This window comes from Bufo gargarizans, chromosome 1 (assembly GCF_014858855.1).
Source record: "Bufo gargarizans isolate SCDJY-AF-19 chromosome 1, ASM1485885v1, whole genome shotgun sequence".
Taxonomy (NCBI): Eukaryota; Metazoa; Chordata; class Amphibia; order Anura; family Bufonidae; genus Bufo; species Bufo gargarizans.
The window spans coordinates 568111187-569150613 of NC_058080.1; the positions used below are offsets into that span (position 1 = coordinate 568111187).

Sequence of the window (1039427 nt, forward strand, 5' to 3'; positions counted from 1 at the left end):
ATAAATCCAATATACTGGTACCACCCACAATTATAACGATCCAATCGACCGTGATGTTATAGGTCACACCTACCTAACATGAGATCACCGTGCCATTGAATCACATTAATCAGCTGTTTCAAGTACGTATCAATTGTAATCACATATTCACCTGTGTGGGGTTATAGCGTGTAGACATCCACATGGCTGCTGGCATCTCAGGGTAGAGAGTGCGCATGCCCATAAGTGTCATCAAAAGGCGGCACATACAGAGCATCGCCGCAATCACATATGACGTAAACATCAGCGTGGTGGCTGGCGTCCCAATGTAAAAACAGCGCAGGTCCATAAGAGTCATCAGAGTGCAGCCAGCTTACGTCGCAATGCCGCAACTACTTATGACGTAACAGACTGACGTGTGACAGGGGAGGCAACATAGCTACCAATAGGAAGCGTCCGCACCGCTAAAGTAAACAAACAGCGTGCAGGACATTATTTGTTTCATATTCATTGCTGTATTCCTGTTTACTATGCTATATGAACACCTGTGTGGGGATCGCGTCTAAACATCGACACGCTGATTTGTCCTTAAACTGAGTTACGCTGCACATTATATCTCTAGTATGTGTTAGTGCCATGTTTCCCAACCAGTGTGCCTCCAGCTATTGCAAAACTACAACTCCCAGCATGCCTGGACAGCCTTTGGTTGGGAAACACTGTGTTAGTGTATCATTCAGCATATGTCCTGCACGCTGTTTGTTTACTTTAGCGGTGCGGACGCTTCCTATTGGTAGCTATGTTGCCTCCCCTGTCACACGTCAGTCTGTTACGTCATAAGTAGGTGTGGCATTGCGACGTAAGCCGGCTGCACTCTGATGACTTTTAAACTCAACCTCAAAAACTAAAATTAAAATTGTGACTAACCTTTCAAAAAACTTGTAATACTACAATAATACAAGTGAATATAATAAAGCAATATAGGCCTCTTTCTCCCTTTCCTCCTAAACTTACAAGACCGGATTGAGAGATCAAGACATACTGTACTGTCAGCTCGCTTCGCTAGAGAATTAAAATAAATGCTGCCCATTAAAGCATACAGAGAGGGGAAAACAACGTGAGATGGCAGTCTGTCATGATCTCTCATGACTGAGAATTGAATTATAGAAGTGGGGTGGAGCCTGAGAAGTAGAGAAAGAGGCAATTTTCTGTAATAAGCTTCAACACAAAGTTTCTTATAGTCACTTGTGCTATTCATTTATGCAAAGTTTGTTGAAAGTACAGTTATTATTGAACTGTCCTGCAAACTATTCTGTTATATCACTGCACACTTGTTCCTTCATCTGGATTTTTCCAAGAAGGAATTAAGTTACAGCAGCCATTTTAGATGCCATGGATCATTTAGTCATAGAGTCTACACAGAAATACATAGAATCAGTTCTCTCCATAATGTTACTGTTATGCGTAGAGATGAGCGAATCGAAGTTGACGAAGTGGAATTCGATCCAAATTTCAAGAAACATTAGATTCGCACAGAAGCCGAATATCCTTGTGATTCGTAACTAATTGCATTTTTTCCTAAAATAGCTGCTGCATGTGTGAGGACATGGAGCAAGGAACTCTGGGAAGGTGGGATCACCCATAATGCCATGCATGCAGCCAAACAGCAGCCAAACAGCCCTGTCACGGATGATGTTTCAGATAGCTGGAAATTATGAATAAACGACCGACTGGCTTGATCCCAAACTAAGGAGCATATGGGTGAGCCCTATAAAACCCTAAGAGCTCTCCCTGACTGCTATGCCCATGCAAGGGTCTCAATGGTAGACAATTGCATGCCCACGTACCTAAGACTGTGTGACACCTGAAAACCCTATAAAAGTGAGGGGACACGACCACCGGCTCCCTGCACTTAGTACGGACGGAGTCAGGGTCACCTAGAATCAAGCCAGCAAGGAAACATAATACATTAAAATACTTTTCTGAGCAAACAGCAGCAGCAGCCTCCAGCAGTGAACACTTAATCTAGGAAGTAGTATAAACCGCAAAGTGAGGCAGTATGGAAGGGAATATAAAGGGAGACGATTAGTCTAAATAGGTGAAACCTGGGAGAAGGAAAGGAGATGACAAAGTGAAACCAAAGAAAAAGAACGTCATGCAAGAGGTAGAGAAGGACATCTGCCAGACCTTCTCACAGGACTTGCGGTGACAAGCCCTATAAATAACCTCAGCCATCTTGGATTCTTCCATTTTCCAGTGTACTTAGTGCATGGAGAGACGTCAGCAGGTGCTAGGGACAGTGCTAGAAAAAACTTAATTGTGCTAAAAAAATGATTTACAAGTGCAGTGAAAGATTATTCAAGGTGTAGAGAAAGGATAGGGAGGAATCAGTCCACAGCCTTTATGTTGAACAGGGTTCAGTAGGTGAGGTTACAGCCTGGGTAATAGGAACAATCCTATTACACCTTACTGCACTGCCATTATATAGCTCTGTAATTCCAGCAAACCGTTCTTGTTATTGGGGTGTTACAGCCATTAACAGGGTTTATTACAAGGAAATATTTCTACATCTTATTTTCCCTTGTGCGGTGCAGTTATACAGTATGTCCTTAAGCAATTTTTAGCTTGTATTAGTGGGAATAAAGGGCTTATTAGCCGTTGTGTGGTGAAGTGCTAAAATTACAGCACTTTTTGTCGTGTATTAGTGGCAAAAGAAAAATATATTTGACGTTCAGTGGTGCAGTTATATGTTCTAAAGCCTTTTGTGGCTTGTATTAGTGGCAAAAGCAAAATATATTTGCCGTTCAGGGGTGCAATTATTTGTTCTAAAGCCTCTTGTGGCGTTTACTAGTGGCAAAAGAAAAACATATTTGCCGTTCAGCGGTGCAGTTATATGTTCTAAAGCCTTTTGTGGCGTGTATAAGTGGAAAAAATATATATATTTGCAGTTCAGCGCTGGATTTATATGTTCTAAAGCCTTTGGTGGCGTGTATTAGTGGCAAAAGTAAAATATAATTGCCATTCAGAGGTGCAGATATATATGTTCTAAAGCCTTTTGTGGCGTGTATTAGTGGCAAAAGAAAAATATATTTACCGTTCAGCGGTGCAGTTATATGTTCAAAAGGTTTTTTTTGTGTGTATTAGTGGCAAAAGAAAAATATATTTGCTGTTCAGTGGTGCATTTATATGTTCTAAAGCCCTTCTTTTTGTATTAGTGTGAAAAAGGGCTTATTAGCCGTTTTGTGGTGACGTGAGAAAATTACAGAGTTTTAATTTCCTTTTTATTTATTTGATCTAACAGTATATCAGACAGAGAAGTGCCAACTACCAGGCCCTGCACAGGGGGGGCAGAGGCCTAAATGTTTCTGGTGCAGGTAGAGGTCACAGAAGAGTAAGGGGCAGGGGCAGCAGGGGTCACTTCAAGAGTCCTGAGCTCCCAGTGTCAGCTAGCGGTCATGTCTTGACCAGCAACCCAGCGGTTCTTGAACGGATGACTCGATCTTCAACTTTTTCACAAGTGACATCAGACACCCCCAGCCAAGAGTCAGTGGGTTAGTCAGACACAACCCTTAGTTGGCATGGTCCTGGAGCGGGCCCTGTGCCCTCACCTGTCCTCAACCTGCCTCTGTCCTTTTCTGTTCCCTCAGCCAGAGAAGTATTGCATGCTGTGGGCTCAGCTCCACTATACAGTGAGGATGAGCTACTAGAAGACAGTCAGCAGCTACTGGCAAGCCAAGATGTGGAGGAGAAATCCGCTGCTTCCTTCGCTAGGTGGGCTAGTAGTTATGAGGAGAGTGGCGTGGAAGCTGGTGCTGCGAGCAGTCAGGCTCCTGACCAAGAGACAGTTGAGGGGGTCCTGTGATGTCACAGCCCTATAAATAGCCTATGCTGACCAAATGCTGACTGAGTGATGGCAGATGCTTAACGGACAGGATTTTTTTGGGGGGGTTATTGTTCTGACGGATCAGAGGAAGGGCAAAATATCAGTGACGTCAACACAAACTTACTGCTGACACCTTCTCCACTCTGTCCGGGGGGCTCTACTTGTATAAATGTTTAATAGAACAGGTTTCTGTAGACATCTATGTGGAATCAGCTGATGACAGTGTAAAAGGAGAGCCCTTCTTTTGGCCCCGTGACTGCCCAAATAAGTGAAGTGCGCAGTGATTCTAAGAGCGACGCCTGTCATCTGAATATCATACTGACTCACAGTATTGTTTCACTACCAAAGCAGACTCCCTATGCGTGTTACTGCAGGGCACAGTGTTCTACACCACTATAAAGGCTCTCTGCAGCCAGGAAATAGCTGTTTTTTTAACGCGATTCGCCACAAATAAATTCGGATCAAACCAAATTTTTTCCGAAAATTCGGTGAACCAGACAAATCAATTTTTTTTAAAATGCACTCATTTCTAGTTATGGGTAATGAGTAATGAGCCACTGTACCAACCGACTAGTTGGACTTTGGGCTAGTCCTGAGGCATTATCCTGGCAGTCCCCTAGGTTTTACTTTTTAACCCCTATACAAGCATCTGGCCTTCCCTGCAGGAGAGCAACTAGGCCACTATCTCGTGGACTACTCCTGATGTGGTTGCCTGCTAAGTCACTGAGGTCAAAGACACTGGTGCAAAGCACTAAGTCATCAGGCAATACCCATAGTCAGCAAATAAGCAGAGGTCAGGGCAGGCAGAGTCAGTATACAGACAGACAAATGGATTATAGCTCTTTTGCAAGCAAGCAATTGACATCAAAAGGAATGCAAAGGACTGCTCCGGCAAATGGTCGAACAAATAGTCCAGCATATATAGGAGAGCTGTTGAGTTAGGCTACTTAACACTAGTGTTTTTTTGCGGATCCATCATGGATCTGCAAAAACGCTTCCATTACAATAATGCAACCGCATGCAACCATTATGAACGGATCCGGTTGTATTATGTCTTCTATAGCCATGACGGATCCATCTTGAACACAATTGAAAGTCAATAGAGGATGGATCTGTTTTCTATTGTGCCAGATTGTGTCCAAGAAAATAGATCCGTCCCCATTAACTTACATTGTGTGCCAGGACGTTTGGCTCCGCTTCGTCAGGCGGACAGCAAAACACTGCAAGCAGGGGTTTGGTGTCCGCCTCGAGAGCGGAATGGTGACTGAACGGAGGCAAACTGATGCATTCTGAGCGGATCCTTTTCCATTCAGAATGCATTAGGGCAAAACTGATCCCTTTTGGACCGCTTGTGAGAGCCCATGATGGATCTCACAAACGGAAAGCCAAAACGCTAGTGTGAAAGTAGCCTAAATCAAACAGTTGAACACAGAGCTAAAGAGGAATTAATTCTTCCAGTACTGCCGGGTAAGGTAAGGTTCAATTAATAGAGACTAAGGCTAGGTCTACATGACGACATTTGTCGCGTGACATTTTGTCGCACCAATGTCGCGCGACAATTTTTATAATGATGGTCTAGGGTGTCGCAATGCGACATGCGACATGCTGAGACTGCGACGCAACAGTCACAAAAAATCTATTCGAGATGGATTTTTCTGCGACTGTCATATCGCGGTCGCAGCATGTCGCATGTCGCATTGAGACACCATAGACTACCATTATAAAAATTGTCGACAAATGTTGCAGTGCAGTTGTGCCCTATCTGTCGCACGACACATGTCGTCGTGTAGACCTAATACACGCACAGAAATCAGCCAGGCTACAGCTGAAGCATGGGACACTGGAGTCTGAAGGGCTCGAGCAGAAGGTAGGTGCTAGGTCATACCAGTGTATTACTGTACTGTGCCGGCAGCAGGGAGCGCACGGCGTCATAGCAACCAGTGACGCCGTGCGCTCCTGCTCTCAGGAGGGATCCAGGCCGCGGTTCCACGGCCCGCACACGGCTGTGAACAACGGCCGTGTGCATGGGGCCTAAGGCTGATCTTTAAACATAAAAAGCTAGTTTAATGGTTGTTTCACATTAAAAATATTTCCACAGATTTTTTTTTAAAGAGATCAGAAAAATGGGGCATTGCATATTGCATGGGAATGATTGATGCACATTAGGAAACTGTTTACGGGTAGGGGGCTCTACCTAAGTTTTGTAATGGGGCCCTATGAGATCTCTCCTTCTTGCTGGATCCACACCTGGCATTGGCTCAACAAGTTGCAGTGACGTTTTCTGAAAAAAAGCAAAGTGAGAAACGCAGGATAAACACGTTTGCCAGTTTTTTTTTGTAGTGCCATTTTTTGGATCAGTGGTGTTCATTTTATCAATTTGCAGCATGCCCTGCATCTGTCACATTGCCTATGATTTTTCTTTCATTCATAGACATCCCATTGGTATTTTTAACAATGCTTTTTTCTGATATACCGTAGCCCTCCAGAGAAAGTCAAGTGAAATCACAGGGGCGCCTACTTTCAAAAAAAATTGCAGGCATGCATAAAATGCCATTAAAGTATACCAGGTACTAAAATACCTCAAAAAGCCCCACAAAAAACATTGGTTATCAGGCTTTTTTTAGGACCAAAATTGCCGTAAACAAGACTGTGTGTGATCCTAAAGCTTCCCCTGCACGTGCTTTGTTACATTTTTTTTTTTGTCTTTGTAAAGAAATTTAGCTTTTTATAAGTAGTCTTTCAGTCACACATTTTGCATATGTAAATTTTTCAGCCATTTTCCCCTACAGAGAATTTTGCAGGAAAATAAAAAGTGCCATTCTTAGAGCATGCTGCCTGGCTAATGTTGGATGACAAATCTACTGCACCTTCATGAAAATTTCTGCAACAAAATCTGCCACATCTGAAGACTGTCTGGTATATGGTGGTATTGCATTATGAGGGTAATATTTAAAGTCACTTTTTTGGAGGGTTTGCTTTAAGCACTTGTGTGCAACACATTTACCAAAAGTTGGATGTCATTTGATAAATTTGTCACATGAATTACCTAGTGATTTTTCTGAATAAGGACTAATGACTTTTCAAAAAGTTGCAATTGGCTAAAGTATAACTCCAGCCACAGAACATCTGGCTGCCCTTTAGTAAATGCAAATTGCTCGGTATGGCTCAAAGCACAAACATTTTTCACAAATCCCACTCTACTAACAAAACTGATAAAAACAGTCCACTTTTAGACACAAAGCCTTTCATACATTACCTCCAAAGTTCTTACTACGTATTAGGGTACATCCACCTGGTCAGGTTTCCTGATGCAGTTTTGGAAGCCAAAATCAGGAGTGGATCATAAAAGGATAAAAAGTATAAAGAACAGATACATTTGCACTGCTTTTTTTTTTTTTTATTCATTCCTGGTTTTGGCTTCCAAAACTGAATCAGGAAACCTGACCGCGTGGCCGTACCCTTAGGTTGCTCACTTTGTGCCAGTACCTTGCACCTAAATTATGGTGCAATTATGGTGCATCTTAAGCCACCTCACCTCCCTATTATTAGAGGAGGCAAAAAAGTGTCAGAAAAATTAATAAATGTGGCCTACAGCTTCCATGGAAAGATAAGAGTATTTTTCACACCACACTAGTAGATTCGTTTTTAATCATAGCATACTCTTGTCCCTGTCAGATGAAGAGTGACCTTCTAAACTATGGTTGAAATGACATTGATTACTAAAGGTGTTCACTTTCTTCACATCTTATCATTTGATTTTATGAAAAAATGTTGTGTGGGTGTAAAGCTCTGAAACTGGAAGAGCTCTTCATTCATGGCCTATTCTTCTTGTCTGGCATCGTGAAATCAGGTCGAAGCTGACTCCTTGCTTATGCAACCATTATCTCATTTATAATTGACCTCTTCCAATACTGTAATATTGTTTAAATAGCATAGTAAGTAACCCATTACCATGAAATTTAACTTACAGAAGAAGCAGAGATGAAACCATAAGGGCCGTTTCACACGAGCGGATGCCGTGCGTGGCATCCGCTCCGTGAAAGAGTGCCAAGACCCGCTGCAGACTACAGAGGCACGGAGCAGTAACATGACTGTTAATGCTCCGTGCCTGTCTGTGATCTCTTTCCTACGAAATCACAGTGACAACTGTGATTTCGTAGGAAAGAGATCACAGACAGGCACGGAGCATTAACAGTCATGTTACTGCTCCGTGCCTCTGTAGTCTGCAGCGGGTCTTGGCACTCTTTCACGGAGCGGATGCCACGCACGGCATCCGCTCGTGTGAAACGGCCCTATCACTGTTAAAAAAGAAACAATGAAGCCAAAGAAGTTATTAAATACTACATTTTGCTAAGTGGTTTTCTGTTGAGCATAAGCTGTGGCAGCTGAACATTTATTTGTCTAGCCATTTAGCAGAGAGATGCTTAGCACGGAGATCTTGCTTAGACTGAATCATTTGTGTTCCATATTTTATATGCAAATGAAACATCTTTCTGTTATAATTATTAACCAGGGTGTTATTATAGTTTCAATTTTCTCAGCTCTGTTGTTTCACATTTGACAATAATATCTTCCAACTGGTAGAATTTCAGTCTAGTTGCAATTTTTAGGCATTTTTTAACATAACATAACCAGGGCACGTGGTGAAAATAGCTGAATGTAGCTCTGCAAATTGCTATTAACTAGCATCATGATGGTCACTAAAGCTATCAAAAAATCCACTGGAGAGCTACAAGCCTATCTAGGCCAATGCAAAATAAATTGCAAGTCATGGGAAATGTATTTACTACTGAATTTGCTGCTCAAAAAAGCAATATTCATATCAAAGTTTATCAACACTACCGTAGAGCAAACACAGGCTGCCATGGTTAGAAAATTCAATTCAATTCTACATTGTTTTAGTTTTCTATATGCATTTGTCATTTTACCTTCAATATAACTAGGGGTTGTGTGCAGGGGTTTTATATTTATGACCTATCCTCAGGATATCAGATTGTTGGAGGTCACCACTGATGAAGGTGCAAGAGTGCACCGAAACGCGTTTGGTTCGATAAAGGATAGTACATGGACTTTGAATAAATTGAGAGAGACCTGTTTAAAAACTATAGGTGAATATTCATCAAACAGATCGTAACTCTCTGAAGAAATCGGCTAACCGATCGGAACAAAAGACCGTCACTTCCGGTCACACAGAATCGTAATTTCCTGTAATACGGGAAACACAGTAGAGACTCAGGAAGCTGTGACAGAGGAACACGCCGAGGACCACGTGCGCACCAACGTTATACAGAATCGGACTATCGTCAACACAGACACCCCTCCGCAACAGCTCCCTGGGATCCAGCTGTATGGGGTAAGACTGTTTCTCTCTTCTTTTTTGTAAAATGACTGCTCCTTCAGGACACAAGTGAACCTACATCAGCAAAAATTTTATTTGATTTTATTCCATTGTGCACAATTTTATACAGAACCTACATGCAGACTGATCACCTGCATAAGTAGGTCTTCCTTCCTTTAATGTATGCTTATTATATATTATAATATTCTTATCCAGTTGTCAAGTTATACAGGGTAATTTGTACCATCCATCCATCTCATCTTGTGACAATCACACCACTTTTAACAATTGATTGAGTGGTTCAATCCTGTATGATACATTTTATATGCAATTAATAAACAATAGGTTATATACCATATCTATAATCTGACTCATATATATATATATATATATATATATATATATATATATACAGGGAGTGCCGAATTATTAGGCAAGTTGTATTTTTGAGGATTAATTTTATTATTGAACAACAACCATGTTCTCAATGAACCCAAAAAACTCATTAATATCAAAGCTGAATATTTTTGGAAGTAGTTTTTAGTTTGTTTTTAGTTTTAGCTATTTTAGGGGGATATCTGTGTGTGCAGGTGACTATTACTGTGCATAATTATTAGGCAACTTAACAAAAAACAAATATATACCCATTTCAATTATTTATTTTTACCAGTGAAACCAATATAACATCTCAACATTCACAAATATACATTTCTGACATTCAAAAACAAAACAAAAACAAATCAGTGACCAATATAGCCACCTTTCTTTGCAAGGACACTCAAAAGCCTGCCATCCATGGATTCTGTCAGTGTTTTGATCTGTTCACCATCAACATTGCGTGCAGCAGCAACCACAGCCTCCCAGACACTGTTCAGAGAGGTGTACTGTTTTCCCTCCTTGTAAATCTCACATTTGATGATGGACCACAGGTTCTCAATGGGGTTCAGATCAGGTGAACAAGGAGGCCATGTCATTAGATTTTCTTCTTTTATACCCTTTCTTGCCAGCCACGCTGTGGAGTACTTGGACGCGTGTGATGGAGCATTGTCCTGCATGAAAATCATGTTTTTCTTGAAGGATGCAGACTTCTTCCTGTACCACTGCTTGAAGAAGGTGTCTTCCAGAAACTGGCAGTAGGACTGGGAGTTGAGCTTGACTCCATCCTCAACCCGAAAAGGCCCCACAAGCTCATCTTTGATGATACTAGCCCAAACCAGTACTCCACCTCCACCTTGCTGGCGTCTGAGTCGGACTGGAGCTCTCTGCCCTTTACCAATCCAGCCATGGGCCCATCCATCTGACCCATCAAGACTCACTCTCATTTCATCAGTCCATAAAACCTTAGAAAAATCTTGAGATATTTCTTGGCCCAGTCTTGACGTTTCAGCTTGGGTGTCTTGTTCAGTGGTGGTCGTCTTTCAGCCTTTCTTACCTTGGCCATGTCTCTGAGTATTGCACACCTTGTGCTTTTGGGCACTCCAGTGATGTTTCAGCTCTGAAATATGGCCAAACTGGTGGCAAGTGGCATCTTGGCAGCTGCACGCTTGACTTTTCTCAGTTCATGGGCAGTTATTTTGCGCCTTGGTTTTTCCACATGCTTCTTGCAAAACTGTTGACTATTTTGAATGAAACGCTTGATTGTTCGATGATCACGCTTCAGAAGCTTTGCAATTTTAAGAGTGCTGCATCCCTCTGCAAGATATCTCACTATTTTTGACTTTTCTGAGCCTGTCAAGTCCTTCTTTTGACCCATTTTGCCAAAGGAAAGGAAGTTGCCTAATAATTATGCACACCTGATATAAGGTGTTGATGTCATTAGATCACACCCCTTCTCATTACAGAGATGCACATCACCTAATATGCTTAATTGGTAGTAGGCTTTCGAGCCTATACAGCTTGGAGTAAGACAACATGCATAAAGAGGATGATGTGGTCAAAATACTCATTTGCCTAATAATTCTGCACTCCCTGTATATATATATATACCCAGCCATCTGAGTGTCCTCCATCTTGTGAATTTCTATAATATACCCAATACCTTGGCAATAGGTACTGCCATATTGGAGAGAGCACCAATCCGTGTTGTTGTCATCAGTAGAGCCTCTGTAATACTCCTAAATAAATAAATTCAGTCACATATACCTCACGCATTTGCTTGCTAACATACCTCATCCAGTTCGTGCGAGATTTTCAAGCAAGATGGCGGCGGCTGGCCCATCGTGAGCAATTGGATGAGGTACACTAAGATTTTTTTTTATTTTTTTTTTATACCATTTCAGGGAAAATTGATTTGTTACCATAAAGCACAAGGAAATTCGGCTTCACAGCGACCGAACATGGCCGCAACCATAATAGAAAAATGTCTATTCCTGTCTGCAATTGCGGACAACAATAGGACATGTTCTATTTTTTCCGGAACTGAACCACGGATCCAGACAGGACACTGTGTGCTGTCCACATCTTTTGAGGATCCATTGAAAAGAGGATCCATCTTTTGAGGATCCATTGCTTTTATTTTACTTATGTTTCAGAAACATACATAAGATGGACACTCATCAGCTTTGTGAAAAGGAAACATGCCATTTCAGTCATGATGAGGAATGGAAAAAGATCCAAAAACATAGGTTAAACACAAAATTTCCAGCCGCGCTACATCTAATGCATCCACACCTTATTAGGGTTTAATTTTTAAAGCAGAAGATTTTATAAATTATAAATTCGTACACACTTTATATACAGTTTTCAGTTTTTGGCATAGATGGGTTATGAGTGGTGTATGACCCCAACAGCGGATACTTATGCATAATGATGCCCTTCCATTTTTAATGACCAACGTGCGGAGGGAAATGTAATTGTCTGTGGCTGTTACTGTCATTGATGGCACTGAGAGCTTCCGAACAACAGTAGCAGACTAAAGCAGAATTCTGGTCCATATTTACCACAGCCTACATCATGTCACTGGAGTAGCCAGCATAAAGCGGTCTGCTGTTAGGCTGCGACCGTAGGATTGCGTCTTCCTTGGCCTGTTATCAGATACTGTTAAATGAAGTACAGTGGGATGCGAAAGTTTGGGCAACCTTGTTAATCATCATGATTTTCCTGTATAAATCATTGGTTGTTATGATAAAATATGTCAGTTAAATATATCATATAGAAGACACACACTGTGATATTTGAGAAGTTTGAGAATAGCTGAGGCTGCAATGCCAGATAGCAAGGGACAGGGAGCAGGTCACCTTCTAACGTAACCCTGAGCTCTCCCTAGACTCCTAGCGCATGAGCCGCCTCAGAAGGTAAGGGGGCTCATGCTCTCCAACCTAGGACCCTGCTATCCCTGCTACGCCCTAGGCCTGATGACAGGACCGAGACTACCTGTGCATCCACGACACGGATGAAAGGCATCTCCAGTGGCCCAGTAGCAGACAGGATGCAAGGCTATGGGTGAAGCAGTACGGCAGGTAAGTCCCACAGCAACACAACAAAGTTATCAACACTTACCTGTCGCAGCCGAGATGGACGGAGGCTCCAGGCTGGGAAACCCACAGTCTTGCCTTCGCTTAACCCCTCTGGGAAAGCACGCCCCTTCCAGAGCCGTCACACACCACAATCAAACCTCCAAACAAAACCCACACCATAACTACATACACCAGGTGGGGGGAGGAATGACAAACACACCGGAGGGGACAACAGACACAGCAAAGGGAACAGAATAATAAATAAGGGTGACTCACACAGACATAATCCCAAGCAGCCCAGGAGCAGAGCTCCACACCAAGCTGACAACAAAATCAAACTGACCTTCAGGCTCCACCACACGAACATACAAGGAGGCCTGAGGTCACACCAACCACACCTACCAGACACACCTAGGAAGGAAGTTAACCCTTCCAACACCAGGAAAGGGAAAAAAATCAACTTAAAGGGGAAGTGCATACAACTCAAACCCTGTGCACACCAAACAGGGAATGTGCACACATATGAACACACGTTGCCCAAGGCAACTGCATGCATTGACAGTGAGCCGCCTAGCAACAAGCTCAGGCTGCTACACTGCCAACAACACCACGTTGCCAGCGGCAACCGCACGTGAGGCTACCAACTAACAGCCCTCACCTGTGGTAAGCAACCAACCTGGCCGCTGGCAACTGCATGCGGCTCTAAGAGTCACGACCATGTCCAAGGGTCGTGACACTTGGTAAGCTCAGTAACCCCTGACGTACATACACAGGTGAATCCAATTATGAGAAAGAGTATTTAAGGGGGTCAATTGTAAGTTTCCCTCCTCTTTTAATTTTCTCTGAAGAGTAGCAACATGGGGGTCTCAAAACAACTCTCAAATGACCTGAAGACAAAGATTGTTCACCATCATGGTTTAGGGGAAGGATACAGAAAGCTGTCTCAGAGATTTCGGCTGTCTGTTTCCACAGTTAGAAAAACATATTGAGGAAATGGAAGACCACAGGCTCAGTTCAAGTTAAGGCTCAAAGTGGCAGACCAAGAAAAATCTCGGATAGACAGAAGCGACGAATGGTGAGAACAGTCAGAGTCAACCGACAGACCAGCACCAAAGACCTGCAACATTATCTTGCGGCAGATGGAGTCACTGTGCATCGTTCAACCATTCGGCGCACTTTACACAAGGAGATGCTGTATGCAAGAGTGATGCAGAGGAAGCCTTTTCTTCGCCCACAGCACAAAAAGTGGCGCTTGAGGTGGGCTAAAGCACATTTGGACAAGCCAGCTTCATTTTGGAATAAGGTGCTGTGGACTGATGAAACTAAAATTTAGTTATTTGGCCATAACAATGTCACAACCATGTTTATGGCCATGACTCCTTGGGAGCCACATACAGTTGCCCGCGGTTTAGGTCGTAGTGTCAACTGCATCTGGAAGCATAATGTGGTTGGCCTCAAGTGCGGTTGCCGCGGACAACAGCTATGTGTGCAGTTCCCTTGGAGTTGTGTGCGTGTTTGTAGCACTTTTGTATGTCTGTGTGCACTTTGTCATGTGTGGTGTGCACTTACATCATCCCCTCACTGTGGCTGCCCGTGGCAATGTTTGGTTGTATGGTGGTGGCAGTGTCCCGGCCTTCGGGCTGACTCCCAGGACATGGTTGCCACCCATGTCGTTGCCTGCGGCAATAGCCACAGTGTGTTCGCTGTTTGGACACTTCCCCTTTTAGTTGTGTTTTCCCTTCTGTGGTTCTGGAAGGGTTAACTCCCTTCCCAGTGTGTGTGTGTGTCACTGGGTGTGTCCGACTGTGGGGTGTGGCTTCTTGGCCTATAAAGCCTCACTGTTAGCACAGGTCTGGGGGTTGCTTCAGCCATGCTTAGCTGGAGCAGCCTCCTGTGTTTTCTACCTGCCAGTGAGAGCCACCCCTGTGGTCATAAAGATATTGTCACATTATGTTTATGTCTTGTTGTGTGTGATGTCCATGTGATCTTCTGTTGGGATTTACCTTTGTTGGTTTGTGCAGCTAATGGTTCTGGATTCCTGTGTGCACAGGGATCCAGTCAGCAAGGCTGTGGCAGGTTGGTGGAACTACTTAGTTCGCCTGCCATTTCCGTTAGTCTGTTTGTGTTCCCCTTTTCCCAGCAGCTTCGCCATTGAGACTCCTGCTCCTCCGTGCCTAGGAGGAGTAGGTCGTCTTACCCTGACTCCTAGTCCAGGGACCGGACGGAGGGTGAGTTAGGGATCCGAGGTTCCTGAGCATGGGTCCTCCTACCTTAAAGGTCGGCCCATGCAGCTAGGAGTTAGGGTCAGGTTAGGGACGCGTTAGGAGGTGACCTGCTCCCTAATCCTGTCTTCCTGGCCGAGCAGCCTAACATCATCGGGCATCGAACGGCTGGGGCTTTTCCCCATCCTCAGCCGTGACAAACAAGGGACGTTATGCATGGAGGAAAAAGAACACAGCATTCCAAGAAAAACACCTGCTACCTACAGTAAAATATGGTGGTGGTTCCATCATGCTGTGGGGCTGTGTTCAGGGACTGGGAATCTTGTCAAAGTTGAGGGACACGTGGATTCCACTCAGTATCAGCAGATTCTGGAGACCAATGTCCAGGAATCAGTGACAAAGCTGAAGCTGCGCCGGGGCTGGATCTTTCAACAAGACAACGACCCTAAACACTGCTCAAAATCCACTAAGGCTTTTACGCAGAGGAACAATTACAACGTTCTGGAATGGCCATCTCAGTCCCCAGACCTAAATATATTTGAAAATCTGTGGTGTGACTTAAAGAAAACTGTCCATGCTCGGAAGCCATCAAACCTGAATGAACTAAAGATGTTTTGTAAAGAGGAATGGTCCAAAATACCTTCAACCAGAATCCAGACTCTCATTGGAACCTACAGGAAGCGTTTAGAGGCTGTTATTTCTGCAAAAGGAGGATCTACTAAATATTGATTTCATTTCTTTTTTGTGGTGCCCAAATTTATGCACCTGCCCAATTTTGTTTAAACAATTATAGCACACTTTCTGTAAATCCAATAAACTTCATTTCACTTCTCAAATATCACTGTGTGTGTCTCCTATATGATATATTTAACTGACATTTTTTATCGTAACAACCAACGATTTATACAGGAAAATCATGATGATTAACAAGGTTGCCCAAACTTTCGCATCCCACTGTATATTTAACAATTGTTTAAATGGACTATTAATGGGAGCATGCAGGGCCATAACAAGCACCAGACAATGATAAAGCAAGTCAATCTGCCTCATTTCAAGAGCCTTCACATCAACTGTTTGAAACTGCATTGGGGGGATGAACAATCGCTGCTACAATCATTGTTCTCCCATGCAGTTTACATTATACCATCCGCCTTATTCACGCGGGAAGATGTGCTGCCAATTGGCGAGCATTTTTATGTCCAAATAAAAAAATAAAATAAAAAAACAGCCGAAAAGAAAGAGGAAAGACTGCCAAGGTCCATGCAGGGTTTCTCTCCCCACAAGATCATTGGCCCTCTAGTCAGATTCTGCTCTTAGTACTGTGATTAGGCAGCTGCATCCATATTTGTTGGTACCTGGGTTATACTACATTATTGAGGTTGTTTATTTTATCTGCATTAATGTTGAGTGAATTGAAATATCTGAAGTGGACGTCTATCTGAATTTTAGGGAAAATTCAATTTGCCATGAAGCCGAATTTCCTCGTGCTTCCTGGTAACGAATCAATTTTCCCAGAAATGCTGTAAACAACAAAAAAACAAAACATACTCATCTCATCCTTTTGAGCGCAAAGAGGCCACTGCCATCTTGATTGAAGATCCCGTGCAAAATCTTGTGCGTGGTGACGTATGACATCACCACGTCGGCCAGCGTGATGACATTATCCAGCGCCACACAAGATTTCACACAGGATCTTCAATCAAGATGGCCGTGGTGAGCTCTTTGCGCTCAAATTGATGAGGTGAGAGTTATCTTTTTAACCCCTAAAAGGCCTCCATTTTTACATCAGATGCCGTGATCAGCGATGAATGCGGCATCTGAGGGGTTCAATGACGGGGGGATGGTGCAATCGCTGTTCCCCGTCATTGCGCCCACTACATACAAAGAAATGTGCTTCGTGTAATTGGTCATTTGGGCACACAGGGAGTACAGGTTCAGGGAATACAGGGTCAATACATACACAGCCATACAGGGAATATATATCCCTATTGGCCATATAAAGGGGCCCATATAGGAGCAGATACATATATATATCTATATATACGCCCACCTGACTTCCCTCTACAGGGGGTCTCCTGATCCTATTTTAGGTTCCTCATTTGCTTGGTCCTTGTCTGTATGGGTCGTGTCTTTTTTTGTGATATTTAACAAGCGCTTTTGATCCTTGCTTACTCTGAGCGCAGTCCTGAGATGTGTTCAAAACGTGACAAACCTCAAACTACCCAAGAGTCTTTCTAAATTAAGTAAACTGACACCTATTCCTACTGATAAATGGACCCTGTCATAAATGGTGATGTACCAATAAACCCTATAAACTACAACTACTGTTAAATGAGCTTTTAGATACCATCCTGCTACACACTACACTATAAACCTTTATTAGATATGGGCAGCCCAAACCACTTTTTGGCACTTATCTTGCCTAAATAATTGAGTGTTTTCATTATTTGTATTTATATCTCTGGCCTTTTATTGATATTTGTATTTATATCTCTAGCCTTTTATTGATTCTTACGGCAATTGCTTTTGTTTCTGAAAAAATGCTAATGTATTCAAGAGCATAATTCACAAAGCATTGATTGTTTGTCTGAGGATGCAGGATTAACATGATGAAGCACTGCCTGGGGAGCTAATGACGATTTTATGTATCACGAGTCTAGACATGGGGGGCTTAGGGAGTGTTTTGGTTTTATTCGGAATAGTTGATGGGTCAATTGCCTTTTTATTTACAAGCATGGACCTATAAATTGCTTTTTGCACATGGCAGTGTATAAATGATAACACATCGTATAACTTACGTGACATCTCTTGCTTTATTGGTATTGATGCACTCTGTTCTAGAAGGATTTATTCACTCTTTTGACTCTGCGTTGACATTTGTTGCTAGTTCAGATGGAATGTTACATTTGCTAATAGGGTAATGGACTTGACAGGTTTTGATCCTTCAAATATATAGCTTCTGAGGTTTATGACAGATTTTGGGTATTACAAGTAAGATGCATTCTGTCTAGTAGCAAAATGTAAGGTCAGTACTGTAAGTCATATTGGGCTGCATATCTCTTTCTCTTTTATATATATATATATATATATATATATAAATGAATTTCTGTCTGTTGTCTGTCTGTTCTTTATGCACAGCCAAACGACTGGACCGATCTGCACCAAATTTGGCATACATGTACATAAAGTGTCTGGGAGGGTTTTAGACTGGCCCTCTAGGATGCACCGTTCCTGAGGTATTCCCAAAAACGGTATTAGCCAATAGGAGCTCGCAGCTTCACTCACATTCTAACTGCCATTCATACAGTCACATGACCCTTATTATCCATTAGAAACTGGCAGGTCCTTCAGTCTTAACACACACAGTTATACCAGGTTTCCATAACAACTCAGCCATTGTTCTTCACTGTTAGGGAGCAGGGTGTGTGAAAGTCTTATATTAAGAGGACAGGGTGCTGTGGAGGTCTTATATTAAGGGGTCATGGCTCAGTGGGAGGGACACTATTAAAGCGGTGGAGCCCTGTGCCGGTCAATGTTAAGGGGGGTAGCTGCTGTGCATGGAACTGTGAGGGGTCACTGTTAAGGGGATGGCTGCTATCAAATTCACTGTTAAGGGGCGTAATGCTGTGAATGTCACTGTTAATGGGGTGGACTGCTGTGGGGGTGTCACTGTTAAGGGGCTGTTGTACTGTGGAGGTCATGAATTTTGCAGAACATCACATCTTACCTTTTTTTCCTATAAAACTGGGTTACAGTCTGACATTTATACAGTATTTAGAGCAGGCAGATATTACATTTGCAAAGATATCATGTATACATGTTTCGCCAACAGAGCCATACAATTAGAGGTAACCATAGACAGAGGACGTGTAGTAGGGGCAGCAGGTACCGAAAATGGAACAGGTCAATGTATAATAATGTAAAGGGTTCCTTATGTCTCAACTTTTTGGTTCCATAAATCATAAATCTATAATACAAGTCTAGATAAGAAACTTTGTAATATATTGTATCACAGTAAATGCCTCATTACCCCTCCCATGCCTCATCCTCATGCACAAAATGTAACTGACCATTCACAGTCAATCCACTAGTAAAATCTGTCTTTAGTGAAGTGTTGAAGATGGGTTGTCATTGTCACTGAGAGATTAGGTTACAGCCACTGCATATAGATATCTGTAAAGAGAGGAAGGGAATGAGGAAGAGGAAGCTGCTGCACAGAGACGGAGACAAATAAACACACACAGATGTTGCTTCTTCTAGTAAATATTCTAATACAGTATCTCACCTGGTTGCCGAATTCACAGCAATACTGCACAATACTTCTCTACAAAGGGATCGTGGGTGTGAGATAGAGAGAGGAGAAGGATCTCCTCTGTGTCACCTGTAGGTCAAAATTGGTAAAACTGTTGATATGTCATACAGGCATATCAATAGTTTTGGTCAGTGGGGGTGTTAGTGCTGAGTGAGACCCCCATGGTCTCTAGAACGAGGAAGGAAAAGTGCTCACTTATTGCACTCTTTTCACTGCAAAGGATGGAATAAAGACAGGTCCATAAACTTCTACTGAGCCAGTCTCCAGCAGCAAGGAGAGAGAACGTGATATGTGCGAGCTTCTCTCTCCTCGTTCTAGCGGTAGGTGGGGGTTTCAGCAAATATGATATATCAACAAGAACTCAGGGAGACTAAATTTATTTAGATTTAAAAAAACTTTATGTAAAAGTGTATCTCTATAAATTATACATTTGTGATGCTTAGTACAGTAGGTAGGGGTAATGGGGGTAAGAGGGGTACATATCCAATTCGGTGCTTCAAAATTTCATACTAAAACAAGTTTTTGGAAACTCACGCAGCAAAATGAATACTAGCTGTCATTTTGGTTAAAAAATGTACAATTGTCCCTTGCATGTTTCAGAATGTGTTGTGTAGTGATGGACGAACATCGGCTGGGACGGTTCGTGAATGCGGTCAAATGTTCGCAAGTTCACGGCGGACCCCATTCACTTTAATTGCAGGCGAACCTGAAAAACCTTCAGCTCATATTTGCAGCCACCAAATACTTTGTAGAAGTGCACAAATAGTCCCACAACATGGACAGTGACATACTTGAGGGGGATCAATGACAAAAATTCCAACAAAATATATGTATCTTAATCAGAGGACATTTTTATGCATCTTAAAGGGAAATTCTCTGAAATGTGTCCTGTCGGAACCTAGAAATTATTTATTTTAGGCCACGGGAGTACGGCCCTTAAAAATTAGGCATTCTGATTATGTGGCTCGAGGTACAATATGCGGTCAATGGACAAAAATTTTACTGTAGGCCACTGGACTACAGGCCCCAAACATTATAGATTCACCAGACAGAAAAGATCAAGTGATTATGTGGCCGGAGGTATATTACATGGTCAATGGATATCAATATTACTGCAGGCCAGAACAAATACAGGTCAAATACATATGTATAAAAGAACTAAAACTATAAAATTGGATTAAAAACATGGCTAACAAAATCTCCCTTCTTGAAAAAAAAAAAACCTAAAGATAATAGTTGAAATTCGACTACACGTGGTCGTCACTGGTGTTGGATTCCTCCGAGGCCCCAACAATTATTCATTCACCGTACAGAAAAGAACAAGTACAGAGGTAGGCTGGACGTAGATTACACGGTCATTGGATATCAATTTTACAGCAGGCCAGTGAACTACAGGCCCCAAAATGTATGCATTCAGCATGCAGAAAAGAACAAGTAAGTATTGTGGTAAGGTGAACAGAAAAGTGTATGGTAAAGTCCTGCTTCCTTAACCGGATGAGGTAAATAAAATTCAGAAGGTTAAAATGGTCTCAGCAATGTTTAGGTTGCTGAGACAGTTTTCTTAAGTTTATGGGCTGGATTTTATTGGACTGGGAAAAGGTAGGCTTGGTAGAGGGACCTCCCCAGTCCACCCCATTCCGGGGTAGATTTTCCCCTAGCCTGAGGGATCCCCAGCTGAAGCCAACTTGGATCATTAAGGAGAAATAAAGCACTGGGGAGAATAATGCCTGGAGAAAGTCTAGGAAGCTGGCTGTCCTGCTGGCTAGAGAAGCCGAATCCTCAGTGTGACCTGTGTTCAATAGGTGAGCTAGGATCCTCACTGTATTAGCCAGAGCCCAGACGGGCAGGTGTTTATTTTGGTTTGGTTTATGTTTTGTGGTGCTGGACCTTCACCTTACCCAGTGAATTATAACTGGGTTTGCCTGTATTGCTGGAGTGTTATAAGAAAAAATAAAGCAACGTTTGGACTTTAACCCTGTGGTCTGCAAGAGAATCTGTCATCGCCGCTCTGCCTGAGAGTGTAACCTTTTACAATCGGTGGAGGATGCGTGCAATAGCAAGTTGCTAAGGGCAACAGCGTGACAGTTGGTGATTAAATGTCCTGGGTGAAAGCTGATGCAGCGTTACAAAGTTTATCGGATACCAGGGCCTTGCAAAAACTGACACTTGATGATATCGAGGCCTACCTGACCGTATTTGAGAGAGAAAGGCTGCCAATACCAGAGTGGGTAGAGGTCCTTGCGCCCTTTTTGTCCGGCGAACAACAAAAGGCCTACTATGACCTCAGGGAGCAGGATGTCCAGGACTATGTCAAATAAAAAATGGAGATCCTGGCTCATTTGGGCATTACACCGGTGGTTCGTGCCCGGAGGGTCCACACGTGGAGCTACACTATGGACAAGCCGGCCCGATCCCAGATGATTGACCTCCTCCATCTTGCATGGAAGTGGATGAAACCTGAGTCTTCTACACTGGACCAGATCGTGGAGAAAGTAGTGGTGGATCACTACTTCAGAACCCTCCAGGCGGAGCTGCAACTGGTGGGTCGGACATGGAGACCACAGAACTGCGGATCAGCTTGTAAACCAGGTGAAAAGGTTCCTGGCGACTGAGGACTACCTCCGTGATGTCCCTACCGCACCAACACCTCCCCGGAGTACCCGACCCGTGTCATCTTTGGGTAAGAAAGTACCGGCTGTTGGGGGTGTGTGGAAGGGTACAAGAGGGAATAAGGCTCTGGAGGTTGGGTGTAGGCCTAAGGCCGAGATTCCTGGCCAGTTCAGACCCGGAGAGGTCTTCTCACCTAGGAGACCCGGGCCACCCCAGTGCTGGAGATGCTGTGAGTGGGGACACATTGCTGCCTATTGCCCTCTGACCTCAGAGCCCATGAAGTGTGCAGATAGCCGGAGACAGTCGCTGTATGCGGTGCCAGTGTATGCCTCCTCACTAGGACTAGAGACTGAGCTGCAGATGTGTACCCTGGTGATAAATGACTGCTCCATCAGGGGTCTGTTGGACTCCGTTAGTCTGGTCACCTTTATGTTTTGTGGTGCTGGACCTTCACCTTACCCAGTGAATTATAACTGGGTTTGCCTGTATTTCCGGATAAAATAAAGCAACGTTTGGACTTTAACCCTGTGGTCTGCAAGACAATCTGTAAACGCTGCCCTGCCTAAGAGTGTAATCCCTTAAAGTATGTGGCTGGAGGTAGATTACACGGTTATTGGGTTATATCAATTTTACAGCAGGCCAGTGGACTACAGGCCCCAAAATATATGCAGACAGCGTACAGAAAAGAATAAGTAAGTATGTGGCTGGAGGTATATTACACGGTCATTGGGTTATATAAATTTTACAGCAGGCCAGTGGACTACAGGCCCAAAAATTATGCATTTAGGGTACAGAAAAGAACAAGTGAGTATGTGGCTGAAGGTAGATTACACGGACATTGGATATCAATTTTACAGCAGGCCAGTGGACTACAGGCCCCAAAAAGTATGCATTCAGCGTACAGAAAAGAACAAGTAAGTATGTGGCTGAAGGTAGATTACACAGTCATTGGATATCAATTTTACATCAGGCCAGTGGACTACAGGGCCCAAAAATTATGCATTCAGCGTACAGAAAAGAACAAGTAAGTATGTGGCTGGATGTAGATTACACGGTCATTGAATATCAATTTTACAGCAGGCCAGTGGACTACAGGCCCCAAAAATTATGCATTCACTGTACAGAAAAGCTCAAGTAATTATGTGGCTGGAGGTCTATTAGACGGTCAATAGATATCAACTTTACTGAAGGCCAGTACAAATACAGGTCAAATACATATGTTTAAAAGAACTAAAAATATAAAAATATAAAACCCTAATGATAATAGTTGAAATACGTGGTCGTCACAGGTGTTGAATTCTTTCAAGGCCCAAAACATTAGGCTTTCACCGGACAGAAAAGGCCTTTTATGTCGCTGTATTTACCTAAGACAGGGACCATTATTTGTTCTGGCTGGTGGCGGATATTTGTGGTTTCAAATCTGTGTGACCTCAGCACTCTTCCTTAACCTGGCAAAATTGAGTGCACGTCCAGGTTAGTTCTTAGCTCCACCACAAGAACTGTATACGTCGTATGGATTTAGACAGCACTCCGACAGCAATTATGATGCTTAGTGAATTTTATTTCATATTATTTCAACCAGGCACAGTGGTACACCAGAAGCAACGTTTCAGGCTAGTATAAGCCCTTCATCAGGCTGATAAAAAATATAAATATACAATGAGTGCATCCATATTTCATACAAAAAGGAGTTATGCAAATCTACGTAATACATAATTTATACAAAGAGTTTTACAAATTTACATAATACATAATTCATCTATTGGGAATAAATAATAAACATGATCTTTTGTACATGATTCTTTAAACATGATTCTTTTGAGAATGAGTGTACATAAATAAATAAAATACTAAATGTACAACTACAATAGATAACATGAGGATATAGACACCCAGCTACCGGTCCATACATATGGCGGTGATGGGTGTGATGAGGGATACATATCTCCCATACATGGTCAGATCAAATCCATAATGGCTGTAAAAGGGTCATCATGAATGTGATCCGAGCTGAATAGACAATATTAGATATTGTGTAACTGACGACAGGCTGAAAGCAAAGTAACCATACAGGTCAAAGAAGAAATAACCATACAGGTCAAAGAAGAAATAGCAAAGGACAATAGTGGGTAACAGATATAGGATGTAAAAGTAAATGGGGAGGAGTAGATAGATAGAAATCAAGCTCCATGAAGGAAATGGGTTCGGTGCAGTGAAGCTCAGACTTACCAGAACCGTGACCACATTAAGAATGAAGCCGTCGCTGGAAGGTAATGAAGAGCGCCATGTTAAATACAGGTACATGGTACCTGATTGGTGGCTGCCATGCGCCCGTCACGCAACGTGGGCGGGGTAACCCAGGAGTGGGATGTAGAAGGTGGAGGCCAAGTTCCCGAGGTGCCAACATGGAAGGAGCATAAAGACATGTGGCGTCCAGTAGCTGGAGACATCGCGCCTGGTGCACCTGCCTGACCCCTACCACCCCTGCGGAATGGCCTGCCTCTTCCTCTGCCTGTCATTTTCAAAATGACTCTGTGACAAAAGTCCCAATAGAAGAGCAGTAATTGTGGTAGAAGGTATATCACACCCCTGCCTAAATCAGTTTTTTTGGGGGGCAACTGGTATATCACACCAGTAGAAATTATTTGTTCCAATAACGCTTGTCACTCTGTGTAGCTGTGGTAACGCAGCAAAACCGCAAACAAATGCTGTACTACCCAAATGCACTATATAGAAAGTATATAACTGATATATAACACCCCTGCCTCAATCTGTTTTTGGGGGCAACTGGTATATCACACCAGTAGAAATTATTTCTTCCAATAGCATTTGTCACTCTGTGTAGCTGCGGCAACGAAGCAAAACCGCAAACACACGCTGCACTACCCAAATGTACTATATAGAAAGTATATTATTGGTATATAACACCCCTGCCTCAATCACTTTTTTTGGGGGGCAACTGGTATATCACACCAGTTGAAATTATTTGTTCCAATAGTGTTTGTCACTCAGTGTAGCTGAGGTAATGCAGCAGAACCGCAAAAAAAAAATGTTGCACTACCCAAATGCACTATATAGAAAGTATATTATTGGTATATAACACCCCTGCCTCAATCAGTTTTTTGGGGGGGCAACTCGTATATCACACCAGTTAAAAAAAAAAATCCAAGAGCGTTTGCCCCTCTGTATAGCTGCAGTATTGCAGTAGAAACGCACACAACTGCTGCACAATACAAATGCACTATAATATACTTTCTATGTTAGAAAGTATATTATAAGTATATCACGCCCCTCAGTAAGTCACACCTATCGATAGCACACCTATACCAGTCCTTAAAAGTACTTTTGCAGCCCTATTAGCTAGCGTTTGGTGTCCCTAACAGTCTGTCCCTGCTCCACACCGCAACCTCTATCTACACTGGCAAAAGACTGAATATAAAATGGCGGCCAGATTGGATTTATTTATAAGGTAGTGGGTATGTCCATGTGCTGAAATGTTTCAATTCACTGTCCTTTAAAGGATAACTGTCACATTTAGACCCTAATTTCGATTTTCATATATGTAGTTACTAATAACATGATATTCCAGAATCAGTTACTATTAGACTGACTTACCCCATATTTAATAAGATTCAGCCCTTAGCAACCAGTCTGCATAAAACTGCTATTTCACCATTTAGTTAAGATGGCCGCCACTGCCCTCACCCTAATCCCGCCTGCCCTTATTACCCACAATGCATTGAGCTCCTCACATGCACTAGCCAGTAACAATAGCCCCCAAAAGTGTCAGTAACCAGAGCCCTCCCCCCAAAGGGTTAATCTCCTGCAGCACAAAGGGGTCCTCTTACCACATGTTGCTTTCATTTATACACTCAGAAGATGGCAGATCTCCCTTCCCTGGTCTGCACTGCTACAGCTCTGCCTTCTCCAGCTCTGCTGAATGAGGGAGCGTCTGCCAAGCGCAGGGACAGGGAGAAGTGCACACAGCCCAGGCACTGTTATCAGCTGCTGGGGAGGACCTGGCTTTAATCATTTACTTACAGTCCCTGGCTGTCAGGAATGCGAGCCTGCACGCAGCTTGGTTCTGCGTGCTCTGTCTACCATGCCTAGCAACCCTATTTTTATATTTTTTTTATAATCTGTAAAAAAAAAAAAATGATAAAAGGAAAAATTGCTTTGTAAACAGTTGGAGTTAATTTACTCCTAACAAATTAGATGTGATAAAATTATTGGACAAACTGTAACATAGTAATACAGTTAACAGGAGAGAAAGGGGAAGTGTAGAAAAAATAGAGGAGGGTGAGGGGGTACGGGGGAAGGGGAAAAGGAAAACGAGGTACCAGTCAAAATGATCATTTGTGAATAATTACAATAAATGATAACAAATAAAGCAAAATGATTTTTACATTTTAACCTGTCAACTTGAGAAAAATTGAGAAATTTTCTCTGGAGTCAAGTATTCCATCCAAGCACTCCATATAACCTTATATTTTTGTAAATCTTGCGCAACAGTCCATCTGAGTTTTTCAAAGTCCTGTATTCTCCGGATTTTGAGAAACCACCCTATTTTATGCACAGGTAAAAGTAGGCAGTACAGGGAACAAAACTGTGGAATTAAGGGGTTATGCAATACACAGTGAAAAGTTGAAATAGGGCCACCAAGGAGATATTAATCACCACAATCCAATACTCCCCAAAAAATATATATACGACAGTTATCCTTCAACAGCTGATTGATGTGTCATGGGTAAACTTTCTTCACAACATAAAAGAATATGGCGCCGGCGGACATTGCAATATGTTCGCCCCTTTGGCGAATCGCGAACGAGCAAAGTTCGCTGCGAAACGACCACCGGGCGAACCGCAAGGCCATCTCTAGTGTTGTGTTATTCTTCAAGAAGAAATGAGCTGCATCTGTGTAATTAGTAGATTCAGATTAAAGATGGAGCAGAAGCTAAAAGCAAACATTGATGCACTGTTAAAAATTGCAAAGCAAGCTTGTTAACTGATAAAACTAAAGCAGATAATTACTTTGAAATTAAAAACATCTCTGATTAAACTTGCAAAACAGCAGATGTAAAATGAATCATGGCATGCACCAAGTTTGAATTGGACGCATAATGTGAAGAATTGACATGACGTGCAATTTAGATGATTGTGAGCGCTTACTTCCACTGCAAAACTGTTAAACATTTCAAATAAAGTTAGAAATTCTCTATAAAAGAGGACGATTACTAATTCGGTGGATGCTAAAAGATCCAGGCCCAAACTAAACTTTAATTTTATTTACCGGTCAACTAAAATTATATATATCTAATATATAAAGCTGAGTGTATGTATGTATGTCCTGCTAAAGGAATCCGCACCGTCACATTTACAATCACGAAATTTGGCACACAGGTACATCAGGTGTCCGGGAAGGTTTTAGACTAGCACGTACCGTTCCTGAGATATTCGCACCTTCACTTGACCTACATTAGCCAATAGAAGCCTGCAGGTCTCTCTCCTCATATCTCAACTGCCTTACACACGGTCACATGACCCTTATCAGCCAATAGAAGCTCGCAGGCCCTTAGTCTCCACATACACACAGTTTTACACCAGTTTTACAGGGCACTGTGGATGACACTGTTAAGGAAGTGGAGTGCTGTGGAGGTCACAGTTAAAGGAACGGTCCACTATGTAGGTCGGTGTTAAGGGGCAGATTGCTGTAGAGGCCACTGTTAAGGGGGCGGGGTGTTGTGGAAATCACAGTTAAGGAGATGGGGTACTGTGGAGGTCACTAATAAAGGGGCAGCCGCTGTGGAGGTCACTGTTAAAGGAACGAAATGCTGTGGAGGTCACTGTTAATGGGGTGGGCGCTGTGGAGATCTCTGTTAAGGGGGGCAGGGAACAGTGGAGATTACAGTTAAGAGGATGGTCCGCTATGGAGGTTAGTGTTAATGGGAGGGGTGCTGTAGAGGTCACTGTTAAGGGGGCGGGGTGTTGTGGAGGTCACATTTTAAGGGAACGGAGCTCTGTGGAGGTCACTGTTAAGGGGGCGGGTTATTGTGGAAATCACTGTTAATGAGACGGGGTACTGTGAAGGTCACAAATAAAGGGCCGGCCGCTGTGGAGGTCACTGTTAAAGGGGCAGGCGCTGTGTAAGTTACTGTTAAGTGGGCAGGTTATTGTGAAAATCACTGTTAAGGAGATGGGGTACTGTTGAGGTCAGGGCCGGCCTTTGGGGTGTGCGGGCTGTGCGGCCGCACAGGGCGCCATAGCAACAGGGGCGCCGGGCGGCCGACAGCCCGCAATGTAATATGGGCAGGCGAGGCGGCACTTATGTTTTCCCACGGGGCGGGCCCCCGCCCCCTCCATCTCCCCCTCCCCTGTATTCAGCAGGGGGCGCACGTTGCGGTTTAAAAAAAAAAAACTTGCTTATATAAGTTCGGGCGGCTGGCGGCGCCCCTCATTCTGCGCCGCCTGAGTGGCTGAGGCTGAGCGCCTGCCTGCGCCTGCTGTGTGCTGTTAATGTAGCGTGGCCGAGCTCTGTTCGATCCGCGGTACAGGAGCTTTTGTTTCCTGTACCCGGCCGGACTGACAGGAAGTGCTCACTTAGTGTGCACATCCTGTCAGTCCGGCCGGGTACAGGAAACAAATGCTCCTGTACCGCGGATCGAACAGAGCTCGGCCACGCTACACTAGAGGTGGAAAAGAGAGTGAAAAGGGGGAGGGGGGGAGGAAATAATGAGAGTGATGGGGGGGGGGAGAAATAATGAGAGTGATGGGGGGGGGGAGAAATAATGAGAGTGATGTGATGGGGGGGGGGGGAGAAATAATGAGAGTGATGTGATGGGGGGGGGGGGAGAAATAATGAGAGTGATGTGATGGGGGGGGGGAGAGAAATAATGAGAGTGATGTGATGGGGGGGGAGAAATAATGAGAGTGATGTGATGGGGGGGGAGAAATAATGAGAGTGATGTGATGGGGGGGAGAGAAATAATGAGAGTGATGTGATGGGGGGGGGAGAAATAATGAGAGTGATGTGATGGGGGGGGAGAAATAATGAGAGTGATGTGATGGGGGGGAGAAATAATGAGTGATTGGGGGGGGGGAGAAATAATGAGAGTGATGGGGGGGGGAGAAAAAATGAGAGTGATGGGGGGGAGAATAATGAGAGTGATGGGGGGGAGAATAATGAGAGTGATGGGGGGGAGAATAATGAGAGTGATGGGGGGGAGAATAATGAGAGTGATGGGGGGGAGAATAATGAGAGTGATGGGGGGGAGAATAATGAGAGTGATGGGGGGAGAATAATGAGAGTGATGGGGGGGAGAATAATGAGAGTGATGGGGGGGAGAATAATGAGAGTGATGGGGGGAGAATAATGAGAGTGATGGGGGGGGAAATAATGAGTGATGGCGGGGGGGGAAATAATGAGAGTGATGGCGGGGGGGGAAATAATGAGAGTGATGGCGGGGGGGGGAATAATGAGAGTGATGGCGGGGGGGGAAATAATGAGAGTGATGGCGGGGGGGGGAATAATGAGTGATTGGGGGGGGGGGAGAGAGTGACAATGGAGTCCCCAGAGCCAGACTGCAGCCAGAGTCCAGATCATCTTATTGTCCTGGTGGTAAGTAGACAATGCAATATGTTTATTATTTAATTGTTTAGTTATTAATACTACATTGGAAACTAATTTTCTCAGCTGGACACCGGCCGACATGCGCTGGGGGCCTCACCAGCGGTTAGGGTAGGGAAAAAGCACTGGCCCGTACGTAAATTTTTCCCTTCCCTAACCGCTGGTGAGGCTCCCGGTGCATGCGCAGTGTCGGCCGGTGTTCAGCTGAAAACATCCATCCGATCACTGCGCATTGGCCCATAGTTTTTCCCTACCCTAACCGCCGGCGAGGCTCCTGGCGCATGCGCATTCTGCTGTGAAATTTCCCTAACCTGTCGTTGTGCGCCTGCACGATGCTGCACACCTCCTCACGTCATGTCCGGTGCAACCGGAAGTGACGAGGGTAGGGAAATCTCACGAACTAGGGAAGTATAACATTACACCGGCCTTTGGGGTGTGAGGGCTGGTAACTACTTGGTTGGATAGTCAGCCAGCCTATGCCATGATGCCAGCAACAAGCAGTTTTTTTTTTGGGGGGGGGGGCGCCACAAGGTTAGCTCGCACAGGGCGCCTGAACACCTAAGGCCGGCCCTGGTTGAGGTCACTGTTAAGGGAGGAGGGGACTGTGGAGACCACTATCAAAGGGGCAGCGGGGTACTGTGAGGTCACTGTTAAGGCAACTGGGTACTGTGAGGTCACTGTTTAGGGAGTGGGGTACAGTGGAGGTCCCACTACCCTTGTGGGTACTGCAAAGTTGTTGTGTATTATGCTTTGTATTCCACAGATAGCCTGTTTTCATGCTGCAATGCATCTTTATGTATAATCCCTGCTTATAGGTGTATTTAGATTGCATTACACTGAGCCTGCCACTAGGGGGAGATAACACCTCCCATATATATAGTTCAGCTCAGGCCTAGTCTAGGGGAGTGTGTGCAGAGAGTGCAGTCTGGGTGTGTCAGCCTAGCCAGTTAGTTCCAGTTCAGTCTGAGTCTGGAGTTTGATCCCTGAGTTGATGTGCTCTTTTCACTCAGTAGGATATTAAATTCAAATAATTCTAAAGAAGGAGACCCCCAATGGGTTATGGCCATCTCCACAAGCGCCTTAGGACCTTTGGATTCAAAAGTGAAGGATTTACCAGCCTCCGGCAACTTCACTAACCTGCACTGTGATAACCAGGACCAGTCTAGAACTCCTCTACCAGTAAGGCTACAAATCTATATCATTTAATAGCTAGAGAGAGACATTACACCTTTCAGCAGTGGATCTGTTGGAGTTTTTCCCCTGTCCATCTTAATTAGGCCCCATGCACACGGCCGTTGTTCAGGGCCGTGTGCGGGCCGTGGAACCGCGGCCTGGATCCCTTCCTGTGAGCTGGAGCGCACGGCGTCACTGGTTGCTATGACGCCGTGCGCTCCCTGCTGCCGGCACAGTACAGTAATACACTGGTACGATCTATACCAGTGTATTACTGTACTGTGCCGGCAGCAGGGGGCGCACGGCGTCCTAGCAACCAGTGACGCCGTGCGCTCCAGCTCACAGGAAGGGATCCAGGCCGCGGTTCCACGGCCCGCACACGGCCCTGAACAACGGCCGTGTGCATGGGGCCTTAGACTGTATTATACTTGGATGTTACTGTTACTAGGGGCAACATTCAGTAAAAGTTCTAAGTTGAATAACACCATCCTCGTCTCAGTCTTCAGTTCCTCAATCAACACTACAGTAAATGGTTGTACCACCATAAAAGGTACTGGCGTCACGACTACACGGGACTTTGCCATAGGCACATTAATACAGACCATCAAGGGCACCTCAAACCACCATCTGGCCTGTGTCCCTTACACCAGAGTGTGCCCCAGAGAATTATTGTGCCGTTCTCCTCTTCACTTATGCGAGCCTACCCAGGGACGACGTAACCGTGAGTAACCAGAACTGTATTTACCTCGGCCCACCTATTGCTCACACCGTGACCTCGCATATAATTCCCCTGTTAGGTCTGGCATACTGCAATTGTTAAAAGAGTGAGGTACTGTGGCAGTCACTGTTAAAGTGGCAGTCGCTATGAGGTCTCTGTTAAGGGGGCCGGGAATGGTGGAGGTCACAGTTAAGGGGACTGTAACCTATGGTCAGTGTTCAAGGGGTGGGTGCTGTAGAGGTCACTTTTAAGGGGGCGGTCCCCTGTGGAGGTCACTGTCAAGGGGTTGGGGTGCTGTGGAACTCACTGTTAAAGGGGCAGGCTGCTGTGAAGCTCAAAGTTAAGGGGGTGGGCTGCTGTGGAGGTCCAATTTTAAGAAGGCAGGGCACTGTGGGGGGTCATTGTTAAGGGGTGGGAGGCTGTGGAGGTCACTGTTAAGGGGGCGGGCTGCTGTAGATGTCACATCTGTTATATGGGAAACTGTCTATCTGTTATCAACACCCACAAACATTAAATGAAATAGATGAACTATACCCATGCGAAGCCAGGTGCTTTTTTATACTTATATACAAGAAAAAAAGTGGCAGCGCCGTCTCTGATGCAAACAGAAGGGTGCAACAGGCCCAATGTGGATATAAGCAAATCCAATCGATAGAAATAAAAAAAATGGGCAGCACTCCACGAAGTAAAAAAATACAAAATGACTTTGTATTTTTTTACTTCGTGGAGTGCTGCCCATTTTATATATATATATATATATATATATATATATCTTACTTAAAAATTAACCCCCAGTAGAATTTCAGAGTGGAAGCTGTCAGATGGACAATCCTTCATTGGAAACCTGTGAAACACTTTTGCCTGTATTTCATTTACCTACCACAGGTCGTACTCTCATCATTTGACTGCTGGACAGCAGATCTGCAGTCAAGCTGGAATTCACAGCATCATAGGTCACTATTAGAGATGAGCAAAGTATTGGAAAATTTGATAAAAAAAAAAAAAGAAAATTACACTGACCTGATCCTTTTGCTTGCGACGGGCCAGTGGCCACCATCTTGCTTAAAGATCTGGAGCTAAATCTTGCGCTGCCCGAGATGATGTCATCATGCCACTGCGTACGGCGAGATCTTTTTAAGGAAGATGGCGCTGGCCACTACGTCGAGAGTAAATGGAGCGGGTAAGTATGTTTTTTTTGTTGTTTATTTTGCACTACTGTTTAAGGTGAAATAAATTTGCTACCAAGAAGCACGAGGAAATTCGGCTTTGCGGCAAATCGAATTTATCCTGAGATTCGAAATGATTTGTTCAACACCACTCACTATGGGGCAGTGAGTTCTGCTCAGATGAGCCGCATTCGGTCTGGAAAATGAGCCATTGCAAGCAGTGTGTTTCACGGAGCACACACAGCCACTGTATTGGACTGTATTTTTTATGCCAATGTTCCCCTTGACATGTTGTTGTAGGGTCTAGCAAACCACTGATTAAGTAGTGTCACTATTCTTGCACTAGCTGTTGACACCAACAATTATTTCATTGATGTCAAGATACATCTGACTTGTCATTGTAGGTTGTGGCCTTCTGTTTGATTGGCTAGAGATCTGGGCCTAGACAGCCACTGAGGAGCATTGTAGTGGACCGTGAGAGAATGAAATGTCAAAAAGTGACAGAAAAGTTGCTGTCTATTGTCTTGAAAATGGAGATGGTTGAAGAGAAAACAAAAAGTATCAAGTTGAACTGTGTGCTGTGTTTATAAGTTAAAGGGATTCTGTCACCCATATAACATGTTTTAAACTGATTATATACCTCTGTGGGAGGCAGATATATAGGGGGCCATTCACATGTCCGAAATTCCATTCCGCATTTTGCGGAACGGAATTGCGGACCCGTTCATTTCTATGGGGCCGCACAATGTGCTGCCTGGATCCTGAAATGCGGACCCACACTTCCGGGTCCGCATTTCCGTCCTGAAAAAAATAAAACACATCCTATTCTTGTCCGCAATTGCAGACAAGATTAGGCATATTCTATTATAGTGGATCCGCAAAACACACACGGATGTGTGAATGGACCCTAACACTGATGGTGCCTGGCTTTAGTTATTTAGAGTTTCCAAAGTGATAGTATCACAAAGGTGAGATTATCATAAGTGCTCTTGGGCAACGAGTTTGGTGCAAGTGCCCAGTGCCCCCCACCTTACTTGCACCTGACTCCTCTCCTCTGTATCATCCGGCCAGCTCTGTATCGTTGCGGCGTAATTTTTATCTCCATTCATAATCCAGCACCTGTGCGCTTCACTACCACCCCCAGGCATGCACAGTACATTGCCCACTGTGGGCAGAGGCATACTGATATGCAGAGCGCATGCACCAGTTAAGTAACTGGCAACTATTACCTTGCTCTTTTACAGCACAGCAATAACATTAGCCTTCCCATCCCTACCTCAATGATGTTTTGGTAAAGACTGGTGACATTGTATAATTCTGTATTTCGATGAAATTTGTTGACTATTGTGCAGAATGAAGTCATCATGCCACCCGTACTGTAAAAATTCCAGCTTTTCTTCTATCCTCAGAGGACACCAGGTTCTAGGTACCACTAGATGGAAAACACTGTATTAGGAAAACATATTTGGTATAATTTACGCCTGGCACAGATTTACTGGCGCATATTCTGGCGCACGCCATGTTGCAGCAGAATCTGCGACTTCTTCCCCGGTCATGCCAGGTGGGCCCGTCTCATTCATCATTTTGCTACGCCTGGTTTAAGGGTAGAAAATGGTCTAAATGTAAGACAGCAAAGAAGCTGTCTTAAATTTAGAATCATCGCTGGATACTCTGAAGTTACGAAGAAGTCTGCTCCTCTTCATAACTTCGGCAATCCACCACCAGTGCAGGGGTTTATTAAGAAAATAATGTTGACCATAATACTATAGGGCAACATCAAAGAATATAAATTGCCCTCCAGTCTTCATAATGTAATTCTTTATATATTCTTTATACTTTTCTCATGAAAAGTATTACTAGAAACGGTGGATTAGATATGGCCAGGAACCTCCCTCCATCATCTCAATGCCAGTGTAGTGACCTCATGGTGAAGCAACCCAGACACCTTTCTATCATTCCTACTACTAAATTTTTAAAATCTATTTCACTATCAACTGTGGGGGGCATTGTTCCCTCCCAATTCGGAGGGGGAGCTTCATCAACTGGAGATGCATCTGATTGATGGCCATGGGACAAGCTACTGCCCGCCTGAAGAAAGTAGAAAGCTTAAAAAATTATACTACATCACATTTTTTGCATTGATATAGTTAAAATAATGGTGTGCATTCCATATATTTAGTTAATTTTAAATTTGAAGGGTATGTCCTTTATTAGAATTAAAATGGTTCTATGGTGAAAAAAGACTTTGCGAGTCAGCCATATACACATCCCATTCAAGCGCAGCCACAAAGCCCCCAGTGAGAGCAGTGAGATTATGGAACTCTCTGACTGAGGAGGTGGTGATGGAGAGTTCACTAAAAGAGTTCAAGAGGGGCCTGGATTAGTGTTGAGCTAGCATGCTGGGACGAACTGCTGTTCGGCTCGAGCATCGCTATGATCGGCACATGGCGGTACTCGGCCGAGTACCACGTGTGCTCGAGCGCCATGCTCGAGTCTCCTTCCCGCATGTTTCGCGGCTGCTAAGCAGCCAATAAACGTGCAAGTAAGTACTGCCCTCACTGTAATGCCAGTAGCCATGTTGGCTACTAGAAATACAGTGATTGGCTGGCCGTAACACGTCATCGATGGCGCATGTTCGGCTCCTTTGTCAGGGAGAACTGCGCTTCGGAAGGGACAGAGAGTGTAGGGAGTCTGATTGCAATCAATTCAATAGAAAAACGTTTCAAAGACCCAAAAGTCCTTTTAACCCCTTAAGGACTCGGCCCTATTTCACCTTAAGGACTTGGCCAGTTTTTGCAAATCTGACCAGTGTCACTTTAAGTGCTTATAACTTTAAAACGCTTTGACTTACCCAGGCCGTTCTGAGATAGTTTTTTTTCATCACATATTGTACTTCATGACACTGCTAAAAAAATAGCATATTTACAAAAATATTTGAAAAATTACCAAATTTCAAAGTTTCAGTTTCTCTACCTCTGTAATACATAGTAATACCCCCAAAAGTTGTGATGACTTTACATTCTCCATATGTCTACTTCATGTTTGTAGCATTTTGGGAATGATATTTTAGTTTTTGGGGATGTTACAAGGCTTAGAAGTTTAGAAGCAAATTTTGAAATTTTTCAGAAATCTTCAAAATCCCAGTTCAGGTTTGAAGTCATATTGTGAGGCTTAGATAATAGAAACATCCCCAAAAAAAACTCCCATTCTAGAAACTACACCCCTCAAGGTATTCAAAACTGTTTTTTAAAACTTTATTAACCCTTTAGGTCTTCCACAAGAGTTAATGGCAGATGGAGAAACAATTTTGAAATTTCTATTTTTTGGAAAATTTTCCAATATAATCAATTTTTTCCAGGAGTAAAACAAGGGTTAACTGCCAAACAAAACTCAAAATGGGTTGCCCTGATTCTGTGGTTTGCAAAAACACCCCATAGGTGGTCGTAAACTACTGTTTGGCCAAACGGGAGCACATAGAAGGAGGGGAACACCATATGGGTTTTGGAAGGCAGATTTTGCAGGACTGGTTTTGTTTATACCATGTCCCATTTGAAGCCCCCTGTTGCACCCCAAGAATAGAAATTTTAAAAAAGTGACTCCATCTAAGAAAGTACACCCCTCAAGGTATTCAAAACTGGGTTTACAAACTTTGTTAACCCTTTAGGTGTTCCACAAGAGTTAATGGCAGGTGGAGAAACAATTTCGAAATTTCTATTTTTTGGAAAATTTTCCATTTTAACCCTTACTTTATTACTGGAAAAAATGGGTTAACAGCCAAACAAAACTCAAAATGGGTTGCCCTGATTCTGTAGTTTGCAGAAACACCCCATATGTGGTCGTAAACTACTATTTGGCTAAACGGCAGGACATAGAAGAAGGGGAACGTCATATGGTTTTTGGAAGGCAGATTTTGCTTGACTGGTTTATTTACACCATGTACCCTGTCAAGCCCCCTGATGCACCCCTAGAGTAGAAACTCCATAAAGTGACCCCATCTAGGAAACTACGGGATAAGGTGGTTGTTGTTTTGGGACTATTTTAGGGGTAAATATGATTTTTGGTTGCTCTATATTACTCTTTTTTGAGGCAATGTAACCAAAAATTTAAATTCTAAAATTGTTTCTACATTCGCTATTTAGTTTTGTGGAACACCTAAAGGGTTAACATAGTTTGTAAAGTAACTAGTTTCTTAGATGGGGTCACTTTTTTGGAGTTTCTAGTCTAGGCTACATCAGGGGGGGCTTCTAATGGGACATGGTGTAAAAAAAAAAAAAAAAAAACTGTCCATCAAAATCTGCCTTCCAGAAACCGTATGGAGTTCCCTTCGTTCTATGCCCTGCCGTGCGGCTATATAGCCATTTACGACCATATATGGGGTGTGTCTGCAAACTACAGAATCGGGGCTATAAATATTTAGTTTTGTTTGGCTGTTAACCCTTGCTTTATTACCGGAAAAAAGGATTCAAATGGAAATTGGCTGGGGGGGGGGGGCAAGTGGCAGGGGGGGACTGGGGTCTGAGAGAAAGATTTAGATAAAAGTTTATTTTTATTTTTTTCCTAACTAACTTTTCCCTTCTTTTCCTGCCTAACGGTGCCTCTCCCTCACTGACCCTAACCTACCTGGATGGCGATGGGTGCAGGAGGGTGATGGATGCCGATTTTAGGGGGACGCAGGAGCTGGTGCTGGACGATGCTGCACGGTGAGGGTGCTGGACAGGAAGAGGAGGGGAGAGAGGAGCGCAGGAAGTTTGAATCTCGCTCCTCTCTCCTCTGCACCAATCAGCACCCTGGCCAGCAGTGTTCAGCACCAGGGCCAGCACCCCCTCTCCAAATCTTCGTACTGCGATTGTTGGTGTGTAATAACGCCACCGATCGCAGTCTTTTTCCGGTTCATCGGGTCACAGGACACCCAAATGGATCGGAAACGCAGAAAACCGCAGTTCTGAATTGACCTGCGGTTTCCTGCGATCGCCAATACGGGGGGGGGGGGGGGTCGTATTGGCATCCCGTTGTTACAGGATGCCGGCTGAATGATTTCAGCCGGCATCCCGTTCCGAGATAACCCCCCCCCCCGATTTAAAGTTAGGACGTACCAGTACGCCCTGAGTCCTTAAGGACTCGGGAAATAGGGCGTACCGGTACGCTCTGCGTCCTTAAGGGGTTAAGGACCATTGTGTGTGTGGCAGGCTGGCAGTATTTTATAGCTACAGTACCATTTTTTTTTCCAGCATTTTCAATACTTTTTATATAAAGGGTGTCTGCAGTGACTAGAGACATCTGTCCAATACCTTCTGTGTGTAAGGGCCAGAGATTGCTGAAAGATAACTGAAAAATACTAGATTTTTTCCATAATTTTCAATATTTTTTCTATAGAGGGTGTCTGCAGTGACTAGAGACATTTGTCCAATACCTTCTGTGTGTCAGGTCCAGAGATTGGAGAAATATAACTGAAATCTATTTTCCTTTTTCCATACTTTTTCCATACTTTTTCCATATACTGTGCTTGCTGTGAACTGTGACGTCCGTGCCACATCTTGTGCGTCAAGCGTGCATATAAAATTTAATATGCGCAAGGTGAGCAGTAAGGGACGGGATGCTTATGGTTCAAGCAGAGGCCGTGGCCCTGGACATGTTAAAACTGTGCCTGCTGCCAGAGCAAAAGAAAAACCATCATCCACAATACTTAGCTTCATGTCCCAGTTTGCAGTGCGTCGCAGGACAAAACTCTTGAACTCAGACCAGAGCGACCAGGTGGTCCGTTGAATTGCAGCAGATAATGCTTCCAGTCAGTTAAAGGGGTTATCCCACTTAGCGTTTTTATACTTACCTGCTGCCACCGCGCGTTCACTTCCTGGATTCTGGCTGGGGGCGGGCTTCATCTTGATTGAAGTCTTCTCCCGGCCGTGCCGCGCGCTGGACTGAATGCGCACGCCGCCGCGCATGCGCAATGGTGACTTATTCCTACAGAGCCTGCGTGCGCGTTCGCAGCTCTGTACTATTCTGGCCGGGAAGAAGTCACCGTCGCGCATGAGTGGCAGCGTGCGCGTTCAGAACAGCGAGCGGACCGGCCGGGAGAAAAGGAGTCGTCTTCTGGGCAAGCGCGACCTTCCGGCTTTTGGAGAAGAGCAGTGGTCGTAACCAGGGGAGACCGAGTCACAACAATCAGGTAAGTGGGGATGAATTTTATCCTAATCGGTGGGGATTTGTTAATAAAGTATATTTACAAAAATGATCACTGTCAAATCATTAACAGATTTAACAGTGATCATTATGATGGGATAACCCCTTTAAGCACCACCCTGTCCTCAAACAAGTCTAGTCTCAGTAGCCAAGAGTCTGGTCAACAGAAACCTCTCCCTGATCCTCCTTCCTCCCACCATGGAGAGTCTGGCAAAACAAGTGATCCCACACTCAGAAATTCCGAGGAGTTCTTTTTATCGCCATTACTTGATTTGGCCCTCTCGCCAAGCACGCTTGACGAGGGACATGAGATCTTGTGCCCTGATTCCCAACCTTTTGAGCATCCACAGTTACAAGAACATGACGGTGGGGAACGGCAATTAGTGTTTAATGAGGTGGATGATGATGAGACACAGTTGCCTATGAGTCAACCGCAATTACTGTCTCAAGAGGTTGATGAAGAGGGTGAGATACAGTTGTCAATCAGTGAGGATGTGGTTAGGTCAACAAATCAAGAGGATGATCAGAGTAAGGAAGTGTAAGAGGAGGCTGTGGATGATGAGGTCACTGACCCAACCTGGGAAGGTGAAAAGCAGAGGGAGGACAGCAGTACAGAGGGGAAAGGATCTGCAGCACTACAACAGGCTGGAAGAGGCAGTGGGGTGGCAAAAGGGAGAAAGCGGGCTACACCAAACAGGCCCACAACTGTTCCACGGAGCACCCCCTTGCGTAAATCTCCCTTGCCAAGGTGTAGGTGTTCCGCAGTATGGAGCTTTTTAGAGGAAAGTACGGACAAAAGAACAGTAGTTTGCAACCTGTTGCACACCAAAATGAGCCAGGGGGCGTGAACACTAGCAACCTCACCACCACCAGTATGATCCGCCACATGGCATCCAAGCACCGTAATAAGTGGGACAAGTGCCTGGGTCGACAATCTGTGTCTGCGAGTCACACCACTGCCTCCTCTTCCCCTATGGTGCGTGCTGGCTAATCACCTGTTGAAGGTGCAGACAAGGATGCCTCCTGCCCTGCACCTGGACCTTTAAAAGCACCATCAGCGACCACATCCACTTCCCTGTCCCAGCACAGTGTCCAAATATCATTACCCCAGGCATTTGAACGCAAGCGCAAATACCCAGCCACCCACCCACAGGCCATAGCACTAAATGCACGACTTTTAATATGACTGGCCCTGGAAATGTTGCCATTTAGGCTTGTGGGCACTGAGGCCTTCCGCAGCCTGATGTCGGCGGCCATCCTGCGGTACTCTGTGCCCAGCCACCACTATTTTTCGAGGTGTGCCGTGCTCACCTTACACCAACATGTGTCCCGAACAACACAGTTAATGGGAAGGTCCACTTAACCATGGACATATGGACAACTGCATTTGGCCAAGGACGCTACATTTGCCTGACGGCAAACTGGGAGAACATTGTGGAGGCCGAGAGCGAGTCGTACCCTGGGATGGCACAGGTGCTATCGACACCGTGGATTGCAGGCCCTTATTCCATCAGGGTTTATGTCAGCACCTACGTTAGTGGCTCCAATCCCCACTTCTCCTCCTCCGCCTCCTCCATTTCCACCTCCCAATTATCCACGTGCAGCACCATTCAGTCATCAGCCGGTAGCTGGAAGCAGTGTAGCACTGCAGTGTAGAAGCGTCAACAGGCCATGCTGAAGACCAGAAGCAGCTGTGCCTTTCGCCACTGAACCTACAACCAGGCATGGTTGTGTGTGCTAATGGCCGTAACTTGGTGGAGGCTTTGGAGCTCAGCAAGCTCACACATATCCTATGCCTAGCCCACGTCTTAAACTTAGTGGTTCAGCAGTTTCTCAAAACCTACCCCAATTTGCCTGAGCTACTGGTAAAGGTGCGCCGTGTGTGTGCACATTTCTGAAAGTCATCGACAGCTTCAGCAGGTCTGTCAATGCTGCAGCAGCGCTTGAAATTGCCAGCTCATCGGCTGTTGTGCGACGTGAGCATGTGCTGCAAATCCATGCTCCACATGTTGGCCAGGCTTTGTGAGCAGCAGAGAGCAGTAGTGGAATACCAGCTGCAACATGGTCATTGCCTTTCCAGTCAACTTCCGCTAATCAGAAGCAAGAAGTGGGCATGGATGCCTAACCTCTGTGAGGTTTTAAGAAACTTTGAGGAATCAACACAGATGGTGAGCGGCGACAGCGTCACCATCCCACTTCTGTATCTACTCGCTCCTCGTCTAATTCTCGCTGCTCACAATTAAGGACGACGCGTTGCATGTGGAAGAGGTGGAAATGGGGGACGAAGACATTACACAGGGTGATAGCCAGACCACCCTCTGTCCGTCTTCTCAGCACGAATTGGACAATGAAGAGGAGGAGGAGGAGACGACGTTGCCTCCGCTACAGAGGGTAGTACCCATGGAAGTTTAATGCCATCTGTTCAGCGTGGAAGGGCAGAAGAGGAGGAAGAGGATGAGGAGATTGAGAATGATCCTCCTGATGACGACAGCGAAGTCTTGCCTGTTGGTACTCTGACACACATGGCTGACTTCATGTTAGGCTGCCTTTCCCGCGACCCGCACGTTATATGCATTTTAGAAAACACAGATTACTGGGTGTTCACCCTTCTCAACCCCTGCTACAAAGAGAACTTCTCATCTGTCATTCCTTAGGTGTAGAGGATGAGCAAAACGGTGCAATACCAGAAGGTCCTTGTTGAAAAATTGCTCCAAAAATTTCCAGCTGACAACGCTGGAGGCAGAGTCCTTAGTTCCTTGGCCAACTGAGGAGGTGAGACAAGTGGAACACGCAGCAGTTCCAAAAGAGGAAGGGAAACACTCTCTAAGGCCTGGGACAGTTTCATGACACCCCGCCAGCACCCTCACCCTGATGCGCGGCAATTTTAGAAGATGGTGAAGGAGTACATAGCAGACTGTGTCAGCGTCCTCAATGATCCCTCAGTGCCTTACAACTACTGGGTGTCCAAGCTGGACACGTGCCATGAACTGGCGCTCTACGCCTTGGAGGTGTGCTGGCCTGCCCTGCCACCAGCATTTTGTCTGGCATTATAACAGATAAGCGTATCCGCCTGTCAACTGAAAATGCTGACAGGTTAACTCTTATAAAAATGAACAAGGGAATTAAGTAATGTCATAGCCAGACCCTTATTTCTTATATTTGCAGACTCTATACTGACAGGGAATGTCCCACAGGATTGGCGCATAGCAAATGTGGTGCAAATATTTTGAAAAGGGTCCAAAAACAGAGCCTGGAAACTATAGGCCGGTAAGTTTAACATCTGTTGTGGGTAAACTGTTTGAAGGTTTTCTAAGAGATGATATCTTAGAGCATCTCAATGGAAATAAGCAAATAACACCATATCAGCATGGCTTCATGAGGGATCGGTCATGACAAACTAATTTAATCAGTTTCTATGAGGAGGTAAGTTCTAGACTTGACAGCAGCGAATCAATGGATGTCGTATATCTGGACTTCTCCAAAGCATTTGACACTGTACTACATAAAAGGTTAGTATATAAAATGAGAATGCTCGGACTGGGAGAAAATGTCTGTATGTGGGATAAGTAACTGACTAAATGATAGAAAACAGAGGGTGGTTATTAACGGTACACACTCAGATTGGGTCACTGTCACTAGTAGGGTACCTCAGGGGTCAGCATTGGGCCCTCTTCTCTTCAATATATTTATTAATGATCTTGTAGAAGGCTTGCATAGTAAAATATCAATCTTCGCAGATGACACTAAACTGTGTAAAGTAATTAACACTGAAGAGGACAGTATACTACTACAGAGGGATCTGGATAGATTGGAGGCTTGGGCAGATAGGTGGCAGATGAGGTTTAACACTGACAAATGTAAAGTTATGCACATGGGAAGGAATAATGCAAGTCACCCGTACATACTAAATGGTAAAGCCCTCGGTAACACTGACATAGAAGGGATCTAGGAATTTTAATAAACGCAAACTAAGCTGCAAAAAACAGTGTCAGGCAGCTGCTGCCACGGCCAATAAGATAATGGGTTGCATCAAAAGGGGCATAGATGCCCGTGATAAGAACATAGTCCTACCACTTTACAAATCGCTAGTCAGACCACACATGGGGTACTGTGTACAGTTCTGGGCTCCTGTGAACAAGGCAGACATAGGAGAGCTGGAGAGGGTCCAGAGGAGGGCAACTAAAGTAATAACTGGAATGGGCCAACTACAGTACCCTGAAAGATTATCAAAATTAGGGTTATTCACTTTAGAAAAAAGTCGACTGACGGGAGATCTAATTACTATGTATAAATATTTCAGGGGTCAGTAAAGAGATCTATCCCATCATCTATTTATCCCCAGGACTGTGATGAGGGGACATCCTCTGCGTCTAGAGGAAAGAAGGTTTGTACACAAACATAGAAGAGGATTCTTTACGGTAAGAGCAGTGAGACCATGGAACTCTCTGCCTGAGGAGGTGGTGATGGTAAGTGCAAAAAAGGAACTCAAGAGGGGCCTGGATGTATTTCTGGAGTGTAATAATATTACAGGTTATAGCTAGAGGGGTCGTTGATCCAGGGAGTTATTCTGATTGCCTGATTGGAGTCGGGAAGGAATTTTTTATTCCCCTAAAGTGGGGAAAATTGGCATCTACCTCACATTTTTTTTTTGCCTTCCTCTGGATCAACTTGCAGAATGACAGGCCTAACTGGATGGACAAATGTCTTTTTTCGGCCTTATGTACTATGTTACTATGTTACATATAATGTTTTACAGGGTGAGATCATCTGCAGGCCCTCGCATACAATGTGTTACAGGACGTACTGTAGATTTCTTTTGGCTCTATGCTGAGCCATACGCTGATGTAGTTGTTTTGTTTCGCCGATATACAGTTCTGAGCATTCCTCATTGCACTGGACTGCGTACACAATGTTGTCCATCTTGTATTTAGGCGTTGGGTCTTTGGGGTGAACCAGTTGTTGCCTCAGTGTGTTGCTGGAGCACCAAGACTACCAGTGAGGGCGAGAAGCATGACAGACGCAAGAATATGGTTATTTCATATGTAGATGGGGTGTCTGAGAAACTCAAAAGGATTTTTAATAAACATCATATTCCTTTTTGCTTTAAACCCAGCAACACACTGAGGCAACAACTGGTTCACCCCAAAGACCCAACGCCTAAACACAAGATGGACAACATTGTGTACGCAGTCCAGTGCAATGAGGAATGCTCAGAACTGTATATCGGCGAAACAAAACAACAACTACATCAGCGTATGGCTCAGCATAGAAGAGCCAAAACCTATGGTCAAGATTCAGCCGTGTACTTACATCTAAAGGGAACAGGTCACACCTTTGAAGACAGTCAAGTGCGTGTTTTGGATAAGGAGGCCGATTGGTACAAACAAGGCGTGAAGGAGGCCACCTACGTAAAAATGGAGAAGCCAAGCTTGAATAGAGGTGTGTGTGTGTGGGGGGGGGGGGGGGGGGGGGGGTTAGACATCTATTGTCTGCCATATACAATGCTGTATTGACACCTTTTTCTGGGAAGTCTTTCTCACCTACTGACTCCAATTAGGATAATGGTTCAACACCTTTGACCCAATGCTGGGTATAATTACCAGATGTTGATTCAGTTACATATTTATTCCCAGAATTTTTGTACAGTCACTCAGAATTGAGAAAGCTTGTTGGAAGAACGAGTGAAACGTTTTCAAGAAATCTACAGTACGTCCAGTTGCCTTGATTTACTCTTTACTGATATACCATGACCTGGATAAATGAGAACCTTCACAGACAATGTGTTACAGGGTCAGCTCGACTGCAGGCCCTCGCATATAATGTTTTACAGGGTCAGCTCAACTGCAGGCCCTCGCATATAATGTTTTACAGGGTCAGCTCTACTGCAGGCCCTCACCTACAATCTTTTACAGGGTCAGCTCACCTGCAGGCCCTCACCTACAATCTTTTACAGGGTCAGCTCACCTGCAGGTCCTTGCATATAACGTTTTACAGGGTCAGCTCAACTTCAGGCCCTCACTTACAATCTTTTACAGGGTCAGCTCAACTTGCAGTCCCTCGCATATAATGTTTTACAGTGTCAGCTAACCTGCAGGCCCTCACCTACAATCTTTTACAAGGTCAGCAAAGTCTTGCCTGTTGGTACTATAGAACACATGGCTGACTTTCCCACAACCTGAGCAATATATGCATTTTGTAGAGGACAAGCAAAATGGTGCTATACCAGAAGGTCCTTGTTGAACAATTGCTCTAAAGTTGATAGGGCAGACATCCAAAAAAGGGGCAAGGAAACAACAGGCAATCAGATTTCAGCCATTGACCTCCCGTGGATGTGGTAGCCCTTTCTCAGGCTCCCTCTCCGGCATCGAACCCTGATTGCCCATTACCCGTGATCACCATGGTAGGCGCAGAAAAGAACATCAAAAGTTGATAGGGCAGACATCCGAACGGATCGTCGCCGTCACGAGGACATGGGATCACCTTGAAGTTATCTAGAGTCAACAAAGCAGCAGCAGGCCCTCACCTACAAGTCCAGTCTCAGTAGCCAAGAGTCTGGTCAACACAATCCTCATCATGATGGCACACTGGGTGAATGTTGTGGAGGCTGGGAGCAAGTTGGCTGCTGGCACAAGATTTGCCCTCCAATAGATCCTTGTTAACGGAAAGTGTACTCATTCCAATAACAGGGCCGCTTAGGAGTGCTGTATTGTTATTTATCGTCACTACCTCCCCAAGTCGGTAGTGGGTAATTGCCGCGTGCCTGCTCCCTTTCTTGGATGCTTGTGCTTTAATAACTTGAACCACCCTCTCTGGATGGTTCACAATTAGGAAAAAAAAAAGGGGCAAGGCAACAACAGCCAATCAAATTTCAGCCATTGACCTCCCGTGGATGTGGTAGCCCTTTCTCATGCTCCCTCTCCGGCATCAAACCCTGATTGCACGTTACCCGTGATCACCATGGATCACGCGGATCCATTCATTTCTATGGGTGAATAAATTGTGCAGACGTTTAGTATGTTGTCCGCATCCGTGTTTCCGCATTTCTAGTCCGCAAAAATAGGAAGCTTGTACTACTGTTGTCCGCACAGATCAGTCCGCAGCCCCATTCAAGTCAATGGATCCGCAAATTGGTCCGCAAAAAAACGGAAGACATACGTAACACAAACGGAAGTCATCTGTTCACAAAATGCGGACACGCGGTTTCCGTTATTTGCGGACTGCAAAAGGGAAAGGATATCACACGGTCATGTGAATGTACCCTAACAAAGGGTGTATTGGAGTGCCGGTTTCTTGTAATTTTTGGCAGCCCTTTCACTTAGTGCATAGATTTTATGAGTGTAAAAGTCCCACTACCTGAACCATTGTACCACAATGTGAATGAGGCCCTCCATTATGTGATATACAGGTTGTATCGGAGTACCTCTTCCTTGCAATTTTTTGCAGCACTTGCACTTTATATACACGTAAATAAACAGGAAAGAATGCTTCTTAACAGTTTTTCCTCTATATTGTTTTCGGTTTTGTGCATATTATTGTCAGTCTGTAAAAGTGGCGTACTACTCGGACAACATGGTTCCCAGCAGCGACCTGGGAGTCCAAGATAGACAAAAAAGAGGTTGTGGTGCTCACCAGACCTGTTTCACACGGGAAGGACGGATTGCGCTGTGAACCAAGCTATGGCAAAAAAGATTTGTGCAGGTATCCAGCTTCCATACAGTGACAGCCTTTATTGTTACAATACAGTAGAACGACAGTGGATTCACATCTACGCGTTTCGGATCGATTACTTCTGATCCTTCTTCATGACAAAAGTGAACAGTTGCCCTCTGGTTTAAGTAGACGTAGCTACTAATTGCCAGGTGAGCACAATTGACCTAGAACACACTCAACTTCCATTCAATAATCCATTGTTAAAATACAAGACCAAAGACAAAAAAAAATACATATAAGATGTATAATACAAAAAGTGCCGCTCATTGCCGATTTCCTCAATGACAATAAATGCCATCTAAAGTTTTCTATTTTTAGTGATGCTTCCACTATATTCCTTTTTTAGATCTCACCCTAATGGGAGATATTATTACCGGTACTGTCTCGTCAAATACATATTCCAAAGATATCGCTGGCAACACTACTTTATTTGCTACCTCTTGCCATCCTCCACATGTGATACACAATACCCGTAAGGGTGAACTCATCAGAGCAAGACGTAATTGCTCTGGTGATCAAGGCTTCAATAAAGAGATGGCATTAGTTGCCTCGAGATTATCTTTGCAAGATTATCCATCATGGACTATAGATCGGGCTTAGAAATTTGTTGCATCAAAGTCCAGAACTGATCTTGTTTTCCCTGATAGGCGCTTACCTATCCGAAGTAAGAGGGGACGCACTGATGGCAAAAAAGAGAACACTGTATCTTTTGTTACAAGTTATAGCCCTGAATATCCAGAAATAGGCAGAATTGTAAAAAAAAACACCTTGCAGTTTTAACTTTTGATGAACAATGGACTGCTATAGCCTAACTTGGCATCAAGTGTATTGCGTACCGCGCACCCATCTTGGCTTAGCCCTAGTTTAGAGAAAAAAAACGCAATGTATCTACCTGGCTGGAATATAAGGGCACATATAGGTGTGGTCATCACATTTGTACGTGCTGTAGCTATATTCAAGTTGGTTCCTCTATCTTTTCTTTTTCCATGCAACGTTCTTTTATGTCAAAACAATATATCAATTGTAATACCAGCTACGTTGTATATTGCATTACATGCTCTGTGTGTCATCTGCAGTATGTTGGTTGTACAACTAACAGCTTGAAGACAAGAAATCGGAGGCATTTATCAGATATACCTTTTACTAGAACCAGAAATGTCTCAGCTGTTAGTCTCCACCAGGGCACCGTAGCAGGTTTTCAAGTACAAGGTCTGGAAAGGGTTAATCCCCCTGCCAGGGGAGGGGATTATAAACGCAAGCTTTTGAACAGGGAAGTCTTCTGGATTTTTTCTATGGGAACCTCGGCTCAGCAGGCATGATCTGATCCTGCACTATTGATTTTTTATTTATATGTTAAATATTATATCTCTACATAAATTGCACTTTTTTATATTATACATTTTATATGTATTTTTTAGTCTTTGGTCTTGTATTATAACAATGGATTATTGAATGGAAGTTGAGTGTGTTCTAGGTTAATTGTGCTCATCTGGCAATTAGTAGCCATTAGTACTTAAACCAGTGGGCAACTGTTCACTTTTGTCATGAGGAAGGATCAGAAGTAATTGATCCGAAACGCGTAGATGTGAATCCACTGTCGTTCTACTGTATTTTAACAATAAAGGCTGTCACTGTATGGAAGCTGGATACCTGCACAAATCTTTTTTGCCATAGTTGGGAGTCCAAGATGCATCGAGACATCCTCCCCATGCTGTTCCCAAACCTTTTTGGTGGTGTTTCCATCAATTTCTGAGCCTTTTCTATGAACCAGGCACCCTCCCCTCTTCAGAGCAGGGGGTGCCTGGTTTAATGCTCGGGTTCTCCCATTGACTTCCATTATACTCGGGTGCTGGGTAGAGCACCCGAGCATCCCGATGTGTTCGGCCCAAGCCCCCAAGCACTTTGGTGCTCGCTCATCACTAGCCTGGATGTATTTCTGGAGTGTAATAATATTACAGGCTATAGCTACTAGAGATGGGTTGTTGATCCAGGGAGTTATTCTGATTGTCTGATTGGAGTCGGGAACGAATTTTTTTCCCCACTGAAAATTGGCTTCTACCTCACAGTTCCCCCCCCCCCCCTTCCTCTGGATCAACTTGCAGGATAACAGGCTGAACTGGATGGACAGATGTCTTTTATTCGGCCTTATATAAACTATGAAAACTACAAAGCCTCTATTCACTGGCAGTTACCTCCTCCCTTAAAATGCCAAATTCATATGCAACTTTTTCCAACAAATGCAAACATGTTAGAAAGCTTCAAATTCTAATTATTCTAGCCAGTCCTGACCCAGTGATCCTACAACAGTCTTCAACAGGGCGTGTTCCCTGTTCATAAAACTAGCCCATTCTGCACTTGGGCAGAGACTGGTGCACCACTTCTATGACGTATGGAATAATAAATCTTACCATTGTATCCCAGAATAGCAACCATTCCTAAATCTCATATGGTCATACTGAATTCAGGACAATTGTTATTGCTAAACATGCTGTTTTCTTAGCAAAACCCCCTCTCTTCTCCTTTAATCTCCTTTAATCTCAGTTATGCGCTCGATATGGTGCATGCTCCCTGACATTTTTAACTTATATTTCTTTATCTGGTTATTTGTAGGAGGGATACAATTCTTATGCAGCCTGAACCTCATAGGTTACTTTATCCTAATTGTCAGGAATTGTATTTAGCGTTGAAACACTGTGTAATTTTTACTTTTAATACAAGGTATTACATCTCAATCACTATGAGGGTGAATGTTAATTTAATTCAAATGAAGATAAGAAAATAGAAAGGAAAAACAATTTACTTACCGCAGTGTTTTCTTACTTAACTGCTGTCATATTAGCTCACATGTCGACTAACAATTAAAAAACAATAAAAAAAACTAATTTAGAGAACAGATGACTTAGGTGATTTGCATAATGTGGTGTGTACTAGTGTTGGGCGAGCATGCTCGAGCGAACACCAGTTCGGCTTGAGCATCGCTATGCTCGGCACATCGCGGTGTTTGGCCGAACACCGTGTGTGCTCGAGCGCGATGCTCGAATCTTCTCCCCGCATATTTGTTGGCTGCTACACAGCCAATAAATGTGCAGGTCAGTGCTGCCATTCACTGTAATGCCGTAGCCATGTTGGCTACTGGCATTACAGTGATTGGCTGGCTGGAACGCGTCAAAGGGTGCTATATAGCTCAGTCTTAGTCAGGGAGAGCTGTGCTGAAAAAGGAACAGATAGTGTAGGGAGTGAAATAGTAAAATATATTTTAAGGACTATTGTAGTACGTGGCAGCAATATAATTATTAGCGCAACCTGCGCAAAATTGCGTGGAATTGTTAGAGAGACCCAAAAATCCTTTTAAGGACTATTGTTGTATCTGCCAGCAATATATATTTTTAGCACAACCTGCGCTAAATAGCTTGCAATTGTTTGGTCGCTGCAGACAGCGATGTTATCTGCGTTACATCTCCTGTGTAACATGTGCACAGCCTAAAAATATCTGTGACATCCAGTGTACTTTTTTCGTAGACAGTGTCCGCTGCAAACAGTTACATGACCTGCGCTACATCTCCAGTATAAAGTTAGTGCATCCGATATATCAGTGACATTCAGTGTAATTTTTTTCGCCACTGGTGACAGCGATATTATCTGCACTACATCTCCTGTGTAACGTGTGCACAGCCTAAAAATATCTGTGACATCCAGTGTACTTTTTCCATTGACGGTGTGTCATGCACTAGGGAGTAGGGAAGAGGAAGTGCACCCACTAGCTGCCACCCACGCCTCTGTCCCTGCCTACTTGCACTACCCGTCCTAAGCGACGGGGCATAACTGGGCGACGGTCCCTAACCTCTATAAGTGCAGAGAGGCAGAGCGGACGGAGACAGAATATAGCCAGGCAGAGGCAGTAGGAGAGAACCCTGCAGACGGATCCGAAGTTGCGTAAAGCGTCAGGAGCAATACTGGAATGCCAGAGATCAACACTAAGGTAGGCGAGCAGGGGTAACAAGGACGGTAAACAAACACACCTAGGGTCAAGGATGTCATGTCAGTACACAAGGACAGCAAGGACGGGTCAGAGTACAAGTCGTGGGTCAAACCTGGAGGTCACGTCAGTACACAAGGGCAGGTGAGGTTGAGTCAGGAACAAAAGCCAAGGGTCAAAATCCAGAGTAGCAGAAGCACAGAGTAATAGCAGTTAGGTACAGGTCCAAAATCGCAGGCAACCTGTGGCCAGCAGGCTGCCTGTATAAATAGTGAAAGGCTAAGGTCAGGTGATGTGGCCAGCGTCACATGACCCGCTCAGACACAGAAGCCGAGCACCGAGTGGCCAGCTCGGTGCTCAGCCTAATACTGTTGCCAGGGGAACGGAGGATGCCGACCGCACAGACAGCAGGAGTGCAGTCGGGTCCGCTCCGCCCCCTGTTACCTGGGAGACGGGGACATAGCAAGCGTCGCTGCTCAGGGAGAGAGGCAGGACACAGGCGGTGCAGCGCAGGAAGATTGCGTCGCCGGCACCCTGTGACAGTACCCCCCTTCACGAGGGGCCTCAGGACCCAAGGACAGTGGAGACAGCTTCCCTGGGTTTTCAAGATAAAACCTCTTAATCAACCTATCAGCGTGTATTCTATGAGCAGGTACCCAGGACCTTTCTTCAGGTCCAAAACCTTTCAATAAACCAGGTATTGTAGTGAGTTTCGGACCTTCCTAATGTCAATGATCCTAGAAACAACAAACTCATCTCGACCGTAAACCTCCACCGGAGATGGAGATTCCTGTGGAGGAACAACAGGCGAAACTTACTTTTTGAGCAAAGATTTATGGAACACATCAGGAATTCGAAACGTGTCTGGTAGTTTCATCTTAAAAGATACCGGGTTAACAATGTCAAGTATTTCATATGGTCCTATAAAGCGTGGAGCAAATTTCCTAGACACCCCTTTTAAGGACAGATTTTTGGTGGATAGCCACATCTTCTCACCGACCTCAAAATTAGCTCCCTTAGTGCGTTCTTTGTTAGCTTGCTTTTTCTGAACCTCCAGGGCTTTCTCTAGGTTCAACTAAACCTGGGCCCAGACTGTGCACAGTTCTGAAGTTACCACATCCGCCTCAGGATTAGGCAAAGCCACGGAAGAACAAGAACCAAAATGAGGATGAAACCCTAAATTGCAGTAAAACAGAGATACCCCCGTGGATGAGTTCACCCGACTGTTAATGGCAAACTCCGCCAATGGAAGGTACTTCACCCACAGATGCTGGTTGTCAGAGATATAGCACCTAAGGAATTGTTTGACAGCCTGATTCAAGCGTTCCGTATGCCCATTAGTCTCGGGATGAAAGGCTGACGAAAAGGACAATGAAATTTCGCATCTCTGGCAAAAGGCTTTCCAGAATCTGGAAACGAATTGGACACCCCTGTCAGAGACAATGTTCTCATGAATTCCATGATACCCAACAATGTGATCAATAAAGTCTTGGCACTAGGGAGTTTACTTGGAGGAACAAAATGTACCATTTTGCTGAATCTGTCTACCACTACCCTGATTACTGACTTTCCTTCGGAGGGTGGCAAGTCAGTGATGAAATCCATAGAGATGTGTGACCAAGGTCTGCTCGGAATAGGTAGTGGTAGCAACTCACCCGCAGGACAGGTTCTAGGAGTTTTGGACCTTTCACATATCTCACAGGCGGACACATACGAACTGATGTCCATAAATAATGTAGGCCACCAGAAGGTTCTAGATACCAATTCCTTAGTGGCTTCAACACCAGGAGGACCACAGAGCACAGAATCATGACACTCACCCAGAAGTCGGAGACGGAAATGGCCCGGAACAAATAACTTATCTGTGGGTGTTCGTGCAGGAGCAAGATGTTGTTCAGATTTAATCTCCGAAGAGAGTTTAGCAGACACCGATGCTATGATGATGTTAGCCGGTAAGATGGCTTCAAGAGACGTGTCAGGAGGTTGGAAGGCACAAAAACTTCGAGATAAGGCATCAGCCTTAACATTCTTACTTCCTGGACTGAAAGTGATAGAGAAGTTAAACCTAGTAAAGAACAAAGCCCACCTGGCTTGCCTAGGATTGAGACGTTTAGCGGACTAAAGGAACAATAGATTTTTATGATCAGTGAGAACCGTGACACAGTGTTCGGCCCCCTCCAAAAGTGTCTCCATTCCTCAAATGCCCACTTAATGGCCAGTAATTCACGATTCCCAATGTCATAATTCCTTTCAGAAGAAGAAAATTTATGGAAAAAAAAGCACAGGGTCTTAGATTGGTGAGCTTAGGCGATCCCTGAGAAAGAACCACTCCATCCTCAGAAGCATCAACTTCAACCACAAAAGGTCTCTCCTGATCCAGCTGAATCAAGATTGGGGCGTCTTGAAAGCACTTCTTAAGGGTTTCAAAGGCTTCAATGGCCTCAGTCGGCCAATTAACAAGATCTGCCCCCTTCTTGGTTAGGTCGGTTAGCGACTTGGCAATAACAATAATAGTTCGAGAACCCCAAAAAACACTGTAATGCCTTTAGGGAAGATGGTCTCACCCACTCCAGGATAGCCCACACCCTCCCCGGATCCATCTTAAATGAGTGAGGGGTAAGAACATAACCCACATATGATATCTCTTGTACCCCAAACACACATTTTTCTAACTTGGCAGATTATTTTCTCTGAGAACTTCGAGCACAAGTTTAAGATGGGGCATATGGGAATCCAATCCGCAGAGAAAATAAGGATGTCATCCAGATAAATAATCATAAACCTGACGATAAATTCCCTGAAGATGTCATTCATAAAATTCAGAAAAACTGCTGGGGCATTACTGAGTTCGAATGGTATTACCAGGTACTCAAAATGTCCCTCTGGAGTATTGAAGGCAGTTTTTCACTCATCTCCCTCCATGATATGAATCAGGTTATATCCCCCTCTTAAATCAAGTTTAGAAAACCACGATGGTCCCAGAACCTGATTGAACAAGTCAGGAATCAAAGGGAGGGAATATTGATTTTTAACGGTGATCTTGTTCAATTGTCTGTAATCAATACAGGGTCTGAGGCCACCGTCCTTTTTAACAAAAAAGAAACCAGCCCCCATAGGAGAAGTAGATGGTCTGATATGCCCCTTACTTAGACTCTCTTTAATGTAATCTTTCATGGCACCACGTTCTGGCCCAGACAAGTTAAAAATACGACCTTTGGAAAACCTGGATCCCGGCACCAACTCAATAGCACAATCGTAAGACCTATGGGGTGGAAGTTCCTCGACCTCGGAGGTAGAAAAAACATTGCGGAAGTCCTCAATATATGGAGGAATGGCCAAAGGGCTAGAAGCAACCCCCGCTACCACTAAGGATACACAAGAGGAACAGTTAGGACCCCACCTTTCTAATTTCCCCATTGCTCAGTTGATGGTTGGGTTGTGAACTTGGAGCCACGGCAATCCTAAGACCACTTCAATGGGCAAATTCTCCAGTATGAATAGGGAGCATTTCTCAGTATGACACACTTCCACGGACAAGGTTATCTCTGGGGTGCAATATCTGACCCCCCCCCCCCCCAAAAAAAAAAAGTAGTAGAGTCAATGGCTACAAGACTTATAGGAGTGTACAAGGCTAACACCGGTATTCCCACTTGTAGGGCGAACCCTAGATCTAGAAAGCTAGCGGCTGAAAAGGAATCAATAAAAGCATTACCTGAACCCTTATTAGGCCCAAAAACAACAGTAATGGGAACCAGCAACTTTTTTCTTACCACCACAGGAAGTACCTTGCCTTTGGATCCCTCAGGAATGGATGAGCTTTTGGAGGGAGGAATCTTAGGACATTGACGGACCCAATGATCAGTGCCACCTCAGTAGAAGCAGGTACCTTGTTGTCTGCGTTGTTCCCTTCTGGTCATATCTAATTCCACAGGTTCTTCAGTCGGCACTTCCACCCTGAGTTCCACTGGAATGGATTCAGGGTTAGGGACATTCTGTGAAAGAAAGAAATGTTCCCACTGTCTCTTCCTAACACGTCTGTCCAATCTAATAGCCAGGGTCATAGTGTACTCTAAGGACTCGGGACAGGGATAACACACCAGCATATCCTTACGTTTCTCAGAGAGTCCGGACTTGAACTGGCTTTTGAACGCCGGTTCATTCCAGCCAGAAGGAACGCACCATTTACGAAACTGAGTGCAGTAATCCTCTACCGGCCGATCACCCTGGAATAGGGACTTAAGCTGGGACTCAGCTACGGATGCTCTGTCAGGTTCATCATAAAGGACCCCTAGGGCCCGAAAAAAATGCATCAACCGACCTAAGACACTGAGAGTTGGAAGGCAAAGAAAACGCCCACTCTTGAGGGTCCCCTTGTAAGAGGGAAATAACAATTCTCACCACAAAATGGGCCGCAGGCGGAAGTATAATTTACAACCCTCATTGAAGATCAAAAAACACTTGCGGTCCACAGAAAATCTATCAGGCAGTTTCACATGGGGTTCTGCCTGAAGTACAGGTAGATCAGAAGTAGGGAGAGATTGAGCGGATTCTTGGAGTTGTAATCTCTCCCTCAAATTCTGCACAATCTGTGGGGTTCTTGACATTGTCAGTAAGGCTTTGCAGGGGGTCCATAGGGAGATAAGGCCTGCGATTCTGTCATGCACTAGGGAGTAGGGAAGAGGAAGTCCACCCACTAGCTGCCACCCATGCCTCTGTCCCTGCCTACTTACACTACCAGTCCTAAGCAACGGGGCGTAACTGGGCGACAGACCCTAACCTCTATAAGTGCAGAGAGGCAGAGCGGACAGAGACAGAATATAGCCAGGCAGAGGCAGTAGGAGGGAACCCTGCAGATGGATCCGAAGTCACGTTAAGTGTCAGGAGCAATACTGAAATGCCAGATATCAACACTAACGTAGGCGAGCAGGGGTAACATGGACGGTAAACAAACACACCTACTGTCAAACCAGGATGTCACGTCAGTACACAAGGAACAGCAAGGACGGGTCAGAGTACAAGCCAAGGGTCAAACCTGGCGGTCACGTCAGTACACAAGGAATAGCAAGGACGGGTCAGAGAACAAGCCAAGGGTCAAACCTGGAGGTCACGTCAGTACACAGCGACATTACTTGTGCTATACCTCCTGTATAACGTTTGCGCGTCCTAAATGTCAGTGACATTAATTCAGTGTAATTTTTTATTAGCCGCTGGTGACAGCGACATTACTTGCGCCATACCTCCTGTATAACTTTTGAGCGTCCTAAATATCAGTGACATTAATTCAGTGTAATTTTTATTAGCCGCTGGTGACAGCGACATTACTTGCGCTATACCTCCTGTATAACGTTTGCGTGTCCTAAATATCAGTGACATTAAATCGGTGTAATTTTTTATTAGCTGCTGGTGACAGTGACATTACTTGCGCTATACCTCCTGTATAACGTTTGAGCGTCCCAAATATTAGTGACATTAATTCAGTGTGATTTTTTATTAGCCGCTGGTGACAGCAACATTACTTGCGCATCCTAAAATTATCTGTGTTATTCAGTGTACTTTTTTCATAGACGCTATTATCACAGATAACACATTATCTGTGCTACATCTCCTGTTTAACGTGTGCGCATCCTAAAAATATCTATGACATTCTGTGTCCTTTATTTGCGCATACACTTACAAAACCTGCGCTACTGTACGTGTGACATACTTGCAAGCATATATATAATTTAATATGCGAAAGACGAGCAGTAAGGGACGGGGAAGTGGCCATGCTGATGATGGTGCACGCAGAGGACGTGGCCCTGGGCGCGTTGAAAGTGTGCCTGCTGCCAGAGCACAAGAAACACACTCATCAATGATACCTAGCTTCATGTCCCAGTTTTCAGGGCGGCGCAAGACACCACTCTCGAAGTCAGACCGGTTGGATTGGATTATAGCAGATAATGCTTCCAGTCGGTTAAACACCACCCTGCCTTCCACAAAGTCCAGTCTCAGCCAAGAGTCTGGTCAACAGAATCTTTACTTTGATACTCCTTCCTCCCACTATGGAGAGTCTTGGCAAACAAGTGATCCCACTATCGGATATTCCGAGGAGCTCTTTTCATCGCCATTCCTTGATTTGGGCCTCTCGATAAGCCCGCTTGAAGATGGACATGAGGAGATATTGTGCCCTGATTCCCAAACTCTTGAGCATCCACTGTCACAAGAAGATGATGGTGGGAAACAGCAATTTGTGTTTCACGAAGTGGATGATGATGACGAGACCCAGTTGCCAATAAGTCAACGCAATTAGTGTCTCAAGAGGTTGAAGAAGATGAGACACAGTTGTCAATAACTGAGGTTGTTGTTAGGTCAACAAGTCAGGAGGATAACCAAAGTGAGGAAGTGGAAGAGGAGGTGGTGGACGATTAAGTCACTGACCCAACCTGGGAAGATGGCAAGCTGAGCGAGGACATGAGTACAGAGGGGGAGGGATCTGCAGCACCGCAACAGGCTGGAAGAGGCAGTGGGGTGGCAAAAGACAGAAGGCGGGCCATAACAAACAGGCCCAGAACTGTTCCCCGGAGCACCCCCTTGAGTCAATCTCCCTTGCCAAGGAATAAGTGTTTTTTTGAGGAAAGTGCGGACGATAAAAGAATTGTCATTTGCAACCTGTGCCATACCAAAATGTGCAGGGGCATGAACACTAGCAACCTCACCACGACCAGCATGATCTGCCACATGGCATCAAAGCATCCTAATAAGTGGGCCGAACGCCTTGGTCCACACTCAGTGTCTGCGGGTCACACCCCACTGCCTCTTCTTCCCCTGTGTTACGTGCTGGCCAATCCCCTGTTCAAGACGCAGGACCAGATGCCTCCCACCATGCACCTGAACCTTCGCAAGCACCATCAGCTAGCACATCCAATTCTGCATCCCAGCGCAGAGTACAGATGTCTATACCCCAGGCCTTTGAACGAAAGCACAAATACCCAGCCACCCATGCACAGGCCATAGCACTAAATGCGCACCTTTCCAAATTGCTGACCCTGGAAATGTTGCCATTTAGGCTTGTGGACACCGAGGCTTTCCACAGCCTGAAGGTGGTGGCAGTCCCATGTTACTCTATCCCCAGCCGCCAATATTTTTCAAGGTCCTAGCCTTACACCAGCATGTGTCCCGTAACATCACCCGTGCCCTGACCAATGCAGTTATTGGGAAGGTCCACTTAACGACTGACAGATGGACAAGTGCTTTTGGCCAGGGACGCTACATTTCCCTGATGGCACACTGGGTGAACGTTGTGGAGGCCGGGAGCGAGTCGTACCCTCGGATGGCACAGCGCTTTGTGAGCAGCAGAGAGCAGTAGTGAAATACCAGCTGCAACATGGTCGTCACCTTTCCAGTCAGCTTCCGCTCTTCACAAGCGACGAGTGGGCATTGATGTCTGACCTTTGTGAGGTTTTAAGAAACTTTGAGGAATCAACACTGATAATATCGTTATCGCTGCTCAATATCAGTGTAACCATCCCACTTCTGTGTCTACTCAAACGCTCGCTGCTCACAATTAAGGCGGACACTTTGCATGTGGAAGAGGTGGAAATGGGGGAAGACAGTACACAGGGTGATAGCCAGATCACTCTCAGTTCATCTTCTCAGCGCAAATTGGATGAGGAGGAGGAGGAGCAGGAGACGGTTGCCTCTGCTACAGAGGGTAATACCCATGAAAGTTTTATTCCATCTGTTCAGCGTGGATGGGTAGAAGAGGAGGAAGAGGATGAGGAGATTGAGAGTCATTCTCCTGATGAGGACAGCGAAGTCTTGTCTGTTGGGACTCTGGCGCACATGGCTGACTTTATGTTTGGCTGCCTTTCCTGTGACCCTCGCGTTGTACTCATTTTGGCCAACACCGATTACTGGCTGTTCACCCTTCTCGACCCCTGTTACAAAGAGAACTTCTCATCTCTCATTCCTGTGGTGGAGAGGAAGAGCAAAATGGTGCAATACCAGAAGGTCTTTGTGGAAAAATTGCTCCCAAAATTTCCAGCTGACAACCCTGGCTGCAGAGTACGTAGTTCCTTTGCCAACCGAGGAGGGGAGACGAGGGGAACACACAGCAGTTCCAACAGAGGCAGGGCAACACTCTCCAAGGCCTGGGACAGTTTCATGACACCCCGCCAGCACCCTCACCCTGATGCGTGGCCTAGTGTCACAAGGAGGGAAACATTTCGGAAGATGGTAAATGAGTACATTGCAGAACGTTTCAGCGTCCTCAGTGATCCCTCTGTGCCTTACAACTTTTAGGTGTCCAAGCTGGACACGTGGCACGAACTGGCGCTCTACACCTTTGAGGTGCTGGCCTGCCTCGCCACCAGCGTTTTGTCAGAGCGTGTATTTAGTGCTGCTGGGGGCATAATAACTGATAAGCGCATCCGCCTGTCAACTGAAAATGCTGACCGGTTGACTCCTATAAAAATGAACAAGGCCTGGATTGCCCCTGACTTCTCTACTCCAGCAGAGGAAAGCAGCTGAACATAAAGGCACTCTGAATGTGGCTTTTATGGTGTATTAAATACACTGTATTCCCATGCACCCCTTCCACCTCTAAAAAGGGTATATGGTTCAATCTACCTTTTCTCGTCCTCCTCCTCCTCCATCATATCAACATGCTTATTAGGCTGCCCTCATTCCTAATGTTTTAGAGGGTCAGCTCAGCAGCAGGCCCTCACCCATAATGTTTTAAAGGGTCACAAGCAGGCCCTCGCCCATAATGTTTTTGAGAGTCACCAGCAGGCCCCCACCCATAATGTTTTAGAGGGTCATCAGCAGACCCTCACCCCATAAAGTTTTTTAGGGTCACCAGCAGGCCCTCGCACATAATATTTTAGAGGGTCACCAGCAGGCCCTTGTTCTTAATTTTTTAGAGGGTCACCAGCATGCCCTTGCTCCTAATGTTTTAGATGGTCAGATCAGCAGCAGGCACTCGCCCCTAATGTTTTAGAGGGTCAGCTCAGCAGCAGACCCTCACCCCTAATGTTTTAGATGGTCAACTCAGCAGCAGACCCTCACCCCTAATGCTTTAGATGGTCAGCTCAGCAGCAGGCCCTCGCCCCTAATGTTTTAGATGGTCAGATCAGCAGCAGGCCCTCGCCCCTAATGTTTTAGATGGTCAGATCAGCAGCAGGCCTTGCCCCTAATGTTTTAGATGGACAGATCAGCAGGCCCTTGCTCCAATAGTTTTTGAGGGTCACCAGCAGGCCATAAATCATAATTTTTTAAGGCTGTGTTTGATGCCCTCCTGTATGTGTAATAAAAGGTGTATTGTAGTGTCGGTTCCTTGTAATTTTTTGGTAGCCCTTTCACTTAGTGCATAGGCTTTATGAGTGTAGGAGTCCCACTACCTGAACAATTGTACCACAATGTGAATGAGGCCCTCCTTTATGTGATATGCAGGTTGTATCGGAGTGCCTCTTCCTTGTAATTTTTTGCAGCACTTGCACTTTATATACAAGTAAATATACAGGGGAGATGTTTCCTAACAATTTTTCTTCCAAAATCGATTTTATCTTTGGTTTTGTGCGTATTATTGTCAGTCTGTAAAAGTGGCGTACTTCTCGGACATCATTTCCAGCAGCTACCTGGGAGTCCAAGATGCATCCAGACATCCTCCCCATGCTGTTCCCGAACCATTTCAGTGGTGTTTCCATCCATTTCTGATCTTTTCCTGTGAACCAGACACCCTCCCCTCCTGCAGTTTTTTTGCAGTTGTTAGGGTCCATTCACACGTCCGTTGTTTCTTTCCTGATCTGTTCCGTTTTTTGCAGAACAGATCTGGACCCATTCATTTTCAATGGGTCCTGAAAAAAATCGGACAGCACAATGTCTGATTTTTTTTTCAGGACCCATTGAAAATGAATGGGTACAGATCTGGTCCAGATCTGTTCCGCAAAAAAAACGGAACAGATCAGGAACTAAACAATGGACGTGTGAATGGACCCTAAGAGAGGGGAGTGTCATTTCTGTGCTTTGCTGTGTCATCATAAATTACATTAGATAGTTAGCTTATATATGATACAGATAGTTAGTGGGATATAGTGTAGGTTAGTTAGTAAATAGTGTAGCTGATAGGTTCCAGTGCAGGGTGTTAGGGAGAGATTACTGTGCTTCGATATTAGTTTGCTAGTTTTTAGTGTCACTGTCTTTCGTTCTTAAAAAAAAAAAAAAAAGTCAGTGTCTGTCTATTTTTCTGTCACTGTCTTAGGCTTCGTTCACATCACCATTCATCCTTTCGGTTCTCCTGCTCTGTTTAGGAGCAGGAGAACGGAAAGGACGGAGAAGGCACATAACTGAGCTGAACGGAGCCTAAGGACCCCATAGACCATAATGGTGTCTGTTATGTTTCTGCTCAGAAAATGATTTTGGAGCTGAAACAAAAGTTGTGCATGCAGGACTTTTGTCTCCGCTTCAAAATAATCTTCTGAACTGAAACATAACATACCCCATTATATCCTATAGGGTCCTAAGGGCTCCGTATGGCTCAGTTATGTGCCTTCTCTGTCCTTTCCGTTCTCCTGCTCCTAAACGGAAAGGCTGAACGGTGATGTGAACAAAGCCTTATGGTTTAGTGTGCTAGTTTAGGAATTACTGTGCTATGGAGGAATTAGTGTTGCCATATCTCGTCTTTGAAAAAAAAAAAGTTTGTTTCTGTCCGTTTTTCTGTCACTGTCTTAGGGTTTAGTGTGTTAGTTTAGGAATTACTGTGCCGGGGGGAATTAGTGTCACCGTCTTTCGTCTTAAAAAAAATAAAAAAAAATAAAAAATATTTCTCTAATCCGCACCATTCCGCATCTCCGGATTTGCGAACCTATTAAAGTGAATGGGTCCCCATCCGTTATGCGGAATGTACACGCAACGGTGCCCGTATATTGCAGATTCGCAATAGCGGACCGCAACACAGCCACTGAGCGCACACCTTTGTGTGCAATAAGCCTTAGGGTTTAGTGTACTAGTTTAAGAATTACTGTGCTAGGGATTAGTGTTACCATCTTTCATCTTTGAAAATAAAAATAAAAAATTAGTTTCTGTCCATTTTTCTGTCACTGTCTTGGGGTTTAGTGTGTTAGTTTAGGAATTACTGTGCTAAGAGGGATTAGTATTTACTGTTTTTCATCTTTTAAAAAAAATATGCTGCTCCTCTACCCACGGAGGGGCAGGCTCAACTGGCAGAGGCAGTTGTGGCTTTTGTGACACAAACCAGTGGCACGGAGTCCTCTGCCCCAGCTTTGGGACTTCAACTTTTGGGGGTCTGATCCCCTTTACAATGCATTCCAATACTTCTGTATTGGAATGCATTGGCTGTATGTGTAATACATTGTGTATTATTCATACAGCTTCCTGGCTGTGAGATCCAGGGGGGTGGATCTCACAGGCTCTCTACCGGAAGGCAGCCCCGATGCCTAAGGAAGACATTGCGCTGCCTTTCATGCCATCGGGTCCCCATCACAGCAGCACGGGGACCCGATGGCAGCTCTGATATCGCTGACCGCGGCACATGAAGGGTTAATGCGCGGACATCGGTGATTTCACCAATGCCGACGCATGCAGCAGAGGTCCGGCTATCAGTGACTGTCGGACCCCTGCTGCGGATTGGGCGGGCACAGCTCCTGCACCCGCCCAAACCCCATGAAGTACATGTATGTCACGGGTCTTTAAGTCCCGGAAAGAAATGACGTACATGTACGTCATGGGTCCTTAAGGGGTTAAAGGGGTTTTCCGAGTAATTTTTTTGTTCTTTCTATGTTCCTAACTAGGCAAATGTAACAGCTTTCCAATTAACTCACTTTATCTCCAGTGGCTGGTTTCTCAGATTTCACTGAGGACATGACCTGTGATGTCAGCTTCTCTCCCTGCTCTGATAAAGTTTGTTTACAAGCCTGTAAACGAGACGTCACTGTGCTGGCCACGCCCCCTTCACTGTCGGGCTGTCTGCTCTCTCCTAGGATTCTTAACCCCTTCAGCTGCACAGACTGGGTAGCTGCAGCAGTGACAATTCTGGGCACAGGAGCTGACAGACTAGAGAGAGCATTGCACAAGAAGGTAGGGGGAAGATCCTGTGCATATTAGCAGTGTCATTATACAGGTGGGACTTGTAGATTAACACTTACAAGTTGCTGTTGATTCGCCCAGCACTCAGGTGTCACTACCAGAGCTTTGAGACGTTCTCACAGCTCTGTTTCTCCACCCCTGTGATGATGTTACTACTAGAGCTTGGAGGAGTTCCCTCTGCCCTGTTTCTCCGCTCCTGTGATGAGGTCTATACTTTCTGTTTCCTTCCTCCCAGCTGTCCCTCCTGTGTTTAATTTCGTTGCCTTTAAATCACCCCTCCTCCTTTGTAGAGGTGCGGATTATACTTTTCATTTGATCTGTATCTCTCGCTTGAGTATCTTCACCTGTGTGATATCTCTTCACTGGATCTGTGTTCTGCTGAAGCAAGTACTTTGGATATTGTCTGCTGACTTTGGATCGGTTTTCACTGCAGCCGCAGCTCCTTCAGTTAAGTGTACATTCATTTGTGATTTTCTGTTTGCTGGATCCCAGGTGACCCTGACTCCCTCCGTGTCTAGTGTAGGGAGCCGATGGTCGTGTCCCCTCACTATTGTAGAGTGTTCAGGTGTTATATAGTCGAGGTACGAGGATATGCGATCATCCACCATTGGGGTGTTCGCATAGGCTGAGCAGCTTAGGGAGAGCTTTTAGGGTCTGACAGGGGTCACCCTTTATCCTCCCTAGTTTGGGTCCGATCAGTTGCTTTTCTCTGTGTAGGCTCTTGTTGCTCACTTACAGCCGTGACATTAGAATCCGCCAAACCGTCCTTTTTTTACATGGATCCGCTTTCTGACCTGATTGACCGCATGCAGGGTCTTTCTTTGGAGGTAGCGGATCTCCGTCAATCTATGACTCAGCTTCAAGCATTGGGCTCTGCTCCGGCCCATGGAGTCTGTTGCGAGCCAAAGGTCTCACTTCCGGAAACGTTCTCCGGGGGCAGTGAGAATTTTGTTCGTTTCAGAGAGGCATGCAAACTCCATTTTTGCTTGTGTCCCCATTCCTCTGGTAATGAGGAACAGAGGGTGAGGATTGTCATCTCCCTGCTCAGGGGTAGTGCTCAGATTGGGCTTTTTCGTTGCCATCGGGGGATCCCTCCCTTCGATCCGTGGAAAGATTTTTTGTGGCCCTGGGGCAGATATATGATGACCCGGATCGTGTTGATCTGGCCGCATCTAACTTACGTTTTTTATGCCAGAACAAACTGTCTGCGGAGCTTGGAATGATGCTGCACTCCGGAGTCAGTTCTCTCATGGTCTCTCAGAGAGATTGAAAGATGCGTTTGCTTTCCATGAGAGACCAACGTCCTTAGAGTCTGCCATGTCATTGGCGGTACGCCTTGACAGGCGTCTAAGAGAAAAAAACGAGACCTCTCTGTCCAGTCATTTTCAGTCTTGGGGCAGTGGTGCGGACTCATTCAGTGTGCAATGGCCTCATCCTCTCTCGGTTCCCTCTGTGGAGGAGCCCATGCAGCTAGGTCGACTTGCCCCTGATAAAGGAGGATTTAGACCTCAGAGAATGGTGTGTTTTTGTTGTGGGGGCATAGGTCATTTGGCAAATGTTTGTCCGTCTAGGAAATTCTTGAACTCTACAAAGAGTTATAATAAGAGAAAAACCTCAAAAGGTAAATCATCAAACTCTGCTTCTTCTGCTACTTTGGGCAAAGTTGATGTAGGAATTGATGCTTTTCCTCTGACCTGCAGTTCCCGTTTTCTCCTTTCTGCCAGGGTAGCGCTAGGGAGCAAAGTCATTTCTTGTGAAATTTTTGTCGATAGTGGAGCGGCCGTCAATCTTATTGATACTCAATTTGTAGCCATGCATGGTTTTCAGGTTTGCACATTAGAAAAGGATATACCTGTTTTTGCTATTGACTCTGCTCCACTCTCACAGAGATCCCTGAAGGGCATTGTTCACAATATCCGGTTAGCGGTAGGTGACACTCATGTGGAGGATATATCTTGTTTTGTCCTTAACGGATTGCCTTCTCCTCTAGTTTTGGGGTTACCCTGGCTCACTAGACATAACCCCACTATTGATTGGCAAGGAAGGCAAATAAATGAGTGGAGTGAGTTTTGTAAAGAGAATTGTCTCACAGCGATTTTTGCAGAGGTGTCTACTAAAACGGTGCCATCATTTTTCTCAGATTTCTCGGACGTGTTTTCCGAGAGCGGTGTTCAGGAGCTACCTCCTCACTGGGAGTTTGACTGTCCCATTAACCTCATTCCCGGCACCAAGCTGCCAAAAGCACGCCTCTACAATCTCTCACAACTGGAAAGAATCGCAATGCGAACTTATATCTCTGAGAGTCTCGATAAGGGGCATATTCGTCGCTCAAAATCACCTGTTGCCGCTGTTTTTTTTTTTTTGTTAAAAAGAAAGATGGCTCTCTGAAACATTGCCTAGATTTTAGGGAGCTGAACCGTATCACGATTCGCGATCCCTATCCCCTTCCTCTGATCCCGGACCTCTTCAACCAAATTGTTGGGGCCAAGGTTTTTTCCAAATTGGATTTGAGAGGCGCGTACAACCTGGTCAGGGTCAGAGAGGGGGATGAATGGAAAACGGCCTTTAATACCCCTAACGGACATTTTGAGAATCTCGTTATGCCTTTCGGCCTGATGAATGCTCCGGCCGTCTTTCAGCATTTTGTTAACAGTATTTTCTACCATTTAATGGGGAAATTTGTATTGGTGTATCTTGATGATATTTTGATTTTTTTCCCCTGATGTTCAGACCCATCAGGATCATCTTTTTCAGGTTCTGCGGATTCTGCGGGAGAATAAATTGTACGCCAAGCTGGAGAAATGTGTTTTTATGGTATCGGAGATTCAATTTCTGGGTTTTCTCCTCTCTGCTTCTGGTTTTCGCATGGATCCGGAGAAGGTCCGTGCTGTGCTGGAGTGGGAGCTTCCTGAGAATCAGAAGGCATTGATGCGCTTTCTGGGTTTTGCGAACTATTACAGAAAGTTCATTTTGAATTATTCCTCTGTTGTCAAACCCCTCACTGACATGACAAAAAAGGGGGCAGATTTTTCCTCTTGGTCGGAGGAGGCGCTTGCAGCTTTTTCTAAGATTAAAGAGAGTTTTGCATCTGCTCCCGTCTTGGTGCATCCCGATGTTTCCTTACCTTTTATTGTTGAGGTGGATGCTTCCGAGGTGGGTGTGGGTGCGGTTTTGTCCCAGGGCCCTTCTCCTGCCAAGTGGCGACCCTGTGCCTTTTTCTCTAAAAAAACTCTCCCCGGCAGAGAGAAACTATGATGTGGGAGATAGGGAGTTGTTGGCCATCAAGTTGGCTTTCGAGGAATGGCGCCATTGGTTGGAGGGGGCCAGGCACCCTATCACCGTTTTTACCGACCATAAGAATCAGGCGTACTTGGAGTCGGCCAGGCGTATGAGTCCGAGACAGGCCAGATGGTCTCTGTTCTTCTCCAGATTCAATTTTGTCGTTACATTCCGCCCTGGGATCAAAAATGTGAAGGCTGATGCTCTCTCTCGCTGTTTTCCGGGAGGAGGAAACTCTGAGGACCCGGGTCCCATTATGGCGGAGGGGGTGGTTGTTTCTGCTCTGTATTCTGATTTGGAGGCCGAGGTCCAGGCTGCCCAGACTGAGGTACCTGCCCGTTGTCCTCCTGGGAAGTTGTTTGTGCCTCCTGAGTTACGTCACAAACTCTTCAAGGAGCATCATGATACTGTTCTTGCTGGTCACCCCGGGAGTAGAGCCACGGTAGATCTCATTGCTCGGAGATTTTGGTGGCCGGCTCTTCGTAAGTCTGTGGAGGGTTTTGTGGCTGCTTGTGAGACGTGCGCTCGCGCTAAGGTCCCTCGTTCACGGCCTTCAGGTCCCCTTCTCCCGTTACCCATACCTTCCCGTCCTTGGACACACCTCTCCATGGACTTTATCACGAATCTTCCTCGTTCCTCAGGGAAGTCGGTGATCCTGGTTGTGGTGGACCGTTTTAGCAAGATGGCTCATTTCGTACCCTTCCCTGGTTTGCCCAGTGCTAAGACGTTGGCGCAGGCTTTTGTCGACCATATTGTTAAATTGCATGGCATTCCCTCGGATATTGTTTCCGATAGAGGCACGCAGTTTGTGTCCAGATTCTGGAAGGCTTTCTGTTCTCGCCTGGGGGTTCGGCTGTCCTTCTCTTCTGCTTTTCACCCGCAGTCGAATGGTCAGACTGAACGCGTCAACCAGAATCTGGAGACATATTTGCGCTGTTTTGTGGCAGAGAACCAGGAGGATTGGTGTTCATTTTTCTTGCTGAGTTTGCTCTGAACAACCGTCGTCAGGAATCTTCTGATAAGTCACCATTCTTGGTGCATATGGGTTCCATCCGCAGTTTGGGACGTTCTCGGGAGGGGATCCCTCTGGTTTGCCTGAGGAGGAGAGATTTTCCTCGTCTTTGTCTACCATTTGGCAAAGGATTCAGAGTAAACTTAGAAAGATGAGTGAGAAATATAAGCGTGTGGCTGATAAGAGACGTATGCCTGGTCCAGACCTGAATGTGGGTGATCTGGTGTGGTTGTCTACAAGAAATATTAAACTGAAGGTTCCCTCCTGGAAATTGGGTCCCAAGTTTATTGGGCCTTATAAAATCTTGTCAGTCGTCAATCCTGTTGCCTTCCGTCTTGATCTTCCACGGGTTTGGAAGATACATAATGTATTTCACAGGGCTCTTTTAAAACCATATGTCCAGCCCACGGTGCCCTCCTCTTTGCCTCCTCCTCCGATTTTGGTTGATGGCAATCTGGAGTTTGAGGTTTTCAGAATTGTGGACTCTCGCATTGTCCGCGGTTCTCTTCAGTACCTCGTTCATTGGAAGGGTTATGGTCCTGAGGAGAGGATGTGGGTTCCGGTGTCGGACATTAAAGCCACTCGCTTCATCAGGGCATTTCATAGGGCTCATCCTGAGAAGGTGGGTCCTGGGTGTCCGGAGTCCACCCGTAGAGGGGGGGGGGGGGTACTGTCACTACCAGAGCTTTGAGACGTTCTCACAGCTCTGTTTCTCCACCCCTGTGATGATGTCACTACTAGAGCTTGGAGGAGTTCCCTCTGCCCTGTTTCTCCGCCCCTGTGATGAGGTCTATACTTTTTGTTTCCTTCCTCCCAGCTGTCCCTCCTGTGTTTGATTTTGTTGCCTTTAAATCACCCCTCCTCCTTTGTAGAGGTGCGGATTATACTTTTCATTTGAGCTGTATCTCTCGCTTGAGTATCTTCACCTGTGTGATATCTTTTCACTGGATCTGTGTTCTGCTGAAGCAAGTACTTCGGATATTGTCTGCTGACTTTGGATCGGTTTTCACTGCAGCCGCAGCTCCTTCAGTTAAGTGTACATTCATTTGTGATTTTCTGTTTGCTGGATCCCAGGTGACCCTGACTCCCTCTGTGTCTAGTGTAGGGAGCCGGTGGTCGTGTCCCCTCACTATTGTAGAGTGTTCAGGTGTTATATAGTCGAGGTACGAGAATATGCGATCATCCACCATTGGGGTGTTCGCATAGGCTGAGCAGCTTAGGGAGAGCTTTTAGGGTCTGACAGGGGTCACCCTTTTTCCTCCCTAGTTTGGGTCCGGTCAGTTGCTTTTCTCTGTGTAGGCTCTTGTTGCTCACTTACAGCCGTGACATCAGGGCAGCTCTTGTATCCACTCCCTTAGCAGTGTCATTGTACAGCTGGGACTTGTAGTCCTACACATACAACATGCTGCTGATTCTCCCAGCAGGCAGACATGTCACTCAGGGCAGCTCTTGTAGCCACTCCCTTAGCAGTGCAGGGGGAGTGGCAGAGATTGTTTTTATTGCATGTAAACAAAGGGCCAGAAAAAAAACTGGGAAATTAGGAAATATATTTTTTTTTTGCATAAAACTTGCTTAGCTTAGTTATATATTGCTGCCCATCAGATTTTCAGTGCTATTTTTTATATATATATTTTTTCATAACTCAGAGAACCCCTTTAAGACAGCAGGCTACTGTGAGGTCACTGTTAAGGCAGTGGGGAACTGTGGAGGTCACTGTTAAGGGGGCGGGCCCCTGAGGAGGTCACTGTTAAGGGAGTAGGGTGCTGTGAAACTTACTGTTAAAAGGACGGGCTGCTGTGAAGGTCAAAGTTAAGGGGATGGCCTTCTGTGAAGTCCCATTTTAAAGTGGTGGGGCACTGTAGGGGGGTTAGTGTTAAGGGTTGGGGGACTTTGGAGTTTACTGTTAAAGGGGCAGAGTGCTGTAGAGGTCACTGTTATGGGGGATACTGTCGATATCTTTTAATAACACGCATAAACATTAAATTAAATAATGAAATAGATTTAATATACCAGTGCGAAGCAGGGTCCTTCTGCTAGTATATATATATATATATACAGTACAGACCAAAAGTTTGGACACACCTTCTCATTCAAAGAGTTTTCTTTATTTTTTTTTTTTTTTTAAATATAAAGTTTTATTGGACAATCAAGAGTCAGTAGTGCATACATATACAATGAGTTCAGGTACATACTCAATACTGTCACAGACATTATAGCATGATACACTTACAGCTGAGATTTACAGGGTCTCTTGATTTTTCAACTTTCCCCCTCTCCCCCCCAAACAAAGCAAAACAATATGGTGTCCCTCCCTCATCGCGAGTGTGGTCATAGATCTAATCAACCAATAGCCTCCCTAAGGATCCCGCTATTTTATTTTTTAAGTACCAATCCGAGTTCAAGAAGGGCTTCATAAGTGTTTTCAATTCTTGGTCTGAATATACTGTTGACATGAATGTCCCCCATTTTTTAAAGAACACATTGATCAATGACCCTCCAGTTTGTTCTACCTCCAATCTATCCATATCAAAGCACCTCTTGATCTGTGTGAATATTTCTGAGGCCGTCGGAACTCGAGGCTGTAGCCAGTTTTTCAGAAGACAGCGCTTGGCTGCCAAAATTGCAATGTATTATTGGAGAGGAAAGGTTACGGTCAGTAGATGAGTGAAAAATGATAAGTTCTGGAGTAATTGGATTCGATACTTTCAGATGTGTTTTGATATGGTGTTTAACCATCTTCCAGAAACGCATGGAGTCAGGACAGGACCAGAGACCGTGAACCATATCCGACCCCCTAAGGTGACATTTTGGGCAGGCAATGATTCTAGACTGGTCAGAATTCTCCCTAGCCCAGTTAAAGCCATAAATGGCTTTATGTAATATCCTGAAGTGAGTTTCTCTCCAGCCTTCGTTCCAAATCGTTTTCCTAACCTTTTCTAATCCTAAGGTGATCGTATTCTCCGTCGATAAGAGAGGAAATTCTTTCTTCCAGAGTGCAAAGACAGTGTCTGATAGTGGTTTCTGTTTGATTTCCCTGAGTTCCATATAGAAGTTCGAGAGGGATTTTTTAACTCTTCCTTGACCTAACAGCCTGTCCAAAACATTAGTGTGCATTATTGCTGCCGGAGTTTGAGACCTATGCTTAAGGAAGCTCACAATTTGCATGTACGCAAATGTATGGTGAGAAGGAGTAAGCTCATACCTATCCCTAATTTCCGTGAAGGAACTAAAGCGCCCTCCCGGACCATTCCAAAAATCTCCCATTCTTTTTATTCCCTTTGCTCTCCATTCTCTGATTCTTTATTTTCATGACTATGAAAATTGTAGATTCACACTGAAGGCATCAAAACTATGAATTAACACATGTGGAATTATATACATAACAAAAAAGTGTGAAACAACTGAAAATATGTCAAATTCTAGGTTCTTCAAAGTAGCCACCTTTTGATTTGATTACTGCTTTGCACACTCTTGGAATTCTCTGGATGAGCTTCAAGAGGTAGTCACCTGAAATGGTCTTCCAACAGTCTTGAAGGAGTTCCCAGAGATGCTTAGCACTTGTTGGCCCTTTTGCCTTCACTCTGCGGTCCAGCTCATCCCAAACCATCTCGATTGGGTTCAGGTCCGGTGACTGTGGAGAACCAGGTCATCTGGCGCAGACCCTATCACTCTCCTTCATGGTCAAATACCCCTTACACAGCCTGGAGGTGTGTTTGGGGTCATAGTCCTGTTGAAAAATAAATGATGGTCACACCTCCTCCTCCATGCTTCACGGTGGGAACCAGGCATGTAGAGTCCATCCGTTCACCTTTTCTGCGTCGAACAAAGACACGGTGGTTGGAACCAAAGATCTCAAATTTGGACTCAACAGACCAAAGCACAGATTTCCACTGGTCTAATGTCCATTCCTTGTGTTCTTTAGCCCAAACAAGTCTCTTCTGCTTGTTGCCTGTCCTTAGCAGTGGTTTCCTAGCAGATATTCTACCATGAAGGCCTGATTCACACAGTCTCATCTTAACAGTTGTTCTAGAGATGTGTCTGCTGCTAGAACTCTGTGTGGCATTGACCTGGTCTGTAATCTGAGCTGCTGTTAACCTCACTCCTCCTGAGGACGCAGAACGGCGAAACGTACGTCGGGGAGATCCAGAGCCTTTACTTGACCCCTCTAGACTGGTTCCACATTTCATCAAACGGTTAGTAGCTTTAGACTTCAGCTCCACAAATCAGCATAATGCTTACTGCTTAGGTGATAGTCTCCTTAATATGGTAATATGGGAGTTGGCTCCTAGTATAATGTTCCTAGTGCACCCCAGATATATATCTTTACAGAGTCCACCATTGTGCAGTGATTCAGACCTTGATGATTCCTTTCCATGAGAATAGTCATACTTTATAAAAAGGCTCTATAGCTATTAGTTAGCTTCACTTTAAAGGCTTGATACTACTTTTACAATAAATTGTTATAAGTGATGTAATCATGTTCATATTTTTTCTAATAAAGATAATATATATTTTAAAATCATATGGGATCTTTTTGTACTCATTAATTTAAGGTGTTCACTGCTGTTAACCTGCGATTTCTGAGGCTGGTGACTCGGATGAACTTGTCCTCCGCAGCAGAGGTGACTCTTGGTCTTCCTTTCCTGTGGCGGTCCGCATGTGAGCCAGTTTCTTTGTAGCGCTTGATGGTTTTTGTGACTGCACTTGGGGACACTTTCAAAGTTTTCCCAATTTTTCAGACTGACTGACCTTCATTTCTTAAAGTAATGATGGCCACTCGTTTTTCTTTACTTAGCTGCATTTTTTTTGCCATAATACAAATTCTGTCTATTCAGTAGGACTATCAGCTGTGTATCCACCTGACTTCTCCAAAACGCAACTGATGGTCCCAACCCCATTTATAAGGCAAGAAATCCCACTTATTATTTAGCCCAAACAAGTCTCTTCTGCTTGTTGCCTATCCTTAGCAGTGGTTTCCTAGCAGATATTCTACCATGAAGGCCTGATTCACACAGTCTCTTCTTAACAGTTGTTCTAGAGATGTGTCTGCTGCTAGAACTCTGTGTGGCATTGACCTGGTCTCTAATCTGAGCTGCTGTTAATCTGCGATTTCTGAGGCTGGTGACTCGGATGAACTGTCATAACCAGACATCTGAGAAGCTCTGACAGATGCCTTTCAGAACCTCCTCCTTGAGCTTTCTTTGTTTTGGTTTTCAGTTCCTCATCTCGTTAGCCTCTCTCAGCTGTCTTGTAGTTGGACTGATTGCATCCCTTTAAATTCCTCCCCATAATGCATTAGTGTGCGGTTTATACAACTTCCTGGAGTGTGTGTGCATGCTGATCCTATTTCCCAGTCTTCTACAAGATAAGTGTTGTACATTCATTTGTGATTTTATGTTTGCTGGATCCCAGGTGACCCTGACTCCCTCCGTGTCTTGTGTAGGGAGCCGGTGGTCGTGTCCCCTCACTATTGTAAGGTGTTCAGGTGTTATATAGTCGAGGTATGAGGATATGCGATCATCCACCATTGGGGTGTTCGCATAGGCTGAGCAGTCAGGGAGAGTGCCAGGTCTTATGCAGGGGTCTCCCTTTTGTTCCTTAGTTTTGGATCCAGTGAGTCATATATTCATTTTGCATTGTCTTGTTTCCTGTACACCTTCCGTGACATTATAAACCGCCAAAACCGTCTCAAGCATGGATCCGGTTTCACTTTTGACTGAACGCTTCCAGGGTCTTTCATTGGAGGTAGCTGATCTCCGTAAGACTCTTTCTCAGTTTCTAGTGACCGGTTCAGCTTGCGTTCATGGAGTTTGTTCTGAGCCTAAGATCTCGCTCCCGGATACGTTCTCAGGGGGTAGTGAGAAGTTTGTGCGTTTCAGAGAGGCTTGCAAACTCCATTTTCGCCTTCTTCTCCGTTCCTCTGGTGATGAGGAACGGAGGGTGGGGATCATTATATCGCTGCTCAGGGGTAACGCTCAGTCGTGGGCCTTTTCGCTGCCGGTGGGGGCATGGCCCCTCCGTTCAGTGGATGAATTCTTTTTAGCCCTGGGTCAGATATATGATGATCCGGATCGTGTTCCTTTGGCTGAGTCTAGACTACGTCTGTTATGCCAGGGTAAACAATCCGCAGAGATATACTGCTCAGAGATGGGCAGCTGATACTGGTTGGAATGATGCTGCACTCTGAAGTCAATTTTGCCATGGTCTTTCAGAGGGATTGAAAGATGCATTTGCCTTTCATGAGAGGCCTATCTCCTTGGACTCCGCTATGTCTCAGGCCGTTCGCATTGACAGGCGTCTTAGAGAGAGGAGATATCTCTCCTTCCTGTCATACTCAGTCCCAGGACAGTGCAGCGGTCTCATTCTGTGCGCAGGGGTCTCAGTCGCTGTCAGCCCCTTCTGAGCAGGAGCCCATGCAGCTGGGGTTGATTGCCTCTGACAATAGAAGATTCAGCCCGCATGGGAAGGTTTGTTTTTGTTGTGCAGGTATAAATCATTTGGCAAATGTTTGTCCCTCTAGGAGATTCAGGCAGTTTTCTGGGAGTAATAAAGAAACAAAAAGGAAAAAATCTTTTAAAAATGTTCCATCTGTTACTATTGGCAGGGTTGAGGCGGAAATTGAAGGTTTTCCGTTTGCTTGTAGTTCCCGTTTTGTCCTGCCGGCGCTAGAGAGCAAGAACATTTTTTGTGAGATTTTTGTAGATAGTGGAGCAGCTGTCAGTCTCATTGATAATCATTTTGCGATAACTCATGGTTTCCAGGTATGCACTTTGGGAAAGGATATTCCTGTTTTTGCTATTGATTCCGCTCCACTTTCTCAGAAATCATTAAAGGGCATAGTTCACAATATTCGTTTAATTGTGAGTGATGCTGATGTTGAGGATGTGTCATGTTTCGTCCTTAGCGGATTACCTACTCCTCTTGTGTTGGGGCTACCCTGGCTCACTAAACATAACCCCACCATTGATTGGCAAGCGAGGCAAATAAATGGTTGGAGTGACTTTTGCAGAGAGAACTGCCTCACGACATCTGTTTCTGAGGTTTCTACTAAGACTGTACCACCTTTTCTCTCTGAATTTTCGGATGTCTTCTCTGAGAGTGGAGTTCAGGATTTGCCCCCGCACAGGGAGTACAATTGCCCTATTAATCTCATCCCAGGCTCCAAGCTGCCTAAATCTCATTTATACAATCTTTCCCAACCTGAAAGGGTCGCTATGCGTGCTTATATCTCTGAGAGTCTGAGAAAAGGACACATACGACCCTCGAAGTCACCTGTTGCCGCTGATTTTTTCTTTGTTAAGAAAAAAGATGGTTCTTTAAGACCTTGTCTGGATTTCAGGGAGCTGAACAGTATCACTATTCGTGACCCTTATCCGCTTCCTCTGATCCCGGACCTGTTTAACCAGATTGTTGGGGCTAAAGTCTTTTCCAAATTAGATCTAAGAGGGGCATACAACCTGGTCAGGGTCAGAGAAGGAGACGAATGGAAGACGGCCTTCAATACCCCTGAGGGCCATTTTGAGAATTTGGTTATGCCTTTTGGTTTGATGAATGCCCCAGCCGTTTTTCAGCATTTCGTTAACAGCATTTTTTTATCATTTAATGGGAAAATTTGTATTAGTGTATTTGGATGACATTTTGATTTTTTCTCCTGATTTCAAAACTCATAAGGAACACTTACGTCAGGTCTTGCTCATCCTGCGGGAGAATAAATTATACGCGAAACTGGAAAAATGTGTGTTTGCGGTTCCAGAAATTCAATTTCTGGGGTTTCTTCTCTCCGCTTCTGGTTTTCGCATGGACCCCGAGAAGGTCCGCGCTGTGCTTGAGTGGGAGCTTCCTGAGAATCAGAAGGCGCTGATGCGTTTTTTGGGCTTTGCCAATTATTACAGGAAGTTTATTTTGAATTATTCCTCTATTGTTAAACCACTCACTGATATGACCAGAAAGGGGGTAGATTTTTCTTCCTGGTCGGTAGAGGCGCGTAAGGCCTTTTCTAATATCAAGGAGAGTTTTGCTTCCGCTCCCATCTTGGTACAACCTGATATTTCTCTACCCTTCATAGTTGAGGTTGATGCTTCTGAGGTGGGTGTGGGTGCGGTCTTGTCTCAGGGTTCCTCTCCTGCCAAATGGCGACCGTGTGCCTTTTTCTCGAAGAAACTCTCCTCCGCAGAGAGAAATTACGATGTGGGAGATAGGGAATTGTTGGCCATCAAGTTGGCTTTTGAGGAATGGCGCCATTGGCTAGAGGGAGCCAGACACCCTATTACCGTGTTTACTGACCATAAAAATCTGGCCTACTTGGAGTCAGCAAAGCGTCTGAACCCAAGACAGGCCAGATGGTCTTTGTTCTTTTCAAGGTTTAATTTTGTTGTCACGTTCTGCCCTGGGGTTAAGAATGTGAAGGCAGATGCCCTGTCACGTTGTTTTCCTGGAGGTGGGAATTTTGAAGACCCGGGTCCCATTTTGGCTGAAGGTGTGGTAGTCTCTGCTCTTTTTCCTGAATTGGAGGCAGAGGTGCAGGCAGCCCAGTCAGAGGCTCCTGATCTTTGTCCTCCTGGGAGGTTGTTTGTGCCTCTCGCTTTAAGACACAAGATTTTTAAGGAACACCACGATACGATCCTTGCTGGGCACCCGGGGGCAAGAGCCACAGTGGATCTCATCGCTCGGAGATTCTGGTGGCCTGCGCTTCGTAAGTCGGTTGAGGGTTTTGTGGCAGCCTGCGAGACTTGCACTCGTGCCAAAGTCCCTCATTCACGGCCATCTGGTCCTCTCCTTCCTTTACCCATTCCTTCCCGTCCTTGGACACATCTGTCCATGGACTTCATTATGGACCTGCCGCGTTCCTCGGGGAAGACTGTAATTCTGGTGGTGGTGGACCGTTTTAGCAAAATGGTGCATTTCATCCCTTTTCCTGGTTTGCCCAATGCTAAGACGCTGGCGCAGGCATTTATTGATCACATTGTCAAATTGCATGGTATTCCTTCAGACATAGTCTCTGATAGGGGCACGCAGTTTGTTTCCAGATTCTGGAAGGCTTTCTGTTCTCGCTTGGGGGTTCGGTTGTCATTCTCTTCTGCTTTCCACCCGCAGTCGAATGGCCAGACAGAACGCGTCAATCAGAATCTGGAGACATATCTGCGCTGTTTTGTGGCGGAGAATCAGGAGGATTGGTGTTCTTTTTTGTCCCTTGCCGAGTTTGCTTTAAATAACCGTCGTCAGGAGTCCTCTGATAAGTCACCATTTTTTGGTGCATATGGGTTTCATCCGCAGTTTGGGACATTCTCGGGAGAGGGGTCTTCTGGTTTACCTGATGAGGACAGATTCTCCTCATCTTTGTCATCGATTTGGCAAAAGATTCAGGATAATCTAAAGAGCATGAGTGAGAGATATAAGCGTGTGGCAGATAAGAGACGTGTGCCTGGTCCGGACCTGAATGTTGGTGATCTGGTGTGGTTGTCTACCAAGAATATCAAATTGAAGGTTCCCTCCTGGAAGTTGGGTCCTAAGTTTATTGGGCCTTACAAAATCCTGTCTGTCATCAATCCTGTTGCCTACCGTCTTGATCTTCCTCAGACTTGGAAGATCCATAATGTTTTTCATAAGTCCTTATTAAAACCTTATGTTCAACCCATTGTACCCTCGCCTTTGCCTCCTCCTCCGATTATGGTTGATGGTAATCTTGAATTTCAGGTCTCTAGGATTGTGGATTCTCGTGTTGTCCGCGGTTCTCTCCAGTACCTCGTTCATTGGGAGGGTTATGGTCCTGAGGAGAGGATGTGGGTCCCAGTGACGGACATTAAGGCCACTCGTCTCATCAGGGCTTTCCATAGGTCCCATCCTGAGAAGGTGGGCTCTGAGTGTCCGGAGTCCACTCGTAGAGGGAGGGGTACTGTCACAACCAGACATCTGAGAAGCTCTGACAGATGCCTTTCAGAACCTCCTCCTTGAGCTTTCTTTGTTTTGGTTTTCAGTTCCTCATCTCGTTAGCCTCTCTCAGCTGTCTTGTAGTTGGACTGATTGCATCCCTTTAAATTCCTCCCCATAATGCATTAGTGTGCGGTTTATACAACTTCCTGGAGTGTGTGTGCATGCTGATCCTATTTCCCAGTCTTCTACAAGATAAGTGTTGTACATTCATTTGTGATTTTATGTTTGCTGGATCCCAGGTGACCCTGACTCCCTCCGTGTCTAGTGTAGGGAGCCGGTGGTCGCGTCCCCTCACTATTGTAGGGTGTTCAGGTGTTATATAGTCGAGGTACGAGGATATGCGATCATCCACCATTGGGGTGTTCGCATAGGCTGAGCAGTCAGGGAGAGTGCCAGGTCTTATGCAGAGGTCTCCCTTTTGTTCCTTAGTTTTGGATCCAGTGAGTCATATATTCATTTTGCATTGTCTTGTTTCCTGTACACCTTCCGTGACATGAACATATCCTCCTCAGCAGAGGTGACTCTTGGTCTTCCTTTCCTGGGGCATGTGAGCCAGTTTCTTTGTAGCGCTTGATGGTTTTTGTGACTGCACTTGGGGACACTTTCAAAGTTTTCCCAATTTTTCGTACTGACTGACCTTCATTTCTTAAAGTAATGATGGCCACTCGTTTTTCTTTACTTAGCTGCTTTTTTCTTGCCATAATACAAATTCTAACTGTCTATTCAGTAGGACTATCAGCTGTGTATCCACCTGACTTCTCCACAACACAACTGATGGTCCCAACCCTATTTATAAGGCAAGAAATCCCACTTATTAAACCTGACAGGGCACACCTGTGAAGTGAAAACCATTTCAGGTGACTACCTCTTGAAGCTCATCAAGAGAATGCCAAGAGTGTGCAAAGCAGTAATCAAAGCAAAAGGTGGCTACTTTGAAGAACCTAGAATATGACATATTTTCAGTTGTTTCACCATTTTTTGTTATGTATATAATTCCACATGTGTTAATTCATAGTTTTGATGCCTTTAGTGGGAATCTACAATTTTCATAGTCATGAAAATAAAGAAAACTCTTTGAATGAGAAGGTGTGTACAAACTTTTGGTCTGTAGTGTGTATATATATATATATATATATATATATATATATTTGTACAAATTTATTGTGGGCTTTACAATCTTAAAAAACCTTTTGAAATAAAAATTGTCAAAGGAAAATATTGCATTTTGTATGCATGGGAGTACATTCCTGCTATAGACAAAGAACCTGCTGCTGTCAGAGGTGTCATAGGTTATTTTTGTTGTTGTCTCAGTCTGGCAGGGGCCCATTCCTGGGAACACATTCCTGCTGCTGTCTGTCCTGATCCTGCTGAGGAGAACCAGCATGGAACACTTTTTCACCCTTGGACTTTGTCAACTATCGAGTACTTGATTTCTCTTAAATTGGTGTTTATGCTTCATTATTGCGCATGTGCTCTCTTCATCATAGATTGTCAATATTTATATATATATATATATATATATATATAATTATATATAATTGTTTGAATAAAATACAATCATAGGGTGTCACGGTTCATTCACAAAAAAAAAATTTTTTTTTTTTTTTACTTTATTTCATTTTATATGTTATAATTTTGCTTTACTTGGATTATGGTCGGCCCTGGTGTGGTTCTTACTAAAGCTTGGTGGGGACCGCATGTGGGCTTCCCTTGTCTGTCTTGTGCAGTTAACATTGTACAGGACTGATTGAGAAACCTGATTACATTTTATAATTTTTTTGCTTGTTTTATTCAGGATTTAGGTTCAAACATGGTGTTGTCTGTCAACCTGAACAGGATGCCTGACTTTCATGTTGACCTTTCTAGATGGTTGGGTGTGACTGGCGTTATACTGATCTGTGTGGTAATCCAGTTTTGGGAATGTAGCATAAATACCACATGTATATAACTATATATACATTTATATTTTATTTTACTTCTTGACAACTATGTAATGATAAGTAGCACATGCTAATTTTATATATAATCACATTTTTTCACTTTGCAATATAAACTGTTGAATATATAATGTTCTTGAAACCAGGTCACCAGTTTGTGAGTTGGTCTATTCATTTCTGTGGTTGCGATCATGTGACCGCATATACGTGAGGCGCTTGCGGCTTAGCGTGTGTTCCATTTCAGGTGCAAACATTTGATTTGTTATCATATGACCGTCCTGTCTATGGACACTCGCAGCCTGTGTGCGTTAGTCCTTCGATGCGATCACGTGATTGCATCACATATTTCTTTATGTAATGCGAAAGCTATGCACCGACATGCACAGTTAACCAAGCGGGGCGCTATATCGGATCCATGCTGGTTAGTTCTTGGCCCCCTCCATTATGTTTTTAATCGGTAAAACTGATATTTTAATGACACAATTGGTTTTGGACATTTTTTTAAATATGAAATTATGATAAATTAAGCGCATATTATGAATCCACATAGTTTAATTGAAGTTATTAATCGCTTCACAGTATGGATACTTGTATATTATGTCTTTTGTTTTACCATTTACCATTACCATTTACCTGCTGCTGTCTGTCCTGATTTTGGCCAAGCTATGTGTAGGCCTTATACTACCCTGTTACCATTTACCTGCTGCTGTCTGTCCTGATCATTTTGGTGAAGTTATGTGTAGGTGTTATACTACACCATTACCATTTACTTGCTGTTGTCTGTCCTGATTATTTTGGCCGAGCTATGTGTAGTCCTTATACTACACCATTACCATTTACCTGCTGATGTCTATCCTGATCTTGATGATTTTGGCTGAGCTAAATTTATATATACAGTACAGACCAAAAGTTTGGACACACCTTCTCATTCAAAGAGTTTTCTTTATTTTCATGACTATGAAAATTGTAGATTCACACTGAAGGCATCAAAACTATGAATTAACACATGTGGAATTATATACATAACAAAAAAGTGTGAAACAACTGAAAATATGTCATATTCTAGGTTCTTCAAAGTAGCCACCTTTTGTTTTGATTACTGCTTTGCACACTCTTGGCATTCTCTTGATGAGCTTCAAGAGGTAGTCACCTGAAATGGTTTTCACTTCACAGGTGTGCCCTGTCAGGTTTAATAAGTGGGATTTCTTGCCTTATAAATGGGGTTGGGACCATCAGTTTCGTTGTGGAGAAATCAGGTGGATACACAGCTGATAGTCCTACTGAATAGACTGTTAGAAATTGTATTATGAAAATGATGATCAGCCAGCACTCCGTAACAAATGGTGTGGTGCTCGCGTCCGAGATCACTATCTCATAAATATAGTAAGAAAAGACCGGCACTCACTGTAGCTTGAAGAAAAGGAAATCTTTATTGTCACATATAATCCGGATTATATGTGACAATAAATATTTCCTTTTCTTCAAGCTACAGTGAGTGCCGGTCTTTTCTTACAATACTAGAAATTGTATTATGGCAAGAAAAAAGCAGCTAAGTAAAGAAAAACGAGTGGTCATCATTACTTTAAGAAATTAAGGTCAGTCAGTCCGAAAAATTGGGAAAACTTTGAAAGTGTACCCAAGTGCACTCACAAAAACCAACAAGTGGTACAAAGAAACTGGCTCACATGCGGACCTCCCCCCCGGAAAGGAAGACCAAGAGTCACCTCTGTTGCGCAGGATAAGTTAATCCGAGTCACCAGCCTCAGAAATCGCAGGTTAACAGCAGCTCAGATTAGAGACCAGGTCAATGCCACACAGAGTTCTAGCAGCAGACACATCTCTAGAACAACTGTTAAGAGGAGACTGTGTGAATCAGGCCTTCATGGTATAATATCTGCTAGGAAACCACTGCTAAGGACAGGCAACAAGCAGAAGAGACTTGTTTGGGCTAAAGAACACAAGGAATGGACATTAGACTAGTCGAAATCTGTGCTTTGGTCTGATGAGTCCAAATTTGAGATCTTTGGTTCCAACCACCGTGTCTTTGTGCGACGCAGAAAAGGTGAACGGATGGACTCTACATGCCTAATTCCCACCGTGAAGCATGGAGGAGGAGGTGTGATGGTGTGGGGGTGCTTTGCTGGTGACACTGTTGGGGATTTATTCAAAATTGAAGGCATACTGAACCAGCATGGCTACCACAGCATCTTGCAGCGGCATGCTATTCCATCCGGTTTGCGTTTAGTTAGACCATCATTTTTTTTTCAACAGGACAATGACCCTAAACACACCTCCAGGCTGTGTAAGGGCTGTTTGACCATGAAGGAGAGTGATGAGGTGCTGCGCCAGATGACCTGGCCTCCACAGTCACCGGACCTGAACCCAATCGAGATTGGTTTGGGGTGAGCTGGACCGCAGAGTGAAGGCAAAAGGGCCAACAAGTGCTAAGCATCTCTGGGAACTCCTTCAGACTGTTGGAAGATCATTTCAGGTGACTACCTCTTGAAGCTCATCAAGAGAATGGCAAGAGTGTGCAAAGCAGTAATGAAAGCAAAAGGTGGCTACTTTGAAGAACCTAGAATATGACATATTTTCAGTTGTTTCACACTTTTTTGTTATGTATATAATTCCACATGTGTTAATTCATAGTTTTGATGCCTTCAGTGTGAATCTACAATTTTCATAGTCATGAAAATAAAGAAAACTCTTTGAATGAGAAGGTGTGTCCAAACTTTTGGTCTGTACTGTAAGTGGAAAAAGAAATATATATTTGCCTTTCAGCGGTGCAATTATATGTTATAAAGTTTTTGCGGTGTGTATTAGTGGGAAAAGTAAAATATATTTTCCGTTCAGCGGCACAGCTCTATGATCTAAAGCCTTTTGTGGCGTGTATTATTGGCAAAAGTAAAATATATTTGCTGTTCTGTGGTGCAGTTATATGTTCTACATTTCAATTGTTTTTATTGAAGTTTTACAGGATATATCATGCAAATAAGGCTACTTTCACACTTGTGTTCGGGGTTCCGCTTGTGAGTTCCGTTTGAAGGCTATCACAAGCGGCCCCGAACGGATCCGTACGGCCCCAATGCATTCTGAGTGGATGCGGATCCGCTCAAAATGCCTCAGTCTGGCACCGTTTGACCTTCGTTCCGCTCAGCAGGCAGACACCCGAACGCAGCTTGCAGCGTTCGGGTGTCCGCCTGGCCGTGCGGAGCCAAACGGATCCGTCCAGACTTACAATGTAAGTCAATGGGGACGGATCCGTTTGAAGTTGACACAATATGGTGCAATTTCAAACGGATCCGTCCCCCATTCACTTTCAATGCAAAGTCTGGACGGATCAGTCTGACTAACTTTCAGACTTAGATTTTTTTCTGAAAGATTATGCAGACGGATCCGTTCTGAATGGATCCCATCGTTTGCATTATAGGAGCGGATCCGTCTGTGCAGACACCAGACGATCCGCTCTGAATGCAAGTGTGAAAGTAGCCTAACATAACCTGCCAATGTTGTATTGCATGTCATTTAACATTATGTACTGATACATGAAATTAGTCATAGAGACACTCTATATTTAAATTTTAAGTTGGGAGTTTTAGCACCATAAAGTGGCGCAGAACCAAATAAAAACAATCTTGGATATGTTAATATTGCTAAATTTTGTGTAGTTGACGTATTCGGAGACATATGTGTCAGCCAGGTTCCCCATTGCTGTGAGAATTTGTCAATAGTGTGTTCCCTATAGGCCATAATTTTCTCGTACAAGCAGTTATTATGAACTCTAGATATAATTTCTGCTGTTGTATGAACCGTTGACTTCCAATATCTGGTAACTGCCAATTTTGTTGTCAAGAATAAGTGGGCCACTGGGGTTCGACTTGGCTGGTATGGTAAGTATCCCTAGAAAGAAGAGGGCCCATCGTGGGGACATTTCAATGTTAGAGCCACAAAATTTAGACGCTATGCTGAATATCTCAGAACATAGTGATGACACCAGTGAGCATGACCATAGCACATGTAAAAGTATGCCTCTACAACCACAACCCCTTCAGCATAGATTTGTGACACCAGGGTATATTTTACTGAGTTTTTCTAGGGTATAGTACCATCTAAGACAGGTTTTAATTGCAGCCTCATATAAGAAGGTTTAGAGATGGCCTTGCGGTTCGCCCGGCGGTCGTTTTGCGGCGAACTTTGCTTGCTCACGATTCGCCAAACATATGGTGATATTCACACGCGCCATTTTTTTTGCATAGCGCCGAACTTTGACCCATGACACATCCATCAGGTGGGACAAGAAAGCCAATTGAGACGTTTCAGCACATGGACACACCACCAAACCTATAACAGAACCTGATCTGGCAGCCATTTTACATTATGTGTTTTGCCAGTGTAGGGAGAGGTCGCATTTTGGCGCAGGGACAGTTAGGGACACCAAATGCTAGCTAATAGGACCACAAAAAATCTTTTAAGGAGTGGTATAGGTGTGATATCGGTAGGTGTGATATACTTATAATATACTTTCTCACATAGAAATTATATTATAGTGTATTTGTATTGTGCAGCAGTTGTGTGCGGTTCTGCTGCGATACTGCAGCTAGATAGAGGGACAAACGCTATTGGAGTAACTAATTGAAAATTCTGATTGAGGGGTAAAATACACCTACTTCCACAAAATACTGATTGAGGGGTGCCATATTCCTGTTTCCGCCAAATACTGATTGAGGGGTGCTATATACTTGTTTCTGCCAAATACTGATTGAGGGGTGCCATATACCTTCTTCCACTAAATACTGATTGAGGGGTGCTATTTCTATATATCTTCTACCACCAAATACTGATTGAGGGGTGCAGTACACCTACTTCCACAAAATACTGATTGAGGGGTGCTATATACCTGTTTCCGCCAAATACTGATTGAGGGGTGCCATATACCTGTTTCCACCAAATACTCATTGAGGGGTGTTATATCCCTGTTTCTGACAACACTGATTTAGGGGTGCTATTTACATACCTGCATCCACAAAATACTGATTGAGGGGTGCCAAATACCTGTTTCCGCCAAATACTGATTGAGGGGTGCTATATACCTGTTTTCCCCAGATACTGATTGAGGGGTGCCATATACCTTCTTCCACTAAATACTGATTGAGTGAGGGGTGCTATATACTTGTTTACGCCAAATACTGATTGAGGGGTGCCATATACCTTCTTCCACTAAATACTGATTGAGGGGTGCTATTTCTATATATCTTCTTCCGCCAAATACTGATTGAGGGGTGCTATACACGTACTTCCACTAAATACTGATTGAGGGGTGCCATATTCCTGTTTCCACCAAATACTGATTGAGGGGTGCTATATACCTGTTTCCGCCAAATACTGATTGAGGGATGCCATATACCTTCTTCCTCTAAATACTGATTGAGGGGTGCCATATAGCTTCTTCCACTAAATACTGATTGAGGGGTGCTATTGCTATATACCTTCTTTCACCAAATACTGATTGAGGGGTGCAGTACACCTACTTCCACAAAATACTGATTGAGTGGTGCTATATACCTGTTTCCGCCAAATACTGATTGAGGGGTGCCATATAACTGTTTTCACCAAACACTGATTGAGGGGTGCCATATACCTTCTTCCACTAAATACTCATTGAGAGGTGCTATTGCTATATACCTTCTTCCATCAAATACTGATTGAGGGGTGCAATACACCTGCTTCCACAAACAAAATACTGATTGAGGGGTTCCATATACCTGTTTCCGCCAAATATTGATTGAGGGGTGCTATATACCTGTTTCCACCAAATACTGATTAAGGGCTGCGATATACCTTCTTCCACAAATACTACTCTTCTCTACGGACTTAGGCAGAGGGACATTTAGAAAATGACAGGCAGAGGAAGAGGCAGGGGTTGGGCAGGTGCACCAGGCCGGAGCCTAAGTGGGAAGTAGGAGAAGGTGCGTGCGATAACTTCAAAGGGCGCACCAGAGTTGGTTGAGTGGCTCACTCAGCCTTCTGCTTCTGCGCCCTCCTCACTCTCTGCTGTGTGCACCCCCAAATACACCACTACCACCTCCATAGCCCCTCCACTCGAGTCAGAGGAATTATTTTCCCATCCATTCCAAGACCTTACCGATGCGCAGCCATTCTTGGCATCGGATGAGGAAGAGGAAGTAGCAACAGCTGCCACCCAGCTGTCTGCCGACAGTTCCCAGATTGGCACAAGGAGGGTGGTCCCCGCTGTTGTTGCCTACTCCGAGATCTTTAATGTCAGTGGTGCTGAAGGTGACAATGATAATGTGTCAATGGACGTCACGTGGGTGCCCACAAGAGAGGAAGAGGAGAGGAGTTCAGAGGGAGAGATGGGGCAGCAGATAGGGAGGAGAAGCAGGCAGAACTCGCTGTGCACAAGAGGCAAAAAGCAGACTGCAAATGTATCTGGAGCGAGCCATCCACCATGCACGGTCACATCTTGCGCTCCCAGGATGCCGGCACATGGCTCCACAGTGTGGGCTTTTTTTAGAATGTCAGCTGCTGATAATAGTGTTGCCATCTGCAGCCTGTGCTGTCAACGCATAAGCCACACTCCCGGCACTCCACGTCCTGCCTCTTCTCCTTCTCCTCTCTCCTCCCATTTGTCCTCTACTCCACCTTCCACCGTGCTGTCGGCGCGTTCATCTGGCACAAGGCAGGCTTCCGTGGCCTAAATGTTTGAGCGTAAAAAAATGCTGACACCGGATAATCCTCTTGCCCAATGGCTGACCGCTGGCTTGTGGGAACTGCTAGCCCACCAACTACTGCCATATAAATTGGTGGACTCTGAGGCCTTTAGAAAATTTGTGGCCATTGGCACACTGGAAGGTCCCCAGAAGCTCAGATTAGAGACCAGGTCAATGCCACACAGAGTTCTAGCAGCAGACACATCTCTAGAACAACTGTTAAGAGGAGACTGTGTGAATCAGGCCTTCATGGTATAATATATGCTAGGAAACCACTGCTAAGGACAGGCAACAAGCAGAAGAGACTTGTTTGGGCTAAAGAACACAAGGAATGGACATTAGACTAGTCGAAATCTGTGCTTTGGTCTGATGAGTCCAAATTTGAGATCTTTGGTTCCAACCACCGTGTCTTTGTGCGACGCAGAAAAGGTGAACGGATGGACTCTACATGCCTAATTCCCACCGTGAAGCATGGAGGAGGAGGTGTGATGGTGTGGGGGTGCTTTGCTGGTGACACTGTTGGGGATTTATTCAAAATTGAAGGCATACTGAACCAGCATGGCTACCACAGCATCTTGCAGCGGCATGCTATTCCATCCGGTTTGCGTTTAGTTAGACCATCATTTTTTTTTCAACAGGACAATGACCCTAAACACACCTCCAGGCTGTGTAAGGGCTGTTTGACCATGAAGGAGAGTGATGAGGTGCTGCGCCAGATGACCTGGCCTCCACAGTCACCGGACCTGAACCCAATCGAGATTGGTTTGGGGTGAGCTGGACCGCAGAGTGAAGGCAAAAGGGCCAACAAGTGCTAAGCATCTCTGGGAACTCCTTCAGACTGTTGGAAGATCATTTCAGGTGACTACCTCTTGAAGCTCATCAAGAGAATGGCAAGAGTGTGCAAAGCAGTAATGAAAGCAAAAGGTGGCTACTTTGAAGAACCTAGAATATGACATATTTTCAGTTGTTTCACACTTTTTTGTTATGTATATAATTCCACATGTGTTAATTCATAGTTTTGATGCCTTCAGTGTGAATCTACAATTTTCATAGTCATGAAAATAAAGAAAACTCTTTGAATGAGAAGGTGTGTCCAAACTTTTGGTCTGTACTGTAAGTGGAAAAAGAAATATATATTTGCCTTTCAGCGGTGCAATTATATGTTATAAAGTTTTTGCGGTGTGTATTAGTGGGAAAAGTAAAATATATTTTCCGTTCAGCGGCACAGCTCTATGATCTAAAGCCTTTTGTGGCGTGTATTATTGGCAAAAGTAAAATATATTTGCTGTTCTGTGGTGCAGTTATATGTTCTACATTTCAATTGTTTTTATTGAAGTTTTACAGGATATATCATGCAAATAAGGCTACTTTCACACTTGTGTTCGGGGTTCCGCTTGTGAGTTCCGTTTGAAGGCTATCACAAGCGGCCCCGAACGGATCCGTACGGCCCCAATGCATTCTGAGTGGATGCGGATCCGCTCAAAATGCCTCAGTCTGGCACCGTTTGACCTTCGTTCCGCTCAGCAGGCAGACACCCGAACGCAGCTTGCAGCGTTCGGGTGTCCGCCTGGCCGTGCGGAGTCAAACGGATCCGTCCAGACTTACAATGTAAGTCAATGGGGACGGATCCGTTTGAAGTTGACACAATATGGTGCAATTTCAAACGGATCCGTCCCCCATTCACTTTCAATGCAAAGTCTGGACGGATCAGTCTGACTAACTTTCAGACTTAGATTTTTTTCTGAAAGATTATGCAGACGGATCCGTTCTGAATGGATCCCATCGTTTGCATTATAGGAGCGGATCCGTCTGTGCAGACACCAGACGATCCGCTCTGAATGCAAGTGTGAAAGTAGCCTAACATAACCTGCCAATGTTGTATTGCATGTCATTTAACATTATGTACTGATACATGAAATTAGTCATAGAGACACTCTATATTTAAATTTTAAGTTGGGAGTTTTAGCACCATAAAGTGGCGCAGAACCAAATAAAAACAATCTTGGATATGTTAATATTGCTAAATTTTGTGTAGTTGACGTATTCGGAGACATATGTGTCAGCCAGGTTCCCCATTGCTGTGAGAATTTGTCAATAGTGTGTTCCCTATAGGCCATAATTTTCTCGTACAAGCAGTTATTATGAACTCTAGATATAATTTCTGCTGTTGTATGAACCGTTGACTTCCAATATCTGGTAACTGCCAATTTTGTTGTCAAGAATAAGTGGGCCACTGGGGTTCGACTTGGCTGGTATGGTAAGTATCCCTAGAAAGAAGAGGGCCCATCGTGGGGACATTTCAATGTTAGAGCCACAAAATTTAGACGCTATGCTGAATATCTCAGAACATAGTGATGACACCAGTGAGCATGACCATAGCACATGTAAAAGTATGCCTCTACAACCACAACCCCTTCAGCATAGATTTGTGACACCAGGGTATATTTTACTGAGTTTTTCTAGGGTATAGTACCATCTAAGACAGGTTTTAATTGCAGCCTCATATAAGAAGGTTTAGAGATGGCCTTGCGGTTCGCCCGGCGGTCGTTTTGCGGCGAACTTTGCTTGCTCGCGATTCGCCAAACATATGGTGATATTCACACGCGCCATTTTTTTTGCATAGCGCCGAACTTTGACCCATGACACATCCATCAGGTGGGACAAGAAAGCCAATTGAGACGTTTCAGCACATGGACACACCACCAAACCTATAACAGAACCTGATCTGGCAGCCATTTTACATTATGTGTTTTGCCAGTGTAGGGAGAGGTCGCATTTTGGCGCAGGGACAGTTAGGGACACCAAATGCTAGCTAATAGGACCACAAAAAATCTTTTAAGGAGTGGTATAGGTGTGATATCGGTAGGTGTGATATACTTATAATATACTTTCTCACATAGAAATTATATTATAGTGTATTTGTATTGTGCAGCAGTTGTGTGCGGTTCTGCTGCGATACTGCAGCTAGATAGAGGGACAAACGCTATTGGAGTAACTAATTGAAAATTCTGATTGAGGGGTAAAATACACCTACTTCCACAAAATACTGATTGAGGGGTGCCATATTCCTGTTTCCGCCAAATACTGATTGAGGGGTGCTATATACTTGTTTCTGCCAAATACTGATTGAGGGGTGCCATATACCTTCTTCCACTAAATACTGATTGAGGGGTGCTATTTCTATATATCTTCTACCACCAAATACTGATTGAGGGGTGCAGTACACCTACTTCCACAAAATACTGATTGAGGGGTGCTATATACCTGTTTCCGCCAAATACTGATTGAGGGGTGCCATATACCTGTTTCCACCAAATACTCATTGAGGGGTGTTATATCCCTGTTTCTGACAACACTGATTTAGGGGTGCTATTTACATACCTGCATCCACAAAATACTGATTGAGGGGTGCCAAATACCTGTTTCCGCCAAATACTGATTGAGGGGTGCTATATACCTGTTTTCCCCAGATACTGATTGAGGGGTGCCATATACCTTCTTCCACTAAATACTGATTGAGTGAGGGGTGCTATATACTTGTTTACGCCAAATACTGATTGAGGGGTGCCATATACCTTCTTCCACTAAATACTGATTGAGGGGTGCTATTTCTATATATCTTCTTCCGCCAAATACTGATTGAGGGGTGCTATACACGTACTTCCACTAAATACTGATTGAGGGGTGCCATATTCCTGTTTCCACCAAATACTGATTGAGGGGTGCTATATACCTGTTTCCGCCAAATACTGATTGAGGGATGCCATATACCTTCTTCCTCTAAATACTGATTGAGGGGTGCCATATAGCTTCTTCCACTAAATACTGATTGAGGGGTGCTATTGCTATATACCTTCTTTCACCAAATACTGATTGAGGGGTGCAGTACACCTACTTCCACAAAATACTGATTGAGTGGTGCTATATACCTGTTTCCGCCAAATACTGATTGAGGGGTGCCATATAACTGTTTTCACCAAACACTGATTGAGGGGTGCCATATACCTTCTTCCACTAAATACTCATTGAGAGGTGCTATTGCTATATACCTTCTTCCATCAAATACTGATTGAGGGGTGCAATACACCTGCTTCCACAAACAAAATACTGATTGAGGGGTTCCATATACCTGTTTCCGCCAAATATTGATTGAGGGGTGCTATATACCTGTTTCCACCAAATACTGATTAAGGGCTGCGATATACCTTCTTCCACAAATACTACTCTTCTCTACGGACTTAGGCAGAGGGACATTTAGAAAATGACAGGCAGAGGAAGAGGCAGGGGTTGGGCAGGTGCACCAGGCCGGAGCCTAAGTGGGAAGTAGGAGAAGGTGCGTGCGATAACTTCAAAGGGCGCACCAGAGTTGGTTGAGTGGCTCACTCAGCCTTCTGCTTCTGCGCCCTCCTCACTCTCTGCTGTGTGCACCCCCAAATACACCACTACCACCTCCATAGCCCCTCCACTCGAGTCAGAGGAATTATTTTCCCATCCATTCCAAGACCTTACCGATGCGCAGCCATTCTTGGCATCGGATGAGGAAGAGGAAGTAGCAACAGCTGCCACCCAGCTGTCTGCCGACAGTTCCCAGATTGGCACAAGGAGGGTGGTCCCCGCTGTTGTTGCCTACTCCGAGATCTTTAATGTCAGTGGTGCTGAAGGTGACAATGATAATGTGTCAATGGACGTCACGTGGGTGCCCACAAGAGAGGAAGAGGAGAGGAGTTCAGAGGGAGAGATGGGGCAGCAGATAGGGAGGAGAAGCAGGCAGAACTCGCTGTGCACAAGAGGCAAAAAGCAGACTGCAAATGTATCTGGAGCGAGCCATCCACCATGCACGGTCACATCTTGCGCTCCCAGGATGCCGGCACATGGCTCCACAGTGTGGGCTTTTTTTAGAATGTCAGCTGCTGATAATAGTGTTGCCATCTGCAGCCTGTGCTGTCAACGCATAAGCCACACTCCCGGCACTCCACGTCCTGCCTCTTCTCCTTCTCCTCTCTCCTCCCATTTGTCCTCTACTCCACCTTCCACCGTGCTGTCGGCGCGTTCATCTGGCACAAGGCAGGCTTCCGTGGCCTAAATGTTTGAGCGTAAAAAAATGCTGACACCGGATAATCCTCTTGCCCAATGGCTGACCGCTGGCTTGTGGGAACTGCTAGCCCACCAACTACTGCCATATAAATTGGTGGACTCTGAGGCCTTTAGAAAATTTGTGGCCATTGGCACACTGGAAGGTCCCCAGAAGGAAATATTTTTCCCAGAAGGGCATCCCTGAACTATATGGCCACGTTCAATGGCAAATTAATATATCTCTGGCACACAGTGTTCACGATATAGCGATAAGACAGCACTACTCACTTTTCTGTTAGTTCAGTAGTTCCAGTTTGTGGTGGTGCCTGCAGTGTTGGATCCCAGTCTAGAGGTTCCCGTAGTTGCCAGCGATAGATAGTGAAGCCACTGCACTGAAATTTCTTTATTACACCTTAGTAAACAGCTTGATAAAGACCGTCTGGTCGAAACGTCGCTGTTTACTAAGGTGTAATGAAGAAATTGAAAATGTATCCACTCGAGTGCCGTGGCTTCACTATCTATCGCTGGCACACAGTGTTGGTGCCAAGATACATCTGACCACAGACATGTGGTCTAGGAAACACGGGCAGGGAAGGTACGTAACTTTTACTGCCCACTGGGTGAACCTTCTGACGGCTGTCAAGCATGTAACGCGTGGCACCTGTGTGGATTTGGTGTTACCACTAGGTGAGACGTTGCCATGCTGTGCTGCGGCTGTTGTTCCTGGAAGCCAAGAGCCACACCGATCCTGCACTGCTTTCAGCTCTGCAGTCACAGGCTGATCAGTGGCTAACGCTGCTCAGGTTGACAGTTGGTAAAGTGGTGTGCGACAACTGTGCCAATTTGCTGAGCGCACTGAAACAGGGTAGAATGACACACGTGCCATGCATCGCACACGTCGTGAACTTAGTCGTGCAGCGATTCGTTGCCAAATATCCCGGGGTCAAGGATGTCTTGCAGCAGGCCAGCAAAATCTCTGCCTATTTTAGAAGATCTTACACTGCCATGGCTCACCTTGCTGACGTTCAGCGGTGACACCACTTGCCCGTCAGACGTCTGATTTGTGACTGCCCGGCGCACTTGATAGGCTGCTCCAGCAGAAACGTGCCGTTAAAAACTACCTGTACGAAGTCTGCGCCAGGAAAGGTTCTGGAGAGCTTGGTTCACCGCGCCATTGGCTGCTCATGAGCGACGCTGTAGACTTCTGCGGCCATTTCATGAAACCAAACTGGTCAGTCGCATCCAGGGCGACATCAGTGACATCGTACCTTACGCCTTCTTTCTAGAGCTTGCATTGCGTCGTGTCATTGATCAAGCGGTCGAGGAGCAGGAGCTGGAAGATGAGGAAGTTGCAATGCTAAATTAATTCCCAGTGGGGGTTAATCAATCTGGGACAAGTCAGCAGGAGTATGAAGAGGAGTCAGAGGAGGATGGTGGCTGGGGGGGAGGAGGAGCAAAAAGAGCAGTATTTAAACTTTTTGTGGATCCCTGGTGTTGTCCGTGGATGGGGGAGGATACCGAGGATGACATTCGGGCGATGAGCAGGAGCCAGGGCACTCCACCGCTTCCAATTTAGTGTAAATAGAGCCTTCATGCTCCAGTGTTTGAAGAGAAACCCCTGTATAAAAAACATAAAGGACAAGCATCTGTATTGGATGGCAACATACTTAGACCCTCGGTAAAAACAAAAAATGGCGGACATGTTACCAACATCACAGAGGGCTGTCAGAATGCAGAATTTCCAGGCCTTTCTGCGAGAGATTCTGCATTCTGCTGTTGCGGGCAATGGCAAAGGAATTTCCACCCACAGCGAAACAGGTGCTGGTACCAATCCTACCGAGCCTGCAAAAAGAAGGCGGTTTGAAGAAGTGTTGGTCACTTCGGATATGAGATCATTCTTGCAGCCAACCCATCGACAGTCGCCCTCCAGATCCAGCCTCAGGGAATGCCTAGACCGACAGGTGTCTGACTACATTGGGTTAACAGCCGATGTGGACGCTCTGAGAAGTGAGGAACCCCTTGACTGCTGAGTGTGCAGGTTTGACCTGTGTCCAGAGCTGGCGCAATTTGCCATGGAACTCTTGGTTTGACCCTCATCGAGTGTCCTGTCTGAAAGAACGTTCAGCGCAGCAGGGGGTATCGTGACCGATAAGCGCACTCGCCTAGCTCACAACAGTGTGGACTTCCTCACATTTCTAAAAATGAATGAGTCCTCCACCACCACCAAATCCTCGGTGGGGGGCCTGCGGCAGACTGAGGGAATGGGAACATCTGTAATCACACAATGTTCAGAATTTAGACAAACAACTCAGAAATCATAACAATGTTAAATATCCAGAAATTACAATATGGAGGGATCTGCATGGGATTAGGATTATCCCAATGGGGGCTAAGGCTGGTTTTGGCAGTAAAATTACCGACCAAAACAAGTGGTAAAGATGGCTAAAAATGGCCTGTTACTAGGTAGGATGAGGTAGCAGGGGATTGGTTAGGAAGGTGTCCTATAGTGTACTGCTGCTGGGTTATTGAAGTTTCGGGGACCCCAGCAACAATTAGGACATTGGATAAGGGGTTTTTTGGTGGTGTTACGGTGGGCATATAATTACAGTGGCTGCCAGCGTTATACTGTTTTCCAGGCCGCATTTTGAAGATCTAATTCGCTTTATTAGAAGGAGGGCTAAAGTTGCTTGCCGATAGGTGACGAGTGGACTAGATGTTTTTATGATATTTTTTCAAAGCTTACGGCTGGTCTATTCAGTGGTTAATATGTCTTATGGAATTAATTCATTTGTTTAACTATTCTTTAATAACGTTGGCCGTGGCCTAATTTATCCATTTATATTATGTGTCCATGTTCCTTATTTTCTTATTGGTTTATGAGGTTAAGTTACTAGGGGGTGTATATACTATAATCCCATGCAAATAAAGTGGGGGATGTATGAAATTATCCAGTTACATCATAAATCTCTACCTCGCTGTGTGTATAAATATAATGGCAAGGTAGAGATGTATGATGTAACCTGCTGATTTGCTACGTGTCACACCATGTACTAAGTAAGCATTTGTAAAGGGATGAAATACTTATTTGCATAACCGTATAAATACATTACAGAGTGTTGGCGAGAGATACAAAGGTAAGGTATGCATTGTATCTGGGCATGTTGGGTCTCAGATCTCTCTGATCCGCTCTGGATTCCTTTGCTTTAAATTAGACAATTTTTTTTTATAAGGGCCATTCTGTGGTGCTTAACTTTGAACTTCCGCAACAGCTCGTCGCCTAGTTCACAGATTATCCTCTGTTTTTCAGCATGGGCCCGGGTCAGATTATATCCCCGCGTCAACATGAGCTGCAAGATAAAGATGCAAGCATATTATCCCAATTTTTTAAAATACTAGTATTGAAAATAATGTCCTCAACAAAACAACAAAAAGTATTCAAGTCTTTGAAGGGGAAATATTAGATTTACTGTTACGGTTAGAAGATCGGATTGTATTACGATTGTATGTGTGTGGGGTCTGAGTGAGCAATCAGATATTGTCCAGCGGAGCAGAGATGTACCTGTCTAGTGAAGGGACGGTACGGTATGAGGTGTAAAGCTGGTTCGCCTCCCCGTGATGCACCCTGGGAAACTCTAAATGAACCAGCAAATACTGGCGGTCTGACAAAGCTTCTCCTGAATCCTGACCAACAGGACACAAACTATAATCTATAGACTGTGTGTGTATTTGTATGTGGTATATAGTGTGCGGCAGAAAAATGGATGTGCAATGTGCATGTGAGAGATTTCTCTGCTGTCCGTACATACATGCTACAGACATAGTGCTGTGATGTTATAACAATAAGTAGTGCACCAATCAGTAATATCTACTGAGACCTTATAAAATGTGAAGTTGTGTGTACTGCGAAAAAAAAAATAGCATCATAAGGGATTTTCACAATGGTGCATTTTTTTTAACACTCTATTTGCATATAAAGCGATTGTTCTGACATGCATGTGAAATGTAATTAAATACACTTCTTTAATGTCAAATTGCTTACAGTGATCAGGAGTTCTTCCTCAACATCGCGAAAATTGCTGCCAACCATCTTTTCTGATCGCATCCAACTCCGGGTCGGTGGAAACCAGTTGCTGTAGTAGGCCACACCTATTTTGCGCAAGCGCATATGTGGAAATTACATTGCCGATATTTCACAATGAAAAAAATAATGAATGGAGATCGCAAATTCGCATAATACATCTGGTATGTCACTGTCCATGTTGTGAGACGATTTGTGCACTTCTAGTAAGTATTTGGTGGCTGCAAATATGACCTGAAGGTTTTTCAGGTTCACCTGCCATTAAAGTGAATGGGGCCCTCCGCAAACCTGTGGTTCGCAAACATTTGATCACGTTCGCGAATCGTCCCGCGCCCGCCCGATGTTCGTCCATCACTAAGGAGGAGCTGCGGAAGGTGGTTGGGAGAAATTTAAATGTGGCTAACCCCTCCAATTCAGGAATTGTCACTTGTAGCCCTCTGTCCCAATCAAGGAGTGGGGTGGTTTTATAAAACGTTGCCTTAGATCCTAGAGCCATATAAAATAATTATTAGTTGTTTGATATGCTGAATTCCTAAGGATCGCCATGGACCTAGATCAATGTTTGGGAGGTACAGTTTTACGAGTTGTAAGGGGGAAATATCTACTGTAGGGATATGTTGATGTTTACTATTTTGGTGGAAAGTGCACCAGCGGAGAGTCAATAATGCAGTTAATAAGAAGGGCTTTAAGATGTTTAGTTGGAGCTATTGCAGATTTAAATTGCACCCACGGGGTTGTAACATCTAGTGTCCACCATTTCTTAAGAGCCTGTATTTGGGCCGCTAGGAAATAATCTAGCAGATTTGGGAGGCCTAGACCTCCTTTAGTTTTAGCTTTTGGGATGGTACCCACTGCTATCCTAGGTTTGTTCCCTGTTAAGCAGGCCTTGTGCTTTCCTGAAGAAATTATTGGGAACTCTAATAGGAACAGTCCTAAAAAGGAACCAAAGATTCGGCAGGATTAGCAATTGGAAAAATGCTATTCGGCCTAACCAAGAAATTTCATATTTGCCATAGAGAAGAGTGTCTTGTTTAATCATTTCTAAAAGGTGGTACATAATTGACATGGTAGATCCTTGAAATTGATGAGGAAATAGCGATTCACAGATACTGTATGTTATCCTGTCTCCAGTCAAAGGAAAAATCTTGCTTTAGGGATTGAAGCAAATGGTTTGGAAGATTGAGAGGGAGAATTTGGGATTTAGTTTTGTTAACTTTGTAGTAGGATAGGCGACCATATTCCTTAATTAGGGAGAGAGCAGCTTGCAACGTGGTCCACGGGGAGGAAAGAGTCAAGAGTACGTCATCCGCGTACAAGGATATGGGTGTTGTCTACCCCTTATGTGTATGCCCATAATGTCCGGGTGAATTCTTATTGCCTGTGCTAAGGGTTCTATAGCTAAAATAAATATCAGAGGTGAGAGGGGGCATCCCTGACGTGTGCCATTAGTCAAGGGGAAGGACGGTGACAGGGCTCCGTTAACAAACACTTTTGCTAAGGGTATAGAATAGAGAGCTTGTATGGCAGTGATGAAAGCTCCACCCAACCCCATGGTCTCCAACACCAAGAATGCGAACGACCAGTTCAGGCGGTCAAACACCTTCTCGGTATCTAAAGTAACCAGTAAGGCCCCCCCCCCCCCCTTCCCCTCGGTTAATATAGTCTTTCAGGTTTAAGGCCTGACAGGTATTGTCTGTAATTTGTCTAATTTTGACAAAGCCTGCTTGATCAGAATCTATTAGAGAAGGCAATACTGTAGCTAGTCTAGTTGCTAGGACCTTGGCATATATTTTTAGATCTGTGTTTAGAAGGGAAATGGTTCAGAAGTTTGGGGGCTTATCAGGGGGCTTTCTCGGTTTTGGAAGGGCTACAATAGCGGCTTCAAGCATTTCGGCTGGGAAAGAGCCTTCGCAGAATGCCTTATTAAATACTGTTGTTAGATGAGGTGTCAGTTGATCTTGGAAGGATTTGTAATATAAGTTGGATAGACCGTCAGGGCCTTGGGTTTTATGCAGGGCGAGAGAGATAATGATTGTTCCACTTTAGCCTGAGTGATAGGGTTAGGCAAAAGGTCTCTCTGATGAGATGATAGAAACGGGAGCTTTAAATTCTTTAAATATGTGCTCATTTCTGAAGCAGGTGCCATATATGTTTCAGGTGAGCCCTGGAGATTATATAATGTAGAGTAGTACTCTACAAACTGATCCACCATTGCCTTGGGATCATGCCACTGGCTGGGTGTATAAGGTGGGGGATTCTGGACTTTGCCGCACTCATTTTAAGGCAATGAGCCAGTAATTGTCCAGCATTATTATCTTGTGAATAATACCGGGCTTTTATTGTTCTCAGGTTTTTCTCGTATCTAAAAAGGAGGCATTCCCTGAGTTGTGTTCTGAGGGAGTGAATTTGGGTGGCTCTGTCAGAGGAGAAGGAGTTTATGTTTAGGGATTCTAGTGATTGAAGTTGAGAAAGGATGTTTTGCAGCTTTTTTTTCTCTTAGTTTTTTTGCCTGATGACCCAGTTTAATAAAAATCCCTCTGATAATAGCCTTAAGGGCGTTCCAAAGACTATAGGGGTTCAAGACAGAGTTGCTGTTCAAGCTATAATACTCCTTCAGAGCTATAGCCAGTTCTTCCTTATATACTGTGTTTGAAATGATATAGGGGCTACAGCACGATAATGTGTCTCTAATGTTATTGGCTTCTTGAATAGAGAGAGACACTGCGGCATTATCAGACCATTTAATCGTCCCAATGGTGGAATTAATGGGCAGTTGCCGGAGCGATCTGCTGACTAAAAATAAATCAATGCGTGAAATAGTCTTATGCACAGGTGAGAAAAAGGAATAGTCACGCTCAGCAGTGTGCTGAAGTCTCCATATGTTGTACAGTTCCTCCCTCCTTAGCAGGGGGTTGAGGGTAGGATATGACCCTCTGCTACTTGCAGTAGAGTCCACTTCTGCATCAAGCACTAAATTGAAATCACGCACACTATTAAGTGGCCTTTTCTTACTTTTCCAACCTTAGCTAATACTTTATTGAGAAAGTGAATTTGTTTGGTGCGTATATGGCAGCTATAGTATTCACTGTACACACCATAATGATATATCTACCATTAGTATCTAATATCGTTGTACTCGGTGCAAAAGCGATGGAGTTACTAAAAGCTAGAATAACATCCCTTTGTTTTTTACGGTAGTGGAACTGTATGATATGAGGATATAGATGGTTTCATGTTATGGGCATCCTTGCTTACAATATGCGACTCTTGCACACATAATATGTCAGCTTTTTGATGTAGCACCTCATACCACATATAAGATCTTTTTTGAGGGCTATTGAGGCCCTTGGCGTTCAAGGAGATCACATACTGTAACTATGAAACATTTTTGAAATGCTTAGATCTATGAATAAGCTACTCAGGGTATAGCTTGACCAGCCTGCCTCGCTTGTATTCCTCCCCTCCATATCAACATCCAAGACTACATGGTGGAAAAATGTATACAACATTAAGAGTAAATATTAGAATAAATAAAACAGAAAAATAACACAGAATACTTAGAGCTGGAGTATGATCGGTTACCCGAGGGGGTATATAATCCGGACAGAAAAGCCTATAGGGGGTAAAGTCCAGGTTGTTGCCAAGCACTGAGAGCAGGCGCCATGGCACCTAAAGAACTGCCAGTGTGTGCCACTCAGAAGTCAGATATGGTGGAGGAGAGTGGTGGATATCCTCTGCAGATGGTACTGGAATGTTCCATTATCCCAACATACGGCGGCCCTCGTCTACAGAGACAATGCTGTACTGTTTTCCATTATGGTTAAAGTATAACTGTTGTATTTTCTTTTTTTTTTTGTTGGGAGTATTGGATTGTGGTAATTAATATCTCCTTGGTGGCCCTATTTCAACTTTTCACTGTGTATTCAATTACCCCTTAATTCCACAGTTTTGTTCCCTGTACTGCCTACTTTTACCTGTGCTTAAAATAGGGTTGCTAGGCATGGTCCGTCTATCTGTTGAAGGACGGAGGATGCAGAAGCAGGCTGCGTGCAGGGTCAGATTACTGACAGCCAGGGACTGTAAGTAAATGATTAAAGCCAGGTTCTCCCCAGCAGCTGATAACAGTGCCTGGGCTGTGTGCACTTCTCCCTGTCCCTGCGCTTGGCAGACGCTCCCTCGTTCAGCAGAGCTGGAGAAGTAGAGTTTAAGCAGCGCAGACCAGGGAAGGGAGATCTGCCGTCTGCTCAGTGTATAAATGAAAGCAACATGTGGTAAGAGGACCCCTTTGTGCTGCAGGAGGGAGGGCTCTGGTTACTGACACTTTTGGGGGGCTATTGTTACTGGCTAGTGAGGACAGGCAGGATTAGCCTCAGGGTGAGGGCAGTGGCGGCCATCTTAACTGAATAGTGAAATTGCAGTTTTATGCAGACTGCTTGCTAAGGGCTGAATCTTATTAAATATGGGGTAAGTCAGTCTAATAGTAACTGATTCTGGAATATCATGTTATTAGTAACTACATATATGAAAATTTAAACTAGGGTCTAAGTGTGACAGTTATCCTTTAAGCATCAGTTTTACTGTAAAGCCCCACTTGTACATGATTTTGTGCTCTCATAGGGCTATGGTAACTGGAGCTAACGGACACCTCTGTCGTAGTGTTGCTGCGGAGAGATCTGGGAGTAATTTCACTGATTGATATGGCACTGGCATCTCCGAGAGCTGGCGGACCACTGACCGGACAGCTTCTTTGGTTTTGAAAAAATTAATATGAGCCAGAGTATCCCTAAGTGTTGTTTCTGGCAGATGTCTGGGTCTAGGGATCCTGTGGGTCCTATCTATGATCAGATCATGGGTAGAACAGGCGGGTAGTAGCTTCTGCATTAGGGACCGTAGGTATTCCATAAGGTCAGAGGGGCCAATTTCTTCTGGGGTCCCCCTAAATTTTATATTATTCTGCCTGGAACGGTCCTCCGGGTCATTTATTTTAACTTTGATGCAATCTGTCTCTGCAGAGAGTTCCTCCTGGTTATCTATACGTTGGTTGTGAGATGCAGCAAACTCTCCCATTTTAGACTCTACATGGGAAATTCTGGCGTCTAGGCCTGAAATAGAGGATTTAAGCGGGGCTAGAGAGAGGAGAATTCCTGATGCCAAAAGCCACTAGCATGTCCCTCAAGAGGTTACCTGAGGCCGGCTGCTCAGAGATGGGGAACTCCTGCAGTACAGATAAAATCGAATGAGTAGCAGCGGACTCCAGCTTTTCCTCCCCTAATGTCTCAGATTGGAACCTGGGCCTTTGTTTCTCAGGGCGTGTATTAGTGGCAAAAGTAAAATATTTTTACCATTCAGCGGTGCAGTTATATGTTCTAAATCCATTTTTTGTGTGCATTAGTGTGAAAAAACTGGGCTTATTAGCCGTTGTGTGGTGAAGTGAGAAAATTACAGACTTTTTTGGGGTGTTTTAATTTCCTATTTATTTATTTGATCTAACAGTATGCCATACAGAAAAGTTCCAGGCCCTGCACAGGGGAATGGCAGAGGCCTAAATGTTTCTGGCGCAGGCCGAGGTCGCAGCAGAGTAAGGCAGCAGGGGTCACTTCAAGAGACCTGAGCTCCCAGTGTCAGCTAGCAGTCATGTCTTGACCAGCAACCCAGCAGTCCTTGAATTGTTGACTCGATGCTGCTGACCTTGCCACTCTGTGGCCTCCTGATGCTGCTGCCACCTCCACACTATGTCACCTTGCCACTCTATGGCCTCCTGATACTGCCGCCACCTCAACACTGTCAATGTGCCACTCTTTTGTCTCCTCCTGATGCTGCTGCTGCCACCTCCACACTGCCATTGTGTCACTCTGTGGCCTCCTCATACTGCTTCCACCTCACCACCATGTCATAGGGCCACTCTGTGGACTTCTCATGCTGTTCCCACCCTCCCCACTTCATGACTGGGCCACTATTTTGCCTTTCGGCCTGGCTGACATCATCATTTATTTGACCCTTCTTCTAATCTGTCAAAAGGAAGGAAAAATGAGACGCACAATGAATCCTGTCTGTGTAGCAGCTGCAAGACCTGTATGGTCCCATCAGAATTGCTTTGTGATTTGGTAGCTAAAAGCACGAGTGGGTAAAAAACACATGCAAATATTCCATATAGAAGACATGCAAATATTCCATTCATGTTTCATCTCTGTTTTGGATTAGCAATACTGATGGATTACTGACCAAATGCTGACCAAGTGAAGGTGGATGCTCAACAGACAGGATCCGTTTTTAGGGGATTATTGTTCTGACAAAATAATAAGTGACGTCAACACAAACTTACTGCTGACAAACTCTCCACTCTGTCGGGGGGCTCTACTTGTATAAGCGTTTAATAGAACAGGTTCTGTAGACTTCTATGTGGAATCAGCTGACGACGGTGTAAAAGGAGTGCACTTCTTCTTGACGCTAACATCGACCTGTAAAGCTGAGTTCATACTTGAGTTATTTGGTCAGTTTTGGCCCAGTGAAGTGTGCAGCGATTCTAAGAGCGACGCCTGTCATCTGCATGTCATACTGACTCACAGTATTGTTTTACTACCACAGCGGACTCCCTATGCATGTTACTGCAAGGCACAGTGTTCTACACCTCTATAAATGCTCTCTGCAGCCAGGAAATAGTTTCCTAACGCGATTCACCGCAAATAAATTTGAATTAAACAAAAAAAAATTCTAAAAATTCAGCAAATCGGCCGAATTTAATTTTTTTAAAATTTGCTCATCTCTAGTCATGATAGGTCATGAATGTCAGATTGGTGGGGTTCCAACAACCTGTATCCCCGCTGGTCAGCTGGTTGAAGATGGTGGCTGGTGACTCATGACTGGCCACCAGCCACTATCTTGATTGAAGATCTCGGCTAAAATACCATGAGTGGTGAGGTGACGTATGATGTCACTACGTCGGCGTGATGACGTAATCTCGCACAGCGTGAGATTTCGATCCAGATCTTCAAGCAAGATGGTGGCTGGCCCATTGCAAGCAAATGGAGGCAGTAATTTGATAAAAAAAAAACTGTTTTTACACTCAGATGCTGCAATCGTGTATGAATGAGGCATCTAAGGTGTACAATGATGGGGGAAAAATCACTGATTGAGTAATCTTGAGTAATTTACGTTCACCTCTAAAACACTTTCACTGATGAACAGAACGTTTGTATGTGTATATGTTAAAACATAAACTTTATTGATTCACATTAAAATGGGAGGGTGAATAACTATTACAAGATAATCACGATCAGGACTAACCCTTGCTCAGCTATACACATGGCTAAATAGGTAACAGGTTGGTCAGAGAGTCCTCCTTCAAAAATACCCCCTATGCCTAACTGCGGGGTGTGAGGAGATTAGTCACTGACTCATAAATAAACCCTGTGGTCCTGTTGTGACCAATTGCCAATTGTAGCTTGCCGGGTAAAGAGTCCAAATCACCTGTTGGGCATTTACCACTGCTGTGGTCGTGATGTAATGCACCTACAGACAAATACCGAACACTGGGGGGACAGAAGCTATAGGTGGGGCAAGGAGGGGGACTAGATCCTGTATACAGTGTTCTATCCGAGTACTGTAAACTCACACTGTCTGAACTAGGATAACACCCCTAAATACTCCTATTTAATACCCCAAGCACTGACTCCCTCACAGATAGATGTGTCCGGGGCGGCACTGCGCCCATATCCTAGCAGCTAATATCGAATGTGCCTAATATTGCCCAGTAACGCTCGACGCGTTTCTCTACATCATCAGGCGCTCAGGGCATAAGCAGATGACACACAGACAAACAGACAGCGCTGTCCCTCTCACATGTGGAGGCGGCAGCGTCGGCGCTAGGATGGCCGTCTATCGCAGCTCCCTGTCATTGCAACCGCTGCTTACAAAAAAATTTGCTTCGTGGCAAAGCAATTAGTCATAAAGCAATTTTTTTTATTCAGCGAATCAGCCGAATTGAACTTTTCATAAAGTTGCTCATCTCTAATGGCAACCTCAGTAATTTTAAATCTCTTTGTGTGGTTTTATAGGATATTTCACCTTATCGCTTCTTCTGTTACTCGTGACAGTGCACTTGACAGAGATGGTCCTTGGATTTTACTTGAAAAGTAAACCCACGTATTCTGTAGAGTTTATTGGAGCTGTTAGGAGAAAAGTTGAGCTGCAGTAATGCGTTATCTGTGATGTGCTGTATAATAGGCTTGCAAGAGGTCAAGGATAATTTAAAAATGCCTGTGTGTATGTAGTGCCGCGATTACAATGAAAGAGAATTGCTGTGCTTTACATTGCTCCATTATTCATCTTGAGTAATTTTGTTTTGTATGACGTTTTACCCATAAGGTTTTAATACAATATTGAGGCCTGAAGTTAGTAGAACCGTTGAGTAATTTATTGTTACAAAATGTGACAGTAATCACATTTATGTCATCAGCATTGTTTAATTACAATACTTGAGGAGGTGGTGAATATATTAAATCTTTTAACAAAACATAGCCAGTAAATTATTGTGAAACATCAAAAAACTAATTTTTATCACAAGCAATGGAATAAAACACCTTTAAACTTGATATGCCATGAATGCACTAAATAAAAATATAAAATCTACACTTGGTTTTAAGTCATTGGGAACAATTTTGGTAGCCCTGATTCCAGCAGTTGAGGCATAAGGCCAGCTGTTTAGTCTGCAATCTCATGGATACACTGAGCAGTTCCCATGAGATTGTCAGGACATATACCGGTATGTATCAGGTTATGAGAACTAGTACCTGCTTAAGATAGATTCATTTGTCTTAGATTATTGAGGGGTTACATTTCATTATTGCTATATTCTCATTGTATTCTCTCCAGTTATTCCAGCAGTCCCTGTGTTTGTGATTTATTTGTTTATTTGTATTCATTTTTAATGTCTATTTATATAATGTGATATTGTAGGCTCTAGTATATAATGTATTGGTGTCTAATATTGATTACTTATGTGTCTTAAGTTATATAGGGTAAAGATTAGGATTGTGCAGCCTGTATTAGATATAACTGCATAGTCCAGAATCCGAACCAGATTTTATACTAAACCCAAAAGGGTATTTAAAGTCATGACTAGTAGGTCCACATTCAGCATTCCACATTTAACTGCTGAGGAAGGAACTTCGTTCCGAAACGCGTCTAGTGTGGATTAGACCTGGCTACTGGTGCGGTTTTTTATCCTGCAAGAAAAGGACTCTCTGCAATTATTTGAAGAAATCCTATACCACTGTCCATTTGCGAACCAACTTTGCAGAGCAAAACCAAATCAAGTACAAAGTAAACTCTGCTATACCAAGTTCCGATAATCTGACGGGCTCAAGCAACTAACAACTCAGCTGCATCAGCTTCCGGTAACCCGAAGGCTCCAAGCACCTATGTCATCAACCAGCAACCATCTAGCTGGTCACGTGGGACGCTGTGAGAACGGGTCGGAAGCCCGCTCCGTGAGAGGAGAGAGTGGAGCGCCATCGATTGTAAGTGGTGCAACCACCCCCCGACAAACGGCACCTAAGTACAGAGTTTACTGCAGTAAGGAGAACCTCTGAACCTCTCCGGTTCCAACAGTTGGTAAATCGGCATACAAGTATATGGACATTGTTGAGTGGTCTAGTGCAGTCACAGTATAGCCGTAAGGTCCTATTCATCTGTTTGGAGTACTCCAGCTTGTATAGGTTTGTGCGTGAGCTCCGCACCATCTATATCTATACAATATAAATATTTATGTATTTATGCTGACATGTCGACATCAAAGTAGTTGTGTTTTATATCTGGTGGGTCAATAAATCTTATTTAATGCAAAAATACTGTGAGCCAGCCTATATTATTATTGATTTATCTCTCTTTTTCAGCTGGTAACTGAAAGGCTGAGCTCCAGTAGTTTGCTGGTGGAGCCTTTCTAAAATATTTTTAGTAGTATATTCTCTGTTTCTGCCTGAATTGCATCACAAAAAAATTGGATGCAGTTCTAATTCTTTTACATTTGATTTGCTCATTTCTAGATGGGACCCTACCCTCAGTAGACTCACCTATCCTGAGCCTAGGCTTCCAAAACCAACTCAGAGCACATACTACAGTATACAGCTAAATTCTGCTGTAATTAAAACCAGTGATGAGCGGCATAGGCAATATTTGTTTTTGTGATATTTAACGAATTTATGGCCTAATATTCGCCATAAATTTGCAAATTCTAGAATTCACGATCTCCAGTCATCATTTTCTTGGTTGTGAAAATCGGCGATGTAATTTGTGCGTATTGCGCGCGCAATACAGGCATGGCTCATTGGTCAAGCTGCTAGAAGTTTTCTGAGACTTGAGAAAATGGTTGTCAGCAACTTTCATGACTGTGAAGAACTCCTGATAGAGTACTCCAATATATTCGGCACTAATAATGGTCCATGACTACGTATAAATAGCAGAGATATTATGCTCTTCTTCTGTATCACTGAAGATACCCAGACATTTTTCTGAACTATACAGGCAAAATATTACAGGAGTCTGTTCCTCTATTAGGAAAAATGACACCACAAGCTGTGTGGCATTTATGAACAATAAAATAATTCAGTGGACTCATAGCTATGAGTTTGCTATGTTCATGGGGCCAGGGCTCCCCTGTCCTACTCAAAGTGACTAAAGGGTAGAGATGAACGAATCAAATCCAACAAAGTGAAATTCGATCCGAATTTCAGGTTAAATTCGATTTTCCACAAAGCTGAATTTCCTCGTGCTTCGTGGTAGCGAATCAATTTAACCTGAAATAGTTAAAAAAAAAAAAACTAAAAGAAATCATACCTCCTCCATTTGCTCGTGACGGGCTGGCTGCCGCCATCTCGATTGTAGATCAATCCCATGTCGAAAATCCCGGCCGGCGTGACAACCATGCGAGATTTCATGCAAGATCTTCAAGCAAAATGGCAGCAGCCGGCCCGTCGCAAGCAAATGGAGGTGGTAAGTATGATTTAAAAAAAAAAATCTGGGGGGGCGGAGCCAACGGAGCATGGTGAAGGACGCTTGAACCTTGAGCTCCTCACCACACCACCCGGCTTCTTAGCTATAACAGCGTTTCTTACTGCCAAACCATGGGCAAACTCAGCAAGGAGAGAGGGAAAGAAGCGGAGGCTACCCCGAGGGTCAAGAAGTCGCATGGCGAGATGAATAAATTCTTCCAAAAGAAGTTGTCCCTCACGGCCGAGCGCAGCAAAATTGCGCCGGCTGACTACAGCGACGCGGCGCATGAGGAGGAAGACTCTGATGGCGCGCGTTCCTGCGCTCACTCTGAAACTCAGGATCGGGAGAACCCGATGCCTATCACCAGATCCTTCCTGAAACATACTCTGGCGCAAGCACTTTCTCCAGTTATGAAGGAACTGGCCGATATTAAGGCTGAAGTGACTCACGTGGGGCACAGAGATGAGGCCTTAGAGGAATCACAAGCAGCGATCATCCAACACAGCAAAGGCATGCAATCTCAAATGCAAGTGCTCCGCACGCAGGTAAATAATGCGTACCTGTACCTTGAAGACCAAGAAAATCGGGGTCGTCGAAAGAATGTGCGACTGAGAGGAATCCCGGAGACGGTCTCTTCTGAAGATCTGATGGAAGCGGTCCGCAGTGTATTTGCCACGCTGCTGGGACCAGACCGTGCGGCAGCCATTACAATAGAAAGGGCTCACAGAGCTCTGCGCCCAAAACCTCCAGCGGGAGACCCTCCTCGGGACACCATCTGTGCTCTACTTAATTATCTGGACACTGCAGACATCCTAAGAGCGGCGAGGGAAAAGGAAGAAGTTCTTCTTGAGAACAATAAGATCCTGCTATTTCAGGACTTAGCCGCAAGCACCCTTGCCAAACGCAGAGCCCTGCGACCGCTGACGGCGGAATTGAGAGCGAGGAAGCACCCCTTGAGGTGGCTGTTTCCATTTGGTCTCAGCACCACCATAAATGGCCGACAGTTCCTGGTGAAACATACAGACGACTTGCAGAAGATCTGGGAGGCTTTAGATATCGCACCGATGGACATTACACCTTGGTTGCATTTTGACGAACTCCCCAAGTTAACTGTTCCTTCTCCATGGAGCCGAGCGGGGAAGTTCAAATCCCCCAAGAAGAGAGCTGGTACAGCGGATTGAGTTCCTTCACGTGAGACTTTCACAACTTTGCCTAACCTTTTGCTTTTTAGGGTTGTATGAAGGGACTGAATATCATAGAGATTTACTGTTTGATGGCTGATACCTATGTATGTTTAATGTAATACTATCCTGGGACAGGGGACGCAGTGTCATTATAAGATGGGGTTGTCCGCACAGTTTATTATCAATGTTCCACATATAGTGTGTTTATTGAGACGGACAGGATACTAGCGGTGTCACCTTAGCTAGGGATAAAGAACACGGAAATAGATCCGTGGGTATATATATACATAGGTATCGTCCCCTTCATAGATCCCCTTAGCATCAGGCAGGTAATATGCTGCTCAAGACCGGGTGGCGGTGCTCCGGATGAGATCGTGGCTCTCACCAATAAGTTACCTCCCCCCACATACATCACCATGTATGTCATCTCTGTTGTCTACGATAGTGGATTTTTGGCTTACCTCATCTTCTCTGAGGGGCCGATGTTAGGTTTCATTCGTTTCTTGTTAATCCCTCCTGTCAGTCCGGGATTGGAAGATAATGCTCTTTGTGTACCTCCTACAATTATCATATGGCTGAAGTCACGGTAGTGACGCTGAATGTGAATGGGTTGAACACGCCGCAAAAACTTAGCCAGGTATATCACATGCTCAGGAAGGAAAAAGCTGACATCACGTTTCTACAGGAAACACACTTTAGGCATTTACATGTACCCAATATGGTAAATAAGTATTTTAACAGTTGGCATCACGCTACTTATATGTCAGCAGCCAGGGGAGTTTCTATAGGGATTAACAGCAACATTCCCTTGGTGATGTTGGATAAAAGAGTAGATCCCGAGGGCAGGTATTTGTTCCTTAAAGGGAGAGTCTTGAACTCCATTGTTACGCTCGCTACCTTGCATGCCCCCAATGTTAAACAGGTGTCATGGGTGGTCCAAACATTAGAAGACCTTAAGACATTTGCCGAGGGGACCCTTATTGTGGGAGGAGATCTTAACCTGGCTTTAGATTTTTCAAAAGACTCCACGTCCAAGCATGCTTCTGTCCCCAGCAAACAGATACATAGGATTCAAATTAGCCTAGCGGATTTGGGAATTTCTGACATATGGAGGGTACTCCACCCGAGTGATAAAGATTATACTTATTTCTCCCAGGTCCACAGATCCTATCAACGGTTGGACTATTTGTTTATATCTAATACGGCCCTACTGTCTGTAACTAGTGCTTCGATTGGGAGTATAAACTGTGTCGGACCATGCCCCTGTCAGTTTCTGTTTTAGGCTTCAGGACATTCCACCTAAAGCTTGGTCGTGGAGGCTGAATACCACGCTTATAGATGACATGGTTAATAGGGACCTCATTAAAGATAAAATACTTGACTATTTTAAAGTCAATGATATTCCTGAAACCTCTAAGACTATATTGTGGGAAGCCCATAAAACAGTTGTTAGGGGGGAATTGATCAGTATGGGAACCAGGGTAAAGAAATTAAGGGCAAAGAAAGTAGAAATGCTCTTACTACAAATTTCCGATTTGGAAAGAAAACACAAATCCAATATGTCAGAAGAAGCTCAAAATAATTTGAATCTATTACGTTCTCAATTAAAAGATGTGCTCAATGTTAAATCTGCCAGAGCTTTGCAAAAGTTAAGGTTTAAATATTATTTGCATGGAGACAAGGGTTCTAATCTAGTGTCGGCTCTTTTGAAGGCCCAGAGAAATAAGACCTTTATTAGTGCGGTAAAGACTAAATCGGGTAATAGAATGACGACGACCCCGGCCATTGCCGAGGAATTCTGTAAATTCTATACCTCGCTATACAACCTAGAGGACACTTCTAGAAACGCCCCTCCCCACATGCAGGACCACATTGATACGTTCCTTCAATCCATAAAAATACCTACCCTCAATGAAGCTGGGAAAGCTAGCCTATTAACGCCTTTCACTATCCAGGAGATAGAAACAACTCTCCACACTATCCCGTCTGGCAAAAGTCCGGGACCTGACGGATTCCCGATTGCCTATTATAAAAAGTTCAAGGAGGTACTGTTGCCTCACTTTGCTAATTTATGTAACTCTCTGATGTCGGGTTCTTCTCTCACTCCCCAGGCCCAATTGGCTCACATAACTATTTTGCATAAAGAAGGGAAGGATCCGGAGGAATGTGGTAGTTATCTACCCATTTCCTTACTCAATACGGATTTGAAATGGTGGGCAAAGCTCTTGAGCCAGCGCATTTCCAAATTGCTCCCAGAGCTAATAGGAGAAGAACAAGTAGGTTTTGTGCCGGGGAGGGAGGGAAGACACAACATCAGTAGAGTACTACACTCCATATTCGTGGCTAAAGAAAGAAAGATCCCGCTATTGCTCCTAGGGACGGATGCTGAAAAGGCGTTCGACAGAGTTAATTGGCTTTTCATGAAAGCCTGCTTGGTTGCGTTTGGTTTTCCTTCGCAGGTCATTGATGCTATATTTTCATTATACTCAGCCCCTTCGGCCAAAGTGTTGGTTAATGGAACTCTGTCGGACGCCTTTCAGATTAAAAATGGAACTAGGCAGGGGTGCCCACTTTCCCCAACCCTGTTTGTTTTTACTTTGGAGACCCTCTTATTGAAATTTAGACAGTCCCCCGTCATTGAAGGATTGAGAATTGAAGGTGTACATTATAAGACGGCGGCCTTTGCTGACGACCTTCTTTTGATGCTCACGAACCCAGAGGAAGCCATGCCTCATGTCCTGGGAATTTTTGAACAGTTTGGAGGTGTCTCTAATTTCAAAATAAATATGGATAAATCTGAAGCCTTAGGATTCTCATTGGATCCTGTCAAAAAGAAGCAGTTAGAAGCTTTGACCCCCTTTAAATGGCCCTCTGAAGCTATAAAATATCTAGGGATCATGGTACCGGCTAATCAAGCTCTCCTCTTCAGGCTTAATTATGCCCCCTTACTAAATAGAATAAAAGCTTTCCTCTCCAAACCCTCAATACCTAATCTTTCTTGGTTAGGGAGAAAAAATGTATTGACGACATACGTCCTTCCTCAGGTTAGTACACATTTAGATCTGTTCCAATCACGGTCCCAAAGTTGTTCCTGAACAAGCTGAAAACACTCATGGGTAGGTTTCTCTGGGCTGACAAAAGAGCCAGACTGTCTTATGCACTCTTAACCAGGCGCCGGAAACAGGGGGGTATATCCCTTCCGGACCTGTCTCTGTACATTCAGGCTATACACTTGGAGAGATGGTTGACCCTTTCTATGACGCAACCTCTCCCCCTACATATTTCTATAGAAAGGGCTCTTCTGGGAGAGAATCAGGAACACCTCATATGGAGACACAGTAGCAAGATTCCCAGTAGACAGGTAGTCTTAAGCGACATCACGAGGTGTACAATTATGCACTGTAATGCTACCTCAGCTCTCAATATGGGTCGGAACTGCCTTTCACCCATGGTACCTCTTCAGCTACTTCCACAAATGCTCTCAACCACGTCGAGTGGACGACCCAAGATTTGGGGATTTGTTCATGATCTCAGATTAGGGGACTTAGTGAAAATTGTCCCAAGGTCGGACTATTACACTGCCCTAACTGGTAACCCTGTGGATGAGATAGATATGATTCAAAAATGGGACTTCGAAAGTACATGTGCCAAGTTCTTGAGATCTTCGCTGCTGCCCCTTCCGGATCCTACCTGGTTGGAGAATTATGTCCTTCTCCCTTCCACTCCCCCAAAATGCCTTTCTCTGATATATAGACAACTACTGACTGAGAGAGATAAGCAGACCCCAGCTTATTTGAGGGAGTGGGAGAGAGAACTGAATATCACATTGGATGACATGGAAAAGGCATTTATTCCATCTCATTCCCATGGTTTTTCAAGGTGTGTGCGGGTCCAAGAGAACTCGGTCAAGATACTGACTAGGTGGTATTGTACACCGGAATTTCTCCACAAGATTAACTTAATTCCTTCAAATGAATGCTGGAGATGTTCCAAGGGGGTGGGTAGCATCTCGCACATTTGGTGGGCTTGCCAGTCACTGAGACATTTCTGGCATGAAATTGAGACTACTATTAACAAGGTATGCCATGACAACATTGTCCTCACGGGTCCATTGGTTCTATTATGGCGCCCAGAGAAAAACTTTAGACCAAAAAAATCCTCGCTGGCTACTCATATGATCACAGCCGCAAAACTCCTTATCCCCATTAAATGGAGAGAGGTAGACCCACCAACCTTGACAATGTGGTACGAGAAAATGAATCTAATCTGTAGGATGGAGGAGTTGGCTGGGTGGGAAAATAATAACAGGGACTTGTTTCTTAAAACCTGGAAGCCTTGGCTTGTGCATATGGAGGAGAGGTATGCTCAGGGCAAGGGCTAGCATCGTCTCATTATTGTGGTATAGTAGGTAATGCATGTTCCTTCCATTCACATCCTTTATATCTCAGAGGTATAAGTACTGTGGTGATAGCCATGGGATTAAATATTTGACATCCTGACTGACTTGTTTCCCCCCCCCCCCTTTTCTGTCCTTTTGTTCAATGGTTTGTATGTATTTCTCTTATACTGCCTCGAGCGGATGGAGGCGATGACTGGGAGGGTGGTTGTCTCCCAGCCAATTCTATATCTCGGCCCTAGGATAAAGTAGCATGAATGGATAAGTTAGTTGACTCTAGCCTTATAGGCGGATACATGACATCTCTTACTTGTGGCTGGGGAAGACTCGGCCAACTGGTTGACCCTCTCTCTGCTTTGTATGAAGGTCAAATTGATGCAATAATGTTGACTGTGCCATATTTAATATCCGATGTACTAATTTGAACACTGGATGTCTTTATGCGAAAAAAAAGGTCATAAATAAAGATTTAAAAAAAAAGGGGCTGTCTGAATGAAAAACATAACAAATGCCACTAAATGTGCTAAAATAAAACATATTTTATATTCACCCAAAAAAATAAAATAAAAATCTGTTAATTTTAAACCGTACTCTCAGATGCCACGATCATGTATAAACGAGGCATCTGAGGGGTACAATGATGGGGAGCGGCACAATCGCAGCTCCCTGTCATTGCATCCGCTACTTACAAAAATAAATGTGTTTTGTGACGAAGTAATTTGTCATGAAGCAAGTTTTTTGTCAAATTGTAAATTTTCCAAACGTTCGCTCATCTCTACTAAAGGGTTTCTGTACCTACACATGAAAGTTTGATGATTGTCAGTCACCTGACCTTACAGTAGGTAGCAATTGTTATACCCTTTTGTTGAACTGTCAGTTATTTTGAACATTTAAAAAAAATATATTTAAAACTTCCCCAATATGTGACTATAACACCGAGTATCCCCTCAATTCCCCTGTGGAGCCATACTATGGAATCACAGGAGACTCCTTGTGTGGCATACACTGCTCTGTTGTAAGACTCCATGTGCATGATGCCTTTTTTGTGTTCATGTTTATTGCAAGTATAAATGTTATACCCTGTAGATTAACACGCTTTTGATCTTCCCAAATGCAACCAAAGGGTTTGTACTATCCCATGTACCATACTATAATATGCAGGGCATACAATATGGACAGCTAAAATGATAGCTTTTCAATTTTCATTGCGTACTTTGTCACACAAGGCAGGTTATTAGGTAGATAACAGTCCTGTGTCCTGCTCTGATGGTCTTTGTGATAGGTTTACTAATCAATACCATGTTATCTAGAAGATTAACAGCTGGTTACCATATGGTTGGTACATGAAATACTGACCAGTCAGCCATTCATTTTTGTTTCAAGGTCCTTTCGGCCTTTTAGTTTCTACTTGATCTGTTTAGAGTGTCAGTTCCCTGCTTGTCTGTCCTTAGCTAAAACCTTGTACTGAGCTAAGGCTGCTTTTTGAGGAAGAATAAATGAGAGGGAATGATAAAGGCTTGAGCTATTGTCCTATATATATATATATATATATATATATATACATATATACAGTATAACAAAAAAAAATATATATATATACAGTACAGACCAAAAGTTTGGACACACCTTCTCATTCAAAGAGTTTTCTTTATTTTCATGACTATGAAAATTGTAGATTCACACTGAAGCCATCAAAACTATGAATTAACACATGTGGAATTATATACATAACAAAAAAGTATGAAACAACTGAAAATATGTTATATTCTAGGTTCTTCAAAGTAGCCACCTTTTGCTTTGATTACTGCTTTGCACACTCTTGGCATTCTCTTGATGAGAATGTCCGCATCCTTGTAGTCACCTGAAATGGTTTTCACTTCACACGTGTGCCCTGTCAGGTTTAATAAGAGGGATTTCTTGCCTTATAAATGGGGTTGGGACCATCAGTTGCGTTTTGGAGAAGTCAGGTGGATACACAGCTGATAGTCCTACTGAATAGACAGAATTTGTATTATGGCAAGAAAAATGCAGCTAAGTAAAGAAAAACGAGTGGCCATCATTACTTTAAGAAATGAAGGTCAGTCAGTCCGAAAAATTGGGAAAACTTTGAAAGTGTCCCCAAGTGCAGTCACAAAAACCATCAAGTGCTACAAAGAAACTGGCTCACATGCGGACCGCCACAGGAAAGGAAGACCAAGAGTCACCTCTGCTGCGGAGGACAAGTTCATCCGAGTCACCAGCCTCAGAAATCGCAGATTAACAGCAGCTCAGATTAGAGACCAGGTCAATGCCACACAGAGTTCTAGCAGCAGACACATCTCTAGAACAACTGTTAAGATGAGACTGTGTGAATCAGGCCTTCATGGTAGAATATCTGCTAGGAAACCACTGCTAAGGACAGGAAACAAGCAGAAGAGACTTGTTTGGGCTAAAGAACACAAGGAATGGACATTAGACCAGTGGAAATCTGTGCTTTGGTCTGATAAGTCCAAATTTGAGATCTTTGGTTCCAACCACCGTGTCTTTGTGCGACGCAGAAAAAGTGAACGGATGGACTCTACATGCCTGGTTCCCACCGTGAAGCATGGAGGAGGAGGTGTGATGGTATGGGGGTGCTTTGCTGGTGACACTGTTGGGGATTTATTCAAAATTGAAGGCATACTGAACCAGCATGGCTACCACAGCATCTTGCAGCGGCATGCTATTCCATCCGGTTTGCATTTAGTTGGACTATCATTTATTTTTCAACAGGACAATGCCCCCAAACACACCTCCCGGCTGTGTAAGGGCTATTTGACCATGAAGGAGAGTGATGGTGTGCTGCGCCAGATGACCTGGCCTCCACAGTCACCGGACCTGAACCCAATCGAGATGGTTTGGGGTGAGCTGGACAGCAGAGTTAAGGCAAAAGGGCCAACAAGTGCTAAGCATCTCTGTGAATTCCTTCAAGACTGTTGGAAGACCATTTCAGGTGACTACCTCTTGAAGCTCATCAAGAGAATGCCAAGAGTGTTCAAAGCAGTAATCAAAGCAAAAGGTGGCTACTTTGAAGAACCTAGAATATGACATATTTTCAGTTGTTTCACACTTGTTTGTTATGTATATAATTCCACATGTGTTAATTCATAGTTTTGATGCCTTCAGTGTGAACCTACAATTGTCATAGTCATGAAAATAAAGAAAACTCTTTCAATGAGAAGGTGTGTCCAAACTTTTGGTCTGTACTGTATATATATAGGTAATTCAAAAGAGAGCCAGCACCTCCAAACTATATATAAAAGAGGTACAAAAGCACGCTAGCCTGGTTGCATCACCCATGCAAACAAGAACTACAAGTACCAGCACACTGCTTAAAGGGAACCTGTCACCAGTTTTATGGTGTCCTTAAGGGCAACATAAATAAGTGACTGATTCTCTTAGCACAATGCTGGGTCACTTTCTTTAATTGACCCAGTCAATCTGCCAACATCTTGTATTGAAAAGCTCCAGCTGATAATGACGAGTCATGAATATTCATGAGCTCCTGACTCTCTCCGCCTACCTGCTGCTGAATGACAGTTATTTTCCATATGAATCAGTAGCAGGTGGGCAGGGGAGTGGCTATAGCTCTGAATTAAATATACGCTGGACTCAATGACATCACGCCGGACTCAAATCAGCTCATTAGCATGCAGCATGCAGCATTTTTGTGTGTATATTATGAGGTAACCATCTTTTACACCAGTAAGTGAATACATCTAAGGTACTTTTTAGTAGTTAATGATTGTATATAATTAGTTAGATTATAATCAAATATCCACATGACAGGTTCCCTTTAATGCACAAATGCACATGTGAACATAAAAATCATGAATAAATGTAAACTGCATTACTGCTATATTTTTCCATTTCCAAGTGCATGTGCATCAATCACTATCAGGCAAGGCAGAAATGCAAAGTGTAAATCCTCAGATTTCTATTTTGTGGAACTGTGTGGAGATGCCCTGACCCAGAGTTTGGACTAGTTCAGGTGTTTTCACTAAGATTTCAAATGCTATAGCTATAAAACATGTATCGTTTTGAGCGTATCCCCCCCCCCCCCATCCCCAAAAAATTGTTCTATTAAAATGGGGGGAAAAAATCAAGAAATTGTTTACTGTGTTATAAGGCAGTAAATGCAGCTAGAATGTACTACCAGGCATACTCAGCCTCAGCTCCTTACTCCTCACTCTCTGGCTAACAGCTTTTCCTGTCTTTCTCTATTCTACACAATTCTTCTTCTTTCCTATTCTAGCCTTTCCCTTCAATGTCCTTGGCAGTAGAATAGAAGCTTTATTTTGACTTTTAACTGTCCGTAAGATCGTTTTTCTGTTAGGCTAGTTTCACACTAGCGTTCGGCTGTCCGCTCGTGAGCTCCGTTTGAAGGGGCTCACGAGCGGACCCGAACGCTTCCGTCCAGCCCTGATGCAGTCTGAATGGATGCGGATCCGCTCAGACTGCATCAGTCTGGCGGCGTTCAGTCTCCGCTCCGCTCAGCAGGCGGACACCTGAACGCTGCTTGCAGCGTTCGGGTGTCCGCCTGGCCGTGCGGAGGCGTGCGGATCCGTCCAGACTTACAATGTAAGTCAATGGGGACTGATCCGTTTGAAGATGCCACAATATGGCTCAATCTTCAAACGGATCCGTCCCCCATTGACTTTCAATGTAAAAGTCTGGACGGATCCGCTCAGGCTAATTTCACACTTAGCCATTTTTTGCCAATATAATGCAGACGGATCCGTTCTGAACGGAGCCACCGTCTGCATTAATATGAGCGGATCCGTTCTGAACGAACGCTAGTGTGAAAGTAGCCTTACACTGCAAGACCCATCCACTCTCATTCATAGCCCAACACAGAATGATGTTCTGCTCGTTGAGCTATGGCGCCCCCTGCCTGCTGCAGCACTGATTGGCTCATCCAGGCTGTGTGTCGGCCTGTGATTCAATCAAGGAAAGCCCCCCCACACACACTTCCTCTCAGGGTCATATGAGCATCCTTCTTCTTCTTCCCTAGTGCTTTTTCCCGCTGACATGTGCATTAAAATTGTGCTGGCTTAATCTTAAATGAACCTGCCGGACGAAATTATGTAAAGTTCGTAACAAACCCGGTTAATTATGAACTGGTTCACTCATGTCTAATATGAATAAATACAGTATGTGGGTTCTTATATAAAGGTCCCTCAAAATTTGATTGATTGCAAAAAAACTGATTTAGGAAATTTCTTTAAAGGGTTGTGCCACCAAAAATATCCCACATTTTGAAACCAGCACCTGGATCTAAATACTTTTGTAATTGTATGGAATAAAAAAAAAATGGTATAGTCACTAAGTTATTCAATAAAATGTATCTGCATAGTGCCTCTTCGTGCTATTTGTTATTTTCCTTATTTCTCTGGCCACCTCACTGAGGTGGTCCCTCTCGCACAATTTAACCCTTTCGTTTCCAGGGATGTTTGGACATTTTGCAGCTCTGGCAACCAGAACAGTTTTCTCAGTTTTGACATGTACAAATAAAACCTAAAATACTAAATAAAAAAATCACACTAACTCCCCGTGCCCATGTGTTTTCTGGAGGTAGACACCTAGCATATTGTCAAAATGCCACTCAGAACATTATACAAATAGACACTATTTATTCAGCTTGATGTCAATGTATCATAGTGTCATTTTTTCTAAAAATTGCATAAAAATGTATACAAGTTGTATGCACCACACCTCCTAAAAATAAACTTTCAATATTTGCAAACTGAGTTCATACATGCTACTTAGGCCTAAAGTTACATGCATATGTTAATAAAATCACTAGAACTGGAAAGACTAGGTTTTAAGATGGAATTTTTTATATTTTTTATGAGCAATTGATACAATACAGGGACTATAATCCTTGAAAAGTAAGTGCACCCCCAAAACCTATATCTTTCCTGAAAGTAGACACCATATTGATTGCAGTTGTCCTAATGGACTGTTGACAACCATGTCCACCTTCAATTAAGTTTGTGACAAACAGGAATTATTTTTTTTAAAAATGCATCAACATAGCATTTGCTCCTAAAATGCACATCCAATCAAAAGTTCACACATAAAAAAAAAATGTAATGTAAATGTAATATATTAAGGTGTGTAAATCTTACGTATAACACAACCGTATACATCAGCAAAAAAACAGAGGTCATGAAATATATGGTCATCATCCACATATGTGTTAAAAAATGTATATTGTACATGGTAAACCACTTCTAGGTTATCAAACTCTAAATTTTCTGAGCGTGCATAACATACTGGGGATCATTTACTAAGCTGAAATACACCTAAATTAGGTGCTCTTGCCAGGTTTGAAATTGTGGGCATGGCGTTGGCGGGGAAGGGCCGGCTGTTATAGGCATAGAAAATGGTCTAAGTGTAAGACAGATCGGAAGCTGTCTTACATTTTGAACTGGCACTGGATGCGCGGAAGTTATGGAGAGGCTGCCGCGTACCATATGTACGACGACCACAGTTTCAGCTTGACACTTTAACCATACTAATTATTTTATTATGGAGTTCTGCCTACTGATAATTTGATATGTATTTTTAATTTTTAATTTATCATTTGTAATATTGGATTTCTGTGGAATAGTATTTATTTTAGGATCATTTTATTGTTTTCTCTTTCTTACCCTAAGGCTACATGCACACGACCATATGTGTTTTGCGGTCCGCAAATTGAGGATCCGCCCAAAAAAACTGATAACATTCCATATGGCATCCGTTTTGTTTGCAGATCCATTGTAATAAGCCCTCATGCACACGACCGTTTTTCCAGCTGCATCCGAGCCGCAGTTTTTGCGGCTCGGGTGGGGACCCATTCACTTCAATGGAGTCAGCTGTCCGCATCCTTTGCTCCGTTCAGTGGCCCCACAAAAAATGTCTGTAATCCACAAATTGTGCGGCTAGGCTCTGTGGTTCTCTCTCCCTTGTGCAACTTGCCGGCACTTCCCCCACTGCCCCCACCAGGCAGGCTGATAGCTGGATAAAAGGAAGTGGGCTGCTTTCTGCTGGCATATTTCAGCTTTAAAATGAGACCAATTTTGAGGCTCTAGTTGCAATATTTAAAAAGTTAGAGCACTTAGAAATCTTGTTGGCAATGAAAGCTGCAGATATAAGCAGCTTTCACTGAGACTCATTTATAAGTGCTCTAGCTTGCAAAATAGAGGCTCAAATCAGGTCTACTTTTAAAGCTGACGATGCCAGCTTTAAAACAAAACCCAGCCCAAGATATGCCAGCAGAAAGCAGCCCACCCTTTCAGCCAACTGAGATATCAGCTTTACAACAAGACCTGTCTAGAATCTCTAGCTGTTACACAGCCTGAGATCCAACCATCAGTAGCAAGGGTGTGTCAGGTACATCCATTACATCCATGGCTACTGAACTGACACCTAGCAAAGACACATGACATATGTCCTTGGCAGGGAAAGTGTCAATTATTCAACTCCCATATCTTCTGTTATCTTCTGTTATAAGTTGTGGCAACTATAGGGAAAGAGCTGCTGCAAAAATGATGCACTCTATGAGAAAGGACACACAGCCTTAAAAAAGGCACATAACCTGAGCTGCCAGCCTGAAATAAATTTAGCAAAACAATTCTAGCAATGAATGGGAGTATCTCTGGATCCATATGAAGTACAGTGATTCAAGCTGTGTTAGAAAGATATGGTTATGTACTATTTGATGTCTGATCTTCATTTTTACCTCAATCATGGCATAACTATTTAAACACTTGTAGACTGCTTGGTAACTGTAAACATCCACATTTACTGCACCTTTTAAAGGACATTTCTGAGAGATCATGCACCTGTGGGATCTGGGACCGCTGGGTTCCCCACAGAGAAGATAAAGATGTTTTGTTTTGTTTTTTTACATCCCTGACTTCTCTATCAATGTACACAATGTGAGCTTCCTGCTCCAGTTCTAGTGATTAGTGAGCCTAGTGATGACAGAGTATCTGCATGAGCTGCTGGGTCTTTGTAGACCCAGATAAGTTTTGGAGTGAGGCTGAAAAGCCTTAGTAAAACGTCTAACGCTATATTTCCCTGTAATTTAGGCTAATATATCAGCCCTGGTTACAGGAGAAATCAACAGTTGAAAATGTAATGTTAAAAGCGTCCTAAATGTCTTGCATGACCTTATGAGGGGCACAAAGTAAAAAAAAAAAAAATTAAGACGAAACGTAAAAAACAATTAAAAGGTCACCATACTGCAGCTTTTAGACCTGCGATCATAACCCATACATCTCTTATATCACTTTGACCATTACAGAAAGGAGACATCTCCTTAAGAAGTATTTTATCTGCACTCTGTGCTATCAAAAATGAAAAATATCAAAAAGTTTATTTTTTATTTTTATTTATGACAAAAATAAAGCCCCATGTATCACAAAAAGGTGCAAAAATTCTTTACATAACCAAACCGAAAAAAAAATTATGGTTTTCAAAGATGCATGTACTAAAAAACTGAAAATGCACCTGATCAGGAAGGTGATAAGTGGCCGTGTTCTAAACTAGTTAAAATTTTAAAAAGTGCTACTACAATTGCAAGCCTTATTATTCTCTAAAATCTAAAAGAACAATAAAAATATGATGCCAACATAAAGTAGACATATGCTAAATGTTAATTATTAATTTAATGTTATTTTTGTGGTGTGACTGCAATGTGTTACCAAGCAAACAATCTTGGAATCACTTGGATGAGTAAGAGCATTAAACAGTTATTCCCACCTAAAATGACATTTAGAATTTGGAAAATGGGACTCAATGGCCAAACCTGGATGAGTCAGCAAGTACTGTAACCATAACTAGACTTTACATAGGATTTAGTATTTGTATACTTTACTGTATGTGGGCAGATTCAGTTTAAGCTTTTGTGCAGTAGAGGTGTAATAATTTCCAGTAAGTTCTGCTTCTACCAGTCTACTTCCCCTGACATATAGGCATATAGGTTTTTGTAATATAACCATGGTACTTCAAATCCCTCAGGCTTGTTCACTGACATTACAAAGTAATCTTTTAAAGAACAAAGTAATCCACATGTGTATAATATTACTCAGAAACTAGCTCGGGTGCACAAAGATATCTACAAAATATAAAAGCTATTGGCATTTTTATACAAGAATTCATGCCAAGATGCTAATGGAGAGCATTGTACCATATGGCAGCACAGAGTGTATACAGCTCCATAGTACAGGACTCTGTGTGCCAACTTACAGGCTTCATGCATGCAGCTTTGCCATGTGTGTCTTTTTTTGTCTATTTCTTGTTTTGGCTAAAAAACAAACAAAAAAAAAACATAAAAAATGAGCCCTGCATTGCATTGATTTCAAAAGACTCCTACTGTGGTGGTGCTGCTGCTTGGCACTAAACAACTCATTGCCATCTTCCCCCACACATAACAGCTGATAGCAGAAAGCCCTACTGATCAGGGTATCTTTCTAGGCAAAACAGAAACATTTTGAAAGTTGGCAAATTCTGTTAATGAATGAAATATATGAGTCAAAGTAATTGCAGTTTTTGCATAGTACCAGCCCTTGTTTCTTCAATCCAAATTCTGATTTAGGGTGACATGCTCAAATCCTTATAATTAGGAAAAGACAGGAATATATATATATATATATATATATATATATATATATATATAGTGGGGTTTTGCTCTGGTAGACAGGATTAGCAAACGCAGTATAGAGGCAACAACAAGTTCTTTGGATCAAGCAGTTCAGTGTTTTATTCACACTTTAGGCAAGTGACAAAACAAGCAGTCATAATTAGTAATGATCGAGCATGCTCAGCACATGGTGGTACTCAGCCAAGTACTGCATGTGCTCGAGCGCAATGCTTGAGTCTCCTCCCCGCACGTTTCTTGGCTGCTACGCAGCCAAAAAAAAGTGCAGCGGGATACTGGCATGCACTGTAATGCCGTAGCCATGTTGGCTACTGGCATTGCAGTGATTGGCTGGCCGTAACGCACCCGATGACACGTGTTCGGCTCAGTCTTAGTCAAGGAGAGCTGAGAATAGGAAGGGAAAGACAGTGTAGGGAGTGTTATTGGAAGATTTTTATTAGAAAAACTTTTCAGAGACCAAAAAGTCTATATATATTTTTAGAGCATCCTGCTCTAAATAGTGTCTAATAGGCCGCTGCGGACAGTTAAATTATCTGCGCCACATCTCCTGTGTAAAGTGTGCACATCCCTAAAATATCAGTGACATCCAGTGTACTTTTTCCGTAGACGGTGTCCGCTGCGGACACTTAAATTATCCGCGACACATCTCCTGTTTAAAGTGTGCACATCCCTAAAATATCAGTGACATCCAGTGTACTTTTTCCGTAGACGGTGTCCGCTGCGGACACTTAAATTATCCGCGACACATCTCCTGTTTAAAGTGTGTGCATCCCTAAAATATCAGTGACATCCAGTGTACTCTTTCCGTAGACGGTGTCCGCTGCGTACACTTAAATTATCCGCTGCGGTGTACTTTTTCCGTAGACGGTGTCCGCTGCGGACACTTAAATTATCCGCGAAACATCTCCTGTTTAAAGTGTGTGCATCCCTAAAATATCAGTGACATCTAGTGTACTTTTTCCGTAGACGGTGTCCGCTGCGGACAGTTAGATTAGCTGCCCCATATCTCTAGTGTAAAGTGTACAGATCCCAAAAATATCTGTGAGATCCAGTGTATATTTTCAATAGACTGTGTCCGCTGCGGACAATGACATTACCATTGCCACATCTCCAGTGTAACGTGCACGCCTAAAATTTTTACCGGTGGTACCTCTCCTGTATAATGTTTTCTCATCCCAAATACCTGTGACATTCCCTGTGAATTTTTATTAGCCGCTGGTGACAGCATTGACATTATCTGCGGGACATCCCAAATACCTTTTTAAATTTTTTGGCACATACACTTCCAAATCTTACGCTACTGTATGTGTGACATACTTTTCAGCATATATCACATTTAAAATGAAGAAGGCGAGCAGTAAGGGATGGGGAAGTGGCCGTGATGCTGATGGTGCATGCAGAGGCCGTTGCCCTGGGCACATTGAAACTGTGCCTGCTGCCAGAGCAGAAAAACAGTCATCCACGATACCTAGCTTCATGTCCCAGTTTGCAGGGCGGCGCAGGACACCACTCTTGAAGTCAGACCAGTGCGACCAGGTGGTCGGTTGGATTGCAGCAGATAATGCTTTCAGACGGTTAAGCACCACCCTGTCTTTCACAAAGTCTAGTCTTGATACTCCTTCCTCCCACCATGGAGAGTCTGGCCAAACAAGTGATCCCACACTCGGATATTCCGAGGACCTCTTTTCCTTGCAATTCCTTTATTTGGCCCTCTTAGCACACTTGAAGAGGGACAGATCTTGTGCCCTGATTCCCAAACTCTTGAGCATCCACAGTCACAAGAAGATGACGGTTAGTAACGGCAATTGCTGTTTAATGAGGTGGATGATGATGAGACACAGTTGCCAATAACTCAACAGAAATTACTGTCTCAAGAGGTTGAGGAAGATGATGAGACACAGTTGTCAATCACTGAGGTTGTGGTTAGGTCAACAAGTCAGGAGGATGAGCAGAGTGAGAAACTGGAAGAAGAGGTGGTGGACGATGAAGTCACTGACCCAACCTGCGAAGGTGGAAAGCCGAGCGAGGACAGCAGTACAGAGGGGGAGGGATCTGCAGCACCGCAACAGGCTGGAAGAGGCAGTGAGGTGGCAAAAGGGAGAAGGCAGGCCACACCAAACAAGCCCACAACTGTTCCACGGAGCACCCCTTTGTGGAAATCTCCCTTGCCAGGGGGAAGGTGTTCCGCTGTCTGGCGCTTTTTTGAGGAAAGTGCAGACGACAAAAGAATTGTTATTTGCAACATGTGCCACCACCAGCATTATCCACCACATGGCATCAAAGCACCGTAATAGGTGAGCCGAATGCCTGGGTCCACAATCTGTGTCTGCGGGTCACACTACTGCCTTCTCTTCCCCTGTGTTATGTGCTGGCCAATCCCCTGTCCAAGACGCAGGCCCGGATGCTTCCCGCCGTGTACCTGGACCTTCGCAAGAACCATCAGCGACCACATCCACTTCCGTGTCCCAACGCAGCATACAAATGTCCTTACCCCAGGCATTTGAACGCAAGTGCAAATACCCAGCCACCTACCCACAGGCCATAGCACTAAATGCGCAGCTTTCCAATTTACTAGCCTTGACAATGTTGCCATTTAGGCTTGTGTACACTGAGGCCTTCCTCAGCCTTATGTCGGCAGCCAGTCCCGCGTTATGCAGTCCCCAGCCGCCACAATTTTGATGTGCCGTGTGCGCCTTACACCAACATTTAACATCACCCGTAACATCACCCGTGTCCTGACCAACGCCGTTACTGGGAAGGTCCACTTAACCACAGACACATGGACAAGTGCATTCGGCCAGAGATGTTACATTTCCCTGACGGCACACTGGGTGAATGTTGTGGAGGCCGGGAGTGAGTTGCACCCTGGAATGGCACAGGTGGTACCAACGCCAAGGATTGTGGGCCCTACGTTGATCAGGGTTTCCGCCAGCACCTACTGTGCGTTCTCCTTCTCCACCTCCTCCTTCACTTACATCTCCGAATTATCCGCGTGCAGCACCAGTCAGTTATCAGTCAGTAGCTGGAAGCAGTGTAGCACTGCAGTGGGGAGGCGGAAACAGGCCTGCTGAAGCTGATATGCTTAGAGGACAAACAGCACACCGCTGCTCTCGCCACTCAGCCTACAACCAGGCATGATTGTGTCTGATAATGGCCGTAACTTGGCAAGCTCACACACATCCCATGCCTAGCCCACGTCTTAAACTTAGTGGTTCAGCGGTTTCTCAAAACTTATCCCAATTTGCCTGAGCTACTGGTGAAGGTGCACCGCGTGTGTGCACATATCCGCAAGTCATCAACAGCTTCATCCGGTCTGTCAACGCTGCAGCAGCACTTGAAATTGCCAGCTCACCGGCTGTTGTGCGACGTATGCACGCGCTGGAACTCCACGTTCCACATGTTGGCCAGGCTTTGTGAGCAGCAGAGGGGAGTAGTGGAATACCAGCTGCAACATGGTCGTCGCCTTTCCAGTCAGCTTCCGCTATTCACAAGCGAGGAGTGGGCATGGATATCTGACCTCTGTGAGGTTTTAAAAAACTTTGAGGAATCAACACAGATGGTGAGCGTCCCTGTAACCGACCTGCCCTGTGTTCCACCGAAAAATTTAAATTTTGTAGCTAGAGAAACCATCGGGTGACCCGTGCATTTCTGTCCTTGGCCTGGCTCATCCATCTGATAGGGGAGTGGTCAGTCACCAGGCAGAATTTTCTCCCCAATAAATAATAGCGGAGAGATTCTAGTGCCCACTTAATAGCCAGGCACTCTCTCTCCACTTCCTGAGACAGTACAGCACCGAGGCCTACTTCGGAGGCATCGGTCTGTACTATAAAGTCCCTTTTGAAGTCTGGTGTCACCAAAACCGGGGACCCGCACAGGGCCGACTTCAAAGCGGAAAAAAGCCACTTTCGCCCGATCATCCCAGCGAACCATAATTGACTTGTGTCCCTTTAAGAGACCTGTCAAGGGCACGGCTAGAGTAGCAAAGTGGGGAACAAACCTCTTGTAATAGCCCACCATTCCCAGGAATGACTTTATTTGCCTAGTGGTGACAGGTCGGGGCCAATTCCATATAGCCTCTATTTTGTTAACCTGGGGTTTGATGACTCCGCACCCAATGATGTACCCCAGGTATTTAGTCTCCTCTAACCCTATCGTGCATTTCTTTGGGTTAGCGGTCAGTCTAGCCTTTCTAAGGGAGTCCACTACAGCCTGCACTTTGGGTAGATGACTTTCCCAGTCAGTACTGTGGATGACGATATCGTCCAGGTTAGGCTACTTTCACACTGGCGTCTGGTGCGGATCCGTCATTGATTTGCACAGACGGATCCGTTCAGATAATACAACCGCATGCAACCGTTCAGAATGCATCCGTTTGTATTATCTTTAACATAGCCAAGACGGATCCGATTGAACATCATTGAAAGTCAATGGAGGACGGATCCGTTTTCTATTGTGCCAGATTGTGTCATAGAATACGGATCCGTCCCCATTGACATATTGTGTGAGAACGGATCAGTTTGGCTCAGTTTCGTCAGACGCAAGCAGCGTTTTGGTGTCCGCCTCCAAAGCGGAATGGAGACGGAACGGAGGCAAACGGATGCATTCTGAGCGGATCCTTTTCCATTCAGAATGCATTAGGGCAAAACCGATCCGTTTTGGACTGCTTGTGAGAGCCCTAAACGGATCTCACAAGCGGAAAGCCAAAACGCCAGTGTGAAAGTAGCCTAAGCCGATGCGTACTGACAATGTGGACGAAGTACAATGTTCATGAGTTGATGGAACGTGGCGGGGGCACCATGCAGACCAAAGGATAATACTTTATACTGATACAGCCCCTCAGGGGTGACAAAGGCAGTTTTTTCTTTAGTAGCCTCGGTTAAGGGTACCTGCCAGTAGCCCTTTGTGAGGTCAAAAACAGAAAAATATCGGGCTTGTCCTAACCTCTCGATAAACCTTCGTCCGGCTTGGGTATTAAGACTATCGGACTGGCCTATTCATTTTTGTACTCCTCAATGACGTCTAGTTGCAGCATTAGCTGCACTTCCTCCGCGATCGCTTGTCGCCGAGCCTCGGTTACCCGGTATAGTTTTAACTGGACTTTTGCCTGAGGCTCAGTGACAATGTCATGCCGGATTATGGAAGTGCATCCAGGGAGGTCTGAGAACACATCCGTGTTCTGACTAATGAACTCCCTGGCTTCCTGAGCCTATTTAGAGGAGCGTCTGTTAGCAATTTTTACTGTGGTAACTGCTTATCTTGAATCAGACCGAGGAGCCTGAGCCTTTTCTCCTACAAAACTTGGCAGTGGGCTATCTTCAGTAGAGGACTCCCTATCTTTCCATAGTTTTAGTAAATTCACATGGTACACCTGCTCTGGCTTTCGCCGCCCTGGCTGGTGTACATTTGTAATTTGCCTCTCCCACTTTGTTGAGTACCTCGTAGGGCCCCTGCCACCTAGCTAGGAACTTACTGTCTACGGTTGGTGTCAGAACCAAAACCCAATCACCCGGGTTAAAGTTCCAGACCCAAGCCTGCCGATTATAGACCCTACTCTGAGCTTGCTGCGCTGCCTCTATATGCTCCCTGACCAGAGGTAACACTGTGTCCATCCATCCTTGTATCTGGGTGACGTACTCAATAACACTTTTGTACAGTGTGGGTTGTTGTTCCCATGCTTCCTTGGCTATGTCCAACAGACCACAAGGGTGTCTGCCACCCCAAGTAACTCCCAAGAACATGTTAGTGGGCAAGCTCCAATAAGAGCTTGTGATACGCCTTGGGCACCACCAGCTGTTCAATATACTTACCCCGTAGTTGGTTTACCCGAGCATTTCCTGGTGAACGACAAAACAGGGTAACATCGACTCGGCCCCAGGTTTTTGTGGTTCACCATCAATTTTTAAAACATTCTCCCAGGCCCGGGATAAGGGTGGAACCCTGTGTTGTGCGGTTCCGAAATTTTCACCAGAGTGATTGAGGTCTGCCAATTCAGGACCCGATGGCAAGTCCTCAACGTCTCCTACCAACACACTCAGCGGGGTTGTCTCCCCATCTTCCACCGGAGTGGTCACCTCTACCCATGGCCCTTCGGCCTCGGGTTCCTAGTGTAGTGTTGAGCACGAATATTCGAATAGCGAATTTTTATTGCGAATATCGCCACTTCGAGAATTCGCAAATATTTAGAATATAGTGCTATATATTCGTTATATCGAATATTTAGCATTTTTTTTCCATCTGAACACATGATTCCTCTCTGCTTTTTGCTTGTGGGCCAATGAAAAGGAAGCAATGTCAAGTTCACAACATTACTTAGTGCACCAATCAGTAATCTGTAGTCAGAACTGCTAAAATGTGAAGTTGCACGCAGTGCGAAAAAATACTCTAATCACTGCAGATTAGCACAATAACGAATATATTGGAGCACTTTACTCTATTTGCATATAAAGCTATACTAATGTTCTGCTGTGCCAACCATTTTCTCCAGTCTCAGGAAACTTATAACAGTTTGAAAAATGTAGCTAAAGTGACCCACGCCTGTATTTCACGTAACGAATTCGCATTGCGTGATTTTTACATTGCCAATTTTTCGCCTTCAATAAAATAATTTTGTGAATATATGCTGAATATTCTACAAAATATTAGTGAAATATCGCGTACACCCTGGGCGGGCTTGGTTGGCACAAGTCTCTGGGTCTGTGATGGAGATTGCTGGGGTTTGGCTGCCCCCCTCCCAAACGAAACACTTTTCAAATTCCTGGTAGCCTCATAGCATTCTGCCAGGTCCACCATCTCAAGGGCATTACCAGGAGACACCTGGCCAATCCAGTGCTGGAGGGGAAACGGCAAAGCCCTCCAGAACATATCAGCCAACAGACAGTCCAACATAGCAGTGGGACTCAGCACGTCAGGTTGCAGCCATTTTTTCAAAGGTGGGGCCTTGCGGGCTCAACCGGGTTAAACTCCCACTGATGCACCCGCTGGGCCCGGACTAATACATTTACCGCCAGTCTCGCCAGGATCTCACCCTTTACTGTTGGTAATCAGTCGCTTAATCATCCGATAAGTCAAAATACACCTGCTGGGGTCCAGACACCAGGAACGGAGCAACGACCTCAGCCCATTGCTCCTGGGGTAGCTTCTCTCTCACAGCTACCTTCTTGAAGATCGCCAAATAGGTCTCGACTGTGGGGGTCATCTTGGGGATTGCTGCATGGACCGCTTTTCGGGCATCGCGGATGTTCTGGGATGCTCCTGCTGCTTGTAAAGCCATCACATGTTGTAACAGCAGCTGGTTTGTTTCCTGCTGTTGCTTATTGGCCTCCTGCTCTTGCAGGTTATCTTCCATGAGGGCTTTCACGACAGCTTCCATTTTGTCGAGGAACACGGATTGAAATCTCACTGGTTTGATGTAATACATACAACCATGCCCGGAAAAACAAAAATATTTCAGCCTTCACGCCAGCCTCAATGCACCGCACGCATCCTCCACCAATTGTGGGGATTTGCTCTGGTAGTTGGGATAAGCAGGTGCAGTACAGAGGCAAAGTACAAGTTCGTAATTCAAATGTCTGTGTTTATTTACTCATAAGGTCAAACAGAAACACTATTTGAAAGGTTGGTGTTTGTTCTCACCTAGTAGAAAGTTTGTGCATAAAAAAAGTCACTTTGTCGGCGGTTCTGCTTCCAGGAGTCCAAATGCAGGCTTCAGGTGGCATGCACTCCCAACACACAGGTCTCAGCTTTCCAGCCCGGCACAGAGCTCAGTTCCCACACCGGCGATTGCCAGAGCTCCTCTGTCAGAGAGAGGTAATCACTCCCAGCTGACACTGCCAGCTGTTATTTTTTTATAGGCCAGTCAAGACCCGGCCTAGAATGTGGGGAGTAGTCACCCACCCAGCACTTTGCCTACTCCCAGTAAGAGCCGTTCTGGATCAGCTATACAACCATACTAAAATAGTAAAGTGTCAATCAGCATTAGCTGCCGCTGACACCTGAAAATACCAGCTCTTACTTAACCGCGGCCAGGAACCTCGGTGACACATACCTTCCGTCAACGACTGACCCTTGCGCCTTCCTAAATTACTTTAACATCTCATGTTCCAGAGCATTATTTGCATATGATGATGTCATAATTAACCCCTTAGGGACGCATGACGTACCGGTACTGCATGTTTCCCAAGTCCTTAAGGACCAATGACGTACCGGTACGTCATGCGTTTAAAACGCGATTGCAGCGCTGCAGGGGTTAATCGGAACAGGATGCCCGCTGAAATCATTCAGCGGGCATCCTGTCACAACGCCAGGGGGGGTCATGTGACCCCCCCCCCGGATCGGCGATCACAGAAAACCACAGGTCAATTCAGACCTGCGGTTTGCTGCGTTTCCAGTCCATTCGAGTCTCCGGTGACCCGATGAACCGGAAAAAGACTGTGATCGGTGGTGTGATTACACACCACCAATCACAGTACGAACATTTGGAGAGGCGGTGCTGGCCGTGGTGCTGAATGCTGCTGTCCAGGGTACTGATTGGTGCAGGGAGAGAGGCGCGAGATTCAAACTTCCAGCTCTCCTCTCTCCCCTCCTCTTCCTGTTCAGCACCTGCACCGTGCAGCACCATCCTCACCAGGCTCCTGCGATCCCCCCCATTGGCACCCACCACCTTCCTGCACCCATCACCCTCCAGGTAGGTTAGTGTCAGTGAGGGAGAGGCATGGTTAGGCAGGTATGGAAGGGAAAAGTTAGTTAGGAAAAAAAAACACTTTATCTAAACTTATTATTTTCTAGCTTTGAGACCCTAGACCCCCCCTGCCACACAGTCCTCAAGCCTGATTGCATCGTCGACTAAAATCAGTATATGGGAGGAGTTGATCTCTCTGATCAAGTCCTCAAGCCATATAATGCCATGCACAAAACCCGGGCATGGTACAAAAAATGTGCGGTCTACTTGGTACAGGTTGCCTTGTACAACTCTTTTGTACTATCCCGAAGCGCTGGCAGCACAGGGACATTCCTCCAATTCTATGAGGCAGTCCTCAAGGACCTGATTTTTTCAGACCGGGAAAGAGCAGGCCAGAGTTCCTTGGGAATTGGAGGCGCCCGAATCGTCCCTGGCCAACATTTTCCAGGTGTGGTCCCCCATACTGGAAAGAAGGGACGAACCCAAAAAAGATGCAGAGTGTCACAAGAGGGGGATACGGAAGGACACCACCACTCAATGTGACACTTGCCCCGATCATCCGGGCCTCTGCGTTATCGATTGCTTCAGGGAGTATCACACTTCCATGGAGTACTACATTTTTATAATCCCCAACAGTCCCCTAGAGAACATAAAAAACTATGGCTTTCAGACTTTGGAGACACAGAACCATTTTTTTCCCCAAAAAATATTAGTTTTAGTGCAGGCATCCTCAAACTGCGGCCCTCCAGATGTTGTAAAACTATAACTCCCAGCATGCCCAGACAATCTAACGCCATCAGCAGGGCATGGTGGGAATTGTAGTTTTACAACATCTGGAGGGCCACAGTTTGAGGATGCCTGCTTAGTGTCTCCAAAGTCTGAGAGCCATACATATTTGGCATCGCCACGTCCGTAAAAATCTTCTCTATAAAAATAACATGTATCCCACCACCCCCGAATGAACAGCGTTAAAAAAATAAAAAACGTGCAAAAAAAGCAATTTTTGGTCACCTAACATCACAAAAAGTGTAATAGCGAGCGAACAAAATGTCATATGCACCCCCAATTAGTGCCAAAACACAGATTTTTGGCAAAATTTCCATTGGAATCCTTTTTTTCCGGTAATAAAACAAGGGTTAAAACTAAATATTTATTGCCCTGATTCTGTAATTTGCAGAAACACACGGCAGGGCATAGAACGAAGGGAACGCCATATGGTTTCTGGACGGCAAATTTGGATGGACTGGTTTATTTACACCATGTCCCATTAGAAGCCCCCCCTGATGTAGAAACTCCAAAAAAGTGACCCCATCTAGGAAACTACACCCTTCAAGGTATTCAAAATTTACTTTACAAACTTTGTTAACCCTTTAGGTGTTCCACAAAACTAAATAGCGAATGTAGAAACAATTTTAGAATTTACATTTTTTGTTACCCTGCCTCAAAAAATATAGAGCAACCAAAAATCATATTTACCCTAAAATAGTCCCAAAACAACAACCACCTTATCCCGTAGTTTCCTAGATGGGGTCACTTTTATGGAGTTTCTATTCTAGGGGTGCCTCAGGGGGCTTCAAATGGGACATGGTGTAAATAAACCAGTCCAGCAAAATCTGCCTTCCAAAAACCATATGGCATCCCCTTCTTCTATGTCCTGTCGTTTAGCCAAATAGTAGTTTTTACGACCACATATGGGGTGTTTCTGCAAACTACAGAATCAGGGCAAACCATATTGAGTTTTGTTTGGCTGTTAACCCATTTTTCCAGTAATAAAGTAAGGGTTGAAATGGAAAATTTTCCCAAAAATAGAAATTCCTAAATTGTTTCTCCATCTGCCATTAACTCTTGTGGAACACCTAAAGGGTTAACAAAGTTTGTAAACCCAGTTTTGAATACCTTGAGGGGTGTACTTTCTTAGATGGAGTCACTTTTTTTGGAATGTCTATTCTAGGGGTGCAACGGGGGGCTTGAAATGGGACATGGTATAAACAAAACCAGTCCTGCAAAATCTGCCTTGCAAAAACTATATGGCATTCCCCTCCTTCTATGTTGTCCCGTTTGGCCAAACAGTAGTTTACGATCACATATGGGGTGTTTCTGCAAACTAAAGAATCAGGGCAACCCATATTGAGTTTTGTTTGGCAGTTAACCCTCGCTTTTTTCCTGGAAAAAATGGATTATATTGGAAAATTTTCCCAAAAATCGAAATTCTTAAATTTTATGTCCATTTGCCATGAAGTCTTGTGGAAGACCTAAAGGGTTAACAAAGTTTGTAAAATCAGTTTTGAATACCTTGAGGGGTGTAGTTTCTAAAATGGGGTAATTTGTGGATAGTTTCTATTACATAAGCCTCACAAAGTGACTTCAGACCTGAACTGGTCCATAAAAAGTGGGATTTGGAAAATTTCTGAAAAATTTCAAAATTTTCTTCTAAACTTCTAAGCTATGTAACATCCCTAAAAAATGAAATATCATTCCCAAAATGATACAAACATAAAGTAGACATATGGGGAATGTAAAGTCATCACAATTTTTGGGGATATTACTATGTATTACAGAAGTAGAGAAACTGAAACTTTGAAATTAGCGAATTTTTCAAAATTTTTGGTAATTTTGGTATTTTTTATGCAAAAAAAATTAACTTTTTGACCCAATTTTAGCAGTGTACAATATATGACGAAAAAACAATCTCAGAACGGCCTGGGTAAGAAAAAGCGTTTTAAAGTTATCAGCACTTAAGGTGACACTGGTCAGATTTGCAAAAAATGGCCAAGTTCTTAAGGTGAAATAGGGCTGAGTCCTTAAGGGGTTAAATTTTCCACAAATGCAATGGCTTATGTGCTCCAGAGCCTAATTTACATATTCATGTGATGATGTCACAATTACATTTTACACCAATCCGATGGCTTATGCGTTCCTCATTTGCATATTCCGGTGACATCATACAGTGATGTCATAAAGACAGTGTCCCTTAACCAGTGCCTGCAGCTCTAATCTGTGCAGTGCTGTTGTCTTCTTAGTGGGACATACAGGTCATTCTAAAAAAAATTAGCATATTGTGATAAAGTTCATTATTTTCTGTAATGTACTGATAAACATTAGACTTTCATATATGTTAGATTCATTACACACCAACTGAAGTAATTCAAGCCTTTTATTGATTTAATATTGATGATTTTGGCATACAGCTCATGAAAACCCAAAATTCCTATCTCAAAAAATTAGAAGTAGAAGCGCCTGACCTGGGCTACAGAGAAGCAGCACTGGACTGTTGCATGTCATTCGGAAATCAAGGTGCCAGAGTCTGGAGGAAGACTGGGGAGAGGGAAATGCCAAGATGCCTGAAGTCCAGTGTCAAGTCCCCACAGTCAGTGATGGCCTGGGGTGCCATGTCAGCTGCTGGTGTTGGTCCACTGTGTTTTATCAAGAGCAGGGTCAATGCAGCTAGCTATCAGGAGATTTTGGAGCACTTCATGCTTCCATCTGCTGAAAAGCTTTATGGAGATGAAGATTTCATTTTTCAGAACGACCTGGCACCTGCTCACAGTGCCAAAACCACTGGTAAATGGTTTACTGACCATGGTATTACTGTGCTCAATTGGCCTGCCAACTCTCCTAACTTGAACCCCATAGAGAATCTGTGGGATGTTGGGAAGAGAAAGTTGAGAGACGCAAGACCCAACACTCTGGATGAGCTTAAGGCCGCTATCGAAGCATCCTGGGCCTCCATAACACCTCAGCAGTGCCACAGGCTGATTGCCTCCATGCCACACTGCATTGAAGCAGTCATTTCTGCAAAAGGATTCCCGACCAAGTATTGAGTGCATAACTGAACATAATTATTTGAAGGTTGACTTTTTTTGTATTAAAAACACTTTTCTTTTATTGGTCGGATGAAATATGCTAATTTTTTTAGATAGGAAATTTGGGTTTTCATGAGCTGTATGCCAAAACCATCAATATTAAAACAATAAAAGGCTTGAACTACTTCAGTTGGTGTGTAATGAATCTAAAATAGATGAAAGTCTAATGTTTATCAGTACATTACAGAAAATAATGAACTTTATCACAATATGCTAATTTTTTTAGAAGGACCTGTAGTTCTGTTCTCTTGCGTCCTTAGCGATTATTTGCTACTGGAAGCGATTTTACTAAAAATGCCTGGTTCTATCCAGACCATGTGGCTTCTACTGCTGGTAACATCTGTCTTCATCGGACAATCTCTCTGTTGCATACCATGCGATTCCAGAGGGAAAATGGCTATGGATAAATTCAACACCCTTATCAAAAGCCAAGTCGATGACATTGACTCAATAGAAGCCTATGTAAAGATCAAGCGGTTTGCCAAAGTCACAGAGAAAAAAGTCCTGGACTACCTTGAGGATGAAGTCGGGATACTGGGTAATTGTATTATTACTATTATTTCTGTTTAATGAAATCTTCAGATAGAGCCTAGATAGATAGATAGATAGATAATAGATAGATAGATATTAGATAAATAAGTAATGTACCATTATTTTTCTTTCCAGATAAATATGCTATATCTGAAATTGCGTCTGAATATGCGTCTGAATATAAAAAATCTGTGGACGTCATCCAGGATATAGGTTTTAAGGGTAAGTACAATATTTTCTATGTAGGCAGGAATTCTACTTCTCTTATTAATAGGAATTGTCATTGTGTTGGGGGCACAGAACAATAGATTAGGGGATTGGATTATTCTCCTCTGTATATATCTTAGAGGTCCAGCTTCTTCACATCATTGGACTCCAATTCCAGCGACTCAAAGAAAAGCTCAAGGTTATCGTCCAGGACTCAAACCAACGTAAGTGAAATATTTTACCTGTCTACCATTGTACTTGTGTTCTACGTGTCTGGTAGGTTGTCAGAGATGGTGTTTTCTGCTCGATTTCCTTTCCCTACAGCCTAGTGACAGAAGGGAGTGATTGCAATAAAATGTCCTATAACGGGAATTGCTATTTGTGCAGTTTTCTGTGGTATTATTGTCGTGTTATAGATGGAGTCGTCATATACAGGGGATTTCTGTTCTCTATTGTTTTCTATTAGTAATTCTGTATTCCTTCATTTCTCACTTTTAGGGAGGTGTCCAAATAAACAAGGTGAGTTCTTTTAGATATAACAGGTGCTATAATATGACATATGCATGTATTACACAAACAGGCCTCATGTAGTAATAGTAATGGAGACACAAACTAGAGATCCCCACAGCCACCAATCACATCACTGCTGTTATCTACTACCCTGTACTGGACACATGAAAGCCAGCATCTGATTCGTTGTCAGGGATGTTTGCACTAGGAGCTGCTGCTCTTTATAGAGGGCCCGGACCTTACTGGGGCAGCTCAGAGATTCCTGTCAATGGAAATCTAGAAAACACAGCGATCAAGACAGAGACACTGATATCATGTAATAATGAGACCCAGAGATTAGAGGTTTCTGGGTTTGACAATGAGAACTGTCAGTAACATCTCCTTTCTTCTCCATTCCTCAGGTGCAGACAGCTGTGGTAAGTACATTTTGTACCAGATTTCAACTTCTTGTCATTATTATTCTCTATAAGATTGGTAGGTTATAACACAAGTGCATTTCCCTAGGATTAATGGTGCAAACCTATACCAACTGTAAGACCTGCGCCGAGGAGAAGGTTGTCTGCGCCGGGGGCCCTCCAAAAAAATCAATGTACAGTATAAGATTTCTATCATAGACCAGAGGATCTAGGATTACATTATATAATACATGTCAATGGACCTCTCCCTTCAGTGTGTGTAAACTATGTGTATAGTATGTGTACTGTGCCTATTATACAAAGGGGAGCAGCACTACATAGGTGCTATACACAGCATCAGCTGACTATTATATGCCATCTCTTCTTTTCACAGACTACTTGGAGAGATGCAGCTGCCTGTGCACCTCCAACAGATGTTTCGGTAAGTTGAAAGTTCTATTCTTATATCTACATTCATATAGTACGCTAGTAAAAATATAGGACCCCAAATCCTCACCGTACACTAAATATTCCATTAACTTCCAATAGTTCATGGCAGAGAATCAGACTTCCTGAAGCAGGAGGACATTTACCTTAATATGATTCCGTCCATAAGCATACTATAAGGGTGATTTGTGGCAGCCTGTACAGTATATTGTCCATGTGCTGTTGACAGAGGGGTGATAGATACTAGCATATGATTATCATACTTATTATAATATTATAAAAGTGTCTTTAATGCTTGGCTTATTTCATTTCTTTTTTCTTTTCTCAGATCTGAAAACTGGACGGTCCTGCTCTCCATGTAAAGACCACAAGTCTCATCTCACAGAGACTGTAAACTGTGGAGGTGAGGAGACAGCAGAATATAATCGGTTACTATCAGTCCCCTCTATGATGCGCGTATTTCCTATTCGGTCATATGGAAGGAGACGTTTTATTGAGACAACCTCTTTAATTGCAGGACAGAATATCTACACAATTACTTCTGTAATATCTTCTTTCATTTTCCTTCTTTCTAGAGATAAATATCAAAGTTCCAGAGTATGAAGAACTAATTCTGGACTGCAGCTTTGAATGGTACGCGAGGCTGGAGGACTCCTATCAGAACGTGTTCACCCTGGTAAGTGAAATGCAGATGCCCAAGAAAATAAGTGTAAAACTAGGAGATTATTAATAAGTTTTATGACCATCATATTAAGGCAGCGCTTCCCAAGCCTTTTCCTTCATCACCCAAAACATTTATCAGAAAGTCCTTTTACCCATGTTATGTCATGTCAATTAATTGTCATCAGTAATGTTATCTAATTTTGTCTTAATAATAATGACAATTAAGTAATTGTGACCTATGAGGTTCTAACAGTTCTCTATATTATCTCTCTAGCATCGTGAACATGATCCCAAAATCACCCGGGAGCCCTACCTAGTGATCAAGGGCGTAATGAAGGGGGACTCCGGCCGGTACACGTGTACCACCATCCTGGACTCTGAAGTGCCAGTGAGTAAGATCACCTACAATGTGGCAGGTGAGGACATATTATTACTGCCACTATGCTGGGTGGTAATACTTAGATACATGGGATTCATATCTGCTTATAGGTGATAATTAGTGAGAAAGGATCTAGTTCCGAAAATCTAGTTCCTATAATGTGGGGTAATTTTATATTAGTATTTGTAAGGAAAAACCTATAAAATGATAATTTAAGCCCCTTCCGTATTTTGGTTTTGACAGTGCTTCTGAGCCGCCATGATACAGACAATTCAGAAATATATATAATATGATTTCATATAAGATACACAGCAAAGTCATCATCATTCTCTTCATGGTATGAACTATTAATGTAATTGTTTTCCTCATTTAGTTATCAGTGGATCGGAAGAGGCGATAGAAAAATACCATCCTCGCCCAACACTTCCTGATGTGCTTGACATCACAGCGCCTGAGTCGCCACTTCTAGAGGAGCTCCATAACAGCAATGCTTCCCTCACAGCAATATCTGTGGCCGGCTCCGTCACCATCATGTTGATCGCTGGCATATGGTAGGTAGCATTTATAAGATACTCTATGGAGCTAGCGTATTATTGCTGCTTAATATTTACATAGTGTAAACTTAGTCCAGGCAGTCACAAGGTGCGCCAGATTTATCACAGTGCTGAAGGCTTCATGATAAATTTGGCGCATATTACAAGGCTAGGCATGTTATAATGTAACGAGAACACATTGGAGGAGCTGTGCACACATTTCATTTAGAGCTCACATGTAAATAGCAGATATTAAATAACTGATAGATCTTCTTCTTTCTTTTTTTTAGCGTCTGCATATTCTGGAGGAGAAAAATGAAATCTAGAGAGCCTCCGGAAAAAGAGCCAGTGTAAAGGCGTCAAGTCAAGCATCATCCTGAACTACTGCCACCAAAAAAACTACTGAAAACAAAAAAAATCCCCCTCCTTAAAAACTAAATATAAAAAAATAATCTTCCCTTCCCCCACTTCTCCTTTCCTCTTCTCTCCTTAATACCTCTCCATAAAAATAATAAAAAAAAATATTTCCTAAAAAAGCTAAAATAACCTTCCCTTCCCCATTTCTTTCCTCCCCTTCTACCCCCCCCCCCCCCAAAAAAAAAAAAAACACAAAAAAATCCTGACTGCAGTGTTTCTTTTGTTTTCTTCACCTTAAGTGACCATACATGGAACAAGAACTATAAAGACTATATTATAGATAGACCAGGAGCAGTGATGGCCAGTTTGCAGTGTTCGGCGACGAATACATGCGATCTGCCATCTTCACTCCCAAGTCTGGCGATGCAGAGGTAAGTCCTTACACATGCTCTGAAACACATGCGGTTACTGGGAGCACGCAGTTCCGAGACAGCCTGATGAAGGCTGTTCTCTGAACTGCCTGCTCCCGGTGACTGCATGTGTTTCAGAGCATGTGTAAGGACTTACCTCTGCATCGCCGGACTTGGGAGTGAAGATGGCAGATCGCATGTGTTCATCGGCGAACACTGCGAACTGGCCATCACTGACCAGGAGGACCGAGCATATTTTTTATTCTTCATCCCAGCACCAGTTTCCAGATCTCTATCGATATAACTTTGACCTAGTAGAAAAAAGTATTTATAAAAAAAAAACCTCTCTATATCAAGATGAGTAACTTCAAGCTCCTGGGCTCCAATGTAAAATACTTAAAGGGCTTATCCAAATAATGGAAAAAAAAAACATTATAAAACTCATCAGGACTTACATACACATTAGTTAAGCTTGATTTCTTGAAGAAGAAAAAAACATACACCTTTGCATAGTTCTGTTATTCATGCTTTGTTTACATGCTGCAGCAAAGCTGTGGGGGCGTGCAACAACAACGCATGAGCTCTCCCTCATGAATATTTGTGGGTGTGAATATTCTTCCCTTCCCCGCTCCCTACACTGGACTAAGCCCTTAACAAAAAAACAAGTCAGGGCCTTCCTTGGAATTACTCGGTACTACTGCCGATTCGTACCGAATTTTGCCTCGATGGCAACACCATTAACTGACTTAACGAAAGGCCCTAAGTCAGTAATGGTGAAGTGGACCCGAGAGGCAGAAAAGGCTTTTCAAAGCCTAAAGTCTGCCCTGTGTCAACAACCAGTGCTCCTTTCCCCGGATTTCGGACAGGAGTTTCTGGTCCAGACTGCTGCGTCTGATATAGGCTTGGGAGCGGTTCTGTCAGAAACAAGGAGGAGAACCCAGTGATGTACCTAAGCAAGAAGTTGACCCCGGCAGAGAAAAATTATGCTATAGTGGAACGAGAATGTCTGGCCATTAAATGGGCTCTGGAGTCACTTAAATATTACCTGCTCGGTAGATAATTTCTGTTAGTGACAGATCAGATGCTTCTTTAACCCCTTAAGGACTTATGAAGTACTGGTACGGCATGTTTCCCGAGTCCTTAAGGACCCATGACCCATGTGACCCCCCCGTATCGGCGATCGCAGCAAACCGCAGGTCAATTCAGACCTGCGGTTTGCGGCTTTGCAGCGGCGATCAGCGGTGCCATCGGGTCCCCATGCGGCTGTAGGGGGGACCCGATGGCATGGAAGGCAGCGCAATGCCTAAGGAAGGCATCACGCTGACTTCTGGTGACGAGCCTGTGAGATCCAGCCCCCTGGATCTCACAGGCCGGAAGCTGTATGAGTAATACACACAGTATTACTAATACAGCCAATGCATTCCAATACAGACGTATTGGAATGCATTGTAAAGGATTAGACCCCCAAAAGTTTAAGTCCCAAAGTTGGACGAAAAATAAAGTGAATAAAAAGTTAAAAAAAAAAATTGGTAAAAAATAGGGGGAAAAAAGAAGTATACATATTAGGTATCGCCGTGTCCGTATCGACCGGCTCTATAAACATATCACATGACCTCACCCCTCATATGAACACCGTAAAACATAAAAAATAAAAACAGCAAGTGATCAAAAAGGCGTTTGCCCACCAAAATAGTACCAATCTAACCGTCACCTCATCCCGCAAAAAATGAGCCCCTACCTGAGACAATCGGCAAAAAATAAAAAAAACTATGTCTCAGAATATGGAGACACTAAAACATATCGAAATAAAAAATAAAAACTGTGCTAAAGAAACAAAAAGTGTAATAGCAAGCGAACAAAAAGTCATATGCACCCCAAAATAGTGCCAATCAAACCGTCATCTCGTCCCGCAAAAAATGAGATACTAACTAAGATAATTGCCCAAAAACTGAAAAAAACTATGGCTCTCAGAATATGGAGACAGTAAAACATGATTTTTTTTATTTGTTTTAAAAATAATATTATTGTGTAAAACTTACAAACCGGATTCCAAAAAAGTTGGGACACTATACAAATCGTGAATAAAAACTGAATGCAATGATGTGGAGGTGCCAACTTCTAATATTTTATTCAGAATAGAACATAAATCACGGAACAAAAGTTTAAACTGAGAAAATGTACCATTTTAACCACTTGGCGCCACGCTAACGCCGAAAGGCGTCATCTCCGCGGCGCTCCCAGGCTACGCTAACGCCGATTGGCGTCATCTCGCGTGAGCCGAGATTTCCTGTGAACGCGCGCACACAGGCGCGCGCGCTCACAGGAACGGAAGGTAAGCGAGTGGATCTCCAGCCTGCCAGCGGCGATCGCTCGCTGGCAGGCTGGAGATCCGAATTTTTTAACCCCTAACAGGTATATTAGACGCTGTTTTCATAACAGCGTCTAATATACCTCCTACCTGGTCCTCTGGTGGTCCCTTTTGTTAGGATCGACCACCAGAGGACTCAGGTAGGTCAGTACAGTCGCACCAAACACCACACTACACTACACTACACCCCCCCGTCACTTATTAACCCCTTATAAACCCCTGATCACCCATGATTACCCCATATAAACTCCCTGATCACCCCCCTGTCATTGATCACCGCCCTGTCATTGATCACCCCCCTGTCAGGCTCCGTTCAGACGTCCGTATGATTTTTACGGATCCACGGATACATGAATCGGATCCGCAAAAAGCATACGGACGTCTGAATGGAGCCTTACAGGGGGGTGATCAATGACAGGCGGGTGATCACCCATATACACTCCCTGATCACCCCCCTGTCATTGATAACCCCCCTGTAAGGCTCCATTCAGACGTCAGCATGCGTTTTGTGGATCCGATCCATGTATCCATGGATCCGTAAAAAATCATGCGGATGTCTGAATGGAGCCTTACAGGGGGGGTGATCAGTGACAGGGGGGTGATTACCCTGATCACCCCTGTCATTGATAACCCCCCTGTAAGGCTCCATTCAGACATCCGCATGCGTTTTGTGGATCCGATCCATGTATCCATGGATCCGTAAAAAATCATGCGGATGTCTGAATGGAGCCTTACAGGGGGGGTGATCACCCTGATTACCCTGATCACCCCCTGTCATTGATAACCCCCCTGTAAGGCTCCATTCAGACGTCCGCATGCGTTTTGTGGATCCGATCCATGTATCCATGGATCCGTAAAAAATCATACGGACGTCTGAATGGAGCCTTACAGGGGGGTGATCAATGACAGGCGGGTGATCACCCATATACACTCCCTGATCACCCCCTGTCATTGATCACCCCCCTGTCATTGATCACTCCCCTGTAAGGCTCCATTCAGACGTCCGCATGATTTTTACGGATCCATGGATACATGGATCGGATCCGCAAAACACATGCGGACGTCTGAATGGAGCCTTACAGGGGGTGATCAATGACAGGCGGGTGATCACCCATATACACTCCCTGATCACCCCCCTGTCATTGATCACCCCCCCTGTAAGGCTCCATTCAGACGTCAGCATGCGTTTTGTGGATCCGATCCATGTATCCATGGATCCGTAAAAAATCATGCGGATGTCTGAATGGAGCCTTACAGGGGGGGTGATCAGTGACAGGGGGGTGATCACCCTGATTACCCTGATCACCCCCTGTCATTGATAACCCCCCTGTAAGGCTCCATTCAGACGTCCGCATGCGTTTTGTGGATCCGATACATGTATCCATGGATCCGTAAAAAATCATGCGGATGTCTGAATGGAGCCTTACAGGGGGGGTGATCAGTGACAGGGGGGTGATTACCCTGATCACCCCCTGTCATTGATAACCCCCCTGTAAGGCTCCATTCAGACGTCCGCATGCGTTTTGTGGATCCGATACATGTATCCATGGATCCGTAAAAAATCATGCGGATGTCTGAATGGAGCCTTACAGGGGGGGTGATCAGTGACAGGGGGGTGATCACCCTGATTACCCTGATCACCCCCTGTCATTGATAACCCCCCTGTAAGGCTCCATTCAGACGTCCGCATGCGTTTTGTGGATCCGATACATGTATCCATGGATCCGTAAAAAATCATGCGGATGTCTGAATGGAGCCTTACAGGGGGGGTGATCAATGACAGGGGGGTGATCAGGGAGTCTATATGGGTGATCACCCCCCTGTCATTGATCAGCCCCCTGTCATTGATCACCCCCCCCCCCCTGGTAAGGCTCCATTCAGACATTTTTTTTGGCACAAGTTAGCAGAAATTTTTTGTTTGTTTTTGTTTTTGTTTTTTCTTACTAAGTCTCATATTCCACTAACTTGTGTCAAAAAATAAAATCTCACATGGACGCACCATACCCCTCACGGAATCCAAATGCGTAAACATTTTTAGACATTTATATTCCAGACTTCTTCTCACGCTTTAGGGCCCCTAAAAAGCCAGGGCAGTATAAATACCCCACATGTGACCCCATTTCGGAAAGAAGACACCCCAAGGTATTCCGTGAGGGGCGTATTGAGTCCATGAAAGATTGAAATTTTTGTCCTAAGTTAGCGGAAAGTGAGACTTTGTGAGAAAAAAACAAAAAAAAATCAATATCCGCTAACTTATGCAAAAAAAAAAAAATTCTAGGAACTTGCCAGGCCCCTCATTGGATACCTTGGGGTGTCTTCTTTCCAAAGTGGGGTCACATGTGGGGTATTTATACTGCCCTGGCTTTTTAGGGGCCCGAAAGTGTGAGAAGAAGTCTGGGATCCAAATGTCTAAAAATGCCCTCCTAAAAGGAATTTGGGCCCCTTTGCGCATCTAGGCTGCAAAAAAGTGTCACACATGTGGTATCGCCGTACTCAGGAGAAGTTGGGGAATGTGTTTTGGGGTGTCATTTTACATATACCCATGCTGGGTGAGAGAAATATCTTGGCAAAAGACAACTTTTCCCATTTTTTTATACAAAGTTGGCATTTGACCAAGATATTTTTCTCACCCAGCATGGGTATATGTAAAATGACACCCCAAAACACATTGCCCAACTTCTCCTCAGTACGGCGATACCAGATGTGTCACACTTTTTTGCTGCCAAGGTGGGCAAAGGGGCACATATTCCAAAGTGCACCTTTCGGATTTCACCGGTCATTTTTTACACATTTTGATTGCAAAGTTCTTCTCACACATTTGGGCCCCTAAATTGCCAGGGCAGTATAACTACGCCACAAGTGACCCCATTTTGGAAAGAAGACACCCCAAGGTATTCCGTGAGGGGCATGGCAAGTTTTTAGAATTTTTTATTTTTTGTCGCAAGTTAGTGGAATATGAGACTTTGTAAGAAAAAATAAAAAAAATAAAATCATCATCATTTTCCGCTAACTTGTGACAAAAAATAAAAAGTTCTATGAACTCACTATGCCCATCAGCGAATACCTTAGGGTGTCTACTTTCCGAAATGGGGTCATTTGTGGGGGTTTTCTACTGTTTGGGCATTGTAGAACCTCAGGAATCATGACAGGTGCTCAGAAAGTCAGAGCTGTTTCAAAAAGCGGAAATTCACATTTTTGTACCATAGTTTGTAAATGCTATAACTTTTACCCAAACCATTTTTTTTTTGCCCAAACATTTTTTTTTATCAAAGACATGTAGAACAATAAATTTGGTGAAAAATGTATATATGGATGTCGTTTTTTTTGCAAAATTTTACAGCTGAAAGTGAAAAATGTCATTTTTTTGCAAAAAAATCGTTAAATTTCGATTAATAACAAAAAAAGTAAAAATGTCAGCGGCAATGAAATACCACCAAATGAAAGCTCTATTAGTGAGAAGAAAAGGAGGTAAAATTCATTTGGGTGGTAAGTTGCATGACCGAGCAATAAACCGCTAAAGTTGTGGAGTGCCGATTTGTAAAAAAGGGCCTGGTCACTAGGGGGGTATAAACCTGTGGTCCTTAAGTGGTTAAGGGAAAAATATGTTGAATCAGAATTTCATGGTGTCAACAAATCCCAAAAAAGTTGGGACAAGGCCATTTTCACCACTGTGTGGCATCTCCCCTTCTTCTTACAACACTCAACAGACGTCTGGGGACGAGGAGACCAGTTTCTCAAGTTTAGAAATAGGAATGCTCTCCCATTCTTGTCTAATACAGGTCTCTAACTGTTCAATCGTCTTGGGCCTTCTTTGTTGCACCTTCCTCTTTATGATGCGCCAAATGTTCTCTATAGGTGAAAGATCTGGACTGCAGACTGTCCATTTCAGTACCCGGATCCTTCTCCTACGCAGCCATGATGTTGTAATTGATGCAGAATGTGGTCTGGCATTATCTTGTTGAAAAATGCAGGGTCTTCCCTGAAAGAGATGACGTCTGGATGGGAGCATATGTTGTTCTAGAACCTGAATATATTTTTCTGCATTGATGGTGCCTTTACAGACATGCAAGCTGCCCATGCCACACACACTCATGCAACCCCATACCATCAGAGATGCAGGCTTCTGAACTGAGCGTTGATAACAACTTGGGTTGTCCTTGTCCTCTTTGGTCCGGATGACATGGCGTCCCAGATTTCCAAAAAGAACTTTGAATCGTGACTCGTCTGACCACAGAACAGTCTTCCATTTTGCCACACTCCATTTTAAATGATCCCTGGCCCAGTGAAAACGCCTGAGCTTGTGGATTTTGCTTAGAAATGGCTTCTTCTTTGCACTGTAGAGTTTCAGCTGGCAACGGCGGATGGCACGGTGGATTGTGTTCACTGACAATGGTTTCTGGAAGTATTCCTGAGCCCAATCTGTGATTTCCTTTACAGTAGCATTCCTGTTTGTGGTGCAGTGTCGTTTAAGGGCCCGGAGATCACGGGCATCCAGTATGGTTTTACGGCCTTGACCCTTACGCACAGAGATTGTTCCAGATTCTCTGAATCTTCGGATGATGTTATGCACAGTTGATGATGATAGATGGAAAGTCTTTGCAATTTTTCGCTGGGTAACACCTTTCTGATATTGCTCCACTATCTTTCTGCGCAACATTGTGGGAATTGGTGATCCTCTACCCATCTTGGCTTCTGAGAGACACTGCCACTCTGAGAAGCTCTTTTTATACCCAATCATGTTGCCAATTGACCTAATTAGTGTTAATTGGTCTTCCAGCTCTTCGTTATGCTCAAATTTACTTTTTCCAGCCTCTTATTGCTACTTGTCCCAACTTTTTTGGGATTTGTTGACACCGTGAAAATTTTAATCAACGTATTTTTCCTTTAAAATGATACATTTACTCGGATTAAACGTTTGATCTGTCATCTACGTTCTATTGCAAATAAAATATTAACATTTTCCATCTCACCATAATTGCATTCAGTTTTTATTCACAATTTGTTTAGTGTCCCAACTTTTTTGGAATCCGGTTTGTACATAAATAAATGAAAAGTATACATATTAGGTATCACCGCGTCCGTATCGACCGGCTCTATAAAAATATCACATGACCTAACCCCTCAGATAAACACCGTAAAAAAAATTAAAATAAAAACTGTGCTAAATAAAACATTTTTTGTCGCATTACATCACAAAAAGTGTAATAGCAAGCGATCAAAAAGTCACGCGCACCACAAAATAGTGCCAATAAAACAGTCATCTCATCCCGCAAAAACCATACCCTACCAAAGGTAATCGCCCAAAAACTGAAAAAATTATGTCTCTCAGACTATGGAAACACTAAAACATGATTTTTTTTGCTTCAAAAATGAAATCATTGTGTAAAACTTACATAAATAAAAAAAAGTATACATATTAGGTTTTGCAGCGTCTGTAATAACTTGCTCTATAAAAATATCACATGACCTAACCCCTCAGGTGAATACCATAAAAAAAAAAATGTTGTAAAAAAAGCCATTTTTTTTGTCAACTTACATCACAAAAAGTGTAACAGCAAGTGATCAAAAAGTTACACGCACCCCAAAATAGTGCCAATAAAACCGTGATATCATCCCGCAAAAATAATACCCTACCCAAGGTAATCACCCAAAAACTGAAGAAATTATGGCTCTCCGACTATGGAAACACTAAAACATGATTTTTTTTGGTTAAAAAAAGAAATCATTGTGTAAAACTTACATAAATAAAAAAAATTTATACATATTAGGTATCGCCGCATCCGTGACAACCTGGTCTATAAAAAAAATCACATGATCTAACCTGTCAGATGAATGTTGTTACCTTGCCTCACAAAAAGTGTAATATAGAGCAACCAAAAATCATATGTACCCTTAACTAGTACTAACAATACTGCCACCCTATCCCGTAGTTTCTAAAATGGGGTCACTTTTTTGGAGTTTCTACTCATGGGGTGCATCAGGGGGGCTTCAAATGGTTTTGTAAAAAAAACAGTCCAGCAAAATCTGCCTTCCAAAAACCGTATGGCATTCCTTTCCTTCTCTTCTGCACCCTGCCGTGTGCCCGTACAGCAGTTTACAACTACATATGGGGTGTTTCTGTAAACTACAGAATCAGGGCCATGAATATTGAGTTTTGTTTGGCTGTTAACCCTTGCTTTGTTACTGGGAAAAATTTATTAAAATGGAAACTTTGCCAAAAAATTTAAATTCTGAAATTTCATCTCCATTTGCCAATAACTCTTGTGGAACACCTAAAGGGTTAACGACGTTTGTAAAATCTGTTTTGAATTCCTTGAGGGGTGTAGTTTCTTAGATGGGGTCACTTTTATGGAGTTTCTACTCTATGGGTGCATCAGGGGGGCTTCAAATGGGACATGGTGTCAAAAAAAACAGTCCAGCAAAACATGCCTTCCAAAAACTGTATGGCATTCCTTTCCTTCTGTGCCCTGCCGTGTGCCGTACAGCGGTTTACGACCACATATGGGGTGTTTCTGTAAACTACAGAATCAGGGCCATAAATATTGAGTTTGGTTTGGCTGTTAACCCTTGCTTTATAACTGGAAAAAAAAAATATTAAAATGGAAAATCTGCCAAAAAAGTGAAATTTTGAAATTGTAGCTCTATTTTCCATTAATTCTTGTGGAACACCTAAAGGGTTAACAAAGTTTGTAAAATCAGTTTTGAATACCAGTTTTTGGGTGGTTTCTATAATGTAAGCCTCGCAAAGTGACTTCAGACCTGAAGAGGTCCCTAAAAAATGGGTTTTTGAAAATTTCTGAAAAATTTCAAGATTTGCTTCTAAACTTCTAAGCCTTGTAACTTCCCCCAAAAATAAAATATCATTCCGAAAATGATCCAAACATGAAGTAGACATTTGGGGAATGTAAAGTAATAACAATTTTTGGAGGTATTACTATGTATTGTAGAAGTAGAGAAATTGAAACTTGGCAATTTGCAATTTTTTACAAATTTTTGGTAAATTTGGTATTTTTTATAAATAAAAATGATTTTTTTAAATTTAATTTTACCAGTGTCATGAAGTACAATATGTGACGAAAAAACAATCTCAGAATGGCCTGGATAAGTCAAAGCGTTTTAAAAGTTATCAGCACTTAAAATGACACTTGTCAGATTTGCAAAAAATGGTCCTTAAGGTGAAATAGGCCTGAGTCCTTAAGGGGTTAACCTGGATGAAACAAAACAAGGAGAAAAATGCAAGAGTGACCAGCAACATTTTAATTTCAGGGTTGAGCATAGGCCGGAGAAATTGCAGGGAAATGAAAATGCTTTGTCCAGGATACACTGTATGGTTGCTTAAAGTGCTCAGACCTCCAGTCTAGAAAAGAGTGGGGGGGAGGGGGTATTTGGTAAAGTGTATGGAAAAGTCTTTGAAGGGGTGTATATCTCACCCAGGTTCCTTAACTGGCTGAGGTAAGTAAAATCCAGAAAAGCTAAAGTGGTTTCAGCAAGGTGTAGGTTGCTGAGACAGGTTTGTTAAAAGTTCAAGGGGTGGATTTTATTTGGTCTGGAAAGATGGTTTGGTAGTGGGACCTCCCCAGTCCACCCCCATTCCAGGGCAGGTTTTCCCCTAGCCTGAGGGATCCCTACGTGTAGCCAGCTGGGATTGTTAGGGGGAAATAAAAGCACATCCGAGGCTATTAATCAGAAAGAGTTATGCCTGGAAGAAGTCTAGGAAGCTGTGTGTCTTGTTGGCTAGAGACACGGGAGACTCTGTGCATGACCTGCGCTCAATAGGTGAGCTAGAAACAAATCTGTATTAGTTAGAGCCCAGACGGGCAGGAGTTTATTTTGTTTGTTTTTTGTTTTGCGGTGCTGGAACTTCACCGTACCTAGTGAATTATAACTGGGTTTGCCTGTAAATTGCCAGAGTGTCATAAAATAAAGCATCAATTTGGACTTTAATCCTGTTGTCTGTTAACGAATCTGTCACACCGCCGCCCTGCTTGAGAGGGCAACCTCACATATATATATATATATGCAGGGCCGGCGTCAGAACCCGGCAAACCCGGGCAAGTGCCGGGGCCCACTGTAAGTTAGGGGGCCCACTCGTCTCCGCGGCGGCCCCTTTAAAATGTTTGCCAGAAATATTTGCGCAGCGCAGCGCCTGCTCGCCGTCCGAGCCATAATTATTCATGTTGCGCAGCGCAGCGCCCGCCCCCTCTCTCACGTGATCCTCTTCTCTTCTGACTCCGAGTCCAGGCACCGCACGCCGCACAGATCAACGAATCCAGCGCAGCGATGATCCTCATTTGAGTCTGACTCACTGTAAGCCTGCCCCCAGCCAGCAGCAGGCCTGATAGCCGAGCCCAGAGGAAACCTGGCGCCCAGCCCAGAGGAAACCTGGAGGAGCTGAATGCTGCTGCTGGACTCGTTTTACATTTAGAATTAAGGTGAACTAGTAACAGTCACATACCAAGACCAGTTCATGAATTTTTGCCAATAAACTGTATAATTGATTTCATGTGTTCTGGTATTTTCTTATAGGAGTTTATATTGTGTTTTAGGCCGAATGCACACATCCGCATTCCACGACTGTGAGCGGTCCGTGGTATCCCGGCCTGGCATCCTGCTGAGAGCAGGAGCGCACGGCGTCATTGGTTTCTGCTATGACGCCGTGCGCTTCATGCCGCCGCTGCACTACAGTAATACACTGGTATGATCTATACGAGTGTATTACTGTAGTGCAGCGGCGGCATGAAGCGCACGGCGTCATAGCAGAAACCAATGACGCCGTGCGCTCCTGCTCTCAGCAGGATGCCAGGCCGGGATACCACGGACCGCTCACAGCCGTGGAACGCGGACGTGTGCATTCGGCCTAAAACACAATATAAACTCCTATAAGAAAATACCAGAACACATGAAATCAATTATACAGTTTATTGGCAAAACTTCATAAGAGGAAATTTTCCTCTTATGAATTTTTGACAATAAAGTGTATTATTGATTATCATTTTCTTATAGGAGTTTGTTTTAAGCCTCATTCACACGGCCGTTGTGTGCCCATGGCTGTATTGCGGCCCGCATACGGCAGGTCCGCAACGCAATACACGGGCACCGGCCCATGTGCACTCCGCATCACAGATGCGGACCCATTCACTTGAATGGGTCCGCAATCACAGAGATGCAGAACGAACGCATGGATTGGAACCCCATGGAAGCACTATGGAGTGCTTCCGTGGTATTTCTGGCCATGCCTCCGCACCCCAATAAAATAGAACTTATTCAATTTTTTTGCGGGGGGCGGACGGTTAACGGACCCATTCAAGTTGAATGGGTCCGGATTCGTCCCGGCCACTGCATGGACGTTGCCCGTGCATTGGGGACAGCAACGGATGCACAACGGCCGTGTGCATGAGGCCTAAGGGCTCTTTCATACGAGCGGATGCCGTGCGGGTAATCCGCTGCGTGAAAGAGTGCCAAGCCCCGTCCAGGACAGCAGAGACACGGAGCAGTAACATGATTGATAATGCTCTTTGCCTCTCTCTGACATTTTTACTACAAAATGACAGTGAGATACAGTTGTCACTGTGATTTTGTAGTAAAATTATCACAGAGAGGCAAAGAGCATTATCAATCATGTTACTGCTCCGTGTCTCTGCTGTCCTGGACGGGGCTTGGCACTCTTTCACGCAGCGGATTACCCGCACGGCATCCGCTCGTATGAAAGAGCCCTTATGCCCCTTGCAGACTAGCGTTCCTCCCGCAGCAAGTCCACATCGCAGCACCCGGCCCAACCTCCCAGCGCTGCCGGAGGTCACATAGCATTATATTGATTGATCTAACCCTTAAAGTTCTGGAATGTATTGGATAACTGGCATAATGCTGTTAGTGTCATCTAATACATTCCAGGACTATAAGGGTTACATAGCATCATAAATCAATATAATGCTATGTGAATCCCATCAGTGCTGGGAGGTCAGGCCGGGTGCTGCGATGCGGACTCGCTGCGGGAGGAACGCTTGTCTGCAAGGGGCCTTAGCACAGGGGGGCCCACTGAGGCTTTATCGCCCAAGGGCCCACATGAACCTGGAGCCGGCCCTGTATATATGTATATGTGTGTGTGTGTGGTCAGACAACTTTTACCACTGGGACTCCTTCTGCATCTTGTGTGGACTCTCTCTCTTCCACAAACAACTGTTCATCTAATATACATAAAAGACACACAAACCATTTAGGCTACTTTCACACTAGCGTTCGGGGCTCCGCTTGTGAGTTCCGTTTGAAGGCTCTCACAAGCGGCATCCGTCCAGCCCTAATGCATTCTGAGTGGATGCGGATCCGCTCAGAATGCATCAGTCTGGCACCGTTTGTCCTCCGCTCCGCTCAGCAGGCGGACACCTGACGCTGCTTGCAGCGTTCGGGTGTCCGCCTGGCCGTGCGGAGGCAAACGGATCTGTCCAGACTTACAATGTAAGTCAATGGGGACGGATCCGTTTGAAGTTGACACAATATGGCTTAATTTTCAAACGGATCCGTCCCCCATTGACTTTCAATGTAAGTCAAAACGGATCAGTTTTTTTTTGGTTCATGGTAATGCAAACGGCTCCGTTCTGAACAGATCTAAGCGTTAGCATTATAGGTGCGGATCCGTCTGTTCAGATTCCAGACGGATCCGCACCTAAACGCAGGTGTGAAAGTAGCCTTACTTGTGAGTGTTCACTTTAATCTTCATAGAAAACAATGTAATGAACCTTGCATCACATATCTAGGATTAGTCCATAAAGTGCATTATGTCCATAAAAGTACTTTTTAAGTTGCAGGTGTTAGATTTTAGAGACACAGCATCCGGAGCGGTTTAGCACGCGGCAGCATGCATGAAGCTATGTTTCAGGACAACACCCTCCCCCCTTTTCTCAAGCATGCACATTTTTGTTTTGTAATGACTGGTCTTCACTAGTGAAATGTTAATATAAATGGGAGACGTTATGGGAAAATACAATTTTGGCACCAGATTCACTTCTCTCAATGGAGGAAAGTGAGATCACCAAACAGCCAAAGCTGGCGCCAGGCATAGGGCTGGGTAATTATTGGCTTATTGAACTATCATATCAGATAATAGTAGGACAACATCATTTCGCATTTTGGCTGTTCCCCTACATTCAATAGTTTTTATGTTAAACATATTTTTAAATAATTTTTGGTGATGTTATTTTAAATTTTCCATGTCAATATCTATATTTAAAAAATAAAATCATGCAGTTTTGTACTGACCACTGAACAGATCACTTTTCAGCAGTCATAATATTATCATTACAGACAGGATTACTATGATAGATATCACCTTTATAAATAGATAAGACAGGATTCACCATTCACAATAGGCGATATCACAGTTTATCTATTCCTTCTTGACTTCTGCACAGGTCACAGAGCATGCCTAGAAAATTATCCCACAGAAAAAAACAAAACAATAAAAAACGAACTTCTTTTTGGGGTGAAATGAAATTTTGACATGTTTATTTTTTAGGTTCTGTTTTGAGAGAATTCACTGTGCACTAAAAATGAAATGGCAATTTTATTCTGTGGGTCAGTATGATTACAATGATACCAAACTTATGTAGTTTTCATTGTGTTTTACTACTTGTAAGACTTTTTAAACTTTCTAAAATGACAAAAAAAAAAAAAAAATCATCATTTTAGTCCCTTTATAGGACTTAAACTTCCATCTTCTGATCGATAATACCATAGATTGTAATGGTATACCATTGCAATCTATAGGATTTTACAGACTTCAGAGGAGGACAGACATAGCCCGTCCCTCTAACTTCTCAGATGTTGTGGTTGTTATTTGAGAGGTTAAATGACTGAGATGAGAATCATTGCGAATGGGTGTCATCTGTAGTGCACAGCCAACATCCACTACATATAACTTAGCTTGTGAGCCAATCGATAAAGCCCTTACACTATGACATGCAGTTATATCATTTAGCATTAAAGGGGTTGTTCCTCTTCAGCAAATAGCATTTATTATGTAGAGAAAGATAATGCAAGTCACTAACTATTATATTGTGATTGAATGAGCCCTCCCCCAGAGCGTTTGGCTTGGGGGAAAAAACATGGGGGCACATACACATAAGGGGTTAATATTAGTTGGTACGTGTTTTGTGCTCTTTTCTCTCCCTCCCCCCCCCCCCCCTTATCTTTTTCAGGTAAATTTACCTCAGGTTAACCTTACCTGGCGAACCGGTTTTAGCTGGTTTGAAGCGGTCTTGGGCAAGTGTGACAGGACCCTCCTGATTGGCTGCTGCGGTTGCTGGGGGAGAAATCCGTCAATTTGATTTGACAGGGAGAAAACGGCGGGAAGCTGGCACCTTTATATTGCGGCATTCCGCTGTATTGAGGTGCCAGTTTAAGAAGACTGTGACCTGCGCCCGCCCTCCCTCCCTTGAGTTTAATGTTCTCTGTGTATTGTCGCGTGCTTTATTAGTGGGATTTATCGCTCAGCTGAGTGGATTGTGGTTTTTAAGGGTTAATGAAAGGAGTTTTAATGGTTAAATTATTTATTTATTTATGCTAATTTATTGAGTAATAAGTTGATGGTAATTTATTGGTAACCCATAATAAAGCATTGCGGCCTTTTCATCCAACCTTGAGTTTGTGTTTTATTATAGCTAGGTTTGGTTATGTTTAAGGGGGGTTAGTGTGTGTGTAGTGTGCCTGCCATGTCTATATTGCTTCCTTTGCTGACTGGATTAGTTTTTTCCATCACTTTATGCACTGCTTGTTTCCATGGTTATGACCACCCTGCAATCTAGCAGCGGTGGTCATGCTTGCACACTATAGGAAAAACCACCAGACAGTTTGAGCTCCCACATTCCTGGCCACTAGAGAGTCCGCTTTTTCCTATAGTGTGCAAGCACAACCAGCGCTGATGGATTTCAGGGTGGTTGTAACCATGGAAACAAGCAGAGTATAATGCCAAGGAAAAATGAATCCGGACAGAAAAGGAAGCAATATGGAGAATCACAATACATTAGTAAGTGCCTTGTATTAACTTTCTCTGCATGATAAAGACCACTTGTTGAAGTGACACAGCCCCTTTAAGGGATAATGCTGGCCTGGGCCTAAAAGTTATGGTGGCCTTACACAAGTAATAAATATTGACCAAACCCGCCAATTTTAGACCGAATAGCCAACCATCTTATGTGTATGGAAGGGTCCCTATTCTTTTCCAATGGCGAATGTTGGAGGAAACAATTCAACGATTTCAAGATACTTGATCCTTTTGTTCTCAAGAATCTGAAACCAGAGGTTTCTGACATTGGTTTATTCCTCTAGCTCTCTATAGAGAACACAATGAACATACATATGAGGGGTTCGGGAGGAATAGCCGAATTAAGCTGACTGCTATTTATGTGTATAGCCAGTCTTCGGTTCGATTGGTAGGGAGAATTAGGGGTTATCAGAATCAGATAGCAGCCCCTGGAATTTCAAGGCAGCTGCATTTGCGACCATAGGAAATCAGTCTGTGAGATCCAGTAGATATTAGGGGCCTACTTTAATGACTATTCTACAATAACAAAAAGAAAAACCTTGGGCCAAAGAAACATGTTCGGTTTAATTAAAATCCATCCTGCTGTAATATGGGTGACATTTCTTCTTGCCAGACAATAAAAATGATTTCCTTCCGGGGTTTTTTATTTTTTGCTGTAACTTTAATATCAATACATCAAAATATTGCTCACCTCGGGGACCACCTTGAGAAAAGGAAAAAAAAAATGCCTATTGTGACAAATGTTCTCCTTCCGATTGTCCACCTACAGAACTTGGGCCGTGATGAGGAGGGGATTTGATTGGACTAAAATTACCCAGGGCACTGTGATTAGTGATCTGAGTGTGCCGATTCATCAATGCCAAGTCCCTGCACACGGAATGGGTAATGATGATGTGACCTATTGTAAACAAGTTAACCTACAGGAAGCATGTCTTTTTTCCATTGTAACTGTATTTACAAAGAAGAAACTATAAAAAGTCGACCTGATAGCTGCTATTTGTGCGCTTCTTTACAGTAATCTGGGCTTGAAATAGCTTACAATTATAGGTGTCAAATGTAACATACATTTCAGATTACAATCACGTTACAAGTACCAATTTTCTAGAGACTGATGATTTTCTTTGCAATTATTGACGCGTTTTGTGGATGGAACATAAAATGAATGAACAAGGGCAGTATGAGGGTGCTATTACATGTGTGATTTGAGCTGTGATTTGTACCATACCGTGGTTGCTAATAATTGCGGAGCCGCAACTGTAATCTGCGACTGGAATCCAAGGCAAGTACAACTAGAAAGATGAAGCTGGTTTCATTACCGAAACAAGTACTACTCAGTGATATCATCATCAAGGTCACTATAACTTTATTTAAATTAACTCATTACCAAACTTTCTGTGCCTATGAGTATATGGTGCTGGTGTGGCAGTGGTTTCTGCATACAACTAATTCTGAAAGGGATATTTGAACTTAACCCCTTTTGGACCCTCACCATACATGTATTGCGGAAGTCCAGTTTTTAAAGATGGAACCCACTCACCATAATTGCTAGGTTTCTGCTGTTTTAAACAGCAAAGGCCCCAGGCTAATGTCCACTATTGGCGGTAATGCCGATCACAGAGATTTAATCAAATCAAATGTGGAAGTCCTTACGCTGGAAGCCACCCACTTCCAGGCCTGCACTGCCTTTCCCTGGCTGAGATCGGGAAAAGGCCTCCCCTACTAGTAATTGGCCTGATCCTGTACAAGGCTTTCAGGCTGCTAACTAGTATATTCCAATGCAGGTCTGATAGATATCTATTATAGAATACAAGTTGCAATCTAACAATTGTTTGTTATAGTCACCTAGGCTGATTTTAAAAAAAAAGAAAGAAAAAAAAAGTTTTAAAAAAAAGCAAAAGTTCAAATCATCCCTCTTTCATAAAAAAAAAGTAAACCTCGGGGCGTGGCCTGCCATGACAGAGTGAGGACGCGCTCTCTGTGAGCTCTGCATCCCTGGCAGAATCCGCCACAATCAAGCCTTTCAAGATGGGGAAAGCACTCAAGAAGGGTAGATCACGTCCATCGGCTCCCCTTGTTGCATCTCAAGGAGATCTGCCCCAGCTCTTCGCCCGGCACGTCTCTCCCCTGGGCTCCGGCCTACCCGGCCCACATGCCGGATCGCAACATGGCGCTGGCGCTCAGGCCGCGCGCTCACCTGCTCACCGCCCGGCCTACAAGGAGATCCAGGCCGTACAGCTCTTTCAGCACCGCTCCTCCCGCTGCCGCTGCCCCTTCACCTCTCCTCCTCACCTGACGCGGCCGACCAGCATGCTCAGGATCGGGCTTCCCCGGCCTTCATGCCGCCGTACTCCTCGCCCTCATCGGGCCCTCTAGAGCGCACCTCTGTCAAGCACACACCAGCTCCGGCCACGGACCCGGCACCGATGACATCCATCCAGCAGGTCAGTCACAGGGGCCCCCCACTGGACTTCCACAATGGGGGATTCGATGCTGGGGACTCACCCACCCGGCAGACATGCCCACTGAGATCCCTTGCCTACCCCTTCTGGCCATCTAAGCAGTCGTCCGGCGGTGGGTTCGGCCCTAATCCCCTGAGGGACCCCTTGACTTCTTCGGTTGGTGCGCAGCCCCACCTCATCGAGGACCCTCATGCTGCTCAGGACCCCTTCCGGCCCCCATCACGCTCCCCTGGGCCCTCCCTGGCTGCCTCCCCGCACTGGTCCACTGGATCTTCCTGGGACGGACACCATCAGCCCTTGTCAGGGGTTTCTCCCAAAAAGCCGGGCCTTACACATCCTTCTCCCTGTTCAGGGGCCCCATCTGCCTCAGCCGACCTGTTTAATGACGGCACCAGGCCGCCAACGATGGCTGATTTGCGCACTCTCATCTGCTCCCTTCCTACCAAAGCAGACTTGTCCAGTTTTGCCACTAACATATTGCAGGAATGCAAGCGTGAATTCCCACAAGTCCGCTCTGAAATGGCCGTCCTGGACTCCAGAATTGACTCTGTCGCTCAAGACCACACATCTCTGGTGACTACGGTCTCAGCCCTTTGGGACACGATCCAGTCCCATGAGACCCAGCTATATACTCTACATCAGCACTTGGACGACATTGAAAACCGTAACCGCCGTAACAACATACGAATACGCGGCCTATCGGAATCTGTAAAGGCGCCTGACCTTTTAAGTACCATCACTGGACTGTTTTATAGACTTCTTGGTCAACCGCCGGGCTCCCACCTCGAGATCGTCCGGGCACATAGGGCCCTTAGACCCCTGGCCCGGATGGTTCCAACCCGAGGGATGTCATTTGCAGAATCCACTTTTATGTGGTCAAAGAACAGATTCTGAACAGGGCCAGACAGTCCTTGCCTTTATCATTTGATGGTGCTCCCCTCCAGCTCCTTCAAGATCTCTACCGCCACACCCTGGCCCAGAGAGCTGCCCTGTGACCCCTCCTGGATCTTCTCAGGGAACGAGGCATCCCATACCGGTGGGGCTATCCCTTTGCTCTCTACGCGGGTCTCAAAGGCCAAGCCGCGACGCTCCGCAAACCCGCGGACCTTTCTGAGTTACTCCGCCTCCTAGATCTCCCAATGGTCGAGCTGGGCCCTGGCCCTCTGTGCTACAAACTACACCAACCCGGCAAGGTCCGATTCGCCCGTTCCTGTCAGCTTCTGCCAGATTGCTGATGACAGCTTTACCGACCCCCCTGGACGGAGAAGACGCCGCTCTTCAAATCGTGCTGGCAGATCCCAAGTTGCCACGGACTTCGGTTCCTGAGACCGGACCTGTGGTTTCGCTTGAGACTCATGCTCCGCCACTACTGAGATTCCTTGTTGCTGTTTTTTGTTTAGCGCCCCCTTGGCAGTAGGCATGGCTATTATCACCTCTGTGTTCCGCTGTCTGCCAGGGCCTGCAGTAGGCCCGCTCTTTCCTGGTTGTCACTTTCCCCAAGCAGTTTAAGACACCCTCTGGGGGCTGATTATTCCCCAGCGATTGTCTCTTTGGATCCGTTTGATCCGGGTAGTTATCTACTTGTCTTTCTTATTTTTCTTCTCGTTCCTCTCTCTTCTCCTTCACGCTCTCCCCTTCCCGTGTTCGTCTACCCGCCCCCTTGTCCCTTGTTTCTTCTCCCTTTGTTTTAGACATGACGTCACTCAAGATCGCGTCACTCAACGCCAAGGGCCTCAACACGCCTGAAAAGAGATCCCAAATCCTTTATCACTTCCACCGTCAAAGGGCGCAGATTGTGTGCATCCGGGAAACTCACTTTAAGGAAGGTAAGGCCCCCACTATTCGTCACAGGCACTACACGTCCTGGCACCTCGCGAACAACTCTGAGAGTAAATCCAAAGGGGTTGCCATAGCGATCCACAAATCTTTGGCTCACCAGGTGCTGGGATGCGTAGCCGACCCTGGGGCGCGATATCTGATCCTCACACTCCTCATTGGTGGTCGGGAATTTACAATACTCAATGCCTATGCTCCTAATAGCCACCAGGTCCCCTTCATCGTAGATTTAATTGATAAAGTCACGCCCTTGATCCGTGGTACCCTAGCACTCTGCAGTGATCTCAATCTTATACTTGACCCCACGCTCGACAACTCCTCAGGTAAAGCCTCCCTCTCCTACGCTGCCATTAAACAGGTTAAAAGGGCATTGTTACATGTACAAATGTGCGACCCGTGGCGTATTCATCATCCGGAAGATAGAGACTATACCTTTTTTTCAGCCCCTCACTCCTTGTATAGCAGAATAGACTATGTCCTAGTCCAGCAACCCGCCCTTTCCTGGCTGGTCTCCACATCCATTGGCAATATCCTATGGTCCGATCACGCCCCGGTTTTTTGCTCTCTAGTGCTTCCCTCCTTGGCTAGGACTGAATGGCGTTTAAATGAGTCCCTTCTGCTGGACACAGTTTGTGCCGCTGACCTCCACACCACTGTGTCCAACTTCCTTTCCGATCACTCCTCAGACCAAACCCCTCTTCCTATACAATGGGAGGCCTCAAAATGTGTCCTCCGTGGGACTCCCATTAGGCATGGCACCCGCCTTAAAAAAGAAAAGGCCATCTCCCTGAAGAATGCTCTGCATAAGGTTGCATCCTTAGAGCTCCTTCACAAGCAAGCCCTTGGTGACCTACAGAACGCACGAATGGACGTGCGTCGCCTTCTGGAAGCATCTTACAAACGGATGGTCCAGACCTGCCATAGCAAATTCTATGAATACGGTAATAAATGCGGATTCCTGCTTGTAAGAGCTCTCAGGGGTCATATTGCTACCTCCCACGTTTCGGCCGTTGAAGACGCCACGGGCCGTATGGTGCACACTAATGAGGAAATTGCCTCCTCCTTTCAATTGTTCTATTCCCAGTTATACAACCTCCCTGACCCTCATGATGTGGCGAACGACACGTATTTCAGCTCCTATTCTCGTGGCCCCAAATTGTCAGCTGAACAAAGTGCCAGCTTGGAGACCTCTTTCACAGAGATGGAGCTGCAGGAAGTGATTAAGTCCATGCCGAGTGGCAAGAGCCCAGGTCCCGATGGATTCACGGCTAGTTTTTACAAATCTCTTTTGGTCTCCCTCGCTCCTTTTCTGTCAAAGGTTTTCAACACTATGTCCTCCGGTGCCCCTTCCCGGTGCAAACGACCATAGCCCATATCACGGTTATTCCCAAGCCTGACAAAGATCCGCACCTCTGCCCCAGCTATCGGCCCATTTCCTTGCTGAACTGTGGACCTTAAGTTATTTGCCAAGCTTCTCGCTAACTGACTGAACGCGTTCCTACCCCACTTAATACACCCCGACCAGGTGGGTTTCATCCCTGGGAGGGAAGCCCGCAACAATACCCTCAGGACTCTAGATTTAATCCACCATGCAAAAATGGCCAATACCCCCCTCACGATCTTATCCCTCGACGCGGAAAAAGCTTTCGACCGTGTCTTCTGGCAGGTGATTCGATCTACCCTCTTGGGACTGGGGATTGGCTCGGATTTTCTGGGGAAAATCTTTAGTTTATATCAGCACCCATCTGCCCGCGTTAAGATAAACAGCACGCTTTCCCACCCTTTCCTCATCCGCAATGGCACGCGCCAAGGCTGCCCGCTGTCCCCTCTCCTATATGTCATAGTGATGGAGCACCTTGTCGCTTCTATCCGTGAGAACCCGGATATCACCAGAGTCAAGATAGGTAAGACGGAGCACAAGTGCGCCGCCTTTGCGGATGATCTTCTATTATACATAACTAACCCGCGTATCGCACTCCCATCCCTACTCCGCGAACTCGCTCGTTTCGGAAACTGGACGAACTTCAAAGTAAACATGTCAAAATCAGAAGCCTTAAACGTCTCTTTGCCCCGAGAGCTCCTCCCCTCCCTCCATACTTCATTCCTATTCGCCTGGCCGCCTTCAGGCATAAAATATCTAGGCATTAAAGTTTCGGCGGTTCCTCTCTCAACTCTTCCAGCTGAATTTCTCCCTGCTTCTTCGGCGGTTCCAGATGGATCTTGAGTCCTGGCATCGCCGCGACTTCTCCTGGTTTGGCAGGGTCAATATCCTTAAGATGAACCTGTTGCCGAAATTATCCGACTACCAGCGGCCTATTGGTTGTAACTGAAACGCTTCTTCATGCGATTTGTATGGGCTCCGGGCAGACCGTGGATAGGGTATGAACTATTGACCAGATCTAAGGAGACGGGCGGGGTGGGTCTGCTGGACTGTAAATTGTATTACTTCTCTGCGGCGTATGCCAGGCTACTGGACCTGTTGAGAGTAGACTCCGCCAAGGCGTGGGTCCATATGGCTAGGGACTCCTCCTTGGTTGATTGGATCGTCCAGCGTCCCCGCCCCAACCCCCTCTTTTACAGTGAATCATACCCTTGCAATACTCGGCTCCACACGTAATCACCATTCACTCATCGATACTAAAGGTCCCCTGACCCCAATTACGGACCATCCTGACTTCCCACCGGGGCGCTCCTCGCGTACCTTCTTGTCAGGTACTAGTATGCGCCCTCTCCGATTTTATCATGTCTTACGCGGGTCCTCTCTGAAACCCCTCAATCAGATGCTAGAACCCTCCGCCATTCGCCCCAGGCATACCTTTGAACACCTCCAACTTCAACATTTTTTATTAAACCTTGCGTAAAACCCATGACCTATTCAGAGCCCTCACTAAGTTTGAGCAAATGTGCCTGGCTCCATCAGCAGTATTCAGGGACATCTCCACTATATACAGTTTGCTCATTCAGCAACACTCCTCCCATCCTCCTCCCTTTTGCTCGATGTGGGAACGCGACTTAGGTGTCCAACTCACCCCCTCCCAATGGCAGAGAGCCTTCCTTTTGACTCACAAGGCGCTGATCTCCACGAAGGCGCAGGAAACGAATTACAAGGTCCTCTCCAGGTGGTACAGAGTGCCCACTCTTCTCCACAAGTGGTTTCCGTCTGTGCCGGACAGATGCTGGAGATGTTTGTCAGAAGAGGGCACTATGATTCATATATGGTGGCAATGCTCTGCCCTGCGCCCTTTCTGGGACTCGGTGCATTCCATTGTGCGCAAAGTGACAGGGATTCCTATACCCAATACCCCCGAATCCCTCTTTCGTTTCGCCTTCGACCTCACCATCCCAGCCTATAAGGTCTCCCTCTTGAAATATATACTCCAAGCCACCAAAACGGTCATTCCCCGCCACTGGAAGTCACCCCCCCCCCCCTACTAATGGAGTGGTTTGAGAAATCGCTCTCCACCAAAGGATGGAGGACCTCATCTGCGTTTCCCCATTGGCCATCGCCCGTTTTGTGAAGATGTGGAGCCCATGGGAGACGTTTTGTACCTCCAGTGAGTTCCGGGCTGCACACTTGTAACCAGCACTCGTGTCTGTTCCCCTCCCTCCTCCTTCCCTTTTTTCCTCGTGTGTCCCCCCTGTTGTCTTCATTATTGTATGCTCCTTCTCCTAATGCCTTTTCTTTTCTGAATATGTTCTTGATACAGGGGCAGACCCCCTGATGTTCTCTGCTTTTGAAACTGATATTTGCTGTTCTCGACTTATTGCCACATGCTGTATGTTCAGATACGCTTTATTGCTCTTGTCCTATTTACCTTGGAAAAACTATTAAAACCTTGAATAAGAAAAAAAAGTAAACCTCATGGGCATCACCTAATCCAAAACCACCTGTACTATTAAAATATAAAAATATTATTCCCATAAGGCGAAGGACATAACAGAAATAAAATCTAAATGGCAAAATGTTTTCATCCCTTCACCTCCCACAATTTTTTTTAATAATAAGTGATTAAAAAGTTTTACACATTCCAAATTGGTATGAATAAAAAATATAGATTGTTCCACAAAAAATTAGCCCTCATACAGCTCTGTAGACATAGCTGTAAGAAGGTTCTGGGAGTCAGAAGATTGTGATGTTTTTTTTTATTATTATTAAAAGAAAAACTATGTAACTGTGGTATCATTGTAATTGTACTGACCCAGAGAATAAAGGGCACAGGTCAGTTTTACCACATAGGGAACGCCGTAAAAACAAAACCCATAAAACCATTGCAAATTGTTTTTTGTTTTTTTCTTGCTTCCCACTACATTGTATGCAACAGAAAATTGTGCCATTAGAAAGGACAAATAAAGGGAGTAAAAAAAAAATAAATGCAAAAACAGAAACTTGCAAGGTCCTGAAAAGGTTAAACATTTATCACCTATCAAGGCCATAGAAGAAAAATGTTAGATCATTGGGGGGTCTGACCACTGGGACCCTCGCTGATCTCTTGAAGTAAGTCTTTGAATGGAGCAGCAGTCAAGCATGAATGCATTCGCTCAATGTCTATCGTTTTAATGGAAATTACTGAACACAGTGCATGCTTGACCTCTGCTCTATTCAAACTCCACCAAGCTTTGGTCATGAAGCTATGGGGGATGAGACACTCTGTCCTAGCTTTCAGCCCCGCTCCGAACTTACCTTTATTTTTCTATCTATTGGATAGAGGAAGATTAAAGGCTATGAACACCTTGATCTGGAAGAAATGTACTATAAGTTTCAAAAACAGTTTGTCTGTAATCCTTATTCATTTTCTGAACCCTTGATATTCGGTTTGCAGCCCTCTCCTAGTTTTAGACTTTTCGTTGTGGACATGTCCCTTCCAGCAATCCATATTGGATGTGAAGTCTGTGTGTCCAGGATGCTGCTATCTTTGTTTGCTCTCATTTGTAAGCCTAACTTCATTCCTGTAATGATTTCTTCATCGACAGATTTTGAGGGATCTCTTTTAGGGCTCATGCACACGAACGCATTTTCTTTCCGTGTGTGCTCCGTTTTTTTTTTTGCAGACTGTATACGGAACCATTCATTTCAATGGGTCCGCAAAAAATGGAAGTTACGTGTGCATTCCATTTCTGTATGTCTATTCCACAAAAGGATAGAACATGTCCTATTACTGTCCACATTACGGACAAGGATAGGACTGTTCTATTAGGGGCCAGCTGTTTGGGTCTGCAAAATACGGAATGCACACGGACGCCATCCATATTTTTTGCGGATCCGTGTTTTGGGGACCGTATGCAAAATACATATAGTCGTGTGCATGAGCTCTTATCATGTGATGATGAGGAGTGCATGATTCCCCCACTCCCCTGCAGGGTTTTCTGTGGGTGCTCTGCTTTCTCTCTGCACTTGTACAAACCTAGGTGATTCTCCCCCACTCCATGGATGCTTCTTCCTCTCCACTCTCAGATTTTCTGTATACAATCTCCTCTACCTCCCTTCTACTATCTTTCAGAGAAGGCCATTGCTCGTCCCCATATTGACTAATTGTTTGCTGCCAGTAGATCATGATTACAGAGGACGATCTGCCATGGGCAAATGATTTTTAAGCATGCATAAAAATCAGGACCATTCATCAGGCAATCGGCTGTAGTATTACACTGCCAGATCATCGTTAACGAGCATTCCTATGACAATCGGTCAATGTAATACTGCCTTTACACACAGAAAAGAGCACCTGGTGTACATAGAGGCTGATTGCTAGATAGGGTAGAGATAGTCTCCCAAATTGTTGCTGTAGATTGTTAATTATTGCTGTACATTCTGAGTTAGGGCTCATTCACACGAACGTGTGTGCCCCGTGCCCATGCTGTGGAACACAAATTGTGGTCTGTTGTGCACAGGCACTGTCCATGTGCTCGCTGTGTGCGGATGCTGATCCACAATGCGAGCATGAGGGCACACACTGTATGAACGAGCCCTTACCCTGTTGGGACTGTTTCTGGTATTATTTCCAGTTAATCCTGGAAACTAGAGATTCCGCAAAATATACAAAATTGTATGTAAAACCGTTTTTGTAGCATTCACTGATCATACCAATTGTTATTTTAAGAAAATGAAAAGTTATAGTGGTTGTCCAGGCTTTTTCTATTGATGACCTATCCTCAGGATAGGTAATCAATATAAGATCAACAGTGGTCCGATACCCGGCACACCCGTCGATCAGCTGTATGAGGAGACGGCGCGCACAGCGTACATGTGCCGTCGCCCTTCTCACTTTCTGTTCACTTCTGCTGTCCCATAGACATACAGCATCGAGCAGAAAGAGAGAAGGATACGGCAGCGTCTCCTCATACAGCTGATTGGCAGGGGTGCCGGGGATCGGACCCCCGACGATCTGATATTGATGACCTATCCAGAGGATGCATCATCAATATTAAAACCCCGGAGAACCCCTTTAACTGTAAAGTTGTCCGAGCTTGTTTGTTTCCAGTTCTTCCTCTATTCTACATACAGATCAAAATGGTAAGAAATGATTTGAAATTTTAGTGAAGACTTTTCAGAAAGTTGCTTAATTTTGCATTTAGGAAAAAAATTAACAATTACAAAAATTAGTGCAGAGATCTTCATAGTATTGTATATTAATGGCATCAAAACAGAACCAGTATATAGAAGAAAATGGCTAAAATGAATAATTTAATTATCCCATGTATTATAATTCCAAATTCTGTCCATGTGTGATGCCTATTTTAATTCCAGTGCATCCAGAGCCAAACGGATACAGTGTGTTGGATCCATAGTATTCATAGAAGTATATAACTATGGGAATTAGCTTTTTTCGTTTTTCCTGATGCTGGAGGAAGCAGAAATGAAGTGAGATCCCATAAATTAGTGCTTTAATAGAAGTTGACCAGATCACTATTAGCATTAGCATTGAGAGAAATTCTGGGAGGACACAAATCCTATCCTTCCAGCATCTCCCCTTGCCCCAGATGGGTGGGATATACACTCACCTAAAGAATTATTAGGAACACCTGTTCTATTTCTCATTAATGCGATTATCTAGTTAACCAATCACATGGCAGTTGCTTCAATGCATGTAGGGTTGTGGTCCTGGTCAAGACAATCTCCTGAACTCCAAACTGAATGTCAGAATGGGAAAGAAAGGTGATTTAAGCAATTTTGAGCGTGGCATGGTTGTTGGTGCCAGACGGGCCGGTCTGAGTATTTCACAATCTGCTCAGTTACTGGGATTTTCACTCACAACCATTTCTAGGGTTTACAAAGAATGGTGTGAAAAGGGAAAAACATCCAGTATGCGGCAGTCCTGTGGGCGAAAATGCCTTGTTGATGCTAGAGGTCAGAGGAGAATGGGCCGACTGATTCAAGCTGATAGAAGAGCAACATTGACTGAAATAACCACTTGTTACAACCGAGGTATGCAGCAAAGCATTTGTGAAGCCACAACACGCACAACCTTGAGGCGGATGGGCTACAACAGCAGAAGACCCCACCGGGTACCACTCATCTCCACTACAAATAGGAAAAAGAGGCTACAATTTGCACGAGCTCACCAAAATTGGACTGTTGAAGACTGGAAAAATGTTGCCTGGGCTGATGAATCTCGATTTCTTTTGAGACATTCAAATGGTAGAGTCCGAATTTGGCGTAAACAGAATGAGAACATGTATCCATCATGCCTTGTTACCACTGTGCAGGCTGGTGGTGGCGGTGTAATGGTGTGGGGGATGTTTTCTGGGCACACTTTATGCCCCTTAGTGCCAATTGGCCATCGTTTAAATGCCACGGGCTACCTAAGCATTGTTTCTGACCATGTCCATCCCTTCATGACCACCATGTACCCATCCTCTGATGGCTACTTCCAGCAGGATAATGCACCATGTCACAAAGCTCAAATCATTTCAAATTGGTTTTTTGAACATGACAATTAGTTCACTGTACTAAAATGGCCCCCACAGTCAGTAGATCTCAACCCAATAGAGCATCTTTGGGATATGGTGGAACAGGAGCTTCGTGCCCTGGATGTGCATCCCTCAAATCTCCATCAACTGCAAGATGCTATCCTATCAATATGGGCCAACATTTCTAAAGAATGCTATCCGCACCTTGTTGAATCAATGCCACGTAGAATTAAGGCAGTTCTGAAGGCAAAAGGGGGTCCAACACCGTATTAGTATGGTGTTCCTAATAATTCTTTAGGTGAGTGTAAATATCACAGTTTCTATGGCAATTGCGTGAATTTGGGGTCTTAATACCCCTTCACTGGCGCTTGTTGTGCCTAAGTTATGTAGAGTTATGTATCTATGCCAGCTCCCTTGCTGGCATAGATTAAGATTATTTTCTACGCCAACAACTGACACAGAAAATGATAAATGAGATGGGCCTACCAGCAGAAATCAGTGATCTGCAGTTGTTTTGAAACAACTGAAAAAGTCCTAGGATTCTATGAAAGCTGCTGATGACTTCCCTGGAAACAGATTCACAAACTTGGAGAGCTCCGGGTTTCTGACCGATAATATTGCAGTTCAAATAGGTTGTTCAACTTTGGGATATTTTTAATTGTGGGCATCAGCGTGTTATACCTGCTGGAAAACTCTTACTGGCTCCATTCTGGCTCCCCAACTCTCTTCTGCGGTCCTCCAGTCCCCATACTGTAAACTTCCAACCAGGGTTACATGTGCCGCTGCAGCGGTGACATGGCCAGAACCAGCACGTCACGACTGAAGCCAGTCATTGGCTGCAGCAGAACATGTGACCATGACCATGCAGTGGCGGATGAAAGCAAGCCAAGGACAACGACATAGACACACGGGAGGACTGGAGCAGTGGGGAGCTGCTTACAGGCTGCTGGTACTTACTGAAAATCTGCATTACCAGAGAACCCCTTTATGGTCCCAGAAAGCGGACTGAAATGTTGCGTGGGTAAATAAAAGACTCCACTATTTTTTAACCTATGGAAGTGCTGCGGTTGTTTTCCTTTTGTATGTCTTGACGGTTGGTTACGTCTATACTGTGGGCACTCCGGACTTCAGTTACTGTTTGTGCTGCCTTGGATTTTCCCATTTTATATATACTGTATATATATATATATATATATATATATATAATTACTTAAATATCTAGAACATAAAGCCCAAATAATCATTGGACGCACATAAGGAATAATACAGTGTACGGAAAGTCATTCATTGAACACTGGTGTCTACGTCTACCAAGCAATGGAGTTCACTGGGCATTGAGACCCCTGGTTTGCAGCATTAAAACTTAAAGGCAAGTATAGAAATTGTATCGTAGACTCTATGACCCTGAAAGCTTTTGCTCCAGATCACCATAAATGTGCTTTAATTAAAACTTAGTTCAGGTCTTTTGTGTTTGGTCAGGCAAAAATAACTTCTATTAAAAATCCATTAGCGTGTAGGTTAACAAAGCGCCATGCTCACACAGCCATAAGTAATACGTCATCACTTTATTGTTCAGTAAAATACATAATATACACATTAAGATACTGTACATAGACAATGACTTCCAGACATCGGGAAGTGTCTATTTTATTAGATGACAGAAGACAGATCAGCAAAGATGAAGTGGTTCAAATAAAGGAGGCCAAGTCTCTACAAGGCTGAAGTCTGTTTAATAGAAGTCCTCTATGTATTCCCATTGCCAATGGTACTCCTTGGTAGAGAGCTGATGGAGCAAGCTGAAGAATGGCTGTTATGTCTGGGTTCACAAATAAGATATAAAGAGCAACTGGCTGTTCGTGGCTCTCAGTCATTACAAATTTAAGTGCCACCTCTTTTCCCTTTAATCCACTAGAAATCATGTAAATGGAAAGAAACAGTTTTTCAACATTCTTTAAGCAAAAAAATATATCTTTTTTTTTTTAAACGTCCATACCAGAATCCCAGCTGGTATCTTACATTTTACAATATTACACAGTTTATAAATGTACTCTGTTTATTTAGCAGATGAGGGAAATTAAACCTCTTTAGTTCAAACTAAGAAACAGGATTAGAGAAATGAAAGCTTTTTTCCCAAGCACATTTGCTGCACGGGGAGGCAATTTCCTTCCAAAACAGTTTGAGCCACATGTAGGAAAGCTGCTTCTGAAAGTGACCTTCTTGCCTATGGAATCGAGTCAAAGGCTTTTTATTCCTGTGCGCTTAGAGCTCATGCACATAGGCATGGAGCCTGTATCTAGTTGGGAATGATGGGAGTTGTCGTTTTGCAATAGCTGGAGTGTCACAAGTTGGAGATCACTGCTCTAAGGGATAGAGAATGCCTTAGTAAATAAAGAGTCCAAAGGAACATGCCAAAATTCTTTTCCGATGGTTGTTATGAACAACAAGGGCACTTTTTCTTTGACAGTTTTACACATCAGCCTCCTTGTGTGACACTAAAATGGTAAAAAAAACACAAAAAAATGGATGCACCTTCATGGGCCACAGCTGATAGGTTCCTAGACGTGTAATAACTGATAGTTAAAGGGGTTGTCCCATGAAAATATTCTACAATTTTCCAACCATGAATGCTTTTCTAACTCGATCTAGTTAAAAATTTAGCATAGCCACTGAGCTAGTCAATGAACTCTATCTGAATAGCGCCACCTGCTGTTTGTTCTTTCTCTCATTTCTCTGTCCACTTCACTAAGGTGGACACACATGCTCAGTTCCATCCTTCCCACTGCAACCAGCTACAGCAACATTGACTCACCTCCTGAGCTGGCGGCTTGTAATAAATCTGTCATACATTTCTTAGAAAGAGGTTGTCATGTTTTTGATGTCTGATTTTCATTTTTCACATTAATCATGGGATAAGCCCTTTGAATATGAGGTTTCATGAACCACAGCTGATGGGCTCCTAGACGTGTAATAACTGATAGTTATATAAGAGATTGACAGTTATTTATAATATATACAAATAAATAGTTCCTTTCTCCACCGCTCCATGCAGACAATTCACCTGAGTCACAGTGTAGGCTTTTGCTACTGTGCGATCATATGGTTCTCAATTTGTATGATCCATTTCCAGTTCAGTGTAAAAAGAAAAGGAGAATTACAGGTTTCACGGTCTCAACCACAATGTTAGAAGACAGCAATGTGTGGTCTTAATGTGATCAATTGATGCAGAGGTTAACGGGAACTTGTCACCATAAAAATGCAGTGCAATCTGCAGGCAGCATGTTATAGAGCAGGAGGAGCTGAGCAGATTGATACAGTATATGGGAAAAAGATTCAGTATAACTTAAAGAGGTTTTTCGGGTTCAGAGCTGAACCCAGACAACCCCTTTAAAAGGGCATTCCGGTTAGATTAAGTTATCCCCTGTACTATCTCCATAATTCCCATAGAAATCAATGGAGGGGCCGCACGCATGTGTGACCTGCCTCTCTGTTCATTTCAGGGGAGCTACAGGGGGTACGGGGCCCCTGCTCTCATGATCAGTGGCCGTCCCAGCAGTCGGACCCAGACTGATCTAATAGTTATCCCCTATCCTGTGGATAGACGATAACTTAATGTAGCTGAAATACCCCTTTTACCTAAATCTCTGCTGTTTCTATCCTTGGTAGTTATGCGGGTGGTAATATCAATGTTTGACTGCCTTCCCTGTAGGAGACTGTATACAGAAATAGCTTTCAAATAAAGATTTGGACCACCCATGGACCCCTAAGCATAGAAAGTGTAGGGACTTAAATGAAAGAAATACCAATTTTACTGAATCTTTTCAAATAAAGCTATATATCAATCTGCTCAGCTCCTCCTGCTTTATAAAATGCGTCCTGTGCATCAGAATGCTTTTTAACCCTTTCAGAACCCTGTGATTTTCCGTTTTGGGGTTTCCACATTTTAATATTTCTCTTTCTCGAGCCAAAACTTGTTTATTTTTCCGTTCACACAGCCATATGAGGGTTATTTTTTTTTTTTTTTGCGGGACAAGTTGTACTTTCTAATGGCACCATTTACTATTTCATAGTAGTGGTAAGCTGGAAAAAAAATTCCAAATGGGGTTGAACTGGAAAAAAAATTGAACTTCACCAGTTTTATGTGTTTTTGTTTTTACTGCTTTTACTATATGGCAAAACTGATTCATGCCCTTCATTCTCTGGGTTTGGGGTTTCTTGAGATTTAAAACAGAAAAAAAAAAAAAACTATTAAAAATATTTGTTTTTTCTTCATCGCCATATTCTGAACCCCACAACTTTTTGAGAATTATGTCTATAGAGCTGTATGAGGATTTTTTTTTATGCTGGAACAATCTGTAGTTTTTATTGTTACCATTTTTGGGTGTATGACTTTTTGATCACTCATTCAAGTTTTAGAAGAGGTGGAGGGATGAAAAAATGGCGAATGGACCATTTAGATTTTTTTTTTCCGTTACACCATTTGCCATATTGGATAAATATTTTTATATTTTAATAGTACATACATTTTCATAGGTGACCATAGCATGCAATAATTAGACTGGCTCAGGCCTATTACTAGTAAGGGCCACTTTCCCCGTTCTCTGCCAAGAGAAGGAGTCCTGGCCTGGATAGCGCGCAGCTCCCGTCTTTAGCGCTCCTAGATGCCGTGGTCACATTTGACCACGGCATCTGATGTGCTATATGGCTGCGATCGGCATTACCACTAAACTCAGACATTATTCCTAGGTCTCTGCTGTTGAAAAGAGCAGAAACCCAGTGATTATGGCACCCGCTGCCCTGTTGAGTGGGCACCATCTTTAAGACTGGACAAGACGTTAACATGAGAGGTTACCTTTGAGCATTGATCAGCTGACTACTTGTAGGTAACAATACCAAGAAAATATGTTGCAAGAAGCAATCAAAATTTGTGCAACTTGCTAATATATTTGTGTTTAATGCCACATCATTTTCAAGATTTCTGTTTTCAGGCAGTAAATGGAAACTTTTTGTCTGCATAGTCAAATGTAATTGACATTAGTACTGAAACATCTCACAGCCAAGTGTTGGATTTTTGTATCCAAGCTATACAACTGTCTTTGATCTAGAGATGCTGTTTTCCACATAGTGTCCTATGGTAGTGTAAGGCCTCATGCACACAGTTGTTGTGCGGCCGTTCCGTGCATTGCGGACTGCAATTTGCAGTCCCCAATGCACGGGCAACATCTGTGCGACGGCTGGGATGGATCGAGACCCATTTAACTTGAATTTGCCCGTGATCCATCCGCACCAAATAGAACATGTTCTACTTTTTTGCAGTGCGTTGGCATGGACAGAAACACCACAGAAGCACCTATGCGGGGAGCACACGGCCGGTGCCCACATATTGTGGACCCGTGGCTTGCGGGCCGCAATACGGCCACAGCAGGGAAACGGCTGTGTGCATGAGGACTAAGGCGGCCCATTGTAGAAATGCCTATTCCTGTCTGCAAAACGGACAAAAATAGGACATGTTATATTTTTTTGCGGGGCTATGGAACGGAGCAACGGATGCGAACAGCACACGGAGTGCTGTCCGCAGCTTTTACGGCCCCATTGAAGTAAATGGGTCTGCATCCGAGCCGCCAAAACGGCGGCTCAGATGCGGACCAAAACAACGTCCGTTTGCATGAGCTGTGAACAAGAAGACAGGAGAGTGATTTGTGCTGCTGATGTGTTTAGCTCACAGAGGATTGTCTAGACTGCATACCATCCTATTCACCTTGGAGCTGTACCCAGGACAGGATTTTGGAGGTTTTCAAACTTCATATTCATGTAAAACAATGTCTCCATTCGTGGACAACAAACATAAATCTTGAAAACAAAGAAAAATGAATGCAATCATGATATCAGAACTTGGTAGACCTAGACCTCCACTTTCAGTACTACATGCAGTATACCTCAGTAACAGGACCCTGGCCTGACTAAATACAATGACCTCAGCCAAGTTTCTGGATTCTCAGGGTTGTGCTGTACAATATACAGGCAGCTTTGTGAGAAGTTTCCATCCCTGCCAAAGCATTATGAAATTGCCTGCATTGTGAACTCTGAAGAACGTTGAGCGCTTCACTTTCGAGGTTATCTGTTATACAATCGTCTAATGCAGGGAGTGGCTTTTCCTATTAAACTAGAAAGACTTGACTTTTTTGGAGGTAATATCTATATTTATATGCTATGTAGTTTGCTGAATGCATCTACATATTAGTATAAGATATACTTCTGTTATAATGCTGTATGTGTATGCATTGTCTTCTCTGGGCAAATGCGTCATTCCATAAATAATCCTTCTGTGCTAATTGAGCTGTAGCTGACTCATGCAATAGAATTCAATAGTAATGCGGAACACAATTATTATACGTTATCCTACAATAATATGGATGGAGACATTGGTTGAAAGTTTATGTCACTCCCTAGGTCATCCCATAGGACACAAGACTTGGATGGACAATTAAAGATCTTCGTGGTCATCAGGGTTCGTTTTCAACCAAAATTTGAAGGAATATTACAAAACCTTAAACCAGCTCATCATCTATAAGGCCCCATTGACATGTCGCAAACGATTGTTGGGAAGGAGGCATTCCTTCCTGAATATTGCTTGCTTGTCAGTGGAGAAGAAGTCTTTATTTACTGTTCATGCACCAATCTCCTCCACAGTATGGGGAGGAGTGATCACTAATGCCATCGGATCTTCTCCATACAGAATCCTTGTTTGCTGGCAGTAGAGTGCTGTTTAGGTGGCACAACCTGCCGCCAACAAATGATGAGTTAGGTTTCCTCACCAACAATCCTATTACTCGATGAAATTATTGTTTTCCTCATTCATTGGATAATCGGCGGCACTTTTACACTGGCAGATCATTGGGAACAAAACGTTCATACAAACACTTGTTAGGGATGATCTCCCTGAACATCGGACAGTGTCACGAGGCCTTTAGACAGAATCCTCACAGTATGGGAACAGATAGGAAGAGCCTTGATTAAAACCATTGGGGCAGATTTACTAATTCAGATTATAGTTAGACAGTGTAAACTTAGTAGACAGTCTAAGGGTCCATTCTCACGTCCGCAAAATGGGTCCGCATCCGTTCTGAAATTTTGGGGAACAGGTGCGGACCCATTCATTTTTAATGGGGCCGGAACGTGCTGTCCGCAGCCGCATCTGCGGATCCGCACTTCCATTCTGCAAAAAAATAGAACATGTCCTATTCTTGTCCACAATTGCGGACAAGAAAAGGCATTTTCTACGAGAGTGCCGGCGATGTGCGGATCCACAAAACACATACGGACGTGTGAATGGACCCTAAAGATGGCAGATCTATCTCAGTGACTAATGCTAGGAGATACACTTGGTGCATCGTTACACACTTTAGTCTACCTTTATACTACCTATTGGCTAGCTTACTTTGCACCAAAATGTGAGTCCACATTTTGTGGTACATTGCTGCATTTTAAAGGGAGTGTGTCACATTTAATCCATGTGAACTGAGGGCATGCCCAAGCCGCTCTGTGCACCCATGCTCCCCCTGCCAAGGAAGGATCCTTCTTGACTGACAGGACCAGCTAAAATGATTATGCAGGGAAATCAAAAAGGAGAGGGAGGGGTTAGCAGCAGGAGCAAGAGTGCACAGAGAGACTTGGGCCCACCCTCAGTGCACTTCACTGCTCATTTCATACAGATTAGGCCTCATGCACACGACCGTTGTTCTGGTCCGCATCCGAGCCGCAGTTTTTGCGGCTCGGGTGCGGACCCATTCACTTCAATGGGGCTGCAAAAGATGCGGACCGTTACGTAGCACCGCAAAAAATATATAACATTTCCTATTCTTGTCCGTTTTGTGAAGAAGAATAGGCATTTCTACAATGGTCCACCTGTTCCGTTCCGCAAATTCCGGAAGGCACACGGGCGGCCTCAGTGTTTTGCAGATCCGCAATTTGCAGACCGCAAAAAAACGGAACGGTCGTGTGCATGAGGCCATAAAAACACTTTTTCTTCAGAATTTAGCAACCAATCGCTAAGTGAAAGGTATCAATGCATTCAGATAGGCTAGCCCTACAAGGCATTGTGCCTGATATCATAATGGATTTCCTGATGACAGTGTCCCTTTAAGATGCAGCAATAAACAACATAATTCAAATGGGAAAAGTTTTTGTTTTGGCGTTTTCAAGATTTTCGTTCTTTATATTATTAAAAACTTTATTAAACTATTAATTTCCTCTTAGACTTCAAAATGATTACACTGTACATAGTGATTTTACTGACATCCGATTACACCCTATGACATGCGGGTAACTTCATTGGTCGTTAAGAGGTTAAACTAAATCCGTACTGTATGGAGCCATAATGCACAATCCGTTGACTTCTGTGAGGCCTTACAAAGGCCTCTGAAAAAATCCTGCCATGCTCCATATTAGGCCTCACGCGTACAGCCGTCTCCGTATTGTGTAAAATATCTATACCATTGACTTTAATTAGTCTGTGGTCTACATTTTGCAGGCACATTCGAATGCGTTCCACATTCGTATGTCCGTTCTGCAATAATAGAACATGTCCTATTCTTGGCTTCAAAATTTGAGTCACAGACCCACTGAAGTGAATGGGTTCACAAAAAATGCGGATGCAATACGGATGATATCCATTTTTTGCAGATCCGCAATTTGTGGACAGCAAAATACATATGTGCATGTGGCCTTATGCTCTATTGCTAAACTATTATTTCTCAGGACCAGTGCCACAAAAATAAAAAAAAAAAAATAAAGCATTGGTAGGGTTACCTGAAATTTAGATTATGATCCCCAATAGGGACAGAAATGGATGTCAGGCATAAAAATCTCTGTACAACGCTGCAGAATAAGTTGCCACTATATAAATGAATAAGGTAAGTAATATGGCAGTAATGTATCACTATATAACAGCACACTGAGGAGCCAGGGCATGGTACATGGGACTCCATCTGCCTTAGGCCCCTTTCACACTGGCGAGTATTCCGCGCGGATGCGATGTGTGAGTTGAACGCATTGCACCCGCACTGAATACCGACCCATTCATTTCTATGGGGCTGTTCACATGAGCAGTGATTTTCACGCATCACTTATGCGTTGTGTGAAAATCGCAGCGTGCTCTATTTTGTGCGTTTTTCACGTAACGCAGGCCCCATAGAAATGAATGGGGTTGCGTGAAAATCGCAAGCATGTGCAAGCAAGTGCGGATGCGGTGCAATTTTCACGCACAGGTTGCTAGGAGACGATCGGGATGGAGACCCAATTATTTATTATTTTCCCTTATAACATGGTTATAAGGGAAAAAATTAGCATTCTGAATACAGAATGCATAGTAAAATAGCACTGGAGGGGTTAAAAAATAAAAAATTAACTCACCTTAGTCCACTGGATCGCGCTGCCCGGCATCTCGTCTGTCTCCTTTGCTGAACAGGACCTGTGGTGACGTCACTCCGGTCATCACATGTTCCATAACATGATCTTTTACCATGGTGATAGATCATGTGATGGATCATGTGATGACCAGAGTGACGTCACCACAGGTCCTGTTCAGCAAAGGAGACAGAAGAGATGCCGGGCTACGCGATCAAGTGGACTAAGGCGAGTTAAATTATTTTTATTTCATTTTTAATCCCTCCAGCGCTATTTTACTATGCATTCTGTATTCAGAATGCTATTATTTTCCCTTATAACCATGTTATAAGGGGAAATAATACAATCTACAGAACACCGATCCCAAGCCCGAACTTCTGTGAAGAAGTTCGGGTTTGGGTACCAAAGATGCGCGATTTTTCTCATGCGAGTGCAAAACGCATTACAATGTTTTGCACTCGCGCTGAAAAATCGTGGGTGTTCCCGCAACGCAGCCCGCACATTTTCCCACAACGCCCGTGTGAAAGAGGCCTTACAGCCTGTGTGAACACTGCCCTGCCGATTGCATGAGGCCTTAGATCACAAAACTTTTTTTCTGAGGAGGAAGGATCCAAATATCTCTTCCAGTGACTACAGGTATCTTGCAGAATCTGTATGTTGGGAGTGTTAGGACATGGATTTCTATTCTTGACAAATGCAGGGTCCGCAGTCCTATTCAGGATTTCTCATTTCGAACTGATTGCATTTATGTCTCAAGCCATGACTCCTTTCCTGACACCTCACCTCAGTATTAACCTTCTTGAATGCATGTGTCTAGATAAACCTATCATTCCGTGTTTCTGCGCTGTTGGTAGGGTGAGTTCCTGGAGAAATTCATGTATGGGGGATATATGCAGTCTGCTCTGTTCGGTAGAGCACTTTATCTCTTATCAGTTTTTCATTTATTTTTTCTTTATTTACAGAATATTTTTATAGGTAGGAGTCCTTTTTTTACCTTTTATGTGTTTTAAGATATTACATCTCTAATCTCTCAAGGATGTGAAAGGACAATATGTATAACGCATATTATAGGGTTATTGTTCTTCTTATTATTTCACTTAACAAAAACACAAAAGATATTTTAATTCCATTGCAGTTATTTTCTGATTTCATGAGCACTAATTAAAGAAAATACAGAAATAATAAAAAGTTATAAATATTAGAAGTAGCATTATAATTGAGAAGAAAGAACTCTGTAGGGTGGGTTCACACTAGCGTTAGGGATTCCGTTATGGCTTTCCGTTATAACATAGTTATAACGGAAAATAACAGAATCCATAAGACGGAAGGACGGATCCGTTCTTCTGCCCATAGACTTGTATTATGACAGAATGCAAAACGGAAGCCTTTAAAAGGCATTCCGTTTGCTCTCCATCCTAATAGAAGTCTATGGGAATCAAAACGGATCCGTCTGGTTCCCGTTATTCAAGACAGGACTTCGCTTTCCGTCTTGCATAACAGGACCCAGATGGATCCGTTATGCTTTCCCATAGACTTCTATTAGGATGGAGAGCAAACGGAATGCATTTTAAAGGCTTCCATTTTGCATTCCGTTATAACCATGTTATAACAATGTAACCATGTTATAACGGAAAGCTATAACGGAATCCCTAACACTGGCGTGAACCCACCCTTGGAGGAGTTTTCATCATTTTCTTTTGCACAGCTGTCTACCTTAGAGGGTTTTTTGGGGTAAAAATTATTTTCTAACAAGTATCTGCAGCATAGCCCCTGAAACAGAAGATACTTACCTGCTCCACGCCGCTCCAGTGATCCACACTGCCTCCACTGTCTCTGGCTTCTGGTACCAGCACTTTTTTCATCCGGCTTGCTATTGGCATGGTAATGACGTGCTGCTTGTGGCCACATCACTGCTGAAGCCAATCATTGGAGTAGTGTATGTGACCATGTCCATAGTCAGCTAGATGTAAACGGTGCTAGGACCAGAAGCTGGAGAGAGCAGAGGCAACGCAGAGGACCAGAGTGGCATGGAGCAGGTAAGTATGAATCTTCTGTTTCAGGGGCCATGCTGCGGGAACTTGTTAAAAAATAATTTTTACCAGAAAACTCCTTTAAGGTGGCTTCACACACAGCATATATCATTATGTTTTTTCATCAATCAAGGGATACTCTATATCTCCTTATGGAGAGTACCTAAATGGCGCGAGGAGTCTTGTTGACCAGGCAACACTCCTCTGGAATTCTGGTGCAGATGAGGTGCTGGCTTAATTATTATCCAATTCATGTTTCAAAGCAGTGTCGGACTGGCCCACCAGAGGATCCTCTGCTAGGCCCAGGCTCTGATACCAAAATAGGCCTCAAAGGTCCAGAATAAAGAAAACATTTGGAGTTGCCTTTGAGGCTAATCACTTGGCATTAGGGTCTATCTCTCTGAATCAAAACCTATTAGACTTTAATGATGATATAGAAGTTCAGCACCTCAAGTAATTTCTTTAGGTGGGTCCAATGAACTTCTGCACAATATGTTATACACAGAAGGTGAGCCCTCAGAATATTTTTTTCCTAAGGAACACCAGTCCAATACCATCTCAATGCTTGTTTAAAAGGTTAAACATTGACTTATAGGATAGCTATAAGTCTTGTGGTGTTAGAGGCAGGGTTAGCTAGGAGCAATTATCTGGAACATGCATTAATAGGACTTCTTGGAGTTGCCTTTGAGGCTATTCAGTTGCCATTAGGGTCTATCGCTAGATAGAAGCAATTATCTAGAACAAGCATTCATAAGAACTCTCGTTGAATTCACGTCATGTTTGGAAGGAACGAGTAAAAAGGTCCCACGGAAGATGTCATTAATATATAACTCATACCTACCAACGTTCCTGTTGGTAAAATTGAGGCATAAATGCCCCAATCCCACATGGGAACACCCACTTTGTCCAAAACGAAGGACATATCCATTATACAGTACAAAATCAAATAAGGTCCAATTTTAAAAATGTGTACCATGTGGTACACTTTTTTCTATCCACTTTTTAATTCAGATAAAAATCCCAGCACATCTCAGTCAAACCTACGCCACAGCGGCACACTTCCTGCATACAGTTGTCTAGTAAAGTATTTTATGACTTTAAAGGGTCACTCCAGACAAAAGTTACAAATTAATCCTTTGGCCAAGGACATGGAGCTATACATGCGCCCATATTTTCATTCACCTGAACGGCGCTATTACAGAGATCCCCTGTAGTCCCCTACTAGGCTGCAGCTGAAGCCTCTGCTGCCATAATATCAGAGCGGTGTTGTCCTTAGCCTCCTCAGGGTCAGTATAAGAAAGACAGCATCACCTAACGTTAATGACTACGTCCCTGAAGTTTACTAATAGGACACCAGTGCTCATGAGGTTCAGATAAAGTAAAGATGTAAAATTACCTCAGGTTTAAGTCTGTCAGGCTCCATGATGCAACATCTCTAACTATAATTTACATTTTTACCTCTGTGGTAGGGGCTTCATTTGTACACCACCCACTGACATGTCCGTACTGAGAGGTAATTGCTATGCAGCTGCCCGAAGTTACTGGTACGGCATCATTGTAGTCAATGGCTTCCTTCTGCCATGAGGTGACATGACCTGGCCAGAAGACAACTACCTGAGGACCAGGATATGGAGCCATCTCGCAGGACAAGAGCAGATAGGAATGACTCTTTAGAGATATTATAGAGATTTACGAGGACAGGTAAATTATGGGTTACTTCCATAATTTGGTTAAAATGCTGTCCTTGTCAATGAGAGTTGTGTGCCTAATTTCTCCTAGACCTAGAGGCAGGAGAGGTTTCAGGGTGCCAATGGGATATAAGGCATCATCTCCTTTGTCAGATTAACATTGGTTGTCCCCTTCATATCTCATTAGGAATATGTTCAATATATACAGTTTTCTAAAGACAAATACTAAACCAGAGAATTTTATTAAGGAAATCTATAAGACCAAACAATCTTTTCCAGGACTGACTATGGGTACTTTCACACTAGTGTTTTAGTTTTCCGGTATTGAGATCTGTCATAGGGGCTCAATACCAGAAAAAAAAATGCTTCAGTTTTGTCTCCATTCATTGTCAACAGGGACAAAACTGAACTGAACGGAATGCTCCATTCCATTCCGTTTAGTAGCGTTCCCATACCGCACGCAACATGTTGTAGTTTGCTTTCCGTCCTGGGATGCGGAGCAAGAAAGATCAGGCATGACCCCAATGCAAGTCAATAGGGACGGATCCATTTTCTCTCCCACAATCTGCTACAATAGAAAACTGATCCGTCCTCCATTGACTTTCAGTGGAGTTGATGACGGATCCGTATTGGCAATGTAAAAGATAATACAACCGGATCCTTACATAACGGATGCAGATGGTTGTATTATCAGTAACGGAAGTGGTTTTGCTGAACCCTGTTGGATCCAGTAAAAAATGCTAGTGTGAAAGTAGCCTATGATAGTTCTATGATCACACAAGATTGAGGAACAGCCTTTTTATTTCTAGTGGTTAGGGGCATTGATTTTAGTTTTGAAGAACGCTAACAGCTTCAACCGATTTTATGCATTTAGGAAAAAGAAGCTGAAGCAGCTCTCTTTGGGGCAATGTAATTACATTTTCATTTAGAGAAAATTTGATTCAGGCTTTATTTACAGTGTAGACTCCCCTGATGTACTGTGATATTAGGAACCAAATTAAATGTGAATATTTATTATGTCGACATGATTGCATTTATGTTTTATTGCATTAGCTTGGAAAAAGGCCAGACTGCCAGAATAAGTTGACAGCATTATTCCTGGATTAAGTACCCCCCAAGATGTTAGGTCAAACAGTTTTTCAAAGTCTGATGCTCATTAAATTTTAGCATATTTAGAAGTGTGGACACTGCGTAACAAATACAAGACTCAAATGATCAGTAGGCACAAAATACGGTACTTATGAAGAGATGGAAACTGAAGCTCTTATGTCCCAATGAAACATTCGTAACAGAGCTCCATCTATCATGGACTATTTTAGTGCTGGTGTCCTCACATGTTACTCATGCACCAGGCCCCAACTGCAACCCCTGCACCATTATAGCTACACTTGTGTATAGAAGGCTTCATGCACATGACCATGTCCGTATCGTACGTCCATGTAGTTCACTGCACCAAACAATCCATTATGCACAGACTATGACAAAGTAAATCTAATGAAGCACAAAAGGAAAAATACAGTAAAACAATCAACAGTTCCATAAAAGGCTTCTTTATTGAAAATTCACAAAATCCTTCCATAAATACAAGATCTCTCCGGGAATAACATCCAACGCGTTTCAGGCAGAAACTTAGCTGAAGTGTCATGAGGGCTACGTTTCTGTCTGTAACATGTTCAAGGGGGAGATCTTGTATTTATGGATGGATTTGGGGAATTTTTAAAGAAGACTTTTATGGAACAGTTCGTTACTGTGTCCGTATTGTGGACCGCAAACCATGCGTCCAAAAATAGGGACACCTTCCTTGTGCATTCCGCTTTTTACTGACTCCCATTACTAGAAATGACTATATGGATAAGAATAGGACATGTTCTACAGTTTTCAGAAGGGACAAATAGATGTAAACAACACATGGATGACATCCTTGTGCTGCCATGTACAATCATCAAAAAATAAAGATCAGAGACGGGTACAAAATACAGTTATGTGAATGAGACCTAAGTGACAGAAGTTGAGAGGCATCTTTTTCTCAATAAAACAAAGTTACAACTGTTTATGAATAAAAACCTGTTGGATTAAGCGTGCCTCTAAAGGCATTAGGTCTATTATCTAGGGGCAGATGTAATCAGCGTTATCTTTACTCCAGGCCCTCCAGGACTGGCCCTTAACATGACGTGTTATAGAACTCTAATGTGATTTTGTTGCAGTAATGTGTTAAGCCACACAAGATAATGTTTGCTATATCTACATATACAGGTATAAAGGTGGCCATACACCTTCAATGGCTGTCAGCTGAATGCTACTTTGCCCACGGTTATTCTTCCCCACACCCCCATACACATGAACGGCAAAAAGTGTTTTCATGGAAGAAAAATGGATGTAATTTGCAATATGTTTCAATATGAGTTAAATATTATAAAAAAAAACGTTAATTGGCAGTTATGGTACAGCATGATAAAGGTAAAAAAAAGTATGTTACCCTTGGAATGGAGTAGTACCGGCAAATGATGATATTGAGATCAATCCCAATTTGGCCCCTAAAATCAACAATGAGACTCAATGTTTTGAATGTATGTCAAGTATATCCCAAGGCTTTGATTTTTCTGTATTGTATCCTCTACAAGTATCCCAAGGCTATGGTCATACACCGTGCTGGACATTACAGCCACCGAAACATGTATGGCATATTGATAGGCTAAGCTGTAAATGTATGATAGATGCGAATCCCACTTCAGGTCCCATCTGGAGAACAAGGGTACTTAATTAGAAAAGGAGGCTTCAGCACCAAGCATGGACGTAAAAGAAATTCCCAATCTTTATTCAGCAATATTCCATATGTACAGCAATCAGTGGCACAGGCTCCCGCTTATTCCCAGGAAATCTGGGAATAAGCGGGAGCCTGTGCCACTGATTGCTGTACATATGGAATATTGCTGAATAAAGATTGGGAATTTCTTTTATGTCCATGCTTGGTGCTGAAGCCTCCTTTTCTATTTGAATCCACTACACGGACTGACTTGGGTCCGCCTCGTGCACAGCTACATTAGACATCTGAGGTGAGCTGGCTTTTTCTCCTTTTGCCTATAAGGGTACTTAATGCCTTGAACCACTTGGTGAGGTTTCTACACATAGGTGCCTGCACCCGTCAGCTATGCCATAAATGTCCAAGGTGGGATATCCCTTTAAATATACGGCATAAGGACAGTGCAAGTACCCCCTATTGGCAAGCTGAGTAACTCCTGGAGTACAAATACCACAGATTTATAACCTAGGCTTTACAGTACCTGTCCCTAAACTTTGAAACATTCATTACTACTAGAGGAAAGTTGACAACAAAACGAAAGGCAGAAAAAAAAATATGTTTCTTTATTTCTTGTATCTTACTTTGCCAACCGCCTTAACATTGTCTGCATCTAAGAAGTAATGAAGTTTGATGTGAAGATGCATGTAAATACATTGGTAATACATTCAGATTTAAGCTTACAATGAACTGGAAATAAGTCAGGAAAAGTCCAGTGTGCTTTTAATTGGAAACCTGGCACAGCAGTGTTTACTTACAAGCAGAATTACTGACCATATAACCAAATTCTATAAAAGACAGGCACGCCTATACCTTGTCGTGTAGTGTAACCTGTTCAGGAGAACCTGGAACCCATTTACAGTATAAAAGCATTGCATGGTTCTCTAGATAGACATTACCGCAAAACAGATTTCCTCTTCATGAGCACTTTCTATAGTGCCAAATATGTTGGCAGTATAGACTTTGTATAGTGAACTTAACCTTTGTTTCTTTTGCTTCTCTATTGCTGTTTTGATAGTCCGACTTTTAAAAAACGAACAGAACGAAGGCATAAAGGTGAATATAAACATATTATTTTACAGGCTGTCCTGAAGACTATCCATATAGTCTCTAAGCTCACGTGAATCTCCAACGTTCATATCCTGACAGACCCATTTGATATTTTCTTCATTTCCGAAGATGACTGCATTGGTATATGGACCACCTTCTTCAGGTAGTACAGTAGTAAAGGATGTGAACTTTACACGTTTTCTCTTTGAACCCCCTGGATTTAGTGGCTCATTCTGGGACTCTTTTTCAAAATTGTAATCTGATGATCTCATAATTTGACTATATGGATTCTTTTGAGAACCGCCATTGAGCAAAAAATTGTTTTCTTCAAATTGGGACCTTCTGTCAATCATTGTAGTGCATTCTTCAGCGACAGGAATGTCCACTGGATTTTCCAACAGTTCCACCTCATTCCCAAGCCATACCCAGTCATGTGAATGTGGAATGTTTGCCTGATCTGCTACTGGGAACCTTTTATGTCTATATTTCCAAGCAAATGCCACACAGTTAATTAAAAAGACTAGAATTGCAAGACAAAACACACACAGAAGGGCATACATCCCAATTTCCAAATCTGTGAGGCCCCTTGACGTCTGTGTAAGTTCACTTTCTTGGTTGCGTTCTGAGGCTATTCTTGTAGGAAAGCTGGTATATGGAATAGGTACGATGTGAGCATCATTATAGTTTTTGTGATAGTCTTCTGGAGAATCAGATGTTGAGTTTTTACTTGTATCATCATAATTGAATGCAGAAGATCCAGGTTTGGGCCACTCATTGACTGTCCCTTCATGCTCCGCAACTTTCTCAGTTGTTTTACTTGTCATTTTCTTGAACTCATCAGCTATGCTTTGAATTTCATTGATATTTCCTTTTTGATCTGAATCTTTCTGGCCAAATTTAACTTTGATAGTTCCACTTCCAACAGCAAGGCTACTTTTCCTCTTGGATTTCTGACAGATCTCACTGATTCCTAATTCTAACTTTATTAAAGGTCCTTGACCTTCTCCTTCTGCAACCACAACAGGCCAATTTGATAATGGATTCTGATAAGTGGAAACCACCATCTCATCTAGAGAAGATACCATAATTGAGAAGTCTTTACTTTCATAGATATCCAGTGGTGTTACTGAGCCGTCACTAAACAAGGTCCACACACTGATGACTGCCTCCTGTAAAACATAATATGTAACTTTAAAATATATTTTCAGCAAAAAGTGGTATAGTACAATATGGTATATGTGTTATTTCTACCAAGTCAACGTAAGGTCACTCTTTAGTTAATAAAAAAAAAAGTTATTGAAAGTAATACCATCAGATGTTCAGTTACTCACGCAACAAAAAACAAAACTTTTATGGCAATCACCAAACAGCCATATAATCTCTGCACTTTCTGCATATGGGTTTACAGCACCTGCTTTAGGAAGCTAAAGACACCCAGGTCACTCTTCTAGGTGTAGTTGCTACATACACTGCAAAAAAATATAAATGCAATACTTTTGGTTTTGCTCCCATTTTGTATGAGCTGAAACATTTTCTACATACACAAAAGACCCATTACTTTCAAATATTGTTCACAAATCTGTCTAAATCTGTGTTAGTGTGTTAGAAAATATAAGGCACACCTGTGCAATATTCATGCTGTCTAATCAGCACCTTGATATGCCACACCTGTGAGGTGGGATGGATTATCTCGGCAAAGGAGAAGTGCTCACTAATACAGATTTAGACAGAGTTGTGAACAATATTTGAGAGTAATGGGTCTTCTGTGTATGTAGAAAATGTTTCAGATCTTTGAGTTCAGCTCATGCAAAATGAGAGCAAAACGGAAAGTGTTGCGTTTATATTTTTGTTCAGTGTATGATCTCACTTGAACAATGCATTTATTTCCCTATAATGTATACTACAGCAATATGGGCACTTAACAAGTGTGAAGTGTAACAGATTATTATAACATGTATATAACTTATCATCATTTTACGAACATTTCTATCATCATTTTCTCTGTATAGGTATACTCTGTGATTTAGTAATACCCTGTGATTTAACACACAAGCCATTGCTGAGTAGAAACGTTATGTGAAAAAAAGAGACTTACAGACAAATAATGAACCACTTTTATAAATTGAGCTCATGCAAGAAAAAGTCATTTTACAGACAACTCCTTGCTGAAGATTGTATAAGTAAAAACCATATTACTTGTGTCACATTATTACTATTATTGACAGTAAATCACAAAATTATACTGGGATTATCTAGTACCGCAATACAACATACAGGAAAACAGTTCAGACAACACCACTCATTCTATTTCTCTTATTATTGAAAATACCCCCAACTTCCAAAGTAAACAAGAGAACAACTCTTTAAGATGATCAGTCTTTGACCATTTTCATATACTCTGTTAGGAACTTCTGGTCCTCTGTTCAGGATCCTTTTCTCTTGACAGAAGTGAAAAGAGCAGTTACAAAGTGGGTGTCAGGCTCCAATGGGCCTGTCCTGATCTACAATACATGGATCACCCAATGATTTGAATGGACACTGTGTAATACTTTCCCCTGTTGAGGGGCTCCAGGAAAATGAAACACTGCCAGGTTTCTTCCCAGAGTACAACTGATCGCTAGGAGTCCCTTCTGGGAGCAAAATGTGTGATCTTCTAATTTGCAAGACACTGTGCTAACAAGTAGGGATTCTCTTACGTAGACAACCCTTTAAATTTACTTGCTAAAGTGTTCATTAATACAAGGATGGGATATGATCAGTTGGCTGCCTTCAGAAGAGGTAAAACACAACTGATTTGTTTAGTCTACTCTGCAGAAAATACTGAGATTGCTATTAAATGTCTATTTAACAAGGAAAAACATTAAATGATGGGAACCTACCAGAGATAATATACAAGGCACCACTATAATAAGTATGTTAAAATGTGCAAGTCTGCTATTTGGTAATACTGTATCTGCAATGGTAAAGGTATCATGGGCTGATGGCTTTTCGGAAAGTGTCAGACACCTTCCAAACTGCAATTTTATAGTCACAGAAAAATCATACTTGTAGATTGTAAGCTCTTGCAGGCAGGGTCCTCTCTCCCTCTATACCACTTTGTTAATAGTTTATTGTATTTTTATATTAGGTACTGTGGGGATGTGCTCGTGGTAGGCTACGGTAGCGGCAGGCAGTATTGAGGCAATCACAGACAGTCTTTGTGATACACCGTGACTTTATTCACACCAACGGCATAACAGGCAATGTGCAGACCACACAGGTGCATATCCACATAGTGCATAGAACAAAAGTCCTTCCATAGAAAATAAACAGCAGGTTTGAGTCACCTTGTTTTGGACAGACCACAGCAGTTCTGCAGGCTTCTAGGCTATCTGCCTTTGTCTCCCTCAGGCCAGAGCCCCTTCGGCTCGTAGCACCACAGGTCCCAGGGCTATCCTTCAATGTGTGCTGCGCCCAGACTCTCCTTCACCAGCACTCACTCTGTCTGTGGAAATATCCAGCACAGCAAGACACACCCCACCCCCATCATCCGCAGGCTGGGTTCTTAAAGGCCCAGCTCCACCAAAAACCTGGGCTGGCCGTGGGGAACAGGCACCCCCCCACTCTTTACCTGTTCCCAGTAAGAACCGGCCCGGACACGCTGCGCCAGCAGCATTCGCCGCTGTAACCGCAATGATCCGGTTCTTACTCCACCGAGGCCAGGACCTCTGGTGGCACGTATCGTCCGTCCATTATTATTCCGGGGACTCTCCTACATATCCCCCCCCCTTTGTTCACCCCTGAGGGCTTGAACATACTGTTCAAGCCTGAGGGGGTGAACACATGCACAGCAGTGTACCCGGGTCAGGGCATCTGCGTTCCCCTGTAAGCGGCCGGCCCTGTGCTCAACAGTGAACTTAAAGTTCTGGAGGGACAAGAACCACCTGGTAACCCGAGCGCTCCCCTCCTTAGCCCGACTCATCCACTGGAGAGGGGAGTGGTCGGTCACCAGACGGAACCTTCTCCCCAGAAGGTAATATCTGAGAGACTCGAGTGCCCACTTGATGGCGAGGCACTCTCTCTCCACAATGCTATATCGGGTTTCTGCTGGGGTAAGCTTGCGGCTTAGAAAAACCACGGGGTGCTCTTCCCCGTTGAGCTCTTGGGAAAGCACAGCCCCTAGTCCTACTCCCGAGGCATCTGTTTGAACTACAAACTCCCGCTTGAAGTCGGGCGTCACCAGAACTGGGGACTCACATAGGGCCGACTTCAAACGGGAGAACGCCTCCTCCTCCTTCTCCCCCCAGCGAACCATCACTGACTTTCTACCCTTCAAGAGGCCGGTTAACGGGGCTGCCAAGGTGGCAAAATGGGGAATGAACCTCATGTAGTACCCAATCAGGCCCAAAAATGACCGTACTTGCTTGGACGTACGAGGCCTGGGCCAATTCCGGATTGCTTCAACTTTATTTACTTGGGGCCTAATGACTCCGCGTCCAATCACATACCCCAAATAGCGAGCTTCCTCTAGTCCCACCGAGCATTTTTTTGGGTTGGCAGTTAACCCCGCCTTCCTTAGAGAATCTATCACTGCCTGAAGTTCTGACAAATGACCCTCCCAGTCTGGGCTAAACACGACTATATCATCCAGATACGCGGAGGTATACTGGTGATGGGGCTTGAGGACGACATCCATCAGACGCTGGAACGTAGCCGGAGCGCCATGCAACCCAAAAGGCAACACCCTATACTGAAAAAGCCCCCCCGGGGTGACAAAGGCCGTCTTCTCCTTTGCCGCCTCCGTCAGAGGTACCTGCCAGTAGCCCTTCGTGAGATCTAGGATCGAAAAATACCGGGCTTTTCCCAGCCGCTCTATCAACTCGTCTACCCGAGGCATGGGATAGGCGTCAAATTTTGATACCTCATTCAATTTCCTAAAATCATTACAGAACAGTAATGAACCATCCGGTTTGGGAATAAGGACAATCGGGCTAGCCCACTCGCTCTTTGACTCTTCTATGACCCCTAGACGTCTAGAATTTACTCTCGACCGTGTGGGCACGAGTACAAGAACTCGGTCCCCCGGGTGAAATGTCCTTACCCGGGCGGTTCGGTTATATACCCGACTCTGGGCCAGTTGTGCCGCTTCCATGTGCTCACGGACGATCGGCAACACGACCCCTATTCGGTCCTGCATTTTTCCTATGTGCTCTATCACACTTTTATGAGGCGTAGGCTGTTGCTCCCATGCTTCCTTAGCGATATCCAGTAGCCCACGGGGATGTCACCCATATAACAACTCAAAGGGCGAGAACCCCGTAGACGCCTGGGGCACCTCCCGTACCGCAAACAAAACATAGGGCAACAGTAAGTCCCAATCCCTCCCGTCCTTAGCCACGACTCTTTTTAGCATGGACTTCAGGGTCTTATTAAACCGTTCTACTAACCCATCGGTTTGGGGATGGTAGACGGACGTGTGCAGGTGTTTAATATTTAATAGCTTACACAATTCCTTTGTTATTTTGGACATAAAGGGTGTCCCCTGGTCCGTCAGAATCTCCTTTGGTATCCCCACCCGGGCAAACATACTCATGAGCTCTTTAGCTATTACCTTGGCCGACGTATGGCGCAATGGGACCGCCTCCGGATAGCGAGTGGCATAGTCTAACACTACCAGGATGTGTTGGTGACCTCGGGCTGACTTAATAATGGGGCCTACCAGATCCATGGCGATCCTTTCGAAGGGCACCTCTATAATGGGCATAGGTACCAGTGGACTGCGATAGTGAGGTTGGGGGCTAGTCAGCTGACACACTGGACAGGACTGACAGAACCTCCGGACTTCCTCATATATCCCAGGCCAATAGAACCATTGTAGAATTCGCTCCAGCGTTTTCTTAACCCCCAGATGACCACCCAACACATGCGCTAAATCCAAGACCATTCGCCGGTAAGGCTGGGGCACCACCAGTTGTTCCACCACCTCCTGCCTCACCTTGTCTACCCTATATAACAGGTCCTGGTTATAGGCCAGGTGAGGAAATACGGTATCGGCGCCGGGACGCTGGGCAACACCATTAACCACCGACACACCTTCTCTAGCCCGCAATAACGTAGAATCCTGGAGCTGTGCGGTCCCGAAGGTTTCTCGGGGTACCTCCAGATCCAGGATGGACGAACTTTCTACTGTCTCACCCGCCAATACTTCTAGGGGAAACCGGTCAGGGTTACACTCTACCTCCTCTACGGTGACCCCTACAGCTGGGGTCCCTGCCTCGGGGTCCTCGGGGTCCTCGGGCTCGGGACCTGGACATTTTCCTTCCCCATAGGTAGGCAACCCGTTCCTCCACAAAGTCCAGAACAGGGGAAAGTCCCTCCCCAATATTGCGGCATAAGGGAGCCGTCTCCCCACCCCGACGACATGTGGTACCTCCTTTCCACACACTGCCAGGGTAACCTTAGTGGTGGGATACTCCCTGCGATCCCCATGTATACAGAAAATGGTAAGGGTTCGCCTTTCTGGGAGTTTTTCCGTTACCAGCGACTCATGGACCAGAGAGTTACCAGGCTCCCAGAGTCCAGCAGGGCCTGCACGGAGTGTCCATTAACAACGACATCACACACTGGAGGGTTGTCCGCCGCCAGCAGGGGGTCAGCTATATACACCGGTTGGGCATAAAGAGGACCGGCGAGCGAGCGCAGTCCATGGGTTCGGATGCCCTAGGGCAGTTGGATGCCACATGTCCCCAGTCCTGACAATGCCAACATCTGATCCTCGCAGCCTCCCTCCTCCCCAGGGTATTCCTCCCACGGACTGGAGATCCACTCCCCTCCTTATGTGGTGGGATCCCTTTTTCAGGATCCCGGGTCGGCAGCGGGGGCTGACGTGACTTCGGTAGTACCGCTGAGTCCCGCCCCAAATCCTGAGTGGCCATATACCTCTCCACCAGGCTAACCAGTTGTTCCAGGTTGCCTGGATCGCCTTGTCCCACCCAGCGCTGCATGGCTCTCGGGAGGGTACGCACGAACCTGTCGACCACGACCCTTTCAACCATCTGAGAAGGGCTCAATATCTCAGGCTGAAGCCATTTTTTTACTAGGTGAAGTAAGTCATAGGCTTGTGACCGGGCGGGTCGGGACTCGGCAAACACCCACTGATACACCCTGTGCGCTCGCACATAGGTGTTTACCCCCAACCTGGCCAACACCTCAGCTTTTAGCCTCTCATAGTCCTTGGCCTCATCGCAGCTGAGGTCATAATAGGCCTTTTGTGCGTCCCCCACCAGAAAAGGCGCCACCACCTCGGCCCACTGCTCCAATGGCAGCCTCTCTTGCTCCGCGGTTCTTTCGAATACCATCAGGAATGCCTCTATATCATCTCCCGGACCCATTTTCCTCAGGGCGGATCGGACTTTGTCCCTGGCGGTAGACACAGTCGGGGTTGTCGCAGTTAAAACTCCTTGCAGGGATGTTCGCACCGACTCTTGCATGGCTACCAGCTGCTGCATTAGGAGAGTGTTTGTTTGCTGCTGTGCACACATAGCCTCCTCATGTCTTTTTTGCTGTAGCTCATTACTTTCCCTCTGAGCCTGCAATGCCTGTTGCTGCTGTACATTACTCTGAATCAGGTGCTTAATGGCCTCCTCCATCTTGTCAGGAACCATAAAACTTGCAGGCCTGATATATGACATGCAGTCCAACACAACTTTTGCCTCAGGCCTGCCTCACTGCAGGAATGCCCGCTCCAAGCCACCAATTGTGGGGATGTGCTCGTGGTAGGCTACGGTAGCGGCGGCAGTATTGAGGCAATCATAGACAGTCTTTGTGATACACTGTGACTTTATTCACACCAACGGCATAACAGGCAATGTGCAGACCACACAGGTGCATATCCACATAGTCAGTGTCGGACTGGGGTACCTAGGGCCCACCAGTAAAATTTATTTTGGGGGCCCACCGTACGCATGCATTTAAATATAATAAATAATCTAACAAGTTTTTATATAAACATAGGCTGGTTGAGGTGCTGTACATTGAATATATGTATGTAGTGCAGTAAGTCTACTGTGTTATGTGCCACTTGTGCAGGGGGTGGGAGACTAGGGGCCCACTTTGCTCAGGGGCCCACCGGGGGATTCCCCTGTACCCCTGTGGGCCAGTCCGAGCCTGCACATAGTGCATAGAACAAAAGTCCTTCCATAGAAAATAAACAGCAGGTTTGAGTCACCTTGTTTTGGACAGACCACAGCAGTTCTGCAGGCTTCTAGGCTATCTGCCTTTGTCTCCCTCAGGCCAGAGCCCCTTCGGCTCGTAGCACCACAGGTCCCAGGGCTATCCTTCAATGTGTGCTGCGCCCAGACTCTCCTTCACCAGCACTCACTCTGTCTGTGGAAATCTCCAGCACAGCAAGACACACCCCACCCCCATTATCCGCAGGCTGGGTTCTTAAAGGCCCAGCTCCACCAAAAACCTGGGCTGGCCGTGGGGAACAGGCACCCCCCCCCCACTCTTTACCTGTTCCCAGTAAGAACTGGCCCGGACACGCTGCGCCAGCAGCATTCGCCGCTGTAACCGCAATGATCCGGTTCTTACTCCACCGAGGCCAGGACCTCTGGTGGCACGTATCGTCCGTCCATTATTATTCCGGGGACTCTCCTACAGTACATATGTGTAACCCCCTCTTGATGTACAGTGCCATTAAATTAATGGCACAATAAATAATAATACTTATACAACCAAAAAACTGAAAGCTACTTTTGATACATTCATACTGTATATACACACACTCAATACAGGCATACAGTACATACACCCACTCAATACAGGCATAATCTACATACATACACGTTACGGATAGTTGATGTGGATCCACTGTGCCAACCAACCAGTTTCACTTTGGGCTAGTCCAGAGGGCATTATTCTGGTGGTCCCCTGGTTTTCACCATTTAATCTATATACAGGGATCTGGCCTTCACTGCAGGGGGGCAGCAGGCCGCTATCTCTGGGAATAGTACTGGTGTGGTTGGCAGTTGACCCATGGGGATCAGAGACACTGATGTGTGACACGGAGGGAACTGACAATAAACATAGAGTTTATGCAAATCCAGGATCAGGGCAGGCGGCACAGCATCAGGACCCAGCAATCAGGCAAAGGTCAGTACACAGGCAGAAAAACATATTATAGCTCTTTACAAGCTCTAGCAAGTCAGAGAGATCCGGTAAGATCTGTAGAGACCAACTGCTCAAGCAAGTGAGGTCAGCAGCCCAGCTATATAGGAGAGTTGATTAGCTCATTTGTGAAGCAGTGGAGCACAGGATCAGAAAGGAAATTAACTCCTGTAGTGCTGCAGGAAAAAGAGTCTCGAATACACAAACAGGAATAGGCCTTGCAAACCACCTAAAGTCTGACAATTTGAACACAGGAGTCTGGCAACCAGGCAGAAACTATCTAAGTGATACAATGCCTTCCCTACCAAGGATAGCAACATGATGTCAGGGACAGACCGTCTACCATGACAATGCCTAATGTACCTACTCACATGGAATAAATATATAGTGTACTCACATACACTCAATACATGCCTACTGTACCTACACTCAATCAATGCGTACATACTGTAGATACACACACTCAATACATGCATGTTGTATCTATGCGCATTCAATACATGCACGCTATACCTACGCTCACTCAATACATGTACAGTAAATTGTATCTACAGACACAAAATACTTGCATATTGTACATACACACACTTAGTACATGCATGATCTACATACACACACTTAGTACATGCATGATCTACATACACATACTTGGGACATGCATGCATGCATGTACCTACACACACACAATGCATAGATACTGTAGATACACACTCAATACAAGCATGTTGTACCTATGCACATTCAATACATGCCTGCTATGCCTACACACACTCAATACATGTATATCGTACAAACACACACTCAAGACATGCATACCGTATATACACACTCAATTAGAGATGAGTGTATTTCAGGTTATGAAATTTCGTTCATGCTTCGTTTACTGGTAAAAGGTGAATTGCGTTATGGATTCCGTTACCACGGACCATAACGCAATTCTATGACAGAATGCCTTTAGAGGCATTCCGTTATTCATTCCGTCATAATAGAAGTCTATGGGCTGCAAAACAGTCCTGTCCCGTTTCCGTTATGCAGGAGAGGACTTCCATCATAGAATTGCGTTATGGTCCGTGGTAACGGAATCTATAACGCAATTCACCTTTTATCAGTAAACGAAGCGTGAACAAATTTCATAACCTGAAATTCGCTCATCTCTACACTCAATACATGCATAATGTATATACATGCAATAAATGCATGCTGTAAATACTTACATTACTTACATATTTCATGTATGCACATTCATAAAGAACTGTTCAATGAACTATTAAAATAAATATCTACAATTTTTCTTAAACTGAACTATCTCCGACATATTAAGGCCACACAGTGCCCAAATACATTGCTATACAGTCCACACGTTTTTTTTTTTATAGCCAGATTATGTCTTCACTGATTCAGTATAGTCACACCTCAACTTAGATTCCATGAGTGCTTTCTTTTTAATCTGTCATTTCAACAATAATTGTAGAAGTGACATGGACAAAGCCCACTTGGGCAAGTGCACTACATACCATTATACTGTTAGATATTTTATGGTATATTGTATGTTTACCATCACTTCTGCCTACTTTAGACCTCTGTGTTCAATATGCAGACAGTGATATGTAAAATGGTGACACCATATAAATAAAATGAAACAAATAATAAAAGATGAGAAAAAGTCCAGACACACTATTATTTCACGGCATGGTTTGATCAAATATAACTGTCTGTATTTTTTATTACTATACCTGTTTTATCTCATGCAAGATATCACTGGCTGTTGTTGTCGTAATGATGGCTCTCTTATTACCCTTGCTGGCTTGTACAGACAAAGAGAGACCAGTTATGAGTTGGATTCCCAGCTCAACAATTCCCACACGGTCATCCAACACTGTCACTGTCTTTTCAGCCAAAATTGAATCAGATAATGGAGAAAGGACCTGAGGAAGTAAATTAGACAAGTAAGGACAAAGACTTTGGTGAAACAACAGCAAGTGTGCAGAATTCCTATAACAGAATACTATGCAGCAAGAAAAATGAAAGCTACTGTAGATCAGCTGAAGTTTTTATTTGGCATTGCCACAGTTATTGCTCAACTAGTATTCCATATACCGTGAAATTCCTTAAAGGCTATTTGCTCCTTTGGGGGCCATTTTTTTTTTTTACTGCATTATACTCCTATTGAGCTAAAAATCTTTTTCTTTTTCAGTTAGTCTTTATTAGAAATTTAGAACCCTTTTCTCTGTACAGGGCTGAGATTCTCTAGTAATAGGATCTGAATTTTCACTGTCTTCCATCAGGAAGCTCAGCTCCCTGGCTCCTTATCTCTGACATCTGACCTTATAAACACACATTATAGCTCAGTTGTTATCTTACTGATAAGAAGGTGGCTTAAATAAGTGTTTATGACCTTTTAGTAATTTAGAGATAAGGGTTATTAGATGACTGGCACAAGGTGAAAATGAAAGTAATATTCACATAGCTAGACAAAGTTAACCCTTTGTGACAAAAAAAGGCTGAATACGTTTAATAAAAAGCAATTAAAAATTTTTTTTTAACCCAAAATGAGTAAAATACAATCCCCCCCAAAAAAATTCCCACGAATGTGTACATAGCCTTTAAATATAACATTCAATCATACAAATTGAGCAATAAAAAGCAATTGAAAAAATGATTTTTAACCCAAAATGAGTAAAATACAATCCCCCCCCCAAAAAAAATCCCGAATCCGAATGTGTACATAGCCTTTAAATATAACATTCAATCATCCAGCAACCGCATTTTTGCGGACCACAAATATAGCCCTAATATTGATACATACAGATACACATTTTTTTTCCTACAATTGTCATGGAAGGTCCATTCAATTAGACTTTTTGGTACAGGCGAAACACAGATGTGGTAGTCAAAAGTATGCAAGCACCAACACTAATAACAGTGGTTGATGATATTACAGCATTAGAGTATTATTATTAATGCCAGTAATATATTGGTGTGGTATGATACAGGTCCATTTATAGCGTGGCTCCTAATTGCCATATAGGAGAATAATACAGGATAAGCAACAGTACAGATTCCAACAATTTGAAGGAGTATCTACCATTAATAGGAAAGGTGGTGCTCGCGAGTAGAGATCCTGGCTGGGGGTCCCGACATGTACCAAAAATATGTACAGTAGAAATCCGCAGCACTCTTCCGTTTGTGAAAAAAAATCCAGTCTTTTATTAAAATCAGCAGTATAGTGACAGCGACGTTTCGAGCAGCTTGATAAAGACCAGAGATGGTCGAAACGTCACTGTCACTATACTGCTGATTTAAATAAAAGACTAGATTTTTTTTTCACAAACGGAAGAGTGCTTCGGATTTTTACATATTTTTTTCCCTAATTGCCATAGAGATTCGACATTACAAATCGAGCAGTGACAGGGTCAGAACTTGAACAGCTCATTCAGACAGGGTGCTCTGCCATAAAACTTGTGTGCGTGCACACAGAAATCCTACTCTATATTACAGGGCAATTAAGGAATGGACACTTGTAGTGTAAGCGCTGTGTGGATCTCTAAACCCGCAGCATGTCAGTTATATTTGCGGTTTTACAGGTAGCTGCCCATTTCACCCTTTTCCAATGAAGAGTGAGATCTGCAGCAAACTCGCAGCCAATCCGCCCAAAAAGCACTGTTTGAAAGTGCAGATTGTGGTGCAGATATTGTGCAGAATCTATCTGCATGGAAATCGGGGCGGATCTTACGCGTCTTCACGCACACTCATGTGCAAGCGGCTTAAGGGTGGCCATCTGCATGAAATCCACACCAAAACTGTACAAAAAATGCACATAAATTGGTCAATTTTTCTGCATTTTTTTATGAGGTTTTTGGTACACGTTTCATTGAAAATGGTGAAATCTGCAACAGAAAAACACAACAATTGACATACTGCAGATTTCAGAATCCGCACGGCAGATCAATTTCCACACCTGAAAAAAAGCAGTGTACATGTGATTTCTCCAATCTCATACAATTTGCAGGTACTGTTTTACACGGCACACAGAAATCCGCAAGGAAAAACCGCATGTAATTTGCTTTGTGTGCAGGCTCCCTAAATCTGCAGCATGTCAACTTATATGGTGGATATCTGCCATTCTGCAACAAGATCTGCGCCGCTTGCTGTGGATGTTCCCTTATTATATGCACAGTTGTATCTACGGAGAATTAAAGTGTATTTACAATGACAGATATTATTTTTGATATTTGTAATTCTGCTCAAGTATCAAGTGGAGGATATGATTTGACAGATTCTACTCTATCCCCCTTCTATGAGCATGAACTTTGAGCAAGCCTTTAGTCTGCTAATCTTTAGTTTTTGCTAATTTAACATGAATACTATGGTCTGCTAAACTGCAATTTTTTTTCAAATATTACCAGAGTAACAGACATGGAAAGAGCTAATAGGATTTTATGGCATGTCTTTAAAGTGCGGGTGGTATTTCATCTCTCTCATTTTGCACTGATTGAGGGAAATCTTCTGTATTGCACATAATTATCTTGCCGAATCCTATGACTATTCTGTATCAATTCTTCTATGTTAGCGTCGCTTACTAACTGGAATCATTCCTTTTCCAATCCAGAACATTCACTTTTCTCTTCTCTGAAGACAACTGAACTAAAGTTTTAATGATTATCTAGGCCAACCAGATAATGGCAGTCGGTAATACTGGACAGCGCTGCTGACAGCTGGGACCTCATCAGTCCAAGGTACGCGGGAAACAGTCACAGGGCACATTATACATTTCCAGAAGATATAGATAGATATAGATAAATAGATAGATAGATATACAGGTAGATAGATAGATATAGACAGATAGATAATAGATGATTATTATATAGACATACAGAGACAGATAGATACATAGATAGAAAGATATATAATAGAGATTGATAGATGATAGATGATTAATAGATAGAGGTATATTAGATGGATAGATCGATATAGATGATACATGATTATTAGATACACATACAGAGATAGATAGATTTTTATTTTTTTATTTTTTTTAGATAGATAGATATGATAGATCAGTACCCCAAACCTGGGGGTATCTGTAATTGTTTGGCTAGTTATGTTATGTATTGTTGGTAAGCACATCAGCATAAGAAGGTTTGGTTGGCAGGGACAAGGTTGACCATCCTGTTCCTCCCGTCTTGGTGAGAGTTGGATGGTTCTACTTCCTGCCCGGAGAGGAAGTTTTAGTTTAGATAGTGTGGAGAAAGGAAACACATCCAGTGGCATGCCCAAGGGGGGGCGGTGGGGGAAGGGAGGTCTGCCCAGGGTGCCGGCTCTCAGGGGGTTGCCAGAACAGAAGCAATGAGAGCTTCCATCAATACAGATGAAAGCGCTCATTGCTTTTTCCTTTATAAGATGCAGTGCATCTTATAAAGGGAATACTAGTGAGCGCTTCCATAATGGAAGTGCTCACTAGTCTGCAGGAGGTGGGAAAGAGAAGCGCTGTGAGCGCTGTCCAGTACGTACCCCTCCTCCTGTTCGCTCTTCTCAGGGTCCAATATGGAGGTCTGGAGGTCTGATATGGGGTCTGGTCTGATATGTAGGTCTGGAGGTCTAATGGGGGTCTTATCTGAGGTCTGATATTGGGTCGGGGTCTTAAATGGAGGTCTTATGAGGGTCTAATCTGAGGTTTAAAACTGGGGTCTTATATGGGGTCTGACATAGAGGTCTAAAGGGGGTTTGGTTTGAGATTGGGGGATCTCATTTAGGGTTTTATATGGGGGTCTGATCTGAAAGGAAGGTGTGTTTTTTATTACTAGCGCACAATATAAAGGGGTGTTTTTGTGGTACCAGTATTTTAAGGGGGACTGTTTCTTCAGGAAAGTATTGGGGAGCACAGTGGACACAGTATTGGGGGTGGCAGGATGGGGTGTTGAGAAGGTAGGAGGATGATGGAAAAGTATTAAAGTAAGATGTCTGTTAAACTCTGCAGAGACGAGGCGCAGCTGAAAGAAGTCACCATGGTGGTCTGGTCTAAAGGAGGAAAGAGAATATCTACATCAGAGAAGAGAAGTCACTGGATGTAAGAGGTACATATGTGAGGCTGTATTACCCTGTATGTTCTGTAGCGCTGTATGTAATGTTTTCCAAATATGTTTTTAAAGGGTTGTCAGCGTTTTTTTTTTTTTTTTGTATGAGTGCTGCCTTCTCTGCCCTGTATACCTGCTCATCACTGCAAATGATATGGCGAGCAGGTGAACAGAACACCTGGGGGCACAGAGGGAATTACTAATGTGAAGGGGCACAATAGGCATTACTACAATGAAGGGGGCACTGTGGGCATTATTACTGTGAAGGAGCACAGTGGGCATTATTACTGTAAAGGGGGGACAATGGGCATTATTACTGTGAAGGAGGCACAATGGGCATTATTACTGTGAGAGGGCACAATGTAGGCATAACTACTGTGAGGGGGCACACATCTCTGCAAAACTACTGTGAAGGTTGTACAATGAGGGCAATACTACTGTGAGGGGGTACCATTTTTTTTTAAGTATTGGGGGGGTGCCAGAGAAAGGACCTGCCCCGGGTGCCAAACACCCTAGGCATGCCACTGAACATATCTAAGAGCTCCTACTTCAAGGGTCTTAGGAACCAGCACCATATTCTCCTCCAGGGAGAATGAAGAATATCCAAGATACAGCTTTCCTGAAAAGCTACAGTGTTCTTAGACAGCTGAGTGACCAGCTACCACATCTTTACAGATCCTGCTGCAGATAAAGGACTACAGCTCACACACCCATCACCTCAATTACATCCAGGACAAACCAACTCAAATTGGTCATAAGATGTGATCTGATCTTCATCTAAGTCACAACAATAGACAATAACAGTCTGCTTAAACTAATAACACACAAATAATTAAATGTTACCATGTTTTTATTGAACACACCTTGTAAAATTCACAGTGCCGGTGGAAGAAGTATGTGAACCCTTGAATTTAATAACTGGTTGAACCTCCCTTGGCAGCAATAACTTCAACCAAACATTTCCTGTAGTTTCAGATCAGACGTGCACAACGGTCAGGAGTAATTCTTGACCATTCCTCTTTACAGAACTGTTTCAGCAAAATTCTTGGGATGTCTGGTGTGAATTGCTTTCTTGAGGTCATGCCACAGCATCTCAATCAGGTTGAGGTCAGGACTCTTACTGGGCTACTCCAGAAGGCAAATTTTCTTCTGTTTAAGCCATTCTGTTGTTGATTTACTTCCATGCTTTGGGTTGTTGTCCTGTTGCAACACCCATCTTCTGTTGAGCTTCAGCTGGTGGACAGATGGCCTTAAGTTCTCCTGCAAAATGTCTTGATAAACTTGGGGATTCATTTTTCCTTCGATGATAGCAATCCGTCAAGGCCCTGACGCAGCAAAGCAGCCCCAAACATGATGCCCCCACCACCATACTTCACAGTTGGGATGAGGTTTTGATGTTGGTGTGCTGTGCCTCTTTTTCTCCACACATAGTGTTGTGTGTTTCTTCCAAACAACTCAACTTTGGTTTCATCTGTCCACAGAATATTTTGCCAGTACTGCTGTAGAACATTCAGGTGCTCTTGGGCAAACTTTAAACTTGCAGCAATGTTTTTTTTCGACAGCAGTGGCTTCCTCTGTGGTATCCTCCCATGACATCCATTCTTATTTAGTGTTTTACGTATCGTAGATTCGCTAACAGGGATGTTAGCATATGCCAGAGACTTTTGTAAGTCTTTAGTTGACACTCTAGTATTCTTCTTCACCAAATTGAGCAGTCTGCGCTGTGCTCTTGCAGTCATCTTTACAGGACAGCCACTCCTAGGGAGAGTAGCAGCAGTGCTGAACTTTCTCCATTTATAGCAAGGCTTTTGGAGATACTTTTTTAACCCTTTCCGGCTTTATGCAAGTCAACAATTCTTAATCGTAGGTCTTCTGAGGGCTCTTTTGTGCAAGGCATTCACATCAGGCAATGTTTCTTGTGAAAAGCAAACCCAGAACTGGTGTGTGATTTTTATAGGGCAGGGCAGCTGTAACCAACACCTCCAATCTCATCTCATTGATTGGACTCCAGTTGGCTGACACCTCACTTCAATAAGCTCTTGGAGATGTCATTAGTCTAGGGGTTCACATACTTTTTTTTACCTGCACTGTGAATGTTTACATGGGGTGTTCAATAAAAACATGGTAACATTTCATTATTTGTGTGTTATTAGTTTAAGCAGACTGGGATTGTCTATTGTTGTGACTTAAATGAAGATCAGATCACATTTTATGTCTAATTTGTGCAGAAATCTATATCATTCCAAAGGGTTCACAGACTTTTTCTTGCAACTGTATATCCACAAGTTACAGTATACAGCTGTAAGCAAGAAGTTCAAGGGAGAGTCTTTGACATTAACTGCCACTTATCCAGCCACCATACCTCCTCATCTGGGCATAGAAATTGAACTTTGCACCCACTACTGCTGGATGTACTACAAGTTATACTTTTGCACTGAGCACAGGCTCCTAAGGGGCTCACTGCAGAAGATAGATAGATAGATAGATAATGTTTGGAGCTGGTGTTCTTAATTGCCTCTAGTATTGCACGTCTGTCAAATTAAAGAGAATCTGACATCTCTCCTGACTAGCTGTTCTACAGGCTAGAGCAGCTCTAAACCTCGTCCATCAGTGCCAGGGACGTCACCAGATCTCTAAATAAAAGCCTTCTCCCTATGCGATTCCGCGTTGGGCAAAGGAGAGCATTGGAGCATGAAACAGGGGGGCTGTCTGGGTGAAAATGGGGATATGTCCGGGTTCAGCTCTGAACCTAGACAATCCCTTTAAATGTGAAATATTCAGTAATGGAGTAATGTAGGGGAGTAAATGTATTTGCTAAGTTTCACTACGTGTTAGTATACGCATAGATAACCAAACATGGAAACACAAGTGTATATTGCCTTAATTAAGGGATTTTACCACAAAATGTGGAATAATCATATTTACTTTAAAGTACTGCCTAAAGTGCTGGAGTGTAATTTTCATTTTCATATACTGTATACTGCAATCTGCATGAAATTAAGATAGTTATAAAATCCAATAAAGTTTTTTTTCTAAAGCAATTCACATAAACATGACATTTCTTCCATAGGCAGCTAATGCATAAATCTAATTTCATGACATAATGGATGTTTTTCTACTCGATGAATATGTTGCCCCAAAATGCTTCACTTGATTATCTGCATAGCCTGGAGACCTCTGTCACAATGAAACTAGTACTTTGAAATTAATGGAAGATGTATTTTAATAAAGATGTTATATTACCGTCAATGCTTTACTGTGATTACAAACTTGGTTTCCCCATAGAAAACCTGTGCGCCCGCTTTCTTTAATTTATAGAATTTCTAATCTATCTTTTCAAGTTTAATTACAACCGATATGGCAGCTACTGTATTTGAGCAAATCTTTTCCTGAACTATAAATCTGCACATATATACAGTTATACAATGTGAATGGAACAATGCAAATTTGTCACTAACCATTTGGCTGTCCGAACAATTTTTTAACTTTTGACATGCACAAATATAACCCAAATTATCAAATAAAACATGGAACCTCATAGCCACGTATTTTCTGAAGGCAGACACCAGTCACATTGCGAAAATGTCACCCAGAAAATTCATGCTATTTTGCATCAATTATAATGCTCTGTAAACAAAAATTGCATAAAAACTTCTTCTTCTGCACCCTTAGGCCTCATGCACATGACCGTATTTTTGGTTCGAGTCCACTCCACATATTTTTACGGATCACACACGGACCTATTTATTTCAATGAGTCTGCAAAAACGTACAGCACACGGATGTCATCCATTTACTTTTCACATCCGTGTGGCCAAACCATAAATTATAGAGCTTGACCTATTCTTGTCTGGTTTGAAGACAAGAATAGGATTTTTTATAGTGGGTATTGTGAAAATTGCGGGATGCACAGGGACCGCATCTGTGTTTTGCGGATATGCGATTTGTGGACCTCAAAACAGATATGATCAAGTGCAGGAGGCCTTAGTAGAACAAAAGATCCACCTAAATGTGATAGAGCACATATTATTTCTCATTGAGGGGTGGTAACATGAAGAAAAGTTCCTGTATCACCCCCTTGAGGTCTCTGAAAAGTGAAGGAGGTGCAATGTTTCATCCAGCTAGGACTTCATACAAGTACTTATGTGGGATTAAGACTTCATGCACACGGCCGTGTCCATATTTCAGTTTGCAAACAATGCATCCGCAAAATATAGATGCCTTCTGTGCGAGTTTCACATTTTTTCACTCCCTATAATAGAAAGGACAAAGCCCGTCTGCAATATGGACAGGAATAGGACACATTCTATAATTTGCAGAATCGGCAAAAACACAGAGGTGTGCATGGCCCCATAGAAATAAAAGGGTCATTGTGCTACTGTATCTGTAAAATAGTTCAAACAGCACGCGGTTGTGTGCACGAAAACCTTACTGTGATACCAAGAACTAAGCTCTAGTCCTTCTATTCTAGCCATGGCATATTACATAGAAAAGCAGAAATGTCATCTAAAATACAATTAAAGAGGTTTTTTTAATAATGTGAAAGAGGACAACGCGAGGACTTTTTACTTCTATTTTATTGCTTCCTCTTTTAAGAAGAAATACTGTGTAAGTGAACCAGGTGAAGGACGCTACATTTCACGGACGCTTGTTTTTACCTGGACAGTGGTTATTCCCGGCTCTCGTCCAACTAGAACTTTCCCTGCTTCCAGGGTCGCTATTTTTGATTCTTCAACCTTCATGAAGTCACTCACGAGATCAGTGATATCGAACTGCCAATCTGGTCCTAGCATGTATGTCAGCTGTCCGCCAGAATCTGAAGACTCTGCAACAAACTGCGTGAAGACACGAACCATTGCATGCTGGTACTGGAGGGAACACCCCCGTCCTTTCTTCTCGTCATCCTCTTCATCTTCACTGTCTCTTGTTGGTCTAGGGAGAAATGAAAATGGAAAGTACTAAGTTATTTAAAGTACATATTAAAATAGCATTTTTGCATAAAGCAGCAATTCATTTCAATAAATATCTGCATCTGATATCCCTTGTATATCAGTTGCTGACAGTGGCTTGTTGTCAGTGAATAGAAACATTATTTTTATTTTGAAGATGCTTTGTCGTTATTTTCATACAGTGTTTGAAGTCAATGGAGGTCAATAATTATGACTCCTTATGCCAGAGTGTCATGAAGCCCCTTTTTGCATTTTTTTGAAGCTTCCGCGCCTAACCTTGGACGCATGCAACGTTTTTATACAGCCCTCTACACTGGGGAGTAGTGGGATAGTGCCATCAGCCCTGGCAAGTTCACAAAGATGTATGCCAGTTTCCTGGTGTAAATGACGATTGAAATCTACGCCAGTCAGGGGCTTGAGTAGATCCCAATATAGGCGCATGGACTGGGCCTGCACCTCTGGGATGTCAAAAGTCGGTGTAAAATGGAGTGTGTGAAAGCACCTAATAGACTGTGCTAAAAAAGTGCCACTGACACAAATCAGGTTAAGGCCTCATGCACACGACCGTTGTTTGGGTCCGCATCCGAGACGCCACTTTGGTGGCTCGGATGCGGACCCATTCACTTCAATGGGGCCACAAAAGATGCGGACAGCACTCCGTGTGCTGTCCGCATCCGTGGCTCCGTTAAAAAATTATAACATGTCCTATTCTTGTCCGCGCTTTGCGGACAAGAATAGGCATTTATATTGCCAGCGCCCGCTCTGTTCCGCAAATTTTGGAAGGCAACACAGCGGCTTCAGTTTTTTGCAGATCCGCGGTTTGCAGACCGGAAAAAACGGCGCTGTCATGTAAATGAGGCCTATGTCTTCCTTTTTTCAAAGAGCCTTGGAAAAATGAGATGTGAAATGTAATTGATCACCTCGGGTAACTATTCCACTTTCTTTTTCACAAATTTTTACACAGTTCTCCCACTATATATCAGTTTTTCAATTTACCTTTGACTGCGCTACTTTACAATATATCGAAATTGAATATGACTGTGGCCCAAATGTTGCCACAACGGCAGAAATCCAGTTTTGGAGACTGCCAGTTCTGCTGGTGGCAGTGCGATCACATTCACTTTCATTATATTGTGACGGTCACACGGTCAGGTTTCTGCATGTCAAAATCAGGGCCTCATGCAATCAAGGGCCTCATGCACACGACCGTTATTGTTTTGCGGTCCGTTTATCACTGATTCGTTGTTTTTTCTCTCTCTGATTTGAGTCCTCTTCTGTTCAGTTATTGCACAAAACATATCAGTATGGTTTCTGTATTTGATCCATTTTTTTGTGGATCGTATACAGAAACAGTGACTTATTAATCACCAAACACATGAGCAATATGGGCTGGGCATAGCATTTCTACAGTATGGATCCGCAAAATACGGATGACATACGGATGTGTTCCGTGTGCATTCCGTATTTTTTGTGGACCCATTGACTTGAATGGGGCCTCGGACCGTGATTTGCTGACAATAATAGGACATGCACTACTTTTTTTGCGGAACGGCCATGTGGACAAACGGAAACGGAATGTACAGGGACTAACTTTAGAATTTTCTACAGCCCCATTTAAGTGAATGGTTCTGCAAAAAAATGGAACGGAAGCGGAAAAAAAATACGTTTGTGTGCCTGAGCTCTAAAGGACAGATTCGACTTTTCCTCTTTTTTTGAACTCACTCCTGGTTTTGTCTTTCAAAACTGCAGAAGAAACCTTTCAATGGGTCCGTTGAAAAATCTGAAAATGCACCGTTTGGCAGCCGCATCCGTGATCCGGGTTTCCTGGCCATGAAAAAAATAGGACCTGTCCTATTTTTTTCACGGCCAACGGTTTACAGACCCATTCAAGTCAATGGGTCAGTGAAAAAACACGGATGCACACAAGATTGGCATCTGTGTCTGTGATCCGTGGCCGTAGGTTACTTTTATACAGACGGATCCGAAGATCCGTCTACATAAAAGCTTTTTCAGAGCTGAGTTTTCACTTCAATTCAGATCCGACAGTATATTCTAACACAGAGGCGTTCCCATGGTGATGGGGACGCTTCTAGTTAGAATATACTACGAACTGTGTACATGACTGCCCCCTGCTGCCTGGCAGCATCCGATCTCTTATAGGGGGCTGTGATCCGTACAATGCACCTGAAGGGGTTAATTGTGCATATCATAGCCCCCTGTAAGAGATCCAGGGCTGCCAGGCAGCAGCGGGCAGACCCCCCTCCCTCCCCAGTTTCAATTTCATTAGTGGCCAGTGCGCCCCCCCCTCCCTCTATTGTATTTATATCATTGGTGGCACACTGTGCAGCCTCCCCTCTCTCCCCCCCCCCCCCCGATCATTGGTGGCAGCGGAGAGTTCCGATCGGAGTCCCAGTTTAATTGCTGGGGCTCCGATAAGTAAGCATGGCAACCAGGACGCTACTGCAGTCCTGGTTGCCATGGTTACATAGCACAATTAGAAGCATCATACTTACCTGCTTGCTGCTGCGCTGTCTGTGACTGTTCGGGAGCTCCTCCTACTGGTAAGTGACAGATCATTAAGCAATGCGCCACACAGACCTGTAACTTACCAGTAGGAGGAGCTCCTGGCTGGTCACAGACAGCGCAGCAGCCAGCAGGTAAGTATGATGCTTCTAATATTAATTGTGTGGATCACAGCCCCCTGTAAGAGATCGGGTGCTGCCAGGCAGCAGGGGGCAGTCATGTACACAGTTCGTAGTGTATTCTAACTAGAAGCGTCCCCATCACCATGGGAACGCCTCTGTGTTAGAATATACTATTCGGATATGAGTTTTCACGATGTAACTCAAATCCGATGGTATATTCTAACATAGAGGCGTTCCCATGGTGGTGGGGACGCTTCAAGTTAAAATATACTATCGGATTGGAGAAAACTCTGATACGATGGTATGTAAGGGACTCCTGACTTTACATTGAAAGTCAATGGGGACGGATCCGTTTGCAATTGCACCATATTGTGTCAACGTCAAACTGATCCGTCCCCATTGACTTGCATTGTAATTCAGGACGGATCCGTTTGGCTCCGCACGGTCAGGCGGACACCAAAACGACTTTATTTTCATGTCCGTGGATCCTCCAAAAATCAAGGAAGACCCACGGACGAAAAAACGGTCACGGACCTACGGACCCCGTTTTTGCAGACCTTAAAAAAATAGGTCGTGTGCATGAGGCCTTAAGGTACGACCACACTGCACAGTCGCGTGTAAGGCCAATTAGCCTGCAGATGGCTTTCATTTAACTAATGAAAATCTCACTGTTTGGTCGGTCTTCACTGTTGATAGCAGAGTGGCTACTTCAATACTTATTATTCAATATTCATTAGGTAATTAATAGCTAACTGGCAGAGCAGTTCCTAACCGCAGCACAGCCGCAACCTGACCGCAGCACGACCGTGCTGTGTGGTCATATCCTTACATTTTCTCCAGTGATGATTTTATAGCAGTTACTAGAGATGAGCGAAATGCATATTTTGAAATTCATTTGTGCTTTGTTTGGTGGTAAAAGTCAGTTACCACAGACCATAGCGCAATTCTATGACGGAATGTACAACGGATTGCCTTTAGAGGCATTCCGTTATTCATTCCGTCATAATAGAAGTCTATGGGCTGCAAAACGGATCTATCCCATTTCCGTTATGCAGGAGAGGACTCCCCTGCATAACGGAAACCGGACGGATCTGTTATGCAGCCCATAGACTTCTATTATGACGGAATGAATAACGGAATGCCTCTAAAGGCATTATACATTCCGTAATAGAATTGCATTGTGGTCCATGGTAACGGAATCCATAACGGAATTCTGCTTTTACCACCAAACAAAGCACAAACGGATTTCATAACATGAAATGTGCTCATCCCCAGCAGTTACTATTAAAGGACAGTATACTGAGGGGAATTTATCATGCCCCATACTCCCAGCTTTAAAAAATCTCAAACTAGAGCTACTTTTGGGGTTACTTGTGCAAAAGTTTTGTGAGTTTTTTGAGTTTTTTCACCAATCCCTCCAGTTTTGAAAAAATGGGTGGAAAGGGGGTTTGGTTAGCAATGTTAAAGGCTGGTTTCACACGAGTGAGTTCAATGCATTGAAATCTCAGCATGTGTCTGCGGAAGCTCCCATACTGACCTCTCTAGTACTGACAGAATTGCATAGCATTATACTGATTTATGATGCTATGTAACCCTTAGCCCCCTTTCACATGGGGGTGAGTTGAACGCATTGCACCCGCACTGAATCCAAACCCATTCACTTCAATGGGGCTGTTCAGATGAGTGGTGATTTTCACGCATCACTTGTGCGCTGCGTGAAAATCGCAGCATGTTTTATATTCAGATTTTTCACGCAACGCAGGCCCCATAGAAATGAATGAGGATGCGTGAAAATCGCATAGCATCCGCAAGAAAGTGCGGATACAATGCGATTTTCACGCATGGTTGCTAGGAGACGATGTTAGTAAATTGATAAAAGTCAATTTACTGTATTATTTTCCCTTATAACATGGTTATTAAGGAAAATAATAGCATTCTTAATACAGAATGCTTAGTAAAATGTGGCTTGAGGGGTTAAAAAAATAAATAAAAATGAACTCACCTCATCCTCTTGTTCGCGCAGCCAGCGAACAAGAGGATGAGGTGAGTTCATTTTTTTATATTTTTTAACCCCTCAAGCCCCATTTTACTAAGCATTCTGTATTAAGAATGCTATTATTTTGCCTTATAACCATGTTATAAGGGAAAATAATAAAATGAATAGAACACCTCACCCAAACCTGAACTTCAGTGAAGAAGTCCGGGTTCGGGTCTGGGCACCATATTCAGTTTTTTCTCACGCGCGTGCAAAAAACATTGCACTTGTGCGGAAAAAACTGAACATCGGAACGCAATCATAGTAAAAACTGACTGTAATTGTGCGCCTACTCGCGCGGTTTTCCCGCAATGCACAAGCAACGCATCCGGAGCAAATCCAGGACGCCCGTGTGAAAGGGGCCCTATGGTTCTGGAATTTATTGGATAACACAGACAGCATTCTGTCAGTGTAAGGCCGAATGCACACGGCCGTTGTTCACGGCCGTGAGTGGTCCGTGGAACCGCGGCCTGGATTCCTCCTGAGAGCAGGAGCGCACGGCGTCATTGGTTGCTATGACGCCGTGCGCTCCCTGCTGCCGCCGCAATACAGTACTACACTGGTATGATCTATACCAGTGTATTACTGTACTGTGCCGGCAGCAGGGAGCGCACGGCGTCATAGCAACCAATGACGCCGTGCGCTCCTGCTCTCAGGAGGAATCCAGGCCGCGGTCCCACGGACCGCTCACGGCCGTGAACAACGGCCGTGTGCATTCGGCCTTATCCAATACATTCCAGACCTCTAAGGGTTACATAACATCATAAATCAATATAATGCTATGCGACCTAGGGAGGTCAGGGCAGGAGCTTCCAGAGACACAATGGGTCATAATGTAAAAAAAACTTGTATATCGTGCACTGTGGCCCACTGTTCTGTAAAGTGATGCCTGCTTTTGTTGTCCTCTATTTCTGACACATGTATGATTTTACCAAGATCCTGGAATTTATCGAAAAACATTCGGATACTCTGAATTCCAGATTATTTTACAACCCCATGCACTCGACCGTATCCATTTTGTGCTTCGCACATCATGGGTCCACAAAATACGGATGCAGTCCATGTGAATATGTCCATAAAATGTGGTCCACATTTTAAGGATGTGTTCTATCTTTTTGCAGAACGGGTATATGGATGCCGAAAGCACACAGATGATCCGTGTGCTTTCCGCATCTGTATGTCCATTCCCGCAAAAAGATTGAACATGTGCTATACCTGTCCACACAATGAAGAACAATGACTGATTGAAGTGAATCGGTCCACAAACCGCTGATGCAACATGGACTGTACCCTTATTTAGTGGATCCACAATTTGCGGACCACAAAATAGATACAGTCGTGTGCTTGAGGTCTAACACAGATCTCTTGGATCTGAAGTTTACCGTAGAAGAGTTAGAAAATGAATAAGCATTCTCTTTCCTACTCCAGATATGCTAAAAAGTTGCTTTAAAATATTTTCAGAATTTGCATAGCTCCTATCATTAGGTAACTTTCAATTTATGTAATTCTTCAAAGACAGAAATGTGGAGCTGCAGAATGGGCTTATTTCTGTAATTCTAAATCTGTAACATATACAGTATAATCCCTGAGTTCCAGTAACAAAGGGATTATAGTTAGTAACTCGCACCTGGCTTAGAGCAAAGTCAGAAACATTAAAGGGAACCTATCATCTGGATTTTGGGTATAGAGCTGAGGACATGGGCTGCTAGATCGCCGCTAGCACATCCACAATATCCAGTCCCCATAGCTCTGTGTGCTTTTATTGTGTCAAAAAAAAACAATTTTATATACTGTATATAAGTAAATGAACCTTAGATGAATCCTGTCTCCTCCATGCTTCAGAGATGAGTCCAGCGTTTTCTGAGCCCAGCCATGCCCACTGTGAAGGAGCCCCGACGTCACAAATATAGAGCGCCATAATCTCACGATGCGTGAGCTAGCGCATGCGCAGTTCGTTCCCTGAGGCGGATGCCAGCACAGGGAAGGAACCCTATGCCGACACTGCGCATGCGCTAGCTCGCGAATCGTGAGATTACGGCGCTCTAGCTTTGTGACGTCGGGGAGCAGGGAGGAGATTCTGAGTATGCGGGGCGGTGCTGGGCTCCTTCACAGTGGGCGTGGCTCCTTGGGCTTCTTACTAGCCTCATTTACATATATATATAAAATCGTTTTTTGACACAATAAAAGCACAGAGAGCTATAGGGACTGGATATTGCGGATGTGCTAGCGACAATCTAGCAGCCCATGTCCTCAGCTCTATACCCAAAATCCAGGTGATAGGTTCCCTTTAAGAGGCTTTTTAGGGTGCATTCACATGCTGCAGATTTGTTGCCACTAAAAATCCATTCAATTCATCTGAATTGGGTTATTTGGGAAGCAATGGGATCTCTGCAACCCTCGTTCAGATGAGTGAGAGAGCCACCGAAATGTCTGCATCAAATTTTTGAACTTACCCTTAGGATGAGTTCTTAGGATGGCATCTTTATACAGATTAGGTATCTGTGAGTGAAATACCTAAAATAGCTGGCCGTAATCTGTGCCAGGGCATCTCGAGGCAGTTCAAGTGTTGGAGTGGTTTGCAAAAAAATAGCAATATAAGTGTACAATGTGTGCTTTAGTATCCAGAGCGTACCGTTTTAAAATACCTGAAATAGTTGCCCGAAATTTGTGAAAGAGCATCTCAAGACAATTCAAGTGTTGATGTGGTTGCGAAAATAGCTATTTAAGTGTATAATGCATGTTTTACAATCTAGAGGGTGGCGTTTGAAATCGCTAAGTACAAACACCTGAAATAGTATTATGAAAGCTGGAAAGGGCATCTTTAGACGGTTCAAGTGTTGGTGTGGTTTGCAAAAAATAGTAATATATGCGTACAATGCATGTTTTACTATCCAGAGGGTTCTATTTTAAATCTTAGTGAAAACATCTGAAATAGTAGGCCAAAATCTGGGACATGCCATGTCCAGACAGGTCAAGTGTTGGTGTAGTTAGCAAAAATAGAAATACAAATGTTTAATGCTTGTTTTATAATGTGTGTGTGCACGGGGAAATAATCTCAAAGTAGACTGACAACTTGTATTACAACAGAGGAAGCTTTTTCGTGAATATGTGTATGTGAACACACATTAGGTCCAAATCTTAGTGGCACACAAACTGCATTATTCCCAAAGTAAATTGTTAGTAGAATTGTCTTCAGTATGTTTATAGAAATGGAAGTACATTTGGTAAAAAAAAAAAATCAGGAATACAGAAAGATTCCAAAAGAGAGATCCAGGGTCAAGCTGTCACGCTCGTGTGTGGGAGGAAAACACCACGCCAAGTATAGGAGCGAAAGGGGACAATGGAATAAGGCCTGGAAAATAGGGAAGGAGGATAGACACCTCCTAGATAAAAGCAGTATGAACAGGCCCCAAAGGTAGGCAAGTTCATACACCGGATACCTAGAATCCTATCTCACCCTACAGGACCCTGGAACTAATGTCAGGACTGAGTCTACCTGTTTCTCCAAAGGGAAGGACAAACAGGAGTCTTCCTCAGGCCTAACGACAAACAACAGGGAAAGGCAACACACACATACAGTACAGACCAAAAGTTTGGACACACCTTCTCATTCAAAGAGTTTTCTTTATTTTCATGACTATGAAAATTGTAGATTCACGCTGAAGGCATAAAAACTATGAATTAACACATGTGGAATTATATACATAACAAAAAAGTGTGAAACAACTGAAAATATGTCATATTCTAGGTTCTTCAAAGTAGCCACCTTTTTCTTTGATTACTGCTTTGCACACTCTTGGCATTCTCTTGATGAGCTTCAAGAGGTAGTCACCTGAAATGGTCTTCCAACAGTCTTGAAGGAGTTCCCAGAGATGCTTAGCACTTGTTGGCCCTTTTGCCTTCACTCTGCGGTCCAGCTCACCCCAAATCCATCTCGATTGGGTTCAGGTCCAGTGACTGTGGAGGCCAGGTCATCTGGCGCAGCACCCCATCACTCTCCTTTATGGTCAAATAGCCCTTACACAGCCTGGAGGTGTGTTTGGGGTCATTGACCTGTGGAAAAATAAATGATGGTCCAACTAAATGCAAACCGGATGGAATAGCATGCCGCTGTAAGATGCTGTGGTAGCCATGCTGGTTCAGTATGCCTTCAATTTTGAATAAATCCCCAACAGTGTCACCAGCAAAGCACCCCCACGCCATCACACCTCCTCCTCCATGCTTCACGGTGGGAACCAGGCACGTAGAGTCCATCCGTTCACCTTTTCTGCGTCGCACAAAGACACGGTGGTTGGAACCAAAGATCTCAAATTTAGACTCATCAGACCAAAGCACAGATGTCCACTGGTCTAATGTCCATTCCTTGTGTTCTTTAGCCCAAACAAGTCTCTTCTGCTTGTTGCCTGTCCTTAGCAGTGGTTTCCTAGCAGATATTCTACCATGAAGGTCTGATTCACACAGTCTCCTCTTAACAGTTGTTCTAGAGATGTGTCTGCTGCTAGAACTCTGTGTGGCATTGACCTGGTCTCTAATCTGAGCTGCTGTTAACCTGCGATTTCTGAGGCTGGTGACTCGGATGAACTTATCCTCCGCAGCAGAGGTGACTCTTGGTCTTCCTTTCCTGGGGCGGTCCGCATGATAGCCAGTTTCTTTGTAGCTCTTGATGGTTTTTGTGACTGCACTTGAGAACACTTTCAAAGTTTTCCCAATTTTTCGGACTGACTGACCTTAATTTCTTAAAGTAATGATGGCCCCTCGTTTTTCTTTACTTAGCAGCTTTTTTCTTGCCATAATACAAATTCTAACAGTCTATTCAGTAGGACTTTCAGCTGTGTATCCACCTGACTTCTTTACAACGCAACTGATGGTCCCAACCCCATTTATAAGGCAAGAAATCCCACTTATTAAACCTGACAGGGCACACCTGTGAAGTGAAAACCATTTCAGGTGACTACCTCTTGAAGCTCATCAAGAGAATGCCAAGAGTGTAACAAGCAGTAATCAAAGCAAAAGGTGGCTACTTTGAAGAACCTAGAATATGACATATTTTCTGTTTCACACTTTTTTGTTATGTATATAATTCCACATGTGTTAATTCATAGTTTTGATGCCTTCAGTGTGAATCTACAATTTTCATAGTCATGAAAATAAAGAAAACTCTTTGAATGAGAAGGTGTGTCCAAACTTTTGGTCTGTACTGTATATCAAAACAAAATACAAAAGGGAACAGAAACACTTATCTTCAATGAAGCTTTGTTAGAACCGGGAACTCAGCCGAGAACCAAACACAAGCTAACCACAAGTCCAACAGAAGCTGTAAACCGCATAGCATACAGGGAGAAATAACAATAAATAGAGAAGGCTAAATTGCCACAATAGCAACACCTGGGGATAGAAGGTGTGGCAAGCACCAGAAACAACACAGACGTAATTTGATCCAAAAGGAAAACATGTTAGATCAAACCACGTGATGCCAGTCTCACAGATCTCCTACTACCTGTCGCGGGAATATCCATGACACAGGCCTTGTCCTCCTAGAGTTAGAATGTGGGTAGTAGCAGCAACAGCTATCTGGCCAGGAGTTTGGGTAGTAGTCCATTGTTCTCCCTGGCATTGGAAAAGCGCAACATTATCATTGAGGAGAAAGAGGATGAGATTTTTTATTTGAATAGCTCACTACTTTTGTCTCAACAGCATGATGTGGAGGTGACTTCTGAGTCCGACACCTTGTCTTGGAGCTAGGGGTCACATCATTACTCTAACTCAGGATTTCTCAACTCCAGTCCTCCTGACCTACCTACCAGTCAAGATTTGAGAATATCCCACAGAATGAATACCTGTGGTAAGTCCTGATGCATGGACACTAATTATATTACATGCTCAATACTAAGGAAATCCTGAAAACATGACTGGTAGGTGGGTCCCGAGGACCGGAGTTGAGAAACCCTGATCTAACTCCTTCTTGCAGCAAAAAGCCTTTCAGTGTTGTCTCCTGCCTACTAGGATGCCTTCTTTTTCCTAAGTGGCAACAAAACCCCAGCATGTCCATCGGCAGATAGTCAAGAGAGTTTCCTTGTTGATGACCTGTGTGAAAGCTGTCAGTTTTTTGACTGTCCTGAGGCAGAGATTCAGGAGAAGGCGGGGAACCCTATGCATGCTCGTAATAGTGGCTTCCATAGCCAGGGTATTGGTGGTGGGGGTACTGACAGTGGCAGCCAGGGCTAATACAGAGTAGGGAATCAGGAGGGAGTCCATGGAGCTCACCATAGTATTTCCCAGTCTGATAAAAGTGGCAGGGAGAGTGAGGACTCAGATGATGATTGTGTGTTAGACAGTGCCTGGGAGCCAGATCGGGGTGCTAAGGAGGGATTAACATCAAAGGAGGAGGGCAGCGGCAGCAAAAAAGAGTAGAGGCAATCTATGATCAGAACGTCTCAAAGAATTGCCAGGGCCAGATCTGCTTTGGGAATTGGTGATGTAGCTGAAACTCTGGGTGCATTAGGCCCACAATGTGCTAGAGGCTAAGCCAAACTTGGCTGCCTTCTTGCTCTGTGTGAGTATCACCCACCTGGCAGTCTTTCTTCATGCTACAGGAAGACAGAAGCATTGTCCTGTGCAAGCTCTGAAGAGTAAAATAAGCCGTAGGCAGCCAAACTCAAATATAGGCACCACAGCTCTATTGAACCACATGAAGTGGCATAACCCATTTTGTGGGCAAACAGAGGTTGCAGCCAACTATCACAACAAGAGATTTCTCTTTCTCTCAGTCTCCCATGCAGCAGCCAGCATGCACTTCTTCCTCCGCTTCATCATCAGCTTACACACCTACAAATCTGCTGGTGCACAAATTTAATTTCCACCTGGCCAAGCTACTGGCAGTGCAGTCACTGCCATACCATTTAGTAAAGTCTGCTGCTTTTAGGGAGCTGATGGTGTGGGCTCAGCATCGCAGGAAGATACATAGCCATCATTATTTCTCCCCAAAAGCCATCCTTGCCTTGTACTCTCTGACACTCATTTAGCAAGGGAAGACGGCTGAAAAAGAACAGCAAATGCATTTTTCTGTCCAACATGTAGCTATTGCAGACGATGATGATGACGATGCACTGGCCATGACTCCCAATCTGCTCATTGGAGAGCTGAGCTGGAAACAGTTTCTCCTGCATGTTGCCCAGAATTGCAATCTGACACACTGACAGGTGTATCATTCACATCAAGCAGTCTCATAATTATTAGACAGCTATGCTTTTAGACCATTGCTATAAAAAAAAAGATAAGGGAATGTTTTCCTCCCTCCGAAAGGGAGGCCAAATAAGGCCAGCTCATTCTGCTTAACATGATGAAGCAGTTTTTCCACATGCCAGACTGATGCAAATCAGCAAGCAGAGACCTCCTGTCTCAATGCCCAGGTCAGGCCTACCTAGATTTGAGAACTTGGACTCAACGATAGAAATGATCTCAGCCCGTTTTTGTAGTGTTATGCCACACCAAAATTCGTCGCTTGATTTGTATGTATACCTTGGCTATTGCATGGATCTTTGTTTTTATATGTGTCGTATGTTAATCACCCCGTTTATGCAGGCGTTATCCGATTTGTCAGTCTCTGTGATGACGGCTTGCGCCAGCATTTAAAAGGAGTGGTATGGAGGCACGCATTGACGCACAGCCAGAAAAAGCGCATGTAGCGCGAAACGGCCGCCGCTGATCAATGCGTGCCTGTGAACATCCGCCCCCTGCCTGATGTAATTTGGAACGAATAAAGCTGCCGAAGTTTTTGAAACACACGGGTGAGTGCCGCTGTTTTCATTTGCTCCTCACTACGTTCACATTGAATCTTACCTGTGCAGCTGAGCACCACCGATCGTGTGTTGTCCTCTCCAGCCGTTAACAGCATACGATTCATGTGTTTTCGGCCGGAATAGTGGTGCCGCCCCCTACCTCACTTGTTACATTCTGCTTAACATGATGAAGCAGTTTTTCCACATGCCAGACTGATGCAAATCAGCAAGCAGAGACCTCCTGTCTCAATGCCCAGGTCAGGCCTACCTAGATTCTTGATTCTTGCCCGTCTTTGGTGCATACCCTATGCACTGACCATACAGATTCTGGCAGGCAGACTGGAATAGTTGCACAAACTGGCACAGTATGCTTTCTGTCTTCATTCTTGCCCAGTCTCCAATGTTATCTCAGAGAGGGTTTTCAGTGCCGCATGGGGCATGGTGTCACCCAAACCAACCAAGTTGTTACCCCACCAGTCTCCAAAACATCACTTTTGTCAAAATGAACCAGGAATGGATCCTAGAGAATTTTCACACTCCTCCGACTGAGGCCAATGAATAAATCTGGCCTTGCTGATGATGCCCCATCTTGCCACTGTAGCAGCCTGCTGGCCTCCTACCATCATGTTTTGTATGGCTGCTGCTACCTCCATTATGCTGCTGTCTGCCTGCCAACATGTATCATATGGCTGCTGCTGCTTCCGCTGCAGCTGGTACTCCTTGCTGCTAATCCCCTACTGCCACCACTATTGATGTTACTCATTCACCACCACTACTACTACCACTACTACAACTGCTACTACTACCTGAAAGCTTATCTACTGCCTAGTATGTTCCACGCTATGGTAGCCATGTGCATCTTGTACATTACCCCTTTCCACATGTACACTGTATTGCTGTTGCTCCCAATTAAAAGGAAGGACTATTCTAGGCTCATTCTGACATTTAACACTTGTGCATGCATTATGCCCCGTTAAAGCATACATTTTGGTTCCAACAAGCTAATCTTTTTCTGACAAAAATCACAATGTGCGTGTCATATGCGCAGGCATTTTTAAACCCATAAAGGCTTCATTTTTGGAGGCTTGGCCTTAACAAGCCACTCTTTCTTCTGACAAGTACCACTTGTATGTGTTGTATGGGCAGGCATTCTGAAATTGTGTCAAGTGTCTGGGTTTCCAGATGTAACTAAATGATTTTTGGTCTTGCAGGCCCTTAAGAAATGAAGACGGTGGTCTGTGGTGGTGGATCAGAGGTGTCCGGTTTCTTTTTTTTTCTCCTGAGGGAGCTGTGCTTGTGGTTGGGTGTGTGCTTCTGAATGGGAGGTGAGTTTGTTATGTTTCATGTTTTCTTGGCTTTTGCAAGCGCAGCCTTCCATTCATTGTTTACTTGCTCACCTGTCAACAGTGCAGCGGCGAGCAGGTGTAACTACAAGGTGTCCCATTTATTTCAATGGGACGGCTCATTCCTATTTACGATGATAGGAATGAGCCTCCCAGTTGAAATGATTGCGACGGCTTGTAGTTACCCTACACCTACTCGCCACTGAGCTTTTGATGACAAGCAGGTAAACAATGAAAGGAAGGCTGCAGTCGCATGGAGTGAGGCCTTATCATCAACCAGCTGATCGTGGGGGGTGCCGGGTGTTGGACCCCGCCGATCTGATATTGACGACCTATGTTTAGTCATCAATATTAAAATCCCAGAAAACCCCCTTTAAGTTTGATCTGCTGCAGCTGTGGTTGCAATTTCCGCACTTGTTGATGGTGTATTTAGATATTGTGGATGATGTCATACGCTCCAATTCACAAAATAGAATAAATCATCACTCAAAATAGAATTTAAGCAAATATCTTTATTTATTTAGTTGGGTAATTAAAGGCCGCAATGCTTATTACTTAACCAATTAATTATAATCTGGTTAATCCAATTTATTCTCAAATATAAATAAGTAAATATTTAAACCAATAAACCATATAACACTCAGTCCACTCAGAGAGTGACTTAACCCCACAACGCCACATAAAAACAAGTGGCCCAATAAACATTGCAAGCCTTTAATAAAAACCATTATCAATTATGTTCTGCAAATCTGAAATGAATATATCACATCCAATATCAGAAAGCTGATCATCCTTTTCTTGGTAAAGTCCTCTAACGAATCCTTCTAATTCAACATGTCTGTAATTGCCATGACCAATTTCCTTCAAATAAATCTCCATTTTTTTATTAATTCTTTTCCTAATTGTTTCCAGAAAGGATAACTCAGAATTGAACCAAGAAAATTTTGGGATGATGTCAGAAAATACGAGTACAACACCATCAAGTAAGTAGCATATTTTACATAACAATTCTTTTAATTCATAAATTAACAAATGCGTTTTGATTTTTCCCAAATCAAACGAGCCAATATGTAAAATAAACAGGTCAGGTTTCGACATTTTTGAATATATAAGGCTGACATTCTTGAAGATATCAGAAATTTTAAGGTCAGCAAAGGAAAACCAGTTTATGGAAAATTCTGCTGAATAACCTAAATTAACAGTAGAATGTCTAAAAGCAGATCTTCTCTCAGCCAATTGAATCAGTTCATCACCAAAAATCCATACAACTTTTGAAGGTCCTATATCAATAATGGGGGATTTGAGATTTTATTGTCTGCAGCAATCTCGCTTAATCTTAGAGCAGCAAAGAAAGCTATAGAAAATGCTGCAGAAAATAAATTGGTTTCATATTCCGAAGAACAAACTAATACTAAATTACATATGACCTTTTGTAACAATTCAATAGATAAAGGGCTGGTCTTAACATTGTGGACTGACTTTCTTTTGATACCTTTAATCATTTGTTTAATGATAAAATTATTCAGAATAGAGCTTTCGCCTTTTAATTTAAAGAAAAAAGAAATGCCCGATAATTTTTTAGAAATAGAATCGGCTTGTAAACCGTTGTTGTAAAGATATATAATAAATTTGATAAAATTCCCTAAATTAAAATCAATGTAAGAAATTTTTTGAGATATGCAGAAAAGCTTCCAATCCAACCATGCGGCAGAATATGCTGCCCATGTATTCTTGGCTAATGAACCAAAAATAAGTTCATTAGTTAATCCTCTGATATCTCCCAAAGATGAGTTGGACAAGGAATTCCCATTCGGGAAGCTCGAGGTGTCATTAAGAAGAATTCCTTGAAGCGCTGTCGGGACAAATAATCAGCAATATAATTAGTTTTCCCAGAAATAAATCTAGCTTTTATCCAAATGTTAAATTTTAGACATTGAAAAACTATCTTACGCAATAATGAAGAAACTAACGGAGACTTTGAAGTTAAACAGTTTATGGAAAAAACTACTCCCATATTGTCCGACCTTAGCAGAATTCTCTTATTCTGAAACACTGAGGACCAAATTGTTAGAGAAACTAGAACTGGAAATAATTCTAGAAAAACCAAATTTTTTGAGTACTTGTTATTAGTAATCCAATTTAAAGGCCAACGTTCGGCAGACCAAAAGTTGTCAAAATAAGCACCATATCCAATAGCACCAGACGCATCTGTATAAAGAGACAAGGTGTCTGAGCCAACAAACTCTTCCTGCCAAATGGTGTGACCGTTAAATTCACATAAAAATTGCAACCAAACTGAAATGTCATCCTTTAGTTGTTTGGTGATGCGAATATGGGATCGAGGTGAGGACTTACCTGATGTGGCAGCATACAATCTTTTAGAAAAGACCCTTCCCATGGGAATCACACGAGAAATAAAATTAAGAGAACCTAAAAGAGACTGAAGTTGTTTAAGCGTAATTTTTTCTTTTCCGGATATGCGAGTTAATTGTTGAACAGTATTCTGGATTTTTTCCATTGGTATGCTAAATTCCATTGTTACTGTATTTATATCTATGCCCAAAAACTTGAGATTCGTAGTAGGATAGACAGTTTTATCTACAGCTAATGGAATGCAGAAATATTTAGCTATACCAATGAATCTATTCAGAAGATTCATACAATCATCCGAATCTACACGACCTATAAATAAAAAGTCATCGAGATAATGTAGTAAAAATCCACTACCTGAGTGAATATCCATAACCCAGTGTAGAAAAGTTGAAAACGCCTCAAAATAAAAGCAAGATAGGGTGAATCCCATGGGAAGGGCCATATCATAAAAGAATTTATCGAGAAAATAAAAACAGAGTATTTCACACTGGCTTTATTTTTTTCCATCTCATCGTTTAAGGAACTGAATTTAGGATAAGATAAATTGTGAATAAGACGAAAAGAATTTGGTTCTTTTTTAGGAACTAAAGCTAAAGGAGATATACGAAAATTCAAGAAGGGGGGAGAATCAAAGGGACCAGCAATCCTACCTGCCAAAATTTCAGATTCAATTTTTTCTTTAACAATGTCAATATTTTGTTTTACAGATAACGCATTTTCAACTAGAATGCAACCTGGACCCACAAATTCAGGTATGAAAAACCCATTGGTAAAACTGTCAATTAATAAATTAGCCATCTGAATGTTTGGGTAATGACCTAGCCACTGAATTATTATTGGCAAATTCAGCGGAGTCACCTTGTTTAAACGATTGAATTTCCTTGTTAGAAATTGGGAAGTGAATACCTTGTTTTTTAAAACATTTTGAGGCTGAATGAGAACCGGCACAGAAAGAACACTCGTGTCGGTATTTGCAATTATGTTGCCATCTGCAATGCGAGTCGTTAAATGCGAAACAGATACCTTTTTTGACGTTAATGAAATTGGGTTGACGAAAAAGATTGTTTTTGTTAGGGAGCATTAAATTCAACCAAAGCCCGACATCTTTACTACCCCAATTTAGATTCGGATATACTGCAAGTTTCTGACGAAAGGATTCGTCATACAGACACCAACCCATTCCGCCAAAATTTCTATATGCCTCCAAAATAGTATCTACATGGTAAAATAAACCAGTACAAAGACTAGGAAATTTTTCACCCAAAACTGCTGCGTATATATTAAATGCTTGCAGCCAGTTAAAAAAGGATTTCTGGTGTAATTTTCTATTTTCTTCAGAATCTGATTTTTTGTCTTTCAATAATTCACTTTTTAAATTCTCACTAGATGAAGGAAGAAGAGAAAAAATTTCAACATATTCTTTTCTCCAAATTTTTTCTTTCACGCTCAAGGGTAAATGAAACCCTAATGGAGAAATTTGACACGCCAGAACTTCTTTAACAGATGTCTCTTTTATACCTGAGTTAAATTCAAGCTCAGGAATTACTGCCATTTCAGGGTTAATATTGGACATTTTAGGTACATTAGTGAACGGTTGAATGGTTGAATTAGCAGCAGTCAGACTATTAAGGGTATTAACTTGACTGACATCTGCTAATCCAGACCAAACATTTTTTGGTGATTCATCCTTTTTAGATAGGTAAAGTAAAAATTCATCAAACAACTGAATCTTCAATTTAGAAGAATCAATGTCAAGTGAATTAATCTCTTGATTAATAGTGCCCTGCGGTTTGCAGTCACTTAAAAAGTTATAATTCAGCTCACCAGAAGCAGATGATGTAGGAGGATGATCAACTGTTGAAGCAGGTGATGGCTCCTGAGTGACAGTTGAATGCTGTTGAAAATGACGCCGTTGAATTTTCCTGCTGGCTCGGCTTGAAGATAAGTTGGTTTTCTTGGTCTTAGAAGGAGGCGCATATTGTGAAGGGGAATATGCCCTCTTGTCTCTCCGCTGACGTTTTTTAATCGGCGAGCGGGTCTCAGGTTTTTCGCGCATGCGCAAAAAATTATCGCAGGGAGGATCGATCAGTTCGGCGCTCGCGCCAGGTACTGCGCAGCAGACGGGATTAGAAGATAAAAGAAGCTCTTCTTGCTGGTCCGGTCCTTGCTGTAAGCACTTCCTCAGCCATTCTTCTCCCCCTTGGCTTTCTGCTCTGAAAATAAGTTGTTTCAACAGATCTTCCATGACACAGATGAACGCAGGTCTGTCTCTTGAAAAATACTTACGTGAATGAGCCAAAATCGTTATTTTCTGTTCTTTTATAGGTTCTCAAACTGGCAGTTAAAGTGATCTCCAATCAAATTTGAAGATATCAGCGCAAGCACCCACAGCATCTGGGTTAACCCATTCTTCACATAGGTAAGTAAATAATATAATCAACATATTAACTGTAATGTTAGGTGCCATGTCATCATGGCTCACCACACTGAATTTATCAGTATGGTTCGCTCCAGAGTAAGTGGTGGAGAGAAGCAAGGTTGGTTGTGCAGGTAAATAAGGGTAGGATTAAAGGGAATAGAGTCATGCAGTTTGTGACAAGGACTAAAGGTGTTGTGTTACGGCACAAGTATCTAGAGGCTAGGATTGCAGAGTTTTTGAGAGCCGATGGGGTTCATTTAAATGAAATTGGCATTGATCTCTGGTGTTCTGCCTTGCAGGATGGGATCGAATTGGTGCTTTGGGTGTGGCAGGATGCAAGAAGGTGAGGGGTCACTTATTGCATCAGTGGCGGGTCCTTGAAGTTAGTGGTAATTGTGACTCTGGTGTTGAGGGGAGGGAGCCAAAATGGCTCTGGACTCCCCAGGCATGTGAATCAGTTGTGTGATCTGGCAGAGATCTCCCCAGGTTTATTGCCCATGGTTGCATTGTTCTGCCACTGATCTCGCGCTTATCAGCTAGAGGTAGTTAAGGAGAGGGGTGGGGCAGAATTTCTTTAGGTTTTGGGGCACCAAGAACCCTCCCCTGGTTTAAAGGGTACATTCAGGGAAAGTTATTAGTTGTTTTGATTGGTTGGGAATTTAGGGAAGGACCTTCATTGGTTGAGGCCTTGTAGTGATATTATTTATCTTATTTATGCTGTTTTGTTTAATAAAATGGCTACTGTGGGGAATTAAATCAACATAGTGGTATTGCCATACTGTGGCCGAATGAACATGGCCGTTAGTAACGCCAAACTACGGGAGTCTTGTGCAATCGCCATAGCAGTGGTGCATGCCCAACTGTATTAAAGAAAATTAATTGCGGCCCAATGTTATAAAGGTTCAATGCTAGAAAGGTTATTTTTCTTAATTGGCGACCAATCTTCCACAGTATCTCAATGAGTACAACAGATTAATACTGACCTATCCATGTATAAACTGACCTATGCTGCTAGGGGAACTCCTGAACATTTTCTACACATTGGGACCCTTGGATGCAAGCTCAGATAAGTCTGGCTTTAAACTAGTGTGAGTGTGTCTGTTACAGCTAAAGTTTTTGGGCATCTTCATGTTTTTTTGCTTCTGGTGTTTTTGTTACCGTATTTATCGGCGTATAACACGCACTTTTCCCCCCTGAAAATAGGGGGCAAATGATGTATGCGTGTTATACGCCGATATAATGTTAAGAAGCCATGTTTTTACATACCGAATGTATAACATTAAGACGGCGCATCGCCTGCCGCAGCTCCCTCCTCATGCGCCGCCTGTCCCAGCTCCCTCTGTCATGCGGCGCCTGCCCCAGCTCACTCTGTCATGCGCCGCTTGCCTGTTCATTCATAAAGTGAGATAAGCAGGCAGGCGGCGCATGAGGAGGGAGCTGGGGCAGGCGGCGCATGAGGAGGGAGCTGGGGCAGGCAGCGCATCAGGAGGGAGCTGAGACAGGCGGCGCATGACCGAGGGAGATGCCGGTCTGCGCCGTCTTAATGTTATACCTCCGGTACTACAGTAAGTACCGTACAATTAGATATAGAGTCAGATTGAATTTTTAACAGTTGCGGGGCCCGGTGTATTAGAGTAGAGTCACTGCACCGGGCCCCGCCATGAGTGTTCCCGCCTCCTCTCTCCACACTTATCCATCTGATGGGGGATCTGTAGATGACACTTATGGGGATCTGTGGATGACATAAGTGTCATCCACAGAGCCCAATAAGTGTCATCCTTTTACATTATTTACCTTATAAGTGGTATTAATATTAATAAAAAAAAGTTCTGAGCTACCCTTTTTTTCCTGAAATTTCCCTCTTAAAATGAAGGTGCGTGTTATACGCCTGTGCGTGTTATACGCCGATAAATACGGTAATTAGATGCCTTTTTTCGGTCTTTGGCTGCAGCACGTTTAGCCTTTTGGCACATTTTTTCCTGACATTCTGACCTCTTCTATAAATAAATGTTATTCACAGAGCTGTTTAGAAGAAAAAAAAGCCATAAACTGCATGCAACATGGCGGTTTCTATGGATTTTTTGTCGTAAAATTTCATGGGCCCTTAGACTAACGTCACACAGGTTATTTTTGAAGTTTTTGTAGGATTTTGCTTTTCCGTGTATATGTTTTTGCAGTGTTTTTAGGCAAAAAAACAACAGGGTCAAAGTGTGTGTAAAATATTAAACAGGCATTATTTTATAGTGATGTTTTTTGACCCTTGAGGTGTGTTTTTTGGTCAATGGTGTTTTTCATTTAATTGCAGCATGTTCTGGCTTTGGTGTTTTTACCCTCATTGTATGGTGTTTTGTCCCATAGACACCCATTGTTTTTGTTTATTTTTTTTCCCTGCATGGACACAAGAGCCAGTGTATATTGCATTTTTAACAGTGTTTTTGCATGGCATTTTCTTTAGCAATGCATACTCATTGTAAAAAAAAAACAAAACTGAATTTGTCGCTAATTATGATATGGTTCCAGTCCGTAGCAGTCAAAGCTTCTCATTCACAAGACACCACTGTGTATGAAGGCAATGGGGGCTGGCTGTCAATGGCAGGAGACGTAATCGGTGCCATGACACCAAATGTCCTTGTGCTAAATGCCTGGAAATGGCAGAGAGGGGTGTATAATTAAGGGCCACATTTGTTTGTATGGTGGACAACAAAAGTGTGGGGAACTGCTCATGTTTGTTGGGGGATCAAACAATACTCTCTACTGGTGGGCTGTCTGGGCCACCTGGAGCCTGTTCGCCATGTATAAGTGTCCTCACGTAACTACCTCCTAGCAGCTAGATCAGAATAGCCTACATGGCGGGCACTTCTTTGAAACATCTCACCAAGAAGTAGACTACCTTTGAGAGCCTTTTTATAAGGGTTCATGCACGCGTGTTTTTTTTGTCCACATCTGATCTGCATTTTTGGGGTTGGATGCGGGCCCATTATTTTCAATGGGGCTGCAAAAGATGTGGACAGTACACAGTGTCCTGTCCGCATCCATATATTCGTTCCGTGACAGGCGCAAAAATATAGAATATGTCCTATTCTTGTCCGCATTACAGACAAGGATAGGACGGTTCTATTATAGGCCGGCACAGGGCTGGTATCTGTGTTTTTGCGGATCATCAATTTGCAGAACGCAAAACAGGCAATGTCGTGTGAATGAGCCCTAAAGCAGCACTTTTATGCTAGTGGTTGTCATTTACATATCTACCAGAGACATAACTGCACGCCGAGTTTTGCAGCAATCCAACGTTTCATTATTATTTTTTTGAGTACTGTATTAGTGTATTTAGCCCGTACTGCTATACAGAGAGTGGCATTACAGGTTCTTTCCTATGAAAAAAGAAGCCACATTACTTCTTTCAAGCAGATTTGACTGTGAATTTCATAGAAGTCAATGGGGAAGAAGAAGAACCTTTAACCAAAAACTCTTCTTAGGGCTCACACACACGAACGTAGTGCTTCTTTGAGGTTCTGTGCCTCCGTTCCACGCCGCTCCTTCCAGATTGCGGACCCATTCTAGTAAACCGTGGACCCATTCAAGCCCATTGCGGGCCACAATACTGGCATAGCCAGGAAAAGGCTTGTGTGCATGAGCTCTTAAACGCTTGTAAAACCATCCAACACATTATAAATCTGCCATCAAAAATGGTCTGTTTTCAGCTACTGATCTGTTAATGATTTTTCTGCCATAGTTTATAGCTGTGTGAACATACTGTACCCTCAGGATATTAAATAGAGTAAGGCCTCATGCACACAGGCCCTGCCTGGCCGGCCTCGTATTGCGGCCCACAAACAGCGGGTCCTCTATATACGGGCACCGGCCACGTGCACACTGCATTACAGATGTGGACCCATTCACTTGAATGGGTCTGCAATCTGGAAGGAGCAGTGCGGAACGGAGGCACGGAACCCCACAGAAGCACTACGGAGTTTCTCTACCTATTTTGGAGAATGGAGTACCGCACACTGTTTTGTTCTTCCCAGTACCAGCAAAGACCCGACGGTCATCCAACAGTAGTGTAAATATGCGGCACACGGAATATTCTTTGCAATTTAAAGGTAGTTTTATTTAGTGATTTTCACAATAAAAGGTTCATGATCCAGTTTATAGGAAATTAAATGTTGCGTAACCACTATCCATATGTGAGCCGGACGTTTCCGTCCATAGGGACCTTCTTCAGCTGCTTGGAGATGAAGATATCTGGATTGTGTATATAGATCTTTTTTTTTTTGCAGTGCTGACGGATCACGGAGCCATTCAAGTTAAATGGGTCTGGATCCGTCTGCGGCAGCCTCATAGATGTTGCCCGTGCATTGGGGACCGTAAAGTGCAGTCAGTGTCGGACTGGGGTACCTAGGGACCACCAGTAAAATTTATTTTGGGGGCCCACCAACGGATACAGTGAAATATAATAAATAATCTAACATTTTTTTTATATGAACATAGGCTGCTGGAGGTGCTGTACATCGAATATATGTATGTAGTGTACTAAGTCTACTGTGTTATGTGCCACTTGTGCAGGGGGTGGGAGACTAGGGGCCCACCTTGCTCAGGGGCCCACCGGGGGATTCCCCTGTACCCCTGTGGGCCAGTCCGAGCCTGATTGCAGTCCACAATGCACAGAACGGCCGAGTGCATGAGGCCTAAATGTGTACCAGTGCAAGGTGTTTTAGAGAGGAAAATTTACATTCATTCTGGAAGAAAGACAGTATTGAGCAGTGACACCATCTTTCTCTTTGGTCTATGAAATCTTCAAGGCTACATAATAAAGTACAGTTTACATAATAAAGTATATTATGTTCAGCATAAAAATGTGAATATTAGATGTTATGGGATTTGTGAACATGGCCATAATACAACCAAATTATAGCTTTCATATCACAGAGGCAACTCCCCAACCGCTCACAGACCTATTCAGTCTAATATACATCCTACACGTGGCTCCTGGTGCCATGGCCCTTATTGGAACACTAAAATGCTAGATATAGATATCGTGTTATAAGTTGTGTTTCTTTGTAAGGCCTTATGCACACAACCATAGCAGGTCTGTGTCTGTATTGTGGCCGGGAAACAGCGGGTTGGCAATATACAGGCACCAGCTAAGTGCACACCGTATCACGGATGTGGGCCCATTCGCTTGAATGGGTCCGCAATCCAGAAGATACGGTGTTGTGTGGAATGAAGGCACGCATCAGAATCCAATGGAAGCACTATGGAGTGCTTCCATAGGTTTTCTGTCTATGACTCTGCACCACAAAAAGTAATGCATGCACTTCTTTTTTGCGGTGTGGACCATCAGATGCGGATTGCAGACCCCATTCAAGTGAATAAGTCTGCGTCAGCAGATGACAGGCACACTGCAGTTTGTGGTCTGCAGCACGGGCACGGCTGGCACACGGTCATGTGCATGAGGCCTAAAGAACAGGTTCCATTATGTCTACCAGTGTTAGGAAAACTACCATTGGCAGCTAAACAGTTAATACACTACTGAAAACTACTACATGCTTTGCATATATCACTGGCCGCCTTCACACATTAACTTGGACTAATGCCAGATGTTACTTTATTTTTAGCTTTTATACGACCTTTTTTATCTTCAGGCTTGTGAATTGTGTTTTTTATTGTTTAGTGAAGAAGTATATAGAAAAATGCCATTGCTACAATACAGAGTGTGTAAAAAATGTCATGAACACAAAAAACACTGAAAATCTAGCCATAGAGAAACATTGAAGTTTTTCATATGCAGTTTTTTGAGTCAAAAGTGGAGCCAGCATGAAGGAGAAGTATGACGTCTTTCACACAAGCGAGTTTTCCGCGCAGGTGCAATGCGTGACGTGAACGCATAGCACCCGCACTGAATCCTGACCCTCTCATTTCAATGCATCTGTGTACATGAGCGCTTTTTTTTCACACATCAGTTCTGCGTTGCGTGAAAAATGCAGCATGTTCTATAGGCCTCATGCACACGGCCGTTCCGTTTTTTGCAGTCCGCTAACTGCGGATCCGCAAAATACGGATGGTGTCTGTGTGCGTTCCGCAATTTGCGGAATGGCACGGACAGCCTTTAATATAACTGCCTATTCTCGTCTGCAAAGCACGGACAAGAATAGGACATGTTATTTTTTTTTGCGGGGCCACGGAACGGAGCAATGGATGCGGACAGCACATGGAGTGAATGGGTCCGCATCCGAGCTGCCAAAACTGCGGCTAACATACGGACCAAAACAACGGCCGTATGTCACGGTCATATTGGTGTTTGACCGTGACACGGTTGCCATGCAGACTGGTTGCCGGTGGCAACATGTTGTTGGCTGTTTGCATGTGCACTTCCCCTTTTAGGTTTGCCTCCCTTCTGTTTGGTGAGCTAGGGGTTAATCTTCTTGCTAGTGAGGATTAGGGTGTTTCCTGGATGTGGCCGCGGGCTTGATATATACTTGTGGCTTGCCGGCTGGGTTACAGTTGTACTACAGCCTTGCTTGGTGTTGGAGCTTTGCTCCTTGCCTGGGTGTTTCTGCCCAGTCCTTGAGGGCCACCTTATGGAACATAAATTGTCCTCCCTTATGTACCTTTACCCTCACTTGTTGTATGTGTGGTGTGGGTTTATGTTCTGGATGTGTGTAGAGTTTTGTTGGTTGTTACATGTCTGGGCTGTTGTTGGTCCCTGCATGTATGCTATTCGTCACCTGGTATCTTGATACCTCCGGAAGGGGGCTGGTTTCTCGGAGGGGTGAACCATAAGTCTGGATGCAGTGCTGCCTGGGGCTGCCGTGCACCTTGCTTTATGGGGCCCAGGCAGTATCAGCGGTGCTGGATTCCGGTGTGTGGTGTTGTTTGTACGGTGTCCTATTTGCTGTGTGAGCACCTGTACTTACGCACGGGTTCCAGTCGTGGTGGCTGCAGCAGGTAAGTGTGTTTCTGGTGTTCTTACCTGCCGACTCTGTTGCTGTATTCAGTCGTCCACTTTTCCCTGCAACTAGGCCTGTGGAGACTCTGGTTCATCAGTGTCTTGGATGAACCCGGTTGTCTCTTGTTCCTGTCTCCTAACCTCAGGGATTTATGGGTTCTGAGGTTTCCAGTCTATGGGCCCTCCTACCTCAAGGGTCGGCTCATACAGTTAGGAGAACAGGGCCAGATTTAGGGATGATATAGGAGGTGACCAGCTCCCTTTTCTTGGCAGCCTGGTCTAGCTGCTACCCTTATCCCTTTACATTGTACGGTGGGGGGTTTTCCCCACTTCCCACCGTGTGCATGAGGCCATAGTCTGCGTTTTTCACGCAGCCCCATAGAAGTGAATGGGGCTTCAGTGAAAAACGCATTGCATCCAGAAGCAAGTGCGGATGCAATGCGTTTTTCACTGATAGTTGCTAGGAGACGTTGTTTGTAAACCTTTAGTTTTTTTATCAAGAGCGTGAAAAACGCATCAAAGCGCATTGCACTCGCGCGGAAACAACTGGACGCAATCTCCAACAAAACTGACTGAACTTGCTTGCAAAATGGTGCGAGTTTCACTGAACGCACCCTGAACGAATTCGGACCTAATCCGTCACTCTCATGTGAAAGAGGCCTAAGTCCCTCTTTTATATTTCTACTTCCTTTCCAATCCACATTTGTCTTTTGTTCAAAAACTACATAAAAAATGTCCACTGAATGTAATAACTACTCAGGTGAACATCACCGTATACTCCACTTTCCATATTACTGGAACAATAGTACAGACATACGTATCTAAAAGAGCTTTGGCTGATGAATGGCCACAGTCAACTACTTACCTTTTATTAACAGACACTGGGATTCTCCAGCCCTTGATCTGGCTCAACTCAGTGTCCGATATTTCAATTTGCAGAGGTAGTCGTGGAGCCCAAACCGTCACTTCCAGCTGGGCGGTTATGTGCTGGTACGTGAAATTTACAATGGTGTCCACTTTACTTTTCATTTCTTTGCCATTTACAAAGATTGAGTCACATCTGTCAGAAACCTGAATAAAAGAAAATCCAGTATTTAGCTTGTATACATGTATGATACACGATAAGCGTATTAAAGGGGTAAAGGTTACTGAGAGGCTGAGAGATTATACTATGTTCTATTTGATCGAATTTCAAATCTGATTTGTCTCGACTTTGGATTCCAAATTTTTGGCAATTCCAATGGGATAACTTGTGGAGCATGTTTTAATTTAAAAATAAAGGGGGACATTTATCAAACTGGAGTAAAGTAGAACTGGCTTAGTTGCCCATAGCAACCAATCAGATTACACCTTTCATTTTTCAGCTCCTTTGGAAAATGAAAGGTGGAATCTGATTGGTTGCTATGGGCAACTAGGCCAGTTCTATTTTACACCAGTTTGATAAGTCTCTCCAAAAATCTGAGAGTACCGTGTATTATTAACAGGCACATATATCTATAGCCATAAGTGTCATTGTCACTTTGGACATTACTAATGCTGTCTTGGCGTTAAAGAGTATTAATGGGGCTAGATACAGTCCTAGGAGAGTGTCATACATGACTTTTCAGGGCAATATGAGCACTTTCAATTAGGGCTAAATTTGTTCGTAGTTGGACCTGAATCAAATCTGACATAGGACCCAGAATGATTTTCAATTATAGTTTAGGAATTTCTATCCCCAAAAAGGTTTCCGTTGTATGAAAGCAGGCAGAGATGTGGAAAATCTGAGAAATTGATAAGGATAGTTATAAACTGAATAAGGGCAGAGCTGCATACACGATAGCTTTACAGCAGTGTGTGCCTCCATACAGGAGTGCACCACCAATGAGGCCAGGTGAGGCAATCACCTCAGGCAGCACCAGGTAGGGGCAAGAGGGGGGCAGCTGAAGGGCCATGGGCTGAAGGAAAGGGGTTAAGTTGAGAAATTGGCATTGGGGAGTGGGGGCACCCTTTCAGTTTTCGCTTCAGGCAGCAGAAAGGCTAGGTGCACCCTGTTGCCATATAGCTATCTCTATATATAGCTGTCCACTGAAGCTTGTCTACATTGTTTTCTGTTGGATTCATATAGCATCTGACACAAAAACACAATACATCACAATTTAAAAAAGGAGATATTTGGAGATACAGTAAGGGACCTTTTCCAAGTGCCAATGTGAGGCCATAACAAGGGAAGATCAATGATATAACAAACTGATTGGCGCTCCTTTAGGATCTTCACACAGGCTGATACAAACTGCGTGTGGGACTAAATATTACTTTTAGTATTTTTGTATCAGTATGATCACTTGTCCCCATTACAGTGTTCATTCTGTCAGCAGAACATCCCATTTACTAGGGCACCACCTGCACTATGTTCTTTTCCTTATTTCTCTGTCCCATTCGCTAAAGTGATCACTAGAGATGAGCAAAGTGTAATTCGATCCGAATTTCAGGAATTATTAGATTTTCCTAGAAGCCGTATTTCCTCGTGCTTTGTGTCAGCAATTCGATTAATCCTGAAATTCAAACTTACCGCCTCCATTTGCGCATGAAGGGCCGCCAGCCTCCATCTTGCTTGAAGATCTTGGCCGAAATCCCGTGCGGCGTGAGATTACATCAACACACCGGCTGGCATGATGACATCAGCACGCCGGCCGGCATGATGACATCATATGTGATTTCGGCTGAGATCTTCAAGCAAGATGGCGGCGGCCGGCACATTGTGCCCAAATGGACGTGGTAAGTTGTCCATGTATTTTTTTATGCTAATTTCCCACTGTACACTCAGATGCAACGATCATGTATAAACACAGCATCTGAGGGGTACAATGATAGGGGCGGCGCTATCACAGCTGCCTGTCATTGCGCCCGCTACTTACAAAAAAAAATGCGCTTGCTACAAAGCAAATTTTTTTGTGAAATTCAGGTAATCAGCCAAATAGAATTTTCAAGAAATTCGCTCATCGTTAGTGATCACACATGCTCAGTTCCATCCTTCAATGGCCACAAGTTGTATCTACTGTTAGAAGCTGTGGCAGTTGCAGGGAGAGGGACTGCAGCAGAAAGGACATGCCCCCTAAGCTGTCATTTTGAAATAAATCTAGGAGAGCAATTTGAGCAATGATTGGGGAGATCTCTGGATCCATGTGAGGTACAGGGCTGGTTTTGTCTTTGTAAGGTTGCCATGTACTATATGATCTCCGATTTCCATTTTTTACATGAATCATGGGATAAACCCTTTAACTGTGGAATAAAGCAGATGAAACCATTTTTATACACTCACTGACAAAAAAAATAAATAAAAATAATGCACTCAAATAGAAATGTTGGATTAGTGCATAACTTAGCATGCAGTTATGTCTCAGGCAGATATGTATGATTATAGGTCTGGTCTGACACTGAGTCTTGCCACAAGAAGTGCTTTCCCCGCTGCCCTATAAAAAGTCTGCCAGAGGCTACTTTTGGGTAGTGTACTTCCTGATGAGAGATCGTTCACTGCTAGACTCGCCTCTACGATGTACTTGAATACATTTTGCCCAGTTGATGGACTTTGAGAGGGTGCCTATCACTGGACTGAGTAAAGTGGGGGGGTCATTTCAACTAATTTGTCACCATCTAGGCCGTTCTGTTCTAGCTGTTAGGATGTCTTGGGAGCAGTGGTTATATAAGGGCAGGCACATATTGCACATAGGCTCCGGACAATCCACACAGACTACCAATAAAGGGGATTATTTGATCTACAGACAAGCATACACGAGCAGCTACCAGTCCACCATACAGACCAAAGTTGCCTCTTCATTACACACCCTCTGCCCGGACCGGCTCAGACTTTAACTAGGTAGAAGCCTTTCAATCATCAGCAGGTGGGCAGGGACAGCAAGAATTCAGGAATAACCATGACTCTTCTCAGGTGACCGGGACTCTTTTCCAGCCCAGTCTTCAATGATTGTGATGTTGGTTCTTGGCAACCACTTACTTTTAACCTATAAATGACAGACCGCTGAAATCAACTCACCTGTCTCTACTTTATTCTGCCGTTAGTATGGGCAGCATAAAGTTGATGACAGGTTCCCTTTAAGAAAGCTGTTACCGGAAGGCTACTTTCACACTGGCGTTTTGGCTTTCAGTTTGTGAGATCCGTTCAGGGCTCTCACAAGCGGTCCAAAACGGATCAGTTTTGCCCTAATGCATTCTGAATGGATAAGGATCCGCTCAGAATGCATCAGTTTGCCTCCGGTCCGTCTCCATTCCGCTTTGGAGACGGGTACCAAAAGTGCTGCTTGCAGCATTTTGGTGTCCGTCTGATGAAACAGAGCCAAACGTGACACCTGACACAATCTGGCACAATAGAAAACGGATACGTCCTCCATTGACTTTCAGTGGTGTTCAAGACGGATCAGTCTTGGCTAAAGTTGGCTATGTTAAAGATAATACAAACGGATCCGTTGTGAACGGATGCAGACGGTTGTATTATCTGAACGGATCCGTCCTTGACTGATACGCACAAAACGCGAGTGTGAAAGTAGCCTAAGACGTGTTGGATTTATTAAGGTTACTCTACTGATGTGATTTCTATTAATGGGATTGACTGTCGTAGGCTGCGGTTAATTTCACAATAGGAATCTATGTAGGCACAGAGCTCTATGCTTAATCCCTAGAAAGTAAGAGAGGGATAAAACAAACACACATTCTTAAAGACCATTAACATCCTTGTCATTTCATCGTGTAATGTGTCATAAATGTCTCATGATATTTTTAAGCACATTAATCACAACCATTGAGGGACACTGCAGCAGAAATTTTAAATCAAGTAGGTGCTGTCTGGGGATCTTTGTCAAAATTAATATCAGACATGTATAATTAAATGAGGAATGTGATGATAAATCATTGGTCGACATGACAGAAATGGATAAAGCATGGCTAGGTTTGAGAACTTCCTCCATAATAAATGTTTATAATAGAGAGAAGAGGGGGAGACTGATAGAGGAGAGACGGAAAATAAAAATAAATCGCGCTTCATGATGTCTCCTGAGAGCTTTTTAGAGCAGATGATTTGTGAAAGGATTTCTTTGTGTCATACTATATAATAATTAGAAAGCCATATCTTTCACATAGTTTGCTTTCTTTACTTTATATTTTTTTGTGGGTTCTTTCATTTGCATAGTTGCTTCATTTTTGGATGTGGGATTGGCCCTCATCATCAATTCAAATAATCTATATTTCAAGGGGTTGAAAGGGATTACCCACGTCAATGAGTAGTGTCTGGTATCCACTTGAATAGTGTTGACCTTCAATTCCAGGCACAGCCCATGGACAGTAGTAGCACGGTTTCTGGTGAAGAAGCAGCCATGTTTTTTTCTAAGCAACACAACCCTTTAATGAACTGACCTAATTCAGAATCGCATGATTATCTTCTAAATAAGTGGGTTCCACAGATACCACGAGCTTCCTAGTTGTCTGACAGAGTACTTAGCAATTGGTTTGAAAGCCGGAATTAGTACTTACCGGTAATTCATTTTCCATGAGATCACCACGACGGCCATACAAGGAGATTGACCCCTGACCTCTGTAGGGGCAGGAAGCAGAGAAAGGTTTAAATGCTCCCCTCCCACCACCAAACACCAGTGCTTCCAAAATATCAGAGTAAAGAGTGGTGGATACACCTGTGAAAGAATAAGCAAACAGGAGAAGATATTGCATCATATCAGCCCCCGAATAGACAATAGGGAGGGAAATACGGGCCGTCGTGGTGATCTCATGGAAAATGAATTACCGGTAAGTACTAATTCCGGCTTTCCATATCATCACCACGACGGCCATACAAGGAGGTATATCAAATATGAATCTATGGGTGGGACACAGACTGAAGGACTTTTTGTCCGAATGCCATATCAGTCTTTTTTAAAGAGGTCCAACTTATAATGTTTGGCAAAGGTATGGATACTGGACCAAGTGGCAACCTTACAGATCTCCTGGGGAGACACCCGCTCTTTCTGCCTGAGAAGACATTGCCCTGGTAGAGTGGGCTTTGATATTGCCCGGGCCCGAAAGATTCTGTAAGGAATAACAGGAAGTGATGGTAGCTTTGATCCAACTGGCTATGGAGGACTTGGAAACTTTCTGACCCTTGTTTCTTCCTCCAAACTGGATAAAGAGGCAATCTGATTTCCTAAAGTTTTTAGTGGTCTCTAAACAGTCCAGTACTGCCCGTCTGACATCGAGTGAATGAAGGGTAGATTCCCGATCATTAGATGGGTTGTCAAATAGGGAAGGAAGGGTGAAAACACGGGTCTAGTTTTAGGACTATCCTGTCATCCAGGACCTGTAAGTAAGGCTCTCTAATTGAAAGAGCCTGTAATTCACTTATCCTTCTGGCTGAGGTGATGGCAACCAGGAATGCAGTCTTGTAGGATTTGTGCTTCAAGTCACTCAGAGGTTCAAACGGAGGATGAGATAGTCCCCTAAGGACGATGTCCAGATCCCAGGAGGGTACATGAGGTCTTAGGGTCGGACGTAGCCTTGTTGTTGCCTTCATGAAGCGTTTTATCCACCTATGGCCTGCCAGCTCTGTGTCGTAAAAGCAACTAAGAGCTGATATTTGTACCCTGAGTGTGGACAGTCTTAATCCCATGTCGAAACCTCTTTGTAGAAAATCCAGAATCATTTGGATGTTTGGGGCCGAGGTATTTGGTGAAGGCGAACCTGGCCATGAGCAGAAACGCTTCCAGATTTTTAGGTAAATTGAAAAGGTCACCTTCTTCTTGGAAGCCTTTAGGGTTGAGATTACTGCATCTGATAGACCCTGACGCTTTAGGATCTGGGTCTCAGGATCCAGGCTGCTAGGTTGAGGAAGTCCGGGTCCGGGTGAAGGATCGGACCTTGGTGCAGTATGTCTCGTCTCTTTGGCAGGATCCAAGGGTCTTCGCTGGCAAGGTTCCACAGGATTGGGAACCAGCTCCTCTTTGGCCAGTAGGGTGTCACCAGTATGACTGAAGTACTGTCTTGACTGAAGTACTGTCTTGTACGATCTTCTGTACCACCCTCGGTATTAAGGGAAGAGGAGGGAAAGCATAAAGGAGACCTCGGTTCCATCTGAAAGAGAAGGCGTCCAGAAACCTCGGGCTGTCTCTGGGGTGTAGGGAACAAAAAACTGGCAACTTTGAGTTTACTCGAGTGGCAAAAAGATCTATTGTAGGACTCCCCCACTTGCCCACTATCATCCGGAAGACGTCCTCGTTTAAGGACCATTCCGAGTGATCTATTCTCGCCCGGCTTAGGTAGTCTGCCTCCACATTTAGAGACCCCTTCAGGTGGACTGCAGATACTGACTGGACGTTCGCTTCGGCCAGGCGAATATTTTTGTCGACAATTCCAGTAGGCTGCCCGAACCTGTGCCCCCCTGATGGTTTAAATATCTTATCACTGTTGTATTGTCTGACAGGACTCTTACGTGATGGCCCTTGAAGATGAATCTTTGCCTGCTTTAGAGTCTTCCAGACTGCCATCAATTCTCGTAGATTTGATGACTGAAGGCTGAAAGATTTGGACCAGACTCCCTGGTAATAAGCTTCTCCGACCTTTGCTCCCCAACCGTACTGGCTTGCGTCTGTGGTGATCTGGGCATAGGGATTCCTTGACCACTGCACCCCCTTGGAGATTTTTAGCTTGTCCTTCCACCAAAGAAGGGAGGTCTTTACTCTTTTGGTCTAAGGAAGATTCTCTTCTGTCCCAAACACTGAGGATCCACATCTGTAGGGTTCGAAAGTGGATCTGACACCACTGAACGGACGGAATGCAGGATGTGAGGATCCCCAGTAGACTCATTGAGTCTCTGATGGAATAGAGATTCCTTGAGTTGAAGATGGAGATCTTCTCTGGATGTCCTGTATCTTGCTCTGAGGTAAGCAGGTTATCTGTTTCTGGGAATCCAGAATAACCCCCAGGAACTGGATATTTGTTGTCGGATCTAACTGAGATTTTTTTATGTTGATCAACCAACCCAGACCCTCTAGGGTTTGACGGAAGAAACTTAGATCTTTCCGCAGGAGATGAGCGGAGCTGTTTGAAATCAGGAAGTCGTCTAAGTACGGAAAAACCGTCAGACCTTCCTTTCTTAGATAAGCCACTACCCCGATCATTAGCTTTGTAAAAACTCGAGGGGCTGAAGATATGCCGAAGTGGAGAGAGGTAAATTGGTAATGAAGAATTTTGCCCTGATGGTCTCTGGGATGTATTGGTACATGATAGTAGGCGTCGGTCAGATCGACCAGAGCACATTACTGAGTTGCTCTGGAGCAAAGGGACTATAGATCTTAGGGTCTCCATCCTGAATTTCTGGTAGGTGATGTATCTGTTCAGGCGCTTTAAGTTTATTATGGTGCGGTAGGAACCCTCCTTCTTCTTCACTAGGAAGAGGTTTGAGTAGAAACCCCCTCCCCTTTCGGATTGAGGTACTTCCGTCACTACCCCTTTTGCGAGTAATTCCCGGATGCCCACGTACATGGGATGATTGGAGTCTGGGATTGCCACCTTGGTGACTAGAAACCTCTTTGGGGTAGGATCCGAGAACTGTATTCTGTAACCCGACCTTACAATCCTCAGAGCCCAGGAATTTGAGGATATTTCCTCCCAGCGGGGAAAAAACATCCTCAATCTCCCCCCCACCCCGATGTCATTGGTTTCCATTTCCTTTTTGGGGGACAGAAGCGGAAGCCCTACCTCTCCCCCCCTTGGGGTAACTGAAACGGCCCGACTTGCCTTTACCGGTGTATTGACTACCCTGGTTGGAAGGGGCACAAAAGGGATACTTCCTTTTATAGACCTTTTCCTCCGGAAAACCCTTCTTTTTATCGGAGGCCCTTTCTAGGATTTTCTCTAGTTCAGGTCCGAAGATATGCTCTCCAGAAAAAGGGATACCACATAGTCTGGACTTTGATACTTTGTCCCCCGACCAGCACTTCACCCACAAGGCACGGCGAGCTGCATTGGACAGACCCGCATCCTTTGCCGAAAACCGTAACGACTCCGCGGAGGCGTCTGCCAAAAAAGCTGTAGCGGATTTTAACAGGGGAATGGCGCTCACAAATTCATCTGTTGAGGGATCACTGGTGGCCCTATTCTCTAACTCAGAGAGCCAGATGAACATAGATCTAGCGACTGATGTGGCTGCTATGTTCGATTTAAGCATGAACATAGCTGCTTCCCAGGATCTTCTCAGCAGGCCGTCGGCCTTTCTATCCAGAGGGTCTCTGAGCTGAGAAGCATCCTCGAATGGTAGGCTGGTTTTCTTATTGACCCTAGCTACCTGGGCGTCAATCTTAGGAATAGTATTAAATGTTTTAGCTTCTTCCTGATCAAAGAGAAGCCGGTTTTGGAAAGATCTGGCGACACCTAGTCGCTTCTCCGGATCTGCCCATTCATCCAAAATCATCCCTTTGATGTTTTCGTTAATGGGGAAGACTCTGGATTTCTTTACCCTGAGGCCTCCAAACATTTCATCCTGTACTGATGGCGTAGAAGCCACTTCTTCTACTCCCATGGTAGCTCTGACGGCTTTATCGGGCATATCCTCAGAGGAAAAATAAAATTTTCTTCTGTTTTCAGAAAAATCCCGCTCAGAGAGCTTGTCTTCATCCTCCATATGTTTAGAGGAGGAAGCTGAACCCCCATAAACCTCAGAGTCGGATGAGATGTCATCGTCCGGTTTGTGGCGTTTGGCGGGGGGCTCTGGGACCACAGGACAGGGCCGCTCCACAGGTTTCTCTCTTTGAAGAGAGGAAAAGGTCGCAAAAGAAGACTTAATCTCTTCCTGCATCATGGACCTAATCTCGTCCATGAGGGACGGTTGTTCCTCCCGGACAACTTTAGCAATGCAGTCCCTGCATAGTTTCTTAGGATAGTCATCAGGAAGTCGTTTGAGGCAAGAAACACACTTTAATGACTTCTTGGGTTTTCTCAGAGGATCTTTTGCAGTCTGGAAAAGCCAAGAGAACCCTCATTAATAATAAGCCCTGGTGAGAGAGGAAGAAAAAACTCTCCCCTATGGGGAACTTACAGACGGTAGAGTAGAGGCCTCTGTATGGTCCGATGCAGACATCCTGAAAACACAGCCCAGAATAGGGAATGTACTCACCGCAGGACGCTGTGGTAGGAGAATCTATTTGAATTCTCCCGCCTCCTGAGACCGGGCCCCCTCCGTCCGCGTCACTTCCGGAAACGTCCGGCTACCCGGAAGTGACGAATTTATATAGCGCCGCCTGGCGCTGGGCGCACGGCCGGCATGGCTTCAATGAACCAGCGGGCGTTCCGTGCACCGGGAGCAGGCCCCAGATGAAACCGGAGGCGAGTCTCTCCCCCCCCCGTCCGGCGTTGGTACGGGACCGCGGGCTGACAGGAGGGGGGCCCGCTGAAGCAGGTACGCGACTCCCCACTTCTGGATCTTCATCTCCACGACGGCTGCCTGCGGAGACCTTTCTCCGCCCCTGTCCTCTGTAGGGACAGGAAACACTGGTGTTTGGTGGTGGGAGGGGAGCATTTAAACCTTTCTCTGCTTCCTGCCCCTACAGAGGTCAGGGGTCAATCTCCTTGTATGGCCGTCGTGGTGATGATATGGAAATTCTTGTAGAACAAGTAAAGTTTGTAGTCTATGTCAATTTTCCTAGAACCATGGGAAACTGGCTTGTCGCATTTTGCGACATCCAGTTCCATATTCCTGGCTGTCCCGACCCCATAAACATATCTACTTATATCTATCACTTCTGTGTGTACATCTCAACATGTCAAGTTCACATGTAGCAGCCACCAAACGATTGTTTGTGACACACTATGCCGCTAATTTAGTATGCCCAGGCTATTTACACCGCATGCCATTTATACATTTTGTATTAGTACGGCCATGCAAGGTAAATGGAGTGCCGTAGCATCTTACGTTAATTCGTAGCTGGATGTTCACTTGGCAGCTGCTACATCTGGATATTTCCATAACATCTGTTGTATACAGAAGATCCTATATTAACCACCAGCACATGCATCTACAGATTCACCGTTTTCAGAGAAAATCAACCAACCACACAGCACCTATTTTCATAAAAAAAATCTACTGACGATAGCGCTTAATGAAACAGAGCGCTGTGAACATAACCAATAAACTAATCTTAAGAAGAAAAATCTGAAAGTACATTATAGATATAGTTTGGAGATAAACCCCTGCTGTGAGCTTGTAGGGGCTCTGCTATTATTATTTCCGTTTGATAAGGAGCATTTATTTTGTTGGCGAATGACTTGGGTGAATCACCATGTATTATTGAACAGAATTGGACTGTCGTCCAAATGGCTCGGGATCAGAGATAAAAATACAATACAATACAGAAAACTGTGCACAGAAACGGTAAGGATAGAATATAAAAGTGTGAGAAAACGGCTACATGCATGTGCACATACATTAGATATATTGTAACCGGGTGGTTGGGTACTCAGGCCTTAAAGGAGTTTTGCGGGTTCTAGCTATTGATGAGCTATCCTCAGGACAGATCAATATCGGGTCAGTGGAGGTCTGAAAACATGGCACCTCCGGCTGTTCTTACTACCGGCTGGCGAGGGAATTCAAGTGAATGGAGCTGAGCTGCAGTAACCCAGTACAGTCACTAGACAAAGGATGGAGCTTCTTCTTCCAGCCCCTGCCACTGTTTTTCCAATACAGATGGCTCCTGCCAGCACATGATCTGTGGGGGTCCCGAGTGTCGGACCTCCACTAATCTGATACCGATGACCTATTCTGAGAATAGGTCATCAATCTAGACCTTGGACAACCACTGGATTTACAATTCAGTTTAAATAATGTTTTCTTTATTAAGCATTAGCTGGATAAACTTTTTGGGGAGCACTTTTTTTAAGTCAAAAGATTTTACTTTTGTGACAAATATTTTTATAACCAGTGCTTTTTTATACAATTTTTATGATGGCTATAGTGGAGGAAACAAAATAAAGACACTTTCCATGTGCTGTAATTATAATTCACTGACTGTGCAGGCGCAGATGGACTGGTTAGGGGGCAGGATACTATTCTATCTCATGCATGCGCTGTGGTGATGAACGTGTTAGGCTACTTTCACAATGGCGTTTTGATTTCCATTTGTGAGATCCATTTAGGGATATCACAAGCGGTCCAAAATGGATCAGTTTTGCCCTTAATGTATTCTGAATAGAAAAGGATCCGCTCAGAATGCTTCCGTTTGGCTGCCTGCAGCGTTTTGGTGTCCGTCTGATGAAACTGTTATGGCACACAATGTAAGTCAATGGGGACGGATCTGTTTTCTCTGGCACAATAGAAAACGGATCCGTCCTCTATTGACTTTTAATGGTGTTCAAGACGGATCCGTTTTGGCTATGTTAAAGATAATACAAATGGATACGTTCTGAACGGATGCATGCGGTTGTATTATCTGAACGGATGCGTTTGTGCAGATCCATGATGGATCCGCACCAAACTCGAGTGTGAAAGTAGACTTAGTAAAGACTAACACATTCATTGTGGGTTGTAACCGGGCTAGGATCATGAGCTCAATATTCAGCGCATGATCCAGAAAGTGGAAAAGTAGTTTTACACATGAAGAGGGAGGGATGGGTGGCATGGACACAAAATAAAAAAAAATCTCAGAATACCCCTTTAATGGGGATCTCAAAGATTCTAAAGAAAAACATGATGTGGTGTCATGAGGAGTAGTATTTAAACTTGTTTTATATCTTTACTGTAGCCAAGTGGAAAAACCCTACTGAAGATACTTACTTCTGCCCTTAAATGTCACGTCCACCCTTAAATTAGATTTGATTACAAGATCCTCCAAACGCATCACATCTAGGGCTCAACTCGTTTACCACCGTGGGGAAATCGTTTGTTAATGAAGCGTAACTTGCCTGCAATATCCTTTGCTCCCCCACCGTTTGCTCAGATCCCCCGCTGCTTTGATACTGCTATGGCTAATGACTGACTGGCTAATGACCAGTCCTCTTGTGTAACATGACCAATTTACTGGTAGGTAGACAGGTCACCACTGCAGTCAGTCATTGACTGCAGTAGCATCAAAGTGGATGTTAACGTCGGTGGGGGGGGGGGGGGTACTGAACACAGTGGCGAGGAGCAAAGGAGCTGGGGCCCAGTGGTGGGGAGCAGGTGAGTGTGCTTCTTTTTTTAGATTTAGCCAGGAAGGGGAGTCTGCTCAAAAATCATCAAAAAGTGAACGAGCCCATTCAGTGCAAGAAACTGGCAGAGCATGTCACTGTGAGTTTCCATTCTGGACTCTGCTCCTCTGACAGGATCGCCCAGCATTTTAAAGATTTAATGTCCCTGTTAGACCTGGAATCTACTGTTTCTGGCCTAAAGGACTTTTCCATGACTAAATTGAATCAGACAGCACTGCAGTATTATCAGCAAACACATATAGAGTACAATTATACTATATATATGGCTACTTGTAGTCCTTCATTAACCCCCTCCTGCCGCAGTGATTTTCCATTTCTGCGCTTTAGTTTTTCACTCCCTGCCTTCCCAAAGCCATAACGTTTTTTATTTTTCCGTCGACATATCCATATGAGGACTTATTTTTTTGTAGCACAAATTGTACTTTCTAATGACACAATTTAATGTTGCATAGAATGCAGTGGGAAGCTTGAAAAAAAATCCAAATGGGGTGGAAATGCAAAAGTGAAAATTGGAAAAACGCAATTCTGCCACAGTTTAATGCGTTTTGTTTTTACAACGTTCACAATGTGATAAAACTGACTTGTGCTCTTCATTCTCCAGGTGAGTACAATTACGGCGATACCACATATGTTTAGTTTTTCTTGTATTTTAATACTGAAAAAAATAGTTATGTCTTCAGAGATGTGTGAGGGTTAATTTTTTGCAGGACAATCTGTAGTTTTTGTTAATATCATTTTGGGGTCTGTATGACTTTTTGATTACTTTTTGTTAAAAAAAAATTTAAGGTAAAGTGATAAAGAATTGTGAAATCATCCTGTTTTATTTTATTTTTCGTTACGCGTTTTCACATGCACAATGCCCATGATTTTTTTTTTATTGTCTACTACCTTTCTGGGATTCGCGTCCCCACCTATCTTTTGGTTGAACTTGATGGAGTATTTTTTCAACCGTATTAACTATGTACAGGTAAATATGTCTAAGTATTTTTATTTTGGGGAAAGGGGCGTGATTTAAATTTTTATAGATTTAAAAAAAAAAATTTTTACATTTTTTTTAGGTCCCCAAGTGGACCATAACATGAAATCATCAGATTGCAATTTGTATAAAGCAGGCATGCTCAACCTGTGGCCCTCCAGCTGTTGGAAAACTGCAACTCCCATAATTCCGGGACAGCCTACAGAAGGGCATGGTGGAAGTTGTAGTTTTACAACAGCTGGAGGGCCGCAGGTTGAACATCTCTGGTATAGAGTAATGACTTTTTATCCATTATCCTATGCTGAAATAGCTATACTACAATTCAGAGCTGCCACCTTTTGGCTTCAATTGTAATATAAAAGTAATGAGCCTGGAAGCCTAGTGCAGGTCTCAGGCTCATTATTGACATTGAACGCCTTCCCTAATCTCCACCAGGGGGAGGCGTTCCTGCCTATGAAACACGCGCCGGCCTTTGAGATGCTACAGTCACATTTAAACACGATGTTTGAGGGGTTGAATGTCTGCGATCGACATTACCGCTGATCACAGACATTAGCCGCGGGTGTCTCTTGGTGTCTGCTGTGTGAAACAAAGAGGAGTGAGTGTCATCTCAAAAGAACCAACATCTGCCATGCACATACAGTGGCTATCGTGAAGGGGTTAATAGCAGAATTTCACAAACACAGTATACAGATTACACATTATTAAAAAAAGGTACCCCCCCCAAAAAAATGTCTTGAACCAAGGAACAAATTCAGCCTTGGCCACAGGTTTTACTAAAGATAAATGACACTAATAAACTGGCTCTTTAATGTTTATAATGAATGTAAATTATAATAAAATCTTCTCAGCGCGGTCATCATTTTATTTTACAGGTCGTAAATGTTTACCTAACTAGGAACTAACCTGTTTCCTTATTGCTGCCTCATCCCAGGCATATACGCAGCCTGGACGTTCTGGTCAGCAGTTTTCAATTACATGTTTAAGGGAACATAATGTGCTTCATTAATTCTTAATGTCGCCAAGCTTCCCATTGATGTAAAATCTTATTTAGAATTCAAAGGATCCACTTGAAACGAGACTTGTCCTTCAAAATAATCAGGAAAACGCAAGAGAAGCTTGTCCCCAAGAACTGATTAAAACAATTTTCAATCACTTCCCCTAAGATAACACATTTGTTGCTACGTATTGTGAAAATGAAAAAAAAAAAAAATATTATATTTCTCTCTCTGGCGGAGAACATGAAAGTGATTACAATTTAAATATTATGGTTGCTTATCTTTTTAGACTCTTTCTTGCTGAAGTGAAAATCTGAAGCATGAAGGTTTTCCTGTATACCCAGTACAGGAGTCTACTGCTTAAAATAAAAAATATTCCCTCCCGTTCCCTCTATGTATACACAATAGGTAGAGTTCTGCCAATTCACTGCAAACAGGCTATTAAATCAACAGAATTAAGAACATTCACAATAGTTTGTACGGGAGCAGCCTCTTTAGAAATCAACAGTTTTCTTCTCCATAAACCACCTACTGTAGGCATTTGTACGGTTGAAAAACAAAAATAGCTCTACCGGCGGTGCTACCAGTGGTTGGATCATTACAAGGACTAAATTGTTCCTGTGTTACCTTTAGAACAGTGAGTCAGTAATCAAGGCTCGAGCTATACTTCAAGTTATAAGGCTACTCCTGATTAAGCAAAGAATATTTATTTCCAATGTGACAATATTATAGAACTGCAAGCTAAACTCACAAAATAAAAAAATGAGGAATTAAACTGGAACTTGACAAGAAAGGCCTTATGCATAAAGCAGAGCCGTGTGCATGGCAACTAGTACCACACCTTACATCCTCCATAGCACTGCTGGCTGCCGCATTTACAGGGATATCCTCCCTTACAAGCATGGGACAATTTTTTATGCTGAATTCATAAAAAAATCTAATAGAAAGAAGAAAATTATTATGTTCAATATACAGTTAGGTCCATATATATTTGGACCTGTTTACAAAAACATTCCAGTTATAGTTACAGTATATAATAGACAAGGGCATAAAATCCAGACATTTAGCTTTAATTTCAGGATATCCACATTAATATTGGATGAAGGGGAGTTTCAGCTCCTTTACATGAGGCACCCTGTTTTTAAAGGGACCAAAAGTAATTGTACAATTGACTCCAATGCTGTTTCATGGGCAGGTGTGGGCAATTCCTTCATTATTTCATTCTCAATTAAGCACATAAAAGGCCTGGAGTTGATTTGAGGTGTGGTGCTTGCATTTTGAAGATTTTGCTAAGAAGTGAACGTGTGGTCAAAGGAGCTTTCCATGCAGATGAAATAAGCCATCCTTTATCTGCAAAAACATTTAAAAAAACATCCAAGAAATTGCTACATTATTACGAATGGCAAAATTACACTGGTGACCTCAACAATGCAAAAAGACCTGGACACCCACGGAAGATAACAGCGGTGGATGATTGCAGAATAATTAATTACCATTTTGAAGACAAACAAGTGAATAACACTCTCCAGGTTATAGGCGTATCAATATCCAAATCCACAATAAAGAGAAGACTGCATGAAAGTAAATACAAAAGGTTCATTTGCATGGTTCAATCCACTCATAAGCCTCAAGAATAAGAAGGCTAGATTGGACTTTGCTAAAAAAAAATCTTAAAAAAACAGCACACTTCTGGAAGAACATTCTTTGGACAGATGAAACCAAGATCAACCTCTACCAGAATCATGGAAAGAAAAAAGTATGGCGAAGGCCTGGTACAGCTCTTGATCTAAAGCATACCACACCATCTGTAAAACATGGCGGAGGCAGTATGATGGCTTGGGCTTGCATGGCTGCCAGTGGCACTGGGTCCCTAGTGTTTATTGATGATGTGACACAAGACAGAAGCAGCCGGATAAATTCTGGGGTTTTCAGAGACATACTGTGTGCTCAAATCCAGCCAAATGCAGCCAAACTGATTGATCGGCATTTCATAATACAGATGGACAATGACCTAAAACATAAAGCCAAAGCAACCCAGGAGTTTATTAAATCAAAGAAGTGGAATATTCTTGAATGGCCAAGTCAGTCACCTGATCTGAACCCAATAGAGCATTTCACTTGTTAAAGACTAAACTTCAGACAGAAAGGCCCACAAACAAACAGCAACTGAAAACCGCTGCAGTAAAGGCCTGGCAGAGCATTAAAAAGGAGGACACACAGCGTCTGGTGATGTCCGCGAGTTCAAGACTTCAGGCCATTTGTCCAATTACTTTTGAGCCCCTGAAATGAAGGTATTGAATTTAAAAAACGCTTTCGTTCCTCACAATTTTATGCAATCATTTTGTTCAACCCACTGAATTAAAGCTGAAAGTCTGAACTTCAACTGCATCTGAATTGTTTTATTCAAAATCCATTGTGAAAATGTACAGAACAAAAATTTTAAAAATGTTGTCTTTGTCCAAATATATATGGACCTAACTGTATTTAGAAGTACATTAAAGGCCCTGTGTTCTAGAAGGGGAATCTAGTGCATGAGGCATTACATGAGTCCTAAGGAATGGAGCACTTGGCAGCAGCTCGCTGTCCTTCCAGGCTCCTAATTACTAAAGATGATTTATTTCAGTAAATGTGCAGCAGTTATGTGATAACCATCTTTTTCATTGATGGTTTAGTAATCTATAATTGGTAATCATTTTGCCATGTGCCGACTTTACGATGAGCCTGTGATAGACTTGGGTCATACACAGGAGCCAATCTAAGGATGCAGAGCTGCAGGGGCAGGGCAAAAGCAGTAGCCTGTACCAATGAGGAGACCAGAGGTGTGTCTTGAACTACCTTGTAATTCCTGTAGGCACTAAGCAGAAGTCCACACATCACTGCCCTAATAACCTGAGCTAAAAAGCAGGCAATAATCAAGCATTGTGGAAATTAAATAGCAGGCAACTAACACATATACAGATGTAGCAGTTGCCACAGTGATATCAGGTCACCAAAGCCATTTCAAATAGATATTAAAACTCCTTTACTAATAAAGTTACATTTTTAGATGCTTAGGGTCACATTTAGTAAGACCCGGGTTTTAGACGCTGGACTTAATAAAGCCCAATAGAGGATCCCCGAAGTTATGAAGAAGCGCTGGAGTCTGCATAACTTCGGCGCATCCAGCCCCAGCTCTTCTAAACTGTCTTACATTTAGACCATTTTCTACGCCTAAAACAGGCATAGAAAATAGTAAATGAAATGGGTCTGCTGCCCCGTCCCCTTCCCCGCCCACAATTTTAGACCTGAGCATATTTCAGAATAGCAAACGACACCCTTAGTTTATACAGAAATTCACATCTTCATTTTTAGTTAATGCCTCATGTGACTTAGGACTAACCATCCTATCCTTATATTTATGTCTTCCCCAGCCAGTTTTTCTCCTTCCTGTGCAGATTAAAACTACAAGCAGAGTCTGAAGGAAGATTGTCATCTGCTGTATCTCCGCCCTTCGGCAGGTCTTCATTCCTCCTCCTCCTCCTCCTCCACACCAAAATAGAAGGCTTAGAATTACTAAATGCAAGGACCTTTTTACAACACAAGGTCATGTGACCAGATCAAATCACATGCGTTACACTTAGCAGATAAATGAAACAACAGCAAATACATAGATTTATGTTAGCTATTCTATAAGCCCCTTTATATTAGGAAATTAATAGTGATGATCGAGCATGCTCGGCACATGGCGGTATTCGGCCGAATACTGCATGTGCTCGAGTGCAATGCTCGAGTCTCCGTCCGCACATTTCTTGGCTGCTATGCAGCCAATAAACGTGCAGGCAAGTACTGCCCTAAATGTAATGCTGTAGCTATGTTGGCTGCTGACATTACAGTGATAGGCTGGCCGGAATGCATCATTGGGTGCTATATTCAGCTCATTCTTAGTCAGGGAGAGCTGTGCTGAGGAAGTGTAGGGATTGATTTAAGAAAGTTTTTACTACCAAAACTTTTCAGAGACCCACTATTGTGTGTGGCAGCAGCAATCTATATTTTTAGCGCAACCTGCACTAAATTGCTAAGACTTTACAGACCCAAAAGTCCTTCTAAGGACCATTGTGTGTGGCAGCAATATCTATTTTTTTCGCATCCTGCGCTAAATAGTGTACAATAGTTAGGCTGCTGCAGACAGTGACATTAGCTGCTTCACACCTCCTGTGTAATGTGTGCACATCCCCAAAAAATCTGTGACATCCAGTGTCCTTTTTCCGTAGACGGTGTCCGCTGCAGACAGTGACATTAGCTGCACCACATCTCCAGTGTAAAGTGTGCGCATCCCAAAAATATCTGTGACATCCAGTGTACTTTGTCAATAGACGGTGTCCACTTCTGACAGTGCCATTACCAGGGCCACATCTGCAGTATAACCTGTGCGCTTCAAAAGTGTATCTGTGACATACAGTGTACTTTGTCAATAGATGGTGTACGCTTCTGACAGTGCCATTACCAGGGCCACATCTGCAGTGTAACCTGTGCGCTTCAAAAGTGTATCTGTGACATACAGTGTACTTTTTTGCATAGACGCTGCAGACAGTAACATTACCAGTGGTACCTCTCCTGTATAAAGTTTCCTCATCCCAAATACCTGTGACATTCCCTTTAATTTTTTTATTAGCTGCTGGTGACAGTATTGACATTACCTGCGTAATATTTCCTGTGTGATGTTTCCACATCCCAAATACCTTTTTAACCCCTTAGGGACCCATGACGTACCGGTACGGCATGGATCCCGAGTCCTTAAGGACCCATGACGTACCGGTACGTCATGAGTTTAAATTGTGGCGCCCCAGGGGTTAATCCGCACAGGATGCCGGCTGAAATCATTCAGCCGGCATCCTGTCACAACGCCTGGGGGAGTCATATGACCCCCCCCCGTATCGGCGATCGCAGCAAACCGCAGGTCAATTCAGACCTGCGGTTTGTTGCTATTTCTGCTGTTTCTGATTGCCGCGGTCCCTGACCGCGGCGATCAGAAACTTTAGTGTGGCACAAATCTATAGTTATCACCCCCCCCCCCTGCACCCCTGCATGATTTTAGCCTGGTGGGAGGTGCAGGGGGGGTGTTGCGGGCAGTGTGGGTGGTGCGGGAGGCGGGCGGTGCGGCAGGCGGGATCGCGATCCCCCGCCCGCCTCCCGCTGAATAATCGTTGGCGTCTAGTGGGTATACCAGGGTGCCAGCACATTGCTGGCACCCTGGTATAAACGGCTGACATCTGTGAATGGATGTCAGCCGTTTAACCCTTTCCATACAGCGGTCCGTACGGACCGCTGTATGGAAAGAGTTAACAGTAAGATGCGGCTCCCTCCCTCTCCCATCGGGGGGCTGCTGTGCCTTTGCAGCCCCCCGATGGGAGAGGGAGAGAGCCCCCAGACAGCCCCCCGAAGCCCCAGTCCTTACCCTTCCCCGTGTGCGAAGTTGTGGCAGACGGGGAAGGTTCCCATGGCAACAGGACGCCTGCTCAGGCGTCCTGCTGTCCATGGTGCTGAACAGATCTGTGCTGAAAGCATAGATCTGTTCAGTGTAAGTAAAATACAGTACAGAAACCTATATAGGTTCTGTACTGTATTATGCAGACACCAGACCCACTGGATCTTCAAGAACCAAGTGGGTCTGGGTCAAAAAAAAGTAAGAAAAAGTGAAAAAAAAGTGAAAATCAAAAACACATTTATCACTAATTAAAAATGAAAAAAATAAAATTCCCTACACATGTTTGGTATCGTCGCGTCCGTAACGACCTGATCTATAAAACGGTCATGTTACTTTCCCCGCACGGTGAACGCCATAAAAATAAAAAAATAAAAACTATGAGAAAATTTAAATTTTGCCCACCTTACTTCCCAAAAAAGGTAATAAAAGTGATCAAAAAAGTCGCATGTACGCCAAAATAGTGCCAATCAAACCGGCATCTCATCCCGCAAAAAATGAGACCCTACCCAAGATTATCGCCCAAAAACTGAAAAAACTATGGCTCTTAGACTATGGAAACACTAAAACATTTTTTTTGTTTAAAAAATTAAATCATTGTGTAAAACTTGCATAAATAAAAAAAAGTATACATATTAGGTATTGCCGTGTCCGTATCGGCCTGCTCTATAAAAATATCACATGAGTTAACCCCTCAGGTGACCACCGTAAAAAAATAAAAATAAAAACGGTTTAAAAAAAGCTATTTTTTGTCATCTTACGTCATAAAAAAGTGCAATAGCAAGCGATCAAAAAGTCATATGCACCCCAAAATAGTGCCAATAAAACAGCCATCTCATCCCGCAAAAAATGAGACCCTACATAAGATAATCGCCCAAAAATTGAAAAAACTATGGCTCTTAGACTATGGAGACACTAAAACTTTTTTTGTTTTAACAATGAAATCATTGTGTAAAACTTACATAAATAAAAAAAAAGTATACATATTAGGTATCGCCGCGTCCGTGACAACCTGCTCTATAAAATTACCACATGATCTAACCTTTCAGATGAATGTTGTAAATAACAAAAAAAAAACGGTGCCAAAAAAGCTATTTCTTGTTACCTTGCCGCACAAAAAGTGTAATATAGAGCAACCAAAAATCATATGTACCCTAAACTAGTACCAAAAAAAACTGCCACCTTATCCCGTAGTTTCTAAAATGGGGTCACTTTTTTGGAGTTTCTACTCTAGGGGTGCATCAGGGGGGCTTCAAATGGGAGATGGTGTAAAAAAAAAAAACAGTCCAGCAAAATCTGCCTTCCAAAAACCGTATGGCATTCCTTTCCTTCTACGCCCTGCCGTGTGCCCGTACAGAAGTTTACGACCACATATGGGGTGTTTCTGTAAACTACAGAATTAGGGCCATAAATAATGAGTTTTGTTCGGCTGTTAACCCTTGCTTTGTTACTTGAAAAAAGATATTAAAATGGAAAATTTGCCAAAAAAGTGAAATTTTGAAATTATATCTCTATTTTCCATTATATCTTGTGCAACACCTAAAGGGTTAACAAAGTTTTTAAAATCAGTTTTGAATACCTTGAGGGGTGTAGTTTCTTAGATGGGGTCACTAGGGAGTTTCTACTCTAGGGGTGCATCAGGGGGCTTCAAATGGGACATGGTGTCAAAAAACCAGTCCAGCAAAATCTGGCTTCCAAAAACCAAACGGCGCACCTTTCACTCTACGCCCCGCTGTGTGGCCGTACAGTAGTTTACGGCCACATATGGGGTGTTTCTGTAAACGGCAGAGTCAGGGCAATAAAGATACAGTCTTGTTTGGCTGTTAACCCTTGCTTTGTTAGTGGAAAAAATGGGTTCAAATGGAAAATTAGGCAAAAAAATGAAATTCTCAAATTTCATCCCCATTTGCCAATAACTCTTGTGCAACACCTAAAGGGTTAACAAAGTTTGTAAAATCAGTTTTGAATACCTTGAGGGGTGTAGTTTATAGAATGGGGTCATTTTTGGGTGGTTTCTATTATGTAAGCCTCGCAAAGTGACTTCAGAGCTGTAGTGGTCCCTAAAAATTGGGTTTTTGTAAATTTCTGAAAAATTTCAATATTTGCTTCTAAAGTTCTAAACCTTGTAACATCCCCAAAAAATAAAATATCATTCCCAAAATAATTCCAACCTGAAGTAGACATATGGGGAATGTAAAGTCATCACCATTTTTGGGGGTATTACTATGTATTACAGAAGTAGAGAAACTGAAACTTTGAAATTTGCTAATTTTTTCAAATTTTTTGTAAATTAGGTATTTTTTTTATGCAAAAAAAATAATTTTTTTGACTTCATTTTACCAGTGTCATGAAGTACAATATGTGACGAAAAAACAAACTCAGAATGGCCTGGATAAGTCAAAGTGTTTTAAAGTTATGAGCACTTAAAGGGACACTGGTCAGATTTGCAAAAAATGGCCAAGTCCTTAAGGTGAAATAGGGCTGAGTCCTTAAGGGGTTAAATTTGTTTGCGCATACACTTCCAAATCCTACGCTACTGTACATGTGAAAGACTTTCAATCATATATAACATTTAATTTGAAGAAGGTGAGCAGTAAGGGACATGGCAGTGGCCGTGATGCTTATGGTGCATGCAGATGCCGTGGCCCTCGGTGCGGTACAACTGTGCCTGCTGCTAGAGCACAAGTAAAACAATCATCCACGATACCTAGCTTTATGTCCCAGTTTGCAGGGTGGTGCAGAACACCACTCTTGAAGTCAGACCACTGCGACCAGGTGGTTGGTTGGATTGCAGCAGATAATGCTTCCAGTCAGTTAAGCACCACCCTGTCTTACACAAAGTCCGGTCTCAGTAGCCAAGAGTCTGCTCAACCCGATCCTCATCCTGATCCTCCTTCCTCCCACCATGGAGAGTCTGGGCACAGAAGTGATCCCACACTCGGATATTCCGAGGAGCTCTTTTCATCATCATTCCTTGATTTGGTCCTCTCACCAAGCACGCTTAAAGAGGGACAGATCTTGTGCCCTGATTCCCAAACTCTTGAGCATCTACAATCACAAGCAGATAACGGTGGGAAAAGGCAATTACTGTTTAATGAGGTGGATGATGATGAGACACAGTTGCCAATAACTCAACGGTAATTACTGTTTCAAGAGAGTGATGAAGAGGATGAGACACAGTTGTCAATCACTGAGGTAGTGGTTAGGTCAACAAGTCAGGAGGATGAGCAGAGTGAGCAAGTGGAAGAGGAGGTGGTGGACGATGAAGTCACTGACCCAACCTGGGAAGGTGGAAAGCCGAGCGAGGACAGCAGTAGAGATGGGGAGGGATCTACTGCACCGCAAAAACCTGGAAGAGGCAGTGGGGTGGCAAAGAGAAGGCGGACCACACCAAACAGGCCCGCAACTGTTTCATGAAGCACCCCCTTGCGGAAATTTCCCTTGCCAAGGGGTAGGTGTTCTGCAGTATGGCGCTTTTTTAAGGAAGACAAAAGAATAGTAGTTTACAACCTGTGCCATATCAAAATGAGTAAGTGAACGGAGAGAAGGACGGCTCACCCCTGATTCAAGATGGCAAGGTGCACCAATCGGATGTCGTACCCCGACCACCAAAAAGGACAATTATAGTAAAGAGAATGGGCACTCTTATAGCTGGACCACACAGTTGGTAAAGCGATAATGGTTTATTAATAGCAATATATCAGCAATGATCACCGTACATAAAAATGAATAGCAATAATGAACGATGATCGCCATACATAAAACTTGCATGCCCTATGTAAAACTTGACTCTAAAATAATAAATTTGGTAAAAATTGATAATTCAGTACAATCGTCAATCCACTGCTATAGCTGATAAAATACAAAGGTCAGGAGACCTGTTGTCCCGGCCGAAAAATGCAAATAAAAATAATAAGGGTATGGAACCTAGGTCTGTTCCAATTACCTGTGTGTATTCAATCAGCTACAGCGGTAGTTGATACCAAATATGTCCCCAAAAAACAAAATGTGTAAATCGTGATAACATTTTTTTAAAGAATATATACAATCCAAAAGTGCACCAATAAATATACCATGTGCAGACAATAAAGAAAAAAATGTGTATATTAGAAATCAATAATATTCCTAATGAGGAATCCAAGTGCAAATAAATACAAATACAAATGACTAGAAATAGGAAAAAATATTTGTAAGCTGGCAGTGTCCAAATCTTCAACACCCGTGTAGAATAAAAGAATGTCTCTGGAGACTAAATATTGGCAATAGGCAGTCCGTCTCCCTGGTTGCTGATAACTCTAGAGCTCAGTGTTCCGCTATAGTAAAGCAGCTTACCTAGAGGGTGCTTGAAAATTTCAATATTAGGTCCGCACACTTCCTAGGAGTAAACTGGGTATCGCAGAGTTAGTCCAGCAGATTGCCGTAAAGACCGTGCAATATCAATGCGGTAGGATGGTTTTGCGGCAGTCAGTACAATTGAAGCAATATTAGTTGTAATTTCTTACTTACGTTCAGTCCTGCTATCCACCGTGGCGTCCCACGTGGTGTAGGTTTTTGAAGTAAGTTGGCCTTGCAGCCAAATGGAATGACTGTGTGTTCCGGTCTTATAATCTCATACTCTCAGCTGTGAATGCAGGTACTGGCTCTATCACGCTGTGAATGCACTTTGGGTTGTCTAGGTTAAAGTGGATATTCCACCTGTAATTCAGTCACACCCATAGGTAACTGCACGATATCCAAAAGTCTGAGGCTCCCTTACTTCTCCTTATAAGCGCTTACTTGGTCCAGCCAAATATGACAGATTATTGCAGTTTAAAGTTGGCCGGTTATAGTCTGCTCCAATTCCTCCACGCCAGACGCGTTTCGAAGGTTATCCTCCTTCTTCCTCAGTGGCGATGTTGGAACTGACTCACTAGCCGGCTATTTATACAGATTGCCTTTCAAAGAACTTTCTGGCAAATCCGGAATGGATCAGAGAAAACCGGATTTCACAGATATAATTTCCTATATGTTGCGGTATTGGTGCGGTTCATCTGCGGTTTTCTGTGCACTCATGCGTTTTTTATACCATATAATCTTGAGTTCATCAGAAGCATTCCCCATATAAAATTATTATAACTGGTTGCATTTTCATCTTACATAGATAATTGCATCAGATGTCACAGAACCTCACTCAATAATACATATTCTCAGCCGCACATTTATGCTCAGTATCTAAAATGTATAAACATAAAATAGACTTGTTTGTAAGGTATAAGCAAGTCTCATAGGTGTTTGGGCAAATCCACTCTGATTTCTCCATCGGCAAATATATACATATGTATTGTAATTAGTATTTATTAAAAATTGCATATTTAAAAATGTATTTATTAATATTTATAGAAATTTATAAAAATGTATTAAATAGATGGGGCATCTTGCATATCTAGCAATATAAAAGGTCTATGGATATATATAAAATATATATAAAATGGCAAGTATAAAAAGGGCATATCGTTGAATATTGTAGGAAGTTTTTGCTACCTCTGTTATAGGGTATAAATCCACATCTGATTATGTAAAATATGTTTAAAAGGTTACTATATATCAGAAGTGTTTCAGACATCAAAGAACTCGGGATTAGAGATCTTGGTCACTAATAAGTACCTAATGGGATATATACAGCATTCTAGGTCCGGTGGGAGGCATTGCCTGGAATGGTTCGGGCAAGGTGGAAGGTGTGGGTTAATAGATGGAATGAGGGTGGAGACCCCCAGCGCAGGAGGGGTCATGGTGCTGCTAGACAGCCCAACCAGTACCCCCCATGAGCCGCAGGCGTCCACCCCCCCATAGGAACCCAAAGATTTCCAATTCGGCATTAAGCCCTGCTGGGGCCAGACTGCCAAATTCGAAAATCCTTCTTGACTCAGCCCTAGACATTCGTGCAATGTGATTGCCTCCCCTCCAATGGCGTTCTATCTGTTCGAAAGCTGCAAAAGTTAAAGTCTTAGAATCTTGGTTGTGGATCAATTTTAAATGTCTGGATAGCACATGTTTTTCATAGCCTTTCTTAATATTATTTATATGCCCTGCTATCCTAATTCTTAAAGGTCTTTTGGTCCTGCCAATATATTGTTTGGGGCATGGGCATTCAATAATATAAATGACATTTGAACTATTACACGTAAGGAGCTCTTTGATCTCAACCGAAAAGGTATTTTGTGTTGAGCTCACTCGTGTAGTTTTTTTCGCAAAGGACGTATTCTTACAATTAATACAGCGCCCACATCTATGGAACCCAATTCTTTTTAACCATTTGTTGATGGACCCGGTTTCTCTTGACTGATTTTTGATAGATGGTGCTATTTTCAAACCCAAATTGGGGGCCTTCGTGTACACTATCTCAAGTATTAGTGGGACCAAAGGGCCTATGATTTTATCCTTCTGGATTAAGTGCCAGTGGTTTTTGATGCTTTGTTCGATTTTCTTGTGTTGTACATTATAAGGCAATATTATGCGAAATTTATTATCATTGGTACTTCTATCAACTTTCTTTTGATTGGCGTCAAAAAACTTCTTCCTATCCATCTTTCTAACTTTTTGCAGGGCATTTTCGATAACTGTCTCTGGATAGTCCTTCGCCAAAAATTTCTCTTTCATGTTTATAGCTTCTTCCTCAAATCCAGCCTGGCTGGTGCAGTTCCGTTTGATTCTCCGGAACTGCCCAGTAGGTATATTCAATAGCCAGGAGGGTAAATGGCAGCTGGAGAAGAGGATGAAGCTATTTTTAGCCACCTCTTTCTGATACGTGGTAAATATATATTGGTTCATTTGAGTAGAGATCCGTATATCCAAAAATTCTGTGTAATCCTGATTAATATTAGAGGAGAATTTGAGATTATAATGATTCTTATTAATTTCTTCTAAGAAGGTGTGGAGGCTAGACACATCTCCCTGCCAGATAAATAAAACATCATCGATGTAACGCTGCCAGAGCACCAGATCCGACCCCAGCCTGGGTGTGATGGTCTCCTGTTCCCATTGTGCCATAAATAAATTGGCATAGCTGGGGGCGAATCTGGTGCCCATGGCAGTGCCCCGAGTCTGCAGGTAATAGGCCCCCTCAAAATAAAAATAATTATGTGTAAGTATGTATCTCACACCTTCTGCCAAAAAATCTATTTGTTTCTGTTTGAAGTTTCCAAAGTTCCTCAGTAGCAGGACTGAACGTAAGTAAGTAATTACAACTAATATTGCTTCAATTGTACTGACTGCCGCAAAACCATCCTACCGCATTGATATTGCACGGTCTTTACGGCAATCTGCCGGACTAACTCTGCGATACCCAGTTTACTCCTAGGAAGTGTGCGGACCTAATATTGAAATTTTCAAGCGCCCTCTAGGTAAGCTGCTTTACTATAGCGGAACACTGAGCTCTAGAGTTATCAGCAACCAGGGAGACGGACTGCCTATTGCCAATATTTAGTCTCCAGAGACATTCTTTTATTCTACATGGGTGTTAAAGATTTGGACACTGCCAGCTTACAAATATTTTTTCCTATTTCTAGTCATTTGTATTTATTTTCACTTGGATTCCTCATTGGGAATATTATTGATTTCTAATATACACATTTTTTTCTTTATTGTCTGCACATGGTATATTTATTGGTGCACTTTTGGATTGTATATATTCTTTAAATTATTTTTTATCACAATTTACACATTTAGTTTTTTGGGGACATATTTGGTATCAACTACCGCTGTAGCTGATTGAATACACACAGGTAGTTGGAACAGACCTAGGTTCCATACCCTTATTATTTTTATTTGCATTTTTCGGCCGGGACAACAGGTCTCCTGACCTTTGTATTTTATCAGCTATACCAGTGGATTGACGATTGTACTGAATTATCAATTTTTACCAAATGTATTATTTTAGAGTCAAGTTTTACATAGGGCATGCAAGTTTTATGTATGGCGATCATCGTTCATTATTGCTATTCATTTTTATGTACGGTTATCATTGCTGATATATTGCTATTAATAAACCATTATCGCTTTACCAACTGTGTGGTCCAGCTATAAGAGTGCCCATTCTCTTTACTATAATTGTCCTTTTTGGTGGTCGGGGTACGACATCCGATTGGTGCACCTTGCCATCTTGAATCAGGGGTGAGCCGTCCTTCTCTCCGTTCACTTACTCATTTTGATATGGCACAGGTTGTAAACTACTATTCTTTTGTCTTCCTTAAAAAAGCGCCATACTGCAGAACACCTACCCCTTGGCAAGGGAAATTTCCGCAAGGGGGTGCTTAATTTTTATGTAAGGTGATCATTGCTGATATATTGCTATTAATAAACCATTATCGCTTTACCAACTGTGTGGTCCAGCTATAAGAGTGCCCATTCTCTTTACCATATCAAAATGAGCCAGGGTGTAAACACTAGCAACCTCACCACCACCAGTATGATCCGCCACATGGCATCCAAGCACCGTAATAACTGGGACAAACGCCTGGGTCCACAATTTGTGTCTGTGGGTCACACCACTGCCTCCTCTTCCTCTGTGTTATGTACTGCTGGCCAATCCCCTGTCGAAGGCACAGGCCCGGATGCCTCCTGCTCTGCACCTGGACCTTCGCAAGCACTATCAGCGTCCACATCCACTTCCGTGTCCCAGCGCAGCGTCCAAATGTCCTTACCCAAGGCATTTGAACGCAAGCGCAAATACCCAGCCACCCACCCAAAGGCCATAGCCATGGAAATTTTGCCATTTAGGCTTCTGGACACTGAGGCATTCCGCAGACTGATGTCGGCGGCCATCCCATGTTAAACAGTCCCCAGCCGCCACTATTTTTAAAGGCGTTCCATGCCTGCCTTACACCAACATGTGTCCCGTAACATCCCACATGCCCTGATCAACGCAGTTACTGGGAAGGTCCACTTAACCACGGACACATAGACAAGTGCATTCAGCCAAGGACCTTACATTTCCCTGATGGCACACTGGGTGAATGTTGTGGAGGCTGGGAGTGAGTTATACCCTGGAATGGCACAGGTGCTACCGATGATAAGGATTGCGGGCCCTAATTCCATCAGGGTTTCTGCCACCACCTACGTAAGTGGCTCCAACCCCCACTTCTCCTCCTCCACTTCCACCTCAGAATTATCCGCGTGCAGCACCAGTCAGTCATCAGTCGGTAGTTGGAAGCAGTGTAGCACTGCAGTGAAGAAGCGGCAACAGGCCGTGCTGAAGCTGATATGCTTAGGTGACAAACAGCACTCCGCCGCAGAGCTGTGGCAGGGGATAAGAGACTGAGCTGTGGCCCTCGCCACTCAACCTAGAACCAGGCATGGTTGTGTCTGATAATGGGCCGCAACTTGGTGGCGGCTTTGGAGCTCGGCAAGCTCACACACATCCGATGCCTAGCACACATCTTAAACTTAGTGGTTCAGCGGTTTCTCAAAACCTACCCCAATTTGCCTGAGCTACTGGTAAAGGTGCGCCACATGTGTGCACATTTACAAAAGTCATTGACAGCTTCAGCCGGTCTGTCAACTCTGCAGCAGTGCTTGAAATTGCCAGCTCACCGGCTGTTGTGCGACGTGAGCACGCGCTGGAACTCTACGTTCCACATGTTCGCCAGGCTTTGTGAGCAGCAGAGGGCAGTAGTCGAATACCAGCTGCAACATGGTCATTGCCTTTCCAGTTATTCACAAGCGAAGAGTGGGCATGGGTGTCTGACCCCTGTGAGGGTTTATAAACTTTGAGGAATCAACACAGATGGTGAGCGGCGATAACGCCATTATCAGTGTAACCATCCCACTTCTGTGTCTACTCAAACGCTCGCTGCTCACAATTAAGGACAACGCTTTTCATGTGGAAGACGTGGAAATGGAGGAAAACATTACACAGGGTGATAGCCAGACCACCCTCAGTTCGTCTTCTCAGCGTGAATTGGACGATAAAGAGGAGGAGGAGCAGGAGACGGTTGCCTCTGCTACAGAGGGTAGTACCCATGGAAGTTTAATTCCACCTGTTCTGCGTGGGTGGGCAGAAGAGGAGGAAGATTAAGGAGATTGAGAGTGATCCTCCTGATAACGACAGCAAAGTCTTGCCTGTTGGTATTCTGGTACACATGGCTGCCTTTCCCGTGACCTGCTGGTTACACGCATTTTAGACAACATGGATTACTGGTCATTCCTCTGGTGGAGAGGACAAGCAAAATGGTGCAATACCAGAAGATCCTTCCATGTTTTACAGGGTCAGCTTACCAGCAGGCCCTCACATATAATTTTTTACAGGGTCATCTCACCAGCAGGCCTTCACCTGCAATCTTTTACAGAGTCAGCTCACCTGAAGGCCCTCGCATATAATTTGCTCTAACCTACAACCTTTTAGAGGGTCAGCTCACCAGCAGGCCCTCGCATATAATTTTTTACAGGGTCAGCTCACCAGCAGGCCCGCACCTAAAATCTTTTACAGGGTCAGCTCACCAGCAGGCCTGCACCGCAAATCTTTTACAAGGTCAGCTTACCAGAGGCCCTCGCATATAATGTTTTACAGGGTCAGCTGACCAGCAGGCCCTTGCATATAATTTTCTACAGGGTCAGCTCAGCAGCAGGCACGCACCTAAAATCTTTTACAGGGTCAGCTCACCAGCAGGCCCGCACCTCAAATCTTTTACAGGGTCAATTCACCAGCAGACCCTCGAATATAATGTTTTACAGGGTCAGCTCACCAGCAGGCCTTCACCTACAATCCTTTACAGGGTCAGCTCATCTGCAGGCCCTCACATATAATGTTATAGAGGGTCAGCTCACCAGCAGGCACTCACCTATAACCTTTTAGAGGGTCAGCTCACCAGCAGGCCCTCACTACAATCCTTTACAGTGTCAGCTCACCTGCAGGCCCGCACCTAAAATCTTTTACAGGGTCAGCTCACCAGCAGGCCCGCACCTAAAATCTTTTACAGGGTCAGCTCACCTGCAGGCCTGCACCTAAAATCTTTTACCAGGTCAGCTCACCTGCAGGCCCGCACCTAAAATCTTTTACAGGGTCAACACACCTGCAGGCCCACACCTAATTATACATAATTTGTGTGCATGCTGCCTTGCTTTGATGTGGTAGACAAAGCCGTTTCTCAGGCTCCCTTTCCGGATTCGAACACTGAGTGCATAGCTTTATGAGTGTAGGAGTCCCACTACATGAACAATTGTACCACAATGTGAATGAGGCCCTCCTTTATGTGACATACAGGTTGTATCGGAGTGCCTCTTCCTTGTAATTTTTGGCAGCACTTGCACTTTATATACAAGTAAATATACGGGAAAGTATGTTTCCTAACAATCTTTCCTCTAAAATCTATTTTATCTTCGGTTTTGTGCATATTATTGTCAGTCTGTAAAAGTGGCGTACTACTCGGACAACATCGTTCCCAGCAGTGACCTGGGAGTCCAAGATGCATCGAGAAATCCTCCCCATGCTGTTCCCGAACCATTCCGGTGGTGTTTCCATCAATTTATGACCTTTTCCTATGAACCAGGCACCCTCCCCTCTTCAGAGCAGGGGGTGCCTGCTTTAATGTTAGGGTTCTCCCATTGACTTCCATTATACTCGGGTGCTCGGTAGAGCACCTGAGCATCCCGATGTTTTCGGCCAGAGCACCCGAGCACTTTGGTGCTCGATCAACACTAGAAAGTAAACATAATTTAATCATAATTAAATAAGTGTTTTGATGAGAATACAGACTGCCAGGAGGAGGATGGAGACAGCAATATGGTGGAAATGTCCACCCTCATTTACACTTTCCCCATTCAGAAAGCACTATTCTAGGACTTGCAGGCAACACTTCAGTAACATGGGAAGTATAGCGAAAAGGCAGATAAAGATGGGTGACTAGCACAGGGAAACCAGAAAGCAGAAAGGAGAAGCATAGCAGGGATGAAGGCACAGTAAGAACTGTTTGGTTATACTTGTAGACATATCTTTAGGTTTTGAGAAAACAAAAATATGGCAGTGCTTCTTTAAGATTCAAGATGAGGATCATTACATCTGTAGGAACTGATTTACATATAATTTTGAAGTCACGACTGGACACAATATTATGGCTCCATCGTTATCTTGTAAAAATGTAAAAAATACTTAATTCTTCCTTAGTTTTTATGTTTTAACGGCTTTCATAGTTTGCTATAATTTCCATTGGTATCATTCACCCTCATTGGTATCATTAACCCTCTAATGTTTTAAAGGGTTTGTCCGGGTTCAGAGCTGAACCCGGACATATCCCCATTTTCACCCAAGCAGCCCCCCTGACTTGAGCATCGGAGCAGTTCATGCTCCGATGCTCTCCTTTGTCCTGCGCTAAATCGCGCAGGGAAAAGGCATTTTCTGGAGTTCCAGCGACGTACCGGGCTCTCCATGGAGCGGCCAGGCGGAGGCTTCTGCCTAGCAGTGAGCTCGGCGACATCACCAGCACTGATGGGCGGGCTCTAGCGCTGCCCTAGCCTGTAAAACTGCTAGGGCAGCGCTAAAGCCCACGCATCAGAACCGGTGACGTCAACGAACACACTGCTGGGCGGAAGCATCCGCCCAGCAGTGTGCTATTGTAAATAAAAGAGCCAATGCTAACATCAGGGGGGCTGCTTGGGTAAATTATGGGTATGTCCGGCTTCAGCTCTGAACCCAGACAACCCCTTTAATCACTTTTTATTCAATTATTTTGGTGGGACCAGGTGACCTAAAAACATTAAATGCCATATTTTTTTATTATGCTATTTACTGTGCATGATAAATACATTGCAGTCTAGCGTATTGCAGTCTATGGGATATTTACTGGCTGTCTATTAAGCAAGGCTGCATGCAGGGCTTAACAGGCAACGTCCTATGGCAGGTCTGGGAGCCTTCACAAGGCTTAATGCTGACAGAGGAAGCCCCACTCCATCTAACCTCTCAAATTCTGTGGTCTCTATTGACATCAGCATCTGAGGTGTAAATGACCTGGACCAATGTACAAGTAGGCATAGCAGGTGCGGGGAGTGGTTAAATGCCAGCTAACTTAAAAAGCCAATGCATTCTGCTGAAGTTACATGCAAGGGTCATGGAGGTGATTTTTTAGTTTGCATATTTATTATTACCATAATTTTTGTACCAAGAGTATTTTCATTTGATAACATCATACTAGAGATTATTCATAATTACAGTTCTGCAATGTAATAGCTTGGTTCCATTGACACCATCTTGTTGAATTGAAGTGTGCTGGGCCTAGGTCATGTGAATGATGGATGTGATGTCACTGTCCGAGGATGAGACCACAATGCTCTCTTCAAACAACTGATTATCTGGGGTGCTGGGAGTCGGACCCTCACCGATCACATACTGAGGATCCTGAGGATAGGTCATTAGTATTAAACACTTGGACAACCCCTTTAACCTTCAAATAAAAAAAAACTCTTACCTCTCAAAAATAAATAGGTATATCTACAGTAAATAGAATGTGTTTTAAAACGAACTGAGAGGTTTTCATTTCTCCCCTGTCATAGGCATATTATAGACTTTCAGTAGTATCATCCTGGAAGGAGGTGGTCATCTCCATGATTTTACCTTTTTTTGTGAAGTGGTTGTCATCTCGATAGGGAACAGAGGGTTTGGGGAGAAGCAAGGTGCAAAAATCAGTGTGGCCAACAAAGACATGGCTGGACATATGCCGTACACCTGATCTGCTTTTCATAGTCAGATTCCCTCTATCTTTAACCCTCTAATGCTTTTTTATTTATTTTTATAATTCCTTATGATAGTAGTCTACACTAGCATTTCAATTAATCATGACAGGTCATGTCATGCCCCTAGTAAGGAATAAAAAAAACCAATGAGCATTGGAAGGTAAAAGAGGACATTTATGGATATGCCATAAATGTCTGACAGATGTAGAACCCACTTATGGCACCAGTATCTGTCTACAGAACTGGGGTCCCATCTGGTGAGGCAGCTGAAAAGTATGCTTAGCTGTGTCTGAAACTCCCATGGCAGTGAATAGAGACAGCTGAGCACATGCGTGGCCACCTCTCCATTCATTCTCTACCTGGATTAGGTGGACGGCGGGTGCCTCACCAGATGTGATGAGGATCAGGGAACCCCAATTCTGAAAACTAGGTGAGGGTACAAGAGGTGAGACTAGACATTTATGGCATATTTTGTGAATACGCGATACATGTAAAGGGCAGGATCAGACTGTGAAGAATAAGTAAAGCTCAATACTGTGCTTTTTTCAGTGCTGGTAATTTTTGTGATGTCAGTTTAAATAATAGATTTATATGTTATTGCATTAAATGAGAAATTCATCTGCCATTCGTGAGTCTCTAATCAATGTCTTAGTCCAAGTTAAGTCCTTGATTAGTGGTAAATAGACATTTCATTTTTCCCCTCTTGTATAATGGCCATTATCTTGAAACATCAGTTTGACTAGTCACAGTAGAGAGCTCTCAAAGTTAATTACCATTTAAGCAATTGTACAATTAAGCACAATTAGGGACAATAATGATGTTTCAATAAATCCCTGTGCATTTCTGGGGGGAAAAATTACAGAAAACAACAGGTGATGACAGTTTATTGATTTAAATGAGTTCATTAAGTAATTTAGGGCATTAGAATGTGCTTTAGACATATATGACTGAAGTATTTGCTTTAGGGCTTGTTCACACGAACGTGCCGTATTTTGCGGTCTGCAAAATGCGGATCCGCAAAACACGGATGCCCTTTATAGAAATGCCTATTTTTGTCCGCAAAATGGACAAGAATAGGACATGTCTCATAATTTTTGCGGGGGCCACGGAACGGAGCAACGGATGCAGACAGCATTTTTTGCAGCCCCACAGAAATGAATGGGTGCGCACCTGAGCCGGTCGTGTGAACGAGCTCTTAGTCATATATGACTAAGTTTTCATAAGGGGGGGAACTGTTTAAGGCCTCATGCACATGACCGTATCCGCTTTGCAGTTCGCAAATCGCAGATCCACAAAATATAGATGCGTTGCGTGGGTTGTAAACATTTTGATCCTTGTGTTTCCACACCCACATGTCAATTCCGCAAAAAGATAGAACATTTCCTATACTTGTCCATGAAATGCGGACCAGAGAAAGATTGATGTCAATGGTTCCACACGGATCGCTTCCGCATTTTGCAGATCCACTATTTGTGGACTGCAAAATGGATATGTTTGATTGCATAAGGCCTTAGACCTCATACGCATGGCAGAGCAAGAAGCTGTAGAGTGGCCCAGAGTCCCTTACACCACTTGACCACTGAAGCCCGGGGTTGTCTGCTCATAGGCTGAACAACCCCTTTCATTTTGCAAGCATGAGGCTGAATATAGGGTGCATGAGACCTAAAAGATGACAGCAAAGTCTGTGAAAAATAAAATGAACAAGAGATCAGCGCTCCTAACATACGTAGGAGGAGCTGGGACTCTTCCCTTTGTAGCGGTACCATTTTCTAGGATAAAATCTTCCTAGGTACATGGTAGCAATGAATTATTTTTTATATTGCTTTTTCTTCATTCACAGCCTTAATCCCCCAATGGTCAAACATTTTCACAGTTGAAAAGTGGAAGAGAAAGAGCTGGAACCATTCAAATGATCAGACAGTGAAAAGTCAGCAGCAATAAACTAGGACACTACGTATTATCCCAACAATTCCTGTGTCGATAAAATAGACAAATAGGGAAAGACCAGTCCATCAAGCTGAGTCAGGCTGGAAGGAGTCAGAAGAACACATTTTAAAACTTTTATTAATCCTAGAAAACCAGAAATTAGCTATAATAGTGGCTCAACCCTATATACTGTAAGTGAAGAGACGTCTTGTTCAGTTGATATAATTGTATAAATGAGCAAACATCCCCCTGATGATTACGGTGTAGACACAAGATCATCAGGGGGATATTTGCACATTTATACAACTATTATATCAACTGAACAAGACGTCTCTACATATACAACTATATATATATATATATATATATATATATATATACATACACATTTTTTATATTTTTTCCAATAAGCACTACAATAATATTGATTGGTAATATCAATCTATGAATTCATGAACTTATTGTTACGGAGCTACATTGTTCTTTAAAAAATGACTAAGAAGGAATTCATTACCAACTATTTACAGTGATTCAAGTATCTATTCATTCATTTATAATATACAGCATATTATATCTATTACTGTGTTTCTAATCTATATAAATAGTAATCATATACATGTGCAGATCAGTGAGGGCTTATTGTGTTACTTGATGGGTATATAAGGGAGATATTTCTTGTATTTATTCATTTTCATTATTTTTAACTTAATATGAATTACCCCTTTTTTTTTTATTATGTGGACAATATAATATGTATGTGTAGATATACCTATTTGATTGATTCGTCTATGCAACTCCGGAATATATAGTGCCTGCCACTTGCATTATTATTGATACTTTATTAATCCTGTCTAATATTTAGAAAGTATAATCTTAGGCTAGACCAGGGATCAGCAACCATCGGGACTCCAGCTGTTGTGAAACTACAATTTCAAGCATGCTCCATTCATTTCTATAGGGAGTTCTGAGAGGAACAGAGCATGTGTGCATGCTGGGAGTTGTAGTTTCACAACAGCTGGAGGTTGCCTACCCTTGTCCTAGACAGTCTACAGAAGCGCCATATTTATCACAGTGGCTCATGCTGGAAAATAAATTCAGTGCCTCCTTGCCCAATCTTATGTAACTTTCCACCACATTTGGTTGACTTGCTTTGCTCCACAATTTTGGTGCATGTTGGCCCATCTCGAGCCACGTCCTTTCACACTTATTTACATCCTTTACCCCCTAAGGGTGATACAAAACTGCTTTTAAAGTTGAACTCCTACTGTACACTACATAGGGCCAATAGAGAGCAGGTCCTGTGGGCTCCATATGAAAATGTATCCTGGTCTTACCTTGTACTATGTGGAGAAAGACTGCTAAAGAACCTGGAAAGTAGCCTTAGGCCTTAGATCCGTTCAGGGCTCTCACAAGCGGTCCAAAATGGATCAGTTTTGCCCTAATGCATTCTGACTGGAAAAGGATCCGCTCAGAATGCATCAGTTTGGCTCCGTTCCGCCTCCATTCTGCTTTGGAGGCTGCTTGCAGCGTTTTGGTGTCCGCCTGATGATGCAGAGGCAAACTGATCATCAGATGTAAGTCAAGGGGGACGGAACAGTTTTCACTAACACAATATGGCACAATAGAAAACGGATCCGCCCCCCATTGACTTTCAATGGTGTTAAAGACGCATCCGTTTTGGCTTTGTTAAAAATAATACAACCAGATCCGTTCTGAGCGGATGCATGCTGTTGTATTATCTGAACCGATGCGATTGTACAGATCCATGACGGATCCGCACCAAACGTGAGTGTGAACGTAGCCTTAGAGGTAATAAGAAATAGCTTTCAATTGTCAAATCCAAATCCTAGATTATTATTAAGCTTGGTACAGGTGTCCATCATTCCTACAGTTAAGGCACAATTTAATGTGGGCAAGATTATCCATCTGTTTTAAGCATAAGCATTGTATCTATCTGTACTGTGTCTGTCTCTTACAATCTTTACTAAGTGTTTAAGAGAGTATGTACAGGGCACGCAATGTGCTAAAGTCAGGGAAAATACATGCTCCTAAGGTCAAGCCGTCCATTAAGAATATACCGATGTAGTGATCTTATATCGAAGGGGGTGAAGCGGTCATAGAAATACTGTATATCACTATATCTCTCTGTGGACAGCGGAGAAAGACATTGTAAGGACCTTACACCCAATATGTACCTCCGGGGCTGGATGTGAGGAAGGGGTTGACAAGAGCTAACTGCAATGCATCCTGGAACATGCAGGTCCTTCAGATTTATGGGTGGAAAAAACTGTTTTAAATTCATGGAATAATCCCTTTAGGAGAACAAAGGGCAAATTCTTGCTGCAATTTCGTGTGGTTTCCTCATATTATATTTGAAAATTCTTAAAATGCATGAAGATATCCGAGCTGTTTGCCTGATATGCTGATTGCAAATACCACAGCTTTAGAGTTTTACGTTCATTATTTTATTATCTTTTTGCGCTTTTTTCATTTCTTCTTTCTTGATCATCTTCCTCCCACATAGCAGCCATATCCCACTTTGCAACTGTTATAAGGATCATTCATCTTAGCGCACTCTGTTTATTTCCATCTCCTCTCTCTCCATCTGTCTCATTTCTAACAATTGTTCATACGGTGCGTGAGGAATATAAATGAGCAGTCAACGAGTCGGCTGAAGTCGTATTTGTCAACTATGCAATATGTGTTTATCTGTACAGATGTGTAATATTGCCCCATTTCTGGACAACTATACCAAGTGATGGGCAACCAGTGATGTATTTGCTGCACAGGCCGAACCTGAGGGAAAGGAAGACAGCGAATGAGACAGCTGCACAGTGATCACTGTGCTAGATCATAAGGATGGAGATGCTGCCAACCATCTCCTACTACTAGAGCAACACCTCCTATTACTGCCTTTACTATCACAGAACAAGGAACAAGCGATTCAGTGTGTCTGACTCCTATGGAGGTATTATGGTCGTCACCTATGGGAGCACTGTGTCCTATCATCTAGTGCAGTGATGGCAAACCTTTTAGAGATCGAGTGCCCAAACCGCAACCCAAAACCCACTTATTTATCACAAAGTGCCAACACTGCAATTTACCCTGAATACTACAGTCCAATATAGTGTATATTCCATGTACTTTATCATTTAGCTATAATAGCCTGCCTACATTCAGTGCTCTGCCAGTGCTGTTCATAGTGCGCCCTGCGCTGATGAATGGCAGGAGAAGTCCAAGGCATATTGTTACACCATAGACTTTTTCCAGTGGGTGCCCACAGAGAGGGCTCTGAGTGCCAACTCTGGCACCTGTGCCATAGGTTCGCCACCACTGATCTAGTGTGACTATTACTTGTGATTATCCTGTGACTTATGCTTTTATGTGTTTATATATATTTCCTTACTTTTCTTCTTGTTCAACATATCTCAACATGTATGGTGTGAGATGACCAGCTTTAAAAATTTGTTTAAAGATTTTGAGATATTCTGTCACAAGATGTCGATCCTATACAAGACTATGTGTGGCTGTGGTGTGGTTTGCAGCCTGTGGAACATTTTGCTAACATGCCATGATATCGTATTAAATTTGTTTCATGCAGTCAGTAACCAAATTTACGCAAAGGTAAGGGAGGACACATCTGTACTAGTTTTCACGGGACACTATCTGCATGAGTTTCCCAAAATGTCACAGACTGACTACCATTGCCCTAATGCAAGACGTGTCAATGATTTTGTGATGATTGGATGCTGTGGTATACAAAGAAATTTCTACCTAGGACTGAAAGGACCAGGAGGAAAATGTATTATACTGGGAATTTTAAAGTTAGTTTTGTGTTGCCATAATTTGGGCTAAATTTAAATGTCGCACAATAATGAAATGATTTAATTTCTTGAGTCTTGAGGTGCTACAACACTTTCTATGCTGTCCTATTACGAGAAGAAGATTAAGAAAACTGATTGCAACTTCTTAAAAAGTCTCAGTTGCTATATCTGAAGTTAAACCTATTAACAGAGTGTTTTTTTCTTCTCAATTTTCTTTGCTATGAAAGTCCTCTGGAGAATGGAGCCACGTTATCATCAGGTGAAGAATGGGGCTAACTACAGTAGGTCTGGGCTTTTCTCATCCAAATAAATCACATTACTCTAGTGTACAGTGGTGTATATAGAGAAGTAAGGGGCCCATAGCAAAGATCAAAACAAGCCCCATACACAGGACAGAAGAGTTTCTGCCTAAACCCTTTTCAATAACCCTTGGGCCATTTTTCCACTGGCTCGTTTGCTAAAAGTTGTTCCTTTAGGCCTCTTTCACACGACCGTATGGCTTTTTCAGTGTTTTGCGGTCCGTTTTAAACGGATCCGTTGTTCCGTTTTTTGTTTCCGTTGTGTTTCCGTTTCCGTTCCGTTTTTCCGTATGGCATATACAGTATACAGTAATTTCATAGAAGAAATTGGGATGGGCATAACATTTTCAATAGATGGCTCCGCAAAAAACGGAACGGATACGGAAGACATACGGATGCATTTCCGTATGTGTTCCGTTTTTTTGCGGAGCCATTGACTTGAATGGAGCCATGGAATGTGATTTGCAGGCCGTATACGGACCGCAAAAAACGGCCCGCAAAACGGAAAAAAAAACGGTCGTGTGAAAGAGGCCTTAGAGGGTAGAATCCTGACCAAGTTTTCACCTCCAGTAGAAGACTGGGCCCCCTCTTGCCCTGGACCCCATAGCAGTTGCATAGTCTGCCGCTATGGTAATTATGCCCCTGGGTACATAAACCCTTAATTACAGCAGATCATCAAGTTAATTGCAATTGCTGTACTAGAAGCAAATATATGCTTTGTACTAGACCAGGAAAAGCAAAATGTACAGGATCAGCCAGTCTGGGTACGGTATATAACCTGAAGGAAACATTCTGCCACTTTGCATTTATGTTACAAATGCACAGAAGTGTTCCAAACGTGCGTAAGATTAAAGATTTTCCGTCTTTCACACTTGGGTGATAGTTTCATGTTTGGGTGGGTGAAAAAAGGTCATAAGCAGCTAATTGTTAAAGTGCTTGTGACGTTTACTACAGGAGAATGCAGCTAACAACAGATCAGAGATGGCATGCAGTACGTATACTGTAGCAGGGTTTACACAGAGGGTTAAAAGATGCAAGAAGGAATTGTGACATTTCAGTTATTGTACGGTATTTCATGTGCCCAGTAGTGTTAAACGGCAGGGGCAATATTCGATCTTGCAATATTTCACGAATTTATTGCAAAAATCGCCACTTATGATCCGAATTTATTTTTGTTATACATATAACTTCACTTCTTGTATCCTCATAAATGGCCCACCTCGTAGTTTGTGTCCTGTTGGTCAGGACTCAGGAAAGCTTTCTTTGTCTTACCGCCAATATTTGCTGGTTCATTTAGCGTTACCCAGGGTGCACCATGGGGAGGCGAACCAGCTGTACTGGACAGGTACATCTCTGCTGGCCAATATCCGATTGCTCAGACCCCACACACATACAATCGCAATACAATCCCATCTTATAACGGTAACATTAAATCTAATATTTCCCCTTCGAAGGCAAAATACTTTTTGATGTTTTGCTGTTTTGCTGAGGATATTATTTCCAATACTTGTATTAAAAAAAAATTGGGATTATATGCTTGCATCTTTATTCTACAGCGCATGTTGGAGCGGGACTATGACCGGACCCGGGCCCACGCTGAGAAGCAGGCCATTGTGAGGGAGATCCCAGCCGAGCAACAGACCTCCCTCTTCTCAAGTGTTGATTTCCGTGCTACGCCTGTGGTTACCCGATGAGATGACATTACCTCTGGCTCTTTAAAGTTCAATTTTCTATTACGGACTGTCACTGTTTTTTCACGTGCACACCTTTTATAATGGCCTTTTCCATCTTGCCTGACCGGCAATCGAAGGCGGATTCGGTATTCTCTGTGGAGGATCCGACTGGCACTGGTGATGTTAACATCAAAAGCACAATGCTGAATTTGGAACGGTTATTGAATCAGGAGACCCGTGTTTGGTGGGATTGCACCACTCTTATAAAATATAAAGAGAAAAACATGATTCCACGGGGTCTAAGAATCAAGAAAGTACCCACCACTGTGTTTTCGGATGATTTCGTACATAAATGGAATAATATTCTGTCGGACTGTTCGATTGAATTGATGAAATTAATCATAGACTTTGAAAATGCAAAATTATTAACTCTACAACAAGAGATTCAATCTGCTAGAGAATCTCTAGCTAAATACAGTAACAGTAAGGAGTTCATCGCAATGGACGAAGATTTGAAGTCATCCATCATGAAACTAGAAGACACTATAATGTACTATAAACATTCCAAGTATCAACGTGATCTATATGACTACACCCATAATCAGGTTTATGAATGGGGAAGGAGGGACAATGTCTATTCAACACCCAAATCCATCCTAAAACCTCAACACAACCGTAAACATAAGAGATTACCAAAAAGGGTGTCCAGAGTCCGTTTCTCCTCGGATACGGAGGGGACTGAACCTTCACATATGACCAGTGAGCTAGAGCCGGGATCCGATGTTTCCGCACTCCACCCTGCGTCTGATGAGGCCAGCAATTTTGCTTCTTATTATAAAAAGACAAAAATAGCAAAAGATAAGGAAGATATGATAAGTGCCTCAAAAAACGCAGGGTCAGGGGGGGACGGAGACACCGGCCAGCGGTATCAAAGATCAACTCGGTTGCAGATGAAACAAAAGTGAATACCAATCAGCTAGGTGTTGTAAACCTATCTAGTGTTGCCCTGAGTAGTGAACAGATTAATGTACTTTCACTTGGTCTTAATTTTGCACCAACTTGTCACTTTGATATGTTCTCCACATTACTTGACATAAATAAATTTGTACGCAATATTACTGTATCCCGACATTTTCATGACATTCCATCTTCGTCTGATCCCCCTCAAGACAGCATGCAATTTTATGAGGATAATTTGTATAAAGATCTCCCGTTCAATGAACAGGTAGCCTTATGTTGTCTAGAGGGTCTTCAGGATGAACAGGGAATTAGAGATTTGCCTAAACCGGCCAGCAAATTTTGTACTCGCAATACTAAGTTCTATCCTGTTATGTCACGCACGGGCAGCATGGATGTGTTCCAGGAGGTCCTGGAGAAAGAATTGAGGAATATTGAATCAGATATTAATAAAACTAGTAATTGTAATAACCTCAATGCATCCCAAACCCTTGCTCTTCAGCAATTACAACAATGTGACACCATAGTAATCAAAATGGCGGACAAAGGTGGTCGTTATGGATAGGGCAACTTATGGTCAGCAATTACGGGAAATGCTGGGGGACACTTCCACATATAGGAAATTAGTGCGAGATCCGCTACAAGAATATACGGGTACCTACGTTTCGCTGCTATCAAAGGGAAAGGTGTGTGGTGCCTTTGGTGACAGTGAATATAGATACCTCAATGTGGAAGTGCCCGTCACCCCTATTATGCACGCCCTACCCAAAATCCATAAGGGCGTCCACCCGCCCCCTCTACGTCCTATAGTCTCAGGTATAGGTTCCCTGACTGAGCGCCTGGGCAGTTGGCTGGATAACATTCTCCAGCCACTGGTCAGGCGCACTCCAGGGTTCTTGAAGGATACTTCAGATGTATTGCGAGCCATGTACAAATTTGTGTGGACTGACAATTATAGGTGGATCACAGCAGATGTGGTCTCTCTCTATCCCTCTATTCCCCACGGGGTTGCTCTACTGGCACTGGAATTCCACCTTCATCGATATACTGGCTTTAGCTCGGGTTATATTGATTTTATTTGTGAAGTCACCAAATTTTTGCTGACCCACAATTACTTTGTGTTTGATGGTGTGCACTACCTGCAGATCCGCGGAGTCTCAATGGGGGCCAAGTTCTCACCGTCTTTGGCCAATCTGACCATGTCATATTGGGAAGAGAGGTACATTTACGGTCTGAGCAACCCGTTTGGGCCTGGTATAGTCTGGTACGGCAGATACATCGACGACATACTTATGGTGTGGGCGGGCGATGTGTCTGCCGTCCCGGACCTCCAGGCATACCTAAACAATAATGATTACAGAGTCCCATACTAGTTTTCTGGATTTGACGCTCCGCGGATGTCCGGGGGAAATAGTGCACACCATCACATACAGAAAAGAAGTGTCCGGTAACTCAATTCTAAATGCAAAAAGCCACCATCCAATGCATACCATTAGAGCAATCCCCGTGGGGGAATTTATGCGTGCAGCAAGAAACTGTAGTGATGGGGATAAATTAGATGATGAGTTTGATAAGGTAGCTCAAAGACTAAAATAAAGAAATTATCCAACCTGGATGATTAAGAGGGGGAGAACAATTGCTTCACTCAAAGATAGAGAGGAAATGCTATTTGGCAAGTCCAAGCATAAGAGGATTAGGAGGGCCTCTCCTGGCGGTGTAGGAGTCTGCGTGGATGGCGAGCGGGACAGTATTCCTACCTTATCCCTGTCTTATAGTAGAGAATTCAATGCAATCAGTTCATCTATTAAAAAATGTTTACCAATATTGTTTGAGGACAACATCTTATATCAAGCATTGAAATCTGGTTGCAGAATTGTCTCTAGAAGAGCAGCTACTCTGTCCTGCTCATTATCACCGTCTCTTTATACTGCCAGTAGCATTAGACAAGATGTCAAATCCAGGTGGTTATGCTACCAGGGCTTCACTAAGTGTGGAGCCAACCGCTGCAAGACATGCAATTACGTTGTACCTACTCAGACATTTGACAATGTAACACATACTGACAAATTTCCTATCCGCAGTTATATCAACTGTAATACGGAGGGTGTAGTCTATGCCATCAGATGCACTGATTGTGATCTGATGTACATAGGCAGCACAGCCCGTAAATTTAAGAGTCGGATCCTCGAACATTTGAACTATATTGGCAACCCTAATATTCTCAACATCTCAAATATAGCGAGGCACTTCATCCAAAAACATGCCCGTAGAGTGACGTTTTTCCAAGCTTTTGCCATAGAAAAAGTTTTGGCACCCAAAAGGGGAGGTGACCACCGTAAAAAGATTCTTCTCCGTGAGGCCTACTAGATCTTTAGACTTGGGTCCAGGATTCCGGCAGGCCTCAATTTGCGAAAAGAACTGATGTATATTTACAATTATGCATATAAAGAGGATACAGGTATTTGCCAGCAGTTCAATACGAGGGTCCGACTCATGCGCACAAAAATCCTCTCCCTTCCCGAGAGATAAGGTGTGAAATTTATAATGCGGGATGGATTTGTGCGTACCAGCCGAATTCTGCTTAGGACAGCGATTGCACGGTGCGGTTTGGTCATGCGCAACAGTATTCATCATTATTAAATTTAATACCAATTTGTTCAGATGAAAGTTGTGCCAGAGAGACAGTATTTATACATACTCATTTAGTTTCTCTTTTATACCTTTTTATATATAGATATATTAGCCTTGCAACACAGAATATGCTAGTCTGCAATGAACACTTTAAGACCAATGTATCTCTGCAACAAAATGCAAACACACAAGCTTGCTTCATTTCTATCATATAGATTTACTATGAAATTTCTATACTATTTGCCGAATCTTATTTGATTGTATCACATTTCAGGTTGTAAGACCGTTATTTTGGTTGTTTATATTATTAATTTTTATTAGTAAACATTCACACTGTGCGGTTTTACCATTGCAAAGCACACAATCTGGCGATTGTGGGGTTAAATTGACCCAGGTATATCCTCACAGTGTGTTTCGAATTGCATGTGTAATCGATGAACCTAATCAAGAGGTGTGCCTCTGTTGTGGCAGCCTATGAGATTGGATGCTCCTCCCAGGATTTTCTGACGAGGTGCATTCCTAATCCTTTATAATGTGGGGTCACACGTAGCATGGTGCTACGACTAAGGGTACATACCTGAAACGCGTCAGCGACCATGCCATGGATCCAGTGACTGTGTCGGTTTTATGAATTAATAAAGAAGAGCTAAGAGGACCTCCATTGTCTCCAGATACCTTTTTTCCTATTTTTGTTTGCTCCCTCTTCTCACCCTGGCATGGCACAGCTGACAGATGGCAATAGTCACATAGTCTGCTTCCAGGGTGAAGTAAGCCCAAACAGGCGACGTACGCACCGACCTCCTGTCAGATGGGGTGGTGCTGGTTTGCGCCTGTTCGGGCTCGGTGCGCATAGGTAGAGGCGGCACCTGCTGCTGCTGATGCTGCCGCCACCTCCTGCTGCCATTACCAGTGGAGCCCATGCCACTGTGCTCCTTGGTGACCTGGCGCACCGTTTTCCTCGGGTGCCTACCTTCCTCATCAGTGCTGCTGTCACCTGACAAGGGAGGTGGCACCCATTCTAAGTCACCCTCCTCTTCATCCCCTGTAATGTCAGACCCAAGGTCGACCAGTGGTTGACTGAGAGGAACAGCAGACGTAGAGCCCCTGACCTGGCTCCGCTGTCCCCTCGCTGACGCCTGGGTCTGAATAGGTGCAGGGGTTCTGTAGCTGAAATCACCTGCACCAGTTGGAAAGGGTGTCACTGGGGTACTGACGGGCAGTACGCACTCCTCCTTCTCCTCCTCCATCCCTTCCAAAAGGTCCTGATCATCCGGACCAAGCTCTAGCTCACTCTCCTGCATTACCACCCCCAAGATGTCCCTCTCAATGTTGCTGTCAAACAGCATCAGGGTTGATTTTTGGGGGCAGGAGGCGGAGAGCTGCTGCTGCTCAGAGCCAAGGCAGAGGACTCCTTGCCACTGGCTTGTGTCACGAATTACACCACTGCCTCAGCGTCTTGAGATGAAATGGGGCGGCTGCCACGCCCAAAAAAATCACGGATTAAGTGGACGCCCCTGGGTGGGTAGAGGAGCGGCCCCATGCTGGCAGCGGTCCAGCACTGGAACCACCTCCCCTACCACGACCACGGCTGCCAGCAATATATAAGGAAAATAATGAGGAAATTTGTGCAAATTTTATTAACACAGAAAACATTTTTTTCAAAGACAAAAGACGCTGATACTAATCACTACCCACACGAAACCCTAAAACATAGAAACAAAATTTATTTATTTTTTACTGACAAAACAGACAGCAAAAGCCTACACTATACTATATCTCTATCTAACCTACACTACACCCTGCACTAAACCCTATCAGCTACACTATTCACTCACTAACCTACACTGACTATCTACCACTATCTGGATTATATATATGAGCTACCTAACTCATGTCCCTAACACCCTACACTGGAACCTATCAGCTACACTATTCACTCACTAACCTACACTATCTGGATTATATATATGAGGTATAGGAAGTCACAGGAATTCAGCACAGCACAAAGATCACACTCCTCTCTCTCTCACAACTGCATGAAACAGCACAAAATGGCTGTGGGGAGGTTCTCTTATATAGTAAGGGGTAGGCAACTTTCCTATTGGTTGCTATGGAAGTTGCTAAGCTCTTGCAGCCTTTTCATTGGCCCACAAGCCAGAAGCAGGGAGGGATCATGAAAAAAAATAAAAAGAGAACCAAATCGAATTTACGAATATATAGCGCTATATTCTTAAATTCTCGAAGTGCCAATATTCGCGATTCGAATATTCACGCTCAACACTAGTGCCCAGTGCTATGTGTTCGATGACCATAGGTATGCAAGAACGTGTATCTGATCCGTTCTTTTTCAGTAATGTCCAATACATCGAGAACAATTTTCAGTCCTGTCCCAAATTCATGAACTTCTGTTCTAGTAGTATACATTTCTTGCTTCTCTGCGTTGTGCCCTTTTGCAGAAACCAGACTGATGCATTTAATAAGCCTTTGGTATTAATTCAAAAATGTTTCTCTTTTTTTAATGTCCTGTGTATGTAGCAGGTCTAAAGACTCATTTTTATAGGGTGTATTGAGCTGTATGAACATCGTGTGTAACTGCATGGTGCCTCCTAGAAGCAATGCTCCTATGCAAGTACAATATAGCTCCATAGATTTTTAAGGGTGCCGTATTATGAAGTACAACATGGATTTGTCATACTGTACTTCATGCGGATAAGCTTGACCACAGCAAGATAAGCTAGAACACAACTATTCCTGGACCTTGCTGGCCAACTCATGCAGAGCACATGGAGACGGGATGATTTCTACAGCTTAGCTTCCATAATTCTGTCTTTCATGCTTTCCAGCCTCTTTCTTCAAATTGTAGAGTACCAAACAGTCTTGGTTAGAATGAACAGAGCTTCAACATGAAACCTGTATTTCAATTCATCCAACGTTTTCTTCAGTGGATGTGATGTCTCTTTAAAATGAATATGTCCAAAAGAAAAACTGGAGTAAACCGCAATTTTTACTCCGAGGTTCTCAAGTACTGTATGATTGTATTTCTTAGAACAAACAGGTTCCTAAAATATCTAAATTTTCTGTGCTATATGTTTATGTCATAGAAATATAATGTTGGACAGCAATCACTGTGTCTCAAGAAATAAGTGGCCCCTGGAGATTATGTTCCTGTTACAACCCCAGGGAAAGCTCTATTCCAAGTCTGTAAAACTATAAGGCAGGAAAACACATGCTGGTGACTAAATAAAGAGCTCTGCATCCATATAGCGCTGCATCAGTAAGAAAATGAGATCAGATCTCCTCAGCCCAAATACAGAACAGCAGTCTTTTGGGAATGTCCACAGCGCATCATTAGAAGATGACAAAGACTTCTCAAAGAATTGCTTGAAGAAATCAAGGTTCACGGCATACTATTAAGCCATGGATTATATTATATGAGTTAATGCATTACATGATTAGTGATCTACTGTAAACTTTAATGTAATTTTATGAATCCTCAGTAGGGGACAAAATTTTAAAATATAGCTGTGTTTGGGCACATGTAAATCATAGTACATGTAATTCGTGTTTTAGGTCTGGATTTAGACCCTGTAAAGATTTTTTTGCACTACAATCATCTCCACTTCTGCGCTTTTCATAATTGTGACTTTTTAGAGAACCCAAAAAATGCTGCAAAGCTAATGTTGGCTGACCTGTGTAAGCGTGTTATCAAGTAAGCCCATTCAAAAGACATCTGAACCTGGATTACTATTCACACACATAGAAGAGGATTCTTTACGGTAAGAGCAGTGAGACTATGGAAGAGGTGGTGATAGTGAGCTCACTAAAAGAGTCCAAGATGGCCCTACATGTATTACCACTACAGGTTATAGATATTAGATTTCTAGAGAAGGGTCGTTGATCCAGGGAGTTATTCTGATTGCCTGATTGGAGTTGGGAAGGAATTTTCCCCCTGAAATGAGGTAATGTGGCTTCTACCTCATAGGATACCAGGCTGAACTGGATGGAGAGATGTCTTTTTCAGTATGTTTTATGCCCTTACACAAATAGTCTAATTTCCTTACATATTACAAATCTAATACCTATAAAATATGAGAAAACGAGTTTCCAAATGACAGTTGAGATTGGCCTTCTACCTAAGAGATTACAACACTCCATAGTAAAGAACATGAGGAGAACAGTACTAGTGGAATCCGTAGAAGTTAATTCATAATGACAGGTGCACTTTAAAGCCAGGGCACGGAAAAGACTGAACTAACAACATTACAGGGCTGCTCACTAACCCGTGCAACTGGGCTTACTTCTTCAGACTTTGCAAAAGAAATATTGTGTGCTAAAGCAGGTCATGTAAAAATCAGACGCAGTACACACACAAAAGACACAAAAAATTCTCATCACAATATGACAGCTCATTATACAGGAAAGAGAATGATCAGAACCAAAAATGTGCTGCCGTTAGTGTATGAAAAGCTGGAACAAATTCTACCTTACTAGAGAAGGCAATTTCTGTGAAATGTCTCCTTATAAGTCCACTTGTATTCTATGCTGTAATGTCTTTTCGAGTCTATTTTTACAGAAAGCGATGTCTCTTGAGTCGTATTACTCGTTTTGCTATGTATAACTGTGTGTAAACAACTGGATACAGTATGGGGATTACTTGCAATATTCTAGGCTATGCAATCTGAAAATGAAAGATCTGAACAGGCATTTCTAACCCTAATCAACTCATTGATGTAATCTGCAAAATTTAGCATTTTTAAATACTCACAAACCAAGTGACACTAGAGTGAGTCCTAGTTATGCATCTTGGATCCATCCTAAAAATTAAAAAAATGGACCTGACACAATCATTTGTGATGACCTATCCTTAGGATAGGCCTTCAATATCAGATCAGTGGAGGTCAGCTGACTGAAGGGACAATGCCAGCTCTTTGCGGCTCAACACAATGGGACTCAGTATGAGGCACGTCCACTGCAAAATTTGCTGCGCTTTGTAAACTACGAAAGGGGAAGCTCACGGAAGTACCACTATCACTTCAATCAGCTGAGTGGTGCGGCTGCCTGGAGCTGGACCACCACCAATCTAATATTGGTAGTGTCTATTAAACACAGTCTGTCAATATTTTGTAGTACAGCATTATACTCATTTGGGGCTAAATGTTATTTTTTCAATTGGTCTGTATTAAAAATGTTCAACAGTGTTTCCTCTACAGCTTTCAGTTTCAGTGTATCTGCAGACTATTGTTATTTAGATTTCTGTCTCAAAGGTGTTACTGTATGTAACAAAGCATCTGTGTTACAGTATATTGGGATGGCGGCAGACACCACTCATCTGGCTTTTGCCCTGTTGCCAGACCTGCCGGAATCCTTTGACATATTCTCTTCTGAGGCCACAGGCTGCGCTTGTCTGCCAGGCCTCTTCTGCTGGCTAACCAGGGGTATTTAAAGCACCTTCCCCTATGGGAGTATAATAGGTAATAGGTAGTCCATTTGACTAGTTCCCTGAAATGGAGTGCTATTCTGCCTGCGTAACTACTTCTGCTTGTTTACTGATTCTCACCCGCTGTTGCCTGATCCGAACTCTGCCTGTTTAACCTTGTGACCTTTCTTTGGATGCGCTGACTTCGAAATTGTACCTTAGATTTGCCTAAACTCTGCCTGCTCTGATCTCTGACTATTTCTGACCATGACTGTAGTCTGACCATTAGGTGCTTCACACTGGTGTCCCAGATCCCCAAAGGTCAGCTGTCAACCACACTGGGACTACTCCAAAAGGTAGCCACCTGGTGGCTCCCCTGCAGCAAAGTCCAGATCCCCGTACTGGGGTTAAAGGGTGAATACCAAGGGACTGCCAGGATAAGACCCTTAGGATTAGCCCTAAGTCAAACCAGTTGGTTGAAGAAGTATGAAGTGGTTCCAGACTCACTGCTCATAACAATTTGCCACCAAACTCTTTGCAACCAATGCGATATCTTCTCATACACTTTCAAAAGAACGGTGGCAGAATAAGAAGCAATGCCGCAACTTCAAACAACACAGAATTAGAGGTTATATAGGATTTTTTTAAAGTCTGATTTCTTACAAAACCAGGCTATGCCTGTCCACAGGTTGTGATCCAAAGGAGGGGAGTTATGTGGAGCTGAACTACTGGAAATATATGTTGTGCATTGTACAGTTTATTCCACACTAATATTCAACTCATCCTTTCCCAACAATTGGGAACTAGAACGACTGAAAAGCACTGAAAATGTTAGGCTCACTCACATAACCATAATGCAGATCCATGATGTATGGATCCATTATTCAACATCCCTAGTCTGCTACAAGCCCATACTCTATCTTCTCTTTGCCTCTGATTATGTGGGGGGAATATGGAGCAAAATCTTTAGCTATTCTTCTAGTGGACATACTGTATTGGAGCCCTGAGTCCTATGGAGTCTGTGTGCCACAGTATAAGGCCCATGCACATAGCTTTGCTGGATGAATCTAAGGCAGGGTTTCTCAACTCCAGTCCTCGGGACCCACCTACCAGTCTGGATTTGAGACTATCCCACAGAATGAATACCTGTGGTAAGTCCTGATGCATTGACACTAATTATATCACCTGCTCAATACTAAGGAAATCCTGAAAACATGACTGGTAGGTGGGTCCCGAGGACCGGAGTTGAGAAACCCTGATCTAAGGCAAACCAAGCATTCACCCCTCTGACATATATAAATACATATAGTCATGATAAGTCTATAAACTAATGAGATTAAAAGAAGAAAAAGGTTATTCTTGCCAAAGTGTAAACAAATTACAGAACACCGGGACACTTGTCACGCCGGAAGCTGGATTTTATAATAAGTATTTTTTATTGTCGTAGAACAATCTGCCACCTGTGTCTTTTGAGAGATGACATCTGCAATCTGAGGAAGAAGTGTTTTGAAATATTCTTTATACGATGCGCAGTGACAAGCAGGAGAAAAAGAACGCCAAAATGAAGAGAAAGCCAATTTGTGCACAGACTCTCCAGGTTTCTGGGCAGAAATATTTTAATGCGTGCAGAAAATCTCCTTTAATTGCCCTCAATTGTTGATCTATTCTTTTGGGTTTGAAGAGGATTATCCAGGACGGCGTGTGGGAGGACAGAGTATTAGTCTAACAATATATAAGAGCAGATCACTCAAACAGGTTCACTGGAGCAGAACTTTAAAAAAGCCACCAAGATTTTGTAAGGACGCAGAATGTAAAAGCCTGCGGCTATTTTACACAATGGTTGAATCTTACTTAAAAGAAAAGCCCTATCAATGTACAAATTAAGGCTATTATGGCCCCTCTTACATAAACATAACCTCGCTTAGTTTCGCACATGCATATAAATGTACAATTACTATACTAGATAGTAGGTTGTTTGTTCTGTGGACAATTATTGAAGATTGTTAATGTGACGGGTCAAATCTGTACCCTTTTTTTAGTGATTCTGATCCTTAGGCCTCTTTCACACGGGCGTTGCGGGTGACGTGCAGGAAAAGATGCAGGTGCGTTTCTGGAAAATGCAAGATTTTTCCCTGCGAGTGCAAATCGTTTAATGCGTTTTGCACGCGCATGAGAAAAATCGGCATGTTTGGTACCCAGTTTGGGTTAGGTGTTGTGTAAATTGTATTATTTTCCCTTATAACATGGTTATAAGGGAAAAGAATAGCATTCTTAATACAGAATGCATAGTAAATTAGGGATGGAGCTATTAATACATTTTTTGTATTAATTAAACTTCCCTTATCCACTTGTAGGTGAAGCCTGGCTCGTCTTCATTCTTCTTTTTTGAGGACCTGGGAGGAAAAGGACCTTTGGTGATGGGCCATGTGACGGCTCCGCACTCATCACATGGCCATCACATGGCCCATCACCATTCACTTCTATGGGGCCTGCGTTGCGTGAAAAACGCACAATGTAGAGCATGCTGCGATTTTCACGCAACGCACAAGTGATGCGTGAAAATCACCGCTCATGTGCACAGCCCTACAGAAATGAATGGGACCATGTGATGAGCGCAGTGACGTCACCAAAGGTCCTTTTCGACCAGGTCATCGAAGAAGAAGAAAGACGACAACCCGGGGCAGCGTGAACAAGTGGATGAGGTGAGGTTAATACATAAAAATATATTTAACCCCTCCATCCCTAATTTACTTAGCATTCTATATTAAAGAATGCTATTATTTTCCCTTATAACCATGTTATATGGGAAAATAATAATGATCGGGTCCTCATCCCGAATGTCACCTAGCAACCATGCGTGAAAATCGCACCACATCCGCACTTGCTTGCGATTTTCAGGCAGCCCCATTCACTACTATGGGGCCGTGAAAAACGCACAATATAGAGCATGCTGCGATTTTCACGCAACTCACAAGTGATGCATGAAAATCACCGCTCATGTGCACAGCCCCACAGAAATTAATGGGTCCGGATTCAGTGCGGGTGCAATGCGTTCACCTCACGCATTGCACCCGCGCGAAAAACTTGCCCGTGTGAAAGAGGCCTTAGAGATAATGGGAAACATAGTCTGACAACAAAGGTAGTCAGAGAAAGTACAGGTTAGGCAAGCAATATCACAGTGGAGAACATAGCAACAATGGTTAGGTTGGCACAAAATTACCAGGCGCAGGTATTATACTGAAAATGTAGATAACATAAGTTGGATCAAATATATGAAGATGTAGACCAGATGCAAGAAACAGCAACAAATGACTTTCTTATGGAAGTATTTTGTTCAGTATTTTGCATCAGTGTTTGTGAGGGCTCATGCACACGACTGTTGTTGTTTTGCGGTATCTGAGTTTTTTTATCAGAGTTTTTTCCCCCCTCAGATTTAAGTCCTCCTCCATTCTGTTACTCCACAAAACATATCCGTATGGTTTACGTATGAGATCCGTTTTTTTGTGGATCGGAAACAGAAACAGTAACTTAACGATCACGTGTTTGGTGACTAAAATGGGCTGGGCATAGCATTTCTACAGTATGGATCCGCAAAATACGGATGAAATATGGATGACATATGGATGTGTTCCGTGTGCAGTCTGCATTTTCTGCGGATCCATTGAATGGGCCCTCGGACCGTGATTTGCGGACAATAATAGGACATACAATACTTTTTAGGGAAACGGAAATACAGAAACAGAATGCACATGGGGTATATTCCGTTGTTTTTGCGGACCCATTAAAGTTAATGGTTCCGCATACGGTCCGCAAATAAAAACGGAACGGAAGAAGAAAGAAAATATTTTCGTGTGCATGAGCCCTAAGGATGAGTTCACACTTCTGTTATTTGGTAAGTTATTTCCATCAGTGATTATGAGCCAAAATCAGTAGTGAAGCCAACTCAGAGATAAGATTAAGGCCTCATGCACACGACAGTATTTTTTGCGGTCCGTAAAAAGGGGTTCCGTTGTTCTGTGATCCGTGTCTATTTTTGTTTCCGTGTGTCTTCCTTTATTTTTGGAGGATCTCCAAACATGAAGGAAAGTAAATAAAAATCTAAGTTTAGTTTGCCATGCAAATGATAGGAAAAAAACTGACGCGGACACGCGGACGCCGATGACAATCTTGTGTGCATCCGTATTTTTTCACGGAACCATTGACTCAAATGGGTCCGCAAACCGTTGTCTGTGAAAAAAATGGGACTGGAAACACGGATCACGGACGCGGATGACAAACGGTGCATTAGCCGAGTTTTCCACGGACCCATTGAAAGTCAATGGGTCCGCAGAAAATCACGGAAGACGGAACAACGGACACAACAATAGTCGTGTGCATGAGGCCATAATGCAAAGATTTCCTCTTGTTCTGTGTTTTTGACCAGCACCTGATTTGGGCTCTCAATAACTGATTAAAATAACTGACCAAATAAGTGAAGTGTGAACTTGGCCTAACCTGAAACCAGGAATTGGTGCAAAACACAGAAGAGGTGCAAAGCTTTCCATTGCACTTTCTCTCTGTTGGCTATATTCCTGGTTTTGGTTTACAGGTTAAGGGTCCATTCACACGTCCGTAGAATGTGTCCGCACCCGTTCCGCAATTATCCGGAACGGGTGCGGACCCATTAATTCTCTATGGGGCAGGAATGGATGTGGACAGCCAAATACCATTCCGCAAAATACGGAATGCACACGGCTGTCATCCGTATTTTTTGCAGATCCGTTTTTTGCGGACTACAAAATACATAAAGTCGTGTGCATGAGCCCTGAATGTGAGACTCCAATGGGAACTGGGACTTATGAACTTGGTGTTGCAAAAAGGCTCATGCATGATGTAATGTTGGGCCGTGATTTCCCCTTGTTCTGTGAGTTGTGGGGAAAGAGGTGACACTTCTGCAGCTAGTGACGAAACCCCTGCAGAACCAGTTTTTGATGATGGTGTAAGGAAAATGACCATTGAAAACAATGGTGCAGAATGAACAATTGAAATGCATAATGAAAATGTGGAGTTATAGGAAATATATGATGATGACATGCAGGCTGTGATCGGGGAAGAAGCTCCCCCTGCTAGTAAAAATGCATGTGATCTGACCAGTGGCGTACCGCCAATATAGGCAGACCACGCATCTGCTACGGGGCCCGTGCCGAGGGGGGGCCCGGAGTGGATAGAAGACCCCGCCCCCTACCTACAATGTCTCCAGTTGTGTGTTATGACATTGCCACAGTCCTACCTATCTGCGGTTCAGACGAGCCCTGCTTCCCCCTCTGCTCGGGCCCCCCTCCTTCCTTACATACATTGTGTGCACAACACAGTGCACAGACAGTGATGTCCCTGACCCTGACAGCCAGCCCTGCAGCCAGGGGAGCGCTCGCTCTCCTCTGTCTGCTGGGGACTGAACTGGCCAATCAGCATTTAGCAGTGCTAAGCTCCTGTTGCTGATTGGCCAGTGTATCGCAGCAGCAGACAGAACTGAGCGGGCGGGACACGGCACTCTGCAGTGTGATGTAATACTCTGCTCAGTGAAGCCACTGCCCTCCAGCCCCCAGTGTCGCCGGCAAGTTTCACTGTGTGCCACAAAGTGAGTTGCAAGAAGTGAGTGCCTCTATGTTTAAAAAAAAAGTTAGTGAGTGGATGGTTAGTGTGGGGAAGAGGTGGCTCTGCTGGGGCAGAAGCAAGCAGAGTTCCTGAGCGGGGGTAGGGGGGGAGGGGTTGGTCACTCTGTTCTGTATAAAAGGCTTATCATATAGAGAACAGTGTGTCGCTCCCTCCAAGAACTTTGCTTGCTGTTCATACTCATATGGAGGACAGTGTGCCATAGGGCAGTCTCCCCTCACCATGAACTGTGTGGGGGTGGAGGGCTGGTGCACACTAGTATCAGCAGCAAAAATCTTCAGATGTAGGGGGATGGGCTATATCAGGCTTTAGCACAGTGGCCACAGGCAGGAGGAGCGATATGTATGCGGGTTCCTGCCCTGCACTCGCTCACCTGTGCTCGCATACATATCGCGCCCTGTGCCCACTCTGCTAAAACCTGACATAGCCTATCTTATGCCGGTGTTCTGCCAGATTTCTATACCTTGCCAAAACGCTATACCGGAAGTGACGCGGCCGCACAGGAATCAGCTGAAGGAGGGTGTGTACGGGGCTGCGCAAGCGCACATCCACTGGATTAGCAAAAAATCATTGCAGCGCCACGGGAGAAGGACTTCATGCACATGCACGAAACCATACACCGTGCGTGCGCACTTAGGGGTAGGTAGATTTTCCAGCGCAAAATGTTCCATCAGATCTCCCTACCCCTGAGTGCGCACCCGTGCACAACTTATAAGGAGCAGTTCATCCTTACCGCAGAACTGAGTACAGAATATCGAGGTCACCACATAGCTGAGCTGAGTGCGGGATATTGGGGTAACTCAGGGGTAGGGAGATCTGATGGAACATTTTGCGCTAGAAAATCTACCGACCCCTAAGTGCGCACGCGCGGTGTATGGTTTTGTGCATGCGCATGAAGTCCTTCTCCCGTGGCGCTGCAATGATTTTTCGCTAATCCAGTGGATGTGCGCTTGCGCAGCGCCGTACACACCCTCCTTCAGCTGATTCCTGTGCGGCCACGTCACTTCCGGTATAGCGTTTTGGCAAGGTATAGAAATCTGGCAGAACACCATAGCAGACAGGCAGGAGCAGTGATGTGTGCAGTACATGGCTCACTGCACCCCAGTGAGATCCTTACTCCCATACACCAGTGTAATATCAGTGGTTCATTCGGCGCCTATTTCACATAGAGAAAAAAATTGTTAGAAAATGTCTTACAACAAAAGGTATTTACAATAGGGTTTAATAAACTTTATTTAAAAGTTTAAATACACTTTGTCAGGGATGCCGAACCCCCAGCTGGTGCAAAACGAAATCTTCTTGCCTGCCCTGCCTTGTAGTTGCAATAGCTGGAGGGCTGTAGGTTGGATATTCCCGCTTTAAAGGGGTAGTCTGGTTGTTTGAAGTTATCCCCTAGCCACTGGAAAGGGTGAGGGTGTGGCAGGGGAGGAGCCAGGGCAGTTACTGGGATGGGCAAAAGGTGGTAGTGGGCGGAGCTGGGGGCCCAATTCAGACTCTTGCTATGGGGCCCAATGATTTCTATGTACGCCCCTGGATCTGACAATGCTGATTGATGAGGGAACCCACTGTGATAAATGTGCAGGAAAGTGTGGCAGTTCTAAAAGGTGTTCCACACGAATTAGATGCAAATAAGCAGTTTCCACAGTGTTCTATGGATTGTGAGCTAATGTGCAGTGTTCACGAAGGTAACGTGACATACGAGGTGAACCAGGACGATGAAGGAGTGTCCAGGTGGGTTCATTACGTGAACCAGATTAATTACCGGAAGTACCGGGAATCAGTGGAGGCCACACATAGTGAGATTGAGAATGTGTCGCAACCAATTCCCACTCAGAAGGCAGAAGAGGCGGTTCACGACCAGATGTCGGCTCTTGGTCTGACTCCCATAAAATACTGGTTGTGGGGTACAAAACTGATTTAGTAACATAGTATATAAGGCCCAAAAAAGACATTTGTCCATCCAGTTCGGCCTGTTATCCTGCAAGTTATTTCTATCAATCCGATCCACGATGTGTCAAACTCGAGCGCCAGGAAGATAACACACCGTTCGATGATTGCAGTGACAGATCGCCCTATCTGTTCCCCTAATAATGGAGTCTCCCACCACCAGCACCTGTCCAGCCTGTCCTGCTCTCCTGGTCCCCTGCTTACTGGGGCTGACATTCCCCTGACTGGCAGAGGAAGGGTTCAGCTGCAGCAATGCTCTCCCTATACTGACATCCCCCTCATCTGCCAACCGTGCAAACTTGTTGGGGTGTGTCAGATCAGGGCTAGCCTCCCTGGCACTCTTCCCTCTACCACGCTTTCTGTTACCCAGCTAGCTACCTCACTTTCCTCAGCCTCCTCGCTACCACTCTCCCCCACAACTACCCCATAGAGTGCTTGCTCAGTGAGCAGCAAACTCTTTTCCAAATTGTCAACGCTTCTCAGTGTTGAAATTCGCCCGTTTAGATACTCGATATGCGACTCCAAACGGGCAATTTGCTCACATTTTGAGAAAAGATATGCACCCTCAATCGGCTGTTCCAGGACTGCATACATTAGACAAGATGCGCACTGGACTGCGCTGTCAATAATGGAACACATACTAAGTGGGGATTACGCAAGAAAAGAGAAAAAATAAAATCTAACTTACTGTAGTCCCCTCCTAAAGTCCCTGAATTTCAAGTCACGTAATCTAAAGTCACACACTTAATACAAAAACACACTGGAAATCAAACACGCAAATGCTCACAAACTCGCGTTATTTGCCGGCTTGTATAAATGCAGCTCTCAAATCAGCCTGCTTTTTTTCCTCTGTATTCAAAAGCATTTTTGTGACAAACCGAGCTCTGCTGGCTTGGGTGTGGCATAATAAAGGGAAAAGATTGACACTGGCCACATCTTCCGGAGCACATGGTGCGATGTGGAAAAATGCTCAGACCTCCGGTCTGAAGAAGGGGGGGGGGTTATATGTGGTGATATGTACAGTATAAGTGCTGGAAGGCGTGTATATCCCACCCAGATACCTCAGCTGGGTGAGTTAACTAAACTCCAGAAAGCTGCATCGGCTTCAGCAAAGTGTAGTTTGCTGAGACATTTTTGTCTAGATGTTGGATTGGGCTGGATTTCATGTGGACGGGGGGATAGGTTTGGTAGTGGGATCTGCCAGTCCACACCCTTCAACTAAATGCATTGTCTTTTGCAGGAGGTGATCGTAGGTGAGGTCTGCTGCTGTAATCAAGGAGGGATAAAACAACTCTCTGTGTATGGCTTGCTAGAAAGGCTGAGGAAGCCTGAGAGGCTCTACGTGGTCTCGGCCAGGAGGGCTGAGGGGCCACGAGGCTTTGTAAACCTGAAGATTAGGGGGCCCAGCGACGCCTATGGAAAGAGGGCCGCACGGTCAGAGTCAGAAGGACATCTGGACCATCTGCCCCCCAAGGGTGCTGGTGTGGTCACAGCCTGGAGGCTGCTGGACCATATATATGGCTGAGGAAGCTGGATCTAATCCTGTGTGTGAACGGCGATCTATAGGTGAGGTAGAGACAACACGTGTATTAGGTGGAGCGCAGATGGGCAGGTGTTTATTTTCGATGTTTATGTGTGTGATGGTGCTGAAGTGTCAAAATAAAGCACATTTTGGACTTGGTCAGAGGAGAAGTCTGTGATTTCGACCCCCTGAGAGAGAGCGATCCCATACTATATATATATTTATATATATATAAAAAAGTGGCAGCACCGTCCCTGATGCAAACAAGAGGGTTCAACTGGCCCAATATGGATATAAGCCAATCCAATAGCTAGAGTACAAAAAAGGATGGGCAGCACTCCAAGAAGTAAAAAACATTTGTATTTTTTTACTTCTTGGAGTGCTGCTTATCCTTTTTTATAATATACAGTTGCAAGAAAAAGTATGTGAACCCTTTGGAATGATATGGATTTCTGCACAAATTGGTCATAAAATGTGATCTGATCTTCATCTAAGTCACAACAATAGACAATCACAGTCTGCTTAAACTAATAACACGCAAAGAATTAAATGTTACCATGTTTTTATTGAACACACCATGTAAACATTCACAGTGCAGGTGGAAAAAGTATGTGAACCCCTAGACTAATGACATCTCCAAGAGCTAATTGGAGTGAGGTGTCAGCCAACTGGAGTACAATCAATGAGATGAGATTGGAGGTGTTTGTTACAGCTGCTCTGCCCTATAAAAAACACAAACCAGTCCTAGGTTTGCTTTTCACAAGAAGCATTGCCTGATGTGAATGATGCCTCGCACAAAAGAGCTCTCAGAAGACCTTTGATTAAGAAATGTTGACTTGCATAAAGCTGGAAAGGGTTATAAAAGTATCTCCAAAAGCCTTGCTGTTCATCAGTCCACGGTAAGACAAATTGTCTATAAATGGAGAAAGTTCAGCACTGCTGCTACTCTCCCTAGGAGTGGCCTTCCTGTAAAGATGACTGCAAGAGCACAGCGCAGACTGCTCAATGAGGTGAAGAAGAATCCTAGAGTGTCAGCTAAAGACTTACAAAAGTCTCTGGCATATGCTAACATCCCTGTTAGCGAATCTACAATACGTAAAACACTAAACAAGAATGGATTTCATGGGAGGATACCATAGAGGAAGCCACTGCTGTCCAAAAAAAACATTGCTGCACGTTTACAGTTTGCACAAGAGCACCTGGATGTTCCACAGCAGTACTGGCAAAATATTCTGTGGACAGATGCAACCAAAGTTGAGTTGTTTGGAAAAAAAACACAACACTATGCTTGGAGAAAAAGAGGCACAGCACACCAACATCAAAACCTCATCCCAACTGTGAAGTATGGTGGTGGGGGCATCATGGTTTGGGGCTGCTATGCTGCGTCAGGGCCTGGACGGATTGAGATCATCGAAGGAAAAATTAATTCCCAAGTTTATCAAGACATTTTGCAGGAGAACTTAAGGCCATCTGTCCACCAGCTGAAGCTCAACAGAAGATGGGTGTTGCAACAGGACAAGAACCCAAAGCATAGAAGTAAATCAACAATAGAATGGCTTAAACAGAAGAACATACACCTTCTGGAGTGGCCCAGTCAGAGTCCTGACCTCAACCCGATTGAGATGCTGTGGCATGACCTCAAGAAAGAGATTCACACCAGAAATCCCAAGAATATTGCTGACATCCCAAGAATATTGCTGAATTGAAACAGTTCTGTAAAGAGGAATGGTCAAGAATTACTCCTGACCGTTGTGCACGTCTGATCTGCAACTACAGGAAACGTTTGGTTGACGTTATTGCTGCCAAAGGAGGCTCAACCAGTTATTAAATCCAAGGGTTCACATACTTTTTCCACCTGCACTGTGAATGTTTACATGGTGTGTTCAATAAAAACATGGTAACATTTAATTCTTTGAGTGTTATTAGTTTAAGCAGACTGTGATTGTCTATTGTTGTGACTTAGATGAAGATCAGATCACATTTTATGACCAATTTGTGCAGACATCCATATCATTCCAAAGGGTTCACATACTTTTTCTTGCAACTGTATATATATATATATATATATATATATATTATATGTGGTGGTCTAGGCAATAACATGGTTAATTAGTACAACCTTGGTGGTCTAGGGCGGTAAAGTGTCAAAGTGTGTTTAATTTTTTATTTTTATTTTTTATGTTAAAAACTCTGTTCCTCTGTTGCAGCCCCTGATTCCATTCACAACCATAGTAATAAGTGACAAACTTCTGTCTGCCTCCATCTGCTACTAGGGGAGGCTACTCCATAAACGTTTATACAGCTCCCATTAAAGTTAATGAGAACTGTATAAATACATATGATTGGCAGCCATGGGGAATTAGCAGCTAAATCGATCGTTAAATGTAATACCTGAACAGGCCTCTTGGTATTATTTACCAGTTGGGCATCTGTAGTATCAGACAGGTATGAAATCTAGATATATATGATTTGAGATAGTACAGTGGATCACTGTTAAAGGTTAATTGTTAGCAAAAAGTTAAATGTTGTAAATAAATGCTAAAAGCACTATATTCAATGTGTATTACAAATAACTTTTTTATGTCCATACAAAACTAACACTGCTTGATGCTGTGGAGACCAGCTGGTCCAACCCACTATAGATGGTCTAGTCAGAGAAGCTAGACATAAGACCTACAGTCGTGGCCAAAAGTTTTGAGAATTACATAAATATTGGAAATTGGAAAAGTTTCTGATAAGTTTTTATAATAGCAATTTGCATATACTCCAGAATGTTATGAAGAGTGATCAATGAATTGCATAGTCCTTCTTTGCCATGAAATATAACTTAATCCCCATTAATTCCACTGCATTTCATTGCTGTCATTAAAGGACCTGCTGAGATAATTTCAGTAATCGTCTTGTTAACTCAGGTGAGAATGTTGACGAGCACAAGGCTGGAGATTCTTATGACAGGCTGATTGGATTAAAATGGCAGACTTGACCTGTTAAAAGGAAGGTGATGCTTGAAATCATTTTTCTTCCATTGTTAACCATGGTGACCTGCAAAGAAACGCCTGCAGTCATCATTGCGTTGCATAAAAATGGCTTCACAGGCAAGGATATTGTGGCTACTAAGATTGCACCTCAATCAACAATTTATAGGATCATCAAGAACTTCAAGGAAAGAGGTTCAATTCTTGTTAAGAAGGCTTCAGGGCATCCAAGAAAGTCCAGCAAGCACCAGGATCGTCTCCTAAAGAGGATTCAGCTGCGGGATCGGAGTGCCACTAGTGCAGAGATTGCTCAGGAATGGCAGCAGGCAGGTGTGAGCGCATCTGCACGCACAGTGAGGTGAAGACTTTTGGAGGATGGCCTGGTGTCAAGAAGGGCAGCAAAGAAGCCACTTCTCTCCAAAAAAAACATCAGGGACAGATTGATCTTCTGCAGAAAATATGGTGAATGGACTGCTGAGGACTGGGGCAAAGTCATATTCTCCAATGAAGCCTCTTTCCGATTGTTTGGGGCATCAGGAAAAAGGCTTGTTCGGAGAAGAAAAGGTAAGCGCTACCATCAGTCCTGTGTCATGCCAACAGTAAAGCATCCTGAGACCATTCATGTGTGGGGTTGCTTCTCATCCAAGGGAGTGGGCTCACTCACAATTTTGCCCCAAAACACAGCCATGAATAAAGAATGGCACCAAAACACCCTCCAACAGCAACTTCTTCCAACAATCCAACAACAGTTTGGTGAAGAACAATGCATTTTCCAGCACGATGGAGCACTGTGCCATAAGGCAAAAGTGATAACTAAGTGGCTCGGGGACCAAAACGTTGACATTTTGGGTCCATGGCCTGGAAACTCCCCAGATCTTAATCCCATTGAGAACTTGTGGTCAATCCTCAGGAGGCGGGTGGACAAACAAAAACCCACTAATTCTGACAAACTCCAAGAAGTGATTATGAAAGAATGGGTTGCTATCAGTCAGGAATTGGCCCAGAAGTTGATTGAGAGCATGCCCAGTCGAATTGCAGAGGTCCTGAAAAAGAAGGGCCAACATTGCAAATACTGACTCTTTGCATAAATGTCATGTAATTGTCGATAAAAGCCTTTGAAACGTATGAAGTGCGTGTAATTATATTTCACTACATCACAGAAACAACTGAAACAAAGATCTAAAAGCAGTTTAGCAGCAAACTTTGTGAAAACAAATATTTGTGTCATTCTCAAAACTTTTAGCCACGACTGTACATGTGTGCTCCTACTAAGAAGTCTCATCCAGGGAACACCACTCCTGACACTGAAAACCTGCTAAAGAACCCTATTAAACCAAACATACTGCCTAGCAGGGCTCATCATGCTGATTAAAACTATACCTTTCTTTTGTCTGTATGATAACAGCTGCAGAGATATCTGTGTTTTTATTCATATGCAAATTAGCAAGTTGGAGCACCAAGAGGAATGGCTGAATCCTTTCAGTACTGCTTTGTAACACCCCCTGTGCACTTCACCCTCCTCCCTCCCCTGATCACAAATATTCTAATTGTGAATTTTTATCGCGAATATCAGCAATTCGAGAATTCGCGAAGATGTAGAATTTAGTGCTATATATTCGTAATCGCAAATATTCAAGATTTTTTTTCATCAGTAGCCTCCCTTCTTGCTTGTGGGCCAATGAGAAGGCTGCAATATCTTTGTCAGAGCTTAGCAACATTCTTAGCAACCAATAAGAACGTTGCCTAACCTTTACTATATAGGAAACTCCCCAGCAGCCATTTTCTGCTGTTTTTTTGCAGTTCTGAGAGAGAGAGCAGTGACATTGCTGTGCTCTGTGCTTTCATCTGGATCCTATACCTTATCCAATTACATAAGATAGTTAGTTAGCACATATATCTAATACAGATAGTCAGTGGGAGATAGTCAGTGTAGGTTAGATAGTGATATAGTGTAGTTGATAGGTTCCAGTGCAGGGTGTTAGGTAGTGTAATAGGAATTACTGTTTCTCTGCTGTTCATACATACATGCTACAGACATAATGCTGTGATGTCACAACAATACTTAGTGCACCAATCAGTAATATCTACTAAGACCTGATAAAATGTGAAGTTGCATGTAATGACTGGAGATCACGAATTCTAGAATTCGCTAATTTGTTGCGACTATTATGCAAAAAAATTGTGAAATATCGTGGAAACGAATATTGTCTATGCCGCTCATCACTAATATACACTATGTACTATAGCTTCACCACACTGAGATCGAAAAGCTATTATACATATTACTGCTTTATTCAGAAGCATAATATATTATTATAAAGACACCAGTAATATGTGTTATCTTACAGAAAAACTATGCATTGCTATGTGGTAATGCTATAGCTTGCTGCTAAGTGCTTGGTTTTGCATGTAAAGCTCCCAGGTTTGAATCTTGGGAGAAAATGCAACGTTTTTTTCTTTTAGAATTTATTTTCCACATTTCACCCATAATACGTCTATATCCTTATCGTATTAAAGATAATGTTTTTAGAAAGTTAATAAATATTACTGGTTTCTTTATAATCATTTATTGTGTCTGTGAATAAACCCGTAAAAAGGTTTTAGGTTTCTAAGCAAAAACAAAAAAAACACTATTCTCAATATGGTAAGCCCTTTTATTGTTATTATATGATTATATATATTTATTATAGTATAGCCTTTTATTATGGGTTAAATGAGAGAGAAAAACATAATAGAAAAAAAGTTTATGTAAGTCTCTTCTGGGACTTCCACTTACTACCAAGTTATGGCATTACCACGTAGAGATGTGTGATTTTTCTATGCTTGTAAGATAACACATATCACTGGTGTCTTTATAATCATATATAGTGCTTATGAATAAAGTGGAAATATGTATATTGTCTGAGCACATCTCTGTGTGGTGAAGCTATAGTACATAGTGTACATGATATGTACATGCTAGGAGACAGTTCTGCAGTCAGCATGCTGATGTCTAGCCCTGTCAATCAAGGGAAGGGGAAGGTATTGTTTTAATCAGCATGATCAGCCCCCCAGTCAGTCTGTCTGGTTTTATATGGTGAAAGAAAATGTTTGAAAAAAATTAAATAAATGGCTGCCCTCCTATTATTACACACAAAACGTGTCCCAATCACACAGCAGGACAAGTTACTTTGCAACACTAAGCTAAAGATCTGCCTCATCCTCCTCTCTGCTCTGCCTGTAAAGGATTATGATCCTGAATACAGATAAGAACTTTAGCTGAACCTCTGTAGGAATGGAGTTCATGAGGAGATATGAAAAACAGAGAGGACAGGCAGGTTGATGGCCATTTTATTCTGGTTGGCAGCCCCGGGCCCGGCATCGCTGGGGGCCCAATGCCGACCCAAACATACACATACTGTGGCGGGGCATGGGAGCACATAGATCCCTGCTTCGCTGCCTATCACCTACTAGGCCTAAAGTCTATGTGGTAGTAAAAGCCCAGCGCAGGCGTGCGTGATGATGTCATCACATGTGATGAAGTCATCGCGCGCCTGTGTCGGGGCGCAGGGCTTTAATGTACACGCACCTGCCTCACCATCACGGACACAGGTAAGTATTAGCCTTTAGTTTTGTTTTGTTTTTTGTGTGTGCCAACTTTGGGGGCAGAGGAGGTCATATTACTGCAGGGACAGTGAGGCCAACTTATTACATGGGGGCAAATTATTCAATGGGGGAAGTGTGGGGGGGAATTACTTAATGGCAGTGTGGGGGCAAAATACTTAATGGGGGCAAATTACTTCATGGGCAATGTGGCGGCAAATTACTTTGTGGGGCAAACTACTACATGGGGGAGGTGTGGGGTAAATTGCTATATGGGGCAGTGTGGTGGAAATTACTATATGGGGCAGTGTGAGGGAAATTACTATGTGGGGGCAGTGTGAGGGATATTACTACATGGAGACAGTGTGAGAGAAATTACTATATGGGGCAGTGTGGGGGATATTACTATGTGGTGTGGGGGATGTTGCTATTGAGGAGGCACTGTAGGGGCATATTAGGGGACATTATTTTTGGGGACACTATTCAGGCATTATTACCTGGAGCACAATATAGGATGTTATTATTACTGGGGGCACTCTAGGGGACATTACAATTGTTGTAGACACTATAGGGATCTTTGGGATAGTTTATAAAACGGGTGTAAAAATAGATCTCATCTTTCATTTTTGACAGCTCCTTTGGAAAATGAAAGGTGGAATCTGATTGGCTGCTATGGGTAACTTAGCCAGTTTTACTTTACACCAGTTTGCTAAATGACTCCATTATGTCTACTGGGGTCACAATTTTTTCAGCAGTATAGGACCTGGGACATTGGGGAGCACAGTGGGCACAGTATTGGGAGTGGCAGCAGGATGACAGTGTTGGGACACCAGGATGGGGAGGTTGATGGAAAAATTTAGAAATCTAATGTGTCTGTGTAACAAACTCTGTAGAGACGAGATGTGGCTGAAACAATTTGTCATGGTGGTCTGGGTCAGACGCAGGAGAAGAGGAAAGAGAAGGTCTACATGACAGGAGATGTCCCTGAATGTAAGAGGTATGTGGTGCTGCATTCTCCTCAATGTCTTTATTATAATCATATGTATTTTAAATTTGGCAAACAGTGATAACTTTCTGTGTACAGATAACGTAGTAGATGTTCCCTGCGGTCCTATGTAGCACCCCACATAACACAATAATGCACTGTGTTATGTGGGGTGTTACATGGGACTCCAGGTAACATCTATGACATCTGTGCTCAGAGTTTTGAGATGGTGGGGGTATGATTTTTGGCACCCCCGCCAATTAGCTGTTTGAGGAGACCACGTTGTTCTAGTGAGCACCGCAGCCTATTTGCTCCTTACCAAGCACAGCGCTATTCATTTGATAGTACTGTGCTTGCAGCTCAGACCCAATCACTCAGCTGGGGCAGAGCTGCACCCAGACCATGTGAACGATGAATGTGATGTCATATGGCCTAGGAAGAGACTGTGGTGCTCACGAAGCACCGCAGCCTCTTCATACAGGATTTTTTTAAACTAAAATGTAGGGAGGTGCTCAAGTTGGGTAGACAGCCCCAGGCCTATCATGCACTTAATCCGCCCCTGGAACCCATTCATTGTCAATGGGCACAAAACTGGACAGAGCTTAACGGAGTGCACCAGAATGCATTCCATTCTGTTTCGTTGCGTTCTAATGACGCACACAAAAGCTCTACAAGCAGCGTTTCTCAGTGCGTCCTGGGATGCGGAGCTACTTGTCTCCTGCCTTGCACCAGGCCAAACATCCACCATCAATAGCACCCCCAACTATGATCAGACAGAAGCCCCTAGGAAGTCAGTGAGTGCCCTGAGGGAAGAAAAGGTTTGCCCTCAATTCACTGTGCCTGGCCCAGGAAAAGCTGGGGTGAGGACCGTCACTGTGGTCTGTGAGTGTTAATACCACCATCACAGCCACTGCCTCTCCTCCCATCCTTGTCTATCCCTCGGGGTCACTGCAATAGCACAATGAAGAGAAAAAAACAATACATTATATGGATGGCACCATAAAGCAGTCCTAAATGAGAAATAAATCAATTGTTTTTAGGATTTATGATGGGAGTGATTACAAGTAACTATTTTCTGTTATGTGAAAGCATTGCTGTACATATTTTGTACTTGAAATTTCAGATTTTAGACTTCCTACTGAGTTACATAAGGTATAAAAATATGTGAAGATGAACTGCAACTCAAATCAAATAAAATATGTTCATACAAGCCAGTCTTATATTTATATAGATGTATAATGACAGATTGTCGTAAAAATATATCGAGGCTCTCATCTAACATCTAGGAACAATACATAGCAAATAAAGATGAGCAGAGCCTTGATGTGCCTTTTAGACCAACCTGATTTACAGGCTTTCTTTCCAGAATAAATCAACAGAAAAGAGCAGAATATTACAGTCTTTAGAGAAGAAAAAGATGACGAGTGGATGTTGGAAGATTGTAGGAAGAATCAATAAATGCCACGGGATGGACTGCCGCCAGATTCACACTAAAGCATCAAAATAGACAGTATACATTTGGGTTCAGGAGGCATTTTGTGTGCCTGTTATTGCAGGTGAGTTTTAAGATCAAGTGATGAGGTATATGCACAGGGATAATGCTATATCTGGCCATTATTTGGCTTGTAACCTGCATTATTTAGCAGTTTCCATTCTGCAGGGAACATCTTCAATTTTCAGTTTTCTCTAAGCTCAGCTTGAGAATGGGCAGAGGCTAGCTGCTATCCCTCATCTCTCTGGAGCACACCCTCATAAGCTGCAGCAGTTGGAGGACATTATGCTGCAGTACTGACCAGTGCTGGTGTGAATCTAGCACTGGGCTGAGACAGTAAAACATATATCAGCCAGCAGCAGTCTGTCTGTTTTTCTTTCTCTCGCGCGTGCTCTTGTTCCTCCTACTTCTTGATGCACCTCTCTATAGACCATTTTGGGCAGAAGCTATAACCTGACCTCTCAGTGCATGGAATTCTGGATTTTATCAGGGAATTGAGAGGGATCAATGCAGAAGGGAGAGGGGATGGGAAGAAGTGTCTGATAAGTTGAGAAAAAGGCTGTGTTCCTTAAGGGGTTCTCTTGGAATTCTTTAAAATGGTAGCCAGCAACCTGTCCTAGAATATGAGCAGGATTGGTTGCCTGCAATTATAGAGCTGCCCAGGCGGCTGAGGTGTTGGAGCCTCGCTACAAACTGCAATACTCTATATGGTAATCATGTCATACTGTCTATCATATGCCCTTATGGCTAAGCAGCCTGACAAGAGAACTCACCAATATGTATTTTAGTATATGCAAGCGCCTTAGTCTAGTGAGGCCCTGTCCCCTTATCCCCTGGGAGCTCTATAAGTGGAAAGTGGAGGCCACCAGTCCTTCTCACATTCTGGGACAGGTTGCTGATGGACATTTTAAATAATCTTCACTTTTAATTTATAGGAAGAAAAGCAATAGTTACTCTTTAAAGACTCGGGGGGGGGGGGGGATTTATCAACACTGGTTTTCAGAGCTCCTTTCAAAAATTAAAGGTGGAATCTGATTTGTTGCTATGGGCAAGAAAGCCTGTTTGCCTTTACACCAGTTTGATATATCTACTCAATTATTTTGTCTTTTTTATTTCAATATAATGTACAAGGCCATCTATGATATTGTTGACACTGTTGAAGGATAGTTTTGGAATCTCTCTCTTGAAATGTTTTACACAGTGGTAGGATAGTTTGGGAAGCTTTCTCTCTCATTGTTTTCTGACTATAAAAATATAGTATGCATCCCCAATAAATTATTTTCCAGGAATATTGGAAAACAATGTTATAGCAATGTTATAAATAGGTAACCTCACAGATACAACAGGGTTCTTCTGCACAGTAGAATAAAATCCCTATATACACTGCCTGTCCCAAAAAAAAGTTGCCCTGGATTTAACTAAGCAAATAGTTATGAGCCTCCTATTGTATAATTACTGCATGGGCAATTATCTTTCAGCTGGCAATAAGTTATTTAACCCCAACTGGTGCAATGAGTTGCTTCTCATTTCTTACACAACCATGTCGAAAGACACATCTCATGGTTGTGGAAAAGATGTTAGTCTGTTTGAGAAGGGTCAAATCATTGGCATGCATGAAGCAGAGAAAACATCTAAGAAGATTGCAGAAACTACTAAAATTGGGTTAAGAACTGTCCAACACATTATTAAAAACTGGAAGGATAGTGGGGACCCATCGTGTTCGAGGAAGAAATGTGTCAGGGAAAAAATCCTGAATGATCGTGATCGGCGATCACTTAAACGTTTGGTGAAATCAAATAGAAGAAAAACAACAGTAGAACTCAGGGCTATGTTTAATAGTGAAAGTAAAAGCATTTCCACACGCACAATGCGAAGGGAACTCAAGGGATTTGGACTGAACAGCTGTGTAGCCGTAAGAAAACCACTAATCAGTGAGGCAAACCAGAAAAAAAAGGCTTTAATTTGCTAGGGAGCATAAAGATTGGACTCTGGAGCAATGGAAGAAGGTCATGTGGTCTGATGAGTCCAGATTTACCCTGTTCCAGAGTGATGGGCGCATCAGGGTAAGAAGAGAGGCAGATGAAGTGATGCACCCATCATGCCTAGTGCCTACTGTACAAGCCTGTGGGTGCAGTGCTATGATCTGGGGTTGCTGCAGTTGGTCAGGTCTAGGTTCAGCAACAGTATGTGCTCCAAGAATGAGGTCAGCTGACTACCTGAACATACTGAATTACCAGGTTATTCCATCAATGGATTTTTTCTTCCCTGATGGCACGGGCATATTCCAAGATGACAAAATAGGATTAATCAGGCTCAAATAGTGAAAGAGTGGTTCAGGGAGCATGAGACATCATTTTCACACATGGATTGGCCACCGCAGAGTCCAGACCTTAACCCCATGGAGAATCTTTGGGATGTGCTGGAGAAGGCTTTGCGCAGCAGTCAGACTCTACCATCATCAATGCAAGATCTTGGTGAAAAATTAATGCAACACTGGATGGAAATAAATCTTGTGACATTGCAGAAGCTTATCGAAACAATGCCAGAGCGAATGCGTGCCGTAATCAAAGCTAAAGGCTTTTTTTTTTTGTGGCAATTTTTTTGGGGACAGGCAATGTGTGTGTGTGTATATATATATATATATATATATATATATATATATATATATTTTACACCATCCAAAATCTAAAAACAAGGCCTTCCACCTAACAGTATTTTCTTACAAAAATGGTGCTCTTACGAGCGTCAAGCACAAATGTCCAGGTGCGACTTTTACCTCAGCTCATCCATTGTCTCAAAATACATTACAGTATATAGACATTAGACATAGTGTATGCTTGAAAAACACATGACAATGTATTTTAATATAGAGTACTGTGTTTTATATAGTGTTAATCAAGTGCTATAAATGTACATTCCAAGCAAAATTCAAAAAATATCAAAATATTTTACAGTGTACACTAAATACAATTTGTGACCAATGGCTTACATGCGTAAAGCGACCTATACTAGACATTTCTAACATAACAAACAGATCTCACCTTGATGACATCTTCGTCTGCCGACTTGCACTCAGTGAACTCAGACACATCTATCACAGAACCATCCTCTTGAACAGCCAGCACCTTCACAGGGATGGACATCGTCCTTCCTGTCAGGATAGCGGTGTTTAAAAGTTCAGTGTCCTGTGTATGAAGACAAATAAGATAATATCATGAGAATAAAAGACAAGGATAAGATCCTCTCACACTTTTATTTGCCATAGAAATTGTAGAATTTTGCATGAGTGATGTAAGAATTATAACTCTCAATTTAGTTTTGCATGCATTCTACAAGACAAATATTGGCATAGTAGTATGACTTATATTTGCAGGTAGGTAGTATGATCTCTCCGTGTTCATGTTAGGTAAGATCATATTAGTAATTTGAGTAAATACTTCAGAAAATACAAGGGTATCTGTCAGTAGATATGCATCTATGAAACTTGTTACCTGTGCGTTTGGCAGCGGAAGGCATGTGCGTTGGTCCTGTGTTCATGTATGCCCGCAATGATGTTTTAATATATTCAAATGAACCTCTAGGACATGAAGGATAACCTCCGGCACTCCAGCTGTAGTGAAACTACAACTCCCAGCATGCTCCATTAATTTATATGGAGCTCTGAGAACAGCCAAGCAAGTGTTCATCTTGGGAGTCGTAGTTTTACCACAGCTGGAGTGCCGGAGGTTAGCCATCATAGCTTTAGGGGAAATCTGGGCATTGCAGTTACACCTAGAGGACATTCCATCATGTGTTTGCACAGTGAGAGAGGATTCTCTTAGGCCCCTTTCACACGAGAGAGTTTTCCACATGGGTGTGATGCGTGAAGTAAACGCATAGCACCCGCACAGAATTCTGACCCATTCATCTCAATGGGTCTGTGTACATGAGCCTTTTTTTTTTTCATGCAGAATGTTCTATATTCTGCGTTTTTCACACAGCCCTGGCGCCATAGAAGTGAATAGGGCTTCAGTGAAAAGCACATTGTAAGGCTACATGCACACGACCGTGCCGTTTTTTGCAGTCCGCAAAAAAAACTGAAGCCGCCCGTGTGCCTTGCGCAATTTGCGGAACGGAACGGGCGGCCCATTGTAGAAACGCCTATTCTTGTCCATAGATCGGACAGACCACAAAAACGGCCGTGTGCATGAGGCCTAATCCAGATGTAAGCTGGATGCAGTCCGGGTGCAATGCGTTTTCACTGATGGTTGCTTGGAGATGTTGTTTGTAAACCTTCAGTTTTTTTCACACGCATGAAAAACGCATCAAAACGGATTTCACCCACGTGGAAAAAACTGAACAACTAAACGCAATCGCAGACAAGACTGATTGAACTTGCTTGCAAAATGGTGCGAGTTTCACTAAATGCACCCTGAATGCATCCTGACCCTATCCGTACCATTTGTGTAAAAGAGGTCTTACTGTGATATACTGTAAGATAGATCTTGGAAATGATGGGGGTGGCTTTCCCCTAATCAGTGATAAAAGAAAATCAGTCCCATTAGACCTAACATAGACACCTGTATCTCACAGCTAGAGTGCGTCTGCAGTACCCCAGTCCCAGGTGGTACCTACAAATGTTTGGTTTGCAATGTTAGTTAATGTTTGCACTGCACACCAGCAGGTGAGGTATGGTATACTAAACACCCCATTCCTCCCCCTCCTTTGGGCTTGTCCTATTTCCTGCCAGGGAAGGGGAATGTTAGAAGTGAAGAAGCATGTCTTATTGCTCCTACTCCAAGGGACCAGAAAACTACATAACTCATCTGTGAGACCTCGACTCAAGAGATCCTTTAAAGACAAAACTACAGATATCCTGCAAAGCTACGGTGTTACAGTTGGCAGAGTAACCAACAACCATAGCTATCCAGCCTTTACTGCAGGTGAGGAACTACGGTTCAGACAACCATCACCTTAGAATCCATCCAGGTCAGGCCAACTCAAAAAAGCATGCATTACACAGTAGACACCTACAGCCAATACAGCTGCTAGCCAGAAGTTCAGGAGAGAAACATCAGCAAGATAGAAAACTAGATCATCTGTCACTTGGCCAGCTATAATACCTCAGCATCTGGGAAGATAAATTGCCCTGTATACAACTACTGCTAGATGTACCACCACTTCTATTTTACAATTAATAAAGAGAGACTTATTCTTCTACTTCTGGCCTGATTTCTTACACCGCCTTTTCACGGCACTGATCTCCAGGGAGCAACCGCCTGAGGAAGTGACACGTCATCTCATCAGGGTCACTCCACTCCTATTTTCTGCAATTGCTCCTCAGGGGGATTGGTAGACTTCCTGTCCAAGAAACTAAAGGCATATAAAGGTGAGTTTACAAGGGACAGACTGAACACCGTTACTGCAGTGAGAGGCTGTGTCAAACTTTACAGGGTAATCATTGTAATGGATTTAGATAGTGCCTTATAGATCCCACCGACCCTTTGCTGTGTTTCTGTTGAGATTTCCTTTTTTGTCGACTAGAATAGTGTTGCATGCTGTGCTATTCTTGCCACCGGTGGCGATGGGGGCTCCCAAAAGACACCTTTAACACAAATGTATGCACAATCTAATCTGAATGTGGTTCCCACTGAGGTTGAGGATAAAGAGGTCACCTCTCCTGACATGTCTGATTTAGTAACTACTTCTACAATTCTGGAACATCTATTCTTATGACTTGCGATTTGCAATTACGGACCACCTGGGTATTTCCAGTTGGGGGTGTGTCCCTGCACAGTCTGACACTATCCAATCAGTGCTGTCACTATCAAAGTGTTCAGGAACCCCTCCCAACTGGTAACAGAATCGTTACTACATAGGGAATGCAAGACATTTCTAATACAGACACGTCAGGAGAGGGGACAAGTCCTCTTTAAGCTGTGTTACTTTCTGTATCTTCATTTACTTTCACTTTTACCCGTATACTGTGACTATTATTACTGTAATATATAATAATTACAAAAATAATACACATGCAAGTCTATTGAAATTTTTTTATCAAATGTAATTTATTGTTAAGATGGAGACATATAAAAAGCAAGCTATATTGGAGAAAAATCCCTAAAATAAGAACACATGATGAGGAACAGCTTGAAACTGAAAAGCCAAATGTCCTCCAGGAGACAAAAGTTAGGGTGGGTTGACACTAGCGTTAGGGATTCCATTATGGCTTTCCATTATAACATGGTTCTAACGGAAAATAACGGAATCTATAAGACGAAAGGACGGATCTGTTCTTCTGCCCATAGACTTGTATTATGAGGGAATGCAGAACGGAAGCCTTTAAAAAGCATTCCGTTTGATTTCCGTCCCAATAGAAGTCTATGGGAATCAAAACGGATCTGTCTGGGTCCCGTTATGCAAGACAAAAACAAAGTCCTGACGACAGGACTTTGTTTTCCGTCTTACATAAAGGGAACCAGACGGATCTGTTTATATTCCCATAGATTTCTATTAGGACGGAAATCAAACGGAATGCCTTTTAAACGCTTCCGTTCTGCATTCCCTCATAATACAAGTCTATGGGCAGAAGAACGGATCTGTCCTTCCGTCCTATGGATTCCGTTATTTTCTGTTATAACCATATTATAACGGAAAGCCATAACAGAATCCCTAACGCTAGTTTGAACTCACCCTTGAAATGATAAAAAAAATGTAAGTCAATGATATGGCAAGTGGAAGTTGCACACTGATTTGGTGCCATGGGCTGCTGTCTTGTCACTGTGTGAGTTTGTATGTTCAGTAGAGGGTGCAATTTTACCCTCAAAAGCCAAATGAGGGATATTTAATAGGGATTTACATATTGATGACCTATTCTTAGGATAGCTCATCAATATCTGATTGGTGGGAGTAGGATTTCCATCATCCCTGAAAACCTGTTTGAAAAGACCACACTTGGAGGAGCATTTTGGCTACTTCCTGTGATACAGTACCAAGCACAGCACTGTATATTGTATAGCGGCTGTGCTAAGTATTTCAGCTGGTGACAGATAGACGTCCCGTCACAGACTGAGGGCAAGGTCATTGCACTCGCCTGAGCAATGTGGGCCCCTTCAAACAGCTGATCGGAAGGAATGCTAGGAGTCGGACCCCTACTGACATGAGAATAGGTCAATAGGTCATCAAAATGTAAGTTTCAGAAAACCCTTTTAAGGAACTGGAACACCTCCACTTATGCACTGTCACGGCTGAGGATAGGGTGGCCCCCACTGGCAGATGGTGAATTACCAGGAGGATGTCTCCAGCAAAGCATGGCTGAAGAACCCCTCAGCTTCAGGTCTCCAAAGAGGCTTTATAGCCCAAAGTGGCCACACCCACACAGGAAAGGGAATTAACCCTTCCAACACCAACCAGGGAAGTGAAACCACTTAAAGGGAAATACACACACAAACACACTGGAGCTGTTACCACCGGCAACGACATGCGTGGCAACCATGTACGGGGAGTCAGCCAAAAGGCCGAGACACTGCCACCACATGTACAATATACAACATGTTGCCACGGGCAGCCACCAGTGAAGGGAAGTGTCACACTGCACACACCCAAACCTCGTGCACACCAAACACCTAAAAGGCACACCTACAAAGACAGGTTGCCAGGTGCAACTGCATACACAAACAGCAAGCTGCCACATAAAAATTTTGCCAGCGGCAACCACAGGTGAGGCAACATACTTCAGCCCTCACCTGTGATTGACAACAAAACCAAGACCGCAGGCAACTGCATGCAGTTACAGGAGTCACGACCATGAGCATGGTCGTGACATGCACCCAATAAAAAAAGTTTTAAAATTGAAGCAAGGCGTAAAAATAACTTTCTCCCCGGTATACCCAAGAATCATCAGTTACAAAACACAGAAAGGAGACGAGGGACCTAAGTGCTTAAGCCGGTAAAGGAAATTGCTTCTCATCCAAGTAGAAAGGCCTTGGTAGATTGCACAGATATTTACTAACATTACACAAAGCCGCTGCCTCTAGGGGCTAAACGTTCAAACAGACAGAGACTGATTGCCAAAGAATGATTCTAAAACGCTTCATCAGCTATCCACGCTGCAGACATTGTCCCGACCATCAGATTATACAGATCTGCTCTCCTGATGAATTTACAGTGGTTGTACACTAATGATTCCATTAGCACAGCCTCCGTTTAGACCCCTGTGTGACGGCTGTATGATTAATTGCTGTAAATGAGCTGCTCTCTCTGCCCCGTTCAGTGTAGGTAGCTATGGATTATGGCCTCTTAATGACGCTGTATACAAGTTGAGGAAGCAACTCTCGTTATGGATGGCTCCTCTGCTTGTAGCTCCTGTGAGATAATATCATTGATAAATGTCTGGAGAGTTTTCCACATTGCTTACTTCACTCTTATCTGTATCATTTGCTGAAAAATGATTTCTAGTGCAGTTTGAAGGCAGAACGTATGAAGAAAAGAGTAAACATCACTTACATAGTTGGCGGCATTGTACAATAATCTCTACTGACACTGTTGTGAAGTCAGCACATCTGATTCTATCACTGCAGCAAAGGGAACATGATTTGCAACTAAACATATTGGGAACCAGTATAAAAAAGTTACAAAGATTTTTTTTTTTCTTCAAAAAATATGCTGCTTAAAGGGGTTGTGCACCTTTGGGGTTTGCCAAACACCCCCACTTTGGCAGACCTGGCTCCTGGTGCTGACTTCTGGCCTTGGCTTCTCCTCTCGGCTCCCAGGATGTAAATTTCCTTTTGAACCCTGCTGAAGCCAAGCCCTTTCTGCATCGGTGACCTGCTCCCCTGGCATCATGTCAAATGGTCATGTGACACAATGTAAGCAGTGGCAACAAAGCAAAAATTTACATACTGCGAGCCAAGTGGAGGCCAAGGCCAGGAAGAGAAGGAGCCACCGCAGGGAAGGAGGTATAACAATGAGAGAGGGAGAGTTTGCAAAATAAAACACCCAAAAGGCGCAAAGCTCCTTAAAAATGGTCAAGTAATAGACGTAGGAAACAGGTTGCACAGCTGAAAGCTCAATATAATGATTATACCGATAGACTTTGTCTGACTCCAGTGCACCTATACGTCTTCACTGCAACACAGTGGTGCATCAACCGAGGAAGCGTGATTCTGTGAGAAATGGCCGTTGCCGCTAGGCGTGGGTCACACACATTCCGCCCCCGATATCTCTGCTGAAGCTTGCACTCACACCCCGGATGAATAAAGGATTTGTTTTATGAAACTACATTGGTGGGTCCCACTTTTTTATCTTTGCACCTATATCCTTTAAAATGGTGTTCATTAGAATATTAACTGCCACATGTTTTTTTCTTGGCCACCATGTTTTGTTTTAGTATGGTCCAAAGTAGCACTAAGTGGCCTAGGGATGTACAAACCATATAGCTGCTATAAGGCCAATGAAGGAGGCCCAGTTCAGGTTGGTCACAACCTCGTGCCCACTGGCAATGGGGGCTGGGTAAGGCCGCTGCTTTGTGCCATAAGAAATTTGAAGATGGCTATGGGCAAACTAGCACTACTCCTAATATAGGCATGCACAGGCGTGATCTTTGCTTTAATTGAATTCTGCTATGGTGTCTTTTCTATTATATGCATCCAACAACAGTTGTAGGTTGTAGTACATTGTACAGTACGATGTTTTGTAAAGGGTGAAATGTAGCATGCAGTAGTGGCATTACAACATGGAACACCTCAGTTGGTACACACCAAGGGGTAGAACTTGCATGGTATATATAATGCAATGTCCTGTGTCTCCATGAATAATAGGGGGGATTTATCAAACTGTTGTAAAGGCAAACAGTCTTAGTTGCCCATAACAACCAATCAGATTCCACATTTCATTTTCCAAAGGAGCTGTGAAAAATGAAAGGTGGAATCTGATTGGATGCTATGGGCAACTAAGACAGTTCTACTTTTCACCAGTTAAATAAATAAATCTCCCCCAATGTTTGTGGGTGTAGAGCAGTATTTAGAACCACAAACTTCTATGAATAAAATGAACATCATATAAACCATCCCAGACAACAAACTGACAGCTTAATGGCACCTTTCCTACATATGTCACATTTTGCTCTCTGATCGGTGGTTGTAACTTTTTCATCCTCTCTTTTATTACCTAAGTGGGAATAGCCCTGCATATTGGCTGTCACTTCTACGACAACATCCAAACTGAATTCAATCGAGATTATACGGTAGGAATTTAGCCTTCAGTCGCAAATGTACTTTATCTTAAAGTGATGTTGTGGTTTGGAGCCACTTTTAAGTTATTTTATGCAATTCCAAAACCACTATTATTATGTTATTATTAGGGTCATATGAATTGGAATTTAGACTTTGTGTCCCCCCCCCCCCCCCCCCCCTACCCCCTCAGGTAAAGAGACTGACAAATGCATTGACAAACTATGGAAAACACTACAGGAAAACCAGAGGAAAATTCAAAATTGTGCACAATTATTTAATAGGTTATGGCAGTCATTTATGACAGCTCAGTATACTGCTGACAGGGGATGATTTGATGGCTGCCAACAGACAACAGCAATTGCAAGAAATTGGATTCTCAGTAGTCATAAAGGTTATCAGTTCTTTGCCACATTTCTTACAAAGGGATAGGATCTAAATACAAATGAATTCCTAGCTATGTAGTTTCCTCAAAAGATTGCTAGAGAATTCCTGCCTATGTAGTTTCCTCAAAAGATTATTAGAGAATCCCTAGCAATGCAAGTTCCTCAAGATTGTTAGAGAATTCCTGCCTATGTAGTTTCCTCAAAAGATTGTTAGAGAATCCCTAGCTATGTAGTTTCCTCAAAAGATTATAAGAGAATCCCTAGCTATGTAGTTTCCTCAAAAGATTATTAGAGAATCCCTAGCTATGTAGTTTCCTCACAAGATTATTAGAGAATTCCTAGCTATGTAGATTCCTCAAAAGAATATTAGAGAATTCCTAGCTATGTAGTTTCCTCAAAGGATTGTTAGAGAATTTCTGCCTATGTAGTTTCCACAAAAGATTATTAGAGAATTCCTAGCTATGTAGTTTCCTCAAAAGATTGTTAGAGAATCCCTAGCTATGTAGTTTCCTCAAAAGATTGTTAGAGAATACATAGCTATGCAGTTTCCTCAAAAGATTGTTAGAGAATTCCTAGCTATGTAGTTTCCTCAAAAGATTGTTAGAGAATCCCTAGCTATGTAGTTTCCTCAAAAGATTATTAGAGAATCCCTAGCTATGTAGTTTCCTCAAAAGATTGCTAGAGAATTCCTGCCTATGTAGTTTCCTCAAAAGATTATTAGAGAATCCCTAGCAATGCAAGTTCCTCAAGATTGTTAGAGAATTCCTGCCTATGTAGTTTCCTCAAAAGATTATTAGAGAATCCCTAGCTATGTAGTTTCCTCAAAAGATTATAAGAGAATCCCTAGCTATGTAGTTTCCTCAAAGGATTGTTAGAGAATTTCTGCCTATGTAGTTTCCACAAAAGATTATTAGAGAATTCCTAGCTATGAAGTTTCCTCACAAGATTGTTAGAGAATTTCTAGCTTTGTAGTTCCCTCAAAAGATTATTAGAGAATTTAGAGATGAGCAAACTTTTGAAAAATTCGATTTGGCAGCTTCGCCGAACTTCATCAAGAAATGCAATTTGTTAAGAATTACTTTGTCACAAATCACTTTTCATTGTAGGGAGCAGGCGCAATGACGGAAAATGGTGATCGCACCGCCCACCCGTCATTTAACCCTTTAGATGCTGTATTCAACACTGATCACGACATCTAAGAATTACATTCAGGGGCTCAGGGGGTTAATCCGGGATTTTAAAATATATATCTATATATTATACTTACCATATCCACTTGATCGCAGAGAGGCCGTCCACTCACATCTTGATTGAATAAAAACCCCCTAAGTACCTCCTGTAGGGGGCCATCACCACTGATGACGTCACCATGTGCAGCCACGTGGTGACGTCTTTATGCTCGCCACAGGTACTTTAGCATGTGTTCTTCAAATCAAGACATAAAGGCCAGCGTCTTCGCGATAAAGTGGATGAGGTGAGTATAATTTTTTTTATTTTCAGTCAACATTTTAGGAAAAAACGATTAGTTACCATGAAGCGTGAGGAAATTCAGCAAATCAAATTTTCCCTAAACTTCAGATCGAATTCTGCTTCATATGCTTCGATTCGCTCAACATTAGTTATGTCGTTTCTGCACAAGATTAAAAGAGAATTCCTGCCTATGTAGTTACCCCCACAAGAATATTAGGGAATTTATAGCTATGTAGTTCCCTCACAAGATTATGAGATAATTCCTGCCTATGCAGTTCCCCTACATGATTATTAGGGAATTTAGAGCTATGCAGTCCTCCCACAAGATTATTAGGGAAATCCTAGCTATGTAGTTCCCTCAAAAGATTATTAGCTATGAAGTTCCTTAACAAGAATATGAGAGAACTACTAGTTATGTAGTTCCCTCACAAGATTGCTAGAGAATACCTAGCTATGTAGTTTTTAGATTATCTCGTTTTTTTGATTAATAAAGAAATTCTAGGTAGTTCCCTCACAAGATTATCAGATAACATAATCATTAAGCTGATTCTAACCATAACAAAATCCTTGACATTAATACATCATTGGAAGTGCACCAGAGCAGAAGCCACCCTTTGAGGTTGCGCCCTGATTGGTGGACCATGTCCATAGCATATCGGAATTAAAAAGAAGGCTTTCCTTTGACTGTAGTAGCCTTAGGCCCCATGCATATGACCATAATAATTTTGCAGTCCACAAATCGCATATCAACAAAGCACAGATCCTGTCCATGTGGATGTCACCATTTTTTAACCCCTGTAGAAATGTCCTATCTTTGCCTGCAAAATGGACAAGAATAGGACATGTTCTATATTTTTGGGGGCTGGCGGACCGTACAAACGGATGTGGACAGCACACAGTTGTGCTGTCTGCATCTTTTGCAGCCCCACTGAAATGAATGGCTCCGTACCCGACCGAATTGGATGCAGACCAAAAATATGGTCGTATGTATGGGGATTACTTTATTTGAATACATAAAAGAGAATATCTGTGGAAATTGTTGATTTGGCATAAAGCTTTACTTCCTGTGAACTTATAATAAACATGTTCATATATTTGAGTCTCTACATTCATAAACTTGTTGATATTGCATTTTTCAGTCTGCAACCGTTTCTAATGACCGAATTAAAACCAGCCCACAAGGACTTCAATGTAAAAACCTCTTCTAGCTGACTGCACTTCTTCCCGATAAAAGGGAGCTGGGACTTTCAAGCCTGACATACAAATTGAAGAACAAGAAATGTTCTAGGCATCTAGTAATACTCTGCTGAATAATACATGTTAATCCAATGTTCATGCAGATATGCAGCCATGTCAAGCACTGGCCTCATGCCGGGCTCACTTTAAAACCGTCCTACACTCCCAGTTTGAGCAAGCAGTGGGACTAGTTCTGAAGCCTTTATAGAAACTACCTTCCATATAGCTGAAAACAAGCATTTTTCTGCAGTACATACAAGAGCCTTTCCCACTGAGGTTGATATTGAAATAAGGAGTATCTGTTTCAGTGATGTGTATCTATTATCATACATTTTACATAGTGCAGGTCTGAATAACTCCTGAATTGACATACTTCATAGGTTTGTTTTACATAAATTCTACTTTCCCTACTTTGTTCAAATCACTAGAGATAGTTTGTAACAATGCTATGAATTTCTGAGCTTATACACAAAATTGCCCATAATAAGCATTCACATTTGCAGAACTATGTAACATGGAGCAGATATGAATGACATTTATAGTACACTATCATGTAAATGGTGGCATTCTACTTAGGGAAAGGACATACAAAATGAATATAACTTATAAAAGTCTTCCTAAAAGAACCAGCAGCCAAATAAAGAGCCACTCATTATAAATGTATAAATAAATTCATCAACAATGGAATTGTAACACCAAGAAGGACAGGCCACAAGGTTATGCAAAGCGATGAAGTAGCTGGTGTCACTAAGATCTACAGATGATCAAATTTTCAAGCACCTAGCTCCAATCTGTGGTATGTGGGAGGGACGTGAAAGCCAGACTGAAGGCTTGAAGCTTTTAGCCACAGGAAACCTCCAAAATTGGATCAAGTCATGTGGGAAGATTGTGCAATGGCTCCTGTTCGTTGACATGCCAGTTATCACCACTTGTTCCAAACAGAGAGGGACAGAATCCTTAAACTGAGAGACCTTTATTAACAATGAATTGGAATGACCGTAAGAGGTGCACAGAGATAAATCTCTGCACAAATGAATCGCCTGACTAGAAGAATGACATGTAGTGATGTATTTTATACTGCATTGAAATTGGACATCACATCCCATGCCTAAGGCAACAAACAGTGTCTACACAAACCATTAGAGGTAGTTTACACGACATTGGGCTATGAGCCAGTCGCCCACCTTATGCCACCAGTCTCACAGGCTATCATGGTGCACAGCTAGACAGCAATAGAGGCTGGAATGGAAGTCTATCTTCTCCAGTGATAAGTCATGCTTTTTGTCTGGGATTGGGCAACACCAGGAAGAGGCCTTCACAAGGGAATGTCACACCGGTCCTACTCCTGAGCTTATGGCATGAGGTCAGGAACGGATTGGCTATAGATTCTACAGGGAAATGTTCCCATGTACTAATACCCAGGGAGCTGACTGAGCAATCCTCACAGTTAGCCAGGTAAGTAATGATCTCTTGCACCAGAGTTAATTAAGGCTGGGGGTGTCAAGTTGTTATATACTTGGCTGGCAACCACAGGTGCTCTCTTGATTCCTGAATTCAACTGTATTGCCATCCTGAAGCAACTGGAGTAGGAGGACAGAATGTGGCTGTGGGAACTGGCCAACACAGAAAGGCAGCTTCAGAGGAGGTAATTTGTGCTGCTGGGGCATTATTTTGTGTTGCTCTGTGGTTTTTGATTCTGCTGTGGCAGTTTATTGTGCTGCACTGAGTTATTTGGCTCTGCTGGGGTGATATTTTGTGCAACAATATGGTATTGCCGGCCCTGTCTACTTGTGTTGGCCCTGCTTTCTGTCAATTCCGACCAGCCTACAACATGAGGCCACTTTAAGTTCCCAGTCCGCTCCTGTGTGAGGTTGGCATAATGCGCCAGGCCACACCCCTCTAGTCTTCATTTTAGGTATACTAACAGCTCAGCGATACATTGATTTGGTCTTGGAAGCAGTGGTAATCACCTTTTCTTGTAAGTGTCCCAGAAGCCGTTTTCTAACAGGACAACACCAGGCCATGTGCTTGCTGCTCATGCTACTTTGAACAACCTGCATGGCCTAAACATGCTACCATGGCCTGCAGTGTCTCCAGACTTGTCTCCTATCAAGCACATCTAGGACGTCAAAGGTCTGCAGTTGCAAAGGGAGCTGTCATTGGGCCCAGGTGCATTTAGCATGGTACAAGATTTCTCGGACAACCATTAAAGGGATTCTGTCACCACCATTGAGCGTATATAACTGCTCATATTGTGCTGTAGGTCTCCTAGAGGGCTTTCTAACCATACCTGTATATGTTTTAGAAATGTATTTGTGCCCCATAAAAACTGATTTTATAAACATGGTAATGAGCTTGGAAAAGAGCCCAAGGTGTGGTACTTAACGTTTGTGGAGCCCAGCCGCGCCCATTCTTAGTGAGCCCTGTTCCTCCCCTAATCTTGTATTCTACTTGATATGTGGACGTCACCCTGCACGGCAGTGAAATTTCGCACATGCGCAATATCATCTAATGTGAGCGCCCGTGCTCTCTGGATTCCTGTGCCAGCCTCAGCCTCAATAACTGAACTGCGCATGTCTTCCAGAATGAAAGTTACTTCTTGCAGCACTCTTTACTATGATAATCATATTTTCGAATAACCCAATGGACAAGGGTTGTGCCGAATAAACAAGCCCTTTAAGGAGAAATTAAATTACCCCATCTCTGAGGAAAAAGTAGTGCTATATCCCACTGGGCAGTAATCACATCTATCACCAAAGATGATGGCGGAGTAGACAGGCGTCCTGCTGTAACTCTATCGCCCCAGGGCCAGCACCTACGGTATACCACTGTCAGCTCTGATTTACACCTTGACACTCGCCCCCTGCAAGTGAGTGAACATATTCTAGTCTCTGTCATCAGTGCAAGAGACGAGCAAAAGCAATCATCTTCTCCATTGATTCTGTAGGAGGTGGATCAGATCTATTTGCTACATTCTGGTATGACAACCTTGATCAGTTGCCACAATTACTGAGCAGATGTTGCTATAGGACAGTGTTCTCTATGAACGCTTAACGGCCGTCTTATTGTTATTCCTGCAGAGACTGAGGCTGAAAGCGTATTAGTACTGCTGTGCTTAGTACTTGGAAGAAATAAATGACATATGTGTGATTTTTCAACTCGGCTATTGCCGGGCCAGTTGATATAACCTCGATCACTTTGTGTGCCATTTGGAAAGCTGTAGTGATATGAAGCAGCACAATTACAAGTAATAAAGGATGAATTATAGCCACATTCACTTCCCATATTGGGACCGCTAATGCAAGACGTTTAAAACCAGGTTCAAAATTGTAGACCAGCAGCATCTCAATGTGTCAGAGAGTGCGTTCATAATGCATAGTGGCCACTGAAGGTCACTCAGAACACTTTAAGTAAGAAAACTGCTGTCAAGCTTGGCCACATTAGTGCTTATGCCTGGAAGCAATTGAAGACAAAGCAAAAACAAGAAGTGGTAGAGCACCAGTGGATACTGTCCCAGATAAGTGAAATTATTGTTTAGCAAGACGAAAAGTCACCAAAGTTGTACAGTATGTAGAATTATATGCCGCACAAGTTCAATATTAAAGAGTAGTATAAATGCTACATACACATTATTGTATCAGTATGTGTACAACATAAAAGAAAAAGGTCAGGTCACTGCCATAAATGATCAGGAACACAAACTCCAGGAGGAAAAGTGGGCAGCACGGTGGCTCAGTGGTTAGCACTGGGGTCCTGGGTTAAAATCCGACCAAGGACGACATCTGCATGGAGTTTGTATGTTCTCCCCGTTTTTGTGTGGGTTTCCTCCGGGTACTCTGGTTTCTGTCCACTCTCCAAAGACATACTGATAGGGACCTTAGATTGTAAGCCCCATTGGGGACAGTGTGATGGTGTCTGTATAGTGCTGCGGAATATGTCAGCGCTATACAAGTGCATAAAATAAATAAAATAAAAAGCAGACCATCCAGTGCATGGAAGCAATGCCAGGCCAGTCCCTGGTTTATAGCAGGAAAACAAAATCCAGATTAGATTAGAATTAAATTTTATTTTCCTACTATATCAAGTATACTCAACATATGGCCTTTTTCTGAGATATGTCTACATACACAGCAGCTCATATTTGCACACGTTCTCATGTTACATCCTAAAACTAGGTAAAGGTCCAGTGTCAGGCCAGCCATAACTATTAGATAGCTGTCAGCTACAGTATCGCTAATGTCTCTCCCCATTCGTATGCCTGCCATGCTTGTGTCCTGACTGGGGATTGATCCTAATTAGAGATGAGCGAATCGAATCCCACGAAGTGGAATCGATCCGAACTTCAGGATAAATTCTATTTGCCTCAAAGCTGAAATTCCTCGTGCATCCGTATGTCTTCTGTATCCGTTCCGTTTTTTCTGAACCAACTATTGAAAATGTTATGCCCAGACCAATTTATTCTATGTAATTATTGTATACTGTACATGGCATACGGAAAAACGGAACGGAAAAATGGAACAGAAACACAATGGAAACAAAGAACTGAAAAACGGATCTGTGTAAAACGGACCGCAAAACACTGAAAAAGCCATACGTTCGTGTGAACTAGGCCTAAGGCACATAGATGATATCTGTGTGCTGCCTTCTTTTTATGTGGACCCTTAGAAATTAATGGGTCTGCATGTAAGGCTAGTTGCACTATAGCATCAGAGATCTGGCAGGGAACAGCCTCCCAGACCTCTGCATGCTCCGGTATTGCACGCTGCAGTTTTCTTCCAGGCGATTATCTGCGTATTTGCCGTGCTGCGGCCGGATCTCCCCTGGTCTCCATTATAGTGAATGGAGCCGGACAGAGCCTTACAAACCTCCGGCAATGCCAGAATATGCAGATGACCAAAAATAGGGGGTAGGAAATCTGAGAAATGGGGTGTTGGATTAAACAGAGCATTACAGTCCGATCAAGTGGGACAAGGGTACGCCTCCGCTACAGCACGGGGAGTCAGGAGGTTTGTCCCTAGAGTGCAACACCGCTCAAGTAAAAGACCTAATCCGGAGAAACCAACAATGTGGTATTATTTTATCTTAACAAAGAAAGGTATACAATACACAAAGTGCAGCAGTAATAATAGACCAAGCTGCTAACTATATTACCATCCACACTGAATAAGGAAGATAATGTGTATATAATATGAATTATGAATACTGATCAGTTATATCCGGATCAAGCATTGATTTATGAATGAAATCGGACTTTGTTTTTTTTTCTACTAACAATTATGTTCATTGATTCCTTTTTCTTTATAATCATGTGCATTGATCCATGAATGAAATCGGATTAGTCATACTACCATTTGTATTTTGAAGACTATAACTGTCTCTTTGGAGTATGGACTAATATTCAGATCAATCATTTTTTTTATATAATCATGGCCATCAATTAGAGCAGTGTTTTCCAACCAGTGTGTCTCCAGCTGTTGCAAAACTACAACTCCCAGCATGCCCGCACAGCCAAATGCTGTCCGGGCATGCTGGGAGTTGTAGTTTTGCAACAGCTGGAGGCACACTGGTTGGGAAACACTGAATTAGAGAGTGAAATGGAATCATGAAAAACGGACATTGTTGTGGGGTACTTGCAATTATTGAACATTGATTTTTTTCCTCTACAAAAAGGACATTTTTATTCTATGTGTATATGTTTACTGGATGAAATACACTGCCCGTCCAAAAAAAAAAGTCGCCACCAAAAATATTTAGTTGGACCGCCTTTAGCTTTGATTACGGCACGCATTCGCTGTGGCATTGTTTCGATAAGCTTCTGCAATGTCACAAGATTTATTTCCATCAAGTGTTGCATTAAAGGATAACTGTAACATTTAAACCCTAATTTCAATTTTCCTATATGTAGTTACTAATAACATGATATTCCAGAATCAGTTACTATTAGACTGACTTACCCCATATTTAATAAGATTCAGCCCTTAGCAACCAGTCTGCATAAAACTGCAATTTCACTATTCAGTTAAGATGGCCGCCACTGCCCTCACCCTGAGGCTAATCCTACCTGCCCTTATTACCCACAATGCATTGAGCTCATCACATGCACTAGCCAGTAACAATAGCCCCCAAAAGTGTCAGTAACCAGAGGCCTCCCCCCTAAAGGGTTAATCTCCTGCAGCACAAAGGGGTCCTCTTACCACATGTTGCTTTCATTTATACACTGAGCAGATGGCAGATCTCCCTTCCCTGCTCTGCGCTGCTCCAACTCTACTTCTCCAGCTCTGCTGAGTGAGGGAGCGTCTGCCAAGTGCAGGGACAGGGAGAAGTGCACACAGCCCAGGCACTGTTATCAGATGCTAGGGAGGACCTGGCTTTAATCATTTACTTACAGTCCCTGGCTGTCAGTAATGTGACCTTGCACGCAGCCTGCTTCTGCGTCCTCCGTCCTTCAACACACAGACGGACCTGCCTAGCAACCCTATTTTAAGCACAGGTAAAAGTAGGCAGTACAGGGAACAAAAATGTGGAATTAAGGGGTAATTGAGTACACAGTGAAAAGTTGAAATAGGGCCACCAAGGTGATATTAATCACCACAATCCAATAAAAAAAAAAATTTATATATACAACAGTTATCCTCTAATTTTTCACCAAGATCTTGCATTGATGATGGTAGAGTCTGACTGCTGCACAAAGCCTTCTCCAGCACATCCCAAAGATTCTCCATGGGGTTAAGGTCTGGACTCTGTGGTGGCCAATCCATGTGTGAAAATGATGTCTCATGCTCCCTGAATCACTCTTTCACAATTTGAGCCCGAATAATCCTGGCATTGTCATCTTGGAATATGCCTGTGCCATCAGGGAAGAAAAAATCCATTGATGGAATAACCTGGTCATTCAGTATGTTCAGGTAGTAAGCTGACCTCATTCTTGGAGCACATACTGTTGCTGAACCTAGACCTGACCAACTGCAGCAACCCCAGATCATAGCATTGCCCCCACAGACTTGTACACTAGGCACTAGGCATGATGGGTGCATCACTTCATCTGCCTCTCTTCTTACACTGATGCACCCATCACTCTGGAACAAGGTCAATCTGGACTCATCAGACCACATGACCTTCTTCCATTGCTCCAGAGTCCAATCTTTATGCTCCCTAGCAAATTGAAGCTTTTTTCTGGTTTGCCTCACTGATTAGTGGTTTTCTTACAGCTACACAGCTTTTCAGTCCCAATCCCTTGAGTTCCCTTTGCATTGTGCATGTGGAAATGCTTTTACTTTCACTATTAAACATAGCCCTCAGTTCTACTGTTGTTTTTCTTCGATTTGATTTCAACAAGCATTTAAGCGATCGCCGATCACGATCACTCAGGATTTTTTTCCTGCCACATTTCTTCCTCGAATACAATGGGTCCCCACTATCCTTCCAGTTTTTAATAATGCATTTTTAGTCGTTTCTGCAATCCCCTTAGATGTTTTCTCTGCTTGATGCATGCCAAGGATTTGACCCTTCTCAAACAGACTAACATCTTTTCCATGACGTGTCTTTCAACATGGTTGTTTAGGACATGAGAAGCAACTCATTGCACCGGTTGGGGTTAAATAACTTGTTGCCAGCTGAAAGATAATCGCCCATGCAGTAATTATCCAATAGGAGGCTCATAACTATTTGCTTAGTTAAATCCAGGTGGACAGGCAGTGTAGATACAAACAGGAGTACATAGAACTTTCATCCCAGTGTGTACCTCTGATAGGGTGTCTCTCTTGGCTATACAACCATCTGCTGCCTACTGAGCTAGATAGGAAAAACACAGAACTATCTTGATATAGTGTCCATAGATTTTTACTACAATTTTATTTACTATTTACTTTTTAGATATTAGTTTTTATGTTTGGAGATTTTGATATGTTTATATGTATTTGGCTATAATAAATATCTGTTCTTGGTATATTTCCTGGTGACTGAGTGCCTGTTAATACTTTTGCAATACAGATCATATATTGTAATCATAGTTGCCAACCTTTGGTGTGTATAAGCTAGGAGGTATGCCCTATTATTCTAGGGCATATGGGTGATGTTCCACGGCTACACTTGACTCTAATCTTTATTTCATGTTTCAAGCTAGCTGTTTTTAATGGAAGCACTTTTGCAGAGGGGCTCTATAATAGGAGCGCTGTAGCTGGCACTGTGGAGAAAATGTGAATCGTTTTGAAAATCATGTAATTTGGGGGGTGGGTGGATTCACTGTCGGGCAGTACATAGTTTTGCACAAAACCACAATTTTCCCCATAGGCATGTGTCCTTCTTTAGTTCTTTCTCTAAATTATATGGTTTATTAAAATAAATACACACAACACAGCTCATATAGTAACCAAATAATACCAAGGACTAAATAATGCCACAGTGAACAAGTAATTACCACCAAAATATAACACAAAAAAAGCTGAAATGGCTGTGATATGATTAAATGAAGAAATGATCTCTTTCTCTATTTTCAATGCTACTTTTCTCAACTACTCAACTGTTATTTAAGGTAATTAACCCTCTTGATATACAGTATAAAACAATATTGACACAGTCTGGTCAAATCAGTTTATTGCCATGACTTCAAAGATTTTGCAGTAATTTGACAGCGCCATGTGAATACACACTACCAGGTTTTTTTGTGTGTGATTGTGACACCATTAATGAGTAAAACCTACACATAGTGACCAATTATCACCGCCATACCCCAGAGACGAGCAGTAAATATAGTTCTGATAAGGAACGGCCGTGGCCAGAATAAACATCAATCATATTTTTCATAACTAATGTCTATTATGATTATAGCAACTCACTTTCCCCATTATTTTCATCTGGGCAAGAGCTTCATTTATGACTCCTATTTACAGTTGACCACCTACACAACCTGGCACATCACTTTTACATCATACCTACCTACATATACTGTAACCCTATGCCAATCAAAATGCTCCTCACAGATTCAGCCACAGTGCACCGAGGAGGTCTAACCACTACAGTATAAAATATATTTTCCCCATATGACAGATCCAGAGGCTCTAGGTTCCCCCAAAGACTTACCACAAAGCACAGTAGAAATTCCGGCTCCAGCCACATAGCCCACATTTATCTCCACAGGCCAAAATGCATTACCTATCTTAGAGTTTGCTATGACCTAGCTTCCTCTTTTCTTCTCCATTACAATGTTGTCCTCTCTTACTGATGCAGTAAGTGATGTTGGCTTTGTAGAGACTTTGAAGTAGTTGTGTACTTAATGACTTTTGCTGCTTTCATTCTACCCAAAGTTCAATTGTATTTATGTATGGAGTATGTAGTGTGAGGCAGTGACAGGCCTCATATATGAGGGAAGATATGTGTCTCCTAGAATGGTGCAGGAAACCTATTAGAGGAGATGCATATCATGGTTTGCAGTGTTTCACCTGAGATGTGTCACCAAGGTGCCTGGCCTTGGTGGAGTAAAATTCAGTACCTAGTGTGTCCACTAGGATAGATAGTGGTTGCTGTTGGTACTTAGTATAGCTGGTATCAGCTAATCCGGGCTGGGCTTTTATTGGGAATAAGCAAAGAAGTGGGTGGGTGCTTATTCCCCACGATCCACTCCAGGGCTCACAGGTGGCCCATGTCCACGGTTCTGATTTAAAAGTCAGCAGCAAGAAGCAGGGTGTGTCTGTATGAGTGAGACTTACAGATCACAGAGCGCAAGGCGTGTGTAGAGCAACACTGGCCTGAGGACGGTTCTAAGTGAGACCCGAGCCTGTATCACTCTGTTCTTGTGTTATGGACTGACTACCTGACGCGGCTGCGATCTTGTTGTTCTGCACTGTAAGTTGGCTGGAATTATCAATAAACCGGATTGAAGTGACTTTGTTGTGTCCCTGCCTTTCTTCTACACTGGTCATAGGAGCTGACGGCTTTACAGTAGACACAGCTGAAAGTGGCCAGGGACAACCAGGGCACCCAAGGCACATCATGCCAATGCCTAACAACATTACTGTTCTTTAGAATAAATAAATCATCTTGAGGAGTTGCGAAAATAAATCCTAGACAACAGAAGCCTTTTAATATACTGTAAGTCCCATCAGCCAGGTGGGACGCTCATCCATCAATATAAATATAGTAATTATAAATGACTCAGTATTTAAGCGTATTACCTACTGAAATACTGGGATCTGTCCAGCCCTGAATCATAGTTGTAGTTTAATAAATGTATGCCTCTCACAGCACCTGGTCCCTTTGATTCATGCAAACTGCCGAAACAAGTGTGACAAATGGTTCTAACGAATAATCAAAATTGAAAACGGAATTGTGACAACTTTCTGAACCTGGCAATAGAAGTGGCCAATGTTTTTCCCCCCTTTTTTTTTAATTACAACTGTAACCTAGTTAATAGTATTCCTTTGTTGTCTGAAGCAATATATTCCTTATCCAGCCTAGCGTAAATTAAAATTTAATAGAACATCAGGTCGAAGTAGAATTAGGAAGCAAATGACAGCTGTTTAATTAAAAGCTAAAGCTGATTAGATGGCAGTGCCGAGAGGAATTCTCTAGAGGATGAGTATAAAACTATTGAAACTCAAGGCAGAGATAATAGCTTTATTTAAATATGAATAAGCTCTTTGCAAGGCCGGTGTAAATGTTTGCCACCTCATTGGTTTGGACAAACTCAAAAATGCGAATGAGCAACTTGGCAGGCGAGCAGATAAGGAATTGAATACCTGCTGTCCGCTTCAACTTTAGCTGTGCCTTTATAAACAGGAGCCATTATTTGGATAAAATGTATCGCTTGTTAATAGACCTGGCTTTGTAAAAGAAGGTCAATTGAACGTAGGAAGTTTTCGTTTATTCTTGAATAGGAAGAAAACAAAAGGAACAGAAAAAATGGCCAGCTTATTTGTTTTCATGTAATTTCTCATCACATCTGTGTAATATAAGAACTGTAATAATTTCATTAACAATTGATCCATTTTCTACTTTAACACAAACTATTGTGTTTATTGGATGATGGAAATAGCTTCATGGTATGCCTACGGTGTTAGGAAAAGTATACAGAAATATACCGAATATTCAGTTAACGGTGTGTACGAACCATTCATCGAGTGTTCCAGCTGTATTTCATATTGAACAGTGTAATCGTATGCAATTTTTATAACAGAGTAGACTGTCCAAATGCTTTATAGCAGGTACAGGAGAGATTAAGTTGAATTTATTGACCAAACCTTCACAGTTATGTTAACATTTATAAAGATGATAATTTCATACAATTCCAAATAACAATGGCATAAATCATGCAAATGATATAAATGATAGCCCCCAACATGATGCTCATAAAATCCTGTCCTGAGAGGTGTAAATCAGATCTGTTACAAATTTCCCAAAAGATTCTAATTTCAGTAAATCAGACATTTTTGTGATTCTTCCTGCACAAATCTTTTAAAAATAGCAGCTATAATTTTTCAGCTCAAAAGACAAAAATGAAGGCATCTGCCACCAAAAATGGATAACTTTGGAACATACTGCATTTTAGTGAAAGAAAATGCAACCATGCAGTGTGTTTTTAAACATCCGTTTACCCATAGTCATATCTATCGCTGTCACTTTGACATTACTTTTGCTCTCCTGGCATTAAAGTCCTTGAAAGGGGTTGGATACAGTTGTAGTAGATCTCTGAGTGTCATACATGACATAGGCCAGTGATGGGCAAACTGCGGCTCTCCAGCTGTTGCAGAACTACAACTCCCAGCATGCAAAGACTGCCTACAGCTTTCAGCCTACAGCAGAGCATGGTGGGAGTTGTAGTTTTGCAACAGCTGGAGAGCCGCAGTTTGCCTATCACTGACATAGGCAATTGGGGCACTTTCAATTCTGGCCAAATTTATGACTGAATCAGAATTTCAGGAATTTTGCTCATGTCCACCTGACATGATTAAAACTTTAAAGGTTTTGTCTAGCTTGGGCAAACCATCCTTATGTAAAACATTCCTTGACAATGTGCTGATTGCGAAGGGTCCTGCTACAAAGACACCCCTTGTTCTGCTCATCAAGGCGCTGGGAGAGTGTTCACTTCCCCTGCATTAATTAACCATTAAAAAGAGCTCCATGCAGTCTTTCTGGTCTGGTCTGCGGGGTCCAGAAAGTTAGGCCCCTTTCACCTGAGCGAGTTTTCCACGCGGGTGCAATGCGTGACGTGAACGCATAGCACCCGCACTGAATCCTGACCCATCCATTTCAATCGGTCTGTGTACACAAGCATTTTTCATATTCTGCGTTTTTCACGCAGCCATGGCCCCCACAGAAGTGAATGGGGCTTCAGTGAAAAACACATTGCATCCCAATTCTAATAGGCTGTAATACATTTGGATTTCCCTGTTACATCAAAAGGCATACTGAATCACTAAAAATTAAAAACATCATGTTTAAAAATAAAAAAAATAAAAAAACATTTGGCCTTACAAATACATGTAATTAGCACACTTGCTTTGCTAGGATCTGAACTATAACGTTCTCATTTTATTTATCCCTTATGGTGCACGTTGTAAAAAAGAATTCCAGGATTGCTTTTTTTTTTCATCCCTCCTCCCCAAAAATTTTCTGAAAAGTCATAAAAAAATTGTATGGTTCCTGAGATTGTGTCAGTGAAAATTTTAACTTGTCCTGCAAAAAATAAGCCGTCATACAGCTCAACAGAAAATTAAAAATGTTTTAGTTGTGCAACAGTAATAAAAAAACTATATATAATTGGATTGACCCATAGAATAATATTATACTGCACAATGAATGGTATGAAAAGAAAAAACAATGGTGGATTTGAAATTCCTCTCCCCCAAAGAAGAAAAATATATGCGTAGTGTGCACTCCAAAATGGTGTAACTCATCTACCCAAAAATATCACCTCGATAAGGATATGCTTGGTCCCTAAAGCCCAAAACAGACTGGTCATTAAAGGTGTGGTCAGGATTTTACTACTGATGGCCTATCCTTACGTCATCAATGTCGGATCAGCGGGGTTTGAAAGCCCGCACACCTATCAGCTGTGGTGCCAGAAGACATTGGAAATACACAGGTTCGTCCATTGCGCAGTGGACAGAGCTGGTTACTGCATCACTACTCTCACTTTAGTAACCAGCTCTGTCCACTACACAATGGACAAAGCTGTAAACGCCAACTTCTGGTGCCGGAACAACCGCAAAACAGCTCATCTGCGGGGGTGACATCCTTTTAAGGCGTTAAATAATTGCTTCAGTTATGGTCTTTACATTAACAAAAACTAACATAAAGACATTTAGGCTCACACGAGTTTCTTCATGAGGTGTATAGAGCAAAAATGCTGGCATGAGTAAAGCAATGGCTGGCATTGCCCCCTATACTATGTAGCGATAGTCTCTATGTAATGGATGCAATGTTATAGAGTAACTGTAGTCTCTGAATTCCAGCTTTATCATAAGGCAGTCAAATATTTTCCCACTTTCTCCACAACCCTCTAGACATGTCTGACAGTATTTCTTATGAGACACGTTTGTACCTGCAAACATGTGCCTTGTCATTTATATTCCTCGTCAGTCTTCGTGTTAATTAATTAGATAGAATATCATATACGACGGTAACTATTTCAAGTCTAAACTAAATATGGTTCATGAATTTCTAGTCAAGAGAAATAGGAATATTACTGCCACACCGGCAAAGGAAATTACTTTGCTTCGTCACAGAAACTCAAAAATAACAGACCAATGAAGCAAATTAGACCCCTACTGTTATTCAGGCAAATAAATATTTCATATAAGATGGAATATGTGGCTTGATTAAAGGGAACTTGTTACCTCCAAAAACCATCTGAAGCCACCAGCAGTACCTGACAGTAGCCAGCAGTGTGTTTCTGACGATTGTTTTGTTCCTGAATGCAGATGCGGCAAAAGCTCTGAAAACGTTCCTTTATCCCCTGCCCAGCGTACTTCTCTAGGCATTCTCTAGCGGCCTCCTTGCTTCAAGTCACTTTAACCACGCCGCCTTCCCTGCCCCATCACTGTGACTGACAGAGCTTATGCAGAGTTCCGCAAAGCCAGCCAAACTTCCGTGACTTGAAGCCGCTGCCCCCTTGACTTCAAGCATCTCTAGAGAAGCGCGCTGGCAGGGGATTAAGGAACGTTTTCAGAACTTTTGCCGAATCTCCATTCAATTGTCAGAAACACACTGCTGGCTACTCTCAGGTACTGCTGTCGGCTTCAGGTGGTTTTTGGAGGTAACAGGTTCCCTTTAAGCTTTGGCACAATACAGGAAAATCCATTCCCCTTTTACATACAAAACCTATGAGAGCAGTCTCACAATATCACATATGGTGGCCATAAAATTGGAGCATTTAGCTGTAAACTACAGCTCCAGGCAGAACTGGCACCCAACACGAAGGCGACATTGTTCTGAATGGTAAAGAAGAATCTGTGTTGAACTCTGCTGCATTTCTCTACACCAATAATCTATCCAGTGGATATTTCCTATAGGTATCATTACATAATAATAATAATACCTGGAGACTTTTCTAGGAGCAGGGTCATGTTGGAATTAGAACTGTGATAGCTACTAGTAGAAACATACTACCAACACCCATATTACCCAATTAATTATTGCCTCCTCTATGAGGGAACATACATTGAGAAGAGCCATGGTGAACTGCAGCCTTCCAGCAACATCTACTATATCCAGGGAACTAAAATGTATTTTGCTCTAGCATAGTGATTACCATAGTGTCTTCAACACTGTAATATCATTTCAGTCTTAGGTTTCTACTCATTTATAAAATATCCTATGGGCAACATTTCTATGTGATATGTAAATATATCATTTGGCTTAATTACTTTAATTGATGGCACTTCCAAAGCGCTAGCAGCTTCTTAGTAGTAATATATTTAAGCCTAGGCATATATTAATACCCTTGTTATCGAAATATTTGCTCACTTCCGATTGCTATTTATCTCTCTGTGATGAGAATAAGTCAAACTTGCTTAGAAACGTGCAGATGGCAGGAAAAACTCTTGGTGTATGCCGACAGGCCGATAGACTTTAAGACTTATGTTAGAAGGGTGTCCTTTCGGCATACTGTTGGACAGTAAACCACAGCCACAACTGCATTGACATTTATCAATACAACTGTGCACAAGATAATAATAAATAAAATAAATACTGTCTGTATGAAAAGGAGGCACACAAGTACAGTAAGGGCTCTACAGTGGATGGGCATCTTGTCATGAGTTCATATCATACAAATTATTTTCCTCACTGAAACATTGCAGAAAAGCCATTCCTTCAATTTGGACCAGGGGTCCATTTCTTATCTGTTTATCACATATGATGCACTGTAATCTATGTGTAATAGTCAGTCAGTCAATTATCTCATATATTACCATCATTATTTATGTATTGCATATAGTATTGACACCTACTGAGTTCTTTCTTCCAAATTCTGTTGTTCTCACGAGGGCAAACATGAAAAACCTATAATACTATCCCTACAATTTGGTTTCGGTCACCTGATACATTTTAGCTAAAACTGCAATAAAGTGAATTATTTTATGTGGCTTTAAGCCAAATTGGGACATGGAGCAGTCATGTTAACAAAGATTAGGGACAGATTCCTTTCTTTATGTATGGCTCATTCATTTCCATATTCAAAACTAATGGCCTGTCTTCTGGATTGGAGGAAGTCTATGGCACACCACTTTTGAATGATATTTAAAGTGTAGTTTTATTCATTCCTTTGAACACTTTGTGTCACATTACATCCAATATTATTTCAAGGCATAGTATGCGATTATGTACAGTGGCCCCGACGTTTCGGTCAATAATGACCTTTATCAGGGGATCTGTAATCCATGCGCCTTAGGAGAAATGGGCTGCGGCCTCTTCCTAGGGCAGTGACATCAAACTCATCAGCCATTTGATCTATAATGGGCCTGAGCTGAAATACCAAGCACAGCTGCTATACAATGTTGTGCTTGGCAAGCTGTGAGGAGGCCTCGGTGCTTACTGTAGTGCCACAGCCTCTTCAAACAGTTGATTGGTGGCAGTGCTGGTTGTCAGATCACCACTGATCAGGTATTGATGACTTAGAAGGAGGATAGATCATCAATATTAAACTTGGAAAACCCCTTTAAACTTAAAAGCAGAGGTAATTTATCTTTATATTCATTTAAAGTATGGAATGTACATTGTAAATGAAAGAAGATCCCTCACACATGTGGAAAAAAAACTCCAGTAAGATGAACCACTTAATTGGTAGTCTATTAAGTACATGACACAATCCATAGATAAAAGTAATAAAATATAAAATAAATGATTACGCATTTTGAACTGCTATGCACTAGTTCTTACTCATAGCAAGAACCAGTGCAAAATGGTTTGAATAGCATAAGCATTTTTTCGTTTTTATCAGTGTACTGTGTCATGTTTTTAATGGACTACAAAAAAAGTGGTGAGTTTTACTGGATCCTTCTTACACGTGTGTTGGATTTCCCACGGCTGAGATAGCACTTTTCCTTGCAACGTGGACTATATGAAAACAGGTGGTGAGCTGAACAGTTTTGTTCAGTGACTGTACATTGTATACACTGTAGGAGAGTCCCCGGGATAATAATGGATGGACAATACAGGCCACCAGAGGTCCTGGCCTCGGTGGAGTAAGAACCGGATCATTGCAGTTACAGCGGCAAATGCTGCTGGTGCAGCGTGTCCGGGCCGGTTCTTACTGGGAACAGGTAAAGAGCTGGGTGGGTGCCTGTTCCCCATGGCCAGACCTAGGTTTTTGGTTGAGCTGGGCCTTTAAAGAACCCAGCCTGCTGAAGATGGGGGTGGGGTGTGTCTTGCTGTGCTGGAGATTTCCACAGAGTCAGTGCGGGTGAAGGAGAGTTTGGGCGCAGCACACACTGAAGGATAGCCCTGGGACCTGTGGTGCTACGAGCCGAAGGGGCTCTGGCCTGAGGGAGACAAAGGCAGGTAGCCTAGAAGTCTGCAGGACCGCTGTGATCTGTCCAAAAACAAGGTGACTCAAACCTGCTGTTTATTTTCTATGGAAGGACTTTTGTTCTATGCACTATGTGGATATGCACCTGTGTGGTCTGCACATTTGCCTGTTATGCCTTTGGTGTGAATAAAGTCACGGTGCATCACAAAGACTGTCTGTGATTGCCTCAATACTGCCGCCGCTACCGTAGCCTACCACAAGCACATCCCCACAACACTTATACCATATAACAACATAGCAACCACTTCAAACAAACTTTAGGGCAAACATGCATGCACCTATATTAAGAAACTGCTCGCAGAAGAAAATATTCATACAGAGGAATCAGTAACGACCTATATTAAGAGCACTGCTGCTTAATGCTACCTTCCACTGTTAAAGTATAACTCGTCCAAAAGAATCATTACTGACTTAACTATACCTTTAACTCTATCCATAGTGTCACTTTTTTGTTCTACAAAACTTATACTTTAGTTTAGGCATGGTCCTTCCAATGTAACCTAGAACTGGGTCTGTGACCACAACAGATCAGTTAAGAGACTAGAATCTGTGGTCACTGAAAGAGGAACTATTTAACTATTTGCAAAAAAAAAAAACGAACAGTATAGAAAGAGATTACAAAATGAAATCAATATGGTTTTATGGTTGACATATTTAGGAAGCAGCAGAAGACGGATCACCAACCAGTCTGCTACAATGTACATTGGAAATATGGAAAGAACAGAGGGGTATTGTATTAGAAAGCAAAGTCAGTAGCTATGATTTCAACTTCAGTTTCTACTGAAATTAAATGAACCATATGACCCTTGTTACAATCCATCGAGAAGTCCTTTACTAAGGTAGTGACACAAATCAAGATATCACTATATCAAACAGGCTTCCATTAAAGCCATTATCCGTTTAGAAGGTCAAAATAGTTTTTAGTCCTCAACAGTTAAAATAGTGACCTCCATTAATATCGGCATTCTGAGTGACCTTTCACATTGGATATTTCAACATTTATTTCATCTAAATATTCTTATGATGGTAAAATGATGACAAATTGGACCTCAAACGATGCAGTGTAAATCTTGCTGACTGCAAAAGGTCAGACATTATCACATTAATTCTTCAACAGAAGGTTCTCTGAATGGAAAACAAATAGAAGCACTTTGTGAAGACAGATAGAATTTACTAGATATCTGAGCTTAAAATCGGATTGATCATCCAAGAGCAAGGATTAAGGGTAAACAGTGCAATCTAAGAAAAGTTTTTGTCTCTTCTTCTTAAAACATAAAGGGATATACCAGCTTTGTGAAACTGACGACTTATCCTCCAGATAAGTCATTAATATCATAATCGGTGGGGGTCCGAAACCTGGCTGAATACCAGTTTAAGCTGACCATGCACATACGTAAGATGTATGTTGGCCAAACAAGCCAAATTTGGTGGGACTGCTGACCAATATGCATGGGGGACTTCTTACTCTTCCCAGATTGCAGATGTCATGGGAGTTAAGGAATAGGCAAGTTGGATTTCAACTGAGTATTCTCGCCTCCTTCTACGCCCCATCTCTTCCCCCTGGGCAATGCATCCACTGCCACCAATGAGAATGGGGAGCATAAAAAAAAACAATACCATAGTACAGTAGCAACATTATGCATTAGGATCGCAATGCTTGATGCTGCTACCATTGATATCACAATGTGCAGTAGCAACATCATACATGCGCCTCTGGTCTAGCGCTGTCAATCTATGAGGAAGGAGGCGTGTTTTGAAGAAAAGGGTCGTCAGTATTGAGCATGAGGGGCTTCGCTGGAGCAGTGCTCAAACCGCATAAGCGTACCTCTTGGTGCTCCAATAGCTCATTAGCATATTAATAAAAGTTCACATTTCTCAAGAATGCAGGTTCCTATGGAGAAAAGAAAGGTATCCTTTTAATCAGCTTCATCAAACCTACTAGACTATATGCCTGGATTTATAGGGTTGATCCTGGTGACAGAGCTGCTTTAAAGGGGACTTCCTAAATTAGAAGAATTAGAAATGTCAAAAATGTATTCTAGTTGGAGGCACCACATCTGGCACTATCACCAATCAGGAAATTGGCAGCATCCAGGCAAACATGGAATGGTATAATTTAGTATGCAACTTTGGCTAGTAGTGTTGAGCAATCTCAAGCATTCGAAGCGGAATTCAGTCCGAAGTTTAGGAAAACATCGATTTGCAACAAATGCAAGATCATCTATGTGATGTCACAACCCTATAAAAGCCTCATCTCATGCGGTGTCCGCCATTTTCCTGTGACCTGAGCATAGTGAGAGACGTGACAAGAGCTCATATGCCAAGGACATTGTTCCTGCAATAGTCCAGCGGCCATGTTTGATCCAGCCACCATGTTCAGCATCTGGTTTTAACCCTAATAATTTGGTGAAATACCATTAGGTTCAGGGTAGGGAGGGATCCACATGGGATTATGGTCATCACTGTTGAATCCCTCAGTTTTAGTGCTTTGAGGAAGGTTTTCCTGCCTAAATGCTGTGTACCATCTCTGGTACCATCACACAGGAGGACAAAGGCTGCTGCATATATGCTCCGGCTCCCCCGATCCTCACTAGAGGGGAAACCTAAGCACAATCAGATGACCACAGAATCTGAAGGGTTAAAATTCTGCAACCAGCATTGCCGTCAGTTATGGACATTAGTGCCAGATGTCTGCTCTTTAAAACAGCACCTGGCAACCATGGCACCCGCTGCATGTTCCAAGCGGGTGCAATTTTTTAATGCCCGGCCACTGACGTAAATTTGCTGACGGCAGTCAGGAAAAGGTTAACTTCCAAGCCTTTACACTGAGATTGGGCCACCAAGTGGGAAGAATATGATTAGGCAGAGTGGCCTGGGTATACCTGATTTATAGCGATTCTTGACAAATTAATTCTGGGTGAACGTTGGTGAATCTACCGAATCGAATTTTTCGAAACTTCGCTCATCTCTAATGGCCAGCTCAATATACTTATAAATGCTAAGCGTACACTATGAAATAATTATTACTGATGCTTCACAAAGCTAAGTATTTATGCAGAATACACAATTTGCTAAGTGCATTTTTGGCATCTCACAAGAGGATAATTTCAAAGGGAAAATGTTCATTCTAGTCGCTTGCAGAGTGTCCTACTTCACGCATGTCTAAACATCTCTTCCATCTGATCCTGTCGCAGAAGAATGGCATGGAATGCTGAGCTCTCTATTGTGATCGGTTTAAAGGTTCTTTATATCACTTTGAAAAATGGCAAGATAATCAATCGAATAAGGCAGACTGCTTTCTTCTGTGAGTCATCATTAGGCCTGTGCAGAATGGTTCTCACAGGCCAATCTCGCTAAAGGACAAAGCACAATCCTATTGCTGTGGTTGATCTGTTCAACGGGGTGGCTGTATGTTACTTGCCTGTGCTATAAAAATCCCATCTCTCATGACAACTTCAATAGGTATCTTTGTATGCGGCTGTGTCCTTGCTCCTATTTTTTTCTGTTAACAAAGAAAAGATTATAATGGCAGGAAAATGTGATGATGGTTCCCTCTCTTGCGAGCTTCAATGTGAGGCATTGTATAACAGTTACCGGGTGTCTTCAGCATGGTCAACATTTCTGTCTAACCAGCTGTACTTACTGTACAGAGAAGAGCTGCAATTATTCTAAATACAGTTTTAACTGTAGAAAAATATAGACATTTCAGAAGGACACTGCTTTAAAGGGTAACTGTCATGTTTTCATAAAAAAATAATCTATTTCAGCATATCTTACTGCTGCAGCAGCATTATGCATAAAGCAATCTTTAGTTACTTCACATACCACTCTTTTCCTTGAGTTTTTCTCTTAGTTATGGCTGTTTAAACATTTACAATATGAGGACCTTCTCAAGATGGCTCCTCTGCCAGTTCTCTGAGGCCAAAACTGCTTTCCCTCACTTCCCATACACACTTGCTGTAGCCAGCAGCTCCCTGCCAGCCAATCAAATTGGATTACTGAGAGACACGCCTCCTCACTCTGAAGCCTAATACAGGCATGCAGTGTGAAGGACCGCCCCTCTGTCTTCTGTTTACATTAAGTTGGGAGACAGACAAGCCCTAGTAACGGTCTTTTAAGGGAGCAGTGGAAAGGGACAGAGGACATTAATGAAAGCTGTTATTATAAGGTAATTACAGATCTTTTGACAATCATTGACAAACTCAGGTATACATGCCTAGCTCTAATAAACTAGCAAATAAAAACAAATATGACAGTTAACCTTTAACTGCAGCTTAATGTGTGTCCTCAATATTTAAAGTTTCACTCTTCTAAACTAAGGAGAGAATACGATGACTGAGAAGAACTGCTTGGAACAGCTTTTCTTCCAATTATAAAGTACATTTTTGTGTCCTATACGATCGCTCCAGTTCCATACTCTGTTTATGGCTGTCTTGTATACTGACCAATAGATTTCACTTTATACATTTTTCAACCTTATTTCCAATGTATGTAATACTGTAAACACTTACAAAGACTCTGGACATAGAAGGAGATACATATACATTGAGATTCTGATGTTTGCACCAAGTTTAAAGGGAATCTGTCACATCATTTTCACCAATATAACTAACAGTATTGACCCATAGAAGATTGCAAACACATTCCAAACCTACCTGTGTGCACTTTGTGTCTTTATTCCATGTATGCTGAAAAAGGGCTCTCAAGTGCCAAACTATGCAGGCATTGCTGATCCAAGTGCCTAAGCTAGGCGGGAGTGGGCCCTTGAAACAGTAATACCCGCCCAGCTGGACACTTGGGAGCCGTTTTTCTGTAGAATAAAAGTGCCTTTTCTTGGCATGAAATAATGGTCGCCTATTTTTCTGTTGCTGGTTCTATGGCACTCTACTGCCAGTACAAATGTTGTACAGCACCAAAACATTAGAAACTCCTTCAAAGTTACCTATATTTTGTTCACCCACTAAGGTATTTATCATGGGGAAATTTGGGCATTTTAAGCTTTTGCCATTTTTTTTATTTATTTGTTTATTTGTGTATTATTTGTATATTTTACGTGGAAAACCCCCACTATACTAAATATATTTTAAATATGAGTTAATCCTGGAATGAATAAAGCTACTGAAGTTGTTTAAAGCACACGGGTGAGTGCCGCTGTTTTCATTTACCTCCTATTACGCTCACACTGAACTTTACCTGCGCAGCTGAGCACCACCGATCGTGTGCCGTCCTCTCCAGCCGTCAGGAGCATATGATCCTTGTGTACGCAGCCGGGATAGTGGTGCCGCCCCCTACCTCACTCGTTACATTGTTTGGGACTTTCTCTTTGGGGCTCGAGCACACTGTGGATTGCCGGCAGAGAAATACACAGGATAGATTGTTGCAACATCTGAATGAATATGGCTACAGAGGCATCTAGTCAGTCTCTATTGGAAGGCAGAGAAGGGGCGGAGGATTTCTTTACACAGTGCAACGTTAAAGATACCCTGCAAAATCTAAGCACTCGCGCACTCGAGTTTAAAGTAGCACAACTAGCAGAGAAAGAGATACGTCTCTTCTGGACGGTGAAGTCACTTAAGTCCTATAAGGAAAGTGGCAGAGTGCCCAGGGGTCTAAGAGTGTACAAAGTTCCTGCACAGTATGAACAAGATGATGTTTTTCTAAAGGAGTGGCAATCCCTACACATGAGTTTTTCCCTACAAATATTAGAAATGGTATTAAAGAGAGATATCAAAGAATATGACATCATTAAAAATGAACTTGACAAAGCGCGGGCAGAATTAGAATCCAGGCTATCTGAGAATCTCCTGGAGACCTTTGACAAAAAGTTGAATAAAAAGTTGACTGTCACGCAAGCCGAAGTCAAGGAAAGAAAAAGGGATAAATTTGTGAGGGATAAACAGGATTATGAGTCCGGCACAATTTTCAACTGGAATATTGGGAAAAGATCCAATAGAAAACAACAAAAGAAAAAGACCTATCGTCGCCAGAACAATGATTATTGGACAACGGATTCCGATTCCAGCGTCTCAGATGACCCGGGTCACACGTCAACAGATCTGACAAGGGAGTCGTGCGACCCTTTAGGAAGAGGGAGGAAGACCAACAAAGGTGACAGGAGTCAGGAAATCAGGAAGAGAGAGGAAACAAGTCTCTTGGAGGAAATAGACGCCCCCTTATCCTCTGATGAAAATCTAGTGATTAACCTGACTGACCACGTATTACCTCCAGGATGTCTGGAAGTTCTCAACAAGGGACTGGGATACAGTCTAACTGAAGAATTTGATTCAACAACCTTTGAAGTGGATTTATTTAAAGCTGTCCGAAAATTATACCTGCACAAGCTGTTTAGGGACACTCCACAGAAACTATCCACTACCCAAGGAGAGATACCACTCCAGCCAGATCCCATGGCCTTCCAAATATGTAATAAATTCAATGAAGATGAACGGGCCTGTTTGGAGTTCCTTACTGGAACAGATATCACTGAGAGATCTTCAACTAATGTTCCTATGGATCCATTTGTTGGTGGAGTTAAATCCACCTTTTGTCCCCCTATGTCCGTCGGGAGTAGCATTGATATTTTCCAGTTTCAAGTTATGAGAGATATAAAAGCAGTGATGTATCCCACTGCCGAAGTTAACATTAGTACAGAGGAGCAGAAGGCCTTGCAGTGGCTACGTTCCCAGGAGGATATAATAGTGAAACCGGCGGACAAAGGGGGAAATGTCGTCCTCATGTCTAAAGAATTTTATGTCAGTGAGGCCATGAGACAACTGGGCGACACCAGTATTTATGAGAGGATACGGGGGGACCCCCTACCCGATACTCAGCGGTTGCTGTCATCACTCGTTAGGAAATACGTGGAGGTGGGTTTTCTACCCAGAAATATGCTGGACAAGCTTGTTCCACCATCCCCAGTCAAACCATCTTGGTACTTTCTCCCAAAGGTCCATAAGTCGCTGAGCCACCCCCCGGGGCGTCCCATCGTCGCGGGGATTGGCTCAGTGACTGAACCTTTATCCAAGTATGTGGACTGGCTCTTGAGACCAATACTCAGTAGTGCACCTGCTTATCTCAGGGACACTAATGATTTTTTATTGGCCCTGAAAGAAATTCATTGGCAGAAAGGATACCAATTGGTATCACTCGATGTGGAAAGCCTCTACACCCGCATCCCTCATGATGCCGGTGTGGAGGCGGTCCTTGACATCGTGTTGAACCTAGGTAAAAATCCCGTGTATTGCGACTTTGTTGGAGAGTCATTAAAGTTTATCTTAACCAACAATGTATTCCAATTTGGTAGTGATTGGTATAGGCAAAAGCTGGGTACGGCTATGGGGACCCCCGTATCCTGCACTTTTGCAAATATGTACCTTGCCAGACTAGAGGACAGATATATGTACTCTATGAACAACCCTTTTCTTTTAAAAATGAAAACATACCTACGTTTCGTAGATGATGTGTTCATGGTCTGGGAAGGCACAGAAAAAGAGTGCAGTGAGTTCGTTGACTATCTAAACAATAACGACATGGGTATGACTTTCACCCTTAATTTTGGGGGGAACAGGTTAGAATTTCTGGACGTGGCTGTCGTGGTGGAAGGCGATGAGTTGGTCACGGAGGGGTTTCGTAAACCCACGGCGACCAACTCCTTGCTCCACCACGACAGCTTCCATCCACGGAGCGTCAAAAAAGCCGTACCATACGGACAATTTATTAGACTAAGACGCATTAACAGCAGAGACAGTGGGTACCATAGACAAGCAGAGGAGTTAAAACAGCGCCTAGTAATGAGGGGTTATCCCGAAGAAGCACTTAGTAGGGACATGGAGAGAGTGGAGAGAAATTTCTCACAAAATAGTCTCCTTAGTAAAAACAAAAATAACCAGAAATTGGATAGTGGTAGCAACCATATTGGGGGCACCAGATTTGCATTCTCCTTTAAATACAGCCCTATGGCTGACCGTATTCGATCAGTCATTTTTAAGAACTGGGATGTTTTAAGGAGGGACGCAACCCTAAAAGAATTGACAGGACAGAGACCCCTCATTTCCTTTAGAAGGAGTCACACCATTAAGGACAAACTTGTCAGGAGCAGACTCCAAAAGGATAGTAGTAAAAATTGGCTGAAACGCAACCTTCCAAAGGGCAACTATAGATGTGGAAACTGTTCACTGTGCACTAATAATTCCCAGAAAAAGAGTATTGAATTTGCTGGTATTAAACACACAGTCAATACCTTTATTAACTGCCGGAGTACTTTTTTAGTATATCTATTATTGTGCACATGTGGACGTTTCTACATTGGAAAAACTATCAGATGCCTTTTTGAACGTGTGCGGGAACATTTTAATTCTATTAAGACAGGGAAAGGTTGTCCGAGATTCATTGAGCACATGAGAACCGCACATAATGGTGACACTGATTGCATCTCATTCTCTGGCCTCGAAATTGTGTCCACTCCTCTGCAGGGGGGAGACAGACACCATCTCCTCCTGCAGAGAGAGGCTAGGTGGATAATACGCACCCAGGCCCTGGGAGAACTCGGGCTCAACGATAGAAATGATCTCAGCCCATTCTTGTAGTGCTTTGTAGTGTAATATTACACAAACATTTGCCGCTTGATTTGCATACTCATTTTAATTTATTGCATGGATCTTTGTTTTTTATTGTGTGCGGTTTGTATATCACTTTGTCTATGCAGGTGCTGCCTGATTCGTCAGTCTCTGTGATGACGGGCTGCGCCGGCTTTTAAAAGGGGTGGTGTAAGAGGCACGCATTGACGCACAGCCAGAAGAAGCGCAGTTAGCGCGAAACGGCCGCCGCTGATCAATGCGTGCCTGTGTACATCCGCCCCCTGCCTGAGTTAATCCTGGAATGAATGAAGCTACTGAAGTTGTTTAAAGCACACGGGTGAGTGCCGCTGTTTTCATTTACCTCCTATTACGCTCACACTGAACTTTACCTGCGCAGCTGAGCACCACCGATCGTGTGCTGTCCTCTCCAGCCGTCAGGAGCATATGATCCTTGTGTACGCAGCCGGGATAGTGGTGCCGCCCCCTACCTCACTCGTTACATATTTTAAACAAATACCTATATTTTAAATTGTTTTATATAAATATACCTTTGTATATTTTACAAAAACAAAGTCTGCTATACTATTGCTAAAACAAATATACACCGTACACCTTTTTGTGAAAGAAAAAGGGGGATAATATGTGTATGTGTGTGTGCTGCTATACTATTACTAAAACTAGTAGCTATAGCTATAACTTTCTTACCTTTTTCATTTTCTTAATTTCACTTTTTATTTTTTTTCATATTTATTTTTCACTTTATGAAGAAAAAAAGTGAATTAACCCCTTCCTGCCACAGTCAGGGCAGAAAGGGTTTTATTGACAGACTACAGGCTCACATTTAATTTAAAAGCCTGCAGGGGGAGCTCTCACATCAAGAAGAGTGCGCCCCTGATGGCTTTTTTATTTTACATTGCAATGTATCGCTGTGACACACCTTTACAGCAATACTGCGCTGGGAGACCACTTTGGCTGGTCTCCGGGATACTTACTGTGACCACAGCTGTCTAATGAGATTTGCAGTGTCATGGGGTGCCGCATATATAGTCGTGTGGCGGAAAGCAAGAGCTTAAAGGCATTTTCCAGTTAGCATCATCCTTTAAAATGATCATTTATGGAGGTAGCTGTAATTTATTTATTTCACCTTCATTGCTCCTATCTTCCATTCTGGCTGTGGTCACAAGACCATGTCTATGCAGCTCTTTCTTATTTCCTGTGATATAATGTCCACAGGCATGTTAAAGCAACAACAGGGCCGTGATTATGGAGAGCGTCTATGCAACTAGCTGGGTGTGAGGAGCTATAAGCCAGCTGGCCATTGTTAGGGACAGCGATGAAACTCTGGCAGAAACAGGAGAAGTGCATCATGGTTTTGGTTGGATGCAGTAACAAGAAGTGCTACATACAGGATGGAATTAAACAGAGTGATTTGTGTACATGGATTTTGCAACCTAAATCTACATGCACAGTACAATCAATTCCAACTCCATAGCATGCCTTGTATGTTTTAACTGTATCCTGCAGATTTTGCCATGAACTTGCTACAGATTTAATGTGTATTTCCATCAAAGTCCACAATAAGAATTCCTTCTGGTCTGTACACAGCCTAGAATTCCAGAATCACTATGAAATACATACAGTATGTTATATAGTGACACAGCTGCCCTGACTGATTATTACAGTAACCCTCTGAGAAAATCCAGTAGGTTTACTTCAGGTTCTATATAAAACAACATATAATGATTTGTGCTGTCTAACAAAGTTCAGTTTCATGGCAAAGTGAGCAATGGGCGCACCCTGAAATCACCCAAAATAATTTATCAGTGTATGGTGGTATCATTTGAAAACTTAACTGCAATATAATGTGAAAACTACACTCCTCAACATTGAAATGGCAACACGAAGACGGACAAGTTGCAAGGTTATGCAAACAGAGGGAGTAGCAGGTGTTGTTAAGATCTACAGATGATCAAACTTCCAAGCACCTGGCTTCAATCTGTTGCATGTGGGAGGGACATAAAAGCCAAATTTATCAAATAAATCAAAGTTCTTTAGCCACATGAAACATCACAAATTGGATTATTGCGAGATGTCTCCCATTCGTTGACATGCCAGTTATCTCTACTTGTCACAATCCTTGAACTGAGAGACCTTGATTTTTTCACTCCAACAGATCACTACACACCTAGGCCGAGATGTCAGCTCTGTTCAATGTTGCCTGTCACGGTGGTTGGGAGAACAACGATGAACTGGAATGACAGCAAGAGATGCACAGACGCAACCTCTGCATGGACGGATCATCTGATTAGAAGAATGGCACATAGTGATCTATTCTCTACTCCAAGTGAAACTGGATAGCAAACAGTGTCTACACCAACCATCAGGTGCTTGAATAACATCAGTCTAAGAGTCAGACGTCCAGCTATAGGTGTTCCATTGACCTCATGCAACTACTCTCAAAGGCTATCATGGTACACAACAAGATGGCAATGAGGCTGGAATGGAGGTCTATCCTCTTCAGCGATGAGACTTTATTGTCTTGGGCGCAATAATAGCCGGAGATTGGTCTGGAGACCACATGAGCAACACCATGAATGTCATGTTAGTCCTACTGCTGGAATTATGGTATGAAGTGGCATAATGTAGAGTAGCTGGACCCCTCTAGTACAATGACAGCACAGCATTAATCTGATTTGGTTGTGTAACCAGAGGTGCGGCCATTTCTCTACATGTCACAGGAGCTGTTTTTCAATAAGACAACACCAGGCTGAATTTTGCTCATGCTACTGTGAGCAGCCTTCATGGCCTAAGCATGCTACCATGGCCTGCATCGAGGACATATGGGTCGGAAATTGCAAAGGGAGCTGCCAGGAGTGGCTCTTGATGTGCGTGTCCAAGTGCATCCAATGTGGCAGAACATTCCACAAGCAATCATTAAAAACTTCACTGATAGCATGCAAAGGCGTGTAAGTGAGGGTATTTCTGTGCACGGCACTCATACTCAATACTGAATAAATAGAGATGTTTTGAATATTTTTCTTCCATTTTGTTTTTATAATTTGCATATCATTACCATGTCTATCAATCCTGTGATTTACAAAGTCCCACAACTTTTCTTTTTGGCGTTCCAACATTGAGGAGCACAATTTGCAACATTATGTGGCCTTTTTAAGGGAATATTATTTGGACACTGCATATAATATGAGCACTATATGGTGGTATCCTATGGGCTGTAGAAGTCAGTATTATTTTGCAACTATACAATTGGTATACTGGTTGAAGTTAGGCTGACATTATGGGAACTTTCCTTTTCTATAATATGGGGCCTGCATCTACACACCACCACAATATATAGCATTACTCATTGTCAGTGTGCGATCTCCATTAAGTCACTCACTTACCATAAATTAAATTCTATAGCAATGGAATGTGAAGGAAAATAAAGGCTTTTGTTAAATTATTGCGCATGGTCTGTAGGAATTCAATTTGGTGTATGCATATTTAATTAAATCAAATTCAAAGACGAAGGAGAAGTACATACTTGAAGAATGAAACAACTGTGGAAAGCAGAAGCTGAAGACCATTAATGTGACCATCAATGTCTATTAATAGGAATGATGAAGGAGGCAGTGCTAAGAACTCTGTCCGAGGTCCTGAACTTGCCCATTCACATGCGTGCATGGACAGTGATTGAAAAGGTCACATGCAGAGAAACTATCATACAGAAGTCATTCCTCTTGTGCCTCTGACAGCCTCTGTTGGGCCACTCATTCCTATGAAAGTAACCACTATGACATGTGTCACCAGTTTTCCAAAGTGCAGTAACCATAGGCCGGTGCATGCAGGATAAGCGCGATCTATCACATGTGACATTCCTTGTCACTGGCAATTCTGCACACCTTCTCATACGACTTCTCCGCGGAGACCGAGCGCTTCCAAATAAAGAGCTCGACTACAGAAAATATCACCGTTCCCTATACCCCTGTGTTTTCCTTACATGGGAAGGAGCTGTCAGGAAGATAAAAGCAAATTGGACGTACATTCAATTGGCCCCCATTCTGTGCCCTTTCAGTTTGCGGCAGCGATATGCTATTAAATTACAGAACGGACTAAGTGCTCATGTTTTAACGTTAATACAATATTAAAATGAATGACTGCACCGTCCAATGTATTTTTATTAATCAACCTAAAGGGACCTGTTTTCAGAGTCTCGTGTATTGATGAGTAACAGGCGAATACAGGAAGGACAAAACATCATAAAGATTATTTATTCCTGCTGAGTTCATAGGAATATTAAGTGACAGCGAAAAAAGCGTCTTGTCCATTCTTAAGTGGGGATAAGTGAAGATAGAACTGCTTACACAAAAGGTTCACCCATCATGTGTGCCATATGTTACCCGCGCACCTTGGCTTAATGCAGTGCTAGCATTTTCTCTTTGCATCGCTAATGAAATCTTTCAGCCTTGCAGTCATACAGATGTGCGGTACACTTGAATATAACACTAAATATAAGCACAAGAATAGTATTATTTCTGCTAAAATGGTGAGGAGGACAATCCCTGCCCATGATCCCTCACAGGCAGTATGGATGTTGTACAGGGAGGAGAAGCCGATCAGATGCCCGTCTATGAGCCAGAGCCCTGCAAAGAGCAGATCCTGCTCTGATGGAATCAGGGCGAACACGTATTACACGCTTCACTGTTCATTTTTTTATGTAACAGTACTTTTACAACATCAGTAGCTATATGCAGTTGGTGATAATACTTGAATAAAGAGGCAGCTTTAGGGTACATTCACACAACCGTATGTATTTTGTGACCCGCAAAATGTAGATCTGTCAAATTACAAATGAAGTCCTTGTTGCATCCATTTTTTTTTTTTCTTGTGGACCCCATTGACTTCAATGGGTCTGCGGTTCGCATTTTGCCACCAAGTATATGTCCTACCTTTATGGGGAATGGATGTGTTTTCCTCATCCATATGTCCGTTCCTCAAGACAGAACATACTATTCTAGGCTGCAAAATGTGGACCACGGACACATAAAAAAATAAAAAATAAAAGAAACGGTTGCAACACGGATGTCATCCGTATTTTGTGGATCCACAGAGCCCACTGATTAAAACTTTCGATATGTCTCTATGACACAGCAAAGGTTTTTTGAAAACTCATTGACCCTATGAGTAAAAAATACCTTAGCCTTTTCATAACTCTAGTATAGTATCCTACGAGCCTTTTATGTATTTGTTATAGACCAAAACAAGATACATTTATATAAATATATATGTTAGTCACAGAAACGGAAAACAAGGCAGGAATGTAAGACCCTGGCGAGGTAATGTAGACACTACTGATTTCAGATGTCATAGGAAAGGAGATGAGCTAAGCTTGCAATTTATAGTGTGGGTGTAATCAAGATACCATAAGGGTATAATCAGGATCAGACACGGAGGTAAACAAGCCTCATACCAGTAGTTTACTGAATAGCAGTTGTTATCAATTAGGTTTGGAGAATCAGAACCTCAGTAAATGGCAGCAGCAGCAGCAAAAAGCCAGTGAAGGGACACAATTCGTGGAGTATTTAGTTGATAGAACCCGTCTACATTTATTACAATAGCTTAATTAAATATAAATGTATATAGGAAAATAACCCTTCTTTTCTTCTTGTCATAGGCTAAACGAATCTTCCGTGCAATCTCCCACATCTAAGTTCACTCAGTGTTGATTATGGCTAAGTCACCTTATTTCCAACCATTGCCTTGTGTAAACGTGCCGCTGGTCAATCGATGATCGATCAACGCTTTTCATTGGGTGAAAGCACACAACAAAAGTATCTTTTCTGGATAGTGGATCATGCTGTGTAAATAGGGATTTGCTTCCCAGAAACAATGAATCTGTATGAGGGCAAGCAGTCACAATAGCATAATACCATAATGAGGAGATGATTGCTGTATGAAAATGCTGCTCTCAGCGTGTCTGATGCATAAGCAATTATCGGGAATAAACAGTTGGTTCCTGATAATTGCCTGCTGAGTTGCCCCATGTAAAGGGGCCTTAAAGGGGTTTTCCCATCTTAGACAATGGGGGCATATCGCTAGGATATGCCCCCATTGTCTGATAGGTGCGGGTCCCAGAGGTGGGACCCGCACCTACAACGAGAACGGAGCCGGGGAGAGTTGTGGCTGGAGGACCCCGGGTTTCCCAGGGTCCGTCCACCACCAGGCACAGCTCCCTGCCTCTCCCATTGAAGTGTCACGGCGGGCGTGCACTCCGAATAACAGATAACGCACCAACCAGGCTCTGGACGAGAGACAGGGGAAGGGTCACTTCCTAGCTAATCTCTGACCTCTTTCCCTGCACTGCTCAGCCCACATACAGACCTTGAAGGTAGGTGTGATGTGTCCTCCAGCCTGGGCTGACAAAACCCTGAATTCCCTGAGATGGTGAAGTGGGGAAATAGGAGCAGCCTGCTCGCACAGAACCTGGATGGGAAAGATGACACAAAACAACCAAACTAGAAATGACATTTATCTTCCAGAGCAGGAACAGACAGCCAACCTTCCCTCCTAGCTTCCCAGACCAAAATGATTAGTGTAATCCGCTCAGATCACTTGGCTGGAGTGCCATTTAAACTAATGACTCCACCCAGTGCACCTGATGAGAGGCGGATCCAGCACGGCACCAAAACAAACACTAACTTCGTGCTGCTATCCTGGCCAACCTCCGCACATCGTCAGAGTGGGGCATGACACGAAGTGAATGGGAGCGCACTGCGCATGCGCGGCCAACGCTCCCATTCATTTCTATGGGGCGGACGGAAATAGCCGAGCCAGTGCTCGGCTATTTTCGGCGGCTCCATAGAAATGAACGGAGGGCGGCTGCGCATGCGCAGTGCGCCCACCTCCACTTTCTCTGCTCCGTTCTCCTTGTAGGTGCGGGTCCTAGCGGTGAGACCCGCACCTATCAGACAATGGGGGCATATCCTAGCGATATGCCCCCATTGTCTAAGATGGGATAACCCCTTTAAAGGCAATATGTCAACTCCAAAAGATCCCTTAAACTAGAGTAAGTGAGGTTTAGTGTAAGGGACACTGAGTCCGGTTATGTAATTTTCATCTTCGTACTCATTTGCATTCTGACGCTGTGCTCCTACAAACCAGCAGTAATAAGACTCCTCTTTGAGTCCTCTCCATTGTGTACGTGAGTATGGGACTCCTCTCGCTGCATTTTACCGCTGGCATCAGAATGCAAGTGAGTATAAAGATAAAAAGAACATAACCGGACTCAGTGTCACTTACACTATTAACCGCTTACTCTAGTTCGGGAGGTGTTTCATAGCTGATAGAGATTCCCTTTAAATGAGTCCTTCTGGTGCCTTTTTTGGCTGCACTGTGGTTCTCTAATATAACTATGGATTATTGGACTCTAAAGAGCCTTTAGGATGAAAAACATTCATACAGTAAGTCTGCATCATAACTTGACCCACTTTCGATGTCACACTGCAGGAATCCAGAACATGGACATAAAAAAAAAAAAAGAAGTTTGCTTAAATTCAATATATCACCCATATTTTTTAATTAAAACCAGATGCTGAAGCATTATATTTTTTTTTTATCTGTTTTTATTTTCTGATTGCAGATTATTATTTTTTATCAGTACATAATCATGGGAGCAGTTGCTGTTCTGCTCATAACATTCTGATACATGCTTTACATAGACTGCTAAATACATACAGTCGTGTGAATATACCCTTACTGATTGCTATAAAGCTCTGATCATTCTATGCTTAGAAGTCCATATGTGGTCTTACTCAGTCACTGACAACCATCTTTTTTATGAGTTTGTATGTAGACATAGCTGTCAGTTACTGAGTAAGACCGCCCACTGGACTTCTGAGCCCAGACTGCTGCATAACATCATTTTTTTCCAAATAAACAAAGGTCTAAGAGAAAACCACCCACATAGAAGTTCCTCTAGTTTTCCTTGGAATCCATATAGATCTCCCATATAAAGTGCATTCGGTCTAAGGGAAGATTTTTATCTCCCCCCGCTTTTATGTTAAAAACTCGCAAAACCCTATTTTTCTAACTTTTTATGGTTAAAAGGTTTTTATTATTAGTTTTGTGAATTTTTAAATGCAATGGTTACCTTTTTACTTTGCCCTCAGTAGCTTTTGAAAAGGGAAACGACAAGGGCCGAGTGTGTAGGCCAGGCCATTGGCCCCAGCATATTCATCATTATTTATGCAAGAAACTATCATAAATAATGGCTGAAATCTATGGCAGCTTCGAGCAGCCAGGAACGGATTGGCCATAGCTCTTACGGGAGAATTTCACGGTGGACCAATGCCTAGGTGGGGTGCCTAAGCCCTCATCTCTGCCACAGGCTGGGTACATAATGAGCTCTCAGCAGTAATTAACTTTGTGGGAATCAATTACTCATGTACCCGGCTAACGACCGCACATGCTCTCCTAAATTCAACTGCTGTGTCCCACATCAGAGACAACTGGAGGAGGAGGACAGAAAGTGGCATCTATTAATGGCCACCACAGAGGGACAGAATCTTAGGCAATATATTGTGCTGCAATGTGGTATATGGTTCTGATGGGGCAGTACTTTTCCCTATGATATTGATGACTTACAACTACTTGTTTTGCCCCTCTACAACATGGAGCTACGTTTTTTTTCCAAGGCCACTTTAAGTTCCCAGTCGGCCCCTGTAAGCAGCTGGAGATTTCAGACTGTCTAAGAAGCTACTGGAGGAGGAAAGTAATTACATCCCTCCTCTGGCATTGCAGACCCTATTAAGACCGGTATAGCACACGCTGGTCTTGATAAATCAGAGACTTAATGTCATCATGAAAACAATGGTCATAGCAAAAAGAAATGTAGAGAGAGATTAGCCTCCTATTCACTCTAATAAGTCAAGAATAAATTGCGGGACGTTTCTTCTTTGCAGAAAAGTTTCAGCTTTCTACATAGTTAGTACAATTTTGGTTTTTAAGTTGACCCCTCAGTATAAGGAAGTGTTTTCACTTTCTGTAATATTTCAGGCTGAGCGCATGTGGGAGATATATTTAGATATGTCAGGAAGGCAGTGCGTAGTCTACATGCACAGTATAATCATCATAATGAAGAACCTGCTTAATGACTGAATGTTTTGTACTTGATTTAGAATAAATGTGCATGGCCTGCATAATATGGCTTTTCTGAGGTTTACACTGTTCACACCACTGAATACTATATGAGTTGAGGCCTGTTCCAAGTATTCCAATACATATACAATGATCCCTCAAGATACAACGGCCTCACTATACAATATTTTCCACATACAATGGTCTTTTCTGGGGCCTCATAAGTTGAAACTAAATTCAACATGCAATGCCTCAGACCCAAATCCATCCAAACAACATGGCCATTTCAGTAGTAAAACACTTTTATTGGTTGTCTAGTAGCTCCTCTACAGTACAAGATATCCTGTACTGCCCCCTGTCTGTGCCAAGATACGCTGCTCCTATGGACACCAGGGGGGCTGCGGCTTCATTTTATTTTTCTAGTACAAGTATGAACCATGCAAGACCCTGAAGAAGCTTCCGCCTTCACCATAGAAAGTGGTTTACAGCTTCCTTAAGGACTTGTTTTATCTGTCTTGGTTATCTGCCTTTTTTTTCTTAGAGCTTTACTTTTTCTCAACTTGGCATGACGTATCTTGGAACCATTAACTGGTTTTACATAGAGTTATGGACTCAAGTTGCAATGGCCTTAACTTAGAATGGTAGCCCCAGGACCTATTAATACTGTAACTTGAGGGAATACTGTATACAGTACAAGTATTACATTCATGCAATCCTACAAATGTTTAATTTCTCAACATTACTGGTATTCCCAGGTGTCTTTTCAACTTATTTATTCTCTTGACCTAATAACCTTCCCCATCACAACCTTTGTATTCACTTCCCTTTACATCCATAGTACTTTCATTATGAGTCAAATCTCACAGGGTAATCTCCACTTTGACAATGTACTTTATGTGCATAATTGTTTCTTGTATGCATATTTTAGCTACTGTAGCATAACTTGCTGAAAAAGTTAGTGTTGGCTGTGTTAGATAGACATTTCCTTTAAATGTTCAGTGTGGCCCAACACCAGCTGCCACATCTGAAAGTAGCTCATGTCCTACAAAAGTTTTGAAACCGCTACTCTAAGGTCATTTTCTTCATAATCTGTATGCTGACAGTATACACAGTGCTTTCTCACTTAAGAAAAGTAGGGAAAGGGAGTAACTGTAATACAGTAAAAATTTGAACACCGTAAGAATTTTAGTAGAAATACTTAAAGTCTACCTACACTTTTAGATTACTTTTTCTGTATACAGATAGCACTACAACTAATCAATACATGAATTGCATTTAGTATTTTCTTTTTTAACAATTCCCCTCTGCAGTCTCAGCTGTCCCATAGCTAGTGGGTAGAAACAAGCTTTTGTGATGACCCACATGAGTGCACATGGACAAAACAAGATATCCTGCTAAATTCTGCTATAATTCTCTTAATCACTCAGAATCAGTGGCGTGCCCAGGGGGGAGTGGTGAGCCCCGGGTGCCGGCTCTGACGGGGGTGCCAGCAGGCCCAGAAGCAATGAGCGCTTCTATCAATACAGATGGAAGCGCTCATTGCTGAAGCGCTGACACCCGTGATCCAGTCCCACATAATGCAGCAGGGCAGGGAGAAGAGCGCATAGTTCCCTGCCCCGCCACTGATCACCGCCATAGGCTTCAGGCCTAGTAGGCCTGAAGCCTACGCGGTAGTGAAATCCCGGTGCAGGCACGCGTGATGACGTCATCGCGCGCGTCTGTGCCGGGACTCAGCAGCACAGTGTCGGGACTCTGCAAGCAAGCGCAGGTAAGTATTTAGCTTTTAGGGGTTCCTTCTTTTTTTTCTTTTATGTGCCAACTTTGGGGGGACATGAGGGGGCCGGGTGCACAGAGGACGTGTGGGGGCAAACTTTTATTTTATATTATAATGTGGCAACTTTGGGGGACATGAGGGGGAATATGATGGGATACTGAGTGGCACAGTGGGGGGGCAATTTATTATGGGAGGGATGGGGGACACTACTGTGTGGAGGGGAGCGTGGGGGACACTACTGTGTGGGAGGCAGTGTGGGGGACACTACTGTGTGGGGGACACTACTGTATGGGGGCAGTGTGGGGGACACTACTGTGTGGGGGCAGCGTGGGAGACACTACTGTGTGGGGGACACTACTGTGTGGGAGGCAGAATGGGGGACACTACTGTATGGGAGCAGCGTGGAGAACCTACTGTATGGGGGCAGTGTGGTGGACACTACTGTATGGGGGCACTGTGGGGGACACTACTGTGTGGGGGAAATTACTGTGTGGGGGGCAGCATGGGGGACACTACTGTGTGGGGGGCAGTGTGGGGGAAATTACTGTGTGGGGGACACTACAATGTGGGGGACACTACTGTGTGGGGGGCAGCGTGGGGGTCACTACTGTGTGGGGGAAATTACTGTGTGGGGGCAGCGTGGGGGACACTACTGTGTGGGGAGACTACTGTGTGGGGGGCAGTGTGGGTGACACTACTGTGTGGGGGGCAGCATGGGGGCCTTGCTATTGGGGAGGCACTGTAGAGGCCAGTCTATTATTTCTGGGGACACTATAGAGGGATTATTACCTGGAGCACAATATAGGGTGTTATTATTATTACTGGGGGCATTCTAGGGGACATTATAGCTGCTGTGGACACTATAGGAACATTTGGGGTCATTTATCAAACTGGTGTAAAGTAGAACTGGCTTAGTTGCCCATAGCAACCGATTAGATTCCACCTTTCATTTTTGACAGCTCTTTTGGAAATCCAGTTCTACTTTACACCAGTTTCATAAAGGGCTCCAATTATGTCTATTAGGGTCGCTATTTTTTCAGCAGTATAGTACCTGGAGCATTGGGGGGCACAACAGGCACGGGTATTGGGGGTGGCAGCAGTATGACACTGTGGGGACACCAGGATAGAGAGGTTGATGGAAAAATTTAGAAATTTAACGTGTCTGTGTTACAAACTCTGTAGAGACGAGATGCGGCTGAAAGAATTTTTCATGGCGGTCTAACGGAGGAGAAGAGGAAAGAGAAGGTCTACATGACAAGAGATGTCCCTGGATGTAAGAGGTATGTAGTCAAGTATTGGGGGGGGGGGCAGAGAAATTACCCGTCCCGGGTGCCAAACACCCTGGGCACAACACTGCTCAGAATCAAGATATAGGACATTATAGAGAAATACTGAATGCTATTTGTCTTAATAAAGCACTTGGGGTGCGATATAACGCTTACTATTAGCTGTTACAGCCTTCTTGTCTGTTTCTCTCTCACCCCCAAATCCCTTTTACCCTCTCCATAGAATTTTTGCTAGCCTGTAATATGATCCTTCAGTGAGCAGGCAGTCCGTCTTTGTCTCACAAGACTGAAGCAGAAAATTCTGAGTGAATATTAGTTTAGGAAGTAGGGGGAGAGATGAAACAAACTGATAGAAGGAGAAAGAGACATAAGACATCAGATATTTATTATATTCACCTGCTCTATTGATTTATGTTATGTGAAAAGTTAGAGACCATTAAAATGGTCAGTCTTCATAGAAAACTTTGCATAAATCAAAAGCACAAGCATCTTGTTCTGATGATTTCCCCAAATTCCTTCCTGAGGACAAGGCACATTGACAAGTCACCTACAGGAGGTTCACATGGTGGATTCACTGGAAATTAGTGTGTATTCTGCTTCCCATTGTCCTCAAAAGGAAAAAAAATTGGCATGGTTTCTGCACAGAAACTACAGGCATCTGCAAAGATTAAATGGGTCTAATCCACAGTTGGATCTGCGGCATTCAAATTACAGATCCACAACATAAATCCATAGGTCAATCTCAGATTTCTGTCATAGATTCCACAGCAAATACACATCAGATTTTTATAACATGTATTTTTCCCCATGTGAAGGAGGAGAAGTGAGCAGCTGGGGGGCGCACAGATACACAGACAATGCTACTGACTTTAGTAAGTTTTCTATCTCACCCCAGTGTTCTATGCACAACTACACTGCTCAATACTACTGTATAATGTCCTCCATGCAGCTGATTTTGCTCATCAGAGAGACAGGTGAGTAGGATCTCCAATTCTCTGTATATGCTGTGTATAGGAGACATCTCAGCAGCTACTTACCTACTACTAGCCCAGGGAAAACGAAGAATTAGTGATACAGCTTGCAGATGGGAAAACTGGTGAAAAATACTATATATGATATATAAAATGGCCAGATATAGCGCTACTCCTCATGTACACACACAATATTCTGAAAACTCACTTGAAATTACAGATACTTCAAATGAGATTTCCTGCAATAGAGATTTATCACCTATTCACAATGTTAGATTGCTGGCACCCTCAACAATTGCACTTCTTCTAATCATAAGAACCTTGGGGTGCTCCAACAGTAAAAATAAATGTAAGCGTATAGGACACTTTTAAAGCAGACATTCAGCAGATATAATCTGAAATGATTAGCAATTGCTAAAAAATTGAAATAGCTTGAAAAATAGTGTACATTTTATGTTTGTAGACATTCAAAACAAATGTAATGCAATTTCTTCATCTTTGCTTATGATGTTTTAATTGTTCAATTGCTCTATGCTTTAAGGTGGGCAAATTAAATAACATTATTTGATAGCATAAGTTACATCAAGTGGCTCCAATGTTATAAGACAAGCTTTTTATGTTAGAGACAAGAGGTGACAATTACTGAGAATGTCAGCAGGTATGATCCGATTTGTTAAGGTAACCAGTATTCGATATCAATCAATAAAGTTATAGAAGCATTATTCATGACTTGTGATGGATTTCAGTCACTTTTGGCCAGTTGCATGACCTTTACTTTGATAAATGCCATTTATTGACTAATGGGTCTTGTGAAAATCAGGCTACAAAAGACATCTGTCACCGATTTATGAAGGGTGTTCTATTTATCTTCTGATCTCTCAGATTCAGATAGTAACATGGTTTGTAAGGCTGGAAAAGGATACAAGTCCATCCAGTTCAGTCTGTTATTCTGCAATGCTGATAAAAGGAGAATCAAAGAAAAAAATATATGAGGTAAAAGCTTTTTAGGGAAAGAATTCCTTGCTGTCTCCATAAATTGCAATCGGAATAACTCCAGCAATCTATGTCCAGTAATCTAGTAACTATAAGGCTGGGTTCACATAACGTTTTTCCCATCTGTTTAAGGTATATACAAAAATGTATATGTTAAACGGATGCCTCAGACTGATGCCATACAGTGGTATCCGTTCCCCATAGAGTTTCATTGTAAAATCAAACAAACAAAAATATACTTTTCTTATTGTAAAAAAAAAAGTCATGGCACCCAGTCGTGGCATCCCTGCTGATCAGCTATTGGAATATTTTAAGGTGAGGATAATGGTCCCTTTATACAATATTTTTAGTCAACTATTGAGAATTAATCAAATGTTCCCAAAAACGGACTGATCATTAGCAGAGAGGAGGGTGGCATTTACATGCACCAAATACTCCCACTGTATGGGGACAAGTGATCAATATAGCGATTGCTTGGCCCCATAGAAAATCATTGTTCTTGGGCAGCAGATCCCATTTTAGACAGCACAATCTGCTGGACAGAAATGATGATTATAGATGCCAGGTGAAAGACCATTTATTAAGGGGCACATTTATTGAGACCAGCGTTTTAGATGCTGGTCTTAATAAACTTCTATTAGAGATGATCGAAGCGATGCCGGATGCTAAATCCGAAGTCACTTTGCTGAAAAATTTGTTATACTACTGTACGGAGATTCATCTACGTATTGTACCAGAATGTATGGGCTCCGATGAGCCAAAGTAAGTTATTCATGAAGTTGCGCAAAATTTCATTGAATAACTTCAGTAATTGATTATTACAGTGAAAAACCTTAGAACCGAACTCTGCTTCGGTTCTAAGGTACCATTTGGAACCGAAGCCAAGTTCGGTTCCAAGTTTTGAAGTGGGTTTTCACTGTAATCAATTACCGAAGTTATTCAACGAAGTCTTGCGCTACTTCATGAATAACTTACTTTGGATCATCGGAGCCTATACATTCTAATAATGTACGGAGATGAATCGCTGTACAGTATTATAACAATTTTTTTGCAAAGCTTGATTTGCTCATCTCTAAGGCTACTTTCACACTGGCGTTTTGGCTTTCCGTTTGTGAGATCCGTTCAGGGCTCTCACAAGGGATCAGTTTTACCCTAATGCATTCTGAATGGAAAAGAATCCGCTCAGAATGCATGAGTTTGCCTCCGTTCCGTCTCTATTCTGCTTTGGAGGCGGACACCAAAAGGCTGCTTGCAGCGTTTTGGTGTCCATCTGACGAAACTGAGCGAAACTGATCCGTTCTGACACACAATTTATATCAATGGGGATGGATCAGTTTTCTATGACACAATCTGGCACACTAGAAAATGGATCAGTCCTCCATTGACTTTCAATGGTGTTTAAGACGGATCCGTCTTGGCTATGTTAAAGAGAATACAAACGGATCTGTTCTGAACGAATGCAGACTGTTATATTATCTTAACGGATCAGTCTGTGCAGATCCATGACGGATCCGCACCAAATGCGAGTGTGAAAGTAGCCTTACCCCTATACATGGCGGTAGATATACATGGAGACGGCCACTTCATAACTTCGGCCGATCCACCGCCGCTTCTAAATGTAAGACAGCTTCCTAGCTGTCTTACATTTTGACCATTTTCTACACCTCAAACAGGCATAGAAAATACAGCCCATCCCCTTCCCTGCGCACGCGATGCCCACTTTTAGATCTGGCATGAGCGGGAAGAAGTCGCAGATTGTGGAGCAAAGGTCATTTGCGCCGCAATCTGCGCCAGAAATATGCCTAATTTAGGGGTATTTCTGTTTAATAAATGACCACCCCAAGTGTTTGCTTGTTCAGTGAGCATTTCTACAAATGTTAATCCTCATTAATTGGCCTGGTGTAAGACTTCAAAGGGGTTTTCTGGGATTTCAATGTTGATGACCTATGCTCAGGATAGGTCATCAATATCAGATCGACAGGGTTACGACAACCGGCACTCCCACCGATCAGCTGTTTAAAAAGAAGGCTGCACTCCATACGAGCGCAGCATCCCCTTGATTATTTACCTGCTCACCATTTACATCACAGCAGTGAGCAGGTGTAACTATAAGTCATGCCATTCCCTTTAATGGGATGGCTCTGCAGTATACACTTGAAAAAAAAGGAGCTGTCATGCTCGTGTGTGGGGAAAAAATACCACACTGAGCATAGAGGGAAAGGGGATACCGGAATAAGGCCTGGAAACTAGTGAAGGAAGATGGACACCTCCTAGAACCCTAACTCCAGTCCTGACAGACTACCAGTATAAACAGGCCCCAAAGGTAGGAAAGTTCATACACCGGATACCTAGAATCCTATCTTACCCTATAGGATCCTGGAACTAATGTCAGGACTAATTCTACCTGTTCCTCCAAAGGGAGGGACGAATAGGAGTCTTCCTCAGGCCTAATGACAAACAACAGGGAAAGGCAACACATACATATATCAAAACAAAATACAAAAGGGAACGGAAACACTTATCTTCAATGAAGCTTTGGTAGCACCAGAAACTCCGCCGAGAACTAAACACAAGCTAACCACAAGTCAAACAGAAGCTATAAACCGCATAGCATAGTGGGAGAAACAACAATTAATAAAGAAGGTTAAATGACTACAATAGCAACACCTGGGGATAGAAGGTGTGGCAAGCATCAGAAACAACACAGACTTCATTTGATCCTAAAGGAAAACATGTCAGATCAAACCACATGTTGCCAGTCTCACAGATCTCATTCCACCTGTCGCAGGAACGTCTGTGACAGGAGACATCCCTTTTAAGTTAATGGGACAGCTTGTGATTACACCTGCTCACCGCTGTGATGTCGATGTTGAGCACTCTGTAACATTTGACCAATTTGATTTATGTGTATACATGTCATCCAAAAACAAACTGGGTGACAGATCAGAGGCCAGCGTAGGTGCTTTTTTGCTAATTATATTAATTCCAGGCTCCAAAATTCCATGTAAAATATCTTCAAATAAGACTGGAGGATATTTCCAATTAATCTTGCTGATTTCATGGAATTGTCAACTGTAAGTAGTAACAACCCTAACTTGCTTCCAGCTTTCCTCAGTGGTACCCTTATTTTTCCTTAAGTTGGGCTGACAACAACGTATTAAAGCTTCCTGGCCGGGTACTTAATGACCTGCTGCTACCAGTGTCAGGACATGATGGATCACAGGGTCCTGACGCTTGGTGACAGTCGCAGTCCTCTTTTGTATTTCTCACACCACGCCTAGTGTGACCTCAGTGTGGCCTCGGCTGCCTGTTTTTTTTTGAATAGGTTAGATACATAATGGAGCAAGGTAAGACCTATCTACAGGGAAATTCTTTTAAAAAATAAAAGCACACTGATTTCAATGACCTGATGACATCATTCTGATGTTTATCATGGTATAAGGCAGAAAAGCTAAGGGGCCCCAGGGTAGATTGATAAAATTAGTATTTGGCAGATTGGACACTCAACCATATTAAAATGTTGCAATTCTTAGGGGTGATATTTAAAGATGAGCGAATCAAAGTTGACGAAGTGGAATTTGATCTGGATTTCAAGAACAATTAGATTCGCCCCGAAGAGGAATTTCCTTGCTCTTAGTGGTAACGAATCACATTTTATATAAAATGGCTGCTGCACATGTTTCAAAGTGAAAATAATGCCTTGCAGACAGCCAATTAGAAGATAGCAAGCCCCTGTTATGTCACAGCCCTATAAAAAGACTCCTCATGCCGGTCTTGGTGCAGTGAGAGACATTACAGGCACTAGGGACAGTGATTAGGAAAAAATAATAATAATAGATCCACACTGTAGGGAGAGATCAGGGACCAATAGGGGAGTGTACAGCCTGGGTAGTAATAGAAGCTATTCTATTAGATCTTGCTGCACTAATTGGGGTTAAAAAGTGATCTATTACTACAGATTTTAGGTGGTTTTAAGCGTTAACTGCAGTAATCCTAGCATCTGTTTTTGTTATCTGTCTGATAAAAGCAGTTTCGGGGTATATTTATTTTAAATATATAAAAATACACCCATTCATCCTGGCTTTTGGGGTGAATTTGCGGCCTGATACAAACAGTTTTGGAGTGTGTTTATTTAATATATTTAAGTACTTCCATTCATCCTTGCTTTTGGGGTGAATTTGCAGTCTGAAATAACCAGTTCTGGGGTGTGTTTGATTCATATATAAAAGTACTTCCATTAATTCTTGCTTTTGGGGTGAATTTGCGGCAGATACAATCAGTTTTGGGGTGTGTTTATTTTATATATAAAAGTACTGTACTTCCATTTATACTTGCTTCTGGGGTGAAATTGCAGTCTGATAGCATTGCTCTTTTCCCCTTGCAGTTTCTTTTAATTTAAAGTATGTCAGACAGCCAGGTGACAGGCCCTTTCTGGGGGGTGGCAGCAGCAGTCGCAGTGACAGGCCTGAGCAGCCAGTGTCATCTAGTATTCGTGTCTTGACCAGCAAACAATCAGTCCTTGAATGGTTGACTCGGTGTTCTACTTCATTGCAAGTGACATCATACACCCCCAGCTAGGAGTCGGTGGGATCCTCTGACACGACCCTTAGCTGGCATGGCCTGGGAATAGGCTCTCTGCCCCCACATGTCCTCAACCTGCCTCTGTCATTTTTGGTCATTTTTTGTCTCCGTCGGCTTGGCTATACTTTTCAGTGAGGACAAGATTCTAGAGGACAGTCAGTAGCTACTGCCCAGCCAAGATCTGGAGGAGAGATCCACTGCTTCCTCCGGTAGGCAGGCAAGTAGTGATGATAAGAGTTGTGCGGGAGCTGGTGTTGTGAGCGGTCAGGCACGTGGCCCTGAGACTGGTGAGGGTGACATCATTGACATGCAGACAGTAGTGGACGATGATGTGGCCAGTTGCAGATGGGTGCTGGGTGAACAGGGGCTTTATCATCATCAGGAGAAGAGGGTGGCACCTTGCGCGAGAGGAAGTGGCTGAGCCAGCAAGGTGGTAGCGTTGCCGTGAGTCAGCAGGGTGGCAGCAGTGAGAGGTATTTAGCCAAACGTGCCCGGGGTAGACCGCCCGCTATGCAGGAGCCTATCTGTCTGGAAAGAAGTTGAGATGCAGAGGTTCACGGAGGCAGCAGTAGCAGGCAGTCAGCACGGAGTGGTGGGGTAAAAAATGCCATACTCGGCTGTGTGTGACAATTTTTCATCAAGCTGATGGAGGACGCCTGCATGGCCATTTTCAGAATCTGTAGGCAGAAGGTAAAGCGTGTTGCTGGTTCTACGGTCCCTCCTTTTTCATATGGTGAACTCTGCACCATTCAGAGAACTGAAGGCTTGTGCTGAGCCAAGGTGGAGAGTCCCAAGCCGTAATTACTTCTCCAAAAAGTACCAGCCCTTCACACGTATGTTGAACAGAAGGTGTGCCAGTCCTTGAGCCTGTCAGTGTCTGCTAAAATTCACAGCAGCGCCGACGTGTGGAGCTGTAACTACAGTCAAAGACAATATATGTCCTTTACGGCCCAATGGGTAAATGTGGTTCCTGCCCAGCCGCACCAGCAACTTGGCCTGCGCAAATTTCCTCTGCTGCCTCCTCATTCTCCACCTTGTCCTCAGCCTTCACAATTTGCAGTGCTCTTCCAGCATACCACATGTGCAGGGCACAGCAGTGCCACGGTGTTCTGCACCTAGTTTGACTGGGCAAACAGAGTCACACGGGGAGGAACTGCTCTACATCCTCCATCAAGAAATCAAATCCTGGTTGTTTCCTCGCCAAACAATGGGAAGAACATTGTGTCGATGTTGCATCAAGGAGGGCTGAGCCATGCACCATGCAGGGCATATGTGGTTAATCTGGTTGTAAAGCAGTTCCTGAAAATCTTCTACCCATCTGCAAGACATCCTTAAAATGGCCAGGACACTGTGCAAGCACTTTAGCCACTCTTACACTTCAAAGCACGCCCTTCTTGAGCTGCAAAGGCAGACTGAATTCCCCAACATCACCTCATATGCAATATTTCCACCCGTTGTAACTCTACCCTCCACATGTTGGACCAACTTTATAAGCAGAGGAAGGCCATAAATGATTTCTTGATGATGCAGGCTGACAGAAGCACTCCCCTGTATAACTTTGACGTTAGCCAGTGGCAGCTCATGCGTGACACCTGCCTTTGCTCAGGCCCTTTCAGGAAGCCACTTTAATTAGCAGTTGCCTGGACTAGGGGATGAACAACGTCATTCCACTGCATCATGTCCTGGAACAGATGCTGCTAAATCTGTCTGGCCAGGGGACAGGAGATGTGATGCCTACATCTCACGGCCCTGTGGGGGCTAAACTGGCGGACGCGGAGGAGATTTATATACAAGCAATGTATACAAAAACGGGTGGTTTTTCCACACAAGTGATAGAAATGGAGGAGCAGGAGGAGGTAGAGGGCGATCAGGAAGACCAAGATGACCCTGACACAGTGGCAGTATGCAGTGGAGATGGAGGCAGTGAGTCCCTCCGACTCCCTTGTGCAAATGGCCTGATGCATGCTCGGTTGCTTGCATAGTGACAGCCAAATTGTGACAATTGTGACAAAGGGATGACTACTGGCTCTCCACCATGTTAGATCCTTGCTACCGGTCCAAAATAGGGGCCATTTTCCTCACGCTGAGAGGGAGGATGAACTGAGCTACTATCGAGACATTGTATGTAGTCAATTGGCTGCTGTCTATGAGCGCTATAGCCCATCCTCACGATGGTATGACCGGGGGGCCCTCTGCGCTCACGTTCCAATGCTATGGCTGCTGGAGGGGGTTGGGGGGCAGGAGCAGTACTAGCTCCATCAGCAGCAAATTAAGTCTAGAGTATCCGATGAGCACTTTTCTTCGCCCGCCTAGTAAAGAAACCACCTACCAGCAGCAAGACATGGATCAGATCCTGAACCAGCAGGTGGTGGCATTCGTGGACTGCACCCTGCCATCACACATGGAAGATCACCTGGAATACTGGGCAGTCAAACTTGATTTGTGGCTGCAACTGGCTGAGTTTGCCCTGAACAAGCTTTCCTGCCTGGCCAGTAGTGTGGCGTCAGAGCAGGTGTTTAGTGCGCCTGGGGGCATAGTTACCCCAAAGAGAACACCTTTCCACCCAAAGAAACTGACCTTTGTGAAGATAAATCAGGCGTGGATCAGCCAGGATTTCCACACGCCAGTACCTGATGCATCAGACTAGATCATTCTGGGTGCCAGACCCAAACTTTGCCAACAGAGACCTGTTTCTTCTGGACACCTGCTTCTGCCACTATTCGGATGTTGCCACCCGCCTGATGCCACACACCTGCTGCCATGTGCTCCTATTGCCACCCACCATCTTGTGCTGTTACTGCCACTGCTTTTGAGCCCCACCTAACCACTCTCTGACTGGGCCACTGTGTTGACTCCTCATGCTGTTGTCACCTCACAACTCTGTCACTGGACCACTGTGTTGACTCCTCATGCTGTCGCCACCCTCACCAATCTGTGAATGGGCCATTGTGTTGACTTCCAATGCTGTTGCCACCTACAATTTTTTTTACCCTACTTCTAATCTGTCAGAAGGGCATTAAAATAAAACACAACGCATCCTGTCTTTGGAGAAGCCATAAGGTAGGTATCATATGGTCCCTATTTTGCATCAGGATTGGATCATGATTTTGAAACAAAAACCAGGAGTTGGTAAGAAAAAGAAAAAGAAGACATGCAAATATTCTCTGTTTTGGATCCACTCCTATAATATATATTTTTTTGCCTTAGCAATACTGATGGATTACTGAACAAATGCTAACCATGTGAAGGAGGCTGCTCAAAAGAGAGGACCGGTTTTTAGAGGTTGTACTTATGGCGGATGAGAAGAAGGGCAACATAACCAGTGATGTCAACACAAACTTACTCTCCACCCTCTCCACTCTGTCAGGGAGTGACTACATGTCTCAGAGTGTAACAGAACAGGTTCTGTAGAAATCTATTTGGAATCAGCTGACAACGGTGTAAAAGGAGTGCTCTCTTTCACTCTATAGTAGAATCTTGGGCCATAGCACTGTTCTTTATACCTGGCGCTAACATCAACCTGTAAGGCTGAGTTCACACTTGAGGTATTTGGTCAGTTTTGACCCCGTAACTGACCAAATAAGTAGAGTGTGAAGTGATTCTAAAAGTGACGCCTGTCATCTGCGTGTCATACTAACTTACAGTACTGTTTCACTAGCACAGTGGACTCCCTATGTATGTTTCTCCACTGCACAGTGTTCTACACAACTATAAAGGCTCTCAGCAACCAGGAAATAGCAGTTTTTTAACCCGATTCATCATGAATAAATTCGGATTGAATTTAATCTTTTTAGGAAATTCGGTGAACAGTCTGAATAAAATTTTTGAGAAATTCACTCATCTGTAGTGATATTGTTTAAAAAATAAAAATCTGATAAAATTTTGATTTATTGTAACGGTTGAGCTATTCTTTGGTGGAATATGCAGGTGGTACATGTTTTGTTACCCATGTCTAACATGTATATTCTGTAAATAAAGTCATTAGATGTATTATCTGTGACTTATATTTCAATGAAAATGGGTTTTTTTTAAATTTACTTTAACATCTCATGTTCCAGATCATTATTTTACACCAATGCAATGGCTTATGTGCTTCAGAGCCTAATTTACATATTAATGTGATGATGTCACAATTATATTTTCCACCAATCCGATGGCTTATGCGTTCCTCATTTGCATATTCCGGTGACATCATACAGTGATGTCATAAAGACAGTGTCCCTTAACCAGTGCCTGCAGCTCTAATCTGTGCAGTGCTGTTGTCTTCTCAGTGGGACATAGTTCTGTTCTCTTGCGTCCTTAGCGATTATTTGCTACTGGAAGCGATTTTACTAAAAATGCCTGGTTCTATCCAGACCATGTGGCTTCTACTGCTGGTAACATCTGTCTTCATCGGACAATCTCTCTGTTGCATACCATGCGATTCCAGAGGGAAAATGGCTATGGATAAATTCAACACCCTTATCAAAAGCCAAGTCGATGACATTGACTCAATAGAAGCCTATGTAAAGATCAAGCGGTTTGCCAAAGTCACAGAGAAAAAAGTCCTGGACTACCTTGAGGATGAAGTCGGGATACTGGGTAATTGTATTATTAGCATTATTTCTGTTTTATGAAATCTCTAGATAGAGCCTAGATACATACATAGATAGATATTAGATAAATAAGTAATGTACCATTATTTTCTTTCCAGATAAATATGCTATATCTGAAATTGCGTCCGAATATAAAAAATCTGTGGACGTCATCCAGGATATAGGTTTTAAGGGTAAGTACAATATTTTCTATGTAGGCAGGAATTCTACTCCTCTTATTAATAGGAATTGTCAGTGTGTTGGGGGCACAGACCAATAGATTAGGGGAATGGACTTATTATTCTCCTCTGTATATATCTTAGAGGTCCAGCTTCTTCACATCATTGGACTCCAATTCCAGCGACTCAAAGAAAAGCTCAAGGTTATCGTCCAGGACTCAAACAAACGTAAGTGAAATATTTTACCTGTCTACCATTGTACTTGTGTTCTACGTGTCTGGTAGGTTGTCAGAGATGGTGTTTTCTGCTCGATTTCCTTTCCCTAAAGCCTAGTGACAGTAATAAAATGTCCTATAATGGGAATTGCTATTTGTGCAGTTTTCTGTGGTATTTTTGCCGTGTTATAGATGGAGTCGTCATATACAGGGGATTTCTGTTCTCTATTGTCTTCTATTAGTAATTCTGTATTCCTTCATTTCTCACTTTTAGGGAGGTGTCCAAATAAACAAGGTGAGTTCTTCTAGATATAACAGGTGCTATAATATGGTTTCTGGGTTTGACAATGAGAACTGTCAGTAACATCTTCTTTCTTCTCCATTCCTCAGGTGCAGACAGCTGTGGTAAGTACATTTTATACCAGATTTCAGCTTCTTGTCATTATTATTCTCTATAAGATTGGTAGGTTATAACAGAGGTGCATTTCCCCAGGATTAATGGTGCAAACCTATACCAACTGTAAGACCTGCTCCGAGGAGAAGGTTGTCTGCGCCGGGGGCCCTCCAAAAAATCAATGTACAGTATAAGATTTCTATCATAGACCAGAGGATCTAGGATTACATTATATAATACAGACGTGGACAAAATTGTTGGTACCCTTTGGTCAATGAAAGAAAAAGTCACAATGGTCACAGAAATAACTTTAATCTGACAAAAGTAATAATAAATTAAAATTCTATAAATGTTAACCAATGAAAGTCAGACATTGTTTTTCAACCATGCTTCAACAGAATTATGTAAAAAAATAAACTCATGAAACAGGCATGGACAAAAATGATGGTACCCCTAGAAAACACAGAACATAATGTGACCAAAGGGACATGTTAATTCAAGGTGTGTCCACTAATTAGCATCACAGGTGTCTACAACCTTGTAATCAGCCATTGGGCCTATATATATGGCTCCAGGTAATCACTGTGTTGTTTGGTGATATGGTGTGTACCACACTCGACATGGACCAGAGGAAGCAAAGGAAAGAGCTGTCTCAAGAGATCAGAAAGAAAATTATAGACAAGCATGTTAAAGGTAAAGGCTATAAGACCATCTCCAAGCAACTAGATGTTCCTGTGAGTACAGTTGCACATATTATTCATAAGTTTAAGATCCATGGGACTGTAGCCAACCTCCCTGGACGTGGCCGCAGGAGGAAAATTGATGACAAATCTAAGAGACGGATAATCCGAATGGTAACAAAAGAGCCTAGAAAGACTTCTAAAGAGATTCAAGGTGAACTTCATGCTCAAGGAACATCAGTGTCAGATCGCACCATCCGTCGTTGTTTGAGCCAAAGTGGACTACATGGGAGACGACCAAGGAGGACACCATTGTTGAAAACGAATCATAAAAAAGCAAGACTGGAATATGCCAAACTACATGTTGACAAGCCACAAAGCTTCTGGGAGAATGTCCTGTGGACAGATGAGACAAAAATCGAAGTTTTTGCCAAGGCACATCAGCTGTATGTTCACAGACGAAAAAATGAAGCATATCAAGAAAAGAACACTGTCCCTACTGTGAAACATGGAGGAGGCTCTGTTATGTTCTGGGGCTGCTTTGCTGCGTCTGGCACAGGGTGTCTTGAATCTGTGCAGGGTACAATGAAATCTCAAGACTATCAAGGAATTCTAGAGAGAAATGTACTAGCCAGTGTCAGAAAGCTTGGTCTCAGTCGCAGGTCATGGGTCTTGCAACAGGACAATGACCCAAAACACACCGCTAAAAACACCCAAGAATGGCTAAGAGGAAAAAATTGGACTATTCTAAAGTGGCCTTCTATGAGCCCTGACCTCAATCCTATTGAGCATCTTTGGAAGGAGCTGAAACATGCAGTCTGGAAAAGGCACCCTTCAAACCGGACACAACTGGAGCAGTTTGCTCATGAGGAGTGGGCCAAAATACCTGCTGAGAGGTGCAGATGTCTCATTGACAGTTACAGGAAGCGTTTGATTGCAGTGATTGCCTCAAAAGGTTGCGCAACAAAATATTAAGTTAGGGGTACCATCATTTTTGTCCATGCCTGTTTCATGAGTTTATTTTTTTACATAATTCTGTTGAAGCATGGTTGAAAAACAATGTCTGACTTTCATTGGTTAACATTTATAGAATTTTAATTTATTATTACTTTTGTCAGATTAAAGTTATTTCTGTGACCATTGTGACTTTTTCTTTCATTGACCAAAGGGTACCAACAATTTTGTCCACGTCTGTATATGTCAATAGACCCATATTTCCTATTAGGTCATATGGAATGAGACGTTTTATTGAGACAACCTCTTTAATTGCAGGACAGAATATCTACACAATTACTTCTGTAATATCTTCTTTCATTTTCCTTCTTTCTAGAGATAAATATCAAAGTTCCAGAGTATGAAGAACTAATTCTGGACTGCAGCTTTGAATGGTACGCGAGGCTGGAGGACTCCTATCAGAACGTGTTCACCCTGGTAAGTGAAATGCAGATGCCCAAGAAAATAAGTGTAAAACTGGGAGATTGTTAATAAGTTTTATGACCATCATATTAAGGCAGCACTTCCCAAGCCTTTACCTTCATCACCCAAAACATTTATCAGAAAGTCCTTTTACCCATGTTATGTCATGTCAGCTAATTATCATCAGTAATGTTATCTAATTTTGTCTTAATAATAATGACAATGAATTATAAGTAATTGTGACCTATGAGGTTCTAACAGTTCTCTATATTATCTCTCTTGCATCGTGAACATGAACCCAAAATCACCCGGGAGCCCTACCTAGTGATCAAGGGCGTAATGAAGGGGGACTCCGGACGGTACACGTGTACCACCATCCTGGACTCTGAAGTGCCAGTGAGTAAGATCACCTACAATGTGGCAGGTGAGGACATATTATTACTGGCACTATGCTGGGTGGTAATACTTAGATAAATGGGATTAATCTCTGTTTATAGGTGATAAGTAAGGAGAAAGGATCTAGTTCCGAAAAGCTGAACTGTCACCTACAATGTGGGGTTATTTTCTATTAGTATTTGTAAGGAAAAACCTATAAAGTAATAAGTTAAGCCACTTCCGTATTTTGGTTTTGACAGTGCTTCTGAGCCGCCATGATACAGACAATTCAGAAATATATATATTATTATTTAATATAAGATACACAGCAAAGTCATCATCATTCTCTTCATGGTATGAACTATTAATGTAATTGTTTTCCTCATTTAGTTATCAGTGGATCGGAACAGGCGATAGAAAAATACCATCCTCGCCCTACACTTCCTGATGTGCTTGACATCACAGCGCCTGAGTCGCCACTTCTAGAGGAGCTCCGTAACAGCAATGCTTCCCTCACAGCAATATCTGTGGCCGGCTCCGTCACCATCATGTTGATCGCTGGCATATGGTAGGTAGCATTTATAAGATACTCTATGGAGCTAGCGTGTTATTGCTGCTTAATATGTACACAGCGTAAACTTAGTCCAGGCAGTCACAAGGTGCGCCAGATTTATCACAGTGCTGAAGGCTTCATGATAAATTTGGCGCATATTACAAGGCCAGACATGTTATAATGTAACGAGAACACATTGGAGGATCTGTACACACATTTCATTCAGAGCTCACATGCAAATACTGGATATTAAATAACTGATCATCATCCTTTTTTAGCTTCTGCATATTCTGGAGGAGGAAAATGAAATCTAGAGAGCCTCCGGAAAAAGAGCCAGTGTAAAGGCGAACAGTCAAGCACCATCCTGAACTACTGCCACCAAAAAACAACTGAAAACTAAAAAATACCCTTCCTTAAAAAAATATATAGAAAATAATCTTCCCTTCCCCCACTTCTCCTTTCCTCTTCTCTCCTTAATCCCTCTCCATAAAAATAATTAAAAAACCCCAAATATTTCCCCAAAAAACTAAAATAACCTTCCCTTCCCCATTTCTTCCCTCCCCTTCTACCCCCAAAAAATAAAAAAAGTAAAAAAAATCCTGAATGCAGTGTTTCTTTTGTTTTCTTCACCTTAAGTGACCATACATGGAACAAGAGCTACAGAGACTATATCATAGATAGACCAGGAGGATCAAGCATCTTTTTTATTCCTCATCAGGACTCACATACACATTAGTTAAGCTTGATTTCTTAAAAAAAAACTCAAAAATACTTATACCTTTGCATAGTTCTGTTATTTATGCTTTGTTTACATGCTGCAGGAAAGCTGTGGGGGCGTGTACCAACAATGCTGAGCTCTCCCTCATGAATATTTGTGGGTGTGAATATTCTGCCCTTCCCCGCCCCCTGCACTGCAGTGCTTGCTCTGCACAACCTAACCTTGCAAATACTGATTACATGATCATCTGCTAGCTCACACGGATATAGATCAGTAAATATCTCTCTCTCTATATATATAGATATACATATATATCTATATATATATTCGATATACACTCACCTAAAGAATTATTAGGAACACCTGTTCTATTTCTCATTAATGCGATTATCTAGTCAACCAATCACATGGCAGTTGCTTCAATGCATGTAGGGTTGTGGTCCTGGTCAAGACAATCTCCTGAACTCCAAACTGAATGTCAGAATGGGAAAGAAAGGTGATTTAAGCAATTTTGAGCGTGGCATGGTTGTTGGTGCCAGACGGGCCGGTCTGAGTATTTCACAATCTGCTCAGTTACTGGGATTTTCACGCACAACCATTTCTAGGGTTTACAAAGAATAGTGTGAAAAGGGAAAAACATCCAGTATGCGGCAGTCCTGTGGGCGAAAATGCCTTGTTGATGCTAGAGGTCAGACGAGAATGGGCCGACTGATTCAAGCTGATAGAAGAGCAACGTTGACTGAAATAACCACTCGTTACAACAGAGGTATGCAGCAAAGCATTTGTGAAGCCACAACACGCATAACCTTGAGGCGGATGGGCTACAACAGCAGAAGACCCCACCGGGTACCACTCATCTCCACTACAAATAGGAAAAAGAGGCTACAATTTGCATGAGCTCACCAAAATTGGACTGTTGGAGACTGGAAAAATGGTGCCTGGTCTGATGAGTCTCGATTTCTGTTGAGACATTCAAATGGTAGAGTCTGAATTTGGCGTAAACAGAATGAGAACATGTATCCATCATGCCTTGTTACCACTGTGCAGGCTGGTGGTGGTGGTGTAATGGTGTGGGGGATGTTTTCTGGGCACACTTTAGGCCCCTTAGTGCCAATTGGCCATCGCTTAAATGCCACGGGCTACCTGAGCAGTTCTGATGGCAAAAGGGGGTCCAACACCGTATTAGTATGGTGTTCCTAATAATTCTTTAGGTGAGTGTATGTATTGTGGGGATTCGCTCTGGTAGAGAGGACAAGCGGACGCAGTATATAGGCAAAGACCAGTTTGTAATTTAAAAAACTTCAGCGCTTTAGTCACACTTATGGCAACAAAACAGTACCACAGTCCATTTGCAGTTTTGGTGTCCATTCACACCTAGACAGTTCATACAGCAACACAGTCACCTGTTATCCTAGGTGTTAGTTCACACCCGATCGGCATTACTCAGGACAGAGCATACCTCCCAAACGCCGCCCTCCATCCTCGCACACGGCTCCGATTCCAATCCAGCGATTGCCAGAGCTCCTCTGTCAGAGAGAGGTAATCACAACCAGCTGACACTGCCGGCTGGGTTTTTTATAGGCCAGTCAAGACCCGGCCTGGAACGTGGGGTGTAGTCACCCACCCAGCACTTTGACTACTTCCATTAAGAGCTGTCCCGGATCAACTATACAGCTATACTAATTAGCTAGGTGTCAAACAGCAACTGCTGCGGACACATGAAAACTGGCTCTTACTCCACCGAGGCCAGGAACCTCGGTTACACATACCTTCTGTCAACGACGGACCTTTGCAACTTCCTACAATATATAGAGATATATATTTACTGATCATTATCTCTATATACATATATCGATGAAATATAGATATATATGTATATAGAGGTATAGATCAGTAAATATATATCTCTAGGTACATATATATACATATAGATCTACTGTATATATATTATCTGGATACATGTATATAGGGATATATGTTTACTGATCTATATCTCTATATACATATATATCTATTTATAAATAATCAGTATCTGTCTGCAGTAATAATTTCACATGGCTGCCGGGACTGGTAGGGATCGCGCATGTGTGAACCCTTAAAGGAGCCAGCCAGCAGCCAGAGGCAGGGAGAAGAGAGCGGGCACACAGGCTCTGACGTTTCGTGTACAGAGCTGGGCCAATCCCTAAGGCAAGGATAAGCCTGTACACGAAACGTCATCACAGGAGCCTGGTGGATGACGTCTGGGGTCACGTGTCCTGCATCGGCCGTGCAGAAACACGGCATACTACATGAAGACAGTAAATTACAAATGTATTTGTAACACATTACAAGAGGTACATATAACTCGGACAACCCCATTAACATGGTCCTCAACCATCATGTGTAATTAAGTCCGGAGTTGGGGGGGCAAACAGGGCAATTTCCCAGGGGCCCCTTTCCAAACGGGGCCTTCTGCTGTTTGATAGTTAAGTGGGCTGACGGTGGGAGATTTTTTTTCATTCAGTTGCTTTGTTTTCCTCTTCCACATGCTCCACGACTGCCTTTCTAACATGCTGCAGCGGTCCCTGTAATCACCGCTTCTGTCTACCCCGCACAGTCTCCCCATTTCACCACACAGCATTATCCACAATTCTGATTCCACAGACCGGCATCAGGACGTTCTGTGTGGGCAGAGCTAACATAGCTCTGCCCCACATTCTTTGCCTGCACTTGCTCCAGGTTGCAAGGCCCAAACCTCAGACTGGGATGACTGAGCCTTCTACTGCATCCGACCCTCAGGCTCTAACCTCAGCTGCTGGACTGCAGGAGCTCTCAGGACCCTCTTATCAAAGCACCTGTCCTGTTCCCTCTCCAGCTGGTAAGTCCATGGAGTAAAAAACATACAGCAGTGTCTGTGGAGGAGAGGGTGCAGGGCTGCTGGGGGTCACACTCATTGTAACATCCCTGCACTGCTCTCAAGCACTAATAGTGACAGATCTGTTAGTTCCCACTGTCAGCTCTATGTTTCCTCTGTGGCCCCTCTGTGCGCTCCCTTTGCCCCCTGAATGCACTCCCTGTGTCCCCTGTGTGAGCTCCCTTTGCCACCTTTGTGCTCCCTGTGCCCTCTGTGTGCACTACCTGTGCCCCCTGTGTGTGCTCCCTGTGTCCCCTGTGTGCGCTCTGTGTGCACTCCCTGTTTCCCCCGTGTGTGCTCCCTGTATCATCCACAGATCCCCCATAACAGTGCGTCATCCACAGGTTCTTCATAACAGTGTCATCCACTAATCTTCCATAACAATGTGCCATCCACAGATCCCCCATAACAGTGTGTCATCCACAGTTCCCCCCATAACAGTGTGTCCTCCACAGGTTCTTCATAACAGTGTCATCCACTAATCTTCCATAACAATGTGCCATCCACAGATCCCCCATAACAATGTGTCATCCACAGATCCCCCATAACAATGTGTCATTTACAGATCCCCCATAACAGTGTGTCATCCACAGATCCCCCATAACAGTGTGTCATTTACAGATCCCCCATAACAATGTGCCATCCACAGATCCCCCATAACAGTGTGTCCTCCACAGGTTCTTCATAACAGTGTCATCCACTAATCTTCCATAACAATGTGCCATCCACAGATCCCCCATAACAATGTGTCATCCACAGATCCCCCATAACAATGTGTCATTTACAGATCCCCCATAACAATGTGTCATTTACAGATCCCCCATAACAGTGTGTCATCCACAGATCCCCCATAACAGTGTGTCATCCACAGATCCCCCATAACTGTGTGTCATCCACAGATCCCCCATAACAATGTGTCATCCACAGATCCCCCATAACAGTGTGTCATCCACAGATCCCCCATAACAGTGTGTCATCCACAGATCCCCCATAACAGTGTGTCATCCACAGATCCCCCATAACAATGTGTCATCCACAGATCCCCCATAACAGTGTGTCATCCACAGATCCCCCATAACAGTTGGTCATCCACAGATCCCCCATAACAGTGCGTCATCCACAGATCCCCCATAACAGTGCGTCATCCACAGATCCCCCATAACAGTGCGTCATCCACAGATCCCCCATAACAGTGTGCATGTGCAGAATTATCTACATTCACTGCTATGAAATTGCCAGTGATCAGCAATTTTCAGTACACTCATAGCATAATGGAGGATGACCATGCATGCACATTGTGCTCTCCCTTCACTTCAGGGGTCCGGATGGGACAACCCCTTTTTTTTTAGCTTGTGGTTTTATAAACTGCACCATGGAAAAAAAAAAAAAGTGCCCTGGCCATTCATGATGCAGGTTTCATGACTTGAATTTCCTTTGAAAATGGGCCAAATAGGCCAAATGGGCAGAAATGAAAATCCACGCCAAAACTGTTATAAAATGCATCAGAAAAAAAACACACAAAAAACCTGTCACGTATTGCGCATTACCTTTTTAGCACAGAAAATACTCTATGTGAACATACCCAAAGAGGCTGCAGGATCAGCAGTGTACAGTGGAAAGGCTAAAGAGATATAAAGTGGCATTCTACAATATTTCAGGATTTGGTGCCCCACTTTCAATTTTGCCCACACTTTGTCTAAAACCGGTCCTGTGCACACCTATGTGTGCCCTATGGTTAGTTGTCACTGTTATGGGGCCTCATGGAAGGCACACTGCACATAAATACTGCCAAAAGGTACTTACTAAGTGATATCAGAGTGTATATTAGTTCTCTAATTGAAAATATCTACATCCTAGCCACGAACATCCTTGGCCTTTTAATCAGTTGTCCCCGCATTTCCATGCTTTTGCTGTTGCTTTCTCAGCTATAACATTTCCCCATAGTAAACAATCACACATAATGTGGAAGTAATGACATTTTGCTCCCTGCAATGGACTTTAATCAAGGCCCGCTATTCAAGCAATCAAATGTGCTTCCTGCCAACTGACAAAGCCCATTTGTTTTGGTCTTGCAAAGACTTCTTTTCTGCAGTGGAACGCTGTGAGTTCTGAAGATATTTCTCAGAAAGAAGCTGCACATAAGTCTTTTATATTTTTTTTTTTTATAAACTCCTCCAAATGTCATCCAGAATCTCACATTCTGACAAACTACAGGAATCGCAGGCAGACCTGACAAAATATTCTTTGATGGATGTGTCAGACAATAGATGTTTTGTGTGATGTATTATAAATATTAATAGTATCGATAGACTATTTAAAATTTGTCGTGTCTCATATGCTTCCATGAGAAGTCTCCAGATGCCACAATATTCCTTCTCTGAGCCAGCATCTCTTGTTGTATGTATTATGCATATGAAGTGTCCTTCATCAGGACAGCAATCTGTGCATCTTTATGTAGCCGTATGTTCCTGACTCCTTTACTGCTACATGTGTAGATAGATACACAACCGGAAAAATGAAAAAAAAAAAAAAAAACACCTGAAAAACCGCGACTGAGTTGAGATTGACAAAGTATAAATTGCTAGTGGTGTTTGGTCTATGATAACACAACCAGGGTGGTGCACCCTTTATGTTGGGTTCTGGGTATATGTTGGGAAGGGTCGCATTAATACTGGGTGGCATCTCCATTTGCTATGATGTAGGCTGCCAATCTGGAATGGTAACAGCAGGGCAGATGCTGGATATCCTCCTGTGGTATGTGTTTCCAAGGTCTTCAACTTGGACACATAGTCCAGCCAAGGTGGCTGCTGGGCATGGGAGATCCATTGTCCCATCAGTCACTTGATAATGAATAATACATACAGCAATATTTTTCATGGAACAACTCCTTTAAAGGGGATGGCCAACAAAATATATTCTACATTTTTAGTACCTGGATTGAATACTTTTGTAATTGCAATTAAGAATTTAGCATAGCCACTGAGTTATTCAATAAATTGTATCTGTATGGCACCACCAAGGGATGTGGATATCTGGTATCAGTACTGTAGTCTGTACCATCTTGCTTTACATTGTGTAAGCTGTAACTATATATTGTAAGTACATATTGTAAGTATTCTTTTGCTAAATGAAGTACAGTAGGAAATGTCTCCAGGGCTGTCTTCAGTCAGTTGGCCTCAGGCAAACAAAGGCTAAATTCACATCACATGAACTTACATATCTCGCTTATGTATATATGATTTGTAAAATAATAATGACTGCAAAATATATTAAAAAAAATAGTTATCATGTTCAGCTGGAATGTAAACCTGCCTTGCACACAGATCCAACCCCCAACACAGAATATGAGGCATTTTCAGCAATGTTCAGGTACAATTAACCGATATTTGACATTCCATCCAGTGAGTCACAAAAGGGCCTGCTCCAGGCCACCATACCTGTAGTCGGCGCCACAAAGGAAATGAGAGCTGTTGGGTTCTAAATCTTCATTTCTGACCAGTAATTCAATTTGGATTGAATTTGGCAATGGAATAAGGATTATAGTCCTTTTTTTTTTTTTTACTTTTGCACTAAATTTCATTTTGCTGTATACACATTTTGACATACACTGCTATGAAAAGGAATGACAATATGACTACCTTAAAAGTCAACTAAGGTCTCAAAATGCATGATAAGTTTCCAGTGCTGAGCAACTATCACTGCAAAGAATAAATTACATTTGATGTGCCCTAATTAGATTACATTTATGCTGCATTGTGTTGAATCTACAATAATATCGCTTCCTAGGAGCTTGTAGGGCTGCCCGATGCTGTCAGTGCATTGTAACGTTTCCTAAGTCGTGCTGCCATTCTAGGTATCAAGGTTCTGTACTCTCATTAGTGAAGCACATTTGGGATATGTGCTGGACTGAACTATAATTTCCTTAATGTAGTCAGCTAAATAATAGATACAAGACAGAAAGAGCACATACAACTGAACACGGGCTTGTAAGTGGAATAATAATGACACTGAACTATGGGATGGCCGCACTTAAAGAGAACCTGTCTCTGACATTTCTGTTTTCGTTAAGTTTTAGACGCTGGTCTTAATAAGCCCCTGCGCTGGCCTCTCCATAACTTTGGCGTAGCTAGTGCCAGTGTAAATGTATGCCAGCTCCCTTGCTGTCTTACATTTAGACCAAACAGACGTAGAAAATGATGAATAAGATCGGCCTCCCGGCCCATCTCCTGCCCACGCCATGTGTAACACTGCAGAGTGGTGTTACCACTTCTGCACCTTGCTACTATCTTTTATGGTCTACCCGGATATGTCATCTATATATTTATTTCCAGGTCCCTCAACTCTGTGCATTTATATTAATGTTAGGTTACTGTTCATGTAATGTGCCTGGTTCACCAGCAGGTGGCAGCAAACACGGCAGAGCTGTATGTAGGTAGAATGGAGCGTTCCATTCCAATTCTAAACCCCCTCTGTAGAGAGGTGGGCTATCCATACTTCCTGAAGGAAGTATGGGGACCAGTAAGAGTTACTCTAGTTTACCCCCAGCAAGGAGAAGGGTATGCAGGTGCACATCTCTGCTGGACGTGTCCACGCCAGCCAGAGCACCCTAAGCTCTGCTGGCCATGGAGGCAGAAGCTTAAAAGCCTCAGAAGCCAAGAACCTAGTTTCTTGGCTTAATCTAAGTCAGACAAATGCCTCATTCACACATCAGTGTTTTGGTCGGTGATTTGGATTAGTGATTTTAAGCCAAAACCAGCTATGGCTCTAAAGACAGAACAGGTGCAGATCTCTCCCTTATACCTTCTGTCTGTGGAGGCTCCAATCCTGGTTCTGGCTCACAATCATTGACCGAAATCACTGACTAAAACACCAAAACATTGACGTGTGAATGAGGCATAAGAGGATTGAAGTGCAGAATAAAGAAGCCAAGTTACTCAGTCAGCTTGTCAATACAGCAGAGAGAGTGAGAGGGAGAGAGAGAAAGCAGAGTTGAGTTTGTCTGCCAGTTCATGCTAAAGCCTGATAGAACCAAGACAAAGCCTGTAAACCGTTTTGGACAAACATTTATTCAAGTAAAGCTGCCATTGAACTTCATCTCAAGGTCTGGACTCAAGTTACTCTTTCAAATCCCTCAATTATTCCCCCTTGTTATTGCTTCAGAGCCAAAGCTTGGGATCCAGCAGTATCCAGGTAGGTGCACCGTGACACACTTAAAGAGACATTTAGGTCGCACTACACAACTTCGGCATTCCTACTAAACCTGGGACGCGATATAGAGGACCCTGGGCGGACGTGGCCTGTTGCAATTTTGGCAGCCACGAACAGGATTTACTTGTGTGCCTTTATGCTACAGGCCCGCAGACTTGACAGAAAATCCCAAAAATAACTTTGCTGCATTTTTTCCGGACTAACAGGCACCAGATTGTGATTTGATGGCAACCGAGGGTTATTCCACCATCTTTGCCAGTAATGGTGTATGTTCTTCTTGCTACCACATGAGTGGGAATACAGGGAATCGCCCATTCCAAGAGCAGGAAGGTAAAGAAATCACCCCCCTTACCGATTCCACACCAAAACTGCATCAGCCAGCCAGAGAAAAGCACAGAGTGTCCTCTTAAGCCTGAAGTGCAAGCCTCCCTGGAAGAAGTGAGACTCTCCCAAGTACAGTGGAATCCGGAGAGAAGGCCCTGAGGTATATTCCACCAGCTGGCATGTGGAGGCGGCTGGAGCGTCCACACCACCGCCCAGGAAGATCTATCCTTCCGCCCAACTTAACCCGATGGTCCTGCCAGAGGTTGCGGCCCACACCCAGACGACAAAGGATTTGTTCTGTTGCCCTGTTTGGTCCTTACCCTACATTTTTTCCCCCTTCTCAGGATGAGTGGGAGCCCCCTTTGCAAAAAGGGTTCTCATTAAAATTGCTGCTATTTGATATCATCACCTTATGTGGATTACAAATACTGACGTTACTACCTCATGTGGATTACAAATGACTTCTGTACTATTTGTTCCAGTTTGGTGCACTTGACAAGACAAGCACTTAAACATATACCTGAGCTCATTATGGTTTCCAATGTGAAATTACTTGCATTATGTCTCTGCATTATGTATTTGCACTATTTTCGCATTAAAGGGTTTCTGTCACCTGAAAAATGGGTAGTAAGCTGGCTGACATTAGCGATGTGATAATGTCAACTGAACATAACTATATTAGTGCCATCTCACTACCTAAAGCCTTTATGGAGAAAAATAAACTTTTATAATATGCTAATTAGCCTCTAGGTCGGAGAAGGGGGGGCGTTGCACCTGCTCCTAGAGGCTCCGCTGGCCCACCTCTTTTCACGCCCTTCTTCTCTTGATTGACAGGGTCAGGGCAGCGCTGCTGTCCTCCCGCCGGCCGTGTCTGCAGTGTAAATCTCGCGCAGGCGCAGTGAGGGAATGACGCTCGGCGGCTGCTGACTTACACTGCGAGATTTACACTGCAGACAGGGCCAGAGGTAGGAGACCAACGATGCCTGCCCCTGTCAATCTAGTGTAGCAGGGCGTGGCAAGAGGTGGGAGAACGGAGCCTCTAGGAGCAGGGGCGCACCCCCTGCTCCTAGAGGCTAATTAGCATATTATAAAAGTTTGTTTTTCCTTAATGACGGCGGCAGGCAGTGAGGTGGCACTAATATAGTTATGTTCAGCTGACATTAGCACATCGCTAATGTCAGACAGCTTACTATCCATTTTTCAGGTGACAGAAACCCTTTAATGTTTTACAATTTTAGTAACGTTCAAGCACTTTCACCCATCGTATGGACTCTATTATGGGTACAACGATGTGATATCTTTTATGCACTTTTTGAATGGACTTTGTTAGCCAGATAGTTAGTATCCTTGCTTCATTGTCCCCTTTTTTTAGACCTGGTGTGAGCGGGGAAACGTTTACTCCGCAATCTGCACCAGAAATACGCCTAACATAGGTGTATTTATAGTCGTAAATGACCCTATGTCTTTCACATCAAGAGTTACCCTGTGCCTTTGTTCCTGGCTGCTAACTGCCTATACGGTAATGACCAAATCCCCCACTGGGTGTTACCAGTTCAGAGTGTGTCCGTGCTAAATCTTTAACTTGCAACACTGATTGAACAGTGTCAGACTGTGCAGGGAAACATACCCTACTGCTAAGTCAGTTGTACCTTTATTCAGAGATTTCCATCAGGAATAATAGAGAAATGGCATGATATAAAGTCATAAGAATAAGTGCTTGAGAATTGTCAATTCACACGGAAGACATACAGTTGCAAGAACAAGTATGTGAACCCTTTGGAATGATATGGATTTCTGCACAAATTGATCTGATCTTCATCTAAGTCACAACAATAGACAATCACAGTCTGCTTAAACTAATAACACACAAATAATTAAATGTTACCATGTTTTTATTGAACACACAATGTAAACATTCACAGTGCAGGTGTAGAAAGTATGTGAACCCCTAGACTAATGACATCTCCAAGAGCTAATTGGAGTGAGGTGTCAGCCAACTGAAGTCCAATCAATGAGAAGATTGGAGGTGTTGGTTACAGCTGCCCTGCTCTATAAAAAAAACACACACCAGTTCGGGGTTTGCTTTTCACAAGAAGCATTGCTTCAGAAGACCTACGATTAAGAATTGTTGACTTGCATAAAGCTGGAAAGGGTTATAAAAGTATCTCCAAAAGCCTTGCTGTTTATCAGTCCAAGGTAAGACAAATTGTCTTGTGAGGCAGTGACAGGCCTCACGGCTGCTAGGGGAGAGATATGGCAGGAGTTTCCATTTCTTCGCTGTCAATCAGCAGGTCAGAGGCCGCACCAGGTGGAACAATCAGTCTGGGATAAGAGCCCAGTCCAGACTGTTAGGAGGGGGAAGAGTCTGTGTGCAGCAGAGGCCTGGGAAGGCTCTGTACAAGTGGGCTCAGCCGAGCTGGCTGAGGGGCCACGGGGCTAGGTGTTAGCCTGAACTTTGGGGGACTCTGCGAGGTCTTAGAATCGACGATCACTAGGCCAGAGTCAAGAGGACTTCTGGCCCACAATCCCCCAAAAGGTACTGGACTTTGTTACAGCCTGGAAGTGCTGGATTGTTAGGCTGGGAAAAGCCGCATGTTCTTCCCGTGTGAGCGGGGCTTTCAGTGAAGTAGGGAGTCCTCATGTTTAGTTAGAGCCCAGCCGGGCAGGTGTTTTATTTGTATTGTTTGTTTTGGTTTTGCTGAGGTGCCAAATAAAAGCAATGTTTGGCCCCTAACTCTGTGGTCGACGAAGATCATTGTGAGAATGACCCCCTGAATAAGAGGCAATCCCTTACAGTCTATAAATGGAGAAAGTTCAGCACTGCTGCTATTCTCCCTAGAAGTGGCCGTCCTGTAAAGATGACTGCAAGAGTACAGCGCAGACTGCTCAATGAGGTGAAGAAGAATCCTAGAGTGTCAGCTAAAGACTTACAAAAGTCTCTGGCATATGCTAACATCCCTGTTAGCGAATCTACGATACGTAAAACACTAAACAAGCAGGGATTTCATGGGAGGATACAACAGAGAAAGCCACTGCTGTCCAAAAAAAAAAACATTGCTGCACGTATACAGTTTGCACAAGAGCACCTGGATGTTCCACAGCAGTACTGGCAAAATATTCTGTGGACAGATGAAACCAAAGTTGAGTTGTTTGGAAGAAACACACAACAATATGCACACCAACATCAAAACCTCATCCCAACTGTGAAGTATGGTGGTGGGGGCATCATGGTTTGGGGCTGATTTGCTGCGTCAGGGACTGGACGGATTGCTATCATCAAAGTAAAAATGAATTCCCAAGTTTATCAAGACATTTTGCAGGAGAACTTAAGGCCATCTGTCTACCAGCTGAAGCTCAACAGAAGATGGGTGTTGCAACAGGACAACAACCCAAAGCATAGAAGTAAATCAACAACAGAATGGCTTAAACAGAAGAAAATACGCCTTCTGGAGTGGCCTAGTCAGAATCCTGACCTCAACCCGATCGAGATGCTGTGGCATGACCTCAAGAAAGCGATTCACACCAGACATCCCAAGAATATTGCTGAACTGAAAAAGTTCTGCAAAGAAGAATGGTCAAAAATTACTCCTGTTCGTTGTGCACATCTGATCTGCAACTATAAGAAAGGTTTGGTTGAAGTTATTCCTGCCAAAGGAGGTTCAACCAGTTATTAAATCCAAGGGTTCACATACTTTTTCCACCTGCACTGTGAATGCTTACATTGTGTGTTCAATAAAAACATGGTAACATTTAATTCTTTGTGTGGTATTAGTTTAAGCAGACTGTGCTTGTCTATTGTTGTGCCTTAGATGAAGATCAGATCACATTTTATGACCAATTTGTGCAGAAATCCATATCATTCCAAAGGGGTCACATACTTTTTCTTGCAACTGTATCAGGAGAGGCAACAGGGCCCCTGTAATGCGTCCTAGAAAGATATACACAGATGAACTTGGTATAGTTTAATGAAATAAAGGGGTTCTCTGGATTTTCTTTAAAATCTTGCTGTGTACTGACTTGTAAAGGGAAGATAATCTTCTCTCTAATTATCCCTCCATTGCACCACAAATGCCATAGTCAGCTTAGACTGGCTGCAGACTCTTCTGCACAGGTCCTGACTGGTGATGCTTCGGAGCCTTCCTGTCCAGCTGCTTATACTGTATATACAGCTGAACAGGAAGACTTAGGAACAGAAGAGCCCATATCCAGTCCTGCTGGTCCCATGAGTGAATCGGAGCAGACTGTTCTCTACACAGGTCAGCATACTACAAATTGTCCAGCAGGCCGGGAGAACCACTTTAAGCCTATCAAACCAACACTTTACATTGATGGTACACTGTACATGGCCACTTCTTAAAGATTATAGCGCAGGCATCCTCAAACTGCAGCCCTCCAGCTGTTGCAAAACTACAACTCCCAGCATGCCCGAACAGCCTACAGGTATCAGCCTACATCAGGGCATTGTGGGAGTTGTAGTTTTACAACAGCTGGAGGGCCGCAGATTGAGGATGCCTGTTATAGAACAAGGATAAAAGGGGTTATCCCATGATTAATGTAAAAAGAAAATCAGACATCATGTAATACACGACAATCTCTTTCTAACAAAGCTACAACTAGCCCTGTACCTCACATGGGTCCAGAGATCTCCCCAATTGCTGCAATTACTCTGTTAGAGTTATATCAAGTTGGCAGCTCAGGAGGCGTGTCTCAGGGGGTGTGTCAGGAGCTCTCTTCCTATTGTAGCTCAGGAGACAGTTGAAGGATGAACTGAGCATGTGCGGCCTTCTCAGTGAGCAGGACAAAGAAATAAGAAAAAAGATAAACAGCAGGTGGCGCTATACAGATACATTTTATTGAATAACTCAGTGGCTATGCTACATTTTTAATCACATGTAAATACAAAAGTATTTAGATCCAGGTACTGGTTTGAAAAACGCAGAATATTTTTCATGGGACAACTCCTTTAAAAGGTAAAAGAAATGTAGAGGCAGGTTCTTGAGAGAACATAACGGCAACAAATGATATGTATTGTATATTCTCAGCTCAGACAGAAGAAAATACTCAGGGTATGATATGATAGTCTCTCGTAGTATCTGTTTACTTACACTCCAGTGCCCAATTTTGTCAACAATTAACCTAACAAACCTTAATGAATGTTGCACATTATAAGTAAAATCAATTGAATGAGCCACGGGCTTCCGCTAAAGCATTACTCATGCAATTCTAGTACAAGCAAAGCACAGCAGACCTGCATGTAACACCACAAGCTCTGCTCTGCCAGCCAAACAATAATTAGCTGCCCTGGGCATTTATTGCTACCTGATCATAAATAATCAGCTACAATTAAACTGCTCGGAGCAGGACTGAGAATACTGTGGAAACAATTACAGACGTATAATGGGAAAGTGCTCTTAATGGATTATAGTTATAAACTCTTTTATTTATTTTATTCCTTATGCAAACGAGACAGGTAATTTACAAAATGGAAAGTGCAAGTTTTATAAGTCAGTTCATTTATTTTACTTTTATAAGCCCACTGAGTACAGTGATTGGCTGCAGCGGTCACATGCTGTATAACGCCACTTCATCGCTGCAGTTTGTAAACAAGCAGCAGCACCAGGACCGGACCAGTATCCTAGAGAACAGCACTGGAGAAAGAGGAAAGTATAACATAATGTCTTATTTTAGGCAATTAGGGGTGGGGGGCTTTTTAATTATTTCAGAGAACCCCTTTAAGTATACCTATCTGTCACAGTCAATGGCTGCACACTCTCCCCGATCAACCAAGTCCGCTGGTTTGTAGTAACTGTCCTGCCCTGTCCTTCAAATAGCACATTCAAGCACCCAAACCGTTCCCAAACTGGGATAGTAACTTATAGTGATAAAACATGTTTCTCATCTTTTAGAGTCCAGTAATGGTTCTGTATCACTGTACTTACATTTCTCCTTTCCTCTGTACCCCTGCCCTGGGCGCTCTCTTGTGCGGGCGCATAGCACTTTTAAAAGATAGTAGTGGTGATGATTACATACTCATGGCACACATTATTTCTCTTTTGGTAGAGGTTTTTCTAGTGTTGTTCCCGAGATTTTTATTTACGGCGTTAGATTGCTACTGCAAGGAAAATATGTTATCTGCTAGTATAATAGTAGAAAAGTAGCATTTGACTGACAGTATTATAGCACTATAGGCCTAGATAAAGATGTCCACAGAAGAGCACTGTAGTTAGTGTACCATAGTTACCTACTAGACTATGCCTCATTTTAATCCAGGTGGCATTACAGAATTCATATGCCCTGTATGCCAATCAACATGCATTGATATGTCCATTTCCCAGACATATAGATATTCCGAATAGGGATCGACAGATTATTGGTTTTACTGATATTATTGGCAGATATTTAGGATTTTGAAAGTTATCGGCATCTATTTTACCGATATTTCGATAACGAATCGGGAACACGGATCGCGCTGCTGTCAGCACGATCCGTGTTTTCCTTCAGCAGCACAGGGGAGAAGGAAGCAGTGTCTCCCTCCCCCCTGTGCCACTGCTACCAATAAGAGGAGGGAGGACAAGAGGAGGGGAGGGGCTGTGGACACTGCGCCACCTATGAAAATAAATCTCTCATTAATTCATATACAGGAGGCGGGAGAGTTATCTTCATTGGTGGCGCAGTGCGCCCCCCCAACCCCAGTTTTTAAAACATTGGTGGTGCAGGGCGCCCCCCACCTAAGCCCCCCTGTATTAATCATTGGTGGCAGTGGCCACAGGGTCCCCTCTCCCCTCCTCCTCAGTGGCAGTTCCCATCGGAGCCCCAGCAGTGTAGGCCTGGGGCTCCGATCGGTTACCATGGCAGCCAGGACGCTATTGAAGGCTGCCATAGTTATCTCCCTGCTGCTGCGTGCACAAAGCACAGGACAGCAGGGACTGTGTGAGGTACTATTCACCCTGATAGAGATCTATCAGGGTGAATAGGACAAGGGTTCTAGTCCCTAAGGGGGCAAAAATTTAGTAAAAATAAACTAAAGTAAAAACAAAAAAAAACAAATACCTAAATATTAAGTATAAATAAAAAAAGATTTAGAAAAAAAATACACGTTAACAATAAACATATTCATTTTCAGCAGATTTGGGTAGGAATTTTTTATTTATTTTTTATGAAAATTCACAGAATATCGGTATAAATTATCGGCTATCGGCCTGAAAATTCACAGATTATCGGTATCCGTATCAGCTCTAAAAATACAATATTGGTCGATCCCTAATTCTGAACATTCACTAAACAGTACTATAGTAAATATCTATGGTAAATATAACAAAGTATATTAGTACGTTTTTTAGCCTATAAAGGATTTCCAGGAATTAAATACTGATGATCTATCAGGATAGGTTATTAATATTAATCGGTGGGGATCCGACTTTCCTGAGGATTGGTCATTAATATTTAAGTCCAGGACAACCCCTTTAAGGATTGCTTGAACCTGGACAAGATCTTGAATCTCTGTAAATGAAAAATTTGGAATCCTTTCTGTGTACATCAAATAGTTAAGTAGCTACAAAGCCATGGACAGTACTACCTCCAACTTGTAAACTGTTTTCTTACTGACTGACAGGCGTCAGCCCTCTCTAACTCATCTGAAGACAGTAATCTGATAATGTGTTCAACATCTCACACGACTGTCAGTCTTCTTCACTGAAGAGGCCACATTGAAGGCTTTCAGTTAATAGGAATGACTTGAGCAATCTCTAACATGACTTTAAGAGGTGAACTCCTTCTATATGTTTAGTTATCTAATTTTATATGATGAAGAGGTTAAAAAAGGATGAAAAACGGGTTCTGCTATAAAATTAGGAAGAGGTTTATTAAAGGAATATAAGTACAGTAGGACACGTTTCAGAGAACCAATCTCCTTCTTCAGTATTGCATTTATATTCTAACCAATGGAAGAAGGCTGCACCACAACATGCATTAGGGTAGGTGGCATTTTGGACCAGACCATGGGAGAAGCATGGATGAAACCCTTTATGCCAATTAATGCCTTTTTGATTTCATGTGAGGCTGGTGGTCTAGCATACTTTGATGAGCAGACTATTGATCATTGCTGCATCAGCATCATTGAAAGCCCTGCAGAAGAACTGTTAACTTGTAGTGGTATTTTAACCAATGATGTAATTAGCACTGCCAGTTTGGGAGGATGATTGTTATGATAATATGATGACATCTCATAAAGGAAACAGGTTCTTGGCAATAACCAAAGACAATTACCTTTCCCAACTGGTTCAGGACCCGACTGGAGGACAGCCACACTGGACTTAGTATTAACCAATAGACCTTGACAGAACAACAGACGTGCAGGTTGAGGGACACCTGGGAAATAGTGACCTATAAAGTAATGACCTTCCAATTATCATTAAAAATTGTGTTTCTTCAGGGAGGAACAAAAATATCAAACTTCAAAAAAGCTAATTTTACCAACTATTTATCTGGGACAAAGTCCTCAAAAATAAAAATACAGCCCCAAAATGGGATATTTTTAAAACCATCCTAAAATCTCATTGTGAGAGGTACATACCGTATGGGAATAAAGGGTAAAGGAGCAAGAAAAACCAATGTGGATAAATAGAACTGTAAAGAAAGCAATAAATGACAAAAAGAAAGCATTTAAATCACTAAAACGGGAGGGGGGTGAGGAAGCATTGAAAAACTATAAGGAAAAAAAAAGAATATGTAAAAGACAAATAAAAGCAGCCAAACTAGAGACTGAGAGATTAATTGCCAAAGATAGTAAAACTAACCCTAAAATGTTCTTCAATTATATAAATGGTAAAAAGTATAAATCTGTAGGTGTCGGCCCTTTACAGAGTTGCAGAGAGATTAGGAGATAGCAAAGATATTAAATATTTTTTTCTCCACTGTATTCACAAAAGAAAATAAACTGTCAGATGAAATGCAGAATGTAAAAGTAAATTCCCCATTAAAAGTGCCCTGTCTGACCCAGGAAGAAGTACAACGGCGTCTTACAAAGATTAAAATAGACAAATCGCCAGGACCGGATGGCATACACCCCCGTATCCTAAGGGAATGAAGTAATTTCATAGCCAGACCCTTATTTCTGATATTTAAGGACTCTATACTGTCAGGGAGTGTTCCACAGGACTGGTGGTGCAAATGTGGTGCCAATATTCAAAAAGGGTCCAAAAACAGAGCCTGGAAACTAAAGGCCGGTAAGTTTAACATCTGTTGTGGGAACACTGTTTGAAGGTTTTCTAAGAGATGCTATCTTGGAGTATCTCAATGAAAATAAGCAAATAACGCCATATCAGCATGGCTTCATGAGGGATCAGTCATGTCAAACTAATTTAATCAGTTTCTATGAGGAGGTAAGTTCTAGACTTGACCGCGGCGAATCAATGGATGTCGTATTTCTGGACTTCTCCAAACATTTGACACTGTACCACATGAAAGGTTAGTATATAAAATGAGAATGCTCGGACTGGGAGAAAATGTCTGTATGTGAGTAAGTAACTGGTAAATGATAGAAAACAGAGGGTGGTTATTAATGGTACATAGTCAGATTGGGTCACTGTCACTAGTGGGGTACCTCAGGGGTCAGTAATGGGCCCTATTCTCTTCAATATATTATTAATGATCTTGTAGAAGGCTTGCACAGTAAAATATAATTTTTTGCAGATGACACTAAACTGTGTAAAGTAATTAACACTGAAGAGGACAGTATAGCATACTGCTACAGAGGGATCTGGATAGATTGGAGGCTTGGGCAGATAAGGTTTAACACTGTCAAATATAAGGTTATGCACATCGGAAGGAATAAAGCAAGTCACCAGTAAATCCTAAATAGTAAAACACGGGGTAACACTGACATGGAAAAGGACTTTTAGTGAACCGAAAACTAAGCTGTAGAAACCAGTGTCAGGCAGCTGCTGCCAAGGTCAATAAGATAATGGGTTGCATCAAAAGGGGCATAGATGCCCTAGATGAGAACTTAGTCCTGCTACTTTACAAATCACTGGTCAGACCACACATGGAGTACTGTGTACAGTTCTGGGCTCCTGTAAACAAGGCAGACATAGCAGAGCTGGAGAGGGTTCAGAGAAGGGCAACTAAAGTAATAACTGGAATGGGTGGACTACAGTACCCTGAAAGATTATCAAACTTACGGTTATTCACGTTGGAAAAAAGATGACCGAGGGGAGATAATAACTATGTATAAATATATCAGGGGTCAGTACAGAGATCTCTCACATCATCTATTTATCCCCAGGACTGTGATAAGGGGGCATCCTCTGCGTCTGGAGGAAAGAAGGTTTGTACACAAACATAGAAGAGGATTCTTTACGGTAAGAGCAGTGAGACTATGGAACTCTCTGCCTGAGGAGGTGGTGATGGTGAGTACAATAAAGGAATTCAAGACGATGTATTTCTGGAGCATAATAATATTACAGGCTATAGCTACTAGAGAGGGATCGTTGATCCAGCGAGTTATTCTGATTGCCTGATTGGAGTCAGGAAGGAATTTTTCCCCCTAAAGTGAGGAAAATTGGCTTCTACCTCAGTTTTTTTTTTTTTTTGCCTTGAACTTGCAGGATAACAAGCTGAATTGGATGGACACATGTCTTATTTCAGCCTTATAAACTATGTTACTATTAGAGATGAGTGAATCAAAGTTGATTAAGTGGAATTCGATCCGAATTTCAGGAAAAATTTGATTCGCACAGAATCCGAATTTCTTCACACTTTGTAAATCAAATTTTTTCCTAAAATGGCTGCTGCAAGTGTTAGGACATGGAGCAAGGAACTCTGGGAATGAGGGAACACCGACAATGCCATGCATGCAGCCAATCAGCAGCCAGCCAGCCCTGTGATGTCAAAGCCCTGTAAATAGGCTCAGCCATCTTGGATTCAGCCATTTTTCAGTGTACCTAGTGCAGGGAGAGATGTCAACAGGCGCTAGGAACAGTGGTAGAAAATACTTTAAAACTTTAATTTTGCTGTATAGAAGTTCAGGGAAAGGATAGAAAGGAATCATTCAGGGGAGTTTACAGCCTGGGCAAAAGGAAAAATCCTATTACACCTTGCTGCACTGACTGGGGATCCAAATTGCCATTATACAGCCCTGTCATTCCAGCAAACTGTTCTTGTTATTTGGGTGCAAGTGCTGTTTAATACAGCCATTAACAGGGTTTATTACAAGGAAATATTTATAAGTCTTTTTTGCCCTTGTGGGGTGCATTTATATGTTCTAAAACATTTTTTGGCTTGTATTAATGGAAAAAAAGGGCTTATTAGCCGTTGTGTGGTGAAGTGAGAAAATTACTGACTTTTTTGGGGTGTTTTAATTTCCTTTGTATTTATTTATTTGATCAAACAGTATGTCAGACAGAGAAGTGCCAGGCCCTGCACAAGGGAGTGGCAGAGGCCTAAATGTTTCTGGCGCAGGCACTTGTCGCAGCATAGTAAAGGGGTGTGGCAGAAGGAGTCGCAGCAAGAGGCCTGAGCTCCTGGTGTCATCTAGCAGTCGTGTCTTGACTAGCAATCCAGCGGTTCTTGAATGGTTTACTCGGTCATCCACTTCATCCCAAGTGACATCATACACCCCCAGCCATGAGTCGGTGGGTTTGTCAGACACAACACTTAGTTAGCATGGCCCAGGAGAAGGCCCTGTGCCCTCACCTGTCCTCAACCTGCCTCTGTCCTTTTCTGTTCTCTCCGACAGAGATGTATTATATGCTGTGGGCTCAGCTCCAATATAGAGTGAGGACGAGCTATGTACTAGAGGACAGTCAGCAGCTACTGGCCAGCCAAGATGTGGAGGAGACATCCGCCGCTTCTTGCGGTAGGCGGGCAAGATGAGGAGAGTGGTGTGGGAGCTGGTGTTGCGAGATCCTTGAGGAGGACATCTGTACTCGATGAGGATGATGTAGCTGATCGCACTTGGGAGCCGGGTGAATTAGGGGCTTCATCATCATTGGGAGAAAAGGGCGGCAGCTTGCCCGTGAGGCAGCGGCCAGCCAGCAAGTCGCTAGCGTGGCCGGGAGTCATCAGGGTGGCATCAGAGGGAGGTCGGAAGCCAAACGTGCCCGGGGTAGAGCACCTGCTTCGCAGGAGCCTACCTGCCTGGAAAGTAGTTGTTCAAGGGTCCACTGCAGGGAAATTTTCAGTGCCCCTCCAGCATACCACATGTGCAGGGCATGGCGGTGTCACGCTGTTCTGCACCTTATTTGCCTGGGTGAACAAAGTCACACAGGGGAGGAACTACTCCTTGTCCTTCATCAAGAAATTGAATCCTGGCTTTCTCTATGACAACTCAAAATCGGAACCATGGTGACCGACAACAGGAACAACATGGTGTCAGACTGCGTCAAGGAGGGCTGAGCCATGCGACCTGAACTTTAATCTGGTTGTCAAGCAGTTCCTAAAGTCTACCACCCGTCTGCAAGACATCCTAAAAATGGCCAGGAAGCTTTGCATGCACTTCAGACACTCATACACCGCAAAGCACACCCTCCTTGAGCTGCAGCGGCAGAATGGCATCCCCCAACATAGGCTGATATGCAACGTTCCCACCTGTTGGAATTACACCCTCCATATGTTGGACCGACTAAACGAAAAAAGAAAGGCCATAAACGATTTCTTGATGATCCCAGCAGACAGGAGTACTCCCCTGTGTGACTTCAATGCCAGCCAGTGGCAGCTCATGTGTGACACCTGCCATTTGCTCAGGCCCTTTGAGGAGGCCATGTTATTTGTCAGTCGTCAGGACTACGGGAAGAATAACATCATTCCACCGCTTCATGTCCTGGAACAGATGCTGGAAAATCTGGTCTACTAATGCTACTGCCAACTCCACACTATGTCACCGTGCCACTCTGTGGTCTCCTGATGCTGCTGCCACCTCTACACTATGTCACGTTGCCACTCTGTGGTCTCCTAATGCTGATGCCACCTCCACACTATGTCACCTTGCCACTCTGTGGTCTCCTGATGCTGCTGCCACCTCCACACTATGTCACCTTGCCACTCTGTGGTCTTTTGATTCTGCTGCCACCTCCACACTGTCACCTTGCCACTCTGTGGTCTCCTCATGCTGCCGCTGCCACCTCCATACGCTGTCATTGTGCCAACCTGTGGCCTCCTCCTGATGCTGCAGCCTCCTCCACACTCTGTCATTGGGCCACTCTGTGGTGTCCTCATCCTGCTTCCACCTCACCACTATGTCATAGGGCCACTCTGTGGACTTCTCATACTGTTCCCACACTCCCACTTCATGACTGAGCCACTATTTTGTCTTTTGGCCTGGCTGAAATCATCATTTATTTGAACCTTCTTCTGATCTGTCAGAAGGAAGGAAAAATAAGACACACAACGGATCCTGTCTATGTAACAGCTTTAAGGCCTGCATGACATGGTCCCTATTTTGCATCAGAATTGGCTTATGATTTGGTAGCCAAAAGCCGGAGTTGGTACAAAACACAGAAGACATGCAAATATTCTATTCACGTGTCATCTGTTTTTTTGGCTTTAGCAATACTGATGGATTACTGACCAAATACTGACCAAGTGAAGGAGGATGCTCCACAGACAAGATCCTTTTTTTGGGGGTTATTTTTCTGACGGTTTAGAGGAAGGGCAAAATAATCAGTGATGTCAACACAAACTTACTGCTTGCATCCTCTCCACTCTGTTGGAGGGCTCTACTTGTATAAGCGTTTAATAGAACAGGTTCTGTAGACATCTATGTGGAATCAGCTGCCAACGATGTAAAAGGAGTGCGCTTCTTCTTGACACTAACATTGACCTGTAAGGCTGAGTTCACACTTGAGTTATTTGGTCAGTTTTGGCCCTGTAACTGCCCAAATAAGTGAAGTGTGCAGTGAATCTAAGAGTCATCTGCATGTCATACTGACTCACAGTATTGTTTCACTAACACAGAATACTCCCTATGCATGTTACTGCAAGGCACAGTGTTCTGCACCACTATAAAGGCTCTCTGCAGCCAGGAAATAGCCTTTTTTAATTAAATTCGCTGCAAATAAATTCAGATCGTACCAAATTTTTTAAAAAAATTCAGCGAACCGGCCGAATAATTTTTTTTTAAAATTCGCTCATCTTTAGTTACTATGTTACACAATGGTTTTGCTACATTTTATGAGTATTTTGCTGGCAATGCTGGCTTACTGTATCTCTATTGATAGCATTAGTAACATGCAATATTTGACCCAAGTAAGGTAAAAAGCCCCAGGAGGGAGCCAGTTTTCTACATCTTAGGGAAAAAATCCTGTCTCCAAATACATAAGTAGTTATCTAGTAACTAGAACTTGTAATATTGTTACATTCAAGAAAGGCATCCAGGTACCCGTGACTTCCATAGTCTCACTGCGCTTACAATAAAGGACCTTCTTCTACAGTACCTTGGTGTAGAATACTTGTTTCCTCTAGATGCAGAGGATTCCCCTTCATTATAGTTACAGTCTTGGGTATAAATAGTTCATAGGAGAGATGTCTGTATTGACCTTTCAGATTGCATACAATACTTCATGGTCTAACTAGTGATTTCTAAAGTGGTAGAATTTTGTTCTCGGCACGTGCCTCTTTGCCCCTTTTCAAGAATCTTATGATCTTATTTGTCTAGGCAGCTGCTGCCTGACACTGGTAACTATAGTTAAAGGGAACCTGTCATCAAGATATTCCATATTTAAACATGCATTACCTTATTTCAAGCATATTGTCCAGCGATGGTGCCATTGTTCTGGTTTGGAATTTCATGTTTGGAGAAAAATTCTACTTTATTCCCAGCTCTCGTCATATGCTAATGAGCACTTTCAAGTCATAGAGGCTAGCTCCTGCATTCTCCAAGTCATCACACCCAAATCCTGCCTTGGGCCCCTTAATTAAGTGGCAAAGTCATTTCCTGGCCTCTTCAAATCTAGCAGGCGCACTCAATCTTCTCTAGGGCACCTGCACAGTGTAGGTGGTTGTATATCTCCTGAAGTCAGTTTTTCTCTGTGCAGGAGCTAGACAAGAGAGACAGTGTGCACCTGGAAGGTTTGCATGCATTCAGGATGAACAAAGGTCCACCTTTTCTGGCATAAGGGTAGACAAGAGCTGAAGCCAAGAGTTGTAAACCCAGCTTCACTGCCCAGATGTCCTGGAGGTAACAGAATATGCCTGAGGGGGATGTGCGCAAGATACTGAGAAGCAAGGGAATGATTCTGCCACTGGTCTGAAGCATCAAAGAGGATAAGGAGTCAGGATTTCGGCATGGTGACCATGACTTGGAGGATGGAAGAGCTAGTCTCCTCGACTTGAAAGTGCTCAGCATATAGTGAGCGAACAGAATAAAGTTTTCTCCACAAACATGAAACAAAAAAACAAAACAATAGTACCATGGAGGACAACATGGTAGAAATGATGTAGTAATGAACATAGTTACATCTGAAATATCTGGCCAGATTCCCTTTAAAATCCTTTTCCATTTCAGTTTTACACAGTGTTTTACTGAAAACATATATTTCCCCTTCCCATATACATAACCTTACTAATCCAGATCCATGTGTAACAGAAAACCGGTCATGGGAGCAGAAGCAATCTGTACTAAGTGGTATCCACCTTGTGGCAACTGCAGGCAGGAAGACTTATCATGCAACTATGGCCAGGTGAAAAGAACAGGGAAATTTAGAACATTATTTTTTTCCCAGCAGAACAGAACAAGATAAAGATATGACATTAATCAGCACCAAATTTTGCACCGATTTAAAGAGGGCCTGTTAGCACAAAATGCAGTGTAATCTGCAGGCAGCATGTTATAGAGAAGGAGAAGTTGAGCAGATTGATAAATAGTTTTGTGGCAAATGATTCAGTAAAGCTTGTTCAGGGTAATTTGTTATCAGATATACGCCAATTTTTGGCGTATATCTGGTGCAGATTGTGGCGCAAAGGTTAATTGCGCCGCAATCTGTGACTTTTTGCCTCTCACACTAGGTCTAAAAAAAAAGGGAACGGTCTGGCAGGACCATCTCATTTATTCTTTTCTACACCTGTTTTAGGCATAGAAAATGGTCTAAATCATACATTTAGACGGGCAGTGGATACAACGAAGTTATGTAGAGGCTAGCGCCTGTACATAACTTAGGTTCAGTCAGCGTAAAGAGTTAGCGTATAAAACCACGGTCTTAATAATGGACCCCTGTAATTTATACATTTAAATCTCTCCTATTTCTGTTATGCACGAGGGAGATGTTATCAGTGAGACAGCTATCACTGTATACACACTGACACAGAGAATGTTATCTCTGATAACACCTCCCCGTGTACAACCGAGATCAGAAATAGCAGAGATTTAAATGTATAAATGATATGTTTTACTAAATCTTTTCCCACAAAGCTATATATCAATCTGCTCTATAACATGCTGCCTACAGATTACATTGCATTTCGTGGTGACTAGTCCTCTTTAAAGTAAATTAAAATAATGGTGATGCTTTATCACTAAGTTTTTGCTACCCTAGTCCACCAGGGATGTAAGCCATCCACTGTCCTAAGCCACCAAATATAATACCACTAACCATTACTATTGTACAGTATATTGGCGACACCTGATGGAACTATTCTGCAAGGGAGGGTCATACAGCTGGCACTATTTATATGGTATTATTCTGTTGCTTATTAAGGGCTCTTGCTGTTATTAATATATTATACCTATCATACAAATCCTGTTTGTGCTCCTGTGAAGTATTAGAATATTGTTGCAATGATGATATCTATTTTCAAATCCAAAGAGGCTCAGGGAGGGTGATTTCTATAGAGAATAATGGAGCCATACTATTAAAATATAAAAAAAAGTTATCCCATATGGTGAAAAAAAAGGCTGATTTGCCGTTTTTTCATCACTTTATTTTCCAAGAAAATGGAATAAAAAGTGATCTAGTCATACACACCCCAAAATGGTATTGTAAAAAAAGACATAATTCCCTCAAATGAGCCCCCACACATCTCTATAGACATAACTATAAAAAAAGTTTTGGGGGCCACCGGGGAGCAGGGATTCTGTTAGGGTTGCCACCTTTCCCAACAAAAAATAATAGCTACACAAATTTAAAAGGTTGGTGTGTCTATTTAAGTTTTATTTAGCCTCTGTTTTTGAAATAATTATGCTGGGATTCGAACTCACAGCGTTCTACATTAAAGTCAAGAACCTTAACCAGTGGGATATACAGAGTCATATTAACCTGCTGTACATATACACTGCCTGTCAAGTGGATTTAACTAAGCAAATAGTTATGAGCCTCCTATTGGATAATTACTGCATGTGCGATTGTCTTTCAGCTGGCAATAAGTTATTTTACCCCAACTGGTGCAATAAGTTGCTTCTCATTTCTTAAACAACCATGTGGAAAGACACATCTCGTGGTCGTGGAAAAGATCTTAGTCTGTTTGAGAAGGGTCAATTCATTGGCATGTATCAAGCAGAGAAAACATTGAAGAAGATTGCAAAAAATACTAAAATTGGGTTAAGAACTGTCCAACGCATTATTAAAAACTGTAAGCATAGTGGGCACCCATCGTATTCGAGGAAGAAATGTATCAGGAAAAAATCCTGAATGATTGTGATCGGTGATCACTTAAACGTTTGGTGAAATCTAATCAAAGAAAAACAACATTAGAACTCAGGGCTATGTTTAATAGTGAAAGTAAGATCATTTACACACACACACACACACACAATGCAAAGGAAACTCAAGGGATTGGGACTGAACAGCTGTGTAGCCGTAAGAAAACCACTAATCAGTGAGGCAAACCAGAAAAAAAAGGCTTCAATTTGCTAGGGAGCATAAAGATTGGACGCTGGAGCAATGGAAGAAGGTCATGTGGTCTGATGAGTCCAGATTTACCCTGCTCCAGAGTGATGGGCGCATCAGGGTAAGAAGAAAGGCAGATGAAGTGATGCTTAGTGCCTACTGTACAAGCCTGTGGGGGCAGTGCTATGATCTGGGGTTGCTGCAGTTGGTCAGGTCTAGGTTCAGCAACAGTATGTGCTCCAAGAATTAGGTCAGCTGACTACCTGAACATACTAAATGACCAGGTTATTCCATCAATGGATATTTTTCTTCCCTGATGGCACGGGCATATTCCAAGATGACAATGCCAGGATTAATTGGGCTTAAATTGTGAAAGAGTGGTTCAGGGCGCATGAGACATCATTTTCACACATGGATTGGCCACCACAGAGTCCAGACCTTAAGCCCATTGAGAATCTTTGGGATGTGCTTTAGAAGCCTTTGCGCAGCAGTCAGACTCTACTATCATCAATGCAAGATCTTGGTGAAAAATTAATGCAACACTGGATGGAAATAAATCATTTTTTTTTTAAAATCACAAAAAAAATATATAAAATTATACTTCTGCTGTATAGGAATACCTAATACATGAGAAGCTACTATGAGGTTTTTCTAGCACAATTTAACCTTTGAACTTCATAAGGTTCTTGCCACTAATGTAGAAGGTTGTTTGTTCAAATCCCGGCAATATTTCAGAAATAGAGGCCAAATTAGACTTAAATACACTGGGTGTCCCCAAGTTTTCTGAGTGCTGACTCCAGTAGACAAAAATAGGTGTTGGATAGTAAAAAAATGGCATGGATACCAGGGTCCACACGTGCTATTTTAGCATATATTTACTAAGCGTGCCCAAAGCACCACCATTTTTAATAGTAGGTATAGTTCCTGGACCTTTCAAAAGCTAAATAAGAAAGGTGTTGAGATGTTTCTATGCTTTCTGAGTGTGTAGTCACCAGCATACATACATCTTGACCTGCTCACAAATCTAAAGTATGTGATGGGAAGAGAAAGAAAAATGTGAGATGTTGAAAGATCTTAGGGTGCTGGTGGTGGAGATATTATTAACTAGAAAAGTCATATAAAAAGGTCAGATGCAAAGGATTGGGTCACATTGATACCTAATAAAAAGGCTACAGACAACATTGATTAGGGAGAAATACAGTAGGACATAACAAAAGGAGGACCAGTGGTGCAGTAAGGAGCTGACTGTGATGCCTGAAAGAGTATTTTTCAAGGCTGTGAACATATTAAAATAATTTTGGTTTCCTGACATTCTGTAAAGATTTGTTCCAAAATCTATCCAGTCTCAGAAAATCCCTTTAAACTTATATTCTCTGATCCATGCTGATAACGTAGCTTAACCACACACTTGCAGAATACAAAATACCACTTTCCTTTATCAGCAACATGGGCCATAAAACATAGGGACCGCCCCCTCCAATGCAAACCTGCATATCCCCTGAGGACGCCGAAGGCTCGGCGAAACATGTAGGGAAGCGGGCGCACACATTTTAGAATCAGATTGAGCGGAGGGAGCCCTCACAGCAGAGACATAATTGCAACTAAACATAAAGTTGCTATAAAGATTTAAGGATTTGGGCAAGCCCTGAGAATTGTATCAGGAGCTATCCCATCCAGTGACATATACCAAGAGGGGTATATAAACATATAAAATAAAGGGAACCTGTCATCAAGATATTCCATATTTAAACATGCATTACCTTATTTCAAGCATATTGTCCAGCGATGGTGCCATTGTTCTGGTTTGGAATTTCATGTTTGGAGAAAAATTCTACTTTATTCCCAGCTCTCGTCATATGCTAATGAGCACTTTCAAGTCATAGAGGCTAGCTCCTGCATTCTCCAAGTCATCACACCCAAATCCTGCCTTGGGCCCCTTAATTAAGTGGCAAAGTCATTTCCTGGCCTCTTCAAATCTAGCAGGCACACTCAATCTTCTCTAGGGCACCTGCACAGTGTAGGTGGTTGTATATCTCCTGAAGTCAGTTTATTTTCATAGCACTGACTCCATATATGGACATAGCCATATATGGAGTCAGAGTAGGGACTCCTAAGCCAGGAACTAGAGTCCTGACTGTTCAGTAACACAGGGGGATGCCCCGTACAGTAATCTTCAGTAGCACTGGGGGATTCCCGGTACAGCGATCTTCAGCATAGACCTGAGTAGGCCCCCTAGGAGCAGTGGGCCCTGGCACTTGCCCGGGTTTTCTGAGTGCTGACTCCAGTAGACAAAAATAGGTGTTGGATAGTAAAAAAATGGCATGGATACCAGGGTCCACACGTGCTATTTTAGCATATATTTACTAAGCGTGCCCAAAGCACCACCATTTTTAATAGTAGGTATAGTTCCTGGACCTTTCAAAAGCTAAATAAGAAAGGTGTTGAGATGTTTCTATGCTTTCTGAGTGTGTAGTCACCAGCATACATACATCTTGACCTGCTCACAAATCTAAAGTATGTGATGGGAAGAGAAAGAAAAATGTGAGATGTTGAAAGATCTTAGGGTGCTGGTGGTGGAGATATTATTAACTAGAAAAGTCATATAAAAAGGTCAGATGCAAAGGATGGGGTCACATTGATACCTAATAAAAAGGTTACAGACAACATTGATTAGGGAGAAATACAGTAGGACATAACAAAAGGAGGACCAGTGGTGCAGTAAGGAGCTGACTGTGATGCCTGAAAGAGTATTTTTCAAGGCTGTGAACATATTAAAATAATTTTGGTTTCCTGACATTCTGTAAAGATTTGTTCCAAAATCTATCCAGTCTCAGAAACATGTAGGGAAGCGGGCGCACACATTTTAGAATCAGATTGAGCGGAGGGAGCCCTCACAGCAGAGACATAATTGCAACTAAACATAAAGTTGCTATAAAGATTTAAGGATTTGGGCAAGCCCTGAGAATTGTATCAGGAGCTATCCCATCCAGTGACATATACCAAGAGGGGTATATAAACATATACAATAGTCTCACCGCTCATCCTGAGGACTTTTAATCATATTTAGAGTTCAACTTTTAAATAGAAATAATAAAGATATAAGTTTTATGCACCTAAAATAAAAATCAGTCAGTGGGTGGTTCAAGCCACGCTTAGGTCGTACGACCCTTGAAAAATTAGGAGCTCACACTGTCCCTGCTGCTGTGTGCTTTGCGCACACAGCAGCATGGAGCTTACCATGGCATCCAGGGCTTCAATAGCGTCCTGGCTGCCATGGTAACCGATCGGAGCCCCAGCATTACACTGCTGGGGCTCCGATCGGAGGAGCAGGGAAGAGGGGATCCTGTGGAGGGGCGCACTGCGCCACCAATGTTTTTAATACTGGGGTGGGGGGCCCTATGCGCCACCACTGCTTAATACTGGGGGCAAGGGGGGGCGCACTGCGCCACCAATGCGTAATACTAGGGGGGGCTTAGGGGGGGCGCACTGCGCCACCAATGTCTAATACTGGGGGGCTGGGGGGGGCACACTGCGCCACCAATGAAGCTTAATCTCTCATTTATTCATATACAGGAGGCGGGAACTGGCTGCAGGATCACATAGCCGGCTCCCGACCTCTATGAGCAGTAGCTGCGATCCGCGGCACCTGAGGAGTTAACTACCGCAGATAGCAGCTACAGCTCATAGAGGCCGGGAGCCGGCTATGTGATCCTGCAGCTCCCGCCTCCTGTATATGAATGAATGAGAGATTAAGCTTCATTGGTGGCGCAGTGGCCATAGCTCCTCCCCTCCTCTTGACCCCTGTCCTTTCATTGGCGGCAGCAGCAGCACAGGGGGAGGAGACACTGCTCCTTCTCCCCTGTGCTGCTGCTGAGGGAACACAGAGAGCGCTGTCAGCAGCGTGATCTGTGTTCCCCATACGCTATCGGAATATCGGCAAAATAAATGCCGATACCGATAGCGTTCAAAATCCTGAATATCGGCCGATAATATCGGTAAATCCGATAATCGGTCGATCCCTATTTACGATCATTATCCATTTGTAGAAGCCATTCTCCTTTCAACCTTTTTACAGTTGGTGTTTTGTTTGCTTCCAAAATTTGCTGGAATTTAATTTAATTCATTCTTCCCTCTACCCATGAAATGTTCCTCGTGCCATTGGCTGCAACATAACGCCAAAGCATGATTGATCCTCTCCCATGCTTAATGGTTGGAGAGGAGTTCTTTTCATGAAACTCTGTGCTCTTTTTTCTCCGAACATAACTTTGCTCATCATGGCCAAAGAGTTCTATTTTAACCTCATCGATACACTGGACTTTTTTCCAAAATGGCTTGTTTATATGTTCTTTTGAAAACATCTGATGCTGAATTTTGTGGTGAGGACACAGGAGAGATTTTCTTCTGATGACTCTTCCATGCAGGCCATATTTGTACAGGTGTCACTGAACAGTAGAACAATGTACCATAACTCCAGAGCCTGCTAAATCTTCCTGAAGGCATTTTGCAAGGTCAAGTGGGGGTTCTCATGTGTTATTCTAGAAATTCTGTAAGTAGCTGTCTCTGACATTTTTATTGGTCTTCCAGAACGTCTCTTGACCTCCACTGTTCCTGTTCGAACTGAGGAAATGGTAACCTGAAAACCCTAATGGGCTATTTAAGGTCTGAGATCTTGGTCAAAATTATCTTGTCATTCAAATCTCCATGGTTTACCATACTTTTGCAAAGTACTCCTTTCCTTTTCACACTCTAAAATTTTACAAAACTAAAATAATACACTGATATTGATTAAAATGTTGAAAAGTGTGTTTCATTGCTAACTTTATGCCTTTTGGAGATCATTTCACAGTAACGGCAATTTTGACAAAGGGTGCCCAAGCATTTCACTGTAGATGAAATAGTAAGAAATTAGAGATGTTGTAACACAGTAATGTAATAAAGTAGCACTTCATTATTAGGACAGGAAATATAAATTCCAGCTAACTCCTACCTAAATAGTATAAGCGTAAAGGTTTCACTTCAAACACATACACAATAGAATCCATAAACAAGAGTGACCATGATTTCATGTTCGGGAAGATTGCTATAAGTAAAGCAGAATGATTTGGGAAGAACATCACTGGGTTCATAATTGATCCATATGTCAAAAGTAAAAGATATTTTTGTGTATCACTATCTCACTTTGAATCCTTAAGCAGCTGGATGTGTTTCAAAGGTATAAGAGGTAAAATACACAGTGTGCAGATATGCCAAAATCCTTAAGGGCAAATGGGACATTGCAAAAGGAAGACTGTGTCATCTCCTGGAAAAGAACCTTAAAGTAAGCAGAAATTACTGTATATCTTAAGATCTTTCATTACTTTGTATGCTTACTAAATGTTGCTGAAGATACATTTTGTTACCAGATTTGCTAAAATTGATCCATCAAATGCAGTTAAAGGGGTTTTCTAAGATCTTTGTGGATACTGAAAATTCCTTAACTTTTTAGGACATCAGAAACATAACACAGGTTATGATCCACACTGATTTTTTTTTGTCTCAGCTTTTTAACTGAGGTACTGATGTTGGGAAATTGTGTTGTAGTGAATAAGAGGCAGCAAAAAACTGTGGGACATATAAAGTATATAAATACTATCTTCTTTTCCAGCTCAGAAGGGGATCAGTATGTAGATACAGGTGAAGGACATCAGAACTACTGTATAGGTATCAACACAGTGTAGGAAGTGTGTCAGACTAGCATAACTCTGAGGCCTCTTACACACAAACGTATTTTCTTTCTGTTTACGTTCCGTTTTAGCGATTTCCATTTGCGGTCCGTATGTGGAACCATTAATTTCAATCGTTCCGCAAAAAAAAAAAGAAGGAATGTACTCTGTGTGCATTCCGTTTCCGTATATCCGTTCCATTAAAAGATCTTGTCCTATTATTGTCTGCATAACAGAAAGGGATAGTGCTGTTCTTTTCGGGGCCAGCTGTTCAGTTCCGCAAAATACGGAATGCACACGGACGTCATCCTTATTTTTTGCGGACCGCAAAATACATACGGTCGTGTGCAAGAGGCCTGAAGGCACAGCGACATCAGTCACCATGAGTCTCTGACTAATGGCAGGGTCCTTCTAGATAAAGGATGTTCGATCTTAAAGGGAATCTGTCACCAGTGACCAATGGTTCACCTGATTAACATGCTCCATTTCTGAGTTATGATACTTTATGGCACCATGCTAATTAGGCCTTTGGTGAAATGAGGGTGTCACAATTGCTCTTGTTGCACCCAAGCTCCACTCTTTCCTGTGGCCAGGCCCTCCCTGGCTGCTTTTTTTTGACAGGGCCAGGCAGTGGCAAAGCAGCTAGGGAGGGGCTGAACAGAAAGGAGTGGAGCTTGGGTGCAACAAAAGCAAGTGGAATACTTTCATTGCACCTAATTGCATGCCAAATTTGTATATTAGTAAAATGTATCATAACTCAGGAATGGAGCCTCAGACCAACAAACTAAAAACAGCATTTTAATCAGGTGAACCACAGCTATGTGTCTATGAAAACAAACAGTTTGATAGGGAGGTCGTTGGTGATCCCCTTTAATAAGCTATTGCAATGTGACTATGGCTTTAAAATGCATAAAGTTCCATGTAGATAGAGCCCCATACTGCATTTCCGGGGCTCACAACAAGTGAAGAAGTGGAAATAAATGCAAAGTCATACACTTTGCCATCACTTTGAATGTCATAGAGGTCAAAGTCAATAAATACATTACAGAAACAAATCTTGAAATTCTACAAAGTTACATAGCCCTATAATCTTATAGTGTTGATTAAAAAAAGTCATCTTGAGTATAAAAATCTATTGTTTGAGAAAAACATTACCATTCTACACTTTGCATTCTGTAGTCTGCCTGCTCTTTTGACTTATTCTGTAATCGGCTCTGCCTCTCGTTTCAAATAAGCATCTAAGTTCCATTCCAGAAATAATTGTTTCAAGAATTTCCTTCAGCTGCGGGCAAAGTCCTGGAAGCCTAATTTACATTTTAGGAGCTTTTACATGGCCTGATATACATGTAATCATTAGGAACAAACTAAAGAAGGCTGATAACTGTCTGCGAGTTGCATCAATCATCTCCTCTGTATGTGGATGAACGATCGCAACAGTGATTGCTTGTGCCCATACAAATTCATTACTTGCCAGCAGCAGCAGATTCCTGCTTAAACAGGGTGCTGTGTGCTAACAAACAATGATTTATGTAGAGATGCAATCACCTGATAAACCAGCTCCAATCTTTTGTCCATGTAAAAGGGCATTTAAAGACTATTTATCAAGTAGTCCACACCTTAAATAAGTTATCCAGTAAAATATCAAGATAGGTCATCAATGTCAGATCGGCGGAGGTCTGACACCTGAGCTGTTGGAAGAGGGTGGTGCTCCATGATCGTCGCTGCCTCTTCCCAGGTTATGTGATGTCACCGTACATTGGTCACATGGCCAAGTTACAGCTCAGCCCCAAGCACAGCCGCTATACTATGTACGTTGCTGTACTTTGAAAGCTGCCGCAGCCAGCCACGCTGACTAGGGTTCCAGCGAGGGTGGCAGCTCCCTGAAACAGCTGATCATGGGGGTGCTGGGACTGGGACCACTGTCAATGTGATAATGAAGACCAATCCTGAGGAGAGGTAATCCTTATCTTTACCTGGATAAACCCTTTAAGTCATAAATAATAGGTCTGATTTATCATAGACCGATGATGTACGCCAGTCTATGATAACCCTGTGTGCTGCCGTACAGCTTGTCATAAATTGGGCACAGCCTTCGGTCCGTGTGCCTGATCTGAAATCTAGGTCCCTGGCTGGCATATATTTCTGTCTTCTTCTATGCCTTTTAAAACTGTCAAAAAAGAAGATAAATGTGGTGGGGTCGTTGACCCTGACCCAGACTTTTTGGGAAAGTGGCAAAGGCGGCGGAGAAATGCCACTTGCACCATAATTTGATTTGCAACTTTTTCACACCAGAGAAATGGCGTAAAATAATGATAAATCAGGCCCAGTGAATGGGAACATATATGGAGAACTTTTTTTCAAAATCACCAAGAAAACATACAGGTACTTCTCAAAAAATTAGCATATTGTGATAAAGTTCATTATTTTCTGTAATGTACTGATAAACATTAGACTTTCATATATTTTAGATTCATTACACACCAACTGAAGTAGTTCAAGCCTTTTATTGTTTTAATATTGATGATTTTGGCATACAGCTCATGAAAACCCAAATTTCCTATCTCAAAAAATTAGCATATTTCACCCGACCAATAAAAGAAAAGTGTTTTTAATACAAGAAAAAACAAACTTCAAATAATTATGTTCAGTTCTGCACTCAATACTTGGTCGGGAATCCTTTTGCAGAAATGACTGCTTCAATGCGGCGTGGCATGGAGGCAATCAGCCTGTGGCACTGCTGAGGTGTTATGGAGGCCCAGGATGCTTCGATAGCGGCCTTAAGCTCATCCAGAGTGTTGGGTCTTGCATCTCTCAACTTTCTCTTCCCAATATCCCACAGATTCTCTATGGGGTTCAGGTCAGGAGAGTTGGCAGGCCAATTGAGCACAGTAATACCATGGTCAGTAAACCATTTACCAGTGGTTTTGGCACTGTGAGCAGGTGCCAGGTCGTGCTGAAAAATGAAATCTTAATCTCCATAAAGCTTTTCAGCAGATGGAAGCATGAAGTGCTCCAAAATCTCCTGATAGCTAGCTGCATTGACCCTGCCCTTGATAAAACACAGTGGACCAACACCAGCAGCTGACATGGCACCCCAGACCATTACTGACTGTGGGTACTTGACACTGGACTTCAGGCATTTTGGCATTTCCCTCTCCCTAGTCTTCCTCCAGACTCTGGCACCTTGATTTCCGAATGACATGCAACAGTCCAGTGCTGCTTCTCTGTAGCCCAGGTCAGGCGCTTCTGCCGCTGTTTCTGGTTCAAAAGTGGCTTGACCTGGGGAATGCGGCACTTGTAGCCCATTTCCTGCACACGCCTGTACACGGTGGCTCTGGATGTTTCTACTCCAGACTCAGTCCACTGCTTCCGCAGGTCCCCCAAGGTCTGGAATCTTCCTTCTCCACAATCTTCCTCAGGGTCCGGTCACCTCTTCTCGTTGTGCAGCGTTTTCTGCCACACTTTTTCCTTCCCACAGACTTCCCACTGAGGTGCCTTGATACAGCACTCTGGGAACAGCCTATTCGTTCAGAAATTTATTTCTGTGTCTTACCCTCTTGCTTGCGGGTGTCAATGATGGCCTTCTGGACAGCAGTCAGGTCGGCAGTCTTACCCATGATTGCGGTTTTGAGTAATGAACCAGGCTGGGAGTTTTTAAAAGCCTCAGGAATCTTTTGCAGGTGTTTAGAGTTAATTAGTTGATTCAGATGATTAGGTTAATAGCTCGTTTAGAGAACCTTTTCATGATATGCTAATTTTTTGAGATAGGAATTTGGGGTTTTCATGAGCTGTATGCCAAAATCATCAATATTAAAACAATAAAAGGCTTGAACTACTTCAGTTGGTGTGTAATGAATCTAAAATATATGAAAGTCTAATGTTTATCAGTACATTACAGAAAATAATGAACTTTATCACAATATGCTAATTTTTTGAGAAGGACCTGTATGTGTATTTCACCATGAAAGCCACAAAAATGGCATATACTTCTGTGACTGCCTCTTATATGTTTTCTCCACTCCTGAAACGGGTATATATATATATATATATATATATATATATATATACACAGGGAGTGCAGAATTATTAGGCAAGTTGTATTTTTGAGGATTAATTTCATTATTGAACAACAACCATGTTCCCAATGAACCCAAAAAACTCATTAATATCAAAGCTGAATATTTTTGGAAGTAGTTTTTAGTTTGTTTTTAGTTTTAGCTATTTTAGGGGGATATCTGTGTGTGCAGGTGACTATTACTGTGCATAATTATTAGGCAACTTAACAAAAAACAAATATATACCCATTTCAATTATTTATTTTTACCAGTGAAACCAATATAACATCTCAACATTCACAAATATACATTTCTGACATTCAAAAACAAAACAAAAACAAATCAGTGACCAATATAGCCACCTTTCTTTGCAAGGACACTCAAAAGCCTGCCATCCATGGATTCTGTCAGTGTTTTGATCTGTTCACCATCAACATTGCGTGCAGCAGCAACCACAGCCTCCCAGACACTGTTCAGAGAGGTGTACTGTTTTCCCTCCTTGTAAATCTCACATTTGATGATGGACCACAGGTTCTCAATGGGGTTCAGATCAGGTGAACAAGGAGGCCATGTCATTAGATTTTCTTCTTTTATACCCTTTCTTGCCAGCCACGCTGTGGAGTACTTGGACGCATGTGATGGAGCATTGTCCTGCATGAAAATCATGTTTTTCTTGAAGGATGCAGACTTCTTCCTGTACCACTGCTTGAAGAAGGTGTCTTCCAGAAACTGGCAGTAGGACTGGGAGTTGAGCTTGACTCCATCCTCAACCCGAAAAGGCCCCACAAGCTCATCTTTGATGATACCAGCCCAAACCAGTACTCCACCTCCACCTTGCTGGCGTCTGAGTCGGACTGGAGCTCTCTGCCCTTTACCAATCCAGCCATCTGGCCCATCAAGACTCACTCTCATTTCAACAGTCCATAAAACCTTAGAAAAATCAGTCTTGAGATATTTCTTGGCCCAGTCTTGACGTTTCAGCTTGTGTGTCTTGTTCAGAGGTGGTCGTCTTTCAGCCTTTCTTACCTTGGCCATGTCTCTGAGTATTGCACACCTTGTGCTTTTGGGCACTCCAGTGATGTTGCAGCTCTGAAATATGGCCAAACTGGTGGCAAGTGGCATCTTGGCAGCTGCACGCTTGATTTTTCTCAGTTCATGGGCAGTTATTTTGCGCCTTGGTTTTTCCACACGCTTCTTGCGACCCTGTTGACTATTTTGAATGAAACGCTTGATTGTTCGATGATCACGCTTCAGAAGCTTTGCAATTTTAAGAGTGCTGCATCCCTCTGCAAGATATCTCACTATTTTTGACTTTTCTGAGCCTGTCAAGTCCTTCTTTTGACCCATTTTGCCAAAGGAAAGGAAGTTGCCTAATAATTATGCACACCTGATATAGGGTGTTGATGTCATTAGACCACACCCCTTCTCATTACAGAGATGCACATCACCTAATATGCTTAATTGGTAGTAGGCTTTCGAGCCTATACAGCTTGGAGTAAGACAACATGCATAAAGAGGATGATGTGGTCAAAATACTCATTTGCCTAATAATTCTGCACGTAGTGTATATATATATATATATATACCGTATTTTTCACCCTATAGGACGCAACGGCCCATGAGACGCACCTAGGTTTTTGGGGAGGAAAATAAGAAAATAATTTTTTTTTACCAAAAGGTGTGCTGTGTGTTTGGTGGGTTTGGAACTAATGGTTGTGTGTGGATGGCACTATTACTGGGGATCTGTGGATGACTGACACTGTTATGGTGGGGGATCTGTGGATGACGGACACTGTTATGGGGGAGATCTGTGGATGACAGACACTGTTATGGGGGAGATCTGTGGATGACGGACACTGTTATGGGGGAGATCTGTGGATGACGGACACTGTTATGGGGGGGGATCTGTGGATGACGGACACTGTTATGGGGGGATCTGTGGATGACGGACACTGTTATGGGGGGGATCTGTGGATGACGGACACTGTTATGGGGGGATCTGTGCATGACGGACACTGTTATGGGGGGATCTGTGGATGACGGTCACTGTTATGGGGGGGGATCTGTGGCTTGCACTGTTACAGGGGGATCTGTGGCTTGCACTGTTACAGGGGGGGGGGTCTGTGGCTGGCACTGTTACAGGGGGGGATCTGTGGCTGTCACTGTTACAGGGGGGGGGATCTGTGGCGGGCACTGTTGTATATGTGCCATTCACAGACCCCCAGCCCATAACAGTGCCATCCACAGACCCCCCAGCCCATAACTGTGCCATCCACAGATCGCCGCCGCACCCCCCCTGCCGCCGCCGTCGCCGCCACCTTACAAATATAAGATGTGATATTCAATTAATAATTATCAAACATGCCCCCTCACTGTCTCCTATTACTACCTTACATCCTAATCGCTGCTGTTTTCAGGCAGGCCGGTCGGGCGGCCGGCGCGTCTCACTGACGTCACTTGCCTGCGCCGCCTGCTTCATTCATAAAGTAGACGGCGCAGGCACGTGACAAGAGTTACGCTGCCGCCCGCCTGGCCTGCATGAATTCAACAGCAGCGATTAGGATGTAAGGTAGTAATAGGAGTGAGGGGGCATGTTTGATAATTATTAATTGAATATGACATCGTATATTAGTATACCAGAGCGGCGGGGCGGTGCTATACTACACTGACTGCACCGCCCCGCCGCTATTGCCAGCCCCCAGACCCTCCTCCCAGTCCCTCCCCGAGTCCCCGCTCGCTCCTACATCGCTGCCAGTGATGTAAAACTGCAAGCATTCGCCCCATAAGATGCAGGGGCATTTCTCTCCCATTTTGGGGGAAGAAAAAGTGCGTCTTATGGGGCGAAAAATACGGTATATATATAAATAACAAAAAAATGAGGCAGCACTCCAAACGTCAGGTGAAAGAGATAGTGGATCCTTTATTCCCCTCTGCAACGTTTCAACCGCTCAATGCGGTCTTTATCAAGGTTTTTGGTGTTTATATATATATATACACACACACACTATATTGATATCCACGACTAGCGCCTTCTACTTTGTGGTACAGGGTTTTTGGGGGATTATAATATTGATAGTCCTTAAAAAAAAAAAGAGTCAGACCCCCATCAATCTGATATTGATGACCAAGCCCTATACTATGTATAGGAAATCAATATTGCAATCCCAGATAATCACTTTCACACAAGAATTAATAAAATGCACATATACAGACGTGGACAAAATTGTTGGTACCCTTTGGTCAATGAAAGAAAAAGTCACAATGGTCACAGAAATAACTTTAATCTGACAAAAGTAATAATAAATTAAAATTCTATAAATGTTAACCAATGAAAGTCAGACATTGTTTTTCAACCATGCTTCAACAGAATTATGTAAAAAAATAAACTCATGAAACAGGCATGGACAAAAATGATGGTACCCCTAGAAAACACAGAACATAATGTGACCAAAGGGACATGTTAATTCAAGGTGTGTCCACTAATTAGCATCACAGGTGTCTACAACCTTGTAATCAGCCATTGGGCCTATATATATGGCTCCAGGTAATCACTGTGTTGTTTGGTGATATGGTGTGTACCACACTCGACATGGACCAGAGGAAGCAAAGGAAAGAGCTGTCTCAAGAGATCAGAAAGAAAATTATAGACAAGCATGTTAAAGGTAAAGGCTATAAGACCATCTCCAAGCAACTAGATGTTCCTGTGAGTACAGTTGCACATATTATTCATAAGTTTAAGATCCATGGGACTGTAGCCAACCTCCCTGGACGTGGCCGCAGGAGGAAAATTGATGACAAATCTAAGAGACGGATAATCCGAATGGTAACAAAAGAGCCTAGAAAGACTTCTAAAGAGATTCAAGGTGAACTTCATGCTCAAGGAACATCAGTGTCAGATCGCACCATCCGTCGTTGTTTGAGCCAAAGTGGACTACATGGGAGACGACCAAGGAGGACACCATTGTTGAAAACGAATCATAAAAAAGCAAGACTGGAATATGCCAAACTACATGTTGACAAGCCACAAAGCTTCTGGGAGAATGTCCTGTGGACAGATGAGACAAAAATCGAAGTTTTTGCCAAGGCACATCAGCTGTATGTTCACAGACGAAAAAATGAAGCATATCAAGAAAAGAACACTGTCCCTACTGTGAAACATGGAGGAGGCTCTGTTATGTTCTGGGGCTGCTTTGCTGCGTCTGGCACAGGGTGTCTTGAATCTGTGCAGGGTACAATGAAATCTCAAGACTATCAAGGAATTCTAGAGAGAAATGTACTAGCCAGTGTCAGAAAGCTTGGTCTCAGTCGCAGGTCATGGGTCTTGCAACAGGACAATGACCCAAAACACACCGCTAAAAACACCCAAGAATGGCTAAGAGGAAAAAATTGGACTATTCTAAAGTGGCCTTCTATGAGCCCTGACCTCAATCCTATTGAGCATCTTTGGAAGGAGCTGAAACATGCAGTCTGGAAAAGGCACCCTTCAAACCGGACACAACTGGAGCAGTTTGCTCATGAGGAGTGGGCCAAAATACCTGCTGAGAGGTGCAGATGTCTCATTGACAGTTACAGGAAGCGTTTGATTGCAGTGATTGCCTCAAAAGGTTGCGCAACAAAATATTAAGTTAGGGGTACCATCATTTTTGTCCATGCCTGTTTCATGAGTTTATTTTTTTACATAATTCTGTTGAAGCATGGTTGAAAAACAATGTCTGACTTTCATTGGTTAACATTTATAGAATTTTAATTTATTATTACTTTTGTCAGATTAAAGTTATTTCTGTGACCATTGTGACTTTTTGTTTCATTGACCAAAGGGTACCAACAATTTTGTCCACGTCTGTAAATGCACAAAACTTAGAAGAGTATGTATATGAACTTTTTACTCTAGAAAACACGGTTCCCCAGAGCTGCCTATAAGCATATGGCTACTGTTCCTAAATGCAGCCCTGTGAACCCACCAAAGTAACTCTGAATTTCAGGTAGAGCATATGGATTTATAGTCTTAATCTCTCCATCTGCATCTCAAAAGAAAGCTAGTAAAACAACTCTGTTTAAGCCATTAATGACTTGGTTCTTTCCTTTCCCTTATAAAGTGTTCAATTGGCCGCAGTAATTATTAGCATAAACAGATGAAAAGGAACAAAATGGTCCTAGGTGGAATCAGGCTACACAAAGTCTGAGGTCTTGAAAGCACAGACAGTGCTGTAGTGCATCATTAAAAGACATTAGTCGAAAATTGTCTGAAGCAAAGTATTATTATTTACTCCCGGAATGAAAAGTCAGAAGAAAAGTATCGGCTTCTAATAGCATGTTGCCAATCATGACCTGGAGTTGCCAAGTCACTTTGACCAGAAAGTGCACTACTTTCACTACATGTTAAATATTTCTTACAAATGCATTCCAGTCAAAGCAACTAAGGATAATAAAGCGACTTGTCCCCTGTCACCCAAGGAACTCTGCAGATATTAGTGAGGAACTGTGCATTGCAATAGATCAGTGGGAGTTCATCTACAATCACCCTGTACATGAGCTTCGGAAACCTAATGAGTCTCCTCTAATAGTACGTGAAGAGGGACCATGAGATGTTCAAAGCTATGTCAGAGCAGCTGACATGAAACGCATCTCCTTAGAACAAAGGTCCCAGGGTCTTTTCTACCTTGTGATTTGCGCAATTTGCTTTCAGATCACCCATTTTGTATTATGAATATTTTGCTCTTAGATGTTGAAGAGATTCATTAAAGAAGTCATTTTAAATATGAATGAGGTTCTCATAATGTTACTGGAAGGAAGAAATTAGGATTACCTAGTTCACTAAACAGTAATATTCAGTAAGAAGTAGAAACCTGTAACTTATCATTTACATTTTTATGCCAATAGACTGAGTGTTCCTGAGACTTAAAGAAGAATAACATTGAAACAACACTGAATTATGTTCAACGTTTAAATGGCGCAGCATGCATGCATGTGTATCCACCACTCCGACTTTATGGCACTGCCAGAGCTAGGCCAGCACTTGTACCAGCTAGCTCCAGTTGCCCCATATTGTTACATGGTGCATCAGACACACATGCATGTCTGTGGCTCCCTTCAAACAGGGAACTCGGGTCCCCATTCTACTGACCGGCAGGGGGTCCAGCAGTCAGAACCCTGCTGAGCAGACATTTATCCCCAATCATGTGGATAGAGGATAACTTATTGTCATGGGACAACCCTTTTAAGACAACACAGTCATGTAGTTTCATGTCAATTATCAAAGAATCATGGATTAAGCCGGCCTTATACAATTCAATTATACCATTCAGTGAGGAGATGAGACAATATAATGATTTTGTTCTATGTCCCCAAATGCTGAAACGTGTGTGTACATATTTAGTCTAATAAGGTCCATTGGGAAATGTCTAGTAATATCTAATGATCATCCTCTTGATTTTGAATGCGTTTATATATCAGAGAGGGTAACTTTTGTGCCAAACACACTGAAATAGAGGGTTAACGGAAATATCAGATACAGCCTATGGACAAGAGTGGTGCTGTTTCTAGAAAGCAGTAAAAATTTTAGAATCTCATAACCCCTCATATATCCTCTCTACAAGAGTTTGGAATATTCTACCAAATGCATTAATACTACCAATGCCTTGGGTCCTAACAAACCTATACAAAGACAACTGAGTCTCAATTAGCTCAAAAAGTAACAATAATCTTTATTAATTACGTATACACAACATGATAACAATCGAGATCAAATACACCAAAGTAAAATTGCGGTATTCGCCTGGGGGATAATGTAACACTACAGTCAATACAGAGGGGAGTCAAGAAATATACATTACTTAGCTACCCAGAAATAGTAAGCAGACATTGATCTAGGGCTGTAGCTATCGATTATTTTGATAATCAAGTATTCTACCAATTAATCCAATGATTAATCGAGTACTCTAATAGGAAAAAGCTAATTAAAAGAACGTTTTCTATAAAAACTCATCAGCTCCCTTGCCATCAGTCTCCCTCCACCGTGCCATCAGTTCCCCCTCCAATGCAATTAGTTCCTCCAACAGTACCACCAGCTGCCCCCAGTGCCATCCCCCCGTGAGTTCCATCAGCTGCCCCCCAGTGCCATCAGTTCTCCCTTCAATGCCACCAGCTCCTTCCCCATGTCATCAGTTGCTCCCCCTCCCAGTGCCATCAGCTCCTCCCCCAATGCCATCAGCTCCCCCAATGCAATGAACTCCTCCCAGTGACACCAACTGCACCCACTGCCATCAGTTCCCCCACGCCACCTCCTAGCCATCAGTGCCCAGCCGCAGCGCCAGTGAACTAAAATACTTACCTTTCCTGTAGGGGCACTGCCAACACTCCAGAGCTCTTCCATCCTCTTCTTCACGCGCTGCACTGGGACCTGACGTCACACAGCATCATGTCAGTGCGTGCTTACGTGCACTTACGTGTCCTGACGATGTGTGTACATCAAGATCCAGTGCAGCGCTGTGCGGGCGACCACGGAGCATCACTCACACTCTGTGGTTACATGACACAAACGAATTATCGTTGCAAAAAATTTGCATTGAAGATTTTTTTGTGCTCAGTTAATCGATTCATTCGAGTAATTGTTATAGTTATTAAGAAAGTATAAGTTCTTGTGTCTATTGTGTATATTAATCTGGTGCCTCACACAAAAAGTTAACTTTTTGTTTTCTTTGTGTAGGTTTGTTCGTTCAGTATTGAGTTGGCTCCTTTTTGAGTTGATTAGATGCTGCCCACTATATTATTTGGGCTTTTGTTCGTTTTTGTGCTATGTAACCTGCATTTATTAATTGCCTTGGGTCCTAAGCAGACCTGAAAAAAACAGAGCCACACTTCAAATAATTCATTTTAAAATGTACAATTACCATTTTGCGCTAAATTGTTCACTTAAAGGGTTTGTGCAAGAATGGGGGTAGGGTTGGCAACCCTCCTCACCATTCTACCGGATCTGCAAAGGGAAGATTACTTACCTGCTTCCTTCTCCTCCAGGCCTGTGATGCTCTGCTGGGCTCCATTAATGTCAACATCTGGTTTGACATTGCTGCAGCCAATCACTGTCTGGCAACCCTTGTGTCACATAACACACGGAGATCCAGAGACCAGAGTAGCGAGTGATTGGTTGCGACAATGTCAAACCGGATGTTGACATTGATGGAGCCCAGCGGAACATCGCAGAGCTGCAGAAGAAGCAGGGGGCCAGCTCCAGGAAGCAGGTAAGACATCTTAACTTTGCAGGTCCAGCAGAAAGAGGGGTCAGGGGCTTGCCAAAAACAAGTCACAACCCCTTTAAGGATGGATTTAGTCAACTGCTGTCTTTTCAGTGTTTTACTACTTATTTATGCATTTACTAGGGTTGGTCGAGCACCAAAGTGCTTGTGTGCTTGAGTAGAACACTTCCCGATGCTTGCGTGCTCTACAGAGGACCCGAGCACAATGGAAGTCAATAGAAGAACCGAGCAATGAACCAGACATACCCTGCTCTGAAGAGGGTGTCAGGACTCTAGTCCGGCTTAGGAGTCCCTGCTCTGACTCCATATAGAGTGTATTTAAATCTAATTTAGCCTTTATTTCTGAAAAAGTTTCTGGTGAGACTTTTGTACTTATACAGCAAGTATTCCTATACAGCAGAAGTCTAATATTTTTTCTTTTTTTTTTCTTTTAGTAACTTGACATGCAGCTGTATAGTGTAGTGGTTAACATTCTGGGCTGTAATGTAGAAGGTTGTGAGTTTGAAGCATGCTCGCCCAAATTTTTAAAATGCATGAAAAACCCTGAAAAAATAGCACATGCAAAGCCATCTCCATAGGCAACATTGTAATTATTTACTGGGTCCCGGGCTTCTAGCAGTGGCGTAGCTATAGGGGTCGCAGCATTGGCTGTTGCAACCGAGCCCCTAAACCAGGGGGGCCCAGAGGTACTTTTCCCTCTACTTTACTTTACTCTGGAGAGGTCTAAAGGTCTGACTGGGGGTCTGGAAAGGTCTAATGGGGGGTCTGGAGGTCTGACTGGGGGTCTGGAGAGGTCTAATGGGGGTATAGATGTCTGATTGGGGGTCTGGAGGTCTAATGGGTGTCTAGAGGTATAATGGGGGTCTTATCGGGGGTCTGATATTGGGTAGGGGTCTCACATGGAGGTCTAATGGGGGGGGGGGTGATCTAAGGTCTAAAACTGGGGTCTGACATAGAGGTCTAAAGGGGGTTTGGTCTTAGATGGGGGGTCTCATTTAGGGTTTTATATGGGGGTCTGATCTGAAAGGGGTATTTTTTGTACTGGCACACAATATAAAGGGGTGTTTTTGTACTGACGCTCTGTGTGGTACCAGTATTTTCAGGGGGACTGTTTCTGCAGGATAACATTGGGGGCACAGCGGACACAGTATTGGAGGTGGCAGGTTGGGGTGTTGAGAACTTGAGGAGGAGGATCGAAAAGTAGGAAAGTAAGATGTCTGTTTGCTAAACTCTGCAGAGACAAGGCGTGGCTAAAAGAAGTCACTATGGCGGTCTGGTCTGAGAGGAGAAAAAGAGAAAAAAGAATATCTACATCAGAGAAGAGAAGTCACTGGATGGCAGAGGTACATGTGTGGCGCTGTATTACCCTGTATGTTCTGTAGCTCTGTATGCAAAGTTTTCCAAGTATGTCTTTAAAGGGGTTGTCCACTTTTTTTTTGTATGAGCGCTGCCTTTGTATAAGTGCTGCCTTCTCTGCTCTGTTTACTTGCTCATCACTGCAAATACTTTGGCGAGCAGGTGAATAGAGCAGAGAAAGCAGCTCTCATATGAGCGCTGCCCTCTTTTCAAACAGCTGATCGGCAGGGGTGCTGGGGGACCCTGCAGATCTGATATTGATAACCTATCCTGAGGATAGGTGATAGAAACATAGAAACATAGAATGTGTCGGCAGATAAGAACCATTTGGCCCATCTAGTCTGCCCAATACAAGAAAGCTGCCTCTTTAGCGCGTGCGCGGCAGCCTACAAGCCACAGAACGTCTGCCCTCTAGCGGCGCCGGCCGTTCTACACAGGAAACCTCCACTTTCAGGGGTGTGGAATTCCTATCGCCCGAGACATGCAGTTCCGGGCGTCAGGCAAGTAGTTTGAACAGTTGTTTAGCCCTGTGCGGGCCAGTAGCAGGGACATGTCGGTTGGGCAGTAATAGGAGCGGTCATATGCTAGCCGCGAGCTGACCGCTCCTGCATCTATGTCAGCCTGCCCCTGCATCGTGCATATGAGTACCGTACATATCACTTCCTGCAGGCGGCCCCCGCTCCTCCCGGCTCCTGTATCGAAGTCTCCGCCCACCTGCCAGCACAGGAGCGCACAGTAAGTCAGCACACCGTCTCCAGAGACTGAGTAATTGCAGGCCAAGATGGGAGAAGAGGAGTGAGAGACCCCACGGCAGTAGTAAAAAGAGGACAACCCCTTTAACAGTAGGACTAGAGGGAAGGGGTTAGGTTGAGAATGGCATGGGGGGGCATTTCAATTTTTGCCTCAGGCAGCAGAAAAGCTAGGTACACAAGTGCTGAGTGAAAGGGGGGGGGGGGGGGGCAAGCTGAACTCTTGCACCAGGGCCTTGAGCCTTAAGCTACGCCTCTGGCTTCTAGAATAGATAGAGTATGCTGAAAATATTCATTACACAGCTTAAAACCAGTGTTAAAGAGCAGCATTATGAGTTCTCTCAATTACGGCTCAAAAACCACAATACTTCCCATTCTTAGATAATCACTGACCCGATCAAACATTTAATGGCCTTAAACATAATAAAGGACAGAGGTGTTTTTGAATAATGCCAGTGATGCTCTCAGGAGCCAACATCTCAGCACAAGTCGCTCTAGGACATTTAACAAAGAGGATTTTACTGTACCATGGCGATGGGGACAATCCCCGTAAACGAAGCCTGGCTGACAAAGATTTCCGAAATGACAAGTTCGCTGGCAGAGTCTTCTTCTGGGTATTCCACCTGCCACGTAATCTGCTGGGCGCCAGCCAAACCCCCACCAATGTCCATTTCGAAGTCCATCTGCAGAATTTCATAAAAGGAATTGTTGACTCTGAAAAGAAATCGAGAAAATGTCACTGCTTAGAACAAAGCTCCTACAAACATAAATAACAGCCTAACCTCGTGGTAATGAATTAGCATGGATGTTCCATCTTTACCGCAGTGATCAAAGCATAAATCATCTAATCAATGCTGCAATAGCTCTAATTTATCACAGGTGACTCACAAGCCATTTTTCCATACCTGTCTGAGAGAAGCAATCTTTCTAATTAGAGTGTACGCCACACTTTCCTATTAGGAGTCACACTACACCTTCTCTGATAGTCTTGAGTCATCAGCTCCTTTTCCTGCGAGATTGTCACTAGAAGGTGTTGTCTGCCTTGTTTAGAAATTCTGGTGTCAACACTTTCATACATGACATGGGTGTCCGCTGGACGCACAGTAAAAGTCTCCGGAAGGTATGCCAGTTTTCAGTGCATTGATATGACTAGGTTCATGTCACCGTTTTGTTTTCTGTTCTTCTGATCCGTCAGAAGCACAGAAAAAAAATAATCAAAAAAAAAAACATTTATTTCGAGCATCCGTTATGCTCATTTTGCATCAGTTTTAATTAAGCCTGTCTGAGATCCGTTATTTTAGATGGAAGAAAAAATACTTTATGGAGGACTTTTTCTCTCGTCTAAAATAATGGATCTCAGACGGAAATGGCTAAAACGGATGCAAAATTTTAAAGGATAAAATAAAGGATAATTTTTTTCCTTTCCATAAGGCTAGATGCACACGACCTCATGTGTTTTGCGGTCTGCAAAAAAAACAAATGACATCCGTTTGGCATCCGTTTTTTTTTTGTACAATGTCTATCCTTGTTCGCAAAATGGACAAGAATAGAACATGTTCGATTTTTTGGGCGTGGCTACGGAACGGAGCAACAAATGCGGACAGCACACGGAGTGCTGCCCACATCTTTTGCGGCCCCATTGAAGTTAATGGGTCCGAACCCAAGCCGAAAAAAATGTGACTCGGATGTGGAACCAAACTACGTTCATGTGCATGTAGCTTTTTTCTGACGGATCAAAAGAAAGGAAAACAAATTGGTGATGTGAACCTAGCCTAAGCCTGTTTTTGTGTTTGCGTTGTGTGCCTTGTTTGCTCGTATGCATACGTAATAAAACATTAAAAATTAAATGAAAATTTTAGCTATGACGGTATGAAACCAAAAGCCACAGTTTTTTTCTTCTGTAGGATAAAATATATCTACTCAAGGGACTCTTTATGAAACACAATCTACTGCTTTGAAGACTTTGACACTGAGGACTTCAGATATGACCCACTTTTTGAAATGTAATCAATTGATAGCTTTTCTTCTTTAGGTTACATTATATTTATTGCTAGTTAACCATTATTATCATAACTAAGGATGAGCGAATCGACTTCGGATAAAACATCTGAAGTCAATTCTCATAAAACTTCGGTCCAATACTGTACGGAGCGAGCGCTCCGTACAGTATTAGAATGTATTGGCTCCGATGAGCCAAAGTTATTACTTCACCAAGTGTTGCTTGACTTTGCGTAATAACTTCATAGATAAATTTTTACTGTAAAAAAGTGGTACCTTGGAACCGAACCCGAGTTCAGGAAATGTTTTTTTACAGTACAAGTTAATCTATGAAGTTATTAGGCAAAGTCACGTGAGACTTTGCGAAGTAATAACTTCGGCTCTTCTGAGCCAATACATTCTAATACTGTACGGAGCACTCGCTTCGTACAGTACTGGACAGAAGTTTTATGCGAATCGTCTTCAGATTTTTCATTCGCTCATCCCTAAGAAGGACTCCTCTGCATAACAGAAACGGGACGGACCCGTTTTGCAGCTCATAGACTTCTAATATGACGGAATGAATAACAGAATGCCTCTAAAGGCATTCCGTCATAGAATTGCGTTATGGTCCGTGGTAACGGAATCCATAACGCAATTCACCTTTTACCAACAAACGAAGTGTGAACGGATTTCTAAATATGAAATTCGCTCATCTCTAATGATAGCGTGCACGTCAAGGCCTCATGCGCGCAAAAAAGTGATTTGCAGGAGGCTATACAGTGCCACACGGAGTTCCGTTTGGCCTCCATATTGCAGAACCACAAGGGACTCTATGTGTCCCCATACAATATCTGATGTATAACGAAGAGTCACCATATGGCCATGTGCATGACGCCTGAGGCCTAGCACCTGCTTGACTCCTCTTGTTGCCCCTGTTCAAAGAGAACATGTTTCATGACTTCCCTTTGAACAAGCATGACAGGAATGTGAACAATGCCTCTAAGTGACTCGTTCCAAATAATAAAAAAACTACATTTAACGAGGGCCTTTCACTTCTCCTAATGTGCCTGTTTTAGTAACTACTTGCATTCTGGAACATCTTTATGATGTGCCAATCCTACTAGAAGTGTATGAATGAATTTCCAGCAATCTGTTACCAGATGGGGTGGGTGCCTGGACATGTGTGACTCTATCCAATCAGTGCAGGGACCCCCCAACTGGTAATACCCAGTTTGACCTTTACTGCAAACTGCTGGCAATTCATTCATAAGCTTCTGGTTGGAATAATAGAGATATGGAAAACATACTGACAGTTACATGAATAGATGCTCCAGAATTATTATTAAATGCACACGTCAAGAGAGGAGACAGGTCCTCCTTAAAAAAAAAGAAGACATACACTGTCTTATGTGTTTCCATATACTACTGTATTAGCCACAACAGTCCTATTTTTCCACCTCAAAGGTGTTTTCTGCAGAAATGCGTGCCAATCATTACCACACAGTGGCAATAAATATCAGTTTGCAGCCATAGAAAATAATGGCTCAGTGTGTGAAATCTCCAACTACGTTAAATAGAGTTGTAGAGGGAATGCATCCCCGACAGAGCCAGGCCGGCGGTCTAATGTCATTACAGAAATGATATGGGGTAGATAGGGGTCCGTCAACTGTGCGGCTTGCGATCGTCCCTTATAACCACGGAGAGCGGCGGTGTCTGGAGCACAGGTGTGATCACATGTTGTAATTAGATGCCATTATCATTATTTTTTTGAAAGCGGAAGCTTCTGGAAGCAGTGCGGTACTCTGTCATTTCTGATATCTGAAAATCTGTCTCCTTGCTGTGCTTCACGGGATGTCCTCCACCGACAAGGACATGATGTTCACATAAATGCTTCAAAGTTCACATCACAGATAAGTAGAACCAGCAGACAATGACAATAGTGAGCCACCTGTTTCCTATATATTGTATTACTGGATGTAAATCTACCAGGGTATAATGCAACTTTATTTTCTTAAAGCAGAAAAACAGCCAGTTTAGGCGATATTGTTATTCACATATTTCACATAATTAATATTGTTTAGACTTACTGCCATATGATGCCTGTGATTTCTATACCCATGAAGGTATTCAACTACCGGTACGTCTTTAGAAACCAGTTCTTTATTACATGCCATGCAGACAGTGTACTGTCCTCACTAGTGTTGAACTAATCAAACCTGACGAAGTGGAACTCAATCTGAATTTCTGGATAGATTTTACTTGAAATAGTGTAAAAAACAAAAAAAATCATACTTACCTCCTCTATTTGCTTGCAACGCCATCTTGCCGCCATCCGGATTGAAGATCTCACATGAAATCCCGCGCGCAGTAATGTATGATATCACCACACCGGCCGTCGTGATGACGTCATGTCAGGCCGTTTGAGATTTTGCGCCAGATCTTCAATGAAGCTAGCGGTGGCTGGCCCGTCACAAGCAAATGGAGGAGGTAAGTATGCTTTAATTTATTGTTCTGCTTATTTTACACAGTGTTTTTACTGTTAGATGCCGCGATTATGTATGCGGTATCTGAGGGGTACAATGACAGGGGTGGCACAATAGCAGTACCCTGTCATTGCACCTGCTGCTTACAAAGAAATGCATCTCGTGACTAAGTAATTCATCACAAAACAAATAGAAATTTCCAATACTTCACTCATCTCTAGTCCTCACCCTTACTTTTCCCCTAGGACCAGAAGTACTGTAATAGCGGTGGGATGCAAGGAACCAAAAAGTTCTCCATTAAAATACCGATAAGTAAAGTGCCTGGTTTTTCTGGGATTTCAGTTTTTAAACTTAGGTCATCAATATCTGATTGGTGTGGAGCCAACTGCTGGCACCCTTGGTTGTGTCACTGGAGGGCACAGCTCTTCAGTGACATCATGTTCCTGCCAATGACATGTTCAACAGGTAGATGACCTATCTGCAGCTCATTCACATTCAACTGCAATACAATGTACACACTGGAGAATCACAGCCTTCCATGCAGAAACCCTATCCAAAATGTCCACCAGTTTGTTGTGTAGACCACAATGACACCCAAACTGTATACTTGGTGCTGTTTACCTTATATACTTTTTGGCCCCATGTATATTCTATCTTTATGTGTTCGTTTAGCTGTATTTCAATATGTACTTAGTAACATTTATATTTTAATATAGTCTGTATAAGTAGAGGACCTAGTGATTAATCGTTTTGTCTGGATTGATCAGATATGGATTCCTCCTTCCTCTCTGTGTCAAAAAATAAATACATTTGAAGAAATTGATAATTTAGTGCTGAGTACTGGCTGCTTTTTTCCTCAGTAGGACTGGGAGGTTTTCGACCTGCTAAGACGATATCAAATCTCCTGTGGTGCTCGGTGATCCCATATTGTCCTCCATCACCTGCACCCTACCTTGTTGATTAGGGGCAACAAAAAAGTTATGGCTATAATAATCACAGCGGGAATCCAGACTTTCCCTTTAAAGTAAATTTTACGGAATATTAGAAGAGACCATAACAAGCAGACAACTTCCCAGACAAATTGGTTGTGAGGTGGTTTAACTGTCAGTTTTCAGTAGCTGCAATATCATTATTTACTTGACTATTAGGCCCAGGAGAGCAGAGAAATCTCACATTTTCTGTGTTTGTGTAATTACATCTTGTAACCTCCTATTTCAGAATGTCAGGAGTAATATATAGAAATGAGCATATCACCTTGAAATATCATGGTAAAAAAGTAATATTTCACGTTGGAGGTATAAAAATGACTTGGAACCTCCTGTGTTTAGGAACTCAGTATGAAATGTAGTTTTAATAAATGCAGTACCCCCAGGTCGTAGGACTTTAATATCTTTTAGTCATTTCAGGAACTTGTTTGTTTGCTGTGCATTGTGGTGTCGGGTTCTTCAGACATAATAATTCCCTTCTGTTCTCATTAACAGCTATTCTGTGGCATGTCCGAAGTGGAGATTTGAAGTTATAAACGTATAATGCATAGTGTCTGTGATGCCAGTGGGCACTAATGAAAGATGCCCTCAACCACAGTGAGAAATGAAGATGCTTTCTACACAACAGAACAGTATCATGCTCAATGCCAACTCACAACAAATCTAATTCCCAGAAATTAACACTTCGATTTTTTTAAAGGCTATGGACATCTTCGGGGGCATTTTTTTTATTATTGCATTCTTCTCTGATTTTGGGCTAAAAATCTTTTTTTCAATTCATCTTTATTAAAAATTTCCAGCAGTTTTTGTACTACACGGGTTAATTGAGAGGGTATCTGTAGACTGTCAGTTTCTATACCTGGCGTGCCCATCATCCAGCAGAGCTGCCTGTTCAGTCTGTAGCCCTGTTCTTTGAACTCTTGACAGCTCAATATATATATGGAATAAGGCCTAAATAAAGGTGTTTTTCCACATACCAATAATCAGCCAGATAATCGGGAATGACCGTTCCTGTGGACGTTCTTTCCTGACAATCTGCCCATCTTAATGTGCCGCCGATTACCCGTTGAACGAGCGAAACGCTCATTCATCAGGTGATCGAGTCGTTCGTGCAGGCCCAACGGTCAGCGGTCCTGGGTAGCAGATTATGCTGTCTAAACAGCGATCTGCTGCCCAGAAACTATGATTCTGTATGGGGCAAAGGATTGCTATAGCCATTCCTCATCCTCATACTATATGTAAATGCAGCAGTCTCCTTCACTGAGCGAGTAGCCGACAATCGGCTGTTACAGCCTGCCTTAAGTGTTCATGAGCTTCAGGAGATCGCAGATAAGGGGTTCACATGAGCTGTCAGATGGCGGGATTCAATGTATACACAGAACCCTGCTGCTCTGCAAATACACAGAGTACACCGTTATACTGGGGAAAGTGACAGAAATTTTTTAATAAAGACCAACTGAAAAAATGATTTTTAGCCCAAAATATGTAGACTGCATTGATACATTTAAAAAAATGCTGCCATAGGTGTCCATAGCCTTTAAATCATAGGCTTATGAACGTGGCACAGACATTGAGCCACTATAGGTTTCCCTGCCCAACAACTTGGTCTTACCTGCTGCAACTCTTAAAACTACATTTCATTATTTCTAACATTTGCAAGTGTTGAAATAAAAGCAACATGTCCTGAACATTATTCTTTTCAATGTAATTGTTTAAAAAGAAAAACCTACCAGCTTTGTCTTTTTACAAAAAAATAAATAAAACCTACAACTGATAAATTTGCAATGATATGAATTAATGTCATCAATAAAAGGTTCCGAGAATAAATGTACACACTCAATACATTAGAGAACAGTTTAGGCAGAAATAAACATCTCTTGAAATAAAAGTGACCAGCTAAGAACATCCGTTGTATTCATGTATCTGCTAAAAAAAATAGATATAGATATTAAGGACCTATCATAATGGATGTAAATAAGAGCATTTAACTCCACTGTCCATGTTGCCTGCTGCAACTACTCCTGTGGTTGGTATGGAGCCAGTGGTGTAGGGCTTCGTTCAGGTGGACTTCATCCTCCATAGGTTGGTCAAACCTGAACTCCTTGTGAATACAAACAGCCAGGAGCAGACTAGCCATAGACCCTACAGGGAATTTTCCCAGTGGGCCGATGCTCAGGGGGCCGCTTGAACCTTCCTCACTGCCTCTGGCCATGTACAAAATGATTGGATCCTCTCTGCAATAATGAACACTGGGAACACCAGGTACTTACCTACCTGGCTGGTGACAGCAGGTGCTCTCCTGAATTCAATTGTATGGCTGCCCTAAGGACGTTGATACTGTTGAATACTGTGGCAGGGCACTAGAGCTCATGGCACTCTGTCCTGCTGTTCACCCTCATAGGCCACAGGCCACTATATGAGACAGCGTACAAGTGGTGCAGGGATACAGATACCCCAGGCTGCAGGGTATAGATGGCATGTGGCCTGCACTACATACAGCGACTTGGAATGGGGCTCAGGTATTTTATTTTAGTCTTCTTTCCTTGGCCACTTGTAGAGCATACTACTTGAGGCACTACTGGGATGCACAATATCTTAATTAGAGACAATTGCAGGAGGACAGAACGTGGCATCTATTGATGGTCACCACAAAGAGGAACAGCTTTATGGGCAGATGGCAAATGAGCCCTCTTTGCAACTGTAGGGTAGAAATGTGGTAATGTCTCAGGAGGCACCGTTTAGATTCTTTTGATAAGGGCTTTCATTTGTTATGCCATCCAAGGAGATGTAATTACCATCAATCTGATATTGATGACCTATTCTGAGGATAAATCATCAATCTCAGGATACTGCACAACCCCTTTAAGTGAATTGTTAAAGAGCATATAGAATGCATTTTGTCCACTTGAATTCCTGCTCTTCCTATGCTTAGAAGTCCAGTGAGAGAGCCTACTTGGTGATTGACGGCTATTCTGCATGCACACTCATACAGAGATAGTTGTCAGTCCTGAGTAAAGGGCCCTTTACACGGGCCGAGAATTGCACGGATTATCTCTAACAAGCGTTCATAGTAATGTTCGTTTGCGATGATCGGGCGGTGTAAATGTACCGCTGATCACCTGATGAACAAGCGAAATACTCGTTCATTGGGTAATCAGATTTTTTATGCACACGCAAAAATTATCGTTTACCGGCAGCAGATTGTGCAGTGTAAAGACGATCTCCTGCCGGCAAAAAACAAGTGCTTATGGGGAAGAGCGATGGCATTAGCGATCACTCCTCCCCATACTCTGGAGGAGATCATTGCATGTAAATGATCGCTCCTCCCCATACTCTACAGGAGATCGATGCATGTAAATGATTGCTCCTCCTCATGCTCTGGAGGAGATCACTGCATATAAATGATTGATCCTTCCCATACTCTACAGGAGATCGCTTCATGTAAATGATTGCTCCTCCCCATGCTCTGGAGGAGATCGCTGCATATAAATGATTGCTCCTCCCCATACTCTGAAGGAGATCGCTGCATGTAAATAATTGCGCCTCCCCATGCTCTGGAGGAGATTGCTGCATATAAATGATTGCTCCTCCACATACTCTGGAGGAGATCGCTGCATTTAAACGATTGCTCCTCCCCATACTCTGGAGGAGATCGGTGCATGTAAATGCAGTGGTCTCCTCTACTAGCATTCAGCTGATTGTCTGGAAGGAATGCTTTGCTGTAGTATTGTCCTGTGTAAAGGGACCTATAGACCAGCCATAGAATGAGCCCAGAGTGAGCCACACAAGTATCTAACACTACTGTGCATCAATCTTCTCTGTTATTCCTGCTCTATAATATGCTGATATATAACTTACGTTTTAAAGGAAACTGTCATCAACTTTATGCTGACCTCACTCAAAGCAGCATAAAGTAGTGTCTGACGAGATAATTTCAATGGTGTGTCACTCATGAGCTAAAAGTAAGTGTTGCCGAGAACCAGCATCATAATCATTGCAGCAGAGGCCTTAAAAAAAGAGTCCAATCTACCTGAGAAGAGTCAGAGTTATTCATAAGCTCCTGCTCTCCCCACCCATCTGCGGATGATTTACAGTTCTCTTTTAGGGAGAAAAGTAAGGAGAAGACTACCAATCATCAGCAGATGGGTGGGGAGAAGGAGCTTATGAATAACTCTGACTCTTCTCAGGTAGATTGGACTCTTTTAAAGGCCTGTGCTACAATGATTATGATCATGGATCACAGCCGAGTTCGGATCCCAGTTTTAAAATGGTTTTCAAGTTGAATAATCAAAGTCCAAAGTTATTCAACGAAGTCTCACAAGACTTCGGACATAACGAATTTCACCTCCACGAAGCCCATATATTTGAATACTGTATGTACAGCATTTAAACAAAGTTTTGAACGAAGTGACTTTGGATCTATGATCCGAAGCTCGCATCGCTCAACACTAATTATAATGCTGGTTCTCAGCAACCACTTACTTTTAGCTCATGAGTGACACACCGCTGAAATCAGCGCATCTGACACTACTTTATGCTGTCCTCGGTGAGTTCAGCATAAAATTGATGACGGGTTCCCTTTAATTCTTTTATTTTATTCAAAAGTATTTTTAGCCACAAACGTGGTCAGCCCCTTGGGATGTTAGGATACAGAAACTCTCCTTTGCCTTGTTCTACAGGTTCATGACACTCTTAGGGTACTTTCACACTTGTGTTAAATTTTCCGGTATTGAGTTCCGTCCTAGGGGCTCAATACCGGGAAAAAACCTGATCAGTTTTATCCTAATGCATTCTGAATGGAGAGCAATCTGTTCAGTATGCATCATCCTGTTCAGTATGCATCCGTCTTCAGTTCAGTCACTGTACGGTTTTTGAATGGGGAAAATACCGCAGCATGCTGCGGTATTTTCTCCGTCCAAAACTCCGGAACACTTGCTGGAATGCCGGATCCGGTATTATTTTACATTGAAATGAATTATTGCCACAAGTGTTCCGGAAAACAGATCTGGTTCCCGTGCTCACATGCTGTTGTCCACACCAAACATAAAGAACACAGCACACACACATAAACACACAGGAACCCAGATCCATAGCTGCAATAAGATAAGACATCACAAGAACATAAAACAAAAGTTATGCGTGATCTTTTTTTTATGTTCTTGTGATGTCTTATCTTATTGCAGCTATGGATCTGGGTTCCTGTGTGTTTATGTGTGTGTGCTGTGTTCTTTATGTTTGGTGTGGACAACAGCATGTGAGCACGGGATCCAGTCAGTGTGTCTGTGGCAGGTAGGTGTGGAAGTGGTTTCACTCCCCTGCCATATCCATAGGCTGTTTATTTTTCCCCTTCCTTGTAGTTTGGCCAGTTTAGACTCCTGTTCCTCCGTTTCTAGGAGGAACAGGTTGTCTTACCCAGCTCCTAGCTCAGGGATCTGCTGAGGGATAGAAGGGACCCGAGGTTCCTGAGTATGAGCCCTCCTACCATCTGGGTTGGCTCATACAGCTAGGAGTCAGGGTCAGAGTTAGGGACGCTGTAGGAGGTGACCTGCTCCCTAATTCTGTTGTGCTGGTCAAGCAGCTTCCACATACGTGTAACATCGCATGGCTGAGGGTTTCCCACATCCTCAGCCGTGATACTATCTGCATTGCAGGGACTCCAGGTAAGTAACAGTATGGGTAAGTAGCAGATTGGCGTATCACGTTTTTCATTTTTGTAAAAATATTAAATTTTCACAGTCAAATATAAAGAATTAGAATTCTGAGATATGACAGGTATGATCTAGTAGGACATCCTAGAAGTAATGAAGGGCACATCATTACCCACTGTATTATTTGCAGTGCTGTTTACCAATGTTATTTCAGACACAATAGTTTATGCACTTGTAACAGCTTTGTACCATGTTGCAAAATAATTAAAAGAAAAATCTGTTTGCATTTTCTTTCTTTTTTTATTCTGTTGTGAAGTGAAAAGCTTCAAATTCTCATATTGTCTTTCATCAGCTTGAAATTACAAGAGCGTAACAAACGATTGTGCGCTGAAATAAAATTAAAACTGTTGTAATGCAAAAGCAACCAATATGTAGAAGAAATGCGGTCGGTGCAGTTCTGCCACTTACTAATCAGAATGTTAAACATAATAGCCATTCTTTTCTTGAGGCAGTTAATTATGTTATGAATGCTCTTATCAGTGCATATTAAGAATACAATACACGATTTTCATATGCAGAACGGAATGCAATTACTACGATTACTACAATCAGCATACGTTTACTGTAGCTATTATGTCTTGTCTTAGAACGTTCCAGCCAGCGTAGTGCATGACAACGTCTAAAGTCAGATTTCAGGAATATGTTCTTAGATATACAATAGGAAATTATGTCTTCATATCAGCCATCCATGGATCATAAGAAAACACTAAACACTCATTCCTATGTAACAGATACTTTAGTACCATAATACTGAGATGTTATATGGGATACCTATATAGAATCAACAGATTACAAGACTCACACCACATTCGGTGAATGGAAAGCCAGTATACACAGTTGCATACATCTGGAATTTATTTTATTTTTACATACAATTGTGTAAAACATGCACAGTGGATGTATCCCAGCTAGTGATGATCGAGCATGCTCGGCTGAACACTAGTTCAGCTCGAGCATCTTGATGCTCGGCACATGGCGGTACTCAGAGGAGGTAAGTGCTGCCCTCACTGTAATGCCATCAGCCATGTTGGCTACTGGCATTACAGTGATTGACTGGCCGGAACACGTCATCGGGTGCTATATAGCACCCCAAGACGCATGTTTGGCTCATTTATAGTCAGGGATAGTGGAGCATAGTAAGGGACAGAGAGTGTAGGGAGTGTAATTGAATATTTTTTTGGTACCAAAATGTTTCAGAGACCAAAAGTCCTTTTAAGGACTATTGTGTGTGACAGCAGCAATATATGTTTGCAGCGCAAACTGCGCTAAATTGCACAGTTTGAGGGAGAGCTGTGCATAGGAAGGGACAGACAGTGTAGGGAGTGTAATAGGAAGATTTTTAGAGACTCAAAAGACCTTTTAAAGGGAACCTGTCACCTCCAAAACACATTTTAAACCGACCTCATTACCTAAAAGTAGCCCCCATGTGTTCCTAATCATGTTTTTCATTCCTCCACTGGTTGTTGTATACTTTCTAAAAACGCAGTTTTAGTCTGTGTTTTCGCTATCCTCAGAGTCAGCTTGAGGTCAAGGGGGCAGCTAAGCCCGCCCCTTACCCGTCCGTCCTTCACTGTGGTTGACATCCTGCTGTGAGGCTGGAATCGTGCAAGTCTCCCGCAAGTCTCCCTGCCCGGTGAACTCCTTGTCACTGGCCGATCCCGTCTCTGGCTCCCTGCGCTAAATACCATGTAATAGGCCGCTGCGGACAGTTAAATTATCCGTGCCACATTTCCTGTTTGAAGTGTGCGCATCAATAAAAATATCAATGACATCCAGTGCACTTTTTCCATAGACTGTGTCCGCTGCGGACAGTTAAATTATCCGTGCCACATTTCCTGTTTAAAGTGTGTGCATCCCTAAAATATCTGTGACATCCACTGCACTTTTTCTGTAGAGGGTGTCCGCTGTAGACAGTTAAATTATTTGTGTCACATCTCCTGTGTAAAATGTGTGCATCCCTAAAATATCAGTGACATCCAGCGCCCTTTTTCCGTAGAGGGTGTCCGCTGAGGACAGTTAAATTATCCGTGCCACATCTCCTGTTTATATTGTGCGCATCCCTAAAATATCAGTGACTTCCAGTGCACTTTTTCCGTAGACGGTGTCCGCTGCGGACAGTTCAATTATCCGTGTCACATCTCCTGTGTAAAGTGTGCGCATCCCTAAAATATCTGTGACATCCAGTGCACTTTTTCTGTAGAGGGTGTCCGCTGCGGACAGTTAAATTATCCGCGCCACATCTCCTGTGTAAACTGTGTGCATCCCTAAAATATCAGTGACATCCAGTGTACCTTTTTCCGTAGACACTGCGAACAGTGACATTACCTGTGGTACCTGTCATGTATAACGTTTCCTAATCACAAATACCTTTGTAAAAATTTTTGCGCATACACTACCAAATCCTACGCTACTGTACGTGTGACATACTTTCAAGCATATATCACATTTAAAATGAAGAAGGCGAGCAGTAAGGGACGGGGAAGTGGCGGTGATGCTGATGGTGCCACTATTCTCACAATCGATCGTCAGATCAAATGAATATCCCTTTAGGGGTTCTATCTACATATAAAATGATAAACTTTATTTCAATTCCTTAAAACATCCCAACAGAAACGAGTAGGTTAAAACTATCGGGTTTTCATCCAATCTTCTTATGTATATTCAGATGCCGGGGTGGGATGAATGAAATAAACTGTCTTTTGTAAGGTTCTGGTGTGAACTCTTTTTGCTCGCCTATGTATTACTCTTTGTCCAGTTATTTGGGGTAACTGGGGTGGAGACTAGGGGCTATTTCTGTGTCAGGTATTTAACCTATCTCATCAGCCGCAGTTGAATTCACTGCTTCATTGATATCTCATACGTTGCAGAAAGAAGCCCTAGTGGTCTGTAATCGATGCTGATGGTGCACGCAGAGGCCGTGGTCCTGGGAGCGGGGAAACTGAGCACAAGAAAAACAATCACGATACCTAGCTTCATGTCCCAGTTTGCATAGCGGCGTAGGACACCACTCTTGAAATCAGACCAGTGCGACCAGGTGGTCGATTGGAGTGCAGCGGATAATGCTTCCAGTCGGTTAAGCACTAGTGATGAGTGAGCACCAAAGTATTCGGAAGTTCAGCCCAAACACATTGCTATATTCGGAACCAGACACCCTCTTCTCTTCCGAGCAGGGGGTGCCCGGTTGTCTCCCATTGACTTCCATTTTACTCGGAAATTCCGAGGACCTCTTTTCATCGCCATTAGCAGGGGGTGCCTGGTTGTCTCCCATTGACTTCCATTATACTAGAGTGCTCGGCCGAATATTCTAAAAAATTAATATATAGTAATATAGCGAATATTATGTAATAATTATGTAGTAAGTCAGTGATAATATCTGACACTGGAAAAGCTGGGTAATAACTCAGTGAAGATTGCCATTTATTACCCAGCTTTCCCAGTGTCAGATATCATCCTAGTGCAGATCGCAAATATTCTAATAGCGAATGTTCCATGCAAGAGGCTACACTAATATGCTTGTCATAAGACTCAGTCTAATATTCTTGTCAGAAGACTATGAAACCAATAGAGGGGGCAATTGAGTTATGAACAGTGCCCTCTATTTGTTTCATAGTCTTCTGACAAAAATATTTGTCTTGTCATAAGACTGTGAAACCAATAGAGGGGGCTGTTCATAACTCAATAGCGCCCTCTATTAGTTTCATAGTCTTCTGACAAGAATATTTGTCTTTTCATAAGACTGTGAAACCAATAGAGGGCGCTATTCATAACTCAATAGCGCCATCTATTGGTTTTCAGAGTCTTATGACAGCTGAAAAACAAGGCAGATTCTGCTCATTTGCATGTCTTTCCCATATGCCCATGTTTATGCAAATTATCTTTTACATGGCAAAACTGTATAGAAAGGTTATTGAATATTATGTTAGAACAATTGGAAAACTTTTAGTCGCCCTAATGATATTGATCTAGCTCTGCAGGTCCACCCAAGCCATCCAACAGATGCAAAATAACTTTGAGGTTACTGGTTCTCAGTCAGATGAGAGCTGTTTGGAGTATCTCATAGTGCACAAGACTGCCATTGTAAGGTGTGCTGGCCGTTCTCTGTCTCATGGATAGATGGATGGCTTGTACAGTTGTGGCAAAAAGTTTTGAGAATGACACAAATATTAGTTTTCACAAAGTTTGCTGCTAAACTGCTTTTAGATCTTTGTTGTTTCTGTGATGTAGTGAAATATAATTACACGCACTTCATACGTTTCAAAGGCTTTTATCGACGATTACATGACATTTATGGGACATTTATGCAAAGAGTCAGTATTTGCAGTATTTCCAGTCTTTTTCAGGACCTCTGCAATTCGACTGGGCATGCTCTCAATCAACTTCTGGGCCAATTCCCGACTGATAGATACCCGTTCTTTCATAATCACTTCTTGGAGTTTGTCAGAATTAGTGGGTTTTTGTTTGTCCACCCGCCTCTTGAGGATTGACCACAAGTTCTCAATGGGATTAAGATCTGGAGAGTTTCCAGGCCATGGACCCAAAATGTCAACGTTTTGGTCCCCGAGCCACTTAGTTATCACTTTTGCCTTATGGCACGGTGCTCCATCGTGCTGGAAAATGCATTGTTCTTCACCAAACTGTTGCTGGAAGAAGTTTCTGTTAGAGGGTGTGAGCCCACTCCCTTGGATAGAAAAAACCCAACACATGAATGGTCTCAGGATGCTTTACTGTTGGCATGACACAGGACTGATGGTAGCGCTCACCTTTTCTTCTCTGGACAAGCCTTTTTCCTGATGCCCCAAACAATCGGAAAGAGGCTTCATCGGAGAATATGACTTTGCCCCAGTCCTCAGCAGTCCATTCACCATATTTTCTGCAGAAGATCAATCTGTCCCTGATTTTTTTTTGGAGAGAAGTGGCTTCTTTGCTGCCCTTCTTGACACCAGGCCATCTTCCAAAAGTCTTCGCCTCACTGTGCGTGCAGATGCGCTCACACCTGCCTGCTGCCATTCCTGAGCAAGCTCTGCACTGGTGGCACTCCGATCCCGCAGCCGAATCCTCTTTAGGAGACGATCCTGGCACTTGCTGGACTTTCTTGGACGCCCTGAAGCCTTCTTAACAAGAATTGAACCTCTTTCCTTGACGTTCTTGATGATCCTATACATTGTTGATTGAGGTGCAATCTTAGTAGCCACAATATCCTTGCCTGTGAAGCCATTTTTATGCAACGTAATGATGGCTGCACGCATTTCTTTGCAGGTCACCATGGTTAACAATGGAAGAACAATGATTTCAAGCATCACCCTACTTTTAACAGGTCAAGTCTGCCATTTTAACCCAATCAGCCTGACATAATGATCTCCAGCCTTGTGCTCGTCAACATTCTCACCTAAGTTAACAAGACGATTACTGAAATGATCTCAGCAGGTCCTTTAATGACAGCAATGAAATGCAGTGGAAAGGTTTTTTTAGGGATTAAGCAAATTTTCATGACAAAGAAGGACTATGCAATTCACTCTTCATAACATTCTGGAGTATATGCAAATTGCTATTAAAAAAACATAAAGGGTTTCTGTCACCCCCCAAAAGTCATATTTTTTTTAGGCTAATTAAAATCCTTATACTGCGATGTTTCAATATATAGGGCTCTTACCCTTTTCTGTTGGCTAGTTTCTTTAAAAACTGCACTTTTATAATATGTAAATTACCTCTCTACCAGCAAGTAGGGTGTCTACTTGCTGGTAGCCGCCGCATCCTCCTTTCAAAGAAACGCCCCCTCCTCCTGCTGATTGACAGGGCCAGCGAGTGCTCTCCTCCTCCGACTGACCCTATCTGCAATTCAAATCCCGCACCTGCGCCAATGACGTCACCTCTAAACCCGAAAGAGAAGACGTCATCGGCGCAGGCGCACTGAGGAAGTGCTCAGGAAGCGATCGTCCTTCTCTCAGAGCGCCTGCGCCGAATGAGTTGCAGGCGCGGGATTTGAATTGCAGACAGGGCCAGTCGGAGGAGGAGAGCACTCCCTGGCCCTGTCAATCTGCAGGAGAAGGGGGTGTTTTTTTTTAAAGGAGGATGCCCTACTTGCTGGTAGAGAGGTAATTTACATATAATAAAAGTGCCGTTTTTAAAGAAACCAGCCATCAGAAAAGGGCAAGAGCCCTATATATTGAAAAATCGCAGTATAAGGATTTTAATTAGCCTAAAAAAAGGCTTTTGGGGGGTGACAGAAACCCTTTAAGCAGCAACGTTTCAAATTTCCAATATTTATGTAATTCTCAAAACTTTTGGCCATGACTGTAAATGCCTGGCTTTTGGCATATAGACTTTGTGTGGTTGTCTATTGTATGTCGTACATAATAGGAGTCTAAGACGCATCCAGCTATCCTCTTAAAGGGGTATTCCCATCTTAGACAACGGGGGCATATTGCTAGGACCAGCACCTATATCGAGAATGGAGTGGGGAGCGCAGTGGCTGGAGGACCCCAGATTTCCCTGGGACCGTCCACCACCAAGCGCTAATCCCCGCCTCTCCTATAGAAGTGAATGGGAGCGTGCCACACATGCACGGCCCATGCTCCCATTTATTTCTTTTGGGAAGACGGCAATAGCCGAGCCAGCGTTTGGCTATTTTCGGTGGCCCCATAGAAATGAATGGAGGTCGGCTGTGCATGCGCAGTGCGCTCTTCTTAGCGATATGCCCCATTGTCTGAGATGAGAAAACCCCTTTAATGCTGTTACCAAACCTTTTTGATGGGGTTTCCATCAAGTTCTAACTTTTTTTATGAACCAGACACCCTCTTCTCTTCCGAGCAGGGGGTGCCTGGGGATTTCCTATTGACTTTCATTGTATTAAATTGCATTCGAGCACCCAAATTATTCGGCTGAGCACTCGGATCTGCCGAGCACAGCGATGATCGAGCCAAACAGCAGTTCGGCCGAGCATGCACGCTCATTGCTATTAAGCGCCACCCTGTCTTACACCACGTCCAGTCTCAGTAGCCAGGAGTCTGGTCAACACAATACTCAACCTGAACCTCCTTCCTCCCACCATGTACAGTCTGGCTAAACAAGTGATCCCACATTCGGGATATTCCGAGGACCTCTATTCATCGCCATTACTTGATTTGGCCCTCTCGCCAAGCACACTTGAAGAGGGACATGAGATCTTGTGCCCTGATTCCCAACCTCTTGAGCATCCACAGTTACAAGAACATGACGGTGGGGAACGGCAATTAGTGTTTAATGAGGTGGATGATGATGAGACACAGTTGTCAATGAGTCAACTGCAATTAGTGTCTCAAGAGGTTGATGAAGAGGATGAGACACAGTTGTCAATCATTGAGGTTGAGGTTAGGTCAACAAATCAGGAGGAGGATCAGAGTGAGCTGGAAAGCTGAGTGAGGACAGCAGTATAGAGGGGGAGGGATATTCAGTACCACAACAGGCTGGAAGAAGCAGTGGCGTGGCAAAAATTTGAAGGCGGGCAACGCCAAACTGGCCCGCAACTGTTCCATGGAGCACCCCCTTGTGAAAATCTCCCTTGCCAAGGGGTAGATGTTCCGCAGTATGGCGCTTCCTTGAGGAAAGTGAGGACAACAAAGGAATAGTAGTTTGAAATCCGGGGCATGAACACTAGTAACCTCACCACCACCAGCATGATCCGCCACATGGCATCCAACCACCGTAATAAGTGGGAAAAACGCCTGGGTCCACAATCTGTGTCTGCGTGTCACACCACTGCCTCCTCTTCCCCTATGTTACGTGCTGGCTAATCCCCTGTCGAAGGTGCAGACCCGAATGCCTCCCGCCCGGCACATGGACCTTCACAAGCACCATCAGCGACCACATCCACTTCTGTGTCCCAGCACAGTATCCAAATGTCCTTACCCCAGGCCTTTGAACGCAAGCGAAAATACCCAGCCACCCACCCACAGGCCATAGCACTAAATGCGCAGCTTTCCAAATTAATGGCCCTGGAAATGTTCCCATTTAGGCTTGTGGATACTGAGGCCTTCCGTAGCCTAATGTCGGCGGCCATCCTGCGTTATGCAGTCCCCAGCCGCCACAATTTTTCAAGGTGTCGTGCCCGCCTTACACCAACATGTGTCCCGTAACATCACACGTGCCCTGACCAACGCAGTTACTGGGAAGGTCCACTTAACCACGAACACATGGACAAGTGCATTCGGCCAGGGACGCTATATTTCCCTGACGGCACACTGGGTAAATGTTGTGGAGGCCTGGAGCGAGTCGTACCCTGGGATGGCACAGGTGCTACTAACGCCAAGAATTGCGGACCCTACGACGATCAGGGATTCCGCCAGCACTTACGTTAGTGGCTCGAAACCCCACTTCTCCTCCTCCACTTCCAACTCCGATTTATGCAGCAGCAGTCAGTCATCAGTCAGTAGCTGGAAGCAGTGTAGCACTGCAGTGGGGAAGTGGCAACAGGCTGTGCTGAAGCTGATATGCTTAGGAGATAAACAGCACACCGCCGCACAGCTGTGGCAGGGTATAAGAGACAAGACAGAGCTGTGGCTCTCGCCACTCAACCTACAACCAGGCATGGTTGTGTCTGATAATGGCCGTAACTTGGTGGAGGCTTTGGAGCTCGGCAAGCTCAGACACACCTTGTGGTTCAGCGGCTTCTCAAAACCTAACCCAATTTGCCTAAGCTACTGGTGAAGGTGCACCGCGTGTGTGCACATTTCCGCAAGTCCTCAACAGCTTCAGCTGGTCTGTCAATGCTGCAGTAGCGCTTGAAATTGCCAGCTCACTGGCTGTTGTGCGACGTGAGCACGCGCTGGAACTCCACGTTCTACATGTTGGCCAGGCTTTGTGAACAGCAGAGGGCAGTAGTGGAATACCAGCTGCAACATGGTTGTCGACTTTCCAGTCAGCTTCCGCTAATCAGAAGTGAGGAGTGGGCATGGATGTCTGACCTCTGTGAGGTTTTAAGAAACTTTGAGGAATCAACACAGATGGAGAGCGGGGATAACGCTATTATCAGCGTAACCATCCCACTTCTGTGTCTACTCAAACACTCGCTGCTCTCAATTAAGGAAGACGCTTTTCATATGGAAGAGGTGAAAATTGGGGAAGACATTACACAGGGTGATAGCAAAACCACCCTCAGTTCGTCTTCTCAGCATGAATTGGACGATGAAGAGGAGGAGGAGCAGGAGACGGTTGAAGTTTAATACGATCTGTTCACCGTGGGTGGGTAGAAGATGAGAAAGAGGATGAGGAGATTGAGAGTGATCCTCCTGATGACGACAGCGAAGTCTTACCTGTTGGTACTCTGGCACACATGGCTGACTTCATGTTAGGCTGCCTTTCTCTCTCACGACCCGCACGTTAAACACATTTTAGACAACGCGGATTACTGGTTGTTCACCCTCCTCGACCCCCGCTACAAAGAGAACTTCTCATCTCCCATTCCTCTGGTGGAGAGGATGAGAAAAAACGGTGCAATACCAGAAGATCCTTGTTGAAAAATTTCCATCTGACAATGCTGACGGCAGAGTCCGCAGTTCCTTGGCCAACCAAGGAGGGGAGACAAGGGGAACACACCGCAGTTCCAACAGAGGCAGGGCAGAACTCTCCAAAGCCTGGGACAGTTTCATGACACCCTGCCAGCACCCTCACCCTGATGCACGGCCTAGTGTCACAAGGAGGGAAACATTTTGGAAGATGGTGAAGGAGTACGTAGCAGACCGTGACAGCGCCCTCAATGATCCCTCAGTGCCTTACAACTACTGTGTGTCCAAGCTGAACACGTGAAACGAACTGGTGCTCTACACCTTGGAGGTGCTGGCCTGCCTTTCTGCCGCGTTTTGTCTGAGTGGGTATTTAGTGCTGCTGGTGGCATTATAAAAGATAAGCGTATCCGCCTGTCAACTGAAAATGCTGACAGGTTGACTCTTATAAAAATGAAAAAGGCCTGGATTGACCATGACTTCTCGATGCCAACAGAGGAAAGCTGATGAACATAAAGTCACTTTAAATGTGTTGTTTATAATGTACTGAGTACACTGTATTCCCATGCACCCATTCCACCACAAACAAGGGTATATGGTTGAATCTTCCTTTTCTCATCCTCCCTCTCCTCTTCTATCATATCAACATGCTTATTCATCGCATATAATGCCCTCGCATATAATGTTTTACAGGGTCAGCTCAGCTACAGGCCCTCGTATATAATTTTTAGAGGGTCAGCTTACCAGCAGACCCTCACCTACAATGTTTTACATGGTCGGCTCACCAGCAGGCCCTCGCATATAATGTTTTACAGGGTCAGCTCAACAGCAGGCCCTCGCATATAATTTTCTACAGGGTCAGCTCACCAGCAGGCCTTCACCTGCAATCTTTTACAGGGTCAGCTCACCTGCAGGTACTCGTATATAATTTTTTAGAGGGTCAGCTTACCAGCAGGCCCTCAACTACAAGTCCAGTCTCACTATCCAAGAGTCTGGTCAACAGAATCCTCACCGCCAGGGTTCACGTAACTATAAAATCAGTGATACAGTCCTAACCTCAGTATCTGAGGAAAAGGGATTTAGGGGTCATTATTTCAGAAGACTTAAGGGTAGGCAGACAATGTCATAGAGCAGCAGGAAATGCTAGCAGAATGCTTGGGTGTATAGGGAGAGGCATTACCAGTAGAAAGAGGAAGGTGCTCATGCCGCTCTACAGAGCACTAGTGAGACCTCATTTGGAATATTCTGCGCAGTACTGCAGACCATATCTCCAGAAGGATATTGATAATTTGGAGAGAGTTCATAGAAGAGCTACTAAACTAGTATATGGATTGCAGGACAAAACTTACCAGGAAAGATTAAAGGACCTTAACATGTATAGCTTGTAAGAAAGACGAGACAGAGGGGATATGTTAGAAACTTTTAAATACATAAAGGGAATCAATAAGGTAAAAGAGGAGAGAATATTTAAAAGAAGAAAATCTGCTACAAGAGGACATAGTTTTAAATTAGAGGGGCAAAGGTTTAAAAGTAATATCAGGAAGTATTACTTTACAAAGAGAGTAATGGATGCATTGAATAGCCTTCCTGGAGAAGTGGTAGCTGCAAATACAGTTAAGGAGTTCTAGAGGTTTCTCCTTCAGAATTATTTTATAAGCATGCATGGGATAGGCATAAGGCCATCCTTCATATAAGATAGGGCAAGAGGCTATTCATAGTATTCAGTATATTGGGCAGACTAGATGGGCCAAATGGTTCTTACCTGCCGACACATTCTATGTTTCTAGTTATCACAGAGGAGTCTCGTTCGTTATCGGAATTAACCAGACAAATCGCTCCACCAACTAAAAACGTCCATGCACTACCACCCACAGAATCGAGAAAGAGCTATCAATCTATATATACAAACTGAAAAGAATGGTGTGGTATTAAACTGGCAGGAAGTGCTCAAACCCACATGCAGTTGTGCATATATATACAGGGGAGCAAATCCTGCACTTGTGGACCGTTGCTAATGACGATCCCCAGCAAAATGCATACAGTGGAGGATGCCCGCAGCGAACCACAAGTACCACAATAGACATCCTACACCAGATAGCAATTATGTGGATGTTATAATCAATATAACAATATAATAATAGCAAAGACAGGTGCACTCTGCAGTCAAACCGCAGAGTGCACCTGTCTTTGCTATTATTATATTGTTATAAAGCTATTAATCTGTCAGTCCTTTCCCTATCCGGGCCGGGTGAGGTTTCCCGTGTTGAGTCAAATTAAGCTGCAAACTCCACTCCTGGTGGTGCCCTTCAGTCAATTCCTTTAAGTTTCAGCTTTGTAACCATACTCCCCCCGGAACCCAAAGACTTTGTTTACCGGAAGCTGCTCGGTGGGTCATGGGAATAACGCCGCCGGATCGACATTGATTTTTGATTAATGAACATATTCTTGGCAAATGCTTTCGCTTTGGTTCATCTTGCGCCGGTCCAAGAATTTCCCATCTAGCGGCGCAATACGGAGCCTCAGGCCGTCCCTCTTAATCATGGCCCCAGTTCTGAAAACCAACAAAATAGAACCAAAGTCCTATTCCATTATTCCTACCTGAAGTATTCAGGCGACCCGGCCTGCTTTGAACACTGTAAATTTTTTAAATGGTCAGCTAAGCAGTAGGCACTCTACTATAATTTTTTTAATGGTCAGCTCAGCAGCAGGCCCTCAACCATAATGTTTTAGAGGGTCATCTCAACAGCAGGCCCTCACATATAATTTTTTAGAGGGTCAGATCACCTGCAGTTCCTCAAATATAATGTTTTAGAGGGTCAGCTCACCTGCAGGCCCTTACCTACAATTTTTTAGATGGTCAGCTGACCAGCAGGCCCTCACCTACAATATTTTACAGGGTCAGCTCACCTGCAGGCTCTCACCTAATTATACCTAATAGGTAATTTGCGCTTATGCTGCCTTGCTTGGAAGTGGAAGCCATAGCTGTTTCTCAGGCTCCCTCTCTGGAATCAAACCCTGATTCCCCGTTACCCATGGTCACCGCGGTTCACACTGAAAATAACATCAAAAGTTCATAGGGCAGACATCCGAATGAATTGTCGCCGTCACAGAAACGCGCAATCTGTTATCTAGAGTCACCATAGCGGCAGCAGGTCCTCGCCTATAATGTTTTAGATGCACTTTATATACAAGTAAATATACAGGAAAGAATGTTTCCTAACAATTTTTACTCTAAAATCGATTTTATTTTCGGTTTTGTGCATATTATTGTCAGTCTGTAAAAGTGGCGTACTACTCGGACAACATCGGTCCCAGCAGCGACCTGGGAGTCCAAGATGCATTCAGACATCCTCCCCATGTTGTTCCCGAACCATTTTGGTGGCGTTTCCATCAATTTCTGACCTTTTCCTATGAACCAGGCACCCTCCCCTCTTTAGAGCAGGGGGTGTCTGGTTTAATGCTCGGTTTCTCCCATTGACTTCCATTGTGCTTGGTAGAGCATCCCCATATGTTCGGCCCGAGCACTAGCTTGCTAGATCAACACTAGAAAGTTCACTCATTTTGCATAGATTGCCCTTCTTCAATATGTTCTGTTGTAGTACTTAAATGTGGTTGTTCATAGAAGTCTTTCCTAAACCATTTTGGTGGCGGAAAAAATGTATACCTTTTTGACATACTTGAAATTATGAAATACTTGAATACTATGAAAAAACAAAACACCTGACTGCAATAATAGGGGCTCTTGGTGTTAACTTGTGTTACACCCACAAGGAGTTTGTGGGGGGGTCCCCAATGTGGCTGGCTATGTTTCATCTTTCTTTTAAGTCAAAGTCCAATGAGAAATCTTTTTGATTACTTAATTTTTCAGTTATCTTCTGATAATGCACAATGTCACAAGTTTGACACCAGAGAATTTGACTTAAAGATGCTTGGTTTACACAGAAAAACAGAAAACATGATTATGATAAATATTCTCAACAAATGTCCAACACAGGTATTAGCAGGTTGTCCATGGCTCACTTGCTCTAATATGTACAGAATCATTCTAGGTAGTTAGACTCAAACAGAGGACCTGTCACGTCCTTCAAAAACGACACCTCTCAGCATCAATTTATAGCTGCCACTCCACTAATTCTCTGCTTTTTTTTTTCTTCTAGCCCAAAAATATCCTCACATTTCAGACCAATCAGTGCCATTAATTGGCACCTGATTCACTAATGAAGGCAAGCACTGTCAAGGAGGTAGACAACACTGCTCGACTCTCGACACACTGCAAGAAACAGTGCTCAAAGGAGCTTCCTCTTGAGAGATGAGCAGCCACCCCCTTGACAGTACATGCCCTCATTAGGGTATTGACCACCAAAACTAATGACACCTATTTCTTCGGTAAAGGGAACGGTCTAAAATAAAATATAAAAGGTCAAACTGTGAAATGGTGATTATAAATCGATACTTAGAGCTGGAATTTTTGAAGGATATAACACGTCTTCTTTAAATACTGTTAAATATTTTTTATGGCATATGTTGTAAAACTTGTTATTCTTTCAGCGTGTAAATTAATATGCTCTTGGGTTCAACATTTTGTGTTCCAAGTTTCAGATTCTTGTCTGCTGTAAAGGAACAATCCGTGGAGAATACAGGAACACCTGAACATCGAGGTATAAAGAGCAACTTCATTAATATTTATATCAAGAAGACTTTAGGTTTAGGTTGCATCTTAATGAAAATAAAAAGGGATGTTGGAGAAATTTCTTAGAATAAGGATCTGGTATGGGATAGTGGACTACTACCATGATATGTGCCTTTAATACAAAATATGGGTTTTCAGGTTATTGTCACCACAGAATGTGTGATTATCTTGTATAATATATCTGATTATAAAATAACAGACTGTGTAATGTGCTCCTAAATTTCACACAGAAAATGGTAACCCATTTACATTCACAAAGACTGTAATACGCTTACCCCAGTGTGAGAATGAGGCCCCTTGGTCTACCACAAAATAATTCTGAAGGAGAAACCTCTAGAACAGGGGTCTCAAACTCTATGGGCCAAACATAGAAAGAATTTCCAGTTAACAGGCCATGTGCATTTCAATTTTGATACAATACATGTGTCACATTCAGAGGTGCAATACACTGAGGGCAATCTGGGCTATTGCCTAGGGCCCAGTGCTCCAGGGGGCCCATGAAAGTGTGCCCTCATTACAATTCATCCCTGAACAGGTTTGCAGCACTCACCACCACTAAGCTGCGTGGCTGTGAGGCAGGCTTGGCCTCAGACTTCAGGGCACACTGTGCCTGTTCCGAGTTATAGGGCTGCCCACCCCAACAATGTACACAATTTTCACTGTGTGCACTGACAGAGTGGGTGGCTCCAGAACTCGTAACAGTCATAAGCCATGCTGCCCACAGTGTTTGTAACATCCAGATGTTAGCTACAGACCCTAGATCAGACCCCAAATTTATACAGACCCAGGTCATAAGCCACATTTATATAGAACCCACATTTATACAGACCCCAGATTACACCTCAAATCAGCCCCCAAATTAACACAGGCTCCCAGATCAGCACCCCAAATCATATAGACCCTAGATCAGACCATGGATTTATACACATCCCCATATAAAAACCCCAATCAGACCGCTACTGCCCCTATGACCTCACACAAACCTTCTGTCCACTAAATGTAGACAAAAAACAACAGACGTATCTATACGGTATAATAGACGCAGTGGCTACAGATATATAGTATATACAGCAGTGTACTGCTATGTGAGGTACGAGGTGTAAAGTTATAGCTCATACCTCACATATCAGTACACTGCTTTATATGCTATATATCTGTACACACTGCATCTATTATACCTAATACCTCACATTTCAGTACACTGCTGTATATATTATATATCTGTAGACACTGCATCCATTATACCTCATACCCCACATATCAGTACACTGCTGTATATACTATATGTCTGTACACACTGCATCTATTATACCTCATACCTCACATATCAGTACACTGCTATATAGACTATATATCTGTAGACACTGCATCTTTTATAACTCATACCTCACATATCAGTACACTGCTGTATATACTATATATGTGTACACACTGCATCTATTATACCTCGTACCTCACATATCAGTACACTGCTGTATATACTATATATGTGTACACACTGCATCTATTATACCTCATACCACACATATCAGTACAATCCTGTATATACTATATATCTGTACACACTACATCTGTTATAGCTTGTACCTCACATATCAGTACACTGCTATACAGTTGCAAGAAAAAGTATGTGAACCCTTTGGAATGATATGGATTTCAGCACAAATTGGTCATAAAATGTGATCTGATCTTCATCTAAGTCGCAACAATAGACACTCACAGTCTGCTTAAACTAATAACACACAAATAATTAAATGTTGCCATGTTTTTATTGAACACACTATGTAAACATTGACAGTGCAGGTGGAAAAAGTATGTGAACCCTTGGATTTAATAACTGGTTGAACCTCCTTTGGCAGCAATAACTTCAACCAAATGTTTCCTGTAGCTGCAGATTAGACGTGCACGATGGTCAGGAGTAATTCTTGACCATTCCTCTTTACAGAACTGTTTCAGTTCAGCAATATTCTTGGGATGTCTGGTGTGAATCGCTTTCTTGAGGTCATGCCACATCGCTTTCTTGAGGTCAGGACTCTGACTAGGCCACTACAGAAGGCGTATTGTTTTCTGTTTAAGCCATTCTGTTGTTGATTTACTTCTATGCTTTGGGTCATTGTCCTGTTGAAACACCCATCTTCTGTTGAGCTTCAGCTGGTGGACAGATGGCCTTAAGTTCTCCTGCAAAATGTCTTGATAAACTTGGGAATTCATTTTTCCTTCAATGATAGCAATCTGTCCAGGCCCTGACTGTCACGGATGGTGTAGCAGAAAACAAGAAGTTACGAATAAGGATCAGACTGGCTTGATCCAAAACTAAGGAACAAAAAGGGTAAGCCCTATTAAAGCCCTGGAGCTCTCCTTGTCTTCTCAGCCCATGCAAAGATCTCAATGATAGAAGGTTGCATGTCCACGTACCTAGACTGAGTGACACCTGCAAACCCTATAATAGTGAGGAGACACGACCACCAGCTCCCTGCACTTAATACGGAGGGATTCAGGGTCACCTAGAATAAAGCCAACAGTAAAACAACAAATACAGACATAGACTTATCTGAAGAAGCAACTGTAGCAACTCCAAGCAGAGAACACAATCCAGGAAGTAGTATAAACCGCAAAGTGAGGCAGTATGGGAGGAGATATATAGGGAGGCAATCACTGCTAATAGATGACAGCTGGGAGAGGGAGGAGAGATGTCAAAGCGAAAGCATAACAAAAGAACATCATACAGGAGGTACTGAAGAACGTCTATCAGAACTTCTCAGAGATCTGGCGGTGACACTAACATATCAAAGCAGTCCCAAACCATGATGCCCCCACAACCATACTTCATAGTTGGGATGAGGTTTTGATGTTGGTGTGCTGTTCCTCTTTTTCTCCACACATAGTGTTGTGTGTTTCTTCCAAAAAACTCAACTTTGGTTTCATCTGTCCACAGAATATTTTGACAGTACTGCTGTGGAACATCCAGGTGCTCTTGTGCAACTTGTAAATGTTTTTTTTTTTTTTTTTTTTACAGCAGTGGCTTCCTCTGTGGTATCCTTTTATGAAATCCATTCTTGTTTAGTGTTTTACATATCGTAGATTCGCTAACAGGAATGTTAGCATAAGCCAGAGACTTTTGTAAGTCTTTAGCTGACACTCTAGGATTCTTCTTCACCTCATTGAGCAGTCTGCGCGGTGCTCTTGCAGTCATCTTTACAGGGCGGCCACTCCTAGGGAGAGTAGCAGCAGTGCTGAACTTTCTCCGTTTATAGACAATTTGTCTTACTGTGGACTGATGAACAGCAAGGCTTTGGAGATACTTTTAAAACCCTTTCCAGTTTTATGCAAGCCAACAATTCTTAATCATAGGTCTTCTGAGAGCTCTTTTGTGCGAGGCATCAATCACATCAGGCAATGCTTCTTGTGAAAAGCAAACCCAGAACTGGTGTGTGTTTTTTATAGGGCAGGGCAGCTGTAACCAACACCTCCAATCTCATCTCATTGATTGGACTCCATTTGGCTGACACCTTACTCCAGTTAGCTCTTGGAGATGTCATTAGTCTAGGGGTTCACATACTTTTTCCACCTGCACTGTGAATGTTTACATGGTCTGTTCAATAAAAACATGGTAACAATTAATTATTTGTGTGTTATTAGTTTAAGCAGACTGTGATAGTCTATTGTTGGATGAAGATCAGATCACATTTTATGACGAATTTGTGCAGAAATCCATATCATTCCAAAGGGTTCACATACTTTTTCTTGCAACTGTATATATTATGTCTGTACACACTGCATATATTATACCTCGTACCTCATATATCAGTACACTCCTGTATATACTATATAGCTGTATACACTGCATGTGTTATACCTTGTACTATCTGACTGTTGGCAACATGTGATGTCACACCTCCTTTTTCCCACTCCATTCTTCTTTCTACCAGAAGGCTCTCTCCTTCCAACTCCAGTCTCACTGCTCCTGTCCTGCAATTCCCAAACAGAGGTTAGACACTCTGGGTATTTTTTACTTTGTGTTGGTATTTATTTGGCACTTTTGGGGAGATATTTTGTGTTGCAATGTATTTATATGGTGAAGTTGAGGATGTAATTTGGCAATGTACTCTGGTATCAGATGCTGCTCAGGGTTATTTTGAGCTTTATCATGGTATGTGTTGCTGTTGGGGAAGGTAACCTATGTCCAGGACCACGTGATTAGACATTTTTGTGTTCCACTTTTATTTCCTTGTATTGATGGTTTACACAGGGGCATGGCCAAATAAAAAGAAATTCACTTCAGCAGTGTCCATTGCATACTATTATTTTAAAGCAATGTCATATGTGGGCTGGAGCAGTTTGTGTGCCGGGGATGTTTTGTAATCCCATTTCGGCCCTGATGGCACACAACACACAGCAGCAAGCTCAGTTCATGGAGCAAGGGGAGTGTCCAGGAATAGGTAGCATTAGGGGCTATGGATGGGACATAGGGGCCCAATTTATAGTCTTACTATGGGGCCCAATGATTTCTATGTAGGCCCCTGATGGATTATAAATTATTTCATATTAACCCTTCAGTATACTCCTGTTATTAAAAGATGGTGGACAAATTGTCATTTTTATGATTTTAGTTTTACTGTACTGTCCTATAAAATGGGTATTTTTAAGCCATTTAGAAGTGATTTTTCTCTGTCAGTAGTATATTAATATTCTGGATAGATTTGATCTTCTATCAAGAGCATTACTCCCTGCTTATGATTTCAAATGCCTTCACAACAGAAGATCATGCTGGCTTTTGCTACATTGCTTGCTCACTTTTATGTCCTCAGTGTGTGAAATGTTGACCCTCAGGTCCCTTTCCATTGATGTACCAAAGCACCGCTAACTCTAAAATCGACTTTTTGTGTTTTATATTGCACATTTCATTACTTTGCTTAGTGGAGAACTAAAATACAATTTCAGATTTTAGAGTTATTGAAAGGTATTCCAGATAGGTGCTGGTTTTACCCCTGAGACCAGTTCTTACCCCTGAGATGAATGGAGATCAAGACACACAGGGGCATCTGAAGACAGTAGATTACAAAGATATTGTAACGCCCCATATATCATGCTGAGTACAAATAAAATGTATACTTCTCTTATAAGGGCAGGAGAGCGCACTATGTTGTTAGATGAGTTATTTTTTCACAATTCTGACTAATGGCAGCTTGATTGTTGAACACCATTAGGGCAAGGATCTGAATTCATAATGTTCTTCCTTTTCCATTCTCTTGATGATTTTGATACATTCCTCTTCTCATTATACAGATGAGAAGGAATACGTTTGATCCTTAAACTGCATAGGTATTGAAGTATTATGTTCTTCAATAACAGGAGACCCTGATATCTAGCATTTCTGTAGAACATGCCAGTCCCCCTTAGACACCAAGGGACAAGAATCTTTTCATCTTCATCATTACTCTACATGAACCCTGCCAACACTTGCTGAGCTATGTATTACTTTGGCCTTACACATTTGAAGTTGGGATAATCTGTTGCTCTGAGCACCAGGATCTTTCTCTGATGCCATTCTTCTGCTATACCGGCATGGATTTGGCTGAAGTGGTGTGCATCAGCTATCACAAGTTGCCGTTCAGTGTGCAGCAGTGAGCAGATTTCTCTTTAACAGGTTAATGGTTGTGTATTACGGAGAAATCTAGCAAAGTTCTTATGGATACACAAGATGAACAGGCAGACTAGCAGAAAGCAGCAGGCAATCCTACACAAGTTGTTATCCCAATGACACCCTACTGTTTAGCCTCAAAGCAGAACTTGTGATTACCCTGACATATTAACTGCTTGAGGAAATCTATAGTCTCAATTATATTGAGACAGCAAGTTATACTAATATGAAAGTATTCAATCATACTGCATCGTGCATTCAGGACTTCATTTAAGAGAGAGAATATTGTGACTGTGACTTTTGTATTCCAATGCACCAAAAAAGGCCAAATTTTACCCCATATTTGGCTTTGGCTAAACTTTTATGTGGAACAAAAAGTATGGCAAAACATTTCCTAATGGTAAAACCAGAGTTTTCTTTACAGAGAAGATATCTTAAAAAAAAATAAAAAATCATTTTACTTTTTCTAAGTTTGGCCCAAGCTGGGCATTTTTGGTTCTATGGAGGTGATAGTAGTCACCCAGGATTTCTCTTCTGGAGTGAGACACTATTTGCTAGCATTATTTATAGTAGTTACGTAGAAAATCTCAAAGTAAGGACTACCCATTAAATACTTTTCTTTAGGGTGCATCAGTCACACAACCATTATGTATTTTGCGGTCCTCAAAACGCAGATCCACAAATTACAGCCGTTTTTTTTGCAGACCCATTGTAACAATGCCTATTGTTGTATGTAAAACGAACAAGAATAGGACATGTTCTATCTTTTTTGTGGGGCTATGGAACGGACATACAGATGAGGGCAGCACATGTCGTGCTCTTTGCATTTCTTACGGCCCCGCTAAAATGAATGTGTCCGCATCTGATCCGAATTTTTTTTATATTGGATGCCACAAAGTTTTTGGGGGGAGTATATAGCTTAGATGACAGGGCATTACATTTGTTGTAATGTATAGTTCCTGACTAGGAGAAGTGCAAGTTGGTACAGCGTTTACTTATGTCTCTTCCATGTACATGGTACCTGCCCATATATCCATATGGATGTATCTGACATTAATAAATCTATGATTTGTCCTTAAAAAATATGTACTCATTCCCACATTCACTTTCAGGCATCCCCGATAATCAATACTCAGCCATCAAACTATAAAAAAAGACAATATCAAGGAATTTAAAGGCGTGTAAAAAAGGCGTGATATCTACACCAGGAATTCATGGGACTGCTCAGCAGATACAGTAAATGTCTAAGGTCAAAAGGACATTTGATACAATATTATCTGCACATTGTTTTACATAGATGCAATATGTGTTTTACATTTATAGGTAGTTTAACTTTTTTCTATGCTGTGTCTTCAAACAGACATTTTTCGAGGTTCCAGGACCCCTTTTTCAAGTCTTTAGATGAATATAAGTTATGAAAGGTGCTTATATTACACACAACACTGTTTACAACATTGCTGTTATGAGAGAAAAACAGAACTACACTCAGCATCAACACTGCCAACTACTACGCTGCTCAGCATGCCCAAATGCCCATACCATTGGCTACCTCGTAACAGGAAAGGTATAAACAGTGTTGTGTGTAATACTAGCGCTCCATACCTCTTATTCATCGAAAGACTTGAAAATGAGGTCATGGAACCCTAAAATGCATTGTCTGTTTGAGGAATTGAATCAATAAAGCTGTTACTTGCCTGATGGTTGTGTCCTGTGCTAGCTAGTGAATTATGTTAGTTGGAACCGAGTGGTTCCATCATCTCAAACTATGTTCTGTTTATGCAGTATTCCTCCGGTTGGTTGGCGACCAAATTACAGAGGATCTCAGTAAAAATAGGATGCAACAACCACTCCATATTGATCAAATAAACTTATAATACCACTGTACCAATCACCATAATATACAGTGCCTTACTAGTATTCATACCCCTTCAACTTTCCCACATTTTTTCACATTACACCCACAAACTTAAATGTATTTTAGGGTGCATTTACATCACCGTTTAGCTTTCCATTCTTCTGATCCGTCAGAAGAAGAGAGAGAAATAAAAAAAAAACAGGATCCTGTAAAAAAAAAAATGGATCCTGTTGCATCAGTTATACATAGGATTGCATAGGATCATTTTTTTTTTTACAGGATCCAGTAAAAAAAAGGGATCCTGCTGCATCAGTTGTCATCCGTTTTAGCCATTTCTGTCTGAGATCCGTTATATTAGACTGAAACAAAAGTACTGCATGCAGGACTTTTTTCCCCGTCTAAAAAACGGATCTCAGATGTAAATGGCTCAAACGGATGACAACTGATGCAACAGAATCTTTTTTTTTTTTACTGGATCCTGTTTTGTTTTTCTCTCTCTCTCTTCTTCTGACGGAGCATGCACCATTATTGGGATTTAATTAGATAGATCAACACAAATTAGCAAGTTTGTATGAAGTGAAAAGAAAACAATACATGGTTTTCAAAACTTTTTAAAGAATAAAAATCTGAAAAGTGTTATGTGCATTTGTTTTCAGCCCCCTGTACTCTGATGCCCCCCAAAAAAATCCAGTGTGACCAATTACCTTCAGATGTCACCTATTTAGTAAATAGAGTCCACTAGTGTGTAATTTATTCTCAGTATAACTACAACTGTTCTGTAAAGGCCTCAAAAGGCCTTTGTTAGAAAACATTAGTGATCAAACAGCATTATGAAAGCCAAGGAACACACCAGACAGGTAAGGGATAAAGTTATGGACAAGGGCAAAGCAGGGTTAGGTTCTAAAAAAAAAATAATATATCCTAAGCTCTGAACATTTCATGGACAACTGTTCAATGCATCATCCAAAAATGGAAGGAATATGGCACAATTGCAAACCTACCAAGAAATGGACGTCTGCCTAAACTGACAGCCCAGGCAAGGAGAGCACTAAATTGAGAAGCAGCCAAGAGACCCATGGTCACTCTGGAGGAGCTGCAGAGATCCACAGCTCAGGTGGGAGAATCTGTCAACAAGACAACTATTAGTCATGTACTCCACAAATTTATAGAAGAGTGGCAATAAGAAACTTTTTGGAAAGCAAGCCCCATTTGCAGTTTGCCACAAGCCTTGTAGGAGACAGAGCAAACATGTGGAAGAATGTGATCTGGCCAAAGTTAAACAACTAAACCCCTATCTACAGGAAAGGTGATAAGTTGTGGGGGTTTGATTGTTGGGACATCCACTGATTATGAGAACAGGGGTCTCGTGAGCACTTTTTAAATGGGGAAGTGGTCAGCTATGCATGCTGGTGCTCTATGCAAACTCTATATGACTGTCAGAGATTGTGATCAGTAGTTGGACCCCATCAATCAGGAATTTATCATCTATCAGTTGTCATTCTGGGACACCACTTTAAGACCCACATTAAAACCCATATTAAATAACTATAGTGTTTTTGATGTTTCCACATTGCAATTTTTTATTTATTTTTATTAACTGTATGAGGGCTTGTTTTATGCAAGACAACACACTTAAAGATAATCTCAACGATACCGTGTACTTATCTGCCCTATATAACGTGGTCTTCCCTATTTTGAAAGGTGCCTACAATAATACAATGACTTCTATTTACCTTATGGCTGAAGTCTTTCTTTGTCTGAGTGTATCTCTTCCTGCCAGTGATTCAGATCTCACACTTTTGCGGATCAGGTATCTTGTATTAACAACTCCCGCCCGACCGGTGGCTGTGAAAAAGGAGTTAGTGGATTGTGCTCACATGAAGCAGCCAGTGACGTCACTACTGCAGCTATGGGCAGTTGCAGGTGCCAAATAATCTACAACGCGTTTCGGACAGTACGCTGTCCTTCCTCAGGGAGAATTACAAGGCTCTTCTTTGGTGCCCTTTTTATGTGCGCTCGCTCTTAGGTGCTACTCTTTAACTCCTTGTTGTCCGCAATATACTGTGATATATCTCTAGTGGCAGGCTCGCTTTTACATGTACATTTTTAATTAAATGCAAACAATTCTATCTCAGTGTTTAGACCACTCAGTATTAGAGAGTCCATGTTAAATACCCATTTGGTTTCGGCTCTGGACATTTCTTTGATTAAGTCGCCACCCCTTTTATTATTCTTCACTATTTCTATCCCGCAGATCGATCCACTAAAATTTCCTTCATGTTTTTCTTTATAATGGCGTGATAGCGGGTGTCATCCAGATTTTTTCTGGATGTTATATATGTGTTCCCCTATTCTTTTCTTTAGCAGTCTTTTTATACGCCTGAAATATATTTTGTTGCAAGGGCATGTTATTATGTATATTACTCCCCAGTTGTTGCAAGTGATAAATTGCTTAATGTTATGTTTATATGAACCCTCATTTATTAATTACTTGCAGTTGGATTTTTTTTTACATCCTTTACAGGGATAAAATCCTTCTAGCTGACTTTCCCTTTGTCTCTCACTGTTATTGTTTATTGATATTCATTTATATGTGGATGCCACCATGCTGCTTATGTTTCTGGCTTTACAGTATACGAATCTTGGATCAATTCCCACCAATTATTTTATCCACTTTTAGGGTGTCCCAATATTTTTTTATAATTTTCTTAAAATGTTGTACCTGACTGTTATATGGTACAATTATTTGGATAATTGATATTTCTTGGTTATTTTTTCTGGCTCCCTTTCCTCTAACATTGCCTGCCTCTTTAAGTGGCCTATTTCTATTTGATGTTGTATTAATTTCTCTTACTTATACCCTTTGGATTCAAATTTCATTTGCAACATCTCCTCCTTCCTTTTATATCCCTCCTCTTCTGTCCAATTTATTTTAATCCGTAGGAATCGACTCCTCTGTACGTTTTCCAACCAACGTGGTAAATAGCAGCTCTCCATAGCAGTGAAGCGGTTTGCATCAGTCGGCTTATTGAAGGTTTTCATACATATTTTGTCACCTTCAATGTATATCGTAAGGTCTAAAAAGTGGATCTCTTTTTTACTCTAACTTGCCGTGAATTCTAGATAAAACTTCTTTTTTATGTTTTTAAAAAATTCCTGCAAGCTTTCTTCCCCCCCCTTCGTATATAAAAATTATGTCGTTGATAAAACGCTGCCATAGGACTTATATGCATTTATAATGTGACCATTTTGGTGTACCTCTCATGTATTGTATACAGTGGAGGTCTTATGTCAGCTCCTGTGCTTGTCCACTCCTCTAGTATCCTGCACTGATGTAGTATGATGGCTATTGAAACAGGGCAGCACCGCTGGCATCCGGTTGCTAGGGGACATGTTGGGTATCTAGGTGAGAGAGAGTTGGCCACTCAGAGTCGGTGGTCACTCACTGGTTATGTTGACATCACATGACCTGGAAGTGCAGCCTATTTAAACAGCAACCTGCTGGCCACAGGTTGTCTGTGATTGTTTCTAATTCTTGCATTGCCTCACTAGCCTTAATTTGCCCTGATTTCTGGATAACTGCGAAAAGATTTGCATCCTGACTCTGCCTTCTGACTGATACTTTGGATTTGACAAGATTTCCTGGTTTTGACCCCTGGTTTCAATTTCTGGTTCTGATTCTTGTTTGGACTCTCCCGGTATTGACCTTGGCTTTGTACGTTTTTTTGGGGTCAAATGTGCCATTCTGTCACTAGCCATCTGTTATTTTGTCTCCCTTTGCTCCCTTCCCTGATTCGGGCCCTGTACGTACTGTATATAGGAAAGGGACTGCTGTCCAGTTGTGGGCCACCGTTTAGGGTGGGTCATGCAAATAGGTAGGTACAGTGCTAGGCAGATGTACAGGGCTTACTATTCCCTACCGTGACGCATGATAATTTATACCCTTAACCTACAGCATCTCCACTTCTAACTCTAACAAAGGCATAGGGTTTACTACCGCACCCCAGAGCCTCTTTCAGTGTTCCCCCCCCCCCCCCCCCACACACACACACACACTACTCACATCCCCAGGAAAGTATCACAGACCTAAGTGTTATGTGGTAGAAAGCAGTGGATTAGTGGGTGAAGGGCAAAATAGAGATCTTGCACACCAGAATCTGTCCCTTGTTAGGTCCCTCAAATAAGAGGCAGATAAAGACACAGGTAAATTAATTATTCAATAATGAAATTGACATCTAAAAATGTAATGTAACATTGATGATAATCCGCACACATTTATCTCCAGATTAAATTATTATTATTTAAATTGAATAATGTTTTTCCAAGGAGAACATACTATTTCAGAAAAAAATATAAGTGAAGGAAATGAAAAGCTATGATACAATAAAATAACACACTACGGTATATTTAATTTCAAATTCAGTCCTAATAATAAAACCATCTCTCCTGTTTTTCTCCAGTCAAAACCATAGCTTTTAGTCAGAAAATGTTTTAACTGCCATTTACATCATTACTGAATTACAGTCACTTAAGTTTATGGTCAATAATAGTTGCATTATCCACAAAGCATAATATTCAACTGACGTTGATGGTTCCTGAACTATTAAGGAACTTTGAGGTTATGGCTCTCATCATATATCAGTCACTCAACATGTTAATGGCAGGCATCAGGTGGACAACAGGACCACATTGTGGGTCTCTTCTAGAGACAAAAGTGACTTAAGGACACGGTAACTAAACTGCAAGTTCAGCAGATGTTACACACAAAGTACGAGCAAGCAGAAGTATTAGATTAGTATCAAGCAGTCTATATACGGCATACATCTGTTCACTGTATATGCATAAAGGAAAAATTAAAAGATATACCGACACATGTTGACGACAAAACTGCTGCAAGCCATGATATTATCTCCCATTCTAGAGTGGCCAATGATATAAGAAGAGGTTCCTTTACTAAGCGATATGTGTAACATAATGCATACAGTAAGTAGTGATCTTTAAAAAATCTTAAAATAATATGGAACAGTTAATTGGGTTCACACTTGGTAGTTAGCTCAGGTTATTTTGGCCTTTTTTTTTCAGCTACAAGATGTTGACTGGTGGCCAAGTGAACACAAAATTCTCTATGTTGAATGCATTTTCGTTGTTGGCTTTTTGTCCCCATGATATTTGATTTACTGACACATCTCACTGTTAGTAAAAACAAAAGCTACCCTGTGTGACTTGTTATGCTGCTTTTTGGAGATGTCTTCATGGCACTTTTGGTGTATTTAAAACTGAGAACAAATTTTGGGCAAACATTAGAAATGAAGTCTTATTTGCCCATTTCACTCTAACACTAGATATCTTTACATTTGTACAAGGCAACCTACTGTCTGTTGACAAGCTCCAGGGACATCCTTAGAGGATGGAATTACCATGTCCCTCAGTCTGGAATGTTCTTGGAGCGCGGAGACTACAGTGAACTCGTAATTCCTTACAGAGTCCCTGTCAACCAATTAGCAGACACATGCTATTTTATCTGCATTCCACAGACACCTTTGGAATACATATAAATTACTATTGCCCCTTTTTATCAGATCACTCCTATTTGTACAGAAAGTGATTCCAGTTACACAAAAATACACTGCATTCTTCAAACCCTTTCACTTTATTCACATTTTGTTATGTTATAGCATTGTGCTAAAATAAAAATAGCTTTCCCCCTCTCAATCTGCACTCAATACCCCATAATGAGAAATTAAAAATAGATTTTGACAAATATCTGACAATTTATTAAAAAGGAAAAACAAAAATTTCATATGGATGTAAGTATTCAGACCCTTTCTTATGAAACTTGAAATGTAGTTCTGGGGGGCCTCCCATTTCTCTTCATAATCTTTGAGATGTTTCTTCACCTTGATTGGAGTGCACCTGTGGTAAATTAAGTTGATTGGACATAATTTGGAAAGACGCACCCCTGTCTATATAAGATTTACAAGCTGACAATGCATATCAGACCAAGCCACAAGGAGAACTCAGAGACAGGATTGTGTGGAAGCACAGATCTGTAGAAGGTTCCAAATAATTTCTACTACACAGAAACTTCATAAGAGCAGATTGGCTTTCTAATTCTTAAATGTAAGAAGTATGGAACAATCAAGAGTCTTCCTAGGGTCTGCCCTATCAAACTAAATAGCTGGGGGAGATGGTAAGAGAGGCTACCAAAAACTTAAGCCTAAGCTGAGCGCCGAAGATCCTGTGTGCAGATGGGGGAAACTTGCACTGCAGCACTCCACAAATTGGGGCTTTCTGGCAGAGTGACCAGAAAGAAGCCTCTCCTCATTAAAAGACACATGAAAGCCCCTCTGGAGTTTGCAAAAAATCACATAAAGGACTATGAGAAACAAGATTTTATGGTCTAATGAAACCAAGATTGAACTTTTTAGCCTCAGTTTTAAGCATTATATCTAGAGGAAGCCAGGCACTGCTCATCATCTGCCCAATACAATATCTACAGTGAAGCATGGGGGTGCAGCATCATTCTGTGGGGGTGTTTTTCAGTGGCTTGGACAGGGAGACTTGTCAGGGTTGAAAGAAAGCTAAATAGAGTGAAAGCACAGATATAGTCTTAATGAAAATCTGATCCAGAGTTCTCTGGACTTAAGACTGGGCTGAAGGTTTACTTTCCTACAAGACAATGGGGGAGATGTATTAAGACCAGTACTTTCTGTGCTGGTCTTCATATCCCCTTCGCTACCGGAAGGTGTGCCTAGTTTATGATGATAATCATAAATTAGGCATATCCTTCAACAGTCCATGTGCCTAAACAGAAATCTATGACTACTCTGAGCTACCGTAGATTTCTGGCTTCATTTGCACCAGAAAACGGTGTAAATGAAGATATATTTGTCTATGCTGTTGGCCACGTCCCTTTCCCACCCTCGCCACGCACTTGCGATTTTTTCCCCCCAAAGATTTGCATTTAAAAAGTCACACACAGCTTGCAACTTTTTAAAGCCACTTTTCTGATGCAAGGGAGATGTTAAATCTCCCCCAATAACCCAAGGCACCCAACCAAAATAACACGAGTGGCTTAGGGACAACTCTGTGAATGTCATTGAGTGTCCCAGCCAGAGCCCTGACTTGAGCCCAAGTGAACATCTCTGGAGAGAACTGAAAAAAACTGTCCACCAATGGTCACCGTCCAACCCATCACAGCTAGAAAGGAAATGCAAAGAAATCCAATTGTGCAAACCTTGTGACACCACACCCAAGAAGACTAGAGACTAATCACTACCAAAGGTGCTTCAACTAAGTACTGAGTAAAGAGTCTGAATACTTATGTCAATGCAAGATTTTCGTTTTTCTTCTCAATAAAGTAGTAAAGTTTTTTAACATCTGTTTTTTGTTTTCACTTTCTCCTTATAGGATATTGTGAAGAGAGATTGGGAAAAATATAGATTTTAATTTATTTTAGCACTAGGCCGCAACATAACACAATGTGAAAAAAAAGTGAAAGGGTCTGAAGACTTTCAGAATGCATTGTACAGGGATTAGCTCTTTACACAATATGTACTATTTTTCAAGCCATAATTCATGACTTTCATCAATAGTCATTTTTTTTCCCTCTGCATATTTATGCAGAACTTTCCTTTTTACTCTCTTCCATTGGCACATACTGTACATCTTTTATATGTACATTGTCAAACAATCGCAACCTCGGATCGTAATGGAACAGGATGTTAGGTGCTTCATTGCTGTACTGGTTCTGTTTTCTTTAGATTCAAGGGAAACTGTCATAATGTCAGAAGAAGCTCAACTCACTGCAGTGAGAACTGACTCTATTCCCGCCGTATTATCTGCTCTAATGTTTGTCAACAAGTCATTAATACAGCAGAAGAATGACGCAACCTGTTTTCTTATTAATATGATGCTAAAATGCGATCAAGCAGCTGTAACGATGTAGGCTTAATTAGCTTCTACTGGCCTGTTAATCCCGATAATTGACATTACTATATTTAAAGTGCATTAATGTGTCAGGAGACAAACCTCATTAAATATGCTGTTTGAAACTACTGTTCAGATCAGAAGGATATAAAGGAACTGCACCACATTTGATCAATCCTGTGTGGGCTCTTAACTCCATTCAGGACCAAGCCATTTTCCATTTTTTGTTTTCATTTTTTACTCAGTCTTCCCAGAACCATAAATTTTTTATTTTTCCATTCACGAAGCCATATAAGGGCATGTTTTTTGCAGGACAAGTTGTACTTTCTAATTGCGCCATTTACTGTCTCATACAATCTAGTGGGATGCTGGAAAAAAATTACAAATGGGGCGGAATAAAAAAAAAAAAAAAATCCACGGTTTAATGGGTTTTGTTTTTACAGCATTTCCTATGGTGTAAAGCTGACCTGTTAACACCATTTTCTGTGTCAATACGATTACAACGATACCACATTTATATAGTTTTTCTTGTGTTTTGATACTGGAAAAAAACTTTGGAATTTTTTTTTTCTTTGCATTGCCATATTCTGAGACCCATAACTTTTTTACTTTTATGTCTATGAAGCAACGTGTGGGCTCCTTTTTTTTGCCAGAAGATCATTTTTTTTATACCATTTTGGAAGTGTTTATGACTATTTTTGTACTCCATTTCTGGGGTGAGGTGAAGTGACAAAACATGGCAAATTGGTGATTTTTATATAGTATGTGTGTTTTCACACATAGGGATGCTTATGATGTAATTTATTTTTATTGCTCATATTTATTTTAATTTTGGGAAAAAAGATTGATATAAATACCGTATTTATCGGCGTATAACACGCACAGGCATATAACACGCACCTTCATTTTAAGAGGGAAATTTCAGGAAAAAAATTTAAATTTCAAATAAAGGACTTTGAAGCAAAATAAGGGTAGCTCAGAACTTTTTTTTATTAATATTATTACCACTTATAAGGTAAATAATGTAAAAGGATGACACTTATGGGGCTCTGTGGATGACACTTATGTCATCCACAGATCCCCATAAGTGTCATCTACAGATCCCCCATCAGATAGATCAGTGTGGAGAGAGGAGGCGGGGACACTCATGGCGGGGCCCGGTGCAGTGACTCTACTCTAATACACCGGGCCCCGCAACTGTTAAACATTCAATCTGATCTCTATATCTAATTGTAGACGCGCTGTACGGTACTTACTGTAGTACCGGAGGTATAACATTAAGACGGCGCAGACCGGCATCTCCCTCGGTCATGCGCCGCCTGTCTCAGCTCCCTCCTGATGCGCCGCCTGCCCCAGCTCCCTCCTCATGCGCCGCCTGCCCCAGCTCTCTCCTCATGCGCCGCCTGCCCCAGCTCCCTCCTCATGTGCCGCCTGCCTGCTTATCTCACTTTATGAATGAACAGGCAGTCGGCGCATGACAGAGTGAGCTGGGGCAGGCGCCGCATGACAGAGGGAGCTGGGACAGGCGGCGCATGAGGAGGGAGCTGCGGCAGGCGCTGCGCCGTCTTAATGTTATACCTCCGGTATGTAAAAACATGGCTTCTTAACATTATATTGGCGTATAACACGCATACATCATTTGCCCCCTATTTTCAGGGAGAAAAAGTGCGTGTTATACGCCGATAAATACGGTATATAGAATGGCAGCACTGACAAAATTTAGGTAATATGTAGGTGCAAAGCCCAATAGGAGTAAGCAAATACCCAAAGTACAAAATACAAAAAAGGGCAGCACTCCAAGGTAAAAGAGAAAAACGTTTATTCAACCAAGTGGTAAAACGACGTTTCAGCTCAACAATAGAGCCTTTCTCAAGCAAAGAAAATGGACAAAGTGGTCAGTACATATAGTGTGACCAATAAAACACATAATTACAAATCATTATCACATAATTGGTAAAAAAACATAAATCGCATCAAAAGTAAATAAAAGTGCATAGTGTGCAATAGACATGATCCCATACATAAAAAACTTGCAATCACCGGATCAATAATTAAAATGATGTCAAAATACATTGAATTCATATCGTGTATGTAAAAAAAAGTGCCAGGTGCAAATCATCTAACATTCATGAATCACATGTGATTGATAAAGTGCAATGTGCAGTTAATATGGTATGCTAAATCAAAGAGGGGGAGGACGGATAAGGTTACACCAACTAGGTGTATCAAGATCACTACCGCGCATGCTCGGGTTGCATTCAATGCCTATAATGCGTCATTACACTAGACGGCAAATAGACTTGGGTGAATAAACGGTTTTCTTTTTTACCTTGGAGTGCTGCCCTTTTTTGTATCATATAAATATATATATATATATTGTGGGGACTCGCTCTGGTAGACAGGATTAGCGGACGCAGTATAGAGGCAACAATTTTTTTTCGATCAAACAGTACAGTGTTTTATTCACACATGAGGCAAGTGACAAAACAAGCAGTCAAATTTAGGCAAAAAGTCACATTGCGGTGTTGGTGGTAATTCACACCATGCGGCAATTCTGCCTCAAAGAGTCCTTGATGACAGCAGCACCAACCTGTTTTCATGCCAAACAGATAGCAAGCCTTTATCCAGACACAAGGCTCCCAGATCCCAACACAGAGACATGGCTTCTGAGCCCAGCTGGCTATTTAAGGACAACCAGGTGCTGCCAAAACCCGGACTGGCATTTAAAATCCGGTCCAGTATTTTACCTCACCTGGTTGTAAATCAACCCAGCAGCACATGCTGGGAGGAAAATACCTGTTTTCCCAGATGAAACATCTCACTGTGTCACATACCCCCCCCCCCCCCTTCCCTTTGTTCAACCCTGAGGTAGGGAACACACGCCAGACAGTGTAACTGGGACAGGGCATCCGCGTTTCCCTGTAACCAGCAAACCCTGTGTCCCACCGAAAACGAAAAGTTTTGTAGGGAGAGAAACCATCGGGTAAACCATGCATTTCTGTCCATGGCCAGGCTCATCCACTTAAGAGGGGAGTGGTCAGTTACTAGGCGGAATTTTCTCCCCAATAAATAATAGCAGAGAGATTCTAGTGCCCACTTGATAGTCTGGCACTCTCTCTCCACTATACTATACCAGGTCTCAGCTGGGGTGAGCTTATGGCTGAGAAAGACAATGGGATGCTCTTTCCCGTTAACTTCCTGAGACAGTACAGCACCAAGACCCACTTCGGAGGCATCGGCCTGTACTATAAACTTCCTTTTGAAGTCTGGCAACACCAAAACCGGGGACCCGCACAGGGCCGACTTCAAAGCAGAAAAAGCCTCTTCCACCCGATCATCCCAGCGAACCATCATTGACTTGTGTCCCTTCAAGAGTCCTGGGAAGGGCGCGGCTAGAGTAGCAAAGTGGGGAACAAACCTCATGTAATAGCCCACTATTCCCAGGAATTACTTTATTTGACTAGTGGTGACAGGTCGGGGCCAATTCCGTATCGCCTCTATTTTGTTCACTTGGGGTTTGATGACTCTGCGCCCAATGACTTACCCCAGGTACTTAGTCTCTTTTAACCCTATCACACATTTTTTTGGGTTAGCGGTTAGGCCAGCTTTCAGAAGGGAGTCCACTACAGTCTGCACTTTCGGTAGGTGACTTTCCCAGTCGGTACTGTGGATGACAATATTGTCTAGGTAAGCTGAAGAGTACCAACGATGTGGACGAAGCACAATGTCCAATAGTCGCTAACAAAAAGTGGCTGAGGCGCTAAGCAGACCAAAGGGGCTAATATTGATACAGCCCCTCAGGCATGATGAAGATAGCTTTCTCTTTGGCAGCCTCCGTTAAGGGCACCTGCCAGTACCCTTTTGTGAGGTCCAAAACAGCAAAATACTGGGCATGTCCTAACCTCTCGATGAGCTCATTTACCCGGAGCATGGGATACACAAGTCGTTACAAAACCGCAACGTCCTGTCCGGCTTGGGTATCAATACTATAGGACTAGCACACTCACTTTTTGACTCCTCAATGACGTCTAGCTGCAACATTAGCTGCACCTCCTCTGATATGGCTTGTCGCCAAACTTTTTTTAACATATTTTTTAATGTTTGATTAAAACATTCTACCAGACTGTCCATTTGCGGATGGTAAATAGACGTCCGTAGTTGTTTTATGTGCAGTAATTTACAGAGTTCCCTCATCACCTTTGACATGAAAGGGGTCCCTTGGTGGGTCAGAACCTCTTTAGGTAGTCCTACTTGGGAAAACATCTCCATTAACTACTTAGCTATGAGTTTGGCTGAGGTATGTCGCAATGGCACCGCCTCCGGGTACCGAGTGTCATAGTCTAGAATGACTAAGATGTGTTGATGCCCTCTGGCGGACTTTGGTACTGGGCCTATGAGGTCCATAGCTATTTGGTCAAATAGTACTTCGATAATTGGGAGAGGTAGTAGGGGACTACGGAAATGTGGCTGGGGGCTAGTTATCTGGCAGGTGGGGCAAGACTTACAAAACTCTTCCACTTCTTTGAATATGCTTGGCCAGTAAAACCTCTGTAGAATACGATCCTGAGTTTTCTGCAGCCCCAGGTGAGCCCTGAGAACGTGTTGGTGAGCTAGATCTAACACAAGCTTGCGATAAGCCTTGGTGACCACCAACTGTTCAATAGGCTCACCCCTTAGTTGGTTTACCCGATACTACATACCTTGATGAACAACAAAACGGGGAAACACTGACTCTGCCCCAGGATGTTGTGGTTCACCATCTACTATTAACATATTTTCCCAGGTGCGGGATAGGGTTGGGTCCCGAGGTTGAGCGGTACCAAAATTATCCCAGGAAACAATGAGGTCTGCCAATTCAGGACTCGGCAGCATGTCCTTCACCATCACGCTTAGCTGGGTTGTCTCCCCCTCTTCCACTGAAGTGGCGGTCACCCTTACCACTGGCCCTTCGGTCTCAGGTTCCCAGGGTTCGGGTCTCTCCCCTGAGCCGGGCCACTCTTCTAGGGTTACCCCTGTCTCATGGGTATCAGTCACTCTCATAACAGGCCACAGTGCCAGAAAGCCCGGGAAGTCGCTCCCTATTATGAGTTCATAATGTAGATTTGTGGGAACAGCCACCTCGTGGGTCCATCTACTGGCCATCATGGTTAGAGACACCAGCGTGGTGGGGTAGTCTTTTAAGTCTCCGTTGATGCATATTACCCCGACTTTCCAGCCAGTATACTCAGTGGACTGCACCAGGGTAGCCCTTACTAGGTTCATCAGACTCCCTGAGTCCAGCAGAGCCTCCACTGGAGTGTCTCCCACTATCACCTGGCACATGAGACTCTGAGGTACCTGCACACAGACTCCTGGCATATAGCGACTGACGGTAGCCATAGTTAGCGTTCATGGGCTCAACCCGATGGGTATAGTCAGCCCTTACATGGCCAGGCTCCTGACACCACCAACAGACTATCGGAGTCAAGTCCGCCGTGGGTACATCGGGTTTTATTGGCTCAAATCTCCGGGCCCAATTTCCGGGGTTTGCCAACCCTCCTCCCGACAGAACCCTCATTTAGATTCCTGGTAGCTTTATAGCGTTCCACCAGGTCCACCATCCCAAGGGCATTGCTAGGAGACACCTGACCAATACAGTGGTGGAGAGGGTATGGCAAAGCCCTCCAGAACATATCGGCTAATAGTCTATCCAGCATAGCCTGGGGACTCAGCACATCAGGCTTTAGCCACTTTTGCAAAAGGTGGAGTAAGTCCTAATACTGGGTCCTTGCAGGCTCAGTCGGCCTAAACCCCCACTGATGTACCCGCTGGACCCAGACCAACACATTCACCCCCAGTCTTGCCAAAATCTCACCCTTTACTTTTTGGCAATCAGCCGCTTGATCGTCCGGTAAGTCGAAATACACCCGATGGGTATCAGATTCCAGTAATGGAGCGACGACCTCAAGCCACTGGTCACGAGGTTGCTTTTACCTGAGGGCCACTTTCTGGTACATCGGCAGGTAGGATTCAAAGTCATCTGCGGGGACCATCTTAGGAATCGCGGCATGTACTGCTTTCTGAGCATCGTGGACGCTCGAGGTTGCTCCTGCTGTCTGCAAAGCCATCACGTGTTGTAGCAGCAACTGGTTAGTCTCCTGCTGCTGCTTATTAGCCTCGTGTTGCTGCAGGTTTGTCTCTCGCTGCTGCAGATTAGCCTCCATGAGGGCCTTTACAACAGCCTCCATTTTGTCATGGGGCACTGGTTGTAATACACACATGGGGAGAGAAACAGATATGACGGCACTGCCCCAATTTTCCTCCTCTGCATCCGGGTTATAAGTACACTCTGCAGCAGTGACACTGAAGACTACTAAAGGATCTCAGCAGTGCTCAGTCTCACCAGATAAATTGAACATGAGGTATGAAGATAAGAGACGGCACTCACCGGTAATAGTCCAAATGTTGCTTTATTCATCCGTGGAAATGCGGATCCAAGAAAAACAGGCAGCAGGGGTGCAGGCCGCTACACAGGCATCACAAAGGCCTTTGAATAAAGCAATATTTGGACTCTTACCAGTGAGTGTCGTCTCTTATCTTCATACCTCACTGGTTGTAATACATCTGGTTTAATGTACGACATACAATCGTGCCTGAAAAATTCAGAAACCAAAAATATCAGCGTTCACACCAGCCTCACTGCTCTTGCCCACATCCTCAACCAATTGTGGGGACTCGCTATGGTTTTCATGCCAAACAGGTACCAAGCCTTCATCCAGACACAAGGCTCCCAGATCCAAACACAGAGACATGGCTTCTAAGCCCAGCTGCCTATTTAAGGACAGCCAGGTGCTGCCAAAACCCGGACCAGCATTTAAAATACGGTCCGGTACTTGACCTCACCTGGCTGTAAATCAGCTCAGCAGCACATGCTGGGAGGAAAATACCTGTTTTCCCCAGACGAAACCTCTCACTGTGTCACTATGAGATATTTTTTTCCCTTCTTTAACACTTTTTAATAGTTCCTCTAGGGAACTCAAACATGCTGTCATTAGATCACTTATCCAACAAGCAGGGTCTCCAGAGGAACATAGCTTTGTCAGCCATGCATCATTCAGGGGATACAAGGCTGCCAAAGCGGGAGCCATATTTAAATACCTGACTTCTGTCTTAAAATAATGGGGCGCGGTCAAAAAGGGGTTAAAAAGCTCCTGATCAACACTAATGTGCTCCAATGTGATTTCAGGATGGGCAACGAGGGACTTGTTCACGCAGCATTGTTTACACTGATTCGACAACAAAACCAGGTCAGAATCAGCATCTAATAACGTCTTAAATCTCCCTCCTATTGTTTTTGATGGCAGTCAGAGACTGATGCTTCCATTTTCAGCATGCTCAAAAAAGAAGCACCCTGCCTGATCTTGCTGCTTGTTCAGAGCTGGAAATGAACGGGACTAATCAGCATACAGATACATGGCAGAATCCCAATAGCTTTTAGCCAAACAGTTTAACAGGCAAAATACTCATCTGATTTTTCATGACAAGTGTTTTGCCCGTGTGAACATACCCTAAGTGTTCTCATTCTCTGACAAATATCAGCTAGGCTGGGGGAGGTCATGCCCCTCCAGTTAAGTCCTACCCACTTTTCCAATACAACCAAGTTTCACATTCTTCCACAAGCAGCACTAAAACTTCCACGTTTTGTACACCACAGACCTGGTGCACAGTGCTTAATATACTTCTTCTCTATGTATATTACAAAATTGAAACTTTTTAATATAAAGCAATAAAATGGTATTTAAGACTGGCCAAATTGTCACGGCCTATTGTGTACACTGTGACACTGTTGCCACGCCTGCTGTTGCCGGTGGCAACATGTTGCTGTTTTGGCATGTTGTCGCAGTGTCACGGGTTTTGCTGTGTGTGCTGTGACTTGCTGGCCACGCATGCTGTTGTCTGTGGCAACCTGTTGCCTTTTGCTTGTGTGTGCAATTCCCCTTTAAGTAGTGTCTCCCTGCTGTGTGGTGTGTGTGGGATTAATTCACTGGCTGGAGCAAAGTAGTGAGTTGGGTGTGGTCTCAGGTCTCTTTATATACTCTGGTTTGGAGACTGAGATCAGTTTTGGTTTGTCTGCCTTGCATAAGAGATGCTTGATCTATGCATGGATGAGATCTGAGGGCCATCCAAGTTTGACATCAAGGTTATTAGCAATGTCATCTGCAATGTCATACTGAGTGTTTCCTCCTTGTCTTCCTTCCCCTCCTGGTGTGTCATTTATGTGTGGGTTTAAGATGGTGGTTTGTTGTACGTCTTGTTAGTGGTTGCATGTCTGGGATCCTTTGGTGTCGGCATGGGGGTCCAGGTTGTTTTGGTTTTTTTCCATCTTTGCTGCGGCAGGTAAGTGTTTGATGTTCTGTTGTTACACTGTGTTCTTACCTGCCGTGCAGTTGCTGCATTGTCTTTCTCCCTGTCAGCTACTGGGCCGCTGGAGACTCCTTTCATCCGTGGTGATGGATGAACAGGAGGTATCTGCCCTGTCACAATGTTGAGGGCGATGCAGGGATTCCTAGACTTCTAGGTTCGTGGGTATGAGCCCCCTTACCGTTGTAGGCGGCTCATACAGCCAGGAGACTAAGGCTATTTTAGGTAAGCTATAGGAAGTGACCAGCTCCCCTTTCCCTGCCTATGGCCTAGTACTTGGTGACATTGTATGGTTGGGGGTTTTCCCCACTCCCCACAGTGACAGTATGTCAAACTTAGGCTCCTCAGTATATTTGGCCTTCGGAAGAGGGTGCAGCATGTGTCGCCTGCCGATTTCTGGCGCACATGCTTATCCTCCAGAGGGAAGGTGAAAAGAAAATCCTGTTAACAGTGCGGTTCTCTGTAACAGTGGTTGCAGTTGGCGTGAACCGGCACTTGTGTTTGGGTTTCCCCTCGTCCATGTCTCAGTGGTTCTGTCTCTTGTGTTATGGTGCTGGCTGCATTCCTTGTTGAACTGGCTTTGGTATATGCTGGTGGGGATGCATGCTGGCAGCAACTTGGTGTGAGCCGTCTCTGAGTGTGGACACTGTATTCGGTGCGGTCTCTCCTGGCAGTTTGGTGACTGGCGCCCTGGTTCCTATGTGTTGCTCCTGGGGCTGTCAGTAGTTCTGGAGAGACTTCCTTGCACTGGCGCTGAATCTGCTACTTTTATTTTTATTTTATTTCCCCCCCCCCCCCCCCTCTGTTTGTTGTGCTCCACTAGCTTCCCCTTTTCTGTTTGGGGGGGCTTTGAGGGGTGGTGGTGTCACGGCCTATTGTGTACGCTGTGACACTGATATCACGCTTGCTGTTCCCGGTGGTAACATGTTGCTGTTTTGGCATGTTGTAGCAGTATCACAGGTTTTGCTGTGTGCGCCGTGACTTGCTGGCCACGCAAGTTGTTGTCTGCGGCAACCTGTTGCCTTTTGCTTGTGTGTGCAATTCCTATTTAAGTAGTGTCTCCCTGCTGTGTGGTGTGTGTGTGGGGTTAATACACTGACTGGAGCAAATTGGTGAGTTGGGTGTGGTCTCAGGTCTCCTCATATACTCTGGCTTGGAGACTGAGATCAGTTTAGTTTGTCAGCCTTGCATGTGAGATGCTTGCTCTGTGCATGGATGAGATCTGAGGGCCATCCAAGTTAGACATCAAGGTTATTAACAAGGTCATCTGCAATGTCATACTGAGTGTTTCCTCCTTGTCTTCCTTCCCCTCCTGGGGTGTTGTTTATGGTGTGGGTTTGAGTTGGAGGTTTGTTGTACGTCTTGTTTGTTGTTGCATGTCTGGGATGTTGTTGGTGTTTGTCCCTGCATGTGTGCAAGACGTATTCCTTTGTGTGTGTTACCTCCGAAAGGGGATCCCATTGGTTTCCCGGAAGGGTGAATGAACCTAAAGATATTAGCAGCCTTGCCTGGAGCCTTGCCTTGCATCGGTGTCTACATGGGAGTCCAGGTTGTTTTGGTGTTTTTCCATCTTTGCTGCAGCAGGTAAGTGTTTGATGTTCTGTTGTTACACTGTGTACCTACCTGCCGTGTAGTTGCTGCATTATCTTTCTCCCTGTTGGCTACTGGGCCACTGGAGACGCCTTTCATCCGTGGTGATGGATGGACAGGCGGTATCTGCACTGTCACGATGTTGAGGGCGATGCAGGGATTCCTAGACTTCTAGGTTCGCCCCCTTACCATTAAAGGCGGCTCATACAGCCAGGAAACTAGGGCTATTTTAGGGAAGCTTTAGGTGGTGACCAGCTCCCTTTTCCCTACCTATGGCCTAGTACTTGTACAGTGGGGAGTTTTCCCCCACTCCCCACCATGACACAAATACTTTGAAGTGGGCATCTGGATCTAATTACTGTTTAAATGAAAAGTTATACAACCTTCTACGATTTTCTAATGTGAAATCATGTTCAAGATATTAATTTGCTGATGTGTATGTTCAAATTTGTGTTCCGTTTTTCATTAAAGCGGTTGTCCAGACTTTTACTATTGATTACCTATCCTCAGGATAGGTCATCAATATCAGATATGTGGGGGTCCGGCACCTGGTAGCCCTGTCAATCAGCTGCTTGAAGAAACCATATACAGCAGCAGCAGACAGGAAGAGAGAAGGGAGGCGGCACGTGCCGTCTCCTCATTTAGCTGATCGGCGGGAGCCGGCTGTCGGACCCCCGCCAATCTGATATTGATGATCTATCCTGAGGATATGTCATCAATAGTAAAAACCTGGAAAACCTCTTTAAGCTTTTTTGTACCTTTTAATGGACAAAATAATGCAGCCTGCCTTGCTAAAATACTGTAAGCCCTTAACTGCCAATAACTTCAATGGGCGCAGACCGGCAGTTACTGGTCGGTCTACTACACAGTGGATGGAGCAGTGTAGTTCCTGGGTGCTGACTTCTGACTCAGCTACCCTGAAACAGCCTATCGGTGGGGACAAGGGTGTATAAACTCCCAAGGATTGGATACTGATGGCCTATCCTGAGTATAGGCTGTCAACATTAAAATCCTGGAATACCCCTTTAAGACAATGGGATCTGTCAGTGTAAATCTGCATCTATCATAGTTTTAATGTAAAGTCATCAACTGCAGTGCTCATATGTGAGCTTTCTCTTGGAAGCATGGAAAAAAGTCCCGGACACCGACCATGTAGCCTTCCACAAAGAAAAATCAAATCCAGCTTCCCATAAAAAAGCTTTTTTACGGCAAACTGGGTTTGACTTTTCTTTATCATAGTTTTGATGGAATGCTAAAAAACAAGCCAAGTACACTATATCACTGAACACAGTGCATTATTTAGACATTTTCATTAATAGCCAAATACAAGTGACACATTCTATTTCCCTTTATACAAAGGAACAGCATAAACTAATAGGAGCAAATCGGTTTGATCTTGAGAAGGTAGAGCAGTTGCTGTGCTGCATTCCCACCTGTTCGATGAACACTCACAGATGGCACACTCCTAGCTAAGGGCTTTCATAATCTAAAAAAGGAGAAAGCACAGCAACTCAATAAACCAATGTAGCCATACCTTAACCCCTTAAGGACCGAGGACGTACCGGTACGCCCTATTTCCCGAGTCCTTAAGGACCGAGGACGTACCGGTACGTCCTGACTTAAAATCTGAATTCCGGCGCCGCGGGGGTTAATCGAAACGGGATTTCGGCTGAAATCATTCAGCCGGCATCCCGTAACAACGCAGGGGGGGGTCATTGGACCCCCCCGTATCGGCGATCGCAGAAAACCGCAGGTCAATTCAGACCTGCGGTTTTCTGCGTTTCCGGTCCATTCGGGTGTCCTGTGACCCGATGAACCGGAAAAAGACTGCGATTTTACACCACCAATCGCAGTCCGAGGATTTGCAGAGGCGGAGCTGGCCCTGGTGCTGAACGCCGCTGTCCAGGGTGCTGATTGGTGCAGGGGAGAGAGGCGCGAGATTCAAACTTCCTGCGCTCCTCTCTCCCCTCCTCTTCCTGTCCAGCACCCTGACCGTGCAGCATCGTCCAGCACCAGCTCCTGTGTCCCCCTAAATCGGCATCCATCACCCTCCTGCACCCATCGCCACCCAGGTAGGTTAGGGTCAGTGAGGGAGAGGCACCTTTAGGCAGGGATAGAAGGGGAAAAAAAAAAAAAAAAGCACATTTATTCCAAACTTTTTTTTTTCAACTTTCAGACCCCAGACCCCCCCTGCCACTTGCCCCCCCGCCCTGGGGTTCGTACTGGTTTCCCGGCCCACCAAATAAGTTCACCGGAGCCCCCTGCCGATGAACTTAGCTGGTGTCCCCCAGTGGACTTTGAGCCTGAGATTCCGGATTTCGCTGGCAATCCTGGAATCCAGATTCCCACAGTGGGGTTTACTGAAATAGACTTTTTTAGTTTTTTTTTCAGTAACCCACTGGTGAATTTGATGGTGGAGCAGACGAATCTGTACGCCCAACAGTTCGTCGCTCAAAACCCAGGCTCAGTTTTGGCTAGACCCGGTGGCTGGACGCCGGTCAGTGCAGCCGAGATGAGGACATTTTGGGGCCTCGTGCTGCATATGGGTCTAGTCCAAAAACCCAGTGTCAGGCAATACTGGAGTGGGGACGTCCTGTACCAGACCCCACTGTACAGTATGGTCATGACACGTCACCGGTTTGAGGCCATCCGGAAATGTCTGCATTATTCCGATAATGCAGCATGTCCACCCCGAGGTGATCCTGCCTATGACCGGCTGTACAAGATACGGCCGGTCATCGATCACTTTGGGGCCACATTTCAGCAGGCCTACGTACCTGGAAGGGAGGTCGCGGTTGATGAGTCTCTCGTTGCGTTCAAGGGGAGACTCAGTTTCCGCCAATACATTCCCACAAAGCGGGCGAGGTATGGCGTGAAGCTATACAAAATTTGTGAGAGTACCTCAGGGTACACTTACAAATTTCGTGTGTACGAGGGGCGAGATTCCCGGATTCAACCACCAGAATGTCCCCCCACTCTGGGTGTTACCGGGAAACTCGTGTGGGACCTTATGTACCCACTGCTGGATAAGGGTTACCACTTGTACGTGGACAACTTTTATACCAGCATTCCCTTGTTCAGGTCCCTTGCCGCCAGATCCACGTTCGCTTGTGGGACCGTGCGGAAAAATCAACGCGGCCTCCCTGCCTACCCCCTCCAGGTACCTATCCCCAGGGGTGAGACCCGTGCACTTACCAGTGGAAACCTGTTGCTGGTCAGGTATAAGGACAAGAGGGATGTCCTTATGCTGTCCACAATCCACGGTAACAGCACCACCCCAGTCCCTGTGCGAGGTACCGCGGCAACGGTCCTCAAGCCCGATTGTATCGTCGACTACAATCGGTATATGGGAGGAGTTGATCTCTCTGATCAAGTCCTCACGCCATATAACGCCATGCGCAAAACCCGGGCATGGTACAAAAAAGTTGCGGTCTACATGGTGCAGGTTGCCATGTACAACTCTTTTGTACTATCCCGAAGCGCTGGCAGCACAGGGACATTCCTCCAATTCTATGAGGCAGTCCTCAAAGACCTGATCTTTTCGGACCGGGAAAGAGCAGGCCGGAGTACCTCGGGAACTGGAGGCGCCCGGATCGTCCCTGGCCAACACTTTCCAGGTGTGGTCCCCCATACTGGAAAGAAGGGACGAACCCAAAAAAAGTGCAGAGTGTGTCACAAGAGGGGGATACGGAAGGACACCACAACTCAATGTGACACGTGCCCCGATCATCCGGGCCTCTGCATTATCGATTGCTTCAGGGAGTATCACACTTCCATGGAGTACTAAATTTTTATAATCCCCAACAGTTCACTAGAGAACATAAAACACTATGGCTCTCAGACTTTGGAGACACGAAAACAATTTTTCTTTCCCCAAAAAATATTAGTTTTAGTGCAGGCATCCTCAAACTGCGGCCCTCCAGATGTTGTAAAACTATAACTCCCAGCATGCCCAGACAACCTACAGCCATCATCAGGGCATGGTGGGAATTGTAGTTTTACAACATCTGGAGGGCCGCAGTTTTAGGATGCCTGCTTAGTGTCTCCAAAGTCTGAGAGCCATACATATTGGGCATCGTCGCGTGCGTAAAAGTCGTCGCTATAAAAATAACTTTTTACCAAACGCCTCGGATGAACGGTGTTAAAAATATAAAATAAAAACGGTGCCAAAACACCTATTTTTGGGCAAAATTTAAATTTAAATCCATTTTGCCGGTAATAAAGCAAGGGTTAACAGCCAAACAAAACTAAACATTTATTGCCCCAATTCTGTAGTTTGCAGAAACACCCCATATGTGGTCGTAAATGGCTATATAGCCGCACGGCAGGGCATAGAACGAAGGGAACTCCATACGGTTTCTGGAAGGCAGATTTTGATGGACAGTTTTTTTTTTTTACACCATGTCCCATTAGAAGCCCCCCCTGATGTAGCCTAGACTAGAAACTCCAAAAAAGTGACCCCATCTAAGAAATACACCCCTCAAGGTATTCAAAAATTACTTTACAAACTATGTTAACCCTTTAGGTGTTCCACAAAACTAAATAGCGAATGTAGAAACAATTTTAGAATTAATTTTTTTTGTTACATTGCCTCAAAAAAGAGTAATATAGAGCAACCAAAAATCTAATTTACCCCAAAAATTGTCCCAAAACAACAACCACCTTATCCCGTAGTTTCCTAGATGGGGTCACTTTTATGGAGTTTCTACTCTAGGGGTGCATCAGGGGGCTTGAAAGGGTACATGGTGTAAATAAACCAGTCCAGCAAAATCTGCCTTCCAAAAACCGTATGGCGTTCCCCTTCTTCTATGTCCTGCCGTTTAGCCAAACAGTAGTTTACGACCACATTTGGGGTGTTTTTGCAAACTACAGAATCAGGGCAACCCATTTTGAGTTTTGTTTGGCAGTTAACCCTTGTTTTACTCCTGGAAAAAACTGATTATATTGGAAAATTTTCCAAAAAATAGAAATTTCTAAATTGTTTCTCCATCTGCCATTAACTCTTGTGGAACACCTAAAGGGTTAACAAAGTTTGTAAACCCAGTTTTGAATACCTTGAGGGGTGTACTTTCTTAGATGGAGTCACTTTTTTGAAATTTCTATTCTAGGGGTGCAACAGGGGGCTTCAAATGGGACATGGTATAAACAAAACCAGTCCAGCAAAATCTGCCTTCCAAAACCCATATGGTGTTCCCCTCCTTCTATGTGCTACCGTTCGGCCAAACAGTAGTTTACGACCACATATGGGGTGTTTTTGCAAACTACAGAATCAGGGCAACCCATTTTGAGTGTTGTTTGGCAGTTAACCCTTGTTTTACTCCTGGAAAAAATTGATTATATTGGAAAATTTTCCAAAAAATAGAAATTTCAAAATTGTTTCTCCATCTGCCATTAACTCTTGTGGAACACCTAAAGGGTTAACAAAGTTTGTAAACCCAGTTTTGAATACCTTGAGGGGTGTACTTTCTTAGATGGAGTCACTTTTTTGAAATTTCTATTCTAGGGGTGCAACAGGGGGCTTCAAATGGGACATGGTATAAACAAAACCAGTCCAGCAAAATCTGCCTTCCAAAACCCATATGGTGTTCCCCTCCTTCTATGTGCTCCCGTTCGGCCAAATAGTAGTTTACGACCACATATGGGGTGTTTCCGTAAACTACAGAATCAGGGCAACCCATTTTGAGTGTTGTTTGGCAGTTAACCCTTGTTTTACTCCTGGAAAAAATTGATTATATTGGAAAATTTTCCAAAAAATAGAAATTTCAAAATTGTTTCTCCATCTGCCATCAACTCTTGTGGAAGACCTAAAGGGTTAATAAAGTTTGAAAAAACAGTTTTGAATACCTTGAGGGGTGTAGTTTCTAGAATGGGGTCATTTTTGGGAGGTTTCTATTATCTAAGCCTCACAATATGACTGCAAACCTGAACTGGTCCATAAAAAGTGGGATTTTGAAGATTTCTCAAAAATTTCAAAATTTGCTTCTAAACTTCTAAGCCTTGTAACATCCCCAAAAAATAAAATATCATTCCCAAAATGCTACAAACATGAAGTAGACATATGGGGAATGTAAAGTCATCACAATTTTTGGGGGTATTACTATGTATTACAGAAGTAGAGAAACTGAAACTTTGAAATTTGCTAATTTTTCAAAATTTTTGGTAAAAAATGTATTTTTTTTATGCAAAAAAATTAACTTTTTTGACCCAATTTTAGCAGTGTCATGAAGTACAATATGTGACGAAAAAACAATCTCAGAACGGCCTGGGTAAGTCGAAGCGTTTTAAAGTTATGAGCACTTAAAGTGACACTGGTCAGATTTGCAAAAAATGGCCTGGTCCTTAAGGTGAAAATGAGCCTGGTCCTTAAGGGGTTAAAGGGGTTCTCTTGGAATTTGGAAAATTAAAATACTTAAATATTACTTTGTTATAAATATATTCCTATAAACCTTTCATTAGTTATAATAGCTCATTTTGTTTAGGGAGCAATCATTAGGAGAAATAAAATGGCTGCCGTTAGTACACACAAAACCTGTCCTAATCACACAGGAGGAGAAGTTACTTCATAACACTGAGGTAGATCTGCCTCATCCTCCTCTCAGCTCTGCTTGTCAGGAATCATGATCCTGAATACAGCTGATAAGATCTTCAGCTAAATCTCTGTAGGAATGCAGTTCATGAGGGGACATGAAGTACAGAGAGGAGGTAGGGATGTTGCTAAAGATTAGCAGCACTTGTCTGCAGTCTCATGACCACAGTAGCTAATATAACTAATGAGAGGTATTTGAGAATATATTTATAATAAAGTAATATTTAAGTATTTTCATTTTCTTAACTCAGGAGAACCTTGTTAAATCCATTTTAGAGGGCAACAATGTAGAGGCGCTTACTGAAAACCTATTATTGAATTAATAGGCAACACTGTTCTAAAATACTTTTATTAATGTTTGCACAGTACATGACATCTTGGAAAAAAAAAAAATTTCCTTCATGGAGTAGAATACTTTATAGTCTTCTAGTGGGTTTTCAGGACCATCTAGATTTTCTTCTTCTCCATTGAATCATAAAGGGTATTTAATGAAAATGAGGGAGCAAAACACTATCTCCAGTCATATATCACCTTCACAATTATAAATGTCTTCAAAAGCCAGATGGTAGTAGCCCTGAGTCTATAGGTCCTTCTTTCATTTTCTTACCCAACTTGACCTCCCCTTTCCTGTACACTTAACTTTATCTTCTGTTTTTAATTACATTTCCTTTTCTTTTTAGTACTATTTGTTATTTCCTTAGCAATTTGTGCATCAAGCGGTCAGGAGCTCATATGCAGGGGGACATAATGCAATTATATGCCTTGTCCTGGTACTTGTGTTTTTGAGACTCATGTTGATGTAAATTGCTATGTATCATATTCATCTTGTAATACACTGCCTCTCCCCCAAAAAAGTCACCACCTGGATTTAACTAAGCAAATAGTTATGAGCCTCCTATTGCATAATTACTGCATGGGCAATTATCTTTCAGCTGGCAACAAGTTATTTAACCCCAACTGGTGCAATGAGTTGCTTCTCATTTCTTAAACAACCATGTCGAAAGATCATGGAAAATATGTTAGTCTGTTTGAGAAGGGTCAAATCATTAGCATGCATCAAGCAGAGGAAACGTCTAGGAGATTGCAGAAACTACTAAAATTGGGTTAAGAACTGTCCAAAGCATTATTAAAAACTGTAAGGATAGTGGGGACCCATCGTATTCGAGGAAGAAATGTGGCTGGAAAAAAATCCTGACTGATCGTGATCGGCGATCACTTAAACGTTTGGTGAAATCAAATTGAAAAAAAACAACAGTAGAACTCAGGGCCATGTTTAATAGTAGAAGTAAGAGCATTTCCACACGCACAATGCAAAGGGAACTCAAGGGATTGGGACTGAACAGCTATGTAGCCGTAAGAAAACCACTAATCAGTGAGGCAAACCAGAAAAAAAGGCTTCAATTTGCTAGGGAGCATAAAGATTGAACTCTGGAGCAATGGAAGAAGGTCATGTGATCTGATGAGTCCAGATTTACCCTGTTCCAGAGTGATGGGCGCATCAGGGTAAGAAGAGAGGCAGATGAAGTGATGCACCCATCATGCCTAGTGCCTACTGTACAAGCCTATGGGGGCAGTGCTATGATCTGGGGTTCCTGCAGTTGGTCAGGTCTAGGTTCAGCAACAGTATGTGCTCCAAGAATGAGGTCAGCTGACAACCTGAACATACTGAATGACCAGGTTATTCCATCAATGGATTTTTTTCTTCCCTGATGGCACGGGCATATTCCAAGATGACAATGCCAGGATTCATCGGGCTCAAATTGTGAAAGTGATTCAGGGTGCATGAGACATCATTTTCACACATGGATTGGCCACCACAGAGTCCAGACCTTAACCCTTGTAAGGGATCGCCTCTTATTTGGGGGTCATTCTCACAGATACGACTTTAGGACACCAGGTTTCAGGTCCAAACCGTGCACTTATTGCGCACACTCCAACCAATACAGGTTATAATGAAGTCGCAGCTTCACCTAACACATGTGACATCCACATAAAATAATAAACACAGAGTTTCCTCACTCACCTAAGTCCTTGTTCACACCCTGTGAACACAAGCGGCTTTCTCAGCCAATGTCCCACAGCCTCCTAGCTGTACAGAGCACAGTACGCCCACTGTCTCCAGTCCAGTGTCTCAGCACACATGGGGAATAGTGGTCTCTCAGCCCTCCTGGCTTGGACCACACAAAGCCTCCAGGCCTCTGTCCACAGGCAACACACTTCCCCCTTGCTGACACCCTGGGAGGTGCTTTGTGCCAGCCTGATTACTTCCAGCTGGTCACACCTGTGGTGGAATAGGGGTGTGGACCCAACTATCCACCCCTTCCTTGCCTCTAACCTGCGTGAAACCTGTCACTGTCTCACACCCCATTGAGAACTTTTGGGATGTGCTGGAGAAGGCTTTGCGCAGCAGTCAGACTCTACCATCATCAATGCAAGATCTTGGTGAAAAATTAATGCAACACTGGATGGAAATAAATCTTGTGACATTGCAGAAGCTTATTGAAACAATGCCACAGCAAATGCTTGCCGTAATTAAAAAGGTGAAGGCGGTCCAACGAAATATTAGGAGTGTGTTACCTTTTTTTTTTTAGGTGGCGACTTTTTTTTGGGATAGGCAGTGTATATTTGAATGAATGATAGTATATACATAAGCCATATCTAAATTGTGTATTTAATTTAATTTAATAAAAAACCCAAAGGCAAGAAAAAGAAATATACTGTATCTAAATTCCATACCCCAATTTACCGAATAGCCAGTTCTTATAAGTCTATTCAAGCAATTCCATAATCCATCCATGATCTTACTTTTCTAGAGATCACTTTGAATGATGCACGTGATTCAGTAACCCTATAATATAATAGTATTTGTGGTGTGCAGGAGGTCATTTAAACTTTTCACTGTTGGGAACTAACAAGACATTGGATGTTATGCAATATCAATGTAACAAAGTGTCAGCGTTGGGCACAATAACTAGTCCGATTCCAGCACTTTATTTTTTAGAGTGGCTTGAAAGTGACCCATGGACAACATTATTTTGTTACAACAATTTTATGTTTGAAAACCATGGATCATTGATTTCAATAAAAAATATATATAGTCTTCAGCAAAATATAGTGCGGAGAGGACATCAGATTATGGAATCTATGAAACATCCTTAGTCCTTAGGCTAGTTTCATATAAGCGTTAAAATCTTTTGGCAAACTGTTCTGGCAGAGGAACAGCCTGCCCAACTTCATTGTATCCGGCATAGCTGGAAAGGGCTGGAACACCACCAGGCCCCATTGAGTATAATGAAACCCGGCAGGTATCCGGATTGTTTTTGGCAGTGGTGCTCTTAGCGGTTTTTGTCTGGCCAAATCATAGCACTAATGCCAGATTATTATAGTCAATGTAGTCAATGTGGCCTGGCAGAGCTCTGGCCCTTTCTGGCTATTCCAGACATAATGAACTTATTTTATTGCTAGTTTAAAACTAGCCTTTGCCTTTGATTCTATTTTCTTCTCTAAATGGCAGAATTTAAAAAAAAAATTGGAAAAAAGAAGAAATATATTACGTAATATCTGTGAGTAGATTATCTCTGAGGATATATTGAGTACAAACAGAATACAGTGATGTAATTGCCACTCTATGCCCAAAACTGTATATCCTCAGGGGGGCATATACACTGCAGACTTCAGAATGGGCCATTACACTTCTGGGTAGCAGCGCATGAACAGTTGTTGCTCCCAAAGCCACATTTTAGCTTCTGTACCTGCAGTGGTACCAGGTCCAGAACGTCAGGGCCAGGTGAGATGTCATCTACAGGCCAGTGGGTGCTTCTTCACCTGTGGGGACAGCCCCTCCCAGGTGAAGAACTCTTGCCAATAACACAAATCAATTGACTAGAATCGATTTGATCATCCCTAATGTAAGCAAATCTCATCCAAATGCTACACAGAAAGCACCCCCATTTCTGCAATAATTAGGGTGACATCCATAGAAACTTTGCAAAAAAAATCTGCATGCACCTCATGGATTTTGTTGTGGATTCAGTGCAGATTTTTACATCTAGGCATACAAGTTTTAAAAGATGTCTAAGCTTTATTTTTGCAGCACCTTTAACTCTTCTCCCGGCCTTTCATTTTCTCCTGACAAAGCTCTGTCACTATTAAACAGCTGTGGGATTGACATCCAGACTATAAGTTTTCTATAAGTGGCAACACATTTTGCTTGGTACTTCTCAAGTAAGTTTCAGCACCAAGCTCAAAACACAAATATAAAAATCAATTAAAATTGTCAAATCATCAAAGGGCTTCAAAGTTTGACTTTAATACAGAGAAAGCATTAAGTATTCACAGGTGAATAGACAGAAGCTGGAAGCACTGAGAGGTGCTCACATGAGCACAGATAAATGAAGATAATTCCTTTCATCTTCATGAGCTGCAACATAAACTAGATAATTGCAATCATGCGTACAAGGAATATGATACTTCAATAGAAGTGTGTAGGACTAGATATAATAGGGCTGTTCGCGTTATATCACCGCGGTACAGAGTAGGATACAAGTGGGACCTGCACAGCCAAATAATGGAAAAGGAAATGAATCAAGAGCAATAAACATATCGAGAAATGAAATAATTAAGACAGTTATTAGCACGCATCTTCATAGAATGATACTGCCGCAATAGACACGGCCCATGTTCACTTGCTTTCAAGGCGGTTTGACAGCTGTCACTGCTACTAAATAAGAATTAATCAATCCCAATTCATAGATTACATTTTGTAGTGTTTTTTTGACATTGTGAGTATAATTTATGCGAGTAATTACCAAACATTTTCTAAACTAATCATAAGAAGAGCAGAATATTAACTTATACAGTTGAAGTGTACACATCCTAAAAAGTTTGGCCTACAGCGCCAGCTGTGTGTTACATATTGGAGGGATTGTTAGGCTATTTAGGTTATGAAAACTCTGATGTAGTTGATGAAAAATATTACAGTGGGAATTTATTTTCTTGCAGCTTTATATCTGTGTAAATTAATTAGAAATATATGTTCACTAAATTATTAGAATGTTTCCATTATTTGCAGGACAGGAGGGGGTAGTTTGGCTTTGAACTGCAGGTGACTATGGCACCATATGATTCGACACTATTTCTTCCTGTCATGCTGGCAGTCTGTGCCCATTGATGCCCCTCTGCTCACAACAGGCAAGGCCACCAGCACACTCACCAAGATACTTTGCCACCTCCAGCTGTTTATTTCCTCCTATGGGAGGGAGGTGCTCAGTAGAAAGAGGGAGGCGCTCATGCCGCTCTACAGAGCACTAGTGAGACCTCATTTGGAGTATTGTGCTCAGTACTGCAGACCATATCTCCAGAAGGATATTGATACTTGGGAGAGAGTTCAGAGAAGAGCTACTAAACTGGTACATGGATTGCAGGATAAAACTTACCAGGAAAGATTAAAGGACCTTAACATGTATAGCTTGGAAGAAAGACGAGACAGAAGGGATATGATAGAAACTGCTAAATACATAAAGGGAATCAACATGGTAAAAGAGAAAAGAATATTTAAAAGAAGAAAAACTGCTACAAGAGGACATAGTTTTAAATTAGAGGGGCAAAGGTTTAAAAGTAATATCCGGAAGTATTACTTTACTGAGAGAGTAGTGGATGCATGGAATAGCCTTCCTGCAGAAGTGGTAGCTGCAAATACAGTGAAGGAGTTTAAGCATGCATGGGATAGGCATAAGGCCATCCTTCATATAAGATAGGGCCAGGGGCTATTCATTATTTAGTATATTGGGCAGACTAGATGGGCCAAATGGTTCTTATCTGCCGACACATTCTATGTTTCTATGTCTTCCTAGCAGGCACGGCCACTGGAAAACTGATCCAGCCTGGGTCCCTTCTAGGTCTATGTGTCTTGTACTTCCTACCTGCAGCCTCTCTCTTAGGTTGCAAACATTCCTCTTGTTGTCTTAAAGGGCAAGTGGCCATCTGTCCCCAGCCTTTGGCAGCCTCACTATGATTATATGTCACCTTTCCCTCTAGGCTGGTGGGTGAGCAATGTGTAGATTACTAGTACCCTGCAAAGCTGAACCATACTTTCACCTTTTTTGCCCATGCACTGATCAATGCCTGGTTTCCAGATTTGAACCTTTACTCTCTGTTCAGACCTTTGGACTGTTTATCAGATTGCCCATATGCTACCCGCTATGACCCTGGCTTATCCTTGAGTATAGTTTTACCTGATCTCTTGGTGTTCTGCAACAGTATCTCTCAACCCCATAAATCAGCAGTCACTAAACACACTACTCCAGGAAGTAGAAGCCTGGTAGTTGTCCTGCAGCTGAGAGCAGATCCCTGCACAGCAGTGAAAGGGTGAAGTCAAGTGGTCCACTAGGACAATGCCCTTAGGAGTAGCCCCAAGTCAAATATCTACAGATCCATATCTACTCTCATTACACTTCCTATGTTCATGTAGTTGGTATTCTACAAATTAGTTTACATTTGACCATAGTAGGGAATTCAGACTGTAAACTATTCTGAAGAAGAAACCAATGTCCATAACTGATGCATTATCAAATGTAATTATGTTTTCCTGATGTGATGCACAGTGACAGTTAAAACTGATATTCACTGATTTTTCCCTTCTTTTTTGATTACATACATTTATGCCATGTTTGAAAAGATTGTGCGATTTCTTGTGCAATGTTACCATGCTGTCTGTGGTAGGAGTAGGAGGGGGTATCTTGGACAAGTCTGTTTAGCTTGGCGAGGCATTCTATTGTATAACAGATACAACTTCTGCACATGCCATTACCTAAATAGTAACAAAACATGCAGAATACCCTAGAACAAGAAATGCAGATTCGGAAAATCTATTTAATAATAGTTAATGTGCAAGCAATTACAGTGATGGAAGTAGGATTTAAAGGAAGCTCCAATGTAAAATCCATGTAAAACTATAATAAAGCAATTCTAAATGTAAAAACAAAATACTATTCAGCGGTTGACGCCAATAAGTTTGGTGCCCACTTATGTAATCATTGAACTTGTTGCCTTCCATAACAAGAGTATGAACTATCAGTTATTAAACAGAAGACACAGCATGGAAAAAAAGTTAAAACTACCTATAAATATAGAACACATATTGCATCTATGTAAAACAATGTGCAGATAATACTGTATCAAATGTATCAATAAAAGATTATAGCAGTTTGCAAAAGAATATTTTATGGGCAATACATTGTATCTAAAAGAATGCCAAACGCTTGTAAATCATGAGACTTTTGGGCAAACACATTCACGTCGTCCACCCTACCATTAAAACGAACAACCATCCCTAAATCCTCACTGCAGGACATCGATTTCTGTGCTACTTCTGGCATTTTTCTATGGAAGTTAAAGGAAGTCTCCAGGTATTCATGGTTCCATTCATCTCTCTGGCCCAGTATTCTACGAATTGATTCCCCAATGATCTTTCTTTTATGGTCTGTCTAATAGACAAGTCATAAAAATACTTAAAAAATATTCAGGGTAGCTTATTTTAAAGCCTCAAAATTGTCCAAATCTTAGGACATTGTTTTGTCTGTCTGACATAATTTATATATATTAAATCTAAACTATCTAAAAGGAACTGTGATGCTTTGGCTATAGTTAGGACATGCTATATTTTATCCTAAATGTTGTTTTAGGAATATTGTCAGAATAAAGGTGTTCCTTCTATAAAGATTGAGGGACAAGGGGAATATAATAAATGTGTCCGATATTGAGGCACAATCTTTTTGGCTGCAAATCATGAAACAAGCTGCATCAGTTGGTGGAAAATGAAATAATGACTTTACACTTCATGTAGTCTTCCCTAACACATTGAGGGAGATTTACTCATGCAACAGATGGCATAAAACATAGGGTGTCTGGACCTGCACCAGCTTTATCACTGCAGATGAGCGAAGCTTTGAAATATTCGATTTGGCAGCTTCGCTGAAGTTCGACAAGAAATTTGATTTGTTATGAATTAATTTGACACAAATCGCTATAAATCAGGTATCCCCAGGCCACTCTGCCTAAACTCTACAGCTAACAGAACAGATTAGCCATAAATATTGTTACAGTATGTACATGGCAATAAATTAGTCTTGCTGGTAACCGTGGTCTGTAATACTGACGCACAGTAACTCTACAGTTAACAGAATAGATTAGCTATGAGTCTTGGTGCACTGCACACGTATGCTGGTAACAGTGACCTGAAATACTTTACTCACAGCAACTCTACAGCTAATAGAACAGATTAGCTATGGCTTTTGATGCACTGCACAGTTATGTACATGGTGAGTATTGCTTTTCACTTTTTCATTTCATATTTTGGAAAGAATCTCTATAAATGAATCTATTATCTACAAGCAGCCTTTTAGGAGTTAAAAAGGGAAATAAAGATGGCAGGCAGAAGGTGCCTACACAACATGGGCTCTTTTAGTAAGCTGCTAGAAAGACATAAAATCTATTTATTGAGAACATACATCACAGCATGTTTTCCTTTCTACATCCCTTCTGATTTACTAATAACAACCAGGGAGAGGAGAAAATCTAAGCTCAAAATGTCAAAATTCCTTCACCTCTGAGTGTGACATTTTGAAATGAGCTGACCTTTGGAGAGAAGAAATATTTCAGGATGAATGAGGTTGAATCTAAAACTGCTTGATAAGTAAAAAGTCGAAATGCCCAAAGCAGCAAAACAAGATAAAAAGGCTAAGAAAATGACAATACAAAGCATTGGGCGCAACATTCATTAGGGTTAGAAAAATGTAATACCATATACTGCCTGTATAAGCAAGCAAGGCAGCAGTGAAGTGTCCTGCAGTAAAAACTCCAGTAATATCTTTATTTTAAAGTGCCGTGAGAAAGTACTTACACACTGGCGGAGGTCCACAGTTATTCCTAATGTAATACTTAAAGGAGTACTGCTATCTGATAATATATCACTAGGTTATGCATCTGGATTATTGGGAATCGGACTTCTAGGATCCACACATTTCCCAACAAAGGGCCTAAGGTCTCCAGCTTATCCCGTGAACATCACTCCTGGCCACCCACTATGCATATTCAAGGAAATGGGGCTGTGTTGTAGTTCTCTGCACAGTTAATGCCAAAGAGCATAAATATGCAGGCAAATACTGTAAAGACATAGTAGTCCACACAGAAGCATTTTTGCCTTTATAGTTCAGTAGAGAATATTATTAATTACTAATGTGGGGGCTCTTGTATTTGCCTTGTGTATGCTTGTTTTAATTGCTGGGCCATTTATGGCTAATCTGCTATCTTGTTAGCTTCTTCATCTCTAATATGGTTCATATAATGCACCCTCAATTTATCATCATGTCTCTGTCTCATCAGATGATCGAAGTCCCAGCACGTTGCACTCATGATGTTCTTAGTCCTATCTAATGGCAGCAAGTGATATAACTGAGACAGAACTTCTATCACCTAACTTTCACTGCACAGTCTCAGAGTATCCTATGTTAAAGCAGGCATGCTCAACCTGCGGCCCTCCAGCTGTTGCAAAACTACAACTCCCAGCATGCCCGAACAGCCTACAGCTATCAGCCTACAGCAGGGCATTGTGGGAGTTGTAGTTTTACAACAGCTGGAGGGCCACAGGTTGAACATGCCTGTGTTAAAGCATCACACTGCTCTACCGGCTTCCTGCTTGTGATAGGTTTCTTCTTGTCAGATTTTACAAGGAGACGGTAGGAGAGCAGTGTAAAGCTGCATCTCATAGAAGTACACTTCAGATTCTGCACTCAGGACACAAAAATACTATAGACAGTTAAGGGCCTATTAGACTGTATGATTTTCAGGCCAATTATAGGGAACAAGCATTCATAGGAATACTCGTTCTCGATAACTGGCCTGTATAATCATGCCTTCAATCCCTACAAACGGTAGGGATAAGTGCATACCTGAGCTCCACCCACACCACTATCCCTACCTACTTGCACGGTCCATCCTAACCAACGGTGCACAACTGGAAGGCAGTCCATGGCTGAAGTACGTGAAGGGGCCTACAGGAAGGGAACAAGGTGGAAGAAAACAAGAGACTAAGACAGAAAGGTAAACTACCAGGCGGGGTGGAAACCAAAAACAAGCAAATAACAAACCGTAAGCAAAATCAGAACACAATGGAAGCCAAGGTCAAGTGCCAGGAGGTCACATCCATACAAAGAAATAACACAGGGTTGAAGGTCAAATAAAAATCTAGGTCAGGAGCCGGGAGATCACGTCAATACAAAAGGATTACACAAGATCAAGGTCAAATACAAGTTGAGGTCAGGAGCTAAGAGGTCACGTCAGCACGGATTACACAGGATCAGGAGTCAAATACAAGCTGAGGTCGAGTTCACAAAATCACACATGCAGGAAAACGCTAGTGAGTAGTGAGACCAATCACAGGCAACTTTTGGCCAGCAAGTTGCCTGTTAAATAGGCCAGACTGAATGGTCACGTGATGTGGCCAGTGTCAAGTAACCCTGCGTCAGCCCCAGCCAAAACTCTGAGCGCCGACTAATATTCGTCGGCGCTCGTCCCTGCCCCTGCTTGTTGCCTAGGGGATGGAGGACGCCAAATGCAGTCAAACGGATTTGTCGGCGTTTCATAATACAGATGGAAAATGACCCAAAACATAAGGCTAAAGCAACCCAGGAATTTATTAAAGCAAAAAAGTGGAATATTCTTGAATGGCCAAATCAGTCACCTGATCTGAACCCAATAGAGCATTTCACTTGTCAAAGACTAAACTTCAGACAGAAAGGCCCACAAACAAACAGCAACTGAAAACTGCTGCAGTAAAGACCCGGCAGAGCAATAAAAAGGAGGACACACAGCGTCTGGTGATGTCCGTGAGTTCAAAACTTCAGGCAGTCATTGCTAACAAAGGGTTTCCAACCAAGTATTAAAAATTAACATTTTATTAACAATGATGTAATTTGTCCAATTACTTTTGAGCCTTTAAAATGAAGGGATTGAGTTTAAAAATGCTTTAGTTCCTCAAACTTTTATGCAATCATTTTGTTTAACCCATTGAATTAAAGCTGAAAGTCTGAACTTCAACTGCATCTGAATTGTTTTGTTGAAAATCCATTGTGGTAATGTACAGAACAAAAATTAGAAAAATGTTGCCTCTGTCCAAATATATATGGACCTGACTGTATGTCACTTCTCTCCTGGCGAGAAGTGATGCCTTCTCTAGTAGTGTATGCATGGGGACTTTCACACTTTTTAAATATCCTGTTGCCCACCTTTTGAAAATATAGGATACTTTACTATTCATATAAACATTACCGGATCTCGTTATAAGTGTGTAAATTATTACATAAGGTGGTTGATGAGGACTGGTAATTAAGTCACATGTTCTCCGGCAGAGTTTATGAATGGAATTGTTTTCACCCCATGACAGATTTATAAATGAGCTGATGGTGCTGTTGTCATTGTTACGTCAAGTGGTCCACAAGCTGTTGACACCAGAGTTGTTTCTTTTAAAGATATATTCAATACAATGCTGTGGAAGAAGTCAATACAGGAATCTTCATGGTTGGGCATACTGGGTGTGTTGCCTGTTTGTACGAAGCATTTGTTTTCAATTTATGTTTGTAAGTATGGAAATCTCTGTTATCAAGTGTTGCCAACAATAATACACTATGTTGTGGTCTGATAACCTCTTGACTGACAAGAGGGTCTAATTGTGGATTACCAATGTCAGATACAGTGCACAGACCAACAGTGATTAAAGGGAGGCTGGTCATAGATAGACACAGCATTTGGAAATAGGTCATGATATCGATGCACTAATGTGGTGTTTTTCTTCGGGAAGACCTTGCTTTTGTATGCACAGAAGCATCATTTTGTGTTCTGGAGCTTTGTCTGGCAGGGAGATGCTTGTACTGTAAATGTTGGATGTGGCACCCACTTTAGAGGTGGAAATTTCAGAGCTTCCATAGGACAGAGATTTCAAGCCAAAACTAAAAATTCCATCATGATCTTAAGAGCCTACCACTGTAGGTATATAATTAAGAGTATGCCATTGTAGAGTATTTTTTCACAAAATTAGGAAATATATCACAAATATATCAGAAATTTTGATTTATAAAATTTATGATTAGAGATGAGTGAAGTTCTCAAAATTTCAAGTCGGCTGCTTTGCTGTATTTCACAAAGAGAGCGCACTTCTTTCTGAGTAGTGGGCACAATAATATGAAACGGCGATTTCTCCGCCCCCTGCTTTTAAACCCCTATGATGCCGCATTCATCGCTGATAACGGCCAATAAGATGACCATTGAGGGCTGTCCGGGGTTAATCTGATAAAAAAAATTTTTGAAAATACTCGTCTTATCCATTTGATCACGAAGAGTCCACTGCGGTCATCTTGCTCGAAAATCCAATGCGAAATCTTGCACAGTGCGTGATGACGTCATACGTCACCCTCACACATTTTCACACAGGATCTTCACTCAAGATGGCCACAGCGGACTGTCTGTATGCAAATGGGTGAGTTGAGTATGAATTTTTATGCTTTGTTTTACTGCCATTTTAGGGAAAATTGATTTGTTACCATGAAGCACGAAGAAATTCAAAATGTCCCTAAAATTCGGATTGAAGTTCACTTTGTGAACTTTGATGCACTCAACACTTAATTATGATTTCAGTTTACATGTATCAACCCCAGGGAACAGGCTAAATAAAATGCTAATGTGGCCAACCTTGAATGGGCAACTGGACAGGTCTACAAAAGTGAAAAATATAACAGTGCAGTAGGAAAGTGCTACTAGTATATATTAGCTTATGGTCTATAAAGAGAAAGGCTTGCACCTTTTTGGCGCATAATGCTTACCCACTGCCGTGGAAGATATGAGACAGAGAATTAATAGTGATGAATGGATAATAATAAATTGCATAAGCATCCAGATTCTCTTCTACAACACTGAAATACTCTTCCAGTCGCTGGCTGTCATCTTCTCCTCTCTGGTTGTGTCATCTCCTCCCCCATCTGTCATCTCTCTGCATTAATAATATTTGATAGTTTGATTTCACACCAATAACACCTACCATGTGTGTGTACATAAATATATAGTATGCAGTCATAAATGTGAAGTAATTGAGGATGGAGTGTCAGTTATGAGAAATTATTCTTTAAGAACGAAGGGAATGATCATCAAGTAATTATCTGCTTCAGGTTTTATCAGTTTTGCTTCATAAACTTTGTTTGTGTGAAATGAAAACTTGTGAGAAACAGTGATTTAACCATTCATATGTAGTCTCATGAGCACTCAGGTTCCATTACATTACTGTACAATGTGTAGGGTTCGTAACATTTAGATTTTTATTGCAGCGGCAAAGCATACAAAAAAGAAAAAAATTATCAAGAGATTTATAGCAGTTTCTGGTGTTAAAATAAATCTCCAATTTTATTTTATCTTAATATTTGATGCAAAAATGTGTGACTACTTATGCTTCTCTTAACAATTTTTGAAAATGATGAGAATTAGCGTAAATCTACGCCAAACTGTATATACATAAATGTTTATTGTGATTACCTCCATCTGCAACATGGAGACGTCAAGCATTGACTTATCCTTTGTATACTGTCGGCCAACATCAATAAAATCAAAATGTCGCAATTCCTCTCCCACATCTCTTACAACTGATCTTGGTAGGCATGGGTGCAGGTAGCAGTCACAACCAGGTCCTGGTGCTTGAAGTGATCCCAATGGCATTTTTTGCGATTTGAAGACCATATTTAGACAGCAAAAATCCATGTTTGAGCTTTAGATTTCTGCTGCAGATTTGCACATTGATGTGCTGTAGATCCGCATATACATTTGCCCCATTCAATGGGGCTCATCTGCATGTGCCAATGCATCATAGTTTCTGCTGTAATAAGCAACATGCTACTTATTGATGCAGATTTAAAATCCAAATACAAAGAAGTCTACGCTCATGAAAACAGCAACACAAATTCCTTTTGAAAATAATGGAATTGCCATAGAATACGTGACAAAATTAGTTGAAATTTCCTTTGCGCTAGCATGCTCTAAGAAGACGCTAATATTGTAAATGGCACAGGTTTTGTATTGGGACCCATCTCATCAAGTTACAGATCTAATTTTGTGCTTTCTTGGGGATGAATGTAATTAAAGTTTCTTACATCTGCCATTTGACCAAGATAAGCTGGTAGAATTTTGAAAGACTGTACACAAGATACATTTTTTTTTCTCTTAACTCTTTGAAGGTCATTACAATATCATGTCTGCCAACTAAGTCTTTTTGTACTGCATAGAAAAACTCCATTCGGGTAATTTATCAAACTTGTGTAAGGTAGAACTGGCTTAGATGCCCATAGCAACCAATCAGAGTCTACCTTTCATTTTTCACAGCTCCTTTGGAAAATGAAAGGTCAAATCTGATTGGTTGCTATGGGCAATTAAGCCAGTTCTACTTTACACCAGATAAATGACCCCACATATGTTTTCTACTGGATAAAAAACACTAATACATTTGCTTCTCTTAATTGGCTCTTCAGTGGGAATTTACTGCTCGGTATAATACTTGGAGGCACGAGAAACATAAGATCTCATTATAGATCTACAGGTTTCATTGGATCCTCTTTCTACTAGCCACAACTGCACCATTGAAAGAGAAGCAGACTCAGTGATGATTCATGATTGGATCCATGGCTTCTCATATACTACATCTCTATAAAAATGTAGACCGTTGATTGTCACATGCTAATCCATGTACACTGACATTCACTGCTGTTCTCTTCATTCTCTTGGAAAAAGTACCCTTTGGAATATGGCTACAAGGGCTAGCATTCATTTATTTATAAGAACATTAGTGAAGTCCATCACTCATGTTAAATAATAAGACCTGGCTCACAGTAGACATCCCACGTCAGTAGATGGGTTTGTAGTGAAGGATCTATTTAGGCCAGCCATTTACTTCCACTCCAATGAGAAGGCCTTCCACAAACATCTGCCACAAGGCCGGAGGAAGACATTTTTCTAGAATGTCACATATACTGTAGCATTAGGCTTTTGGGTCTTAGGTGCTAAGAATCCCAGTATATTCTGTTGGATGAAACTGTTAATATAGAAAATATAATATATATATTTTTTAAATGGCATAAAATGTCTACTAATTTGTTTTAAAGACGATAATTAGTTATAATTCACTTAATATGCATAGTTATGAGCGGCAGGGGCAATATTCGAATTTCTGATATTTTGCAAATATTTGGGCGAATATTCGCCATATATTCGTGAATTCGTTATCTCCAATCATTATTTTCTTGATTGCGGAAATCGGCAATTGAAAAATTCACGATAAAAAATTTGCATTACGAATATTTGCAATTAACACTACTCCTAAAGTCAAAGATATTGCAGCCTTCTCATTGGTCCACAAGCTAGAAGCAGGGAGGGATCATGTGTACTAATAAAAAAAAAAAATCTAAAATTCAAAATTACGAATATATATCACTATATTCTAAATATTCGCAAATTCAGGCACTATTAATTCAACTGCATTTTAACATCACTATTAAGACTGCAATGTCTGAAAGTTTTTCAGACTAAAGATTGAATACTATTTTTTAGTAGAAAACAGTTGATAGTTTAGTAATCTACAGGGACTTCCCATAGATTATCTAATTGCTTTGTCCACTGAGTGCTGAATATTTATAGCAGCTCTTTAAAACTTTCCATTGTTTTCAGCAGCCTGAAATTGACTAGATAGGGGAAACTGTAAAGTAATTATACAAAGATCCATAACTCCTACAAGTGTTCTTTGTCTCATATCTGCCTTTGCCAAAAAATGACTGCGAGGGCAATTCTCTAGAATTTACCTCCCACACATAGTTCCCATTGTCAGGATTTATAGCTCCTCAGCAAAACTCTGTGAGAGAAATATCTAGAAAGGAACATATTGAAGAGCGGAAGAATATGTGTTATCTGTTCGGGTAAGTCAAATCTAATTTACAATGAAAAGAAGCATTTTTTTAATGGGATGAGATCATGCGAACCAAGATTTTGGTAATGACTTATACGAGAGTCACGGGGCTGAAAAGTAGGGTAAGTTGTTGTTCAGAAATCCATTTCTTTCTGGAGTCTGTCATTGCAGACGTATCCTCTGGAGGTAAGATACAATGTGGGAAAGGGGGGTGGCTTCAGATGTACTGCTGGATAGGATGGGTGCTAAGTAGGCCAAACAATAGCAGAAATAAAGTAAGACGAAAGAGTATACAGATACACCAAACATATCATCCAGCATGGTAAGTTTGGTGCAGCTTTGGACTCTAGAATTATTATAATGTCTAACTATTATGCGTGTGCACATAAGTATATGAATAGATAATCAGACATAGGGCAGACAAATAGATAATGTTGAAGATATTGGGCAGCACTGCAGACAAAATAGAAAAACGGAGTGCCAGCGGCCGAGGAAGCGATCCAACATCCAAATCAGAAAAATAAAATAAAATCCACGGCACTTCCAAAAACAGTCAGTGTGTTTATTACACCAGGTGCAACGTTTCGGTCCTCTCAATGGAACCTTTTTCAAGCAACAATGATACAGTGGTGCACTCATAAGGTATAAATACTGCCAGCATACATAATTGAATAATATAATAATTAACATTCAATGTGCAAATTTGCACAAAAAATACTATAAAAATACAAGGAAAAATTCATATTGCAATATATCAGTGATAAAAAAATCAACACATAATCATATCTATATAGTGTGAATCCATAAGAATCATACAAAATCATAAATAAGACCCAATATTACATAATTAGGAAAGGACATCCATATGTGTAAAATTGTCTGTGATAATTAAAAACAATCTAGGATTGGTAGAAAGGAATCAGAACCATACCTGCCCAGCATGGAGTAAAACATGTGGCTTGGCGTCCCGGCAACCTGACTGTGCATGTTAGGAAGTTCAACAAGGAGAGAGCGATCACGTGATACACCCCGGATCACATGACGCCGGCTCCCCCGCAACGGCGTAAACATTGGTGGAATGCTGCAGTGATGGATAACCTTTAGAAGTAGCTTCCATCTGGATCTTTGGAGCTCAGCCAGAGTGACCATTGGTCACCTCTCTTATCAAGGCCCCTCCGATTACTTAGTTTTGTGGGGCGGTGAGCTCTAGAAGAGTTATGGTTGATGCAAATTTCTTGCTAGGCCAGATACGGTAAACTCTGTCAGGCTGTTCCTCTCTCGAAACAGCCTGCTGGATAGCTTTACTGGAAGGTGTGGAACTAGTCTAAGTAGGGTTGAATGCAGATTGATAGGAAAACTCTTTTTTTTTTGTTAGCATAAGGACGCAACTGAATACTTTCCAAATACACTGTACACTTAGAATCACCTGCCCTGCAGCTATGTCCTAGAAGTTACTCTGAAATGCTGATTTAGTAAAAATATTCTTAATATGAATAACTTTTATGATGGTAAATCACTATGGAAATTAAGAAGACCATGATTTAAAATCTACAACATCATCCCGAAGCTAGGAAGCCTAGGACATGACTGGAACATGGAACATTATGTAGCGGGCCTGTACTGATTTTTAAAGCCTGGCTTGACCTGCTCTGTTTCCAAGAACTTTCCCTGATGGTTGCTGCACAAGAACAGAAAGGTAATACAAAGCATGGCTGAATTGTGAAATATTAATCGCTGTATCTGCTCTGCAGTGATGAAATGGGACTTGAAACAAAATCTGGCAAGTGCTTTATGCTAATGTAATCCCAGTCACTGACAGTAATCTGTACTTAGAATGTAGAGGGATGGAGTCATGTAAAGGCTCATGGACTATTATGCTAATGATATTGAGGCAAAAACGATTATGATAGTACAGACAGAAAAGCAGAAGCTTATGTATGAGGAATAGCTATCGTTTATTGCATGTAATCTCTCCATAGCGTTCTTTACTTTATTTATTTCAGTAGACAACACTAATCTATAACTGCGCTCCTCTGCATAGCAGGAAGTTCACGCAGTTTATCCTGTTATTCCCCTCCCACAGAGCAGGTTTATACAGATTACACACATCTCTACACACTGATCAGGTTTACAATCCAGTGTGTCTCCCAGTGTTTGAAGGATAAGTAGGAACTGTACGGTAGAAAATGTATGATATGTCTGAAGTGTATAATAGCTGTGTGGAGATAAATCCTAAAGTTCAACTAAAAAAATAAATGGACATCAGCGAGCAATCTGTTTTATTTCAGGCCTAGTCAGGCCCATATCATCAAGACAGGGAGTGACGGTCCTTCTTCGCTATATACTAGTAAAAGACCAGTGACAGTTTTTCTTTTTCTAACACTTAAATACTTTAAGGGTTTGTTCTGTGGGATACATTACTCACCTTACCAATCCCCTGGCAATGATATTATCTTCCCCCTACTAATCTCCACTTCTTGGTCCCAGCTCGATAAATATGGATATGTCGGGAGATTCATGCTTAGCCAATCACTGAGGCTGTTTACCACTGCAATCAGTGACTGGTTGAGTCGGTGTTCTGCCAGATTTCTGTACCTTGCCAAATCTCTACTCCTGGTTACAACCATGACACACAGGAAATATCAGCAGATGCCAGTGTTCTGCCAGATTTCTATACCTTGCCAAAAATCATTGCAGCGCCGCGGGAGAAGGACTTAGGGGTAGGTAGATTTTCCAGCGAAAAATGTTCCATCAGATCTCCCTACCCCTGAGTGCGCACTTGCGCACCCACAAATCATCAGGAGAAGTTCATCCTTACTGCAGAGCTGAGTGCAGAATATCGAGGTCTTCACCTAGCAGAGCTGAGTGCTGGATATTGGGGATACTGCTTATGTGGTGACCCCCAATATCCAGCACTCAGCTCTACGGTAAGAATGAACTGCTCCTGATGAATTCTGTGTGCAAACTCAGGGGTAGGGAGATCTGATGGAACATTTTGAGCTGGAAAATCTATCTACCCCTAAGCGCGCACGCGCAGTTTATGGTTTCGCGCATGCACATGAAGTCTTTCTCCTGTGGTGCTGCAATGATTTTTTGCTAATCCAGTGGATGTGCGCTCGCGCAACGCCACACACACCCTCCTCCAGCTGATTCCTGTGCGGCCGCATCCCTTTCGGTATAGGGTTTTGGCAAGGTATAGAAATGTGGCAGAACACTGGCATCTGCTGATATTTCCTGTGTGTCATGGTTGTAACCAGGAGTAGAGAACAGCGAAACCAGGCAAGCAATGGAATGGTGAGGGATCAATAAGGCAAGTAATGCGTCTTAATTTTTTTTTAACCAATTCAGCTTCTTATCTAAACAATTTTATCCTGACATATAACTTTAACACTTTAAGCAAAGTCATCACACACTAACTGCAGTAGAAAATAAATAGCAGGTATGGCCCAAATATAGTGACAGACATATCATTGCAGACATACAGTATCCACAGCCAGACTGTCCGTTTAAAAGGAAGCCCTTTAAAGAGAACATGTCACCATGAAATGCAATACAATGTACAGGCAACATGTTATAGAGCAGGAGGAGCTGAGAAGATTGATATACTGTATACTGTATGAATCTTTTTATGGGAAAAGATTCAGTAAAGCTTGTAATTTTATACACTTAAATCTCTGCTCTTTCTGAGCTTGGCTATTATCATTAATAGCATCCTCTATGTTAGTATGTATACGGAGAGAGCTGTCAGATGGCTCCTGTATACAATTGAGTTCAGGAAGAGTAGAGACCTAAATGAATCTTTTAATGAATCTTTTTTTTATAACTCTACCAGTATACATCAATCTGCTCAGCCTCTCCTGCACTATAACATGTCACCTGAAGATTGCATTGCATTTCATGGTGACAGGTTCTATTTTCAGTCTCATGCACACGACCGTATGATCAGTCTGCATCCATTCACCCAGACCCATTAATTTCAAAGGGGTCGCAAAAGAAGCGGACAACACACCATGTGCTGTCCACAACCGGATGTCAGTCAGTCCCAGAAAAAAAGATAGAGCATGTCATATTCTTGCCCTTTTTGAGGAAGAGGAGAGGATATATATAACAGGAGCAGCTGGGGGTCTGTGTTTTGCAGATCTGCAATTTGCGGACCGCAAAATTTATACAGTTGTGTGCATGTGGCCTAAAGGGAATCGGAATTATAATCTGCAGTAATACATGAGTACTACAGCAGAAAAGGAGTCCAAATCTCAGTATTTTTATTTTCCTACTGTCAGCAAGTCAGGAGTTCAGACTGTGTATTAGTTTTGAGACCTGACAGCAGGCGAACGAGGAACAGAAGGAAAATAAAAAAGGAAATCTGGACTCCTTATGTGCAGCACTGCAAATAATAGTCCAAGCTTTTGGTTGAAGATTCTCTTTAATTATGTAGTTGTCAGTTTAGTCAGCCCCACAAATATAATAAATGGTTATCCATCAATTGAGCCCTTCTATATTTGCCAGGAAGAAAAGATGCTCCAATTGGACCTTGTTCTCCTACACATTACAAAGGTGACAACATGGCTGTGTCAGTGTCTATGTGCTGGAACGTTTTCTGGGGGAATACTACAGTAGACTATCCCTGTACGGCTAAAACGCAATTCCTCATAGGTTCCTACATTTGATTTAGGGAGTTAACAGTTTCTACATCTATTCCAATACATTACAGCAAATTCCACGGTAAAGAGACAAAATAAAAATATATAACAATAGTAATTGTCACATGATCAGACCTATTGTTTTAATATGCATTCCCTTTCGGAGCCCTACCTGACAGATTTATTATCAAAGGACTCTGTAAGGAAGGCAATAACTAAGCCAACAATGAGACTATTAACCGAACTGTCCACGCGAATGGGTTTCCTTATATTGATAAAACCTGCCCTATTTAATATTGTCCTTACCAGGCCCTTTGCATTATTCATCAGTAGCAGAGATATGATATTAAGCTGTACAAAAAAGTTGTTCTTGAACAAACTCTCTGAGCGGCGGCATCTGCTTCTGATAGGCAATATAAGCACTGTACTCCAAGGTATTCATTTACAAAGCGACACAAACCTATTTCTGATGTATGATATCCCCAACTCCCTAATCTACAATAGATGTAAAGATGCTGGCAAGATATAGAGAATCTCATAAAGAAGATCTGTGCAATATCTTATGTCCGCAAATAGTTAGCCGTGACATAAGGAAGAAATGGGCTCGGGCTCGAGTTTATATAATCTCTAATGCATTCTTTCAAATCGAACTCCTGTCCCAGCGCATTAACAAGAAGATAGGATTCCTGACCTGGATATGTGTCTTGAAAATGGTGATTGAGATCCCCAATAAATTGAAAAGGAGTCTGTGCTTATGGACACAAACACAAAAAAATGCCGCTTGGGAAAGGCGCTGGAGGAAACCTGTTTATACTTTGTTCAGTTTCTTGTCACATTCTCATAACTCATAAGAAGGAGTTGGAGAATGGAATTGAGATGCAAGTAAAGAAATGTAAGCAGCATTGGACAACTGCAGCATAATCTCATGTTTAGCTGGGTGTGATGACAAAACCTCACGTTTCACGATTATCATTTCTAATCATTTATATTATTACTAGCAATTATAGCGCGGTTTCCTAGTTACATATGATAATATATGTGGCGAAACCAACCTCGCCACTGGGTTTTGGAGGGGCCTGTTTACCAGCCTCTTGCCTCAGGATTATGGCTCATACTAACTTTAAAGGAGAAGACAGAACAGCCGGACAGCTTAAATCTGTCTTTGGAATTGTATTTTATGTTATGTGAGGGTACCCATATAGCTAATTTTATTGTATTCGTGTAGTCTGAGTGCCATTCACCTAATAATATGCACTCAGACTTGAGCTATCTGGGGATATGTTAAATGTCTGTGTTTACTGTAAGGGTGTGACCTTGTATGTTTAAATGGTGATTTCTGTCCTGTTGTCTCCACATGTGTATTGGCAATTTCCCTTTGTCCTGAGAGATAATTGAATTACTCCTCGGGTGTCTCTAGGGCAGACAGGAGGAAACCATGATGCATTGTGGGGATGTGTTGTGTCTGTGTATTCTGAATTGCTGCATATCTGTCCTGTGTCACAGTCTTCCTTCTGGTCCCCTAGGGGCATGTCCACCAGATGGGGACCTGCATAAATACGGGCGGGTAGCCCTCAATAAAGAGTGCCTGTTTTATCCTTCATCATGTTGAGGCTGGTGTTTGGGTAACTGATCAACACTGGGGGATTGCTATACGCTGAAGATTTGCTATACTCCCCTGGCTTTACTACTAGCTCTTGTAAGAGCTGTTCCTGATCTCTGGTTTTAGGAGAGGTTCACCCACTGGAGCCTGGAGCCTTGTCGTAGGTCCAGGGTGGGTAGGAGACGGTGAGACCTCAACCAAGCTTCGGCGGTTCGTGGGGTCTGCAGTGCGTACGGTGTCAAGTGGAGTGCTTGGAGTCCTCGGAAAGCACTAGGAGCATCTATCAACGGAGGTACCCGGTCGGAGTGCTAGGAGATCCGTTACAATATATAAGGAAGACTCACATTAGAGCCCACAGAGGCTGTGACACGATATAATAGTACACAGGCAGACGTTAGAGCATGCTGTACCTAAGTATGCCCTAACAACCGAGAATATGGGCAGACAGCTCAGAAACCTTTCAGGACCCTGGGCTGTTTACAAGGTATATCGCATGACAAGGATTCGTGGTATTTGATTGTAAAAGGGGAACAAAAGCCAGAATCCAAAAACACACAAAAAAGTAACATAATATCCTTATGTGTCTTTGTTATTGGCCCTTGTTTGTTATGTTGCATATCACAATGGCAGAGCATGAAAATATAATAGAAAAAAAGTGCATTGTTTACTCAGGCATGACTTCTCCCATTCCCTCTCCCCATTCACATGCTAGTGCATGTAAACCAGGAATAGGGGCTGGGTTCAGTCTGAATAACTTTTTTCTACAATGCGGGAGTGGCCATTTTGTTGGAAGGAATCTCCTAGTTGGTAATAATACAAAACAGATTTGGTTACAAGCATGTGGAACTGCAATAGACAACAGATCACTAAAGCCAAATCCAACTCCCCATTCCTAAATAGTGCCACAGATAGGCAGATTTGGCTTTCAGTGTCTCGAGAAGCTGGGATACAATCAGGTGTAACTGTAATAGACCACAGAATACTAACTCTACCAAGATAAATTCCTCTTCCCACTCCTAAATAGTGCCAGGTTTCTGGGAAAGCTGGGTTACTACCATATGGATATGTAACGTAGTCTGTAGAATACTAAATCTACCAAGGAAAAAAAAACTCCTCACTCCTAAATAGTGCCATAGCTAGGCATATTTGCCCTTCAGGTTCCTGGGAAAGCTGGTTTACCATTATGTGGAACTGTAATAAACTCTAGAATACTAAATCTACCAAGAAAAATCCCCATCTTCAATCCTAAATAGTATTACAGCATAGGGCATTAGAGGATATTAAAGCGGGAGGTGTATAAGAGCAGAGAACTACAACTCCCAGCATGTCCAGACTATTATTATGGGCCATCAGTAGCTATTACATGGAACGGGTATATAAGAGGTGAGAATTACAGCTCTCAGTATGTTCAGACTGTTATTATGGGGTAACAGTGTACTTTTGATGGAAAGGTGTACTAAAGAAGAGAACTACAATGTCCAGCATGGTCAGGCTGTTATTATGAGGCATCGATGGACATTACATGGAGAAGGGTATACAGGGACAGAACTTCGACTCCAAGCACGTTCAGACTGTTATGGGACAATACATAGAGAAGGATATAAGAGGAGGCAACTACAACTCCCAGCATGACCAAATTGTTATTATGGGGCTTCAGTGGCCATTACATGGAGAGGGGTATAAGAATAGAGAACTACAACTCCCAGCATGCCCAGACTGTTATTATGGGGAAAGAGTGGACATGGTAGGGAGAAGAGTATAAGAGGAATAACTACAACTCCGAGCATAATCAGACTGTTATGGGGCACCAGTGGCCATTACATGGAGAAGAATGTAAGAGGATATGCTCAGTGAGCAAATGTGTACACACCTTAGCTTCAAGCGCTCATTGTGCATTTCTGGTTCCTGACCGCCGATGAAGTGCCATGAAAGATTTGGCAGGGCCAGGCGCTGACTTCCAGGTTGGAAGGGGAGGGCTATTGCAGCAAGGCGGTCAGGATTGCCACGTGTATTCAGGCACTTGGTTCAGGAATAAACACGCCCCAGTGACCACACTAAGACCATATTCATAACCTCAGGCACATTTTATAAGTTGTTTTTCCACAATAATACAAATATTATGAACTTCAAGAAAACCAGCTCAGGAAACAAGGCAGCGTGACCAGTGTGAACATGTAATTAGCTCAATAGGGCTGTTCTGGTGACAGGTTCTCGTTAACTACTGTATTACTACAAACTCTGAGGAAGGATGCAAACAGCATCCAAAATGCATAACTAATTGTGAAGTGCAAAGCAGTGATGGTCAGTTCGCAGTGTTCGCCGACAAACACTGTGAACTGGCCATCACTGGTGCAAAGTTTTTCCCTGATGCTGGACTAATTTAGATTCTCCTTAAGGGTCCATTCACATGTCCGGACCCATTAATTTCTATGCTCTGGAAATGTGGACCCGCACTTCCGGGTCCGCATTTCCGTTCCCGAAAAAAATAGAACATGTCCTATTCTTGTCCGCAATTGCAGACAAGAATAGGCATGTTCTATTAGTGCCAGCAATGTGCGGTCCGCAAAATGCGGAACGCACATTGCCGTATCTGTGTTTTGCGGATTCGCAAAACACGTTTTGGACGTGTGAATCGACCCTAACTGTATTACTACTTGGAAACTGTCAGCAAGTGGTCTTTTTTCTGGCACTTTCAGTGCACTGTGAATTATTAAATATGCGGTTAAATAGCTCTTTAACATCATAATGCCCTTGTAGCTTGTCTCAATAATACATGACTACCTTGTGCAGTTAAAAGACATCAGCTATTAAAATGCGAATGTTAATGAGTATCAGATATTTTTCTTGTAACTAATTGAGATGTGATTGACATTCACACCAGCGATAACTAGGATAAAAAGTATATAATAAGGTCTGTACACAGCAATTAACCTGCTGATGGACTAGCCCCGGTACTGATACACTGTACATAACATAGTAACATAGTTTGTTAGGCTGGAAAAAGACATCTGTCCTATCTAGTTACGCTTGTTATCCTGCAAGTTGATCCAGAGGAAGGCAAAAAGACCCCTGAGAGGTAAACACCAATTTTCCCCATGTTAGGGGAAACAACTCCTTACCGACTCCAATCGGAATAACTCCATGGATCAACAGCTCTTCTACTGAAATCTAATCACTATAATTTTTAATATTATTACACTCCAGAAATACATCTAGGACTCTCTTGAACTCTTTTAGTGAACTCACCATCAACACCTCCTCAGGCAGAGAGTTCCAAAGTCTACGCAGAGGATGTCCCCTCGTCACAGTCCTGGGGAAAAATAGATGATGGAAGAAATCTCTGTACTGACCCCTCATATAGTTATACATAGTTATTAGATCTCCTCTTAGTCGTCTTTTTTCTAAAGTGAATAACCCTAATGTTGATAATCTTTCAGGGTACTGTAGTCCACCCATTCTAGTGATCACTTTAGTTGCCCTCCTTTGAACCCTCTCCAGCTCTGCTATGTCTGCCTTGTTCACAGGAGCCCAAAACTGTACACAGTACTTCATATGTGGTCTGACTAATGATTTGTAGAGTGGCAGAAATGGGGGTCATTTATTAAGGTAGATTAATTAGATGTGCAATGGGTAGTTGTATGTAGAAAAGTGTATCACTGAGGCCAACTACCTAAAATTTAACTTTTAATGAAACTAATAAAAATTACAACGATGTCCCTCACCTGGGGACTGATAAACATACAACACTTACAGACAGACACTCAGAGCCTATTGGAGGAAAAAGACAGGATGGCTGGTCATGCTAGTATATCCGGGAGACAACCATATGGGTCCCTATTGTATCCCTATGGTGTCCCTGACCTTGTCTCAGCCCAGAGATGCACCCTAATGGTGGGAGCACTCCGTCCCCGTGCCTAACCTGTCTGTCCTTGTGAGGCCCTTGTAACACATAGACCCATATGGATGTCCGGGTCATATATGAATGATAGCACCTAGATTGAAAAAAACACAGAGCAGGAGTCTCGGTTTCTCCACAGCAACCAACGATATGATTACAGTAGTGTAGTTCGCTAATTAAACATAATGGTGAGTACTAGTGAACGTCGAAGGGAGGACGGTCCAGCACAATATCTGAATCCTACAATGTAACAACGATAATTACAGTAATATGGAATGAAACACCATCCTCCACAAAATACGAAATATTGCACTCAGCATAGAGAATGAACTAATAATTAAATTACAATCTTCAAAAATAAATAAACGAGATCTTGCATTCAATATACCAAGATAGATGTACAAGCTTGTAATGCAGTCGCAATCTCAAAGAGATAATAACAGTGATGTAGTCCACCCACCAAAAAGGTTATTTTATACCTTCATAGTAATATAGACTGACAGGGTGATTGAATCCACTGTGTGACAACAATAATTATGACACTATGGAATAAGGTCTCCGGTTTTGATAAAAGACAAGGGTTTACCCCCAGTCTGGCGGAATGGTTTACAGCGCTGTAAAGCAGTCTCAGTCTCAACGCGTTTCCCCTTACTCAAAAGGTTCATCAGGAGACCATAAAGGAGTATATAAAAAATAAATGAAATACAGAAGTTGCTGCTAGGATAAAGCGGCTACAACAAAAGTTGCTGCTAGGATAAAGCGGCTACATAACAACCGTTCAAGTCATAGAGGACCATGGTTAGGGTCCAAAAATGAAAGAAAAGAACCAAGGTTGCTGGAGCATCCCGAGGTGGATTTAGACTGTTAGAGACCATACAGATAATAAATGAGCGGGCAAGATATAAAAAATGTCAAATGATGGTAATATACTTATCCGGTCATGAGGGTCTCGCCAACCAGTGATTCACAGTCAGGGGTGCTCCAGGAGCCTCCTGGAGCACCCCTGACTGTGGATCACTGGTTGGCGAGACCCTCATGACCGGATTATATTACCATCATTTGACATTTTTTATATCTTGCCCGCTCATTTATTATCTGTATGGTCTCTAACAGTCTAAATCCACCTCGGGATGCTCGACGTTCACTAGTACTCACCATTATGTTTAATTAGCGAACTACACTACTGTAATCATATCGTTGGTTGCTGTGGAGAAACCGAGACTCCTGCTCTGTGTTTTTTTCAATCTAGGTGCTATCATTCATATATGACCCGGACATCCATATGGGTCTATGATCCCTGGCATTCCACTAGTGATGGTGACCCAATCTGAGTGTGTACCTTTAAAGGGAACCTGTTATCAACTGTATGCTGACCTCACTGAGGGCAGCATAAAATAGTGACAGAAATGCAGATTTCAGCATTTTATCACTGATGAGCTAAAAGTAAGTGGTTGCTGAGAATCAGCATCAAAATCATTGTAGCCCAGGCCTGGAAAAGAGTCAACTCTACCTGAGAAGAGTCATGGTTATTTAGAATATCCTGCTCTCCCCACCCATCTGCTGAAGATTGGCAGTTCTCTACTAGAAAGGGAGAAAACTAGGTAGAAGGCTGTCAATCATCAGCAGGTGGGCAGGGAGAGCAGGAATTCATAAATAACCATGACTCTTCTCAGGTGGCCATGACTCTTTTCCAGGTCCAGTCTGCAATGATTGGGATGTTGGTTGTTGGCAACCACTTACTTTTAACTTTTTAATGACAGACCGCTGAAATCAACTCACCTGTCTCTGTTTTATAATGCCATTAGTATGGGCAGCATAAAGTTGATAACAGGTTCCGTTTAATAACCACCCTCTGTATTCTATCACTGAGCCAGTTACTTACCCACATACAGACATTTTCTCCCGGTTCAAGCATTCTCCTTTTATATACTAGCCCTTTATGTGGTAGAGTATCAAATGCCTTGGAGAAGTCAAAATATATGACATCCATTGATTCGCCACAGTCAAGTCTAGAACTTACCTCCTCATAGAAACTGCTTAAATTCACTTTAAACTACCGATCCCTCATGAAGCTGATACAGTGTTATTTGCTTATTTTCATTGAGGTACTCCAAGATAGCATCTCTTAGAAAGCCTTCAAATAGTTTAGCCACAACAGATGTTAAACGTACCGGCTTATAGTTTCCAGGCTCTGCTTTTGACCCCTTTTTGAATATTGGAACCACAATTACTAAGCACCAATCCTGTGGAATGCTCATTGTCAATATAGATTTCTTAAATATCAGAAAAAAAGGGTCTGTTTATTACATTACTTAATTATCTTAGGATACAGGGGTATATACCCTCTGGTCCTGGCGATTTGTCTATTTTTATCTTTTTAAGACACCGCTGCACTTCTTCCAGAGTGAGACAAGCCACTTTTAATGGGGAGTTTACTCTGAAATGCTGACACTCAGCATTTCATCTGACAGTTTATGTTCCTCAGTGAATACAGTGTATAAAAAAAAATATTTAATAGATTCCCTTTCTCCATATCACTCTCTGCAACTCCTCCCTCATCACTCTCTAAAGGGCCACCACTTTCAGGTTTAAACTTTTTACCATTTATATAATTGAAAAACATTTTAGGGTTAGTTTTAGTCTCTTTAGCAATGAATCTCTGTGTCTCCAGCTTGGCTGCTCTTAAAGGGAGATCAAATAGGGTTATATGATCCACCCAGAACTTAAAAACGGTACCTTTGTTGTAGAAAAATGACTTTTCTTTTTGCCGAAAGTTAACTTATGAGATTATGTTATGCGCCCTCTCAAGTGCCCAGGGCGGTCTCTCAATCCTCGGAGCCCCAGGCAGCACCTCCTCAACGGCTCATAACCCCGCCTTCCGTGCGCCTCTGCCCGCCCGTTTACTCCCCTCCCCTGTCCTTTTCCACTGTGGCTGTGCGGTCCAAATCGTAGCGGGCGCATGCGCAATGCGATGCCCGCTCCTGGCAGGGCATCGCAATACCTACTGCGCATGCGCCCGCTACGATTTTGGACCGCACAGCCGCAGTGGAAAAGGACAGGGTAGGGGAGTAAATGGGCGGGCAGAGGAGGTTTAGGAGGTGCTGCCTGGGGCTCCGAGGATTGAGAGACCGCCCTGGGCACTTGAGAGAGCTCATAACATAATCTTATAAGTTCATTTTCGGCAAAAAGAAAAGTCTGTTTTCTACAACAAAGGTACCGTTTTTAAGTTCTGGGTGGATCATATAACCCTATTTGATCGGTCTAATATGCTGAAATGTGGTGACAGACTCCCTTTAATTGCATCTTTTTTTCAATGCTCTCTTGGTACCTTCCTCTTCTACTGATTTAAATGCTTTATTTTTGTCATTTATTGCTTCCTATACATTTCTATTTATTCACATTGTTTTTGCTACTTCCTTACCCTTTTATTCCGATAAGGCAAGGATGCCCAACCTTTGGCCCTCCAAAACTACAACTCCCAGCATGCCTGGACATCCTACAGCTTTCAGGGCACGTTGGGAGTTGTAGTTTTGCAACTGGAGGGCTACATGTTGGGCTCCCTGCCATAAGGTATGTACCTCTTGCAATTAGAGTTTAGGATGCTTTTTAAAAAGATTTTTTGATAATTTTTTATTTGAATTTTTTGGGGAGGTGAAAGAGAAAACTTTGATTGGCCAGACGGCATGGTATTAGATTAGAACCTAATATTGAACAAGCAATCCTTGGAGTTTCCTCTACTCTTCCCCATCCCCCACATATTAAAGATATATGCTTAAAAAGCTTTATGGCTGCAAAAGCCTTGATTGTAAAATACTGGGGCTCTAAAAAAAAAAAGAAAAAAAAAAGACTTTTTGGAATGGAAAGCTTTGACTGAAAGAATAAGTGCATACAAAACAATTAGGGGGGAAAAAACAGGAAGGTAATTTGGGTAAATTCTCCCAGTCCTTAGGTGGAGTTTTTTTTTTCTTTCTTTTGACTTCTGGCTTGGGTCAAGCAACAGTGAGTGGGTGGGAAAAGGAGGGGGAGGTGGGACAATTAGTACAAAGATATGGTTACTAAGGTAAGTTTATTTTTTATTTTTATTGTGATTGGTTTGAAACTTAATAAAGTTAATAAAAAAAAAAATGACTTATCCACGATCCCAGCAGTAGCTAGCGAGTGTTAGCCATACATGCCTTAATAACCAGTGATGTACATGTGTGATCACTGGTCACTAATGTATTGACTTTTTAGCCACTTACTATAATTCAAAAAGCAAAACTAGCAATAGTCTGCTTTTATGTGGAGGGATCTACAGCATAACTTTTTAGCCTAAATGCTATTCAACATTAAAAATACCCCATATAAGAATAGTCAGTGTTCCCAATAAATACTCATATTCTATTCATCAGGGACATAACTACAGGGGATGCAAAAGCTGCAGACACACTGTGGCCATGGTGCCTGAAGAGACCTGAAAGCTCCTCGGCCATATAGGACAATGGCAGTGTCATAAATGACATGTAAAAGTTGGAGTGCTCCATTAGCAGCTTTTCGTGTAAGGCCTAGTGGTTTTTAGTAATAAATGCTCTATGGATGACATGTAATTTCTCTGAACACTGAAATAAAAACAAAAACTTTTTGATAACATTACAATGTTCTCTCCCTGAATATCTGACTTTCTGTAAATCTTTTTAAGTATACATTTGAGAATGTCGGAATGCATAACTGGCATTTATGCAGCAATTTTACTCCGAGGCATACATAGTACTTTTAATACATTAACATTCTGCCTGCCTACGTTAAATTGGGTGACAACGTCTCCCATTTCAGACCTGTGAGGAGCAAAACCTCAAACACATCGGGGAAAATAAAACCATTTTGGCTTTGATAGGTACTTGTGCCTCAGTGATCCAAAATTATTCAGAAGCTCAGCTACATTCAGACGAGTTTGAAAGCGGTTCTTTGTTACTGAGCTAGAGTAACCAGTTTTAGAAACCCCTAATGCCTAAGCAATTTTTAGCTATGCATTATGAAATGGAGAATTTGACAGCAGCTAAGGACCATTTGGAACATCTAAGATGCCTGTGTTCCTATATGCTAAAAAAAAAAATCAGCCACCATTTATCCTTTGTGTGCATTTATATATAGTAAGTCAAGCAGTTTTGAAACCCCACACTATATCAGCTACAGCCTTCTCTGCTGGAGAACTACTGCACTGCGCTCACCCATGAACCATCTCAAGAAGTTCAACTTTTCAGCATTCAGAATAATGTTCCCAAATACAAAGAAGCAGGTTATAAATAAATGAAGCAGAACACTGAATGTTTGCTTTTTCCCCTTTTCTTTTTAGATTAAGGGTTCATGAAAAGGGAAATGAATCTCTTTTATTGTGTACTCTTGTAGTCATGTATCAAACTTGATTGCTTGAAATTTTAACCTGAAATGATCATTGCTGCCTTCTGCAGCTGACGAGAGTTCATGCACAGACTTAGCCAGGGGCTTTTAATTGTCAAGTGTGATGAAGAGGCATATCAAGAAGACAATAGATTGGGTTCGATACAAAGTTGATGTTTGTAGCTTTCAACGTAGAGAAGGAAAAAAAGCCAACCACAAATGTCACCATCGCTATATTTTCATTGAAGACATTTTACTTAATCCAGTCCTTTCCATCGTCTGCCACAGGGACATGTTATGAATTATAATATCCACCAAGCTTCCTCACTTTTCTTTTTATTTAATTCTTCAAGCACACTTCCTCCCTGCTGTCCCCGTGCTAACAATGATGGGGAGAATTGTCTGCATCTAAAATGATAATTTATTATTCATAATATTCAGAAAGAACATTCATGAAATAGTACAGTCACTCGGTGAAGGAGGATACATGTCAACTGGATCCTTAAAGGAAATGTACACCTTGTAACACCAAGCTGTTTTTAGAAGAAACCTTTGGTTCTAATTAGATTCATAGCGCATGTGCAGACATAAAAATGTAAAATAGTAATATTAATGTCACTGCTTGCAGCCACCACTAGGGGAGGCATAGTAGTCTACTGCATACTTTTTTTTTTTTTTTTATAAAAGGACATTAATGACATATCAATTGAATCAATGCTATGGAAATTCCCCAAAAAATGTGCATTGTCTTTTGGGTTTGAACCTATCTGAACATTTATGTCCAGATGAGACAACCCTTTTTCATTTATAAACAGCAATGGTGGCTTGTAGAAAGCCACAATTTGATCATTTAACATGCAGGGGATTTAGAGCTCTATATGAAGGGGTTTTCTGAGATGTTTATACTGATGACCTATCCTCTGGATAAGTCATCAGTATCTGATCAGCGAGCACTGCGGTCTTCTCTCAACTTTTCCTAGGCCAGTGATGACCGCTCAGCCCATAGCAGCACCAGTGGCTTCTCAAACAGATTATCGGCGGCAGTCCTGGGTGTTGGACCCCCATCAATTAAATACTGAAGACCTATCTTGAGGATAGGTCATCAGTAGGAAAACCTCAGAAAAAAAATTTAAGAAATTAGCACAAAATTGTGGACCTACTTAAAAAAAAAGTGTGTGTAAAATTGTAAAGAGTCAATCACTTTATGAAGGTCCTATTGATCCAGTGACATGGCTACCATCTCCACCTATTGTGGTGCCTATTTGACCAGAAGTGATAACGTGCTAGTCCCATCATGGGATCGCTGCAGCCAACCACTGGCCTCTGCAGTCATGTGTACAACAATGGCATTTGACTGCAGAGGCACAGAAGTCACGTGCAATTTTTACACACGTCCCTGCTGAGACCAGTGATTTCCAGTAGCGGTCATGTGAGTGGAACTAGAATATCCCTTCCCATCCAGCAGGGGCAGCGGGAGCTGTAGGGTGGTGGGACATACATAAGGTGGGTGACTCTTTTTTTTTTTACACATCACCCCAGCCTCTGTTTAATTTCAATTTTTGTTTGCACAACCCTTTTAAGCTCATGAACCACATCAAAGTCACCTGTTTGCCTCTAAGTCATCCATTTCCAAGGAACCTTGAAACATTTGATCCCATAAACCGATTCATATTTATTTGAGTTATTTGACAGAAAATTCCAAAATGATGTTTCTATCTTTGGTAATAATATCTTGCATTTGATAAGAATATCTTACTAGAGTAAAATGATTTCTAGGACACATCTACAGTATATATCATAACTATAAAATACGACTAAGGACTAATGACATCAAGCTGGAAGTGTACAGGAAAGAGACAGGAAAAATATCATAAAAACATCCTCATGAGTTGCCTACCAACTCATCTGCAAAAGTTTCTGGAACAAATGAACTAACTTTAAGAAGGTGAAGGCTGTAATTACTCTGTACTGAATCTCCATTTAGCTAATAATAGACTGCTCAATCTTGCCTCTGCAGTGTTTGTTAAAATTATTTTTATTTTCAATGCAGAGTTTCTAACTTTTGGAGAAAAGTTCTAGCAGTTGAATAGTACAGAATAAGACATAATGGTGGTCATTATTCAATATTTTTTTTTTTATATCCCCTGCCAGAGGATGCACCTAATTTATGAAGAGGCACAAGCCTTGTCCTCCTCCAGTCCATGTTCCTAGACTGAAATCTACTCCAGCCCCTGACAAAAGTGGAGAAAAACTAGAGAAAATGTTGGTGAATTTGCAGGGGCGGATGGTCCTGCCTACCCCCTACCACCTTCGCCATTCCCAAGTGTCAAGGAGAGCATAAAAATGTTGTGCTTGCCTAAATTTCGGTGGTCTGGTGTGTAAAAAGACATACAATGGGGATGTGCAACTTTTTTTTATACCAAATGGCACAAGGTTGCAAGGGGCAATGATAAATGAACCCCAATGATTTTACTCCAACAAGACAGCAAATATACAATTCAGAGTCACAGGGCAACTCAGCCCACTTAAAAGGTATTTTGCACAGGATTTGCCGTAAATGTCTGAATAGCACGGTATATGCCATGAATGTCTAATAGAAGTGACTGGAGAGAGCTGAGCATGCATGACCACCTCTCCATTCACAGAGGGGGAACTGCATCTATCAGACATTTATGACATATTCTGTGGATGTGCCATAAATGTTTATAATTTGACAGTCCTTTAAAAGGGTTTGTGCCAAGTATGAATGGGATAACTAACTGATCGTGGGGGTCCGACTACTGGCACCTCCACCATGATGGTCCTGATGAAGCAGCAGGCCAACCATGCACCTTGCCACTCCATTCATTCTGTATGGGACCTCCAGAAATAGATGAGCACTGTACTTCGTAATGTATTTCCAGCTTTCCCAAAGAGATTAAATGGAGCAGCATGGCGCCTGCTCAGCCCCCCACTGCATCAAGACAAGAAAATAGAACCTCTGTTCTCGATAACAGTGGGAGTCCCATTGGTCGGACTCCCACAGATAAGTTAGTTATCCAATTTCCTTTTTTATAGGGTATAACTTTTATATTATATATTTTATATAAGACATAAACATATTTCATGTAAAAAATATTTTATATAAAGCACCACAAACCAAATTGCTGTATATATACTCTTTACAAAATTTAACAATACACTTTGAAGTAACGGGCAGTTGGAATGATTCCAAATAAAATAAAAACTGCTATAAAATGCCACTAGAACTACTTCAACACAGAGGTAATCATTAAAAAGCACCAGAATTCTAGGGAAATTTGTTCCCAAAAACTGTCTTACATGCTTTGCACTACACTTATTTATGTGACTTAAAGGACTTATCCGAGTTATTTTTTTTCTTTCTATGTTCCTAACTGGGCAAATCTAACAGCTTTCCAATAAACTCACTTTATCTCTAGTGGCTGGTTTCTGATGTCAGCTTCTCTCCCTGCTCTGATAAAGGTCGTTTACAAGCCTGTAAACGAGACGTCACTGTGCTGGCCACAGCTGGGACTTGTAGTTCTACACATACAACATGCTGTAGAGTCTCCCAGCAGGCAGACATGTCACTCAGGGCAGCTCTTGTATTCACTCCCTTAGCAGTGTCATTATACAGATGGGACTTGTAGTTCTACACATGCAACATGCTGCAGAGTCTCCCAGCAGGCAGACATGTCACTCAGGGCAGCTCTTGTATTCACTCCCTTAGCAGTGTCATTATACAGATGGGACTTGTAGTTCTACACATACAACATGCTGTAGAGTCTCCCAGCAGGCAGACATGTCACTCAGGGCAGCTCTTGTATTCACTCCCTTAGCAGTGTCATTATACAGCTGGGACTTTTAGTTCTACACATACAACATGCTGAAGAGGCTCCCAGCAGGCAGGCATGTCACTCAGGGCAACACGTGTATTCACTCCCTTAGCAGTGTCATTATACAGCTGGGACTTGTAGTTCTACACATACAACATGCTGCTGAGTCTCCAGCAGGCAGACATGTCACTCAGGGCAACATTTGTATTCACTCCCTTAGCAGTGTCATTATACAGCTGGGACTTGTAGTTCTACACATACAACATGCTGCTGAGTCTCCCAGCAGGCAGACATGTCACTCAGGGCAGCTCTTGTATTCACTCCCTTAGCAGTGTCATTATACAGATGGGACTTGTAGTTCTACACATACAACATGCTGTAGAGTCTCCCAGCAGGCAGACATGTCACTCAGGGCAGCTCTTGTATTCACTCCCTTAGCAGTGTCATTATACAGCTGGGACTTTTAGTTCTACACATACAACATGCTGAAGAGGCTCCCAGCAGGCAGGCATGTCACTCAGGGCAACACGTGTATTCACTCCCTTAGCAGTGTCATTATACAGCTGGGACTTGTAGTTCTACACATACAACATGCTGCTGAGTCTCCAGCAGGCAGACATGTCACTCAGGGCAACATTTGTATTCACTCCCTTAGCAGTGTCATTATACAGCTGGGACTTGTAGTTCTACACATACAACATGCTGCTGAGTCTCCCAGCAGGCAGACATATCACTCAGGGCAGCTCTTGTATTCACTCCCTTAGCAGAGCAGGGGGAGGGGCAGAGATTGTTGTTATTGCAGGTAAACAAAGGGCCAGAAAAGAACCAGGGAAATTAGGAAATATAAAAAAAAATTGCATAAAACTTGCTTAACTTAGTTATATATTGCTGCCCATCAGACTTTCAGTGCTATATATTTTTTTTTTTCATAACTCGGACAACCCCTTTCAGATTTGACAACAGATTTACTAAACCTATAGATGGCGTAAGCTTAGACAGGCAGTCTAGACCTGCACCAGATTTATCAGATATTGATAAATATCTGTGGATAGGCCATCAATATTAAAGGAGTGGATAACCCTTTTAAGCAACAGTTAAAAAATAAAACTAAGAAATCCAAACACTATCTCCTTTATTCAGGTAATTGAAACATAAATTCAAGACATATTGTAACCCATCCATAAGCCTTTATCAACAACTATATCACAACTCATCGTAGTCTTGTGTGTCAAGTTAGGCTGCGTTCACACTCGCGGCAAAGGTAATCCAGTGGGCTGTTCCAGCAGCGAACAGTCTGCTGCAGTTCTCTGTATCCCGCATAGCTGATTAGTACTGGGTGCCTGCCAGACTCCATTGACTATAATGGGATCCAGACGCTCCCAGGTATAAATGACAGTTTTTGTTCGACCGAATACCAGCATTTATGCCAGAGAGTGGTCATATTCCATGTAGTGGATATTACAATGAGATTGTTGGATCAATTATCACAAAAGGTAAACTGAACGTTTTCTACCTAATAGGCACTCCCATAACCAAACAACCTCTAAAACTAAGGCCATCAAGAAGGGGGAAGCACAATAAAGGTCCATATAAAATTTGAAGGAGGTCCAGAGTTCACCGGCTAAGGCTGGAGTGAAGGTGTCATCTGTCATCAAGAGCTCAGCATTCAACAGGACGGCAAGTGATAGGGCTGGAAAGAGTCCATTAATGAAGGAAAAACACATCAAAGTATCAGAGTGACCCAGCTGAATATTGGAAAAAGGATTTATGGTCAGACTGCCCCTTCCTCGGCAAGCACCATCCCATCGGTGAAGTCACTTTGTACGTAGTATTTTACTAAGCAGAGACTGGGCATGAAGAATGGAAGGAGGGATGAAAGCAAAGACTAAACCTCAGGAGGAAATTCACCTTTTAGCAAGATAAAGTCTATCCAGGACTGGCCCTGTGAAAACTGTGGAATGACACATGGGACCAACAAGGAAACAACTGATAACTCCAAATTACATATAAATGAAAGGATCCATCAACTAGAAAAAGTAGACTTGATCTACTTTTTTCTTTATTAAAAACTGTAAAGTCTGCCCATGTCATTAATCACATCAAATGTGATCTGCAAAGCCGGTACTGTACTTCCTACATGCCACATCCTTTGCTAATTACAGTAATGAGTGAGAAGCTTGCTGAAAAATCATCCTCCCCCTCAATTTACACTAATATTTGCATGGCTTGATATCAACACTGCAAAATAGTACAAAGTAGTGTACTCAGGATTGAAGTACAGGAAATTATTGATGGTTTCATTACAAAGAACAATGCACCCCTTAGGACTGACTCATTTTTGCCTAGTAAATGACATATATAAGAGCGTCTGGTGTCTGATTGCCGGATGTGTGAGCCCATTAAATCTCTGGGGGACTGAATGAAGAGATACTAGAAATATTAACGAGAGATGAAAGAAGGCTCAGAGAACGAGCCCAGAACTGAGCTACTGAGAAATAACACTCAACAATTATTTACTTCTATGTAAGGAGGTAAAAAATATAACTTTCATTAAAACTCACATGAGGCGTCTCTTTATCTCCTGATCCCGTGCAATCCAAGAGAAACAACAAACTTAGGGCTTGTTCACACTACCGTGTGAAGCCCGTGCTGTGGAACGCAAATTGCGGTCCGCAATGCACGGGCACTGACCGTGGCCCAGCCGCATGGGGATCGTGGACCCATTTACTTGAATGCGTCCGCGATCCCTGCATTCCACAAAAAAGATAGAGCATGTTAGTGCTTCTGTAGAGTTCCGTTCCGTGCTTCCGTTCCGCATCTCCGGATTTGCGGACCCATTGAAGTGAATGGGTCCGCATCCGTGATGCGGAATGCACACGAAACGGTGCCCGTGTATTGCGGATCCGCAAATGCGGTCCGCAATATGGCAATGGGCAGCACACATTCGTGTGAACGAGACCTTAGCCTGCAATTTTTGTTCATTGTTAGGTTTGAGCGAATCGAGATTCAGATTATATCTGTGCAGTCGATTCGTTCAAAAACTTTGTTTTAATGCTGTCCGGAGACCTGTCTCTGTACAGCATTAACCACTTCAACCCCGCTAGCTAAAACCCCCTTAATGACCAGACCACTTTTTACACTTCTGCACTACACTAATTTCACCGTTTATTGCTCGGTCATGCAAGTTACCACCCAAATGAATTTTACCTCCTTTTCTTCTCACTAATAGAGCTTTCATTGGGTGGTATTTCATTGCTGCTGACATTTTAACTTTTTTTGTTATTAATCTAAATTTAACGATTTTTTAGCAAAAAAATGACATTTTTCACTTTAAGTTGTAAAATTTTGGAAAAAAAACAGCATCCATATATAAATTTTTCACTAAATGTATTGTTCTACATGTCTTTGATAAAAAAAATGTTTCGTTAAAAAAAAAATGGTTTGGGTAAAAGTTATAGAGTTTACAAACTATGGTACAAAAATGTGAATTTCCGCTTTTTGAAACAACTCTGACTTTCTGAGCACCTGTCATGATTCCTGAGGTTCTACAATGCCCAGACAGTACAAACACCCCACAAATGACCCCATTTCGGAAAGTAGACACCCTAAGGTATTCACCGATGGGCATAGTGAGTTCATAGAACTTTTTATTTTTTGTCACAAGTTAGCGGAAAATGATGATTTATTTTTTATTTTATTTTTTTCTTACAAAGTCTCATATTCCACTAACTTGTGACAAAAAATAAAAAATTCTAGGAACTCGCCATGCCCCTCACGGAATACCCTGAGGTGTCTTCTTTCCAAAATGGGGTCACTTGTGGCGTAGTTATACTGCCCTGGCATTCTAGGGGCCCTAATGTGTGCAAAGTAGTTTGAAATCAAAATGTGTAAAAAATGACCTGTGAAATCCTAAAGGTGCTCTTTGGAATGTTTGCCCCTTTGCCCACCTAGGCGGCAAAAAAGTGTCACACATCTGGTATCGCCGTACTCAGGAGAAGTTGGGGAATGTGTTTTGGGGTGTCATTTTACATATACCCATGCTGGGTGAGGTAAATATCTTGGTCAAATGCCAACTTTGTATAAAAAAAATGGAAAATGTTGTCTTTTGCCAAGATATTTCTCTCACCCAGCATGGGTATATGTAAAATGACACCCCAAAACACATTCCCCAACTTCTCCTGAGTACGGCGATACCAGATGTGTGACACTTTTTTGCAGCCTAGGTGGGCAAAGGGGCACACATTCCAAAGAGCACCTTTAGGATTTCACCGGCCATTTTTTACACATTTTGATTTCAAACTACTTCGCAAACATTAGGGCCCCTAAATTGCCAGGGCAGTATAACTACCCCACAAGTGACCCCATTTTGGAAAGAAGACACCTCAGGGTATTCCGTGAGGGGCATGGCGAGTTCCTAGAATTTTTTATTTTTTGTCACAAGTTAGTGGAATATGAGACTTTGTAAGAAAAAAATAAAAATAAAAAAAATCATCATTTTCCGCTAACTTGTGACAAAAAAAATAAATAAATCTAGGAACTCGCCATGCCGCTCATGGAATACCTTGGGGTGTCTTCTTTCCAAAATGGGGTCACTTGTGGGGTAGTTATACTGCCCTGGCATTCTAGGGGCCCTAATGTGTGCAAAGTAGTTTGAAATCAAAATGTGTAAAAAATGACCTGTGAAATCCTAAAGGTGCTCTTTGGAATGTGTGCCCCTTTGCCCACCTAGGCGGCAAAAAAGTGTCACACATGTGGTATCGCCGTACTCAGGAGAAGTTGGGGAATGTGTTTTGGGGTGTCATTTTACATATACCTATGCTGGGTGAGGTAAATATCTTGGCAAAACACAACTTTTCCCATTTTTTTATACAAAGTTGGCATTTGACCAAGATATTTCTCTCACCCAGCATGGGTATATGTAAAATGACACCCTAAAACACATTGCCCAACTTCTCCTGAGTACGGCGATACCAGATGTGCGACACTTTTTTGCAGCCTAGATGCGCAAAGCGGCCCAAATTCCTTTTAGGGGGGCATTTTAAGACATTTGTATCCCAGACTTCTTCTCACGCTTTCGGGCCCCTAAAAAGCCAGGGCAGTATAAATACCCCACATGTGACCCCACTTTGGAAAGAAGACACCCCAAGGTATTCAATGAGGGGCCTGGCGAGTTCATAGAATTTTTTTATTTTTGGCACAAGTTAGCGGAAATTGTTTTTTTTTTAATTTTCTCACAAAGTCTCCCTTTCCGCTAACTTGGGACAAAAATTTCAATCTTTCATGGACTCGATATGCCCCTCACGGAATACCTTGGGGTGTCTTCTTTCCGAAATGGGGTCACATGTGGGGTATTTATACTGCCCTGGCATTTTAGGGGCCCAAAAGCGTGAGAAGAAGTCTGGAATATAAATGTCTAAAAATTTTTATGCATTTGGATTCCGTGAGGGGTATGGTGAGTTCATGTGAGATTTTATTTTTTTACACAAGTTAGTGGAATATGAGACTTTGTAAGAAAAAAAAAAAATAATAATATCTATTTCCGCTAACTTGTGCCAAAAAAAAAGTCTAAATGGAGCCTTACAGGGGGTAATCAATGACAGAGGGGTGATCAGGGAGTCTGTATGGGGTGATCACCCCCCTGTCATTGATCACCCCCCTGTAAGGCTCCATTCAGACGTCCGTATGTGTTTTGCGGATCCAATCCATGTATCCGTGGATCCGTAAAAATCATACGGACGTCTGAACAGAGCCTGACAGGGGGGTGATCAATGACAGGGGGGTGATCAATGACAGGGGGTGATCAGGGAGTGTATATGAGGGGATCACCCCCCCTGTCATTGATCACCCCCTGTAAGGCTCCATTCAGATGTCCGTATGTGTTTTGCGGATCCGATCCATGTATCCGTGGATCCGTAAAAATCATATGGACGTCTGAATGGAGCCTTACAGGGGGGTGATCAATGACAGGGGGGTGATCAATGACAGGGGGGTGATCAATGACAGGGGGGTGATCAGGGAGTCTATATGGGTGATCACCCGCCTGTCATTGATCACCCCCCTGTAAGGCTCCATTCAGATGTCCGTATGTGTTTAGCGGATCCGATCCATGGATCCGTAAAAATCATACGGACGTCTGAACGGAGCCTGACAGGGGGGTGATCAATGACAGGGGGGTGATCAATGACAGGGGGTGATCAGGGAGTGTATATGAGGTGATCACCCCCCTGTCATTGATGATCACCCCCCTGTAAGGCTCCATTCAGACATCCGTATGTGTTTTGCGGATCCGATCCATGTATCCGTGGATCCGTAAAAATCATACGGACGTCTGAACGGAGCCTGACAGGGGGGTGATCAATGACAGGGGGGTGATCAGGGAGTCTATATGGGGTGATCAGGGGTTCATAAGGGGTTAATAAGTGACGGGGGGTGTAGTGTAGTGTTTTGTGGTACTTTACACAGCTACCTGTGTCCTCTGGTGGTCGATCCAAGCAAAAGGGACCACCAGAGGACCAGGTAGCAGGTATATTAGAAGCTGTTATCAAAACAGCGTCTGATATACCTGTTAGGGGTTAAAAAAAATCACATCTCCAGCCTGCCAGCGAACGATCGCCGCTGGCAGGCTGGAGATCCTGTCTCTTACCTTCCGTTCCTGTGAACGTGCGCGCCTGTGTGCGCGCGTTCACAGGAAGTCACGGCTCTCGCGAGATGACGCGTATATATGCGTCACTCTGCGCAGAGCTGCCGCCTCCGGACCGCAGATCTGCGTTAGGTGGTCTGGAGGCAGTTAAAGTGTACTGCCTCCATGGAGGCAAAATTATTTTCAGCTAAAGTCGCGCAAGTCTTCAGTAAATGAATTCGGTATTCATTTCTGCATCTTCAAAAACATTAAAAACGTAGGGTTTGGTAACTATCTTGGTACCAAACCTGACTTTCTGATTTTGATTTTAAAATGTTTTTAAAGATGCAGAAGTGATTTCCGAATTCATTCACCGAAGTCTCACACAACTTCGGCTGAAAATAAAAATTCTCCTCCAAGGAGGCAATATATTTTAATACTATACGGAGACAGGTCTCCGGACAACATTAACACTAAGTGTTTGAGCGAATGGACTTTAGATCTATGATTCGAAGCTTGATTCGCTCAACACTATTCATTATAGAAGATAAAGAGGAATGTGTGATCAGAAAATGACCCATTGATTAAATCAAGTTTTCATGCTTAAAGAAAGATATTCACTAAGAATTGTTGTGGTTTTAATTTTCCATGTCACTATCTATATTTTTAAATGTCATACATTTCTGAAGTTTTCACACTAAAGGTCTCTTTAAACGGACTGACAAAGCAGGCAAACATCAGTAACAAAGCATTTGTTCTCAATAATTACATGTCATCATTAACTTATCAGTGGGGGTCCGACACTCGGAACCCCCCACCAATCAGGTGTTTTAGAAGGCACCAGCGATCGCAGTAGAGAAGTGGTTTTCTTGCAGCTTTGCCTAGATCGTGTGACGTCATGTCCATCGGTCACATGGCCTAGGCGCAGCTCAGACCCAATGAAGTGAATGGGGTTGAGCTGTGATATCAAGCACAGCCGCTATACAATGTACGACACTGCTTGGTGAGCAGGGAGAAGGCCACGGTGCTACTGTGAGCGCCTATGCCTTCTCAAACAGCTGATTAGCAGGAATAGGTCATCGAAAGTCTTGGAATTCCCTTTTAAGAATGAAATTGGACAACCCTCTGGCTCATATTGCAAAAAAGAACTGGTAAGTAATTACATGCCAGATTCCACACTGCCATTGTGGTTATCCCGACTAGGCTATTTCTATCCAACTGCAGCAGTGACATCACTTGACCACTGCAGCCAATCATTGAAAGTGATGTCACCACTGCAGCAAGGTAAACCGACTCCGGCCGGGAGAACCAGAACAGCATTGCGGTATTCAACAGGTAAGTACAGGATGATCTGGAGGGTTGCCCAGTTTCATCATAAAATCAGAAAACCCCTTTAAGCCGAATTCCTATTCTGTAGATATCACTTTCAGTATTCATCTCATTATCATCACAGGCAAGATTACATTGACAGATATCATCTACATATAGATAACGCACGATCCACATTTCTCAATAGGTGATGATCACAAATGATTTATTCCGCCTCCCTGCACAGTGAACGCTCAAAGCATGTCTAGAAAATGCCCATAAAAGTCAATGACCACCAGTGTATTGTGTCTATGGTCCATGGTGGCTGCTGTAAAGCATGTCTCTAAATGCTGTTAACAGCTCAGGCAAGATGGCTGCCCTTATAATCATGCTCGGAAGTTATAATAATCTACAGTCAGAAAATAAAAATAGATTACTGATACTTTCCCTTTCCATTTACTTACTATTTTGTCGACCTCTGTTTCCCGGTCAGTGAATGGGAACATTTACGTTTTATCATCCAAAGACTGAAAACTCATAAAAACATAGGGGCACATTTATTACTAAAGCCATAAGCTGGTGGCGGATCAGTTATGAAGAGTATCCTCCTCCAGTTCTAAATGTAAGAGAGCTTCCTTGCCGTCTTACATTTAGACCTTTTTCTACGCCTAAAGCAGTTATAGAAAATGGTAAATGAGACGAGCCTGCAGGTCCATCCCTTTCGCCGCCCACACCATGCCCAGAATTTTAGACCTGGTGTGAGCAGGGAGAAGTCTCAGATTGCAGCGCAACTAAATACCCCCCATATTTCTCTCATCTGAGACCTGTATACAGTTTATGAAGTGTAGAAAATTCTCTGTGAACTAAAATTTTTCAGCTGAAGACGGGGGACAAACCTGTACTGCTAAATTTCATAGAGGGGGATTGGAATAGATAAAGATAGGTTCACTTCTCACCTGGGAGCAGGACTAGAGCAGAAAAAAATCTGAATATTTTGATGAACTGAAAGCAAAAGGAGAGCTTGAAAATGACGATGAGTTGACACATAGGTAATCGTGCAGAACTAGTTCATGTTGAAACGTTATTTACATAGGATGTCTGTAACTTAAAGCATGTATTTCCAGCCAAAATACAACAGTAAATATTTACTGTATTTTTCACTTTATAAGATGCACCTGATGATAAGACGCACCCCAAGTTTTAGAGGAGGAAAATAAGAAAAATATATTTTTCATCAGACCTCAAATCAGATCCTCAGGTCAGACCCACATATCAGATCCTCACATCAGACCCCCAAATCAGGACCTCACATCAGACCCCCATATCAGGAACTCAGTTAAGATCCCCATGTCAGCACCTCACATCAGATCCCCATATCAGGATCCCACATCCCGCATATAAAATAAATATAACAATAAGTCACGCATGTGCCTGGGGAGTCTTCGGTTCTGACTCCTTTGCGGGAAGACACGGTAGTGCGTCCCCATGGTCGCCGGAGAGGAAGACCGCCAGGGTCTCGGAGGCAGATTGCCTCTCATCAGACCCCCATCAGACCTCCATGCCAGAACCCCATCAGACCTCAATGCAAGACCCCCATCAGACCTCAGATCAGATTTCCATGACAGAATCCTATCAGACCTCCATGATCAGCCCCCCCCCCCCCCTATTTTTAAAGTAAATAACTTCACTTACATCTCCTGTTCCGACGCGCCTCTCCAGGTTCGGCATTCTCTGCAGAAGTCACACTCCCTTATCTTCTCTGGGCCTGCTCTGCATTGCGTGCAGCGTCGGGTCATAGTGTGTACACTACGTCCTGACGCTGTATGTGGTCAGAACTTGCAGTGCAGCTAGGTCCCAGGGAAGAAGACCAGCGAGGGTGAGTACAGGAAGCGCTCACAGCTCTTCACTCCCTGCTCCTACGTGCTGCCAAAGGCCAGTGGCAAAAATCTGCCGTTACCATTCCAGGTTTCTGATGCCAGATCCATGTTGATTAGAGTTGTCATCCAGCCAGAAAACCAACAGACCAGCCAGTATTCACACCCAGAGGCTGGTGCCGGGAAAAGTTTTTTTTACTGGCAATATTAATTGCTGATATTTTGTATCAGCTCCTGTTTTAACTGCATCAGTGTCCTCAAGACATGGACACCACTGAAGACAATGTTAAAGCATCATTTACTGAGCGAGCAGTGGCTTGGCTCAGGCAGGCACTATGCAGTCACGGCCCCTGCTGTGTCTAGTTGTAGATTGTAAGCTCTTGAGGGCAGGGTCCTCTCCCCCTCTGTACCAGTCTGTTAATAGTTTCTTGTATTTTTATATTATTAGATGAATTCTTAAAAGTAAATGACATTAATGCTTATGAAAACGTGTAGAAATCTGAGTCTCACTTCATTATGCGATTTGCGTCCCCATCCCTCGGTTGAACTTGATGGACTTATGTCTTTTTCCAACCGTATTAACTATGTTACTATGTATGTGTAACTCCCTCTTAACGTACAGTACCATGGAATTAATGGCACCTTCTTTATAATCACTGGACAGACTGATGAAGATCTGCATTTAGAGATCTGCTCTGTTTGTAATGGGAATGTGGACTAGGTTAGTATGCACTGTGTAGGGGCACTATACTGTGTGAGCAGGACAGCAGGGGAAACTATACTATATTTGGGGCACCTAAGGGAAAAAAATGCACAAAATATTGTATAAAAATATAAAAGGCATTTTATTTTAAAACTGATGGGGGAAAAAATGTTTTTAAAATAAATACAAAGTAAGAAGAAATCACTGGTGCCAAATAACACCCTGTGTTAAGTCGTGCCCCCAAAACCACACTCCCCTTTTTACTCATTGTAGGTAGTTGTTGTTGAGAAAGTAATGATGTTCGGTGGACCACCGTGTCAGCTTCAATCTAACATCTGATTTTGGATAGGCTTTCGATGTATTCATGTCTCTGTAGAGCTAAAATATGTTAAATCCTAGTCTACGGGGAAGCAGAATCTAGTGAAGTTAAACAGAATGAAAGGAAAGGGGTGAAGAGTCAGGCCGATACATCACGAACATCAAAATTCTAAAAAAAAAGGGTCTTTTTGTGTTAGTGAAATTTGATTTTGTCCCGCAGTTTACGCCCGTCTCTGAATATTATCTGGTGGGAGTAACTTTCGGAAAATTTCAGCCAGAAGACTGAAGATGTACTCTGAGAAAAATGCCTTTTTTACACTGAGATAACTTAATAACCATCAATTTGAAGCCTGGAGAGATATTTTATTTCTTTCTGTACTTAAATGTTACTTTAAGTACAAAATGAGTCCCCAAGCAACATATTACTTATCACACTGCACTATCCAGTACTGTAAAAGTAGGAACACAATGTTCAAAGCCATTTTCAAAAATTACAGTGTTTAGGAAATCCAAAATATTACTAGATGCAGAAAATCACTAAGCTTGTCCAGTATTCTGACAACTTCAGGAAGAATATCTGCTTCACGGTCTCCTTGAACTGACTGGACTTTATGGCTTATACAATACATGGTAAAAGTGGTTATTTAACTCTTTTAAGACATGGAATTTGAATTAATACATAGAGGGGGTGTCCATATAATTTGTTTAACACCCCCCCCCCCCACCCCCAAACCAGCATAACCTATGAAGAGATCTATACTTAAAGAAAGTAGAAAGGTACGTGATGTAATCTGTAGTGAATGTAGTTTTCTTACCAGTGTCTGTATTTGTGAGTTACAGTCATGTGACCAGCAATCAGACTCTCCAACTGACGCAGCATCTTATGTGTGGACAAGAAGTCAGTTTCTCAATGTATTCCTATAGGAGCCTCACACTCAGTCTCATAGGAATGAATAGAGAAGTAACTGACTTCCTGTCTTGTGTCAGTTGGAGATCAGAGAGTTGGTCACATGACATCACTTTCTAGCAGGTCAGAGAATAAACATTTTGTAGGGAGTTCTACTTTAAGCTGGATTTAGTGGCCGATTGCCAGGAAGTAAGCTTTCCTTCCCGACAGTCAGCTGCTCGTTCGGTGAATGACACCGCTCATTTACATGCAGCGATCTCCTTCACTGTATGAGAATGAGGGATGACTATTGCGATCTCTCATCCTCATATAGAATCATGGTTTCTGAGCAGCAGATCGCTGTTTAGACCACACAATCTGCTGCCTAGAAGCCATGATCGGTGGTGTCTGCATGAACGACAGGATCACCCGATCCGATTAACGAGCATTTTGGCACTCCCATTTACATGACCAGATTATTGGGAACATTACAGATAATCTGCCGGATTCTCAGGCCATGTAAATATACCTTTACCTGCTTGTCACTCCTCTCAATCTCCATGGCTCCTCCATAAAATTCCTGCATGGACAGTGTCATGGAGTGACACTGCTGCCAATAACTGGTCTTAGCGGTGACATGTTCCCAAGCAGCATATGACCAAGCAGTAACATGACATTTGGGGGACACGTAACCACTGATGCCAATAATTGTCTGCAGCAGCACATATGACCTCATCCACAGAAGAAATGTATAGGCGGTAAAAGGAAATTCAGTGAAGACAGCAAAGGAGTATAGATCTCCTCATAGGTCTTGCTGGAAGAATAGGGGGAGAATTTAAAGAAAATATATTCTGGACAGAAAAAAAAAAAGAAAGAGCACCCAAAGCAAAAAAAAGAGGTACGGTTGACGCCCAATGAGGGCCAAGTCCAAATCAGTCCCCAATAGTAGTAGGACAGCCCTTGGGGTTGTGGGGGGAAAAAGGTGAAAATTTATTCCATAGTCAAAAATCCAGATGATGTTGTCACCGCCAGATCTCTGAGAAGCTCTGACGTTCTTCAGTACCTCTTGCTTGAGGTTCTTTTGTTTTGGTTTCGTTTTGTCATCTCGTTTCCCTCTCTCAGCTGTCATCTAGTTGCACTGATTGCATCCCTTTATATCCCCTCCCATACTGCATCACTTTGCGGTTTATACAACTTCCTGGATTGTGCTCACTGCTAGATGCTGCAACTGCTGGTTGCTCAGATAAGTCTTTTCCTTTATTTGTGTTTTCCTGTTGGCTTGATTCTAGGTGACCCTGACTCCCTCCGTATTAAGTGCAGGGAGCCGGGTGGTCGTGTCCCCTCACTATTGTAGGGTTTTCAGGTGTCACTCAGTCTAGGTACGAGGGCATGCAATTTTCTATCATTAAGATCTCTGCATGGGCTAAGCAGTCAGGGAGAGCTCTAGGGCTTTTATAGGGCTTACCCATATGTTCCTTAGTTTGGGATCAAGTCAGTTGGATCTTTATTTGTTACTTCTAGTTTTCTGCAACACCATCCGTGACAAATGTAGCATTTCAAAAAGGGAGATATGAGATCTGCACACCCTAAATGGGGGGTGCTCGTAGAGGACATGCGTCAATTGATTCCTAAGAGAAATCCACGGCACACCATATGTTCTTCATCAGATAGTGTTTTTAATACATAGTAGTTTTTACATCATTTTTGTTCCATCCAGAGTAAGTATTAATGGAATACAATTGGCCTAGCAATAGAACCCCATGTAGCATTTCAGGCATTTATTAGCCTTTTCAAGCATGACTTGAGGCTTGAAAAGGCTAATAACTAGCCAAAAAGTTGCATCATCTGGATTGCTGACTATGGAATACATTTTCACCTTTTTTCACCTGCAACCACGAGTCCTGTCCTACTTTCTTTTTTTTAACTCCTTTAAGGAGTCACGAGTGAGATTTATCAAACTGGTGTAAAGGAGAACTAGTTTAGTTGCCCATAGCAACCAATCTGATTCCACCTTTCATTTTTCACTAGCTCCTTTAGAAAACGAAAGGATGAATCTGATTGATTGCTATGGGCAACTAAGCCTGTTCTACTTTACACCAGTTTGATAAATTTCCCCGACTGTGTTTTCAGAAAGCTTCTGTCATAGTGACATATCAAGTTTTGATCATTGGTTGGGGGTCTGAACTCTAAGATCCCCACCGACTGGTAGAACGAAGAAAGAGAAGCACTGGCATATCACATTCTCTCTCCTCACTGCAGCAGATGGAATTGAGATGGGCTCATAGACTTTCTATTGAGTCTGTCTCGCTTCTTCTCCTGCAGCAAAGAGAGAGTGCATTATGTGAGGGGTTTTCTCTCCTTATTCTAGCGATGGGGATCTTAATGCTCGGATGCCCACTGATCAAAACTTTTGATATGTCTCTATGACATATGAATGTTTTCTGAAAACACAGTCACCCTTTAAGGTACCAAACCGTTATTTCACCAGTTAAACCAGTGCAGTTTAAATTGGGGAGGAGGAGGTCACCCACCAAATTTCCATGCACTGCTAGACTGGTGAGCATTTTTAATACAATCCCATAAACCACATGTCACGCTTTGGTATGTGAGGGAAACCCACACCGAACGTAGGAGGGAAAGGGCTGAGGGGAAAAGGCCTGGAAACTAGGGAAATGAGCAGGTCACCTCCTAGAGAAACCCTAATCAAAGTCCTGACTGACTGCAAGTATGAACTGACCCCAGAGGTAGGTGAGTTCATACACAGGAACCTAAAGTCCTAACTCACCCTGTAGGACCCTGTTACTAATGTCAGGACAAGAGACAACATGTTCCTCCACACGGTAGGACAAACAGGAGTCTCCTTCAGGCCTAAACTCAAAAGACAGGGAAAAGAGCAACACAAGAAAAACTAAACAATTAACAAAAGGGTAAGAAGACCTTTAACTTCAAATGGCTATGGAAGCACATGAACTCCGCCGAGATCCAAACATCAGCAATCCACAACAAGACTGAAGCTATAAACCGCACAGTATGGTGGGAGAAGCCACAATAAATAGGGAAGGTTAAATGACCACATAAACAACACCTGAGGTGTGGCCATTAACAGAAACAACACAGAAACAAATTGATCCACAAGGAACTTGTCAGATCAATCCACGTGTTGCCAGTTTCACTGATCTTCTGGCACCTGTCACAGGAACGTCCATGGCACCAGGGGTCATAGGACTGCACATGGATTTAGTCAGCTTGATATTTTGGCTCTGGCAGGTGTGTTTTGGCCATCAACATTGCTAAAATAGCTCAGATCGATGATGATTTATTGAGAACCTTTAGGGATTCCCTCACACTGTTCTGCCTAGCTGAATAATTCATGCTATTTCCTACCAATAAGTGCTGAATAAAAACTGTTTAGAAGTCTGAGATGGCAGGTGCAAAAGTTAGATATACATGTGAGACTGATTGGAAAGCAAAATAGCTAAGCCAGAAGAACAATTTCTTGGTGATTTTAACTGCAGAGTTTATCCTGCAGGGATATAGCAGTAGCTGCAAAATATGTTGGGCACTACCACACTTATGCTAAGTAATCTGAGTTCAGCTCAGATAATAAACCCATCATAAACCCATAAGGGTACAGCCACACGTTTAGGTTTCTTGATGCAGTTTTGGAGGGCGGTTTTGAAGTGAATTAAAATTAGAATTAGAAGTACAGAAGCAGGGCCGGAACTACAACTATAGCCCAGACAGTCAGGCCCAGGTCTCGTCTGCCAGTACGTTCACACACAAACACACAGTAATGAGTACTCTGTGTGTGTGAACTGGAAGGAGAGGCCCAGATGCTAATGGATCACAGACATAGCAGCTCAGCTGAAGTGTTTGTCATCCATTACCTCCCAGTCCTCGTTCCATGGCTTCTGCTCTCCTCAGCAGCAGACATGATGTAGTGATGTCATCATGCATGCTAAGCTGAGCAGGAAAGCACACAGAATGAGGATCATCCCCTGGCCTGTGTGTTCTTCTGTTCAGCCGGCGCTATGATGTCACTTCATTGCACCTGCTGCTTGGAAAAGCATGATGTGCTCCATTCATTGGAAGGACAAGGCTAGCTGAGTATTACTTAAGGCATTCTACTGTGTGGGGGCACTAACGAGGCATGACTACTGTGTGGGAACACAAAGGAGCCATAACTACTGTGTGGGGGAACTAAGGGGGCATTCTACTGTATGGGGGCACTAAGGGGCATCACTACTGTAAAAGGTGGCATCAAGGGAGCACTCTACTATGAAGGGGCACTAAGGGAGAATCACAAATGTGAAGGTGGCACCAAGGGAGCACTCTACTGTGAGGAGGAACTAAGGGGGCATCACTACTGTGGATGTATCACTATGGTAGAATTCTGCTGTGAAGGGGGCAGTAAGGATGCATTTTACTATGTGGGAGCACTAAGGGGGCATCACAACTGTAATTAGGCTGTAAGGGAACATTTTACTGTGGGGGCACTAAGGGACATAACTACTGTGTGGGAGCATTAAGGGGACATAACTACTATGTGGGGGCACTAAGGGGGAATCACTTCTGTGAACGGGGTACAAACAGAGCATTCTACAGTGAAGCGGTAACTAAGGGAAAATAACTAAAAGGACACAGAGGGTGTGGGTGGCACACTGTAAACTCTTGACTTCTCCTGTCCAGCGCCATTAAATGTTTCATATTTATATTTTTTACATAACCAAGAGGGGCAGTTTGTATGGCAAGTGTATGTGGTATTAACTAAAGGGGGGAATTTGGACGGGGGGAAGGGGAAGAGAGGGTCAAGTCATTTAAAAATTTCTATGGGCCCAGACTTTTCTAATTATGTCCCTGAGAAGTAGTATATGTAATTTATAATTTCTTTCAGAACTGCATCTTGATACCCAAATGTGTGGCCATTCCATTAGTTTGAAAGAATATGATCACTAATGGTTAATTAAATCTTCAGTGAAGCTAGCAGCAATTTACTACACCCAAAGGTTTCTTTTCTATTAAAGGGATTATCCAACATTAATACAGGCTTCTGTGTGGCCGAGGGAGAGGGAGAGTCAGCCCGGCAGCAACAGAGAGAGAAAACAGTGGCAGGGCCCAGATAAATATGATCTCCACTGAGCATTGGCCACTCTGGGAGGTCTTTATTAGTCTTAAATAAACCTTTAACATACTTTTGTTGTAATGTAGACTTTCTGCCACTCATAATGGATACAGCAATGTCTTAAAAGAGGCCCCCATATATAATAGATGTATGTCAGTGAAACCCATCATTTCAAAAGGATCAGATCACCATCTAATGGGATAGGGCCCTCCCGACGCTCAAATAGATTTCCGGGGAGAGAAGGTCCATCATGATGGATTCTAACACGTACAAACCTTTTGTTCTCAGCAATATAAGCTGCCACCAGAGGCATCTGTCATCGGCCTACCTACATTCAGAACATACCTATGCCCAGTCAAAGTGGGAAGGTCAGAGTTATCTGTCAGTTGACACCAATTTAGAATGTATGGCCAGGTTTAGTAATCCAGGCGCTAAATCCTATTGGGCCTTCTTCAGCCCCAGAGTATTAAATTAAGTGATTTCAGTAAAGATTCTGCACTGAAATTTAAATTAAATCCGATCCGAATATTTCTTCCCATATATGTAAATAGGGTATTGCAACCCCATTTACATAAAACCAAAGTTTTACATGGATTTTTGTCTGTGTGGGGGTAAAAGAATGTTACTTTTTTCAGACAGAAATATATAAGATCAGTCCAACTGTATTGTAAGGGCATTTTTTTTAGTACTGATTGGTTCTGTCCCTTTAATTCTGTTCCCTTTTATTATTATCATTCTGTGTAAATGTAGCACCCATCCCCCATTGTGCTGATAAGACCACATTCCTGAGTAATCTGAGACATACATGATGCACACTAGAGGAGGGGCTGATGGAAATAACTGTGGTCTAAAGTAACAATTAATTGGAATTCAAACAGGCACTTCATACTAGGTAAGTTGTAAGTATTGTTTGTCTTATCTCTTATACACCCTGGAGTGTCGGTCATGTGTTATAATATGGTAGATAGCGATGTGTTATAGCATGGCGCGTGATGAGTATTAACTTTTTACTATTCTGTGTGTGAGTTCTGTTTTATCTTACACTAGCTGAAAGACCCAGCTTCGCACAAGTATATTTAATCTATTTCATTTAATGTTTGTGTATGTCGTTAAAAGGTATCGACAGTAGCCACTATAAGGGTCTATTCACACGTCCGTTGTTTGTTTCCTGATCTGTTCCGTTTTTTGCTGAACAGATCTGGACCAGATCTGGACCCATTCATTTTCAATGGGTCCTGAAAAAAAACGGACAGCACAATGTCAGATTTTTTTTCAGGACCAATTGAAAATGAATGGGTCCAGATCTGGTCCAGATCTGTTCAGCAAAAAATGGAACAGATCAGGAAACAAACAACGGACGTGTGAATAGACCCTAACAGTGACATCTACAGAATCCCGTCCCCTTCACAGTAACCTCCACAGCCCCCCACCCCTTAACACTGACTCCCCCACAGTGCCCCGTCTCCTTAAAATGGGACCTCCACAGCAGCCTACCCTGTTAACTTTGACCTCTACAGCAGCCTGCCCCTTTAACAGTGAGTTCCACAGCACCCCACCCCCTTGACAGTGACCTCCACAGGGACCTACCCCCTTAACAGTGACCTCTACAGAACCCACCCCTTAACACTGACCATAGGCTACAGTCCCTTTAACTAACCTCTACCATTCCTGGCTCCCTTAACAGAGACCTACACAGCAACTGCCCCTTTAACAGTGACTGCCACAGTACCCTGCTCTCTTAACAGTGACCTCCAATGTACCCTGCTGCCATTACAGTGACCTCATAGTACCTTACTGTTCCTATAAAAGAGGCCTCCACAGTCCCCTTCTCCCTTAACAGTGACCCCCACAGTGGCCTTCCCCCTTAACAGTAACATCCACAGTACCTGTGTGCCAAATTTGGTGAAGATCAGTGTAGTCGTTTGGTCGCGCGTAAAGAACAGAAAGACAGACCGACAGAAACTCATCTCTTATATACCGTATATAAAAACTAGCAGAAGGACCCGGCTTCGCATGGGTATATTTCATCTATTTCATTTAATGTTTGTGTGTGTCGTTAAAAGATATTGACAGTATCCCCCATAACAGTGACCTCTACAGCACCCCGCCCCCTTAGCAGTTAAATCCACAGCCCCCCACCCCTTAACACTGACCTCCCACAGTGCCCCGCCTCCTTAAAATGGGATTTTCACAGCACCCCACTCACTTGACAGTGACCTCCTCAGGAATCCGCCCCCTTAACAGTGACCTTTACAGCACCCCGCCCCTTAACACTGACCTCCATAGGGGACCGTCCCCTTATCTGTGACCTCCACTATTTCCTGCCCCATTAACAGAGACCTCCACAGCACCGGTCCCTTTAACAGTGACTGCCACAGTACCCCATTCCCTTAACAGTGACCTCCACAGTACCTCGCTCCCTTAACAGTGACCTCACAGTACCCTGCCCCCTTAACAGTGACTTCCGCAGTACCCTTCCCTTTAACAGTGACCTCCAGAGCGGCAGCCCCTTTATTAGTGATTTCCACAGTACCCCATCTCGTTAACAGTGACCTTCACAGAGTAACCCGCCCCTTCAACAGTGACCTTCACAGAGCTCTGTTCCCTTAAAATGTGACTTCCACAACACCCCACCCCTTAACAGTGACCTCTACAGCACCCCACCCCTTAACACTGACCACCACAGCGGCCGCCCCTTTACTAGTGACCTCCACATCATCCTGCCCCCTTAAAAGTGACCTCCACAGCGGCTGCTCCTTTATTAGTGACCTCCACAGTACCCCATCATCTTAAAAGTGATTTACACAACACCTCCCCCCTTGACAGTGGCTTCTGCAGCAATCTGCCTCCTAACACTGACCTCCATAGCGGACCGTCCCCTTAACTGTGACCACCACAGCAGCCTGTCCCTAGGGTAGCCAGAGGTCTGGTTTTAGGCTGGATAGTAAGGCTTTTAGACTCCCTCTCCTCTGTCCAGCACAGGGCCTGGACAGACACAGGGATGTCCTTTTGAACAGCTCATTGTAAGACAGCAGCACTGTGCTGTCTGAGCGTGAGCTGCAGGGAGAAAGTCACCCCCCCCCCCCTCCAATTCTGCAGCTGACAGAAGTTGATTTTTACCTTCATTTTTTTCAATCCCCGTCTGCTGCGGAGTGGGAGGGGGCATGGCCTAATCATGTAGGGGGCCACCCTACCTGCCCCCTTAACTGTGACCTCCACAGCACTGCACTCTATTAACAGTGTCATCCACAGCGCCCTGCCCCTTTAAAGCTGACCTACAGCAGTTAAGAAAAATGGCTGGGTTGTTATTGAAACCTCTTGTAAAACTGTGTGTATGTGGAGACTATGGACCTGCGAGCTTCTGTTAGCTGATAAGTGACATGTGACCGTGTGTATGCCAGTTTGGATATAAAGAGAAAGACCTGCAGGCTACTATTAGCTAATGTAGGTCATGTGATCTGCCATATTAGCATTTTTTGGGAATATCTCAAGAACGGTGCGTGCTAGAGAGCCGAGACCCGGTCTAAAACCTTCCCGGACACCTGATGCACTTGTGTGTCAAATTTAATGATTGTAAATGCGACGGTGCGGATTCCTTTAGCGCACATACACACATACACTCAGCTTTATAAATTTGATGTAATCACTTACTAAATATATTTATTCACTGAGCCTGAATAAGCTTATTCATTCTCAAATCTGTTGAATTCACTTTACATTACACCCACTGAATGGCAATAGGGGTAATCCTTGCGCAGATCGCCTGCACACCAGAGGTATAGAAATCTGAGGCTCAGCCTTGGTTTTAAGCTGTGGAAATACATGTCAAATTTTAACATACCCTTAACCTGGAGAAAAAAAAATTGATACAGTTATTATCTTTTTGGTGACAGAATATTTTTCAACGTAGAGAAAAAACTAGACCAAGAGAAGCTATTTCTTGCGAATCGTGATTGTTGCTCTTTAGCTTTGATACATACCTTCTCTATTAGTCTTTTATGATGAACACGTCACATCCACATCAAAAGTTTACATATGTACCTGAATAGGACTGATGATAAAGTATACCACAGGGTGATTGTATGAAAGGATCCTAACAGCTCAGTGTACCGCATAAAAATAACTGTACCGAGCCTTATCACAGAGTCAACTAGCTCATCTTCATCAGTGTGCATGGATATGGAAATAGCCGGTCTTATAAATGGAAACAGCAACATGTAAAGCTAAGGGAAAAACAAATATTCGCTCTGCAAAAGCACTGCTGACTTTGTATCCCTGTCACCCAAATCATAATGCACCAGGCTGAATGCCTCAATTATCTTTCTCATAAAAATATCTCCATAAATATGCATTAAAATGTAAATATGCTTAGCGCCATGCTCTCTGGGTATTGCGAGTATTATTCCAGCAGTTCTGTGCTACTTAGTGTGCGGGTACTTCATTTACTTATTCATTCTCTCTTAAAAGCTTTATGCCAGCGCATGCACGCTAATGATAAATACTGGATAATGAGGTGTAAGTGCTCCATAATGTCTGACATGTCAGATATAGGGTTGCCAATACCTTACTGCACGTTATGTGTTATTTTCCGGTGTTCTCTTTCCTTATAATGTTTTTCCCCGTGGAACACATTGGGTTCATATAAAGCATAATCTGCCTTAGTAATTATGCTTTTATCTCGTTTTGGACACAAAAAAAACATGCTGAGAATGACAACCTGAAATGAATGTCAGGAGCATTTACACTTAAATTCAAATAATCAACATTAACCCCTTAATGACAAGCTCCTTTTTCCCAGTTTTGCCTCTCCATGTTTGAGCAGCCATAACTTTTTAGTTTGTTTTATCATTGACATGAATGTATATGGCCTAGTTTTATGTGAAAGAAATTCCCTTTTTTGATCACTCTTGAGAGTGATATGGCTTTTGTATTGTTGACACTATACATACTGTATTTTACACTGAATAACATGATAAATAAGTTGTCCAGGTTGTTTTGGTCGTGTAGATACCTAATGAGTTTACTTTCTTACTTTTAAAGTACAGTATGCACATTAACATGAACAATAACTTATTCTTTATTATTTTTGTGAGTTATTTTATATCATTTTTATTCATTTTTAAATTACATTTTATTTCCCCATTAAGAAACTACTGTCTTACAAAATTATTTTATACTTCTAATGTATTAGCATACTCTTGTATGCTAATACATCAGACTATGGTTAAAGCCCTAACAGCAGGTTTACTGAATTTACAGTCCTGAGGTCCTTTCTAGGTCCCCAGTAGTGACTGCAGAAGGCTTACTCAGCCTCAGATCACTGGGACCCAGTCAGAGGGGGAAATCCCCTTTGATCATTCCATGGTCACACTGTGGCAATCAAAGGGTTAACAGTGGGTTGGAGCTACCTCCGATTCTGGTTATAGAGGAAAAGGCTGCTCTAAGAACCAGAGGTGTTAGTTACAGTTCAATCGTAGAACAGAAGTTTTCTGTGTCCTAAAAAAGGGTGGCATAAACTAGTGTCAGGTCCCCTTAGCGAAATTATGGGTCAATTTTTTAACTGCCCCAGCTGTTTTCTAAAATATTGTAGTGAACAGTTCCAGTGAGTCCTGAATATTCATGAGCTCCTGGCAGTGGTACAGGGAGACCTCATAAATAGGGGACGCATTGACATGCACTGGAGCTAATCGAACCTAGCAGCATAAAGCTGGTGAAAGATTCCCTTAAGGCCGCATACACGCGACCATAGGTGCTTTGTGATCCGCAAACCGCGGTTCCGCAAAACACAGTTACATGGTCATGTGCACACCACATCACAGTGCAGACCCATTGACTTCAATGGGTCCGTGCTCGGAGAAGATGTGAGAGAAGCAGCTGCCAGACTCCCTTTAAGGGAATATATTTTAACTCTCCATTTTATTTAAGTTGCTGCAATTCAGTTTCTTAGCTATTACAGGGAAAGTCTACAAAAGTCTTAAAGTTGTGATGTGAATCATATTCCTAATTATGTGACCATCATTGCTTAAAAGGGTTTTCTGGTATGTAGAAATTGATGGCCTGCCCTTAGAATAAGTCCTTACTATCAGTTCAGCTGTTATGGGCAGTGGTAACTAGGGCATGAGACTCCCACAGAATGTCAGACCCCCAAGGATCTGATAAAGATGACCAAGCCTGAGGATAGGTCATTAGTAGCTAAGTCCCGGAAACCCCATTAAATTACCTAACAGTTTTGCTCAAGCTCTGCTTAGGCTTTGAGAAAAGGACTTAAACGGAATATCCCATGATCAATATAAAAATAATATAAATAATCTAGTACATGACAACCACCTCTTTCTAACAATGCTAGAACCATCGCTGTACCTCACATGGATCCAGAGATCTCCCCATTCATTGCTCCAATTGTTCTGCTAGATTTACTTTAAGTTGACAGCTTAAAGGGAACCCGCCATCAACTTTATGCTGCCCATACTAACGGCTGCATAAAGTAGAGACAGGTGAGTTGATTTCAGTGGTCTGTCATTTAAAAGTTAAAAGTAAGTGGTTGCCAAGAACCAACATCACAATCATTGCAGCCTGGAAAAGAGTCCCGGCCACCTGAGAAGAGTCATGGTTATTCATAAATTCCTGCTGTCCCTGCCCATCTGCTGATGATTGACAGTCTTCCACCTCGTTTTCTCCCTAGGAGAGAACTGCCAATAATCAGCAGATAGGCAGGGAGTGCAGGAGCTTATGAATAACCATGACTCTTCTCAGTAGATTTGACTCTTTTCCAGGCCTGGGCTGCAATGATTATGATGCTGGTTCTCAGCAACCACTTACTTTTAGCTCATGAGTGACACACCACTGAAATCAGCATCTCTGTCACTATTTTTTGCTGCCCTCAGTGAGGTCAGCATAAAGTTGATGTCAGGCTCCCTTTAAGGGTGTGTCCTTTCTCAGAGAATGTGTCCTGTCTGTTGTAGCTTGTGGCAGTTGAAGGATGGAACAGAGCATTTGCTTCCATCTCAGTAAGCAGGTCGGAGAAATTATAAAAAGCAATATAGATAGATTTCACTGAATAACTCAGTAGCTATAATACATTTTTTATTACATGCAATTACACAAGTATTCAGATCCAGGTGTTGGTCTGAAAACTGGCATTCCAAGCTTTCAAACAACACCAAGCTTTCAAAAATCACAGCATTATCTCCATTATATCAGGAGATATGGCTGTTAGAAATCAGGTCAGGAGTGAAAGCAGTAAAACCTGCTTTTACTTTCAATTTCAGCTGCATTCACTGCCAACCTGGTTTCTAACCATATCTCTAGCTGTTAACAATCCTGAGATACGAGGGGTTAAAACAGCCCTACCCCCTTCTGTCTAGAGGAGAAGAGAGGGCACTTGTTGAGTAGGTGGAAAGAAAAAAAAAATCATTATCATATTGGTACTGACCCACAGAATAAAGTTATCATGTAACTTACAGTATAGCACACACAAATAAATAATACATAAATAAATCCCACAAGATAATATTTAGATTGCAGTTTTTTTTTATCTTTTCTCCCAAAAATATTAAGTTATTTAATACACTTTATGTACCCCCAAAATTGTTCCTAAAATAATACTACAACCCATCCCACAAAATCAAGAAAGAAAAAAAATCAAGAAAAAATTAAAAGTTATGACTGCTAGAACACAGATAAATGTTACTGGTCATTAAGGCTACAATTAGTGACATAACTAAGGGTATAAAAAGGCAATTGTGTCCCCGGAGTTGTGCGCCAACCATATTTAATTTAATAAAGTCATTTTGGGAGGGTTTTCCAATTTTATTGCAACTGTTAAGAAGTTAATTGTAATTCTAACTGTAATTCTAAGTATAAATAGAAGGTCCCATTCACCCATGAATTATGTCTGGTGTTTTTACTGCTTCTGAAATGGCAATACTAACTGTGTGCCGTTTTTTCCAGACCACATGCATTTTTTAGGTTCTTCTTTTAGCTTTTATTTTTTTGTTTTGTTTTTTAAAACAAAAGTGTGGATGTCAGTCTTTCAGGAGTTTAATTCCTTACAGAGGAGATGCTACTTTAAAAAAAAAAAAACATTTATGTGTGAAGGGTAAGTTTGTTCATGGATGAAAATGCACCAATGTTGGTCATTGTAACCAGTAGGAAAATTGTTAAATGCAAGGGTTTTTGCGCTTTTTTTTACCCATAATCAGAATTGTGTCCAAAAAGAAGGAGACATTTACGGTAATTCCTTTGCTTTCGGTTTTCTCCATCTGTTTATGATTCCCTCCTATTTTTTATTCTAATTTACTGCACTGTGTGAACAAGGTCTAATGTATTAAAAATACAAAAAGCAGGAGTGGATCCTAAATAGAATAAAATAAAGCATAACAAGAAAAGAATTAGGCCTTGTGCATTTTATACACAGGAAAATTCCTTTAAATTAAAAATATCAATAAAATTATAAAGAGGCAGTATGCACACAAAAGTTAAAGGGGTTCTTCAGGCTTTTAAAATTGACGACCTTTCTCAGGTCATCAATATTAAAAGGCCAGAGAACCCCTTTGACTGTCCTTTTACGCAAAAGCGGGTGCAACATTTAAGCTCATCACTAGTGCCTTTTCCAAACATTCTACAATGAAAGCCGACAACAATGCCAACCTTACATCTTTTAGACACATTTCCAAATTGACTTTCAATTTTTTATTTCTGAGTTTGTGAAATTTCACATTATATTGCCTCTTTGCACTGAAGGTACAAGATTATTCGATTTTCTGGATTAATGAGTGCCGCATTAAAAGATTCTACATTATGTACGTGTAGTTCAGTGCAGACACAGTCTATTGTCTTTCCTTTACACATATGTTCTGCTCTTATTTGATGAAATCACTTGCTAAATGTGTAAAAAATGAATGAGTTAACTTGATTTTAACGATAATCTGTTATGCATTTATAGGCTCTCACAGGGAGGGCTGTCTGGCGGTGTCTCACTGTCCATACATTATTCCACCGCTCTGCATTTTTGAGGCTAAATGTTCTTGCATAGTGTATGAATCTACATCTTTATTTTGTAATATAAAATGCACACTATGGTAACGTGATCACCAACACGAACCCTCTAATGTCACTCTAAAATTCAGCTGTAATTTTAACATAAGTAGATATTACAAGCTTTGCTGGATTATAGATAATGAAAAGTACACTTATTTCTAGTATGTCTCCAGAGGCGGAATATTCCATTTGATTTCTGCGACTTCATTAGGGATTCTTGTAGACAAGAGACAGTCCCTTCAAGTTCTACTTAAATGATGTCTCCAAATCTTTTCACTAATGAACATCCTACGTCTTGAAGGAATTCATAATACAAGCACTCTCATTATTTTTTGTATCCCATTTTATAACCACTTTATTATGGCAGAGGTTTCAGGTTTAACCTGCCTTGGAGCTCGGATCAAATCTAATGAATCGAAAGTGACAAGTTTAAAGGAAACTCATACAAATAAAACTAGTTCAAAGAAAAAACACATTAACCTGACTTCAGCGAAGGGTCTTGCCATGAAATATGATATAATATGAAATAATTTTACTTGCATGAGTGGACATTATAGGAGCTCCATACAACCTCCAATATGCAGATGCAGATTGTAATACGGTGGCTACAGACTAGTGCCCTACTACATCTTAGATTTCATAAGACAGCATACAGAATTTGTTTATGAAAAACAAAAAATCATGGCATTCTCAGTCTCTTCAGCTCTGTACAGAGTTTTCGGGTCTTCATATGCCTCTCTACAGCCTACTGTGCAATAGGGTTCTCCTGAAATGGCACATCCTATAGTGTTGTGAAGCAGTTCTTCAACATGTTCACGAAGACTAGATTAAATGTTTAAGGCCTCGTTCACATTTCCAAGTACGTTTGATGTTCGTAAAAAAAATCCATCCATCTTTCATCCATGAAGGATATGTGTGTGTCTATTTTCTGCCTTTCGTGTGTCATCCGTATTCCTCTCAGCTGAAAATTATTTTTCCAGAGTGTCTCCTGCCAGTGGTCAGTGAAAAATGGACCAAACATGGATGTCATCTGTGTTGTGTCAGAGATACTTCACAGATCCATAGACTTCAATGGGCATGTTTGGTCTGCATGACGGACCAAAGTAGTGCATGTCTCCATGATTTTTTTTAGTTAAGAAAAATCAATGGGTACTTGTGCCGTCCATTGAAAATGTGTATACCCCACATCAGTGAAAAACGGAAATGTGAACGAGACCTAAATGTATCCAGCAGAATGGTGGACACATCATGTAAAGTACTTTAGGAGACGTTGTCCAAGCTTAAATCAGGTAAAGATAGGACAAAAGCAACACTTCTAGTCTGTGGGTAAATTCTAGCCATGACTGATATATCACATGACCGCTTCCCACTGGAAAAACATAAGCTGAATTCAATATGGCAGATTTAAAAATGTTGACCAAAAACATCTCCTCCACCAAATAATGTAGCCTCCCTCTACATTAATACTTTCCCTCATTGGAAGTCATTTTTCTACAAATTACACCAGTTAAAAGGGTGTGTCCAGACTTTTGCCTCACCCTGTACTTTTGCTCTGCAAAAAGGACATCATGTTCTAAAATACTAATTACCATCAAAACATTTTTGTATGTGCATTATTTAGGCAATTCTAGAGCATTTTACTTCACAATCAATGTGTGTAATTTTGTAACCACTGACTTCAGTGGAGAAAGAGTGCAATTTAATCTTGTAATTATGTTGTGGCTGGAATAAAAAGTAGCATGCAGGGTATTTTTGCTGATGACACACAATTATGGAGAAAACTTAAAATTCTGCTTGAATGTAAAAAATTACATAAAGTTGGTAATCTGCTACATGAAATTTAACTTTGATAAATGAAAAGTAAGTTGCAGTAATAGTATGGTTGTCCCCACCTAGAAAACAAGGGAGAAAAGCAGAGAAAGAGACTGACTGGTGGTATTAGTTTTCAGTAAACTAAGCACCAGCCCTCAATGTCAAGCAGCTGCTGCACAGGCATATCAAATTTTACAGCACATAAAAACAAAGGTGAAAACTTATTATCTAAACATGGTACAACCCATCATTAACTGTACTGTACAATGGTTTAGAAAATATCCTGGACATATATAGGAAACGTAGTTACATTATTACAATAATAATTAATGGTATTTTAATAGTGACATTAAAAAAAAGGTGAATTTTGTTATCGAGAGTTTTAATTTATGTGAAAGTAGTATGCAGGTAAATTCATTTAGGCAATGCCATGAGGGAAAATTGGTCACAATCTCTCAGGATTTTGGCTTAACGGCGTTCTACATGGGCTGAGAAGCCGCCAGATAATCGCTAACGAGCGTTCATAGTAACTTACATAGTGGCACTGTAAGGGCCGCTTCACACGAGCGGATGCCGTGCGTGGCATCCGCTCCGTGAAAGAGTGCCAAGACCCGCTCCAGACTGCAGAGGCACGGAGCAGTAACATGACTGTTAATGCTCCGTGCCTCTCTGTGATCTCTTTACTGCAGTCTGCATCGGGTCTTGGCACTCTTTCACGGAGCGGATGCCACGCACGGCATCCGCTCGTGTGAAGCGGCCCTAAAGGTGCCACCAATTACCTGATGAATGAGCGAAACCCTTGGCAATGTGGCAACTGGATCATTTTTGTAGGCACCTAAATCATCGTTTGCCGGAAGCAGATTGTGCTGTGTAACCAGCCTCTGCTACTGGCAAACATTCTGTATTGGGACATGCGATGGCATTAGCCATCGCTCCTCCCCATACTGTGGAGGAGATCACTACAGGTAAATGCAGAGGTCTCCTTCACTAACGAGCAGGCGCTTGCCGGAAAGGAACGCTTCCTTCCCGACAATCACCTGCTCAATTGGTCAGTGTAAAGGGACCTTTATTCTGGTAAAATAGCTAGTTCAGAGAAAGACTAAACATTCTTGTAGGACAGTTTGTGAGGAAACCATGTTGATCCCTCAAGATTCCCCAGCAATGCTCAAGGAAAGTTGCTTGCCACCATGTAATAAATGGTTGCAGTTTGTCCTCTAGATAAGCATGTTCAGTGCTTTAATTTCCAAGTAGTCGACCTTCTAGTGTGATTAGGGATATAGAACATATAAGAAGATACCCAAAGGTCAAAAATCCCACACACAAGTCACACTAAGCGATTGCACTTAATTAAAATGTCACTTTTATTACTTAATATAAAGAAGAAAAAAATGATTATAGCAAGAGGTCTATGTATAATAGGAGATAGACCTCCAGTGACACTTTAAGAGACTCTGTCACCATGATCAACCCTATTAAACCATATAGCCTGAGTTGATCATGCTGTTTAAAACGATACATGTCTTGTTACTGTAGTTATTATGCAAATGAGGATTTGGAGCACCAAGAGGCGGGTTGTAGTGGTTTGAGCACAGCTACAGCTAGGTCCTTGGTGCTGAGTACACACACCTCTAGAGCTGAAAACACACCTCTCCCCTTAGAGATCATGAGTTCTCACACCTGGGCAAATGGGATCAAATACGCACCTGTGCACTGTGAATCTGGGTGACACTTTTATCTGACTCTATACCAACTATTAGTTGGCTTACTTTAAGACAGATTTTTACGCCAGATTTGCTCCAATATTTTAATGCAACAGACCACATCTTAGTCCCACCCCTTCCCCACAAAGCTCCACGCATTTTCCTCTAAGCTCCACCTCTGTCAAACATGTTGGAAAAAAGTGTAGAAACCCTAGATCAGGGGTGCACAACCTGCGGCCCTCAATACCATTCTATGCGGCCCCAGCCATCTGGTAGCAGACATGTCTGTGTCTTGTGGCTGCTTACATGAATCTTTCATGTATTGTCCCATTAGATGGGAGTACTAGAAGTGTAACTAGACATTTAGAATATATACTGTATGTACAATATGCCATAAATAGAGTATTTCACTTGGTAATACCCCTTTAAAGATTATTTTCGGCCCTTGGAATTGTTTCAGGTTGACAATGTGGCCCCCAACCAGAAAAGGTTGTGCACCCCTGCCCTAGATGCTCATACATATAGTAAACCTGGGGCAGGCATGGTATTTTTTTTTTTTTTTCCTGCTATCTCTATAGAAATTAAAAAAAATCTCAGAAAAAAAGGTATGTAAAAATGTGAAAAGATCATAAATGGCACACAAAAAATGCAAAAATAAAAAGGTAATAAAAGCATGGCCTTGAAATGACATGGTGTTTTTACATGTGTTTTAAAATGCTGAAAATAAGTGTGTGTGTGTGTGTGTGTGTGAACAGATTGAAGGAGACCTACTGAACATCTTACCTATAGTAACACAGATCACACTTTTCTGTAGAAAGAGTTCTATTAACACCCCAATCAATTAGGTGGTCCTAGACTATACACAGCTGTTCATTATATTAGTTTAATACTTAGGCCATAACTTTAAATTATGGTGATAAATATCTTTCTTTGTATTTTTATTTTAATCATGACTTATAGTACTGTATATACACTGAACAAAAATATAAATGCAACACTTTTGGTTTTGCTCCCATTTTGCATGAGCTGAACTCAAAGATCTGAAACATTTTCTACATACACAAAAGACCCATTACTCTCAAATATTGTTCACAAATCTGTCTAAATCTGTGTTAGTGAGCACTTCTCCTTTGCCGAGATAATTCACCCCACCTCACAGGTGTGGCATATCAAGGTGCTGATTAGACAGCATGAATATTGCACAGGTGTGCTTTAGACTGCCCACAATAAAAGACCACTCTAAATTGTGCAGTTTGATCACACATCACTATGCCACAGATGTCGCAACGTTTGAGGGAGCGTGCAATTTGGCATGCTGACTGCAGGAATGTCTACCAAAGCTGTTGCCCGTGCAATGAATGTTCCTTTCTCTACCATAAGCCGTCTCAAAAGGCGTTTCAGAGAATTTGGCAGTACATACAACCGGCCTCACAACCGCAGATCACATATAACCACACCAGCCCAGGACCTCCACATCCAGCATGTTCACCCCCATGATCGTCTTAGACCAGCCACCCGGACAGCCGCAGCAACAATCGGTTTGCATAAGCAAAGAATTTCTGCACAAACTGTCAGAAAGCTCATCTGCATGCTCGTCGTCCTCATCGGGGTCTGGACCTGACTGCAGTTCGTTGTCGTAACCGACTTGAGTGGGCAAATGTTCACATTCGATGGCGTTTGGCACGTTTGAAAGGGGTTTTGTTCATGGATGAGTCCCGTTTTTTCGCTGTTCAGGGCAGACGGCAGACAACGTGTGTGGCGTCGCGTGGGTGAGCGGTTTTCTGACGTCAATGTTGTGGATCGAGTGGCCCATGGTGGCGGTGGGGTTATGGTATGGGCAGGCGTATGTTATAGACAACAAACACAGGAGCATTTATTGATGGCATTTTGAATGCACAGAGATACCATGACAAGATCCTGAGGCCCATTTTTGTTCCATTCATCTACGACCATTACCTCATGCTGCAGCATGATAATGTATAGCCCTATATTGCAAGGATCTGTACACAATTCCTGGAAGCTGAAAACATCCCAGTTCTTGCATGGCCAGAATACTCACCAGACATGTCACCCATTGAGCATGTATGGGATGCTCTGGATCGGCGTATACAACAGCGTGTTCCAGTTCCTGTCAATATTCTGCAACTTCGCACAGCTATTGAAGAGGTGTGGACCAACATTCCACAGGCCACAATCGACAACCTGATTAACTCTATGCAATGGAGATGTGTTGCACTGCATGAGGCAAATGGTAGCCACACCAGATACTGCCCCCCCCCCCTCCCTTCCCCAGTAAGGCAAATTTGTTCACATTTCAGAGTGGCATTTTATCGTGGGCAGTCTAAGGCACACCTTTGCAATATTCATGCTGTCTAATCAGCACCTTGATATGCCACACCTGTGAGGTGGGATGGATTATCTCGGCAAAGGAGAAGTGCTCACTAACACAGATTTAGACAGATTTGTGAACAATATTTGAGAGTAATGGGTCTTTTGTGTATGTAGAAAATGTTTCAGATCTTTGAGTTCAGCTCATGCAAAATGGGAGCAAAACCGAAAGTGTTGCGTTTATAATTTTGTTCAGTGTATATTGTCAGTTACTTGCCATTCTCTTGTCATTTGAATTTTAGCGATTCCACTCCAGACTCTACAACTCTGTATACATTAGACTAGAGTAACACAATCTGTCACCTAGTAAAGTCTGGCTCAATTCCCACTTTAGGTAATTAGGGTACAGCTACCAAAATGTTCTAATTAACAGTGCCGAGATACACAAAAAGAAAGTGTTAAAACAGATGGTTTGGTGACGCAGGAAGTTTATTGCTTCACACCACAACTACTATGCTAGCTAGTAACATAAAAAAAAAAAATAATCAGCAACATCAGGGTTAAACTTCAAAGGTGATATTGTCAGCAAAGGATTCAAAGCAATATGAAAGCACTAAATGTAAAGAATGTCCTGGACATATCACTGCCATATCAGGAGAACTTCAGTGTGTCCTAAAAAAAATACCACTGTTTGCTCTGCCCCAATTTTCCTGTTGATTACAAGCCCTTTTAGGGCTCTTTCACACAAATGTTTCCCTTGTGGGAATCATGCTCTGTATGAGAGAGGGATTGTGTGATCTGGACTAAGGAAGCACCTGGCTCCACCGTCAAGATCTTATCTGTACACCTGGATACAAAACCAACGATTCCTTGAATACTCTGGGGCCCTCCTCCGGTTCTAGAAAGTTTGGTCAGCTTGGGACACTCGTCTGAACTGTATAACTCTATAGGTAGTGTGGGAGTTTGCTTGTTTCTTTTTATCCTAACTCTTGTTTGAGTTTGATCTTTGTTCTAGGTCCATTTGTATTGGACTAATATGTCTATTGTTATCTTGTATGGCAGAAGAGGGGCCCGGGAATCAACGGATCTGAAGCTGAAAAGATGAAAAGGAGGCCACCATATAAGAGAGAAAAAAGAGAGGATGCATAGTGCAAAACAATTCAAAAATGACTACATTATTTATTATACTATAAGGGCTACAAACATAACTTTAGCTTGATGTTTTCCTATACATTATTTGGCAGCTAATACTGCATGCATTTTTGTTACCACATGCATTTTTATCAGGTTTTTTCCGTGTTTTTTTTTCTTTACGTGTGTCAAATGTGCTTTCTTCCCCATAGAATTTAGAAGAAAAAAAAAGCTAAAAACTATTGCTGCACGAGCTGCAATGAGAAACGCCCCGGGCTCCAAAAACCCACCAAAACTTTAAAAAAAGGTGATAAAAAAATGCATGATTGTAATGGGGTTCATAATTCCCATAGATTGATTCATCTGAGGCTGACATTTTTCCAGCAAAAGTATACCAAAACTCATGTCAAAAACATTGTAAAACACACTGGTGAAAACACCATAAAAAAGCTAAATACATTTATTTTATGTGGGAACACTGCCTAAAATGAAGTATTTTATCCACAGCTATATTTGCAGGAAAAAGACAAATTTTGCTGTGAAAAATGGAGACTGCCCTCTGGATCGACAAGCAAACACACTCAGGGCTGCATTTTTTCCCGAAAAGGCAGTAAAATTGATATAAATACAAAAACAAAGCAGTGACCAGGCCTAACCTTACAACATGTCAAATAAAACCTCACACGAAGACACCGAGAGCAAGGAGAATTTAATCAGCCTGGCGCAGTGGGAGCCCTCCCAAAAAGTGTTGCTTGCAGAGTGCTGCAGACACATAATCACTCACAACTACAGGCGAATTACAGTTCACATCAGTGGTTCTCTGCTGGAATTCAGAGGAAGAAAAGGGCAAGTCCAGCAGCCTTTCCTGCGTCCAATAAACACACTCAGAAAATATATATAAAATAAAAGGGAAAGCTACCACAAATAAAGCGTCCCAGGAGGCCAACCACTCAATCTACGCTGATGCTGAAGCTGTGCCTTCGAGTCAAACTGCAGGGATGCCAATTAAGGTTTCAGGTTAAATGTTTCCATTTCATATTTTTGACCCAAGGAAATATACTTTATGCAAAGGTTTAACTTGTAGCTACAGTATGGATGAAAGGTCCTGTGAGGGATGCATGCTTCAGATAACTAAAATAACGGGGGCTTGTACCAAGGCCCTACCATATGCTGTTGTGTCCCAGTGCAAAAAAAATTACAGTAAAAAAGTCTTCTTTGTAGTTAAATACCAAGTACAAATCTCGTTAATATGACTACACGGTATCTATATTTTATAAGCCGACATAGAGTTCCAAGGATCAATGTGGATACAATAAATGCTAACTTATGCAACTGGGTGCTAATAATCTGTGGCAATTTCCATGTATAACAAGGCGTTATCTAGTAAGGTTAAGTGGAGGGGAAAGGAGGGACAATCTGCAGTAAACAGAAGATAAATGGATATGTGCAACAGCTTCTAATTCTAACGGTTGTATGTGTTGGGTATACTGTATCTGTTGAATCCACGAGCTGCTGTATTTCGCAATGCAATTTCCCCTGAGGATCAATAAAGTTGTATTGTCATAGGGGGAGTGAAAACAAGAGAGTCACTTGTAGAGAAAGATCTAGCTGTACTTGTAGACTAAATAAAAGCATGCAAATCAATCAGCTGCTTCGAAGGCCAGCAGGATATTGTTTTGTATTAAAAGAGGCATGGAGTTATGGCCATATTACAAACCGTTGGTGCGGCCTCATCTAGAATATGCAGTTCAGTTCTGGGCACCAATTCATAGAAAGGATGCCCTGGAACAAAGAAGAGCAACTAAGCTGATAAGGGACCTTAAAGCATCTAAGGGGGGGCATGATTAGCCTGTATAAGTATATACGTAAACGGCCCATGCTAAAATTTCGATGGAAAGCTGTTCTATATAAAATATGTAAGTAGAAATACCGGCTCATTGTTTCTGTAAATGGTATATATATCCGCGTGCTCGGTGTCTTAGTTTTTTCCAAAACTCCTTTGCAGGTATACAAAAATAATATACAAATTTTCAGACTCCAGCACTCACTTTTTTCTTGAAGTATCAAGTTCTCCGGCTTTATTTATCAAAAGTGCACAGGTATTACAAGGCTCAATTCTCTTAGGTGTAGGCTGTTGACGCGTTTCGAAAGTTCTTATTACGAATAAGAACTTTCGAAACGCGTCAACAGCCTACACCTAAGAGAATTGAGCCTTGTAATACCTGTGCACTTTTGATAAATAAAGCCGGAGAACTTGATACTTCAAGAAAAAAGTGAGTGCTGGAGTCTGAAAATTTGTATATTATTTTTCTATATAAAATACCCTCAAAGGTCAAGGGGGCACTGCCTCCATCTGGAGAATAAAAAGTAAAATTTTGAAGGATCAAAAGACTTTTTTTTTCCATAAGAACTGTAAATCTGTAGGATGTTCATCTCAGGAGGCTATCACACCAAGCAAAAATAGATAATTTCTTCAAACAGAATACAATTAACTCTTGTGTAAGGGTATAGAATTCTTGTTTTGAATGTTTATCGGATGTTGATCCGGTCTGGTTGCCACTTGGGGCTGGGAAAGAAATGTCTTCTGGATCAACAGGGGCATCAAAAGGAGGAAACTAATTTTTAACATGTAGCCATACCCCATCTCTTCATCTACATTGTTACAAAGAGGATGTGGATCCGCTGTGGAAACTCAACAGATTTGGCTTAGGGCTACTCCTAAGGACATTATCTAAATGCCCCCGGTCTTCACCCTTTCACCTTTATATAGACATCTGGATTCAGCTGCAGGGGAACCACAAGGCCACTACCTCTTGGAGTAATCTCACTTCAGTAGACTGCTGAACCTGGGGGTCAAAAGACACTGGGCTCACAAAACCGTACTTAATGACAAACCAAGGTCAGGGCAGGCAGAGTTTGTCCAATCCAAAGTTAGTTTGATGATGAGGGAAAGCAGTGCGTAGATCAGGCAGAGGCCATCTCAGGCATTAAAGATTCAAATCCAGAAACAGGCAGAAGTTGGTATGTGGGAGAGCGAACCAAGGCAAGTGGAATACCATGGCAGAAAGCTAGACAACTAAAGCCTATTGCTCAGGGATCCTTCCACAGAGGAGGGTACTTTAAATACCTAGGGGGCAGCAGAAAATTGGCCCTTTAAGTGCAAGACAGAATGGACATGTAATCCTTATGAGCCGTGAGAGGCAAAGTCATCAGGAAACAGGCCTAAGCTTGTGGGGAAGATCAAGTAGTGCTACTCTGGGAGGGAAATGGCAGTATCACACACTTTCTCTCCCATCCCTTGGCTGAACTTAATGGATCTTTCAACTGTACTATCTTGTGTTGGGGGTGGGGCAAACTGGGCAATTACCCAGGGCCCTAAACTTCTAAGGGGCCCCCTGCTTCAGATCACTGAATAAGCATTGTCAGTCTAATTTAGCCTCTATTTTTGAAATGTTTCTGTGGGGATTCGAACTCACAACCATCTACATTAAAGGCAAGAACCTTAAACTCTGAGTTATAGAGCTCAATGCTAAAGTTATGTTGAAAAACCTCATAGAAGTTTCTCTTGCATTAGGTATTCATATACAGCTGAAGTATTTTATTTTATATTTTTTGTAATTGTAAAAAAAATGTATGGCACAAAATAAATATGTACCAGTAATTACAAAAAAATATATATATAAAATGAAACTTCTTATATATATGAATGCATAATGCGTGGGAAACTACTATGAGGGTTTTGAGCCATAATATAGTACCAGTAATTTAAAATGGAGCTCTATAGCTCAGTAGTTAAGCTTCTTCCCTTTAATGTAGATGATTGTGAGTTCAAATCCCCACAGAAGTATTTCAAGAAAAAAAGGCTAAATAAAAATTATAATCTCAGGGTGTCGCCCACAGTGAAACGCTAGATTTAAAAAAAAAAATAATAATAGAGCAAAACGTAACATATTATCAGATGACTCCCATATTAATCCACATCAATCTTTTTAACTTCAACCAGTATTTTTTGTTGGGAAATATGGCAACCCTAGCAGCACAGGACCTCTATAGGCCCACTCACTGCAGCAAGCCCAGCCTCAGTAAGGCTTATCAGAACTCACTTTATAAAAAATTATCTTTTCCTCATCATCGCAATATTCTGACCGTCATAACTTTTACAGAGATGTGTGGGAGCTAATTTTTTTGCAGGACGATCTTTCGTTTTTGACAATACCATTTTGGGTTGTGTATGATGATCACTTTTTATTCAATTTTCTTGGGAGATAAAGTGATAAAAAAATGGCAAATCAGCCTTTTTTTCTGTTACGCCATTGGTCAAACGGGCTAACTTTTTTAAAATATTTTAATAGTACAGACGTTTTGCATGCAGTGATGCCCATAATGTTATTATCTTTTTTGTTTATTTGTATTTTGGGTTAAGTTGGGGGGATTTTACTTTTTAATTTATTTTTTTTAATTTCAAAACTTTTTTTTAACTTTTTGTTTTTACTTTTTGTTAGGTCCCCATGTGGACCACAACTTGCAATCGTCAGATTGCAACTTATACAGAATTAGGGCCTTTTCACACGGGCGAGTATTCCGCACGGCTGCAATGCGTGAGGTGAGCGCATTGCACCCGCACTGAATCCCGACCCATTCATTTCAATGGGGCTGTGTACATGAGCGATGTTTTTCACACATCACTTGTGTATTGCGCGAAAATCGCAGTATGTTCTATATTCAGCGTTTTTCACGCAACGCAGGCCCCATAGAAATGAATGGGGCTGCGTGAAAATTGCATCCACAAGCAAGTGCAGATGCAGTGCGATTTTCACACATGGTTGCTAAGGGATGTATGACCCGGGACCACATTTACTTTATTATTTTCCAATATAACATAATAATTATAAAAATAATAAAAACATAACTCACCTCATCCTCTTGATCGCGCAGCCAGGATTCTCTTCTTTGTTCTTCTTGAAGGACCTGCAAAAGCACCTTCGCTGACGTCACTGAGCTCACCACATGGTGAGCACAATGACATCAGTGAAGGTCCTTTTGCAGGTCCTTCTAGAAAAACAAAGAAGAGGATCCCGGCTGCGCGATCAAGTGGATGAGTTATGTTTTTATAATTTGTTAACCCTCAGTTGAGATTATACTTAGCATTCTGTATTAAGAATGCTATTATTTTCCATTATAACCATGTTATAATGGAAAAAAATGAGATCTACAGAACACCAAACCCAAACTTCAGTGAAGAAGTCCGGTTTCAGGTCTGGGTACCACATTCAGTTTTTTCTCACGCACGTGCAAAACGCATTGCACTTACACGGAAAAAAAACTGATTATCAGAATGCAATTGCAGACAAAACTGACTTAAATTGCATGCCTACTAGCACAAGTTTCCCGCAATGCACCCTAAGCGCATCCGGCCCTCACCCACGACGCCCGTGTGAAAGAGGCCTAATGGAAATTGCTGCATTATACTGCATAGAAATATCACAGTTCAAAGCTGCCATCTACCGGCCTGAACTGGGATATACTAACAATGAGCCTGGAAGCCTAGTACAGCCTAGCTCATTTTTAGAACTGGGTGCTTTCCCCGATCTCCGCTGAGGGGATAAAGAGAGGGGGGGTAATGGAAGCCTGCACTTACGGTTTTTAACACTCTCAGATGCCGTAAGTAAGGGGAACTCATTGCTGTGAAAGGAGGGGTCATGTGTCGTATTCCGGGGTCTTGAGGGTGCAGATCTGTGTGAGGAGCTTTATGGGGTGTAAAACTGGCCCTGTAGCTAACTATAGAATGTTCTTATGGGTGGTTTTCAAATCTTTAGTTATTTTACAGCTGTAATAGACAGCCGGATGTGGCAGAGGATTGTCGGGAGGAGAGCATCATTCCCTCCCGGAAATCACCTGCTCGCTAGCGGAGGAGACTGCCGCTATTACATGCAGCGATCTCTGCAGCATGGGGAGGAGCGATCACTAATGCCATCGCTCATCCCCATGCTATATAGTGGTTCACCGGTGGCAGATTATTAGACACCACGATCTGCCTCCTGCAAACAATTATTTTTTAACATGTCAAAAGATTTGGAGCATCGGGCAATCGGAGGCAGTATTACACTGCAAGATGATCACCAACAAGCGTTCTTACGAAACGCTTATTAGCGATCATCTGCTGAAAAATTGGCAGGTGTAATACAGATCATTTACAGGGGCTACCCAAGGTTTTATTTAATGCTGACAAACTCCTTAAGTTTATCATTTCTTCATCCTCGTTGATTATTAGGATGAAATTGTACTCCTTAGTGATGGAAAACTCACAGCAAGAATGTGGTCACCCATTAGCTTACCATTGTGTCATCACATTGCTGCGATGCTCTACTACATACATTAGGCTTTGATCTAAGTAAGACGTTATTGGAAGGATTTTCTACTGAGTGGCAATAAGACATAACTGCACTGCAAGGTAGTTTACATTCTAAGGGGTGCGCTATCCTATTGATAAGGTTAAAGCTAATGCCATTTATTCCCTGACATTTTGTTTTAGTTCAGACTAAGGATACCTTTGATACATTTATACGTTTCAGTGAAATATAGTATGTTCATAAATATGTTAAAAACCCAGGGACATGGCAAAATGTGACAGAAAAGTGCTAACTTCTATGTAACAATAGTCACCTACTGCTGTAATCCACCATAATAAATAATGAACTTGTGAGTAATAACATTTAAATTTACAATTTTCTCATTCTTCATCAAGGCTTCCGATGGAGAAAGATAGCAATGTGGAGCCCGGTTTGTGAAGAGCAGGGTATAATTCTATTAGGGCTGCTGATAATAAGACAGTATTTAGGTGTCAGCACTTAAATTACTTAAAAGGTTATGTGTCCAAGGAACAGACTGCTATGTAAGCAAAATATCTTGGCTCTCCTGGTTGTTTGCTCTTAAAAAGTTTTCCAGGATAATTCAGGAGAGTACAACCGCAGCTTTTCATCAGCTCGCACGTACGTGCAATCTCAAATTGAGGTTATGTGGTTTAACTGGAATCTACAGCTTCTGATAATATTCTCAAATTGCGCCAATGATTATTTATTGGATAGACACCAAAATAACACAAGTAGTACATAAGATATACAAAGCCAAAAGATTTGACACTTCAGTAAACACAAGTACATCTACAAATAAAATATTATAGAAAAATATCACATTCAATTCTTCTAGGATAAAACTCCTGTAATAAATGTACGAGTTGAAGAGCCCTTGTTATAAGGCAGAACAATGCAGCATCTCCAATCCTGGGAGGGAGAGCCACGGGGCATTCTATAATCACCCAATGCTTCAAATATTCTTGATCATTTTCCATTCAGTCAAACACAGAATAGTTAAGGGTCATATTGTAATGTACTTCTTTTCCTGTGATAATGATGATGAGTATCTGCACTACTTCACAATGAATAATTCATTTGTTCAAATACACATATGCTTACAAAACTCGAATGTGGCAACAAAATTCATTTTATATATACAATAATCTGTGACTGTAAACACAATAATTCTTAGTCCCAAAATGAAATCAACTAAAGTACAAGATAAACAAATGAGTAAATAGAATCCTTTATGGAAAGTCACCTTCAAACGACACTTGGAGCTGTGTTCCACTGCCCAGTGTTCAGGCAGTGCGAGCGCCGATGGATGTGTTCTAAGCTTGCACTGGCCTGATTACACAGGCCGACACTGATTGCTACCTCCCTCATTCAGTGCCACTGATTATCAGCTGCACGTCCCTGATTACACAAGATGTGCAGCCAATGATCGGTCATCTTTCATCCTAGGCTCATCAGTAGACAAACAAGCTTTACTGGTTGGATCAACTTTAGACCAGTGTGTATGGCCACCTTAAGAATGACTTTTCAGAATCATAAAGTCTATGTTCACATTTGAACTCAGTGGTGCTCCAACTGAAATGGGACCATTAATGCAGTAACCATCTCCATGCATTATACAATGGGTGGAACCAAGAAGTTCCAGTGCTGACTACCAATGCTGGAGCTGCTCAAAAACAGCTGATCGGCAGGGGTGAGGGTGAATGGCTTCTGTGATCAGATATTGATGGCCTGTTCTCATAGGCCATCTATAGTATAATTCTGAAATACCCCTTTAAAATAAAACGCACATGATACATTACATTATTTATATTGTACTGTTGCTAAGTTATGGCCTTGAGCTACATTCAACGCTCTCTTGATTTATATTGGAAACAGTCTACAAACATCTCAACAGATATCTCTAATATCTTAGCTGAGCTTGGTGTAAAGTCTGCACTTTCCAGAATGAAAATCAAGGCAATCTGGAGCCAGAAACTGAGCCACCAAGAAATGACTGGAAAGACGTGTTGTCATCACTGTAGGACTGTTGGGGACCACTGGACTGCTGATGCTAGAGTGATGGGGGAGAAGTTAAGTAATGTTTAGTTTTTTTTATATAATTTATTTTCCTTTGGTCAATTTTCTAAAATCCTGGGCTCCCCTTTAACACCCAGCCTGTAGGGGAGAATGACATATACTCCTTTTCTTTACTGTTAGCACAATGCCAGTCTTGTTTGAACTGAACTGAGTCATGGGTTTGGTTGTTAGAAATATGGTAACAGTCTCTTCAATAGCGTTGTCAAGCAGCACATCCCTAGCAACCAGTGTGTGGCCCATTACTCAGGTAAGTAGATTCTACTGGGATTTCCATAAATTTATATACAGTATCCCTGGCTGCCACTACTAATTATAACTTGCCAGCTCTAAAGCCCACTAAAGCCCAGTCTTCACTGCTAAGCTGAGAAGGAGGCTTGGTGGTTTGGTGGAACTTAGTGGTGACAGAGTGGAGATTAGCAGTGCACCGGGGTTCCTAGACATAAATTTGACTGGGGTGCCAGAAAAGCAAAATCCACCACTGCCTGTCGTTAAAGGAAATCTGTTACCAGTGACCGCTCTATCAGACTGTTTGCAAAGACACATACTGTAGCTTTGGTTCACCTGATTAAAATGTGCATGGCAAACAGTCTCCCTTGACTTTCTCACATAGACCATTCACTGTGACCAGAGAGGGAAGAGGAGGGAGGGTGAGTGACTCAATTACAGAGCTCCAACTTTTGACCCAGCTACTTCTGTCTATCCAATCTCCTCAACTACCGTGTCACTGTATAGGACAGTGTCATCAAAGATCAGCAGCACACTCAATGCCCTCTACCTTTAATTATTTTCACATCTACTTTACTGTGTAACCATAATCAATTGCATCACTGGGTCTCATAAGTGACCCATCAATGCCGAACTACCAGTCCAGTCCGTGTAAATGTGGTGGGGAGGGCCTAGCAACTGCTCCGACCACTTTTGCTATGCAAGGGATGGCAGTTGTACTTCATACAGAGGATTCTCTTGAATTCATATAGAATTCAACCGAAAAAAATGGGACCAGGTTATTTTGGAGGCATATATCTCCTAGAAGAAATGCTCCTTGAACAGTACCTCCATAAAGTGGTGCCAAATGTATGCACCATACAGTGGTACACAGAGTGCATAGGGCACCATACAGTGGTACACAGAGTGCATAGGGCACCATACAGTGGTACACAGAATGCCTATGGCACCAAACAGTGATACACAGAGTGCTTATTAAAGCATACAGTGATACACAGAATGCTTGTTGCACCATACAGTGGTACACAGAATGCCTATGGCACCAAACATTGATACACAGAGTGATTATGGCAACATACATTGGTACGCAGAATGGTTATGGCACATAGAGTGCACATGGCACTATACAGTGGTATACAGAGTGCTTATGGCACCATACAGTGGTACACAGAGTTCTTATGGCACCATACAGGGGTACACAGAGTGCGCATGGCACTATACAGTAGTAGACATAGTGCTTATGGCACTATACAGTGGTATACAGAGTGCCTATGGAACCATACAGGGGTACACAAAGTGTGCATGGCACCATACAGTGGAACACAAAGTGCTTATGGCACCATACAGTGGTACACAGAGTGCCTATGGCACCATACAGGGGTACACAGAGTGCCTATGGCACCATACAGGGGTACACAGAGTGCCTATGGCACCATACAGGGGTACACAGAGTGCCTATGGCACTATACAGTGGTATACAGTGGTTGGTCTTTCCACATGCAACATCTCTCAAGTGCAACTCTTAAGTGCACAGACTGAATTATACCAGAATTGGACCAGAAGGGGACCACAGGTAATTACAGACATAGTCAATGCTAACAATGTTTAAATTTTGTCTCTTACTCCTCCTACTTTTCTACAACCTCCTGAAACACCCCCACATCCATTCACCCAGCAAGGAACTATTCATCTCTTCCTCCATCTTACCTTCTCATCTGATCGCTTGCACAAACCTGTTTGCCAACATAAAACACTTCCTTCCCAAACACACACAGACACCTCATGCCCTCTCTTATTCTCATCTATTAACACTTTCTCTGCTTCTCCTTACTGCTGGTGATATCTCTCCAAATATAAGACCCCCTCAACAAATCCTCACTATCACCTCCATGTCCCACTACAAATCTCCTTCTACAAATTTCTGCAACCCCTTAAACCTAATTACCATTCCTCTGACCCCTGCCCCTTTGGTTCCTCTTGCAGGAGCATTATGGAACGCGCCCTCCGTCTGTAACAAACTGTCGTACATTCATGAACTGTTCATCTCTCAAAGGCCCCATGCACACGGCCGTGTTTCACAGCCGTGTGCGGGCCGTGGAACCGCGGCCTGGATCCCTCCTGAGTGCAGGAGCGCACGGCGTCACTGGTTGCTATGACGCCGTGCGCTCCCTGCTGCCGCCGCAATACAGTAATATACTGGTATGATCTATACCAGTGTATTACTGTACTGTGCCGGCAGCAGGGAGCGCACGGCGTCATAGCAACCAGTGACGCCGTGCGCTCCTGCTCTCAGGAGGGATCCAGGCCGCGGTTCCACGGCCCGCACACGGCTGTGAAACACGGCCGTGTGCATGGGGCCAAAACCTTTCCTTTCTGGGCCTCACAGAAATATGTCTGACACCCTCAGACACCACCTCCCCTGCTGCACTCTCTTATAGTGGATTTCAATTCACTCACACCCCCCGCCCCAGCTGCAAACATGGTGGAGGAGTTGGTCTTCTCCTATCAGACACCTGCTTCTACAGCCCAACTCCACTGCCACCCTCCATTACACTCACCTAATTTGAAGTACACTCTGTTCGCATCTACTCTACCTCCAACCTTCAAGTAGCAGTCATCTACCGCCCTCCAGGCCCAGCCACCATCTTTCTTGACCACTTTAACACCTGGCTACTACACTTTCTTTCTGCTGACATCCCCACTATCATCATGGGTGACTTCAACATCCCTATTGACACATGCCACTCGGCCGCCTCTAAACTCCAGTCACTCTCTTCCTCCTTAGGCCTATCACAGTGGTCTTCAGCTCCCACCCACAGAGATGGTCACACTCTGGATCTGATCTTTTCCCGCCTCTGCTCCCTATCTAACCTTTCTAATTCGCCTCTCCCCCTATCTGACCACAACCGACTCACCTTCTCTTCATTGGTCTCTTCTGCATCTCCCCCAGTCCACACACTAGCACACCCCCGCAGGAACCTCAAACATCTCGACTTTTGCTTGCTTTCTGACTCTCTTCTCCCACTCTCTACCTTCTTTTGCCCCCAAGACCCAGAAGCTGCTACCACCCTATATAACACCACATTAAGTACAGCTCTGGACACTGTTGCCCCCCTCACACACAACAAAATCCGGAAAATCAACAGACAACCCTGGCACACCAACCTGACCAAAAAACTCAGACAAGCTTCCAGGGCTGCTGAGCGGTGATGGAAGAAATCCCATTCTAAAGATCATTTCACTGCATACAAGCAATCCCTCCTCATATTCAAATCCTAACTCGCTGATGCAAAACAGGCTTACTTCTCATCTCTCATATCTTCCCTGTCACACAGCCCTAAACAACTTTTTAGCACTTTTAACTCCCTTCTCCGTCCTCCAGCGCCCCCACCCTCTCCTCTCTTCTCAGCTGAGGACTTTGCCAAATATTTCAAACAAAAGATAGTCCACATCAGAGAAAGCTTTACTACACAGTCCCCACAGACCCCCTACACAACTGCTCGGTCCTCTTCTCCCAAAACCTGCTTCTCTACCATTACAGAAGAAAAACTCTCCACTCTACTCCAAATCTCACCTGACCACCTGTGCACTTGACCCAATCCCATCCCACCTCATCCCTAACCTCACCGCAGAGTTTATCCCAGCCCTAACTCATCTCTTCAACCTATCACTAAACTCTGGTGTCTTCCCCTCTGCTTTTAAATATGCTACCATTACACCCATCCTCAAAAAGCCTTCACTTGACCCATCTTCCTTGTCCAGTTATCGCCCCATATCACTTCTTCCGTATGCCTCAAAGCTACTTGAACAACATGTCCATTCAGAACTGTCCTCCCACCTCTCCTCCTGCTCCCTCTTTGACCGCTTACAATCTGGCTTCCGACCCCACCACTCGACCGAGACTGCCCTTACCAAAGTCACCAATGACCCACTGACAGCCAAAACCAAGAAACAATACTCTGTCCTCCTTCTCCTTGACCTGTCCTCTGCCTTCGACACTGTTGACCACTCCCTTCTGTTGCAAACTCTCTCATCTCTTGGCATCACTGACCTGGCCCTCTCCTGGATCACATCATACCTCACAGACCGGTCGTTTAGCGTCTCCCACTCTCGCACCACCTCCTCGTCTCATTCCCTCTCTGTTGGTGTCCCGCAAGGCTCTGTCCTAGGACCCCTGCTTTTCTCTATCTACACTTTTGGCCTGGGACAGCTCATAGAGTCCCATGGCTTTTAGTATCACTCCTACGCTGACGACACACAAATCTACCTCTCTGGTCCAGACATCACCACCTTACTATCAAGAATCCCACAATGTCTATCTTCTATATCATCCTTCTTCACCTCTCGCTTTCTTAAACTTAACATGGATAAGACAGAATTCATATTCTTTCCCCCATCTTGTTCAACCTCCCCAACAGATCTATCTATCATGATCAATGGCTGCACACTCTCCCCAGTCAACAAATCCCGCTGCCTTGGAGTGACCTTGGAATATGCCCTCTCCTTCCGACCGCACATCCAAGCCCTTTCCACCACCTGCCGCCTCCAACTCAAAAACATCTCCCGCATCCGCGCTTTCCTCCTTAACTTTGAGTCTGCGAAAATACTTGCATATGCCCTCATTATCTCCCGCCTAGACTACTGCAACATTCTCCTCTGTGGCCTTCCATCTAGCACTCTCGCACCCCTCCAATCTATCCCCAACTCTGCTGCCCGACTAATCCACCTCTCACCCTATTATTCCTCTGCCTCTCCCCTTTGCCAATCCCTTCACTGGCTCCCCATTGCCCAACGAATTCACTTCAAAGTACTTACAAATACATACAAGGCTGTCCATAACCTGTCCCCTCCCTACATCTCTGAACTACTTTCCCGATACACCCCCACACGCACTCTCCGATCCTCACAAGACCTCCTTCTCTCCTCTCCTCTTATTGCCTCTTCCCACAATCGACTCCAGGATTTCTCCCGTGCATCCCCCATACTCTGGAACTCGCTACCCCAACATATCAGACTCTCACCTACAGTGGAATCCTTCAAAAGAAACCTGAAAACCCACCTCTTCAGACAAGCCTACAACCAGTGACCCTGCTGCCTCTATACCGCCATGACCAACTTAACCCGCACCTACTGTGTCCTTCTCCCATACCATGTAGATTGTAAGCCCTCAAGGGCAGGGCCCTCTTTCCTTCTGTACCAGTTTGTAACTCATTTTGTTTATGATTAGTGCAATTGTCTGTATTATGTATGTGCACCCCTTATCATATGTACAGCGCTATGGAATGAATGGCGCTTTAATAATAAACAATAATAATAATAATAATAATAATACAGAGTGCTTATGGCACCATACAGTGGTACATAAAGTGCCTATGGCACCATACAGTGGTACACAAAGTTCTTATGGCAACATACAGTGGTACACAGAGTGCTTATGGCACCATACAGTGGTACACAGAGTGCTTATGGCACCATACAGGGGGTACACAGAGTGCTTATGGCACCATACAGGGGGTACACAGAGTGCTTATGGCACCATACAGTGGTACACAGAGTAAAATTTTGAAATTTCTTAAAATAACATCTAATACAGACGTGGACAAAATTGTTGGTACCCTTTGGTCAATGAAAGAAAAAGTCACAATGGTCACAGAAATAACTTTAATCTGACAAAAGTAATAATAAATTAAAATTCTATAAATGTTAACCAATGAAAGTCAGACATTGTTTTTCAACCATGCTTCAACAGAATTATGTAAAAAAATAAACTCATGAAACAGGCATGGACAAAAATGATGGTACCCCTAGAAAACACAGAACATAATGTGACCAAAGGGACATGTTAATTCAAGGTGTGTCCACTAATTAGCATCACAGGTGTCTACAACCTTGTAATCAGCCATTGGGCCTATATATATGGCTCCAGGTAATCACTGTGTTGTTTGGTGATATGGTGTGTACCACACTCGACATGGACCAGAGGAAGCAAAGGAAAGAGCTGTCTCAAGAGATCAGAAAGAAAATTATAGACAAGCATGTTAAAGGTAAAGGCTATAAGACCATCTCCAAGCAACTAGATGTTCCTGTGAGTACAGTTGCACATATTATTCATAAGTTTAAGATCCATGGGACTGTAGCCAACCTCCCTGGACGTGGCCGCAGGAGGAAAATTGATGACAAATCTAAGAGACGGATAATCCGAATGGTAACAAAAGAGCCTAGAAAGACTTCTAAAGAGATTCAAGGTGAACTTCATGCTCAAGGAACATCAGTGTCAGATCGCACCATCCGTCGTTGTTTGAGCCAAAGTGGACTACATGGGAGACGACCAAGGAGGACACCATTGTTGAAAACGAATCATAAAAAAGCAAGACTGGAATATGCCAAACTACATGTTGACAAGCCACAAAGCTTCTGGGAGAATGTCCTGTGGACAGATGAGACAAAAATCGAAGTTTTTGCCAAGGCACATCAGCTGTATGTTCACAGACGAAAAAATGAAGCATATCAAGAAAAGAACACTGTCCCTACTGTGAAACATGGAGGAGGCTCTGTTATGTTCTGGGGCTGCTTTGCTGCGTCTGGCACAGGGTGTCTTGAATCTGTGCAGGGTACAATGAAATCTCAAGACTATCAAGGAATTCTAGAGAGAAATGTACTAGCCAGTGTCAGAAAGCTTGGTCTCAGTCGCAGGTCATGGGTCTTGCAACAGGACAATGACCCAAAACACACCGCTAAAAACACCCAAGAATGGCTAAGAGGAAAAAATTGGACTATTCTAAAGTGGCCTTCTATGAGCCCTGACCTCAATCCTATTGAGCATCTTTGGAAGGAGCTGAAACATGCAGTCTGGAAAAGGCACCCTTCAAACCGGACACAACTGGAGCAGTTTGCTCATGAGGAGTGGGCCAAAATACCTGCTGAGAGGTGCAGATGTCTCATTGACAGTTACAGGAAGCGTTTGATTGCAGTGATTGCCTCAAAAGGTTGCGCAACAAAATATTAAGTTAGGGGTACCATCATTTTTGTCCATGCCTGTTTCATGAGTTTATTTTTTTACATAATTCTGTTGAAGCATGGTTGAAAAACAATGTCTGACTTTCATTGGTTAACATTTATAGAATTTTAATTTATTATTACTTTTGTCAGATTAAAGTTATTTCTGTGACCATTGTGACTTTTTCTTTCATTGACCAAAGGGTACCAACAATTTTGTCCACGTCTGTATATGCACCTCAAAGAAGATACCTCCTGAGTTCCTCACTGGTGCCCTCCTGGAGCTATCCATATTGGGTATATAGAGGAGGCATAGAGCCCGTCAGGCATTCCAGCCACATTTTACTCACATTCAGTGACCATAAATACTTCCATTTGACTGTGACATATTTTACTGTAAATTAAAAACTATGTAGATGTCACCTTCAAGGCCTGTAACCGCCGTCTGCCAGCCATGTGTATTTTCAGGTAAAGTGAGTAACAACAAGGGTAAGATGATAACACAGGCTTTAATTTAGGTGGATTCATAACAGCAGAAGCAAATGCAAACAGATGAAATGCAAAGACATAAAGAGTCAGCGAGGCAACGAGCTTCAAATGGAAAACATGTGCAGAGATACTTGTAAGCAGCCGAATGTACAGAGTGGGATTAAAGAAGAGTAAGACAGCCTGACGGGTGGCACCATTAGCGGGTGAGTACATAAATACCACTGGGTGCTAACATGTCAACTCACCCGGTTTTACCAGGAATTAGCTTATTTGGACCGCCCTCCCCCATCACCCGGCCAAATACAGATCTCCCCCTAGCCAGTAAAGCTTATATCTTGATTGTATTAGTAGTATCTGTCAGTGCATTGGTTCGCAGGCTAAGCTCAGCTGCAGCACTCCGCCTGTGCAGGTGCCCTATTGGGTACACTTGTGCAGCATCTATCAGCAGGGCCATTGCTGCCAGGCCATCTATGCCCAATTATGTGAAAGAGTGGAAAGTGGAACAATGGAGAGGGCGAGTGGTCTTTGAGGCGTAAATGTTGACATGACAAGTTTAGATGGATGTGTCAGTGGACTGGAGACTAGCGGTCATCTTGACGTGATAAAATGCAGGAACAAACAATTAAGGCTCCTTTTACACGTGCGTTTTGTGCGGATCTATCATGGACGGATCCGTTCAGATAAAACATGATAGACGGATCAGATAATACATGATAGACGGATCCGTTTGTATTATCTGTAACATAGCCAAGACGGATCCGTCATGAACTCCATTGAAAGTCAATAGAGGATGGATCTGTTTTCTATTGAGTCAGAGAAAACAAATTTGTCCCTATTGACTTACATTGTGTGTCAGGACGGATCTGTTTGGCTCAGTTTCATTAGATGGACACCAAAACGCTGCAAGCAGCGTTTTGGTATCGCCCTCCAAAGCGGAATGGAGACGGAACGGTGCCAAACTGATTACCAGATTAACAGAAGTACAATTAAAGACTATGGACATCTTTGGAGGCTTCATTTAAAATATTACATTGAACTTATTTTGGGCTAAAAAACATTTAAACATTTAAGCTGAAGTTTTTTCAAACTGCTAAGAATTCAGTTTAAAGGGGCTGTTGAGGATTAAATATTGCTAACCTCTCTTCAATATCGGATTAGCAGGGCCAATCAGCTGTTGGATGAGGCTGTGGCCTCTCTCTTGGCTTGTGACGTCATGTCCATCAGCCACAGGTTTTTATGCTGCTCAGACCTATGCAAGAGAATAGGACTGAGCTGTAATATCAAGCACAACCGCCATACAATGTATGGCACTACGCCTGGTACACTACAAAATGGCAGCAGCACTCTTCCAAATGCTGTGGTGTCTCCAAACAGCTAAGTGGTGGGGGGTTGCTGGGAGTTGGACCCACACCAATCCGATATTTAAGTCCTAGACAACCCCTTTAACTCTACTTTCACATATGCGTTTTTGCTTTCCGGTTTTGAGATCCGGCGTGGGCTCTCAAAACCACAGCAAAACGCATCCCTTAGCATAATACAACCGACTGCATCCGTTCAGAATGGATCAGGTTGTATTATATTAAAAATGAACATGCCGGAACCATTGACTTACATGTTCAGTTTCCCATGACGCACACAAAATCACTGCTTGCAGCGATTTTGAAGAAGAAAGAGAAGAAGAAAATACTGTTATTGTCCCTCAGTGGGGAAATTTTGGCATAACAGCAGCAATTACATTCACAACAGGAGCAAAAATAAGAGTAATTAGAAATTAAAACATAAAATACAAGAAAAACATAACACAGAATTTACTTAAAAAATTGACTACTGGGCTTCTGGGAACAGTGGTGGTTATAAATCCTAACCGCTGCTGGGAGGAAGGACCTCCGATAACGTTCCTTCGTGCACCTAGGATGCAGAAGTCTGTCACTGAAGGAGCTCTCCAGCTCCACAACAGCTTCGTGCATGGGGTGGGAGACATTGTCCAACAGTGATGGTAATTTTGCTAGAGTTCTTCTGTCACCCACCTCCTGCACTGGATCAAGGGGACAACCTAGGACAGAGCTGGCCTTCTTAATGAGCTTGTCTAATCTCATTCATCTCATTTGTCTCCGGTATGGGAATGGAACAAACCGGAATGGGGACAAAACTGGATCGTTTTCCTCAGTCTTTGAGGTCCTCTACCAGATCTCAAAACCGGAAATGAAGACGCAGATGTGAAAGTAGCCTAAATGAGTGTTTAAGAGCAATTTCACACAAGGGTATTTAGTGTGGGAAATATGCTCTATGTGACAGTAGTATTTCCCAAACCGAACACTGCTTCTGTGACGTGAATTCACTGCACTATAAGGATTTATAATGCTGTGTGTTCCTGTCTGACCACGGCTCTACTGAATTGTACTCACATCATGCTGTCAGTACAATTCAGTAGAGCCGAGGTCATGCTGCAACACACAGAATTACAAGTCATTCAGATACCTTCTGACACATGAGGAGATGGGAGGTGGGTACAGAACTTGTACACAGTGTGCTATGATGAGAAGGGGCAAGAAAGACAATAAAAAGGTCTGTGCCAGCACAGGGACTGTTGTAGCGATTGAAATTAAAAGAGCTAGTATAAGTGGCATGTGCTGGAAGTAAAACAGAAAAGGTGATGATTATGGGTATTTATATGTAGGGACCGTCACCATGATCCAACCACACTGGACGAATAGCCAGTAGTATTTTCCATTGTTTCTATATAAAAGTATATGGTCAGGTCTTTTTTGTGTCTGATCTGGAATCTGAATTTATGTAGGGATCTAGTCTGGGGTCTAAAACTTATACAGAGAATCTAAGTATATAAGCCATGCCCTTTGATATATATACGTACAACACCCCTTGTAAAGGAAAATCCAATTTTTCTCTGTAGACTTTTATTATGTGTAGTCATACCTGGAAATTTTCCACCAGCCACATATTTTTCATACTGTAAACCATATGCTAATTTCCTCAAATGAAATGGGTGATACATCGAAATATATGTGCCAAATCCTCAACAGAATAAAAAATTTAAAAAAAATCTGCAACATTTTAAAATATCACACTGAGAAATAGACATCCAGATTTTTGGTACATCACAAAATCCAGATTTGTACCTATGAAAGTGGCTGACCTGTTGCATGTGCGCTTGGCAGCTGTGTAGATGTCATAGATCCGATGTTGATTCATTCAAATACTTCCATTTTAATGCTGTTTCTGTACGGCAACAGCATCAAAATCAAAGTATTTGTACGAATCGACCGTGTAGCTATGATCCGAAGGTCAATTGGCTCAAGCCTAGTCCCATGTTCATATGTGCCCGTATTGATGAGTAAAATAATATTTTAATATATGCAAATGAACGCAGCACAACCACGGGGCGCACACGTTTGTGTGCAAGAGGCCTAATGGGGATGTTGCCGTTACTTCTAGAGGCTCTGCTCTCTCTGCAGCTGCCACACTCTTTGCACTTTGATTGACAGGGCCAGGCAAACCTGATCCCACCTGGCACTGACTTCTCAAGTCAACTAAAAGAGAGTGCGGCAGTTGCAGACAGAGCCGAGCCTCTAGGTGTAATGGCAACGTAACATGAATAACATGAATAAAATTGACCGCTTCTGAATGATAACTTTATTTGTGTGTGCTGTCAACTTTCTACCGAACTACTGATGATTTTTAGTCTTTGCCTGCACCGACACTTCCAGGCGTGGTGTGTAAGCCTCATCTTCTTTACTTCAGTGAAGCCAAGTGGAATTAGATGTTCCCCCAGATTCTCTGCTATACATTCTGATTGCTCCTGATTGGAATTCCTCTAGTGCACTACATAACTACATATAAGTCAGTTATATTACCTTTGGCACTTTAAAACTTATTTTGGGTACTTGAAAAGGTTGTAAATTTTGAATGAATTTCATATGATGTTAACAAACAGGCATATCCTATGAGATGTTAGACTTAGGACCATATCAAATGGATGACTTAATGACCCTTTAAATAAATGTTCCTGTCTAAGCCTTTGTACACAGAGGGCAGTTAAGAGGCAGTAAAGAGGTTAATATATCCATGGTGGTCTATAGCAGAGAAGGGGTTACTTCCAGAATCTCTGGTTGTCTAGGGCAGCAAAGGAGGTTATTACCTGCATCCCTTGTGGTCTAATGACAACAATCCTCGTAGCCTAGAGCAATTAAAGGGTTAGGGGACTGTTGTTATAGGGCAGAGGAAGGGTTAAAGGGATTCTCCATCCATTTTAAGTGATGGCCTATGCTGAAAGTTCATTCCAGTCAATAAGGGGACATTTTAGGGAGTCTGCAAGGCAGCAGACTTCCCCTGAGTAGGGTGAACTTTTAAGAATAAAAGGTTTGTGCCAAGTTTAAAAGTTATTCCCTATACACTAGTTGATCGCCAGGAGTCCGACAACTGGAGCCCTCACCAATCCTGAGAACGGGGGTCCTATCCTGGGTCAAGCATGCACCCCGCCAGTCCATTCATTCTCTATGGGGGCGCCAGAGATAGCCAAGTACAGCTCAGCTCCTCCTGCTCTATAACATACTGCCTGCAGCTCAGACACCATGTTCAATGTGATAGGTTCCCTTTAAATCATGGTTCTTACAACTAAATGTTCAGACCTTTGGCTCTCAGTCTGGATAAGTCTGTATATTGCAGGTACTGTACTTACTGGAGGGATTTAGTATTGCAATTCCATCACTTAGCTGGCAAAACTGCATAATATAAATGAAGTTTGAATACCAGTTTTATACTGCATGAAGACACCCAACACTTTTTCAAACGCAAGGTAAAGTTTTAAAGTGCTTAGGAAAAATTTACTGATTTACTGATTTACTAACATTTACTGGAGGACAATGCTAGGTAGCAAGTATTATATTCCTAAGCAAGCAGGTGGTTTGCATATTGATGAATAGAACACAACGTCAACTTGTTTTGCTGACAAGTATACCTCTGTGCTCCTATAAAATTAGCGGAATATGCTCTATGAACAAATTGAATGCAAAATATCTGGACTATAAGACACACCTAAGATTTGGAGAAGGAAAATAAGAAAAAAATTATTTTCCAGCAGACCCCCAAATCAGACCTCCATTCTTCACGAGACCTCAGATCAGACCCTAAAATTAGACCCCCAAGCTCCATCACCCTCAGATTAGAACCCCCCAGCCTCCATCAGCCTCCCATTAGACCCCCCAGCCTCGATTAGACTCAGATCAGCCCCTTATCAGAACCCCCAGCCCCCATCAGACTCAGATCAGACCCTCAATCAGCCCCAATCAGCCTTACAGTGAACCCTACAGCCCCCCTCAGCCTCAGATCAGACACCATCAGACCAGCCAGCCCCCATCACACTCGGATCAGACCCCCCAGCCTCACTGAGCCTCAGATCGCGACCTCCAGCCATCATCAGCCTAAGATCAGCCCCATCAGCCCCCCCAGCCCCCATCAGACCTCAGATCAAACCATTCAAAAAATAAATAAACTTACCTCACTTACTCCGGACAGCACCACAGATCCAGGACTCACCATCGTGTACTCACCATCGCTTCTTCCGTGTCCCACTGTGTACTGTGACCTGATGGCGCAAAGCGTCAGGTCATAGTGCGTGCCTACATGCACTATGCCCTGCCACTGTATGCAGTCAGAACACCACAGTGGGACCAGGAAGAAGACCACGGAATGTGAGTACAGCCAGCTCAGCGCTGCCCTCACCTCCCCATGTCTCCCGCATGCTAATGACCCATTCCATAATGGAAATGGATATTAGCATTCAGACTATAAGACGTACTGCAACTTTTTCTCAATTTTTGGTGGAAAAAAGTACGTTTTATAGTGCGAAAAATATGGTAATAATGTGGGCCTATCTGTAAAAACCACCTTTTACAGTATATGTTTTTTAACATTTCATAAAACAATGGGTTTTTTTAAAAATGAAAATACTCCAATTTTTATTGTTCTCATCCCTAAATTCCATGGGTTAAAAAACACAACCAGGTTTTTCAATGGTGTTATGCCACAGTCCGAGCCCACAATCACCTCTTTCCTCCTAGTGGACCAGGGTGCCAAAACGCTCACCTTCCCTTCTCTGATGTTCCATCCCCACCGATGTACTCCTGCTCCCTCAAGGTGAGTGTGCCAGCTGGGGCAGTGCAGCTCTGTCCACTCAATACAGGCTGAAGGTTGATGTTCACCTGCTCTGCCTCTCTCCAGGCGCAGGGTGTGGGTGCGTGCCCCTTGCTATTAAAGAGTCAGTGTCCATCCACCTCCGTCTTCCCGAGCCAATGGCTTTCTATTTAGGGTATATAAAGCATCATCCCCTGTGGCAAGGTGCCTGAACAATATGTTCTAGTTATCTGGTGTCCTGTGCCATTGCCCTGTTTTGATCATCCATGTACTGACATCTACCTGTCTCTGGACTTGGTCCTTCTCAGCCTGACCTTAACTCTGTATGCTTCACTTACTGAAAATGAGCCCTGAACCAGGGAGCTGCCAGGATAATGCCCTCAGGGGTAGCCCCAAGCCAAATCAGTTGAGTAGGCACATTGGATCCACATATGCTTTCATAAAAGATGGGGTACCATCATAACCAAGTTTCAAGTTTTCAGTACAAACAGTTGTATGAATATCATCCAAGAAGAACGTCTTAAAATGAATACAACATTAATGTTGCATATGACTTTACGATAGCTGCGTAGTTGTCAACCACACCACTATTGCATATGTATGTGAACCTGATCTGTCCTCACCTTATCTGTAACCTATATAAATATATAAAGACAATTTCTAGAGAAACTTTCAGAAGACCCCAAATATCAGTTATTCTTATGGAAAAGAAACGTAGGAATATTACCCTTTGTGTCAGGATTTGACTGATCATTCGGCAAGCACATTGCTATGCCTATGATCTTGGGCACACTACCAAATTCCATCGAACTGTTCTACAAATCGTAAATCAATAATGGTGGCTGCGCAATTATTCTGAATAACTACGTCTTTATGTTTTACTTATGAAGCAGCTGAAGATAAATTCCTACCAGATGCTGAACAGGATCACACTAGAAACGCAATCACTCAATGCACTGTGATTGGGAACCTCTATAAATAGACCCACGTTTCCTATTACAGCGCCTATAGATAATTATAAATCTGTGCTTATTGGCACAGCATATGTGAGGAGAATGGAGCGCTGTGATTGGCAGGGATAGCATCAGCTAATGCTAATAAGTGAAGCAAAATTTCACATGAGATATTTCTGGCACTTCTGTATTTAATATTCCTTATGAAGCAAAATAACAAATGCTTCCTGCTGACAATGTTTCTTCTCTCTCCATAATTACCCTATTATACCACCTTTATTTTCTTTCCAGCATCAGGGTAAGGGCAACAGGTCCCATAAATAATTTCTTACCCGATATGCATTTCTCACTAAAGAGGACCTTTCATCTGTTTAACCCTAGTCTAATTAGGGTTTTACCTTATAGGACGGCCCCCACTGATGTCATCACACTTTTCTTTTTTTTTCAAAGACCGCTGTTGTCCACCGTTGATTTCGGCGCCTTATATTCTAATTAGCCGACTTGGTTATACTAGGCGGAGACTGGAGCGGTTCTCTTCTCGCTGGCTGTGAGTGCATCCAATAAGAGCGCACCGCTGATAGCCAGGGAGGAGCTTATTCTCCCTGGCTGTGAGTGGTGCGCTCTGATTGGATGCGCTCACAGCCAGGGAGAAGAGAACCGCTCCAGTCTTTGCCTAGTATAACCAAGTCTGCTAATTAAAATATAAGGTGCCGAAATCAACGGAGGACAACAGCGGACGGGGGGTCTTTAAAAATAAAAATTGAGATGACATCAGTGGGGGCCGCCCTATAAAGGTAAGACTCTAATTAGACTAGGGTTAAACAGATGAAAGGTCCTCTTTAAGGTGCTAGGTTCAAGGGTTTGTATAATCAGGAAATGTCCTTTAGGCTGGATTCACATATTTGTGTTCATGATCTATTATACATCCGTATTAGGGCTCATTCAGACGACCGTATCTGTTTTCTGGTCCGCGACATGCAGATCCGCAAAACACAGTTACCGGTCGTGTGCGTTCTACATTTTGCATTACAGCCAGCCCTATGATAGAAATGCCTATTCTTGTCCAGAATAGGACATGTTCTATCTTTTTTGCGGGGTCAAGTAACAGATGTATGGATGCAGACAGCACACGTTGTGCTGTCTGCATCTTTTGTGGCCCCATTGAAATGAATAGGGAAAATTGCGGAACGGATGAGGACACAAATATAGTCATCTGAATGAGCCCTTACTCACACGGTTTTAATGGATCTGAACTCATAGCATTATAGGGATCTTTGAAACTCTGAGTTCAGGTCAGTTAAACCCACGGTCAAGCCTTGACACATCTGAGTAATATAGACATACTTGTACAGTAAGTCTTGAGCACAGATGTGTGAATCCAGCCGCAGTAAAGTTTTATTCTTAGAAGTAATATGATCAGTAGGTGTAATTAAAGTGGTATGCTCATCTTAGACAATGGGGGCATATCGTTAGTGTATGCCCCCATTGTCTGACAGGTACGAGTCCCACCTCTGGGACCCACATCTATCTCGTAAATTGAGCCAGCAAAGTGAAGGAGGGCGCACCACACATGCACGGCAACCCTCCATTCATTTCTATGGAGCTGCCAAAAATAGCCGAGTACTAGCTTGGATATTTCTGTTGGGCCCATTGAAAAGAATGGAAGTGGTGCCAACGCAAGCCCGGTACACTCCCGTTCATTTATATGGTGCCGACAGAAATAACAGAGCCATCACTCGGCTATTTTTAGCTGCCCCATAGAAATGAATGGTGGGTGGCCGTGCATGGGGTTGCACCCTCCTTCACTTTGCCGGCTCAGTTTACTTGATAAGTGCGTGTCACAGAGGTGGAAAATGCAGCTATCAGACAATAGGGGGCATATCTCTAGGATGATCTGAGATCGGAATACACCTTTTAGGAAGTAGCAGCCTCCTACACTCTTCTACACTCTTGGGTCTGATGAGATGTACATACATCCCCTTGTAAAGCAAAGGAAAGTGAACCAGGACTAAGAACTTGTAGACAGTCCTAATACAGGGCCAGTGCCCGCAGATGAGACCACAGAGAAACAAATGGAGATTTTAAATTCCCATTTGAAAGAAAAATGCATGACACTTATGGAGGCCAATTATGCCGTAGAGCAATATAGAATGCTGAGATTACATGCTACACACATCACTGATTTTTTTCCATGACTCCGTTGGGCAAACGCTCTTGATACAGATCTACAATAGATTGAGCAATGTTATCTATTCAAGTCTACTTTGCTGGCATAAAACCATATGTATAAGCATCAACTTGTCTATCTGAGTGTTGTGGATCTTGTGTTGTGGATGATTACATATAAAGCCAGAACTTCAGAATTTTGTCAGCAACCCCTCTCAAAATATATTTTTAAGAAAATGTATTTGCCCAAATAGTATCAAATGTAATGTATATAGAATATCACATATTATAAAGTACCTATATAATCAAGTACATAATATGTACTGTAGAATAGAGTGTATAGGATATGGTATTATCAAGTACCTGCCCATGTGTATGTTTTCCTATATTACTAATTAAGGCACTTTAACAGTAGCATAGCTTTCATTAGCAGATGTTTCACAGTTATGTACAAACCTGTTAAATGATATTGATAAAGCACAACTATAGTTCATTAGCACATCAACTCTTCCCTTTGTGTGATACATTTTTCAATAATTTTATATTAATTAAATTATGTAAATTTAAAAGTCTAGAAAATCTTCAGAAGACTAGTAAATACAGTAAGTGAGATTAAAGGAAATGTGTACATATAATAACATTTTCTGTTTAAAATCAGATAGTGCCACATTTCCTTGTTTTGACTTTTTTTTTTTTTTTTTACAGGTGCATCTCAATAAATTAGAATGTCATTGAAACGTTCATTTATTTCAGTAATTCAATTCAGAAAGTGAAATTAATCATTAATGTGGATGATTATGGCTTACAACTAATGAATACTCAAAAATCAGTATCTCAGAAAATTAGAATATTGTGGAAAAGCTCAATAATATAGACTCCCCAATCATGGGGAGGACTGTTGACTTGACGGTTGTCCAGAAGACAGTCATTGACAGTCACCCTCCACAAGGAGGGTACGCCACAAAAGGAGTGCTGAATCCAAACATATTAATGGAAAGTTGAGTGGAAGAGAAAAAATGTGGTAGATAAAGGTGTACAAGCAACAGGAATAACCGCAGCCTTGAAAGCATTGTGAAGAAAAGGACATTAAAGAATTTGGGAGAGATTCACTAGGAGTGGTCTGTGCCTAGAGTCATTGCTTCAAGATCCACCACACACAGAGACATATACAGGACATGGGCTACAACTATCACATTCCTTTTGTCAAGCCACTCATGACCCAGAGACAATGTCAGAAGTTTCCCACCTGGGCTTAGGAGGAAATTGGCTGGACTGTTGCTCAGTGGTCCAACGTCTTGTGTTTAGATGAAAGTAGATTTTGCCTTTTATTTGGAAATCAAGGTCTGGAGGTATAGTGGAGAGGTACACAATCCAAGTTGCTTGAGGTCTAGTGTGAAGTTTACACAGTCACTGATGGAGCCATGTCATCTGCTGGTACTGGTCCACTGTGTTATATCAAGTCCAAAGTCAGGACAGCCATCTACCAGCAAACTTAAACTTTTTGCTTCCCTCTGCTGACAAGCTTTATGAAGATGCTGATTTCCTTTTCCAGCAGGACTTCGCACCTGTCCACACTGCCAAAAGTGCCAATACTTGGTTTAGAAACCACAGTATCACTCTGCTTGATTGACCAACAAACTGGTATTATCAAGAGGAAGATGAGACACCACACCCAGCAATGCAGATCAGAGCTGAAGGCCGCCATCAAAGCAACCTGAGCTTCCATAACACCTCAGTAGTGCCACAGGCCGATTGTCTCCATGCCGCACTGAGGCAATAAGTAATGCAAAAGGAATACTTAGCCTACTCTTCCATTCACATATGTCCTTGGTCCAGTCAAGCATGCAAGTGGTCTGAATGGGGAGAGGGGTGTAAACACTCTCCTGTTCCGCAATCCACTGGGGCCCCCAGGGGTCTTCATGGGGCTTGGCCTGCGAGGGACCCCATTGGAGTAGCTGGACAGGTCACGCATGTGCCTGGGGAGTCTTCGGTTCCTACTCCTTTGTGGGCCGACGCGGTAGTGCGTCCGCATGGTCGCCAGAGGGGAAGACCGCCAGGGTCTCAGAGGCAGATTGACCGGACTGGTGGCGGCACGCAGCGGACGGTCCAGTCTCCAGTATCACCTGCGGGTTCCGTTCCAGCGTCCGTGCCGAATCGATCGTGTATTCATGCTGGGCCGCTCGAGAGGAGGTTTGCAAAAGGATATGCAGCCGAACGTACGCGCATCTTATTCGGTACGCGGGCCGCTGACGGGGAAAATACCTGTACGTAAATTCTAGTAGATTAGAGGGCAGGCATAAGTTAAGTGACTAAGGACCAGCCTAGGCCGCACAAGTGTCAGGGATTAGGATCATTATATGACCTATAGGAATAGACACATGGCACTTTGTGATTGGCTAGCAGATACTTAAAGGGTGATCTCCCTGGATGGTCAGTGCCCACTGTTATTTTCACAACCCGGGTGTATGTTGCAGTTCATATTCTCCCAGACTTACCTGTGCATGACCTCTGCCTTCCTCGATTTATCGCTGGAGACTGCCTCTGGATCGCTCATCTTTGCTGAACAGTTTGCCTCGTGTATGACCTTGGATTGGACCCTGGAAATCCTGACGTCTCATCCCTAGGTACCACGTTACACAGACTAATACTGCGCATAAGAACTTTGGCCTGGTCACTGGCTGCCCCCTTGGTGTTTCCCTGCACAGGTTATTATTTTGGTTGGTTACCTGTATATGCTTACTGGTTTGGACTGTACTGCCATTTATTTAATAAATCCACTATTGTTTAACCTCTGTCTTGTTGCTTGGGGTTCTGCACCATTACAAGGGGTGTATGGTCTTATCTCAACAAGAACAAAAGCATTATGTATGCAGAAATCCAATTGCCCTATCCTTCTCTACATTGACAATGGACAGGAGCCCCCCCCATAAACATTAAATGCATGGTTTGCCCAAGATTACTCTAATGTGTGTGGCCAGCTTAAAGGCCCCTTTACATGGGTCGACCAAGCAGGCAATTATTGGAAACAAACACTGTACAATAACATTACAATTTACATAGTTATATACAAAAAAGAAGAAAATAAATGAATCGCACATCCAGCTGCTATGCATTGATCTCATCCCTGCTACTTTCGCAGAAAACAGCGCACATGTGTACCGCCTTCTATGCTACATGCTAAATGAGGCATTAGTGTACATTTTGATCAAAAGGCATAAGCCCACTCACCACGCCAAGGTTGCCTGTAAAGTGGGTCCTGCACGTCGACTACCAACGCTGTGGCGCCAATCTGGCGGGACCCAGCAGCCAAACAGCACCCCTGCTGCCTGACTATGCCATACCAAGCATTGGGCCACTGTGCTGTTTTTCTGGCGGGTTGGGGGAGCCCAGTGCTAGGTATGGCATAGTCAGGCAGCAGGGGTGCTGTTTTGCTGCTGGGTTCCGCTGCCTGCCGGATTGGCGCCACAGCGTCGATGGTCGCCGTGCAGCACCGTGCCAATTTTAGAGTAGGAATAGAGGCAACCTTGGCGTGGTGAGTGGGCTTATGCCTTTTGATCAAAATGTACACTAATGCCTCATTTATAAATGTAACATAGGAGGCGGTACACATGTGCTATTTACCGCTGTTTTCTGCTAAAGTAGCAGGGATGAGATCAAAGCATAGTAGCTGGATGTGCGATTCATTTCTTTTCTTCTTTTTTGTAAATTTACATGGTTAATACGGTTGAAAAAAGACATACAGTACAAACCAAAAGTTTGGACACACCTTCTTATTCAAAGAGTTTTCTTTATTTTCATAACTATGAAAATTGTAGATTCACACTGAAGGCATCAAAACTATGAATTAACACATGTGGAATTATATACATAACAAACAAGTGTGAAACAGCTGAAAATATGTTATATTCTAGGTTCTTCAAAGTAGCAACCTTTTGCTTTGATTACTGCTTTGCTCACTCTTGGCATTCTCTTGATGAGCTTCAAGAGGTAGTCCCCTGAAATGGTTTTCACTTCACAGGTGTGCCCTGTCAGGTTTAATAAGTGGGATTTCTTGCCTTATAAATGGGGTTGGGACCATCAGTTGCGTTGAGAAGTCAGGTGGATACACAGCTGATAGTCCTACTGAATAGACTGTTATAATTTGTATTATGGCAAGAAAAAAGCAGCTAAGTAAAGAAAAACGAGTGGCCATCATTACTTTAAGAAATGAAGGTCAGTCGAAAAATTGGGAAAACTTTGAAAGTAAGGGCTATTTGACCATGAAGGAGAGTGATGGGGTGGCTGCGCCAGATGACCTGGCCTCCACAGTCACCGGACCTGAACCCAATCGAGATGGTTTGGGGTGAGCTGGACTGCAGAGTGAAGGCAAAAGGGCCAACAAGTGCTAAGCATCTCTGGAAACTCCTTCAAGACTGTTGGAAGACCATTTCAGGTGACTACCTCTTGAAAAGGTGGCTACTTTTAACAACATAGAATATGACATATTTTCAGTTGTTTCACACTTGTTTGTTATGTATATAATTCAACATGTGTTAATTCATAGTTTTGATGCCTTCATAGTCATGAAAATAAAGAAAACTCTTTGAATGAGAAGGTGTGTCCAAACTTTTGGTCTGTACTGTAAGTCCATCAATTTCAACCAAGGGATAGGTGGGGATGCGAATCCCAGAAGGAAGTGAGACTCAGATTTCTACATGTTTTCATAAGCATGAATGTTGTTTACTTTCAAGAATTCCTATAAACCCTTTTTAAAACTGTCCACTGTTCCTGCTGTGACCAATTCCTGAGGAACTATATTCCACAAATTCACAGTTCTTACAGTAAAGAAGCTTTGATGTTTCTGGAGACTGAACTTTTTCTTTCCAGTCGGAGGCAGTGCGCCCTTGTCTTTTGAGGGCATTTTACATGGAACAGTTTTTCCCCGTATTTTTTGTATGGCCCATTTATATATATTTGTATAGGTTAATCATGTCCCCCCTTACACGTCTCTTCTCAAGACTAAATAAATTAAATTCTTGTAATCTTTCTTCATAACTAAGATCCCTCATGCCCCTGATCAGTTTAGTCGCTCTCCTCTGTACTTTTTCCAGCTGCAGTGCAATCTTTCTATGGACTGGTGCCCAGAACTGAACTGCATATTCCAGATGAGGCCTCACCAACGCTTTGTAAGGCTACTTTCACACTAGCGTTCGATCGGATCCGTTCTGAACGGATCCGATCATAATAATGCAGACGGAGGCTCCGTTCAGAACGGATCCGTCTGCATTATTTTTAGCATATAACAGCTAAGTGTGAAAATAGCCTCGGACGGATCCGTCCAGACTTTCAATGTAAAGTCAATGGGGGACGGATCCGCCTGAAGATTGAGCCATATTGTGGCATCTTCAAACGGATCCGTCCCCATTGACTTACATTGTAAGTCTGGACGGATCCGCACGCCTCCGCACGGCCAGGCGGACACCCGAACGCTGCAAGCAGCGTTCAGCTGTCCGCCTGTCCGTGCGGAGGCGAGCGGAGCGGAGGCTGAACGCCGCCAGACTGATGCAGTCTGAGCGGATCCGCTCCATTTAGACTGCATCAGGGCTGGACGGCTGCGTTCGGGTCCGCTCGTGAGCCCCTTCAAACGGAGCTCACGAGCGGACCGACGAACGCTAGTGTGAAAGTAGCCTAAAGTGGTAATATTACATTCCTGCCCCGCGAGTCCATGCCTCGTTTAATGCATGACAATATCCTGGTGGCCTTAGAAGCAGCTGATTGACATTGTTTGCTGATATTTAATCTACCATCTACAAGGACACCCATATCCTTCTCTATAAGTGAATCTCCCAGTGTTACATCACCTTTGACATATGAAGCACAGAGATTATTACTGTCAAGATGCATAACTTTACATTTATCCACATTGAACATCATTTACCAAGTTGATGTACAATCACTCGGAGTGTTCAAGTCAGCTGTAGTTTGTGGACATCTTCCATAGAGGGTACAGTTCTACATACTGTAGCTTAGTATCATCTGCACATGATGTAATCATCTCCACTGTATGGGAGGTGAGCAATGACTTGTCCCCATACAGTTCCATTGTGTCTGGGCAGCAGATCATTGTTTGCACAGGATGATCTGCTGCCCAGAAATTATGATTTTGGAGCCTGCATCAACAATGCCTTCACCCAATGAATGAGGGTTTGCTGATTAATCGGGTAATCAGTGGCACATTTACACAGAGCAATTATCATGCATGAGTGTTCCTAGGAATGCTCTTATCTGATAATTGCCCAATATGTAGATTCGTGTAAATGAGCCTTTAAAGTACAGTGGCCCTCAAGTTACAATATTAATTGGTTCCAGGACGACCATTGTATGTTGAAACCATTGAAAATATTGTATCCTGAGGCAATTGTATCTTGAGGGAGCTCTGTACTGCTTAATGTTTACATACAGATGTAACAAAGTTAACACACACACTTGGTGAGTTATCACATCTAGTTAACGCGTTATAACTGTGACCGTTAACTCTGCTACATCAGTTTTTATTTTATTTTATGCAGCTTAATTTATGCATGTAAATTATCTCTAATACCCTAGGACAGTGATGGCTAACCTTGGCACTCCAGCTGTGGTGAAACTACGACTCCCAGCATGCTCCATTTCTATAGAGTTCTGAGAGCAACCAAGCAAGGGGGGCATCTTGGGAGTTGTAGTTTTACCACAGCTGGAGTGCCAAGGTGGGCCTTCACTGCCCTAGGACATGGTCTGGTTCATGCACATACACAATCAAGTCACAACATTTAGGTTGTCAAAGGCATCTGGAGCCATGCTGAAGTTGGTCCTACAGGTGCTCAATTGGATTCAAGTCTGAGGAATTATGGGGCTAGCCTAGCACTTGGAAATCTTGAACATGCTCTTCCAACCACCATCAGACATTTCTATCCATGTGACTTGTTGCATTGTCTCACTGGAAGATCCCATCTGCTCTGGGGGGAAATGATAAGCATGTATGGGTGTACATGATCTGCAAGGATGGATTCATACCAAAAGTTGAGAGTGCCTTCCACATGGATGAGTGGGCCCAGAGAATGACACAAATACATTCCCCAGACCATACGGCGGCTTCCAACAGCCTGTGCACTTCCAGCAATGGTTGCAGGGTGTGTGTTCTCTGCTCTCATCTAACACACCAACATCCATCCATTCAATGAAGGAGAAAACATGACTCATCTGAGAAGGCAACCCTCTGCAAATCAGAGGAGGTCCAATGCTGATAATGCAACAAAAATGTAATCTTTTTCTGCTGATAAACAAAAGTAAAAAAAAAAAAGGACAACTCAAAAGAAATACCTTTCATCAATTTACTATGTGGCTATAATACCCAACCTGCATCAGACTTACTGAAATTTTGATTAACATATAACTTTTAATATTACCTTTAATATTCCTGCCCGATACCCCTTATTAAGCCATCCAACTGGCGAAACATGTTGGGGGGGCAGTGGTTAGCTTTTTAGATGTCAAGCAAATGTGTTATATACTATCACAGAGTTAGCAGAGTGAACTGACTTAGAATACAGATGGTTACTATTAGTGGCAGCAATAGGTTGATATAGGTAGTGCACACCTTTCATGCTTAGCTGCACTCACTATATAAGATTTATACATCTGAGCTTGCTAGTTTTAATGTTACGCATGCTCTCACTATGTAGTGTGTTACCAGTTTTAGATATAGTTATATTTTATTAAAATTTCAGAAGTCTGGGTCAATTTGCTCAAAAGTATCTCTTTTCTGCTGATGGAACTTTGTTCGCAGAGATGTAGTGACCATCCGTCCGCTTCAGAATCCCATAAGCAGTAGGGCTCACCGACCTGTTGTTTTACTGTAGACACATCTGGTTGCCCCTGGTTCATTTTGGCAGTGAGCTGTTCTACTGTAGCGTGTTCGGCCCACTCCAGTGCCCCTTAGTAGCTGACATTCACCTCTCACATCAATGGCACATGGTGCGCCACAGGTCCCGCACCATTTATTCACAGTGGTGCCATATGTCCACTCATGATACACTTTCTCCACACACACATGTACACAATTCACAAATTGTGCAGTTTCAGAAATACTGCCACCCTTGGCCCAAAAGACACCAATCATCCCTCCTGGCAAATCGTCCTTTTAACACCTTATATACCCACCAAGCCAGCTCTGGACACGTGACTTTCTTTACTAGCTATGAGCTGCCAAGAACGAAAGTAGGAAGTGGACATAATAATGAGACTCAACTGTATAGTTTGGCCCTATCTAGAGTCTTTTCTACCTTTATTCAGCTTTCCATGAAGCCTTTTGAGAGAAGCACCTTTCTTTTCTCATACATATCTTCTTTCTTTATTAGTTTACATTTACACTGCAATAACCAGCTCCATCCATTACACATAGGATATAGATGTGCAGTTTGAGAGTCTATTTCTACTGCCAGAGCAACTCCCAAACACCTGATTGGCAGGGATGCAGGCCCTCATATATTTTAGGCTACCTTCACACTAGCGTTTTTGCTGGATTCGTCAGGCAAAAACGCTGCCGTTACTGATAATACAACCATCTGCATCCGTTATCAACGGATCTGGTTGTATTATCTTTAACATAGCCAAGACGGATCTGTCATGAACTCCATTGAAAGTCAATGGAGGACGAATCCGTTTTCTATTGTTTCAGAGAAAACGTCCCATTGATTTGCATTGTGGGCCGATCTGTCTTGCTCTGCATCCCAGGACAAAAAGCAAACCGCAGCATGCTCTCCGGTATGAGAACGGAACAGAATGTATTTGGGAGCATTCCGTTCTGTTCAGTTACGTTTTGTCCCCATTGAGAAAACGGAAGCGTTTTTTCCCGGTATTGAGACCCTATGATGGATCTCAATACTGGAAAATATTAACGCTAGTATGAAAGTAGCCTTACTGTATTTTTGGCTAAACCCATTGTCAACCTACTCTGTATAGAGAGCTTCTGACTATCACCCCACCGTTTCATTACAATGCCCGATGCTTTTGTTCTCTCGGGAGATAAGCGGTGTCTGGCAGCAGCCTTTCTCCTTTCTCCCCATTTAAAGCACAAACTTTGCTTGGCCAAGTAGCCCATGTAGGAACGTTGGAAGAAAAAGCAATCAAGTGTTTGGTAGATAGATATTGAAGGTGTATGGGTGCCTTTGTATTGGTACTGTATTGCAATATTCTATATTGCAACTGTATGGCAATATATTTTTGCCATTTTACAACATCATTTGAGCACATTGTTTTGTCTGGGCACTGTATGACACTTGTTTGGCACTGGTTTTGATTGCTACTTACTGCTACATCTAAGATTTCTAATAATTAATTCAAACATGTGGATGGGTATGCAAGTTTAATACAAGCAATTGCCATCACTAATTGCCTTTGATTTCTACAGGGAAGCAACTCTAGCTGGGTACATGCTGTCTAAAAAAGAAAATGTTCAGAAACTGACGTGTACCTTGGCATATGCATCTTGTCAATAATGTATGTTTAAGAATCTTTGCCTACGTGTTACCATACTAACATCTGTTCCGCATAAGACTATTAGTTTTTATTTCGTTTCCTGGGGGTTGCATTTCAGACGACTCTAAAACCAACAATTGTAAAAGGGATGTCAGAGAACACTGACAGCGTAAAAGATTGCCTGCATCATTACAAATATGTGTTGGAAACCCTGTATAAAACAGATTGTTATGAGTAAGATTGTGGATTTAACTACATTCTGCGGCATATTTCTTGCCAAAAGGTAAAAACATTTCTATTGCTACCATCCTAAGTACTCGGTGAACAGACCTAACGCACTGGAAGGGAGCGGACTACCCCTCTTCAAAAAATGCACAGCATGCAATTCTTCCATCACAGGCATTTACTGTCCAAACGAAGTCTACATAATAGGATTTGAGCACACAATTTTCAGGTCAGTGTTTTGGAAAGGGGGTGATGCATTGGAGCATATATTTCACAAGTTTCAACTCGCCAAAAGCATTGTGAATCTCATGTATGCAAAGAAGTGCAAAATGAGAATGGGGGCGTCAGGCCACAGTAATTATGAACAATTGCCTTTCTAGAGACAATCTATAAAGATCTGAATTATGGGCATACTGGACCTGACAGTATAATCTACATGCTCTGATGTAAAAAATATATTTTCATTTTACATCATTTGAGCACATTATACTATTTTGTGAATCATATATGGTGTTTTATTTGGGCACTGTATGACACTTTTTTGGCACTGGTTTTGATTGCTATTTAGATTTTGTGCTGGATCTTCAATCAAGATGGCAGTGCCGGGATCTTCGCGAGTTAAGTATGATTTTATTTTTTTATTTCACACTTTAATATTAATGTCAGATGCGGTGATCAGCAATGAATGTGGCATCTGAGGGATACAATGACAGGGAGTGGCATTGCATCCACTACTTACAAAGAAATGTGCTTCATGACAACGTAATTCATCACAAAGCAAATTGTTTTGTAAGATTCAGCGAAGCATCCAAATCAAATTTTCCAATACTTTCTAATTTCTAATTATGGGTATTATGGACCTGACGTATCTGACAACATCGAAAACCATCAGATTCCAATTGCTTACAGCTTCAACTTCTTCAAGTAGCCATCTGAAAAGGGGGTAACCTAGGAGAGTTAACTAAGAGGAATATATCCCAAGGAAGAAGTTATGCCTCTATTTCTCTTTGCATTGGAGCTTCTTACACCTCATCTCCCCACAAAGCTGATTTAAAAACCATAAAAATAGCACAAGCAAAAAACTAGGGCCCTGATTTATCAAGGCCAGTTTGTGCTACCCAGCCTAGCCTTAATAGGGCCTGTGCTACCAGAGAAGGCATGCAATTTATGACAAGGTGCAGGCTTCATCAAAAATTACCTTGGCCGATGCCCCCGCCCTTGTAACACCATGACTCTGCGTAGAGGGTTGCTTAGGATTTGACATCTAGTGGCGCCTGTGAGAATCCTTATCCCTATGTATTGGAAATCCAAATCTCCACCAACAGTTGACCAGTGGATCTAAACCGTTGACCATATCTTCCAACCAGAGAAATTAGCCAGATGGGAATTTAGAAGTCATGCCCTCTTCAGATCTGTCTGAACCCTGGGGAAGTTTTCACAAAATCTGCACATGACTACTAGGCTAATAGCACTGTCCACACTAGTACTTAAGATGGATTTAAATGGGCCAACTGAGCGGCTGATTGTCAGGAAGGAAGCATTCCTTCCAAAAGTTGGCTGTGCGTTCAGTGAAGAAGACCGCGCATTTACATGCAGCAATCTCCTTCACTGTATGAGGACGAGGGATCACTGTTGCAATCCCTCGTCCTCATACAGAATCATGGTTTCTGAGTAGCAGATCGCTGTTTAGATGTCAGATCTACTGCCTAGAAGCCATGATCAGTGGTGCCTGCATGAACGACAAGATCAACCAATGAACTAGCGTTTCACTCAGTCATCCAGTAATCGGCAGCACATTTACATGGCCCGATTGACGGGAACGAACGTTGCTGTACAATTGAAATCGTAATATCCATTCCATAGTAACACTATTCTCATTATTGTTACTATGATTGCCTTACTATGATTATTATCATTATTATTTTGACAGGCTACCCTACTTCCACCCTCCAATCATACTACTTTGTCGCATTTCCCTATAATATAGCCAATGTGTTCTGATCTGTATTTAAACGTTTAGTACAGCTGCTTCAGTTGATATACAGTTCTATGACCACTCAAGATTACAGACTCACTTACAGTGTGGATCTTGAGTGTCCACACAAAACTTTTCTGTACACATTTATGATACTCAAAATATGTATTCTGCTGTGTATACCCTGGTGAGATCTCTGAAACCAGTGTATGGCCTCAATGTAAGTTCAGTTTTTTCCTTTAAAAAAATTAAATAAAAAGAATTCTGAAAAGAATTGTGTATGTTCAAGAGATATATAATGTGCCATATACCATTTGGTGGTTTAAACAATAAAAAGGGAAGGGCTTCCCCCTGTTAGGGTTCAGCCACACGGTCAGGTTTTCTGATGCAGTTTTGGAAATCAAAATCAGTAGATTATAAAAGAGGAAGTATAATAGACAGACCTCTTTTTTTTTAATTCACAACTGGTTTTGGCTTCCAAAACTGCATACAGATACCTGATTATGTGGCATTACCCCTATACTGCAGATGCCACCAGAAATTTCAATGACATGACTGTCTAGGGCAGGGGTGCACAACCTGCGGCCCGCATGCGGCCCCCAGAGCCATGGTTTGCGGCCCCCACCCTGCTGGGCAGAAACACAGCTGATCCTGCAATCAGCAGATGGATCACAGGTTTTGCTCCTGCACTGTAGCAGGAGCAGAAAGGGTCCCCGGCTATTAGTGAGAGCAGGGAAGCCGAGGAGAAGCTTTATTAGCGCTTCTGCCTTCTCCTCTATGAGCGCTTTGCAGTGTAGACCCAGCGATCACGTGATCGCTGGGTGTCTCAGGAACAGAGGAGCGCTGCCCGCAGCAGGCTGGTTTCCCTGTAACTGGGGCTCCTTTGGATGCTCCAGTTACAGTGGAAATAGTACAAAAAAAGTCACTTACTGTCTCCCAAAGGTCTTTCAGTGACCTCTTGGGGACAAATTATGTGGTAAAAATATATTTTAAAAAAAAGTTAAAAAATGATTTTTAAAAATTTGAAAACTAAATAAATAAAAAAAATATAAAAATAAAAAGGAAAAGTGCTTAATAAAAGAGAGTGTTCACTGTCCCTCCCCAGTCTTTTTATGAAAAAGTGCAAAATTTAAAAAAGTGACAGTGTACCCCAAGGTATTTTTATGACCTCTTGAGGGACATATTATGTAGCAGAAATATATATAGTTAAAAAAATATATATACATAAAAGAAAAAACACCCACACCAATCAAAACCGTCACCATTACCGCCCCATTCACGTGAAACTTTTCATATTATATAGCAAAATGCACAAAACAGAGAACTAATTATAATAATTTATTTTGGTGTCAGTTTGCATATTTAAAGAATAAGGAGCTATAGTTTGAAAAAAGATATACTTTTAAGAAATATTTTGTACAGTTTCCCCCAAAATAAAAATTGTTGCAAAAATGATCTTGGTAGTCCAACAAATAAGATAGTTACAATCGTTTGAACCACCATGCGCGCTAAATCGCAAAAATGTGTCTGGTCCTTAAGGCCTTTTCGGGCCTGGTCATTCAAGCGTTAACTAATAGGCGCCTTCCCCACTAGCAAGGTAATGTGCTTACTGGTTACTGCAGGACGCCTATAACTGGATTGGCAGGAGATGGTGATAACCAGTGTGCTCCGTCCTCTGCAGTGAAGGAAAATGCTGATTTATAAATAGGAGGCAGGATGGAAGGAAATGTCACCACTTTTCCGGTAAAAATGATTTTGAACAAGTTCCTGCAGCATGGCCTCTGAAATAGAAAATTCATAATTACCTGCTCCACTCTGCTCTGGTCCTCTGCGCTTCCCTTTATCTTCCGGTTCCTGCTCTATTTACAGGCTTCTTGACTGGCTTCAGCAGTGACATGCTGCTTGTGACCACATCACCGCCTAAGCCAGTCATTGTCTGGAGTGGTGTATGACCATGTCCATGCACTGCCAGGTGTAATCAGTGGGGGCAGTTCAAAGGACCGGAGCAGCGGGGAGCAGGTAAGTATAACTCTTCGGTTTCAGGGGCTATGCTGCAGCACGATATTTGGGACAATTACTGGGAACAAGTGTTCATATCTTATATCTGGCAAGTAAAAATCGGCAGCTGATCAGTTGATAAACAAGGAATCGCTCATTTGTCGGCTGATTTGCATATTTTATCAGGATAAAAGATGTCCGATTATCTGCAGCACGACTGTGGCAGTGATCACTCCTCCCCAGTCACTTTGCACTGGCTTGTGTAATAGGCAGATGAGCGCCGATCAACATTTTTTTATTTGCGGCCCCTTGAAATAGAGCGATGTGACAATGCGGCCCGCAGACCAAAAAAGGTTGTGCACCCCTGGTCTAGGGTAACCTATAAACCACAAATGAGCTCAGTTATGACATACACTAGTAATGTTCTACATAACGAACATTATGATGACTTCTTCAACCGATATAAGACACTTGGTATGAAATTCCCAGGGAAGATGTAGACCGTAGACTTTAACAGTATTCTTTCTCTGACAGAAGCAGTAATTTTAATGGGGAGGTTAACCATTACTGCAACACTGCCAAGTCCTGCATCTGAGTGATTATGTGATTTCAAAGCAATCACTTAATGGCATAAAGAGTGTTATATAAGGTTCAACATCAAAATTCTACAGCAGAGCAGCTAACATCTAGACATTGGTCATTAAGGAAAGATGGCAAAAAACTCTTAAAGAACTAGACCTAGGGCACCACAATCTCCAGGACAGAAGAACATCTTAAAGGGAACAAGTCATCAACTTTATGCTGACCTCACTGAGTGCAGCATAAATTTGTGACAGAAATGCTGATTTCAGCGGTGTGTCACTCATGAGCTAAATGTCAGTGGTTGCCGAGAACCAGCATCATAATCATTGCAGCACAGGCCTGGAAAAGAGTCAAATCTAACCGGGAAGAGTCATGGTTATTCATATTCTCCTGCTCTCCTGCCCATCTGCTGATGATTGGCAGTTTTCTCCTAGAGAGAAAGAGAGAAAACTAGGTACAAGACTGTTAGCCATCAGCAGGTGGGAAGGGAGAGCAAGAATTCATAAATAACCATGACTCTTCTCTGGTGGGCGGGACTCTTTTCCAGGCTTATTCTGTGATGATTGTGATGTTGGTTCTTGGCAACCACTTACTTTTAACTTATAAATCAACTCACCTGTCTCTACTTTATTCTGCCGTTAGTATGGGCAGCATAAAATTGATGACAGGGTCCCTTTAAAAGATTGATATACGGTTATCACCTACTTATAACATATTTTAGAGTAACCTTAAGATAACCAATTCATTCATTGGTAGCTGTATCAAGTGGAGCTTAAATTCTCATTAACATTTCAACAAACTTTGCATAAATCAATACAGATGAATATAAAAAGCTTTGTAATATAGCTTATCAGAAAAATATGCCTCTTTTTCTGTCTAGCAACTCACTCCGCCCCATTCCACTCTCTATAGACTACTGGTTGCAACTATATTCGGATTCTTCAATGAGTTGGTGGTCCATCTTGCTATCTCAAGAGAAGCAGAGAATTCAGAATTAAGAGTCTGATAGGTGGAGAAAAAAAAAGCATTTTTGTCTGATAAGATATATTACAAAGTTTATTATATTCTTTAGTAGTATTGATTGATGCAAAGATTGTTGAAAGGTGTAACCATTTAAAGTCTAGCCAATCTCAGCTACACAAATGCACACAAAATTATTTAAAGAATGTCAACTAATATATCATTGACCAGTGGTAATGGGAGAAAATATTGCCCTGTAACTGGGATGGTAAGAACTACAGAAGGCTTTCAAGAACCAGTGCAGCTAAACAGAACAAAGGAGGAAATGTGCCTGATTTCTGGCTAAAGTTGTGTCAACAAATGGTGTACTGCAGTATGCCATAAGCTCCTAAGCTCCCTGCAGTGGTTGCTACAGGCAGTTGGCAGCTTATTTTTAAAATCTAGGTATATTTCTGTATTGCATTCTGCTGATAGATGCAAGGATAATGATACACTATCTAGTGGCACTGAACACCTGAAAAAAGTTCCAAAACTGAAATGTGCTAAATAGCCATCTAAACATAATCAGGTTAGGAGTAAGACCTTCCTTTTGAAGTAACATACCTGCTCTGGGTATAGGGACTTTGCCGTAAGCAGTCTAGAGTGACAGTTGTATGTTTTTCTCCATTCTCCATCAGTCTTTGAACTCTCCACTGTTCGGAGTCCTCCACTCTCACAGCAATCACTCTGGCACCAAGAGCAGCTCTGACCCTGCAGAAGGGAGAATGTAGGGAAAATGATTTAGCAGTGCATCTCCAATGACAGCTAGCAATGCATCAAAGACCTAACAATGCACAAAGACCTCAGCGGGACGACACCTTCTCTGGATCATTGTTAATGACTGATTCATAACTCAAAATGTGATTACTAACCATGCAAAAGAAGACTGCTGAAAGAGTAGAACAGATATCTCTAGCTGTCGGAATGAATATGCACAGCAGAAATGAATGAATTAACAAAGAGGCAATCAACAGTCTTATTGTTTTAGTAATGGGATCCTATTTATTTGGATTTCAAACCATACTGTATTTGGAAAGTTAGACTTTGAATCATGAGATACTTTGGATGGTTAGAGAAGCTCCTCTGTTACTGCCTCTTTAAATACTGCAAATCACTGAAGAGTCAATGTAATTACATATAGGCAGGGAAGGACTGGGAACTACTGTAAGTGCCCCTGGAAAAAAACACAAGTAGTCATAGTCAGCAACCCGTTGGTCACAGGTGACGATGGGGAGGCTCACCCCCCCCCCATCCATGCACGGGGAGAAGCAGCAGCGGCGGTGCGGGGACCAGGAGTGGCACAGGGAGCAGGGAGCCAGGTAAGTATATTAAGTGTGGGTGGCATATGGGAGGGGAGGGGACTTTTTATACTCTCGGATAACCCCTTTGAAGGTTCCAAAGCCTTGAGGAGAGACAAGAAAGATAGAGTGATGTGACTAAAAAAGGAAGAAACTATGTCTAAAACAAAGGGGCACTTTTCTTTATATTTACCTGGGGATAAAATCTAAAATAGTGGTTCAGACATTCCAGTAGGTTATTGTTTGTCAAGTCTGAGCCAAGTCATCTGCCAACCATGAACACACTGGGTCTACAGACAGTTCCATTCAGAGTCACTGGAAGATTTATAGACAATAGTGCATTCACGTCTTTTAACAAGATCATGATTTTGTCTTTAAAAAGTACACAGCAAACCCACCACACCACCCCTGTGATAAACCGTCCTAATGCTCTACGATGAACTACAACTAGGAATTCCTACAGCCTGATGCAAAACCTAGAACAGGACACCTAACTTTATATGTAATTGACAGTATTGTCTCATCTGAATAGTTGTGCCACCTCAGAACAGGAATAACACACTCAGGCCTCATGCACACGACCGTTTTTTTTTTAAGGTCCGCAAAAACGGGCTCCGTAGGTCCGTGATCCGTGACCGTTTTTTCGTCCGTGGGTCTTCCTTGTTTTTTGGAGGATCCACGGACATGAAAAATGAAAAAAGAATCTAAGTCAAGTTTGCCATTGAAATGATAGGAAAAAATGGACACGGATCACGGACACGGATCACGGAAACGGATGACAATCTTGTGTGCATCCGTGATTTTTCACGGACCCATTGACTTGAATGGGTCCATGAACCGTTGGCCGTGAAAAAAATAGGACAGGTCATATTTTTTTCACGGCCAGGAAACACGGATCACGGCCTCGGCTGCAAAACGGTGCATTTTCCGATTTTTCCACGGACCCATTGAAAGTCAATGAGTCCGCGAAAAAAAAACGAAAACGGCACAACGGCCACGGATGCACACAACGGTCGTGTGCATGAGGCCTCAGTCAGATCACAGTACATGGAAGATAAACATTATGCAATCACAGGAAAAGATCAACCAATGATGGCACTGCAGATGAAGAGTGCCTTAACTGGTGTCATATAAGTGGAGTAAGGCCAAAGAACAAGGATAATAAACACAGCATCACAATAGCAGGATAATGCACACAGTTATGTCACAGTATCAAGGCTATGTAGACATACAGGACGTGGGTTCATATTTAATGCTGTGATGTCACAGAACAGGGGTAATTAACACAGTAAAAAATGAAATAAAAATGCACACAGTTATGTCACAATGCAGGAACAATAAAAAGTGATGTCATAATACAAAGAATAAACATTGTGGCAGAAAGATCGCTGGCAATTTCAGACCCAAGAGCCCAGGTGTGGCTGCTTTCTGTGCACCTGCTATAGTTACACCCTTGACTCCTAATGTGAACTCTTGGTTCATGGGCACCGCTGTCCCATGCATACAGGCACCGGCTTACAGTGTGTGAATTAGTGCCATTGTTCATTTATTGCAAGGGTTAACCTCCTCTTGGTCTATGAGCTGCTGTGAGTCATGCCCCAACAGCTAATCAGCTTCAGCTATATAGCTATATTGCTGACATCACTTCCTAGCCTGAGCAATTTGTTCTCTATAAATTTTACTAGGTCTTTCTAGCTTGCAAAGAGCTAAATCCAAGTGTCTGCCTGTGTACTGACCATTGCCTTTATCCTGGTTCCTGATCCTGTGCTGCCTGCCCTGACCTTTGGATTATTTCACGGATTTGTACAAACTCTTCCAACCCTGACCTCTGTCGTCTTTACTGATTATGTGTATTGCCTCATCCCTTGTGCCATACGCAAGTGTCTCTGGTCCATGCGGATCAGCAACCAACCACAACCAGACTTTTCCAAGAGGTAGTGCCCTGGTGGCTCCTCAGCAGCTAGTGTCAGATCCCTGTATTAGAGGTTAAAGAGTGAAACCCAGGGGACAACCAGAATAACACACTCAGGATTAGCCCAAAGTCAAATCAGTTGGTTGGCACAGTGGGTCCAAACTCACTGACTGTAACACATGTGCACTCTATTATGAATGCCCTTAAGAACAAAACAACTGGTTAAGGGCAAAACAACTGCCCCTCTGAGTTGAGTGTCATGCATAATTATTAGGTAGGTTCTATTGGACCTAATAGTTCTGACAGAAAACCACTAAGGTTTCCACTGGTCTGAGGTTTTTTAAATGTAATATAAGTTCCACCCAGAAAGGTATGCTTAACAGTTACAGATGTCCCTATAACAGCATGCACCCTCCACAGATGCCACCATTTCAATATGCCAGTCACAGATACACGACATTATACCAGCCAGTATGTAGCCACAGAGGCCTACAGTGTATACCAGCCTCAAATGGTTACCTGCTACTTAATCCTATCTAAGATAATAGTACAATAAAAAAAATCTACAAGTATCTACAACTGCAAAAAGTTACAGATTAAAATATACATATACACACCCACATATAATATTTATCACAAAAAATTGTTGAAAACTTAAGCAACGCTCATAATAGTGTGGTTTACCAGAAATATATCAAAAGTGTATTTAAGATTATATACGATAAAAAGTAAGTACAGTATTTTATGTTAAGGGTACTTTCTCACTAGCCTTTTTCTTTTCCAGTATTGAGTTACATCCTAGAGGCTCAATACCGGAAAAAAACTGTTTTATCCTGCATGCGCAGACCGGAAGACCTGATCCGTCATTGCGGCAATTTTAATGCCGGATCCGGCACTAATACACTCCAATGGAAAAAAATGCCGGCATTCCGGCAAGTGTTCAGGATTTTTGGCGGAGAGAAAAATGCAGCATGCTGCAGTTTTTTCTCAGTCGAAATACCGTAAAAGGACTGAACTGAAGACATCCTGATGCATCCTGAACAGATTGCTTTCCATTCAGAATGAATTAGGATAAAACTGATCAGTTCTTTTTCGGTATTGAGCCCATAGGACGGAACTCAATACCGGAAAACTGACACAAGTCTGAAAGTACCCTAATGCATTCTGAATGGAGAGCAATCCGTTCAGGATGCATCAGGATGTCTTCGGTTCAGTCACTGTACAGCTTTTGGACATATAAAACACCGCAGCATGCTGCTGTATTTTCTCAGTCCAAAATTCCGGAACACAGCATTATTTTACATTAAAATGCATTAATGCCGGATCCGGCCCTAAGTGATCTGCATGCACAGACCTTTAAAAATGTGAAAAAGATAAATACCGGATCCGTTTTTCCAGATGACAACCGGAGAGACGGATGCAGTATTGCAATACATTTGTGAGACGGATCCACATCCGGATCCGTCTACAAATGGTATCCATTTTCATACAGATTGCCGGATCCGGCAGGCAGTTCCGGTGATCCAGCTACCCTAGTGTGAAAGTACCCTAAGGCAGATCACATCCACAGCAGTAAGTAGTAATAATAGTCATAAGGCATAAACCTAAAGTGATTTGTATCCAACTACTAAATTCGCAGACCAAACTTTAGTATTAAGTAAATTGAAAATATTTTCTTGCAGATGTATTTTGTAATGTTTCGCTCACATAATTGTTATACATTCAGTGTAGAAAACGGTCTATAACATCTTAATTGACTGAGTTATGACTCCCGTGGCAGCCAGCACCGGAAAATATCATTTACACATAGTAAAAGAAAATAGGGAATTAAAATGATGGAAACACTGAGAACCTCAATAGGTTACATTAACATGATTTCCAATTCCCAGTTTGCCATCTTCGGCAGTATTTACACTATATTAATGGCACACTGATTTCATCTTCAGTGAAGAGTTCTTATCTTAATCATCTTGAAGGTAGAGTTATCATTTTTGTTCAAAGCATTTTCTTATTTTCCTTCATCAGCTCTACCGCTAGAGGCAAAAATCTATTATCAGGAGCATCAGGTCTTTCTCTGGCCTAGAGGTACAAGAAATTAAAAAATGCATCTATATAGATAGATAGATAGATAGATAGATTCAAATTGACTAAAATCTAATTACCATGTCATATTTAAATAGCATTCCATGGAGCATTATTTTCCACAAAGTCAATCATCAGCCAAAAACTTTTAGATTGTCTGAAAAGTAGTAAATTCATTGGTCCTTTGTCAGCGTCATTCATTTCCAAAGAGGGAATTGGGAAATAAATTCATTCTACTGTATAAATTAAAGGGAACCTGTCAGATTGAACATGGTGTCTGATGTTATAGAGCAGGAGGAGCTGAGCAGATAGCTTTGTGGAAAAAGATTGTATATAACTTTTAATTTATACATTTGATTCCTGCTTATTCTGGGCTTTGAAGTCCAGGAGACGGTCCTATCAGTGATTGACAGCTATCTGTGTATGTACAGTGAAGGCTGTCAATCACCGATAGGACCGTCTCCTGGACTTCAAAGCCCAGAATGATCAGTGATTTAAATTATATAGAATTTTCCCATCAACTATATATTAATCTGCTCAGCTCCTCCTGATCTATAATATGCTGCCTGCATGTTCCCTTTAAACTGTCTCTGCTTAAAGCGAGCCTGTCACCATGCAAGCAGTATGCTACAGAACAAGAGGAGCCGAGCAGACTGATATATATTTTAATCAGAAAAGATTCAGTATAACTTGTGTTCAATTCATTAAAATCTCTCTTCATTGTAAGCTCAGTACACTACATCTTGTGGGTGATGTTACTATCTCAGTACACTACATCTTTTTCTATAAAACTATACATCAGTCTGCTCAGCTCCTCCTGCTCTATAACCTGCTCCTTGCAGATTGCACTGCAGGTTCAGTTTAAGTTTACTGTTCTAACCAACTACCTCAAACAGTACTGCTTTATTCATAACAAAATTCTTTATTCACGGTATCTTTTCATATGTGGCTATGGTGCAGAAGTGTGTAGGACAGCACTAATTCACAGTTGGGCATCAGATGGCATATACTCTAAAGTGGGAACGTCTTGCCTCTCACTGGTCAATGCAAAAGGCAGAAGAGGCTAAGTCATCCATTCGAAGTTTACAGTGTATTGCAGTCTAATGGTGTTAGAATACGAGATGGCAAGGCAAAATTCTACTTCACTCCTGTTCTCAAATAACCAACAACCATTAAAGATGAACCTGAGTGAAATATTTAATTTGAAGGAACTTAGACACTATCTTCATTGTCAGCCGCTGTCACGGACATTCCCGTGGCAGGTACCAGGAGACCAGAGTGACTGGCAACTCGTGGGTTAAATTGACAAGTTCCCTTGCTTCAGGTGTTGCTTGTTGGTTAATCACCTTTCCCATAAGTAGCGGCTTCTCACTCTTGGAGGTGCGATTTATAGATTTTCTTCTGCCTTCTAACTAGCTGGTCGGTTGTACTCTGTGGTGCTTCTGGAGTTGCCAGTTTTCTACTTTCAGCTAAGTTTGTCCTTTCTTATTGTATTGTGTTTGTTATATTCTCTGTTGTTTGTATCTGGGCCCGAGACAGAGACTTCCATTTGTCGATCTGGGGAGGAATGGGTTGTCTCTGGTCCTAACCTCATTCCAGGGCCTTATAGGGATATAAGGGCCTAGGTATCCAGCATATGAATATTCCTACCTTCAAGGTCTATTCATATTAATAGGTAGTTAGGGCCCGGATTAGGGTTGTTTAGGAGGTGACCTGTTCCTTCCCTAGTTTCCAGGCCCAGTTACTGTTCCCCTTCCCTCATGTGTTTAGTGTGGAGTTTCCCCCCCCCCCCCCCCCCCCCAAACTGATCGTGACAGCCGCACCTGGAATCAAACTCCTGTATGCCATTAATTGTTTTTGTAAGACTTCTTCATTGATCCAACAACATACAGGAAAATGCAACGTTTCAACCTTTTACAATGGCTGGGTCTTCCTATGGCTTGTTGGATCAATGAAGAAGTCTAATGAATGATAGATAATATTGCCTCTTCTGCGTTTAAGTCACACAGCTTTGGTAATCCAGAAAACTCTCCTTCTGTTTTCCGAAAGCCATATTTAAGAGTAGCATACAGGGTTGCCAACCATTCAGAAATTTCTGGACAGTGTGTGAAAATAGGGTACTTTAATGTCATTGATTTTAGGCTAGTGGTACTTAAACAGATCAGTGTAAATGCTGGTAATGAGGTCAGGTCAGTATAATGATCTATAGACATGTGTTACGTTAATCTTTATTGTTCGTTATGGTTTTCTAATTTGCACATAGAAACTTTAGTTGTATGTGATTTTTGGGTAAGTAGTCCAGACTAAAGAAAAATGTAGGTTTGTAAATTGTTAGGGTATTATACCTAAACTAACATGTCTGCTGTCTAGTTAATACAAAGTATAAATAATCCATGTTCACAATATTCGTGAAAGGGAGCACTCACCCCACTTCTCTCCACCTCCTACAGCCCTAAGGGCAGTTAATTGATGTCCATCAGATAACTACTGCAGTCATGAGCCTAGAGATGCTGGGGGCCTCAAGACCAGCCACTTTAGGTCATTGACAGACTCATTATCATTAACTTCAGCAGTGAATATTAATGAAGTGTCTCTTGTTCTATATAGGTTTGGGGAGGGACCCTCTCCCAGCACATAGACTTTTACTAAAGAAACAAACTTAATTGCCTCTGTGGGGATTTGAACCCCAGACCTTCTGTATGGCAGCCAGAATTATAACACTACGCTATAAACCTGCCATGCTGAGGAGATAGGATTTTCTGTGCTTAAAGGGAACCTGTCACCTGGATTTTGGGTATAGAGCTGAGGGCATGGGTTGCTGGATAGCCACTAGCACATCCGCAATACCCAGTCCCCATAGCTCTGTGTGCTTTTATTGTGTAAAAAAAATAACAATTTGATACATATGCATTCTGAATGGAGAGCAATCCGTTTAGGATGCATCAGGATGTCTTCAGTTCAGTCATTTTGACTGATCAGGTAAAAGAGAAAACCGCAGCATGCTACGGTTTTATCTCCGGCAAAAAAAAATGAAGACTTTCCTGAATGCCGGATCCAGCATTTTTCCCCATAGGAATGTATTAGTGCCGGATCCGGTATTCAAAATATGTGAAAAAATGTGAAAAAAGATCCAAGACGGATCCGTCTGTCCGCATGATAAGCGGAGAGACGGATCCGTTCTCGCAATGCATTTCTAAGACGGATCCGGATGCGTCTCACAAATGCTTTCAGTCACATGCAGATCGGCGGATCCGGCGGGCAGTTCCGACGACGGAACTGCTTGCCGGATCACTCTGTCGCAAGTGTGAAAGTAGCCTAAGCCTGCTAATTCTTATTCAGAAGGCCTGGGGTTTGCTTCCCAGTACATACCCATATAATAATTATTGTATTAAAAGTTATGGCAGAAAAATTTGTTTTTGTAACATACTATAAAATATCTTAAAGGGGTTCTCCGAGAATAAGGAAAATGAAAATAATTGAAATTACTTTAGTATAAATATATTCCCAAATACATTTTATTAGATATAATGGTTTATTTTGTCTAGGGAGCAATCATTAGGAGAAATAAAATGGTTGCAGACCTATTAATTCACACAAAACCTGTTACTTTACAACACTGAGGTGAAGAGCTCCCTCATCCTCCTCTCTGCTCTACTGGTCAGGGATTATGATCCTGAATACAGATGCTAAGATCTTCAGCTGAATCTCTGTAGGAACGGAGTTCATTAGGAGACATGAAGTACAGAGAGGACGGACAGGACAGACTATGGTAATGTGGGGTTGTGGTAATGGAGACTGTAAACAAGAGCTGCTGCTCATTATCTACACCCCACTATCCTCTCTGGACTTCATGTCTCCTAATGAACTCCATCCTACTGTATTCAGGATCATAATCTCTGACAAGTAAGAGAGGAAGATGGTGCAGCTCTTTAACTTGTCCTCCTATGTAATTAGGACAGGTTTTGTGTGTACTAGTAGGATGGCGGCCATTTTTTTTTTCCTAATGACTGCTCCCCTGACAAAACGAGCCATTATAACTAATGAAAAGTATTTGGTAATATATTTATATGAAGTAATATTTAGGTATTTTCATTTTCTTAATTCCTGGAGAACCCCTATAAAACAGTATGTGGTATCCCTGTAATCATAATAACCTGTTTAATATAGTGAACACATTATTTATGGCAATCAGCAGAGTAAATAACAATGGTGCAAATGTTTTCCCTCAATTAACCCATACTAAAAGTTGTTAAAAATTAAAATGATACCGATGTATATGCTAAAATGGCCTGACATAAAAAGTTATGGTTATGAATATGAAAAGGGCCAGGGGATCACAGGTTGTCTATATGGGGCCCATAGGGTATTGTAGGTGGTTTACGTACTATATTATCCATCGACTTTTCCATTTAGCTGATTTTGTTCTCTATTTACTTTTATGAATTTATGGGCTATTGTATATCTTTAATAAATGTTGACATTTTTATTATGAGCGTGAGTCCCATTGTTTCTTTGGATGGCATACCTGAAATTCCTGATGGCAGCTCCGCCGCCGATTATATGGAGATACACAGATTCCATCAGTCACTGGTTAGAAGAGTGGGGGCAGTGGAGGGGAGACAAGAGATGCATTCCCTTCACGAATATAGCAGACTCTTCTTTGTTAGGCTACTTTCACACCTGCGGTAGAGTGATCCGGCAAGCAGTTTAGTCGCAGTTTAGAGTGATCCGACAAACTTCATGCAAACGGACAGCATTTGCAGACGGATCCAGATGCGGATCCGTCTTACAAATGCATTGCAAAAATGGATCCGTCTCTCCGGATGTCATCAGGAGAAAAGGATCCGTTATATATTTTTTTAACATTTTTACCAGTCTGCGCATGCACAGAACAGAAGGACGGATCTGGCATTGCGGTATTTTTAATGCACTAATACATTTCAATGTAAATTAATGCCATTCTGGTAACTGATCCGGAATTTTGAACGGAAATAATGCCGCAGCATGCTGTGGTATTTCCTCCATCCAAAACGCTGTTCAGTGACTGAACTGATGCATCCTGAACGGATTTCTCTCCATTCAGAATGCATGGGGAAAAAAATGATCAGTTTCTTTCCGGTATTGAGCCCCTATGACAGAACTCAGTGCTGGAAAAGAAAACCGCTAGTGTGAAAGTACCCTTAGGCTCAATTAGCTATACAGTACAATAGGGAGGATTTACTAAGCTAAATGTACCAGATTTGTGTCAAAACTGCAATACATGTCTTCCACTGCATTTATCATGTGTTTTAGATATTTTTCTGTGCCTCACTAGCCACGGAGGTCTTTCTTAGTGGAAATGTTGTGGCTCACAATGTGCACCAAATCCGTGCCACAAACATTTGCTGTAAAGTAAGCCAACCAATAGATGGTTATACAGAGTGGGCCACTGTGAGAAATGTGAGTTAAGTTTACACTGTCTAAATATTAGATAGGATTAGTAAATCTTGCCTAATATATCAAAGTCCTATTTGGCAACTTTTCAATCAGGAATTCTGGAGTGCAGGTCTTGATAAATAGCCCCCTGATCTGTATGGGTGCACATGGACGTACTTTGTGTATGAGACCTTAAAGGGCCCTAAAGATTGAAGAAAGAGTCTTAAAGATTATAGAAAGTTATTCCAGAGATAGCCGAGTGAAGCACAAAACCACCATACTGCCAAAATCCCTGTGTACAGATGTTTTGCTAGTGAAAGAAGGTGCTTACCGGTTGCTGTTTATTAAAGGGGTTGGCCTTGTTAGGGTTGATCAATATAGTTGTAACATGACTATACGGCACTTACTAATATAGCCTTTGTGGCAACTCTGTGCGATTTTCTATATTTCATAAGGTATGCCCCATTGTTGGCCAAGTCTTTTGTACTGGCCACATAGAGGTCCTGTCCATAAAATGGCTGCTGATAGAGTCATATGACCAGGCAAATCACTCAGTCTCCTCCATTTAAATACACTGCATCTGCATTTCACTGTTGGGGTGTTAGCTAAGGCGCAGTGTGTTTAAATGGAGGAGGCTGAGTGATGTGTCTGGTGACATGACCCTCCGTCAGTGGCCATCTTATGGACAGGACCTTTATGTGGCCAGCACAGAAGATCTTCCAGTAGGGGACATAACTTATGAAAAAGAGCAAACGTCACAGAATATCAACAAAGGCTATACTAGTCAGTGACATATAGTCATCTTACCTATATATTGTTCAACAGTCAGACCCTTAAATGGCCAAAAATAAACTTAAAATGGAGTTGCTCAAACAATCTATACTTTTGCAGCACTGAAGACAAAATCCTACAGAGCACACTGTCGTAAAAGGAAAAAATGTGTAATGAGTTTCAGAAGGTTGTAGAAGACATGGACAGCTGAGATTTGGACAATACTGGAAATCCTGGAGGACACAGATTCCCAGAACATACTTTTGTACTGAATACACTTGACTAGGCCCAAATGCCCCAAATCCAACATAGATAGTGGTAGGTGACATCGAGACTGAGTAACTAGAGATAGATTTACTGCTCGCAGTCGTACCCATGTTACATGCCGGGATAGTGCATGCATGGCAACACCATTAAGGTATGTCCTGCTTTCAGTTGCCATCCTGTACATAAAATAATCATTTGAGCTTCCAGATATAAAATGCGCCTGTGCCAATACACTGAAAAAGGTAGGTTTGCATATGCAGTGATTTTTCAGGTCGGAGCCTCCATCACAGATTCCGTCGTGAATGCAGCAGTATTTTGTTTGGCAGAATTATGGGAATTGTAAGATACCTCATAGACCCCATTATAGCCAGTGGGATCTATAGTTGGCCGTTGATGTCTGTCATGCCAGATCAGCGCTTCTACTTTCCTTTTTTCCCTTTTCTGTTCCTATACCTATACTTGCCACTGTCTAAGGGATATGTTCCAATGGACTTGTTGGTGAACAACGTCTAGAAGCTGTTGCCTACAGGCAATAAACAAGATGAGGAAATGTGTTCTCAGATAGGTATGAGCTATGTTTGCATACAATAGCATAATAAGGTTATATTGCTTGATAGTAGAGACCATATATATTCAGCCTAATAGTATATTAAGTGAACAAGAAGTGTAACAACACATAATGACCGATTCCTCCACTGCCTAATACACAACCCCCAGCCCTTTGTACAGTCTCCTGCACCTCCACCTTTTCCTCTACCCCATCTCTTTCGTGCCACCCTCGTGCCTTGGCAGGAGACCGCTGTGTCTATTTAGCATATTTATAGGAATGCTTGTGTTGACAGCTCACATTTCCATAATGCATTTAAATGAGGAGACTGTTTGGCGTTTCTTATCTTTCTCCAGTCACCCATGATCTGTCTTAAAATAGCAGTGCCACTTTCTCTTCAACTAAGTTAAGCTGCAGAGTTCGGTATAGTAACCTTTGCTAATAGGGCCTGCCCCTTGTAAAGAGGAGAAAATCCATGGCTGAGGAATTCTCTAGAGAAAAAAAATCATTTTTAGATGACTTATTTTGTTATTCCAACCATTTCGCCCTTGCAGCATTTCACTTGTGAAGTCTCCCATGCTTGGTTAAACAATTTAAGTTTTTTATTTAACTTTTACACACTATGAAAGAGCTGAGCGACTGACCACTTATAGGGGCACATGAGTGCCCGGTTCCAAGCATGAAACCTATGACAAGGGACATCTAAGAGTTTTTATTTTCTCTATGATGTTGATGGTTTTGTCTAAACCATGCTTCTTCCCTTTCTTCCGTCCCTCGATTGAGAAAGAAAGCAGATCAAGTAAAGATTTACCTTGCTTTATATATTTAAAATTCAGCTCCATAGTCAGTTATGGCTCGTCTGTTCCCAATGCAAAAATTAAGCTGCCATGAAATGAAATGCGCTGCCTGTCGCTGACAGAAATCTGAAAAGACTGTGTTTCTAGAAACTGCCACAAATCTGTGAAAAATAAGATTTCTAGACAAACCAACTAAATATGAGTTTTCTGGATCAGAAATAGATTTTACTTGCATGATATCACATGCAAAAGCTTCGGTTCCATAAACATCCATATGAAAAAACCAGTGTCATCTATTCCGGCATATTACACTCGTTGACATTACATCACATACAAAGTGGGACAATTCTATCGATACTGTCATTGTGGAGGTTTGATACTATGTACAGTAGTCATTAGAATGACAACTCTGACACATTTCTTAAACAAAATGCATCATCAGAAGATGGCACATTATTTAACCAGATTTCATTATAAACATACTTTTAGAAGCGTTAGCCGTTTTCTCTTATTTATTATACTAGCAGAATGACCCAGCTTCGCACGGGGATATTTCCACTAATTCATTTAATGTTTGTGAGTGAGGTTAAAAGATATTCAAAGTGTTCCCCATAACAGTGACCTCTTCAGCACCCCTACTCTTTAATGGTGACTTCCACAGCAGCCCGCCCCTTCTACAGTGACCTCCAGTGCCCCCACCCCATTAACTCCGACCTTCACATCCCCTCTCTCCCATAATAGTGTTCTCAACAGCAGCCCATCCCCTTAACACTAACCATTCACAGCACCCTGCCCCTTAACACTGACCTCCACAGCAACCCACCCCCTTAACAATGACATCCACAGCACCTCGCCCAATTAACAGTGACCTCCAAAGCATTCCGCCCCTTAACAGTGACCTCCACAGAACCCTACCCCCTTAACTGTGATCTCCACAGTGCCATGCCCCCTTTACACTGACCTGTACAGTGGCTCACCCCTTAAAAGTCACCTCCACAGTGGCACGTCCCCTTACAAAAAACCTCTACAGCACTCGTCCCCTTTAACAGTGACCTGCACAGTGGCCCGCCCCATTAACATTGTCCTCCACTGTACCCTGCCTCCTTAACTGCAACCTCCACAGCACCTGTCCCCTTAACACTGACCTCTACAGCACCACACCCCCTTAATATTGGACTCTACAGTACCCTGCCCCCTTAACACTGACCTCCACAGTGGCCTGCATGCTTTACAGTTACCCTTCACAATGATCTGCCCCTTTATAGTGCCCTCAACAGGGCCCCAGCCCCTTAGCATTGACCACCACAGCAGACCACCCACTTAACAGTGCAAGGCCCCACAGTAGCCCACTCCCTTAACAGTGACCCCTCACAGTGCCCTACACAGCGGCTTGCCCCTTTGACATTGAGCTGCTCAAGGCAACTCCCCTTTAACAGTGACCCCACCCATTGCACCATGCCCCTTAATATAAGACCTCCACAGTACCCCGTCCTCTTAAAAGAAGTCTTCCACAGCACCCTGCCCCCTTAAAATTTGGCATCCATACAACCTCAACCCTTAACAATGACCTCCACAGCACCACTCCCCCTTAACACTGAACTCTAACAGTGAAGAAAAATGGCTGAGCTATTATGGAAACCTGGTGTAACTGTGTATGTCAAGACTGAAGGACCTGCAAGTTTTCATCGATCATGAGGGTCATGTGACTGTGTGAATGGCAATTAGAATGTGAGTGAAGCTGTGAGCGCCTATTGGATAATATATTTTTGGGAAATATCTCAAGAACAGTATGTCCTAGAGAGCCGAGACCTGGTCTAAAACCTTCCGGAACACCTGATGTGCCTATGTGCCAAATTTGCTGCAGATCGGTCCAGTCATTTGACCGTGCATAAAGAACAGACAGACAGACAGAAATTCATTATATATAAACTAGCAGACGGAGCCGGCTTCGAATGGGTATATTTCATCTATTTCATTTAATGTTTGTGTCAATAAAAGATATCAACAGTATCCCCATAACAGTGACCTCTACAGCACCCTGCCCCCTTAACAGTGAACGCCACAGTCGCTCACCCCTTAACACTGAACCCCCCCTCCCCACGGTGCCCCGCTACCTTAAAATGGGACCTTCACAGCAGCCCATTCCCTTAATTTTGACCTTCACAGCAGCCCGCCCCTTTAACAGTGAGTTTCACAGCACCCCACTCCCTCCTCAGGGGCATATCCCCTTATCTGTGACCTCCACTGTTCCCTGCCTTTTTAAAAGAGACCTCCAGCACCCATCCCTTTAACAATAAGTGCCACAGTAACCCATTCCCTTAACCGTTACCTCCACAGTACCCCGCTACCTTAACAGTGACCTCACAGTACCCTGCTGCCTTAACAGTGACCTCCACAGCAGTTGCCCCTTTAACAGTGACCTCCACAGCACCCATCCCTTTAACATTGACCACCACAGCATCTGTCCCTTTAATAGGGACCCCGGCCCCCTTACCAGTGACCTTCACAGCGTCCTGCTCCTTTAAAGCTAGGGCTACATGACGACATGTGTCACACAACATTTTGTCTCAGTAATTTTTATAATGATAGGCTATGGTGTCACACTGACACATGCTGCGACTGCAACACGAGTCACAAAAAATCCATCCAAGATGGATTTTTCTGCGACTGTCAAATTGCAGCATGTTGCATGTCGCAGTGCAACACCAAAATCAATATCGCGTGACACATGTAGCAGTGTAGTTGTGTCCTATGAGTCTGTGTGTATGGCAGTTGGGATATGAAGAGAGAGACTTGCAGGCTTCTATTGGCTAATGCCAGTCATTTTTGGAGAATATCTCAGGAACAGTACATCCTAGAGAGCTGAGACCCAGTCTAAAACCTTCCAGGACACCTGATGTACCTGTGTGCCAAATTTGGTGAAGATCAGTGCAGTTGTTTGGTCGCGCATAAAGAACAGACAGACAGACAGACAGAAACTCATCTCTTATAGAAGGACCAGGCTTCACATGGGTATATTTAATTTAATGTTTGTATGTGTCATTAAAATATCGACAGTATCCCCCATTACAGTGACCTCTACAGCACCCCGCTCCTTTAACAGTTAACTCCACAGCCACCCACCCCTTAACACTGACCTTCATAGGGGACTGTCCCTTTAAAATGGGATCTCCAAAGCACCCCACTCGCTTGACAGTGACCTCCTCGGGGTCCGCCCTCTTAACAGTGACCCTTACAGAACCCCGCCCCTTAACACTGACCTCCATAGGGGACAGTCCCCTTATCTCTGACCTCCACTATTCCCTGCCCCCTTAACAGAGACCTCCACAGCACCCGTCCCTTTAACAGTGACTGCCACAGTACCCCATTTCCTTAACAGTAACCTCCACAGTACCCTGCTCCCTTAACAGTGACCTCACAGTACCCTGCCCCCTTAACAGTGACTTCCGCAGTGCCCTCCCATTTAACAGTGACCTCCACAGCGGCCTTCCCCTTAACAGTAACATCCACAGTGAACGCCCCTATAACAGTGACTTCCACAGCAGTTGCCCCTTTAATAGTGGCCCCTGCCCCCTTAACAGTGACCTCCACAGCGCACTGTCCCTTTAAAGCAAGGGCTACATGACGACATGTGTCACGCGACATTTTGTCACATCAATGTCGCACAATTCTTTTTATAATGAAAGGCTACGATGTCACACTGCAACATGCGACTTGCTGAGACTGCGACACAACAATTGCAAAAAATCCATCCAAGATAGATCTTTCCGTGACTGTCGTGTCGCAGCATGTCATATGTTGCAGTGTGACACCATAGCCTATCATCATAAAAATTGTTGTCCGACATCAATGTCACAGTGTAGTTGCGCCCTATGTGTCGCGCAACACATGTCGTCATGTAGCCCTAGCCCTAACCTAAAGCTGACCTACAGCAGTGAAGAAAAATGGCTGGACTGTTATGGAAACCTGGGGTAAAACTGAGTATGTGGAGACTAAGAACCTGCGAGCTTCTATTGTGACCGTGTGTATGGCAGCTGGGATATAAAGAGAAAGACCTTGCATGTTTGTATTGGCTAATGCAGGTAATTTTTGGGGAATATCTCAGGAACGGTAGAATGCTGAGACCATAAAGAACAGACAGACAGACAGACAGAAACTGATTTTCTCTTATATATATAAAAATGAGTTTCTGTCTGTCTGTCTGTTCTTTATGCGCGACCAAATAACTGGACCGATCTTCACCAAATTTGGCACACAGGTAAATCAGGTGTCCGGGAAGGTTTTAGACCAGGTCTCTGCTCTCTAGGATGTACAATTCCTGAGATATTCCCCAAAAATGACCAGCATTAGCCAATACAAGCCTGTAAGTCTTTCTCTTCATATCCCAACTGCCATACACACCGTCACATGTCCCTTATGAGCCAATAGAAGCTCGCAGGCCCTTAGTCTCCACATACACACAGTTTTACTCCAGGTTTCCATAACAACCCAGCCATTTTTCTCACTGCTGTAGGTCAGCTTTAGGCTAGGGCTAAATGACGACAATAAGTAGTACGACACATAGGGCACAACTACACTTCTACATGCATCCATCTTGGATAGATTTTTTGCGACTGTCATGACGCAGCATGTCGCATAGCCTATCATTATAAATATTGTTGCGCGACACTGGTGCGACAAAATGTTGCGTGACACATGTTGTCATGTAGCCCTAGCCTTAAAGGGGCAGGGCGCTGTGGAGGTCACTGTTAAGGGGGCAGGGCCACTATATTAGCTCCTTTATACTTCTAGAAGCCTAAGTAAGGTGGTAGAGCAACCCTATATATGCTGCACACAGGCAAGGCTTAGAATACAGTGCACCTCCCCTGACGCTCCTTGATCCCTGGAAGGGAAAACTGTAATAATGGAGAATAATAATCTATGACATGTCCCTGTCCATTGAATCAAATTTTTGGAAAGTGCACACAACCTGCTGCATTATCTATACAGACAAGACAGGAAAGGTGTGCCTTCATTATGGCCGTCCCCAGGAAAGTTTGAACAAAAAGGACTTCTGGGAGGACTGTGAGTAACGTTCAGCCAATGAGCATCACCAGGAGATTTCTTGGGAATGTTAATTAAAGGAGAACAGTTGATAGGACAGTGCTTCTATAAAATTCTAAAGTCCATAGCAAATAAACACAACCAAAACTGCACATTTGGAGGGAAAGGTGCAGTTACAGTGATAAGAAAAAAAATCTGAGGATGTGCTAAGTTACATTTAAACACATACACAATTAAATGAGTTTTCAGGGAGTTCAATAATGATGGCCTATACTCAGGATAGGTCATCAATATCTGATCAATGGGAGTCAGACTCTGGGCACCCCGTCACTCAAGCGGTTTAAAGTGGCTGTGGCACTCCAGTAGGAGTGGCAGCCTCTTCCTAGGCCAGTGATGTCATGGTCATTCCACATTTGCAGCTCAGTCCCCTTCAAGTGAATGGGCCTGGGCTGCAATACCAAGCACAGGCACTATACAAGTACGGCACTGTGCTTGGTATGCTGTGAGGAAGCCACAGCAGTCACCGGAGCACCATGGCTTCCTCAAACAGCTGATCCGTGGCGGTGAAATGAGTCAGACCACCACTGATCAGATGATGAGTCTGATGACCTATCCCAGTGATGGCTAACCTCCAGCACTGCAGCTGTGGTGAAACAACAACTCCCAACATGCTCCATTCCTTTCTGTGGAGTTCTGAGAACAGCCAACCAAGTGTGCATCTCGGGAGTTGTAGTTTAACCACAGCTGGAGTGCTGGAGGTTAGCCATCACAGGTCTATCCTGAGGACAGGCCATCAATATCAAACTCCTGGAAGGACCCTTTAAAACGTTCCATTCACCAAATATCTTTAGGGCTGCGTTTTTTTTCTTGATAACCTGCGGTGGTGTACCATGGTTAATGAATGTTCCTGGATTTCTGCTATTAAATCGCTTCACCTATTTTATTGATTGAAAGATTAAAAACAAAAGGGGACAATTTAGTGAGTAATAACAGAGCTGTCTTGTCATGTTTTAACTCATCATTGCTTCTCTAATTTACCGCCCACCCCCTCAAATGCGGCAAAATGTCAGAAATAATTGCAAAAGGTGCACAATACCTGCAAATGCTTAAAAGAGTTGTTGAAAAGAAAATGACATAAATTGAGAATACTATAAACTACCATTATGCTAATTATCAATAATAATTACGCACCTTTTCCTTTTTGAATAGTTAACCCTTTAAGCGCATTTCATTCAACCCTCCGTTACAGCAAGGTATTAACCTGTTATAATGTAACACATGAATATTAAGCAAATGCACTGGTTATTTTTCCAGTATTTCACACATGGTCTATCTGTAGACCATGTCTGTAAGGATAAGATCACAGAAAGGCTGGCATTGTGTTCTCTGACAGTATATTTACCAGGACAAATTGCCGACAATCTGACAAGGATAGACATGCTGTGCTCTTGACTCTGGATGTTGCGCCACACTGTTACAGCTTCTCGTCCAAAGACCTAATCTTCATATGCTTCGTGTGCAAATGAAGGACTATTCTGAGGCATCTAGCGCCAGCAAAAAGGTATAAAATAATGCGTACGGATGAAGGTAGATTTGTATATTGTGACTCGATTAGCTATCTTAATTTGTAGGATTAATGGGGTTGACATTCTCCCGTTGATGAGATTATAATAGGGCTTACTACGGCTGGTACCCCCTGGCGTTCAGCTCTTATTGCTGGAGAAAGCTATACTTTTTATTAACCATGGGAATAATGGACATCCTTGTAATACACTGATGTGCTAGATCTGTCACAGCTTCAAGTGGCTCTTTGTAGCTGCTTTGCTCTCTATTTACTACTGGGATAGCGAGCAGTCAGCAGTCTCTATTAATCCCATATGCCCTGGTAGGGGGACAGACTATTTAAAGGGAACCTGTCACATCGAACATGGTGCCTGAGCTGCAGGCAGCATGCTATAGAGCAGGAGGAGCTGAGCAAATTGATTATATAGTTTTGTTGGAAAAGATTTAGTAATTCATTCATTAAATCTCTGCTCATTCTGGGCTTTGAAGTCAAGAAGGTGGTCCTATCAGTGATTGACAGCCTTCCCTCTATGACTGTTCATATACTCCTGCTCTAACATGCTGCATTCAGACTAATTCACTTTTTTTTTTTATGACAGGTTTCCTTTAACCAGTAAACTGTAAAACAGTTGAATTTTGAGTAGACTTAAGTCATCTTAAAGGGGTTGTCCAGGTTCAGAGCTGAACCCGGACATATGCCCTCCGCCCCCTTCGCATTTCATGCTCCGATGCTCTCGCATTTTCTGGAGATCTGGTGACGTACCAGGCTCTCCATTGGGACTGCTAGACAGAGGCTTCCACCTAGCAGTGAGCCCGGTGATGTCCACGGCACTATTGGGCAGGCTTTAGCAATGCCCGAGCCTGTAAAACAGCTAGGGCAGCGCCAAAGCCCTCCCATCATAGCCGGTGACGTCACAGAGAACAATGCAGGGCGTAAGCCTCTGCCTAGAAGTGTGCCAATGTGAACAAAAAAGCCCTTGCCCTGTGCAATTCAGCGCATGGCCAGGGAGAGCCTCAGAGCATATTAGAGGGGCCGGAGGGGTGAAGATGGGGATATGTCCGGGTTCATCTCTGAATCCCGAGAACCTCTTTAAATATCAAAGCAGATTTTGGCAAACCAATTTTGACATCACAATAAACTACTGGGTTTTGTATACACCGTAAGACCACATTATTGTAAAACAGAGTCCTTCAAACTCCAGTCAGACACCATAATGAATAGTCTCTGCAGGTTGCTTGTTATAAAGTGTGTAAGTGAATTAGAGTGGCTGCACAGCAACAGACCCTTGTGCCAGAAATGTGGAGTGTCAGCTTCTGCACTACACAACCGCTGCTGGAACATATTTCTGTGAGCCCTCAGCCATAGGTGGCATCATAGCTGGTGAAGCTACACTATATGGACTACATTACTAAGACACACCTCTTAATCATTGAATTCCTGTGTTTCATTCATTCATGTGTATAAAATCCATCCCCTAGCCATGCAGCCTGCCTTTACAAAACTCACTGCATTTGAGCCTGTCACTATAATAGGATGTCACTGTTACAATCAGATTGTGACATTTCTTCCCTCCTAGATATTCCACCATCAAAGGTGAGTCGTACTATTGCAAAGGGAATGTCTTTAGGAATTATAGCAATTCAGCAAAGAAGTGGCAAACCACATAAAGTTACAAAGTGGGTTCAGCGAGTGCTGAGTGCATAGTGCATGAAGGTTACCGATGCTCTGTTGACTACTGAAGGGAATTATTAATGTCTTAGCATGCCAAGACATTTTGGATGATTGTATACGTCCAAATTTGTTGGAACGGTTTGGGTAAGGCCCTATTCTGTTATGGCAAGACTGTGCTCACAAAGCAAGGACCACAAAGGCATGGTTAGGTGAATATGGTATGTAAGAACTTGATTCTATACCCACACAGAGCCCTGACCTCAACCCCATCCAACACCTTTGGGATGAACTAGAAAGGAGATTGCGAGCCAGACTCTCTCGTTCAACATAAGTGTCTGACCTCAAATGCTGGATGAATAGGCAAATATTCCCACAGACACACAGCAAAATCTTGTAGAAAGGCTTCCCAGAAGAGGGAAAACTGTTTTAGCTGCAAAGAGGGGGCCAACACTGCCACAGTATTGACTAGTCTCCACCAAACAAAGTACCACTCTTTCCTTGGTGTATGTTGTTCTGCAGTATCTATCCTTACTCTGAAAGACATATCAGATTATTTCTTCTATCTAGATCCTTTAAGTGGGTTATGTGAGCTCCCTTAACACCCTTAAATATACCGTATTTTCTGGAGTATAAGATGACTGGGTCGCATAAGACTTTTCCATTTAAAATATAAGGTTTGGGCTATACTCGCCGTATAAGACTACCCCTCTTCCAATGCACACTAAATAAAAATAAAAAAACATACTGTACTATTGTTAACCCCACCTGTGGTTTACCGTATATATAGCAAAAAAGTGATTTTATAGATATGCAAATTACCAGTACCTTTGTGCCCAAGGGGCTGTCCCACCACCGTTTTGTGCCCAGCTGCACCCCGAATCCTAGATCCCAGCACCTCCCCTCTCTTAATTTATTCACTGCACTTCAGGTTTTTTATCTTCTGAAGCTGCTCATAATATAGCACATGCGCAGTTAAATCTGTCTCCTCTATTCCCTCCGCCCTCACAGCAAGAATGAGCGAGTGCTCCAACTAACTGTGCATGCGCGAGATTACGAGCGGCTTCAGAAGATAAAAAAAACAGAAGGGCAGTGAATAAATTAAGAGAGGGCGGTGCTCGGTTCCAGAATTTGGGGTGAGGCTGGGCACAAAACAGCGACAGCCCCTTGGGCACAAAGGTATCGGTAATGGTAATTTGTATATCTAGAAAATTGTTTTGTTTTTTTGAAATAAATGAACCACAGGCCCCTCCTCCGCCCCGCACTCATAATTGGTGGCAGCGGGCAGCTCAGGGGGGAGGGAGGGACTGCTTCCTTCTCCCCTGTGCTGCCTTATACCCGGCGTATATGACCCCCGACTTTTGAAAATAATTTCTAGTGTTAGAAAGCCGTCTTATACGCCGGAAAATATGGTAGTTCTGTTGTTTTTTACACTACTGCAGTTTTCTGTCAACTACAGTAGGTAGTGAGCGCCCATCCATGAATGCGTTTCGAGTGCGAGCTCAACTACTTCTGGCAGTCATATACTGTAGCAGTGAATGGAGGGGTGGCTGTGCTTGAGTGGCTTGGTCTCCATCTACTGTTCTGTGACTTCTCAACACCGTTAGGCACACATGCTCAGTTAATTTTTGAAATTCCATATCAGTGAAGGTAGAGGTTGCGCCACATGTAGTGTGCTCTCCTTCACTTCAGGAGCCCCATTCTGGAGATAGCAGCAGGTCCCGGGAGTTGGACCTGCACCTATCTGACATCTGTGGCATATTCTAGCAATATGCCCCAAAAAAGTTGAGATGCGTCAACCACTTTAAGTACACCAATGCTATAACCCACAGGCACAAACTCCCCTTTGTTAAAAACCCGCAAAAATTACCAAGTTTGAAAAAAATGTTGTGCATCACTTGCAATTCCCTACAGAGCAATGCGAAGATGTTCTATTTTTCGAAGCCAGTCAGTTTACATCACTAATCTTAGCGTATCGTGAGCCAAGAAAAAAGGAAGGACACATCTGTATCTCTCAGCTCTCAGTTCTGGCCCATAAAGGGGGGGCTTCTGTGCAGAATGTGGAAAGAAGAGGAGGCACTGGCTTTTTTCACTGACACAAATGTTCCTCTGATACAGTGTGATTTTATTCCAAAAACACACTTAGAAGTCCAGCTCTAATCAAAAGCAGGGGAACTTTATTTCAGAGGTTTAAAAACTTTCTGTTACAGGAAATGAAGTATTGTTACGCGTTTTAGACCACCTCTATTCTGGGTCCTTCATCATGACATACTAAACATTCACATGCTCTGTATTAACAGACTAACTTTTTAGCATGTGTATATCGCAATTAATAAAAGTAGTAAACAGGTCCACCTATAGAGGAAATAATAACTTTTTGTGCTAGCAATGCTTTTATAGACCTGGGGGGGTCATTTACAAATATATACGCGCTACTTTTTGGCATATATCTGTTACAGATTGCAACAAAAATGTTATCTGCGCCACAATCTGCGACTTTTCCTTGCTCATGCCAGATCTAAAAATAGGGGGTGTGGCGTGGGCTGGGAAGTGAAGGGGCTGGCAGGCTCGTCTCATTTATCATTTTCTATGCCTGTTTTAGGCGTAGAAAATGGTCCAAATACACACCAGCAAGGGAGATGGCATAGATTTACACAGCCTCTACATAAATTCGGTGCATCCACCTCCAGCTAAAGGACTATTAAGATCGGCGTCTAAAACACCGGTCTTAATAAATGACCCCATGATGTCTATATAGCTTGTGAGATTTGCTCAGGCCTGACACCTGTAAAAATTAATAGATGCCTTTAAAACATAAAAAACATTGGGGAAGATTTGTTGTCTGGGGAAGCCAGAGGTTGTGCCTAAGTTATCATAAATAATAATCTAATAATGATTAATAATAATTTACCATAATGTATCATAGCATTAAAAGTCCATGTGCCAGAATGAAATCTATGCCAGGTCGGAGCTGCCGTAGATTTCTGGCTTCACTTGTGACGTCAATAGAGATAAATGTGTCGGATCCACTGCCCCCCCTTGCCACGCTTCATTTTCAGGAAAGAGGCAGCACAAGAATTCCACTTGACACAAAATTTGTCGGAAGTGGCATTTAAAAAGTCGCAAACACGCTTTTTGCGATTTTTTTTTTTTTTAAACTTTTTTTTTAAAAAAAGTTGTGCAAGCAGATAATACATTTCCTCCATCTGCCTTGTGTTAAAAGACATATCTAGCCTGGAATACCTCTAGAGGTTTTGCTTTTGATACTAATATCATGCTGCTGAATTCGATGCTTCTCTGTCATCTGCCAGAGAATGACAAAAGCAAAAGGTAGAGACAGAGATAAAAAGAATGTATGTATCTAAGGAAAACATTTATTATACTGTCTTCTGAATGGAAATACAATACATACATTTATTGTACAGGAAACATAGACTTAGTGGTTTCTAAAATGATCATTTTCCTAAAGTAGAGGTAGACTAAAGTTTTGTTTAGATGGTGCAATTTAAGAAAGAGAGAAATAAAGTATAAGCCCTCATGCACACAGCTATAGTATGTTATACAGATCCACAATGCAACACACATAGACTCCTATGGCCCCATACTATACCTCCAAGTATCTCCCAGTATACGACACTGTATTGTTCAACTCACAATATCTATTCGTTAGAACATAATGCAACGCGTTTCAGGTCATGCAGGAAAAAAAAGTCCATACTCGTATATGAATACTTGTCTCTGTCCGTGGTATCCAATACACACATCAAATTGAGATTAAAATAAACAAATATTGAGGCACATCTTATAGAAGCGAACATCCTAGGAGCTTTACACGTTTCGAAGCTGAGTGGTACTTACACATTCTAGAATGTTCAGTACTATAGTTTTACAATTGCCTTCACAGTTCTTTACCTTTGAATCTCAATTGGCACAGACAGAGCCAAGTATTCTTTAGAATCATTGATTCTAGTGGAAAATATGGTGCCTCAGGGAGGCACAATATGGCAGCACATTGGGTGTCTAGTAGACCAGAATATGTGAACACAGCTATCCTATAATATGCTGCAGCTATCAAAGGGGGCTTTAGCTGCCTGAGCCACTGCAGTGGGCTGATGATTAGGATTAGCTAGTCCTCATTTATGGGTTGTCTATGGGAATCCTGATCATTTCTTTACATGTGGGTCTCCACACCAATTGTTTTATGTTATTGCATGTATGGGGGAAAGGTGCATAGTTAAATACAAGAAGGAAAAACTCTCTCTCTAGTGAGTGCCACCTATTGGGATTAGCTGCCCTATAAGTCAATGTCTAAGCGCATCATCCAAACCAAAATCTTCTCCGTAAGGATAAGAGACCAATCTGCAGACAGCCATTTTGAGTTTTGGCTAATCATCAGTTGAGAGCAGGGTACTGGTTGTCTGGGTGAGAGGCCTTGTGGGTCTGTGGGAGTAACGATTCTCCTTCTGGAGACTGCCAAGTTGACATAGAGAGTCTTATAGGCCAGGCAATCCTACCTGAGAAAAAAGGTATGCAAAGTATCTCTATGCCAAGAAGAAGGAAAACTGCCTCTCTAGTGTCACCTCTAGTGGGTAAGTAGCTACCCTACAACTCTTTTCCTGGGCCTGGATCTTGCAAGATAGCTATGGATATACTGTACATAATCCAAAGGCCTCTTTTCTTTATAGAGAAGATTATGATTGGACTTATATCTTATTACTACAGAGACAGCTTTCTTTCTTCCTGGAGCAGAACTAATTTACACATCTCTTATCCCAGGAAGTATTGCTTGACCTATAAGACTCCATATGCCAACGTAGTGGCCTCCACAAACAGAAATACTTTCTTCCTCTATGACCCATATTCAATGGAATCTGTCAGCAGTTTTCTGCTGCCCTCACTTTTAAACCCTACCAGCTCCAGAGTATGCCGATGAGTCCTCATATTCATGAGCTCCCGGCTCTCCCCGCCCTCCTGCCTCTGATTGACAGTTTATTTCCATATGAATCAGCAGCAGGTGGGCGGGGAAAGCCAGGAGCTCATGAATATTTAGTACTTATCATTATGCATTCAAGCTGTTCAATACAAGATTTTGGCAAAGCAGCTTGGCCAATTAAAGAAGGTGACCCAGCATTGTGTTAAGGGGATCTGTCACTTGTTTATGCTGTCCTTGGTTAAAAAACTGGTGACAGATTCCCTTTAAAGTCTCTCATCCAGCCAACCAGTAGGTCCCTTACTCTGCCCTGATGATGATTAAATACCCTAAGCAGTGATTGGCCGAGCCCAGAATAGGAAGTGGAGAGTATCGGGACTGAAGCCGCATTGGAATGGCAGCAGAGAGGGATCGGTGAGAGGGAAGTGGCTTCGTTTTTTATTTTGAAACTACTATATGTCATATATAAAAATTACAATAATACTGCTGGACAATCCTTTTAAGTAACTGATTGTATGAATGATTTATACACTTTAGCTCAAGTTCTGTAAGCCCTCTTAACAAACCAGCACTACAGGCTCCTGCTTTTATGCTTTAAACATTTTAATTAATGACGGGGTTGATATTTGTTGTGTAATGTTATTTTTTATCTGCTCCCGGTTTGTGACACAAAGCTGTAACGCTGCCTAGGACAAACAAAGGTTGCAAGTAACAGAAACACATTTTTGATGCCAAGATGGGAAAAACGCCCATGGTGCTATTCATAATGTCCTCTGTTTTTAATGTGCCTTGGAGAAATTAGCTGTTGGAAATAAAATGACCTGTTAACCCCTTCAATTCTTTTCAGACTTGTACTTCAAGTTACGCCACAATGTCATGTGCACCGATTCAGTCACGAAGAGGTTAAAACTAATCAAATGTGGCCCCTGCCATCAATTAGAGTAAATTAATGTCGCTGGTTAATACTACAGCCACCCACCTCTCTGCTTTCTAAATGCTAATTATTTGCCCGTGCAATGCCTTGATAACTGCCACTAAGCTTTTCATGGCTACTAATTACACATCTACACCATCCTTTCTATGTCAAAGACAGATTACACATTTCACAAGGTGTTATTGAAGTAGCTTCTAATTACAGATCCAGAACAAGGAATGGCCGGCAGGACACAATGCTGTTGCTGGAAAAATCAGGGAAGTAATGCTAATCTATTTGCAACAGGAATGAAAGGACAGTGAGGGTCCGTTTTAATTTAGCACCTCCTCTAGAAATCAGAATGAAAGCGTTTATTAATTAAAGAGCATGCATCATCGCGAAATGACTAAATAATATATAATAATCCACTGATTCTCAAAATAGTCTTGAAAAGTCTAGACAGCTCAATAAGAAAGAGGGAAAATATTATAACTGATAGGTCATCTGTAAGCTTCTAATATTCCTAATTTAAAAAAAAGCTAAATTTAATTAGACAATAAACCACATTAATCAGCATCTTGTTCCTATCACCTATGCTCCTGCCACATACGGACAAGCACTTGAATTACCTGAAAAAATAGAACTGTCCAAATAAGTACAATCTGGCTGGTGTATTTCCATCCATCTTTTGGTTGTAATGCAATTAAAAGTAGTTATGCTTCAGTTTGCAGATCAACTCCCAAAAGTACAACACTACAGGATAAAACTATAATCATCTTTATTACATCATATGCTAAAATCACAGAAACGTGTTAAAGAAGAGCCCACCCCCCAGAAGAAACGACTGGGGCTCCAGGAGCCCTTGTGGGCTGTATTTTGTGATTTGGCATATTTACACTGTGTGTCCTCATATTTTGCTGCCTTTTGGGTGGTCATGATTGCTTTACATATTCTTCTCATATGTTTGTATATTCTAACATTGTCTCCTGTAACCGTGTGGGTGTGGATCTGTTTTTACCATGTTTATGCGATTTTAACACAATGTGCAATAATGATGATTATAGTTTGATCATTAAGATTGTTGTGCGGTGTTGAACTTTTTGGAGTTGATTTGTGCACACAAATAACACTTAGTTGTTATAGTTTTGAGACCAATTTGGATAGGTGTAATAACTAAAGATCAGTTTAATGTCAGGTACGTCATACATTCCTGACTTTGCAGTAGCCCCATATCTCAAAAGCAAAGACTTGACTATAGAGGTAACAGCAGTTGCAGTTATGACCCACAAGCCTGGAGTAGTACACAGGCAGAGGAGACAGGGAGAGAGGGTTACAGAGGGAGAGTGAGAGAGCAGGAGAGAGAGGAAGATGTTTCCAGGCAATTGGGTTGCATTAATATTATGTTCATATTTTCCAGTATATTACTGTGTTACTGCATTTTATGTGTATGCTGTTCATTTGCACTGTATTTGCAAGGCTCTGTGGAAAGGGTTAATGAATACTGAGAGACTTTTGGGACTTTGAATAAGAAGCTGGTAATTTTCCACAAGGTTTAAAGAAGAGCATGTTTTTTAGGGAAAAAGCCAGATTTGTTTACCACCAAGCCCAGACAGACTGACCTTGTTACTGTCTGGTTTTAGCCATGTTGTTATATCTGGAAACTTGTTTTTGTTTGGAAAAACTGCTGTGTCATTGCCATTAAGTATCACTGAAGCTCTAGTATAAGTCTATGAGAGATGGAAAGTGTTACAATTTATCTGTTTGTGCTGAGCTTATCCGCTCTACCCCTCCCAGTAGATTAAGGTTACAGTCTAGCTTGAGATGATATATAAGGAAAGCAGTCAGAGCCCCTAGTGTGCTGCAGTTAGGGAACAGTGCTTGGAAGAGGAGACTCTACCAGACTACTGAGTGACCAGAAGAAGTGGTGGTCCACTTACCTTACAATATGAACACTTGTAGGGTAGTGTAAGTTTGAAACTATGCTGTACAGTGAAAACCGCCTGCTATGGTTCAACAAACGTTTAATAGATCCCCAAAGGTCCATCAATTAACACAGTTGTAGCAGCACCCCAGGTCCCTCAATGACACATTACAAGACATAAGATGACGGAGAGGCCTGGTGTACAAGTTCGAGGAGAGGAGGCATGGTTGGATTACTGCCAGAAAGGAAGAGCGTGAGTCTTCAGGGTAACACTGCCCATGTTCATCCTTCCTACCTCAAGAATATCTTAGACGAAAGCAATATCATTTGGGAGCAGTATTTATGGGGACATTACAATGTTATTTTTAATAAAGGTATTGTGATAGCATTATTTAGGGGGGCATTCTACTGGCACTTTAGAAGTACCATTAATGGGGGATTGTGTTGGAACTTTAATTATGGGCACTTTCCTGCCGCTGTTCATAGGAATACTATGATAGCTTTATTAATGGGGGTAACATAATGGCACAATTACAGAATATTATTAGCACTATTAATGGGGGCGGGGCTTTGCATAAACTATTAATATCAACAGAGGCCCTGTTCTGGCAATACTGAAGAAAAATTAGAACTGATGCAATAAGCTTGGTTCATTAATACAGTGCTTTGTGTAGCCAGGTCAGTTTCTTGCACAATTATCAGTTACTTAATTAGTGTTATTGATTATATCTTCAGAAGTCTCAATATAATTTCAGTAGATCTCCACCTAAAGTTGCTTACCATGCACTATGCGGGGCCTAATATGGTGCTAACATAGTTCTCCCTCAACTATTGAAGATGTCTATGGTGCGTTTCATAAAATAGAAGTTCTTATACTGTGACTTGCAATTCGCTAGAGGATCTAGTATTTGTACAACTCGCTTAATGTATCTCTACACTGATAAAATCTAGGTTTAAAGGGGAGAAATGAAATCCAATAATATCTGGTTCTGCACTGATACGCAAGATTATTTTAGGGAACCTTAGGTGACCCTGTAACGTATGTACCATCTACAACTGTTTTTCTATATTTGTACAGCATACCCGACAGCATAGCTCAACACATCATGCATTTTCTGAACGGCAAACTTGCTTCAAAATTGTTTTGAACTGTTTTCACCCAAAAGACTTGTTTCTTACATGAATCACATAGATTAACACTGGAGTCAGCTAGATCATCTGTCTTAATCAAAAACAAAATGTACTAAGAACACTTCCCTATGTTTTATTGAAAAAGTTCTTTCGTCAAGGTGACTTGAGAGGCATTGTTCTTTTCCAATCAGATCTGTAGTGAATGCTAGGAGACTTTTATCTTGAATTGTACTACACTGTTGAGATTTCTCCGGAGACACATAGTAATATTCCAGGGACAATCACTGAACCCTCATTTATTTATGAAAGTCTTTCTTTAGCAAGTTTAGAAACAAGCAGGGCTACAAACAAGCTACAACAAAGCAACCTGTTCTCAAATGAAACCTGTCATCAGAGTCATGCTGGACAAATCAGGCTATAAAATAAAATCCCAACAGGTTCCCTCTTAAACTAGAGCTATATTGTACCCCCAAAGTAATATTACTCCCAAAAGTCTCACCAACAATAATTCTCTTCCAGAGTGCCCAACTTAGTAATAATGGCCTCTATATTGCTCCCCAAGTGTGTCCCCGTTAGCAGTGGTTCCCTCCATAATGTGGCCATTAATAATACTCTCACAGTACCCTAGTAGTAATAATGCATCCATAGTACCTCCAGTAGTAATAATGCCCCATATAGTGCCTCTAGTAGTTATGTGCCCCCATTAGTGCCCCTATTATTTATAATGTCCCTCATGTAGTGTCCTCAGTAGTTATAAAGTCCCCCAGTTGAGCCTCCAGTATTTAAAATACCCACTTCTAGTGCCCCAGTAGTAATGACAAAATCAAAAAAGCAAACAACTTCATTCCCTATGGCTGCGATGCAGGCCACAAGTTTCTCCCAGCCTGTGACCTGAGTTTCCAGCATCCGGTGCAGATGGTCGTGATGATGTCATTGCACCACCTGAATCGTGGCATAAGCAGTAGGTGCCTAAGACCAGGTCAAGATAATGTCATAGTTCTGCGACTGCCTGCACCACTCTAATGCCCCATAAGCTTCAGGCCAATTAACCTGGGGCATATGAGAGTAAACGGAAAAGAGGGCAGCCATTGTCCCCAATAAGACTGAGAGTGTTCAAACATGGGGCAATGGGCAAAAGCCCTGAATATTTTGGCCTAGAGATTTTGTGCAGCCATGGGCCTCCCCAGGTGGCCACCCAAAACACCTTATTGTAATCCGCCACTGACAGAATGTACTGAATGTGTATGGTCATTTAATAATTTTTATTTTTTTGTTACTACTATTAATAAGTTAAGCAAATACGTTCAGTTGTAACAAACCTTTCTCAAAGCTCATTACATTACTAGTCTTAATGCACTCTACTAACAATAATATATAAACCACATTAAGATCTCTTGCACAAGAGTAAGGTTACTTTCACACTCGCGTTTTGTGCGAATTTGTAGCCAAGACGGATCCATCTTGAACACCATTGAAAGTCAATTGAGGATGGATCCATTTTTTATTGTGCTAGATTGTGTCAGTAAAAACTGATCCGTCCCCATTGACTTAGGCTGCGTTCACACTTCAGTTATTTCCATCAGCTATTGTGAGCCAAAACCAGGTGTGGGTCAAAAACACAGAACAGGAGGAGATCAAATAATTACACCTGATCTCTGAAGGCTTCACTACTGGTTTTGGCTCACAATAACTGATCGAAAGAACTGAAGTGTGAACACAGCCTTACATTGTGTGTCAGAATGGATCCGTTTGGCTGCAAGCAGCGTTTTGGTGTCCGTCTCCAAAGCGGAATGGAGACTGAACTGATGCAAACTGATGCATTCTGAGCGGATCCTTTTCCATTCAGAATGCATTAGAATGCAAACTGGTCCGTTTTGGACCGCTTGTGAGAGCCCTGAACGGATCTCACAAACGGAAAGCCAAAACGCGAGTTTGAAAGTAGACTATTGGTGCACAATAAGTCGTAAGCATCGAGCCATAGGTTTTGGCACTTTGCTTGAACCCTTCATATGGGACAAGATTAGAAATATATCTTTCCAAGAAGTTATGCGAAGGATACAATGAAATTTTAGTCAAATTCTCTATGAACCTGTAAAATCACCAAGATTACCCAGAGAAACCATACTATATAGCAAAAACAGGGAAGCTTTTACAATGCACTGTTAGATAACACATTTCAATATTATTGAATGATGCTTTTTTACCTTTATGTTATTTTTGAAGAAATAAAAATATATTCACCTTTAGATTGTATCCATCAAAATAAAAGCAACTGTCCTGTTTCAGTCCTAACATTTATTTTACTTAAGCCTGAGGTAGAGGCTATCATTTGACTTTTAGACGTCCGCTTTCCACCACTAATGATAGGTGGAAGAGGTGGTCTAAGGCTCTGTTGACATCAGTCAAGCCTTAAAGGGGTTCTCCGGGAATTAAGAAAATGAAAATATGTAATTATTGCTTTATTATTAATATATTCCCAAATATCTTTCATTAGTTATAATGGCTGGTTTTGTCTGGGGAGCAATCATTAGGAGAAATAAAATGACCGCCATCCTACTAGTCCCCACAAATCACACAGGAGGACAAGTTACTTCAGAATACTGAGATAAAGAGCTCCCTCATCCTCCTCTCTGCTCTGCTTGTCAGGGATGATGATCCTGAATACAGTTTAATATGATCAGCTGAATCTCTGTAGGAATGAGTTCATGAGGAGACATAAAAGACAGAGAGAAGGTAGGGATGTGGCTGTGTCCTGCTATGTGATTAGGACAGGTTTTCTGTGTACTAGTAGGATGGTGGCCATTTTATTTCTCCCTGGACAAAACGAGCCATCATAACTAATGAAATATATTTGGGAATATATTTAAAATAAAGTAATATTTACATATTTTCACTTTCTTAATTCCCAGAGAACCCGTTTAAGTGAAAGGAGTGGGCTGTCTCTTCTGGTGACATCACTGACCATTTTTCCTCCACTCTAACAGCCTTCAAGCAACAGGACAGAAGAGGAGCCATGGGGGATGTTTTTGAAAAGGTGAATTCTGGCTCAGACATGAAGAGCTCCAATGTATAGTTTTGAGGAAATGATATGATTTAGAAGCAAAACCATAATATATCGTGAAAAAGAAAACTACAAAGATGACTACTACAATGCAGTGATCAATACATGGATCATTTTCCCACCTAGCAATTTTCTTACTATGAAACCTCTGTTCATACTGTTCCACAAATTCTGATCATTTTAACAGCATATGCTCAAAAATGAACTGAAACATTCTACGTAGTTTGAAGGATACTAATTGTAACGTCTATGTGGACGAGACTGATTTTACAGTCAGCAAGAGTTCCTATCTGACACGTTTCTATTCAGACATGCTGTTCTTCAAGCAGTGTATTATCCTTCGGTAATTACTCACACCTACGTCCCTCCCCTTATAGCACATGCAGGTGTGGATGTTACTCTTTTTTTCAGCTGCCGGGTTCTTCAAACCTCAGGGCTCTGACTGTTAGTTTTACCGCTCACATATTCTTAACATGACGAGCGTGACAACTGTTTTCATCTTCAAAGCAATAATTTGGACTTATGCCATAATCAGCCCACAGGATCACTTCCTTGGGATTTGCTCTGCTAATTGTTTTTCAGCCCTACAAGAACATATGCAATTTGTTGTTGCTTGTGGTTCATTCTTTTCAAAAGGCGACCTATTGGGCTAGGGAGTCTACAATACTCTGAAGGAAAGGCATTTTAGCAAAAAGTCCATTTTTTATTTCAGAGGAGGGCCATCCATAACAAATGTTAATTTCACATTGCTTTAGAAAAAAAGGCGTATATTTGCAGTCTCGTATGAGGTAATGAATGAATTCCATGTGTTGGCTGTCCTAACAATGGTGCTTAATAACTAAAGGCGCATGTGCAAGCGCAGATGAGCAGCAGATTGTAAGCGTTCCTTCCGAAAGTCGGTTGCTCGTTAGTTGAAGGAGACAGCTGCATCTACATGCAGCGATCACCTCTACAGCATGAGGACAAGGTATAGCTATTGCAATCGCCCATCCTCATACAGCATCATTGTTTCTGGGCACCAGATCACTGTTTAGACAGCACAATCTGCTGCTCAGGAACAATGACTGATGTGCCTTCTCTAACGACCGTTTCACCCAATGAACGAGCGTTTCACTCGTTCATCGGGTGATCTGCCGCACCTTTACACAGGCAGATTGTCGTAAATAAGCGTTCATAGGAACGTTCGTTCCGGATAATCTGCCGAATAATTGTACCATGTAACTCCACCCTAAGAAAACTGTGAGCAGGTCATAGAAACATAGAATGTGTCGGCAGATAAGAACCATTTGGCCCATCTAGTCTGCCCAATATATCTGAATCCTATGAATAGCCCCGGCCCTATCTTATATGAAGGATGGCCTTATGCCTATCCCATGCATGCTTAAACTCCTTCACTGTATTTGCAGCTACCACTTCTGCAGGAAGGCTATTCCATGCATCCACTACCCTCTCAGTAAAGTAATACTTCCTTATATTACTTTTAAACCTTTGCCCCTCTAATTTAAAACTGTGTCCTCTTGTGGTAGTTTTTCTTCTTTTAAATATGCTCTCCTCCTTTACCGAGTTGATTCCCTTTATGTATTTAAAAGTTTCTATCATATCCCCTCGGTCTCTTCTTTCTTCCAAGCTATACATATTAAGGTCTTTTAACCTTTCCTGGTAAGTTTTATCCTGCAATCCATGTACTAGTTTAGTAGCTCTTCTCTGAACTCTCTCTAGAGTATCTATATCCTTCTGGAGATATGGCCTCCAGTACTGCGCACAATACTCCAAGTGAGGTCTCACTAGTGATCTGTACAGCGGCATAAGCACTTCACTCTTTCTACTGCTTATACCTCTCCCTATACATCCAAGCATTCTGCTGGCATTTCGTGCTGCTTTATTACATTGTCTTCCCACCTTTAAGTCTTCTGAAATAATTACTCCTAAATCCCTTTCCTCAGATACTGAGGTCAGGACTGTGTCGAATATTCTATATTCTGCCCTTGGGTTTTTACGCCCCAGGTGCATTATCTTGCACTTATCCACATTAAATTTCAGTTGCCAGAGTTCTGACCATTCTTCTAGTTTTCCTAAGTCCTTTTCCATTTGGCGTTTCCCTCCAGGAACATCAACCCTGTTACATATCTTTGTGTCATCAGCAAAAAGACAAACCTTACCATCGAGGCCTTTTGCAATGTCACTTATGAAGATATTAAACAAAATTGGTCCCAGTACAGATCCCTGTGGAATCCCACTGGTAACATGACCTTGTTTTGAATGTTCTCCATTGACTACAACCCTCTGTTGTCTGTCACTCAGCCACTGCCTAATCCACTCAACAATATGGGAGTCCATGCTCAATGACTGCAGTTTATTGATAAGTCTTCTATGTGGGACAGTGTCAAAAGCCTTACTAAAATCTAGATATGCGATGTCTACTGCACCTCCACCGTCTATTATTTTAGTCACCCAGTCAAATCTGTCACCCAGTCACCCAGTCAAATCTATAAATCTGATGATTTATTACCACAAGAAAGTTGAATGCTGATATGGTCATAAATCAGCTTAGAAGATAGTTCAGGAGAGGTCATAGAGGCACTGAAGACTAAGCAGTTAGACATCCTCACGGATTTACCACAGGACAGTATTCTGCCGTGAAACATAGAATCTGCGGACAAGAAAATAAAGCAGTAGTTCTAGTAAAACAGTTTTAGCCTACAATAAAAGGTTTTCATAGTTTTAAAGTTAAAGATTAAAAAAAAATAATAAGCTTTCCACAATGATATGATAAGGTTATACACCGAGTATAGTTTCAGGTTGGTATCTGAAGCAGTTTTTTCAATAGTTATACTTTTACTCAAAAGTAAGGGTCTAGTCATTAGAACCAAAAGTGGTCTTTGCTTTGCCATAAATGGCGGCTGGGGTACTTAAAGGGAACCTGTCATGTTGAACATGGTGTTTGAGCTGCAGGCAGCATGTTATAGATCAGGAGGAGATGAGCAGATTGATGTATAGTTTTATGGACAAAAGAAGCATTTTATTCATTAAATATCTGGTCATTCTGGACTTTGAAGTCAAGGAGGTGTCCTATCAGTGATTGACAGTTATCTCTGTATACACAGTCATAGAGGGAAGGCTGTCAATCGCTAAAAGGACCACCTCCTTGACTTCAAAGACCAGGAATTAAAATTATTAAAATTCTACTTATACAGAATCTTTTCACCATAAAACTATATATCAGTCTGCTTAGCTCCTTCTGCTCTATAACATGGTGCCTTCAGCTCAGACACCATGTTCAACTTGACAGGTTCCCTTTAAAAGGGGTATTTCCAACTAGATCCCACCTATGTGGAGCTCGCTTGTTCAGCTGTTTACATAAGGGTTCATGCTCATGGCCATTGCAGTTTTTGCAGTCTGAAAATTGCATATCGGCAAAACATGGATACGGAACGTCTGGCTCATAACAGAACAATTATCCTCGTTCATAATACGGACAAGACTAGGACATGTTTTATTTAATTTGCGGGTGTCACGGAACGGACGTACAGATACAGACAGCAAATGATCTGCTGTCCCCATCTTTTGCGGCCCCATTGTAATGAATGGGTCCGCACAAGACCCTAAAAAAATGCGGATGGGATGCAGACTAAAACAATGGTCGTGTGCATAAGCCCTAAATCTTGAATGGAGAGAGCTGGGCACCTTCGCCAGGCAGTTTGGGAGTTAGGGGACCCCTATTCTCCATATTCATACAGGTCCAGAGGTGTCTCTTAGACATTTATGGTATGTCTTATAGAAAATATATGACATAAATGTTTGAGTTGGGAAGTGTCATTTCTTTGGGGAAACTTTTGATTGCAGCCATTCATACAAAAAGAAAATCACTGTTCTTACGCAGTTTTAAACGTGTGGATGGTGGCAGGAGCATTATGCCTTGAAGAATAAGACTTCATAGCTTAAAGCAAACGTATTGATAGAAGGAGTGATGGATTTGATGTTTTTATACTATGTTTCAGGTCTTGAGGTATAGAAATAGAATCACCTGGATCAAAAATGCTCTTTCTCTTCCTTTAAATACTAAAGCGACTTAAATTTGATTCATAAATGTTTCAGTTCCTATAACAAACCCTTAGAAAGTCCTCAGGCAAACTCCTCTTTCCCCCTTCCAAAACTAATGAAAAACTGAGATGGATCGCTCATGAGAGAAGAACATTACAGGAAAGGTTTGGGACTGTTTTCTACACGTTCCTTTTTCTGGGGACAATAAAGAGAAATAAATGCTTTAACACTAGTGTAAATTCGGCCTGATGTTCAATAAGAATCAATTGATACAAGCTTGCTAACAGTGTAAAAGGTACACTGTCATATATTGGAAGAATGTACTGTATGGTTAAATACCAAAACCAAAATAAATATATATATATATATATATATATATATATATATACACATACACACACACACCTTTAGTATTTTATCTTGACGTTACAGTGTTAATCCACTGCTGTTGGAAGGTACATTAAGTCAAATAATATCCATCTTCGAACTTGATATGCCTTTTAACCATTTTATTTAATTATTGAGGTCCATTTGACATTGCTAACAAACTCTTCACTGTTGCAGATTAAGACATTAACTTGCAATTCTCCTGTGTATTTGTTTGCCAGTTAAGTGTGTAAGTGGGTAATAATATGCAGGTATTCGTGAAGCCTGTGCTCCGTGTCAGCAGGAGCTTGGTCAGTCTAACAAATACGGTATAAATTATTCATTTAGATTCATTTACAACATCAGGAGAGTTCCTGGGAGAAGAGTGCATGAGTGGGGAGTAAATAAGCATACAAACCTATAAACACACTCACAACAGGAATGAAACTTTCTATGTGTGCATGGAATGGTGATATCTGTAAGTGATTACAGTATTAGAGCGAAAAGATACGTTTATTGGGAAAACTTTACCACTGGAAGGAGGCTCTGGTGCTCTGTTGGGCCACCTACAGTCTGGATAGATGATGAGGTATGGTTTGCCCACAGATGTTGCAGCTGGGCCTGTAGATCCTGCACACTTTTTGTTTCAGCTGGTCTCAAACTGACTATAAATTTAGTGACCAGCCAGGGCAAGGAAGCGTTGCAATCTGGCAGAGTAATTCCTGGGAAACCCTTGCTGTATGTGGGCGAGCATTATTCTGCTGAAAAATGTCAGTTTGAAGCCCAGTCATGAGAGGTGAAACACATGGGCAGGCCCTACAGGGAAATTTACCGGTGGGCCAGTGGTGATTTTTAAATTACATTTTCCATAAACTTAAAAAACTTAAGTCTTATAATATGTTGAGAATTCCTGTTCTGTACAAATCACTTTTCAGCACTCATTGCATTATCAATACAGGCAGGATTACAATGACAAAACACTTCTGTATAGATAACAAGGGATACACAAATCAACAAAATGAGAGGGTCATTGCATATCTGCTCCCTCCTGACCTCTGTACAGATATCACAGAGCATGCCCAGAAAAGACTCCCATGGAAGTTAAAGGGGTTATCCTATGAGTAATGAAAAAATGAAAGGACATCATATAATACATGACATGATGGGCAACGGTTCCAGATAAATAAGACAAAGTTTAGCTAAATCAAATAATTAATATTTATTAAGGAAATTAATGATATTTATATGTATGTTAAGGGGTGTGATGTTAATTCGTTATATAAAATTACTTAACAGATTAAACTTGAGTTAATAATAAACAAACATGTCCACGTAAATCATGAGCGACTTCACCCACAAGCCATGTATCACATGGCACCCGCCAAACATCGCAGACCTTCTTCGATCATATTTTGGAATCCCACGTTAAGAATATCGTTACCGATATCGGACAAGTGCCAATAGTCAGATGTGTAAAGGCCTCTAGTAAATCCTTCTAATTCAACATGTCCGTATGAAAAACCATTCAAAATAGGCAAAAATTTTACCATCTGGCGATTCACTTTTTTCCTGATTTTATCAAGGAATGAAGATCTTGGTGAGACCAGTTGAACTTTGGAATTATTTCAGAGGAGATCAGAAAAGAATTAGGTAACAATGACCGAATATTCCTAAAATTATACTTGTATTTATGAATCAATTCCAGAGAATTGATATGACCTATGTCATTTTCACCAAAATCAAGAATAATGAGATCAGGCAAAGGCAAGTAAAAGGCTAGAGAATTACACAACAACCAAACATCTCTCAACTTTAAATCTGATTGTGTAGACTAATGAATGTATATATTTAAATTGAGACCAAGGCCATGCAAAAATTTTCTTTCAGAAGCTCGATTTAATGCATCAGTAATGATGTTGTTTCCAACAATCCAAATCTTGCGAAAACCTGCAAGATAAAATAAAACTACTCTAACAACAATTCAGATCTATAGATTCCATCTACCCAAATTTTTTTATTAAAGACGTACTCAAACGTTGTTGAGCAGCCAAGGTGGCTGCTCCTATTCTGAATGATGGTGCAGAAATATTACAGTTGTGATAACCTAATAGACTGAGACATTTCTTTAAAAAGGCATTAAATTGAAATTTTGTAAGAGGAGAATGGTCCAGGTGTAAGAATAACGGACCATTTACCTTAGGCCTTCTATTCAACAAATTTAGCATAGCCAAAACAGGGCATAATCAAGAGTTACTGAAAGAGTGCAAAGTAATCCAATGACCTTTTTGGACTTGATCAGTTTTTGACTTTCGTATACAAAGTCTAAAAACGTTCCCATTAAAAACCAAGTCAGAAATAAAAATGGGTGATGTACTATGTCGATTAACTGCAGTAAATTCGCTGATCTGGAGAGCAGCGAAGAAGGCCAGAAATAAAACAGATTCGAAAAGATGTGTTTCCAGATCCGAAGAACATGTCAAGGATAAAATATCATATAATTGGAATAAAATCTTCCTAGCTATTGATCTAGTTCTTTCCTTCTCGACTATACTTTTGTTCAGACCTTTTAAGGCCTGATTCAAAAGGAAATTATTCTTAACTGGTGGGAGACCTAAAATCTTTAAAAAATAAATAAATAAATGGCAATAAAAATTTTGTTTATAGAATTGTATGAGCATATGCTGTGAAGATACGAGATGTGCAGCACCTGAAACTACAGATACTGGAAGCCTGTGCTAGCATTTCTCCTGCGGTGTTGCTATTAGTGTGTGAAGAGTGGGAGAAGAGGGTTGCATTGACAATCCAACACAATGGGCAGCACATTGAACACATTTTATAAGTGGTCAGAAACGTGTAAATAACTCATGAAAGAATAAAGTTACGTTAAAACCATGTGTCACATGACCCTCTTCCTATTGAAAAAACAAAAGTTGGATTCAAAATGGCCAACTTCAAAATGGCCGCCATGGTCACCACCCATCTTGAAAAGTTTCCCCCCTCACATATACTAATGTGCCACAAACAGGAAGTTAATATCACCAACCATTCACATTTTATTAAGGTGTATCCATATAAATGGCCCACCCTGTATAACCCATTGCAGAAAAGATGAGAATGCTTCAAAGTAAAAACATGAAAGGGTAAAACTAATCGGTAGAGCTCTGTCAAAGAAATATTGACACTCAAATTGAAATCCAAGAGAGTTGAAACCTTTAGGGTGAATAGGAAGGAGTCTGAACGCTGATTTAATATCAGTTTTGGATAACAGAGCATTCCTACCCATTTCCCTTAACTTAACAATAGCTAAATCAAAAGAAGAATAAGAAATGGAAGCACAACTATTGTCTATTTCATCATTTAATGAATGATCAGGAGAAAAAGAAAGGTTATGAATTAAATGGAAAGAGTTAGATTCTTTTTTAGGGACTAGGCCTAAAGGGGACAAACGAAAATTTTCAAATGGTGGGGCAGAGAATGAGCCAGCAACACGGCCTAGATCAATTTCTTAAAAAAAAAAAAAAATCTTTAACAATAGAAGGATGGATTTGAGGTTCTCGACCCAAACGCAACTAATCCCTTTAAATTCAGGGACGTGGAAAACAAATGAAAACCAGACAATATCAACCTGGCCATCGCTTTGTCTGGATAACATTTTAACCATGGGAACTTTGCTAGCCTCACTGGAGTTGTTGCTTTTTCCTTGAGTGTCCTTTGTAGCCGAGGCTCCAGCTAAACCAAGCTTTTTGAAACACTTGAACATTGGGTGGCTTCCGCTACAAAAGGAATACTTATGCCGATATTTGCAACTTGAGGCCCATTTTCAGTAATTTTCATTAAATGCAAAACATAGGCCTCTCTTGTTGTTACCTTGCTGACAAAAATTTACATTCTTTTGCGGCAACATGAGATTTAGCCAGAGGCCAACATCCTTGGTTCCCCATTGCATGTTCGGACAAACCAACAGTTTCTGCCTAAAAGACCTATCATAAAAATTCCAAGCCAATCCACCAAAACTGCGATAGGCTTCCAGAATTGAATCCATAAGATAAAATAATCCACAGCAGAGTTCTTGTTTACATTCTCCCAGCACTACCGCATAAATAGAGAAAGCCTGTAACCAATTTAAAATAGATTTATTCTTTATGATTTTTGGGTCCTCATCCTTATCTTTCATTACAGGTTTATTACCAGATGATGGGAGTAAGGAATATAAATCAATACATTCCCTATTCCATATCTTGTCTTTTACATTGACTGACAGGTGGTATCCAAGTGGCAATACTTGGCATAATAAAGCCTTTTAAAGGCAGGATTGTTTTACACCCTCAAAACTCTGTATTTGAGGGTTAAATTCCAAGACTGAATCCTTAGGCAGCCCTATAAATCTGTCAGCGCTTTTTTGAGGATTGACAGATGTCTTATCATCCCAAACCTCAGTCAAGGATTGAGAATCCTCATTATTTGTGTTTGACATAAACTTTAAAAAATCATTAAATACTGTACATATAATTTATCCTCAGTAAAATGTGGTACTTGCGGTGCCTACTGTTCGCCATTGATGCTTTTCATTGAGCCTCCCAGACAGTGTGGTACAGAGGTAAGCAATGATATGTAGTGTACACATCTATGGAAAACTCCACACTCAGGACATGTCCACCACAGCTGCTGCTCCTGGAAAGGTCACCCTTATCACATAGTATCAGTTGAGTAGACCCAACAATGGTCACTTTTCCCATTACAAAAAGGTAGGTCACAGGATGCTATGCCTCGTCAAGAATCAAAGATGAGCGCATTTTGGAAACCAGCTTTGCCGCTGTCGTGCTCCCGCTTTGTTTTGTCAAAAAGCACTCCAGGCTTTCTGCTGTAGACAAGGGGTTAACCCTACATCCATTCGCACACAGCAGTATTAAGCATTGTCAAATGACAGCCTATTATCTGAAAGAAATGTAAATTGTTCTTGGCCGTCAAATACTTCTTTGTTTGCAATTATTTACAAGCCCTAATAGCAAGTGGAAATGAGAAAGACGTGTTTCTCAAGCACATGTTAAGAAAAAATAAATTACATCTGTCACAACATTTCTTGTGTTCTGTACGAATCTGCAGTGACAGAGGATAACAGGTTTCTGTGGTACAACAGGACCCGGATCATTACGGTGAGAAAAGATTATTTGTCCCAGCTCTCCATTCTGTACACCACAGGTCAGAACAACTTGTACTCAAATCCATATTACAGAAATCTGAATTTCCTGTGTGAATACATAATATAATATATAATGTACCTGAGTTAGCAGCCCTTCATGCAATTAGGGAAGATGTAATGAAATCATAAACTGATCAGATATTCACACCATGTTAAAGGCATAAGCAGAAATCGGCTTAAGGCAGCATAAAGCTACCACATTTTTCACTCCTTTTAGTGCACAATCAAAATCAGACCCCCAATCCGCATCAGAACTCAGATCAGCCAGCCAAATTATAGCTTCAATCTTCATCAGACCTCAGATCAGACACCCCCAATCCTCATCAGACCTCATATCAGACCTCAAATCCCCATCAGACCTAAGATCAGACCCCATTCCTTATTAGACATCAGATCAGACCTCAGTTCAGATCCCCAAATCAGACCCCATTCATTATTAGACCTCAGATCAGACCCACATTAGACCTCAGATCAGACATAAAATAAATAAATTAACTTGCCTCTCCTGCTTCGAAACATGTTGCTAGTCTGCAGATCCAGCAGTTCTTCCTGCACTCAGCAGTCCCTGGTCTTCTCAGGGTGCTTGGCATGGCGTTAGGACATAGTACGAAGTCAGGACAGTTAAGTGCGGCACACGGATAAGACCAAGGAGTGGTAAGTACATACATACAGCACCAAAAAAGCTATAGTCACTGCTCCCTGGTCCTTCTGTGCACTAGTGAGTGCTTTCATAATGCAAGCACTTATTAGTATCCACACCATAAGATGCCCTGCCATTTTAATTTGAACTTTAATCCATTTTTATGGAACACAGCAGGTGACATAACGGCATTCTGCAGTTTTTAGAAATATGCACTACAAGAAACATCATGTGGATTTTGGGCCTCCATTTCAGGTTTGCAGAGGCCTTGAGGTAACATAGTAACATAGTACATAAGGCCGAAAAAAGACATTTGTCCATCCAGTTCAGCCTGTTATCCTGCAAGTTGATCCAGAGGAAGGCAAAAAAACAAACAAAAAAAAAACCCTGTGAGGTAGAAACCATTTTTCCCCACTTTAGGGGAATAACAAATTCCTTCCCGACTCCAATCAGGCAATCAGAATAACTCCCTGGATCAACGATCTCTCTCTAGTAGCTATAGCCTGTAATATTATTACGCTCCAGAAATACATCCAGGCCCCTCTTGAATTCCTTTATTGTACTCACCATCACCACCTCCTCAGGCAGAGAGTTCCATAGTCTCACTGCTCTTACCGTAAAGAATAATCTTCTATGTTTGTGTACAAACCTTCTTTCCTCCAGACGCAGAGGATGTCCCCTCGTCACAGTCACCATCCTGGGAATGAATAGATGATGGGATAGATCTCTGTACTGACCCCTGATATATTTATACATAGTAATTAGATCTCCCCTCAGTTGTCTTTTTTCTAAAGTGAATAGCCCTAATTTTAATAATCTTTCAGGGTACTGTAGTTGCCCCATTCCAGTTATTACTTTAGTTGCTCTCCTCTGGACCTTCTCCAGCTCTGCTATGTCTGCTTTGTTTACAGGAGCCCAGAACTGTACACAGTACTCCATGTGTGGTCTGACTAGCAATTTGTAAAGTGGTAGGACTATGTTCTCATCACGGGCATCTATGCCCCTTTTGATGCAACCCATTATCTTATTGGCCTTGGCAGCAGCTGCCTGACACTGGTTTTTGCAGCTTAGTTTGCTGTTTATTAAAATTCCTAGATCCTTTTCCATGTCAGTGTTACCGAGTGTTTTACCATTTAGTATGTACGGGTGACTTGCATTATTCCTTCCCATGTGCATAACTTTACATTTGTCAGTGTTAAACCTCATCTGCCACTTATCTGCCCAAGCCTCCAATCTATCCAGATCCCTCTGTAGTAGTATACTGTCCTCTTCAGTGTAAATTACTTTACACAGTTTAGTGTCATCTGCGAAAATTGATATTTTACTATGCAAGCCTTCTACAAGATCATTAATAAATATATTGAAGAGAATAGGGCCCAATACTGACCCCTGAGGTACCCCACTAGTGACAGTGACCCAATCTGAGTGTGTACCGTTAATAACCACCCTCTGTTTTCTATCATTGAGCCAGTTACTTACCCACTTACAGACGTTTTCTCCCAGTCCGAGCATTCTCATTTTATATACTAACCTTTTATGTGGTACAGTGTCAAATGCTTTGGAGAAGTCCAGATATACGACATCCATTGATTCGCTGCTGTCAAGTCTACAACTTACCTCCTCATAGAAACTGATTAAATTAGTTTGACATGACCGATCCCTCACAAAGCCATGCTGATATGGCGTTATTTGCTTATTTCCGTTGAGATGCTCTAATATAGCATCTCTCAGAAAACCTTCAAACAGTTTACCCACAACAGATGTTAAACTTACCAGCCTATAGTTTCCAGGCTCTGTTTTTGGACCCTTTTTGAATATTGGCACCACATTTGCCATGCGCCAATCCTGTGGGACATTCCCAGTCAGTATAGAGTCTGCAAATATCAGAAATAAGGGTCTGGCTATGACATTACTTAATTCCTAAGACATAAGAGGTGCTAAGACATAAGAAATATCCCCAAAAGGCCCCATTTTGGAAACTACACCTCTCAGGAAATTAATATAGAGGTGCAGTAAGTATTTTGACCCCACGAGTGTTTCATAGAATTTAATACAATTGAAGCATAAAAATCAAAAATTGCATGTTAATAATATGTATTTTAGCTCATAATTTTTTTTATTTTTGCAAGGGGTAACAGTAGAAAAAGCACACCAAGAATAGTTGTGCCATTTCACCCGAGTAATACCACATACGTGGCCATAACTTGCTGTTTGCTCACCCCTGAGACACAAGTACAGTGCAACCTCCAAGAAATAACCCAATTTTTAAAACAAAACACCCCAAGGAATTAAAAAAAAAATGTTGTGACGGTTTTGACTCCACTAGTGTTTCATAGAATTTCTTAATGTTAGACCGTGAAAATGAATGTTTTTTTTTTCCCAATAGCACGTTGCTTTAGCCCTAATTTTTTTTTCTTAACATGACTACCTATTAGTAGCCATAAACTACTGTTTGGGGACAAGACAGAACATGACAGAAGGCAAGGAGCGGCTTCTGGATTTTCTAACATTGAAAACCATAACTTCTTTATTTTTTTGTGGGACAAGCTGCAGTTTTTAGTTGCACAATTTTTTAGTACATTAGGACTTTTGAAAGCTTTTTTTTCACTGCGAGGGATAAGTAACATGATCCTCTTATAGATCAGGTTATTATGGACATGGCAATACCAAATATGTGTAGTTTATTATATTTTCTTTTTCAATGTATTTATCAGTTATAAAAATTGTTTATTTTATTTATTTATTTTATTTTATTTAGAATTTTTTTTTAAATCCCACTTGAGGACTTGAAGATACAGTGGTCAGATCACTGTTACAATACAATAGTTATATTTTGCAGTATATTGTAACTGTCAGTTTCACACCGACAATAGTCTACCAGACCCTGCCTCTGGCAGAGCGTAGTAGGCTGATGCACAAGGCAGGGGGCCCGATGGGGGAGAGAGAAAGTACAGTACAGAGAAACAGAGAAAAGATGCTCCAGAATGTAAATATTTACTAAAATAGACACAGCAAGACAGTTCTATTGAAGAGTGACTTCAATTCGGTATAAATCGTTATCAGTGTCACCCGCAAAGCAACCCCATACCATCACACACCCTCACCCAGGTTTCACCGTGGGAACCATACAGCCAGAAATAATCTGTTCCCCTTCTCTGCATCAATGAAATAGTGGTAAAAATCTCGAATTTGAACATATTGGACCTAACAACAGATTTTCAATATTCTGATGTCTACTGTATTTCTTGGTCCAAACAAGCCTGTCCCTCTTATTTACCTCCCTCGGTAGCTGATTTAATGCAGCAATTTCACCATGGAGGCCTGGTTCATGTGGTCTCCTTTGAAAAGGTGATGCTAAGATTTGTCTGCTGCTTAAAGTCATTAAAGCATTCGATAGAAGGCTAATCTGAGGGGCTGTTAACCTTTGATTTCTGAGGCTTGTGACTTAAATATACTGGTCCTGTGCAACAGAGGTAAGTCTCGGTATGCCTTTCCTATAGTGATCCTCATTAGAACTTGTTTTATCAGTGTGTTCACTAGTTTTAGCCACTAGAATATATTTTTTTGCAATTTCCTTTTCTACTGAGTGACCTAGAGTTATTAGAGATTGACTTTTACTGTTGCTCAATTGAGCTCTTCTAGTAGAGATGAGTGAAGTTTTGAAAAATGTAATTTGTCCAATTCGCCGAAGTTTGTCAAGAAATTCGATTTGTTACGAATTAATTTGTTACAAATCACTATAAGGACGTTCCCCCGCTGTGGCCGTAAGACACGGGGCACCGGCATCCAGCATCACGCATGCGGACCCATTCATTTGAATTGGGGGCCACAAAACCGAAGATGCGGTGCGGAAGCACGGATCGGAACCCCATGGAAGCACTACAGTGTACTTCCGTGGTGTTTCTGGCTATGCCTCTGCACAGCAAAAAAGTAATGCATGCACTACATTTTTGTGGTGTGGACCGTCGGATGTGGATCGCAGACTCTATTCAAGTAAATGGGTCCGTGATCCGTATGTGGCTGCCCCATGGTCGGTGCAGCCACATGCGGATGCACCGACCAGTCACACTCCCCCCCAGTCATGGCAGTGGAGTGTGAGCGCAGAGGGTCATCCCGGTCAAATCTTTCTGAGAACAGCAAATGGTGCTCGTAGGCAGCGACCAACCATAGTCAATTCTTGCATCCCTCACAGGTCTAAAAAATGCCCCATTATTGACCGCTAGCCAGTGTCTAACAATGTGGATAGCCAGTATTCATCCCTGGATAGCCGAATCCTGACAATGAGGCTGTCACTACACTACACAAAGAAAGCATATATCTGGCCATTTGAGCAAGGGACTCGGAGGGTATCCCTGCCTCCATCTCCATGGCATACTGCCACGGCCTGTTGGCGTCATCTGTATCGTATTCATCATGGTCCTCCATCAGCTCATGCTCCTCCTTGTCACATGCCGGAGGCCCAAGGCAGACCCCTGGGACATCATGCAAACAGGATACAGGCTAAACAGAGCAAGGACAATTACAATACCAATTACAAGTGTAATAAAAGCCCATGATAGCAAGAAGGTTAGGCAATAGTGGTAGCACTACTACAGAACCAAGTGCACCGGAAGACCAGAGGCAAACCCAGAGAGTGGGAGCCAGTGAGCCTTGTTCTTCACAGAGCCCCTGGTGGTGGGGATGAACTGGGCCGAGGGCTCACTGGTCGCACCTCCTGGATGGTCCCGGTGCACTTGGCCCCTACCTGCAGAGAACCAGGCTGGTGAAACCAGCAGCAGAAAATCAACAAAACTGGAACCCAAGCAAACACAGGACATGGAACAGACAACAAGACAAACAGGGTCAGAAACAGATGCCTGGACCCCAAGCAGAATGGAAGCATGGCTGTCTCAGGCAGAGCTGCACACAGACTAGAGATTCACACAGACAAGATATCCACACAGACTAGTGATTCTCTCTCTGGAGAACCCAGGGACCCTCTCACGAATGCAAGACAAACATGGGACAAAAGCAGACAGGAACTACAGGCAGACAAAAACAGACAGGGATCAGAAGCAGTAAGCACTGCCAGGCAGGACAAAGGACAGGATACAATCAGAAGCAGTTTAGCACTGCCAGGCTATCAGATGCAGAAGAGCACTGCTAGGCTAAACAAGGAACAGACAAGGATAACATAAACATTATACAGGACAGGTACAGGTCAAACAAGGACATAACACCAAACACTATCACAGAACAGGTACCAACATCAGACAAAGCAGCAACACTCCTTCTCCTCTTCTGTCGCTTGGGCAGATAAACTACCTAGTTGTGTATAAAATTCATGGGCGTTTATGCCCTCCTCCTCCTCTGCCAGTTAAACCTCATCAGAGATCAGATTGCCATGAGATGTAGGCACCATGTCTTATATCCACTGGTCAATCATATCTGCGCAAACAAAATGTTCTTCCCGTTATCAGTAACCATGGTTCCTATGTCCAGTTGGCGAGGAGACAGCCAGTGTTTGATTTCTTTATTGGTGACACTGAGCAGTTCCTCCCCGATGTGGCTTCAGGTGTTGAAACGTGTGACAATGCCTAGTTTTGCATGGGTGATATGCTGGAGTACCACTGTCAATTGTGCTTAGATGGGAGGATGAGGACAAGGTGGAGGCTGAGGAAGTAGAGGAGGACATTGGCGCAGTAATCCCAGCATTACAACGTGGAGATGGCATTGCCATCAACTGGCAAAGTTGCTGGTGTGCCTGGGCCTGAACCACATGTACCCAGTGGGCTGTAAGTAATGTAGGCTTCGGACTCTCCACCTTGGGTGGGCACAAGCCATCAGTTCTCTTAAATGTGCAGAGTCAACTACATAGAAAGGGAGGGACTGTAGTACCAGCAACTTGGCCAGGTGTATGTCCGGCTTCTGTGCCGTTGGATGAGTGGACACATACTGTTGTCTTTTTGCAATCATCTCGGTGATCAATCGCTGTCGAAATAAGTGAGTAGGAGGAGCATAAGGAGCCATAGACCAGTGTTTCCCAACCAGTGTGCCACCAGCTGTTGCAAAACTACAACTCCTAGCATGCCTGGACAGCCTTTGGCTGTGCGGGCATGCTGGGAATTGTAGTTTTGCAACTGCTGGAGGCACACTGGTTGGGAAACACTGCCATAGACAACATTGAAGTAGATGGGAAGGAACGACAGCTTAATTCTGCTGACATGGATGAGCCCTGACTGCTTGAGAAGGGGTGCGGGCCAGAGGGAGATGCAGCGGTTGCTGCATCAGGCTGTAAGACTAAATGAGTGGCACGGTTTTTACACGTCACTTTATGGTGAAGCTCCATGTGTTGACGTAGGACCGTCGTGCCAAGATTAACACCCGAGCCACACCTCACCTTCTGCCCACACATCCTGCATACCACCACGCTAACGTTCCCCCAGTGTATGTCGGGAATGGCATTTTTCCTCCACTACTATGTGATGCCTGCTGCTGCTTTTATGAACCCATGCACTACTAGTGTGTTCCTCACAATTAGTCTCCCGAGTAGCAGACAGTGTACCCCGCCCACATTTGGCTCAAGATCTCTCACTGCTTCCTCCCTGTTTCCACATAGGCACGCTTCCACCCTTCTGGCTTACTGGCACGCTGCCAATCTGTTGTCTCACGGACACGCTGCCATCTTCGCCCCCTTATGATGATGATGCCACCTCTTCACTTGGCTGCCACGTGAGATCGGCTACATCATCTACAAATGTTTGGTTGTTACTTGTGTCACCCTCCCTTGTCTCTTGTGCACATCCCTGACCTCTTGCAACATGTGCTCCCACCCCACTGTCCTCTTTGGTAGTGGCACACCTAAAGGAGTCTGTAGCAGACCGACCCTCCAAATCTGGGCTGGGCTGTTACTGCTGACTGTCCTCACAAAGCTCATTGTCACTGAAAAGTGGAGAAGAGCCAGTAGCTATCATTACTTGGCTAGCAGGAGCAGCAAAGGCAAGTGGCGGGTTCAGGACATGTGAGGGCATAGAGGCAGTTCCTGGGCCATGCCAACTAAGCGTGGTGTCAAAGGAACCCACCAATTCCTGGCTGTGTGTATCTGTTTTCACTTAAGATGATGCTGAAGAGCGAGTCAACCATTCCAGTACAGCTGGACTGCTGGTCAAAACATGACAATGGCAGGTATAGCCTGTTGCTGCAGCTGCTACCTGTGCCAGCTACAGCAACATTTTTGCCACTGCCCGTTCCTTTGCAGAGCCCAGGCAACTGTCTGTTGGCCATACTATATAACAACTGTACCACAGAATGGATTAGCTATAATAAATGTCACTCCACTGCACACATATTTAAAGGGCAATAAATTACACCTCCCTGTAATATGGACGCAACATAACGCTAGCAGCTAACATAAGGGATTAGCTATGATAAATTTCGCTCCACTGCACACTTATGTACTGGCCAATAAATTACACCTGCCTGCAATAAGGATGCATCGTAATGCTACAGCTAAGGGCTCTTTCACACTTGCGTTCTTTTCTTCCGGCATAGAGTTCCGTCGTCGGGGGTCTATGCCGGAAGAATCCTGATTAGTGTTATCATAATGCATTCTGAATGGAGAGAAATCCGTTCAGGATGCATCAGGATGTCTTCAGTTCCGGACCGGAACGTTTTTTGGCCGGAGAAAATACCGCTGCATGCTGCACTTTTTGCTCCGGCCAAAAATCCTGAAGACTTGCCGCAAGGCCGGATCCGGAATTAATGCCCATTTAAAGGCATTGATCCGGATCCGGCCTTAAGCTAAAATTCGTTTTGGCGCATTGCCGGATCAGACGTTTAGCTTTTTCTTAATGGTTACCATGGCTGCCGGGACGCTAAAGTCCTGGCAGCCATGGTAAAGTGTAGTGGGGAGCGGGGGAGCAGTATACTTACCGTCCGTGCGGCTCCTGGGGCGCTCCAGAGTGACGTCAGGGCGCCCCACGCGCATGGATGACGTGATCGCACGTCATCCATGCGCATGAGGCGCTCTGACGTCATTCTGGAGCGCACCGGGAGCCGCACGGACTGTAAGTATACTGTTCCCCCGCTCCCCACTACTACTATGGCAACCAGGACTTTAATAGCGTCCTGGCTGCCATAGTAACACTGAACGCATTTTGAAGACGGATCCGTCTTCAAATGCTTTCAGTTCACTTGCGTTTTTCTGGATCCTGGCGTGTAATTCCGGCAAGTGGAGTACACGCCGGATCCGGACAAAAGCAAGTGTGAAAGAGGCCTAACAGAACTGAACAAGGCAACTGTCTGTTGGCCATAGTGTATAACAACTGAACAGATTAGCTATGATAAATTTTGCACCACTGTACACTTGTGTATAGGGCAATAAATTACACCTGCATGTAATACGGACACGTGTCAGTGCACTGAACAGTGATGCACACAGCAATATATGACACCTGCCTCTAATACTATGGCGCAGTAACTGTATCACTAAAATAACGGATTAACTCTGAATGTCGGTGCAGTGATACACACGCTGATATAGGACACCTGCCTTTAATACTGAGGCACAGTAACTGTATCACTAAATTAACGGATTAACTATGAATGTCGGTGCCCTGCACAGTGATGCACATGTTGATATATGACACCTGCATTTAATACTGAGGCACAGTAATTGTATCCCTAACAGCACGGATTAACTATGAATGTCGGTGCATTGCATAGTGGTGCACACGGCGATATACTCTCCCTGCAGTCTCTCTCTCCAATATTGTTCTATTAACACTTTGCAGCAACACTGTCCTTAGCATATAAGCACTTGCCACATCTCTCCCTATGCTCAGCTCACAGGACAATGGTGGAGACCGCGCGGGATGAGGGTTTTATAGGGCTAAGACATCACAGGGGGCATTATGGGTGATCTTGCATTCCCGGGCTTCTTACTTTCACTCAATAACACATGCAGCTGCCATTTTAGGAAAAACGGATTCATTACCACGAAGAACGAGGAAATTCAGCTACGTTGCGAATCAAAGTTTTCCTAAACTTCGGACCGAATTACACTTCCAATTCTTCACTTAGCTCAACATTATTTTCTAGTCATACTATATCATATAAATGACTACCTTGATAATTGAGATACAACATTTTCAACTGGCCAAACCCTTCTAACCTGCTTCTTCTAGGATCGGGGACACACATCCAGTCACTTTTGCTGCTTTATTCCTGTAAGCAGTAGGGGTTTTAGCACCTGGACAACCCACCAAGGAAACCGTCTGACATTGGTAGACAATAGTAACACTTTAAAGTTAGAGGGAACATTCCATACAAGTTATGATCCTAGGAGAGATATTTTACTTTTAACAGCCTGCCCATACTAGCATTTGTGGCATGTTTTTGGAAAAAAAATAAAGTTCATGATGGATCGTATGGGATACATTTCTGCCAAACACAAGCAATAATACTAGTTCAGATTTACCTTAACATATTTCTGCAATTTTTTTTCCGCTTTTGATAAATCTCTAAAGCTGGTCATACGGTTTAGATTAACATCAGCAACCAAGTGGCCAATCAGTTATGTGTTATCATTCATATGAATGACCTGACAAACAGTAACTGAACAGGTCGATAAGGGACATACAGTAGATAATGTGTGTGTGTATATATATATATATATATATTATGCATTATTTTTTGGGATGCATTTTCACAAAACAACTTGCTACTCGTTCCATTTGCATGAACCTGGTGAAGACCAATCTGACTTATTACTATTTTGGCAGTTCTCAGCCATCGCAAGCAAACATTTGCATAAAATATTAAAACAATCTGCCTGTTGGCCGACTTTCTTCTAATGTTAAAGGCCAAGTTTAGTCTTTATATATAAAATTTAACCACTATAAAAAACCTAAGTCATCAGGAAAATGAGTAAAACTAATTAAAATAAGCACAAAAATAAGTATTATTGTTGTTTATACCAGGAAGCAAAATGGACACAAAATAATGATGAATCCAAATCTAAAGGTTTGCTTTCAGCAAATATTGAAACAATAGATTTGGTACCAAAACAAATGTGAAGCATAATTTGCAATTAAAATTAAGCAGCAGGTGTCTAAATGGCAAAATCTCATTTGCAATTTTTCTCTTGTGCATTAAAATCACAGGGAAATAGACCTAATTTTCCATTTAATCCAGCAGGTTGTTTCATATTTAGAGTTTTCTTGAAATGAAAATAATTGTTACTAATTTTGTGTTTTCTTATTACTTGGTAACGAGTAAAATTGGTTATTGCCAATAAAGACATAGCAATAAATGATCATTTGTTGTTTGCAATAACTGTGTATTACATCCAGAATTCATGTACCATAGCCTAAAAATAATATCTTCAGAAAGTTGTCTTAATGGAGCACGATCACATCAATATATGGACACTCTAGTGCCTCACACGGAATCACCTGTGCCTTGTCCTCCCATCTTGGATGTCTACATATCTCTACATACTGTATCTCCTGCCCATCGTTGGTGATGCTCCTTGCTGCTGCTCTGGTTCAACTGGATAGTTGCTTGCTACCTGCATTTGACCATTGATCTGATCCTGACCACTCAGGTGATATGGTCATCAATAACATATACATATGAGTTATACTAATTACAGTACAAAGATGTGATAAACTCTTTATTTATTTATATGAATATTGTTGGAGCGCTACTGGTATGATCAGCAAATATTACTTTTGTAGGTGTATAGAATTTGCCATGGTAGAATTGTGGATCCAATTAATGAAATTCCTAATGCTAAAGCCAAAAACTAACATTTGGACGTGTCTGTGAAGATTCTCATTCATCCAAGTCGTGGTATATCAGTTGTAATAAGTCAGAGCAACGGTATTTTCTCTTGAAAACATTTTGTGAGTCCTCCCACTAATATTCCCAATTAGGCTACATGCACACGACACATGATGTACATTTTTAACGGCCATCACACCATTTTAAGACCAATAGTTGTCCATGGGGTTTTTCACATGCCAGTTTTTTTGACAGTCAGTGAAAAACGGACGTCAAAAAATAGAACGTGTTCTATCTTGTCTGTTTTTCACTGACCGACTGCCCCCATATAATTGAATGGGTCTGTTTTTAAAGTCCGTTTCTCAGAAAGGCATCAGTGAAAAAAAGTATGTTAAAAATTTACAGTTTATCCGTTTTTAACGGACTTTCGTGTGCATGTAAGCCTTAGAGTGACTTGTACAAGAATCTCCGGCATTAAAAATAGGTGACTCATACTTCAATCAGTATAATCTGTTTATTATAATCAGCACAAGGTCAAGGACCGCATGGAGGTTAGAAGGGGTTTTGACCTCATATTGATTACGATACACAGATTATGCTGACTGAAGCATGAGTCACCAGTATTTAATGCCATAGACTCTTGTACAAGTTATTCTAATTTAAAAACCCAGTTGAATGACTAGCGAAACATCTTAGAGAGAAAATAAAGCAAGTCCATATGCTCTGACTTCCTACTGATATACTATGATCTGGAAAAGTGAGAACCCACACAGACATACTGCAATTCATTTTGGGGTGAAAACCCTTAAACTTACATGAAAAAACAGCAAGAAAATTGGCAGGCTATAGAAATCACCTGCACCTCAACTTCAGATGCTGACAACAGCGGCTGATATCATGCAGTATACGCTTGGATTCCACAGTATAGGAACACTGAGCTACAAAGGGCCCAAAACAATTGCTAAATGAATGTGTAAGACAGGCGTACTTTAATGGTGATGCCATATAACATAACATGTTGAGGTTTAGTTCTGTCTGGTTAATAGTGGAGGAGTTTACATGCACAGCTTGCTCAAAACACTAAGGGCAAAGAGAGACAACATTCTAGCAGCCATACAGATGAGAAATTAACCTGGACACAAAGGTATTGAGCTGGACACTGCATAGCCAAGAAAACTGGGTGGAGAACTTGTCAGACAGGGTTCTTACCCAGCCAGAGACGGATGTCCTGGCTAAAGGGTTGAATTTTGCGACTGCCCCGAAACCATCCCAGTGGTGGATATTAAGTCAGTAACAGACACCTCCCACCATAACAACAAAATGGTTAAGGTTGAGGCTGAACAACTCAGTTTTAAACAGTTTCTGGGCTAAGCCAGCACTAAACCACTCCTTTCCAACCTGACTACACAAGAAAGGAAGGCTATTATATCCCTCAAGAAAGATCCAACCATCACCATCATCCCCGATGATAAAGGAAAATGCACTTAATACATCTGACGACCATGATGAAGCCCTAAGAAAGGACCCAGCCAGTGGTTACAAGAAAAAGGTCATAGAACTTTTGCAACAGCTGCAACAGGACCAAGCTCTTGATCAGGCCATGTTTCATCACCTCTACACTGGTGAGGCCCTTACTTGTATACAAGGATTTCCTAAGATGAAGGGACCCCTCTAGGTCCTATTGCCAGCAGCATAAACTGAGTGACCTACAATGTGGTCAAATACATAGCCAACAGCCTAACCCCTCTGGTTGGATACACTGTACTAAGCACCACATCCAGAACTCCCAGGACTTCTCATCTAAAATCCAAGGCTTTAGCTTGGGAACAGAGGAAACAATGTTGTCCTAACACATCACATCTATTTCACGTGCATACCCACTACAGAGGCAGTTTAAATGGTAAGGAAAAGGTTAATACAAGACCAAATCTTCAGCAGTAGAACAAATCTTAAAGGGATTTTCCAAGATTTTTTAACTGATGAACAATCCTCTGGATAAGTCATCAGTATATGATTGGTGGAGGTCCAACACCCAGGACCCCCACCAATCTGTTGTTTCAGAAGGCACCGGCACTCGCAGTAGCGCTGTGACCTTCTCAAGATTTTGCCTAGGCCATGTGACATCATGTTCATTGGTCACATGGTCTGGGCGTCTTACCAAGCATGGTGCTGTGCTTGGTGAGCTGAGAGAAGACCGCAGCATTATGGCAAATGGCAGTGCCTTCTGAAAAAGCTGATCTGGGGGGGTCCCCAGTGTCAGACTCCCACCGATCATATACTGATGACCTATCCAAAAGATAGATAATCAGTTAGAAAATCTTGGAAAACTCCTTTAATCCAGATCACAGATCTGTAATTACCTTACAATAACAGCTTTCATTAATGTCCTCTGTCCCTTTCCACTGCTCCTTTAAAAGACAGTTGTATGGCTTGTCTGTCTCTGGCTAAGAAGACAAGAAGACAGAGGGGCGGTCTTTCACACTGCATGCCTGCATTAGTCTTCAGACTGAGGAGGCGTATCCCTCAGTAATCCAATCTGATTGGCTGGCAGGGATCTGCTGGCTACAGCAAGTGTGTATGGGAAGTGAGGGAAAGCAGTGTTGGCCTCAGAGAACTTTTGCAGAGAAGCCATCTTGAGAAGCTCCTCATATTGTAAATGTTTAAACAGTCGTAACTAAAGGAAAAACTCAAGGAAAACAGTGGTATGTGATGAAACTAAAGATTGCTTTATGCATAATGCTGCTGCAGCAGTAACATATGCTAGAATAGATTTTTTGATGAAAACATGACAGTTACCCTTTAAGTACAAGAATAATTTCTATAGAGGAGAAACATGGATGTGCCATTAAATTGCATGTGCCAAGCATTGTGACTAACCTGTACAAGGAGAAAGTGGAATGGAAAGCCCTAAATGCCTTCCTAGGAATTGCACTGGTTCAGATATGTGGATGACACCTAGGTTAAAATTCAAAAACAAGAAGTACACAGGTTCACTGGACACATCAATGCAGTGAACTATAACATCAGGTTTTTGTGGGAAGCTATGACGAACAACACACTTGCTTTCTTGGCCTGCTTGGTAACAGTCAGAGAGAGAGAGGAAGGCTGGTAACAGGAGTCTATATGAAACCTACACATACAGAAGAGGAAACACCTATGGTCAGCGTCTAGAGCTTTAAGTTGGTGTTGAGTTACACTGCTGGGATGATGCGCTATCCCACTGATTTTGTTGCTGGCTACTTCTGTACAACTTAAGGACAAAGGACACTGAACAGCAAGGTTCTCATCATAGATACAGAGGAAGACTGATTCAAAAGAATTGTCAAATTGGAGAAACGGAAATACAGATGAAGGGTTGCGACATCTATTGTCTGCCTCATTCAATGCTGTTCTGACACTTCTCCTGAGGCAGTTATCATGCCTAATAGTTTGTCAAGCAAATCTCAATCAACATCTTATGTATATGAGGTCCTTGACTTGTGTTGATTATTATAAATAGACTATGCCGATGAAGCATGAGTCACCGGTATTCAACCCCTTCCTGACATGCGCGTACATGTACGGCACATGTCGGTTCTTTAAAGATGGCGCCCACTCATAAGCTAAGACCCTGGGTGTCTGCTGTTTTACACAACAGACACCCAGAGGTAAAGCCAAGGATTGGCGGTAACGCCGATTCTGGACATTTTACCTCTCACATGCTGTCAACTGTGACTACGGCATCTGAGAGGACTAAGCGGCTCCCCCAAGTTGAGACTGGGGAAGCCATTCGTATCTTGTGGCAATCTCGGGCCTTCTTTAATCTCTGAGGCCTGCCACAGGGATGTTCTTATATAGGAACATAGCAAATCTTTTTGCCACACAGTGTTGTGTTAGTTGATTAATTGAACAAGTTCAGGGCTTGGATACCTTACTTGAAAGTAAAAATACTGCGGCTTATGGGTACTAGATTCCTAAAAATTCGAGTGTCTTTTCCAACCTTACCAACTGTGTAACATTTTTAAATCTTTGCATGCCTTAGTGATTATTTATATAGATGAATCTTTGTATAATAATAAAGTTTCTAAGGCTGAAAAAGACATCTGTCCATCCAGTTCAGCATGTTATCCTGCAACATGATCCAGAGGATCACAGCACAGCAGGGAGAAGAGAGAGAGCGCTGGCTGTGTGAAGCGACAGCTTCCAGAGCAGGAAAGGTAAGTGTTTTTTTTATTTTATTTGCTCTGTGGCGCAAAAATGGGATAAGGGCTCATAAATGTCATGGGGCTCATAACGGGGGTTCATAAATGACATGGGGATGATAAATGGCATGGGGACTCATAAATGGCATGGGGCTGATATATGGCATGGGGGGGCTTATCTGAGGCATGGGGGATGATCTGAGGTATGGGGTTCTCATCAGAGGTCTTACTGGGGTCTTATTAACATTGGGGGTCTGATCTCAGGTCTGATTGAGGGTCTTACTAACATTGAGGGTCTGATTGAGGCTGTGAGCTTAGGTCTTATTAACATTGGGGGTCTGATTGAGGTCTAATGAAAAATATTTTTTTCTTATTGTACTCTAAAACCTAAGAGCACTTTATGGGCCGGTGCGTCTTATAAGGTGAAAAATACGGTAGTTATTAGATCGTCTGTCAGTCGTCTTTTTTCTACACCGAATAACTCTAATTTTGAAACTCTTTCTGGGTACTGTAGTCCACCCATTCCAGTTATTACTTTAGCTGCCCTTCTCTGAACCCTCTCCAGCTCTGCTAAGTTGGTCATGTTCACAGGAGCCTAGAATTTCACACAATACTCTATGTGCGGTCTGACCAATGTGGCAGGACTATGTTCTCATCACGTGCATCTATGTCCCTTTTAATGCACCACATAATGTTTTTGGCATTGGCAACAGCTGCCTGACACTGATTTCTACAGTTAAGTTTGCTGTTTCCATGTGAGTGTTACCCAGTGTTTTACCATTTAGTATGTACTTGTGACATGTATTTTTCCTTCCCATGTGCATAACCTTACATTTCTTCTCTACCCAACCCTCCAATCTATCCAGATCCATCTGTAGCTGTATACTGTCCTCTTCCATGTTAATTACTTTGCACAGTTTAGTGTCATCTGTAAAAATTTATATTTTACTGTGCAAACCTTTTATCATTAAAAAAAAATATTTAAGAGAATAGGGCCCATTACTGACCTCTGTGGTACCCCACTGGTGACAGTGACCCAATCTGAGTGTGTACCGATAATAACCACCCTCTGTTTTCTATCACTCAGCCAGTTACTTATCCACATACAGACATTTTCCCCCAGTCTAAGCATTCTCATTTTATATACTAACTTTTTATGTGGCACAGTATCAAATGCTTCAGAGAAGTCAAGATATACGACATCCATTGACTCGCCACGGTCATGTCTAGAACTTACCTCCTCATAGAAACGGATTAAATTAGTTTAACAGGACTGATCCTTCTTGAAGCCATGCTGATATGGTGTTATTCGCTTATTTTCATTAAGGTATTCCAGAATAACATCTCTTGGAAAACCCTCAAACAGTTTACCCACAACAGATGTTAAACTTAAGTCTATTGGTTGATACTAAATCCAGTATGGCCGTCACTCTAGTCAGATCCTAAACCAGTTGGGAAAGGTAATTGCCTTTGGTTATTGCCAAGAATCTGTTTTCTTTATGAGATCTACAGGTTTCAGATTCCCAGTCTATATCTAGGTAGTTTAAGTCCCCCATAATAATGACCTCATTGTGATTTGCTGACTCTTCAATTCCCCACAGTGACTCCACATTGTTCATGTCCCTCACATATCTTTTCTGAAGTGTGGGCTTAAGACAAGATTTTACATAAAGGAAAGCCCCTCCCATTTTTTTCTAATCAGTCTCAGTTGTTCCCACTTTGTCATAGTCCTCCTCACACATCACTAATTCCAGTTCACCAGTTTTATTAGTCAGGCTTCTGGCATTAGGATACATACAATTAAGAGGGTTTAGCCCGTCCCTACGATAGAGCCTGTAGCCATCAGAGAAGTCGGCCCAGTTCTCCATGAACCCAAACCCCTCCTTCCTACACCAGTTCTTCAGCCACTTGTTTACCTCCCTAATCTCCCGCTGCCTTTTTAGTGTGGGTCATGGTACAGGTAGTATTTCAGAAAATAGTACTTTTGAAGTCCTTGCCCTAAGGCTGCTGATTAAGTACCTGAAATAATTTTTATGGACGCTCCACCTACCTCTAACTTTGTCATTGGTTCCAATGTAGACCATGACCGCTGGGTCTTCGCCAGTCCCTCTCTGTAATCTATCAACCCTATCCGTGATATTTCAAACTCGAGCACCAGGAAGACAATACACAGTTTGACAATCCCGTTCTTTGTGACAGATGGTCAATGTTCTCACATTTTGAGCAAAGATATGCACCCTCAAACAGCTGTTCCAGGACTGTATACATGTTACAAAATGAACCGCCTTATTAAATTATAGTAGACTTTGTACAGTTTGGTACACTGTAAATGTAATGACACTCCAGAATAGTCAACACACAGCAATTTTTTTATTTATTCAGTAAAGGTCTCTGGGGGTTTTGACAACTACCCTTATGTGAAGAATGGCCCATTTTCTGTTCCCAGAGGTCTCTAAGCCACGTAATTGTTCAATCTTTCCTATCTGCAGATTTTCCATTTATTCAGATCCTACTGAGATCAATGGTAACTGCATACAAACTCCCGATTTGATTCTAGCAGTACTTGAATGTTGAAAATCCTGAATAGGGAAAAAAAAAATCTGCTGGGAGAATTGGGTAATGAGGCTTTCCTGGAATGTACAGATTGAATCTGTCTAAAATCTGGCAGCTCTGTACAACACTTAAAATGTGTCTGATGTCAACACATTCAGATCATGCAGGGGGTTATTCTAAAAGAAGGAATGAGAATGTTTTTGAAAAGTAGACAATATATGGAAATGTATTCACGGGTACAACAGGGACAGACAACACCGAACACTGTAAGAAGAGAATAGTGAGAGAATACTAATCTGAGAATACACAAGACAATGATCCATGAATAGATGAATATGTGAGTTATGAAGACTTTTCCAGTTATTCTCAACAAGCATCTCAAACAGAGAGGTTTACTAACAACTACTCTGGTACATAGAGCTGCTCACTATATTGCCAGCAGTAGGAATAATTAAATGTTTTGCACATCTAGAAGTCCCATTCATACCAAATATTACTTTGAATGCTAATAGCAAAGCAATGTTATACCTAATTTACTATATACCATAATTTATAACATTTCTAAAAATGTAATTCAAAGCTCAAACTGTGGAATGGTTTGTAATCATCATTTTGTTGTAAATACAAATCAGTCTTATTATAGGGATTTTCCAGGAATAAAAAAAATTGATGGCCTATCCTCAGGGTAGATCACCATTGCCAGAATGTGGGGGTCCAACTCCTGGCACCCCTGCTGATCAGCTTGGACATAAGCTGCAGCCTCTTAATACTATACCAAGTACAGTACCGTGCATAGTACAGTGCCCATGCTTGGTATTGCAGCTCAATCTCAATGCCTTGACGAGACGTCACTGGCATAGGATCGGTGGGGTGCTGACAATGAAACTTCCACCCATCAAACATTGGTGACTTATCCGAAGAACCTATCAACCTTTTAATCTTGGAAACTCATTTAAAGATATTACCCATGATAATTTGGATATAGCAAAATATAAGCACAAAACAAAATGATAGTTACATAATTAATACGGTTGAAAAAAGACATACGTCAATCAAGTTCAACCAAGGAACCTGAAATGTCCATTTCTGTCTTCCAACCTTGGTCTAAGACACTGGTGGAAAACTTATGGCACGGGTGCCAGAGGCAGCACTCAGAGCCCTCTCCGTGGGCACCCATACCCTGGATAAAGTCTGTGGTGTACCAATATGCCTTAGACATTTGCTGCCATTGATCAGCACAGGCAGAGCATTGAGTGCAGGCCAGCTATTATAGCTAAATGATAAAGTACATGGAAGATATTCTATACTGGACTGTAGTGTTCAGGTTGAATTGCAATGTTGGCACTTTGCGATAAATATGTGGGTTTTGTGTTACAGTTTGGGCACTCGGTCTGTGAAAAGTTCACCATCACTGGTCTAAGAGATGTGGGATTAAAAAAGGTGACAACCAATACTGACAGCCATCATAGTGTTCATAAAGGTTGTTAACTATGCCACAATCTTTGAGTGCCACATAAAGTAAGTGTATGGCCCTATGGCTATGCAAATCTTGTGCTGCCAGAGGAGGAATTTAATTTATGATGAGGCAGGTGCTCTATACATGTACAGTATTTCTTAATACGGTTTGATTTGTCATGTTATCAGTGTTTAAGAAATTTCCAGTCGGACTGATGGATTATGGTGACCACTCAACAAAATGGAATCTGATGTTGGGAACGCTTGTGTTCCTTTTGTATTTTTCCCCTATTCAATTCTGCAATAACATACATTATTTCTCATGGCTTCCGGACCAGGATTATCTGTGCTAGATTAAAGACAATTTATTGCATTACTTTTAATAATAAGTGTTATTTACATTCTTAATATATAGGGGATAAAGTTTAATGGAGGAAAGGTTCACAAGTACAATGTAAACGGTGCATCTAATGGCAAAATCTTATTAGAAACCATCAGCCTAATTCATGAAAGCCATGCTCCTGGAGGTATTGATTTTAGCTGTAGAGAGCTAACTGCTTCAAGGATAGCTTGTTCTGCCTTTTATCTCAGTAATACAAATCCAATAAATTCATTTCTGGTTATGAGCAGTCCGACACCTGCCATTTCTTTCTCTCCATCTACGCCTATAAAAGTTCTTCTTTTTATCCTCTTCAGCGTACAAAATAATTACTGCTAATTATCGATCACCGTGGCCTCTGACTAATTGACACTTGCAATTATCATTCAGTTCAACAGTAGTGAAACTATATGATAGGAAATATGCCCTTCTGATAACATCTATTTTAGAGGTGTATGAATACAATAAAATATGTTATAGCGCTCGGAATAGGATAATTAGCAAGTTATGATAGGTTCTCAGAATTTCACACTGTATTGCATTGTTGTAAACCAGGATGGCAGCGGTATAGCCTGCATGGCATAGCGATGACAACTTTGTGCAGGCCCTGCCAGCTATAGCCTAGAAATAAATGGATACCATCTGGCTTTACCAACAAAATGTTAAGACTCTGTGAACATGTCACTTATATACAGTAGTGCCAAATATAGAATTGGATCTTGTGAGGTCATGCAATCTATTCCAAAAGTAGACAGCGCTGGCTTTAACATTTTCCAAGCCTTAATACAGTAGCCTTCAAACCTTTGCTTTCCAGCTGTAGTAAAACGGCTTGAGGAGTTTCCAATATCTCGAAAATCACCTTTGAACTTTTTCCAATACTAATATACTGTTGAATGTCTGTTCATCTGTACAATCTAAAAGTCCTCCACTGAGCCCCACATTAATAGTTTACCACCATAAATGTTACATCCAGACTGTTTTCTGTCTCGAGCTCCACCATCTGAAAACCTTATAGGCTCTTGCTCTGTAGCAGTCACATAATTTCAAGGAATATTCTTCTGGCACAAGAGCTTTAGTCACAATGTGTGACGAACAGATGGAGACAGTGCTTTTGGTAGATTTTAACTAATGGTGTTCTGTGGATGACACTATTATGGGGTATCTGTGGATTACACTGTTATAGGGAGATCTGTGGATGATGCACTGCTGTGGGGGATCTCTGGATGACACTGTTATGGTGGATTCTGTGGATGACAGATATGGCACCTTAGGCTGGTTCTCATGGTCCTATGTGTCACAGTATTAAGTTATTAATGTGTCCCCTCATGTCCCTGTGTGAATAGTGACCCCATTACACTGGGCCCCGCTCACAGCAGTCTTCATATGTAAAGTCTATTCATGTAATCCTCAAGCAGTGGTTCTGCTTTTTTAAACTAATCGCCTGTAGTAGTACTCACTATCAAAGCAGTGGGCAGGCCGGCAGCGTCATATCACTCACTCAGTCACGCTCCTGCTCCGCCAGCTTCATTAATGAAGTGGAGGAGGGTGACCGATTGAGGGACGTGACGCTGCCGGCCTGCCAACTACTTTGATAGTGAGTACTACTACAGGCGATTAGTTTAACAAAGCAGCGTCACTGCGTGAGGATTACATGAATAGACTTTACATGTGAAGACTGCTGTGAGCGGGGCCCAGTGTAATGGGGTACAGTGACTGCACCAGGCCACGAATGCAACAGCAGTAGCCGGCCTCCAGCCCCTTCTCCCACCCCGCAAGATAGAGCTTAACTGTAACTTGTACATTGCAAGCCGCTATGCCGCACAGCGCAGCCCGCAACGTATCAGTGTGAGCTCTCTAAAAATTGCATTATTCGCTTTATAAGACACACTGCCATTTTTCACTTTTGTCTTATGAAGTGGTAAATACGGTAAATCAGCAATCAAAACACTAGTCTTAACTATACCAGGACTTCTCTAAATAGCACTGGGCACACAGTAATATAATTCTACTCAGTTCATTACTCAATGGTTCTTTTCAGTCCCTAAAGAGATGATGGACTAGGGATTGGCAAACTTTTCCCCAATCAGAACTCTAAGTCCTTTTACTGGCTTTTAATAAGGTGACTTAGGAAGGTATGTTCTTTCCCCATAGAAACTGACCATTTTCTGAAGCCTAATACTCCTAGGACAGAGTTCTGGAGGGAATATCTTCTCTTTAATTCTTTGCCTGTATAGTGCTAAATAGGTCATTATTATAGAATAAGATGCAGGCTGCTGTGTATACCTGTTTTATTTGATGTGACATTAGTGGGCTACATTTCCCATCATACCTGGCTTTGAAGAGACAGAGCGGGTGAAGTCTCACCATACTGGACAAATCAATGACACAGAGCTGCTGTCCCCTCACGCTGCAGGTTCTCTATGATTTCCTATGTGATACTCTGTCCTGTCCTCTCTCCTCTGTTAGCTTGTACATGCAGGAAGCAGAGAGACCAGTATGAAGCTACATCCCATAGAACTACACTGGGGAGTCAGCAAACACAGATAGTACAGGCATTGTAAGGAAGTTTTTTTATAATTACAGCTATTCATTTGTATGTATGTCCACTCTTGGTTCCTTGAATAGGAACATTCAACAGAATACAGGAATATACAGAGGAACATGGGGGTGCAGAGGGCGGGGCCCAAGAGCTGTAAGGAAGGATTTCATTGGTAATGAGTCACAGGAAGTCAGCCACATGGGAGAGACTGAGTTCCTGTTTACACATTAGAGCACGCTCTGGGCTGCTGGTCAGACTTGAGGTACTGTCACATGACCAGATTCCCATAATAAAAGTTAGGGTCTAACAAATTATACCACTTGAATGTTGGAGGTGAGTTAGAATTATATATGAAGAGTAGAGCAGAGATATGTGACCATGGAGGTCAGTGATTGGCCACAGTGGTCACAGAACCAAGCCACTTCTTGTTCAGAGGGGACCGTAAGCAACATGGGAATGGAATTTTTTTTTGGGGTACCTGGTCACAGGTTACCACTACTGAGGTTGCTTTCTCTTAGGCCAGACAGACTCTTTGATTTTGTATGTTACTAGTAGTATTTTGATAAAAATGCATTTATTATAAAACATAGCCTGTTCCTTCACAAGAAATTGATTTGCTTTGGTCATTTAAGCAGAGAGAACCAGGATAATTCACTTTTAAATGCATGCAATTTCATGTACTTTTATATATCTCCTACCAGTCCGCACTGTCCGACTTAAATACCTTAAAACTGTATGGAGCGCATTTCCTCAAGCATCAACAGCCAGCATGAACATGTTTGTTCACATACGCAGCATCTTTTAGTATTTTACAATACCCCAAAGTCTCAGTGAGCCCTCTTCTAACAATTACAGAACGTACATAATGATAAGATAGAGATTTCTAAACCTCCAGAGGCTGGGATGAAAATCAATTATGCACATTCTCACACTGGCAATTGCAACCACTTGTTATAATCTAGTAGTGATAATGTTGTACTCACCAGGTACTTCAGACTAATATGGCAAATCACTTGACAAGATTATACATATTTAGTAATCACTTACATTGATACTCAGCGTAAAGCTGCCAATTGGCATACACATCTGCCTTACAAGAAGGAAGCTTCTCTATAACAGATAAGCAAAAAATGAAATTTATAATCAAATGAACCTTATTGTATGACCTTGTCCGGGCTATTTAATATTGATGACCTATCCTCAGGATCGGAGGGGGTCCCACACCCGGCACCCCGCCAATCAGCTGTATGAGGAGAAGGTGCACGCAGTGTGCATGTGCCATCTCCCTTCTTGCTCAACACTTTATGTCTATAGGACTGCAGCAACGGACAGGAAGAGAGAAGGGAGACGGCAAGTACACACACAGCTGATCGGTGGGAGTGCCGGATATTGGACCCCCGCCGATCTGATATTGATGACCTAAATATTAAGAAGCCCAGAAAACCCCTTTAATGACCAGGCAGCAGAAGGCACAAAATAAGTTCTAGTGTACAGTCTTATCAAACACTTGACATTTGCTACTTTGTCTGCTATGCAACTTTGGGGAACTGATAATGGAAAAATCAGAACAAGTAGGAGGTTAACATGAATCAAGATCTCTAAAGAACGTTTCCAGCACTGCATTGTGTCTACGTCACAAAGGATTTAAGTTGTTCTGATGGCAATGAGGGTTCTTGCATTCTACTCTTGAGCTGAACTGTCTGGGACACCCTGGTCTGTGTGGGTCAGCAGTGGAATGATTAATTTTGTTCTGAATGCATCACAAAACCTTTCTGATCTAGACATGAAGATAAAACACATACAGTATAATATCATAAAGCAAAGCAAACTAAATGTCTAAGGTATAAAATACTTTCATTGGTTTATTCCATGATTAATGTAAAAAATTAATATCAGACATCATGTAGTACATGACAGTCTCTTCCTAACAAAGTTAGAACCAGCCCTGTACCTCACATGGATCCAGAAATCTCCCTGTTCAATGCTCTAATTCAGGGGTGGCCAACCTGTGGCTCTTGAGCCACATGCGGCTCTTTGGTTCTTCAAGTGCGGCTCTAGCTGTAGAGCCAGGAAGCAGTCAGGCCCGCTCACTCTCCACCCCATGCTCAGATCTCTTTTCCTGATTGGGCACTGTTGCTACTTTGCAGCTCCAGCTCACTCTCCACTACGTCCTGATGCACACAGTGTGAGAATGTAGTACGCGGAGACACGCACTATGACCTGACGTTGTACTCATCAGGTCACAGTGGAGAGTGTGTCAGACCTGCAGAGTAGCAGGTGCCCAGTGCCTGATCAGGAGAGGGAAGAGATTTTTTTAAATGATACAACTGAGCATGGGGGTCTGATCTAAGCATTGGCGGTACTGATCTTAGCATGGGAGGTTATGATCTGAGCACGGGGGGTCCTGATCTGGGCAATGGGGGTCTGATCTGAGCATGGGGGGGATCCTTATCTGAGCAATGGGGGTCTGATCTGGGCATGAGGGGAAGATCTGAGCATGAGGGTTCAGATTTGAGCATGGGGGTAGATCTGAGCATTTTTTTATCTTATTTTTCTTTGTTAAAAGCTAGGTGCATCTTGTAGGGCGAAAATGTATAGCTTGTGGCTCCTGGTAGTCATGCGTTTTGTTTTTTTGGGCTCTTTGTGTCTGTAAGGTTGGCCACCCCTGCTCTAATTGTTCTGCTAGATTTAGATTCAGGCTGGCAGTTGTGTCCTTTCTCTGGGTGAGTGTCATTTCTGCCGTAGCTCTTTCCCTGTAACTGCCTCAGCTTCTAAAAGTAGATATGACTGGTGGCAGCAGAAAATTTCAACTGATCGAGTGGAACCACCTCAGTGAGGGGGACTGAGAAATAAGGAAAAGAACAAACACTAGGTGGCAAAATGCAGATAGATTTTAGTGAATAACTCAGTGGTTATACTAAACTTTTAATTACATGCAATTACAAAAGTATTCAGATCCATATGCTGGTTTAAAAAATGTAGAATATATATCATGGCACAACGCCAGATTTTATCCAACAATGTTCATTAGCACCTGACCTAGTTCTACTAATTCTAATTTTAGGTTCTTGTAAGCTAGTTTCTTTATTGTTCAACGATAAAGCCTGTACCCGTATGGACAGTGTGCCACTCAGCAAAGAGACACACGTGAAAACTGCATTTGCTTTACCATGGATGACTATGGTCTTGAGATGCATATTTAGGTTGCACAGTTGCTACCAGTGAAACACAGCCCAAAAAGCACTGCAAAACCTCAGCAATTAATTGTTATACCTGTGTAGTTTTTGTCGTAGAAGTCTTGGCTGTGTGTGGCACAGTACCGCTACGTGTACCCTTACATCACCTTTATCTACTGTTTGAATGAACATCAAATATTTTTTTCACAGGGCTGCATTGAACTCATGTTCTCTTATTGCTTGCGCCGCTTCCTGACGAAAAACCATATCTGTGTCTTTTTTATTACTATCTCCAAGATTTTAATAACTTATGTAGCCTCTCGCAGACTCAAGATAATATTACAAATGGCATGAAACACCATAAACAAAAGAAATATGATGTTTGGATTGGATGCATAGACATGGGCAGTGGGTATACTGCATGTTTGGCGTCTAAATTACTATGAAACTGGAGTAACCAGAAAACAAAAATACCAGCATACCGGAACACAATAGTAACCTATTCCTCAGTGTTTTACAGAAAAAGCTTAGGCTGGGTTCACATCAGGTTTTTCCCATCCTTTTTTACGTATACAAAAAAAGTAAACATTAAATGAATGCCTCCGACTGATGCCATACAGTGGCATCCACTCACCATAGAGTTCCATTGCAAAATGAATAAAAATATATATATATATATATATATATGTTACTATTTTCTACCATTGCAAAAAAAATATACTTTATTTTTTGACTGGACTGTACAGGATACCCTTTTTTGTAACGTATACGTCAAAAGGTGGCATAAAACGTGATGTGCACCCACCCTTACAATCTAACGCTGCTGTCTCACACACCAGTTCCAGGAAACCATACAAGTAAGGGAGACCCTATACTGTATTTCCATAGTTGGACTGAGTGGTTCTCTTTTGTAGTGCTGCATCCCCCTCACTGGATACAGTTTTGTACATAGCCAGGTGGCCAGAAGCAGGTAAAACTTAGGAAAGGAAGCAACTGTACACCATTGCTCCAGCCCCTTCATTCTCCAGATCAGTGGGGGGGGGGGGGGTCCAAAAGGTCAGATGCTCACCAGTCCTAGTAATATGCCATCACTTTACAAGATGGGAATACCCTTTGACACACCACAACAGTTTCACTATATGTAATCAGCCTGGGGCCATGTAATTGTAAGCATTACAGCTTGTTATTAACTATTTATGAGAGCTGATTTGGAAAAACATGTTCCACCTGCGACAACCATTGTAGAACAAAAAGTTGAGCAGCTGGATGTCCACATCTACTGTTCCTCACGTAAACAAGCACTGAGAGCCAAAGTGAACAGCAACAGAGGAAGTGCGGGTCATGGATATGTAGCCATGCACTGGAGGTTTTAATTGTAATAATATGAATAAGGAATGGCATCTGCAGAATGAATGATTTATGCTGAAGCATTATACTGCAAATGGAGCTTAGAGAGAAAATGTTTAGCTCAAGCAAATGAAATGGCAGTTCTATTAACACTATCATTGCTGCCCTACCTTTGCTCTGCGTAGACTATTCTTGGAACTATGAGACTTTATTGAAAATGTATTAAAGTAGAAAGTATATATATATATATACACAGGGAGTGCAGAATTATTAGGCAAGTTGTATTTTTGAGGATTAATTTTATTATTGAACAACAACCATGTTCTCAATGAACCCAAAAAACTCATTAATATCAAAGCTGAATATTTTTGGAAGTAGTTTTTAGTTTGTTTTTAGTTTTAGCTATTTTAGGGGGATATCTGTGTGTGCAGGTGACTATTACTGTACATAATTATTAGGCAACTTAACAAAAAACAAATATATACCCATTTCAATTATTTATTTTTACCAGTGAAACCAATATAACATCTCAACATTCACAAATATACATTTCTGACATTCAAAAACAAAACAAAAACAAATCAGTGACCAATATAGCCACCTTTCTTTGCAAGGACACTCAAAAGCCTGCCATCCATGGATTCTGTCAGTGTTTTGATCTGTTCACCATCAACATTGCGTGCAGCAGCAACCACAGCCTCCCAGACACTGTTCAGAGAGGTGTACTGTTTTCCCTCCTTGTAAATCTCACATTTGATAATGGACCACAGGTTCTCAATGGGGTTCAGATCAGGTGAACAAGGAGGCCATGTCATTAGATTTTCTTCTTTTATACCCTTTCTTGCCAGCCATGTTGTGGAGTACTTGGACGCGTGTGATGGAGCATTGTCCTGCATGAAAATCATGTTTTTCTTACCTTGCAGACTTCTTCCTGTACCACTGCTTGAAGAAGGTGTCTTCCAGAAACTGGCAGTAGGACTGGGAGTTGAGCTTGACTCCATCCTCAACCCAAAAAGGCCCCACAAGCTCATCTTTGATGATACCAGCCCAAACCAGTACTCCACCTCCACCTTGCTGGCGTCTGAGTCGGACTGGAGCTCTCTGCCCTTTACCAATCCAGCCATCTGGCCCATCAAGACTCACTCTCATTTCATGAGTCCATAAAACCTTAGAAAAATCAGTCTTGAGATATTTCTTGGCCCAGTCTTGACGTTTCAGCTTGTGTGTCTTGTTCAGTGGTGGTCGTCTTTCAGCCTTTCTTACCTTGGCCATGTCTCTGAGTATTGCACACCTTGTGCTTTTGGGCACTCCAGTGATGTTGCAGCTCTGAAATATGGCCAAACTGGTGGCAAGTGGCATCTTGGCAGCTGCACGCTTGACTTTTCTCAGTTCATGGGCAGTTATTTTGCGCCTTGGTTTTTCCACACGCTTCTTGCGACCCTGTTGACTATTTTGAATGAAACGCTTGATTGTTCGATGATCACGCTTCAGAAGCTTTGCAATTTTAAGAGTGCTGCATCCCTCTGCAAGATATCTCACTATTTTTGACTTTTCTGAGCCTGTCAAGTCCTTCTTTTGACCCATTTTGCCAAAGGAAAGGAAGTTGCCTAATAATTATGCACACCTGATATAGGGTGTTGATGTCATTAGACCACACCCCTTCTCATTACAGAGATGCACATCACCTAATATGCTTAATTGGTAGTAGGCTTTCGAGCCTATACAGCTTGGAGTAAGACAACATGCATAAAGAGGATGATGTGGTCAAAATACTCATTTGCCTAATAATTCTGCACGTAGTGTATATATATATATATACATACATATATACATATACACATATACACACACACACACACACACACACACACACACAGTGAGGAACAGAAGTATTTGAACACCCTTCTCCCACTTAGAAATCATGGAGGGGTCTGAAATTCACATTGTAGGTGCATTCCCATTCTGAGAGACAGAATAAATTAAAAAAATCAGGAAATCATATTGTATGATTTATTTGTCTTGCACTGCTGAACATAAGTATTTGAACACCTGAGAAACAGCAAGAATTCTGGCTCTCAAAGTCCTGTTACTGTGCCTTTAAAAAGTCCACCTCTACTTAACTCATTAATCTAACTTAGTAGCACCTGTCTGACCTTTTTAAAGACACCTGTCCACCCCACAGTCAGTTAGACGCCAACTACTACCATTGGCAAGACCAAAGAGCTGTCTAAAGACACCAGAGACAAAATTGTGGACCTCCACGAGGCTGGAAAGGGCTACGGGGCAATTGACAAGCAGCTTGGTGAAAATAGATCAACTGTTGGAGCAATTGTTAGAAAATTGAAGAGGCTAGAGACAACTGTCAGTCTCTCTCGGACTGGGGCTCCATGCAAGATCTCACTGCGTGGGGTATCACTGATGATAAGAAAGGTGAAGAATCAGCCCAGAACTGCAAGAAAGAAGCTGGTCAATGACATGAAGAGAGCTGGGACCACATTTTCAAAGGTCACTGTCGGTAGAACACTACGCCGTCATGGTTTCAAATCATGCATTGCATAGAAGGTTCCCCTGCTCAAATCATCAAATGTTCGGGCCTGTCTGAAGTTTGCCAATGACCATCTGGATGATCCAGAGGAGGCATGGGAGAAAGGTATGTGGTCAGATGACACCAAAGTAGAACTTTTTGGTCTAAACTTCACTCGTCATGTTTGGAGGAAAAAGAAGGATGAGTTGCATCCCAAGAACACCATCCCTACTGTGAAGCATGGGGGTTATAATATGGGGTTGTAATATCATGCTTGGGGGTGCTTTTCTGCGAAGGGGACAGGACGTCTGCACTGTGTTAAGGAGAGGATGAATGGGGCCATTTATTGTGAGATTTTGATCAGCAACCTCCTTCCCTCAGTCAGAGCATTGAAGATGGGTCGTGGCTGGGTCTTCCAACAAGACAACGAGCCGAAGCACACAGCCAGGATAACCAAGGAGTGGCTCCGTAAAAAGCATATCAAGGTTCTGGAGTGGCCTAGCCAGTCTCCAGACCTAAATTCAATAGAACATCTTTAGAGGGAGCTGAAACTCTGTGTTGCTCAGCGACAGCCCCGAAACCTGACAGATCTAGAGAAGATCTGTGTGGAGGAGTGGGCCAAAATCCCTGTTGCAGTGTGTGCAAACCTGGTCAATAACTACAGGAAACGTTTGACCTTTGTAATTGCAAACAAAGGCTTCTGTACCAATTATTAACATTAATTTTTCTCAGGTGTTCAAATACTTATGTTCAGTAGTGCAAGACAAATAAATTCTTTAAAAATTATACGATGTGATTTCCTGAATTCTTTTTTTAAATTCTGTTTCTCAGAGTGGGAATGCACATACAATGTGAATTTTAGACCCCTCCGTGATTTCTAAGTGGGAGAACTTGCAAAATCGCAGGGTGTTCAAATACTTCTGTTCCTCACCGTGCCGATTAGCAAAGTGCGCTTGCGCAGCGAGCTGGCCAATAAAAACACGGCGCACCACACACCGCCCGGATGGCCCACAGCAGCACGCCACTAGCCAATAAAAACACGGCGCACTACACGCCGTCCGGACTCCCCACAGCTGTGCGTGCTCCTTTTGCCTGCTATCTGTGAATGGAAGCGCACGGCATCTCTGTACACACTGATGCCGTGCGCTCCAGGACACCAGCACTGAAATGGTGTCCAGCAGTAAGATAACCTGCACTTCACCCAGTGGCAGACAATACTTCCCCCCTACAGGGAGCTCCTTTCGACTGCTATCTGTGAATGAGAGCACACAGCATCAGTGCGAACAGAGATGCCGTGTGCTCCCATTCACAGAGAGCAGGCAAGATAAGCTCCCTGTTGCCTGCTGCTGGACTGAGTGCAGTTATCTTATTGCTGGCCACCCTTTCACTGCCTGTACCCTCGAGAGCACAGCATCCCTGTAACACTGTGAAGTCCTGCACTCCAGTAAACAGAAGCTTCACTCCTGTACCCTGGAGCACACGGTATGGGAGTGTACAGAGATAGGGTGTGCTCCCATTCACAGAGCTGGGCCGATAGCAGGCAAGAGGAGCTCATTGTCCCATGAAACAATAAGGGACTCTCTGTGCAGGCCATTGTTCAGGGGGCGCTGTTTCACTGCTGTGATGGCATGGAGGCACTGGGGGAGGGGGGACATGGCAGTGGATGGCATGGAGGCACTGGGGGGAGGGGGACATGGCAATGAATGGCATGTAGGCACTGGGGAAGGGGGACATGGCAATGGATGGCATGTAGGCACTGGGGAAGGGGGACATGGCAATGGATGGCATGGAGGCACTAGGGAAGGGGGACATGGCAATGGATGGCATGGAGGCACTGGGTAAGGGGGACATGGCAATGGATGGCATGGAGGCACTGGGTAAGGGGGACATGGCAATGGATGGAATTGAGGCATTGGGGAGGGGTACATGGCAATGGATGGCATGGAGGCACTGGGGGAGGGGTACATGGCAATGAATGGCATTAAGGGGCAGATGGCACTGGGGAAGTGGGGGACATGGCATGGAGGGGCTGATCTGATGGCAGTGGGGGACATCACATGGCAATGGATGTCATGGAGGCACTGGGGGAGTGGGGGACATGGCAATGGATTGCATGGAGAGGCTGATACCACTAGGGGAGTGGAGCTGAAGGCATTGGGGTGCGGGAGAGCTAAAGGCACTGGGGGAACAGAGCTGATGGCATGGGGGGAGCTGATGGCACTGGGAATAGTGGAGCTGATGGCACTAAGGGATAGGGGAGTTGATGGCACTGGGGAATAGTAAAGCTGATGGCACTGGGGGGAACTGATGCATGTGGGCTGATCGCACAAGGGGGAACGAAGGATGTTGGGGACTGATGGCAGGGGGGTATCATGATTTTTTAAAGGGGAAAACAGTCTATTAATTTATTTTTTCTTATTAGAGTACTCGGAGCGCCACTATTTCAGTAATTTACAGCCGTATCAGCCACAGCGCGGGCAAGCATGTCGGAGCGCCACCATTTCAGTCAGTCACATCACTATAAGCAATATACAGAGGAAGAGCACCGCCATTTTAGTCAGTCACATCACTATCAGCCATATACAGAGGAAGAGCAACGCCATTTCAGTCAGTCACAGCACTATCAGCCATATAGAGAGGAGCCACTGTCAGCAGTCTGACCTACCAGTCGCTACCAGCAGTCTCAGCCACCAGTCTTGGCCACCAGCCACACGCACCAGTCAGAGCCACAACCATCAGTCAGTGCAAGCAGTCTCAGCCGCAGCCAGCACTGTCAGCCACAGCTAGCAGTCAGTGCCAACAGTCTGAGCCACAGCCAACAGTCTTGGCCACCAGCCACAGCCAACAGTCAGTGACAGCAGTCTCAGCCATAGCCACCAGTCAGTGCCAGCAGTCTAAGCCACAGCCACCAGTCTCGGCCCCTAGCCACAGCCACCAGTGTCAGCCACCAGTCAGTGCCAGCATTCTCAGCTACGCCCTTGATGAAGCTTTAGAGCGTAACCCGGGTCGGGCAGGAGCAATAAGCTGCTATTTGTTGTATCCGCTTATGTGTTCACCTACATTTGTGAGTATAATAAAAAAAAAAGTTTTATCTTCTGAATAGCGGCTCTTCACTATTGGAGCTTTTATATTATATAGAACCATAAAGGAAAAAGAACATCTGAGGAATTGTAGTTGGATGGAATGGTCTCTAGTGTCTATTTTGTCTGAGGTGCCTGATTGCCACCTGCCCCTGTGAGTATAATAGGGAAAAGTGCAGGTGAGGAGCATATACAGTGCTACACTATTAATTTGCTTTTCCTACATGAGCTGTAGTGGAAAGAGGAATATTTGGAGAATACGGCATCGCACTAGTACTTGCATAATTGGAGGATGCAACGGAGAGAGGAGGAACTAGTGAAAAATCGCGCGGACCCGAAAAAACACGTCCAAAGCCTGTATTTGAACTTTCTGAGGCAGAACTGCCACCAAGGTGACTTTTGTTATATTAACTTGTTATTGGGTGTGAAGTAACACCAACACTGCAAAAGTGACGTTTTGTTTTTGGCATCATGTGTGAATAAACATTGAAGTTTGAATTACGAACTTGTATTTTGCCTCTGTACTGCGCCTGCTTATCCTAACTAACAGAGCGAATCCCCACTATATATATATATATATATATATATATACACACACACACACACTCACCTAAAGAATTATTAGGAACACCTGTTCTATTTCTCATTAATGCGACTATCTAGTCAACCAATCACATGGCAGTTGCTTCAATGCATGTAGGGTTGTGGTCGTGGTCAAGACAATCTCCTGAACTCCAAACTGAATGTCAGAATGGGAAAGAAAGGTGAGTTAAGCAATTTTGAGCGTGGCATGGTTGTTGGTGCCAGATGGGCCGGTCTGAGTATTTCGCAATCTGCTCAGTTACTGGGATTTTCCCGCACAACCATTTCTAGGGTTTACAAAGAATGGTGTGAAAAGGGAAAAACATCCAGTATGCGGCAGTCCTGTGGGCGAAAATGCCTCGTTGATGCTAGAGGTCAGAGGAGAATGGGCCGATTGATTCAAGCTGATAGAAGAGCAACGTTGACTGAAATAACAACTCGTTACAACCGAGGTTTGCAGCAAAGCATGTGTGAAGCCACCACACGCACAACCTTGAGGCAAATGGGCTACAACAGCAGAAGACCCCACCGGGTACCACTCATCTCCACTACAAATAGGAAAACAGGAAAAAGAGGCTACAATTTGCACGAGCTCACCAAAATTGGACTGTTCAAGACTGGGAAAATGTTGCCTGGTCTGATGAGTCTCAATTTCTGTTGAGACATTCAAATAGTAGAATCCGAATTTGGCGTAAACAGAATGAGAACATGTATCCATCATGCCTTGTTACCACTGTGCAGGCTGGTGGTGGTGGTGTAATGGTGTGGGGGATGTTTTCTGGGCACACTTTAGGCCCCTTAGTGCCAATTGGCCATCGTTTAAATGCCACGGGCTACCTGAGCATTGTTTCTGACCATGTCCATCCCTTCATGACCACCATGTACCCATCCTCTAATGGCTACTTCCAGCAGGATAATGCACCATGTCACAAAGCTCGAATCATTTTAAATTGGTTTCTTGAACATGACAATGAGTTCACTGTACTAAAATGGCCCCCACAGTCACCAGATCTCAACCCAATAGAGTATCTTTGGGATGTGGTGGAATGGGAGCTTCGTGCCCTGGATGTGCATCCCTCAAATCTCCATCAACTGCAAGATGCTATCCTATCAATATGGGCCAACATTTCTAAAGAATGCTATCAGCACCTTGAATCAATGCCACGTAGAATTAAGGCAGTTCTGAAGGCAAAGGGGGGTCCAACACCGTATTAGTATGGTGTTCCTAATAATTCTTTAGGTGAGTGTATATATATATATATATATATATATATACACAAATATTATGTTTTAACATTTAAGAATGCAGCTTATTTAAAATAATGCACAGATATTTGAAAAAAAGTGTACTACTTTTAATCTCCTGATATGAGACGGACTGTCCATTTAGTTCTTCGTGGAGTGGGGGTACTCTATTTAAGACCCTTTTCCCCTAATGATTTATGGGGTCTTCATAGTTACAGGTATCCCCCTGTAGATATATTCATATATGAAACGCATAGGGACATTTGAATATATCACCACCTTAGCGCTCCATTTCCATCAAAACAATTTCGGATATACCCTTGGCCTTTACACTTTGCTCCTGGCAGGGCCATTTAGGGTTATCAGTTTAAGGTTAGGTTTCGGAAGGGGCCACCCCTTGCGGGGCAAGGACCTCCGTGTTAGGAGGCTCTTTCAGGGTATAACAGGTCAGGTAGGGCCTAACAGGGATAGATCCTCTCCCTAAAGCCGGTCCTGACTGTCCTGCACCGGTAAGACCAACCCTTTTTTCTGCCTGTCTGGCATGTTTATAGACCTAACAGTGTACCACAAGTAACTTCAAGTACACATCTGTGGTCTTATATTTACTTACCTTTGGTTTGTTTTATCAGACCCACTCCAACCTATCTTAGGGGTGGTACTCTAGACTTGAACAAAGGTGACCTGGCAGGTCATATGTACTCCAGGTCCTTTGTTGTTTGTCTGTGTTGTATGTTTGTAAGAGGTCCATATTCCGGTTCTTGAGATCTTAATTGATAACATTAAATGTTAAGTTTTAAACACGTTGCTGCCCCCTTTAGTTTCATGCCATTTAGTTCTTCCAAGGGGCATATACTGTAAACAGCTTTGTCCTAAATCACCCGTAAACCTGGGTAGATGCCATATTCATCAGTTATCTCTATAGCATTATGTCCTGAAGAGTTGGGGGGAAGACATAAATAATATATTGTCCACATAGAGACCAATCACCCACCCTAATATCCTGGCTTGATAAACTGTTCCTTATCCTACTGACTAATACTTCTATTGTAGATAGGCAGATGACAAGCACTTCAATATTTTTATCTCATTTTGGAGTGCTGCAACTTTTTTTTATTTTTTATATACCTTAAGTAGACCTCCATAGCTGGGACTTGTTACTGGCACCTGACTTGGACGGATAGCTAGATATAAATTGACTGAACTCCACGGCACTGCCAAAATCAAACGTGTGTTTATTCACCAAGTGACAGCGATCTTCGGTCCACTCAATGGAAAGTTTCTCAAGCAGTGAGAACCTTGAGAAAGGTTCCATTGAGCGGACCGAAACGTCGCTGTCACTTGGTGAATAAACACACGTTTGATTTTGGAAGTGTCGTGGAGTTCAATCAATTTATATTTATGGTTGGTGGATTGTCTCTACAGCTGCTGGCACTCTGTTTTAACTCTTCTTACTGCTGTGCTGCCTGCCTTCTTGCTTTTTTGTTTAGAAGATAGATAGATAGATAGATAGATAGATAGATAGATTTTTATTTGCCCAGTCATTTGTCCATCTGGGAGATAAATTGCAGACAGTTGTCTGTCATCCCCCCCTAAGGTAATGGAAATGAACGCTTGACCACAAGTAGGGGAAGATGGTCTTCAAGACTCCAGACATGATAATTCTCTGACCATTCCTAGTAAAAGCTGGATAATAGGCTCTTCTGACATGTTATTACTTTTCATGGTGAGTTAATATTTATATATCTAACATACAGAAACAAGAGTTGCAACAATATGCTTATTTCATATTATTTTAATTTTGATAAGAAAATCCAGCGATGCTAACCCTGCGTGTATTCTGCAAAGTACTGTTGTGAACATGAATGAAGACATGGAGGATACAAGCGATTGTTGGAGGGATGTAATTTGGTCATTTCTGCTTTCTTTTTACGCGGCCCTGTATATAGACAGACAGATATATATATATATATATATATATATATACACACACATACATGTGTCATCATTTTTTTAAATACTGCCAATGGCATAGACAGCAATTCCCTGATAGTCTCGGCTAATGCTATTACTATACGATTCACTTACTTAAAATGATATCAGGGAATTGCTATTCGAAGAGCAGAACAGACATCCCTTAATAAACCTATTTGTACAGAATATAGAAGTGTAACACAATGAGACGTCTCGCAGATCTGGCTGGAAATCTATAAGGCTAAAGCTTCATTGTCAAAAGTAATTAAATCACTTAGAATGTTTTGCTGCAAATGTTAATCTGCTAATGTGTCTAACCCTTCAGTCAACTTTTGTTTTGTGTGTGAACGCCTTGAAAATGATTTCTCATTAACTTTCGGGATGTGGTTACTGTACAGAGGTTATTTAGCTTCAAAGCTAATACAAAAGAACACTTTCAAGGCTGCCGAGAATGCCCACACTGTTTTCTCTGATGAAAGAAAAAATATATGAGGTGCATCAGAGTATATATCTGTGTGCGGCAACTTCATTTTTATACATCTCACATGTTCAGTGGCTTGTCATGGTAAAAACTGAAATTAAAGGGGTTGTCTCATCTTGTCATTAATAAGATGAGGTGAGACTAATCCCCAAACACTGGTGCTCTGCTGTTTCAGTAGCTCCCATTACAGCAGGCATGGCCAACCTGCGGCCCTCCAGCTGTTGTAAAACTACAACTCCCACCATGCCCTGCTGTAGGCTGATAGCTGTAGGTAGTCTGGGAATGCTGGGAGTTGTAGTTTTGCAACAGCTGCATTACAGCAAGCTATAGTACGCCGTTTCCCTAGCTTGGACACAGCATCATTTGCTGTGCTGTGTTGTTTCTGTAGCTCTCATGCTTCTCGATAGGAGCTATTGGAACAGCACAGCGCCAGCCCAATCCGCTGTTTCCTAGTCACCTGGTGGTCTCGGCTTCGTCTCATGTTAGCTTAGTAATGTCGAAAACCCCTTTAATATACAAGTTCAAGATAATCCTCTCCCTAGCGATAAGAAGAAGCACAATGTCTGCCAATCCGTGGAAGGTAACAGTCTCACCAGCGGAGGTTTTCAGGAAGGGCTGTACAACTAAGGCCTCATTCACATCACCGTTTCTCCTTTCTGTTCTCCGGCTCTGTTGAGGAGCAGGAGAACGGAAAGGACGGATTCTGCAGATAACCGAGACCTAACTGAGCGTAACGGAGCCTAAAGACCCCATAGACTATAATAGGGTCAGTTCGGTGTCCGCTCAGAATATGATTTTTGAGACGAAAGTCCATCATTCATTATAGTCTATGGGGTCTTTAGGCTCCGTTACGCTCAGTTAGGTCTCAGTTATCTGCAGAATCCGTCCTTTTCGTTCTCCTGCTCCTCAACAGAGCCGGAGAATGGAAAGGAGAGACGGTGATGTGAAAGGAGCCTAACCTGTCTGCACAAATATAACACAGTCATGCAGTTATAGCACTTTTTATTTAAAATAATCATGTTCCGTATATTCCAAGGACTTTTGCTTCAAGTTACAGGTGTTATTTCAGTTTGGTGTAGTACTGGATGGCACTGTGTTTGTAACGTGGTCGTATCCCTGAAAAATTGCATCGGAAATTATTTTGCTGTCCATGGTGCTGAAAATGAATCTCATGCGGTAAATGAGCAGTCACATTCCTCTCCGCTGCTGTGTGCTCTGAGATTCCCAGGCAGGACGCATACCCCAAGCAGCATTATTTCTTACTTTTCTTGCTTATATGGCACTGGCATACTATGCAGCGCTTTACAGATACCGTCATCGCTCACTGTCCCCAAAGGAGCTCACAATCTAGAATCCCTATTTTGGTGGGGTAGAGGAAACCGACACAAACACAGGGGGAGCATAAGAACTCTGTGCAGATGAAACTTTTTGTCAGATTTGAACCTAGGACTGCAAGGCACCAAGTGCTAACCACTGAGCCACCGTGCTGCCTGACTAAAAAAGACAATATGTAAAAATGTAAAGGGTTAAAGGGTTTCTGTCATCAGAAATTACGTTATGTAGATGACTGACATTAGCGATGTGCTAATATCAGCAGTACAGTGTGCTTTATAACTCCCTGTCTGCCGCAGTTTTCTTAAAACAAAGACTTTTATAATATTCTAATGAGCCTCTAGGTGCTATTAGGGCGTTGCTTCAGCACCTAGTGGCTCGGTCTACGCACCCTTTGGCACGCCCAGGTCCCATTGATTGACTGTCGAGTTATCCTCTTTGTCACGTAAATCCCGTGCCTGCGCCGTCCCGTTTAGTATTCGGCGCAGGCGCAGTGAGTGAAGCCCTGCACTCCAGAATTCTAACTACAAAAAGTTGCAAGATAGGGCTTTGCAATTTTTTGGGGACGTCAGATATTACCCTCATGATAAATTATCACCATTTATTTAAAGGAATGAATCATTAATCTCTCCATGGTGTAGTTAATCACATTCTTGCAATAATGATTTAGGAGCTCATATTTTAATTCCCGTTATACAGTAATTGCACGCGGACACATGGTTATACACATGAACTATAACAGGTCATCGATGATAAGCATAAAAGTTCAGTTGGGCCATTAATAGGCTTATTAAAAAAAAATGATCAAGCAAATGAAACAACTGAGTAGTCATTGCATTTTAACATACATCATTAAGAAATAGAAACATTGTCATAGTATTAACTGGAGAAAAATCATGTACCTATCTTCCGTACTCTTGCAATGATCTGAGTTGTAGAAATTCGTACATGACCTGCAGGGGCTGTGGACTTTCTGAAAACAATAATTTAATTTATTCTTCTAAATGGCGTTTGACATCAAATTGTTCTGCTTTGTCTTTTCTGAATGTTTTACTCAACAAATTATCTTTGCAGAAGTGTTCTTGAAAGATAAGAATAAGATTCTTTCTGTGACAAGTTTGTAGAATGTTACATTTTCAAGAAAACTCTATAGAAATGAATCTTTCTAATTGAAAATAAACATTTTTGGTAACATAAATGCTCAACAAGAGGTCCTGATTAACACTGCATCACAAAATACAGTGCTTTCTGGCTGCAGTAGCAAAGAGGACAGAAGAAGGTTTAGCTACAAAACAGTGGAGACCCTACTTGTTTTCCACTGGGATGGGTCAGGTGGCTTCCCTTGAGTGGCATATAGTACAACGATGAAGAAGTCCTCTATAGAGAATAAGCTGGGCCTCTTTGTTGCCCATCATCTAGACCAGTGATGGCTAACCTCCAGCACTCCAACTGTGGTGAAACTATGACTCCTAGCATGCTCCATTGGTTTCTATGGAGATCTGAGAACAGCCAAGCAAGTGTGCATCTTGGGAGTCGTAGTTTTACCACAGTGGAGTGCCGGAGGTTAGCTATCACAGCTCTAGACTTTCCTCTGTCCCTTTCTTTTATTTCCATACTTACTTAAGGGTATTTTAAAGGGGTTGTGCAGCCAGTACATATTAATGACCTATCCTCAGGATAAGTCACTGATATCTGATCAGTGGGGGTCCGACTCCCGACCCCCCCCCCCTTCCCCCCGCCAATCAGCTGTTTGAAGAGCACTGCTTCCTCTTCAAGATTACACTGCGCATTGTCTCGCTAGCAGCAGTGGAGGAGTGTAAGTACAAGTAACTGTGACAAACACTGTTTGTAATTACACTGTGCCACCAAGACTTGCGAGACAACGCGCAGTATAATCTTGAAGAGGAAGCAGTGCTTGTACAAGCACCTCCTCCTCTTCAAACAGCTGGTCGGCAGTTGGACCCCCACTGATCAGATATTGATAACCTACCCTGTGGATAGGTCATCAATAAGTACTGACTGCACAACCCCTTTAAGGTGAAAATGGCAAAACTCTTTGCCTCTTCCCCTCAGTTTAGCTCTAGGGTGAATCTCAGTGACACAATGGGACTTAGACCATAAAAGAGTCTCCAAATCCTGGTGTTCAAGAGGAAAAATGTATTCCTGACACTGCACGCATCATACTGGATTCTTTCTTAAAAACATCTGAATGAAGCTTGTATCCATGCATTTCTGTAGATACTTGGAGAAGTTTCACTTCAGCTCTTCTAGACAGTTCACACAGTGATGTCACAGTTTAGCAGCTCATGGCAATCAGAAGAAGCATACACTGTGATTGACAGACAAAGGAAAGAGAAGGGTAGCAAAGGCCAGACCAAGGGACCAGGAAACCAAAAGTACCCTCAATCAAGATCTTACTTCAGAATTAGGAGGTAGAAGAAGTCTGTATAACAAATGGCTAGCTGGGAACAGAAGTAGCGTACATCTTATCTTTACTGCACATGAGGATTCATTTTTGGCTGGAGGTACTGTATTCATTCTAACTTATATATCTTTTGGTTTAACCAATGCCTAATTTACATACTGTAATTCTGTGAGCTGTGATACGTGCCACATTAGCCTGCTGGAAGTATCTGAAATTACTACCACTCTTAAGAGCGCTTATCACATCCTTATCACTTTTGCATAAAAACTGAAATATGCGCAGACAATTACCTGAAGGCAGAAAGTCGTGGAAGACCTAATTAGTGTTTTAGAATAAAAATGGCAGGAGACTGTTACACAGTATTTAAAATATATTCATAAATGCCTAACCTAAATTAAAAATGGTGCAACATGACTTTAAACACCAACGCTACACATAAACAGGATAGCAGTGGGGTTTAGAAAGCAAGGCCAGGTGGACGGTTTGCAAAGGTTCGTAACTATGTATGACATGTACAAACCATTGCAATGGCCTTTATCGTAGGTTATATTCATGCCTTCCTTGCTATTGTAAAATCAGGTACCTAAGCACTCACTCGCAGTAGTGAAAATCTCTATCGGAGGTGTTGGTCAGGTGTTAGGTTTGTGCTTATACATATAAACCATTCAGTAGACGTACAGCTGCTGTGTAAATCGGGGAGGGGGGTAAATGCACTGCTCAAAAAAATAAAGGGAACACAAAAATAACACATCCTAGATCTGAATTAATTAAATATTCTTCTGAAATACTTTGTTCTTTACATAGTTGAATGTGCCGACAACAAAAATCACACAAAAATAAAAAATTTGAAATGTAATTTTTTAACCCATGGAGGTCTGGATTTGGAGTCACACTCAAAATTAAAGTGGAAAAACACACTACAGGCTGATCCAACTTTGATGTAATGTCCTTAAAACAAGTCAAAATGAGGCTCAGTAGTGTGTGTGGCCTCCACATGCCTGTATGACCTCCCTACAACGCCTGTGCATGCTCCTGAGGGATCTCCCAGACCTGGACTAAAGCATCTGCCAACTCCTGGACAGTCTGTGGTGTAACGTGACGTTGGTGGATACAGCGAGATATGATGTCCCAGATGTGCTCAATTGGATTCAGGTCTGGGGAACAGGCGGGCAAGTCCATAGCATCAATGCCTTCATCTTGCAGGAACTGCTGACACACTCCAGCCACATGAGGTCTAGCATTGTCTTGCATTAGGAGGAACCCAGGGCCAACCGCACCAGCATATGGTCTCAGAAGGGGTCTGATGATCTCATCTCGGTACCTAATGGCAGTCAGGCTACCTCTGGCGAGAACATGGAGGGCTGTGTGGCCCTCCAAAGAAATTCCACCCCACACCATTACTGACCCAATGCCAAACCGGTCATGCTGGAGGATGTTGCAGGCAACAGAACGTTCTCCACGGCGTCTCCAGACTCTATCACGTCTGTCATGTGCTCAGTGTGAACCTGCTTTCATCTGTGAAGACCACAGGGCGCCAGTGGCGAATTTGCCAATCTTGGTGTTCTCTGGCAAATGCCAAACGTCCTGCACGGTGTTGGGCTGTAAGCACAACCCCCACCTGTGGACGTCGGGCCCTCATATCACCCTCATGGAGTCTGTTTCTGACCGTTTGAGCAGACACATGCACATTTGTGGCGTGCTGGAGGTCATTTTGCAGGGCTCTGGCAGTGCTCCTCCTGTTCCCCCTTGCACAAAGGCGGAGGTAGCGGTCCTGATGCTGGGTTGTTGCTCTCCTACGGCCTCCTCCACGTCTCCTGATGTACTGGCCTGTCTCCTGCGCCTCCATGCTCTGGTAACTACGCTGAAAGACACAGCAAACCTTCTTGCCACAGCTCGCATTGATGTGCCATCCTGGATAAGCTAAACTACCTGAGCTACTTGTGTGGGTTCTAGACTCCGTATCATGCTACCACTAGAGTGAAAGCACTGCCAGCATTCAAAAGTGACCAAAACATCAGCCAGGAAGCATAGGAACTGAGAAGTGGTCTGTGGTCACCACCTGCAGAACCACTCCTTTATTGGGGGTGCCTTGCTAATTGCCTATAATTTCCACCTGTTGTCTATCCCATTTGCACAACAGCATGTGAAATTGATTGTCACTCAGTGTTGCTTCCTAAGTGGACAGTTTGATTTCACAGAAGTGTGATTGACTTGGAGTTACATTGTGTTGTTTAAGTGTTCCCTTTATTTTTTTGAGCAGTGTATATCACCACTGACTTAAAGGAACCCATGTGGCAATACATACAGAGAAACCTCTTCAAAAGATTCCTTCTTAAGACCAGATTTACAGTGAAGAATTCTCAGAAGACCCACCACCACTTCCCAACCCCAAAAGATCACTGTCCACTGTAATTCTGGTTGGTCCTCTCAAAGACGTGTTATTCTATTTAAGTTTTTCAGTTCGCCATTACTAAATGAAAGCTCATGTTTGAAGGGTTAGATTTGAATAGGTGGCCAACTTGCAAACAATTTTCTGAGAAAAGTAGGGCCCGATATGTCTGAAGGACTAGGCTAATTAATTGGTTACTAACGTACTTGACGCTAATTGTTGCATGGTTACATGGGTTGAAAAAGGGGTCCATCAAGTTCAGACTTTCTCAGATCAATTATACAACACAAATTGTTAGATTGATTATAATTCTCAATTCCATTTGCTATTAGATAAGTCTCTAGCCGTTTTTGAAATGCTGTCACAGTGTCTGCCAATACTACCTCATGGAGTAGGCCATTCCACAGTTTTTCCAACAACTGAGGCAACCTCTGGTCAGTGAGCAGATCACTCTGTTTTTCTTTTTTCCATAGTATAACTAACTGTAAAGAACCATTTTCTGTATTGATGTCTAAATTTTCTCTCTTCAACATGTAATGAATGTCCCCTGGCTCTTTGCAAAATCTTTGGAATTAATGAATCATGTGCCAGTTCTTCTTATTGACCACACATGTATTTATACATGTAAATGAGATCACCTCTAAGGCATCTTATTTCCAAGCTGAACAAATCAGATTTTTCATCTGATGTCTCTTGACTATAAACCCTTTCCAGTTCTCCTCTAGAACCGAAAAACTAAGATGTGGCTGGACAAGGACTTTTGTTGACCTGCTAAAATAGATACTTATAAAATATATAGACTCCTTAGGAATTGTGTAAATCCTTTTATAACATAAAATTCAATTCTGTAACTTTCTCCATTTGGGTACAAAGAAAAAATATAACCAATACAAATCAAACACTATTATGATAAATTCTGGAAACCCCAAAGGGCTAGAATAAATCATACGACACAATAAAGGAAAGGACAGAAGTGCAGGGGGCTGATGATCAAGTCTTCAAAGAAATAACTTGGGGACAAGTTTTCCTTTGAACTCAACAACAGCCGCTGACTATCTCCAATTGGTATTCATCAATGGAAGAATGAACTTATATCATGTAGACTAGCTCCAGTGAAACAGTTCCCTTTCTTTCATCAATTTGCAACTGACTAGATATTATGAGGTATAAGTACAAATAGAGGTCAGATGTGGTGCTTATAGGTCATCAGTATCTGATCGTGGGGGTCCGACACCAGGGACCGCCGCCGATCAGCTGTTTGAGAAGGTACCGGTGTTCCTGTGAGTGCTGCTGCCATCTCTCTGCTGACCAAGCACAGTGCCGTACATTGTATAGCGGCTGCGCTTGGTATCGCAGCTCAGCCACATTCACTTCTATGGGGCTGAGCTACTCCAAGGCCACGTGACAATTCGGCTACTATCACACCTGCACTTTTCCTTTCCGCTATTGAGATCTGTCATGATGAATGATAAAAACCAAAGGGGACCCAGCATGCATGTGGAACCTACACCCCCTGAATTTCATGGTCGCTGTCATGGCACTTAAAAGGTAGAACTTAGTGTTAGGTTCCCGTCTTACAGAGATCGCCTTGACGTGCGGCAGACGGGCTCAAATGATTTTGTACAAAATGTATTTGCCAAGCATCTCTACTTTATTAGCATAACATTACAATATGTTTTTGTACTTTATTTGGTTCGCAGAGAGCTGTTGCATTATATGTTGTGTTGTTTTGTGTTTTCAGTCATAGCAGCGTGCACCTGCGCATTGGGATGTGCTGACCAACCCCTTTTGTGTTTCCATTGAGATCTGTCATAGGATCTCAATAGCGTGGGGGAAAACTCTTACAATTTGTCCCCATTCATTGTCAATGGGGACAAAACTGAACTGAACAAAAAGGAATGCACCTGAATGCAATCCGTTCTGTTTGGTTGTGTCTAGGGATCGACCGATATTGATTTTTTAGGGCCGATACCGATACCGATAATTTGTGGACTTTCAGGCCGATAGCCGATAATTTATACCGATATTCTGGGAATTTTCATTTTTGAAAAAAAAAAAAAAATTCCCACAAATCTGCTGAAAATTAATGTTTATTGTTAATGTGTATTTTTTTTTGTAAATCTTTCATTTCATTTACATTTAATATTTTGGTGTTTTTATTATTTTTTTTGTAACTTTTTTTTTTTTTTTAACTAACTTTTAGCCCCCTTAGGGACTAGAACCCTTGTCCTATTCACCCTGATAGAGATCTATCAGGGTGAATAGGAGCTCACACTGTCCCCTGCTGCTGTGTGCTCTGTGCACACAGCAGCATGGAGCTTATCATGGCAGCCAGCCAGGGCTTCAATAGCGTCCTGGCTGCCATGGTAACCGATCGGAACCCCAGCATTACACTGCTGGGGCTCCGATCGGAGGAGCAGGGGAGAGGGGATCCTGTGGGGGGGCGCACTGCGACTGGGGTGGGGGGGAGGGGGGGGGGCGCACCACTGCTTAATACTGGGGGGGAGGGGGGGCGCACTGCGCCACCAATGTCTGATACTGGGGGGCTTGGGGGGGCGCACTGCGCCACCAATGAAGCTTAATCTCTAATTTATTAATATACAGGAGGCGGGAGCTGGCTGCAGGATCACATAGCCGGCTCCCGACCTCTATGAGCTGTAGCTGCGATCCGCGGCACCTGAGGAGTTAACTACCGCAGATCGCAGCTACAGCTCATAGAGGCCGGGAGCCGGCTATGTGATTCTGCTGCTCCCGCCTCCTGTATATGAATGAATGATAGATTAATCTTCATTGGTGGAGCAGTGGCCATAGCTCCTCCCCTCCTCCTGTCCCCTGTACTTTCATTGGCTGCAGCGGCAGGAGCAGAACAGGGGGAGGAGACACTGCTCCTTCTCCCCTGTGCTGCTGCTGAGGGAACACGGAGAGCGCTGTCAGCAGCGCGATCTGTGTTCCCCATACACTATCGGAATATCGGAAAAATAAATGCCGATACCGATAGTGTTCAAAATCCTGAATATCGGCCGATAATATCGGTAAATCCGATAATCGGTCGATCCCTAGTTGTGTCCCATTGCAGACAGAATAACGCAGTGTTTTTCTGTCTGCTATGTGGTGCGGAGCAAGACGGATCCGTCCTGACTCACAATGTAAGTCAATGGGGTCAGATCCATTCTCTGACACAATGGAGTTCATGACGGATCCATCTTGGCTATTTTAAAGATAATATAGAACATAATACAGAACAAAATGCAGGTGTGAAAGTAGCCGAACATGTTGTCACTGGCCTTTAAAAGGCTGGAAGAAGGCCGCGGTGCTTGCAGGAGAGCTGCTGCCTTCTCAAGCAGCTGATCAGTGGGGGGGTCACAGGTGTCGGACCCACACTGATCAAATAGGTCATCAGTATTAGAATCTGAGAAAACTCTTTAATAATCACATAATTTAATGCTTCAAAAACAAACCTTCATATGGCTCTTGAAATCAATAGTGGACCAATGAGTCCAAAAATGTCATTTTTATTTCTAAAAAAAATACCAAAAATGTACCCAAAATTTCAAAAACCCACTTTTTGAAGTCACTTTGTGAGGCATACATAATAGAAACCACCCAAAATGACCCATTTTAGAAACTACACCCCTCAAGGTATTCAAAACTGATTTTACAAACTTTGTTAACCCTTTAGGTGTTCATCAAGAATTAATGGAAAATGGAGATTACATTTCAGAATTTCACTTTTTTGGCAGATTTTCCATTTTGATAAAAAAAAATTACACTAACAAAGCAAGGGTTAACAAGCCAAACAAAACTCAATATTTATTGCCCTGGTTCTGTAGTTTACATAAACACCCAATATGTAGTTGTAAACTGCAGTATGGGCACACGGCAGGGCGCAGAAGGAAAGGAATGCCATATGGTTTTTGGAAAGCAGATTTCACTTCTCAAGCAGCTAATCAGTGGGAGTCCCAGGTGTCTGACCCCCACCGATCAAATAGGTCATCAGTATTAGAATCTGAGAAAACCCTTTAATAAAGACATAATTTAATGATTCAAAAACAAACCTTCATATGGCTATTGAAATCAATAGTGGACCAGGCGTATCTGGACTAGAGTGTAAAAAGACCTGTTTTTGTGTTGCTGATTTTGCCATGTTATCATAACTTTAGGAAAGACCTTCTATAGATGGAAATTAACACCTTAAGGACCCAGCCATTTTTCACCATAAGGACCAGGCCATTTTTAGCAAATCTGACATGTGTCACTTTATGTGGTGATAACTTTAAAACGCTTTTTCTTATCCAGGCCATTCTGAGATTGTTTTCTCGTCACATATTGTACTTCATAAAAGTGGTAAAACTGAGTCAAAACATTTCCTTTTTATTTATAAAAAAAAAATACCAAATTTACAAAAAAATTGAAAAATTAGCAGATTTCCAAATTTCTATTTCTCTACTTTTATAATAGATAGTAATAACTTAAAAATAGTTATTATTTTTCATTCCCCATATGTCTACTTCATGTTTGGATCATTTCGTGAATGCCATTTTTTGGAGGGAGGGACGTTCGAAGGCTTAGATTTTTAGAAGCAATTCTTAAAATTTTTCTAAAAATTTCCAAAACCCACTTTTTAAGTTCAGGTCTGAAGTCACTTTGCGAGGCTTACATAATAGAAACCACCCAAAATGACCCCATTTTAGAAACTACATCCCTCAACTTTTTTGGTAGATTTTCCATTTTGATAAAAAATATTAAAAATCCACTAACAAAGCAAGAGTTAACAGCCAAACAAAACTCAATATTTATTGCCCTGATTCTGTAGTTTACATAAACACCCCATATGTGGTTGTAAACTGCTGTATGTGCACACAGAATTGCGCAAAAGAAAAGGAACGCCATATGGTTTTTGGAAAGCAGATTTCACTGGGATAATTTTAAGCTGCCATGTCACATTTGAAGACCCTCTCTGATGCACCCCTAGAGTATAAACTCCAGAAAAGTGACCCCATTTTAGAAACTACACCCTTTAAGGTATTCAAAACTGATTTTACAAACTTTGTTAACCCTTTAAGTGTTCCACAAGAATTAATGGAAAATAGAGATGACATTTCCAAATTTAACTTTTTTGTCAGATTTTAATAAAAAAAAATTCCACTAACAAAGCAAGGGTTAACAGCCAAACAAAACTCAATATTTATTGCCCTGATTCTGTAGTTTACAGAAACACCCCAAATGTGGTCATAAACTGCTGTACAGGCACACGGCAAAGCGCAGAAGGAAAGGAACGACGTATGGTTTTTGGAAGGCAGATTTCACTGGAATAATTTTAAGCTGCCATGTCACATTTGAAGACCCCCTGATGCATCCCTAGAGTAGAAACTTCAAAATAATTACCCCATTTTAGAAACTACGGGATAAGGTGGCAGTTTTGTTGGTACTATTTTAGGGTACATATGATTTTTGAATGCCCTATATTACACTTTTAGTGAGGCAAGGTAACAAAAAATTGCTGTTTTGGCACCGTTTTTATTTTTGTTATTTACAATGTTCATCTGACAGGTTAAATCATCTGCTATTTTTATAGAGCAGGTTGTTACGGACACGAAAATACAAAAAAATAAAGCATTTTTGAAAAAAAATATTATTTTAGTGGCTCCATATACTGAAAGCCATAGTTTATTATTTTTTTGGGGGCGAATGTCTTATGTAGGGTCTAATTTTTTTCGGTATGAGATGACGGTTTGATTGGTAATATTTTAGGGTTCGTATGACTTTTTGATTGCTTGGTATTACACTTTTTGTGATGCAAGGTGAAAAAAATTGCTTTTTTTACACCGTTTTTATTAAATTTTTTACAGTGTTCATCTAAGGGGTTAGGTCATGTGATATTTTTATAGAGAAAGTTGTTATGAGCGTGGCAATACCTAATATGTATGATTTATTTTAATTATTTAAGTTTTACACAATAATATCATTTTTGAAAGCAAAAAAAAAAAGTTTGTGTCTCCATAGTCTGAGAGCCGTTTTTATTTTTTTACGGTGTCCACCTGAGGGGTTAGGTCATATGGTATTTTTATAGAGCAGGTTCTTACGGATGCGGAGATACCTAATATGTCTACTTTTTTTATTTATTTACATTTAACAAAATAAAAGCATTCTTGAAACAAACAACAAAAATCATGTTTTAGTGTCTCCATAGTCTGAGCCATAGTTTTTTTGATTTTTTTGGGTGATTGTCTTAGGTAGGGGCTCATTTTTTGCGGGATGAGGAGACGGTTAAATTGGTACTATTTTGGGGGTCATACGCCTTTTTGATCACTTGGTTTTGCACTTTTTGTGATGTAAGGTGACAAAACAATGTTTTTTAGCACAGTTTTTATTTAACTTTTTTGACCGTGGTTATCTGAGGGGTTAGGTCATATGATATTTATATAGAAACGGTCGTATCGACGCGGCAATACTTAATATACATTTTTTTCCTATTTAAAAAAAAAATATTGGACTTTATTTTTTGAAAAGGACGCTTTTTTTTACTTCAAACTTTTTATTTTTTTATCATAAAAAAACACTTTTTTCTACTTTTTATTTGTCCCACTGTGGGACTTCACCTATTCAGGGTTTGATCCCTGTTTCAATTCAGTACAATACATTCTGTATTGTACTGAATTGAACTGTCAGCGTCTTACACAGTTGCCTAGGAGACCTAGCACTCAGGCTGGAACTCCTGGGCTTCCGTAGCTGCCATGGCAACCATCTGGTCCCCACCACCGCAGTGTAAGGAGAGGGTGAGTAAACCTCACTGACCGCAGCATGTGAGTAGTTAATCCACCGGCATCGGCATTATCACCAATGCTGGTGGATGCAGCACGGATCCGGCTGTCAGTAACAGCCGGATCCATGCTGCTGATCGCAGTAGCGCACATGGGGGATAGGAAGGACCGCAGGACGAGAATGCTCGTCCTAGGGCGCAAAGTACCGGCCATTTAGGACGAGCGTTCTTGTCCTGGGTCGTTAAGAAGTTAAAGGGGTTTTCTGAGATATTTTTACTGATGACCTTTACTCTAGATAGATCATCAGTATCTGATCAGTGGGGGTCCAATACTCAGGAGCCCCGCCAATGAGCTGGAAGGCACCGGTGCTCACAGTAACATTGCTAGCTTCTGGCAGCTTTCACTAGGCCATGTAATGTCATGTTCATCAGTCTCATGGCCTAGGCACAGCTCAGCCCCATTGAAGTAAATGGGGCTGAACTGCAATACCAAGCACAGCCGCTATACAATGTAGGGTGCTGTGCTTGGGAAGCAGGGAGAAGGCTGCAATCACCAGTGCCTTCTCAAACAGCTGATCGACGGGGGGGTCCCGGGTGTCAGACCCCCACCGATCAGATACTGATGCCCTAAGCAGAGGATAGGTCATCAGTAAAAATATCTCCGAAAACCTCTTTAAGGCAATGCCTCATCTTACAATGTTGCAAGCCAATAGGGTGCCGCATATGTAAAACATTTTCCGTCTCCTTGATGCCGTCCTTGTGACATTAGAAATTAAACAAAAAAAAAACATTAATGGAAGGAAAACTTGTTTGAAGATAATTGGCTAGATCTGCCAAATGGAAAAAAAATTAGACAAGAAAATATGAGTGAATCTTTTGAAAAGGAAACTAATTAAAACTGGCTAATCCGATCCTATTACTGTCTGCAACACTGTGACCGAGTCCGAAAAATAATACACTGACAGATACGGGCTTAACTGGACTGAGCTTTAACAGTTTCCTCACATTATCCATGACTTTGAAGTGGTTAAATAACTGGGAGAGTGGTCACAAAACTTCAGGATCCAGGAAACTGCTGCAATTTAAGAGTAATATGGGGAAACTGCTGGTTTACAGGGACGCCGCCTTGTGAATACTGAAAATATTTTCTCTGGTTGGTTTAATATTTTACGTCTCCAGTTGAAGCTCTAACAAATTGCATATCAATTGGTACGTATAGGCGGTTTTGCCACCCAATGCTGAAAGTTCATTAAAGGGATTGTCTGGTTTCTGGTTATCCTCAGGATAGGTCATCAATATCAGATTGGCGGGGGTCCATCTCCAGGCACCCTCGCCGATGAGCTGGTTGAAGAGAAAGCAGCGGTGATTGCAGAAGGTGTAATTGCAGCTCCTCCATCTCACTCAATTCAATGGGATGGGGCAGCTACACTCAGTGTCAGACTGGGGTGCCTATGGCCCACCAGTGGCATTTATTTTGGGGACCCACTCTACCGCTACCATAAACAGAAGTATTACTTGTATGCATTTTAGAATACAATTCAGCATGCAGAACAGAACTGTATTGTGCACTGTACAATATCACAGTGTTTCTCATTAAGCAACTCAATTAGTTGATGACTTAACAGGGGATTTATCATCTCCCTTGCACCAGAAAAGTGACTTATTTGACTTTACTGCCATACACCCTACAGGGAATTTTCCAATTTTCCCGGTGGGCTGATGCCCATAGGGTCACCCAAGCCCTCCTCACTGCCGCTGTCCGGGTACATACTAATGTGGGAACTATAGGGGTCATTATTATAGAAAGTCCAGGCAGCATGCTGAAGGTAGGGTTGGCTTGGTGTTGTGGCCCACATCTCACCTCCTAAGCCTCCTCCTACATACTAAAGACAATCGGAGGAGAACAGAACATGGATATACAGTAGATGACCACCACAGAGAGACAGCTTATGGGGAGGTATTTTGTTCTGCACTGTGGTATTTGGTTCTGTGGGATAGTATTCTGTGCTGCACTATGGTATTACTTACCTTGCCAACTTGTCTTGGACCCATCTACTTGTGTTGCCTCACCTTCTGTCAATTTGAAACCATCTACAACACTAGGGCCACTTTTAGTTTTTTTTCCAGGGCAAATTTAAGTTCCCAGTCCGCCCTTGCAGAAATGTATGGCAGCTCTGAGCTGTTGTAGATTTTTGTTTAGGTGCACAGACTGCAGGAGGATGTACCTAATGTATGACGATGCCTGGACCTGGTCATAAATTAGACGCATCCTGCAACGGTGCAGGAGAGATTAAAACCGGCATAGAAAGCACCGATCTGCGGTCAGTAGTATGGACAGCAGTCATACATGGAAATTCCTTGTCCTAGATTAAATACCCAGTCCCTCAGCAAGCCTAAAAAAGAGTGATCTTGTGATGTCACATTGCTGAGAGTACTAGGTCCTGCTGCCTAAAGTGTTCCCATGCATACCTGTGATGAGTTGAGTATTTTTTAAAATTTGTTGGCATTATCATGTGTTTATATACAGGGGGCAGTATTGGGGCATTTCATACACCGGGGGCAGTATTTATTTATTTATTTTTAATTCCCTGTTTTCTGTGCCACTCATATACCTGCGTACTTCAGTCTAAACGGCAATTGGCCTATTGATTTCAAAGGGGTCCATCTGGCTGTCAAAATGGCCAAAAAATAGGACATGTCCTATTATTGATGACGGCTATAAAAACAGCCAAGTGAATGGCCCCATAGTCTGCAATGGTACTGAAAATGGGTGTGTGACGATTGTAAAAAAAAAAAAAAAAAGTCTGTTTTCCATTGTTGGGTGAATCGAACTAATTCATTTTGTTCACTGGGGAATGGGAAAGAAAGTAAATCTAGTTTTTTTGCTTTTTTATGGCATGCACTGTGCAGTATAATGTGTACCCATTATTAGCACTATGTCAACATAATACATATAAAATAAAGTTAGATTTTATTACATTTTTTGGTTGGAATTGTTTTTTTTATGTTTTAGTTGTGCCTGTGCCACCTATGGACTGTAAATGCTATATTATGTATATTACCCTGAGGTGCCATGGTTGGTATTGACTGTGGAAGCTTTGGGGTTTATCTGTAGGGTTGGTAATTATCTCTTATCCCAGCCGTAAGGATGTTGTCACATGTAGCGGCTGCTGCATAGCCAAGCTGTGGCCAAAAGCCGGAGGACCTCGGAGTCTACAAATCAATTAAGGGTTTACTACTTGCTAACAGTTAAAGGGGTTCTCTGGGCTTTTACTATTGACTCAGAATAGGTCATCAAGATCAGGTCGGCGGGGGTGCCGGGTGTTGCAAAGACCATAGACAGCAGTAGCGAACAGGAAGACAGAAGGGACACGGCACACTGCACGTGTCGTCTCCTCATACAGCTGATTGGCGACGGTGCCACTGCACTAGCATTGGTCGCAAGCTCTTCCTCTCTTGTCCCAAGTGTGTGCGCTTCTTTTCCTGTTCAGCTACATTTATTACTATGCAGCTGAACAGGAAAAAAGCGCAAACATCCGGTTGGGTCAAGAGCTAGCGGCCTGTGCGAGTGCAACAGGGACAATGGCATTAGTGAAGCAAAGGACATGGAAGTATTAATAAAACTAAATTACTTCCACAGGTCCACGGAACACTTGTATTTTTCATGATGCCTGGAGAACCCTTTTAATTTATTTGTATACCATACAGACTTCTATTGATGCCTGCTTGGAACATAAGGGGCCGTTCACATGGCAGAATTTGCCTAGTGGTATTTAGGTGCAGACAATTCCTCCGGCGGCAAGGTTGCCAACCAGATTTGAAAAACTATATTGAATGATGAAGGTTATAAGTACGGTATACTGAGACATACCCATTACCAGTATTTACTGTGAATGATGATACTCGCCACCAAAATAATCAAGTCAGATACCACCAGTCTAAAAAAAAAAATCTGACACCTCTATTTATTTCATGGACACAGGAAAAAAAGACGCCTATTTTTACAGATTGTCCAGAAATTTCTGAACAGTTGGCAACACTGTCTGGCGGCCACGTAGTGTTTGCCTCCCATCGTTTTCAGTGCAGTGCGGAGGTTTTAACTCATGACCGTGGTAAGAAGAGACATGTCCCTTCTTGGTTCAGTGTCTGCACAGATCTGTTATGTGTACAGTGCATGTCTCTAACAGTGCAGTGTTTTGCAGTATGGAAAACTACAACTCCCAACAGGTCCTACTTATTAGCTTGCTTTATTTGAAACAGATCCTCGTGCTTTGCTTCTGTGCCTGCCTGGTTGTCACAAACTGAAATCCCGCCGCCGCGCTCTGCACTGACTGAGAATATGGGCGGGCGGCAGGGCTTCTCCTACTCTGCATGCAGCGTCATCAGTAAGAGCACAGGTCAGGAGGCAGAGCCCCCCAGCGCTGCTGCAGCCATACTAAATGAGAAGTGGTGAGATGGCCACTTACTGCACCCTCATGTCCATTGATGTGTGCCACACTGCTTATTACAGCGACAGACAGTGGCGCTTTCCAGCAGGCAGCTGGGGCTGCCGCCGATTAGTGAGTATGTGATTATAAATTTCCAGGCAAGGGGCCCACCGAGGATTTCACCAGCTTCCCGGTGGGCCAGTCCGAGCCTGACTACACTCCATTGAAGTGAATGGGATGGAGGAGCTGTCATTACACTGCTCTCCACTGCAATTGCAATGGCAAGCAGGTAAACAGTGAAGAGAATGTACCACTCATACTGTACGAGCGCTGCTTTCTGTTCAAGCAGCTGATGGGCGGAGGTGACAGGAGTCACAACACCACCGATCTAAGGATAAGGCCGACTTAAAATAGGTGAAACAAAGGTTTAAAAAACTTTTAATATATATATATATATATATATATATATATATATATAAAACTTCCTGATCCAGAAATCAGTATGCAAACAGATATCATTTGTTTCCGGATCCGTCTGACAAATGCATTGCAATACCGCCTCTCCGGTGACTGTGAAACCGGGTCCGCTGAAGAGGTATTGAGCTCCTATGACGGAACTCTATACCGGAAAACTTTAACGCTAGTGTGAAAGTACCCTAAAAAAAAAAATCTAAGTGGGCGATTTGCCTTTTTCTGTCACTTCACCTCCCCAAAAAATTTACTAATATGTGATCAAAAAGTCATACTTACTCCAAAATGGTATCAATAAAAACTAAAGATCACCCAAGCCTTTAACCCCTTACACAGTGGACAAGAACTCTGTTTGGGGAGAGCCTGAATTAGGAGTGTCAGACAAATGAATAGATGGCCTGTACCGACAAGCAGTATAGGGCAGGGGAGTAGGATTTAAAGGCTTGATTTTTTGCTTCATTTTTGTGCGGTTTTGATGTGGTTTTGTGGCTGTATAGTTCACTGCAGAACTGCGTTTGCAGCTTGCGTTTTTTGGCGCCAAAAACCACACGGGCGCGTAGGGAGCATACAGCATATTTTTTGCCACCTCCCATTCATTTCAATAGAAAATTAATTGCGAATTCCAAGCCAAGACAGGGCACGCAGCTTATTTTTTAAATGGCAGTGCTGCTTCCATTGAAATGAATGAGAGGCTGTCTAGAGGCATTTTTGGCGCTGATTCTGACACAGACAACAGCCCAGAATCAATGATACAAAAACTGCATTTGAACAAGCCCTTACACTCTGAAAACTAGTACTGGTCTGAGATCAGAGACTTCCCCAATGTGGACCTCTCACATCTATCAAGACATCAGAAAATCATAAGATCACGATGATAGTTATACAGTTTATGTAAGAACAGTGCGTTCTGTTCTTTGTGTGGCTGGATGCAACATATTCGCCGCTTACAAAATGATTTGCATGTATGTTATCTCTAAAGTGGCCGCTCTCAGGGCTCAGATCTGCATTTATTTTAAATCAAAGCACCAATGAAGAAAAGTACAGTATTCGCCAGATCATAATAAATACAAATAGCATATACAATCAAAGAACACATTCAAAGAATTCATGTAATAATGCAAAATTGGGTTGCATTCGAAGTTTAAGATAAAGGTATTGAATAACAAATGCAGGTAAGGCCTCATGCACACGACCGTTGTTTTATTCCGTGTCCGTTGTGCCGTTTTTCGTGATTTTCTGCGGACCCATGGGTCAGTTGAAAACTCGGCTAATGCACCGCTTGCCATCCGCGTCCGTGATCCGTGGTTCCAGTTCGTCAAAAAAATATAACCTGTCCTATTATTTTCGCGGAAAACGGTTTGCGGACCCATTCAAGTCAAAGGGACCACTAAAAAAACACGGAGGCACACAAGATTTTCATCCGCGTCCGAGCGTCCACGTCCGTTTTTTTCCTATCATTTGCATGGCAAACCTGTCTTAGATGTTTTTTTACTTTCCTTTATGTCTGGTGGTCCTCCAAAAATCAAGGAAGACACACGGAAACAAAAACGGAAACAGATCACGGAACAACGGAACCCCATTTTGCAGAACAGAACACAACAACGGTCGTGTGCATGAGGCCTAACACTCAGTATAAGTATAGGAAAAGTGAACAAGGCAGAAAAACAACTGGACGGGTGAGGTGGATTTTCTTTACATGAATAGACAATAATCATATTACTATTCAGTGATTTTAAATACAAGGGAGGGTTGTGACCACCTTTCTGCCATGAAGAGGTTTTAAATGATGTGCAAATGGTTTACATGCCCTAAGATTAGTCACTTCCTAATTTACTGTTCGTAGCTAAGATGCCGACATCATGGAGGAAGAAACTATAAGGATTTTATAACTCTTTGTAAAAGTGGCAAGGATGGTGTAAAATGTCAAAAAGTCACAAATATGTGCACCAAACTACTCACACCAAAATTTTTTACTTTTGTACTCCAGTTTTCTGGTGTATAAACTTAGAGGGTCATTAGTATTTTGAAATACGCCTATATTAGGCATATTTCAGGAGCAGATCGGTAAGTTGCGCCACCATCTGCAACTTCGCCCCGCTCACACCAGGTCTTAAAACATGGGTTGTGGCGGGGAAGGGAACAGGTTGGGAGATCCATCTGATTTACATATTCCCTGCCTGTTTCATCTAGGAAGCGGTCTTACATTTAAAGTTATTGAGAGGCCTGCGACTCTTCATAACGTTGGTGGGCTTTATTAAAACACCAGTCTTCATAAACATGCCCCTTAATACATTTCATACTAGTGTTTATCTCCTGCTTGAGTGATGTCCAACACTTTTAATATGTTTTCTCCCCTCTACCTTTCCTCTCTTCCATGATGTATAAGGAGTCACACAATTAATTCCTCTTATTAATAGCCACAGCTCCTTTGCTCTGAGGGATTGTGTTTCTCATGCTAGGCAGCAGAACAGTTTCTTAGCAGCAAATCTGTGTTGACCATGAAGACAGCAATTATATCACTACCTTACACCTCATAATAGACATGTAGTCAGCTGTAAATAGAGCCAAGGTGTGAGAGGGTAAAGGAGACATGGAAGCTATAGTTCTTTACATGATAATCCTACCCACAGCAAGCCATAGCAGCATAAATTCAAATGTGCTATACAGAACTGGGTAAGACAATGAACATTTGATATAACTACCGTACTTCAGAGCTTTGGCGACATAATTTGAAACTAATCACATTGGAATGCTAATGCATAGGTCAAGGTCACTAAATATACAAGGCAGTATCAGGTAACTGTGAAAATAGTTGAAATCCCTTGATTCAATTTGTCTTTAGGACTAAAATACAAAATAATACAGTGCCTTGCAAAAGTATTCACCCTCCTTTGACTTTTTTTGTATTTTGTTACATTACAGCCTTAGGGCTCATGCACACAACCGTATGGCTTTTTCAGTGTTTTGCGGTCCGTTTTTTACGGATCCGTTGTTCAGTTTTTTTGTTTCCGTTGTGTTTCCGTTTCCTTTCAATTTTTTTGTATGCCATATACAGTATACAGTAATTACATAGAAAAAATTGGGCTGGGCATAACATTTTCAATAGATGGTTCCGCAAAAACGGAACGGATACGGAAGACATACGGATATATTTCCATATGTGTTCTGCTTTTTCTGCGGACCCATTGACTTGAATGGAGCCAAGCACCGCGATTTGCGGACAAGAATAGGACATGTTCTATCTTTTCATAGTACGGAAATACAGAAATACTGAAGCGGAATGCACACGGAGACACTTCAGTTTTTTTTGCTGAACCATTGAAATGAATGGTTCAGTATATGTACCGCATACTGAACTAAAAAAACGGCCAGTATACTGAACGCAAAATACTGTCGTGTGCATGAGCCCTTAAGTTCAATGTTTTGTTACATTACAGTGATGGATCAATGATGGATCAGAACACAATAGTCTTAGTTGGTGAAGTGAAATGAGAAAAATATATAAATAAAACTATTGTTTAGAAATAGAAAACAGAAAATTAGCATGTGCATATGTATTCACCCCCTTTGTTAGGAAGCCCATAAAAAGCTCTGGTGCAACCAATTACCTTTAGAGGTCACATAATTAGTGAAATGATGTCCACCTGTGTGCAATCTAAGTGTCACATGATCTGTCATTACATATACACCCCTTTTTTGAAAGGCCCCAGAGGCTGCAACACATAAGCAAGAGGCATCACAAACCAAACACTGCCATGAAGACCTAGGAACTCTCCAAACAAGTAAGGGACAATATTGTTGAGAAGTACAAGTCAGGGTTAATTTATAAAAAATATATCCAAATCTTTCATGATCACCAGAATCTATCATAACCTAATGAAAAGAACATGGCACAACAGCAAACCTGCCAAGAGACGACCGCCCACCAAAACTCACGGTCCGGGCAAGGAGGTCATTAATCAAAGAGGCAACACAGAGACCTAAGGTAACCCTGGAGGAGCTGCAGAGTTCCACAGCAGAGACTGGAGTATCTGTACATAGGACGACATTAAGGCTACTTTCACACTAGCGTTCGATCGGATCCGTTCTGAACGGATCCGATCATATTAATGCAGACGGAGGCTCCGTTCAGTACGGATCCGTCTGCATTAATAACTTAGAAAAAATTCTAAGTGTGAAAGTAGCCTGAGCGGATCCGTTCAGACTTTCAATGTAAAGTCAATGGGGGACGGATCCGCTTGAAGATTGAGCCATATGGTGACATCTTCAAGCAGATCCGTTCCTATTGACTTACATTGTAAGTCTGAACGGATCCGCTCGCCTCCGCACGGCCAGGCGGACAGCTGAACGCTGCGGATCCGCTCCATTCAGACTGCATCAGGGCTGGACGGAGACGTTCGGGTCCGCTCGTGAGCTCCTTCAAACGGAGCTCACGAACGGACCTATGAACGCTAGTGTGAAAGTAGACTAAGCCGTACGCTCCTCAGAGTTGGGCTTTATGGAAGAGTGGCCAGAAGAAAGCCATTACTTTCAGCTAGAAACAATAAGGCATGTTGTGAGTTTGCGAAAAGGCATGTGGGAGACTCCCACAATGTATGGAGGAAGGTGCTCTGGTATGATGAGACTAAAATTTTACTTTTCGGCCATCAAATAAAACGCTGTGTCTCGTGCAAACCCAACACATCACATCACCCAAAGAACACCATCCCCACAGTGAAAGATGGTGGTGGCAGCATCATGCTGTGGGCATGGGACTGGGGAACTGGTCAGAGTTGAGGCAAAGATGGATGGTGCTAAATACAGAGATATTCTTGAGCAAAACCTGTACCACTCTGTGCGTGATTTGAGGCTAGGACGGAGGTTCACCTTCCAGCAGGACAATGACCCCAAACACACTGCTAAAGCAACACTTGAGTGGTTTAAGGGGAAACACGCAAATGTGTTGGAATGGCCTAGTCAAAGCCCAGATCTCAATCCAATAGAAAATCTGTGGTCAGACTCAGATTGCTGTTCACAAGCGCAAACCATCCAACTTGAAGGAGCTGGAGCAGTTTTTCGAGGAATGGGCAAAAATCTCAATGGTAAGATGTGGCAAGCTCATAGAGACTTATCAAAAGCGACTTGGAGCTGTGATTGCCGCAAAAGGCGGCTCAACAAAGTATTGACTTTAGGGGGGTGAATAGTTATGCACATTGACTTTTTCTGTTATTTTGTCTTATTTGTTGTTTGCTTCACAATAAATAAATAAAAATTCTTCAAAGTTGTACATTAAATGATGCAAATCCTCAAGCAATCCATGTTAATTCCAGGTTGTGAGGCACCAAAATATGAAAAAAGTCAAGGGGGGTGAATACTTTTGCAAGGCATGTTTTTGTGTGAACCTGGTAACAAAAATCCTGAATTTTACAGTGACTGATAAATACAAAATAGCACAATATCAAAAGCTCAACTTCTTTCATACTGCACGGCATACCTCAACATGAACTGATGGACCATTGAGCTTCCTGCCACTGATACATAGAATGTTACGATGTCTCCTACTTTCACAGGATCTTGTGGGTATCGTATCTGAACATTGTTATCCACTGGAAGCACAGACATTCTCATGGTGTCTTGAGTGGGATAAACAACAACACTGCCAAATCTTTTCATTGCACTTGAGACTTTTTGATCATTGTCCTTATTGGATTGAATCCTATTTGACCATTTTGTTTCTTGTGAAGAACATTCTTCATCCTCTCTGGTAGAATAGACAATGTAGTGCAGTTCAACTGGTATTCCTTGTGGGGAAACTGAGAATCCGTGAGAATCCGTGGGAGAAGATGTACTTAACCAACTAGGCAAAAACTCTAGCTCTGCTACACATAACCCCAGCCTTCCTTTCAGCCTACAGCTTGCTGAAAGCTCACGGTTTTCTAAGACAGCAACCATTCTCACACATGGCAAAATCTCAGATGGATGATAGTCCACCCAGTCCTTCCCTGTAATATAAAATAAAGCCTGCACTTTGGGTTTGTCAGAATATATAGAGCTCTCTATTATGTGGGATTTTAACTGCCAGTTAAATGTGAATCTGTTGGTAGAACTGAAAGTACTTGAGGTAATGATCACATTCTTTGGCAGAGTTTGTTCTGCTGAATAGGGTCCATAGGTGGCATTTATTGCCGGTGGCATCTTGGCTTTATATATGAAAAGTGGTTCTGTCCGGGACTGTAGGCTCGAGTTTTTCATGAGGTCTTGATTGGCCTCTTTAAGGAAGAAAGAAACTTCAGAATTACAAACGTGATAGTTGACAGGTAGGAACACCGGGACGGATGAGAACCTTTGTATACTGTCCATGGTCACCCGACTTTCAGTCACTGTATAAGAGAAAGAAAGAACATTAAAGTTAACAAACTTCAACACATGAAAATTGATGTTTTTTTAATTTAATAGACTGGTGTTCATACAACATTCGATCAGGCTTCTAAAACAACGTTAAGGAGATTTTGAGTAAAAAATAAAGCAGTTTAAGGCTAATTGCACACGATCAGGATTGCGTGCGGATTTTCCGCACAGATTTGCGTGTGGAAAATCCTCACTGTAGGTCATGTACATTTTATTCTATGAGAATGAGAAATTCTCAGTGCACACGATGCAGATTTTTTCAGCGCAGATTTTGACCTGCGGTGCAGATTTTTAAATCCGCAGCATGTCAATTTATTTTATTTTTCCTGACCGGATTTTCTTTATTCACTTAGTAAAATCCACATGCGGAAAATCTGCACCGAAACCGCACCAAATCTGCATGCAAATCTGCACCAATTGATGCGGATTGACCGCACAGATTTGCCTGCGAACACCTGCGGATTTCAGTGAGGATGCTCCGCACATTAATCCTGAACGTGTGCATGTACCCTAAAGGGTCTGCCTTTTACCAGAAACAGCGCCGCTCCTGTTGAAGCCTGATACTGCAGCTTAACACCAGTCTCGTGCAGAGGACTGAGCAGTAATACCACACAGAACTCATGGAAATCTATGACACTGTTTCTGGAGAGTATTAAACCTTTTTTTTCATCCTAGGAAAGGCCAAGTTGCAACTCCCCTTCCCATGCACATAACGGTCCAAATCTTGGAGTGGCATCTAGCCTTGAAAATGATGTGGCATTCACAAATTCTGTTTACTATTCACCTAAACCACACACACATTTTATTAAACATGTTCTAAATTGTGATGGAAATTATTTCTGTAATGTACTTTAATTTTTATTTTTTATATTTCCTAGCAAAATAGACACCTGAAGTTCATTGAGCTTTAGAAACTGTACTCTCGTACACTGCTATATCCTGGAGTATGGACTTCCCTGCAGCCGCACCAGTCTGTACCAGCTCTGCTCTTCTAAAGTCGGGCTGGCATACCTGTCTCTGGAGGTGTTTTTACACCAAACATATATTTCAGTTTGTGCCCTGTTTGACCTGTCACCTCCGCCGGCACCCTGGTAAAATTCATAGTATTTGAGGCTGTAGCAGAGCGGGTGCAGGCAGAGCAGCGAGGAGATATGGGAGCTCCTGCCCTGCGCTCGCTTCGCCTTGCTAAGGCAGACCACGTCAGTACAGGCCACAAGCAGAGCCAGCACAGGGCAGGCGCTTCTATAATACATCGTTGCTCTGCCTGCACCCGCTCTGCTAAAGTCGCAGATACTATGGCTATGCTCAACCTGCAGCCCTCCAGATGTTGCAAAACTACAACTCCCATCATTCCCTGACAGCCTACAGCAGGCATCCTCAAACTGCGGCCCTCCAGCTGTTGTAAAACTACAGCTCCCACAATGCCCTGCTGTAGGCTGATAGCTGTAGGCTGTTTGGGCATGCTGGGAGTTGTAGTTTTGCAACAGCTGGAGGGCCGCAGTTTGAGGATGCCTGGTCTACAGCTATCATCCTACAGAAGGGCATCGTGGGAGTTGTAGTTTTACAACAGCTGGAGGGCCACAGTTTGAGGATACCTGGTCTACAGCTATCATCCTACAGAAGGTTATCGTGGGAGTTGTAGTTTTACAACAGCTGGAGGGCCGCAGTTTGAGGATGCCTGGTCTACAGCTATCATCCTACAGAAGGGCATCGTGGGAGTTGTAGTTTTACAACAGCTGGAGGGCCGCAGTTTGAGGATGCCTGATCTACAGCTATCATCCTACAGAAGGGCATCGTGGGAGTTGTAGTTTTACAACAGCTGGAGGGCCGCAGTTTGAGGATGCCTGGTCTACAGCTATCATCCTACAGAAGGGCATCGTGGGAGTTGTAGATTTACAACAGCTGGAGGGCCACAGTTTGAGGATGCCTGGTCTACAGCTATCATCCTACAGAAGGGCATCATGGGAGTTGTAGTTTTACAACAGCTGGAGGGCCGCAGGTTGAGCATCCCTGTACTAGAGTACGAATGCTAAAGTGAACTTCAGGCATCTATTTCACTAGGAAAAGTAGAAAAAAAAAAAAAAAAGGGTACATTACAAAAATCATTTTCATCACATTAGGGTACTTTCACACTAGCGTTTTTCTTTTCTGGCACTGAGTTCTGTCCTAGGGGCGCTATACCGGAAAATAACTGATCAGTTATATCCTAATGCATTGTGAATGGAGAGAAATTCGTTCAGGATGCATCGGGATGTCTTCTGTTTATTCACTGAACAGCGATTTGGATGGAGGAAATACCGCAGCATGCTGCGGTATTATCTCCGTCTAAACTGCCGGATCAGTTGCCGGGATTAATTTACATTGAAAAAAATAGTAACTGATCCCTTTGTCCGTATGACAAACGGAGAGACGGGTCCGTTCCTGCAATGCATTTGTGAGACGGATCAGTCTACAAATGCTGTCCGTTTGCATGCAGATTGCCTGATCCGGCAGGCAGTTCCGGCGACTTGAACTGCTTGCCGAATCACTCTGCCGCAAATGTGAAAGTAGCCTTAGAACAGCTTTTAAGGCCCCATGCACACGGCCGTGTTTCACAGCCGTGTGCGGGCCGTGGAACCGCGGCCTGGATCCCTCCTGAGAGCAGGAGCGCACGGCGTCACTGGTTGCTATGACGCCGTGCGCTCCCTGCTGCCGGCACAGTACAGTAATACACTGGTATAGATCATACCAGTGGATTACTGTATTGCGGCGGCAGCAGGGAGCGCACGGTGTCATAGCAACCAGTGACGCCGTGCGCTCCTGCTCTCAGGAGGGATCCAGGCCGCGGTTCCACGGCCCGCACACGGCTGTGAAACACGGCCGTGTGCATGGGGCCTTATACAGTGTGTGTGAAGGTTAAGGTATGCGTTCATTTTCCTAAATGTATTGGCAGCACCATTTTTACGCGGTGTCTCCTTCTTACATATTACACCACTAACCCCTCCGTAATAACAGTACAATGAAAAGTGTTTCCACCGACATACGGTATATCCATTATCTAATCTTTTCTCATTTCTCATGTTCCTCACAGCAGGATTAGTGACTGCTTGGGTCCATAGCTGTCACAAAGTATTCGAGATTCTGCGGATCTTAGTATATTTACTCAGTGCTATCACCCATACATCTTGTACATGAAATTAAATGCCGTTTTATTGACAAAATTCACAGTGATCTATAATGTGTGTAGATAGCTTTGTATTTCTAGCTCTCCAACAAACATAATTTATATGATCCATGATATATAAAAGCAATTGCATTGGATATTACGCTAGAAGCCAGTACAACATGATTAAATCACTTTTATTGGGCATTGTTAACTGCCACACCAGAGGCGACAATAGCAGTGCGGAGGGTTAATCATTATTATTTGCTGTCTTGCAAAGATTCCAGAGATAAGATTTTCATTTTACAAGTACAAATAGCTCGTCTATTTGATCCCAAAAAAAAAATCTTTCTGGTTATTTTTCTTGAAGACGAAGATTGTACAACACCCTAGTCCAGCAAAACACATTACATTAATCTTGTAATTAAAATACTACAGACAGGTCTGTCATGTGGGTAGAACTGAATGCTTAAAGCTTTGCAGTGAAGGTGTTGTAGTGTCCCACTAGGTAGGGGTGGGCACTAACACAAGGGTCAATTGGTGTGCGCGTTACTCCTACTCACAAGGGACAGAAATGTTATATTTAATCGTGCATTTTATGTATGCTCTAATGTGTTTACATATGCAATGTTTCCCCTGTATGATGCAATAGCAGGCCTAGTTAGGTGTAGTTAGACATCCCAGACACTAGAGGGAGATAGGGAGCCCCTAGTATAAATGTCTAGGCCTAGACAGGGAGAGTTAGTGTGTGCAGAGTCAGGAGTCTGAGAAGATTAGAAGTTAGAGGGCCTCCTCCTGACATGCAGCTTGATAGCCCTGGCTGCTAGCTATGACCAGGAGGCTAGTGAGAAGACCTAGCCTGCCTGAAGCCAAGAGAGCCTTAGTTAGCTCTGAAGTCACCCCAGTAGCAGGACAGAACCTCCTGGGAGAAACCCACAGTCATTCACCAGACAAGTAAGGATATCACAGGGAAAGATAAGTAACCCTGATGGGCAGATGCAGTTGAAAGTAAAGCAAGGATTTAATTAATACCGGAGGAAGATATAGTTACCAAGAATTTAAGCCACCATTTAGGCATCCGGGCCTTGGGATAGAAAGCCAGACAGGAGTTCCAGAAGGAACAGTGTACGCCATTTCTGAGGAAGGGTACAACCTGATTCTGAGTGCATTGTGGATTTACCCTCTGAGTATCTTGCATAATTAATACCTGCCATTTTGTAGAGTAAGCCTACTTGTGAAGCTGTGATCTAAAGGACTGTGTTATCATCTGATGTATAAAGTTGGACTGTTTAGTAAAGCAACGTTTGGTTCACTATGCCACCTGTGTACCTCACTTATTCCAACTACAAACCGGTGTGCCACCGTCAAAGGCACTGGTGTCACGAACCTTAAAGGGACCTTGCCCCAGGCACTCAAAATACCCGTAACATCCAGGGCACCTCATCCACCATCAGGCCTGGTCCCTACAAACAGTGTGCCCCAGAGGAACCGTATCTACCTCTCCTTCACTGCCACATGCCTGCCCAGGGTTCTCCAATACAGTGAGCAACCCTCGATTGCCAATAACCGTGACCTCACTTCGCTATACCCTGCAGGTCTGGCGTGTTGCAGTGAGACCTCTCACAAGCTGTGAATTGTGTATTTCTACTTAAAATTAATGTGTCATCAGAAATGACCTAGTAGTTTAATCATGTTTTGATGCTAAACATATATTTTTTTTTAGAATTTTTGATGATTTTTATTTTCATATGCCCAGACGTCCAGTTCTGTTTCAGTGGTCATCTCATTATCATCACAGGCAGAATTACAATGACAGATATCACTCTGTATGGATATAACAGGATTCACCATTCACAATAGGTGATATCGCAACATATCTACTCCCTCCTGACCTCTGCACAGGTCACAGAGCATGCCCAGAAAACTCTCCGATAGAAGGTCCCCTCCAGTCTGTTGTGTCTCCAGCCCATGTGGTCGCTCTCAAAGAACAGGTGGCCAGTGTAAAATATGCAACATTTTAGGTTTTAAAAAATATATTGCTTGGGATGTAGAAAATTTAAAAATAACCCCAAATATGCTCAGCATAAAAACTTGATTTGGACAAAAAATGATCCTGCTTTTCTTAATGAGGACCCATAAGAGATCAGTTGAGGGCAATTATTCAGGCAACCCCAGACAAGCAGCTATTGTTGGACAGGGGAAGAGTGTTATCATATGGCGATGGTGCAAATAAATAGACATATAATGCATTGTGGTGTTGAGTTCTCCATGGATTTCTTTGCAGTAGATCTCTGCTGTGGCTAATGAAATGTGGTGGGTTTGGAGGGTCAAAGATGTCATGACATCCATAAGCATATAACATGCATAAAGCCTAATGGGACAACCCCTTTAAAGTAGAAATCCAGCTGAAATTATTTTCCAATAAACCCTAGGTACATGTGAGAATTTACATTTGTGAGACTCATGGACTTGTTCAGTAGATAAAAGGGTTCACGAGAGTGGGCATATTGTAGAGACAGACTGAGGATCTTCTAAGGGTACGGCCACATGGTCCGGTTTTTGCATGCTGTTTTGGATCAAAAACGGAGAGAAAATATAAAAGACAGATATGACTTCACTAGTGGTTTTAGCTTCTAAAACTGCATGCAGAAACCTGAATGTGTGGACGTTCCCTAAGGACTACATCCCACAGAGAACACCGTATTGTGAGCTCTGGACCTCAGAATTAATTTCCAACAAGAGCACCGCACCTAATACCAGACTGGAACCCCACACCTATGGGGGTGCCCCAAAGGGAAATAAAGATGCTTCTTTCCCATCAATGCACGGCACCAGGCAGTGCCAGAGTGAGGACCACCACTGTGAGCAACTACTAACGCCAAAATTGCTCTCATCGCTCCTGTCCTCCACTCCTCTCCCCTTGCCTAGAACAGTGGCAGTTCTTTAAGGCTACTTTCACACTCGCGTTTTGTGCGGATCCGTTCAGATAATACAACCATCTGCATCCGTTCAGAACGGATTTGTTTGTATTATCTTTAACATAGCCAAGACGGATCTGTCTTGAACACCATTGAAAGTCAATGGATGACTGATCCGTTTTCTATTGTGCCAGATTGTGTCAGTTGTGAGACAGTGACAGGTCTCACGCAGGTAGGAAGCAAGGAAGGGGTGGATAGTGCGGTCCACACCCCTGTTCCACCACAGGTGAGACAAGCTGGATGTAATCAGGCTGGCATAAAGCACCTCCCAGGGTGCCAAGGAAGGGGGAGAAGTGTGTTACCTGTAGACAGAGGCCTGGAGGCTCTGTCTGTGTGGTCTCAGCTGGACAAGGATGAGGGACCTCAAGGCTGGGAGATAAGCCTGGAGGTGGGGGATAAAGCGACGTCTGGGAGGGTTGCAGGGCTATAGACAGGCGGACTACTAGGCCGCAATCCCCCACAAGAGACATTGGTCTGGTGGACAGAGGCCTGGAGGCTCTTTCGGTGTGCTCTCAGCTGGGCAAGGCTGAGGGACCATGAGGCTGGGAGATAGCCTGGAGGTGGGGGACAAAGCGACGCCTGGGAGGGTCGCAGGGCTATAGTCAGGCAGACTACTAAGCCCCAATTCCCCACAAGAAATACTGAACTGGAGGCAGTGGGCGTACTGTGCTCTGTAAAGCCAGGAGGCTGTAGGACATTGGCTGACAAAGCCGCATGAGTTCACAGGGTGTGAACTGTAACTTAGGCGAGTCAGGAAACTGTGTTAGTTAGAGCCTAGCCGGGCAAGTGTTTATTATTTTATGTGGATGTCACATGTGTTTAGGTGAAGCTGAGACTTCATGATGACCTGTATTGGTTGGAGTGTAAAATAAAGCACGAGTTTGGACATTATATCCGTGTCTGGTGAAGTAACCTGTGAGAATGACCCCCGGAGAAGAGCTAACCCCCCACACAGTGAAAACGGATCAGTCCCCATTGACTTACATTGTGCGCCAGGACGGATCTGTTTGGCTGCAAGCAGCGTTTTGGTGTCAGTCTCCAAAGCAGAATGGAGACTGATTGGCGGCAAACTGATGCATTCTGAGCGGATCCTTTTCCATTCAGAATGCATTAGGGCAAAACTGATCCCTTGTGAGAGCCCTGAACGGATCTCACAAACGGAAAGCCAAAACGCCAGTGTGAAAGTAGCCTAAATTCTACTCCTGTGGTAAAAGATCACACTGACTGTCCAGCCTTTATTGGTAATCTAATGGATCTGGTGTTTGTCAGGATGACAGAAGTACCACAAATGAAAGCTCTGGACTTAGAACTTGATAAAAAAAAAAGGTTCTCAGTTTGACCATCACTTTATCATAGACTGATGTTTTACGCCGGTCTATGATATCCCCTGCACTGCCACAGTACCGTTTGTGCCTAATTTATGACTAAGCTAAATTGGGAGCATCCTCCTGCAGTCCGTGTGCCTAGACGGAAATCTACAGGAGCGCGAAGTGGCAAGGGCAAAATAGACACACCACTTACAACAATATTTTGGTATTTAAAAAGATGCAAAAATGTGGTTTGCAATTTCTTTACATCAGAAAACAGTTTTGGGGGGGAATGATAAATTCCTATTTTTTTTACATTATTTTATCACATTGTTCATGTAGGACAGGTAGGAACTTGCCATCAATGGATAACAAGCATTTTCAAACTTCTACAACACCACAAAAGTGAAGACGGTTGAAGAAACGCAGCTTTATAATGGATCAGACAATATAGCTTCTGCGCGCTCTCATTTTAAACATACGATGAAGCACACAGAGCTACAGTAACTGTGCAGTCAATGTATGCATACTGTCACATCCTTTATGTCCCTCAGAGAGGCTAGACCAAGATGGTATTTCTTTAGTCCATTTTATTCTAAGCGCAATAACATAAAGCAGATGAAGAGAATGAAAATAGGGGAAAAGCTTCCATAAGGATGAGCTCTGCTGGGCACCATGTGCACGCACTGAGTTATTAAATGGATTTTGCCCTCCCTGTGGTTAGACAGTTGGTTCTTATTTTGGAACTGTCTATTGCAAGACTGCAAGCCATTCTGTCACCGAGGCGGACAGTGAAGCTTACAATAATACTGTGTTCACAAATGGAAAAAAAAATGTGCTGGCATGGAATCCAGTATGAAGGAAACAGTTGTCCGAAATATTGGAAAACCAGAAAATAAGAAAAAGTATATCATATCAGTACAATTTCTGCAGAAGCACTCTGAAGCTGTCTGCCCCACGTACCTATAAGCATGTATGCCCATCTGGGACAAGCAGCCATGTTTATTCTGTATGAAAGGAGGAGTAAAGCTGCTACACCCTTCTGGCTTAGAATGGCTCATGTTGAACTCCAACAAACCCCATCTCCATTTCCACCGTCTGCTGTACATGACAGAGGGACTACCCACATACACATCAGATTGTCAGCAACTATCGCCCAAATTACCAGGTAATGCCTACAATACTCATGCTGCTAGGGAGGGATGACAAGTGGGGTCTACAGTGTTTCAGCGACTGATTTTTCCTGTCCTTTTTATAAAACAAAACATGGTGGACATGCCACAAAAGAACCACTTGTCAACATAGCTTTAGATGGGTTTCAGTCATTTCTTAACTGACTACATACATCATTTACAGTAAAAAGAAAACCCGAGAATGATCCTCCCCAAATTCTATAAGGGTACAACCACACGGCAGGGTCGTGATCCGTTCGCGTTGAGGTCAACTGCAGTTGAAAACCGCCCAGCTTATTAGGCCACAACCCGAATGGATGTGGCCGTACCCTAATAATTCTATAATGATTGTGATATTCACATTTATATAGTCCTCTTCTTATTTTCTTATAATTATGGTTAACACTTCTTAACATTTCAGGATCCATTAACAGTTTTCGAAAGGTTAGCCCATGTTCACATCTGTGGTGAAGGCTCCTTTAGGGCAGTGTTCCTCAACTCCAGTCCTCAGGGCCCGACTACTGGTCATGATTTAAGAATATCCCACTGAATGAATACTGTGGTAAGCCCTGATGCATGGACACTAATTATATCACCTGCTCAATACTAAGGAAATCCTGAAAACATGACCAGCAGATGGGCCCTGAGGACTGGAGTTGAGGAACCCTGCTTTAGGGCATGCTGTGCTATTTTATCAGGTGAAATGCAAGGTCGCATGACAGAAACCCAACGCACGCCCTTATAGTCAATGGGCTCATAGGATGCCATTTGTATCTAACATGTGCCGAACCTTGGGCTTCCGTTATTTTCATTGTTCTGCACTTATAACCGAACAACGCAACACAAATAGAGTGCAGATGTGAACATGGCCTTATGGTGCTCCTTATTATGATGTTACATTAGGAGAAAGGTTAATGGCGACTGCAAAGTGAAGGGCCATGGTATACTGTTTCACATTTGTACAAATGTCACCAAGCAAGGAGAAAACTTCTATATTCCAGATCTTCTGATGGGCTGCAGTTTATTAGGTCCTTAAATGACTCTTAGTTTTTTTCTCCCTATTATTCAGTAATCATATGTCCTAAAATCCACTTACGGAAAGTAACAGATCCCCGCAAATTGCAATTCTGACGGAAAATCGTATTACAATAATCCATCGTCTAATCCAAGATTATTACATTCACCTTTATACAAGAATAAAAATGAATGCCCTCTGCTAGAATAAGTATGGCACGAATGTATCACTGAAGACTAAATAGAGATTATAATTAACTCTGGCTGAATAAATCTACATTTAACATTCAGCAGTAATTTGTCTAGTAATACCTTTCGCTGAGACTCAATGTGAAGATATGACTGGATTAACATCATGTGCAAGTCCTGCCATTGTTACAGTAATTAATTTGAAAGCCTGACAAGCTATGCGTAAAAGTAATCTAATACCCGCAAGTCCTGAGAATTATCCAGGGAAGTGACACGGCGCTATACTATCTGATACAACCAAGGTGTGAGCCCTGTGAATCTCGCAGACGATATGCGCACCAAGCGCTTCATAATGATTTCTGCCTCTATACAAACACCCAATAAGAAAGAGCGTTGACTGGGAAATGTTATATATGCATCATATTAATGCTAACTAGACAGCTAGATTTATACCGCAATATCTACCAAGTGAAATGAGGTTCAGACATTTATGTGATGATAGAGTACGCGCTTTCATTTCTATACGTTTCGCTGATTTATCACATCTCGTTATGTGCATTGTACAACTTTCTGGACTTAGCATATTAAGCAGAACAGCACATACATATGATGTACAGACATACATTATATACTGATGTATCTTTATGTATGTATGTTTCATATAACGAAAAACACACAGTGAATCCGTGGCTGATCTGCCAATATTCTGTAGTAGTTAAATACAATACCAAAACATGAGATTTTTCAGTGCGGAAACGCTTCAGATTTCTCGCGGGTTTTCACACATGTGGCAGGGAAATCTGGCAGGTTGTTCTCCACCAGAAGAGTTCCCTGGATCCTGCATTGCTGGATACTACCGCATTCCCACTAGATCTAATTGACCATAATGGGGTCCGACATATGGCAAATAGGCCAAGAATCGGCCGGACAAAAACCGTTGCATTTAGCAGTTTTCGTCCAGCCAATTCCTGGCATTGTCTGCCAGAACACCTGGGCGCAGGTGTGAAAGAAGCCTAAGGGGAACTTTTATAACAGCCTTTTGTCAGTTTTAGCATACCAGCCACGTATGTTCTAAAATTTGCAACCATTTCTCGACTTAAAGAGGGACATTTATCAAAACTGGTGTAAAGGAAAACTGGCTTAGTTGCCCATAGCAACCAATCACCTTTTAGAGCGCTGAAAAATGAAAGGTGGAATTTGATTGGTTTGCCAGTTTTCCTTTACACCATTTTTTTTTTTACAATACTTTTTATTAAAGTAATATATAAAAAAAAACGATACAAATAATACAAGAGGTAAAAATCGGTGTTCTAAAGAGTAGTACACACTTCTCTAAGGAGCATATCACAATAATATTAAAGATACTGCTTAACAAATAGTGGCTGATATGGAAAAAAATACAAAATAAATCTTGAAAAACAAACAGAGTTTGGGGGTATTGAGGGGGAGGGGGGTGTTAAGAGTTCAGGAAAAAGAAGGGAAGGGGGTGAGGGAAGATATCTATAGGCCACTTTTGGTCTATTCCCGATACCTTGTCAGGGACTGAGAACTTCTAGCCATTAGAGAGGTTTGTGTATTACCAAGTTAACACAAGTAGATAATGTAAGCATTTATCCGAGTAATTTATATATTTTGCCCAGGGCTCCCAAACATTTTTTAACTTGCCTGAAGAGTGGAGTTCCCAAGAAGCTAATTGTTCAAATCTATAAATCTTGTCCCCCTTTGGCCTACCAGTGAGCCAGAGAGGGAGGCCTTTACACCAGTTTTCATACAACTCCCCCAAAAGGTTTTCAAAAATGTTGAGGGAAAGTGGGCAGGGTTAGCCAGGAGAGTGAGGGATCTGCAAGCTTTCAACATATTTTTCATCAATAAAAAATAATTAAAAAAAGAAAAAAGAAAATGGCAAAAATGTTAACACAAATCTACATCTAGATTTCATTTTCTGTCTTTAGGACAACCCAATCGTAAATTTGAAAATTTTTATGATACTGGGATAAAATTTAGAAAATGCAGGAGTCCTACAAGTGCCATAACTACTACATCTTTTTGACTTATTGTACAGTGCCACAGAAAATACTGCCATTTTATTCCCATAGACTACAATGGAAGTTGAACATAACATGACAATCCAATACGATTTTAAGTCACTGTAGAGACCTAGCCTAACTTAAAAGAGTTATCCGATATAATTGAAAATATTGGACAAGCCCTAAAATGCCTTAGAATAAAAACCTTATACTCACCCCTTTCTCCAGCGCCGTTTTCTGTGGCATGTGATGCAGTGGTCATGTGCTGCATACTGGCACCTCACCACTGCTGTTGGTATGTGACAGGAGAACTGGACCAGTGAGTAAAACATTTTAGGGCTTGTCTGCAATCTTTAACTATCTCAAACAACCCCTTTAGGAAGTATTATGAGCATGGGTAATATCTAGTTATGTCCTTGTAAGGCTGCTTTCAAACAGTCAATACTAATTTACGTAGTTCTTCTCCATTACAGAAGCAGAACAATGAAAATAATACAAATGCCGGACCTGACACATAACTGAACCTAACAGTGATCAACGAACCCCACTGACTATAAAGAGATCCGTCAGGTTTTCGTTATGGAGTCAAAGATTTTACAGGACAAAATGGTCTTGTGTGCAGGACATTTTTGTCCAAACGTTTTGGTGGGAACTGCCACGAAGACCCATAATCTGTGAACTTAGCCTTAAAAGAGTTTTCCAAGATAGAAATACTGATAACCTATCCTCAGGATAGGCAATCAGTATCTGATCAGTGGGGATCTGACACCCAGGACCCACGCCAATCAGCTGTTTAAGAAGGCACCAGTGCTCCTGTTAGTGCCACTGCCTTCTCACTGCACAACAAGCACAGAGCCATACATTGTAAAGCGGATGTGCTTGGTATTGAATTCAATGGGGCTAAGAAGTACCTACACCATGTGACTGATGAACGAGTCATCACTAGGGAAAGCTGTAAGAAGGCCACAGTGCTACTGCCAGCGCTGGTGCCTTCTCGAACAGCATAGGTCATCAGTATTTAAAGGGAACCTGTCACCTGGATTTTGGGTATAGAGCTGAGGACATGGGCTGCTAGATCGCCACTAGCACATCCGCAATATCCATTGCCCATAGCTCTGTGTGCTTTTATTGTGTAAAAAAAAATCATTTGCTATATATGTAAATGAGGCAAGTAAGAAGCCCAAGGAGCTGTTACTAACTAGCCGAGCCACGCCCACTGTGAAGGAGCACAGTACCGCCCTGTATACTCCGAATCTCCTCCTTGCTCCCCGATGTCACAAAGCTAGTGCGCCGTAATCTCGCGATGCGAGAACAAGCGCATGCGCAGTGTCGGCATAGTGTTCCTTTCCTGTGCTGGCATCAGCCTCAGGGAACTAACCGTGCATGCGCTAGCTCGTGCATCGCGAGATTACGGTGCTCTAGGTTTGTAACGTCGGGAAGCAAGGAGGAGATTCGGAGGATGCAGGGCGGTGCTGGGCTCCTTCACAGTGGGCGTGGCTGGGCTCAGAGTCAGAGAACGCTGGACTCATCTCTGAAGCATGGAGGAGACAGGACTCATCTAAGGTTCATTTACATATCTATAAAATAGTTTTTTTTGACACAATAAAAGCACAGAGAGCTATGGGGACTGGATATTGCGGATGTTCTAGCGGCCATCTAGCAGCCCATGTCCTCAGCTCTATACCCAAAATCCAGGTGATAGGTTCCCTTTAAGTCTTGTAAAACCTGTTTAACTGACTGAGCTCATATGGTGATTATTATTAAACACCAATAAATGATCCTTCCTTCTGTTTCAGAAGATCCAATTTTTTGCTTATTTGCACACACACACAGTACCAAAAGTAAATTAAGTTTCATAATTGTTATTAATAGCAAAACCAATTTACATGGATGGTGCTTATTCCTATCAATATACTGTATCTATACAAAAACAAAATAGTACAGGTCTTGCTACTCACCACAGTACATTTACATAGTGAGCTGTCCATTACATCATACACCCGCACCTACTGTGTCCTTCTCCCATACCTTGTAGATTGTAAGCCCTCGTGGACAGGGCCCTCTCTCCTTCTGTACCAGTCTGTAACTCGTCTTGCTCATGCTTAGTGCAATTGTCTGTATTATGTATGTGCACCCCTTATCATATGTACAGCGCTATGGAATGAATGGCGCTTTAATAATAAATAATAATAAGTGTGCAGGTTCCCTCAGAGGCTAGAGAACCTTCACACTTCCTGGCGTTTGGCACGTCTTTGTTCCCGTTTATTACCCTATTCATCTTTATAGTGTATTGTAAAACTGTACATTTGAGACACAAAAAGGAGATTTGCTTCCCTGTTCCATCTAAATGGGGAACATTTTGGCAGAGAACCAAATAGTCCCATTTATTCTAATATGTTTCCACTCCAGAGTATTGCTGAAAACCTCCATGTGATCAATGTCCTCCATGTTCTCACGCTTATTCCCTTGAAGTAGCTGAGGACATGGAGAATGTACGGTATGGAATCAAAAAAGACCCCTCTGGAAATGCAGTACATTCAATTATTTCTTCTACGATGGAAAACTCATTATAAGAATAAACCTGATCTGTACTTTTCAGTCTGCTTGAAGAACGTCTGCTGAATCCACCTGATGTGCAAAATGAATATGCATGGAAGTGTGGTTAACGCTTTGTAATGCGGCTTGACTTTGCTGCAGGCATGGAAATGAAAGGAAGCGCTCCTGTAAGACTTGGAGATCCAGCACTTCCAATGCTGCCATCAGCATTCTGTTAACTAGTTATAGGAGAAGCCCATCTAAAAAACATTCTGAAAAAGGTCACTTTTTATTGGAGATATTGAATTTATGTCCTAAATATTGTTGGTGCACAAGTCGGAGGACTTAAGAGCATTTTAACCCCTTACTTTCATAATTCATTTTAGTCCTGAAGGGGTTGTCCCATGACAATAACTTGTCCCCTTTCCACAGCTACATGTCTACCACTAAATGTAACCGTATGGCACTGCCAGAGATGATCAAATACAAGGGATCAGTATACGTGTCTGCTGCTCCATTCAAACAGAGGAACATGGCCTTTATTCCAGTGATTGGCGGGGGCCTCACAAAGCAGTCCCTCGCCAATAAAGCATCTATCCGATAGAGGTTGCTGTCATAAGAAAACCCTTTTAAGGACTAGTAACATTTTTCCATACCATTTTTTTGCTCCGATGAAGCTGTAAAAGACCTTGAATTTTGTAGGACAAGTTTCAGTTTTTATAAGAATAATTTTGGGCTACATATAAAGTAGTACAGGGATGGCTAACCTGCGGCTCTCCAGCTGTTGTAAAACTACAACACCCACCATGCCCTGCTGTAGACTGATAGCTGTAGGCAGTCTGGGCATGCTGGGAGCTGTAGTTTTGTAACAGCTGGAGAGCCACAGGTTGGCCATCCCTGACGTAGTAGGTTTTCCTATATTGATGACCTATCTTCAGGATAGGTCATAAATGTGTAATTGGTGGGGATCCGAAACCTGGCACCCCTGCCCATCAATTGTTTAAATGGCATCTGTCAGCAGATTTGTACCTATGAAACTGGCTGACGTGTTACATGTGCACTTGGCAGCTGAAGGCATCTCAGTTGGTCCCATCTTCATATGTGCCTGCATTGCTGAGAAAAATTAAGTTTTAATATATGCAAATAAGTCTCTAGGAGCAATGTGGGCATTGCTATTACACCTAGAGGCTCTGCTTTCTCTGCAACTGCTGCTCCCTCTGCACTTTGAACTGTAGTAAACCAGCTGCGTATCTAACTAGCTACAATTGGACTCTGGATATCGTTAGGGCACCAGGATTAGGAAATAACCCATTAATGTTTGATAAGTGGGTGTCCAACTGCACTGTAGGCCACTTATAGTCAATTACTTATCATGTGACCTTCAGGAGACAGCATGAGGCAGGGTGCCATAGCACTGTCCTAGTATGGGTGTTACTTCTTTCTATCAAAGTGGACACAGTGCTTAAACCCCCTAAGTATTTGACATTGGTGACATAGCCTAGCAATGGGTCATTGATGTTTGTGCTGAGGTAACCCCTTTAAATGGCTTTAGGTGACCCAATTCTAGTCGAATACCCTGAAAAAAGGAATCCTCTGATTTGTCAATGTGACCAATCAAAAGAGAATATTAATAAGGGCCTACACCTACCATATAGTCACACAGTGAAGCTTACATGAATGATACCACCAAAAAGTAACTTTGCCGTAAAACTCTGACTAAATTATTAGGTGAACCAATGGATGTCTCATCCCAAATGATATCTACTAACATGTAACTATAACAGAAGGTAGCTGAGGTAAGGTTCCTACTTTAATAAGACACACCTTAGTGCTGTGATAGCTAACCTCCGGCACTCCATCTGTGGTAAAACTACAACTCCCAAGATGCACGCTAGCTTGGATGTTCCCAGAACTCTATAGAAAGGAACGGAACGTGCTGGGAGTCGTAATTTCACCACAGCTGGAGTGCCGGAGGTTAGCCATCACTGCCTTCGGGTAAGGCCTCACGGTCAGCTTTCCTGAGGCAGTTTTGGAAGCCATAATCAGGAGTGGACCATGAAAGTTGAGAAAGTATAAAGGACAAATACTATTTCTCTTTTTTGAATTCACTCTTGGTTTTGGCTTCCAAAACTACATCCAGAAATCTGGCCGTGCGGCGTACCCTTACTAATACGTCCTGCAAACGTTTCTGAAGAACAAACACCACAGGTCAAATACAATACTGGAACAATTTTATTATAAAATGCTAAACATTGCAATGCCTTTAGGTAGGAAAATTCCTGCGAAACTTAATGATCCTACTGACTTGCTGATGGCATAATCTGTGTGTCCTGCGATGAGGAAACCAGTCTGTATAACAAATTAATGGAGGAGGACGCTCAAACATACAGTACAGCATTGAATATTCCATGACTTCATGGACTGTTAAATCTTTATTAGGTTTTCCTAAGACTGCGATAAAAGGCATTTTATCTTTTTTAAGGTTTGCATTAACATGTCATTGAGATTTATAGAAACATTGATCTTCATTTGGCTAATCTGAATAAAGGAATGGAAATATCTGATGCTCACAATGGTGCATTCAGCTTTATCACACCTTTTGCTTTGGTTATTTTTCTAAATGGGTATAGGAATGCAGAGTAATGGGCACCAAAGGACATCTGTAATTCTTCAGAGAACAGTAATACACTAGGTCAATATGCATATATATTAGACGGCAGAAAGCTAAAAATTAAAATACAGAACAAGCTCATTATTACTTGCAGGGTGTCTCAGTCTCATGGAGTAACAATAGTGCAGTAAACCGTTAGTGATGAAACCTCAAGATCCACTTTTCTGCTGAGGAGAAAGTAATGGGATCTCTAGCTGATATGTCAGGTGTGGGACTGGAGAGCAGCTATAAGAACAGATAAGCAATTGAGCAAGCTTGATGGAGCAGTTGATGTTTATCTGCTGCCACACATCTGTTTCTGTAAATGAGGAAAAGTAACCCTGCTGCTGCCATATGTACAGAATCATAGGTTTACTTTTACTGATTCCTCTCTGACCCAATTAAGTGCAGTTATTCTGTAGATTTTGAATATCTGTATGTAAATATCTTATGACATCTGCCAGTGCAGTTTTTGTATACTCTCTTCACACATTCCCATTTTTTAACTAATCATATACAGTTGTGATAAAAAAAAAAAAAAAAAAAAAGCAGTCAGACATCACTAACCTGATCAATCACAGTTTTTGGTAGAAATGATAAATCTACATGGCAAATAATTTACTAGCAGGTCTAGTAGAGTAATAGAAATCCAACAGACCCAACAGTCATGACATGCATGCTGCTGATTCTGTGTAATTATATCACTAATTGAAGGGGGCATGTTCAAAATAATAGCAGTGTGGAGTTAAATGAGTGAGGCCATTCATTCTTTGAAAAACAGGTGGCAATTATTGCCCTTATTTAAGGTAAGAAGGCAGCAAATGTTGTACATGCTGGTTACAGTGCATTTCTCTCTGAAATTCTGAGGAAAATGGGTCGTTCCAGACATTGTTAGGAAGAACAGCGTACCTTGATTAAAAAGTTGATTGGAGAGGGGAAAACATATAATGAAGTGCAGAAAATGATAGGTTGCTCAGCTAATTTGATCGCAAATGCTTTAAAATGGCAACCAAAACCTGAAAGACGTGGAAGAACGCCAAAAACTACTATTCGAATGGATAGAAGAATAGCCAAAATGGCGAGGACTCAGCCAACAATCAGCTCCAGGAAGATCAAATAAGGTCTAAAGTTACCTGTGAGTACTGTTACAATTAGAAGAAGCCTATGTGAAGCCAAGCTATCTGCAAGAAGTCCCCGCAAAGACCCACTGTTGAAAAAAAGACATGTGCTGAAGAGGTTACAATTTGCCAATGAGCACATTGACTGGCCTAAAGAGACATTTTGTGGACTGATGAAAGCAGGGCCGTTTGAAGGAATTTGGGGGCCCCAAGCAAAATAGACATGGAGGCCCGCCCCCCCCCCCCCCCATCCACAGTGCAAATACTGTGGATGGCACTGTTTAGGGGGGGATCTGTGGATGGCACTGTTTAGGGGAGGGGGGATCTGTGGATGGCACTGTTTAGGGGAGGGGGGATCTGTGGATGGCACTGTAGGGGGATCTGTGGATGGCACTGCCATCCACAGATCCCCCTACAGTGCCATCCACAGATCCCCCTCCTCGACGCTCACAGCAGTATATTTATAAACTAATCAGTAACTACTTTAACGTTATTCATTGCTCATTGCTGAGCTCTTAACTTGGATTATTTGGATATCTCTTACTTTGCCTTCGCTCCGGTAACTAACAGCAGGCAGTGCAGGCGGCGCTCACTCACTGACGTCACGCGCCTGCGCCGCCTAGTGGGAGGAGCAGGCGCCTGACGTCAGTGAGTGAGCGCCGCCCCCCGCTGCCTGCTGTTAGTTACCGGAGCGAAGACAAAGTAAGAGATATCAAAATAATCCAAGTTAAGAGCTCAGCAATGAGCAATGAATAAAGTTAAAGTAGTTACTGATTGGTTTAAAATATACTGCTGTGAGCAGCGTGGCCCTGTCTGTATATTCTAACCCCCAGGCAAGCGTCCCCGTCACCATGGGAACGCCTGGGGGTTAGAATATACCATTGGATTTAAGTTTTTGCGATCTCACTGAGCTCGTAAAACTCAGATCCGATGGTATATTCTAACCCCCAGGCAAGGGGTTAGAATATACCATCGAATCTTCTGAGTTACTCTGTTTGGCCCCGTCCAGCTCGGGGCCCCAACCAGCTCGGGGCCCCAAGCAATTGCTTGTTTTGCCTGTCCCTTCGCGACGGGCCTGGATGAAAGTAAGATTGTTCTTTTTGGGTCTAGTGGCCGGAGACCGTTTGTCAGACGACCCCCAAACACTGAATTCAAGCCACAGTACACTGCGAAGACAGTGAAGCATGGTGGCGCAAGCATCATGATATGGGGATGTTTCTAATACTAAGGTGTTGGGCTTATTTATTGCATACCAGGGATCATGGATCAGTTTGAATACATCAGAATACTTGAAGAGGTCATGCTGCCGTATGCTAAAGAGGAAATGCCCTTGAAATGGGTGTTCCAACAAGACAACGACACCAAACACACCAGTAAACGTGCAACATCTTAGTTCCAGACCAACAAGATTGACATTATGGAGTGGTCAGCCCAATCCCCGTATCTTAAACCAATAGAAAGCTTGAGGGGTGACATCAAAAATGCAGTTTCTGAGGCAAAACCAAGAAATAGAGAACTGTGGAATGTAGTCCAATCATCCTGGGCTGGAATACCTGTTCACAGGTGCCAGAAATTGGTTGACTCCATGCAACACAGATGTACAGCAGTTCTCAGAAACAGGGGTTATACAACTGAATATTAGTTAAGTGATTCAAAGGAAAGCTAAATTTTCAACCATTTTTTAGTTTATAAACTGCTTATCTTTTAACACCTTAATGACTACACTTGTTTGGGTCTTGAGGCTTTAGTACACAGCTCGATTCTGCACGTGATTGTCGCCTGCTCACTAGTGGAGGAGACCACTGCTATTACATGTAGTCATCTCCTCCACAGCATGGGGATGAGCGATCATTATGCTATTCCTTGTTCCCATGCTGCAGTGCGCCAGACTAAAAAAAAATAAGACCAGGAGCCAAATTTAAAATGCATATAAAAAAATAAATTAAAAAAAAAAAAAAAAAAAAAAAAGGACTTGGAGAAGATGAGACGCAGGTCACAGTAGTGAGCCAGCAATATGTTTATTCTTTCTTGTTTGTAAATTTTATATGTAAAACTGGCAAAGGGGCGATTTAAACTTTTAGTATTTAAAGACGAATGTAATTAAAGACGACCTTTCATGGGTCCAAAGAATATGAACTTAGTAGCAGGCGCCCGGGGATCTAAGTGCACTTACTATTATTCCTGTATGCCGCTCCGTTCGCCCGCTGTGGCCCCTGGTATTTTCAACATTCAGAGCAAGGAGGAGGAGACGCCAGTGTCTCTCCATCTCCCTGACAGCAGTGCTGTCCAATCGCAACGCAGAGCTCAGAGCCAGGGAGAAAAAAAAAACTCCGGGGGCCACAGCGGGCGAACGGAACGGCACCCAGGAATAATAGTAAGTGCACTTAGATCCCTGGGCGCTGCTCTATGAAGCCTGCTACTAAGTTCATATTCTTTGGAACCATGAAAGGTCCTCTTTAACTCCTTTATACAAGTGTCAGCAGCGGTATAAGAGACCCGGCACCCAGCTTCAATAATAGAGCATGCGATCTGCGGCAATTAACCCCTCAGATGTGGCACCTGAGGGGTTAATTGCCGCGTATCGCATGCCCTGTTATTGAGGCCGGGTACCGGGTCTGTGATACCGCTGCCTATACTTATGTTTTACATTCATTGGCTATCTCTCCATTGGTGGTAGTGGCGGCCGCATCACAGTGGAGAGGGAGGAACTCGCTCCTTCTCTACTGTGCTACTGAATAGAACGTAGGCTGCGCAGGAGTGCGGCCATCCAGTCGCAAATGACGACAAGACTAAAAAGTCTTGTCGCCATCTGCTAATTTTAAGGCGCATTGGCGACCGTTTTGGTCGCTATCTGGAGCCCTGTGCTGTCTAGTTATTTGCTGGCAGCAGATCATGATTAGACAGCACGATCTGCCGCCGACAAATTGTTATCTTTCAGCATGCTGAACGATCATGACTGCTCATTCATCGGGTAATCGGCAGCAGTATTACACTGCCAGATGATTGCTAATGAGCGTTACTACGAATGCTCGTTAGCGATCATCTAGCAGAAAATCTGCCAGTTTAATACTGGCTTTAGTGACTATACACGTTTTGATTTTGCACATGTTATGGTTTAACAGCCCATTTTACACCATTTCTTTGTAACACATATGCCCAGATTTACTAATGTGTTTGCACCAAAAAAATTTTTAAAATGTAGCACAAATTCGCGCATCTAGGGTTTCTACATATTTTTCCACCATGTTCGACAAGAGAATGAGGCTAATCGGAAAGGGGTGGAGTTTTGTGGGAAAGGGCACAGGGCCTAAGATGCGCCATTTTACACCAAAATTGTGGCACAATTCTGGTGTAAAAACGTTTCTCAAAGTAAGCCAACCAATAGTTGGTATAGTCAGAGAAAAATGCCTATCCCTGCACCAGATTTATCGTCCAGCCTGGTGCAGGTTTAGACAGCCTGTCTAAGCTTACGCCATCTTTAGGATTAAGTAAATCTGTGCCATTTGTAGAGAAAAAAAATTCTTCAGTGTAAACTGCACAAAAAGTTCAAAAAAAAAAATTAAAATTAAAATATTGTATTAAAATGGGTTTTCTATTTAGGTATGGTCATTCTGATACATTATACAGTATATTTAGTCTTGGGTGACCACCATGTACAATATAGTTAATCTGCACTTGAGTGCTATGCAGACTTCAAGAAAAGACAGATGTTCTAAGGCTACTTTCACACTAGCGTTCAGAGCGGATCAGTCTGAGACGGATCCGCTTATATAATGCAGACGGTGGCTCCGTTCAGAACGGATCCGTCTGCATTATATTGTAAAAAAATTTCTAAGTGTGAAAGTAGCCTGAACGGATCCGTCCAGACTTTTACATTGAAAGTCAATGGGGGACGGATCCGTTTGAAGATTGAGCCATAGGGTGTCATCTTCAAACGGATCCGTCCCCATTGACTTACATTGTAAGTCTGGACGGATCCGCACGGCCAGGCGGACACCCGAACACTGCAAGCAGCGTTCAGGTGTCCGCCTGCTGAGCGGAGCGGAGGCTGAACGCTGCCAGACTGATGCATTCTGAGCGGATCCGCGTCCACTCAGAATGCATTAGGGCTGGACGGATGCGTTCGGGGCCGCTTGTGAGAGCCTTCAAACGGAACTCACAAGCGGACACCCGAACGCTAGTGTGAAAGTAGCCTAAACTGTTTCTATCTTCCCCTTAGGGTCTCTGGCTGTCTTTCTAGATTACAGGAGTTTTACAGCAGTGATGTTGAAAGTTTTTGCTGCAAACTCAGGACCTGTGCAGCCTACTGTTAAAAAAAAGGTCAGCCAATGGCTAAGAGCTTACAGTAATTCTTATCTTCACTTGTGCCTCCTGCAAGATCTTCAAAATCCGCACCCTTCTTTGTCTCTCTTGTACAGAGCTCCCTCAAGATACAATGGCCTAAGGAAACAATATTTTCAACATGCAATGATCTTTTCTGACCCATCGTAAGTGGAAACTAGACTCAACATACAATGTCTCAGACTCAGATCCATCCAATAAAGGTCACTTCTCTGGTAAAATAGCTGTATAGTTACTAGTTAGCAGCTATTCCTGAATTGTTCTATCTGTCGTAGTTATCTGCTTATTTTTCTTAAATCTTCATTTCCTCTTATCTTAGATGACATTTTGAGGCCTTGGATCCAATTACTCAGGTTACAATGGTTTCAACAAACAATGGTCGTCCTGGAGCCAATTAATATTGTAACTTGAGGGACCACACTGTACTATCATGGTTGTACTACAGATTTTAGAAATTCTATAGAAATCGGTCTATACTATACCGCTCCATGTGCCTTTGATTTTATACAACATGCATGTTACCTTTGCATACTGTATAGTGGCTGTGCTAGGGTACTGCATCTCAGCTTGGGGGCAAATTATTAAGGGAGGGACTACTATGTGGGGGCAAATTACTATATGGGACAGTGTGGGGAAATTGCTATGTGGGGACAGTGTGGGGAAATTGCTATGTGGGGACAGTGTGGGGCAAATTACTATATGGGACAGTGTGGGGAAATTGCTATGTGGGGACAGTGTGGGGACAGTGTGGGGTAATTGCTATGTGGGGACAGTGTGGGGAAATTGCTATGTGGGGACAGTGTGGGGAAATTGCTATGTGGGGACAGTGTGGGGCAAATTACTATATGGGACAGTGTGGGGAAATTGCTATGTGGGGACAGTGTGGGGAAATTGCTATGTGGGGACAGTGTGGGGAAATTGCTATGTGGGGACAGTGTGGGGAAATTGCTATGTGGGGACAGTGTGGGGGAAATTGCTATGTGGGGACAGTGTGGGGTAATTGCTATGTGGGGACAGTGTGGGGTAAATTGCTATGTGGGGACAGTGTGGGGTAAATTGCTATGTGGGGACAGTGTGGGGTAAATTGCTATGTGGGGACAGTGTGGGGTAAATTGCTATGTGGGGACAGTGTGGGGTAATTGCTATGTGGGGACAGTGTGGGGTAATTGCTATGTGGGGACAGTGTGGGGAAATTGCTATGTGGGGACAGTGTGGGGAAATTGCTATGTGGGGACAGTGTGGGGCAAATTACTATATGGGACAGTGTGGGGAAATTGCTATGTGGGGACAGTGTGGGGAAATTGCTATGTGGGGACAGTGTGGGGAAATTGCTATGTGGGGACAGTGTGGGGAAATTGCTATGTGGGGACAGTGTGGGGAAATTGCAATGTGGGGACAGTGTGGGGGAAATTGCTATGTGGGGACAGTGTGGGGGAAATTGCTATGTGGGGACAGTGTGGGGTAAATTGCTATGTGGGGACAGTGTGGGGTAAATTGCTATGTGGGGACAGTGTGGGGTAAATTGCTATGTGGGGACAGTGTGGGGTAAATTGCTATGTGGGGACAGTGTGGGGTAATTGCTATGTGGGGACAGTGTGGGGTAATTGCTATGTGGGGACAGTGTGGGGAAATTGCTATGTGGGGACAGTGTGGGGTAAATTGCTATGTGGGGACAGTGTGGGGTAATTGCTATGTGGGGACAGTGTGGGGAAATTGCTATGTGGGGACAGTGTGGGGTAAATTGCTATGTGGGGACAGTGTGGGGTAATTGCTATGTGGGGACAGTGTGGGGAAATTGCTATGTGGGGACAGTGTGGGGAAATTGCTATGTGGGGACAAATTACTATGTGGGGGCAGTGTGGGGGCAAATTACTATGTGGGGACAGTGTGGGGAAATTGCTATGTGCGTACAAATTACTAGGTGGGGGCAAATTACTATGGGGGGCAGTGTGGGGGCAAATTACTATGTGGGGGCAGTGTGGGGGAAACTATTGTGTGGAGGAAATTGCTATGTGGGGAAAGTGTGGGATAATTTCTATGTGGGGACAGTGTGGGGAAATTGCTATGTGGGGACAGTGTGGGGAAATTGCTATGTGGGGACAGTGTGGGGAAATTGCTATGTGGGGACAGTGTGGGGAAATTGCTATGTGGGGACAAATTACTAGGTGGGGCAAATTACTAGGTAGGGGAAGTGTGGGGGAAACTATTGTGTGGGGGCAGTGTGGGGAAAACTATTGTGTGGGGACAGTGTGGGGAAATTGCTATGTGGGCGCAAATTACTATGTGGGGCAGTGTGGGGGCAAATTACTATGTGGGGGCAGTGTGGTGGAAATTACTATGTAGGGGCAGTGTGGGGCAAATTACTATATAGGGGAAATTACAGTGTGGGGGCAAACTACTATATGGGGAAGTTTGGGGGAAATTACGGAGTGGGGGCAAATTACTATGGGGGGATTACTGTATGGGGCAGTGTGGTGGAAATTACTATATAGGGGTGTTGCTATTGGGGAGGCACTGTAGGGGCAATTCTATTATTTTTGGGGACACTATACAGGGATTATTGCCTAGAGCACAATAGAGGGTGGTATTATTACTCGGGGCACTCTAGGGGACATAATAGCTGCTGTGGACACTATAGGAACATTTTCGGTAATTTATTAAACTGGTGTAAAGCAGAACTGGCTTAGTTGCCCATAGCAGCCAATCAGATTCCACCTTTCATATTTGACAGCTCTTTTGGAAATTCAGTTCTACTTTAAACCAGTTTGATAAATGACTCCAAATATGTCTATTAGGGTCACTATTTTTTCAGCAGTATAGTACCTTGGACATTGGGGAGCAAAACAGGCACAGTATTGGGAGTGGCAGCTGGATGACACTGTGGGGACACCAGGATGAGGAGGTTGATGGAAAAATTTAGAAATCTAACGTGTCTGTGTTACAAACTATAGAGACGAGATGTGGCTGAAAGAATTTGCCATGGTGGTCTGGGTCAAATGGAAGAGAAGAGGAAAGAGAAGGTCTATATGACAGGAGATGTCACTGGATGCAAGAGGTATGTGGTGCTGTATTCTCCTCCATGTCTTTTTTATTATAATTATATGTATTTTAAATTTGGCAACCACATTTTTCAATTTAGGACCCAATTTGTCATATGGCCTAGGAAGAGACTGTGGCCATCATGAAGCACCGCAGCCTCTTCATACAAAAAAAATAAAAATGGAGGGAGGCCTATCATGCACTTAGTCCGCCCCTGTCTGTGGGTTTTCAGGGTTTTAGACCCCAAACAATCTGAAATTGATTACCTGTCCTGAGGATAGGTCATCAATATCCATACCCTGAACAACCCTTCAACCTGAGTGTGAGGTCCAATAAACAGCACAATAAAAAAAAATACATACTTAAAGAGGATCTCTCACCACAAAATGTAATGCAATCTGACAGCACCATATTATAGAGCAGGAGGAGCTGAGCAGATACACATATATATTTTGTGGGAAAAGATTCAGTAAAATGTGTAGTTTTTACATTTACATCTGCAGCCCAGGGAAGAGCCATTGGTACAGGAGGAGGGGTTATCAGTGACTGACAGATATCTCTGTACTGTAGACACACAATCAGTCACTGATTACCCCCTCCCTTCTGTACTGACGGGTATTCACAGGAGGTGGAAAAAAACAGATCTAAATGTATAAGTTTTAATGAATCATTTCCCACAAAAATATATCTCAATCTGCTCAGCTTCCCCTGCTCTATAACATGGTGATTTAAGATTGCCTTTTTTTGGTGACAGGTCCTCTATAACTTGAGGTCTGCCAAATGGAATCCCCTCAAATTCCTGTAAAAAATAATTCTCACAAAAATTTACCAGCTTTCAATTTATGCATTGTGAATGATAATTTGGACTTCATCTCATTTGCCTCATCTCTTCATGTAAATCACACAGAGCCCCTTTGTCACAATTCAGAGGTCTCTCTCTGTATACATTTCATACCGAATTGTCCGATTTTGCCTCCAGCATGCAGTAACTGTTGATGTCCTCACTGCCCACTCTTGGTCCACTAAGTGCCATTCCATTTATGTATACAGTTGCAAGAAAAAGTATGTGAACCCTTTGAAATGATATGGATTTCTGCACAAATTGGTCATATGTGATCTGATCTTCATCTAAGTGACAACAATAGACAATCACAGTCTGCTTAAACTAATAACACACAAATAATTAAATGTTACCATGTTTTTATTGAACACACCATGTAAACATTCACAGTGCAGGTGTAAAAAGTATGTGAACCCTTGGATATAATAACTGGTTGAACCTCCTTTGGCAGCAATAAGTTCAACCAAACGTTTCCTGTAGTTGCAGATCAGACGCGCACAACAGTCAGGAGTAATTCTTGACTATTCCTCTTTACAGAACAGTTTCAGTTCAGCAATATTCTTGGGATGTCTGGTGTGAATCGCTTTCTTGAGGTCATGCCACAGCATCTCAATCGGGTTGAGGTCAGGACTCTGACTGGGCCACTACAGAAGGCGTATTTTCTTCTGTTTAAGCCATTCTGTTGTTGATTTACTTCTATGCTTTGGGTCGTTGTCCTGTTGCAACACCCATCTTCTGTTGAGCTTCAGCTGGTGGACAGGTGTCCTTAAGTTCTCCTGCAAAATGTCTTGATAAACTTGGGAATTCATTTTTCCTTCGATGATAGCAATCCGTCCAGGCTCTGACGCAGCAAAGCAGCCCCAAACCATGATGCCCCCACCACCATACTTCACAGTTGGGATGAGGTTTTGATGTTGGTGTGCTGTGCCTCTTTTTCTCCACACATAGTATTGTGTGTTTCTTCCAAACTCACCTTTGGTTTCATCTGTCCACAGAATATTTTGTCAGTAGTGCTGTGGAACATCCAGGTGCTCTTGTGCAAACTGTAAACGTGCAGCAATGTTTTTTTTGGACAGCATTGGCTTCCTCTGTGGTATCCTCCCATGAAATCAATTCTTGTTTAGTGTTTTACATATTGTAGATTCGCTAACAGGGATGTTAGCATATGCCAGAGACTTTTGTAAGTCTTTAGATGACTCTCTAGGATTCTTCTTCACCTCATTGAGCAGTCTGCGCTGTGCTCTTGCAGTCATCTTTACAGGACGGCCACTCCTAGGGAGAGTAGCAGCAGTGCTGAACTTTCTCCATTTATAGACAATTTGTCTTACCGTGGACTGATGAACAGCAAGGCTTTTGGAGATACTTTTATAACCCTTTCCAGCTTTATGCAAGTCAACAATTCTTAATAGTAGGTCTTCTGAGAGCTCTTTTGTGCAAGGCATCATTCACATCAGGCAATGCTTCTTGTGAAAAGCAAACCCAGAATTGGTGTGTGTTTATAGGGCAGGGCAGCTGTAACCAACACCTCCAATCTCATCTCATTAATTGGACTCCAGTTGGCTGACACCTCACTCCAGTTAGCTCTTGGAGATGTAATTAGTCTAGGGGTTCACATACTTTTTTCCACCTGCACTGTGAATGTTTACATGGTGTGTTCAATAAAAACATGGTAACATTTCATTCTTTGTGTGTTATTAGTTTAAGCAGACTGATTGTCTATTGTTGTGACTTAGATGAAGTTCAGATCACATTTTATGACCAATTTGTGCAGAAATCCATATTATTCCATAAGGTTCACATACTTTTTCTTGCAACTGTATATTATTTAATGTCTATGAGACAAGGTTTGCATTAATGCATTCAGCATATTTGGTAATCATTCCTGTCTATGGGTCACTACTCAATGTAATCCTTCTAGACATATCTGTAGACTCGGGGAGTAGACCATCCCACTTATGAATTGGAGGTCTTCTTTTGTGTTAATGACATGTTTTCATGAGCTGCAAAACCAGACATAGCCTATGGACAAGCGTGGACCTGTTTCTTGAAAAATTGACCCTTTTTGAATCTCATACAATCCCAAAGTTTCCTCTATTTTGCATCAGCTGGTCTCATAACACTCACATATGGTTTTCAGTACCACCAGTAACCTCTCATGATATCAACTATCACCAACATCATGTCTTGTTTGCATGTGAAACCTGATTTTCTATCTAAACTGCAAATGTATTGTATTACAATATATTAAATCTGATTCAGACTTGACCTTAACTTCTTATAGTCGTTTACCAAATGATGTCTCCTTAGATGGACTTTTCAGGTATATGGACTTCAAAATTAGATAAAGGAGTACCTTTGCGAATTTCCATACAGGAGGCTTTGTGTTTCTGTATCAATAGAATGTATATTCTAAAGTGCTATACAAGAAAAAAAATCCATTTGTTTGAAAAGATGTTTTTGTAACAAATGGATGCACTTTTCAAACATGTAAGAAGAAACTTGCCGCTCTAGAAGACCCAATGGAACTAAAGAAATTCTGCTGGGATTTTCTATCTTAGTATCCTGGGGTAGGCAGCGCTATCATTCTCTCTACATTCAGTCACATTCACAGTGTCTGAGGACACATCACACAATGCTTAAATCGGCTCAGGCGGGCAAACCTGTCAATCACGTGGGCTGCAGCGAGACTAGAGGCAGACACTGACAGTAAAGCTTATCATGTACTGACCCTATGCTCTAGATCTAAAAAGACTAAGAAATATTTACATAAACCACAATGATACCCCTTCGTCTTAGGCTGCGTTCACATCATGTTTCTGTCTTCCGTTTAACATATACATTGGGGGGGGGAGGGGGGGGGAGAATGCAAAGTACACTAGCCCAGCAAAAAAAAGTTCTACAATGGTACTCCATGGTGACGTATTCCACTGTATCTGGTAAACATTAACAGGGCCGTTTCTAGGGGCGGGCGGGACGGGCGGCCGCCCGGGGCGCTGTCAGAAGCAGCGCTGCAGACTGCTGAGTTGTTAATGTAGCGTGGCCGAGCTCTGTTCGGTCCGGCCCGGGGTACAGGAGCATTTGTTTCCTGTACCCGGCCGGACTGAAAGGAAGTGCACACTAAGTGAGCACTTCCTGTCAGCCGGGTACAGGAAACAAAAGCTCCTGTACCGCGGAGCGAACAGAGCTCGGCCACGCTACATTAGAGGTGACATTGACAAGGGGGAGGAAATGAGAGTGACGGGGGGGGGGGGAGTAGAATGAGAGTGACAAGGTGGGGGGGGGAGTAGAATGAGAGTGACAAGGTGGGGGGGGAGTAGAATGAGAGTGACAAGGGGGGTGGGGGGAGTAGAATGAGAGTGACAAGGGGGGTGGGGGGAGTAGAATGAGAGTGACAAGGGGTGGGGGGGTGAGTAGAATGAGAGTGACAAGGTGGGGGGGTGAGTAGAATGAGAGTGACAAGGGTGGTGGGGGTGAGTAGAATGAGAGTGACAAGGGGGGTGGGTGGAGTAGAATGAGAGTGACAAGGGGGGTGGGGGAGTAGAATGAGAGTGACAAGGGGGTGGGGGGAGTAGAATGAGAGTGACAAGGGTGAGAATAGAGAGTGGACGAGGGAGGGGGAGAATGAGAGTGACGAGGGAGGGGGGAGAAAGAGAGTGACGAGGGAGGGGGGAGAATAGAGAGTGACGAGGGAGGTGGGGAGAAGAGAGTGACGAGGGAGGGGGGAGAAGAGAGTGACGAGGGAGGGGGGAGAAGAGAGTGACGAGGGAGGGGGGAGAAGAGAGTGACGAGGGAGGGGGCGAAGAGAGTGACGAGGGAGGGGGGAGAAGAGAGTGTGACGAGGGAGGGGGGAGAAGAGAAGAGAGTGAGAGGGGGGGGGAGAAGAGAGTGACGAGGGAGGGGGGAGAGAGAAGTGACGAGGGGACGGGGAGGAGGGAGAAGAGAGGTGACGAGGGAGGGGGGGAGAAGAGAGTGACGAGGGAGGGGGGAGAAGAGAGAGTGACGAGGGAGGGGGAGAGAAGAGGAGTGACGAGGGAGGGGGGAGAAGAGAGTGACGAGGGAGGGGGGAGAGAGAAGAGAGTGACGAGGGAGGGGGGAGAAGAGAGTGACGAGGGAGGGGGGAGAAGAGAGTGACGAGGGAGGGGGGAGAAGAGAGTGGACGAGGGAGGGGGGAGAAGAGAGTGACGAAGGGAGGGGGGAGAAGAGAGTGACGAAGGGAGGGGGGAGAAGAGAGTGACAAGGGAGGGGGGAAGAGAGAGTGACAAGGGAGGGGGGAGAAGAGAGTGACAAGGGAGGGGGGAGAAGAGAGTGACAAGGGAGGGGGGAGAAGAGAGGACAAGGGAGGGGGGGGAGAAGAGAGTGACAAGGGAGGGGGGAGAAGAGAGTGACAAGGGAGGGGGGAGAAGAGAGTGACAAGGGAGGGGGGGAGAAGGAGAAGAGAGTGACAAGGGAGGGGGGAGAAGAGAGTGACAAGGGAGGGGGAGAAGAGAGTGACAAGGGAGGGGGGGAGAAGAGAGTGACAAGGGAGGGGGGAGAAGAGAGTGACAAGGGAGGGGGGGGAGAAGAGAGTGACAAGGGAGGGGGGGAGAAGAGAGTGACAAGGGAGGGGGGGAGAAGAGAGTGACAAGGGAGGGGGGGAGAAGAGAGTGACAAGGGAGGGGGGGAGAAGAGAGTGACAAGGGAGGGGGGGGAGAAGAGAGTGACAAGGGAGGGGGGGAGAAGAGAGTGACAAGGGAGTCCGCAGAGCCAGACCAAGAGCCAGACTGCAGCCAGAGACCAGATCATCTAATTGTCCTGGTGGTAAGTAGACAATGCAATATGTGTATTATTTAATTGTTTAGTTATTAATACTACATTTTGCGGACCGCACATTGCCGGCACTAAGAGAATATGCCTATTTTTGTCCGCTATTGGGGACAAGAATAGGACATGTACTATTTTTTTTCAGGATCGGAATTGCGGATCCGGGTCCGCAATTCCGGATCTGATAAGGGGGGGGCGTCAATTTTTATCTTGCCTAGGGCGGCAAAAATCCTTGCACCGGCCCTGGTCAGACTTACTGACGTCACGCGCCTGATCCTCCCACTAGGCAGCGCAGGCGCGTGACATACAGTGAGTGAGTGAGCGCCGCACTGCCTGCCTGTTACCGCCCGTCCTGAGCCCCTGAGCAGTGCTGATGCCTGCTGTGAGGCGAGTGATGGTCTGGGGGGGCATTAATTACAATGGGGGGGGGGGGGGCATTAATTACAATGGGGGGGATTAATTACAATGGGGGGGCATTAATTACAATGGGGGGGCCTCTGTGGGAGACATGAAAATGGGGGCCACTGTCACTGTGGGGGCATTAAGTTTAATAAGGATCACTATGGACATTATTTAGAATGGAGGCTGCTGTTGGTGTCATTACTCATTATAACTGTATAATGTCTGATAGGCCTAGTCCTGAGCTGAGTTATATTACCCTGCCCATGCCCTGTATAATAATGTACCCATCCCTGATACCCCTTAGGCTACTTTCACACTAGCGTTCGGGCGGATCCGTTCTGAACGGATCCGCCCATAATAATGCAGACGGAGGCTCCGTTCAGAACGGATCCGTCTGCATTAAAATTGCAAAAAAAAAGCTAAGTGTGAAAATAGCCTCGGACGGATCCGTCCAGACTTTCAATGTAAAGTCAATGGGGGACGGATCCGCTTGAAGATTGAGCCACATTGTGGCATCTTCAAACGGATCCGTCCCCATTGACTTACATTGTAAGTCTGGACGGATCCGCACGGATCCGCACGCCTCCGCACGGCCAGGCGGACACCCGAACGCTGCAAGCAGCGTTCAGCTGTCCGCCTGTCCGTGCGGAGGCGAGCGGAGCGGAGGCTGAACGCCGCCAGACTGATGCAGTCTGAGCGGATCCGCTCCATTCAGACTGCATCAGGGCTGGACGGCTGCGTTCGGGTCCGCTCGTGAGCCCCTTCAAACGGAGCTCACGAGCGGACCAGCGAACGCTAGTGTGAAAGGAGCCTAAGTTATATTACCCCGCTGGAGTAATATAACTAAGGAGTATCAGGATACATTATTATACAGGGCAGGGTAATATAACTCAGGACTAGGCCTATCAGACATTATACAGTTATAATGACATCCACAGCAGCCTCCATTCTAAATAATGTCCATAGTGATCCTTATTAAAAATAATGTCTCCCCACAGGCAGGCAGTGCGGGCGGCAGCGCTCACTCACTGTACCTCACGCACTGCGTGACGTACAGTGAGTGAGGTGAGCACCGCCGCCCGCACTACCTGCCTGTTACCGCCCGCCCGGAGCAGTGCTGAGAAAGAAGCCTGCTGTGAGTGAGAGCCTGAGTCTATGGGACAGTGGGTCACTGGGTGCGTCACTGTGACCGTCCGTGCAATGTGGTTCCACATTTTTTACAATGGGGAGACACTTATTTCATCGAGCAGTTGTGGGGGGGGGGGGGGGAGTTTTTTTGACACTCGCCCTGAGAGAAATTTTACCTAGAAACTGCACTGAACATTAACATTGCGTTAAATAAGACAAAAACGTGATGTGAACCCAGCCTTATGCTGCCATTTGTCAAACATATACAAGTCTTAAAAGTCCAATACATAATATAATGTTGATCCGCTCAGTTATTGGCTAGCTGGAATATACCGTATTTTTTGCTTAGACAACAGAAAATGAGAAAAATATTTTCTAGTTCCTCTTTGAAGGGAATGTAGTTTACTGAAGTGGAAGGGTCAAGGCCATCTGCTGTTACCCTTAGTGTGCCATCTGCTGAGCTTTGTAACAACCAGCAATGCTGCAAGTGGTCACTTCATTAAAAGTACCAATCCAAATAAATGTGTCTCCTGTCATTGCTCTGTTGTGTCCTGCCATGCTTCGTGTTCTGCTTGATTATTTTTAAGTAATTGTCTGTGACACACACACACAGTTCTGGTACACACACAGCCCTGCTATACACACATTTCACTGGTATACACAGATACAGCTCTGCTACACACAGATACAGCTCTGCTATACATATACAGCCCTGCTAAACACACACACACACACACACACACACACAGCTCTGCTAAACACACACACACACAGTTCTGTTACATACAAACAGCTCTGCTACACCCATACCTGACTGCTACACCGATAAAGCTTTGGTACTCCCATACAGCTCTACTATACCCATACAGTTCTGCTACACACATACAGGTCTGCCACACACATACAGCACTGCTACATACATACAATTCTGTTACACACATACAGCCTGCTACACCCATACAGCCCTGCTATACAAACACACACATATTTAGTTCTGCTACACCCATACAGTTCTGTTACACACATACAGCACTGCTACACACACAAACACACACTTATAATCTTTAATAAAAACTCACATTTTTCTAGTGCCGGCGGTAAAAATGTTTTGTTCTGGCTCCTCCCATTGATGACATCATCAAAGGTCCTTAAGCTGTACTTGGAGTCTTCATTTCCTTTCAGTACAGCTGTAGGACCTTTCTCCCCATGTGCTCTCCTGCTGCTGATCATACAGATCAGTGTCGGCATGTAGAGAGGCGAGTGCAGATGTACAGCTATCTCAATGATGGGGCAAAGCGCTGTATGCGCACCCTGCTGGATCATAAAGTTAGCAGTCTGGCCATGCCATCCCTGACTGCCATTTATAAGACACAGGCACTTTTTAGCAAGATTTCTTCTTGCTAATAAGTGCGTCTTATAAAGCGAAAAAATACAGTATGTTTGAATCTGGGAAACTATTATTATTTGGAAGGGAATATATCACCTATATTTTTTTACTAATCTGTTTTTATTCTATATTATGAGGGCAGACATCTTACCTTGGCTGCTATTAACAGCAATTCAGGGATTTGATTTACAGCTGTCACTTGGACCATATGACCCTATTGTCTGGACATGACTCACAGGGGGACATTTATCAAAACTGATGTAAAGAAAAACTGGCTTAGTTGCCTATAGCAACCAATCAGATTCCACTTTTTATTTTCCAACGAAGCTCTGAAAAAGAAAAGGTGGCATTTGATTGGTTGCTATGGGCGACCTTGACGTGGTGAGTGGCTTATTACGCTTTGGCCAAAATGTACACCAATGCCTTATTCAACATCCAGCATAAAGGCAGGGCAGAGTGCTGGTTGCAGAGTGCGATTGCATTTTGTGTTTTTACATTTATATCTCTATTTGGCCATAGCAATCTGCACCTGCTAGGGGTTGTGCGGGCTGAATTTTCCATATTTTTCTCTTTGTAGTATGTATTGGAGGCGTGGCGATCTCCAAGCAGTCAAGCACACCTGTCCAGTTCATCTGCCTCCTGGAGGCTGGTTTTAAAGTCAGTATAAAACTGAGTCTGCTTATATAGCACCTACCAGGCCATTAGGCTCCAGGAGAAGTATATAGTGGGTTCAGCATGCGAGTACTTGCATCCCTGGATCCGATGAAAGCTGTAATGGCACCGGACGGGGTTAAAAGCAGAGTGTGCTTGGCGTGCATGCTGTACCTGCGCTCCCTGGACTTTATGTGGCTGTCATGGCCCATAAAAGGTAGGAACTAGTGTTAGGGACCACTCATGAAGGCGACCTTGACGTGGTGAGTGGCTTATTACGCTTTGGCCAAAATGTACACCAATGCCTTATTCAACATCCAGCATAAAGGCAGGGAAGAGTGCTGGTTGCAGTGTGCGATTGCATTTTGTGTTTTTACATTTATATTGCTATGGGCAAATAAACCAGTTTTCCCTTATACCAGTTTTGATAAATCTCCCCCACTGACTTCTTTGGGGGAGAATTCTAGACATTCCCTGTGAGCTGTGCAGAGGTCATTGTACAGGGAGGGGGAGTAGATAAGCTGTGACATCACCAATTGTGATTGGTAAAGCCATATATAGCTGTTATCTTTAATTGTAATCTTCCATGTGATGATATTGAGCTAACTGCTGAACATGACATATAAAGAGAGTATCAGCCTAGTATGAAGCTGCAAGATTCCAGGATTATTCAATTTAGTCCTAATTCAGTGTTTCCATCAGGTGTAGGTCACAAATACATTTGCATTATACCTGATTGCCTGATTGGAGTCGGGAAGGATTTGTTTCCCTTAAAAGGAGGAAATTTGGCTCCTACCTCACAGGGTTGTTTTTTTCCACCTTCCTCTGGATCAACTTTGCAGGATAATAGGCTGAACTGGACGGAGAGATGTCTATTTTCAGCCTTACAAACTATGTGTAGGCCCCACTCCCGGTTTTGGCTCACAATCTTGAAAGGAAAATATCCAGCACCTCGGTTTTTCGTGCTTAACGATGTTTATTCCACAAAACCAAATGTACAGCAGTGAAAAATCCTCAAGGTACAAGCCCCAATACGGTCTACGCATTTTGAACCAGGTGTTCTTAATCATGACCTTTGGCTCACAATCACTGATTAAAACGCTGAAGTGCGATAGGCCTTAGATGGTAACATAGGCAATTCAGAAAAAAAAGTTAATACTTATTTTTTTTTTTTTACTATGTTTAATATAAAAACATGATTAAGATAAAAGGCCATTTTCTAATGACACGTTTCCTTTAAGACAATTACTTTATGTCAGGTAATTCAGTCCCATCTTCTCTAAATCTCCGGTGTTTTAGTAAATGGGATGAAATAGATGTCATTCATTCTGTGTGCCACTGGCTCATTCCAGCCTCAAACTCCAGCAGAAAAGCAAATATGTTTTGACAATATTCACATAGGTAAATTGAGTTTTCTCTTGGCAAACCAGTGATTTGAGTACCTAATCTGGCAGAGAGTAGTTTGCGGCTGACAGTATGATTATGTGCTTATCTGCCACTATAGCAGGGGCTGATAGAGGGCTTGGTGTTAGTCCGTGCCCCCTCCACCCACTCTCATTTCCTTGCTGTTACTGTAATTTAGAATGAAAAGATGCAGAGGAGGCTTCCAGCCTGCCGTCTTATTACTACCTGGGTCTCAGGGATAGATTCACTGCGGCCGGTAGGTGTAGGAATGAGCGCCTCTGCACGCTACTGTTGTAATGGCACACCTTCGTAAGAGCGGTCTATTGTAGGACACTGCCATATAGCATGTGTATGCAACCGAGCAAGCACAGAAGAACATATCTCAGGTACATGTATGGAGATATGCTGGCAAAACATAGGTGGCCACTAGGATAGAGATATAGATAGATAGATCGATAGATAGATCGATAGATAGATATCCAAAACAAACAGACCACAGCATTGCAGAGATTAATAGAAGATCCCAAAAAGGTGTATCCATCACATTAGTGCCACGTTTCAGCAGTAGAAACCACCTTTTTCAATGGGTGACAAACATTTCACAAATGTGATGATGTATCTTTTTGAATAAAAGCATAGGGATCTTCTATTAAAGGGATTCTGTCACCTCTTTTTACCCTATAGAGATGCGGACATGCACGGCTAGATCGCCGCTAGCATGTCCGCAATATACCTGTCCCAGATCTCTGAGTGGTTTAATTGAGTGTAAACAATTATTTTATATATACGTGAATCAGCCTGGTAAGGATCCCAAGGGGCTGCACTAACCGTTCTGGAGCCCAGCCATGCCCCCCTATGAAGGAGCCCAGCACCGCCTGTATCCACGAATCTCCTCCTTGCTCACAAAGTCAGATAGCCGTAATCTCGCGATGTGCAGTTCCTTCCCTGAGGCTGATGCCAGCACAGGGAAAGAACACTATGCCGGCACTGAGCATGCGCAAGCTCGCAGCGATCTGACTTCATGAGCAAGGAGGAGATTTGTGGATACAGGCGGTGCTGGGCTCCTTCACAGGCGGCGTGGCTGGGCTCCAGAATGGTTAGTGCAGCCCCTTGGGCACCTTACCAGGCTCATTTACATATATATATAAAATCATTTTTTACACTCAATAAATCCACTCAGAGATATGGGACAGGTATATTGCGGACATGCTAGCGGCGATCTAGCCGTGCATGTCCGCAGCTCTATAGGGTAAAAAGAGGTGACAGAATCCCTTTAACCTCTGCAATGCTGTGGCCTGTTTGCTTTGGATGTTTTTCTGGACTGTTCTGGTGACCACGTGCACAGTAGATGAAGAGACCATTTACTAATCCTCAACTGTCTTTGTTTTAGATCAATAAACAGATAGAAAGACAATTTAAAGGGAATGTACCTTCAGAAAAGGAACTATGGTTTTATCACATTTTTATGTTAAAGGACATCTGTCAGCAGATTTGTACTATGAAACTGGCTGACCTGTTACACGTGCGCTTGGCAGCTGAAGGCATCTGTGTTGGTCCCATGGTCATATGTGCCCACATTGCTGAGAAAAGTGATGTTATAATATATGTCCTACCATAGGACAGCCACATGCGGATCACGGACCCATTCACTTGAATGGGGTCCACAATCTGCATCCGGCGGTCCTCACCGCAAAAAAAGTAGTGCATGCACTACTTTTTTGCAGTGCGGAGGCACGGCCAGAAACACCACGGAAGCACTCCGTAGTGCTTCCTGGGATTCCGATCCGTGCTCCCACACCGCATCTCCGGGTTTACAGACCTATTCAAGTGAATGGGTCCGCATCTGTGATGCGGGGTTCACACGGTCGGTGTCCCGTGTATTGCGGTCCAGCCATATGCGGGCCGCAATACGGCCACGGCGGGGAAATGGCTGCGTGCATAAGGCCTTATAGAGATCCTCATGTCGCAGGGCACAGTGTAGAATAACTTCTCAAACACGTAGTAATGCAAATTTGCAATTGAAAGCTAAAGAAGAATCATAACATCAACAAATCATAGAAACAAGACAATACCGTATGAACCACGCTTTGGAAATCTGATAGAGGTCCACTCAGCAATCACAACATGTATCCTATCAATAAAAGGCAAAAAGCCGTGAAACGGCTTTATGCCCCTTTCTGCTCCCAAATCGAATGCATTAAGAGAAAAAAACCTGTTCTAACAAACCAATTAGTCAGACTCATTAATTTGTGATGTCCAATTCTGATCTACATGAAAACCAGTTGACCTTTAAGGAGTCAGCCAAGCATGCATTATAGGTTTAACATTTTTACCCCTCCTCTAGCAGGTTTCTCTATAATAGCTGAGGATATGATTTGCATGAAAGTATGGTCTAAAATATTAAAAAGAAAGTTGGGGTTTCTGTATACTTTAATGGTACGTCTAACGGTGTAACACAATTGTAAAAAGCAAGTTTACTTTTTCTATCTGATTTATCTGTAATGCCGGCGGTACGTGTTCACCAGCATCTCTCCTCTCCCAGCGGGCATGGCCGCAGGAGAACCTTCCCACTGCACTGCGGTCTATGCTCGTAGCTGCCCCCCCCCCCCCCTTCTTCCTGGTCCCACACACACATTCCATGCCTCTTAAAAGGCCATTACACAGAAGGGATAATCTGTCCCCAATTTATGACGCTGTTCCCAGGTGTATATATGGCATCTTCACGTATGGGAGGGTGCCTGAGCAATAAGGTTCCCAGCTGGTCTCGTTCCCGCAAAAAAAACGGATGATGTCCGTGTGCATTCCGTATTTTGCGGAACGGAACACCTGGTCCCTAATAGAACAGTACTATCCTTGTCCGTAATGTGGACAATAATAAGACACGTTATATTTTTTTGCAGAAAGGACATACGGAAATGGAATGCACATGGAATAACTTCCGTCTTTTTTGCGGACCCATTGAAATGAATGGTTCCGCATATGGCTTGCAGAAAAAACGGATTCAAGCTAGCTTTGAACAATGTCATGTAACTAAATATGCAGAGGCACGCAACAACCACTCACTAGTATTGTAGCAGCATCTTGGTCAGAGTGGCAACTGTAGTAGGCCCTGGTGGCCATCTTGGCCGAGAGAGTTTACAGTAGTCAATGTTCCACTTGTTAACATGCTGTTACATAATCATCACACACCGGTAGATGCCATAACTCCTAGTGGTAACCACTACTGTGACTGAATACTACTACTGACACAAGACCCACCAGAAGCTTGGATATGGTGCCCACCACAAAGCATACTGGATGGACATACTGTAATCTACAATTCCACCATTGACCTTATTGCTGTCTTACATGTGCTTGGCAGATCTTTATTCTCCGCTTCAGATCTGCAAAACACATGTAAGGCTGCTTTCACACTAGCGTTCGCTGGTCCGCTCGTGAGCTCCGTTTGAAGGAGCTCACGAGCGGACCCGAACGCAGCCGTCCAGCCCTGATGCAGTCTGAATGGAGCGGATCCGCTCAGACTGCATCAGTCTGGCGGCGTTCAGCCTCCGCTCCGCTCGCCTCCGCACGGACAGGCGGACAGCTGAACGCTGCTTGCAGCGTTCGGGTGTCCGCCTGGCCGTGCGGAGGCGTGCGGATCCGTCCAGACTTACAACGTAAGTCAATGGGGACGGATCCGTTTGAAGATGCCACAATGTGGCTCAATCTTCAGGCGGATCCGTCCCCCATTGACTTTACATTGAAAGTCTGGACGGATCCGTCCGAGGCTATTTTCACACTTAGCTTTTTTTTTGCTAATTTAATGCAGACGGATCCGTTCTGAACGGAGCCTCCGTCTGCATTATTATGAGCGGATCCGTTCAGAACGGATCCGCCCGAACGCTAGTGTGAAAGTAGCCTAAGGAGTTTTACATGGTCTCTGCCAAAGGAGCATTTTTCTCAATATGTATACTGGTCAGGCTGGTAAACATCATATTTAGGCACTGGTGTTTTAATTGCAGATATTTTGACATTGGGCATGTGGGGCATTGGCTAATTATTTATTTACTTTATGCTCTTTTCAAGTGCCTCCAAGTGATGGGTTTACAGGGGTTATCCTGGGAATAATATTGATGACCTAACCTCAGGATAGGTCATCAATATCAGATTGGCGGGGGGTTCCGGGTGTCAGATCAGTTGTTAGGAAAGGCCGGGTTCTCTGTGAGTGCCACGGCCTCTTCCTAGGCCATGTGACATCTCTGCACCTCGGTCACGTGGCCTAGTTGCAGCTCATCCCCATTCAAGTCAAGCACTGTGCTTGGAAAGCTACCGAGAGCCTGACGCGCTCACCAGAGTTCCAGTAAGCTTGGCGACTCCCTGATCGGGACCCGGACCCCCAACGATGTGATAATGATGAACTATCCTGACATATCATAATCATTTTCTGGATAACCCCTTTAATGCACATTTGTGTACAGCTGAAAAGTGGTCTATTGCATGTGGCATGTTACATTTTTATTTTCAGTGAATTACAACATTTATTCAAAATAACTGATTCCGTTAGTGTGTGTGTCCTTTATGGTTCCAGGCTTGGCATATTTGTGTGTACTTGACACCTAACTAAAGTATTAAATAAAAATGTACCAGGGCAGATGTGTCACAGGCAGTCAAAACCATTTTCTGCTTCATACAAACATGAATGTGGGCTTTTTACATTCAATGCCTTTTTTAGTTTCCATTCAGCCTTGAAATAAAAAGACAAACATAAAAGGCTTAACTTCGCCAAAGTCACAAAACAAATTCCCATTTAAAAGCCACTTTGTGCATCCCACAATGACTATCACCAGTAAACCTTAGCAGTAATCATGGATCTGTGGGTAGTAAGTGACCATGTACAGTTTTCTGTATATTGCAGTTGCACATCTATTTTCCCCTACTACTGTGTTTTTACATCCAGTTGGGCCCCTTACTTGTTTCCACAGCCACAGTGCTCCATTATAATAGTAAGTAGCCCGATCTTATTCACCCACATGTTTATTTCATTATCATTCCTCTTAGCTCAACATATCTCAAGATGACTGGTATGAGATTGTCCAGCTTTGGGAAAAAAATAAAATAATATGTTGTGATACTCTGTTAAGCGATGTCTATGCTATATGTGTCTATGTGTGGCCCCCAGTGGTTGTGATGTGAACTGCAGCATGTTAGTGTTTTACTAGCATGTCAGAATAATACATTGAATTATGTTGAAATCTGCAGAAATGTAATGGTGGACAAATCTTTATGACACTGTTACTATGTAGACAATGAAAAGGTCACTTCACTAGGCTCCACACCCCTTTATTCTGCTGACTGGTAAGGGAAGATCCTCAATGATCATTTATGGCCTCTCTTATGTTAGTTCATCAATATCTGACTCTTAATTGTTGGCCGAACCCACCGAGAACAGAGGGTCTGGGTTACACACCATTGTGTGTGGGGAGCTTACGACTCTTTCCCAACAGAAGATGTTGGGGGGAGACTACATTAATATTTCTGACCTATCCTTTTTATTCTCCAGGGAGATAAGCCACCACCAGAACTGTCTAGTGGTGCATTTTCTCCGATCTCCCCATAGCATACACAGACTAGTGATGAGCGGCAGATCCCATATTCGAATTTGCGATATTTTGCGAATATTCGCTAGAATATTTGTTTCATATTCGCGAATATTCATATTCGAGATTATTTTCGCAATTGTGATTAATCTAAAATGTAAAAATCGCGTAATGCAAAGTTGATCAAAAAAGAATATATAGCAGTAAATATAGTGCTATATATTCATTTTAATAATATTCGCCATATTTTAAAACGAATAGATAGCAATATAGTGAATATTCGAGAAAATACAAACAGAGCAATTTAGCTAAGCTAATATAGTGCTACAATATTTTTTTTTCAATAGTGTACATTTTTTCCAAATCTGAAGCTCAGAAGAGAAAAAAAAAATAAGATTAAAAAATAAAAGATTATAGCCCTATATTAGCTAAATTGCTCTATATTTGTATTAAGCGAATATTCGATAGATTACTATGTATTCTTGCTTTAGAATATGAGGAATATTCTGAAAAACTAATAAATATATTCATTATTTAGAAAATTCGCCTTTTTTTTTTTTTTCAACCTGTACAGTTGTTCGGCATACTCCTCCCTGACAAGCGTCCCCGTCACCATGGGAACGCCTGTGGGTTAGAAAATACCATCTGATCTGAGTTTTCACGATCTCAGGGAAAACTCAGATCCGATAGCATATTCTAACCCACAGGCGTTCCAATGGCGACGGGGACGCTTGTCGGGGAGGAGTATGCGAACAACTGTACAGATTGGGGGGAAAAAAAGGTGACTATTCTAAATACTGAATATATTCGTTACATTGCTATACAGGTCCTTCTAAAAAAATGTGCATATTGTGATAAAGTTCATTATTTTCTGTAATGTACTGATAAACATTAGACTTTCATATATTTTAGATTCATTACACACAACTGAAGTAGTTCAAGCCTTTTATTGTTTTAATATTTATGATTTTGGCATACAGCTCATGAAAACCCCGAATTCCTATCTAAAAAAATTAGCATATTTCATCCGACCAATAAAAGAAAAGTGTTTTTAATACAAAAAAAGTCAACCTTCAAATAATTATGTTCAGTTATGCACTCACACACTGCTTCAATGCGGCGTGGCATGGAGGCAATCAGCCTGTGGCACTGCTGAGGTGTTATGGAGGCCCAGGATGCTTCGATAGCGGCCTTAAGCTCATCCAGAGTGTTGGGTCTTGCGTCTCTCAACTTTCTCTTCCCAATATCCCACAGATTCTCTATGGGGTTCAGGTCAGGAGAGTTGGCAGGCCAATTGGGCACAGTAATACCATGGTCAGTAAACCATTTACCAGTGGTTTTGGCACTGTGAGCAGGTGCCAGGTCGTGCTGAAAAATGAAATCTTCATCTCCATAAAGCTTTTCAGCAGATGGAAGCATGAAGTGCTCCAAAATCTCCTGATAGCTAGCTGCATTGACCCTGCCCTTGATAAAACACAGTGGACCAACACCAGCAGCTGACATGGCACCCCAGACCATCACTGACTGTGGGTACTTGACACTGGACTTCAGGCATTTTGGCATTTCCCTCTCCCCAGTCTTCCTCCAGACTCTGGCACCTTGATTTCCGAATGACATGCAACAGTCCAGTGCTGCTTCTCTGTAGCCCAGGTCAGGCGCTTCTGCCGCTGTTTCTGGTTCAAAAGTGGCTTGACCGGGGGAATGCGGCACCTGTAGCCCATTTCCTGCACACGCCTGTACACGGGGGCTCTGTATGTTTCTACTCCAGACTCAGTCCACTGCTTCCGCAGGTCCCCCAAGGTCTGGAATCGGTCCTTCTCCACAATCTTCCTCAGGGTCCGGTCACCTCTTCTCATTGTGCAGCGTTTTCTGCCACACTTTTTCCTTCCCACAGACTGCCCACTGAGGTGCATTGATACAGCACTCTGGGAACAGCCTATTTGTTCAGAAATTTCTTTCTGTGTCTTACCCTCTTGCTTGAGGGTGTCAATGATGGCCTTCTGGACAGCAGTCAGGTCGGCAGTCTTACCCATGATTGCGGTTTTGAGTAATGAACCAGGCTGGGAGTTTTTAAAAGCTTTAGGAATCTTTTGCAGGTGTTTAGAGTTAATTAGTTGATTCAGATGATTAGGTTAATAGCTCGTTTAGAGAACCTTTTCATGATATGCTAATTTTTTTAGATAGGAATTTTGGGTTTTCATGAGCTGTATGCCAAAATCATCAATATTAAAACAATAAAAGGCTTGAACTACTTCAGTTGGTGTGTAATGAATCTAAAATATATGAAAGTCTAATGTTTATCAGTACATTACAGAAAATAATGAACTTTATCACAATATGCTAATTTTTTGAGAATGACCTGTATATTAGTTTTTCAGAATATTCGTCATATGAAAACATGATTCCTTCCTGCTTAAGTTGCTTGTGGGCCAATGACTCATTGGCCCACAAGCAAGGAGCAGTGAGGAATCATGTTTTCAGATGTTAAAAAATGACGAATATTCGATATATCGAATGTATAGCTCTATATTCGAAATATTCGCGAATTCTCGAAGTTGCAATATTCGCAAAAATAAATAAATTGTTATTTGAAAATTCACCGGTAGGCAGTCGGGAGTCCGGCTGACAGCCTCTGAATGTGTATGGCCAGGTTGAGAAAACCACTTCAACTGTATGGATTATACAATATATGTTGATGGCCTACACAATAACGTTTCTGCTGCTCATGCGTGAGATGCAGTAACTATAATCACCTTAGTGATAGCAGAACACAACATAAAATACTTTAGAAATGATATTTGTTGGCATAAATACAAGATTGTGGATATCAGAAAAACAGCTAAATGAGATCTACAGACAGTGAGATGTGAGTGAGTCCTAGTCAGCGAGCAGCAAGAAAGGGTTTGCAAAGGTATCATTAGTGTGGAAGCAGAAGACAGGTGCTCGGGCTGAGGCAGATGTGTGAAGAAGAAGAACAGGGGAGACCTGTTAGAAGGTGATGTTCTCTTTGTATAAGGACACATGCTATTTCATACCGTGTTTGCATAATACAATACCATTATTATCCAGTAATTAGTCTGATGATATCATGCAATTAATTTACGGCACCTTCTAGAAACTTAATTTCACACACACACAGTTTGAAAAAAATTCCTCCAGAACAAGTGTTACTATATTCTCACAGTTCTCAGAAATCAAAGTAAGATTTTGTTGCTATGTAAACTACCAAACCATCACTTTTTAAAAATGATGAGTGTAGTGTATAATTGCAAAAAAAGTTGCACATTTTGGTGCAAAATGGCACTTGCATAAAAAAACTGCTATTTTTGCATGTCAGTTTTCATGTGTACAAACTGGATACATTCTCCCCATAATTACCAGATCCTCTGCTAGGCTGCACCGATCATGCCATTTCATATCTGGATCCCCTGCTAGGGTCTACTTTCACTTATCAGAATATATTCTCCCAATCCCATGCTATCATGCATCTGCCCCTATCAGGAGATATAACTTCTAGTTTATCTGCTGGGCATTGCCTGGACCTATCAAGAGGTATACTCTCAGAATCCCACACTAAGCTGTACCTGTGGGATTCCCAGATAGGAGCCATTTCGGATACATCATGACCGATCTGCTAGGAGAAGCCTGACAGATCCCAGTGACATAATAGGTCTGTTAGGTTTCTTCTTTTTTTTTTTACAGGAAAGTGCAACATGCTATGTTAGTCTGACCATCAAAGAGCATCAGAAACCTAATGGAAAAGAACACAAAAACGGACAGACTCTAAGACCAATTACTGCCTCTTATGGATCAAACTATTGTAATAAGGAAATGATGCATATATTTAAAAGGTTATGGAAATCTTTGGAGGCATTTTTTTATTATTGCATTCTACACTACTTGGGCTACAAATCATAATTCCAATAGGTCTTTATAAAAAAAAAAAACTGTACAGATGGCAGCCTATGTGTATTTGCAGAGTAGCAGACTTAAAGGGGTTATGCCATGAATAATGTAAAAAATGAAAATCAGAGATCAAATAGTACATGACAATCTTTCTAACAAAGCTAGAACCAGCCCTGTACCTCACATGGATCCAGAGATCTCCCCATTCATTGCTCTACTAGATTTATATCAAGCTGCAGCTCAAGGGGAGTGTCTTTTCTGCTGCAGTTCAGGGGGCGTGTCCATGCTCTCCTATCACAGCTCAGGAGGCAGTTAAAGGACGAAACTGAGCATGTGCGGCCTTCACAGTGAGGAGGACAAAGAAAAACAACTAACAGCAGGTGGCGCTATACAGATAGATTTTATTGAATAACTCAGTGGCTATGCAATTTTTTTTAAATTACATGCAATTACAAAAGTATTCAGATCCAACTGCTGGTTTGAAAACTGTAGAATATTTTTCATGGGAAAACTCCTTTAAAATGAGTCTTTCGTGTACATTTCACTGATATAACTACCAGCAAAGGCCATCAAAACTTAAAAAAGCATTATAACCAAACCTTTATGTCATCTGGGTGTTTATTCCATGTCCAGTTAAAGCACTTTTATTCCTATAAAAAAAAAAAAAAAACGGCTCCCAAGTGTCCAGCTGGAGGGGCTCATCTATTTTTTTTTAAGTGCCCAAGACTGCTGCTCTTCCCCACTGTCTGCTCCTCCCCTAACCTCTCAAAATTTCTTCCCCTGCATCACTGTGACGTCAGGGGAATAGCTTTGTGAGGTTAGGAGGGCAGCGAGGAAGGGGGGCAGGCTTGGGCTGTTGACCGCTCATAAAGTTATTTACGCTAAGTTTTTATCAATTTGATAAGAATTGAGCTACTCTGCATATACGGAGGCTGACATCTGTACAGGGAAACGGTCTGAATATCTAATATATAAAGCTGAGTGTGTGTGTATGTGTGTGTATGTCCGCTAAAGGAATCCGCACCATCATATTTACAATCACGAAATTTGGCACACGGGTACATCAGGTGTCCAGGAAGGTTTTAGACCAGGTCTCAGCTCTCTAGGACGTACCGTTCCTGAGATATTCCCCAAAAATGCATTAGCCAATAGAAGCTTGGTCACATGACCCTTATCAGCCAATAGAAGCTTGCAGGTCCTCCAGCCTCCACATACAGTTTTACTCCAGGTTTACATAACAACCCAGCCATTTATTTTCACTGCTGTAGGAGAGCTTTAAAGGAAATCTGTCACCAGGATAATTGCTATTGAAGTAAAGCCAGGGCCTAATAGCACTTAGTACCTTATTTAAAGATGTGCCTTTGTTCCAGCAATAAATGTTTTCATCCTCTGAATATCCAGTTTATCTGGTATGCAAATGAGCCAGTAAGAAGGAGCCCAGACACGCCCCCTGCCACAATGTGTCCACCCTCAAAAGACGAACTTAAAACCCCGTCCCCAGGTCCCGCTAAGCCATGCCCCTGATCCAGTTAGGCCACGCCCCCTCCCACTCCTTAGCCGACAGGGATTGAAAAAAATCAAGTAAAAAAATCAACTTCTAGGTCCCGCTAGGCCACGCCCCTGATCAACTTCTGTAAGCTGCAGAGGTGGGAGGGAGGGTGACTTTCTCCCTGCAGCTCACATTCAGACAGCACAGTGCTGCTGTCTTAAACTGAGCTGTTCAAAAGGACACGCCCCCGATCCAGTTAGGTCATGCCCCTCCCACTTCTCGGCAGACAGGGATTGAGAAAATGATGTTAAAAAACAACTTCTGTCAGCTGCAGGAGTGGGAGGGAGGGTGACTTTCTTCTTGTAGCTCACACTCAGACAGCACAATGCTGCTGTCTGAGCGTGAGCTGTTCAAAAGGACATCCTTGTGTCCATCCAGGCCCTGTGCCAGATGGAGGACAGGGAGTCTGAAAGTCGGACTGTCCGGCCTAAAACTGGACCTCTGGCCACCCTAGGGGCAGACTGCTATGTTGGTCACAGTTAAGGGGACGGTCCCCTATGGAGGTCAGTGTTAAGGGGCAGATTGCTGTAAAGGCCACTGTTAAGGGGGTGGCTCCTGTGGAGGTCACTGTCAAGGGGGTGGTATGCTGTGAAAGTCACTGTTAAAGGGGAAGGCTGCTGTAAAGGTCAAAGTTAAAGGGGTGGGCTGCTGTGGAGGTCCAATTTTAAGGGATGGGGCACTGTCGGCGGGGGTCAGTGTTAAGGGGTGGGGGCTGTGGAGGTCACTGTTAAAGGGGCGGGGAGCTGTAGATCTCACTGTTATAGTGGATAGTGTTGATATCTTTTAACGACACACACAGACATTAAATGAAATAGATTAAATATACCCGTGCAAAGCCGGGTCCTTCAGCTAGTTTTTAATAAAGACCAAATAAAAAAGAAATTGTAGCCCAAAATGAGTCGGATGCAATACTAAAAAAAAATGTCTTCAACTAGTCCCCAGCCTTTAAATACATTTCCTAAAATAGAATCAAAAAACATATGTTACAATATGTTTTGTCAATTTTATATAGTGCTGCTTAATGACCAAAGCTTATTGCCTGGACAAAAATGATTGAACATGTTTCAATGTTTCCTCCATAATGCGTTGTCAGAATGATCTCCAAGGACGGTATTTTGGAAAGACATAAAATAAGTAAGTACGGAATGAAGCATCCAGTGACGCACTTGGTTTGCAGCAGTTGGCAGAGAAGTTAAGAGTTGGGCTTATTTTACTACCTTCATCAAAATGTTAAACACATCTGTGGAAATATGCAAGCGTAACTTTAAAAGTGTAAATTTACCATTTTCTCAAATTGGATTACACGCAATAAGTTGTAATCAGTCGCATCCAAAATCCTCATTATTCCCTTGATAATCATGTTGAGTCAGTGAGAAAGTATTGGAAGACAGCCTATGACATCTCTGGAAATCGGAGACACAAGCGGAGAGATAAGGGAGATTGCCAGCTGTTTGCTTCTGTGTACCCAACAATAAAAACTGATTGATTCTAAATGCTTCACTCCCCAAGCACTCCGTCATCTTCTGTGCGATGTCTCTGATGCCATTTTTAGGAAGTAAATTATATTGCTGATGAGAATGCGCCATTGAAAAAATATTAAGACAGTAATCAGAATGATGTGCACTTAAAGGGGCTTTCTCTCCTTAGCATAGGTCATCAATATGAAATCAGCGGGGATCTTACACCCTGCACCCCACCGATCAGATGTTTGAGGCCACAGCCTTCCTGCGAGTGCCAATGCCTCCGCACAGCTTACCATGCACATTGTTGTATAGAGGCTCTGCTCCATTCAATTGAATTAGGCCTCATGCACACGACCGTATTTTGTTTCCGTGTCCGATCCGTTTTTTTTGCGGATAGGATGCGGACCCATTAATTTCAATGGGTCCGCAAAAAACACGAACAGCACACAGTGTGCTGTCCGCATCAATATATACGTTCCGTTGCTCCGCCAAAAAAATAGTGCATGTCCTATTTTTTTCTAGTTTGCGGACAAGGTTAGGCATTATTACAATCGATCCGCAAAAAAAAACACGGATCCACAAAAAAAAAAACGGATGCCATACAGAAAGTCATCAGTTTTTTTTTGCGATTCCACATTTTGCGGACCGCAAAACATATACGGTCGTGTGCATGTAGCCTAAGGATGAGCTGCACCTAGGTCATGTAACCGATGAACATGGCCTAGGAAGAGGCCTAAGTGCTCATAGAAATCTAATGCTAATCAGCATGGCTCCTGGGAATCAGACCCTCTGCAATTTCATATTGATGACCTATTCCGAGAATAGGACATCACTATATAAATCCCAAATAACCCCTTTAAAAAGTTTGAAGCAGTTTTTCAGTTGTATGTAAGCAGCACTTAAGAAAGAAGTCAAAAATTTTAACAAATCTAGAAATTTCAGACACTCAATGTTACAGAAGGAAATATAAAATAAAGGCTTTGTTCTTTATTCTGAACTTGTATGTGTTTTATTGTGTTACTGCAAGCTTCACATAAAAAAAAGTAGTCTTACGTAGCGCTACCCCTACTACAGCACATGGATTGGATTGGATTTGGATTTGGATTCAGGGTACTTTCACACTTGCGGCAGAGAATCCGGCAATACAGATGCAAACGGATGGCATTTGTCAGACGCATTGAAATACCGGATCCGTCTTTCCGGTGTCATCTGGAAAAACTGATCCGGTATTTTATTTTTATTTTTTGCATTTTCAAAGGTCTGTGCATGCGCAGACCGGAAAACTGGATACGTTTTGCCGGAACACTTAATGCCGGATCCGGCATTAATTCATTTCAATCGAAATTAATGCCGGATTCGGCATTCCGGCAAGTGTTCAGGATTTTTGGCCGGAGAGAAAACTGCAGCATGCTGTCGTATTTTCTCTGGCCAAAAAACGTAAGAGGGACTTAACTGATGCATCCTGAACGGAATGCTCTCCATTCAGAATGCATTAGGATAAAACTGATCAGTTTTTTTTCCGGTATTGAGCTCCTGTGATGGAACTCAACACCGGAGAAGAAAAACTTTAGTGTGAAAGTACCCTTATTGTATTGAAAGCCTTATGTGGACTTATGAATTGGATTGGATTGGATTTTTGCATGTGGTTCTGGGTAGAGCTTACCTATTTATTTACTTATTTATTTTGTTTGGACTGTTTGACTGCTGCTTTTTAGCTTCGGTCCATTGGGGCACAACTTTGATTGCTGGCTGTACCTTAACCACCTAATTGTTCTGGCCCAGCTCAGACTATGGGAAAGGTACTTAACTGTTCTTCCCAGCTGAGCTCAGGCAGAAGTGGAAGTGGGGGAATGTTTTAGCTGCTGATATCTCCTCATTGGATATCTCCAGATCTCCAGCTAGAAGCATGGAACTGGTCTTGTTTGAAAGCTGGCATTCTAGGCTTTCATACAAGGCCAAAATGACAGCTAAAGTCCAAGGTAAACAGGAGATAACTCTGCTAGAAATCGAGTTGGGAATACTTGCCGGTAAAACCTGCTTTTACTTTCAGTTGCATTTACTGCATCCCGATTTCTAACAGTGATATCTTTCCCTTCCCTACTGAAGATGTTGCTGTCATTGTGGCATTTGAAAGCTTAGAATGTCAGCTTTCAAACATGACAAAAGCTGGTACCAAGCTGGTACCAAATCAGAGATATCAGCAGATAAAGCTTCAGTCTGGAGGAGGAGGAGCAGTTGCAGAGCTAACAGCCTGCAAGAGGAGAGAAAAAATAGTAAAAAAAAATATATATAGAAATGTGACATTATCATCAGTGTAGTGACCCACATAATAAAGTTATGTTATTTATATTACACAGTGAACACCGTAAATAAATTCCACAAAATAAGGTTACACTTTCCCCCTAAAAGTAAAATAATTAATGGTTCTTAAAAAACCTACAACTAATCCTGCAAAATAAAATAAAAATGTTGAAGAAAAAATTTAATAGTTATGACTGCTAGAACACAACGGGGGAGGGGGGGTATTATTGGTACTTAAAGAGGACCTTTCACTAGTTTAAAAACTAAAAACTATCAGTGGGCAGAGCGGTGCCCAGGGGTCCCCCAGCACTTACTAGTATGTGACTCCCAGGCTACGAGCTGTGCGCTACGATTGGCCAGCGCTGCAGCAAGGGACAACCCTAATACAAAAACTCTGCCCAGTACAACAGAGGGAGCTGCAGACACCGGAGCCTATAACGGGCGAACGGAGCAGCGCCCAGACATACTAGTAAGTGCAGGGGGACCCCTGGGCGCCGCTCTGCCCACTGATATAGTTAGCTTTTAGTTTTTAAACTAGTGAAAGGTCCTCTTTAAGGCTAAAATTAATTATGTCACTAAGGAGTTAAAAATGCTATTGTGTCCCCTAAGTTGTGCACCAACAAAATTTACAGCATATTAAAAATCTACAATAAAAAAGGTGACATTTTTGTTACATTATAGAAGTTGGCTGATGGTTGAACAGCAGGAGAACAATAATTTTGAAGACACAGCCATACGCCTTTTAGTCCATACAGGAAGTTCAGACTGGCCATACATGGTCAATGAAACCAGATGATGGGCAGAAGATCTTTCTGGGAACATTCTTTCAAAGAACTTTCGTCTAGCTATTGGACAAAAATATGAAATGTGGCCAACTTGTTTTTAGACTATAAAAGCCTGTATTGGTCAGCTAAAACGATTGTTCTTGTTATGGTCGCAAAACCCAGAGCTGCACTGTGTTATACTCTACCAAATCTAAAGGGGACATTTTCGGGCGCAAAATAGTTGCAAACTTCATGTTTATGACTTTTTAAATATCACCAAGACCAAATTTTGTCACACACAGCGTTTCTATGCCGATCGTTGCCAACGGGGTGTGATGAGTGCAGGGAAGTGGAAGAACCAAAGAACCCAACACATTTATCTTCATTTAATTTCCTGGCGTAAATAAAGAGTGATTCCTGTTGAGGCGCTGGTTCATTAATGACGAGGATATCATAAAACACCAGTCCATGATAAATTCCCTCTATAGTTTCTATGCTGATCTAAGACTTGTTTCACACTGGCGTTAATGGTCCCAGCAGAGGAACAGCCTGCCAGAACCATTAATGCCAGAGTGAAACAGGCCTAAGTAGTGGAACTAAATGGATCAACATTTTTCAAAGTTATTTATTGAATGGAAAAAGGCAGTATATACGGTTAACAAAAATGGGTCACATAGTGGGCAAAGCTACAAGTAAAATATTCAAAAGTACATAGAAGATACAAAATAATCTTCAATACATTAAATAACTAGCAGAAGGACCCGGCTTCACACGGGTATAATTAATCTATTTCATTAGATGTTTGTGCGTGTCTTTAAAAGTTAATGACAGTATCCCCCCATAACGTGACCTCTAGAGCACCCCACCCCTTTAACAGTGACCTCCACAGCACCCCAACCAATAACACTGACCATCCCACAGTTCCCCACCTCCTTAAAATGGGACCTCCACAGCAGCCCACCCCTTTAACTTTGACCTTCAGAGCAGCCTGTCCCTTTAACAGTGAGTTCCACAGCACCCCAACCCCTTGACAGTGACCTCCACAGGGGCCCACCCCCTTAACAGTGACCTCTACAGCACCCCTCCCCTTAAAAGTTACCTCCATAGGGGACAGTTCCCTTAACTGTGACCTCCACTTTTCCCTGCTGCCTTAACAGACTCCTCCACAGCGCCTGCCCCTTTAACAGTGACTGCCACAGTACCTCGCTCCCTTAACAGTGACTTCACAGTACCCTGGTGCCTTAACAATGACCTCCACAACAGCTGCCCCTTTAATAGTGGCCTCCACAGTCCCCAGTCCCCTTAACGGTGACCTCCACAGTGCCCACCCCTTTAACAGTGACCTCCACAGCAGCCTGACAATCGTCCAATCGAATTCCTTTTCTTACGGGGCATTAGTGTCTTTAATTGACAGTATATAAAACTCCACAGGATTAGTATACACTTAAGGTCATGTGAGTTACATCAGCCTCTCCAACAATGGTGGTTAAGCGTCGCTATTGAAATCAGATTAACTCACACATAAACTTGCATTGCCTATAGCAATCAATCAGAGCTCATATTAATTGCCCGTAGCTAAATAGAAGCTGAGCTGTGATTGGTTGCTATATGCCACCTGATGAATATCCAGGCTAAGTGCCACAACAGACAATGGCTCCTGTAGTTTGGCGGTTAGGTTACTAAGTGTATTTTTGGCAAATAAAAGAACATTTCCACTCCAAACATAGTCTATGATGTTCCCAGAGTCACTGGTGGCGGCTGTGGAAAATTCCGTGATTGCAAATGCGACGGTGCGGATTCCTTTAGCGGACATACATACACTCAGCTTTATATATTAATGATCTTGTAGAAGGCTTGCACAGTAAAATATCAATCTTCGCAGTGGACACTAAACTGTGTAAAGTAATTAACACTGATGAGGACAGTATACTACTACAGAGGGATCTGGATAGATTGGAGGCTTGGGCAGAGAAGTGGCAGATGAGGTTTAACACTGACAAATGTAAGGTTATGCACATGGGAAGGAATAATGCAAGTCACCAGTACATACTAAATGGTAAAACACTGGGTAACACTGTCATGGAAAAGGACCTAGGAATTTAACAAACTAAGCAGTAGAAATCAGTGTCAGGCAGCTGCTGCCAAGGCCAATAAGAATGAGAACATAGTCCTGCCACTTTACAAATCACTAGTCAGACCACACATGGGGTACTGTGTACAGTTTTGGGCTCATATGAACAAAGCAGACATAGCAGGGCTGGAGAGGGTCCAGAGGAGGGCAACTAAAGTAATAACTAGAATGGGGGAACTACAGTATCCTGAAAGATTATCAAAATTAGGCTTATTCACTTTAGAAAAAAGACGACTGAGAGGAGATCTAATTAATATGTATAAATATATCAGGGGTCAGTACAGAGATCTCTCCCATCATCTATTTATCCCCAGGACTGACTGTAACGAGGGGACATCCTCTGCGTCTGGAGGAAAGAAGGTTTGTACACAAACATAGAAGAGGATTCTTTACGGTAAGAGCAGTGAGACTATGGAACTCTCTGCCTGAGGAGGTGGTGATGGTGAATTCACTAACAGAGTTTGTGAAAAGCAGTATAAAGAAATGGTTACAATTCTGCTTGTCAGTACGATTACAGAGATACCAATTTTATATAGTTTTTCTTTTTAAAGAGACATCACTGGAGGTGATCTGCCTCGTCAAATGACCCTCCATTAGTACCCATTTTATGGACAGGACCTCTGCGTGGACAACACAAAAGACTTGGCAAGGTGGCATACCATATGAAATATAGAAGATGGTGCAGAATTTCAACAAAGGCTATATTAGTGTCATAAATTCATCTCACAAACACATTGGTCAACAGTAACTAGAAGGTGGTCAACCCCTTCAAGTAAATCTCTTTTAAACAGTGAGAATGTCTAAAAACTGTGCAACTACAAAGGCTGCAAAACAATGACAAATACCATATATATGAAGATTTTGCTGAGATGTGGGGTGGAAGGAATAGCTGTCCTGAACACCCGTTTGGCCGACAGTTATTCAAAGTATATTGTCACCTTTACTGTAGGCATGTAGGGTTAGAGAAGAGATAACATTATTGTAAATTACAAACAGCTAAACTATCAGGACAAACCCATCCTAAATAAGGAAAATCATTGAAAATTCATTCAAAAACGCAATTACCATATGTAAGCGACATTGACGGTCAGTGCAATTAGCCCATATTGTTTTTCAATGGAGTGAGTAATGTGGGCCATTAACAGTGCAAAATCAGTTCTGTTTTACAGATTGTATACAGATTCCAAGTATTGTGCATCCATTTATAGGAATCTATAACTTCCTGAAAAACCTTAACCTTTTACCACTTTTTATTGTAGGTAATTTTATGGGAACTTTGTAGACTATAGGCAAGTGACTGCACTGTACAGGATGCTTCATTCCAATGCCACATGATAAAGGGATGTGGACTTAGCTGCAGGGAAACCACCAGACCTCTACCTCCTGGAGTAGTCTCTGGTTGAATGCTGACCCACAGGGATCAAGAGACACCAGTAAGGAGGTCTGAGGTCATGGAGGGTAGATTAGTGTCAATATGGAGGTTAGGTAGAGGTCAGGTCAGGTAGCAAAGTGCAAAGTGTCAATACAAGGAAATGGATAGTTCCTACACAGGCAAGCAAACAAAGCTATTGTATCTTTGTAATGAACGGGCATGCCAGACAACCTATTGTTCAGGCGCTCTCCCATAGGGGAGTGTGCCTTAAATACCCAAAGAGCTGGTGTGAACTAGGATAGGGCTGGGGGCAGTGAGCGCATGCACACCATACAGGGGTGGGAGAGGCCTTGCCAGCAAGAAGCATGGGGAGAACAGGAGATTCAGGCGGTCAGGCCGGCTGAGAGAAAACAGAGGAAGGCCGCCAGGTTCAGGCTGCCGAAGGAGAAGAAGGAAGATAAGCAGATCAGCATCCATGCCCACCCAGGAGAGAGATATGGTGGCAGGCACAGGCTGCCAATATAGTATGCAGTAGACCAGGCATCTAGTAATGTTAGAAGCCTGGTCTCTTTACAGTAGAATTTTCCTTTGATTAAAATGCGCAATAACTTTAGAGAACAAACCCTAAGGCTTTAAAATATACAGTAATGTCCAATACTACTGGTGGCTTCATAGTTACATAGTTAATACAGTTGAAAAAAGACATAAGTCCATCAAGTTCAACCAAGGGATGGGTGGGGATTCGAATGCTAGAATTAAGTGAGACTCAGATTTCTACACATTTTCATAAGCATTAATGTAATTTACTTTTAAGAATTCATCTAAACCCCTTTTTTTTCCTGCTTTGACCACGTCCTGAGGAAGTCTATTCCACAGACGCTTCACAACGCTAAAACACCTTAGAGGTCATTTAGAAAGTCCCAATGTCAAAAAAAGGTTTCAAGCTGCATTTGCTCAAAATGTTTGCACAAATTGCATTTTTTACGCTGCCCTCTCCACGTTCTGACATTTACACCAGCTACGAACAGGCGCCTATTTCATTCTAGGCACAAGGACTGCCAGAGGACGTGCTTAATTTATGACAAGGTATGTGCCTCATCATAAACAACGTGCATCCTCCGGCAGCGCAGGGGATGGCACGACCGGTGTCAATAACGCTTGCCTTGATGAATGATCCCTCTTGTGTATTTTCAGTGCCAGCCTTCTCATCTCAAGCTCCTAGTTGCTGTAGTGAGGCACATGCCTCTCATAGATTTGTCGCATCCTCCTGCTTGCCGTGCCTACTAGCTGCTCTAGATTTCTCTCTTTATTCACCTCAGAAAACCAGTGTGAATAAAGATAATTGTGCCAGACCTGCTGCCACGACCCCTGTCCACCCTTGCCATGCCCCCCTTTCTCACCACACCTAAAAAAGTGGCGTGAAGTTGCAATTGTTGCCACAAATATGGCATGAGACAAAATCTGTGACTTTTTACCAACACTACTGAGGCGTAAATCTCATAAATGCCCTCCTAAATTATTTATGGAATATACACTGTATTAACTGTAATATTACGTTATGCCAATGCACAACTAATATCCAAATTAATTCACCCGAGACTGAAAGTTCTCTGGCTGAGGGCCAAACGTGCAAGGCTGTGGTAGACGCTTTCTTGTAATAGGCTTATGCATACTGTAATAAGAACGTGGCAGTCTACACACTGTGCAGAGGTAGAAGTCACATCGGAACCCTGGTGACTGAGGGGTCCTGTAGGCCCCTCTACTACATAATAAGACCAGTATAAAGGGCACCTGCAAGGTGAGAAACTTAGGCAGGTTACACCTCTTGCTTTATAGCCATATTACAGATGTCCTTACAAGACAACCTGACACTACGAAATGCAGTGTAATCTGCAGGAGCAGGTTATAGAGCAGGAGGAGCTGAGCAGACTGATGTATGGTTTATGGGAAAAGATTCAGTTCAGCTTGTAATTTATACAAACCGGATTCCAAAAAAAGTTGGGACACTATACAAATCGTGAATAAAAACTGAATGCAATGATGTGGAGGTGCCAACTTCTAATATTTTATTCAGAATAGAACATAAATCACGGAACAAAAGTTTAAACTGAGAAAATGTACCATTTTAAGGGAAAAATATGTTGAATCAGGATTTCATGGTGTCAACAAATCCCCAAAAAGTTGGGACAAGGCCATTTTCACCAGTGTGTGGCATCTCCCCTTCTTCTTACAACACTCAGACGTCTGGGGACGAGGAGGCCAGTTTCTCAAGTTTAGAAATAGGAATGCTCTCTCATTCTTGTCTTATACAGGCCTCTAACTGTTCAATCGTCTTGGGCCTTCTTTGTTGCACCTTCCTCTTTATGATGCGCCAAATGTTCTCTATAGGTGAAAGATCTGGACTGCAGACTGGCCATTTCAGTACCCGGATCCTTCTCCTACGCAGCCATGATGTTGTGATTGATGCAGAATGTGGTCTGGCATTATCTTGTTGAAAAATGCAGGGTCTTCCCTGAAAGAGATGACGTCTGGATGGGAGCATATGTTGTTCTAGAACCTGAATATATTTTTCTGCATTGATGGTGTCTTTCCAGACATGCAAGCTGCCCATGCCACACACACTCATGCAACCCCATACCATCAGAGATGCAGGCTTCTGAACTGAGCGTTGATAACAACTTGGGTTGTCCTTGTCCTCTTTGGTCCGGATGACATGGCGTCCCAGATTTCCAAAAAAAACTTTGAATCGTGACTCGTCTGACCACAGAACAGTCTTCCATTTTGCCACACTCCATTTTAAATGATCCCTGGCCCAGTGAAAACGCCTGAGCTTGTGGATCTTGCTTAGAAATGGCTTCTTCTTTGCACTGTAGAGTTTCAGCTGGCAACGGTGGATGGCACGGTGGATTGTGTTCACTGACAATGGTTTCTGGAAGTATTCCTGAGCCCATTCTGTGATTTCCTTTACAGTAGCATTCCTGTTTGTGGTGCAGTGTCGTTTAAGGGCCCGGAGATCACGGGCATCCAGTATGGTTTTACGGCCTTGACCCTTACGCACAGAGATTGTTCCAGATTCTCTGAATCTTCGGATGATGTTATGCACAGTTGATGATGATAGATGCAAAGTCTTTGCAATTTTTGCAGAAGCGGACCCTTTGACTTGAATGGGTCCGCGATCCACAAGAGACCGTGCGCACCACAAAAAATAGGACATGCTCTATTTTTTTCCGATGCGGAGAGCATGTCCTATTTTTTGTGGTGCGGACGGTCTCTTGTGGATTGCGGACCCATTCAAGTCAAAGGGTCCGCTTCTGCAAAAGGCATGCACACAGAATTGCCCGAGCACTGTGGACCACTATTTGCAGTCAGCAATACGAGCACTAAGTGCTTACGCTCGTGTGTATGAGCCCTAACTGAGGAACGACTGCAGTAGCAATTGTTACTCCTGCATTCGGTTTGCATCGACCTGTGTAATCAGATTGGTGCAAACAAGCACTGATGGATGCTTCTCATTTATCGGCACTCGCCGATGCCCATGTATTAGGGCGATTACTCTGGCTGTACCGATCCTGCAATAAAAATACTTAACTGGTTAACCAGATTTTCCATGTAGCTTTTTCTGGTTGACTGGTTCCATAACATGGAATTATATCATCATGGGTCATCAACGGCAGTGATTGAATAGGTTGTCCAAGATACTAACGAATACTTAAGATAGGCCATTAAAATTTGATCAGTGGAGGTCTGACTCTCTGAACCCCATGCCAGTCAGCTGTTTTAGGAGGCCACAACGCTGTGGCCTCTTGATTATTAATATCACTCACATGAATGGATCAATGACACAGAACCCAGAATGGCTGCTGTTAAGTGTCCCGGGTTCTGAAGTCAATGAAAAGACCGTAGCAGCTGCCCAAGAGGGTACCCTTCAAACAGCTGATCGATGGCGGTGTCAAGAGTCGGACCCCCATCATTTATCACAAGGACCATCGATATTGTTATCTTGGACACCACATATACAAGTAGAAGCCTTTTATTATTAGATGGATAGCCAATAAAATAATATAATAATCAGAATTTTTATAAAAACACATTTTTAGCAATTCTTACTATTTTTATTAATATTGTCAACCTCTAGATACATAGCTAAACAAGACAGAAAAAATTCTAGATCAAAATGACTTTTTTAAATTCTGTTAAGAATTAGATTTTCATAAAACATATAAAAATAAGTGTATGATTTTGCATGAATTCTGGTATGATACAGCTGTGTAACTGGAAAAACTTTTACTTCTATCTAGGACGTAGCACTACGCCGGATTTCTTAATGGGTTAGTAATAATAAAGAAACCACTTGTGCACATGGCTGAAGGCCGATCGCTGAGCTGTGAATTAACTGTAAATATAATTAGTGCAGCACCCCTCACTGGGGACTGTGAGGAACAGGAGGCCTGGCCCGCAGCTCTATCTACAGATGTACACAAGTGCAAGATGAGGCTGGATGGAAATAGCATTCAGCGAGGAAGATAAATGATGCGCAGAAACAAATTCGGATAAAGACAGGCCATTCTGTTAACACAAATCATTTCATTATAGCAACCTAACGATCAAACGGAATAAATAAAACTCACAATATGTCCGCTCCAAAATCTCCACAACTGCAGGATTCACACATAAGGGCTCATGCACACAAACGTGTGCAGCCCATGCCCGTATTGCAGCCCACAGACAGCGGGACAACAATATACAGGCAGCGGCCATTAGCGTGCTACGTAATCTCTGACGGAAGTGATGCAAACTGATCATAACTGATGCTTAAAAAAAGACAGATCACTTATGTTTGTGCAAACTGATGCTAACTGAGAAGAAGGCTTGTTTCACATTTGCGCTTACTATCTTCAGCAGGTTATTCTGGCAGGGGAGCAGCCTGCTGTTGGTGTCCAGCCCTGGGACTGCTGGAAGCTACTGGACACCCGCCGGCCCTATTCACTATAGTGGGGATCGGCAGAAATAAATTTTTCACGCATCATTTCTACATTCAGGAAAAATGTTCTAGCACAGGGGTACTCAACTGGCGGACCGCGGTCCAAATACAGACCGCGGATGCCAGCTGTCCAGACCCCTGCCATGCCTTCCATAGGAAGCAGCACTTTAGGCTGGTTCCTAATCTCCCAGTGTGCCGGAAAGAGCTAGGGCACAAGCTCCTCCCCATGCAGGCGCTAGATGGAAGGGGAGGAGTGCTGAAAGAGACTAGTTCCTCCACATACAGGCAACAGGACTTGTCTCTCAAAGCACTTTCATCCGGTGCCTGCACATGGAGGAAGCTGTCTCCCTCCTCCAAAGGACACTTGCGTGCTGCTGGACAAGGGAGGTGGACATCACCACTGCCACCAATGAATAGGGTGGCCACTAAGGCCAGTCTCAAAAGAGGGACTTTAATACGCCCCCATCTCTGCTAAGCCACACCCCCGATTGGTTAGGCCATGTCCCTCCCATTTCGCCACCGACGGGGATTTAGAAACTCTTGGGGGCAAGGGGTGTGTGGAGGGGACTGAGGGGTACAGAAAGGGCGGGAACGCATCACTGACTGAAGGAAAGAACTCCACAGTGTCAGTGGAGTGTTCCCATCTTGCCTTTGCCTCTGAAAGGCTACTTTCACACTTATGTTTATATTTTCCGATATTGAGATCCGTCATAGTGTCTCAATACCAGAGAAAAACTATTCCATTTTGTCCCCATTGATTGTCAATAAGGACAAAACATAACTGAACAGAACGGAATGCTCCAAAAAGCATTCCATTCTGTTTGGTTGCATTCTCATACCGGAGGGCATCTTTCCATCCTGGAATGTAGAGCAAAACATATCTGGCATGACCCACAATGCTGGTCAAAGGGGACGGATCCGTTTTCTCAGACACAATATAAAACAGAGCCGTCCCCCATTGACTGTCAGTGGAGTTCATGACTGATCCGTCTTGGCTATGTTAAAGATAATACAACCGGATCCGTTCATAACGGATGCAGACGGTTGTAATATCAGTAACGGAAGCATTTTTGCTGAACCCTGCCAGATCCAGTAAAAACTGTAGTGTGAAAGTAGCCTAATGGTGTGGTGGAATCAGGGCCGGCGTTATTTAAGTACAGAGGGTGTCCCAAACAGTGAAAAATTTGATTTGATTTTATTGAGAAAAAAAATGGAGTAAAAAATGATCAAATAACACCCGTATTAACCCACACCAACGTTTTAACTTGTGTAATCAGTATTTTTAAAATGTTTCTGTATGGATTTGAACTCACAACCTTCTACATTACAGGTAAAAACCTTGAAAGGATTGTTCGGGATTGGGAAGATTGGTGTAAGTGTACTAGAGTGACATACATATGACACATATGTATGTCCTACCTTTGGAGAATCAGGGGGCCGGATACATGGCAGAGTGGACAATGTGCGGCAGGAGGCGGAATATGTATGGGGGGTGGGTGCAGGGACGAGTTGATAGACAATTAAAACCAAAAGATGCCGCGTTGCGCTGGGACCCACTGTGCAGTGCGGCAGGAAGTCATCACACACATAAACATCGATGTCAACAATCTGTTGGGAACCGTAGGAGCCATGCAGAAGTGTAAAAAATACCTAAAAAGATCGTGGAAACCTTGACTCGGCTAGTATAAGTGAGTAAAGAATTTTTAAAAAATTATTTTGATCCCGGACAACCCCTTTAACCACTGGAGCTCAATGCTAAGCTACCGCTGATAAAACTCACAGAAGTTTCTTTTCTATGAGGTTTTTAACACAAGAAAAACTTCTATGAGGTTTTTCAGCAGTAACATAGCATTGAGTTGTACAGCCCAGTGGTTAAGGTTTTTGCTTTTAATGTAGAAGGTTGCGAGTTCGAATCACCACAGAAAACATTAATAATAGAGGCTAAATAAAATTTAAATACACGGGGTGTCCCCAACAGTGAAAACTATAGATTTTGCCACTCCTAATAGTGTAGCAATTTCTTGGATGGGTTTTTACTTGGATGGGTCTTTTCTGTTTTCGCAGATAAAGGATGGCATGGAGAGCTCCTTTGACCGTATGTTTATTTCTCAGCAAACTCTTCAAAATGCACCACACCTCAAATCAACTCCAGGCCTTTTATGTGCTTAATTGAGAATGAAATAATGAAGGAATTGCCCACACCTGCCCATGAAACAGCATTGGAGTCAATTGTCCAATTACTTTTGGTCCCTTTTAAAACAGGGTGCCTCATGTAAAGGAGCGGAAACTCCTAAACCCTTCATCCAATTTGAATGTGGATATCCTCAAATGAAAGCTAAAAGTCTGGAATTTATGTCCATGTCAATTATATAACTATAACTTGAATATCTTTTAGTAAACAGGTAAAAAAAACTACATTTGTGTTAGTGTCCAAATATATATGGACATAACTGTACGTGTGCCATGCCTCAAGCCTCTTGTCTTGGCTAATGAATAACACAGGGCAAAAAAGGTATCACCTATTCACTAACATTGATTGTGAAGATCCGATATATGTATTGTCATATCCAATACTAATAATAATACAGCTTAATACAATAGATGAATAGCTACATATGTAATATAAAAGACTGCTGGATTGACAGATTTAAAAAAATCAATATAATCCACAATTGTAAGATTTGGCATAGTAAAAACGCTGTAAAATGGCATTCCCACTCATTTCAGATTATTACAATCATAGTCAGAGGCGCAACAGCTACGGGGTCCGTGGCGGGGGGGGGGGGGGGCAGGAGTGCATGGAAGGCTCCGCCCTCTACAATGTCTGCTGTATGGCTCTTCTTCCGTCCCAAGTCCCTATCGGGGGCGTGGGCGGGCCCTGCTTCTCCTGTGCTCAGCTCCCCCTCCCATCTTCTTTTACATAAATTTTGTTGTGTGCACTGGAAACACAGTGCAGGGACCGGGGGCCATGTCTTCAGCCAGGTGAGCATGACACTCTCTCTCCTCTGTCTGCTGGGCGCTGCACTGGCCAATCAGCTTTTAGCAGTGCTAGGCTCCTGCTGCTGATTGGCTGGTGTATCACAGCAGCAGGAGAAAGAACTGAGCGGGTGGGATGTGCTCACTGCCTGGCCAGCCCCCACAGAGAGAGTGAGTAACTCCTGGGCTGCAAATTCATGACCCGGTGGTGGGAGAGGAGGGGGACAGTGATTCTGCCTTCCACAGTAGCAGGAATATAATTTATTTGGGTGGAGGGAGGCACACTGTTCTCCATATAAGCATCAGCAGAAATAGAATTTATTTTGGTGGAGGGAGGCACACTGTTCTCCATATAAGCATCAGCAGCAAGCAGAGTTCACAGAGTTCATGTTGCTGCTGATGCACATCATAGAGAGAACAGTGTGCCCAAGGACCCCCCATAAACTCTGATTGCTGCTTATATAGAGGACAGTGTGTGCCGTAGGCATCCCCCCACTCTTCCCAAGCAACAGAAGCAAGAAGAGTTCATGGGGAGTCTGCTTGGGGTACACACTGTCCTCAATATAAGCATCACAAGTGTATGTATATATATATATATATATATATATATATATATATATACATATACATACATATACATACACACACACACACATATATATTTATATATATATATATATACACACATACATACACACACACACACACACACACACTGATAATTACTTAAATTGTGCTTTATATTTGTGCAGGGAGGGAGGGGCCCAAGCAATTTTGCTATGGGGCCGCAAGATTTCTTTGTACGCCCATGAACATAGTAGCTGTTCTACAAACTACTGTAGACAAATGGAAAGATGGAAAAGTATTAGATAGATAGATAGATAGATAGATAGATAGAAAGATAGATAACCGATAGATAGATAGATAGATAGATAGATAACAGATAGATAGATAGATAGATAGATAGATAGATAGATAGATAGATACACTCACCTAAAGAATTATTAGGAACACCATACTAATACGGTGTTGGACCCCCTTTTGCCTTCAGAACTGCCTTAATTCTACGTGGCATTGATTCAACAAGGTGCTGATAGCATTCTTTAGAAATGTTGGCCCATATTGATAGGATAGCATCTTGCAGTTGATGGAGATTTGAGGGATGCACATCCAGGGCACGAATATTGGGTTGAGATCTGGTGACTGTGGGGGCCATTTTAGTACAGTGAATGTCATGTTCAAGAAACCATTTTTCCATTCTTCAACAGTCCAATTTTGGTGAGCTCGTGCAAATTGTAGCCTCTTTTCCCTATTTGTAGTGGAGATGAGTGGTACCCGGTGGGGTCTTGTGCTGTTGTAGCCCACCTTTCTTTCCCATTCTGACATTCAGTTTGGAGTTCAGGAGATTGTCTTGACCAGGACCACAACCCTACATGCACTGAAGCAACTGCCATGTGATTGGTTGACTAGATAATCGCATTAATGAGAAATAGAACAGGTGTTCCTAATAATTCTTTAGGTGAGTGTAGATAGATAGATAGATAGATAGATAGATATGCTTGAGAAAGATCCCAGTAAGCGGATTGAAACATTGCGTGTCTGGTGAATAAAGCCGTTATACTTAATTTTACTCCTTGGATGTGCCGTGGAATTCCTTCATCTATATCGTTTGGAGGGGGATCGCCTCCACAGCCACAGGCCCTCCATACTTACGCAAAAATTGAAGTGCTGCCCAACTCTTGCTTTTTCTAGATAGATAAATAAATAGATAGAGAGATAGATAGATAATAGATAGATATATTATGAGATGATAGATAGATAGATATGAGATGATAGATATGAGATGATAGATAGATAAATAGCTATGAGATGATAGATAGATTAATAGATAGATAATCTATAGATGATAGATAGATAGATAGATAGATAGATAGATAGATAGATAGATAGATAGATAATAGCTATGAGATGATTAATAGATAGATACATATGAAAGCCTGTTCTTTTATATAAATGCTCTAAAAACAATCTAAATTGCAGGATGTGAATAGAAATTCATATTCTCCTTTCAAACACAGGGTTGAGGGTATACTGGCAATTCTGTCACAATACCACTCCGAACAAGGTGTCAGCCGCACTATTCAGACATTCTCTACTTTTCTTTCCCTGGCATTTTCTTTAGCACAAGGTGCACATACTGTAAAAGTCACTTGACAGGCCTTTTGCTTTTTACTTTTATTTCAGAAACCCAAAACATATTCAAGGGTAGAATAATACGTCCTTTTAAAAGATCAACTTCACGTGCACAGAAGACAAAAAACTATTGGCAAAATAAAATAAAAATACATTTTCAAATAGAAAATGCCCGATTACATCTCCTTCAGAAGGACAACTGTTTAAAGGAGTTCAATATCCCATCTTTAAGAGATCATCAATATTGAGGTGACGGGAGGCAGACCTCACCAATCAGATATAGATGACCTATCCTGAGGAGAGGCCATCAATACTGCACTCCGGAAAACCCCTTCAAGTGACATTTACAGGTCTTACCCTGTAAGTCAAAGACTCACTCCAAAATACGTTTTAAAGGGAACCGGTCAGGCAAATGGTGCTGATCCGAGGACACTATTTAACAAGGACCTTTCCCCACAAAATGCAACTCAACCTGAAAGCAGCATGTTATGGAGAAGGAGATGTTGAGCAGATTGATATATAATTTTGTGTCATTTATACATTTATATCATCGTTTTTTCTACCTCCTGTGAACAGCTATTTGCACAGGAGGGAGGAAGGGGTTACCACTGACTGGCAGCTCTCTCTGTATACACACAATACTGCACACTGTGGGCTGTTCCACTTAAAGGGCCCAACCAGATGTGGCCATCTGGTCGGGCTGCCTTTTCCTGTTTGGCTGCCTTATAGTCAGTACAATAATTAGACAAAATGCCCGGAGAACCTTTAAGTTCATCGAGACGGGCCCAAGCCATTCTGCTCACCTTTGTTCCACCTGCTTCCTCCACCAATTCCTCCCTCTGCCAGTCTCCTGGATAGGCAGGGAAAAGAGGGAGGTTGCCCTTAACTGCTCATTTGCATACAGAATAATAGCATTTTTTTCCTTCAGAATAAAGCAATAGATCTCTAAGTGAAAGGTATCCTTGCATACAGCCGAGCTAGGCCTACAAGGCATTGTGGCTGTCTGTCTGCCCCCCCCCCCCCCCTTCCCTGCTCAAGAAGCTCCCCTGCCCCTTGATTGACAAGGCCAAACATCTTGTACCTACTCCACTGCTCTGAGTACCTAGAAATGTAGCCGGGAATGGACAGTTGCTGCTACAGTAGCAGACTCTCTGAGCTTACGGCACTTATGGGATCTGCAGCACAGGCGCAAGATTGTCAAGCTGGGAAAAAAGTCCTGCCCTGTAAATCAAGCAGCGGGGGGGGGGGGGGGGGGGGGGGGGGGGAGACTCTCGTGCAGTGGAGACAGTCCCTTGTTGCTCATGAGCTCTGAGAGTAATGGAAAAATCAAAATCAAATTGGCCAGTTCCATATTTTTATGTCATTTCACCTCGCTCCCAATTTTTTTTTTATAAAAAGAGATCAAAAAGCCATGCACACCTCAATATAGTACCAAGTACAGATCGCCTGCTGAAAAAACGAGCCCCCACACAGCTACATACACGTAAATATAAAAAAAGGAAATGAGTAAAACAAAGTAAATAAATAAAAAGAAAAATATATTTTTTACAAAGTTTTTATTTTATTTTCAGTATTAAAACACAAGAAAAACTATACAACTGTGGTATCATTGTAAACGTACTGACCCAGAGAATGAAGGTAACCGCACAAGGAATGATGTAAAAACAAAACTGTGATGGAATTGCATCTTTTTCCAATTCCACACCATTTGGATTTTTTGCCATTTTACTACTACATTGGATGCAATATTAAATGGCATAGAATGCCATTAGAAAGTACAACTTGTCCTGGAAAAAATAAGCCCTCATATGGCTATGTGAATGGTAAAATAAAAAAGTTATGGCTCTGGGAGTAGAAAGAGCCCCATCCCCTAAGGCCCCTTTCACATTGGCGAGAATTCTGTGCGGGTGCAATGCGTGGGCTGAACGCATTGCACCCGCACTGAATCTGGACCCATTCACTTCAATGGGGCTGTTCAGATGAGCGGTGAATTTTACGCATCACTTGTGCGCTGCGTGAAAATCGCAGCATGTTTTATATTCTGCGTTTTTCACACAATGCAGGCCCCATAGAAATGAATAGGTCTGCGTAAAAATCGCAAGCATCCGCAAGCATGGTTACTAGGAGATGTTAGTAAATGTTTACTGTATTATTTTCCCTTGGTTAGAAGGGAAAATAATAGAATTTTTAATACAGAGTGCTTAGTAAAATGTGGCTTTAGGGGTTAAAATAAATAAATAAAATTAACTCCCCTCATCCTGTTGTTCGCGCAGCCGGCATCGTCTTCTTTCAGGACCTGCAAAAGGACCTTTGATAAAGTAATCGCGCTCAGGTGACGTCAGCGCAGGTCCTTTGGCAAGTCATGAAAGAAGAAAAAATGCCGACTGCGCGAACAACAGGATGAAGTGAGTTAATTTTTATTTTATTTTTTTAACCCCTAAAGCCACATTTTAGTAAGTATTATGTATTAAGAATGCTATTATTTTCTCTTATAACCATGTTATAAAGGGAAAAAAATAAAATCTACAGAACACCGATCCCAAACCTGAACTTCAGTGAAGAAGTCCGGGTTCGGGTACCACAGTCAGTTTTTAATCACGCGCGTGCAAAACGCATTGAACCTGCGCGATAAAAAATGAACATCGGAACGCAATCACAGTGAAAACTGACTGCAATTGCGTACCTACTTGCATGATTTTCTCTGATCGCAGACACAACGCATCTGGACCTGATCCGGACACGCTCGTCTTCAAGGGGCCTAAGAGTTAAACTCTGATCCTTCATGATTTACACAGGAATGTTTAGCTCTGCAAAGATCAGTCAAACAAATGACAGAAAAACAAATTAAGCCAAAAGTAACTACAATGGTGAGCGATAGCGAGTAATAAAAGCCTGGATGGACACATTAACACATTCACTGGGAATCCTGTTCCAACTTGACGATACACTAATAATCGTAAGCGCTGAGCTTTTATCTGGAGCGAGAAGACGTAACATTGCTCAAGCAGTCCCACTGTGGCCGAAAACAAACCGGCAAACGTAAAGAAAAAACTCATTATGTCAACAAAATGTAAAATAATGGCCATCAAAGCAGCAATTACACAGCCCAAATGACCTCAGATAAACTACACGCTTTCCGTTTCAGTTGCATTTGACTCCGTTCTTCCTTTGTAAAGCATTTTATTGTACTTAGCGGAGGTCCAATATTCTCGCGGTGGGTAAATTGGCAGAGGTGTGCAGGTTATTAAGAGAGCAGATGGGAGATTAAATAAGGTGCGTTGCTGAACAAGTCGCTGGGATTCGCAAAGAATGCCGGCCTTAATAAGGAGTGGCAGGAACATAGGGGACAGATACATAAAATCCGAAGCTTGTATGATATATAAAGCAATGCTTAGTCTCGCTGTCTGCCAGACATGGCTACAGTGATGGCCAATTGTAACTGAATAATGAGAACACTTAGCCTTGGATTTTCAATGCTTGCACAATTACCATGTATCTGAATGATGGAATGCCTGGGCGGAGGGATATAAAGCAAGCCTTGGATGCTTACATCTGAATGCAAATGTGCCCCATAGGTGACAGAAGAGGAGGCTGAGGGTTCTGATTGCAATGCATTTTACAAACGACAACCTAAAGGGAGCGGTGAAACAATATCTAGAGAATGCATTTGTGTCACATAAGTCACTCGCACTTGACCCTGCTCCATCGCCCTCTTGTTTTCCTACATCTCATATATGTTGTCAATCAGTCACGTTGCTGCAAGGATTACGGTTTTGTTGGTTTTTGGTTTTTTTTCCCCTTTTTCATTTGCTAGCAGTCAACACTTGAATTTGATGGACAATATAATTAGAGGGAAAAGTCCTAGCCCGGAAATACAGAAGTACTTAGAAAATATGCTGGCCGAATCTTAACATTTCTTTTCAATGTGTACGTGTATGCTGTTCTTTTAGATGCAGCTTGGTGATTGAATGTGCTGTGATGTAGATTTCAGTTTTTTTTTCGGATAATCACTATGACACACTCACGTAAAGTCAGAAGATACTGAAATAGCACTTGTTCCCCTCTTTCCCGTTGCTTCTTGGTCCCTCTGCGAACCAGATTAATATGCTATCTCTTTAGCCCGCATCCAATCACTGTAACAAACCGCTGCAAAATTAAAGGGCGATATAACGCATCTAGAGGACGCTAATTAGGATAGGCTTCATAGGGTGGCCACTTTCAGGATAGGCGCTCTCTCCCAGGGGCGAGTGTAGGGCAACGCCAAGGTGAGGTCAATCGCAACCAGCACCACCACTCCTTGCTGCCATCCTTTGGATAACTGCATGGTATGAGCGACTCTGGCCCAATGCAACACTGTTATCTCATTCCTGTACCGTCATTTCTGAGATTTATAATTTATGGATTAAAGTTATGTTTTAGAAGCATTTTTTTTTTTTGTATTCTTCACTTAGCAGCTCCTGGAGAGAACAGAACTGTAAATGCGACATAATCCTGCACAAAGTATTCCCTCATTTGCAACTAGTAGCTGTCACTTGTACCCAGTATGTAGCCATCATGTATTTAATCTTTAAAGTGTAACTGCCGTTTCATTTTTTATTCCCTAATGGTATAGTACACCCTGCTGTAAAAGTGCTTTTGTGATTTAAAATTTGATCATTTTCAGTTTTACCTGCTAATAACTCCCACAAATGCATGCTACGTTCAGCAGCTCTCATCTCACAGCGTGGCCATGTGCAGTCCGTCTTCTCAGTATTAGAACAAGAGAGGGATGAGCTTTGGGAGGAGGAGCTCAGCCCTGAGAGCCTGGAGCTGGGCTGAGGCAGAAAGTGGAGGGGGAGGGCTGCTTTAGATGGTGATATCTTCTCAATGGTAGCAGATAGAAATATGCAACTGGTCTTGTTTTCAAACAAGACCAGAATCACTGTTAGAAATAGAGTCGGGAATAATCGCAGGTAAAATCTGCTTTTACTTTCAGCTTCATTCACAGCATCCCGATTCCTATCATTGATATCTTCCCCTGTACTGAACAGAGTTATGTCATTTTGGTATTGTACAAAGCCCATAATTCTAGATATATAAGCAGTTAAAGCAGCTCTGGAAGAGAATGAGGGGCAGCTGGCTATTAAGTGGTTAAAATAAATGCTTACTGATTTAATGTAATTGCAGGGCTTGTCTCTGGTTAGCTGTATGTTGGATACACACTGCTTTGGGTACTGTGGGAAGTTATCTGCGTTCTGATTGGTCCTGCTAGTTCATGTGAGGAGAGCATGGGCTTATGGGAAATGAGGGAAATAGAGGATGGCCTCAAGGAAGGGCAAAGATATTCACAGGAAAAGCAGCAGAGGCCATCTTAATAAGTTGCTGAAATAGAGGCACATTGAAATATGGTTGCAAAGGGCTGAATACAGACATCAGAAAGGTAAAATTAGCTGAAAAATGCAGCTTCATGAATATCTTCCCTTCAGCATCACATATGTTAGGAATTTTCATTTTTTCGTAGTGAAATGGCAGTTACACTTTATTGATCTGTTCAGATCACCTTGTAGACCTCTGTTTAATGCACTGTATACATCGGGACCTGTACATTAACTAAATTCCTGTGACAGGTGCTATATAGTTGCACCCATCACCCACAGGTAGTCTACTATGCTATTCCATGGTATAATGACATGCCGGACAGAAAAAAATAAACTTTTGCCTCCATCTGGACAATGTTACACATTTGGGGCTCATTCAGATGACCGGATGTTCATGTCCACATCCGTTCCACATTTTGTGCAGGTCAGGTCAATACTTTCATTCCGCAGCCCAGCAAAAAAATAAAATAAAATAGAACATATCCTATTCTTCTCGACAATTGCAGAGAAGAATAGGCATTTCTATCATAGGGCTGGCTGTTCAGTTCCGCAAAATGTGGAACGCACACAGCCGGCAATTTGCTGACCGCAAAAACAGATAGGGTCGTCTCAATGAGCCCTTAGTGTGTACGCCAGGGAAGCTCCAGACAAATGTGATGTGGAGGTATGAAAAAGTTCTAATCTTTACAGGAGCTGCAGAGCTTACAGGTACGACCGCACAGGACAAATATGCTGTGGATTTGCTGCCAAGGATTTGCGTGCGGTAAATGCTCAGCGTTTTACAGAACCGGAGAATGAGGTTTTAAATCTGCAGTGACAATCTGCCCCACGTGGGCGTAATCTAACTAGTGCTGTGTCCGCCTCGGCGGGCCGCGATGCTGCATAGCGTGGCCTGTGATGTATCAGCGGGAGGGAGGAGGGGCCGGCAACTGCTGTTGGAATCGCGGCGGGGCACGGTGCAGTCACTGTACTCTATTACACCGAGCCGTACTTCATTATTAAAGTGGGAGGAGCATGTGTTTGACGAAGTGAGTGACCAGCCAGACTGCCTGCTAGTACGGGAGTTTCATAGTGAGTACTACGTGGATTGTGCTACCGCAGAGGATTGCTACACTTTACATATGGATTGCCTACACTTTACATATGAATACTGCTGTGTTCGGGGCCCGATGTAATAGAGTACAGTGTGTGCACTGAGCCCCGCCGAGATTTCAACACCAGTTGCCGGCCTCCACCCCCTGTATTTGGGGTCACTATTTACACAGGGACACTGTTATCTGTGGAAGAAAAAGTATGTGAACCCTTTAGAATGATATGGATTTCTGTACAAATTGGTCATAAAAATGTGATCTGATCTTCATCTAAGTCACAACAATAGACAATCATAGTCTGCTTAAACTAATAACACACAAATAATTAAATGTTACCATGTTTTTATTGAACACACCATGCAAACATTCACAGTGCAGGTGGAAAAAGTATGTGAACCCCTAGACTAATAACATCTCCAAGAGCGAATTGGAGTAAGGTTTCAGCCAACTAGAGTCCAATCAATGAGATGAGATTGGAGGTGTTGGTTACAGCTGCCCTACCCTATAAAAAACATACACCAGTTCTAGGTTTGCTTTTCACAAGAAGCATTGCCTGATGTGAATGATGCCTCGCACAAAAGAGCTCTCAGAAGACCTACGATTAAGAATTGTTGACTTGCATAAAGCTGGAAAGGGTTATAAAAGTATCTCCAAAAGCCTTGTTGTTCATCAGTCCACAGTAAGACAAATTGTCTATAAATGGAGAACGTTCAGCACTGCTGCTACTCTCCCTAGGAGTGGAGTGGCCGTCCTGTAAAGATGACTGCAAGAGAACAGCGCAGACTGCTCAATGAGGTGAAGAAGAATCCTAGAGTGTCAGCTAAAGACTTACAAAAGTCTCTGGCATATGCTAACATCCCTGTTAGCGAATCTACAATACATAAAACACTAAACAAGCATGGATTTCATGGGAGGATACCACAGAGGAAGCCACTGCTGTCCAAAAAAACATTGCTGCACGTTTACAGTTTGCACAAGAGCACCTGGATGTTCCACAGCAGTACTGGCAAAATATTCTGTGGACAGATGAAACCAAAGTTGAGTTGTTTTGAACAAACACACAACACTATGTGTGGAGTAAAAGAGGCACAGCACACCAACATCAAAACCTCATCCCAACTGTGAAGTATGGTGGTGGGGGCATCATGGTTTGGGGCTGCTATGCTGCATCAGGGCCTGGACAGATTGCTATCATCGAAGGAAAAATGAATTCCCAAGTTTATCAAGACATTTTGCAGGAGAACTTAAGGCCATCTGTCCACCAGCTGAAGAAGCTCAACATAAGATGGGTGTTGCAACAGGACAACGACCCAAAGCATAGAAGTAAATCAACAACAGAATGGCTTAGACAGAAGAAAATACGCCTTCTGGAGTGGCCCAGTCAGAGACCTGACCTTAACCCGATTGAGATGCTGTGGCATGACCTCAAGAAAGCGATTCACACCAGACATCCCAAGAATATTGCTGAACTGAAACAGTTCAGTAAAGAGGAATGGTCAAGAATTACACTTCTGATCTACAGGAAACGTTTGGTTGAAGTTATTGCTGCCAAAGGAGGTTCAACCAGTTATTAAATCCAAGGGTTCACATACTTTTTCCACCTGCACTGTGAATGTTTACATGGTATGTTCAATAAAAACATGGTAACATTTAATTCTTTGTGTGTTATTAGTTTAAGCAGAATGTGATTGTCTATTGTTGTGACTTAGATGAAGATCAGATCACATTTTATAACCAATTTGTGCAGAAATCCATATCATTCCAAAGGGTTCACATACTTTTTCTTGCAACTGTATGTGTCATCCACAGATCCCCCCATAACAGTGTTATCCACAGATCCCCCCCATAACAGTGTCATCAACAGATCCCCCCATAACAGTGTCATCAACAGATCCCCCCATAACAGTGTCATCCACAGATCCCCCCCTTAACAGTGTCATCCACAGATCCCCCCCTTAACAGTGTCATCCACAGATCCCCCCCTTAACAGTGTCATCCACAGATCCCCCCCTTAACAGTGTCATCCACAGATCCCCCCCTTAACAGTGTCATCCACAGATGCCCCCATAACAGTGCCATCCACACATCCCTTATAATAGTGTCATCCACATACCACCATTAGTTCAAAACCCACCAAAAGCACACCTTTTGGTTAAAAATATTTTTTTCTCATGTTCCTCCTCAAAAACCAGCGTCTTACAGGGCAAAATATACGGGGTATATATATATATATATATATATATATATATATATATATATACACATATACATACATACACACACACACACACACACATATATACATACTATATATAAAATATAAGTTGGCCAGTTGTAAGACATAGAAGTCTATGTCTAAAAAAAAAAAAAAAAAAAATGCTGAAAACTGCCCAATATAATAATATATTAAGGTTGTTAGTGTGCGCAGGCCGGTCTTGCTGGCATCACGGATGACAGAGAACAAAGAGAAGAGCGGCGGCAAGCTGACATAAGTAAATTTGTCCTGCAGTCTATTACTGGGATCTACTATTCAAACAGCAGACGTCTCATTCAAGTCCTGTCACAACTTAAAAGGTGATGTCTAAAACCATTCCACATAGATATGTTGTATTTTCAGATTTAACCTCGGCAACTATCATTTCAAAGTCAGCAAAGAAAAGGAAACCTAACATATAATATTGAGGACGCCGATGATAAATGGCCTGCCCTCTTGATGGGCAAATACTCTTCAGTGTGTCAACCACTCAAAAATGCTGGGATCTTTAACTGCCATCCTAGCCCAATCTAAGGCTTGAAGGATTTCTCTGTCCCTTTTCACAACAGCAAAATGTATTTTAGGTAGTATTTTAGTTTATATGAATATAGTGCCATGTAATATCTGCAAGTAGAGATGAGCACATTTCTTGAAATTTGTTTTGGGTCCAATACGCCAAATTTTTCAAAACAATTTGACTTGGGTCCGAATCAATTCCACACAAAATCAGAGAGAGAGAAGAAATGCTCCTCTGGAAAAGAGATGTGCAAACCAGTCCTCCTTCCTAAAGGAAAATAAAACTGGGTGTCTAATACCAGAAATCAGCTCTTTTTTTATTAGAGTTGGGCAGAGAGAATTAGCTTAGCTGCCCGAGAGGCCTTGTTTGGGGTCTGGGGGAGGGTACCATTTCTCCTTATGGAGAGCACAGAGTACAGGTGAGAAGTACTATACTCCAGGCAACTCCTCTGGGTTTCTGGGTAAAATATATGAAGATTATATGGATCTCTCTAAATAGGTTAGGTAATCAAAATCAGATTAGTTGGGGCTTAATTCCTGACACTATTAGGATCCACAGCAGCTACTTAGTGGTCACTTTCATTGTTTGCCAGGCACCGCACCATACAGTTGGCAGCTGTTGTGCCTGGCACTGTAGATCTCTGCAGGTCAGTCCCATTAAAGTGAGTGGGACTGAGCTCCTATACCATGCATAGCGGATACCAAATGTAAGGTACTCTGCCTGGCAAACAATTCATTCTCACAGTGTTCATGAGAGTGCCAAGGCTCAATCAGTGAGTGGATCATTGGAGGATTCAGACCCCTACCAATCTGATATTGATGGCCTATGTTATATACAGACGTGGACAAAATTGTTGGTACCCTTTGGTCAATGAAAGAAAAAGTCACAATGGTCACAGAAATAACTTTAATCTGACAAAAGTAATAATAAATTAAAATTCTATAAATGTTAACCAATGAAAGTCAGACATTGTTTTTCAACCATGCTTCAACAGAATTATGTAAAAAAATAAACTCATGAAACAGGCATGGACAAAAATGATGGTACCCCTAGAAAACACAGAACATAATGTGACCAAAGGGACATGTTAATTCAAGGTGTGTCCACTAATTAGCATCACAGGTGTCTACAACCTTGTAATCAGCCATTGGGCCTATATATATGGCTCCAGGTAATCACTGTGTTGTTTGGTGATATGGTGTGTACCACACTCGACATGGACCAGAGGAAGCAAAGGAAAGAGCTGTCTCAAGAGATCAGAAAGAAAATTATAGACAAGCATGTTAAAGGTAAAGGCTATAAGACCATCTCCAAGCAACTAGATGTTCCTGTGAGTACAGTTGCACATATTATTCATAAGTTTAAGATCCATGGGACTGTAGCCAACCTCCCTGGACGTGGCCGCAGGAGGAAAATTGATGACAAATCTAAGAGACGGATAATCCGAATGGTAACAAAAGAGCCTAGAAAGACTTCTAAAGAGATTCAAGGTGAACTTCATGCTCAAGGAACATCAGTGTCAGATCGCACCATCCGTCGTTGTTTGAGCCAAAGTGGACTACATGGGAGACGACCAAGGAGGACACCATTGTTGAAAACGAATCATAAAAAAGCAAGACTGGAATATGCCAAACTACATGTTGACAAGCCACAAAGCTTCTGGGAGAATGTCCTGTGGACAGATGAGACAAAAATCGAAGTTTTTGCCAAGGCACATCAGCTGTATGTTCACAGACGAAAAAATGAAGCATATCAAGAAAAGAACACTGTCCCTACTGTGAAACATGGAGGAGGCTCTGTTATGTTCTGGGGCTGCTTTGCTGCGTCTGGCACAGGGTGTCTTGAATCTGTGCAGGGTACAATGAAATCTCAAGACTATCAAGGAATTCTAGAGAGAAATGTACTAGCCAGTGTCAGAAAGCTTGGTCTCAGTCGCAGGTCATGGGTCTTGCAACAGGACAATGACCCAAAACACACCGCTAAAAACACCCAAGAATGGCTAAGAGGAAAAAATTGGACTATTCTAAAGTGGCCTTCTATGAGCCCTGACCTCAATCCTATTGAGCATCTTTGGAAGGAGCTGAAACATGCAGTCTGGAAAAGGCACCCTTCAAACCGGACACAACTGGAGCAGTTTGCTCATGAGGAGTGGGCCAAAATACCTGCTGAGAGGTGCAGATGTCTCATTGACAGTTACAGGAAGCGTTTGATTGCAGTGATTGCCTCAAAAGGTTGCACAACAAAATATTAAGTTAGGGGTACCATCATTTTTGTCCATGCCTGTTTCATGAGTTTATTTTTTTACATAATTCTGTTGAAGCATGGTTGAAAAACAATGTCTGACTTTCATTGGTTAACATTTATAGAATTTTAATTTATTATTACTTTTGTCAGATTAAAGTTATTTCTGTGACCATTGTGACTTTTTCTTTCATTGACCAAAGGGTACCAACAATTTTGTCCACGTCTGTATGTTATGGTAAGGCCTTACCCAGAAAACCCCTTTAGAAATAACTGTATAAAAATAACTATTAACCAAAAAATACAAGTAAAAAATACAGTAAAGTAAAGGCTAAAGCAGAAATAATAGAATACACAGAACCTCAAAGTATTTAATGGAGGTATTAGGCTTCATACACACGGCAATATTTTTGGCTCACATTTTTTGCAGATTGCATACAGCCCCTTTCATTTCCATGGGACCGCGAAAAATGTGGACCGTACACGGATATCATCCATGAGCTGTCTACATCCGTGTGTCTGTCCTGTAAATTACAGAACGTCTTATACTTGGCATTTCTACAATTGGGCCCGCGAAAAAATGCAGCATGCACATGGCTGGTATCCATATTTCGTGATCCACGCGTGCATGTAGAATAAGGATCAGTGCTTTCCGTATAACCAGCAAGTGAAAACCTGAATTAAAAAAAATATATATATATAGAAAGTCAATGCCAATCACCAGTTTAAGGAAACAAGGAACTATCAGGACGATGTAACATCCCACTGCGTTAACTCCAAAAACAAGCATGATTTATACAAATGGGATAATAGCCAAGCCCATTTATCTACATTGCTGCCTGTAAGTAATGGAGAAGCCAAGAATACTGACAGGGCTCGTGGGATTAATTACTGAAACCATTTGCGAAAGAAAGCTCCAGGCTGCATCCCATCTAACCAGCAGATACACTAGACATTTATCAAAGACCGGAATAAGATTTCATTTAAAAGAGGGCAAAGGCCTACACCATGTAAAAGCTAAGCTACAGGCTTAAATGTACAGAGGAATGCTGAATTGCATGAGGCTGGAAACGAGGCAACCCTTTTTTTTCTTACATAAACCACAGTAAAGCACTTACCAGGTCACAGCGTAACATCAAGGAGGAACATTAAAAATAATAGAATGGAGCTGCTTTGCATAGTGCAATAGGACGGACTTCCCTGCGTGTATTAACCATCAATGCAGGGTCTAGATTGCGCCATCTAGTGGCTGCACAGCAGTCTAGCAGGCGGCTCCTAGCTTGTTTTCTTTTATCCCATCTCACAGCTGATTCCGGAGTTCTCATATGCTCCATCTTCCACTTTCTCATAAACTTAGTGTCTCAATTTCTCATCAGCAGCATCTCTGTTTGCTCCCTGTGAATGGAAACTCGCTTATTTAAGCCTCATTCACACGTCAGTGCTTCACGGATGTGTGCTGTACGTGTTCTCCGCGGACAGCACGCGTCCCCATTCATTTTAATGTGTGTATTCACACATCAGTGTTTTAGAACAGTCCGTGGGTCAGTTTTTTTTTTTTTTTGCACGGATGCATGCTCTATTTTGTCCGTGTTCACGGATTCATCGTGCCTATTATAGTCTATGGGTCCGTGAAAACCACAGATGACATCCGTGTTGCATCCGTGTTTCATGGATCATTAGGAAAAGATGTGTCAGGGAAACACGGATGGCAAAAAACGGACACATGGACCCAACACGGATCCTTTATGGAAGCTTCACGGACGCATCCCTGACCACCTTGTCACAGATTTGAACACGGACGTGGGACTGAGGCTTTATAGTAAGAGGCTGAAAAACGTCCTCCCCTAGTTTCACTTTTGGGCAACATCCAGGACAAGAGACTGACTTGTGACTGACACTACAAAAAGCTCAACATTTGCAGGGTTTTTAGTTGCTGCATATAAATAATATTGTTTCCATTCACTGGCCGCAAGTACTGATTTAAAAACTAAAAGGTGTTGTCAAGTTTTGGGGAGGAAACAAGATAACCCTCAACATCTGCCTGCAATAAAGCGGTGGTACAGATCCCACGGCACCACTCTGGTTCTCTCGGCCGGACTCTATTCACCCAGCTACAGCGGTGATGTCAACAACACGTGACCACTGCAGCCAATCACTTGGCCTCAACGGTGTATCCGACGAGGAAAGTGATTGGCTTGTCAGGAAAGTATTTCTTTATTGCGGACGGTTCCTGAAGGTTGGCTTCCTCCTGAAACCAGACAACCCCTTTAAGGGACTGAAACAAAAATACTAAAAGTAGCATAACTTTCGATTATAGCAGAAATAAGCTTTATTTGCATAGGACTGGAAACGCTTCAGGCTGGGGCTAGGAACAAACTCTTTGGAAAGCCACAGCCTCTATGAACACACTAAGTCACGTGCACACGCGGTCTCCAGAATTTTATGGGACAGTTACAAAGCAAACATGAGATGGACAAGATGTGGTGAAATATTCACAGGCAAACTGCAGGCCATACGTGCGACGGTTGTTGTTTCAGCTTGACTAACATTTGTATGCCGACACGAAGAGAGCCAGCTCTGCTGACATGTCTGTTCACACATCTACTTGACCTACACATACAACATCAGTTCTGGAGCACCTAGTCTTAGAACTTTGAGTGACGTTCCTTTGTTACCCTTCCTGAAAATGCATGGACCGGGTGTTGCTATTCTCTTTGTCAATGGGAGACCTCTCTGCAAACACTGTCAAATCAGATCTACCAGTGCAAATGTGTGTAGGGGCACACCTTATTTATATATTTCCAGGAGGACTAACAGAGGAAAATTATGATGTAGATTTCTAGGAGGGCGAAAATTTGAGAAACTGAGGATGAATTTAAATTAGTTGCGTGTCATTGCTTTGACTATTTTCTCGTTTTCCTTTAAAAAGCTGTACGGCTAGAAATGGTGCACATTTTGTTACATTTTTACATTGACAATTCAAGCCAAAAAATGTGGCTTGAACCATAATGTGCTGTGACAAGAGAAGAGACAACATTGTAAGATGTAGAAATGTTATGAAGGACAGGGAGGTTGGCCAAAGGTTGAGGTAGCTGTGAGGATGCATAGGCAATGGCATCGTCATAGGAAAAGAAGAAAACCAGAAGAGAAGAAGTTCCTTCCGCTCGCATGCCAATCTGCAATTCATTACCCTAAGGCACCTTAGAGATAGCAGATCTAAGGCAGTGACCGAAGAGGTGATGTGGCTTTTGGCAAACAGACTTTGTCCTAGCTCACTGATCACCTAAGCTCTAAATTACAGTCACACGCACGGGGCTTGATGGCTTCCCAAGGACATTACCTGTCTTTTTAGGCTCATCAAAGATCAGGTCTGAACCATCCTTATAGCCAATGATCAATATTGTAAGTGAGGCTCATTTATTCTCCTAAAAACAGGCTGCTCTTTGCCACGATAAATCAGAGTACAATGGGACCAATCAGAGAGGCATTCAGCCAATGTTCTTGGCTGCACACCTCCGTTTTGTCATCTTCAGATAATGTCCCTTAGCTCAAAGCTAGTCATGCACCAATTAACCTAATGGACTTTTTACATTCACTTTCCCCCAGAAATATGATTGCAGTAACATCATTACAAATACCACAACACTGGAGCGCAGAAACAGTAACCGAGGCTGGAAAGTTACGATTTGGAATTACAGGATCAGGTGTATTTTATGAATACACTTTCTACATTTCTAAGTGCCCCCATGGTAAAAAAAACTAAAAATAGTAGATAAAATTAGCCCATGTGCAAGGGATATGCAGGAGCTGAAAAAGAAGCGGGATGTAACACTTTGGGGCACATTTATTAAGACTGGCATTTAAATAAACACCTATGCATGGCGGTTGATCCACCAGAGTTATGTAGAGGCGCCGGCCTCTACATAACTTCAGCTGATCCTCTACCACTTCTAAATGTAAGACCGCTTCCGAGCTGTCTTACATTTAGACCTTTTCTACGCCTAAACAGGCATAAAAGTTGGCAAATGAGACAGGCCCCTTCCCTGCCCACACCACACCCACCTTTTTAGACCTAGCATGAACGGCGAGAAGTCGCAGATTGCGCCACAATCTAACATAGGCATATTTCAGCATCATAAATGACCCCCTTTGCCCTTATTTCCTCTAACACCTAAAATACAGGAAAATATACGGGGCATTTTTCTGTCTTTTTTACTGCTTTAAATCTTCTCCAACTTTTGATTTGTGTGTTCAACAGGCATTTAACAAATAAGGCTACTTTCACACTCGCGTTTGGGACGGATCCGTCATGGATCTGCACAAACGCATCCGTTCAGATAATACAACCGCATGCATCCGTTTGTATTATCTTTAACATCGCCAAAACTGATCCGTCTTGAACACCATTGAAAGTCAATGGGGGACGGATCCGTTTTCTATTGTGCCAGATTGTGTCCTAGAAAACGGATCCGTCCCCATTGACTTACATTGTGTGTCAGAACGGATCAGCGTTTTGGTGTCTGCCTCCAAAGCGGAATGGAGGCAAACTGATGCATTCTGAGCGGATCCTTATCCATTCAGAATGTATTAGGGCAAAACTCATCCGTTTTGGACCGCTTGTGAGGGCCCTGAATGGCTCTCACAAATGGAAAGCCAAAACGCCAGTGTGAAATTAGCCTTAAAACAAAAAAATATTTTTCTTAAGTGTTTTCCCATAAAACACAGTGTAGAGGATACATTTGTATGTTGTAAGGGTATTTTACTTACTTAATTAAGTACTGATTGGTTCTGTCCCATTTATTTATAATAATATCACCTTCTACACTCTTTGTGAGTTAGGGATGATTAGATAACATCTACTGTCCAAACCCCCCATTGTGCTGAGAAGGCTGCATTCCTGAGTGATTATCTCATAGACATGCATACTGCACACTGGACATCCTTAGGAGGAGGAGCTAAAAGGTATAAACCTTTGTGCACAAAGAAAAAGAATAGCGCTCAGTTGAGAACATCAGCTAGGTAGGATGTTGTAGGTCACTGTCTCTCTCTTGTATCAACATCGGGCGTTGGCCATGTGCATCAACATTGCAACGGGAGTCCTTCCCCCCTATTGTATTGCAGGCCAGTGATTGAATATTATTTTCCTTTACTATATGTGATTTGTTTGTTTTCACATTTAGTAAATATAACTTAACCTGTGTAAGCTTATTTATTATCAAATCTTTTGAATTCACGTTTAAACACCTAGCATTATAGGTGGCTGTATCTGGCAGTGGAATGGAGAGTGAATGGTACAGCAGAGTGTATGCCCGATCTCCTGCTCTATTCATACATGGGAACATGGGCAGCCTTCTCGTGATTGCTGAGGATCGCAGCAGTTGAACCTCCAACAATCAGTTTGCATTCTGTAATTACAGGAATTCTCCAGGATTTTTATATTGATGGCCTATTCCACTGCCAGATGATCGCTAACGAGCGATTATCTGCTGAAAAATCAAGGCTTAATTGGTTGAACAAGGATAGCTAACGGGAGAGAACATTTTTTTATGTACTAGTGTAATCATTCAGAAATAGCACCCCCATCTCAATGGCACTGGGTTGTCCATGATGTTGACAATAAAAATAGTGCTGCCTTCAGCACCATTTTCTGTCTAATATGAAGAGATCTGTGACTGAAGGTCCCGTCAGGGCCTCAGATGGATTTCTGAACAAAGCCTAAGGCCCCTTTCACACAAGCACGTTTTCCACGCGGGTGCAATGCGTGACGTGAACGCATAGCACCCGCACTGAATCCTAACCCTTTCATTTCAATGGGTCTATGTACATGAGCGTTTTTTTCACGCATCGCTTCTGCGTTGCATGAAAACTGAAGCATGTTCTATATTCTGCGTTTTTCACACAGCCCGGGCCACATAGAAGTGAATCGGGCTTCAGTAATAAAATGCATTGCATCCGGGAGCAAGTGCGAAAGCAATGCGTTTTTCACTGATGGTTGCTAAGAGATGTTGTTTGTAAACCTTCAGTTTTTTATCACGCGTGTGAAAAACACATTAAAACGCATTACACCCGCGCGGAAAAAACTGAACGCAATCGCAGACAAAACCGACTGAACTTGCTTGCAAAATGGTGCGAGTTTCACTGAACGCAGCCTGAGCCAATCCCAAAAAGAACCTGACTGATTCATGACCGATCTCTACCCTGATGATATCTTCTTGAGAACCAGGAGACAGGTACAGTATGTGTGTGACAGAGAATAAAACGCACAAAAAGAAATGAAACGCGTGGAGTTATCTGTTCCTGGGGACTGGCTCTAAACTCTCACCAGAAGGACATGTTGTGTAGACTTCCAGACAAGCGTGATGAAAGCCTGTAGTCACATATTGGTGGCTGCTTGTGTTGTGACTAGACTTGGCATTTAGCCTCGTCAAATGTGTGTTTGATCCTATCATAACTAAAGCAAACAGCGAGATCAGGTGGAATAGCTCTAGGAATGATGACATCTAGGCCGTGACTATTATACAGTGACTATTCCTAGAAGCAGAATGACAAGCATTTACACTGGTAATATGATTAAATCCCAGTACATTCCTGTCCTATATTTTGCAATATTATTCCTTAAACTCAAAAGATGGCCAACTCCACAGGAGCTTAGGTTGTAGTGTCTTAGATATATAAACTGTGCAGACTTACATGCAAACAATAGAACAAGTACCCAAAGCAATTGTGAATCCAAAGTTCCTATAACAAGGAAGACTAGTCAGAGCCCAGGGCAGGACGTGTGGTGAAGGCCACCAAGGTGGCGGAGCTGCAGTTACTGACCCATAACTCCATGAACAGATATCGCCACACAGGGATAAGCAATGTACATCTTTAATGCTCAGAAAATAGGCCGCTATGAATTGCTTTGGCCGCTGCAGTGTAAAAAGGGAAGATATCATTCAGTGTCTAGAATTGGGTAGTTAAACAAAGTGATGCCACAATAAGTAGGGTCTCATAAGTGTTTAATTGAAAGAAGGTTTACACAATCCCACATCACAATCTGGTCAGGTTACACAAACAGAATGCTATACAAAATATCTACTACTTAAAGTGGATGTCCATGGATTAGAAAATAGGGTCTTTTTACCAAGAACAGTGCCACTCTGGGATGTGTCTGGGTATTAAGCTCAGCCCTGTCCACTTGAATTTGTATATACTAGCAGAAGGACCCAGCTTCGCACGGGTATAATTCAACTTAATTTCATGTTTACGTGTGTCATAAAAAGATATCAACAGTATCCCCCATAAAGGTTTTCAAGGAAGATCCCAGCAATCGTGTCTTCAGGTATATGATGTTTATTACATCAAATCAAAAGATGTCCTCAATCCAGGACGCGTTTTGGCTAGCATGCCTTTATCAACAGGTACAGGTATACAAAATGACCAAGTATATATAATGGGATAACTCCTCCCCTTATGACATCATCGCCACCTCCCCTCACCTGCACAGGTGGTGGGAGGGGTAAGTAACAAACAAAGGTGTACCAATCAGTAAATTTCTACAGCTGGGTTCATGTCTCAAGTTATGCTTCACAACAGTATATATATATATATATATATATATATATATATATATATAGAAAATCCTTTAAACAAAATATATATATCTCTACCACAAATCATGTTTCCTGGTTTATGAGATCCCTCAACGGATATTTGATGTCTGAAAAATAAAGATTATATGTAAATAAAACTATATCAGATATGCATAATCTCATAATCCCTATTGAGGCCTTTAGGGTGCAAAGTATCCAAGGTATGGATCCAATAAGCCTCTCTACGTAAATTTTTCCTGTGATCCCTCATTAAAGTGACCTTTACAGTACCCGCCCCTTTAACAATGACCTCCACAGTGCCCGCCCCTTTAACAGTGATCTCCACAGTACACGCCCCTTTAACAGTGACCTCCACAGTGCCCGCCCCTTCAACAATGCCCGCACCTTTAACAGTGACCTCCACAGTATCCGCCTCTTTAACAGTGACCTCCACAGTGCCCGCCCCTTTAACAGTGACTTCCATAGTACCTGACCCTTTAACAGTGACCTTCACAGTGCCCGCCCCTTTAACATTGGTCACTCCTTTAACAGTGACTTCAATAGTACCTGCCCACAGTGACCTCCACAGTGCCGGCCCTTTAACATTGACCACCCCTTTAGGGACCTTCAAAGTGGTCGCCCCTTTAACAGTGACCTTCACAGTACCTGCACCTTTAACAGTGACTTCCATAGTGCCCACCCCTTTAACAGTGACTTCCGCAGTGCCTGCCCCTTTAAAAGTGACCTCCACAGTGTCGTTCCCTCTAACAGTGAACTCCACAGTGCCCGTCCATTTAATAGTGGCCCCTGCCCCCCATGCATGTAGCAGTGTAGTTGTGCCGTCATATGACTAAATATTTAAGGACCTGCAAACTGCTAAAACCTACCTGAGATCAGTTGTTATGGCAACCTGGAGTAGGACCTGCTAGCTTCTATTGGCTATTAAGGGACATGTGACCGTGTAAATAGCAGTTCGGATTTAAGTGAAAGCTTGCTGGATTCTATTGACTAATGCAGGTCATTTTTTGAGAATATCTCAGGAACGGTACGTTCTAGAGAGCTGAGACCCGGTCTAAAAAATCCTAGCGCGTCCCTAATCTGACCCTGACTCCTAGCTGTATGAGCCGACCTTGATGGTAGGAGGGCTCATACTCAGGAACCTCGGATCCCTACTAACCCTCCACAGATCCCTGAGCTAGGAGCTGAGTAGACAACCTGTTCCTCCTGGATACGGACGGACAGGAGTCTAAACTGGCCAAGCTGCAAGGGGAGAGAAACATAAACAGCCTATGGATATGGCAGGAGGGTGAAAAGCACTTCCACACCTACCTGCCACAGACACACTGACTGGATCCCGTGCTCACAAGCTGGTGTCCAGACCCAAACATAAAAGGACACAGCACACACACACACAGGAACCCAGATCCATAGCGGCAGTAATAATAGACATGATATAAACATAAAATAACATCATAAATAACTTAAAAGGGATTCTGTCATCAGATTTGTGCCCTATAAGCTAAACATATGGCCATGTCGGTGCTAATAACATGAATCCTAAACTGCCCTTATTAAACCTGCTTGTGGCTCTATTAGCCCAAAAAACAGGTTTTTATAAGCTGTCACTTACCTGATGCCTCGCGGACTCCTGGCAGCAGCTTCGTTGAGCGAAGTGCGCATGCACATCAGGCTGAGCCTAGTGCGCAGGCGCAGGATCTGGCAGAGGGACGGGTGGATTGAGGAGGCGGCGCTGAGGTGAGGAAGGCGGCGCTGGGCACCAGACGGCGAGGGGTGCAGGCAGGCACCCTGGATTAACGTAAAAACCCCTTGGGCACCTTAGGTAGGTGAGTGACAGCTTATAAAAACCTGTTTTTTGGGCTAATAGAGCCACAAGCAGGTTTAATAAGGGCAGTTTAGGATTCATGTTATGAGCACCGACATGGCCATATGTTTAGCTTATAGGGCACAAATCTGATGACAGAATCCCTTTAAACTTAACATCACATAACATTTATGACCACAAGGGTGGCCCTCACTGGCAGATGGTATAAGGATATCAGGAGGATGACTCCAGCAACATGCCTGAAGTACCACACAGACACACACTGGGAAGGGAGTTAACCCTTGCAACACCAGAGAGGGTAAGGGTGCCACTTAAAGGGGAAGTGCACACATACATAAACACAGTGCACACCAAACAGACACAAAGCACACCGAGAAAGACAGGTTGCCAGGTGCAACCGCATGCACATTACAGCAAGCTGCCTAGCAACAGCTCAGGCTGCTATGCTGCCACATACATTATGTTGCCAGCGGCAACCACAGGTGAGGCAACATACTTCAGCACTCACCTGTGATTGACAACGTGACTAGACCGCAGGCAACTGCATGTGGTTACCGGAGTCACGGCCATGACCATGGTTGTGACAGTGCCAAATTTGGTGAAGATCGGTCCAGTCGTTTGGTCACGCATAAAGAACGTCCAGACAGACAGACACGTATTTTTATATATATCAGAGAAATACATATATATATATATATAGATATATATAATATAAAAAGTCTACACACCCCTGTTAAAATGTCAGATTTCTGTGATGTAAAAAAATTTCAGAACTTTTTCCACCTTTTAGGCTACATGCACACGACCGTTCCATTTTTTGCGGTCCGCAAAACACCCGTGTGCCTTCCGCAATCTGCGGAACGGAACAGGCGGCCCATTGTAGAAATGCCTACTCTTGTCCGCAAAACTGACAAGAATAGGACTCTGTGTGCTGTCCGCATCTTTTGCGGCCCTATTGAAGTGAATGGGTCCGCATCCGAGCCGCCAAAACTGCGGCTTGGATGCAGACCAAAACAACGGTCGTGTGCATGAGGCCTTAATGTGACCTAAAAACTGTACAACTCAATTGAAAAACAAACTTAAATCTTTTAGGTAGAGGGAAGAAAAAATATAAAAATAAAATAATATGGTTGCAAGTGTGCACACCCTTAAACTAATACTTTGCTGAAGCACCTTTTGATTTTATTACAGCACTCAGTCTTTTTGGGTATGAGTCTATCAGCATGGCACATTTTGACTTGGCAAGATCTGCCCACTCTTCTTTGCAAACACACTCCAAATCTGTCAGATTGTGAGGGCATCTCCTGTGCACAGCCCTCTTCAGATCACCCCACAGATGTTCAATCGGATTCAGGTCTGGGCTCTGGCTGGGCCATTCCAAAACTTTCTTTTTCTGGGGAAGCCATTCCTTTGTTGATTTGGATGTATGCTTTGGGTCGTTGTCATGCTGAAAGATGAAGTTCCTCCTCATGTTCAGCTTTCTAGCAGAAGCCTTAAGGTTTTGTGCCAATATTGACTGGTATTTGGAACTCTTCATAATTCCCTCTAGCTTAACTAAGGCCACAGTTCCAGCTGAAGAAAAGATGCTGCCACCACCATGCTTCACTGTGGGTATGGTGTTCTTTTGGTGACGTGCAGTGTTATTTTTGCGGCAAACATATCTTTTGGAATTATGGCCAAAAAGTTCAACCTTGGTTTCATCAGACCATAACACCTTTTCCCACATGCTTTTGGGAGACTTCAGATGTGTTTTTTTCTTCGAAAGAAAAGGCTTTCCTCTTGCCACTCTACCCCATAGCCCAGACATATAAAGAATATGGGAGATTGTTGTCACATGTACCACACAGCCAGTACTTGCCAGATATTCCTCCAGCTCCTTTAATGTTGCTGTAGGCCTCTTGGTAGCCTCCCAGACCAGTTTTCTTCTCGTCTTTTCATCAATTTTGGAGGGACGCCCAGTTCTTGTTGTGCCATATTTTCTCCACTTGATGATGACTGTCTTCACTGTGTTCTATGGTATATCTAATGCCTTGGAAATTCTTTTGTACCCTTCTCCTGACAGTTTTTAACAATAGGATCCCTCTGATGCTTTGGAAGGTCTCTGTGGACCATGGCTTTTGCTGTGGGATGCGACTACGAAAATAGACCAACTAGAGCAGCTGGACTTTATTTGGGGTTAATCAGAGGCACTGTAAATGATGGCAGGTGTATGCTGATTACTATTTAACATTATTTTGAATGTGATTGCTTAATTCTGAACACAGCTACATCCCCAGATATAAGAGGGTGTGCACACGTATGCAACCACATTATTGGAGGTTTTTTTTTAATTCCCTCCACCTAAAAGATTTCAGTTTGTTTTTCAATTGAGTGGTACAGTTTATAGGTCACATTAAAGTTCTGAAATGATTTATCTTTGTCTCATTTTTTTACATCACAGAAACCTGACATTTTAACAGGGGTGTGTAGACTTTTTATATCCACTGTATATAGTGGCAGTGCAGAAGGTGGAATGACAGGATTATCTCAGTTTTCCCTCTGCACTGTAATATGTTATGGAAAGTAGTTAAGGTTTACAGCATAGTATTAGGGTTCGGATACACAGCGACCTCGGTCATGCGACAGCTGTCACGCCCAAGGATCGCAGTGCAATCAGAAGTTAGCGGTGCTAGCACAGAAATGAATGGGGTCACAGCGCGAATCCATCGTGTGCCACAACCCAAGAATCACAACATTTCCAACACTGGTTTCTTGGGCAAATGTGCAAGTCGTGCTTCGACCCTATTCATTTCTATACTAATATCGCTACACTGTGATCCTTGGGAGCGAGACATCCATGACCAGGGTCACCATGTAGCCAAACCCTCTAAAGGCTAGGAACAGAGATAATTCTGATCATTTAACCCCTTAGATGCCATGGTCAATGCTAACCGCGGAATCTAAGTAGTTAGTGAGAAGTGGAAACTCTCCCTATTGCCCTATACGCCACGGCAGCCTGAGACATAATAATAGCATCCAGGCTTGCCATGTACAGATGTCTATTAGGCCATGCCTTTGGCAGTGTGAAGAATGAGGCGAGGTGTACACGATGACATTTGTCGCGCGACAGATAGGGCGCAACAGTTGTCGCGCGACATTTTGTTGCACTAATGTGGCGCGACAATTTTTATAATGGCAGTCTATGGTGTCGCACTGCGACATGTTGCGACTGCGACGCGACAGTAGCAGAAAAATCCATCTTGAATGCCATTATAAAAATTGTCGCGCGACATTGGTGCGACAAATGTCGTCATGTAGACCTAGCCTAAAGCTGGAAGGACTAACCTTAATGCCAAACACCTTGACAAAATAGATGGTGATCTCATCAGCTATACCATAATCTGCTAAGGAGTCTTCACCTAGCTCCAGCCTTAGGAATAGTTGGCAACAGTCTTGAATTTAATTTTCTAAGACAGTCCCCACAAATTCAGGCTATCCTGGGCTTAAACTGGGTGGGATTTATATAAATCTCCCCCATAATCCTGCCTGACCCAAGGAGCAGGGTCTATTTGTCTCGGATTTCCCAGCTGAAATCTTAGTAAGTGTGCCTAAGGCGGCATTCACACGGTCAGTGTTTGATCGGTGGTTTCCATTAGTGATTGTGAGCCACACAAGGCAATTCCACAATTAGTAGAGGAGAGGATACACAGATATAAGGTATAATGGAAAGATTTGCACCTTTTCATTGTTTCTGACCTGTAACTGGTTTTGGCTCACAATCTCTGAAGAAAATCACTGATTAAACAATGACCAACCACTGACTGAGGCCTTAGAGATCGTTCACACGAACGTGTGCTGCCCGTTGCCGTATTACGGACCGCATTTGCACCGTTCCATGTGCATTCCGCATCACGGATGCGGACCCATTCACTTTAATGGGTCCGCATATCCGGAGATGCGGAACAGAAGCATGGAACGAAACACTACAGAAGCACTACGGAGTGCTTCCTGGGGTTCCGTTCCGTGCCTCTGCACCGCAAAAAGATAGAACATGCTCTATGTTTTTGCGGAACGGAGGGATCGCAGACACATTCAAGTGAATGGGTCCACAATCCCCATGCGGCTGGGACACAATCTGGGGTCCATAGCACGGGCACAGGCTTCACACGGTTGTGTGAAAAAGCCCTTAGGCCATTCACTTCAATGGGGCCGCAAAATATGCGGACAGCACTCTGTGTGCTGTACGCATCCCTTGCTCCGTTCCGTGTTGCGGACAAGAATAGGCAGTTATATTAATGGCTGTCCGTGCCGTTCCACAAATGGCTGTCCGTGCCGTTCCACCGCAATTTGAGGACCGCAAAACACACAACGGTCGTGTTCATGTAGCCTTAATGACACAGCCAGTGTTTGGTCAGTGATTGTGAGTGAAAACCAGGTGCGGCTCTAAACACAGAATAGATGCAGATCTTTCCCTTATACCTTATCTCTGATAAGGCTCCAATCCTGGTTTTGGCTCACAATCACTGATGAAAATCACTGATCAAACGCTGACCAATCACTGACTGTGTGAAAGTGGCCTTACAGTTCCTAAATCACTTTGCAATGTTTGCTTGTACGTTCGGTGTATTGTGCGTTATCTATACACACACATCTGCCTGCATTAAGTATTCCGAACACGTTGTGCGATTCCATGGGTCTGACTCTTGCAATCAAGTCCAAAAAAAAGCTATTAAAAATCTGTAAATTGTATTTCAGGTTCATTTCTAAGTTATTTGAGCTGTTTTTCTGCTAGTGGCAGAATCTTACAGAAATGACTATGTATTGATTTGACACTAGAACAAGTGTCATAAGAGGCAATGAGTGTCTTATAGGCTCAGGATTGTTCATAGCGCATTCTCATCACAGTGCCGACCAAGCGCCTGCACGAAAGTGAATCACAACGCGAAAATCTACACGTAGCACTGACCGCCACAATCTGCCATTAACCTGCTTCTTAGCAAGTTTCTTTTTTTGGTCTAGGAGCCAATGTGCTAATTCTATAGCAGGTTTAGATTTCTCGACCAAGAAAAATATATTTCTCCAGGGCCGGTAACTGCAGATCGATGTGTATGTATTTGTCAGGCCTACAAGCCACATGTAGGTAGGTACCAGGGCTGTAAGACATCACTAATAAATGAAGATATACTGTAGGATCTATTATGATTATTCCTACTGGACACCTTATATTTAAAGGGGTTCGTGATCTATCCTTAGGATCAGCCAACAATATCAGATAAAAGGGCGTCAGACCTCTGAATGCTCAACAACTAACTAAATGAAGGGGCTTCAGCATATCCTCGCCCAGATTTCTAAATTGTCTAGACTCAAGGAGGCCCCAATGCTCGACTCATAGTCGGTCAGTGTGTGCAGGGCGGAGTGCTGCTGAGTCAGTGTGGACAATTCCCAGTTGGAGCTGGTAGAGACCTCAAGATCTGACTGGCCGGATACCAACCACTGCCCACACCACGGACCTGCTCAGGACTGCTGCCTACCACTGACTGGATCTCTTGAGTGGGTGCTCGGCCCCAGGGAGAAGACTGCCCCAAATAATGAGGTGGGTTGGACTCTTCTATTCTGCTGGACAGAGTGTGACCCAGTCAGTCCGCCAGGCCCTACAACCGCTCACTACGATGCAGACTGTGAATTGTGGCCCTGTTAATGTGTTCTGTAAGACACACTGTGGCCTGGGTCAAGAGTCTGTCTTTTTGCTAGGAGCAACACCTGCTTGTGAAGTGCAGAGACTGTCCTGTGAGTGAGACATCCATCTGTAAAGTACAGAGACTGTCCTGTGACAGAGACATCCACCGGTGGAGTACAGAGACTGTCCTGTGACAGAGACATCCACCTGTGGAGTACAGAGACTGCCATGTCACAGTGACACCCGATTGCGGCATACAGAGACTGCACTGTCACAGAGACAACTGCCTGTGGAGTATACAGTGACATCTACTTGTGGAGTACACAGATTGCCCTGTCACAGTGACAACTAGGGATGAACGAATCGAATAAAACTTTGTATCAATACTGTACAGAGCAGGAGCTCCGTACAGTATTAGAATGTATTGGCTCAGATGAACTTAAGTTATTGCAATAACTTCATAAATTAATTTGTACTGTAAAAAAAACATTTCCCGAACTCGGGTTTGGTCCAGGTGGTACCTTGGAACCAAACCAGAGTTCGGGAAATAGTTTTTTACAGTGCAAATTTATTTATGAAGTTATTTCTCAAAGTCTCGCGAGACTTCGCGAAGCAATAACTTCGGCTCATGTGCAGGCTGATCCGAATGCTTATGTTTTTAGCTTTGTGAGTATAATAAATTAATTTTTATAATCGCACACCTAAAGTGCTTCACGTTTCTCTGGTTTATGAGGAAACAGGGATCCATGAGAAGATCAAGGAATACCAAAGAAGGGGTTTGCTGAAGCCTATGGAGATGTGGGGACACAAGTGGTGATAAATACGCACACTGTGAATGGAATCTTGTGAGTATATCTCTTCCTTGTGGTTTTAAAACACCGTGGCAGTACTTCACCATATGGAGTTTCTATTTGCACCCTGCAGGCACTTGTAGATCTGAGGAGGATTTTTTTTACATCTTGTGAACCTGGTGAAAACCCAGTCTTTCCCTTTAAATCCGAGGAGAGAAGCTTGCAGAAGAAAAGAGGAAGGGGAAAAAAATAAAAATAAAATATTATATTCTTTTGGCAGCGCAGTCTCTTTTTTTTATATATTGAACTTTGGTTAAGTGATAAAAACCCACGTCACTATTTGCGGCTTGCAGCGCTGAGGATTTACCGTAAGATAACTAGAGACATTTTCCTTTGTATTTTGGCTCATCAGAGCCAATACATTCTAATACTGTACAGAACTCCCACTCCGTACAGTATTAGAACGAGGTTTTATGCGAATCGACTTCGGATGTTTCATCTGAAGTCGGTTCACTCGTCCCTAGTGACAACTACTTGTGCAGTACAGAGACTGCCCTCTGCCAGAGACAACCGCCTGTGCAGTACAGAGACTGCCCTCTGCCAGAGACAACCGCCTGTGCAGTACAGAGACTGCCCTCTGCCAGAGACAACCGCCTGTGCAGTACAGAGACTGCCCTCTGCCAGAGACAACCGCCTGTGCAGTACAGAGACTGCCCTCTGCCAGAGACAACCGCCTGTGCAGTACAGAGACTGCCCTCTGCCAGAGACAACTACTTGTGCAGTACAGAGACTGCCCTCTGCCAGAGACAACCGCCTGTGCAGTACAGAGACTGCCCTCTGCCAGAGACAACTACTTGTGCAGTACAGAGACTGCCCTCTGCCAGAGACAACCGCCTGTGCAGTACAGAGACTGCCCTCTGCCAGAGACAACCGCCTGTGCAGTACAGAGACTGCCCTCTGCCAGAGACAACCGCCTGTGCAGTACAGAGACTGCCCTCTGCCAGAGACAACTACTTGTGCAGTACAGAGACTGCCCTCTGCCAGAGACAACCGCCTGTGCAGTACAGAGACTGCCCTCTGCCAGAGACAACCGCCTGTGCAGTACAGAGACTGCCCTCTGCCAGAGACAACCGCCTGTGCAGTACAGAGACTGCCCTCTGCCAGAGACAACCGCCTGTGCAGTACAGAGACTGCTCTGTCACAGTGACACCTGATTGTGGAGTACAGAGACTGCTCTTCTACGGTTGATAATAGCTAGTAGAATACACATACAGGGGGAGATTTATCAAAACTGGTGACAAGGAAAACTGGCTTAGTTGCCCATAGCAACCAATCAGATCCTACCTTTTGCTTTCCAAAGGAGCTCTGAAAAGTGAAAGCTGATTGGTTGCTAGACTGTTCTGTAGACATTGATGTAGACATGTATGTAACTACCAAGCTCTGTGCCACAGCACTGTGTAACCAAAAAGCTGGTGCCCTGTGTGAGGGACTGTGCTCATATGTCCATTGCCGTCACCTGAGTAAACTACTGTTCACGTTGTCAAGTCTGTGTGAGTCACTGCGCTGTCCTCGAATAGGAAACTGTGTAGAGGTCAATGGCCACAGCTAAAACTTTACTTACCTGGTATTGCAGTTCAGTCCCATTCGCTTGAATGGGTGGGACTAAGACTACACTTGAATGGGACTAAGTTACAAAGAACACCAAGTGCAGCCACTACAAATCTACAGAGCATTCACTGGATGGCTACATGCACATGACCGTTCCGTTTTTTGCGGTCCACAAACCGCAGATCCGCAAAACACGGATGTGTCCGTGTGCGTTCCGCAATTTGCGGAACAGCGCGGATAGCCTTTAATATAACTGCCTATTCTTGTCCGCAAAACGCGGACAAGAATAGGACAAGTTATATTTTTTGGGCGGGACCACGGTGCTGTCCGCATCTTTTGCGGCCCCATTGAAGTGCATGTTCTACTGAAGTGCATGAGGCCGATGACTGTAGCCCTTTAATCAGCTAGTCAGTGGAAGTGCAAGTAGCTGGGCCCTCACTGATCTGATACTAAAGGCCTATATTATGGTAGGTCATCACTCACAAACTCCTGGAAAATCCCTTTAAGTCTGTATTCAAACCAAGCTCTCCTACCAGTGATATAAAATGTATTACTAATCAAATTTAAGGGGTTCTCTGCTCTATTTATAAAAACTGGCCTTTCTTCATTTTAATAATAATTACTCGTCCCTCTCGTATGTATAGTCTTATGACAGTGTTTTCACCCGTCCGCCGATGGTGTCATCCCTGCAGCTCTCACAAAGGCAGCGATAATAGCACAGGCAGAGCGAGGGAAGAGTAAGTATTAACAAATTTGCGTTTTTGCATTTTCATTTTTTCCTCCCCATGTTCCATTAGCCATTCCATTTTTTAGTTTTCCATTCATATGAGGGCTTATTTTTTGCGGGATAAGTTGTATTTTTTAAGGCAACATTCGATTTACCATGTCCTGTATTGGAAATTGTGAAAAAAAAAATAGTGTGGGATTAAGGGTACTTTCACACAAGCGGCAGGACTGATCCGACAGGCTGTTCACCCTGTCGGATCCGTCCTGCCGCTATTTCGCCATGCCCCCGGACTGCCACTCCGTCCCTATTGACTATAATGGTGACGGGGGCGGAGCTCCAGCGCAGCACGGCAGTGCGCGGTGAGAGGCCGCCGGACTGAAAAGTCGGACATGCAGTACTTTTAGTCTGGCAGCCTCTTGCCGGGCACTGCCGTGCTGTGCCGGAGCTCCGCCCCTGTCCCCATTATAGTCAATGGGGACGGAGCGGCAGTCCGGCGGCACGGTGAAATAGCAGCAGGACGGATCCGGCAGGGTGAACAGCCTGTCGGATCCGTCCTGCCGCTAGTGTGAAAGTAGCCTAAATTGAAAAAAATAAATAAACACAATTCCAAGAAGGTTTTTTGGATCACTGATAACGCCTCCCTCCTGTACCAATAGCTGTTCATAGGAAGTAAAAAAACAAAACAAAGACATAAATGTATGAATTACAGATTTTACTGAATCATTTTCCACAAAAATATATCAATCTGCTCAGCTTCTCCTGATCTATAACATACTGCTTTCAGATTGCACTGCATTTTGTGGGCATAGGTTCTCTTTAGAATTTGTAGGATTCTTGCATTTTCATTTTGACAAAGTAAGAAGATGAGTTTGGAGGAAAAATAAATAAGGAACAGGATAAAACACTGAATAAAATATAGTGTCAGCACTTCATCATATACTTGGACTTAGTATTCTAAAATGTGGACGGGTGAAAACACTGTCATAAGACTATACATACGTGACATGAAGAACCATCTCTTCCTATAAGTTGTAAAAATAATTATATTTTAAAGTGAAATCTGAGAAATGAACTGGGAAATCTGTTCCGAACCGTTTTCCTCTCTACATTTCATACTGACGAGAATGCGAGCGCTCCTTTGCATTATATAACTCCTGTTGACATGCATGCAAACTCAGCTGTGTCACACTGCATATCGGCTGCACAATATGCCAAGTGTAAAGAGGATGAATGACCTGAATGAGTTCATCTTCTACTTCTGTTTCTGGCTGCATCTCCAGAAAAACAAACACCCTAAAGTATTCATCCCATCTAATGAGCTGTCCTGTGGCTGCTCAATGTCAGGGAAGCAAATAATACTGACACACTAATTAAAAGTTCTAATGTACATATAGCCTACTTTCCATTGCTATGAAATGTATATTCTGGTAATAGTCACGCACAATTAACCCTACATAGCACACATTCTCCTATTAGATACCAACTGGGGATCATTCCAGAACTTGATTTTATTCCACCCGACTGTAGTAACAGCTGTCCCATTTTTCCAACTCACCGTTCCTAAATCCTAAATAATTTATAGATCAACATGGACCCCAAGTTTTAAAGTTTCAATATGGCTTCCAGTGCAGCGTAATTAAAAAATGTTGCCAAGACCTCCTGCTGCTGTGCAACTGGTATAAAATGGGCAATTCTACTTTATCAAAACATCTCTGAAAGCTTTTAATAGTAGGCAACACCTCAAAATAGGTGCAGCCTCTAGGGTTGAATTCCAACCTCATCATTAGGCCCCCTGCACACAGACACACTGTTAGGCTGGTGGCTCATGACCATCGTTGCCCCGCTGTCCCGGGCAAGCATCGCTCCATTCTCCCTGTGCGTACTGGGACTAGTGCTCAGTTTACCCCTTTCAGCACTAGGAAAGTTAGAGAGGACCTTTCACTTGTATAAACGATGTGAACTGAGTATGCTGCCATATAGAGCGGCGCCCAGGGATCTCTCACTGCACTTACTATTATCCCCGGGCGCCGCTCCGTTCTCCCGTTATAGGCTCCGGTACCTTTGCTCCTTAAGTTATAGTAGGCGGGTCTTCCCTTGTCCTGTGGGCGTCTCCTTCTCCTAGGCAGAAATAAACCTCCCAGGCTGTGAGCTGTGCGCTGCGATTGGCCAACGCTGCAGCCTAGGAGAAGGAGACGCCCACAGGACAAGGGAAGACCCGCCTACTATAACTTAAGGAGCAAAGGTACCAGAGCCTATAACGGGAGAACGGAGCGGCGCCCGGGGATAATAGTAAGTGCAGTGAGATCCCCGGGCGCCGCTCTATATGGCAGCATACTCAGTTCACATCGTTTATACAAGTGAAAGGTCCTCTCTAATCCCTTTCTACTGTCCCTGTCCAGGTGCCGGTTAAGTTTCTGAACATTCTCCAATTTAGCTGGGCTCTGGATCCACCTCCTCGTCTGAGCTTTTCTACTAGTTAGTACCCAGTACCCAGTGAAGGTGATCTTGTCTAAATTTCTGTGTACCGAACCCTGCCTTCTGATTCTGTTCCTGCGCGCCTGCCCTGACCTTGGAATCGCTATTTGATATACGCAAGTACTCAGCCTGTCCTGACTATTGGACTGTATTCAGACTACACTTTTGCCTGTGTCCTTGGTGTCTCTGACTCCTGTGGGTCAGCAGCCAACTACACCAGGACCACTTCAGGAGGTAGCGGCCTGGTTGGTTCCTTGCGGTGAAGTCCAGATTCCTATACAGGGGTTTAAGGATGAAAATCAGGGAACCGCCAGGACAATGCCCTTAGGTTCAGCCCAAGTCAAACTAGTTAGTTGGCACACACCCACTGTCCGTAACACACACTGTACGGAGGCTCAATGTGCCACAGTATGGTGCCTTCCTTCTCCCAGTACTACAGATATATTCTCCCCTAATGGAAATTTCCCTTAGGGAAGGAAAGCCATATGAAATCATAGTCATACTGTAGTACAGTAGAGCACCATAGACGTCTGATGTATTATGTCTCCACACTTACAATGTGCATGAGGCCTCAGGGTGCGTTCACACAATGAAATATTTCCCAATGTGACTGATTGACCTTTGGATTTCTGCATTGGGTTTGCAGTTGGCAATATGGCGGATGTGTACACTCAACGGGGCTAATCCTCGTGATTTCTGCCCGAAACAAGAAACATACAAATTTTTTCTTAATGTAATATCTGATGAAATGTGAACAGGGTTGTGGAAACCACATTTACATTCATGGGGTGCACATTGCCCATGTGTTTCTAGTGGAATAAGAGACAAATGTGGCGTAAAAATTCCATTGCGTGAACATAGCCTTACTACGTAAAAAGCCGTATTTCTTGTCCAACCCAAAAAATATATAAGGAGCCTTGTGTGTGTATATTAAAGGGACTCCCTTACTACCATACTGCATGAACAGTACTGCTGCCGCTAACTTCAAGTCAGTAATTTGCATCTCTATACTCAGCCCTATTAACCCGATGTACACAAGCAAACCAAATGTGTAATGCTTTGAGAGGACCCCTGAGTGTAAGCAAATAATGGAGAGGACTCCAGAGGATGTGTCTGGTTCGGGGGGGTGTATAGAGATGGAAATGACTGAAATCAGTGGCTGCAGTACTATTCATGTACAGTAGTTGGGGTTGGTCTGAAGTAATACATTCTCTTTAAGGGGAAGCCTTGTAAAAATATGTGCAAATAGGTATCTCCCAAGAAAAAGAACCATCTCACCAGTGCCGCCTATTGAAAGCGGCTCCCTATGAGTCAAGAGCTTACTTTTTAACAAGCCTTGGTGTAGCAGCGGCTGCTGTGCGCTGCTTTTCCCCTGCTTACAGCCGCGGTCCCGAGCACCGTGTTCAGCGGTGATCTGCTGCCAGGGTTTCCTTCCAGCTCTGGCTACAGCATGCTTGCTGCGTGTTTCATGTAGCATTTCCTTAAGAGCCGGCGTGCGCCCCTTCCTGTGTTTTATGGGTTGGATCATGGAACCCTGCCAACCAATCCTAGCCCTCCTGCCATGACCTACTGCCTGTCTGACTTCGCCTCTGCCTCATCCTTCGGTCCTGCACGGTTGCTCCTGGTAACGACTCAGCCTGCTGACGCCGCCTGTATATCTGGTACCTTTTTAAGATACCTACTGGTCAGGTCTGCTGGACCAACTGCCTCGTGTGCCTATCCCCACCATCAGGGGTACTGTGAAGATCGAGGGGTTCACAATGCCCTTAGAGGAAGTAGGACACGTGGCACAGTGGGTTCACACCTGCTGGTTCGTGGTATTTGAAAGGGGAATATAGCCAAAATATCTGGCCTGGCCAGGCACTGGCAACACGTTTGAATACCATACAGGAGTGATCTCTTTAAGGAGATTCAGCACCCTGCCCAAGCCGCTAAAAACATATAAAAAATATTTCAATATGCAAAAAAGGCACGGTTTTCACTCCTTCTTGCATTTCTGTGTGAAATGCACACATATAGTATGAAAATCCACCTATTGGATATACCTATTTGGTATATATATATATATATATATATATATATATATATAAAAATATAATATAATATAATATATTGTGACACAGTGAGGGGTTTGGTCTGGGAAAACAGGCATTTTCCTCCCAGCATGTGCTGATAGGCTGATTTACAACTAGGTGAGGTCAAATACCGGACTGGATTTTTAGTGCCGCTCCGGGTTTTGGCAGCACCTGGCTGTCCTTAAATAGGCAGCTGGGGTCAGAAGCCATGTCTGTGTGCTGGGATCTGAGGCATGTGCTGGGCTGGAGAGCTGAGACCCGTGTGTCAGGGGAACAGGCTGCCTAAAGCCTGTATTTGGACTTTCTGAGGCAGAACTGCCACCAAGGTGACTTTTTGTTCTATTAACTTGCCATTGGGTGTGAAGTAACACCAACACTGAAAAAGTGACATTTTGTTTTTGGCACACTGAAGTTTGAATTACGAACTTGTATTTTGTCTCTGTACTGCAACCACTTATCCTAACTACCAGAGCGAATCCCCACAATATATATACACACATATATATATATATATATATATATATATATGTTACATAGAAAAAAGACACGTCCGTCAAGTTCAACCTTTCCTGGTGTGAGTGGGGAAAAAAGTCACAGATTGCGGCACAACGGTAATCTGCGCCTGAAATAGGCGTATTTCAGGTTGATAAGTGACCCCCACAGTGTTTTGCTGCAATTATGGAAAAAACTCACCATGGATGGAAAACCACAGCAAAAACATGGGGCAGAGACACAAAGTGGACAAAATCCTGGGTGTAAACCTGGCCTATGGCTAGAACAAAAAGAACAACCTGTAGCCAATCATTGGCATATTCTTAGTAGTAGACTATAATTTCTTATTATTTTTTATTTTCAGGGGGACAATGATTTGAATCAATTTACGTCATTCCATTGCTGAGGGTCAAGGAGCCTGGAAAGTTGTGATATGAATAGGAAAATGGAAAAACTCTGAAGGTCACACCCTAGCAGTGAAAAGAGCTGTATACTCCAGCAGAACTGAGTAGTGATGAGAGAACTATCAGACTAAGGGGAAACTTGTAACAGGCAAACCTTTGTTATACACCCTGTCAAGGCATGTATCGCTGGTACAGTATATAGAGGCTCCTACTGTCTAAACCCCCCTTTGTTGACGTCATTGACATATGTGTAGAAGTTCTTCTCGGATGAGGGAACCTAAACAACAAGACAATCAACTTCTGGCAGGGAGGACCCACAATATGATATAATTCGGTGGAACTGAGCCTCCATCCATTTGCATCTACAGTAACATTTATATGAAAAAGTTCTTCCAACTTCTTAAACAATATCTAAAAAGTGCTTTGATTTTCAGAAACCATTCAAAGAGTATCTGTCACCAGTTTTATGGTGTCCCAACTAAGGCCTCTTTCGCACTTGCGTTGTCCCGATTCGGCGTGTACTCCACTTGCCGGAATTACACGCCGGATCCGGAAAAACGTAAGTGTACTGAAAGCATTTGAAGACGGATCCGTCTTCAAAATACTTTCAGTGTTACTATGGCAGCCAGGACGCTATTAAAGTCCTGGTTGCCATAGTAGTAGTGGGGAGCAGGGGAGCGGTATACTTACAGTCCGTGTGGCTCCCGGGGCGCTCCAGAATGACGTCAGAGCGCCCCATGCGCATGGATGACGGGCCATGCGATCACGTGATCCATGCGCTTGGGGCGCCCTGACATCACTCTGGAGCGCCCCGGGAGCCACACAGATGGTAAGTATACTGCTCCCCTGCTCCCCACTACACATTACCATGGCTGCCAGGACTTTAGCGTTGCGGCAGCCATGGTAACCATTGAGAAAAACCTAACGTCGGATCCGGCAATGCGCCGAAACGACGTTTAGCTTAAGGCCGGATCCGGAGCAATGCCTTTCAATGGGCATTAATTCCAGATCCAGCCTTGCGGCAAGTCTTCAAGATTTTTGGCCGGAGCAAAAAGCGCAGCATGCTGCGGCATTTTCTCCGGCCAAAAAACGTTCCGGTCCGGAACTGAAGACATCCTGATGCATCCTGAACGGATTTCTATGCATTCAGAATGCATGGGGATAATCCTGATCAGGATTCTTCCGGCATAGAGCCCCGACGACGGAACTCTATGCCGGAAGAAAATAACGCAGATGTGAAAGAGCCCTAAGGGCAACATAAACTAGTGACAGTCCCCCTAGCAAAATGCTGGCTCACCTTCTTTAATTGCATAAAATCTTGCATTGAACAGTTCCATCACATGCCAATAAGTCCTGATATCCATAAGCTTCTGGTTTCTCCATCCCCCTGCAGGAAGAAACTGTCAATCAGTGGCAGGGGGAGGAGAAAGCCCAGAAGCTCATGAATATCAGGACTTGTTGGCATGTGATGGAGCTGTTAGAACCTACAGTAGCAGCACAAATTTTGTGACAGATTCCCTTTAATGCAGAGTGACCTATAGATCTATGCATTTGCCATGATAATTTGATTCTTTAGCTTCATCATGGATCCCAGGTGAATTGCCTATGATGTGTTCTTCAGAATGTAAGTAAAACGCTATCTCTCTTCTAAAAATCAATCTCCCAGTGTTTTAGACTCAAATAAAAAATCAATCCCTAAGTACCTAGTGCTAAGCGACTAAAAGGAATCATTTTTACATATTTACATAGTTCTTCCGATTTCAACCACCCTGTGATCGCTCTGACCCCTCGGGTATAAAACATCACAGTCCCTTTCAAATAGATATACAGCCAAGCCTGTCTATAAATCGATGTCTGTCTTGTCACAAAATGTGTGAGACATTGTACTTCTGTCCCGTTCCTGTCAAGGCTGGCTAGGTGCCCAGAACAATTTCATTCTGAATGCATGTTGATGATTACATTTGCACTAGTTCAAGAAATAACTAAATCACCAAGTACATTTCGCCTTAGTTTTCCGCAGCTAAGGAGTGTAAATGTGGAGTAAATTAATTTTCTGTTGATGGGATGCGCAGGCAAAGTCAATTAGTAATAAGTAAGAAACATACAGATTACAATCAAACCATAATGCTGCTTATAGCGCAAGTGTTATAAATCAGTATAAGATGCATTAATGATGTCTTTTTAATGAGGTCATTATTGCTAATGAAACTTTTTTTCTATCATGATTAGTATAGCCAATGCCAAATTTGCATTGCTTTTAGAACACATTTATCTAATTGGATAATAGACAGCGTTCCATTTTGCTTGTTTTTTTTTCTCCATCAAGCTTGCTGGTAGGAATATACATTTGGGGATGCAGTCGGTAATTACAGCTACGCTGAACTTTAAAAATGTTGGCACTCGAGCTGACCTTTCTAAACTACAAAAATGGGTCTATGGCTTACACTTTACACACTAATTACCGTGTCTAGGAGGCATAAAGTGTGGAGGATGATGGTTTAGGGGCAGTGTACAGAAATCTTCACATTTATCTCGGCAGTGGAGAAGGCATACTGGATAATGGCAGATAATTAAGGGCCCAAGATTCCCCTCGCACCAAAGGCAGCAGAAATCTGATCGGCTTCTGTGAGATGAGAAATAAAACTTCAGAAGCGAGTCTGTCAGCAGTTTTGACCCTTCACAACTGCTGACAGTGCTAGACAGGTGAGATGTAAACTAGATAGTTTCATGAATAAAAAAAAAAAAGAATTCACCGCAAGCTATGATCGAGGCTCTCTGCACTAAACGCTCCCCAAACCCTCCGGTCTGCTCCTGAGTGACAGGTCTAGTGGTCTCTTGTATGGAGGCTAAATCCATCACTCAAAAGGGAGACAAAATGGTTGGGGAGCATTCAGTGCAGAGAGCTCGGGATGTCATGTCGAGAGGTGCATTAGTGCCCAGTGGACACTTTGCGTCACAGTACGAGGCACATCCAGTACATCCACCTAGGTAGGTTTTAACTGGTTCTCACATCACAGCAATGTTTTGAGGGGTCAAGTGAAATAAATGTAAGGATGTTTTAGGTGGGATAAATAACCCCATGATCTCTGGACACATCATTAATGAATGATAAAGATTATTTCGATAATGGCCCAGGAGTGACAGACCCAGTAGCGGGGACCAGGTAAATATGATCTCCAACGCAGGTCAGCCACCCTGGGAGAGCTGTCTTACTCTTGTATAACCCCATTCACATCAATATTCTGTTAATAAAAAGTATTGTCATGTTTAAAGGACCCACACTAATCTCAAAAGTGGGGCTGCCTTTCACAGACGCTGGTACAGGGTATGCGCAACTTTCTCCATTCACTTCTATGGGAGTTCCAAAAGTAGCTGACCAAGTGTGTTCGGGTAGTTTCAGAATTCCCAGTGAATGCGGAGAGCTGCAAATGCACGGCCACCTCTCCATTCCTGAGATCAGAGCGGGTCTCAGATGTAGGCCCGCATCTATTGGACATGGCATAATTATGTGAGATGGGAACACCCCATTATTCCCATAAACCAGGACATATCCCCATTTTCACCCAGGCATTTCATGCTCCGATGCTCTCACTAGCCCTGTGCTGTATCACACAGGGAATGGGCTGTTTGTTTGTATTTTTTATACTACTACGTGGAGGCTTCCATCTAGCAGTGCTCCCACTGATAGGCGGGCTTTAGCGCTGTCCTAGCCGTTTTACAGGCTAGGGCAGCGCTAAAGCCCGCTCATTAGTGGCGGTGACGTCATCAGGCTCACTGCTAGGCGAACGTCACCAGATCTCCTGGTACGTCACCGGATCTCCAGAAAAAGCTTTTGCCCTGCGCAATACAGCACAAGCACAGGGAAAAAAAAGAGCATCGGAGCATGAAATGCTCAGGGTGGGTGGAGGGGTGAAGATGTCTGGACCTGGACAACCCCTTTAAGGGACATGTAATTAAAGATTACGCACTGAACTGTAATGTGAATGCGTGCTTATAGTGTAAGGGCTGGTCTTTGGCAGCAGTCATCTTGTTTTACAGCAAAACAAGTCGCTGTGTAGCCCCAGCCTTACAGGTTACATGGTGAATAAAACAAGCAATAAACTTCACAAATATTACATGTGGTGTAGGTTCCCTCCACTTAAAAAAAAAAAAAACCTTTGATAACACAAAAACCTTTGAAATCCATGGATCAGATGTATTATCAAATTTTCCTCCATTATTATGGAAAAAAAGCTGAAATAAGCCTGACCCCCGAACACACAGTATGTGAGACCTTTGGACACTAGACACAATCAATGACTACAGATCAGTCTCAATTTACCACACATTCTACCTACCTAATAAATCAAGTCCACTTACAACACTGACATACTTTTTTTTTTCTTTTCAGGGTCTGAATGCTTATCAGTTTCAGGCACCGGAGAATTAAAATAGGTATGCTACATAAATCCCTGGAGTATTTGGCAGCCACAATAGTATGAAATGGAATAGACTAGAGAATAACAAATGAAAACAATAAATCTTAAATTGCTCTCCTTCTCTTTCCCTGTGTTTTAAATGGCTTATCTATCAAATTCATTGTAAAATAATACCTAAAAAATAGAGAGGTTTTTCAATACAATGTATGAAAGAAACTGTCTGGAGGAAATATTCGTACTCACTCCTATGTAAATCTTCCAGGAAAGCGGCAGAGGTGACAACAGCTATATGATATGGCGTCCACTACACATCCTAAACATGGGCACGGCCTGCTTAGCACACAGTGATGCGCTATATTCCAGGTTACCGTATGCTCCCACAGGGGGTGGAGTCTAAATACAAGACCGTTCTTCACCTAGATAAGATCCCACCAACGGAGGACCTGTCTTATATCTCCAGCAGAAAATAAAAGAAGAAAGGTGATCAGCACAAACCCATTATCGGGTTCCAGAAGCCTAAACCACTGGCATAAAGCATGAGATTAATCAATAATTATTTATAATTTGTGGGTGGGCTTATATCGTGATCTTGGGACCCTGTGAATCTCCATCAGAGGCATACAACTATTTTTTTTATCTAATTTACCATAAGCTGTTTGAAGAGCCCACTGTGTCTCTTCACAACTCACCAAGCACAGCGCCGTACATTGTATGTGGCTGTGCTTGGTATTGCAGCTCAGTCCCATTCACTTGAATGGGACTAAGCTGCGCCTAGGCCACTTGATGGACGTACGGTGAAGTCACTGGCCTAGGAAGAAGCCTAAGCATTCATAGATCACTGCGGCCTCTTCAAAGAGCTGATTGACAGGGGTTCCGGAAGTCAGACCCCCACCGATCTGATACTGGTGACCTATTCTGAGCTTTGGCCATAAATAGCAAATTCCTGGATAACCCCTTTAAGGGTCCATTCACACGTCCACAAATGGGTCCACATCCGTTCTGCAATTTTTCGGAACGGGTGCGGACCCATTCATTCTCCATGGGGACAGAAAAGATGCAGACAGAACACAGTGTGCTGTCCGCATTTCCATGCCGTGGCCCCGAACTTCCAGGCTTCGGCCCTGAACTTCCGGTCCACGGCTCCGCAAAAAATAGAACATGTCCAATTCTCGTCCGCAATTGCGGACAATAGGCAGTTCTATGGGGGGTGCTGGCCAGGTGTATTGCGGATCCATAATACACTACGGACGTGTGAATGGACCCTAAGCATGACATAGTATAATGCCCTACAACCCAACTGTTCATAACGAAAATTATTTGGATTCAACTTCTTCCAACAGAAAGAACCTACATATTCTATCTATTCCCTGTTGCTTATGTAACATCCACATATTCTGTGTGGCCGTACAGAGATTGCCACTATTTACATTAGTCCCTTCAGCAAAAGAGCTTACAATCTAATTCCCCCATCTCTCTCTCATACACACTACAGCCAACTACATAGGAGGCCATTTAGCCTATCTACATATTTCTGGAGAAGAAACTGGATTACCAAGGGGAAACCAATGCAGATATTGGGAAAAACATACAAGCTCCAGACGGGTGTTGCTCGTGGTGAGATACAAACCCAGGACCCCAACGCTATGAGGCGATGGCGCTAATCACTGAGCCACCATGAGAATATCTCATATCCCATAGTATTTTTTGTGACTGTATGGAATTATATATTTTTTTTTATATAAAATAACACATCTCTGGAAGCTGCCTTAATAGAAAGGGTCTGCTATTTCTCCTAGGAAAACATCAAAAAGTAGACTTCAGAAAGACACTCAGCATGTTGGCTGTAATTCATAAGAGGAAGTGTAAAAATGTATATCATTAGTAAAACGTGAGACTGAAAACCAAACCTCATGACGTTTCAAAGGAGAATTCGAAAATAGAGAATAGAAAGGTACCCAGTACTGATTCCTGGGGCGTCTCAAGTGAAGGGAAATATCAGAAGACCTATAAAGACTGTATTGAAGGACAGTTGTAGATGTAGGAAGAAACAAGCAAAATATAGGCTCAGAGTGCCAGAACAAAATGCTCTCTTAGGGCTCATGCACACGACAGCATTTTGCGTTCAGTATACTGGCCGTTTTTTTAGCTCAGTATGCGGTACATATACTGAACCATTCATTTCAATGGTTCAGAAAAAAAAACTGAAGTGTCTCCGTGTGCATTCCGCTTCAGTATTTCCGTATATACGTACCGTGAAAAAGATAGAACATGTCCTATTCTTGTCCACAAATCACGGTGCTTGGCTCCATTCAAGTCAATGGGTCCTCAAAAAAAACGGAACACATACGGAAATGCATCTGTATGTCTTCCGTATCCGTTCCGTTTTTGCTAAACCATGTATTGAAAATGTTATGCCCAGCCCAATCAATTTTTTCTATGTAATTACTGTATACTGTATATGGCATACGGAAAAACAGAAAGGAAACACAACGGAAACAAAAAACGGAACAACGGATCTGTAAAAAAAGGACCGCAAAACACTGAAAAAGCCATACTGTCGTGTGCATGAGCCCTTAGCCAATGAGTAACTACAGCGGTGACCTGCCTCAGACTGTATACGGGAATTCCTGCAGGGCAAGAGATGCCACGTAGCTGAGGGCACATGGATCCAGGGAGCTTTGAAAAGGGGGCACCATGGGATTGTTGCAGGTGAGTATGATGTTTTTTTTAGTCTTTTTTTTTTTTTTTAACTTCGTAAGAAATTAGTAAAAACGCTCCGCTACTAAAGAGAAATAACCCATACTGAACAGATAAAATGCTTATTACCTATATCTACCTATACACAAATGGGTGAATAGTACATTACTGGGTTCTAAGTCAGTGGTCTCTAACTTGTGGTTCTCCTGTCTCCAAAACTAGAGCTCCCATCCTGCTGGGGGAGACACAGGTAAGGCCAGATTCACATCACCATTTCATTTTCTGTTCTTCTGATCCATCAGAAGAACAGGGGGGAAAAAAAAGGATCCTCTAAAAAACGGAACCTGCATGCCGTACTTTTTTTCCATAAAAAAAATTATCAAAATATACATAACGGATGCTTAAAATACAGGATCCGTTATTTTCTGTTCTGGCAGATCAGAAAATGAAACGGTGCTGGGAACCAAGCCTAAGAGACCACAGTTCTAAGAGATGGGCATTGGACAAATCACTGCAACATGAACAGCAAAGAAAAGAACTGCCGGTTACTCAAACAGATGGAAAAATACTCTTAATAAACATAACTTTTTAATCAAATCAACATTGGCAGTTTTGTTTTAATTACTAATTGTCGCGAACGCTCCAAGCATCTGTTACCGCTATAGCATAAGTGCTGTGGGGCTAATTCAGAGGGAATTACTATTCTGTGTCTTCTAACTGCTGATCGTTCATTTTACGTGTGAAACCGCAGAACTGAGATGGAACCGGCACATTTAACTCTCAGGGGTGTGTTTAGATTTATCAAGAAAGATTTCCATTTCTGGCAGTGAACGGTTTCATCAGGAACATTGTCAGTCCTATGAAATCAGGCCATTCGGCAAAGATAAATGTAAATACGGCACAAGGGGAAAAGTTCACAAGCGAAGTTCACTTAACATTCGGATCAGTACAAATGAAGGTTTCAAGAATATTCTCCCTTCCAAAGTCAATTGCTGCAAGCGTCGTGGCTTTACATTGTTAAAATGCATCATTTGCTTAAGGGACGCTCTACTTCAGTTATATTTCACCATGTAACAGGGTAAGACACTTCCGTTTTTCAAATTTTTGATGAACATCACACGTACACATTGATTTAAATGTGTTTGTTCACACATCAGTATTTTTTTTACTGACTGTGGGTCAGTAAAAAAAATCATGGAGACATGCACTACTTTTGTTCCGTGATGCAGGCCAAACACACCCATCGAAGTCTATGGGTCTGTGAAAATCACGAACACAACATGGATGGCATCCGTTGTGCGTCCGTTTTTCACTGAAGACAGATAGGAAAGGCTCTTGAAATTCAGAATCAGCTGAGCAACATCCGAGGATTATGAATGATACACGGAGGGTAAAAACGGACACACAGACCATCCACGGATCCTTTACGTATATTTTCACGGATTAAATAAGGATGCTTTTTTCACGTAAATAATACTGACATTGAAATGTGAACGAGGCCTCATACTTTTACAGTATTGCAACTAATTGTTACTGCCCCAAAGCATTAAAGGTTCACTGAGTTGCCAAACCTTTCATATGTTATAGACACCTATCAAAAGTTTTGATTGTTTGGAGTCTATGTGTCCATCTTGATTCCATCCCCTCCAGTGAGGACCAAAAGAGTGATACGCAGGCTCTTCTCTCTTCTTGTCTAGGGATCAGTGGGGGTATCAACACTCGGACCCCCGCCAATGAAAACTTTTCATATGTATGACATATCAAAAGTTTGCTGAAAACTCAATGAACATTTAAAATATAAAATACACAGCACTCTGCAAATACCCTTAAAGAAATATCATACCATTTGGTGTATACAGATTCTATGCAAACCTATGTACCGCAATGGTTACAGAATACACGGGTGCAGATTACAAAGAGTGAGGTTCTGTTCACACTATTCCAAACGAATATGACAGGTAGGATGAATTCATTTTTAAAATGGGTCCCAATAAATCATTAGAAATCCCACTGACATTTAATGGAGTGCATCACTTTTCTATCTGTGTGAGGCCTCTTGCACACGAACGTGTGCTGCCCGTGCTGCGGACCGCAAATTCCCGGCCGCAATGCACTGTCACTGACCGTGGGGATGTCGCATGCGGATCGCGACCCGATTCACTTGAATGGGGTCTGTGATCCGTCCGTCCCGCACTCCGTAGTGCTTTTGTAGGGTTCCGTTCCGTGCTTTCGTTCCGCATCTCAAGATTTGTGGACCCATTCAAGTGAATATGTGAATGTGGAATGCACACGGCCGGTGCCCCGTGTATTGCGGACCCACCTGGTGCGGGCCGCAATACGGCCACGGGGGAAACACGGTTGTGTGCAAGAGGCCTAAGTGGGAATGAAACTGAAGGATTGTAGGAATGACCCACACACATGGGTATGTAACCTTTCTGTGGGTGCACATACTGTATATCTGCATATACACAAAACAGCAAGGAATTAGTGCCCGCATTTGTGTCACACCGATGAAAGGGCTTGTGCCATAAAATTTGTCTTCATCAGTTACTGTAGCTGCCATTCCTTCATGATCACTTTTTTCAGATTTAACTCATTTGCAGTTTTCTCTTATCCCTCATGCTTTTATCTTACTTCTCGCTTTGTCATGTGTCTGCTGTCCCATCATCAATCTAAAGTCGCCACCTGTATAAGCGCCCAGTCTACATAGGGAGCTCCACCACTCTCACGACATTCAGAGGAAAAGTTCAATAAGCAAACCTGGGATCACTTTTGGTTTAGCATACGACATACCAAGCTTTTTAATTCACGAACCGCAGGTAGTTCACCTTCGTATTTCTTTTAAGTATTTCTAAAATACAAGATGTTCAATAAGCGTATATACCATGAGGGACTCCGACATGCAAATCACTCTATCCTCCTCCCCTCCACAATGTTTTGGGAGACACACGAGTAAGGTGGTGTTTCTCTCAAAACATGTAACAGCAAGAAGCATAGGTAACTAAAGACATGTATCACGTATATCCACCCTTAGGGCTCATGCACACGGCCGTTCCGTGCATTGGGGACCGCAATTTGCAACATCTGTGCGGCGGCCGGGACGGATTCAGACCCATTCAACTTGAATGGGTCCATGATCCGTCTGCACCGTAAAAAAATAGAACATTTTTTTGCGGTGCGGAGGCACGGACAGAAACACCAGGTTTATTCGCCACTCATAGAAGAGGTGACGCGCGTTTCGACACATGCAAGTGTATACTGTGCTGTTCTGCAGGGCAATGAACCACCTACTAACGCAATCATACGTTAGGTCCATATATATTTGGATGCTGACACAAATTTAGTTTTTATTACCTGTTTACTAAAAACATATTCAAGTTATAGTTATATAATGGACATGGACATGAAGTCCAGACTTTCATTTGAGCGTATCCACATTAAAATTGTATGATGGGTTTAGGAGTTTCAGCTCCTTTAAATGAGGCACCCTGTTTTTAAAGGGACCACAAGTAATTGGACAATTGACTCAAAGGCTCTTTCATGGGCAGGTGTGGGCAATTCCTTCATTATTTCATTCTCAATTAAGCACATAAAACATTTGCTACACTATTAGGAGTGGCAAAATCTACAGTTTGGTACATCCTAAGAAAGAAAGAAAGCACCGGTGAACTCAACAATGCAAAGAGACCTGGACGCCCACAGAAGACAACAGTGGTGTTTGATTGCAGAATATTTACCATAGTGAAGACAAACTCCTTCACAACAGCCAACCATGTGAACAACACTCTCCAGAATATAGGCGTATCAATATCCAAATCTACCATAAAGAGAAGACTGCATGAAAGTAAATACAGAGGGTTCATTGCATGGTACAAGCCACTCATAAGCCTCAAGAATAAGAAGGATACATTGGACTTTGCTAAAAAAAAAAAAAAAAAACCTCTACCAGAATGATGGAAAGAAAAAAGTATGGCGAAGGCCTGGTACAGCTCATGACCCAAAGCATACCACATCTTCTGTAAAACATGGCGGAGGCAGTGTGATGGCTTGGGCTTGCATGGCTGCCAGTGGCCCTGGGTCCCTAGTGTTTATTGATGATGTGACACAGGACAGAAGCAGCCGGATGAATTCTGGGGTTTTCAGAATTTAAAAAATGCTTTAGTTCCTGAAAGTCTGAACTTCAACTGCATCTGAATGGTTTGGTTCAAAATCCATTGTGGTAATGTACAGAACAAAAATTAGAAAAATGTTGTCCCTGTCTAAATATATATGGACCTAACTGTATGTAACATATACAAATCACGGCTCACAAGCAAAACTGGCCACCTACCCAAGCACAATTATTTTGGTTTTGGTATTAACCCACTGCATCCTGGGCTGCATCAGTGATGCTTAATTCATGGTTGTATTTGCCTAATTTGTCACTACTGCAAAATTGGTGCTTAGCAATAGCTAAAGTGCAATTTCTTCCATTAAACTGGAAGCAAAACGGACTGTGATTGGCACTCCTGTTACCGCAGACGGCACATCTGATGGAGGATATCACACAGTTCCAAAAGGCATTTAGCTAGAAGTCACATTTCAAAGCCTCAATGGTGACTAGAAACATAGACATAGAGCAGAATGATGCATGGGCTGACGACATACACATCCACCTATATCGCTGATATAGGCAGTAGTGTAGCTCAGGAAGTTCTCTTGTATTCTTCCCACACAGTCCAAGCAACAAAACAGCCCGCTGTATTATACTGACATCTTCAGGGATGAAGAAGGGGGAACGCCCCCGAAACATCATGGTAGCACAGTCTTGTGCCTTGTCTGCCTCCGTGATTTAGACTTTTAAAAACATGGATTTTGGTATGTGTTGATTACACTTTCTGAATGATGATGAAATAAAGAAGTCAATATATGACATACACATAGTTGCCACATGTCCCGAATTAGCCGGGACTGTCCCTGATTTTCAAAGACAGTACAAACAAATTTGCACTGTACCGGACCGAAAAATGGACGAGGCTCTCACAAACACCGCCCGTAAGTGGGTATTTCTGGGTGGGTTCACCTGTTGAAATGTTGGTAAGTACGGTATGTACAGGTATACATCAGAAGAAAGCAAAAATCTAGAATGTTTTCGAAGGCACATAGGAAAGATGCAAAAAACAAATGGGAAGAGATGCAGAATCATAGTGACCATAGCACTAGTCGCCATTAGAGTGCTTCTACATATAGGGGGAGACCTCTCAACCTGGTGTAAAGTAGAACTGGCTTAGTTATTTCACAAAGTGTGTTATACCATCTGCCGTTTTTAACCCCTTTAGGACAAGCCTAATTTTTATTTTGCATTTTTTTTTCTCTGCCTTCCAATAGTCCTAATTTTTTTTACCATTCATATAGCCATATAGGACTTTTTTCTTGAAAGCCGAGTGGTATTTCATAATGGCACTATTTATTTTACCAAAAATATTTGTAGGGTGAAATTGAAAAGCAAATCCAGTTTTACCATTGTTTTTGGGGTTTTGTTTTTACGGCGGTCACTTTTTAGTACAAATGACATGATAACCTCCGGGTCAGTACAATTACAGAAATACCAACATTATATAGATATTATATTTACTATATTTTAATTGTCATTTTTTACCAGCCTTCCCAAAGCCATAACTTTTTTATTTTTCCATTCATGTAGCCGCATGAGGGCCTGTTTTCTGCGGGACAAGTTGTGCTTTCTAATGACAGAAAAGTCTCTATATCACACTTCAGGCTGTGCATTCTACAGATCTGTCACATAGTTCACATGTCTAAAGACAAGGGTTATTCAAGGTAATCTTTCCCAGAATGGGCTCTCCATGGGATTGTTTTAAGTTGGGCTCTGGCTGCCAAATTCTTGCAGCAACCTTATTTGCGTGTGGATCTGAATGACATGAATGGATCATGAATGATCTTGTTAGTGTGGGAATAAGTCGATGAATAAGCCTCGCGGCGGACACTCTGTGATGTAATCTGACTACATGGGGGCCTCCACTGTCCGTAAAATCATATGTGACAGGTCCAAGAGAAATGAAAATCACATATGTATATGCACTGAAGGCCGAGCGTTCTGGCATAACCGATGCTATGTACACTATAAGCACACAAAACCTACATAGTAATGACTTTCACCAGATGGGTACTGGAGATCAGCTGAAATCAGTGCTTTTCTACAGTAGCTTCCATGGAATAGTATTTTCTCTTGTCACACTTCCTCAGGTTGGCAGCTGGAATGACTGGCATAAGGCAAACAGTCAGACATATGCTCTGCATGGTGGTCTACGACTTTCATCAGGATAGCATTTTCATGTTGTAAATGGACGGCAACCATACATTAAGACAGAGCAGAAGAAACCTACCATGTGCCCTATGAAAAGTTGAAAACAGAACTATTGTACATAGAATAAAATCGCTATAATAACTGAAATGACAGAGACAATCACTGAATTCTATAGTTGTTCTCATACATTTAGTATTAATTGCCCAAACTGCTCAAATATACAGGTCCTTCTCAAATAATTAGCATATTGTGATAAAATTCATTATTTTCTGTAATGTACTGATAAACATTAGACTTTCATATATTTTAGATTCATTACACACCAACTGAAGTAGTTCAAGCCTTTTATTGTTTTAATATTGATGATTTTGGCATACAGCTCATGAAAACCCAAATTTCCTATCTAAAAAAATTAGCATATTTCATCCGACCAATAAAAGAAAAGTGTTTTTAATACAAAAAAAGTCAACCTTCAAATAATTATGTTCAGTTCTGCACTCAATACTTGGTCCGGAATCCTTTTGCAGAAATGACTGCTTCAATGCGGCGTGGCATGGAGGCAATCAGCCTGTGGCACTGCTGAGGTGTTATGGAGGCCCAGGATGCTTCGATAGCGGCCTTAAGCTCATCCAGAGTGTTGGGTCTTGCGTCTCTCAACTTTCTCTTCCCAATATCCCACAGATTCTCTATGGGGTTCAGGTCAGGAGAGTTGGCAGGCCAATAGAGCACAGTGATACCATGGTCAGTAAACCATTTACCAGTGGTTTTGGCACTGTGAGCAGGTGCCAGGTCGTGCTGAAAAATGAAATCTTCATCTCCATAAAGCTTTTCAGCAGATGGAAGCATGAAGTGCTCCAAAATCTCCTGATAGCTAGTTGCATTGACCCTGCCCTTGATAAAACACAGTGGACCAACACCAGCAGCTGACATGGCACCCCAGACCATCACTGTCTGTGGGTACTTGACACTGGACTTCAGGCATTTTGGCATTTCCCTCTCCCCAGTCTTCCTCCAGACTCTGGCACCCTGATTTCCGAATGACATGCAAAATTTGCTTTCATCCGAAAAAAGTACTTTGGACCACTGAGCAACAGTCCAGTGCTGCTTCTCTGTAGGCCAGGTCAGGCGCTTCTGCCGCTGTTTCTGGTTCAAAAGTGGCTTGACCTGGGGAATGCGGCACCTGTAGCCCATTTCCTGCACACGCCTGTGGATGTTTCTACTCCAGACTCGGTCCACTGCTTCCGCAGGTCCCCCAAGGTCTGGAATCGGTCCTTCTCCACAATCTTCCTCAGGGTCCGTTCACCTCTTCTCGTTGTGCAGCGTTTTCTGCCACACTTTTTCCTTCCCACAGACTTCCCACTGAGGTGCCTTGATACAGCACTCTGGGAACAGCCTATTCGTTCAGAAATTTCTTTCTGTGTCTTACCCTCTTGTTTGAGGGTGTCAATGATGGCCTTCTGGACAGCAGTCAGGTCGGCAGTCTTACCCATGATTGCGGTTTTGAGTAATGAACCAGGCTGGGCGTTTTTAAAAGCCTCAGGAATCTTTTGCAGGTGTTTAGAGTTAATTAGTTGATTCAGATGATTAGGTTAATAGCTCGTTTAGAGAACCTTTTCATGATATGCTAATTTTTTGAGATAGGAATTTTGGGTTTTCATGAGCTGTATGCCAAAATCATCAATATTAAAACAATAAAAGGCTTGAACTACTTCAGTTGTGTGTAATGAATCTAAAATATATGAAAGTCTAATGTTTATCAGTACATTACAGAAAATAATGAACTTTATCACAATATGCTAATTTTTTGAGAAGGACCTGTACAGTAGAGTGTAAATATGCAGGTAAAGTTCAAACCTAGACTAACGCTGGATTCACACCTAGGCGTTTCTCAAACGCGCGTTTCTGTGCGCGTTTTTGTCTCACATTTTATGCGCGTTTTTTTTAATAGTGAACGCGTGTTTGACGCGCGTTTGGGTGATTGACAGCAGTGTTGTCCAAAGAGTCTATTGCCCAAACGCGCGTCAAACGCGCCAAAAAAAGCTCCTGTACTTGTTTGAGCGTCGGGATTTTACAGCGCGATCGTACGCGCTGTAAAACGCCCAGGTGTGAACCCTTCCCATAGGGAATCATTGGTTCTTGCCTGTTGTGCGTTTTACAGCGCGTAGGAACGCGCTGTAAAACGCTCAGGTGTGAACCCAGCGTTAGGGTACGGCCACGTGGTCAGGTTTCTTTTAAGCCAAAAACGGATCATAAAAGGAGAGAAAGTATAAAGAACAGGTACAACTTTTCCACTGTTTGTTATTCACTCCTGGTTTTGGCTTCTAAAACTACATCAGGAAACCTGACGGTGTGGTTGTACCCTTAGGGTTCCTTTTACACGGGCAGGTTGATTGCCCATAACGGGTGTCGATTTATAGTAAGCTGATCAGCACTCGTTTACTACATTATCGGAGGTGGATTCATAGGAGCATACTGTAATTTCATACCATCATTCATTCTCTCCTTCTTCTCATACACTTTCCATGATGGTACGGCTACATACATGTCACGTGACTCCAAGTTGCCGAAAACCCAAGCGACACAAAAATACATGTGACTTGTCTGTTACTTGCTCTCTCACAACTATTTTAGAACTGTGTTCTGGCTATGAAAGCACAGCCAAGTAGCAGGTGAGTGGCGTGGAGGAAAAGTACGAGGGGTGACACAAAATTCAGCATGTCGTAGTCGCAGTTGACTATCATTACATGAAATGCGTGTGACACTAAGTCAAAGGCGAGTCACTTGTCACGTTTGACTTCTAGTAAAGTCAATGAAAGGGAGCCGGCAACGCGCGTTCCTCCTTGCGGCGGGGGCATCCCGCATCTGTGCAGGAGCGAGGACGCGGCCTGCGTCCTCGTCTCCATGGTGACCAGGGGGCGGGGAGGACCTGGCCCCGCATGCCTCCTCAGCGCAGCCGGCATCCTCCTAGCTGAAAGAGGTGCTGAGCGCCGATCACAATTTATCGGTGCTCAGATGGTTTGGGCTGGACTTGGGTCACGTGACGCTGGCCACGTCATGTGGCCCACTTGTCCTGCTATTTAAACAGGCAGCCTGCTGGCCGCAGGTTGCCTGTGAATGGTCTTGCTACCCTCACCAGCATTTTTATATTGTGCCTTCTCTGTGTTCTGGACCTCGGCTCTGTTTTTGACCTCGAGCTTGTGACCTCTTGGCTTCTGACTCCGGATTGTGTTTTGACATCGTTATCGGATTGCTCCCCGTGTACCTGCGTGACCTCCTGGCTTTGACTTTGGCTTGTCTGACTCTGTCACGGTACTTTTGTTATCTCCTTAGGCCCCTGCACAGATCTAAGCGAGGGGCTGCCGCCAAGTTGTACGCCGTCGGTTGGGACGGGCAATGCAAGTAGGCAGGGACAGAGGTGGGGTGGAGTTTAGGGCTGCACTTATCCCTACCCTCTGTCGTGACTATCTCCACCTCTGGCCATAAGAAGGACAATTTTCTTTGGTCAATAGCAGTGGAAGTAACACATTATCCCTGGGTCTCCTTGCCCATAAAATGAATGCTTCCGCCTTCCTTGAATCAGTTCACCTCATTGCATATTACAATATTCAGGTAATTCCATCATTATCACACAACTGCTCTGCTTCTGCCATTTTCTGTGCTGTAAGTGAAGTCAATCTGAGTGCTCATAAAAAGCCATCTTTCATTGCAAATCCCGACACTAAACTGACACAAGATCATTACAGCGGGGCAGTCCTTGCTTGTGCAGTCACCCTTTATTGATTCTTCATGTCTCATCTGCTCTCAAAATTAGGCCAATCACAAAAGACATGATTTAGGATTTAGTCACTACCCTGATGAAGCAGATCCAAGCTTTGGGGTGCAAAAATAATTAGACATTAGATTATATCATATCTAATATTGACACATATTGTTATGATCCAATACATTTTCCCAGTTACAATTCTGCTTACTATCAATCTAAGCATACAATACTCTAATTCTGGTAAAAACCTAAAAAGGAGCAGCTAAAGAGCGCCCAGCACCCCAGGAGGACATGGTTCTTGCTTGTAAATATGATAATGTCATGTATTACCATCGTGTGACGAACTCTGCTATGGTTTGGAATTCATTTCAGTTTAATTTGTGTTTACTACGGTCGTTATTCATACTATTAATTGTAGTAGATCCTAAACGTATAATAATAAGACGCTGATAACAAAAATGTCTGTAAAAAGAGAAACTGCATAATATGCAGTATAATGACCCGACTTCATATTTTAATATTTGAATTAGAAAATTTTGTTTTATCCGTTTTTTCCCCCCCCCCTTCTACCAAAATGTATCTGCTGCTCATGAGACAATGGCTTATGAGGTCATTCAAGTTTCACTTATCTCTAGCACCTTCAAAAGGGAAACTTAAACAATTCCCTGCAGATTCCATACACAGGCTGTTTTATGACAAAGAAGATATAGGAGTGAGGGTTAGGATATAGGAGTGCTGGGGGAGAACGGCTCCATACGGGAGCAGATAAAGGAAGGAGGTGGAGGTGCTAAAGGGCAAAACTGCAAAAAAGTGGGTGGCCAAGAACCTTTTCAGGTGGCATGGACTTTCCACAGCAGTCCACACTTGTACACACTCACCCCGAAGGAATGGGAGAGACAACATCAGTGTCAACCAGGAGCTCCCCTCCATTCCATGGTCCCTCATAGTGCTAAGTCAGCAACTTTGTCTTCAGATGCTCAATGTCCTCTAATGAAGGCAATTAGCAATTATAACTTACAAGAACAAGACACAAATGTATTTTACATTTATTTACTTTATTCATTACCGTATATAATGCCAACATATTCGGTAGAGTTGTACTGAGAGTGGTCATTTCTGTGAGCCTAAGTGCACACCATGTAACATCATGTAACATGACTTCATCGCTGCCTTCCCATCTCATACCCCGATTATCTCATGCACAGGTCTGTCCTGTGCAGCACCACTGGCACCAGCAGTCTTATCTCTGATTTGATCCACAGTCACACCTCTCTGTTTTATACATCCACACACGTAATCTCTGAACCTCATAGAATCTCCTTTGTTCTCCTCTCATGCGTTCCTCACACAATCATCTTGAAGATTTCTCGCATGCATCCCCAAAACTGAGGAACTCGCTACCACTGCCCATCAGACTCTCCACCAACATCCAGATAAGAGCAGTGAGGGGCCTGGATGTATTTCGGGGGTGTAATAATATTACAGGCTATAGCTACTAGATTTCTGGAGATGTTGTTATCTAGGGAGTTATTCTGATTGCCTGATTGGAAACTTTTTCCCCAAAAAATGAGGAAAATGAGCATGCTGCCACCACACAGCCAGATGGGCAGCTTCTTCCCTCACCAACCGAGTCGCTTCCCTGCAGATTGTAAGCGCTCGCAGGCAGGGTCCGCTCCCCCTCTGTAGCAGTCTGTTAATGGTTTCATGCAGTGGCGTACCGCCCATAGAGGCAGACCACGCCACTGCTATGGGGCCCGCGGCACTGGGGGGCCCGTAGCGCAGATAAGGCCCCGCCCACTCATGACCTGTAGCCGGCTATGCGGCTGCTTTTCTCCCCAGGGCCCCCCCCATGTTTAGCTGAATCGCCTCCCAGAGGCGCGGCTAAGGCCCTAGACACCCGCCCCCCTCCTCAGCGCGGTCTGCAAACACCCGATCCTCCTCTCGTCGGCGTCCCAAATCCCGCGCAGGCGCAGTGCCGGCGATTGCCTGCGCCTGCGCTCTGATAATACGGCTGAGGGCAACAGCTTCAACATCGTCACTGGGTGATTCGCCTTTTTTTTTTTTTTTTTTTGTCACCTTGTGTTCCCCCAAAAGATAGGAGAGGACTATTCAATTATGGGCCGGACGTTCCACAAAATGCGGAATGCACGCAGCTTTTTTGGTGTTTTTTTTTTTTTTTGCGTGGTATCAAATGGTATTGAGTATCGCAACACTTTTTTATGGTATCGAAACCGGAATTTTTGTATCGAGAGAACCCTACATCAGTCACATTAAAAGAAGGGGGACTGCGTTTCAAAATCACTGTATGAAAGAGTAGGGTGACTTCCCTCACCAGACAGGGGGATAGGAGTAGTCAAACTACCTCGACAACACCCTCAGTCCAGGAACGATTTTACCTGCCGATTCCCAAAGAGTAGGGCAATGGCAGACATGCTGCTTTCCTGGTCTATGATCAGAATGTCAGGATCCCAAAAAAAAATATGGAGGGATCCACATGGGATTATAATCATCCCAGAGTTTTACATTAGGAGCTTTTGGCGGGAATTTTTCCCGCCAAAAAAATGAGGTTCGGGGCTAAGAATAGGTGGGTTACTGGGCAGATTGGGAGAGGTCAGTGATTGGGTCAGGGAGGGACCTATCGAATTTCGTTGCTGGGCAGAATGGAGTAGGGATGCCCAGCAACAGGTAGGGGATTGGGTGGGATTTCTGGTCTGGAACCAGGTTAGAGTTATAAAAAGAGGTGTCTGCCAGCTGTGTGCTGTCAGAGCAAGTACCTGAGGGAAGTTTTGCTGCCCCACCCGCCCTTCCCTCTTTTATTTTATTTTGTCACAGCCGCTTTATTAGAAGGAGGGTAAAAGTCGCTCACTGATAAGGTGAGCGGACGAGTTGAGTCACTAGTTTAGGCCGAGCTTATGGCTGGTCTAATAATTGGTTTGTTAATAAGATATTGATGATGAATTAATTTATTTATGAGTTATTTTATGATGATGTATTGTTAATTAACTTTAATAAAGATGGCAGTGGCCTTATTTATTCCACCCATTCAAGGTGTCCGCGTGGATTTGTGTATTGATTAAGCTATTGGTGTTGGTTATGGGGTTGGGTATGATTTATAATCCCATGTTCTGCACGGTGCAGGATGAAATAAGTTACAGTACTGCCTATGAGCACTGGCTCAGCACAGATGTACCTACTCTTGTGTATAAAAATAACTAAGACTACGATATGAAATCAGTCATAATGGAAAAACCTGGCTTTCGGAAATTGATGACACAACTTCTCCTTCTCGGACTGGGTTGTCTATGGCACACCAGTAAAATTTATTTTCGGGACCCACCGTACGGATATATTCAAATATTACCTGCTCACACAGCAGCAAGATGCTACCAGATGATTGAATATGGGGTCCCTGCAGCATCTAGAAGTTATCTCTGCTCTGATTGTGTCTATAAGGGTGAATTCACATGGCCGTAAGTGTTTTGCGGTCTGCAAATTGCGGATCCACAAAACACGGATACCGGTCGTGTGCGTTCCACATTTTGTGGACCGCACATGGCCGGCGCTATATAGAGAATCCCTATTCTTGTCTGCAACCACAGACAAGAATTGGACATGCTCCATTTTTTTGCGTGGCCACGGAATGGAACAACGGTGTGCTGTCCACATCTTTTGCGGCCCCGTTGAAATGAATGGGCCCACACCCGTTCTGCAAAATTGCGGCAAGTTAAGAAGAGATCAGGTTCTTCGGGATGGAAACATTGTGAGCGCAGTGGACAGTGACGCTAGATATATGAATAGTAGTTCTTTGGTATCCTGTGCATTGAGCTATGATCTGAGCAGCTTTACCTTCAGTTCTGCTCACCCATGTGTATCCTGCCTTTCAGTAGTGGTGTCCTGCAGCCCATACGGCCAGGATAATGTCCACATCCGCAGAAGAATCATCAGCTTATAGAAGACTGAGAACTCTCCACTCATGTATTAGGTGCCAGGGCTATTCATACATACTGGGTTATGGAAACTGCAATGTGACAGCCTTGGGCAGATAAATGGTGTGGGGTGTGGTGGACGTCATAAGGTGGAAAGGATGGGATTATTTTTTTTTAACGGGGGGGGGGGGGGGGGGGGGAGTTTACCATTGTGCCGAGTGGTGTAATTACTCAGGCTCAACAAGGAGAAACCAATGCTTCCCTGTGGGAATAGTTCTCACCTGGGCGTTTTACAGCGCGTACGATCGCGCTGTAAAACGCCCGACGCCCCAAGAAGTACATGAGCTTCTTTGGAGCGTCTTGTCGCGCGTTCCCGTACATAGACTTTCGGGAACGTGCGACAATGGGCGTTCGCTTGTCTCTGTATGTGCGATTGCAAACGCCTGTGCAATCACGCATACAGAGAGCTCCATCGCGAACGCTCAGGTGTGAACCCAGCGTCAGGCTACTGTCACACTAGCGTTTTTGCTGGATCAGGCAGGGTTCAGCAAAAACGCTTCCGTTACTGATAATACAACCATCTGCATCCATTTTATGTAAGGATTCGGTTGTATTATCTGTAACATAGCCAAGACGGATCCGTCATGAACTCCACTGAAAGTTAATGGGGGACAGATGCGTTTTCTATTGTGTCAGATTGTGTCAGAGAAAACTGATCCGTCCCCATTGACTTGCATTAGGAGTCATGCCTTTCTCCGCATCCCAGGACGGAAAGCAAACCACAGCATGCTCTCCGGTATGAGAACGGAACGGAATGCATTTTGGAGCATTCCGTTCTGTTTAGTTACGTTTTGTCCCCATTGACAATGAATGGGGACAAAACAGAAGAGTTTTTTCCGGTATTGAGACCCTATAACGGAACTCAATACCGGAAAACATTAACACTAGTGTGAAAGAGGCCTAAGCCATATGCCCTTGGACTAAAATATCCTAATAAAATAAGCGTGTTCTTCCCCACGAAAATGTGAACTGGCATTCTGAAACCCAGAAGCTTTAGCATACCATGGGAGAATACATTGGCGGAGGATGAAACAGAATGAAGGGATACAATATCCAGTGAGAGACACTATTCAGAGACACAGGCTTTCCCGTTGCTTGAATGGAGGCTGCATACCCATGTAAATGACTGAGCCTGCCAGGAGAGAATGGCAGCGGAGAAGAGGAAATTCGCTCTGGTTTTATTCATGTTTTTTCAGATTCCGTCTTGTCCCGACCTTTATGTTTTACTCAGACACAAGTGAAACTAGGCTGTCTGAGAAACAACGGCGAGCAACACCTATCAGTTCTAAACGCAGACATGTTAGCAATATGTTCCTCCTATAGTTCAAATCAACACATCTAAGGGATCTAAGGGTATTTGCACACTTGCGGCAGAGGATTCCGGCAATCCGGATGCAAACGAATGGGCCTTATCACTGGCACATGATGGGGGGGGGGCCTATCACTGGCACATGATGGGGGGGGGCCTATCACTGGCACATGATGGGGGGGGCCTATCACTGGCACATGATGGGGGGGGGCCTATCACTGGCACATGATGGGGGGGGCCTATCACTGGCACATGATGGGGGGGGCCTATCACTGGCACATGATGGGGGGGGGCCTATCACTGGCACATGATGGGGGGGGCCTATCACTGGCACATGATGGGGGGGGCCTATCACTGGCACATGATGGGGGGGGGCCTATCACTGGCACATGATGGGGGGGGCCTATCACTGGCACATGATGGGGGGGCCTATCACTGGCACATGATGGGGGGGGCCTATCACTGGCACATGATGGGGGGGGCCTATCACTGGCACATGCTGGCACATGATGGGGGGGGCCTATCACTGGCACATGATGGGGGGGGCCTATCACTGGCACATGATGGGGGGGGCCTATCACTGGCACATGATGGGGGGGGCCTATCACTGGCACATGATGGGGGGGGCCTATCACTGGCACATGATGGGGGGGCCTATCACTGGCACATGATGGGGGGGCCTATCACGGGCACATGATGGGGGGGCCTATCACTGGCACATGATGGGGGGGGCCTATCACTGGCACATGATGGGGGGGGCCTATCACTGGCACATGATGGGGGGGGCCTATCACTGGCACATGATGGGGGGGGCCTATCACTACACTGGCACATGATGGGGGGGGCCTATCACTGGCACATGATGGGGGGGGCCTATCACTGGCACATGATGGGGGGGCCTATCACTGGCCATGATGGGGGGGCCTATCACTGACTGGCACATGATGGGGGGCTATCACTGGCACATGATGGGGGGGCCTATCACTGGCACATGATGGGGGGGCCTATCACTGGCACATGATGGGGGGGCCTATCACTGGCACATGATGGGGGGGCCTATCACTGGCACATGATGGGGGGGCCTATCACTGGCACATGATGGGGGGGCCTATCACTGGCACATGATGGGGGGGCCTATCACTGGCACATGATGGGGGGGCCTATCACTGGCACATGATGGGGGGGCCTATCACTGGCACATGATGGGGGGGCCTATCACTGGCACATGATGGGGGGGCCTATCACTGGCACATGATGGGGGGGGCCTATCACTGGCACATGATGGGGGGGCCTATCACTGGCACATGATGGGGGGGCCTATCACTGGCACATGATGGGGGGGCCTATCACTGGCACATGATGGGGGGGCCTATCACTGGCACATGATGGGGGGGCCTATCACTGGCACATGATGGGGGGGCCTATCACTGGCACATGATGGGGGGGCCTATCACTGGCACATGATGGGGGGGCCTATCACTGGCACATGATGGGGGGGCCTATCACTGGCACATGATGGGGGGGCCTATCAATGGCACATGATGGGGGGCTATCAATGGCACATGATGGGGGGCCTATCAATGGCACATGATGGGGGGGCCTATCAATGGCACATGATGGGGGGCTCTTGTTACTGGAACATTGGGAGGCTCTTGTTACTGGAACATTGGGAGGCTCTTGTTACTGGAACATTGGGAGGCTCTTGTTACTGGAACATTGGGAGGCTCTTGTTACTGGAACATTGGGAGGCTCTTGTTACTGGAACATTGGGAGGCTCTTGTTACTGGAACATTGGGAGGCTCTTGTTACTGGAACATTGGGAGGCTCTTGTTACTGGAACATTGGGAGGCTCTTGTTACTGGAACATTGGGAGGCTCTTGTTACTGGAACATTGGGAGGCTCTTGTTACTGGAACATTGGGAGGCTCTTGTTACTGGAACATTGGGAGGCTCTTGTTACTGGAACATTGGGAGGCTCTTGTTACTGGAACATTGGGAGGCTCTTGTTACTGGAACATTGGGAGGCTCTTGTTACTGGAACATTGGGAGGCTCTTGTTACTGGAACATTGGGAGGCTCTTGTTACTGGAACATTGGGAGGCTCTTGTTACTGGAACATTGGGAGGCTCTTGTTACTGGAACATTGGGAGGCTCTTGTTACTGGAACATTGGGGGGGGCTCTTGTTACTGGCACGTGATGGGGACTGGGATCTTATTACTGGCACATTGGGGGGCACTTATTACTTGCACATTATTGGTGGGCACTACAGGGGCATCTACTGAGGCCACAAAGAAGGGGGGGCTCTGTACAGTAGCATTTTATACTGTGACACACTATGGTGGGTACAACTTGCAAATTATGGGCGACACTGAGGCCATCTACTGGGGCATGATATATGGGGCATTTTATACTGGTACATTTGGGGGGGCACTAGGAGGAAGGGGGAGAGGAGCACTATGGGGGCATTTACTGGGGGCACTATATAGGGGTATTTTATACTGGCACATTATGGGGGCACTATGGGGACACTAGCTCAACTGGAGGCATTACTACTGGGAATTATTTCTACTGGGGGCATTATGGTGGGCTTTATTACTCCCCCATGGTATGACCCCCTAATAGCAGCACCAGCCTCTCCCTGCTCTTTCTCCAAATGCTTATTATGAAATCTTTCTCATTAGGATAAAACACATCAGCTCCACCAAGCCGCCCGGCGAAAGTGTTTAAAGTGGTGTCCGAGATCCCCAAGGGCCAAGCTAAGTAGTTGTAAGTTTTCATGTGAAATATGTTTATGTTATACACTTATAGCATACACTGTGCCACACAATATACAGCATACCTCTACACTGTGGAGTCTGTTCTATAAGCACCATTGTTTTGTGGCGGCGGACAGAAAATAATCTGGAAGTGCCCCTCCAAAGACCAGGCTCTGGATCCGCCACTGGTCTGGACCGCTCACAGGAGTGTACATTTCTTCTAAACTGTAATCCGTATCCTCTGACCTGCAGAAATCAGCGCTCGCTCGGTAACAACTAACAGGCAGTGCCTGTAGGCTGTAGCCTGGCCCTGTTACCGAAGCTAGCCGAGTGGTGTAAGGTTAAGGTACTAGTAGAGATGAGCGGCCGCAGAATCCGCAGAATCGCAGAGTGCGATTGCATTTTGTGTTTTTGCGTTTGTATCTGTATTTTGCCATAGCAATCTGCACCTGCTAGGAGTTGTGCGGGCTGAATCCCCCATATTTTTTCTTTGTAGTATATATTGGAGGCGTGGCGATCTCCAAGCAGTCATGCACACCTAACCAGTTAGTATGCCCCCTGGAGGCTGGTTTTAAAGTCAGTATAAAACTGAGTCTGCTTATATAGCACCTACCAGTAGCCATTAGGCTCCAGGAGAAGTATATAGTGGGCTCAGCATGCATGTTGGTACTTGCATCCCTGGATCCGATGAAAGCTGTAATGGCACCGGACGGGGTTAAAAGCAGAGTGTGCTTGGCGTGCATGCTGTACCTGCGCTCCCTGGACTTTGTGTGGCTGTCATGGCCCATAAAAGGTAGGAACTAGTGTTAGGGACCACTCATTAAGGCGACCTTGACGTGGTGAGTGGCTTATTACGCTTTGGCCAAAATGTACACCAATGCCTTATTCAACATCCAGCATTAAGGCAGGGAAGAGTGCTGGTTGCAGAGTGCGATTGCATTTTGTGTTTTAAAGTTAAAGTTACTGCAGGATATGGATTACAGTTTAGAAATGTAAAATGTACATTTGTGGATGACACTGTTAGAGGGAGGGGGATCTGTGGATGACACTGTTAGAGGGAGGGGGATCTGTGGATGACACTGTTAGAGGGAGGGGGATCTGTGGATGACACTGTTAGAGGGAGGGGGATCTGTGGATGACACTGTTAGAGGGAGGGGGATCTGTGGATGACACTGTTAGAGGGAGGGGGATCTGTGGATGACACTGTTAGAGGGAGGGGGATCTGTGGATGACACTGTTAGAGGGAGGGGGATCTGTGGATGACACTGTTAGAGGGAGGGGGATCTGTGGATGACACTGTTAGAGGGAGGGGGATCTGTGGATGACACTGTTAGAGGGAGGGGGATCTGTGGATGACACTGTCATGGGGCGGATTTGTGGATGACACATATAGCATAAGATGCTATATACGGTATGTGTCATCCACAGATCCCCCTCCCTAAAAAAAAAAAAGTGTCATCCACAGGCAACTAGGACATGTTGAAATCTGAGTGATTGTTTTTTTTTTTTTTAAACCACAGACAGCAGGACTTTTCTTCCCTTTTGTGGTTTTAGGTATTGGGTAAAGTATCGCAGGATTTCTAAGCATACTTGTGTAAATGTATCGTTGTTATTGCTGCCCCCCCTACTTTTGTCCTGGCCCCCAGTGTGCCCCCCCAAAATTTGAAAGCTAGAGACGCCACTGCGCAGATGGGTACCTAACACTAATATACCGCCTCTCTTGGACTTACCTAAGCCTACAATTTTCAGGGCAGTGTAGGAACCAGCTACATTTAGGCCTCTTTCACACAGGCGAGAATTCCGCGTGGGTGCAATGCGTCCGCACTGAATCCGGACCCATTCACTTCAATGGGGCTGTGCAGAAGAGCTGTGATTTTCACGCATCACTTGTACTTTGCGTGAAAATCACTGCATGTTCTATATTGTGCGTTTCTGCAGGTCATGCTGAATGAAGATAAAAAGATCCTGTGCTGACGTCACCGCGCTCACCATGTGATGAGTGCGATTATGTCATCAAAGGTCCTTTTGCAGGTCCTGAAAGAAGAAGAAAGAAGATGATTGCCGGCTGCGCGAACAAGAGGATGAGGCGAGTTAATTTTATTGTATTTTTTTAACCCCTCAAGCCACATTTTATTAAGCATTCTGCATTAAGAATGCTATTATTTTCCCTTATAACCATGTTATAAGGGACAGTAATAAAATAAATAGAACACCTAACCCAAACCCGAACTTCAGCAAAGAAGTCCGGGTTCGGGTCTGGGTACCACATTCAGGTTTTTTTTTCACGTGCGGACAAAACGCATTGCACTCGCGCGGGAAAAAATTAACATCGGAACGCAATTACAGTCAAAACTGACTGCAATTGCGTGCCTACTCCCGCAATGCACACGCAACGCATTTGGAGCAAATCCTGGACGCCCGTGTGAAAGAGGCCTTATACTCTGCTCAGAAGCCCCAGGCAGATGGGCGTTGCTCAGTCTAAAAGAGGCGCTACCCTCAAAAACTACTACAAGAAAATTTAGACTAGCACATTCTACAGAACCCATCTGCGGAAGCCACCTTGACGCCTGGTAGATGGGCCCGACACACGTTAGATCAAAAATGTGTGCAAAGAGCTTCTATTTTTTCATTTCTAGTAGGTATAATACCACATTGATTTTGAATGACAACCATTTGTCAGTTCTATTGTTTGCATGTGAAATGTTGTGCAGCATACTTTTATTAATTCGTTATAAAAGAGTTAGTACAATAACTTACACAGTAAAGCGCCAACTGGTGTTCAAAGCTCATAGCAATCTACACTTGTATCTACTGAGCTGTGTGCTGCTGGTCGCACATGCTCAGTCGCTCTCACCAGAGCAGGTCTCTGCATAGAGATCCTTAGCTAATAGAAAAGATTTGGGCCTTGCTTGTCAGGGAAGAAGCAGAACCTCTGCAGCAGAATAGCAGTATAGCTGAAAAGACTCCTACTGCAGGGAATTAAGAAGGAACAGAATTGTCAGGTGCCAGAGGGGGAAGGAGACTGATTTTGTCCTAACGTCAGCAGCACAGATTAGCAGCAGCACCAAAATAATCACAAAGAAACAAAAAAAATAAGATAAAAAACCCCCATTGCTTTAAAACAGCTGTGCTATGCATTTCAGGACTTTACATATGCAAATGATCCACGGAATAACCCCTTTATCAGTTATCTATAAGAAAATCCATTCCTTGGTCTTCCACTGAATGACAGTTTGTCAATGGAAATGTATTAGGTCAAACACATCCGGGGGTTAAGCCACGGTATGTATCTCCATTTTTACAGATTTGACAGAATTGAGATTAATTATGGTTTCAAAGGGTTAATGTAGTGTCTGCTGAAATGTTATACAATTAAATGACAAAAACACGTTCCTCCTGTCGGCATGAAAAGACACCTTTAAAAAAAAATATATATAAGAAAAGCAAAAAATAAAAAGCTACCACATTCAAAAGAAAATGTAAAACTGTGACCCATGTGAAGGATTCTGTGATACTTCAAATCCTTCCTTTTAAGTGACAGACAGAAAAGACAGTAAGGAGAAGAAAACACGGCTCATCGGGGACAGAAGCGTGTTGACCCTTCGTTGCCTTCACATAGCAGAGACAGCTGCACAGCTGCCAGCGAGGACGGAAGCCAAGGAACATGTGAAGATGCCAACAAAGCAGTGGCCTGGTGTCACTGCCAAAACTCATACCCGCACCACACCTGGGCAGAATGCCAGGCACAAAGCAAAGTGCCCCAAAAATTGTGCCATGAGGTTGCGTCACTGGTATCTTAACATCCTGACCAAGGTGACTCACTGTGCAGGAGTTAGCATTTCTCAGCTGCTTGCGCAGCACATCCAGGAGCCATGTATCCAGCATGTCATATGTCCCAGAGGCAGCACGGGGTTCACAAGATCGGTCGGTTCCACCGAAAACGTGTCCTGTTCTCCCAGCCTGAGAGTGCTAATGACGCAGATCCATGGCCTCTCGTCACGTCTGGCACTGAAAGGATTAAACAGCAAAGAGAACAGGGGACAAAAAGGAATGACTGCAGTCTTCTCAAGGAGGAGAGTAATGTCTTCATCAGCACCAGGGGGTGGAAATAAAGGCAATTCAGCCTGTGGGCCCTATAAGATGGACACTTACCCCGTCACCTGTCTAAATGCCAGCCTTTATGATATGGGGTATGGAAAGGAACATGCGTAATGCATGAAGAAAAAGCCAAATTCACTATAGTTGGGTCTTTGGTTATTGCAGCAAGATTCAATGAAATTGTAAGAATACTGCATGTACTTTATATGGCGGTAACATATTCCGTAGTGCTATATGCGGATTGTGGCTGTCTCCTATACATATAGCATACGTCAGGTATCTGCCCCTCCCATAAACGCACACGATTAAACTGGCGCTATATGTTTTACTGGCATATACAGTGGGATAACGGCGCCGCTTATCTCTGCCTCAAAGATTCAGCATGTTGAAATGCCCGATCATTGTTGCTTTAAGGCTACTTTCACACTTGCGTTGTTAATTCCGGTATTGAGATCCGTCAGAGGATCTCAATACCGGAATTAAACGGATCCATTCTGATTTTGCACATAAGGATGCATCCATTCCGTTAGGATGCGGTTGTGTGAAATCAAAACGGAAAAAGAAAAACAGATCTGCCACTAAATACATTGAAAGTCAATGGGTGACGGATTCGTTTTTTTAGACTCCTAAAAAAAAAAAAAACTGATCCGTCACCATTGATTTACATTGTTTTCAGTGCCACATAAATTTTTTTTTTTTTTTTTTTACGACCGGACACAAAACCGCAGCTTGCAGCTGTGTCCAGTCACAAAACGGAATGCTGACGGAACGGAAAGCATCCTGAACAGATCTCTTTCCATTCCGAATGCACGAGGATTAAACAGAACCGTTTTTTGTTTTGTTTTTCCGGTATTGAGACCCGGCAGAGTGTGAAAGTAGCCTAGGGCAGACGCCTGCTTTTCGTTTTTATCAGATGCGCCACTAGGACTAATTTCACAGGAAGCCAGTTAAAGGGATATTCTCACATATCCAAGTGGGCTATGGATGCCTTATTTGAAATATACAATATTATAAGTTATGGGTACTGCATTTCTCGAGACGGGACATTGATCCAGGAATTTTCCCCCTAATACGTGATAACTGGCGACCATATAACAGAAGTTTTATCTTCCTCTGGGTCAACGCAGTACGGTTATAGGCTGGACTTTATGGCTGATAGAGACACAGGTCAATATCAGCTTTATAATTATCTGAATAACGCAGGTCCCACCTCTGGACCCTACACTTATTTCTCCAACACGGGGCCCCGCTTGGTGAGTGAATGGCGAGGGGGCCCTCATGTGTGCAGTCCCTTCAGTTACAGCTATGGCAGTGATTGTAGAGAGACATGCACATTAATGGCCCCCTCTCCATCCATTCATGAGGGGAGCTGAAGGACTCCCCTTCTTGAGTGCAGGTCCCAAAGGTTTATCACATTTATCAGACATTTATGCCATGAATTTTCGAAGATGGGAATACCCCCTTAACCTATACATGTGCTTTGGGAGTGTAGAAGAGAACCCAGTCCCGACATTATCATTTAACCTCCGATACTCCAGTATTGTAGGCAAATCAATATGTTGCTTAGTATTCAGATCCTAAAATGTGGTCTATTCCATCTCTATTCAGACACGAGGCATCATGACAAATGACGCTGCTCTGCACATGGAAATGAACTCCTCGTGCAAATTAACGAAATATTTCCAGAATTATACTGGGATGTGCTCCCTCCATCACATTAATTCTGTTCCTTTTTAATTTGTTACCTAAAATCACATTACCCACGCGTCTAAAGAATCTTCTATAAAGAACCGTCGCCCTGTCAGGCAGAACATCTCTTTTCTATTAGCCCCAAAAACAACGGAGCAAAACCAATACTTTCCAGGATTAAAATATAGTGTAATGTAATTTTATTAGGAAATCCCTTTAGAAGTGGGGTCCGGTCACCCGTCACCGAACCATCATCTGTCTTCTGACAGGCACCGAGCGGTAATGTAATCATGAGTGATGAATATCAGGGACGTCTTCTTTCTTTCAGGTTTCTTTGTAGATTAGAAACACGACACGGGTCATATACCTAATAGCCTATCAAGCAGAATTATATACCGTGTGTATGTGTATATATATATATATATATATATATATATATATATATATACACACACACACACACAGTATACCTATAGTAGATGACCACAGCAATAGGATCTCTTGTCTTTAAAATGTAAAGAAGGCTATCCATGCTTGTCCTGTATCACGAGATGTTCTAGAAAATAATTCACAATACTTCATATAACACATCACAAAACCATGATATCCGGCTCCTGGAGCCTTTGTCTCACCTTTACCAGTACGATTCCCAGAACGACCTGCCCCCTCGAAGACTAAGTGAACCGTGTGTAGAAAACGACATTAGATTCTATTTATTCTACTCAGAATTATACGTACAACGCAAGACAAGTAACATAAGTGGTGCAAGACGTACAGATATCCCATGAAAGAATAGGTGGCGATCACTTTCTAAGGGTTAATAATTGGCGAACGCATCAACCATAGTCTTTAAAAAATAGTCGAATTTTCCATAGGACAGGCAAATGCGAGGTCCCGAGTAAAATGGAGCGATTTGATCTCGCTGAGGACCATATAAAACGGTGGAGACAGATATAGCGCTCTCTTTATAGACTGATAACAATAGACCCGTCTGATGGCCGGGCTCATTTCTAGAATAGAAATCCAAGAGGAAATAAAGCTTCCTGTTAGATCCCTGGAGAGTTAGAACTGGCGCTACCTATGAATAGACACCTCAATAAAGTGAGCCGCACGCCATCCCTCACATGTGAAACAATAAAAGAGAACCATCACAGGAGGATGGAGGGTCACCAGAGAGGAGGGGAGGAACTCATAAGAGATGCCAAACGTGGAGAAGAGCAGAGGGGATTAGAAAGCAAAGTTGAGAGGAGGCGAGGAGAGAGTGAGAAGCCTTGGCTTCGCCACATCCAGATGCCACTTTTAACACCCACAGATCTAATTTCTCAGCAAGTCAAGGTGAAAAGCAAGACTAATACTTGTTACTACAAGACACATGGCTGAACCTGAAGAGTTATGAGATCTTCTCTGCAATGGTTTTCTGCAGAGATAACCTAAATCATCTCCACCAAGCAAAACAGATCCATTATGTAATACATGTATCTGAAAGAGGCAGGAGACCTTCAGGATCCAAAACTCCTGAGAACCTCTAGAGCCTGGGAACTGGGTATAAACCCAACAAGGGAACTGGGTATAAACCCAACAAGGTCGCCATCATCACATCAGGTGTTCTTCAAGTACTGGCACTGGTTTGTCCTGCTCCTTAATTCAGTCCATAAACCAGGTTTAGAGGGTGGATGTAGTCAGGACAGAGAACTGTTCAGGGACTGGTATGAGTTGTACAGGTCTGCTGGATGGGAAGGCTTTAGGTCTCCGGATGCAGTTTTGGAAGTCAAAACCAGGAGTGAATTCAAAGAGGAGAAGTTTTATCTCTACTTCTATTGGCTTCCAAAACTGCATCAGGAAACCTGAACATGTGGTCGTACAGGATAGATAAGGCGGATGGATGGATAGATGTTAGATAGATAGATGGATTAATAGATGATAGATAAAAAGATAGATAGATAGATAGATAGATAGATAGATAGATAGATACAGTAGGAAGGTAGATATATGATAGATAGATAAATAGATATAATACATAGATAGAATACATAGATATATAATAGATTGATAGCATACATAGATAATAGATAGATGATAGCTAGATAGATAATAGATTGATAGCATACATAGATAGATAGATAATAGATAGATGATAGATAGATAGATAATAGATTGATTCTAGATAGATAATAGATTGATAGCATACATAGATAATAGATAATTGATGATAGATAGATAATAGATTGATAGCATACATAGATAGATGATAGATTGCTAGATAGATAATAGATTGATGATAGATAGATAGATAGATAGATGATTGATGATAGATAGATAATAGATAGATAGATAGATAGATAGATAGATAGATAGATAGATAGATAGATACAGTAGGAAGGTAGATGGATGGAGAGATGGATTAATAGATGATAGATAGATAGATAGATAGATAGATAGATAGATAGATAGATAGATAGATAGATACAGTAGGAAGGTAGATGGATGGAGAGATGGATTAATAGATGATAGATAGATAGATAGATGATAGATATATAGATAGATAGATGATAGATATATAGATAGAAAGATTGATAATACATAGTTAGATAGATAGATGATAGACAGATAGAATACATAGATAGATATTAAATAGATAAATAGATATTGGTGACTATGGTTGACCGGTCATGCTCCTTCACAGCAGCATTCCTGTCCATACCCCCACCCCCCCACCCCACCCCCCATTTAAACATGGCGGGTCTGACGGTCACTTTGGACTGCAGCCTACTTAATACATAGCTGTCATGTGACATTTTACCTATACGGATAGAGCGATGCCAGGCAGTAGGAATCTGGCACGGGGTGGGTACAGATCCAGTCTGCTTCTCCGCTATAATATCACAGTCCCTAACAAACTAATGAATCACAGCACGCTTATATTGAGCCTGTCATTTCCAAAGCCAACCGCCCGTATTGTGCTGTGATACCGTAGCCTCAAGATGGTGAATCTGTTGGCAGAGCAATAAGGGCCCATTCACTGCACAACAGTAACAGTTCCCAACTGTGCCCAGCTGCCAGGCAGACAGAAGGGCATAACACATACAAATGACATACAAGTCGGCGATTTGTACACACGACACGCTCCGCCATACACATAGCTGATTACATGATCACGTTCAATTCTAGTTTGGCGTGGGCAGAGGTTGGCATATTTCACTGACTATAAGGGGGCGGCCACGCGGTCAGGTTTCCCGATGCCGTTTTGGAAGCCAAAAAAGAGAAGTCACATCTGTCTTTAATACTTTCTCTGCTTTTAGGATCCACTCCTGGATTTTGGCTTCCAAAACTGCATCAGGAAACCTGACCGTGTGGACGTAACCTTAACCAAGAACAGCAACAATCTCCATTGAGTCCCAGGTGGAGAACTTCAACATGATCCTGAGGGTATAAGGGGATGCATTGGTGAACCCTAAAGCTGTATGCCCATGGCGATGCTTGGGCATAGATCAAATAGATGGTGGACAAAGCAAGATTATGACATCTTATGAGGACATCTCTAGTGAAACCATACGTGGAATTGTGCTAAAGAACCACAAGGAGAAGGGACTTCTGAGGCAGTCGCATTAATCCCATCATCAGTGGTCTCCACTCAGGTCCAGCAGATAGGGAGATGCCACCACAACCACCACCTTACAGCTGGAATGTATCACTACAGATCATGACCCTGAAAAATACCGGACCCCATCGCCTCCGTTCACACATGGAATCAGATCCTTTCACGTACAAGCGAGGCTTTCTTCTCGGTTGCTTGGAAACTTTAGACACAGCTGAAGAAAGACTAAATGCAAACATTTCTGGGACGCTATTCCGCCATGTACGGAATAGATCCTGCCATGAGGGTCTCTACATCAGGTCACTGAGCCCACCGTATTCATCCATCTTACTATGACCTAGGCTCTATAGTACATAGCAGGGTGGCACACAGTGAGTGATGCCAGGGGACCACTTCCCTCTCCTGTGGAGTCTATTCACACCAGGCGGTGACCATGTCTGTCCATCCTGATCTCAGGAAGCAGCGATCAGTAAGGATGCCCTGTGCCCAGGAGGGTGCCCAGCCTTATTAAGAGTTATTACTAATGGCTGAGCCTCTGCCCTGGGAGGTGATTAAGGAAATGATTGTGCCCGGTTACAATGTCTGCTGGCTGCCACATGTGGGAGCCGCGTGCAGAGCGGAGTTTGTCATCTGGCTGCAGCCTGCGCTCTGCTACATCCCCGGGTCGGGGACAGGAGCGTGTTTTCACGAGTGCGGCTCCTGTCCGGCACTTTCCCCCTCACCTCCCGGGACCGAGGAGGAGACAGGAAACTTTCACTGACCTTTCCCGAGCAGGTGCAGGGCACAGAGCACGGCTACCATCCCCGATGCCATCTTTGGCGGTCCCAAGCAGAGCTCAGCAGAGATAACAACCCAAGGACATATCCTGGCGGTGATTGCTGGAGAAGTCAGCCCTGGTACTGCCACTTGTAAGAGACGCTGGCTGCCCACATGGCACAGAGAGGGCACTGACAACTTTAGTGGCTCTCAGCTCAGCACAGTCCTAGTATCCATCGCCCGGGCAGGTGAGGAGCCGACCTGGGATTCCCCTCCTGCCAGCTGCGTCTTCCCAGCCCCATCAGTGGCAGAGCTCTGGCCAGGAGAACTCCCCTGCAACTCCTTCCATGTGAGAGGGGGCGGGCGCTAGGTGGGGGCGGGGTGGGTGACGCTGCTGCATGGCTGCTGGGCGACGAACAGGTTAATGCTGCCAGCTCCTAAGTGAGGGACACTCCAACCCAATGGGACTGTTGTACTGAAGATGGCTTCGGTCTTGTTCACACTTAATTGTCATTATATTAATGCAGGTAGCGTTGTTCTGCACTGTTGCGTTTTTTTATTTTTTTCACTTTCCACAGCATTTTTGGCAGAAATTTTTTGGGTAAAAACACCAGTTCTACGTAAGCTGAAGATCTATGAGAGATATTAAATGCAGGACAAACAAGCAAAACAACTTTTAATTTTAATTTTTGCTCCTGTTGTTTTGATTTATTAGATGGATTTTTTTATTTTTTCCGTCTTTCTGGCTTCTTTTCAATAGTGCAGCACGCTGGAGCTCTGAGCGCTCTTCCAGGTGTTTTCGCATCGCCTTCTCTATAAGAAAAAAAAACATGAACACTGTGCAAAATAGACAGAAAAAAACATAAAACTGTGCAAAAAAGACAGAAAAAAACATGAAACACTGTGCAAAAAAGACAGAAAAAAACAATGAAACACTGCAAAAAAATAAAATAATGAAACTACAAAAAAGACAGAAAAAACCATGAAACACTGTGCAAAAAAGACAGAAAAAAAACAATGAAACACTGCAAAAAAATAAAATAATGAAACTACAAAAAAGACAGAAAAAACCATGAAACACTGTGCAAAAAAGACAGAAAAAAACATCACAAAACCCACAGGTACCTAAAAAAAATATTCAAGTATTTATTCTGGTGGTTTTTTTTACTGGTAAAAAGACGCCAGCACCAAATTCATGTGTGTAAGGACCGTTAAAGGCACTAACAATCAATGAAAAACACAAAAAGGAAATAGACCCATCGCCAGCAGGTCACAAAGGGGGTATTGGGCAGATCGCTGACACTACTGGCAGTTTCAAGGGTTAACTCTAGTTCGATCTCTGAACACACGAACTACAAGGAGAACAGATCCATTGACACAATGCTGCGAAATCTTCCTGGCATCATATCAGCCATTTTCTTCCATTTCAATAAGAATCTTGAACTTTTTCAAGGGTTAAATTACCATGAGGGATACCAGACAGGCGGAGTGGCAATCAGTGAAATGTAACCTAGCTCTGGGCATGGACACTGCCGGAAATGGGGCATCTCTGTAGCCCTTTCGGTAGTTTGTGTTTTCAATGGGTTAATGATCCCCGTTCCCTGATTTGACTCCATACAAATGAATTGAATCCTGGTCCGAGGAGGTTTTCAGTGTCATCAAAGCAGGAGGGACGCCATTCGTAGCTGAGACAGTAATGACGGCGGCCACTGATTTTCCGAGCTTTTTGTGCTGATGACCCACCCACAGCACTTAGGTGTCATCACTATGAGCATGTTCACACTGCAGATTTCCTCACATTCTGTGCCATGTGTATCAAGGAGGAAGCAGCAGCTATGGCCTAGATCAGTGGGTGGCAGCAGTGACTTATGGCGCCCGCTGCTCCACTTACCTGTCCAAGTCCTATTGGAAGTAACTCTGTCCCCCCACACAGGCTGCAGCCTGCTTGGCAGCTCAGCCTCTCGTAGGGTGGGGCACCTATTAAAGGGCCAGCGCAGGCAATGCTCACCATTCAATGCCTGGTCACCTGTGGGTACTTAAGGCACATTCCCCAATGGGAGGATGCCTTAGCAATAGGTTGTCTAGTTCCCTGCAAAGACATGCTTTATTTGTTTATCTGCCCATGTACCGACTTCTTCCCGTTTCCCAAACACTGACTTTCTGCTGCCTGACCTGTGCCTGGCCTCTGTATTAACCCTTTGTTGCTTGTCCTGACCTTTGCCTGATTATTGGATTGCTCGTACTCTGCCTCCCCTGACCTCACCCTGTCCCTGGCTACGTTTTTGCCTGACCCCTTGGTCAGCTGTCAATCACACAAAGACTACTCCAGGAGGTAGCTGCCTGGTGGTTCCCCTGCAGCGAAGTCCAGATCCCTGTATAGGGGTTTAAGAGTGAAAACTAGGGGGCTCCCAGGATAACACCCTTAGGAATAGCCCAAAGCCAAATCTGTTGGTGATTCTACACCCACTGCCGTGTCACGGGTTGTGCCTAGAATTGCACAGCTCCCTCAGGTGAGCATCATTTTCTACTGGCTGTGAGGTGACTCTGTTGATCCTTCTCCAGTCTGAACTGTTCAAGTTGAAAAGTGTGTACTGCTGTGAAGACAGGAATTGTACTGTATATTTTGGAAATTTATGGATAGCTACAATGAATAAAATACATAAATATATCCTAAAGTGTAACACAAATGCGAGGAGGTTCTTTACTTGATGGCTCCGCCGGAACCTTTCACTGATGTGTGTGTTTGCTAATTGTCTCAGCCATTTCCAGTATTTCTGATAGGTGCTACTGCACCCCACTGATTCTCCCCTTGAACTCCATACAGTTAATTGGGACTGGTTGACCTACAGCAGGCATGCTCAACCTGCGGACCTCCAGCTGTTGTAAAACTACAACTCCCACAATGCCCTTCTGTAGGTCAGGCATGCTCAACCTGCTGCCCTCCCACCATGCCCTGCTGTAGGTCAGGCATGCTCAACCTGCCGCCCTCCCACCATGCCCTGCTGTAGGTCAGGCATGCTCAACCTGCCACCCTCCCGCCATGCCCTGCTGTAGGTCAGGCATGCTCAACCTGCCGCCCTCCCACCATGCCCTGCTGTAGGTCAGGCATGCTCAACCTGCCGCCCTCCCACCATGCCCTGCTGTAGGTCAGGCATGCTCAACCTGCCGCCCTCCCACCATGCCCTGCTGTAGGCTGATAGCTCTAGGCTGTTCGGGCATGCTGGGAGCTGTAGTTTTGCAACAGCTGGAGGGACGCAGGTTGAGCATGCCTGACCTACAGCCTGCCTTTAAACTGCACCATTTTTTTTAGGCATCCCGTGGTTTTAAGAGGAATGACCCCTGACAAAGGAACCTTCACTTTTGGATATTTTTTAGACAAGGCGTAGGAATGGGTAACTGCAGTACTATTCCAATGTTTACTGTAAGTTACTGACTCTCACCGACTAGAAAGGGCAGCGATCTGAAAAGGCAATAGAAGAGCCCCAGGAAATCCGGATTCTGTGCAGACTGTGGTCTGAGTCTCACAGGTAATAGCATGGCTAAGTCTATGGCTTGATGAACTCCCTCTACGTCTTGTGCATTCACAGAGCGAAAAACTGCAAGTTAGATTTTAGTTAAAGGACGTCTGTCAGCAGATTTGTACTATGACACTGGCTGACCTGTTACATGTGCACATGGCAGCTGAAGGTATCGTTGTTGGTCCCATGTCCCAAATGTGCCCGCATTGCTGAGAAAAATCATGTTTTAATATATGCAAATGAGCCTCTAGGAGCAACGGGGGCGTTGCTGTTGCACCTAAAGGCTCTGCTCCCTCTGCACTTTAAACTGTAGTAAACCAGCTGCGTATCTAACTGGCTACAATTGGAATCTCTGTTGACTGAAATGAAATGCGCCAGAAAAGTGTTGCAATATGTGAGACATCCACAATTGTAGCTTTACATGCAGTACCCCAGGTGGCTGCAATAACATTTTCCCCCCCTTGATTTTAGGGGAAAAGTTGGCAAACGACATAGGACTTTCTATGGTGACAGAAATGTACGCCATAGGAAACTTGCAGCTCTGCACCGCACTTGTCAGAATAGGAAACAATATTCATTCCCAATTCAAGAGTAAATGTCCCAATAGCTGTAACTCCACTGAGCACGCAGAGGGAAATGGGCATTACCTATTAGACCAGCATGTCAAGGTTGGGGGTCGTAAATCAGACTTGGGACATTGTAGATGATAATGCCCCATTGGCTTCGAGTACGGACACACAGTCAGGGTTTTTTATGCAGTTTTTGAAGCCAAAACCAGGTGTGGATGGAGAAAGTATTAATGCTGGATAAGCCTTATGCATCCACTCCTGGTTTTGGCTTCAAAAACTGCATCAAAATACGTGAAAGTGCGGCCATACCCAAGTGTAAGTTCTGCTCTGGAGATTCTTTCTTTCAGGAATTTGCCATGATATGACCAAGGGTCAATTTAGGTCATGGCTGTACAACCTGCTGACCAGGGTCCACATATGGCCTGATGTGCCATTCTGTGTGGCCCCTGACCATCTGGACACAAAAATGCTTGTCCGTGTGTGGCTGCTCACATGGACTTTCCCTGCCTGAAAGTATTCTGGTCTCCCATATAGCAGGAAACTCCATAGTATATGACTTCTAGAGGGTCCCATCTAGGCATGCATTGTAGTTTATGGAATATGTGAAATGCTAGGCTGATACGGTACCACAACACCCATGATCTTCAGGGGAGAGAATCACAAGCATATATGACCTCCTCCTCTCTAGAGTGCTGAATGGGGGAGAAGAGGACCTCCATTCGCCAGATAGGTGGGAGTGCTGGAAGGGGAACCTCAGATGGTAATACCTATAGGCTGACCCTTGGAATTGTAGAGCCCTCAGGTCGGAAAAGGTTGTGCACTCCTGCTTTAGATGAACTGATGCAAAGCATCAAGCAGCGCCAATCAATGAGAAAACAAGACAATCTGCACTCGTTTAAACATCCTTAACACTTGCTGATCAAAACTGTATGGGAGGTGAGCGATCGTTACTATGATTGTTCGCCCACTATACACTTTACATTATGTCAAAGCATATAACCTGCTTACACAGAATCAGCCGATCCTACAAATAATCATTCCCAATCACAGGGTTGGGCCATTAATGTTCTTTAAGGTCCAGAAATATTATCAAATTTAGGGTTCTTTAGAAAAAACGGTGGCTAACGGGTAATCTAATGATGTATAAAGGCCAATACAGAAATCTCTCCTATTATCTTTTTATCCCCAGGACTGTGACCATGACAAGGGGACATCCTCTATGTCTAGAGGGAAGAAGGTTTCTTAATCAGCATAGAAGGGGTTCTTTACTGTAAGAGCAATGAGACTGAGGAACTCTTTGCCAGAGGAGGATATCATGATTAATTAAAAGGGGGCCTAGATGCTTTTATTGAGTGTAAATAATTACCAGTTAGGTTACGTTCACACTAGCGTATTTTGCAGATCCGTCATGGATCTGCAAAAACGCTTCCGTTACAATAATGCAACCGCATGCATCTGTTATGAACGGATCCGGTTGTATTATGTCTTATATAACTATGACGGATCCATCATGAACACCATTGAAAGTCAATGGGGGACGGATCCATTTTCTGTTGTGTCAGAGAAAACGGATCCGTCCCCATTGACTTACATTGTGTGTCAGGATGGAAACGTCTTGCTCCGTACCAAAGCGCGGACAGAATAACGTTGCACAACCAAATGGAACAGAGGGCATTTTGGTGCACTCCGTTTCGTTCAGTTTCAATTTTGTCTCCATTGACAATAAATGTGAACAAAACTGAAGCGTTTTCTTCCTAAGATGGATCTCAATAGCGAAATGGGAAAACGCTAGTGTGAAAGTAGCCTTGTAGTTAGTCGGTCACTCGAGTAAGGTTGTTTTTCCAGAGATTTATTCTCATTCCACAGTTGAAAACAGTTTTTTGCCTCATGGAGTTTTTTTTGCCTTTTTCTAGATCAACAAGTCCTAAAAATTGGCTCTTTATTTGTAATTCCAACTCGACAGGCCATCGTCTGTTTGCTGCATCCCATAAATGCCTTTTGTTTTGAAATTAGAAATTAGGAGTCAATTGATCTGTTTGATGTTCGTATGGATCTAGTCGGACTTCTTGCTGAGCACCACCGAGTCTCGAAAGTCCAGAGTTGCAGCATTATGGGCCCTAAGGTATTGCCGACAGTTTCTTTATTGCTTTTCTATGGATTGCAGGATGTTAGGCTGAACTGGATGGTTCTACGGTATACTGTATCTTTTTTTTGCCTTATATCTCCTTTTTTTTGGCTGGAGTCACACAGTAATAGTGGAGTTTTTGATGTAGACCTGTAGGGGCACATTTACTAATGCTATAGATCGGGGTCTCAAACACACGGCCTGCAGACCACATAGCTCATGAGGCTGGAGCACTACAGGAGGGTCAATATAATACATTTACTACTTGGGGCATTAATATAGACCTGAGCAGTACAGAGGGTCCATTGTAATACATGGGGCACTACTGGGGGCATTAATACAGGCCAGAGCACTACAGTAGGTGCATGATAATATAGTGTCAGTACTGGGGGCATTAACACAGGCCGGAACACTACAAGGGAGGCATTATAATACAGGGGGCACTACTAGGGGCAATAATACAGTTTAGAGCACTACAGGGAAGGGAATTTTAATACAAACGGTGCTACTGTGAGCATAAATATTAACCAGAACACTACAGGGGGCATTATAATACAGGGGCTGCTACAGGCTACTACTGGGGGCATTACTACAGGCCAGGGCACTACGAGGGGGCATTATAATACATGAGGCACTACTAGGGGAGTTAATAGCAACAGGAGCACTACAGGGGGCATTATAATAAAGGGGGCACTATAAGGGGCATTACAATACAGGCATCACCGCAGGGTTATAACTACAGGGGCACTATGGGGGGATTATAAATACTGGGGGCAGTACAGGGGGCTATTTAAATACTGAGGCTACTACAGGGGGCATTATAACTACTGGAGCTACTATAGGGGGCATGATAAATACTGGGGCTACTATAAGATGCATTATAACTACTGGGGACACTATGGGGATTTATTACTACTGTGGGCTCTATAGGGATGCCTAACAGATCAGTATTAATACTACTGACTGCTCTTAAGGACTCCTTTATAGAGGGGCCTTGTTACTGCTGGGGGCACCATGGTGGCATAATTACTACTGGGGGTACTGTGGGGGCATTAGTATTGGGCACAATATGGAGGGCATTGCTACTAATGAGGGTAGCATTATCACTATTTGGGGTACTGTAGGGGGCACTATAACTATTGAGGACAGTCTGGGAGCACTGTTATTATGGGGGGGCTATCTGTATGGCACTATTGTTTCATTATCATGTTTGTAGGGATTGGGGAGCACAGCTGGCAAAGTATTGGGGGGAGCAGCAAGATGACAATATTGGGGCACCAGGAGAGAAAGGAAAATGGAGCAATGTGAAACCTAAGGGTATGACCACACAGTGCTGTTGTGAGCCTTTTCAGGGCGTTGTTAACTGCAGACGAGAACCGTACGGCCAATTTGGTCAAAGCTGATGACCGCGCCATGTGGTCGTACCCTTGTATTTCTGTGAGCCAAACTCTACAGAAATGAGACGTGTCTGTAAGAAATTCTCAAGGCGGTCTGGTCTGAGGAGAAGATGAGGAAAGAGATCATCTCCATCAGAGAAGACGTCATTGGATGTAAGAGGTGTGTGGTGCTATATTCTATTAACGATGATATTGTATTGTATCACATTTTAGGCTACTTTCATATTAGCGTTAATATTTTCCAGTATTGAGATCCGTCATAGGGTCTCAAAACCGGAAAAAAACGCTTCCGCTTTGTCCCCATTCATTGTCAGTTGGAACAAAACGCAACTGAACAGAACAGAATGCTCCAAAATACACTCCGTTCCGTTCTCCTACCTGAGAGCAAACCGCAGCATGCTGTGGTTTGCTTTCTGTCCTGGGATGCAGAGCAAGACGGATCGGTTTTCTCTGACACAATCTGACACACTAGAAAACGGATCTGACTTTCTAAATGAAAGGTTGAATCTGATTGGTTGCTATGGGCTACTAAGCCAGTTGTACTTTACACCGTTTTGATAAATGACCCCAAAAGTTTATTAAAATCTTCTGCAAATGCCCTAAAATGATTTTTTATAATATACTATATTGATTTGTTTTCCATGCAATATCTAGGGAGCTGCAGTTCAGGTGCCTATAGTGCTTTGCAATCTGTACTCCTGTACACTGCTGTGTATGGGAGTATGAATTCTCCCGAGGCCCCACTGGGCACTTTACAGGCAGCAGCTCCATAGTATATTGCTGCTCCTGTCTGTACCAGCGCTGCTATCCTAAAGCCTGGCCTAGATGTTCCATGCCATGCTTTAGCAGAACAAGCACAGACTGAAGAGCGATGTGCTATGCTGAGCTCATGCCTTGCTTGTTCCTTAATGTTAAAGTCTTGCATGGTGCAGAATCTAGGTGCTTTTTAAACAAACTCCAGGTGGACTTTCATGTGTCTTTTACAGGGGAGTAGCCTCTTTCTGGCCAGTCTACCATGAGGCACAGACTGGAGGAGTGCTGCAGTGATCTTCTAGAAGTTTATCTCATATGAACACAGGGTGACCATTGATCACCACTCTTACCAAGACCCTTCTCCCGTGATTACTTAGTTTGGTGGTGCAGCTAGATCTAGGAAGAGTCCAGGTTGTTCCAAACATCTGTCATTTAAGAATTATGAAGGTCACTGTGCTCTTGGGAACTTTCCTTTCAGCAAAAAAATGTTGTATACTTCTCCAGATCTGTGCTTCCACAATCCTGTCTCTAAACTCTAAAGGCAGCTCTTTCCTTCTCGTGGCTTGATGTTTGCTCTGATATTATTGTCAGACCTTATATAGACATGGGTGTTTTTTTTTCCAAATCATGTCCAATCAAGTGAATCAACCACTGTCACGCTTCGGTGTGGGAGGGAAACACCACACCGAGCATAGGAGGGGAGGGGGAAACAGGGAATTAGGACTGAGAACTAGGGAAGGAAGATGGACACCTAGTGAAAATACTAACCAAAATCCTGACTGACTGCCAGCATGAACAGACCCCAAAGGTAGGTGAGTTCATACACAGGAATACCTGTCCTATCTAGCCATATAGGACCCTGGTACTAATGGCAGGGACGAGACTACTTGTTCCTGCAAAAGGAAGGACGAACAGGAGTCTACTTCAGGCCTAATACAAACAATAGGGAAATGCAACACACAGAACCCAAACAAAATACAAAAGGGAAAGGAAAGACTTAACTTCAAAGAGGCTATGGAAGCACCAGGAACTCGGCCGAGATCCAACCACAAACAACCCACAGGCACAGAAGCTATAGACCGCACAGCATAGTGGGAGAAGCAACTATAAATAAGGAAGGTTAAATGACCACATAAGCAACACCTGGAGGCCAGGGGTGTGGCCATTACCAGACACAACACAGACACCTATTGATCCACAAGGAAAACCTGTCAGATCAAACCACGTGTTGCTAGTCTCACAGATCTTCTGCCACTCACTGTCGCCAGGACGTCCGTGACAACCACAGGTGGATCCAGTCAAGGTGTAGAAACATCTCAAAGATGATCAGGAGAAATGAGAAGTCCCCATAGATAAATTAGTAAGTAATTTTCTGTCTAAATACTTTTGTTCATGTTAAATTTTTCCCTTTTTAATAAATTAGCAACAATTTCTAAAATTCTGTCTTCACCTTCTCATTATGGGATATTGAGTGCAGATTGATGGGGAAACAATGTTTTTTTTAGCACAAGGCTTCAAGATAGCAAAATGTAAAAAAGTGAAAGGGTCTAAAGACTTTCTGAATGTATTGTTTACAAAATCATATGTCAAAATTCATGTTAGTTTATACTTAGAATCATGCTAATATTTGGAAGCTTTACTATTATGTTTAGCAACATTTCTGTGATTTTCATCATTGTTTCTGCTCTGTCATTTTATTGAGTTCTATTAGCTCAAGCTTGTGTAGCATGGCTGTCCTGATAACGACAGAGTAATGGATGTACAAAATGGAGAGGGCACTTGAGTTTGCATGGACCATTATTCCTCACTGTGTCGACTTCTTATTCCGTCACACTTATAATGAGTACCATCAAAATGATGTCCTGATGCTTTCCTGACCAGAGATACTACAGACGCACAATGCCTCATTTAGCATTTAGTTTTGCATTAGTGAAATAACTGCTTGGTTGTTTTCTATGCACGTATAGTAATATGTTTATGGAAATAGTTGTTTTGTAAGCAACAGAAATCAGCCAGAAAAATGTAAAGAATGGTTGACAAAATTGTAGAATGCGATCTATTGTTGTTAACCATTTCACTGTCCCAGTGGTAATATTGATGCTAATCCTGATAACATCAGATAGAAGATCCGGCGATCTACACCATAACAAAGGGTGCACACATGATAATTCTGTCTGCATCTTATTAGGGAAAACTCTGGTCATCTTTCTTTCTAAATGTCAAGTTATAGAATATAAAAATTTATGTAAATACAGTATTGAAGCATAAAAAATTATAGAATCATCCTTTCTTTCATTTCTAGCTTACCCGATTTAGAGGAAAAAAATAATTGTATAACATATTACTAAATTATTAATTAGACAATCTCTATAAAACTCATTTCACACAGATGTTCGCAGCCTATCTCACGTTTCCAATCATCCTTTTTGTCTTTTTTGGCATTAAGAAGAGCGCACTCTATTATTCTTGCCATCAAAAAATAGTGGTACCTCTAAAGACCCTGTTAACATCTATGGAAACCACCGGGATTTGCTGGTATTTGTTTGAAATTGATCTGGCAGAATGGCCACTTCTCCTCTCTTTCTCCATCTGTCTATGATGGCCAGCCACCACCACTCTGAGGGATAGGCCGTGAAGGTCTTCCATAGCCAACATTGATGAGTGTCTTAAAGGTGAGACATGCATTTAACGGATAGTTACTGGCACTTCCTATGGATATCACTTTGGATCCTTTAATCCTCCAGACATACCATAAATATCTGAGATGGGAATACCCCTAGAATACTGTGCTTACTTTTAACATAAAAAGCACGTAAAGGACTCACAGACTGTGAGGAACAAGTTTCGATGGTCTAATGAATGCAGTTTTTAACTTTTTTTTTGTCTCAATTCTAAGCATCATGTAAACAAGGCACTGCACCTTCCCCATATCACCATATAGTAAAGCATGGTGGTGGCCGCATCATGCTGTTTTTTTTTTTTTTTTGTAGCATCTGGGACAGGGAGACTGGTCAGGGTTTAGGAAAAGCTGAATGAAGCAAAGTACAGAGAAATTCTTAATGAAAACCTTCCAACAAGACAATGACCCTAAGCACAGAGTGAAGACAACACAGCAGTGGTTTAGGAACAATTCTGTGAATGTCCTTGAGTGGCCAAACTAGAGCCTCAACTTGAACCCAATCGAACATCTCTAGAGAGACCTGAAAATGGCTGTCCACCAACGGTCCCCATCCAACCTGACAGGGCTTGAAAGGATCTACAGAGAAGGATGGTTGATAATCCCCAAATCCAAACTAATATCAATGCAAGATTTTAGTTTAATACAATTGCCAAGATTTCTAACATTCTGTTTTCATTTTCTCATTATGGATTATTGAGTGCAGAATAACGTAGAAAAACATTTTATTTTTCATTTTAGCACAAGGCCACTACATAACAAAATGTGAAAAAAGTGAAAGAGGGTCTGAAGACTTTCTGAAAGCATTGTATCGAGTAATTTGTTTCATACACTGAGCCATGTGTTACAGACCAGCTTTCCGCTCTGGCACATAGAGGGGGCGGCATATAGATGTCAATGAGGGTGTCCTGAAACTACTCTTGTAGTAAATTTTAGCCTCAAATACTGCAACTTTATGATCACCTTATCACATTTCACATGTTCCACAGATGTTATACTGAAGATCTAAAAAAAAACCTACCGTAAGTAGAAGAGTTCTAATAACCTGGGTTCTGAGAAAGAGTCACAGTGAATATGAGGCAGGATTTGAGACATTTATTAGCAGGGGCTCGAGATAAAATTATATGTTAAAATAAAATTCATAATTCATAAATAACTTTAAAAATACATTTTCTTAAATTTTTCAGTCACATGACCTGGCCATTGCCAGAATATGAAATGTCGGATTATTGAAAAGGTGTAGAAAATTATATGAAACTTTAACAAGTTTGGATATTGATGACCTCATGATAGGTCTCTAATATGAGGGTCTGACAACCAGAAGCCCCACTGACGAAATGTTTTGGGCAGCTACCAGTGCCAGAAACAGTACTCACTGTATAGCTTTTGGGGCCAGCATATTGCAGCTCAGTTCCCATTCATTTGAAGTTGTTTAACTATCACAAAGATTTAGCCTAAAAGAAAACGCTTACAAAATATACAACTTTGATTTTTGTTCAGTATTCTGCTTCTGCTAAATTCCAGATAATCCTACATTTCTTTGCCATGGACAAGTACAAGAATGCCAGCATTTCTAGATGATCAGATGCTGAATTTCACTGTAAATGTTCTGAGTGCATTTAAACATTAGTGCTCCCCAATACTGCCATGCAATTTACTTCATTGATCAAAAAGTATCTGACGATGTATGAGGCAGAAAAATTGTTCTACATGAAATATGAGACACAACGGGAAAGCTGCAAGTCGAAGGCCATGAACCACATGAAAAGAAAAGAACGCGATGCTTCTTTGCTCTTCGATTTGGATGGAATGCAGCTCAGTTAGAGGTGAAATGCAATAGAAAGTGTCTTTACGTATCAAGCCATAGACTTTTCTTCTCCGGTCTCACCAGCTTTAATCTTGAATTATAGAATGTGAAAACCATGAAATATCATTGACCTTACACTGAACTAATTCTGCTGGGATACATAAGGAGATGAAAAGAACAAAACTGGCAAAAACAGGTTAACAGGAATATTGAGCTGTGTGCTTGTGCCAGTAGAGCATATGGTGGGACGTGTATTGTAGAACTTGATTTGCTCTAATGACATTTCCATGGCCTTGAAAATGAATTTTCTTTTCCAGGAGCCATACAAGAAATCGTGGCTGTTGACACCACACATATTGCTGCAGCAGCAACTTTCTAGATATCTTGAAAGTCACATCCACTCTTGGACGGATATCGGGCAGAGTCATATAAAATCCTACTCAGCAGCAATTTCTGCAGAAACCGTTCAGCAAACAAATGTGCCACACCATGCTTCAGTGAGGGAGAAAATAACATGGTGAGGAGTACATGAAAAATGTATGAGGAGAAAGCTGTCCAAATTAGTGGTCTGAAACACGAGGGAGTCCTGTCACTGTGTGTCGGCTCCACATGCTGCCAGTAATCATCTGGAAGAGGCAGGTAAGAGGTGTTTAGGGGCCTGCTGAAGCATTGTAACACGTCTAGAAAAGTAGGCAAAATGTCAGGACGTCTATCTGCCTTATTTTAGGCACTTTGTATTGATTTTTACATTGCTGGCATGCACCTTGGTTACATTAAATTATGTGAAAAAATGTGGAAAACTGAACTTGGTCATGCAGCTACTGAAATACGGAGTGAATGATATTTGTAAAAGGAAAAATAATGTGACTATAAAATTGTTAGCATCAGAAGCCAAGTACAATATCATGCACTGACATGACAGCACATTTAATATCTTCTTGAAATCCCAGACTCCTTGTACGCCCATACATGTAACACATAAAGGGGTTCAAAACACTTAGCATGTCAGCAGGGGCGCATTGGGTACTTAAAGTGGCCCTGGAAAAATTAATAAAAATTGCCCCGTGTAACAGCAGCTTCTGTGCGTCTCTGTTCCCCTGCTTACCGCCACGATCCCGAGAGCCGTGTTCAGCAGTGATCTGCTGCCAGTGCTTCCCCATTCACTGCTGCAGTCCTGGGCTCTGTCCGTGTAGGTACGGTTGTTCTGGGATCCGCTCCACAGTTTCCTCCTAGCCCTGGCCACAGCATGCTTGCTGCTTGTTTTCTGCAGCACTTCCGTAAGGGCCGGCGAGCATCACCTGTGCTTTATGGGTTAGGTCATGTGACCTCGCTGACCAATCCTAGCCCTCCTGCACATATATAAGTGGCTCAGCCCCCTTCCCAGATGCCTCAGTGTCAAGGTCCTTGTATCCTGCTAAGGTTCCTGATATCTGCTTGTGTTTCTGACTCGTACCTGTATTCCTGGACTCTTGTTTGATTCCTGCCTGCTTTCCTTGACTCTCCTGTTGCCGACCCAGATTGCCTGACCTGTACCTGTGCCGCCTGCCCTGACCTACTGCCTGTCTGAGATTTGCCTCTGCCTCATCCTTCGGTCCTGCACTGTTGCTCCTGGATTACGACTTAGCCTGCGGACAATGCCTTTCTCAGGTACCTCCTGGTCCGCCTGGACCAGCTGCCTCATGTGCCTATCCTCCTCAAGAGGTAGCGACCTGGTGTTCCCCTCAGGAAAGTCTATCCCCACATCAGGGGTACTGTGAAGATCGAGGGGTTCACTTAGACAACGCCCTTAGAGGAGATAGGACACGTGGCACAGTGGGTTCTCACCCGCTGGTTCGTGACACCCCATTTTGTAGCTGGGTCCAAATTGATGGAAGGCAGGGCCAATGCTAGTAGGCGTGGCCAGCAATACCATAGTGTGTCGCATTATACCACCCCAACAGAGCCAAATACCACAGTCCATCACAAAATACTGCCAGCAGCACAAAATACGTCCCCAAAATCTTTCACTGGCTAGCTGTGAGGAGGGCTGAGGAGGACCCTGGTCACCAGCCCACCAGGAAATTTCCCTTTAAGGTCTATGGCCAATCGGACCCTGACTGTCATCAGCAGCACTAGTCTCTAGTTTCTAATGCCAGTCTTCATCTATCTAGTGGTGCTGTGGCATGCACCAACATGATTAAGAGGGGCATGCATGCGAGTAGTGCATTTTGAGCCATGTCTTAAAAAAAGGATTTCTGGTCCGGCGCATAGAGGGGGATGTCCCTCTCTATGACGTCCATATGTCTTTATATAGTGTATGGACAGGGTATGTTGTACATGAGACAATCCCTTTAAATCTTGTAGTTGGTTTTAGCATCAAAACTGCACTATATGGTCAGCAATAAATGTATCACCATATCAAATTTTACTTGATCCAAAAAAAATAATAAGAATTTTTCCTACCCTATGTTTCTGTAACTTGAGTCACAGAAAAAAATGGCTGCTTATTCCAAAAAGAAAAAACATCTCCCCAGGGGTTGGACCTAGTATTGCAGCTGAACCCCATTGAATTGAATGGAGCTGAACTGTAAAACTACACACAACCTGTGGACAGATGTGGTGCTGTTTTTGAAGGAAATCAACCATCATTTTCTAGTTTAGACCTATTTAATGGAAACAGATGCTCCAGAATTGTTATTGCATTAGGAAGGCATGAAGCTATTAAAACAGACATGTCAGGAGAGGTGACAGGTCCTCTTTAATAACAGAACTTCTCTTTGGTCTCCACTGGGGCTCACAGTCTAAATTGCCTATCTCAGACACGTATATGGGGGCCAATTTACCTATCAGGGGGTTTTAAAAAAATGGGTGGATGCTGGAAACATGTGGAGAACATACAAACTCAGTGTAGCTGGTTATCCAGAACCCCATAGCTGTAAGGCAACAGTTCTAACCACTGAACAGTTTCCCTCAATGCTTTGCATTCCAGCAGAAGTCATCCAGATTCCTACAACAGAACCTGTGCTTTTTTTTTTTTGTAATAGTTTGAAACTTGATTTTTCCAGATTTATAGCCTATTCTAAATTCTATTGCACTTTTATCGTCCTTGTCAGATGTTCCTGTAGAATTGATGCTAATATTGCCTTTAGAAGCCAATTGTCAAGATAAAGAATAACTTACATGTCTTCATACCTTTATCGAGCTGCTGTTACATTGACAATTGCCGTAAATATTCTGGGAGTGTTCTGAATGTAAAATGTCTTAACTGTCTTAAATTGCAACACAGAGATTTATGTGAATATGGGACATGATCACATGTTAGTAATTATCTCCTTGCTCCAGTTAACTTTTTTATTCAGCTGGCTTTTCTGAAGGCGACAAAAACAGTATTTCTCTTGCCAGTATTATCCAGAACATAGAACTCCAGGTCCTGAAGAAATTTAAAAAAAAATCATTATTTCTCATCTATCGTCTATCTCCTGATATCTGCCGAGAAAGGCACAAGGTCAATTCTAGTATCAAATGATTGAGGCCTCTTATAGATGAACTTCAAATAAACCAGACATCCTCAAACTGCGACCCTCCAGTTGTTGCAAAACTACAACTCCCAGCATGCCCGAACAGCCTACAGGTATCAGCCTACAGCAGGGCATTGTGGGAGTTGTAGTTTTACAACAGCTGGAGGGCTGCAGTTTGAGGATGCCTGATATAAACCCTTGATATGGACCTAAAAGTATCTGCATCTGTTGACTACATGCACATCTAAGGTAACCTCTTGAATATACCTATTTGCATATACCCCTTCTATGAGCCAGATTGGAGACTTACAAAGAGTGGCTTCACTTTGACAAACCTAGAAAGTAGTACTTCAAAAGACTCAGATTCTTTGGTTTGAGAATTTCAGTGCAAAAAGGCCTTCTAGTCTATGAACGTTCTTCCATAACAAAAATGAAGTTTGCTTCATCTGTTCCTTTGGTCCTGATTTCCCGTACCAAGTCATACAACACTCAGTATTCTGGAACCTATCATTCAGATTCCCTTTTACTTCACAGTCTCATTTGTATGACTTAATTCTGAAGACTTCAGAAGCATACCATGCAATCTTGCACATATACTTGCCAGAACAAGTTTAGCCCATTTGCAGTTGTCAGTAGTGTGATGCTCTGACTGACCTAGAATGCTTACATCAATCCTGATTTTTGTCTGGGAAATAAGAATAAAATATGTAGCGGAGATGCCCATAGAATGTGTAAAAAAAATCATTTTCTTTTCTGGCCCCTGTAGTGAAAGGTCATGAGCCTTAAGTCATATTATAAAGCAGTTTCTTAATGAATTCCTTCCAGGGAGCGAAGCACAATGCTCGTCTCTGCTAGGGTTGTATATAGGAATAAAAGAAAACGCTTTAATAAGATTATAAGGAGCCAGCAAATAGAGGAGACAAGATTCCAGAAACGGCTTCCTGCCCCATTGTGAGACTGACTGGTGGACTGGTTTACCTTAAAACGTGCCCTGAAAGGGCCACCGGCTCCATCGTTAATGTTTATTTAAAAGGGCTTTCACCCTTCAGTTAGCTTTAAGCAGATTAGTTCATTTTCATTACCAAGGGATACCACACAGCTCGCTGGCCTTTATTTAATGGAGTAAATTCGATCTGAAGAGCAGTTTTATGCCATTTCTAGGGGAAACCAGAATAAATTATAGTGCTTAGAATAGACATAGAGAGAGGAAACACACATTCATTTGTCTCTGCTTGGAGAGCAACTTTACTAAATATTATTTAAGTGGTTTCTCTATCGTGACCTTAAAAAACCGATGAAATCCGTCTACTAAGTAGATTATACTGTACTTAATAGATGTTCATAGTTGTTCTCCACTTCGGACACTCATTTTTATTAGAAGAGTCTCAATGTTCCAATGATCACAGGAGATATCTCTGCTGGGACCTCAAGCAATCCACTGTAATCTATGAGGGAACCTGGCATCAAGTGATGAACGTGCCTACAGCACCACCACAGGGGAAATGAAGCATTACACAGTTCCCATTGAAATCAATGGGTTGATTGTGCTATACACCGATGTGCCGGGTCCTCCACAGCTAGACTTTCTTTATTAACTGCTGTCTTCTCTGCAACAAAATCAGAAGAATTCAATGTCATATAGCCTGGTAATAGCAATATGTACTAGACACTAAAGAGGAAATGTATTATTCTCCTACACAATGGATTTGGGGTTAAAAAGTCGTAAAACTCGGTTTTGCAATGTCTTAAATGCCATTGCGACTAGATTTTAGTTGCAGCTGGCACTTTTACGCGGGGTGTCAGCAGTACATAGGTAGGGCATTGGCCCTGCCACATTCCTTATCATTTACACCAGAAGCTGCATCAAATGCAACAAATCTGTGGCCAAATTTAGGAAATATACAGCTTTGTTGCTTAATATTTGTACAAAACTATACAGTTAAAAAAAACTGACATTTTCATGACCTTTAATATGGAGTAACAAAACTGTGCATCGCAGAGAAAGAAAAGAGGCATTGTGTTTCTTGAGCCTTATTCACCGTACAGCCACAATGCCTTTCACTTAGCAATCTGTTTCTTCATTCTCAATAAAAAATACTTGTAACCATATGCAAATGAGCAGTTAAGTGCACTGAGAGTGAGCACAAAGCACGGCGTGCACCCTTGCTGCGCCTACTTTCTCTGCTAGCACCTCCTTCTCCTTCTTGATTGAGCGGCAAGGTTCCTGCATAGTCATCTCACCTGTTCCTGTCAATCAAGAAGAAGGAGGAATGGATGGCAGAGGAAGCAGGAGGAGGAAGGGTGCACATAGTGGCTTGTGTCTGCCATCGGTGCACTTAACTGCTCATTTGCATATGGTTGAAAGTATTTTTTCTTCAGAATGAAGAAACTGTTTGCTAAGTGAAAGGGATCATTACAGTCAAACGATCTTGCCCTAGAAGGCATTGTGCTGGTTTAACAGTGAATCTCTTAGTGACAGAGTAAAGAAGCACCCCAGATTTTTGGAAATATGACACCAATTTACTACCATAATTCAGCCAGCAGCTGTCTGGTGTCTGCCTCTCATTGATGTGAAACGGAGGCAGCACTGCAGGTAAGGTTACTTTCACACTGGCGCTTTGGCTTTCCGTTTCTGAGATCCGTTCAGGGCTCTCACAAGCGGTCCGAAACAGATCAGTTTTGCCCTAATGCATTCTGAATTGAGAAGGATCCGATCAGAATGCATCAGTTTGCCTCCGTTCCGTCTCCATTGTGCTTTGAAGACAGACACCAAAACGATGATTCCAGCGTTTTGGTGTCCGTCTGATGAAACTGAGCCAAACTGATCTGTTCTGACACACAATGTAAGTCAATGTGGACGGATCCGTTTTCTATGACACAATCTGGCACAATAGAAAACTGAGCCGTCCTCCATTGACTTTCAATGGATCCGTCTTGGCTATGTTAAAGATAATACAAACGGGTCTATTCTGAACGGATGCATGCGGTTGTATTATCTGAACGGATCCATCTGTGCAGATCCATGACGGATCTGCACCAAATGCGAGTGTGAAAGTAGCCTAATAGGCCTTCAGTTTAAAGCTACGGCCTGTCCCTTCTTGGCGCACTCAATGGAGCTAAGCTGCAAGAGGCTCCACTGCCTCAAAAGTGAACAACCACTTCAAAATCCACCAGGCGAGTGGGCCCCTCGAGTAATGAAGCTCCCCTGACTCGCACCAAAGAGTTTTACAGGATTAGAAAAGCATTCCAATGGGGATGAGTGGTAGTATCACCTGCGATCTGTGGGATCACTGTTTTTGAAAGAACTTAGCCATATCTCTACTGTCTGTGTGCTTACTGTGTGCAGGATCTTCAGTGTATATCTATGAAATGCAGCTTTACATTGCTGATTGCTGGCAGGGAGCAAACTATCCCAAGCAGGGCGCGGGGCAGAGCAGTGTGAAGCTGCATCACATAGGATACACTGAGACTCTGCGGTGGTAGACGACAGACGCTTCTTTTCTAATCTGTCACTTACAGTTCTCAGATAGAGCAGAGAAAATGCAGACTTGTGGTGTTTCTTACAGATGAAGACGGCAGACAACCCATAAATGGCACATCGAATAAAACAGGTATACATAAGGGACATACAGAAGAGCATCAACATTAATCCTCTAATACCCTAAGCTGCACAGTATAGGCCAAATCCTGTCTGCAGTGCTTCTTTAATACAATTATAATTTGTAATTTTATGACAAAAGCAACCAAAAAAAAAATGCTAATGGATGGAAACAGCATCTGCAGTAATACATACTGAATGTGCATTAACTCTGTCGATGATCATATTTTCATTTTATCCCAGAATATTACAGTAGCATAAAACTACAAAAAATATAACCAGAATGCACTGCGAGCCCCTAAGGGAGGTGCAGCTGTTCTTTGTTTGGTTTTTAGATCTGATTTTAGTTCAGCAAAGGACTAAATCACCTGCACCTGAGATGCTCCCGTATCCCACAGCAGACCCTCCAGCAGCCACGGCTTTCGGATGCTTGCCTGCGCCTGGTGTGTTCTGGTTACCTTCTCAAGGGTCGTCATGTTTTCTTGTTCAGGCGTAAACGAAGTTATGAAACGCGTGTTGATTATAAAGTCCTGGTCATATATCCTGATAATATGGCCAGGACTGGTCAGGAAATACTATTTATAATGAAAGATGGATAAATATAACGGCACGACCACATGGAGCGGTTAACCATGACGTGGTAACTAATTGGGACGGCACTGTTTGGTCGGTCTGAAACAATGCAGAGCGACTAAACAGCGCGGTCCTAATTAGTTACTTAGCGCCCACTGTGATTTGGTACTCGACCACAGTGCAGCCATGTGGCATACCACGACGACGCCATGTGGTCATACCCTAAGGCCTCTTTCACACGAGAGTGACGGATTATGTCCGGATGCGTTCAGTGAAACTCGCACCATTTTGCAGACAAGTTCAGTCCGTTTTGTCTGCGATTGCAATTGCGTTTTTCACACTCGGGATAAAAAACTGAAGGTTTACAAACAACATCTCTTAGCAACTGTCAGTGAAAAACGCATTGCATCCGCACTTGCTTACGGATGCAATGCGTTTTCCACTGAAGACCCCTTCACTTCTATGGGGCCAGGGCTGCGTGAAAAACGCAGAACATAGAACATGCTACGTTTTTCACGCAAAGCAGAACTAATGCGTGAAAAAAAACGCTCATGTACACAGACCCATTGAAATGAAAGGGTCAGGATTCCGTGTGGGTGCTATCACGTTCACGTCACGCATTGCACCCACGAGGAAACTCGCTTGTTTAAAAGGGGGCTAATGCATTTTGTACAAATTTATAATAATCTTCCTTTAGTTGCAAGGAGTGTACTCTTTTCTGCATGTAGCATAGGGAGAGTTAGGCCCCTTTCACACGAGCGAGTTTTCCGCGCGGGTGCAATGCGTGACGTGAATGCATAGCACCCGCACTGAATCCTGACCCACTTATTTCAATGGGTCTGTGAATATGAGCGTTGTTTTTCACATATCAGTTCTGCCTTGCATGAAAAACACAGCATGTTCTATGTTCTGCGTTTTTCACGCAGTCCTAGCCCCATAGAAGTGAATAGGGCTTTTACTGAAAAAAGCAAGTCCGGATGCAATGCGTTTTTCACTGATGGTTGCTAAGGCCCCTTTCACACAAGCGAGTATTCCGCGCGGGTGCAATGCATGATGCAAACGCATTGCACCCCCATGGAATCCGGACCCATTTATTTCAATGGGGCTGTGTACATGAGCAGTGATTTTCACACATCACTCGTGCGTTGTGTGAAAATCGCAGCTTGCTCTTTATTCAGCGATTTTCACACAACGCTAGCCCCATAGAAGTGAATGTGGCTGCGTGAAAATGTGGCTGCATTTTTCACTGATGGTTGCTAAGAGATGTTGTTTGTATACATTCAGTTTTTCATCACGCGCGTGCAAAACGCATCAAAACGCATTGCACCCGTGCGATAAAAACTGAACAACTAAATGCGATCGCAGACAAAACTGAATGATTTTGCCTGTGAAATTGCGCATTTTTCACTGAATGCATTCGCAACGCATCCGGACCTAATCTGGACACGCTCGTCTGCAAGGGGCCTAAGACCTCTTTCACACGGGCGAGTTTTCCACACGGGTGCAATGCGTGACGTGAACGCATTGCACCCGCACTGAATCCTGACCCATTCATTTCGATGGGGCTGTGCACATGAGCAGTTTTTTCAGGCATCACTTGTGCATTGCGTGAAAATCGCAGCATGTTCTATATTGTGCGTTTTTCACGCAACGCAGGCCCCATAGAAGTGAATGAGGCTGCGTCCGGATTTAATAACTTAGCAACAGGGAATGGATTTCAAAGACAGGAAGTGAAGTTATCAGTGTCTGCAGGCACTGCAGGGGAGAGCTATTATTTTCTATACTTCTCTTGCCCTTGCGGAGCCAAATTAAACATGCCAAAGGCCCCAAAAGGTATCGATGTCCCCAAAATGATCAGAATGGTCAAGGAGCGGCCATGACTTTGGAATATCAGGTGTGCCGAATACCTGGACCGTTCCAAGAAAGAGGAAATTGGCAAAGAAATATTTGCTACAGTTTGGGAGACCAGTCAAGCCTACAGACGGGAGAGGTTTGATAAGTAAAAACTGGACAATCTATACATGTTTGATTATAGCGGTCCTCTCTTATAGCATAGCACATGGCATACCGTACGTTATCCTGTCTTTTTTTTTTTTTTTTTTTTTGGTAAAAAAATATTATTATTTTTTTTATTACAAGTTGCTGACGTAAACAGTCGCTGGAGGAGCTGCCGGGACCATTGGATGCAGTGGGTCTGGCACTTTGAGGAAAAGGCCATATCGTTATAAGGACCAACTGATGTTTCTGCGGCCGTTAATAGAGCAGTGTCCGTAAGTAAATTATAACCAATGACGACTACATGCTTATCAGTACACACTGTATGTTTACTATGTGGGTAATGTCATTTGTACCAATGTGTAAATTTGAAATGTCAAAGTTGACGATAGCAACCAATCCGATTCCTCCTTGTATTTGCATAAGTAGATGAAAAATATTTCAAGTGGAATAGGATTTTTTGCAAAGACCAGCTATGCCACTTCTAATTTCCATACTGTAGCTACATGACCACATATGTAATATGTTGGTTAAACATGATCTGTCACCACTCATGACCTGGCGTTTAAAATAGCTTCATGTATTCCCCATGTAATAACAATTCTGGAGCATCTATTCTTATGACTCTTTATGTAGTGGCGTTCCTTTATTATTCCTTCTAGAAGTTAAAATTAAAGGGGTTCTGCAGTTATTTTAAACTGATGATCTATCCTTTGGATAGATCATCAGCATCTGATCGGCCGGGGTCCCAGGTGTCGGATCCCCTTGATGCTTATGATCTATCCAAAGGATGGATCATCAGTTTAAAATAACTGCAGAACCCCTTTAAATTGCTATTTTACACTTCAATAATTAAAGGGTACAGAGGGGTGTTACCAAGTTGGGGGGGGGGGGGTGTATCTGCACACACTCATTCTATCCAATCGGTGCTGCCATGTTTAGGTATGCAGGTACACCCCCCCCCCCCCAACTTGTCTCTACCCCTCTGTACCCTTTAGAAATGAATGCAAATAGCAATTCATTCACAACTTCTATCTTTCACATAATATAGGAATGGCACAACATTGAGCCCAACAATAGATGTTCCAGAAATTTTAGTAAATGAGTAATACATGAAGTAATGAAGGAACACATGTTCTGAGTGGTCATCGGTCTTGTTTAAACTAGTATTATTTTCGAAAAGTATTTTGTTTGATGCTAGTAATATTATAATATTTATTTGGGCACCTATTGGTATGGTCATATAATAATTGACATGTTATATTTTTTTATTTTTTTAGAACAGAGGCCAATCTTGAGGAGGAGGCTGAAGACAGTGGTGCTGAAGTATCCATGACATTCAATGAGGAGCCTCCTGCATGTGAAGGTCCTGAACACAGTGGTAAAGGGCCGACCACCTCCACCACCTCTCAGCCCCCAGCCTCCACTGCCTTCCCCCCACCCCACTGAAGTTTGCCATTACGCGGACGCTGCAGAACACTGTGTCCTGCTGAGGCAGTTCCACATCCCCAGGAAGATCCTTTTGATCTTTATGCTAGAAGCCTAGCCCCTTTCTTGTGGAGTCTGCCTCCAGAACGTATACTGAGAACCCAAGCGGCTCTCGGGATTGTTCTGGAGGCAGCCACGCCACCAAATGATCCTTCAGAAATTTTTGCTATGCTAGAAAGTTGGCGCAGCCATGCCCACATGTCTAGCCCTCGCCACATTCAGGGTCCACAGGTGCCACAACAAAGTAGACACATTCATGGGCCCCTACCTCGCTCATACGGGCAGCCTAGCCCATCATCCGCACAAGCTGGCCCCTCTCAGCTATCTGTAGTACCTGCACAACCGACCTACCTTGGGCAACAGTTTCTGCCTCCCCCTTTTTCACCTAGCCGATTCCTCAATTTGTAATTGTTAATTGTTTTTATGTTTTTTTTGTATTTTGCTTAAAAAAAAAAACAACAACACTCAGTGCTCTCTTTATTAAGCACATGAAATATTAACATTTAGGTATCACACACACATTTAACACTTTAATAATTGTACACGTTTACTATTAATGAATGTAAACTACATACACTTAACTATATAAAAATAATGTATAAATAATTTACACACCTAAATATTAATTTATGCAAACCAAAAATATATATAATTCATCGTACATTTCTGATTTGATAATACATATCTTCATATACAAATTCTACACAATTTTAGGTCCATATGCACACGATAGTATAGACCAGTGATGGCGAACCTATGGCACAGGTGCCAGAGGCGCCACTCAGAATCCTCTCTGTGGTCACCCGCACCATGGAAAAAGTCTATGGTGAACTAATATGCCGTAGACTCTTCCTGCCATTCATCAGCGCAGGGCGCACCATGAACGGCACAGGCAGCGCACTGAATGTAGGCTGGCTATTGTAGATGAAAGATAAAGTACATGGAAGATATTCTATATTAGGACTGTAGTATTCAAGGTAAATTGCTGGGTTGGCAGTTGGTGATAAATAATTAGGTTTATGTTGCAGTTTGGGCAGTAGGTCTCTAAAAGGTTCGCCATCACTGGTATAGACAATATAGATGGAGTTTAGTCACATGAACACATGTCATCATAGTTTTCATTATTTATAATGAGGGCAAATACTACTTTATTAATTATGATATTGATACTGACATACTTTTAGTATTGCTTACAGTAAAGTTATAGTAATAAAGTATTTTAGCACATTTCACATACCGTGTATAAAAACATTACATATTGAACCTAAAAATAAAAACACAATCCCGCCACACAAGCAATAAAAAAAATAAAAAAAAATAGAATATTTCATTAAAATAATGTATGCTGGGGGTTTATATATCTCTTGGCATTAAAAAGGTGAATATAGAGAATGGTTTCTTTATTTTTTTTCACGTGCGTTAAAAACGCATGTAATCCGCATGTCACCCGCACAGAGAAAACTCAACATGCAATCGCATACAAAACTGACTGCACTCGCAAGCAAAATCACACGATTTCCCTGAACGCACCCACACTTGAGATGTTGTTTGTAAACCTTCAGTTTTTTATCACGCGTGTGAAAAACGCATCAAAACGCATTGCACACACACGGAAAAAAAACTGAACGAGTGAACGCAATCGCAGACAAAACTGACTGAACTTGCTTGTAAAATGGTGCGAGTTTCACTGAAGGCATCCAGAGCCGATCAGTCACGCTTGGGTGAATAAGGCCTTAGGCCCCTTTGACACGAGCGAGTTTTCCGCGGGTGCAATGCGTGACGTGAACGCATAGCACCTGCACTAAATCCTGCCCCATTCATTTCAATGGGTCTGTGTATATGAGCGGTTTTTTTCACGCATCAGTTCTGCGTTGTGTGAAAAACGCAGCATGTTCTATGTTCTGCGTTTTTCACACAGGCCTGGCCCCATAGAAGTGAAAGGGCTTCAGTGAAAAACGCATTCCATCCGGGAGCAGGTGCGATGCGTTTTTCACTGATGGTTGCTAAGAGATGTCGTTTCTAAACATTCAGTTTTTTATCACAAGTGTGAAAAATGCATCAAAACGTACTGCACCCGTGCTGAAAACAACTGAACAAAACTGGCTGAACTTGCTTGCAAAATTCAGTTTCACTGAACGCACCCTGAACGCATCCGGACCTAATCCGTCACGCATCTGTCAGCAGATTTGTACCTGTGGAACTGGCTGAGCTGTTACATGTGCTTCTAGAGGCTCATTTGTATATAATAACACATCCTATCTCTCAGCAATGCGGGTGCATATGTACATGGGACCAACACAGAGGCCTTCAGCCGCCAAGCGTACATGTAACAGGTCAGCCAGTTTCATAGTACAAATCTGCTGACGGATCCGTGACGGATTAGGTCCGGATGCGTTCAGTACCGATGCCTTCATCTGCAAGTGCACATGTAACAGGTCAGCCAGTAACACTGCTGACAGATGATCTTTAAATTAGCAGAAAAAATACTCCATACATAGCAGTTTATAATGAAATTAGAAATGTTGGGACCAAAATGCTCAGATTATTATTAAATCCTGGATGTTTTATGTAAATTAATATGTATCCAAGTCATCCGAGATTATCATCGTCGCCTGCAAACACATTACATCTGCTGCTCGCTGCTGACCCAGTGCTTTCTGCTGTGACCCAGATCTCCAGTGGTAACCTTCAACATAAGCTTTTAGCTCGGATCCGGAAAATACTGCGTCCTCTGCCTCCCTGGTTAATCTGACGCTGTGCTGTTGGAGGCCAGATTAGGAAACTATCTACTTAATGAAGAATCGATATGAAAGGGGGTTTTAATTGTGTGTCTTTTACTTATTATCTATGTATCTATCTATATCTTCTACTTATTATCTATCTATCTATCTATCTATCTATCTATCACATATCTATCTATCTATATCTTCTACTTATTATCTATCTATCTATTACATATCTATCTATCTCACATCTATCTATTATCTATCTATTTATCTATCTATATATCTATTATCTATCTATCTATCTATCTCTTCTACTTATTATCTATGTATCTATGTATCTATCTATCTATCTATCTATCTATCTATCACATATCTATCTATCTATATCTTCTACGTATTATCTATCTATCTATTACATATCTATCTATCTCACATCTATCTATTATCTATCTATTTATCTATCTATATATCTATTATCTATCTATCTATCTATCTATCTATCTATCTATCTATCTATCTCTTCTACTTATTATCTATGTATCTATCTATCTATCTATCTATCTATCTATCTATCTATCTATCTCTTCTACTTATTATCTATGTATCTATCTATCTATCTATCTATCTCACATCTATCTATTATCTATATATTTATCTATCTATCACATATCTATCTATATATTCTACTTATTATCTATCTATCTATCTATCTATCTATCTATCTATCAATCAATCAATCACAGATGCTCTTTACATTATCTATCTTCTACTTATTATCTATATTTATCTATCTAGCTATCTAATATCTATCTATCTCTCTCATATCTATCTATCATCTATCTATTATCTATTTATCTATCAATCACATATCTATCATCTATCTATTATCTATTTATCTATCAATCACATATCTATCGATCACATATCTATCTATCTATCTATCTATCTATCTATCTATCTATCTATCTATCACAGATGCTCTTTAAATTATCTATCCTCTTCTTATCATCTATATTCATCTATCTATCTAATATCTATCTATCTATCTAATATCTATCTATCTATCAATTTATATATTTATCCACAGTATCTATCTATCTATCTATCTATCTATCTATCTATCTATCTATCTTCCTACCGTATCTATCTATCTTCCTACCGTATCTATCTATCTATCTATTTATCTACTGTATGTATCTCATATCTATCTATCTGTCTATCTATATCTATGTAGTATGGTAACAAGCGGTATCAGAAATGCTAAAGGCATGTTTCTCCAAAGAGTTAGGAGACCCCAGGGCTTCCTCAGAGACCTGAAGAGGGATTACTCCAGTTTTATTTCATCAGAGAAAACACCACAGGAGACCAGAGATGAATAGAAATACTCAGCAACATCATTAAACCGTTCTGTCTGCTTCTTTTCAGGAATCATCAATTTATTCCCCATGATCACAAATTGCTCCTTTACTAAATAAGTCAGCCTCTATATCCAATATTCAGCGCTGTGCATTTTATTTTACTTTGTGAGTATAATTACAAAACCATGGGCAATATGACTTTGCTTTGTTCTTATAATCTCATTTAACCTGTCAAGACCTCCCTATTGGCCAAGTAAGCACGGTGAAATTTGTGAGCAATATCACCCAGTGGTTAAACACATTGCTGCTTGTAGGATGCTTTAGAACCCACTGATTTGTAGCTCAATCCCTCTGCTGCCTGGAGCAACAGTGCCCCCCTGTGGTAGTATGATATAATTACCGACTGACCGCAAATTAAAAAGGGGATAGATGTTTGTTTTTTGATGTGTGATGATTAGCATGTTGGTCTCAAAGAATATTCCATTTCTCTCCTTATACATTAAACAATTCACATGCTCAAGTCTGGCATTAAGCGCTTGTACCTTGATATCTGTAAAAGGTTTTTTCACCAGTAGATTCCTGACTGGTACAGACCAGGCTCGGATTGGCCCACGGGGGTACAGGTAAATCCCCTGGTGGGGCCCTAGTCCCTCCCCTCCCTTTAGAAGTGGCGCAGTAGACTGACAGCACTAGATATAGATAGGCAGCAAAGAGCGTCTCAACCAGCCTATGTTGATATGAAAACCTGGGCACATTATTTAACCACTTAAGGACCACAGGTTTATACCCCCCTAGTGACCAGGCCCTTTTTTACAAATCGGCACTCCACAACTTTAGCGGTTTATTGCTCGGTCATGCAACTTACCACCCAAATGAATTTTACCTCCTTTTCTTCTCACTAATAGAGCTTTCATTTGGTGGTATTTCATTGCCGCTGACATTTTTACTTTTTTTGTTATTAATCGAAATTTAACGATTTTTTTGCAAAAAAATGACATTTTTCACTTTCAGCTGTAAAATTTTGCAAAAAAAACGACATCCATATATACATTTTTCGCCAAATTTATTGTTCTACATGTCTTTGATAAAAAAAAAATGTTTGGGCAAAAAAAAAAATGGTTTGGGTAAAAGTTATAGCATTTACAAACTATGGTACAAAAATGTGAATTTCCGCTTTTTGAAACAGCTCTGATTTTCTGAGCACCTGTCATGATTCCTGAGGTTCTACAATGCCCAAACAGTAGAAAACCCCCACAAATGACCCCATTTCGGAAAGTAGACACCCTAAGGTATTCGCTGATGGGCATAGTGAGTTCATAGAACTTTTTATTTTTTGTCACAAGTTAGCGGAAAATGATGATGATTTTATTTTTTTTATTTTTTCTTACAAAGTCTCATATTCCACTAACTTGCGACAAAAAATAAAAAATTCTAAAAACTTGCCATGCCCCTCACGGAATACCTTGGGGTGTCTTCTTTCCAAAATGGGGTCACTTGTGGGGTAGTTATACTGCCCTGGCAATTTAGGGGCCCATATGTGTGAGAAGAACTTTGCAATCAAAATGTGTAAAAAATGACCGGTGAAATCCAAAAGGTGCACTTTGGAATATGTGCCCCTTTGCCCACCTTGGCAGCAAAAAAGTGTGACACATCTGGTATCGCCGTACTCAGGAGAAGTTGGGGAATGTGTTTTGGGGTGTCATTTTACATATACCCATGCTGGGTGAGAAAAATATCTTGGTCAAATGCCAACTTTGTATAAAAAAATTGGAAAAGTTGTCTTTTGCCAAGATATTTCTCTCACCCAGCATGGGTATATGTAAAATGACACCCCAAAACACATTCCCCAACTTCTCCTGAGTACGGCGATACCAGATGTGTCACACTTTTTTGCTGCCAAGGTGGGCAAAGGGGCACATATTCCAAAGTGCACCTTTCAGATTTTGCAGGCCATTTTTTACACATTTTGATTGCAAGGTACTTCTCACACATTTGGGCCCCTAAATTGCCAGGGCAGTATAACTACGCCACAAGTGACCCCATTTTGGAAAGAAGACACCCCAAGGTATTCCGTGAGGGGCATGGCGAGTTCCTAGAATTTTTTATTTTTTGTCACAAGTTAGCGGAAAATGATGATTTTTTTTTTCTCTCTTTTTTCCTTACAAAGTCTCATATTCCACTAACTTGCGACAAAAAATAAAAAATTCTAGGAACTCGCCATGCCCCTCACGGAATACCTTGGGGTGTCTTCTTTCCAAAATGGCGTCACTTGTGGCGTAGTTATACTGCCCTGGCAATTTAGGGGCCCAAATGTGTGAGAAGTACTTTGCAATCAAAATCTGTAAAAAAATGACCGGTGAAATCCGAAAGGTGCACTTTGGAATATGTGCCCCTTTGCCCACCTTGGCATCAAAAAAGTGTCACACATCTGGTATCGCCGTACTCAGGAGAAGTTGGGGAATGTGTTTTGGGGTGTCATTTTACATATACCCATGCTGGGTGAGAGAAATATCTTGGCAAAAGACAACTTTTCCCATTTTTTTATACAAAGTTGGCATTTGACCAAGATATTTTTCTCACCCAGCATGGGTATATGTAAAATGACACCCCAAAACACATTCCCCAACTTCTCCTGAGTACGGCGATACCAGATGTGTCACACTTTTTTGCTGCCAAGGTGGGCAAAGGGGCACATATTCCAAAGTGCACCTTTCGGATTTTGCAGGGCATTTTTTACACATTTTGATTGCAAAGTTCTTCTCACACATTTGGGCCCCTAAATTGCCAGGGCAGTATAACTACGCCACAAGTGACCCCATTTTGGAAAGAAGACACCCCAAGGTATTCCGTGAGGGGCATGGCGAGTTCCTAGAATTTTTTATTTTTTGTCGCAAGTTAGTGGAATATGAGACTTTGTAAGGAAAAAAGAAAAAAAAAGAAAAATCATCATTTTCCGCTAACTTGTGACAAAAAATAAAAAATTCTAGGAACTCGCCATGCCCCTCACGGAATACCTTGGGGTGTCTTCTTTCCAAAATGGGGTCACTTGTGGCATAGTTATACTGCCCTGGCAATTTAGGGGCCCAAATGTGTAAGAAGTACCTTGCAATCAAAATGTGTAAAAAATGGCCTGCGAAATCCGAAAGGTGCACTTTGGAATATGTGCCCCTTTGCCCACCTTGGCTGCAAAAAAGTGTCACACATCTGGTATCGCCGTACTCAGGAGAAGTTGGGCAATGTGTTTTGGGGTGTCATTTTACATATACCCATGCTGGGTGAGAGAAATATCTTGGCAAAAGACAACTTTTCCCATTTTTTTATACAAAGTTGGCATTTGACCAAGATATTTTTCTCACCCAGCATGGGAATATGTAAAATGACACCCCAAAACACATTCCCCAACTTCTCCTGAGTACGGCGATACCACATGTGTGACACTTTTTTGCAGCCTAGATGCGCAAAGGGGCCCAAATTCCTTTTAGGAGGGCATTTTTAGACATTTGGATCCCAGACTTCTTCTTACACTTTCGGGCCCCTAAAAAGCCAGGACAGTATAAATACCCCACATGTGACCCCACTTTGGAAAGAAGACACCCCAAGGTATTCAATGAGGGGCATGGCGAGTTCCTAGAATTTTTTTTTTTTTTGCATAAGTTAGCGGATATTGATTTTTTTTTGTTTTTTTCTCACAAAGTCTCACTTTCCGCTAACTTAGGACAAAAATTTCAATCTTTCATGGACTCAATATGCCCCTCACGGAATACCTTGGGGTGTCTTCTTTCCGAAATGGGGTCACATGTGGGGTATTTATACTGCCCTGGCTTTTTAGGGGCCCTAAAGCGTGAGAAGAAGTCTGGAATATAAATGTCTAAAAATGTTTACGCATTTGGATTCCGTGAGGGGTATGGTGCGTCCATGTGAGATTTTATTTTTTGACACAAGTTAGTAGAATATGAGACTTAGTAAGAAAAAACAAAAACAAAAACAAACAAAAAATTTCCGCTAACTTGTGCCAAAAAAAATGTCTGAATGGAGCCTTACCAGGGGGGGGGGGGGGGTGATCAATGACAGGGGGGTGATCAATGACAGGGGGGTGATCACCCATATAGACTCCCTGATCACCCCCCTGTCATTGATCACCCCCCCTGTAAGGCTCCATTCAGACATCCGCATGATTTTTTACGGATCCATGGATACATGTATCGGATCCACAGAACGCATGCGGATGTCTGAATGGAGCCTTACAGGGGGGTTATCAATGACAGGGGGTGATCAGGGTAATCAGGGTGATCACCCCCCTGTCACTGATCACCCCCCCTGTAAGGCTCCATTCAGACATCCGCATGATTTTTTACGGATCCATGGATACATGTATCGGATCCACAGAACGCATGCGGACGTCTGAATGGAGCCTTACAGGGGGGTTATCAATGACAGGGGGTGATCAGGGTAATCAGGGTGATCACCCCCCTGTCACTGATCACCCCCCCTGTAAGGCTCCATTCAGACATCCGCATGATTTTTTACGGATCCATGGATACATGTATCGGATCCACAAAACGCATGCGGACGTCTGAATGGAGCCTTACAGGGGGGTTATCAATGACGGGGTGATCAGGGTAATCAGGGTGATCACCCCCCTGTCACTGATCACCCCCCCTGTAAGGCTCCATTCAGACATCCGCATGATTTTTTACGGATCCATGGATACATGTATCGGATCCACAGAACGCATGCGGACGTCTGAATGGAGCCTTACAGGGGGGTTATCAATGACAGGGGGTGATCAGGGTAATCACCCCCCTGTCACTGATCACCCCCCCCTGTAAGGCTCCATTCAGACATCCGCATGATTTTTTACGGATCCATGGATACATGGATCGGATCCACAAAACGCATGCGGACGTCTGAATGGAGCCTTACAGGGGGGTTATCAATGACAGGGGGTGATCAGGGTAATCAGGGTGATCACCCCCCTGTCACTGATCACCCCCCCCGTAAGGCTCCATTCAGACATCCGCATGATTTTTTACGGATCCATGGATACATGTATCGGATCCACAGAACGCATGCGGATGTCTGAATGGAGCCTTACAGGGGGGTTATCAATGACAGGGGGTGATCAGGGTGATCACCCCCCTGTCACTGATCACCCCCCCTGTAAGGCTCCATTCAGACATCCGCATGATTTTTTACGGATCCATGGATACATGGATCGGATCCACAGAACGCATGCGGACGTCTGAATGGAGCCTTACAGGGGGGTTATCAATGACAGGGGGTGATCAGGGTAATCAGGGTGATCACCCCCCTGTCACTGATCACCCCCCCTGTAAGGCTCCATTCAGACATCCGCATGATTTTTTACGGATCCATGGATACATGGATCGGATCCACAAAACGCATGCGGACGTCTGAATGGAGCCTTACAGGGGGGTTATCAATGACAGGGGGTGATCAGGGTAATCACCCCCCTGTCACTGATCACTCCCCCTGTAAGGCTCCATTCAGACATCCGCATGATTTTTTACGGATCCATGGATACATGGATCGGATCCACAAAACGCATGCTGACGTCTGAATGGAGCCTTACAGGGGGGTGATCAATGACAGGGGGGTGATCAGGGAGTGTATATGGGTGATCACCCGCCTGTCATTGATCACCCCCTGTAAGGCTCCATTCAGACGTCCGCATGTGTTTTGCGGATCCGATCCATGTATCCATGGATCCGTAAAAATCATGCGGACGTCTGAATGGAGCCTTACAGGGGAGTGATCAATGACAGGGGGGTGATCAATGACAGGGGGTGATCAGGGAGTGTATATGGGTGATCACCCGCCTGTCATTGATCACCCCCCTGTAAGGCTCCATTCAGACGTCCGTATGCTTTTTGCGGATCCGATCCATGTATCCGTGGATCCGTAAAAATCATACGGACGTCTGAACGGAGCCTGACAGGGGGGTGATCAATGACAGGGCGGTGATCAATGACAGGGGGGTGATCAGGGAGTTTATATGGGGTGATCATGGGTGATCAGGGGTTTATAAGGGGTTAATAAGTGACGGGGGGGGGTGTAGTGTAGTGTGGTGTTTGGTGCGACTGTACCGACCTACCTGAGTCCTCTGGTGGTCGATCCTAACAAAAGGGACCACCAGAGGACCAGGTAGGAGGTATATTAGACGCTGTTATGAAAACAGCGTCTAATATACCTGTTAGGGGTTAAAAAATTCGGATCTCCAGCCTGCCAGCGAACGATCGCCGCTGGCATGCTGGAGATCCACTCGCTTACCTTCCGTTCCTGTGAGCGCGCGCGCCTGTGTGCGCGCGTTCACAGGAAATCTCGCGTCTCGCGAGATGACGCCTATTGGCGTTAGTGTGACCTGGGAGAGCCGCCGCGATGACGCCTTTCGGCGTTAGCGTGGCGGCAAGCGGTTAACAAAGTGCCCAGTTTATTATTACAGACACATTGGGGGGCTGATATGAATTTTAGATATAGAGTCAGGCTAGCCATGTCCTCTTTCCCCAGGGGACTGACCCTCAAAGTCACTGCATGGGCCCCCATAATCATATTGCTGCTGCTGCCACTGTATGGGTGGTTAGTATTTGCATGCAGTTTTATAGTGGGCCCCCAAAATGAATTTTACTGGTGGGCCCTAGGCAACCTAATCCAACACTGGTACAGACTGTCATTGTGATATATGTAAACGTATGAATGAGCCCTAAATCCCTCCTTACAATATCATTGTATTGTACTGGATGAAGCAATTGACACAAAAACATGTCATAGTTTATTTTTCATAACTCAATAAAACATTATCTGATTTAAAAAGAAGTCAACCATCTATAGTAAAATATATGTATTGCACTGACACTGAATAAAAACAAATACCCAAGGCAGTAATAGTAGAATTACTGAAAATGAAGGCCTCAGATTGCATCATTAACATAACTATTGCATAAAAAGTAAATTCTTAAATTCTTAAATGATCCTGAATTCTTAAATGATCCTGAGGGTTATGGAACAAAAAAGGAAAGTAGAAGACCCCAAAAAATTTCATCTGCACTGAAATTTCATCAGCACTGAGCCGGAGGATCCAATTGCCTGTCTCTCAAGACACTGGATGATCCTCGACCCAAATTAAGGCCCTTACTGGTGCTGACTGCAGCCCCATAACCATCAGACGGCATCTGAGACTGAAGGGCTTCAAAAACAAAAAATGCCTTCAAAGACATTGTCTCCTTGAACGCCACAGAACTGCTCGTTTGGACTTTGCAAGAGAGCACCAAACATGGGACATTCAAAGGTGGAAGAAAGTTTTATTCTCTGATAGGAAAAAATGTAACCTTGATAGTCCTGATGGTTTCCAACGATACTGGCATGACAAGCAGACTTGAGATGTTTTCTACGCGCCACAGTGGAGGGGGCGCCATAATGGTCTGGGGTGCGTTTATCTTCTGTGGAACATTGGAGCTTCAGGAAGTGCAAGGGCGTAAAACGGCCGCTGGCTATGTCTAGATGTTGCAGAGAGCATTCCTCATGACTGAGGGCCCTCGTCTGTGTGGTAACGACTGGGTTTTTCAACAGGACAACGCTACAGTACACAATGCTCGCAGGACAAGGGACTTCTTCCAGGAGAATAACATCACTCTTTTGGCCCATCCTGCGTGTTCCCCTGATCTAAATCCAATTGAGAACCTTTGGGGATGGATGGCAAGGGAAGTTTACAAAAATGGACAATTCCAGACAGTAGATGGCCTTTGTGTGGCCGTCTTCACCACTTGGAGAAATGTTCCCACTCACCTCATGGAAACGCTTGCATCAAGCATGCCGAAACAAATTTTTGAAGTGATAAACAATAACGGCGGAGCTACTCATTACTGAGTTCATGTTTGGAAGTTGGATTTCTGTTTTGGGGGGGTTTATTTTTTTTTTAGGAGGTGTGATCCTAAACTTTTGAACAGCTGAAAAACAGCCTGTTTCAGTTTATTAGTTGTTTCCATTAAATTGAATGCTCAAAAAATGGTCCTAAACTTTTGATCAGGGCTGTATCTGGGGTCATAGCGGGATAATGGAGGGGAGGCTAGAAAAATAAAAATCGCATAGCTGTAATGGGGAGGAAGATGGCATTAATGGGTAGTATGCGGTTAAACAAAACATGCCAGGCCCTTATTGTGGTATTTAAATGAATAGCCTATCATTTAGATAGACTATCCATGTTAAATCCACGCGGGTCTTACTCTCAACATTCCTATTGATCAGATGTTTGACGGAGCTCTGGTCATCATGCCCCCTCTTCATTGCTAAGCACTGTACATACGGCACTTTTTGTTTCCGCAGAGCTTTGTATTGCAGCTTTGTCCCATTTACTTGATCACTCGGGTGCCATACTTACTGGCATCACTGCCGAAGTGTAAAGGAAACGAAGTGGGAGAGGAGGATAGCAGAAAAAATAAAATGGAGTGGTGGACTGAACCAGTACAATGTTGAGGTGAGGGGACTGATCTTTGATATGTGGCCAATCGACCTGAATCTCCTCTACGGTATGTATGTCTCTAATTTTAACATGAACTTTTGAAGATAAAAATATAACAGCGAAACATAAAGATCTAACATACCTAACCTGTAAACTACCTGGCAAACATCGGGATAATGTTATCTATAGACTCGAGGGTGAGTAATAGAATATGGTATATACAGTATGTATACGAGGAAAGTTTTAATAAAGATGTTATAGAGAGGAAGTATCAACACTGGTCAAATATAATTTCATATCCGACTGTAAATTGCTATTCTGTGTGCGGATGAACACGGAACAAAGCATGCTAAGTGAAGCTCTTGTCTCCAAAGTATATAACTGGTAGGGCTCAGCCTGCAGTCTGCAGAGAGAAAGCAGTAATAACAGACAACAGTTCACATGCTGCTGCGAGCTTTCAGAACACAAAAACACACCTGCGCTAACGTGCAAACAGCCATTAGAGCGACACTGAATACAAATTTGCTGCTGGTGAATTGCAGTAACTGGAAGACACAATACATAGTAAGCGAATGTAGGATGTAATGCTGGATACACAGAAAAGAAAAAAAAAAACAATAATGGTTATGTCTAATGTATTTGCTATAAACAAAAGCAAACTGCCAATGGGGTGCACATAGGAAGACATGCCACCTGCCAGGCACTCTACCAGCCTGATTAGGTAAAATGAAACTCTGTTCATGTTATTGGCAACGTAAAGAGTACTGATGAGCGGCAGGGGTCATATTCGAATTCGTGATATTGTGCAAATATTTTGGCGAATATTCGTGAATTTGAATATTCATTGAATATTCATTATATTCTGCAATTTTTTTTTTTACTTGAAAATTCGACAAGGTAATGATCGCGTAATATGCGAATTTTCGTAATGCTAATTTTTATCGCAAATTTTTCAATTGCCGAGCAAAAACATGATTCCTCCCTGCTTCTTGCTTGTGGGCCAATGAGTCATAGCACTATATCGAATATATTAGTTTTTTTGAATATTCGTAATATTCTAAAACAAGAATATATAGCAATACAGCGAATATTCAAAAAAACTAATGTAGAACAATTTAGCTAATATAGTGCTATAATCTTTTTTTTTAATAGTTGTAATTTTTTTCCAATCTGAACTTCAGATGAGAAAAAAAATGACAACTATAAGACAAAGAAGATTATAGCACTACATTAGCTAAATTGCTCTATATTCGTTTTTTTCCGAATATTCGCTGTATTGCTATATATTCTTGTTTTAGAATATTACGAATATTCCAAAAAACTAATATATTCAATATAGTGCTATATATTAGTTTTTTTAGAATATTCATCATTTTTCCCATTCAAAGTCATGATTCCTCCCTGCTTCTTGCTTGTGGGCCAATGAGTCATATCCGGCATTAAGTGTTCTGGAAAAACGGATCTGGTTTTCCGGTCTGCACATGTGCAGACCTTTAAAAATGGCAAATGCTATTCGTTTGCATCAGGATTTCCAGATCCGGCAGGCAGTTCTGGCGACAGAACTACCTGCCGGAATCCTCTGCCGCAAGTGTGAAAGTACCCTAAGTCACCCTAGATGGCTATTATAAGCCATCATTATATTACTTCTAAAATACATTGCCTTAAATTTCTATTGCAATTCATTGCAGATTTGCCACGTACTTATAGAGCCTTCCCACTTGCAGGGCTCCATAGAAACTACAACTCTAAAAGCCCTGGTTTCTCAGAGGGACCACATCTTTTATAAACAACCCATGGCTCCACTAATCATCGTGGATGGTTTACCACTCTCAGATGCTGTGGTCATATTTGCTCATGTCATTTGAGGGATTAAATGTCTGCGATTAGAGGTGAGTGAAGTTTTGAAAAATGTTACCCCCAATTTTTTGGGGGTAAGTAGTGGGTGCAATGACAGGGAGCTGCGATAGCGCCGCCCCCATCATTGTACCCCTCAGATACATGACCACGACCTCTGAGAGTAATAATACAGTGTAAAATTAACAGAAAAAAAATTAAATCATACTTACCACCTCCATTTGCTCACGACAGGCCAGCTGCCACATCTTGCTTAAAGATCTTGCCCAAAATCTGGCAAGGCGAGATGAAGTCATACCGGCCGGCGTGGTGACGTATGACGTATTTCGGTCGAGATCTTCAATGAAGATGTTGGCGGCTGGCACGTTGCGAGCAAATGTAGGAGGTAAGTATGATTTTTGTTTTTTTTTACACTATTTAAGGTTAAATCAGTTCACTTACACGATGCACGAGGAAATAAAGGAGTTATGTAAGATTTTGATATTTTGATGGCCTAAAACAGCTGATTGACAGAGATACAAGGTGTTGGAACCTAGCCGATCCAAGGATAGGCAATCAATAGAAATATCCTGGACAAGCCCTTTAACAATGGCATGAAATCTAAATGCATAATGGTTCATGTACACTGGCATATGAAAGCTCTGTTGATAAGAAGTTTATTCAGACCCTGTTGTGGAGTCTTGCAGGGGTCCAAAAGTTAGAATGTTCATTCCTGAAGGATCCGATAGCCTGGGCTGTCACAGTCATTGCAAAAGTTTTAGATTTAAAAATATTTATGATTTAGTTCACTTTACTTTTTTATCTTCATTTAAGGCTACTTTCACACTAGCAGCAGGACGGATCCAACAGGCTGTTCATCCTGTCGGATCCGTCCTGCTGCTATTTCGCCGTGCCGCCGGACTGCCGCTCCGTCCCCATTGACTATAACGGGGGCGGAGCTCCGGTGCAGCACGGCAGTGCATGGTGAGAAGCCGCCGGACTAAAAGTACTGCATGTCCGAAATTTTACATTATAGTCAATTGGGACGGAGTGGCGGTCCGGCGGTACAGCGAAATAGCGGCAGGACGGATCATACAGGGTGAACAGCCTGTCGGATCCGTTCTGCCGCTAGTGTGAAAGTACTCTTAGTAACAAGTTATCAGAATTTAGGTTTAACTGTAGTCATTTCCCCATCCGAAAACATGCTCCTCAGTCCCATTGGGTTTGTCTTCAAGGTTCTCACTGGGTCCCTGGTCGCCGATGAATTATGTTCCCTGACCAATAAGTTTCTATAGGTTTTAGGAGATACACTGCTATGTCGGTTCTGTTTTAAGCACATCTTTGTTATGAGAATAAGTAGTGGTGCTCCAATAGAAACAGTTCATGTGGCTGCTATGGGGTCTGGAAGGGAAGCCAGATGTTCAGAGGCAATCCTGCCCATAGTATTGCCCACAATTCACTTATATTAATATCTTATGGTCTAGTTACAATAGCCATTTATAAAGAACCATGAATAATACAACTGTTGATATAAACATAAAATGTAAACTAAAGAAGGTATATGGTATATTACATAATGGTTTATTTTATATCAACGTTACCGCAGCTACAGACCGTGACAAACGCCATTGGAACAAATCATTTCTACTGGTGTGATATATAACAGTTGCCCCCCCCCCCAAAAAAAATGATTGAAGCAGGGGTGTTATATACCAATTATATACTTTCTATATAGTGCATTTGGATAGTGCAGCATTTGTTTGCGGTTTAGGCTACTTTTACACTAGCGTTCGGGGCTCCGCTTGTGAGTTCCATTTGAAGGCTCTCACAAGCGGCCCCGAACGCATCCGTACGGCCCCAATGCATTCTGAGTGGATGCGGATCCGCTCAGAATGCCTCAGTCTGGCACCGTTTGTCCTCCGCTCCGCTCCGCTCAGCAGGCGGACACCTGAACGCTGCCTGCAGTGTTCGGATATCCGCCTGGCCGTGCGGAGGCAAACGGATCCGTCCTGACTTACAATGTAAGTCAATGGGGGCGGATCCGTTTGAAGGTGACACAATATGGCTCAATTTTCAAACGGATCCGTCCCCCATTGACTTTCAATGTAAAGTCTGGACGGATCCGTCTGAGCAACTTTCACACTTAGAATTTTTTCTAAACTATAATGCAGACGGATCCGTTCTGAACGGATCCCATCGTCTGCATTATAGGAGCGGATCGGTCTGTGCAGACACCAGACGGATCCGCTCTGAACGCAAGTGTGAAAGTAGCAAACGACACTGGAACAAATAATTTCTACTGGTATGATATACCAGTTTTCCCCCTAAAAAACTGATTGAAGCAGGGGTGTTATATACCTATTATATACTTTCTATATAGTGCATTTGGGTAGTGCATCATTCGTTTGCGGTTTAGCTGCGTTACTGCAGCTACACAGAGTGGCAAACGCCATTGGAAAAAATAATTTCTACTGGTGTGATATACCAGTTGCCCCCCTAAAAAACTGATTGAAGCAGGGGTATTATATACAAATTATATACTTTCTATATAGTGCAGTTAGGTAGTGCAGCATTTGTTTGCGGTTTTGCTGCATTACCTCAGCTACAGATAGTGACAAACGACATTGGAACCAATAATTTCCACTGGTGTGAAATACCAGTTGCCCTCCCAAAAATGTAAAAAAAAAAGTGGGCTACAGTAAAATTGGTATTCAGTGACAGCCACAAAATCACAATTTATTTTATGTCAGGTGAATGCCTAAATTTTAAAGCCCGTACTCCCGTGGCCTAAAATAAAAATTTTCTAGGCTCCAACAGGGCACACTTCAGAGAATTTTCCTTTAAGATGCATAAAAAGGTCCTCTGATTAAGATACATATTTTTTGTTGGAATTTTTGTCATTGATCCCCCTCTAGTATGTCACTGTACATGTTGTGGGACTATTTGTACACTTCTACTAAGTATTTGGTGGCTGCAAATATGAGCTGAAGGTTTTTTTAGGTTTGCCTGCCTAAAGTGAATGGGGCCCGCCGCGAACTTGTGGTTCGCAAACATTTGATAGTGTGTTCGTCCATCACTAATTACCACCAGCTGACACTGCTGGCTGTTTTTTTTTTTATAGGCCAGTCAATACCCGGCCTGGAACGTGGGGATTAGTCACCCACCCAGCACTTTGACCACTCCCAGTAAGAGCCGTCACGGATCAGCTATTACAGCTATACTAAATAGCAAGGCGCAAAACAGCAACTGCTGCTGACACATGAAAAGTGGCTCTTACTCCATCGAGGCCAGGAACCTCGGTGACACATACCTTCTGTCAACGGTGGTCTCTTGCGCCTTCCTACATACCTCACCCCTTTGTTCAACCCTGAGGGGGTGAATACTTGCCAGACAGTGTACCCGGGAGAGTGCATCCGCGTTTCCCTGCAAGCGGCCTGCCCTGTGTTCCACTGAGAACTTGAAGTACTGTAATGACAAGAACCATCTGGTGACCCGAGTATTCCTCTCTTTGGCCTGGCTCATCCACTTGAGAGGGGAGTGGTCGGTCACCAGACGGAACTTTCTCCCCAACAGATAATAGCGGAGAGACTCGAGTGCCCACTTGATGGCCATGCACTCTCTCTCCACTATACTGTATCTGGTTTCGGCTGGGGTGAGTTTGCGGCTCAGGAAAACAACAGGATCTTCCTCCCCATTGATTTCCTGAGAGAGTACAGCTCCAAGGCCTACTTCAGACGCATCGGTGGGTACCACATACTCCCTCTTGAAGTCGGGTGTCACCAAAACAGGTGACCCACATAGGACCGACTTCAACGCGGAAAAAGACTCTTCCACCTGGTCATTCCAGCGGACCATCACGGACTTCCGTCCCTTCAAGAGCCCTGTCAACGGAGCCATTAAAGTGGCAAAATGGGGTACGAACCTCATATAATAGCCCACCATTCCCAGGAACAACTTTACTTGCCTCGTGGTGACACGTCGGGGCCAAATCCGAATCGCCTCTATTTTATTCACTTGAGTTTGATAAATCCATATCCAATGACGTACCCCAGGTACTTAGTCTCCTCTAACTCTATCACACATTTCTTTGGGTTAGGCCTCATGCACACGACCGTTGTGTGCATCCGTGGCCGTTGTGCCGTTTTCCGTTTTTTTTCGCGGACCCATTGACTTTCAATGGGTCCGTGGAAAAATCGGAAAATGCACCGTTTTGCAGCCGAGGCCGTGATCCGTGTATCCTGTCCGTCAAAAAATATGACCTGTCCTATTTTTTTGACGGACAACGGTTCACGGACCCATTCAAGTCAATGGGTCCGTGAAAGAACACGGATGCACACAAGATTGGCATCCGTGTCCGTGATCCGTGGCCGTAGGTTGCTTTCATACAGACGGATCCGAAGATCCGTCTGCATAAAAGCTTTTTCTGATCTAAGTTTTCACTTCGTGAAAACTCATATCCGACAGTATATTCTAACACAGAAGCGTTCCCATGGTGATGGGGACGCATTCTAGTTAGAATACACTGCAAACTTTGTACAAGACTGCCCCCTGCTGCCTGGCAGCACCCGATCTCTTACAGGGGGATATGATAGCACAATTAACCCCTTCAGGTGCGGCACCTAAAGGGGTTAATTGTACTATCATATTCCCCTGTAAGAGATCAGGGCTGCCAGGCAGCAGGGGGCAGACCCCCCCCCCTCCCCAGTTTGAATATCGTTGGTGGCACAGTGTGCGCCCCCCATCGGGCCCCCCCTTCCTCCCTCTAATGTTAGAAATCGTTGGTGGCACAGTGTGCCCCCACCATCGCCCCCCCTCCCTCCCTCTATTGTAATAAATCGTTGGTGGCACAGTGTGCCCCCACCATCGCCCCCCCTCCCTCCCTCTATTGTAATAAATCGTTGGTGGCACAGTGTGCCCCCACCATCGCCCCCCCCTCCCTCCCTCTATTGTAATAAATCGTTGGTGGCACAGTGTGCCAACCACCATCGGCCCCCCCTCCCTCTATAGCAGTAACAACATTGGTGGCAGTGTGCGGCCTCCCATTCCTCCCCCCCCCCATCATTGGTGGCAGCGGAGTTCCGATCGGAGTCCCAGTTTAATCGCTGGGACTCTGATCGGTAACCATGGCAACCAGGACGCTACTGCAGTCCTGGTTGCCATGGTTACTTAGCAATAGTACAACAGTAGAAGATTCATACTTACCTGCTTGCTGCTGCGATGTCTGTGAACGGCCGGGAGCTCCTCCTACTGGTAAGTGAAAGGTCTGTGCGGCGCATTGCTAAAGAACTGTCACTTACCAGTAGGAGGAGCTCCCGGCCGGTCACAGACATCGCAGCAGCAAGCAGGTAAGTATGAATCTTCTACTGTTGTACTATTGCTAAGTAACCATGGCAACCAGGACTGCAGTAGCGTCCTGGTTGCCATGGTTACCGATCGGAGCCCCAGCGATTAAACTGGGACTCCGATCGGAACTCCGCTGCCACCAATGATGGGGGGGGGGGAAGAATGGGAGGCCGCACACTGCCACCAATGTTGTTACTGCTATAGAGGGAGGGGGGGCCGATGGTGGTTGGCACACTGTGCCACCAACGATTTAATACAATAGAGGGAGGGAGGGGGGGCGATGGTGGGCGCACACTGTGCCACCAACGATTTATTACAATAGAGGGAGGGAGGGGGGGGGCGATGGTGGGCGCACACTGTGCCACCAACGATTTCTAACATTAGAGGGAGGAAGGGGGGGCCCGATGGGGGGCGCACACTGTGCCACCAACGATATTCAAACTGGGGAGGGGGGGGTCTGCCCCCTGCTGCCTGGCAGCCCTGATCTCTTACAGGGGAATATGATAGTGCAATTAACCCCTTTAGGTGCCGCACCTGAAGGGGTTAATTGTGCTATCATATCCCCCTGTAAGAGATCGGGTGCTGCCAGGCAGCAGGGGGCAGTCTTGTACAAAGTTTGTAGAGTATTCTAACCTGAAGCGTCCCCATCACCATGGGAACGCCTCTGTGTTAGAATATACTGTCGGATCTGAGGTTCACGAAGTAGCTCATATCCGACAGTGTATTCTAACATAGAGGTGTTCCCATGGTGATGGGGACGCTTCAAGTTAAAATATACCATCGGATTGGAGAAAACTCCAATCCGATGGTATAAAAGAACTCCAGACTTTACATTGAAAGTCAATGGGGACGGATCCGTTTGAAATGGCACCATATTGTGTCAACATCAAACGGATCCGTCCCCATTGACTTGCATTGTAATTCAGGACGGATCCGTTTGGCTCCGCACGGCCAGGCGGACACCAAAACAACTTTTTTTTCATGTCCGTGGATCCTCCAAAAATCAAGGAAGACCCACGGACGAAAAAACGGTCACGGATCACGGACCCACGGACCCCGTTTTTGCGGACCGTGAAAAAAAACTGTCGTGTGCATGAGGCCTTAGCGGTCAGTCCAGCCTTCGTAAGGGAGTCCACTACAGCCTGCACTTTGAGTAGATTACTTTACCAGTACTGTGGATGACAATATCGTCCAGTTAAGCCAAAGAGTACCGACAATGTGGATGCAGCACAATGTCCATGAGCCATTGAAAAGTGGCAGGGGCGCCATGCAGACCAAAGGGTAATACCTTATATTGCTACAGCCCCTCTGGTGTGATGAAGGCAGTTTTCTCTTTGGCAGCCTCCATCAAGGGTACTTGCCAGTACCCTTTGGTGAGTCCAAAACAGAAAAATACCGGGCTTGGCCTAACCTCTCAATAAGCTCATCCACGTGAGGCATGGGATATGCATCAAACTTAGAGATCTCGTTTAGTTTTCGGAAATTGTTACAAAACCGGAGTGTCCTGTCCGGCTTGGGTATTAGCACTATAGGACTAGCCCACTCACTTTTAGACTCCTCAATGATGTCTAGCCTCAACATCATTTGCACTTCCTCTGAGTTGACTTGTCGCCGAGCCTCGGGTACCCGGTATGGTTTTAGCCTGACTTTCGCCTGAGGCTCCTTGACAATGTCATGCTGAATTGTGGAAGTGCGTCCAGGGAGATCCGAAAACACATCCGTGTACCGGCTAATAAACTCCCTGGCCTCTTGAGCCTGCTTAGAGGAGAGGCTGTCAGCAATTCTTAATGTGGCCCTTGCTTCAGACAGAGGGGCCGAAAACCGCTTCCCCTACAAAACCTGGCCACGGGCTGTCTTCAGTACAGGTTTCCCTATCTTTCCACGGTTTAAGTAGATTCACATGGTACACCTGCTCCGGCTTTTGCCTCCCTGGCTGGTGTACCTTTTAATTTACCTCTCCAATTTTTTCAAGTACCTCGTAGGGCCCCTGCTATGTGGCCAGGAACTTACTGTCCACGGTCATCACCAGAACCAAAACCTGATCACCCGGGTTAAAGATCCGGACCCGAGCATGCCGATTATAGATCCGACTCTGGGCTCGCTAAGCGTCCTCCATATGCTCCCTGACAAGAGGCAAAATGTTCTCTATCTGCTGTTGCATTTTGGTAACATACTCAAGGACACTACATCCAACAAACCACGAGGATGTCTGCCATATAGCAATTCGAAGGGCGAGAACCCAGTAGAGGCCTGGGGTACCTCTAGCACAGGGAACATGAGATAGGGCAGAAGAAGGTCCTAGTCCTTCCCATCTTTAGACACCACCCTTTTTAACATGTATTTTAGTGTTGTTAAACCTTTCAACCAGACCGTCCGTTTGCGGATGGTACACGGACGTCCATAACCGTTTGATATGCAGCAACTTACAGAGTTCCCTCATGACCTCGGACATAAAAGGGGTCCCCTGGTCAGTCACAATCTCTTTAGGTAGCCCCACTCGGGAGAATATCTTCATTAGCTCCTTAGCTATAAGTTTAGCCGATGTATGTCGCAGTGGCACCACCTCCGGGTACCGAGTGGTGTAGTCTAGGACGACCAAGATGTGTTAGTGTCCTCTAACGGACTTCGGTACTGGACCTACGAGGTTCATAGTGATTCACTCAAACTGTACTTTGATGATCGGGAGAGCTACCAAGGGACTGCGCAAAAGGTGCTGGGGGCTAGTTGCCTGGCAGGTGGGGCAAGACTTACAGAATTCATCCACCTCCCTAAACACACTTGGCCAGTAAAACCGTTGTATTATTCAGTCCTGTGTTTTCTGCATTCCCAGACGACCCCCAAGAACATGGTGGGCTAACTCTAACACGAGTTTGTGATAAGCCTGGGGCACCACCAACTGTTCAATGGGTTCACCTCGCAGCTAGTTTACCCGAAACAACATATCCTGATTAGTGATGAGTGGCAGGGGCTATATTCAAATTCACGATATTTCACAAATATTTGGGATAATATTTGTCATATATTCGCGAATTGCGAAAAATTTGCAATGTAATATTCGCGTGATGCACGTGATATACAGGCGTGGGTCACTTTTGCTACATTTTCCAAGCTGCTAGAAGTTTCCTGAGACTGGAGAAAATGGTTGGCACGGCAGAACATTAAAAATGGTTTTATATGCAGTTAGAGTGCTCCAATATATTCGCGATTGCGCTAATCTGCAATAATGATGCAAATATTTTGGCGCAATACTTGAAACTTCACATTTTAGTAGGTCTGCATGTATGTATGGACAGCAGAACCTATCACACTGCACTGCAACAGCTACACTATATCAGGATATAACCTACACTGACTATCTCCCACTATCTGTATTATATATATAAGCTATCTAACTATCTATCTAATGTAATGTGGAACGCACAGAGCACAGCAATGACACTGCTGTCTCTCTCAGAACTTTAAAAAAAACTGTAGAAAATGGTTTCTGGGGAGGTTCTTATATAGTAAGGGGTAAGCAGCTTTCCTATTGGTTGCTAGGGATGGTGCTAAGCTCAGACAAAGACATTGCACAGCCTTCTCATTGGCCCACAAGCAAGAAGGGAGATCACTGATGAAAAAAAAAAAATTTGAGAGTATTCAAAATTCCGAATATATATCACTATATATGATTCATTCACTATATATGATTCATTCATGGTTCATCAAGATTATTGTTGGGCACAATTCGAATATTCGTGCCCAACAATAATCTTGATGAACCACAAATCGGGGGAACACCGACTCTGCTCCAGCATGTTGTGGTTCACCATTTACTATTAATACAATTTCCCAGGCTCGGGATAGGGTTGGGTACCGGTGTTGTGCAGTACCAAAATTATCCCCGGAGACATTAAGGTCAGCTCAGGCCCTGGCGGCAAGTCCTCCACGTTTCCCACCATTACACTCAGTGGGGTTGTCTCCCCCTCTTCCACCGAAGTGGCGGTCACCCCTACCGCTGGCCCTTTGGCCTCGAGTTCACAGGGTTCTGGCCTCCCCCCGGAGCAAGGCCACTCTGCTGGGGTTACCCCCGTCTCATGGGTATCAATCACTCTCATAGCAGGCCACAGTGCCGGGAAACCTGGGAAGTCTCTCCCGATTCTAAGTTCGTAGTGTAGGTTTGTGGCAACTGACACTTCATGAGTTCACCTGCTGGCCCCTGTGGTTAGAAACACCAGGGCGGTGGGATAGTCTTTTAAGTCCCCATGAATGCACACGACTTTCTAACCAGTATACTCAGCGGACCGTACCAGGGGAGCCCTTACTAGGGACACCAGACTCCCTGAGTCCAGAGGTCCTCCGCTGGAGTGTCTCCCACTTCCACCAGGCACAAGTGATTTAAAGTTTCTGGGGTACCCGCTGCACATAGCTTCCTGACATATAACGACTGACGGAAGCCATAGTTCGTGTCCATAGGTTCCACCTGATGTGGACAGTCAGCTCGTATATGGCCACGCTACCGACACTGCCAGCAGACTATCGGAGCCGGGTCCACAGGGGGTACATCCCAGGCGGGTTTGGTTGGCACAAGTCGCCAGGTCTAAGGTGGAGATTTATGGGATTTGACTGACCCCCTCCCAAAAGAAACCCCCTGTAGTTTCCGGGTAGCCTCATAGCGTTCCACCAGGTTGACCATCTTAAGGGCATTACCTGGAGAGACCTGGTCAATCCATTGCTGGAGAGAGGGTGGCAAAGCCCTCCAGAACATAGCCAATATTCTGTCCAGCATAGCCATGGGACTCAGCACATCAGGCTGTAGCCACTTTTGCAAAAGGTGGAGTAAGTCAAAATACTGGGGTCTCGTGGGCTCAGCCGGCTTAAACTCCCACTGTACCCTCTTTGCCCGGACCATCACATTCACCCCCAGTCTTGCCAAAATCTCACCCTTTACTTTGTGGTAGTCGGCCGCTTGATCGTCTGGCAAGTCGAAAGACACCCGCTGGGAATCGGATACCAGAAACTGAGAGACGACCTCAGCCCACTGGTCTCGGGGTAGCTTCTCTCTTGTGACCACTTTCTTGTACATCGCCAGGTAGGTTTCGATGTCGTCTGCGGGTGTCATCTTAGGAATCGCCGCACAGACTGCATTTCAGCCATCGTGGACGCTCTGGGTTGCTCCTGCTGTCTGCAAAGCCATCACGTGTTGTAGAAGCAACTGGTTGGTCTCTTGCTGCTGCTTGTTAGCCTCCAATCGTTGCAGGTTTGTCTCTGGCTGCTGCACTTTAGCCTCCATGAGGGCCTTTACAAAAGCCTTCGCTGGTTTGATGTAGGACATACAACCGAGTCCAAAAATGCAAACCCAAAAATATTTTGGCGTTCATGCAAGCCTCTTTGCTCCTGCCCGCATCCTCCACCAATTGTGGGGATTCGCTCTGGTAGACAGGACAAGCGGACGCAGTATAGAGGCAAAGACCAGTTTGTAACTCAAAAACTTCAGTGTTTTATTCACACTTGTGGCAACAAAACAGTACGACAGTCCATTTGCAGTTTTGGTGTTCATTCACACCTAGACAGTTCATAAAGCAAAAGAGTTACCTGTTATCCTAGGTGTTAGTTCACATCCGATCTTTATTTCTCAGGACATAGCATACCTCCCAAACTCAGGCCTCCAGCCTAGCACAAGGCTCAGATACCAATACAGCTTTTGCCAGAGCTCCTCTGTCAGAGAGAGTTAATTACCACCAGCTGACACTGTTGCCTGTTTCTTTTTTATAGGCCAGTCAAGACCCGGCCTGGAACATGGGGAGTAGTCACCCACCTAGCACTTTGACTACTCCCAGTAAGAGCCACCCCGCATCAGCTTTTACAGCTATACTAAATAGCAAGGTGTCAAACAGCAACTGCTGCTGGCACTTGAAAACTGGCTCTTACTCCACCGAGGCCAGGAACCTCAGTGACACATAAATTCCATCAACGACGGTCCCTTGTGCCTTCCTACATACCTCACCCCTTTGTTCAACCCTGAGGGGGTGAACACTTGCCAGACAGTGTACCCGGGACAGTGCATCCGCATTTCCCTGCAAGCGGCCTGCCCTATGTTCCACTGAGAACTTGAAGTTCTGTAATGACAAGAATCATCTGGTGACCCGAGGAATGCCTGACTCAGTGGCAGTATTCCTGTTTTTTTTACATCTCCCTCCCAGAAAGAGTTAATAAAAGTTAGGACTCATGCACATTACTGTATTTTCTTTCCGCTTCCGTTCTGTTTTTTTGCGGACCGTATGCGAAACCATTCACTTTAATGGGTCCACAAAAACAACGGAAGATTCATCGTGTGCATTCCGTTTCCGTATTTCCGTTCCACCAAAAAGTAGTGCATGTCCTATTATTGTCCGCAAATCACGGTCCGAGGCCCCATTCAAGTCAATGGGTCTGCAAAAAATGCGGAATGCACATGGAACACATCCGTATGTCATCCGTATTTTGCGGATCCATACTGTAGAAATACTATGCCCAGCCCATATTGCTCATGTGTTTGGTGATTAATAAGTTGCTGTTTCCGTTTCAGATCCGCAAAAAATGGATCGCATACGGAAACCATACAGATATGTTTTGTGGAATAACGGAACAGAAGAGGACTTAAGGGCTCGTTTACACGAACATTTTTTGCTTTTCGTATACAGGCCATTTTTTGCGTTCCGTTCAAAGATAGAACAAGTCCTATTATTGCCTGCAAATTATGTTCCGTGGCTCCATTCAAGTTAATGGGTCCGCAAAAAAAGCGGAACAATGGAATTTACTCCGTATGTCTTCCGTATCCTTTCCGTTGTTGCGGAACCATCTATTGAAAATGTTATGCCCAGCCCAATTTTTTCTATGTAATTACTGTATACTGTATATGCCATAAGGAATAACGGAACGGAACCGGAAACACTACTGAAACAAAAAAAGGAAAAACTGATCCGTTAAAAAACGGCCCACAAAACACTGGAAAAGCCATACGGTCATGTGAACGAGCCCTAAATCAGAGAAAACAAAACCTCAGATACGGAACAACGGATCCGTGGAAAACGGACCGCAAAACAACAACGGTCGTGTGCATGAGCCCTTAATCAGTAAGTTGTATGTACCTCAAAATGGCACCATTAAAAACAGCTTGTCCCTCAAAAAACAATCCCTTATACAACTACATAGACGGAAAAATAAAAAATGTATAGGTCTCGGAAGGCTACAATGAAAAATCTCCTTGTCATTAAGGCTCAAAACAGGCTGGTCACTAAGGGGTTATAGTTTAAAGATTTATTTTGCCTTGTCCTTTTCCCTTTTCCCTTTTCCCACACTCAGACATCCTTGTAGTTTTTTTTTTTTTATTGTTGTTTTTTTGTACTGGGGTATAGTCTTAGGGTCCATTCACACGTCCGTTATTTCTTTCCTGATCTGTTCTGTTTTTTGCGGAACAGATCTGGACCAGATCTGTACCCATTCATTTTCAATGGGTGCTGAAAAAAAAAATCAAACATTGTGCTGTCTGATTTTTTTTCAGGACCCATTGAAAATGAATGGGACAAGATCTGGTTCAGATCTGTTCCGCAAAAAACGGAACAGATCAGGAAAGAAACAACGGACGTGTGAATGGACCCTTATGCCATTCACTACTCAGTTGTGCGGATATCAAATATTGTATGTACTGGTATATGGTTTATTTAATAAAAGCTACTTTTGTTAAGGTACTGAATGTCCAAATGTTGCCATCGCCATTTAAACTGGGCATCGGTGTGATTTCTACTACTCAAGGAATGGCAGAGTTTGGGGAAACTTCCAATCCTAATCACTGATTGCTGTAGATACTGTGATCAGTAAGGATCATGAAACCAAAAGGAAAAAAAGGGAGAGGGTTATTTAGTGAGAATGCCTATTTGGACATACATTAACTGTATGAATGAACAAATGCCTTCTAAACATGCAATAATGGAACAGGAACACACAACATGTAAGTATTCAAATGCATTATGATTAAAAAGAAAACAAAAATTAAAAGTAGAAGTAACCTAATGCAGCAAAAAGGTTTAGTAATGTAACTTAAAATTAATGTAGGTTAAGCACTACGTATTACTCCCAAATCGTCAGTCTAGGAAGTATAACTTGCCCCTGGATGTTACTGTATGATTGCAGCTGTTAATCACGCCATGGGTGACGGCACTGACACAACTGTGCCCACAGGGTCACCTTGAAGTAAATATAACATCATAGAGAAAAGTATTCAGCGCTTGTGATGAATATACCTTCGCACATTATTCTGAGGTCAGTTGACTTACATTCTGTAACACTGATACATCCATGTGCTACTTTACAGTGAATATTCACCTTAGAGTGCCATTTTGTTTTATGAATCTAAATAGGTGCACAAATCTGCACATAATCTTTATAAATGTAATTGTTATTCTTTTTTCGATTTAATATCAAATATAAACAGTTAAGATCAGAGCCCTTTCCCACCCCTTTCCTCTTCCCCTGTTTTCTGCAAAAGGAAAAAACTCATTCATGGTGGGCTGATGAGTGAGAAAGGAATCCCTCTAAAACCATGTAGATGTCACGATTGTGTTGGTTAAAGAGTTGTGATCTGAGGTTTCTCCTATCCCAAGTGTGTCACTAAACAGCTGGTTATTCACTCCACCCTGCACAGAACACTCGTGCCTGGGTAAATCTGGACCACTATAAAAAGGAGTATGTGCAGGTAAAATGCCTATTAGTGACTATCATAAAACCAAATATGGATGGTCACTATCAGGCTAATAATAACATACCTTGTGAAAAACAACAAATTAATGGTCAGGAATTATATATTTCCCATCATATACTTTCTGTTGAAATTGTCCTAATATAAGAGGATTTGGGTTTTGCATGCGCGTGAGAAAAATCGGCATGTTTGGTACCCAGACCCGAACCCGGACTTTACAGAAGTTCGAGTTTGGGTTAGGTGTTGTGTAGATTTTATTATTTTTCCCTTATAACATGGTTATAAGGGAGAATAATAGCATTCTTAATACAGAATGCTTAGTAAAATAGGGATGGAGGGGTTAAAAAATAAAAATAAAATTAAACTCACCTGATCCACTTGTTCGCGCAGCCCAGCTTGTCTTCTTTCTTCTTCTTTGATGACCTGGGAGGAAAAGGACCTTTGGTGACGTCACTTCGCTCATCACGTGGTCCATCACATGGCCCATCACCATGGTGATGGACCATGTGATGAGCGCAGTGACGTCGCCAAAGGTACTTTTCATCCCAGGTCATCAAAGAAGAAAAAAAAAGACGAGCCAGGCAGCGTGAACAAGTGGATGAGGCGAATTGAATTATTTATATATTTTTTTAACCCCTCCATCCCTAATTTACTTAGCATTCTGTATTAAGAATGCTATTATTTTCCCGTATAACCATGTTATAAGGGAAAATAATAAAGATCGGGTCCCTTTCCCGATCATCACCTAGCAACCATGCATGAAAATCACACCGCATCCGCACTTGCTTGTGGATGCTTGCGATTTTCACGCAGCCCCATTCACTTCTATGGGGCCTGCGCACAATATAGAGCATGCTGCGATTTTCACGCAACGCACAAGTGATGCGTGAAAATCACCGCTGATGTGCACAGCCCTATAGAAATGAATGTGTCCGGATTCAGTGCGGGTGCAATGCGTTCACCTCAAGCATTGCACCAGCGTGGAAAACTTGCCCGTGTGAAAGAGGCCTTATTGTACCTCACTGAGCATAAAGAGATTAAAAGGGTTGTTCAGGCTACAGATATTGATGACATGTAATCAATATCAGATCAGCAGATCTTCAAGATTTTTCTTGAGTGGCAACAGTACTCAGCAATGGGCTGCCCCAGATAATTAGATTCATTCCCAAATTCTACAGTTTTAGGTGTGCCCTACAAATAGGGAAGAGGGGCTATCACATTCATTAATCTAACTCTTCTTCATTAACCCCCCAACATTATCCTTCAGATCCTTTTATCCAGCAGTATCCACCCCATCAGATACACTCAAAGGCTCTCCATATACTAGCTAGTGGCTCATAAAGCTTTATGTACTCCCTATTCAGTTAAAGGGGTATTCCGGTAATATCAAGTTATCCCCTATCCACATGATAGGGCATAACTATTAGATCAGTGGGGGTCCAACTGCTGGGACCTCGTGCATAAGCGCTGTGACTTACAGCGCTTTTGCACGAGAGTTTAGCTGCCTTTGCCGCAGGTACTGCTGGCGGCTTGGGATAGTTTTGGGAGGTGACAGGTTCCCTTTAACAAAATGTGAAAAAAATGTAAGGTATAAACGTGTGATTTTGTTTGTATGTGTCCTTGGAATGTGTAGTGCTGCAGAATATGTTGGCACTTTGTTAAATATGAATATGTTTAATGTATACCTCTGAAGTATTCCTTCCATTGCTATCTGTCACCCATAGGCTCCTATGGCTCAAAAAGTGTATACGGTAAACATATACTTTGTTTACTGGATGCCTGTGATGGAATCCTCAGAAGTGTGCCAAAATATACATTTAACTTCATTTTCTAATGAATGGCCCAAAATTGTATTGATTTTGTATCCTGAGAAAATGGAGTCCTTAATGTCTGTGAAGGTTCTCATTTATCCAGGTCATGGTATATCTGTAAAGAATAAATCAAGGCAACTGGACTTACTGTAGATTTCTTGAAAACGTTTCACTCATTCTTCCAACGAGCTTTCTCAATTCTGAGTGACCGTACAAGTACAAGACAGTCAAGTACGTGTTTTGGATAAGGAGGCCGATTGGTACAAACGAGGTGTGAAGGAGGCCATCTACGTAAAAATGGAGAAGCCAAGCTTGAATAGAGGCGGGGCGGTTAGACATCTATTGTCTGCCACATACAATGCTGTCTTGACACCTTTTTCTGGGAAGTCTTTATCACCTACTGACTCCAATTAGGATAATGGAATCAACACCTTTGACCCCATCCTGGGTATAATGACCTCTGACCCCATGTTGGGTATAATTACCAGATGTTGATTCAGTTACATATTTATTCCCAGAGAATTCTTGTACAGTCACTCAGAATTGAGAAAGCTCGTTGGAAGAACGAGTGAAACGTTTTCAAGAAATCTACAGTACGTCCAGTTGCCTTGATTTATTCTTTTCAGATATGGAGTCCTTAATGCAACCAAGGAAAGTATGGACCCATCTTTACCTCTGTGTGCTTCTGCTTTTAACTGGAGGCACAAGAGATTTTTTCACTCTCATGAGGAAAATGTTACATTGCTACATAGCTAATACAGTGAAAAAGATGATAAGTCCATCAAGTTCAACAAAGGGAGGTTATTCTCCCCTTTTCCCCAGAAGCATTTCAATGTCATATGCATAATGCATCGTTTTTATCTTTCTCCTTTACACCTGCCAAATGTTTTTTTATGTATATACAGTAATTAGTAAAACTTTTATTGCATAAATTCTACATCAGATTTATTAAAAAACGGTGTAAAGGAAAACTGACTTAGTTGCCCATAGCAATCAATCAGATTCCACCTTTCATTTTCCAGAGGAACTCTGAAACATGAAAGGTGGAATCTGATTAGTTGCTATGGGCAACTAAGTCAGTTTTCCTTTACACTAGTTTTGATAGATTTCCCCCAAAGTTCTAATTACACAGTTTTAAGATATTCGTTTTATGTTACATATTTACTTGGAAGACCAATGAAACAATTTTAAAGGCTAAATAGTTTGTCCTCTACAGTTTTAGGGGACTCGCTCTGGTAGACAGGATTAGCGGACGCAGTATAGTGGCAACAACAAGTTCTTTGGATCAAAACAGTTCAGTGTTTTATTCACACTTTAGGAAAGTCACCAAACAAGCAAACCAAAAGTCACCTTGCGGTGTTGGTGGTAATTCACACCATGCGGCAATTCTGCCTCAAAGAGTCCTTTCTGACAGCAGCACCAACCTGTTTTCATGCCAAACAGGTAGCAAGCCTTCATCCAGACACCAGGCTCCCAGATCCCAACACAGAGACCTGGCTTCTGAGCCCAGCTGCCTATTTAAGGACAGCCAGGTGCTGCCAAAACCCGGATCGGCATTTAAAATCCGATCCAGTATTTGACCTCACCTGGCTGTAAAGGAGGAAAATACCTGTTTTCCCAGACCAAACTTCTGACTGTGTCACAAGTTAGGCGATGAGAGGATTAGGTAGTTCTTTCAAATATTTACTCACACTACTAGGGATCTTTAATATGGATACAGCACCTAACAGACACACAGTAAGTAATAAATTAAGCGACTAAAAGTATATACTACATCCATATACTATAATAATGAGCAAACTACAAAAATGTATAGTATCCTTCTAGCAGGCAAGGGTTGGTCCACAACCACTTGTATCCTACAAGGAAGGCAATCAGGTCTTAGTAGGAATGTTAGAAAAATATATGAAAGAAAAGTGGTATTAAAAGGTTTGCAAAAAAGCGAAGAACCAGCAGGTGGTGAAGGGATGCCTTGGTTAGGAACATCACAGTCACACCAGCTTTAACAGTAAAGTCAGAGGTGAGCACAAGATAATAGAGTGTAACAGAATCCTTGAGAGGCTGCCCTTCCCATTAAAATGGAGTTTGGAATAATGAAGGAGAATACATTTCTGTAGCACACACACTGCTTGGTTCTAAAAAAAAAATATTTTGAAAAGGGCATAAAAAAGCTCCATTTATCTTAAAACTTGTGACAAAGTGACATTAAAGAGATGTGACAATGACAGCAGGACATTGACGTTATAGCTAAGGAAACGGTGTTAAATTGGATCACCCTTGCCTTGCAAAATGCTTGATATATAAAAGACACAGGGCAGCCAAATGAAGTTTTGAATGTACTTGAAACAAGTGAGGCAGTAATTAGATTGGTAGTGTAGTATACAACTGCCTACCGCATACATAAAGTAAGCAAAAGACGTTTCATGATGCATGTTAAAGGGGTTGTGCAGGCAGTCTATAGCGATGACCTATCCTCAGGATAGGTCATCAATATCTAATCGGCGGGTGTCCAACACTCGGCACCCCCACCAATCAGCTGTCTAAAGAGAAGGTGGCACTCCATGTGAGCGCTGCTTCATCTTCATTACACTATGCGTCATCTCCCTTGTAGTGGTGGCGCAGTGTGATTACTAGTACTTACATTGCACTTCTGAGACAACTGACAGTGTAATGAAGAGGAAGTAGCGCTCTCATGGAGCGCCACCTCCTGAGAATAGGTCATCAATATGTACTGCCTGCACATCTCCTTTAACAAATGTACAAGTGGGGGGAGGCTGTAGATAACAACAATATCTCTCACTTATGATGCACAGAGATTATTACTACCCAGATGCATGACTTTACAATAATCCACATTGAACCCACAGTTGATGCCCAATCGCTCAGAGTGTCCAAGTCAGCTTGTATTTTATGGACATCTTCCATAGACTGCACAGTACTACATAGCTTAGTGTCATCCGCAAAAATAGATAGAACTCAGAGAGTTGCTAAAGTAACAATTTACATGCAGTTTTGCAATTAAAGTTAACATAATTCCCTAGGAAATAATACAAAAACACTTGTGTTTACAGCTCCTCCACACTCCAGCTCCCACTTAGGGAACTATAACAAGCAATCATTGGATTGCTTTTCTCATAGACTCCAATGCATTAGCATTTGAGTCTATGAGGATTTTACTGTATTTCGATGGGGAGAGGAAATTATTATGCAGCAGCCTCCTGTCACACAGGAGAACAGAGGCTGCTGCTAACACACTCCAGCTCCCGCGATCCCCGAGCACGCACTTCCGGGTTTTCAGCATTCAGCTTACTGATTGACCATGGCATCTGAAGTGTTAAATGTCCACGATCAGCATTACCTCCAGTCACGGACATTAGTATAAAACAGCAGGCACCCCGTGGCTATGGTGTCCACTCTGCTCAGGAGCAGGTGCCATTTTTAAAGTCCCGACCGCCGACCTAAATAGCCGTATGGCAGTTGGGAAGGTGTTAAAACCCTCTGTCTTTGATTAGTCTCCATGCATGTCAGATGCACCTGCTTTTCTTTTTTTATTTACTTATTGGGTACCATTCAGTGTAGGAAGTGGCTGTAAGGAGTGAATTAATGAATATCATGGCTGCGCAACACAAATAGGTCTATGGATACTTATGAGACCCACGTCACACTCACTGTCCCCACTATAGAGTGATACCACTGGTTCAGGGTGGGATACAAAAGAGCCTTCAGTTGGAGGATATGATATGAGCATAGCATTAGGCAAAAGTTTCACTAGGCAGTCCAAACCTTTGATTAGCTTTTTTCTTTGTCATTCAGATGTAGAATTCAGATCCATGATTTTGACTTCCCATAACATTATTCTGTTAATTGATTGTTGATTTTATATTTGTTCAGTTCAGCATCATTGCTAATCTCTGATAGCAGTGTTTTCCATTTTGCAGCCCCAACATTAATCACTTGATTCCCAGTCTTGTTCCTATTACTGTAGGGCTGTGCCTTAAAAGATCTTCTGTTCTTTGTATGTTTTTATGAGATGCTTTTAAGTTAATAGAGTTTTTAGTATGCATTGTCATTAATCTGGACTAGAAACATTATAATTGTTAGAAGTCTTCCAGGTTATTAGGATTGGCATCAATGGCGTGCCTATGGTGTTTGGCACCCAGGGAAGGGTCCAGGCTCCGCCCACACAGGCCGGCAGCACGATCCGTGTCTGCAGGCTGAAGGGTGGAGCAGGGAGAAGTCTTCCTCCTTCACCATTCAGTGTGGGAGAGACGGAGAGCAGGGAGCTGAGTGACAGGACCACGGCTCCCTGTGCTCCTGCAATGAACGCTTCCATCTATATTGATGGAATCGCTCATTGCTTCTAGACTCTGGCACCCCCTGAGAGCCGGCACCCGGGGCGGACCGCCCCCTTCACCCCCACCTGGGCACACCACTGATTGGCATGTACTGTGTATGAAGCTTTAAAATGCCTTTCTTTACATAGATTTGGTCTATTCTAGAGTATTGGTTGTGTACTGTAGAAAAATATGAATAATCTCTATCCCCAGGGTTATAAAATCTCCACGCATCAACTAGCTGCCTATCATGTAACAGTTTTTTAATCTTTTTAAGTTTGCTGTATGGAAAAGAGGATTTACCTTTAGAGGTGTCAACATTCGTATCTATGGAAATATTAAAATCACCGCCCAGCACCAACTTGCCCTCATAAAAGGAGTCGACCAGATGAAAGACATGCCTCAAGAATCCAATTTGTTCCCTATTTGGGACGTAGACATTGACAAAAGTGATGAGTTCTTCTCCAATCCATCCCTTCAAGAGAATAAATCTACCCTCTGAGTCAATAATTTTATCTTTCTCTTTAAACTCTAGATTCTTATTAATTAGAATAGAGACTCCTTTGTTTCTTTTAAGTGGAGTGCTAGCATTATACCAAATTGTATAGGTCTTATACTTGGATTGGGGCGTGTAGGACTTTTAAAAATGTGTTTCCTGGATCATGGCAACACCAACCTTCTTGTCCCTCAGGTACCTCAGGATCTGCGACTGCTTTTGTGGTATGTTAAATCCGTTGACATTATATGACACGACTATGAGCTCCTGCATAATAAGACAGAGAACAGAGTTATGCTCTTACATGTGACAAATAAATCACAGTTCAACAGAACGGCGAAAGTAAACAGAATCAACTTAAAACATGAACGTTTGACGCTGCACATCTCAATAACGAGCATCAGTACAGCAATGGGTAAGAAAAAGCCTTGGACTAAACACAGGCCTGCTCTATGCCTGGTAGTCGTCCAAGTATAAAATGGCTTCTACGGAGGGAGATCTCTGGGGGGGAAGAGAACACTCCCTCAAGATATTAGCAATAGTGATCGTCCCGTGAAAGACAAGAGACTATACATGGGAGAATCCAAACAATTTCAAATACTACTATATATGTGTTAGGGACAAAATTGGCGCATGTCCCCGACGCCTGAGAAAATAAAAGATATCACCATAAAATTGAATTATTTGTCATTCAACATAGGTATAGATAAAAGGAAAAAACAAAAAAAGGCAGGATACGATATAGCATGTAAGTAAGGAAAATGCAAACATGCCTTAAGCAACTGCAACGTGAGTTACATAAGCATTACGAGACACACATAGTACTAACGCATATGAAATAATTATATATGCAGAAAGTCTATCTCAATCACCACTCAGAGATCTCCGATTCTTGTATAGAGTCTTGGGAAAAGACTGATCCATCGCTCTAGATTTCTTGGCCTGTGTGGGAGTCACGGAGTGCCAATCTTCTCCCTTAGGAAGACTGGGAAAGGGGGCTTCTTCGTCTCCCATCATCGTCCAGTCTTTGATCTGTATATGCGAAAGGTCCATTTTTTGTAAAACCGCAGGAAGGTCCTCTGGTGTCTTTATAGTGAAAGTTCTGTTCTGAAAGGAGATCAGCAAACCCAGTGGGAACAGCCAGCGGTACTTAATTCCTTTGTCCCGTAGCTCCCTTGTAAGTGGCTGCAGAACACTTCTGACATATAAAGTGTATCTTGAGATGTCTTGATAAAGGGTTATCTCATGCCTTTCTGTCTCCAGGCTGACACACATACAGGATTAAAGCAAATCCACTACTTCCAAGATTCTAAAACGTTGACCTTCATTATGTCTTAAACACCAACATCTACTGGGAGATCAGTATTGATAGATGGAGTTGAATAGTATATTGGTATTCTATAAACTCTAATTAATGAGAATAGGATAACCTAGACCTAGAAATTTAAAGCAGAAATAATAATTTTTATCTAGTTGGCTACTACCTTGTAAAAACTATAAGAAGTGGGGATGAAGATGAAAAAAAAGAGTCCATACCACCATTATAATCACTGTTAACCTCATTATAATCACTCACAGTTCATAACTGATGCTTGCCTTGTGCTAGCATAATATGCCACATGCAGGGCATAACAATACCTACAGCTCTGCTTAGATTTTTTCCTTTCTTCTCAAATAAACTCTGCCCTTTTATTTTTGAGCAGATTGTTTATGTAGTGCCTAGATCTCTAAAAGAGAACTCAACATAAAGCAATAAATTAAATGGATGCTTCCTCTTTGCCGTGCTGCATTAGACAACGTAGTTGTTGATTTCATCGTCAAGAAAAGGAGTGTGAAAATGAATGTTCAGAGCATCCTTTTATCTTAATACATAAAGGGAACAAGATGCTGACACCTGTCCAGCTCTACTCTACAAACTGAGACTAATTAGGGATGGTACACGGAAATGATACAGCATTATACAAGCTATGAAGAAAAGAAAGGCTTGTCAATTGATTTAAGTACTGGGGATGTTTACTTCTCATGGAGAGACCTGATGTTCTTTTGAAGCATCTTGTCTGAACTTTGGTAGATTGAGCTACATTCATTTTAAGTCCTTAAAAGGTAAGCTCAAGAGGATTTTCACTATAGTAACAAGGAGGAGTTAATGAACTGAAAACATAGTTTCTTAAACAGTGTATCATTAGATTTTTGAGAAATATTGTAAAATCATAACCTGTACAAGCAATAACAATTCATACACATAATGCAGGCAAAGTTTATATTGAAAGCCAAGAAACATATACAGAACCTCAGGTCTCATAAACACAACATACAAGTTGATGGGCCCATAGTGTACAGTAGTTCCACATGCCCCTGATTTCTTACAGAGGCTTAAGGAGGTTTTGTCAGGATAACGCAACTACCATCACACGCAAACATGGATAGTGCAGCCCTAAAACTTCTAGATCCACTATCCTTAACTACTTGCAGGGTCACCCTATGCGACTGACCACACAATTGGGCAACAGTCCCTATACTATAATACATATGAGGACGACACACAAACAACAGACAAGCACAAAGAGCAGTCATACAGTAAAGGGTACAAAAATGCCACAGGCAAATGACTAAATTAAACACGCCACAAAGTCAGAACCAGGAGATCAATACAATACCAAATCGATAAAGGCAAAGAAATGTAGTCACAATACTAATCCAGAAATCCAAGGCCAAAAGTGTCTTGAATACCACAAGGGAACAGCAAGGGGAGCCAGAAGACATTCTGGACATCTGAACATTACATGCCTTGTGCCCAGGGGCACACTTTCTATGAGGCAAGTTGAGCTTGTTGCCTCAGGGGCACGGTTCAGTGCCTTAAGGGATCAGCATGTTGATAATTATGCCAGTCATCCCTACAGCTATTTGTAATTTGCAGTAGTTCTGTAGTAGAGGAAGGTAAAAGAAATGTAATGTAAAAGTGGTCAAGCAGAGCCCAGAGAGCATCAAAGCTATTTATTGTGGAAATCATTATGGGAGCAAATATACATTAATGTGTATGCCATGTGGATCAGTCCACATTTTATTTCTCTGCGGCAATATACGTTAACGAATACGCCTAAAATCTGGTAAAGAAGTATGCACGCTTTACTATATGATTCGTTTTGTCTCATGGTCATTTTTATTTTCACATATCGTCAGATAAACCTATACGTGTGACTTATGCAAAAGTAGCCTTTATGTTTGCATACTGGATGTCGTCCAAACATTGCCATTGACTTCAGTAGAAAACGGATATATACGTTAGGCATCATTTTTGCAAAGTACCAAAAATCATAGTATACATGTTTATGAATTTTGAAAAACAAAGTGATGAAGACATAGGCACACCAATATCAGTACAGGAACTCGAGCACTCCAGGAGATACAGTGATATCAAGATATTTTTATTGATATTCTTTGCAGGCAACTCTAAGTGATAATGTGACGTTTCGGTCTAATACGACCTTTTTCAAACACTATGACAAAACAAAATAATGGACGAAATAAGAATTACATTGTTGTACACACATATATACAAGATATAGTATATTGAGACATAAGTCAATTAACAATAACAGTCTTCAGAATACAGAAGACATCATATAGAAAACATCCATTGGAAAATTATGGTAATTTTCATAGAGTAACTACAGCATTTCTTTATGTTGGTGGTATATGCTGACGAGCCAAGGTATCATATTTGGGAATCTTGGATTAAAGGAATCAGATATAACATAACAATACATAACAATAACTCCACGATTCCATGATTCTGGTTAGTTTTCTGTATATTTGAGTTAAGTATGGATAAATAGAGTAAATGGTAAAAACTAGAATAATTATACAATGCTGAGAACATAATACATAATATACGAATTGTATCGAGGAACCGGGTCCCCTGGAAGATAAGAAAGACTTTACAAGTTACCAAAGAGGAATAAGAGGTCGATGAGTAAACATGTAGAGCTAGTAAGCATGTGTGTTCACACCATGAGGGATGCTATGGAGCCCAGGGATGTGTCCACTTTTTATGAGGTCATTAGTAGGAAGGGAGTCATCTGCCCAGAAGAGCACTGTGTTCCAGCATGGAACGCATGAGAGTACAATAATTATTATATATATGTTCCTAAAGAGGGATGAGAAGTGGCAGGAGGACTATAATGTAGTGTATTGGGATGGGAGTGACACTATGAGAGCGGGGAGTGAAAGCTTGAGGGCTTCCACTGTTGAAAGCACCAATCTCTTCAAGTGATTATAAAAGAATCAGTTTAGAAGATGGAGAGGCATTCCAGCATGGAGATGGAGAGCGTTCCAGCTGTTGTAGATAAGAAGTGGACAGAGAGAACTGGAAGTACTTGTGCGTTCCATTGTGGAGTGCATCAAGATGAATCTGAGAATGGTTATGCATTCCAGCATGGAACGCATCGCAATTGTAAAAATAGAGGGGCGCAGAGAGAACTAGAAGTCAGTGTGCGTTCCGTAGTGGAGCGCATAGAGATATGTAATGCTAGTGTTGAATGCTTGTGATGCGTGTGGGATATGGGGAGTAAAAATATGAGAGATGCTAATGGAATAAAATATGTGGAGATGGGGATTGTGTATATGGAGAGGTGTCTGTATGTGAGTCAGTGTGAATGTATGGAAGTTATATATGCTGGATGACATAGTTAGTGTTTAAGGAATATGTTTAGGAAGACAAATTAATTGAAGTAGAGAAATGAGATTAATAGTGGAGAGAGATAAGGCCATAGGAATAGATCAAATAAAGAATGAAGAAAAAGATAAAAAAGGAATATTGAAAAATTTTATATAGAAAAAGGAATGTAGACAAATTTAATTTAAATAAGTAGAAAATTGGATTAAATAGAAAATAAGAGTAAAAGGAAAAAAAGGAAAGGGGAAAAAAAGAGAAAATGAGATATCCGAACAGTACAGCAGAGAAAGGGAAACAAGATAGAAGTTATGAGAATTGGAATACAAAGATACAGTGGAAGTTGGCAAACGTGGTGGGGATCCGGTCTAGGATTCTTGTGCGTCTGTGAAGTAAAGGAGACAACGTTAATCCAACTTATACAAATAACTCTGAATTCAAGACATAACTACAATTAGATGAAACATGTTAATTCATATTCCCGGTTTAGACTTTTGGGTTCTAGGCTCTGTAATTTATGAATCCAAAAAGCCTCTCTCTTTTTAAGTAACTGTTGACGGTTTCCACCTCTTTTGGGCATAGCTACGTGTTTGATTATTTGAAATTTCAATTGTGATATGTTATGTTTGGCCTTATAGAAATTATGAGGGACTGGGAGTAAAATATTCTGGCAATGAATTGTGGATTTGAGTCACGTGTGTGGAAACCCTTAATTTGGAACGTTTGCCTGTTTGGGGATGATGTACCGTATATTATCTCCCTTTAGGACGTTGGACCACTGGGCACAGTGTGGGCAGGGAAAGGTGCCTTGTCTGGTCGAACCTAATAGTCGTTTTTTTAATCATTTTATTTGAGCCTATATCGGCCTTCACTAGCAGATCGCGTAGATTTTTAGATCGCCTGGTGCATGATAAGAACGGAGATTTGAATTCTACAATCTTGGGGTATTATTTGGTAAGAAGGTTCTAGTGTCTTTTAATGATGTTGGTTACCTTGTGGAAGTAAGGGTGAAATTTATGGACAAACGGTTGTCTTCTCTTGGGTTCTCTGTCCTATCTAGTGGTGGGTATTAGGCCCTTGTTAATTACTTCTAATGGATACCCTCTTTCTTGGAATGTAGTCGCCATCTCTGTCCGTCGCCTGTTTGCTTTCTTAAGTGGTGACTATCCTATTGATACAGTCAACTTGTGATTTGGGTAATGCTTTTTTTGTTGAAGGTGCATGGCAACTGCTGTAATGTAACAAATTATTTTGATCTGTTGGTTTACGATATAAGTGAGTGATTAGGGAACCATCAGTGTGTTTGATAATTTCAGTGTCCAAAAAGTTCACGGTATTAGTGTCGTGATGTTTTGTAAATTGAATTTACGGGTAAATGGAATTGAGATGTTGGTTAAAGAGTAGAAGAGAGTCCAGAGGGCCGTTCCAAATACAAAATATGTAATCTATATACCTTCTTCAGATGGTGGCATGTCGCTGGAAAAGTGTGGGTATATATGTTCCTTTTCTACTCTAGTCATATATACATTTGCATAAGGGGGTGCTGCATGCGACTCCATTGCAGTCCCTTGCTTTTGAATATAAAAAGAATCTTTGAACATAAAGAAATTTTCTTGTAAGACCAATGTCAGTAGGTCTATGTAAAAGTCTATGAGATAGGTGGGTATGTTGGCTTCTAAAAGAAAGAGTTTGGTTGCTCTAATGCCTTTGTTGTGTTGAATTGATGTATAAAGGCTGTTCACGTCCCACATAACAACTATAGTGGTGTCAGGTTGGGGTCCTAATTGTTTGATAAGGTTGAGAAAAGAAGATGTGTCAAGCAAAAATGAGGAAATGGTTTTAATCAATGGAGTCAGGACTTTCTCTAAGAGAATTGATAGAGGTGCGAGGATGGAATCTGTGGAGGCTACTATGGGTCAGACACATCCCTGGGCTTCATAGCATCTCTCATGATGTGGACACACATGCTTACTAGCTCTATATGTTTTACTCATCCACTTCTTATTCCTCTTTGGCAACTTGGTAAGTCTTATTTATCTTCCAGGGGACCCGCCTGGTTCCTCAACGCAATTCGTATATTATGTATTATGCTCTCAGCATTGTATAATCATTCTAGTTTTTACCATTTACTCTATTTATCCATACTTAATTCAAATATACAGAAAACTAACCAGAATCATGGACACGTGGATTTATTGTTTGTATTGTTATGTTATGATAACAGACAGAAACAATGGGTAGGTTGGATCCTTGACATCACTCGGTGCCCTAAAGCGGTTCAAGTCCTATACAAGTGTAAAAATAACGGTGCCGCGCTAAATTATGACAGTATACGGATCAGACCAAATACAACGTGGCAAATTGTAATCCAGCGAAATTCCCAATCCATAACAATAGTAAGCGTTCTCAACTTCCTATATCCATGGAGATTTTCGAAGATATCTCCTGCACATCAGACCTGTTACTTGTTCTTGACCGTATCATTATACTATATCTTATATATATGTATTATAGGAAAGTGCAAGGGTCCTTCATTGACGGAAGGTACGTGTCACCGAGGTTCCTGGCCTCGGTGAGATAGGAACCGGTAATTTTGTGTGTCAGCAGCAGCTAGTGCTCACTGACGCTGTTTTTACTTAGTGTGGCTGTAAAGCCGATCCGGGCAGGTTCTTATTGGGAGCAGCCAAAGAGCAGGGTGGATGGCTGTTCCCCACTTCCAGGCCAGGTTTTGGGCTGGGATTGATCCTCCAGGTGATAGAGGAAATGTGGAAACTCTGTGTTTGGGAGCTGAGGAGTTCCGCCATGCTGCAAGGCTGAGAGTGGCATGAGAGCCCCCTGCTGGGAGTCAGGCGCCCTAAAGCCTGCTGTAGACTGCCAGGTGACATGTTTTGTTTTATGGACTCTTGCTGTGTGAATTAACACAAGGACCCTTGCTGTGTAAATTAACACCAGGAGCCTGCAAAGTATTGTTTTTCTTTTCTGCCTTTTTGTGTGAATAAACACAGAACTTTTGCTTTTCAACCGTGGTCTTGCCTCTGTATTGCGTCCGCTTACCCTGCCTACCAGAGCAAATCCCTACAATTGGTGGCTTGGAGTGGGCAAGCGCAGTGAGGCTGGCGTGAACGCCAAAATATTTTTTGGTTTGCAGACGGTTGTATGTCATTTATCAAACCGGCTAGATTCAAACCTGTGTCACGTGACAAAATGGTGGCTGCGAGAGACCAACCTAATAAGCAGCAGCAAGAGACCAACCAGTTGCTGCTACAACACGTGATGGCTTTTCAGACAGCAGAAGCTGACCCAAGACCAGTGGGCTGAGGTCATCGCTCCTTTTCTGGCATCAGAGTTCCAGCGGGTATATTTTGACTTGCCGGATAATCAAGCAGCCGACTACCCAAAGGTAAAGGGTGAGATTTTGGCAAGACTGGTGGTGAATGTGCTGGTCCGGGCCCAGTGAGTGCATCTGTGGGGGTTCAACCCGGCTGAAACCGTGAGACCCAGTATTATAACCTGCTCAACCTGTTGCAAAAGTGGCTACAACCTGACGTGCTGAGCCCCACTGCTATGCTGGATCGGTTGTTAGCAGACAGGTTCTGGAGGGCTCTGCCACCCCCCTCCAGCAATGGATTGGCCAGGTCTCTCCAGGTAATGCACTGGAGATGGTCGACCTGGTGGAGCGCTATGAGGCTACCCGGAACTTACAGGGGGGTTATTTTGGGAGGGGGGCAGTCAAATCCTGTATCTCTCCAGCCCGGACCCGGCGACTGGTGCCCACCAAACCTGCCCGGGATGTAACCCCTGTGGACCCCGCTCCAATAGTCTGCTGGCAGTGTCGGGAGCCTGGCCATGTTTAAGCGGACTGTCCACAGCAGGGGGAGCCCATGGACACGAACTATGGCTTCCATCAATCATTGTATGCCAGGAAGCTGTGTGCAGTGGGTGCTCTGGAGACACTGAATCATCTGTGCCAGGTGGAGATGGGAGACACTGCAGCGGAGGCACTGTTGGACTCAGGAAGTCTGGTGACCCTGGTAAGGGCTCCCCTGGTATGGAATCATGAGTATACTGGCCGTAAAGTAGGGGTCATGTGTATACATGGGGACTTAAAAGACTACCCTACTGCTATGGTGTCTCTGTCCACAGTTTTCCGGCCGGTGGACCCACGAGGTGGCTGTCACAACCTGTCTACATTATGAACTTATAATTGGGAGAGACTTCCCGGGCTTCCCGGCACTGTGGCCTGTTCCGAGAGTGACTGATACCCATGAGACAGGTGTAACCCTAGCAGAGTGGCACGGCTCAGGGGAGAGACCAGAACCCTGGGAACCTGAGTCCAAAGGGTCAGCGGTAGGGGTGACCGCCACTTCGGTGAAAGAGGGGGAGACAACCCTGCTAAGTGTAAGTGAATAAACACTGAACTTTTGCTTTTCAACCGTGGTCTTGCCTCTGTATTGCGTCCGCTTACCCTGCCTACCAGAGCAAATCCCTACAATGTGTACAACAATGTAATTCTTATTTAGTCCATTATTATTTTTTTCATAGTGTTTGAATTAGACCGAAACGTCACATTATCACTTAGAGTTGTCTGCAAAGAAAATCAATAAAAATATCTTGATATCACTATATCTACTGGAGTGCTCGAGTTCCTGTACTGATATTGTTGATGGCTTGGAACCCACAGCTCTAGCACTCACCCAATCAGGACAAGACTGCCACGACTGCTCTCTTGACATAAGCACACCACAATGGATGACCAAAGTCTACTAATTGATCCTGGTACTGTAAATGGCAGAATTGGTATATCGCCTTGTACTGTGGTTTTATACCTTTTGCACTGATAATTTACTCTTGTCCTTAATAAAAGAGATTGAACATCAAAGTCTACTAATTGGTCATGCGTCATATCCATAGAAATATACACACCAAGGAACATGTTTTGACACAACTTTTTTTCTCGGTAAAGCATGCATGTTGGCTGTACAAAAAAAAATTAGATGTGAACTGAACCTAAGACTGTACATCTCCCATTCACTAAAGAAGTCTATGCTGATACTGGGATATATTGGACAATTGTGAATCAAATTTCCAGCCTTTATAGAATGACTTTAAACCTCAACTTTATTCTAATGCATTGAAAACTAATGATTTCTAACCTGTAAATGGTCACACAGGCAAGGACTTGGGCATAAAAGGGAATTACAAATGCAGTATTAATTATTGCTCAAAGGGTTAATGTTGCCGAGTTAAATGTTATAATTTCCTGTTACAGCATTTATTTCTTTATCACTGTGTATACTTAATAGCATTTTATGGACTGTATATTGTTAACTAACGAGAAGACCTTGTTAGGTTACCAGGGTGATTGACTTAGCCCACCCCCTGGTTAGTTAGTTACAAAGTCTTAGCAGAGCAGAGCTACAGAAAAGACCCACAAGTGCAAGGCCAAAGTCCAGAGAACCTTTATCTCTGAACCTACGGCTGCCAGAGAAGATCCTTTGTCATCAAAGTACCCAAGAAAGAAAGAGACTGGCAATCTTAGAAATTCCAGAACCGTCAAGGACAGGCAAGATAATGTCGGAAAGGTACTGCTCATTTATGGAAAGGGACTTTACTGCTGTGGGAAGGGTTGATTGCCTCCAGCACCCACTACACATTGAGACGGACTAGCCACCCGGATCTAGATCTACACCCCTAAGCTCGGGAATTGCAGAAAGAGTTAACAAGGATGGAATAGCATGCCTGTGATTATTCGGATAGACTACAAAGCGTCCTTAGAAGGAGGATCAGGGAGCACGACTATTATTATCATTATTGCTGCCCATATATAGCTATTAGGAGGAAATTACACTGTGATATACTTTGGAACTGTGCTTTTTGATGCTATATGTACTACTTACTTCCATCATCAATTTAGTAAAGAAATACTTTTTCTATTGCAACCTGATTATTGACTCCATCATCCATCTGCCAGCCCTGCATTCTGTACTCCTGCCTTGCACCCTGCTTGTCAGGTAGAGTTGTATACTGCAAACTGAAGTGTAGCAAGAACAAAGTTTTGCCAGGAATCAAAAGTGATGCACAGACAGGAAGAACAGAATGTCCTATCCAGTGATACTATAGCAATTAACTTAGGCTACTTTCACACTTGCGGCAGTGCGATCCGGCGGGCAGTACCGTCGTCGGAACTGCCCGCCGATCTGCCGCTGACTGAAAGCATTTGTGAGACGGATCCGGATACGGATCTGTCTCACAAATGCATTGCAAGGATGGATCCCTCTCTCCGCTTGTCATGCGGACAGACGGATCCGTCTTGTATATTTTTTCACATTCTTACCGGTCTGCGCATGCGCAGGCCCGAAGTACGGATCCGGCATTCCGGTATTTTGAATGCCGGATCCGGCACTAATACATTCCTATGGGAAAAAATGCCTGATCCGGCATTCAGGCATGTCTTCAGTATTTTTCGCCAATGATAAAACCGTAGCATGCTACGGTTTTATCTTTTGCCTGATCAGTCAAAACGACTGAACTGAAGACATCCTGATGCAAACTGAACGGATTACTCTCCATTCAGAATGCATGGGGATATGCCTAAACAGTTCCTTTCCGGTATAGAGCCCCTGTGACGGAACTCTATGCCGGAAAAGAAAAACGCTAGTGTGAAAGTACCCTAAAGAGGTAGAATATTTTTCTCATGACATCCTGTGTAAAGTAAATCTCTATTAGCATGCTGATGGCTATGCATTAGAAGCTTGAACAGGTCAGCCTAATTGAACTGGCCTAATCATAGCTACCCTGAATATCCACCAAGCCTCTCTGCAGCATTTTATGGTTAAAGTCCCTACATCTTCTTGGTAGAATGACTAATTTAATGCGCTAGAAGGCCACACATGAGGAGTACCCCCATGGCATTCTGTAATATGTCATTATACAAAGGTATCCTTCTCAGTGGTTTGTTCAACATATTGGACCTACATAAACATATCTTATTCACTTACCCTGGCCACGGACTGCGCATGCGCTAGTTCCACTGTTGGCCCTAGTGAATGGAGGCCACTGATGGACGGGACCCTCCATCAGTAGCCATGTTTGGAGCAAAGCATCCAGAAGCAGATTGGTGGACTAGCATGTAAATGGTAATTTGTCTTATTAAAGGGATTCTGTCTCCTCGTTTTAGCTTATAGAGCTGCGGACATGCACAGCTATATCGCCGCTAGCATGTCCGCAATATACCTATCCCATAAAGCTGTGTCCTTTTATTCTGTTTAAAAAAAGATTTTATAGATATGTAAATGACCCTGGTAAGGAGCCTAAGAGGCTGTAGTAACCTTCTTGGAGCCCAGCCACGCCCCCATGTGAAGGAGCCCAGCACCGCCTGCGTCCTCCAAATCTCCTCCTTCCCTGAGGCTGATGCCAGCACAGGGAAGGAACACTATACCTGGCACTGCGCATGCGCGAGGTCGCGCATCGCGAGATCACGGAAATCTGACTGTGAGGAAGGAGGAGATTCGGAGGACGCAGGCAGTGCTGGGCTCCTTCACAGGGGAGCGTGTCTGGGCTCCAAGAAGGTTAGTACAGCCCCTTGGGCTCCTTACCAGGCTCATTTACATATCTATAAAATAATTTTTTTAACAGAATAAAAGGACACAGCTTTATGGGCTAAAACGAGGTGACAGAATCCCTTTAAATTATAGGACGGATTACCAGCCCATGTGCAACTAGAAATATATACTGGCCAACGTCTATAATTACCTGGTCAGTAGTACTGTAGTTCTGGTCTTGATCTTGGCTACCATGATAAGTAAAATAAGTATACAACAGAAAAAAACAAGCCAGTGTTATAAGGTATAAAGACAAGTCACTCTTTCTGTGCAGTGCATGAGGACTTTTACACAAAGAGCATACTCACCAGGTCGATCTGCTTTCGCTGCTCTAGTATTGATGACTAGTGATGGACGAACATCGGCTGGGACGATTCGCGAACGCGATCATGTGAAAGCGATCAAATGTATGTCAAATACATATGTTTAAAAGAACTAAAAATATAACATTGGATTAAAACCATGGCTAATGAAATCTCCCATCTTGAAAAAAAAACAAATGATAATAGTTGAAATTTACTAACACATTGAGTCACAAGTGTTGAATTCCTCCGTGGCCCAAACATTAGGCATTCACCGGACAGAAAAGGCATTTTATGCCGCTGTATTTACATAAGACAGGGACCATTATTTGTTCTTCGTGGTGGCGGATATGTGTGGGCTGGCATGAGGAAATTCAATTTAACGTGGTCGTCACAGGTGTTAAAATTCCTCCGAGATCCATGCCTCATTCAGTGTGGACTCACTGTCGTGAGCTGGGCGAGTGCGCCTATTGGGCACGATCCCCCCTGCTGCCCTGAACGTCCTTTCTAACAGGACACTCGACGAGGGACAAGCCAAAGGTTCCATGGCAAATTGTGCCAGCTCTGGCCACAGGTCAAGCCTGTACACCCAGTAGTCAAGGGGTTCCTCGCTTCTCAGAGCGTCCACATCGGCCGTTAACCCGATGTAGTCGGACACCTGTCGGTCTAGGCATTCCATGAGGCTGGATCCAGAGGGCGGGTGTTGATGGGTTGACTGCAAGAATGATCTAATATCCGAAGTGACACATCTTGAAACCGCCCTCTTCTTGCATGCGCTGTTGGATTGATACCAGCAACAGTTTCTCTGTGGGTGGAAACTCCTCTGCAAGCCCCCACAACAGCAGAATGCAGCATCTCTTGAAGCAAGACCTGGAAATGCTGCATTTATGACAGCCCTCTGTGATGCTGGTAACATGTCCGCCATTTTGTGTTTGTACCGGGGTCTAAGTATGTTTCCACCCAGTACTGGTCTTTGCCCTTTATGCTTTTTATACAGGTGTCCCTTTTCAAACACTTGAGCATGAAGGCCCCCATTTGCGCTTAATTGGAAGCAGTGGAGCAGCCTGGCTCCTGCGCATCGCTCAGGGATCCCAGAAAAGTTTAAAGCCTGCTCTTCTTGCTCCTCCTCCTCCCCCCAGGCACCACCCTCCTCTCATTCCTCTTCAGACTCCTGCTGACTTGTCTCAGATGGAGCAGCCCCCCCAGGGAATATATTCAGCATTGCGACTTCCTCATCTTACTGCTCCTGATTCTCAAAGGCTTGATCAATGACACGACGTAATGCATGCTCCAGGAGGGTGAGAGCCAGTGGGTATGGTGTGTTTGATTACACTGACCTCTCCGTAGTCCGTGGAGTGCTTGCTAAAGGCCTTGTGGTGATCTTTCACCAGACTCAGGACTCCCTCTATTTGCCCCTTTGGGGTGGATTCGTTCCCCACACGAAGTTCCTCCCACCAGGGTACTGAAGAGGCGCTGGCCGGGGCACTGCTGCTCTGGGCGGTCTGGAACATCTCCGTGGCAGGCAGACGGATCACATCCTGGAAAGACACCTGGAAAAGCTGAGCAACAGGGTAGTGCTTAAAAAGGGTAACGGGGTGATCACAAAAATTAATTAAACGGACAGGCACTTTACCTTGAGATACGGTCACCAGACTCTTGGCTGTTCGCACGAAGGGATGATTCTCAATTTGGATAGGTTCCACTAGGGCTTGATAGTCCTGGCCCTGGATCCCCAGCACAGCACGGCACCACAGGATGATTTGTTAATTCGGAGGCAGAATTACCGGCCGGTTATCCCGGATCCAGACAGTACAGATTTCTCCTTTTCCATTTGTGAACCTTTGCTGAGCACACAGCACACTAATAGTCTTTTGAATGACTCTTTTGGAAGCAGGTGAGGCCGAAGGTAAAGTTTGGTTGAAAGCTTCAAGCACTTTGGAGTAACAATTTTTAAAGACATTAGTCCCTAGGATCACAGGGTGTCCTCCTTTATCTCCGGCTTGTACCACAATCACACCTTGCTGTGGTAAGGTGGCTTCTCCCACCTGAAGGGTAGGTTCCCAGTACCCGTGGACTTTCACTGGCTTGCCGTTGCTGGCGATGATATCTAGCCAGGACTCTGGTGGCTGTGTGAGGAGACTAGAATCCCAGAATTTGTCAAAGGCAGGTCGTCGGATGGTGGTGACCTGAGACCCAGTATCCAGCAGGGCTTCGAAAGGTATCCTGTTGATACATATGTTAATTTTCGGACGAGATCCTACGTATCTGGGCATCCAGCTTGGATCCCTTGGACCTATTGTTCTACCTCCCGAGGGGCGGTCCTCGGCCTCGGGGGTGGCCTGTTTAACTGCAAACACGTTGATTCCGTGTGTCCATATTTTTTACAGTAGTGGCAGATAGGCTGCTTGCGATTTCTAGACCGGTAACTCAGTCGTCCATCAGGCTCCTTTGGATATACATCTTTATATGCAGGCGGGAGCCTTGGAGGAAGGGGGATTTCATCTTCCAGTAGCAATGGTCTCTCCCATTCCTCTATTTTCCTGCACACCTTCTCCAGGCTCTTAGTGAGATGGTTTACCTGCTCCTCTAGTGCCGCCACCACATCGGTTACTGGAGAGCCTGCATGGCTTGACTGACCCCAGACAGCCTCACATTGACAGTTTTTGACTGACAGGCCTGAGGTTCAAGGGAGTCTGCTGGCCGTGGGCGGGGTTTGGCCTAGGATACTGATGGCCAGCTCTTTAAAGTCCAAAAACGCACAATTGGGGTGTTGGGCCGACAGCATCCTCAGCTGGCCCTTTAAATGTTCTGTGTTTATACCCGCAATGAACTGCTCTCTCAGAGTCCGGTCCTGATCCTCAGCCTCCTTGGGGTCCACCTGGACCACAGCCCTCAGGGTCTCTTGCAGGGACAGAGCAAAATCACGGAGTGACTCGCCCGGCTGTTGCTTCCTGCTGAAAAATCGCATCTCAACTTCGGACAGCCGTTCCAGGCTACCCTTTTCAGAATGGGGCCAGGACATGACTTCCCTGCGGGCGGCCCCTTCTAACTGGGCTAGGAGGATCTCCATTTGTTGTTCAGCAGAGATAGGGTATAGCCGGAATAGGGCCAGGATCTGGTCTCTAAAGTCCTTCAATTTATGGGCTTCTCCGGAATATCGTGGGAACCAGGGGGCCCCAAAATAATATGGCATGGTCAGTGGCATTAGGCTTGATGCTGCCGCAGTGGCAGGCGCCCTATTATCATCTGCGTGCGCTTCAGAAGGCACATCGGGGGCCGCCAGCCCCGCTTCTTCAGGTGCGGACAAAGCGTTACTAAGGGGGCTATGGAGTGAGTATGGCCCTTTAAGAAACTCCGGAGCAGACCGGAGCTAAGGTGGACGTATTTTTCCCCCAGGTCAAGTTTCTTATTACTAGTAGGGAACCTTCCCCAGTCTCCTGTCAAGGATCGGGACCTCCCCAGTACAGATATATGAAGGGGCCGGTGTCATGCCCCACTCTGACCATGTGTGGAGGTTAGCCAGGATAGCAGCATGAGTTTAGTGATTGCTTTGAAGCTGTGCTGGATCCGCCTCTCTCAGGTGCACTGGGTAGGGGTCTTTAGGTTAAATAGCACACTGCCCAGTGCCCTGAGCGGATTATACTGTTCATTCTATCTGGGAAGTTTGGAGAGAAGGTTGGCTGTCTGTTCCTGCTCTCAGAGATAAGTGTCCTTGCTTGTTCCGGTTGTTTGTGTCTTCTTGTCCATCCAGGTTCTGTGCGAGCAGACTGCTCCTATCTCCCCACTTCACCATCTTAGGGAGTTCAGGGTTTTTGTTAGCCCAGGCTGGAGGACACTACTACACCTACCTTCAAGGTCTACTGTGGGCTGAGCAGTGCAGGGAAAGAGGTCAGGGATAAGCTAGGAGGTGACCCTTCCCCTGTCTCTCGTCCAGAGCCTGGTTGGTGTGTTATCTTTGATACTAAGTGTACGTCCGCCGTGACATTATAATCCGCCAGACTGTGACGGCCATTGCTCAGTGAGTTTCGATGGCAGAATCAAAATTGCGTAACTTACTACAGGGTAAACATACTGCTGAGGTTTACTGCACAGAGTTTAGGAGGTGGGCTACTGAGTCGAGGTGGAACGACCCCGCGTTACGTAGTCAGTTTTGTCAGGGCTTATCTGAAAGGTTGAAAGATGCCCTGGCTTTTCATGAATACCCAGATACTTTGGAGAATGCAATGTCTTTGGCTATACGCTTGGATAGACGTATCAGAGAGCGGTGTAAAGGTCCCTCGGTGCACGGGATTCCTCCCGCGTGTGGTTTTGTTTCTCCAGCTGCCCAGGGTGATATTGCTTGTTACTCTGGGGTAGGGGAGGAACCCATGCAGTTAGGTCAGATTTCTGGCCATTCTGATAGTAGAGACTTTCGAAAAGTGCACAATCTATGTTTCTATTGTGGAAGAAGGGTCATTTTATTTTTTCTTGTCCTTATGTTAAACCACGGGTAGAAGAGAAAAAGAAAAAAAAAACTCCCCTCACACTTGGTTGTATGAATGGTGTGGTGGAGCAGATGAGTATGCAAGCTCCCTGCAGTTCCCGTTTTCTCCTTTCAGCTATGGTGGCGCTAGAGTCTAGAAATGTGTTTGTTGATGTTTTCCTTGATTGTGGTGCTGGGGTGAATTTAATTGACTTTCTTTTTCTTCAGGACCTGGGACTAAGTACTTGCACGTTAGAGAACGAGATTCCTGTTCTTGCAATTGGATCTTCCCTCTTTCTCAAAGGAGCCTTACTCACATTGTTCATGGTATTCATTTAAGGGTGGGTGATTCACATGCTGAAATTATTTCTTGTTTTGTCATGAAGGATTTGTCAGCGCCAATAGTGTTGGGGTTGCCATGGTTGTCTAGACATAACCCAATTATAGACTGGCAAGCAAGACAAATCATTTGTTGGAGCAAGTTTTCTTCGGATAATTGTCTTATCACATCTATCGCTGAAGTGTCCATTACGGCCTTGCCTCAGTATCTCTCGGATTTTTTGGATGTCTTTTGGGAGGGTGGGGCTCAAGAATTGCCCCCTCATCGAGACTATGATTGTCCAGTGAATCTTATTCCGGGGCTAAGTTGCCTAAGTCTCGGCTTTGCAACCTTCTCAACCCGAGAGAGAGGCCATGCGAAAGTATGTCGCCGAGAGTTTGGCAAAGGGTCATATCAGACCATCTAAGTCTCCAGTGGCAGTAGGTTTGTTCTTCGTGAAGAAGAAAGATGGATCTCTGAGACCGTGTTTGGACTTCCGGGAGTTGAACCGTATTACAGTCCGGGATCCATATCCCCTGCCTTTGATCTCTGATCTTTTTGATCAGATTGTTGGAGCCAAGGTGTTCTCCAAGTTGGATTTGAGGGGAGCATACAGTCTGATCAGGATCAAGGAGGGGGATGAGTGGAAGACGGCCTTCAATACGCACGAGGGTCATTTTGAGAACCTGGTAATGCCTTTTGGGTTGACGAATGCGCCAGCGGTATTATAGCGATTCGTCAATGATATTTTTCATCACTTGGTGGGGAGGTTCGTAGTAGTTTACCTAGATGACATCTTAATTTATTCTCCTGATCTGAAGACCCATCAGGATCATGTGAGACAGGTTTTGACGATCCTTCGAGAGAATAAGTTATATGCTAAACTAGAGAAATGTTTGTTTGCGGTGCAAGAGCTTCCGTTCTTGGGATACATGCTTTCTGATTCCGGTTTTCGTATGGACCCCGAAAAGGTCCGGGCAGTTCTGGAGTGGGACCGACCGGAGAATCAGAAAACTTTGATGCGGTTCTTGGGGTTTACGAATTATTATAGAAAATTTATTTCAAATTATTCCACCCTAGTCAAACCCCTTACTGATATGACCAAGAAGGGCGCTGATGTCTGTCTGGTCGGATGAGGCATTGCAGGCCTTTTCGGCCATTAAGGAGCGTTTTGCGTCTGCTCCCATTCTGGTGCAGCCGGATGTATCTCAGCCATTCGTGGTGGAGGTTGATGCATCAGAGGTGGGGGTTGGGCCGGTGCTTTCGCAGGGTTCTTCTCCAGGCAAGTGGGTCCCGTGTGCCTTCTTCTCCAGGAAGCTCTCGGTCGCCGAGAGGAATTATGATGTTGGAGATAGGGAATTGTTGGCTATCAAGTTGGCCTTTGAGGAATGGCGTCACTGGTTAGAGGGGGCGTCCCACCCCGTTACGGTGTATACAGACCATAAGAATTTGGCCTACCTACAATCTGCCGAGCGTCTGAACCCTAGACAGGCCAGATGGTCATTGTTTTTTACCAGGTTCAATTTTGTGGTTACCTTTCGCCCAGGGGTCAAGAACGTCAAGGCAGATGCCTTGTCTCGCAGCTTCCCTGGGGTAGGCGATTCAGAAGATCCGGATGGGGTGGTGGTCTCCGCTCTGTACCCTGAATTGGAGATGGAGGTATTGGGAGCTCAGGAGGGGGCTCCTGGTTCGTGTCCTCCAGGGAGGTTGTTTGTTCCTGAGGGCCTACGATACAAGGTGTTCAAGGAACATCACGATACTGTTCTCGCTGGACATCCTGGTGGTAAGTCCACCTGTGATCTGGTGTCCCGGAGGTTCTGGTGGCCAGGGTTACGTAAGAGTATTGAGAATTACGTGACAGCTTGTGAAACCTGCGCTCGGTCAAAGGTTGCTCATACTCGACCGCCTGGTTCACTTCTTCCATTGTCTATTCCATCTCGTCCTTGGACGCATTTGTCCATGGACTTTATTACGGACCTGCCGAGTTCCTCCGGGAAAACAGTGATTTTGGTGGTAGTCGACCGTTTCAGTAAAATGGCTCACTTTATACCACTAACGGGTCTGCCTAACGCTAAGACTCTTGCGCAGATCTTTGTGGATAATATTGTGAAATTGCACGGTGTTCCTTCAGATGTGGTCTCTGATAGGGGCACGCAGTTTGTCTCCAGGTTTTGGAGGGCGTTCTGCTCTCGGCTTGGCATTCAACTTTCTTTCTCGTCGGCTTTTCATCCACAGTCGAATGGTCAGACGGAGCGTACCAATCAAAACCTGGAGACCTACTTGAGGTGCTTTGTGGCTGAGAATCAGGAGGACTGGTCCTCATTCTTGTCCTTAGCAGAATTTGCATTGAATAACAGTAGGCAGGAGTCCACGGGTAAGTCGCCATTTTTTGGCGCATACGGTTTCCATCCTCAGTTTGGAACCTTTTCTAGGACTGGTTCCTCTGGGATGCCAGAGGAGGAGAGATTCTCTTCTGCCTTATCCTCCATCTGGCGGAGGATTCAAGGGAATTTGGAGAAAATGGGTGAGAGGTATAAACGAATGGCTGACAAGAGACGTGTGACTGGTCCGGACCTGTGTGTGGGTGATCTGGTGTGGTTGTCCACTAAGAATATCAAATTGAGAGTGCCATCTTGGAAACTGGGTCCAAGATTTATTGGTCCATATAAGATTTCTGTGGTGATCAATCTGGTGGCGTTTCGGCTGGATCTTCCGCAGACTTGGAGGATCCATGATGTCTTCCACAGGTCTTTGCTAAAAAAATATGTTAAACCGGTGGTACCATCGCCATTGCCTCCTCCTCCTGTTCTAGTCGAGGGAAACTTGGAGTTCGAGATCTCCAGGATTCTCAACTCGAGAGTTCTTCGGGGCTCCCTCCAGTACCTGGTGCACTGGAGGGGATACGGTACTGAAGAGAGGATGTGGGTTCCGGCGTCTGATGTCAACGCCAGCCGACTGGTGAGGGTCTTTCATAGGTCCCACAAGGATAAGGTTGGTCCGGGGTGTCCGGAGGTCACCCGTAGAAGGGGGGGTACTGTCATGCCCCACTCTGACCATGTGCAGAGGTCAGCCAGGATAGCAGCACGAGTTTAGTGATTGCTTTGGAGCCGTGCTGGATCCGCCTCTCTCAGGTGCACTGGGTGGGGTCTTTAGGTTAAATAGCACACTGCCCAGTGCCCTTAGTGGATTATACTGTTCATTCTGTCTGGGAAGTTTGGAAGGAAGGTTGGCTGTCTCTTCCTGCTCTCAGAGATAAGTGTCATTGCTTGTTCGGTTGTTTGTGTCTTCTTGTCCATCCAGGTTCTGTGCGAGCAGACTGCTCCTATTTCCCCACTTCACCATCTTAGGGAGTTCAGGGTTTTTGTTAGCCCAGGCCCAGGGAGTCCCGCGCGCAGCATAAGAAGGTAGGCGTGGCCTCTCGGAGCTCCGGGATTCAAGGTAGGCGGTATCCTCCTTACAGACAGGGCGGCGTTGTTCCTTCTTGCAGGCTGGGCGGTACCCTCTCTTCGTCTTTTTTTCGCGCCAAACGGACACAACGAGGCGCACAAATAATCCAGTCAGGTTAAGCGGCCATCTTTGAGTACAAGCGGTGACTTAAATAAGCGGCAAACAGTCCTTGAAATACAATTTTCACACAGCAATTATTACAGTTCTTTGGCCCAGCCATTTTTCCAATAAACAAGTAGGGCTTAGTCACTTTATGGGCAAATAACGGCACACAGTTTTAATTCCACAATGGCGCAGGAATAATCCATAAATCCTGTTCGTGACACCAAAATATGCAGTACGCCGTTCTGCAGGGTATTGCGATGTGAGGTCACGGTTAATGGGCAAGCAAGGGTTACTCACCAGTTTGTAGGAAACCCTGGGCAGCAGTACAGCAGTGATAGAGAGGCTGACACAGGGGTCCTCTGGGGCACACTCTGTATTTAGGGACCAGGCCGGATGTTGGGTGAGGTGCCCTGGATGTTGAAAATGTTTAATGTGCCTGGGGCAAGGTCCCTTTAAGGTTCATGATGCCAGTATCTGTAACGGTGGCACACTGATTTATAGTAATAATAAGTGAGGAACACAGTGTTGTGGTGAACCAAACTTTCTTTTACTGGAAGTATCAACTTTGTACAGTTTAAGTTCAGTTCCACTTGGCAGCAGCAGTTATAAGCAGGCTTACGCAATAATGGCAGGTACATTGTTATTTGCAAGATACTCAGAGGGTAAGAACAACACTCACAGACCAGGCTGCACTATTCCTCAGAAATCCTGGCTGTCTGTATCCCAAGGCCTGTATGCCCTAATGCTGGCTTTTTATCCTTGGTAACAATCCTCCTCAGGTATATATCCCTTGCTTTGAGTTAATAATCCTTCTGCCCTTCAGCTTGCTTGTCTAGCTGGAATACTCTTCTGCTCTGCTCTTTGCTCTGTGGGAACTGCAGGTTTCTCCCAGGAGGTAAACTCTTCTCTTGGGGTGAATCTTCTGAGCTAACTCTGGCTCAAGAACTTCAGGCAGGCTAGAATGCACTGACTAGCCTCCTGGACGACACTGACCCTTCTCTCTCTGGGCCTAACTATATATACTAAGGGTTCCCTAGCTCCCTCTAGTGTCTAGGAGGCTGAACTACACCCTAATAGGCCTGCTACCCAGATAACACAGGGAAATGAACATAAAACATCATATCAATACAATAGTCATATTAACCCTTGTGTAGTGCCCACATTTACCTAGTGGGACACTACACATGCAATCCATGGCGGTAACCCCAAATCCACACGGGTGCCACGGGTTGCATGTTTGACAGCCGTCAGAAGGTTCACCCAGTGGGCAGTAAAAGTTATGTACCTTCCATGCCTGTGTTTTCTAGACCACGTGTCTGTGGTCAGATGTATCTTGGTACTGACACTGTGCCAGAGATACATTCACTTGCCACTGAACATGGCCATATAGCTCTGGGATGCCCTTCTGGGAGACTCATTTCCTTCCGGGGACCTTCCATTGCGGTGTGCCTATGGCCACAAATTTTCTAAAGGCCTCCGAGTCCACCAATTTATATGGCAGTAGTTGGCGGGCTAGCAGTTCCGACAAGCCGGCGGTCAGCCGTTGGGCAAGAGGGTTATCCGGCGTCATCAACTTTTTACGTTTGAACATTTCGGCCACAGAAGCCTGCCTTTTGCCAGATGAACGCTACGACGGCATGGTGGAAGGTGGAGTGGAGGACAAATGGGAGGAGAGAGGAGAAGGAGAAGGAGAAGAGGGAGGACGTGGAGCATCGGGAGTGTGGCTTTGTGGGTTCTGACGGTGTTGCTCCCATGGGGACGGTGATGGGAGGCCAGGTGCCTTCTTAGGGTGTTCGTCCCTAGGTGAGTGTTGGGCTTACCGTGACTTATGCATTGACAGCACAGGCTGAAGATGGCAACACTATTGTCAGCAGCTGACACGTTAAAAAAAGCCCACACTGCAGAGCCATGTGCCGGCATCCTGGGAGCGCCAGATGTGACCGTGCATGGTGGATGGCTAGCTCCAGATACATTTACAGTCTGCTTTTTGCCTCCTGTGCACTGTGAGTTCTGCCTGCTTCTCCTCTTTCTCCTCCCTATTTGCTGCTCCGTCTCTCCCTCTGAACTCCCCTCCTCCTCCTCTCTTGTGGGCACCCACGTGAAATCCATCAAATTGCCTGCCTCTTCCTCTGCCTGTCATTTTCAAAATGACCCTGTGACAAAGCCCCTACAGAAGAGCAGTAATTGTGGAAGCAGGTATATCACAGGCCTCAATCAATATTTTGTGGAAGCTGGTATATCAATCCCCTCTTTCAGTATTTTGTGGAAACAGGTATATAGAACCAAATAATGAGTATTTTCTGGAAGCCGATAAATTAAACCTCTTAATCAATATTTGGTGGAAGCTGCTGCATCGCAGGCCTCAATCAATTTTTGGTGGAAACCGGTATATCAATACCCTGTATCAGTATTTTGTGGAAACAGGTATGTAGAACCCAATAATGAGTATTTGCTGGAGGCCAGTAAATCCAACCACTTAATATTTGGTGGAAGCTGGTGTATCGCAGCCCTCAATCAATATTTGGTTGAAGCCGGTATATCAATACCTTGTATCAGTATTTTGTGGAAACAGATATAAAGAACCCAATAATGAGTATTTGCTGGAAGCCGGCGAATCAAACCCTAATCAATATTTGTGGGAAGCTGGTGTATCGCAGGCCTCAATCAATATTTGATGGAAGCTGGTATATCAATCCCCTCTATCCGTATTTTGAGGAAACAGGTATATAGAAGCCAACAATGAGTATTTTCTGGAAGCTGGTAAATCAAACCCCTTAATCAATATTTGGGGGAAGTCGGTATATCAATACCCTGTATCAGTATTTTGTGGAAACAGGTATATAGAACCCAATAATGAGTATTTGCTGGAAGCAGGTAAATCAAACCCAAATCAATATTTGTGGGAAGCTGGTGTATCGCAGGCCTCAATCAATATTTGGTGGAAGCTGGTATATCAATAGCCTGTATCAGTATTTTGTGGAAACAGGTATATAGAACCCAATAATGAGTATTTGCTGGAAGCTGGTATATCAAACCCCTCAATCAATATTTTGTGGAAGCTGGTGTAGCACACCCCTCAATCAGAATTTTCTGGAAGCAGGTATATCATACCCCTTAATGTTTTTTTTGGGGGGGAAACAGGTATATCACACCAGTTGCAATTAGTTATTCGAATAGTGTTTGTCCCTCTATATAGCTGCAGTATCTCAGCAGAACCGCACACAACTGCTGCACAATACTAATGCACTATAATATACTTTCTATGTTAGAAGGTATATTATAGGTATATCACACTCCTCAATCAGCTTTTTTTTGATTGGGCAATAGGTACGTATATCACACCAGTTGCAATTTGTTATTGCAATAGCGTTTGTCCCTCTATCTAGCTGCGGTATCTCAGCAGAATTGCACACAACTGCTGCAAAACACAAATGCACTATAATATACTTTCTATGTTAGAAGGTATATTATTATTATTATTATTATTATTATTATTATTAACGCACCATTCATTCCATAGCACTGAACATATAATAAGGGGTATGCATACATAAAACAGACAATTGCACTAAGCATAAACAAGACAAACTACACACTGGTACAGAAGGAGTGAGGGTCCTGCCCGTGAGGCTTACAATCTACATGGTATGGGAGAAGGACACAGTAGGTGAGGGTGAAGCTGGTCATGGCGGTATAGAGGCAGCAGGGTCACTGGTTGTAGGCTTGTCTGAAGAGGTGGGTTTTCAGGTTTCTTTTGAAGGATTCCACTGTAGGTGAGAGTCTGATATGTTGGGGTAGTGAGTTCCAGAGTGTGGGGGATGCATGGGAAAAATCTTGGAGGCGATTGTGGGAAAAGGTAATAAGAGGAGAGGAGAGAAGGAGGTCTTGTGAGGATTGGAGATTGCGTGTGGGGATATATATCGGGAAAGTAGCTCAGAGATGTAGAGAGGGGACAGGTTCTGGACGGCCTTGTATGTATTTGTTAGTATTTTGAACTGAATTCGCTGGGCAATGGGGAGCCAGTGAAGGGATTGGCAGAGGGGAGAGGCAGAGGAGTAACAGGGTGAGACATGTACTAGTCGGGCAGCAGAGATGAGGATAGATTGGAGGGGTGTGACTAAAGTGCTAGATGGAAGGCCACAGAGGAGAGTGTTGCAGTAGTCTAGGCGGGAAATGATGAGGGCATGTACAAGCATTTTCAAAGATTCAAAGTTAAGGAAAGCTTGGATGCTGGAGATATATTTGAGTTGGAGGTGGCAGGTGGTGAAAAGGGCTTGGATGTGCGGTCGGAAGGAGAGGGCAGAATCCAAGGTGACTCTAAGGCAGCGGACTTGGTTGACCGGGGAGATTGTGCATCCAGCGATCGTGATAGAGAGGTCTGTTGGGGGGGTTGAGCAAGATGGGGGAAAGATGATGAATTCTGTTTTATCCATGTTAAGTTTTAGAGGAGAAGAAGGATGATATAGCAAATAGACATTGTGGGATTCTGGATAATAAGGTGGTGATGTCTGGACCAGAGAGGTAGAATTGTGTGTCGTCAGCATAAGAGTGATACTGAAAGCCATGGGACTCTATGAGATGTCCCAGGCCAAAAGTGTAAATAGAGAAGAGCAGGGGTCCTAGAACAGAGCCTTGTGGGACACCAACAGAGAGGGAATGAGACGAGGAGGTGGTGTGAGAGTGAGAGACGCTAAACGTCCGGTCTGTGAGGTAAGATGTGATCCAGGAGAGGGCCAGGTCAGTGATGCCAAGAGCTGAGAGAGTTTTATACAGAAAGGAGTGGTCGACAGTGTCAAAGGCAGAGGACAGGTCAAGGAGAAGGGGGACAGAGTAGAGTCGAGTGATGGGGTCGGAAGCCAGATTGTAGCCGGTCAAAGAGGGAGCCGGAGGAGAGGTGAGAGGACAGTTCGGAATGGACAAGTTGTTTAAGTAGCTTTGAGGCATATGGAAGAAGAGATATGGGGCGAAACAAAGAAGATGGGTCAAGTGAAGGCTTTTTGAGGATGGGTGTAATGGTAGCATGTTTAAAAGCAGAGGAGAAGACACCAGAGGTTAGTGATAGGTTGAAGAGATGAGTTAGGGCTGGGATAAACACTGTGGTGAGGTTAGGGATGAAGTAGGATGGAATTGGGTCAAGAGATGTGATCTGGGGAGTAGAGTGGATAGTTTTTCTTCTGTAATGGTGGAGAAGTGGGTTTTGGGAGAAGAGGACCGAGCAGTTGTGTAGCGGGTCTTTGGGGACTGTGTACTGAAGCTTTCTCTAATGTTGACTATCTTTTGTTTGAAGTATGTGGCAAAGCCCTCAGCTGGGATGAGAGGAGAGAGTGGGGGTGCTGGGGGACGGAGAAGGGAGTTAAAAGTGTTAAAAAGTTGTTTAGTGCTGTGGGCCAGGGAAGATATAAGAGATGAGAAGTAGGCCTGTTTTGCATCAGCGAGTGAGGATTTGAATATGAGGAGGGATTGCTTGTATGCAGTGAAGTGATCCTTAGAATGGGATTTCTTCCATCGCCGCTCAGCAGCCCTGGAAGCTTGTCTGAGTTTTTGGGTCAGGTTGGTGTGCCAGGGTTGTCTGGTGATTTTTCGGGTTTTGTTGTGTGTGAGCAGGGCAACAGTGTCCAGAGCTGTACTTATTGTGGTGTTATATAGGGTGGTGGCAGCATCTGGGTCTTTGAAGGAACAACTTGAAGGTTGGAGGGAGAGTAGATGCGAACAGAGTGTACTTTAAATGAAGTGAGCATAATGGAGGGTGGCAGTGGAGTTGGGCTGTAGGAGCAGGTGTCTGATAGGAGAAGACCAACTCCTCCACCATTTTTCAGTCGGGGCGGGGGGTATGAGTGAAATGAAATCCACTATATGAGAGTGCAGCAGGGGAGGAGGTGTCAGAGGGTATCAGCCATGTTTCGGTGAGACCCAGAAAGGAAAGTTTTTGAGAGATGAAGAGATCATAAATGTAGGACAGTTTGTTACAGACAGAGCATGCATTCCATAATGCTCCTGTAGAGGAACCAAAGGAGCAGGGGTCAGAAGAATGGTTATTAGGTTTAAGGGGTTGCAGCACATTGTAGAAGGAGATTTGTACTGTGATATGGAGGTGATAGTGGAGATTTGCTGAGGGGGGCCTGGATTTGGAGAGATATTACCAGCAATAAGGAGAAGCAGAGAAAGTGTTAGGTGAGAATAAGAGAGGGCATGAGGTATCTGTGTGTGTTTGGGAAGGAAGTGTTTTACGCTGCCAAACAGGTTTGTGCAAGGGGTCAGATGAGACGATAAGATGGAGGAAGAGATTAATAGTTTCTTGCTTGGTGGATGGATGTGGGGGTATTTCAGGAGGTTTTGAAAAAGTGGGAAGAGTAAGATTAAAAAGTGAAACATTGTTTGCATTAACTATTTCTGTAATTACCAGTGGTCCCCTTCTGGTTCAATTCTAGTATAATTCAATATGTGCACTTAAAGAGTTGCACTTGAAAGATGTTGCATTTGAAAAGACCAAGGTCTAAAAGACCTAAGGACTAAGATTTATACCACTCAGTTTTCAATCAGGTGTGACCAAGAGGGGAGGGGGGGGGGGGGTACATATGGCCTAATCAAGGGAGGACCAGATACAGGGTGAAATAGTCAATGTGGACACTCAATAACTTCAGCAGGGAAAAAGACATTGATGGTTCAATGTTGACATACCAGGGAATGAGAAGGAGAGATATTATATTATAGGTATATCACGCCCCTCTATCAGTTTTTCTTTTTTAGGGGAAACAGGTATATCACACCAGTTGCAATTAGTTGTTCCAATACCATTTGTCCCTCTGTATAGCTGCAGTATCGCAGCAGAAACACAGACAACTGCTGCACAATACAAATGCACTATAATATACTTTCTATGTTAGAGTATAAGTATATCACAGCCCTCAGTATGTCACACCTATCGATAGCACACCTATACCAGTCCTTAAAAGGACTTTTGTGGCCCTATTAACTAGCGTTTGGTGTCCCTAACAGTCTGTCCCTGCTCCACACAGCAACCTCTCCCTACACTGGCAAAAAAACAGAATGTAAATTGGTGGCCAGATCGGGTTCATTTATAGGGTAGGGGGTATGTCCATGTGCTGAAACGCTTCAATTAGCTGCCCTGTCCCACCTGATGGATGTGTCATGGGTCAAAGTTCAGCGCTATGCAAAAAAATATGGCGCGTGCGAATATCGCCATATGTTCACATGTTCGGCGAGTCGCGAAAGAGCACAGTTCAACACTAAACGACCGCCGGGCGAACCGCAAGGCCATCTCTATTGATGAATTGTACATGTATGTACATTATCACTGCAGGACTGCAGAGTGGAGTCACTGGGATGAACCTAGACAACGTCTAAAACCTAGACAACGTCTTTAAGGGGTTAATAACCGCTTATGATGTAAAAAAAAAAAAGTGTGCTGTCAGTTATTGTAGGAGTTCCTTTCGAGAATGCATGAGGGAAAGCACTTACCTAAATTGCTTTGGATTTTAGGCTACTTTCACACTTGCGTTTAGTGCGGATCCATCATGGATCTGCACAGACGGATCAGTTGAGATAATACAACTGTCTGCATCCGTTCAGAACGGATCCGTTTATATTATCTTTAACATAGCCAAGACGGATCCGTCTTCAACACCATTGAAAGTAAATAGAGGATGGATCCGATTTCTATTGTGCCAGATTGTGTCATAGAAAACGTTTGGCTCAGTTTCGTCAGACGGACACCAAAACGCTACAAGCAGCCTTTTGGTATCCACCTCCAAAGCAGAATGGAGGCGGAACGGAGGCAAACTGATGCATTCTGAGCGGATCCTTATCCATTCAGAATGCATTAGGGCAAAACTGATCCGTTTTGGACCGCTTGTGAGAGCCCTGATTGGATCTCAGAAACCGAAAGCCAAAACTCCAGTGTGAAAGTAGCCCCTGTGCACTTGGGCAGGTGAAGTCTACAGCAGATTACAGTTCCAGACAAGTGGGGAAAATGTTAAAAATCTCATCCACATACTGTGAAATTTTACCATGTGGAAAATGTCATATGGAGCAGATTTAAAACTCTGTGGCGAGTCATAATGTTTTTAAGATTTTCACCCCTTTCAATGTAGCAAGGGTGAAAACAAATCAAGCGTGAGTATGCCTAGAGGGACACCTTACTTAAAAAGCCCACAAGATTCGTCACAGGGCGCTGGCTGTATACCGTACGCAGGAAGCAGGGGAACTGTGATGGGAGATAGATGCCAGGGCATAGAGGTACTTGCAGCATTCCACCCAAGACAGGGGAACCTGCAGCTCTGTGGTAGGCAAGGCTATTAGTACAGATGAGCGAATTTAAAAAAAATTTGATCCGAATTTATTTGTGGCGAATTGCGTTAAAAAAAGGTCTATTTCCTGGCTGCAGAGAGCCTTTATAGTGGTGTAGAACACTGTGCCTTTGAGTAACACGCATAGTGAGTCTGAAGTGGTAGTGAAACAATACTGTGAGTCAGTATGACATGCGTCGCTCTTAGGCCTCTTTCACACGAGCGTGTCTGGATTAGGTCCTGATGCGTCTCGATGCATTGCGGGAAACCTGTGCGAGTAGTTACGCAATTGCAGTCAGTTTTGACTGATTGCGTTCCGTTGTTCAGTTTTTATCAAGCGGGTGCAATGTGTTTTGCACGCGCGTGATAAAAAACTGACTGTGGTACCCAGACCCGAACTTCTTGACAGAAGTTCAGGTTTGGGTTCAAGATTGTGTAGATTGTATTATTTTTCCTTATAACATGGTTATGAGGGAAAATAATAGCATTCTGAATACAGAATGCATAGTAAATTAGGGCTGGAGGGGTTAAAAACATATATATATTTTAACTCACCTTAATCCACTTGTTCGCGCAGCCGGCATATCTTCTGTCTTCTTTCTTCAGGACCTGGGTAAAGGACCTTTGATGACGTCACTACGCTCATCACATGGTCATTCACATGATCCATCACCATGGTGATGGATCATGTGATGGACCATGTTATGAGAGCAGTGACGTCACCACAGGTCCTTTACCCAGGTCCTGAAAAAAGAAGACAGAAGAGATGCCGGCTGTGCGAACAAGTGGATTAAGGTGAGTTAAAATATATATATTTTGAACCACTCCAGCCCTAATTTACTATGCATTCTGTATTCAGAATGCTATTATTTTCCCTTATAACCATATTATAAGGGAAAATAATAATGATCGGGTCCCCATACCGATCGTCACCTAGCAACCGTGCGTAAAAATCGCACCGCATCTGCACTTGCTTGCGGAATGCTTGCGATTTTCACGCAACCCCATTCATTTTAATGGGGCCTGCGTTACGTGAAAAACGCACAAAGAGGCGCATGCTGTGATTTTCACGCAACGCACAAGTGATGATTGAAAATCACCGCTCATGTGCACAGCCTCATAGAAATAAATGGGTCCGGATTCAGTGCGGGTGCAATGCGTTCCCCTAATGCATTGCACCAGTGCAGAAATCTCGCCCGTGTGAAAGAGGCCTTAGAATCACTGCACACTTCACTTATTTGGACAGTCACTGGGCCAAAACTGACCACTGCCTTACAGCTCAATGTTAGTGTCAAGAAGAAGCGCACTCCTTTTACACCGTCGGCAGCTGATTCCACATAGATGTCTACAGAACCTGTTCTATTAAACGCTTATACAAGTAGAGCCCCTGACAGATTTGAGCAGGTGTTAGCAGTAAGTTTGTGTTTACGTCACTGATTATTTTGCCCTTCCTCTGATCCGTCAGAACAATAACCTGAAAAAACAGATCCTGTCTGTGGAGCATCCGCCTTCATTCAGTCAGCTTTTGGTCAGTAATCCATCCGTATTGCTAAAACCAAAAAACAGGAGTGGATCCAAAACAGATATGACACGTGAATGGAATCTTTGCATGACTTCTGTGTTTTGTACCCACTCCTGCTTTTGGCTACCATAAGTCAATTCTGATGCAAAGTAGGGACCATGTCATACAGGCCTTACAGCTGTTACGTAGACAGGATCCGTTGTGTTTCTCATTTTTCCTTCCTTCTGACAGATCAGAAGAAGGGTTAAATAAATGATGATGTCAGCCAGGCCGAAAGGCAAAATAGTGGCCCAGTCATGCAGTGGGGAGGGTGGGAACAGCATGAGAAGTCGACAGAGTGGCCCTATGACATAGTGGTGATATAGAAGCAGCATGAGGAGACCACAGAGTGGCCCAATGGCAGTGTGAAGGTGGCAGCAGCATCAGGAGATCATAGAGTGGCAAGGTGACCGCAGCATCAGAAGACCACAGAGTGGCAAGGTAACATAGTGTGGAGGTGGCAGCTGCATCAGGAGACCACAGAGTAACAAGGTGACAGAGTGAAGAGGTGGGTGGCAATACCAGTACCAGATGAAGATGGTGGGTGAAATAAGGAGCACTTGGCATAAGATGTGTGGCATTAGGCGGGTGGCAGTATCTGAATAGTAGCTGAGGCAGGTAGCCAGAAGAAACCGGTCCCTTTTGTCAAAGTGTTGGTGTGGCACCATGGATGATCTAGTCTGATGCATCAGGCATCGGTGGGTGGAAATCCTGAGTGATTCACACCTGATTCATCTTGAAAAAGGTCAGTCTCTCCACATTTTGGACAGGCGAGTTCTTCTTGGGGTAACAATGGCACCCGCAGCACTAAACACCCGCTCTGATGCCACACTACTGGCTGGGCAGGACAGCTTTTCCAGGGCAAACTCTGCTAGTAGTGGCCACAAATCCATTTTGGCTGCCCAGTAGTCCAGTGCATCTTCAATGTGGGGTGGCAGGGTACTGTCCAAGTATGCCACCACCTGCTGGTTCAGGTTCTGCTCCAGGTCTAGCTGCTGCTGGTGAGTAGTTTCTTCAGTAGGCGGGCAAAGAAAGATGCTCATCAGCGACTCTAGACTCAAGTTGCTGCTATGGAGCTGGAACTGCTCCTACCCCCCACCCTGCCACAGCAGAGGAACGTGAGCGCAGAGGGCCCCCCCGGTCAGACCTGTGAGAGAATGGACAATGGCACAGATTGGCAGCAGCCAACTCAATACATAGGCTGTCTCTACAGTAGTTCAGTTTGTCCTCCCTCTCAGCGGGTGTAAAAAAAACGCCCCCATTTTGGATTAGTAGCAAGGGTCCAACAAGGTGGAGAGCCAGAAGTTATCCCTCTGCAGAATGGTGACAATTCGGCTGTCACTACACAAACAAGTGAGCATGCATTGGGCCATTTGTGCAAGTGACTCGGAGGGACTCCCTGCCTCAATCTCCACTGCATACTGCTACAGTGTGTCTGGGTCCTTTGCCTCGTCTTCCTCATCGCCCTGTATCTCCTCTGGCTGCTCCTGCTCATCCTCTCGTGTCACCTGTGTGTAAAACCACTCATTTTGTTACACATTGCTTGTTCTCCAATAGCCTCCTTCTCCAGTTCAGCCTCCACAGGGCTCATGTGGCCGTGAGATCTAGGCGCCACGTTTCCAGTCCCCTTTACCAGCATCTGTTCCAGGACATGAAGCAGTGGAATGATGTTGTTTATCCCGTAGTCCTGGCGACTGACAAATAACGTGGCCTCCTCAAAGAGCCTGAGCAAACACCAGGTGTCACGCATGAGCTGCCACTGGCTGACATCGAAGTTACACAGGGGAGTACTCCTGTCCGCTTGGATCATCAAGAAATTGTTTATGGCCTTTCTCTGTTCGTATAGTCGATCCAACATATGGAGGGTGGAATTCCAATAGGTGGAAACGTCACATATCAGCCTATGTTGGGGATGCCGTTCTGCCGCTGCAGCTCAAGGAGGGTGTTCTTTGCGATGTACGAGTGGCTGAAGTGCATGCAAAGTTTCCTGGCCATTTTTAGGATGTCTTGCAGATGGTTGAAAGACTTCAGGAACCACTTGACAACCATATTGGACACGTGTGCCATGCAGGGACCATGGCTTAGCCCTCCTTGACGCAGCTCAGTCGGTCACCATCGTTCCGAATTTCAGTTGTCACAGAAAGCCAGGATTCAATTTCTTGATGAAGGACACGGAGCAGTTCCTCCCCTGTGTGACTCAGTTCGCCCAGGCAAATAAGGATGCAGAACAGCATGACACAGCCGTGCCCTGCACATGTAGTTTGCTGGAGGGGCTCTGTGAATTGTCCCTGCAGTGGAGGCTGAGGACACCGTGGAGGATGAGGAGGCAGAGGCGGACATTGTCACAGGGCAAACGGCGTTAGAACGTGGAGGCAGAAGCAATGTCACCTGGCTAAGTTGCTGGTGTGGTAGTGCAGGAACCACATTCACTCAATGGGTCATAAAGGACATGTATTGTCCCTGACCGTAGTTACAGCTCCACACACCGGCGCTGCCGTGCACTTTGGCAGACACTGACAGGCTTAAGGACTGGCCCACCTTCGGTTCTAAATACATGTGCAGGGCTGGTACTGCCTTTTTGGCAAATAAATGATGGCTTGGGACTCTCCACCTTGGCTCTGCACAAGCCATCAGTTCTCTGAAAGATGCAGAGTCCAACACTTGGAAAGGGAGGGACTGCAACACCAGCAACTTGGCCAGGAGCACATTCAGCTTCTGCGCTGTTGGATGAGTACATGCATACTGTTGTATGTATGCTTCGGTAATCGATTGCTGATGGAATGACTGACGAGAAATAGAAGGAGGAGCAGGAGCATCAGGACCAGCAGATGATGGGAAGGACAGATAGCTACCATCTGCTGAGGTGGTGGAGCCTTGACTGCCTGAAATCGGGTGCGTTCCACTGGGTGGTGCAGTGGTTGCTGCGGCAGGCTGGACCACCACATCGGAGCCACAGTTCTCCCAGGCCGCTTTATGGTGACTCTGCATATGTTGACGCAGGGCCGTGGTGCCAACATTGGCACCCTCGCCACGCTTCACCTTCTGCCCATAGATTCTACAAATGACCATGTTCACCTCCTCCGGTGGCTTAACAAAAAACTGCCACACCACCGAGTAGTTGATTTTACCCCCAATACTCCACACTGACTGACTGCTACCGCCACTGCTTCCGTGAACCCCTGCACCACTACTTTCCAGGCAGGTAGGCTCCTGCGAAGAAGGTGGCCTACCCTGGGCACGTTTGGCTAATGACCTCCCACTGCTGCCACCCTGCTGACTCCTAGCAACGCTAGCGACTTGCTGGCTCCGCCGCTGCCTCACGGACACCCTCTTGACATCCCCGATGATGATCAAGCCCCTAATTCACCCAGCTGCCAAGGGCGATCAGCTACATCATCATCATCAAGTACTGTCTGCACGTCACTGATGTCCTCCTTAACGGTCTCTGTGTCAGGAGCCTGACCGTTTGCAAAACCAGCTCCCACGCCACTCTCATCATCACTAGTTGTCCGCCTACCAAAGGAAGTAGCAGATGACTCCTTCACATCTCAGCTGGCCAGTAGCTGCTGACTGTCCTCTAGTAGCTCGTCCTTGCTGTATAGTGGAGCTAAGCCCCACAGCATATAATACTTCTCTGGCTGAGGGAACAGAAAAGGACAGAGGCAGGTTGAGGACAGGTGAGGACAGAAGGCCTGCTCCCAGGCCATGCCAACTAAGGGTTGTGTCTGCCGAACCCACCAACTCTTGGCGGGGGTGTCTGATGTCACTTGGGATGAAGTGGATGACCGAGTCAACCATTTAAGAACTACTGGGTTGCTGGTCAAGACACGACAGCTAGATCACACCGGGAGCTCAGGCCTCTCACTTCGACTCCTGCTACCATGGCCCCTTACTCTGCTGCGACCTGTGCCTGCGTCAGAAACATTTAGGCCTCTGCCACTCCCCTGACATACTATAAAAAAAAAAAGAAGGAAATTAAAACACCCCAAAAAAGTCTGTAATGTTCTCACTTCACCACAGAACGGCTAATAAGCCCTTTTTTTCCACTAATACACACCAAAGAAGGCTTTAGAACATATAACTGCACTGCTAAACAGCAAATAGGCCCTTACTTTTTTCCACTTATACATGCCACAAAAGGCTTTACAACATAACTGCACCGCTGAACGGCAAATAATATATTTTTTTTTGCCACTAATACACGCCAAAAAGGGCTTTAGAACATATAACTGCAACACTGAACGGCAAATATATATATTTTTGCCACTAATACACTCCAAAAAGGGCTGTAATTTTCTCACTTCACCACACAACAGCAAATACTCTTTTTTGTGCCACTAATACATGCCAAAAAGGGCTTTAGAACATATAACAGCACTGCTGAATGGCAAATAGGCCCTAATTTTTTTCTACTTATACACTCCACAAAAGGCTTTAGAACATATAACTGAACCGCTGAACGGCAAATAATATATATTTTTTGCCACTAATACATGCCAAAAAGGGCTTTACAACATATAATTGCATGTAACGGTCGCGTACACACACTCACACACACACACAGGGGGGAGGGAAGTGACCACTGCGCTCCACCCTTACCCCTGGCTCTGCCTACTTGCCTCGCAAGTCCTAATGACAGGGGACAACTGGATGGCAATCCCTAGCTTAGAATAAGTGCAGGGATGACAGACAGAAACAACAGAACGTGAACGAATCGAGTCAATACCAGGAAAGCTACAAAGTACAAATGGAGCAAGCAGAGAATAGTCAGGAGAAGCCGGGGTCGTAAATACCAGGAGAGACGTGAAGTACCAAAGGAGTCAGCAGAGGATCGTCAGGAGGAAGCCAGGGTCAGAATACCAGGAGAGCAGCAAAGTACACAAGGAGCAGGCAGAGGATGGTCAGGAATTCAGCAGGAGGTAAGTACGCCAGGAATACAAAATCACAGGTGGAACCTAAATTAACAGGAAACCTGTGGCCAGCAGGCTGCCTGTATTTATAGTGGGGAGTGAGGGTCATGTGACGTGGCCAGCGTCACATAACCGACAGACCAACCAGTCGAGCACCGAGTGATCAGCTCGGTGCTCAAGGCAGACTTAGAAGCAGGGAGCCACCCAGATAGTAAAACCGCCCTGGGAACGAGGTCAAACACAGATCCTCACTCCCGAAGCTAAGCAGCAGGTCTGCGGCTAATGGGGGACTGAGTGCACCTTCGGAACCCCGTTACACTGCACCTCTGAGCGGCAAATATATATATATTTTTTGCCACTAATACATGCCAAAAAGGGCTGTAATTTTCTCATTTCACCACACAGCGATAAATACTTTATTTTGTGCCACTAACACACGCAAAACAAGGCTTTAGAACATATAACTGCAACGCTGAACGGCAAATATATATTTTTTTGCCACTAATACACTCCAAAAAGGGCTGTCATTTTCTCACTTCACCACACAACAGCAAATACTCTTTTTTTTTTTTTGTGCTACTAATACATGCCAAAAGGGGCTTTAGAACATATAACTGCACCGCTGAACGGAAAATAAATATTTTTTGCCACTAATACACGCAAAAAGGAGCTGCAATTTTCTCACTTTACCACACAACGGCAAATACTTTTTTTTGTGGCACTAATACACGCAAAAAAGTGTTTTAGAACATATAACTGCACCGCTGGACGGCAAATAATATATATATTTTTTCCACTAATATATGCCAAGAAGGGCTTTAGAACATATAATTGCACTGCTTAACAGCAAATAGGCCCACTTTTGGGGGGGAAGTGCGTCGTATGGCGCAAAAAATACGGTAACTGCACTGGTGAACAGAAAATAATATATATTTTTTTGAAAGTTGAAAGTTTTAAAGTATTTTCTACCACTGTCCTTATCGCCTGTTGACTAGGGATGAGCGAACTCGAACTGTATAGTTCGGGTTCGTACCGAATTTTGGGGTGTCCGTGACACGGACCCGAACCCGGACATTTTCGTAAAAGTCCGGGTTCGGGTTCGGTGTTCGTCGCTTTCTTCGCGCTTTTGTGACGCTTTCTTGGCGCTTTTTGAAAGGCTGCAAAGCAGCCAATCAACAAGCGTCATACTACTTGCCCCAAGAGGCCATCACAGCCATGCCTACTATTGGCATGGCTGTGATTGGCCAGAGCACCATGTGACCCAGCCTCTATTTAAGCTGGAGTCACATAGCGCCGCCCGTCACTCTGCTCTGATTAGCGTAGGGAGAGGTTGCGGCTGCGACAGTAGGGCGAGATTAGGCAGATTAACTCCTCCAAAGGACTTGATTAACTGATCGATCTGCAGCTGTGGATCATTGAGCTGCTGATCCTCAATTGCTCACTGTTTTTAGGCTGCCCAGACCGTTTGTCAGTCACATTTTTCTGGGGTGATCGGCGGCCATTTTGTGTCTTGTGGTGCGCCAGCACAAGCTGCGACCAAGTGCATTTAACCCTCAATGGTGTGGTTGTTTTTTGGCTAAAGCCTACATCAGGGTGAAGCTGTCACACCAAGTGCATTTAACCAGCAATAGTCTGTTTATTTTTTGGCCATATACTACATCAGGGGCAAGCTGCGCCTGTCACCAAGTGCATTTAACCCTCAATGGTGCGTTTGTTTTTTGGCTAAAGCCTACATCAGGGTGAAGCTGTCACACCAAGTGCATTTAACCAGCAATAGTCTGTTTATTTTTTGGCCATATACTACATCAGGGGCAAGCTGCGCCCGTCACCAAGTGCATTTAACCCTCAGTAGTGTGGTTGGTCAAGCTATCACACCAAGTGCATTTAACCAGCAATAGTCTGTTCATTTTTTGGCCATATACTAAATCAGGGGCAAGCTGCGCCCGTCACCAAGTGCATTTAACCAGCAATAGTCTGTTCATTTTTTGGCCATATACTACATCAGGGGCAAGCTGCGCCCGTCACCAAGTGCATTTAACCCTCAGTAGTGTGGTTGGTCAAGCTGTGACACCAAGTGCATTTAACCAGCAATAGTCTGTTCATTTTTTGGCCATATACTACATCAGGGGCAAGCTGCGCCCATCACCAAGTGCATTTAACCAGCAATAGTGTGGTTATTTTTTGGCCATATCCCAGTCTAATTCTGTCACTAAATCCATACCGGTCACCCAGCGCCTAAATACTAGGCCTCAAATTTATATCCCGCTAAATCTCTCGTTACCGCTGTCCTGTTGTGGCTGGGAAAGTTATTTAGTGTCCGTCAAAGCACATTTTTTGTTCTGGGTTGAAATACAATTCCCAATTTAGCAATTTAAAAATTTAGTGGTTTATGCTGTATCAGAGCTATTTGAAATCTATCCCTAAAAGGGTATATAATATTCAAGGTGCACATAGGGTCATTCAGAATAACTTCACACACCCGCTACTGTGCATTTCCAAGTCTAATTCTGTCACTAAACCCATACCTGTCACCCAGCGCCTAAATACTAGGCCTCAAATTCATATCCAGCTAAATCTGTCGTTAGTGCTGTAGCTGGGCGAGTTATTTAGTGTCCGTTCAAGCACATTTCTTGTTCTGGGTTGAAATACAATTCCCAATTTAGCAATTTCATAATTTAGTGGTTTCTGCTATATCAGAGCTATTTGAAATCTATCCCTAAAAGGGTATATAATATTCAAGGTGCACATTGGGTCATTCAGAATAACTTCACACACACCCGCTACTGTGTATTTCCAAGTCTAATTCTGTCACTAAACCCATACCTGTCACCCAGCGCCTAAATACTAGGCCTCAAATTCATATCCAGCTAAATCTGTCGTTAGTGCTGTAGCTGGGCGAGTTATTTAGTGTCCGTTCAAGCACATTTCTTGTTCTGGGTTGAAATACAATTCCCAATTTAGCAATTTCATAATTTAGTGGTTTCTGCTATATCAGAGCTATTTGAAATCTATCCCTAAAAGGGTAGATCATATTGAAGGTGCACATAGGGACATTCAGAATAACTTCACACACCCGCTACTGTGCATTTCCAAGTCTAATTCTGTCACTAAACCCATACCTGTCACCCAGCGCCTAAATACTAGGCCTCAAATTTATATCCAGCTAAATCTGTCCTTAGTGCTGTAGCTGGGCGAGTTATTTAGTGTCCGTTCAAGCACATTTCTTGTTCTGGGTTGAAATACAATTCCCAATTTAGCAATTTCATAATTTAGTGGTTTCTGCTATATCAGAGCTATTTGAAATCTATCCCTAAAAGGGTATATAATATTCAAGGTGCACATTGGGTCATTCAGAATAACTTCACACACACCCGCTACTGTGTATTTCCAAGTCTAATTCTGTCACTAAACCCATACCTGTCACCCAGCGCCTAAATACTAGGCCTCAAATTTATATCCTGCTAAATCTCTCGTTAACGCTGTCCTGTTGTGGCTGGGAAAGTTATTTAGTGTCCGTCAAAGCACATTTTTTGTTCTGGGTTGAAATACAATTCCCAATTTAGCAATTTCATAATTTAGTGGTTTCTGCTATATCAGAGCTATTTGAAATCTATCCCTAAAAGGGTATATAATATTCAAGGTGCACATTGGGTCATTCAGAATAACTTCACACACACCCGCTACTGTGTATTTCTAAGTCTAATTCTGTCACTAAACCCATACCTGTCACCCAGCGCCTAAATACTAGGCCTCAAATTTATATCCTGCTAAATCTCTCGTTAACGCTGTCCTGTTGTGGCTGGGAAAGTTATTTAGTGTCCGTCAAAGCACATTTTTTGTTCTGGGTTGAAATACAATTCCCAATTTAGCAATTTCATAATTTAGTGGTTTCTGCTATATCAGAGCTATTTGAAATCTATCCCTAAAAGGGTATATAATATTCAAGGTGCACATTGGGTCATTCAGAATAACTTCACACACACCCGCTACTGTGTATTTCTAAGTCTAATTCTGTCACTAAACCCATACCTGTCACCCAGCGCCTAAATACTAGGCCTCAAATTTATATCCTGCTAAATCTCTCGTTAACGCTGTCCTGTTGTGGCTGGGAAAGTTATTTAGTGTCCGTCAAAGCACATTTTTTGTTCTGGGTTGAAATACAATTCCCAATTTAGCAATTTCATAATTTAGTGGTTTCTGCTATATCAGAGCTATTTGAAATCTATCCCTAAAAGGGTATATAATATTCAAGGTGCACATTGGGTCATTCAGAATAACTTCACACACACCCGCTACTGTGTATTTCTAAGTCTAATTCTGTCACTAAACCCATACCTGTCACCCAGCGCCTAAATACTAGGCCTCAAATTTATATCCTGCTAAATCTCTCGTTAACGCTGTCCTGTTGTGGCTGGGAAAGTTATTTAGTGTCCGTCAAAGCACATTTTTTGTTCTGGGTTGAAATACAATTCCCAATTTAGCAATTTCATAATTTAGTGGTTTCTGCTATATCAGAGCTATTTGAAATCTATCCCTAAAAGGGTATATAATATTCAAGGTGCACATTGGGTCATTCAGAATAACTTCACACACACACGCTTCTGTGCATTTCCAAGTCTAATTCTGTCACTAAATCCATACCGGTCACCCAGCGCCTAAATACTAGGCCTCAAATTTATATCCTGCTAAATCTCTCGTTAACGCTGTCCTGTTGTGGCTGGGAAAGTTATTTAGTGTCCGTCAAAGCACATTTTTTGTTCTGGGTTGAAATACAATTCCCAATTTAGCAATTTCATAATTTAGTGGTTTCTGCTATATCAGAGCTATTTGAAATCTATCCCTAAAAGGGTATATAATATTCAAGGTGCACATTGGGTCATTCAGAATAACTTCACACACACACGCTTCTGTGCATTTCCAAGTCTAATTCTGTCACTAAATCCATACCGGTCACCCAGCGCCTAAATACTAGGCCTCAAATTTATATCCCGCTGAATTTGAATACAATACATTGGGCCAAATAATATATTTGTTGTTGTGGTGAACCATAACAATGAGAAAAACATCTAGTAAGGGACGCGGACGTGGACATGGTCGTGGTGGTGTTAGTGGACCCTCTGGTGCTGGGAGAGGACGTGGCCGTTCTGCCACATCCACACGTCCTAGTGTACCAACTACCTCAGGTCCCAGTAGCCGCCAGAATTTACAGCGATATATGGTGGGGCCCAATGCCGTTCTAAGGATGGTAAGGCCTGAGCAGGTACAGGCATTAGTCAATTGGGTGGCCGACAGTGGATCCAGCACGTTCACATTATCTCCCACCCAGTCTTCTGCAGAAAGCGCACAGATGGCGCCTGAAAACCAACCCCATCAGTCTGTCACATCACCCCCATGCATACCAGGGAAACTGTCTCAGCCTCAAGTTATGCAGCAGTCTCTTATGCTGTTTGAAGACTCCGCTGGCAGGGTTTCCCAAGGGCATCCACCTAGCCCTTCCCCAGCGGTGAAAGACATAGAATGCACTGACGCACAACCACTTATGTTTCCTGATGATGAGGACATGGGAATACCACCTCAGCATGTCTCTGATGATGACGAAACACAGGTGCCAACTGCTGCGTCTTTCTGCAGTGTGCAGACTGAACAGGAGGTCAGGGATCAAGACTGGGTGGAAGACGATGCAGGGGACGATGAGGTCCTAGACCCCACATGGAATGAAGGTCGTGCCACTGACTTTCACAGTTCGGAGGAAGAGGCAGTGGTGAGACCGAGCCAACAGCGTAGCAAAAGAGGGAGCAGTGGGCAAAAGCAGAACACCCGCCGCCAAGAGACTCCGCCTGCTACTGACCGCCGCCATCTGGGACCGAGCACCCCAAAGGCAGCTTCAAGGAGTTCCCTGGCATGGCACTTCTTCAAACAATGTGCTGACGACAAGACCCGAGTGGTTTGCACGCTGTGCCATCAGAGCCTGAAGCGAGGCATTAACGTTCTGAACCTGAGCACAACCTGCATGACCAGGCACCTGCATGCAAAGCATGAACTGCAGTGGAGTAAACACCTTAAAACCAAGGAAGTCACTCAGGCTCCCCCTGCTACCTCTTCTGCTGCTGCCGCCTCGGCCTATTCTGCTGCTGCCGCCTCGGCCTCTTCCTCCGCCTCTGGAGGAACGTTGGCACCTGCCGCCCAGCAAACAGGGGATGTACCACCAACACCACCACCACCACCTCCGTCACCAAGCGTCTCAACCATGTCACACGCCAGCGTTCAGCTCTCCATCTCACAAACATTTGATAGAAAGCGTAAATTCCCACCTAGCCACCCTCGATCCCTGGCCCTGAATGCCAGCATTTCTAAACTACTGGCCTATGAAATGCTGTCATTTAGGCTGGTGGACACAGACAGCTTCAAACAGCTCATGTCGCTTGCTGTCCCACAGTATGTTGTTCCCAGCCGGCACTACTTCTCCAAGAGAGCCGTGCCTTCCCTGCACAACCAAGTATCCGATAAAATCAAGTGTGCACTGCGCAACGCCATCTGTAGCAAGGTCCACCTAACCACAGATACGTGGACCAGTAAGCACGGCCAGGGACGCTATATCTCCCTAACTGCACACTGGGTAAATGTAGTGGCAGCTGGGCCCCAGGCGGAGAGCTGTTTGGCGCACGTCCTTCCGCCGCCAAGGATCGCAGGGCAACATTCTTTGCCTCCTGTTGCCACCTCCTCCTTCTCGGCTTCCTCCTCCTCTTCTTCCACCTGCTCATCCAGTCAGCCACACACCTTCACCACCAACTTCAGCACAGCCCGGGGTAAATGTCAGCAGGCCATTCTGAAACTCATATGTTTGGGGGACAGGCCCCACACCGCACAGGAGTTGTGGCGGGGTATTGAACAACAGACCGACGAGTGGTTGCTGCCGGTGAGCCTCAAGCCCGGCCTGGTGGTGTGTGATAATGGGCGAAATCTCGTTGCAGCTCTGGGACTAGCCAATTTGACGCACATCCCTTGCTTGGCGCATGTGCTGAATTTGGTGGTGCAGAAGTTCATTCACAACTACCCCGACATGTCAGAGCTGCTGCATAAAGTGCGGGCCGTCTGTTCGCGCTTCCGGCGTTCACATCCTGCTGCTGCTCGCCTGTCTGCGCTACAGCGTAACTTCGGCCTTCCCGCTCACCGCCTCATATGCGACGTGCCCACCAGGTGGAACTCCACCTTGCACATGCTGGACAGACTGTGCGAGCAGCAGCAGGCCATAGTGGAGTTTCAGCTGCAGCACGCACGGGTCAGTCGCACTACAGAACAGCACCACTTCACCACCAATGACTGGGCCTCCATGCGAGACCTGTGTGCCCTGTTGCGCTGTTTCGAGTACTCCACCAACATGGCCAGTGGCGATGACACCGTTATCAGCGTTACAATACCACTTCTATGTCTCCTTGAGAAAACACTTAGGGCGATGATGGAAGAGGAGGTGGCCCAGGAGGAGGAGGAGGAGGAGGAAGAGGGGTCATTTTTAGCACTTTCAGGCCAGTCTCTTCGAAGTGACTCAGAGGGAGGTTTTTGGCAACAGCAGAGGCCAGGTACAAATGTGGCCAGCCAGGGCCCACTACTGGAGGACGAGGAGGACGAGGATGAGGAGGAGGTGGAGGAGGATGAGGATGAAGCATGGTCACAGCGGGGTGGCACCCAACGCAGCTCGGGTCCATCACTGGTGCGTGGCTGGGGGGAAAGGCAGGACGATGACGATACGCCTCCCACAGAGGACAGCTTGTCCTTACCCCTGGGCAGCCTGGCACACATGAGCGACTACATGCTGCAGTGCCTGCGCAACGACAGCAGAGTTGCCCACATTTTAACCTGTGCGGACTACTGGGTTGCCACCCTGCTGGATCCACGCTACAAAGACAATGTGCCCACCTTACTTCCTGCACTGGAGCGTGATAGGAAGATGCGCGAGTACAAGCGCACGTTGGTAGACGCGCTACTGAGAGCATTCCCAAATGTCACAGGGGAACAAGTGGAAGCCCAAGGCCAAGGCAGAGGAGGAGCAAGAGGTCGCCAAGGCAGCTGTGTCACGGCCAGCTCCTCTGAGGGCAGGGTTAGCATGGCAGAGATGTGGAAAACTTTTGTCAACACGCCACAGCTAACTGCACCACCACCTGATACGCAACGTGTTAGCAGGAGGCAACATTTCACTAACATGGTGGAACAGTACGTGTGCACACCCCTCCACGTACTGACTGATGGTTCGGCCCCATTCAACTTCTGGGTCTCTAAATTGTCCACGTGGCCAGAGCTAGCCTTTTATGCCTTGGAGGTGCTGGCCTGCCCGGCAGCCAGCGTTTTGTCTGAACGTGTATTCAGCACGGCAGGGGGCGTCATTACAGACAAACGCAGCCGCCTGTCTACAGCCAATGTGGACAAGCTGACGTTCATAAAAATGAACCAGGCATGGATCCCACAGGACCTGTCCGTCCCTTGTCCAGATTAGACATTAACTACCTCCCCATAACCATATATTATTGGACTCCAGGGCACTTCCTCATTCAATCCTATTTTTATTTTCATTTTACCATTATATTGCGAGGCTACCCAAAGTTGAATGAACCTCTCCTCTGCCTGTGTGCTAGGCCTAAATATATGCCAATGGACTGTTGCAGTGGTGGCTGACATGAAGCCTGATTCTCTGCTATGACATGCAGACTAATTCTCTGCTGACATGAAGCCAGATTGTCTGTTACGGGACCTCTCTCCTCTGCCTGGGTGCTGGGCCTAAATTTATGACAATGGACTGTTGCAGTGGTGGCTGACGTGAAGCCTGATTCTCTGCTATGACATGCAGACTGATTCTCTGCTGACATGAAGCCAGATCCTCTGTTACGGGACCTCTCTCCTCTGCCTGTGTGTGTGCTGGGCCTAAATATATGCCAATGGACTGTTGCAGTGGTGGCTGACGTGAAGCCTCATTCTCTGCTATGACATGCAGACTAATTCTCTGCTGACATGAAGACAGATTCTCTGTTACGGGACCTCCCTCCTCTGCCTGGGTGCTGGGCCTAAATATATGCCAATGGACTGTTGCAGTGGTGGCTGACGTGAAGCCTCATTCTCTGCTATGACATGCAGACTGATTCTCTGCTGACATGAAGACAGATTCTCTGTTACGGGACCTCTCTCCTCTGCCTGTGTGTGTGCTGGGCCTAAATATATGCCAATGGACTGTTGCAGTGGTGGCTGACGTGAAGCCTCATTCTCTGCTATGACATGCAGACTGATTCTCTGCTGACATGAAGCCAGATTCTCTGTTACGGGACCTCTCTCCTCTGCCTGTGTGTGTGCTGGGCCTAAATATATGCCAATGGACTGTTGCAGTGGTGGCTGACGTGAAGCCTCATTCTCTGCTATGACATGCAGACTGATTCTCTGCTGACATGAAGCCAGATTCTCTGTTACGGGACCTCTCTCCTCTGCCTGTGTGTGTGCTGGGCCTAAATATATGCCAATGGACTGTTGCAGTGGTGGCTGACGTGAAGCCTCATTCTCTGCTATGACATGCAGACTAATTCTCTGCTGACATGAAGACAGATTCTCTGTTACGGGACCTCTCTCCTCTGCCTGTGTGTGTGCTGGGCCTAAATATATGCCAATGGACTGTTGCAGTGGTGGCTGACGTGAAGCCTCATTCTCTGCTATGACATGCAGACTGATTCTCTGCTGACATGAAGCCAGATTCTCTGTTACGGGACCTCTCTCCTCTGCCTGTGTGTGTGTGCTGGGCCTAAATATATGCCAATGGACTGTTGCAGTGGTGGCTGACGTGAAGCCTCATTCTCTGCTATGACATGCAGACTAATTCTCTGCTGACATGAAGACAGATTCTCTGTTACGGGACCTCCCTCCTCTGCCTGGGTGCTGGGCCTAAATATATGCCAATGGACTGTTGCAGTGGTGGCTGACGTGAAGCCTCATTCTCTGCTATGACATGCAGACTAATTCTCTGCTGACATGAAGACAGATTCTCTGTTACGGGACCTCTCTCCTCTGCCTGGGTGCCGGGGCCTAAATATCTGAGAATGGACTGTTCCAGTGGTGGGTGACGGGAAGCCAGATTCTCTGCTATGGAACCTCTCTCCAATTGATTTTGGTTAATTTTTATTTATTTAATTTTTATTTTAATTCATTTCCCTATCCACATTTGTTTGCAGGGGATTTACCTACATGTTGCTGCCTTTTGCAGCCCTCTAGCTCTTTCCTGGGCTGTTTTACAGCCTTTTTAGTGCCGAAAAGTTCGGGTCCCCATTGACTTCAATGGGGTTCGGGTTCGGGACGAAGTTCGGATCGGGTTCGGATCCCGAACCCGAACATTTCCGGGATGTTCGGCCGAACTTCTCGAACCCGAACATCCAGGTGTTCGCTCAACTCTACTGTTGACGTCTCTCCCTGCACTAAGTACACTGGAAAATGGCTGAATCCAAGATGGCTGCGGCTATTTATAGGGCTGTGACATCACAGGGCTAGCTGGCTGCTGATTGGCTGCATGCATTGCATTGTGGGCGATCCCTCATTCCCAGAGTTCCTTGCTCCATGTCCTAACACGTGCAGCAGCCATTTTAGGAAAAAATGTGATTCGTTACATATCCTTAAAATTCTGATCGAATTCCACTTAGTCAACTTCGATTCGCTCATCTCTAGCTATTAGGAAGAGCAGAGCAGGCGCAGACAGGAGCCCTGCATAGCACATCGCTGTTCCTGCCTGTAAATGTCACATTAGATGTGCTATGACAGTCTTTAGCAGAGCAGCACTGGAACAGACAGGAGCAGCAATGTGTGCTCCTTCCAATACAGCGCTCACTGCAGCCCCACAGTGAAATCTGTAAACTGTCGACATGTCAGCTGTGTACGAGTGTATACATTTCTAAGTGCTATAGGCATCCGAGCTTCAGGTGCCTATTGTGTAAGGAAAATGAAAAAAAAAAAAAAAACAACAATCAAAACAAGTATTTTACAAATATTCATTTTGGGGCATGTAGAATAGTTTTTGATAAAGTATATTCAAAATTTTGGGTGCACTTTAAAGTATGTTAGTCCCTGAAACACATCTGGCTATCCTGTATAACCTTCTACTTACCCCAGACGATATGTGGGCTCAAGATCTTGCCGAACAGTTAATACCTTGGATAGCTCTGGGCAGGATGTTTTCTGACTGTGACATAAACAGCACTAAATCCTTAGCACAGAGTCCCACTCTGTCCTCTCTGCACCAATAGTCACCATGCCATGTCATTATCTTTCCTAGACTCGTAAGTCGTAACACCAGGGTGAATGTTCATATTGCAAATAATAGTGGAGATAACAAGCTCTCTTGTCTAGTGTCACGCCCTAAACTGAAAATGCTTGAAATTAGCTTCAGAGTGCTGCTACAGTATAGATGCCCATTTAATGAAGGAAGGGTCAAAGTCAAGTTTATGTAGTACCGAGATACTGTAAGATATTCCCAGTCAATGGAATCAAAGGCCTTGTGTCACGGATGGTGTTACAGAAAACTAGAAGACACAAAGGAAGATCCGACTGACTTGATCTAAAACTAAGGAACAAAAGGGTAAGCCCTGTAACAGCCCTAGTTCTCTCCCTTACTGCTCAGCCTATGCAAAACTCTCAATGGTAGAAAATTGCATACCCTCATTCCTCGACTGTTTGACACCTGAACACCCTATAATAGTGAGGGGACACGACCACCGGCTCCCTACACTTAATACAGAGGGAGTCAGGGTCACCTAGGATCAAGCCCACAGGAAAACAGAAATAAAGAAACAGACTTATCTTGTGGATGCAGCAGTAACCGCTTCTAGCATCAGCACACTCCAGGAAGTTGTATAAACCGCAAGGTAAGGCAGTATGGGGAGGAGATATATAGGGAGGCAATAACTGCTAATAGATGACAGCCGGGAGAGGGAGGAGAGATGTCAAAACGAAAGCAAAACAAAAGAAGATCATGCAGAAGGTACTGGAGAACGTCTAACAGAACTTCTCAAAGATCTGGTGGTGACACCTTGGCTAAGTCTAGTGAGATGAAGTCCCATGACTCCCCCTCCCTCCACCCATCAACCAGTTTGCCAACAATTACTCTTTAAGTCAAAAATGTAGATGGGGACAAGCCTCCAGCGATGCTAGGGAGGCTCATCCCCGTCTCCACCTGCCATTGGCTGCTCTCCCCACCCGACATCGGGTACCAGGTAACAAGGTAAGTATATTGTGTGTGAGGGGCCCAGGCATATGCTACAGCATTTAAAGTGTTAAGTTTCAAAACGATTATTGCTGCATCGGTAGGTAGCATATTAGGTTAAAGTTCCTTAGATTCCAATTTATTATATTTGACTAGTTCATTTTATAGATCTAACTACTCTTTATATCTTCATATAGTCAATGGATTAGATCAGGGGTAGACATGTAGCCATACAGCATATCACATTTTTACCCAGCTGTATTTGGCAGAGTTTTCTCCACATACAGTATGTTATATAGCTATTCGCTATAATAGGTTTGGCCTTTTCAAAATTAATGGTTCAAGATCTGTTCTTGTTTATAACAATATAAATACAGAGGGAACACAGATCAGAGTGGCACTCATACCAGATCATGGGGGAACTGGGGAAAGGAATACTGCGTATTGAGTCATTGATCATTGAAATAGTTATTAAAATAGGTTCAACATATTTTGGGCATTCTCTTATAGTGCTAAATAAGTTGCTTGGGCAACACAATATGTAAGAAATATAATAATTCCTTAGAACAGTAAATAGGAATGTCCTGATACATGAAAGATTTAGATTAGTAAGTAGCTGGCATTAATAAAAATAAGGCTTTTACTGCTAGAATAATTTTTTTCTGGGACATTTTAATATCACGTGATTTTAACATCTTTTCACAAGTAACTGAGCCCCAGGGGCAAGCATCAGAATTATCTCACAGCTATGGTTCCCTCGCACTGCTCTCAATCAAGAAGCAGATAAATATTTCATGGGTTTGCTTTCCTAGGTATTAAAGAACCCTTAGTGGCGATGTTCCACAGAAATCATGGGTATTACATTTAAAATTGCTTCTCTGTGAGGCCCGTTATCAATTCCTAGAAAAGGATGTGGCATGAAAATACAAGAAGACCTGACTTTTAAGACCTGAGATTTTATGTAATCGGGTCATTTTCACTACCACATTCTAGTATAGACCTCCATAAATTCAAAATAGGTCATATTTCTTCTCATTAAAGGAGTTATACAAGTGATGAAAAAAATACATAAAAAAAAATACATTTTAAAACTCATCATGACTTACAGTCAGGTCCATAAATATTGGGACATCAACACAATTCTAAAATGTTTGGCTCTATATACCACCACAATGGATTTGAAATGAAATGAACAAGATGTGCTTTCACTTCAGCTTTAATTTGAGGGTATTTACATCCAAATCAGGTGAACGGTGTAGGAATTACAACAGTTTGCATATGTGCCTCCCACTTGTTGAGGGACCAAAAGTAATAGGACATTTTGGCTTCTCAGCTGTTCCATGGCCAGGTGTGTGTTATTCTCTCATCCCAATTAGAATGAGCAGATAAAAGGTCCAGAGTTCATTTCAAGTGTGCTATTTGCATTTGGAATCTGTTGCTGTCAACTCTCAAGATGAGATCCAAAGAGCTGTCACTATCAGTGAAGCAAGCCAGCATTAGGCTGAAAAAACAAAGGAAACCCATCAGAGAGAGAGCAAAACCAGTAGGCATGGTGAAAACAGCAGTTTGGAACATTCTTAAAAAGAAGAACGCATCGGTGAGCTCAGCAACACCAAAAGACCCGGAAGACCAGGGAAAACAACTGTGGTGGATGACCAAGGAATTCTTTCCCTGGTGAAGAAAACACCCTTCACAACAGTTGGCCAGATCAAGAACACTTTCCAGGAGGTAGGTGTATGTGTGTCAAAGTCAACAATCAAGAGAAGACTTCACCAAAATGAATACAGAGGGTTTACCACAAGATGTAAACCATCGGTGAGCCTTAAAAACATGAAGGCCAGATTAGAGTTTGACAAACGACATCTGAAAAAGCCTTCACAGTTCTGGAACAACATCCTATGGACAGATGAGACCAAGATCAACTTGTACCAGAGTGATGGGAAGAGAAAAGTATGGAGAAGGAAAGGAACAGCTCATGATCCTAAGCATCCTCATCAGTGAAGCATCTTGGTGGTAGAGTCATGGCATGGGCATGTATGGCTGCCAATGGAACTGGTTCTCTTTTATTTATTGATGATGTGACTGCTGACAAAAGCAGCAGGATGAATTCTGAAGTGTTTCGGGCAATATTATCTGCTTATATTGAGCCAAATGCTTCAGAACTCATTGGACGGCGCTTCACAGTGCAGATGGACAATGACCCAAAGCATACTGCAAAAGCAACTAAAGAGTTTTTTAAGGGAAAGAAGTGGAATGTTATGCAATGGCCAAGTCAATCACCTGACCTGAATCCGATTGAGCATGCATTTCACTGGCTATAGACAAAACTGAAGGGAAAATGCCCCAAGAACAAGCAGGAACTGAAGACAGTTGCAGTAGAGCCCTGGCAGAGCATCACCAGGGATAAAACCCATCATCTGGTGATGTCTATGCGTTCCAGACTTCAGGCTGTAATTGACTGCAAAGGATTTGCAACCAAGTATAAAAAAGTGAAAGTTTGATTTATGATTATTATTCTGTTTCATTACTTTTGGTCCCTTAACAAGTGGGAGGCACATATGCAAACTTTTGTAATTCCTACACCGTTCACCTGATTTGGATGTAAATACCCTCAAATTAAAGCTGACAGTCTGCAGTTAAAGCACATCTTGTTCGATTAATTTCAAATCCATTGTGGTGGTGTATAGAGCCAAAAATGTTAGAATTGTGCCGATGTCCCAATATTTATGGACCTGATCGTACATACACATTAGTTAAAGGGATTCTGTCACCTCCCCTAAGCCAAAAAACGATTTTAAAGCAGCCATGAAGCACAGCTTACCTGGATTAGGCTGTGCTCTTTTATCTTGAAATCCGTCCAGCAGTTACTGCAAAAAACGACTTTGATATGTAAATGTGTCCTGAAGGTGCCCAGAGGGGCGTTTTTTTCTTCTTAGAGAGCCCAGTACCGCCCCTCTTTCAGTGCCCAGCCCGTCTTCCTTGTACTGTCTAACTGCCGCCCCCAGCCTGCCACAGCCTCTCCTCCCTCTCCTCCCCCTCCCTCACGCCGAACGAACTCTCGCACAGGCGCAGTACCCACTGAGGGCTGCGCCTGTGCGATCAGCAGGAGACTGAGGGCAGCAGCTTCATCTTCGTCACTGGGCATGCGCCGAGCCCAGTGACGTCCGATGCTCGCTCTTCCCTGCTGACTGAGGGAAGAGCGAGCATCGGACGTCACTGGGCTCGGCGCATGCCCAGTGACGAAGATGAAGCTGCTGCAGCAAAGCTGTGGGGGCGTGTAACAACAATGCTAAGCTCTTCCTCATGAATATTTGTGGGTGTGAATAATCTGCCCTTCCCCGCCCCCTGCACTGCAGTGCTTGCTCTGCACAACCTAACCTTGCAAACACTGTTACATGATCATCTCCTAGCTCACACAGATATAGATAAGTAAATCTCTCTCTCTATATATATATATATATTCTCTCTCTCTCTATATATATATATATATATATATATATATATATATATGGAAAAATCGGACAGCACTCCAGACGGTTTCTTCGGTAAAGCAAGTAAAATTTAATCACCCATGTGGTGGCAGCAAAAAAAGCAACGTTTCGGCTCTACATGAACTTTGCGTTACTCAAAAAGAGAGAATTGTTTTGGATTCGAACGTTAAATAGTTTACAACCTAATGGCCTGAATATCGATTACAGGTATGGAGGGGGAGTTTGAGGTGGGAAGGGTGCCCTCAGATATGCTACCATAGATGTACACAAATATTTCCTCCTGCTAAGGACATGTTTATTGACAAAAATATTCTATAAAAAATGTAAACTTTATAAAAACCAACAATAAAAATATAATAGAAATGTGTAAAACAAGGTTATTATAAATTTTGGGAGTCACCTGTATCACTAATACTGTATATCATTTCAGATGCACTGGAATTTCGGGGGAAGACACGAAATAACAATGATGAGCCTAGAAGGTGGATGAGGAGCCCACTAAGTATTTGTTTGTTTGCACAAGCTTTTAATTTTGTCCCTGTGGAGTGGTGCTGTTTGTCCCGATTGCATATTAAAAGGAATAATTTGTAATGCGCATATAGAGTGCTGATTGCCTAAATGTTAACACTTTTTTTTCTCTGAGTTATCACTGGAGGAGTGCCCTCTAGGTCACGCGGCGCAGCAAGTTTGTGACCGATGGTGCTGATCGCATTAGCGTGCTATCGGCATCACGGTCATACATAGAGGTTGGTTCCGGATCTTGGAAAAGTGGGGACCCTCCCCTTGGCTGCGTTTAGGTGGAATGTACCCACTGTGACCAATTATGAAACTCAGTGAATGGCCAGCATTAAATATAGTAAATAAGATAGAGACTGGCCATATTCCCTGAAGTAACATGGTGGCTAGAGACAATAAGATGGCACTGCGCATGCGCCCCCTCACGCTAGTGGCGGAACACATGACGCGGTGTAAGCTACTGCTATGCGCCTCTGACGCCACTTCAGAGCGACATCTCCAGCTGACATGGTGCCGCTCTGACGTAACATATGCGACTGGGACATGCGCACCGACACCGAGGAGACGCGCTGAACGGCGTGATAGTATATGTGGGCTACATCACTTTTCTAGGTATCTTTTCATTAACACACCCCTGTGCACAATCAATGTTGTATGAATAATTATGGATTAATCATGAACAGCTGTCAATACTTATGGTTTTTAGACTGTAACATATGATTGCCAGCTTTATTATGCACTTTATACACTGTTAGCACTTGTCACTTTAATAATGACTGCCATGATGTTCATTTTGTAATACTATTTATAACTTTTTATACTGTTATCTATTAAGTATTGATTACACAATTGTATAATTAATTTAATTGGTTCACTGATATATGTTTGCTCTGCACTTTATGTCATTGCTTGAGAAAGGCTCATGTAGAGCCGAAACGTTGCTTTTTTTGCTGCCACCACATGGGTGATTAAATTTTACTTGCTTTACCGAAGAAACCGTCTGGAGTGCTGTCCGATTTTTCCATTTGTTTAACAGTGGGTAAGCTCCAATTGCCGTACTCGGACCTTGCACCCGCTTTTGTCTCAATTGTGGTGCTGCCGGTTGATTTTTTTCACTATATATATATATATATATATATATATATATAATCATCGATATATGTATATAGAGATATATATTTACTGATCTATATCTCACCCCTATGTCACTGGGCCAGTGTGTTGACTCCTCATGCTGTTGCCACTTCACCACTCTGTGACCGGGCCAGTGTCCTGACTCCTCATGCTGTTGCCACCTCACCACTCTGTGACTGGGCCACTGTGCTGACTCCTCATGCTGTTGCCACCTCACCACTCTGTCACTGGGCCACTGTGTTGACTCCTCATGCTGTTGCCACCCTCACCACTCTGTGACTGGGCCTGTGTTGACTCTTCATGCTGTTGCAACCTTCCCACTCGGTCACTGGGCCACTGTGTTGACCCCTCATGCTGTTGCCACTTTCCCCACTATGTGATGGAGCCGCCATTGTCCCTGTTTGGTCTTGTTGACATCACCATTTATTTTACCCTTCTTCTGATGTCAGAAGGGCAGAAAAATGAGAAACACAATAGATCCTGTCTTTGGAGCAGCTTTAAGGTCTGTATCACATAGTCCCTATTTTGCATCAGGATTGGATCATGATTTGGAAACCAAAACCAGGAGTGGGTATAAAACACAGAAGACATGGAAATAGTCCATTAACGTGTCATCTCTGTTTTGGATCCACTCCAGGAGGATGCTCAAAAGGCAGGATACATTTTTGGGGGTTGTTCTTGTGACGGATGAGAAGAAGGGCAACATAACCAGTGAAGTCAACACAAACTTACTCTCCACCCTCTCCACTCTGTCAGGGGGTCACTACTTGTCGCAGCGTGTAACAGAACAGGTTCTCTAGAAAATTATGTGGAATTAGCTAACAATGGTGTAAAAGGAGTGCGCTCTTTCACTCTACAGTAGAATCTTGGGCAATTGCACTGTTCTTTATACCTGGCACTAACATTGACCTGTAAGGCTGAGTTCACACTTGAGTTACTTGGTCAGTTTTGGCCCCGTAACTGACCGAATAAGTAAAGTGTGCAGTGATAAAGTGACACCTGTCATCTGCACGTCATACTGACTCACAGTACTGTTTCACTAGCACAGCGGACTGCCTATGCATGTTTCTCCAATGCACAGTGTTCTGCACTACTATACAGGCTCTCAGCAGCCAGGAAATAGCTGTTTTTTAACCCGATTCATCATGAATTAATTTGGATTGAATTGAATCTTTTGGGGAAATTCGGTGAACCGTCTGAATTGAATTTGTGAGTAATTCGCTCATCTATAGTGATATTGTTTAAAAAAAATAAAATCAGATAAAATGAAAATATATTGTAACGGCCGAGCTATTGCTTGGTGGCATATACAGTTGGTACATGTTCTGTTACCCATGTCTGATATGTATATTCTGTACTGTGGTACAATTGTTCAGGTAGTGGGACTCCTACACTCATAAAGCCTATGCACTAAGTGAAAGGGCTGACAAAAATTACAAGGTACTGGCACTCCAATGCACCCTTTATTACACTTAAAGGAGGGCATCATACACCCTTGAAAAATTATGATTGATGGCCTGCTGGTGACCCTCAAAAACATTAGGAGCAAGGGCCTGCTGGTGTTCCTCTAAAATATTACGGACGGGGGCCTGCTGCTGAGCTGACTATCTAAAACATTAGGGGTGAGGGTCTGCTGCAGGGCTGACTCTCTAAAACATTAGGCCGAGTGCCTGCTTCTGAGCTGACCATTTAAAAAATTATGGGTGAGTGCCATACTGCTTAGCTTGGCCTGCTGGTGAGCTGACCCTCAAAAACATTATATGTGAGGGCCTGCTGGTGAGCTGACCCTCTAAAAGATTGTAGGTGAGGGCCTGCTGGTGAGCTGACCCTGTAAAACATCATGGTTGAGGGCCTGCTGGTGAACTGACCCTCAAAAACATTATATGCGAGGGCCTGCTGGTGAGCTGACGCTCTAAAAGATTGTAGGTGAGGGCCTGCTGGTGAGCTGACGCTCTAAAAGATTGTAGGTGAGGGCCTGCTGGTGAGCTGACCCTGTAAAATATTATGATTGAGGGCCTGCTGGTGAGCTGACTCTCAAAAACATTATATGCGAGGGCCTGCTGGTGAGCTGGCCCTCTAAAGGATTGTAGGTGACAGCCTGCTGGTGAGCTGACCCTGCAAAACATTATAATTGAGGGCCTGCTGTTGAGCTGACCCTCAAAAACATTATGTGCGAGGGCCTGCAGGTGAGCTGACTCTCTAAAAGATTGTAGGTGAGGGCCTGCTGGTGAGCTGACCCTGTAAAACATTATATGCGATGGCCTGCTGGTGAGCTGACCCTCTAAAAGATTTTAGGTGAGGGCCTGCTGGTGAGCTAACCCTCAAAAACATATGCGAGGGTCTGCTGGTGAGCTGACCCTCTAAAACATTATAAGCGAGGGCCTGCAGGTGAGCTAACCATCTAAAATATTGTAGGTGAGGGCCTGCTGGTGAGATGACCCTCTAAAACATTAAATGTAAGGGTCTGCAGGTGAGCTGGCCCTCTAAAAGATTGTAGGTGATGACCTGCTGGTGAGCTGACCATCTAAAACATTATATGCAAGGGCTGTCCCAGGCTTTGGAGAGTGTTGCGCTGCCTCTGTTGGAACTGCTGTGTGTTCCCCTCCCCTCCTCGGTTGCCCAAGGAACTACATACTCTGGCGCCAGAGTTGTCAGCTGGAATTTTTTGGAGCAATTTTTCCACAAGAACCTTTTGGTATTGCACCATTTTGCTCGTCTACCACAGAAATGAGAGATGAGAAGTTCTCTTTGCAGTGGGGATCAAGAAGGGTGAACAACCAGTAATCGGTGTTGTTGTCCAAAATGCGTAAAACGCGTGGGTCACGGAAAAGGCAGCCTAAAATAAAGTCAGCTATGTGTGCCAGAGTCCCAGCAGGCAAGACTTCACTGTCATCAGGAGGATGACTCAATCTCCTCATCCTCTTCTGCCCATCCAATGCTGAACAAATGCAATTAAACTTCCATAGGTACTACCCTCTGTAGCGGATGCAACAGTCTCCTGCTCCTCCTCCTCATCATCATCATCCAATTTGCTCTGAGAAGACGAACTGATGGTGGTCTGGCTATCACCCTGTATAATGTCTTCCCCCATTTCCACCTCTTTTACATGCAAAGCGTCAGCCTTTATTGTCAGCAGCAAGCTTTTAAGTAGACACAGAAGTGGGATGGTGATTCCTCAATGTTTCTCACAGAGGTCAGACATCAATGCCCACTCCTCACTTGTGAAGAGCGGAAGTTGACTGGAAAGGCGACGACAATGTTGCAGCTGGTATTTCACTACTGCCCTCTGCTGCTCACAATGCCTGGCCAACATGTGGAATGTGGATTTCCAGCGAGTGCTTACGTAGCACAACAGTCGGGTAGCTGACAATTGTAAGCGCTGCTGCAACGCTGACAGACCGACGGAAATTGTCGATGACTTGCAGCCGTTATCAGACACAACCATGCCTGGTTCTAGTTTGAGTTGCGAGAGCCACAGCTCAGTCTGGTCTCTAATCCCCTGCTACAGCTCTGCGGCGGTGTGCTGTTTGTCACCTAAGCAGACCAGCTTAAGCACGGCCTGTTGACGCTTCCCTACTGCAGTGCTACACTGCTTCCAGCTACCGACTGATGGCTGACTGGTGCTGCAAGTGGATAATTCTGAGGTGGAAGTGGAGGAGGAGGCGGAGGAGGAGAAGTGGGGGTTGGAGCCACTAACGTAGATGGTGGTGGAAACCCTGATGGAATTAGAGCCTGCAATCCTTGGCGTCGGTAGCACCTGTGCCATCCCAGGGTATGATTCACTCCCGGCCTCCACAACGTTCACCCAGTGTGCCATCAGGGAAATGTAGCATCCCTGTCCGAAAGCACTTTTCCATGTGTCAGTGGTTAAGTGGACCTTCCGAGTAACTGCGTTGGTCAAGGCACGGATGATGTTACGGGACACATGCTGATGTAAGGCGAGCATGGCACACCGTGAAAAATAGTGGCGGCTGGGGACTGCGTAACGAGGGACAGCTGCCGACATCAGGCTGTGGAAGGCCTCAGTGTCCACAAGCCTAAATGGCAACATTTCCAGGGCCAGTAATTTGGAAAGTTGCGCATTTAGTGCTATGGCTTGTGGGTGGGTGGCTGGGTATTTTTTGCTTGCGTTCAAATGCCTGGGGTAAGGACATTTGTATGCTGCGCTGGGACAAGGAAGTGGATGTGGTCGCTGATGGTGCTTGCGAAGGTCCAGGTGCAGGGTGGGATGCATCCGGGCCTGCGCCTTTGACATGGGATTGGCCAGCACATAACACAGAGAAAGAGGAGACACAGATTGTGGACACAGGCGTTCGGACCACCTATTACGGTGCTTTTAGGCCATGTGCCGGATCATGCTTGTGGTGGTGAGGTTGCTAGTGTTCACGCCCCTGCTCATTTTTGTATGTGCACTTCCCTCAAAAAAGCGCGGACTGCGGAACACCTACCCCTTTGGCAAGGGAGATTTCCGCAAAGGTGTTCTCTGGGGAACAGTTGCGGGCCTGTTTGAGGTGGCCCACCTTCTCCCTTTTGCCACCCCACTGCCTCTTCCAGTCTGTTGCGGTGATGAAGATCCCTCCCCCTCTGTACTGCTGTCCTCACTCTGCTTGCGACCTTCCCAGGTTGGGTCAGTGACTTCATCATCCACCACCTCCTCTTCCACTTCCTCACTCTGTTCATCCTCCTGACTTGCTGACCTAACAACAACCTCGGTTATTGACAACTTTGTCTCATCCTCATCATCAACCTCTTGAGACACTAATTGCAGTTGACTTTTTGGCAACTGAGTCTCATCATCATCATCCAACTCATGAAACACTAATTGCCGTTCTCCACCGTCATCTTCTTGTGACTGTGGATACTCAAGAGTTTGGGAATGATGCTGAAAAGAGCTCCCCGGAATATCCAAGTGTGGGATCACTTGTCTGGCAAGACTCTCCATGGTGGAGGAAGGAGGATCAGGGTGAGGATTGTGTTGGACAGACTCTTGGCTACTGAGACTGGACTTGGTGGAAGACAGGCTGGTGCTTAAACGACAGGAAGCATTATCTGCTGCAATCTAACCGATCACCTGCCCGCACTGGTCTGACTTCGAGAGTGTTGTCCTACGCCACCCTGCAAACTGCGACATGAAGCTACGTGGATGATTGTTTTTCATGTGCTCTGGCAGCAGGCACAGTTTCAATGCGCCCAGGCCACGGCCTCTGCGTGCATCATCAGCATCACGTCTACTTCTCTGTCCCTTACTACTCGCCTTCTTCATATAAAATGTTATATATGCTTGAAAGTATGTCACACGTATAGTAGCGTAGGATTTGTAAGTGTTTGAGCAAAAAAATTAAAAAAGGTATTTGGGATTTGGAAACGTCACACAGGAGATATACCGCAGATAATGACAATGATGTAATCAGAGGCTAATATAAAATTACAGGGAATGTCACAGGTTTTTTGTATGTGGAAACGTTACACAGGAGAAATACCACAGATAATGTCGCTGATGTCATCAGCGGCTAGTAAAAAATGACAGGGAATGTCACAGGTATTTGGAATGTGGAAACATTACACAGGAGAAATACCTCAGATAATGTCGCTGATGTCATCAACGGCTAATATAATATTACAGGGAATGTCACAGGTATTTGGATGTGGAAACGTTACCTCAGATAATGTCGCTGATGTCATCAACGGCTAATATAATATTACAGGGAATGTCACAGGTATTTGGGATGTGGAAACGTTACACAGGAGAAATACAGCAGATAATGTAGCTGATGTCACCAGTGGCTAATAAAAAATTACAGGTAAAGTCACAGGTATTTGGGATGTGGAAACATTACACAGGAGATGTAGCCCAGGTAATGTCACTGTCCTCAGCGGACACCGTATACGGAAAAAGTACACTGGATGCCACAAATATTTTTGGGATGTGCACACGTTACACAGGAGATGTAGCGCAGCTAATGTCACTGTCCGCAGCGGACACCGTCTACGGAAAAAGTACACTGGATGTCACAGATATTTTTGGGATGCACACATGTTACACAGGATATGTAGCGCAGATAATGTCGCTGTCTGCAGCAGCCTAACTTTTGCACACTATTTAGTACAGGATGTGCTAAAAATAGATACTGCTGCCACACTCAATAGTCCTAAAAAGGACTTTTGGGTCTGTAAAGTTTTAGCAATTTAGCGCAGGTTGTGCTAAAAATATATATTGCTGCTGCCACACACACAATAGTCCTTAAAAGGACTTTTGGTTCTGTAAAGTTTTAGTAATTTAGCACAGGTTGTGCTATAAATATACACTCACCTAAAGAATTATTAGGAACACCATATTAATACGGTGTTGGACCCCCTTTTGCATTCAGAACTGCCTTAATTCTACGTGGCATTGATTCAACAAGGTGCTGATAGCATTCTTTAGAAATGTTGGCCCATATTGATAGGATAGCATCTTGCAGTTGATGGAGATTTGAGGGATGCACATCCAGGGCATGAAGCTCCTGTTCCACCACATCCCAAAGATGTTCTATTGGGTTGAGATCTGGTGACTGTGGGGGCCATTTTAGTACAGTGAACTAATTGTCATGTTCAAGAAACCAATTTGAAATGATTCAAGCTTTGTGACATGGTGCATTATCCTGCTGGAAGTAGCCATCAGAGGATGGGTACATGGTGGTCATGAAGGGATGGACATGGTCAGAAACAATGCTCAGGTAGCCCGTGGCATTTAAACGATGGCCAATTGGCACTAAGGGGCCTGAAGTGTGCCCAGAAAACATCCCCCACACCATTACACCACCACCACCAGCCTGCACAGTGGTAACAAGGCATGATGGATACATGTTCTCATTCTGTTTACACCAAATTCGGACTCTACCATTTGAATATCTCAACAGAAATCGAGACTCATCAGATCAGGCAACATTTTTCCAGTCTTCAACAGTCCAATTTTGGTGAGCTCGTGCAAATTGTAGCCTCTTTTTCCTATTTATAGTGGATATGAGTGGTACCCGGTGGGGTCTTCTGCTGTTGTAGCCCATCCGCCTCAAGGTTGTGCGTGTTGTGGCTTCACAAATGCTTTGCTGCATACCTCGGTTGTAACAAGTGGTTATTTCAGTCAACGTTGCTCTTCTATCAGCTTGAATCAGTCGGCCCATTCTCCTCTGACCTCTAGCATCAACGAGGCATTTTCGCCCACAGGACTGCCGCACACTGGATGTTTTTCCTTTTTCACACCATTCTTTGTAAACCCTAGAAATGGTTGTGCGTGAAAATCCCAGTAACTGAGCAGATTGTGAAATACTCAGACCGGCCCGTCTGGCACCAACAACCATGCCACGCTCAAAATTGCTTAAATCACCTTTCTTTCCCATTCTGACATTCAGTTTGGAGTTCAGGAGATTGTCTTGACCAGGACCACAACCCTACATGCATTGAAGCAACTGCCATGTGATTGGTTGACTAGATAATCACATTAATGAGAAATAGAACAGGTGTTCCTAATAATTCTTTAGGTGAGTGTATATTGCGACTGCCACACACAACAATAGTCCTTAAAAGGACTTTTGGGTCTCTGACAATTTTTCAACTTAAATATTTTTTTTTAACTCCCTACACTATCTTTCCCTTCTTCAGCACTGCTCTCCCTGACTAACACTGAGCCATACACGTGTTATCGGGTGCTATATAGCACCCGATGATGCGTTCCGTCCAGCTAATCATTGTAATGCCAGTAACCAACATGGCTACGGCATTACAGTGAAGGGCAGTACTTACCTGCACGTTTATTGCAGGGAGGAGACTCGAACATTGCGCACGAGCACATGTGGTATTCGGCCGAATATCGCCATGTGCCGAGCATCGAGATGCTCGAGCCGAACTGGTGTTCGGCCGAGCATGCTTGATCAACACTAATATTTATGTGATGATGTCACAATTTTCATTACATTTTACCAATATCAGGAGATCAGGACTGATCTCTATCAAAAGCCTACAGATAGGAACAACCTACTTATACATGACAGCTATCATCCTCGACGTATGGTTGACTCCTTACCATGAAGCCAACTTTTGCACATGAGAAGAATTGTCTCTGATGATAACTTCTCTAAGAGAACACACGAGATGTGTAATAAATTTATAAAAAGAGGTTACCCTAGGAAACTTCTGAGGAGAATACGGGAGAAGGTTATGTTGGTTGACAGGGAGTCCACACTCGACCAATTGTCTCGCAATGAAATCGGTGAAAGAAATCCATTTGTGTCTGTATATGGACAGGATAGTGGTCATATTGCCAAAATTCTGAGGAAGGAGTTGCATATTTTGCAGAGGGGGTTGCCTGAGATTAAGGAATTTAAAGTTCCCCCAATAATGGCATATAAAAGAAATTCCAATTTACGTGACAAATTAGTAAAAACTGATGTTGGAGGGTTACCTGAATGTGGACAAATTTACTTGGCCCCCAGGAAAAAGGGAAACTTTCCATGTCTATCCTGTTGTAATTGCAGTAGTATCATGAAGGGAGATACATTTTCACATCCATATAGTGGCAAAACATTCCGGATTAATGGATTCTTCACCCGCAGATCTAAGTACGTTGTGTATATGATCCAATGTCCCTGAAGTCTCATATACGTGGGGGAGACCACTATGGAGATCAGGGAACAGATCAATAAGCACAAGAGTACAATTAGAAAGAAGATGTTGGACAAACCAGTGGCGAGGCATTTCGTCGAGTGGGGACACTCTATCAACCAGCTTCGCTTCCAGGTTATTGATGCAGTGGGGACACTTCAAAGAGGAGGTGATAAGGACAAAATATTGAGGAAAAAAGAACTCACTGCAGCCCTATGGACTCAATTTGGAGTTCAATGTTGCAGGGATCGATTAGATTACTCCTCTATGTATACACGTAAACTTTACATGCTTTTCTATATACATGTGGTAGTTGATTTTAATAGTTTTTGCTATAATTGCCCCCGAGACACACATTATGTTGGTTTCTATCTGTTGTATTGGATAACATCTCATGTTAATTTTTGACGTTATAGAGGGTGATTGCACCGCGGAATGCCACATGGACCATTCTAGCTGTGATAACTACATTGATTGTGTGCATTTTCTCTTGTTTATGAGAGATTTGGAGGCAGTCAGTGTACAGTAGGCGCTGTGTCCTAGGCAGCATGATGCAGTGTGACGTCGGGGGAGTGGGAGGAGCGAGCAACTCGCAACACCGAGATGAAGTTTGGTGATGCGGAGGCATGAACATATGATCACGAGCGTGATCTCGCTAATTCCCGCAATGCTGGACTCACATGCAATGTTGCCATGAACACGCAGGAACGCTTTGTATTCATAGCACTGGACGGATGCCAACAGGGAGCTGAAAATGTACCGTGGCATTCCGCCATGTCGAATCCTTTGAGGTAAGATCCCAGGTGCAATCACTAACTATGCAAAACAAGTATAGAGATCTCTACCCAATGAGATGTTTTCTGGATAACAGGTATCTAACCGCACATCAATGATTGGAGAGGATTGTTGGGGGCGGTATATGTGTTTTACTATTTATATGTGGAATCAATTGATTTGTATTGTATTGTATTGCTTGACAAAGGCTGAGGACAGACAAAACGTTGCATTGTCTGGTTGCGCATATGCTTTAAAGTACCAATAAAGGAGATCATTGGAGATGCTACTGTAATACCCCTTTTTTCTTTAATTGTTCTGTGTCCACGTGGGATCCGTGGTATTTAATACAGCTGCTGCATTCCTCAGGAAAGCTCTGGGATGCTGTTGTGTGCTGCTTCTACTCACCTTGTCTGCTGCATACCATGCGACTCCAGAGGGAAAATGGCTATGGATAAATTCAACACCCTTATCAAAAGCCAAGTCGATGACATTGACTCAATAGAAGCCTATGTGAAGATCAAGCCGTTTGCCAAAGCTGCAGAGAAAAAAGTCCTGGACTACCTTGAGGATGAAGTCGGGATACTGGGTAATTGTATTATTAGCATTATTTCTGTTTTATGAAATCTCTAGATAGAACCTAGATAGATAGATAGATAGATAGATAGATTAGATAGATATTAGATAAATAAGTAATGTCCGATTATTTTCTTTCCAGATAAATATGCTATATCCGAAATTGCGTCTGAATATAAAAAATCTGTGGACGTCATCCAGGATATAGATTTTAAGGGTAAGTACAATATTTTCTATGTAGGCGGGAATTCTACTCCTCTTATTAATAGGAATTGTCATTGTGTTGGGGGCACAGACCAATAGATTAGGGGATTGGACTTATTATTCTCCTCTGTATATATCTTAGAGGTCCAGCTTCTTCACATCATTGGACTCCAATTCCAGCGACTCAAAGAAAAGCTCAAGGTTATCGTCCAGGACTCAAACCAACGTAAGTGAAATATTTTACCTGTCTACCATTGTACTTGTGTTCTACGTGTCTGGTAGGTTGTCAGAGATGGTGTTTTCTGCTCGATTTCCTTTCCCTACAGCCTAGTGACAGAAGGGAGTGATTGCAATAAAATGTCCTATAACGGGAATTGCTATTTATCCAGTTTTCTGTGGTATTATTGCCGTGTTATAGATGGAGTCGTCATATACAGGGGATTTCTGTTCTCTATTGTCTTCTATTAGTAATTCTGTTTTCATTCATTTTTCACTAGGGTGGTGTCCAAATAAACAAGGTGAGTTCTAGATATAACATGTCAGGGATATGACATATAAATGTATTACACAAACAGGCCTCATTTAGTAATAGTAATGGAGACACAAACTAGAGATCCCCACAGCCACCAATCACATCACTGCTGTTATCTACTACCCTGTACTGGACACATGAAAGCCAGCATCTGATTCGTTGTCAGGGATGTTTGCACTAGGAGCTGCTGCTATTTATAGAGGGCCCGGACCTTACTGGGGCAGCTCAGAGATTCCTGTCAATGGAAATCTAGAAAACACAGCGATCAAGACAGAGACACTGATATCATGTAATAATGAGACCCAGAGATTAGAGGTTTCTGGGTTTGACAATGAGAACTGTCAGTACCATCTCCTTTCTTCTCCATTCCTCAGGTGCAGACAGCTGTGGTAAGTACATTTTATACCAGATTTTAGCTTCTTGGCATTATTATTCTCTATAAGATTGGTAGGTTATAACACAAGTGCATTTCCCTAGGATTAATGGTGCAAACCTATACCAACTGTAAGACCTGCTCTGAGGAGAAGGTTGTCTGCGCCGGGGGCCCTCCAAAAAAATCAATGTACAGTATAAGATTTCTATCATAGACCAGAGGATCTAGGATTACATTACATGAGCTACAGTGGGCTGCTGGGTGTGGTAGTTAATTTACTCACGGTTAGCAGAGCCTTCCTGGGCCGGCAGTGCAGTGGAGAGAAGGAGAGCACTAAATCCTCCGGGGCACTCTCTATTGCAGGGAACACCAGTCAAATGGAAGTTGAAGTTGAGGTGCCCTTGATGGTATAGGTGTTTAAGGTGCTTTGGTGGCTGGGCCCCTGTGTTTATGATGCCAGCACCGTAGGGTGCAAATGTTGAGGGTAGTAGAAAGGATGAGGAGTCAGTTGTAGTAAAACAGTTGAACTTTTACTTAAATCAAATGTCTCAGGACCGTTTGGTACAGTTCATCAATACAGTGCACTTATATGGCATAAAGGAGGAATTAGAAATGAGTTTAGCTGTAATCTTTACAACAGGTCTGGCATTTATCAGTTGAGGAGTTTTCCTAATGCTGCTATTTTATAGGCAAGACAAACGTTCTCTTCTTAGATAGTTCTACTTTAAGTCTAATCTCTAGCACTCAGGTACTGAATATAATGGTTTCCTTACTTTTATATTGAGCAATCCAATAAGGGTGTTCTCCCTCGTGGCAGGCAAACTCTCTGCTACATCATTTGATGCAGGATGCTCTCCTGAAATATTCAGGTTCATTATGTCCCAGAAGGCATTTATCGAAAAAGGATAATTCTGTGCACTAATCATCCAGTTGTGTCCAGTTACCTTTAAGTTCCTCCTAGTCATTGGTGCTTGTGAAGTCCCTTGGCTAGACTCTTCACTAGACTTGCTTTATATTCATACATAGACTCACTTGTCTGTGCTGGGATGCTGTGACTACTTGGTCTGTCCTCTCCATGCTTGATCAGGGACCAGAGGAAAGAAAGGCAGCTACAGCTTGGACTAAGCCTGCTTTGCTCCTCCATACACTTCCTTCTCCTACCACAAATAACTTTATTAGCAAACCCCAGGCTATATAAATAAGTGGTGCCAGCACCACCTAGGGGCAAAATAATATAATGACAATGCCAGCCTGATATTAACAAATACAATGCATAAAATGCATATACAGAAATTTAAGGAAACCACTTATACACACATTAGTGGGACGCTGCATAATACATGTCAATAGACCTCTCCCTTCAGTGTGTGTAAACTATGTGTATAGCATGTGGACTGTGCTTATTATACAAAGGTGAGCAGCACTACATAGGTGCTGTACACAGCACCCGCTGACTATTATATGCCTTATCCTCTTTTCACAGACTACTTGGAGAGATGCAGCTGCCTGTGCACCTCCAACAGATGTTTCAGTAAAGTAGAAGTTTCTATTCTGATATCTACATTCATATAGTACACCAGTAAAAATATAGGACCCCAAATCCTCACCGTACACTAAGTATTCCAGTCACTTTCAATAGTTCATAGATCATGGCAGAGAATCAGACTACTTTAAGCAGGAGGACATTTACATTAATATGATTCCGTCCATAAGCATACTATAAGGGTAATTTGTGGCAGCCTGTACAGTATATTGTCCATGTGCTGATAACAGAGGGGTGATAGATACCAGCCTATGATTATCATATTTATTATAATATTATAAAGTGTCTTTAATGCTTGGCTTATATTTCATTTCTTTCTTCTTTTCTCACATCTGAAAACTGGATGGTCCTGCTCTCCATGTAAAGACCACAAGTCTCATCTCGCAGAGACTGTAAAATGTGGAGGTGAGGAGACAGAAGAATATAATCAGTTACTATTAGTCCCCTCTATGATGCCCATATTTCCTATTACGTCATATACAGGTCCTTCTAAAAAAATTAGCATATTGTGATAAAGTTAATTATTTTCTGTAACGTACTGATAAACATTAGACTTTCATCTATTTTAGATTCATTACACACCAACTGAAGTAGTTCAAGCCTTTTATTGTTTTAGTATTGATGATTTTGGCATACAGCTCATGAAAACCCAAATTTCCTATCTCAAAAAATTAGCATATTTCATCCGACCAATAAAAGAAAAGTGTTTTTAATACAAAAAAAGTGAACCTTCAAATAATTATGTTCAGTTATGCACTCAATACTTGGTCGGGAATCCTTTTGCAGAAATGACTGCTTCAATGCGGCGTGGCATGGAGTCAATCAGCCTGTGGCACTGCTGAGGTGTTATGGAGGCCCAGGATGCTTCGATAGCGGCCTTAAGCTCATCCAGAGTGTTGGGTCTTGCGTCTCTCAACTTTCTCTTCCCAATATCCCACAGATTCTCTATGGGGTTCAGGTCAGGAGAGTTGGCAGGCCAATTGAGCACAGTAATACCATGGTCAGTAAACCATTTACCAGTGGTTTTGGCACTGTGAGCAGGTGCCATGTCGTGCTGAAAAATGAAATCTTCATCTCCATAAAGCTTTTCAGCAGATGGAAGCATGAAGTGCTCCAAAATCTCCTGATAGCTAGCTGCATTGACCCTGCCCTTGATAAAACACAGTGGACCAACACCAGCAGCTGACATGGCACCCAAGACCATCACTGACTGTGGGTACTTGACACTGGACTTTTGGCATTTCCCTCTCCCCAGTCTTCCTCCAGACTCTGGCACCTTGATTTCCGAATGACATGCAAAATTTGCTTTCATCCGAAAAAAGTACTTTGGACCACTGAGCAACAGTCCAGTGCTGCTTCTCTGTAGCCCAGGTCAGGCGCTTCTGCCGCTGTTTCTGGTTCAAAAGTGGCTTGACCTGGGGAATGCGGCACTTTTAGCCCATTTCCTGCACACGCCTGTACACGGTGGCTCTGGATGTTTCTAATCCAGACTCAGTCCACTGCTTCCGCAGGTCCCCCAAGGTCTGGAATCGGTCCTTCTCCACAATCTTCCTCAGGGTCCGGTCACCTCTTCTTGTTGTGCAGCGTTTTCTGCCACACTTTTTCCTTCCCACTGAGGTGCCTTGATACAGCACTCTGGGAACAGCCTATTCGTTCAGAAATTTCTTTCTGTGTCTTACCCTCTTGCTTGAGGGTGTCAATGATGGCCTTCTGGACAGCAGTCAGGTCGGCAGTCTTACCCATGATTGCGGTTTTGAGTTGAACCAGGCTGGGAGTTTTTAAAAGCCTCAGGAATCTTTTGCAGGTGTTTAGAGTTAATTAGTTTATTCAGATGATTAGGTTAATAGCTCGTTTAGAGAACCTTTTCATGATATGCTAATTTTTTTAGATAGGAATTTGGGGTTTTCATGAGCTTTATGCCAAAATCATCAATATTAAAACAATAAAAGGCTTGAATTACTTCAGTTGGTGTGTAATGAATCTAAAATATATGAAAGTCTAATGTTTATCAATACATTACGGAAAATAATGAACTTGATCACAATATGCTAATTTTTTTAAAAGGACCTGTATATATATTTTTGGAACTTTCATTGCTATCATTTTTAAGTATTGATAATACACACTTCTTATCACGGGAGAAGGCGTTTTGAGGCACTATATTCTTTCCTATCTTGAATAATTGAATACATTTATTCAAAACCTTCATTTTCAGAGACAATTAGATGCAGCACACACTAAATGGGCTTAATATTATCTCTATGGGAAACTTTGAGGCCCTAGGTGTGCAAAGTACAGCACATTATGCGTGTACTGACTGGCTTTATGTGAGCACAGTATAACTGCAGTTTATGTCAGTGTAGCATGCACTATATTTTTGATTAAAGGAAATCTGTCACCATGATAATCGCTATTGAAGTAAAGCCATGGCCTAACAGCACTTAGTACCCTATTTCCATATGTGCCTTTGTTTCAGCTATAGATGTTTTCTATCTTCTGAAAATCCTGTTTATTTGGTATGCAAATGAGCCAGTAAGTTGCCCAGAGGGGCACCGCTCTTGCAGGAAGGAGCCCAGGCATGCCCTCATGCTGGGAGCAGGGAAAAGGGGGGCAGAGTTATGGATTAAATGTGATGTAGGAGAGGTGGGTGGACACATTGTGGCAGGAGGCGTGCCTGGGCTCCTTTCTGCAAGAGTGACGCCCTTCTGGGCACCTTACTGGCTCATTTGCTGTCATAGTGGGAAGTGGGGAAAAAACCCCACCGTACAATGTCACCAAATACTAGGCCATAGGCAGGGAAAAGGGAGCTTCCCTCAAGCAGCCCTAGTCTCCTGGCTGTATGAGCCGCCTTCAATGTTAAGGGGTCTCATACCCATGAACCTAGAAGTCTAGGAATCCCTGCATCACCCTCAACATTGTGACAGGGCAGAGACCTCCTGTTCATCCAACACCACGGATGAAAGGCGTCTCCAGAGGCCCAGTAGCTGACAGGGAGAAAGACAATGCAGCAACTGCACGGCAGGTAAGTCCACAGTGTAACAACAGAAGACTAGCAACAACCAACACTTACCTGCCGCAGCAGAGATGGAGTAACGACACCAAACTTCTACCCGGACCTCCATGCGAACACCAGATGCACGGAAGCTCCAGGCAGTGCTGCATTTAGGCTTATGTTCACCCCTCCGGGAAACTAGCCCCCTTTCGGAAGTAACACACAAAAAGGGAAACATGTTGCACACATGCAGGGACAAACACCAGCAACATCCCAGACATGCAACAACAAACAAGATGTACAACAAACCTCCAACTCAAACCCACACCATAAACAACACACCAGGAGGGGAAGGAAGACAATGAGGAAACACACAGTATGACATCGCAGATAACATTGCAAAGAACATTGATGTCAAACTTGGATGGCCCTCAGATCTCATCCATGCACAGAGCAAGCATCTCACATGCAAGGCAGACAAACCAAAACTGATCTCAGTCTCCAAGCCAAAGTATATAAGGAGACCTGAGACCACACCCAACTCACCACTTTGCTCCAGCTAGTGAATTAACCCCACACACACCAGACAGGGAAGTGAAACAACCAAATGGGGAATTGCACACACAAGCAAAATACAACAGGTTGCCTCAGGCAACAGCATGCGTGACAAGATGGGGTATCTGCAGTTGTTTGCTATATTTTGTACTAATGTCATGTTAAGTGTTATGTATCTACCGTATGCCTCAAAAGCATGCATATCACAAGTGGGCACCTATAGCCACAAGTGGCACCGTATTGCTGTTAGCAAAGGGAAATTAGAAGAGTGAGGACTACTCTGGAGTGATATTGTATGCCATCCTGCCTGTCACCATACCTTATTATCTGAGGACAAAGACATTACACATTGTACAGACGACAGCTGTATGTACTGTAATTTATTCTTTGCACTCAATAAAGAAAAACCTTCACATCTTTTCACTGCACCACACCCCAGGGAGTGACGGTCGGAAAGAGTACAATGTGACACAATATCTCATCAGGGCCACTAGAACTCCCATCCTCTGAAGAGGCTCTTCAGGGGCTCCCTGTATAATTTAGCATCATGAACAGCTAGGGCTTTTCCACTACTCTGCTCTGGCCATATAATTTGGGCTTAGGGGTTCTTAATCCTGTGTGCAGGCAGCCAGAGTATCTGCTATTCTGCCTGGGGCCACCAACACTCCACCTATGTGAGCTACAGTATTGTTACTACAGTGTCAGCTACAGCTTAACCACCAGAGGGTGTTCTTATTGACCTAGGAAATGAGGATGATTAGTTCTTCTCCCTAATCTGTAGCCTATCCTAACCAGAAGAAGAATCCAGGAGTCCTAAGAGTGCCAGGAGGGTAAGAAAATTGAGAATGCCTGCTGTTGTGTGTGTTTCTTCTTGAGCCCTGCACAGCTACCAACCTACCTCTTGTCTTCAAGGACTCCATGTTTTTTTGTTTAAAGTCCAATTTGCACTAGCTACGATACCCCTATCCTTTCTCAGATTATTGACAACTGTTGAAGCTGCTTCCAATTAAAGCATTTAAGATACATTCTGGTACTCCAAATCAGGGTACCCCATCGGGTTAATATCCACGTGTGGTAGAGACAGACACTGACACACAGGTGGGTCAAAGACTATCTCTTTCTTTATCACAGTAAGTTAAGCAGTTTATACAACTTCAGAGAGAGCGTTCCAGAAGAAAAGAGATAACACTTACATACTTTGATATGTGAACTAAAGTAAACATCTGTGTGTCAGCGCCATCTTATAATGGCTTCTCACTAACACCAGTACAGCATACGTCATATATGACACCAAAAGGAGGAGGGTCCTCTTGGTTAGAAGTAAGCTTTGTGCTTTGTTCCCAACTTGAGTAAATAAGGCGTTGTCCTCTACAGGAGATATGGGAGTCATCTTGGGTGAGCTGTAACAAAGAATAATATCCACATCTCTATCAGCCCCCCCCCCCCCTTGGATCTCATTCTTTCCCTAACAATGCCTCACACATCTGTCCTTTATGTCTCGACTCTCCTTTTTACCAGCTTCCATGACAATCTATTCCTTGTGAATAGCCTCCTATGACACTGGATTTGACATAGAGAAGTCAGATGTCTGACCCTATCTTTGATCATTCCTCCAAATGGTCCTGTAGGTGGGGGCACTAGGAGAATGGAGTGGACTTTGTTTCTCATCTTCAATCTCCTCATATACCTCTCCCATGAACATATCCGGAGTGACAGCAGCTATAGCTTTGGATAGAAGCTTCCTAATGCAAGGGAGGACACAAAAAACAATTAACGCAAGCAACAGAATAGAAGATAAATTCAGGAATAGGAAGTAAGCCCTTTTAGGGCATTCATGACCTGGCCATTGATTATTGAGAACATAAGAACTATTAATACTGAGAATCTTTGGGCAATGCTATCAATGGATCACTGGGCTAGAAATATCAGACTATAACAACTGTTCTTCCTTTTGCACAACTTTTTCACGGCCCAAAAAAACTATTTTTACTATTGCATTTAGAATCCATATTCTTTGAGTCAGGATCAGCAGTCACACAAGGGGGAACAAGAAACACCATCCTTTCAAGTCTTCAGACTTTCGTGAAGTTAGGCTCTCCTTTGAGCTTCACTGATGTGCTTGTGGTCAACAACACTTGGAATAGACCATCAAACCAGGGTTTGAGGACTTTTCTAACGTGTCTTTTTACTACTACCCAATCTGCAGACACAAGTGGGTGGGTTCCTGGTACTTTATCAAGAACTGGAAGTGAAGCCAAAAATAGAGAATGTATTTTAGTTAAATGCTCGTGTAAATTGATCATATAATCTGCCAGACAACCATGTTGCATCTGGAGTTGCTGTGGGAAATACAATCCTATTCTACGGCTGACCCAAAAATGATCTTATAGAGACTAAGGCCTGTCTTACGGTTAGGGGTATACCTTACTAAAAAGAGGGCTACCAGCAGGCACTCTGTTTATGGCTTTTTGAATCTTTAACTTTAGTGTCCCATTCAGTTATTTTTCCCCTACCCTACCGCTGCTTTGTGGATGGTACAAAGCATGTAAGGCCTGTTCTACACCCCAAATCTTCATTATCTTTTGCGGTCACAGCCTCTGTTGTGTTTGTCATGACACAGTTGCCTTGCATGATGTTGCCTGCGGCAACGTGTGTGTCATGGCCTCTGTTGTGTTCGCCTTGACACGGTTGCCATGCATGCTGTTGCCAGCGGCAACCTGTGTTTGTTGCAGCATGTAGGTGTCTGCCCCTTTTTATCCTGCTTCCCTTCACTGTTTGGTGCTGTAGGGGTTAACTATCTGGATGGTGGGGATCTAGGTGTGTCCTGGGTGTGGCCTCTTTGCTCTTAATATCCTGGTGTTGTGAGGTCAGTTGCCCTCCAGTCTTTGTGTTAGCTGGAGTGTTGCTCCTTTCCTGGATATACCATCTGTCCAGTGGGAGGGCCTCCTAGCTAGACATCAATGTCACCATGATGTCTCCCCTATTTTCCTGATGTCTCTCTGATGTCCTCTATGTCATCCCGCTTGTCTGCCTTCCCTTCTCTACCCTTGCATATACTTCTGGCCATCCTGGAAACAAGTCATCACACATCAATACATACTCATATACACCCACCTTGGGTAGTTAAAGGTAGTCTGCAAGCAGTGAAACAGATACAACGGGCAAGACGTGTGTTTCTGGGGTACCTTAACCACCTTTCGCACATTGTTCTAGGCACAAATTATACATCCTTGAGTATATCTGGCTGCTACAGTACTGAACCCTGGGGTGTACCATGCGCTATGCACTAAATCAAACATAGCAGTTTTTAACTAGTGCATCACTCCATGGGTTGCCTGTGCCATCGTGGGGTAGAGGGACCTAGGAAGGCAAAGATTCCCTTGGAATTGTATTAGGCCTTCCTCATTTATAGTCCCCCCTTTTTCCATCCACTATTACCTTTCCTCCTTCCCCACCTGGTTCTGTAAGGTCTTAAGAACTTCCGAGGAGACAGGAGGAGTTATTTCAGGGATCTAAACTGTGTCCACTAAGGCAGGGGTCTGCCTAGGCAATTTGGCAGACATTTTTGCCGCCTGATCTGCTGTGGCTTTTCCCTCTGCCTCCTCTCAATCTGTTTTACAGTGACCTTTTGTTGTTATCACAGCCACTCAAGTTAGAAACATGAGGGCTTCCATCAGAGACCTCCCTGCTTACCCATTTTCGATGAGTTTACCTGAAGCGGTCAGGAGGTCTCTCGGCTTTCCAAATGGGCCCATAGTCACCATAGTCATGGGCTATCCCAAAGGCATACCTGGAATCAGTGTAAATGTTGGCTGTTTTTCCCTTTGCATCTCTGCACGCCATCTTCAGAGTTTTTAGCTTCACTTCTTGAGCTGACATGTGTGGTGGTAAGGACTATGCTTTTCTAAAGTGTCATGGTTAGTCACTACTGCCCAACCTGTGTAGTATCTGCCATACCTCGATCTATCCACAAAGGGCACATGATCTGGTTTACCAAATGGCTGATTTACCACTTGGTCAAATCCAGCTGTCTCTCGTGACATCATCTGCAAACAGTCATGAGCCTCTTCCTCTGGATCTGGAAGAAAAGTTTAAGTGCCCTAACTCCCCCCCCCCCCCCCCCCCTTGCTCCAAAGGCAACATGGTGTCTGGATCCAAGGTATCACATCTTTGGGCATTGTCAGGCAACAAAATGGGGCAAAGAAAATATTTTTGGGGTTGTACTTGCAGGAGGTTAGAAGTAATATCACTGTCACTTTGTGGTTCAGGACTATTTTAGAGCTTTTATCAAACATGGCTTGTACAACAACTACAGCTCTGATGCAGAAAGGGGCACCTCTGGCCACGGGGTCAAGTCTGTCTAAATAATATGCCACAGGGCATTGTTGCTGGCCATGCAGTTGGGTGAGGACAGCTGAGGCATGGCCATTCGCTTCTGTACAATACAATCTAAATGTGATAATCTGATTTTGCCAGCTTTGGACATAAAAGGCATCTACCACCTCATCTATAAGGTGGAAGGGAAGGGACTAAAAGACAAACAATCATACAGAGGCTGCATCAAACTTGTGTATTCAAGGTCTGTGATAAGAAACAGGGCCCAAAAATGTCCTCCGTGCATTAATGTTTCTAGGGAAAGGGATCTCCTCCACAGCCTTCTTACATTCAGGGATAAGATGTTTTACCCCAGGAAGGTAACGCAAATAATAATGCAGTAATGCAAAAAAAAAAGTTTTTTTTTCTCTCACTTGCAGCCATGATCAGCTAAAAAAAGACAGTAGTGACATAGCTGCAGTATACATACTGGGTGAGTTCTAGGCTCCCTGTGGCAGCACCACCCAGGTATACTGTTTATCTTCATGTGTGAAGGCAAATAAAAACCAACTGTCTGGATGTAGTGGTGCTGAAATTAAAATATTTGCTGAATCAATCGCAGTGGAGTGGGTAGAGATAGTGGGAACCTAAGCCAACAAGGTGTGTGGATTGGGCACAATGGGTGTGTTAAAAACTGTGGCTTCATTGACAGCACGTAGGTCATGTTCCATCCGGTACTGGGTGGATTTGCTCTTCTCACTTTTTTTTTTCACAGGGTACAAAAGAGTGTTAGGGTACTTTCACACTACCGTTTTTCTTTTCCGGTGTTGAGTTCAGTCACAGGGGCTCAATACCGGAAAAAACTGATCAGTTTTATCCTAATGCATTCTGAATGGAGAGCATTCCATTCAGTATGCATCAGGATGCATCAGTTCAGTCCCTCTTAAGTTGTTTGGCCGGAGAAAATACCGCAGCATGCTGCAGTTTTCTCTCCGGCAAAAAATCCTGAACACTTGCTGGAATTTTTATTGAAATGTATTAGTGCCGGATCCGGAATTAAGTGTTCCGGCAAAACGGATTTCCATTCTGCGCATGCGCAGACCTTTAAAAATGCAAAAATAAATAAATAAATACCGGATCCGTTTTTCTGGATGACATCGGAGAGACGGATCCGGTATTGCAATGCATTTTTCAGACGGATCCGCATCCGGATCCGTCTGACAAATGCCATCCGTTTGTGTCAGGAGATGCTGGCACGTATGAGATGCTGGCACGTAGTTTTGCAAGCAAGTCTGCACCCAGGAGGCAACAGGGGGTGTTATCACTGACCAGCGACCGGGCAAGCACTTCTTGGGTAAGGGCAAATCTAATACGGATCGGTTCTGTTAAAAGGGGAGTGTACTACTTTCCCATCCACTTCTACCCAAAGACTGGTGTTCTTGGAGATCAAGTCAGGGGAGGACATATGTGCTGTGCACAAATGTCTTGGTTGCTCCAGTATCAATCAAAAACTGGACTACTTTTTTATCACCCAGAGTGAGGGATATCATTGGGGCCGGACTTGAATCTGCTAAAATGTTTAAAAGCACAGCCAATACTGGATTGCCTGTTTCCTAATCTTGGTCTAACTTTTCCCCCTCACCTGTCTTTGCGTCGTCCTCATGACAAAAAACATAGGTGTCTGTGGGGACGGACAGTGATCCGGGCATGGTCAACACAGAATATAATCCTCTCGTGTGTGGACAAGGAGTACTACACACAGCACAAATCTCTCTCCCATATGGGTTCTCGGTCCCGCAGACTCTGCATGTCCATCCGCCAGGACCATTATAGGGAGGCAAACTTACTTTTTCCTTTCCCTGTTCGGGAGGAGGTTTAAGATTATCATGATAACATTCATAACTATACTTCCCACTTTCTCTGTCTTTCTACACCTCCTCTACACACTTCCCTCACTACTCACAGCCGGACTTCTGCCTGTCCTGTGAGCTTGTTATCTTTCAGCCACCCTTTGTTTTCCCTACATGTTTTTTCTCACTACTCTGGATTCAGTTTACCTTCAGAAATCGGAGGGCATGTCTACACCTTTCATTAGCTTGCTGATGTTTTTCACTGCCTGCCTACATTCTTTACTACTTCTGCAGCATCGTATCTCAAGGTTAGCATTCTACAGCAACATCATATGAAATACAGAAACAGAATCTGTCTGGTCTTAAAGCTACAGTTTACCACAGTTAAGGTCATCTCCATCACAATCCCCTCCTTTTATTATTCTAGCAGATGGACAAGACTTCACTTGAAAAACAGAAATATAGAAGTTAAGGTATTTCACCTAATTAAACAATTAAACAATTCTACAAGTAATAACAAATTATAGGTATATGTGTATCCTTCACTTGCTGACTTGAGTACTCCTTGTGGTGCTACTTGTATCTATGTATATTGTTTCGTGCACAGTAGCCGTATCAGGAAAAAAAATACCAGTAACTAAGATTGCCGCTGGGCAGATAGTGAAATTCCCTCAGTTAATATGGCTGCCGGGGAGACCGGAAGTTGCAGGAGTTAAGATGGCAACGAAGCTGGAAGTTGGGACGTAGGGAGTGCCATCTTGTGTGATAACCGAATACAAAGAGGTGGGCCTAGGGCGTAGTTTTAGCACTGACATACTTAACAGGTTCACCCTTCTGGAGACTGAGGGGCTGGTGATATAATGGGGGATGTATCTGCTGGACCATGGCAGAGTCCCCCAGCGCCATTTTAGTGGGTTGTGTTGGCAGCATGTAAAAGTAATCACTTGTCTGTTCATCATACATTTCTGTCCAGCCTAATTTCTTATAATTAATAATTTTCATAATATCTAGCAACCGAATGTTGTAAAATGTAAATTCAAGGCCGAATGGCCTGTTTTCACTCCTATGACAAACTTTGTAATAATGTACTGCCTTTTTGACCTAAAGTCAGCTGTTGATGCTCCCTTTTCCTGGACCCCACGTTGGGCACCAACTGTTGAAGATGCTTCTGATTAAAGCATTTAAGATACACTCTGGTGCTCCAAATCAGGGTGCCCCAAGGGGTTAATATCCAGGAGTGGTAGAGACAGACACTGACACACAGGTGGGTCAAAGACTATCTCTCTCTCTATTACAGTAAGTTAAGCAGTTTGTACAACTTCAGAGAGGGCGTTTCCCTACTGAGGCTTATGCCATTGCTTTATTGGCTAAGAATATAAGAAAAGAGATAACACTTAGCATCTGCGCATTGTGCACTATCTTATATACTTTGGTATGTGAACTAATGTGAACATCTGTGTGCCTGCGCCATCTTGTAATGGTTTCTCACTAACACCAGTACAGCATACGTCATATATGACACCAAAAGGAGGAGGGTCCTCTTGGATAGACGTAAGCTTCGTGCTTTGTTCCCAACTTGAGTAAATAAGGCGTTGTCCTCTACAGGAGGATATGGGGGCCATCTTGGGTGAGCTGTAATGAAGAATGATATCCACATCTCTATCACAACATCCTACCTGAGATTTGTTGCCTCCCTACTGCAGATACCAGGACTCAAATGTAGCTAAACCCTGCAACTAGGGTGCTAGTTAGTTTAGATAGTGAGGTCAATACCCTTGCCTCAACCAAAGACTGCCCCTCAGGACTCTAGTTATTATTATTCCCCGGGTAGCTAGAATCTTAGCCTAAGCATTGTGACTGTATGAATGTGCTTATGTCCTTAACCCTTTTCTCTCCACGGTATTGAGTATTGGGTGAGAGTGAGCTAAATCATACTGCTCATCTGAGTCTGCGTAGCAGCTAGAGATATGAGCCTTAAGTATTACCTACAGATTTCACTCCTGATCTTGTTTCTAAGGCCTCATGCACACGACAATTGTTTTTTGCATCCACAAATTGCGCATCCGCAAAAAAAAAAAGAGGATTTTTTTGAAGGGTGGATTGGTCACTCTTATATGGAAATATAGGATGTTTTATTTAATATTTATATTAGAATCATTGTTAAAAAGTACAGAAAAAAATACAGATACACAATAAAAAGTCTTCTATAAACCGTTCAACACAGTATTGTGTACTTATTCTCTGTCACGATGTCATATATAATTTCATAATGTATTCATTATATAGCAAAAACGGCAATATTGAAATAGGTACTGGTGGCGCCAAATGCCCCTCTCTCTATATCCCCACCTGGACTGGTGTAGTCCCAGGTGTGATAATTTGTCTGTATAGTTGGAGAGACAAATTGGCGCAAGAAGTATCTATCTGATTAAATGGCAAATGATACCTAAAAACATGACATTACATCCAATATTCAATCAAATAAAAAAATTATATTAGACCAATTTGGTAAAGCAGTCTCTGGATATTAGGTCTTTTCTTATGTCTACACAGATCTATCCAAGCGTCTGTGTCAAAACAGCACTCCTACTCTTTGCAGATAGGTGATGGATTATATCGGCTTTCCAGCTATTAATTGTCCCAAAAGCGTTAGTATACTGTTACGTCTGAGTGTAAGGGGCTGTCTGAGACAGGGTAGCGTTTGGCTCCCCTGTTTTGGCCAGCCCCCCACAGTCAGATGGACAACTGGTCTCTCCGTCTGAGTGTAAGGGGCTGTCTGAGACAGCGGAGCGTTTGGCTCCCCTGTTTTGGCCAGCCCCCTATGGTATACGGTAGACATAGCATAGAACATGGATGTTTTATTTAAAGAACAATTCATAACTTTCCTTTTTTTTTTCTACAGAAGTGCCAGCAGCACTCAGGAGCCTGACCAACCTCCTGAGGCGGAACCGGAACAGATCACCAGCGCCAACCCTCCTGTCCCTCATGCATCGGCTCAGGATAATCCGGGTCCCCTACCGGGTCCCTCCGCTCAACAGAGTCTCTTAGGTTTCCGTCAAAATTTGAGAGCCCTGGTGAGCGGGCAGAGATCCGGTAGGCCAAGTCGAGCCGAGGTCGTTTCCGACGCTCTAGAAAGTTTTGCCCAACATCAGATGGAGTTTGGTGCTGACTTGATTCGCCGCTGGGAGGGGGCAGGTTCGGCGTATCAACGCAGCCCAAACTACCATTATGGGCTAAGCATGATCGGTTTGATGGCCTCAATGACGCACGAGCAGTTGCATGAGTTTAAGATCATGCTAGAGAACGGGTCATGGGAAATCATGCTCAATGTTCAATCTTGTGCCCTTTCATATGAGCCCTTGTGGGAGTCACGGTCCGTCAGCATCATCAGGAATTCATTAATAAATTGTGATTTTAACGTTTAATGATTTCCCGATGACGCTAATATAACTAGTGTGATTACCACAAGGGACACGCAAGGGACATACAGTTTTTAAAGGGGTATTCACATAGACAATGGGGGGATTTCACTTGAATATGCCCCCATTGTGTGATAGGTGTGGGTAACATTGGTAGGACCCGCACCTATATTGAGAACGGAGCGGGGAGCACTGTTGCTGTAAGACACATTTCCCATGGTATGTCCACCACCAAGCGCTAATCCCCTCCTCTCCCATAGAAATGAATGGAGGGCGGCAGCACAGTGCGACCTCATCTACTTTCTTGGCTTCGTTCTCAATATATGTGAGGGTACCAGCCGTGGGACCCGCACCTATAAGACAATGTAGGTATATCTTAAAGTGGTATGCCCCCATTGTATGAGATGAGAAAACCCCTTTAAGGCCTCTTGCACACGACTGTATTCCACAAGAGACATACGGTCCGTGAGCGGGCCATATGTCCCGTAGTGGCATTGATCGTGCACACGAGAGTAAACAGCGTCATAGTGTACAATCATCCTGTGCAAGTTGAGCTGCCCGCGGGGATATAGTCTTGCACTAATAGATCATATGAGTGCGGGACAATAGCCCAGTTTGCGGCACAACATGGTCAGCATCATGATGCTCTGTACTCCTGTACGCACGATCAATGACGATCAGGGACATATGGCCCTCTAACGAACACTATACATCTTTAAGTGCATGTAGTCGTGTACAAGAGTCCGAAAGGTGTGGTCCATTATCAAAGTCGGACCAGCTTTGGAACTTCAACAAGATAGCCCTGGAGAAATATAGGAGCATTACAACCCTATAGATCTGAATACATGAAGATGGAACCTAGAGATGCTTTTCCTTCCAAAACGGATCCGCTAAACGGATGACAAAATGGAAATCAACGTGACAAACGGATCCGTAATACAGACGGATCCGTACAAACGGATCCGTCTGAATGGCTTCCGTTTAGTCAGTTTATTGACGGATCCGTTTGAAATGCCCTTCAAACGGATCCGTGAAACGCTAGTGTGAAAGTAGATGGAAGGATTATTTGTCCTCCACTAGGGCCTTTATGACCAACTCATTCAGCTAAAAAACGCACATGCGGTTTTATTGCGTTTTTTTTCAAATTCAATGCATTTTCTCTCCCATCATCTCTATATCATAGGTAAGGTTCATCAGGGCTACTTTATATATTAAATCTTCCATTGTGCGGTATTTATGCATATGATTTTCATTTGTTCTGGGTATGCCCCTCTTTTCCATCTATTACATATAGATACCCAGAACAAATGAAAATCATATGCATATATACCGCACAATAATTTGACTGAATATTGGATGTAATGTCATTTTTTTAGGTATCATTTGCCATTTAATCAGATAGATACTTCTTGCACCAATTTGTCTCTCCAACTATACAGACAAATTATCACACCTGGGACTACACTAGTCCAGGTGGGGATATAGAGAGAGGGGCATTTGGCGCCACCAGTACCTATTTCAATATTGCCGTTTTTGCTATATAATGAATACATTATGAAATTATATATGACATCATGACAGAGAATAAGTACACAATACTGTGTTGAACGGTTTATAGAAGACTTTTTATTGTGTATCTTTTCTGTATTTTTTTCTGTACTTTTTAACAATGATTCTAATATAAATATTAAATAAAACATCCTATATTTCCATATAAGGCCTCATGCACACGACAGTATTTTTTCACGATCCGCAAAAACGGGGTCTGTAGGTCCGTGATCCGTGACCGTTTTTTCGTCCGTGGGTCTTCCTTGATTTTTGGAGGATCCACGGACATGAAAAAAAAGTCGTTTTGGTGTCCGCCTGGCCGTGCGGAGCCAAACGGATCCGTCCTGAATTACAATGCAAGTCAATGGGGACGGATCCGTTTGACGTTGACACAATATGGTGCCATTTCAAACGGATCCGTCCCCATTGACTTTCAATGTAAAGTCTGGAGTCCCTTTTATACCATCGGATCTGAGTTTTCTCCAATCCGATGGTATATTTTAACTTGAAGCGTTCCCATCACCATGGTAACGCCGCTATGTTAGAATATACTGTCGGATATGAGTTAGATCGGGAAAACTCATTTCCGACAGTATATTCTAACACAGAGGCGTTCCCATGGTGATGGGGACGCTTCTAGTTAGAATATACTACAAACTGTGTACATGACTGCCCCCTGCTGCCTGGCAGCACCCAATCTCTTACAGGGGGCCGTGATCAGCACAATTAACCCCTCAGGTGCCGCACCTGAAGGGGTTAATTGTACTATCATATCCCCCTGTAAGAGATCAGGGCTGCCAGGCAGCAGGGGGCAGACCCCCCCCCCTCCCCAGTTTGAATATCATTGGTGGCCAGTGCGGCCCCCCCCTCCCTCCCTCTATTGTAATAATTCGTTGGTGGCACAGTGTGCGCCCCCCATCGGCCCCCCTTCCTCCCTCTATTGTAATAATTCAGTTGGTGGCACAGTGTGCGCCCCCCATCGCCCCCCCCCCCTTCCTCCCTCTATTGTAATAATTAGTTGGTGGCACAGTGTGCGCCCAACCCGCCCCCCCTTCCTCCCTCTATTGTAATAATTCGTTGGTGGCACAGTGTGCGCCCCCCATCGGCCCTCCCTCCCTCTATAGCATTAACAACATTGGTGGCCAGTGTGCGGCCTCCCATCCCCCCCCCCGATCATTGGTGGCAGCGGAGTTCCGATCGGAGTCCCAGTTTAATCGCTGGGGCTCCGATCGGTAACCATGGCAACCAGGACGCTACTGCAGCCCTGGTTGCCATGGTTACTTAGCAATAGTACAATAGTAAAAGATTCATACTTTCCTGGGAGCTGCGATGTCTGTGTCCGGCCGGGAGCTCCTCCTACTACTAAGTTACAGTTCATTTAGCAATGCGCCGCACAGACCTGTCACTTACCAGTAGGAGGAGCTCCCGGCCGGACACAGACATCGCAGCAGCCAGCAGGTAAGTATGAATCTTCTACTATTGTACTATTGCTAAGTAACCATGGCAACCAGGACTGCAGTAGCGTCCTGGTTGCCATGGTTACCGATCGGAGCCCCAGCGATTAAACTGGGACTCCGATCGGAACTCCGCTGCCACCAATGATCGGGGGGGGGAGATGGGAGGCCGCACACTGGGCACCAATGTTGTTAATGCTATAGAGGGAGGGGGGGGCCGATGGGGGGCGCACACTGTGCCACCAACGAATTATTACAATAGAGGGAGGAAGGGGGGGGCCGGGTGGGCGCGGGGGGGCGCACACTGTGCCACCAACAAATTATTACAATAGAGGGAGGAAGGGGGGGCGCACACTGTGCCACCAACCTATTATTACAATAGAGGGAGGGAGGGGGGGCGCACTGGCCACCAATGATATTCAAACTGGGGAGGGGGTCTGCCCCCTGCTGCCTGGCAGCCCTGATCTCTTACAGGGGGATATGATAGTACAATTAACCCCTTCAGGTGCCGCACCTGAAGGGGTTAATTGTGCTGATCACGGCCCCCTGTAAGAGATCGGGTGCTGCCAGGCAGCAGGGGGCAGTCTTTTACACAGTTTGTAGTGTATTCTAACTAGAAGCGTCCCCATCACCATGGGAACACTTCTGTGTTAGAATATACTGTCGGATATGAGTTTTCACTAAGTGAAAACTTAGATCTGAAAAAGCTTTTATGCAGACGGATCTTTGGATCCGCCTGTATGAAAGTAACCTACAGCCACGGATCACGGACACGGATGCCAATCTTGTGTGCATCCGTGTTCTTTCACGGACCCATTGACTTGAATGGGTCCGTGAACCGTTGTCCGCCCAAAAAAATAGGACAGGTCATATTTTTTTGACGGACAGGATACACGGATCACGGTCTCGGCTGCAAAACGGTGCATTTTCCGATTTTTCCACTGAACCATTGAAAGTCAATGGGTCCGCGAAAAAAAACGGAAAACGGCACAACGGCCACGGATGCACACAACGGTCGTGTGCATGAGGCCTAAGAGTGACCAATCCACTTCTTCCCTTGTAATAAATGCCTATCCTTGTCCGCAAATTTTAGGACATGTACTATTTTTTTTTGCCGAAGGGAAACACGGACGACAGATGCGGAACATAAACGAATGAACTATCAGCATTTTTTTGCTGACCCATTGAAATGAATGGGTCCCCATCCTATCTGCAAAAAAAACGGAACGGAGGCCGAGAAAAACAACTGTCGTGTGCATGGTGCCTAAAGGTTTCATCTTAGGCCGTATCACTGTTAGCACAGCCTGGTCTTGTTTCTAAAGGTTTCATCACAATTAGCACAGCCTAGTCTTATTTCTAAAGGTTTCATCACTGTTAACACAGCCTGGTCTTGTTTTAACCCCTACAGGATACAGCCTTATTTCACCTTAAGGACCAGACCAGTGTCAATTTATGTGGTGATAACTTTAAAACGCTGTTACTTAGCCAGGCCATTCTGAGATAGTTTTTTCGTCACATATTGTACTTCATGACACTGGTAAAATTGAGTAAAAAAAAAGATTCATTTTTATTTATAAAAAAATACCAAATTTACCAAAATTTTGGAATAATTAGCAAATTTCGAACTTTCAATTTCTCTGCTTCTACATAACATAGTAATAACTCAAAAAATAGTTATTAATTTACATACCCCATATCTCTACTTCATGTTTGGATCATTTTGGAAATTATATTTTTTTTTTGGGGGATGTTACAAGGCTTAGAAGTTTAGAAGCAAATCTTGAAATTTTTCAGAAATTTTCAAAAACCCAATTTTTGAATGTCACTTTCCAAGGCTTACATAATAGAAACCACCCAAAAATGACCCCATTCTATAAACTACACCCCTCAAGGTATTCAAAACTGATTTTACAAACTTTGTTAACCCTTCAGGTGTTCCACAAGGATTAATGGAAAATAGAGATGCAATTTCAAAATTTCCCTTTTTAGGCAGATTTTCCATTTTAATATTTTTTTTACTTTTACAAAGCAAGGGTTAACAGCCAAACAAAACTCAATATTTAGGGCCCTGATTCTGTAGTTTAAGGAAACACCCCATATGTGGTTGTAAACTACTGTACGGGCACAAGGCTGGGCGCAGAAGAAAAGGAATGCCATACGGTTTTTGGAAGGCAGAATTTGCTAGACTGTTTTTTTTGACACCATGTCCCATTTGAAGCCCCCCTGATGCAACCCTACAGTAGAAACTCCATGAAAGTGACCCCATCTAAGAAACTACACCCCTCAAGGTATTCAAAACTGATTTTACAAACGTTGTTAACCCTTTAGGTGTTCCACAAGAGTTATTGGCAAATGGAGATGAAATTTCAGAATTAAAATTTGTGGGCAAATTTTCCATTTGAATCCATTTTTCCCAGTAACAAAGCAAGGGTTAACAGACAAACAAAACTCAATATTTATGGCCCTGATTCTGTAGTTTACAGAAACACCCCATATGTGTTCATAAACTGCTGTACGGGCACACGGCAGGGTGCAGAAGGAAAGGAATGCCATACGGTTTTTGGAAGGCAGATTTTGCTGGACAGTTTTTTTTTTTACACCATGTTCCATTTGAAGCCCCCTGATGCAACCCTAGAGTAGAAACTCCATAAAAGTGACCCCCTTTTAGAAACTACGGGATAGGGTTACAGTATTGTTGGTACTAGTTTAGGGTACATATGATTTTTGGTTGCTCTATATTACACTTTTTGTGATCCAAGGTAACAAGAAATAGCTGTTCTGGCACTGTTTTTATTTTTTGTTATTTACAACATTCATCTAACAGGTTAGATCATGTGATATTTTTATAAACCAGGTTGTCACGGATGTGGCGATACCTAATATGTATACTTTATCAATGTAAGTTTTACACAATGATATCTTTTTTGAAGCAAAAAAAATCATGTTTTATTGTTTCCATAGTCTGAGAGACATAATTTTTTCAGTTTTTGGGCGATTACCTTGGGTAGGGTATGATTTTTGCAGGATGAGATGACGGTTTTATTGGCACTATTATGGGGTGCATGTGACTTTTTGATTGCTTGCTATTACACTTTTTGTGATGTAAGGTGAAAAAAAAGGCTTTTTTTACACCGTTTTTTATTTTCATTTTTTTACGATATTCACCTGAGGGGTTAGATCATGTGATATTTTTATAGAGCAAGTTATTATGGACGCTGCGATACCTAATATGTATACTTTTTTTTTATTTATGTAAGTTTTACACAATAATATCATTTTTGAAACAAAAAAAAAGTTTTAGTGTCTTCATATTCTGAGAGCCATAGTTTTTTCAGTTTTTGGGAGATTATCTTAGGTAGGGTCTCATTTTTTGGCACTATTTTGGGGTGCATATGACTTTTTGATCGCTTGCTATTACACTTTTTGTGATGTAAGGTGACAAAAAATTGTTTATTTAGCAGTTTTTATTTTTTATTTTTTACGGTGTTCATCTAAGGTCATGTGATATTTTAATAGAGCTGGTCGATACGGATGCGGCGATACCTAATATGTATACTTTTTTTATTTATGTACGTTTTACACAATAACAGCTTTTTTAAAACAAAAAAAATTATGTTTTAGTGTCTCTATATTCTGAGCCATATTTTTTTTATTTTTTGGGAGATTGTCTCAGGTAGGGACTCATTTTTTGCGGGATGAGGTGACGGTTAGATTGGTACTATTTTGGTGGGCGGGTGCGGATCCGTCTACAAATGCATTGCAAGAAGTATTACAATAGAGGGAGGGAGGGGGGGGGTGCACTGGCCACCAATGATATTCAAACTGGGGAGGGGGGGGTCTGCCCCCTGCTGCCTGGCAGCCCTGATCTCTTACAGGGGGATATGATAGTACAATTAACCCCTTCAGGTGCCACACCTGAAGGGGTTAATTGTGCTGATCACGGCCCCCTGTAAGAGATCGGGTGCTGCCAGGCAGCAGGGGGCAGTCATGTACACAGTTTGTAGTGTATTCTAACTAGAAGTGTCCCCATCACCATGGGAACGCCTCTGTGTTAGAATATACTGTCGGATATGAGTTTTCACTAAGTGAAAACTTAGATCTGAAAAAGCTTTTATGCAAACGGATCTTCAGATCTCCGCTTGTCATGCGGATGGACGGATCCGTCTTCCAGTCTTGCAGACCGGAAGGACGGATCCGTCCTTCAGTTGTTTTGCAATGCCGGATCCGGCACTAATGCAAGTCAAGGGGAATTAATACCGGCATTCTGGCGACTGATCGGGCATTTTGGACGGACATAATACTGCAGCATGCTGTGGTATTATGTCCAGCCAAAACGCCTGACAGTGACTGAACGGGAGGCATACTGATGCAAAGTGAACGCATTTTTATATATACCTGATCAGTTCATTTCCGACATAGAGCCCTTTTGACGGAACTCAGTGCCGGAAAAGAATAACGCTAGTGTGAAAGTACCCTAAAAAAAACTATCTCAGATGGAAATGGCTCAAATGGATGACAACTGATGCAACAGGATCCGTTTTTTTACAGGATCCTGTTTTTTTTTTTTTTCTCTTCCTCTGACGGATCAGAAGAACGGATAAAAGCTAAACGGTGATATGAACTCAGAGTATATAAAAGCAGAGTATAAATATATGGCACCCATCTGCGGAAGCCACCTTGACGTTGGTAGATGGGTCCAACACACATTTGATCAAAAATGTGCGGGAAGAGCTTCCATTTTTCATGTATAGTAAGTATAGTAACCACTGTGGTCCAAAATAATCTCTAATCCCTAGTTCTCATGTTTGCATGTATAACAGTGTGCTGCTATATGTATTTTGTTTGCGGTCTGCCTATTAGCTTTATGGATGTGCACGTGTGACTTTGGATGTGCTAGTCTAAATTTTATTGCACTCTTTTTTGTAGCCACACCCCCTTTTTTAGACACTTTTTGAAGCTGTTTAGTGAAGCACAAATCTAGTGTGCGGTTTTTATTCCAGTTTTTGGCGCAGATGTAACCAGTGTAAACCTTCCCCAATGTATCACATTTGCTCAATGTGTTCAAAATATACACTGTGGCATTATGAGTATATAAATATATCTCTCTTCTTGAAGCATGTCTACAATGCATGGCCTAGAGGAAATAAGGGATTAAAGAGACCCTGAATCTTTCCAAAGTAAAGACTTACTGTTTGCACACTGTAGGAATTTCATTGATACTCTACGGAGAATAAGGCCCCTTTCACACGGGTGAGAATTCCGCGCGGGTGCAATGCGTGAGGTCAACGCATTGCACCCGCACTAAATCCGGACCCATTCACTTCAATGGGGCTGTTCAGATAAGCGGTGATTTTCACGCATCACTTGAGCGTTGCGTGAAAATTGCAGCATGTTCTATATTATGCGTTTTTTATGCAACGCAGGCCCCATAGAAATGAATAGGGATGCGTGAAAATCGCAAGCATTCGCAAGCGAGGATGCAATGCAATTTTCATGCTTGGTTGCTAAGGAGACGAGGGATGAGTTACCCGGGACCCCATTTACTTTATTATTTTCCGTTATAACATGGATATAATGGAAAATATTAGCATTCTTTAATTCAGAATGCTAAGTAAAAGGTCCATTGTGGGGTTAAAAAAATATATATATGTAACTATATATGTAACTCACTTCATCCACTTGATCGCGCAGCCGGGCTCGTCTTCTTCTTCTTGCAGGACCTGGCTGGAAAAGGACCTTTGGTGACGTCGTGGTGAGCACGGTGACGTCAGCACAGGTCCTGCTGAATGAAGATAGAAGAATTCTATCTTGACGTCACCGAAGGTCCTTTTCCAGCCAGGTCCTGCAAGAAGAAGAATAAAGAAGACATGCCCGACTCCGCGATCAAGTGGATGAGGTGAGTTAAAAAATGGAGTTTATAATTAGACAGACAGGGAATATTGGACCTAAAAGGTATTATATTAGCTTTGATGACAAAACAAAGAGACCTTAATTATCCACATTTCCTACTTCTAGCTTTACTTGCTGCATGTCTAGAATTATTTCATCTCCGTTCAAGTGCTAAAAATACATTGTTAGAACAATAGACGTTTAGGCCTAAACTGAGGAACATTCTAATATACGTGTCTGTATAGGTTCTTTACTATATGTTATATGTAGTAAATACTGGATGTGGCCACATAATATTTTATATATGATTTTATAGACTAACACAACCATGGGTGTGACTATAGTCATAGTGGCCATAGTGCTTGCTATGGGGCCCAGAGATTGGGTGAACCCAATTAGGGTGGGTTAACAATTGCGATCTGGATTCCGTTATGGCTTTCCGTTATAAAATGGTTATAATGGAAAATAACTGAATCCATAAGACGGAAGGATGGATCGTTATGCTGCCCATAGACTTGTATTATGACGGAATGCAAAACGGATGCCTTTAAAAGGCATTTCGTTTTGCTTTTCGTCTTAATAGAAGTCTATGCGGAAGCAAAACGGAATCAGTCTGGTTTCCGTTATGCAGAACGGAGAAAAAAGTCCTGTCGACAGGACTTTGTTTTCCGTCTTGTATAATGGGACCCAGACAGATCCGTTATGATTCCCGTAGACTTCTATTAAGACGGATCAAAACGGAATGCCTCTAAAGGGCTTCCGTTTTGACTTCCGTCTTATGGATTCCGTTATTTTTTTTATGTTATACAGTAACCATGTTATAATGGAAATCCATAACTGAATCCAGTACACAGATGTGAACCCACCCTTAGGTGCAAGAACATTGTACCTTTTTGTGAAGAATAACAATACAGTGGCTTTTTGCGATAACATGGGTTTTCTGATATATTGTGCCTTTATACTTACATAGAATTTTTGCTACTTAGGGCTCATGCACACGGCAATTTGCAGTCCCCAATGCACAGGCAACATCCGTGCTGATTCCACAGATGGATCCGGACCTATTTAACTGAATGGGTCTGTGATCTATCCGCACCACAAAAAAGTTCTATTTTTTTGCGGTGCAGCGGCACAGAGAGAAACCCCATGGAAGCACTCCGTAGTGCTTCTGTGTGGTTCTGTGCCTCCGTTCCACACCGCAGGTCCGGATTGCGGACCCATTCAAGTGAATGTGTCCGCATCCGTGATGCGGGGTGCAAGCGGATGGTGCCCGCGTATTGCAGACCCGCTGTTTGCAGGCCGCAATGCGTGTAATCGCCGAGTGCATGAACCCTTATTCTGGTGTTTTAATTTTCTAATACTAGGTGATGAGGGCCTAAAATTCATAGTGCTCCATAGCAAAATAAGATGCATTTTGCTATGGGGCCCTATGAATTATGGGTACTCCCCTGGACACAACTGATATTAGGGTAAGTTCACACGTAAAATCATTGCAGAAATTTCTGCGACTGAAAAATCTAATTTCAAATAATTGAATGGCAGCATGCACATGGATTTCTGTAAGGCCCATTCATCTGAATAGAAAAGTCACAGAAATGTCCGCAACAAATCTGTCATGTGTGAATATACCCTTGTCTATTTCTAGTGGCACTCAACAACTGGAATACATAGTACAGAAGTAGTGCATGGCAGTGGACACAAGCACCAGAGCAGAGGTGGTCAGGAAAGTAGATTCAGCCTGGAATAGAAACGGGCAGGCGTTGTGTTTCGGACTAATGGACATGTGAACTGTGAGCGGTCTGGAGAAAGATCTCTGTCCAGAACATCCTTGAGGCCTCATAATACAGCAGTAACAAGAGCGTTCATGGCAAGCAATGTGTATGTCAATGGCAAGCTTTACTGCCTGCATAATGTATATCCAACAATCTGCAAGTGGTGTGTGTAATGAATATGTGTTATGTATATTATGTGTAAGTAAATATATGTTTTACTATTAGGCTGGTTCATATCACTTTTGTGATGTATGTTTAATGTGTTCACTGGGAAAACTGCCCATTGTAGGCAATAAACGTGTCCAAAGAGTTACATTAGTCAGACAGAGGCCAAAAGAATGTTCTTTTGGTCTATGTCTGGTTGGTATATGTCAGCATTTCATAGAACTCTTAAAGTTTCTGAGTTTTTTTTAATCAACAGCAACAGTTTTATAATAATAAAAAAATTATATTTTTCGTTCTGCAACCCTCTGTTTCAGCGTCACTGCTCTTTAACTGCAGCAGTGATATGGCTGTATACCGTATGTGACTGCTGCAGTCAATCACTGGCCTCTTTGGTCGTATGGGGTATACCATTGAGGACAGTAATTTCCTGCAGCAGTCATGTGCATTATACAGTGCCTTGCAAAAGTGCCTTGCAAAAGTTTTTTTGTGTTTTGTTACATTACAGCCTTAAGTTCAATGTTTTGTTAATCTGAATTTTATGTGATGGATCAGAACACAATAGTGTAAGTTGGTGAAGTGAAATGAGAAAAATATATAAATAAAACTATTGTTTAGAAATAGAAAACAGAAAATTTGCATGTGCATATGTATTCACCCCTTTGTTAGGAAGCCCATTAAAAGCTCTGGTGCAACCAATTACCTTCAGAAGTCACATAATTAGTGAAATTATGTCACCTATGTGCAATCTAGTTGTCACATGATCACTGTCATTATATATAGACACCTTTTTTGAAAGGCCCCAGAGGCTGCAACACCTAAGCAAGAGGCATCACTAACCAAACACTGCCATGAAGACCAAGGAACTGTCACAGTGGACAGGATACAAGATACACAGAATACCACTAAATAAATCCCTACCAGCTCTCCCTAGACTTCTATGCCCACGTTCAGACTCTGAAGGTGGGAATAACGTGTCCCCGTGCCTAGGCTGAAGATTCCCTAAAATCCCTAAGATGGTGAAAGGGGGAAAGAGGCAGCCTGCTCCCTCAGGACCTGGAGGGGGCAGGCGTCTCTCTAACAGCCTAGACAGACAACCACAAGAAAACAAAACCAACTTATCTTGTTACTGAGCAGGAACAGCAAATCCTCCCACCCTTTCTTCCTTCCTCTGAGCCAGACAGAAGCTATAACCCGCACAGGACACTGGGAATGGGCGTAATTTAAACTCAAACCAATGACCCCACCCAGTGCACCTGAAGGGAGGCGAATACAGCTCAACTCCAAAACAAAAACAAAAGGCTACACATGTGCTGCTAACCTGGCAGAACTCCGCACATAACCTGAGCAGGGCATGACAGGAACTCTATAAACAAGTAAGGGACAATGTTGTTGAGAAGTACAAATCAGGGTTAGGTTATAAAAAAAAATTCTAATCTTTGATGATCCCCAGGGGTACCATCAATTCTATCATAGCCAAATGGAAAGGCCCAACAGAAAACCTACCAAGAGACGGCCGCCCACCCAAACTCACGGACCGGGCAAGAAGGGCATTATTTAGAGAGTCAGCATAGAGATCTAAGATAACCCTGGAGAAGCTTCAGAGTTCCACAGTAGAGACTGGAGTATCTTTACATAGGACGACAATGAGCCGTACGCTCCATAGAGTTGGGTTTTATGGCAGAGTGGCTAGAAGAAAGCCATTACTTTCAGCTAAATACAAAAAGGCACGTTGTGAGTGCGAAAATGCATGTGGAAGACTCCCAAAATGTATGAAGAAAGGTTCTCTGGTCTGATGAGACTAAAATTGAACTTTTCGGCCATCAAAGAAAACGCTATGTCTGGCGCAAACCCAACACATCACATCACCCAAAGAACACCATCCCCACAATGAAATATAGTGGTGGCAGCGTCATGCTGTGGGGATGTTTTTCAGCAGCCGGGACTGGGAAACTGGTCAGAGTTGAAGGAAAGATGGATGGTGCTAAATAAAGGGATATTCTTGAGCAAAACCTGTACCACTCTGTGTGTGATTTGAGGCTAGGACAGAAGTTCGCCTTCCAGCAGGACAATGACCCCAAACACACTGCTAAAGCAACACTTGAGTGGTTTAAGGGGAAACACGCAAATTTGTTGGAATGGCCTAGTCAAAGCCCAGATCTCAATCCAATAGAAAATCTGTGGTCAGACTTAAAGATTGCTGTTCACAAGCGCAAACCATCCAACTTGAAGGAGCTGGAGCAGTTTTGCAATAAGGAATGGACAAAAATCCCAGTGGTAAGATGTAGCAAACTCATACAGGGAGTGCAGAATTATTAGGCAAGTTGTATTTTTGAGGATTAATTTTATTATTGAACAACAACCAATGAACCCAAAAAACTCATTAATATGAAAGCTGAATATTTTTGGAAGTAGTTTTTAGTTTGTTTTTAGTTTTAGCTATTTTAGGGGGATATCTGTGTGTTCAGGTGACTATTACTGTGCATAATTATTAGGCAACTTAACAAAAAACAAATATATACCGATTTCAATTATTTATTTTTACCAGTGAAACCAATATAACATCTCAACATTCACAAATATACATTTCTGACATTCAAAAACAAAACAAAAACAAATCAGTGACCAATATAGCCACCTTTCTTTGCAAGGACACAAAAAAGCCTGCCATCCATGGATTCTGTCAGTGTTTTGATCTGTTCACCATCAACATTGCGTGCAGCAGCAACCACAGCCTCCCAGACACTGTTTAGAGAGGTGTACTGTTTTCCCTCTGTCAAGGAACCATGAACCAGACGTACAACAGAGATAAGTGGAGAAGAAGAAGGTTTTATTGAAGAGCAAGCCGTAAGCAAAGTCCAAACGGATGGCTAGACCGAAGCAGGGTCTTGCGGAGACAGAGGTCAGGAACCAGAAGGGTAGTCAGACGTAGCCAGGATCAGGAACCAACGGGGTAGTCAGACGAAGCCGGAATCAGGAACCAACGGGGTAGTCAGACGTAGCCAGGATCAGGAACCAACGGGGTAGTCAGACGAAGCCGGAATCAGGAACCAACGGGGTAGTCAGACGAAGCCGGAATCAGGAACCAACGGGGTAGTCAGACGAGGCCAGGATCAGGAACCAGAAGCAGCAGCAGTCTTGGAAGCATGTGAACACAGGAGGACCAAGCAAGGAACTGAAGCCACAGACCTCCTATATATATGAGCTGGGCATCCAGCTCCTCCCAGTGGGAAGGAGGAGCCGCAGGGTGGGAGGCTACAAGAAAACCCAGAAACCAAGATGGCCGCCAGCACATGTCAAACGAAGGGAACAGCAAGGAGGTAAGACCATGACACCCTCCTTGTAAATCTCACATTTGATGATGGACCACAGGTTCTCAATGGGGTTCAGATCAGGTGAAAAAGGAGGCCATGTCATTAGATTTTCTTCTTTTATACCCTTTCTTGCCAGCCACGCTGTGGAGTACTTGGACGCGTGTGATGGAGCATTGTCCTGCATGAAAATCATGTTTTTCTTGAAGGATGCAGACTTCTTCCTGTACCACTGCTTGAAGAAGGTGTCTTCCAGAAACTGGCAGTAGGACTGGGGGTTGAGCTTGACTCCATCCTCAACCCGAAAAGGCCCCACAAGCTCATCTTTGATGATACCAGCCCAAACCAGTACTCCACCTCCACCTTGCTGGCGTCTGAGTCGGACTGGAGCTCTCTGCCCTTTACCAATCCAGCCACGGGCCCATCCATCTGGCCCATCAAGACTCACTCTCATTTCATCAGTCCATAAAACCTTAGAAAAATCTGTCTTGAGATATTTCTTGGCCCAGTCTTGACGTTTCAGCTTGTGTGTCTTGTTCAGTGGTGGTCGTCTTTCAGCCTTTCTTACCTTGGCCATGTCTCTGAGTATTGCACACCTTGTGCTTTTGGGCACTCCAGTGATGTTGCAGCTCTGAAATATGGCCAAACTGGTGGCAAGTGGCATGTTGGCAGCTGAACGCTTGACTTTTCTCAGTTCATGGGCAGTTATTTTGCGCCTTAGTTTTTCCACACGCTTCTTGCGACCCTGTTGACTATTTTGAATGAAACGCTTGATTGTTCGATGATCACGCTTCAGAAGCTTTGCAATTTTAAGAGTGCTGCATCCCTCTGCAAGATATCTCACTATTTTTGACTTTTCTGAGCCTGTCAAGTCCTTCTTTTGACCCATTTTGCCAAAGGAAAGGAAGTTGCCTAATAATTATGCACACCTGATATAGGGTGTTGATGTCATTAGACCACACCCCTTCTCATTACAGAGATGCACATCACCTAATATGCTTAATTGGTAGTAGGCTTTCGAGCCTATACAGCTTGGAGTAAGACAACATGCATAAAGAGGATGATGTGGTCAAAATACTCATTTGCCTAATAATTCTGCACTCCCTGTAGAGACTTATCCAAAGCGACTTGGAGCTGTGATTGCCGCAAAAGGTGGCTCTACAAAGTATTGACTTTAGGGGGGTGAATAGTTATGCATATTTACTTTTTCTGTTATTTTGTCCTATTTGTTGTTTTCTTCACAATAAATAAAAAAAATCTTCAAAAGTTGTGGGCATGTTCTGTAATTTTAATGATGCAAATCCTCAAACAATCCATGTTAATTCAAGGTTGTGAGGCACCATGTTAATTCCAGGTTGTGAGGGGGGTGAATACTTTTGCAGGGCACTGCATTGGCATGTCACCGCTGCAGAAAAAAAACATTACATAATGGCTGCAGCATTGGGATGGATAGGAACAGCAGCATTGGAAAGAGGGGGTTCAGAGGGTGCTTCAGCCTTCACCTCACTGACATACACATAGTTTACATTTACACCAAGTTTCCATAACAACTCAGCCCCTTTAACGTCAGTGTTAAAGGGCCAGGATGCTGTGGAGTTCACAGTTAAGGGGGTGGGGTAGGGTGCAGGTCACAGTTAAGGGGATGAGGTGCTATAGAGGTCATTGTTAAGGGGGCAGGCCACTGTGGAGGCCACTTAAGGGGTCGGGGCACTGTGGATTACTGTTAAGGGGTGTGACGATGTAGAGGTCACTGTTAGGGGATGGGGCACTTTGGAGGTCAGTTAAGGTGTGGTGTGCTGTAGAGGTCACTGTTAAGTCAGTGGGGAGCTGTGGAAGTCACTGTTAAGTGGGTAGGATGCTTTGGAGGTCACTGTTAAGGTGGTAGAGTGTTGAGGAGGGCACAGTTAAGGGGGTGAGGCACTGTGGAGGTCATAGTTAAGAGGGTGGCACACTGTGAAGATCAGTTAACCCTTAGAGGACCGGGTGATTTTCATATATTTTTTTCCGTTTTTGTTTTTCACTCCCTGCCTTCCTAGAGTCATACCTTTTTTATTTTTCCGGTCACATAGCCTTATGAGGCCTTATTTTTTGCAGGACAAGTTGTACTTTCTAATGGCACCATGTATGGTTGCATACAACATAGTGTAAGCATGGAAAAATTCCAAACAGGGTGAAATTGGGAAAAAACGCAATTCTAATACGGTTTGTTTTGTTTTTTTACGGTGTTCACTTTGCGGTAAAATTGACCTGTTACCTTCTGAAGAGAAATGTGACTCCATCTTGTCTTCTCTAAATATGTAAAGAATTGCTATAACATTTCACCCACGCACTGTTTCACGTTCCCCCGCTGTGAGTTAGGTTCGCATATCTGTCTCGGATGATGTTGCAGATAGATGGAAGTTATGAATAAACGTCCGACTGGCTTGATCCCAAACTAAGGAGCATATAGGTGACCCCTATAAAACCCTAAGAGCTCACCCTGACTGCTAAGCACATACAAGGGTCTCAGAGGCAGACGATTGTATGCCCACGTACCTAAGACTGTGTGACACCTGAAAACCCTATAATAGTGAGGGGACACGACCATCGGCTCCCTGCACTTCATACAGAGGGAGTCAGGGTCACCTAGAATCAAGCCAGCAAGGAAACAAAATACATGAAAGGACTTATCTGAACAAGCAGCAGCAGAAGCCTCAAGCAGTGAACACTTCAATCCAGGAAGTAGTATAAACCGCAAAGTGAGGCAGTATGGGAGGGAATATAAAGGAAAGAGGATTAGTCTAAATAGGTGACACCTGGGAGAAGGAAATGAGATGAGAAAGTGAAACCAAAACAAAGAACATCATGCAAGAGTTAGAGAAGGACGTCTGTCAGACCTTCTCACAGAACTGGAGGTGACATTATCTGTCCAGAACTAGTACAAACATTCTTGCCTTATTCAGGGTCATTCGGCACAACTGCGTACATTCTTTTATGTGACTGATTAAAACCTATTCTTTTCGCTTACTGCACGTACACATACCATATAAGGATGTTCCGGTAGTATGTGTACGAGCACCAATGTTTATCTTTTATGATTGGTTTAACGCCGTTGTTATGCAAACTTTTCTACTGCCTATATAAGGCCAAGAGATAGCATAATAAAGTTAGAGTATTTCTCAGTGATACCTGTGTGTGTGTTATGTTATTGCTAGCTGAGAAATATCTCTCCTGACGTCAGTGACATCAAACCAAGGTGGTCGTAGAGGTCCAGAAAGGTCCAAATCCTTTCAGTTTGGGGGCTCGGTCTGGGATAGAGAAGGCCATCCTTGTGTCCGGTAAGAGAGACATCTGTCATGCCCTGCTCAGGTCATGTGCGGAGGTCTGCCAGGCTAGCAGCACATGTGTAGTTTGTTTTGGGTTTGGATTTGGGCTGTATCAGTCTCCTTCCAGGTGCACTGGGTGGGGTCGTTTGTATGAGTTTAAATTACTCCCTTTCCCAGTGTCCTGTGTGGGTTATAGCTTCGATCTTGCTCTGAGGAAGGAAGGAATTGCTGTTTCTGCTCAGCTACAGATAAGTTGGTATTGTTTCTCTCTTTTGTTCTGTCTAGGCTGTTAGGGAGACACCTGCTCCCTCCTTGCTTGAGGAAGCAGGCTGTCTCTTTTCCCCTTTTCCACTATCTCAGGGATCTTAGAGTTTCTTCAGCCTTAGGCACGGGGGCACGTTTATTCCCACCTTCAGGGAACACAGAAGTCCAGGGAGAGTTGGTAGGGATTTGCTAGGAGGTGACCTTTATCCACAGCTTCTGGCCTAGACACTTGTTTCATAGTTTTCTGTGTTTCTATTGTATCTTGTATCCTACCCAGCGTGACAACATCCCTTTTGTCAACTGCCCGGTCCAAGGGCACTGGCCACATCTCTACCCGTGAGTTTTTTTTATTATGTATCCGGGATACATTGTTAAGCCTTAAAAATAGACTCAGGAAGTTTATAAAAAGTACTTAGAGTACTTTCATGAATAAGGCCGGCACTTGGAGTGCCACGCACAGCATAGAGTCTCAGGGAGATCTATCCGTAAGTTGTTTTGTGTCAGGGACACACCATAGGATCTCAGGGAGATCTATTTACTTTAGCTAACTGTCGACAGAGATTTTTTAGTACCAGGGTTACATGTAAGAGAACAGTCTCAGGGAGACTGACCTACCTTGGGTTTATCCATATAGATAAGATTACTATTACTATAAAGTGATAAGATCAATTATTGAGTATCTGTCTTGTTTTGTGGAGGTCTTGTCTGGGTGGTAAGTGTACAGACATACCTCCTTGCTACTATTGCTGTGTATTGTCATATATTATTATGGGTGGACAAGGTTCAAAAGTGGAGTTTCCTCCTCCAAATGTAGGAGAAACATGTAAAGAATATGTTGCAAGGGTTAGTCCCACAAATTACTACCTCATCAATCCGTGGGTAGATAACTTGGCAGGATGGACAGAGTTTATAGACGCATGTAGTCCATTTCCACGTGACGGTGACAATAGTCCCTATCACATGGATATGGTCAAAGGACTGTGTTTGGGAGACAAAGTCGCCTGGCCACACTTTGACCCAGACCCACAGTGGGACACAACATATATGCAAAAAGGAGGAGAACAATAGATAGAAATAGCATGTCATTGGTATGATAGGCCCACAAAAAAGGCCAAATGACCTAAAAATGTACCCAATATCTCAAATAAACACGATCTTGAGGCAGACCTCAGAAAGGGAAGAGAGAACAAAATCCTAGAAAAAAACACTGCCATACAAAACCCTGAGTGAAACCAAAAACCACACGGTGACTGAAAAGAAATCGAGCATTCAGAGTAGGAAATATTGGCTGCGGGTCATATTGTCCTGCAACCAGTGCCCACAGCACCCCGCCTGCCTGTGTCCTTGGTGGAACAGATATCAGCGTCTGCCTTTCAACAACCTGATTCTTCCACTGAAGCAACAGGAGGACAAGCATCCACACCAATAGAATCACCCAGGATAAAATGTATATGTTCAACAAATCACCCCCTAGTGTCTCATTCAAACAGAGATTCTCCCTCCCCATAGCTGTAGCATGCAAACAAAAGGACAATGAGTCAGTTACTGATTTCTGGAAGCAGTTCATAGATTGCTGGAAACACGAAGCAGGTCTCACAGTGACTGACCAAGATAGTTTGGTTATCTCAACATTTGTAAACAACCTATTGCCTAGTTTGATGCTTACCGTGAAACAGAACGTATCCTCCTGGACTTCTGATGAAGTTGCGGATTTTGAAAAGCATTTGTATGAAAAAGAGGCAGCAGGCTGTTTCGAGGTAAGGAAATCTATAACTACTCATGGGTATGCCGGCAACAGAAACCAGAGGGGACGGGGGAACAGGAACAGAGGCGGTTAAGGTAACAGAGGTCCACCCCAGTCTCAAGGTCAGTAGGGTTACAACGATACCACACTTGTATAGTTTTTCTTGCGTTTTAATACTGAAAAAAATATTAAAATCTTGAATTTATTTTTATTTTTTTCATTACCTTATTCTGACCCCTATAACCTTTTTGTAGTTATGTGTACAGAGCTGTGTGAGGGATCATTATTTGCGGGACAATCTTTAATTTTCAGTGATACCATTTTGAAGTGAGTGTGACTTTCTTATCACTTTTTGAAGTGAAAAAAATGGCGATTGGACATTTTTTTTGTTACACTATTTGCTGTACAGAACTAAAAGTTATATTTTAATAGTACAGGCGTTTTCGCACTTTGCAATGTCCATGATTTGTATTTTTTTATTGGTTAATTATTTTTATTTTGGGGAAAGGGAGGTGATTAGAATTTTTTTAAATATATATTTTTTTAAATTTACTTTTTTAATCCCTTCTCTTACACAAAACATGTAATAAAATGTTATCAAAAATTCCCACACACTCCAAAATAGTATAAATAAAAACTACAGATTCTCCCGCAAAAAATTAGCCCCCACACAGCTCAGTAGTTATAAAAAGTTATGGGGGTCAGAATATGGTGATATAAAAAAAAATTGTTTTATAAAGTTGAAATTTATTTTTACACTATTTAGACATAAAAAACCTATACATATGTGGTATTGTTGTAATAGTACTGACCCAGAAAATGAACGTCACAGGTCAGTTTTGCCACAAAGGGAACACAGCGGGAACAAAACCCGTAAAATGGTGGCGGAATTGCGTTTAGTTTTTTTCAAATTCCACACCATTTGTAATCTTTTTAGGCCCTCAAACAGCTATGCGAACAGAAAAATAAAAAAGTTTTGGCTCAAGAAACATAGGGAAGAAAAATGAAAATGGAAAAAACAATAAAACCTGCAGTATCCTATGGGTTAAAGTAACCCATTGGGTTCATTGATGAACACATCAGTTCATCAAATTCATCATTGAACCCTTTAAATCTCAGCCGGGGACCGTTGTTACAGGAGATGCCGTGTTCACAATTGATGGGGTGAAATGTGCCATGGGTCTCTGCTGCTTGAAACATGCGAGTGGGCGCCATGTTTCAAGATGCGACTTCTGCTGTATATACAGTACAGACCAAAAGTTTGGACACACCTTCTCATTCAAAGAGTTCAAGAGAATGCCAAGAGTGTGCAAAGCAGTAATCAAAGCAAAAGGTGGCTACTTTGAAGAACCTAGAATATGACATATTTTCAGTTGTTTCACACTTTTTTGTTATGTATATAATTCCACATGTGTTAATTCATAGTTTTGATGCCTTCAGTGTGAATCTACAATTTTCATAGTCATGAAAATAAAGAAAACTCTTTGAATGAGAAGGTGTGTCCAAACTTTTGGTCTGTACTGTATATGGCAGAGGTCATGAAGGGGCTAAGGCGTTGGAACACTGTTATGACGAACAGTTAAAAATAAAAGAAACATTGTGTAACTGGAGGGGTATATAGAGCTATTAGTGATTTCCCCATAAAAAAAACAAAAATGAGGGAATGGATTGGCCTCCGGAGCACCCTTGGAACAAATCCAATAAACACACAGACTAACAATTAATTCTCAGGCAGTACCAGGTACTTACTTTTTGTAGTCTATGTATATTAATCATTTATTTTTTGTGTGTAAGGGGAAGAATGCCTTTAAGAGGAAGCAATGCCCATGAAACCACTAGAGATCAACACTGCAGATCTCTTCACGTCACCTTCTGAATTAACTGGGATGTTAGTACAATATTTTAGCATTTGAGTACTTTTAATTTTGCCCATGGCTACACTTTGTCTAAATCCAACCCTGAGGGTGGATAGGCCACAGAGCCTACAGTCACCTTGGTGCAGCCTGAGCAAGTGGAAACTCCTGTGGTGGTCAAGGTCCCATACCCCAGTGAAGAGAAAGTCTAATTGGTTGTGCCATTTTGTTTACAATTAAGCTGTTGCATTATCTGTATCATACCAGGAGCCCCTCTTACATACCATGAGGTACAGAGAGGTAAACAAAGATACCTATCTAGTTTTTGTCGTGGAAAGCAGTGCAGGAGATTACATTAGAGGACATTATCAGCTGATACAAAGAGGACCTGTAACCTCTCCTGATATGTCTTATGTAGTAAATACTTGCATTCCCCATATAATAATGATTCAGGCGCATCTTTTTTTCTGTGTTGCGCCATTCCTTAGTAATTTGATAATTGGGCCTTACCATTTCACTTGTAATAGCCAGTTTTTAATTAATTCCAGAAATATAGGCTGCATGGTGGCTCAGTGATTAGCACTGTTGCCTTGCAGCACTGGGGTCCTGGGTTTGAATCAAACCAAGGACAACATCTGTGTGGAGTTTGTGGGTTTCTTCCCACACTCCTCTTTCAGACATATTTTGAGTTGCTATTTTAGTTAACCACTAATTAAAAACGAAAATTTCAGCTTTCAATTGCATGTTGACTAATCATTTTATCAAAATGCAGGTCCACTAGTCAAAGCAGCAGTTCTTCAATTCTTTATTAACGTCTTTCCCCAATAGATCACGGCATATGTCCATCACAGAGAATACCAAGATTTCCCCTCTCTTCCTCAGATGTGACATTTCAGAGGACATGCCCCCTTCACCATGCATCATCCCACCTATTTGGGTTCCCTAAGTTTAGTTCTCTATGTTCTTCTTCACCTTGCTTACCTGGGCCAAAGTGCAGTCAATCACAGCAAAACATGGTAGCCAGATGTTAAAATAACTCATTCCTCAGTGTCTGAAAGTGGGGTCATCTCCTCACCTGTGGTCAAGTCATTTTGCCAAGATAATGAGGATGATGGGTAATGTATGGGGTTTGTACCGAACTTTAGGATTTTTTTACCCCGGAGCTGAACATTTCAGTAAAAGTTTGGGTTCGAGGTCGGTGTAAGGTGATTTAATGGCGCTTTTTGAAAGGCTGCAGGGCAGCCAATCAACAAGCGTTTAACTCGTGTGCCCTTAGAAGCCATCACAGCCATGCCTACTAATGGCATGGCTGTGATTGACCAGTGCAGCATGTGACCCAGCCTCTATATAAGCTGGAGTCATGTAGCACCACACGTCACTCTGCTCTTACTAGTGTAGGGATAGGGTGCTGCTGCTGTGAGGGAGAGAATAGGAAAGAATCTATCTGATATCACAACACAACTTGTTGTTCAGTCTGCAATCTACAGTGATTTTGTTTTGTAGGTGTAGTGCAACATTTTTGTACCCTGCCCTGAGCCCAGTGACACAGAAAAATAAGTTTTATCTGTCTGTTAGTTAGGTGGGCGTCGGTGGCCTATTTTGTGCACGTTCAGTGCACCAGCACTGCATATGTGCCAGGGACAATAATTTAATCCTGCTCTTTTTGTTTAGTGGACAACATATACCCATTTTTTAAGTGCACCTGCACTACATATGTGCCAGGGGAAGGGGAAATAATAAAGGTAATCCGTCTGTGAGTTCAGAGACCCAGGGGGGTGACATATTCACATTTTTTTCAGTAAAGTACAATTCAAGTAAATCCATCTGTTAGATTCTGTGGGGACAAATCATAATTTTTTTGCTAAAAAGTACATTGCGCCCTGCACTGCATTTGTGATAGTGAAAGAAAATCAGTTAAATCCATGTGTTTAATTGTCGGTGAAAAAATCTTTTTTTTTTTTTTTTTCCATAAAGTATCTTTGCGGCCTGCACTGCAAATCTGATAGTGAAATAGAATCAGTAAATCCATCTCTTTCACTGTGGGTGAAAAAATCATATTTATTTGGCCATAAAATACCTTTGCGGCCTGCACTGCAAATCTGATAGTGAAATAATATCAGTAAATCCATCTGTTTAACTGTGGGTGAAAAAATCATATTTTCTTTCTATAAAGTATCATTGTGGCATTTCTGACAGTCCAATACAAGCGTTAACTACTGAAGTTATATTCTGGTCTTAAAAAAAACACCTATTTTGTGCAAGATACTACATTTGTGGCCTTTGCTGCATTTCTGAGAGTCCCATACAAGCGTTGAATACTGCTGTTATATTCTGGTTTAAAAAAAAACACCCATTTAGTGCAAGATACTACATTTGCAGCCTTTGCTGCATTTCTGACAGTCCAATACAAGCGTTAAATACTGCTGTTATATTCTGGTTTTAAGAAAACACCTACTTTGTGCAAGATACTACATTTTGCGGCCTTTGAGGCATTTCTAAGTGTCAAATACAAGTGTTAAATACTGCAGTTATATTCTGGTCTTTAAAAAAAAACACCTATTTTGTGCAAGATACTACATTTGCGGCCTTTGCTGCATTTCTGAGAGTCCAATACAAGCGTTAAATACTGCAATTGTTGCTTGACAATTTTACATTTTTGGGGACCATGAAGTAATTGTATAAAATTCGCCTGTCACACTGTTGTAAGGAATGAGGAGAGCGTCAAATAATGGACGTGGCCCTGGTCGTGGTGCTGCTGGTGTTGGTGGAGGTCCTGTTGCAGGGAGAGGACGTGGTCGATCTGTGCCAGCTACACGCACAAGTGAAACACCTTCCTCAAGTGCGAGTAGGAGACAGAACCTTTGGTGTTATTTGGTAGGGCCAAATGCGGCTCTACGAATGGTGAGGCCAGAACAAGTACAGGCGATAGTAGATTGGGTGGCTGACAGTGCCTCCAGTTCCTTCACATTGTCTCCCACCCAGTCCACTGCTGAAAGATCAGAGTTGGCACCTACAGCCCATGGCCATCTGTCTTTCAACTCACCCCTAGCAAATCAGGCAAGCATTCTGAGCCCCAAATTATGCAGCAGTCTCTTATGCTTTTTAATGACTCTGTTGGCGGGGTTTCTGTGGGCCATCCTCATAGCCCTGCCCCAGAAGTGGAAGAGATTGAGTGCACTGATGCCCAACCACATATGTTTCAGGATGAGGACATGGGAGGACAACCGCAGCACGTCTCTGATGATGACGAAACATAGGTGCCAACTACTGCGGCTTTCTGCAGTCTGCAGACCGACAAGGAGGGCAGGGGCAAAGATTGGGTGGAAGATGATGTGGAGGATGATGAAGTACTAGACCCTACATGGAATCAAGGTCATGCGAGTGACATGTGTAGTTTGGAGGAAGAGGCGGTGGTCGCACAGAGGCACCAGCACTAGCAAAAGAGGGATAAGGGTGCAAAAGCGTCTGTTACATTCTTGGGTGACATTTTACAATTTTTGCCGTGAATAAACCCCTGCTCTGCATAGGTGGAAGGGACCTAAATTTCAAAAAATCATCTGTTACATTCTCAGGTGACAGTTTACCAAAATCGCCTGTTCAATTGGTGGGTGACATGAACCTAGTTTTACCGATAAACAAACCCTGCTCTGCATAGGTGACAGGGACTTAAATTTCAAAAATTCATCTTTAATTCGATCCTTCCGCTTTAACAACTTGTCCACATTTCTGCTCAATCACATTTTAGCCATTGACCTCCCTTGGATGTGGCATCCCTTTCTCACGCTTCCTCTCCGGCATGGAACCCTGATTCCCCATTACCTGTGATCACCATGGTAGGCGCATAAAAGAACATCGAAAGTTGATAGAGAAGATATCCAATTGGATCGTGGACGTCACGGGGATGTGCGATCAGGCAGAAGTTATCTAGAGTCAACAAAGCGGCAGCAGGGCCTCTCCGCTTTGACATTCCCTGTAATTTTTATTAATCATTCCAATAACAGGGCATCTTAAGTCCTGTATTGTTATTTATCATCATTACCTCCCCGAGTCAGGAGTGGGTAATTGCCACGTGCCCCCACCTTTATTTGGATGCTTCTGCTTCAATAACTTGTCCCACATTTCCGCTCGATCACATTTTAGCTATTGACCTCCCTTGGATGTGGTATCCCTTTCTCAAGTTCCCTCTCCGGCACGGAACCCTGATTCACCGTTACCCGTGATCCCCATGGTAGGTGCATAAAAGAAAATCGAAAGTTGATAGGGAAGATATCAGGGGTCGAGTCGAGGGGGAATGCGTGGGAACGGCGTTCCTGCACTTTTTTCATTGCAGGAACGCCGTTCCCTTTCAGGGCAAAAGGACCAGGAGGAGAAGCGGTTAAATCAGATTCACAGGGGGCGGAGCGGAGGCGAGGCCCTGCGTGACTCAGGCTAAGTGAGGAGGGAGGGGGAGCGGCTTCAGTTGAGGAGGGAAGGAGGGGGAGCGGCTTCAGTTGAGGAGGGAAGAGGAAGCTGCGTGCAGCGGTGCTGGCTGCGAGTGACTCACTGACTGACTTCCCCCCCTCCTCAATCTTAGGCAAGTGACAAACTCAGCTCTGCTACATCTACAATGAGCAACTACAACTAATGTAATGCCAAACTGCAGTTCCTCTATGTGACTGTGATGCCTTGGATAGCTTCCACTGGACCCACAGCCTGTGGGTCCAGTGGAAGCTATCCAAGGCATCACATAGAGGAACTGCAGTTTGGCATTACATTTGTTGTAGTTGCTCATTGTAGATGTAGCAGAGCTGAGTTTGTCACTTGCCTAAGAATGAGGGGGGCAGTTTGTCACTTGCCTAAGGGAGGCCTCCCACTGTGCACATTAATCCTGGCTGATCGATCGCTGCTGCTCTCACATCTGATGAGAGATTTCCTAAGGGGGTATTGACGGGCTGGTAGATGAGGGCAGCCACCTAGTCCTGCCTATGGATCACACAGTGTGCACTTAGTTATGCCCAGGCCCCATGCCAGGGGGTCCCTGATGTATTAACTGACCAATAAGGGTACTTTCACACTTGCGGCAGGACGGATCCAACAGGCTGTTCACCATGTCGGATCCGTCCTGCGGCTATTTCGCCGTGCCCGCGGACCGCCGCTCTGTCCCCATTGACTACAATGGGGACAGGGGGCGGAGCTCCGGCGCAGCACGGTGGTGCACGGAGAAAGGCCGCCGGACTAAAATTACTGCATGTCAGGCTTTTTAGTCCGGCGGCTTTCTCCGTGCACCGCCGTAGCTCCGCCTCCGCAAGTGTGAAACTAGCCTAACATGGAGATCCCAGTGCCAGCTGCCTTGCAGAAGAAGTATATTTTTTTTGGGGGGGGGGGGGTGTTGCAGTGGATCTTGGGTGAGTTCCCACACTTTTTTTCCCAGGACTTGACACCTGGAAGATATCCAATTAGATCAAGGCCGTCACGGGGATATGCGAGATGGTTGAGCAGTATGTGTGCACACGCCTACACGTACTGACTGATGGGTCTGCCCCCTTCAACTTCTGGGTCTCCAAATTGGGCACATGGCCTGAGCTTGCCCTCTATGCCTTGGAGGTGCTGGCCTGCCCTGCAGCCAGTGTATTGTCTGAACATTTGTTTAGCACGGCAGGAGGGCGTTATCAAAGAGAAGCGCAGCCGCCTGTCCACAGCCAATGTGGACAATCTCACGTTCATTAAAATGAACCAGGCAGGGATCCCACAGGAATTGTCCGTACCTTGTGCAGAATAGACATGTATATCGGCCTCAGCCAGCCATTTTTGTACTCCAGCGCACTTTCTCTTTGTTTTATTTTTTATATTTCCCAATGTTTTGCGGTCTACCCAAATTTGAACAAAAAAATAAAATAAATTAAAAAAAAAAAAAAAAAAACAGTGTTGGCTACCGCCTCCACCGCCGCTTCCACCTAAACCACCACATCCACCGCCTCCTCAACCTCCTACTCCATATGGACCTCCTCCTCCTAGATCAAGATTATAATTTATTTATTTTAACGTTTTTTATGTTATTTAAAGTCATTTCCCTATCCACATTTGTTTGCAGAGCACTTGCCATGCTCTTAACCACACTTTGCTGCCTTTTGCAGCCCTTTAGCCCTTTCCATGACTATTTTAGAGCCATTTTAGTGCTCCAAAGTTTGGGTCTCCATTGACTTCAATGGGGTTCGGTTTCGGGGTCAAGTTCGGGTCCCGAACTCAAACTTTTTTACGAAGTTCGTCCAAACCCGTCGAACCCGAACATCCAGGTGTCCGCTCAACTCTAGTAATGTATATCTAGGCATTTACTATCTGAGCTTCATTGTTCAAGACTAGCTTTACCCTTGACTGCTGTACTGACTCTTGCTGACATTTGTTTTATTCCTGGTCCTCAGTCTGTTTTGTTTACATCTCTTGGTTGAAGGGTTTTCCCTGGTTCCAATGCATCTTCTGGCTTTGGATTATCCACCCTGACTCAGATTTTTAACCAGGGCTGTAACAATCTGGGGGAAGTTGCTATATTCCTTTGACGCAGAAAGAATTGCTTAATGTGCTCAGTATTAACTTTCTTTGTTCACAATTCTTCCTTTTGTATTCAGCTCACAAAATTCTAGTGCTATTCAAAAACACTAGAAGCAAACTGGAGGATTCTATCCTCAAAGATGCAGAGAACACTTTGTTAGAGCTTGGCAGGCGTGGATATAAATTAATCTAAGGTCTCTAAAGCTTGAGTGAAATTATTAAATACAGTGATAAGACAGATGTGGTGACCTCTCAGAGTTTCAATTTACAGGGTCAGTCTGCCGCACACTGAAACCTAATAGTATTGTCACATCAAGGCTTTCTCAAGTGCTTCTCCGAATTGTACAAGAAAGTAATTATGTTATCTAAATCTTCACGGAGAACTGCAGCCGTTAAGGGTACTGAATGTACAAAGGTTAAAAACAAAGAAAAACTATACACCTGAGGTGTGAGGAGGATTGTACTGAACACTGGAAAAATGAAAGCATCCAATTCACATACTGGTGCTTCTGAAGAGCTATATGAATTTTGAGACTCTTCTTATCATTCTTGTCATTATACAACATGCAGCAGCCCGGGTGGGAGATAAGAGGACAGGAGTAGTGGTGGTGGAGAGTATGGTGGTAGTTGCCCTCAAGGTGGCTTGGGTCCTCCCTGGCACTCTCTGGGCTGGTGCACAGTGAAGGGAGAGCACACCCTGACTCCCCCGGAGCACACCCCTGATGTAGGAGTGTTCGGGGTGAAAGGCAGGATTCCTATGAGAAATCCAAAAGGCAATTCCCTCAGGCATAGATGCTTTGGAGTCCAAAAGCTAAATGCAGATTATCTCCACATTCTGTTTAGCACATGCCTCCTCACAATGGCATTTACACTCCAAGTTATTTTTCATTAGCTTCCTCAGAGGTTGGTTTATGGCTCTGTCTTTCAAGCTGGCTGGTGCTTCCCAGGACTGCTTTCTTTAGCTTCCTCACTCTTCTCTGTCTCTCTCTACACTACTCTGCATCCAATACCACTCTCTACTCTGCATACGAAACTACTGTCTTTGAGAGGATATAGCCCACCTATAAAGGTCACCAAGACTTGTTAACTGTTTAACAGCCTGTGGAAGAAAATGCACAACACCACTTTCCCACATATTTATACCGGTCATTAGCTGGCAGAGATTTAGGTAATAGTGTAGTGGACCTTCAAGAGCTAGAAAGAGGCCTTGCAGCCTGGGGCTGGCTGCGACCTAGACAGTGGGACACTGGACTACAGTGGATCATCCCCATTACTGAAAGGCAGCGGAGAGCTAGCGGAGACCGGCTGCCCAGATAGCTAATTGATGCAGCACCTGTGCCCATCCCAGATAGCAGGACAGTGGCAAGCAAGGAGAGTCTCCATAACAAAAGGTTCACTATAAATCAGTATTTAATAAGTAAAAAATAAAAATAAACTAATTAAACAAAACAGATAACTACAGACTCGCTGGCCTTTTTCATTACCGTACACACCTTGCAAAAGTATTCATGCCCCCTCTCCCTTGTTGTTTTTTATGTTTTATTGCATTAAAACCTGTAAATAAAATGGGTTTTGATTGACATTTTTAACCTGACAAAAATATATCTTGTTTCAAAAATAATAAAAAACGGAAAAGTTGTGAATGAGTCCGGAAGAGGATTAGAGGATGAGAGTGGTAATGATGGCAAGAACAGTGGTAGTAGTATTTACAGTGGAAGTCCTCACTCTGGGGTTACCCAGGCCATGCAGTGAAGGGAAGGGCATACCCCTTTTTCCTCTCAGGGCACACCCGGCACAACCTGTTTGAGGTCTCCTGGCTGGTGATAGGCGGGGTGCCATTGGTGTCAGTGGGTTCCTGGGGGGTGGGGGGCTACAAGGCAGGAATCCATACAATGTAATACTTTGGCAGTGCTAGTAATGGTTTAGAGCAATAGCTAGGTTGGTTTTTGGTCCAACTAGTAAAAGGAACTTTATTGAGGAAACGTGGCAGCTGGTATACACACATGCTTACTTGAGTAGGTACAGTCCTTAAATGTTGCATCAGTTTTTCCAAGGCTGCTTATAAAAGTAGGCAGCATAATGGTCCCTTTCTAGATAAACTGAGCAGTCTCCCCAGCAGTCTACCATGAGCAGTCTCCCCAATCCGGCAACAGGGATGCCAATTCTCTATCTTATCAGTATCTCTGCTATATCCAACTGTGGGGTGCAGTTCTTTAACAGATGGCCAATCTTCTAACCCATGCAAAGTTCAGTAAAGTCCATATTACCTTCACTGGCTTGTATTTCCTGCATTCTCCCTTGTAATGGCCGCTCTACCTTCTATTCGATTAAATTCTTCTCTCCCTGGGACCTGTTCAATTCTGATAGGGCTATTCATACTGCTGCTGTATCTCTCATCACGCACCAACAATCACTAACTCCAAACACAATTCCCCAGATAAAAAGGGTGGAGCCCGCACACACCTAGCAAGTTAATCTAAGGGGCTAGCTAGTGTCATTAACCCCTTTAGCAGTGACCACTGGGTCAAAGCATAAATGCATATGTATTTACCTTGTATGCTATTAAACCTCTAAATTAGATCTGGTCCAAAAGTTTGCTTTGAAAGCCCCCTCATTATTTGAATAAGGCACTTGTAAGTCAGACAAATATAACATAACATTTATAATAAAATAACCACAAATGTCTATTCTGTGCTCACATCATTATCAGTTTTATTCAACCCCCAAGTGACATTCAATCTTAGTACTTAGTACAACATCCTTTTCCAGTTATAACAGCTTTTAAACGTGAAGCATAGCTTGACACAAGTGTCTTGCAGCGATCTACGGGTATCTTCGCCCATTCTTCATGGGCAAAAGCCTCCAGTTCAGTCACATTCTTAGGCTTGCGCGCTACAACTGCTTTCTTTAAGTCCCACCAGAGGTTCTCAATCGGATTTAAGTCTGGTGACTGCGATGGCCACTTCAAAATGTTCCAGCCTTTAATCTGCAACCATGCTCTAGTGGACTTGGAGGTATGCTTGGGATCATTGTCCTGTTGAAAGGTCCAACGTCTCCCAAGCCTCAGGTTTGTGACGGACTGCATCACATTTTCATCTAATATCTCCTGGTACTGAAGAGAATTCATGGTACCTTGCACACGCTGAAGCTTCCCTGTACCTGTAGAAGCAAAACAGCCCCAAAGCATGATTGACCCCCCGCCATGCTTCACAGTAGTGCCCAAACAGTTCTAATTTTGTTTCATCAGTCCACAGAACACTATCCCAAAACTTTTGTGGTTTGTCCACATGACTTTTGGCATACTGCAGTTGACTCTTCTTATTCTTTGGAGACAGCAAGGGGGTGCGCCTGGGAGTTCTGGCATGGAGGCCTTCATTACACAGTGTGCGCCTTATTGTCTGAGCTGAAACTTCAGTACCCACATCTGACAAATCTTTTTTCAGTTCCTCAGCAGTCACACGGGGGCTTTTCTCCACTTTGCGCTTCAGGTAGTGCACAGCAGTCGAAGTCAGCATCTTCTTTCTGCCACGACCAGGTAGCGTTTCAACAGTGCCCTTTGCCTTGAATTTGAGAATTATGCTTCCTATGGTGTCTCTTGGTATGTTTAACATCTTTGCAATCTTCTTATAGCCATTGCCCTTCCTGTGAAGAGAAATCACCTCTTCTCTTGCCTTCCTGGACCATTCTCTTGACTTCACCATGTTTGTAAACACACCAGTAAATGTCTAGAAGGAGCTGAGTATCACAGTCCTTTTAAATCTGCCTAATTGGTGCTTATTATGCTTGATTGCTGCTCCTTGACATCCACAGGTGTTTTCAATACCTGATCGAAAACACTTGAGTGAACCTCTGTTCTTAAGAGTGGTAGTCTTTAAGGGGTTGAATAATTGTGTCAATGAAGAAATCACAAAAAAAACATTTAATACTGTATAACAAAAACAATTGATGTCATTTTAGTTTCATTTGGTTCTTTAAAAAGTCCTTGTAAGATTTCATTCTGAACACAATTACAAATGTACACTAAATTCCCTAAAACCCTTTACAGCATTTGTGGTTGAATAATTTTGAACACAACTGTAACTGACTCTCGAGTTCTCCATATATAGCTTCAGTATCTTGTTCACTGGAAGCGTTATGGACCAGTGGAGAGGATGTGGGTACTAGCATCTGATGTGAATGCCAGTCATTTGATGAAAGCTTTTCACAAGTCTCACCTGGAAAAGGTCGGTCCTGGATGCCCGGAGGTTACCTGTAAAAGGGGGGTACTGTCACAGACGTTCCAATGACAGGTGCCAGGACATCAGTGAGACTGGCAACACGTGGTTTGAACTGACAGGTTCCTTGTGGATCAATTTGTGTCAGTGTTGTTTCTGGTAATAGCCACACCCCATGCTTCAGGTGTTGCTTATGTGGTCATTTAACCTTCCCTATTTATTGTGGCTTCTCCCACCATGCTGTGCGGTTTAGCTTCAGTCTTGTTGTCGATTGCTGGTGTTTGGATCTAAGCAGAGTTCATGTGCTCTATAGCCATTTAAAGTTAAGTGCCTCCTTCCCCTGTTTTTTATTGTTGGAGTTTTCTTGTGTTGCTCTTTTCCCTGCCATTTGTGTTTAGGCCTGAGGGAGACTCCTGTTTGTCCTACCGTTTGGAGGAACAGGTTGTCTCTTGTCCTGACATTAGTACCAGGGTCCTACACCCTGAGTTAGGACTTTAGGTTCCTGTGTATGAACTCACCTACCTCTGGGGTCAGTTCATACTTGCAGTCAGTCAGAACTTTGATTAGGGTTTCTCTAGGTGGTGACCTGCTCCTTTCCCTAGTTTCCAGACCTTTCCCCCTCACACCTTTCTCTCCTACGTTCGGTATGAGTTTCCCTACCACACCGAAGCGTGACTACTTGCATAAATATGGCTTCATGGAAGAGTAATCAGAAGGAAACCTCTCCTGTGTCCTCTCCACAAAATTCTGCATCAGAAGTTTGCAAAAGAACATCTAAACAAGCCTGATGTATTTTGGAAACAAGTACTGTGGACCGATGAGGTTAAATAGCACTCTTTGGCTACAATGATCAAAGGAATGTTTGGAGAAAAAAATGGTACAGAATTTCATGCAAAGAACATCTCTCCAACCATTAAGCATTGTGGTGGATGAATCATGCTTTGGGGCTCTGTTGCAGCCAATGGCACGGGGAACATGGATTCAATGAAATTCCAGCAAATTCTAGATGCAAACATAACACCAACTGTAAAAAATAAAATAAAAAGCTGAAGTTGAAAAAAGGGATGGTTTATACAAATGGATAATGATCCTAAACAAACCTCAAAATCCACAATGGACTATCTCAAAATGCTCAAGCTGAAGGTTTTACTATGGCCTTCGCAGTCCTCTGGGAATCTGTGGATAGACCTCAAACGAGCAGTGCATGCAAGACGGCCCAAGAATCTCACAGAACTGGAAGACTTTTACAAGAATTGAAAGACTCTTGGCTGGCTACAAAAATCATTTACAAGCTGTGATACTTGCCAAATGGATTGCCACTAGGTACTAGCCATGCAGAGTGCCCAAAGTTTTTCTTTGGGCCCCTTTTCCTTTTTTGACATTTTGAAAATGTAAAAAATGAATAGCCTGCAAGAATTGAAAAAGAATTGATGAAAACATAGAAATTATATAAGAAAAAGAACCCAGGTGTCTAGAATAAACCTTGGAAATGCATCTATATAAAATGCTCAGAAAGGAACTGGTTAAGACGTGGACATCATTTGTCAGGGAAATTGAGTTCATAGTATATCTTTCTCTTTAGTGCAATTCTGGGTGTGGTGTGCATGTGTCCAAAGAACAGCCATTAGGAATGATAGACAAAGGAAAGGGGGGGGCTATGCATAACAGTCAGTGGATGTCAGTGAATAGCTGTTTGTGTACAGACGTACACTTCAGCGATATGAGGCACAAGAGGGGATGTGTGAGTAATGAGTCAGTGACAAGACAAAGAAAAGGATGAGGCTGAGTGTGTGAAGTTTGTATAAAAAGAAGAATGTATATAAGGAATAGTTAGCAGAAAGGCACTGACAATGAGAATGTGGAGTAAAAACATTTATGTTTTATATCTTGTTATGTGTTTTACAAAATAAATATTCAATTACACTCCCTACACTCTCTGTCCCTTCCTATGCTTAGCTCTCCCTGACTATGAATGAGCCGAACATGCGTCATCGGATGCTATATAGCACCCGAGGACGTGTTACGGCCAGGCAATCACTGTAATGCCAGTAGACAACATGGTTACTGGCATTACAGTGAGGGTAGTACTTACCTGCACATTTATTGCCTGCGTAGCAGCCAAGAAATGTGCGGGGAGGAGACTCAAGCATGGCGCTCAAGCACATGCGGTACCCGGCCAAATATCACCATGTGCCGAGCATCGAGATGCTCGAGCCGAACAGGTGTTTGGCCGAGCATGCTCGATCATCACTAGTAAACATATGTACTTGTCATATAACATTCTCTTATTGTGTGTGTATGTGTTTGTGTCAAGTATATTACGTTTAATTGGATATGTTCTTTTATTGAGAAAGACCATTTGTTGTAATATTATGTAATGTATTATGTAATATTATGAAAGCTGGGTAATCGAGAACATCTGCAAACAAAATTACCAACATTGAGATTCCGGGGGAATATGTGCTAATATTGTGTTAAATGTAAGTTACACTGTGTAACCATTGCTGCATTAGGAGTTTAGTCAACAATCAAAGGTGTATGAGCAAACAGAGATTGTTGATTAAAATGCTTATATTGTAAAGATTCCAACTAATGAAAAGATATTAAAACAAATGTATGTTTTTTGTCTCACCCTCTGATAAAAGGGATGATGTGTTATGTGTATATATGTAAATGTAACAGAATTAAACAGAATTGTGATATGTTTCAGTGTTATCTCGTGACAAAAGCCATTGAAAACAATTGGAAAATAGTGCTATCATTTATTTAATGTGTTAAGAGTGAAGTTGAGTACCATTATGAAGTGTAAATTGCCGTAGGTATAATTTTTGTATGTGAACTGTTAATTGAGAATGATGATAAATTTAACACAGTTCTTTTTCGTGCTTTGGCAGGGGACAACTACGGTACCATTGGGCAATGTCACAAAAAAGCAGTGTTTGACTGAAAAAGTTATAATGGAACACCCAGTTGGCGTATTATAATTGGGGCGTTTGGGTCTGTAGCCCCAGGCCCGGCATCGCTGGGGGGCCCAATGCCAGCCCACAAACTACGGCGAGTCACGGGAGCGCATAGTTCCCTGCCCCGCCACCGTCCGCCGATCCCGGGCGGGTGTGATGACATCATCATGCCGTGCCTGTGCCCAGACGCAGCACACTGACGTGTGTGTGCAGCACACCTGCACCATCTACAAGTGAGCGCCGATTAGGACACAGGTAAGTATTAGCTTTTCTTTTTTTCTTTTTTTGTGTGCCAACTTTGGGGGACATTACTGAAGGGACAGTGGGGGGCAAACTACTACGTGGGGCAAATTACTAGTGTGGGGGAAATTAATACTGTAGGGGCAGTGTGGGGGACAATTAATACTGTGTGGGCAAATTACTACCGTAGGGGGAATTAATACTGTGAGGGCAGTGTGGAGAAATTAATACTGTTGGGCGGTGTAGAGAAATTAATACTGTGGGGGGCAAATTACTTCATGGATGGCAGTGTCGGGCAAATTATCTAATGGGGGAAGTGGGGGGGTTATTACTTGATGGGGCAAATTACTTAATGAAGGGCAGTGTGGGAAGCAAATTACTCAATGAAGGGCAGTGTCAGGGCAAATTATCTAATGGGGGTGAGCGCTGCAGCCTCTTTGCTCGTTATCAAGCACACCGCTGTCCATTTGATAGCACTGCGCTTGGTATTACAGCTCCGACCCAATCACTCAGATAGGACAGAGCTGCACCTAGACCATGTGAACGATGTCATATGGCCTAGGAAGAGACTTTGGCGCTTACGAAGCACCGCAGCCTCTTCATACATAAAAAAAACTAAAACTAAAATGGGGGGGGGGGAGAATTGGCTAGACAGCCCCGGGCCTATCATGCACTTAATCTGCCCCTGGGGACACGCGACTTTTTGTTTAATCCATTTGAAGCAGGGGTGGTGGCAAGTAAATTAAGTTTTAAAACTCACTCCATCCATTAAAAACTCACATTGCCAGAGACGGAGTTATCATGGACTAAAAGGTATGGACATATACTGGTCTGAATTAAGTTAGTTTTTATTCCATTTTCCCTAAGTGCAGGCAGTATCAGCTGTTTAACCGTGCCCAGGACCTGAAAAATCCAGCAGTGCCCAAGTGCTGCCCCAGTCAACAACACCAGGTGTGGTATCCTTTCAAGACACAGCTTTTGGTGGTCTTCCGCCCAACAAGAAAGACTTTATCCATGGGTCTGCCATGCCAGAAAAGGCTTTGCTGCTTGCACTACTGTTGTCCGGGGTGGACTTCAAAGGTAAATGTCTGCAGGAGACTTCCTGCAATACACCAACCAACAAACAGGGCTGGTGATCTTATATAATGACCTGCAGACAAGTAAGAGGAAGACTACCAAATGTCAAAGCTGCTCTCTTCAACAAGGTTATAATCTGTCCTGAAATCATGGCTACCACAGAAAAAAGAACCTGCACTTAGAACTATGAATGAAAATAAGGAATGCACCTGGAAGGTTGTTGTCAGAGGACCAAAATATGGACACATACATGTGCATGAAGCCTAAGTTTCACCTACAAAAACTCAACTGTAAACCTTGTTGAAGGAACTCATGATCACTAGCAGCCGATGACTGCAGTTACAGAACCATAAAGCAGTACTGAGCTAGGATAAGACTTTGGAGATTTCTTTATTTATAATCACACGTGGGTCACTAACTTTACAATTCCATCAGCGACAATATATTTCATTCCATCTGATAATGACAGAATTCCCATTGTGATAGGTGCAGTTATTTTTTGCTTTACTGCATAATTTAACCGTGAGAAACAGACCTGCTGTGTTCTGGAGTGTGCGCCTGGCCTGTATTCAATCATTTAGCTAAATCTGATTGTTTCAGAAGACACTTGCCCTTCTGTAAAAAACAAATCAACACTATCCAAGGGTCCAGAGCGCTCTTGATTGCAAGACAGCAGTAAGGAGGGGTGTCGTAACTTGCCGCACGGTCCTTTGCTGGGTTAATTCTATAGATGTTTCGCTTCATTGTAAATGACTGCCTGAGAGACAGAAAACAGTGATTGTACCTGTAAAGTAATTTTCGGTTCTGTCTTTTATTTACATAATGTATGGTGATCGTCGTAACACCATAACGTTAGTCTTTAATGAAGCTCAAGACACAGTAGAATGTTTCATGTGTATATGAAGGACACAGATGTCATCCGCTACATGGCAACATTGTTTAAATGTATCTGCAACAATAGCAGCAGCTATCAGTTATGATTACGCTGGGTTCAGACCTGAGCGTTCTGAAAGGAGCGCTCTGTATGCGCGATTGTACCAGCGTTTGCAATCGCGCATACGGAGACAAGCGAACGCCCATTGTCGCGCATTCCCAAAAGTCTATGTACAGGAACGCGCGACAAGACGCCCCAAAGAAGCTCATGTACTTCTTGGGGCGTCGGGCGTTTTACAGCGCAATCGTACACGCCGTAAAACGCCCAGGTGAGAACCATTCCCATAGGGAATCATTGGTTTCTCCTTGTTGAGCGTTTTACAGTGCGTAGGAACGCGCTGTAAAACACTCTGGTGTGAACCCAGCCTTAGGGATAAGATAACATTCCTGCAGGAGACATGAGCAATGCTGTAAACTGGGGGGCAGCGGTGGGACAAGAAATATTTTGATGTTCAAGGTAGTGGTTTCAGGATTTGCTCCACAAATCTTCACTTCCCTTAAGTAAAAAGTAATAGCTGTTGGATGGAAATCATGCATTTAATTGCCTCCTGTCTCCTGCTTTCTCCACAAATAATATACTACTTATTTCCCTCCACTCCAATTTTCTCCCTCTTATCCTGTAGATATAAAGGCACAGATTTTTTATCTTTATATTGTGCGCCGCTTTCATTGAGCCCTAGGTACCTGACTACTCGGCCTAGCTGTTGTTTTTTTTCAAATCAGGTGTCTTGGGGGCCTGTTACAGTTACTTATGTAGCCACAATCAAAGCAATACAACTTTAGAGGTATTGTGCATATATTTATTTTTCTATATAAGTTTAAAAGGGGAAAATGACTTAATATGAAAGAAAGAAATACGGCCGTGAACACATGAGAAATTGTGAGCTTAAGGCCAGCAGCTGGACCGAGGACCCAGATTTTGAGGATTACAAATTTCCCCAGTCTCTGTCCACCTTGTTGAGGTGGACGCATGTGCTCACCCTGCAGCTGCCACTAGCTGGATCTACTGTTAGAAGCTGTGACAGTTACAGGGAGAGGGATGCAATAGAAATGACACACTGATTTGCAACATAAAATAAATCTAGCAGACTCATTGGAGTAATGAGTGGGGAGATCTCTGGATCCATGTGAGGCACAGGGCTCATTGTAACTTTGTTAGTGATTTTCATGTACTATATGATGTCATATAGTATAGTATACTATACTATTTACATTAGTCGTGGGATGACCCCACAGAGCCTGAGCATTGATTGCACCATCCACAGTTTCACATTAGTGTAAAATAAACCGTCCCTTTAGCTATATTCTTATTATGTGATCACAAAAGTGGCCCATTAATTAACTATATGTAATATGAAACTGTACATTTTTAAGCTTCTATAATACTATACAGTCATGTGAAAAAATTAGGACACCCTTTGAAAGCATGTGGTTTTTTGTAACATTTTTAATAAAAGGTTATTTCATCTCCGTTTCAACAATACAGAGAGATTAAAGTAATCCAACTAAACAAAGAAAACTGAAGAAAAGTCTTTTCAAGATCTTCTGTAAATGTCATTCTACAAAAATGCCTATTCTAACTGAGGAAAAAGATAGGACACCCTTGCCCCTAATAGCGAGTGTTACCTCCTTTGGCTGAAATAACTGCAGTGAGACGGTTCTTGTAGCCATCTACCAGTCTTCGACATCGGTCTGAGGAAATTTTACCCCACTCCTCAATGCAGAACTTTTTCAGCTGTGAGATGTTTGAGGGGTTTCTTGCACGTACAGCCCTTTTCAAGTCACCCCACAGCATCTCAATGGGATTCAAATCTGGACTTTGACTTGGCCATTCCAGGACTCTCCATTTCTTCTTTTTCAGCCAATCTTTGGTTGATTTACTAGTATGTTTTGGGTCATTGTCATGTTGCATGGTCCAGTTCCGCTTCAGCTTTAATTTTCTAACTGATGGTCTCACATGTTCTTCAAGCACCTTCTGATACACAGTAGAATTCATCGTGGATTCTATGATGGTGAGCTGACCAGGTCCTGCTGCAGCAAAGCAGCCCCAAACCATGACACTTCCACCTCCATGCTTCACAGTTGGTATGAGGTTCTTTTCTTGGAATGCTGTGTTTGGTTTACGCCAAACATGTCCTCTGCTGTTGTGTCCAAATAATTCAATTTTGGACTCATCTGTCCAAAGAACATTATTCCAGATGTCCTGGTCTTTGTCAACTTTATCTCTGGCAAATGTCAGTCTGGCCTCGATGTTTCTCTTGGAAAGCAAAGGTTTCCTCCTTGCACACCTCCCATGCAAGTTAAACTTGTACAGTCTCTTTCTGATTGTAGAGGCATGTACTTCTACATCAACAGTAGCCAGAGCCTGCTGTAGTTCTCGAGATGACACTTTAGGGTTTTTGGAGACCTCTTTTAGCATCTTGCGGTCTGCTCTTGGGGTGAACTTGCTGGGGCGACCAGTCCTGGGCATGTTGGCAGTTGTTTTGAAAGCCCTCCACTTGTAGACTATCTTCCGGACAGTGGAATGGCTGATTTCAAAATCTTTTGAGATCTTTTTAAATCCCTTCCCAGACTCATAGGCTGCTACAATCTTTTTTCTGAAGTCCTCTGACAGCTCTTTTGCTCTCACCATGGTGCTCACTCTCACTTCAACAGTCAGGAGCACACCAAACTAAATGTCTGAGGTTTAAATAGGGCAAGCCTCATTCAACATGCAGAGTAACGATCTACTAATTATGTGCACCTGGTGTGATATACCTGTGTGAGATCTGAGCCAATTTAAGAGGGAATACATGTGAGGGTGTCCTATCTTTTTCCTCAGTTAGAATAGGCATTTTTGTAGAATGACATTTACAGAAGATCTTGAAAAGACTTTTCTTCAGTTTTCTTTGTTTAGTTGGATTACTTTAATCTCTCTGTATTGTTGAAACGGAGATGAAATAACCTTTTATTAAAAATGTTACAAAAAACCACATGCTTTCAAAGGGTGTCCTAATTTTTTCACATGACTGTATATCTGTCTGTTATACTTGGTTTTATGAAGTTATCTTTGGTTTTTCATTATATACTTCATCCTGTAACTCCTCCTCTTCTATGAGCTCATATCCTGTGTCCTTCAGTCCTTCAGTCCTTCCCGTTTGTTATATATTGCATCACCGAACTGGAGAGAGGATTTTCCTTTTACCTCTATCATCGTTTCTCAAGGTACATTCAATCATTCAATCAAGTTACATTCAATAAGTTAACTAAAGGCATATCCATTTCAATTCCCTCAATGGAATTCTAAATGCAACTGGTGTCGCGAGGGGAATGATTATAGCGAGTTCACAGTCTTCCATTGCTTGTACAAGAGATTGCCAGAGTCATCAGACACTTGTTACATATATATTGGTGTCATAATAGGTGGCTTCAGCCAGACTGGTTTCTAACACACTGTATGAGCAAAGCAGCAGACATTAGCCCTGATTTATTATACCTTCACTCCAGAATTCTAACATCAAAAAGTCGCAAAAATAGGGTTTTTGCTACTTTTTGCACTCAGTTGCACAAAATGTTGCGACTTTTTGCATTTTACACCACGACGATTTGTATTGTGGGTGGAAAAGTGGGTGTGGTTAGCTATGTTACTGAGTTTCACTCCAGATTTATCATTGATACTTTTTTTTTTAAATTGCAAAAAAGTCGCAATCTCACTCCAGGAGGAGAGTGGAGTAGGAAAACTCTAGGTCAACGTTTTAGGGATAACACAAATTTATCATGTAACATGAGACATTTGATAAATGTGGCACAAAGTACTCCAACTCAGACTCAAGCAAAACTGACTTAACATTTTCCCCTGATTATAAATCCCCCCCCCCCTCCATTGAGTTATATGGGGTGTTTTACCAATGTAATTATGCCAGTTGTCTGGTATACAAGCATTGAAAAATATGCCTATCATATTTCTTAAATACCTGTTTCACTAAGGTGGGTGATTTTAAATTTCTTAAACTTAATTTTAAAAAAATTGTTTTTTAACTTTCTCAAAAATCTGTGTAACCGGACTTTTGCACCATGTTGCCTTGGAGTGTTTGACACAAAAAGGTACAAAGGTACTAAAAGCACACCAAAATATATACAAAATCACAATAGTTAAATAGCCTTGGAATGTTTAAAACATGAGTACAGGAAAACTGGGTGGGGCTCGGGGGGGGGGGGGGTATATAACATTTTGCAATGGGAAAATTTGTGCATGCCCCCGTCTATGGCTGATATTGTGTTATTGAACTTTATCTAAGGAGGCCTGGGGTTTACATTTCAGAGAGGCCTGTGGTTAAAGGTAGTCTGTCAGCAGTTCTGGGAGAGCAGTGCAAACATAACTAGTGGGATTATTGTAGGTGTATGTTTGTCCTGCTCTCTCCAGGCATTACCTAGTGCTATCAACAGTTTAGCATGGTAAAAACTGCTGACAGACTCCATTATGAAAGGATGTGACTGACACTATTTTGGGGGCAAATGATGGTGCTGCAATATCCTATCAGAAGACAAATCCACAAGGGGTCCAGCATTAATACAAAATATGCCATGTTTGCTCAAGCAAGTTGAGGCATTTACGTTTATAAACCGATCCCCAGTCAAGTAGTGAATTTGCCTTTCACACCAAAAAGGTTGGACAACGCACTCTTAGTGCATGGTTTACAATGTTCACCAGTCTCACAGTGCCTTATACATGCTGCATTCATTCTACAGAAATTTAGGTAGGTCAATCATAGTTATATGAATAATCAAATGAATGAGTGAGTGGATTCATATACACTCACCTAAAGAATTATTAGGAACACCATACTAATACGGTGTTGGACCCCCTTTTGCCTTCAGAACTGCCTTAATTCTACTGTGGCATTGATTCAACCAGGTGCTGATAGCATTCTTTAAAAATGTTGGCCCATATTGATAGGATAGCATCTTGCAGTTGATGGAGATTTGAGGGATGCACATCCAGGGCACTAAGCTCCCGTTCCACCACATCCCAAAGATGCTCTATTGGGTTGAGATCTGGTGACTGTGGGGACCATTTTAGTACAGTGAACTCATTGTCATGTTCAAGAAACCAATTTGAAATGGTTCGAGCTTTGTGACATGGTGCATTATCCTGCTGCAAGTAGCCATCAGAGGATGGGTACATGGTGGTCATGAAGGGATGGACATGGTTAGAAACTCAGGTAGCCCATGGCATTTAAACGATGGCCAATTGGCACTAAGGGGCCTAAAGTGTGCCCAGAAAACATACCCCACACCATTACACCACCACCACCAGCCTGCACAGTGGTAACAAGGCATGATGGATACATGTTCTGATTCTGTTTACGCCAAATTCGGACTCTACCATTTGAATGTCTTAACAGAAATCGAGACTCATCAGACCAGGCAACATTTTTCCAGTCTTCAACAGTCCAATTTTGGTGAGCTCGTGCAAATTGTAGCCTCTTTTTCCTATTTGTAGTGGAGATGAGTGGTACCCGGTGGGGTCTTCTGCTGTTGTAGCCCACCTTTCTTTCTCATTCTGACATTCAGTTTGGAGTTCAGGAGATTGTCTTGACCAGTACCACAACCCTACATGCATTGAAGCAACTGCCATGTGATTGGTTGACTCGCATTAATGAGAAATAGAACAGGTGTTCCTAATAATTCTTTAGGTGAGTGTATACAGGTGTTGTTGGTTGCTCCTAGGGATAACTGTATAAAAGCCACACAAGGAACACAGCAGCTCTCAGTCATATACTGGTGAGGTGAAAGGCAATTATTCATATTTACATGCAAGCAACATACAATACTTTATAAAAACCGTAAGTGTTCTATCTTCATGACCAAATCATGTGAAGGTGTGCAAGACTCGATAAATGGCTTTCATATCATCTACAGTACAAAACATAACAGTTTGGGCCAGTCTAATACTATTGAAGAGGTTGTGCTATGATATCAAGGCTACTTCCACACTCGCATTTGGTGCTGATCCGTCATGGATATGCACAGACAGTTCTGTTTTGATAATACAAACGTCTGCATCCGTTCAGAACAGATCCGTTTGTATTATCTTTAACATAGCCAACACGGATCCTTCTTGAACACCATTGAAAGTCAATGGAGGAAGGATCCGTTTTCTATTGTGTCATAGAAAATGGATCCGTCCCCATTGACTTACATTGTGTGTCAGAACGGATCCGTTTGGCTCAGTTTCATCAGACGGACGCGTTTTGGCAGTCCGCCTCCAAAGCGGAATGGAGACGGAACGGAGGCAAACTGATGCATTCTGAGCGGATCCTTTTTTTTTTATTCCGAATGCATTAGAGCAAAACTGATCCATTTTGGACCACTTGTGAGAGCCCTGAACGGATCTTACAAATGGAAACCAAAACGCCAGTGTGAAAGTAGCCTAACTCATCCACTATCCACAGTATAAGCATCTGATTCATTGCATTTATTCTCTATAGAACTTCTAGAGATAGCATCAGACAGCACTCAGCTACAGTGCTGCCCATAATTATTCATACCCCTGGCAAATTTTTACTTAAAGTTACTTTTATTCAACCAGCAAGTAATTTTTTGACGGGAAATGACATAGGTGTCTCCCAAAAGATAATAAGACGATGTACAAGAGGCATTATTGTGGGGAAAAAATACATTTCGCAGCTTTTATTTACATTTGAGCAAAAAGTGTCCAGTCCAAAATTATTCATACCCTTCACAAACTGTCACAGTCTGTGGGAAAATCAAAAGTTCTATACCATTCCAAATAGTCTAAACTGTTCTAAAGCATCCTAATTACCCTGATTAATTGGGAACAGCTGTTTTAATCAACTAAACAGGTGAAAAACAGCAGCTCTCTGCAGTTGGTTTGTGGACAGTCATGGCTAAGACAAAGGAGCTCAGTGAGGACCTGAGGCTGCACTTTGTGGCTGCTCACAAGTCAGGAAAGGGCTACAAGGCCATTTCTAAATGTTTTCAAGTTCCAGTGGCTACAGTGCAAAAGTATTATTAAAAAATACAAGATGTTCCGCACTGTGGAAAATCTCAGAGGACGTGGTCGGAAGCCAAAAGTGACACCTGTGATGGCCAGAAGGATAGTTAGAGAGAATCCAAGACTCACCACCAAGGCCATCCTAGTGAATCTGGGCTATGCTGGTGGCAATGTCTCAAGGCAGACAATCCAACGGACACTGCACACTGCTGGGTTCCACGGATGCAGACCAAGGAGGACACCACTTCTCCAGATAAGGCACACAAAAGCTTGCTTGGCCTTTGCAAAAGCTCATCTGGACAAAGAAGAAGACTTCTGGTCTTCTGTGTTATGGTCAGATGAAACAAAAATTTAATTGTTTGGTCACAATGATGTTTCCTTCTTTTGGCATAAAAAGTAGAAGCCTTTAACCCAAAGAACACCATCCCCACTGTCAAACATGGTGGTGGGAACCTAATGCTTTGGGGGTGTTTTTCAGCCAATGGATCAGGGAACTTAATCACAGTAAACGGCACCATGGTAATTCTGAAGTGGTTCTAATTGTAATGTGGTTATAGCACCATCTAGCAGTGTTAAGTTGTATTATACTTTGTTTTTCCTGTTACAAAGACTACTGAGTTGTGGGAGTGCAAAGCATCCTGGGAAGAGAAGCCTATAGTCTCCAGGACACATCAGCAGAGCTATCCTTTTGCATATCTCCTTCTCAAACTCCACCATCCTTGTAAAAGCATATCTGGTGAGAGATCTACCCTTGTTTCAGGGACATATGTTCAGCTAGTTGTAATTGTTACTCAGTGAGTTGTTACTACTGTTAGCTAGACATGTAATCTTATGTACAAGAAACCATGTGCTTCAGTGTTAATACAAATGTTATAGTACATGCTATCTATACTTTATATTTATACATGATATTTGTATTCTTGTAGTTTTACCAATCAACAATCCTGTTTTCCCAATAAACAAGTTAGACTACAAAGAACAGTCCTCTTATTTGGACTGGTTTATGCTGAATGTCAGACTGCACACTGTGTGAACGTGTATGAAGACAGAACAAGGGACATATACTCTATCTCTGTAGACCCTAGCAATCTCACTGGGCCTTCAGGGGCAGGGTTTTTTATTAGAAGCCTGTTTGCCCAGGTCCAAATTTTGCCCTAGGCCCAAAGGACTCAATTTACCACCCTGGTGTGTTGCAAAAGCCCCTGTGCAAAGTTTTACATTAGTTTCCTGATTATGTTATTTAGTTTGCATACATGTAAAAAAAATTAAAAAAAGCGAGTGCATTTGTGAACACTATTTATTTGCAAATAGACCAATCTTTCATCTGAGTTAAAGTGGGTACATGGTTGATAAAGTAGAGTACATTGCTTCGAGTCTCGCATTCTTCCTATTTCCTTCTATCAAAAGAGTGTGGCGTGCTCTCATTACACAGTGACGCGGCTAGCTATCTTATGCCCATTCCTGTGTGAAATTAAAACAGCCTCCTTCATGCTAGCTACAGAGAGATACACATGTTTCTATCAAACTCTATTTTATTCTGCCTCACCAACACTTGTAATCCAATTCACACCAGCACAGTTGAATTATGCCATCAACTAACACATTTGCTGAAGATTGAGGATAGCAATCTGACACATTGATCTCTCCCACTGCTATCTGCCAACAATTTTCTGCCTTGTAATAGCCCGCTCAACCCTAAAGTGAGTAAAAAGTTCAAGTATGAATTATTATTTTATTTCTACAGTGTATTTTTAAGAACATATAGATGTTCTAGTAAGCACATAGTAGTTTGTGGGGCACTTAGGAATCTCAGCATTTGTAGCATTCTTTTTTTTATACTGTAGATTTTTATTAGCACATAGTGTGCAAATTTTCAATAATACAGAAAGGAAGAAAAGGGAAAAACATGAAATGGCACAACACAGCTCATACAGTCATTTGGCAGACCATTAAAATGGGAACATACAAAATGAACATCGCGTGTAGTAGTACAGGTCCCATAATTATATCCAAAGATGTAGCACGTAAAACTCAGGACTAGGGATAGGAGAACTGACAAGACATAAAAGGAAAGGAACAGGTAAGGGGTGAGTAAGAGTGGGAATGGTAGGGTGTGAGGGGAGACCATTAGGGGGATGCCAGGTATGTATCCCAGGGTAGCCATATTGTTTGGAATTGTTCCACAGTGTTGTTAAGGGACGCCGTGAGACATTCCATGGACCTGAAGTCACGGACCCTGGCTATAAGCATGGACTTAGTGGGAGGGGTAGTCTGCTTCCAGGATTTAGAGATCAAGGATATGGCTGCAGTACATAGTGAGAGAAAGAGCCTGAAAGAGTGCTTGTCCAACCCCGGAGGTTGCAGGTTAAGTAAGTAGCCCTTTGGGTCTAGCGGTACAGGGGATCCAAAAGGGAACGAGCCACGTCCCTTACCTCCCGCCAAAATGGGATGATACTGGGGCACATCCAGAAAATATGATACAAAGAACCCACGTTGTTCAAGCACCCCCAGCAGCCAGATGGAAAAGTGGGGTTTATGGAATGTAGGAGTGCAGGGGTATGGTACCAATGCATTAGCAGCTTGTACTGCGTCTCCTTATACATGGTGCAAATAGATGACTGAGCTGCCCTATTCCATACAGTCTGCCAGGCACTGCAAGAAAGAGGCGATCTGAGGGTGGTATCCCATTTTTTCATGTAAGCATGATGTGGGATCTCGCCCTCTGCAATTGTGGCCAGAAGGGGTGGATAAGAGAGATCAGACCTGTCGTCCCTGTGCCCAGTGTGCACAAGCGCTCAAATGGGGTAGAAACTGACACCTAAAAGGGAACCTGTCATGTGGATATTTGATTATAATCTAACTAATTATATACAATCATTAACTACTAAAAAGTACCTTAGATGTATTCACATACTGGTGTGACAGATGGTTACCTCATAATATACACACAAAGATGCTACATGCCGCATGCTAATGAGCTGATTTGATTCCAGCATGATGTCATTGAGTCTAGCGTATATTTAATTCAGAGCTATAGCCACTCCCCTGCCCACCTGCTGCTGATTCACATGGAAAAAAACTGTCAATCAGCAGCAGGTAGGCGGGGAGAGTCAGGAGCTCATGAATATTCAGGACTCATCATAATCAGCTGGAGCTTTTCAATATAAGATGTTGGCAGATTGACTGGGTCAATTAAAGAAAGTGACCCAGCATTTTGCTAAGAGAATCAGTCACTTATTTATGTTGCCCTTAGTTAGGACACCATAAAACTGGTGGCAGGTTCCCTTTAAGCGAATCGAAAGTGGTGCTCACATAGTGATGAACCTGGAGGTAGTGGAGTCCCTCCGTCGCTGGTAATTGGTCCTGAAGTTGCGCAAAGGACCTCAATGTCAGAGTAGAGGCGTCTACAATGTCCGCCAGATGGAAGAGACCCAACGACGACCAGACCCGGACCATAGGGGGCGGTCAAGCTAGAGGGCATAGCTGGGTTGTAGAAAAAGGAGAATACAGACTTCACCTCTGCCTATTTTCCTGGCTTGACACTGAGATATAAGTTGGCTCCTCTGGGCCGTGGAGCCCAAGAGAGAGCTAAGAGGAGAGGGGTCCTCTCCTTCCCGCTTGCTTCTCACTCCATCTCCTTCTTCAACTCCTACATCTTCTCAACTGACTAACTAGGCCTGAACTGTCCTATATATACAGTGGTGCTACCCCCATCTAGTGGTGGAATTCATGTAATGCGCCTGACAGCCTGGTAACAGGGATTTCATATAAGGATGAAATACAGCATGATACAACATATGACATCACAAGCTTTTGCAGTGCCCACGTACACTAGTGGGACACTACAGCAGTGGCTGCGATTCAGGTAAAAACAAGACTTACAGTAGGGCCAAAATTTGTAACAGCCATATAAAAAACATTGTGAAGCATGTAGCAACACTGGCAGTTAACAAATATACGAAAGTAAACTCACCAATAAATGACAGAATCTGAATGATGATGGCACAAACAAATGAAGATGTTAGTTAGGTAATAAAGGAGACAGAAGAAAGTAACATAGTAACATAGTTTATAATGCTGGGAAAAAAAGACATCTGTCCATCCAGTTCAGCCTGTTTATCCAGAGGAAGGCAAAAAAAAAAAAAAACTGTGAGGTAGAAGCCAATTTTCCTCACTTTAGGGGGAAAATATTCCTCCCCGAGTCCAATCAGGCAATCAGAATAACTCCCTGGATCAATAACCCCTCTCTAGTAGCTATAGCCTGTAATATTATTACACTTCAGAAATACATCCAGGCCCATCTTGAACTCTTTTAGTGAATTCACCATCACCACCTCCTCAGGCAGAGAGTTCCATAGTCTCACTGCTCTTACCGTAAAGAATCCTCTTCTATGTTTGTGTACAAACCTTCTTTCCTCCAGACGCAGAGGATGTCCCATCATCACAGTCACAGTCCTGGGGATAAATAGATGATGGGATAGATCTCTGTACTGACCCCTGATATATTTATACATAGTTATTAGATCTCCCCTAAGTCGTCTTTTTTCTGAAGTGAATAACACTAATTTTGATAATCTTTCAGGGTCCTATAGTCCACCCATTCCAGTGATTACCCTACTTAAACTCCTCAGACAATTTCACATGAGAACAACAAACTGGCCCAATAAGCATATTTAGCTATATATATGACTGCACATGTCTTCTAAAGTGTATTAAAATCATATAAGTATACCCCTTGTCCAGCTTATAAATAAAGTAAAGTGATAGTGGTAGAATCGTCTTCTTTCTGCCCAAGAGGCGGCGTTTCAGTTCACTTGCGCCCAGCCAGCCACCCCCAACAGCCGTTTTGAAGCGCCGCCCAGCTCATCAATATTCAATTCGCTGGGCGGCTTCTGCTGTCCCCGCTCTGAAGTGCTGCTCTGAAGAGTGCCCGTGGCAGGCGCAGAACGCAGAGGCTGAAGTGGCCTCTAAGAAGCAGAGGGGACGCAGGCGCGATGTGATCCCGGCCAGTGAGGGTGCCGGGCGCATGCGCTGAAGATGAAATGGAGTCCGATGCCCGTAGCTTTGTACTGGGCATGCGCCGGATCTTGTAAAGTCGGGGACAGCAGAAACCGCCCAGCGAAGTGAATATTGATGAGCTGGGCGGCGCTTCAAAACGGCGGTTGGGGCGGCTGGCTGGGCGCAAGTGAACTGAAAGGCCGCCCCTTGGGCAGAAAGAAGACGATTCTACCAGGTTATAAAACATCACTTTACTTTATTTATAAGCTGGACAGGGGGTATACTTATATGATTTTAATACACTTTAGAAGACCTGTGCAGTCATATATATAGCTAAATATGCTTATTGGGCCTGTCAGTGTCCCTTTAAAGAAAGACTAACCAATCAGATCTCTTCCCTAAACTAAGCAAGGTGAGCAACGTGGTCAGCTCACACAGACTAATGGATCAGATGTAATGCAGATGCATAGCAACTTCTAAAAACAATATAAGTAGACAGGAGAAGACAAGACAACATGAAAATCCCTGCTGCCTTGACACTCAGTGGACCTTTTAGGCTTGTAAAAAAAAACATCATAAATGCATGTGCTTTTTACAAGTTTACACCAGTGTACAAGTTTTTTTTTATTTGGTCACACATTTTTGACATGGCGTCTTTCAGGTTTCTTTCCTATAGAGAATTCTATGGGAAAATTGCTGAAAAAATGCTATACCCATAGCTGTAGTTTTTACAAAAGACTAACTCAAACTGGATGATAAATCTGGTGTATGGCTAGACACTAGATTCAGTTTGTCTAATTAGCAAGAGTTCCTCACCTGTGAGGGGCTGTCCCCACAGGCGAAGAAGCGAGATGTCCAGTCCTGTTGACTAACCGGACTGGACAACTCTCCTGGTCTTAACAATCTCTCACCTGCTACACAGCGACTGTTCAGCCTATGCACTTGTGCTGCTACTCGAAGCAGGGCAGGCGTGAGATGGTCAGGACAGGGTAAGATGTCTGACCCTATCATTCTACAGGCAGGTGGGTGCTTTTTCATCTGTGGAGACAGCCCCTCACAGGTGATGAACTGTTGCTAAAAAAACAACTTGATTCATTATAATCAATTCACTTATCCCTTCTAACTACTTTTGTCTAACTCGGTACTACCTTTGGTTGGCTTTGCTTGAGACAAAAATTTTATTGTGGTGAAAAATGTCACGTCTTAGCCCATACCCTATTTTCCACAAAACGACACCTCTTTCGGACTAAGTGCAGAAACTTTCTCTAAACCTAAATGCACCAAATTGCTCCTCTGTTTAGCAGACTTCATACCAGCATTTAGGTGCACTCCTATTAGTAATGCAGGCCAATGTCTAAAACCAGCCTAAAAGTGGTAATGGCTACAGAGTCACTTTTAATTAAATGGGTAAGTGGTAAAAATAACTTACCTATCTTGCTGTAGCTATTGGTTCTCCGAGCCAGCAGTTACAATAGCGAATTATTAAAATGTAGAAGTGAGGAAGGCAGCAGTGGAATAATGACAGTAAGAATGTTTATATCACAGAAATAAGTGATACATTTGATATACTTTTGCCACAGTGTTGCATTATTCAGTAATAATACCAGTTATCATTGTTGTACTACAGTCTGAAAACCGTGCGTGTCTATAAATAATGTTCATCAAATACACGCAAATTCAACTCTGAATTAAAGTGTCAATTCTCCTAATTAATGTAACTCATTATTCACTTTCCTAAGCAAAGTTCTAGCAATTTAGTTATTTATTTCTGAAGAATACAATAGAGGATGGAGACTGAACCACAAAGAGGCTATTGAGGACATCACATAGAACTTCTCGCTTCACAGATCTCATTTAATAAGCAGCAGAAACCAAATCAGTAAGAGACTCTAGAGATGTCTGCAAGATACATACCATACAATAATGAGCTGCAGTACAAACCATTTCATTTTCACTTGTCACTTGTCCCTCTGCTTCCCCGTCACTCCTGGTTTACCTGAGAAAAGTGGCAAATGGGAGAATATTGTCTCTGTGTTACTCAAACCAAAGATCACACAGGAGATCTTTCATGCCGCTTCAGAAGGCTTCATATGATATAGAGTTGAAATATCTTAATCATTTCACCTTCAGTTCATTTAAACTAAAGCATTGCTTAGTAATGGATCACAGACAATAAACTCTTCTCTCTAAACCTGTTACTTTAGTTAAAATAGCATTTTATAGGCAATGTATCTGCCTACTACAAACTCATTGTGTAATAAGCACTTTATGTCAAGCACTATTGCTAAGATCAGACATTACTATATAGGGTATGTTCTTATAGAATTTGTGTATCAGTCCTCTCATGGTTGTCAAGAAAATCAGCTTGAAAAAGAAAAGTTAGGGGACATTTATTATCCCTTGTAGAAGAGTTTGATGCAGGCCATGTTTGCACTTCTTGGGATCTTGGAGCCGCGCTCACCACTTTTCCAAAAACTATGCATAGCAGGCCCGGCTTTGCTGGGCAATCACATTTGCTGGCATAGATTAAAGCAGACATGTCCACCAGCTCTCTAGCCGTTGTGTGGATTGTGGTTGTGGTGCATGGACCTGCACAGATGTGCAACAATTATTGAAAGGCATGTGTTGCTTCATTTTGTGGCACATCTTACACCAGCAGGGGAGAGATTATTTTTCTACAGAAAGGAGGTGGGGATGTGGCTAATGAGCAAAAGTACTTGTATGTAGTCTCCATTACCCCAGTCTGTCCTGTCCGTGCGCTCTATACTTCATGTCTCCTCAGGAACTCTATTCTTACAGAGATTCAGCTAAAGTTCTTATCAGCTGTATTCGGGATCATAATCCCTGACAAGTAGGAGAGGAGGCTGAGGCAGCTCTTTAGCTCAGTCTTGTGAAGTAACTTGTCCTCCTGTGTGACGGCGGCCATTTTATTTCTCCTAATAATTGCTCCCCAGACAAAATGAGCCATCCTAACTAATGAAAGATATTGGACTAATATGGGAATATATTTATAATAAAGTAATGTTTAAGGATTTTCATTTTCTTAATTCCCAGAGAACCCTTTTATGGTGTTGTCTCACTTCAGCAAGTGGCATTTATCATGTAGAGAAACCTAATACAAGGCACTTACTAATGTAAGTGGCTGTGCTTGCACACTGTAGGAAAAAGCGCTAGTCTTTCCGGTGGCGCACACAGGCTGATGCTTTTTCCTATAGTATCACATCATGGAAACGAGCAGTGTATAATGCGATAAAAAAACGAATCCAGACAGCAAAGGAGGCAATATGGACAATCACAATACATTAGTAAGGGCCTTGTATTAACTTTCTCTACATGATAAATGTTACTTGCTGAAGCAAGACAACCCCTTTAATGATTAATAATGTGGCCTGCAGCTGCTATGGGTGTCTGGATGCAGTGCAAAAATCCCAGAAATGGGGACAACTGCCAGCATAGTTGCCTATCGGCAGAAGCTACAGGCAGCTGACTGCAGAGGGGGACTGGGAACTCACCCCTGCAACACAAGTCGCCATGTAGCCCCTACAAACGGGGACTACATAAAAAAAATACTATGAAGCTTTACTTTAAAGGGAGTTTTAAATTTTACTAAACTAGTAGATCAACTAACTACCATCAAAGGCCATCAGAATTTTGTAAAAGCATTATAACCAGGTCCATACCTTTATGTCATCTGGGTGTTTATTCCATGTCCAGAAAAAGCATTTGTATTTCTATGAAAAATGGCTTCCAAGTGTCCAGCTGGGAGGACTTTTCGTTTCAAAGTGCCCAAGCCCACCTATCTTCCGCACTGTCTGCTTCTCCTCCTAACCTCCCAAGGCTTCCTCCCCTATTCCCCTGACAACATAGCCATGCATGGTAGGAAGCCTCGGGAGGTTAGGGGGGAGAAGACAGTGGAGAAGAGCCACGAGCTGGGGCACTTTTAAAATGAAAGTCTACCCAGCTGGACACTTGGGAGCCATTTTTCATAGGAATAAAAATGCTTTTCTTGGACATGGAATAACACCCAAATGACATAAAGGTTTGGTTATAATACTTTTACAATGTTCTGATGGCCATTGCTGGTAGTTATATCAGAGAAATTTACATGAAAAACTCCCTTTTATTCACCACTGTAACAAACTATACACCTATGCATCACTTCCTGCGGATGCACACAATAGAGGTTCTTCTATTCAAAAACCACAAACTCTGGTCCAGGGTACAGAAATTTATACCACCACCTCCTCCCTGAACAAGAGCATGTAAGCCACCATTGTAAAATGATCAAGCTGTCTCACAACCAAACCAAGGACCCTTGCACACTGTTTGGGGGATGTGTTGTCCAATACATCTTCTTTTATTTAAATTTTTTAAATCTCAGTCATAATCTGAGTCATAAGTGATCCATCAATGTACAAAGCAGCAAAAGAATATCTTAAGCATGATACAAAAAAAAAAAAAAAAAAACAATAGAAGTGTCTCGTTTTGAACCCAAACCAGAGATCAAGTGAGGAAGAAACCTGCTATCTCCTCCTGGATAATAAGGCGAGAGGGACCTTTTTAAGCTTTGCATATAGGGTCAGGTGTAATACCCTTAGGGTGTTGACCTTCCCCTCCCTTCCCTTAACAAACTCCACCTGTATTGAATTGATCAAGGACGGGAGGAGATGCTTCAATCAGGTGGCCAAAGGTTTGGCATATAATTTAATGTCTACATTAAGCAGTGATATCAGGCGGTAGCTGCTACATAGTTTAACACTCTTTTCCTCCTTGGGCAACACATAAAATGTGCTTCTAAAATCTGTATGGGAAAGCCAGTTTTGCAGGAAAAGGAGGTGAATGGGGCTGAGAGGTCTTCCCTTTGTTGTGTGGATAGAGATGGTAATTGTAAAGATTGTAGAAATGTCTGTATATTTTCCTTTCTATGATAGGTTTTCTAAGCAGAGTTCTCTGTCCGCAAATTATATAGAGAGGCATATGGCAGGCACAGCACTATAAAGTGCTTTTTGCGCTGTGGCATTAGAAGAATTTTGGTATCTCTGACCAGACTGTCTATTACTCTGTAATTCCTCTAGCGCCGTTCTATGAAAACAGTAGGTTTAAAGAGCACACCAAATGCTTTAAATAACTTCTTTATTAACTTTAACTTTTCTTTATATATCACTGCCGCCTCCACAGCAGATAGTCCATATACATAACACGTGTTGAAAAGATATCACAAAATGGCGGTATGATTAAGATGGTGGTTCAACTAATCAATCTTGTCATTCAACATAAAATGGTGGATATATTTCTCTCTTGAGTATCTGTACTCTCACTTTAAGTTATTTAAGCACTTTATGATCTCTCTGAGAGATATATCTGAGGTCTAACTAATAGTTCTGCTTACAGTATGCAGTAATCAGTGACTATTTGCAGACTGGTTGAGTATGATTTGGTATGGTCGTATGCAATTTGGATTGCAATATGGAATCTGAATGCTTGCAATTTGTATTTGCAATTGTATGGTTGCAATTGGTGGAACTGTAAGTAAATACATATATATCTAGTTCAGTATACAGTTTTAAACATAATACTAACAACAGGAACATTATATAACTGTTTTAAATACCTATTTTGGCATCTCCTGCTTCCATAAAAACACAGCTCTCAGTGGAGTGAATGTCTCTTCAGCTCCTGTCTCTGGTGAATAATGATTCTAGCAGAAGGAGCTGGGGGAATTCCCAGACAGGCTGTGTGTGAGGCTGGCTGTCATTGGTGAAAACTCTTGCTATGTGAGAAGCTGGCTGTGATTGGTCTAGACTTCTGCCTAGCAACAACAGATTAACACTATACTTGCTGTTGTTTCTGATGTGTCACTGAGCTTACCTTTCATTACAATATGAATCTTAAAGGCATATTATCTTTTTCTGCTTCTGTGAAAACAAAATATAACAGTTATATGACATCCAAAACATGATGTTACAGTAAATAACTCTGTTTTTGTCTTCAACACATAAACATAGTGTGGCGAAACCAACCTCGCCACTGGGTTTTGGAGAGGCCTGGTTGCCAGCCTCTTGCCCCAGGATTATGGCCCATACTAACCATGAAGGAGAAAACAAACCATTTTGGGCGGGAAAGCCATGCTTGCAGCCGGCCAAATGTGACTTCCATGGAATTCGGGAACCCCTGCTCGGATCTGGGTGATTTTTGGATATGTTGTTCACCCAGATCAGAGCTATCCATGGATGTATACATTATGGAGATGTGTGGGGTTTTGAGGTGTTTTCTGTGTGTTGGGTAAAATGTGTGTGTTCTGTCTGGTAGTGATTAAGTTAGCCCATTATTCTTGGTAATTGTATTTTGTTGATTGCGTCTCAGACAATGCCAGTGTGTTAGTTAATTGCGTCTCAGACAATGCTAGTGTGTTAGTTAATTGCGTCAAAGACAATGCTCATTGTATTTTGTTGATTGCGTTACAGACAGAGGGAAGAGGCTTTTGTGTACAATTGCTGGGAGGTTTCAATACTGTAAATGCATGTGATTGGCTAAAATATAAACTGTCACAGTCTTCTACAAGGGCCCCAGGGGGAGTGTCCCTTGCTAGGAGACCTGCATAAAAGGCTGAAAAATAACCCATTAAAGAGTTGCTGTTTTACATTCAACATAGAGCCTCGTCTCATGTGTGTGGGGATTGCTATATGCTGAAGATTTGCTATACTCCCCTGACTATCACTACTAGCTCTTGTAAGAGCTGTTCCTGTCTCCTGTGGTGGTTTTGGTGTAGAGCAGAGTGCTTGGAGTCCTCGGGAAGCACTGGGAGCATCCATCAACGGAGGTACCCGGTCAGGTGCTAGGAGATCTGTTACATTGGTGGCAAGCAGTGGGATGGTGTCCTAGTGAGAGGAGAAGCAGCTCGGAGACACCATTCATGGATTTACAAAATTGAGGGCAATGCTAGTATCCATACAGCGCCCCTGGCTACAGCAGGATGGAATCGGCTAGTCTTCGAACAGCGTTCCACTACGAGGAGGAGGATGAACCGGACTGGAGGGATGCAGTCCGGAAAGGCGTCTGGCACGAGGCCCTGGAAGATGTACAGCGTCGGCAGGGCGAGTGTATCCCCAGTGAGGAGCAGCAGTTGTGGATGCGAGTGGCCCTGCGAATGCCCCTTCTGGGAGAGAAGCCCCTGGATGAGTGGGTGACAGAACTGGTATGGAAGGAGCTTTGGCTAGACAACGTCTACCAGGCACTCTGGTGGTATGTGATTCGGCACTCCCCCTGGATGGCTGAGCACGACAGACCCGAGGGTGAGGATTATGATGTCCCTGGCCTATTGTTTGAGGCCTTCACAGAACCGGAATTCGGGATATCTGGGATATCTATGACTACAGGGAGGCTATGCATGATTGGGCTACAGAGAGAGAGGATAGACAAGACCTGGCATCTCTAGTGACAAAGGAGTGGGAGCTGGAGCAGGACTACCAATGCTTCTTCAGCTCAATTCGGTCCCAAGATACACTGCCAGAGAGCTGGGTGGCCGTCCCAGATATACAACCCTACAGCTGGGAAGACCCGACTGAAGTATCCCCTGCTTCAGTACCAGCTACAGAGGTAGGGGACCTCATAGACTGGTCCTGGGGGGAAACCCATATGGCAGGTCGAGATGGGACCGAGATCTCTCCACCGGCCCTACAGGGATGCTGGGCAGTCAGCCCAGATCCCCAACGGCAGCCGGAGTTTCAGGGAGTAGGGACAGTTGGTCCTGTTCCCCAGTGGCAGTATGTTTTGCAGGGAGAGGGGAGCATCGTCTCCATTCCCCAGTAGCAGTGTACCTTGAAGGGAGAGGAGACAATCGGTCTCTCTCCCCAACCACAGGGGGGCAGCACCCCTAACTCCGATAGGGCAGATGGGACCGCAGTCTCTGCACCAGGCCTACCGGGATGCTGGATGGTCGGTACGGATCCCCCACCAACCCCGCAGGAATGCCAGGAGGAGGAGGTAAGCGATCCCTCCTCCCCACAGCTGATCCGCAACAAGGTCTTGGGGGCAGGATTCCCTGACCCCATCCCAGTAGAAGAGCTGGCATATGGGCAGAGCGCAGTTGACCTCTGCCCTCCCCTATCCTCTTGTCCAGAGGCTGACTCCTCACAGGCTACCCCAGCAGAAGAGCTGTCATCTGGTCAGAGCGCAGTTGGCCTCTGCCCTCCCCTATCCTCGTGTCCAGAGGCTGACTCCACACTGGCTACCCCAGCGGAAGAGCTGGCATCTGGGCAGAGCGCAGTCGGCCTTTGCCCACCAAGTACCTACAGCTCCAAGCTAGAGAACACCAATGAAGTAAGGAGTAGCAGATGCCCACTCAACAGCTGGGGACGTACAGAACAGAACTAGGCCCCAAAATTCAACAGGTCCAGTATTTGGTTGAGGGTGGACTGCCAGACTAACTCAGGTACCGACCGGCGTGAGGTCAGGTATCTGGTTAGTCTTCCCTAGGAGGGGGAGATGTGTGGCGAAACCAACCTCGCCACTGGGTTTTGGAGGGGCCTGGTTGCCAGCCTCTTGCCCCAGGATTAAGGCCCATACTAACTTTGAAGGAGAAGACAGACCGGCCGCACAGCTTAAATCTGTGGAACTGTTTTGGGCAGGAAAGCCATGCTTGCGGCCGACCAAATGTGACTCCCATGGAATTCGGGAACCCCTGCTCGGCTCTGGGTGATTTTTGGATATGTTGTTCACCCAGATCAGAGATATCCATGGATGTATACATTATGGGGATGTGTGGGGTTTTGAGGTGTTTTCTGTGTGTTGTGGAAAATGTGTGTGTTCTGTCTGGTAGTGATTAAGTTAGCCCATTATGCTTGGTAATTGTATTTTGTTGATTGCGTCTCAGACAATGCCAGTGTGTTAGTTAATTGCGTCTCAGACCATGCCAGTGTGTTAGTTAATTGCGTCAAAGACAATGCTCATTGTATTTTGTTGATTGCGTTACAGACAGAGGGAAGGGGCTTTTGTGTGCAATTGCTGGGAAGGTTTCAATACTGTAAATGCATGTGATTGGCTAAAATATAAACTGTCACAGTCTTCTACAAGGGCCCCAGGGGGAGTGTCCCTTGCTAGGAGACCTGCATAAAAGGCTGAAAATTAACCCATTAAAGAGTTGCTGTTTTACATTCAACATAGAGCCTCGTCTCGTGTGTGGGGATTGCTATACGCTGAAGATTTTCTATACTCCCCTGGCTATTACTACTAGCTCTTGTAAGAGCTGTTCCTGGCTCCTGTGGTGGTTTTGGTGTAGAGCGGAGTGCTTGGAGTCCTAGGGAAGCACTGGAAGCATCCATCAACGGAGGTACCCGGTCGGGGTGCTAAGAGATCCGTTACACATAGGAACTGTATTAAGGTTATTAGCAGGTTTAGCTGTATACACATATAAGGCTATACTAGCAACCTAGGACAGGTCTTAGCTGGCCAGCTACAAGGCATAAAATGCCTCAAATTGTGCAGCAATATTTTGAGTCTCCGTAACCAATCTCCCTGATGGTGACTGAATTTCCCTGATGTAAGTTTATTCCCGTCTACGTTTAGCCATTAGAGCTATGATCTGGGAGCCCTTATTGCAATGTATATATATTCTGTGTCGAGCATGTAGGTACAGTACACCTTCGATAGCTTGCATTTTAGCAGTTGATTAAGCTTTTCTGTGTGTGTTGTAAGTTCCGCCAGAGCTTGTTCAGCGAGTCAGCACTTGTTTGCCCTCTAGTGTGGTTATAATATTCAAAAAGTCAGCTCTCTCTTTTTGTCTATGTTTTTTTTATATAAATTGCCAGAGGGATAAATTCTACCCTAACTATTGATCACTTTACAAGCGCTGCAGTGATAAAAAAATTTGTTTTGATATTTTTTATCAATCGCAGCGGCCTCCGGGACTTCGCTAGCCTCCCATTTGTAAGACACGCTTGCTTTTTTTCTTGGGTAGTCTCAGGAAATACTCCCTAAATTTAGTAGTCCTAATGGCAAATAAGGGGTATTCTTCTGAAGAGGCCTACAGGCTTCTGACCCAGTCGGATGAGGTGAGGAATGGGAACCCTCATCTGACGAATCCAGCGGGTCAGAATATGAACCTGTAGAAAGCAGTGGCAGTCTGACCCAAAGTTCGGACGAGGAGGTTGAGGTCCCTGATACCACCAGGCGTACCCGGCCCTGTGTTGCTAGACCACAGGTTGCGCAGGATCCGCTTCAAGGGCAGCAGAGTGGGGCTGGCGCTGTCAGATTACGTGGTGAGGCATACACCAGCTGCGCAGCCCATCCTGGACCTAGTACCAGCACTGCCGTAGAACATGGTGAAGTGGTGAGCACCAGAAGGGCAGTTGAAGCTGGTACGGTGGCACGTGCAGTAGTTACCCCATCACAGCCACCGCACAGACAGGCCCGTAGAGCCCCTAGAGTCCCTGAGGTGCTGGCAAACCCTGATTGGCAGCCCCCAACTTCAGCCGCACCAGTAGTTCCCCCTTTTACCGCCCAGTGTGGAGTTCGGGTTGAGACAGCTCAGATCGGTTCGGCACTGGGATTTTTTGAGCTGTTCTTGACTGTGGAGCTCTTGGACTTAGTCGTGGCAGAAACAAATCGGTATGCCACTCAATTTATAGCCGGGAAGGTTTTATGCCCAGTCTTTCCGGTGGAAACCCGTCTAAGTTTCCGAAATTAAAACTTTTCTGGGCCTTCTCCTCTACCTGGGCCTAACCAAAAAACATGAATTGCGGTCATATTGGTCCACGAACCCAATTCATCACATGCCCATGTTCGCTGCTGCCATGTCCAGGGCACGATTTGAGGCCATCCTGCGTCTCCTGCACTTTAGCGACAACAGCACCTCCCATCCCAGAGGCCACCCAGCTTTTGATCGGCTCCACAAAATTCGGCCCCTCATAGACCACCTTAACAACAAATTAGCAGATTTGTATACCCCTGAGCAAAACATCTACGTAGACGAGTCCCTAATACATTTTACCGGGCACCTTGGCTTCAAATAATACATCCCAAGCAAGCGTGCCCGGTATGGGGTCAAATTGTATAAGCTCTGTAAACGGGCCACAGGCTATACCCACAAATTTCAGATCTATGAGGGTAAAGATCAGACCCTGGAGCCGGTCGGTTGCCCTGACTACCTGGGGAGCAGTGGGAAGACAGTCTGGGACTTGGTGTCACCCTTATTTGGCAAGGGGTACCATCTTTATGTGGACAATTTTTACACAAGTGTGCCCCTCTTCAGGCATTTGTTCCTAGAACAGATCGGCTGCTGTGGCACCGCGTGACCTAGTCACCGGGGCTTTCCCCAACAGCTCGTTACCACCCGTCTAGCAAAGGGGGAGAGGGCTGCCTTGTGTAACGAAGAACTGCTCCCGGTGAAATGGAGAGACAAGCGTGACGTTTACATGCTCTCCTCCATTCACGCAGACATGACAATACAAATAGAACGAGCAACCAGTGTCATTGAAAAGCCTCTCTCGGTCCACGACTATAATTTGCTCATGGGAGAGGTGGACTTCAATGACCAGATGTTGGCTCCTTATTTATTGTCCCGCCGCACCAGAAGCTGGTATAAGAATGTGTCTGTATATTTGATTCAATTGGTTGTATATAATAGTTTTGTTCTCTACAGTAAGGCTGGGAGAACACAATCCTTCCTCAAATTTCAGGAAGAGATCATCGAGAACCTCCTGTATCCAGGAGGTTCCGTGGCCCCATCCACCAGTGTAGTGAGCCGTCTACATGAGCGACTTTTATAAAGTTTATAAAAGTTAATGTTCCGTTGAAATGTTATTATAATGTTAATAAATTTATTGCGTTGCGGCCTGGTTTTTTCTTTTTTTTTTTACCTTCTAGGTGGACCAACCGATGAACCAGCTGCAGCACTGATGTGCATTCTGACAGAAGCATTGCGCTGCCGTCAGATTACACAAAAGTCGGTGTATGCCGCGCTGCAAGATGAGATTTCTCCTCTGCAGTAAAAGATACGTTTGCCGAGGCTTATGAGCTGAGGGGGCGTTGGTGTTCATATGCTTTAGCAAACACTTTGTATATAAAAAAAAAAATCCCGGCAATGATTTATTCATCCACATCGATTGATGTGAATGGAGAAATCGGGTTTGCCAGGGCCTACGAGCTAAATGGGTATGGATGTTGGGCGGAGCTCCTAGGTCCTGGCAGACGCCTTTCCCCTTTTTGTTGGGCAGAGATTTTTTCATCCACATTGATCGATGCGAATGAAGAAATCTGTGCCGTTCATTTTTTCTTTCAGCCCAGAGGCTGAACGGAAAAAAAAAAAATCTCATTACCCGTATGCTCAATATAAGGAGAATAGCAGAAACTCCTAATGCTGGTCATACATGTAATGATTACGGAGACCCTCAAATGCCAGGGCAGTACAAACACCCCACAAATGACCCCATTTGGAAAGAAGACGCCCCAAGGTATTCGCTGAGGGGCATATTGAGTCCATGAAAGATTGAAATTTTTGTCCCAAGTTAGCGGAAAAGGAGACTTTGTGAGGACAAAACAAAAAAAAATCAATTTCCGCTAACTTGTGCCAAAAAATAAAAATCTTCCATGAACTCGCCATGCCCCTCATGGAATACCTTGGGGTGTCTTCTTTTCAAAATGGGGTCACATGTGGGGTATTTATACTGCCCTGGCATTTTAGGGGCCCTAAAGCGTGAGAAGAAGTCTGGAATCCAAATGTCTAAAAATGCCCTCCTAAAAGGAATTTGTGCCCCTTTGCGCCCCTAGGCTGCAAAAATGTGTCACACATGTGGTATCGCCGCACTCAGGAGAAGTTGGGAAATGTGTTTTGGGGTGTCTTTTTACATATACCCATGCTGGGTGAGAGAAATATCTATGTCAAATGCCAACTTTGTATAAAAAAAATGGGAAAAGTTGTCTTTTAGAGAGATATTTCTTTCACCCAGCATGGGTATATGTAAAAAGACACCCCAAAACACATTGCCCAACTTCTCCTGAGTACGGCGATACCACATGTGTGACACTTTTTTGCAGCCTAGGTGGGCAAAGGGGCACAAATTCCAAAGAGCACCTTTAGGATTTCACAGGGCATTTTGTACACATTTGGATTTCAAACTACTTCTCACGCATTAGGGCCCCTAAAATGCCAGGGTAGTATAACTACCCCACAAGTTTACCCTATTTTGGAAAGAAGACACCACAACCCCAAGGTATTCCGTGAGGGGCATGGCGAGTTCCTAGAATTTTTTTTTGGGGGGTCACAAGTTAGCGGAAAGTGATGATTTTTTATTTTATTTTATTTTTCTTACAAAGTCTCATATTCCACTAACTTGTGACAAAAAATTAAAACTTCCATGAACTCACTATGCCCATCATGAAATACCTTGGGGTGTCTTCTTTCCAAAATGGGGTCACTTGTGGGGTAGTTATACTGCGCTGGCATTTTAGGGGCCCTAATGCGTGAGAAGTAGTTTGAAATCAAAATGTGTACAAAATGCCCTGTGAAATCCTAAAGGTGCTCTTTGGAATGTGGGCCCCTTTTCCCACCTAGGCTGCAAAAAAGTGTCACACATGTGGTATCGCCATACTCAGGAGAAGTTGGGCAATGTGTTTTTCGGTGTCTTTTTACATATAGCCATGCTGGGTGAGAGAAATATATCTGTCAATGGCCAACTTTGTATAAAAAAAATTGGAAAAGTTGTCTTTTAGAGAGAGATTTCTCTCACCCAGCATGGGTATATGTAAAAAGACACCCCAAAACACATTGCCCAACTTCTCCTGAGTACGGCGATACCACATGTGTGACACTTTTTTGCAGCCTATGTGGGCAAAGGGACACAAATTCCAAAGAGCACCTTTAGGATTTCACAGGGCATTTTGTACACATTTTGATTTCAAACTACTTCTCACGCATTAGGGCCCCTAAAATGCCAGGGCAGTATAACTACCCCACAAGTGACCCCATTTTGGAAAGAAGACACCCCAAGGTATTTCGTGATGGGCATAGTGAGTTCATGGAAGTTTTTATTTTTTGTCACAAGTTAGTGGAATATGAGACTTTGTAAGAAAAAAAAAAAATCATTTTACGCTAACTTGTGACAAAAAATAAAAAGTTCTATGAACTCACTATGCCCATGAGCGAATACCTTAAGGTGTCTACTTTCCGAAATGGGGTCATTTGTGGGGGTTTTCTACTGTCTGGGCATTGTAGAACCTCAGGAAACATGACAGGTGCTCAGAAAGTCAGAGCTGCTTCAAAATGCGGAAATTCACATTTTTGTACCATAGTTTGTAAACGTTATAACTTTTACCCAAACCATTTTTTTTACCCAAATATTTTTTTTTTTTTTATCAAAGACATGTAGAACAATAAATTTAAATAAAAATGTATATAGAAATGTAGTTTTATTTGAAAAGTTTTACAACTGAAAGTGAAAAATGTCATTTTTTTGCAAACAATCTGTAAATTTCGATTAATAACAAAAAAAGTAAAAATGTCAGCAGCAATGAAATACCACCAAATGAAAGCAAGTGGGAGGCACATATGCAAACTGTTGTAATTCCTACACCGTTCACCTGATTTGGATGTAAATACCATAGTAACATAGTAGTAACATAGTACATAAGGCCGAAAAAAAGACATTTGTCCATCCAGTTCGGCCTGTCATCCTACAAGTTGATCCAGATGAAGGCAAAAAAAAACTGTGAGGTAGAAGCCAATTTTCCTCACTTTAGGGGAATAAAAATTCCTTCCCGACTCCAATCAGGCAATCAGAATAAATCCCTGGATCAACGATCTCTCTCTAGTAGCTATAGCCTGTAATATTATTACGCTCCAGAAATACATCCAGGCCCCTCTTGAATTCCTTTATTGTACTCACCATCACCACCTCCTCAGGCAGAGAGTTCCATAGTCTCACTGCTCTTACCGTAAAGAATCCTCTTCTATGTTTGTGTAAAAACCTTCTTTCCTCCAGACGCAGAGGATGTCCCCTCGTCACAGTCACCGTCCTGGGAATGAATAGATGATGGGATAGATCTCTGTACTGACCCCTGATATATTTATACATATTAATTAGATCTCCTCTCAGTCGTCTTTTTTCTAAAGTGAATAACCCTAATTTTGATAATCTTTCAGGGTACTGTAGTTGCCCCATTCCAGTTATTACTTTAGTTGCCCTCCTCTGGACCCTCTCCAGCTCTGCTATGTCTGCTTTGTTCACTGGAGCACAGAACTGTACACAGTACTCCATGTGTGGTCTGACTAATGATTTGTAAAGTGGTAGGACTATGTTCTCATCACGGGCATCTATGCCCCTTTTGATGCAACCCATTATCTTATTGGCCTTGGCAGCAGCTGCCTGACACTGTTTTTTGCAGCTTAGTTTGCTGTTTATTAAAATTCCTAGATCTTTTTCCATGTCAGTGTTACCGAGTGTTTTACCATTTAATAAGTACGAGTGACTTGCATTACTCCTTCCCATGTGCATAACTTTACATTTGTCAGTGTTAAACCTCATCTGCCACTTATCTGCCCAAGCCTCCAATCTATCCAGATCGCTCTGTAGTAGTATACTGTCCTCATCAGTGTTAATTACTTTACACAGTTTAGTGTCATCTGCGAAAATTGATATTTTACTATGCAAGCCTTCTACAAGATCGTTAATAAATATATTGAAGAGAATAGGGCCCAATACTGACCCCTGAGGTACTCCACTAGTGACAGTGACCCAATCTGAGTATTTACCATTAATAACCACCCTCTGTTTTCTATCATTGAGCCAGTTACTTACCCACTGGTAGTGTCAAATGCTTTGGAGAAGTCCAGATACACAACATCCATTGATTCGCCGCTGTCAAGTCTAGAACTTACCTCATCATAGAAACTGATTAAATTTGTTTGACATGATCGATCCCTCACGAAGCCATGCTGATATGGCGTTATTTGCTTATTTCCGTTAAGATGCTCTAACATAGCATCTCTTAGAAAACCTTCAAACAGTTTACCCACAACAGATGTTAAACTTACCGGCCTATAGTTTCCAGGCTCTGTTTTTGGACCCTTTTTAAATATATTGGCACCACATTTGCCATGCGCCAATCCTGTGGGACATTCCCTGTCAGTATAGAATCTGCAAATATCAGAAATAAGGGTCTGGCTATGACATTACTTAATTCCCTTAGGATACGGGGGTGTATGCCATCCGGTCCTGGCGATTTGTCTATTTTAATCTTTTTAAGTCGCTGTTGCACTTCTTCCTGGGTCAGACAGGACACTTTTAATGGGGAATTTATTTTTGCATTCTGCATGTCATCTGACAATTTATTTTCCTCAGTGAATACATTGGAGAAAAAAATATTTAACAGCTTTGCTTTCTCCTCATCGCTCTCTGCGACTTCCCCCTCATTACTCTTTAAAGGGCCGACACCTTCAGATTTATACTTTTTTACATTTATATAATTGAAGAACATTTTAGGGTTAGTTTTACTCTCTTTGGCAATTAATCTCTCGGTCTCTAGTTTGTCCGCTTTTATTTGTTTTTTACATGTTCTATTTTTTTCCTTATAGTTTTTCAGTGCTTCCGTGCTACCTTCCTGTTTTAGTGTTTTATATGCTTTCTTTTTGTCATTTATTGCTTTCTTTACAGTTCTGTTTATCCACATTGGTTTCTTTTTGTTCCTTAACCTTTTATTCCCATACGGTATGTACCTCTCACAATGAGATTTTAGGATGCTTTTAAAGATATCCCATTTTGTGGCTGTATTTTTATTTGTGAGGACTTTATCCCATTTAGTTAGGCCTGTGGCCTCTCTTAGTTGGCTAAATTTATCTTTTTTGAAGTTTGGTATTTTTGTTCCTCCCTGTAGAAACGCTCTTTTGAATGATAATTGGAAGGTTATTACTTTGTGGTCACTATTTCCCAGGTGTCCCCCAACCTGCACGTCTGTTGTTCTGTCAGGCCTATTGGTTAATACTAAGTCCAGTATGGCCGTCCCTCTAGTCGGGTCCTGAACCAGTTGGGAGAGGTAATTGTCTTTGGTTATTGCCAAAAACCTGTTTCCTTTATGAGATATACAAGTTTCAGTTTCCCAGTCTATATCTGGGTAGTTGAAGTCCCCCATAATAACCACCTCATTATGATTTGCTGCCTCGTCTATCTCGTTTAGTAGTAGATTTTCTGTGGACTCTGGTATATTAGGTGGTTTATAGTAAACTCCTATTAGTAATTTATTATTGTTTTTAGTGCCATGTATCTCTACCCACAGTGACTCCACATGTTCATGTCCCTTACTTATATCTTCCCGGAGTGTGGGCTTTAGACAGAATTTCACATAAAGGCAGACCCCTCCCCCTCTCCGGTTTTGACGATCCTTTCTAAACAGACTGTAACCTTGTACATTAACTGCCCAGTCATAGCTATCATCCAGCCATGTCTCAGTTATTCCCACTATATCATAGTCCTCCTCACACATCACTAATTCCAGTTCACCAGTTTTATTAGTCAGGCTTCTGGCATTAGTATACATACCCTCAAATTAAAGCTGACAGTCTGCAGTTAAATCACATCTTGTTTGTTTTATTTCAAATGTTAGAATTGTGTCGATGTCCCAATATTTATGGACCTGACTGTATATTCCTTATCAGAAGGCTACAGTGTATGTAAGACATCACTAACCTTAAGGGAAAGGGAAACTAACACAGGTTTCAGGGCTCTAAGATTCCTATAAGAAATATAAAGTTTCCTGGAAGTGAAGTCAAATGTAGGTTTCAGAAAAACTTTAATATCCCCCCAACTATACAGATTCCATCCTAAAAGGAGTGGAGCTTCCGATGAGTACTAATCAACTAAGGAATCTGATCAGAATTTGGAGCATATAATCCTGCAATGGTAATAGTTGTGTTTGCCAAGGTTCCCCTTTAAAAACAGGAGTCTACTCCCTGGATCAAGGGTAAATGGAAGAGATTTTTTGATGGCAATGGTTACACCTCTGGATTGGAATTCACCACAACAGGAGTGGAACCATTGAGAAAAGTAAAACTTTTAGGCAGCGCAGGCAGGGCCGGTGCAAGGATTTTTGTGAACACAAGCGAATCTAATATTTTACATTTCTGCCCCTCATGATTCATGTCCATTTCTTGACCCCCCCATCATTTCACATTTCTTGCCCCTTATGATTTATGTCCATTTCTTGCCCCCCCATCATTTCATATTTCTGCCCCTCATGATTCATGTCCATTTCTTGCCCCCCCATCATTTCACATTTCTGCCCCTGATGATTCATATCCATTTCTTGCCCCCCCCCCATAATTTCACATTTCTGCCCCTCATGATTCATATCCCCCCTATGTGCCAATATCATAGTGCCATCCTCTCCCCCTGCCCCCTAATGTTCCAGTATCAAGTGCCTCTCTCCTCCCCCCTCCATGTGCCAGTATAATGGTGCCAATAGCCCCCCCCCCCCCACCCCCCTACCCCATGGCAGTAAAGTAACGGTCCGGTATTTGAAAAAAAATAATAATAATACATTTTATACTTACCTCCATGTCAGCGATGCGATGCAGCCTCTTCCTGTGTTCCCAGCAGCCTCTAGTGTTGAAGATTTGGTGCTCGTGTTCTTATTTAGCCTGTCTTTCAGAAAAGTTTGTGATGGGATTTTAACCCATGACCTTCTGTATCAGAGGCAAGGAATTTAGCCACACAGCTATGACAGCTGTACAGTTACTTAAAAAAATATATATAAGACTTCTACTGTAGATAACTTTGATACCTAGGGTACAACCATACACATGACAGTTGCCCCAACACACCCAGCTCTGCTACATCCATACACAGTGTGCCGGGGCAGCTGTCATGTGTGTGTACACTAGGTATCAAAGTTATCTACAGTAGAAGTCTTATATATATATTTTTTTTAAGTAATTGGCTATACAGCTGTCATAGCTGTGTGGGTAACTGCCTTGCCTCTGATGTGAAAGGTCCCAGGAGAAACTTTTCTAAAAGATATGCTAAATGAGATTTAAATACACCAGGGTCTCGTAGCTCAGAGTGTGTGTTCTCCCTCAGCTGCGTGCCGCTCTGTGACAGAGAGAGTGAGTGTGAGGGCGGGTTTCGGCCGGGCTGCTTAGCAAACAGGCTCAGCGAGGTAAATGTAAGTTAATTGTTTTCCGCCCCCCCTTCTCTGCGCCCTCAAGCAGCCGCTTGGGCTGCCTTATGATAGAGCTGGCCCTGAGCGCAGGGGTCTTACCTATTTTGAAATTTTGAATTCTTGCAGAATTGCTACATCAGCATGATGAGATTGCACAGTTTGAAATATGCAAGATCTTTTCAAAGGAGAGTTTAATCCTAAAAAATATAGATTGTTAACTGACAATCCTGACTAATTATATAGAACTAATCAAGAAGACTTAAACATTTTTGAGAGTATCAAGAAAAAAGAAAGAGAATAATAGCAATACCTAACATGTATAGTAACATTAGGGCAAGAGGTAGTGTGCCCCCTCTAATATAACTTTAGACACTACTGTAAGGTGACAGTATAGTGAGGTGAGAAGAGCTCTCTGTATGGCCAGAATGGATATTCATTGCAGTCCAGTCCGGCGAGAGGTCATCCATCAGACCAGGATCAAAAAAAGAAACCTGAAAAAATACTCTGATCTATTAAGAAAATAATGAAATCAAGCCATTATAGCCTAAACTGACTCAAGGAAAAACTATGAGCAACAGAACCATGAAATAACTCTAGTCTGCTAGAATGACCAGCCATTTTCAAGGGTTACTGCCCTTGGCTGTCTTCCATAGTATGACCACTGACAGTTTAGTCAGATCGGTGACATCAGTGATCTGTAGCTGCAAAGGGATTTCAGAGGGATTCAGACCTATGGCGACTTATGGCAACCTAAGACTTTTGCTCTGAGCACATCTTTAACAGGTTTCATCTGACGGCGCTTGTTTAGGGTGATGGGAGAGATCTTGAAAAAAAGAGATGCAAGAACCCTTGTAGGTGACTTCTTTAGATTCTCTGGCTGCTTTCAGTAAGGGAATTGAGTAATTTACATATTATGTCCCTTAGTGACTCTCCCTCATTAGGTTTGGCTCTATGTGCTCTCCTCAAGACTAGATCACCCGCATGTTCTGGGCTCAGTAGTGGTCTCAAAATGTTTTTTTTTTCTGTTTCAGTGTACAAACAATCTCTGGTTTTCTCACCTTCACATATTAGTACGGATTACATAGAAACATAGAAACAGAAACATAGAATGTGTCGGCAGATAAGAACAATTTGGCCCATCTAGTCTGCCCAATATACTAAATACTATGGATAGCCCCTGGCCCTATCTTATATGAAGGATGGCCTTATGCCTATCCCATGCATGCTTAAACTCCTTCACTGTATTTGCTGCTACCACTTCTGCAGGAAGGCTATTCCATGCATCCACTACCCTCTCAGTAAAGTGATACTTCCTGATATTACTTTTAAACCTTTGCCCCTCTAATTTAAAACTATGTCCTCTTGTAGCAGTTTTTCTTCTTTTAAATATTCTCTCCTCTTTTACCTTGTTGATTCCCTTTATGTATTTAAAAGTTTCTATCATATCCCCTCTGTCTCGTCTTTCTTCCAAGCTATACATGTTAAGGTCCTTTAACCTTCCCTGGTAAGTTTTATCCTGCAATCCAGGTACCAGTTTAGTAACTCTTCTCTGAACTCTCTCCCAAGTATTAAATAAGGAGTAAGATACAATATTATAGAATGTATTATCCTAATATAATCAATGAGGGTTAACACACCACTTTCTCTGTTAGTTGAAGGATTACATGCAGGATCTGTGCAATGAAAAAGTGGGCCAAAGACCCTATCTAACTAGATGGCATAAAGAAGCAGTAGACTGCAGATTGTTGCAGCCCCAAAAAATTGGAGCTATGCTCCTATCTAAGTGATATGGCAGTATTGCCAAGGACAGGGGTAATGTGGCACTAGGGTGGTGTAAAGTGCCTGAGGTGTCAAAAATGACATCTACCTCAGTTAATGACCGACCACCATGTGGTCTGAAAGACAGGGTAAAATTGAATGGCAAAATCCCGCTGTATTTTTCACACCACAAAGTGGAATATTTTAAGGAGAAATGTGGGCCTCTGTGTGTGGCTGTGCTATGAGGATTGCCATGTCGACCTGTCAAACACCAGTGAGGTCTATCATATTCCTGGCTCAGAGTTCGATTTCAGAGCTAGCTGTGGGATTTAAGTCTGCTACTCAGCTATTGTGTATACAGTATGTGTCCTGGCTCTGTGATGTACCTCTGTGTTTTGTACCTGAACTCAAGTTATCCTTGTTAACCCTCTGTGTACTGACCATGGCTAGTTTTCTAGATTAACCCTTTTGTCTCCTGAATTGGCATCTACTGACTCTTTTGGTATTCTGAACTTGACTCTAGTCTCTGGATTAATCCCTCATCTGCTGTTTGGGTCCTCGTCTCCTACTCTTTTCACCCTGGTCATTCTAGTAGGTCTGCTTCTAGAGAGTTTGTACCAGCTTTCTACTTCCTTCCTTGACAAACATAACTTGGGTCCCTAGCAGCTAAATCCATCTATTCTTGCAGCAGGCTCTGGTGAAGGACCTAAGGGTAGTCTTAGCTTGCTACCAAACTGAGTGGTTAAGTATGACAGGTAGCAGTTTCTCAGTTTGCTGACTGAGGTTCCAGGTGGAGACCACAGTATTTCCTTACAGTGTTCCAACAGAAGAGCGAAGTGGCAAATTAGGTGAATTGTGAAACTAGCATATCACAATTACAAAATGGGTGCAAAAGAAGACACCAATTTTTTTCAAATTCATTTCTTAGCTGAATCATCGTAATATACATCCTATAACTGCTGTATCAGCCACTATCCTTTGTGTAATACAAATGTATCTGTATATCATGGCTTTCATTAGTGATGATCGAGCATGCTCGGCCGCACACCTGCTACGCAGACAATAAACGTGCAGGTAGGTACTGGCACGCACTGTAATGGCTACTGGCATTACAGTGATTGGCAGGCTGGAACGTGTCATCGGGTGCTATAAAGCACCTGAAGACACGTGTTCGGCTCAGTCTTAGTCAGGGAGAGCTGAGCAGGAAGGGAAAGACAGTGTAGGGAGTGTTATTGGAGGATTTTCATTACAAAAACTTTTCAGAGACCCAAAAGTCTTTTTAAGGACTATTGTGTGTGACAGCAGCAATATATGTTTGCAGCGCGACCTGCGCTAAATTGCTCAGTCTTAAGGCCTCATGCACACGATGGTTGTGTGTTTTGCGCTCTGCAAATTGCGGATCCGTTGTTCCGTTTTTAGGTTCCGTTGTGTTTCCGTGTGTCTTCCTTTTTTTTGCGGACCGCCCAATAAAAAAAGGAAGGAGGAAATTGTGTGATTTTACTATCCACACCCAGGATACAGGTATATATGCTGGTCATGTGTTGGTGGCTATTTTCTGCAGTGTTTCCAGGATACAGAGTTTCGTTTGGTTCCTTGGCTTAGCAGATCTCTGATTCTTATGTTTTGCGTCTTGGTTTTACCATGACGGATGACTCTGACGATGAGGTCGTACTGCACTGGCTTATATCTCGGCGATGGGGACAGCGGTCCCTTTTGTTGGACGAGGAGATATTGGGTCCATCCCATTGTTTCCCAACGGTACAGGAAAGGACACTTCCATACCCTCTACACAGATCTTTGTCAGCATCCAGAGAAGTTCTTTGTGTTCTGTCAGATGTCAGTGTGTACCTTTGATTGCCTGCTGTCATCTCTACATACTGTCCTCAGCTTCCAGGACACCAACATGAGGCGCAGCATTTCTCCTGAGGAAAGGCTCTTCGTCACATTGAGGTTAGCAATATGTTATTTATTGTTTAACAGTAATGTTCACTGCTTCTGTCATGAGTAACATGGTTCTTAAACTGGCTGGTATTAGACATGTGCTAATTTTAGCTGAAGTTACCAGTCTTTGTCCCTTATTTATTTGTGCCATTGTCTATTTACTTCCCCCCCCCCCCCCTAGACAAATAACATGCAAAGATTAAAGGCAGCCCTGTCTTTAAAGCTTTTAAGTTTAGTGTATGCCAACGCCATCATCATGCAGAGTGTTCACATCATCCTACGTTGCCCATACATTTAGCATGGAAATGGCGTGACCACAGTAGGCGTAACATAGCTTGTAGGAGTAGGGCCCACACCCCCATTGTTGCAAGTCTTTTGATGATGCTAATCAATTTTGTGGATAAAATGATAGTATACTGTACAAAATGGACATAGAAGGTTTAACACATGTCTACTAACAGCCACTATATGAACCATGTTCATGATGTAACAGATTTTTGGAAAATTAATGATGTCACCTTTTTTTTCCAACAGATTCCTGGCAACTGGGAACTCATTTGCATCCCTGCATTTTGAGTTTCTTTTGGGAACCTCAACGATTTCTTGGATTGTCTGTCACACTTGCCATGTCATCTGGCATCAACTCCGAGACGGTGATGCCACAGCCCAAGGCGGACGATTGGGTTTGAATCGCTGAGAGCTTCAATCTTGCTGCACAGTTTTAAAACTGCATCGGGGCAATGAATGGCAAGCACATTCGTGTGAAAAAGTCTCCTCACTCAGGGACCTGATTCTTCAATTATAAGCAATATTTTTCGGTAGTGCTTTTGGCTGTAGTTGACAGTAACTACCGGTTTAAAATGTTTGATATAGGGGCCTATACAGGGAGTGCAGAATTATTAGGCAAGTTGTATTTTTGAGGATTAATTTTATTATTGAACAACAACCATGTTCTCAAAGAACCCCAAAAACTCATTAATATCAAAGCTGAATATTTTTGGAAGTAGTTTTTAGTTTGTTTTTAGTTTTAGCTATTTTAGGGGGATATCTGTGTGTGCAGGCGACTATTACTGTGCATAATTATTAGGCAACTTAACAAAAAACAAATATATACCCATTTCAATTATTTATTTTTACCAGTGAAACCAATATAACATCTCAACATTCACAAATATACATTTCTGACATTCAAAAACAAAACAAAAACAAATCAGTGACCAATATAGCCACCTTTCTTTGCAAGGACACTCAAAAGCCTGCCATCCATGGATTCTGTCAGTGTTTTGATCTGTTCACCATCAACATTGCGTGCAGCAGCAACCACAGCCTCCCAGACACTGTTCAGAGAGGTGTACTGTTTTCCCTCCTTGTAAATCTCATATTTGATGATGGACCACAGGTTCTCAATGGGGTTCAGATCAGGTGAACAAGGAGGCCATGTCATTAGATTGTCTTCTTTTATACCCTTTCTTGCCAGCCACGTTGTGGAGTACTTGGACGCGTGTGATGGAGCATTGTCCTGCATGAAAATCATGTTTTTCTTACCTTGCAGACTTCTTCCTGTACCACTGCTTGAAGAAGGTGTCTTCCAGAAACTGGCAGTAGGACTGGGAGTTGAGCTTGACTCCATCCTCAACCCAAAAAGGCCCCACAAGCTCATCTTTGATGATACCAGCCCAAACCAGTACTCCACCTCCACCTTGCTGGCGTCTGAGTCGGACTGGAGCTCTCTGCCCTTTACCAATCCAGCCATCTGGCCCATCAAGACTCACTCTCATTTCATCAGTCCATAAAACCTTAGAAAAATCAGTCTTGAGATATTTCTTGGCCCAGTCTTGACGTTTCAGCTTGTGTGTCTTGTTCAGTGGTGGTCGTCTTTCAGCCTTTCTTACCTTGGCCATGTCTCTGAGTATTGCACACCTTGTGCTTTTGGGCACTCCAGTGATGTTGCAGCTCTGAAATATGGCCAAACTGGTGGCAAGTGGCATCTTGGCAGCTGCACGCTTGACTTTTCTCAGTTCATGGGCAGTTATTTTGCGCCTTGGTTTTTCCACACGCTTCTTGCGACCCTGTTGACTATTTTGAATGAAACGCTTGATTGTTCGATGATCACGCTTCAGAAGCTTTGCAATTTTAAGAGTGCTGCATCCCTCTGCAAGATATCTCACTATTTTTTACTTTTCTGAGCCTGTCAAGTCCTTCTTTTGACCCATTTTGCCAAAGGAAAGGAAGTTGCCTAATAATTATGCACACCTGATATAGGGTGTTGATGTCATTAGACCACACCCCTTCTCATTACAGAGATGCACATCACCTAATATGCTTAATTGGTAGTAGGCTTTCGAGCCTATACAGCTTGGAGTAAGACAACATGCATAAAGAGGATGATGTGGTCAAAATACTCATTTGCCTAATAATTCTGCACGTAGTGTAGAAGCACTGCAGATGCTCACATCTTTAGTGCTTCTAGAATGGGTGAGCGGCTTCGTGCCAACCAGCTTGCCCTGCCCGAGTCTAGGAGACTGCCCTGTAATGCAGGTCCACTGGCTCCATTTGTGATCGTGGCGGATGAAGGGTTTGCATTGACTCCCCATGTTATGCGGCCCTTCCAAAAGTGTGGTTTGGATGCCAGGAGGCGTATTTTCAACTAATGGTTGACTCGTGCCCGTCGGTATGTTGAGTGCGCTTTCAGAATACTCTCTAGCAAGTGGAGGGTGCTTTTTTCATCCATACAGATGGATCCGGAGAATGCTACCCTGGTGATTCAAGCTTTTGTTGTTCTACACAACTTTACCAGGATTCACGAGGCTTCCTCTTCTGTTGACATGGAAGACATTTCTACGTCATCAGGTTTAGTTTTGGATAGGACCCTGCATAGACGAGCTGGGACTGCAGGCATTGCAGTTCGGGAACTCTATGCAGACGACTTTTTTAGCCCAGAGGGGTCATTGCCATGGCATATAGACGCTATTCATGGCAGTGTTTGATTTCTTCTGTTCTTGTTATTTTTTGTTGTTGTTTTCAGATAGATTATGGATTTTATGTTGTAGTTGAGTGTAGGGACTTGCAAGAGAATGAGGACCCTTGACGTGGGCTTGCGGGCTGAGGTTTTGGGCCATAAAAATATTAAAGGTGAATATAATTAATAAAGATGCTTTTAAAAGTCGACTGTTTTAAACATCAATAATCGAGTTGATATATGGTCCTAAAAACCTTCTAATATGGAAAAAGTACACTGGATTTCCATAGACGGTGTCCGCTGTGGACAGTTAAAATATCTGCGCCACATCTCCTGTGTAAAGTGTGCGCATCCCTAAAATATCAGTGACATCCAGTGTACTTTTTCTGTAGATGGTGTCCATCCATAGACGGTGTCCGCTGCGGACAGTTAAATTATCTGCACCACATCTCCTGTGTAAAGTGTGCGAATCCCCAAAATTTCTGTGACTTCCAGTGTACTTTTTCAAAAGACGGTGTCCGCTGCGGACAGTGAGATTAGCTGCGCCACATCTCCTGTGTAAAGTGTGCGCATCCAAAAAATATCTGTGACATCCAGTGTACTTTTTCAACAGACGGTGTCCGCTGCAGACAGTGAGATTACCAGTGCCACATCTCCAGTGTAACATGTGCGCCCAAAATTTTTATCTGTCACATACAGTGTACTTTTTATGTACACACTTTGGCCAGTGATATTACCGGTGGTACCTGTATAACGTTTCCTCATCCCAAATACGTGTGATAAATCCTGTAATTTTTTATTAGCGGCTGGTGACAGCATTGACATTATCTGCGGTATATCTCCTGTGTGACGTTTCCACATACCAAATACCTTTTTTTTTTTAATGCGCATACACTTCAAAATCCTACACTACTGTACGTGTGACATACTTTCCAGCATATATCACATTTAAAATGAAGAAGGCGAGCAGTAAGGGACGGGGAAGTGGCCGTGATGCTGATGGTACACGCAGAGGCCGTGGCCCTGGGCGCGTTGAAACTGTGCCTGTTGCCAGAGCACAAGAAAAACAGTCATCCACGATACCTAGCTTCAGGTCCCAGTTTGCAGGGCGGCACAGGACACCACTCTTGAAGTCAGACCAGTGCGACCAGGCGGTCAGTTGAATTGTAGCAGATAATGCCTCCAGTCGGTTAAGCGCCACCCTGTCTTCCACCAAGTCCAGTCTTGATACCCCTTCCTCCGACCATGGAGAGTCTGACCAAACAAGTGATCCCACACTCGGATATTCCAAGGACCTCTTTTCCTCGCCATTCCTTGATTTGGCCCTCTCGCTAAGCACGCTTGAAGAGGGACAGATCTTGTGCCCTGATTCCCAAACTCTTGAGCATCCACAGTCACAAGAAGATGACAGTGGAGAACGGCAATAACTGTTTAATGAGGGGGATTAAGATGAGACACAGTTCCCAATAACTCAACAGCAATTACTGTCTTAAGAGGTTGAGGAAGAGGATGAGACACAGTTGTCAATCACTGAGGTTGTGGTTAGGTCAACAAGTCAGGAGGATGAGCAGAGTGAGGAAGTGGAAGAAGAGGTGGTTGACCATGAAGTCACTGACACAACCTGGGAAGGTATAAAGCCGAGCGAGGACAGCAGTACAGAGGGGGAGGGATCCGCTGCACCGCAACAGGCTGAAAGAGGCAGTGAGGTGGCAAAAGGGAGAAGGCGGGCCACACCAAACAGGTCCACAACTGTTCCCCGAAGCACACCCTTGCGGAAATCTCCCTTGCCAAGGGGTAGGTGTTCCGCAGTCTGGCGCTTTTTTTTTTTAGGAAAGTCCGGACGACAAAAGAATTGTAATTTGCAACCTGTGCCATACAAAAATAAGCAGGGGCATGAACACTAGCAACCTCACTACCACCAGCATGATCCACCACATGGCATCAAAGCACCGTAATAGGTGGGCTGAACGCCTGGGTCCAGAATCTGTGTCTGCGGGTCACACTACTGCCTCCTCTTCCCCTGTGTTACGTGCTGGCCAATCCCCTGTCGAGGGCGCAGGCCCAGATACCTCCCGCCCTAAACTTGGACCCTTGCAAGCACTATCAGCGACTATATCCACTTCCATGTCCAAGCACAGCGTACAAATGTCCTTACCCCCGGCATTTGAACGTAAGCGCAAATAGCCAGCCACCCACCCACAGGTCATAGCACTAAATGCGCAGCTTTCCAAATTACTGACCGTGGAAATGTTGCCATTTAGGCTTGTGGACACTGAGGCCTTCCGCAGCCTTGTGTCAGCGGCCGTCCCACGTTACGCAGTCCCCAGCCGCCACTATTTTTCAAGGTGTGCTGTGCCTGCCTTACACCAACATGTGTCCAGTAACATCACATGTGCCCTGACCAACACAGTTACTGGGAAGGTCCACTTAACCACGGACAAGTGCATTCAGCCAGGAACGCTACATTTCCCTGACGGCACACTGGGTGAATGTTGTGGAGGCCAGAAAAACGAGTCGTACCCTGGGATGGCACAGGTGCTACCGACGCCAAGGATTGCGGGCCCTAATTCCATCAGGGTTTCCGCCACCACCTACGTTAGTGGTTCCAACCCCCACTTCTCCTCCTCCACCTCTTCCTCCACTTCCACCTCTGAATTATCTGCGTGTAGCACCAGTCAGTCATCAGTCAGTAGCTGGAAGCAGTGTAGCACTGCAGTGGGAAAGCGGCAACAAGCAGTGCTGAAGCGGATATGCTTAGGGGACAAACAGCACACCTGTGGCAGAGCTGTTGCAGGGGATAAGAGACTAGACTGAGCTGTGGCTCTTGCCACTCAACCTAGAACCAGGCATGGTTGTGTCTGATAATGGCCATAACTTGGTGGCGGCTTTGGAGCTCGGAAAGCTCACACACCTCCCATGCCTAGCCCATGTCTTAAACTTATTAGTTCAGTGGTTGCTCAAAACCTACCCTAATTTGCCTGAGCTACTGGTGAAGTTGTGCCACGTGTGTGCACATTTCTGCAAGTCATCAACAGCTTTAGCCGGTCTGTGAACACTGCAGCAGCGCTTGAAATTGCCAGCTCACAGGCTGTTGTGCGACTTGAGCATGCACTGGAACTCGACGTTCCACATGTTGGCCAGGCTTTGTGAGCAGCAGAGGGCAATAGTGGAATACCAGCTGCAAAATGGTCGTCGCCTTTCCAGTCAGCTTCCGCTATTCACAAGTGAGGAGTGGGCATGGATGTCTGACTTCTGTGAGGTTTTAAGAAACTTTAAAGGAATCAACACAGATGGTCAGCGTCGATAATGCTATTATCTGCGTAACCATCCCACTTCTGTGTCTACTCAAACGCTCGCTGTTCACAATTAAGGACGACGCTTCGCATGTGGAAGAGGTGGGAATGAGGGAAGACATTACACAGGGTGATAGCCAGACCACCCTCAGTACGTCTTCTCAACACGAATTAGACGATGAAGAGGAGGAGCAGGAGACGGTTGCCTCCGCTACAGAGGGCACTACCCATGTTCAGTGTAGGTGGGCAGAAGAGGAGGAAGAGGATGTGGAGATTGAGAGTAATCCTCCTGATGACAGCGAAGTCTTGCCTGTTGGTACCTCTGACACACATGGCTGACTTCGTGTTAGGCTGCCGTTCCAGCGACCCACGCGTTATACACATTTTATACAACACGGTTTACTGGTTGTTCAACCTTCTCAACCCCCGCTACAAAGTTAACTTCTTATCTCATTCCTCTGGTGGAGAGGACGAGCAAAACAGTCCAATACCAGAAGATACTTCTTGAAAAATTGCTCCAAAAATGTCCATCTGACAATGCTGGCTGCAGAGTCCGTACTTCCTTGGCCAACTGAGGAGGGGAGACAAGGGAAACACACAGCAGTTCCAACAGAGGCAGGGCAACACTCTCCAAAGCCTGGGACAGTTTCATAACACCCCGCCAGCACCCTCACCCTGATGTGCGGCCTAGTGTCACAAGGAGGGAAACATTTTGGAAGATGGTGAAGGAGTACATAGCAGACCATGTAAGCGTCCTCAATGATCCCTCAGTGCCTTACAACTACTGGGTGTCCAAGCTGGACATGTGGCACGAACTGGCGCTCTATGCCTTGGAGATGCTGGCCTGCCCTGCCGCCAGTGTTTTGTCTGAGCGGGTATTTATTGCTGCTGGTGGCATTATAACCGATAAGCGTATCCGCCTGTCAACTGAAAATGCTGACAGGTTGACTCTTATAAATGAACAAGGCCTGGATTGACCATGACTTCTCGACTCCACCAGAGGAAAGCTGATGAACATAAAGGCACTTTCAATGTGTTGTTTATAATGTACTGAATACATTGTATTCCCATGCCCCCCGTCCACCACAAACAAGGGTAGATCGTTGAATCTTCCTTTTCTCATCCTCCTCCTCCTCTTCCATCGTATCAACATGCTTATTCATCGGATATAATGCCCTTGCATATATGCCCTTCGCATATGTTTTACAGGGTCAGCTCAGCTGCGGGCCCTCGTATATAATTTTTTAGAGGGTCAGCTCACCAGCAGGCCCTCAACTACAATGTTTTACAGGGTCCGCTCACCAGCAGGCCCTCGCATATAATTTTTTTTAGAGGGTCAGCTCACCAGCAGGCCCTCAAATATAATGTTTTGCAGGGTCAGCTTACCAGCAGGCCCTCAAATATAATGTTTTGCAGGGTCAGCTCACCAGCAGGCCCTCGCATATAATTATTTAGAAGGTCAGCTCAACAGCAGGCCCTCGCATATAATTTTTTAGAGGGTCAGCTCACCAGCAGGCCTTCACCTACAATCTTTTACAGGGTCCGCTCACCTGAAGGCCCTCGCATATAATTTTTTAGAAGGTCAGCTCACCAGCAGGCCCTCGCATATAATTTTTTTACTGGGTCATCTCACCAGCAGGACTTTACCTACAATCTTTTACATGGTCAGCTCACCAGCAGGCCCTCGCATATAATGTTTTACAGGGTCAGCTCACCAGCAGGCCCTCGCAAATATAGTTTTTTTACAGGGTCAGCTCACCAGCAGGCCTTCACCTACAATCTTTTACAGGGTCAGCTCACCAGAAGGCCCTCGCATATAATTTTTTAGAGGGTCAGCTCACCAGCAGGCCCTCGCATATAATGTTTTACAGGGTCAGCTCACCAGCAGGCCCTCACATATAATTTTTTAGGGGGTCAGCTCACCAGCAGGCCCTCGCATATAATGTTTTACAGGGTCAGCTCACCAGCAGGGCTTTACCTGCAATCTTTTACAGGGTTAGCTCCCCTGAAGGCCCTCGCATATAATTTTTTAGAGGGTCATCTCACCAGCAGGCCCACACCTAAAATCTTTTACAGGGTCAGCTCACCTGCAGGCCCGCACCTAAAATCTTTTACAGGGTCAGTTCACCTGCAGGCCCGCACCTACAATCTTTTACAGGGTCAGCTCACCAGAAGACCCTCGCAATATAATTTTTTACAGGGTCAGCTCACCAGCAGGCACTCGCATATAATTTTTTTGAGGGTCATCTCACCAGCAGGCCCGCACCTAAAATCTTTTACAGGGTCAGGTCAACTGCAGGCCCGCACCTAAAATCTTTTACAGGGTCAGACATCCGAGTGGATCATCGCTGTCACGGGGACATGTGATCAGCCCCAGGTTATCTAGAGTCACCAAAGGGGCAGCAGGCCCTCACACATTATGTTTTAAATGGTCAGATCAGCAGTCCTTTGCTCCAAATGATTTTGAGGGTCACCAGCAGGCCATCAATCATAATTTTTCAAGGCTGTGTATGATGCCCTCTTTTATGTGTAACAAAGGGTGTATTGGAGTGCCGGTTCTTTGTAATTTTTAGCAGCCTTTTCACTTAGTGCATAGGCTTTATGAGTGTAGGAGTCCCACTACATGAACAATTGTACCACAATGTGAATGAGGCCCTCCTTTATGTGAAATACAGGTTGTATCGGAGTGCCTCTGCCTTGTAATTTTATGTGCGTATTATTGTCAGTCTGTAAAAGTGGCGTACTACTTGGACAACTTCATTCCCAGTAGCGACCTGGGAGTCCAAGATGCATCCAGACATCCTCCCCATGCTGTTCCCGAACCATTTCGGTGGTGTTTCCATCAATTTCTGACCTTTTCCTATGAACAAGGCACCTCTCATCCTCCTCGTCCTCTTCCATCATATCAACATGCTTTTTTTGTTGCATATAATGTTTTACAGGATCAGCTTTCAAGACTGTGTATGATGCCCTCCTTTATGTGTAACAAAGGGTGTATTGGAGTGCCGGTTCCTTGTAATTTTTGGCAGCCCTTTCACTTAGTGCATAGGCTTTATGAGTGTAGAAGTCCCACTACATGAACAATTGTACCACAATATGAATGAGGGCCTCCTTTATGTGGTATACAGGTTGTATCGGAGTGCCTCTTCCTTGCAATTTTTGGCAGTTTATATACAAGTAAATATACAGAAAATAAAAAATTTTTCCTCTATTTCTCCTCGAAAATCGATTTTTTTTCCTTCGGTTTTGTGCTTATTATTGTCAGTCTGTAAATGTGGCGTACTACTCTGACAACATCGTTGCCAGCAGCGACCTGGAAGTCCAAGATGCATCCAGACATCCTCCCCATGCTGTTCCCGAACCATTTTGGTGGAGTTTCCATCCATTTTTTACCTTTTCCTATGAACCAGGCACCTCTTATCCTCCCTCCTCCTCTTCCATCATATCAACATGCCCTCCCCTCTTCAGAGCAGGGGGTGCCTGGTTTAATGCTCGGGTTCTCCCATTGACTTCCATTATACTCTCGAGCACCCCGATGTGTTCGGCCCAAGCCCCAGAGCACTATGGTGCTCGATCAACACTAGTTTTCATATTAGATTTCTGTTTGGAGTCAAATTGTCCTTTATGCAAGAACCTAAATCCAACAAAGTAAATCACATTTACCACTTTGTAGCTAGATATGTACTCAACAGGTCTTTCTACTTACAACGCACAGGTAATATGTGCACAGCTACTGTTTTGATATTACAGTAATTCAGAAATTAGAGCATGACGTAAGTCATTGAAGCAGCTAAGTGAAAAATGTAACATTTGGCACCTTAAAAGGACTAACATAATGACAAAATAACTGTTTCACTAACTAAAAAAGCCATTAGTGAAAGGCAAGGAATAACATCCTAGTTTTGCTGATATTAGCGTAGGCACAATTTGCAATTTGTGAGGGCAAATATAGCATGCTAATTTTCTCTTCTCTTTATAACTTCTCTTAGGAAATGCAATTATTGATTGTATTCAGTCCTGTATCCAAGTAAAAATGTTTGCACTCATGCACAATTTTCAGCCTGGGGCCATGTGCAGCCTGTGATATGTCTATGTAAGATCGATCAGTGGCAAGATTGAGCAGTCATTTTCGTTACATGTACTGCAAAAGAGAAGCTCACATCAGGAGGACGGCCGTGAGAGAAGGACAGTACAGGCAGATGGGGAGCTCACCTGTAGCAGTTGTGCTGGAGGCACAACACTCTGCTGCACGTATCAGTGTAAACCACCACGGGCTGCTGCTCACACGATCTCGGTCAGAGAGCCGACAGAGCATAAACTCTAGGAGAATGATGAGAAAATAGTGGCGCTGCTCATCTCGGTGAGTCAGAGGAACAGAAATCGTTGTGTAAGTTAGGGATTCTTTATTGGCAAGAATCTTGCCAATAAAGAATCTTTAACTTACACAAGAATCTCTGTTCCTCTGACCCACCGAGATGAACAGCGCCACTATTTTCTCATCATTCTCCTCAATGACATCTTCTGGCATAATGAAAACTGGCATTCATTTATAAAGTACCCTCACCTTCTTTTTCAGAGACCTGTGATATTTTTTTTTCCCCCCTTTGTTGGAATAGGGATGTGACTTATATTTCAGTTATTCAGTGGCACATGCTACATTCCCCAACAGTCTTAGGGCATGTTCACATCTGCATTGGAGGTTGCATCCAGGGCCTCCATCACGGATTTTTCAAGAACAGCAGACAGAAAAGTCCAGCAAACAATGATTTTTCTTAGCTAAAAAGCTTTCACCTGGCTGGAAACCAAACTGATCCCATTATAGTCAATAGGAACTCTTTGGCTCTGTTCATGTCCGTTATGTACCAAATTTGTCACTTCTCTTATTTTCATTGTTCTGCTCCTATACTGGTATCAAAGAATCCTTACACTGTGCTGAAGAATACTGCGGTATGTTGCTTATATTTTTCCCTCTGGCATATCATGGGGTACAAGACCAAAAGGTGGCTGTTGTTCTAAAATAACATCCCTGGCCAGCTACGGAGAGGCTATAATTCCATTAGAAATGAAACTGAACTATATTTGCAACAATTCGCTGAGACCTCAGTCTCTACGACCCATGGGCCCAGGAAAGAAGAGGGGTTGTTTTAATGGCAGAGTTACAAGCCCTACCTTTGTTTATCTCCTGCAGCCAAGCTAAGGCGACTTTTACATTTACGGCATTGTGATCAAGCCGCCAGTTCTGGCAGAGAATGCGGGAATTGTCCAGACACAAACCATGCAGCAGTTTCTGTCTGGCCATTTCAGGATTGCGGAAGGATCTCCGCCGGACCCCATTATAGTTAATGGGGTTGGTGGGCATTCCGGTTGCTTTTGGCAGTGCCGGCTCTGGAGACTTCCAGACAGGTGTTCACTGCTGGAACAGCCTGCCAAAATAGCTGCTGCAGATGTGAAACTAGCCTAACAGTGGCAAGCAATCCAGCCACAGAAATGGGACAGCTTATTTGTAGTTTTAGCTGGTCCCACTTATGACAGCATGTGTCCAATTGGCTACAGTGTCCCATTGTGTTGCTGCTCACTTGTTTGTAGACTGATGTGACGTAATGCTTAGCATGAGATATCCCTATAGGAAAGAGGTATCTAATCTTTACCTTTTGGGCCACATTCAAATTAGTCAGCATTACATTCAATTTAAAGAAAACTGGAGAAACATTAATCATGGAGAAATTTGCACAGATTTAGTTTAATATTTGACCTACAGATATTATACCAACCACACTTACACTGTTAAAGAGTTCTAGGTTTGCAATATATTGTTAGTGTGGATGGGGTACTGAAACCCAAGCATATAGCCGTATCTGAGAGCTTCTATGGTGAGCCTTATGTGGCTCTTGAGTCACAGGCTGGGGTCTACTGCCATCCTAGGTCACCATCTTGCTTTGGATTGCTCAGAAATCCAAAACAGCCATAAAGGAAATTTTATCTAAAATGTTCATTACCCTAGAACTAAATTAATGCAAAGAAAGAGCCCTATACATGCTCAATGAACACTGTAGTCCTTTAACCTCCTAACAGTCAGTTAAAATTGGAAAAACCCTCCCAAAAATGTCTTTTTTATTTGTAGACTTTAAATATATGTCTGCAGTAAATCTTGTTTGCGCACAACTCAGGGGACACAATTGACATAATTAATTTTAGCCTTAAGAACTAATCAATCACATTTTCCCCCTTTGTGTTCCAGCAGTCATAACTTTTTCATTTTTTTAGGAACCACTTTGGGGTATATGTGTAGTAAGTCACTTTTATTATTTTATTTTTAGGGGGAAAGATAAAAAAAAAACTGCAAATGTAACATTATTTTGTGGAATTTATTTAGTGTTCACCGTCTGGTAAAAATAATTTTATTATGTAGGTCACTACAATGATGATAATTGAGTGATGAAAATCTCATTAAAAGCGCTACAGACAATATACTGTATACCGCTAAAAGGGTGCAGTATGTAATCTCCATGTACTGTATGTATCACACCCTATATGTAAAAGATGATGTCCGGTTTCCAATATTGATAACATATCCTCAGGACAGGTCACCAATATCAGATTGACGGGGGGTTCGACTACCACCATTCCCACCTATCAGCTGTTAGAAGAGAATGCAGCGCTGCTGTGAGTGCTGCATTCTCTTGTTTATCTGCTCGCCGTCGCTATTGCAGTGATTCACTTGAAATGGGATGGGAGTGTAACAACAACTGTTCCTTCCCATTCAAGTGAATGGAACAGAGCAGATGTAATCACATCTGCTAACCGCTAAGATGCTGACGGCGAGCAGGTAAGTAGTGACGAGAATGCAACACTCCTACA

General features: G+C 43.1%; 1 protein-coding gene and 1 long non-coding RNA gene across 2 annotated transcripts; one reads left to right on the forward strand and one right to left on the reverse strand.

Moving 5' to 3' along the window:
- Window positions 1-181771: 181771 nt before the first annotated feature.
- TMEM132B (transmembrane protein 132B) lies at window positions 181772-816611 on the reverse strand. The gene is made up of 9 exons (XM_044275647.1): window positions 816330-816611; window positions 679599-680484; window positions 577042-577188; window positions 410803-410989; window positions 300222-300365; window positions 228817-229022; window positions 202122-202395; window positions 193124-193315; window positions 181772-183412 (listed from the first exon to the last, which is right to left on the reverse strand). Exons 1-9 carry the CDS (start codon window positions 816379-816381, stop codon window positions 182270-182272), a joined length of 3231 nt encoding a protein of 1076 aa, XP_044131582.1. The 5' UTR covers window positions 816382-816611; the 3' UTR covers window positions 181772-182269.
- Window positions 216757-221095, forward strand: LOC122924501. Its single transcript, XR_006387408.1, has 3 exons — window positions 216757-217196; window positions 219294-219338; window positions 220912-221095. It is a non-coding gene; the product is annotated as an uncharacterized LOC122924501 (long non-coding RNA).
- Window positions 816612-1039427: the final 222816 nt, after the last annotated feature.

What these genes read in the sequence shown, in the direction of transcription:
- TMEM132B (XM_044275647.1), bottom strand. Translation starts at nt 816,381, where the DNA reads ATGGCATCGGGGATGGTAGCCGTGCTCTGTGCCCTGCACCTGCTCGGG. An exon ending in CCTGCACCTGCTCGGGAAAG is followed by an intron (nt 680,485 to 816,329) that starts GTCAGTGAAAGT and finishes TCTCTTATACAG; the next exon opens with TGACTGAAAGTCGGGTGACC. An exon ending in CGGGAATAACCACTGTCCAG is followed by an intron (nt 193,316 to 202,121) that starts GTAAAAACAAGC and finishes TTACTTCCTCAG; the next exon opens with GTCCTTTCTCCATTATCTGA.